Raw genomic sequence first — 1,153,433 nt, 5'->3', positions numbered from 1 at the left:
CCTCATATGTACTTAATGAAGGGGCCATGGTCTGAAATGGTGGGCCAATCAAGACAGGGTCAGTTTGAAGGCAACTTCTGCCCTCAGGAAATAAGGAGGAATGACTTATTCTCTGTGCCAAGGTCTGCTTCGGAACATATCTAGATGTGGTAATGACAGTCATCATTTCCAGTAACAATAATCTTTAAATTTGCACCAGACATTCTGGTAAACTAATAGTAGAGCTAAATTGTGGACACCATTTCTTTGTAATTGATTGAAAAATAGTGAGAGATTTTAATTTGAAAAAAGTCATCTCCTCAGCCAAAATGGGATGAAAATTTCATTGATGATATTTTAACTGAATAGGAGAGAAGGACTATTCAAGAGAAATGAATTATGAATAAGAGATATTACTGGCACAAAACCTCACCTTTGACTCTAAAGCCACCGGCATAAAGTTAAAGAATTTAGGACTTCATCTTTCAGTTTGAGTGCTCCATTTTATGTATTAAAGACTTCTATAATTGAATTTAGTTTTACTCTCATCTCAAATGTTATTTTAAAAACTGCTGAAATAAAAAATAGTGGAAAGCTGATGGAAACTCTCCATGGATAAGACATGGAGTTTTATTAAGCTACTTTACTCCTGGCAACTGTTTTCGTGGTACAGTGGTGGTAACATTCTTTAAATGCCAACATTCCACTTGTGCTGAACACCGGCACTTTTTTTTTTTTTTTTTTTTTTTTACAAATAACTGAGACCTCTGATGGTTAATGCACGTGAATTTCCCACCTCATGCCTGGTAGATGCAGACTATCAGCAGAAACTGAATAAAGTGATAGGGTCTCAAAATGAACATTCAGATTTAGACATAGATTATCCATATTTAGGAGAAGGAAATGGTGACCCACTCCAGTATTCTCGCCCGGAGAATCCCAGGAACGGGGGAGCCCGGTGGGCTCTCGTCTATGGGGTTGCACAGAGTCGGACACGACTGAAGCGACTTAGTATACATATTTAAACAAGTTCCAGGGATGATTCTTGGACACATTTGTGAGTGGGAAGCAAAACTTAATATGTCTAAAACCCCTGATTCATTATCCCTTGACATGTAGCAAATCTCAGTTATCACTAATTGGGTCATCACCTATGGAATTATATTTCACTAACTATGAAGACTTTCCTCAGGTGATTGAAAATTTAAGACTTTATGAACAAATAATTCATCAAATTAACATACTGACAGGCAAACAGAAGTACTTGCAGGTAACAGAAAGATTTAGCAACTTTACCTTAAATTTTGACACCTTCTTATACTCACACACTCAACTAACCTTACATATTTTTGTCCTTGTTCTTCATGTTTTCTCTAGTATCATTTTTAAACTGTCCTAAGCTCTAGGTTAATTATTTACATTTGCTCCTGAAAAGCCATCCTTCAGGGCATTGCCCCAGACTTTAGTTTTAATTTATGAACTGGTTAGAAAGAAGTATTTATTGCTCACTATTCATGTTTCCTTAAGGTGAGATTTCCCCCTGAACACTTGTGATTGACAAGATGTGAACAAGAAACTGACCTTGCATAGTTTAGCTTACTATTTTTCTTTCTTTTGACTGCCTACAGTGAGTATGCACTTTGCTTTTCTCTTCCACACAAGGAACTGCCCTGAGGCAGTGCTCCATGCTCAGTCATGTCTGACTCTTTGAAACCACACGGACTATAGACCATCAGGCTCCTCTGTCCATGGGACTTCCCAGGCAAGAATACTGGAGTGGGTTCCAATTTCTTTCTCCAGGGGATCTTCCTAACCCAGGGATTGAACCCATGTCTCCTGTACCTCCTACTCTGCAGGTAGATTCTTCTACCATTGCACCACCTGGCTCTTCCACATCATATACTTTACAAGAACACCCACGTGCGAACATCTGTGACTGTTTAAAGCTGTCCATAAAATCTAAATAGATATTTCTCCAAAGAAGACATACAAATGAGGAGGCCCATGAAAAGATGTTCAACGTCACTAATTACTAAAGAAATGGAAATCAAAACTAAAATGAGGTACACCTTACAATGATCAGAATGGCCAACACCAAAAAGTCTACAAAAAAATGAATGTTAGAGAGGATGTGAAAACTTTGGGCACACTAGTTATTTTTGTGCCTTTTTAAGGAATCTCCATTAAAACTTGAACTAAATGTTGTGACTAAAGATTAATACACAGAATTGAGGCCAGAAGTCTGCTAAAATGAGCAGACTGATTGCCAGAATGGCAAACCAGTCAGATGTCAGCTGTTTAATGTTACTTTAATATTTATTCAGTGATTTCAAAAATATAAACCGTTTCATATATCTACAAAAACATTGCAATAAAAAGAATGCAAGTTTGATTTCTTGATCAATAGAATCATAATTGAACTACATTCAGTTAATCTGCTATGTTGATACTAGTTTTGGGGGCTCCTCTCTTAGTAAAATGGAGATTCTACTTCTTGGTCGTCCATGTGATTATGACATTAAGTTGCTCCTAGAGCCTGTGACTGCATTCAGAACCTGTGCCAAGCAGGCCTGATACAGCTCCCACTATAACAGGGATAGATTACATTTTGCCAGGTATATCCTGCATCCTGGAATAAAGAACTGCACCACTAGGTCTCGGAGGCAGCAAGGATCATATAAATATTTGAACAATTCTGAGATCACTTTCTAGGGACTGTGATCTTCTCAGAAAAGCACTTCAGTTATTTTGACTCAAGTAAATCCAATCAAATTTATCCTTGGAACACTTCGAGTTAATGGCAGGATGAAGGGAGGCAGGCTCTGAAAACAACTCCTCCAGTGGAATACCATGTAGAGAATTCCCCATTCCACCATCCAGTCCCCATCTTAGTGTACCCACTGTAGCTTTCAAACAGAACACTCTAAAGTGTGACAAAGCCTTGTGCTGGACAAAATCAGCTCCATACACTCTGAAATATATGTCATGGTTCCGTTTGTTGTGTCTATGCTACATTGCTAGTTTTCCTTCAAGTTAGAAACTGAAGTAAAATTACAAACTATAGCTCATGCAAAGACATACTATCACCATGTTCAACTGTATTTTTCAAACCCTTCTGCGACCATTCTTTTCTTGTTACACTCTGCCTCTCTCCCAGACTTCTATTTCTCTGAACTAAAGAGTTGGAGAGCATGGATGAGGGGTGATGGTCCTTACACCTTTACACGCAGGGACCTAGACGTGCCAAAAGTTTCACTTTGATATTTGGCAAGAAAAGCTGGAAAGTTAGACAGGGACCTGAGAAGTTGGAGGAAGAGATTACATAGATGTTGAACTCAGATTTTTACTCCCAACTCCAAAAGACAGACTGATGGAAGAGGCAAGGAAGCACTGGCCTTAAGCCCAGAGCTGAGCTAAGTTAAAGGGTCCATCAGTAACCTTAAACACACATCTAAAATCATGCGGGCCTGGGGAACGGGAAAACAAAAAGCTCTTCACCAGGGCCTTATCTTTTCACAGACTGTTAGCGGCACAGCATCTGCTTCTCTTCCTGTCAGCTGCAAACTTCAGGTACTTGTAATCGCTTGACAATTTCTTTCAAGAAGTCTATCAAAGAAATAACAAATTACTTTATATGTCAATTTTGGAAAGAGAGTAAATGTATGCAATTACCAACTTCAGTTGTAAAAATTAAAAATAACACACTAAGTTGGAAATGCTAGAAATAAAATTCTTCTATGAAGTTTTACGCCTGTCATGCTTAAAATTACACATTAATCCAATTTGCAGAGTTGGTACTCTGATAAAAATAAACAGAGCTCATATTTTGATATGAACTAAATTCCCCCATCTGCCAGAAAGCAACTACCATTTAAGCTGCTCTTTCACTGAAATGTGTCTATTTCAGGTCTTGTAACTAACTACTAATGTGCTTGAATCATAAAAATAAAAAAGCTTAAAATTTCATGTAAGAGGACCTTCCCTTAACATTCAAAATAGTTCGCAATGTGATCCTCTCCTTAGTTTAAAATCAAACTTTGGTTTACATCAAATGCACTATGAATAGTGACACTGCTGTACAGAAAGCTTGGAAATAGGTCAGAACAGAAGTGGGGGGAGTGGATGGAGGGGTGCCCTAACTCAATCCCTTCAATTTTGTTTCCCAAGTCAAGCTTCATTAGTCTTACAGTCCAGGCACCAAAACCACAGAAGGCATCCTTTCCTTCTGGACTCCTAATCTTTATTCCCTTTTTCTCCCCACCCAGCTGCAGTAAAAGTAACTAAATTTCATTTGGTGATTGTTTCATGCAAATCATTATGTTAAATACTAATCATCTAATTTGATTCTCACAAAAGAACCCCATGAGGTAGGTGCAATGTCTGCCCTTTAAAGACAAGCAAATTAATAGAGCCCAGTTTCTAGCAGCAGGATCCACAACAGCCAAAAGGTATAAACAGCCAGAGTCCACTGGCAGATGAAACAGATAAACAAAATATCGTAGACACATACAATAGGGCATCATTCAGCTTAAAAAGAAAGAAATCCTGACACGTAAATGTGTATATTATGGGAAGTGAAATAAGACACAAAAGGTAAATGCTGTGTCATTCCACTTATACGAACTGCCTCGAAAAGTCGAGTTCAAATAGAAAAGTAGAGGCAGAGTGGTTGTTTAAGGGGTACAAAGTTTTAGTTCTGGAGACTGGTTGCACTACAGTATGAGGGTACTTAACAGTACCAAACTATACACTTAAAATGGTTATGATGGTTAATTTCATGTGATGTTTATTTTACCACAATTTTTAAAACATTTTAAAAAGATAAAACTGACACCCAGAGAGGTTAAATAACTGATCAGACTTGACTTAGAAGTGTTGTGTTTCTGCAAATGCCATGCTAAGATAATTTTAGTATTTTTAAAAATAAATTTTTAAGAAATATAAAGGAAATACATTTGAACAAAGGACAATTCTTATAGGATATACCTTGCCATTAACATATCAAAGCCATAACCTGGGCATTTATCCTAATGTCAAACATTATCTGTCTCCTTGTCCAAAATCCAGTCAGTTACTAATTCTTACTGACTCAGCCAATAAAATATCCCTTATTTCTTGCTCTTCCTTCCTTATAACCACTGCCGCTGCTTTACTCAAGGCGATCATCACAGGGACTCTGCAATCACTCCCTGCCTTACCTCCTTGTGTCTAAAAAGACCATTCGTTGTAGACTGATCATTGGTTCCTTCGCTGCCATTCTTCAAAACCAAAGCCTTCAAATAAAGCATAAAGTTCTTCATATGACATACAAGGTCCCGCCCAGCATTGCTGTCATCTCCTCTCCCATTTCACACTATCTCTGCTCCATAAGCTCCAGACATAACCAACACTTTGGAGTGCCTACTATGCCAGGTCACTAAAATGCTGTCAGAAATTATGTTCCCTTCCCCTGTAATTCCTTCCTTCCCTTCTCACTTAAAAACATTCCCACTCATCCATGAAGAATTATTTCACAAATATCTAGCCTGGAAAGCCATTCTTGATACCCAGGGCTGCAAAGGACTCCATCAACATGACATTAGTATTTAAAGTGGTCAAAATTTCTTTAACAATTGCCATCTTCCAGCACTATGACTGCCTTATAGAAATATTCAATCAATGTCTGATTGTATGAATGAATAAATGATGAATGAATCAGTAAATTAGAACTTGTTAAGCATGAGTCCCAGCACTGCTTGAAGATGGGACCCTAATCATGCAGGCTGGTCTCTGCATTGCAGTGGAAAATGGATGAGTTTGAAAATTGCTTCTGTGCATCCATACCATTAAGGAGACTGGAGACTTGCTAGACAGCACTGAAGAATTATTTAGATAAAAACGTTAAAGAAACAGATTCTAAGAGATACTTAATTCAGTCAGTCTCAAGCATTAGTCACAGAGAAAGCAATAGCTTAACACAGACCAGGAAAAGACAAACACTTGCATACTGTACTGTTGCAGCAGCTCAACATATTTGAGACTGTTTACACAGAGGCTACACTTAGATTCTTTACAATAGGACTAACTGGCACTCCATTTTTCAAGAAATGATTTAAAAATGCTGGGCCCTTAAAAATTCTGAGAACCATTATCAGTCTCAAAAAGAAGAGATGCACAGCTTCATGCTGCAAAACACAAGGTCAGGGTAATGAAGAACCGTGGTGGTTAAACAGATGTTTCTAGACCACGTACATGAGATGTGAATAAAATCAATCTTTGGTTAAGGAAGTCCACCAACTACTATCAATTGCTGCTGATGCCTACCAACAGAAGATTTAGCACAAAAGAAATGGGAGATGCACTTCTAATGACTTTGATGTCCTTGTTGAAAAAAAACTCAAGCACTTGCGGGCGTAAGTGGCATCTTCTTATCTTCCAGCTGAAGATCATGAATTTAGATAGAAAATAATAATGAGGTTAAGAAATGGGCTGGCGTCAGATCATAGAGCAAAGAATTCTGACAGATTTGGAATTTACCCAATAAGCAATTAGGAGCCACCAAAGTTCTTTGCAGAGGGAAGTAAGTTTGCATTCTAACTCATAAGTTAGATTCATGTAAATTGAATTTATGGAATCAATTAAGTGTGACATAAATGCCTCTAGAATCTACCAAAACTATAACACTTTATAAGACTTGAAGACAGAGTACTAAATCTTAAGTGGCAATAACCCTACTAAGCTTTATTAGGCCTTGGAATCATGGCTAAATATTCTTCAGTCTCCTGTACATAACCTCTTTATTTTTTAATCTTAAATCCTAAGGGTACTTTTGAACAGTGTACATCAAATTAATAGTCTTGCAAGAGTGTGAGACTGGTGCCCACCCTGCCATCTATAGAGCTACATATAAACCTCCAATACAATGTTCCTACTAATAAAAGTTTTTTTTTTTAAAGCAGCAATAATAATAGTGTAATGACACATATACACACATGTCTATCTTTCCTGAATTACACTAAAAAAAGGATATAGTTTCTCAGATTTGGAGAGCATATTCTGTGTAATGTCAAATAAAATATAGTTTTATACCTATATAGTAAATGTACTTTAAGACACATTTGTACCTTAGGAGGTCCTCAGAGAGGTACCAAGGTACAACAAAAGATATTCCTATGTCTGCCAACTGGAAAGGACATACAGTATTTTTAAAGACACTCTGGACATAAATATGAGTTTATATTTAAAACTGAAAGTCTCAACAGTAACCATTCTTAATTATAAGTGTGGTATTTAATCAAACTCCTTTTTTGAATAGTTCTACATAATCTGCTCCAACACTGTAAGAGCAGGATTATTTTTAACACTGTTCTATGATTCCCCAAAGCAACACCAGTGAGATTAAAATGTATTCACACACTGTTTCTAAAAGGGATGCTCGCTATGGGAGCCCTGGATTCTTCTGTGATTCAGACCATTGCCCATTGAAGCCAAGGAAACAGAAGACCCAGATTGTGATATTAAATGAACTGTTTGACAGAAGACGTATTACTGGCCCAACTCTTATCATAACACCTCCTCAAACACATATAGCACTTGCTATAGCCCAGATACTATTAGCGTGTGTGTGTGTGTGTGTGTGTGTGTGTGTGTGTAGAGAGACACAGACAGACATAAATTCACTTCATCTCCATTTACAGGAAACATTCCTCATAACATCCTCTAAAATAGGTACTCGTTACTCACGTTTTACAGAAAAGGAAAGAGACACAGAGACATTAGATAACAGAGCCGACATCACACAAGGAAGAAATGGCAAGACTGCTATTTAACTGTTCGAAGACTAGCTCCATAGTCCATTCTTAATCACCAAGCTTCCATACTATTTCTGTAAAGTTTAGATTTCAGTGTTAACCTCTTCTGTGCTTGTGTAGCACCTTATATGTGCCTCGGTCTTGGTGCTTCTCAAATTATGCTAAAATAATATTTTATTATACATTACTTATTATTGTATAATATTTTATTTAGAGATAAATATTTTATTTATAGATTAACATACATAGTAATATGATGTTATTATTAATACATATGAATATATTATATTGTTATTACTACATTCTTTATAGTGATATAATCCAAAGTCCTTTGCGAGCCTACCTTGGGCAGGAAGGAAAATTATTCTGTATCTCTGTGATCCATGTTCCTAACACAGTGACTCAATACACGGTAAACACAGTACGCATGCGCTGATGAAAACCTACCAAATACCAGGGCTGCTCACCATTCTTGGCTAAGCCTGCCTGCTCAACTGGCATTTTTATGTCTTTTTGATAGCTGACTTTCACCTTCAACTTCTGAACCTTGACCCCCACCCCAAACTCTTCAGATCACTACCCCTGGAACAAAGGTAGTAAAATATAAAATCTTCCCATTCCAAAAGCAATAATAATAATAGCCACAACAAAGACAGGAGTTAGTACTTACTGAGCATCAGCTAAGATTGCAACCTTTGTTACCCTGGCTATCATAGCAGCTGGGCTCTATGCAATACAGAAAGAATTTTGCGCTAAGATTGCTCTGCACAGACCATGCAACTGTCCAAAGAACACTTTAAAACTGAATACTCATTCAGAAAAAAAAAGAAAAAAGAAATCAAAAAACATCTGAGGAAAACTGTGTTCTTTGCTCTGTGAAGAAATTTACAACTTTTTTTTTGGTTTGTTTTAATCAAGCCACAAGTTTTTCTTCTGCATCACAGAATTCCAGCTATAGCCACAGAATTCATTAAATCACATGCAAAAGTCTACTGCTTTGAATTTTAGCTAACATTTCAACCTGCCTTAAGAATTCAATTAGAGACTATAACAATGAGTCACAATTTATCTCAGTATAATGACTTCTGGCTCTTATATAAAAAATTTAAAACTATCAAAGAATGAGAGCAAGAGCTTTCTTCTTCACAATTAATATTTACTAAGTCTCCAGGGCCGAAATTACCTCAGTCTTTTTCTTCAAGTCTACAATCACAGCTGCAGTTTTTTTCCATTACTATAGCAACCACAGGAATGCAAGCATTGTGTTTCCTTCTCTGTCCCAAACATATAAAAGGGGCCAAAGTAGCAACAACCACCAGGAGACAGCTAAATACCCTAAAAATGGTCATAATTAAGAATTTACATTTATGGGAATATTTTGAAAGCACATCTGACTTCAGAGTACTTAGATCATTCAACTATGACAAAATACATATTCATTCAAGTTTATTGAATCAAGATTCATTAGTTTCATTTACAGAGACTTTCCACAAAGAAATCCTAAATTTACCAGTTTCGTCTTTTTGTCTAAACAAATGACAGAAAAAAGAATCTCCCCCATTGAGGTTATAGAGAACTTTGCAAATTACATAAAAAGTGTCTTATTTATACACAAAAGGGAGCTAGAAGAGGACCAAAATGTAACAAGTTTATGGTTTGATCCCCAATTATGTTGTTTATACTTCAAAATCATAGTAATAGTAAGGACATTCCTTCATGCCTACAGTTGTATCTTTAATCTAAGTTCATTATAAAGTAACACAAGCACAATATTTAAAAAAAGAACTCAGTGGAACTTTCAAACATCTGACTCCTATTCTGTATACCTATGGTTAGGTGGGGGCTTCCCAGGTTGCTAGTGGTAAAGAAGCTGCCTGCCAATGCAGGAGATACAAGAGACGTGGGTTCAAGCCCTGGGTGGGCAAGATCCCTGGAGGAGGGAATGGCAACCTACTGCCATATTCTTGCCTGGAGAATCCCATGGACAGAGGAGCCTGGTGGGCTACAGTCCACAGGGTCGCAAAGGGTAGGATCTGACTGAAGCGACTTAGCACAGGACAGCACATGGTTGTGTAACTTTAGAAGTCCTCAACCCAATTTTGCTGTAATACAACAAACTTTAAAGGTAAAGATTTGTGGCATAAATAACAGCATTCTTCATTGTGAATACAGTGACTTAGGCTTTAGACTGTATTTAAGTCACTTAGGCTTTAGACTGGGCTTCCCTGGTGGCTCAGATGGTAAAGAATCTGCCTGCAAAATCCGGGTTTCATCCCTGAGTAAGGGAGATACCCTGGAGAAGGGAATGGCTACCGACTCAAGTATTCTTGCCTGGAAATTTTCATGGAACAGAGGAGCCGGGGGGGCTACAATTCATGGAGCTGCAAAGAGTTAGACATGACTGAGTGACTAACGCTTTCACTTTGACTTTAGGCTTTAGACATAGACCCTCTACAGGGTTGATTGCTATGTATATATATTTGGGGAAAGGTTGGAGGAAAAAAGATTTGAAATATCTTCCTCCATCATCTATTCTGACTTCTTTTCTCAGAATAAAGAACGGACATAAAGATAAAATGATGACAGAGAGGTACCCCTCCCAGTTCTCACAAAGAAATGGTTTCTATCATTCATAATTTTCTGAAGAAATACATATTAAATACTTGCACTAGACCTGACAAGTTATGTAGAGCTCTTTATGGGAGGCGGGTTGACTCCTACGCCATCATGTATAATCTACTGAGATAAGTGCTATAATAGATGTATTTACAAAGCATAAAAGAAACACATAGGATGGGCCCTACTTTTCCCGGAGCAGGTTCACAGAGGTAGAATCATTTTCTGTTGAGTGCTGAACATACTGTGTTCATGAGATGAAGGCACAATTTTAAGCACAGGGAACCATGTGCTGAAAGATGAAAGCAGAAAGTGGGCATGAGAACACTTTGCAAACAACTTTGGATGACATCCCCAAGTCTAGACTTTGTGGGCAACAGAAGAATTAGCTTTAAGAAAGTCAATGACAATGGAAGAATAACTTGGAAGAGAGATTGCAGTGAGGAGAGACTGTAAAACAAGAAAAATGTTCCAGAGAACTAAAGAAGATGTTAAACAGAGACGTTATAGTGAAATAGAGACTGATTAGAAAGAGATTTAGAAGGGAGACTCCACATTAATAACCTTGCATATATCTAGAAGTCAGTAAAATAGACTAGTTGAAGATACTATGATAATTTCTTCTTTATTGAAAAACAACTGATGTATAACATTTTATTAGATTCAAGTTTACAACATAATTATTAGATATTTTTTATATATAAGCATATCTCAGAGATACTGAAGGTTCGATTCCCTGTCACTACACTAAGGCAAAAGTGTGAAAGTGTTAGTTGCTTAGTCATGTCCAACTCTCGATACCCTATGGATGGTAGCCCACCAGGTTCCTCTGCCCATGGAATTCTCCAGGCAAAAATACTGGAGTAGGTACAAATTCCCTTCTCCAGATCTTCTCCATCCAGGGGCTGAACGCGGGTCTCCTACATTGCAGGCAGATTGTTTACTGTCTGAGCCATACTAAAGCAAAAATCATAGTAAAGTGAGTCACATGAATTTTTTTGTTTCCCAGTGCATATAAAAAGTTACGTTTGTAGCCTATTACATGGGTAGTAGCATTCAGTTCAGTTCAGTTCAGTCGCATAGTCGTGTCCGACTCTGTGACCCCATGAATCACAGCACGCCAGGCCTCCCTGTCCATCATCAACTCCAGGAGTTTACTCAAACTCATATCCATCGAGTCGGTGATGCCGTCCAACCATCTCATCCTCTGTCGTCCCCTTCTCCTCCCGCCCCCAATCCCTCCCAGCATCAGGGTCTTTTCCAATGAGTCAGCTCCTCGCATCAGGTGGCCAAAGTATTGGAGTTTCAGCTTGAGCATCAGTCCTTCCAATGAACACCCAGGACTGATCTCCTTTAGGATGGACTGGTTGGATCTCCTTGCAGTCCAAGGGACTCTCAAAAGTCTTCTCCAACACCACAGTTCAAAAGCATCAATTTTTCGGCACTCAGCTTTCTTCACAGTCCAACCCTCACATCCATACATGACCACTGGAAAAACCATAGCCTTAACCAAACGGACTTTTGTTGGCAAAGTAATGTCTCTGCTTTTTAATATGCTATCTAGGTTGGTCATAACTTTCCTTCCAAGGAGTAAACGTCTTTTAATTTTATGGCTGCAATCACCATCTGCAGTGATTTAGGAGGCCAAAAAAATAAAGTCTGACACTGTTTCCACTGTTTCCCCATCTTTTTGCCATAAAGTGGTAGGACCAGATGCCATGATGTTAGTTTTCTGAATGTTGAGCTTTAAGCCAACTTTTTCACTCTCCTCTTTCACTTTCATCAAGAAGTTCTTTAGTTCTTCTTCACTTTCTGCCATAAGGGTGGTGTCATCTGCATATCTGAGGTTATTGATATTTCTCCCAGCAATCTTGATTCCAGCTTGTGCTTCTTTCAGCCCAGCATTTCTCATGATATACTCTGCATAGAAGTTAAACAAGCAGGTGACAATATACAGCCTTGACGTACTCCTTTTCCTATTTGGAACCAGTCTGTTGTTCCATGTCCAGTTCTAACTGTTGCTTCCTGACCTGCATACAGGTTTCTCAAGAGGCAGGTCAGGTGGTCTGGTATTCCCATCTCTTTCAGAATTTTCCAGTTTATTGTGATCCACACAGTCAAAGGCTTTGGCATAGTCAATAAAGCAGAAATAGATGTTTTTCTGGAACTCTCTTGCTTTTTTGATGAGCCAGCAGATGTTGGCAATTTGATCTCTGGTTCCTCTGCCTTTTCTGAAACCAGCTTGAACATCTGGAAGTTCATGGTTCACGTATTGCTGAAGCCTGGCTTGGAGAATTTTGAGCATTACTTTACTAGCGTGTGAGATGAGTGCAATTGTGCAGTAGTGTAGTAGCATTGTATCCCCCCAAATAGTGTAATTAAAAATACTTCATTGGTTAAAAAAAAAAATACTAACCATCATCTGAGCCTTCAGAGTGTCACACTTGTTTTGCTGATAGAAGGTCTTATTGATGGTATAACTGATCAGAATGGTGTCTGCTGAAGACTAGGGTGGCTGTGGTTATTTCTTAAAACAACAATGAACTATGCCACACTGACAGACTCTTTCTTTCACGAATGATTTCTCTGTAGCATGCAACTCTGTTTGATAGCATTTTACCCATAGAACTTCCTTCAAAATTGGAGTTAATCTTCTCAAACCCTGCCACTACTTTATCAACTAAGTTTAAGCAACATTCTAAGTCCTTTGTTGTCATTTCAGCACTATTCATAACAATTTCATCAGGAGTAGATTCCATCTCAAGAAATCATAGTCTGCTCAGCCACAAGAAGCAGCTCATCTGTTAAAGTTCTGAATCATGATATTGCAACAATTCAGTCACATCTTCAGGCTCCATTTCTAACTCCAGTGCTTAGGCTATTTCCACTACATCTACAGTTACTTTTTCCACTGAAGTCTTAAACCTCTTAAAGTCATCCATGACGGTTAGAATGAACTTCCTCCAAATTCCTATTCATGTTTATATTCAACTCTTTCCATGAATCATGAATATTCTCAATGGCATCTAGAAGGCAAATCCTTTCCAGGATTTACTTGCAATTAATTTGCTCACTATGGCAACAATAGTCTTACAAAATGTGTTTCTTAAATATTAAGACTTGAGAGCCAAAACGTACTCCTTGGCCCACGGGCTGCAGAATGGATGCTGTGGTGGCAGACATGAAAACAACATTAATCTCACTGTACAACTTCATCAGAGCTTTTGGACAACCAGGTACATTGTCAGTGAATAGTAATATTTTGAAAGGATTTTTTTCTGTAAGCTGTAGGTGGGCTTAACATATTTAGTAAGCCATTTTGTAAACAGATGTGCTAGAGTCCCAAGTTTTATCTTTCTTTTTATAGAACATAGAGGAGATGATTAGCATGATTCTTATGGGCCCTGGGATTTTCAGAATGGTAAATGAGCACTGGCTTCAACTAAAGTCACCAGCTGCAGCAACATCTAACAAGAGAGTCAAACTGTTCTTTGAAGCCTTGAAGCCAGGCACTGACCTCTCCAGCCATGAAAGTCATAGCATTTTCTTCCAATGCAAGGCTGTTTCATCTACATTGAAATTCCTTTGTTTAGTGTAGCCACCTTTATCAGTTATTTGAGTTAGATCTTCTAGATAACTTGCTGCAGCTTCTGCATTTGCACTCGCTAATTCCCTTGCAATTTTTATATGTTATAATGATAGCTTCTTTTCGTAAATCTCAAGAACCAAACTTTTCTTCTGCAGCTTCCAACTTTTGTTCTGCAGCTTTCTCAGCCTTAATATAGTTGAAAAGCGTCAGGGCCTTGCTCTGGATTAGGCTTTGGCTTAAGGGAATGTCGTGGCTGGTTTGATCTTCCATCCAGACCACTAAAACTTTCTCTGTATCAGCAATAAGGCTGTTTCACTTTCTTAACATTTGTGTGTTCACTGGAGTAGCGCTTTTAGTTTCCTCCAAGAACTTTCCCATTGCATTCACAACCTGGCTAATAGGTGCAAGAGGCCTACCTTTCAGCTTGTCTTGGCTTTTGATAGGCCTCTGTCACTAAGCTTAACCATTCCTAGCTTCTGATTTTAAAGCAAGACACATGCAGCTATTCCTTTCACATGAATGTTTAAAGGCCACTGTAGGTCTATTAACTGGTGTAATTTCAATACTGATGCTTCTGAGGGAGTAGAAAGGCCCAAGGGCAGGGAAAGAGATGGGGGAACAGCTGGCTGGTGAAGCAGATAGAACACACACACCATCCATTGATTAAATCTTATATGGGTATGATTCGTAGTGCCCCAAAACAATTCTCAACACAACAGTAACATCACAGATCACCAAAGCAAATATGATACTAATGAAAAACTTTGAAATATGGTGATAATTTCTAATATGTAACACAAAGACTCAACACAAATGTTGCTGAAAAATGATGCCAACAGACATGTTTGACACAGGGTGCCACAACTTTCAATCTGTAAAAAAAAAATATAGTATCTGTCAAGTGCAATAAGGTTAAGTGCAGTAAAACAAGGTGTGTCTATATTGCAAAACCAATGCCACAATAGGTCACTACACATAACTGCATTTATTTCTGGTGAGGGAACTTCTAAGATATACTCTCTTAGCAACTCTCAAGTACACAATACAGTATTTTAGTAACTATAGCCGCCAGGCTATACAGCACACCCCCAGGGCTTATTTATTTATAACTAGACATTTGTACCTTTGGCCATCTTCACCAGTGATAACTTCCAACTGAAGAAACGTGAAGGGCAGAAACAGTGAATCATATATAAACTTCTAGCTTTGTCCACAAAATTAAATGTCAGCTTCTCTGCTCTGAGATTTCCTCTCTCTATACTCCAATTTTGTCACCCAGTTCACCATAATAATAATTATAAAGTAAGTTTAATAACCTTCTCTAGGGGAGAGGGGGACGACAGAGGATGAGATGGCTGGATGGCATCACCCATTCGATGGACATGAGTTTGAGTAAACTCCGGGAGTTGGTGATGGATAGGGCGTGCTGCGATTCATTTTCCTTACCTTTGACCTTCATATCTTCTCAGAGAAAAACATAGTCTTTAAAAAGAAAGTCATATTTATTGGATTGCTATAACTATTAAGAGTAGCTTTTTCACAGTGATATATGTAAGGGGGGTCTATCTTCTTTCTTTTAAAAAATTTATTTTAACACATCGATATTTAAGAAATAACTATAGCTTTGGAACATGTTACATAATTATGTAGCTACTAGAGAAGCTTCTACTTTGCTAGCAGAATAAGACAAGACAAAACTGCAACCATATTACCTCAATGCCATTAAGCATGAGAAAGAAAAGGGCATATTAGAAAGTGTATGTTACATTCTATTTCTTACCTTTTTTCACTCAGTATGTGTTTTTATGATTTATGTTGCTGTATGTCATTAAATCCCCTTGCTCCTACTGCTGGAATGTAATAGGTTGCATCACTCACATTTCTTACATAGTTTGCTTGTATCAGACATCTAGGCTACCTTCATCTCCCTGGAACCACAAATAATACTGTAAGAAATATAATAGATTTAATATTTCGAAGCACTGTGAGACTTCTTTCTGGAATTTCTGTTTGAGTCTACACTTAGACTAATAATGCACAAAAACTTATGCTCTCCCACATTTTTGCAATACTTGGAGATAATCTTTTGCTTAATCTTTGCCATTCTGATTGCAGTAAAGTGAGTGATGATTATTGATGCAATAATTTGCATCTCTTGCATTACTAGTAAGTTGGAGCATTTCTTCACACACTAGAAAGACATTCATGGTTTCCCTTTTGTGAATTGCTCAGTCATACTAGTTACTCATTTTGCTATTTTGCTTTACACACTCATTATATAAAGTTACAAATGCACATAAATTTCACATGTTTTACATGGATACCTAAGAATCTTAAATATTTGACTATGTATGTATTTACATACTGCAACACAAGAAACGACTGTACGCCTGGACATCACCAGATAGTCAATATTGAAATCAGATTGATTATATTATTTGCAGCCAAAGATGGAGAAGTTCTATACAGTCAGTAAAAAACAAGACTGGGAGATGACTATGGCTCAGATCATGAACTTCTTATTGGAAAATTCAGATTTAAATTGAAGAAAGTAGGGAAAAAAACCATTAGGCCATTGAGGTATGACCTAAATCAAATCCCTTATGATTATACAGTGGAAGTGACAGATTCAAGGGATTCGATCTGATAGAGTGCCTGAAGAACTATGAACGGAGGTTTGTAACATTGTACAGGAGGCAGTGATCAAAATCATTCCCAAGAAAAAGAAATGCAAAAAGACAAAAATGGTTGTCTGAGAAGGCCTTACAAATAGCTGAGAAAAGAAGAGAAGTGAAAGGCAAAGGAGAAAAGGAAAGATATACCCATTTGAATGCAGAGTTCCAAAGAACAGCAAGGAGAGATAAGAAAGCCTTCCTCAGCGATCAATGCAAAGAAAGAGAGAAAAATAATAGAATGGAAAAGACGATAGATACCAAGGGAACATTTGATGCAAAGATGGGCACAATAAAGGACAGAAACAGCATGGGCCTAACAAAAGAGGGAGATATTAAGAAGAGGTGACAAGAATATATGAAGAACTATACAAAAAAGATTTTAGTGTCACAGATCGCCACGATGGTGTGATCACTCACCTAGAGCCAGACATCCTGGAGTGTAAACTGAAGTGGGCCTTAGGGAGCATCACTATGAAAAAAGCTAGTGGAGATGATGGAATTCCAGCTGAGCTATTTCAAATTCTAAAACATGGGGGAAAAAAAAAAAATTCTAAAACATGCTGCTGCTAAAGTGCTGCATTCAATATGCCAGCAAATGTGGAAAACTCAGCAGTGGCCACAGGCTTGGAAAAGGTCAGTTTTCATTCCAATCCCAAAGAAGGGCAATGCCAAAGAATGTCCAAACTACCGCACAATTGCACTCATTTCCCATGCTACCAAGGTGACACTCAAAAGTATCCAAGCTAGGCTTCAACAGTACGTGAACCAAGAACTTCCAGATATACAAACTGGATTTAGAAAAGGCAGAGGAACCAGAGCTTAAATTGCCAACATCCGTTGGAGCATAGAGAAAGCAAGGGAATTCCAGAAAAGCATCTACTTCTGCTTCATTGACTATGCTAAAGCCTTTGACTGCGTGGATCACAACAAGCTAGAAAATTCTTCAAGAGATGGGAATATCAGACCACCTGACCTGCCTCCTGAAAAATCTGTATGCAGGGCAAGAAGCAACAAGTTAGAACTGGACATGGAACAATGGACTGGTTCAAAATTGGGAAAGGAGAATGTCAAGGCTGTATATTGTCACCCTGCTTATTTAAATATATGCAGAGTACATCATGAGGAATGCTGGGCTGGATGAAGCACAAGCTGGAATCAAGATCGCCGGGAGAAATATCAATAACTACAGATATGCAGATGAAACCACCCTTACGGCAGAAAGTGACGAGGAAGTAAAGAGTCTCTTGATGAAGGTGAAAGAGGAGAGTGAAAAAGCTGGCTTAAAACTCACTATTCAACAATGAAGATCATGGCATCAGGTCCCATCACGCCATGGCAAATAGATGGGGAAACAATGGAAACAGTGACAGACTTTATTTCCTTGCACTCCAAAATCACTGCAGATGGTTAACTGCAGCCATGAAATTAAAAGATGATTGCTCCTTGGAAGAAAACCTGTGACAAACTCAGCCAGTGTATTAAAAAGCAGAGACATCACTTTGTCAACAAAAGTCCATATAGTCAAAGCTATGGTTCTTCCAGTAGTCATGTATGGATGTGAGAGTTGGACCAGAAGGAAGGCTGAGTGTCAAAGATCGATGTTTTCAAACTGTGTTGTTGGAGAAGACTCTTGAGAGTCCCTTGGACTGCAAGGAGATCAAACCAGTCAGTTTCCTTTGATTTTCTTTTTCCTAAAGGGAATCAACCCTGAATACTCATTGTAAGGATTGATGCTGTAGCTGAAGCTCCAAGACTTTGGCCACCTGATGCAAAGAGCCAACTCATGGGAAAAGACCCTGATGCTAGGAAATAATGAAGGCAGGAGGAGAAGGGGACGACAGAGGATGAGATGGTTGGATGGCATCAGCAATTCAATGGACATAAGTTCGCACATTCTTCGGGAGATGGTGAAGGACAGAGAAGCCTGCTGTGCTGCGGTCCCTGGGGTCACAAAGAGTCGGACATGACTGGCTGACTGAACAACAACATCAACAACAATGTATGCATGTATACAAAGCACCTGCCTGCAAATAGGTTTATAAAAGTAATTTTTCTTTCTGATTTAACCTAACAGTTGTGAAACATTATGTACTGGAAACTATTTTTAAATATTCACAATGCCTGGGAATTGACCATAAGTGAAAAATTCAATTGAAAGAAGAATCCACATGCAAAATGATCAGTAATCTCCAAAATTTCCACAATAAGAGAATAGTAAAGCAATTTCGAGTAGAGGAATATGGTGGAAAATACTGTTGTCAATGAAATTATAGCTACAAAGGTTGTAGAATAATTCATTCCAGAAACATTTATTGAGTGCTTACAGAGTACCAAGGACCCCATTAGGTGCAAGAAACATAGACATTACATTCCAGGCTCCAGACAAAGAGCTGATCATCTAGTTTGGAAAAAACATATGCAAACAATTATAACAGATTACCTACACAGCGTATAGATATGCTTACAAGCAATGTGTTGTGAGAGCTCAAATAACAGGAAACCCCTGCCAGGTGAAAGGGAAATGCTTTGAAGAGGAGTCTAATGTTAAGCTGTGTTGTAAGGGATAAGCATTTGCCAAATACCCTAGTGGGGGAGGGAAACTGCCTTTTAGGAAGACAAGGAAAGCATAGGCAAAGGCACTGAGGTGGGAAGAGGCTCTGGCCATCTGGGAAATTCCTCTTTGTTCTTTATTACTGTACTCCTGGATATGTGTCCAAGTCTTGCTAGAGTGAGTCTGGAGACATACACAAGAAGCATGTGATGAAAGTTTTTTATGCCCTTCTTTGGAGGCCTCCAGATTCTGGATATACAACTACCAAAGACTTATAAGCACAGACATTAATATCAGGCATCTGCCCGGGAGGGTGGGGATATGGGCAAGATAGACAAGCCTCAGTTGAAGGGTGTGAAGTGAAGAACTGACAATCCTGTCTGAGGTCTTCAATGGGTTAGTCTAGATGCATTGTGGGATAAAGAGCAGGAATTGAGGTGCATAGAGGCTTGTTATGCTGCTATTGCAATAACACAGACCTGAACTAAAGCAGAAAGTATTTATGGTATCTTCATGAGAAGTAAAACACAAAGTTATGCTAACAATCATCTTTTGAATAGTACTTCGCAATACAAAAACTGTCAACAGTTGGTCTAATGAACTCTTGGTAGTCTCTGAAAATAATATCATTGCTTCAATTTTGTAGATGGATACAGACTATCATGCCAAAGGATAACAGCCAGGGGATAGAAGAATACTATCACCATTCATTTGATCTGATAGTCACTCATTTATTCACATTTAATAATTAACTTAAATGACATCATTCTATGAGCTAGGGGTAAAAAGCCAACAAAATATAGCCTTCTTCCTGCAAGAGCTTGCAGTCTAGAAGGAGAGACTAATAAGCAAATAAGTAATTATAATGCAGTGTAACTGGTATTCTAATAAAGGCTAAGCCAGAACTGCCTGTCTGCTCATAAGTGTACGAAGACAAAGTCAAACTAGAAAAGAAAACCCATTGCATGAAGGGTGGCAGGACTGAAATTTATGTGTTTTCTTAAAAGTCAGTTAATGTTATCATGGCACTTTTAAAATTTAAAAGACAAAAGACAGATAAAGAAAGTAGAATAAGGGTCAAACACAGAAAACATGACTTCATGGCAGCCATTTCAATTATTTCTCTTAACAGAACTATTACAAACAGCATATGTGTTAATTTATAGGCAAATATTTCAAAGTAATGAGATAGCTAAATAGAACTTCCCCCAATTTAAAGAGCTAAGAGTTTAATAATCAATACCAACAAACAGAATGAAGTGGTGAAGCACAGTAAAACATCAAGCGCTAAGGGAACTGGATCCGATAACACTGCTTGCATGAAATGATAAACATGTCAAATTAGACTTAATTACCAATGATGCTTTCAGTTTTGCCAGCTGCATTATAATTCAAATCACTCCTCCACTCCTTTGCCAAAACGTGTTTGAGAATTTGTAGTTATATATGAGAACACCATGTAAAAAAGTACCAATTCTAGATGGAGTTAAAAATAAAATCCACAAATTCAATTGCATGAGCAAAAACATGTTCAAGTAAACTAAGAAAGGTGTTTGCCTACTAAAGATAAAGAGAAAGTTTAGGGAACTGGAGGTAGAGGTGGTTTGGGAAGATTGTTTGGAAATCAAACCATGATTTTACTATTCATCTCACTATGTAGGTTTTGTCTTAGTATAATATATGTTGATTACAAGGCTCATCAGAACAGAAATTTCAGGGATCTTGTCTTTTTGTCTTTTGATGAAGTTGTGATGAACTTTAGAAAGGGCACTAGATTGGAAACTGGACTATTCTGATCTACCTTTTGCCAGCTTTGTAACCTTGAGTGAGACATTTAATCATACGACTTCAAATTCCTCAAGAAATTTCACACAAAGTTTTTGTGATGTTTAAGTGAGATAGCATGTACCAGCATTTGCAAAATAATAAAATGACACATAAATATCAGTTATTTATGACTCTATGTATAACTTTAATGGGCATCATAAACTCTAACCAAAACCAAAATGAAAGTTTTTTTGAAAAAATTTCTTAACTAAAAGTTACCTGCTTTGATTACCTTGTCACCTCATAATATTCATTTTGACTTTTTTTTTAAGATGTGGCATCATAATTGATGGGGTCCACTAGAACACAATCCAGAACTTTGTAAAACAAGGGGGAAAATAACATCTTTTCAAATACTATGGGGGTGAAATAAAGAAAACATTTTCTGAGAATCTTGACACTGAAAATCCTTATCTATCAACTTTCCTCTGTCCCTTCTTGGTTTGGCTTAGTACTATTCTTCTTTAGGGAGAAGGAATAAAGGTTAAGTGACTGACACAAAGCTCAGGTTAGTAGCAGATCTAGCTACCAGTTTAGGTCTTAGATTGTCAGATTCTGAATTCGGACCTGTATTAGCTGTGTTGCTAACAGACCTTTTAGGCTGCCAACTGACTCAAATAAAATCTTCATGTGAGCCTGTTTGTGCCATTGTTCCTTTATCTGTTGTACTTACTCGAAATATGACCTTCCTTTATAATGAATAAAGCAGAGACAAATTCCTTCTGGTACCATTTTGTTACTTTGAGAGATACTTTCCACACCTAAAAAGCCTCAAGGAGAAAACTTTCTGCAAAGAAAAATGACAAATTACTTCTAATCATTATACAAAAGAAAAAAATTAGGTAGACATTTTTTATCATTATGTAGTATAACTGGCAGGTTGAAGTTCTGGCAAGGGAAATACTAATTGCTTCCTTGAGGTCTTGTAGGAGGAACTTATTGCAGGGTAAAATACATTTTCTCTGGCTACTTACCCCAGGAGTTACATTGTAGCCTGAAACAGTAAAAAGTGCAAGAAGAGCGATAACACCTGACAATCACAAGGCACTTCCTGTGTATCATACACTGTTTTATGCATTGGGTTGGCCATAAAGTTCGTTAGGGTTTTCATAATAACTTTTAGAAAAACCTGAATGAACTTTTTGGCCAACCCAAATACTTTCTATATTAACTTACTATCTCCACATATTCCGAAAACTATCTCCAGGGGACAAAAATGTAACCAATACTTATCCCACTGTTACCCTTTAGGTAACAACAATAATCTTTAGGAAACTCTGAGCAGTTTGTAATATACAGCTTCCTGGCAGATACACAAAGTTTCAACCTCCTAGCAAAACCATCACCTAGAAAGCAAGTGAAACAATTTTAATCTCCCCGGCTGAAGCCTGGTTGATTTGGTAAGGAGATATAGGAGACATTCCAGGATATAAAAACTTGCAAGGAGTATCATAAAGAAAATTGTCATCCAGGTAGTATACAAGTATAACAACCTAACTTTTCTCTGCCTAATTGGAGGGAGGTCAATAAAATTCCATTTTCCCCTAGTGCAGAAGACCTTTTGTAGCAAGTTTAAGTTTTTGCTAAGTGTGAGCAAAATCATCCACACTGAAAAAAAACTGTTTCCCCCTAATTACACATATCTGTGCCATAGAAAATAGGAAGAGAAATAACTGGAGCCAGTAGAAATACAAGCACAACAGCGCGATGCTTCACAGATGGCATCTGAGCAACTGCAGACATAAACAAAGCTCTCTGAAATGAGGATATGGGCTCGGGTTCAAGGAAGTGATCAGTAGGATACAAGTCTGTAAACTGTATGGGCCAGCACAGATTATGGGACGTGAAGACCCAAACCAGGCTGGTGGCTGGAGGCGGGTGTGGGACCATGTGCTCCACAAATATTCCAATGAGTGAGTAGGTAACACCAGATTGTTTGGCTGTTTCGTTTGAATCCAATTCATCTTAAATGAGTCTTTTTGTTCAATTTACAAAGTCTACTTTCATGTGTGGCCTCTGCGTCTTGTTAGGGAGAAGAGTTCCCAAGTCTGTTGTAACCGACCAAAGCTGGGGCCGCTATCTTGGTAGGCCCACACGGATGGGGCCGAGCAGGCAGCAGCCCTTTTCACAAAAACGCTTCCCCTGAGCCAGCACAGCCTGCTTGTTTATATCCTGAACACACAGCGTGATGAGAGAGCAGAAAGGATTACCTACACGAACCCCGTAACCTTTGACTGAGAAGCAGAGATTACTGCACAAAAAAGAAATGCACAATCTTTTGACCTAATTCTGAAGCAGTTTTAATTTTTAAAGTCTGTATAAACGAAATGTGAAATAGCACCTGACCTCAACAGAACTTTAACTTAATGTTTTTTTTAGTCCACAACACTGTCCTGAATCTAAAAATAAAAGGATGGGGCACAGTTTGTCTTCTAACTAGCTAAATACTGCTGATAAGAGAGTAAAATAACTCCAAAATAATACTAAGTAATTATGAAAGGCTGCATCAGAGCATAAAGCCCCAGTTACTTAAGCCCATTAAGCACGTACTTTATAACACTAAATGCAGGTGAAGCCCATTACCGTTGCTGGATAAAATAAGATGAAATGTTAAGCTCTTCAGAGAATATAACATAGTGGAGCCAGATTTTCTTATTTATAACTCAATATGACTATTTCTATAGAATAAGAATCTGGCTTAAGTTGTGTAATCATTTAAAAGGTCCCCAAGTCTCCTTCCTGGCTCTCTTCTCACCTCTCAAATGTCAAAAACACATTTCCTGATAGAGTCACGATGCATGCCAGCTCCCTGTCAATGAGAAGTTAGAATGAGAACTTTAACACAATGACCATCAACAACTCTCCCTGGACTGCCACTGTTTGGAACCTGCTTCTCTCGTGATGAAACATCTTGGTCCAGTGCCTCTCCTCTCAGTTCCACGTTGTTTTCGAGCCACAGGTTCTTTGTGGAACTTTTCAAGATTCCAGACAAGCCATCTTCTCATTCTCTACTCTCGGCCAAACTTGGTTTTAGAACAGAAAATCATCTCTTAAGGTGATCAGACACTAAAAAATCAAACCCTTAATTGCTTCGCATTCTTATAATTCTTCAGTGACTAGAAACTTAAAGAGAAAAATACATACCTGAGGCAACAACCCAATGTGTAAATGTTAAGCTTAGTGTAAGTTTAGAAACACAATGATAAATAATGGAAAACTGAATTGGGAAAATAGTAATGACAGAGATAATAGGGCTGTACCATTTTGCCTTGTCATTTTTGTTTGTGAACTCAACATTTACTTACAATAACTAGCGTATATACATTCAATAAATACTTGCTGTTAGCCTTTATGAATGGGTTTCCCTGGTTGCTCAGACTTGGTAAAGAATCTACCTACCAGTGCGGGAGACTTGGGTTTGATCTCTGGGTTAGGAAGATCACCTGGAGGAGGAAATAGCAACCCATTCCTGTATTCCTGCCCAGGAAATTCCATGGACAGCGGAGCCTGGCAGGCTACAGTCCGTGGGGTTGCAAAGAGTAGTACATTTATGATAATAATTGGGAGTTTGTGCATCTATAAACAGGGGTGAAAACAGAAACAAAGGAAGGGGAAAATATATAAAACATGTAATATTAACTTAAGAAATAATTATGGCAGAATGATAGTTACTCTCAGGAGACATTCATTAGAAAAACTATAGTGTCATTGCAGAACTCCATATATAAGAGAATGCATAGAGAACAGAACCTGCCTTCTTCTTCTCTGCTTGCTGCTACTGCTGCTAAGTCACTTCAGTCGTGTCCGACTCTGTGCGACCCCATAGCTGGCAGCCCACCAGGCTCCCCCGTCCCTGGGATTCTCCAGGCAAGAACACTGGAGTGGGTTGCCATTTCCTTCTCCAATGCATGAAAGTGAAAAGTGAAAGTGAAGTCACTCAGTCGTGTCCGACTCTTCATAACCCCATGGACCGCAGCCCACCAGGCTCCTCCATCCATGGGATTTTTCCAGGCAAGAGTACTGGAGTGGGGTGCCATTGCCTTCTCCGTCTTCTCTGCTTAAGTCTGAATAAATGGAACACTGTCTCCCACACTGAAGACACCAAACATATTTCTTGAATGAATAAATGAATACAATCACTCATACTATAATTCCTTTGTGGGAATTTACAACACACAAGAGCTAACCAAGGACCCAGAGAAATACTGTTGTAAAAGAAACCTACTTACTTTCTCTTTTAACCCAAGATTTTTTTTTTTAAGTTTTCAGAAAGTTTGTAGATTTGTCACCAGTTAGTATAAATTCCCACTTAAAATGACAAAAGAAACCATTGTGGGTTTTTTTTTGTTGTTGTTGTTCCTTCGCTAATGTTATTATACACAATATTGTTCTGAAAAATAAATCAGGAAAGCTTACAAAAACACATACTCTCCAACATGAATAGCTGTTCAAAGGTGAAGCTGACAGATCAAAATTCTAAGTGCCAAGGACTCTTCTCATGCTTATAAAAAGATGTAGCACGTCCCAGTCATTTGTGATTTCTAAAAGTGCTACTCTATCTTTTTTTTTTTTCTTTTTAATACCAGTTTTGGAAATCCTACGGGAATAACATCTCACTCTATAAAACAGAATCAGGGCTTAAACTTGGCCAGAAGTGTGAAGGAGAATTCTAGACATGGAAGAAGTAAACATATAAAGTTAAAGTTAGTTGCTCAGTTGTGTCTGACTCTCTGTGACCCCATGGACTAAAGCCCGCCAGGAGCCTCTGTCCATGGAATTTTTCAGGCAAGAATACCAGAGTGGGTTGCCATTTTCTTGGGTTGCCATTTTCTTCTCCAGGGGATCTTCCCGACCCAAGGATTGAACCTAGGTCTCCAGCATTCCAGGCAGACTCTAACATCTGAGCCACCAGGGAAACCCAGTGGGTAATAATGACAAATGCCAATTATGAAGTCCATACAGCTTACAAAACATCTCCTATATATTACCTCAAACTGTCCTCCAAAAGTCCTCTGCAAGATAGAAGAAAACTGACATTTGTTCATCTGATGAGCACCTATATTCTAGATGCAGTGCTTGAATCTGTACATCCATGATATCATGTACTTGCTTAACTGCTGACAAGTCCATATGATATTTTAATTAGAAGTATAATCGTTGGAGGTTTGAAGAACAATGGTGACCATTTCTGAATCTCCTCCTCACTCTTCCAAAAAAATAAAATCAACAAGAATAAGAATTAACCCACACAAGACCTACTGCTTCAGCATTAGATAGACCAGACTCCAAGCAAATTATTCATAAGCAGAATAAAGAAGAAAACATTCTAACAGAGCTCCCATCACTCGTCCACTCCTGCTACCAGCCTGTGGATACAAAGAGCAATGGAGGAGAAACTGAAAAGGCTCTCTGAAAGAACAGAGGGGATATAAGTGAAATACAAGCAAAACATTCCCACGAAAAGAAAGTAAAACAATAAATATAAAAGTGAGTTAAACAGATCTGAACTTGGTAGTTCATAGCTCTGGCAATGGGAAAGGTGGTTGGAAACGAGGGGGACCAGAAGAGGTGAAACTGTGATAATAGTAACATTTCTGATATCCTTTAGGCGGAAGATAAGGATGATATTGAAGGATGGAGACTTTGGGCTTGTTGAACCGAGTTACATAGTTTGTACCATGAAGCCATCCAAATGGGGATATGGTTTTACCTTTGGACCCAGGCAGGAGATACAGAACATTCTGACCCTGAGCCCTTTTCACCTTAAGCATTAAGGTGTTAATGCCCTGGTTAGAAAGCTGACAGCACTGAACAAGCTGAGCAAAGTCAATGATCAGTAATATTCTGCAGGGTTTACTGAGGGAAGAAAAAAAACATCCACATTAATGGTATTAATCAACATTTAAGATCTTAGAGCAATTACAGTAGTATAAAGAATCTTCTGCAGATAGAAACGGCGTCATTGAAACAAACAAAAAATACAACCAGGCATACAGAGCATAAGATAAGCAAGTTGGGAACATACAGAAAAAGATCATAAATACCTGTGAAAGACCCAAACTAAACAATTACTTTATCCATAGTTTTTCTTACATTCATTTTTACCAGTTACCGAATGAAATGACATATTTCCTCTGTAAGATTTTACATAGTAATATTTAGGTTAACTGAAGAGAAATCTATATCATTTACATTATAATGATAAATCATCATTCTGAACAATTAAGCACATCAACTTCGTAAATTATGGATTAGAGAATACTTCCAAGTATTTATGTTCAGACGTCTGGGGCTGTGTGACTTCTATCTTATTACTATAATCATATTTTGGAGTCCAAGGTCAGCAAAACCAGTTAAGTTACATCCTTTAAAAATATAACTCAGCCACATTTATTTGGTTCCATGTGATACATGTGACATCCTGAATTGTTAAGAATTTTAACTGAAATGGAGAGCAGCTAGTTTTGCACAAAAAAATGAGTAATAATAGTGAACAAATTCATTTCCAGGTATTTGTTATGTACCCAATTACAGACACCTATATGAAGTCCATAAGATAAAGATATTCCTTTGTTTTCATCCAATAAAGTTTCATGCCAGGGAATGAATGAAGGGTTTATTTCCAGAAGACTGTTTTTGCCATTGAAAGCTCTGTCTTCTTCAGGCATTTGCTGAATGATGCATTAGCAGGAGCTACAAGGATCACATTGTTTCACACCAAATAGCCTCTACACTTTGATTCATATATCACACATGTTCTGTTTCTTACATTTCTGTTTTCACACCCACTGCCTAAGTGCAAAGGGATTTGAAGACAAGTGCCACAGTTTTCTAACTTTCAGCTGCTTTGGTTGTATTGATGGAGGAAGTTATGGAACATGTAGAAAACAGAATCAAAATTAAGGAGATCATATTTCTGTTTTATGCCCTGTGATATAGCAAAGTTCACTAAGTAACAATTACTCAAAACATTCATTTTAGATCATTTTGCTTCACTGAAAATCCCTTAAATTGGCAAGTAAAATTTTAAAAGATTATTTATTATAGAGAAGAGAGAGCCAGTGGTGTGAATTCACATACTGTGAGAAGGCTATCGATAATAACAGATGGTTGTTATATAAAAGAAATTGACATGTAACTCTCCTTATCTTCTGAGAAATTCAGAACAAGAAATTGAGTTTAAATGGCTTCAGGAAAGTTTGCTTCTTATAGATACTGAGAATGGTTACATACTATTCGCAATGGTGTTTCAAAATATACATTCTATTAATGAGCCCTGGAATTTTTGGTACTCACACTGCATGGCAATTCCAGTATTCTTAAAAATTAATAAAACAGATATCCTTAGGGAGTCCTGTCTGATACTATTAACTCACATTTTATAAACTGCTTTAAGTAAGTTCCTAATCCACCAAATAGGTTAGTGAACAGATGTTCAACTCCCTGACTAAGGTTGTATTCTAAAATAATAGAATAAATTTTACAATGGAAGTGACCCTGATGAAACCATTTAACTAAACCTTTCCATTTTACAGAGGATAAAAGTGAGGCTAGAAAATATAAGACTTTTTCAAGACCACACAGCAGTAATATCCAAATCTATACGGCTCAGGAATCCTTATTTCGAAGTCAATGCTTTTGCCACCGTATCTCATTTGCCACTTTATCTGAAACTCTACACATTGATTATATGGACATGTTAGTCCATACAGATCTGCCAGTCTTCAGATCTACCTGTAAGTAAAGTTTCCTAACCTCCAGAATGCTTGGAAGGATACTTAAGTACTTGCTCTCCCACCACTGCACATAGTTTCTATATAATTTCTTAATGACCACTATGCAGCATGTTGAGCAAAACAACAAAAGCAGTACTGTATCAAAGTTAACAAAATAAGAATGGGGAGAACCAAACAAAAAAATCAAGTGTGTGAAGAAAGGAGACAGTGATTGTTGCTGACCAGAGAGCACCATGCCTAACACATAGGAAACACTTAATATTTTAAGTAAATTAAGAGAGCTATAGAAGTATCCACTAAGGATAAATGTGGATCTTTGTCATCCTCCTTTTATCCTTCTATCCTATTTCACATTTCTTCCTCAAGGACAGTTTGTCATCCACTGAACATTTATTTGCCTACCATGGAGATGTTCTTTACTCCAGAAGACTCTGATTCCATTTCCCCTCTTTAGAAGAAATACTCATGGAAAATAGCTTAGCACTATTGTTATTATTTAATTGCATTCTACTTTTCAACTTTATTAAAGGCCTAAAGAACCTATTAGAAGCACTGTCTAGTAGACCCTAAGACTGTTAAGCTGTCTAATGGAAAATAATGTCTTGAAGTCATACTTACTGTAATGTATAAAAACATTTACACCCACACACACATTCAGTTAAGCAAAGTAGAAGGAGAATAATTATAATATTGTTTAGCACATAATGCCACTTAACATATTGAAGGACATATTAACATAAAACAAAAATTCTAATTTTTCCAAGCAAGAATTTAATTAAAATAGAAATTTGGTTCTCAAAAGTCACTGGCAGTGCACACTAGGGATTTTGAAGGCTGGAACATATGTCCTTTAAAGAAAATGAAAATATACACAGAAACTCTTCATTTTGTCAAAGATTAAAGTCAAAACCCCACTGTACTTTTTAGTATCAAGAAAATAACTCTTCGTTTTCATATTCACGTGTAAGAAGCTAGCTACAGCTACACAGACCTCACAGTTCCTCACAGCAGCAGACAGACAGAACTGAGGCACAAGCTGCACCTTTTAGAAAGAACAAGTACTTTCCAAATCCAAGATCTCAAAAATCTTGCAGCATGTATGCTATCTATGGTGAAACAGATCACCAGCCCAGGTGGGATGCATGAGACAAGTGCTCCGGCCTGGTGCACTGGGAAGACCCAGAGGAATCGGGTGGAGAGGGAGGTGGGAGCGGGGATCGGGATGGGGAATACGTGTAAATCCATGGCTGATTCATATCAATGTATGACAAAACCCCCCCAAAAAAATAAAATAAAATAAAATATGTAATTACAAATTTACTTATATCTATCTTTTTCTCTACCTGCTTGGTCCGCTTTAGTGTATGACCTCAACAGAGAGGAAAACTAATTTTTTAATAAAATAATCTGGATTCCAGCAGATATATAAGAAACTGGTGAGGGGGTGTGGCCTAAATGGCAATAGTGTAACATTTTACCATTGATGAACTCTCTCAAGCCACATCCAGTTCCATATGCCTGCTTCCTCTTTACCCACTGTTACCATTTTAATGTTTTTAGGGAAATTGTATGGCATAGTTCCAACCACAGCTCAGTAGCCACCTCCTCTATTGGGTTCTTTAACCCCTCTATCTTGCTTTCTAATCTATTTGTGCGTTCATTCTCTACCTACTCCCTCTTTTTAAGTGTTCATTTATCTTTAGGGGGGTTCAGGATGGGGAACACATGTACACCCATGGAGGATTCAAGTCAATGTATGGCAAAACCAATACAATATTGTAAAGTAAAATAAATAAATAATAAGATGAATATAGACAAAGAATTACTCAAGAAAGAATGTGAAAAGTGATGCTGATGTAATGTTGGGTACTATTGCAATGTTGAATGTGTTGTTATGGTTTCCTTTATTTTAGACATTTCACACACACAAAGAAATTGTAAGTAACTACATGGGAGGATGCAAGGGGAAAAAATGAACCCCAAAATACGATGTAGAGCAATTTACGCAAGACTTCATGCTAAAGTAAACAGAGAGTAACCAGATTCTGATGGAACACATATCTAAATATGAAGTGCAAATAAAATAAACTGGGAGGATCAACACATGTTGGGAACAGTATAAAATGCAGCTTGAACTAATAAGGGTTTGGATCTATTTAGTTATGCCAAATTGAAATGTATCTACAAAGTGAACTCTGGTTTCCTAAAACTGTGGTTTAGCTGCACTGAATGTTTAAGCAGATCTCACACTTTAATCACTTCAAATCATGCTTTTGTGGCTTAAGGGTACTGACGCTCTTGTGCACATGCACAAAATATTGAAGCCAGGAGTTTTATATATATACATATATATATACATATTTACATTTTGAATCATTTTATAATTGGGAAGAATAAATTTTCTGTTATATTTTCCTGTAATTTTCTACCATTTGTGTCATTAGTTTCTCTATCTAAATCACGCAAACTTCAGTGCATTTGGTTTGTACAATTCATTGCCAATAAGGCATAGAAGCAAACCTGATTATTAGACCAAAGGTGTAGTCTGAGGTCACCAAATTACTGTTTGTAATATAATTTATCATCCTAAAAGTGATCCAGTTTGCTTTGATGCACCTCACAACCTGCACCATGCTCATCCTTCTGGAGGCAAGTGTTTGGGACAGAAAGTTCATTGTAACACACAGGTTATTTCCCATAACAATTCCTTGTATTTTTGTTAAGAGCACTAACATTTGTTTTACAGAACTTTTCCTTTACCAGCTCAATTTCAAGCTGAATATTTCTCTTTTAGAAAATGCTAAATTTCCTCAGAGAGACCTAGTGGTTACATATGATACTGTTCCTGCAGCCAGAATGATGTGTGGTGTGATTCTCTCACACGCCACGTCACTGCAACTCCACAAGCAACCAGCACTCACTGTTGTCCCTAGAAAACCACAGGTTTTGGAAGCACTGCCTTTGTGTCTGTGCCAGAATGAGTTCCTGTTGTTGGTTCCTGCCACAGATACTCATTCATGAGCCCTAACTTCACTCCTTGGACCTAAACTTCCTTGTAATGTGATGACTGTAAAGCAGAAAATTAAGAGTCCCCAAATAAAGGTTGTCCTGAGCTTACACACAAACATTTCTCCAGTTATCAGAGCTTGCTATTCACACTGGATAACTTCACTTACCCCTAACATTTCACAAGCGTTTGCTGAAAGGTTAATAAATTGAAAAGATAGCATCTTCTTCTCTGCGTACTCCTTCACCAGCTTCCCCAAAATTGCCACGCTATATTATATAATACTTCCTTAGCCGGATTCCAAGAATTCTATAGGCTGTAATTTAATCCTAGGAAAACCAGAGGATATTAAATGATCTAAACTGTCTTAGGCAGAAATCTCCGATTTGGCTGCTCTTTGAAGTTTGTATCTGAAACTTTTTGATGTCTTAATATTGTTTTAGAAATTAGGGGAGGGGAGTTGACTTTGTAAATCATTTTAGGATTGCAAAAATGACATTATGATGATGAATGGCACAAGCCTTTAAAAAAAGTTTCTCTGAATATTAAATTAATCACAAACCAAGGCTGTCTAACATTAGCTCCTGATAACTTCGAGATCCTGTAGCATTCCAGATGCTCTATGAAACAGAAATATTCTGTCTTTATTATGAGCACCTTTCCACATCTGCAATTCTGTTATACAATAAAGTCTTGTTCTTTTGTTGCGAGATTGCCCTGGTTCATTTTTTTATTATTAATTTAAACCATGTGGGTAAAGGGTAATCCAGTAAGCCATAGGATTTCAGATCAGAGCTTTCATACAATCACATGTAACATCAAACATCTGGATATTTAGATGAATAGGGATGGGGGAAAGTTAACAAGACCTAAAGCATTATCTGAATGAATAGTTTTTAATTGTATATCATATTATTCACTTTGAATATAATATTTTCATAACATACCTTCTTTAAACAATGGCCAGGTTAGAATAGAAATAAAAATTAATAACCCAACTGTATCAGTCATATGTTAAGGCATAATAACCAAATAGTTTTCAGTAAAAAAGACCTTAAAGTTATTGCTATAAATTCCTTGAGTAACCTAGAATCACTTTTATTATGTATAAAAACAAGTTTAACAATCCATTTAAAGAGAACATGATCTAAAAGTTTTCCAGAAGCACTAAGTCAAAATGTTGTCTATTTAATATAAAACCTGTCCCAGTAACATTTTGCCTCTAAGGCACACTGCTCAATTATACACAACAACTAACATTAGCTTTCCTCTTTTTTTTTTTGCCAGTCCCTGCACTTTTCTAACCCTACTCATTAAACTTTGGAGGGAAATAGTCATAACTGCATACAGTTGGGAAAAAAAAATCTTGGCTTGTTTCAAATTTTTACATTTTTCCAAGGTACCTAAAACTTGCAGACAATAAATAAGGGAAATGTTTAAGAAGCTTGCCAATGAATGATGCTCTCTTGAGTTTTACAAATCTGATTAAAGCAGAAAATATATCCAGAAATTTAAGCAAAACTAGTCAGTCTTACTAAATATGTTAGATTAATATTTAGTACTAAACTGATATTCAGAAGAGTAAAAGATTTTATTCAATACAAAGAGGGGAGACATAATGGGTCCATCCAAAAATTATTGGAAGTTGACCCCTCAAATCATAATGTGTCCACTCCAGTCCAAATCAATTAATTTCTCAGGCAGATACCACAGCAGCTAGTCTTGAAGGTTTGCCTGAGTGGATGTTATTTGCATTCTGCAATCCAGATGCTGTATATTTTACTGCAGATGCCAGGTGTGGACATTCAAAAGTAAAAACCTAAAGATCAAAGAAACAAAGGCTGATCCTATTGAAATATTTAGCCACAAGTTATTCACATGACTAGAGACTTTTTGTTTCATGAGGTGTTTACATCCTTTGTGGTTAAAGCTATTTATTACCTTTGAAAACAGTTCACCTTCCTTTTTGGAATACTACAGAGTGTGACGTGGCCTTAATGTGTGTTAAGGGAACATCCATGTTTTGCAATGGAAATCAATACCACAATTACTGCAAAAATAAATTCAATCACTTGAAAATATACAAACAAGCTGGGTTAAAATTTCTCATATTCCGACAACATACACATAGTTCCCAAAAGTGAAAGGAATAAAAATTTGTCTCACAAAACAAATCCTTTACTAATCTATAGAGTCCCACAGAGAAATGCTGAACATGCTTTGGAGGGTGATGAAAGAATTTCTGGGAAATACACTACTTAACATTATAAGAATTAAATCATTTTCAGGTTCATTAAATTTATCTGCAACTGCAAACACATTTGTCTCCTTTTCTTTCGGGTCTTTTTTGACCAACAGATCATTGCAATAATTACGTTTCAAGCTTTGTCCAATCCTTACTATTCAGAAACTATTCATTATTTCCTGCTTCTTATCCTAGTTATCATAGATATTTATAAATTATTTTAGTAAAGAGAGGACACACATGATCCAATTGACACATTGATTTTCACACAATTGCCATAACATCCCACAAGCCTGAGAAACACTTTGGAGATCAAGTATTTTGATTGTCTAATGCTGTATGTCAATCAGCTCAAAAATGAAATGGCCTAAAATACTTTTTTATTTGACACTGTTTGTGGCTTCCCAGGTGGCACTAGTGGTAAAAACCCACCTGCGAACACAGCAGACATAAGAGACGAGGGATCAATCCCTGGGTGAGGAAGATCCCCTGGAGGAGGGCATGGCGACCCACTCCAGTGTTCTTGCCTGGAGAATCCCATAGACAGAGGAGCCCAGTGGGCTACCGTGAATAGGGTCACACAGAGTCAGACAAAACTGAGTGACTGAACATACATACATATACATACATAAACACACATATACTAGATTACAGTCAGAGCATCTGAAGACTTCTTCACCCATGTGCCCGATGCCTGTGTTAATGTAGCTGGAACAGCTCGGGGTGAACTAAACATTTACCATGCTCTCCACGTGGTCACCTCAGCTTCTAAGCAAGCCTCACAATACAATTAGTCTTCTTTTTACATGGAAGCTGGCTGCCCTCATAATGAACATTCCAAGAATTTATCATTGAAAACAGCCAGTTACTTAAAAGCTAGGCTTGGAAACAGACACAAAGTCACACTGTCATATTCCATTAATCAAACAAGTCACAGAGGTGGGGAATAGATCTTACCTCTCAATAGGATAAAGGTCAAATAACCTGTGAGCTCCTGGCTGGAAATAAATCCTTAATCTTGAACTTTATTTTTTTTTAATTACTTTCCAAATTTCTAAAAGAAGAAAAGTAAAAAAGCAGTGAAATTCAATATGCTTAATCATGTTCATGAGCTTCCCTTGTGGCTCAGCTGGTAAAGAATCTGCCTGCAGTGTGGGAGACCTGGGTTTGATCCCTGGGTTGGGAAGATCCCCTGGAGAAAGAAAAGGCTACCCACTCCAGTATTCTGGCCTGGAGAATTCCATGGACTGTATAGTCTATGGAGTAGCAAAGAGTCGGACACAACTGAGTGACTTTCACTCACTCACTCAATCATGTTCACAGGAAGAAATTTATTTTCCATTAGAAATTCAAATTTTAGTAAGTCTATAACTAGAATACATAATGTTGACTATTGGTTGTTTTTTATGTTAGCCTCTAGTATGAAAATCTGATGGATGGTTTTATTTATGGATCATAAATTCAACTTGGTCCAGATGAATTGGCAATGATACCAAGATTCAAGACTATAAGAAAGAAAACATCAGTCTTTTCACAGTACTTAAAATTATTCTTTAAAGTAAGATTCTATGGTAGCAAGAAAAAAAATGCTCCTTTCAAATGACTTTATAATGACAGCAACAATTTTCATATACTTTCATGCGAGAATTTTTCTTTCCATAAGTATTTTTTAATGACTATTTAAACAATACTCAATATTCACACAGAATTTAGACCACACTATAATGGTTTGATTCACTTCATTAATAAGTCTGTGGGAAAATCAGTGGCCCCTTAATCTGGGATTAAAAGGTTTCTTCCTCTGGCCTTTAATTTAAATTCCCAGGGAGAAACATAGGACATGAGTCTTTAAAGTTACATACATGAATGGAGGCTATCTCAAATGTAGCATTAACAGTGCTGTTTTATGCTGAATAAAATCTATGTCCCAGTCCATAAGGGTAATAGCATGAGGAACGTTTGTGATAAATAGGAGATCTGTTAGCTCACCCCTGGGAAAGAGGATAAAGTGTGTAAATGCATACTATAAACTACTGCATGGCAACAGGAAACTTCTGAATAGATATAAAAAGAGTAACATTGATCTTTTTTAAAATGCTGAATAGAAAAAAAACAAGAAATTAAATTAGGTGTGCAAAGATGGGCTCAATAAAGGACAGAAATGTTATGGACCTAACAGAAGCAGAAGATATTAAGAAGAGGTGGCAAGAATACACAGAAGAACTGTACAAAAAAGATCTTCACAACCTGGATAATCATGATGGTGTGATCACTCACTCTCACCTAGAGCCAGACATCCTGGAATGCGAAGTCAAGTGGGCCTTAGGAAGCATCACTATGAACAAAGCTAGTGGAGGTGATGGAATTCCAGTTGAGCTATTTCAAATCCTGAAAGATGATGCTGTGAAAGTGCTGCACTCAATATACCAGCAAATCTGGAAAACTCAGCAGTGGCCACAAGACTGAAAAGGTCAGTTTCCAATCCCAGAGAAAGGCAATGCCAAAGAATGCTCAAACTACCGCAAAATTGCACTCATCTCACACACTAGTAAAGTAATGCTCAAAATTCTCCAAGCCAAGCTTCAGCAACACGTGAACCATGAACTTCTAGATGTTCAAGTTGGTTTTAGAAAAGGCAGAGGAACCAGAGATCAAATTGCCAACATCCGCTGGCCATTGAAAAAGCAAGAGAGTTCCTTGCTTTATTGACTATGCCAAAGCTTTTGACTGTGTGGATCACAATAAACTGTGGAAAATTCTTCAAGAAATGAGAATACCAGACCACCTGACCTGCCTCTTGAGAAACCTATATGCAGGTCAGGAAGCAACAGTTAGAACTGGACATGGAACAACAGACTGGTTCCAAATAGGAAAAGGAGTACGTCAAGGCTGTATATTGTCACCCTGCTTATTTAACTTATATGCAGAGTACATCATGAGAAATGCTGGACTAAAGGAAGCACAAGCTGGAATCAAGATTGCTGGGAGAAATATCAATAACCTCAGATATGCAGATGACACCACCCTTATGGCAGAAAGTGAAGAGGAACAAAGGAGCCTCTTGATGAAAATGAAAGAGGAGAGTGAAAAAGTTGGCTTAAAGCTCAACATTCAGAAAACTAAGATCATGGCATCTGGTCCCATCACTTCATGGCAAAAAGATGGGGAAACAGTGGAAACAGTGGCTGACTTTATGTTTTGGGGCTCCAAAATCACTGCAGATCGTGATTGCAGCCATAAAATTAAAAGACGTTTACTCCTTGGAAGGAAAGTTATGACCAACCTAGACAGCATATTAAAAAGCAGAGACATTACTTTGTTTACAAAGGTCCAGTTAGTCAAAGCTATTGCTTTTCCAGTGGTCATGTATGGATGTGAGAGTTGGACAATAAAGAAAGCTGAGTGCCGAAGAATTGGTACTTTTGAACTATGGTATTGGAGAAGACTCTTGAGAGTCCCTTGGACTGCAAGGAGATCCAACCAGTCCATCCTAAAAGAGATCAGTCCTGGGTGTTCACTGGAAGGACTGATGTTGAAGCTGAAATTCCAGTACTTTGGCCACCTGATGGGAAGATCTGACTCATTTGAAAAGACCCTGATGCTGGGAAAGATTGAGGGCAGGAAGAAAAGGGGATGACAGAGGATGAGATGGTTGGATAGCATCACCGACTCAATGGACATGGGTTTGGGTGGACTCCAGGAGTTGGTGATGGACAGAGAAGCCTGGCGTGCTGCAGTTCATGGGGTTGCAAAGAGTCAGACACGACTGGGCAAGTGAACTGAACTGAAATTAGATTTATATAACAATATAACTTATGTAGAGAAGGACACGGCAACCCACTCCAGTATTCTTCCCTAGAGAATCCTGTGGACAGAGGAGCCTGGTGGGCTGCCGTCTATGGGGTTGCACAGAGTCTGACATGACTATAGCCACTTAGCATGCATGCATGCGTTGGAGAAAGAAATGGCAACCCACTCTAGTATTGTTCCTGGAGAATCCCAGGGACGGGGGAGCCTGGTGGGCTGCTGTCTATGGGGTCACACAGAGTTGGACACGACTGAAGTGATTTAGCCGCAGCAGCAGCATAACTTATGTAAACCAACAAACCACACAACAATATAGTTTTTACAAGAATAATTACAAACAGAGGGATACACCTCAAAGATGCTCTAAGGCTGTCCATAACGTTGAAGATTCAAGAGGGAAATCGCAGATAAAATGGAATAATTTTCATAAATAAACGGAGAAACTTTGCACAGACCAATGTCAATGATTTGTCATAAACTGACTAGTTATGTTTGACTTGGCTCTCTTCATGAAATAAAATGTCATCCAATTACTGTCAATTATAAAATTAAACATAAGTAGATCTTATAGATTCCATTCTAGAGATTGACATAGACAACTAGCTATTGATCAAATGTCATGTTGGGCAAATAATACTATTAGATCATTGTACATAAAACTAGTTGTATTAGAATAATTGTTTTTAATAGGGAATCAAAAGTACCTGCTAGACTTCCATGATTTATTCACCTCTCTAGCTCAAGTTAATGGTGCTTTAAAACATATTTTAAATGCAGACCTAAGTCCAAATGACCACTTCAAGAGATTGATCAAGAAGTCATATTAACTTAGAAAAGATGGTGGGTAGGAAGCACAAGAAATCTGTCTCCTTATCTCGGCAAAAATCGCACTAGTAGAATCTGTCTGACGTAACTATTCTGAAACTCCAGTCTAGTGAGGGTTTGTAACTCCTAGGAGAAGGGCTGGAGGGTAAATTGTAGTTAATTTTGATTGGTTTCCGCTCTTAGCATAATAGCAGCTACCCACGCTTACCCAATCCTACTCCTGAGCTCCACAGCCAACAGCCATGCTTTCCAGAAGCAGCTTGGACACAGTTCACAGGAACCACAGTGGGTAAAAAAGAACCTTTTCCTGCAAATATTGAGCAAAAATCTGTGCTCTGATCACTGATGACTGCTTCTAATCTAAGAGGTGCAAAGAGGTGGGTGGTCATTTTTGTAGTATTTCTGCCCATTATTGCATGCCCCGGACCTACAAAACTCTTAGAAAAAAACACAAGGCAAGCTTCATGGCATTAGATTAGACAATGATTTTTTGGATTTGACACCGAAGGCACAGACAGCAAAAGAGAAATGCACCAACTGGACTTTGTGAAAATTTTAAAATAGTGCACATCAAAAGAATCTATCAGCAGATTCAAAATGAAATTCACAGAACAGGATAAAATATTTGCAAATTACATATCTGATAATTTATTAACACCCAAAATATATACAGAGAACCCCTAAAACTCAAAACACAAGCAAAAAAGTCAATTTGAATATAGACAAAGGAGTTCAACAGACATTTCACTAAAGATATACAAATGGTGAATGGGCCCACTAAAGGTACTGAACATCACTAATCATCAGGCAAATACGAATCAAAACTATAATGAGATATCACTTCATATGTGTTAGGATGGTAACAAGTATTGTCAAGGATGTAGAAAAATTGGAACCCCTATACACAGCTGGTGGGAATATTAAATAGTATAGCTGCAGAAAACCATATGGTGGTTCCTCAAAAAATAAAAATTTTAATTACCCTTTGATCCATCAATTCCACTTCTCTGCATGTACTCAAAAGAATTGAAAGCAAGAAATTGACGAGATATCCATACATGGATGTTCATAGCAGCATTATGCACAGTAGCTTAAACATGGAAACAACCCAAGTATTCATTGGTAGACCAATGAGTAAATAAAATGTGGTATATACATACAGTGGAATATTATTCAGTCTTCCTATATGGGAAGAAAAGTTTTATATATGCTAAAATATGGGTGGACCTTGAGAACATCAATTGAAGGGAAATAAGCCAGTCACAAAAGACAAATGCTATACAGTTCCACTTATATGAAGTACTTTGAGTAGTCAAAATCATATAGACACAAAGTATAATAGTAGTTACCATGAGCTTGCTGGCAGAATGGAATAAGGAATTATTGTTTAATGGGTATAGAGCTTTAGTTCTGCAAGATGGAAAGACTTCTGGAGATATTGATGATGGGTGCAGAGTAACAGGAACATATCATGGGACTGTATATTTTAAGTGGTTAAGATGGTAATTTTTATATTATATGCATTGCATCACAATAAAAAAAAAATTGAGGAAAGAAAGGGAGAAAGGGGAAAGAAAAGCTCATGGAAGTCCCAGATCTATTACAATTCTAAAATACAGTTAATAGCATATTTCCAACTCCTTGATAAAAGTGAGACCAGTTGACTGAGAGTGATTTACCATGACCATTGGCTCTGCCTTCTGGCTTGTTTTTAGAGTTGAAGAACTTTCTGTCTGATTCATGTCTATGGAAGGCTGCTGCTGCTAAGTCACTTCAGTTGTGTCCGACTCTGTGCGACCCCATAGACATCAGCCCACTAGGCTCCACCGTTCCTGGGATTCTCCAGGCAAGAACACTGGAGTGAGTTGCCATTTCCTTCTCCAATGCATGAAAGTGAAAAGTGAAAGTGAAGTCACTCGGTCATGTCTGACTCTTCGCAACCCCATGGACTGCAGCCTACCAGGCTCCTCCATCCATGGGATTTTCCAGGCAAGAGTATTGGAGTGGGTTGCCATTGCCTTCTCCACTATGGAAGGCTAGACCCAGAGAACTCCTTCCATTAGGAAGGGTGAAGACCCAGAGAACTCCTTTCATTTCAAAACGACTCTGTTCCTTAAATTCAAGTTAGTACAGTATCTTTAAAAGTCTAGTGGGTTTCTTGCTTATCAAATTATAATTCATATCACACTGTATATGAATGAATTAGAGTTGAATTACCAAGGAAAGGAAAACCTTATTCATGCTCTAATGAGACAAGTATGAGAATATTTTAAAATTGAAATTGAATAATTCAATCACTAACAATGCTTTTATACAGTTTTCTAAATGCAGAAAATTTTAAATAGTTTTGACAGTATTATGTAAATTGGCTGCATATCTATAAGAAAATTTGAAGAACACTTTGTTGATAGTAATAAATTTAGAGATAATTTTCAATTTTGTAATACTCTTTTGAATTCAATATTGATAATACTGAGTTAACACAACCATTAGTGAACTTAACTTAGACATGGGTTTGAGACTCATGTGTGTTCATATCAATTTCTCTAAAACAGATGAGTTTCACAAATGTGAATGTTAAAGGAAAATGATTTGGGATTCTCAACCTTTTTTGAAAATGTAAGTATATCTGGAACAATTTGGTTATATGAATTCTTTTTCAACTGTAGATTTTATGAAAGATATGGATCAAATTCATTCAACAAAAATTTAGTGCCCAAAATGAGATGTCCTGTCAGTGCAAAATATAAATTGGATTTTGAATACTTAGCACTAAAGTAATATAAAAGTTCATTAATTTTTATATTAACTGTTAAAATGGTAATATTTTTATATATCACATTCAATACATTATTTAAACTAATTTCACCTTTCTTTCTATATGTGGCTTGGTGTCAGTTATCAGCTTAATGCTTCTGAGCTCCAAATTCACTCTCAGTACTTGCTCTGTGATACTGGACTGGACTCAGGGCATTTTGTCTTCCTTGTCCACATACTTTTAAGTTGAGGGTGTTGGACACTGCAGGATGAAGGAAACTCTGCATCTTGATTCTGACTGCTGAGATTTTGGCTTTCATCTTGCTCTCACTGAACAGTAGGGGGCTGCAGAAGACCCAGGTTCCATCCCTGGGTCGGCAACATCCTCTGGAGAAGGAAATGGCAACCACTGCAATATTCTTGCCTGGAGAACCCAGGGACAGAGGAGCCTGGAGTGCTAAAGTCCATGAACAGTCATCAGCAAGGTGGATGTTTGAGGACGTCTGGTGGCACTCTGCTCTAGCCAGATATTTAGAGCACAGTCCCTGAACAAACTCACAGCCCGACCCCCGGCCCAGCAACCATCTTCCCGTCAGAGAGTGCATGCCTGCATGGGTGCTAAGTTGCTTCATCCGTGTCTGACTCTTTGAGACCCTATGGACTCAGCCCACCAGGCTTCTCTGTCCTTGGGATTCTCCAGGTAAGAATACTGGAGTGGGTTGCCCCTGCTCTCCTCCAGGGGATCTTCCCCACCCAGGTATGAACCTGGGTCTCCTGCATTGCAGGAGGATTCTTTCCTGCTGAACCACGGGAGGAAGGCCCTCCTTCCGGATAGAGACACTGCATGTCTCCGGTCTCACAACTGTAAGAGCGCCTCAACCCTTTCTGAGTGTCTGCCCACCAACCGTGGCTCCGTCACACTTCCAAGGATTGTTTCTTGCTGCTCAGGAACACTGGACCATCTCTGACCCAGGCAACCCAGGGAACTTCTTGGCCATCCAGTGGGCTGAAACCACACAGCTTCAAAGGAGTCTGAAACTCACTCTTGGAATAGGGCCCCCCTTCCAAGGTTATCCTTCCTTGAGTACCCTCTCTCCGCTCTAGGGTACTTTTAAAGTTCTCTTTATACCTTCATATTTACTCTCCTTTCTTAGCTTGACAATTCTTTATATTAAACTTTTCCTGTTTAAATCACTATGTGATTTTTATCTCGTGTTTGGCCTCAAACTATTATAGAATAAATATGGCTTGCATTACATTGATTTTATATGCTCTAGAACATACAACTAGTAAAGACAAGGAGAGAGCAAGTAGTATAAAAATCCTGAAAATAATAATTAAAAATTTAAATAAAATTAAGAATTGAAAGCAATTTCAATTTTCAAGAGACAGATGTAGTGCTTAAACTGGAAATTCCGGATGGTAGTGAAATATGATTTACTTACTAAGATCCAAAATTTTTGTTGGAAAATTCTGGGAAGTCTTACTAGTTTGGTTATAGTATTTATTCCACTGAAAGGTGATTTAATTTCTACACCTCAACTAAAGAGAAGAATGAAGATAAAGAGGTAGATATGACCCCCCCAAAAAACTGAGAGTAAAACTGACAAGTCAGTCTTTATACAAAACAAATATGCTTGAAAAGGCCAATGTAATACTGAAAATTATACCAATTTGTACAAGTAAGCAGTTATGCTCAAATATGAATACTTTGAGGGAAAAATGGTTTATTTGTTTACTCCTTACAAACTGCCAGTCAAGGATTCAAGTAGCATAAATGAGCACAAGTTAAACCATAAAATAAAACCATATTTTAGCTTTATAATGTGATTTTAGTTAAGCAACCTAAACCTTCAGATAAAAAAATGCACTGCTTAGAAATCTATTATACTCCTTAGAAAAAGGACTAATCATTGTAGCCTATCAAGAATGGCCCCCATCAAATAATTAAACATTAGAAAGAATCTCATTTTTAAAATTTAGTTTTTATTTTATATTGGAGTATAGCTGATTGACAATGTTGCATCAGTTTTAGGTGTACAGCTAGATGCTTCAGTTATACATATATTCATTCCTTTTCAGATTCTTTTCCCACATAGGTTAGTACAGAATGCTGAGTAGAGTTCCCTGTGCTATATAGTAGTTAGTTTCTGCGGTACAGAAAAGTGAATCAGATACACACACATCCCTTCTTTTTGGACTTCCTCCCCAGTTAGGTCACCACAGAGCACTGACTAGAGTTCCTTGTGCTATACAGTAAAGTGAAAAGTGAAAGTGAAGTCACTCAGTCGTGTCTGACTCTTTGCGACCCCATGGACTGCAGCCTACCATGCTCCTCCAGGATTTTCCAGGCAAGAGTATGGTTCTCATTAATTACCTACTTTAAACATAGTATCAACAGTACATATGTGTCAATCCCAATCCCTCAATTCTTCCCAACCTCCCTTTTCCATTGGTATCCATACTTTCATTCTCTACAAAGAGCACCTCATTATTGTTAAGACAATATCTAACACTGCCTAAATGAGTAATGTTATAATAACATTGATTTCATGTTTTATGGGAAACAATGATATTACTGTCAAAAAATACTAATTAATTTTCTCCTATGTGTCTAAAAACGCAATTATTTTGATTTTTCACATCAATAATAATAATCTCCCTAACATGCAAATAGGTTAAAGACCATCATATTAATAAAAAACAATACTCATTGACTAAAAAAGGAAAGGACTGTCACAGAAATGTCAATTTCAACAAACTCCAACTATAATTTCAGTCACGTAAGGACCAGGATATTAAACCATCAAAAAATAATCCATGAGAAAACTGCTGATTCTATGCTTTGGGGACTGAATATAGCCTGAAAAAATACGTTTCAGAAAGTTTATTTAGTATTATGTAACTACTTTGGTTATGTGGTTTTCATATTTTTTAGTCTATTTACTAAAACCACTGTTCCTACACTTCATTGCTCACCACATAGGGATGCTTTCCAAGCTTTAAAAATAATAGAATCAACATTAAATTTCATCAAAGTGCAGGATAAGAATTGCATTAGGTTATATACTGAAGATAAATGTAACCAAGATATTTTTAAAGGCATGCTCAGTATGTGTGATCCACTAAAATAATTACTTAAAATTATGATATGAAGACCTTTTCCAGAGTTACTAAATTTTTAATAGCATTTGTAATATCTTATGTATTATGCAAATCATTTCTGACACATTTAGCATTATTTCAGCCCATATAATTTTAATTAAGCTTAGCATTTTGATTATAAAAACAATACCTATCTATTGATTTCTATCCTAGCCTGTTTAAGCATTTAATAGATTAATGGCAATAAAAAGATTAGTAGTAAATTAACATTGTCATGACTATCATTATTTATCAATAAAGGCAGGATGATAAGAGTGATGATGTATGTGCGTTTCCCCTTCCATTTATAGAAAACATTCTTAGGAAATTAAGCTCTGTGATGAAGAAAATATATGTGCTATAATTTCAGATTTGGTTTTGGCCACTTGTTCAAAAAACTATATTATAGAAATGACTATCAATTTTCCCTCTAAACTGTCTAAATTACCATTATTGTTTTCAAAGCCAAAAAGCTAAAATACATCAATGAAATGAATACTCAGGTTCAATGAAATGAATACTCCGGTTCAATGAAATTATTATCATAGACTTAAAATTCATAAAAGACGATTCAGTAACTGTAGAAGTAAATATATCAATTCATTCTTCAGCACACTGTGTGTGGATGTGTGTGCATGTGCATATACGTGTGAGAGATGACTGAAGCTAGAATCCATTAAGAAATAATGCACCAATACACTGAGGAAACCATAATTGAAAAAGACAGTGTACCCCAAAGTTCATTGCAGCACTATTTACAATAGCTAGGACATGAAAGCAACCTGTCCATCGACAGATGAATGGACAAGGAAGTTTTGGTACATATAAATAATGGAATATTAAAAGTGAAAGTGAAATGAAAGTGTTTATCGTGCAGTCATGACTGACTGTTTGCGACCCCATGGACTGTGGCCCACCAGGCTCCTCTGTCCATGGAATTATGCAGGCAAGAATGCTGGAATGGGTAGATATTTCCTTCTCCATTTCTTTCTGACCCAGGGATTGAACCCAGGACTCCTACATTGCAGGCAGATTCTTTACCCTTTGAGCCACCAGGGAAGCCCAGTGGAATATTACTCAGTTATAAAGAGAAATGCATTTGAGTCACTTCTAATGAGATGGGTGAACCTAGAGCCTATTATACAGAGTAAAGTAAGTCAGAAAAAGACAAACATTGTATATTAAGGTGTATACATATATGGAATCTAGAAAGATAGTATTGATGACCCTACTTGCAGGGCAGCAAAGGAGATACAGACATAAAGAACAGATTTCTAGACACCGTGGGGGAAGGAGAAGGTGGAATGATTTGAGAGAAAAGCACTGGAACATATACATTACCATACGTAAAACAGATAACCAGTGGGAGTTTGCTGTATCATACAGGGAACCCAAAGCTAGTGCTTTGTGACAACCTAGAGGGGTGAAGTGGGGAGAGAGGTGGGAGGAGGGTTCAAGAGGGATGAGACATATGTATACCTACGGCCAATTCATGATGATGGATGGCAGAAACCATCATAATATTGTAAAGTAATTATCCTCTAATTAAAAAAAAATGATGCACCATATCTCAGAACCTCAGGAAATCATTTAGGAGATCACCTATACACAAACTTAGAACACAGTTCTCAGGATTGACTATATCCTGACAACATAAGGGTGCTAAGAAAACATTCAACATCAGCTGCAGTAATCAGGGAGAAGGCAATGGCACCCCACTCCAGTACTCTTGGCTGGGAAATCCCATGGATGGAGGAGCCTGGTAGGCTGCAGTCCTTGGGGTCGTGAAGAGTCGGACACGACTGAGCAACTTCACTTTCACTTTTCACTTTCATGCATTGGAGAAGGAAATGGCAACCCACTCCAGTGTTCTTGCCTGGAGAATCCCACGGATGGGGGAGCCTGGTGGGCTGACATCTATGGGGTCGCACAGAGTCGGACAAGACTGAAGTGACTTAGCAGCAGCAGCAGTAATCAGACCTGTACACATCAGATTTCCATCACTTGCCACAATATGAACTTCCACAATATAGATAAGATGGATGGAAAAGATTTTTCTTTTCAATGAACGTGATACTTTAATCACTATCTTTCAAAGCTCAGGGAGCAATCTTTGGTGAAATATGTTTAAAAATCTATTCCATTTTTTGGTATAAAATTTATCCAACTTCAATATTACCATGTTTTTATTTTTATAATTTATATAAAACAAAGCTTCACAGGCTAATAGAGTAACACATCTTTCGTCTTTGATTCTATGGAATCTAACTTTGTTTAAACCACATACTATAAGGTTGGAAAGAAAGGAAAGTTAAAGTAAAAGTTCACTATTTAGGCAATATCACTCTCCTAATTAATAAGTTTCTACTATAGTTGCACACTAGAGTCACTTGGGGAATTCAACTTAAATGCTGATTTAGTTTTTCTGTACTATTACCCCACTATCAAGAGTTTCTCAATTCACAAATAATTCTAACACACAGCCAGACTTAAACCATGAATCAAAATATTTAGCATATACAGTATCCTGGATAGGGTATCCTCAGCCTACTACCCTCAGCTATTCTGATTCCATAATTCTAGGAATGGTCTAAGAATCTACCTTTTAGCCAACAGGTCATTCTGAAATAGGTGTTCTACAGGTCAAATGAGAATGGTTGTCCTAAGTTCAAGACCCCTTTGCATTTTTCCCATCTCTGTTCATCAAGGCCTGTCTAAAGTACACCGTCCCTCCACTCCAGTACCAGAGAGGTAAAAGAGTCAGAGAGTCAGGAAGGAGAGGGAGATCAGAGAGTGGTTGACATGTGAGGACTCCAGCACTCTCTTAACTTTCATATAACCGAATGAAGAGAAATAAGAAGATAACCAGATGAGCAGAAGATCCACCTAGTGCAAGTTTTACCCACTGGGACTGTAATCCAATAAAATGTCCTAGAATCGTTGCACCAGAAATTACTTCTCCTAGGGTATGAAATAAGAGGAGGACTAAAGAGAGGCCCTGCGCTCTTCCAAAGGCCAGTGTAATTAATGTACCTGAAAAAATAAAATCTGAGTTGCTTTCTTCAGAACTGTAGTAGCAATCTATGAACTTTAATTCTTCATAACTTTAAATTAAAATCCTAAACGTGACATATTTTAGGATGTAAAATGTAAAACTTCATCCCACAATGATTACAACATTCATCAAAATCAACCTGCTCTCCTTAGAAAACCCTGAAATGAAACATTCCAGGCCAATATTTTACTGAGATAATACAAGTAAACCACTGCTTTAGTCAGATATTAACCATAACCACATCCTATTGGACAAAGGAATGACTCCCTCTGGGTATTCACGATGAGAAGTAAAACTGGTTATTTCAATGCAACAAAATGTCTTGGTCTGGCCCGAGACATACTAAAAGAAGTATTTGGTCTGAAATAGATGCCTGTGGGCAGAACAGACAGCAAAGAGGTAATACTACAGCCACTCCATCCGACTCAGACCCTGTCAGTGTCTGTCACTCCCAACACCACGGACCCCTGGCTGAGGACATGGAGGGCTTTGGGGTTCCTCGTCGTGACCAGCTGACAACTTCCACAAGTCCCACCACGTGCTCCCGCTGCCCACCCCAACCAGCATGTGCATATGGGGGCCCTCAAAATGTCGCCAATCCTACCGCCCCACCGGCAGGCCCTGCTAATAGAAGGCCTAGGCCTTCCAGTTCAGTTCAGTTGAGTCCAGTCCTCAGTTGTGTCCCACTCTCTGCAACCCCACGCACTGCAGCATGCCAGGCCTCCCTGTCCATCACCAACTCCTGGAGTTTACCTAAACTCATGTCCATTGAGTCAGTGATACCATCCAACCATCTCACCCTCTGCCATCCCCTTCTCCTTCTGCCTTCAATCTTTCCCAGGATCAGGGTCTTTTCAAATGAGTCAGCTCTTCCCATCAGGTGGCCAAAGGATTGGAGTTTCAGCTTCAAAATCAGTTCTCCCAATGAACACTCAGGACTGATCTCCTTTAGGACAGACTGGTTGCATTTCCTTGTAGTCCAAGGGACTCTCAAGAGCCTTCTCCAACACCACAGTTCAAAAGTATCAATTCTTTGGGGCTCAGCAGATGGTTACTGCAACCATGAAATTAAAAGATGCTTGCTCCTTGGAAGAAAAGCTATGACCAACCCAGGCAGCATACTAAAAGCAGAGACATTTCCTTGCCAACAATGTCCGTCTACTTAAAGCTATGGTTTTTCCAGTAGTCATGTATGGATGTGAGAGTTGGACTGTGAGGAAAGGCCTTCCGGGCCTGCCTCAACCCCAGCACTACCAATCCCAAACCCACTCCAGAGACTGAGGCCAAAACCAAGGGGCAAACCGGTGGGGCTGGCGCAGTCAGCCACTCAGCGCCCAGAGCGAGCCAGGTGACGAGGGAGGTCCGACAGCCCTGTTTGGAAACTCCTTAATCCCCAAGAAGGCCACTGGAGACCTATCCGGGTCAACCTACAGCCAGCCAGGTGGGCCGGCATTCTACCCGACTCCCGCCCGTACCCGCAGCCACTTGCCTACCTGTACCTCGGGAGCCCCGCACCCGGTCCCTGGTCGGACGAGGAGCTCTTCGCGCGGGAGCATGGGTGTGTGGGAGAGAGCGCCGCTCTTACCAAGGGCTAGAGGGGCTCCGGGAAGAGAGCATGCGCAGTGCGGCCCAGCCCGCTGGCGGCCCGCAAGCAGCTGTGGGCTGTAATCTCCAAGTGGCCCCTTTTTAAGCTTAGTATTATAACAACAGTTAGGATAGAGCCATGGCTTTTTGTAAAGGAGATTATTATGAGATCTGAGGGTCAATGAATAAACTATGGCAAGAAGATGACAACAAAATGAGCAAGAGAAAAGGCCCAGTGTGGAACTCTGAAAAAGGCTAAACCCCGGAGGCCCTCTCTATTATCATATTGTTTTTGTTTGGGATGTTTATACTAAGATGAGAGAAAGCAAATTGACAATGGCTAACAATGGTTGTATTGCATTTCTTTAAATGATGTTTACTATATTAATTCCGAGGGCAGCACTGAACCAGCTCATAGTTTCCCTCTTAGCTGTTTCCCAAAAACACAGCTTTTGGTTTCCATAGCATGCCAACTCCAAACCTGATATCCAAACAAGGTCAGAGTCACCAGATTGTGAGCTAGTGTTGCGAACCTGCGTGTTAAGTCGCTTCAATTGTGTTCAACTCTTTGCGACTAGGGTCTCACCACCAGGCTCCTCTTTGAAAGGGATTCTCCAGGCAAGAGTGGAGAGGGTTGCCATCCCCTTCTCCAGGGGATCTTCCCAGCCCAGAGACAGAACCTGTGTCTCTTGCAGCTCCTGCATTGAAGACGAATTCTTTACTGCTGAGTCACCGCAGAAGCCGGTGAGCTAGTGTTAGGACAAAACAAAGCCTGCAAGTCTTGTTTTAATTATAAAATACAGATAAATTCACAGTAAATTTAATTTAATAATAAACTCAGAACAATAAAGACAAACTTTAAAGACCATTTGACCATTTTTTCTTCTCTAGAATCTTAAAACTGTAAGTATACTATCCAATCATTTCTGCTGTCTTCAATGTGTCTACTATATTGTAACTATACCTTGTAATGAGCTGAAAGAAATTTCTCGTGTTCTCCCTAGTGGATTTTGACTGAAGATAATGGATCTGGAGACAGTGGTCCCAAGAGCCACCTCAAAGGACCATGGAGAAGAATAGCATCATATCCACAGAACATAATCATAAATCCAGGTAGGTAATACAGAGACTACATTTTGAAACCTGCAGAGATAGAGAAATAAAACGAGACAGTACTTTTATGGGAAAAAAATGTAGGGAGACTTGAGAATAGTTCTATTGACGTAGCAGTTGGTGGGTGTGGCAACTTACTTTTAAAGATCCTCTAAGTTAATGCATGTGGGTGAGCCAGCATGGCTCTAAAAGAGGGAAACAGGATAGGCTCAAATTTTGACCTGAAAAATATGTGATATCCTGAGGAAATGTATTAAAAGAAGTCTAAGAAGAGAAGAGCAAAAGTGTGTAACAAACAACTTTCTCAGATAAAATGTCTGATATAATTACCACTTGGATGGGATGAGGGGAAACTTGTTTTGAAAATTAGAATTTCATCGTGGCATGGACCAACACTTGTGAGAGTGCTCTGGAGGGTCATCATCTTTCAGGACCCACAGAGATAATGACAGTAATGGCTTCCACCAAGATGATGGTTTTCTCCATTCATGATACTAACCAATATGGAGATTCCATAATCCTCAAATGATAGCCATAAGAAGCCACAAAGAGGTTAAAGACAGTGGTAGGATAACCAGAAAACTCTGCCCAAGGATGGTTGGTGAGTCAAGAACCAGGAAAATGATTAGGGAGCCTTTCACTTCAAAGTTGTTAGTTCGGATACAGCCAGCATTTTTAAGCTTAACTAAATCACTCAAATTTAGAAGAGATAATATAGGACAGAAATAAATCTAAATGATACCCTTGGTATCTTTACTTTAAAAAAGTTATTTAATGAAAATATCTAGTGAGTTCAATACACTGATCTTCACTGAAGAAAAAAGTGATAAAAAGCTTTCAAACAAAATGCAAATAAAATTAAAGGTGTATATTTTACATAAAGACTCTGAAAATTGTTGAGGAAATTTTCAGTTGGACTCTGCAAGTTGCTGATATCAGAAAGATTACAACATGAGTTAATGGAAAGCACTGTAAGTTGATAATCAAATCCTTGGGCTCTGACCTGTGTTTGATGTTGATGTAAGCATTTGTGATCTCAATTTTTAAAACATTTGGAAAATGGAAAAATGAGAGAATCTTCTGTATAAGGTTGTGGTATTAAATGAAATAATACATGCAGAGCACTTCACACAGAGTATTCAATAAGTTTGTTATTTATTTATTTGGCTGTATTGTGTCTTAGTTGCAGCACACAAGCTCTTCCATCTTCATCATGGCATGCCGGATCTTTAGTTGCAGAATTCTGAATCTTCAGTTCTGTCGTGCGAACTCTTAGCTGCAGCATGTGGGACCTAATTCCCTGAACAGGAATAGAAGGCAGGCTCCTCCATTGGAAGCACTGAGTTTTAGCCACTGGCCTACCAGGGAAGTCTCAATATTTTATTATTACTGTTGTTGTTGTTGTTGTCTTGAAGAAGTCCACAGTCTAGTGAGAAGAGAGATAATTATCATGTGTAATTCAGATTACAGCTTTCGAAATCCTACTTATGTAATGCCTACAACTTGAAAGATACTAATGAAGGCACTGGGGAATTCAGCTGAAAATCAAAAAAAGATAAAATCCTGTCCTCATGGTATAAGTTGGTTTGGACCCTTCAGGAGCAGATGCTGAGGCCTGTCTGAGGATGAAAGAGGTTAATGTGTGTGTATGTGAGGGTGTAAGAAGTGTGGTGTAATGCCTGTGAAATCAAAGGACAGAGGAAGCAGAACTGTCAAGAAAGCTTTGAGACTGTGTGTATGACACTGGTGAAAGGAAAGAGGTGAGGAAGCAGAACTGGGCAGAGAGAGCACTAGACTGTGATGCATGTGTGACAGGTCTCGGTCAATACAGTGGGAGTTGCAGCGCAAAGGGAGACGATCAGCTAACTGCACTCCTCAGAGCTGAATATGTTCTGTCTAGAAGGGGAATCTGAGCGGTGCATCTCTGTGGATACCACATTTCACTCTGGGCCAGATGGATTCACCTCTCCCTACATGTGTTGGGTGGTGGCTCCTCCAGAGTGCCAGTTTTTCTTTTCTTTCTTAAATAATTAGTTATTTGGTTGTGATGAGTCTCAGTTACAGCGTGTGAACTCTTAATTGCTTATATCCCGAACTATATTGTATGGGATCTAGTTCCCTGACCAGCAATTGAACCCTTGATGTGAGCATTGGACCCCTGCATTGGATGCATAGAGTCTTAGCCACTGGATCACCAGGGAAGTCCCTAGTTGATCTCTTTTTGAGCATAAATTTGGAACAGAGAGATAAGTAGAACCAATGATAATTCTATCACTGCAGTTCTTATGGTTGCAACTGTTACTCTTTTCCTTACTTTTCTACTCTCCATTATCAATTCCTCCCATCCTCAGCTATCATCTCTGCTAGCCTTGGAGGTTTATCTAGTGACATAACTCAAACTCTCTTTCCAGGAGTCTGAGTCTGGTAATCTCATTCTTCTCACTCAAAATTAGATAAGGGGTTGCCAAGAGGTACCAAAGGCTGTCACCTTGATTCCATATATTTTCCTCCTGCTCCTCAAAGGAGAGTGACTCCTCTTCCTATCTGTTGATCCCTGAGCACTCAGAAGGGTCCACATGGCACCAAAGCTTGCAGTTCAGTAAGACCTTTGCTGTCTTTGAAGTGCAACAACTCAAAGTATTGCATGCTAATTTTGGTTTCCAAATTTTTCTGCTCTCCCACTGATGGAGATAAGAAGTTCTTGCCTTCACATTACATTTTATGTCATGTGTAACCTGCTTGAATTTTTTATTATTCTTTTTTCACTGCAACATCTTTGCAACTTATTAATAACAAGTCAATTTCTTTGTCCTTCAGTGTGTTTCATCCTTCATATTTATCAAAAGTATGCATCATTATCCTACCCAGGGTAATTCCTTCCACTAGAATATCCTTCCTACTCTCCACCAGTGAGTTTTAGCACCACTTTTTTACAGGAACTGTGTCTCACATACTACTCGGGATGGCAAGCAATCCACTCCTGAGATTCCAATCCCACCTACCAGGTGTTCAGGACACTCTTAGCGACTGCCAGTTTAGATCCTCTAGAAAGGTGATACTGAAATTGAGTTCAAAGTGCAAGAGGGTGGTGGTTGTTGTTGTTGGGTTTTGGAGAAGGAGGGTAGTAACTCCTATGAAATATAAAGGGGGAAAATCAAAATGGTTCTGAGAAAAACTTAAGACCATAATACCGATCTGTGTGTGTGTGTGTGCGCTAAGTCACTTCAGTTGTGTCTGGCTCTGTGTGACCCCCATGGACTGTAGCCTGCCAGGCTTCTCTGTCCATGGGATTCTCCTGGCAAGAGTACTGGAGTGGGTTGCCATGCCCTTCTCCAGGGGATTTTCCCAACCCAGGGATCAAACCTGTGTCTCTACATCTCTTGCATTGGCAGGTGGGTTCTTTACCATGGGCGCTGCCCAGGAAGCCCACTGATCTGACATCTATGAAAAAAGAAGAGGAATGAGGGCTGTACAAAAAGAACTTCAAACTATGACGTAGAGCTGACAAAAGCTCAGCAAACACAATAGGGAGTTCTGGAACAAATAACTGTCTATTGAAGAAGTCCCTCATTGGGCAGAAATGGCCAAGCCCTAGTATTCCTTATATGCTGAGGCAGGGCAGAAAGAGTATGGCCTCACCTCGAACGCTACAGTGGATCCCTAAGGCATTGCTTTTGGATGATGTTGGCTAATTGCAATCCCTACAGTTGAAAGAGAAATCTAAGCAGTTCATTTCTATGGCTGCCACTTGGAGTTCATATTCTAATGAGGGAAACGGAAAATAAAACAAGTGACAAAGAAGATATATACTGTGTCAGATACTTTGTGTACAATGGACACAGGTAAAACAAGGTGAGAAGGTTAGGGAGTACAACTCGGGGCGGGTGGGGGGCGGGTACTCGTTTATATAGGGGGGTCAGGGAGCGCTTCTTGATGAGCTGGCATTACCCAGTGACCTGAAGGAAGAGATGGTGTGAGCTATGCAGATGTCTGAGAGAAGAGGATTGCAGTCAGAGGCAACAGAAATGCATAGGCACTGAGGCAGATTGTGTGCCTGGATGTTTGAGGAGCAGCAAAGAGACTGGTATAGCTAACAGTGTGAGGGAAGGGGGAAATAACAAAAGATGAGTTCTTACAGGCGTTGGGCTGAGACAATAGTATATCCTGTAAAATAATGCCTTTTAAGACACAGTGATGACTTTTACCCTGAGAGAGATAGAACTTTACTCAGTGTCTCCACTTGACTGGCTAATAAATACATTAAATTTAAGATGTTCAAAGCTCATCCCCTGATCTTCACCCTCCCCCAGATCTGCTTTTCCTGGAGTCTTTTTCACTTCAGTTACCACAGTACTTTTAGTTGTTCCGGTTAAAATCTTGGGTTTACCCTTGAATCTCTTCTTTCCTTCATATTCCACATACAGTCCATCAGCAAATCCTGTTGAATTTTATTCAAAATATATCCTGAATATAGCTACTGCACATCAGAGTGACCACTACTAACCTGGGCTATTACAAGAATCTCTGATCAGGTCTCCCTGTTTCCTTCTTGTTCCCTGTAGAATTTATCCTCAACAAATTATCCAAAGGGCTATTCTTTTAAACAGTAAGGAAATCTTGAAAGGCTCTATCAGATACCCACCTTACTCAAAGTAGAAGCAAAGGTCCTTAAATAATTAAAAAGGTCCTACATGATCCAACCCTTCCTCATACTACCACACTGACCTCATCTCCTACTTTTCTTCCTTCCCTAGATTCTGTCTAGTGGCCTCTGGGATGTTCCTCCAATACCCTAGGCGCCCTTCTACCTTATTGTCTGAAATGTCAGTTCTCTCACTTAAGCACCTGCCTAGTACCTTCAAGTATTTATTCAAATATCACCTTCCGGCCAGACTTTTACAAGATAACCATATTTAAAAGAGCAACCTGCCTCTGGTTTTCAGCAATCCTGATCCCACTTATACTAAGCAGTTTGTTCCATAACACTTACCACCCTCAACACGGTAAAGAAAATTTTTTGCATTTCCTGTCTTGTTCACTGATGTATTCCAGATCCTTAGATCAGTACCACAAGGATCAGGCACATCTCAGGCTTTCAATAAAAATTTTTTGGAAAACCTTGTATATAAATTTAGTGTACAGTAAGATTTAGCATACAATAAATTGACAGATTATAATTTGTATGGACTGATTCAATTAGTACATCTGTATATATTAATATATTTAATTTCATTTTCTTAGTAAGTAGGAGTGTCTTTGAATATATCACATTGAACCAACTTAAATTGCCCACATTTTTAGATAGGTTAAAAATTGTTTGACTTTTGTCAGTTACATATGTTTCAACTTAATACTAACATTTCTTCATATCATAAATGAATACTACAGTGGAAAAAACTGAAAAAGTATTAAATTGCAAAGCTACCCATATAGTGTTAATCTCCAAATATACAGAACTTATGGACTTAAGGATGAGTGTCAAACTCCTAACATTTCTTACAAAGGAAAGTCACTATTAAAAATAATGTGTAAAAATACAGTATAAGAAATGGGGAAAAAAGGAAATTATTTGGGGGTAGTATTTTATAGCATCCTGAGGGATATTTTTGCCTTCACACCTCTCTAATTTTCCACATGTTTTTCAAAAAGAAGTGAAGAAGTTGGAGAGCGTTCAAACAACAACTAATGTAAGAACTAGTATAATCAAAAATCTGGAAAATAGATTTATTCCAATGACTAACTGAAATGGAATTGCTTCCTATGAAGTGGAACAATGTGAGGGAAAAAATAATAACTGATTTTAATCAGTCTTTATATATTTTTTTAAAATAGAGATATCTATCATTTAATAAAGCATGCTACTATAATAAAGAGATCTGAGATACACTGAAAGTGTATTTTTTTCTCACCTATCAATCTATATTTGAGAGGTTCAGCTCTATTTCACTGAATCATTTGAAGTCCCAGTTTTCTGTTGCTTTGCCATCCTCTAGGTCAGGAGTCAGCAAACTACAGCCTGAGAATCAAATTCTACTTTTGTAAATAAAATTCTACTAGACCTCAGCTACCCCATTCATTTACATGTTATCTATGGTGGTTTTCACCCTATAATGGTAGAGTTAAGTAGTATGACAGAGATCACCAAAGCCTAAAATATATACTATCTGGCCTTCTAGAGAAAAAGTTTCCCAACCTCTGTCATAGGGTGATGTTCTTGTCTGTATGGCCAACACTAGTTCATGATCAAAGCACCCTATTCTAGGCTGTGGGAAGAAGGCAAAGGGCCAAGTAGTAAGCAAAGGTTTCGAGAGACCAACGTGAACTTGGACATATCACTTCTCATGTATCCTGTTGGCATAAATTTAGTGGAGCTCAGCTGAAATATGTGTGGTTGGGTCTTTTACTAAAAGGAAATGGTTACATATATACTGGAGAACAGTGAGAAGAACACAGAACAGCAATCTATGGCAAAAAGAGGGTTTGTAGGTAGAAATAAGGATGGAAAGAATAAGCCTCTTGAAACGGCTGCACTCTTCACTGAATGAATGAATTTTTACAATGAGAAGCAATTCACAAAGTAGAAGCCAACTCTGTCTGGGAACTTTGCCTCCTCCTTACTTATTGCTGATTAAATGTAATTCTCCCAGAGCCTGGTAATACTAATATTGTAAAGAGCAGACTGTCAGCAGAGCATGTGTTTTCAGGGACTAGAGAGAAGCCCTTAGTCACTGTGGTGGTGACTTTAATGTGGTATGGATGCTTCCCTGTCAGCCTATTCGGATTACTCTATAGCACCTCAGTATACTTTCCAAGACAGTAGCTACAGATTCCGCTGCTTTGGGAGTACTTTTACTCAGCACACATATGCACACATAAGCAAGGAATGTGCTCAAAAGTCTTAGATTCACTTATATTTCTGAATGCCTTATCGTAGCAAGTGTCCATATTAGGAGCCTCAGGGAATTTGGAAATAGACTTATTAAATAGAATGAGGATCAGCAAATCAAAGTCCAAGGGATATATCCAACCCACTGTCAAATATTGTACATGAAGTTTTCATGTTAGGTCCATGAATCAAGGCAAACTGAAAGTGGTCAAACAGGAGAAGGCAGGAGTGAACATTGACATTCTTGGAATCAGCGAACTAAATTGGACTGGAATGGGTGAATTTAACTCAGATGACCATTTTGTCTACTATTGCAGGCAGGAATCCCGTAGAAGAAATGGAGTAGACATCACAGTCAACAGAAGAGTCCAAAAAGCAGTACTTGGATGCAGTCTCAAAAATGACAGAATGATCTCTGTTCAGTTCCAAGGCAAACCATTCAATATCATGGTAATCCAAGTCTACACCCTGACCAGTAATGCTGAAGAAGCTGAACTTGAATGGTTCTATGAAGACCTATAAGACATTTTAGAACTAACACCCAAAAAAGATGTCCTTTCATTATAGGGTACTGGAATGCAAAAGTAGGAAACACCTGGAGTAACAGGCAAATTTGGCCTTGGAGTATAGAATGAAGCAGGGCAAAGGCTAATAGAGTTTTAGCAAGAGAACACACTGGTCATAGAAAACACCATCATCCAACAACACAAGAGAAGACTCTACACATGGACATCACCAGATGGCCAACACCAAAATCAGATTATATTCTTTGCAGCCAAAGATGGAGAAGCTCTATACTGTCAGCAAAAACAAGACCGGGAGCTGACTATGGCTCAGATCATGAACTCCTTATTGCCAAATTCAAACTTAAATTGAAGGAAGTGGGGAAAACCACTAGACCATTCAGGTATGACCTAAATCAAATCCCTTATGACTATACAGTTGAAGTAAGAAATAGATTTAAGGGACTAGATCTGATAGACAGAGTGCCTGATGAACTATGGACAGTGGTTCGTGACATTATACAGGAGACAGGGATCAAGACCATCCCCAGGAAGAAGAAATGCAAAAAAAGCAAAATAGCTGTCTGAGGAGGCCTTACATATAGCTGTGAAACGAAGAGAAGTGAAAAGCTAAGGAGAAAAGGAAAGACATTCCCATTTGAATGCAGAGTTCCAAAGAATAGCAAGGAGAGATAAGAAAGCCTTTCTCAGTGATCAATGCAAAGAAATAGAGGAAAACAATAGAATGGGAAAGACTGGAGAACTCCTCAAGAAAATTAGAGATACCAAGGGAACATTTCACGCAAAGATGGGTTCGATAAAGGACAGAAATGGTATGGACCTAACAGAAGCAGAAGATATTAAGAAGAGGTGGCAAGAATACACAGAAGAATTGTACAGAGAAAATCTTCATGACCGTTAATCACAATGCTGTGATCACTCACCTAGAGCCAGACATCCTGGAATGTGAAGTCAAGTGGGCCTTAGGAAGCATCGTTATGAACAAAGCTAGTGAAGGTAATGGAATTCCAGCCAAGCTATTTCAAATCCTGAAAGATGATGCTGTGAAAGTGCTGCACTCAATATGCCAGCAAGTTTGGAAAACTCAGCAGTGGCCACAGGACTGGAAAAGGTCAGTTTTCATTCCAGTCCCAAAGAAAGGCAATGCCAAAGAATGCTCAAACTACTGCACAATTGCACTCATCTCACACGCTAGTAAAGTAATGCTCAAAATTCTCCAAGTCAGGCTTCAGCAATACGTGAACCATGAACTTCCAGATGTTCAAGCTGGTTTTAGAAAAGGCAGAGGAACCAGAGATCAAATTGCCAACATCTGCTGGATCATTGAAAAAGCAAGAGAGTTCCACAAAAACATCTATTTCTGCTTTATTGACTATGCCAAAGCCTTTGACTATGTGGATCACAATAAACTGTGGGAAATTCTTCAAGAGATGGGAATACCAGATCACCTGACCTGCCTCTTGAGAAACCTATATGCAAGTCAGGAAGTAACAGTTAGAACTGGACATGGAACAACAGACTGGTTCCAAATAGGAAAAGGAGTATGTCAAGGCTGTATATTGTCACCCTGCTTATTTAACTTGTATGCAGAGTACATCATGAGAAACACTGGGCTGGAAGAAGCACAAGCTGGAATCAAGAATGCTGGGAGAAATATCAATAACCTCAGATATGCAGATGATACCACCCTTAGGGCAGAAAGTGAGGAAGAACTAAAGAGCCTCTTGGTGAAAGTGAAAGAGGAGAGTGAAAAAGCTGGCTTAAAGCTCAGCATTCAGAAAACTAAGATCATGGCATCCGGTCCCATCACTTCATGGCAAATAGATGGGGAAACAGTGGAAACAGTGGCTGACTTTATTTTTCTGGGCTCGAAAATCACTGCAGATTGTGATTACAGCCATGAAATTAAAAGACACTTACTCCTTGAAAGGAAAGTTATGACCAACCTAGACAGCATATTAAAAAGCAGAGACATTACTTCGTCAACAAAGGTCCAGCTAGTCAAGGCTATGGTTTTTCCAGTGGTCATGTATGGATGTGAGAGTTGGACTATAAAGAAAGCTGAGCACTGAAGAATTGATGCTTTTGAACTGTGGTGTTGGAGAAGACTCTTGAGAGTCCCTTGGACTGCAAGGAGATCGAACCAGTCCATCCTAAAGGAGATCAGTCTTGGGTGTTCATTGGAAGGACTGATGTTGAAGCTGAAACTCCAGTACTTTGGCCACCTGATGGGAAGATTTGACTCATTTGAAAAGCCCGTGATGCTGGGAAAGATTGAGGGCAGGAGGAGAAGGGGATGACAGAGGATGAGATGGTTGGATGGCATCACCAACTCAATGAACATATGTTTTGGTAGGCTTCGGGAGCTGGTGATGGACAGGGAGTCCTGGCGTGCTGCAGCTCATGGGGTCGCAAAGAGTTGGACACGACTCAGCAACTGAACTGAACTGAACTGAAAGTTTTAGAGAACATGGTTATTTATATTCATTTGTATATTGTCTATGACTACATTTTTGCTCTTAAGGCAAAATTGCCTAGTTCAACAGATACTGTGTGACCTATGAAAAGCCTAAATTGTTATCTTTCCATATGTCAGAAAGTTTGCCAATTCCTAAACTACAGCATTCTGAGGAACCCTTACTTTCATATGGACTCAAGATTTTAATTAGAATAGCAGATGTTCATTTGAGAATAAGCAAGACTTTCTTATCTCTAAATATGTCCAAACCATAGAACTGATTTTCTTTTAGATTTCTTGAATTTTTGCCTTGAACTTTCCTCAGAAGACAGAAAAGGTACTCACTTTGTTTGGAAATATTTTCACATAAAGAATAAGTTTGATGTGCAAAGGGCAGACTTTTCCATAATGTTGCTGTATTAATTAGATATGCTGTTGGAAACCAAATACATCTTGGCCCCCACTTCTGTTACTCACAACATACAAAAATCACTTCTAGGTTGATTAGAGTTCTAAATGTGAGATGGCAGGGTGGGGGGAACACTTTTAGATGAAAACAAAAAAGAATGTTTTCTTCACTTGGAATATGTTAAGGTTTCTTAAACATGACATAAAGAGTACTATGAGGGGAAAAAATGATAATTTATTGGACTATATTAAAGCTAGAAACTTCTGACCAAAATCTAAACACTGGTAACACCGAGTGCTGGTGAGAATATGGAGAATGGGAACTGTCATTCATTGTTGATGGGAACGCAAAGTGGTGCAGTCACTCTGAAGACAATTTAGTGGTTACTTATAAAGCTAAATATACTTTTAGTGTACAGTGCAACGGTCATGCTCCTTGATATTTATCCAAAGAAGCAGATAGAAGTTTTAGCTCCACAAAAAACCTGCATATGAATATTTATGACAGCTATATTCACAATTGCCAACACTTGGAAGCAGCCAAAATGTCCTTCAGTAGGTGAATGGATAAATATCTAAACAAGGAAATATTATTCAGTGCTGAAAAGAAATGAGCTATAAAGCCGTGACCATTATAGTATATTAACACATATATATGGAATTTAGAAAGATGGTAATGATAACTCTATATGCAAAACAGAAAAAGAGACACAGATGTACAGAACAGACTTTTGGACTCTGTGGGAGAAGGCGAGGGTGGGATGTTTCGAGAGAACAGCATCAAAACATGTATATTATCTAGGGTGAAACAGATCACCAGCCCAGGTTGGATGCATGAGACAAGTGCTCAGGCCTGGTGCACTGGGAAGACCCAGAGGGATCGGGTAGAGAGGGAAGTGGGAGGGGGGATCGGGATGGGGAATACATGTAAATCCATGACTGATTCATGTCAATGTATGACAAGGACCACTACAATATTGTAGAGTGGTTAGCCTCCAGCTAATAAAAATAAATGAAAAAAAAAAAAAAGTAGGCAGGAAGAAAAAAAAAACAAAACAAATGGAGGAAACTTATACACATATTACTAAGTGAAAGAAGCCGATCTGTAAAAGTTACACATTGTATGATTCCATCTATACAACATTTTGAAAGGACAAAACTGTGGAGTCAATGAAGACATCAGTGATTACTGCAGGTTAAATATGCAGAACATAAAGAAGCTCTGCTGCTGCTGCTGCTGCTGCTAAGTCACTTCAGTCGTGTCCGACTCTGTGCGACCCCATAGACGGCAGCCCGCCAGGCTCCCCCATCCCTTGGAGTCTCCAGGCAAGAACACTGGAGTGGGTTGCCATTTCCTTCTCCAGTGCATGAAAGTGAAAAGTAAAGTGAAGTCGTTCAGTCGTGTCCGACTCTTCGCAACCCCAAGGACTGCAGCCTACCAGGCTCCTCCATCCATGGGATTTTCCAGGCAAGAGTACTGGAGTGGGTTGCCATTGCCTGCTCCAGGACTAAAGCTCTAGGGCAGTGAAAATACTCTGTATTAAAATGGTGGATATAGGTCATTACACATTTATCCAAACCCATAAAATGTACACCAAGAGTGAATTCTAAAATAGAACTGTGGACTTTGGTAATAATGATGTGTCAGTATAGGTTCATCAGCTGTAACAAAAGTACCACCCTGGTGGGAGATATTGATAATGAGGAAGGCTATTCACGTGTAGGAGCAGGATGTATATGGGAAATCTTTGTACCTTTTCTTCAATTTTGCTATAATCCTTTGCTCTAAAAAAATTTGTCTTAACAAAAATAAAGTAAAACTTATTTTCATCAAAAGACAATCATTAAGCAAGTGGAAAAGAAAGCCACAGAGTAGGGAGAAGATACTTGTAATACATATATATGACATAGGACTCATAGATGAATAGATATACAGTAAATTATAGAAATTATGTATGTATGTATAATTTATGTATATAATTATGTATGCATGTATGTATATAATTATACATAAATTATAAAAATTAGCAAAACATGTTAAAGTGGGCACTTTACTAAGGAGCAGTACCCAACTAACCAATACAAAATGGTTTTCAACTTCATTTGTCATCAAGGAAATGCAAATCAAATCCACAATATGACATGCAGGCACATCTTCAGTAGCTTGAAAATGCCAACTGTTGACAAGGATATTGAAATTCTAATACATCACTGATGACAGTATAAATTGTTACAACAATTTTGGGAAACAACTTATCGTTGACTACTAAAGTGGAACATACACACAACCTATTCTACTTTGGTGTCTGAAGACGTGAAAGTTGCTCAGTCGTGTCTGACTCTTTGTGACCCCATGGACTATACAGTCCATGGAATTCTCCAGGCCAGAATACTGAAGTGGGTAGCCTTTCCCTTCTCCAGGAGATCTTCCCAACCCAAGGATTGAATCCAGGTCTCCCACATTGCAGGCAGATTCTTAACCAGCTGAGCCACAAGGGAAGCCCAAAAAGTGGAATTCCCACTGGAGTGGGGAGACTATCCCTTCTCCAGTGAATCTTCCCAACCCAGGAATCAAACTAGGGTATCCTGCATTGCAGGCGGATTCTTTACCAACTGAGCTATCAAAGATATTAAACAGGAAAGCATAAATATTCTCATCAAAGTTATGTACAAAAATATCCATAGCACGGCTATTTGTAACAGGTAAAAATTAGAAATTACCAAAATGTTTATAGACCGTAGAAGATATATGCACACAACAGATTACTATTCAGCAACAAGAATAATGTACATGAATCTTAGTTTAAAATGTTGAGTGAAAGACACAAAAGAGTACACATAGTTTATTTTTATATACTGCTCAAAAATTGGCAACATCAATCTTAGAAGTCAAGAATAATACTTTGGAGAGTGTTCTGTGACTGGATATAGTTAGGACATTGTAGGAGTGGTTGAAATAGTGTCAAGTCACATACTTCCTGTTTTTACATAATCTCTAATTTCAGTGATGCATTCCACTGATAGTTCTCAGTTTGGGCAGTGGTTTCATGAGTATACTTACTTTATGAAAATTCATTAAGCTGCACATATATGGCTTGTGAATTTTTAAGTATATGTATTAAACTTCAAAAAAAGTTTACCTAAGATAGAAAATTAAGTAGATGCATATACATTCTTCTAACTCTAAAATCAGCAAAGGCCGTAAACCATGCATCATTTGAATGGAGTCAGAAGAGAATGCAGGACCCTTCTGTAGATCAGCTAAGGGAGTGTTTGTTAGACTTTCCTCCCTGCAATCACAACAAACATCTGCCTTTGTTCTATTTTATCATTACCCCTAAAATTGCTTAGTGAATCTGTAATAATAAGAGAAGGGGCATGAAGAAGAGAAGAAAAGGAAGAGTTTTAATAAATTTGGGAGAGTTAAGTTTTTTGCTTTACTCCCTGGATACTTTTTTTCCTACTTTTCTCTCCTTAAAACCCTTAATCCCACACTCCAGTGCCCTTAGCAATTATTGCTTCTTGGTCATTTGTTTTTCTTGCTTTGATTCTAAATACAATATAAGAGAACAGCTCTTCTTCAACTTGTGATGGGGTTGCATCCAGATAAATATCCAGATATTGAATATAAAATTATAGGTTAGGTTCACTATACCTAACCTATTGAACATAATAACTTAGCCTAGCCTGCTTTAAACGTGCTCAGAGTTGAGCAAAATCGTCCAACACAAAACTCACTTTATAATAAAGTGTTGAATATTTTGTGTAGTTTATTGAATTCTGTACTGAAAGTGAAAAACAGAATGGTTGTATGCATACAGAGTGGTTTTAAATGAGTGGATTGTATACCCTCACCATAGCACGGATGATTGGGAGCCATAGCTTGCCTCCACTGCCCAGCATTACAAAAGTCATGTCTTACTGCATCTCACTAGCCAGAGAAAAGATCAAAATTCAAAATCTGAAGTATAGTTCCTACGTAATGTGTATTGCTTTTGCACCATAGTAATCAAAAACTCATTTAAGTCAAACCATAGTAAATCAGGGACCATCTGTATACACAAAATGTTTAATGATAGCCAATAGGGGTAAAGTAGGTAATAAACTAAGCAGAACTGACTGTCACTTCATAATCATTTCCTGAAATGATCTTGAGCAGAATTTGTTGAGGGCTTATCAAACTCTTTCCAAAAGCCTCCATGTAGATCACTGAATAATTTATAAGCTATGTATAGGCCTAGAATCCAAAGGAATCACGTTTGAATTGAACTTCCTTTAAACCTCAGTTGGGGTTTTTTAAAATGTTACTCTCTTAACTTTCAAATCTAGAGATGAAAATAATGGTCCCTTCCAACAAAATGATCTGTTTTAAACCACATAGTACTCTACAAATTCACTCCATTTACTGTTTGTTTGCTGTGGAACTGGATAGCCACAAAACCATTTTTTAAAATAAAGTGGATGTTTCAAAATAAGCAAAGAAAATGATTTCACTTATTACTGTTCTATAATTAATTTCATTTACAACAAAAAAGAGTCAATCATGATAACTTAGATTTTAACATTTTTCTCTATGTCACCATGATTAGAACCTTGTAAGATAAACAAATTATTGTGGGCAAACAGAAATGTTTACATTGGGATTTTATGATAAAATTGAGAATGTCGTTTTAAATTATTGTTACAGGTATACATAGTAAGATATTGTAATAAATTCAGTAGTGTATTAATATTTCAACCAATACTGTGCATTGATTCCTTTCATTTTTCTACACATTTTTTTGTGATGTGATGGTTGAAATATTCATTCCCTTGGATAAAATCAAAGAATTTTAGTCTGTCTACAGCCATACCATCCTGAATGCTTCCAATCTTATCTGATTTTGGAAGAATTTTAGTCTAAGGAAAGTGTCTTTTAGAGTCTCAGGATAGTTTCTGACATTCATTTTAGTAAATTTAAATTTTAAATTTCTATCATGTTTCCTTTCATTAAATGTCCCAATGTATGTTTGATGTAGAACTAGATTCTCACTATGTGAGATATTCAGTCCACTCATGCATGCATTTAAAAAGGAAAGAATAAGTCATGCAAAACATTCAATAGCTAAAAGTAAACTATAAAATTTATCCAAATGCTTAATAATGCATTAAGTTAAACAAGAGTTATAAAGCATGTTACTGCTTGTCAAAACAAAAATTAATCCTCTGGTTTACTTATTCTTTAGCCACAGTTGAAATTCCAATTCTTTTTTATATTTTTCAGGCTTTGAGAGAAGTTTAGTAAAAGCCAAATAGGCAATCACAGTCAGAGATATTCTCATTACATCTTTCAGGGACATTAATTTTTATTCTTTTCTACTTGAGTTATCACAATGCAAATTGGAGAGTGAAAAGTAAACACAAGCAAAGGAAAAGAAAACTAATTAAAGGACAAAAGAGCAAGGGAGAGAACCCAGACACATTTTTTTAAAATAAGAAAAATAATAGAAAGCCAAAAGAAAACTCCAAGATTATATTGCTTTAATAGTATGTGGGAGAACTCACAGACCGGCAGGCTAGGAAAAGAAAAGAAATTGTGCTTACCTGTTAGAAGCAGGCAGTTTCTGGGAGCTGTCCAATGTACTAACTTAAGCATCCCAGTCACTACTTACCTCCTCAATAGGAATTGATGTCTTCGTATTTCTCCCTTGAACCAAGGCATCTCTGCACTCATCTTTTTAAGCTTTCTTTTAATACATCTTCAAAATGATTTTCTTAGGTGTTGTTCTGCCCCACCCTGTCTCTTAAAAATCTTTACATTGAATAATTAAATATAGCTATTGGTAAAAAAGAAAACTAAACCCTTCTATGTTAAAACAAAAACAAAACATATATAGATGAGATATATTTGAAATCAGTAAAATTTAATTTTCGTTATACCAAATTTATAATCTTTTTTTTTTCATCTCAAAAAAAAAAAAAAAACTCTTAAAATGCAGTAGAGTTTCTACTCTTAAATCTTGTAGAGTGGTGGTAATGAAGAAATGTAACCAGATAGAAGTGTCAAGGTTATTGTTTGTTCAGGAATACCAATCAGCAACTTAAAAGTTTGAAAGACTTCTCCACGGAGGGTGAGCTGATCGACCAATTCGTTTATCAAAAGGTGAGTCGCAATTTTGAAAGGAGACTGAAGTTTTGTTTGGGGGGAGGGTTTGCTTTCCTCCCACACGGGGATTATACAGTAAAGCGCGCTGGGAGAAACCCTCTGAGCTTCCCTTTTTCATGTTTTTGCCATCATCACTTTTTGCCCTCTAAGTAAGATCCTTTACGTGGGTGGGGGATAAAGGTTAGGAAAGGAAAGTCAAGTATCTCAATTGTTAGATTGATTATAGCGAAACAGATTTTAGAAGCCAGGGTTCCTAAAGCGGCAGGAGAGCTGTTTACCTTGCAGTGGAAAGAGAAAGAGGATTCCAAGAGCGACTCTGGGGAATGCCCCCTCGCCCCTCCTACGATGCTTACTTAAGCTAATGGAAGATCTTGCCTTTCAGTAGCCGCTGCACTGGGATACCAGACAAACAGCTCCCCTCGACCCCTGGCAGACAGGGCCCCTCTTCTGGACATCATTAAAAGCACATGCACTTGTTTCACACCCATTGGCAGCGGAGGGTGGCAAGATTCGTGACTCCCACCCTGGAGCCAAGGAGAAGCCAGAGCGGTGGAAAACATCCTTGCTTTGAAAACCCAAAGCTAAATTAAAGAACTACATGAGACAAGGAGCTTGAAGAATATTAGTTGGCTGCGGGAGTGTGGAGACACACAAAAAGCACAGCAGGTAAGAGCTGGAGGTTGTTGCCAAGAAGGAACTGTCCCAGGTGGCAGGGCGGAAAGGATCGCAGAATTGGAGGCTGTTCCTTTGAGTCTTGCCGGCGTTCTCAAGGTTGTCGTCTTCCATCAGTTGCGAGAGGAGGGACGTTGCCAGAGCCTTCCCTATCGGTGCAGCTAATCCTGCTATCAGCTTGGTTATACATATTAATGTCCCTGCCCCTTTGGTGATGGTGACCCATCACGTCCAGGGCTGTTAGGAAGGCCGTCACCAGGCGTGCCCCTCCCTTCGAGAAACCTATGAGACGCAGGGCCAAGCAGACGCGATGGCAGCCCTGCCCGAGAGCTGCGTGGACGCTACCGTCCTGGACTTCGTCGCAGACCTATCCCTAGCCTCCCCGGGGCACCCTCTCCTCTGCGACCTGACACCTAGGGTCCCCTTTGGGAACCACCAGGACCTTGTGCTCCGAGACGGAAGACCCCGGAGTCTGGCGCGTTTTGAGGAAGAGGACCCAGAAGAAGAGGAGGGGGAAGGAGAAGAGGGGGAAAACGAGGAGGAAGAGGAGCCCGGGAGAGGCGTCTCCCTGCTGGGCCGCCCCAAGAGGAAAAGGGTGATCACCTACGCCCAGCGCCAAGCCGCCAACATCCGCGAGAGGAAGCGGATGTTCAACCTCAACGAGGCCTTCGATCAGCTGCGGAGGAAGGTGCCCACTTTTGCTTACGAGAAGAGGCTGTCCCGGATCGAGACTCTACGCCTGGCCATTGTCTACATCTCCTTCATGACCGAGCTCTTGGAGAGCTTGGAGAAGGACACCGACTGAGCCAGGGTCGGGTGGACGTGTCTGCCCGCTCCTCGCCTGGGCGCGCACGGGTTTGGGGCGTTTGAAGACCCCGCAGTGGGGGCGACTGAAAGGCCAGGAGGGGCCCTCCAATACAGAACGTCTGGCTTTCTGGAGCTTGGTTCTGGATTGTAAAATGTCCACAGCCCTCGAGAGGCGTGGAAGCCGTAGAGATAATATATATGCGATCGCTGTCGATGGAGTATGGGGCCGGAGCGGGCGGGGCGAGTGAAGACGAGTTCACACCGAGTTGGGGCAGTCGAGGCCCACGTCCCAAAGCGGCGTCTGCCGGGCGGGAGGGAAGCTAATCCTCCCCGCAGACGGGAGACTTCGGGAGCGTCTGTGCAGTCCTATCTTTTAACTCTTCTTTCTTTCTTAATATAACTATAAAGAGATATTCCTACTTCTTTATTTTTATTTTTTGCCTCTAGACTCGGCGCTGAGCCATCCCAGGCGGGCGCTCCGCTCCGGCCCGTGCTCTTGGGGCGCGGGGAGGGGAGAGGGGCGGAGAGGGTGGTCCTAGACCGGTGAGGAGGGAGGGTTACTGGGTCTTCTGAGAGGCCCGGGGCGCTCCGGCTCTCTCGTGCGGTCCTCAGTCCCGTCGAGAGGCAGAAAGGAGATGAGAAAGCAGGAGACAGTATTCTCCTGTCCTCGCCTCCTCTCCCTCCCTTCCCTTCCCCTCCCCTTAGGCTCTAAACAGCAGGCCTCTAGTGGCCCCTCCGGGGCTAGGATGCTTGAACCGGGAGGGAACTGGGGACAGCTCCAGCTTACGCGCTGGGGGTGCAACTGGGCTTACGAGCCGTCTCGGGGCCCCCCCCCGAGCCTTTACCACTTGCAGTTATTTCCCCCGGTCGCCTGTGGGGGAAAGGGCCGGGTCTTCCCAGGGGCAGCCCCACCAGAGCGCGCACTTTCAAACTTTTAGCTGTAGGTAGGGAAGATAGTTTTCATTCTAGTTGCATCTAGGGATAAGGGAGAGAAAACGTCAGAGGAGGAAATTAATTCTTCCACTTTGCCAAAAAGCGTGCGATGGAGCTGAGTTTGAAGCAAGATCGTGCTGAGGGACTCCCTCCAGTTTGGACGGTCTGCCATTCCACAGTTCTTCCTTTTGTGCTAAGGGAGAACTTCTGCCAATAACTGAAATGGGGTTCTTAAGCTAGCAGTAGGTAAGTGAGGAGAGGAATCAGAATGAGCAACCCCCATCTCCTGTAAAGTGAATAAATCCTATTGTTCCAACACTATATTTTGCTCTCACTTTGCAAATCCTTGGGCGGATGTGCACAGACACACACAGGTCTCCTTATTAGCCTTTTAGAAATGTGTTTCATTTTTATTAAGAAGTAATATATACTCATCCTAAAAAGTTTAGAAAATTAAAATTTAAGAATAAATTTAAATCACTTCATGTTACCACATAGTTAGCGTTTTTATCTATTTCCTTTAGTCTTTTTTATACAGATATAAATTCAATGTGTTAAACAAATTTGGGACACTTTTGGAATTTATCCACTCAGCATTATAGAATGAGCACTCTTTCCTTGACTATGTATTACTCAAACGTAATTTTGATCACTGTATTTTATTATTATATCCATGTATCACAACCTCACTCCAATCCTTTGCAAGTGGATGGCTGTTTTCTTTTTTAAAAAATAAATGATGATGCAAGAGCACTCTTATAAATATGTTCTCTGCCTATGATAATTTCCTGACACTAAGTAACTAGAAGTGAAATTTCTGCACCAAGTGAACATTTAACTTTCTGGCTACTAATGGCCAGATTGCCTTCCAAGCAGATCTGCCAGTTCACACACCCTCCCACCAGCATTATAGAGATTTGCTTGTATTGTGCCTTAATTTAAAAGTTTTCCTAGTTCTCCTATCTATGGGAACCTAATTAGTTCTGAAATGACCACTTTCCCAAAGATGACTTCTCTTTTTGAGTAACTTTTGATTGCTTCTACCTCTACCATAAGAACATTAGGATAAATACATAAAGGAAAAAATGTAACCAACTAAACCAAACAACAACAAAACCAGGGAGTGTATTTTTTTTTTCTCTATCACTTCTACTAAAATAAACTGAAATTTGAACAGTGACCCCTATATCAGTTTTATAAAATAAAATTACTCATTTTCTCTTTTTCTGGATAACTTTTTGGCTACTCAAACTAGCATACCTGTATTTTTAAAGATAAATTTTAAATTGCTCAATTCAGTATGTCAAAAGTAACTGTATCTCAACTCCTCATTAAACTGTACTCAGCTTCCCAACTTCTTATGTAGTGCTAGTGGCTCCATCAAGCCCTCATTTATCCTGTTATTTATTTATTCAATTTATAAAGTGTGTTGACATTTTACATATAGGGTGAATGTGTTCAAAATTGAAAGGGCTTACAGAGGCTCTGTTCCTTCTCCCACCTAAAGTTCTCCTGAAACTAAACATCATTTTTTAAAAAAATCTGCAAGTGATAAACAAATTTTTCTAAAAACAGTCAACTTCAGGAATCATTAATATTTTGTTGAAAGAACAGATTTTGAAAATAAGAAATTTAAAAAAAAAAACTGTGTAGACAAAGTTCCTTGAAATCCTCAGGTCCTGTAGCACAAATACAACCATCTTTCATCCTTAGTACTCTCCCTCATATTCTGAACCTTTCTGTTATATTCTTAGTAATCTCATGATATCCTACAGTGAATACTTCCTCTGAATAGTAAATAACACCCAAAGAAACTCTAAATACAAAAGGTTTTTCCCATTATTATTAGAATTATTCAACAATTATTAAAACTTTTAAGCTTATAAATGCTTTCTTTGTAAGTTTTTTCTATGTCTAGAAGCTATTCTAAAATGTAAAGTGTCTTAAGGCTTCTTCTTAATCGTTGTCTCATAGAATAATATGAAGCCAAATAAGGATCAGAAATACAGAGAAATAGATTGACTTATTCTTTGTATCAGATCATCCATAGAGATAAGACAAAATTGTCTGCATTTCAAACATTAACCCAGGTACCTCCATGTCTCACCACTCAATTTTTCCAAGCAACGTGATAGTTTTGGTCTTCCCATGTTAGATCCATAAATCCAGTGTGCATTTAATGCAAATATTTTTCTTTTTTTAGTATTTAACACATCCTGTGTTAAAATTGTCTTATTCTTTATTATCTTATAAACCAACATTGATAGAAATATCAGTCGATATTTGTTTTTCAATACCTTCCAACAGTAAAAAAAAATAATGCTAAGTGTATCAAATACTTCTGGAAAATTGTAATAATCAGTTTTTGAAATCTTAAAGTTATTTGGGCATTTGGAATATAAATACTATTTTAGACGTTGCTTGGAGGCGATTTATTTACACACTCTTTGCTGACTGAAAACTGCCTTTTGGTCTCAAACTAAGCTCCCCATCACTATCAGGTTACTATTAGTATTCAGACATGTAAACCAAGAAAAGATCTAAATGAAATCATATTTGAAAGACATAATCAGGCTTTCCAGGGAAAGTAAGAATAATCAAAAGCCTTTGCCATCTACAGGCAGTCATTCAGGCCTATCATCTTTTGCAGTTCCCAATATGAAAACAGATTTTGACAAAATTAGCACTGGAAAATGAACCAGATATTATGCTAATGTGTGTAATTCCCACAAGAACATACAATTAAGACCCTAGGATTTGTTTATTATTGCATTTGTCAGTATTTCCATTATAAAAACACTATTGTGGAATGTTTATAACAACGACCAAAATTCTGAAATGAAACTTGATAAAGCACAGTTCAGTGTAACTTTTTTATAATTTTAAATCTTCAAAGAAAATTTCAAAGTTAATGAAGACATTTAAGTATACTTCATGTGTGAGTTTCCCAAATATACCTGCAACTTTAAAAGAGATTCTACTTAATACAAAATATAAATTATTTTTATTTTGCTTCTCTGGTGGCTCAGTAGTAAAGAAACCACTTGCAATGCAAGAGTCACAGGTTTGACCCACTCCAGTGTCCTTGCTTGGGAAATTTCATGGGCAGAAGAGCCTGGCAAGCCCTAATCTATGGGGTCAAAAGAGCCGAACATGACTTAGTGACGAAACCACCACCATTTTTATTTTTATATGTTTTTATCAAAAATAGCTGGCAGATTTTGCTTTGAACATTCTTTGCACCTCTCCTCTCCTGTTAGCTTGCCAGCAACTGTGTCTTTACCCATGAAGTAGACTTCCCTGTGCAGCTGGTGATACCTTGCTTTTCAGCCCTGACTATAGAATCCCAACCCGATCACATAGCATTGCTTTCTATTTTGTTTGTGATACATATTGGCATAGCTTAGCACAGATTTAACTTTTAATCATTAAATTCCAGCCAACAGAGGCAAGTTAAAAAATAGTTGGCAAATTAATACTGAATTTTAAGTACTAAATCTACTTCTTATTGGGTATTACTTGATTAACTTACAGTTTAAATGTGTTAGAAAAGTGTTAGTATATATCTGTGTCTTGGCCCAAGATCAGTCAGAGGCTCCTGAACTTTGCCAACATTTTGGGAGAAGTTAGGCCCAGTTTCTGGTCAGTACCCTCTCTTCCTGTGAATGCTGGACTAAAAAAGGTTACAAAACAAGAGTCAGCAGTTCTGACCATTTTGTTTTGACTTTGGGGTTTCTTTGAATCCAATGCTCAAAACCAAACCTGGCGAAGGAGAAAAAGGAAAGGAAAGAAGCAATGCAAACTGACAGGGATGAAATACCAGAAAGATGGAAAAACTTCTTCAAGTCTCCATAAACCAAAGCCTATAAATTTCCACAACTTTATGATACCAAATTTCAGTTCTGTGCCTAAAACACATTCCATAAAGAAATGTAAGTAAATGCAAAGAACATTATGCATGTATTTTTAAATATTCTTTGTGGCTAATATTTCATAGAATTCCACTCAGTTTTACAGAAGGCAAAGAACATTTGATATTCAGTGAAGTCAAGAGTTTACAAATAATGCTGAGAATTATCACAATAAAATGTTACAATTATCATAATAAAATGGTTACTTAGTGCATTATTGTATTCAAAGCACTCTTCACATATTTTCTGTCATTTGATCCTCTGACTGGATTTAAACAAGATCTAGAGTCTCTGAATTAAATTGTCATCAGTTTACCATCTTAAAAATTCATTCACTCATTGAAATCAGCATGATACTGAGATTCCTATAAAGGATCAATGGTCACATATAAGCAACACATTTCTTTGAAAGATATTGCCTTCAAGATCAAAAGCACCTTAACACATTCTGTGGATGATAAATTATACAAAAGGCTGGTGCAGTCTGGCTCCTCAAAGGCCAAATTTTACAGCCCTCTATTTGGGGCTCTGTGAAAGAGATTTCCACCTGCAGCCAGCAAATATAGATGACCTCAAAGGAGCTGTTATGGACAGCTTTTTATGATTTCCAGTCTTCAAAAGGGAGGAAAACATCTTTAAGAATATGGAAATAGAACAAACAGTTGGTGAACAATAGAAGACAATAATATCATATAAACGTATCTGAATTAAGGAATATGATTACACAGTTACTTTACTGCAGATAATTCTGAAACTTCTTCAAAATTTCACAAGCTGTATTTACTACTGATCAGATCTTAAACTGGTCGACAATCTTTAGTCCTACAATTTAGTTAAGTGTTTGTTACATTTAACCCCATAGTTTAGTGATATGTTGGAGAAACTGGAAATGGTCTAAAGGAAAACAAGAGAATAATTGGATTCTTAGATCTGGATGAAGTAATAATGTCTATAATAACTAGTAATGTCTATCATTACTATGTTGCTTGCTTATATGACAGCACATGTTGATTACTATTGAAGTTTTCATAATAATTTTAGGATGTCGACACTATTATTACTCTCTTAGGGATGAAGGCACTTTGGAATAAAGAAGTTAAGTAACTTGGCCAAACTTAATCAACTAACAATGAGTAATGCCAAGATTTACACTCAGTCAAGGATTTCAGAGGCTGAACTCTCAAGGTGTCAGATTATTTGCGAATACAATTATTATATTTAAGTAGAAATAATGTGACAAAAAGGCTTCCCAGGTCGCGCTAGGTGCCACTTCCCAGGTGGTGGTAAAGAACCCGCCTGCCAATGCAGGAGACATCAGAGACATGGGTTCAATCCCATGGTTGGGAAGATCCCCTGGAGGAGGGCATGGCAACTCACTCCAGTATTCTTGCCTGGAGAATCCCATGGACAGAGGAGCCTGGTGGGTCCATAGGGTCACAAAGAGTGGGACACGACTGAAACAACTTAGCATGCATGCAATGTGGTAAAAATCAGAAACTATTCTTCATCGTTACTGATGATCAGAAATGTAGACATGGGCATATCATGGACATGTTTATGCATAGGGATTTAATCTCTACAGTGGAATGGGGAAGGTGGACTACTGGTAGTAATTCTGGAAGAGGTTCTGAACTAATCTTCTATGGATATTTTAAGGCTACAACTTTCCTCAGGTGGCTTTAGTGCAATCTTGCCAAAAATGGAGAAAATAAACCCTTTTGATGAACATAATGGTTATAAACACAAGCTTTGGAATGTGACAGAGCTGGGTTTGAATCACAAGTACCTAGCATAATGCTGCAAAAGCTAGTACAACTTAACCTTGTTGAACCTCAGTTTCTTCATGTTTAAAGTAAAGATTAATAACAATCATCTCATAGGGCTCTTATGAGAGTTGATTGAAATATGTATGCAGAGTAAATGGTGCAGAGTGAGCACTCAGTAGGTGGTAACTACTATTGAAATGCATGTCATCATCACTATAATTATACTATATTATATATTATTATATCCCTTCCAATTCTATGGCAATGAAAACTCAATGAATAAGGCATCAACTTCACCACCCATGGTTTAATGTGAAAGCATAAAATACATAAAGAGCAGGACACATCATGTAATGCTTTAAAATAAGCTGAAAAAAATGAAATAATTTTTTTATCCTCCCAAATTTCTTATTCCTAGAATATTTGAATGTCAGCATTTAGCCCTAGTCTACACATCTTTCCAAGTGGAGCAGTATATCCCAAATATAGCCCCGAAACTCGCAAAGTAATCTGCTACTGAATATTTTTTTACATATTTTTTTTCTTTTTTTTTCTTTTCTTTTTTTTTTTTTTTTAAGTAGTTGGAGGCTAATTACTTCACAACATTTCAGTGGGTTTTGTCATACATTGATATGAATCAGCCATGGATTTACATGTATTCCCCATCCCGATCCCCGCTCCCACCTCCCTCTCCACCCGATTCCTCTCGGTCTTCCCAGTGCACCAGGCCCGAGCACTTGTCTCATGCATCCCACCTGGGCTGGTGATCTGTTTCACCATAGATAGTATACATGCTGTTCTTTTGAAATATCCCACCCTCACATTCTCCCACAGAGTTCAAAAGTCTGTTCTGTATTTCTGTGTCTCTTTTTCTGTTTTGCATATAGGGGTATCGTTACCATCTTTCTAAATTCCATATATATGTGTTAGTATGCTGTAATGTTCTTTATCATTCTGGCTTACTTCACTCTGTATAAGGGGCTCCAGCTTCATCCATCTCATTAGGACTGGTTCAAATGAATTCTTTTTAATGGCTGAGTAATATTCCATGGTGTATATGTACCACAGCTTCCTTATCCACTCATCTGCTGATGGGCATCTAGGTTGCTTCCATGTCCTGGCTATTATAAACAGTGCTGCGATGAACATTGGGGTGCACGTGTCTCTTTCAGATCTGGTTTCCTCAGTGTGTATGCCCAGAAGTGGGATTGCTGGGTCATATGGCAGTTCTATTTCCAGTTTTTTAAGAAATCTCCACACTGTTTTCCATAGCGGCTGTACTAGTTTGCATTCCCACCAACAGTGTAAGAGGGTTCCCTTTTCTCCACACCCTCTCCAGCATTTATTGCTTATAGTCTTTTGGATAGCAGCCATCCTGACTGGCGTGTAATGGTACCTCATTCTGGTTTTGATTTGCATTTCTCTAATAATGAGTGATGTTGAGCATCTTTTCATGTTTGTTAGCCATCTGTATGTCTTCTTTGGAGAAATGTCTGTTTAGTTCTTTGGCCCATTTTTTGATTGGGTCATTTATTTTTCTGGAATTGAGCTTCAGGAGTTGCTTGTATATTTTTGAGATTAATCCTTTGTCTGTTTCTTCATTTGCTATTATTTTCTCCCAATCTGAGGGCTGTCTTTTCACCTTACTTATAGTTTCCTTTGTAGTGCAAAAGCTTTTAAGTTTCATTAGGTCCCATTTGTTTAGTTTTGCTTTTATTTCCAATATTCTGGGAGGTGGGTCATAGAGGATCTTGCTGTGATCTATGTCGGAGAGTGTTTTGCCTATGTTTTCCTCTAGGAGTTTTATAGTTTCTGGTCTTACATTTAGATCTTTAATCCATTTTGAGTTTATTTTTGTGTATGGTGTTAGAAAGTGTTCTAGTTTCATTCTTTTACAAGTGGTTGACCAGTTTTCCCAGCACCACTTGTTAAAGAGGTTGTCTTTTTTCCATTGTATATCCTTGCCTCCTTTGTCAAAGATAAGGTGTCCATAGGTTCGTGGATTTATCTCTGGGCTTTCTATTCTGTTCCATTGATCTATATTTCTGTCTTTGTGCCAGTACCATACTGTCTTGATGACTGTGGCTTTGTAGTAGAGTCTGAAGTCAGGCAGGTTGATTCCTCCAGTTCCATTCTTCTTTCTCAAGATTACTTTGGCTATTTGAGGTTTTTTGTATATATTTTTTTACATATATTTTTTTAAAGGGTAGGTAAGTGAGTCTAGGGCTTCCCAGGTGGCGCTAGTGGTAAAGAATCCACCGGCCAATGCAGGAGACGACATAATAGCTGTGAGTTCGATCCCTGTGTTGGGAAAACCCCCTGAAGGAGGGTAAGGCAGCCCACTCCAGTGTTCTTGCCTGGAGAATCCCATGGACAGAGAGCCTGGCCGACCACAGTCCATAGAGTCGCAAAGAGTCGGACACGACTGAGCAACTTAGCAAGCAAGTGACTTTAAATTTGAAAAAAAAAAAGATCTACATTTATTGACAAGAGTTCTATTTTATCAGCATCCCAGACATTATAGTAAACATTGCTTTTCAAATCAGTGTGAATTTATTCAAATTAGCTGATTCCTGGTGGACTAGTTCTATATCTTAACTGCAGTGGTGGTTACACCAGTACACACATGTGATAGAATGACATAGAACCGTAGCAGTTCATACCAGTGTCAGTTTCCTGGTTTTGACATTCTACTGTAGTTATTTACATAAGATCTAACTAATGGAGGAAACTGAGTGAAGGGTACACAGAACCTCTGTGCCATCTTTATAATGGTCTGTGAGTCTATAAGTACGTATTTCAAATTTTAAAAAGTGAAAAAAATTTTTGACATTATTTTCATATATAAAGCACCTTATAAATGTAAATTATCATTAATTTAAAGATACATTCACATTCACTTCATTCACATCATGTTCTACAGTTTTTCTTCAAGTGTTTCAAAAAGTGAAACCAAGTTTGTGCATGGTACTCTGTGGGTCCTGAAATAAAAATCAGTACTGTATTCCTAAAGGGCATCACTGAGAACTGAGTACATACTTGATTCTATTTCCTTGGTCCGTGTTGACATTCTTGGCCAAATAACATTCTCAAGTATGGATTTATAGTAATGAGGAGCTTCACATTTTAACTGTGCTGCTTACTAAATTAGATAATTCCCTTATAATTTCTTGCTTTGATCTGTAAAGTAGAAATAAGTAACACAGAGTTATTGAAAGTGTCATATAACAGATCCTGTTAAGTGCGTAGTAAAATGCCTCATGTACAACAGATATTCAGCCAATATTATAATTGTTGTTTATGCCCTTTCAACGTTGAATGTGTATGCAGAGCAAAATGACAATTTAGCCATTTAGAAGGACTCATGAGAACACAAGTAAAAGCAATATTAAACAGTTGTCCAAGTCATTGGAAAAGACTCAATGGACATGAGGTTGAGCAAACTCCAGGAGACAGTGAAGGACAGGGAAGCCTGGTGTGCTGCAGTCTACGGGGTCGCAAAGAGTGGGACACGACTGAGTCACAGAACAACTACCTCTCCATGTGAATCAGAGTCTTTTAGGTAGTGTGGCCATTTTGCGCCCAATTTAAATTGCTGCCCTAATAAAGTGTTTTTGTTTACTTTTGTTTTAAAAACATAACAATTTAGGGATAAGGCTGCTGGTCCATGATATTTGTAATCATAATCTTTAGCCTGCCAGGAAGGTCACTGTAAATCTTACATTCCTAAAATAATTTCTAAAATATGTATAAAAAGCTTTTATGTGAAAAAGCAATAGCTCAGTTGGTAAATCCTCTGGTAATTTATTTTTGAGCAAATTCATCTCAAAAGCTGCTGTACCGGTGAAAGTAATTGAGAAGCAGGACTGTCTCAAGTATTAAGCATTTATACATGCCTGATGTTGGCTGATGTGAAATCTGAAATCCTGAGACTTGCTCAGGGTAGCCAATCAGAATGAGGTGGCATGGCCATGCTTTGTGTTAGGTTTTCTGAGGGACATAGGAGTCCTTGCGCACCCAGGATGTTAAGTGGCTACCACCTGCCACAGAAAGGAATTTGGAAGAAAAAAGACCGCTCTTGGGAGCAGTGAAGGGGAACATCAGGTTCCAAAGTGCATCCTTGGACCTCTTGTGTTATTTCTGCCATTTAAAGTCTTTGAAAATGTGGTGCCTGGACTTATCCTCTTTATAGGTTCCTTTTCACTCTGACACTAGTAGATTTATTAAAAAAAAAAAAAAACTGAAAATTTTTGTATTCTTTGGCTTAGATTTATTTGCAATTTAAACATCAGTTTTTGAAAAGATAAAATTGGCCTTAACTTGCACATATTTTCTCAACATTTAAAAATAGTAACTCTAATATCTATTTTGTATAAAAAATGTTCCTCCTTGCATACAAAGTTAACACAATAATTATTAAATATCTTGTTTCTTTTAAAAGCTTTGATTCAACTTCAAAAGCCTTATTCGGGGGAGGGGGGCCCTCCTGAACTTAACTAAAATTTTTCCAACTTGGGAAACATACCCAGTTTCAAATAATCTCACCATGGGTTCATATTTTTGACCTAAAAAAAATGTGGTTACTATAGTTTACAAGCATTTGACAAGTAGTGGTTTTGTTCATTGTAGACCTTATTGAACATGCCATACCATTTCTTTCAACACTATTCATTTGACTAATCTCACTAAAGCCCATTAAAATTAAAGCAGATGAGCTCATTTAAAATATATATATTGGGTGCCACTTTGTTTCAAGATGACACAACCACAAATTAAACTTTAATGTACTATATTTCATTAAATTCAATAGACTATACTACTTAAGTTAACATGAAACAGGCTGAAAAATGACCAGAACTTAAAGCATGACACAACAAAACACAACAAAAATCTTCCAAAATTACCTCCACATGAAAATATGTAGCATACCTCATGGACCTTACCCTGGATACCTCACAGTTTCTACTTCTGTACCTATAACTCCTCCTTCCATTGTATGACTCACATACATAAAAACATGCATATGTGAAAATTATTTTTATCAGAATACCTTCATATGTATTTTAGAATGGATGGTACATATGTAAAATTTTTGTACTCTTAGCTCAAATCTCTAAAAATTTTTCTTTTCCTCTGTACTTCAGTTGTTTCACTCTTCTTTTATTTTTTAATAATTAGCATCTTTCTTGAATACTTCATGCATTATAACATTAATGATTGTTTAATGCTTCCATCACTTATCACTAAAACATGTATTTAAATGAGTATCAGTATCTTTGCATATATTGAAAACAAGCCCAGGAATTACTCCAGATTTTGACTGAGCATTGGCCCCCACATAAGTATATCAGGCCTGAATATAATTACTAAGACCAGCTGCCAGCCAATTGTAGAAAACAAAGTGTCTGGAATTGCCATTCAGGAAACCTACAGACCATTCATTGATTAGATGAGGGTCATTGACTCAATGAGAAAAACAGAATTTTCCCTGGGAGCAGAGCCACTTCCTCTTGGAGTGATTCAAGTGTATCTGAAGCTCAGGTAATTTACCATATCAAGAAAGGAGTTAAGAACGATTCAAGAATGCTCTCTGAACCTTGGCACTGGTTAGGAAGATCTAAGCCATATTTTACAATATTAGGCTATTTTGTGGATTCTTATGACTTGCTTACAGAAATTTCATTAGGAAGTAATCAGAAACTATATACAAATAGGCTTCCCTTGTGGCTCAGCTGTTAAAGAATCCACCTGCAATGCAGGAGACATGGGTTCGATCCCTGGGTTGGGAAGATCCCCTGGAGAAGGGAAAGGCTACCCACTCCAGTATGCTGGCCTGGAGAATTCCATGGATTGTATAGTCCACAGGGTCACAAAGAGTAGGACATGACTAAGAAACTTTCACTCACTATGTACAAAGACTAGACTATAAAACATGCATCTCAACATTGTTTTTAGTATCAGATTATAGAAACTAGCCTAGATGTCTAAAAATATGAGTACTTAAATTATTGCAGTGATTGAAAGGATGATATACAAAATAGTTTGTGCTCTAGAAAGATGATTAAAATTAATTTTTAAAAAGTATTTTATAAAGAAAGTAATACTTGAGGCATGATTTTTATATGGAAATGTGTATAAATATATGTGTGTGTATGCATGCTTTTATATATATAAGTATAAATGTTCTTTTTATATATACTGTAAAAGAACTGGTCATTTTTGTACTTGTTTGTATTTTTGCAGTTTCTATTATTATTTTTTAGACAGAAAAAAAATAAAATTATTTTAAGACAAGTATGAATACATAAAACTAAAAAACTTCTTCATGGTAAAAGAAACTAAGAAAATGAAAAGGCAGCCTACGGAATGGGAGAAAATATTTGTGAACTATTTGACCAACAAAGGGTTAATATCCAAAATACATAAGGAACTCATACAAGTAAATAGTAAAAATACAAATAATCCAATTTTAAAATGGGCAAAAGACCTGAATAAACATTTTTTTTTTTCCAAGAAGACAAATGGATAGCCAACAGGTACATGGAAGGATGTTTAACATCATTAATCATCAGGTAGTTGCAAATCAAAACCACAGTGAGTTATCATATCCCACCTGTTACAATGGCAAGTGTTGGCAAGGACGTGAGGAAGAGAACCCTATGCACTGTTGGCAGGAATGTACATCAGTGCAGCCACTATGGAAAACATAGTGAAGCTTCCTCCAAAAAAATCAAAAGAAAATTACAGTATCACCCAGTAATCCCACTTCTGGCTATATATCTGAAGGAAATGAAATCATTATTTGGAACAGATATCTGCACCCCCCATGTTCATTGCAACATTATTCACAGTAACCAAGATGGAAACAAACAAATTTCAATCCACAGATGAATGGATGAAAGAGATGTGGAATATACATAAAATGGAATATTATTCAGCCATAAAAAGAAGGAAGTCCTGCCTTTTGTAACAAGGTGGATGGACTTTGAGGGCATCATGCTAAGTAAAATAAGTCAAAGAAAGACAAACATATGTTTTCAGTCACATGTGGAACCTAAAAAAGCAAATTCAGAGTGGAATGGTGGTTGCCAGAGGCTGTGGAGTGAGGAAATGAAGAAATGTTGATCAAAGAATACGAACTTCCGTTTATGAGATGGGTAAGTTCTGAGGATCAAATATACAGCATGATGACTATAGTTTACAATACTGTATTATGTGTTAGAAAGTTGCCATGTGTGTGTGTGTGTGTGTGTGTGTGTGTGTGTGTGCCTAACCCAGGGCTCAAACCTGTACTCTTGGGTCTCCTGTCTTGGCAGGTGGATTCTTTATCACTTGCACCACCTGGTAATCCCATAGAAAGATTATGGGATCTTTCTAATCCCATAGAATGTTATCACCACAAAAAAATGAAAGAGAAAAATATAATATTATTTTGAATTAAAAATAGCCACACAACAATACAATTTGTGAGTTCTACTTTTAGTTGAAGGACAGATGCTCTTACGTGACAACTCTTGCCTTTCTAAACTTAAAACATTTAAACCAGGTACCTGACATGCTTAGGAGTGACATTCTGTAATAGTTTTCTTTAGATACTAAAGAGCAAAGTATCAGCAGCACGTTAGGGTCCCTCTCATGATTCCTTCCAGTTATTGCTCTTCTCCAGCAAGGAAACTAGATCCTGATCTCAAACAACTTCAATTTGCTTCCTCATTTTTGTATTCTTTTATATAAATAAAATCACTGGGTCTTGAGAAATGATTGATTTTCATTTATAAATATTTTTTCAATAAAACAAGTCTTCCCAAAGGCTCCTCAAAAGAGAAGTTGAAATTAATTAAATTTAAAGTTAAAGTATGAACTTTAATTTCATTGACACTGAAATGGAAAATTCAGTCAAAATGTTGAGGTGTTCCTTCTTAAACACGGTTGAGTTCTATTGTAATCACATGTGCACACATAGACACATCCAATTAAAATAGCTATGATAATCTGTTAATTCTAAGACATTATTAATTAGTCAGGAATACACTTCAAATATCTAATGAAATTGCTGACTTTTAAACAAATAGTATCATAGCTTTGGTGGCTTCCCTGATGGCTCAGCAGTAAAGAATCTGCCTGCAATGCAGGAGAGGCAGGAGATGCTTGTTCCATCCCTGGGTTGGAAAGATCCCCAGGAGGAGGACATAGCAACCCACTTCAGTATTCTTGCCTGGAGAATGCCATGGACAGAGGAGCCTGGCAGGCTACAGTCCACGGGGTTGCAAAGAGTCAGACACAGCTGAAGCGACCGTGCACACACACATGCACATCATAGCTTTGCTCAGTTTAGCCCAAGGGAACACAATGTGTGTTTATTTGTGTGCATGAATGTGCATGTGCTCATGTGTGTAAAGTGTACATGGAGACTGTGTAACACTTAATACTTATTTTTAAAAGGGTACATTATAACCTGATAAATGTGATCCATAAAAGCTCTATGTTATCATATTTGCATGTTCATACACATATTCATTTTGACATACTTTTTATACTAATGGTTTGAAAGCTCTATCATATAACTAAAGAAAAAACTACACTTCTAATATAATTTCAAAATATTTAAAACCTGCCCTGCTTTTAATAACTTTTATTGTTTTTAACATGTGACATTTTATCCCCATTAGCAATAACAGATGTATAATGCATTAAAAAGGAAAATCCTGCACATGTGTTGAAATAGAGGACTTTAGTGAAAGGAAAGCATGTGCTTTGATTTATATTAGTCAAAATTTAGATACTGTACTTGGTGCTATTTCAGGAAATGAAAAGGTGAGGAAACAGTTATATACCAGTAAACCAGAGAAAAAGTCTCCATAGAAACCAAAACAATTTTGGTGGAAGCTACTTAAGCTAATCAATACCTAGAATATGGCCCTATTAGCCTCTAAAGAGCCAACTCTTAGAAAACAAAACCCAGTCCATTGATTCATGCGTGTTACATTGCATTTATTGATACAATTCTTCTTCTCATTTAACTGTCAAAAATTAATCAGTCATCAAGACTGAAAATTTGGGTGAATTTTAAAGAGAAAAGACTGCCCAAAATGACCCTGTTTACTTACTCTTTCCCATCTCTATTATCTTCACTGCTAGTCAAAAGGAACACACAGAGAAAATTGAAAATGAGTGATAAATCCAATTTGGTTTGTTTGTTTGGCTATTTTTTGGCCTCAGCTTTCATGAACACCTTCTTTCCTGTGTCTTGCTCAACTAAATTATTGACCCCACTCCCGCTCCATTGCAGCCAGCGCTAGGAGAGGAACCACAAGGCCCGCTAAGACAGGAGTCAGTTAATTGAACAACTACTGCCACTGGCTGTTCACATAAGCTATGTCAGCCAGTCCTTACAAAATACTACAATGAATACTTATCTATACATTTTACAATTTAGGAAACAGGTTCAAATTAGTTAAAATATCTTGTCCAAGCTTAAATTCAACAATGTAGCCAGATATAGACCCAGTTGCCTCCTTCTGTAGAGTTAAAGGGTGACAAAGGGTGACGAATGTTGCCATAGTGTAGCTCCGTGCATTTGTCAATTAGCTGGAGGCTTGCATATATTCCTTGCAAAGACAGCCCAACATTGTTTAGGTGTTCATCTCAGTAAGGCACTTTTTAAAGCATAAACCAAAGGACTCCTATAAGAGTTTCTGTTAGTTCCTATGGTTTTGATTTATACCATCTTTAAAATAATACACTTGCTACTGGGAGGATTTCTATTTCATGCCATCTGGATATGTTCTGATACTGTTATTTTCTATATTATTACTTTATGTTCATAGCATGTGAAAGAAATAATTCCTTGCATCTAAATTGGGCTATTTTCTAAATGATTCAGAAATACTTGTCTCAGTGTGTGTGTGTGTGTGTGTGTGTGTGTGTGTGTGTGTGTGCATGTGAGAGAGAGAGTCATATATTATAGCTTCCTACTGCCAGATGCTATAATAAAAAGGATACCACCTCAAGAAACCATGTAATCTTTGGTATTTCTATCAGGCCATGCATTTCATTAGAGTCTCTGTTTTATAATTAATCATAATGTATTCTGTCAGCTAAAGACCCTATATGATATTTATCATATTTATGATGCCTGGATCAGCAAAATAAAAGTGGGTGAGAAAAATATATAACTATTAGATATATCTGTCCTGTGTTTTGGTCAAGTCCATCCTACTAGTCAAATGGGATATAGCTATACTTGGGCTACTGCTTAAAGTTACTTTCGTTTTTTTTTTTTTCTTTTTACTCACTTTATTTTCCTGCTCTTTAACAAAATTAAAATTAAATTGAGATGAACTTCTAAATGTGAAATGTTAACATTAGAACAGAGAAAAATTTGTTTCTAAGATGTTTATTTTATTATCTCAAAAAAAAAAAAAATACAACTTCTGGACCCAACTGGTGGGAGTAAGGCTAGTAGAGGAAATAATAGAGTTATAATGTCACAGCCAAAGAACCCAAAACAATGTCAAAAGCAGCACTGAGATCAGAGATGCTATGAGTCTTAGCTTCAAAAGGAAAAATGTAGACAAACTTCAAGAAAACATCTTTTACGAGAAAAGAGTGCTACTCAGACTAACCTTAGCTATGAATCTGAAGGCGGCTGGAAACTTTTCATGGAGGCTTACCATAAATTTATTACCAAATGGATCAAGTGACAAAAGTGAATACAATTCTCAGATTTATGGCATTTAATTCAGAAATAAAGGTCCTCTTGAAATAATATTCCAACCATTGGGAGAATTTCCAAGTCAGAGATATGATTTATAACATTTTCTTCATCAGCTTAAAGTATAATGCTATTATTATGTCTCTGATTTTGTGGATGTTCTTTAGAGTATTTCAGTCTTTCATAAATCTAATATTTTTCCTTCATACTCTGATTTTCTATGATTTAGTTGTAGTTGCCTTTTAATGCTCATGTATCATTAGCAATTGACTTTCAATGTATTGTACTGTATTACAGTTGTACTGTTTGCTCATTTATCATTCATGTCACAGGATAAGTGGCTTTATATAACAAAGTCATCATCATCATAATTATTATAGATCTCTCCTGCTTCCTTTCCCCTCTCTTTCTCTCCTCATAGTCTTTTTTTCCATTAATGCTGTCACTGTCTGTTGGATTAAATGACTATATTTTATACAGTAACATATAAAAGTTTCTTTTTAAGATCCTTTTGTAAAATGCATGCAAATTATGTTTTCTATAGAAATTACAGAGAACGAAAACAAGAAGATATATTTTATTACAGTTTAGTGAAATTTTGGGGCTACCTAAATATCTCCTTAGGGAAAGAGGGGTTGACAAAATGATCAAGATGGTGAACAATTTCCTGACTCCCTTTCCCAAGTCAAATGTTCATGATTATTCTTATGTGTAGCCCTAAACAGAACAACCATATAAATGTCATAGTGAGGAGAGAGAGTGAAAAGTAGCGATAATGTAAGCTCAGTTTACATTTAAATTGAGCTGGATCAGATTGAGTTATTTTCCTCCAATCAGCGTCCAGTTCTCATACTAACTTTCATTACCAATTCAACAAAAATCTATCAAATATTTATTGGATGCTTACCATGGACTTGGCTCTGTTCTCAACACAATTTTCTAGTTCAAAATATCTTGCCTATGAAGAGTTCATAGTAGAAGTGAGGGACATACACTTTGCCAAACTGCATCCCATTCTGGATCAGATATGTGGGAGCATTAGAAATAGTAGCTATTGGGATGAATTAGAAGAAATATAGTTAATATATTATAAGTTCCATGTTATTACATACATAAATGGTCTCAAGTTGAGGCTGCTGGAAAAAAAACAGTGTTGGTATAATGTGTGAAATAGCCCTTTACCTAGCACACAGACTATGACTATGTCTAGATCTAAAGGAAGAAATTCTAAGCTCAGAGTCAGGTTGAAGCCAAAGATCATGACTGTTTGGGTCACTGCTTGATAAAAGGCCTAGTTATCTAACAATATCCATTCTCCCATCCCTCCTTTAACAGTAGTACCCAGGAAGACATGACTACACTTAACAGTTTCACTTGCAGTTAGTTATGGTTATGTGACTTAAGATCTAGGAATGGAATGTTAGTAGAAGTTACAAATAATTTCGAGATGGGGCCATTAAAAGAGAAATATGTCTTCCCCTTGGTTTCTCCTTGTCCACTGACTGGAATGCACAATGGAAACAAGATCTGCAGGAACTCTTTGGTCCATGAAATGAAAGGTCACATTTTGAGGACAGTACAGTAAGAAGCTAAATCTCCAATTTGGCTGAGGTACTGAGCCACACCTGTAACATCTATCTAAAATCTTCATAAAACAAACTGCCTTATTTAATCCACTGTATTTTTGATCACTTGATTATAGTGCCATATTCCATTTAATATATCTCCTCCTCCCAGGTGCATTGGGACAGTTCCTGATACATAATAAGGTCTTATTAACATTGTGGACTACCACGAAGGGACAGAATGACCTTAGGTTCCACAGAAGGTATTTAAATCTAAAGCCAGAGTAGATAGGCAGAGGCCAAACTGAAATTGTTCTGAGCATATTAGTTTGACATGAGGGAGGAAGTGCTGCAAAATATGCCTTTTCCCGATTCCAGTTTAAAGCATACCTCAATTTTGCATACTCTAGCCTCATCTCACAAGGTACAATTCTAATATTTCAGAAGGCATGTGTGCTTAGTCACTCAGTCATGTCCCAACTGTTTGCAACCCCATGGGAGCCCACCTGGCTCCTCTGTCTATGGGATTTCCCAGGCAAGAATACTGGAGTGGTTTTCCATTTCCTTTTCCAGGGGATCTGCCCAACCCAGGGATCGAACTCACTATGTCTCCTGCATTGGCAGCCAGATTCTTTTCCACTGAGTCACCTGGGAAGCCCTTCAGGGGATAAAACAGTCTAACTATACAAAATGAAAGAGAACGTGAAATGTGATAAAATAAAAATCAGCTTTATATATTATAAAACAGAACTCAGAGTTATTTTCATTCTATGACAGTATAAACAATCTAAATTTGAATGCAATAATAGTTTTCAAAAAACAGTTCAAATGTATCTAATCTAAATTCAAAAAATTTAATTATAAGAAATTTGGCATATTTTTAGTTCATCTGCAGCTGTGACTTTCTCTTTGACAATATAGGGCTAATAGTACCAAAGTGCAAAAGTTATCATTTTTAATTGCTATTCCCTGGCCTCCTGCTAGGGATAAAAAAGCTTTCAGATTAAGTGAAAATCTTTCACTTAAGATTTGTCTGGCTCAATGGTTTTCTTGAGAAAACATTACTTCACTGGTAAGCTGTATTACCACATTTTAGTACCAAATTTCAGGGAGCACAATCTCAAAATAATTTCTCAATAACTTTCAATATATTGGCTAAGAAAGACAATATTTACTGAAGATAGCCAGAAGTATATGTAGTATTTACAGTCCCCAAAAGGATTAAACCATACAATCAGAAATATATCATTAGCTTTTGCAAAAATTACTTTTAGTAAATCACTTTTGCCACTGTAACATCATAAAACCTATGTGAAATGCTATTTTTTTTTAAAAAAAAGAAAGGACAGCTCTATGAAATTTGTTGAGTTTAATATACAGATGTTGTCAAGGATATTGTCCTTTATGATACACAATACTTTCTTCTCCAGTGAATTTAAGTGGAAAAAACACCTTTCAGGTCACAGTACCAGGAACAGTTGGACTTCTGGACTCTGTGTGTGTGTGTCTGTGTTTCCTCATGGACTCTGTAGACCTACAATTGTTTGTGATACGTGGTCACATTGTGTACTAGTCTTAGAGCCAACTGTCTAATTCTCCATTAAAAATACCATAGAACAGAAAGATAGCTAGCTTCCTCGAGTCCCAGGCCTCTTAAATATAAGCTATAAATGCTCAAAATAAAAACAAATAGGATATGAAATATACATTCTGCTGCTAACTTCACTAAGTTTTCCTTTATATACCTTGTTTTCTTTTTTTTTCCCCTTTGATTCATCTTATTTTTAACATATTTCATCTTGCTGGTTTCTTAAAATATGTCGTTTACCTCAAATATTTTTCTGGAATTAAGTGTATATTTATAAGTACATAATATGGCAGAAAGTGAAGAGGAACTAAAAAGCCTCTTGATGAAAATGGAAGAGGAGAGTGAAAAAGTTGGCTTAAAACTCAACATTCAGAAAATTAAGATCATGGCATCTGGTCCCATCACTTCATGGCAAATAAATGGGGAAACAGTGGGAACAGTGTCAAACTTTATTTTTTGGGGCTCCAAAATCACTACAGATGGTGATTGCAGACATGAAATTAAAAGATGCTTACTCCTTGGAAGGAAAGTTATGACCAACCTACGTAGCATATTAAAAAGCAGAGACATTACTTTGCCAACAAAGGTCCTTCTAGTCAAGGCTATGGTGTTTCCAGTAGTCATGTATGGATGTGAGAGTTGGACTGTGAAGAAAGCTGAGCACTGAAGAATTGATGCTTTTGGTGTTGGAGAAGACTCTTGAGAGTCCCTTGGACTGCAAGGAGATCCAACCAGTCCATCCTAAAGGAGATCAGTCCTGGTTGTTCATTGGAAGGACTGATGCTGAAGCTGAAACTCCAATACTTTGGCCACCTCATGCGAAGAGTTGACTCATTTGAAAAGACCCTGATGCTGGGAGGGATTGGGGGCAGGAGGAGAAGGGGACGACAGAGTTTGAGATGGCTGGATGGCATCACCAACTGATGGATGTGAGTTTGGGTAAACTCCTGGAGTTGGTGATGGACAGGGAGGCCTGGCGTGCTGTGATTCATGCAGTCGCAAAGAGTCGGACACGACTGAGCTGAACTGAACTGCATATGTTTATAAGAAGTTCTCCCTTAAGAATTTTTTGTTTAGTTTTGCACTTCTGTTGTCTTTTTTACAACGATTATGTTCAAATTGCTGGGTTTCCTTATATCACTGTTCATCACAATTCTTGTGTCATTCTCAGTAAGCAAAGAGTATACTTGACTTTTGGTTGTTGTTAAGAAGACAAAATGCTATTTTCTGAATGCTTCCACACATGTTTTTGTGTGTAAATGTGACTTTGACAAAGTATGAACTTCTTGGACTACAATATACTTTTTGCATGTGTTCTTATGGAGAAGACCTAAGTAGTCCAATTTTTACTCCTATATAAGTAATCCATGTTCTCTACCTGGATGCCTACAGGATGGTTTCTGTATCTTCAATATTTAAAATTTGTCTAAGAACATATTTGGGTATGAACCCATTTTCATTCACTTTGCCTGGAATACTGTTTGCCATTCCAGTCTATGAATTCTGTTGATTTGTTTTCCTACTCTAGAGAATTATTTTCTTTACATCTTTTATTATTTTTTATTTTACTGTGCTGGGTCTTAGTTGTGGCATGCAAACTCTTAGTGGAGGCATCTGGGATCCAGTTCCCCGACCAGGGATCGAACCCAGGCCCCATGCATTGGGAGTGCAGAGTCTTAGCCACTGTACCACCAGAGAAATCCCTATGTGTTTTATTACTGATTATTACTTCTTCTCAATTTGTCATAGCACATTCTTAGGAGAATAAATTATGTCTAATTTCACAAATGTTATACCCTTCCCATCAATCTCAATACCCCTTTTCTGATTTATTTTTTTCTCCAGCACAGTGGTCACCATCTCCCCCATGCCCCCACTTTGCTTTCAGTCCTCACCTTTTCCTCACACACACTTACTTTCATAGTGATCTCCTTCAGTTATATACTTCAAAAGGCTACCTATATGCTGATACATTTGTCTCTATCACAGACCTCTCTCAGGAACTGCAGACTCACATGTCCAAATGCCTGCCCAGTAGTTCCACCTGGATTTCTAACATCTCAAATTCAACAGGTCTGAAATTGAACTCTATATCTCCCTGGAAATGTGCTCCACCACAACCTTCTCCATCTCAGTGATTGCCTACTCTCCCTTCCTTTTCCTCAAATAAAAAGCCTTAGAATCATTCTTGATTTCTCTCCCACACACCTCATATCTTTAGTGACTCCTGTTAGCTCTACCTTCTAAATATATCTGGAACCTGAACACTTTTTCCCCCTAGTTTAACCTTCACTGCTACCATCCCAGTTTAGGTCAAAGTCATCTCTCACTAGATCTTTATAATAGCCTCTTTACTAGTCTCTCTTCCCCCAAAGAGAAGTCCATTTGCCACTGACCTTGCCACATTACTGGGTCAGCACCGTTTCTGCTACACAGAAATGCTGTCAGGTAAATACTTCTGAGTTCTGACACGTATGGTGGAGTCACATTTTCATATCATAACTAGAATGGATCACTCCTGAAATGGTTGTGCCATCCTACAGAATCAAGAAAAGGACAGGGTTGACAATTCAGTAGTCAGAGAACTAACAACCCTTCCTATTCTAACTGTCACGGCCTCAGATCGGGTACTTTCCTTAGCACTTCCTCTCATGTACGCATACCTCCGGCTCTTTGAAATTATATAGCTGTAGGCATTCCTTCTCTTTCAGCTCAGGGTCAACTGCTTCAGTTTCTTTAAAAAAAAAATGGAGAATTTACAGATAATTTTTTCTTTATTATATATATATATTTTTCCCCTCTAACCAATATTTGTACATGTCCTGCTGGTGCTCCTTTACAAAATAACACATTGTCCTAACTATTAGCTACATCATTTGGTGAGCAGAACCACATATGTTTATTGAATAATTTTAGACAAGTTAGTAGTGATATTTGATTGAATATTTGTGGGAGGAAACAGTCTCCAAATTAATATTTTTAAAGTGTTTTTAATCTCTTGATTTTTAAGTAATAGATATTATTCCATTTCACTGTCATTCAAGTATATTGACTAAAATGTACAGTTAGTGTAACACTGAGGATTGATAAATTTCCACAGGACTGAAAAAGGTCAGTTTTCATTCCAATCCCAAAGAACGGCAATGACAAAGGATGTTCAAACTACCACATAATTGCACTTATCTCGCACACTAGGAAAGTAATGCTCAAAATTCTCCAAGTGAAACTTTAACAGTATGTGAACCAAGAACTTCCAGATGTTTAAGCTGGATTTGAAAAAGGCAGAGGAACCAGAGATCAAATTGCCAGCATCCGTTGGGTCAGAGAAAAAGCAAGAGAGTTCCAGAATAATATCTACTTCTGCTTTATTGACTACACTAAAGCCTTTGACTGTGTAGATCACAACAAACTGCGGAAAATTATTCAAGAGATGGGAATACCAGACCATCTTACCTGCCTCCTGAGAAATCTGTATGCAGGTCAAAAAGCAACAGTTAGAACCAGACATGGAACAATGCACTGATTCCAGATTGGGAAAGGAGTACATCAAGACTGTATATTGTCACCTTGCTTATTTAACCTATATGCAGAGTACATCATGCAAAATGCCAGAGTGGATGAAGCACAAACTGGACTCAAGATTTCCAGGAAAAATATCAATAACCTCAGATATTCAGATGTCATCACCCTAATGGCAGAAAGTGCAGACGAACTGAAGAGCCTCTTGATGAAAGTGAAAGACGAGAGTGAAAACACTGGCTTAAAACTCAACATTCAAAAAATTAAAATCATGGCATCTGGTCCCAGAACTTCATGGCAAATAATGGGGAAACAATGGAAACAGTGACAGACTTTATTTTCTTGGACTCCAAAATCACTGCAGATGGTGACTGTAGCCATGAAATTAAAAGACACTTGCTCCTTGGAAGAAAAGCCATGACCAACCTAGACAGCATATTAAAAAGCAGAGACATTACTTTACCAATAAAGGTCCATATAGTCAAAGCTGTGGTTTTTCTAGTAGTCATGTATAGATGTGAGAGTTGGACCATAAAGAAATCTGAGCACTGAAGAATTGATGCTTTGAACTGTGGTGTTGGAGAAGACTCGTGAGAGTCCGTTGGACAGCAAAGAGATCAAAGCAGTCAATCCTAAAGGAAATCAGTCCTGAATATTCACTGGAAGGACTGATACTGAAGCTGAAGCTCCAATACTTTGGCCACCTGACGGGAAGAACTAACTATTGGAAAAGACCCTGATGCTGGAAAGATTGTAGGCAGGAAGAGAAGAGGACAACCGAGGTTGAGATGGGTCAGTGGCATCACCAACTTGATGGACATGAGTTCGAGCAAGATTCGGGGTTTGGTGATGGACAGGGAAACCTGGTGTGCTGCAGTCCATGGGGCTGCAAAGAGTCAGACACGACTGAGCAGCTGAACTGAACTGAGGTAAATTGAGCAAGATTAGATCTATGATAGTACTCTTTACATATTTTAAAAAGAGTATTAATAAACATTTATGAAGTACCTATCTTGTACACTAAGGAGGCCATGAGTAATATGAGGAAAGCTTGGCTTCTTATGGCGATTAGACCACTTGGGAAGAAAATACTAATACAAATAAAACAGACTTCAGTATGAGTCTTCTGACTGGTGTGTGATGATACCTCATTGTAGTTTTGATTTGCATTTCTCTAATAATGGGCAATGTTGAGCATCTTTTCATGTGTTTGTTAGCCATCTGTATTTCTTCTTTGGACAAATTATTTAGATATTCTGCCCACTTTTTGATTGTGTTATTTGTTTTTCTGGTATTGAGCTGAATGAGCTGTGTGTATAATTTGGAGATTAACCCTACATTTGCTATTATTTTCTTCCATTCATAGGATTGTCTTTTCACCTTATACTTTCCTAGTTGTGCAAAAGCTTTTAAGTTTAATTAGGTCCCATTTGTTTTGTTCTTATTTCCATTACTCTAGGAGGTGGATCATAGAGAATCACTGTTATTTATGTCAAAGAATGTTCTGCCTATGTTTTCCTCTTTTATAGTTTCTAGTCTTACATTTAGATCTTTAATGCATTTTGAATTAATTTTTGTGTATGGTGTTAATAATCATATCAAATACATATCAAGTGCAAGGCACCACTTAAAATGGTTAGGACTTATGGCTTTATTTTTCCTAATAATTATATCAGACTATAGTCTATTTTAAAAAATTATTCGCTTAAAAAATAAATTAAATCAAAGTCATTTGCTCTTCAGATGGTCCAAGCCTGCTGATATTCTTCAGTGTAAACATCTTTATCTTTCTCTTCAGTTCATTTTTAAAAATTGTTTTTAATATTTATTTATTTATTTAATTTTTGACTGAAGTGGGTCTTAACTGTGGGATCTTTCATTTTGATGCAAGGGGTTCTCTCTAGGCGCCCCAGGACATGTAGGAGCCTAGTTCCCCTACCAGTGATGGAACTTGTCCCCTGTATTGGAAGGCAGACTCCCAGCCACTGGACCACCAGGGAAGTCCTTTTTTACTGTGTTATTAACAATTGTTTCTCCTCAGATCCAAACACTAGTCTGTGAAATTAACATTGTCATTAAGGCTGCTGCTAACCATTACTAGATATTTCTGTTTTCTCAGTCATTACATACATTTCCTATTCCATGGAAATGTTTCTACTCTTGAATACAACCATATTTAAATGGACTGATTATCTGTAATTAAAACAAAGAGATCATGGATTACTGTTTGTTCTTAATACATATTTGACAGTGAAGTAGAAGAGTTTAAGGCTCTGAGACCTTTAATAGACATAAGACCTTGACAGAGAAGGAGGTGATGAGCCAAGGCCTTTAGGCTCCGGTTTCCCCACTATCTCATTGTGCTCTAGTTAGTTATATGGAGTAGAATCCAAAAGACAGACGTGGATAGCTTCAGTCACACTGCATAACAGGCATGGAATGCTGGGGCAAGTCCATGGTGTCAGGCCAAGGCCCACACTTGGAAAAATCGCCAAAGCCTTAGTACCACAACTTTCTTTTTTTCACAATTTTCTCTCGTCTCATTCTGTCCTGTCCAGGATGTCCAGTGTCCTTCTGCTACCCTGAACCTCGCCCTTCTTGAGAAAAACATCATACAATATAATTCACTCGAAAGTGTTAGTGATCTAATGAGTTAGCTCACTTTGGGGACTTTGCCAATTAAAAGAGGAGCCTGGAGAGGACAATGCCAGGCCCCAATTTAATGAGTTACCAGTGATAGATTTAAAGCATGACTATGGGAAACAGAAGGTAGTTTTTGGAGGGCACTCCTTCTGGCCCCCTACAAACCACTTCACTGCCTATTTTACTCATTTTTGGCACAAAAATTTAGGCCCACAGTTGGCCACAAGTGGCTTCCAGAACGAGAAGGAAATTCCTTCTCATCACTTTGGAAAATGCTTTCAGGTTCCAGATACTGTTGAATCTTAGAGTTATAAGCAGTCACAGAGAAAAGTGTCTCATCTATGATACTGACTAGTCAGACTAATTTCTAATATCCTTTACACATTTTTCAACTTTTTCAAATTATCTATCCAATTACTTCATTTCACAGATGAGGAAACCGATGCCTCCAAATCTCCCTAAATCCAGTCATTTTCCCTCAATATACTGTCCACATCCCCCCAGGTACTACAATGGTGTAAGTTCTTATAATTAAATAATGTATTTACGTTAGGTACATTGTGGGTTGATGCAGAAACTTTCTAAATCTAATAACATGACAGTTTATTTCATTCCCGGCATTGTCTACAGACTGACGTTTAAAATATACATTTGATCATATCCTCTTGCTGCTTAACCTCCTTCAGTTTTCCGGGTTGAATTTAGAATAAAATCCAAATTCCTTAGCACAGCACACAACATTTCTGTGATCTCAACTTTGTATCATTTCTGACTGCTTCCACACGTATCCTACCTCCAACCATACACAACTCTTCCCATGTCCCTGAAAGGGCCATGCATGCGCATGCCTACACGCCCTGCCCATGCCACTGTGTCTTTCCCCTTACCCGTTCTGCTCCCTTGGTTTGCCCCTAGTCATCCTTCAAGACTAAAGCTAAAATAAAGTGCATTTCAGGAAAAGTGTAATATATGCTTGCTGTATTACTTATGAATACCCAATTCTGCTAAAAAGATTATCAGAAACAAGAAGAACTGATAATATTAAGTATGGAAATAAGTAACCTGAGAGACTTCTTAGACATCACTAAAGTATGTAGGAAGGGCCAGAAAGACTGTTTAAGCATCAGATTGTCATGAAGCTCTCAGATCTTAAACAGGCTCCATTTGGTGACATCCAATATTTACCCCTGTTTCATTTCTCATTAGACTGTGAACATGCTTGATGTGAAGGACTGAAATTTTCTTATTCAGAGCACCTAAAATAGAGCCTCTGATGCATTTTGGTTAAATTATGAAAGAATCAATAAATGTGTTGCAATTAATTAGGGTCAGTTGAAACCAGAATTCAAGTCTCCCAAGAGTCTCTCAAGTCTCCCAACTCAAGTTCTGGATTATTAGGCAGAACCAGAACCTTACAATTTCTCAAAGTCTTGAGTAGTGGTGAGTGAGAATAAGACTTCATCACTTAGAGCTATATCTTTCCCTAAGCTGTCTGAGGTGGGGAGGGCAAAGGCATTGATCCTGGATAACCACAGGGAAAAACACCCAGGTTGATATTCATTGTGGAAGGTCAAATGGAAAAATAACTAAAGAGCTAGGAACCTTGGCAAGCATGTAAGATTTCTGAAATCCTATCAAGGTTCATAGCATTTTTCAAGGCGTAACAGTTCCAATATTCCCTCAAACACCTTCCTGCCACCATCTTGAGATCCAGTGGTCACAATATGTTACTATCTTTAATGTCATTCTAAATAGATGAGCATTCACCTATTAGATGAACATCAACTTTAATTAAAAGTTTCATGACCTCCACCCTATTTCTTACTTTTTGTCCTTACTGGGTTGAAAATGACAGAGATTTTTAAAACAAAATGCCTATACAAAGGGACAGGCAACCACCTGCAACAGTCTCTATGAGCAGAAACCAAGGCAAATATTCCCAGAGCATTTCTATTTCCCGGGAACGGCACTAATTTCTTTCTTTCTCTTGTCTTGTAAGCCTGTTAGTCCCCCTATTTAGTTAGTCGTTCTCTCGTTTTCTCTGTCATTCTTATTCACAGGGTCCAGGACCCCTTTCACCTGTCTCCATACTCTGCTCTCTCTTGACCTCTTTATTTTTACTCTGTTCCTTCTCTGTTTTTCCTTCTTCTTCTTTTGCCAGGTCTTTTGGTCCTTTCCTCAGTCCCTCCACTGGGGTCTCAGAGAATGTGATTGGGAATTATCCACCAAAAGACACAAATGAAAAGCAAAAGCACTGATTTCTTTCTTTCTTTTTTTTTTTTTTTACTTTTACTTTATTATTTTTTTCTTTCTTTCTTTATTTTTTCAGTGGGTTTTGTCATACATTGATATGTATCAACCATAGATTTACACGTATTCCCCATCCCGATCCCCCCTCCCACCTCCCTCTCCACCCAATTCCTCTCGGTCTTCCCAATGCACCAGGCCCGAGCACTTGTCTCATGCATCCCACCTGGGCTGGTGATCTGTTTCACCATAGATAATATACATGCTGTTCTTTCGAAACATCCCACCCTCACCTTCTCCCACAGAGTTCAAAAGTCTGTTCTGTACTTCTGTGTCTCTTTTTCTGTTTTGCATATAGGGTTGTCGTTACCATCTTTCTACATTCCATATATATGTGTTAGTATGCTGTAATGTTCTTTATCTTTCTGGCTTACTTCACTCTGTATAATGGGCTCCAGCTTCATCCATCTCATTAGAACTGGTTCAAATGAATTCTTTTTAACGGCTGAGTAATATTCCATGGTGTATATGTACCACAGCTTCCTTATCCATTCATCTGCTGATGGGCATCTAGGTTGCTTCCATGTCCTGGCTATTATAGACAGAAAAGCACTGATTTCTAACTGATGCAGGGATTTATCCACCTGGTTGTCATGGCACTTCACTAGATACCATATTCATCCAGAAAAATATCAGAACATAATTTATTTTAATTTACCTTAACTTAGCAAGTAATCAAATACTCTGAAAACTTTTTTCAATTAAAAAGTAGTAAGAAAGAGTAAGGTGATTTTAAATTAAATCAAACATTATATAGCATAATTCTGTGCAAGTGTTATAAGTCAATACATTTAAAATATCCTATTTTGCCATACCTTGGAAAAATAATTTTCAGTCTTAAGCTACATGTGCATTAAAATGTAATTGACAAACCATAAAACAATTTCCATTAATTTTTCTTGTAAAGACATCCCATGTGCCCAGGCGGAAAATTCAAACTTTCAAAGGCATTTTGGAATAGCAATATATTTTAAAAATTGTCTCGCACTGTCAAACATGGCTGTAAAACTTTATAAAGTAGAATTTCAGGTCACTGAGAATTTTGTACAAAATTTGCTAATATAAAAGTAATTTTACCTTTGAACAAAATTGTTTCATAAAAAAATTTGCTGTAGTAAAATAAGTATTTTCCCTTAGAACGATAGGGTTATAGTGTATTTTCTTAAATGTGTGCTTTTCTTGTATGCTCTCCAATAAAGAAAAAAGATAAAATCTTCCTCCAAAATCTAAAAGCTGAATGCCAACTCATTTTTATGCTTTTAAAAATTAATAAAAGTAATATAAATCAAATAGGCATTCCACAACTGACATTCTTTGATGTGTAACATTTTTAGTATTTTGATAGCTTTCCTCATCTATAAGTTTCTTTTTCAACAAGGTTCTCTGGGAAATTGTGTCCTCTTGTGGTCACTGGCAAAAACAACATGATTTTGCAGGAAGAATTAATCCAAACAATGGAAATAGGATTTAAGGCTTCAGGAAAAGCCACTTGTGAAAAAAGGAAATCCCTTGAAGTGAAGAGAGAGATGAAAGTTGTGAGTAATCAGAAAGGGAACTTTAGCAGGAAAAACACAGAATGTAAACCATTCAACTTATATTTAAATTATTTGATTATCAGGTGATTAGAAAGAAGAGATAAAAATGATTACGATGTAGGAAAATTGTGGCCATGATAAAAGCCGCTATGGATAACTGTATATTTCTTACATTATTTCTTCAGTCATTCCAACAACTCTGAAATAAGTGAGAGCATATTCCAACCAGTTTTAGTGGCAGCAAAGCTGGGACATAAACTTTCTAGCATGCAAACCCAATAAGGTAATAAAAGGGATGAGAGGAGACTCCTCAAGATTCTATACTTTTCCACACAGATTTGTCTCTCCCTACAAGTCTGTTGCACTATGCCTCCTAATCCTGTCCCAATTTTCAGTGCAGAATGTCAGATATTTTAAAGATTAATATTTATTGAAAATTTGATTTGCTCATTTGCGGTGCTGTTGGCAACTCCATTTCTTGTGCCTTATACTTTTCCATTTTATTTCTGGATTGGAAGCTTCAAATTTCATAATTTTTTATCCTATTCTTAAAGAAGATCAAGAAAGACAAAGGTAGAATTGGTTAAATTCATGAATTAAACTATCATTAAAAGAGAAAGAAAATGACCTCTTTAGGGGAAGGTAAAACATCCTGAAAGCTACCAGTGTCAATGAAAAAGAATCTGCTGTCACACAGTTATCCAGGTCACTTATGCTGACACAGACCCTTATATTCCACTTTGATAACATTCCCTCACTTAAACAGTGAAGTAGGTAATCCCAATCCCTGTGAAGTATTCAAAAGAAGATGAAATCTAACGTGTACCTTCTCATCTGAGATGTACTCAAATGCAGCCTTTTCCAATCTGCGCCCCCTTCTGTGTGAATATTTCCGTGCTTCATTCATGCAATCCAGAGAAATTATTTCACAGAACTCTTAAGCCAACAAACAGGTGGTAGGTTATCCAAAACCTGAGGGGAAAGAGTAGGAACATACTCAAGTGCTCACCTTTTGTGCAAATCCCAACTCCAAACTGTACCAGCTTGCTAATGTTATGGTGTATGTATGTTTCTTTTCCTTCTCTGAAAGTATTTATACAGGTTGCTAGGAGAATGCCAGTGCAGATTCAAACTTTAAGAATACAGATACATATATACTTTTTGGATATGCTGAGTATGAGATTTGTAACTCTATTACTTCCAACAGTGTTCTTTTTTCACATTTTAACACAGTACACATTCCTCAGGAAGGACTGTGAACATGCCAAGTTTGCAGTTTGAAAACAAAGCTTATTTTGAATTATCCAATTGCAAAAGAAAAATTTTTTGTTTTCAGTTAATTTTTTAGGGCATTTATTTTAGAAGTAGATTAAATGATTTAATTCCAATGCATTCAGAATTCCCAAAGAAGGTAGTCTTCCACTGACATCCTTTAAGTCAGGCTGAGTCCAGACCCAAAGGGAAATTCCTAGACCATTTTTTAAAGAGCCTGAAATTGGGATTTTAGAACTACATAAGTTTTCATATGGTAAACCAAATATTGTGGAAGTCATCATTATTGTTGCATATACAAAATATCCAGAATTATATTCAACTCTTAAGGACATAAAAAGAGAGTTTGCCTTTATTCTTGCCCCAGCAAGTGTGGATAAGAAATTTGTTACATAAATGTTAAGTAGAATACAGATGGGACAATGGGCCAGGAAAGATTGCAGTTTGCAAAGTAGGAGCATCAGCCTCAGACATTTTGAAAGGTAATTCATTAGTCAAGCTACAACCTTCTGTTTAAAAACTAACTTTTAAACACTCAAGAACTTTTATCCTCATTTTTCACTCCTTTGAAGAGTAGGAGAGAATTTTTATTTCCCCCCAGAACTAAAGTCATTCAATATGACTCGGTCAAGAAGACTCCGTGCCTGGGATAGTTCTGGTTTACTTCATTCATGTTAAACCCTATTTTAAGCATTCTGGCATCCATAGCCATGGCCTCACTCCCGGGGATCTCTGTAGGCAGTGGCTAGGAGCTCTTTATCTCCAGAAGTTGAGTGCCCAGAGAAGGGCTGGTCTCATTTAAAAGGGAACTAGTCTTAGAGATTGATGATTTTGCAAGTTGGGCCAGCTAATGCTGCGCTGTTGGGGACTCGGTTTCTCCTTCGGCTTCTCAGCCCCGATTTTCATCCCAATAGGCACCCCACCCCTCCAACTCCCCTTGGGCAGGTAAGGTTTCCTTTACCTTGCCCACACTTTCCTGTCTTGCTTACCCACAGCCACAAAGGAAAGAGTCCAATTATTTGATCTCTTTATTTTCGACTATTCAGCTGAAAGGGGGAAAAAAATAACATTTGAAAAAATAACAACAACCCACAGACATAGGTAACCTTCAAATAAGAACTGCGGAATGCTCAAAGATCAAAAGTTAAGAAAACAATTTCTGCCTATTCTCTAACTGCTCCAAGAAATCATATCCTGTATGCAGAAGATGCACTCACAGGAGTGACTTGTCTGAATGTGCTTTGTTTTAAGAAGACCCGGCTGTAAACTATTAAGTGGAGGTCAAGTAGAATCTGATTTTCAGACAGGCATTCATTTTAAAATATGTCAGCGACCCGAGAAGCAGGCATGTTGGCACGCTGTGGTCATTGTCTATGAATATTTGTAAAAAATAGTGATAGACGAACCCTGCAGGTCGCCCCTCCCACGAAAGCTTAGCCTCCTTTGCCCTTCGCGGAATGGATCCTTCTCTTCTCGCCCTCACTTCCCCTAGAAGGCTGAACCCTTCAACCGGCCCCCGGCGCTCCAGACCCCAGGATTTCTGGGACCGGACTGCAGCCGCGAACCTCAGCGGGCTGCAGCCACGTGGCCTGCCCGCGCCTCGCCTGGGCTCCCGCCTGCTCCTCCGGACACTGTGGGCCGAGACCCTCCGTCTGGCCCAGAAAAGGAAGCTCCTCTGAGTTAATTCGCTGCTTAGAATCCAGACGATGGACAGGATTAGCAGACCTCGGCCTGCGCAGGGTACCAGAACACAGGGCACCCAACTTCCGCACCCCCAAATGTGCCCCGAAAAACAATTACTGCTTTTGACTTCTGGTTTGCTTTACAACTTAAAGAATGAACATACAACGGTTATTCTCTCCCTACTCGTTTAAAAAAAAAAAAAAAAAAGCCTAGCATCGCAAAAATGGGCTTCTCTTTCACAGCAGCATCCTTTCCTTTCAAGCTCACGAACTTTTGTTGCTTCCGACTTGCCAGAATCTACATGAACACCTTCTTCTGGGCCTCTTCATTGTGACTTATTAAATAGAAACGCTTAAAATGTAAAAGTGTCCAAATAATTGCGGTGCATTTGTGGCACGCGGAACAGAATTGCTTACTGAACCTCCTAGGAGTGGAGAGTGAGGGTGGGGAAGGGGGCCCTCCCAGCCCTCAGCCCCGCGTGTCCAAACAACGTTGAGCCCCCATCTCACTGTCTCAGAGCCGACATTTACAGTCATTATGCAGGGCGTTATCTGGGAAGGGGATGAGGATGAAGTGGCCACAGGCACTCCACCTTGGACTAGCAGCACAGGCAATCAGGGCCTTGGCGAAGACACTGCGCTGCCCACCTCCGGGGCTCTGCTGCCTTCTCCAAGAACAGGGCTGCCTTCTTCGGGGGAATGAACTTCTGCCTTTTTCTAGCACCTTCGGAGGTGTAGTCCTTTGGGTGCTGGGAAACGTCAGATTGGGTCACTGTGGAGGGGAAAGAAAGGCCCGGCTTGCTTCTCGAGGAAGGATGAGAGAACAGGCCGAGGAGCAGATCTACAGTCCCTGGCGCGGCCACGTCTTCAGAAACGCCCACGACCTCAGGACCAGCCACGGTGGTTTGGCCCTTGGGACTCCGGGGCCTCGTCTACCTGACCATAGAGTGGGCTCCGCCGTCGCAGGTATTCTTGCCAGTACCCCCGCCCCAGCGATCCCAAACCGCGCCACGGACCTAAAGGGTACTGGGGCGAGCTGAGACTTCCACCCACTGTGTAGAAGCCGGTGTCGCCGCTGCCGTCACAGGCGCTCCAGGAGGGACCGACGAGGCGGCGGGTACGGTCCCCTCCGGTCGCTTCCCCGGGCTGCGCTCGGGTGCGGGGGTGCGGCCGGCGCGCTCCGGCGCGGAAGGAAATCGCCCCGCGCCCGCGGGCGGAGGGCGGCGGGGAAGAAAGGGGGAGGGCAGCAAGGAGGCGGGCAGAGGGGCCGGCCGCCTGGGCCAGGTCGTTTTTGAATGGTTTGGGAGGACGAATTGTTAGACCCCGAGGAAGGGGGGTGGGGACGGAGAAAGGGGGGGCTGGAAAGCGGAAACTTTCCTATAAAACTTCGAAAAGTCCCTCCTCCCCACGTCAGGCCAATGACACTGCTGCCCCCAAACTTTCCGCTTGCACGGGAGGTATAAGAGCCTCCAAGCCTGCAGCTTTCGCCCAGCTCCCAGACACCTCGCGGGCTCGCCGACACCGGCATCGTTTCCAGGAGGCCGAGCGGGGTGTGCGTGCGGCCGTTGGGCGCCTTCTTTTTGGACCTCGGGGCCATCCACACCGTCCCCTCCCCCTCCCGCCTCCCTCCCCGCCTCCCCCGCGGAGATCCTCCCTGTCCCTCCTCCCGCTCCCTCCTCCGCGGGCCGCACCGCCCGGGCCGGCGCCGCGCGCGGGGGAAGCTGGCGGGCTGAGGCGCCCCGCTCTCCTCCTCTTCCCCGGGCCGCCCTTCTGCCCCGGGCCCGCGAGGCCGCACGTCGCCGCCCGAGAGATGATGCAGGACGTGTCCAGCTCGCCAGTCTCGCCGGCCGACGACAGCCTGAGCAACAGCGAGGAGGAGCCGGACCGGCAGCAGCCCCCGAGCGGCAAGCGCGGGGGGCGCAAGCGGCGCAGCAGCCGGCGCAGCGCGGGGGGCGGCGCGGGGCCCGGCGGGGCCGCGGGCGGGGGCGTCGGAGGCGGCGAGGAGCCTGGCAGCCCGGCCCAAGGCAAGCGCGGCAAGAAGTCTGCGGGCTGCGGCGGCGGCGGCGGCGGCGCGGGCGGCGGCGGCAGCAGCAGCGGCGGCGGGAGCCCGCAGTCCTACGAGGAGCTGCAGACGCAGCGGGTCATGGCCAATGTGCGGGAGCGCCAGCGCACGCAGTCACTGAACGAGGCGTTCGCCGCGCTGCGGAAGATCATCCCCACGCTGCCTTCCGACAAGCTGAGCAAGATCCAGACCCTCAAGTTGGCGGCCAGGTACATCGACTTCCTCTACCAGGTCCTACAGAGCGACGAGCTGGACTCCAAGATGGCAAGCTGCAGCTATGTGGCCCACGAGCGGCTCAGCTACGCCTTCTCGGTCTGGAGGATGGAGGGGGCCTGGTCCATGTCCGCGTCCCACTAGCAGGCGGAGCTCCCCACCCCCTCGGCAGGGCCGGAGACCTAGGTAAGGACCCGGCGCCTCTGCGCCCCTTCGCCGCTCAGGTGGCAGGCAGATTGAAGGCTGGGGTGCGGCTCCCGATCCACCTGGCCTTCCTCCCCGTCTCCCACTCCCCTCTCCGCTTTCACACCCGACCTGGCACCGCCACCTCATCCCCCCGCGTGTTCCTGGAAGGGAGCTCAGTCCCGGCTAGGGAGAGGAGGATGCGCCCTGCTGCGGGGTGTGCGTGTGCGTGAGTGTGCGTGACAGGAGGGAAGACTGAAAAAGATTCGAGGGTCACGGGTAAGGACAGCCTTGCCAGCGCCTCTCTTTCTTTTGGCTTTAAGTTTTCGTTCTCCTTAAAACAAATGTTTCCAAATTCCACCTCCTCCTTCTTTCCGCCCACCCACTTCCTCTTGCCCTTGGGCTGAAATCCTTCCAGGTTGTTCAGCGCAATTTCTCCGTGGTGGTGATAAGAACAGTGCTCACTAGTTTTACAAAACAGCCACAGAGACCTAAACAATAACCAACTTTCCCCCCTCTGGGTTTTTGCAGATGTCATTGTTTCCAGAGAAGGAGAAAATGGACAGTCTAGAGACTCTGGAGCTGGATAACTAAAAATAAATATATATGCCAAACATTTTCTTGGAAATTAGAAGAGCAGAACCCAAATTCAAAGAAACAGGGCGTGGGGCGCACTTTTAAAAGAGAAAGCGAGACAGGCCCGTGGACAGTGATTCCCAGACGGGCAGCGGCACCATCCTCACACCTCTACATTCTGATAGAAGTTTGAACAGTTGTTTGTGTTCCTCCTCTTTTTTGTTGTTTTTTTGTTTTGTTTTGTTTTGTTTTTGACGAAGAATGTTTTTATTTTTATTTTTTCATGCATGCATTCTCAAGAGGTCGTGCCAATCAGCCACTGAAAGGAAAGGCATCATTATGGACTTTCTCCATTTTAAAATGGTAACGATCAGAGGAATTTTAAGAACACCTTTAGAAATAAAAATATTGGGATCAAACTGACTCACAAAATCACAGTCAGTTAATTCCTTTTTTCATTCTTCCTCTGAGGGAAAAAAAAAACTTAAAATAACAAAAAACAACATTCTATTTATTTATTGATGACCCATGGTAAAATGCAAATAGATCCGGTGTCTAAATGCATTCATATTTTTATGATTGTTTTGTAAATATCTTTGTACATTATTTTTCTGCAATAAATAAATATGATTGAAAATTGTAAGAACCTTAAAGTTTGGTCTATATTTTTAAAGGATTAAGTTGGCAGTAAATACCTGCTTGTTTAACTCTGGAGACACCCAGGAGGGTGAGAGGGCATTAATATAAACAAAGCAGTGAAAACCTCAAACTAGTTATTGACAGGTAGGGGCATGTTATGTAGCAAGACAGCTTTATCATTATTCCCATTTGGTGTTCAGTGAACTTAGCATCTCTCCTTCATCTCTTATCAGGTCCCCAGACAGCAAAAACTTAATAGTTATTCACCTCTCTTGCTTATATTTTGAGAATGCAGTTGTAAAACAGTTAAGCAAATAAGCAGTATAAGTCAGCACTATTTTCTCTTGTTACTGTGTGTTTTTGTCATGTTCTCCACACTTTATGAGGATTTTTAAGTAATAGGTTTATTTCAATGAAAGTATGCATAAAGTGTTATAAAAATTACCTATCTATAGATAGATGTGTGTACTCACATGTAAATGAATACAAATGTATAGAAAATAAAGTTTAATTCCACATGAAAGAGAATTCCACTTATAATTTCCTTAACTTTCTCTCACGAACGAGAATGACATTTAATGTCATTTGCTAAAACAAAAAGTCAAAGTTAATGTTTTCCCATATTGATACCCATTTGGAAAGCAAGCTCCTTATAAGCTGCTCCATACAGCTATACAGAAAACAAGAATCTGAATTTTCAGTATCTTCAGTAATTATTGGAACAGCTGCAATTTTAAATGCTATAGCTGTTCATTTTCTAGTCAGTTCACTAGCAAATATATTTTGCAAAATTTATCCACAGAATTTTTCCCTGGTTACTTATGTATACAAAATCGGATTTAGTTAAGTAAAAGTGTAACATGGACAAATGGTACATGACTTTTTATTTCATTCTAGTTATTTCTGGGCAAGAAAAATACTAGCTTTTATAATGAATACCACTAGAAATAGTTTGTATCACTAAGTTCGTCAGTTATATCCAGCTTATTGCCTTCAAGTATAATTAGGGATGTATTCAAACTGGAAAATAATTTTGCTGCCTAATTCAAATAATGACTATGGCAAATGTATGACTCAAAATAGTGTTTGCTCAGCTCTGGTTGAGGTTATTATATTACCTGAAGGTTCCCCTCTTTTTCACACATCATCATAGAATGCTGACATAACAATATTGTAAATTTATTATTGTAAGTATTTCAGACCATGTTTTGCAATAAGGAACCTGTAGAATTTACTTATACCAAAATATTAGTGAAAGCTTCAGGAAATGCTTTTTTAGATTTTTATAGTTCTTTACAAAATAACAGGACAGAAACTGATTATTTGTGGAGTGTATGTGTGTGTGTGTGTGTGTGTGTGTGTGTGTGTATGTGTGTGTAGAACAGAAATGTAAAGAAGGATGCCCTAGAAAATGAGGGAGGGCATCTAGAAGGTGATTTTCTCTTCTGTGTCATCGAACCACCTCCATTTTCTAAATTGTTCATGGAGGAATCTTGTTACTAGCTTGGTCTGACTATTTGATATTTCAGATTTCTTGACGTACATCAGAATGGAGCTGACCATCCAGGCCGAGAAGGTAATTCCGATCTTATTTCTGATGATGTAGAAACTAAAAGTTTCAAAAAAGGTAGCCTTCCATTTGCCTTTTTTCTTTTTTTCTTGTGTGTGTGTGTGAGAGAGAGAGAGTTCTCAACTTGGGAGAAAAGCAAATGTCACATTTATGTTGAGTAATACTAAATACTAAACTGAAGCTAATATTTTTCTTGAGATTTTCAGATGAATGAAAGAAATGTGGTGAATAGTTTTGCTTTGAGTGAGAAGGATTCACAGTGGAAAATATTAACTATAAGAATCCAGTTTTCAGCTTGCCAGACTATTTTCTATATACCCAACTTCCCCCATCCCTTACACACCACAACTCCAATTCTGCTTCAGAACAGAAATGAAGCACTGTGTTTCTATCCATGTTTCCTATTTTCATCTCATTTCATGTTTATTACCTATTCTTATTTAAAGGGCATTTACGATGAATTACCTGTTTCAGAAGTGAGAATTTAATGTGGTATCTGGACCCAGGAGTCTTTCCCTTTAGCCAGAATGTATCAGTGAAGGGAAAGTATTGTATTAAATTGTCTTGGATGAGTTCTAAATAACTGACTAAGAACGTTTCCTCTGCTGTGCACATGATCTTTTAATCATGGTTTTAATTTCGTTGGATTGATAGGCTTCAATCATAAGAAAGCAGTACACTTCTGTTCCCATTACACACATTTCCCCTCTTTTTGCACACGCTTGCTAACAAACACATGCACAAATGATAATTTATGCACAGTTGCGAGAGCAGAAAGGCACACAACCTGTGTACTTCTCCCCCACACTCAGCAAGGACACAAGCAAGCTTCTTGCTCCTTCGGTCCTCAGGCTTATATTCATAATGGAGCTTTTTAAGGGACATTTGGCCTCTTGCAAAAAAGTCGAGCATTTTGCACATTCCACGGTTTGGCAAACTCAGAACTGGTTATTTTCTCTAGACCGGTATCAAGTTCTTCTCAGGCATATGATTTCACTTGAAGTCCTGCCCAGGAATCCTTCAAAGTGAGCGTTTGTCCCACTCTCATGATGTCAGGCGGTTTTCCCTGCATCTGTAATTTGAAGAAAAACAAACAAACCTGCGGGGAACAAACGCCACGGAAACCCAAACAGAACTCCGTGGGGAGCGGGAGTCTCACCTGCGGCTAGCGCGGGCGGGGGCGGGCTGGACTCCCGGCGTGGGTGGCGGGCGGGCCGCACGGCGGGGACGGTGACAGTGTCCGAGGCCTCCGGGGACCGCGTGGACAGCCCCTGGCCCCGCGTCGGGCCGCTGCGCGCGGAGGAGGCGGCTCCAAGTGTCAGCGGTAGCAAGGGGAGCAGCAGCAAGAGATTCAGGCAAAGGCCCAACTTCGTTTTCCACAGACAGGCCCGCATCAGCCACAAACAGGGGTCGGGAAAGGGGTCCCCGGGGGCCACTTTTCCAGATTTTTCTCCTGGTTTGCCGTAAAGCGTGCCCCGCCCCCAGCACCAGCAAAAGTGGAAGGAAAGTGTACGGGCAAAGCGGAAAGAGAAATAGGTTTCCTCATAACTTCTGAAAGCCGATCACCCCACTGATTCGCAGACACCTAGCAACTGAAGCCCTGGAAAACGCAAACGGGATTATTAATAATCCTTGCTTACTGAACAGCAAAAGATGGACCCAGTAAACAGGCCATGGGATACATTTTCCATTTGCTTTTGTCCCAAGGCCCCAGAACGTGAGCCCTCCTAATATTTTCTTAGCAAATCAAAGCACGTGTCCTTTGAAGAAGGTGTGTAATTGGAGTTTAAGGCATGTATGGAATTCCCAGATGTCTATAAAGTAAGAAGGAGCATGTGGCAGGTCACTGGAAGGTGGGGCAGGTTAAACTCACTGGCAGGAAAGTTCTCCTTTTCTGTTCTCCTTTATGAGGGCCGCGGAGATAAGCCTTTGGGAAAGGATGAGACGGGTCATAATAAACATCCAGCTTCTCGTATCAGAGTCACAGTAACCATGGTAAAAAGCACATGGTCAGAAAACCTCAAAGAAAACACTCAATTATAGCCGGGATTTCGTGGGCGCCCTGCAATGAGATCGTTTGGGGTTTGCTGCAGCTAGGGCCTCGATCCCCCTGCAGCCTTTCTTGTTTACGTGGAATATTTTCTTTTTCTTCTATTTCCGCCACCCAACCCTCCCCCCACCCCCACCCCCAGTTTGTGGATGTGTCTTCGTGCTTATGCGGGCGGTGATTTAGGCTGAAGCCAGAGGAACAAAATTCCAGATTAGGAAAAGAAGAAAGCAATTCTAAAAGCATTCATCCCAGAAGGCAGCCTTTGTGGGGGGCGGGGAGGTTGTGAGCAAATGAAATGAAGTTTCTATAAAGCATGCTCTCTACAAGACACAGCGAGTGCTCAATGCAAAGGCAGTCATCAAAATTAGCTGCTCCTTGTCCCTTCCTGCGCTAAGATATATGGATGTGCATGAGACAGTCGAATTTAGGCGCGAGTTTGCTGCTTCTTAGGCAGGTTTTTTTGCTTTTTGTTTTGTTTTTGGTCTAAAGCCGGAATCCGAGAAAATATGTCTTTTCTCCTTGGGTTCAAGATGGTGCCTTCACTTACCCGGACAGTGGAACCAGAGGCGGGAGACGTTAAGGAACTGGTTTCTGCGGAAGAAACTGGCCTTGGCAAAGGTTGGCGCTAGGAAGGGGGCAAAGTTGGGTCATCTCTGGCTGGGGGTCAGGGGTGTCCCAGAAACTAGCTAGAACAAAACGCGCCACAGACCCCACCACCGAGGCAGGCGTAGAGGGGAAAGGGACGCGCCCGGGGTGAGGCGAGCGTGACAAGTGAAAAGTTAAGCAGGTACCTGAAGGAAGTTTATCTTGCCCAGATGTTAGGGCTTTTATGAAATGTCACGTGAAGAGAACAGATGTACAACTTGCAAATGGGGCCACGCCTGTAAATATAAGGGAGGCAAATGCTTGCAGGGAAAACCCAGGCATAAATCATCAACCTCCTCCTCTAGATATCTATTCTCTCCTTTAAATATTTGCTTCCGGAAAGGGAAGACACATCCTAAGTGCGTCTTCCAGAAGGGGTCACAGTCCAATCCTCTGGCCATGGCCACCCTACCCCTTCCCTCCCTCATCCGCCCCCCACCCCACCCCCTTCATCTTGGTGGCTTGGGTGTGGGTGGTTTGGGCGGAGGGCGCATTTCTTTCCTGCCCCTGATTTCTTTCTTCACATTCCCCATCCCCCATGTTACTCTCTTAGCTTCTCAAAGACGTTTGATCCTGAGAAACATATCGAATCTCGGTTTGGAAAAGCTGAAACTAATCAATTGCCTTTTTGAAGGGGTAGAAAGTGATAAGAAGAGGGAAGGAATGCCAGGCCTGACAGACCCGAAACCTTCAAGATGCTTGAATGAGCTGAAAGACAAGCGGGTTATCCCTCCCTCCTGGGGAGGATCCAGAGCGCTGGGGATCCCTGCCGCCCATGGGGTAGGGACTTTACCCAGTTAAATCATTGGTTTGGTTGAAAGGTTTGTTTTTTTTTTTTTTCTTTTTTTAATGACTTGTACAGATAGGACTCCCCCCCCCCACCTCCACATATAAGAAGGAAGTTAGCTTTATAAACAAAATTAAAATGAATTAGCAGTTGCCCAGTTGTGGAACAGTCTAATTCCTTTCTCTGTGTTTGAGAGAGAGGTTCATGGGGGTTATGGTGAACGTTACCTACCATGTGGCACAGGCTTGGGTCTCTGTCCATATTAAGGGTTTAAATATTTGTCGATAATAACTCTAAAGGTTGTATACTAAATGCACTGTGCTGTGACTCTTCCTTTAAACGCAACACTATTCCCAAGTCTTTGTTAAACTGACATTGCACCTGGCTTACAGTTATTCTTTAGCCACCAGTTCAGCTTTCTTCTTTAAACAGAACTTCAAAGTTGGAGTATTTTTTCCACAATATTAAATCTAAATTTACTGTCAGAATTTTTCTGAGTCCTTTCTGGATTTCCAAAGGTGTGATCAGAATTGAAATATATTTGAAGTGATTACATTAGCTTTAAGGGTTAATCATTTTCTGTTTTTTTTTTTTTTTTTTAATGCACAAGACCAGATGAACAGACATCTCTTTTCTCCATAGCATGGAATGTAAGCACCTATCTAGCCATCCCTGGAGGAACTTAACCTTGCTTTGTCACCTTTGGGTACAGAACATATCTGGTGATGACCCGGAAGGGCCTTGGACTAAAATCTCAGATCCTCCCCCTCTGCATTTGCCCAGCCTTGATGAATGTTGGGTTGGACCCTGACTCGCTGACTCTGCTATGTAAAGCTCTCCTCTGAGGCTTCCAGACCTCCATTTCTAAACATAGTACTGGACAAAACAGTCCACATTTCTTTTCCTCTTTTGTTCCTGAAACTTTACACCAAAGAACTGTTAGCATTGTTGAACACCAACATGCAGTGAACGAACACAGAACTTCTCAGTGCTGCAACTTTAGCAATGACAATGAATCCTTCCCAGAGGTCTACTGATTCACCCCTAAATTCTGGGGTTCTGTTCCCGGGGCAGAACCCTACCTTCCAGATCAGCATTCTTTAAAATGTTCTTATAAAGCCCCTGTTTCACCGCATGGAAGAAGGACATTTCAGTTAGCCACTTGTTAAGGTTGCCTCTGGCCTCATTCTTCCCTGACTCCTCTTGCTACCCCCTATCAACACACACCTTTTAAAACTTCTAACTCGTAAATGTATCAAATAGACCTGGGGCAGAGAATCCTTCTTCCTCTTCCTTTTCTCCAGGCCCCGACTGAGTGAAACTTAAAACACATCTCATAGATCAGTTTTCCTTCTCTGAAGTTAGGCATAGTCCACGACCCGGATTTTCAAATGGCCCAGGCTGGAGTCTGCAATATTTAATCCAGTCCGCTATTAAATGTCCTCTGGCTAAATCAAGAGTATAAGGATCCTTACCGAGATAATGATACCAGGAGCAGTCTGGTGAAGGAGTAAGGGGGCTGGGAAGGGGAGAAGACTCCAGGGATTCTTTGATTTGGAAAATCCTGTTTTTGGAACTTCTGTCAGAGTAATAACAAAGCAGAGAAACATGAAAGAAGCAACTCTCTGTCCCAGGATATGGTTTTAATGAAATACTACTACCACACACACAATCTACTATTAATAACCGCTTCTGAGCCTCCGTTTTTCCTTTACCTATTAGGGACCAGGAGGCTCCGTAACGTGATCCCCTCTCCCCCTTCTCCCACCGCCTCCTTTCCTCCCCAATTAAGCCAAAGTGGTTGTTCTTCTGAGGCCAGGCCCGAAGACAACCGTGGGCTGACACTGCCCTCTGCATCCTGGTTTCTGGTCCCTTCTCTTGGCAGAACCGTGCCCCGGGACTGGACTGCGGGGGTTTTTTGCCCACTCCCTTCCGAAGGCGGGCTCCCCCGCCCCCCGCACTTGGGGAGCGAGTTCTCCACGTCCCTGAGTGGAAGCCTTCTTAGGAGCCCCATACTTGTGGTACCATGGAGATAGCGTGCCCCAAATATGCCTGTCTTGGCTCCCAGCTGACACTGCCCGGAGCTTTTTGTTGTTGTTGTTGACTTAAAACACCCGGAGAGGCTGCAACTAATAGAGCAAATGGGGCTGGGGGCAGGGGAGAGGAGAGGCAGGGGGTGGGGAATCGCCAGAGAAAAAGCCACAGTATTTAGGAAAGGGGCGGGGTGGGGGGAGTGCGGCAAACTTTTGGACAGCGAGGAGAAGGCATTTTTAGCAGCCGCGTCTGTCATCTGTTAAGTAGTGGACAGATGAAACCGTGCCTGATCAAAGTGGTCCGTTCGTAAATCACGCGTAGGAAATGGATTGTGAGGGGTAAAAGACACGTGTCGAATAATCTCAGCCCCGGAGTCCGCTCGCAGCCAGCGGGGTTCACGATGCCCCATCTCGCGGTACCCGCGCGCCCAGCGCATCTCCCAGCCCGGGATGTATGTGGGGGGAGGTCTCTCCTGCACGGTCCTCCCCGCACCCCCCACCCCACCCCCAGCTTCCGCCCTACACGCCTGCCGGGCTATCCGTGCTCCATCCAGACTACAGATTTCATTACACTCGGTTGACTCCGGATTGACCAAGGAAGTCGTGGGGGAAGTTTGGGTCTTTTCATTTCCGAGGCGAGAAAAATGCTCTCTCAGAATCGAAGACGTCTCCCTTCCAGGTCCCCTTTTTAGTGTTCCCGTCCCTCTGACGATCGCCCTTTAGAGATCTCGGAAATTTGCGAAGTGTTACGGTGCAAACGTAACGCAGCTACCCTGGGAGTTCAGCGAGAGCAGAAATTGCCTGGGCGCGTGTGATTTCTGCCCGTTGTGTTACGTTTCGGACTACGAGGTTTGCAGCCCTAGTGTTATGTAAGGAGAGGTTGCAGTCCTCTGAACTAGCACCAACTGGATTTTCTTTCTCTGCCTCCCACCTCCCAAACCCCGGACTCTCTCGCACCTGCTTCTGCTGGTTGAAAAAACAAGCGAAAACGAATGTCCAGTCCCGGGTGCTAAACGCTCCCGCCAGCTGTTCGGAGGACTCCAGAAACGCGCATTGGGCGAGTTTAGAAGCGCTGTGGTTGGCTGCCTCCAAGAAAGCAGTTGACGATGTTAAAAGATAGACTTTGTGAATTTTGTGCAGGGGATTTACAGCGACAAATGCCCCCTTACCCCGTCTTTCCCCCTCAGTTTTAGCATCCTCCAGATAAGCAGGACTTTGCTTATAATAGGTGTTTATGGTTCCAGGAATTGCACTTTGATCTAGGATTTTGGGGGCGGAGTGTCTAAGGGGTCTCTAGACGCTTGTCTGATTTGAATGCTTTTCAGGATGATTTATGGCAAAAGGCTCCTTTCTGACGCTTCCAGATGCCAAATCTCTTACCTTCCAGTCAGGGGTGAGCGAAACCTGCTTCCAACAGCCGCGCGGATGGAAGCCCGCGTGCCTACCGCGCCCGCCTGCCGGTCACCCTAAGCCGACGGTGTGCACCAGCCTTCTCCCGAACCCGCAGATAACCTTTCCCCGCCTTCCAACTAAGGAGGAGGGAGGAATCTTCTTTTTTATGATGACAAAGCTACGGAGGGAAACCAAGTCACCCCTCCTGTAAAGTTAGTCTCTCGCAGTTAACTCTGTTTTTTTGCAATTAACCACCTGCTACTGCCCCGTTGGTGGTTTGGTGTTAATGCGATTTGACCCCACATGTGAAGCGGGGCGGGCACAAGCCCTCCGTTGGGACCCCTGGTGGTTTCACCCTCCGGCCTTAGCCTTCTGGCCGCGGCTGCGAGAATCGCTCTCCTGGTTCCCGCGGGGCGGAGGCCCGGGCGGCGCTCAGAAGCTGCCGGGGCGTCGCGGGGTAGGAGGCGATGTCTTCTCGAAAGCTCCCTGCAGTCTCTGGGCCGCGAGGCGAGGCCAGGAAAAATAACCCTCCCGACTCAATTACTGTGAGTTCCACCGGGAAGCTGAAAAGTTGAAATGTGCACCGCTGCGGGGGTGGGAGGTGGTGGGCAGGGGGCAGCCCAGACCCGGCGAACGCTAGCGCGAGTTTGGGGGACCCCAGGCCCGCAGCACTGGGAACGCGCGAATCACATCTGTTAAGCTGAAGCCAAAGGTGGGCCCGACCCACGGTAGCCTCCAGCGGACGGTTTTTCCACGAGGGAGGTTTTCCAGCTATTCCTTCTATCGAATTGTAACCGACTGGGAACTGGAGAGGAAAAACTTTGTTTTCTTTCTTCTTTCCCAAGGTGAAGGCAAATTAAGGAGGGAATTAGCCATTAGCCAGGGAGTCATGAAAACCAGCGGTGAGGAGGGGTCGAGGCCAGGGCACCGCTGGCAAATGTCTGCTTACAGATGAAGATTTGGCCCCGAGTGATATTCTGGTTATTTGCTTAGAATCCCGCAAGGCTGGGAATCTATTTGGGGAACCGTGTCTGACCATTTCAGTCTTTTTTTTTTTTGGATGAATCTTCATCCGCCAGCCTTCTGTATCCCTTCGATGTTAGTAGCTTGAAGGTCAGCGGTTTGTTTTCCCAACGGAACATCAGGCTGATTTCCTGGGTGAAAGAGAATGGATTCACTTGAGGGCCTTTTTAAAAACCTTATTTCCCAATGTATAAGCAGTCTTCGTTCTTCATAACGTTACAAAACAAGGAACTAGATCAGAGTTTATTGGTTTATGTAGAACAGATCCTGATTTGATAAGCTTCATCACATGACAGGACTTACACTGATCACCCACCGCCTCCTTTCTCTCCAAGGGCAGCTTGAGAGGTTTGAAAGTTGTTGCCTTTTTCCTAGAGTTCCCATCCTTACATCAAAAGACTTAGGTCACCTCTTGTCTCTTTTTGTATGTGTATATCCAAGAGCATAAAAATATTAAATAAAAAAAAACTTTCCCAACTTCAAACCTATCAAATGTTTAACAGCTGAAGGATATTCATCTTTAGGAGGCAGGCCAAAATGTCAATAAAAATTTAATTATTTCTGAAACATATGGGAGCACTTACAAGACCTAAAATGTGATACTAAGTATTGATATTGAGAGGAAACCAAACAATATACTTTCATATTTGCTGGTCAAGACCTTATACCCCCTACCTAAAGTTCCACAAGCCACAGAAATTTTTATTTTTTCCTGACAGCGTTTCTAAAACTAGCATGAAAGACAGGTTGGTGGTCAAAGAGGTCATCTGTATTCTGTGTAAGGAGAAATTAGTGTTGAACTGTGTGTTTGGCATTTATGTTCTGTAGAAGACTGTCTGTGATGTAACCATAGCAAATGTTATTTCAGTGGCGGAGGGGGAGAAGTGTACACTGATGTGGCCATTTTTAATAGGTAACACAAATCGTCTTCTGAAATGTTTCATCCAAATACTCTTTTCAGCCTACAATTCTGCCCTGTTGAGAGATGGCCCTTTACACTAGAAGGTGGCACAGGTGGTATCATTTCTGTAGTTAGCTGTGATGAGCAGCATTCATGTGTGACTTGGAATGATCTCTTTTTCCACTTATGAGCAGCAGCTTCTTTCCCACTCACAGCTTGCATAGGACTTCTGAGTTCTAGGAAATGACCTCAGACTTTTACTGCTGAATTGCAGGTTAATCTCCTGGTTGGCTAAGTCCTTCGATAAACCCTGATAGTGGTAGTTGGTTTGACGTTTGTCATTATTTCCAATTTTCCCTGTGACTCATTTCACAATGCCTTCAAGAGTTGCAGGATACTGCTTATCCGCTTCCTGAGTCAAGAGGTTCTCACTGTCAGTTTTAGCTGGAAGCTGATGTACCTATCTTCCTTGACCAGTTACCAGTAGGCTCTCTATCATAGCCATGAAGTCTCCATTTCTCTCAAGGTTTAGGCATTGAATTCAGCCATTTAATTTACAGCAAAGGACTCTGAGGTCCACAGTGTTTAGGATATTTGCCCAAGACTAATTGGACCTAGTTCGGTGCTTCTTTTTTCTCTACTTAGAGGCACGATTTTAAGATTTTCACAGGTTAGTAAACTCCAGAATTGGCCTGAATACTAGAACTACCCATTTTCTTCCAACTGAGCAACTGTTCCCCAAGGTTCATTAATTTTCTCTTTTACTACAAAGTTTTGCATAAACAAAATAGATAAGACTACAACTGTCTCTTAATAAGTGAGGCTGTACACTACCCTGCATAGACATAACACCTGGTAAACTGTAAAGGCCAGAATCCTATCTTGCTGTTTTATCTTTTCATTTCCTAAGAGTGAAAATGAGTATGTCTTTATACTAAAAATTCCAATAGTAATATTATGAATATGTGCACCTTTCAGAGGACTTTTTATTTTATTTTGATTTTTACAATTACCGGTACAAAGCCTTGTTTGTGGAAAAATGCCCTGAGACCATTATTTTTGCTGTTTATAAGGATAATTACCACTAAGAATACTCTTATGAATTCAAAACTGATGGAAAAAGAAAGATAATTTAACTAGCATGTGCAGAAACTGTTGGTGGGGTAGAAAAACCAGGAGTAGAGCTTACCCCATGGAGTGATTATGGAATGAGGCAGAACCAAAGGGGAGTGATCATAAGTGAGTTTTCATACTCTTTACAAAGGATCCCAGAGGCATTTTGAATTTGTGATCTATTCTTGTCTGACATGATTTCCTAGTGGGTTTTTGTTTTCCAGAGTTACTGATGCAAATAACAACTTGAAATCAGACTATAGGCAGCACAATTCTGAAAAATAACAACCAGGGTAAAGAGTGTGTGAACTTATTCAAATATATAGCCACAAGTGACTGTCATTTACTCCTGTGAAATATCTATTCAGTTGTCTAATTGTGCAGGTAGAGTTACATATCATGTAGATTTGCAGAAGCAATTTTGAAATGTTCTCTCTTCCCAAAACACTTTTCCCCAAACGACAGACCATGTGGGTGGGCACCATGACACTGGCTTGAACTAAACAGAGGCATGATTATTCAGTCAACAAACATTTCTTGAGGGTCTCTCTAAGGTCTGAAGGCTATGTGGAAGTGACTGTGTCATGCCCATCATAACAAAGTCACCTTTAATCACAGAAGGCTGGTCTCATCTGTGGATATTTGCTGCATGTGCACATGGCCCTTACAGTAGTTATTTCACCCCAATTTTCTCTGCTATTTTAGAATAGTACAGAAAATTAGAACTCCCTAACTGTAGAAGAATATGAGAGGAAAGATTAGCATTCTAAGAATGGAAACCGAACAACAGAGGGTAGAAGTGAGTCCAAGAACACCTTTTTTGCCTTTTCTATTTTTATTTCTTTTGAATGCACATTTATCAGTTTGTAGCAAAATCCTATAGCTTTCAGAGCTTCCCTCGTAGCTAAGTCAGTAAAGAATCTGCCTGCAATGCAGGAGACCTGGATTCAATCCCTGGGTTGGGAAGATCCGCTGGAGAAGGAAATGGCTTTTTTGCCTGGAGAATCCCATGGACAAAGGAGCCTGGCAGGCTACAGTCCATGGGGTCACAAGAGTCAGATATGACTTAGCGACTAAACTACCACCACCAATAGATTCATAGTTGCTTGTTAGACTTTAAGCTTCATGCAGACAAATGCCTATCCAGGTCACTACTATAATTCCAGTACCTTGTTTAGCACCTGTCACATGGCATTTTTGTTGATTCGAACTGACATCACCATTATATCAATACTAAGAGGGAAACTGAGGCAGAGAGGCAAAATTCACATGTAAAAGAAAAAAAATGACAATATGGCAGTCCCATATTGTTATAGCAGAGGAATTCACATACTTGTCTCTCAGATTTATGTTCAGAATGAAACCCCAAGTAAGCACAAAATAAGACATTTATTGAAACACTGATAGTCAGACATTTAACTCAAGTCTTTTAGAGTGTCTTTTTGTATGAAGCCCACAAATGCCATTTGCCTATATGATTTCTTTGTGTGAATGAGTAAAGGGCATTTGACTTGCCTGGAAAATCAGTCAGAGCTGGGCTGATTTCAGGTTCTGTTACCCCATGGACCTAGTGCCTTTGTTCAGTGAACATCCCTCACAACTATATGTAGCAGTCTTGGCACCCCAAAAGCAGTCATTGTCAAATTTAATAAGGAATCTGGTTAGCTTGTTTTTGGTGTGTTTTCATGTCTGTGAAACTGATTCCACTTGATTTCTCTGAAAGATTCCCAACTCAGACTCTCCACATGTGCTTCTTAACCAAACTGGGCAGTCTACCCAGAAGGGTATCTTCTCCTGCTCCCGCCAACTGGGGTTCCATTTCCCCATATTCCTGTGCCCTACTGCCTCCTAAAACAGCATAATCACTGATAACTAAACAATACATGTCAATCAGTATCTACTGGAAAACTGAAGCTCCAAGTTACCTACTTATTGCATATATGCACACATATTCCAAACCAAAGAGTGACAGTTGAGAGATTGAAATATAATTGTGAATTGAAAAGAGGCATTCTAAAAATATTGCAAATTTGCTATGATGAGTATGAATGAAGAAAGCTGCTTCTCCACCCCCATTTTTCTCCTGCCTTCCCCACTTCACTCCAGGGATGTGGTGAATTTGTGTAATTTAAGGCAGGTGGTCCACATAGTAGGCTGACCACAGAGGATGAGAGAGTGTGCATTTGATACCCTGACTGCTGCTCTTTAATAGACTTTAAATATACTTTGACTATTATTTGGCTTTTGGCTATTACATTTATTTTCACTTTCTTTCAAAGGCTTCTCTCTTTCATTTCGTCATTTTCCACATACTGAAATGTAACCCAGGTCCAATGGCACCAAATAGAGGATTTATCTATACTGTCATCAAACTAAATGCAAAGAAATATCAAAGGGGAGCAAAGGGCACCACTATATTTTGGCTCTTGAATGCTGACAGAAAAATGCATGCATTTTTCTCTGCCTAGGTAATAACAATACTTTATTTTTATATAAAGCCTTTCATCCGAGAATCTCAAAGACCTTCAAGATGTCATTTGGGTCTGGCATTTTTCAATTGGCTGCCCTTTGTCTCTTTCAGTCAGGAAACATTCCTGTTGGAGGTACTTTTCATATCTGAGTTTGCACTTGGGTATGCATATTCAGAGGTCCAAGGGCACTGAGTGTTTCTTGGATAGATCAAACAAATGACCAGTTATGACATTCTCAAAACAGCCCTCAGAGGAAGATGGGTGGCAAAGGTGATTATCTAATTTGCAGGTGGAGCAATTGTGACACAGCAGGTTACGTGACCTACGCGAGGGCACACAGTGGAGTCTTTGTTACTGCTGGAAACAGTAGTAACATCTACCAGACCAATAGCATGGCTGTGTTTCGTTGACATCCCACCTATCTGCTCCTTCTCCTTTCAGAATAAACATCTCTAAGAAATGGCACCCTTCTGCTTATTAGAAAAGACTCCAATGCAAGAGAGGAGACTAGAGTAGCAGCTTTGGAAATGGTGAAGACAAAGAAGTGTGTAGGCCTGCCTTCCCCAGAAAAGTCACTCAACCTATAGTCAAATTAGTGAGTAAAAAAAATTAAAGAAAAGAGGATTATCCCTTGCACATAGAAGGTGGAAGTGTGATCTTGAAGTTCCGTTCCTTTTAAGTAAGAGAGCATATGTTGATCTCAGCCAGGAAGTATAGGTATTATGTTTTATGTATTATAAATAAATACATATATAAGAATGAATATAAAAAGATATATATTTTTAAACTAAGCCATTTATACATTTTAAAACTTAAAAGCATTTTTCACTTATATCTTATGTATAACTAATTTTCTTTTCTTTCCTGAATTTTCGTTTTGCCTCACTATCTCCAAACATAGTCATTTGTCTCAAAATCATAGTTATTAGTCTGAAGAGTCCTGAAGTCTGGGTTATTACTCTTTGGCTTCACTGTATGATTTACTGTCAACTCGGTGTTTGACAATTCTAACTGTGACATTCTACTTAACGTTAATGTTTTAATATCCTCTTGGGACACCATATCATAATTCACTTTTAATTTAAAAACTCATTGTCAGGTTTGGGGCAGGGAATCCAGCTCTGCTTTTGCAAGTAAAGTAACTTCTGTTTTATTCCAGTAAGGAGAGCTAATGGAAGGAATAAGTATATATTTTAAGAGAGGACTTCATAATAAATGAGACTGTACTTTTCATTTGAGAATAATTATACATTTGAAACAAAACATTTAATAAATTATACATTTATTAAACAAAAATTATTTGTTTTTTTCCTTTATTTAATACTCAATTTGAGTTTCTAAAATGAAATCTATTTTTCACAGTAAAGGATTGTCACAAAAAAGCCAGAGTAAAGTTGTAGAGCAATTCTAGTATCCAATATTCTATAACCTGTCATTAGTCCAGCTTACTGGTAGTTATATATATTAAAAAAATCTTGGGTCTGTGTCTTCCTGTCTTTCTAAGCTGAGAAATTCTCAGATCTAAATATGTAATTTAAAATGTTTGGTAAAAGCTGTTCCATATATGACATTGATTTTACCATATCAGGGGTAAAAATCTCTAAGTGATATGCCCATTTTCTTTATCTGTACATACCATCTAGGTTCTCAGCTTAGTTTTGATCTGCACCAGAAGAAATATGTGTAAACAAGCAGGAGTAATGATGGAAAAAAAGTAACAAACTTGATTATCTTACTTGGCCTGAGTTTGAGAGTCTATGAACTGCATTTTGTCATTATTGATATCTCTCTTCTACACAATCTCTATTGTTTCGTGCTCTCTCTATGAATGAGGCCAAATCTGAGAAAGAAGGTGAAGGTTTAGCAATATGAAACAATATAAGCTTAAAATTTTCCTGCTTTATCATATAATCTAAGCATGATTTTTGCTCTCCTCTTTCTTATATAGGGTAATGAAATAGTGCTGTCCTTTTCATTGCATATGTATCTTTGTTTTGAGGTTATGAGAGCTTCTTGCACTATTAATTTTGCCCCAAATAAAAGTTCCACTTGTTAAATTAGTTTAGAATATAAATGGAAAAAAAGAACAAGTCTAAATCTAAGCTCCACCAGGTACTAGCTGTGCTGTTTGCCAATTAATTGAATTTTTCTGAGTGTATGATTCTCTAAAATTTGGCAGCATAATACTATCACAAGCATTATCATTCTGTCATTCTATGATCTATATCTCTAATGATGCTTCAATAAAACACAATTTTAAATTACCATTGTCAATTAGGTTGTCAAGAAATTTTCTGTCAGATGCCAAATTTTAAATCCTATAAGATTAAGTAAAATATATTTTCTAAAACTATAACTTAAAAATTGTGAAGTGAAGCGTTATTTTAAAGTCCTAAAACTCTTTCTGAAATTCAAACAACTATAATTAAAAAGAAAAATAATAATGAGCTCTGGAAGCAAATATAAAAGCAGTGATAAATGAGTAACAAATCATTGCTTTAAAAAGATATTTGCCACTAGTTCTACTTTGCTACTTTCTTGTTTCAAAAAGTATTTGTTATAAATCCTTTAAATTGAGAAGATTGAGTCTATCTTAAATCATAAGATATCTTTACTAGTCAATATTAATCATATTCAACAGCTCATAGCTAGGCTGTATGCCTATGAAGGACAATGAGTGTATGTATTTACCTAACAATTAGCATTCTCATTATTGGTAATGAAAATGATAGATACAGGAATGTATATTGGTTTCAAGGCTTCTTTAACATACTAATTCACAGTTCTTTATCAAAATTTCCTTTCTCACATATGGCATCAAAGTAAGAGTTTAAAACTTGAAATGTTTCTTAGGATTCATGCTCTGAAGTATTTCTGTTTCTTGTTTTGTTTTGTGGTCATGAACCACAGAGAAATTTGTCTTTTTTTACATACACTGGAAATAATTTACTGCTTTTAGAAATATTAAACCACAAAAAAACCCAATGTTAAAGAAACATTATGAGTGTGCTGGAACCCAGAAAGAGCCAGGGAATGGGGAGTTAATGCAGAAGCTCTGATCTAGCTCTGTGTCCAAGGGGATCCAGGACCTACCTCTAAGCAGAGGCAGGTAGTATCCAGTCCACACATGTGTAAGAATTTTACAAAGGAAATGTTGGCAAGATGATATTGTAGAGGGCACACATGGTTAGTACAATTCTGAGACACTAATCCCATTTCCTTAAATATGAAATGAGTCTTTGTAATCATCAGTTCTTGTCTAACTTTAATACATAGACAAAAGTCACAAATTGTAAAATGACAGTGTAGATTCCAATCTGTGGTATAGATTCATTCAATCATAGGAACCTGACAAAAATGACATTCTCAAAGAGTTTCTAGAAGCAATACTCACTTGCTTATGGTGTATGGGGGCAGCAATACTTTCAAGCCCATCTGTCTTTCTGATCTCACTTCAGAGGCCAGAGATTCAGGCTGTTCACACTGATTAGTCTCAGGGAAAAAAATGTCTCCTTTATGTACATAACACAGAAGGCAAAAGTTCAGTGATTGTAGTGGATATATTTTTATAGTTTTTTTCTAACTTTATCTTGCAATAATCATCTAAAAACAGAAATTCATAAACAGTCAAGAGAGCAAATTTTTAATGGTGAAACATTTCATCTGCTTTATTATTCTATTGTACTACATTTAATTAAATTGCATAACACTTTTCCTCAAATGTTTGTTTCCATTATAAAACTTATTTTTTAATGCAGAAAACATTTTGAATTTTTAATAAGGATATCAATAAAGTGGTTTATTTTAAAAGAAATGATTAAATGCAAAATTTATTATCACAACCTTAATTTAGAGCAAAATGTTTTACTGGATTAAGTACATGCTGCAAATTTTTAAAATCTACAAATATAGAAAGACTGGAAGTTCTTGAATTATAGATATACCCTTGATGGCATTATTCAAGTATATAGTCACATAATAGTAATAGTACCCTTTTAAAAGTATTTCTTTGAACTGGAGTTTGTCAAAAGAATTAAACAATGATAATTAATTAGTATATTTGTTCACATATAGCTGTGTTATTTGCTTTCTTTGAGTGAAAAAGAAAGGGAGTAAAAACCAAATGTTATCAGTTATTGTAAGCAAGCTCATTTGGAATCAGAAAAACAAAGATGAATTTACATAAATTAGAAATCTTAGAATACTTCCAGTTTTACTTAAGAAAGAGAGTTTTGGGTTTTTAATATAAACATTCCCTTCCAAATAGAATTTTTATTTTAGAGAGCAACCTGTTTTAAAAGCAGATTGACTGTAAGAGTGAGATATAATCAGTGATATGTTTAAGAAATATTAATTTCTTAATGTACAATTCAATTTACTGAAAATGTAATTTGGTTTTCTTTCCTAGTAATTTCAAAGAATGGTGGTAAAATTGCAAATATTTATTGAAAATATTTAATAGCCTATAAAACCAGGAATTAAATGCTTTTTATACTTGGGAAAGAATTGTTGCATCCTAAAAATATCTTCTCTGTTGATTAAATCTTTATATATTGGTTTAGATCTAAAATCTTATTTTCTATATTTGAATATAGAAATCTATAAAGCATTGTTGAATTAAGATATGCAATAAAGCATTTCCAGATTCAGGAGCATAATTATAATTTTTTATATTACATATTCCAGATCTTAGACTTGATTGGGTTGCAGTTCATATGTAAATAAATGAAGTTATTCAAACTACTTTTTAAATATAATTTCCCTCATAAACACAGGAAGCACATCACCGGGGAGAAAAATGAGTACATGAACAAATCTGAAAATTAAACTTTGTAGGCTTAAAAAAAATCACAATTTTACAAATGAAAGGCATTTTGCCTTTCTATTCTAGATTTAAAGGAGGACATTTGACACATTTACATGGCAAACTCAGTCAATGTTTGGAAATGCTTTGTAGTGGCCAAAAGCTGTGCATTTCCTTCTGTTGACCTGATTTTTTTTCTTCCAATAAAGTTAATTAATAGAAGATGCATCAAACAGGATTATTGCAGATGTGCACATACTGCAATGCTAATTGCTCTTATTTTTTACAATCCAGTCCTGCACATGCTTTAATTTATATTTGCCTGACTTAGCTTCTTAGTGAATTAGCGGCACTCTGCCACACACTGGATAGCAATGTGCTTGCATCACTCGATTATCTCAGATGCATTATTGTCTAGAATCTATGCTCCTAATTTCCTTACCACCCACACCCATCTCTTTCCTCTGTTTGGAAGGCTGATTTGTGTTAAGAAGGGACCACCAAGCTATTAACTCTAGGACATAACTAGCATTGTTCATAGAGAGTAGGGCTTATGATCATATCACATTTTAACTCTTCCACCAGCATTATCCTTGTTTCCCCAATGCTTTCAAGAGGCAATAACTCGAAATGCCTCGCATGGAAATGATAAACTGCCTGTTGTGCCTTTTCTTTGAAGGGGTTCTCCTGCAGAGTATCATATTTAAATAAATTGCCATTGAGTTTAGCAAGCAGCACAATCATGCCCATTGAGGTGGAGTCTTTTGATCATATTTTGTAATGCAATCAAGGATCACATGAGGATTCTGGCACAGGCCAGCCTTGCTGTGTGCTAAATAGGCGACGGGAGAAAGAAAGAATTAATTGCCCTGAATCCCCCTAACATAACAAAGCACACCTGTGTCCCAGATACCGCAGACCCCAAGGCAACGCTTACATCTATAGCCACAGTAATTCTTTCCACTCAATTGATCAGCAGTTTCAAACTATCCGATTTTTTAAAAATTTCCAATACATTCACATTGTCCAGGAAGGTCAAACGTGTGTGCATAAGCATAGCTCTTCTGTACTTTAACGCAGTTGAAGGCAGTGGATGGGGAACAGAATATCTGAATTCTGAGTGCTCTTGTTGAGTTAGTTGACATCTCTACCATTAGTCTCCCCGTCTCTCACACCCTCTCAGAAATCGGCAAGACCTGGACAGTAACTTACCGAAATGGTTGTCTTGAGGCTGATATGAGTTTATGATTAAGAAAAACTTAGATATCTAAAGCACTTTACACATATGCCGTTCTGAGAACTGCATGGATGTGTGTGGCACAGACCATGTGAAAGGCGTTTCATTCTCATTACTTCTTTGCAAGCATTTTAACAGGAGGAATCTTTTTGGCAAAAAGGACTTGGAGATCTTTCATCTGCCAAAGAATACAGGGTCACTAGCAGGGAATGGCTAACTGCCAGATGAACTGAGGAAACTTGGGGATACCACTGAACTTTGGTCTGTGGATTTACCGAGAGGCAGAGGACGTTGGAAGTGGGGGCTTGTAAGGAATGTCCTGCTCTACTGGTCCAGCATTCTCAACTTTCTGTTAAACTCCAAGGTGTCAGTGAAAAAGAACTAGCCAATACCATCCCTAATCATTTCCTGCTGACAGATATTGTTTAGTAACCTGGTACCCTTGCTGCCTGTTTTTGTTTGTTTCTGTGAATAGTACAGAAGAGAGAAATGAAAATTAATAAATAATTACTGCACATCAATTTTTTTTTCCAGTCTCCACTAGGATAGTTTTTACAGTTCAGATTTATCTCTTCCTCCCCAAAACAGAATGTAGTTTTTATATTGCATTCCAATAAGACCTCAAAAATCAGAAATGTCATTTTTATTTTTTTTTCCTGAATGATTTTCCTCTTTTATAAAGAAGAAATATAAGGGGGTCTCCTCCTGGTCTGATACCTTACCTTTCTACCAAATGGGGGGGGGGGGAAGGAAGGGAATTGGAGTAGGAAAGCACATGATTTGTTCTAGAAGGTGATGACTGAGACTGTTCATAAATTTTAAGCGACATTTATAATTCTATATCCTTATTATGAGCTAAGTCAAATGGCCTGAGAAGTAAATGACCGAGAAGGCAAATGGATTCAGTGGCTTTCATATTATTTCAAAGCTTATATTAGTTACCTAAGGCTTCCATAACAAGGACCACAGAGTGGGATTAACAACAAAAATTTATCTTCTCACAACCCCGGAGGATAGAAGTACAAGATCCAGTTGGGGTAGAGTTGGTTTCTTTTGAGGAATCTCTCCTTGCCATGTCAGTGGCCATCCTCTCCCTGTGTCTTCACATAGTCTCTCTTCTGTGTGTTTCTATGTCCTTATCTCCTCTTCCTATTTATTTACTCATTTATATTTGAGGTATAATTGGCATGAACATTATATTTGTTTCAAGTACACAGCACAATGTTTATATATTTGTATACACAGCAAATGATCACCATGCCAGGTACAGTTAACATTCTTCAGTTTACATAGTTATAAGTAATTTTTCTTGTGATGATGTCTTTTCAAGATATATTTGTAGCAACTTTCAGATATGGCATACAGTTTTAGAAACAATAGTCACCACCCTGTATATTATATCCTAATGACATTTATTTTATAAATGGAAGTTTATACCTTTTGACCCCCTTCACTGTTTTCTCCCACCTGCCATCTCCCATCTTTGGCAACCACCAGTCTGGTATTTGTATTTATGAATTTGATTTTGGATGGGTTTCTTTTAAATAATTCCATGCATAAATGGAATGCATATTTCCTTTCTCTCTCTGATTTACTGCACTTAGTATAATGACTTTGGAGTTGCAAATGTTGTTGCAAATAGCAAGATTCCATTCTTCTTTATGGCTGAATAATTTTCTAATATATATCTACCTACATACCAACCTGGCACTCTATATTTATATATATCACATTTATTTTATCCATTCATCTATCAGTGGACACTTATGTTATTTCTAATCTTCCCTTCTTATAAGGACACTAGTTATACTGGATTAAGGTCCACCCTAATGACTTCTTTTAACTTATAAAAATTCCATATACAAATGGAGTCACATACTGAAGTACTAGGGGTTAGGACTTCAACATGTAAATTTTGGGAGGATACAAATGAGCCCATCACAGATCCCCCTTTTTTTGAAGGCTATTGAAAAATTCTGCCTCAGATACCTTGAAGAAGAAATATCTTCCATTAACTCCAACCCACATTGCAGAAAACTTAAAATGTATTAAATTTGCAATGCTGAAAATTACAGGTGGGATTCCTCGGAGATATATTGGCAGGACTTTGGGATTACATAAACTAAGCAAACACTGAAGTAAAATCAGAAGTGAGCACTAAAGACATGATAAAATTGAAATAATCTAAAAAACATCTTCTTCATTGTATAAGGGGAGAGCTACATCAAACATCTCTTCTTTCTTACATAAATCCACACAAATAATCCATAGCCTCTTCTACAGCTTTGCCTTATATTTCCTTATAGTTTTTGTTTCTTGCCTCTCCAACTTGGTGGCTCTGACCCTCTCATCCCCACTAACTCCCCATATGTAAATTTTATGTGGATAAAGCATTGTATGTTTTGGTCCACTGTGTAATCCTAGTGTTAGCCATAAAATGCAAGCTAAGTAAATATTCCATACATATGTAGAAAGGTTGTTGTGAGATAATAGGGGCTAGGAATTTAGGGCTCCAAGTTACTCTCTATTGCATCTCATATTTTGTATATTGCAGGAGCAACACAAAATATCTGGGTTTCCCAGAAGTCCAGAGTTTAGTTAAAGCAGTTCTTTATAAAGGACTTCAAAAACTCTGGTAGCTACCAGTTTCAGTCAGGTCAAAGATCACCTTGATTAGCAGACATGCATGTGAGTCACTTAGCTCATCAGATCGGTTGTTGATAACATGAGTTAGAGCATATACCAGACATGTTTACATTAATCCTTAAAGTAATTCACAGTGTGATACATATATAACTCTATTTTATAAATAAGGTCATAAAGTTCAGAGAAGTTGAGTAACTTACCCAGGATTTCACAGCCATTAACTGACCAAACCAGGATTTGAATTTAAGTTTGACAGATTCAAAGCCCCATGACCTCACCTCCACCCAACTTTGTCTCTAGTCAAATCGTCATTCTAATGGAGCTGGGGACTCATGGCTAATTACAGCACAATGATACTTTCAAATATCTTGCTTTTTTGAAAAGTATGAAAAAATTTTCAAAATTCTACTTTCCTTTTCATTAAAGTCCAACAAAATATTGGCCTGTTGTTGTAAATACAGCATGTGTAATTAAAAGCTGGGTGGTATCTTCTGAAGAGAAAGAAATCATCCATCTTTTCTCAACTGATTTTCTCATAACTTGACTTCAGCTAACCTTACTAATCAGAACAATGAAGAAAAATTCACAAGACCCATGAGTCAGTCCATTTCAGATTCTCAGTGTCAGCAAATGGCCTCAAAACCCAAATACAGTCTTTTCACACAATGCATCTTGGACAGTTTATCACAGAGGAGGTAGAAGAAGAAGAAAACAGTCTGTTTTGTGATCCATCCAGGGTTGTAGTTAAATGTCTCTATCCCCAAAGGCAATTTGGCAGCTTTGGGCTTGGTGCCCACATTGTTAAAGCTGTGTCTATTCTCAAATCTCTAGACTTTTTTTTTTAATTAAATATTTTAAATATTCCTGTTTCTTCATGTCCCCTTCCCATTCTATAGAGGAATTGTTTAAATCATATGACTGATCTAATTTGGGGCAGCAACTCTACTATGCCAATACTTCAACAGGGAGACTTGTCTTCTTGTAACTTTATATACAACCAGCTAGTCATTTTATTATCATTTGTAGCTATCTGCAATTCCAGTCTGCAATTCTAGTGACTGGAGTTTAACATAGATCCCATGGACAGAGGAGCCTGGTAGGCTGCCGTCCATGGGGTTGCTAAGAGTCGGACACGACTGAGCAACTTTACTTTGACGTTTCACTTTCATGCATTGGAGAAGGAAATGGCAACCCACTCCAGTGTTCTTGCCAGGAGAATCCCAGGGACAGGGGAGCCTGGTGGGCTGCCGTCTATGGGGTCACACAGAGTCAGACACGACTGAAGTGACTTAGCAGCAGCAGCAGCAGCAGAACAAGTATATTCAGGGTGCATGTATATAATTATTGTGTATTAGGAGGCTTTCAGTAAGTGATTGCTGGTTTGAACTAATATGCAGCCATATGTCTTGTTCACTGTCCCTTTTCTCTGTCACTTATTGGTGAGACCTCCAAAGTCTGTTCCTCTGATTCAAATCTCCCTTGAGGCTGCTCCACAAGATGACATTTTGCAAGGTACTCAAGCTCCACATTCAGTTTTCATGTTTGTTATGTGGGTAATAATGGTATGTGTCTCAAGAAGTGTGCAAGTTGAATAGGAAAATCCATGTAAAGGATTTGAACCAGTACCTGTGACATCATACTGCCTAATCACTATCCCATCTTGTTATTATTGTGGTTATTATCATCATCATGGAAAACATAAGAAAATACTCTTAGCTTTTGAGGAAAGGGAGAAAAACCATGTCTCTGAACTTTTCTCCTTCCAGTTCTATGCATATTTGAAGCTGAGAATCACTGAGATTTGTATGCCAGCATGGCTGCAGCAAGGTTAACAGTACAAACTTGCTACCCCAAATCTGAATTTGTTATTAGCCTTTGCCACATTCAAACCCTTTCTCAGCCATGCTCACAGATGCGAAAGTACACATAAGATTGTATGTGTGCAGTGAGGGTGAGAGGCTTCCCTTGTGGCTCAGACGGTAAAGAATTTGCCTGCAATGCAGGAGACCTAGGTTCAATTCCTGGGTCGGGAAGATCCCTTGGAGAAGGGAGCTGGCAACGCACTCCAGTATTCTTGTTTGGGAAATCCCATGGACAGAGGAGCCTGGTGGACTATAGTCCATGGGGTCAAAAGAATTGGACATGATGGAGCTACTAACATACACACACACAGTGAGGAAGACAGGCTGGACCTCCACTCCTAGATATTGAATAGCACTAGGTCACTGGGATGAGTGGTTCTTTCCCTAACCTCTTCACCTTCCCTCAGTAAATCTGATTTACCTGCTGTCACTCAGGAGCAGGGGAGGTAAGGATGACTAACTCTCTGCAATGAGAAGGGCTGTACTGTAAATACAGTGGGTCAGAGGAGGAGCTATGCTATGGGTCAGAGGGTCTATGGGTCTGTGGGTCCGGGGAGGAGCTAGGTTAGGTCACCTACCTGACATCTAGGACCAAGCATTATACTACAAGTCTTTTATGTGGTTGGTTATTTTCCAATATTTAAAACAACAACAAAAATAAAAACAAACAAACAAAAAATACCCACCTGCTGACTACTTAAGGTTTTAAGGCTAACAGAATAAACTCCCTATTTTCTTGGTTACTGACCACATAGCCACTAACAAGTCAACTCCTGATTTGATTTAAAAATGAAACACTGAGGCAAGTTTTTGCAAAGAGTTTTGAAACTGTTGCCATTGAGTACCGACATAGGGCTATAGAAAAATCAAAGGATATGAAATATATACCAGCCATGTTGCTGTCGTCACTGTTGTTCAGTGACAAAGTCGTGTCCAACTCTGCGAACCCATGGACTGCCGCACGCCAGGCTTCCCTATCTCTCACCATCTCCCAGAATTTGCCCAAGTTCATGTTCACTGAGTCGGTGATGTCATCCAATCATCTCATCCTCTGCCACCCTCTTCTTTACACAGCCATACTACTTCTTTTGACAATACTCCTGCCTCTTGTATGCATTCAAACACAATCAGTAACAAGAAAAACCTAGTGAACTTTTCAGCTTGAGGGCAAGTAGTGCATCAGTGTATGTCTTCAGGGTCATACCATGCTTGTTACTCCAAGAAATGTCGGGAGGAGCACGCAGCACAGGCTCGATGGTGCAGCTCTGAGGAGTCATTCCATCTTACGTGACCAAGTGCTGTCAGTCTTGCGGATCTGTGGCCTCTGGTGGCTCCCACATACCCTGGAGTCAGTGTCTCTGCTTCACTTTGTTTCTGCAATTAAACCTGAGATTTATAACATATCACATTTTTCTCTTTCCCACAGAGTACCAAAATCACTCTCTTCTCCATAATGCATTTTATTATTACTCTCCCCCAGAGATAAGGCATATAAGGGGGTCAGCAGAGAGTCCCTGAGCGACGGTAAGCCAGCAGAAGCACACACTGTAACTGTCCCTCTTGCCTCTTCTAGGAGGCAAGGTTCACCCTTCTCACCTTCCATCACTGCCCCAACCACAGGAAAGAGAACTAGTGCAAAGCATGTTTTGGGCACTGTGTATTACTTTACATATGGCTAAAAACTCCAGGCATTTGAACTCGCTATCTTACTCATCAGTGTCACATGTAATCTTGCTTCATCATTCCAATCAGAGGAAACAGTATGTTCCGCATTTTTACAAAACGTATGACTCCCTCACAATTCCTGAGATCTGAGTTTGAAACTGGAAGTGAACCTTTCCAGAACTAAGTTAAAACTAATGTCATCAAGCACAACATCACGGTTCAGAGGGAAAGAAGAAAAGCATCCAACCAAGGTTCACCAACTGAAAAGTTCTTCAGTCCCCCCAGACATCGAATGCCTCCTTAGAAACCATGTTGATGAATTACATGTAAGTGAATCAGAACAGAGGTATTGTTCACTCAAGGCTTCAAAGGGAAAAATATTTGGCCATAGGTTCTTTCACATTTTCTAAATGTTGTTCAATTCTACAACCAGTATGTTGAAAAGTAGAATTTTTTACAGCTTTTTTGAGCTATAGTTCATATACCATAGAGTTCAACATCTAAAGTGCATACATCAAAGAGCTTTAATATATTCATACATATATATACAAGGACTATCATAGTCAATTTTAGAATATTTTCATCATTTCAAAAATAAACTATCATTTAAATACCATCACCCTGTGCCTCTATATTTGTCAGCCCCAAGCAACTACAAATCTGGCTGGACATTTCATGTAAGTGGAACCATGTCATAGGTATTTTTCTGTGATTGGCTTCTTTCATTTAACATAATGTTTTCAGGGTCTATCAATGTTATCAACGTTCATCAATGTAGCACATAACAGTACTTCACTCATTTTTATGGTCAAATAACATCCCATTGTATGGATATGCCACACTGTATTTATCCACTTATTGCTGACAGAAGTTTGGGTTCTTTCCACTTTGTAGCTATTGTAAGTGATGCTGCTATAGAGATTCATATACAAATATTGGTCTGTAAATCCTTATGTGTGTGTTCATTTCTTTTGGGGATGTTACTAGGAGTCGAATTGATGTGTTATATAATAAATAACTCTATGTTTAATTATTTGAAGAACTGCTCTGTTTTCCAAAATGGTCTCACCATTTTACATTCCCATCTGCAGTTCATGAGGGTTCCAATTTTCCCACATTCTTGCCAATCCTTGTTATTATATGACTTTATGGTTCCAGCCATTCTAGTGGGCATAAAGAGGAATCTCATGGTTTTGATTTGCATTTCCCTGATGGCAAATGATGTCAAATGTCTTTTTATGTGCTTACTGGCCATTGAAGTATATCATCTTTGGAAAACTGTATATTCAGATCCTTTGCCCATTTTATTTTTTTGCCTGTTTTAAAATTAGGTGATTTGTCTTTCTGTTATTGAATTGTATGGGTTCTTTGTATATTGTAGACACAAGTCACATATATGTTTTGCAGATACTTTCTCCCATTCTGTTGGTTACATTTTCCTTTCTTGCTAGTGTCCTTAAGGCTCAAGAATTTAGAATTTTGATGAATTCCAATTTATCTTTTTCCTTTTGTTGCTCAAGTTTTTAGCATCATATATAAGAATTTATTGCTAAATTCCACATCATGAAGATTTATTCCTGTGTTTTCTTCTAAGGGTTTGATATTTTTAGCTTTTAGTTAATTTTTGACCTCTTTTGAGTTAAATTGTATACGTGTCATGATTTAAGGGTCCAATCTCATTGTTTTACTTGTGGCTATCAAGTTGTCCTAGTACTGTTTGTCAAAACAACCATTATTTCCCCTCTAAATGGTCTTAGCATCCTTGCTAAAAATCAGTTGACCTTAGACACATGGATTTATTTCTGGATTCTCAATTCTATTCATTTGATCTCTGTCTATCCTTATGACAGCACCACACTGCCTTGATTAATGTTACTTTGTAATAAGTTTTGAAATTGAGAAATGTGAATCCCCCTACTTTGATTTTTTTTTCTAAGATAGTTTTATCTAGTCTGAATCCCTTGAATTTCCATTTAAATTTTAGAATCAACTTGTCAATCTCTAATAGGGAGGGCATAGGATCTATATATCAATTCAGGGACTATTGCCATTTTTTTTTTTTTTTTTGATGCTTGTTCTTTTTTTTTCCATTTATTTTTATTAGTTGGAGGCTAATTATTTTACAGTATTGTAGTGGTTTTTGTCATACATTGACATGAATCAGCCATGGATTTACATGTATTCCCCATCCCGATCCCCCCTTCCACCTCCCTCTCTACCCGGATTGTCATGTTAACTATTAAGTCATCCAATACATGAACATGGAAAACCCTACATTTATGTAAATATTTTAAATTTCTTTCAACAGTGTTTCCTAGTTTTCAGAATAAGTTTGGACTTCTTTTATTTAATTTATTCCTAATTATTTTGAAGTGAAGTGAAAGTCGCTCAGTCATGTCTGACTCTTTGTGACCCCATGGACTGTAGCCTGCCAGGCTCCTCTGTCCATGGGATTCTCCAGGCAAGAATACTGGAGTGGGTTAGCCATTTCCTTCTCCAGGGGATCTTCCTGACCCAGGGATCGAACCCAAGTCTCCTGCATTGCAGGCAGACTCTTTACTGACTGAGCTACAAGGGAAGCCCTTGTAGCCCATCCCTAATTATTTTAAAAAAATGTTTTATAATTTTTATTTACTTACATATTTCTGGCTGCACTGAGTCTTTGTTGCTGCAGGCAGGCTTTTCTCTAGTTGTGGTGAGCAACGCCAACACCCTAATTGTGGTGTGTGGGCTTCCCACTGCAATGGCTCCTCTTGTTGCAGAGCATGTGCTCCAGGGCATGCAGACTTCAGTAGTCGTGAATCCCAGGTTCTAGACCGTGGATTTGGTAGTCGTGGGGCATGGCTTAGTTGCTTTGAGGCAAGTGGAATCTTCCTGGGCCAGGATGGAACCTATCTCCCCTGCATTGGCAGGTGGATTTTTTTTTTTTTAACCACTGGACCACCAGGGAGGTCCCATTTTATTATTTTTGTTGCTTCTGTAAATTGAATTTTTCTCCATTCCACTTTCAGATTGTTCACAGCGAGTGTAATAGAAACACTGTTGATTTTTGTATATTTACCCTGAAACCTTGCTGAACTCATGTATTAGTTTTTTGTCTGTATGTTTGTTGTTTTAAATTCCTTCGAATTTTCTAAAGATAAGATCTGGATGCCTTTTATTTATTTATAGTACCTAGTTTTCCTGGAGCCTTCAGTATAATTTTGAATAGAAGTGGTGAGTGTTGACATCATTGTCCTGTCCCTGATCTTAGAGGGGAAAGCAACCTGTCTTTTTACCATTAGCCATGGATTTTTTTGTAGATGCCTTTTTATCAGGTTCAGAAGAGTCTCTGAGTGATTTTATCATGAAAGGGTGTTGGATTTTGTCAAATACTTTTTCTGAGACTACTGAGATGATAATGTGGTTTATGTTTTCGATTATGTTGACATGGTATATTACATGAATTGATTTTCAGATACTAAACTAATTTTGCATTTCTGGGATAAACCCCATGTTGTTATGGTGTATAATTCTTTTTTATGTTGCTATTTGCTAGATGGCCAGTATCTTGTTGAGGACTTTATATACATATTCATGAGAAATATTGCTCTACAGTTTTCTCCTGATTATCTGATTTTTCATATCAGGATAAAAAATAGCCTCACAGACTGAGTTGGGAAGTGTTCTCTTCTTTTCTATCTTTTTTTTTTGGAAGTTTTTGTGAAAATTAATAATAATTTTTCTTTAAATGTTTGGTGGAATTCAGCAGTGAAGACATCCGAGCCTGGACTTTTCATTGTGGGTAAGTTTTTGATTATTAATTAAATCTCTTGTTTTAGTTCTATTCAGATTGTATATTCTTGAGTCAATTTTGATAGTATTCTTTTCTTAGGAATTTTTCCATTTAATATCTATTATCTAATATATTTGCATAAATAGTTCATAGAATTCCTTTATCATTATTATTTTTTATTTCTGTAATTTTAGTAGTGGACCTTCTATCATTTCTGAGTCCTCAAAAATTTTCTTGGGCAATATAACTAAAAGTTTATCAATCTCTGATGTTTTCAAAGAAACTGCTTTTGATTTCATTCATTTTTCTCTTCTCCATCTTATTAATTTCCACTCTAATTTTTATTATTTTTTTCTTCTGCTTACATTAGGTTTAGTTCACTAGTTTTATCCAGTATCTTAAAGTGAGAGGTTAGATTATTAGCTTCTTATCTCCTTTCTTTTTTTAATATAGGAATTTAGAGGTATAAATTTTCCTATAGGTACTGCTTTACATGAATCTCATTCCATAAGTTTTGGTATGTGTGTCTTCATTTGTATTCATCTTAAAGTATTTTTAAATTTCCCTTTGGATATTTTCTTTGACCCTTTGGTTAATTAGCAATGTACTATCTAATTTTTATATATTTATAAATTTTCTAAATATCTCTCTATAATTGACCTCTATTTTCATTCTACCTTGGTTGGAACATGCAGGTATATTATTTCTATCCTGTCAAATTTATGGGACTTCCCTGGTGGCTCAGATGGTTAAACGTCTGCCTACAATGCGGGAGACCCAGGTTCAAACCCTGGGTCAGGAAGATCTCCTGGAGAAGGAAATGGCAACCCACTCCAGTATTCTTGTCTGGAAAATCCCATGGATGGAGGAGCCTGGTAAGCTACAGTCCATGGGGTTGCAAAGAGTTGGACATGACTGAATGACTTCACTTCCACTTTCTTTCAAATTTATAACCCTAACATATAATATATAGTCTATCCTGAAGAATGTTTCATATGAACTTGAATGAGAATTCTGCTGTTGTTGGATGGACAGTTTTACAGGTCTATGGTTGTCCCTCTGTATTTTCAGAGAACTGGTTCTAGAACCCCATGAGGATATCGAAATCTGAGGATGCTCAAGTATCTTATATAAGGTGGCATTATGTTTGCATATAACCTATGCATATCCTTCTGTATACTTTATTTTTTTATTGGAATATAATGTTGTGTTAGTTTCTGTTGTTCATTGAGATGAATCAGCCATATGCATACATATATCCCTGCCTTCTTGGACCTCCCTCCCACCCCCTCATCCCACCCCTCTAGGTCAGCACCCAGCACCGAGCTGAGCTCCCCTGTGTTATGGTGGGAAGCAGCTTCCCACTAGCTATCTCTGTTACACATGGCAGTGTATCTATGTCAATCATATCTCCCAGTCTACCCCACCCTCCCCTTCTCCGCTTACTTTGTGTCCACATCTCCGTTCTCTACATCTGTACCTCTATTCCTACCTTTGGAATAGATTCATCTATACCATTTTTCCAGATTTCACATTTATGCATTAATATATGATATTTGGATCACCATCATCAAAAAATCTACAAACAATAAATGCTGGAGAGGATGTGGAGGAAAGGAAACCCTCCCATATACTTTAACTCATCTCTAGATTACTTATGTTACCTAATACAATGTGAATGTTATGTAAATAGTTGTAATTGCAGTGTAAATACTATGTAATTTGTTGCCAGTGCATGGAAAATCCAAATTTTCATTTTGGAACTTTATGGAATTAAAAAAAATGTATTTTGGATCCACAGTTGGTTTAATCCATGATGCAGAATCCAAGGGCATGTAGATTCAATGGTAATTTGGTGATAGTTTTTGTTCAAGTCTGCTTTTGTTCTGCCTAGTTGTTCTATCCATTATTAAAAATGGGGGGATGCTGAAGTCTCTGTTATTGTTGAGTTTTCTATTTCTCCCTTCATTTCTGCCACGTCTTATTTTATGTATTTTGGTACAGTCTTACTAGGTGCATATTTGTTTATAATTGTTCCACTTTCCTAGTGATTTTACCCTCCTGTGATTATAAAATTTCTCTCTTTTATCTCGAGTAACATCTTTTGTCTTAAAGTTTATTTTGCCTCACATAGAGCCGCTTCAGTTCTCCCATGGTTACTGTTTGCATAATATACCCTTTCCCAGTATTTCACTTTCAATTTATTTGTATCTTTGAACCTAATTTGTGTATCCTGTAGATAGTATGTACTTGAGCTGGGAATTTTTAACAGTCTAGTCTGATAATTTCTGTCTTCTGGTTGAGTTGCTTAATCCAGTCACACGTAATGCTATTATTAATAGAGTTGGATTTATATCTGCCGATTTACTTTTTGTTTCTATATCTCTTGATTCTTTGTTCTACTATTCTTCCTTCACTGCTTTCTTTTGCATTATTTTCTAATGTACCAATTTAACTAAATTTTTTCATTACATTTTAAGTTATTATTTTCTGAATGGTTGCTTAAGGCTTACTTTGCACATCTTATCTCCTCAAAATCAGGCTTATACTAAATTTTGTTGAGATATGGAAACATTACTCCTGTAGCACTCTATCCTTGTTTCCCCTTTTTGTGATATTACTACCCTAAACATTACATGTACAAATGTTACAAATTGAATAATACATTATTTTAAGTATTGCTTGATATAATTTTATGACTGAAGAAGCCTTTTTAAAAGAATAATTGAAATGTGATACTGTCTTAAAAAGGGTTTTAAAGCCTCTTTGGAGATGACTGTTACTGTGGCATTGAACTTTGGCGATGATTTGCAGGGTGCCATTTATCCTTTGAGTAGCATTGCTATGGTTGCCTCAATGTTACTACCAGTTAATTGCTTCATATCTCATATTGTGTGACTTGCAATAACAAGACTAGACGGCAAGAACAACTTAAGCTGTTTAAAAGCATCCTAAAATAATGATGAGTTCAAATCTATTGTGTACCTAATAATCAAAGGTAACTCAGTCCCTCCACCAGTATCTTTTTTGTGGATAAAAAATATATAATAGAAATTGAATTTATTTTTGTGTATGGTGTTAGAAAGTGTTCTAGTTTCATTCTTTTACAAGTGGTTGACCAGTTTTCCCAGCACCACTTGTTAAAGAGGTTGTCTTTTTTCCATTGTATATCCTTGCCTCCTTTGTCAAAGATAAGGTGTCCATAGGTTCGTGGATTTATCTCTGGGCTTTCTATTCTGTTCCATTGATCTATATTTCTGTCTTTGTGCCAGTACCATACTGTCTTGATGACTGTGGCTTTGTAGTAGAGTCTGAAGTCAGGCAGGTTGATTCCTCCAGCTCCATTCTTCTTTCTCAAGATTACTTTGGCTATTCGAGGTTTTTTGTATTTCCATACAAATTGTGAAATTCTTTGGTCTAGTTCTGTGAAAAATACCGTTGGTAGCTTGATAGGGATTGCATTGAATCTATAGACTGCTTTGGGTAGAATAGCCATTTTGACAATATTAATTCTTCCAATCCATGAACACTGTATGTTTCTCCATCTGTTTGTGTCCTCTTTGATTTCTTTCATCAGTGTTTTATAGTTTTCTATGTATAGGTCCTTTGTTTCTTTAGGTAGATATACTCCTAAGTATTTTATTCTTTTTGTTGCAATGGTGAATGGTATTGTTTCCTTAATTTCTCTGTCTGTTTTTTCATTGTTAGTATATAGGAATGCAAGGGATTTCTGTGTGTTAATTTTATATCCTGCAACTTTACTATATTCATTGATTAGCTCTAGTAATTTTCTGGTAGAGTCTTTAGGGTTTTCTATGTAGAGGATCATGTCATCTGCAAACAGTGAGAGTTTTACTTCTTCTTTTCCTATCTGGATTCCTTTTACTTCTTTTTCTGCTCTGATTGCTGTGGCCACAACTTCCAACACTATGTTGAATAGTAGTGGTGAGAGTGGGCACCCATACTGACACATGTATATGGAATTTAGAAAGGTGATAACGATAACCCTATATGCAGAACAGAAAAAGAGACACAGAAATACAGAACAGACTTTTGAACTTTGTGGGAGAATGTGAGGGTGGGATATTTCAAAAGAACAGCATGTATACTATCTATGGTGAAACAGATCACCAGCCCAGGTGGGATGCACGAGACAAGTGCTCCGGCCTGGTGCACTGGGAAGACCCAGAGGAATCGGGTGGAGAGGGAGGTGGGAGGGGGGATTGGGATTGGGAATACATGTAAATCCATGGCTGATTCATATCAATGTATGACAAAACCCACTGGAAAAAAAAAAAAATAATAATAATAAAAAAAAAATACTGAAAAAAAAAAAAAAGAAATTGAAATGTCAGAGGGAGCCTTGAATTTTTGTTTATATTTTAAACTTTGAATGGGAAAGGATATCATGCAAAGTATGAAATAAATTTACCTTGTGCCTTTATGAAATAGTGTAAGAGGGTAACAGTGTATGTTCTGTTTTCTGATTTTATCTTTTTCCCTCTTAATTATCTATACAAGTTATGACACTGTCCATGTATTACTGTTTTGGTCTTGCCTAATCTTGAGGGATTGTATCTTGTATATCTTGGTTCCTATAGAACCTAATAACCACTAGCACATAGTAGATCCTCAGAAACTCTGTGTGGAATATTGTAAGTATTTTAAATTGATTCTTAAAGATGTGCCTCTGTTTCCCCGTAAGAGCTTTTGTGCATTCTCTAACTTAATACCAAGGATGATCTTATTCAAGAAAGTGCAAATACAATGCTTTTATTTCACATCTTCTAGTACTTTCACTCATACGATGATTATTATAATAAGAAGCCAAGTATGCTTCCACAAAACTGATTCTGTTTAAGCATAAGCATATGTAGCTGTCTGCTCAGGTTTCACTTTAGATGAAAATAATGTAACAGGTGAATTACTAGGTAGGAAGAATGGTCAAACAAGGACAGTGCCCTGGGGTTCTGCAGCCAGGGCAGATAACCAGATAGAATGGCTAGTAACTAAAAGTGTGAAGAGTGAGGTGACAATGGTGATGGTGGGTACAGCTATTAATTATAAGAGGTGAGGTTCATACCTGGGAGAATTGAGCACCTGCCTCAGTCTGTTCATAAAGTGTCTACCTCTCCAGAGAACAGAAGGAAGTATGAGTTCAGGATCCAGGTTTTAATCAGTATGTGGCATGTGTTTTGAAGACACAGTAGCACAAAGGAACGTTTTACATTACAGGTATGACATTTTTCTTTTTATATTTCTGATGTGTAATGAAATGGTCTTGTTCCATAGTCAGTTTTGTTTGAAGGAGAATGAAAATTGACATTTAGATGCCTCTTCCAGATAGGTTTGTTAACATATTTAACTTAACAAGCATAAGGAACTAGTAGTTTTGGTATTTTCCTGTCCATTTTTTCAGATAAGGAAAAGGAAGTTCAATGAATTTAAATGAAGTGGTCAAAGTCACATAGCTAGGCAGTAGTAAAATACTGGGATTTACACCACTCTCTTACACTGTGGATGACAGAAAATGGGAAATTCAGAGACTTTAGCTTTTACCATGAAAAAGTAATCAGCCCCAGTTGTGCCTTACTGCTATAAATAACTAGAAAACTGGACAAAATATATGAAACCTCAGGTGTTAGATGGCAGACGCTATAGGACCATGATCTTTAAGAGAAGGGAAACAAAATGAACCTTAGACGGTACCGTCTTTCTACCTGAAAAAATTTCCTGCAAGAAAGGAGGAACCCAGGGGAAGTCTTGCTTAGTGGAGGAATGAGAATCAGAGTTCTGGGGCACCAAGGCAACTGAAAATACAAAAATAGCAGAGAGGCGGCGGCTAAATCCAAAAGGAGCATAACAGTCTGCATAGAGGTGTCTGGAGTCTGTGACTGATTACTAAACTATGCACGTATAGGATGAAACTTCATGAGGTCATGCTCAAAACTACTGGAAGCTCTAAGCTGAACATCCCTAGAACTCACATGGGAATGGGGGATATGTGAGTTCCAACTAGCCAGAGACTTTGTTGAACACCTGAGACATCAGAAGATATTAAAATACATGGACTTAATAGTAAAGTTAAGCTAGATTCTGAGTAAAGGATACTCTGGACTGTGCTGTGCTTCGTCCCTCAGTTGTGTCCAACTCTTTGTGACCCCATAGCCTGCCAGGCTCCTCTGTCCATGGGGATTCTCCAGGCAAGAATAATGGAGTGGATTTTCATGCCCTCCTCCAGGGGATCTTCCCAACTTAGGGATCAAACCCAGGTTTCCCACATTGCAGGCAGATTCTTTACTGTCTGAGGCACCAGGGAAGCCTGAGAATACTGGAGTTGGTAGCCTATCCCTTCTCCAGGGGATCTTCCCAGGAATTGAACAGGGATCTCCTGCAAAGCAGGTAGATTCTTTGCCAGCTGAGCTACCAGCGAAGCCCCAAAAGGTACTCTAGACCTGCCCTAATAAACCTAAAACTAAGCTTTGAAAGCATCAAGCTGATCTGCAAATAATTTAAGTCCCAAACAAAATGAAGTTCAATACTCTTTAAAAGAAAGACACAAAATTCAATCAACAACATGATATTTACAATGGGAGGGCATAGTAGAAGCACAAAACTGCAAAGCTTTTACTTTTTACTTGATGTGGTATAATGTTACTGGATGATAGACTGAAATATGTTAAAGATGCATATTGTAAACTATTGAGCAACCATTAAAAAACATCTAAGTAAAACAAAAACCTTGGCATCAAATTTAAGCAAAAACAAACCCCAAACAAAAAATAAAAATAAAAGAAGTATAGCTATTGAGCTAAGTTTACATATTATTTTGAAAACTATAAGATATCACTTACAAGAGCCTTGCTGGGTAGAAGATTCTTGGTTGTAGGCTTTCTTTTTCATCACATTTAAGTATCTGGTCACTCCCTTCTGACCTGCAGAGTTTCTGCTGAAAAATCAGCTGATAGCCTTATGGGACTTAACTTGAATGTTATTTGTGGCTTTTTCTTTGCTGCTTTTAATTTCTCTCTTTATCTTTAATTGTTGTCATTTCGATTACAGTATATCTTGGTATGTTCCTTTTTGGTTCATTCCATGTGGGACTCTATGCTTCCTGGATTTGGGTGACTGTTTCCTTCCTCAGGTTAGGGAAGTTTTCAGCTATTATGTTTTCAAATATGTTCTCAGCCCCCCTTTTTTTTTCCCAATCTCTTGTGGAACTCCTATAATGGGAATAGGACTGTGATTGATGTTATCTCAGAAGTCTCTTAAACTGTCCTCATTTATCTTCATTTCTTTTTATTCAGCAGCAGTGATTTCCACTCCTCTATCTTCCAGCTTACTGATCCTTTCCTCTGTATCATTTAGTGTACTGTTGATTTCTTCTAATGTTTTTCATTTCAGGTATTGTATTCTGCTTTTCTATTTGGTTGTTCTTTGCATTTTCTAACTCTTTGTTTCAAAGCTTCTAACTACTCACTCTGTGCATCCATCCTTCTCTCCTGAATTCTTTCATTATCTTTACAACTGTTTTCTTGGGCAGATTGCCTGTCTTCCCTTCACTTAGTTCTTCTGGGGTTTTATCTTGTTCCTTTATCTAAAGCGTGTTCCTCTGCCTCCTCTTTTTGCCTAAATTTCTGTGTGTATTTTTACCTATGTGGTAGGTTAGTTATGTCTCTCCGCCTTACAGAAGTGGTTCTCTATAGGAAAAGTCCTGTCCGTCCCTGCAGTGCACTCCGCTCTCATCACCCAAGCTACATGCTCTCGGGGTTCCCCCTAAGAGGACTGTGTGGGTCCTTCTGTTGTGGCAGGCTGAGTAAGTGGGTGATCTGATAGGTTTGGTTGGCCCCCAGCCCAGCTGGTTGTCAGGCCCTGCCTTGTGCAGATGCTGCTGGTGCTGATTAGCAGGGCCTGGTCATGAGGTGGCTGGTGCAGACCCCCAGGGAACCCCAAGCCTAGTGCTGGCCCACTGCAGGGAAGACTCTAGAGCTTTTGCCCCCACACTGGTGGGTGAATCCAGGTTCTGGGGTTAGAACTGGGCAACTGACAGGCTAAGCTGGGTCCCAGGGCCTGGCTACAGGTCCCAGGGATCCCAGAGCTGGTGTCAGATTGCTGGTGGGTTGGAGGGCTGGGTGGGGAGGGCAGTTCCTGACTCAGTCTGAGATGTCCTGGAGCTTGTGTCAGCCTACTCGTGGGCAGGGATGGGGCCCAGCTGGTCCCAGGGTAGGAATCGGCCTGCTGGTGTGCAGACTGGGTTCTCAGGCTCTGTGGGGTCGTGGTTTTCCTGGGTCTGGTGTCTGCTCCTGGTGGATGGAGACGAGACTAGATGCTAATACAGGCTTCCTGGAGGGCAGGGCTGTGGTCTGACCCCTTGTGGATGGAAGTAGCTGGGTGTTTGCCTTGTGGTGAGCGGGGCCCTGTGGGGAGGCAGCTGTGAGCTCAGGAAGACCTTGTGCAACCTGTTTGCTGCTGGGTGAGGCGCTCTTCCTGCCCTGTTGTTTGGCCTGGGGTGTACCAGCACCAGGGTCTACAGGCTATTGAGCGGGACCAGGTCTTGGCGCTAGTAAGGCAGAGGGAGGGCCCACCTGACGCCGCCAGCACGGCCTGCGGCCTCCACGCATGCGTGTGGATTGAGCTACCGAACATGGCGTCTCTCAGCATCTGTGTTCCAAGCCGCCTGCCCCATCCTCTACTGGAGAGTCTCCAAGACCAGCAGGTAGGCCTTTCCTAGGTGCCTGTCAAACTTCTACCTTATTCTTTGGGTCCTGAGGGTGAGTTTGTGTGAGGAAGTCTCTATCGCCCACAGGCATGTGGTGCTTCTGAAATTAAGCCCGGGGATCTTCAAAGCCGAACGCTCTTCCCGGTGCATTACCCCTGGCTGAGGAGCCTGAAACGGGCCTCAGAATTCTCACTCCTGTGGGGAGAAACTCGCGCTATAATTATTCTCCAGTTTGTGCATAGCACCCTGGAGGGCATGGGAGTTGATCATATCATTAATTTGCCCCTCTTGGTTGTCTTGTGGTGGTTCAGTTCAGTCCAGTCGCTCAGTCGTGTCCAGCTCTTTGCAGCCCCGTGGACTGCAGCACGCCAGGCTTCTCTGTCCATCACCAACTCCCGGAGCTTACCCGAACTCGTGTTCATCCAGTCAGTGATGCCATCCAATCATCTCGTCGTCTATCAGCCGCTTCTCCTCCTGCCTTCAATATTTCCCAGCATAGGGGTCTTTTCCAATGAGTCAGTTATTCACATCAGGTGGCCAAAGTATTGGAGCTTCAGCATCAGTCCATGCAATGAATATTCGGGGCTGATTTCCTTTAGGATGGACTAATTTGGTCTCCTTGCAGTCCAAGGGACTCTCCGAGAGTCTTCTCCAACACCACAGTTCAAAAGCATCAATTTTTTGGCACTCATCTTTCTTTATAATCCAACTCTCACATCTGTACATGACTACTGGAAAAACCCTAGCTTTGACTAGATGGACATTTATCAGTAAAGTAATATCTCTGCTTTTTAATATGCTATTTAGGTTGGTCATAGCTTTTCTTCCAAGAAGCAAGCCTCTTTTAATTTCATGGCTGCAGTCACCATCTGCAGTGATTTTGGAGCCAAAAATAAAGTCTGTCACTGTTTCCATTGTTTCCCCATCTATTTGCCATGAAGTGATGGGACCAAATGCCATGATGCTAGTTTTCTGAATGTTGAGTTTTAAGCCAACTTTTTCACTCGCCTCTTTGACTTTCATCAAGAGACTCTTTAGTTGTTCTTTGCTTTCTGCCATAAGAGTGGTGTCATCTGCATATCTGAGTTTATTGATATTTCTCCCGGCAGTCTTGTTTCCAGCTTGTGCTTCGCCCAGCCTGGCATTTCGCATGAGGTACTTTGCATATAAGTTAAATAAACAGGGTGATAACATACGACCTTGATGTGGTTACTCCTTCGTTTTTAGCAGTGGAAGATCTTTTCTGGTAGGTTTTGGTTTTTTTTCATGGATGGTTCTGCAGATAGTGATTGTGGTATGCTCATGAGAGGAAGTGAAATCAAGTTCTCTTTACTCTGCCATCTTGACCCGTCTCCTAACCATTCCAATTAAAAGGCAGAGATTGTAAGAATGAATTAAATATGTAAACTCAACTATAATGCAGTCCTTAAGAGATGTCTTATAATACATGAAAATAAAATATATGTATCAATATTATTGTATATACTATACATTTGATGTTAAATGATGGGACAAGATAGACAATGCAATTATAAACTAATGATTGTGTATATTTAACAATGTAGAGTTAATGACAAATAATAGTAGGAATACAGAGTTGCTCTTTCATAATAACAAAAGGGTTAAACATAAATGAAACATAAAAATTCAAAATGTTTGCATCGAAAGTCACAACTTCAAGTACTGATCAAACACCAAAGGGAAACACACGAATCCAGTTATAGTTGAAAATGTCAGTTATTAAGAGGAAACTACACAGGAAATCAATAAGGATATAGAAAACCTGAAAAGCACTATCAACTCACTGATGATTTAAAAACCTAGCCACAGCAGATATACATTCTGTTCCAGGACATGGGGCATTCACCAAGATAGACCTTATTCTTAGCCATAAAGCAAGTCTCAAAAATGAACTGAAATCATATAGATTGTGTATTTAATTCCTACCACAATGGAACTAAATTGGAAATGAATAACAGAAAGTTACTTTAAAATACCTAAATATCTGAAAATTAAATAGCCCTCTTCTAAATAACCCCACGGGTCAAAGAATAGATGACTAGAGAAATTAGAAAAATACTATGAATTGAATAACAATGAAAACACGTGTAAAATTTGTGTTTAAATGGTGTTTAAAGGGAAATTTTATTTTTAAATCCTTACTGTAATGAAGAAGCAAGGTCTAAGATCCATGGTCCAAGCATTCATCTAAAGAAGACAAAGAAATGCAAACTAACTCCAAATTAAGGAAAAAATAGGAATGAACAGGTGTTAACAATATGAAGGAAATCAATGAGCTAAAAATGCATAGGGTTTTTGATTTTTAGTATTTTCTTTGATACTTTCTTAAATTCTCTGTGCTGTTTGATAATTCAAAGTCCATGTCATTTCTGAGTTGGGTTCTGATGCTTGATTTGTCTCTTCAGACTGTGGATTTTTAGCCTTTTAGCATGTCCTGTGTTTTTCTGTTGTTGTTGCTGAAACCTGAGTATGATATACCCAGTAATAAGAATTAACGTAAATAGGTTTTTAGCGTGAGGTTTCATGTTAACATTAAACAATAAACACAGCCCGACTAGGCATTGTCCTTTTTTTCTTCCTTGTTAGTTTTGGATGTCCTAAAGTACTCCTCCTCAGATAGTCTGTTTTGCTGCTTGTTCAACTGTAATCTGCTATCATACTGAAGCCCTGTTTTATTGGTGGCAAGGTGTAGGTAGGAGGGAAAATGTTCTATAATTGATTAAATCCACCTGTTAGTGGGCCTGTGCCAGTGAGCCTTATTATCTTCACAAGCGTCTCTTAGCTGTTCCCCTCTCCCTTAGGTTAGACAAGTCTAGAGGGGGCTGAAGTGGGAGAAATGCTCTTCCCTCAGGTGAGATCTGGTTCTGGTAAAGTCTTGTTCCCTTGGAGAGTAGGGCCAGCAGACCTTTGTTACGGAGAACGCAGAGAGTATGTTTCACAACGATTATCTTTCACCTTCTCTGCCAAAGTCACAAAGGTATCTTTCTCTGCTCTTCACCATGAGAACTTGGTGGGATTCTTGGACATAAGCTTATAGAAGTGTGAGAGATCTACCCCCAAGACTGAAGCCCCCAAGAGTTTCTCACTGTCACACTAGCTCTCCTCACTCAGCCTCTAACAATTCATCAAAATTGTCAATCAGTGTTACCACCAGTTAATGGCTCCACCTGCTTCTGCTTCAGGTAAGTAGATCTTAGCTGTATCGTTCTGGATTTACCTGATTCTTATCAGATGCAGGGTGGTGATTTATTTTTAGAACTCATTTCTCTGAGTGCAAGAAAAGTCATTGGTTTTCAATTTATTTTTTCTTTTTTTAAGGGTGGGAGTGATGACTTCCAGACTAATTACATTTTGGATATGAAACCAAATCCATCCACCGAGTTTTTTTTTTTTTTTTTTACTTTGGTTATTTTCGTTTTTAATCTCTAAAATTTCCATTTGCTTCTTATATATATATTCTACTTTTGAGACTTTCTGCATTTCATTTATTTCTGGTGTATTTGTAATTGCTCCTTAAACATTTTAATGATGGCTGCTTGAAAATTCTTGTCAGATAATTCCAGCATTTGTGTCATCTGGTGTTGGCTTCTATTGAATTCTTTGCTCATTCAATTTGAGATGTTCCTGATTCTTTACGTGACAAGAGTTTTTGATTGAAATCTGGGCATTTTGGGTGCTATATTATAATATACTGCATCTTGTTTAAATCTGGCATTTTAGCAGAGCTTCCCTGACACCACTCCACTGAGTGATGAAGGATGCCACATCATTACTACCAGATGGCAGTGGAAGCTCAAATTCTTCACTTGGCTTCCATTGACACCAATGTACAGTGGTAGGGGGTTGCCCAATAGACTTTAACTTAAACCACTCTGGCCATTCCTTGGGTCCTCACATCATCAGTTGGTCTGCCTTCTCTCCACCTTCTTATGTTTTATATATAACATCCAGGCTTTTAATAAATGATTCTTGGCGTGAGGAAGTGTATTTATTACATTCCTAAAAACAGACAAACAAACATGTTTATGAGACCTGTAATGCCTTAATGTGTGCTAAGTTCCTTCAGTCGTGTCCAGCTGTTTGCATGTAGACAGTAGCCCACCAGGCTCCGCCGTCCATGGGCTTCTCCAGGCAAGAATACTGGACTGGTTGCCATACCCTCCTCCAGGGGATCTTCCCAACCCAGGGACTGAACCAGCTTCTTTTGTGTTTCCTCTCCTGCATGGCAGGTGGATTCTTTATCACTAGCACCACCCAGTACCTTAAGACCAAAAACACACAAAGGTATTTTAGGAAAAGAAAACTATAGATAGTATTCCTTTTGAACATAGATGCAACAAATTTTTATAAAATCCTAAGCAATTTAGGAAATTTAGGAAAGCAATATATAGAAAATACAATATACAATACAATATACAAAATGACAGGGAAAACAACGTTTGAAAAATTAATTAGTGTAACTCACTGTATTACATATGTAACTATAAGAAAAAGAATGATTGTCTCAAAATATGCAAAAAATTCATTTGAAAAAAATTCAACACCATTGAATTCAACACCACCAAAACTTTAGAAAACTGGAACTGGTCAGGAGCTTCTTAATTCTAATAAAGGACATCTTTTACAAAGCTATAGCTAATCCCATACTTGCTATTCAATGACTGAATACTTTCCCCCTTAAGATCAGAAACTAGAGAAGAATTTCTGTTCTTAACAATTCTGTTTAATGTTATACTGGATGTCTTAGATATTTCAGCAAAGCAAGAAAAAGAAAGAAAAAACATACCAACTGGAATAAACACCACCAAGAAAATTAAAAAGCAAGTCACAAACTGAGAGAGAACATTCACTTTACATATGACCCACAAAGCCCTTTGTATTTAGCATATGTTAAAAACTTACACAAATCAATAATAATAAGAAAAATCAACCTGAAAAAAATGGGCAAGAGATTTAAATGAGTACTTCATAAAAAATTACAAATGAGAAACATAAAGATACTGAACTTGACTAGTTATCAAGGAAATGCAAATTAAACCTCCAATAAGCCACCCTGTTTACTCACTAGAATGCTAAAACTAAAGAAATGACTATTATATGATTCATCAGTTTTATTCCTCTTTTATTTTTTTTCCTGAGAATATCAAAGCATATATAAACCCAAAGTTTTAAATGTAAATTTTAATAGCAACTTTATTAAAAACAAACTCCTGCCAAAGAAACCTATCTTAGAAATTTTCATCAAGAAGGTGGACTGCTCACACACAATTGAATTCAGGTGTTGAGACTAATAATGCCGCACACATGAAGAAGTTAGAAAATATAATTCACATAATGAGACTTCCTGGAGCACATGGGAGAAGTGCTCCCTGAAAATGATATATAAACAAATGAAAAGTGTTCAGTCTTGCAAATTATAATGGCAATTGATGTGTATATGTGTGTATGTGTATATGTGTGTATGTGTATATACATATGTGTATATGTATATGTGTGAAGAGTTAAACTTAGAAAAATAGTATGACTCAAGGTCCTTGAATTTAAATCCTGAAAGCACTTACTAGTTAGATGAATTTGGGCAAATTACTTCATCTTTCTGTCCCTCTTTTTCTACTTCAGCAAATAGGTCACATAATAGTACCTCTTGACTTACTGAGAAAACTCAATGTGTAGATATACTACAATGCTTAGAACAGAGTCTGGGAAGAAATAAGCCATTGTTAAATATTAGCTTTTTATTTTTTTACAAGAATGTAGGGAGTTGCTTTCATGCATAATTGTTAGAAATATAAATTATTACATTCTATTTGATATTACTACAGAAAAAAATCCCTTTAAAGTGTCTATATATTAGTCCAACAACATCATCTCTGGGAATGTATATGCAAAATCAATTTGGTGTATATGCGTTTAATTCTGTCCAAGAATATATAACCAATGTTTATAGAAGGAATAAAAACTGAAATAACACAAATACCCAAATTTCCAATTATAAGGGATTCAGTTTTGGAAGATTTGTACATTATTTCCTTAAATTTTCATGAGAATATGTAACAGTGTGCAACAGTGTACACTTTATATTAAGTGTGGAAGGATGTCAGATTGAGGATTAATGATAAATTGATGCAAAAAATATATATACACAAAATCATCAACAACAAAATGGTGGAACCTATATAAGAACTTTCAGGACTCAAAGGGATTGTTTATATAGAAAGAAGGTAGAGCCATATGTAGGTGAAAAATCACAGCTGTGTCACATGCTGACTACATAGTACTCATTAACAATGCACTTTTTCAGCCTCAGTGTTCTAAGGATTAAAATGGAAAAATACAGAGGATACATATTACTTGTATGGATTTTTGTGAATACACTAATAGAGATGATGCATATTAATAGAACATTTTAGGTGAATGTATAAATGATTATTCAAATTAATTTAAGAGACTTAAATGAGTAGATTATGAAACCATTTTCTGGGATGGTAAAAGTAAATGTTATGAAGATGGACAAACTAGCAAAAACTTAAGCTTTACATGTATCTATTCATAACATTACTAGGATATTTAAATACTTTAATCATTCATTGGCAAAAATAAACTGTAAAAATGTCTAAGAAAATTCTGAGAAAAGGGAGGAGGGCAAAAAGATAGTATTAAAATATGCCATAAAGCTATAATTATTAAAGCAGTGTGATTTCATGGGAAGAAATAGATGTGGAATGAAGAATTATAGCAAATATATTTTTATCTACTCTTATTGATATTGACATGTATATATGAATATAAGAGTTTAATATAAAAAGGTACAACTAAAAACCACTAATGAATTTATTGCCCATCTAATATCAGAAAAATAATACATACTTGAAAAAGTTCCTTACCTTATACTATAGCCAAAAATTTATTTTAAAGATTAAGAAAATAAATGATAAAAAGAAGTAAAGGAAGATGAATATCTATCTGATCTCTAAAGAGTTTCTTAATGAAAGTAATTACAAAGGAAAATATCACAAACATAATTATATAAAATGTGTCTGAAATAAAAGTAACATTAGAAAACAAAATTTGGGAAATATCTTTAGCAAGTATGACATAGTCTTGAGGGTCTTACTATATGTTTTTTTTTGCCTTAAAAATTATTCTTCTGTAACTTTTCAAGCTGTCTTCATAACTCTTTGTTCTTTTTTTAAAAAATTTGTTTATTTTAATTGAAGGCTAATAACATTAGAATATTGTGGTGGCTTTTGCCATACATCAACATGAATCAGTCATGGGTGTACATCGGTCCCACCATCCTGAACACCGTTCCCACCACCCTCCCCATCCCATCCCTCTGGGTTGTCCCAGAGCACCAGCTTTGTGTGCCCTGCTTCATGCATCGGATTTGCACTGGTTATCTGTTTTACATATGGTAATATACATGTTTTAATGCTAATCTCTCATATTGTCCCACCCTTGCCTTCTCCCACAGAGTTCAAAAATCTGTTCTTTACATCTGTGTCTCTTTTGCTGTCTCGCACATAGGGTTGTCTTTACCGTCTTTCTAAATACCATATATATGCTTTAATATACTGCATTAGTATTTCTCTTTCTGGGTTACTTCACTCTGTATAATAGGCTCCAGTTTCATCCACCTCTTTAGAACTGACTCAAATGTGTTCTTTTTTATAGCTGAGTAATATTCCATTGTGTATATGTACCACAACTTCCTTAACCATTCATCTGCCAATGGACATCTAGCTTGCTTCCATGGCCTAGCTATTGTAAACACTGCTGCAACGAACATTGGGGTACATGTCTCTCTTTCAGTTCTGGTTTCCTCCGTGTGTATGCCCAGCAGTGGGATTGCTGGGTCATATGGCAGTTCTATTCCCAGTTTTTTAAGGAATCTTCACACTGTTCTCCATAGTAGCTGTAGCATTCCCACCAACAGTATAAGAGGGTTCCCTTTTCTCCACACCATCTCCAGCATTTATTGTTTTTCTGATGGCAGCCATTCTGACTGGTGTGAGATGGTACCTCATTGTGGTTTTGATTTGCATTTCTCTGATAATGAGTGATGTTGAGCATCTTTTCATGTGTTTGTTAGCCATCCATATGTCTTCTTTGGAGAAATGTCTCTTTAGTGCTTTGGCTCATTTTTTGATTGGGTCATTTATTTTTCTGTTATTGAGCTGCACAAGTTGCTCATATATTTTGGAGATTAATTCTTTGTCAGTTGCTTCATTTGCTATTATTTTCTCCCATTCTGAAGGCTGCCTTTTCACCTTGCCTATAGTTTCCTTTGTTGTGCAAAAGCTTTTAAGTTTAATTAGGTCCCATTTGTTTATTTTTGCTTTTATTTCCATTACTCTGGGAGGTGGATCACAGAGGATCTTCCTGTGATTTGTCAGAGAGTGTTCTGCCTGTGTTTTCCTCGAGGAGTTTTATATTTTCTGGTCGTCCATTTAGATCTTTAATCCATTTTAGTTTATTTTTGTGTATGGTGTTAGAAAATGCTCTAGTTTCGTTCTTTTACAGGTGGTTGACCAGTTTCTCCTGCACCACTTGTTAAATAGATTGTCTTTGCTCCATTGTATATTTTTGCCTCCTTTGTTAAAGATAAGGGTTCTGTAGGTGCGTGGATTTATCTCTGGGTTTTCTGTTTATTCCATTGATCTATATTTCTGTCTTTGTGCAAGTATCATATTGTCTTGATGACTGTAGCTTTGTAGTATAGTTTGGAGTCAGGCAGGTTGATTCCTCCCATTCCATTCTTCTTTTTCAAGATTGCTTTGCCTATTCGAGTTTTTTGTGTTTCCATGTGAATTTTGAAATTATTTGTTCTAGTTCTGTGAAAAATACCATTGGTAGCTTGGTAGGGATTGTCTTGAATCTATAGATTATTTTGGGTAGTATACTCATTTTCACTGTGTTGATTCTTCCAATCCATGAACATGGTCTATTTCTCCATCTATTTGTGTCATCTTTGATGTCTTTTATCAGTGTTTTATAGTTTTCTATATATATATATAGGTCTTTTGTTTCTTTAGGTAAATTTATTCCTAAGTATATAACTCTTTATTCCTAAACATTTGCAGATTTTGTAACTTTATGAGAACAAATAAGTTAATGAACAATTAATTACAAGATTTAGTCTTAGAAACAAGGTGATTCAGGAGCATTGATGAAAATCTAAACATATTCTTGACTTGAGTAGCAGAACTTACAAGTAAAGAATCACACAGATTGTCCTGAGTTTCTCACTCTGTATATATAAGTATTTTAAAGTTGACATCAGTTGAAAGGAAAAGGAAAGCAACGTAATAAGCAATGACTTGTTGGTAAATATAGCTGATGTTAAAAAAAAAATTCAACCCCACTTGTAACGAAGGGAATGCAAATTTTAAAAGCTTCAAACGCTCGTGTTTCAGATTAGGAAAGCTATCCTGATTGTTAAATAGTATGGAAGGGCATGCCAGTGATGTTCACTCATTCCCTTTGGGTCAGTTAGTTATGAGATCTTTTATCCCAAGAAATGTGAATTAAAATTTACACACCATGATATTTGAAATAGAATTAATTATAATATAAAGAATAGAATGATTTTATTATTCTATGTTAGAGGATAAATTAACACCCAGTCCTATGTTAAAATGGCATATAAAAATTAAATTCTTTAGAAAGAATATTTAATGATATTGAAAGTAGATATAGTAAGTGGAACAAGCAGAATGCAAAATTTTTATTATATGTAATATTTATTTTTTTAAATTAATTTTTATTGGAGTATTGTTTTACAATGTTATGTTAGTTTCTACCATATAACAAAGTGAATCAGCTGTACATACACATAAATCCCCTCTTTTCTGGATTTCCTTCCCATTTAGGTCACCATAATGAATCTAGGTCTCATAGTTTCTCTTTAGTTATGTATTTTATGTAGTATCAGTAGTGTATATATGTCAATTCCAGTCTCCTAATTCACCCCCACCCTTTCCCCCTTGGTGTCCATATATTGGTTTCTATTTCTGCTTTGCAAAAGAAATCATTTTTACCATTTTTTTAGATTTTATAATACATATATGCATTAATATATTATATTTATTTTTCACTTTTTGATTTACTTCACTCTGTATGACAGTCTCTAGGTCCATTCACATCTCTATAAATGACCCAATTTGATTCCTTTTTATGGCTGAGTAATATTCCATTGTATATATGTACCACATCTTCTTCATCCATTCCTCTATTGATGAACACTTAGGTTGCTTCCATGTCCTGGTTATTGTAGATGGTGCTACAATTAACGTTGGGGTGTGTGTGTCATTTCAAATGATTTTCTCCAAGTATATGCCAGTGGTAGGATTGTTGGGTCATATGCTATTCTATTTTTAGTTTTTTTAAGGAACCTCCATACTGTTCTTCTTAGTGGCTGTATCAATTTACATTCCTACCAACAGTGTGAGTTGTTTCCCTTTTCTCCACACCCTCTCCAGCATTTATTGTTTGTAGCGTTTTTTTGTTTTGTTTTTTTTTTTTTTTGATGGCCATTCTGACTGGCATGAGGTGATACCTCATTGTAATTTTGATTTGCATTTCGGTAATAATCAGTGATGTTGAGCATCTTTTCATGTGTTTGTTGGCCATCTGTATGTCTTCTTTGGAGAAATGTCTATTTAGATCTTCTTCCCATTTTTTGATTCTTTGTTTTTCTGATATTGAGCTGCATGAATTGCTTGTGTATTTTGGAGATTAATCCTTTGTCACTTGCCTCATTTGCAACTATTTTCTCCCATTCTGAGGGTTGTCTTTTCATCTTGTTCATGGTTTCCTTTGCTGTACAAAATATATGTATTCTTAATTCTCACTTTTAAAGTATTAATACAAAAAGGCTAAAAATATGGGTATGATTTTGGGTATTATTTTTTCATAATTTTTTGTTATTCCAACAATATTTCTTTGCATTGCAATAAGTTATTTTTATAGCAATGCAAAATATGCTCTATATAAAATTATTTTACAATGACCATCAAATCTTGAGTTAGTATATTATAAAAATATTTTAGATGATTTGTATAATTTGCTCCATTTGAGGCTTATAAAAGGATGAATTTCATGAATATATTAAATACCTGGTTAGTTGAAGAATTCCAATAATTTTTCATGCAACTTTTAAAAAAAAACTTGGTTTGTATTTAGATGTACTTGACATTATAAAAACCAATTCCTGTTTGGCTCTTTCCTCCTACACTGAAGAACACAAAGTCCTAATATGTGGAAGAGATAGGAAACTCTGGAATTATCTTCTCAAGATGACCGAGTTTATTGTTTAAAATTTGTTTTTAATATTTCATTAGGTGGATACTGGGTATCCACCTAATGTTAATGTGTTAAATGCTAACACCTTGCCAATTGTCAATTTTTGACAGTGCTCTGTTTCTTGTGTTTGTTTTATCATTGTACAGTCAGTTGGAATAGCAGTTTCTCTTGAGTTTTAATGGAGTTGCAGCAGGTTGAGAGCATTCCCTAAAATGTCCTTTAAAAAAGTGATTTTAAATAATACTAAGTTTCCTAATTTCTGAAAACATTCAAGATTACTGATAAAAAGGATTAAAATATTAGTCTTATATCATCTTTGGGTATTCTTGTAAAAGACAAATAAAAATCTAACTTTTTCAAAAAGTCGGGAGTTTGAAAGATACCATGTTAGATGATGGATCCTCTTTCCTTTGATCCACTTCTATGCCAAAGGCCCATAAATACTGTCATTCATATGTAAAACATTAAAAAAACTATCAATATGCATACCTTTTTATATTCACTAGAAATGGTAGATATTTAAGATGTGTATGTCAATTCACATGCTACTTAAATCACTCTATGGGATCCCTATCACATTTCTTCAGTATTTTTTTCTAACTAGGTTTCTCTCCTCATTTTCTTGATTATTGGATTTTAGTTCTGTGTCCCATGTAAATTTACTCAAACAGGAAAAATACTACCATGATCCTCTTCCTATGGAACAGGGCAGTTTCCAGTGAGAGAGTCAAACATGCAAAACTAGAAATTGGTAAATAAGAAGTCTAGACCAGTAAGAATTGGTATTTATTTAATTGGTATTTATTTATTTAAACAGTTACACTTGCTTGTATGGATTTATTTATTTAATCTCAAATCAATTTCATGAAATAGACTGTTGAAGAAACTGATCACCACAGAGGTTATAAAACTGGGGTAAGGTCCTATGTCTAGTAAATAGAATATCTGAGTCTGGAATCTGACTCTGCCTGGCCTCAGAGCCCACACTCTAAATTACCAAACTGTGTTAAGAGATTGGGAACCGAACTGAAAGCCTAGAAGCCACCTGGTGCTTTGCTTTTTTTTGTCAGAAGTCTTGAACTTACCACAAACAGAATCACTGGTGCATCCAGTGTTTTCTAGTATCATATCCTAACTGATAACCATGATCCCTATAGTGAGGTCTTAGAACAAACAGAGTTCTCAGGCAGAACAGGAAGTATTCATCAGAAAACCTCCTGATACTAGCTGTCCCACTGGCTGTTGAATAGTGGAATTAAGTGGTATTGATCACAAATAATATGTGCAGCAAAATCACTTTAAGGCCATGTAGATGTGTACAAATTATGTCAGTCAGTGTGCTTCATGGAATGAAATGGTAGAAAAATAATGGCCTTTGGAGTATAAATCACAGTTCTTTAAAACTCATTGTTTGGAAAAGGTACTTTCAGCAATCTTTAGCTTTTCATTGTAGCATGACCTCATAATGCCTGTTGAAGAGTTATTATGAGGGATAGTGACACTATTTTGAAAGCACCCATCTGACACAGTAAATCTGAACTATTATTATCATGTATACGATGAGTAATAGGTATTATTTATAGAATAAAGAGGACCTTCATCTGCTCTGGGTGGAGTTCTCACATTAAGAAAAGATGTAATGCATTATATGAGCAAAGAGGCACACATGCAAATGCAGTTCTAATCATAAAAAGTAAAAATATGTATCTTACAATTAAAAGACAATTTTGTCAGTATGGAAGGGTGTGCTGATAATGTGTGTGTGAAAAATGACAGCATTAATTTCATTGTTCAGCCAACATATTGTTACCCAGAGCCTAGTCTATTCCAGGTGGTAGAGATAGAGTCAGTCTCTTTATACTGAAGAAAAGTAATGTGGGCATATACCTAAATCAGGCCATTTTTAATTGGCTTATTCCCATTTCAAAGTGACAGGAAAGACCTTACTTTAGGGATTAAAAACAATGAAGTAAAATGTGGCATTCATGAATAAGAAAATGTTTAAAATTTAAACTTAATCAACTAAACCCTGAATTAATTTTTTGAAAATGAGATAATAATTAAAAAGGACAATTCATTTGTAAAGTGGATTATTTCTGATGGAAAATCTTGACATCTAAACATGGTATATTGTGCATTTCAATAGTTAATGCCATACTAGTTGTTATGATAGAAAATCTGCTCAATTTCAGTAATTTAACACAGTAAAAGTGACAGTCGTTCAGTTGTGTCTGACTCTGCGACCCATGAACTATACAGTCCATGGAATTCTCCAGGCCAGAATACTGGAGTGGGTAGCGGTTCCCTTCCCAAGGGGATCTTCCCAACCCAGGGATCGAACCCAGGTCTCCCATTTGCAGGGGGATTCTTTACCAGCTGAGCCACCATGGAAACCCAAAAATACTGGAGTGGGTAGCCTATCCCTTCTCCAGTGGATCTTCCTGACCTAGGAATTGAACTGGAGTCTCCCGCATTGCAGGTGGATTCTTTACCAGCTGAGCTACCAGAGAAACCCATAATTTAGCATAGTAGTAATGTTTATTTTGCACACAGAATGTTCAGTATAGGTGTCGATATCCGTTATTTGAGGGATCTAGGCTTTTTGCCTGGGGCTTCCCTGGTGGCTCAGATGGTAAAGAATCTACCTGCAATGCAGGAGACCTGAGTTTGATCCCCGAGTTGGGAAAATCCCTTGGAAAAGGGAATGACAACCCACTCCAATATGCTTGCCCGAAGAATCCCATGCACAGAGGAGCCTGACAGGCTACAGTCCAAGAGGTGGCAAAGAGTCAAACACAACTGAGTGACTAAACACACTTGCAGAATTTTTGCCTACGTAGGTCATCTTCAACCACATAGCTTCCAAAAGTCCCTGGATAAAGGAGAAGAACATGTGAGATTTAAGTCTGCAGCCTTGGAAATGATGGGCCATATTTCCAACCACATTCCAGCGGTTAGAACTTACTATCAGGAAGACTACAGTGTAGGTCAGTGGTATTCAATCTGTGATCCATCCACTGGCTGCCCATCTATAAAACTATTTGTTACTGATCTTTGGTAAGATCAGAAACTTGTTTTGGATGTGAATTAACTATGTATGTCAGTAAGGACACTGTTGAGTATAGTTACAACTAATCTTGATGAAGGAAGCCATTTGTTGATTTACATTCTGGTATAAACTTCTAATCATGAACCAGCACTTTGAGTAGCACTGACTTAGCTGTGTGCTCCAGAGAAAGAGGAAACAGATTTGATGACAGTTAGCCAGCTTTTGCTACATCCAACAGTATAATTCAGATAGATATATATGTGGGAGTGATAACTGAGTCTGGGTTTTAAACATCTTTGAAGTCTTTTAATATTAAAATATATTACATAAATGAAAAATTATTTGCAATAGATTAGTTTTTATAATGTTTGAAAATATAAAAGCATGGACAAATTAAGAATGATTTAAAATAAACAACAATATATGTTAACTAATTATCCTTACTGTAAATTTTTAAAATAAAATCTTATTGTAATTTTAACATGTAGCAGTTATGTTACACATACTTATATAGCTCTTGTTAAGTGAGGTAACTCAATTAACTCATATTAAATCTAAAAATGTGAGACTTTTGACATGAAAGGATGCTACAAAATGCATTACAGATAAGAAAATAGCTACATTTGAAGTAAATATTTGCTGTATCTCAACTATGTAATTCATCAGGTTCTTCCTATTTCTAAAATAAGAATTCTTTTCAAGATTTTAGACATAACTATCATGAGGTATCTGAGTTAAATTCACCCATTCCAGTCCATTTTAGTTCGCTGATTCCTAGAATGTCGACAGACACTCTTGCCATCTCCTGTTTGACCACTTCAATTTGCCTTGATTCATGGACCTAACATTCCAGGTTCCTATGCAATATTGCTTTTTGCAGCATCGGACCTTGCTTCTCTCACCAGTCAAATCCACAACTGGGTATTGTTTTTGCTTTGGCTCCATCCCTTCATTCTTTCCTGGAGTTATTTTTCCACTGATCTCCAGTAGCATATTGGGCACCTACTGACCTGGGGAGTTCCTTCTTTAGTGTCCTGTCATTTTGCCATATTGGGCACCTACTGACCTGGTTAGTTCCTTCTTTAGTGTCCTATCATTTTGCCTTTTCATACTGTTCATGGGGTTCTCAAGCCAGGAATACTGAAGTGGTTTGCCATTCCCTTCTCCAGTGGACCACATTCTGTCAGACCTTTCCACCATGACCCGTCTGTCTTGGGTGGCCCCACACAGCATGGCTTAGTTTCATTGAGTTAGATAAGACTGTGGTCTGTGTGATTAGATTGGCTAGTTTTCTGTGATTATGGTTTCAATGCTTCTGCCCTCTGATGCCCTCTCGCAGCACCTACCATCTTACTTGGGTTTCTCTTACCTTGGACGTGGGGTATCTCTTTATGGCTGCTCCAGCAAAGCACAGTTGCTGCTCCTTACCTTGGATGAGGGATATCCCCTCACAGCCGCCCCTCCTGACCTTGAACATGGAGTAGCTCCTCTCAGCCCTCCTGTGCCCAACTCAGATGACCATTATATCTAATACTATGGGCAGGAGTCCCTTAGAAGAAATGCAGTAGCCATCATGGTTAACAAAAGAGTCTGAAATGCAGTACTTGGATGCAATCTCAAAAATGACAGAATGATCTCTGTTCGTTTCCAAGGCAAACCATTCAATATCATGGTAATCCAAGCCTATGCCCCAACCAGTAACACTGAAGAAGCTGAAGTTGAATAGTTCTATGAAGACATACAAGACCTTTTAGAACTAATACTCAAAAAAGATGTCCTTTTCATTATAGGGGACTGAAATGCAAAAGTAGGAAGTCAAGAAACACCTGAATTAACAGGCAAATTTGGCCTTGGAGTACAGAATGAAGCAGGGCAAAGGTTAACAGAGTTTTGCCAAGAGAACGCACTGGTCATAGCAAACACACTCTTCCAACGACATAAGAGAAGACTCTACACATGGCCATCACCAGATAGTCAACACCGAAAATCAGATTGATTATATTCTTTGCAGCCAAAGATGGAGAAGCTCTATACAGTCAGCAAAGACAAGACTGGAGCTGACTGTGGCTCAGATCATGAACTCCTTATTGCCAAATTCAGACTTAAATTGAAGGAAGTGGGGAAAACCACTAGACCATTCAGGTATGACCTAAATAAAATCCCTTATGACTATACAGTGGAAGTGGAAAATAGATTTAAGGGACTAGATCTGATAGAATGCATGATGAACTATGGACAGAGGTTCGTGACATTGTACAGGAGACAGGGATCAAGAACATCCCCATGGAAAAGAAATGCAAAAAGGCAAAATGGTTGTCTGAGGGGGCCTTATAAATAGCTGTGAAAAGAAGAGAAGTGAAAAGCAAAGGAGAAAAGGAAATATATTCCCATTTGAATGCAGAGTTCCAGAGAATAGCAAAGAGAGATAAGAAAGCCTTCCTCAGTGATCAATGCAAAGAAATAGAGGAAAACAATAGAATGGGAAAGACTAGAGATCTCTTCAAGAAAATTAGAGATACCAAGGGAACATTTCAGGCAAAGATGGGTTCAATAAAGGACAGAAATGGTATGGACCTAACAGAAGCAGAAGATATTAAGAAGAGGTGGCAAAAATACACAGAAGAACTGTACAAAAAAGATCTTCATGACCCAGATAATCATGATGGTGTGATCACTCACCTAGAGCCAGACATCCTGGAATGTGAAGTCAAGTGGGCCTTAGAAAGCACCGCTATGTTTCTTTAGGTAGATATACTCCTAAGTATTTTATTCTTTTTGTTGCAATGGTGAATGGTATTGTTTCCTTAATTTCTCTTTCTGTTTTTTCATTGTTAGTATATAGGAATGCAAGGGATTTCTGTGTGTTAATTTTATATCCTGCAACTTTACTATATTCATTGATTAGCTCTAGTAATTTTCTGGAAGAGTCTTTAGGGTTTTCTATGTAGAGGATCATGTCATCTGCAAACAGTGAGAGTTTTACTTCTTCTTTTCCTATCTGGATTCCTTTTACTTCTTTTTCTGCTCTGATTGCTGTGGCCACAACTTCCAACACTATGTTGAATAGTAGTGGTGAGAGTGGGTACCCTTGTCTTGTTCCTGATTTCAGGGGAAATGCTTTCAATTTTTCACCATTGAGGGTGATGCTTGCTGTGGGTTTGTCATATATAGCTTTTATTATGTTGAGGTATGTTCCTTCTATTCCTGCATAGAAAACTATAAAACACTGATGAAAGAAATCAAAGAGGACACAAACAGATGGAGAAACATACCGTGTTCATGGATTGGAAGAATTAATATTGTCAAAATGGCTATTCTACCCAAAGCAGTCTATAGATTCAATGCAATCCCTATCAAGCTACCAACAGTATTTTTCACAGAACTAGACCAAAGAATTTCACAATTTGTATGGAAATACAAAAAACCTCGAATAGCCAAAGTAATCTTGAGAAAGAAGAATGGAGCTGGAGGAATCAACCTGCCTGACTTCAGACTCTACTACAAAGCCACAGTCATCAAGACAGTATGGTACTGGCACAAAGACAGAAATATAGATCAATGGAACAGAATAGAAAGCCCAGAGATAAATCCACGAACCTATGGACACCTTATCTTTGACAAAGGAGGCAAGGATATACAATGGAAAAAAGACAACCTCTTTAACAAGTGGTGCTGGGAAAACTGGTCAACCACTTGTAAAAGAATGAAACTAGAACACTTTCTAACACCATACACAAAAATAAACTCAAAATGGATTAAAGATCTAAATGTAAGACCAGAAACTATAAAACTCCTAGAGGAAAACATAGGCAAAACACTCTCCGACATAGATCACAGCAAGATCCTCTATGACCCACCTCCCAGAATATTGGAAATAAAAGCAAAACTAAACAAATGGGACCTAATGAAACTTAAAAGCTTTTGCACTACAAAGGAAACTATAAGTAAGGTGAAAAGACAGCCCTCAGATTGGGAGAAAATAATAGCAAATGAAGAAACAGACAAAGGATTAATCTCAAAAATATACAAGCAACTCCTGAAGCTCAATTCCAGAAAAATAAATGACCCAATCAAAAAATGGGCCAAAGAACTAAACAGACATTTCTCCAAAGAAGACATACAGATGGCTAACAAACACATGAAAAGATGCTCAACATCACTCATTATTACAGAAATGCAAATCAAAACCACAATGAGGTACCATTACACGCCAGTCAGGATGGCTGCTATCCAAAAGTCTACAAGCAATAAATGCTGGAGAGGGTGTGGAGAAAAGGGAACCCTCTTACACTGTTGGTGGGAATGCAAACTAGTACAGCCGCTATGGAAAACAGTGTGGAGATTTCTTAAAAAACTGGAAATAGAACTGCCATATGACCCAGCAATCCCACTTCTGGGCATACACACTGAGGAAACCAGATCTGAAAGAGACACATGCACCCCAATGTTCATCGCAGCACTGTTTATAATAGCCAGGACATGGAAGCAACCTAGATGCCCATCAGCAGATGAATGGATAAGGAAGCTGTGGTACATATACACCATGGAATATTACTCAGCCATTAAAAAGAATTCATTTGAACCAGTCCTAATGAGATGGATGAAGCTGGAGCCCATTATACAGAGTGAAGTAAGCCAGAAAGATAAAGAACATTACAGCATACTGACACATGTATATGGAATTTAGAAAGGTGATAACGATAACCGTATATGCAGAACAGAAAAAGAGACACAGAAATACAGAACAGACTTTTGAACTTTGTGGGAGAATGTGAGGGTGGGATATTTCAAAAGAACAGCATGTATGCTATCTATGGTGAAACAGATCACCAGCCCAGGTGGGATGCACGAGACAAGTGCTCCGGCCTGGTGCACTGGGAAGACCCAGAGGAATCGGGTGGAGAGGGAGGTGGGAGGGGGGATCGGGATTGGGAATACATGTAAATCCATGGCTGATTCATATCAATGTATGACAAAACCCACTGGGAAAAAAAAAAAATATTGTAAAGTACTTAGCCTCCAACTAATAAAAATAAATGGAAAAAAAAAAAAAAAAGAAAGCACCGCTATGAACAAAGCTAGTGGATGTGATGGAATTCCAGTTGAGCTATTTCAAATCCTGAAAGATGATGTGAAAGTGCTGCATGCAATATGCCAGCAAATTTGGAAAACTCAGCAGTGGCCACACGACTGGAAAACGTCAGTTTTCATTCCAGTCCCAAAGAAAGGCAATGCCAAAGAATGCTCACACTACCGCACAATTGCACTCATCTCACACGCTAGCAAAGTAATGCTCAAAATTCTCCAAGCCAGGCTTCAGAAATATGTGAACCGTGAACTTCCAGATGTTGAAGCTGGTTTTAGAAAAGGCAGAGGAACCAGAGATCAAATTGCCAGTATCTGCTGGAGCATCAAAAAAGTAAGAGAGTTCCAGAAAAACATCTATTTCTGCTTTATTGACTATGCCAAAGCCTTTGACTGTGTGGATCACAATAAAGTGTGGAAAATTCTTCAAGAGATGGGAATACCAGACCACCTGACCTGCCTCGTGAGAAACCTGTATGCAGGTCAGGAAGCAACAGTTAGAACTGGACATGGAACAACAGACTGGTTCCAAATAGGAAAAGGATTACATCTAGGCTGTATATTGTCACCCTGCTTATTTAACTTCTATGCAGAGAACATCATGCAAAACACCAGGCAGGATGAAGCACAAGCTGGAGTCAAGATTGCTAGGAGAAATATCAATAACCTCAGATATGCAGATGACACCACCCTTACAGCAGAAAGTGAAGAGGAACTAAGAAGCCTCTTGATGCAAGTGAAAGAGGAGAGTGAAAAAGTTGGCTTAAAGCTCAATATTCAGAAAACTAAGATCATGGCATCTGGTCCCATCACTTTATGATAAATAGATGGGGAAACAGTGGAAACAGTGGCTGACTCTATTTTTTTGGGCTCCAAAATCATTACATATGGTGATTGCAGCCATGAAATTAAAAGACACTTACTCCTTGGAAGGAAAGTTATGATCAACCTAGACAGGATATTAAAAAGCAGAGACATCACTTTGCCAACAAAGTAATGTCTAGTCAAGGCTATGGTTTTTCCAGTGGTCATGTATGGATGTGAGAGTTGGACTGTGAAGAAAGCTGAGTGCTGACAAATTGATGCTTTTGAACTATGGTGTTCAAGAAGACTCTTGAGAGTCCCTTGGACTGCAAGGAGATCCAACCAGTCCATCCTAAAGGAGATCAGTACTGGGTGTTCATTGGAAGGACTGATGCTGAAGCTGAAACTCTAATACTTTGGCCACCTCATGCAAAGAGTTGACTCATTGGAAAAGACCCTGATGCTGGGAGGGATTGGGGGCAGGAGGAGAAGGGGGCGACAGAGGATGAGATGGGTTGATGGCATCACCGACTCGATAGACATAAGTTTGAGTAAACTCCGGGAGTTTGTGATGGACAGGGCAGCCTGGCGTGCTGTGATTCATGGGGTTGCAAAGAAGTGGACACGACTGAGCCACTGAACTGATCATGAAGTATACCAAAAGAAGGATATGAGATAAGGTATGGATAATTAAACAGCAAAAACAGGGAAAAGGAAGACATTTAGAGAGTGACTTCATTTGTTTGAAGATAATTTTCAAAATATAGTTATGTCCACATTCAATGGTAGTACAAGGCATATTAAAAATTTAAATATATTTTGGATTAATCACCATTTTGAATTATCCACCCCATTTCTGTCTTTTAATGGGGAGAATCTAGTTTTTCTGGCTTGCATGTTGTACCATTATTGTGACTTATTAATTTGGGCATGGAAAGGGACTAGCATAATCATACAGAAGAGATAGTACTGCCACATTTAAACATGGGTGTATGCAGTACATTGAAGGGAGAAAAAAGTGACTTATACCATATGGGAAAAAACAAAAGCGCCTGCAGATGGAATTAATGGAATAAGATTTAGGTTGCACATGTAGATGATGTTTGACATTCCTCTCTAAAACATCTCATATGGAAAGCCCGGTCTGTTCTGGTTAATATAGCTTTGACATACCCAGTGAATTCAAATCTAGATTGCAGAATATTTACATTGGTCAAAGTTATTTCGATAATTTAGGATGAAGTGAATCTCTTTGGGATAAAAATGTAAAGGTGTAGCTTTTCTTAATATTCATAAATACTGAAGATTCAAAAGTGAGAAAACATAGATTCTAGTCTAACTCTGTTTCGATGTAGAAAAATAATTTCACCATTCAAGATTTTGGTTTCTTCATCTGTATTAAAAAAGTTTACTTAAGCAGATGTTTTTTGATATTTTTGCTATCCTTTGTTTTAATCACAGAACATCAAGGGCCTCTTGGCAGAAATCTTGAGAATTACATGAAAGCAGAAAGCTGGAGCTTAATGGTAATATAGGTTTTTTTTTTTTTTTGTATCAATAATTCTTAAACAATATACTCAGATATGAAGTCAGAAATTTCAGAGCCATCCTCTGTATTCCTCCAAATGGAATATATTTTGTCCTTGAGTTCACTCCACCCAGCTTCAGTTTTATTATCAGTGTTTATTGAGGGCTTCACTTGGAGCAACGTGTTGCACTGACTCTTGTGACCCCATGGACTGTAGCCTGCCAGGCTTCTCTGTCCATGGGGATTCTCCAGGCAAGAATATTGGAGTGGGTTGCTATGCCCTGCTCCAGGGGTTCTTCCCAGCCGAGAGATCAAACCCAGGTTTCCTGCATTGCTGGCAGTATCTTGATCTCTGAGCCACCAGGGAAGTCCGTGGATACTGGAATGGGTAGCCTATCCCTCCACCGGTGGATCTTCCTGACCCAGGAATTGAACTGGGGTCTCCTGCATTGCAGGTGGATTCTTTACCACCTGAGCTATCAGGGAAGCCCCCACTTGGGCTAATAGGAGACCTCATTCCTTTTCCTTCAGACTTCTTTTCTCCCTTCAGCTATTAGTGTTTGCTCTTACTCTGTCTCAGCAAAGCATAATATGACTTACTTTCCTCCCTGAAACAGTACAAAGGTAAGAGGTTCATTGTCAGCTGCTTCTACCTCTGAAACATTGGGACAGAAAATAAGTATGACAGAATTTTAACAATTGAAGAGGTAACTATCTCATGAATGATCCACATTGACTTCTATTGTTTCTTCTTTTTTAAAAAAGTTTGTTTATTTTAATTGGAGGCTAATTACTTTACAATATTGTGGTGGTTTTTGCCATACATTCACATGAATCAGCCGTGGGTGTACATGTGTTCCCCATCCTGACTCTCCCTCCCACCTCCCTCCCCATCCCATCCCTCAGGGTCATCCCAGTGCACCAGCCATGAGCACCTTGTCTCACACACTGAACCTGGACTGGTGATCTATTTCACATATTCACCAGTGGAAAGTCAGATTCCCTTTATGGTCTTTACTGGATAGTCAGAATCTCTCTTGAAAACTAGAAAAATTCTTGAAAAGAGTTCTTAAACTCGGTCTCAGGAACCCTCCTTAGAAATCATTGAGCTTCCCAAAGAGTTTTTATTTATCTGGGTTATATGCATTAATATTTAATTTATTAGATGTGAAAACTTAGAACATAATTTCCTAAAGAACTGTATTTTCTAAGAGTAAGAAGTTTAGTGAAAAGAGTGACATGATGTTACAAGTTCTGCAAATCTCTTGGTGTCTGATTTAAGGAAAAACACAGCTAGATATTGCTTCTACATTCAGTCTGCTCCAGTGTGTTTTGATTGGCATATGTGGGAAAAATCTGGCTTCACAAAGATATGTAGTTGAGCAAAGGAGGGATATTTCACTAGCCTTTGTAGATAATTAGCAAGCTTATTCCTTGATACTATACCAAAACTCAACAATAGTGGTAACTTAAAGATTAGTTTAAATTTGGGATTTGAAACCACATCAGTGCACTTTTCATCTCTGTTACATTAAAATCTATTAGTCTACCTTGTACTTTGAATAGATCTTTTACCATTGTGTGATTTTGTAACACTATATATTGATCATTTGGAAAATATTGGTTCAACAAGTTATGCAGAACTTCTAAATGTGGAAACATTTTACTATATAAAATAAAAAACTTATATTCATTAATATCACCAATCTCATCCAGAAATCTTAAAGTATTAGGAAGCTGTCAGATTCAGAATGGTTAATGCAAATTTTCCAAAACTGAAAAATTTTATTTGAAAGATTGAATTTTATCATTGGCGACAAATGTGAAAAATTATTTTAGAGTGACAAGCCCATTTTGGTAAACTTTGAGGAAAATATCTGCTAAGTATCCAAGGCCAAAGAGCCAGTTTGTCTGGCAGTCATTCTTTCAAGTAAAAAAATGACCCCAATTGCCCTTTCTGTCTCCTTTCTTGCTCAGAAAGAATGTTTATCACTCATCAGCAAGAAAGAGTGTTCTTATGCCAATTATCTTACACAGAGGTGGTCACAAAACATATGTTCAATATATAATTTTTAATAAATATTGCGTAGTATTGTGGTATCACTGATATACTAGATCAAGTTAGTCAGTTGTCCTTTCCCCCCATGTTAAAGTGCTAAAGTGTCCAATTCTGAAAGTCAACTATCATCTGTTTAATGTACCTTAATGGACATAGTTGTGTCTGTTTTGTATACATATTATTGTTTTTAGGCAACATTTATTTAAGGGAGGTAAATTGATAGGAAAGATCTGTTTCTATAAGAGCTTGTGTTTGCTTAAATTCTTAATATATCTCAAGTTTTCTGAGACTAAAAATTACCCCAACCACTAAAAAGAAAGGTAATTATGTGATACAATAGAGCTGTGAGTTAGCATGACAACAGCAATCATATTACAATACACAAATGTATCAAATTAACACATTGTGCACCTTAAATTTACACAATGTGTGTGTCAAATATAGTCAGTAAAAAATAAATAAATCCAGAGAAGATCAAGAGAAATTCTAATGCCTTCTATTTAAAGGTTTTTCTAATTTTGGATAAATAGATTTAGCATTATACTACTACTTTAATGATAATTTATGCTATATTAAAAGCTCTCCATTACAAAAATAAATAAGCTTCAAGAATGACCATGACATATTCATGTTCAGCATTATAGAAGTTTGCTTCCTATCATTTAAATCTCGTAACTCCAGCAAAATCTTGGGGTTTTCATATTATTTTTAATTTTTGTTATTTCATTTTATAGTTTTGTTTTCTTTTGGCTGTGCTGGATGTTTGTTGCTGCCCAGGCTTTTCTCTAGCTGTGGCACGCAGGGGCTGCTCTCTAGTTGTGGGTGGGCTGGCTGCCCTTTGGCGATGGCTTCTCTTGTTGAAGAGCACAGTCTTTAGGCACCGGGATCAGTAGTTTCACCTCGTGGGCCCCAGAGCACAGGCTCAACCATTGTGGCACACGGGCTTAGCTGCTCCACAGGATGAGGAATCTTCTGGACTAGGGACCAAACCTGTGTCCTTCGTATGGGCAGGCAGATTCTCTACCACTGAGCCCACCAGGGGAGCCCTATTTCATTTTTTTTTTTTTAATCAAAAAAGAAAAAGCAGAAGAAACGATCACTTGGTAATGAGAAACTAGCTAAAATATTCCAATACTCATGAGTTGGGCTAATGGAAAAATATAATAATGGAGCCAATTTGTGTCCTTTGTTTGATTTAAATTTACAAAAACTACACTGACAGTTTCAGAATTTTTATAAACATTATACTGTTATTGGCTTTATTCTAGATATGTCTGTACAGGTAAAGGAAAACATAGAAGTAAATAAGTACTTAAGCACTTAACAAGGGTATTTGTTTATTTTTTTATTTTATTTTTTTTCCATTTATTTTCATTAGTTGGAGGCTAATTACTTTATAACATTGTAGTGGTTTTTATCATTCATTAATAAGGGTATTTGATCAGTGCAGACAGGGAAACTGATTTTTGTTTTCCTAAGCAGAAGATTTGGAAGTCCAATTTAGAAAACTGCCTCCACTCTTTTTACCCATTTCTTTTTTTTTTTTTTTTCCATTTATTTTTATTAGTTGGAGGCTAATTACTTTACAGTATTGTAGTGGTTTTTGTCATACATTGACATGAATCAGCCATGGATTTACAAGCATTCCCCATCCCGATCCCCCCTCCCACCTCCCTCTCCACCTGATTCCTCTGGGTCTTCCCAGTGCACCAGGCCCGCGCACTTGTCTCATGCATCCAACCTGGGCTGGTGATCTGTTTCACCCTAGATAATATACATGTTTCGATGCTGTTCTCTCGAAATATCCCACCCTCACCTTCTCATTTCTGATAGATGGATGATCATGAATGTCTAACAGCCACTATTGCTTTGGGAGAATGGAGTGTAGAGAGTGGTGTGTGTGTGTGTGTTGAGAGAATGGAGTGTAGAGAGTGGTTGTGTGTGTGTGGGGGGGGGCGGAGAATGGAGTGTAGAGAGTGGTTGTGTGTGTGTGTGTGTGTGTTGGGAGAATGGAGTGTAGAGAATGGGGAGTGTGTGTGTGTGTGTGTGTGTGTGTATAAGTTCTCTGGAAGTCAACATAAAGACCTTCTAGGGTATTATTTCTTGCGTTCAGAAAACTAGGCTAGGAGAAAGATTGCTGGCTTCAATAAAACCTAAAAATACATCCTACGTTAGGACTGTGCCTTCAGGTATATAATATTTTTTACTCCAGCCTGTCTTTCTTAGAAAATAAACTTTTAGTGCTGGCTGCAGTATAATTCTCAACCTAATTGTCATATTCTTCTAGCTTCATTTTCACCTACCAGAATTCAGTTGAATGTGAGAAAATGTGAACTGTTTCTGCAAATAAATGAATCATTAAATAGACTTTGAACTGACAAGTAAAAGACTATTGGAATAGCTTACAAACTTGTTATTCTTCTTTATTCTTCATGGGTATTCAAAAAATGTGGATTCTTGATGAAACTTGGTAAAATCATATTAACAATCATATTGTTAATCATAATAAAATCATATTAACACTCGTTAAAATCCAAAGAACCCATATCTACAAAGAAGGATAAAATAGATTGAGGTTTACAAGTCATTTGGCCTTTTTGTGGGGTGGGGTGTAATCTCACAACAGTTAGCTTCTTTGAGCTTCAGGATCTCCATTTTTAAGACATGAGTAATAATATCTTGTGAATATCAAAGGAGATATTATATGTTTAAATATATAATATGGCCCCTGACATAACATAGACATTTTATAATTTTCATTTTCTTCCCTTACATTTCCCAAGATAATATTCCAAGTAAAAATTGTTTTAATGAAATTCATCGTCCCGTAATCATTGGAAATTAAGAATGGCAGTGGGGCTAAAATAACTAGGAAATAGCCTCAATATCAGGAATTGAGAGTTTAGAAAATTAAAAATATAATTTCTGAGCCAATAGGAAAACTTTTAATAGGAAAGCAACTCTTCAGTGGTTTGGTTACTTTCAGATGTAGCAGAATTGCTCTCCTAATTAAGTGGCAGTTACTGCCATTATACATTATTATGTTTAAATGGAGTATCTGGAAGATGTCTCAGTTAGACAGTCCTCCCAATTAAGTGTCCTATAGGTTAATAGGAATTGCTTCCTTTCCCTCAGATAGTGTGGTTTGGGAAGAATACCTAAGCCCCAGTCTTTAAAAGGTCAAAATTATGTTTCTCAGTTAACACTCCATAAAGTGGAAATGGGAAAATTTGCCATGACCATTGTGGTTTGTGTCAGTCTGGCTGCAAAACATGAAGACAACTGCATTCTGAGTTACAGTATGATATATATTTTGAGAGAAAATAATGCTTAGAGAAACATCAACAAAACTCTTTAGAGTCAAAATCTGACAGTTGTTAGACTATATTATTATTATTCAGGTTTGATGCAATTTATAACATTTGTGATTTAAAAAATTAGACAAGATGGAACACAATAATAAATGCTGGGGTTATGAACTAGCTTGCAAAGAACACTTTATTAGAAGAATGGTACATTCACAGATAATCGTACTATGCAGCAGAAAATATTTTGCCCTGTGGCATCGAGACATTGAAAAATTTGGCCGTCGCATAGAGGATATTCAACACTCCTTGACTACTACTATGCCTCTAACTTTTGCACACACTGGTGACTCCTAAGTCACTGGAATCCTGGGATTTGGTTTACAAAATTTATAGATTACAAATGTGTAAGCTAAACACTTTGGATGAATCTAAGACCTGATATTTCATTCCACCTATGCTACCTCAAGCTATTTCCTGTCTGGGAAGAAGTCACAGAAGGCAAACACATCTTGCTCTTCAGGGCACACACACCATACACAACAGAAAAATATAAGGGGAAAATATTTCCCAAGAACATTATTAATGTAATTTTGCCAAGTAGTCTAGAAAATCATAGGATATTTGTGTCTTTTAAATATTAGCACAGAGCCGGGAGTGGAAAGTAGTGCAAAAGTTTTTAAAAAGTCATTCATTTATTATGTACTCATAAACCTAGGTTTTACATTATTAAAAGGAGTATACTCAAATTACATGTAACAATGGTATTCTTTTTTTTTTTTTTTTTTAATCTCGACAATGATATTCTTAACAATCCTCCTTATCTCTAACAAGCTCAGTCTACTACTTGGCTTTGTTTATGGTGGTTTTGTTGCCAAGTGGTGTCCAACTCTTGTGACCCCATAGATTGTAAGGGGTCTGCCTGGCTTCTCTGTCCATGGGATTTTCCAGGCAAGAATACTGGAGAGGGTTGTCATTTCCTTTTCCAGTGCTGTGGCTGCATGGGCCGGGAAATGAATGATTCCTTAAAATGCTTATGATAAATCTTCATATGTTTTATGTAATTTTCTTAAAAAGCAGATGTCATTTTTCAGAGTTAAGAAATGTGAGAAAATCTTATTTTTCTGCTTTGAAAACTGAACCTTTTCTAATTGACAAGGTGATGGTGATTCTTTATTGGTATTCTTTCTTTGGCAGAATACACACACACACACACTTGATAAGAAGAACCTAAATCATGAACAACACTGCAAAATTTGTCAATAAGAGAGGTCCAGTTTCCAAGGAATTGAGGATTTCAGTCTCTAGATAAGGTTGAATCTTGGCAATCGAGGTGCTGCATTGTAGTGGAAGCTTTAGGGATATTAAAATTTGAACCAAAACGTATGTGTCCATCTTTCTCGAATGGCCTAGGGCACCTTTCATAGAGCCTAACATGATGTCAGAAATAAAGATGGAGTTCTCTGGTGGACAAGGGCTTGTGGGCCCAGACCTCATTTCATGGGACGATGTTTAATCCTGACTGTCAGCAGGCAGACTTGCGTTGTCAGCCCCTTCAGGGTTTCCTCAGCTACAAAGCATTGTCTGGGCCCTAGGCACAATTTTGCAGAGGCAACTCATATCCAGTGACTAGCCACAGGGTGACATAAAACCTTGACCATTTCAGCTCACTGCTAGATATCTCTGAAGAGCTATTCTAATTCCAGACCTCCTTGTGGTGTTGGCAGAGGCTTTATAGGGTTTGCATTCCCAAGCTGAATTCCCTCTGGCCCTTTCGACTTCGTCTCTTTCCCTTCCAGTGGTATTAATTCCTGAAAACTTCGTCTCAGCCTCTGCTCCCAGAGACCCTAACCTGCAATAAGCACAGTACAAACTTGTTGCCTTTCTGGGTTTCTGTATCTCTATTTGCTCCTTTTCTTTGATTGTTTGTTTGTTTTATGTCTAATGGCTTCTGTTAGATAATACCTTAATTCTCAGGGTCTGTTTTGCCCGAAGATATCTGTCCTTCTCTTTGAATCATCTAGTAAGCCCTGTGTTCTAAGGTCAGGCATTCTTTGGTTCTACAGAGCTATTATCAAAAACTGCATGCAGTAGGATCTGTGTATGTTTGCTACTGATGAAACGTTATCCACAAAGTTACTTAACTCACTTTTTAAAGAGAGGGACTTAACTGCACTTTTTTAAGGGGTAAATTTTTATGTACCAAGGAGAGTCAAAAATTAATGAGTTAAGCATTCAGCTGAATGACCTAGGGAAATAACAAAAAAGTCCCATAGAAACAATAAATAATTAAATAAGAGCAAAAATTAATGAAATAGAGCAAAGGTCAGCAAACTGTAGCCTTTAGCCCTGTTGGCTATTTTGTAAATAAAATTTTATTGGAACACATTTATGCCAGTTCGTTCAGTATTGACCGTGCCACTTTCATGCCACAATGTAAGGGTTGAGTAGCTGTTATAGTAGCCATATGATCTCCATAAAACACAGTTAAAAATATTTACTATATGGCCTTGACAGAAATAGAAAACAACCGATTCAGAGAAATGAAAACATAAAAGTTTAATCTCAAAAAGGACTCACAAATAGACAAAATTTTGGCGAGACTAAGAAAATTACAGAAGGCATAAATAATCATTATTAGAAATAATAAAAGGGGCATAATATAGTAAGAGAAAATTATAAAGAAATGTATATCATCACATTTGAAAACTTGGCAGCAGTGGTCAAATTCCTAGGAAGCTATAACTAAAATTACTAAAATGTAAGACTTATGAATTATCCCGACAATCATATAAAAGTAACTGAATTAGTAGTTAAACATTTTTAAATCTATTTTTAATTGGTGGATAATCATTTTACAGTATTGTGTTGGTTTCTGTCATACATGAAGATGAATCAGCTATAGGTATGCATATGTCGCCTTTCCTTGAACTTCCCCTCCCACCTCCTGTGCTGTCCCACTTCTGTAGGTTATCACAGATCACTGGTTTGAACTGCCTGAGTCATACGGCAAATTCCCACTGGTTATCTGTTTTACATATGGTAAGTGTGTTAATGTTTCCACACTACTCTCTGCATTTGTCCCACCTGCTCCTTCCCACCTCCACCACCCATATCCTTAAGTGTGTTTTCTGTGAGGTTCATCAGTACCATCTTTCTAGATTCTATATGTATGTGTTAATATATGATACTTATTTTTCTCTTTCTGACTTCACTCTGTGTAATAGGCTCTAGGTTCATCCACCTCATTAGAATTGACTCAAATATGTCCCTTTTTATGGCTGAGTAATATTCAATTGTATATATGTACCACTTCTTCTTTATCACTCCTCTCTCGATGGACATCTAGGTTGCTTCCATGTCCAAGCCATTGTAAATAGTGCTGCAGTGAACAGTGGAGTACATATGTCTTTTTCAATTATGATTTCCTCAGAGTATATGCCTAGTAGTGGGATTGATGGGTCATATGGTGGTTTTATTCCTAGTTTTTAAGGAATCTCTATACTGTCTTCCATAGTGGCTGTGTCAATTTACATTCCCACCAACAGTGCAAAAATGTTCCTTTTTCTCCACACCCTCTCCAGCATTTATTGTTTGTAGACCTTTTGCTGATGGCCATTCTGAGTGGTGTGAGATGATATCTCATTGTAGTTTTGACTTGTCTTTCTCTAATAATGAGCAATGTTGAGAATTTTTCATGTGTTTTTAGCCATATATATGTCTTCTTTGGAGAAATATCTGTTTAGGTCTTCTACCCACTATTTGATTGGGTTGTTTGTTTTTCTGGTATTGAGTTGCATTTTCCCAACTAGAAAACATTAGGTCCAATTTGTTTTCATGGCAAGTTCTTACAACACTTAAGAAACAAAAAAAAGTGCTCGCTTCGGCAGCACATATACTATATTAGAACAATACAGAGAAGATTAGCATGGCCCCTGTGCAAGGATGACACACAAATTCATGAAGCATTCCATATTTTTCGACTTTTGGCCTCTGTGGGAGAAGGCGAGGGTGGGATGATCTGAGAATAGCATTGAAACATGTATATTATCAAGTGTGAAACAGATGGCCAGCCCAGGTTGGATGCATGAGACAAGTGCTCGGGGCTGGTGCACTGGGAAGACCCAGAGGGATGGGATGGGGAGGGAGGCGGGAGGGGGGATCAGGATGGGGAACACATGTAAATCCATGGCCAATTCATGTCAATGTATGGCAAAAACCACTACAATATAGTAAAATAATTAGCCTCCAACTAAAAAAAAAACAAACAAAAAGAAGATGATACTATACAAATTACTTCAGAGAAGAGAAGAATAGAAAACACTCCCTATTCATCGTAGGTGGCTTAAATAACTATATTTTCAAATGTAGATAAGAGTACAAGAAAGGAAATAATAGGTAAATCTCACTTAAATGCAAAAATTTGATAGAATGATAGTTAAAAACCCCTCAAGTCATGTATACAAAAACCCATGAAATAGAACTCATTAGGAAATTAATTACTGGTCATTATATTAATACATGACCAGAGAAACTCATAGGATCACCTCAGTAGATGAATGTAATGGTTAATTTTACATGCTAACTTGACTGGGCCATGGACTGTCCAGATATTTGGTCAAACATTATTCTGGGTGTGTTTGTAAGGAGTTAACATTTAAATCATTAGGCTAAATAAAGAGAATTGTTCTTCATAATTCTGTGACTGCTGTTGCTGCTAAGTCACTTCAGTCACGTCCAACTCTGTGCCACCCCATAGACGGCAACCCACCAGGCTCCACCATCCCTGGGATTCTCCAGGCAAGAACACTGGAGTGGGTTGCCATTGCCTTCTCCAATGCATGAAAGTGAAAAGTGAAAGTGAAGTTGCTCAGTCGTGTCCAACTCTCCGCGACCCCATGGGCTGCAGCCTGCCAGGCTTCTCCGTCCATGGGACTTTCCAGGCAAGAGTACTGGAGTGGGCTGCCACTGCCTTCTCCGATAATTCTGTGGGCTTCATCCAATATGTTGAAGGCATGAATAAGACAAAAGACTAGCTTTCCCCTGATAAGAATTCTCTGCCTAGTGGCCTTCAAACTGAGACATAGACTTTTCCTGCTTATATACCAGTCTGTCAGCCTTCAGACTCAGACTTGAACTGGGGCATCAACTGCATATTTTAGATTTGCCAGCCCCCCTAAGTGAGTGAACCAGTTGTTACTCCCAACTTAGTCTTCATTGATAAAAATGTCAGCAAAATTTTTGTAAAACTCAACGAGTTGATAGTAAAATTTACATGAAAAAACAAATGACTAAGAAATTCTAAGACAGCTGAAGGGCAACTTGGTACAACTTGCTTCATAAAATACTTAAAGTTATCATCAAGTTCTAGTAATTAAGGTAATGTAATATTTGTACAGGACTAGAAAGAAACCAGGTTTCCCAGGTGGCACTAGTGGTAAAGAACACACCTGCCAATACAGGAGATGTAAAGAGACATGAGCTCAATCCCTGGGTCAGGAAAATCCGCTGGAGGAGGGCATGGCAACCCAGTCCAGTATTCTTGCCTGGAGAATCCCATGGACAGAGGAGCCTAGTAGGCTACGGTCCATAGGGTTGCAAAGAGCTGGACATTACTGAAACAACTTAGCAGTAGCATTAGCAACAGAAAGAGACCAATGGAGTAGATTTATATACAATAGGAGAAATGTACAAAAATATCCATAAAAGTATTTTTCACACTAGCAAAAATCTAGAAACAGTGCAAGGGTTCATCAATCAGTAATGGATAAATGGAATTCATTGACACAATGGAATACTATACAGAAGTCAAAATAAACTGCACAGATACAAAACAATATGTGTGAATTGCAGAAATATGATTTTATATGAAAAAGCCTAAAAATAGTAAACATTTTATCCTTTTGATAAATTGAAAATAGATAAAATAAGATACACTTTCAAAAGAATACTTACATAGGTATTAAATCTGTGAAAAAGTAATGCATGAGAAGAATGGTAAATGTAAAATTCAAGAGAATGACTATCTTGGGGAGAAGTCAAAAGAATGGAATGGCAGGCAAGCAGTATTGTCAGATTTAAGTAATTTTCAAAGTCCTGACTTTTGTTTTGTTTGCTGAATTTTAGGTCGGGGCTTATGAGTGTTAAATACAAACATATAAATAACTGTATAAAGAAAAGCAGACGATGCAGTGCTAGAAGTTGGTTATGAACTAAAGGATTATGATGGGGCTCCCCTTGTAGCTCAGTCGGTAAAGAGTCTGTCTGCAATGCAGGAAACCTGGGTTCGATTCCTGGGTCGGGAAGATTCCCTGGAGAAGGAACCGGCAACCCACTCCGGTAGTCTTGCCTGGAGAATCCCATGGAGAGAGGAGCCTGGCAGGCTACAGTCTATGGGGTTACAAGAGTCAAACATAACCAAGCAATAAAGCATACACACAAGGATTATAATGCATTCAATTTTGCATAACCCCAAATATACAAAAATGAAAATAAAATTCTGATTTAACAGTGGAATTCCTAGTAACATCTCAGATTCCTTTTGGAACTAAATTCAAATCAAATTAAAGTTTCTAAAATAGAAACTATTTTTTATCATTATTGCAGTGAGTGAGTGTTACTTCCTTCTTGTAGTTGTTCAGTCGCTCAGTGGTGTCCAACTCTTTGCAAGCCCGTGGAATGCAGGATGCCAGGCTTCCCTGTCTTTCACTATCTCCCAGAGTTTGCTCAAGCTCATGCCCATTGAGTCGGTGATGCCATCCAACCATTTGTCTCATTGAAACCCCATTACCCCCCTGCCCTCCATCTTTCCCAGCATCAGGATCTTTTCCCATGAGTCAGCTCTTCCCATCAGGTGGCTAAAGTATTGAAGCTTCGGGTTCAGCATCAGTCCTTCCAGTGAATATTCAAGATTGATTTCCTTTAGGATTGACTGGTTTGATCTTGCTTTTTAAGGGACTCTGAGAGTCTTTTCCAACACCACAGTTTAAAAGCACAGATTCCTCAGCCCTGAGCCTTCTTTATGGTCCAGCTCTCACATCCATATGTGACTACTGGAAAAAACAGAGCTTTGACTCTATGGACCTTTGTCAGCAAAGTAATGTCCCTTCATTTTACTACATTGTCTAAATTTTTCATAGCTTTCTTTCCAAGAAACAAACGTCTTTTAATTTCATGGTTGCAGTTACTGTCCATAGTGATTTTGAAGCCTGAGAAAAAGAAGTCTGTCACTGTTTCCATTGTTTCCCCATCTATTTACCATGAAGTGATGCAATTGAATGCCATGATCTTTGTTTTTTGAATGTTGAGTTTTAAACCAGCTTTTTCACTCTCCTCTCTCACCTTCGTCAAGAGGCTCTTTAGTTCCTCTTTGCTTTCTGCCATTGAGGTGGTGACATCTGCATATCTGAGGTTGTTGATATTTCTCCTGGCAATCTTGATTCCAGCTTGAGCTTCATCCAGCCCAGCATTTCACATGATGTGCTCTGATTATAATTAAATAAGCAGGGTGACAATATATACCCTTGACATACTCCTTTCCCAGTTTGGAACCAGTCCGTTGTTCCATGTCCAGTGCTAACTGTTGCTTCTTGAGCTGCATGCAGGTTTCTCAGGAGGCAGGTAAGGTGGTCTGGCATGCCCACCTCTTTAAAAATTTTCCGGTTTGTTGTAATCTACACAAAGGCTTTAGCATAGTCAGTGAAACAGATGTTTTTCTGGAACTCCCTTGCTTTTTCTTTGATCCAGCAGATGTTGGCAGTTTGATCTCTGGTTCCTCTGCCTTTTCTAAATCCAGCTTGAGTGTCTGGAAGTTCTCGGTTCACATACTGCTGAAGCCTAACTTGAAGGATTTTGAGTATTACCGTGCTAACCTGTGAGATAAGTGTTATTGTGGAGTAATTTGGACATTCTTTGGCATTCCCCTTCTTCGGGGTTGGAATGAAAACTTACTGCTTCCAGTCCTGTGGCCACTGCTGAGTTTTCCAAATATGCTGGCATATGGAGTACAACACTTTAACAGCATCACCTTTTAGAACTCGAAATACCTTAGTTGAAATTCCATCACCTCCACTAGCTTTGTTCATAGTGATGCTTCCTAAGGCCCACTTGACTTCAAACTCCAGGATGTCTGGCTCTAGGTGAGTGATTCCACCTTTGTGGGTATCTGGGTCATTAAGATCTTTTTTGTATAGTTCTTCTCTGTATTCTTGCCACCTCTTCTTAATATCTTCTGCTTCTGTTGGGTACATATCATTTCTGTCCTTTATTGTGCCCATCTTTTGCATGAAATATTCTCTTGGTGTCTAATTTTCTTAAAGAGATCTCTAGTCTTTCCCATTCTATATGGTATTCCTCTGTCCTTTGCATCGTTCACTTAAGAAGGCTTTTTTTTATCTCACCTTGCTGTTCTGTGAAACTCTGCACAACTCCATCTAAACATCATTTAGTTAGAATATTCTATAGTTGTAAATCCTAGATGCCACATATTTATGGTGGACAAAAACATCATTCTAACAAAATGCACCTCAATAGGAAAAGATACTGAATCTCTGTTTGATACATTTTCTTCACTTGGATTCTAGGTTACTACACTTCCATAATATTTGTTCACATTTTTGCTCTTCTTCACGTTTCCTTTATGATCCCTTCTATTCTCCTCAACCTCAGAGAATTGGCTGAAATGCTCCATGATTCAGTCCTTGGTTCTTTGTGTTTTTTTTTTTTTTAATTAACTTTTATTGGAGTATAGTTGCTTTACAGTGTTAGTTCCTAGTGAACAGCAAGGTGAGTTAGCTGCACTTATACATATATCCCCCCTTTTTTGATATCCTTCCAGTTTCAGTCAGCGAAGAGCACTGATTAGAGTTCCATGAGCTGTGCAGTAGGTTCTCATTATCTATTTTATACATAGTATCGGTAGTGGGTATGTGTCAAGTGCAATCTCCCGGTTCATCCCACCGCTCCCCTTCTTATTCTCTATGTCTTTGTCCCTGTTTTTCTTTTGCAAATAGAATCATCTATACTGTTTTTCTAGATTTCACGTATATGCATTAACATATTTGTTTTTCTCTTTCTGAGTTACTTCTCTGTATATAACAAATTCTAGGTTCATCCACCTCGCTAGAAATGACTCCGTTTTTTTTTTTTTTCCTTTTTTGCTGAGTAATATTCCATCATACTTATGTTCCATGTCTTCTTTATCTATCCTCTGTTGGTGGACATTTAGGCTGTTTCTATGCCCTGGCTATTGTAAACAGTGCTCCAGTGAACACTGGGGTTCATGCATCATTTTGGATGATGGTTTTCTCTGGGTAAATGCCCGCTAATGGCATTGCTGAGTCATATGGTAGTTCTATTTTGTTTTTTGAGTAACCTCCATACTGCTATCCATAGTGGCTGTATCAATTTGCAGTTCCACCAACAGTGCAGGTGGGTACTCTCTTCTCGAAATCCTCTCCAGAATTTATGGCCTGTAGATTTTTTGATAATGGCTATTTTGACTGGTGTGATGTGATACCTCATTAAAATTTTCATTTGCATTTCTCTAATAATTAGTAATGTTGAGCATCTTTTCATGGGCCTTTTGACCATCTGTATGTCTTCTTTGGAGAAATGTCTATTTAGGTCTTCTACCCATTTTTTGATTGGGTTATTTTTTTTTTAATACTGAGTTGCATGAGCTCTGTATATATGTTGGATGTTGATCCTTTGTCAGCTGCTTCATTTGCAAGTATTTTCTTCTATTCTGAGGGTTGTCTTTTTAATCTTGTTTTTAGTTTCTTTGCTGTGCAAAAAAATTTTTAATTTGATTAGTTCCCATGTGTTAATTTTTGTTTTTATTACTGTACGAGGTAGCTCAAATAAGATCCTGCTGTGATTTATGTCAAAGACTGTTTGCCTGTGTTTTCTTCTAAGAGTTTTATAGTGTCTGGCCTTACATTCAGATCTTTAATCCATTTTAAGTTCCTTTTTGTGTATGATGTTAGGGAGTGTTCTAATTTCATTCTTTTATATAGAGCTGTCCAGTTTTCCCAGCACCACTTATTGAAGAGGCTGTCTTTTCTCCACTGTATATTCTTGCTACCTTTGTCATTGGTTAGGTAACCATAGGTGTGTGTGCTTACCTCTGAGCTTTCTATACTGTTCCATTGGTCTGTATTTCTGTCTTTGGGCCAGTACCATACGGGTCTTACTGTATCTTTGTAGAAATGTCTGAAGTCAGTGAGCCTGATTCCTCCAGTTCCATATTTCTTTCTCACTATTCCTTTGGCTATTCGGGTCATTGGTTTCCATGCACATTGTAAAATTTTTCTGTTTGAGTTCTCTGAGAAATGCCATTGGTACTTTGATAGCGATTGCGTTGAATCTGCAAAGTGCTTTGGGTAGAATAGTCATTTTCACAGTATTGGTTCTTCTAATCCACAAACATGGTATATCTTTCTATCTTCTTGTGTCATCTTTGACTTCCTTCATCAGTCTTATTTATTTATTTTTTTGGATATAGGTCATTTAGTTTTGGTTAGGTTTGTTCCTAGGTCCTTGATTATTTTTGTTGCAGGGAGAAAATGGATTGTTTCCTTAATTTTGTATCCTGTGATTTTATTAAATTCATCAATTAGCTCTAGTAGTTTTCTGGTGGCATCTTTAGAAATTTTTATGTATAGTATCATTTAGTTTGCAAGTGGTTAGAGTTTTTATTTCTTTTCCATCTTAGATTCCTTTTACTTATTTTTCATCTCTGATGAAATGATACTATACATGGCTAAGACTTCCAAAACTATGTCGAATAAAAGTCGTGAGAGTGAAAACCCTTGTCTTGTTCCTGATATTAAAGGAAATGCTTTCGGTTTTCCACCATTGAGAATATATTCCCACATTGAGAATGTGGGTTGGTCATATATGGACTTTATTATGTTGAGGTATTTTTACTCTGTGACCACTTTTTGAAGAGTTTTTTTTTTAATCATAAATGGGTGTTGAATTTTGTCAAATGCTTTTTTTCTTCATCTATTGAGATGATCATGGAGTTTGAAGAGTTTGTTTATGTGGTATTGTCATGTTGATTTGTGTATATTGAAGAATCCTTGCATCACTGGTATAAATCCCACTTGTTCATGGTGTATGATGCTTTTAATGTGTTGTTGGAATTGGTTTGCTAGTATTTTGATGAAGATTTTTACATCAATGTCCATCAGTGATATTGGCCCATAATTTTATTTTTTTGTGTGTGTGCTATCTTTGGTTTTGTTAGCAGAGTACTGGTGGTCCTATAGAATAAGTTGGGGAGTGTTCCTTCCTCTGCTATTTTTGGGAAGAGTTTGAGATAGATAGATACTAGCTTTTTCCTAAGTGATTGATAGAGTTAGCCTATGAAACTGTCTGGTCCTGAACTTCTGTTTGTTGTAAGATTTTTATTTTTTGGCCTTTCCTATGCTTTTTAAAAAAAATTTATTTTTTAATTGAAGGATAATTGCTTTACAGAATTTTGTTGTTTTCTCTCAACAAATGAATCAGCCACTGGTATGCATGCATCCCCTCCCTTTTGAACCTCCCTCCCATCTCCCTCCCCATCCCACCCCTCTAGGTTGATACAGAGCCCCTGTTTGAGTTTCCTGAGCCTTAAGGCAAATTCCTGTTAGCTATTCATTTTATATATGGTAATATCAGTTTCCATGTTACTTTTTCCATACATCTCACCCTCTCCTCCCCCCTCCCCATTCCCATAAAAATATTCTCTATGTCTGCTTCTCCGTTGCAGCCCTGTAAATAAATTCTTCAGTACCATTTTTCTAGATTCTATATATGTGCATTAGAATACGATATTTATCTTTCTCTTTCTGACTTACTTCACTCTGTATAATAGGTTCTAGGTTCATCCACCTGATTAGAACTGACTCAAAGGTGTTCCTTTTTATGGCTGAGTAATATTCCATTGTGTATATGTACCACAACTTCTTTATCCATTCATCATCAATGCACATCTAGGTTACTTCCATGTTCTAGCTATTGTAAATAGTGCTGCAGTGAACAATGGGATACATGTGTCTTTTTTCAGTTTAGGTTTCCTCAGGGTATATGCCTAGGATTGGAATTGCTGGATCATAGTTTTTTAAGTAATCTCAATACCATCTTCCATAGTGGCTGTATCAATTAACATTCCCACCAACAGTACAAGAGCATTCCCTTTTCTCCACACCCTCTCCAGCATTTACTGTTTGTGGACTTTTTGATGAGGGCCATTCTGACTGGTGTGAGGTGATATCTCATTGTAGTTTTGATTTGCATTTCTCTAATAATGAGTGATGTTGAGCATCTTTTCATGTGTTTATTAGCCATCTGTCTTCTTTGGAGAAATGTCTGTTTAGGTCTTTTTCCCACTCTTTTATTGGGTTGTTTGTGTTTCTGGCATTGAGCTGTATGAGCTGCTCGTATATTTTGGAAATTAATCGTTTGTCATTTGTTTCATCTGCTATTATTTTCTCCCATTCTGAGGGTTGTCTTTTCACCTTGCTTATAGTTTAGTTTGTTGTACAAAAGCTTTTGGGTTTAATCAGGTCCCACTTTTTTACATTTGTTTTTATTTCCATTACTCTAGGAGGTGGGTCATAGAGGATCTTGCTTTGACTTTCATTGAGTGTCCTGCCTCCATTTTCCTCTTAAGAGTTTTATCATTTCTGGTCTTACATTTAAGTCTTTAATCCATTCTGAGTTTATCTTTGTGTATGGTGTTAGGATGTGTTCTAATTTCATTCTTTGACAGGTAGCTGTCCAGTTTTCCCAGCACCATTTATTGAAGAGGCTGTCTTTGCCCCATTGTATTTTCTTGCCTCCTTTGTCAAAAATAAGGTACCCATAGGTGCATGGGTTTATTTTTGGGCTTTCTGTCTTGTTCCATTGGTCTATATTTCTGTTTTTGTGCCAGTACCATACTGTCTTGATGACTGTAGCTTTGTAGTATAATTGAAAGTCAGGAAGGTTGATTCCTCCAGCTCCATTCTTCTTTCTCAAGACGGCTTTGGCTATTTGGGGTCTTTTGTGTTTCCATCTGAAATGTGAAATTTTTTGCTCTAGTTCTGTGAAAAATGCCATTGGTATTTTGATAGGGATCTAACTAACCAATATGTTGATAGGAAAGGAAGAGAAAAAAGTAAGAAAGAGTAGATATGCAAAGTTAAATAAAGGTAGATGAAGAAGATTTATTTACATTAAAAATTAACTGCAAGGGGAAAAGAACAGGAGGAAAGGCAAACAAAGGAATAAATGTAGAAAAAAATGTAATGCATTTTAAAAAATTAAAATTAAAGAAAAAAAAGGAAAAAAGGAAGATGAAAGAAAAAGAAAAGGAAAACTCCACAGAAATGCAAAAGTCCAATGTAAAGACAGAGTTTTATAACAATAAAAAGTGTGATTAAAAAAACAAACAAACGCAAAAACTTAATTAGATTTCATAGTACTAATAAAATTGACAACTACAACAGGGGGCAGGGGGAAGGGAAAAAAAAGAAAAGGAAAAAAAGTCAAAAACAAATCCAAAAGAAACTACAGAACAAGTCAAAACATAAGAATAATAAATGTTTTTCTTCAGTCACTCTGTCAGGATCCTTTACCTTGCTGGGAGTCACAGTCCCCCTCACCTCCCTAGGATGCCCTCCAACACTGTGCTGATCTCTGGACCTGCCGTGGGGGCAGCTCAGAGTCTAATCTGGTCCTCCTCCTGTGTGTCTTGCCTTCAATGTCCACGGCTATCAGAGCTACTGCATTTTCTTTTGTGGGAGCTCTCAATGACCTTTTATATATTCCACAGACACAGAGTCTGCCTACTTGATTGTGTGGATTTAACCTGCAGCTTGCACAGCTGGTGGGAAGGTTTTGGGTCTTCTTCCTTAGCCACACTGCCCCCGGGTTTCAATTGTAGTTTTATTTCCACCTCTGCATGTCGGTTGTCCACTGGGGTTTGCTCCTGAGGCTGCCCTGAGGTCTTGGGTTTGCCCCTCTGAGGGCCAGGTGCGGAGGTGGTGCAGCCACTTGGGTCGCAGGGGTTCTGGCAGCACCAGGTACTCGGGGGTTGGCGGATAAGGAGCAGGAAATACAGTGCTCTAGAAGGGTATGGCAGCCAGATTTGGCCAATACACTCCAGTATTCTTGCCTGGAGAACCCGCCTGACAGAGAATCCTGGTGGCCCACAATCCACAGGGTTTCAAAGAGTTGGACACGACCGAAGTGACCCTGTGTGCACAGATGCAAGATTTTTTTTTTTTGGCCTGTGGCAGCTATGCCCTAGTGAGGGTTGAGCGCGGAAGTGGCACAGCTGCTTGGGTTGTGGGCACCCTGGTGACACCAAGTGTGCAGAGACACGGACTACCTCTGCCGCAGGAGGTATGGCCCTATCAGAGTCTTTTTTTTTTCTTTTTGAGCCTCTGGTTGCTGATGTTCAGAAGGCCTCTTTGGCTAGTCTTCTCTGTAGCCCCACCGGTTCAAGCACTTAGAGGGCTCCCTTACCTGGGTCCTTCACTGTTGTTTGGCACATGAGGCACATAGAGGGGCCTCCCTGGCTGGGGTCCTATTCTGTAGGTCAGTGCATCAGAAACTTAAAGGGGCACCCTGGGTGGGGTCCTACTCTGTAGTTCCATGCATCAGGCACTTGATGGGCCAGCCTCTGTTTTGTTCAGCTGCGGATGCTAGCTGTATGGGGAGAAAGAGGCTATGGTGATAGCTCCACCCCTATGCGTGACTCAGCAGTATTGCCTTATTTGCATGGCTGCCTGGCTTTCCTCCACAGGCATTTCCCACCACAGTCTCCTCTCTCACGTCCCCTCGGTCCATCTCTCCGCAGTAAACAGCAGCCTTCACCCTGGGATTGCTCAATAATCCCTAAGCTCCAGCTCCCAGCTGCTGCACCTTCTAGGGGACCTGCATTCCTGTCCAGGGGTTGGTATGAATCTGGCAAGGGCTGTGTGATTCTCATTCCATCTAGGCTGCCACGTATCAGCTGTTTTACTCTCAGCCTTAAGTGTTCCTCCTCTGACTCAGAAAATTGCCCCAATGTGGGGATCGGACGCCTGCTTCAGTTCCCCTACCCGCTAAGGGAAGGTCCAGTCCTAGTTAACACTCCTGTTTTTCCCCCTAGTTCCTTCATCCTACCGAGTTTTGTGTGGTTCTATACATTCTTTTCTGCTGGTCAGGTACTCCTGTCCACTGTCAGCTGGTGTTCTGCATGCACTTCTGTGTCTGAAGGTGTATTTCTGATGTATCAGTGGAGAGAGGTGTACTCCATGTCCACCTACTCCTCCGCCATCTCGTTCTCTCTATTGGAAGATTTTTTGATCATAGTTTCAATTTCATTACTTGTGATTGGTCTATTTTTTTTTTTATTAGTTCATTCTTGAAGTGTTGTACTTTCCTACAAATTTGTCCATTTTTTCCAGGTTGTCCATTTTATTAGTGTCTATATGCTTATAGTAGTTTCTTATGATCCTTTATTTTTCTGTGGTATCAGTTGTAACTTCTCTTTTTTCAGTTCTCATTTTGTTTTGAAGCTTCTCCCTTATTTTCTTGATGAGTCTAGCTAAAAGTTTATCAATTTTGTTTATCTCTTCAAAGAACCAACTTTTATTTTTGTTAATTTTTGCAATTACTTTCTTCATCTGTATTTCATTTAATCTGATGTGACCTTTATGATTTATTTTCTTCTAGTAACTTTGAGATTTCTGTTCTTTCTCTAGTTGCTTTAAGTGTAAGGTTAAATTGATATTTGAGATTTTTCTTGTTTCTTGAGGTGGATTGTATTGTTCTAAACTTCCCTCTTAAATCTGCTTTTGCTGTATCCCATAGATTTTGGGTCCTTGTGTTTTCATTGTCATTTGTTTTTTGATACCCTCTTTGATTTCTTCAGTGACCCATTGATTATTTAGTAACATTTTGTTTAGCCTCCATGGGTTTGTAATTTTTACAGTTTTTCCTCCTGTAATTGATTTCTAATCTCATACCATTTTTGTTGGCAAAGATGCTTGATATGATTTCAATTTTCTTAAATTTACCAAGGCTTGATTTTGACCCAAGATGTGGTTTACCCTGGAGAATGTTCCATGCGCACTTGAAGAAAGTGTGTTCTGCTTTTGAATGGAATGTCCTATAAGTATCTGTTAAGTTTATCTAGTCTAATGTGTAATTTCCGGCTTGTGTTTCCTTATTAATTTTCTGTCTGGATGGTTTTTCCATTGGTGAAAAAAGTCCCCACATTTCTCCTTTTATGGCTGTTTGCATTAGCCTTATGTATTGAGGTGCTCCTACATTGGGTGAATAAATATTTATCATGTTTTATCTTCTCGGTTTGATCCCTTGTTCATTATGTAGTGTCCTTCCTTGTCTCTTTTTCACAGTGTTTATTTTAAAGCCTGTTTTGTCTGATATTAGTATTTCTACTGCATCTTTGTTTTGATTTCCATTTGCATGGAATATCTTTTTCTGTCGCCCCCCTTTCAGTCTCCATGTGTCCTAGATCTCAAATGAGTCTCTTGTAGATAGCATATATATGGGTCTTCTTTTTGTATCCATTCAGGCAGTCTGCCTTTTGGTTGGAGAATTTAATCCATTTAATTTAAGGTAATTATTGATATGTATGTTCCTCTTATCATTTTATTAATTGTTTTGGTTTTTAAAAAATTTTTTTGTAAGTCTTCTTTCTTCTCTTGTTTTTTCCACCTAGAAATTTTCTTCAGCAATTGTTACAAGGCTGGTATGATGGTGCTGAATTCTCTTAACCTTTAGTTGTCTGTAAAGCTTTTGATTGCTTCATTGAATCTGAATGAGATCCTTCCTGGATAAAGTAATCTTGGTTGTAGGTTTGTTTCTTGATTCTAATGTGTATATACCCTCTTAATGTTTTTATTTTAAATGTTGTTTGTCAGTCATTAAGTTGTGTCTGACTCTTTGGTACCTCAGGGACTGCAGCATGCCATGCTTCCCTGTCCTTCACCATCTCCTGGAGATTGTTCAACCTCATGTCCATTGAGTCATGATGCCATCCAGCCATCTCATCATCTTTTTCCCCCTTCTCCTCCAGCCCTGAATTTTTCCAGTGAGTCAGCTCTTTGCATCGGGTGGTCAAAGTATTGCAGCTTCAGCTTCAGTATCAGTCCTTCCAATGGATATTCAGGGTTGATTTCCTTTAGAATTGCTTTAAATAGAATGTCTATTTTGGTGACTTTAAATTGTATTGTCCATAACTCAGACCCCTCTTCCAAAGTTCTGATTTATGTTTGAAGCTCTCTACCTGGTATCATTACTTGCTTGTTCAAAAGACATCTCAAAGGAAATATGTTAAAAACTGATTTCCTGATCTTTCCAATGGAATCTCCTCCACCTTCAGCCTTCTCCATCTAATTCATGGACATCTCCATCTTTCTGGTTCTCAGATGCCAAACTTTGAAGTCATCCTAGACTTCTCTGTTTTTCTAGCACCCTACATGATTTCCATTAGTGAAGTTGATTCGTTCTGTCTTCAAAATATTAACATCTGGATCGATGGCTTAGCTGCCCAGACTGATCTCCGTGCTCCTCATTGTTCTCCTAAAATCTATTCTCAACAAAGAAGTTAAAATGATCTTTTGGAAATGAGGTCATGTCAGTCTTCTCCTCAGCCCCCTGCAATGGATTCTCTTTTCACACAGACTGAAAATCAAAGTCCTTGGAAAGCTTACAAGGCCCTGCAGAATCTGATCCCTTCCCCTGGTCACTTCTTTCCTGTGCTCCGTCATACACACCTACTTGATATTCCTTAAGTCCTCTAGGTTATGCCTTACTCTAGCTGCTCCCCACAATGTAGGCTTGGCTCTTTCCCCAGATGTAAGCATGGCTGGCATCTGCAATGTCAAGTCTTCACACAAATATTTCTTCTAGAGCCAGCTTTTACCAGTTCACGAGAGCCAATTATTAAATATTCAGAAATTTTACAAGCCAGTTTCAAACCTTTGGTAGCTTGAAATTGACCATAGTGGGAGTATTTAGCCTGTGGAAATAAGGCCTAACTTGATCACTCTATTTTTATATTCTTCTTTAAATCCTTACTTGCCTTATCCCACTCTACATTTTCTTTCTAATGGCACATGCCACTCAATATCTTATATATATGTCTATGTATCATATTTTATATGTGCATACATGCTCAGGTCCTCAGTCATGTCCAACTCTCTGCAACCCCATTGACTGTAGCCTGCCAGGCTCCTCTGTCCATGGGATTTTCCAGGCAAGAATAATGCAGTGGGTTGCTATTTCCTTCTCTAGGTGATCTTCCAGACCCAGGGATCAAACCCTCATAGTTGTGTCTCTTGCATTAGCAGTGAGTTCTTTACCATTGTGCCATCTGGGAATCCCCTTATTATAAACACACATATACATCCATATATGTATGTGTGTGTGTGTAGAATTCAGTTCAGTTCAGTCGCTCAGTCGTGTCCAACTCTTTGTGACCCCATGAATTGCAGCACGTCAGGCCTCCCTGTCCATCACCAACTCCCGGAGTTTACTCAAACTCATGTCCATCAAGTCAGTGATGCCATCCAGCCATCTCATCTTCTGTCGTCCCCTTCTTCTCCTGCCCCCAATCCCTCCCAGCATCTGGGTCTTTTCTAATGAGTCAGCTTTGAGCATCACGTGGCCAAAGTACTAGAGTTTCAGCTTCAACATCAGTCCTTCCAATGAACACCCAGGACTGATCTCCTGTAGGGTGGACTGGTTGGATCTCCTTGCAGTCCAAGGGACTCTCAAGAGTCTTCTCCAACACCACAGTTTAAAAGCATCAATTTTTTGGCGCTCAGCTTTCTTCACAGTCCAACTGTCACGTCCATACATGACCACTGGAAAAACCATAGCCTTGACTAGATGGACCTTTGTTGGCAAAGTAATGTCTCTGCTTTTTAATATGCTGTCTAGGTTGTTTATCTAGCTACAAATGGTAAAATAAGCATATCAAGTTAATATGCTTTGTGTTGACACAATAGTGTCTTCAAGGTTAGAAAAATAAATGATTTTTGTATATATTAAGCATTATATTCATATATTTAAAAAAATAATAGTTTCTATAAACCAGAAGTTTTATACAAAAATATATCAAACCAAAAAGATGAATCTCTATAAATATACCCTTGTTTCCAGGCACTTTGAAATTCAGTACCCTAACATGCTTTTCAAGAATCTTGAACATGTTTCTCAGAAAATGTTTGACTTTTCTAAAAGTATAGAAGCTCCCCAAATTGTTGTTTATTTTGATTATTACAATGTCTGTGGGGAAATATTACTGATTAATACAGTAAGCTTTGGTGTAGGAAGGGATTCATGCAAATCAGATTGCATATCAGAAGTAAAGTTGAAATATTTTATGATGAAGATACTAAAGCAGTGAACTCTCCCCATAAATCTAACATTGACAATTTATAATCAGTAACTGACCTCTATTTAAGAAGTCTTATGCTTACAGAATTCTATCACTCTTAAGTTCTTTTTCAGATTACCCAGTCGTTTCTGCTAGCATTAATATGGACCATTTTCAAAATTCTAAGTATTCATTGTTCTAAAGTCTATCACACAATCTTAAAGGAACCTGCTATTCTGAAGTCTATGATATTTTTTTACTTAATTGAATACCCCAGGATTACTACAGGCCCTCTGTAGCCCCTCTTTCCTCTGAATCTAAAGGCACCCAGTCTAGCTCAGGATAGGAAAGAGTTTGCTAGTACCTAGGGGTAGGATCAGCAAAATTTAGTAGGTTATGATTTTAAGCTTGATAAATATAACAACAAAAGTTGCCTGCCAGTTACATGTTATAGGGGTCATGTTTTGAGTCTTTTTTTAATCAATTCACAATATATACTGCTATAGATAAGTGAAAATATACCTATGACAGCTTAAAAAACTAGAGGTGTTTTTCTACCTTATAACATGAATGTCAATGGTAAGCTGCTCAAGGTCGATGCAGACACTCAACAGCAATGTCAGGTATCTAGGCTCTTTTTTCATTCTTTGTGCATTACTGTGCCTAGCATGTTGTCTTCATCCTCATGCTAGTCATTTCTTGTTCACAACACAACCTATGTACCAACAAGCATGTCCACTGTCCAGGCTAGGGGAAAGGAAAAGACCAAAAATCTGTGCCAGCCATGTCTGTTCCTTTAGTTTTCTTTTACATTAAAGAAAATATATGAAAAATAATAAATTGACAAAAGTAAGCTTGGGAAATATTTGCAATATAAATGAAGATAAGTAATAGGTAAAAAGCTCTTTACAGATAAACTTTAATGACTAAAGGAAAACATCAAAATAACAGGAAAATGAACACATGCTATCAGTTCAGTTCAGTCACTCAGTCATGTCCGATTCTTAGCGACCCCATGGACTGCAGCATGCCAGGCCTCCCTGTCCATCACCAACTCCTGGAGTTTACTAAGACTCATGTCTATTGAGTCGGTGATGCTATCCAACCATCTCATCTTCTGTAGTCCCCCTCACCTCCCACCCTGAATTTTTCCCAGCATCAGGGTCTTTTCAAATGAGTCAGCCTTGAGCATCACGTGGCCAAAGTATTGGAGTTTCAGCTTCAACATCAGTCCTTCCAATGAACATTCAGGACTGATCTCCTGTAGGGTGGACTGGTTGGATCTCCTTGCAGTCCAAGGGACTCTCAAGAGTCTTATCCAACACCACAGTTCAAAAGCATCAATTCTTCGGTGCTCAGCTTTCTTTATAGTCCAACTCTCACATCTGTACGTGACTACTGGAAAAACCATAGCCTTGATTAGACAGACCTTTGTTGGCAAAGTAATGTCTCTGCTTTTTAATATGCAGCCTAGGTTGGTCATAACTTTTCTTCCAGGGAGCAAGCATCTTTTGATTTCATGGCTGCAATCACCATCTGCAGTGATTTTGGAGCCCCCCAAAATAAAGTCTGACACTGTTTCCCAGTCTATTTGAGAGAAGGCATCAGAGGGCAGACAGACTGAAACCACAATCACAGAAAACTAACTAACCTAGTCAAGTGGACCACAGCCTTGTCTAACTCAGTGAACACATGCTATAGATACCTTATAAATAAAGGAACTATAAATAGTTCTTAACTATGTGAAAAGAAATCAATTGTTACAGAATAAAAGAAATAAAATCTAATCATATACCATTTTTAAACTTTCACATTGACAAATATCAAAAAGTTTGAAAAAAGAGGAAGGGTGTGGAAAGCAGTACTCTCACACATTGTTGATAGTACTAATAATATCATTTGGTACAAATTTTTTGTTAGGACAATTAGCCAATATCTTACAAATTTTAAATATGGATATGTTTTGACCCAGAATTTTTACTGATAATTTATACTGTTTACATGATTCCATATCTGTACAAAGAAATTAATATAAAAATATGGTGGAGAGACATAGCAGTTGGTGCATTAGATGACTGTGATGGTATTCCTTAAGGTGGTCCAACAGCAAGGACTTCAAAATACCCAGCTGAAACTAATGCCAATAGGCAGGCTTTCCAAGCAGCTATCAACCGAGTCGTTGTTGTTCAGTCGCTCAGTCGTGTCTGACTTCTTGGAACTCCATAGACTGCAGCACAGCAGGCTTCCCTGTCCTACACTGTCTCCTGGAGTTTGCTCAAACTCATGTCCATTGAGTCAATGATGCCATCCAACCATCTCATAATCTGTCACCCCTTCTTCTGCACGCAGCCTTTCCTAGCATCAGGGTCTTTTCTAGTGAGTCAGTTCTTCATATCAGGTAGCCAAATAGTGGAGCTTCAGGATCAAAATCAGTCATTCCAATGAATTTTCAGGATTGATTTCATTTAGGGTTTACCAGTTTGATCTCCTTGCTTTCCAAGGGATTCTCAAGAGTCTTCCAGCATTTCCAGCATGACAGCTGGAAAGCATCAATTCTTTGGTGCTCAGCTTTCTTTATGGTCCAGCTCTCACATCCATACATGATTACCGCAATAGCTTTGACGATACAGAACTTGGTTGGCAAAGTGATGTCTCTGTGTTTTAACACACTGTCTAGGTTTGTCATAGCTTTTCTTCCAAGGAGCAAACATTATTTAATTTCATGGCTGCAATCACCACTTGCAGTGACTTTGGAGCTCAAAAATAAAGTTTGTCACTGTTTCCATTGTTTCCCCATGTATTTGCCATGAAGTGATGGGACCAGATGCCATGATCTTAGTTTTCTGAAAGTTGAGTTTTAAGCCAACTTTTTCACTCTCCTCTTTCACCTTCATCAAGAGGTGTTAGTTTCTCTTCACTTTCTGCCATTAGGATGGCAGAACTTCATGGCAGTTTGCATGTTGCACTCTACATATATGTATGCAGGTGAAGAAGCAACAGTTAGAACCAGACATGGAGCAACAGACTGGTTACCAATTGGGAAAGGAGTACGTCAAGGCTGTATATTGTCACCCTGCTCATTTAACTTACATGCAGAGTACATCCTGCGAAATGCCAGGCTGGATGAAGCACAAGCTGGGATCAAGATTGCTGGGAGAAATATCAATAACCTCAGATATGCAGATAACACCACCCTTGTGACAGATAGTGAAGAGGAACTAAAGAGCCTCTTAGTGAAAGTGAAAGAGGAGAGTGAAAAAGTTGGCTTAAAACTCAACTTTCAGAAAACTAAGATCATGGCATCTGGTCCCATCACTTCATGGCAAATACATGGGGAAACAATGGAAACAGTGAGACACTTTATTTTGGGGGGCTTCAAATTCACTGCAGATGGTGACTGCAGCCATGAAATTAAAAGACACTTGCTCCTTGGAAGAAAAGTTATGACCAACATGGACAGCTTATTAAAAAGCAGAGATGTTACTTTGCCAACAAAGGCCCATCTAGTCAAAGCTATGGTTTTTCCAGTAGTTATGTGTGGATGTGAGAGTTGGACTGTATAGAAAGCTGAGTGCTGTAGAATTGATGCTTTTGAACTGTGGTGTTGGAAAAGACTCTTGAGAGTCCATTGGACAGCAAGGAGATGAAACCAATCAATCCTAAAGGAAATTAGTACTGAATATTCACTGGAATATTCAGTTGGAAGGACTGATGTTGAAGCTGAAACTCCAGTACTTTGGCCACCTGATGTGAGGAATTAACTCATTGGAAAAGACCCTGATGCTAGAAAAGTTTGAAGGCGGGAGGAGAAGGGGACGACAGAGGAAGAGCTGGTTGGATGGCATCACCGACTCAAAGCACATAAGTTTGAGCAGGCTCTGGAAGTTGGTGATGGACATGGAAGCCTGGCGTGCAGCAGTCCATGGGGTTGCAAAGAGCTGGACACAACTGAGCAACTGAAGAGAACTGAACTCTGCATATAAGTTAAATAAGCTAGGTGACAATATACAGCCTTGAGGTACTCTTTTCCCAGTTTGGAACCAGTCCATTGTTCCATTTCCAGTGCTAACTGTTGCTCCTTGACCTGTATACAGATGTCTCAGGAGGCAGGTAAGGTGGTCTGGTATTCTGTCTCTTGTAGAATTTTCCACAGTTTGTCATGATCCACCCCATCAAAGGCTTTAGCATAGTCAATGAAACAGAAGTAGTTTTTTTCTGGAATTCCCTTGCTTTTTCTGTGATTCAGTATATGTTGACAATTTGATCTCTGATTCCTCTGCCTTTTCTAAATCCAGCTTGTATATATGGAATTTCTTGGTTCCTGTACTGTTGAAGCCTAGCTTGAAGGATTTTGAGTTTTACCTTGCTAGCTTGTGAGATGAATGTAATTCTGATGTAGTTTCAACATTCTTTAGCATTGCCCTTCATTGGGATTGGAATGAAAATGGACCTTTTCCAGTCCTGTGGCCACTGCTGAGCTTTCCAAATTTCCTGGCATATTGACTGCATCAGTTTTATAGCATCATCTTTTAGGATTTGAAATAGCTCAGCTGGAATTCCATCACCTACACTAGCTTTGTTTGCAGTGAGGCTTCCAAAGGCTCTCTTGACTTCACACTCCAGGATGTCTGGCTCTAGGTGAGTGACCACATCATTGAGGTTGTCTGTGTCTTTGAGACCTTTTTTGTACAGTTCTTCTGTATATTCTTGCCACCTCTTCTTAATATCTTCTGCTTCTATTAGGTTGATACTATTTGTGTCCTTTATTGTGCCCATCTTTACATGATCTGTTCTCTTGGTATCTCTAATTTTCTTGAAGAGAAATCTCGTCTTTCCTTTTCTATCATTTTCCTCTATTTCTTTGCATTGTTTACTTAGGAAGGCTTCTTATCTCTCATTGTTACTTTTTGGAACTCTACATTCAGTTGGGTACATCTTTCCTTTTCTCCTTTGCCTTTCACTTCTTTACTTTGCTATTTGTAAGCCTCCTCAGACAACCATATTGCCTTTTTGCATTTCTTTTTCTTTTGGGTTGGTTTTGGTCACCACCTCCTGTACATGTTACAAACCTCTGTCCATAGTTCTTCAGGCATTCAGTCTATAAGAGCTAATCCCTTGATTCTATTTGTCACTTCCACTGTATAATCATAGTTCAGTTCAGTCACTCAGTTGAGTCCAACTCTTTGCGACCCCATGGACTGTAGCATGCCAGGCTTCTCTGTCCATCACCAGCTCCTGCAGCTTGCTCAAACTCTTGTCCATCGAGTTGGTGATGCCATCCAACCATCTCATCCTCTGTCGTCCTCTTCTGCTCCTGCCTTCAACCTTTCCCAGCATCAAGGTCTTTTCCAAAGAGTCAGGTCTTCACATCAGGTGACCAAAGGATTGGAGCTTCAGCTTCAGCATCAGTCCTTCCAATGAATATTCAGGACTTCCAATGAATATTCAGCCCAAGAAAATAAAATCTGTTACGGTTTACATCACTTCCCCATCTATTTGCCATGAAGTGATGGGACCAGGTGTCATGATCTTACTGTTTGAATGTTGAGTTTTAAGCCAGCTTTTTCACTCTCCTCTTTCACTTTCTTCAAGAGGCTCTTTTTCGTTCCTCCTCGCTTTCTGCTATATGGATGGTGTCATCTGCGTATCTGAGGTTATTTCTCCAACAGTCTTGATTTCAGCTTGTGTCATCCAGCCTGGTATTGCGTATGATGTACTTTAACATCATGTAAGTTAAATAACCCGGGTGACAATATACAGCCTTGACATATCTTTTCCCAATTTGGAACCAGTCCATCGTTCCATGTCTGTTTCTAACTGTTGCTTCTTGACCTGCATACAGAGTTCTCAGGAGGCAGGTGAGGTGGTCTGGTATTCCCGTCTTTTGAAGAATTCTCCACAGTTTATTGTGATCCACACAGTCGAAGGCTTTGGCATAGTCAATAAAGCAGAAGTCTATGTTTTTCTGGAACTCTCTTGCTTCTTCTATGAGCCAATGGATGTTGGCCATTTGATCGCTAATTCCTCTGCCTCTTCTAAATCCAGCTTGAACATCTGGAAATTCTTGGTTCACATACTGTTAAAGCCTCACTTGGAGAATTTTGAGCATTACTTTGCTAGTGTGGGAGATGAGTGCAATTGTGCAGTAGTTTGAACATTCTTTGACATTGGCTTTCTTTGGGATTGGAATGAAAACTGACCTTTTCCAGTGTATAATCACAAGGGATTTTATTTAGGTCATAACTGAATGACACAGTGGTTTTCGCTACTTTATTCAATATAAGTCTGAATTTTGTAATGTGGAGCTCATGATCTAAGCCACAGTGAGTTCTATGTCTTGTTTTTGCTAACTGTATAGAGCAAGAGGTATCTCATGACAGTATGACTATAACTTTGAATGTATAACTGAGGGTCTTCCAACTTACTTGAGCAATTCCTGACTCTTCCTTACACCTTTACACATATTTGAGGAGGCGCTGCCCCTAAATTACAAGCCAGTGTGTGTTCAGCCACCCCCAGTCCAAGCTTGCTTTCCATGGGTATTAGTTTTCTGTTGCTGCATAAATAATAGCCAAAAACGTTACTTAAAGCAACACACTTTTACAATCTCAGTTTCTGTGAGTATGAAGTCTATGGACAGTTTAGCTGGAACTTGTACTTAGAATCTCATGAGGCTGTAATCAAGGTGTTGGCCGGGACTGAGTTCTCATCTGGAAGCTCAAGTAGGAAGAATGTGCTTCCCAGCTTGTGGATTGTCTGCAGCATTCAGGTCCTTGTGTCTGTAGTATTCATGGCTACTTGCTTTACATAGCTGCAAGGGATGGGAGCGTCTGCTGGCAAGACAAAGTCTCCTGTGATGTAACATAACCATGGGAGTGATATTCTCATCACCCTTCGCATATTCTGTTGATTGGAAGCAAGTCATGGATCCCACAGACACAAAAGGGGAGGTGAGGATGCTAGCACATGAGTACTTGGAGGTAGGAATCTTGAGTCACAATAAAACCTGTCCACCACATCGTGTGACGTGAAGAGTCTAGGGGGCCTGTACACTCTGCTAGGCCTTTGCCAAGGGCTTTCTGCTTTGGGTGAGCCATGTGCTGTTTGTGCTATTTTGAGATGATACTTGCTGTAGCACCACTTGTATTTTTATTTAGTTTTAATTGGAGGGTAATTGCTTTACAATGTTGTGTTGGTTTCTGCTCTAAAACAACTCAAATCAGTCATAATTACATATACCACCTCCCTGTTGAGTTCCCCTCCCTCTGTACTCGCATCCTACCCTTCTGGATTATTAGAGAGTGCTAGGCTGGGCTCCCTGTATGTATAACAGCTACCTACTCATTATCGATGTTATGCATGATAGTGTACATATGTCGATACTATTTTCTCAATTTGTCCTACCCTTTCCTTCCCCTGCTGTGTATTCAAGTCTGTTCTTTACATCTGCATCTCCATTCCTTTCCTCTAAAGAGAGTTTCATCAGTACTATTTTTCTAGATTCCATGTGTGCTTGTTCTTAGTCGCTCAGTTGTGTCCAACTCTTTGTGACCCCAGGCAAGAATGCTGGAGTGGGTTGCCACGCCCTCATCCAGCGTATCTTCGCAACTCAGGGATTGAACCCAGGTCTTACATTGCAGGCAGATTCTTTACCATCTGAGTTAATATACGATATTTGTTTTTCTCTTTCTGACTTACTTGGTATAACAGGCTCTACGTTCATCCACCTCACTATAACTGACTCAGATTTGTTCCTCTTTATGGCTGAGTAATATCCCATTGTATATATGCACCACATCATCTATCCATTCATCTATCAATGGACATCTAGATTGCTTCCATGTCCTGGCTACTGTAAATAGTGATGCAGTGAACATTAGGGTACCTGTGTCTTTTTGAATTGTGGTTTTCTCAGGGTATATGTCCAGTAGTGAGATTACTGGGTCATGTGAAAGTTTTATTTTTAGTTTATTGAGAATCTCCATAGAAGCTGTGTCAGTTTACATTCTCACCAACAGTGCAGGAGGGTTCCCTTTTCTCCCCATCCTCTCTAGTACTTATAATCTGTAGTGTTTTTTTTGTTTGTTTGTTTTTGATGATGGCCATTTGGATGAGTATGAGTTGATACCTCCCTGTAGTTTTGTTTTGCATTTCTGTAATAATGGGTGATGTTGAGCATCTTTTCATGCATTTGTTGGCCATCTGCATGTCTTTTTTTGGAGAAATGTCTGTTTAGGTCTTCTGCCCATTTTTTGATTGGACTGTTTGTTTTTCTGATAATTGCACTGTATTAGCTGCTAATCTGTTTTGGAGATTAATCCTTTGTCGGTTTCTTCATTTGCAATTTCTCCCATTCTGAGGATTGTCTTTTTACCTTATTTATGGTTTCCTTTGCTGTGCAAAAGCTTTTAAGTTTAATTATATACCATTTGTTTATTTTTATGTCCATTACTCTAGGAGATGTGTCAAAGAGGACCTTCCTCTGATTTACGTCAAAGGGTGTACTGCCTATGTTTTCCTATAAGAGTTTTATTGTTTATTACCTTATATTTAAGTCTTTAATCCATTTTGAGTTTGTTTTTGTGTATGGTGTTAGGGAATGTTCTAATTTCAGCCTTTTACATGTAGCTGTCTAGTATTCCCACCCCACTTAGTGAAGAGACTCTTTATCCCATTATATATTCTTGCCTCCTCTGTCAAAGATAAGGTGCCCATAAGGGTGTGGATTTATCTCCAGGCTTTCTATCTTGTTCCATTGGTCTATATTTCTGTTTTGGGGCCAGTAACATACTATCTTGATGATTGTATCTTTGTAGAATAGTCTGAAGTCAGGAAGGTTCATTCCTCCATTTCCATTTTTCTTTCTCAAAATTGCTTTGACTATTCAAGGTCTTTTGTGTTTCCATATAAGTTGTGAAATTATTTTTCTAGTTCTGTGCAAAATACCATTGGTAGTTTGATAGGGATTGCATTGAATCTGCAGATTGCTTTGGGTAGTATAGTCATTTTCACAATATTGATTTTTTCCAGTCCCAGAACATGCTATGTCTCTCCATCTGTTTGTGTGATCTTTGATTTTTTCCATCAGTGTCTTAGAGTTGTCAGCATATAGATCATTTGTCTTTCAGGCAGGTTTACTCCTAGGTATTTTATTCTTTTTGTTTCAGTGGTGAATGGGATTATTTCCTTAGTTTCTTTTTCTGATTTTTCATTGCTAGTGTTTAGGAATGCTAGGGATTTTTCTGTATTAATTTTATATCCTGGGGCTTTACTGAGTTCATTGATTAGCTGTAGTGATTTTCTGGTGGAATCTTTAGGGTTTTCTATACATAGAAAACATATCATGTCATCTGCAAACACAATTTTACTTCTTCTTTTCCTATCTGGATTCCTTTTATTTCTTTTTCTTTGATTGCTGTGCCCAGGATTTCCAAAACTATGTTTAATAATAGTGATAGGCATGATTTTAGAGGAAGTGCTTTCAGTTTTACACCATTGAGGATAATATTTTCTGTGGGTTTGTCATGTATGGCCTGTATTAAGTTGAAATAGGTTCCTTCTATGCTAATTTTCTGGAGAATTTTTATCATAAATGGGTGTTTATGATAAAAATAAAACCTTCCCTGCATCTATTGAGATGATCATATGGCTTTTTTTTCATTCAATTTGTGAATATGGAATCACATTGATTTGTGTATATGAAGAATCCTTGCATCCCTTGGATAAACCCTAATTGATCATGGTGTATGATCTTTTTAATGTGTTGTTGGAGTTTGTTTGCTAGAATTTCATTGAGAATTTTTGCATCTATGTTCATTGGTGATATTGGCCTATAATTTTTTTTTTTTTTCAGGTATCTTTGTCTGGTTTTGGTATCAGAGTGATGTTGGTCCCTTAAATAAGTTTGGGAATTTTCCTCCCTCTGCATACTAGCCTCCTCAGAGTATCCTCAGGGCAGTCAACTCCTGTCCCTTCCCTGGTGTCTGAAGCCTGAGCCTCATTACCCAGCCCTCACTTGACAGAATGGGCATGGAAGCAAGGATCTCAGACTGGTAAGTTCTAGTCGGCACTGATCTCTGTGGTGAATTCTCTCCACTTTGCCTTTCATACACTTGTCATTGCACTCCCCTCTGAGGTTTCAAAGCTCCCCTGTCCCTACCCTCAGGGGATCTGAAACTTGGCCTCTTTCACAGCTCCCTCCTAGAGGTGCAGGTCCCATCTCGGTTCCTTTTTTTCTTATAATTTTGGCCCAACCCTGTTATATGGAGGTTCACTTGCCTTTTTGGATGTCTGGGATCTGCTGACAGCATTCAGAAGGTGTTCTGTAGGAGTTGTTCCATGTGCAGATGTATTTTTGATGTATTTGTGGAGAGGAGGAGGATCTCTATGTCTTATTCTTCTGCTATCTTGAAAGTCTCCCCTATGTTCCTTTTTTATTGAGGAAGAACAAGGCTTTCTAGAAGCTCAGCTCAGTAGACTTCCTCTTATATCTTATTGGCTAGAAGTAAGCTCACATGACTCCTTCCAAACTAATAACTGATCCAGGAGGATCAGATAACTATAGTTTTTTGGACTAAGGGAGATTTACTCCTTGGGCTGTGGTAAGAATCAAGTCTCTGAGATCAAGATAGCATAGGCACCATCTGAACAATCTAAACTTTCCCTCTGTCAGTAAGGAAAGATTATTGGATATTGTATAGACAATGGAGAGTTGCTTTCATATCCGCAGTGTACCTCATTCTTCTTCAAATTAAATCACTAGTATTAGTAAATAGCACATAAAACCAAAGTATAAAATATAGCAGTAGTTGATTGAGAACATGTTTTGGCCCCCATTTTCATGTGCTACCTAGGTTTTAGGTATGAAGGGTCCTAAATGACATTCAGACTTCCTACTAATAACGATTTATTAATGTGCTTCAGACACATGGTATAAATAAATTATAATATTCAAGAACTTAATTTAGATTCTGGTATTTAGGACCCTTTGAGGTATGTTAATTAAATCTTAATGTTCTCATTTATAAAACAGAAATATTATCATTTATTTTGGGGACATATGCTATAATGTGGTTGTAAGGGTTAAATTCTTAGCACAGATTATGGCATTCTATAATGTGTGCTAAGTTGCTTTCAGTCATGTCTGATTCTTTGTGACCCTATGGACTGTGGGCCATCAGGCTCTCTGTCCATGGGATTTTCCAGACAAGAATACTGGTGTGGGTTGCCATTTGCTTCTCCAGGGGATCTTCCCAACCCAGGAATCAAACCCGCATCTCTTATGTCTCCTGCATTGGCAGGTAGGTTCTTTACCACTAGCGCCACCTGGGTTGGGAAGATCCCCTGGAGAAGGTAATGGCTCCCCACTCCAGTATTCTTGCCTGGAGAATCCCTTGGACAGAGGAGCCTGGCAGACTATGGTCCACAGGGTTGTAAAGAGTCAGACACGACTGAGCAAGTAACACTTTTGTGGCATTCTATAAGTTACCTGTAAATGTTTGCAATTGAAATTGCTCACTTATTGCCATTCCTGTATTCATGACTTATTTAATTATTAAAAGTGACCTCAATTTACTGAGTTACTTACATTATATTGAGTAGTATAAAAAGTGGAAAGAAGGGACATAAGCTATAATACATTGAGAAATTCTGGCCTCACTTCAGTTCAGTTCAGTTCAGTCGCTCAGTCGTGTCCGACTCTTTGCGACCCCGTGAATCACAGCACGCCAGGCCTCCCTGTCCATCACCAGCTCCCGGAGTTTACTCAAACTTTAGTTAGGTGAACATAAATAAGTTTAGTTACTATCATACTAAATAAATACTAAAAAGTTAGTATTAAATAAACACGTCTTCCCAACATATTGGGAATCTCATAGGAATCAAGGCTGCTCCAGGAGTTTTTGGAAGACTATACATAAGTGGGATTTTTTTTGGCTACTCCATTAAAGCAATTGCATGTAGGTACATTTTAAAACCTAGTGTAAAACCAAACTCTCACAAACAAATAAACAAGCAACCAACAAATTCTGAGCTATTCTCTACAAAGACAGAATTTTTTATAATTGATGTATGTAGCTGATTTACAATACTGTGTGTTTCAGGTGTACAGTAGAATGATTCAGTTCAGTTCAGTTGCTCAGTCGTGTCCGACTCTTTGCGACCCCATGAATTGCAGCACGCCAGGCCTCCCTGTCCATCACCAACTCCCGGAGTTTACTCAAACTCATGTCCATTGAGTTGGTGATGCCATCCAACCATCTCATCCTCTGTCGTCTCCTTCTCCTCCTGCCCCCAATCCCTCCCAGCATCAGGGTCTTTTCCAATGAGTCAGCTCTTCGCATGAGATGGCCAAAGTATTGGAGTTTCAGCTTCAGCATCAGTCCTTCCAATGAACACCCAGGACTGATCTTCTTTAGGATGGACTGGTTGGATCTCCTTGCAGTCCAAGGGACTCTTAAGAGTCTTCTCCAACACCTCAGTTCAAAAGCATCAATTTTTCAGTTATTCATATATATATATGTGTGTGTGTGTGTGTATTATAGGGGGCTTCTCAGGTGGCGCTAGTGGTAAAGAACCTGCCTGACAATGCTGGAGATGTGAGACCTGGGTTAGATCCCTGGGTCGGGAATATCCCCTGGAGGAGGGCATGCAACCCACTCCAGTATTCTTGCCTGGAGAATCCCGTGGACAGAAGAGCCTGGCAGGCTACAGTCCATAGGGTCACCCAGAGTCAGACATGACTGAAGTGACTTAGCACACATGCACATGTGTACACACACACACATTTTCTGACTTTTTTAAGGATTATGAATGAATTATATTTTTATTTCCATTTAGCAGTCCCCTCCCTGCTGTGTTTTGGGACATGAATGGCTCACACTTGGACTTCCTGTAGCCTCTGAATGGTAGGAGGTTGAGGTAGTGAAAAACCTCATCAGATAGAAAAGCATAATCCAGATCATTCCAGGTTTCATAATTTTGACCTTCTAAAAGGCCAGTTATCTCATGGTGTTTTATTACTTTAAAAAAATTATACTAAATAGAACTCCTGACATCTCTTTACTGCTTCTCGGTGTGAGGGGAGAGTGCCAGCATGTGGTACAGACAAGAAAGACTGGTGGGATCTGCGGGGCAAGGCCTCCGCTTCCCAGTGACGCTGTCACCAGGAACTCCCGAGATGAGTTGAGACTGTTCAGGATGTGGTTTGTGGCAGATAGCATGTGAGGAAAGCCTGCCCACTCTGTCCTAGACCCCCAGGCTGGCACTGAGTTTTAGAGACAGAGAGCATGTGGGAAGGGGCCAGGCTGAGGCGCCTTTGCCAGCGATGCTGCCTGAGTGAGGCCAGGCTGGGGGGCTCACGGGTGCCCTCAAGAGGTGAACAGTGAGTCAGGGTGGAGGGGCCTATTCCAAAGAAGTCAGGAAGGCTGCAGATCAAAACAGTGGCTACTGATCTGGCATCAGTGACATGACTGTGTCAAAACCACGATGGCTGAGAGTGGTACCAACATGCTGTGGTTGGAGAAAGTGGGCAGCCAGCGTTTGTTTGCAGAAGAGATGACGCTCTGTGAGTGGCTCAGCCAGTAGCTCAGCTCAGCTTCTCTTGGACAATGTCTCCCATAAAACCTCTGAGTTACTTACATAGCATATTTCTGTGTCCATTCTCTCCCTAGTGTGTTATACATCTTTCTGTCAGCCTTATAGGTGTGGGCTGTCTCTGGCACCAGAGGGTCATCAGGGTTGTGTCACAGAGCAGGGAACAGATGAAAAAGAAAACTTTTGACACTCTCAGTGCTAGAGACCGTTGGGACCACAGGATGTCAAGGTCGATCCTGCTGCTGCTGTTGATGTTGGGGTGTTAAACTTTGGTTGTGAAAGCAATGTTTGGGGGCTTGAAAGGATAATCTGTAGGCAAGTGGATGGTCAGGAAGAAAACATTGCCTCCTTGGTAGGGACTGTCATTCAGGGCCATGAAGGTGGCCTGCCAGTGGAACAAATCATCTCCCACAGGTCCTGCAGAGCAATGAGCAGGAGGGTCCCTCTGCAAGCCAGTTAATTTCTTCTGGATCCACTTCAGCACCATCCTGCTGCTGCTGGGGATGGGGGCTCCTGGTCCAGGGCTACCAGAGGTAACCTACTGCTGTCTTGGCCATGATTCTTTTCCATTATAGGTTATTATAAGATACTGAATATAGTTCTTTGTGCTATAAAGAAAAATGCTTGTTGCGTACCTAATTTTCATATAGTGGTATATAATTGTTAATCCTGTGCTTTTATCCCTCCCCCCTACTTTTCTTTGGTAAACATGAATTTGTTCCGTATGTCTGAGTCTGTTTCTTCTTTGTAAATTAGTGCATTTTTATTCCTTTTTAGATTGCATATATGAGTAATATCATATAATATTTGTCCTTCTCTGGCTTACTTCACTCAGTGTGATGATCTCTAGGTCCATGGCATTATTTCACTGTTTTTTATGACCAAGTATTATTCTACTGTTTATATATATCACATTTTCTTTTTCATTAATCTGTTCATGGACACTTAGGTTGCTTTCATGTATTGACTATTCTAAATATTGCTTCTGTGAAAATTGGGGTACATGTATATTTTCAAATTAAGATTTTCATCTTTTATGGATATATGCCCAGGAGTAGGCTTGCTAGATCATATGATAACTCTAGTTTTTAAAGGAACTTCTATATTGTTTTCCATAGTGGCTACAACAAAGACAGATTCCATTTTTAATGATATTTTAAAAGCTGTCCTGTTAAATATAGAGCAGACCCCACCCTCAGCCCATTAAAATAAGTTAACTGACAGTTTCATTTCTGAGTTTAGCATTGCAGAAATTAGGACTGTTCATCCTTTATAATATCAAATCACATAAACTGACCACAGGTATGAGATAAAAAGAAAAATAAAATTTTTCAAAGAGCAAAAAGACATATGAAGCACAGAGATTCAGAGAGAATTGTAGTCATTTAAAGTGAGTGACCTGGGGAGGTACAAGCCTACACATGGCTCTGTCACTTTCTCTTAGCCTGATTTTATGTTAAAATAGCTCTCTGACTAAACATGCCATGCCACAGGGGTTTCGCTCCATGCCACGAAACATTATTCAGTGAAGAGCTAAGACAACCAAGAGACTGTTTATTCAGCAAGTTTTTTTGAACATCTATTAACATTATATATAAGACACTAGGCAAAGGTTGTGGAGGGTAGGTTTTATTTTTGGTCTTTTTTTAAAGTTAGTGCTTTAAACTTCTGAGTAATTACATTCACTTTTTGATGCTAAAATGTAAAATGTGTTATAGCCTTAATACATATGATTTTTCCAAGGGATTAAAACAGGAAAACATGTGAAGCCAATGAACATTATGAGGGGTGAAAGATAGCTTGCTGTGATTCTCTCTAAAACTTGAAAAATCTAATTACTACATGTGGGAAAAGACATGTAGGAATATGACAAGACTTCTCTATATCCATTACTTAGACAAAGTTTCATATAAAATTTGATCATTTTGATTGTTTTCCCTAATGTTCATATGATATCTTTGTCCCCAGTGTGAAAATCTTCCAACCTGTCTCCATCATTCTGGATGAAAAGTTCTCCAGTTCAGAATCCAGTTATGTGTTTAGTTTTACTAATGTTTATTATGTCAAGAAAACTTATTTCTTTCTGTGATAGTGTCGTCCTTCCAGCTTGGCCTCTCTAAACCTGCAGTTTGTGAATCCTTTTGGTGTAAAGAGTCCTGACAATTTGGGCTTAGTCTAGTCAAAAGTTGGTCTTCTAAACCCTTCTATATATAACAGTTACTGCCTTCTCCACACAGCACCCTGATTAACCAACCAGTTCTTGCCACCCATGCCTGTCCACCATCCTGCTTTCTTTCATACCCTTTCTACAATCATACCACAACATCTTTTTTTTTTTTTCCTGATCAGTAATAACAACCAGTACCTCAAAAATCTATCTTTAGTACTGAGGAACTCTGAGAGCCTGAAGGTCTAATGGGAACATATTAGAGAAGGCTTCCCATAGCAGCATAAGTTTTTTTTTTTTTTTTTGTCTGAGGTAACCCAACCAAAAGATATTTACAGTGGTTGTATAGAGGCTGTGTCTCTGCCCTTATCATCCAACCTGGGGAGTAACTCCCTGTGAGGAAGTACTTACATCTTATTAAGTAGCACATCATTTGCTGAATTCCTATTGACAAAGTCATAAACTGTAGCTTATTTTTTCTTGTTTTCTATATCTGAGGTTTTATGCAATTTGTTTTCATTTTCCTTTTATTGATTGGCCATTGCTGAAACATGAATTATTTATGTGCTGGATGCTTAGGAAAACATTCAGTTTTGAAATGGGAGTAGGGTAAGTGATACTTTGGTGGCCAAAACTTACAGTCCCATCTCAAAAATCTCTAGAACAGCAAAGTCGATATTCAAGAAGAGTATGGATTATTTAGCTGTTTCCTACTCATATTTTAATAGTTTCAGCTATTATTTTTGCATTAACATGCATTTAATAAAGGTGTTTTATAACATCAATTCTCACAACTAGGGGTAGACTGACATTGTGGGTGTCCTAGAAGAATTAGTGAGGGTCACTTCAAAATGATTTAAAATGTTTCAGTATTTTATTCAAATATTTTATATGCTTTATTTAATTTTGTATATTTTATTTAAATATGTATTTTGAATTTTATTTTTATTTAAATATAATCACTTGCTTTACAATGTTGTGTTAACTTCTGCTGAGCAATGAAGTGACTCAGCTATATGCATACATACATCCCCTTGCTCATGAGCCTGCCTCCCACTTCTCCCCCGTCTAGGTCGTCGCCGTGTACCGCTGGGCCCCCTGTGCTGTAGGATAGGTCCCCACTAGCTCTCTGTTGTACACATGGCAGTGTATATGTGCTATTCCTCCTCTCCTCGTTTGTCTCACCCTCCCCTCCCCGCTCTGTCCACATGTCTGTTCTTTATGTCTGCATCTCTATCCCTGCCCTACAAACAGCCTCATCTATAAAATTTTTCTAGATTCCGCACATATGAATTAATATACAATATTTGTTTTCCTCTGACTTCACTCTGTATGATGGACTGTAGGTCCATCCACATCACTGCAAATGACCCAAATTTCTTTCTTTTGTGGCTGAGTAATATTCCACTGTATACATGTACCATATCTTCTTTATCCATCTATCTGTCAGTGAGCATTTAGGTGGCTTCCACATCCTGACTACTATAAATAGTGCTGCAGTGAACACTGGGGTGCATGTGTCTTTTTGAATTATGGTTTTCTCCAGGTATATGCCCAATAATGGGATTGCTGGGTCATACTCTAGTTCTATTTTAGTTTTTTTCAGTAACCTCCATACTTTTCTCAATAGTGGCTGGATCAGTTTACTTTCTCACCAATAGTACAAGAATGTTTCTTTTTTTTTTTGACACCCTCTCCAGCATTTACTGCTTGTAGATTTCTTGATGATGGCCATTCTGACTGGTGTGGGATGATACCTCATTGTAGTTTTGATTTGCATTTCTCTAATAATGAGCAATGTTGAGCATCTTTCCATATGTTTATTGGACATCTGTATGTCTTTGGAGAAACGTCTGTTTAAGTCTTCTGCCCATTAAAAAAAATCATTTCTTTTTGGCTGTGCTGGGTCATCACTGCTGTGCAGGCTGTTCCCTAGTTGCAGAGTGCAGGCTTCTGGTTGCAGCATTTTCTCCTGTGGGGCACAGGCTCTCGGGCAAGCAGGCCTCAGTCGTTGGGGCACATGGGCTCAGTCTTGGTGCCCGGGTTCTGGAGCACAGTCTCAATAGTTGTGCACAGGCTTAGTCACTTTGTGGCATGTGGAGTCTCCTGGATCAAGGGTCGAACTCGTGTTTCCTGCATTGGCTGGTGGACTCGACCACTGAGCCACCAGGGAAGCCTCCCACCCAACCCATTTTTTGACTGACTTGTTTTTCTGATGTTGAGTTGCATAAGCTTTTGTATATTTTGGAGACTAATCTTCTGTCAGTTGCTTCACTTGCAAATATTTTCTCCCATTCTGGTTTGCCTTTTTGTCTTGTTTATGATTTACTTTATAAGGTCCCATTTGTTAATTTTTGTTTTTATTTTCATTACACTAGGAGGTGGCTCATAAAAGATCTTGCTGTGATTTATGTCAAAGCATGTTCTGCCTATGTTTTCCACTAAGAGTTTTACAGTGTCTGACCTTACATTCGTGTCTTTAATCCATATTGAGTTTATTGTTGTGCATGGTATTAGAAGTCTCTTAATTTCATTCTTTTACATGTAGCTGTCCAGTTTTCCTAGCATCCCTTATTGAAGAGACTGTTTTTTTGCCATTGTATATTCTTGCCTCCTTTGTCAAAGATTAGGTGGCTGTAGTCTCTGGTTTATCTCTGGGCTTTCTATCCTATTCTGTTGATCTATGTTTTACCTTTTGTGCTGGTATCACACTGCTTGATTACTGGAGCTTTGTAGTATAATCTAAGTCAGGGAGCCAATTGCTCCAGCTGCACTTTTCTTTCTCCAGATTGCTTTGGCTATTTGGGGTCTTTTGTGTTTCCATACAAATTGTGAATTTTCTTTTGTTCTAGTTCTGTGAAAAATGCCCTTGGTAATTTGATAGGGATTGCACTGAATCTGTAGATTACTTTGGGTAGTGTCGTCATTTTAACAGTATTTATTCTCCCAATCCAGGAACATGATATATTTCTCCATCTGTTTGTTTCACCTTTAATTTCTCTCATCGGTGTCTTATACTTTTCTGCATATAGGTCTTTTGTCTCTTAGGTAGGTTTATTTCAGATAGGTTTATTCCTGTATTTATTTTAAAACATTTCTTTATTAGAGTTAGAGGTAAATCAGTTTTCTGTTAATACTTTTTATCTTCATAATTAGGAATATATTACTTGGACAGAATACTACATATCATCTCAAATTATTTGAGATTATTTTTGTTTCACAAACTTCTCATTGCTCATATCATATAGCATCAGTCACTCATACTCACTAAAGATAGAGATAAAGTTTATATTTTCTTTCCCAGTATCTGCTCTACTTTCAGCTTCTGCACAGACAAGGTATTTCTGATTTTTTCTCCTTTGATTTTCTTTTATGATTTTTCTGAACTAAATATATTCTTTGGAGACAATTACATGGTTTCCATTTTTAAATGAAAATTTAAATCACTTGTTCCTGGTCACCTGCCCTGAGGCTGCTGACTGCTGGAAAACTATGGCTTTGTTGATCCTCAGAATTAATACCTAGAGTGCACTGAACAGCCTACACATACGTGTGGCAAAAATTTTCAATAGAGAGAGGCCAGTGAGGGTGAGAGTGTTTGTTATTTCCACTTTGGATGCTATCTGTTTCAGGGAAATCAGGGCCAATTGACCTCTTGCCAATTATGTAAGAAGTCCCATGTGGAAATCGGCATTAGCTGGCATCATATAACTATTTTTTTTTTCCACAGTGATATTTTAGTACATTTTATAGTTGGCTTCCAAAGCAGCTGCCCAGTTAAACTACCCCTTGATATGATTTGGCTTGCAACTATCATAGTTATTGAATTAACATTCCGGACAGTACTTCCTTCTAATGTCAGGAAAACCCCACTGTATCAACTGCCAAGGAGAGAAGGTCTTTGTAATACCCAGCTAATATGCAGTGGTGTTGTATCTATCATATATTAATCAGCACAAGCTTCACAACTTCTTAGAGCCTTGGGAAGCAAGACTGTTTCTTTTCAATGTGGTTGGCTTCAAATGAAGTCATTCAATAGACCATAGACATTTTTTCTCTATGTGAATAAATGGATACAAGGAATTTTTTCTACTAAAAATTCTTGATTGAGTGCAGATGAGCAGGAAGGAAAGGGATTTGATTTTTACTAAAAGAAAAATTATTAATCACATCAAAAGGGTACTACATTGTTGTGTTGTTCAGTCACTAGGTCATGTCTGACTCTTTGCGACCCAATGGACTGCAGTACACCAGGCCTCCCTGTCCTTCACTGTCTCCCAAAGTTTGCTCAAACTCATGTCCATTGAGTCAATGATGCCATCCAACCATCTCATCCTTTGTCACCCCCTTCTCCTTCTACCCTCAATCTTTCCCAGCATCAGGGTCTTTTCCAATGAGTCAGCTCTTCCCATCAGGTGGCCAAAGTTTTGGAGCTTCAGCATCATTCCTTCCAGTGAATATTTGGGCTTGATTTTCTTGAGGATTGACTGATCTCCTTGCTGTCCAAGGGACTTCCAAGAGTCTTCTTTAGAACCACAGGGTACTACAACTCCCATTTTTAAGATTTTTTTTTACAGTGATGGTTTAAAGTAGAAGTTTGTTCTAGTTTCTGTTTTCTAAAACTGCTGCTCTCATATTTCTTTTCCTTCAAATATTTTAAGGTATCTCTACCTTCTTAGTTCTGCTTGAAAACACTACTCTATAGATAAAAGAGTTTAAAATTTAATGCATGGTTTTCCCTAGTGGTATTAGTACTATTCCTTATGAAGTTAATAATTTTCCTCAGGTTAACTGCTTGTCTGCTTTATGACTGGGAAGGTGATCATTCAGGGAATAGGACTGAATAGCTCTGATGATGTAGTTTAGGAATTGCTTTGTCATGGAGTTCCTATATAAAAATTTATTGGACTTGCCCAGGAGATTCTTACAATAGCCTCTAATGTGGAAATTTGGTCTAGAGAAATACTGAAGCAAAGCAGAAAGTTTTAAAATGTAGTGCTGTATTTGAGAACAGAAAATAAATCTTCTTAGTCCTCCAATCAGGTATGCAAATGGCTCTGATAAGGATTCTTGTGTGGGCCCTAGACTATTGATAAAGATGCTTTCAGCTTGGAATGCCTGGGACACTACCCCTGACTGCTATTACCTGTGGCAGGCCCCCACTGACGTTTCTCCTAAGGTTTGGGTGAACTGGCGCTTGTGGTTCTTACTGTGATCACAGGATGCGTTTCAGCAAAAACCATCAGGAGCTTTGAGGAAAATGATTCATTGCTCACAGGTCCTGGCGGGTACACCACATGCCTGCAGGCACACAGCGAAGTCATGGGTGGACTGCACAGACCTTTTCTAGGGTCCGAGGTTGGGATGGCTTGGGTTTTGCAAGTTTCTTCTTTATTGGCTAGTTTAAGACATCAGGGCAGGAATTACGATGCACGAAAGGAGAAGTGGGGTCATTCAAATGGTCTAGGTGATGCTAGGCTTTCTAAAAGACAGAACTTTATGGGTGGGGTGGCCTCATTCTTTATTTGACTGTTTTGTTAGTGATTATATTATAGAGCTGGCAGTGTGTTTATTTATGATGGATATCTTTTGAAATGGATGCCTCAGCAATTAAAAGGTCAATGTCAGGCACTGATTACAACCAAAAAGCTTGATGTCAAGTGTTTATACTACAAGAATATTTGCTGTATTTATTCTTATCCATTATTTATAAAGGTCTTTGTGAGATATATATATATATATATATAAATCAAAATTACTGCAATAAACAATATTTATATTAAAATGTTGGAAATTGTGTGAATATTGGAAACAATATATTTGTACTATTACCTTCAGAACTCTTAGCCCAGCATCTTACATTTGGACATTAAATTCACTTGGAAGACTGAAGTCGAAAGGTAAATGAGTATTATATCAGTGAGAACACTCTGCCAGTGTTCTTCCCAGTCTGCTCATCTAGTTTCTCATTCGCCTTAAGAGTTCTCCAACTCTGAACATTTTGCAAGAGTTTTAGGAAAAATTGAGAATTTTTAAAAAATTGGGGTAAAAATACATGATATAAAATTTACCACTTTCACAAATTTTAAGTGTGGTATTAAGTTCTGTGGTATTAAGTCTGTTCCTATTGTTATGCAACCATTACTACTGTCCATCTCCAAATGAAACTCTTAACCCATTAAATGATATCTTCTCCCTTCCTCCAGCTCCTGGTAATTATCATTCTACTTTCTGTCTCTTAAGATTTTGACTACTCTAGAAACTTCATATAAATGGGGTCTTACATTTGTCTTTTTGTTACTGGTTTATTTCTCTTAGCATAATGTCTTCAAGTTTCATCCATTTTGTAAAGTATGTCAAAATTTCATTTATTTTAAAGGCTAAATTAGAGTCCACTGTATGTCTACAAAGCATTTTGCTTATCCATTCATCTGTCAATGAGTTTCTTCCACCTTTTGGCTATTGTGAATAATGCTGCTATGAACATGGGTGTACCAATATCTCTTTGAGACCCTTCTTGAATGCTTTTGAGTATATATCCAGAAGTGGAATTACTAGCAATTTATGGTAATTAATTACTGGTAATATATGGTAATTCAGTGTCTAATTCTTTAAGGAATCACCATAGTTTTCCACAGTGGTTGCACTGTTTTATATTCCCACTAGCAATGCATAGGAGTTGCAATTTCTCCTTATTGTTGCCAACACTTATTTTATGTTTTTTGTTTTGTTTTTAATAATAGCCATCCTAATTTGTATGAAGTGGTATCATTGTAATTTTGATTTACACTTCTCTGATGACTAGTGATGTTCAACATCTTTCCATGTGCTTATTGACCATTCGTATATCTTTGGAGAAATACATATTCAGGTCTCTTGCCCACTATTAAATCACTTCTTTGTGCTGTTGAGTTTTAGGATTCTTTATATATTCTGAGTATCAGTTCAGTTCAGTTCAGTTGCTCAGTCATGTCTGATTCTTAGCGACCCCATGAACTACAGCACTCCAGGCCTCCCTGTCCATCACCAACTCCCCGAGTTTACTCAAACCCATGTCCATTGAGTCGGTGATGCCATCCAGCCATCTCATCCTTTGTCATCCCCTTCTCCTCCTGCCTTCAATATTTCCCAGCATCAGGGTCTTTTCCAGTGAGTCAGCTCTTCACATCAAGTGGCCAAAGTATTGGAGTTTCAACTTCAGCATCAGTCCTTCCAATGAACACACAGGACTGATCTCCTTTAGGATGGACTGGTTGGATCTCATTGCAGTCCAAGGGACTCTCAAGAGTCTTCTCCGACACCACAGTTCAAAAGCATCAATTTTTTTGGCACTCAGCTTTCTTCACAGTCCAACTCTCACATCCATACAGGACCACTGGAAAAACAAATAGCCTTGACTAGATGGACCTTTGTTGGCAAAGTAATGTCTCTGCTTTTTAATATGCTATCTAGGTTGGTCACCACTTTCCTTCCAAGGAGTAAGCGTCTTTTAATTTCATGGCTGCAATCACCATCTGTTATAATTTTGGAGCCCCCAAAAATAAAGTCAGCCACTGTTTCCACTGTTTCCCCATCTATTTGTCATGAAGTGATGGGACCGGATGCTATGATCTTAGTTTTCTGAATGTTGAGTTTTAAGCCAACTTTTCCACTCTCCTCTCTCACTTTCATCAAGAGACTCTTTAGTTCTTTTTCACTTTCTGCCATAAGGGTGGTGTCATCTGCATATCTGAGGTTATTGATATTTCTCCTGGCAGTCTTGATTCTAGCTTGTGCTTCCTCCAGCCCAGCGTGTCTCATGATGTACTCTGCATATAAGTTAAACAAGCAGGGTGACAATACACAACCTTGACATCTTTTCCTATTTGGAACCAGTCTGTTGTTCCATGTCCAGTTCTAACTGTTGCTTCCTGACCTGCATACAGCTTTCTCAAGAGGCAAGTCAGGTGGTCTGGTATGCCCATCTCTTTCAGAATTTTCCACAGTGTATTGTGATCCACACAGTCAAAGGCTTTGGCATAGTCAATAAAGCAGAAGTAGATGTTTTCTGGAACTCTCTTGCTTTCTCGATGATCCAGCAGATGTTGGCAATTAATCTCTGGTTCCTCTGCCTTTTCTAAAACTAGCTTGAACATCTGGAAGTTCATGGTTCATGTATTGCTGAAGCCTGGCTCGGGAAATTTTGAACATCATTTTACTAGCGTGTGAGATGAGTGCAATTGTGCAGTAGTTTGAGCATTCTTTGGCATTGCCTTTCTTTGGGATTGGAATGAAAACTGACCTTTTCCAGTCCTGTGGCCACTGCTGAGTTTTCCAAATTTGCTGGCATATTGAGTGCAGCACTTTCACAGCATCATCTTTCAGGATTTGAAACAGCTTAACTGGAATTCCATCACCTCCACTAGCTTTGTTCATAGTGATGCTTCCTAAGGCCCAGTTGACTTCATATTCTAGGATGTCTGGCTCTAGGTGCGTGATCACACCATCCTGATTATCTGGTATCAATTCCATATCAAATAGATGATTTGTGAGTACTTTATCTCATTCCATTGTTTGCATTTTCACTCTTTTGATGTTGATGGTGGCCTTCGATGAACAAAAGTTTTTAATGTTGGTGAAATTTAACTTACCTATTTTTTCCTGCATTGCCTGTGCTTTAAATACCATAACCAAGAAAATCATTGCCAAATTCAATGCCATGGAGTGTTTTTTGTTTTTCTCCCTTGTTTCTTTCTAAGGCTTGATAGTCTAAGCTTTTAAGTTTACATTTTTATCCATTTTGAGTTCATTTTCACATATGATGTACATTAAGGGTCCAACTTTAGCTGTTTTTAATTTTTATTTTTTGCTTGTGGATATCCAGTTTTCCTAACATCATTTCTTGGAATGATTGTCCATTCTGCATTGAATGGTTTCATACTCTTGTAGAAAATCAATCAGCCAAATTTTGTGAGGATTTATTTCTAGGCAGTCTAATCTTTTCCATTGATCTAGATGTCAGTATTATGCCAGTACCACACTGCTTTGATTACCTTAGATTTTAAAATAAGGAAGTGTGAGGCCTCTAACTTTTTTCCTTTTCAAGACTTGTTTTTGGCTAGTCAAGATCCCTTGAAATTTTATAATAATTTTAGAATAGATTTTTCTTTGTTTTAAAAAGAAAAAAAATCTTTGGGTTTTTCATATAAATTGCATTGAATCTGTAGACACTTTATGTTTTACTGACTTCTTCTCAACATTAAGTTTTCCAGTCCATTGGATCTTTTTCCTTTTTTGTGTGTGTTTATTAATTTCTTTCAGAAAGTATAATTTCCATTGTACAAGGCTTTCATATGTATCTTATTATTTTTATTTTTTATTTTTCTTATTCTTTTTAATGCTCTCATTAAGTGAAATAGTTTCCTTAATTTCCTCTTACATTGTTCATTGTTAGTATTGATGCATAGGATACAACTAACTTTTCTGTGTTTATTTGTATCCTGCAACTCTGCTCAATTCTTTCATTAGGTCTAGCAGATTTTGTGGAATCTTTAGTTTTCTGCATATAAGATCATGTCATCAGTGACCAGAGATAACTTTGTTTTCATTTTCAATTTTGATCTCTTTTATTTTTCTCTGTTATTTCTTTCTCTTGCCTAATTGCTCTGGCTAGAACTTTCACTACTATGTTGAATAGAAATGATGGAAGTGGACAACCTTGTTCCTGACTTTAGTGTAAAAGCTTTCAGTCTTTAACCATTGAGCATTCTGATTATTACTTTTATGTCAACTTGACTGGGCTATGAGGTACCCAGACATTTGGTCAGTCATTCTGGTTGTGGTTATGGGCGTATTTCTGGATTAGATTACACGCAAGTCAGTAGACTGAGGAGAGCTGATTGCCCTTTCCAGTGTGAGTGGACATCATCAAATTAGCTGAAGGAATGAAGAGAACAAAAAGGCTGACCCACCCATGAGTAAGGGGCACTTCTTCTGTCTGAGTGCTTTCGAGTTGGTGGTATCAATTTTTTTTTTCCAGTCTCTGTAAAGAACTTGAGCTGAAGCAATGGCTTTTTCCAAGTCTTGAGCCTACCACCCTTCAGGCTAGAACTACACCTTCATTTCTTCTAGGACTCCACTGTACCCACAGATCTTGGGACTTGTCACCTTCCATAATCATTTTAATAAATTCCAAGTAATAATAGTAATAATAATAATGATACCCATATATATGTTGGGGGAGTGTGTAATTGCCTCGGTTCTTCTCACCACAGCAAAAATTTGAAGCAACAGATGGGCCAGTGTCACAGCTCTGTGTTACAGCTCAGTTTTATTTAGAAAGCAAAGGAAAACACATCCTGGAGGCATGAGGGTGGGTTGACCCAAAAGACTGGAAGAGAAGAGAACCACCACCCCCCCCCCCCCGGTCCCCTGCCCTGCTCAATTTTGGCTCCTCTTTTTATGACTTTTCCTACTCCCCCTGGGCCTGCCCTATGTAAATTGGGCTAGCCAGGAGGGCTGTTTTACCTGAGGTCCTCACTCTGGTTCTTGGACCTTCATTTGTTCTATTTTCTCAGGCTTTTCCCTTCTTCATCTTTAGCCACCACCATTCTGGACTCCTTTTTTCTATTTGAACTACCTAACATTCCCCCCAAGAGATGGGAGGCCCAGTTCTTTGGGAATAGGGGCGCCAAGGTCTCTCTGGCTATTTCCTGCTGAACTGGGATGGTGAGAGGCATTGGGCCTCCCCCTCTTGCTAGTCTCAAGCCTCAGAGTCCTTATAGCGGTGTCCATTTAAGGGTGAGTGATGTTTTCCATGATCGGCTATAGTTTTATATATCCTTGTTGAACTGGCACTGCATGTTGTAGCTTGTTAACCTGGGCAGAGACAAAATGGGTTAGACAATTGATAATACATGGAGCAGTCATAAGCAGCATCAATATGGTGATAACAGGGATTAGTAGGAGTATTAGCCAACTCCAAATCCCCTCTCACCAGGAGAAGGATTCCCCCAAAGAGAGATTGTAGCCACCCTGAGGACTCTCCAGATCATTCTTTGAGATCCTGTAGGATCTGAATATTTTTAGATTTTCTTTAACCTAGCTGGAGGTATTTACCCAGAAACAATGTCTCATTTAAGATAGCTCAAGTCCCTCCTTGTTCAGGGATCAGGAGATCTATCCCCTGTCTGTTTTGGAATACAACTCCTGCCAAGCTGTGTTGGCTCTTTAACACTATCCTGAGAAATCTTATCCGCAGAAAGTTAATTTTGGGGGTGTTCATTAGAATGACACTCATTTGTAGTTCTGCATAGGTATCTGAGATCTCCCAGGGGCTCACAGGTGTATTGAGTGTCCTCTTCTGTTTTCTTCCATGGCTTGACTCGTGAGTAGTAAATCCAGGAGTCATGTCCTGGTACCTTGACCGCTGTGGGAGTAGAAAGTATTACAGGGTAGGGGCCCTTCCATGTGGGCTGGAGTTGAGCCTTTGGGGACCCATCTTTCCAGACTTTAATTAGGACTTGAGTCCCTGGAGCATATAGTGGTGGTTCTTTAGAATCTGTGGGGTCCTGGTTGACACTCCACAAGTGTATATCCTGTTGGAATTGCCCAATAGCCATGGTATAGGACCAGAGGGACTGAGCCTCTGGATCGAGGAAGAAGTCATTGACATAAACAAAAGGTCTCCCATATAGCATCTCATAAGGACTAAGGCCAGCCTGTTCCTTAGGGGCAATATGGGTGTGAAGGAGAGCTATTGGTAAAGCCTCTTTCCATCCCAGGGAGGTCTCCTGGGTTATCTTTTTTGTTGCTGATTTTAAGAATTGGTTGGCTCTTTCTACTTTTCCTGAAGACTGAGGCCTCCAGGCACAATGGAGATAATAAGTAATGCCCAATGCTTTAGAGATCACTTGGGTGACCTTAGAAGTAAATGATGTCCCATTGTCACCTTGTAGTGACCTGGGCAGACCAAACCTTGGAATGATTTCATGGAGCAGTTTTTTTTACTACCTCCTCAGGCTTCTCAGTCCGGGTGGGAAAGCTTTCAATCCATCCTGTGAATGTATCTATCATGACTAATAGTTATTTACGCCCTTGAGAACCTGGCATCTGGGTGAAGTCCACCTCCCAGTCCTCTCCTGGCCATGTTGTTGGATGGACTGGGCCAGCTGGGGTCTTTGAGCTCCTTGGGGGTTGTTTAATTGTCAAGTGGGACAAGAGGGGACCACTTGCCTTATAGTCTTTTGAAGGCCTCTTCCTCTAAAGGACCTTCCTATTAATCTTTGGAGGGCCTTTTCCCCTAAATGAGTGGTGGCGTATAAGGAGTTAACCAATTTCCATTGGAGGTTCCCAGGCAGAAACAGGAGTCCCTCCTTTTGGAACCACCCCCATATGATCTTCTTGAAAGCCCTCACTCTTAGCTTTAAGAGTCTCACCTTCAATATATGAAGGAGTTTCTGGCAAATTAGTCTGTGGAACTAAGGTGGCAACCCCTATTAGGTCATGGTTCTGTAACGCTGCTCTCTTAGCTGCCTGATCGGCTGCTTGGTTCCCTCGTGCCACTTCCATGCTCCCTTTTTGGTGTCTTTTACAGTGGGATACTGAAACCTCAGCAGGCAGATGGACTGCTTCCAAGAGTCTAAGGATTTGATCACCATATTTGATTGGGTACCCTTGGGTGGTCAAGTGGCCTCTTTCTTTTCAAATAGCAGCATGTGCATGTAGCACCAGAAAGGCATACTTGGAGTCAGTGTAAATGGCTACTCTTTCCTTTTCCCAGCTCTGAAAGCTCGAGTCAGGGCTATGAGCTCAGTTAATTCGGCTTAAGTACCTGGTGGCAAAGGTTTAGCCTCTGTGGTCTCAAAATTGGAGACTACTGCATATCCAGCTCTTTTTCCATCCAAGACAAAGCTGCTTCCATCAGTGTACCAGACTTCCTCAGGGTTGGTCAGAGGATCTTCTGAGAATCCCTCTCGGGATTTTGTTCAGTGGCCCAAGGTTTCTAGGCAAGAGTGAAAGGGGAGAGAGCCCTTGGGGGTAGGCAGGAGGGTAGCAGGGTTAAGAACCTCACAAGGGGATATAGTGAGGCCTGGGTATTCCATCAGCATTACTTGATATCTGAGGATTCTTTGATCAGACATCCATAAATGGCTGCTCCTATTTAGGAGTTATTTTACTTTGTGGCTGGTAAAAAAATTAGTTAATTTGCCCCCAAAAGAGAGTTTTAAAGCATCTTCTATCAGGATTGCAATAGCTGCAAGATTTTGAAGGCAAGGAGGCCAGCCTCAGGCAGTTGGGTCAAGCCTCTTAGATAAGTAAGCTACAGGCTGGGGCTTAGGTTCCAACCTTTGAGTTAACACTCCCAAGGCTATTACTTCTTTTTCGTGGACATAAAGTTGGAATGCTTTTTCTGGGTCTGGCAACCTCAAGGCAGGTTCTTGAATTAAGGCTGGTTGTAGTGTAGCCTCTGCCTTCTTTCGGGAAGTTCCCTACATCAGTGGGATTAAATCATTCTGTCCCTTCAAGCTTTCATGTAAGGACTGGGCAATTAGACCATAGTTGGATATCCAGATTCTACAGTACCCAGTTAGCCGCAGGAAAGCTTGCAGTTGTTTTCGAGTTGTGGGGGAGGGCAACAGGAGGATTCCTTGTACCCGATCAGAGGACAGCCTCCTGGACCTGTGTGTAATCTGAACTCCCAGGTAAGTGACCTTTGTCTCAACCATCTGTGCTTTAGCATGGGAAAGTTTATATCCCCGCTCTGCCAAAAAGTATAGAATCCGAATTGCATGTTGTTGGGCATTTTTCTCATCTGGAGAACAGATTAGTAGGTCATCTATGTATTGTAATATTTTCCCATTAGGTCCCAGGTCCAGATCTAGGAGATCCCGGCTAAGAGCCTGCCCAAACAGGTGGGGGCTATCTCTGAACCCCTGAGGTAATACTGTCCAAGTCATCTGTTGGTATTTTTCTCCTGAAGACTCCCACTTGAAGGCAAAAAGATATTGGGATTCTTTAGCCAGTGGTATGCAGAAGTATGCATCTTTGAGATCCAGGACTGTAAACCACTTGGCACTGGGTGGGATTTCTCCCAAGATTACATAGGGATTGGGTACTGTGGGATGTAGGGGGACTACAGTTTCATTTATGATCTGGAGATCTTGAACCATTTGCCAGATCCTGTCCTTTTTCTTTACATAGAAGATCAGGGTGTTATATGGCGAATTGGTGGGGACCAATAGCCCACAGGCAAGGAATTTATTTAGTAGAGGCTGTAGTCCTTCCTGAGCTTCTCTTCTGAGGGGTATTGTTTCTGGTTTGGAAATCGAGTGGGATCTCGGAGGACAATGACAACTGGTTCAGCTTGGTGGGCTCATTCAGGAGTCCCACACCTGGGGGTTAATTTTGTCCTTCCATAGTGTTTGGTCCCTCCCTATTGGAGAGGGAGTAATGGGTTCCTCAGTAGTAACCAGGAGCTGTAGGGCTCTAGGGGCTGAAAAACTTCCCATCACAAGGGTGGTCCCCAGTTTAGTGAGTATATCTCTTCCCAGTAAGGGAGTAAGATACTCAGGGACCACCAGAAGCTGGTGGGAAAATATTTGTCCATCCCAGCAACAAAGAAGTGCTTGGATGAATCTTTGTAATTGTTTTTCCTGTAGCACCCAAGATGGTACAGGTTTGGGAGGAGAAGATTCTGGAGTAGGAGGTCAGGACAGAGTAGGTAGCCCCTGTGTCAACCAAGAAATTCTCGGACCTACCTGACACATCCAGTTGCACTCTTGGCTCCAGCCCTATGATGTTTATCTGTGACAGGCGGGCTGGCTGGAGTGGGCCACTTCAGTCCTGTTGAACCATCATGAGGGAAGGCATGGCACTTGACCTTGAGGCTCTTGGGTCCCCAGGACAGAGTGTGCCCAATGTCCCAATTGATGGCATTTGTAGCAGGCCATTTTGGAGACTTGTCATGGTTTGGACAGTCTTTGGCCCAATGTCCCGCCTGTCTGCAGGTTAGGCATTTACCTCATGCCTTGTCCTTCAAGGACTCTAGATTTGCCATAGAGCTTCCCTGCAGGGCGGCCGGCATCGGGGCATTCCTTGTCTCTTTCCTTTTCTCCCTTTCCTGGGCTTTGGCCTCCCTCTCCTGTTCTCTGTTATAAAAGGTATTGGTAGCTGTCTGAACCATCTCATCTGAAGAGGCAGCGGGGTCCTACTGCTGTAGCTGTTGTAACTTTATCCTGATGTCTGATGCACATTGGGGCAGGAATTTGTCCTTTAAAATCATCTGTCCCTTGTAAGTGTCTAAGTCCAGATTGGTAAACTTTTGGAGGGCCTCTTTTAGCCTTTCCAGAAAGGAAATCGGGTTCTGGTTGGGCTCCTGAGTTATTGCTGAGACCCGAGCATAGCTGATTATTTTTTGCTGGGCTGCTTTCAGTCCTGCCTTTACACAGATCAGAAAATGATCCCTTTCCCAGATGTGCTCAGGGTCATTATAATTCCAATTAGGATCTGAGGAGGGGACTGCAGTTTTCCCTACCCGGTATTTATCGCCTGACATGTGAAGCCCTGTCACATACCTTCGGGCTTCATTTAAGACCCTGGCATGCTCACGGTCAGATAAAGTTTGATTAAATATGACCATGATGTCCTTCACGTCAAGTCAAAGGCCAAGGTAATGTGTTGGACTGTATCTAAATATTTGCCCGGTTCATCTGTATAGCTTCCCAGGTCTTGTATGATCTTAGTTCTAAGAGGGACAAGGTCTTATGGACCCGGTTTGGTCCAGATTCTCCTCCACTTTCAACTAAGGGACATACTCCTGTTGGCTTCTGTGGATGGGGTGTCCCCTGATACGGGGGCGTGTTTGGATACAAGGAAGGAGCACCAGGCAACTCAGGAGCCATGGGAGTTGAGCCTTCACGGGGGGAAGACTTCCTTCTCTTGGATGTCTGTACCTAACACCATTTTCCTAGTAGGCTCACTTTTAGGGCATACAACAATGCCATGCTTAAGACAGAGTTCCTTCATATCCCTTAGTCAGAAGAAAACTTGGACATAGGGGATCTCAGTCCATTTCCCTTGTCTTTTGCAGACTAAGTCTAACTTCAGGATGGTATTGGAATTTAAACTCCCATCCTCAGGCTAGTGTTCCTTGTCCCCCAGAGGATACCATGGCCATGCAGTGGCACAAAAGAATTGAAAGCAGCTTCTCCTTAGAGTTAGAGGATCCAACACCTTCCAGTTATCAAGGATGCATCTCAAGGGCGTCTGTTGGGAAGTGGATTGGTTATTTCCCATTTGAAAGATAGTGATGACAGGGAGGAAAAGAAAAAAACCTAGTAGGCCTCCTTCTATTTCCATGGGGGGACTTCCTTAGGGGTGAGTCTTTTTGAAGCTTATCCTACCCAGTACTGTTGCAACCTGAGAGCCAGGCATCCCCAGGTCACGGTGCAGATCCCCAGGCAGGGTGAGGCATGACAGCCTCCTGGAGATCGAGTCCCCAGGCAGGTCGAGGCAGGTAGGCCTCCCAAGAATCGGGTCCCCAGGCAGGTTGAGGCATGTCGACTTCCTGTGACCCCTGGACTGGAGGATCCCTGAGCAGGTTGAGGCATGACAACCTTTTAAGGACCATATTTCTAGGCAGGTAGAAGCAGGCCGACCTCCTGGGACCCCCAGACTGGAGTTGGGCATCCTAAGGTCTCCAGAGTGAACAGTGCTGGGTAGAGTTAAGGGGTTGTAACTCATTGGTGGTTTGTCATTGTGGATGGGGATAGATATCATGATGTAAAGCAGTCCAAGTCTGTGCCCTGAGACTGCAAACGTGGTGAAACAGCCATAAGGCTTATCCTCTTATTGCTCTAAGGAAATGTAAGTCACTGGTTTCCTCCCCTAGTCCTTCATAAGAACAGCTCAGGGTGTTTCTAGTGGTAAACATCTCATTGTCATAGACCCACTTTAGGTAATAACAGAAGTAATGACAAAGGAGTGGGTTATCTGGTCCTGTTAGGGGTGTTAGGAGTATTTTAATAATAATAAGCAGGAGTATTATAATAATGCTAGTTATTATTATTATTTTAATAATATAAGCAGGAGTGTTTTAATAATAAGCAGTATTTTAATAATAATAAAATAAAATAAGTATTTTAATAATAATAAGGACCCTATAAAGGAGCAGGGTCCTGGTTGTAGGAGTTAGTAAATGGCTTAAGAACAAATTGATAAGAGGCAGTGGACCAGATGTTCCATAAAAGTGGAGTGGAGATTTGATCCAGGGGTATGTTTGTAATTTTAGGAGAAGGGTGGTAAGGGTTTGGGCCCAAACAGCCTGATGGGGTAACTCCCAAAGTGGCAAGCATTATCCCTGGAAGCCCAATTGCCCTTGAAGGGATGCCACCAACAGATGAACTTCTAGCAGGCACTATGTGTCTGTCACCCGGCCTAGCGGCTACACTGGGAGATACTGTTGTTGCACGTGTTGTAGGAAACGTGGAAGATGAAGGCCTGAATATCTAGGGAGATTGGATATTACACAGCATTTCTCTCCCAAAGGCCAGCTATTTTCTGGTTGTCCCTCCGGAAGATTGTAGAGGCAGCACTGTGGAACCCCAGATAGGGCTCAGGAAAAGAGCATGAAACAGGAGGGGAGGGAGCAAGGCACAACTTTTGAAAAAAAAATGACATAGCTCAAGGGCATAAAATAAACCAATTAAAATCAGATGGATCCAAGATGACAAGTCAAAATCAACTGAACTTTGATCCTCAATCTGCAAACTAAATGACATACCAGAGATGCCAGGACAATTCCAAGGCACTGTCAAGAGACTGAGGAGTGGCTGGTTCCCCAGTTGTTGAAATGATCCTCCCACTCATTAGCATATTAAATCACCCAGCCCGTGAAAACTAACCACATTGCATTCCATGGCCACTCCCCTCTGTGATGGCCCACGCTCTTGGAGTATGCTTCTCTCTGAATCCAAACAAATCCACCTCTTACCTATCGCTCTGTCTCTCACTGAATTTTTGCAATGAGACATCAAGAACCTGAGCTTCATTAGGTCCTGAAGTCAGGCACCATGGGTTTTGCTGGGCTCCAGTCCCAGGAGAGAGGAGCTGAAGGAAGGGAGGAGAAAGCAGTGGGGAAAATGTGCTGAGGAATCCCCTTCATAAGCTGCCAGAAGATCTGCTAAATACCTGACCTGTGCTCACAGTTTTCATTGGCCTGATCCTTGGCACAAAGAAGATTAAGGTCAGAAGAACCCCCACCTGCTTGGGCAACAGGTACTAAGTAGCCCCTGAAAGAGTCCCTCAGTTGCACCCACTGCCTCTTGCCTGTTCATGGGTGGTTTGAGGAAACAAGAGATTGCAAAGGAATTAAGATTTTGTTAGCCATATGTCCTCCCAGCCATAGGAGTGAGGACCTCCTACCTTAACTGGAGGTCTTCTGGAATCCGAGACTGAGCCATGTGAGCTTTCTGCTGAGCTTGTTTTCCCTGTCCTGGTTTCCAGCATGCTGGGCTTCTTGTGGCTTCCCATGCATTGGGTTTTCTTTGCATTCAGCATCCACCATGGAAGCTTTCGCTGAGCTGGGCTTCTGCTGTGCTTGGCTTTTGCCTCAAGGGGGCCTAGCCGAGATTGCTTCAGCCAGGTTACATCCAAGTCACGGCACCATATTTGTCAGGGTCGTGTGTAATTTCCTTGGTTCTGTTTCACCACAGCAAAAATTTGAAGTGATGGGTGGACCAGTGTTACACCTCTGTGTTACAGCTCAGTTTTATTTAGAAAGCAAAGGAAAATACATCCTCGAGATGTGAGGGGAGGGTCGACCCAAAAGACACAGAGAGAAGAGAAGCCCCCCACCCCCCAATTCTGGCTCCTCTTCTCCTCCCCCTGGGCCTGCCCTGTGTAAATTGGGCTGGCCAGGGGGGCTCACTCTGGTCCTCAGACCTTCCTCTGTTCTATTTTCATGGGCTTTTCCCTGCTTTGTCTTTTAGCCACCGCCATTCTGGACTCATTTTTCCTATTCTAACTACCTAATATATACATACATATATCTCCTTTTGGGTCAGTTTCTCTGAAGAACCCTGAATAATGCAAGTATGGTGTTGGCTGTGGATTTTCATATACAACCTTTATTATACTGAGGTATCTTCCTTCTGTTCCTAGTTTGTTAAAATTCTATCATGAAGTGTGTTGGATTTTGTAAACTGCTTTTTCTGTCTCTCTCAGTCTCTGTCTCTCTCTCTCTCTATATATATATATGATTGGCAGCTTGTTATTTAATGCTGTGGTTAAGGTAAAAGGTAAATTGTGTTTCAAATCAATCTATATTATTCATATTTCAAGAGCTCTCTTTTTTTAATTGAAGGATAATTGCTTTACAATGTTGTGCTGGTTTCTGCCATACAACAGTGGGAAGCAGCCATAAATATACATGTATCTCCTCCCTGGGAACCTCCCTCACCTCACCAATCCCACACCTCTAGGTCGTCACAGAGTGCTGAGTTGAGCACCCTGTGTATACAGCGGCTTCCGCTGACTGTTTTACACATGTGTATAGTGTATAATTTTAGTGCTGCTCTCTCAGTTCGTCCCACATGCTCCTCCCCCTACCGTGACTTTTTCTGTATTAATGGAGATGGTCATGCAGGGTTTTTCTCATCATTGTGCTAATGTAGTATATTACACTGTTTCATTTTTGTATGTTGAACCATCCTTGTTTTATAGGAATAAATCCTGTTTGATCATGGTGTATAATTCTTTTTATGTTACACTGAATTCTGTTTGCTAGTATTTTGATGAAATATTTACACCACTATTCAGAGGAGGGCTTCTCTGGTGGCTCAGCAGTAAAAAAAAAAAAAAAAAAAAAATCTACCTGCCAATGCAGGAGACATGGGTTTGATCCCTGGGTCAAGAAGATCCCCTGGAGAAGGAAATGGCAACCCTCTCTGGTATTCTTGCCTGGAGAATCCCATGGACAGAGGAGCCTGGTGGGTTATAGTCCATGGGGTCACAGAGTCAGACACGACTTCACAACTAAACAACAACAAACCAGAGAGGATATTTGCCTGTATTTCCTTTCCTTTTAGCATCTTTGGTTTTAATGGCAGGTAATGCTGGCCTCTTAGGATGAATTAGGAAGTGCTCCCACAACTTTGGCTTTTTTTTTAGAAGAGATGGGGAAGGATAAGTATTCTTTATAAATATCTGGTCAAATTCATGAGTATAGCATTTGTTCTTTGGTAGAAAACATTTATTTTAAAAGGTCTTTGATTATTTACTCTCCCTACTAATTATAACTAACAGAATTATAATTATATAAAGGTCAGAATTATATAAAGTTTTCATTCCAATCCCAAAGAAGGGCAATGCCAAAGAATGTTCAAACTACCTCACAATTGCACTCATCTCACACACTAGCAAAGTAATGCTCAAAATTCTCCAAGCCAGGCTTCAACAGTCCATGAACTGTGAACTTCCAGATGTTCTAGCTGGATATAGAAAATGCAGAGGAACTAGAGATCAAGTAGCCAACATCCACTGGATCATAGAAAAAGCAAGAGAATTCCAGAAAACATCTACTTCTGCTTTATTGATTACAGCAAAGCCTTTGACTGTGTAGATCATAACAAAATACGGAAAATTCTTCAAGAGATGGGAATACCAGCCCACCTATCCTGCCTGCTGAGAAATCTGTATGCAGGTCAAGAAGCAACAGTTAGAACTGGACATGGAACAACAGACTGGTTCCAAATTGGGAGAGGAGTATGTCAAGGTTGTATATTGTCACCCTGCTTATTTAACTTATGTGCAGAGTATATCATGCAAAATGCCAGTCTGGATGAAGCACAGGCTGGACTCAAGATTTCCAGGAGAAATATCAATAGCCTCAGAAATGCAGATGACACTACCCTTATGACAGAAGGTAAGGAGGAACTGAAGAACCTCTTGATGAAGGTGAAAGAAGAGAGTGAAAAAACTCGCTTAAAACTCAACATTCCAAAAACTAGGATCATGGCATCTGGTCTCATCACTTCATGGCAAATAGATGGGGAAACAATGGAAATGCTGAGAGATTTTATTTTCCTGGGCTCCAAAATCACTGTAGATGGTGATTGCAGCCATGAAATTAAAAGACGCTTGCTCCTTGGAAGAAAAGCTATGATCAACCTAGACAGCACATTAAAAAGCAGAGCCATTACTTTCCCAACAAACGTCCATCTAGTCAAAGCTATGGTTTTTCCAGTAGTCATGTGTGGATGTGAGAGTTGAACTATAAAGAAAACTGAGTGCCGAAGAATCGATGCTTTTGAACTGTGGTGTTGGAGAAGACTCTTGAGAGTCCCTTGGACTGCAAGGAGATCCAACCAGGCCATCCTAAAGGAGATCAGTCCTGAATAATTGTTGGAAGGACTGACACTGAAGCTAAAACTCCAGTACTTTGGCCACCTGATGCACTGATTCATTGGATAAGACCCTGATACTGGGAAAGATTGAAGGCAGGAGGAGAAGGGGACGACAGAGGATGAGATGATTTGGATGGCATCACCGACTCGATAGACATGAGTTTGAGCAAGCTTCAGGAGTTGGTGTTGGACAGGAAAGCCTGGTGTGCTGCAGTCCTTGGGGTTGCAAACAGTCGGACATGACTGAGGGACTGGACTGAGCTGAACTGAACTGGACTGAACTAACCATTGGCCTATTCAGATTTTCTATTTCTGCATGTGTTTTTGAAACCTAATATATTACATTCAGATTATCCAGTTTGTTGGAGTACAGTTGTTCACAATACCCTATTATACTCCTTTTTATTTCTATAAAATCTATAGTATTATACCCTCTTTCATTTCTGATTTTAGTTACTCAAGTATTCTCTGTTTTATTCATTTGTCAGTCTCTCTAAAGGATTATCAATTTTGTTGGCCTTTTTGAAGAATCAACTCTTGGTTATGTAGATGTTCTCTGTTTCTTTTATACTCCCTGTTTTATTTATCCCTCCTCTTATCTGCATTATTTCTGTCCTCTGATAGCTTTGGATTTAATATATTCTTTTAATTATTGTTTCTCAAGATACAGTGGATTATTGATTTGAGATCTTTCTCACTTTTTAATGTAACTGTTGAAGATGTAAATTTCCCTCTTGGCCCTGCTTTCTCTGTATCCAATGGTTTCCATATGTTGCACTGCTTTATATATTTAGGTACTCTGATGTTCCCTGCATATTTATTTTTAACTGCTATAACTTCCAGGTCAATTGACTGTTTTATTATATAGTGGCCGCCTTTGTCCCATGAGAGTTTTTGACTTAAAATCTGTTTTGTCTGATGTCATTATAGCCATGTGCTTCTGTCACACCTCTTCGAGTTGCCTTTCTCCAGTATCTCATGATCACAAAGGATGGCTTCTGGCTTTTTCTTCCTGTCATCTGTATACAGCCTAGATCAGCAAGCCCTAATGCCTGGACACTGTAGGTAGAAAGAGTGTCTTCTCTGAACTGTCATTTAGAGAAGCAATGATAGGAGAAAGGATGGATAGAGGAACCTGGCGATCTACAGTCCATGAGGTTGCAAAGAGTCAGACATGACTGAGCAACTAATACTTTCATTTTTCAAATTAGTGTGTTAGAACCCTAACCCCTGATGTGATTGAATTTTATAGGCCTTTTAGGAGGCAATTAAAGTTAAACGAGGTTATAAGGATGGGGTTCTAATTTAGCAAGGTTGGTGGCCTTATAAGAAGAGCAAGAGAGAGACCTGTCTCTCTCCATGTGCACTCACTGAGGAAAGGCTATGTCAGGACACAGAAGGCCACCATCTGCAAGCTGGGAAAAGAAATAAACCAGAAATTGGATTGGTTGGCACCTTGATCTTGTATTTCTACTAAACAGAACTATAAGAAATAAATTTCTGTTATTTAAGCCACCCAATCTATGTATTCTGTTGTGGCAGCTCAAGCTAAGACAAACCTGTTCATATGCTCACAATTAAATATAGTTACTCATTTATGAATAGATTATGTCCACCATTTAGTTATAAATTAAATGTACATAAAACATAGGTTGAATTGGTACTTAGATAAATTTTTTTGCTTAAATACAAGCAAATAAATAAATGACAAATTCCACAGATTCTTAAATAGAACCTGTTCAGTGATAAGCCTGGATGCAAAGCTGTAAGTATCCATTGAACATCTATGTGCCCAGCACTCTTTAAATCAATAGTTGAATCCTTACTGTAAAAGCAGTCTCCATATTGTAATTCTTAGCTCTCAGTACATAGTAGGTACCCAATAAATGTTAGCTGCATTTATAAATTATTATTTTGATTAGTAGAAGTTTATACATCAAAATTCAGCTGGTAAAGAATCTGCCTGCAATGTAGGAGACCTGGGTTTGATCCCTGGGTTAGAAAGATCCCCTGGAGAAGGGAAACAGCTACCCACTGCAGTATTCTGGCCTGGAGAATTCCATGGGGTTGCAAAGAGTCAGACACGACTGAGCAACTTTCACTTTTACATCAGAATTAATGGCACAGACACAGAATATTCTCTAGAGAAGAATCCTTTTAGGAAGATAGAAATATATAGCAGGAAAGTGTATATTGGACAAAGTTATTTGTGATTATATAATGCCTCTCAGTAATATGGTTAAAGAGACACTGTTTTCAGATGTCGGAATATTTTTCTATCAAGTTCAGTATAACTTTTTGGAAGGAAATGTCCTACTGCTATTTAAAAAAGAAACCTTTAATATCCTTTTGAAAACTTACAGTGATTCCCAAAATCAGGGAAAAGGCAGTTTGGAATTATATATGGTTCTGAGTCCCCTGCTAAGTCTTTTAGGATTTTTAAAAAAATTATTGGAGTATAGTTGATTTATAATGTTTCAGGTTTATGGCAAGGTAAATTAGCTATACATATACATATATTCACTCTTTTTTAGATTCTTTTCCCATATAGGACATTATGTAGTCTTGAGTAGAGTTCCCTGTGCTATACAGTAGGTTCTCATTAATTATTTTATATAGTAGTGTGTATATGTCAATTCCAATCTCTCAGATTATCCTTCCTCCCTTCACCCTCCCACCACTGCCCCCCACCCCCCGCCATGCTGGCTCCCTGTAACCATAAGATTGTTTTCTACATCTGTGGCTCTATTTCTGTTTTGTAAATAAGTACATTTGTACTGTTTCTTTAGATTCCCATATAAGCAGTGTTGTTGTTCAGTTGCTGAGTCACATCCAACCCTTTGCAGCCCCATGAACTGCAACACTTCAGGCTTCTCTGTCCTTCACGATGTCCTGGAGTTTGCTCAAACTCATGTCCATTGAGTTGGTGATGCCATCCAACCATCTCATCCACTGTCTTTCCCTTCTCCTCCTGCCTTCAGTCTTTCCCAGCATCAGGATCTTTTTCAAGGAGTTGGCTCTTCCTTTCAGGTGGCCAAAGTATTAGAGGTTCGGCATCAGTCCTTCCAATGAATAGTCAGGGTTGATTTCCTTTATGATTGACTGGTTTGATCTCCTTGCTGTCCAAGGAACTCTGAAGAGTTTTCTCCAGCACTACAATTTGAAAGCATTAATTTTTCAGTGCTCAGCTTTCTTTATGGTCCAACTTTCACATCTGTACATGACTACAGGAAAAACCATAGATTTGACTATATGGACCATTGTCCACAAAGTGATGCCGCTGCTTTTTAATACACTCTAGGTTTGTTATAGCTTTTCTTCCAAAGAGCAAGTGTCTTTTAATTTCATAACAGGAGTTACCATCCACAGTGGTTTTGGAAACCAAGAAAGTAAAGTTTGTCTGTGTTTCCATTTTTTCCCCATCTATTTGCCTTGAAGTGATGGGACCAGACACCATGATCTTAGTTTTTTGAATGTTGAGTTTTAAACCAGCCTTTTCACTCTCCTGTTTTACCTTCATCAAGAAGCTTTTTAGTTCATCTTTGCTTTCTGTCATTAGGGCAGTGTCATCTGCATATCTGAGGTTATTGATATTTCTCCTGACAATCTTTATTACAGCTTCTAATTCATCCAGCCCAGCATTTCACATGATGTGCTCTGATTATAAGTTAAATAAGCAGGCTGACAATGTACACCCTTGACATACTCCTTTCCCAATTTGGAACCAGTCTGTTTTTCCATGTCCAGTTCTAACTGTTGCTTCTTGATCTGCATATACGTTTCTCAGGAGGCAGGTCAGGTGGTCTGGTATTTCCATCTCTTGGAGTATTTTCCAGAGTTTGTTGTGATCCACACAGTCAAAGGCTTTAGCATAGTCAGTGAATAAGAAGTAGATGTTTTTCTGGAATTCTCTTGCTTTTTCTGTGATCCAACAAATGTTGGCAATTTTCTCTGTGGTTCCTCTGCCTTTTCTAAATCCAGCTTGAACATCTGGAAGTTCTCAGTTTACATACCGTTAAAGCCTAGCTTGAAGGATTTTGAGCGTTACTTTGATAGCATGTGAAATGAGTGCAGTTGTGCAGTAGTTTGAACATTCTTTGACATTGCCCTGATTTGGGATTGGAATGAAAACTGATCTTTTCCAGTCCTGTGTCCTCTGCTGAGTTTTCCAAATTTGCTGGCATATTGAGTGCAGCACTTTAACAGCATCATCTTTTAAAATCTGAAATAGCTCAGCTGAAATTTCATCACCTCCACTAGCTTTGTTTGTAGTGATGCTTCTGACGGCCCACTTGACTTTGCACTCCAGGATGTTTGGCTCTAGGTGAGTGACTACACCATCATGGTTGCCCAGGTCATTAAGACCTTTATGTATAGTTCTTCTTTGTATTCATGCCACCTCTTCTTAATATCTTCTGCTTCTGTCAGGTCCATTCCATTTCTGTCCTTGATTGTGCCCATCTTTGCATGAAGTGTTCCCTTGCTATCTCTAATTTTCTTGAAAAGATCACTAGTCTTTCCCATTCTATTGTTTTCCTCTATTTCTCTGCATTATTCACTTTAGAAGACTTTCTTATCTCTCCTCGCTATTCTCTGGAACTCTTCATTCAGATGGGTGACTCTCTCCTTCTCTCCTTTGCCTTTCACTTTTCTTTTCTCAGCTATTTGTAAGGCCTCCTGAGGCAACCATTTTGCCTTGTTGCATTTCTTTTTCTTGGGTATGTTTTGATCACTGCCTCCTATTCAGTGTTTTGAACATCTATCCATAGTTCTTCAAGCACTGTCTATCAGATCTAATCTCTTAAATCTATTTGTTACTTCCACTGTATAAGGAATTTGATTTAGGTCATACCTTAATGGCCTACTGGTTTTCCCTACTTTCTTCAATTGAAGTCTATATTTTGCAGTTAGGAGTTCACGATCTGAGCTTCAGTCAACTCCAGGTCTTGTTTTTGCTGACTGTATAGAGCTTCTCCATGTTAGACTGCAAAGAATATAATCAATCTGATTTCAGTATTGACTCTCTGATGATGTCCACATGTAGATACATCTTTTGTGTTGTTGGAAGAGGGTTTTGCTGTGACCAGTGCATTCTCTTGGCACAACTCTGTTAGCCTTTGCCCTGCTTCATTTTGTACTCCAAGGCCAAACTTGCCTGTTACTCCAGTTACCTCTTGATTCCCTACTTTTTCCAGTCACCTATGATGAAAGGGACATCTTTTTTTGGTGTTAGTTCTATAAGGTCTTGTAGATATATATTGCTATATAGGCAATAGCATATGATATTTGTCTTTCTCTTTCTTCACTCAGTATGACAATGTCTAGGTCCATACATGTTGCTGTAAATAGCATTATTTTGTTCTTTTATATGGCTGAGAAATATTCTATTACATATATGTACCACATCTTTTTCCATTCATTTGTCAGTGGACATTTAGATTTTTTTCATTATCTGGCTATTGTAAATAGTGCTGCAGTGAACATAGGTTACATGTATCTTTTTGTGTTATTTTTTTCCATGTATATGCCTAGGAGTGAGATATCTGGGTCATATCATAGTTCTATTTTTAGTTTTTTAAGGACCCCCTATTCTGTTCTCCTTAGTGGCTGTATAATTTTAATTTCCATCCAGCAGTTCGAGAGGGTTCCCTTTCCTCCGCTATCCCTCCAGCATTTATTGTTTGTAGATTTTTTTGATGATGGCCATTCTGACTAGTGTGAGGGGATACTACATTAGAGTTTTGATTTGTGTTTTTATAATAATTGTGATATTGAGCATCATTTCCTGTACCTCTTGACCATCTGTGTGTCTTCTTTGGAGAAATGTCTATTTAGATCTGCTTATTTTTTGATTGGGTTGGTTGGTTGTTTTGATATTGAGCTGCATGAGTTGTTCATGTATTTTGGAAATTAATCTTTTGTCAACTGCTTTGTTTACAGATATTTTCTCCCATTTTGAGAGTTTTCTTTTTATCTTGTTTATGGTTTCCTTTGCTGCACAAAAGCTTTTAAACCTAATTAGGTCTCATTTGTTTGTTTTTATTTTCCTTATTCTAGGAGGTGGATCAAAAAAGATCTTGCTGTGATTTATTTCAAAGGGTATTTTTCCTATGTTTTCCTCAAAGAGTTTTATAGTGTCTGGCCTTACATGTAGGTCTTTAGCCAATTTTGAGTTTATGTTTGTGTCATATTATGGAGTCTTCTAATTTCACTCTTTTACATGCAGCTATTCAGTGTTCCCAGCACCACTTATTGGAGAATCTTTTTCTCCATTGTATATTCTTGCCTTCTTTGTCATGGAATAGGTGACCATAGTTGTGTGGGCTTATCTCTGGGCTTTCTACCCTGTTTCATTGATCTATACTCCTGTTTTTGTGCCAGTATGACACTGTTTTGATGATTGTAGCTTTATATTATAGTCTGAAGTCAGGGCACCTGATTTCTGCAGCTCCATTTTTCTTTCTCAAGATTGCTTTAGCTATTCATGGTCTTTACTGCTTCCATAGAAATTGAAAAAAAAAATTTTGTTCTACTTCTGCAAAAAATGCCCTAAGTAATTTGATAGGGATTGCATTGAATCTGTAGGTTGCTTTGGGTATTATAGTCATTTTTATACTATTAGTTATTGCCATCCAAGAGCACCGTATGTCTCTTCATTTGTGTCATCTTTTATTTCTTTCATCAGTGTCTTAATAATTTCCTGAGTACGTGTCTTTTTTCTCCTTAGGTAGGTTTATTCCTAGGTATTTTATTATTTTTGGTGCAGTGGTAAATGGTATTGTTTCCTTAGTTCTCTTCCTGATCTTTTGTTGTTTGTGTATAGGAATGCAAGAGTTTTCTCTGTGTTAATTTTGTTTTTTAATCCTGTAACTACCAAATGCATTGATTAGGATCAGTAGTTTTCTGATGGCCTATTCAGGATTTTCTATGTATAGTATCTTGTCATCTCCAAACAGTGTCAGTTTTACTTCTTGTTTGCCCATTTAGATTCCTTTTATTTCATTTTCTTCTCTGTACTGTGGTTATGACTTTGTAAACTATATTGAGTAATGATAGCAGTAGTGGATGTCTTGTCTTTTTCTTGATTGTAGAGGAAATGGCTTTCAGTTTTTCACCACTGAGAACGATATTTCAATGTGAGTATATGCCTTTATTATGTTGAGATAGGTTCCCTGTAAGCCCATTTCTGGAGAGATTTTGTCATAGATAGGTAGTGAACATTGTTAAAAGCTTTTTCTGCATCAATCTGCCAATTTGGTATGTCACATTGACTGATTTCCATATATTGAAGAATCCATGCAACCCTATAATAAATCCCAATTGCCCATGGTTCCTTTTAATATGTTGTTGGATTTGGTTTGTTAGTATTTTGTTGAGGACTTTTACATCAGTGTTCATCAGTGATAATGGTCTGCAGTTTTCTTTTTTTGTGATATTGTCTCTTTTTGGTATCAGGGTGATGGTGGTCTTATGGAAAAAGTTTGGGAGTTTCTTCCCCTTTGCAATTTTTTATAAATAATTTGAGGATAGGTGTCAGCTCTTGTCTAGATGTTCATTCATCTGTGAAGCCATCTGGTCCTAGACTTTTATTTGTCAGAAGAGTTTTAATTCAGTTTCAATTTCATTATTTGTAATTGATCTATTTTTATTTTCTATTTCTTCCTGGTTCAGACTTAGGTTGTACCTGTCTAAGAATTTGTCCATTTCTTCCAGGTTGTCCATTTTATTGCCATAAAGTTGCTTGTAGTAATCTCTTATGATCCTTTGTATTTCTGCAGTGTCAGTTTTAATTTCTCCTTTTTCATTTCTAATTTTACTGATTTGAATTCTCTCCTTTTTTACTTGGTGAATTGGCTAAAGATTTATCAATTTTGTTTATCTTCTCGATGAAGCAACTTTAGTTTTATTGATCTCTGTATTTGTTTATGTTGCATGGTCTGATCTTTATGATTTCTTTCCTTTTGTTGACTTTGTGTTCTTTTTTCTCTGTTTTCTTTAAGTGTAAGAATAGATTGTTTATTGGAGATTTTTTTGTTGATGTTCCTTGAGGTAGGATTATGTTGCTATAAACTTTTTCTTAGAACTGCTTTTCCTGCATCCCAAAGGTTTTGGGTTTTTTTGGTTTTATTATCATTTGTCTCTAGGTTTTTTTTTTTATTTCTTCAGTGATGCATTGATTATTTAGTAACATATTGTTTAGTTTCCGTGTGCTTGTGTTTTTTTACAGTTTTTCCCCCTGTAATTGACTTCTAATTTCATAGTGTCGTGGTCAGGAAAGTTTATATGATTTCTGTTTTCTTCAGTTTACTGAGGCTTGATTTGTGATCCAAGATATGATCTATCTTAAAGAATGTTCTGTGTACACTTTAGAGTAAAGTGTATTCTACTGCTTTTGAATGAAATATCTGATAAATATCAATTAAGTCTATATGGTCTAATGTGTCATTTGAGGCTTGGATTTCCTTATTAATTTCCTGTCTGGATGATCTATCCATTGGTATAAAGGGGGGTGTTAAAGTCCCCCCACTATTATCATGTTACTATTTCCCCATTTATTGCTGTTAGTATTAGTCATATATGTTGAGGTGCAGCTATGTTGGTTGCTAAAGTATTTACAGTTGTTATGTCTTTCTCTTAGATTTATTCCTTGAGTTTTATGTAGTATATTTCCTTATATCTTATAATAGTCTTTATTTTAAATTTGATTCTATTTTATGACTTGCTACTCCAGCTTTCTTTTGATTTCTGTTATCATGAAGATCTTTTTCCATCCCCTCACTTCCAGTCTGTGTGTGTTCCTAGGTCTGAAGTGGATCTCGGGCATATATATGGGTCTTTTTCTTTTTTTTTTTTTCAGTCTATTCATCCAGTCCATGCCCTTTGGTAGGTGCATTTAATCCCTTTACATCTAAGGTAATTATTAATATGTACATTCCTATTGCCATTTAAAAATTATTTTGGGTTTGTTTTTGTAAGTCTTTTATTTTTTCTGATTAGAGAAGTTCCTTTAGCATTTGTGGTAAAGCTAGTTTGATGGTGCTGAATTATCTTAGCTCTGACTTGTCCGTAAAACTTTTGATTTCTTCATAGGATCTGAATGAGATTCTTGTTGGGTAGAGTGCTTTTGTTTGTACGTTTTCCCCTTTCATTACTTTAAATATATCTTACCATTCCCTTCAGGCCTGTAGAGTTTCTGCTAAAAAAGATCAGCTATAACCTAATGAAGATTCCCTTGTGTGTTATTTTTTGCTTTTCCCTTGCTGCTTTCATTTTCTCTTTGTATTTAATTTTTGTTGGTTTGATTAGTGTGGTCTTGGTGTGTTTATCCTTGAGTTTATCCTATTTGGGACTTTCTGTGCTTCCTGGATTTGGGTGATTATTTCCTTTCCCATATTAGGAAACTTTTCAACTATAATCACTTCAAATATTTTCTCAGACCCTTTCTCTTTCTCTTTTTCTGGACCCCTATAATTTGAATGTTGGTGCATTTAATGTTGTCCCAAAAGTCTCTGGGACTGTCCTCATTTCTACCATTCTATCTTCCCATTTACTTACCTGTTCTTCTGCCTTAGGTTCTGCTATTGATTTTTTTTCCAGTGTATTCTAAACTTCAGTTATTATTTTGTTCATCACAGTTTATTCTTTAATTCTTTTAGGTCCTTGTTAAGCACCTCTTATATTTTGTCAATCTGTACTTACAGTGTGTTTCTGAGATCTTGGTTCATCTTTACTATCATAACTCTGAATTCTTTTTCAGGCAGATTGCCTATTTCCTCATTTATTTGACCTTGTGGGTTTTTACATTGGTCCTTCATCTGCAACATATTTCTCTTGTCACCTCATTTTGTCTAAATTACTGTGTTTGTGGTCTCTCTTCTGCATGCTTTAGGGGAGCATTCCTTTTGCTTCTATGTCTGCCCCTGGTGGGTGAGGTTGGTCCAGGGTCTTGTGTAGGCTTCCCTTTCACTCAGTTCAAACGTTGAAATCCTAATCCCCTACTGTGATGGTATTAGGGGGTAGGCCCTTTGGGATATAGTTAAGTTTACATGATATCATACGGTGGGTGCCCATGATAGCATAAATTCCATCATAAGACAAAGAAGAGACATCAGTACCTCCTTTATCCATCATGTGAGGCTGCAGCAGCCACCTTCAAGTCAGAAAGATGGCCTTCACCAAAACCCAGCCATGCTGGTAACCTGACATGTCAGAGGTCCCAGCCTCCAGGTCTGTGAAAAATAAATGTCTGTCTTCTAAGTCAAGTAGTCCATGGTATTCTTCTTTTTAGAAGCCTGAGTAAACAAAGACAAGTCATTTCCTTCTGTCCTTGGTGCAAGGACATGGAGAGAATAGGGAAAAGGTGAGAAAAAGCCCCAGGAAGTTTCCTACCATCTTGAATGTGGCTTTTTCTTGGCAGCTGTGGATTTTTAGATGGTTTCCAAAGCTCCTACGAAGCTATCTTAATCAGTGTGTGATTATTTATTTGGTAATTCTGTAGGGAAACGAGGGCCTGAAGCTTCCTAGTCCTCACATCTTCATGTGCTGTGTGCTGTTCTTAGCCGCTCAGTCGTGTCCAACTCTTGCAACCCCATAGGCTGTAGCCCGCCAGGCTCCTCTGTCCCTGGGATTTTCCAGGCAAGAATACTGGAGTGGTTGCCATTTCCTTCTCCATTACATCTCTATAGAGAATGTTTATTTTGAAAAACAAAGGAGAATGTACATTGAATCCAAGTATGATATGTCAAAGTAAGTATATTGGTTTACCTGGGTGTTTTGAAAGTTGATTAATCATATTTAATGAAAAATTTAATATTTTAATATAATTTGATAAAAACTCCACATTTCTAATAATTCATGAACTTAATTCCATATCACTATGTTCACTGTCAAATATCCTGAAGCATATATGGTAAATAGCCATTTCATGCTTAAGCATATATACTATACCTATATATAGAGACATTCTTGAGCAGTTACAATATATGGTATTATAACAAATTTTTTTAATATATAACAAATACATTATTTCCTTGTGCCCAAAATGCAAATTTGCAAATTGCATCCAGGAACTCATCAAATCTGCTGGATGAATTATGTAATTCAATTTGGCAAAATTTTTGCTCACAGCACAAATAGTTTTCTTTGGTTTTCTTGGATTCTGTTCTAAGAAGGAGGTAGCTGGAAAAAAGTGAAAAATTACAGGATATGATTCATAAAAATCCCACATCTTTTTTGTGTGCTTGTACATTCTTTTTTGAGGGAAAATGTTTTTGTCCCACAGCAGTGATTTCTCTTCATTCTCAGTAAGTACTTTTTAGTTAGAAAGATACTCATGGATAGGATACCCAAGGTATTCAAAAAAGGGAACGAGAGGAAGATGCCTTCCATTTAGCATCTAGAAGAACATGTAGCATATTCATTAAACCTCTTTTTCATCAGAAAGGAATGTGAAGCCTGAACTTTAACATGGCCACAGTACATACTAGAGAGCAAAGAAATGAAACCTCAGCTATGTATGTTCCTGCCAAGCATTAGCCCAAATCCTTCAGTTGCTGACATGTGATGGGTATCTGTTTCCCTGTCATGTTTGAAGAAAGAAGAAAATAATGCCCATGTAACCCTATCCTCACTTCTAAGGTTTAAACAAGTGGAACTCACTACTCTTTCTTCCTCTTTTCATTTGTTGCCAACAGTCAGATTAAGCATACACGCCCAAAGAAAGAACTACCAGCACTGCATTGTCAGAGGTAGTTTTCAGAGGATACAAGAAACATCAAATGACTAAAAGTAGTCACATCTCTGCCAATGGCCTATATGCTTCTTTCTTTTCTTTCTTGAAGCAGCTGGCAGACCCTTTCATGATTTTGGTTTGTGAAAAACTCTTATGGTAATAGCTATTCATTACCCAGAGTGAAGAGTTCTCTTAAGCAGTAGAATGACCAATACAGTTTCACAAGCTAAAGTATAAATTTCAGGCATATGAATAATTCACAGAATATCAGAGCTAACAGGAACCACACAGATTAGATATCTGATGCTCTATTTCATAGAATGAGCCTGACCCCACTTCTAATGCTGTCAGTGTGAAGGACCAGTGAGGCTGCCGCACATCTCTCATGAAGTGGGGAGAGTCAATGCTGCCATTGGCTTGGCATGGGCTTGTGGGGAGCTGCCAGAACAGGCAACCCAAAGGTTTGTGTTTTAATACCTATGTAGAGATAGGAGATGAATATTTGGAACTTCCTAAGGTAGAGAATTTGGACTGTGAAACCTATCCTGTACACCCATGTTTACAATTAATCTAAGATCCTTGAAAGACTGCCCCCAAGTGGCAGGGAAGACTGAAATAAGAAAAAGAAAAATCTGCCCATTGACAACAGAATGACAGGGAAGCTGGTAACCTTTTGTGGATACTGATGGGAAAGAAAGTTTATCCTGAGAAGTGGTAAGCCTGCACATAGATTTGTGATTTAAGTTGACGTCAGTTAGGTGGTCAAAGAACCCATAAGTAGGAAAATTAGCAGCAAAATAGTCCTAATTAGTAAAACTTATGGGATCCCTGCCAGAAGAAAATAAAATAATGCTCAAGATTGGTATGTCCTCAATTCAGATAATATGGAATTCCTACAGGTAAAAGCCTACCAAAAATGAACTCACATGATTTTTTTTCATAAGAGTAAATAAACTATATAAGCAATGCTTGAGTACTCAAGCCCATAGAGAACTCTGAGAGACATCATAAACTAAATGTGTAGAAGATGATTGAAATGTAAAACAAGAAGTATAAAGCAGTAAGAAAATAAGACACCAATAGAGGAATACTGAAAAAGAAGTGAATACAGTTTAGGAAATGAATAGTGTAGTCTTTGAAAGTTAAAATTCATAGTACAGAAATGCATTAAATTAGACCTGAAAAGGTTTGAACAAAGTATGCAGAAGGAAGAATAAAAAGAAAATGCAATGGAAAATGTAAAAGGTAAGTTCATGGACAAAAAGTATAGAGTGAGGCCTATCAATATATCTCTTAAGAGTTACATTAAACAAGAATGAGGAAGGCAATAGAAGATAGGGAGAGCTGTTACCAATGTAAATAACTTAGAATACCCAAAATAGATGAAAGATTTTTATTTTCAGATTTAAAAAACATCATAAGTACCTTTGAAGCATAAACACAAAAATCATACCTACTCATAGAGAAGATCTTAAAAGATCTAGAGAGAAAAAAAAATAGATTCCTTTCAAAGGAATGATAATTAGGCAATTCAAGACATACTGATAGTGAAAGTAGAGGCAGGAATACAATAAAATGATGCTGTCACATGCAGTATATAATACTGTATTTAGCCAACATATCATTTAAGAGTGAAGCCAAAAGAAAACATTTTAAACAGGGAAAGTGGAAGTTAACCACTGCAAACCTGAAAGAAGAAAGAAATTGGGTGCAAGCAAAATTATTGTGCAAAGAAGCTGGCCAACATGATGAAACACTACTATTATTGTTATAAATGGAAAATATTAATCACTGATATATAACAATTGTTTTAAATGAATTTATTGCTTAAAACAAGGTGAAACTAAATACTAGACAATGATGAGACATAGAATAGAGTATATAAGAATCAATGTAATTTAAGACTCATTCTGAAAAGGGAAAATAGAGATGTATGACTAAGATAATTCAGTTTAAGTCAAGTCAATAATGTTAGTAATCCCTAAATAATAGAAACATTATGCATAGCTTCCCTACAAGAACAGAAGTAGAACGTTAAACTTTGAAACATTTCCATTATCTTCTCTGGGAATACACTGGAAATACATCAACCCAGTTTGAATTTCTGTAGAGTAAACAAGATTTATATATTTGCCTGCTTTTTTTTTGTCACCCTGCTTATTATTTTTTTCATTTATTTTTATTAGTTGGAGGCTAATTACTTTACAATATTGTAGTGGTTTTTGCCATACATTGACATGAATCAGCCATGGATTTACATGTGTTCCCCATCCCGATCCTCCTTCCCGCCTCCCTCTCCATCCCATCCCTCTGGGTCTTCCCAGTGCACCAGCCCTGAGCACTTGTCTCATGCATGCAACCTGGGCTGGTGGTCTGTTTCACCCTTGATAGTATACTTGTTTCAATGCTATTCTCTCAGAACATCCCACCCTCGCCTTCTCCTACAGAGTCCCAAAGTCTGTTCTGTACATCTGTGTCTCTTTTTCTGTTTTGCATTTAGGGTTATCGTTACCATCTTTCTAAATTCCATATATATGCATTAGTATACTGTATTGGTCTTTATCTTTCTGGCTTACTTTACTCTATAATGGGCTCCAGTTTCATCCATCTCATTAGGACTGACTCAAATGCATTCTTTTTAATGGCTGAGTAATATTCCATGGTGTCTATGTACCACAGCTTCCTTATCCATTGGTCTGCTGATGGGCATCTAGGTTGCTTCCACGTCCTGGCTATTATAAACAGTGCTGCGATGAACATTGGGGTGCACGTATCTCTTTCAGATCTAGTTTCCTCGGTGTGTATGCCCAGGAGTGGGATTGCTGGGTCATATATTTGCCTGCTTTTAAAGGTCTGTTTCTTAAAGCTCTGAACACCTGACTCAACCTGATCTCAACAGAGAGGAAAATGATTTTGCAACACAGATTATAGTATAGAATTCCATGTACTTTCCCATTCACTTTCCATTGTGCTTAAAAAGAGTAGTGACAAGAAGGAACTATCTCATAGCATCTAGCAACTCTTTTATAAATATTCACCAATTGCAAAGCAGTGTGTGTGGCTGTGTGGAACTGCTGGGTTTAATCTAATAGTTTCTGGGAAGAGATGAACATATGTATAATCATAAAAAGAAGTTAGAATGCATTTAGTTTAAGTATGGGCCAAATTTTAAACTGGGGACATTATAACTTCAAAATGGCAGAATAATTTTAATGGCACAGAAACCCCTTATAAATACATTCTGTCTGATGAGGATGTTATAGTCTATCAGAGTTTGGGTTCTGATGAAAGAACTGAAACTACTGCTTAAGATCAGTGCTTTGAAAGTAAAAGAGGTTGAAAATTATGTTTCATTAAAGAGCAAATGCAATAAAGCAGAAATGGTTATTGAAGAACTTGATTATCTGGGACCTGATGTACCAGAAATTATAATTAACTGATTTTTTTAAAAAAAGAAATAATGAGAGAAATGCAAATGACTGCAATTCAGAAAGTGATTTCTAAAGGGATTTTTAGGATGTCTAAAAATTTAATCTACTTTGTAATTCTCAACATTAGGTACTTTTAATTGAATGTTGACGTTAAGGATAGTAGACATTAGTGATGAAAGGGACAATAACAGACACCCTAAATGATATCTACTCTCTTGATATATTTTTGCCCAAATCTTCCTGTGAATATAATTATATGTAATTTAGATAACAACTATAAACAACTAACTAACAACTACCAACTAACTGCCTCTGTGTTACAATTCTGTGGAGGAAAAAAGAAAATAGGTCACATTTTTTAAAGCCTTCATATCATACAATTCTAAACTCAAATTTCTGGCATGCTGTTCTTTCAAAACATCCCACCCTCACCTTCTCCCACAGTTGCTTTTGCAGTTCTATGGGAGGGAGATTTAATGAGTTTTTCATTTCTTTTATATAGTTGTATCACCAGTTTTCTTGCTTTTCTCAATGCTATTACAAGAACACTGAATATACATGACATAGTAAGCATTTGGTGAATGTTGATTACACTGGATAAGACAGTTTGGGTAGCATTAAAGTAAATGGGCTTTTTTCTGGCAAGTGATTCTCAGTTTCCTCATCTATTAATTTACTCCCCTCACAAGAATGTTTTGAGATTTAAATAGGAACACAGGGTAAGTTTTTAATAAATATTATTTCTTTAAGAATAAATGAAACAACTGAGATAAATGTTTAGCAAAGAGAAAAATAAAAAATAATGTGCTAAAAATATACATTCTTGAAACAACCACATTTAACATGGATATAAAGTCTTCAAAGAACTTTACATTTGAGTTGATCTAATGTAAATGCAAGATTTCCAGTTTTTAAAAAAGATTTTAAAAAGGGAATTCATTCATCTCCTTCCCTGACTCTTGTTTCCCTATTTTTAGGACATGTGAAAGAAGAGCTATCCATTTTCTCTGAAGTACTTATTAGGATATGTAGTGAATCATCCATTTGTGGTCACCTGGGAGAATCACAGAAATTGATATTAACATTAATATACAAAGCTAAGCAGTAATTATAATATTTGGAAGTATTTTGACCTAACTCTAAAAGTGTTAGGTAGGAGAAGAAATTCTTTAGACTTCTGGTTTTATTTATAAATCACTTAAAAAAACCTACAACATTCATTCTTAGTTTTTACTTATACTCCACTTTTTCAATTGCTATCATTTCACTGCAAAAACTTAAAAGCAAAGAACCATGAAGTAACATTTGCCATTTGACAAATCTGATTAAACCAAAGGTGTTTATCATTGAAACTGACTCTACCCACCCACTCCACCTCAAGTTTACTTTCTGTTAGACAAAATATTACTATCTTTTCCCAGGAGGAACCCAAACCATTGTCCACTGGAAACAGTTATGTTTCCAGTTATGTTAAACATTGCAGGGGGTTATAAAATACAAAAATAAGTATTGATGTTGGAATAGATTTGAAGAGTTTTTAGAACATGTATTCCAAAGACATCTTAGGGTTCTTGACCAGATTAAAGAAAGATGTTGTAATAGGGAGGGGAAAAAAATGTTTTGTAACTTGTACTTACCTAGTTGCAATTACTAGGTCCGTTTAAAATGATACTTTAATAAAAGCATAAGGTTAGCAGAGAATGAACACAGTCTATTCTGAAGGTTACTCGTAGCTTTGTCCTTAAAGGACGCTTTAGTATGCCATCTTTAACATACCATGTTTGCTATTTGGAGGGAGGACAGACGTTAGAGCTAAACAGGCACAGGTAAGGATTCAACCTTCTTACTGTCAATGCACAAGTAAACAAGTAGCCTTCCTTGCTCCGTGCTCTCATCTGTAACTGGGAGTAATACCTGATGTAGCGATCGTGTGATGGATAATATAATTTTGGTAGTTAGTTGTTTATAGTTGTATATAGTTTGTTGTATATATAGTATATATATGTATATATAGTTTGGTAGTTTAGTTGTTAAGTTGGGTCCAATGCTTGTGACCCCACGGACTGTAGCCCGCCAGGCTCCTCTGTCCATGGGATTTCCCAGGCAAGAATACTGAAGTGGGTTACCATTTCCTTCTCCAGGGTATCTTCCTGACCCGGGGATCGAACCCACGATTCCTGTATTACAGGTGGTCTCAGGTATTGCAGGGGGATTCTTTAATGACTGAGCCACTGGGGAAATCAAACAGGCACATAGTTGGTGCTTAATCACTGTTAGCTATCAATATTACCATTTACCCTGACCAGAAACTTACATTCAAACAGCAGCTCCGTTTTAATTTACTTTTTCTTCTTTGGTGAATCCTCACATTATTATAAAGGGAATTTACTTGCAAATAACATTTTAGCTTTTTGAAAGTGGAGCAGTTCTGTGGCACAGTAATTTATAATTAGTAATATTTATTCAACAAATATTTGTTAAATAGCTAGTATTCAGAGTCTAATTGTAGGCACTATAGAGGTAGAAAAATAAGAACACTTTTATTTCAAATAGGTTTTATTCACTCTACAACTAGAGGAAGGTCTGGTTCAGTAGAAAACACAAGACAAAAAGGAGAGCTTCCATATTCTTTGAAGGAGAATCATGACGTTAACATCATCAGCAATAATCTGGAACACCATTGGCTTTTCCATTCAGTATTTTCAAATACAAAAGAAAAGGAATCAGAAAGAAGGTGAATAGTCCATGAGCATATTCAACAATGGTATTGTTATTAGGTATTAATCCTTTATTAGATAATTATTTTTCACATCTGGGAAAACATCACTGGCAGCACAATTTTAAGAAAAGTTTGGCAACATGTATTTTTCTCAGCAGTTCTGGATGACAGATTTTAGTGAATGCTAGCCAAAAAAATTAAGGGCAAAACCACTGGTGCACAGAAGACAACAAACTGATCTTATTACAGGAACAGATAGCAGACCACAATATAAAAGACATTTTAATTTTACACCAGGCCAGAAACTCCAGATTGATTGGCATACACATCAACAAGCCTGGTCCCTGTTTAATCATGAGAGTGACAAGTATTGATTTCCTGCCTGCTCTGCCCACCTTATTTAAAAATATCAGGATATTTGCTTTCAAATGACACAAACTGCCGAGGCTATAATCTACAGAATGACCACTCACTGTTAACAGCATGTCTGTTTATGCCCAGTCGCCACTGAAAAGACAATTACATATCACCCAGCTACTGTGGAGCTAGATGTTGACACTGCTTACCCAGAAAGAGTTTAGGAATCTTACAGTTTAGGAAAAGCATATGAAGATTTTAAATCTAAAAACAGTCCTTGCATACCCAAGGAAGTGCCATTCCTCCTCAGATTTTAGAGTTCTTAATTCCTATAATAAAAAAAACACCACAAAAAACAAAAAAAACTATTCTACTCAGTTTTAAGTTAATAAAAGCAGTAGTCAAAAATTGTTGCAAGATCTCTAACCAAATGTCATAAAATGCCAACTCCTAAAAAAGGGCACCACATTGAAGCCTAAAGGGCATGGCTGCAATGTCCCACAAAACATTTGACCCTCCTTACTTGATGTTGCAACATTTGCTTCTAACATGCCTAAGGCCCAAACAGAAATAAAAGAACTCTGGATTTCTTTGAATAGTCTGTAAATATCTTACTTCCAAATTATATTGATTTAAAATTTCCCCTTTGCCATTTTTTTCTTCAGGTTGGAGTTTATGCTTGTGGGTTTGACTCATAAAACATCATCTAAAAGACAAGGAAAGTCTATGTACAATCTTCTCTATGTGATAACTAGCACAACACAATTAGCTAGTACCAAGAACAGTGGAAAACTGCATTTGAGACAAAAAGAAAAAGTCTGTGTTAATGAAACAAATGACATGTCCAAAGCTGTAGATCAAAACACAGTAACTTGATTTATCTATTGAGGATAGCAATAAGTCAAGTGGTTCTTGAAGAGAAAGATAAAAAAGACAGAGTATGTACTAGAGTGTTTATGTATTATAAAATGGCAGTACCTAGTAATGTCATAGGAAATAAGTTGCCAAGGTTGCTTCTACTAAGGAAACAGATTTAAGAAATTATTCTGATAGTTTCGATATGGCAATTTGGTATTGGCAGTTGGACAAGGGAAAGAGGGGAGGAGTAGAAAGGAAATTATTGGTTAGAAAGATTGGCACTGTATGGTGTATTTACCACATATTTGCTAAATGTTCCAGTTTGAGAATTAAGATGGTTTGAGAAATTGTTACAACCCTGTTACCCTACCATTGAGGTCAAGCGGAAGCAGCCCCAGATCAAGAGTGTAAGGTTCACTTGTCTGACCCAGCTATTTCCAGAATATCAATAACTTTGACTCAGTTGTTGCATAAACCATTGCATAAAACCTTTCTGTAGGCCTTTGTGAGTATACCATGTTCATCTAAAATCTGTATACTCTGGTCACATGACAATCATGCTGTGCTTCACAAAGCATTTGATGGAGTAAAAACAAGCTGTTAGGAGGCAAAAGGTAAGATTTTCAATGTAAATATGACCAGGAAAAGAAGCCCCATGCAGGCACTTACGTATTTTAGTGAGGGTGTTGATGACAGTGATGTAGTACTCATAATACTTCATTCAAAAGGGAGTAAACAGTGCAAAATAGTGCTGGAGACCAAAATATAATTGTGTCCTTTAGGAACACAGGATATATTTGGTGATGATCATGACCATGCTGATGATCAATTTTTAAGACAATAAAATGCCTTCATTTCTTAGCGTACACCATCTGGTTTTCATTTCTTTTGGAGATGAAAATGCCCTCCTATGGAATGGTTCAACAGATGTGTTTCCTACTACTACTTAAAAAAAAAAATTTAGTAAGTGAAGTGATTTCATTCATGAATCAGGAAAAGAAGATAGATGCTGCTAGAGACGACAATGTCAAACTCATGACAGAGGGATTATTTCAAGCTCAGAATGAATCACTTCTAAGACAGGAACCTTGGCTTATTTGTTTTGTGGCTATTAGGCATTTAATATTTCCACTGAGACAAATTTTCTAAACATAAACTTTCTAAACATAAATAGTAAAAAAAAAAAAAAAAGAAAAAAAAAATGAAATTGTCCTAAACATAAATGCTAGCTAGGATAAAAAATAAGTATGAAAATGCTGATTGGAGAGAAATTTTCTCCCAGGAGAACTTCCACATGATCATCTTATATCTATATGGAATCTTCAAAGAATCCTAGTAAATCCACAAAGCTTTGGGGAAATCCTTCTGAAATAAAAATGGTACTGAATTGTTGGGGAAAACCAGTCTTTTAGTTTCTGAAATCTTTGTGTGAGGAGCTGTCCTGCTTTCAAATCTACCATGTTGCCAGTGAGAGGTGTGGGAGAATTTTACAAAGGTTTATAGTCAAAACCGAAGGCATGATTTCAGTTTCTACAATTGATCACGGAAATGTGACTTACAGTAGTTTTTCATAAGTATCTGTTTTCTCCAAAAGTTGGCTTTTGTCTCCACTGTTGATGTCATTGTTGTTCAGTCGCTATGCCATGTCTGACTCCTTGTCCATGGACTGCAGCACGCCAGGCTTCCCTGTCCTTCTCTATCTCCCGGAGTTTGCTCAAACTGATATCCATTGATCCAATGATCCCATCCAATCATCTCATGCTGTTTTCCCTTCTCCAGCTGTCAGTCTTTCCCAGCATCAGGGTCTTTTCCAATGAGTCAGCTCTTCACATCAGGTGGCCAAAGTATTGACGTAAATTTGTTAAAATATTAAAAAATATTTCATCTCAAAATGTTCTTTTCACCTACTAAGCAATGATTAAATAGCCTCTATTATTATTTGAGTTCCATTTCATTATTTAATAAAACTGGATTTCAATTTAATATATAACCCTAGATTATACCATATAATTGAGAAGCTTTTTTCACATTTTCATTTTGTACCTATTATCTAATCTTATTATACTCCTTGTATTATTTACTAGTAGATTTTTCAAAAACATTTATTTTTATCCCTCATATATGAGTTATTATAAGATTGTGAGAAAGCCTAAGTGATTACCCTTCAAAGCAGGGAATAGGAGGAGACATATTATTGATAATGCTTACAGAAGAGTTTTTCTAACAGCCTCTTACTGGGAATTCTTGTGAGCAATAAAAATGAAATGTATAAGTGAAGAAAACTATACCAAGTGAAACTACCTGTTTTAAAAAATGCTGTTCTGTTTCAAAAGAAGTACTCATATTCTCCAAAAGCCTCCATTCTGTTCCTGAGGGCTACACACCGTCTTGGAATGGTACAATCAAAAAGCACTGGCATTTGGTTCTTTCAACTACATTCAGCTGTGATTAATCCTCTCCATGGTTTATCTGCCTCTCTGTGTATCCTAAAGACTCTAACTGCAACCAACTGGGTACTATATCACATGGAAGGATGTATGATTAACTCATTAATGTTTAAGGTTTTAAATCTTAAAAACCATGGTGATGTGCTAGTGATTTGGCTTTATCAGACTGTGCATAATGTTTAAGGTAAAATTATTGTAGGAAACTTCAGTAAATTCGTATATTTGCATTATAGCATTTCATTTTCTTATTCAGAGTCTAAAAAAAATATCTGGCAGGACTGAGAGGAATAATAGAGATTTGTAATTACAAAGTTGATTTTAAAAAGTCACAATTATGTTTCCAATTACAATATGATATAGCTTTCCTTTTTAAAGGGAGGAGGAATGTGTTTTTTTTTTTTAAACCTTTGGTTTCTTTAAGTAAATCTCCTCAAGCAATTATAGCAAAAATAGCAAGAGCTAGCAAATATGATTGGCATGAATTTCTCTAAAAATATCATGAAAAAAAATTCATTACTATTGTGAATCTGGATTGACCTTACCCTTATGCAATGAAAGTAATTTTTAACTAATACTGAGTTACATTCCATTTCAGATTTCCTATTTCAAAGAGTGTCTCAAATTTCTAAGATGTTAAACCAAGTATCGAGCCATTTTTGTATATGTAATAAAAGTCTTTAAAATTAAAATGGTAATCCTAAGAAAACCAAATGCATGAAAAATATGGTCTGACTGTATAACAAAAGGGAGTTATATAATTCTACTTGAGTGAAATCTTTCATCTTTGATTTACAGGTTGGAGTCCTCTTTAACTAAAACCATATTGTTCCATATCTTTCATATCATGGCCTTCCCTAAAACCTTGTTTTAATTAAGGTTTCTTTCAGATTTTTGAATAAAAGCATGACAATCTTCACTTATGGCTTTAATATATCCTTTGAGTTAGGAAAATATATAAAAAGAAACATCAACTCTTTTGAAAGCATCATCAGATATTAAATACTGTGAGGTATTCTACATCAATGTCTTTAGGTGTTTGAGTTATACATTGAAATAGAATAAGGGGAGGTAGGGGGATAACCTACTTATATTTAACAAGTCGCTTTTAATCTCAGAAATAAATGTCCTTTATTCTTCGCCTCTGACACTAAGGCAGCATGTGTAAAGGTTCAGTTTATATTGTGTGTTTTTCACATGAAGGCACAACTTAAAGGCTAACTCAATTCTAGGTGACTTCAGATAGGCAATGCCTTCATTAACACGTTTCAAAGGTCTGGAAAACAGTAACATTGCTTAAACCATATTTACCCTCAATCGTTTTACAGCTAAAAGAATACATCAGACTAAGCAACTGTGTTAACCTGGGAAGTAAAAAAAAAATAAACTAAGTTCACAAAGCTCCTGAGTAATTGGGGAGATTGTGGGTAATCCTCAGCTTTTTTTTTTTTTTTTATAGGAAGGAAGGATGAAAGGCAAGAAGAAAGGAAGTGATGGAAGACTAAAATAAAAGTAAGAGAAGTTCTTGATAGATTTGGAACAAATTAAGATGGCCTCTGAAAAGACACACACTTTTCAGACAGTGAAAATACTCCGTGGAACATAAGCTCAGAGCTACTGTCCTCAGAGCCCGGGACGTAGAGTGGGGTGGGGAAGGGGGTGGGCGGGACGGAGCCATCGTCCCAAACGAACTGCAGAGTTCTTGTGCCGGAACTCAGAAAGGGATGTTAGGGAAGCAGCATGACTTCTCAAAAAAGTACATACAGTGTGTGACGTTCTTTTGCCACTGGACTTTGAGATACTGCGTGTTTTATTCCCCTGAAAAAAGCCTCATCTCAGTTCCTCCATGTTGGACTCCTACTAGCAAGAGTTGAATCATGTGTTAAAACAAAGGCCAAAAACAAACAGAACAAAACAAAACAAGCCGCGTGATCTGTCGGGAATTGCTATCCGTTCATAGCTGAAAGCAAATCCTGTAAACAATTTAAGACTGTCTGACAAAAAATTACCCAATAAAAAACTGATCAGAATGTCAGGAATGAGTATTTCTCAGGTTTTGCCCAAAATTTCACTGGCTGTCATAGCATCTGTAATTAACAGTATCTAATGCTGTGTTGCATGTTTCTGGTTCATGCTCTGGGCCTGGGAGTGGGTTGCCCAGCATATTAAAAGCATGCTGGAAGCAGTTTCTTCCAGCCGTGGTTTACTGTAACTTTAGAATCACAGCGGTTACTTTTAAGGAATCCTTAATGCCCTTTCAAGTCCATCCAAAGAACAAGTGAAGCTGCTGTTCAGAATTCTGTGCCCAGTGTTTATGTTCCATCGAATCTGTGCCACCCAGGCAGCAGACAAGACATGTCTGAAGGTGCTGGGGTGGTGGGGGGATACACAATGATGTCACACACAGGAAATATCGGGGTGGGGGCTGGGAGGACTTGGCCCTTCACAAGGCTGGCTCCTCTTCCATAGGCTCACCAGCAGTTCTGTAAAAATAAACAGGCAATCAGAACACAGCATAGAGTACACAATGACATTGTAGATTTTCATGCATAATCAAAGCTGATTTTTCAGCTCTCTCTGATGTTTATTTGTGTTATTCAGTTATCCATAAATAGAGTTTCTTTCCTAGGAAGTATAAACAAATGTCAAGTGGAAAAACATTTTCGATCCAAGCAATCATTGGAAATGTTCCTGTTTATATTAAAACATGTCAGAATATTTTATAACTCTAGATTCCAAAATGTACATGTTTTGTGTCTCGTACAGTCCAATAATTTATTGAAAAAATTAACGACATTTTATTTTAGGAGCAATTGCAGTGATTTCCTATGGAACCAGTTTGCTAACGAGAGCAAAGGACCTAGCTAGCTTCTGGGGGAGACTCACCAGGGTTCTGGTTTTTGCTTCTGTTCTTTCATAACTGGATTGGCTGCCTGCCGGAGGCATTTCAAATCAAATTCTGAATTTGATTAGCAAATCACTGCTACAGACCCAACGTTTTTACAAGAAATGCACTATCATAGTGTGTAAATAGTTTTTATTCGGCATCATCTGTGGGGTGTTCTGCTCTGGCAAAACCAAAACTAATTGCTTGAAAATTTATACTTGAGATTTAGCCTTAATTTACTAACACTCTGAGGGTGTTTCAAGGCAAACTTTTAGAATGATTTTTAATTTAGTCAAAAGGACAAACTGTAGCCGGAATCCAAATACATGAGGGAGCTGGGCTGCTGGGGGAAGAATGTTGGGGCCTGAGATGTCAGGAGAACGGAGTATGAGTCTGAACACTGCAGTCTGCTAACAGTACAACTGCTCATGTTGTAACTGCACTTCTGTGGGGCTGTGGTTTCATGTTTAAAACCCTGAGAAAAAAAGATGTTCCTTACAGAATTAGTGAAGGTTAAAAAATGACGTAAAATTGACTTCTAAACAATATACACTATGAGACAGTGGTTACTTAATACTTTGGATTTGTCTCTTCATCATCTAACATAAGCATAAAATAGTGTTGAATGGTACAGAGTTATGCCTATGCTACCATAAGGAAGCACAATAATTGGATGGCAGTTCTCTCTCGGTGGTGGAATAACAGGTAGATGGTTTTAATTTTCTTTTGCATACTGTGTATCTAATTGCCAATATTCTGTAATGCATTACTTTCATATTAGAATGTTTGTTAATGAAGGCAAATGAACAATATAGATGTGTTGTTTTATACATATAAAGAAAAAAGATTTCTATATGTATCAATAAAGTAGCTGCCATTTTAATTTAGCATTTTTAAAATAAATTTAAAACATTGAAAGATTTTATCCATTTTAATTTAGCATTTTTAAAATAAATTTAAAACATTGACAGATTTTATTCATGGAACAGTAAAAGATTTTAATGCATCCACAAAAGAATGAGAAATGTTAGGTATTCATTATTATTTAAAAAGGATATCCAAATGAGTCTATGTGGAATACTTAGAAAAATTCTTAGAGAAGTTATAGCCTGTCCAAGAGTGTATTGGATAAGGAGGTTGTGAGAAAGTGTTTAGAGTAATGTAAAGAGTTTTTAAATGAGTCATAAGTCATCCTTTAGTAAAATCTTTCCAAAGTAAAATTAGCAGCATTCCCAGAAGAAAATTTTTAAATTAAGGAAAACAAGTAAGTAAGCTAATTTATTCATAAACATGTGAACATATTTACATTTGAGAATACATGGATTATATAGGTATATAATCCTCAAATCAGATATTCCAATAGAGACTGAACTTTTATGTTATTTCCAAGCTTTATTGAGATACACAATTTGATGATTACAAATTTAAGGCAATGTGATGATTTGATACACATATACATATTATGAAATGTTTACCATAATAATACAGCCTTCACCTCCTATAATTACCATTTTTGTTGCTATGGTGAGAACATTTAAGAATACTCTAATAGCAAATTGTGAGTGTACAATATAGCATTGTTAGCTATAAGTCATCATGCTGTATATCAGATCGCCAGCAGTCAGACATCTTATAACTGGAAGCTTCCACATTCTGACCAGCATTGTCCCATTTCCCTTACCTCCCAGCCCTTGGTAACTTTCAGCCTACTATGAGTTTAATATTTTCTTCAGTTTTATTGAAAAGTAACTGGCATACCTCACTGTGTAAGTTTAAGGTGTACAGCACGATAGTGTGATTGACACATATAGTGAAATCATTACCACAGTGGTTAAGGTAATATCCATCACCTCATACAGAGTTCATTGTTGTTTTGATTTCATATATAAGTGAGATCATACAGCATTTATCTTTCTCTGTCTTATATTACTCAGCATAATGCTCTCAAGTTTCACCCATGTTGAACCATTTTTTATGGCTGAATAATATTCTATTTTATGTATACACCACATTTCCTTATCTTGGCTATTTTAAATAACCCTGCAATGAACATTAGAATACAGAGTTCCTTTCACTTTGAGCCAATTACATTTAAAATAATTATTCATAGTTAATAACCTAGTACCACTATATAGTTTTCTTGCTGTTTTGTACTTTATTTTTTTCATCTCTTGATGCCTTCCTTTAAAATTGATGATTTTTCCATAGTGGTATGCTTTAATTCCTTTCTCTTTATCTAGTATAGGTTCTTGCTTTGCAGTTAACCTGAAGCTTACTTGAAACATTTTATAGATATAACAGTCTAATTTTAACCTGTTAATAACTTTGATTGCATATAAAACATATACTTTCACTCCTCCTCTCTCTAGTTTGTTTTTGATGTCATGATTTATACTTTTTTTGATACTGTGTATCCATTAATAAATTACTATGGCTATTTAAAATATTTTTGTACTTTAGCCTTTAAATAGAGTTGTCTTTAACACATCACCATATTAGAGTATTCTGAATCTGACTATATACTTAGCTTAACCAGTGTGTTGTATATTTTAGTGTTTTCATTTTAGTAATTATTGTACTGTCTTTTCAGTGTGAAGAACTCTTTTTCAGCACTTCTTGAAAGAAAAGTCTTGTGGTGATGAACTAGCTCAACTTTCTTCTTTTTGTTCGGGAAAGTCTATCTCCCCTTAATTTCTATGGACAACTTTGGCAGGTAAAGTCTTCTGGTTGGCAGTTTTTTCTTTTTTTCTTTCGTTCAGCACTTTGAATACATCATCCCACTCACTCCCATGGATGAAGGGTCTCACCACAGGGGTGAGCATGCAGTGGAGGTTTGTGATGCGAGCCGGGCTAGGGGTGTGCAGGTACACAACTGGAGGAGCGAGCAGGAGTTGAGATTCAGGCCAGTAATGAGAGACAGGGCTGCATGCTGAAAGCCCAGAGGCACCTGTGGGGGCCTTGACTGTCAGCATGGGCATCCTTGACTGCAGGTCTTGCCAGCTGCACACGCAGCCGTGAAGGCTGGTGACGGGGGGCAGGCTGAGAGCGTGGACGTGCACAGGTTGGCACCCTGCCCTTGTGAAGCCACAGAGGCTGGGGCTGGCCACTGCGAAGGGTCCCGGGCTGTGTGTGTGGTGGGGAGGGAGCAAGGAGAAACTCAGGCAATTGATGACCATGGAGGTGAAAACCCGTGAGGGGCAAACCTCAGTGGAGAAATCTGCAGGGAGTTGAAAGAGACTGTACTGGGCACTGGTTTTTTCCGTGGTGGAAGCAGCAGGGCTCCTTGGAGCTGTGGTTGCCCCACTGCAGGACTGGACCTGGTAGTCCCCCCACCCTCCTTCTCGGTTCCTAGTCATCTCCATACATCTTAGCTTTGCTCATCTCTGGGCGAAGTGAAACTGCACTGGGTCTTTCCTGCAGTGTCCCAGAAAGCTAGGGAAGCCAGTCAGCCTACTCTCCCTTTGTTGGTGAGGGAAACTTCTCCTTCCCAGCGCTGAGCAATGCCAGCCTGGAGGACGGGATGACACAGACAAAATGAAGCTCTTTTGTCCAGTTATTCTCAGGTTTTTTGTTCTACTCTGTTGCGGATGTTTCCAAGGTGGACACCTACGCCCTCCCAGGGCTGTTTCTGTTCATGGAGAGCAGTCTAATTATTGATCTCTGTGGGGGTGGGGTGGGGACAGAGGCTCAGTTCTTCTGTCGTCTTAGTGACAATACTCCCTCCATCTGAATTTTCCTACTTCTAACCCAAAGCCACACCAACATGATCTTTCCCCCACATCTAGCACTTAATTATAGCAGGAATTTCAGAGACTGTGGTGAGTAGATAATATCTCAGGGGTCAAAGTAAAGAAAACATATCTGCCTTGGGTGGAAGATCTGTGCCTTCTCCAGGCATTCAGCCTAGACTCTGAGGAGGTAAGCAACGTGTCTTCAGCACAAACCATTCACTGCAGAATGAAGCTGCTTCTGCATGAAGACTTTGAGGTACAATATAAAAAGCTTGCCATCAAGATACTTCTCTTCATTATCCTCTCTTCAAAATCATTTTATATTAACCACTTTTGGGAAAATAGCTAATTTACATTCTAATGAAATGAATACACACAACCAGCCAAATCTCTGTGTCTTGAAACACAGAAGTAGTATCAGTAGCATAGCAAGTTGTAAAATCTCCTGGATTTCAAGGCAGATGCCATGTGTTGAGGGTCCCAGCTCTGCCATTTTCTAAAATTTACCTGTAAGTCATGGTCTCTTTAAAACTGAAATAATAATCTCTGATCTGTTCTCTGGGTGTTCTCATCTCCATAGCTCTCAATGGACACAGTATTATCGTTACTTAATCCCTGTTACATGTCTGCATATTCTTTTAAGAAATCATCATCTTTAAACACTTAGAAAGTAAACTGGTTAGAGATGACCCTTAAATGTCTGTTTTTGCTACTCTGGAAATGTGGGGGCTCTCCACTTTAATCTTCTATGGAAAGATACCAAGTTTACCTTGATTAACAGAAACACAGTTGTGGTGTAAGAGATGGGTGAAAGGGAGAGATGAATCTTCAGTATGGGGATTTAATTCCATTTGCAATTAGGTGAGGTGGAGATACAGGAAAGTCACAAATAACTAAAATATAACCTTCAAAGATAAATTTTTGTATAATAGTTCAGCTGGCTGAAAGACATAAACTTCTACAACAGTAAGTAGAAGTGAACACAGACAGTCCTCTATTGATGAAGGCCAGAGATTTCATACATTATGTGAAGGATTAGTTTAGTCCAGCAAGCATAATAGTTAATTTACAAAAATAAAAAGCAGAAAGAATTTGAGACAAGATATAGCATAAAATTAAATTCTTGTATTTTTCCTTAAAGGGGTATTTAGTTTCCTATGATTTTTAAAGCAGCATTTGTTAATTTATATTAATGTTATTTTTAAGACACATTTCCTCTTGGTTTACTGATTTAATTTAATCCCTGTACTTTCCTGTTCCTCCTCCAAGGTAAGCAATCTAATTCTTGTTATGTACATTGTTCTGTTCATAGGATTCCTTAAAGTTATATATTATTGTTTTATGGACACACATTTTCATTTTATGTAAATTTAATCATTTCTGTTGTGTAATCTTCTGAGTACATTTATTATATAAACATCGCTGTATGCAGTTATGGTTATCTAGCCTGTAGCAGCCAAGTGATACATGGCATCTCCTTGATGTGTAACCTTCACATTTTGACCTTTGCTCTCCCAATAATGGACACTGGGTTTGATGGTTCCCTTCTGCCTTTCATGAAGAAGCTGTAGTGAACTTCTTAGTACATGTACTGTAATTACCCTGGATGAGAATGTTTTCAATATACATTTCTAGGAGCAAGATTACCAGGTTATTTGCTTTGTGTTGACTAAAAATGGTAGTAAACTGCTTTCCAGAATACTGCCATAGTTAACTGTGAGAGGTCCAAAATCTCAAATCTCCACCAATGCTGGCACACTCCTCAGAGTACTGAAACTTTCAGTGATTAAAGAAATAATTATATTGAGGATCTATGATACACCCCTGGCTCTGTTCTATGTACGAGAGGTACAGGGGAGACATAGTACTGATAGAACAGAAGGACCTGATCTAATTTTGATATTGATAGTGAAAATTCTCCAAGAAGAGGAAGTGATATTTGATCTGAACTTTGAAGACAATGTAAAGGCCAGTGAAGGGTCAGTGAGAAGAGAAATAAGGCAAGCTAAGTACTCCAATCAGAAGGGAGGGTGTGTGCCAAGAAGGCCTGATATGGACATGAATATAGCTTTTGTGAGAAAATTTGAAAGCACTAGGTACTATCACTACACACCCACCAGAAAGGCTAAAATAATAAGGACCCGTTATACATGTGCAGGTGAGGGTATAAGACAGATGTAACCGTCTCTCATTGCTGGTGGGAGAGGAAAACGGCACTAAGTAAAAACCTATACAAAAGTTTCATAAAGACTTAGGTTTCTCAAAAAGTTAAAAAAAATTACCATATGATCCAGGAATTCCACTTCTGAGAATATAATCAAAATAATTCAAAATCAGATCTTGAAGAGATAAGACTACATACTTATATTCATTGACGAATTATTCACAATGGCCAGAGGTGGAAGCAACATTGTCAGATGAATAGATAAAGGAAATGTGGTATGTACCTACAATGAGTTATTACTCAGCCATAAAAAAAGGTAGAAAGTTTGTCATATGCTACAACAGGGATAATAAACCTTGACAACTTTATGCTAAGTAAAGCAAGCCAGTCACAAAAAGGCAAATACTGCATGATTCACATATATGATATATCTAAAATAGTCAAATTCTTAGAGTGGTGGTTACCACGAGCTAGGCCAAGGGGAAAAGAAAAGTTGTTTAATAGGTATAGAGTTTTAGTTGTGCAAGATAAAAAGGTTCTAGAGATATGTTACACAACAATGGGCATAACAGTTAATACTACTGTACTGTATACTTAAAATGGTTCAAATAGTAAATGTGTTTTTTCCATATTAACAAAACAAGTTCACAGCAGCTTTATTCACAACAGTCCCTAACTGGCAGAATATCTGAAGAGATATTTTTCCAAAGAAGATATATATTTAATAGATGACCAACAGGTACATGAAAAGATGTTCAACATCACTAATCATCAGGGAGATGCAAATCAAAACCAGGTATTTAATCTATTTCAAAGGTGGCAAGACCATACAATGGAGGAAAGACAGTCTTTTCAATAAGTGGTGCTGGGAAAACTAGACAGGTACATGTAAAAGAATGAAATTAAAGTACTCTATAACACCATGTACAAAATAAACACAAAATGGATTAAAGACCTGAATGTAGGACCAAGTACTGTAAAACTCTTTGGGATCAACATGTAAACAGCTATATTTAAAATAGATAACCAACAAGAACCTATGTACAGCATAGGGAACTCTGCTCAGGAGTCCGTAATAACCTAAGTGAGAAAAGAACTTGAGAAAGAATAGATACATGTATATACTCTGCTGTGCGCCTGAAATTAACACAACATCGTGAATCAACCATAGCCCAGTGTAAAATAAAACTTTAAAGAACTAGGTGGCTTGCTCAAGGTATTGTTTCTATCTTGATGCCTCTGTTCTTATTTACTAGATGAAAGCCTCCATTTTTCTACCCTAGCTCAGTTGTCCTGCCTCTGTGGTTTGTTCCGCAGTTCTTGGCCTATGTTAAGTCTTCTTTTATCCTGTAGCTCAGTCTATCAAATGACTTATCATTTACTGTAGCTGGTTGTTTATGTTTGATCCTGTGGTAGAAACAATGATAGCCCCCACCAAGATGTCCTAGTCTCTGGAAACTGTGGATATGTTTCCTTGCATAGCAACACTGACTTTAGTAAATATGGTGAGATTAAGGACCTTGAGACAGAGAGATGATCTGGGTGGATCCACTCTAGGATCTTATAAGCAGAGAGACTTTCCTGCTTTTGAGCCAGCTTTTTTCCTCCTTCAGTAGAGAAAGATGATGATGATGACTGCAGAAGGGTCAGAGAGATGTGAAGTTGCTGCCTTTGAAGACAGAGGAAGAGGGGGTCATGAGCCAAGGAATGCAGGAGCCTCTAGAAACTGGGAAAGGCAAGGAAACAGTCTCTTCCCTTAGAGCCTCTAACATGGAACAACACTTGGCCAGCCTCTATACTTTAACCCGGAAACTTTGTCACTCTTCTGACCTTTTTGTCATTTTGAGCCACTAGGTCTGTAGTAATATTTTCTATAAGATAGAGAAAATTAATACAATCTCCAAATATGTGAAAATTTTGAAGACTCCATGGAAACTCTATGACCCTCACTCCCAAAACTCTGTCTGGCATGTAGAAAATAATCAGAAAATGTTTAAATGAACCAGATGTTCTCCCTCCTCCTACTGCAGGTCACAGAATAATCCTGTCATTTGTCAGCATCATTCTCATATCCCCTTCACCTCACCCAAGACAATCCCTTTCTCCATTCAGACACTTTGCTTTCCCTTTCCTGTCTCTATCATGTTTCCTCAGGTAATCCATCTCTGTGGTGTGAGTACTATGGATTCTGGTTAGCCAGCATATCTGAAAAATGGATACTGTCAATGGTACTATGGAAGAAAAACGTAAAACACACAAAACACACATTTTGAAAACTAATAGAAAGATAAAAACATTGATTCCCTCAGAAAATAGTAAATAGAGACAATAAAACAAAGAAAGCTCACATATCACTACGAATTGTCATTACCATTTTAACAATGTTTTGTCATCTGTCTTGAACTCATTCATTACGTATTTATTACCTACAATATATTGGGCATTGTAACAGTTCTCAAGCCAGCTAATCACAAGATTAGTTAATTGAATCAATTTATTGCTTAGTGATTATCAATCTCTTATTTTTAATGACTACACTACTGATTTAACCTATGAACATATTAAATGTTAAACATACAGATACCCAGGTACATTCTAATATTGTAGGTCACTAGATGATGAACAATATATTAAGGGAGGGAAAAAATAAAGCAAACTGAAGCAGCAGGAAAATGATAGAAAAATAATAAAAGTCAACCTTAATATTGAGTACTTACCATGTGTCAGGTGTTAAGTTCTTAAGATGAATTATCTCATTTCATCCTCAAAACCCTATGAAATTTTCCCTTCATTTTAAAAACAAGGAAAGTAAAGCCCAGAGAGATAATAACTGTTGATCAGGCACATGCTGCTTAATTTGGAGATGGGATTTGAACCTAGGGAAGATCCCCTGGAGGAGGGTATGGTGACCCACTCCAGTATTCTTGCCTCAAGAACCCCATGGACAGAGGAGCCTGGCAAGCTAGAGTCCATGGGGTTGCAAAGTCAAACACAGCTAAAGTCACTGAGCACACACAAAGCTGATTCCAGAGTCACACTCTGCTCTTCCTCTGTAGTGGCAAGCAGATAACAGTGAAGAAGCATATTGTTTCTTTTTTTCAAATTAAACACTTATTCGTAAAGAAACTCAAACACACTGGATTTATTCCCTAAGAGTTCACACATGTCCCAAGAACACACTTTTTAGGCACTGAACACAGAGAAAAATGATGGTCCCAGGAGGAGGACAGGAAGGTAAGAAGGGATATATTGTCCTTTCTTTTACCAGGAGCTTCCTAATCTCAGCACACTTTTCAACTAACGAATTGTTGACACTGGATGAAAATTAAGAATAAAATTAACACTGGAATGTTTGCCTGGCTAGATAAATCAAGTGCTCAAAATAATGGTATCATAGAGGAAAATCAGAAACCTGAATAACTGGTGCAACATCTAGCTTCCAGAAACCCTGAAGAGACAATCCCAAAACATGGAAAACAAAGTCGTATTTCTATTAGACATAAATGTGTATTTAATAGGTCTCTATTTCTATATAAATCTCAAGATACAGGAAAATGGGGTTATCAAGTCCTTGCCACTACTGATAAGCTACTGAAAGCCAAAGCAGATGATACTTAGAAGTTTCCAACTTATTATACTTCTAAAAAATATCCATAAATGAGATAGTTGCTCAAAAAACAGAATGACAAGATTCAAAATGACACATTTTCCCATGCTTATTATGTATAATATAATGACTTGAGATCATCTCTTTCATGAGAAAAATTGACAGAAGTTGAAGATGAAATGATGAAGTTCCAGTGGACTGAATGGGCTTCCCTGGTAGCTCAGCTGTGTGACTGACACTATAATCAATAAACTGACATTTGCAAACCTAACTTTGTTTTGATTAAAAAACAGTCAGAAAACCCAGAGTGTAAATATGCTCCCAGTAACTTAGGGGTTGATCATTCTGAAGTCTTGGTTGCCAGAGAGAGCTTTTTCTTGATTTTCAACAGGGCCTGAACTGGTATCCAAGAATAAACCTCAGTACTGCACTGGTCTTTTCAAAGTAGAAGCATTTGAGACATACCTGACCAATGCAAACCATCATCTTTTAAAGGTGCAATCTCCTGACAAACATGAAAAAAGCTAAGCTCACAGTCTTCTCTTCCAAACGACATGTTCTATGTGACCAGTCCTATTTCACATTCTTTGAACATATATGTTAGTCCCACTTAGGTTACTTTTGTCCTGTTGTTTTTTGCTGACCCACCACCAGTCATTTCCTTCCTGCTCAAGTCCTTTGCCACCTGAAAGTTATGTTTTGAAAACTATACTTCAGTTAACCATCCCCAAAATGAATCCCCAGCCTTTTTCTAATAATTTATTATTCATGATCCATCAATGAGTTATAAAAATGAAATGACTTTGTACTGTGTTGTCATCTCCCGACATCCCCTGCCCTCCCCCCCAAAAAAATGAACAAAAAATACTTACAATGGTTCCTAGCCAGGAGCATTTTATCCTTTATTCACTAGTGGTAAATGAGTCAGATATGAGTTGGCCAGGAAAAGAGCTGCTTTACCCAAAATCTTAGTGCAAAATGAGTCATCTCACTCCAAACACCAATATATTCTCCAAAATAACTGGCAAGAAATTTCCTATAAAAAGAATCTTGCCTTCACCCTTTTCCATCCATTTAGCTCTGATTTTTCTAATTTTTCAATTTCCTGTGTACTTATAACATTGCATTCATAACAAAGGCCCAAGCACATTTCTACCTCTTTACCTCATTGTGAAAGCCATTTTTTCCTATATCAAGTAGGAGGACAATTCCGATAGCATTCCTGTGAAAAGAATAAACGCTCTGTGGCTTTCAAGGGTTTTCCCTGTCTGACTCTCTGTGATGAAATTCATGCATGGTTCAACAGAAATGCAAAAGCCAGTTCTAGAAGAATTTTTCTTTTTCACTGCTGAAAAAGTGAGTTCAAAGCCAAAGAGAATATTTCAAGCAAAACCATTTTCCTTCCCACAAGAAAAATCAATCAAAATAGATACAATCTGTTTAAAACTGATAAAGAAACATGAATTCAAGCCACAAACTTCAACTTCGCTCCCCTGTACATCAGAACATTCACATCTCCCCCCCCCCATTCTTTCTCTGCCATCAGATGAAGCTTAAAAATCACTGTGAACTGAAGTCAGGGTCAAGTCCCTGTGGTTTATCAGGAGTAAAGCATGCTATGTACCTGAGGATAAACAAGCATGCTTACAGAGCAATTCCTCCAAAGTCCCGAGATTTTTATATTACATGGGGCTCACAACAGGACTTACTATTCTTAATTATTCTAAGCTCTGCAATTTAACGGGAGAAATGACTTTCAATTCACTTCACCCAGGCTAGAATTTAGCTTTGCTTCTCTGTATGAAATGAATTCTAAAGAATAGCTATGCTCCTTTTACATCCAACACTAACAGATGTTAGTTTCCTTAGTTTTACAGCCCTCAAATGACAGACAACTAACTGTATTTGGCCTTGGGAATAACTACAACACCTCTGAATTATGAACTTGGTTTGGTTCTTAGCTGGGAACAGCAGGGGGTTAGTTCATATTATCAGATGTAAAATAAGTTTTACCTTATGCTCCAGATACCCATATGAAGATGCCTTTTTAAGTGGCTGTAGTAAGAAAAAACAATTGCACAAAAATGAAATCTATTATTCAATGTATCTCCTGCTCTTTATGGACAAAGCAAGATGTTAAATACATTAAACTCTGAATACCCAGTAAAAGCAAGAAAGCTAAAACTGTTTGAATTTGTGCATTCTTGGGAAAACTGCCAACCTATGTACTAGTAGCAGGATCTGTGTAATTAACGGTGATGTTATTGACGGAGGGAGTTCAATTTCACTCTCAGAAGCAATTTAGAAGTACAAGCTGGCAGAGCTTTAGTAAAGCCTCACCTAGTCATCTTTAAACTGAAGAAATGTGACTCAAGTCATCCACAGAGAGCAGCGTTACTTTTCGTACATTTGTGGGGGTTTTGGTCTTAGTACATGTAAAAGAAATCCTGAATGTAGCCTGGTCTGTTGAACACCAAAATGTACATACATTTCTTAAAAGGAGAAGCAATCTTAGGTCATCATTTTTTTCCCTGAAAGGTATTCATATGAAGACTTACTAAAATCAACTCCTTATCATAAAGTAAAATAATATCAGACCCAAGTCCACACATTCCTTTACACACATTCCTATCTCCTTGGGAGGTAACTTTTCTCTTCATCCAGCAGTTGTATGTCATGGACAGTCATAGAAGGTTACCCAGCTGACAAGCCATACCTCCAGCTTCTGCTCGCCTTAATATTAGTAGTTTCAGAAATATGAGAAAAAGAAAAATAGTATCTTGAAAAACAGAGATAACTAAGGAAAGAAGTCCATAAGAAGCTTTTTCCATAATGATCTGCACTAAATTATCCACCAAGGAGTGATTTTTCTCACCATCTATCGCATCCCTCTATATCTGTGAACGGCAACCACAAGCTCCAGCTCTTTGCTTCTTGCGGAGAATGAAACATCAATTCCTGAGAGCCGACAGCATGCGCTGTGGCCTCTATGGCTTCTGAGAAGACAGGTGGTGAAAGTGGAGGAGTCAGGTGAGGAAGCGCCTGGAGAGAGGCTCACGAGCGCTAATAATGAGCCTGGATGTAACCGAAAGTAGTGACCCCCTCCCCATGTTGTGTTCGTACCTGTTGTCTTCTTGAGCAAAGGGCTGTTCGACATCCACCGTCAGGGAGGCCAGGGCAGAAACAGTCTCTGTCTCCTCTTGCAGCTGAGCCCCAGCCAGGGCACAGCCCCTTGGCATCGCCGCCATCCTTAGCGACTTCCAGTATTGGCCTAAGAAAACAAAACAAATGTTAAAACAGTATTTATCAGAATACTTGTATAGGTCCAACTCAGAGTAGTTAAGTTAAAATTCAGACTGTTATAAAAAAAAAAAAAATTCACAGTTATACGCAGTTGTAATTTGATTTCTTAACTTTATGATTAGGTGTTTTTCTCAGCCTAGAATGCCAAGTTATGAAGGGTTCATATTCCCAAGCCTGAGTCTCTCCCTCGCTCAGAAATTAATAAAGTGAGGAATAATCCAGGGTCTAATGAACTCACCATCAGACTGACAGCTGTCCCTGCATCTAAGTAAGCAAACTCTGGGGACTGTGCCCTCTGGGTAAGCCTCACCAGACAAGGAGGTAGAACTCTTACAGAGAAACTGAATGAAGTAGTAATGTGAAAAACTGCTACTTGAGCCATTAACTTTTTTTTTTTTTAATGAGGCTGGAATATTAAAGGAAAAGAAAAGCCCCGAAATGCCAGCAGGAATTGAATGGCAGCTTTGCCAGAACAATCAGGTTTGTTAGTCCTGGATGTTCTTTCTTTCTCAACCCCAGGGTGTGTACTAGAACAATAACTGATTTAAAACTTTAATATATGCATTGGCTGATGTTGGCGCCCTTCCATAAGTTATACGATGTTTCTTTTTTTAAGGAAGGCAGGGGAAGGAAAATGAGAGGAAAATAGGAAGCAATTTCATGAGAACATGCCAGTGGGATATATATGAAAGAATAGAGTCAATACCCTTTTTGCAGTCCCTGTGCCATTTTTTTTCCTTTGTGAAGTGTTCCATGGCCCCCCAAAAAGCAGGAGAATCTCCCTAGGTGCTGACATGACTAACCTCCCCAGGTAAGAACAATCTCGACAGCCTGACCAATTAAGTGAGAAGTTGGTATGGTAAGTAGCTTATTTCCAAAAACTAAATAAACAGAAGTCAGGCTAGAGTAGAAAAGACAAGTGGGTGACTACTGGATTGGGGAGTAAGATAACTGGGTTCTCGCCCCAATTCTGCCTCTAACCATCCTATCATGCTGGCAGGGCCCTTTGGCACTTCATTTCTGCTTCTCAAAAACAGTGGGATAACCTCAGATTCTTACCAGCTATACCCAACTTTTCATCGTTGGCCTTTCCTTATCTTGAAAGTGAAGGTGAAGTTGCTCAGTCATGTCCAACTCTTTGTGACCCCGTGGACTGTAGCCCACCAGGTTCCTCCGTCCATGGGATTCTCCAGGCAAGAATACTGGAGTGGGTTGCCATTTCCTTCTCCAGCGGATCTTCCCAAACCAGGGATTGAACCCAGGTCTCCCACATCGCAGGCAGACGCTTTAACCTCTGAGCCACCAGGGAAGCCCTTCCTTATCTTACTGCTTCACAAAGGAGTGGATGTCATATCATGCGAGTGGGGGAGACCCAGTCTCCCCATCTGCCCCTCATGTCAACAGAACCTTCTGACAGTTATCTACTACTACAACTTTATTGTTCGGATCACCTAGTCTGACTGAAGCCAGGTTTTTAATTTGGACCAAATGATAGAAATTCTAAATGAATGCATTCACGAAGTAACATTTTTTGAAAGCCAAGGTTGTACCAGATGTTGAAGGACACAAAGATGCTTCCCTAACAGCAAGGAATTCATGGTCTAGTTGAGTAAGCCCTTTGAGTTAATGAATCATGACAGTTCTATGTGGAAAAGGCCTGAGTGATCCTGAGATTCCTCTCAGTAATAAGAAAGACGTATACTTTTGAGGCCAGGAAGATGAGCAAAAACTTGCCAGAAAAAACAACACTTGACCAAGTATTTGAAAGACCATCAGAAGTTAGTTAAGCTCAAACAGAGGAAGATGGCGGTGGTGAGGTATTCCGAGAAGAGCAAATAGTGTACAGAAATGTGCAGAGACCCAGGTGTCTGTTTTTTACCAGGGTAACAAGTCCACTGCCAGGCACAAGTGTAATGTGGGCAGTATGGAAGACAGTGCGAGAGACTGCTGTCATAGGCAAGGGCTAATTAAACACACAATCGCAAAGAACATGTCAGGGATCTTCGCCTTCAACTTGTGGGTGATGAGGGGCCATTTTAAACAGAAGAGGCAGAGCATCAGGTTTAAATTTCTCAAAAACCCTTCTGGAGAGATTATGGACAACTGATCAGCAGATGATGAGAGTGGTGGCAGGAAAACCAATTTCGCATCTTGGCAAAAATACAGGCAGGAAATATGAAGTCTAAACTAAAAATAAGGGGGCGGAACAAACATAAAGAGATGGACTAAAGAGAGGTTTAGGAGGTGAGCAATGGAAATGTATCTATCTTGTCTTTAATAGCTTCCTAAGTCTCTCAACTTTGAAAGATAATCCTGACTTGAGAGTTCCAATCCTAGAACCTAATTTCTCTACATCACAATGTCATTATCGTGTTACCCAAGTTGGAAATGTCAAATTCCATCTGTAAGTGCTTTCACAAAACATTATTATTAGTCATTATTGTAGCACATGATATTCACAAAGCAGGTGATTCTGGAAATCATCACTTCCTTTTTCTCTGGAGTGACAAATGTGAGACCTCTCACAAATAAACAACAGGCGATTTTACAGGTTAAATTATATATAATAGAAAACTAGTGTTATTGAGCTCCCAGTATGTGCCAAGGACTGTGCTAGGTATTGTCACATGTATAATTTAGTTTAATCCTCATGACAATTAAATATGCAATGTTAGATAATTTATTCTCTGAGAACACATGGCTAACAAGTGGAGGAGGGGAAATCCTCACTCAGGACTGCCTGAGTCCAGGATGTTTCTTCCTCTGTGAGCTGCTGTCCTCCTATATTTGGTCCTGCTCTATCATCTCACTACCACCCAAAAAAAATATACAAATAGATGCAATATATGAAATCTGAAAAGGATTATGCACAAGGCAAAACAGTTTTATATATTACATCCCTTTACCAAAGAAATCATCTTTGGTAATAACAAATTACCTTTCTTCCTTAGATATGTGCCTCAGTTGATCTGCCTTTCTCTGGCTTTATGGCATGGGTGTATCACAGCTTGTGAGACAACCACGTGGAGACTAGTCATTTCTCATTACCTTTATTTCTCATAGTCTACTGCAAGTGCTGGGCTGCTTCACTGATGAAGCTCTCGTGAAGCTGGAGACAAGAGCTCAGAGAAGAGTACCCTTTTTAAAGTGATGTGTTTCCCACCATGTGGCTGAAGGCACTGTTAGGCACAGTCCTCCTGGAGCCTGTGGAGCCTACCCCAAGTTTCTGAGGCCTGTAGGGTTGTCCGTCACAGAACTGTATTGCTAGAGTTCCCCGCGGTCCACATGGGTAGCTTTCTTCAAACCAGGTACCGAACTGAGAAGAGAACCAGAGGCCTGTTTCATGCAGTTACAACCAAGAGTTGCCTAGTGTCACTGGAAGGTCTTTTGACTAAGCTAATTGTGTGAAATTTTCCTCATGAGTACTTTAGGCTCTAAAGGGAACCCTAAAAGTCAGGATTTATAGATTGAGAACCCTATACTAGTCCCAGAGAAGTCATCTGGGAACAATGTCCACATTTATAAAATGATGGTGGTGGGACTGATGATAATGAAAGGTCTCTTCCTGCTCTAAATGGTTGTGATTCTTCTGATTTCATGTTACATATCACTCTTGGATATTATCAGACTAAATTTGTTACAGCAGAAAACCTCACATTTCTGTGAGCCTATGAACCCTTGAAGAGGTCAGCAAACTGTTTTAGATAATATGGGCACATCAGAATAACCCAGGGTTTTAATTTTCAAGCATTTTATTTTTCCCTCAGTAAGAGACATCTTTACTCCCTAAACACAATCAGGACAGACGGGCAATCTTAATAAAATCATTCAGCAGAAATGACAATGATCCTTCAAAGTTTAGTCTTTATGTGTGTGAGTACTGAGACAGATTTTAAATAACTGAGACCTTTTCAATAAAATTTATCATGTATTAAATATCCTAAGTTAAGATTAAACATTCAAAGCTTGGCTTTTATCCAAATGTACGAAGTTCTTCACTCAGAAATAATCCCAGACTTTAAATTCAATATAGCCTTTAGCAATGCCTATAAAAACAAGGGAAATATTCTACATTAATAACGCACTTATAGGTGACTATCTCTTTATAAAGAAGAATAATTAAAATGGAGGTATGTATAGGAAGACTGTACAATACATAGTCAATTCAAACCACACAATTTATGGGTTATATTTTCACGTGATGGGTAGTTTTTTGTTTGCCTCTACAGAAACATATGTGCTAGAAAAGTCCTGTCTGTTGGCATGGGAATAATAGCCCCATTAGCATGTAAGAGAAATGAAGCAAGATTTACTGCTTTTTCAGGAGCTGCTGGTCCTAAAGTAGAATATTAGTAACCAGCCACCAGTGTGTTGTTCTCCTAAGGAAATAAAACTGGCAAGAGAGAGGCTTTCCATTAAAACTGGGACATAGACAATCCCTCTTTGATCATATATTCTATCCTTATTCATTTTTCCTACTCTGTAAATCTTCCCACTGTTCAGCACTTTTTGAGGGGGTAGTTATTTGATCTCATTATTCTGCATTTGTATTTGGTAAAAGGTAAAGCAAAGAATGAATCTAAAAGGTAAAAACTAGACAAAAGAATACAGAGAGTCAAGAATTAGAGGCGGGGGACCCAGATGGAGTGTCAGTGGGTCTGACAGGAGCCATGAGAGGACTTCGGACAGGGGCTGTGTTATCAGACTTCAGCATAAGCCAGACTTTTGATAATGATCAGTTTGGAAAAATAGGTACTTGTTGACACATGAAGGTCTGTGGTCTGTGTTAAAAATAACACATCCACCAGATGTTTTCCCAACCAAAGCCTTGTGAGAGTCTGAAAACCTCTTGATACCACAGCCTCACCCTTCCATCACCACGGGGAGCCTCAGACTCACTTCTTCAATATGTTCTTGCCACTTAAATGATGACTTCTTTTGTCATTACATACCATGTTACCATAGGAAAAGAAGCTGGCACTGACATAAAGTTCTTCCAACTCCTTCAACCTTAGAGATTAAACACCCGAGACTTAGAAGGGGCCTGTTTGTTATTGTTGTTCAGTTGCTAAGTTGTGTCCCACTCTTTGTGACCTCACGGTCCGCAGCACACCCGGCTTCCCTGTCCTTCACTACCTCCTGGAGTTTGCTCAGATTCATGTCCATTGAGTCAGTGACGTTATCTAACCATCTCATCTTCCGCCACCCTCTTCTCCTTTTGCCTTCAATCTTTCCCAGCATGGGGTTTTTCCAATGTGTCACCTCTTCCCATCAGGTGGCCAAAGTATTGGAGCTTCAGCTTCAGCATCAGTCCTTTCAATGAATGTTCAGGGTTGATTTCCTTTAGAATTTACAAGGGGCTAGGTTCAGGGATTCTCCAGACCTCAGAGCTTGTTAACACTTTTTAAATTCATTTCTGTGTTCTTCCTGTCTATTCTCATTCAGTTTATCACCCACACTGCTATGACAGTCTTCATAAAACGATAACTTCGCTCCCGTTTCGGAATACTAAATCCTTAGAGAAAAGTAACTGCTCCCGCTGGCAGCTCAGGAGTTCCACACTGTGAGCTCTGTCTTTCAGGTTCAGGAAGATATATTTTTTTAGCTAAATGGACTTTTTTGGGATCCAATGCACTGTATATATGCAAAAACAGATATATTGGAAGTTGGTTTATAAATAGAGTGATCAGGTAATTCTTCATCCATGCTGGGGCAATTTTGAGGTTTAAAATGGGGCTAAAAATAAAAATTATATGTTGTAGAAATACTTATTAGTTAACAACTTATCTTTAATCTGTGGGCCTATTCAAAAATTATTTTCACAACTATTAGTTATTTATTCTAAGAAATAAAAATAGCACAACTCATATATGCCAAAGCATACAACCAACTCTTAAAACATTATCTTAACATTAGAAAACAACAAATCGAATTATGACTTTTGGTAAATGTTTACATACATATGTTAATCAGTTCTGTGGTCATATACTTACTGATACAGTATCAGTGGTATTTTTTGTTTCAACAAGGTCTAAATGTTTTAGATTCATAAAATTGCCTGAAATTTTCTTCAAAGGAAAGTTTTGCAGTCAAAGAATTTTAAATGGTGGCATCTTTACTCTTCTTGAGAGACTGTAATATTTCTGGTAGACAGATACTGTCTCTACATGTGCAGTGCTATCTGTCAAGCTCAGAGTAGTATCTGCTAAATGTGGAATATTTTCACTTCCAGTTTCTAAAACACTGAAGCATTTCACACCAAATATCTTCATGATGATTGGCCTCTTCCTCCTTTCAGAGTACCTTTGGCAAATGTTTTATGTAAGCCAGACTTATCAAAATAATTTTCTCCATTTGCAACTTCAAATTTTATTCACCAAATTTAGATACTGCAAAATCATTTGACTTGTCAAGTTTCATTACATTATAGGACAGAAAATAAATTTATCCAGCTAAGAATAATTATATCAGTGATTCTATCAACAAATATACATCTTTGAAAACCTAGTTACAGATTTTCAAAATCAAATCTTGTACATGATTCTTTAGTAGGTTCACTGATTCTTTTGCTTTTTTAGGGATCAATTTAAATGTTTTCCTTTTGCAAACAATGTCTCCTATAATTATAATTCTTCAAAAGTTCCAAAGGTTATATCTTTGCTTCATTTCATGACTATTTCTTTTTTTTTAGTTTGTTTTTTCCCCGAGTTCGCATTAAAATTTTTTTCCCATTTATTTTTATTAGTTGGAGGTTAATTACTTTACAATATTATAGTAGTTTTTGCCATACATTGACATGAATCAGCCATGGATTTACATGTGTTCCCCATCCTGAGCCCCCCTCCCCATTTCATGACTATTTCTTATCAGCTTCATTGAGGTATAGTTTTATATAGTCAATCAAATTTACCAGCTTTAAGGGCAGCTTATGATGCATTCTGGTAAATGCATGCAGTCCTATAACCACTATAGCAATTAAAGCATATAATATTCTCTTCAACCCAAAAAGTTCTTTTTGCTCTTTGGAGGTAATTTCTTACCCTTCTTCTTGGTCCCTAACAATCACTAAAATTCTACCATTGTACTTCTGCCTTTTCTAGAATTTCATAGAAATGGAACCATATACTATGTAGTCTTTAACATCTTTCACTTAACATAATATTTTTGAGAGTCTAAAGATTTCTTCATTGGAATCCCCTGGTGGCCCAGTGGTTAGGACTCCTGCTTACACTGCAGAGGGCATGGGTTTGATCCCTGGTTGGGGAACTAAGATCTCTTGCTGCTTAGCCTGCCCCCACAAAAACTTCTTTATCATCTTTGTCTTGGTTTCTTTGAATGTAAGCATATGCTTTTTCTTTTGTCTGGTTTCTTTGATGTTCCTCAGTGTGATTTTATTCATATTTATTCTGCCAGTGACTGATCAAATTTCTTGGATTTGTGGATGTGTAATTTTCAGCATATTTATGAAATGTTTTCCCATTATTTCTTCAAATATTTTCCCCAATGCTGCCTTTTGTGGGACTCCAATTATAGGTATATTAAAATGAGTCATATTGTCCCATATCCCACTAATATACTTTTTCAGTATTTTTCTCTCTATTCTTCACTTTGGATACTTTCTGTTCTTCAACTTCACCATTTCCGCCACACACCACCCCCCTGCTTTTTTTCTCTTGTCTTCTATAATGTATAATCTGCCAATAATCTCTAGGTTGCAGAATTTTTAAATTTCAAATTAAAAAAAACTGTCTCTAAAACTTCCATGATTTTTTGCATTTTTCAGTTTTCTCTGCATTGATTGCACTTTCCTCCTTACATTTGGAGTAACATTCTCATCTTAATTTCACCATACTTTGCATTACCAAGTCAGTTTCTATTAACTGATTTGTCTTCTGGTTCTAGGTCATATTTTGCCACTTCATTTTTGGGCTGGCAATTTTCATTTGGATGCTTGATGTTAATTTGAACACTTTTGGTTGAATTTTGTTGTGTTCTTTGAAAGCACTGGGCTTTGTTTGAGCATGCAGTTAAATTACTTGAAATCAGTATGAACTTTCAGAGGATACTTGTGCTGTTAGACCAACTCCAGGGCAGGCTTTAGTATACAATTAGTTTAGCCCTGTAACTAAGATGAAATCATTTGATATCTCTACATGATGCCTTGTATATTACAAGATCTTTCTACTCTAGCTTGTGGGAATGAAAATTACTCCCAGTTCTGTTTGAACTCCTTGAATTGTTTAACCTACAGTTTTCCACTGGTTAGTTCCCCAGCCTTGTGGAGTTCCACCTCATGTATGGAAAGGTAAATAAGACAACTGTTTAAGGAAGCTTATAGATACACAGAGCTCTTTCTTTGTGTAGCAACTTCATCCCAAATATTCTGCCTCAAAAATTCCAGTCACTTCAGTTTCCCCAAACTCTGATCACTTGATCTTCAACTTAGAAAAACTGCTAGACTTACTATTTGAATTCTCTCTCCCTATGCTCCACCTGGAACTTGCCACTCATTAGTAAGTCCACGCAATTGGAATAATTTTCTTTCTTTTTCCTTGTTTCCTGCTAGGATCAGAGGCCTTCACTGTCTGCTGTTCAGTGCCCCAAAACAGCCTTCCACACTGTTTCTACATTGTTGGTGGGTATGCAAATGGATGCAGCCACTGTGGAAAATAGTATGAAGGTTCCTCAAAACACCAGACTGGCCATATGATCCAGCAATCCCACTCCTAGGCATACATCCTGACAAAGCTATAATTAAAGAAGAAACACGCACCCCTATGTTCATAGCAGTGCTATTCACAATAGCCAAGACATGGAAGCAACCTAAATGTTCATTGACAGATGACTGGATAAAGATGTGGTACATGTATATAAGAGAATACTACTCAACCATACGAAAGAATGCAATAATGCCATTTGCTGTAACATGGATGGACCTAGAGATTATAATACTAATTGAGGTTAAGTCAGAAAGAGAAAGACAAATACCATACATCACTGATATGTGGAATCTAAAATATGGCACAATTGAACTTATCTACAAAACAGAAACAGATTCAGATATAATCAAAAAGACTTTTGGTTGTCAAGGGGGAGGGAGGTTAGAGAGCAATGGATTGGGAGTTTGGGATTAGCAGATGCAAACTATTATATATAGAATGGATAAGCTACAAGGTCCTACTGCATAGCAGGGAACCCTATTCAATATCCTGTGATAAACCATAATGGAAAAGAATATGAAAAAAAAGTATGTATAACTGAGTCACTTTGCTGCATACAGCAGAAATGAACACTGTAGATAAACTATACGTCAGTAAAGTAAATTTTTAAAAAGTATTTGTATATTTTTTCTTAGTTTCCTTTTATTTCTGATCAACAGGCAATTCCTACATATGTAGTTAGTTATTCATCTGTGGAGTTAGAGGTCCATTTATTGAATATTTTGACTAGTGAATTCTGATAAGAAAAATGTAATCAAAATTCAGAAAGCTCATTTATAATATCTTCAATATTATTATAGAATAGTCCTCTCAAACATTTCTAAAGCATGATTGATAATGGGCAGCAAAGAGAGAAATTTTGTACTGCTTTGCTGAAGATGTTTCTTTATCATCAATATCAGTTGTATTTTAAAAACTTTGTATTTCATTTAATTGCATTTCACCCTGTGTTTACATACAGTTATTTTAAATTTTGAGAAAAATACCATAATCTTTCACTGATAGACTATCAATACATTTTTATATATTTATAATTATATTATTATTAAGTTTTTAATAAAATTTAAGGAATTTGGTACTATGTAATCAATGCAAAAATGCATTTCTGTTCTTTATGCTGTAGCAGAATGTAAATATGTGTATTAATATGAAATCAAAGATTGTATTGTCAGTGCTAGATTTTCACTGTAATTTATAACAGCACCTATATTAATGTCCTAAGTTTTATTTTTGGTAGATTTATCTCCAAAAACTTTAATTCCATGAACTGAATGAAAAATATCCAACCATTATTAAAATGAACTAATTTTTTTTTTGCTTAAAGTATCCCAAGGACACTGCATCTTCAACCAAGATATTCTTCTAGCCACGTCAACAAATACGTATTATCTCACTTTGGAGCTTGGAAAAAAAAAAAACCTTCAAATTGGAAACACATTAAAAAACTACATTAAAAACTAAAAGCACAGTAATTTTATCTAAATAAAAATTCATTCTTCATGAGTAATAGTTAAACACACCTTCTGCAACTGCACTTGTTAAATTGTTCCCTGTGGTCTTCAGTTCAGTTGTGACCTGATAACTGCAGCATCCCAGGCCTCCCTGTCCATCACCAACTCCCAGAGTCCACCCAAACCCATGTCCATCGAGTCAGTGATGCCATCCAACCATCTCATCCTCTGCCGTCCCCTCCTCCTCCTGCCCTCAATCTTTCCCAGCATCAGGGTCTTTTCAAATGAGTCGGCACTTCGCATCAGGTGGCCAAAGTACTGGAGTCTCAGCTTCAGCATCAGTCCTTCCAATGAACACCCAGGACTGATCTCCTTTAGGATGGACTGGTTGGATCTCCTTGCAGTCCAAAGGACTCTCAAGAGTCTTCTCCAACACCACAGTTCAAAAGCATCAATTCTTCGGCACTCAGCTTTCTTCACAGTCCAACTCTCACATCCATACATGACCACTGGAAAAACCATAGCCTTGACTAGATGGACCTTTGTTGACAAGTAATGTCTCTGCTTTTTAATATGCTGTCTAGGTTGGTCATAACTTTCCTTCCAAGGAGCAAGCGTCTTTTAATTTCATGGCTGCAATCACAATCTGCAGTGATTTTGGAGCCCCCCAAAATAAAGTCAGCCACTGTTTCTACTGTTTCCCCATCTATTTGCCATGAAGTGATGGGACTGGATGCCATGATCTTAGTTTTCTGAATGTTGAGCTTTAAGCCAACTTTTTCACTCTCCTCTTTCATCAAGAAGCTCTTTAATTGTTCACTTTCTGTCATAAAGGTGGTGTCATCTGCATATCTGAGGTTATTGATATTTCTCCCAGCAATCTAATTCATTTTTTATTCTTTCTTTGATTGCCTGTGGCCTACTTCTTTTTAAAACATTAAAAATTAATTTTTATTTTTTGGTAGTACCATGCAGCATGTAGTAAAGATTTTAGTTCCCTAACCAGGTATCAAACCGACACCCTCTGAAAGTGTGGTGTCTTAGCCACTAGACTGCCAGGGAAGCCCCATGTTTTGTTTGTTTTAATGACTATGTTTTACTGATTCAGTAACACTGTGTCTTCAGTGTTCATGTCACTCATGGTATTACACGTCTCCATGATGAATGGTCAATACTAAACATTTTGTGCAAGTTACATGTTCCTTATCAGCTTTCTTGGGAAATAATAACTGAGTACTAAATTCTGGTATTTCTTGAACACATTTTATCCATACTTAACCCTTGATTCCCCACATTCACCCCAACCCCGCCTTCTGACAACTTGGTGGCTTCAAGGCATGTCCCAAGCTGTGGCTACAGCACACTTGTCTGGTGCATCAGGTGACAGAAATGTTGAATATTTCTCCCTGCATCTCCTAAATCAGAAATCTAGGTGTCCTTTACAACTGGTGTTTTGGATGATGTCTGTTATTTTAATATCCCATTCCAGATACTACTTGCTTCATATTTTTCCTTTTTCAGAAACCAAATTGGTCCCACACCCCTTTTTTTTTTTTTGTAAATAAAGATTCACTGAAACACAGCCATGCTCATTACACATCGGCTGTGACCTGCTACAATGGAAGAGTTAGGCAGTTCAAACACAAAGCCTTATGTAATAGTTACTGTCCAGCATTGTACAGAAAAGAATTTGCTGAACTCTGGTTTAAAGCAAGGAGGTATAGAGACGAATGTGCCTTATCTTGTAAAAGATCACTCTTGCATCACTTAAGAGAAACAAAAATGGAGAAAGCAAGAGTGACTGTGGGTAAACCACTTTGTAGGATCTAGAAATGGTACAGCAGAAAGGCCTGATTTGGGATGGTGGCCACTGGAATAGAAATAACTGGTTGGATAAATGAAATGTTTAAGGATACAGCAAGCAGGATGGGGTAATGGATTGGACATAGAACAGAAATGGAAAGAACAACATTAGGAATATAACTCTTAGATTCCTGTCTAGCAAAACTAGAAGGATATTGGGCCATCTACTTGGACTCATAAACCTGGAAGAGGCTGAGGTTTGGGGGAAAAATAGTGACAATGGCTTTGGGCATGTTGACTAGATGTGCCCTTGTGGTATCAAGGAGATGATGCTGAGCCAGAAGTTTAGGAAACATCTGGAACTCAGGTGTGAGCAGAAGATTTAAATTTTTGTAATTATTCATGTAGAGATGATGATGAAACTATGGTCTGGAAGGAAAATAACAGTAAAATGATAAGAAATATTTACTAAGTGCCTATTGATATGCCTATGAAAATGTGCTCCATATGTAATCATTTGAAAACCACCTTGTAGGATAATTTCATTCTCCTTATTTTACAATTGAAAAAACTGAACTAAAGAGGGTTAAAATAACTTATCCATATTACACGCTCAAGAAAAGGATATGGAGAGTGAAAAGCATTTAGGTGAGGAGGGTGGGCTCACTGAGCAGAGATTCTGCATTTAATGTGGCAGCTAGCGGAGTTCCGAGTGGTTCCAACAGCTCGTTTGGTTGGTTGGCTACAACATGGACCAAAAAGTGGCCCACAGGAAGTGATTGAGAAATGTCAAACCTGCCTTGGTTTAATGAAAAGGAAGGGATTCAAAGACTTTGGGAGATTGGAATGTTAGAGTGTATTTGTCTGAAGCCAAGTCAAAAGGACATAGCAACCAGTCTAAAAGATCTCCGAATAGCCAGAGCTTGAACAATTGAAACAAAAAAATTAATAATGATGGTACTGGGTTATAACCCATATGATAAATATCTGAGATCCATTCTGATATAAATATATAATGAATAAATTAGTAAATGAAAGAGAAAAGAGAGCTTTTCATTACAGATAATTTCCAAGTAATTAATGAAGACAGAGTAAAGGAAATAGAAAATTGGCACTGGAACAGAATAATCAGTTTTGCAGGTGACAGCCACTGATGGCTGCTAAAATTAATGAGCAAAAGTTTGAGGAGAAAGAGTATGTCTGCATAATCTTAAAGTATCTTCCCAATATATTCATTAATTCTAAATGGAGATATTCTAACTTTACACCGAAGATCTCCTTAATCAAATGATCCACGTTAACCTTGCCAATAATAAAACAAACTGACATTATGTACTGCAGATCTGATGCATTAAGAATGATATCACATCACTGCTCTGGCAATCTTACCAAAAATGCATATCCTCAACCTAATTATGAAAAAACCTTAGAAAAACCCAGACTGAGAGACATTTGTCAAAACAACTGACCAGTACTCTTCAGAAGTGTCAAGGCCAAAAATGGTATAGAAGACTGAAGAACTGTTATAGATGAGAGGAGACTGAGGCATGGCAACTAAATGCAATGTGTTTATTATCCTGGAACAGACTAAGAAAATTATTGAAAAAAACTGCTTGAATCCAAAGAAAGTCTATAGTTTAGTTAACAGTATTACATGACTGTTAATCTCTTAGTTTATGTAATAGTGCTATGGTTATGCAAGATGTTAACTTAGGGAAAGCCAGGGGAAGCTTTTAGAGAATTCTGTATTATATTTGGAACTCTTCTGTAAACTTAGTTATTTCAAAATAAACAGTTTAATAAAATCCCTTTTTAAAGTGAGCAGTAGAAATGCCACTGGTGACCATAGAAAGACTGCAAAGAGAATACAGTGGTTCCGACAGGGATTTGTAGCTGCTAAAATGGAGATAATTTGATAGAAACCTTTTTAAAGAATTTGCTCCTGGAGGGTTTGAGAGCCAAGGGATGGTAAGAAGTGAGGTTGTTGGTGTCTGATTTTAAGAGGAGAGATTTTTAAGGTGTTTAATTGTTGATGAGAATGAACAGTTCAAAGAAAGCAGTTAGGTAGTTGCATTTTATTCTAATAAAAGTTTGTTGCTGAGATTGAAGGCAAAGGTGAGCTGGATGGTTTGAGGAGAGTGAGGCTTGAAAAGGTAGTTTGAGAGAGGCGGTGAAAACTGACCTGAGAAACACAATAGGGCCACTTGAGTTTGTTCATCAGAAATGTACACGAGGTCAAATTGCTGATTCATGACAATCTTAAGCAGACCTGTTCATTTAGGTCCAATGTTAGAGACAGTTCCTTGAAGACTATATTCAGGGTTGAGATTTCCTTAGATTGGTAAGGTCAAAGGGTAAGATTTTTAAGGCAGATTAAAGGTAGATATGCAAATTTAAATATTATTGTTTTTAAGTTGGACAAAGAAGTGAAGGAAAGGGATAATGAATTAGGAAAAATTTTTAAAAAATAAGTGAAATAAAAGTACGTAAGTTTTATGCATGTGAGTCAACAATTCTATGGGTCTGATGTATCCTCTGGAAGAGATATGCCTGCAGTACTGGTTTACGATTTGATTTTTTCAGGTCTACCAAGACAGTACTGACTCACTGGAAAAGACCCTGATGCTGAGAAAGATTGAGGGCAAGAGGAGAAGGGGGCAGCAGAGGATGAGATGGCTGGATGGCATCACCGACTCACTGGACATGAATCTGAGCAAGCTCCAGGAGACAGTGAAGGGCAGGGAAGCCTGGCATGTTGCAGTTCTTGGGGTTGCAGAGTCGGACATGACTTAGTGACTGAACAACAACCAGACAGTAACAGACGGTCATCTGTCCTCCAGGTTCATATTATTTCCTTTTGGATTATTTATCCCTGTGAGTGTATGTCTTAAAACAAAATCCTCTTAATTTTTAGTGGAGTTTTACAGAGGAGTGAAAGAAATGAGCATTTTTAATCTATTATTATTATTACTTGAAATTAGAGACCCTCCTCCATTTTAACCCCACAAATAAGGTTTACTGTTCTCTTGTTCCTCTTTTCTGAGGACTTTCCCTAGTGACTTGTGTTCTTGTACATTTGATTTTATTCATTTATTTAAATATGTACATATGTATTTATCTGACGTCATATTTTGTTGAAGTTGATCTCTGCATACAATTAGGGCCTAAATTAAGGATACTTTCCCTCAGAAAGGAATTGCATTTGCTTCCTCCAGAACCAAGGAGGAAGATAAAACTTCTTTAGTATCTATCAAATTTGTATTACTGATTCTTACACACACCTTAGGCTTTTTTGTGCAGTTATAGCACTGACATCATCATTTGCCCCAGGAATGCTCTCCCTTTTTGTGTTACTTACTGCTTACTGAGCGACTGAACAACAATTGTTTGCTCCTCCCTATTAAATTTCAGCTTATGCTTTCTTTGTCCTTCATTTTCCCTTATATTCTAGCAAGCCCATTAATGGATTAAAATGGTCTGTTTTAACGTATGCAGAAGATATTACATTTTGGAACAGGTCTACTCTAGTGTCTATTCTGGGATACTTGGGAATAGGAAGTCTGGTGGAACTCTGTTCTTATCTGTGAAATGAGGTGGAACCAGGAACGTCATATACTTCAACAGAAAAAAAGTGGGTTTTGAAAGCATAACCAGACCAGGGTTCAAATGTTGGTTTTAGCACTGCTAGCTGAAAGACTTCCAACAAGCGACCTAAACTTGTTAAACCTCAATTTATTCATGAACCAGATGAGGAAACTAATTATGCACTGCAGCATTATATGAGAACTAGAGGTCATATGAAAACTATGTTTGTGCTTGTGTATGTGTATAATGTATATGTAAATACCTAACAAATGGTCTTCAACAAACTTGACCTTCGAGCACACCCTATCTTAATGAATGGTATCACAGGTGTGTGTGAAGTGCATCGGGGTGCTAACAGCTGAGAAAATAATCAGAAAGCATTTCTGTCCTGAAAGAGTTTGCAGTCCAAGAAAGATGCATAGTTTTATTTAGATTCTTGATTTGATTAGTTTTGCGTTAGTAGAAATGTGAGTGAAAGAAAACTCATAATTACAGATGCAATTGGAATTAAAAAAAAATTTCCAGACAAGTTAAGTCTCTAAGCAGATGGCAGGTTTTCCTTTTAATTTTGGTATATTCTAGTATTAGTGCTCCACCAAACAATAATCCAGCTCTTAACATTTCAGGAGAATGGTTAATAAGAAATTGAAAATCAACTTTCAAAAAGCCATGTGCGCAAGTCTGATCTGGCTCTGAGACAAGCAAGGCTGGCGGGGTTAATAGTGAGAAAATGTCTAACGCTGCTTTTCTTCAGTGAAGGTCGGCCTGGCCCAGGGCTGCAACGTCAAGGCCTCTGTCTAAAGCCAAAAAAATCTATGACAAATAGCAGCTCACACCTGACAACAGTCAGGGTTTTAAACTCAACAGGGCAGGGATTTGAAATTCTGCCAATCCTTGCATTTTTTTGTGATTAGATGTAATTTGCAAGTTTACAAGGGGCTCCAAAGTGGATTCATAGCTCCATGGCTCCTCGCAATTTGGCATTGCCCTTCTAGAACTGACTCTGGCTAAACCTCAACTAACCAGAATGTCCAAAACTCCAAAACTTCAGTTTAATTGATTTTCCCTCTAAAACTGTCACGTTTGGATGAAATTGGGAAAAGGGTATACAAGAATAGCGAAAGGAATGAGTATCTTTCTGAGCTAGAATAATATAATAGCGAAGACCACTGACTTTGGAGCTAGAATGCCTGATTTGTGAGCTTGCTTTTGCCCATTTAGTAACTATGTGATCTTGCAGTGTTTTATCTAGATGTGCCTCAGTTTACTTGACTGTAAAAGAGGAATGAAAACAGTGACTATCTCATAGGGTTGTTAAGTAGATTAAATGAATTAACACATTAATACTTAGAACGGTGCCTGGCACGCTGAAAACACTCAGTAATTGTGATTTATTTGCTATCAGCTTACAGGGTTTGCATTGTGTAAATAATTTCATCCGATATCCCTCCATAACTTCTCTGTGAAGAAAACTGATATTAAAGACGGGTCCCCCAAATCTCAAGCCTTCTGATCAGCAGTTTCTTTTTCTTAATATTCATCTTTCCTTTTGAACATTTTTCCCCCTACTGTTCCCCACCACAGGAAGTGAAACCACTACTTATTCTGTTGTCCAACCTGAAACTTAGAAGCATTCATCCTCTCCATGCCTATTAAATACTATATCAAGCCAACGTCACTTCTGAATTAAATTGCTTACATCTGACAGTAAGTCCTGCTCTCTCTCATCCTTACTGTGTAGGCAGAGTGACCTTTTGAAATGTAGGTTTTATCATGTTCCTTCTCTGCTTGACATAAATCAACAAATCCTTATGAGTTAAAAAGTCCATTTTCAACATTGGGTGTATCTCTCTTATTCTCCCCTGGGTCTCAACAGCATGGAGATGGAGGAGAGAGGGAAAGACAGGGAGATAAGAAAAAAAAAGGCAGAAAATCAAAAGGAAAAGGAACAAAAAGAGAGAAGAAAAACTGAGTGTGGGTTAGTATTTGGGTGTGGAGTCACAAAGCTAGAGGGCTCTGAGATGATTTATGCAGTGCTTGTTGCAATCTGGGGAGACAACCCTTTAATCTAAGTGCATAGACCCAGGAGGTCAAAATCTTGGACAATTTCCTCACAACACAAGATGTATACAAATTCTTTTCAACTTAGAAACAATCTGATTTTCTCCTGGATCATCTGATATAAAAGGTATTTACATAAATACCTTTTCTTCTTGGGAAGGGGGCAGGTAGAGCATATTAAAATAATGGGAGGAGATGGCTGAAAATGGTATTTCACATATGAGAATAGATGCTGTCATCTCTAGAGAAAGTTTAACCTTTAACAGTCTTTTTTTCACTAATTACTATTCAGATATCTTAATCATCAAGATAATTGGATAGCACCTTCTCTGATTACCCACTCTAATATAACACCAACAGTGTTTGTATTACCAGGGGTTATCTCCAATGGAAATAGAGTAAAATGAAATCAACAAAATTAACATCCCTCCATTTGTTTCCAAAATCATTTGTTACTTTTAAGGGTAATTTCTGAACAGAGGATATAATAAGATAATATAAGAGGAGCAGATTAAGGAAGAGGGGGAGAAGAGAAAGAATGTGTTGAGGAAGAGAAGAAGGAAAAGGAAAGAAGAACCACAGACAGGACAAGGAGGAGGAGGAAGTGACTCACTCAATAACATATAAAAACATAAATTAAGTAGCATTCTGACAAGGAGACAGTGTCAACTATACCTGCCTCTAATCTCCCAGAGAAAACTGTATTCCATTTTTACTTCTCTAGAATGGGGACAGGGTGTGCTCTGCCCATTGTAGCTGCCTGAACGATGTGGATAACTAACTACCTTGCAGTCAATTACACAGTTACACGGTATATATTGTCCTACAATGGGAAAATCATATCTCTTTTCATGTTGGTCTCAAAAACTGGATAAATTCAGAAGACCATATGCAATTCTCATTGCCATAAATAATGCTGTGTGTCCTGTGTATGAGTATAAAAAAATACAGATAAATTTAGCCATGCTGACAAATTTCATGTGCAAGAGACATGGATGTTGTTTCTCCACTGATACACAAGTCTGACAAGATCATATGGTGACATTGCAAATAATGTTCCTTCCTCATTCTGACCTATGTCATCAGTTTGCTGTGGTTGGCATAATAAGGAATTCTAAGACCCCAATCTACTAAACAAGGGAAGAATTCCTAGAGTGAGAGAGAGATTAAAGTGGGGGAAAAGGGAAAAACTTCTTAGCATTCTTCTATGACTCTGCTTCTGATTTGACATTTTTTGGACGCCTTGCAGCACCTTAGAAAAGCAGTGTGGTGACATGTCAAGTAATTTCTCTGGAAATTCCTTAGGAAAATTAAGTGGCTAGCTCTTTGTCACATGTCTGGTGAGGATTATACTGATATACATATTATTTTTAAATCCCCTATGTTAGTGTTTTTCAACTTGTCAGCTGCAAACCACTGGAGGGCTGCAGCAAAATTTTCAAAGAATCCTCAAATCCTTGTGTACATACATATTTTCTTGGTCCACAAATCAAAAGATACTGTGATTACCACTATGGTCATGCAGGAGGTCCACAAAGTTGGTTGACACTTAAAAGGAGTACTCTTCTTTCTAAAATATTTAAATAAATAAAAGGAAACCATGACTGTATACTTGTGGTTTCCATATTTTGAGGTTTCACAGATCAGTATCAACATCATTCATTATATGTTTCTCAAACTTAAAATTACAGTCTTTCAAACTATATAAATTTAGTTTTATAGAAAACTCACTTCATGGTTCTTCCTTTCAGCATCCATGAAAGTGTTATCAGGGCCAGGACTGCTGTGAACATGCTATCTGGGAACCTTGCTTCTCACCTTATTATTTAGAAGAAGGTTAGAGTTCAACGGACTGCAAGTTGTTAGGATGGATTTCAGGAAAGGATATAAACCTGTGACAGTCCTGTATCCTTCTCTGGGCTGACTTTTTACCTGGCATTGCTTGTTGCTGATTATAGATGGCCAGTCAACTCTTAGAACTGCCATCTCCAAGCTTAGCAATGGAGATGGTTAGCTCACAAGTAATTCATGTTCTTTCTAACTTAGAAGTGACTCATCACTGTGGGTTGTGAAAGAGTGTAAAGAAGTGGGCTCTCATGGATATTTTGTCTGCATTTCTTAATCCCTTGTTCTGCTGAGCTAACCAAGGAGTATAATCTTAGTTAAAAAGTCAGTCTGGGCTAGGAAAAAAAAAAGTGTGGTAAATACTGACGTATTAGCTGACTCATTCATTCAACAAATGTTTGCAGAACACCTATTACATTTCAGACACTGCACAGCAGAGGATACAGCAATTGAAAACAAAGAACATCAGCAAAAACAATCTCTGCCATGAGAAACACCCAGGAAACATGCCTAATCTAGAATAGGGATGAATGGCGATTCAAGATGGTGTCCCAAAGACAACATTTGCACTAAGTCTTGGAAACTTAATAGGGATAAGGCAGAAGACTTGGTGAGCAGAGTGAAGAGCATGTGCAAACATGAAACTGCTTGACCATACCTCCCTCATCAGAGATGGCTGATCTTTGTGTATACCCACCATCTTAAGCTGAAACCGACCCTTACCTGTCAGGGGTTAGGAGTGGGGGTTGGGGGGTGGTTCTTTACCTGTCAGGAGAAATAGTTGCCCTGCTGTTGCCTTGTAAGGCCTTTTCTTCTCAGCTAAGTAAGTAGTATAAACAAGGACAGGACAACAGGGATGACTTTGCTGCAAAATACTCACATCCATGTGGCCAGGCAAAGGGCCAATGCTAATCACAGCCTCCAGCACCTGCATACCCTCAGCTGGGGGGCTCAGTTCTCAAAGAGAAAACCACATAACGCCTGTCAGCACCTTGCTGTCTGCCTTGGGACAAGGCAGTCGAGGAACTTGCCTGAATGCTTCCCACATGCTACAAGGCCTGCTTCTCCACATTTATTGCTTTTCTGATACTGTAGTCCCAAACCCCAGTACAAAAGAATCTTCTGAACCTGGGATAGGAAGTGAGGGGAAATTCGAACATCTCTTCAAGTTAAAAGGAGTCACCTGCTTGACACTCAGAGACAAGTGAAGAGGCGGCTGCCCTGTTTAACAAAGGCTATCTTCAAGGCAAGCTTCCTACACAGGCAGCCTGGGCAGCTGCAAAGGACCCCATGGCCAGAAGGGCTCTCAGTCCTGAATAGTCATTGGAAGGACTGATGCTGAAGCTCCAATACTTTGGCCACCTGATGCGAAGAACTGACTCATTGGAAAAGACCCTGATGCTGATAAAGATCGAAGGCAGGAGGAGAAGGGAATGACAGAGGATGAGATGGTTGGATGGCATCACCGATTCAATGGACATGGGTTTGAGTAAACTCCACGAGTTGGTGATGGACAGGGAGGCCTGGAATGCTGCGGTTCATGGGGTCCCTAAGAGTCGGACACGACTGAGTGACTGAACTGAACTGAGTGGAATGCTCAATATGAGTTTAGGAGGAAAGAGATTTTTATGGGGGAAGTGGTCATGGTTGGATATTTGCAATGCATTTTGGAGCAGAAGACACAGATTCAGAATCCACAGGGGCAGAATTCTTACACAGAAATTCTGATAGTACAGTAAATTCTTTTCAAGAGTCAAACAGGTTTGTTTGGCTAAAGCAGACTGCACAAGTCACACAATAATGTCAGTGGTGAAAGGAAAAACATCACGCAGGGCAAAGTCATTACCGGGAAGTTAGATCCAATGCAAAAGCCAACAGTACAGTTTCTAAAGAAACATATATAAACCATGAGTTTTTACACCTATGTGAAACTAATCCTCTGCTTCTGTTACTTCCTTCAGAACATCCCCTGTTTCTTCACCTGGCCAAAATCCTGTTCAGACCTTAAGACTAAGCTCAGGCCTTATCACTGCCGAGGAGTCTTCCTCTAACCTTCCTTGGGCCTTCCTCACTTTCCAGGGCTTCTCGTTCTGGTTGAAAGGGGCTTAAGGACTGTTTCTTGTCCGTGATTCAGTGCACGCTGTGACTTCTATTAAAATGATCTATTTTAGTGCCTCTCACTCACTGGAACGCAAACTTCCTAATACTAAAAATTCTTCCTTGTTCCTATTCTGTGCTTTGATTTGATAAGTGCTCCAGTTATCATGTATCAACATGTAGTAAGTACTTAAGAATGCTCATTAAAAGTGATGTGAACATAATATACACAGGGACAATGATTTTTAATAATCTGTGTGTACAATGGCAGAAAAAAAGATAGAAAAAAAGAATCTATGTGTAAAAAGTAGATAATTTTTCTACTACTGATGACCTTAGTGAGGTGTTAGATTACACTGAATAAGCACAAGAAGAATGGATTACACAACATGCCAGTCACAACCTTATCTCCAAATTACTACTGAGCAAGCAAAGACAAAGACTCAGAGGCACAGATGGAAATTGGCTTCTCCACCTGTGTTTAAAAAAAAATACTTCAATAAGAGTTGAAGAGTTGATGCTTTTGAACTATGGTGTTGGAGAAGACTCTTGAGAGTCCCTTGAACTGCAAGGAGATCCAACCACTCAATCCTAAAGGAAATCAATCCTAAATATTCATTGGAAGGACTGATGCTGAAGCTGAAACTCTAATACTTTGGCCACTTGATATGAAGAGCTGACTCATTGTAAAAGACCCCGATGGTGGGAAAGATTGAAGGCAGGAGGAGAAGGGGACCACCAGAGGACAAGATGGTTGAATGGCATCACCAACTCAATGGACACGAGTTTGAGCAAACTCCAAGAGATGGTGGAGGACAGGGAAGCCCGAAGTCTTGCAGTCCATGGAGTAGCAAAGAGTTGGACACGACTAAATGACTGAACAACAACAAAACAGTGGCAAAACTAAGGATTTTCCAGTCCTCCTTCACATTTAATTTTGCCATTTTGTTTTCCCGTTCATGCTAACTTTTATATTAATTTGTGCCTGCTTTCAGTGTGTGTATGTGTACATGCATGTGTGAGAGCAAGCTAATGCATGTTATCATCTATAAAGAAAAATTCCTGATAAAATAACACTGATGTGAAAGGAACTGGATAGTAAAAAAAAAAAGTCTCTAACTCTCCCTTTTTGTTCAGTTGGATTTTGTGGTAGGCTTTCTCATGAACTTTTTCTTTAAAACCAGTAAATTACTGGTGAATTCCAACATCACTAGGAGATGACTTACCTCAGTTAACGCTGGACAATATAATCACAATTTCTATGTTAATTTAGTTGTTCTGTGTAAATACTTAGTGGCAGTAATGGAAAAAAATCCAAACACTCTTGGAAAATATGAGAAAAGCAAGGTTCTAAATCTAGAGTCTTCCAACTTTGTTATCAGTGCCAGACTGCCATAGTAAAAAGCTAGGCAATAACACATTTAGGTATGAATACACAGTAGGTCCAAATTATAATTACTTCATATCTGTTCCTTATATTTGAAAAACTCAAATATATTTTCCATGTGCTCAATTCTCAATATATGCTTAACAAGTACATTAGAACTATTAAAAAATTTGAAGACATACTTTGAATTTCAATGATCTTCTGTAGAGAAATGATGGCATTCATATTTGGAGTTTGGTGGAGGACATCTTCTGCAAGTGGCTCCAGCTGTAAGGACAGCAAATGATAACATGAGCAGGACATTATGACTTTGTAAGTTTGACAGAAGCAAACCAAACCGAAACAACCTTAAAAAAAAAAAAAAAAAAAAAGCTTGCTCCAAGAACTAATTAACATTTTGCTGATATCAGTTCCAAAAGTGTAGCCAGTTTCATTTTCCATTTTGCAGCAATATGATTAAATTCCAAGGGGCTCTTCTGTTGGTTCCAAAACTAATCTATGAAGTCCCTGAAGCAGGTGTGTGTGTGTGTGTGTGTGTGTGTGTTAGTCGTATTTAAAAATCTGAGTTACTTGTGTAATTTGTGTAGGTTACTCACAGAACTAATTCCATCATGTGTGTACATGCAGCTGGGCCCTGCAGACAAAACCTCAGGGAAGCTGAAGTAGACAGAAGGTGGGAAGTCTATTATTCATACTTTCACAGTGTTTTTGCATCTAACTACTTTATGTTTGGCTGTGTCAGAGTAGAAAGCCACGAGACATAGCTGCTCTTGTTTAACTGCTATTGAATACATAGTAGAGAAAATTTTCAAATATTTTACCAAAGATAAAATAACTGCACACTTTCATTAGGCTTCCACTGTATTCACATCTATGCAGATACTGGTGGAAGCACAGGACAAATTTCTGTCTTGCAAATCTATCCTGATCTTCTGGAATAACACTGATTTTTCATGGGGAAGCTCGGCAAACATTGTTTCGAAAGAAATGAAGAAGAGCTTTAAATAATTTATGGAGTGTTCTGGCAGAACTAAATCTGATGATGCATCCCTGGGGAATACCTTGGTGATATGGCTTGGTGTGGAGCCGGACGAACTGCACAGCCAGAGCACTTGCAAACAAAATAGCTGTCTAGCTATTGTGACCCAGAAAGCAAGGAAAGTAATAGTAAAAAAGGGACTGACAACCACAAAAAAGATTTTTTGGTAAATTTAAAGCTAGTAGTCTCAAATATACCAAACTATTATAAGGCAAGAATGGGAAATGATGTCATTAGACATTGTGCTAAACCATGAATTCATCTATATCCCTTCATCTGTAGGGGAAAAAAAAAAAGAATATAAAAAGCTCCGGGATTCCAAGTTTCCACAGCATATGCGAGTGAATCTTCCCCCCAGGGTCTCTCTGAATTGATTATTCTATACTTCAGTCATGGAATCTACAACAATAGCACCTTTCTTCCAGATGCCATAGGATAGCAGACTAGCTCAGGGATATTTATACGTGGGTAGATTCACTAAATATAACTTTCCAGGGTGTTTTTCTTAGCTGCCTAAGAAAAACTTTTAAAACATCAAAAGGTTTACTTGCAATATAGTTTGGCAAGAGGGGAAAAAAAAAAACCCACAGGCAGTGAAACGTTCTGCAGTTTTAAACACTTAAAATTGGTTAAAAATCATTTCTAAAAAAATTGGTATTTCAGATAGTATCTTAAAAAAATGTTACCCTACCTAGTAACACCCTCTTAACTCAGAGGAACTCCTGAATCATAAACGGAAGGTTACTTGGAAAACTCTTACTCAAGAATTAGACAGGGTTGAGCTACCTTGCTCATAAATAATCTTTCCTTTCACTTCTGTCTCGGGGCTTAGAGAAAAATTTTTAATAGAAATCAGGTAGACCTTCCTAATAAAACGTTCTGAAATATCATTCTGTGTTCGAATACTTAAGAACAAAGGCACAATGTTGTATCAGCATATTTGGTTCTTAAAAAAGCTTTCCTGCAACTTCAGGGTGAAAATGCTGACAAACCTGAAAGGCGCTAGCTACTGGAACGAAAGCTACAGGGCAGAGCATTAATGTGAAAACCTCATTTCTGGAATGCTCTCATATTAGGTCTGTGGGCTATTTTTAGGACTTAGGTTATGTAGAAAATAAACGTGATTCAGGGTGTTAAGAGTAAAAATACAAACAAGCCTAAACCTCCAATTTGGAATCGTCTGTTAGATACGATAAAGTTGTGTCTATTTATGAAAGTAGCCTAGAGAATTAAGGCAATTACATTGATAATTTAAGCCTCCCAAACTGTTTTCCTGCGTGTTTTAGGTGAATGTCATTTAGAGGATTTAACCTTCAGTAAATTGCCCAATTTGTTTCATTTTGAATGTATACACATAGACAGAGCTGAATTCACAGAGTTCTCAACGTAGGTTCTTTATTTTTTCTCTAGTAGCTCTGCCGAGAAGGCAATGGGTAATACTCTCAGTTGGCAAGAAGGCAAGCAACATTCAGATTCTGTTTTCATAAAATTAAAACCTTGTCTAGAGGACCACAGAATTATCTTCTCTAGAAGAGTTTGCTGATTTAATAATTCACAATTATAAGCACTAAAACATGTGACTAAAGCATCTATTTTATAAATATTTATGAGTATTGGTCATTATTAGTAAAATCTAATAGCCAGCTGTAATAAAATATTAAATAGTCATATTTTATAAATTTGGAGAAAAAAAGAATATACAGTAAAGCTGTATTATGTATTTAGTTTGGCTGATAATACATCGCAAAAATACTGGCAATGAGGCTACTCAATGTTAGTAAGAACTATTAAAAGATAAATAAGGAAGTATTGCAGTAATTTATGCAAACCCAAGAACTTCTGCATGTTTTATACTAGATAAAACAGATGCAGATGTAGGAAATATCACACACCTATCCTGCCATCTTTGTTGCACAATTCCATCAAGTAATAATAGTTGTAAGATATACTAGATGATTTTAACACAACTTCTTGACTTTCGAAGCTCTCGTTTAAGAGTTCCTGTATCTAAAGCTTAAATGCAATCATTACAGCAATTCTTTATATAGATTTTCAGAGTCAGTACAGGGATATTTATTTTTCTACATCTTTTACAGAAAGTTACAATACTGTATTAATACAATTCAGATTGTTAAGTTGCACATACAATGTAATTTCTAAGTACTACAGCTATTTTAATGCACCATACAAGTTGTGGCCATTATCATGTTGCAAATAAATAATTTTCAGATTCTTTAGAACCAGGTCATTTAAAATATAAAAAATCATTTTAGCTGGCACTAATGGAAGATGCACTAATGGAAATAGGCAAGGGTATCCTGCGAGAAGCCCAAAACTTACTCTGTACTTAAGAGACAAGGAAATCATCTCTATTAATTTTCATGATTCAGAAAAGAACAGAAAAAAAGGCTAATCAGATTTTGCAAAATATAACAGGTGTGTGAGGATAGATGCACACATCAACCAAGCAAACAATCTACGAACTAATCTTAGCTTTTATATTACGCTTCTCAAATATGCCAAGTATTTTTACACTCATACCTTTATTTATTCTGTTTACTCTGAATTTTATTTTCCTCATCCTTCTTTGAACTAAGCTTTTATATTACATATCTCAAATATACCAAGTATTTTTACACTCTTACACCTTTATTCTATTCCCTCTGAATTTTATTTTCCCCATCCTTCTTTGAACTGAAACCTTACTAAAGCATTCAAGGACTAACACAAACACTGCCTGCTCTGACCTCTTTTCTAAAATCCTCTGATAGAGCAAATTGCTTCCACCTCTTTGTCTCCTTACACAAATACTCTGGTTTACTCAACACACATACTGTAATCAGCCATGTGTGTCCTACTTTTATTTTGTTGTAACCAATGTAAAGGCAAAGATAGGGCCTAGTATATAATAGGCATTAAAAAAAATGTTGAATGAATGGAGAAAGGATTAATTGGAAGAAAACATGGGGAAAAAGAAAATAAGTTAAAGTGTTAGTCACTCAATCATGTCCGACTCTTTGCAACCCCATGGACCGTAGTCTTCCAGGCTTCTGTCCATGGAATTCTCCAGGCAAGAAAACTGGAGTGAATTTCCATCTCCTTCTCCAGGGGATCTTTCCAACCCACGGACCGAACCCAGATCTTCTGCATTGAAGGCAGATTCTTTAATGTCTGACCCACCAGGTACCCTGAAAACATGGGGAGATAGCCTTTACGTAGCTCTCCAAAATCAACTGACCTAAATGGAGCAGATCCTTCTTCTTAGTTGCCTGCCATAATCAAGGCATGTTTGTAGACTAAAAGAGCTGGAAAATCAACAAAGATAATTCATTTTTAAATCAAAATAATTGATTTTAATTGATGTTTTAACTGCTTTTTAAATTAACCAATTTTGTTAAACTTATTAATTCTAATAATGTATAAATGATTTTGTACAGGATTTCTAAATATACAATCATATCCTGTGAATGATGACTTATTTATGCCACTCCAATCTTACTATTTTTAAATTTCTTTTTCTTATCCTATTGCACTGTCTGGGACCACAAATGTAATGGTAAAATGAAGCAGTAAGAGTGGACACCTTTGTCATGATTTTTATTTCAAAGAAAAATTCTCAGATTTCACCTTTAAATTTGATGCATATGATAGAATGTTTATAGATAACCTTTATCAAGTTAATAAATTTTCCTTTTATTCCCAGTTTACCAAAAGTAGTTCATAACTCAGTGTTTAATTTTTCAATTAATTTTTAAACATCTGTTGAAATGGTGACATTTCTTCTTCATCCCCTTAATGTGGTGAATTATAAAAACTAATTTTGGAATGTTAACATATTACATTTGTGGCTTAAACACAATTATGGGTTTTTAAGATAATGATGAACTACTAATATTTTAAGGTTTTAATTACTATATTTATGAGCATGATTTTCCTGTAATAGTCTTTTCTTATAAAGTTCTTCTCAGTTTGGGTATCTATATTATACTAGTTTCAGAAAAGAAAACCAGTTGTGAAGCATTCTTTTCCCATCTTTTCCTTTATTCTAAAACAATATCAATTATTAGCAGAATGCACTGATGAAGGCGTGGTGTTTTCTGTAGGTGTATTTAGTATTGAAGATTCAATTTTGTTAATTAGAGTAGTGTTCAATTTTTCTGTCTTTTTGATTCAGTTTTTTCAAGCTTATATTCTTATAAGAATTTTTCCATTTCAAATAGAATTTCAACTTTCTTTTCCACGAGGTTTTTTAAAAACAATTATCTTATAATCCTTTTAATACATTAAAATCTCTAGCAAAGTTCCCTTTTTCATTCAGAGACCTGGTAATACCAATCTTTTCAGAGTTCTATCAATGTTGAGAACTATTTCAAAGAACTAAAAGTTAACATTTTTAATCTTATATATTGTATGCTTGTTTTTATTTTGTTTCTTTATATTTATATTTCATTCAATCACTTCATGTTTAATTTGTGTTTTGATTTTCTAATTTCTTGAGTTCTGTGTTTCTGTCTGTAATTTTAAGCTTTCTTCCAATATAGGCATTTAAAGTTTACATTTGTCTGTAAATTCAGGTTATAGTTCCATAATCATTCAGCTCAAAATACTAATTTTTACCATGATATTTTTTGACACATGAGAGACTGTATTTTGAAATCTCCAAATATAGGAGATTTTCTAATTGTCTTTTTATTTCAAATTATATAACCACTTTATTTTTTAGCCTTATTTTATACTTCATCTTTTTATTTTGTATCATCAATATTTTGTTTTTAATTGTATTATAAGAATACTTAAAATGAGATCTAACTACTTGACACATTTTTTTAAGTATGCAATACATCATTACTTACTATATGTACAATGTTGTAGAGGACAACTCTAGAGCTTATTCATCTTGCTTGATGGAATCTTATGCCCATGGATTAATAACTCCCCAATTGCCCTTCTCCTTATCCCCTGATAACCACCATTCCACTCTTTGATTTTATGGATTTAATTATTTTATATACCATATAAGTGGGATCATGCAATGTATGTCTTTTTGCAACTGGATTATTTCACTTGACATATATCTTCAAGGTTTATCCACTTTGTTGCATAGTGCAGAATTTCCTTCCTTTTAAACACTGACTAGTATTCCATTGTATGTATCTATTACATTTACTTATCCAGTCATCTGTCAATGGACATTTAGCTGTGTCTACATCTTGGCTATGGTGGATAGCACTGCAATGTTCACAGTGCTAATATCTCTTTGAGATCCTGACTTTGACTCTTTTGAATAAATATCCAAAAGTGGGATTGCTGGATCACATGATAGTTCTCCATTTAACTTTCTGAGGGTCCTCTCTACTCTTTCCCATAGCAGTTGCACCATTTTGTATCTTCACTGACAGAGTGCAAAAGTTCTACTTTCTCCATGTACTTGCCAACATCTGTTGTCTTTTCTTTTTCTTCCTTAATAATGTTGTTCAGTCGCTCAGGTGTGTCTAACTCTTTGCAACCCTATGGACTGCAGCACACCAGGCTTCCCTGTCCTTCACTATCTCCAGAGTATGCTCAAACTCATATCCATTGAGTCAGTGACACCATCCAACCATCTCATCCTCTGTCACCCCCTTCTCCTCCTGCCCTCAGTCTTTCCCAGCATCAGGGTCTTTTCCAGTGAGCTGGCTCTTCATATTAGGTGGCCAAAGTACTGGAGTTTCAGCATCAGTCCTTCTAGTGAATATTTAGGGTTGATTTCTTTAGGATTGACTGGTTGGATCTCCTTGCAGTCCAAGGGACTCTCAAGAGTTTTCTCTAGCACCACAGTTCAAAAGCATCAATTCTTTAGCATTCATCCTTCTTTATGGTCCAACTCTCACATCCATATGTGACTACTGGAAAAACTGTAGCTTTGACTATACAGACCTTTGTTGGCAAAGTAATGTCTCTGCTTTTTAATATGCTGTCTAGGTTTGTCACAGATTTTCTTCCAATTAGCAAGTGTCTTTTAATTTCATGGCTGGAGTTACCGGCTGCACTGATTTTGGAGCCCAAGAAAATAAAGTCTCACTGTTTCCATTTTTTATAATAGTCATCCTGATATTCTGACACATGGAAGTGATATCTCATTGTGATTTTGACATACTTTTCCCTGATTAGTGATGCTAAGCAGTTTTCATATAATTGATGGTGATTTGTATTAACGTATCTTTTTGGGAGAAATGTCTATTCAAGTCCTTAGCCCATTTAAAAATCAGGTTTATTATATTTTAGTGCTGAGCTGTTAAGTGTTCCTTATATAATTTGGTTATGAACACCTTATCAGATACACTGTGTGCAAATATTTTCTCCCATCTACAGGCTGTCTTTTTACTCTGTTAATTGTCTTTTTTTGTTGTACAGAGGCTTTCTAGTTTGATGGGGTCCCACTGGCTTGTTCTGTTTTGCTGTCAGTGCTTTTGGCATCATATCCATGAAATTATTGCTAAGAGCAAAGTCATGAACGTTAACCCTTATTTTCTTTTTAGGATTTATATATTTTGAGGTCTTGTGTTAAAGTATTTAACTCTTACCAGTTTATTTTTGTGTATGGTGTAAGATAAAGGTTCAGTTTCATTCTTTTACAAGTGGATATCTAGCTTCCCCAATATCATTGTTCATTTTGCATTCCTGGCACTCTTTTGAAGATCAGTTGACATATATGTGAGGATTTATTTCTATTTTGATTACTGTAGCTTTGTAATTTTTTTGAAATCAGGATACATTAAGCTTCCAACTTTGCTCATCTTTCTCAAGATTGCTTTTTTAGTTGTGGTCTTTTGTGATTACACATGAACTTCAGAATTTTTTTTCTATTTCTGTAAAAAATGCGATTGGGATTTTAATAGGAATTGGAATCCAATCTCTAGCTCACTTTGGACAGTAGGGGCATTTTTACAATATAAAATCTTCTAATCCATGAATGTGGGATATCTTTCTATTTGTTTATGTTATGTAATATATATTCTAGTTTAGTTTCACTATGATATTATACTCTGCATGAAATCAATTAATTGAAATTTAATGAAACTTGCATTACATCCCCAAATATAATCCATTTTTGAAAACTTTACAAGTGTCCATGAAAAGAATGATATTCTGCAGTTACTGGGTATAGCCGATTATATATTTCAATTAAGGCATCTTTACTGAGGTGCTTAAATCTTATACATACTCCCCTTTTTTACTGTCTTCTTTATCAGCTACTGAAAGAGGTATCTTAAAATCTATTACTCTGATTGTAGTATAATTTTTCCTTCCATTTGTTTCATTCAATGTTTTCTTGGTATATTCTGAAGTTCTATTAGTAAATTATAACTTTGAATTTTTTATGTTACCAGTTAATTGAATATTTGAACCGTGAACTGTCTATCTCTAGTTGTCTTTGTTGTCTTAAAGTTCACTTAACTGATACTGGTATAACCATGTAAGCTTTCCTTTGTACATTTCTGTAGCTTAACTTTTTCTTCACTTTTTATATTCCAACTTTCTTTGTCATTACATCACAAGAAGTGTGCCTTTTAACAGCATTTTTATTACTATGTGATAATCTCTGCCTTTAATGGTGAACTAAATCCATATGTTTATGTGGCTCAGACAGTAAAGAATCTGCCTGCAATGCAGGAGACCCAGGTTCAATCCCTGGATTGGGAAGATCCCCTGGAGAAGGGAATGGCTACCCATTTCAGTATTCTTGCCTGAAGAATGCCATGGACAAGTGACTGGTGGGCTACAGTCCACAGAGTCGCAAAGAGTTGGACACAACTGAGCGACTGACACTTGTGTATGAAATTGCACAGGTTATTCTAAAATTGCATACAAAAACACAGAGGGGACAAATGTAACCAAGACTGCCTTGAAGAAAAACAAACTGGGAGATTTCTTCTACCACGTATCAAGATTTCCTATACCACTATGAAGTAAACACAGTTTGACAATGTCACAAGGATAGAAAATGAGACCTGGGGAGAAGGCTAGAGTCTCCATGTATATATATGTGGAAAGACACCACTGCTGACTCATAAGAGATGAATGGTCTTTTCAATATATGGTACTAGATTAACTATATATTCACATTAAAAAACCTTATGTACCCCAATGTTCATTACAGCACTGTTCACAATAGTCAGGGCATGGAAGCAAACTTAATGTCTGTCAACAGAGGAACGGATAAAGAAGATATGGTACATACATACAATGGCACATTACTGTTGTTTAGTCACTAAGTCATGTCTGACTCTTTTGTGACTCCATGGACTTTAGCCTGTCAGGTTCCTCTGTCCATGGGATTTACCAAGCAAGAATACTAGAGTGGTACTTTTCCAGGAAATCTTCCTGACTCAGGGATCAAACCTGCTTCTTCTGCATTAGAAGGCAGATTCATTACCACTGAGCCATCTAGGAAGCCTGTAAAAGGCATATTACTCAGCAATGTACCAAAAAGATATATAAAATGTCTATCACAGCACTGTTACTAATGGTCCCTAAACTAAAAAAAAAAATTCCCTGTATTCATTAAAAGTAGAATAGATAAATAAATCATGACATTGTCCTGGAAATTCTTTTTACAGAATCTAATAATAAAAATGAAGAAACCATAGCTAGCTGCAATAACATGGATTAATCCCACAATGTTGAGGAAAAGAAGTTAGATACAAAGGAATGTGTGTCTATAGTATGATTTCATGTAATAAATCTCAAAAACAGGAACAGGTAAATTAAAATCTTTTGTTAGGAACTAAAACCCTGGTTACTTTCAGAAAAGAGAAAGGAAGTACTGATTGGGAAAGTGTGTATGTGAACTATTGAGGTACTGAAATTATTGTCCTTATTGATGACTATATATGTGTTGTATTTGTGATATTTCTGAGTTGTACATTCATGCCTAAACCAGTTTTCTGGATAAATATTATACTGAATAATTAAAAACAATTTAAAAAGAGAATATGTTTTCTAGTATAAGGGAATAGGGAAACTAAGTCTACTTCTACTTCGTGAGTCCATGCTTTTTCTAGCATATTATGGCACATCTAAGAAAAAAAGTGAGATTATAGATTTTGCAGCAAGAACAATTTACATGCTTAGATACAGGCCACAAATTCACTTACAAAGGGAACTGAAAGTCCCCCATAACATGCAAAGCAACTCAGAAAAGAAACAAAGAAAGCGTTCAGTTGTCAGGACCAAAGATAATGTGGAATTTTGGAAGAATATGATGATCAAGACCAAAAGGATAAGGGCAGCAGACTGTCATATAGACCTGACCCTCCATGCTGATGAACTGTTTTCAATTCCCTAGTGAGGAGGGATTGGTGGTTAAAAGCCAGCTATCATTTAAATAATTATCTTAGAGATGTCTGCAATTAGTTGTATATGTTTAATTTGATTGCTTAAGTAAATCTGGATATAATTTTACCCAAATTGTGATTCATGAGTCATTCTCCAAGTAACTCCTTTTACTCATTTGGAGTCATTAAAATCCTTGACCAAACAGATGGGGGGGAAAGTAAATCAGAACAGATTCTACAGATCATCAAGTTACTATACTGACAGACTACTGAGATTATTCAGACTGAAATCTGCCTGCAACCTACCTTCATACAGACTATGGCAACATCACACAGCAATAAAGAAACATCTCTGGCCAAGGGAAGTGATATAAACCTAACATATCTTATGAGAATATCAGGAGGACCAAGAGGCAAAAGGTACAATCATGGCCATTTAATTCACAGGAGATACTGAAGGAATTCCTTTAAAAAACAACAGCAACAAGTGGGCTAGCCTAACAGATTATTACAGTGGTTATTACTCTATTGGTTGAGTTCTACCCAAAGCTATTGCAGCTCAGAGAAATGTAGCTTACACAATATATCAGCCAATGAATGGAAGGAGGAAGACCATAAGGAAGTGCCTTTGTTTACTATCATATCCAAATAGTATACCACAGTTTCCATGATACTTAACTGGAAAGTTTGGACATAGTGGCATATTTAAGCATCTGTGACAATAACTAAATAATTAAAAACAAACTTACAGGTAAAAAGGAGGAGGAATAATGGTCTGTTAGAGGATAATGAGTACAAATAGTTGCATAATTCAGACTATTGATATTTTGTTTAAACACTGAGGTTCGAGTGTAACTTTGCAATATAATGAGAAAACATTTCAAAATGCACAGCTGAGTTAGAAAAATACTACATAGATTAAAAGGTGCATGTTAAACTGAAGTTTCAGTAACATTTAAGGGATGCACAGTCAGTGCTTTATGTGTAGTTTCCTAACATAATGTCCATAATCTAGACATCCATAGTTGATTAAAAAAAAAAAAAAAGCTTAATTCATTTTATAAGCAAAAAATCTTGTTTCCAAGTCCCTGTTTTACAAAATAAGTTTAAATCTGATAGTTACACTTTGTTAGGCCTCATGTTTCATTGTCTGTGATTCTTGTTTGTCTTACCCTCACTTGCTTTTTTATTTCCTCTTCTTCAGTCTGATGATTTGCATGTGTTTAACTTTTTGTTAAGTAGAACAGTATTTTTACTATACTGTTCTTGAAATGTTGACTTTTCTGCTAAGAAGACCCATTTCATATCATGTAGCAGCGGTACAGTGCTAAATGTTTAACAGCTGACTCAAAAATAGCTGTAATATGTATTAATAGCATTTGCTGATTGCCATGGTGTAAATACTCCCACCAGGGCTTATTTCAAGCTAACAATGTGATATCACTAAACTGAGATTTGAGTAGAGACACACACACTTAGCTCTCATGAGCCATTGAGAGGAAGCTCTAAATAGCATTGAAACATGTGTAAAATAGATGACCAGTGCAAGTTTGATGCATGAAGCAGGGCACTCAGAGTGGGGGCTCTGGGACAACCCAGAGGGATGGAGTGGGGAGGGAAGTGGGAGGGGGGGTTCAGGATGGGAAGACACATGTATGCCCATGGCTGATTCATGTCAATGTATGGCAAAAACCACCACAATACTGTCAAGAAATTATCCTCCAATTAAAATTAATTAATTAATTAAAAAAAAAAAAAAAGCCAGCCCTATTTGCACTGATAGACTGTCATTTTGTTGGTTGATAATTGAGGGAAATTGTTCCTAATGATTATTTCCCTCAATGCATGCGTGCATGCTCAGTAGCTTCAGTTATATCTGACCCTTTGTGACCCTATGGACTATAGCCCACCAGGCCCCTCTGTCCAAGGATTTCTCCAGGCAAGAATACTGGAATGTATTGTGATGCCCTCCTCTCCAGGGGATCTTCCCTACACAGGAATCAAATCTACTTCCTCACTAAACTTTTTTCTTTTTTGGTATAAGATTGCCTTATTCAAAAATCATACACTGTTTTGTTATTTTACCCCCAAGAATGAAACTCATTTGTTCAAGTCTCCCATATTTTCCACAGGAACTCTAATTCCTTACAGTATTCCACTCTACTGATCCAGCCTCATTATTTACTGTTATTCCACTCGAAGTAGTCGCTCCTCTGCCAAAATCAAAACAAACTCAAAAAAGAGCCATCCACAATTCCAAGAAATCCTAACATCTTTATCTAGGTATCTCTATTATCTATTATAAGAGAGAACTCCTTTGCTTAGATTTTAGCTTGTCAAATTATAATTTTTATTCAAGACCAAAGTTAAAAGTTACTTCCTCTATAAAAATATTCTTCTGTCCTTACACAGTTACAAATAAAGAGTCTGACATTACATTTCCCAAATACTTTGTTTATATTTCTTTTACTTTTATTGTATTAGTACTTATGGGTATAAATTTAAGTCCAATAAAAGACTATTTAATGAACAGATGGATAAATGAATGTCATAACATATTTGCTTCACCACTGAAAAGAAATGCTTTCTTTGTTTTATTGGTAACCAGGACTCTATGAAGTGTCCAGGTTCCCCGTCTACAATCCCCTTAACACCTTCTGAAAAGCCTAAAGACAAACAGTACAGAAGATCTGCATGATGGAGTTTTGAATTATCCAGATAACTTCTACTCTAATTGGCATTTGCTAAACTAAATAAGCAGAAAACTCCACAATTACATTGGCTCTACTTTTCTTTTTTTTCAATTATTTTTATTAGTTGGAGGCTAATTACTTCGCAACATTGCAGTGGGTTTTGTCATACATTGACATGAATCAGCCATGGAGTTACATGTATTCCCCATCCCGATCCCCCCTCCCACCTCCCTCTCCACCCGATTCCCCTGGGTCCTCCCAGTGCACCTGGCCCGAGCACCTGTCTCATGCATCCCACCTGGGCCGGTGGTCTGTTTCATCATAGATAATATACATGCTGTTCTCTCGAAACATCCCACCCTTGCCTTCTCCCACAGAGTCCAAAAGTCTGTTCTGCACATCTGTGTCTCTTTTTCTGTTTTGCATATAGGGTTATCATTACCATCTTTCTAAATTCCATATATATGTGTTAGTATGCTGTAATGATCTTTATCTTTCTGGCTTACTTCACTCTGTATAAGGGGCTCCAGCTTCATCCATCTCATTAGGACTGGTTCAAATGAATTCTTTTCAACGGCTGAGTAATATTCCATGGTGTATATGTACCACAGCTTCCTTATCCATTCGTCTGCTGATGGGCATCTAGGTTGCTTCCATGTCCTGGCTATTATAAACAGTGCTGCGATGAACATTGGGGTGCACATGTCTCTTTCAGATCTGGTTTCCTCAGTGTGTATGCCCAAGAGTGGTATTGCTGGGTCATATGGCAGTTCTATTTCCAGTTTTTTAAGAAATCTTCACACTGTTTTCCATAGCGGCTGTACTAGTTTGCATTCCCACCAACAGTGTAAGAGGGTTCCCTTTTCTCCACACCCTCTCCAGCATTTATTGCTTGTAGACTTTTGGATAGCAGCCATCCTGACTGGTGTGTAATGGTACCTCATTGTGGTTTTGACTTGCATTTCTCTGATAATGAGTGATGTGGAGCATCCTTTCATGTGTTTGTTAGCCATCTGTATGTCTTCTTTGGAGAAATGTCTGTTTAGTTCTTTGGCCCATTTTTTGATTGGGTCATTTATTTTTCTGGAATTGAGCTGCAGGAGTTGCTTGTATATTTTTGAGATTAATCCTTTGTCTGTTGCTTCATTTGCTATTATTTTCTCCCAATCTGAGGGCTGTCTTTTCACCTTACTTATAGTTTCCTTTGTAGTGCAAAAGCTTTTAAGTTTCATTAGGTCCCATTTGTTTATTTTTGCTTTTATTTCCAATATTCTGGGAGGTGGGTCATAGAGGATCCTGCTGTGATTTATGTCGGAGAGTGTTTTGCCTATGTTCTCCTCTAGGAGTTTTATAGTTTCTGGTCTTACATTTAGATCTTTAATCCATTTTGAGTTTATTTTTGTGTATGGTGTTAGAAAGTGTTCTAGTTTCATTCTTTTACAAGTGGCTGACCAGTTTTCCCAGCACCACTTGTTAAAGAGGTTGTCTTTTTTCCATTGTATATCCTTGCCTCCTTTGTCAAAGATAAGGTGTCCATAGGTTCGTGGATTTATCTCTGGGCTTTCTATTCTGTTCCACTGATCTATATTTCTGTCTTTGTGCCAGTACCACACTGTCTTGATGACTGTGGCTTTGTAGTAGAGTCTGAAGTCAGGCAGGTTGATTCCTCCAGTTCCATGGCTCTACTTTTCATAAGCTTATAAGAAATACAAATCCATATGCTACATCTACAATAGAGAGTATCTTCAAAAAGTATTTTCTAAAACATTTTAACTCTTAAGATTATCCATACTGTCTCTTTCAGAGTGTGGACAGGTTTCAAAGTCTAAGAGAAGACCATGGAAAAGATTATTCTGGATTATTTTCCCTGTATTCATTTCTCACTTTCTCTACTCATGACTTGCAACTATTTAGGAGCTTGTAAATTTTCCCAGATTCACACCAGTTCCCCAGTGGAGTCAGCCATACATAATCTGGAGGATGAAAAATATGGTAAAATGACTTCTCCGTTCACAATCTAATACAAACACACCCCTGATGAGCAATTCAGACAACACCACCTCAAGAGTTCACCTCAGTGGTGGTTGTCAACACTTTTAAGTCAATCCAAGAGACTTTTTCAGCACCTCTGGAGCAAAAAAGTCATCTTGGAGGATTATCAACATACACAATCACTAAATGTAGCCACTGCTGCTGAAATCCAAGCAGCTGAGCCTAGTCAACAGGACGCAGCAGGGAGAGAGGAAGAGAAGGGAGGGAGAAAGGCCTAGAAGCCAAACCTTAATAAGAGTGAGGGAGATTAAGAAAAGACAGGCTATAGACTCAGATGCTAAGTGTGGATCCTCCAGGACCCGAGCTGTAGCATCATCTCAACAGCTTCCATGTCTATGGCAATTTGTTTTCTTTCTTTCCTAACAAGCTTACAACTGTCCTTTATTCTGTTTTGACAGGTGGTCTTTTAACAGTCATGTTCTCTCTTTGTCCTCTCTTCTTTTCACCTAAATTCTTCAGTGTTTTCATTTTAAATTCCATAGGAATGCCAACTGCTTAAGCTTTTCTCACCTCTTAAGAAAATTTCTTTCAGCAGCAGAAACCTAGGGTGCTGCTAATTGGCTTTGCATAACACTAGGCAAATACGGCCTTAAAGCAACTGTGACCTTGTTGGCCAGCTAGCACAAATGCCAGTCACCAAAATCAGTTTCTCTGAGAACTTCACAGATGTTTCTATTACCGTCACGAAGAAACCACGCGACTGGTTCACATAAGTATCTCTGATGCTATTCCAAACAACCTGATTCTTCACATTTAGACAAGTCACTTTAATTTCTTATTGCTCAGTTTCTAAGTGCTTCATTAGAGAAGTTTAAAAATAATCATCATAGAGTGACTGGACTGATAAATCTAAGCTCTGAACTTTGCCAAGAAAAAAAAGACGACTTCTGGTATGTCTTCAAAAATCACTTGCCTCAAGGAATTTCCTGTACCATGCTCAAATTAGTTTTAATCCAATAGTATATTATTTTGACTGACCTTGTGCATATTTCTCAAAAGAATAGTTAAGAGATGTTTTGCTAATTAGATCACTTTCATGATAAAACATAGTTAAAAAGAACAAATGCCTATTTGGGGTGTGACACTCAGATAACTTAATTAAAAAAAAAAAAAAACCTGTTTGTGGTACCCATTTATGTATCTACGCTGAGATGCAGAGCCAAGAGTTCTTGCTGATTTTACAATCCCTTTGGGTTATGTAATACATATTATTCTGCTGATAATAAGTCATATGAAGCAGCATTTTGCTGTATTGACATGGCCTAGCCAAGAACAACAAGGAAAAGAAACAGCATTTAAAGAAAAAAACTGGCAAAATGTTTATGAATTCTAATCCTCTGCACATGAATAAATACATCTGACAAAGTACAGAGTCTCTCAAAAAAGCCCTTCTTGACCTTCTTAATTTGAGTTCAATTGCATGTTCAGTGTTGAGAAGCCAGAGTAGGTTCTGCCAACATTTCAAGCTCAAGCTTTACTATATTTTGTTACTTGTAAAAGTGAAATCCCAGATAATAAGTTATAATTACCCTATTAATCACTTGAAAAGGGAGTCTGGAGGAAAATGGGATTTGAAATTGCAATAATTGGTATCCTGAAAGACATCCTTTTTTATTTTCTTACCTAGAGCCTACCACATAAAACTACTATGAAAACAACATGTATGCATTTTTTTTCAGTGGTGAGGTGCATGCAGTATACCTTATAGGTTAGTTTTTCTAAAGGAATGAAACTTAAAACTTCAATGTAGTCATGCTGTTAGTCATGATGACCTTTGAACTGGAAAAAAATACAGAAATCCAGACCGTGGATTATAAATTATATTGTCAATGAAAGTGAGAAGAACTTTTTGTTTCCTAAGTTCTTTCAAGTATTACATTTTCATTTCCTTTTTTCAAATGACTTATAATGCACAACACATATGTATTTTTCTTTCATTTTTCATTAAAAAAATCCTTCTTTCTCTTTTTTTTTTCCTTCTTTCTCTTACCATTGTCTCCTTTGTATATGGACAGATCTGACACATCAAAATTTACTTTTCAGAGTTCAATATGTCAAATCCATCTGTTACCCTTAAAGTATATCAGGAAAAATCTGTATTTTTGCTTATATCCCTCAGACTTCTCAATTAAAAAATGCAGAAAGACATAGATTACTTAAATCTCTATGGTTGAGTTCAAGATGAAAAAACTTTAGATTGTGCTTATGTAGAAGACATCCAACAAAAGGAACAGGCAGTATTTAGGGTATTATAATAACTAAAAGAATTTTACCATAAGACATCCAGAAAACTGAAACTGGTTAAATAGTCAATGTGGCCAAATATAATCATTTAGTTTATCACTTTCCAGAACTTTTAGTATTTATACACCCACATGGGCATGTTAACATTGGCCAATGATACTTTTATCCGTTCCTCTATTTCACACCTGGTCTTTCTAAAAATATAGAGAAAAGGTATAAGTTTCAAACTTTAAATTAGGTGACAACCCTCTAGTGTCAGTAATGGCTCTATGAAAACAGTGTCTTTGACCTCAAGGTATAGAACTCATATAACAAATTGATCAAAGGCCTCACAGTCAAATTAGCATACCAGGGAAGGAAGGTACAAAAACACAACCATTTTGATTTTTCAGTACATTCAAATAAATTAAGAAAAACAGTAATTCCATACAACTGACTTGCATCTGTTCTGAAATACATCATCTTTTAAAGTGGAGACCACAGGAAAAATTATTCCATCCTCATTGGAAATCCTCCTATGGAAGGTGGGAGTGGGCCAAGTGCAAAGATTACAAGAGCACATAGATTGAATCTTATTTGAATAAATTAGCTCAAACAGAGCCAGTGAAATCCATAACATCCTTTCACATAGTTGGAAAAGTTGTTGGCTTTTGCAACTGGATAACATTTCTTTTTGGGCAGGTCAATCATCCATGGAGCCACAATCCACAAGATACTGTGATTTTCTGCACATCTGGTGTAAGTCTTTACATGCAAATATTAAAAACTAGTCTACTTCCTTAAAATGTTTCTATATCTAAAATGAAATAAGTAATTTTAGAATACAGGTGGATATGCAAAATATGTTATCTAGTAGGCAAATAGACTAGCCCAACATTAACTGATAAGGTATTATAATAAAAGTAGTATTTCTTTTTTGCATTCCTTTATTTCAACAACAACAACAACAAAGAATACAAAAAACCCCCCCTCAACATTGTTTGATATTATTTGTTCACAGGAATCTCAGAAATATTCTAATATTTAGAATATCTTAGACACCATGAACTATGTGGGCTATGAAATAGCAGTCCATTAAATACAACATTTATCACCACATAGTTACATCCTTTGAGTTACTGTGCTGCTAATACTACACAACAGAGCACTGCTCAAGTCTACTCTTTTAAAGCCTAAAGACAGACTCAGCAGTCTTTACCTTCTCATGTTTTCCTTCAAATTAAAGATGTACATATTTACTTAAATATTACTCAATAGTAATACTGAAGCATCATAAGTTTGAAAGATAATGATGACAATAAAACATATGCAATCTGGGTGCAAAAGTAAAGGTATGTTTTCCCCTTCAAAAACACTACAGGTGAAAACATGAGTTACTGTTAAAGATGATATAAATGAAAGATTGTTAAAATGATTTTTTAAATTTTTTTGTTGAAGGATAATTGCTTAACAGAATTTTATTGTTTTCTGTCAAAACTCAACATGAGTCAGCCATGATATTTATATGTTTATTTTATAAGCAAAGTAATATCTCAATAAAAAAGGCAAAATATATGAAGCAGTTATAGCATTCTGTATATTCACTATTAAAAAATGAAAGTGCAAGTTGCTCAGTGTGTCTGACTCTTGCAACCCCAATGACTGTATAATCCATGGAATTCTCAAGGCCAGAATATTGGAGTAGGTAGCCTTTCCCTTCTCTAGGGGATCTTCTCTACCCAGGGATTGAACCCAGGTCTCCCGTATTGCAGGTGGATTCTTTACCAACTGAGCCACAAGGGAAGCCCAAGAATGTGGAGTGGGTACCCAATCCCTTCTCCAGGGGGTCTTCTGGACCCAGGAATTGAACCAGAGTCTCCTGCATTGCAGGCAGATTCTTTACCAACTGTGCTCTCAGGGAAGCCCATTAAAAAATAAATTGACATAAAAATAATGGATGCACATAAAGTTTGAAATATTTGTTGAACTGCAATCACTTTGTCCAAAGGATTTCCATGGTCTGGAAGTGAATCTAATGGTAATTTCATCTGAAGTCTGCATAGTAGTCAGAAAATATGTTGTAATTCAGTTATGTGATGTGGGGAAAAAAAAAAAAAAGAATGACCTTTGGCAATTCCAAGTTCAAATCTTGGATCTATTGAGTTCTGGCTGCATGACTTTGAAGGAATTTCTCAAACCTTTTTGAGACACATTATCACCACCCATAAGACATAAATAATATATATCTCTCAGTTCAGTTCAGTCACTCAGTCATGTTCAACTCTTTACGACCTCAAGGACTGCAGCACACCAGGCTTTCCTGTCCATCACCAACTCCCGGAGCTTGCTCAAACTCATGTCCATTGAGTCAGTGATGCCATCCAATCATCTCATCCTCTGTTGTCCCCTTCTCCTGTCTTCAATCGTTCCCAGCATCAGGGTTTTCCAATGAGTCAGTTTTTTGCATCAGTGGCCAAAGTATTCGAGTCTCAGCTACAGCATCAGTGCTTCCAATGAATATTCAGTGTTGATCTCCTTTAAGAGTGACTGGTTGGGTATCCTTGCAGTCCAAGGGACTCCCAAGAGTCTTCTCCAACACCACAGTTCAAAAGCATCAATTCTTCAGCACTCAGCTTTCTTTATAGTCCAACTCTCACATCCATACATGACTACTGGAAAAACCATAGCTTTGACTAGATGAACCTTTGTTGGCAAAGTAATGTCTCTGCTTTTTAATATGCTACCTAGGTTGGTCGTTGCTTTTCTCCCAAGGAGCAAGTGTCTTTTAATTTTATGGCTGCAGTCACCATCTGCAGTGATTTTGGAGCCCCCCAAAATAAAGTCTCTCACTGTTTCCATTGTTTCCCCATCTAATTGCCATGAAGTGATGGGACTGGATGCCATGCTCTTAGTTTTTTGAATGTTGAGTTTTAAGCCAGCTTTTTCACTCTTGTCTTTCACTTTCATTAACAGGCTCTTTAATTCTTCTTCACTTTCTGCCATAAGGGTGGTTTCATCTGCATATCTGAGGTTACTGATATTTCTCCGAGAAATCTTTTTCAGCTTTTGCTTATCCAGCCCAGCATTTTTCATGATGTATTCTGCAAATAAGTTCAATAAGCATGGTGACAATATACAGCCTTGACACACTCCTTTCCTGATTTGGAACCAGTCTGTTGTTCCATGTCCAGTTCTGTTACATCTTGACCTGCATAGAGATTTCTCAAGAGGCAGGTCAGGTGGTCTGGTATTCCCATCTCTTGAAGAATTTTCCAGTTTGTTGTGATCCACACAGTCAAAGGCTTTAGCATAGTCAGTAAAGCAGAAGTAGCTGTTTTTCTGGAACTCTCTTGGTTTTTCAATGATTCAAGGGATGTTGGCAATTTGGTCTCTGGTTCCTCTGCCTTTCCTAAATCCAGCTTGAACATCTGGAAGTTGAAACCTGTTGAAGTTGAAGCCTGTACTGTTACAGCCCGGCTTGGAGAATTTTGAGCATTACTTTGCTAGCGTGTGAGATGAGTGCAATTGTGAGGTAGTTTGAACATTCTTTGGCATTGCCCTTCTTTGGGATTGGAATGAAAATAAACCTTTTCGAGTCCTACGGCCACTGCTGAGTTTTCCAAATTTGCTGGCATATTGAGTGCAGCACTTTCACAGCATCATCTTCTAGGATTTGAAATAGTTCAACTGGAATTCCATTACCTCCACTAGCTTTGTTCATAGTGATGCTTCCTAAGGCCCACTTGACTTCACATTCCAGGATGTCTGGCTCTAGGTAAGTGATCACACCATTGTGGTTATCTAGATCATGAAGGTCTTTTTTGTATAGTTCTTCTGTGTATTCTTGCCACCTCTTTTTAATATCTTCTAATTCTGTTAGGTCCATACCATTTCTGTCCTTTATTTTGCCCATCTTTGCAAGAAATATTCCCTTGGTATCTCTAATTTCCTTGAAGAGATCTCTCGTCTTTCCCATTCTATTGTTTTCCTCTATTTCTTTGCATTGATCACTGAGGAAGGCTTTCTTATCTCTCCTTGTTATTCTTTGGAACATTGCTTTCAAATGGGAATATCTTTCCTTTTCTCCTTTCCCTTTTGTGTCCTTTCTCAGCTATTTGTATGGCTTCCTCAGACAACCATTTTGCCTTTGTTTTTTCTTGGGGATGGTCTTGATCACTGCCTTCTATACAAAGTCACAAACATCTGTCCATAGTTCTTCAGGCACTGTCTATCAAATCTAATCCCTTGAATCTATTTGTCATTTCCACTGTATAATTCTAAGGGATTTAATTTAGGTCATACATGAATGGTCTAGTGGTTTTCCCTACTTTCTTCAATTTAAGTCTGAATTTGGCAATAAGAAATTCATGATCTGAGCCACAGTCAGCTCTTGGTCTTGTTTTTGCTGACTGTATAAAGCTTCTCCATCTTTGACTGCAAAGAGTATAATCAATCTGTTTTCAGTATTGATCATCTGGTGATGTCCATGTGTAGAATCTTCTCTTGTGTTGTTGGAAGAGGGTGTTTGCTATGACCAGTGCATTCTCTTGGTCAAACTCTGTTAGCCTTTGATCTGCTTCATTTTGTTCTCTAAGGCCAAATTTGCCTGTTACTCCAGGTATCTCTTGACTTCCTACTTTTGCATTGCAGTCCCCTATAATGAAAAGGACATCTTTTTTTTTTGGTGTTAGTTCTAGAAGGTCCTATAGGTCTTCATAGAACCATTCAACTTCAGCTTCGTCAACATTACTGGTAGTGGCATGGACTTAGATTACTGTGATATTGAATGGTTTGGTTTGGAAACGAACAGAGATCATTTTGTCATTTTTGAGATTGCATCCACATACTGCATTTCAGACTCTTCGGTTGACTATGATGGCTACTCCATTTCTTCTAAAGTATTCTTGCCCACAGTAGTAGATATAATGGTCATCTGAGTTAAATTCACCCATTATAGTCCATTTTAGTTGACTGATTCTTAAAATTTCGATGAACTCCCCAGGTCAGTAGGTGCCCAATATGCTACTGGAGATCAGTGGAGAAATAACTCCAGAAAAAATGAAGAGAGGGAGCCAAAGCAAAAACAAGACCCAGTTGTGGATGTGACTGGAGGCATGGGTTGGCGGTGGCCTGCTGCAGGGTTTGGGGGCACTGAGTGCAGCAGTGCGTGCATGGGACCTCTTAAAGGGGGTCCCCATTATCTTCACTACCTCCGCCATAGTTTGGTCTCAGGTAAACAGCAAGGAGGGAACACAGCTCCACCCATCAAGAGAAAATTGGATTAAAGATTTCCTGAGCATGGCCCCCCCCATCAGAACAAGACCCATATTCCCCCTCAGTCTCTGCTAGCAGGAAGCTTCCATATGCTTCTTATTCTTCTCCATCAGAGGGCAGACAGAATGAAAACCACAATCACAGAAAACTAACTAATCTGATCACATGGACCACAGCCTTGTCTAACTCAATGAAACTATGAGCCATTCCGTGTAGGGCCACCCAAGATGGACGGGTCATGGTGGAGAGCTTGGACAAAATGTGGTCCACTGGAGAAGGGAATGGCAAACCACCTCAGTATTCTTGCCTTGAGAACCCCATGAACAGAATGAAAAGGCTGTTCAGTATATGTTCAGTATCTAGGCTGAATATATATCTCAGCCTAGATAATTTACAAATGATGACAGAAAAAAAAGAATTTGTAAATATTTTTAAGACTCCAGATCAAGAGGGTAACATAGGAGATTCCTGAATTTTCCTCCTTCCATGGATGCACTGCTGAATGTATAGCTACAAACAGACCAATTACTTTCAAAGAAACTAGCTGAGTGACTCCTACATATTGAGACAATGAGAAAATACCCACATCAAAATGAGTGGGAAAACTTAGGTATACTTTTGCCAGGAAACCTCAACTCCTAGCCTTTTCTTGAGGAGTGAAGGGATTTGGATTACAAATCCAGCACCCCAATGCTTAAAGGCCCCCACCATTAGAATGGCTCCCAAAACACCTAGTTCTGAAAGCTAACAGGGCTTGGGTGCTTGAGTCCCACAGGACCATAGCAAACAGAGAAGCATTTGTTAAGTATGTGAGCACTTAACTCTATAGCTATCCCCTCAGGGATCAGTGCAGAGGGAGCAGGCAAAAACTAGAAATCAATTATAAGAAAACAGTGTAAAATTCTAAACTATATGGTTATTTAACAACATGCTGCTGAATAATCAATACATCAAAGAATAAATCAAAAGAAATTTAGAAAAAAATATCTTGAGATAAATGAAATAAATTTATTTATTGTATAAATAAATATACACAAAATACCAAAACTTATGGCATGCAGCAAAAGCAGTTCTAAGAGAGAAGTTTATGGTGATAAATGCTTACATTAAGAAAAAAGAATGGTCTCAACTAAAAAACCTAACTTTAACCTCAAAAAACTAACAAGTAAAGAAAGAACTAAGGCCCAACTGGTAGAAAGAAGGAAATAAAAAAGATCAAAGTGGAAATAAATGTAATAGAGATTAAAAAGACAATAGAAAAAAAATCAATAAAACTAAGCTGGATTTATGAAAAGATAAACAAAATTGATCAACTTTTAACTAGACTAAGTAAAAAAGAGAAAAGCCTCAATTAAAAAAATCAGAACTGAATAAGGAGACATTGCAACTCAAAATGTACAAGTACAAAGGAACATAATATACTACTATAAATAATTATATGCCAACAAGTTAAATTGCTTAGAAAAAACATAACTTTCTAGAAACAAAAAACACATCAGATAATGAAGACACAGAGAAATCTTAACAAATTACCAGTAAGGAGACTGAATCTATTCAAAACCTCCCAACAAAGAAAAGTTCAGAATCAGATGGCTTCACTGGTGAACTGTATCAGAGAGGAAGTAATACCAATCTTTCTCAAATTCATCCAAAAAATTGAAGAAGAGGGAAGCTGTCCAAACTCATTTTTGGAAGTCAGCATTTTCCTGAACTGTGGTGTTGGAGAAGACTCTTGAGAGTCCCTTGGACTGCAAGGAGATCAAACCAGTCAATCCTAAAAGAAATCAGTCCTGAATATTCATTGGAAGGACTCCAATGAGTTACAATGAATTCACTCAAAGGACTGATGCTGAAGCTGAAATTCCAATACTTTGGCCACCTGATGCGAAGAACTAATGCTTTGGAAAAGACCCTGATGCTGGGAAAGATTGAAGGCAGGAGGAGAAGGGGACGACATAGGATGAGATGGTTGGATGGCATCCCTGACTCAATGGACATGAGTTTGAGCAATCTCCAGGAGTTGGTGATGTACAGGGAAGCCTGGCATGCTGTAGATCATAGGGTCGTAAAGTGTCAGACACGACTGAGCAACTGAACCAAACTGACTTTTCCTGATACCAAAATCAGTGAAAAAAAAAAAAAAAAACAAAACACTAAAGAAAAGAAATTACAGGCCAATACCCTTGATGGACATCAAGGTTCAAAATGCAAACTCCTCAAAAAATGTAAGCAAACTGAATTCAACAGTACATTAAAAGAAGTTATGCCACGATTACATGGGATATATTCCACAGATGCAAAGGTAGTTCAACATCTGCAAATGAAAAAATGCAATAAGCTACATCAACAAAATGAAGGATAAAGATTACACAATCATCTTAATAGATGCAGACAAAGAATAACAAAATTCAATATCCTCTCATGAAAAAAACTTTCAATAAATATGGGATAGAAGGTTTGTTGTTGTTTGGTCACTAAGTCATGTCCGACTCTTTTTGTGACCCCATGGACTATAGCCTGTCAGGCTCCTCTGTCTATGGAGCTTCCCAGGCAAGAATACTGGAGTGTTTTGTCATTTTCTTCTCCAGGGGATCTTCCTGACCCACGGATCGAACCCACATCTCTTGCATTGCAGGCAGATTCTTTAACTCTGAGAAGGAAAGCACCTTAACGTAATTAAGCCCCATATATGGGAACATATGGGCTTCCTCGGTAGCTCAAATGGTAAAGAATGTGCCCATGATGCGAGAGGCCTGGGTTTGGGAAGATCCCCTGGAGAAGGGCATGGCAACCCACTCCAGTATTCTTGCTTGAAGAATTCCATGGACAGAGGAGCCTAGCAGGCTATAGTCCATGGACTCACAAAGAATCAGACACCACTGAGTGACTAACACTTTCACTTTCATGAGAAACTCACAGCTAACATTGTACTCAATGTTGAAAAGCTGAAAACGTTTCCTCTTAGATCAGAAACAAGACTAGGATGCCCAATATTGCCAAAATGTTATTCAACATAGTATTATGAGTACTGTCTAAAGCAATTAGACAAGAAAAAGAATGAGGCATCCAAGTCAGAAAAGAACTGTTACTATTTGCATATGACATGATATATATAGAAAACCCTATATATGCCAACAAAAAAACTGTTAAATGAATTCAACAAAGTTGTAGGATACAAAATCAACATAGAAAAATCAGTCATGATGCTACATACTAACAATTAACTATCTGAGAAAAACAACAAAATCCCATATACAATAGCATCAAAAACAATCTGCTGCTGCTGCTGCTAAGTCGCTTCAGTCGTGTCCAACTCTGTGCGACCCCATAGACGGCAGCCCACCAGGCTCCCCCATCCCTGGGATTCTCCAGGCAAGAACAGTGGAGTGGGTTGCCATTTCCTTCCCCAATGCGTGAAAGTGAAAAGTGAAAATGAAGTCGCTCAGTTGTGTCTGACTCTTAGCAACCCATGGACTGCAGCCTACCAGGCTCCTCCGTCCATGGGATTTTCCAGGCAAGAGTATTGGAGTGGGGTGCCATTGCCTTCTCCCCCAGAACAATCTACTTAGCAATAAATGTATCCAAAGAAGTGAGAGACCTATACACAAAAATCTTTAAGACCCTGATAAAAGAAACTGAAGACACAAATAAATGGAAAGATATCCTAGGTTCATGGATCAGAAAGATTAATATAATTAAAAATGTCTATAACATCCAAGTGAGGTATAGATTCAATGTAATATCTATCAAAGGGCATTTTTCACAGCAACAGAAAAAAAAATCCTAAAATTGAAATGAAACCACAAAAGAATGCCAAATAGCCAATATAATCTTGAGACAGAAGAATAATGTCAGAGTTACCACACTTCCTAATTTCAAGTTATATTACAAGCAATCAACACAAGTTATATTACGAGTTATGGTATTGGCATTAAAATCAGACATACAGGTTAACAGAAGAGAGAACAGAAGAGACAGAAGAGAGATCCCAGAAATAAACTCATGCATACACAATTAATCTTTAGCAAAGGAACCAGGAATACTCAATGGAGAGTAATCTCTTCAATAAATGGTACTGGTCAAACTAGATAGCCATATGTAAAAGAATGAAACTGCATCCCTATCTTAAACATAAAAATCAATTCAAAATTAATTAAATATTTAAAAGCAAGACTTGGAATCATAAAACTCTTGGAATAAAACACAGGGGGTGAGCTCCTTGACACTGCTATTGGCAATGGTTATTTGGATTGCGAATGAAAGTGAAAACAAAAAGTAAAAACAGGTGGGACTACATGAAACTAAAAAGCTTCTGCACAATAAAGATAATCATCAATAAAATGAAAAGGCAACTCATGGAATGGGAATAAATATTTACAAATCACATACCCAATAAGCAATTAGTATCCAAAATATACAAGGGATTCATACAACTCACTAGCAAAACACACAAAACCAAATGCCACAATTCAAATTGGGCAAAGGACCTGAATATGTATTTTCTAAAGACAAACAGATGGCCAATATATACATGAAAAGGTGCTCAACATCAATAATCATCAGGAAAATGCAAATCAAACCATAATGAGCTATCACCTCACATACTCCTCACATACACCTCACATAACATGTGTATTATCAAAAAGAGAAGAGAGAAATGCTGGTGAGGATGCTGGGAAAAGGAAACCCTTGTGCATTCTTGGTAGGAAAGTAAACTAGTACAGTCACTAAGGAAAACAGTAGGAGGTCCATCAAGAAACTAAAAACAGACCTATCACATGACTCAGGAATCTCACTTCTGGGTAAATATTCAAAGGAAATGAAATCACTATTCCATTATCTCAAAGAGACATCTGAACTCCCAAGTTTATTGCATCACTATTCACAATAATCAAGGTTTGGAAACAGTGCAAGCATCTCCCACTTACAGATGAATGGATATAGAAAATGTAATACACATACACACCAATACACACACACACAATGGATTATGCAATCTTAAAGAAATCATGTCTTTTGTGACATTATGGATGAACACAGAAGGTATTATGTCAAGTGAAATAAGCTATACAAGTAAGAAAATAAAACTTACCTAGAACCAAAAACAAGCAAATAAAATAGTTGAACTCATGGAATCATAGGGTAGAATGGTGGTTGCCAGAAGCTGGGGGTTGGGGTGGAATAGGGAAAGCTTGGTAAAAGTTTTTAAACTTTTAGTAATAAGATGAATAAGGCTTGAAGATCTAATGTATATAACAGTGAATATAACTGCTAATACTCTATTGTATAATTAAAATTTCTAAGAGAGGAGAACTTAAGTATTTTCATCCAAAAAAAGTAACTATGTGGGGTGATAATTAACTCAAGGAGGAAAATCATTTAACAATGTCTGCACATTGTTAAATAATTACATTGGCAAATAATTACACTATATATGTTAGATATATGAATTATAATTTTGTATTCCAATTATACTTTAAAAAGCTGAAAAAATATTTCTAAAAAGTTTCCCTCCCTGAACTAACATAATCCTACAGAAAATATTGAGAACTTTTCTTTGAGTTAATTCTTTCTCAGTGTTTCAGTGCTCATTAGCTGAGTCAATACAATATACAGACCATTTCGTCCCATGAGTTATTTTTACTTATTTACTGAGCTCTACCAATAACCTGATCGAGGGATGTACTGTATGGATTCTCTAACTGGGCAAAAGTTACAGCATAGAACAGGAGGACATGTAAACTTTTCTTATCTACAGCTTGCCTTTTTCCTGTAAATTTTAAGAACAACATTGTGTTTTCTGAGTATGTACGATGTTAAGAAAGATGAAACATATGCATGCATACATTCCTGGTCCTTTAACCCCTGCTCTTTTGTACTTTTAGTTTTTTACCTCATTTCCTAGAAGGGCATTTACACAGGCTTCTGATGCATCGCAGATGGCTGTGAGATCATGTCCTCCTTCTAGAGCCAACACCACATGTCCATCAGCCAGTGTCATCAACTGCTTCGTCAAATGACCAAAGCCTACCATAATGCAAACAGAACATTTCAAAGTGTAAGTTAAAAGTCAACTGACCACTAGAATCTGACACTGATTGAGCATTTATTGTGTGTATGTCCTTTCTCAGTTACTTCCCACCTGCTAACTCATTTAATACTCACAATGATTTGATAAAATTTTACCAAATTTTGATAATTTGATAAAAGATCTTGGATCACAAAATCCAAGATCCTGCAGCTAAGTAGTATCACAATTAGGATGTACACCAGTCCCATTGCTCTCTTCACTGTGCACATTACTGCCTTTCCCAAAACATTCTGTGTACACCTGGATGAAAAGTGTTCGGCTAATATTAATAAGGTATGCAATTCCGTTTGCTTAATATTTGTTTCTTCTCCCCATCATGTGCCTTTATTATAAATGGAAGAAGTTTTCCATGTATCACCTCAAATTACATACCTATCACATTAGATTTTACAGGCATTCTTTTTACTATGAAATAGCTGATGAATACAAAAATTAATATCTATGTATGACATAACAAACAAGTCGTCACTCACCTCCCAATTTAAGGAAAATATTTTTGAAGCCCCCTGCATGCAACTCTCTAATAACATAATTCCCCCTCACTGTGGGTAATCAGGACCCTGAGTTGGTATTTATGACTCCTTTGCTTTTCATTGTTTAACCTGCTTATTCTGGAACTTTATAAAAATGGTTTTATACTTTTGCAACATGCACTTTTCACACATTGTGTTAGTTCATTTCTGTCAATACATGTAACAACAGCTTTATGCTCTCTAGTAGGCCATTTAATGAATATAAAATAGTATTTACCCACTCTCCTGTTGACAAATATTTATGTTTTTCTGTTATTAAGAAAAAAAAAAATGCCCCATGGGACTTTCCTGGTGGTCCAGTGGTTAGGACTCTGTGATTTCTCCACCATGGGCCTCCACTGGATCCCTGATTAGAAGAACAAGGATCCCACAAGCGACCAAAAAAAAAGCCAATAAGAACATTCTTATACCAGCCTTCTGGTGCACACATGCAAGAGTGGAATAAAACTGCTGTGACTTACAACCTGCTAAATAAAACCAGATCACTTCCAAAGGACTATGATCAATCCCCACTGTGAGAAGCAGTGTGTATCAGAATTCCAGTTTAGTTTCATCCTTGCCAACATTTGGTGTGATGGACCATACATGTGGGTGGCAAAGAATGGCATCTTACTGTGGTTTCATTCAGAATAAGGAAAGACCTTTCTATTTCTACTCTGAATTGAGTTTTTATTATAAACAGATGTTGAATTTAATTATCTTACTACACCAAATGAGATGGTTTTTCTCCTACAATTTCATAGTGTTGTGAGTTACATTAATATTTCAAATATTTAGCCATCATTGAATTTATGGAATAAAGTACGTTTGGTTATGATATATTATCATTCTTATACACACTGAATTTATTTGACTAATGCTTTTGTTTAGGATTTTTTCACTATGTTTGTGAAAGAGGTTAATCAATAAATTTCTATTCTTTTACTGACTATATTGAATTTTATTATGACTGGAACTTCTTTTTCTATTATTTGACTCTAGAATGTTGGGTAGAAATCTTCTGTAAACCATTTGACTCTTCTGTTTTCTTTGAGAAAGACATTAATCTATTGAGAATTTTCTTAGGGATTAGGGGACTATTCTTGCTTTCAATATCTTCCCAAGTTACATTTTCCCAGAAATTTGTATCTTTTGTGTTCAAATTTATTCAATAAAGTTGTTTATTACCTTATCATCATATTTTGGAACCCCAATGAGATGTAGTCATTGTTAGTACAGCCTCAACATCTCTGAAGTTTTCATTTATTTTCTGTCTCTTTCTGTCCGATATTATGTGTACTTTTGTTGCAGATTTACTTTCCAGGCTTTTTCACTCCAGATGTATCTAGTCTGCTATTTATACTTTCATTGATATTTTCATTTCAGTGATTCTGTTGTTCAATCCTAGGTGTTCTGTTTGGTTATATTTCATAACTTCTTAGTCACTTTAATCTTCCAAGTTTTTATTTCTTTAGACATAATTATTTTATATTCTATATCTGCTATTTGAAGTCTTTATGGCTTAGTTTTACTATTTTTGTTTCTGCTGATTCAGCCTCATGATGTCTTAATTTTCCTTTGCTTTTTTTTTTTTTTTTTGAGTTCATATTCATCAGAACTTTATATGTGAGAAAACTTGGAGAACAGATTTGAATATGATATTTACCTTTGAAACCCAAGATTAGTGGGATTTTGTTTGCTTCTGCTGGATGGCTGAAACATTACCAAGCAGGGTAAATTTTAAAACCTGACCAAAGGGCTGTTTTTCAAAATGTACAGATAATGTAAATACAGATCCCAAAACTTGATTACAAATTGTCATAGAAAAGACATTTTTCCCTTTTCATTCCCTTTGAAATTCTCTGTATTGACAGTTATAGCTAAGATCGATTTGTTGTTTTGTTCAGCAGTGTCTCCTTTTCTCCTATTTATCCTTTTCGTTAGAGTTGGCTCTTTGACATTCATTTCTTTATTCTACTCTCCAATCAAAACTCTTCCCTTTGGAGACTGAAGGCTTTGACTCCCTTTTTGAGAATGCAGGAGTCTATTAATGTTCAAGCTTTTGCCAATTGGATACTTTAGGATGGCCCAGGGTGGCCAACAGCTACAGTATTTGTTTGTTTTTCTTCCTCTTTTTGGAAGACCTCCATAAATTTAAAAGAGTAGTGTTCATATTTACACGTAGGAATCTTTCAGAATATGTAGTTTCTCATATTGCCAAATGCAAATCTCTTGTTCAATGTCTAAAAAATTATAACATTTCATCAATGTGCCCAATTTCAGGAACAATTGAAAAAAAAAGAATAAATAAAAATATTTAAAACCATGTGTTCAACATTGTTTAATTTGCTTTAAGAACTTTCAGGGAACAAAAATTTAGTTTTTAAATCAGTTATATTTTTTAAATAATTAATAGATGTTTTGCTACAGGGTAACATCTGGGCTCTGCTCACAGATCCTCAAATGCTCAGTGATTCACAAGTTCCTGAATCAACTTGTTGAAAACAAGTGGCCAAGATTTCAGAGTAGGAAGACCCTGAACTCACCTTGTCCCCTGGGCATGCTGAAATTGCAACTATTACAGAGCACCTATGGAGGAGAAAGACTAGAAGGGTATCAGAGATCTTCTACAACTAAAGACATAAAGAAGGATCCACAATGAGATGGGTAGGAAGGGTAAAGATGTGGTATAGTCAAGAACCATATTCCAGGGTGGGGACCACAAACACAAGGATAATCACAATTACAGACTTTCTCCCCAAGGAATGAGGGGTCTGAGGCCTATTACAAGCTCCCCAGTCTGGGTGTCTTACACTGGGAAGCCAAGATCCTAGAAGTTTGGCTTTGAAGGCCAGTGGGGTTTATTCTTGGGAGGGTCAAAGGGCAATGGGAAATAGACCCCAGTCTTAAGGCACACACAAAATCTTACATAATTCAGGACCTAGGGCAGAAGTCATAATTTGAAAGAGCCTATGTCAGACCCACCTTCTGATCCTAGAGTAATAAAAGGGGAAAAAAACCCTACAAACAAGAATACTCTCCCCAGCAAGTCTTTCATTCAGATTTGATGGAGAGATCAAAAGCTTTACAGACAAGCATAAGCTAAAAGAGCTCAGCATAACCAAAAAAGCTTTATAAGAAATGTTAAAAGGACTTCTCTATGTGAAAAAGAAAAGTCCATAACTAGAAATATGAAAATTACAAAAGGAAATATTTCATTGGTAAAGGCACATATATACAAAAGGTAGTAAATTAGCCACATATAAAGCTAGTAGGAAGGTTTAAAGTTCAAGGGAGTAAAATCCACATAAGTACTACTTATCCACAATAAGTAGTTAAGGGACACACAAAACAAAAAGATGCAAAATGCTATGTCAAAGACAGTAAATGTGGGAAATGAAGTTAAAATTCAGGGTTGTTAAAAAGCATCTGAACTTAAGAGATCAGCAACTTAATCATATTTATGTATGTCTGCGTGCTCAGTTGCTCAGTCCTGTCTGCCTCTTTGCGAACCTATGGACTGCAGCCTACCAGGCTCTTCTGTCCATTGGTTTTTCCAGGAAGAATACTGGAGTGGGTTGCCATTTCCTACTCTAGGGGATCTTCCTGATGCAGGGACTGAACCCACTGTCTCCTGCATCTCCTGCATTGGCAGACAGATTATTTACCGCTGAGCCACCTGATAACCACAAACCAAAAATCTATAATAGATACACACACAGAAGAGAGAAAGGAACTCAAACATAATTCTAAAGATAGCTGTTTGCCTTTAAAAGACACATGAAAACCCAATTCACTCAATAGATAAATATAGAAAAAGATATCATTTGTGGTTATCGTAGGTGGGATTTGGGGGGGAAGGGGAATTACATGAAAGCAGTCAAAAGGCGCATACTTCCAGTTACAAGATAAGTAAGTACTATGGAAATAATGTACAGCATCATAAATCTGATTAACACTGCTGCGTGTCACATATGAAAGGTGCTAAAAGAGTAAATCCTAAGAGTTCTCATCAGAAGGAAAATACTTTTTCTATTTCTTTTATTCTGTACCTGTATAAGATGATGGGTGTTCACTAAACTTACTGTGATAATCATTTCATGATTTATGTAAGTCAATTTATTATGCTATACACTTATTTTCTGGGGCAGTTTTGTGTTTACAGAAAATTTAAGCAGAAAGCACCAAGAGGTCCGATACACCACCCCACTTCCTTGCTGTGGTTTCTCCTATTAACAGCATTCTGCATTAGTGTGGTGCATTTGTCATAGTTGATGAGCCAATACTGATAACTTATATTACTCTTTACCAAAGTTCATGACCAGGCTTTTCTCTTTTTGTATAACTCTAGGGGCTCTGACAGATGCATAATGTCATGGATCCACCATTACAATATCATACAGAATGCTTCAAGGCCCCATAAATCTCCTGTGTTCCACCTATCACACTTCCTCTATGCCCTGCAGCCCCTTATCTTTCTTGTTTCTACAGTTTTACTACTCATTTTTTCAATGTTTACATTAATTAAAATTTTTAGTTTCTCTTATTAACCATTCTAAAGTACAAAAGACTGTATTTCATTCTCCCTCATTTAATATTTATAATATCAATAGTTATATATTCATGAAAACTTAAAACAATTACCCTGAATATGGAAATGCATGGTCTGCAAGGCTGCCTAGGCTGTTTTCAAGCCTGACCTTGTTCTTCTCTTAAATATTATGGTTTTTTGTGTGAAAAGAAAGTAAGTTTTCAGAATAGAGTTGGCAGAACCAAATCAAAGTCTATAAAACTGTCAAGCAATAAGACCCCAAAACCAAACTAAGTTGCTTCCATTTTGGAATAATGAAATAATATCTTCTTAATCCTTGGAAATGCATTGAAATATTCACTCGATCAATAAACTAGAGCTGTCCAGAATTTCAGCTCTGGTATAACACTTGAGGTTAAGTATGAATAAGACAAATATATTATGATAGAAGTCAAAATATTCACTTTATAATGATTGTATGTTTCTAAATACTTGGCAAAACTATTCTAAAAAGATTTAAAATTAGATGAAAATTGCTTCCAAGCATTACTGCATTCAGGCATTATTTTCCACACCTATGGGTCTCACGATGATACCAAGAAAAATCTTTTCCACAGGCCATTTAAGAATGAGGCTGACCACATTAAACTCCACCTTTTTATCCAACTGCTATGAAAAGAGCAGTAAGCTTACAGAAAATGTGTAATGCAAAGTTCTGATCCCTAATGCTTAGAAATACTTTTGGTCTAAGTCAAGGCACATAGTAAGTAATTCCATTCTGGAAGAAATATTCGTAAAACTCACAGAAAAATATTTCTGCTAACCATATTGTTAAATATTCTGAACAGCTTTTCCTGTAACATAAGCCATGGCCACAGTGATAACTTTAAAAGATATAATAATAAATCAAGCAGGTATGCCAGATCTTTCATACTGAAGGTTCCTAACAATTGAGAATTCAATTATCTAAAGTCACTGCTGAGCAGATCAAATCACATGGATTTTAAAAAGGAAGGAGGGAGGGAGAGGGAGAAAATCTCAAATCTGATTTAAGTTCACTCTTTTCCTTTGAGAATAAAAAAAAAGTCCCATAAAATACCAAATTTAGATGGGATAGTAAAAAGTGGAAGGAAAGAATGGAATGAAGCTAATCTTTGATCTCTATCCAAATTCCTCTTTCTTTTACCTACAGGGTTTATTTCCATTCACATGTTACCCATGTGATCTCTGGAGCCACAGATTGAGGCAGCTGAACTTTGAATTATCCTTCCACAAAACATTCAAGTGGAGTATAGAAATAAAATTTCTGAGTCCTACGCTCTCTCTTCTCATCAAAGCAAGGCATTTAAGAACAATGTTTTACTTCTGTTACCCTGAGTTCTCTGTGTCCATTGTACAGGGGTCTGCAAAGCTAAGTGTGGCTACCAGTGTCAAGGTATTACTCTTCCGGATAGGTGAAAAAGAAGATTCAATGGTGTGTGTAGTTATGTGATTAGAGAGTTATAGAACATAATTTTAATGGGCATAATTACAAGTTACATTTGATAGCTTTTGTTCTCGGGCACAAAACCTCATCCTACTGGTCACATCAAACTGAATTTGCACAGTTGAAAAATTACAGCACAGCACAGCGCCAGGAAGGTTGTCCTCAAGGAGGTTCAGTGTCCTGAGTATGAAGGCTCATGGGGAAGAAGCAATTAAGCAAGAAAGTCAGTCTGTATAAAGCGTGCTGAGCTGAAGCAGCCACAGATATGACATGGAGATGGAATTAGGCACTCAGGGAGGAGGCTAGGGTAGCAAGACGGATGGGGTCAGGTCAGTACTAGAATTGTTATGTAGTTAATGAAAAATCCTAAATGATGCTGTTAAAGTGCTGTATTCAATATACCAGAAAATTTGGAAAACTCAGCAGTGGCCACAGGACTGGAAAAGGTCAGTTTTCATTCCAGTCCCAAAGAAAGGTAAAGAATGCTCAAACTACTGCACAACTACACTCGTTTCACATGCTAGCAAAGTAATACTGAAAATTCTCCAAGCTAGGCCTCAACAGTGAACTCCCAGATGTTCAAACTAGATTTAGAAAAGGCAGAGGAATCAGATCAAATTGCCAACATCCGCTGGATCACAGAAAAAGCAAGAGAATTCCAGAAAAACATCTACTTCTGCTTTATTGACTACGCTAAAGCCTTTAACTGTGTGCATCACAACAAACTGTGGAAAATTCTTAAAGAAATGGGAATACCAGACCACCTTACCTGCCTCCTGACAAGCCTGAATACAGGTCAAGAAGCAACAGTTAGAACCGGACATGGAAAACAGACTGGCTCCAAATCGGGAAAGGAGTACGTCAAGGCTGTATATTGTCACCTGGCTTATTTAACTTATATGCAGAGTACATCATGTGAAATGCCAGGCTAGATGAAGCAGAAACTGGAATCAGGATTGCTGGGAGAAATATCAATAACCTCAGACATGTAGATGACACCACCTTTATGGCACAAAATGAAGAGTAACTAGAGTCTCTTGAAGTAAATGAAGAGAGTGAAAAAGCTGGCTTAAAACTCAACATTCAAAAACCTAAGATCATGGCATCCGGTCCCATCACTTCATGACAAATGGATGGAGAAACAATGAAAACGGTGACAAACTTTATTTTCTTTGGCTCCAAAATCACTGCAGATGGTGACTGCCACCATGAAATTGAAAGATGTTTGCTCTTTGGAGCAAATGACAAAAGCTATGACAAACTGAGACAGCATATTAAAAAGCAAGAGACATTACTTTGCCAACCAAGGCCTGTGTAGTAAAAGCTAGGGTTTTGTCCAGTAATCATGTAGGGATGTGAGAGTTGGACCATAAAGAAGGCTGAGTGCTTAAGAATTGATGTTTTTGAAATGTGGTGTTGGAGAAGACTCTTGAGAGTCCCTTGGACTGCAAGGAGATCCAACCAGTCCATCCTAAAGGAGATCAGTCCTGGGTGTTCATTGGAAGGACTGATGCTGAAGCTCCAATACTCTGGCCACCTGATGCGAAGATCTGACTCATTACAAAAGACCATGGTGCTGGGAAAGATATAAGGCAGGAGGAGAAGGGGATGACAGAAGATGAGATGGTTGGATGGTATCACTGACTCATTGGACATGAGTTTGAGACAGTCCCAGGAGATAGAGAAGGACAGGGAAGTCTGGCATGCTGCAGTCCATGGAGTTGCAAAGAGTAGGACACGACTGAGCAACTGTTTATTTATTTATTACTGAAAATCAGCCTCAGAAGTTGTCCCTACTATGTGCAGTGACTATGACAAAATACCGTTAGAGATATTTTTTTTAAAGTGAACGTTGTTACCTTAAGCTCTTTTGAGGAAGTCTTCTAGAATGGGGTGCTAACGTAGAACTACTACTATGGTACTACTGCTACTACACTAAAGAATACTATAGATAGCCTGGCTGCTCTAAAAAGCATTAAATTAAATTAGTACAAGCAAATAAGCATCATTATAGACATGAGAAGGAAAGTCAAAGTCAAGTCGCTCAGTCGTGTCCGACTCTTTGCGACCCCATGGACTGTAGCCTACCAGGCTCCTCTGTCCATGGGATTTTCCAGGCAAGAGTACTGGAGTGGATTACCATTTCCTTCTCCATTAGAAGGAAGGTACACTGTTAAAAAAAAAAAAAAAAAAAAAAAAAACTTCTCTGTTTTTGATGACTAAACAAACACATGGAACTGGTAACTACCAAGACTGAGACGCCACTGAGGAAGAGAACTGGAAGGACATCTTCAGTTAGAAATCTTCTGCTCAGTTCCACGGGTTCACTGGAAGCAAACTTACTTTTGTTGCTTCTGAAAAGAATATTAAATAAGCTGCAAATATGGTAGTGATTCAAATGATCAGTTTTACTTTGATTTCCTGAAATTCTGTGGGGGTGTATTTCTGCTTAAGAAGTCAAATTATGTCAGCATTTTTTCTAAGTTTGGGGAACTGTTTGAAATGAGAAGTTGCTCTAGGAAAGCTCTAAGATTAAACTTTAGATAAATATTTAATAACTAACCCATAGAACATAAAAGGATTCACCCTTTAAAGTGGCATGTGTCACATGCGTCTCCATAATGTTTCCCAAATAGCTCCCAGAATATTGGTAGTGCAAAAATACAAGCCTTGCCTTAATTTCCACTTGAAAACAACTATTTTCAAAACAAAAATGAACACATGTTCATTGTTAAGAATGTGGAAAATTAATAGAAAATAGAAAAAAGTCAAAGAAAAGTATGTAATATATAACAAATATATGTTGCTACATGTTATTATTTGATAATTAAATATTAATAAAATAATTATAATTTACATAATAATAAATCCAGTCCTATAAACCAGAGATAGCCAATCCCACTTTTGTGCAATTTCATGCTTATCATTTTTTGTGCATTTAAAAAATAAACAGGATCACACTGGACTTTTTAAATTTATATTTATAAATATAAATATAGTAGAAAACATGTTTTGTATACTCTACAATATCCTTTTAATATACTACTTCTCTGTTTTTAGACATTAACTTACTAGTTTTCAGCTTTATATATAAGGTTGTAAATAATATCCTCCTATATGGTGAAGCAGGCACTTATCTGATTCTAGTGTTATTATCTATCATTATTGGACGAAAACAGGCTTGCTCTTTTGACTGTTAGCTTTCCTTTTTTATCCCAGAGTATGAGATAGAACAGATACTGTAAGGCACATGAAGGCAAGATGGAAATGAAGCTCCTAAACTTTATAAACTTCATTTGTGTGTGTTCAGTAACGGATAACTGAAACATTCCTATAGAAGCTCAGAGACTTGAGATATTCCTAGAAAGCCTGCTTTTATTATAAAATTGAAAACACGGAGTTATCAGAACTCTTTAAGGAGGCTGACACTGAGGGACTTCTGCTGTGGCTTGAAGAGGGACTTCTCTAACTTACAGTGTAGTTACCATTGTTGTTTTGCCATTCTATAAAAGTCAGACTCTAGAATCAGCAACCAATGCCCAAGAAGGTACTGGCTCATGATTCACTTGATTAATAAAAATAATAGCAATACAAAATGATTGATTAGAAATCACTCCTACTTGTAAATCTAACTTTGCTGATGTCAGCCTCCCATTCACTACAAGTTCTTCTCTATTATTTCCAATGACTGCCTGTCTGCCAGGAAAGTTTCAAGAGGAAAAAAACAAAAACCAGTGACATAGACAATCCCCATCCCCATAGTGCCATTTAGCAGAGGTAGTAGAATGAGAATCAGAGCAGTGACAGTCTCTTCAGAAATGTGTGTGCGTGTTCAGTCACTAAATATTGTCTGACTCTTTGCAACCCTGCGGACTGAATCCCCCAGGCTCCTCTGTCTATGGGATTTCCCAGGCAAGAATACTGGCGTGGGTTGCCATTTCCTCCTCCAGGGGATATTCCCGACCCAGGGATCAAACCTGTATCTCCTGCATTGCAGGAGGGTTCTTTTTTGACATCTAATATGTTACTGATTTATGTAATTTTTGTAATTCTTTCTGCCATGTTAAAAACCCTCAATAACAATTTTACTCATTTTTAAACAGGTTGTTTCATTTGATCCTGAAATATCTGTGAAGACTTCACTGTAAATTCGGAACAGTAGGGATCCCTGGAGTCAGACACTCTTGTTCTGTTTTGATTTGCAATTTAATTTTGCATATCCACTGGCAAATTTTCCCTAGTTACACTGAGGAAAGATCAACTGAAGAATGCACATACAGTGAAGTATAATTACAAAAACTGGAGCCATTTTCCTCTCTAAACCCCGTAGTCATTAAGTTAACCATGCTTTTCTTTAGGAAGATGCAGTCAAACTCAAATTGAGAGAGGTTTGGGTAGCATGTGGCTGTCTCATGTACTGTGAGGCTCTCGAGCAGGACTTCAAAGCAGAAGCTGATTGTTGCAGATGGGAAGAATGCTTTCCACAGAAATACCTTTTTAAGACTCATGATGTTGTAATTCATATGGTAGGCACTTGTGATTCGTTCCTGATGATGTTGGGATCATTTAACTCACAAAACCAGTGTTGCTACCATAAAATCCTTTCATCTATAGCCAAAAAAGGTTTATTTCATGCAAATGAAAAATTTTCATTAAAGAATCACCTTAATAATGGGGAAGGTATATGTTTTCTGGTCATGTTTAAAATGTAAATTTATGAACATATTTTGAAGATTCATTTCACTTTAAGATCTTTATTTATTTGATGTCCTAGGACTCTTTTCAAGGTCCCTGAAACCGGAAATCACTTTTAGAAGAAATATGGAGATTATTATCATTAAATCTTTCAGTTGGCTTATTCCAAGCAGCCCTATAAATACTGCATATGTTTTAAAGAAGGCACTTTCAAGTAAAGTAAAAATCCTTTTACTGTTCTAGTCAGTGACGCTCCAGAAGGTAACTTTATATTCTCAGCACCTTTTATAAACAAATGAATAGTTGGTTTGTATTAAACAATGTCTGAGACAGCAAAATACTCCAAAGCAGTATTTCAGAAAAACGAAATTAAAAAAAAAAAAAAAATCATCTTCAGGGATTCCTGAGAATAAAATGGCAAGAGAAGTTGACTGGCATTCTGACCATCCATCCATCCATCTATGATTTATCTATCTAAAGAGCAACAAGTTATTTACTAAATGCCTACTATGTGCCATAGTTTTACATATAAATGTTAAAATACATGAACCTCAGTTTTCTCAGCTGTAAATACAACTAATGACTATTCTACCTCACTGATGTGAAATAAATATCTAATCATAAAAAGCCAACTCAATATATGCATATATATATATATATGTATGTATGAACAGAACCTAGCACATAGTAGGTATTCAGTTTTTATATTTTTGAATGAAAGAATTTAATCATAGAATTTAAGATCTAGAAATGAATTTTAAGCTTAAATATTCCAACCCCTTCTTTAAGGTTGAGGAAACTAAGACCCATAAAGATCAATTATCAAGGCAAACAGTTAACTACAGAGTTGGAATGAGAACTCTCTGCATTTTCCACCATTCAGCCCACTCAATAGATATTAGGACTGCCCATCTTTTTTCAGAAATGATTTCCAGTTCAAAAAGAACCTTAAAGAGAATTCCTAGACACCAAATGGCTTTTACAAATCATTGCTTTGGTGTGCTAAGTGTAAATAAACCAGAAGCATGTGAATTAAATTTCCCTTAACAAACAAATATAAAACCATTGAGGAGAAAAAAAGTCCCTAGAAAATGCTTTTGGGTATCATAGGACCATTCCTTCCCACCCCTCAACAAAATTGTTTTTGCCAAACCCCAACTGCAATTTGATTTGCCAATCTCTAGCTTGTACTGCTGTTTTCAATAAGGCATTAAACACATGGGATCTATTCTCTCATCGATGCTCAGGCATAATTGGCCAAGTGGGATGGAACAAGAGCAGGACAGACTCATGCTAAGCAATGATGATCCCATTACAGTACTCTGCATTATTCAAATTCAACCAGTATTTACTGAGCACACACAATTAACAACAGCTAGGGAACTACATGGTTGAATAAGAGATCATTCTTGCTTCCAAAGAACTAAATTACATACAAGAGGCACATATGCAGATAAATACATTTTGACATGGAGAAAGATAACTGTTATAAAACAAACACATTTTTATAAAGCTAATAGATGGAAGACATCTATCTGTTTAGAGGAAACTCAGAAGATAAGAGAGGACTGTGTTATATGCATTTGTGTTACCTTTGCCTCAGCTTCCCACTTCTGATATAGCAACAGCTTTGTCGGTTTCAGTGAAATAACATATGTAAAATGCATTTACCCAGCACTTGACACTCAGACAGTATCAATAACTATTACTTCCTCACCAGCCCATCAGCCTCTTCATGATTCAAAAGCTCTCTTAGATAAATTCGCAATTATTCTAAATGGTATTATTCTTTTCATTCATTTGGTTTTTCTATTAGTAAACCTGGTTCGAGAGTCACTCAATTATGCTCACATAGGATCATATATATTGCAGTTCCAGACAGCAAAATGGGGAATGGAAAAGTAAGTGTGGAGAAAAAGAACTCAAATTTCGAGATAATCGTCTTAAAATTTTTTTCAAAAAATAAATCGCCAAGAATTGATTAATACTTTGGAATCTAGCATACAGCTTGGTACATAGTAGGTGCTCAGTAAATGCTATTGAAGGAATTAGTGAATATGGAATAAATATATTCTATTAACTTTACTTAATTCCATTTCAATTACATTAGTATGGTAGGTAGAATTCACAGGACCTCTGAGAACTCTTGCTCTTGAACAAAACTATCTCTCTTGAGTGTGGATAGAATCTGTGCATGTAATGTATACTCCTGTGAAATGGCAAAAAGAAGTTTCAGTTGACTTTGTGTAAATCAAAAGGAAGATTTCAGGCAGTGTCAGGGGAAACTGGGTTGGAGGGTCGTGGTGGCTCCGATAATCTAATCACAGAAGCCCTTTAAAAGCGGAGTTTTCTCCAGTTGATATTGTAAGAGGAAGTTAGATTTGAAGCATGAGAAGGACTTGATGGTGCACCACTGATGGTTTGAAAATGTTAAGGGACCATGAGAGGAGAAATGTTTGCAGCTTCTAGCCAGCAAGGAAATGAGGACTTCAGTTCTACAACTGCAAGAGATTAAATAAACTCAAAAGAGGATTGTTCCTTAGGATGTCTAGAATAAAGAGCCAGCCTGGCTGAGATTTTGGTATCAGCTTTGTGACACTGGAAGCAGAAAACCCAGTCGGGTCTGTGCAGATTTGTGACCTACCAGAACTGTGAGGTAATTAATGGATGGTGTTAGGAGTCAATAAATTCACATATTCCTGAACATACTAGAGGCCAAAGATAAATCAACAGCAGAATAACAGTTCATGAGGTAACATTGATAGTGTAAGCAAAGTTGGAATGGTAATGGTAACTACAACAATGAACAATTCTAAAATATTTATCCTGTGCCACGTCCTGGGGTTCATATAGATGTTTCATGGAATCCTCACACCGCCTTATGAGGTAGCTATAGAGAGGATCCAACTTTCTAGAGGGGCAAACAAAGGGAAGTTGAGTAACTCTCCCAAAGTCATACCAGGAATAGAGTAATATAGTAATATCAGGACTCAACTCAGGCTTGAGACTCTGAAACCTTAACCACTGATCCTACTGTCTGTTTAAAATAACTGGGAAGAGCCCCAAATAATTTTTCAAAAAATCTACACACATAAAGCATGTTTACTTTTCCCTATGAATAAGATGAAGTAACCAATGCATGTCACCATGTGCCCAAAGGATTCATCTGTCCTCACTATCCTCCACTCATTTCCCCATAAAGTGTCAAGGGCCAGAATGCTAAGATGCATACCTTGGCAATGCCTGAACCAACTGTCTGTTAGAATAAGATTATGATGAGTGTTTAGTCGTGATGAGATACTTCAAATAGAGGCAGTGCTGCTAGCTTCTCTGTTACCCTGAACCAAAGACAAAGTCCACGGGTCACTTTGTTTAAAAGAAATGAAGACTCCTAGTCCCGGATGAACATGAGTTTATGTAAATTAGGTGACCTTTTCCAGGCAGAGAGATTTCTAGAACTGTGAACTCTTCTAAAGAGTCAAGGGCTCTGTATGATCACTGGCCATGTCTGACTGGACACTGCAAGGCTTCTCTAAATAATGTATCAAGTGCTGGAGGAATTATGGGAAGTGCTACACGGCTGAACGAGTGTACAAGTGAGGAGAAGACCCTGCCCCTGGAGGTGGGCAGACACGCCAGAAGAAAACTGTATGCTCACTTGCAGAGAGCAGTGAGCTCAATACAGCAGCCTCCCAACCACTTGTCACTGGCTTCTCACATTTTTTAGGGTTAAATTCAAGCCTTCAAAGCCTTCTCTCTTTCCAGTCTCATCTTCTGTCACGCCCCATGTTTACTCTTCCCTTAAGTTAAATATAACTATTTATACAATTTGATGAACACAGCAACCAGAGTCTACATTTCTGAGTATCCACTGATATAATGTCTTGTCCACATCCAGCTAACCCCTACTCATCTTTTTAAATTTAGTGTAATCAACATCTGAGCCCCCTGGGCAACGAAGAGTTGTTCTTATGTGTCCTCTTCACACTGATTTCTCTCTCTAATCCTTAATCTGTGAGTTCATCCTTCGAGGCTGTAACCTGCTGGCCAACAGTGTCTGTATCCTGCCTGGCTTCGTATAGTCAGGACCTAGTACAGCACTTGGCATTCTCAGTATGTTAATTAAATGCCGATGTCTAAATAGTACAGAGACCTCAAGCTGACTTTACAGACCTGGATCAATGTGTGTTAACACCTAAACTATATATGGAACTTATTGCACGGTAGGCTCTTTACAATTTCTTTAATGCTCAACACAGCCAACACACATACACACACGCGCATGCGAAAGAGGTACTGCCATTATTCTTAAATGAGACATGGAAAATAAACAGAGAGAGGTTAAGTGCATTGTCCAAGGTAAAAGAACAGAGGTAGGATTTAAACCTTCTGACTCTGGAGTCCACATTCTTAAATTACAACACCTAAGTTTTTAGATTCAGGGCCCATGGTGATATCCGAGAGCTATTTTTGAAGAAAAGTAAAGCAAAGCAAAGCCCTGAAAAATTTCATGATTCTATAATATACCTACTATAGAATAAATATTTCCCTTCTTAATTTTTTTTTTTTTTTTAAATACCGTGGCCAATCCAAGTAAAAAATCTTTCTCAAAGATTGGGTAAAGGGAGCATCCAGGAAAAAAGTTTAGGTCCAGAGAAATACAACAGGCCAAAGAGAAAACTCAAGTCCCTGTCACAGACTGTTTCTTACACAGTTCTATGGAACTTATAAGAAATTTCATTAATTTACAGAATGAAAGTAGAATACCATGTCTTCAAGAGGATTGAAAATAATCGTAGCTGATCCATTCACTGAAGAGGTATTTGTTGAGAATCTACTAAGTAACGGGAACTGTGCTGGCCAATGAGGAATAGTTTTGAGCATAACAAAGACAGTCCCTATCCTTACATCACTTAGAAATTAACGTTAGTGAGAGCCACCATCTCCAGGTACCATGCTATCTGTTTGAAGTACATTATCTCATATAATCACTACACAACGGCCCAGGTGGGAGAATGAACTTGCCCAAGCAATACAATAGCAAAGCCATAATAAAGAGGTTGTTTGCTGAGTTTAGCAACTGGACTTCAAACTTGTCAGCTGCATTTGAATCCAAGTAACACTTAAGTACTAAGTTTAAACTATTAATGCTACAGTCACAACACCAACTGTTCCTGAATAATACTCATCAAATGTTAATGACTGTTACCCATTCTTCTTACTCAAGCTTTAACTTATATTCATAAAAACCAATTTTCAGGAAAAGAAATATCTATTTCGTCTTTCTGATACTATCACTTTGAAAAGAAATAGATTACCACCACCACCCAAGCCCCTAATTCCTTTTCAAATTAACCTTTGGAACTATTAATAAACTTGCTTTTCAATGTTGGTATAGCATTAATTCATGACTACATTCCCCAAATCCAGCTCAGATAATGATGGTCACAGCAACACTTGTAGTGACCACTACCAAAAAGTTTGTCTACTCGTCCTTCTGGTAACTTTATGACTAACTGCTTTTTAAAATATATGTAGTGTCTGACGCATAGAACCTGAAATTTTTTGGTCTTTTCTTTAAAAACAATCAAACAACAAGAAAAACCCCACTACTGAGTCTTAATGTACACATTCCTCACAAAGAGATGCCTGTAGAAACAGACAATATCAAAGATAATTCGTCATAATGCCAGGTAAACATCAGCAAAATTTTAAATGTTTGTTGAAAGGTATAAAAACAAATTATTGTCTTCTAAGGAGAAAGAGGACATACATCTCGTTGCCAAAAACATTCCTTGGAATCCCATTTCCCAAATGACCTAGGTTTTTAATTTCAAGACAAAAATACCTGATTTTAAAAGATAAGTATCTACCCTCTGGGAAAAACTGATGATTTCTTATTTTTCTTGCCATAAAAGGAGGTTCAGGAAGCCTCTAAATTACAGGTTTCAAGCAACCATTTAATTTAGATTAAATTAGACAGCAATTGTATGTTAAATAAATATGAAATGGCTCTGCATGTATTTGTTAAAGATTAAACCTTCTGTAATACTTGGCTTCTATTACACATTTGTTATTGCTGATTTTTAAAGTAAATCACCATTTAATTGAAATACTTAAAGAACATTTACAAAGGAAAGTATAGTATTTAGCAAAACCCATGAGAATCTAATAATCCCAGTAGGGTAGCTCTTTAAAAAGTAGCCCATTCTCCAATATTGTGGTAGAAAACTTGTAATAAAATTGTGGCCGGAATCCTACACAATCTTTACAAACACCATGATTCAACTTGCTGATATGAAACCAAAAAGAGTTTTATTTTAAATATTTTTTATAAAAGTAGTTTTGGTCTGTCATAGGTTCTTCCCATCTGCCATTAAAAAAAAAAAATTGAAAGAATTATAGATGGATGAAAATAGGAACTCCCTCATCTCCATCAGACACTTGAGTATAACTATCATTTTGGAGGGGAAAAATGAAATACCCCAGAGGACACAGCGTTGTGATTTTTATCCTGCTTTCTTTTTCCTGCTTTCCTAAGTTGGGGATGTGGAACATGAAAAAAGAGGCTTCCAAGATCATGCTAAAAGTCTTGTATCTTAAGGGACAATTTCTTTCTGAATGAGGCTCAATATGCAACTTACATAAGATACTCTAAACTCTTCAACGTGGCAAAAACAGAGCATTTCAGGGAGGGTGGTGGCTTCCACTACAAGACACTTAAGAGATCTGAAAGATGACAAGACTATAGAACTGAATGTCGAGCAAGTGAACTAAGCACAGACTAGCGTCAGAATGGGTAGATCAAAGATGAAGAGGAGTTTTTCAGGACTTTGGGGACTAGCCGGGTATGTATCAGAATAAATGAAGGAGAATAATCTGCTGGTAATTCCAGAATCATTAGAACTGGGAGGTCATGGACATCTTTCAACAAGAGTCTGTAATGAGATTAGGCAATGGAATTTCAAACTAAAGATAATAACAGATACACTAGGCCTGGAGTCAGGCTGGAATACCCTTGGGATATGTCACTATCTAGTCTATTGTTCTTCCCTGGGAGTTTCAGTACAGATTTATAAAAAATAGTTAAAATTGCAGAATCTGGATATTAACAGACAGAACCACTACTGGAAAATGTGGGAATTTTATTAAGGTGTGACCACTGGCATTCTTTCTTATCCTAGTCAAAAGTGTTACAGCTTCAGGGAAAAAAAAGGAACTGAGTGAACAAAAATCACCTAATTAATAATACATGACAAAAGAAATTTAAAATGACTGTTAAAGGGATGTGCCTTTTATCATAACTATTATGTCTCAAAAGAGTTGTGTAACTCATCATAAAAACTTTCAACCTCAAATTCATTAAGGAGAAATGACTTCTCTTGAGAGATATCCAGATGTTCTCTGCCAGCTCCTTAAGTCCCCTAGACATCTGTTGATTCTTAGTAAGGAATGTTTGTTTCTAGAAAAGATGATCTAGTCCATCTTGTGAAACATCAGTGACAGAGCCAGTGGCATCACTGATTTTGACTTTGGGTGACATTAATCAATAATTAAAAAGGATGTTATCAACTAAATTCTAATTCAAGTTCTATGATGAACTGGCAGGATAGAGCTCTAGGTATTTTTTTTTCCCCCCATCTCCAGATTTTAATTTCTCTATGGCTCAAATAAGGGGGCTGGATTCAGTCAGTATTTCTTAAAGTGAGGTTGTTTGAAAGTGAAAGTGTTAGTCACCATGGACTAACATGTGTCCGACTCTTCGCGACCCCATGGACTGTAGCCCGCCAGGCTCCTCAGTCCATGCAATTCTCCAAGCAAGAATACTGGAGTGGGTTGCCATTTCCTTCTCCAGGGGATCTTCCCAACCCAGGGACTGGACTCAGGTCTCCTGCACTGCAGGCAGATTCTCTACTGTCTGAGCCACCAGCGAAGAGCAAAGTGAGGCTGCTGCTGCTGCTGCTGCTGCTAAGTCGCTTCAGTCATGTCTGGCTCTGTGCGACCCCACAGTTGGCAGCCCACCAGGCTCCCCCTTCCCTGGGATTCTCCAGGCAAGAACACTGGAGTGGGTTGCCATTTCCTCCTCCAATGTGTGAAAGGGAAAAGTGAAAGTGAAGTCGCTCAATCGTGTCTGACTCTTAGCGACCCCATGGACAGCAGCCTACCAGGCTCCTCTGTCCATGGGATTTTCCAGGCAAGAGGACTAGAGTGGGGTGCCATTGCCTTCTCCGAAAGTGAGGTTAACCTCTAGCTAATCATAATCATGTGGGTATTTATTAAAATGCAGAGTCCTGAGCCTCATTCCCAACCAAGTTAAAATCCAAATCTCTCGGTGAGACCCAGACTCTCCATTAGAAATAAGGCTCTCAGCTTAGGTTTCAGAGCTGTGTGACTACAGAATCTTAAAAGCTCCTGCCAGCTCTGCCATTTGGGTTGATCCTTGATATCTTTGAAGTAAGTCAACAATTTAAGTGTACCAAAGAACAAGCAAAAGAAAGATAACAGAGTTCACCATTAATCAAGGTTTGCGCTGTCATGAAATTATATAGAAAGTAGACTTTCAACCTAGTATTTCACCCTTTCCTGGGTCTGGGCTGCATCCCAATCTCTCTTTTAAGTGCTATTCTCCTCTCACCTCTGTTCTCCATGAAATATACTTTTAAGATGGGCTCTTACACGGTGAATTTATTCCAGTGGCTTTTCTTTATCAGGAAGCTTTAGGCATGGGGGCCTTATCTCAATAATATTAATTTTTGCAAAATTCATAAAAAAGTACCTATCCCATTATAATAAGAGTTATATAACTTGTTAATTCTGGAATGATAAAAGCCTTTTTCTTCTATTAGAAAGACTTCTCAAGTGGAACTGTATCCTGGCTCTCCAAAAATATAGTCTTAAAGGAAATTATTAACTCACATTTAAGACCAAACATTGTTATCATCATTTTGGTTACTCTTATGATGAACTATAAAAAGTGAAATGCCAACATGAAGAAGACATTGAAAAAAAAAGGCACTCCACTAATGATAAAAAAAATAAGTTAGGCTTTAATGATAACAGGAAGTTCTTTCAAAACAAAAATCTGCAAAATGCAAAAGTATCCTTTTGACTTCATGCTTCTAAAGATAATAAAAATTTGAATTTCCTTTTGATTAGGCCTGTAAGTTAATCACGACTATTCATTACTTTAAGTATTTATTGAGGAAAGTTTTCTATGTTATACTTTCCTCTTTACTACCTAGTGCTTCAAAGTGAAAGGCTTGATTTGAATAGAGAATCTGAGACATGCAATACTATTAAATGAAAAGACTTGGCCTATGTTTAACTGACCAGACAATTCATTTGAGGAGCAATGATTCTTAATGCAAAACAATTTTTCAGGCCTCTAAATTAAATTAAAGCAAAACTAAGTTTACTAACAAGAGAACTCTGGTGAATCCCAACTTCCAGCAGTGAGAATGAAAGGAAAAGCAGGTTCTTAGGATACTTCATCATTTCGATTAGTTAATTCTGTCAAATAACTGGACTGACTGAAGTTTAGCTTCTAGCTGAAACAACTCAGGTTGTGACATGTGTAGGACTATATGGTCAAACTGGCTGTGTATGACTATATCACCCAAGAATATACTAAGCAGACTTCCCGTAGTTAAGAATCTGCCCACCAACGCAGGCAGTTTTTCTCCCCTGCTTTATGAAACGCTCTTCTCAACCAGCCTTGCACCATCTTACTCTCACATTTTCTCCTTCCTTTCCTGCTGCCCCCTCCACCTCCTTCTACCTGAAAGGTGTGGGTACTCTCCAGGTTCCGCCCTCAGTACTCCGCTCCTCCTCTGCAAACACTGTCCATCAGTGAATCCTTTCACTTGCACATCAGGTACATCCATAATCACTAGGTCAAACACTGAAATCTCCCTCTTTCTTTAACCTCCTTTGCTAGATCTAATTTTCATCTGCAAAGTGCCCTGCAGGGCATTATTTTTTAATGCATCCACATGTGATTCTAACTGAACATGTCTAAGTATTAACCATGACCCATCTTCCACAGCTCTTCCTTCTAAAATCCTCTTAACGTCTGCCAGTGAAATGTTCAGACTATCTGGCTTGGTAATCCAGGCCCCAAGACACCCTATTGTCAAACTGATGCTCCTGAAGAGGCTTTCTTTCCGGAGGCTGCACTGGGTTAAGAGTACAGATTTGGCAGTTGGAATTCCATTTCTCTCTCTGTCACCAGTACCATCTCAGGCATGTTCTTTACTTTTCCTGGGTCTCCATTTCTTCTCCCACAAACTGGGAGTAGTAACACATGAGATTATGTAAAAACATGGAAGAATGCACATTTCTTCTGCTTAAGCACAATGTGAGAATGCAGTAAAGTGCAACAAATGGCTTGCTGGAGAGCAAATGTGATGTGTTTACTCACGTCTTTCTTTCCATCTGCTTTTCCTTCTCCTCTTATTTATGTTTAATTCATCATTCAAGAGCCAGCTCTGCTGCCCCCTGTCATTACTCTTAGAGAAATTTCCCTGATCTCTACATATTTTCCCTGCAGAATTCACTTTATCAGATACTGTCTTTTCTTGCATGTCTTTTTTATTTTCAATTTAATCGTGAAATTCTGAAAGAGTTGTTCAACATCCCAGGCTTTGACATGTCATACAAGTCCAAACAGTAGTATTTACTGAATAAATAAAAAGCCAGTGATCCTCACTCTTACGTCCAAAGGGACATTTAGATTGAGCAGTGCCTGTGCTTGTATCTGACTGCAAACTGACAGCTGAACCAGGGAGATGAGTGCTTTGGCATTCTGTCTGCTTTTTCCTAAGGAATGACGGAAGGTTTTGTATTTGCGAACAGTGAAAGCATTTCAGCTCACCTTTACTGACATTTTCTCTCCACCATGTGTGCTCACAGCACTTGAAAGGTAACGCAAAAACTGAAGTGGATCATCTCCCTCCTCTGGCACTGAATACTCTGAAGATGCAACTTAACATGAACAAAATGTGGATTCTACCAAAGCAACGCTCAGGAAAGCCTCTCACAGTCCGGAAATAAACATTCTGGGATACTCTGCAGGCCAGATGTGCCGACTATGAGATGGCATGTGGGAGAGGAGAGAAAGAACCCAAGCCCATTAAATCTAGCATATTCCCAGGGTGGTTTACTTTTCTTTTGCAAAGATGTGGTGGGGAAGCCCTTTGCTCCTGGCTGCTGTTGGCCCACATTTCCTGGCTGTTTGTTAATACTTATTAAAAGAGGAAGGCAGGGGAAGGATTGAGAATAACGGCTCTGATAGGCAGAGAGAAAGCACCACCTAAACCCAAAATGGTCATGTGCCTCTCTCTCTCTAAAGTCTAATGTCCACTTCATCAGCCATATAACAGAATTCACCAAAGTTTGATATCACCTTTCTGCAGTTAGCTTGAGCAAATCATGTTACCACTCCGAGATACAGGATCCTCACTTTCTCACTTGTAAAACCTAGTTCCTTTATATCCATGATTCTCCCATCTTTACCGCCACGTAACAGAGATCTCTAGGTCAAACTCTAATTACTCTCTTCGGCACTCCGAGAAATGGCTGCCAAGTTTCTGGCCGCTGACTGACGTTTCATATCCATGCTAGCGCGCTTTCAAACACAAACCATCCCGAGCCTTTCTTTGTTCTTTGGAGATGTCTGTTTCCGTCATCCCAAGAAAATGCAGGAACAGTCAAACACAGGTGTTTGGGCATGGCCTAACAACTACGGTTCTTTGTCTTCCTTTTTTTTTTTTTTTTTCCCCCTTTTTCAGGAGGGAATCTGTTTTAGTGTATAGAAAAAGTCACAAAACGCTGATCCCAAAGTCTTGATATCCCCTCTGGTCGTCTGAAAATTCCTCTGAAGTCCACGAGAACACTGCACTCCACAGACCAAGGCCCATAATTGACAAATGAGGAAATATTCAAGGGGACAGAACTTTAAAGTTAGCAAAGAAAAAAAACAACAACAACAACTCTTAATACAGAAAAAGTGATTTTGTTGTTGTTGTTCTTAGAAAAAATGGGAGTTTAAACAGCACATTTATTTCCTTTTAATTTCTGGGCTGTCAGACATCAGCTCTGAAGCCCTGATTTGGAACACATGCAGAGTCTCTTTGAAGTTCTGGCTGCTTTTTTTTTTTTTTTCTAACAATGGCAGAAAGATATAAAGAAATTAAACTGCAACATAATCATGAAACAGAACTTCTGGACTCCTGATTTACAAATAGTCATTCTTTTTTTTTTTTTTTTTAGGGCTTCATTTTCAAAGCTTCATTGTGGCACATACTTTTTTATAATTTTTTTTCCCTTTAAGCTCAATCTTCAGCTATTCTTCTCCCCTCTAAGATGAAGCATTCTACTTTTATTTCAATCAACTAAAAAATAGTTTATTGTGGTTTTCTAAAGACAAGAAAGGAACTAGAAAATCCTGAGTATTACTAATACATTAAATGGAATATTTTTGATAAAAGTCATAGCAATATAGAGTTTAGCTCTTAAAGTGCCCAATTCTCTTGGCATAAAGACAAAAATGTACCTTAAATTTTCAGGCAGTCTAAAGAAAATGTCTACTTCGTTTTCATGGTCTGATTACAAAAGATTGTTACTAAAGATTTTAAGGATTCTTAATAAAAACTGCATTTCAGATTTGGTCTGGTAGATGTCACATTTGAAAACATACATACTCTCTCACACACATACACAGACACACACACACCACACAAACTGATTTCATGTGGTCATTCAAAGATCATGCATATTTACCTGAACAAGGCACATAAAAATTCTATAATCCAACAACCCCTTTAAAACCTACATGCAAATATGAATTAGCTAAAATATTCTTAGTCCCCCAAATCATTTTCCTCCTTCTATATTTTTTCTACAAATCTCTTACTGATTTTACGTATTCTAATGTTTATACTCTTTCCAAATACTGCTATACTCTGTTCTACCTTTTTTTATTTTTATAGTGAAACTTTATACAGCAGGGTTCCTTCTCTGATATATTTTTAATGGTCAAAATTTCCCAAACCATGATTTCATCCGAAGTCCTGACCTTTTATCTTTTATGTCAAGTTCCAACTCCACACAGCAAAGTGAAGTGTGAAGTTGAAAGAACTATCCCCATCACTGGTCAGCTGGTATTCACTTGTGAGAACTGATGGCTAAATTTTCAGAGACTTTGCAAGCACAGCCATTATTAAGTATTATACAAACTTAGAAAACTTGTATTAAAAACAAAGGTATTACATACTCAACTGTCACCATTTCTTAATTATTTTAGTGCAGTTACTATTGGAGTTATCCATATCTATTGTATTCATCTGGTGGAAATACTATATAATGGTTTGCTATTGCCTATCTCTTCTCAACTTGGGTTCCTGACTTCACACTGGTGGCTGAAACTAACCAGGGGAAAATATTATATCACAGAGCTGTTTGTCTGTCTGTTTTGGAGAGCTGTATTTCAAACATTCATCTGTGCCACTAATGGGCCTCTGTACCTATATTATTTAAAATATCTAGCTTACAATTTACAGTGATCACTTAGATTATCTTGGGTAAATTCAAGTAAGAATTGGAAGCTGGAATTTATTGTTGTCAGTCTTCCTTTTGGGGGGAACACTGAAGGGAAGAAGGAGAATATGTGTAATTATTTCTACTATTTCTACTTACCTATAGCCTGAAACCCCTCATACCTCCTTAACTGCAGGCTATTTTTCAATCCCTTCACTGTTATTCAATGTATTGATTTCTTTCCAGGGTTTTAACTTCTCTTCTGCCTAGAATAAAACTGCATTTTCACATCTACTGAACCACCTCTCAAGGTTTTAATGAAAACTTACATACTCTGTGATGTCAATAGTAATTAGGAAGGTTGGTATGAGTCCTCTTATTTTCTGGCACAGGATCGACACATGTGGTCCAAATGAAACAGAAAGAAAACTGTACACACACACATATATATATATATATATATATATATATATATTTTTTTTTTTTTTTTTAAAGGAGAGGGGAGTAAAGTGTCTATTGTTATGTCATTACCTTAGAATCTTGGACTATAAGTGTCTGGAAGGGAGGTACCAAGTATGTCAAGTAGCCTAATCCCTTAAGTATTAAATAATCATCAGATGGGTTGCCAAACTTCCTCCCATTCTATTTTGACAGCAGTCTCCTTCTACAAATGAAAAACATTTCCATGTCAAGTAGTTTAAATTCTATTATTCTGATATGAATGACTGTCTTGAATACAAACAGATTTTAGACAGAAAATTAAGATCTCTCTCTCCAGAAGGGATGTGGAAGAGATTTGGATAAGAACTGGAGAAAGTTTGACCATGGAAATTAGCCATGTGTTGAAAAGCCTGCATTATTTATATACACTCACATAGCCTTTGGTCTAGATCTCAAGAATGCAAGATTCCCCTCAATGCCCAAAAGAGAAATAGAAAAAATTTAAGTGGAGAAAATTTCATTTGTATGTGCTACAATCAAACCTAAGCTTTTCACTGAAAACTCCTCTAGGCAGTTTTCTAATATTTAAGGCTAGTATTATTTGTAGTACAGGGATGAGATCATTCTAAACATACAACCTAAGCACTGGTGTAGGGCTTCCCAGGGGGTGCAGTGGTAAGGAATCTGCCTACCAATGTAGGAGACCCCAGGGGTTTGATCCCTGGGCCAGGAAGATCTCCTGGAAGAGGAAATGAAACCCACTCTAGTATTCTTGCCTGGGAAATCCCATGCACAGAGAAGCTTGGCTGGCTATCAGTCCAGGTAGGTCGCAAAGAAGCAACCATGACTGGGCGACTAAGCATAGCACAGAACAAAGGCTTAGTTGTTTCGAGTCATGTGGGATCTTCCTGAATCAGGGATCAAACCCATCTCCTGCTTTGGCAGGCGGATTTTTACCACTGGGCCACCAGGGAAGCCCTACTTTTGTAGCTTTTAAAAAACTTGAAAACATTATCTCATCTAATTCTCATAACAATCTAAGAATATGGGTCTTTATGATAATTTTCATAGATAACACTGAAAACAGAGAAATACCTTCTCAAAGATTGCTCAACTATTATGCTAGATCCAAATATACTCTCAAGTTTATATATTCAACAAAAAATTATCAAGCAATGACAATATAAAATAGTGTAATTGGTGTTGGTGTGCCTCTTAGCATTTATAGTATGCTTACTTCTAGAATATCAATCATTTTAAAAACATATATACATCTGTATAGTACCAACAGTTCCATAAGATTATTTTTCTTCCATATGTTAAGATGTGGTAAAAGAAATTATGTCTTTTTCTTTAAAAATAAAATCAACTATCAAGGGAAAATACTGTAAAAATATCTAAAATATATTAGACAGGAATAAACAGTGCTGCGATGAACACTGGGGTACACGTGTCTCTTTCAATTCTGGTTTCCTCGCTGTGTATGCCCAGCAGTGGGACTGCTGGGGCATATGGCAGTTCTATTTCCAGCTTTTAAGGAACCTCCACACTGTTCTCCATAGTGGCTGTACTAGTTTGCATTCCCACCAACAGTGTAAGAGGGTTCCCTTTTCTCCACACCCTCTCCAGCATTTATTGCTTGTAGACTTTTAGATAGCAGCCATTCTGACTGGCATGAGATGGTACCTCATTGTGGTTTTGATTTGCATTTCTCTGATGACGAGTGATGTTGAGCATCTTTTCATGTGTTTGTTAGCCATCTGTATGTCTTCTTTGGAGAAATGTCTGTTTAGTTCTTTTGGCCCACTTTTTGATTGGGTCGTTTATCTTTTTGGAATTGAGCTTCAGGAGTTACTTGTATATTTTTGAGATTAATTGTTGGTCAGTTGGCTTCATTTGCTATTATTTTCTCCCATTCTGAAGGTTGTCTTTTCACCTTGCTAATAGTTGTGCAGAAACTGCTTTGTTGTGCAGAAACTTTTAATTTTAATTAGGTTCCATTTGTTTATTTTTGCTTTTATTTCCAATATTCTGGGAGGTGGGTCATAGAAAATCCTGCTGTGATTTATGTTGGAGAGTGTTTTGCCTATGTTTTCCTCTAGGTGTTTTATATTTTCTGGTCTTACATTTAGATCTTTAATCCATTTTGAGTTTATTTTTGTTTATGGTGTTATAAAATGTTTTAGTTTCATTCTTTTACAAGTGGTTGACCAGTTTTCCCAGCACCACTTGTTAAAGAGATTGTCTTTTCTCCATTGTATATTCTTGCCTCCGTTGTCGAAGATAAGGTGTCCATAGGTGTGTGGATTTATCTCTGGGCTTTCTATTCTGTTCCATTGATCTATATTTCTGTCTTTGTGCCAGTACCATACTGTCTTGATGACTGTGGCTTTGTAGTCGAGACTGAAGTCAGGCAGGTTGATTCCTCCAGATCCATTCTTCTTTCTCAAGATTGCTTTTGCTATTCGAGGTTTTTTGTGTTTCCATACAAATTGTGAAATTATTCATTCTAGTTCTCTGAAAAATGGAAACAACCTCGATGTCCATCAGCAGATGAATGGATAAAAAAGCTGTGGTATATACACACAATGGAATATTACTCAGCCATTAAAAAGAATGCATTTGAATCAGTTCTAATGAGGTGGATGAAACTGGAGCCTATTATACAGAGTGAAGTAAGCCAGAAAGAAAAATACCAATACAGTATACTAACGCATATATATGGAATTTAGAAAGATGGTAATGATAACCCTGTACGTGAGACAGGAAAAGAGACACAGATGTATAGAACAGTCTTTTGGACTCTGTGGGAGAGGGCGAGGGTGGGATGATTTGAGAGAATGGCATTGAAACATGTATATTAGAATATGTGAAACGAATCACCAGTCCAGGTTTGATGCATGATACAGGGAGCTTGGGGCTGGTGCACCAGGATGACCCAGAGGGATGGGATAGGGAGGGAGGTGGGAGGAGGGTTCAGGATGGCGAACACATGTACACCCATGGCTGATTCATGTCAAAACCAATACAATACTATAAAGTAATTAGCCTCCAAATAAAATAAATAAATTTATAAAATAAAATATATTAGACATGTATATTATGTATGCATGCATGGTAACTCGCTTGAGTCATGTCTGGCTCTGTGTGATCCCATGGACTGTAGCCTGCCAGGCTCCTCTGTCCATGGGATTCTCCAGGCAAGAATACTGGAGTGGGTTGCCGTTTCTTCCTCCAGAGGAACTTCCTGACCCAGGTATCAAACCTTGAGTCTCATTTGTCTCCCAGATTGGCAGGCGGGTGCTTTACCACTAATGCCATCTGGGAAGCCAATAGAAATGCTGTGCTGTGTTTAGTCGCTCAGTCATGTCCAACTCTTTGTGACCCCATGGACTGCAGCCCACCAGGCTTCTCTGTCTATGGGGATTCTCCAGGCAAGAACACTAGAGCAGGTTGACAAGCCCTCCTCCATGGGATCTTCCCAACCCAGGGACTGAACCCAGGTCTTCCACATTGCAGGCAGATTCTTTACTGTCTGAGCCACTAGGGAAGCCAAAGCAAAATATACTATGACTATGACATACACAATAGGTACAAATAGGTTTGATAAGAACCAATTCTACTGAAGTCACCTTTAACCTTTAGTTTCAAAGTTCTTTTGCATCTGGGTGATGCTGAAAATGACCTTAAATTCTTATTGCTACTATCAGGATATCACTATTCTACCAACAGTCACTTCATCACCAAGAGTAAGCAAACTCTAAGAAGGCCTCATATACCATGCATGTGGCCCTCTGGGGCATTTTGTTTTCAACACCACTGGGTTGCATGACAGAGGATCACTGGTCTACCCTTCCCCAAGAATAATCTAGCTATGGCTCCAAAGGTCTGTGGCTCTTCTCACAGGATGGACACCAATAACGTCATTGCTGGATTCCACTTTGCTTTTCGAGATTGTGGTATAATGCACCTGTGATCGAATTTAGCTGTCAAATAATATGACACCACACAATCTGTGGTGTATTATTATACCAGCAGCATGACTCATCTGGGAATGACATGGGTGATGTAGTCTTGCTATGCATCTTAGCATTTTATGATATGTCCCTCTTTAATAATCTTTTTCAACAAAACTTCTTCAATTAAGAGTTAACTGCTTCAAACTTCCTATTTTGCCTCACCTAGTGACAAATGTTTTAGCAGACAATTAATATGTGCCTTATCTATTTTACCTGGGAAACATTTCACAAATCAGAGTGTTCTAGTGATTTGTGTGAGAAACGCCTTCCTTCTCCAACTTTTCTAACTTCTGAAAAGAACTATATCATGCAGGATGATTCCTCACTCGTGGGATCATTTGGTTTTTTATTGGAGCCTGTTTTCACAGCATCTGCCTCTAGTATCTAATCCCTTGGATGCACATGGAGTTGATTTCTTCTTTCGGGTGAGGATGCTCCTAATGTAAAGACTAAACAGAAACCCTCTTTTCATCCCACATTCTATCATTCCACAGGTTTACACCTAAAATCTCCCATCTCTAGGTCAAGAGTTCTGGTATTCACTGATGCAAATGCAAGCTTTCCAGAGCTTAAACCCTTTAAGACATCGATGAAACTATAAATATTCCACTATACTCACCAGTACAGCCCTAAACACTTCATAATCTTGGGGAGAGAAATGGGCTTTCCAAAGTCTACAGAAAGGCAGTTTGAATACATCTTATCTACCTTATGAAGGACAAGGGAGCCTTGGTGTACATTTTACTTTAAGATGCAGTATTAAATTCCCAAGTGCTTGCAGACCAATAAGAGACATAAGGCAGGGTCATAGATCACAGCAGCACAGAGACGGGGATGAGCAAGAGGAGATGCCAGCAGGGTCATGAGTAGTTACCACCAGTGAGTGCTTCCAGCTGAGAAATCAGGAGGCTCTTCGAGGAGGCAAGGACACTTCTGCTGAAGCTCAAGGATCAGACAATTTGGCCAATGTGGCAGGAAGGGCAAACACCACACTGGGCATGTTACAGAGAAAGAAAAGGCTGAGTATCTGGGGCTGTTACGTTAAACAAAAGGAGAACTTTATATATCACAGTAAGGGGAGTCTATGTCAGCTCCCAGAGTCTCTTGAACGTCATTTCTTCATAAAACCTGTGCTATCTCTGACCATCTCGACTTGAAGAGATCTTCTGAAAGCCCAGAGCATTTATTTTTGTCACTCACTTATCATATAAAAACCATAAATTCATAGGATTTTAGCACTGGGATATATCCAGATAAATATGATATAACAAGAGTAAGGTTTAGTTCTCCTGTCTACTATTAGCTTAAAACTTCTTGCATGTGTTTATGGGAAAAGCAATCTATTAAGATGTTTATTAATGTCTTTTCTTCCTTTGAGACAGTAAAAACATTTTCTAACACTTCCCACACGTCCCACCCCTGCACCATACACCCACACATACATATCCACTTCTGTTCACAGAGAAACCCCAGGACTCTGGGTTCTGAGTGCTAGGTTCTTTGGTTTTCAGAGGCCAAAGCCTCTTTTATGATTTTTACGGTTCAGAGGAAATGAGAAGCTGCTAGGTGCCAGAAGACAATCTCCACCAGATTTTTGTTTAGAAGTCTAGCCTTATTAAGATAATTTGATGTAGATATCACTGAGAGGATGAAAGGAGAAACTGGCCCAGGGTGTTCATAGAGATGAAAGCAGGCATCCTAAATCTAAAGTAGCCTTCATGTCACTGTCATGTCATCTTATTTTAATTTTCATTTAACTCTTACTGCTACTAACATTGTCCATGTTTGTTTAATTTTTTGTTTGCTAACTGTCTGACTCCCACACAGTCATTGCTCTCAGGAAGTAAGTTCCATGAGGATGGTGAATTGATCTTTTTCAACCTCACCACTGCATCCTCAGCAACACTGCTTCGGTTCCAGCAGTAGGCAGACGGCACCTCAACAGGTGTGAGAAGAGAGCTTAATGAAGAGATGTTTTACTGAGGCGGGAATGATGGTGTGAAGAGTGGGCAAGCGCTGCAATGTTTAGGCCTAGCTGGCAAGGAGAAAGAGCGAGATGGTCTGGAGCTGTGGGGAAAAGGCCACCAGAGAGAAGCTGCGATCCGAGGCAGATGGATGCTGCCTTTGCCCAAGGCCAGGAGGGAGCAGGAGGAGCCACTGGGAGATAAACTCTCCAGTCCCCCTCTCCTCTTGCTCTCTGAGCTCCCGCTGGTACCCTCATGGGCCACAGGAGGCTAGAATCAAAGGAGCCTGGTGCTGCAGTCGTTAAAGGTTGATCTCTGTGGGCACAGAGCAGGTTGGAGAGTTGAAGCAGGGGACAAACAAAGAACAATTCACACATTTAAAATTCCCTAAATCAAAGGCTGGGTTCTGGAAATGACAGGGAAGGTCACCTTCCCTTGACAGGATTTTGGAAAGTAGCAGGAGTGCTGACGGGCATGCATATGTTGACAGCGGCGCACTCCAAGAGCTTCTGAAATTAGGGGCCGGAGAACAAAACACCCTTCTGTGCCCTCGCCTGGCAAAGCGTGAGTGAAAATACAGGCCTTCAGATGAGGGGAAGGGGTAGTTGGGGACTTTGTAATGGACATGCACACACTGCCACACTTATAATGGGTAACCAACAAGGACCCTCTGTACAGCAAAGGGAACTCTACCCAATGTGATGCGAGGGCAGTTTGGGAGAGAATGGATACATGTATACGGATGGTGGAGTCCCTCTGCTGTTCACCTGAAACTACCATAACATTGTTAATTGGCTATACTCCAATATAAGATAAAAAGTTAAATAAAAAAGAAAATACTTTCCTTCAATAGATCACATGAGCCTGGACAGTGGACAACAGCAACCGTGATGGTCTGAAGGCTACAGCCCCTTCTGACACGTTTTAACTACAGAACCCCCCCTCGCCGTCTCCTTCAGGTTTCAGCATGACTTTGGGGTTTGTTTAGAGGGATCCCCATGAATCTCTGCTGAGGATACAGCAAGTGAGAAACTCAAGGCCAGACTGAATTTGATTCAGAACAACAAACCAGCACGGTATTTTATAAATCCAAGGTTTTACAGCAAATCCATTCCTGCCATACAGGTCTTATTCTTCCAAATAAACATTCATCTCCTTGAGGATCTTATGTGCTGAATCATGTCCCCCATAAAATTCATATGTTGAAATCCCCCAAATCCCAGTACCTCAAAATGTAACCATGTTTGAAGACAGTATCTTCAGAATGTGACTAAGTTGAAATGATGCCATTAGCTGGGGCCTCAATCTAATATGACTGGTGTCCTATTAAGGGAGGGAGACACCCATAAGCCAAAGAGAGACCTGGTCAGGAGGAATCACACCCACTGACACCTTGATCTTGGACTCTACTAGAGCCCAGAACTAGAAAAAAGTAAGTGTTTGTTGTTTAAGCTTGTGGTATTTTGTTAGGGCAGTCCTAGCATAATGTAAGGGCCAAGACCAAATCTTATGTTAATTACACTTTATCATCACAGTGGCAGCATGGTGCCCTGACCACCACAGCTATACTGTATAATCTCTTACTTGGTAGTTGTATGAGCTCATTCTCCATTTCTGATATATTGGGAGTGTTAAGAACAATGTCTTTCATAATTATCTTCCACTTCCATGGTATGCACAAAGGAAGTAGAAGATAAACATGTTTCCACTTTTAATTCTTACTGAAGTAGAAAATCACCTTTATCTTTTTTTAAAAAAGAGAGGAAACAATATTTTTTTATTGAAGGTATTTTAGTTTTGTTTTAATTGGTAGGATTCTATTTTTTCTTTTCTATTGAAGTATAGTTGATTTACAATTATTCAAGGTATTCTAAAGCTTGTACATGTTCCAATTGTTGGTGTTTTTGGAAAAGACAGGAATCGCGCCTATTGTAATTATGAGTATTTCAGTCTCAGACATTCAGCAGAATCTCTGTTCCCAATTGTAGCCAGCATTATTCTGATTCTAGATCCTTTGCCAGTTGCATAAAGGTCATGTGGAGGTGAGCAGAGTATGAGGTATCTGGCTCTAATTCCACTTGAAACATTAAAGTGACTCCAGATTGATAAAATAGAGAGCGGGAAGAGCATGCTGGACTACAAAGACTGCAAACCCGAGTGAGCCAATTGGTACATTCTTGACTAACAGTGACTGACAATGAAAGGGAGAAGAGACCTGAGGAATGAATAAAAGCTTCATTTCACTTTAAGATGTAGCTAAGACTTATTTCTACCAAGTAAGAGTATTTGGTAGAAACATGACTGAAGACATGAGAGTAAACAGTTGGCAAGAAGGACAAAAAAGCTGTTCATGTTTCCTGCAAGGATATGAAAACTCATCCTTTTCAGGGTCAAATACTGGAACTCGGTGAGATAGGGCTAAAAAAGGAAATTAAGAAAGTTAAAAACAAACTCTATGGCTGTCTTCAGAAGGCATAGGAGAGGACATTCTACTGGGGGGTCTATCTCTAAGAGTGGCAAGAGAAAGATCATATACTAAAGTTAAGCAAGGTGAAAATGAATTAAAGCTTGAGAGGATTATTACCAATTAATTCTGGTCAAATTTACCTTTGCTTAGGCCCCATGCAAGTATTCTACATGAACCATGAGTACAAGATGATTTCTGTCTAATAAATGAGGAAACTGAAGTTTAGAGAGGTTAACAACTAGCCTGGAGCTCGAGCAAGGCTGAGTCAGGACCCTGAAATCCAGCTTTGCCCAGTTCCACAGCCCTTGAGGTAAATAACCACTAGGCTGAAAGGCCATCAATTCTCAAAGTGTTCCTTTTCTCCTGTTGTGATCAATCAACTTATTCTTTGGCTTGAACATGCAAACTGTTTGCAAATAGCTCATGAGAGCAAATTGCTGAATATATTTGTTCATTTCCCCCTGAAGAACTCTATATCATGCTTTATTATCTCAGACTGACCTTTCCTCCAAGCAGAGGGTAGCTCTGTTCAACCTGTTTCACCTAGCCCTTGGCACAGTACCATAGGTAAGAAATTGCTCTCACTGTAGATGTTTATTCTTGTTAGAAATCACACCAAGGAACAAGATCAGTGAGACACCTGGATTCAGCATGCTTACACACTCAAGGTAGAGAAATGTTTCACTTTCAGCGTGCAATTTGTTTCTCCCAACATTTCCTATTCCTTGGGTACTGCAGTCAAGTGTTCCTCTCTTGTTATATGCTAATTTGATTACTCAGCAAAATTATTATATTCTGGAATCCAACACGATGTCTAACTGGAGGTAAGTCTATTTTAATTTACTTCAGTGATGCAATTTACTCAATAAATATTTTTCCCTGCCCTTGTCAATTGTTTCAGTTGCTCACAGGCAATTCTATTAGGAATGAAATATTATTAGAGGAGGTTCTCAAAAAGTGCTTTATCTTCATTATATTGAAAATTCTATTCCAAATGAAACTCTGGGGAAATCTTTTTTACTGACATACTTTTCTTTCATAGTTTTGGTTCAAACACGAATAGTGTTTCCTGCCAAAGCCTCATTTTTCTCCTCCTTTTTGGCTACAAGCTGTTTTCTGAAGACTTTCCTCCCCCTGCCCCGCGCCCCCTCCCCCCTCCCCCGACCCCTTGGTGGCTCTCCCCATGATGATCTCCTAAGGACTCCTTAGAGGCTCTGCCCTAACCCATATTTTACTAAATAGCCCCAGGGGTGAGAAGGACCTTCACAAGGATTTGATTAAACAAATTCTTAAAGTTAATAAAATGTTTTCAAGTTGCAAGAGAAAGCAGCAGAGTGTGCATGCCCAAAGAGAGCGGATCTTTCAGTTCTCAGTCATCCTTAAGGAATATGGTTTGGGATGAAGTGGATTCTCTTTGTGATCACTTCCAGAGCCTTCAGCCTCAAGGAACAGTCTCTTATGAGGGTAGCTTTATTGGACAGCACAACATAGTTGTGACAAGCTACTTCTTTTTTCTATACTTTCCAGAGCAGTTTTATGTTCTTATTGAAAATGTAGAAGAAAACAGAGTAGGTAAGAACAGGCAAAGCTTGTAATTAAGTTGATTCTGATGTAATATCATGTGATTTACCCCAGAGAGAAATGAACAGGAAAGTTACTTGTTCAATACTATATACATATATATACATACACACACACACACACATACATATACATATGTACAGGCTAAGATTAAGATTAGATTAACCATGTTAGACTGGCCCATGGAGTCTATTTTTGTAATTAAATAGGCTTGGTTATGAAAGCAATCCTACTGAATGATCAGGAAATGGTTAAAATGAACAAAGTTGGTTGAAACATAGTTAAGCAATGGTCATCTTTATATATGCTAAGATACTCATAGTATCCAATGAAAAGAAGTCTGGCAACTAAGTGGTTAATTTGGTCCCTATCCATAATCACAGAGATTCATTTATTTGAGGGGAAAGGAAAATTCCACACAGGCATAGGAGACTCCCAGTTGACTGATAATAACAAACAGGCTCACTAGAGACAAACAGTTGTAAAATCTCCACTATATTATGTGTTCAATAGACATAGTTTAGGTATCGAGTCTAGCTTTTCTTTTTCCTATTGTCAGCAATGCTGACAGATAACAGGCCTTTACAGAAGAATTTTTAAACTTTGAGGTGTTTTAATTCTGCCCCAGTACAAAATGAACAAATCAGAGAAGAAAATGTATTATTCGCATGCACACAGGCGCACACACATACACATAACACATACATAGCAATGATCGTCTGTCATCTGTTGCAGTATGGGAACCCTGGGAATAGAACATCTTGTTGAGAATCTCTGTAGCATTTTATTAGACAATCATGATTAATGTCACAGAATTTAAGCAATCTTTGAAAAGAAGTCAAAATGTGCCACAAAAATTCTCTTGATTGTGCCAGTGGGAATATTTCCTAACATAGTCCCTAACTTCAAAAATAGTTTAAAGCATGCAAATGGAGGATGGGGCAGGGTCCATCCATTTCTTCCCAAGTACATTTAATTTATTTAACAGAAAAATGGTGGGAAAACTGTGACTCTCATTAATGTGAGAAAGGCGCGCCCAGTGGTATCTATACACGGGGTTGTCGGCATTTTGTTTTTCCCAGGGAAAAGGAGGTATCTGAATTTCTTACTGCTTTATGTCACCGGTCTGTAACCCAGATTGTAACTTTAAGATGTTATCTTCTGGCTGCTCGGATAAACAGCCCATTACGTTTTTATGGTGGGCAGTTCTGAATCCTCAGGGGATTAGAAGATATTGGCTGGAGTTTGTGGTTCCCTGCTAGATTATCAAGGGGTCCATGGGATCCTGTTCAGACTATATCTTTAAGCAAACACCCTCTCTATAATAGGGTCTCTCACACTGCCTTCTTGGCCATGGACTTCAAAAGCTGATTGCAGGGAGGGCCGAGAAGGCAATAACCCCTAATATAACAGAACCAACCGAGAAGGGACAGACAGGGCAAAAAGGTAAGGCGTCTCTGAGGTTGGCATTTGTGTGTTTAGCCACATGGGGTGAATAGGGGCCATCTGTTTTTGAATCTCCTAAGTCATCATTTTCACGCCATCCCAGGATCAAGTACATTTCAAGCCTATTGGTGACTGCCCTGCAGAGCTTTCTCAACCCTAATGATACATAGTTTACATAATTTACCTTAATACTCTAAATGATAGTACCAATAATGATGTAAGTACGTGCGGGTGTTGGTGTATGTGTATTTGGGGGATTTGTTCTTTGTAGACTTAAAAGTAACACTATAACAATTAAAACAAAATTCAAGTTGTATTCATAAAACTCATATATCCTTTGGGCAGGGAAAATGCCATAGAATGCTGTGTTGCTGAAATTCTTTGGTTTCTTTTGAGTGTATTGTGTGACTTTTTTTGTTTTCTTTTGAAGAAACTCCCTGTTTGAGACCTATATGCAGTTAAATCCCTCCTCTGTCATCTTTCAAGTAGTTGTGTGTGCTATAAACATTTCAAAGAATACTTCGTTCCAGACAAACACACAAAACTGTCTCAGTTTTAGGGATCTGGAATTAAGAAATAGAAGCTTAAGTTTTCTTAACATTTCAAACTCAATATAAAATTGTTTTTATATGAATATATAGTTTATTAAATACTGAATGTGGTTAATGTGGATATGTCTTTATCCATATTACTTCAGTTTAGTTCAGTCACTCAGTCACGTCAAACTCTTTGCAACCCCATGGACATGCCAAGCTTCCCTGTCCATCACCAATTCCCGAAGCCTGCTCAAACTCATGTCTATTGAGTCAGTGATGCCACCCAACCATCTCATCCTCTGTCATCCCCTTCTCCTCCCGACTCTTTGTGACCCCATAGACTATATAGTCCATGGAATTCTCCAGGCTGGAGCGGGCAGCTGTTCCCTTCTCCAGGGTCTCTTCCCAAGCCAGGAATCAAACCCATGTCTCCTGCATTGCAGGTGGATTCTTTACCAGCTGAGCCATAAGGGAAGCCCCCATACTACCTGGCAGATGACAAATTACACTGAATAATTTAAGGCTTATAAAAAGACTTACAATATTTTTAACCCATTGTATCCATATTCATTACTTTGTAATTAGACACTACATCTTCTCAAGGAGATATTAAAACACTACCAATTTTAATTTTGGACCAAAACAAATAATTAAAATTTCTATCTTTGGGGGTCTATAAGATTTTAAAAGTATGATTTATTTCATAAATATAAGGTCAGCTGAAATTTGCTACTAGTAGATGACAGTCTCCCTTTATTAATATCTTTAACACAACTAGCCTAGTCTGTCAGATTCTTCATGAATCTCAGTAAAAGATAATGGAAAAGAAGAAATCAAGTTCATGTTCAGGTATAAAAGATTGAGTCACTTTCAGAGTAAGTGATGCCAGTGCTAACACTAGAGCACTGAGTGAACTCATTCATACTGATGACTGTTTACCAGAGTTCAGGTCAAATCTAAACACAATAAAGAAAGTGCCCTCGAATGATGGGACAATGAATTAGCATTTTGATTCCAAGAGAGAACAGTCTAGGTAGCTCAACCCAAAGTTATATTTCTAATTAGAGAAACCATAGCACATATACATCCTCAGATTAAACATGATGTCTAATTAATAACAGTTTGTTTGTTGGAGACTGCAAAACCTGAGTCCATACTTCGGAAACTTTCCCCATGCAATAACCTTCTAACTCAGCAACCTTTATATACTTGGTAGCATAACCTTAATGGAATTTGAAAAACTCTGTACTCTGTTTGTATTTTTAAGAGGATGTCTAGTATTTCTATGAGCTAGTAATTTTAAAGAATGTATTTTAAGCATATTGTATAAGCAGTTTAAAGATATGTCTTCAGTATATATTAGACTTCTTAATCCAGCTTATTCAGTTTATGGAAAAAAATAAACTGTCTACCATACAACGGAATTAGCAATACCAGTCCTCTTTGTCACATCAAGCAAGTAAATCACTCACTTTTTCCCCAGGAAAATGTTTCCCTTTTCAATTCAAATATTGTGGAAGTGAATTCCAACACAGGCAGAATGATGGCAAATGGATGGATAAATGGATAAATAGATAAGATAGGTAGGTACACACATACATATACATGTTCACCCATACACATGAACACAGAAAGTCTTTTTGTGAGTTTGTACCCTAAATAAGGTGATATATTGCTTCCCTAATTATTGCTTTTCAAAACTCACTTTATATTGTGTTCACAAAAAAATCCCTTAGAGATAATGCATTTTCTTAATTACTCTTGTTCACATACTCCAGACACTATCTCTGTGAAGCCACACATTATTTCCATGAAAATATTAGATTTTTTTTAACTTATGTTAATTTTCTCTAGCTGTTTCCCATTTGGCCGAGTACCCCTCACAGTTCAAACCGTTTTTAAGCTACCTTGTCAGCAAGGTCTTCCCTCAAACAGGTAAACTAATCTACTACCTCATCTGTTTCCTCTAGATTATTGTACATATTTTACAACTATATAGCCATAGTTTCATGCAATCTCTCTTAATAAACCCTGGGTACTCATTATATTTTGAAGACAATAAATATTTTCAAATGAAACAAAAGAACAAAGAAATGATTCAATAATTAAGAAGCAGTTCCACCAAGAAATATCTACAATAGTGCTTTGTAAGGACAGTAGTCGTGTATAAGTTCATGCTCCAGAAGGGACAATTTTTTTAAAGGTATGAAATATGCTTTGCTAATTTCTACACATACAAAAATTTGCACATTAGTGTCATCCTTCTTTACTCCCAGAGAGATTCATTCAGAGGAGACATTTTAAGAACGAAAGTAAAAAGCAGTCATCTAGGAAGACCATACACAGACACACGGACATGATCTTTTAAAAGCTTTAGCTCCATGCCATTGTTTCCTGGTAGCAACAGTAGCAAAGACTTAGCTGGAATATACAGACAATGCTTTGTAAAACAACAACAACAAACAACCAATCCCCACCCTCCCCAGTTTTTAAAAATTTATTTCTTTTAATTGGAGGCTAATTACTTTTCAACATCATAGTGGTTTTTGCCATATATTGACATGAATCACCATGGGTGTACATGTGTTCCCCATCCTGAACCCCCCTCCCACCTCTCTCCACATCCCAACCTTCTGGGTCATCCCAGTGCACCAGCCCTGAGCACCTGTCTCATGCATCAAACCTGGACTGGTGATCTGTTTCACATATGATAATATACATGTTTCAATGCTATTCTCAAATCATCCAACCCTTGTCTTCTCCCACAGAGTCCAAAAGTCTGTTCTATACATCTGTGTCTCTCTTGCTGTCTTGCATATAGGACTATCATTACCATCTTTCTAAATTCCATATACACGCATTAGTATACTGTATTGGTGTTTTTCTTTCTGATTTACTTCACTCTGTATAATAGGCTCCAGTTTTATTCACCTCATTAGAACTGATTCAATGTGTTTGTTTTAAAGGCTGAGTAATATTCCATTGTGTTCATGCACCAGAGCTTTCTTATCCATTTGTCTGCTGATGGACATCTAGGTTGCTTCCATGTCCTGGCTATTATAAACAGTGCTGTGATGAACACTGGGGTACACGTGTCTCTTTCAATTCTGGTTTCCTCCCTGTGTATGCCCAGCAGTGGGATTGCTGGCTCATATGGCAGTTCTATTTCCAGTTTTTTAAGGAATCTCCACACTGTTCTCCATAGTGGCTGTACTAGTTTGCATTCCCACCAGCAGTGGAAGAGGGTTCCCTTTTCTCCACACCCTCTCCAGCATTTATTGTTTGTAGATTTTTGGACAGCAGCCATCCTGACTGGTGTGTAATGGTACCTCATTGTGGTTTTGATTTGCATTTCTCTGATGATGAGTGATGTTGAGCATCTTTTCATGTGTTTGTTAGCCATCTGTATGTCTTCTTTGGAGAAATGTCTATTTAGTTCCTTGGCCCACTTTTTGATTGGGTCGTTTATCTTTTTCGAATTGAGCTTCAGGAGTTGCTTGTATATTTTTGAGATTAATTCTTTGTCAGTTGCTTCGCTTGCTATTATTTTCTCCCATTCTGAAGGCTGTCTTTTTGCCATGCTTTTAGTTTCCTTCCTTGTGCAAAAGCTTTTAGTTTTAATTATGTCCCGTTTATTTTTGCTTCTACTTCCATTACTCTGGGAGGTGAGTCATAGAGGATCCTGCTGTGATTTATGTCAGAGAGTGTTTTGCCTATGTTCTCCTCTAGGAGTTTTATAGTTTCTGGTCTTACATTTAGATCTTTAATCCATTTTGAGTTTATTTTTGCATTTGGTGTTAGAAAGTGTTCTAGTTTCATTCTTTTACAAGTGGTTGACCAGTTTTCCCTGCACCGCTTGTTAAAGAGATTGTCTTTTCTCCACTGTATTTTTTTGCCTCCTTTGTCAAAGATAAGGTGTCCTTAAGTGTGTGGATTTATCTCTGGGCTTTCTATTTTGTTCCACTGATCTATATTTCTGTCTTTGTGCCAGTATCATACTGTCTTGATGACTGTAGCTTTGTAGCATAGCCTGAAGTCAGGCAGGTTGATTCCTCCAGTTCCAATTCTTCTTTCTCAAGATTGCTTTGGCTATTCGAGGTTTTTTTGTATTTCCATACAAACTGTGAAATTATTTGTTCTAGTTCTGTGAAAAATACCATTGGTAGCTTGATAGGGATTGCATTGAATCTACTATAGATTGCTTTGGGTAGTATACTCATTTTCACTATATTGATTCTTCCAATCCATGAACATGGTATATAAAAGCCCCCAAAATTTCAAAAGGATATTTGAGTGGGGAAAGATAACATTCATCTTAAAGTTTCTAAAATTTAATTATATCCATTTAACATATGTAACAAATTGCAAATAAAAAAGTTTAATGTAAAACAATTCAAAAAATATGTGGAGAATTATAGTCCATCATTCATCCTTTCTGGTTGCCAAATCAAGAAGCTAAACCAGATCTTGTTCAGTAGAACATGGTCATATTGCATGCGACCTACCACTTAGATCATTTGTTATTCTACAGGTGAAGGTGGCAGAAGCCCTCATACAGCACCCTTGAAACAATTTGTGGTAAACTCTTTTAACAATGGACTGTAGGAGTCATATGATATTATCTATTCCCTTATAGGTATAGCCTAAGAAAGCAAAGAGAAAATGTGTAAAGACCTAGAATTTTGATAAACCATGAATTCTCTCAAGTCTTTGAATACCATTTAGGTTTCAGAAATCACTCAGTAAGCAATCATTTAAAAGATATTAATTTCTCTCCAAATGGCAATGAAGTTTCAATATACTTCTAATATGCAGGACTTATATATTCTCTTACTTATCATCCTCTGTTATAAACATGAAGAAAAAAATCACTAAAGCCACTTCTGAAAAATTCAGTCAGACCAGATTTTGTTCAGCCAGCATTTTTTCCATGATTTAAATATTAAAAATAGGAAATATTAATGAAAACAAGCTTTGAGATATTCAAGGAAGTCACAGGTCATGATTTTACACTGAAAAAATCAGCATCTGCATTTTTTGCATTGAATGAACATGTGCAACTAAATCGTTTTGAATGTCATTGAATGCAGAGGTATTTTAAATTACTTTTTCTTTTTCATGTTTATGGTCTCAGGAACTGAGAATGCATTTTCTTCACTGGAGACGTTAGACCTTAATTGATCTACCTTCATAGCTTCTCAATAGACATCCTGTGTACTACAGATTTCAGTAACAGAATTTGCACTTCCAGTGTACTGGGCCAGAACTGGTAACTCTGAAGCAATGTTCTTTCTTCCCTAACAAGTCACAGGTACTCATGAATGGTATGTGACCCATTTTCACCATCAGTAACCAAATGACTTTTTGTACAAAAGGAAAATTCTTTATAACTAAAAATCAAAATCTTGTGACACACTGTGAAAGTTATTTGGTCTGACATTGGGTTTTACTATTCTTTAGGTAATTCGTGAGGAACAAAGAAGATCATGCTCAAGACTGAAAAGGAAAACACTTAAGGAGGTCTGGGCAGTTTTAACAGCGTGAGTGAAATACAACACCAAACAGGATGTCTCTATTCCCTTTGAACTTGAGGCATCCCATGGACCCTAAGCTACTGAATTCCCTAGTTAGTTATGTGGTGCCAGACTTTCAGTGGCACTTAATGAAGATAAGTTTCTACCTCATACTTTTAAATGTAATGGTGGCTGAATCCTGCCTGGCCAAACTGAGTGTTTTATCAAAGTCTTTTTGCAAAGCTGGAGAAAATGTACACATTTTTCTTAGGTCTTAAAGCAACTGCCCAGAATTTTTTTTCCCCTCCCACTGGTAAAAAATCTTCAAATCAATAGTCAGAAATATGTCCACATTTATGTCTCAATAATAAATGTAAATATTTGTTCACTTATTTTAGACATGTAAATAAGATTCTAATGGACAATAAAATTTAAACGTAAGCATCAACTGAATATATCTCATTATGTTTTCCTTCTTTTATAAATAACACTTAGAACTTCTTACATCTTAGGAAAAGTGTCTTTTTTATTTTCTCTATTGCATAAATGACTGCAATCTCTGCAAGGAGATCAAACCAGTCAATACTAAAGGAAATAAATCCTGAATATTTATTGGCAGGACTGATGCTGAAGTTGAAGCTCCAATACTCTAGCCACCAGATGCGAAGAATTGACTCACTGGAAAAGACCCTGATGATGGGAAAGATAGGAGGCAAGAGGAGAAGGGGATGACAGAGGATGAGGTGGTTGGATGGCATCACCGACACAATGGGCTGAGTTTGAGCAAGCTCCAGGAGATGGTTAAGGACAGGGAAGACTGGTATGCTGCAGTCGATGGGGTCACAAATAGTTGGACACAACTGAGACACTTAACAGCAACCTGTTCTTTTTTGAGGTTTCGCTGATATAGTCTCTTTATGGTTGTGTAGTCAAGAGGTACAGAATCCACACCTAGGACACTGCCATTTCTCTCTTTCAGAAATATATTCATAAAGAAGGTGGCTAAGAATAATTAAATTATGCTTATTATTACTTGGCTTGTATCTGAAGTTCCTGTTCAGAAGATTCTTAGAAACTTGAATGGAACAAGAAGCTTATTCTGTTGTTCTTGTTTAGTCACTAGGTCATACCTAACTCTTCTGTGACCCCATGCACTATATCCCGCCAGGCTCCTCTGTCCATGGGATTTCCCAGGCAAGAATACTAGAGTGGGTTGCCATTTCCTACTCCAGGGGATCTTTCCAATCCAGGGATCAAACCCACATCTCCTGCATTGGCAGGTGGATTCTTTATCACTGAGCCACCTGGGAAACCTAACTTATTCTGATCATATGCAACACCAACACTTCACTGTCCTTCTTCACAAAAGAATAGGCCGGACATCCATCTGATGCTATCTGAGGAAACATATTACACTCTTATTTCTGATTTTTAAATTTAAGCATCAACTGATGTAATTTATCAAAATTTCCCTCTTTTCTAAAAAGATTAATACTCTAATTTAGACAAAACATACACTTATGTAATAAAAATTTAAAGTATCTCCCTGTGATACTGATCTTTCAGTTCAGTTAAGTGGCTCAGTTGTGTCCGACTCTTTGTGACCCCATGAATCGCAGCACACCAGGCTGCCCTGTCCATCACAAACACCTGGAGTCTACTCAAACTCCTGTCCATCAAGTTGGTGATGCCATCCAGCCATCTCATCCTCTAATGTCATCCCCTTCTCCTCCTACCCCCAATCCCTCCCAGCATCAGGGTCTTTTCAAATGAGTCAATTCTTCGCATGAGGTGGCCAAAGTATTGGAGTTTCAGCTTCAACATCAGTACTTCCAATGAACAACCGGGACTGATCTGCTTTAGGATGGACTGGTTGGATCTCCTTGCAGCCCAAAGGACTCTCAAGAGTCTTCTCCAACACCACAGTTCAAAAGCATCAATTCTTCAGTGCTCAGCTTTCTTCATAGTCCAACTCTCACATCCATACATGACCACTGGAAAAACCATAGCCTTGACTAGATGGACCTTTGTTGGCAAAGTAATGTCTCTGCTTTATAATATGCTATCTAGGTTGGTCATCACTTTCCTTCCAAGGAGTAAGCGTCTTCTAATTTCATGGCTGCAATCACCATCTGTAGTGATTTGGGGGCGAAAAAAATAAAGCCTGACACTGTTTCCACTGTTTCCCCATCTATTTGCCATGAAGTGATGGGACCAGATGCCAGGATCTTAGTTTTCTGAATGTTGAGCTTTAAGCCAACTTTTTCACTCTCCTCTTTCACTTTCATCAAGAGAATTTTTACTTTCTCTTCACTTTCTGCCATAAGGGTGGTGTCATCTGCATTTCTAAGGTTATTGATATTTCTCCCAGTAATCTTGATTCCAGCTTGTGCTTCTTCCAGTCCAGCATTTCTCATAATGTACTCTGCATATAAGTTAAATAAGCAGGGTGACAATATACAGCCTTGACATACTCCTTTTCCTATTTGGAACCAGTCTGTTGTTCCACGTCCAGTTCTCACTGTTGCTTCCTGACTTGCATATAGGTTTCTCAGGCAGGTCAGGTGGTCTTGTATTCCCATCTCCTTCAGAATTTTCCACAGTTTATTGTGATCTACATAGTCAAAGGCTCTGGCATACTGAATAAAGCAGAAATAGATGTTTTTCTGGAACTCTCTTGCTTTTTCAATGATCCAGCAGATATCGGCAATTTGATCTCTGGTTCCTCTGCCGTTTCTAAAACCAGCTTGAACATCTGGAAGTTCACAGTTCACGTATTGCTGAAGACTGGCTTGGAGAATCTTGAGTATTACTTTACTAGCGTGTGAGATGAGTGCAATTGTGCAGTAGTTTAAGCATTCTTTGGCACTGCCTTTCTTTGGGATTGGAATGAAAACTGACCTTTTCCTGTCCTGTGGCCACTGCTGAGTTTTGCAAACTTGCTGGCATATTGAGTGCAGCACTTTCACAGCATCATCTCTTAGCATTTGAATCACTCAACTGGAATTCCATCACCTCCACTAGCTTTGTTCATAGTGATGCTTCCTAAGGCCCACTTGACTTCACATTCCAGGATGTCTGGCTCTAGGTGAGTGATCACACCATCGTGAATATCTGGGTCATGAAGATCTGTTTTGTACAGTTCTTCTGTGTATTCTTGCCACCGCTTCTTAATATCTTCTGCTTCTGTTAGGTCCATACCATTTCTGTCCTTTATTGAACCCATCTTTGCATGAAATGTTCCCAGAATAGGATTTAGTGAATCGGTCATGATTATGCCCAGGTCCCTTATTCAGCAATAATTAGAATCCTTCTCTAATATCAATTCTAAGCATTCTCCTTTCTTGTCATCATCGTCTATCTTTTCAGTTTACTCGCACTATTACAACAACTGCAGTAATTTTTTTTTTTTTTATTAGTTGGAGGCTAATTACTTCACAACATTTCAGTGGGTTTTGTCATACATTGATATGAATCAGCCATAGATTTACACATATTCCCCATCCCGATCCCCCCTCCCACCTCCCTCTCCACCCAATTCCTCTGGGTCTTCCCAGTGCACCAGGCCTGAGCACTTGTCTCATGCATCCCACCTGGGCTGGTGATCTGTTTCACCATAGATAGTATACATGCTGTTCTTTTGAAATATCCCACCCTCACATTCTCCCACAGAGTTCAAAAGTCTGTTCTGTATTTCTGTGTCTCTTTTTCTGTTTTGCATATAGGGTTATCGTTACCATCTTTCTAAATTCCTTATATATGTGTTAGTATGCTGTAATGTTCTTTATCTTTCTGGCTTACTTCACTCTGTATAAGGGGCTCCAGTTTCATCCATCTCATTAGGACTGGTTCAAATGAATTCTTTTTAACGGCTGAGTAATATTCCATGGTGTATATGTACCACAGCTTCCTTATCCATTCGTCTACTGATGGGCATCTAGGTTGCTTCCATGTCCTGGCTATTATAAACAGTGCTGCGATGAACATTGGGGTGCACGTGTCTCTTTCAGATCTGGTTTCCTCAGTGTGTATGCCCAGAAGTGGGATTGCTGGGTCATATGGCAGTTCTATTTCCAGTTTTCTAAGAAATCTTCACACTGTTTTCCATAGCGGCTGTACTAGTTTGCATTCCCACCAACAGTGTAAGAGGGTTCCCTTTTCTCCACACCCTCTCCAGCATTTATTGCTTGTAGACTTTTGGATAGCAGCCATCCTGACTGGCGTGTAATGGTACCTCATTGTGGTTTTGATTTGCATTTCTCTAATAATGAGTGATGTTGAGCATCTTTTCATGTGTTTGTTAGCCATCTGTATGTCTTCTTTGGAGAAATGTCTGTTTAGTTCTTTGGCCCATTTTTTGATTGGGTCATTTATTTTTCTGGAATTGAGCTGCAGGAGTTGCTTGTATATTTTTGAGATTAATCCTTTGTCTGTTGCTTCATTTGCTATTATTTTCTCCCAATCTGAGGGCTGTCTTTTCACCTTACTTATAGTTTCCTTTGTAGTGCAAAAGCTTTTAAGTTTCATTAGGTCCCATTTGTTTAGTTTTGCTTTTATTTCCAATATTTGGGGAGGTGGGTCATAGAGGATCTTGCTGTGATTTATGTCAGAGAGTGTTTTGCCTATGTTCTCCTCTAGGAGTTTTATAGTTTCTGGTCTTACATTTAGATCTTTAATCCATTTTGAGTTTATTTTTGTGTATGGTGTTAGAAAGTGTTCTAGTTTCATTCTTTCACAAGTGGTTGACCAGTTTTCCCAGCACCACTTGTTAAAGAGGTTGTCTTTTTTCCATTGTATATCCTTGCCTCCTTTGTCAAAGATAAGGTGTCCATAGGTTCGTGGATTTATCTCTGGGCTTTCTATTCTGTTCCATTGATCTATATTTCTGTCTTTGTGCCAGTACCATACTGTCTTGATGACTGTGGCTTTGTAGTAGAGTCTGAAGTCAGGCAGGTTGATTCCTCCAGTTCCATTCTTCTTTCTCAAGATTACTTTGGCTATTCGAGGTTTCTTGTATTTCCATACAAATTGTGAACTTCTTTGGTCTAGTTCTGTGAAAAATACCGTTGGTAGCTTGATAGGGATTGCATTGAATCTATAGATTGCTTTGGGTAGAATAGCCATTTTGACAATATTGATTCTTCCAATCCATGAACACGGTATGTTTCTCCATCTGTTTGTGTCCTCTTTGATTTCTTAGTAATTTTGAGATTTGCTATTCATTGATCCTATCAATTTTTCATTTGTCTTACACTCATTTCCCTCCTTTAACTGGTTGAAAATTCATAGTGCATAAGATAATCACTTCCTTGCCTCTTTCACTCTAATTCAGCTTTGGTTAAAGTCTACTGCTCAATGTAGCTGGTGAAAAAGACACAGTTATGCTGAACTGGCTCACTTTGAAGCAATGTCTGTGAAAATTGTGTGGGCCCTTAGACTTGCTCCATGTCATCTTCTGCTAGTAGATTTCCTTTTTACTTTCCTAGCTACTTATGTCTTATCTTCTCTCCAATTTTTAAACCTCCAAAATTCTCGCCCCTTCCCCCACTCTCATTCTCAGAGATGACCTTGGTTCCTATTTCATTGAGGAAGAAGTCAAACAGGAAAACACTTCATAAATTTACCACTACATCCAGGCACCTGCCAACATCTGGACCCATATGCTCTGGTTTTCCAACTATTACTGTGGGCAAGCTGTCCATGTATCTAAGATCTCTCTCCCTTCTTAACTTCAAGGGAATTTCCCCAGAAATTAATTCACTCCCTTTTCTATAACAGTATCAATGTTTCAACTTGTACTAGTTCAATTCTAGCTGATCACATAAACATGCTGTTATTTTACTAATATTATATCTTTAAAGGCTCATTTATCTCCTCTTTCACCTGATGTGAAGAGCTGACTCATTTGAAAAGACCCTGATGCTGGGAAAGATTGAGGGCAGGAGGAGAAGGGGACGACAGAGGATGAGATGGTTGGATGGCATCACCGACTAAATGGACATGGGTATGGGTGGACTCCGGGAGTTGGTGGTGGACAGGGAGGCCTGGCGTGCTGCAGTTCATGGGCTTGCAAAGAGTCGGACACGACTGAGCGACTGCACTGAACTGAACCACCTACTGCTCCATTATTCTGATCCTCTTCAGGGCAAAATTCCTCAAAAGATGAGGAATCTGTGGGGAGGGAGTTGCTCAGTCACGACCAACTCTTTGCAACCCTGTGGACTGTAGGCTCCCAGGTTCTTCTGTCTATGGAATTCTCCAGGGAAGAATACTGGAGTGGCGTGCCATTTCTTACTCCACGATCTTCCCAACCCAGGGACTGAACCCAGGTCTCCTGCATTTCCAGCATTGGCAGGTGGGTTCTTTACCACTAGCACCACCTGGGAGCCTGAGAAGTCTATACACGCAGTCTTCAACTCCTCCAATTTTTCTCTAAACAGGCTTTTAACTCATCAAACCCCTTATTGACAAGGTCAGTAGTATCATCTCTATCACAGAGTTTAGGGACCAGTTCTTATTTTACCTGCCCCATCGGCAACATTTCACAGAGCTGATTATGCTTTCCTCTTAGAACCACTGACTTCACTTGGGTTCTTGGACACTACAATTTGCTAGTGAAAATCAATCAATCTCATCTGGCTCCTCCTAACGACTCTGATGTTGTATGCTGGAGCATTCCAAGTTTCAGTCTTTAGATATCTTCTCAACTTCCCTACACTTGCCCCAAGGTGATTTCATCTGGGCTCATATACCATCAACAAGCTGATAGCAACCACATTTATATCTTTAGTTCTGACTTCGATCCTGAATTCAAAGAACATACAGCCCTTTGCCTCGCAGACAGCTCTACTCAGATGTCTAAGAAACATGTCAGATCTAATGTGTGCAGAGCTGAAGACCTGGTCATTGGTTCAAACCCACTTCAATGACCTTTCTCATTTCAGTTAACATCGATTCCCTTCTATCTGTTGTCCACACCTGAGAACTTGGAGCTATGCTAACTCCCCTACCCTCACCTCTCACTTACTCTATCAGCAAGTTCAGTTCACTTACCTTTAAAATAAGTCAGGGTAGAACCATTCTTCCCCACTTCCACCTTCCTTCTCCCTTGATCACTCTGCCTCAGTACCCCTTGCTTCCCTTCTCTGTTAGCACTCCAATGAACCTCTGCCTCAGAGCCTTTGCCCTGTCTGGCCTTAGGCCTAGAATGATCTCATAGCTTGCTCCCCCATTACCTTTGGGCTTCCATGCAAATGTCATTTATGAATGAGGCCATCTCTGATCATCCTCTTTAAAACTCCAAGTCTCACTTCTCCCAGGATAATCTGATCCTTCCCCTACTTAAATGCTATTAGTAGCATATCAACTCCTAATGTATTATATCTTTACTTGTTTTGCTTAGTCTTTAGTAAATGCTCTGCAAAAGAACTTTCCAAGATGATAAAAATATTTTGTATTAATGCTGTCCAGTATGGCAGCTGCCAGCTATGTGTGACTATTGAACACTAAAATATAGAGTTTGGTTAAACTATCACATGCATCCAGTGGACATCCACTAGACAGCACAGCTTGGATGCATAACGTGCATGAGCTCAGGAGTTCTGATTCCTTCAGATCAATACAATCCCAGGACACAGTCAATGTCCAACACGCATCTGTTGCATGAATTATGCAATTTTTTTCCCTTCTGGTTTCATTTTCCTGGTTAAACAATTGTATTTAATGGCCATTGTATTTAATGAAGGGAACACAGGTTATACAGTTTAGCTCCCATTGTAACCCTCTGTACAAAGCATAAACTGAATAACAATGGGGGGTCATCCTCAGTGCCTTGGTTTTGCAGATAAACACCTGTTGTTTAGAGTCTGTAGCATTCTCTCTTTCTTGTGACACCACCATCACTACCAGTGTGAAAAGAAGGGGAAGGACACAGTGAGAGAGTCCTATATATACCTATCTCTGCCTACTGTCATTGCTTTGATGACAAAGGTACTTAGAGTTACTTTTTATCTGTCAACATTTTCACCTAATTGAAACCCCATGTAGGTTCTCCACACTCAGGTGAGATAGAGTCTCAACTCTCAATAAGTTGAGAAAGGCTACATCTGAGAAGCAGCAAGTAACAGGCCAGGAGAAGAAAAAAAAAAAAAACGATCAGACATTTAAATTTAATCTCCTTAAACTCAATAGTACTTATCCTTAGAATGTAAATTTCATGTCTCTACCAAGAAAGAAGCTTCATCAATCTTACATGGGAAAAATTTAACATTATTATATGTCTGGGAGAAAATCAAATACACTTTCCCTAGCCCTCTGAATTTGTTTCTGTGCAATAAATCTCTTTTCCCCACTTTATACTGCTCCTTTACTTATCTTTTAATAAAGCATAATGAAAGAACAGATACACAGGGACCCAGGTTTACCTGTTTCTGTTCCTTCAATGTTGGGGAATTTTATGTTTTCAATACCCAAAATGATCTTCCAGAAAAGAAAGATAAACGAGAGAAAGGAAGAGAAGAGAGAAATGTGGCCAAGGGGTGAACTTAATAAACTTGAGCCCATATGGTTATGCAAGTCCTAAACATGTCCTGGCCCTGCCTTTCCTTGTTTTATCAGAAACTGACCTTGAAAACATAGAAAAACAGACTGGACCAGCTCTGAGGCCAGAGTACCTGTGAATCCCGGCTATAGCTACTTCACAAATCTGGCATTTCATATCTTTTTTGTATGTGTTGTAGTGTCCTCATTTATAAAAATGGCATATAGCAATATTGCTTATCTTACAGTGTTGTTATAAAGGTTAAAAAAGTAAATGCAATACACTTATTATAGATTGAAAGTGCTTATTAAATGCTTGCAGCTTTTGTTACTGATAGAAAAATTTAAATCATTCTGTGGTGTTGGAGAAGACTCTTGGGAGTCCCTTGGACTGCAAGGAGATCCAACCAGTCCATCGTAAAGGAGATCAGTGCTGGGCGTTCATTGGAAGAACTGATGCTGAAGCTGAAACTCCAATACTTTGGCCACCTCATGCGAAAGGCTGACTCATTAGAAAAGACCTTGATGCTGGGAGCGATTGGGGGCAGCAGGAGAAGGGGACGACAGAGGATGAGATGGCTGGATGGCATCACCGACTCGATGGGCATGAGTTTGAGTAAACTCCGGGAGCTGGTGATGGACAGAGAGGCTTGGTGTGCTGCGATTCATGGGGTCGCAAAGAGTTGGACACGACTGAGCGACTGAACTGAACTGAACTGATTAGTTGGTTCAAATACTTCATCTTACAGGTGAAGACTGGAGACATCGATTCTTTAAATAGGTATTTAGTGTCTGTGTATGACAGGTCTCCTAACTTCCTGGTTAGTGTACTTTCCCATACACCACTCTAATATACTCTGCGTCCCCTGAATTCTTTACCTCTTTTTCTTGACTGTTACTTGGAAGTGAAAGGAGTAATCACACCTAGGAAAACTGGAGGTGGAAATGCTGGCTTTGGTTGCAAGTTACTTAACATTCTGCTCAAGACTTTTCTTCTCTGACGTGGGAGTCATCAAAATCAAACCACAACAGCGGAATGTTCTCTACCTCTTACCCCGAGAGGGAACAGATGCATTCACAGAGAGAGCTGCCAGGCTGCTGTAACACCAATGTCTCTGTGCTGTGTGGAAGGTGGCTCTGGGCTGCCACCTGACAGATAGATGAGGCAAAGTGTAGATGATAAAACTTCTAAACCTTTGGGTGCTCTATTTCACTGGAACTGAGTGACTGCAATGGACTCTGCTCTCGCCAAATACTTGAACACCATCTCCGGAGGCAGTCATACAAAGAACACAGCAGCAAGCACGCTGGGAAGAATGAGAAGGTGGACTTGAGAACAAACTTGGGCTATTCCTTTGGTGGGGCACTTAGCAGTTATTCAGTCAGGTACTTGATGATTTACTCTTAAAGAGCCAGCAGGGGTATCTTTCCCTCTGCTGAGATGCTATTTTGCACCCTAGTGCCAAACAGTCCCCCTGAGACTATGGGGTAAAACAACAGGAAAAGTTCCAATAACCCTCACAATCCTTAATAAAACAAAGCTCTTAAACAAGATGACCTTCCTGGAACCATCCCCAAGTATCCTGACCCTTCTCTGTGGTCTTTAGGTACTTCATGAGCCTGTCAGTTACTGAAATTTAATACATTTAATACAATGAAATTTAATACATTTAATACATGTTTCCTTCTGCTGGCTACCTGGTCCATAAAGTGGTTTTAGGAACTCTTATGTGCACCTTATTTAGATAATTACCCTAAAACAGGAAGGAAATGTTGTGTGTAAGGACAGTGCTGTGGGGAGAAGTCTTTGAAAGAAATAAAAACATCTGAGGAAACAGTTTATATACAGAAAAATGCAACTAAATGAACCAAGCTGGTAACACGTTTAGAATTTGAGATCAGTGATTCTAAGTGAGATGACTGGGTTATCTAAGTGCTCAAATACTTGTTATGAAATCCAGATCAGACAGACTGGCTGAATTATCCTACACTGTTAGAGTTAAGTAACGGTTGGCCGAATAAATTAAATCCTGAATGCACTACTAAATAAAAGTCTGACCTCTCAAGGCTTACCTTTGTCTTTTCATCACTAGTTCCACCTATCCTTTTTATCTATTTTCTGTCTTATTCTAAAACTTGTATCATAGTACTATCAAAGATAAATTTCAATAGTATTGTTCAAATATATGTATTTTCTCTTGTGTTTCACTGTAGTAAGTTTTCCTTACATTCAAAGCACTTTCAAGGCACGTGAAAATTTAAGACTGTATAATATTGGCTAAGATTTGTTGAGGGCCTACTGAATGTTAATTTTTAGATTGAAACTTGGCTATCTCATTTAATCTCCACAAACTAATGAAACAATCCCATTTACAGATGAGAAAACTGAATGTCACTAAAGGTAAAACAAGTTGCCCAAAGTCACACAATTAGAAAAGTGGCAAAACCAAGTATTTATCCTAGAATGTTACACTTCAGAACATGTTTTTTTGAACCACTATCTAATACTGCTTTTTGAACCACTATCTAATACTGCCTGGTAGGCTGGTTACTGTTTATTTTCTTCCTTTTTTTTTAAAAAATAGTAACAAACATTGCACAACATGTATACTTATAAAAATATATTGAATATACACCCATGCACCAAACTTTTCAAAAAAATTATAGATTGACTTTGCAGAATTTAAATATATTTTAAAATTAAGTCTTTTAATTTTTTTTTAACAGAAAATCATCTAACAAATGTAAATCAATAAATATTTCTTGAGTTTGGACAATGAGTAAGGTGATGTTTTAGGCCTAAGGATACACAGCAGTTACCAAGACAAAACAGCCTCAAATTGCACAGTTTTAGCAAACATTGATTAGGGCAAGTGATAGAGGATGAAAGGGGCTGACAGGAGTGAATAGAGTGGTCAGGAAAGAACTCTCTGAGATAGTAGTACATGAATTGAGAAAACAGCCAAGGAATACAAAAGGAGGGAGGGCTCCAGACAGAAGGATTAGCCTACACACAGACCTGACCTAAGTCTGGCCAGTTAGAGAGAGTTGGAAAGATCTGCAAGACTGAAGCATAATGAACAAAGGGGAGGACCAAGGAGGATAACGGTGACAGAGTGGAAAGAGGTCAAACAATAAAAAGTGTAAGTTGTATTCACAGGGAAAGAATATTAAGCAATGGAGTGACTGGCAATAAATGGTCAATGATTTGGTAACATAATATCTGAAACAGCTCCTCCAGTTTATAGATAATTCTATCAAGACAGAGAAAAGAAGAAAATAGCAGGTAATGAAGACCTTATCTATACATTTATACCTGACTCCACCTATCATTTCTGAATAAAGGTTGAACATTAAAGAAACACACAGTAGTTGAAACAGAAATTTACAAACTGATGTTCACAATTCGAGGCATTTCTCTTTCACTTCCAAGATGAAAACAGCATCTAATTATTTTATACAAGTGACTAACTTAGATTGAAAAATTCTACACATTAAAAATCTGAAGAAATGATAGGAAGAGGTAAATAAGAGCTTACAATCTAGTTAGATCCACACAATTTCTTATGGAACAAGTTGATACTAAGATTCAGAGAGAGGTTGGGGAAGGGATGAAGAAACTTCTTTAAAACAAGTAGGGAGGTTTTAAAAACAACTTGAATGAAATTTTACACCTCTATCTCATTACATTTCATGTTGTTTGATTGAAAGTATATAAAATTCTGAGATCAAGAGAAGGCTTATTTCTATAGTACTCTTTCTACCAGAGTACTCTACTGAGTAACAAGTAGGTTATTTAGGTGAATAAATAAGGGGAAGTCCACAGAAATAACTCTAGGTCTGAAACTACTCAAAGGAAATACTGGGCAGAGGAGGCTAATTAATCATAACACAACCATAAGAGCTTGTGTTAAGATAGTTGCCACAATTCCTGGTGACTTATCTGTGGCCATACGCCCTAGTACCACCCAGGGAAAGTCTGGAAGTTCTGTTGAAAAACAGTCAGGAAGAAGAAAAGATATGTGATGATATATGTTTACTTGTATGAAAACAATAGTATCCTCACATTTAATGGGCATGATATTACTGATACCTTGTCATATTTAGAGAATTATACATTGCAAAGCACCTTTTCAAATTCATTACCTCATTTGATTCACAGTATCATGTTTAGCCAAAACAAATGTAACTGTACTATTTCTGTTTGAAAGACAAGAATATTAAATCACAAGAAAGTGAGCTGGTTGCCAATTAGACCCACACTACAGATCAACAAATTCCAAGTCCTGTCTTTGTATGACTAGCCCAGTGGCTCTCAAGTGTGATCCCTAGGGACCAGGAGTATCAGCATCATCAGACCCTCTCGGAAATGCAAACTGCAGGCCCTGCCCCAGACCTAATGAACCTGAAATTCTAGGAGTGGGGCCTAGCACACCTAAGTCCCCCGGTATGCTGGTGCCTGCTATCTCATAAACCATGGTACTAGATGGTAATGATTCTCCAGCCCATGAGAGTGGTGTTTTTATAACCACTATTCAATTAGAAAAAAAACACTGCCAACCCAACAATGAAGTGTCAACAAACGTAAGAGGCCTTCCAATTGACATATGTTAAAGTATGAAAAGGTATCAATGAAATATAGTATGCATTTTATTGTACAGTTGCAGCTGACATCTGTCTTCAGGATGTATGTATTTTATTTTCAAAGGCAAGGCTGATCTGGCCCCAGTTACGGTACAGTTATAGTAATTTTGTTCTTCAAAGTTAAGCAGTAGTCATCCTAGCCTAAGGATTGTTTCATGACATCAGTAACTAAGCACTGCAGATGGAAAATATTCTTCTACAATTTGGTATCTGAGTTGTCATGTGGTGTAAGGAAACAGGCAATTGAGTGAGAAAATGAAGGCAGGGAAGCAGTAAAACATGGAGCCTTCACTGAAAAATCTTTTGCTTGTCATTTAGAAATGAAATCATTCCCAAATCTAAGTTTTGTAATGTTTTAATGCTGACATTTCCCCTTCTTAATTAGTGATGTTGCTTCTTTATGCGGATTGTTAGATATATACAAGGAAACTCTGTTGCGGAAGACATTTCTGAATATAAATGAACTGGAAATCTGCTCCCTTCTGTCTTTGCAGGGGGCAATGTACTTGCTTAAGAACACAACAAAGAGACGTACTGGTATGCAGAAATTCTGAGCTGAAGACAAAAATAAGTTCCTGACTAGTTCCCGCATGGAAAGTTCCCTGAAAAAATAGTACACATGGTCTGCAAAATGGTAAGCTCTCACATGTTAGAAGACCTCTGCTTACTTTTTTTACTTGGACAATTTTATTTAAATAAGAAATGTTTTGCTGGGTGAAGTTCCTTTTATTTTTTCAGTACTTTCACAATTCAGAATAAGGTTCTACACTAATTAAAAACTCTACTTATTTATCTGGGATATTTTAAATAACCCATTGAGCCAGGTGGAAAATATGTTAAGTTGGAAGTTAAAATACATGAGATCAAGCTGTGGTTTTGTTACTCCTCAGCTCTGTGACTTTGAACAAATCATTTAATTTTTCTGTCACTTTTTTATTAATTTGGAAGTTTACATGGCTGTTAAATCCTCTTTAGTGATTTCAGGCCACAAAAAAGTGCTTCATATATATTATCTCACTTAATCATAAAAATGAAAAGAGAAAATGCAGGGAAGTATTGAGAATAGTGCCTAGCACAGAGTAAACACCTAATGATTTCCAGTAGATACATTATTCTATCATCAATAACAACAACACTGCCAGGCTGAAATTACTGTTTCCTTTCCAGTTAAGGAAGCAATCTTCAAGAAGTTGAAATGACATTCCTGTGGTCTTTCTAATGGCCCAGGCCAGAATTATGACTTGCCTACTGGATGATCAGCCTGTGCTTTCAGCCTCAGAGGCATGGTGCCCTCCACAGTCACCCACAGCATAGCTGGTGAGATGGGAGTTTGAGGAGAAAAATCATCTTTTTGATATAAATTTAATTCCCAAAGCACTGCTTTGAAAACACCTTAAAATAATATTGTTTTATCTATCCCATGATTTCTAGCCCTTTTTTCCTTACAGTTTGGATTATACTTGATGAATTTTAGTACCAAACGATATCCTCTTTATGGTGTGTATGTACAGAGAATAGAACAGTACAGAAAAGACGAAAGGTGAGTTGTGTGGGTGAATGTGCTTGTGTGAGAAGGCAGAATGTGGACTGAGGTTTGAGGAACAGTCATGGAAAGCAGAAGGCATCCTTTTCATCTTCAGCTCCATGTTTTTAAGTGTATCACAATGAAAAAGAAACAGGAGTGTACACTAACTAAAAAAGTCTGGTAAGAGGGCATCTAGGCAGCAAGAGACTTGTGGAAAGATGTTCACTTCAACACTGTTCACAACAGTGAAACTCTGGAAACATAAAGGTCTACTGTAGGAGGAGAGAGAATGTATACTACAGGATAAGTCCACAATGGCCCAGTATGGAAAAATTAAAAGGATAGGTGAATATTCATGAACAAGTCTCAAAGATATTAAAAGTGGAAGAAAGCTATGTCCTTAAACTATACATACAGAATGCGTTAATACTTACCTTTTGCTATATACAGTACATTAAAAACCACACTCACTAAAATAATACTGTACAGTGTGTGTGTTTGCGTGTGTGTATATACTGGGAAGTACACAAATTAGGACAGTGGTTAAGAAGGGAATGGGAATAAGTCTTAGAGACAGTGACTTAGTGATTAAAGTGGAATCTGCACTCATCTGCCATTTTTATTTCTTTTATAAACAAAAGACTTGCAGAAAATATAATAAAAATATATAGTTGCTGCCAATTCTAAATAGTGGAAATAATAAAGTCTATTATATACGTCTCTGTATTATTCATCTTTTAAATCACTGTAAATAAAAAAAAAAAGAAAAAGAATGATTGCATGATTTTAACCAAAATTTCTGATTTCTCAGATTACTCTAGTTTATTGTAAAATGATGATACAGCAGTGTATGAATACTTGATGTGAAGTTTATTAATTGTCCACAGTGTTGGTGTAACTTCCAGTTACAAGATATGAAGATTAGCTTGCACTGCAAGACATAGCTGAGGTTTGTTTTACAGATAAAAAATCTTTGGAAAAACTGAACATTCATTTTTTTATTGTTTGCTTCAAATTTCAGTAATATATAACAAAATAATTATGTCAGGTATAATGTGAGAAGCAAATCAGCAAATAGAAAGAGACAAACTATTCTCTTTGCTTCAGAGAGAGAGAAGGAAAGTGTATTTGAAGTGAATCCTATTAACCCCTTCTCAGAATGTTTTAAAATGTACACAGTAAGTACACAGATAACAAAATAAAGTACTATAGAAAAGAGCTCCAAAATACGGAGGATAGCCATGGTACAATACATCTACTTCCATATTACTGAATCAGAGAACTAACTGAGCAACAGGTCTAATATATATACCGTAATGATGAGCGTAATGGACCTTTAGATAGATCTACACAACAGTAAAGTGATATGAAAATAGCTATCATTTCTACTGGTGACAAGGGTACCCATTTTAATGATATAGCTATGGTTTGTGCCTACATTTACAGTGGGAGAAAATACATTCCTAAATTCATATAGCCATTGATAATAAGGGGCAAGATTAGTAAAAATCATGTAATTTTCTTTCCATCCAAGTTCATGAGCACCATGAATTCTATCCTAGAAATTCCTATTTCTAGGAAGCTTGCAGACTCAAATTTAAGAAATAATATCCTCTGAGACAGAAACATGCCCATCATTCATTCATCTACCTCCACTTCCAAACTATTGTTTAAATCTGCTGCAGTTGGAAAATTAATCAAGTACACTAATTAATTTGTTTTTGTTCTGTCGCTAAGTCGTGTACGACTCCTTGTGACCCCATGACTGCAGCATGCCAGGCTTCCTTATCCCTCACTATCTCCCAGAGTTTGCTCAAACTCATGTCCATTGACTCAGTGATGCTATCTAATCATCTTATCCTAGATCCCGATGCTGGAAAAGACTGAAGGCAAAAGAAGAGTTTGGCAAAGGATGAGATGCTGGTTATATATGCAAAGAATGAAACAGAATTTCACTAAGGGTAAGAAAGCAGGTTAAGAAAGCATTTATAAGTGGAACTTCTGTGTTTATTTTTGATTTTCAGAAGTTCTTCTGTTTATTGTCTGATTTTTAACTGTTTTTCAGATAGTTTACTTGCTAAAAAGGCTCCACTGGATAGTTTATTCCACAACAGCATACTAATAATGTCATAATCCAAGCACACCTCAATATACCAAGACAAACTGCACAATTTCTAGGAAGTCAGGACCTGAGGAATCTTCATCACAAAATAATGATGCCTCATTAAAAAAAGAAACACTGTAATTCATTCCAATTGCTTCCAACTTATTCCCATGTGACAATGCATATGGACATGGAAATGTGTGATGGAGGCACTTCTCTTCCTAATTTGACTTTTCATTGAAGGGACATATGCTTTTTATTCATCTAGAATCCTGCATAGCTTTCGAGGACCTCCAACCATTCTGACCATTTTGTTCAAATAAGAGTATAAAATTCTTCCTATATTTATGTTATGTATTTTGTGTTCAAATACATCACCTAAAATCTCAGACTTTTGTTGAGTGTTTATAATTGTTGAAATGATATGAGCAATAAAATTCAAAACCATTATCTTATAAGCTTTAATCATTTATTCCTTACATTATAGGCATAATTATTACTTATCTCCCTACTTATCTTCCACTTTTTTTGCTGATTAAGATACTAACTTGCTTACAAAATTAGTGAGGAACCAAGCTGAGATTTAAACACAGGTCCTCTGACCCCTCAACAAACTCTCCTGCACTCTCCCACAGTTTTTCACACTTGTTTCAGGTTTATTATTTAAAGGATTCATTCTCCCACTGTCCTATTTTTCTGAGAAGAGATGAAATGAGTTTTCTTACCATTTAGATTCTAGTAGGTATTAATATTCAAGTGATCCTTCCCAAGGTGCAATATTAAGAAAACCATTATTTCTTCATTTAATATTACATCATTTTTGATAATAATTCTATTAAAGGAAATATTGAATAAGTGACCATTGTTAGTACTAATTCATTTAGATAGGCATCTGCCCCACAACAGTGTACCACCATGAAAGACCCTCATACAAGAAAAAATTTAAAAAGGAGTAAGAGGAAACTAGAAAAGATGAAACAGTCTATCAAGGAGAAGATGGTAATTCAAAATTTTAAGATATGTTACTATTACCTATTCTTTAGTTGTCCGAAAAAACACATGTGTATTTTCCAAGGGAATGGTTTCTATCTCAAGGACTATAAAACTATTCATGTTTATAAAATAAACTTTAAAAAAAATCACATATGGCTATCAACTCACAATGCTTTTTGCATTATTCCAAAGGGAAAGTTCTTACTACATGATAAAAGCAAATTGTTCCTATGAGTTGACTACCTGAAGCCATGGAAAACAGATAATACACAGACACATTGAAAAGAAAGAAAAATCTGTTTTGTTGTAAAGTGAATCTGAACTAAAGAACCATTTTTTTTTTTTTTAATGGTGACAACACTGTTAAGCTGGGTTTCTCAGGTGCCATTGAGTGGTAAATAACTTAGGAGACATAGAGAGATGTGGGTTTGATCCCTGGGTTGGGAAGACTCACTTGGAGAAGAGCAAGGCAACCCACTCCAGTATTCTTGCCTAGAGAATCCCCAGGACAGAGGAGCCTGGCGGGCTACAGTCCATGCAGTTGCAGTCAGACAGGACTGAAGCCACTTAGCACGCACACACGCACTGTTAAGGAGCCGGGGGGGCTGCAATACGGTGAACCAATTATTTCATTCACTTTAACAAGGCATTCAGTTGGCACACTAACCTTCTTAAACTGTAAACTGAGGACAAAAAGGTCCAAATGAGAGTATTTAAAAAGATAAACTGATAACTGTAAGGTAAAATTTGATGTAACCTTTAGGGCAGGATACAAAAATTATTCTGTTCAGCTTGGACTTTAATCCTGGTGGTTAACTGAAAGAATAGCACAGATTTCAAATAACTAATTCAGATAATTCATTTAAGACTTTAGCACAAATAAATCTGAATATCTGTATTGTAGTCTCATAACAAAGAACACTTAACATGTAAAGAGACGAGAGGAGAAAACAGGAAGGAAGAATAACAGTACTAGCCGAGAATCAACTTTAATTACATTTTTAGAACAAACGAAAGAACTTGTTAGTTTGACTTATCTTTTCATATAAGAGTTAACAAACAAAAGTTTTAGAGGATTTATTCAATGTGCTAAAACAATAAAATTTAGCATCTCTGACAAGCCAGTATCCTCCAAACTACACCCGTAAGATCCTTAAACATTCTACTATGGGCAAGGGTGAGTTTTGCAGGAATGGGAAAACATCAGGAAGGAAACTTGTTTCTTTAAATTCTACTTTTTTATTTTAGGTTTTAATCCATTTCTAGCCTCATTTTGGGGCTCTCCTCAAACAGAGAATGACTTACAGTATAGGAGAGGGAAGGACCAATATTAATTGTTATATAAACCAAGGCAACATAAATGCATCTGCTGGGTGGTTAGAAAGAAAAAATGACTACATGTGAACTACTTGGGGAATAACTATACAGTGGTCCAGTAATTCTAGCCTGTACACAGTCAGTATGGCAGCTTCTCTAGAAAATATAGCTGGCAAACTCAGGCTTGCATGAGCTGATCTATTCAGACAGTTGCTTAAGTTGTTCTGCTATTTTTCATTTAGGTAGCATGGGACTGTCATTATCAGTTGCTGACTGATTGTGAAGTTAAGGGTTTGGGCACCAAAATGCCATCTGTAGTGTGCACCCAAGTTCTCTATTCTCTATGCATTTTATGAAGCATTTTTCTTTTTCGACAATGTCCGGTAAAAGCTTATATAATTTCATCTAACTACAAATTCAGGGTAAGTACTTGTGTTTTAACCCCAATTATTTCAGATGGTAAAATAAGTTTGTTTTCTCATCTACGAAATATGTAAGCTGTTCTAGAAAGCCTCTTTGGGTTCTGAGATTTCCTTCCCTAACTGTGTATCTTTTCCTTGTTAAACTGTGAATACTCAACAAAGGGTGAATTATTAAAACATTTAAAAGTAGTGTCTGTCTGTATTTCTTAGGAAACAAGTCACCTAGTAATGAAGTAATGGTCTGCTGAATAGAAAAGATAAAGAAGAGAAGAAATAGATAACGAGGGGTGGGAGTGAAGGGACTGGAGAAATTACAGATAAACTTCTGGGATGGAGAACAACAAAGAGCTTCCCTGCCAAGTGACAAAGAAACATGATATGATGAAGGTCCTGGTGCACTGCACTAAAGCTAACAACAGGTAGAAACTTCCAAGATGACATATGAGATTTGAGTTTGAATGTGACCTGGCAAAAAATGAACAAGTAAACAAGCAAACAAAAAGATTAGTTCCTTCCAGCTAGTTCGAACTTGTTACAACTTTTCCTGTTGGCAGGGAGAAAGATCCAAGAACAGACATTCTTCGTTCTGAGGGAGACTCTTGGATTTAATGGCAAAGGATACCTTTTCTAGATTTCTGTCTTTGCTCCATGTGTTTTCTGTTGTTTGGGTTTATCTCAATCTGGGGTACAAGCATTTCCCCCCTTTATTTAGACTAAACTATTCACCAGTCTTGACCCAAATGAGGTTTATCTGCAGTGAAAAGACTAACCTCCTTGTGAGTGGAACTTCACAAAGAAAAAGGATAATAAAGATATCTGACGTGACCAAACACCTCCCTTGTTCAGTGTTACCACAATTGTGAATTATGCTTCATTTGTATTTGCAGAGTTGCCTCTTCTATTTTCAATAGACAACAAAGCACCAAGAATACTGAGTAAACAACAGATGTTAAAAATAGCTACTACCTAACAATGTTACTGGAAGAATTAAAATGCAGAAAACTCCATCACATGAGACGCCAACTTAAAACAAAGACTGGCATAATACTGGTTCTTTGGTTCTTTACAAATTAATAAAACACGTTTGTTCCAAACTCATCTCTCTCACTTAAAATTACTTGGGTTGTTTTTTATTTCTTTTCAACTCCCACTAAAATACACAATAGTGAGTACTATTCTTGGTGTAATTTTACTTATTTTACATTATTCCTTCATCTTTTTTTTTTTAACATAGTGCCAGCATATATTTGCATGTGTGGACTATACATATGCCCTGTTTTCATACTTGGAAAGAGCACAGAAATCCTTCTAAAAGACTCTTTCTAGCCAGATTTCACTAGGTCATGTTATTCAAATGCAATATGACACAAAATTGATTTGTTCATGTGGTGTCTAGTTGCTAGGGGACACATCCAAAAAGTCAATCTTTGCAATACAAGAGAAGACCAGTAGAGACCCTGAGTGCTACCCATAGGCTAGTACAGAGCCTCACTTCTGTATTCAAACCTAGGAGAGGAAACACTGGGAAATAGCTATTTCTACCCAAAGTGCAATGAAATAAACAAAGTGACTTTCAATCTACTTGCAAAAGCCCAGTACCTTTTCTAGACCTCTCAAGTCATTTAACATATTTTAAACAGAAACCCTATCACTTCTGCCTTTAAATAGCAAAACACGATTCCTGAAAAACTAAAGGTTCTGAAATGTCCCTTCAAGTCCACCAAAGGGAATGATTTAACTCTTTTCTTAAAGGCCAGTTTCTACAGAGGGGTGAATCTGACAGAGCAGTAAACATCATCTAAAATCATTTGAATGTCTCACCTAAGTTAACTCTTCACATGTTGAAAAAAAAAAAAAAAAAAACCTGCATATTACTTACATTTTGCTGTCACTTTGTACCCTCCCAGAGGAGGGGCATGGCCTTCTAATGCATCAAATCCAGCAGAAACCAGGACCATGTCTGGATCAAACTCTGTGGCCACAGGCTTCACTACAGTTCTGCACAGTAAAAAGGCAACCGGTTACACATGGGAATGGCAAATACCTTCAAAAATTGTGCAGTGAAAATGATCTGGCACAATCTCAAGAACTTCCTAAGAATAAAGAAAAGGGGGAAAAAAACACTACTTGAGTGGATCAAAAACTTATCATTTCCTTAATACTGAATCAATCACTGTTATTTTAGCGTCCCAATTCAGTCTTTTTTCTTTCATCTTTTTCTCCGAATTAAAAAAAAAAAAATACTTGCAGGTACATTCTAAAGCCCGTCATATTACATGAACATCTGTGGCTGTTTTATCCCACTGCCTTTAAAAAAACTGCTTCTTCCAAGGGAGTGACTAATGTTTTACAGAGGAAAGGCAAAGCTTTAGTGAAAACCTGGCTTGCTCCAGTTAGTAAGAACTTGGTGTAAATTTGAACTATAAATTTCTTTGGGGAAAAAGTTGCTTTTCCAACTTTTTTTAAGAAACATTTTTAAATATTTGTCGTGGTAGGGGGTGACTCTCGCAAAGGAAAAACACAAAATTCCTTTAATAGGATCCAGACTACAATGTTAAGCGAGTACAAGGTCAGAGACACAAGGAATGCGGCCGCCTCATCTCTGACTGCCACCCCTGCTGGCCTCACTTGGACACCTGAGCACTCACCTCCTCACCTCCCAGCCTCCCTCACCCCTTCCTCCTCAAGCTGGATTTGAGAGCCAGTGACTAGTGGACGCTACTGAGCTTTATAAAACCCAACAGGTTTTTAATGCAGGCTTCACAATGAGTGTGCCGTCATTTAAATCCAAATTTTCAAAGACTATTTAATGAAATGAAATGGGACTAGTTCACCCTACACTGAATTTAAAAAGCAGTAAGTTCTCTTTTGTATGTTTGGGAGAAATAACTAAACCAAATATTAAAATAGCTATCCTTGAATAGTGGCACAATTACATTCTTTTCATCTTTTTTAAATGTGCAAATTTCCGGATCTTTTTTTCACAATAACTACATATTAGTTTTATACTTTAATCTTTTTGCATGCAGACAAGAAGTTGTTCAAGTTACAAAAAAAACACTTATTTGAAACATACCTATATAGAGATAAAAAGGAATTAAATGTCATGACTCTACAATTGTCATAAAAGTTCAAGTCTTCAATATCATAAATGTACAAGTGACTTCCACAGTAGTCTTGCTGACGTTTGGAAAGCCTCATATCTGAACTGCCCATCCGTGGAACTAAATGAATATCTAACTTTGTTTATCATGCACAAGTTTGTTATTTTATTCTTCAATAAAATTAAGAATCTCTAATATATCTACATTATTAGGAGAGATATTCAGTTCTTTTCCTTCCTAATAATACCAATAATCTTCATAAAAGTGTCACATGTTAGGAATTAACTACTTTTCATATGCATGAAATAACAATGTGATACATGATGTTGGAATATTAGATGTTGCAATAAACTGTCTCAAAGAATCAAGAGTGTTTTCTCAAGGAACTCCATCTATTTAGTTTGATTAATCCTATGTACTACCTTAGATAAGAAACACTCAGTTTAGTTCAGTTGCTCAGTTGTGACCTACTCTTTGCAACATCACAGACTGTAGCACGCCAGGCCTCCCTGTCCATCACCAACTCCTGGAGCCTACTCTAACTCATGTCCATCACATTGGCGATGCCATCCAACCATCTCATCCTCTGTCATCCCCTTCCCCTCCCACCTTCAATCTTTCCCAGCATCAGGGTCTTTTCCAATGAGTGAGTCCTTCGCATAAGGTGGCCAAACTATTGGAGTTTCAGCTTCAGCATCAGTCCTTCCAATGAACATTCAGGACTGATTTCCTTTAGGATGGACTGGCTTGATCTCCTTGCAGTCCAAGGGACTCTCAAGAGTCTTCTCCAACACCACAGTTCAAAAGCATCAATTTTTCACAGTGCTCAGCTTTCTTCACCATCCAACTCTCACATCCATACATGACCACTGGAAAAACCATAGCCTTGACCAGATGGACCTTTGTTGGCAAAGTAACATCTCTGCTTTTAATATGCTGTCTAGGTTGGTGATAACTTTCCTTCCAAGGAGTAAGCATCTTTCAATTTCATGGCTGCAGTCACCATTTGCAATGATTTTGGAGCCCCCCAAAATAAAGTCTCTCACTGTTTCCACCACTTCCCTATCTATTTGCCATGAAGTGATGGGACCAGATGCCATGATCTTAGTTTTCTGAATGTTGAGCTTTAAGCCAACTTTTTCACTCTCCTCTTTCACTTTCATCAAGAAGCTCTTTAATTCTTCTTCACTTTCTGCCATAAAGGTGGTGTCATCTGCATATCTGAGGTTATTGATATTTCTCCCAGTAATCTTGATGCCAGCTTGTGCTACATCCAGCCCAGCGTTTCTCAAGATGTACTCTGCATTTAAGTTAAATAAGCAGGGTGACAATATACAGCCTCAACGTATTCCTTTCCCTATTTGAAACCAGTCTGTTGTTCCATATCCAGCTGTAACTGTTGCTTCCTGACCGGCATACAGATTTCTCAAGAGGCAGGTCAGGTGGTCTGGTACTGCCATCTCTTGAAGAATTTAACAAACACTACTCTTAGGAAAATATGGAGGTAAATGATTAAGCAATGTTGTCCATTCAATCATATGCATTACAATAACCATGCACGAGAGTTTTCCATCTCCTTTCCTTCTCTTTGGAATGTTGCTTCCACTTCTCTTCTATCTCCCCAATCAATCTATACTTGTAAGATTGACTGGAGGATAAATATCCTTCAAGGCACAGCTCACTTACTACCTTCTTCATAAAGGCTTCTCTCAATATCTGGATATAAAATATATATGTACATATTTTTGAAAGAAAATGATAGGATAGGAGACAAGGGCTACCAAAATAATATGGGAAACTTAAGAGTTGATCTATGGAGGGGGAAACTCAAAGATAAGTGCAAATCTATAAAAAGGGGGCCACAAAAAGCAAGATGACTTTTCTCTGTCTTCCGTGGGAAACAAACTGGCCAAAGAGAAAATACCCTGAGAGCCTGACATCTGTGAGTCACTCAGACCAACAGACAGATTTTCCCCCTCTGTCTTCCCTCAGTAAACTCACCAGTCAAAAGCCCCTCTCAGTCACACAGAGTTCTCACCTATCTTTTTGGTGCCCCTTTCTCAGATGTGGTGGACTGTGTGAAGAAAGTTTCTAGCATGAAAGACAACAAAAGTAACATGCCAACAAATGAACAAAAGAAAGGGAACTCAGATAATGAGACAATGCGGGGAAGAGAGTATAATTATAGAAATTTGGATTGCTCTCAAAGACATAAGATGGTACATAATGAAAAGAAGGTGCTATTAAAAAAAAATAGCAAACAAAATGTGTAGTAGACTGTTTAGAAGATAAATTTGACAAATTCTCTCAGACAGTACAGCACAAAACAGAGATGTGAAAAAATGGCAAGAAACTTGAAGGACCCATTTAGGAAATCAACACATGAAGGAAAAATCTACAGAAAAAACTAAAAAATGTATAACCTCTTATACATCCAAGATGTAAAACTGAGAACAGATAATAATTTCAGACATTCAAAATATCAAAACAAAAAGAAAATATCCCCCACAAATACTATCAAAAGAAGGTAGTGAATGCCCCCATCAAAATGAAGGTATAAATTAAAAAAGAGAATGAGATACAAACCGTTCCATTGAACATTTTTATAAATGTTCATTTTTGCCAAAAAAAAAAAAATTATTCTAACCTTAGAAGAAAAGAGTAAAAATTTGGCCTGCAAATTCACACAAGCTTTCAAAATGTTCTATTTCACAGGATTAATCCGGTATATTTGAATTCACTCCAAAAATATGAAAAAACCGAAAATTTGGAAAAAAGAGGTTCAAAATGAGGAAAGAAGTACATCAAGACTGTAAATTGTTACCCTGCTTATTTAACTTACATACTTATTTAACATCATGCGAAATGCTGAGCTGGATGAATCACAGGTTGGAATCAAGATTGCTGGGAAAAATATCAATAAACTCAGATATGCAGATGATACCACCCTTATGGCAGAAAGCAAAGAGGAATTCAAGAGCCTCTTGATAAAGGTCAAGGAGGAGAGTGAAAAAGCTGAAGATCATGGCATCCAGTCCCATCACTTCATGGCAAATAGACAGGGAAACAATGGAAACAGTGTGAGACTTTATTTTCTTGGGCTCCAAAATCACTGTAGACTATAACTGCAGCCATGAAATTAAAAGACACTTGCTCCTTGGAAGAGAAGCAAGGACAAGCCTAGACAGCATGTTAAAAAGCAGAGACATTACTTTGCCTACAAAGGTCCATATAGTCAAAGCTATAGTTTTCCCAGTAGTCATGTATGGATGTGAGAGCTGGACAATAAAAAAGGCTGAGTACTGAAAAACTGATGCCTTCAAACTGTGGTGCTGGAGAAGACTCTTGAGAGTCCCTTGGACAGCAAGGAGATCAAACGAGTCCATCCTAAAGGAAATCAGTCCTGAATGTTCATTGGAAGGACTGATGCTGAAGCAGAAGCTTCAATACTTTGACCACCTGATGCAAAGAGCCAACTCATTAGAAAAGACCCTTATGCTGGGAAAGATTGAAGGCAGGAGGGGAAGGTGACAACAGAGGATGAGATGGCTGGATGGCCTCACTAACTTAATAGCCATGAGTTTTAGCAAACTCTGGGAGACAGTGAAGGACAGGGAAGCCTGGCATGCTACAGTCCCTGAGGTTACAAAGAGCTAGACACAACTGAGCGACTGAACAACAACATCACTTTAAACGCCTCCATTTAAAAATATATATGTTTAGAGTTGTGTTTGATGATGCATGAGACAAGTGCTCGGGCCTGGTGCACTGGGAAGACCCAGAGGGATCGGATGGAGAGAGAGGTGGGAGGGGGGAATGGGATGGGGAACACATGTAAATCCATGGCTGATTCAGGTCAATGTATGACAAAAACCACTAAAATACTGTAAAGTAATTAGCCTCCGACTAATAAAAATAAATGGAAAAAATAAATAAATAAATACAGAGAGAAAAAAAGAAAAAGAAATTTAAATAAATAAATAAAATACAAAAAATATATATATATATGTTTAGAGTTGTGTTTGAATGGTAGTTGTCTGTTGAATAAGTTAGTGATGCATGATTGTAAGAGCTGTGTGACACCATGCTCACTGAGTGTCTACTATGTTGCAAATACCGTTTGGCTTAAAGATGTGATAAATTTTGAACTGAATCTTATTTATTTTCCTATTATTAGTATTAAACTCTTTCATGCTCAGTTCTCTTTTAAGCTGATGAAACTAAGGCACCACAGATCTCTTTTAAACAGATTTTTCTTAAATAAATCTTAAACACTCAAAAGCATTCATTTAAAATTTTATCTGAATAACTGGGTTTTCTGGTAAAAAACAGATAACAATGCATATGTGTTAGTCCCTCATCTTATCCCAATATCCCACTGAAGGAGAATTATAAAAATATACAAATGAACTCAGTTTTAAATATAAATCAGGTAGCTAGATACAGAAAAACCTTTAGATATGTGCATATACATGGGTTATTATGTATTTCCTAAAAGCAATGACAGTGAAGTGGCAAAAAGCACAGTTAGTATCAGTCTTCAAAAAAAAAAGGATCAAGGATCCTTGGAGAAGTGGCTAATTTCAGGACTATAGCAGGGAAAATACAAGATATTTCTGAACATCTTCTGGTGACAATAAATAAATAAATAAATAAAATGTTCAAAAAGAGATGGGCATGTTAGTAGGGCATAAAAGCCAAGGTCACAGAGCTCCCAATGGTCAAAGGTGAGACAATCTGATGAACAAAACAAATAATGATATTATTGGATTATAATCCATAGAGTCAAGTAAGTATCCAAGAATTCTCACACAGATTGAAAAATAATAGAAGAAACAAAGAAAAGAAAAAAAAAAATACCTCTGCCTTACAGAAAACTTTCAACTAATAAGTACAGAAGAACTGAGGTAAACAGAAAATAACTATTTGAATAAACTATTACTACAATCAAGTAATCAAGATTAGTATCTCTAGTGATAAGACATATTAACATCACTATTCTCTGAGGCAGGAGGACCAATTCTGTAGTGTTCTTGCTAAAAAACATACAACCTCAAATCTAATAATTAGAAAATATCAGACAAACCCAAATTGAGGGACATTTGACAAAGTAGAATGACCAGTACACTTTAAAAGTCATGGCCAGGAAAGACAAAGAACGCGCTACAAGTTGGAGGAGACTAAGGAGACATGACAGCTAAGTGCAACGTGAGGCTTTGGACTAGACCCTGAACAGAAAAGGGGAAAGTACAAAGTCACTACTGGGGAAAGTGCAGTCCCATATAAAGTTTGCAGCTTAGCTAAGAGTACTACACAGATATTCATTTCTTAATTTTGAAAACTGTACTGTGGTTTTTATAAGTTTCTAAGATTATGGAAAGTTGGGTGTAGGGCATGCAGGAGCTCTGTGGTATTCTTGTAACTTTCCATAAGTCCAACTGTACTTTAAAATAAAATGCTACCAAGTATCAGAATCACCCCCCCAGAAAAAAAAATAATCTTTGTGTAACAAAAACTGAGGATAGGAGAGTTGGCAACAAATAGATAATTTAAACAAATCTCCAGAAAAGGAGAACTGACCAAGTGCATATGAAAAGAATGAAACAAAAAGAAGTTTACCATAGAAGAGATGAGAGATACTCAATGGAACCCCACTGAAGAAGCAGGGATGGTGAAAGAAAAAGAGGCAGGACTGAAAATAAGACAGTTTTAAAATGTTAACTGGTTAAGAGGACCAGGACTAAAGCTCAACACCTTAATTACCTTTCCTCTATGCCAATAACCAGTATTTAACCCCAGGCAAAACATTCACATGATTCTTTCTTAGTAAACGGATGTCTAGAGAAAGCCAAGCCTTTTTATGCAGATATTGTCCCCCAAAATACAGTCATTTAGGAAGATACAGGTGACTCAGTGGGTAAAGAATCCACCTACAGTGCAGGAGACACAGATTTGATCCCTGGGTCAGAAAGATTCCCTGGAAGAGGAAATAATAACCCACTCCAGTAGTCTTGCCTGAAGAATCCCATGGACAGAGAACCCTGGCGGGTTACCGTCCATGGGGTCACAAAGTGTCGGGCACAACTGACTGAGCAAGCCCAGGAAGATACACAAACCACAAGCCATCTTCTAGGATGCGAACCCTAAGCGCGATCTGGCCATCTACACACTCTAGTCCATACTGGCTGACACAGAACACCCAACCCACCCATTTACACAACCACAGGAAAAACTGACACCAGTTACTACTTTCATAAATGCCAATGGCAAAGTAGGAATTTCCCAACATAAGGACACTCAACAGTATGAAGAAAAAAAAGTTTAAAATAAATGTAAATATTAACAACCCTGGGCAAAACAGAGATAGTTCAGGAACAGAAGTAATAATCTCAAGGAGATTCAAGGAAGCATTTTATCTTTAAAACACAGATATGCTGTTATGAAAAAAAAACAACTGAAGAAGAAAGAAAGAACTTAAAGATAAAAACTACAGTTGTATAAATTAGTAAGGGATCTGAAGAAGTAAAATTGAAATAGTCCCCTAGAAAAGGAAGCAAATAGATAAAATATATAATAATAAGTGCAAAAATAGACATGAATGATCAATATAGAAGCCTTGTATTTGAATAACAGGATCCGTGAGAATGCTGAGGAGGAATTTTTCAACTAATAGTAGAAGATAATTTTAGGAGCTGAAAAATGACTGAAGTCTACAGATTTGATAAGTCCAACCAGTGCCAAGCTCTATCTATAACAACAAATACACACTTACACATATTCTCAGGAAACTTCAAATCCCCAGAGTTCCTTCAAAAAAAAGTCACCCTCAAAAGAGATGAAGAATGAGACTGACATCAAAATCCTAACTGGCAACACTGACAGTCCTAATATTCTGAGGGAAAATTTTTTTTAAACTTTAGTTCTACTTCCAGCCATTATGTACTGGGATTCAAGTACGATACTTTAAAAAAAAAATTATTTTTGGCAAGGCTGGACCTTCACTGCTGCATGGTCTTTCCTCTAGTTGCAGCAAGTGGGGGCTACTCTCTAGGAGCAGTATGCAGGCTTCTCATTGCAGTGGCTTTTCCTGTCGCAGAGCATGGACCCTCGGATGAGCAGGCTTCAGTAATTCTGGCGTGTAGGCTCAGTACTTGCAGCTCCCAGCTCCTGGGCTCAAGAGCATGGGCTCAGTAGTTGTGGTGCATGGGCCTTAATTGCTCTATAGTATGTGGGATCTTCCTGAACCAGGGGTCAAACTCGTGTCTCCTGCCTTGGTAGGTGACTTCTTTACCACTGAGCCACCAAGGAAGCCCTCAAGTATGTTACTAATACTTAAAATTACTTTAAGACATGTAAGGTCTCAAAAGCATAATTCCAAAGCCTCTTTCTGAATAACGTACTTGAGAATGTAGTTCTACAAAGCAAGGAAGTAAATCAAAGAAACACGGGTATAGGACCAAAGTAGTGTATGTAACACCAGAGAATGATGAAGAGGGCCCGCTGATGATTTGAACACAAATTTCTCTGCCGGATAACAAATGACTGAAGCAATAATAATGGTATCTATGCTTTTTCATCTTCTCCTGACCACTGGAGGCTGTTATGCTCTCCTTAAGAAGCAGTCCTCCTCCTCCATTCCTGTATGTCCTCTCCCCAAGCAAGACTCCTGCTAGAGAGAGTACATTAAGCTTATAAACAGACAACAGACTTGTGAACACAGTGGGGGAAGGGATGGGGGACAAATTGAGAGAGTAGCACGGAAACATATATATTACCATATGTAAAATAGATAGCCAGTAGGAATTTGCTGTTATGATGCAGGGAACGAGCTCAAACCTGGTGCTTTGGGACAACTTATAGGGGTGGGATGGGGTGGGAAGTTGGAGAAAGATTCAAGAGGGAGGAGACATGTACACCCATTTCTGATTCATGTTGATGTATGGCAGAAACAAATACAATGTTGTAAAGCAATCATCTTCCAATGAAAAGTAAAAAAATAAATAAATGGAGACAAAAATACCACTATGAGTATTACTACTACTACCACTTCTACTACTAATGCTAAAGGGAGACATAGATCGGGTGGTTAGACACTAAACACAGTATGGAGAAAAGAACCCCACTCTGGATCTCTTTCTATGAAATGCTGATACTGTTAGTCGCTCGGCCGCACCCGACTCTTTGAGACCCCATGGACTGCAGCCCACCAGGCTCCTCTGTCCATGGGGTTTTCCAGGCAAGGTTACTGGAGTGGTTTGCCACTTCCTTCTCCAGGGGATCTTCCGGACCCAGGGATCAAACCTGGGTCTCCTGTACTGCAGGCAGATTCTTCACCTACTGAGTTACCAGGGAAGTCCCTTTCTATAAATATGTGATTCCAATGCAAAACCTCTGCAGCTAGAATCAGATTACTGGTTTTATTTCAGCTCTAGTCCATGGCCAAAGAACTGCCTGCACTGATGCTGAGTCATGTCCTGGGCCTGAGCAGAATGCTACTAGTGATTTCCCATGACTCACTTCAGCCTGTGGCAAGTCAACGGCATGCTATGCTGTTCATTCCTTCCGCAAGCCCTGTGCAGGGGAGCATGCTCTGCTCTGGCTTTGTGGAAAAGAAAAGCTTGCTTCCTCAGCCTTCAACTCAAAATTTAAAGCATTTCAGAGCATTTTAAATTCTACAGGGATTTCCCTGGTGGTTCAGTGGCAAAGGGGCCCAGGTTCAATCCCTGGTCAAGGAACTAGATCCCACATTCCACAACTTAAGATTCCACACACCACCACAAAGATCAATGATCCTGCATGCAGCAATGAAGACCCAGCCCAGCCAAATCAATATTTCAAAAATTCAGCTACTCACTATTTTTATATTCATTCAACAGTCATTTATTGAGCCCTCATTACATGAGAGGCAGTAGGACTGTGCCCAGATTCAAAGATATGAATAAGCTGAAGTAGCTAGGAAATGTGTCTTTTAGTACAGTCTGGTAGGAATTCAGGCACAAAGAATGTACCAAGAGACAGAAGTGTATGGGTAGACAATCGGGAGGAAGGTGGTATGAAGGACGTCCACCTGAAGAATGGACATGAAAAGTGAATTGGGACATCAGTGTAAGAGACTGCTAGGAAGTAAAATTAGGGAGGTCAGTTTAGGCAGATGGATTAGCAAGTACAAAAGCATGGATATCTAAAAGGACATGGAGCCTTGTGAAAATCGTCCGGAATGACTGGAGCATATTGTATACATAGCAGAGGGGGTCTGTGAAGACCTGCAGATCCCAGGCCCTACCTGTCTGCAACAGAACCCGGAGAGCCTGATGCTGAGGAAACCAGGGGCTGACGGTGTCAAGTGTTTCAAGAACTGGAGGAGACCACAGTATAAAAGCATCACAAAGGTCACCCCATTCACTTCCCTCACTCAGTACACCTTACCCAACCACCTGCGATGTGCCATGCACTGCTGGAAGGCCAGAGTAGACAGAGTCTCTGCTCTCTTGCCTTCATGGAGTTTGCACCCCAATGGAGGAGAAGGACAATGTGCCACAGACAAGCAAGTGTGTAGTAAGGACTGAGGGGGGAGATAACAGACAAACTCATAGGAGGTGGTGCCCATTTAGACATGGGTGTTCAGAGAAGGCAGCTCGGAGGTGGCGACACCGAACAGAGAACTGCACCGTGAGGAGTGAAGAGGAAATGCAGCCCTGAGGGAACAGTGAGTGCACAGGGCCTGAAGTGGGAGCATCTCCAGTGTCTTCAGGTCAGCCCGTGAGGTCACTGTGGCTAGCGCACAGTGCGTACTGCAAGGAAAGATGGTTGGAAGTGGGGCCAGAAAGGTGGCATGAAGTTAGTGTGGGGCCTTCGAGGACATCATGACTTTGGATTTTATTCTGAACAAGAAGGTAAATGGAAAAGTTTTGAGCAGGGCAGCAGTATGATGTGATTTATATAATTTCTGACCTCATCAATGAAGCAAAGTACTTAAAAATGTGCTTTAGAATGAGGAGGTCCTTTTGACATTTGAGGCAGCAGATTCTGATTCCCTGTATAATTTATAATGACAATATAAATTTCATTATTCAATGCACATTAAATAAATTACTTTATTAAAACAATGTAAATATGAGTTATAGGTGAAAACCTAAGCCTACCTTTTTATTTCTAGTTTAATTGTACGTTACTGCTTAAAAGCATCAGATTATAAAATTAAACATTTTCAAATGGTACAGGGACTTATTTTTAGGTTTTTCTTACACAATTAAAATGCACATTAGAGCATGAACGCTTTTTCATCCATCTGTACGTGTTTGTGCACAGAGTGCAGGAGAAGAACGCTCCCAACAAAACGCCTCATGAAGAGTTCATGTGTGGAGATGCAGTGAAGGCAGCACATCAAAGAACAGCTGCTAACCAGACTCCGGGCAGCGGTTGTGGTGGCTGGGCTTCAGGATGGCCCCCAGGACCTCGCTAACCACTGGACCAGTGCCCTTCTGGGAAAGCACCAAAGGGAGGGATTACCATGGGTATTTGTGAAAAGGGTCGGTGCTGGGAGCTCTCCACCTGGAGTTCTCCACCAACACCAACCAGAGCAAGGCTGCTCTTCTTTTTTTTTTTTTTTTTAGTTTTTTATTTTTTTATTTATTTTTTTTTTATACAGAAAATGATAGCATTTATTGAAGGATGTGAAGGAAAACTTTTATTTTTTTTTATTTATTTATTTTTTTATTTTTTTTTTAATTTTTATTATTATTTTTTTTTCCAGTGGGTTTTGTCATACATTGCTATGAATCAGCCATGGATTTACATGTATTCCCAATCCCGATCCCCCCTCCCACCTCCCTCTCCACCCGATTCCTCTGGGTCTTCCCAGTGCACCAGGCCGGAGCACTTGTCTCGTGCATCCCTGCTCTTCTTTCTGAACCTTTACCCTCCATTTCTTCACAAAGCCACAAAGCAACACACACACACACACACACACACACACACACACACACACACACACACACACACTCTGTTCCTTTCTCTTTTTCACCGTCCTCCTTTTTATTTACTGATGTGATTTTCCATCTCTGGCCTTCCCCTTTCTCTCTCTCAGACCCATGTCCAGTCCATCAGGGCATCCTGTTGTCCAGATTTTCAAACTAGTTAGAAACAGCACATCTAAACACGCCCACTGTCACTGCCCTGGCCTGTGTCTACATTCTCACCCCGGATTCCAGCTGCAGCCCCCTGAGAAGTACCCCTATTATCTCTCTTTACCACCCTCTCCAACACATTCTCTCAAAACGGCAGCCAGGTTGATATACTTAATGAGGTCTATATTTCTCAGGGTGAAAATAAAAGGCTTTTATGACCCATGCCTCCACATAGTGAGGCTGTCCAGCATCTCTCTGAGCCCATCTCTTACCACTCTGTCAGAACCCCCTTCACCAACATGCCAGACGCACTCCGGCCATCGGGGTTTGACTACAGGTCTTCCTGCTGCCCGGAGTGCTCCTTCCTTAGATGACTAACTCCCCACCCTCACACCAATATTTGCTTAGATATTATTTTCTCATAAAGACATTTCCCTAACACCCATTCTCACACCTACTCCCCAACTCTCTCACCCATAACTCTTTTATTCTGCTGCTTTTTTCCCCCCAAATCACTTATCTTTCAAGTGAAAGTGAAAGTCACTCAGTCGTGTCCGATTCTTTGTGACCCCATGGCCTATGCAGTCCATGGAATTCTCTAGACCAGAATACTGGAGTGGGTAGCCATTCCCTTCTCCAGGGGATCTTCCCAATCCAGTGATCAAACACAGGTCTCTCTCATTACAGGACGATTCTTTACCAGCTGAGCCACCAGGGAAGCCCCAGAAGTGAAAGTCACTCAATCATGTCTGACTCTTTGCTACCCCATGGACTCTTTGCTAGTCCATGGAATTCTCCAGGCCAGCATACTGGAGTGGGTAGCTGTTCTCCTATCCAGGGGATCTTCCCAACCCAGAGAGCGAACCCAGGTCTCCCACATTGCAGGCGGATTCTTTTATCAGCTGAGCCACCAGGAAAGCCCAAGAATACTGGAGTGGGTAGCCTATCCCTTCTCTAAGGGATTGTCCCTACCCAGGAATAGAACCAGGGCCTTTTGCATTGTAGGCAGACGCACACTTGGTAGACACTCAATAAACAGGTGTTGAATGGAATGTCGAATAATAGTTCTGACAATTTTTCATGCTTTCAGCTCATGTTTTCTTGGTCTTTCATTCTTTCTCAAGCTTCTCTACATTTCACAAATAAATACTGAAATGAAGTAAATGAGGTCTCTCCTTCAAAGAAGGATATCAAACTCTGCAATGTTTTCCACTGCCTGCCGTCTAACTGAATTATTTGGCTTCAATTTACAATCGTAGCAGAGTAGAAAGATTCCAACTTAAGACATCCAGTTGCTATTCTTGGCACTGTTCTTAATTGTGTGACCTCAGTAAATTATCTTTCCTCAACTGTAAACTGGCAGTGGTAGGGGGAAGGGTGGGCAGGGAGAGGAGATTCACTTAAATGGTCTCTAAAGTCATAGTCAGTTCTCACATGATTTGTTATGTCTCAGACCTAATACATCAAAGGGATACTTTCCCCTCCATCTTATTCTTGTTCTCTTGCAATTTTTTTGGTAAGAAAAACCACTGTCCAGGTTGGGAGAGGAGGAGTGATGTATTTGCTTGAAGGTGGCCCAAAGGTATAAAAGTTCCAGTTATAAAATGACTAAGTTCTGAGGATATAATGTATAGCATGGTGACTGTTTTTGTACTGAATATTTGAAAGTTGGTAAGAGTAGATCTCGGGCTTCCCTGGTGGCTCAGATAGTAAAGAATCTGCCTGTGGGAGACCCAGGTTCGATCCCCGGGTTGGGAAGATCCCCTGGAGAAGGGAATGGCTAACCACTCCAGTATTCTTGCCTGGAGAATTCCATGGACAGAGTCGTCTGGCAAGCTACAGCCTATGAGGTTGCAAAGAGTCTGACATAACTGAAGTGACTAACTTTCACTTTCAAGAGTAGATCTCAAAGATTCTCATCACAAGAGTTTGAAAAAACTGTAACTACGTGAGATGATGGATATGAATTAATCTTACTGTGGTTATCATTTTGCAATATATATGTACGTACTAAAACATTATGTTATACACCTTAAACATATACAATGCTGCATGTCAATTATACCAATAAAACTGGGGGAAAAAAAAGAAAAGTAAAATGATTTTCTGAAGTTCAACATCCTTTTTGATCAAAATCTTTGTAAAGTATGAACTGATTTGCCCTTATCTTTTCAGGTCAATTCTGAGTTGTGTTTTTCCTTTGATGACTCTGGACACTGTAGTTGAGAGAAAACTAATTCACAGCAAGTATAAAGTATCTGCGCTAAACTCCTACATTAAATTCTTTTGATTTTTCAAAAGTAGTACTTCTAAGAAAATTAGAGGTCTAAATATGACATCTAATGAGTTTATATTATTTTGCTACATTAAGATATTAAGCACAGTATACTGTTTTTAAAAGACTAAATCCTTGATGAGAATAAAGAAACTATGCAAAAATAGTACATTTTTAAAGTTTTCATAATAGCTCTAAATCTTGTTACATTACTTCATTTAAATGTGTGTGTATCATAATACCACACAATATATTCTAACTAGGAAAATACATGTATATATAATCTTACTAAATATATGAGTGTATATACCTATGGGGCTTATATATCTAATTATATATATATGTGTGTGTATATATATATATATATATATATTCCTAGTCCATAAAGTTAATTCTTTTAATTACAATTTTAAATGTGACATTTAGTAAGTTTACATCACTTTAGTACATTAAAATGTCAATGCTAATTTTAGAATTCTGTTTTAAAAAAAGAATATTTTAAGCGACTAAGGGACTTTCCTTGCTTAAGATGTGTCATACAACCAGTAATAGTTCTGACTAATTCAGAGATATTACTCAATGTTTCTCTGAGCTGAAAGTTCAGAGAAAAATCCTCAACAGTAGCTCTTCCTGGTTTGGGACACTGTCACTGACTGTCATATTATAGGATTATACTTGGTGTTGTTTGAACATAGAGCAATGCTAGCTTCCTAGGCAAAATCCTAAATTCAAGTATAGCAAGCTGGGAAAAATTATAAGATTGCTTGCTAGTCTCAAAACGGAAAAAGTGACTCATTAATTACCATATAAAACTACAGTGATAATCGAATCAAGAGATTTGCTTTTGTTGAAATCTATATTGAAATTCGGTTTAGAAAAATTAACAAATCAGAATTAGAATAATTATATATGCTATAATTTTGGTGTGTTTAGAAGTAATTTAAGAGTTAATATTTAAATTTTATTAAAATGAACCTTCTTTTGCTTTGAATTACAGAAAGAAATGTATATATGTTTATATATGTCCCTTTCCAGTCATTATTTTATGAAAGGATATAAATAACATGTATTTTAATATGTGAAAATGTGGCTACAATTTTGCAACAGCGGTCTTCAAGAAATATTTTATTATGATTCCAAATGTGGGTCCAGTAAGTTGCAGATGGTCTTATGTCTTTCGTTTAATGTGTGTGTGCATGCTAAGTCGCTTCAGTCATGTCTGACTCTTTGTGACCCCATGAACTGTAGCCTACCAGGCTTCTCTGTCCATGGGATTCTCCAGGTAAGAATAATGGAGTGGGTTGTCATTCCCTCCTCCAGGTGATCTTCCCACCCAGGGATTGAACCTGAGTCCCTTATGCCTCTTGCATTGGCAGATGGGTTCTTTACCACTAGCACCACCTGGGAAGCCCCATTAGTTTCTTAAGTGTTGCTAAACCAGTTCTTCCTAAAAGCTATGGCTGGAAAGGAACAGTTGCTCTGCTACTATCCAGTTAACAAAGTACCCAGTTGCAGGTATCCAAAGGACTAGGATCTTTACCAGATAATGCACCAGAATTACCGATTCCTTCCAGGAATCTCTTCAAAACTGCCTGTGTCTATGCAAGCAGGTGGCTACTTCTCTTTGGTAGGTGGACACCTACCAAGATACTAGCTCCACAGCAGACCTTACACTCTGACTCTCTCACGCCTGTCTACCCCTTCTCTCTCTCTCTTCCTTTCTTTCTCCATCCTCCTTTCTTTCTTCTCTTCCTTTTCTCTCCTTTATTTTTTCAAAATTTTCTTTTTTTCTAAAGGCCAATTTATTCTTAAAAGTCATGATAATAATTTAAGAAGAATCTAGAGAAAATTTGATACAAACTTGAACACAAATTTTTCACCTGTGTGCCTTAGGTGAAGATCAATTAGATAACTGAAGAAGAAAGTCCACTGAGAGATAATACAGTCCACATACACAGGCAAGACAGCAAGGCAGAACAAGCCTCTGCAACATGCATCTTTCCAAACCTTTGTTTATTTTCGTCTCCATGGCAACCTGGTGGTTGTAAAATATGGTCATAATAAGTGGAAAATAGAACACAAATGACAGTAAAATGTTCTTATAACTCAAACAGCAGAGAATTGTTTAGAGAATTCGGAAATGATGATTTTTTTTAAATGGGCTCATAGCAGGAAAAATGTCTACCTAAGTCAATAGTAAATTTCCCCTCCAGAGGGACAATGACACGCCTGTGACACATGCACTTTGGAAACTTAATTATGTGCCCATTTCTTGTTATTACTTTCTTTATCCAAAAAAAATCCCTAAAGAGATTTTACTACCATCAAATCAGTCATAGGGATTTCTCTGCTTTCAGTGGGGTGCAATGAGGAGCTTAGTATACATATTGCGTTTCCCATCATGCTATGAGCACAGAATATTCTTTCTGTAAAGTTTTAAATGGGCCTCTCTTTGGTCTTTGCACAAGTGATTGCATTCCATAAAATATTATTACATAAAGTCAAAGCACCCTGGCTAGAAATTGAATTCAGTATTCTAATAAAATCCAATTGAGAATACACACACACACACACACACACACACACTTTAAAGAGAATTTTAGCCTTTATATTTCTTCTCAGAGAAGAGAAGATAGAGCTTTGTAGGCATAAAAAGAAGGAAAAAGAAAGGTCAAACTTTACTGTAAGTAAATGTTCTGTGGTTTATAGAATTCACAAAACAAATTACAGCATGACATCCTTTTCAAGGAACTGTTTGTGTCTTCGGAAAAAGTGTGTATTATTTTTGGTGAAGTCTATCTTTTGATGTGGCCTTTCTGAGGGAAGCAGCATCATCAAGATTTTTTCTTTTAATTGCGTAACAATACGAGATGAACAAGACAAAAGGCAAGCTCATTTAGTTATTTACTTCCCTGAGGCATAGCCAGAAAGAGGCTGAGAAGGAAGGAAGAACTTGGGCACCAAATGCAGCTCTGAAGTGCAAGTCATTATCTCCTCAATTAGGAGACCAGTTCAAGATCAAGGAGTTCTAATTTAATCCATATCTAATACAACAACAGTGTAGGATTACTCCCAAAGATAAAGAAATAGTTAAGATGAAACATAAAATAAACAAAATTGATCTCATTTGAAAAATTAAAAGCAACCATTTATAAGAATATATGCATTCAACTAAATATTCATAAATATTCAAACAAATGTTTAAAATTCCTATTCAGAATTGACATGTAAGAAATCAATATGAATAGCCATTAAATATTTTTTTAAAAATCTACCTTATTAGTAATCAGAGAAATGTAAATTAACAAAAATATGCCATTTCCTGCTTATCCTAAAGTATGTTTTTAAAACACTAATATTTTATATCAGTAAAGGTGAATTGAAATTGGGACTCACATATGTTACTGGTAGGGTTATAAATGTTTAAGGCCCTTTTGGGAAATCAATTAGGCAGTTTCTATTAAAAAATCTTTAAAAAATTATCATATCTGCTAACTGATAGTTTAGCTTCTACAACCTTTTCTTTAAAGAAAGAATCACATTTAAATGAGGACAAATTTAAGTCTGACCCAGATTTAAAATGCTGAGAATTTGCTAAATGTCCATCATTAAGGAAGTGATTAAATAATATTATGCAGCTCTTAGAAATTTTGTTGTTATTTGGCCTAAATAATAGAAGGGTTTATATTCATAATTTGAGTTTAACTGTGTTTTAAGAATAATGAATGACATGAGGAAAATGCTGGTATTGCTGATGTTAAAATGCAACAGTCAAAATACATGTGAAAGATAATGAAAATATGCAAAATTATTAGATGTTGCCTATATACTGGAATTCTAAGAAATATTTTCTATTTTACTCTTTATAGTTTTCTGTATTTTTCGAGTTTTCCGTAATGAACAAGTATTAATTTTGTAATCAGTATAATAGCTTGGTCACTATCATCAGTAATTAAAAATTAAAATCACTTTATACAAGATTTATTAATAAGCAGAGATTTTTTATTCTATTTTATTTTTCATTAGTTGAGGATGAAAAAAATACTACCTACCAAAATCTGGGAGATTAAACATGATATATGATTGCATTTATATAAGAGAAAATGCTATTTTAAAAGTCCTATACATTTCTGTAAAAATGTTACTTTTTTTTTTTCTTTCTGAGTGTCACTGGTGGCTCAGATGGTAAAGAATACCCTGCAATGCAGGAGAGCCAGGTCTGATCCCTGGGTCAGGAAGATCTTCTGGAGAAGGAAATGGCAACCCGCTCCAGTATTCTTGAGTGGAGAATTCCATGGACAGAGGAGCCTGGTGGGCCACAGTTCATGGGGTAGCAAAGAGTCAGACATGACTGAGTGACTAACGCTTTTCACTTCCACGTATTTTTCTACTATTACATTTATTTAGCTAAGACATCAGATTACCATCACCAAGATGGCTTCCAGAAAACAAAGAAATTTCTCCAATGGGCATTTGCAACCAGAATCAAAGTCAAATTTCTAGAAATCTTATAAGGATTACAATTCAACTTCCTCAAAAGGAACATAATTTAAATTAAGATTTGATATTTACTCAAAAATATTATGTTGTTAATTGTCATAGTCATTCTAAAATCATTACACTATCTTTTGTGAAAAGGATTATGGGTGATAATTCTTTGGTATCTCCATTTTCCAACTTTTTTCTAACATAATTATAATTTATTTTGTTACCAACCCAAATTATGAATATAAGCCCTTCTATTATTTAGGTAAAGATCCTGGAAAATACAGGGAGCTTGAAACAATACATGGGGCACTTTACCTTTTGAGGAGAAGAAAGAAGTCAGATAAGAACAGACAAAAGAGAATAAGTCTTTAAAATTATAAGAAGAGATTCAGGAGACCAGTGTTATAAGAAGCAGTAGGGATACAAATTTCAAGAAGCATATCAAGTTACTATGAGCTTGAGAAAGATGATAATAAGCTAAAAAAGTCATTGGAACTTTGGACTTGATAAACAGGTGCTATCGTAAAGAACAGTTTTCATATTGAAAGGAAGCAATTTGAATGAATGATGATGATATTTCAATAACTAGACATAGGGAGCTATTTTCATTACAGACTTTGGCCTAAAACAATTCCACACCAACATGCATTTGTAGCCTATTTATAGCCAACGATGCATGTATATCTTGTATTAATATATGTCCATCTGCATCTTCACGACTTCTAAAGCCCGAGAAGCCCACTGTAAGGTATGATGGAGCAGAGAGAAGATGTCCTGGAGAAATCTCTGGTTACAGTTCCTTTCAAGCAGTCTTTTCTGAGATGACTCTCACAGTGTATTTTTCACCTAATTTCCAGGAATATTTACACTTAATGTGACTGAGAAGTGACACCCTAATGTGATGTATAATTCATAGAATATACTGTACTGCATAATATAAGATCCAGATACAGCTTTAAAACTTTATTTGTGGTGATTTCCATTAAACTTGTTGGAGATCAAGCCTTTAGTCAGTTAGCATATAATTTCTTGAAGGAAAAAAAAAAAAAACCCTTTAGAATCTTTTCCAAAGACAAAACAAATTAAAAGACAGGTAAAGAACACAAAATCTATATTTTGCTAGCACCCTGATAAAAATAAACCACACTTCTCATATACTTTTAAGATGCAAAGCACTTAGTTGACTAGATCCTTAAATGTATGTTGATACTTACTGTTAAAAATGAGAAGCGATATAAAAGCTGAAAATTAATCTAAATTCTTCTATAGGTATTTATTGTAACTACAGTGGCCTTCCCACTTTAGGAAGTCTATTTCAAAATAGTAATAAGAATAGCAAATGATACTTGGCTTGTGTCAGGTCCTATTTATGAATGCTTCACTTAGATTCAGCTATTTCACATGGAATCTGGAAGGTATTTTTATTAATTCTTCTATTTTGCAGATGTGAAAAATTGAGGCACAGATGGCTTAACTAACTAGTCTAGGGTTGCACAGGCAGTTCCGTAAAGCAGCTGAGGTTTGACACTAAAACCTCTAGTTCCTGAGCTCAGGAGCTCAACAATCTAGGTAAGCAGGTAAGCTGTTTTACAATACCATGGCCAGCAAGGAAATGGTTCCCAAACAGAAATAATCTGAACCCAAATTGACATTACACTTGATTATACTGTTCACATTAAAATGTTAATGGAAAACAATTGATTAAATCACTGTGGTATTTCCAAAGGAAAAGGCACATGAAATTCTTTGTTTACTACCATTTATATTACAAATTAACAAACTGAAATTAAGGGAAGATGCTAAACTAATACTTTGGAGAAAGCTTGTTTTTACCCACTCAAAGTTCAGGAGAAAAAAACAAAACAAAACAGAGGTTGTACCTATGTAGTTCCTAAAACCAATCATATTGACACCCTCTGGAGGCTGTTTCTATGTAGTGGCCATGAGTGGTGAGGAGACTGCCCTGTCCTCAACTCTGAACTGCTCATCGTAATATCCAAAACAGCAAAAAACACTCTGATTTTTAGGGTCTGTTTATGGGTTCAATTCAAAATCTAACCAGTTTCTTAACACAATTTCTTGAGGGCTGCAAGTCTAATTTAGCCTGAACCAATGATGCAATATCTCTCAAGACCAAAATGTTACAAGAGCACCTTCTGTTTAAAGCATGAATTTCAAGAGAACAGCAGGATTCAGCTACCCTAACCAATAGCCCCACTCCAAAGATACAACAGATGTTGGTCTGTGTGCAAAGCAAACATCAGCCTTGCTAATGTGGTCTGTGTTGGATTCTCATAATTAGACATTTATCCCAGTGCAGAGTCAAGGTCATTAGAGTGAAAAGCTGTAATGCTTACAATTATTTTGCCCCTCATGTTTCTCTGCATGAAGTCAGGGAAGACGGCGCGTAAAAGAAGAAATGTTTCGATTACTGCAAAGGTCTCTTGGTATGACAGAGGTTGGGAAACAGACCCAGTAGTAGAATCTGCTACCGTTTGGTTAGACAGCTTGACCTGGATTTGGCTAAGGATCCACAACCCCCCATTGTCGCCCTCCCCCCATGCCTTCTGACCTATACAAGGGAAACATTAACCCACAGAATGGCAAGCAAAAAAGCAAGGGGCTAGCAACCACAGCCTAATTAAATTTAACATATTAAGAAGCAGTGAAACCACAGGCAGCTGAAAAGGAGTGCTCAAGTTCAGCACGGCCACCATTTCTAAACACAGTGGGCGCAGTGAACCAGGGTCAGTACCTGCAGAGGACAAGCAGGAACAGAGTGCTCGTGACAAAGCTCAAGTACAGCAGTCTCTCTAAATGACAGGAATAAGGAGACTAGGGCTACTGACAATGGCCAGATTAAAAAAAAAAAGTATTGCAACTTTTTCTCTAAATAGAGAAAATGTATATTGATGTCAGGCTCACAGAAGACAGCCACTAATCAATCAGTCAAGCTTTCAAACTCCCCTGTCTACAATAACAATACTGGGGCACCGCAGATCTTCGGGGGATGCATATTTTACAAAAATGTGCCGTATGTAATCTGGTTTAAAGAGCACTGGGTTTAAGACAGACAATCTGTGTTTGAAACCAGGCTCTGCCATTCACTGGTTGTGTGATGGAGGCATGTACTCTATTTTCCTAGTTTTAGACTCTGGAGAGTAGAATGTGGTAGGATTTAAGGATCTCTTCTAGCTAATCTAACCTCTGAAATCTGCCATCGATCACTTTAGCAACCAATTCCACCTGTTTTCTCATTATTTTACAACAGCATTATTTTTAAACACTGGTGATATTCAAAGTATTTAACAATCACAACAAAAGACTTGACTAATTTGCACAGACACTGACCACACTGCCTTCTTCGGAGGGTTTAAGTGCACTGACAGAATATACAAACCATAAAAGCTGTAATGTCAATGATCATGATAAAGCCCCATTTTTATTAACTAAAGCAGGAATAACTGAAAATAAGGGCATTTGCTATTTTTGCTTTTTCTTTGCTTTTTCATTTTTAAAAATTACTCTTGATTTGATTATTTTTTCCTCTATTAGGCTTTTACATTTTCCTCCCCTAGTTTTTATTTTAGCATTTCAAACTTAAGGGTTTGTATGCTCGCCTCAGTTCTTTTTGTCTCCTTCCTTTTATTGGCCTTCACTTGGCCATTTCAATCCTTTCTTTACCTATCTACTGACCCGTCTTCTGATGTCCTCTTCTATCCCATCGATAATGTTAAGTGTCACAGGCTTACTTTCTATGCTCTAAGATACAGTAACAGTTCCAGGACTCATTAAATGGTCGTCAGCAACATCATCACAATCACGGTCACTGTCAGGAGTCTCACAAGAACAACATTCACTTAATATCCAAGACATCAAACAGAAGAAATATTTACGTTGCTCCGGTATGGCAGTGGGATGACACATCAACCAGCAGATAGAGCTAGGCAGTTCTCAGAGATGGACTGTGAATGTTCCTTTTCATCTCATACTCTTGTCCTGCCTATTGGTGGTGTTCTTGTTGTTTGGTCGCTAAGTCGTGTTCAACCCTGTGAGACACTATGGGCCATAGCCCACCAGGCTCCTCTGTCCACGTGATTTTCCAGGCAAGAATGCTGAAGTGGGTTGCCATTTCCTCCTCCAGGGGATCTTCCCAACCCAGGGATCGAATCTACATCTCCTGCACTGGCAGGTGTATTCTCTACTATCTGAGCCACCTGGGAAGCTATTGGTAGGTAGCTGCTATCCTACAGGCTTACCAAATACCCACAGATACATCACAGTAGGCAAATTTCTGGTACATATCTGCCCACACCAGTAGACGAAAGATATTTAAAAACACAAATTTTATTGGGTTTTATCTTTACTTTAAAAAGTCTTCCAAAAATAGGTTACTATTTATTTATACTAGTGGAATTAAAACTATGTCAACAAGTTCATAGCAAATAAACTTTTCCCTTGGCTAATTCTGACTTTTCTAAATGTCAAAATTGGCTAGATAAATTACAATTCAATCAGCAGTTAAGATAACCAGACATATAAATTATTCTTTAATGCTTTTTCAGTTAGGTAACTTCTGAGAAAAATTTTAAAAGACTGATTTTTTTAAAAAATTTTATTCATTTTACTAATTGATTTCCATGGAATTAATTACATAGCAATGTTATATAGGATAGGTAAATGTACACTACTGATATCTAAGAGTTGAAGAGTCTGCTGCTTTGAAAGTTCAATTAAAATAAGTAGTTCTATATTAGTAAGAACAATTAAACATTAGAAAGTAAACTCTTAAACTGTAACATTTTCAAAGAGATACTTTAAATGTAAATATGACATATATTTAATTTCCAAAGAGATAGTGAAGGAGTTTTCATATCAGATTTTATAAAGATGCTCTGAATATGTTTCAAGAGTCAGGATTTCGGGACTAACTTTTCAGAATCCAGATAAAAGAATGTTCAAAATTACAGAATAAATTGCCTTAGAACTAGTGCTCATTCTCTGATCTTAATGGCTGTTTAGAATTTTCAGAATTGGTAAGGAACCTCAAACTCATGTTTTTTTTCCTAACGGACTTAACCCTACCCAGGGTCACCTACAAATTTATTCTGGAGCATATTGAAGTCTTCCATTTGTTTTAATAAATATAATTATACAAAAGTACTGGACATATTTATTTAATATTTTTAAAAGGAGGCTAGGATGTCCAGGGTATTTTCTCTGTTTCATTTCATTAACATAAATCACTCTGGTTGAGATGAAACACCCTACACATGAACTACATTAAAGTAACCTACCCCTTAGGAGCAAAGCCGGAGCCAGGCCAGCTCAGGGACTTGCCTCAGTGTGGGGTTTTGAACATGTTCACACACAGGTGCAGACTCTTCACACCAAAACCAACAGAAAAGTGTGTGCTTCCCATGTGAACACTGCCTGCTCACCCTGCCCACACTTTGTTTTGTTTGAATTGACTTCATTATTTTCCCTTGATGGATACTTTATTTTTGTTTAGAAAAAAATACCTGCCTTTTTACACTGGAAAGATGGAGAAAAACAATCCTTTACCTTGATCTCCTTGGCACGTGTCCTAGGATGAAAAATGAATGCCATTTTAATTTTTTATGTGAGGACCATCCTCTGTCAGTGCAGTTTCTCTAAGAAATCCTCCACCTTTATAGTGTAGCAGAAGTTTGTCTGCTTCCCATCCCTAGCTAGATTAGCCACTAACTTTACCTGAGACTCATTACAAGATAATGTTGTACACTGTTTCATTCTAAATAATGGCAATACAAGGTGTTAGGGTTAAATAAACCAAACTATATTTACCATCAAACTAAGAAGGTTAATTTTGAGTCCCTCATTCACAATAACACTTTCCAAGGCCTTATACCTATTTTCACAATTTTTTCCCCTCGGTATTCTTTCTCTGAAAGAAAGTACTCATAATTGTACAAGATTGAGCGAGACCCACAAACTGGGGTCTGATTCTGAGTAGAAATGAGAGCATGCCTGCACTGTATGAAACCGTCCTTCCTTGAACACCTCAGAAGCAGGTGCTACTTGGCGTAGCATCTCTCTCCCTTAACTGGGTTCTCCTACTGCATCGTTCATATTTTATGCTTTGTTGATTCTCTGTTTCATGGGAATTTTCACTCTCAACTAGAACTGTATTTCTCCAAGGAAAACGCTGACTACTTCTGCAGAGTAGCCCAGAGTTGAGTCCACAGTAGGTCAGTTACTTGTAAGGCAACTTTCTGCACATCCATACCCATGGCAGAGCCTCAAGCACCAAAGGCTGAACTAAGAAACTGATTGGGCATTAAGAACAGAGCTGTGCCATTTTTGTACCCCTCAGCAGTCAGGCTGGGAGAGTTTTATCTGGTAATAAGTTTCCAATCAACCTCAGTTTCTAAGGTATTTCCCCCACAGGCATATACCTGCCCACCAGAAGGGAAGAAGCACTGGTGAGTGGTTGGTGCTGTATTATAAAAGAGGAATAAAGTCTAATGAATCTGAGCATGCAGGAAACTGACTCTGAGCTGATGTTTTTGTAAGATGAAGAAAATGGAAAATGGTCTGCTTTCATAAATACATTTTAAAAGACAGAGCTAATTACCAACATTTGATGTTAATGAAATTTTAAAAGGTTGATTGGGCAATGTAATATAAGTCAGCACACAAACTAACATTTCAGAAAATTACATCTTATAAATATAGACCTTAATCTTTCATGTGTACCCTTTGAAAATTAAAAATGCATTTCATGAGAAAGCAAATAAAGGATGGTCATTACTAATAGATAATAAAGCCAAGCACTAGAGAAAGAGTAGGCAGACACTGCAGCCCAGGTCCCACTGGTGGAAATCTGGGGAGAGCAGGGGTGAGCCACTGCTGGGCAAAACAAAGCCCCTGTGACCACAAGAACTGCTTTCTTCCCAGCACATTTCCAAATCCATTCATGTCCGTCTTGGGAATATACTTGGATTCCCATTCTGAATCAATGGTAATGGTAGTGGTTTGGTCTCTAAGTTGTATCCAACTCTTGCAACTCCATGGACTGTCACCTTCCAGGCTCCTCTGCCCATGGGATTCTCCAGGCAATAACACTGGAGTGGGTTGCCATTTCCTTCTCCAGAATTAATGGTGAGGGACACCCAACCTTTTGTTCTAGCCCTGACTCTGTGTGACCTTTCTAAGTATCTTGTCCAATTCATATGGATATTTGAAGACAAACAAAATAGAAACAGGGCTTTTGAGCTTTGGGAAGAAAGACCCTTCTTTAATGTTGGGCCCAGGAAGTAGCTATTGACGATCCATGGAGGAAAGTATTCTGCAGCTTTACACTAAGGAAAACTTCCCTCAACAGTCATTTTGGGATGAGAGATGTCACACTTCTACCTCTCCAAGCACAAGTACAAGAGTCTATATCACTGTGCCTTCTAGCCACCCCACATTTCCCCAAGCTCATCCCATACTTGGCATATTGGAATCAGGGTCAATTCAGTCAAGGAAAGCTACATTCTTCTGTTATTCAAGAAAAGTATTTTCTCCTTTTTTTTTTAAACCTGTTAAATGTCATGAAGGCTTGTGTGTCATAATGCTATTCACGACTTCTGAATGCTTTGATATAAATAATTTTTTGGCTTATGCTTGTGCTTTTATTCAGGTTTTCTTTCACTTATATAATTCAACCTATGTGGACAACCTAAAGACACTGACTGAGCACTTAAACATGCAGTAAAACAAAAGAACATTTTAAGAAAATGATGAAGGACTTTGCTGACTTATTGCTCTGATAACTGTAATTATCTTCTGAATAAATATGTGATAACCATAACAGTGGTTTGCTAAAGTTCAGGACATGTGTACATCTAGTAATATTATCTTTGGAAACAAGATGACATTACCATATCATGATACTATAGGATCCCCAGAGCCAGTTTCTTTTTTAACCAGGAAAAGTAATGTAGTTTAACTCTTACTGTGCTATTTCAGGGTGTGCTTTCTTATCATGAAGGGTATTTACTTAATTGAAACTCTCCCCTTATTAAGATAAAGACAAACTAATTTTCCCCCTTTCCTCCTCAGCAGAATGTAGTCATGAATAACAAATAAGGGTTTTACTGTTCTGTAAGTCCATAATGGATTTACCCATAAAACCAATTAGATGTTCACCCTGCAATTAGTTGCCAATTGTAGGAGTTAAAAAAAAAAAAAAACAAATCCATGCTTTTAATATGTCACATCTGATCTAATAAGTTTGGGAAATATGTGCACAGAGTTACACTGAAACAAAATATACACAATGACTGTAAAATATCACCAATTTGCTATAATTTTGAATGGCAGTAACGTTACCCTAAGAAAATTCACTGGATGATTTAACAGTGATATCAAAGGAAACTGACCCTCTTTTCCCTTTTTCCTCTCTTGTTGATCTTATGTTTCTCCTTCCTTCTTTGTCTTTATAACCATGTGTTATCTAAGAACCATCTGGAAGCAACCAATAGGAAATGGAGAAGACAGTCTAGAATATGGCTCACCCAAGTGCTCAGTGTATCTGATAATAAAATATTTTATTGTATATTATGCAATATATTGCAGTTATTTTTATTAGATTGCTTGAATCTAAAGCATTGATATATTTACTTTTCTATGCTCACGTTTATTTAACTAACAATGAACTGTCTAACATGCCAGCTAAATTTGTTCTCTGTATATCAGGATTTCTCACACTATGTTCTGGTGGAATGCTAGTTTCTGTAATATTTACAGTTATTTGGAGGGGAAAGAAACTGGGGGAGTGGAGAATTTCAAGCTCAAGTAATTTGAAGAAACAATGTGCTAAATAATCTAAGATTTTCTTACTAGTGCAATTCTAAAAGTCTTTAATATGCTTTTGCAAATCATCAAGAGGAGATATTTTAGCAAATGACATTACTTATTGGTGAGCAGCGCTTATCAATGTCCTCTGTATACAGTTTTAGCAGAAAGTAGTGTGGAAAATACTTTTGCTGATGCCTCAAATTTACAGCCATTATTGGACTGTTTCCCCAGATCCTTGTGGGGCCTGTAGTACTCTACCTCGGCCACCGTAACAAAATACCATAGACTGAGTGGTTTAAACAGCAAAAACTTATGTTCTCACAATTCTGGAGCCTGAAACTCTGAGGTCAGGGTGCCATCTCGGTTGCATTCTGTTGAGAGTTCTCTCTCTGGCTTGCAGATGGCCACCATCTTGCCAAGAGCTCACAGGGAGCACCTTTCCTCAGTGGTGCATCCAGGGGGAGAGAGAAAATCCTATGGTATCTCTTCTTATAAAGACACTAATCTCATCAGACCAGGGCCCTGGTCTCATGACCTCATTTAATCCTAATTACTTCCCCAAAGGGCCTATCTTTAAATACCATCACAAGGGGCTGGGGTGTAGAGCATCAACATGAATTTGGGGGGTGTGGGAGGACAAAAGCATTCAGTCAGTAACACTGCTTAATAAAAACACACATTTTGAATTAGCTGAATACCCTAAGACTCTTCTCCCTTTGATCTGAATTGACATCATGTTCATCACTGACAAGAAAAGTCTGTCAAGGTCTCCTTCATTTCTCTTAGGAGGTTAGGAAGTGAAGGCTCACAGTCCTGTCTTCTCAATACTGATTTCCCTGGGCTCTCCATATGGTTACGGAGGCCCAGACACATCACCTGTGTGGAGAGTGAGTGTCCAGTCCAGCCTGTGTATAAGAACACTCAGACAGGAGCACCGGCTGAATGGTCCCCAGGATCATGCATGAGATCAGAACTCATTCATGTCAAACTAACATAAATAATGGAAAAACAGTTAAGTTTTTATTTCAGAAAGAGCCAACTCAGATGGTATCACTCATGCCTTTCCTATCCAAGAGGTGATAAGAAGGACAGGAAGCAGGCCTGAACTCCATGTCCTTTGGCTTTCTAGCATGACCAGATTCCCCCTATCACAGAGGGCTAAGGGTTGAATAATTTTTAGTTTGTTAAGATGCACAATACATCTTTACCAAATAGACCAAAAGCTACAGAGCAGCAGCGAGCTTGGAGAGGACAGAAGCCTTGGGGACTCTGCAGCCAACCCCTAAGAGGGAGACCTTCTAATTTCTGCTTCTTGGCTTCGAACTAGGTTGAGAGCACTTTTGTCTCACCCCTCTGTGAGAGACTCTAGAAGCTGGGGTTTAATTTTGTAGTCTCCTGAGGGGACTTTATTCCTCAGGGTGTCAAAACAACTTTCACACCATAGGAGGGTTACTCACTTATTTCCACTTCAAAGGGGCATTAATAATAATCCTCATTATTATAGAATCTACCCAGACTTTTCTGGTAGGATGATTAATTGGGGAGTGTGGCTGTTTTTTTTTTTTCCCCCTCCAATATATCAGGTGCAACCATATCAGCTCCTAAAAATAAATGTTCTCTCTGCAAAAAACAGGCACAAACAAAAATGTTTTGAAAAGTAATCACTTGTTTAAAAAATGGAAATCGGGCTTCTGTGTTGTAAGGAATGTATGCGCATAACGGTGAAACCCAACACTGGTAAACGATCTGACTACCTCAAAGTGAAGTTTCTGCCTTCCTACAGTGGCCTTTAACCCTGCCCTTTCCTCCAATCTGAGAAGAGCTGATGTTGATGGAACATATAATGGCCCCTTTCCTGTGTAGTAAAGTCAGCAATAAAGCTTAGTAATTAAGGGTACCAGGGAGGCCCAGCCCAGCAGGCTAGTGGTGTGGCGAACACTTTTAGAACTTCAAACAATATCAAAGTCACTGAGAAACGGGCCTAGCTCAGTTCTGGTTTGAATTAAGCCTCACTTCCACACGCACTTTTCAAATCCAAGCTCAAACAAGAAAGCCAAGGCCTTCTGGATTTCATTAGAGCCAATTATCTTATCTGTTTCATCTCAGGCCTGACCCTAAGGCTGGCAAACAGCTATTCAGTGCATTTGTGTGGTTGTTTGAGAAAGCCTCCAGTCAGCCAATGGCCCGAGGACCTGCTAATTAAAACACCGTTGTCCTCCTGCCTTAGTGATTAAATATTTTCAAGCTTTTGTAAATAATTTTTCCATTCTTTGCCCCAAGCCTCAAAGGTCCAATACATGCAGTAATTTATTTAGTTTGTCAGAGAATACTGTTGGAAATAGGGCCATAATGGAACCTTTGGAGACTTTTATATGTCTTGGTACTTCTGAAAGTGACAGTTTATAAACCAGCCAAATGTGTATACTGTTTCTGATGTAATTATGGCCTAATGGCCCTTCTCCTTTTGAAGTGATATAGTGTATAACAGGCTTACATCTTGTCAATAATCATATTTCCTCAAATGTCAACATGATATCTAGCATTGGAATTTAATGAGATCATTTAAGTCCTAGAAATGGTATCAAGGTACCCTGTCTCCAAGTTGGTTTTTTTTTTTTTTTTGCCTGAGGGTGGGTCACAGTCATGAAGACTGGCTTGGGAAGAAGACTAATCGAATTCTTGCTTGCTCTTTGTGGCAAGGACCTGCTAGAGAACACTGAATTCTTTCCAGAGCCCACTTCTGAGAAGTCGGTGAGTGATATGATGATGCCACTTCAGAGAAGAAAATATTCAGGGAGAACATTTAGAATTAGGATCATTAAGTTAAACATTTTTTCCAGACCTAATTTATATTCAGAGTGATCTGAAAACTTCAGAATGATACTTATCATGCAACTGGACTGTGGGAAGGGAGAGGACATTGAGAACTTACTTTAGAGCTGTGACATACTATAGCAAACATGGGTTGGTGAACACCCCAGGAAGCCCGCCCTGCCCTCCTGACACATGAACTCCCCTGCCCCCTAAGCTCCTCGGGCATGACCTGGCCCTGTGCACAAAAGTGCACGCAACTCTAGCCTGGCTCCTTCTGGACCAACACATAGGCAGAGCAGTGGGTGAACACGCAGAGCAGACAGACTCCTCTCGTCCCTACTGGCCTGGGCACAGCCATGCAAACTCACAGCTCTTCTGGGCACTGCAGTCATGTTTTATGGGAGGAAAATAAAAAATCTGGGGTTTTGTTTGTTGTTATTGTTGCTCTTTTTGAAGTATTACAAGAAAAAAAAAATGTTGGCAGGCTCATTAGCTGCATCCAGTGTTCACTAACACACCTATGAAAAAGAGCTATGGGATGGAGCGATTCTGCTTCTGCTGTTCTTAAAATGACACTTTGGTCTTATCCTAAATAACAGGCTTTTAATAAAAACATCCACCAAAGGCAGACAATTAAACAATACATAAAGCAACAGGGGGCAACCTCGTGGTTCAGTTATAGTCTGGAGTCATTCCAAAGGAGAACATGTGGGTATTTTACAAGGAACAATACACTTTTCCAAAGTTATTATAAAACAACAAAATTTTAAAGTGGACCTAATAAGCCCTTCAAACTTGGTACAGGATTTTGCGTTTGGCTCTGACAGTGGGATGATCTGTTTACATCCTAATTTTTTCAAAAGCATATTTAGAGAACTGTGTCGAACATTATGCCTATATATCTATATTAGACATATCACTGCTTTTTTTTAGAAGACATACAATATGCTAATTTGCTTACTTTCAAAAACCTGGCACTAGTGAACTAACAGGTGGGCTTCCCTGGTGGTTCAGGAGTAAATAATCAGCCTGCCACTGCAGGAAATGTGGGTTCCATCCCGGGGTCAGGAAGATCCCCTGGAGAAGAAAATGGCAGCTCACTCCTGTTCTTGCCTGGGAAATCCCATGGACAGAGGAGCCTGGTGGACTACAGTCCATGGGATCGCAAAAGAGTCAGACATGACTTAGAAACTAATCAACAAAAACAACAAACCATAATAACAGGTGACTGATCGTTCTTTCATAATTAAATATTTTCCATTTGGATCCTACATTTGATTTGTATCAACTGTCATATCCTCAAATAACTAAAGGGAATATATTAAGCTTCTGACAGACTTCAGTTTTCTAAGTAATTTACAATTTAATCAAATAACTTTAAACTAAATCAATTAAAACATGACATGCCCCAGATTTTATTTCGGTCCCTGCCTCTTTCACCTGCTGAATAATTCCAAGTGTGAATTATTCACACTTGGAATAATTATATTTACTGGAGAGAAAGGCATCACTCTATAATTTCTGCAAATGTATTTTCAATTTAGAAGTTCTGGAATATAAAAGGGAAGGGACAGTATCAGAAACCTGTAAAAGGGAGAAGACTTGGGTACACAAAGCAAAGTCAGAGGCTCAATGCAGCAACTTGAAGAGCCTTTTTCTGAAACTGAAGGCAGAGAGGATCAAGTCATCAAGCTTTCTTTGGGCTATAAAACTTTTAAATTATAAATCTGTGCCAGCTTCATTCTTGCTCTGGATTGTAAATAAACTCCTCTTCATATTGTTGCCTCTGACTACTGTTTGAATAAAAATGCTGATTTGTTTCTGAAATTCAGTAACTCCAATTATTGCTTTAATTTCAAGGAGTTAGGAACCAACAAAAAATACACATCCTGGGAGAATCAATATTCTGTTTTCAACAATAATAATATATATCTTTAATACATAGAGGTTATTTTCTTGATGGCTATTTCTGCACCTGTTTTGGTATGCAAAATATGCCCAAGTTGACAGACAGATGGATTTAAAATTCTGCTAAGACTGAAAGGTGACTCAGTCATTCATCTGCCCCTCCTCCCATGCCCCTCACCTTTTTTTTTTTTTTTCTTTTTGGCCACACTGCATGGCTTGCAAGATCTTAGTTCCTTGACTAAGGATCAAACCTGTGCCCCCCTGCAGTGGAAGTGCACAGTTCTAACCACTGGACAGCCAGGGAATTCCTCTCCCAGTCACTTATTAAATTACAAAATATGAATTATAATGGCAAGAATATTTCTTTGCTGAGCCTTTCCCATCAGAATTTACTCAGTCCAGAAGTCTGTTGCTCTCCATCTAGCTTCACAACAACAATACTGCTCTTTGGAGTAGAACATGTTAAGACAACAAATATCCAAGACCACAGTGCCCATAAGAAAGACAGACATATTTGTGAAATATACAAGGGCACATCCTCAACCTTTTATAGAGTTGCCAGAGGAGTTTAAACGTCTACACTTACAGGAACGAATGTTGATTTATAAGCTTCATCTACATGACATCAAATCACTGGGATGAAATATGGAAAACTGTATCTATCATTCAGATATCTGATGTCATACAAAGACCTGTACTACTATCTAAGATTCATGCCTATAAGAAAATTATGTAAACTTCAGTCCTGCACCTCATGGGTAATATTTACACAGACTTTCTAATGAACAGACGTTTCCCAAAGTGGACTCTTCTGCTTGGAAAAGTTAGACAGTAAATTTCTATTAGTAAACATTGTATCTATCTAATTCAAAAAAGGGATTAAGAATTCATATTTATGGTACACTACAACAAAAGCTCTATTTCTTTTCTCACATCATTTGTCCTCTCAATAAATTTAGCTTTGGTAAACTTTAGGTGTAAAACCATGGAAATAAAGGCAAATTATTCACTTAAAAGAAAACACATGAAGAACAAAACGTATTGAAATTTAGTTAATAAATAATAAAATATAGTTCAATAAATAAGTTCAGTTCATTGAAATACAGGATAAGTAACTTTTATTTGGCTTTATCTTACCAGTAAATGAAGCATAATCTTAAAATATTCACTAAAACTGTGAAAATAAAAAGTGTGATTTCACAGTTCATTAATTATATTTACCTTCCATTCTGGCTATGTCATATTGTAATTAACTGCATACCAAGTCTGTCATTACTAGATGAGATGATTTAAGCTGATGAATTGATCTGAGCTGCTTGACAGTACAAAAGATCTGCTATTTCTGGTCTAAAAAGCTTCACAATAATATTTCGTGGAAAGCTTTCATTTCCTGATATCTCTGAGTATTACACATATGTTGGGAGGATTTTGTGCAAGGCAAGGGTTTTGTAATCCACTGTTCCATCTTGAAAATAAAAACAAATTGTTTCCAGTCACGCAAATTACTTTCTTTCTTAGAGAGATGTGCTAGGGGAAAGTTAATAGAATATAGCTACTCTCTTAATTAGTCCTTATTAGTTGGAAAACTGTATAATTGCTACACAAATTCCTGGAAATTTCTGGATTTAAAACTGTTCTAAGCCAGAAGGGAAAATGTTGTCTTAAAATTTTTACAGCTCATCTTTTAAAATAATAAGAAAAACTATCTTGCATTTGAACTATTTTAAATAGTTCTTCACAAAAGAGAATACAATTCACATTTCAAAACTTCAAGCACTTCAAGATACTTTCTGGACTTTTTTTTTTTAACCTGAGTTCTATACTGTCTAATAATATCATATCTCTTTGATGCTCAACTCAAAAATGAAGTTTGCAAGTTTCCCAAGGAAGACAGGTGTGCATAAGATCAATTTACTCCCAAGGTCAAAGAGCAAAATTCTAAGGGTATCTAGAGACACACACCTATAGAAATTGTAATTTTTTGATGAAAATTGGTACAATATGTTGCACAGATGAAAGAGGAAAAATGTTCTTAAACTATACTTACTGCTGAAACTAAAGAGCAGATACAGCTGACAGCTTTCTAAAATTTATTCCTATGGATCTTTTTCTTCTGACCTGTTCTGATAAAACTTCTTGAAACAGTTCTACATGCAGAATATAAAGAACAGAATCTGGACAATGAATAAAACTGTAGGTCACTCCAACAGTAATTTCGTATGTATTGCTCTTCATTGAAATAAAATATCAATAGATGAAAATCATTACTGCTTTGTTCCCAAGATTGACTGACAAGTTCAGACTTGAAGTCCACATCTTCTTTATTAGCCAAGTCTTTCAGAAAAGGAAAATGTGGGCTTGATTTGTGAGCTATGATAAATGGTCTGGGAAAGATGGTAGTAGGGCCAATTTGATATGTACAGTATTTCATATTGGCAAATTGTTTCAAGAAATTCCACCCTCTTTCCCAAAATGTCTCCAACATCCTTGGGAAAATACATACTATCATGAGCATAATATATTTGGTTGTCATTAGCAATTGAAAATCCATTTGAAGACTGGGAAGTATCAACCACAGTTCTTATAGACAAAATAAGGCCCCAAATCAATTCTGCAGTATTATGATTTTTAGATGACAACAAATCATTTTTTATTTCAAAGTTGGATCTAAGTGTTCATTTATCCATCTATTAAAATTTAATTTGGGTTTTCTCAAGTTCAATCACATACCCATTTCAAAAAAGTCTAAATAGGTAAATAATGAAAAAATATTTTAATAAAAAAGGAAAAAATACATTCTCCACTGTAAACAGTCTGGTTATCAAAAAGAAGAAAAACTAAATGAGTTTTATTTGATAGGCTCTTAGTATGGACATGAGGAAAGGCACAGAGAGAAGTGGTTTAGAATTAGTATATGATACAAGGGTAGTGAGAATCTAGGAATTATTCTCAATTTTAAAATAGTATTACCAATTTAGATGTGAAAGATAAATGCTGGATAGACTAAAATGCATTGGCAAAGAATTTCTCACTTTATTATTGCTCTGTAACCCCTACTCTTAACAGAGGAAGTGAAAGTGAAAGTTGCTCAGTTATGTCCAACTCTTTGCAACCCCATGGACTATACAGTCCCTGGAATTCTCTAGGCCAGAATACTGGAGTGAGTAGCCATTCCCTTCTCCAGGGGATCTTCCCAATCCAGGAATCAAACCCAGGTCTCCGGCATTGCAGGCAGATTCTTTGCTAACTAAGCTATCAGGGAAGCTTGACAGAGGAATTATGGTTTTTAGCCTAGGGCCAAGAAGTACGGTCTCTATACTCACACTTTTTGACACCCAATCCCTGATCACCATTAACCAGCTATGTGACAACAGGAAACCTACCAAAATTCAAAGGGGACTTGGTGTCCCCATCTAGAAACTGGCAGCACTTAATTCAACAACTTGTAAAGCTGAAGAGAAATAAGCAACTAACAAATATTAAGTCCTCAATGAATGTTCTATGTTACTATGTTATTATCATTATGTTATCTTATAATAGTTTTATTTTTCATTCTCTCAGCAATAACTTCACTAAAATATGATAAAAATAAGAACAATAACAGTAAAATATGTACTTAGTTGTCATTACCAACAGAAGAGGACAGAAATATTTACTAAGATACTCTCATTTCTCAAAATTAAGCAAACTCTAACTTTTAGTCTCTGCATATGACAAGACCATTTAGAAGTCAGTGCTCTAAAACAGGTTAGAGCAGTAATGCTGTGTTTGATAAAATAAGGGAAAATAAAATATTGTACTTATTTATATGCCCTGCCCCAAATGATCTACTATCATTCCATGGTAAATTCAACCACTAGTTGTGTTAACTAGTTGTCTGGGGAATAGCTGCTCTGTGAATATGACAACTAAGGGCTCCATTCTCTGCTCTCAAGTTAAATGCATATTTTTCTATTTTTGCCACAAAAAGGGAAGAAATCATAGTAAGCTCTATGTTAAAGATGCTGCATCTGGAACAGAATTGACAATGTGACTGATGAACTGAGAATAGGTATGCTATCTAGTCAAGTTTCAAATCACAATTTTGTACTAATGGATTTTAAATTTGCTTATATCACTAAAGCAAACTGGTGCAAACAGGCTGTTTAGACTCTTCGTATATGCTCACCTGATTCAGCGGCTTTGACTGTGTAACAAATATGCTATTTTTTAAACATTCTATTGGTTATTTGGTCAAAGTGTTTTACCAAAGGTTATATTTGCAAATAAATAAGCAGGGTGACAATATACAGCCTTGACATACTCCTTTTCCTATTTGGAATCAGTCTGTTGTTCCATGTCCAGTTCCAACTGTTGCTTCCTGACCTGCATACAGGTTTCTCAAGAGGACGGTCAGGTGGTCTGGTATTCCCATCCCTTTCAGAATTTTCCACAGTTTGTTGTGATTCACACAGTCAAAGGCTTTGGCATAGTCAATAAAGCAGAAGTAGATGTTTTTCCGGAACTCTCTTGCTTTTTCAATGGTCTTGCGAATGTTGGCAATTTGATCTCTTGTTTCTCTGCCTTTGCTAAAACCAGCCTGAACATCTGGAAGTTCATGGTTCACGTATTGCTGAAGCCTGGCTGAGAGAATTTTGAACATTACTTTACTAGCGTGTGAAATGAGTGCAATTGTGCGGTAGTTTGAGCATTCTTTGGCATTGCCTTTCTTTGGGATTGGAATGAAAACTGACCTTTTCCAGTCCTGTGGCCACTGCTGACTTTTCCAGATTTGCTGGCATGTTGAGTGCAGCACTTTCACAGCATCATCTCTTAGGATTTGAAACAGCTCAACTGGAATTCCATCACCTCCACTAGCTTTGTTCGTAGTGATGCTTCCTAAGGCCCACTTGACTTAACATTGCAGGATGTCTGGCTCTAGGTGAGTGATCACACCATCGTGATTATCTGGGTCATGAAGCTCTTTTCTGTACAGTTCTTCTGTGTATTCTTGCCAACTCTTCCTAATATCCCCTGCTTCTGTTAGGTCCCTGCTTCTCTTAGGTCCCTACCATTTCTGTCCTTTATTGTGCCCATCTTTGCATGAAATGTTCCCTTTTATCTTTAATTGTCACCCTGCTTATTTAACCTATATGCAGAGTACATCATGAGAAACGCTGGGCTGGAGGAAGCACAAGCTGGAATCAAGACCGCTGGCAGAAATATCAATAACCTCAGATATGCAGATGACACCACCCTTATGGCAGAAAGTGAAGAAGAACTAAAGAGCCTCTTGATAAAAGTGAAACAGGAGAGTGAAAAAGTTGGCTTAAAGCTCAACATTCAGAAAACTAAGATCATGGCATCTGGTCCCATCACTTTATGGCAAATAGATGGGGAAACAGTGGCTGACTTTATTTTCTTGGGCTCCAAAATCACTGCAGATGGTGATTGCAGCCATGCAATTAAAAGATGCTTGCTCCTTGGAAGAGAAGTTATGACCAACCTCGACAGCATGTTAAAAAGCTGACACATTATTTTTCCGACAAAGGTGTGTCTAGTCAAGGCTATGGCTTTTCCAGTAGTCATGTATGGATTTGAGAGTTGAACTATAAAGAAAGCTGAGCACCAAAGAATTGATGCTTTTGACTGTGGTGTTGGAGAAGACTTCTTGAGAGTCCCTTGGACTGTAAGGAGATCCAGTCAGTCCATCCTAAGGGAAATCAGTCCTGAATGTTCACTGGAAGGACTGACGTTGTAGCTGACACTCCAATAGTTTGGCCACCTGACGCGAAAAACTGACTCACTGGAAAAGTCCCTGATGCTGGGAAAGATTGAAAGCAGGAAGTGAAGGGGATGACAAAGGATGAGATGGTTGGATGGCATCACCAACTTGATGGACATGTGATGTGTTTGAGCAAGCTCTGGGAGTTGGTGATGGACAGGGAAGCCTGGAATGCTGCACTTCATGGGGTCACAAAGAGTTGGACAAGACTGAGCGACTGAACTGAACTTTACAATAAAAATAACAACACATACTCAATATGTATTTTCTAGATTAGGTAGCTCGCTCATTTCCTCATTTTCAGTTAGCATTCTGACAATCTGGTGAAGCAGAATCATCCTGGGAAGCAGTTTTCCCCCAAAGGTAAACATGTCTGAAAACTTGATGTTTATAGACCTTTTATATTTGGAAATTCTTACCATTAACAAATATTAACTATGGTAGCTACAGAGTATAAACGCGTTGGCTTGGAGATATGTAATTTTTTAAAAATCACAACTTTTTAAGTTTGCATCTAAGGCAACCAAATCAATAGATCTAAGTTACTCTCTTAGCTCATCTTCAGTGGGTGCCAAATGAGACATTTGCTATTTCATCAATACCTTCTAAATGTAAAAGGCCTGTATTTATTTTTTGCAATTAAAAATCCACACGGAAACCATCATCCATTTACTCATTCATTCATTTCTTTATCTATCCAATATCCAGTAAAATACACATAATTTGAAGGACTTTTTCTTCTACATCAGTAATTGCTACTCAATTTTTTTAAACACGTGTAGATGTCTTCTCACTAGGTTCAATTAGAAGTGTGAGATACATATTATCTCTTGCCCACTATGCACAAACTACTAATATTGTTAAAATCACCATACTATGTTAGGTAATCTACAAAGTCAATGCAATTTCTATCAAAATACCAATGGCATTTCTCATAGAACAAGAAAAAAAGAGTTCAAATTTGTATGGAAATACAAAAGAGCCTGAACATATTAAAAAAAAAAAAAAACTTGCAACAAAACATAGCTGAAAGATTCACTCTCCCTGACTTCAGACTATACTAAAAGCTACAGTAAATGAAACAGTGTGGCACTGACACAGTGAGACAGAGAACAGAACAGGACAGACAGACCAGAAATAAACCCACACACTCACAGTCTGTTTATCCATAACACGACAAAGGAGGCAAGAATATACAGAGGGGAGAGGACAGTCTCTTCAATCAGCAGTGCTGGGAAGACTGGACAAGTACATATAAAAGAATGGGGATCAGAATAGCCTCTAACACCATTTACAAAAATAAGTTCAAAATGGACTAAAGGCCTAAATGTAAGATGAGTAACCACAAAACTCCCAGAGGAAAACATAAGCATAGTATGCTGAGACATAAATCATAACAATTTTTTAGATATATCTCCTAAAGCAAAGGAAATAAAAGCAAAATAAGCAAAAGGGACCTAATTAAACTTAAAAACTTTTGCACAACAAAGAAAACCTCTGACAAAATGAACAGAAAACTAACTGAATGGGAGAAAATATTTGCAAATGATATGACCAATAAGGGGTTAATATCCTATATACACACACACACACATATATATATAGTTCATACAATTCAACATCAAAAACCCAAATAACCTGGTTAAAAAATGGGCAGAAGAACTGAGTAGATATTTTTCCAAAGAGGAAATAAAGATGGCCAACAGACCATGAGCGTGGAAAGATGCTCAACATTGCTAATCATCAGAGAAATGCAAATCAAAACTAAAATGAGTATCACCTCACACTTGTCAGAACGGCTATCATTTGAAAGAACACAAATAACAAATGTTGGCAAGAATGTGGAGTAAAGGGAACGCTCCTGCACTGCTGGAATATAAATTGGTTCATCCACTGTGGAACACATTAAGAAAGTTTCTCAAAAAATTAAAACTGTGATTATCTTACGACCCAGGTTTCCCTGCTGGCTTAGCAGTAAAGAATCTGACCACAATGCAGGAGATACAGGTTTGATCCCTGGGTCAGGGAGCTATCCTGGAGAAGGAAATGGCAAGCCACTCCAGAATTTTTGCCAAGAAAATGCCATGGACAGAGAAGCCTGGTGGTTGCAAAGGGTCAAAAATGACTGAGCACATGCATACATACATACACCATATGACCCAGAAAGTTCACTCACGGGTATATAGCCAAAAAATCCAAAAACACTATTTCAAAAAGATATAGGCACCCCAGTGTTCACAGCAACATTATTTACACTGCCAAGATATGGAAGCAATGGAAGCACCCACCAATTGATGAAGGAATAAAGAAGATGTGGTATACGTACGCAATGGAATAAGAGTTAGAAAAGAATAAAGTTTGTGGTTTGCCACAATATGGATGGACCTGGAGAACATTATGCTAGGTGAAATATGTCTGACAGAGAAAGACAAATATTGTATGACATCACTTATATGTGGAATCTAAAAACACGATAAACTAGTGAATATAACCAAAAAGAAGCAAACTCACAGAGAACAAACTAGTGGTTACCAGGAGACAGAGGGAAGGGGGGCAATTTAGAGGTAGGGAATTAAGAGGTACTAATTATTATATACAGGGCTTCCCTGATAGCTCAGTTGGTAAAGAATCCGCCTGCAATGTGGGAGACCTGGGTTCTATCCCTGGGTTGGGAAGATCCCCTGGAGAAGGGAAAAGTTACCTACTCCAGTATTCTGGCCTGGAGAATTCCATGGACAGCCCATGGGGTTGCAAAGAGTCAGACATGACTGAGCAAATTTCACTCACTTCACTTAATTATTATATACAGAGTAAGTTACATGGATATACCGTAAAACATAGGGAACACGGCCACCATTTTGTAATAACTATAGAGTATAACATTTAAAGCTGTGAATCACTGTACTATGCACCTGTAACTTATGTTAATATTGTATGAAAATAAATAAATGGAGAATCACTTTAATATTTACATAATTCTTAAAGAATTAATTTTTAGAAAAAAAATGTGTACTGTGCTCAATTAGTGATTATGTATAAGAAAGAACTATTGCAACAGTCTTTGGAAGTGACTGGAACAGAAGTTGATAAGCAGGCATTCAGAAAATATTTGTTGAACAAAGAGAAGACATTTGAAATTGTTATAAGCAAATGAATGGGTGTTTAGAGTTCTTATAAAGCATACTCCTTGAGGGACCAAGAGATAGTTAGATTTCATGCAGTTCTCTCGGGGGTTTCCAATGCTTCTACTGTAGTGTATCATTCTGCCTTCTTTTCTGAATTATTTATCTATTAATTGATTTACTCAGCCAGAATTACTGAATAGCTCTTCTTTGCCATGCTGTGTACTAGGGATTTGTGTTCAGGTCATGGGGAGAAGGTCTTATATTACAGTATAAGTTCACTATGCTTTATCACACCTTAGTCTTTTAACTTAGGAACAACAGAAAAGAGCAGCAGTGTGGTGGGATAGAAAGACTATAGATTTTAGAGTCACATCACAGCCCTTCCATAAGACAGCCATGATGTCCATAAAATCTATAATCGAGAACCTGCCATGTAAGACCTTAATATAAATACCCATAATTATTTAATAAAAAATAACTTTAGAAATGTATTTTAGCTGAACATAAAAGATACTTGATATTACTGAAGATTTTTAAAACTTGTGAGAAATCTGAAGCATCAGTTCAGTTCCTCAGTTCAGTTGCTCAGTTGTGCCCAACTCTTTGCAACCCCATGGACTGCAGCACGGCAGGCATCCCTGATCATCACCAACTCCCAGAGTTTACTCAAATTCATGTCCATTGAGTCGGTGATGCCATCAAACCATCTCATCCTCTGTTATCCTCTGCTCCTCCCACATCCTACAATTATTCAGAGATGAATGATATTAATAACTGCATAGAAGAAATACTAGCTATCTGAACCAGATATGAAATGTTAAATATTCTATTACATTTTTAAAACTATCCTGAAAACTCAGAGCAAAAAAGAAAATGCTCAATTTGTCTGCAATTTTCTTTTTGCCACAGAAAAAAAACCAATACACAATAGAGACCACAAAGGCAATATGTATGGAGATTCTGGCTGGTAAAATAAGCAGCTATCTTATACTCTATCATAGACGGAGTTTCAGAGAGACAGGCTTTTCTTCCAAAGATACTTACCACAGTCCAGAAACAATTAAAACTTTAGAAAGAAGAAAAGACACCATTTATTTCCTCCCCACTTCTGTATTTCACATCCACACACAGATGTCAGAAAGCTCTTCACTTTCAATACATAGAAAATGGATTATATTAAGAAGGATATGCTTATCATACTACACTAAAATGTATCTGGAGGCCACACTAGTGCCCCAAATTAGAAAGGAATATATATATAGATAAATAGATAGACAGATGAGAGAGAGAGAGAGATGGGCACTCTTTGCCTGCAAAAGCCTTTATGAAGTATGACCTGCACACCGGCCATGCAATCTCACCCTCACGTTCGAGCCCACAGAACAAGATCATTTCATAACTCCACGCTTTCACAACCTATTCTCTCTGGCTAGTATGAATCCTCTTAGTCCAATTCTTTTACCCCTTGAAAACTACCAGTCATTTTGAAAACACAAGTGGAATAATACTTGAAAGCTTCCTGGAACCTTTCAGAAACAATTCATCATTTTATCCTCTCTCTGTCTAAGGACATCTATTCTCTAGAACAGTAAGTACCACTTTTATTATGTTCCCTAAGAGCATATCAGCTCTATGTTCCAAGTGCTCATCACTGTCCCTGGCATATACTATGTGTTTAATGAATATTTTTTGAATTAAGGACTTAGTTTCTTAAGTCCTCCAAGGACAGTTTACAAGTATTCTAGTTATACAAATTCAGCAGCAAGCAGAAATGGTATAGTTCAAAATTAATAGACTTATTATGGATTAAATCTGGTTCTTAAATAACTATAAACATCAAAGTCATAATTTTACATTTCTGTAGCAGAGCTAAATAATGTGGCCTCTCCTCTAATTAAGCCTGGATATGGTGACCACACTGGGAAGTTCAGAGAAGTTTGCTAAAATAAAGTGTTCACATTCCAGGCAAAGGGAAGGTGCTGTCATCAGGATATTCAGATGCTTTTAGAAGCACTTGATTCAATCACCATTTCAATCAAAAATCAAAAATGTACACTTAATATCAAACCAGTCAATCCTAAAGGAAATCAACCCTGATTATCCATTGGAAGGACTGACACTGAAGCTGACACTCCAATACTTTTGGCCACCGGATGCAAAGAGTCAACTCACTGGAAAAGACCCTGAGGCTGAACAAGACTGAGGGTAAGAGGAAAATGGGGTGACAGAGAATGAGATGGTTGGATGGCATCAACGATTCAATGGACATGAGTTTGAGCAAACTCTGGGACATAGTGAAGGACAGGGAAGCCTGTCCCCCTGTTCTGCAGTCCACGGGGTCATAAAGAGTCGGAGATAACTTAGCAACTGAACAACACTTATTAATGAAATTGTTGTGTTCAAAGGGGCTTTTTAAAAAAAAACAACTCATCTACTGTTAACTTTGTCATGGGAAAATAAGTACAAAATAGCAATTATCCTTTCATGCTGTGAATACTTGACCTATTCTTATGTAAAGGTACAGTACCACAAATAGTATTATGATAATAAAAAACTAATAGCTCTGTTACAGACCAATGAATATCATCACATACTAATGTTGAGAACTTAATTTATGTATCCTGTAAGTTACCAAGTCAACTTAATAAACAGACAAATTCATATGTAAGGTAATATAGAAGTCTATTATTCCATTAAAATTTCTTTAAAATATTAACAGTGCTTGTTAAGTTACAAATATAGGCAAAAATAATTTATAATACTGAAACCCCTATAGTTTTTAATGTACATTTTTAGTTTTCCTACTAATAAACACAAGATATCTTCACAGACAATCCAAGTCAAAGTAAATAAACTTATCTCACCTATTTTTCTATAAATAGTACAGATATATGAGTGTATATTTTTGCAGAGTGTAAATCTGAAATAGAAGAATTTTCCTCAAATATCAACACAAATATATTTATTTTAATGCATATTCTTATAAATAGCAATTTCCTATCATTTTTCCTGAGGCTATTTTCAAATGAAAAGTGACTTTCAAATGAAAAATTGAAGTATGGATGATACAAAGGCCAACTTCTGTGTATTGGTATATTTCTGCAACAATACACAGAAACCCATCAAAACTTCACTGATTAAAAACTTTTCCTATGTATTTAGGATACATTATCAACAGGATTTTTCCCTTGGGAATTTATATATAAATGTTAAATTAGGAAAAAAAAAAAAAAGAGTGGGTCAAAAATTTCTTATCATGCACCTGTTTGCTTACAAATAAACAAAACACCTCAAATCCAGCAGTATCAACAAGTTAAAATCTAAAACCTTGCAAGTGAGGGATATATTAACATAATCTGATATTTTTCCTTAAAAGGGACCTTACTAAAGACTGAAAAAAAATTTAATACCAGAGAATAAATGACTTAAAAACTATATCCAAAACAAAAACTTTTAATTTGTTGTATTTCTTGTTTCAACTACTTTGTAAAGTTCTTTGGGCAAAAAAAAAAGTATAATGCAAAATGTATATATTAATAAACACTTTAATTCCTGCCTACATTTTCTAAAGAAATTGGAAACAACCAATTAATCTACAGGCATTTTAATGTGAGGGAAAACACACATATTATGAAGGAAATGGAACACTCAAGCATGGAATAAGACTGCCTAAGCCAACGTTCCTTGGAACTAAGAATGCCAAGAGTTGCCATGTGCAAAAATCTGTGCAAAAAATTCTATAGCCCAATGAAGTTTGGGAAATGCCTATTCAAAAAAGTGAAAGAGGTAGTGAAGGGCCTCCCAGAGCAGTCAATATGCTAATGTCCATTTTAAATCACATCATACGTTATAATAGGCAGAGTTTTCCAGAATTACTCAGTAATTTCTTTTTCCCTTTTTTTTGGCATATAGAGAGGAACATGCCTGGCCAGTGGTGAACATACCTGTATAACTACACCTAGGTCTTGATGTAACTTTTTTGGCTACTCATATTCCTTGTCTTTGTAACAAAATTCAGGTCCCCCAAACCAAACATTTTTTTGGATCTCTGATACAATGGCTCTGTTAACCACTCTGCGTTGGTCAGAAATTTACATTTCTCTTGCATTTCATGTTGTTTCAATGGACATTTGTTTTCTAATTTTGCACTTTGAGAGAAAGAAGCACCAACCTGAATGCTTCAAGGTACTCAATATCTCCCATGGGGGGATCAAGGCCACCTGTCCAGGCAATATTTATATTGTATCCTTCTCCAAGGCCTGTTCCAACCTAGGAAGAGAAAAACCACACCACAGTGGGTAGAGGAGAGCACAGGGAAGAAGCAAGAAGACAGGAAAACAAACACATGTGTGCTCTTGAAATAAACATCAAACAACATGTCAAATCAGTCCAACCTTGCTTGACAACCAGTGCTCTGGGTTATGCACTTGTTCTGCGCTGGTTCTTGGTCCCGTGGGACAATTCAGTAATCTCGTGTAATTTAAAACACCAGCAAAGGACAAGAAAATTAGGGGTAATCATGCAATGCAATTACCTGAAAGATACAAATAAAAGTGGGGCTCTAAAGAAATAAACCGAACCTCATTTGGGGCTCCACTGCCAGGGAAAAAGTTCCCTTCATCATAGCGATGGAGTGAAACATACAGGATGTTGGGGTCAGCATAAAAGGCTTGCTGTGTACCATTTCCATGGTGAACATCCTACAGGGAAAAGACAACAGATGACAAATACAGTCACGTCTAACTCTGTGTGGAGACAACTATCCTGATGTCTAGTTCCCTGTCTTTCTACCCCACCCTCCTTCTCATTTTCTGTCTTTTGTATCCCTCTTTCTTTCCCGTGTTCAGCTTGCTTCCACACCACCCCCCTTTACTTCCTGAACTTTCAGGCAAATTACCCTTTAATGCACTCATTTTTTAAACTGGCTTCTAAAAATCAGGAAACCACAGAGAACATGCCCTGGAGACTCCAGATGAGCAGTCATTGAGAAAGCCCAGTCCTTTGGTACAATTAGATATTTATACACCGGCCCTTTGTACTCTTTGCTTCAGTGATGGAATCTTGCATCCTGTTTTATGGAGGAATTTTATGACTTATTAACTGCCAACAGTTCATAACCCCTCAGGCTTAATTAACTAGCCTCATTGGCCTCTGAAGAAAGACTAATGTTTAAACTACAAACCAGTATTCTGCAGAAGGATCTATGGCTTACAGAGCATTTTCACAATTCTTGACAGAACACTAAACATACGTGTATGCATTGATTTGCCAAGTCCCACCATTAAGGTCAAAGGCTTTGCAACCAGCTGAGTAAATTGGCTTTCTTGAAGCGTTCAGTTCAGTTAGCAGTCCCTCAGCAGTTAGAATGACTTCAAAAGAGATGCCAGATGCAAAAGGACTTCATACTTTATTTTGGTAAAATTGTGACGGCAAGAGTCGAAGACACAGGAGCATGAGCTCATTAGCTATTAAATCATTTGGGCCAAAAAAGAACGACAGCATGGGCCTTTATGCGATCTTGTCCAATCTGCCTAATTTTAATATTATATTATGGCTCTCTTCCCAGCCTCCTTCCTCCTCTTTTTTCTTTCCCTACACCATTCCTCCTTCCCACAGGAAAAAAGTCAGTTTCATCAAAATGAATGAAAAAAATTCTTATGGCATTCATATTCAATAATGATACAAAACTTAATAGCTCTTTTTTCTAATTGTCTTATGATACAAACATGCTAGAACTGATACAAGATATGGGAAAAATAAAACTAATAGCCTTTTTTAAATGTCCTTACTAAAAGACCTCAAGCATTAAGAGTCTCAATTAATGTGGTTCCTAAATAGCTTCTGAACAAAATAAAATAAATGACTCTTAAAAGCAAATAACCTACATATTTGTATTTAATATAGTATTACTGCTACATGTGTTACATATATAGTTTCAGGTTCTGTTACAAAAAATTTTTGGTTACTTGTAACTACCTACTTACACTGTACTTTATTTTGTATCAGTATGAATCACACTATTTTCAACAATGTTTCCTAAAAATTTTGAGTCAGGTACCATATTAAACATCTCACATAGATTATTTGACATTTATGTGACGTATATGGTATTATCCCTAGTTTAAAAGGTAAGTAGACTGAGACTTGGAGAGTTTCAATAATTTTTCAAGACCAAGTCTTGAATCCACTTCTTACTCCTAAGGCCAAACCTATAACCATTATGCTGTTAACTTACAATTACAAAATTCATTATCTCTTTGATTCTCTTGGTAAAACTATGAAGTGAGACTGTTGATCATTATTGCCCGTTATTGAGGTTTATATAAGTTGTCTCCACTTCAACCTCCAGCCCAGAACTCCCTCACTAGACACTTTCAAAACATACATTTGGTGATTTATGAAAGCCTGAAGTTTCCTTGCCATCCACAGTGCAGATATACACTGATATACCTTCCCTCTTTCATACAGTACACATATCCAATTAAGGAATCATAGAATATTGGGGAAGATAGGCATCCTTCCAGAAACTTGTCTTGGCTAAAGGCATACACATATCAGGGGAAAAAACAGCATACTGAAAAATATTAAATCTTGGATTTCAGGATGTTCAAAGGACAGGAAGGAGGAGATAGTAAAACTTTTCCTTTATGAGAAAAGAAATGAAATAATTTAACCCACAATGTCTCAAATTTGCTAATGGATATCTAGAGGATGGACAAACAAAATATTTTGAAAAATAACACTGAAAGAAAGCTTTGTTTCTATTACAAGATAGAATTTTCAGTCAGTGTTTTAAGAAAAATTGTGCTCTGGGCCTAGACATATCAACAGTTTGAAAACCAGTAAAATATTGTCTTGATGTTGTAAAGGTTTATTTAAGACAGTCAAATAAAAGATAATGTGTCTTAGATATAAAATCATTTGTTTTGAAAAACAGGTTGGGTGCTTATCATTGCATAAATTTCAAAATAAGAAATACAGTCTTGCCCACAGCACAATAAGGTCTCAACAGATACTATTCATTAAAATTAATTAATTCATTAAAATTAAAATTAATTCATTCTAAAAATACATGGATAATTCTTTACTCCATATTTATATTCAGAAAGCATTTAGAGATATAGGTAAATTCAAATGTGCCTTTTGTTTTGGGCATCAACTTATATTCTTAAAAGTATTTTTTCAGCTTTTTCTGAAAATACACATACAACATGCCTACTGGTCAGGTATGATCTGAGGAGTTTTTCTCCATAGCAACAACATAAGACAATCATTGGTGGTGATGAGGACTTGCTACAGTAAGAAAATGAACCAAATAACTCACAGCCTCAAAACAGATCTTGCATCTAAGATTTGCTGGAAAATACTAAAAAACCACTAGCTTACTAGTTAAAGATATACTGAGAAAATGTATTCAATGCAAGGATTTAGAGCCAATATGTTTTCACTACAATGTTAAAATAGCTCTGAATAAATTATATTCTATCAACTAATGTTATTACTTAAAATTATTTAGCACTGGCAATTCTTGGGTCAAGTTTGGTGGTTGACTGAAAATTGAATTCCCAAAAATATAAGGACATTTGAAGCATCCTTTTTAAAAATGAAAATAGCCTAAAATGTATTATTTTCAACTGAAAGTCACATTACATAAAAGCTACCTGAGTCATGCAGGCACATCCTAGGAGAGGTTCATGCTCTGAACACAATGGCCAATCTCTTGCAAGCTGAAAAGTGAGTGCACCTGCTCCCTCTCCTCACCAACCTGAGGGTCTTTGGAACCTTCTCCAAAAGGAAAACTAGAAGGTTAAGCTCCCCAGATAACCCAGAAATCATCCCTGCCTAAAATATTCAACGTCTCTGAATTTGGCTGCAGGCTCAAATAGAGGGTGAATTAGAGCTCTGGCTCTCTTACTAGTAGGCATCTAAAAATGATGAATCTAGCTGCTGGAACAATGGAGTGGCTCTGGCTTCTGCTGGCCCAAGAACTGGTGGAGCTGCGGTTCCTATCAGTTAGCTAAAGTCAGTGAGTTTGGATATGCAGGAATGAAGATCTTTTGTCACTGAAGCACCTTTACTTTTCCTCTGCTCTCTTGCAGAACAGACCTGTCAGCCAGGGAGAACGGATGTCTCAGCGCCACGTGGCACTTTAAAACTTCCTTCTCAGCAGCTGGAAGAAACAGGGGAATTTCCTCAAAGTGTTCCTGCAGCTGCAGAATCTGGAAGACTTGAAAGCAAGAATATGCGGGCTGGTGGTGATCTCAGAGGCAACCCTTTGCAAAGAACCTCGTATGTTTAGAGAACATGAAACAAAACCTTCTCTTCTACTGCAGCCTGCTGGGAAATCAGCGTCCTTTATGTGGGATAAGGGAGCAAATTCATAATCAAAGGCCAGTAAGCTTACAGGACACTCCTGGTAGCTACCAAGCAACTTATTTTATAAATCATAGCAAATTATATCCCGCAAATCTTTTTATTTTATATGAAGGTACAAAAACAAAGCTTTACACACAAATCCTCTGAGGCACAAGATATCCATCCATCACCATCCAGGCATTTTAGCTTTCATGTCTATTGTACAGTCCATTGCTCTAGAGTCTGGATGTCACACGTGTGCTTTCAAAGAGGCTCTTAACAGTTATTATCTTCCTAGTAGTGGAGAGTCCTCAGAAAATAACACGAAGAAATTCTGAAAGACAGGGTGACAGTTTACCAATCTCTTTCCTGCATAATTTTGACAAATTTAGAATGTGTAGAAAGATTTTCCTCACAATCCTTGGTCTTCATCTGCTGCCCTTTCTTCAAGTTTTTAGCTTATCTTTCTAGCAGAACTTAAGTGTTTTAGAAGCATATTAAAATTATTTTGAAGATTTAGTATCTTATAAATCATGTAAGCCAATAATTATTCATTCTTTAAAATGTCATTTTGTATATACATGGGAAAATAGGAACTGATGTCCTCGTTTTTGTAAAATTTTAAGACCTCACTGCTGTAGTATATCTAGGCCTTCAACACACTTCTTTAAAATGTTGAACTATGACCTACACTGAAACTTCAGCATGTTTGGAAAACACATGGAAAGCTGGGTTTCAATACTCTCAGCACCAAAGAACTTGTAGGAAGGCTACAGTACAGTATGGGGGGAAAGATCCACTTCTTTGGAACGCTAGAAATGGTTATCAGCCTTTTATTCCTTTTTTCTTTACTTTAACTTGATTGTTTCTTCACAGGGCTTTGTTTGCTCTCTCCCCTCCCTCTGGCAGGCCTGCCTAACTGAATCAGAGGACCAGGCGGTAAGGCCACGGCTTCCCAATAAGATTTAATTATGAGTGCAGATATGAACAAGATTTAGACTATTAAGCCTTGCACTTCAAAAAAACTTCTAACATATTTTGCCTTTAAATCTTTTATCACCTGCAAAAATTAATTAAGTGCAGATGCAGCAGGTTCGCTTTGGATGCCAGGGTTCATTTCCTGTCTATGCTTTGTCAGACAACCTATTACACCTCCTCGTGAACTGGAGGCAAACCGAAAACGGGGCTCATAAATCACCAGTCAGTTTTCTTTCGCCCTTTCCTGGGCTGGTCCTTTTGTATGGGGCAGATCTCCAGCTCATTATTCGTGAATCTACTATAGACAACATGCCAAGTGTCATCTGCATTTAAACAAACCATTTGTTAAACAAATTATAACTCTTATTGTGTAAGAATGCATCATGTTAAAAGGAAAGACTAATCGAATGCCTCTGACTCTTAATCACGCAGGGTTCCTGCCGGCAGTCATCCCAAACTGGCATACATGATCTGAGATCTTTTCAGAAAAAAAAAAAAAAAAAGACACACTGACTTGTTTTAATAATACCACTGTTACACAACAAGCAACATGATTGCTAACCAGGGGAAGTGGCCAATTGGTTACCAAAGCAACAACATTCTTTCCAGCACATCTGACTATTTAAAGTCTATATTCTGCAGGGAAAAGTAAATTCAGGTTCTGTTGGGTTATTTTAACTGTGGAAGTATCAATTCATTTAAGGATCATAAAAGTTGCCCCGATCTGCGCCTTCTTCTCATTAAATTGCAGTTAACACCATGAAAGTGAAACGTGAATGTTTATGGTTTCAGAACTGCAATCCTGAATTTAATGAGTTTCCACATTCAAAGGAAACACACCCTTCAGTTGTTTGCAAGTGCTAAAAACAAGGCAACCTAACAGAGAAATACAAATTCAGTCCCTTTTATCTAGAGTCACTGAAAATGCAGCTCTGGCCAGGAATACATACCAGATCTACAATCAATATCTTGCTTATATTTAGTTGGTCTCTCAAGTATTTGGCGGTAATTGCAACTGAATTAAAAAAGCAGAACCCCCTGCGGAATAGAGAAGAACAGAGAAATAAGAAAGCAAATCAGCCAGGAAAACCATTATAAATAATGTTCAGAGCATTTTTTAAAATGCTATATGATCTCTGAAGCCATAAATCTGCTTCTGGGAGTACCTCGCAAGATTTCTCAGTCCATCTGCTAACAATTAGAGGCTTCAGAGACATGCATGGGGCAGGTGACCGCCAGGAACCGTGGCGCTGGGAGATGGCCAGCAGTCCTTGGTACTTACATGGCTGTGGATTCCTCAGCATGATGGCCTGGGGGCCTCACCACAGCAAATCCATTCTGTAGGAACAAGACAGATTTTCAGTGATCAGATAGGAGAGGACTGCTTAGATCTCCATGTACCAAGAGGATCAGGCACACACAAAAAGAGTGGAATCTACAAGAGGCTTCAGAAAAAGTTTTCATGTCCCCAATACCATTTTGTAGAATGAACAGAAACAATACACGGATTATGTTTTCTCAGATGGTGTCTCAGATAGAAGGCTCCCACAGAGCCAGGGGAAGAACAGGGGTTTGGGAGTTGTACCAAGCAGACAAATGGCATATCAGCTATTATCCTAGTGTGATGCATTTTCAAGGACCAGTTCTTATTTAATGACACCAGCATCCTAGAGAGGGAGAACAAGTTCATTCTTGGTGCAGGTTTGGGTCAACGTTCAGAAAGACCAGGGAAGATCCAAAGCGAAAATTCTTTAGCTGGACGCCCTCAATGGTTATTTCCACTCCAATGTCAGCAAAATGATAAATTTATACTCGCACACTCACATACACACAAAAGAAACCCCAGAAAGGTGAAAAAGAACAATGGAAAGCCCATATTTCTTCCAGTCTATAAATTTAGCTTGGATGACTGCCAAGACTTGCAACTTTATTGGATTCCCTAAGTCAATTTCTAGCCCACATTCTGGAATTTTATAAAGAATTCCAGGGCTGAGTAGCAATCAGATCTATCCATGATCAAGGAATGCCTTAACCTCCAGATTAGCTGGAATGCATCACGGAAAGCTGAAGTAACTCCAGCATGAAGGCAGGCAACTATAAATCCTTGCAAAGCCAGCATGCTCAGAAAAGTTGGGTTACTTGACGCGAAAAAAAGAAATCATTTATCAGATGGTTCACACTACCTTTCACTTAACTATGACACAAGTAATATGCTCACAACAGAATGTTTCTTTAATATACAATCCTAAAAATTTCAAATAATTTTAATATACCCCAGGGATATTTATTTCCAAATCTTACTACTAGCATAAAAATATTCCCAGGAAAAATAATCTATTCCCACGAGCTTTAAGTATACACAAATTTTTCTAGAACATAATAGCAGCTGACATACAATGAGTTAATTCACTATGTATTTTGATAGGTCTATTGTTATCCTTGTGTTAGTTGCTCAGTTGTGTCTGACTCTTTGGGACCATGTGGACTGTAACCCGCCAGGCTTCTCTGTCCATGGAATTCTCCAGGCAAGAATACTGGAGTGGGTAACCATTCCCTTTTCCAGGGGATCTTCCCGACTCAAGGACTGAACCTGGGTCTCCTGAATTATACGCAGATTCTTTACCGCCTGAGCCACCAGGAAAGCCCCTACATAATGATAATCCCAGAAACAAATTAGAAGTCAGTAAGTAACAATACCAATTACAAATCTAGGAATAATGATAAACATATTCTATATTCTTATTTTTAAGCAACTCACTATTTCTGTGGCTAAAAAGATTAGCAAAAAAGAAACTATTAGTCAACAACACAAGACAATAGGGAGCGACTTTTAAGATTGTAGAGTGAAACTCTATAGAGTGCTACACGACTTCTGAGAATAAAGGATTAGATTATGTGCAATATACTTTATTGGGAAAACAGTAGTTAGGGTGAAAATAACAACAAATATAATATAAGGTAATATAACTAGTATGTAGCAAAATTTTATAATTAGGTTAATACTAATGGTCTTTTATAATTAAATTAAAATACTATGTTTTATGTGTGAAGGGCATGACTAGACAGTAGAAAGAAGACATCCCACAATCTATAAGAAAAAATATTCACCTTAATTAGTAATCAAATAAAAGCAGGTGAAAATCACAATAGGAAGCCATTTTTCCACTTAGGAAATAAAACTTTAAAAACTACTCCATGGGGTGGTACCTACATATTTATAAATGCTGTTTGCAGGAAGATAACTTATTATAGTTTTTCTGAAAGATAATCTGCCTCTATACATTTAGAGCTTTCACAAAACATTTACCCTTTGAATTAGTAACCTATTACTACTTAAAGGATTTTTGCCCTAAAGGTGTTATTGTGTAGACAAATGTTTGTGTAAAAAATTATGTTTTATTTACAATTGGAAAAATGAAAATTATCTAAGTTAATTAATATTAGGCAAATGGTTAAATGAAATATGATCCACCTATACAACAGAATATTAACACAGTCATTAAAATTTTGCTGTTACAGATATTCAGCAGAACAGAAATGACAGCAATTTTAGAAGTATTAGTGTTAAAAATAATATATACAGTATGATCTATCTGTGTGATGGTATTATGTGGGTTACATTTACTTAAAAATTTCAAGTATTTTCCAAATGATTTCACAACAAACATCAATTATTCCAAAGTGAAAAAATATAAAACAAAGAGAAGGTTGAAAGGTAAATTTTAAAGGATCTAACAAGTAGAGTCATGTTCACAAAGGTGAAAAAGGACTTAACTGATAGTCTGGGCAGGGGGAAAGCATAAATGACAAACAGTTCAGAAAAAAAGGATTTTCAAAAACATTATGTACAGAAAATCAACCTGAATAGAGTTCACCTTAAGGAACAAAATGGAAGTGAAACTGTACAGGTAACTAGCTAGATTACAGAAGACAAATAAAATTTATTAATAGAATTAATAAATAGAATTTATTTCCATCTTCCTCTTTTCTCTTACAGCCAAATTTGAACAAAAGGTCTGCCTTTCACTATATAGTTTTCTTCAGTAACCTCTACCACTTTACTGAACTGCTTGGTTTTAGACTGAAAATTATCTTATTGCCAATAACAAATATTTCCTTACTCATTTTGATGTACCCATACTTTCAAATGTGTTCTCAGGAATGGAGACGTCCCCTACATTTCCCCAGTCTTTTCTGAGGGCCCTGCGCCTGCATTCTCTTAGCTGAAAGCTGGAAAGGCTGCCTCTCCCATAGTCTGGCCAGGCGGCAGTTATTTTCTCTCTCACATCTCACCAACCTGCCTGCGGCAGCAGATGGAACTTTGTGTCCTCCTGTCTCCTGGCTGCTTTCAGAACGTGAAGCCCACTGGGCCAACCCCCATCAACACTTTTACAGAAAAAAGGACTAGATCACCCAGAAAGAGAGCAAGCAGAACACAAGATGATGACTGAGTCCTGGGGCAACCCAGCTCTCTTTCCCTCTTGTTGCACTAGAGGATTGCTAGTTCTCTCAGAATCTCTCTCTAAAACTGTGGTTAGAATAACATCCCCTCCTACTTTCCCACTATCATTTAGTGTTTTCCTCAATAACATATTAAATTCATGTTAAAATTTCCAATTGTATTCATCAAAATTTAAATAGGCTCAAGTTCATGCCATCTTGAAAATAAAATTATATACATATATGTTAACTTAGATAATACAAATACACACACACATAATATGTATCTCCATCCTTACTTCCATTAATCCTTACTGTCACACTTCTTTTCTTCTCCTTTTAATGCTAAAAATCTTGAAAAGGTGGTCTATCCTGCTTTCTCTCTTTGTCTTTTCTTCACCTCTGCTTCAGTCACCTATCGCTAATATGTCTTGCACCTCCAGTAGCTCACTAAAGAAGCTCTTACTAAGGTCACCAATAGCCTCCATATCACTAAATAATGACATTTTTATGCTCTTGGCCTACTTGGTCTCTCATTGGCCTGCAACACTATTTGCTACATCTTCCTTTTTAAAACAGTCTCTTTCCTTTGTCTTCTGTGACTGCATTTTCTCTTGGTTTCCTCATCTCTCCACTTCTGAATCAGTGTCCCTTAAGGCTCACACTTCTCAATCTGCTCATTAAATACTGAAGTTACTCAGGCCCCAGTCTTAGGCTCGTCCTCTCTCTACACTTACTTTGTAAACAATGCCATCACTCTCACGGAACTCAATTACTACCCATCATCCAATATTTCACAGATTTTTATTTCCAGGATGAAGTCTGCTCTAAGCATCAGACCCAAATAACAGGCTACTTACTTGATATATTCACTGGGATATCCCAAGAACACTTCCAATTTAGAACGTCCAGAGTCAAACTACTGATCTTCTCCCAGCCTTCTCTAACTTACCAGTGATACCATGATTCATCCTGTAGCTCAAGTCATGAACCAATGAGTATCCTTAATGGCTCCCTCTCCCTATTCATCCTCTGAGATGTTCTGTGCTCATTAGTTGCTCAGTCAAGTCCGATTCTTTGCAACCTCATGGACTGTAGCCCACTAGGCTCCTCTGTCCATGGGATTCTCCAGGCAAAAATACTGGAGTAGGTTGCCATGCCCTTCTCCAGGGGATCTTCCCAACCCAGGGATCAAACTCACACCTCCTGCAGCTCCTTCATTGCAGGCAGAGTCTTTAACAGCTGAGCTACTTGGGAAGCCAATTCTTCCTCTATCTCATTTTAATTCATGACCAATTCCTGTTGATTTTGCTTTTAAATATCACTCATACCTCTGTACTTATATGTATATCCATTCCTTGCATAGTTTACCTTCTGAATTTCCGCCTTTGTCTCCATCACTCCTCTGTTAATGTGTGATTTCAATAACCACACGGACAATCCACTCAATATCCTGATTTCTTAGTTCTCTGACTCCTTGCCTTCCATAAATCTGTCTTCTGTTTATAGTCATACTCCTAGACTTTGCCATTGCCAATAAATAATGACATATCTTCCAAAATCTCAATGTCAAACACCCTACTCTCCTATTTTCCAGTTGAAGCCTCAACTGCACTGGGATTTCCAATTCTTTGGCCTTACTAAACTTTTGACATACAATATACATCATGCAATCCCCACCACCATGTTTACTTCCCTCCTAATATGGCTGAGACTTTAGAGCCCATCATTATATTTACTTCTCTGCATGTAAATTTAAACAACTTGTCCCTTTTCCCTTCCAACATACTCCCCCAGTATGTTGGTCTGCTCAGGTTCCCAAAATAAAATACCATGGGTCTGCGTTCCTTACACAACATAAGTTTACTTCTCATAGTTCTGGGGGCTGGAAGTTGAGATTAAGGTCTGGCAGGATTTGGTTTCTGTTGAGGGCTTTCTTCCTGGCTTGTGGATCTGTCTCCTTTTCCCCTGGAGTCCTCACATAAGGCCATTCTCTAGGCTCATGATTATAAGCACAGAGAGAACTCTGGTGCCTCCTCCATGTCTTAGAACAGCACCAACTCTACAGCATTAAGGTCCCACTCTCATGAAATTATGCAACCTTTAACATATTCTTACAGACCCTTTCTACAAATACAATCACATGGGAGTTAATGGCTTCAACATATACATTTGAGGAACAAAACAATCAGTCCATAACACAGTTTTAGTTGCTTTGTCCTTTTCTTCCTTCAACATACTCTCCTGTTAAAATTAAAACTGATTAAATACAACTTGCACCTGCTCTGTTCCTGCACCTAAAGTGAAAGTGTTAGCTACTCAGTCACGTTGGAGCCTCTGCAACCCCTAGCCCGCCAGGCTCCTCTGTCCATGGGATTTCCCAGGCAAGAGCACTGGAGTGGGTAGCCATTCCCTTCCTGCACCAAAATATATATAAAAGCCACACAACTGGTCTTCCTTTAAACTCATGATTTAAAACTTCAGTAGGTTCTTCATAATGCCCAGGAATTATACTATATTCCCTAGTTGATTAACTCTCCAAGTCTCTCATATGGTATTTCTACCTTCTTCTCTTTCTTCAAATCTCCATTAACCCTTACTCAACCTTTAACCTTGTGAAGACTTTGCTTCTCACTGAACTTAGTAAACAGAAGCAATTAGCATAAAATTTCCTCATCCTTCCATCATAAACTCTATCTATTTACTAGTGACCAATATCATATGGAAAAGAATCTGCCTGCAATGCAGGAGATGTAGGTTCGATCTCTGGTGTGGGAAGATTCCCTGGAGAAGGAAATGGCAACCCACTCCAGTATCCCTGTCGGGAGAATTCCGTGGACAGAGGAGACTGGTCGGCTGCAGTGCAGGGGATCGCAAAGAGTTGGACACGACTGTAGTGACTGAACAACAGCAACAATACTGCATACATGACCTGGCGCCTGTCCACCTCTTCAACTTCATCTTGTACTACCATGCACTTTGCTTTCTTCACTCCAGCTATAGCAGTCTTTAGATGCTTCCAGTGTTTCCCTAGCAATAAGCCTTGTTTCCCTAGCCATAAGCCTTTGCACATGCTCCTAGTTCTGTGTGAAATGTCCTCCTCTTACCTACCCCTCTCTTCCACCAGGATATCCTGTTCTGCACATTTTGGCTCCAACATTGCTTGCCCAGAGAAACCATGCCTGAGTCTTAACAGCTCACTAACAGTTTCCTCTATAAAGTACCCTTAGAGGTCTGCAGAACCTTTTTTGAGAATAATTAGTATGATTGATTTATTATTTTTTATTATTGTGATTTGTATCTATAGTGTCCCACACACCAGCTCTTCACAGTGGGGTCATCACCCTATGACTTAGTTCACTTTTTTATTTTCTATACGTACACAGTGACTGTAGACTTACATAGTGACTAGCAATTCATAAAGAATGATAAAACAACTTATGAATATACTACCCGGGTTTTAATCCCTTTGGTCCTTTGCTTTCACCTCAGCTACAAATTCTTCCTTCTCTCAATATTACAGCTTTGGCATACCAGCTTTTTGTAGGAGGCTGCCTATTAGACTTAGTCGCATCTTCTGAGACACACATAAAATATGTTGCTCCTTAAAATTAATGGAATCTTTGATTTGATGAACTATTGTGGAAAGTGCTTTAAAATTACTTTTTTTATCCTTATGAAAATATCTGATTTTCACACTGGATTCTGTGTCTCTTGACAATAAATTTGTTTTGTATGTTTCTGCATTTTCTTTGCATTCGTTTTGCCTTATTGTCTGGCACAAACATTTGTTGTGCATGACACTGCTTGAGCCAGGTTTTTCCTTAGCTCAAGAACAAATATTATCAAGGAGAAAAAGAAAATATGAATAAATCAATCACAAGTCCTGAAACTTAAATTGTGATTAAAAACTTTCAACAAATGAAAAGTCTAGGACCAGATGGCTTCACAGTGAATTGTATCAAACATTTAGAGAGAGATTAAAACCTGTCCTTCTGAAACTCTTCAAAAAACTGCAGAGGAAGGAGCTCTTTCTATGAAGCCACCATCACCCTGATACCGAAACCAGACAAAGATACCACAAAAAGGAAACTTATAGGTCAATATTATTGATGAACTTAAGTGCAAAAATCCTCAACAAAATACTAGCAAACCAAATCCAACAACACATTAAAAGGGTCACAAACCATGATCAAGTGGGAATTATCCTAGAAATGCAGGGATCCTTCAATATATGCAATTCAATCAATGTGATACACCACACTAACAAACTGAAGAATAAAAACCATATGATCATCTCAATAGATCAGAAAAAGCTTTTGACAAAGTTCAACAACCATTTATGATAAAAAACTCACCAGAAAGCAGGCACAGAGGCAACCTACCACAATACAATAAAAGCCAAATACGACAAACCCACAGCAAACATCATTCTCAATGGTGAAAAACTGAAAGCATTTCGTCTGAGATGAGAAAACATCAAGGACACCCACTCTTGCCACTTTTACTAAACACAGTTTTGTTTTTTGTTGAAGTTCTAGCCACAGCAATCAGAGACAAAAACAAAACAAAAGGAATCAAAATTGGAAAAGAAGAAATAAAATTCTCGTGGTTTTTCTATACACAGACAATCCTGAAAATGCCACCAGAAAACTTCTGGAGCTCATTGATGTATTTGGTAAATTTGAAGGATACAAAATTAATACGTGGAATCTCTTACATTTCTATACACTAACAACAGAAAATCAGAAAGAGAAACTGAGAAAACAATTCTATTTACCATGACATCAAAAAGAAGAAAGTACCTAGGAATAAACCTACCTAAGGAGACAAAATACTTAGAAAACTATAAGATGCCAGTGAAAGAAATCAAAGAGCACACAAACAGATGGAGAGCTATGCCATGTTCTAGATTGGAAGAATCAATACTTTGAAAATCACTATACTACCCAAAACAATCTACGCATTCAAAGCATGCCTATCAAATTACCAATGGAATTTTTCACAGAATTAGAACAACAAAAAAATTTCACAATTTGTATGGAAACACAAAAGACCCCAAGTAGCCAAAGCAATCTTGAGAAAGACAGACAGGACTGAAAGAATCAGGTTCCCTGACTTCAGACTATACTACAACACTACAGTCATCAAAACAGTATGATACTCACACAAAAACAGAAATACAGACTAATGGAACAGGATAGAAAACCCAGAGATAAAACCACACCACCTATGATCACCTAATCTATGACAAAGAAGGCAAGAATATACAATGAAGAAAACACAGCTGCTTCAGTAAATGGTGCTGGGAAAACTGGGAAGCTACTGTTAAATAATGAAATTACTAATAGAACACTCTAACACAATACAAAAAAATAAACCCCAAATAGATTAAAGATCTAAACATAAAACTGGATAATATAAAACTCTCAGGGGAAAACATAAGCAGGACACTCTTTGACATAAATTGGAGCAGTATCTTTCAGGATTCACCTCCTAGGGTAGTGAAAATAAAAACAAAAATGGGATCTAATTAAACTTAAAAGTTTTTCCACAGCAAAGGGAACAAAGCAAAAAGACAACCTTCAGAATGAGAGAAAATATTTGCAAATGAAGCAACCAAAAAAGGATTAGTCTCCAAAATATACAAACAGCTTATGCAGCTCATTATCAAAAAAAGAAGAAAAACACCAAATTTTAAAATGCACAGAAGATCTAGATAGCCATTTCTCCAAAGAAGACAAACAGATGGCCAAAAGGCACATGAAAATATATCCAACATTGTAAATTATTAGAGAAATGCAAATCAAAACTGCACTGAGGTATCATCTCACACTGGTCAGAATGGACACCATCAAAAAATCTACAAATAACAAATGCTGGAGAGGATGTGGAGAAGAGAACCCACCTTCACTCTTGGTGGGAACATAAATTGGTACAACAACTATGAAGAACAGTATGGAGGTTCCTTAAAAAACTAAACTAAAAACAGAATTACCACATAACCGAAAAATCCCACTCGGAGCCATATACCATAAGAAAACGATAATTCCAAAAGATAGATATATCCCAATGTTGTAGAACTATTTACAATAGTCATGACATGGAAAAAAACTAAATGTCCATCATCAGAGGAATGGATAAAGAAGATGTGGTACACATATAGAATGGAGTATTACTCAATAATAAAAAAAAGAACAAAATAATACCATTTGCAGCAAATGGACAGACCTAGAGATCTTCATACTGAGTGAAGTCAGACAGAGAAAAACAGATATCATACAGTATCACTCACATGTGGAATCTAATTAAAAATGATGCAAATGGGCTTATTAACAGAAACAGAGTCACAAATGTAGAAAACAAACTTATTGTTACCAGTGGGGCAAGGGAGGGGGATAAATTAGGAGACTGGGATTGACAGACAGACACTAATGTAGATAAAGAGACTAATGAGGACCTACTTACACAACAGGGAAGTCTACTCAGTACTCTGTAATGACCTACACAGGGAAAGAATCTTAAAAAAAATGTAGAAATATGTATTCCTGACTAACTTTACTGTACATCTGAAATTAAAACAACACTGCAAATCAACTATATTTCAACAATAATGAACATTTATCTTCAGTGAGTATTTTTCAGTAAGCTTTGTATTTTCAAAGACCTCAATACTCTACTAGTCTCACAGAAGTGTTACTATGAAAAAATACAGTGTATACAATAAAGTATTCAGGGGCTTGGTTTATTATTTTCTCATCTAATGTGACTAATACTAATATAGATAGGATTTTCATTTTGTGAAGAAATATTTTGTTCTTTCAAAATTTGGAGTGTGTATGATATTCTTAATCGCTTATATTTTATTAGCATCTCAGAGTATAGTAGTAAAACCTAAAGATATCATATTATTCCACACAATTGTGAATTTTTGTTTACTCTGTGAAAAAATTCTTTGCTCTATACTTTATTCAAAGTTATGCAGACCAAACAGTTAATCTGAGAAGACACATGCCAAATATCTTTTCTGTGGATTAATAACAATTTTATGGTGATGTAATTTGCATTTTAAGAATCTAGTTTTTCAAAAGTTTTTTCAAGTTTTACATTCTCTTCAGTCATGAACATGACTAATCATAGAGCTGTGGCAGTATTTGAACATCATTAACATGAACAACATTTCAAATAATGTGTGCTCACATCCCTATTGTGCAGTTGTTTAGATGAGTTATTGATGCTTCTCTTTTGTTAAAGAGAAAAAGAATGTTCTCTGGTGTATTCCTACAAGGATATGCTGGAGACTATTTGCTCACCACAGACAGCCATGTAACATTCAAGAAAAGGAATCGATGACACTATCTATATGTAAAGTGAATCTGAATGAGATGAAAAGGAATCCAATCATTTTTTATTATTTTCATAATAGAGGAAATTTGCATTTTCTGATTAAATTTATCAAAATGTCAAACTCATTTCTGTATTCCTTATATGCATAGTGAAACTCTCCCCAGGCAAGTAAAGAGAAAGGAGCAAGCAAATCACTAGAATCATTTTAAAGATTCATTTTTTTAAATCAGCATGACTAAAGTTCAAATTATTCCACATAGCTCAGTTTATTGTCATGGAACTGACAGGAACTGAGATTTTGCAAAGTACAAAATAATCTGACTATTTTACCTGTTGCATTCGTTCAGATGAACGGAGAGCAGAAATGTATATTTTATCTCTCTAACATCACCATGCCTAGTAGGTATTCAATGGATAGTAAGAACCATTACTAATTTCAATGAATATAATTTAGGTTTCAGAAATTATGGAAAATAAGAGCTAATCACCACTGATAAGAACAAATTAGAAAGTTAAGAACATATTGTAAAACAAAAACAAAAACAAAAAATGTATAGCAGAGTTAACAAATCCAAAAGAGAGAAGCAAAGATACCTTATACATTTCGAAATATAAGCAATGAACCAGTGCTTAAACTAATACTGCCTCTAATAGCAATAGTCCCTTTAGCCACTTATTAATTTTGACTACCAAAAAATTACTAGAGCTAATCAATGAATATAGCAAAGTATATAAAATTAATATACAGAAATCCCTTGCATTCCTATATACTAACAATGAGAAAACAGGAAGAGAAATTTAGGAAGCAATCCCATTCACCACTGCAATGAAAAGAATAAAATTCTTAGGAATAAATCTACCTAAAGAAACAAAAGATCTATATATAGAAAACTATAAAACACTGATGAAAGAAATCAAAGATGACACAAATAGATGGAGAAATATACCATGTTCATGATCAGAAGAATCAATATAGTGAAAATGAGTATACTACCCAAAGCAATCTACAGACTCAATGTAAACCCTATCAAGCTACCAACGGTATTTTTCACAGAACTAGAACAAATAATTTCACAATTTGTATGGAAATACAAAAAGCTCAAATAGCCAAAGCAATCTTGAGAAAGAAGAATGGAACTGGAGGAATCAACCTGCCTGACTTCAGATTATACTACAAAGCTACAGTCATCGTATGGTATTGGCACAAAGACAGAAATGAGATCAATGGAACAAAATAGAAAGCCCAGAGATAAATCCACACACCTATGGACACCTTATCTTTGACAAATGAGGCAAAAATATACAATGGAGAAAAGACAGTCTCTTTAACAAGTGGTGCTGGGAAACCTGGTCAACCACCTGTAAAAGAATGAAACTAGAATACTTTCTACCATACACAAAAATAAACTCAAAATGGATTAGAGATCTAAATATAAGACCAGAAACTATAAAACTCCTAGAGGAAAATGTAAGCAAAACACTCTCTGACATAAATCGCAGCAAGATCCTCTGACTCACCTCCCATACAAATGGAAATAAAAGCAAAAATAAACAAGTGGGACTTAATTAGTAAACTCTAAGCAAGGTGAAAAGACAGCCTTCAGAATAGGAGTAAATAATAGCAAATGAAGTAACTGACAAAGAATTAAGTTCAAAAATATACAAGCAGGTCATGCAGCTCAATACCAGAAAAATAAATGACCCAATCAAAAAATGGGCCAAAGAACAGACATTTCTCCAAAGAAGACACACAGATGGCTAAAAAAATATGAAAAGATGCTCAACATCACTCATTATCAGAAAAATGCAAATCAAAACCACAATGAGGTACCATCCCCCGCTGGTCAGAATGGCTGCTATCCAAAAGTCTACAAGCAATAAATGCTGGAGAAGGTGTGGAGAAAAGGGAACCCTCTTACACTATTGGTGGGAATGCAAACTAGTACAGACACCATGGAGAACAGTGTGGAGGTTCCTTAAAAAACTGGAAATTGAATTGTCATACAACCCAGCAATCCCACTGCTGGACATACATACCGAGGAAACCAGAATTGAAAGAGACATTTGTACCCCAATGTTCATCGCAGCACTGTTTATAATAGCCAGGACATGGAAGCATCCTAGATGTCCATTGGCAGACAAATGGATAAGAAAGCTGTGGTACATATACACAATGGAGTATTACTCAGCTTTTATAAAGAATGCATCTGAATCAGTTCTAATGAGGTGGATGAAATTGGAGCCTATTACACAGAGTGAACTAAGTAAAAAAGAAAAACACCAATACAGTATATTAACACATATATATGGAATTTAGAAAGATGGTAATGACCACCCTATACACAAGACAGCAAAATAGACACATATATAAAGAACAAACTTTTGGACTCTGTGGGAGAAGATGAGGTGGGATGATTTGAGAATAGCATTGAAACATGCACATTACCATACGTGAAACAGACGACCAGTCCAAGTTCCATGCATGAAACAGGGCACTCCCAGGCAGTGCACTGGGACAATCCAAAGGGATGGGACGGGGAGGGAGGTGGGAGGGGTTTCGGGATGGGGGACATGTGTACACCCGTGGCTAAATCATGTCAATGTACGGCAAAAACCACCACAATATTGTAGCAATTCACCTCCAATTAAAATAAATTAATTCTTATAAAAGCGTACATGCAAAACAGAGTACAGAAAGTCTATATGATATTTATACAGTGACAAAAAAATTAGATGATTGTGTTTTTTTATTAGAAGTACTTGATCAAATATTATATTTTTACTTAATATTTCAAATATAACTCTTTTAGGAAATTACAAGAACAAAACTCAAAGAAATCTGTCCTGCTGAGAAAAATGTTTTATGTATAATGTAACTGCCTACTATTCAAAGACTAACTGAGCATGTCAGACCAGTTGATTGCAATTCTATTTTTAAAATTTCTCTTTAAGTGCACTGCTAATTTGGAGCTCAGTAATTACCTCCCAATGACTAAGTATTACCACTAAAGTATTCCTAAATGTACTGAAGCATCAATCCTTAGTGAAATAACATGTATCAAAACCAAGCACAGCATGGAAAAACTCAATAGCATGAATTTCCAAATAAAGATGTGATGGTTGAATTATTACTTCCAATACATTTGCTGAACTGGAAATTCATATGCAGTGATTTATATGCCTGAAATACTTCATTTGAAGGCAAAATCCCAGCTATATCAGACTTGTATTGATGCATTATCAATTTTAAAACTAACTTTAAGAAATGTTTTTTACATGTAGGCTGATTTTTTTAATAATTGGAAATATTTTAACCTACTTTGATATCCAATAATAACAATAATTACTAAATATATCAGTGTGTAAGCTATTTGGCTCTAGTAAAAAAGAAGAGCTAAATGCAGCTAGAACCTGTAATTTGCATGATAATACTAGGATAGCATAATTTATCTCCCAACAAATCTCTTTGCTTGTAAGTACCTTTTCTAACATCTTAGTAAATATGTCTGCCAAGTGTACAAGTCTTTTTACTTGATGACAGATCAAAAGAGTAATGAAAATAAGTATGTATTAGCTGGCTTCACACATTTAAAAATTATATATAGTAGTAAACTTCTGGTTCTATATATTAAGTTGTACAAAGATTAGGAAATCAGAAAACATGGTAAAGACATAATACTTTTAAAAGATTTAATTGGATAGAAAATCCTAATGTTCTCCTTTATACTAAAATTTTGTTTCTAAAAGTCATTACTTGAATTAATTGGGTTGTCTGTTATATCTGCTTGGGTTTTTGTTGCTGTTGTTGGGGTTCTTTTTTTGTTTTGGCAGGGGGAGCTTGGTAATGATATTTGTTGTAACAGGATTTAAAATATAAATAATACTGCTCATCTTGTTAAGCATTTCATTTATAACGATTTCCCCAAAGACATCCCTGAATTCTGCTAGGTAGAGCTGAATAATGCAAAAGTGTCCATCAGAATTCTCTATCACCATGTGAGTCACCTATCTTTGGTGTATTCTGAGGTCCTTTTCTTCAGCTACACTAGTATCTGCAATGAAATAGTTGCACATGAATTATCACATGGCAACAATAATGTGAAAGTTAAAGAGTCCCCTTTCCCAGCTTTAAATTTTTGGAATATAATCTTATTAGAAGTAAAAAGAAATGCATTATGTCTACTAAATGTCATAAATAATTAGTTTCCCTACTCTGTCTTTATCAGAAAGAGAGACGGCATCAAATTATATCATCTTAGGAATGTACTACTAACAAATGGTAGACTTTATCCACTTCTGCTTAATTTCACAAATCTCTAATAAGTACTATATAACAGCTTTACTGTTAATTTTCTGGATAAAAATTAAATACCTAGTTTTCTGATTCTTTTTGACAAGAAGGAATTAACAGGAATATGAGGATAAAACACTATACTGCAGAATGCCTGAATACTCATTAATGGGTAGCTTCTATAATAACTGAGAAGTAAAGGTACTCAGTCATTTGTGACTCTTTACAATCCCATGGGCCGTAGCTTACCAGGCTGCACCGTCCATGGAATTTTCCAGGCAAGAGTATTGGAATGGGTTACCATTTCGTTCTCCAGGGCAACTTCCCAACCCGGGGATCAAACCTGGGTCTCCCACATGGCAGGCAGACACTTTACCCACTGATCCCCCAGAACCAATTCTAAAATTTGACATTCAAATTAGTAAATCATTTCAGGTTACCTTTAACTTCAGTTCACTGGGATGCATATTTTGGAATACACTATTATAGTCCTTAGAACTAGTCAACTTAAGTCTCAGAAAAGACACTCTAAAGTGAGTTTGCTTTAGAATCAGTGCTATTCGTCTACAGCCTCTGAGGGAAGGAAGCTTCACAAAGAAAGTTTGTCTCTTACATTCTAGAATCTGAGAGGTTAAAGGAGGTATGGAGATTTGCCAAAAAAACAATAAGGGACATATGGGAATACCATTTTGTTTCTTTGAGTGAACTCAAGGGAGCCAGGAAAACAGGAGTCCAGCATTAGCAATTTAACTGAATGGTAGACCCCAAAGCATATGCACAGCTGCCAGCCCTGCTCCCTGAAGAATCCAGAAGCAAAGAGCTTGATGACAGCAGTGGAAACCAGTTCATAGGAAGTCTGGCATCTGTGGCCCATACTGCCCACAGCCTTGAGCCTGGCAAAGATGTGACTATAGATACGAATAAACACAGTCATGAAAAAAACAGTCTCCTGGTGGAAAGGAGACAGAGCACTTGATGGTACTTATATTACACATAATCTAAGTTGAGCCCTGTATGAAAGTAACAACAATGGATCCACTATGAAGAAATTTTTGTTGGGGGGTGGGAATCATCAAGATGTGGGTCTTGGTAACGCATTAATAACTTACTGAAAGCAATTTGTTTAGTTTATCAATCAGCAGTTTCAGTTGATACAAGGCCCAACAATTCAATTCTCTGCACTCTTTGAAACATGACTGGTTTTTGGACCACAGTGACCAAAAAAAAAAAAAAAAATCAGGTATTTTTTTCATCATGTAAATAGAACCTCAGTTTGAAAATTTTCTCAAAAAAAAAAAAAAAAAAGAATTAGGGCAAAAGAAAGCTTGTTGTTGTTTTAAGAACAACAACAAAAAAAAAACCCATTTAAAAAATTTATTTTTAATTGAAAGATAACTGCTTTACAATAATGTGTTGGTTCTGGCTGTAATCAACATCAGCCGTAGGTGCACACATGTTCCCTTCCTCTTGAGCCTCCCTCCCATCTCTCACCCCACACCACTCCTCTAGGCTGTCACGGAGCACTGGTTTGAGCTCCCCGAGTCATAAAGCAAGTTCCCACTGGCAATGTATTTTACAGATGGTATATGTATATGTTCCCATGCTACACTCTCCATTCATCCCACCCTCTCCTTCCTGCCCCGTGTCCACAAGTGTGTTCTCAATGTCTGCATCTCCACGGCTGTCCTGCCAATAGGTTAAGAATAAAAAAAAAAAAAAAAAAAAACTTTTTAAGACAAATGATCACAGCCTTCAAAGAAGATTTTTGTTGTTTAGTCATTAAGTCGTGTTCAACTCTTTTGTGACTCCATGGACTGTAGCCCGCCAGGCTCCTCTGTCTATGGGATTTCCCAGGCTAGAATACTAGAGTGGGTTGCCATTTCTTCCTCCAGAGGATCTTCCTGATCCAGGGATTGAACCCATATCTCCTGCATTGGCAGGCAAATTCTTTACCACTGAGCCATCTGGGAAGCCCATTCTAAGATACTAGCACAAAATAATAGTATGAGATTATAATAATAGTAACTAAAACAGTATGATATTATAATAACAGTAAGATAATAGTAGTGACCAAGACCTGAGCATAGATAATACTGGAAGAAAAAGACTGTTCTCAACAAATGTCCCATGATAATACCACCTTTGTCACTATACTCATATCTTACTACAGCAGATTCTCATTCACTCAATAATGGATCTAATATTCCCAGTATCTTTTGGTGTATTCAATTACATATATGAAGTATCAAAAACTTAGGAGTAGTAATGTACATATAATAACTATTATTAAAATGTCTAGGTTCTTCACATAGATGATCTTTAACTTTGGCCATATTATTCTTCCTCTGATTGTAAATTTTATTTTTGTATTAAATTCTAATTCTCCATGGCCATACACTATAACAAGAATAGCTACCAACAATTAAATTGGTCAAGTCAGTCAAAATTAGGCAACTGAATCAAAACTTCAAGTGAAGAAATTAAATTATATAGCATTATGTAGAATGAACACCAACTCAATTGACTGGGGTTCTCACTTCATAAGTTTGTGTGTGTGTGTGTGTGTGTGTGTGTATGAAATTTAATGCTATATAAAAATTAGGAAGGTGTAAAATACTTATGCTCTCCAAGTGTGTATGATATGTGTGATTTGAATACTGCTGTCAAAAAGCTAAACAATGTCTTTTGCAGAAATTGAAACAAAAGAAACATCTGCATTATACATAAATCAGCAGGTATCAAACTTAATATTATCAAAAGATAAAAAACAAACATAAATTAGTAGGAAGATCTGTTTCCATTACATATTATTTGTTCTATACTTTAAATATTGAGGTGATTACAGAGCAATAAAACACTTTGCAAGTAAATGATAAATTTGAGACTGGAATTTGTTTCAGGAAGCATTCTTTCTCATCTAAGTTATTTTTAAAATATCATCAGGACTTTGACTGACAGTATATAGTAGTATCAGGGATGAAGAGTTCAGCGTGGTTTAGAGGAGAGAAAGCTGTAGACAGAGTCTGAAGGAATATGTAGCAATTTTAGTCAGTATGAGCTAAATCTCATACAAGTAATGGAGTCTGGACAGTCCAAAACCAAGAACCAGATGGAAAGACTGGAAATAGGCAGATTCAATTACCCTGGGGCAGGCAATTAAAACTACAAACTAGAAACTGAAATACTATCCATCAGAAAAGCAGATGGACAGAATAAAAGCCTAGAAAGAAGCAACCAGGGCAGTGGGGACACGACAGGCAGGCCAACGAGGCAACAAGTCTTGGTTCCTGAGCAGAGAGTGTTAGTAATACGTAGGCTCACCTGTTGCTGAATCCAAGAGCATTTAAGTCTTTGTATGTTTGTCCATATTCAGAGCTATAGCATGTGGGCGGGCATGCTCAGTCATGTCCAGCTCTTTGTGACCCCATGGACTACAGCCCACCAGGCTCTTCTGTCTATGGAATTTTCCAGGCGAGAATACAGAGTGGGTTGCCACTTCTTACTCCATATTCAGAGATATAAGTAAGTCCAAAGTTGGCTAATTTAAGAGCTTTCAGAAAAAGTGGGAGCACTTGTTATAACAAGAGGTGAAAAGGTCAAGAGTAACCAAATAACTGACAAGGTTTCTCCCTTTCTCTGATAATTAGATTCCATCCACAATGTATGCACAGAGAGTATATTAGTCACATATTCGTCCTTTCTTCATTAACACTGAAACATCAAATAGAGAAAGAAGTCAATACAGCGTCATCCTAACTATTTGCATTTATCCCTTATGAGTGTGAGAGGAAAGAATTTTCTTGCAACAGGAAAGAACTTCAACATCCTCTCAAAAATATATTTGTTTTGGAGATCCACATCTGATTAGAAGGAAAAATGATGCACAAAACTTCAGTCCTGCAAAAGTAAAAGTAAATCACCGAATAAACAAAAACATAAGCTTTTCTTTAAATCACTGAAGAGCTTTGAGCACAAAGAAATTTGTAAAAGAATCAAACTTCAGTGAAACAAGCCCTTTGTAGCCTATACTTGAATTTTACACACAATGTCTAGCATATATTCAAACATCACAAGACAAAGAAGCAAACAAACAAGACTTATCATCAGGTAAAAAATAGGGTAATAGAAACATACTCAAAAGTGACTCATAAATTAGAATTACGAGAAAAACATTTTTAAATAATTATGACCGATATAGTAAAGAATCTACAGGGGAAGATGATGAAGAGGGACACAATGGTGAAGAGAATTTCAAAAGACATCCAGAAATTGTGAAAAAGAACTAAATGGCAAATGAAAAAGTATTTGAATGAGATTAATGGCAGCTCAGACACAACAGAAGACAAGGACTTAGAAATAGTTCAAGAAAAATATCTGTATATCAAGAAGAATATCTATCTGTATATCCAGACAGATATACAGAGAAGAAAAAAAAAAGACTGAAGAAAGCGAAGAGCCTCAGTATCTAGTGGGATGGTGTCATCGAGTAAACATGTAACAGAACTCTAGCAAACAGAGGATATAGAGAATGGGGCAGAATAGAATATTTTAAAAAATATTAACTAAAAGTTTTCCAAATTTTATCAAAAACAACAAGCCACTAATACAGGAAGCTCAGTTAACTCCATTCAGGATAAAGACAGATAAATCTATATCTAATGACCAAACTACTAAAAAACAAAAGTAAATAAAGGTCGTGAAGACAGAGAGAAAAAACATGCATTAAATCAATAAATTGTTGAGGTCAATGACAAGAATGACAACTGATTTCTCATCATCAGAAAAGGGAAAAAATACTAGAAGGATATCTTTAAAGTGTGACATAATTGTCAACATGAACTTTATATCAAATGATAATATCATTCATAGATTAAAGGAAAAGAAAAACATTTTCTTACAAACAAAAGATGAGAGACTTAGTTGCCAGTAGAACTGAAATACAAGGAATGTTGAAGGAAATTCTTCAGCCTGAAAGGAAATGATACCAGATGGAAGCCTGGATCTGCCCAAATGAATACAGAACACCAGAAATACTAAATATGAGCGCAAACATAAAAGACCTTTTATAAATCATCTTTATATTATATATGTATACACATAATCTCTCTCTCTCTTTCTCTCTCTCTCACACACACAGAAAGACACATAAACTCTTTAAATCTGTTTAAAAACTGTCCACTACTAAAGCAAAAGTAATGATACTTTACTATGGAGAGCTAATACATGAAAAACATATGATAAAATAATGTAGAGTTAAGGATAAGATAAAGAGAACAAAAGTATTTCATAAACATTATATTAAGTGAAAGTAGCCTCAGAAAATTTTCTTTATATCATATACCATCATATGAACTTATAAAGATATAAAGTTCCATTATAGGAAAAATTAGGTGACTATCGGGAAAATTATTGGTGAAAAGTGACTGGAAAGTGACCTCCAAAGGGCATGGGGGATAATTTACACACCAAGTAACTTGTGGTGGTAGTCAGGTTACAGATGTTTGTCAAATGACTTCATCCTTAAAAATCTGAATATTCAACATACACTACACTTTGATTAAAAAATAAATTATGTTATCTAGTTTTGAAAACTCTCAAGTGATTACTAAATAGCTTACAGCCATACACAGTAAGAATATTAAGAACGAATCTACTTTGAATTCTGAGTAATTATTTATGGAAGGTGTTCAGTTCAGTTACTCAGTCATGTCTGACTCTTTTTGACCCCATGGACTGTAGCACACCAGGCTTCCCTGTCCATCACCAACTCCCAAAGCTTGCTCAAACTCACGTCCATCGAGTCAGTGATGCCATTCCAACCATCTCATCCTGTGTCGTCCCCTTCTCCTCCTGTCATCAATCTTTCCTAGTATCAGGGTCTTTTCCAGTGAGTTAGTTCTTCCCATCAGGTGGCCAAAGTACTGGAGCTTCAGTTTCAGCATCAGTCCTTCCAATGAATATTCAGGACTGATTTCCTCTAGGATTGACTGGCTGGATCTCCTTGCAGTCCAAGGGACTCTCAAGAGTCTTCTCCAACACCAAAGTTCAAAAGCATCAATTCTTTGGCACTCAGCTTTCTTTATAGTCCAACTCTCATATCCATACAGGACTACTAGAAAAACCATAGCTTAGGTGTTCAGTTCAGTCACTCAGTCATGTCCAACTCTTTGCGAGCCCATGAACCGCAGCACACCAGGCCTCCCTGTCCATCACCAACTCCCAGAGTTTACTCAAACTCATGTCCATCGAGTCAGTGATGCCATCAAGCCATCTCATCCTCTGTCGTCCCCTTCTCCTCCTGCCCCCAATCCCTCCCAGCATCAGGGTCTTTTTCAATGAGTCAACTCTTCGCATTTGGTGGCCAAAGTATTGGAGTTTCAGCTTCAGCATCAGTCCTTCCAATGAACACCCAGGACTGATCTCCTTTAGGATGGACTGGTTGGATCTCCTTGCAGTCCAAGGGACTCTCAAAAGTCTTCTCCATAAGTCCCCCCAAAATGTCAATTTACTAATTCCTAGAATCTATGAATACTACCTTCAGTGACGAAAGATATGATAGCAGATATGATTACTGTGACAGACCTTGAGATGGAAAAGGTAGTTAGCATTATAAAAGTGGTCCCGTTCAAATTATATGCATTTTCTTTTTCTGACCACGCTGCCCTGTGTGTAGAAACTTAGTTACCTGATTAGATAGAACTCATACCCCCTGCAGTGGGATCACGGAGTCTTAACCACTGGACTACCAGGGAAGTCCCCCAAATTATATGCATTCTTAAAAGGTCTGAGAGAGTGGCAATGGTGGAAAAATTTCACAAAAATGCCAGCCTGAGAAGGTATCTAGGCCCTCTTGCTAGCTTTAAGACAGAGGGTTTCTCTTCTGTGATGTGCAAGGAAGAGAGAGAGGCCTCCAAAAGCTGCTTGCAGTCCCCCAGCTGATAGCTAGTCAGAAAATAGGGACCAGATGGTCTCCACAATCATGTTCAAATGAATTATGCCAAAACCTAATTAAGCTGGAGAACTGTACAGGCCTCACTGGGCTAAAATCAAGGTGTCAGCAAGGCTGCAATAAGACCTGTGTAGTTCTTCTGACTTCTAGGACTGAAAATAATAAATTAGCTTTGTCTCTAGCCAATAAATGTGTGGCAATTTGTTACATCAGCAATAAAAAGTTAATACAGCCATATATTATGGTTGAATTAGAAATGGATAAAAAGGAAACAGCATTATTTCTCTCCCAGCACTAGCCTTTCTTTAGTGTTTATCTGATATATTCCATGGTTTTTCAGATCACTTTCAGCTATATGAACAGTATCATCTTTAGATATTAAAAAGTCCAGTTAGGTACAGTTAAACTCTTTAATGTCACATCTAAATTAGAATGTTTCACCACTGACCTGGTGAATCAGGGACCAATAATGGGTGAAAAGCTATGTGTGCTGACTCTTTGCAACCCCATGGACTGTAGCCCACCAGTCTCCTCTATCCATAGGATTTCCCAGGCAAGAGCACTGGAGTGGGTTGTCATTTCCTTCTCCAAGGGATCATCCCAACCCAGGGATCAAACCTGTGTCTCCTGCATTGGCAGGCAGATTCTTTATCACTGAGCCACCTGAGACACTCCCGTATCATTTACAGGGTTTTTTGTTTGTTTGTTTTCTTTCTTTCTTTCTTGCTCTACTACTTCATGCTACACTTATGGATCTTCCAGCTTTGGGTGGGAAGAATAAAAAAGGATGAAGGTTTTGGATTAGCAATGCAATCTGGAGATCTATTTGGATTCTTCATGTGATGGCGGATCCAAACGTTGTCCCTCTTCCAATGGGAACACTCACGAGTTCTTCAGAGACACTGTCAATGACCTTCAGTTTGCAAAGGAATCACTGTTATGGGCAATGCACTCACTGGCTGACTTTACAAGCCCTCATCAGCTTTTTCAAACATCTCCAGTCATAGTCTCCTAAGCAGCTTTTGTCTTGAAAGGTAGATCTCTTTGGAGAAATACTCCCAGGATGAACCACATCTGGCTTCCACCCAAAGTGTCTACTGGCCCATAAGAGAAAAAAAAATCCTTGTCCTACCAACAGTGTCAGCTCCACTTCAGTGGCTCACCTGCTATCTCAACCTGCCCACATGGCAGTTTCAGCCCGCTCTCCACTCTGTACTCTCTAGGTGACAAGTGTGGGCCATCTTCTATCTTCACACAGCTCCCAAACTCCTGATACATATGTCGGGCCCCCTTTCATGCCCTAGCCTGGTAGTAAACTAGAATGATCCTACAAATTTCTGTAACTCAACATGTATTAAGCTAAGGACTAAAAAGCTGTTCCTCCCACTTTCAGAATAAGCAATTTTCTTGACCCCTTCCGCATCTCTTACACACTTGGCTTATGTTAGGGAAAGTAAAGAAACAGAGCAAAACAGCCAAAATACTGAAATTCCTTTTAAACAATGTTCCATCAATCACATCTCTCTTGTCTGGTTTCCTGTATATAAACTGGATTAAGTAAGATAATTGCAGGCCTATTTGACTACCTTTTACTAAATCCATTTAAAAGGTGTCTATCATAAATAATTAGCATCCACTGTCCTCAGCTTAGGATCTTGGTCAAAATAGGAGTCAACACAAATATTCCATGTCATCTTTATTTGATGTACCATTTTAGACCGGAAAACAGCCTAAAAAAACTTAAGAAGGGCCAAATTGATGGCAAGATGTATTTGAAATGGCAATTCACCTTTAACTGTAAGCAGTAGTTTTAAAACATAATTGCTATGAAGGAAATGGCAACCCACTCCAGTATTCTTGAGTGGAGAATCCCACCAGAGGAGACTGGTGGGCTACAGTCTGTGGGGTCACAAAGAGTCGGACAGGACTGAAGTGACTTACCACAGCACATCCTTATTCTCTAAGCTATCAGAAGTATAATCTTAGTTTATAATGGTACCTCTATGCACATATATTGGAGAAGGAAATGGCAACCCACTCCAGTACTCTTGCCTGGAAAATCCCATGATGGAGGAGCCTGGTAGGCTACAGTCCATGGGGTTGCAAAGAGTCGGACATGATTGAGCAACTTCACTTTCTATGCACATATTCATGTATGCTAAATAATTTTGTGTGTGTTTTTGTTTGTGCATTCCATTATCTGGCTCTAACATCATCTCTTGCTAGCCACTCTACAGATAACTCCAGACACACAGGCCTCCTTGCAGTGCCTTAAACACGCCAAGACTTATTTACTCCACCATACAAGAGAGATTCTCTATTTGCTTTTTCCTTGTCTGTGCTATTTCCCCACTTCTCTGTGTGATTATTCGATTACTTCATTCAGCTCAAATCTGTAAAGCCTTCCAGACAATGAAAGCTAACAGAACCAGCCTTCCCCTCAGTCTCACTCTCTTTTATGCTTTACTCCGTCCCCATAGTATCCACTTTTACCTGAAAATATGCTCTCTATATATTTGTTTTGTAAATGGAAAGTTAATCATTGAAATCAGCAAGGTTACTTACAGTCTGATGCAGGTGATTTATCACAAAGTATCATCACAGGCTTATATTAAACTTAGGTTTTGCTGATATATATTTTAAACAATTTTGAATCAATAAAATCTTTGTGCCAGTACCATAAAGACAGAAATATAGATCAATGGAACAGAATAGAAAGCCCAGAGATAAATCCACAAACCTATGGATACCTTATCTTCAACAAAGGGGGCAAGGATATACAATGGAAAAAAGACAACCTCTTTAACAAGTGGTGCTGGGAAAACTGGTCAACCACTTGTGAAAGAATGAAACTAAAACACTTTCTAACACCATACACAAAAATAAACTCAAATGGATTAAAGATCTAAATGTAAGACCAGAAACTATAAAACTCCTAGAGGAGAACATAGGCAAAACACTCTCTGACATAAATCACAGCAGGATCCTCTATGACCCACCCCCCAGAATATTGGAAATAAAAGCAAAAATAAACAAATGGGACCTAATGAAACTTAAAAGCTTTTGCACAACAAAGGAAACTATAAGTAAGGTGAAAAGACAGCCTTCAGAATGGCAGAAAATAATAGCAAATGAAGAAACAGACAAAGGATTCATCTCAAAAATATACAAGCAACTCCTGAAGCTCAATTCCAGAAAAATAAATGACCCAGTCAAAAAATGGGCCAAAGAACTAAACAGACATTTCTCCAAAGAAGACATACAGATGGCTAACAAACACATGAAAAGATGCTCAACATCACTCATTATCAGAGAAATGAACATCAAAACCACAATGAGGTACCATTACACGCCAGTCAGGATGGCTGCTATCCAAAAGTCTACAAGCAATAAATGCTGGAGAGGGTGTGGAGAAAAGGAACCTTCTTACACTGTTGGTGGGAATGCAAACTAGTACAGCCACTATGGAGAACAGTGTCGAGATTTCTTTAAAAACTGGAAATAGAACTGCCATATGACCCAGCAATCCCACTTCTGGGCATACACACTGAGGAAACCAGATCTGGAAGAGACACGTGTACCCCAATGTTCATCACAGCACTGTTTATAATAGCCAGGACATGGAAGCAACCTAGATGCCCATCAGCGGACAAATGGATAAGGAAGCTATGGTACATATACACAATGGAATATTACTCAGCCGTTAAAAAGAATTCATGTGAATCAGTTCTAATGAGATGGATGAAACTGGAGCCCACTATACAGAGTGAAGTAAGCCAGAAAGATAAAGACCAATACAGTATACTAACGCATATATATGGAATTTAGAAAGATGGTAACGATAATCCTATATGCAAAACAGAAAAAGAGACACAGATGTACAGAACAGACTTTTGGACTCTGTGGGAGAAGGTGAGGGTGGGATGTTTCGAGAGAACAGCATCGAAACATGTATATTATCAAGGGTGAAACAGATCACCAGCCCAGGTTGGATGCATGAGACAAGTGCTCGGAGCTGGTGCACTGGGAAGACCCAGAGGGATCGGGTGGAGAGGGAGGTGGGAGGGGGATCGGGATGGGGAATACATGTAAATCCATGGCTGATTCATGTCAATGTATAGCAAAAACCACTACAATATTGTAAAGTAATTAGCCTCCAACTAATAAAAATAAATGGAAAAATAAATAAATAAAATCCACTACTAGCCACATGGAAAGCACAATACAAATATAAAATTCAAAAAGAAGACATCAGAAACAACTAGACAACAAAGACATATTGTCTATAAGAAATGATGGCTGGACTGGTAACTGCTGTTTTACACAGAACAGGAAGCCAGGAAAGGATGGAGGGTCTTCAGCGTGCTGAGAGAAACTGTCAACTTAGTGCACTTAACAGAGCCATCTTTCAAGAATGTGGGCAAAAAGACATCATAGGTTAAAACAAATTGAAAAACCATCACTAAAGAAACTTCTCAAAATGTGCTGGAAGAAAGAAAACAAGAAATGGAAGTTTCAGATACAAAGATAAATGTTGAATAAGGAAAATGGTAAATATGTGGGAAAATATAAAGAAACTGATGATATTTCAAAGTTTAATAACGTCTGGTGATATTATTTAATAATGTCTGGTGATAATATTTTTACAAAAGAGATAAAATCAAAGTACTACATCATAATAGCATAAAATCAGGATAGGATAATTGTCTTTAAAACATTCTAAAGTTCTTGTGTTGTTAGAGGAGGATAAAGAAAGCAATTATGCTTGGACTTTCCTGGTGGCTTAAGATTTATTAAATAGGTTAAATTTTAAACTTATATTGAATAAAATAATAGAAATAACTTGTGTATTTTTTTAAATGAGAAGTAATATAGAATGAGATAACATTTCAACAAAAAACAAAGCAAGGGGTGAGTGAAAGATAGGGTGAACACAATAGTAAGACAAAGAAAAAACAATGATAGAAATACATTTATGTATACTATTGCTCATAATGTACAATAATAAATTCAACTCCTCAGTTAAAATACAGCATCAGATCAGAAAGCAAAATCCAGCCTTAAGCTATTTACATGAGATAGAGTTAGTATACAGCAAAGAGAAACTCCGCAAGTAAAGGGATGGTAAATAACGGACTAGAAACTACTAGGAAAGAAAGAAAAGCTAACAATGCTATATCAATATAATACAAAATATAACTGAGGACAATAGGCTTTACTTGAGATAAGCATTAAATATTAATAAAAGGTTTAAGAAGGATATAACAGTTTTATATTGGCCATCTAATAATAGAGCTTCATTGTAAGGTGACACTTTATAACCACAAGATTGGCATATATTTTACAATACTTATTATTTATCTGAATTTCTATTAATAAATGTACCTGAAATTTATAAGTATATAAAATATATATTTAAAGTATTTTTATTTTTGAAGTATATTTGATTCACAATATTATATCAATTTCAGGTGTACAACACAGTGATTCAATATTTTATAGATACTCTATTTAATGTTATCATAAAATAATGGCTATAAGCCCTATGCCGTACTTTATACTTATTTTATACCTAAGACTTTATACCTCTTAACCTCCTTCCCCTATGTTGTTTCTGTCCCCACTGGTATCTACTTGTTTATTTTCTGTATCTGTGAGTCTGTTTCTGTTTTGTTATATTTACTTGTTTATTTTTTTAGGTTTCACATATAAGTGAAAACATACAGTATTTATCTTCTCTGACTTACTTTGCTCAGCATGATACCCTCCAGGCCCATCCAAGTTGTTGCAAACAGAAAATTTCCATTCCTTTTTATAGCTGAGTAATATTCCATTATGTATATACACCACATCTTTATCCATTCATCTGTTGATGGACACTTAGGTTATCTCTGTATCTTGGTTATTGTCAACAATGTTGCTATGAATATAGGGGTCCGTGTATCTTTTACATTTAGTGTTTTGATTTTGGAAATATACCCAGGAATAGAATTTCCGGATTCTATGGTAGTTCTAGTTTCAATTTTTTGGAGAAACCTTCATACTGTTTTCCATGTGAATGTACCAGTTTACATTATACAATGTAAATTGTACACAATAGTATACAAGGGTTCCCATTTCTCCATATCCTCACCAACGTTATTTGTTGCCATTCTGACAGGTCTGAGGTGACATCTCATTGTGGTTTTAATTTGCTTTTTCTTGAAGATTTATAATATTCAGCATCTTTTCACGTAAGATCTGCAAACATTTAAAAACCTGAAAATGCCAAATATAGACAAATGGGAGAGCCCTGGAAATTCTTATGTGTTGCTGGTGGGCTTTTAAATTAGCACAATGACTTAGGTATTCATTCTCTGTATGTCACCTTATTTTGTTTCTCAACTCCTCTATTATACTGTCTTCTTCTAAGTTAAATAGATATTAACTAGTGTACCACTTTAATTTTCCTGTCATTTCTTTTAATATATTTTTGGGTTATTTTCTTGCCTGTTGCCCAGTGGACTATAATTAGCATCTAAAGTTTTAACACTCTAGGTCAGACATTAACCACTTTTCAATAGTAACCAAAAGCTTTGTTTTGCTGTTATATAGCTCCATTCCCAAAGCACTCCTTCATGCTGCTGCTGTTACACAAACTGTATCTTTATACATTGATTTATGGTTATTGTTTTATGCAATTGTCTTTTACATCTGAGAATAAAAGTTGCAAAAATACAATTATACTATCATTTATATTATTTATGTGGTTTCTTTTACTGGTGCTCGTTATTTCTTCATGTGAATTCATATGTTTTCTTGCATGTCTCATAGTTTTATGTTGCAAACTGGGCATTTTGAGCAATAAAACAAGGCCATTCTGGGAATCAGATTTTCACTGCTCCTTAGTCATCCTTGTTTTGCTCACTTACTGATTCTTCTGAACTAATTCTATAAAGACTGTATTCTACGTTGAGTGTGGCACTGAACTCTCTGCTTGGTTAATTTAGCAGCTGGTCAGTTATATGACTGCACAGAGATTTCCCTAACTCCCTGAATCGACAGTCCTCAGTGTCTACTAGGGGCCCTGCACATTCTGTCAGATGCACTTTCAATACTGACAGCTCCACTTTGGCCTTCACTTACAGCCTCACAGTAAGCTTGAGAGGAGAGCTTAGGGCCTTTCAGGTATTTCCTGAGTGTCAACACAGCCCTGAGGATGCACAGAACCCTACCCTGAGTGTGACCTTCTAGATTCTCAGGAACCCAAAGGGCCTTCTCATGGCCCACATGCACATCTCATTCCCCAATTTTTCCTGGAAGCACTAGGTTAGTTTATTCTTTTCTCTATTGTTGTCCACTACTTCAGGCAGCCAGGAAGTTAATTAATTACCTTTTTTTCAACAAATGCTTCTGAGAAAACGGCTTTTCACTCTAAGTCCAGACAAAATTAAGGCAACTTTGCAAGTGGAGACTTGTATTGAAGCACCATGCAGGTCAAATGGTGACAATTCTCTGGGAATGAGCCTTCGAAGAAGCTCCAGTCCCATTTTGCCCTGTCTGGAGACTGCCGAGGCTACTGGAAAACTCCAAAGGGTTAGATGAGAATAGGATGAATTCAAATACCACAAAAGCTCACTGTTCTCCTGAAGGTTTAACCAGTTTTGTTTTGAATACATGCTTTCTGAGTTGTTACAAGCTTTTGGTTAATTTCCCAGGTTTTTAAAATACTCATTCTGATAAATTTTGCCAGTTTGGCCACTGATTTTATGGCAAGAAAACATTTCAGACGTTTAAACTGCCATTTTTGCTGATGCCATTGTGGCAAAATGATTTTGGAATTCTACTTTGCATTACTTACTGAAACGGATTATGTTTCTATCCTAGGAGCTTCCCATTTTACTGCTAGTTATATCACACTTCAAGTGTTCAAAGTAGCACTGGTCAAAAGAGCACGAACCTAGAAATAAGTAAACTGTCCAGTGATCAATAAACAGATTATGGTGCAGAGGGAAAACAAACAAATCATGGCTACATAATTCACATGCATATATCCTCAAAACATTTTAAGTTGGGGGAGAGAAATTTGGGGAATAACACTCAGTAAAATTCCATTTTTATAAAGATCTACAACATAGAGTTAATCCTATTTAAAAAATACAATAAATAACAATTACTCTTGGGTCAAAAAGATCGGAATGAGATAAGTACTGAGAAAACTTGAATAGTGTCAGCAAATTACTATTTCTTTAGTTTGATGAAGAGCTCACATCCAACCATATTGTTATGCTTTGTAAGTTATTAATGCAAATTCTTATCTTTTTGTATGTATGAAACATTACACAGGAGAGAATCTAGACTATTTGATTTTACTAGACCATAAGAAAAAGACAGATTTAACTCCTTTTTTCTTTTATATTTGTGCTACCTCTACAAGAAATGCCTTATAAAGTAGTTGAAAGAGAACGGAGGATTGTGAGAATCATAAGCTTTGCCATTTATTAAACTGTGTGCAGTATCTTTAAAAGTTACTTGATGTGTCTGAGCTTATATCCTATTGGTGGTATCCACTTTTGGTGGTCATTCTGAGAATAATGACAGATTACATGTAAATTGCCCAGACCATTGTAGATAGGCAACAAATGGCAGGTATGATTAGCAATATGATATCATAATATTAATTCAAACTATTAAAGAAATTCATCCACTATTTGGATAATCAGGCAGGAATTTTCTTGACAAAAATTTTCAGACAACTAAAGCAACTTTTACTTTCTTATTATGAAATTGTAGCATTGCCAAAATAGCATTAAAGGGAATTCTTATAGTAAACCTTGATAAGGGCTGAATCATCTTTTTCCACCTATACTGAAGTGTAACTGATTTTAAAAATTGTATATTTTAAGGTATACAACATGTTTGACACCATTTTTGAATCAAGTCTTAAACCATAATTTGAAAAAAATTATCTTTTAGAGATATTTCTATTTCTAGACATACTTCTTTAAATAATCTTTAGAACAATATAATCATTTTGAGATAACTATTCTTCCAATTATACTTTCTAATACAACAAACAATTTACCATTTCAAAATATTTATGGTCATCAGTTTCAGAATCTGAGAAATAGCCAATTTATTTGTAAATTTGAAAAATTTCTACTTGTGTGGTTCTTTCCCCCCATATCCTATTAAAAACCTGGAGAATTTGAAAGTCCCCTTCAGCTCAGTTCAGTTCAGTTGCTCAGTCGTGTCTGACTCTTTGCGACCCCATGAATCACAGCACACCAGGCCTCCCTGTCCATCACAAACTCCCAGAGTTTACTCAAACTCATGCCCATCGAGTTGGTGATGCCATCCAGCCATCTCATCCTCTGTCGTCCCCTTCTCCTCCTGCCCCCAAACCCCCCCCCCCCCCCCGGCATCAGGGTCTTTTCCAATAAGTCAACTCTGCATGAGGTGGCCAAAGTACTGCAGTTTCAGCTTTAGCATCAGTCCTTCCAATGAACAACCAGGACTGATCTCCTTTAGGATGGACTGGTTGGATCTCCTTGCAGTCCAAGGGACTCTCAAGAGTCTTCTCCAACACCACAGTTCAAAAGCATCAATTTTTCAGCGCTTAGCTTTCTTCACAGTCCAACTCTCACATCCATACATGACCACTGGAAAAACCATAGCCTTGACCAAACGGACCTTCATTGGCAAAGAAATGTCTCTGCTTTTTAACATGCTATCTAGGTTGGTCATAACTTTCCTTCCAAGGAGTAAGCATCTTTTAATTTCATGGCTGCAGTCACCATCTGCAGTGATTTTGGAGCCCCAAAAAATAAAGTCTGACACTGTTTCCACTGTCTCCCCATCTATTTCCCATGAGGTGGTGGGACCAGATGCCATGATCTTAATTTTCTGAATGTTGAGTTTTAAGCCAACTTTTTCACTCTCCTCTTTCACTTTCATCTTTCCACTAAACTCCACTGAGTCTGCCCATGCTGTGCCAAAAATATACACATTTACTGTTGCAGTTTACTGCACATGATGAGTTTGAGCATCCACATGAGACCCACTCCCTATGCCTGGATTATATTTCTAATTATTTTAACCCACCAGTAGCCCTACACAAAGATAAGACAGACTCTGTAGGACAGGGATCATGATCAAGCTCAACATGAAGCAGAAATGCCAGGTAACAAAATCTGTTTTCGGCATCTTCCTTCCCTGGGTGCATTATCTCCTAGGTCCCCACCCCCTACAAGTTTGGTGACCTCCCTCCTCAGTTCAGCACTCCATCCAGCCCACCCTATTTGAAACAGAGCTCTTAAAGTGAAAGTCGCTCAGTCGTGTCCTACTCTTCGCAAACCCATGGACCATACAGTTCATGGAATTCTCCAGGCCAGAATGCTGGATTGGGTAGCCTTTCCCTTCTTCAGGCGATTTTTCCAACCCAGGGATCGAACCCAGGTCTCCCACATTGCAGGTAGATTCTTTACCAGCCGAGCCACAAGGGAAGCCCAAGAATACTGGAGTGGGAAGACTATCCCTTCTCCAGGGGATCTTCCTGACCCAGGAATCGAATCGGGTCTCCTGCATTGCAGGCGGGTTCTTTACCAACTGAGCTATGAGGGAAGCCCAGAGCTCTTAATTCTTTTCTAATTTCCAAGCAAAGTGAGTGTAGTCTTCACAAAATGCAGTCTTTATGCCTATGTGGTTTCCTTAAGTTACAGATACACTGGGAAGACGGGGTAGAACATATGAAAACTGAATGCAGATGCAGAAAATGAAAAAACAAAACTAAAGTGTTTCTTTTTTCACATCTCTTATCATAGGATAACTTACCAGTGTCCTCAGATAAGAGTCTCTGTTTTCCTTCTAGATCTGAATGAAGTGACTCCACAGTCATGAGTGTTGATGCTCCTGGCCAGCAGGTGTACTTCCCTAGTCACAATCTGAAACAGGCAGACACTGAGGACTTCCCAGGTGGTGCTAGTGGTAAAGAACCCCCCTTCAAATGCAGGGGATGTTAAGAGATGCAAGTTTGATCCCTGGTTTGGGAAGATCCCCTGGAGAAGGAAATGGCAACCCACTCTAGTATTCTTGCCTGGAAAATGCCGTGGACAGAGGACCTGGTGGGCTACAGCCCACAAGGCTGCACAAAGTCAGACACAGATGAGGCAACAGCATGCACAGAGACACTGAGGAACACGGTTGGCTGGACGGAGGCCCTGCACACAGCGGCCCACCACAGTTCTCGGCTATCTACAGCGGCACTTCCACAGGCCTCTCCAAATTATTAGCAACAAAAGGATCCATTCTCTTAGTATGTCAGCACTAGTGTGTTTGTTGTGGTACTGCTGTCTCGGACTTTCACTTTGGGCTTAACAATCAGAAAGACAAACCAGCTAGAAGGCCTAGAATATTTCCCAAAGTAAGCTGAAATTAGTTTTGGAATATTTACTCTTTGTATGTCATGGTGTATGTAATTGAGAATCAGATCCACTTCCATCTGCAAGTAGATCAGAACGTCAGACCACGTACAAACTTCAGCATTATCAGTTCTATCCTGCTGATTTTTCAGAACAAGAAACTGAGGTCCAGAGAAATTACATGATTTGCCACAAGTGACACAGCATTTAAGTGGCAGAGCCTGGATCATTGTTCCTCGATTTTTATGCTGGCTCTCTTCCCCTATTATTCTCTTTTCTTTTATAACCATACCTGCTGATTTCTCAACCAGGGGAAGAAAAAGTATTTCTATGGATCCTTGTTCTTAACATAAACAATCAATGTTAGTTAGTACAGCTGGGGGTCAGCATGTCCATACTATATATTGTTGACACTTTGTTTGTAACTGATATGTTAAATGACTACCTCCTAAAAAACAGAATTAGGTTTTTGTTCAACACGCCTCATACAGATATTTGGCAATTCTGCACTGTATGTGGTTAATAACGATGATGATTTTTTTAGTGTACTATATGGGCACTCTACTTGGGAAGGTTTCTGAACTACTGATTAAAGTTCAACAAAATCAAAAACAATTAGAAACTGTGAAATGCTGGCTTAATAATTTTTGTTTGTTATCAAGTGGGTCTGTACCAGCATAATCTTTTAAAAACTGTAATACTGTGGCCAGACAATATAGTTCTGTGATCTCAACTCCTTTGAAAATAAGATTCTTAAAGATTTCTTTTAAAATGTCAATTTATTTTAGCACTACAAGTAACGTAACTCAAACAGGAAGAATTATTTCTCAAGTGCTACTGGGAGAGAACCAAAACTTTTCCATAAGGCCGATTCCTTCCTTCTTCCAACAGCTCCTTATCAAAGAGAAAGTGTGGCTACTAAGCACCACACTAATGGCCTCATAAATCTGAGATGAGTAACTAATGTCCTGAAGCTGATCAAGTCATGTCAACGTAACATGAGACATATATACATGAATGTGTGTATATGTACACACACATATATTTACTACAGACTGTCTTATCAAAATGCTATTTCTAAAGGTTCTGACTTAAAGAGCTAGAACAAAGACTTCTGAGACAGACGGTTTACTGTAAAGTGCACATTCCTACCCTGTATTTTTAATCACTACTGAAATAGTCAGGTGTAATTGAATAAAAATTCATTAGGCATAAAGAAAAATAATTCTAATTAGATTTTATTTTAGATTAACAAAACTCACAGTGCCAGTATTGTTGGTTACAATATATTTCCCTTAAGCCTCACAATTGCTAAAAATACCAAATCTATCACTGGCCAGATTTCGTTATGAAGTGTGTGAACTAGTGCATTAAAAAGCTATGTTAGCACCAACAAAGTTTATTGGGGCAACTGCGTTCAAGACGCACATGGCATACCTTTAAATAGCACTGTTAAAATACCAAATAAAACGTCAACGTCTGTCAGGTCTCTGGCTTTTATAAATTGTTTAGACTGGGAAACGCGGGGATTTGGACATTGTTCTTTTCACATGATGGAGAAAAGAAGAGACCGTGAAAAGAAAAGAACAATAAAGCGTAGTTCATTTTTGAAGTTCTTTCATGGCAAAACACACTCTGGATCATTACCCTTCTAATCAACAATTTCCTTCTTCCTCCCAATCCTTCCCCTCTGATATTTACCTTTCTCCCTGCCCCCACCACCCTTCTCTCTGGGTGGTATTCTGAGCTTATACACAGTACTCAGTAATCAGATTTTTCTTTTATGTTGCTTCAAAAGAAAATCCCAGGACAGCATGACAGATATGTATAGACTGGGTGTTTTTAACCTGGGCCATAGCTTTACTCACCATTTCTGTGCTCTTAAAAATACACCAGAGTGCCCTAACCACAGAGTCTCCCCAAGGAGAGGAAGGCCCTGAGAGCTGGATCAGCTACCAGCTACCTACAGACCAGTTATTATCACACCTCAGTGGCCATCCCTCTGCCCCTTCCCTCCGCCCCTTGCCTTTTATTACCGCACCACACTCCCCACAATTCCCAAACAACAACATCTCTGTTTCAGCGTCTTCCCTGGATTTCCCACACTTAATGCAACCCAGACCTCACCTTCAGCTCTCCGGAGGCCACTCTGGAAGCCAGCTCGATGACACAGCCAACAGCCATGCGTGCGGCGCCGGACGAGTGCAGCTCATTCCAAATGGTGTCACTGTCCACCTGAGCAAACAGTCAGCAGAGCCCTCGGAAGAGAGGGAGAGGAGGAGAAGGAGTAGAGGCAAGAGGAGGGGGAGGAGGGGGTGCAGGAGGGGGGAGAGAGCAAGCAGATTCGTGAGGAAGGGCTGGCACAGGAACAGCCTATGTACAATAACATCAGTCTTCCGTCTTGGCCAGCTGAATGGGCCTTCTGGACACGGCTTTGCTTATACTTTTTCTCTACACTGACTTCTCCAATGGAAACACATTCCTGCCATGCCTCACTGCCATTCCCTGTTTAGATTTCTCATTACAAACGGCATTACATAGGCCGGATCTGGCGTAGTTACAGGCTTGCTAGAAACCAGGCCCCAGTAGTAGATAGAGTAAAAGCTAAGAGCACTTAGCTATACATAAAAATCGGATTTGCAAGTGCTAGAGGGGGAAAACTCAAATACCTTTCTGGCTGCAGGTTTACAGGGAGCCAAAAACAATTATTAGGCAGGCAGCAGTAGCCGTCAACGAGTAGGAAGTAGCGACCACAGTTCAGGTTCTCCAACTAAACGGAAGGAGTGTGTGGTCCTCACACTTAAAAGATTCACAACACTCAACTGCAAGGAGTGCTTTGACTTCCAAACTAGAAGCTTCAAATTTCTGACACTTAGTACAGTTTGGCAGTTAGTCTTAGTGCAAACTGGTATTATTAAAATTAGACAGGTCATTAAAATATATGGTTGCTCCGTTGCTAGAGAACATTACTATCAAAACAAAGCATGGAGCAGTATTTTGGATTTACTTTTATAAAATGAAGTTTACTCTTTTTTGTGAATTAAGAGAATTTATACAAAAAGCACAAGAAAGCTGCAATAGTAGTGATTTATGTTACATATTTTTATGTACATGATGGTAGTGACTTAGTCACTAAGTTGTACCTGACTCTTGAGACCCCATGGACTGTAGCCTGCCAGGCTTCTCTGCCCATGGGATTCTCCAGGCAAGAATACTGGAGTGGGTTGCCAAGTCCTTCTCCAAGGGATCTTTCTGACCCAGGGATCAAAGCTGGGTCTCCTGCGCTGCAGGCAGATACCTCACTGAATGAGCCACCAAGGAAGCCATGTATATAATATTTTATAACATTAAAAATAATATCAGATGGTTGAAGTCTCTAATTTTAGAACACACTTGGAGCTCTTGGAAATGCAATAAAAAATTTGTGACTGTGCAAATATCAAGACTTCTTAAATGGCTCAAAGAAGGAAATTGACACAAAATAACAACTTTTTTTAAGAAGAGCTAAATTATACAGTCCTAATGACAGGGAGCAAACACAATAAAGAATAACACACATTCACAATGCATTAAGTTTCCTAAGCATTTTCACATGCTTTTCCTCATGAAAGCCTTAACAATTTAAATTCTGTCAAGAACAATGAGCAAATATATAATAAATTAGAACAATAAAGAAATAAATAGAATATTAAGATCCTCTCAACAACAGCAAAGTGGTAAAGGGAGAAGATTCTGAAATCAAACTGTCCAGATGAAATTACGACTTCACCACTAAAAGGTGAATGACATGGGCCATCAATTAATTAACATCTCTGTTCTGTGATTCCCTTACCCATAAAACAGCATATTTTTAAACTGCCATCTGAATATGACATTGGAGGAGATTAAATGAATAAGTGATAGGCAACTGTTAGCTCCAACTATTTTGGCTGCTGTTAAACTCTTTTTGTTTTTTTTTAATAACTACCACATAGTTGAGGCCTAAGACACTGTGGCTTAGAGCAGCTACTCAGCAAATCTGAGAACCCTTAGAGACTTCTGACCCTCAAAACACATGCCTTTCTACCATACTCCTTAAATAAAACTTATTTTCTAAGAACGTTCAGCCCATGACACAGTCAGAACCATCATCTCAACACCATCACCTGAAAAGCAGAGCAGCCACCAAATGAACCCTGCAACCTAACCATTTACCAGCAACTGGCTGAGAGCTTTATTTATTCACTTTTTTTATTAAACCACTATAAGTAGTTATGTGAGCTTCATGAAGATACAGCCTTGAGGAAAACAGTTGCTTAAGCTAAAAAATAAAAACCAACATTCACATTGTGTTGGATACTTTTAAACCAATTTTTAACCATTACATAGCTATAGGTCCCACAGACAGTCCTCATTAATCACATTTAAAATTACTGGGAAGGCAAGAAAACATAAATTAATAAATCCCCAAAGAAAAACTAGAAGCTGGTTCTTTGAGAAGATAAACAAATTGATAAATTTTTATCCAGAATCAAGAAGAAAAGGAGGAAGACTCAAATCAATCAAATTAGAAATGAGAAAGAAGTTAAACTGACACTCACCACAAATAAGAGGCTACTACAAGCAACTATCCACTTACAAAACAGACAACCTAGAAGAAATCGACAAATTCTTAGAAGGGTACAACCTTCCAAGACAGAAACAGGAAGCAACATTTTAAAAAAGGAAAAAGCGAATCATAGCTACAACTACTAAAATTGAAACTGCGATCTAAAAACTTCCAACAAACAAAAATCCAGGACCAGATGGCTTCACAGATAAATTCTATCAAACGCCTACAGAAGAGTTAACATCTATCCTTCTGAAACTCTTCCCAAAACTGCAGAGGAAGGGACACTACCAAGCCATTTTACAAAGCCACTATCACCTGGATACCAAAACCACACACAGATATCACACACAAAAAAAGAAAACTAAAAGCCAGTATCACTGATGAACACAGATGTAAAAATCTTCAACAAAATACTAAAAAATTGAATCTAAAAACACATTAAAAGAATTATATAACATAATCAAGTGTGATTTATCCCAGGGATACAAGGATTCTTCAATATTCAAAAATCAATCAGTGTGATACACCATATTAACAAACTGAAAAATAAAAACCATACAATCATCTCAATACATGCAGAAAAAGCTTCTGACAAAATTCAATATTCATTTTTGGTTAAAAAAAACCCTCTAGAAAGTGGGCTTAGTGGGAATTTTTAAAATTAAAAGCTTTTACACAGCAAAGGAAACTATAAACAAAAGGACAGTCCTCAAGACTGGAAGAAAATATTTGCAAATGAAGTGACCGAGAAAGGATTAATCTCCAAACTATACAAACAGCTTATGCATGTAATACATATTAAATAAAAAACCCCCGATCAACAAATGCAGAGAAGACCTAAATAGGTATTTCTCCAAAGAAGAGACATACAGAGGGCCAAAGAGCATATGAAAAGACACTCAACATTACTAATTACTAGAGAAATGCAAATCAAGACTATAATGATATAGTCTTGATATATAATGATATATAATGATATAATCCCCTCACACCTGTCAGATGGCCATTATCAAAAAATTTCAAACAATAAATGCTAGACAGGGAGTGGAGAAAAAGGGCACCCTCTTGGACTACTGGAATGGAATGTAAAATGATATAGTCACTAAGGAGAACAGTATGGAGGGTCCTTGAAAAGGTTAAAAATAGAACTATGATATGACCCAGTAATCTCAGTTCAGTTCAGTTCAGTCGCTCAGTCGTGTCCGACTCTTTGCGACCACTCCTAGGCAAATACCTGGAGAAAACCATAATTCAAAAAGATATATGCACCCCAATGTTCACTGTAGCATTATTTAATAGCTAAGACTTGGAGGCAACCTAAATATCCACGCACAGATGAACAGATAAAGAAGACGTGGTACACATATACAACAGAAGATCGCTGTGGCTGTTCAGTTGCTAAGTCGTGTCTGACTCTTTTGAAACCCCATGGACTCCCACTAGGCTTCTGTCCATGGATTCTCCAGGCAAGAATACTGGAGTGGGTTGCCATTTCCTTCTCCAGCGGATCTTCAGGACCCAGGATTGAACTCACATCTCCTGCATTGGCACGGGGGTTCTTTACCACTGAGACAGCAGGGAAACCCACAGTGGAATATTATCAGCCATAAAAACAACACAATAATGCCATTTGTAGGGACATGAATGGACCTAGAGATTGTCACACTGAGTGAAATAACTCAGACAGAAAATATAAATATCATATGATATTGCATATATAGGAATCTAAAAACCGGTACAAATGAGCTTATTTACAAAACAGAAATACAGTCACCTATATTTAAAAAAAAAAAAACTTATGGTTACTGTGGGGGAAGGGGGTAGGGATAAATTGGGAGATTGGAATTGACATATACACCACTATGTATAAATGACATAGATAACTAATAAGGACCTACTGTACCTCACAGGGAACTCTACTCAATACTCTGTAATGCCTTATATGAGAAAACAATCTAAAACAGAGTGGATATATCTATATGTATGGGTGATCCCCACTTTGCTGTCACCTGAAACTAGCACAACATCGTAAATCAACTATACTCCAAATGTTTAAAGAATCCCCAAAGACTTAACAGGTGACTCAGAACCATGTGTAATTCCCTATATCCTTTTATTTGCTTTTGGAAATTACTGTAAGTTTTCTGAAAGTGTATGAAAGATTTTTTATAAATAAACAACAGTAGAACATTTTCTTCCAAACAGTTATAAATATTTAACTTGATTAGAAAAATATTCAAATATCTGAGAACAATGTCTATTTTACCATAGTACTAAGGAGCATTAGATAACCACAAATAACTTTGTCTGTTATACAGTTTCTTATCTACATATTTTTATCTCCTTAAAGGATTCGTCTCCAGAGTGAACACTCTATGTCTGTACTATTAATTTTGATGTATAAATCGCTAGTAATCAATATATGGTGCTCTATACAGTCTGCAAAAGCAAGACTGGGAGATCACGGCGCAGATCACTGGCGCAGATCATGACCTCCTTATTGCAAAATTCAGACTTAAACCGACAAAAGTAGGGAAAACCACTAGACCATGCAGGTATGACCTAAATCAAATCCCTTATGATTATACAGTAGGAGTGGCAAATATATTCAAGGGATCCAATCTGATAGACAAGAGTGCCTGAAGAACTATGGACGGAGGTTTGTGACACTGTACAGCAGACAGTGATCAAGACCATCCCCAAGAAAAAGGAATGTAAAAAGACAAAACATGGTTGTCTGAGGAGGCCTTACAAATAGCTGAGAAAAGAAGAGAAGCTAAAGACAAAGGAGCAGAGTAAAGATATACCCATCTGAATGTAGAGTTCCAAAGAAAAGCAAGAGAGATAAGAAAGCCTTCCTCAGTGATCAATGCAAAGAAACAGAGGAAAATAATAGAATGGGAAAGACAAGAGATCTCTTCAAGAAAATTAGAGATACCAAGGGAACATTTCATGCAAAGATGGGCTCGATAAAGGACAGAAAAGGTATGGACCTAACAGAAGCAGAAGACATTAAGAAGAGGTGGCAAGAATACACAGAAGAGCTAGATAAAAAAGATGTTCATGACCCAGATAAATACAATGGTGTGATCACTCACCTGGAGCCAGACATCCTCCAATGTGAAGTCAAGTGGGCCTTAGGAAGCATCACTACGAACAAAGCTAGTGGAGGTGATGGAATTCCAGTTGAACTGTTTCAAATCCTAAAAGATGATGCTGTGAAAGTGCTGCACTCAATATGCCAGCAAAATTGGAAAACTCAGCAGTGGCCACAGGACTGGAAAAAGTCAGCTGTCATTCCAATCCCAAAGAAAGGCAATGCCAAGGAATGTTCAAACTACTGCACAATTGCACTCATCTCACACGCTAGCAAAATAATGCTTAAAATTCTTAAAGCAAGGCTTGAATAATACATGAACCAAGAGCTTCCAGACATTCAAGCTGGATTTAGAAAAGGCAGAGGAACCAGAGATCAAATTGCCAACATTTGTTGGATCATCGAAAAAGCAAGAGTTTCAGAAAAACATCTATTTCTGCTTTATTGACTACATCAAAGCTCTTGACTGTGTGCATCACGACAAACTGTGGAAAATTCTTAAACAGATGGGAATACCAGACCACTTTACCTGCCTCCTGAGAAATCTGTATTCAGGTCAAACAGCACAACTGGACATGGAAAAACAGACTGGTTCCAATTTGGAAAAGGAGTACATCAAGGCTGTATGTTGTCAGTCTGATTCTTTAACTTATATGCAGAGTACCTTATGCAAAATTCCAGACTGGCTGCATGAAGCACAAGCTGGAATGAAGATTGCTAGGAGAAATATCAATCACCTCAAATACACAGATGACACTACCCTTATGGCAGAAAGTGAAGAGGAACAAAGAGCTTCTTAGTGAAAGTGAAAGAGGAGAGTGAAAAAGCTGGCTTAAGACTCAACATTAAAAAAACTAAGATCATGGCATCTGGTCCCATCACTTCATGGCAAATAGATGGGGAAACAATTGAAACAGTGACAGACTTTATTTCTTGGGGCTCCAAAATCACTACAGATGGTGACTGCAGTCATGAAATTAAAAGACACTTGGACCTTGGAAGAAAAGCTATGACAAACCTAGATAGCATATTAAAAAGCAGAGACATTAGTTTGCCAACAAAGCTATGGTTTTTCTGGTACTCATGTATGGATGTGAGATTTGGACCATAAAGAAAGCTAAGCACTGAAGAATTGATGCTTTTGAACTGTGGTGTTGGAGAAGACTCTTGAGAATCCCTTGGATTGCAAGGCAATCCATCCAGTCTGTCTGAAAGGAAATCAGTCCTGAATATTCACTGGAAGGACTGCTGCTGAAGCTCCCCACACTTTGGTCACCTGATGCAAAGAACTGACTCCTTGGAAAAGACCCTGATGCTGGGAAAGATTGAAGGTGTGAGGAGAAGGGGATGACAGAGGATGAGATGGTTGGATGGCATCACCAACTCGATGGACATGAGTTTGAGCAAGCTCTGGGAGTTGGTGACGGACAGGGAGGCCTGGGTGTGCTGCAGTGAATGGAGCAACAAAGACTCGGACATGACTGAGCGACTGAACTGAATCAAGATATAATGTTTTACATTCACATATTTATTGGTGCAATGGACATGAACCTGGGCAAACTCTGGGAGAGGGTGGGTGACAGGGAGACTTGGTGTGCTCCAGTCCATGGGGTTGTGAAAAGTCGGACAGAATTTGGTGACTGAAGAACAGCAACAAATATTTGTTGGATACCTACTATGCACTGAGAGCTGAGAATTACAACATGGGGGTTACATTTGTAGTAAGGAAATGATTATTGATTAAAAGAGTGCTGGGCACAAAGATGTGAAGTTTTGCATCCAAAATTTACATTTATCTCCAAATAAGTTCTATTTAGGAATCTATGGGATTTGTCATTCATTTATTTGTCTGTATTTAAACATAAAAAAACATTTCTCTAAATACTCGTTCAATCTATGTTTTATGTACATTTCATTTATAATTTAGTGATAATAGTGGTAAGTTTTATAGATATAATCTATTCATAAATGAGTGATTATATTTGTGAATGTATGAACAGATTTGTGTTAGCTTGAGCTGCCACAACAGAATATACAGACTGGGTGACTTAAACAACAGAAACTTAATTCTTATAGTTTTGTTGACTAAAAATCCAAGATCGTGGTGCCAGCAAGTCCAATTTCTGGTTTCTCTTCCCAGCTTGCAGACGGTGGTCTTCTCTTTATGTCCTGAGATAGCCTTTCCTTAGTGAGTGCACATAGAAAGAGACATATCACTCTCTTCCTCTTCTTATAAGGCCACCCACCCTATTAAATTAGAACCCCACATTTATGACCTCATTTAAACTTACTCACCTCCTAAAAGCCCCATCAAATTCAATCACACTGGGGGTTAGGGATTTAACATACTCACTCAGGGAGATCGCAATTCAGTCCTTAGCAAGGACAGATCCCAAAAGTTTGTTTATAAGACAATTTATAAGCACACTTCCCTAAGACATTGTGTTGCAAACAGTGGTTCAGGGCCATGAGCTGCTAAAATTTGCTACCCAAACCTAGCCACATGTATTTGACATATGACAGTTTAATAAAACTTCCAACGGTAAACAAGGATACTTGACCCATGAACTCTCCCTACGATAATCCCTGTCATTAGAAGACATGCCCAAATCCACTTCCTGTCATTCTCAATGGCAAAAAGTATTTCTTTTCCCCCTATGTCCCTCTTATTGGTTGGAGAGATTGTCAAAAACCATTCCCTGTATTTGTGACAGTGTTAAGAAGGTCACCTTCATAAAAGAGCTGGTATCAACTGGGCAAGACTTCCTGACAGTAGGAAAAACTCTAGGTAAGAAAGGATGGTTGACTCCATCCATTGCTTGTGGTTCTTAACAAGGAATGGGACACTTGGCATGGAATGGGATACTGAGGAGCTAGAAAGCAAAGGAAAAGAACAAGAAAACTTCACCTCAGGTGGATATACATCAACAGGAGCTGAGATGGTGACACAATAACAGTGGAAGCAGAGAGCAGAGAGTCTCAGAACTGTAGGAAGACAGATGTTCCAGGATTTGGAAGCTGAAGGTAAAGCTAGATAGAGCAAAGTGGGATAGAGCTGGCTCTGGATATGTAAATCATGTAAATTATAACAGATTAGGTCAGGAAAGGGGAAATCAATATCAGTGGAGCAGAGAGCAATCCTGCTGACCACACTAGCTGGTTATTATGATCTTGCTAAAAATTCTTAAGGGATGCAAGGCAAATTCTTAAAACCAGAAGTATCATAATTTGAAAAAAATCAATGTGCTTTTATCTTTGTTTTTTCCATGTACCACATTCTCTACTTCCCCTTGGTCTGCCCACCAATTCACTGTCCTGCCTAAAATATCTGTACACATACACATGTACATGTGCATTATTATGAGGCAGCAGTACATGAGCTCAAAGAGAGATTAGGACTGATGTAAAAGAAATACAAAGAAGCTGATACTCAAAGTAAGATTTTGCATAAACACATATAAAAATTCAGATTTTTGTAGCAAAAGAGGATTTTTTTCCCAAGTTCTTTTACATATTAAAAACTAAGGGCTTCCAGTTCAGGATGGCAGAGTAGAAGAATGTGTACTCATCTTCTTCTGTGAGAGCAGCAAAACTGCAACCAACTGTTGAATAACCATAGACAGGAGGATGCTGGAAGCCACCAAAAAAAAAGATACTCTACGTCCCAAGACAAAGAAGCTACAATGAGATGGTAGGAAGGGCTGTCACAATAAAATCAAATCCCATAGACAACGTGTGCATGACCCACAGACTGAAGAACAATAAAACAAAAGAAGTTCTCCCACGTTGTGAAGGTTCTGAGCCCCACGTCAGGCTTTCCAGCCTGGGAATCTGACAAAGGGACTAGGAATCCCCAGGGAATCTGACCTTGAAGACCAGCGGGATCTGATTACAAGACTTACACAGTCTTGGAGGGCATAAACAAAAAAAGAGACTCCAGTCTTGGAGGGCACAAACAAAATCTTGAGTGCACCAAGACTCAGAGGAAAGGAGCAGGGATCCCACAGGAGACTGAACTGAAACTGCCTGCAAGTCTTGGAGGGTCTCCTGTGGAGGTGGGGTTGGCAGGGCTCCCCACAAGGACGTGGGCACTGGCAGCAGCTGTCCGGGAAGTCCAGTCCCCCTTGGTGTAAGCCCTCTTGGAGGTAGCCATTAACCCTACCACAGATCCAGCAGACCCCAGGGCTGGGTCGCCTCAGGCCAAACTACCAGGGAGGGAGCACAACCCCACCCAACAGCAGATAATTGGAGTAAAGCTTTACTAAGGAAGGCCTTGCCCACCAGAGCAAGATCCAGTTTTTCCCACCACTAGTCCCTTTCATCAGGAAGATTACACAAGCCTCTTAGCTGCCTCCATCAGAGGGCAAGCAAGAAGGGCTGCTCCATCAGAAACAGCAAGAAGAACCACAATCCCACAGAGGCCAGAACAAAACTACATTACAGAAAGTTAATTAGGATGAAAAAGGAGAAAGTTACACCCCAGATGAAGGGATAAAACCCCAGAAAGACAACTAAATGAAGTGGAGATAGGCAACCTTCCAGAAAAAGAATTCAGAATAATGATAGTGAAGATGATCCAGGAGCTCAGGAAAAACAATGGACAACATGCAAGAAATGTTTACCAAAGACCTACAAGAACTAAAGAAAAAATAGAGATGAATAATACACTGAAAGGAATCAACAGCAGAATAATGAGGCAGAAGAATGGATACATGACCTGGAGGACAGAAAAGTGGAAATCATTGCAGCAGAACAGAATATAGAAAAAAGAATGAAAAGAAATGAAGACAGCCTAAGAGACCTCCGGGACATTAAACACACCAACATTTGCATTATAGGGGTCCCAGAAGGAGAAGAAAGAGAGAAGAGACTTGAGAAAATATTTGAAGAAATTGTGGCTGAATATTTCCCTAGCATGGGAAAGGAAATAGTCAACCAAGTCCAGGAAGCATAGAGAGTCCTAGGCAGGATAAACCCATAGTAATCAAACTGGCAAAAATTAAAGCCAGAGATAAAATATTAAAAGCAACAAGGGAAGAATGACAAATACAAGGGAACTCCCATCAGGTTATCAGCTTATTTCTTCAACAGAAACGCTACAAGCCAGAGGGGAATGGCATGATATATTAGAAGTGATGAAGAGGAAAAACCTACAACCAAGAATACTCTACCCAGCAAGACTCTCCTTCAGATCTGATGGAGAAATCAAACACTTTCCAGACAAGCAAAAGTGAAGAGAATTCAACACCATCAAACTAGTTTCACAACAAATGCTAAAGGACTTTCTCTAGGCAGAAAACAAAAGAGAAGGAAAAGACCTACAGAAAATAAACCCAGAACAATTAAGAAAATTAGTAATAGGAAAATACATATCAATAATTACCATAAATGTAAATGGACTAAATGCACCAATCAAAAGACATAGACTGGCTTGGCACATGAAAACATGTGCATGTATGCACTTCCACTTACCACATCACTCTGTTTGACCCCCCAAATTGTACGTAATTATTATATATGTTAGGTTAATCATGTTCCCATTATGTCTTGCGACTGTAATTATCTTTTATTTTTTGTCTGGCTACTGACTGTGAAAACTAATAAACATCCTTTACTATTGTGATTATGTAAAAATTACTCAATATCATTATATCATGATTGGTCAACACAAAAGTAACAGAATTCTGTAGCACTAAAATTTAAAGAAAAATTTAAAAAAGTAATCACGGTGGTCTCAGATTATAATCCTATGTAAGTGATAGCATACTGTTCATACACCCATTTGAATGCAGAGTTCCAAAGAATAGCAAGGAGAGATAAGAAAGCCTTCCTCAGTGATCAATGCAAAGAAATAGAGAAAAACAATAGAATGGGAAAGACTAGAGATTTCTTCAAGAAAATTAGAGCTACCAAGGGAACATTTTATGCAAAGATGAGCACAATAAAGGACAGAAACGGTATAGATCTAGCAGAAGCAGAAGACATTAAGAAGAGGTGGCAAGAATACACATCAGAACTATATAAAAAAGATATTCATGACCCAGATAATCATGATGGTGTGATCACTCACCTAAAACCAGACATCCTGGAATGTGAAGGCAAGTGGCCTTAGGAAGCATCACTACGAACAAAGCTAGTGGAGGTGACGGAATTCCAGCCAAGCTATTTAAAATCCTAAAAGATAATGCTGTGAAAGTGCTGCACTCAATATGCCAGCAAATTTGGAAAACTCAGCAGTGGCCAGAGGACTAGAAAAGGTCAGTTTTCATTCCAATCCCAAAGAAAGGCAATGCCAAAGAAAGCTCAAACTACTGCACAATTGCACTCATCTCCCATGCTAGCAAAGTAATGCTTAAAATTCTCCAAGCCAGGCTTCAACAGTATGTGAACCATGAACTTCCAGATCTTCAAGTTGGATTTAGAAAAGGCAGAGTAACCAGAGATCAAATTACCAACATCTGTTGGATCATCGAAAAACCAAGAGAATTCCAGAAAGACATCTACTTCTGCTTTACTGACTATGCCAAAGCCTTTGACTGCGTGGATCATAACAAACTGTGGAAAATTCTTCCAAGATATGGGAATACCGCACCACCTGATCTGCCTCCTGAGAAATCTGTATTCAGGTCAAGAAGCAACAGTTAGAAATGGACACAGAACAACAGACTGGTTCCAAATAGGAAAAGGAGTATGTCAAGGCTATATATTGTCAGCCTGATTATTTAACTTATATGCAGAGTACATCATGAGAAACACTGGGCCGGATGAAACACAAAGAATCTTGACTATCCTGGAACCAAGATTGCCAGGAGAAATATCAATCACCTCAAATATTCAGATGACACCACACTTACGGCAGAAAGTGAAGAAGAACTAATGAGCCTCTTGATGAAAGTCAGAGAGGAGAGTGAAAAATTTGGCTTAAAACTCAACATTCAGAAAACTAAGATCATGGGATCCAGGCCCATCACTTCATGGCAAATAGATGGGGAAACAGTGGAAACAATGAGAGACCTTGTTTTTATGGGCTCCAAAATCACTGTAGATGATGAAATTAAAAGACACTTGAAATTAAAAGACACTTGCTCCTTGGAAGAAAAGTTATGACCAACCTAGACAGCATATTAAAAAGCAGAGACATTACTTTGCCAACAAAGTTCCATCTAGTCAAAGCTATGGTTTTTCCAGTGGTCATGTTTGGATGTGAGAGTTGGACTATAAAGAAAGCTGAGCCCTGTAGAATTGATGCTTTTGAACTGTGGTGTTGGAGAAGACTCTTCAGAGTCCCTTGGACTTCCTGGAGATCCAACCAGTCCATATTACAGGAAATCAGTCCTGAATATTCACTGGAAGGACTGATGCTGAAGCTGAGATTCCAATACTTTGGCCACCTGATGTAAAGAACTGACTCATTGGAAAAGACCCTGATGCTGGGAAAGACTGAAGGCAGGAGGAGAAGGGGACAACAGAGGATGAGATGGTTGGATGGCATCACCGACTCGATGGACATAACTTTGAGCAAGCTCCGGGAGCTGGTGATGGACAGGGAAGCCTGGTGTGCTGCAGTCCGTGGTGTTGTAAAGAGTCGGACACGACTGAGCGACTGAATTGAGTGACAGCATCAAGTCACTGCCATCACTGCTTCTCTAGGTGAGAGATCAGAGAAGAGACTCTTTCTCCCTGAGACACCCAGGCACAGGGCTTGCTGAGTGAGTTACAGTTACAATATGGTAGCAGTAAGAAATATCCAGAAGCCATCTTTATGGCCTTGAGATACTGGAGAAACACAAACTGAAAAGGTATGATGAGCAGGGGAGATAAGGAATGGTAAGTGAGCACATCTCAAGAGAGAGGAAAGTGTGTTAGGTAAATTGCCAGCAAGTCTTTGTTGTCATTCACACTTAAGACTTTTGCAGTCAGTTAATGTCTACACCAAACTGTGGGCACCACATTAAAAATTCTATGGAGACATGTGAAAAGTAAATGCAAGTTCAGAAAACAGCATTACTAAGATGCTCTTGGGTCTTGGGTGGAAGCCTCCAGATACACAATTCTCCAGGGGTGTGCTACAGGAGAGCCCCTGAAATGGAGTTAAGTATGGTTGGGGTGAAATGAAGTCCACAGCAGAAGCTCAAGAAGATCCCTGCACAAGGAGAGCCGAGGTGAAGCTGATGGTGCCTGCAAACTCTACCACATATTCCATTTTGCATTGAAGTCAGAAACCAAGAGGAATTCAGCTTCTGACCTCAGTTTCAAATGCTAGGAAACCAGGAGCCATCAGGTAGACTATGGAGATTGTCATGGAAACCTGACTATTCAGAGCACAGTGAGTATTCAAGGACCCCATCAGGTCCCTCTCTCTCCCTCATGCACCCAAATGCCACCGTGGGAGGCAGCTGATAGAGCAATTACTAAAGAGACTGAATCCACCAAGAAGTTGATCATGAAGAGACAGAATTTTAAAACTGAAAGGAGGCTGTTCAAACTCAGAGACTGACGTATTACTAATGATGGAGAAGATTAGCGTAATTAGGAGAATAAAGAGTCTATTTATCACATAAACAAGTAAGCATGGGTAATTCTGTATCCAGTTTTCAAGGTCAGGAATTTATTTTGTTAGATGACTGGGAAGAGTCTAGCCAGGATCCTGGCAGAATTCTCCATGGGTATGCTGCAAGCTTGGCAAGTGGCTATCACAGTATTTCAGAATGAACGTAGCAACGTGCAACCTCCTGTCCGCGCGCCCCCCCACCCCCCAAGTTACCTAGAATATGCAATAAGATTTGCTGATTTTCTATTCTAAAAAGCAATAATATGCTTTCAACTTATATTTCTGACAAGGTAACTAGTGTACAAAACGTGAACGCAGCTGTAGCAGTCTGCTGAGTATCGGTCCACAGAGGTCTTGTTTGACTGCCATAATTAAACTCCTCCAATCTGGAAATAGTCCTCCCAAAGGTCAAATCACTTTATAAATATGTAGGAGGGTCTGGCCTTAACATGTAGGCAAAACTGAGGTTCAGAAATGTTAGGTGAGGCTGACCCACAAAATGTCTTTCTGTGTGAGAAGCTCGGCAAATGTGGTGAGGCAGGATGGACACATGCTTTAGGGGAGAGAACACACTACTAGCCTCGCCCATAGGGAGATTCGATTATTGGAGGAGGAAGCACAATTCTGAAGACAGCACAGAATCTATCCCTGAGATCCTCCTACCTCTTACTCCCAGGGTCTCACATCTATTTAACAGAGTAAAAAGGGGTAAAGTGGTAGAGAAAGCTACAAGAAAAAAACAGAAATAGGAAATACATTTTATATTCTGTTTAAAAAAAAAAAGTGAGATCGAAGCAAACACTCTGGTATTAACTTGAAAAATCACAATGTTAAAACACTCTGCTATTAACTTGAAAAATCATAATGTTAAAACAGGGTAATGCACACATTCTCCACTTAATTATAGAACTCAGAAAATCCAAAACAACCAGGATTGTGAAAACCTCAGAAAAATCAGCAGAGGTCAACAGACCTCACTGATTTAAAAAAAAAATAAAAAGAAAGGAAAGAACAGCACATGGGGGGTGGGGCGGGGCAGAAATCCAGCAATTCAGAAGCAGATGACAATTATTCTTATTAGTCATTTTTGAGACTTCTAAAATAATTAGGAAGGTGGTCCCTCTAAGGAGACATGAGCACTAGATACATACCTACTTATAAAAATGTAGCCACAAGATAATACTATTCACATCTGAAAGAAGAACATCATGTTGCAATCTCTCTCATTAGCAGTGAAAAAGAATGAGGGATAATAGGAACTACTGACTCAAACATGACTTACAGAACATGAATGGTAGAAATATGATCTCATTCACTTCAAGTCAAACTAGAATAAAATTCAGGAGACATACAGATAGTAACACAAAGCTAATACGGACATTTCAGGTTTTTAGTTTTACTATTATTATTCATTCCCTTACCCTATAAAGTTCTAGTCTTTATTATTTATAAATAATAATGACAACAACAGTAAGAGCTGTCATCACATGACTATGGAATACTTATTAAGAACTGGCCACTGTGCAAAGCTCTTTGCCTGTATTAACTCATACTATCCTCACAACAACCACTGACATAGATGCTATTATTAAGCGGTGTTGTATGTGAAATTCAGAGAGGTTATACAGTTAGCCATTAGTGGAACTGGAATGAGAAGCCAGAAAGAAAAAAAAAAAAAAAAAAGAGTATGAGCTCTTAACTCACACTAATGTTTATTCCAGTCACATCAAAATCTAAAAACTAAACTTTTTTTTTAAGGAAAGCAGCTATCATATTTACAGAATCAATGATTTTTCCTAATGAACTAAATCAGCTAGGACCTACGTGAATGTTTTATCTTTAAAGGTACTGAACTTCTATCATATAAAGTTGCTAAAATATTCAAGAAATTCAAATACCCCAAGTTGGATCTGGAGTAGCTGAGCTTTACTTGAATGTTGTAATTTCCCTGTCATTAAGAGGGGCCTCCCGGGTGGTGCCATGGTCAAGAATTCGCCTGCCAATGCAGGAGACACCAGAGACACAGGTTCTGGAAAATCCTTTAGCAGCGCAGCCTGGCAGGCTAACGTCCATGGGGTGGCAAAGAGTCGGATGTGACTGAGCACATTCTGAAGTAGCGGCTCCCCAGTGGGGGTGGCTGTGCCATATATACGCAATCTAGAAAGATGGCACTGGTAAAATTATCTGCAGGGGAGCAATGGAGACACAGACATAGAGAACAGACTTAGGGACATGGAGTTGGAGGAGGAAGGAGAGGGTGGGGTGCTTGCAGAGAGTAACAGGGAAGCAAACACTACCATATGTAAAGCAGATAGCCAATGGAAGTTGCTATATGACTCAGGGAACTCAAACTGGGGCTCTGTAACAACCTGGAGGGGTGGGATGGAGAGGGAGGTGGGATGGAGGTTTAAGAGGGAGGGGACATAAATATACCTTTGGCTGATTCATGTTGATGTTTGGCAGAAACCAACACAATACCATCAAGCTATTATCCTTCAATTAAAAATTAATAAATTAAAAATAAAAGACTGAGGGGACAGGTATACTTCTGGTGTCTGTTGGGTAGAAGTCAGGAATTCTGCCAAACGTCTTATAGTGCAACAGGACAGTACAACAAAAATTTATCTGCCAAAATGTCAATAATGTCAAGGCTGAGAAGTCCTAGAAATATTGAGAACCTTATAAATCACAGTGCTGTTTTCTTTATGTGGCTTCTAGAAATCCCAAAGCAAAAGGATTTGAAAGGGAAAAGGAAAATAGCTCAGTCATGTCTGATTCTTTGCAAACCCATGGACTGTATAGCTCCAGGCCAGACCTTCTCCAGGGTATCTCTTCCCAGTCCAGGGATTGAACCCTGGTCTCCCACATTGCAGGCAGATTCATTACAGCTGAGCCACAAGGGAAGCTCAAGAATACTGGAGTGGGTAGCCTATCCCTTCTCCAGTGGATCTTCCCAACCCAGGAATCAAACCGGGTCTCCTGCATTGCAGGCGGATTCTTTACCAACTGAGCTATCAGGGAAGCCCCAAAGTAACTCAGTCATGTCCGACTCTTTGCGACCCCATGGACTATACACAGTCCAAGGAATTCTCTGGGCCAGAACAGTGGAGTGGGTAGCTTTTCCCTTCTCCAGGGAATCTTCCCAACCCAGGGATTTGAAGCAGCTTTTAAAGCAAACAAATATGAACTCTGTGTGTGTGTTTCAAAGTAGGTATGGTAAGCATTCAAACTGAAAATACAATGAACCAGGAATGAGGTTAGCAACATGAAGTATGTGCTGTAGTATCTAGTATCTACTGCTTTTACTGGAGAAGGACCACACATTTGGCTTTGAGAAAGCAAGAAGGACAGGCAAGACGAGAAAGCAGAAATAGAGCTCGGAGACCATGTAGGAGAGATGAGAGAGGGAAGAGGGGGGTAAACACTTCATATTTTCCTTTTTACTCTGTAAAGCTGTCCTTTGTCTGTGGCTTTTCTATTTGGAATACAACCAAGAGTAATTTTTATCAATGTTATTCTTTTCCTGAATTTATCCAAATAATTCTGTCCACCGAACTGAATCAACACTAATATAAACTTATTTTTAAGGATTGTTCTGCTCTTTTCAGTTTCTTAAGTTTCACGAATGTCAGTGACAGAGCCAAGGAAAACTTTTCACAGTTCTTCCCATTCTTCTGCTCCCATTTCAACTTATCTTTCCTTAAGATATCAAAGAAAGGGACCACAATTTCTTTTAAGGATTTTGAAAAACAAATAATTATACAGTATCAGTGGCAAAATAAAAGCTTAAGGGACATCATGTGATTATTGGCATCTATACCAAAATTTTTAAAAGAAGAAAAAACAGACAATTTTGACCTGTTATAAGCCAGATCCATGAGGATGCTCATATGTCCCAGTACATATGGCAGGCTGGAAGTACACGGAAAGCCTGAGGCCTCTGAGAGGCCAGGATTCACTTTGTTGAGTACACATATGAAGTGCTGTTTTGAGTATACCCACCCTTTTAAACGTTCACTTCCTTTGGAATGGATTCTGACATCTGAGAACGCGGTATATCCATTGTTTTCAAAAACACTGTTTTCACAGATTATTTCACTATTAATTAGAAACATGAGTTAAAACGACCAAAAATCCATGGTCAAGATTTTGCATGAAATGAAGATGTTTCCTCAATGCCTTGTCTTTATTGAGAAGTTTCTGGGCTTCTGCAGATCTTTCGGTAAGCCCCTAGTGGCCTTCAGTTTTTTTCTTTTTTACTGTTTGCTCTGAGAATGGCCATATAAAAATGGACATAAAAAGAAAAGTGACACATGGTGCACCAAATAATTGGAGTCCCAAGTAAGTGACTGTCCACAGAGACATCTGTCACTGGATAATATACACTGTCATGTAATCTATGATTTTAAAAATAACAAAAATAATATCACTCTTTTCCCTAAAATACTTTTCTCGGTATTAATGGGATTGATGACCACTAGAGACAGATAAAGTCCATGAATAGGGACAAAGCACCAGAAATGAGCCCCGATAAACTGGTATACAAAAGTGATACAGAGTAGGACTAAAGCAGTACCCCTATGTTCTAATGACTCCAGGGGCCAGACTGGTAATGTACATAAAACTTAATGAAAGGTAAGTTGGGAAGGGAGGAAGTTAGGAACAATTCCTCAGTCTTAAATACTGATAAGAATTCACTTAGAAAAATTCACACCCAGACCAAAAAAAAAGAAAAAAACCTATTTGTGTGCTGAACTTGGCTACTGGGTTGCCAGTGCATAACTCCTGTTACTCAAAGTGACTTATATTTTACATAGTTTTAAATTTCTAAGGCAGAAAAGGCAAAAATATATCTCCAGGGAACTTGCTGGATTGATTCCTTCTACGCAGTGATCATACTGTAACTCAAGGCTATTTCTTAGGGTGGGGCACTGGGAGAGGATAACTACACCAGCTGTTTATAGAGGAATCTTACCTCTGCTTGAGACAAAGACTAGAGCAAAGATGCCCAGGTTAACACTTGAAGTACACATTCAAAATATTCACAGCAGTACAGAATGCACTGTTAAATTTTTTTGAGTAAATATTTCATGGTGAAAGGTATATATAATTCAGCAGTGATTTTAAGTTAATTTGAGGCATATTAATTGCAGCAATGCCTACATACATTTGAAAATGTATCCTCATATTTTTGACACATAATATTTATCCTGTCCATGGACAATATTGTGTGTACATATAAATTCACAGCCTTCTTGTAATGAATAACTCACGGCCATCCAGCAGTTTGTGAACACAAGAACAACTGACCTACATTTAATATATCATTTAGAATAAAGTGGCAAAAATGATGCACTCAACCTGATAAAAAGAAAAATGCTGATAAATATTAATTTGGGGGGTATCTGAGAGCTGAGGTCATAAGACAAGTAACTGCAACTGTCTAATACAGGTGTAACTGGATTCTTGGGAGGAGAAAAGAGAGAGAGAAAACAAGACAGAAGAAATATTGAAGAGCTTATGGCTGAGAATTTCTCAAATAATGAACTACAGATCCAAAAAATTCAAAGCATAACTAGAAAAAAATAAAATCAATTACATAAACAAATGAAAAATCCATACCTAGACACAACACAGTCAAACTGTTAAAAACTCAACAACAGCAACAAAAAAATTCTTAATTGCAGCCAGAGAAAATAAACACATTATAATTAACAAAGGTATTTTTTGTTAAACAAAGGTATTAATTAAAATAGATTTCTTAGCAGAAACTATTTTAGATAAAAGACAATGGAATGGTATCAAAGATTTCAAAGAAAAAAAATGTCAAAGCAGAAGAATTATTGATGCTTTTGAACTGTTGTGTTGGAGAAGATTCTTGAGTGTCCCATGGACTGCAAGGAGATCCAACCAGTTCATCCTAAAGGAAACCAGTCCTGAATATTCATTGGAAGGACTGATGCTGAAGTTGAAACTCCAATACTTTGGCCACCTGATGCAAAGAATTGACTCACTGGAAAAGACCCTGATGCTAGGAAAGATTGAAGGCAGAAGGAGAAGGGGACGACAGAGAATGAGATGGTTGGCATCTCACGCATCAGATGACATCACCGACGCGATGGACATGAGTTTGAGTAAACTCCAGCAGTTGGTGATAGACAGGGAGGCCTGGCATGCTGCAGTCCATGGGGGTCATGAGAGTCGGACACAACTGACTGAGTGAACAACAACAAAAGAAGGCAGAAAAAGAGAGAAAATGAAAAAAATAAAAAGCTTCCCAAAACAAAGAACTAAAACCAAGGTGGGGGCTTCCCTGGTGGCTCAGTGGTAAAGAACCCACCTGCCAATGCAAGAGATGCAGTAGATGCAGGTTGGACTCCTGGACCAGGAAGATCCCCTGCAGAAGGAAGTGGCAACCCATTTCAATATTCTTGCCTGGAAAATTCCACCGACAGAGGAGCCTGGAGGTCTACAGTCCATGAGGTTGCAAAGAGTCTGACATGACTGAACAAATGAGCACCCCTCAAAGATCCCACAATCTGTGGAGTAGCTGAGCCCCTGCACAGCTACTGAGGCTGTGCTTAAGAGCCTGACAGCTGCAACTCCTGAAGCCCAGGTGCCCTAGAGCCAGTGCTCCACAGGAGAAGAGGCCCCCTCAATGAGAAGTCTGCGCACCACAACAAAGAGGAAAGCCCATGCAGGAATGAAGACCTTGTGCAGCCAAACATAAATGAAGAATTTTTTAAAAAACCAAGATGGGACAAATATAAAACTAACAAGATGGTAGATTTAAATTCAACAATATCAAGAACCACTGGTCTAGAATATTGCTACTGAAAGTGTGGCCCATGGAACACAGTGTGTTCACAGTCCACAAGATAAACACAAGCAAGCATTTAGAAAACTTTGTGGCAATCCACTTAAAATAATTCTGTATCTGTTGAATCTAATAAAAAATAATTTATTTTGCATATTTTTTGTATCTCAATTTTAGTAATTCTTTTCTAATGCAGTCTACAAAGCATAAGCAAACAAAATCTTTCATCACCAGATGGTAATTTGAGAAGCACTGATGTCAAAGAGAAAGAACTTTTCCTTCCAAACTGTACAAAGAAGGAGTTCTATTTGGGTAAGAGAGGAAGAAAGAAAAGGTGAAGCTGGAGGTGAAATGAGGAATGTGTTAGAAGTTTTATTTATAAATTAGCCATATCAAGAGAAGTTGTCCTAAGAGAGAATGACTACCAATAATTGTCTAAGCATTACACCGTAGTTTGTACCTAGAGGTTTCCACAACCTCAGGATTTGGAAAATTGTCAGAACTTATAATAAGCTTTTTAACAGACACTCCAAGGAACCAGGTTTAGGACAAAGTCGATCTACCTTATATTCCATTTTTTTAGGTGGTAGCTTTGGTTTAGGTATTATCAATGTTTAGTACAATAACACTTCATTTATTTTTGTTAACTTTAAAGTTAGAGATGTTGAAAGCCATCATTTCCACTTACAAGTTGTTCAAACCCAGACAAGTTCCTTAACCATTCCGAGCCTTAAGAAAAATGGATATAATATCACCTTCCACCTTTATTAACGTTAAATTTACCAATGCATGTAAAGTGTTTACCACAGTGCAACACATTAATGAAAGTAGCAAGCTCTTAGAAAACACTAACAAAGAAAAAATAAATTCCAGAGTTTTATTCCAAAATTACTTTCTATTCTGCAGCACATCAAATGTGTGTGTGTGTGTGTGTGTGTGTGTGTGTGTGTGTGTGTGTGTGTGTGTGTGTGTGTGTGTGTGTGTGTGTGTATTTAGCTACATATGGATCTAGTTCAACTAGAGTTTCCTGAGTGAATGTGGGTCTTTTCCAAGCACACTCAGCATAATTCAGTCATTGGCCCCCAAAACAAAGCTCAGGCTCTGAAAAGCTGCACATGACAGAAATGAAGCTACCTATAATGAAAGTGGATATGAAAGTATTTAAAAGGGAAAGAGAATAACGTAGAAGAAGAGGAATTTAGGAACAGTCTCCTGTATATAATCTAAATGCAGCCTGTTGATTCCTTTCGGAAATATTTCCAGAGTTAAATGTAATACCTTTGTGCCCATTAACAACAGGTTTCATATGCACTCTGCATGGTTAATGTGGGGCATGGTTCCTCCGTGGATGCCTTGAATATTTCCCCTTGAAAGTTGGAAATCAAAGCTCCTCAGACAATACTAAGCAGTTTAGTAAGTGCTTGCTGCTATGCTATGCTGCTGCTAGGGCCACAGGGCATTTCTGAATAATTGAGTTTAACTTAAATAATGATCAGATGCCCCTAGAAACCTCCTGACAAACACCAGACTCAACAAAGAAACTGAGATTATTTTCATCACCATACTCATTCCGTGCCACTTTAGGCATGTCATATTAGAGCTTAACTGTAAAAGAAATTAAACACCTATTCAACTTTTGCGTCACATCAGGTAAAGTGAACTTTTTAAATGAATCTATTGTGGAACCAGATAGTTCTGCTTACAGCACTTTGGAAACTCAGAAATTATCAAATATTTTAAAGTCACTGAAATTGTTTCAAGGCATGATTTAGTTTCTAAGACAGTTTAGCTTTAACTATTAATACATAATTAGTTTAAAACTTTACATACAATAGCATCTGCAAGTCAAATTCCATATTTGTTAATTTTGGGAATAGAATAATTACCTTTACCCACGTAAGAGATATTTGAAAATTTTCACATTTTTCTATCATTGAGGCTCCACACTTACAACTAGAACTGAAAATTCCAGTAGATATTTTGTTTCTGGAAATACTGATAGTGGGGGTGGGAGAAGGAAAGATTCAGAGAGAAAAAAAACCTAATTTCTTAGTAGATTTGGTGCAAGACATAGTAAAATCAAATTTATTATTCAAAGAAAGCAAAAAGTAAGTATCTTTGGTCAGCATCTGAAGAAAGACACATGGGGCAGTAGGGGTACCAGATAAGTGTTGGTCACCTTGTTATACACTATACAACATAACTCAGTTTATTCCCCAGTGGACTGACATAGACATAAACTCTAAAAGATTGTCTTTATTGTTTCTCGTGTAGCTTCTCTTAACGATACACCAGAAAAGCTAGTATTAAGTGCCATGAATACAGGGCTTGTTGCTGTTTAGTCACTATGTCGTGTCCAATTCTTTGAGACCCCATGGAACATAACCCATCAGGCCCCTCTGTCCATGGGATTTCCCGGGTAAGAATACTGGAGTGGGTTGCTATTTCCTCCTCCAGGGGATCTTCCCCAAACAGGGACTAACCCGCATACTCTTGCACCTTCTGCACTGGGATGCAGATTATTTACCACTGAGCCACCTGGGAAGCCCCAAGGAGACACACGGCTTCTTGAAGACTTCATCAACCATATCGCCAAGTATATCATATTTGTCCCCAAGGAAAAAGATAAAGCAAATTTCATTAATTGCCTCTACTTAAAAAAAAAGTAAAGAAATTAAAACACAGAAAAATAAAATGATTCATCCAGTCATGGATCTTATCACTCAAACTGCGGTCCATGGGTCAGCAGCACTGACATCACATGGGTGTTTGTGAAAAATGCAGAATCTCAGGCTACATTCAGTTCTGCTGAACCAGAATCTATATCTCAGAGTCAGAGAAACACTTTCAAGTTGGGACAGTGTGGAGATTTGAATCCAAAAATTCCAATTTCTAAACCAAGGTTATCTGCCTATGTGCTTCGTCACAGGGGCTCCTAAAAAACAATGGATTCATGTCAATGTACAGCATAAACCACCACAATATTATAAAGCAATTCACCTCCAATTAAAATAAATAAATTAAAGCAAAACAAAACAATGGCCTCCCCTCCCTTACTAGTCTTCCTACAGAGCCAGGAATCTAATGGTAGACCATCAGTTGGGTAGGTAGGTGCATCCTATGAGACCTCAGGGTTTCAGAGCTTTGAAGAAGCATTTAAATCACACCCTCGACACAGCCAACAGCCTATTTATTCCCTGCAAAACCAGAACTAATTAGGGCTGTCAAATAACTCCCCGTCAAAGCAGGGAAGTGGCCACTCTCTAGTCACAGCTGTCATTGATAATCTCCATTATTATATTTCGTCCTCTCAATAACACGATGAGAGAGGCTTCATTATCCCTATTTTACATATGAACAAACTGAGACTCACATGAGTGAAGTAATTATTAGCAGAGACTTCTATTGTTGGTTTCTCTGACTCTAGGACTGGGCATAAGGACACATTCCCTAAAATCATAAACCCTCTCAGGGAGAGTTCTACAGTCACTTAGATAGCAACATTTCAGAACCTCTTAAAAGTCCATGGTAAATTTGGGTGACCATTGCTTTTTTCCTCCTACAGGATCATGATAAGGGATGTATTTCTGGGTTAAGGAACTGCCACATTCTTTATTGGATTCTCCCTCATTTGGCTCTGCAGCCTGTAGCGATGGGTGTTCTCCCTTCTCCTGTGTGATACAACGTGCCAGCTCTTCAAATGTACATATTAATTTCATGTTACATGTTCTGCTGAAACCCTGAGACCTTTGAAATGGAGCTGGGATGGATTTATGATAACAGTGGGTGGATGAACCCACATGCTTTATATTTTTTGTTCAACACTGGGAGGAACACATGAATGACAGCCCATTCCCTTGGGATCCCTTGTAGATTATAATGCCCGCACCTTAGCTTCTTTAGTCATGGTGAGATGAAAAAGAAATAGAACAGCTATGGGGAGGACCTTCAGATTCCAAGGAAAACCATGGATATGATGAATGAATACTGTGACCAATATTCCATATGGAAAGAAGGCGTGAACTATCAATGCAGCAGCTGAAGGAGATCCCGGGGCAGGCTGTGTACATTAATGCTCTGCTACAAACCCCCTCCCAGTATAACAACTGTTTTCTGACAGCTCTAATGACCTTAGAGGTGCAATTTTTAGTCATTCTTCATTGTCAGGAAAAAATCTCTCTTTGCTATTTACATGCCAATAACAAGCTCAGTAACCTGTTTGTTGTGGCAAAGTGCTACCTCTTGAGACTCAGGATCTTCAGTTAAGATACTGGTGGACTAATAGATGTGATAAATAATACATGGATTCCTGTGGGTTATGTGGTCAGTGAAGGAATGTCAGAGTTCCCATTGTTGTTATGCACAATTTCAGCAACCTGCTGGTCAGTCCTACCAAGATTGAGAGTTGAATAACGTCATTTCCGTATTTTCCTACTGCTCTTTCATTTAATCTGATGTACATACTGTGTAAAGGGTATTAAATAATCAGCTGACCTTTTTTTCCCACCAAACAATGAATGTTGGAATCCTGTTTCTACCCAAAGCAACTTCATAAAACGAACCCTGACTCAGACCAGTATGTAAAATGAGATTCTCTCCAACCTGCTCCACAGTGGTCTGCTCCAAGTGCAGAGATTCTTCAGTGTTCTAGTTAGGATTGAAATGCTGTATACAGCTACATAACTTTTTACCCCAAATTAATGACCTTTGAGTTCATAAGTTTAATACTTTATAGGAACTTTAATAAAAAATAGAATGTTTTGGCAAAAGAAACAATTTTGCTTTTCTTTTTTTTTTTTTATTAGTTGGAGGCTAATCACTTCACAACATTTCAGTGGGTTTTGTCATACATTGATATGAATCAGCCATGGATCTACACGTATTCCCCATCCCGATCCCCGCTCCCACCTCCCTCTCCACCCGATTCCTCTGGGTCTTCCCAGTGCACCAGGCCCGAGCACTTGTCTCATGCATCCCACCTGGGCTGGCGATCTGTTTTACCATAGATAGTATACATGCTGTTCTTTTGAAATATCCCAGCCTCACATTCTCCCACAGAGTTCAAAAGTCTGTTCTGTATTTCTGTGTCTCTTTTTCTGTTTTGCATATAGGGTTATCGTTACCATCTTTCTAAATTCCATATATATGTGTTAGTATGCTGTAATGTTCTTTATCTTTCTGGCTTACTTCACTCTGTATAAGGGGCTCCAGCTTCATCCATCTCATTAGGACTGGTTCAAATGAATTCTTTTTAATGGCTGAGTAATATTTTGCTTTTCTTATGGTTAGGGATATTCTCATTTGGGAAAGGAGTGCTGACAATCATAGGAGTTTGGAATTACGGTGAGGTGTGTGCACACAGAACTCAGGTTAAGAGCTTGGAATCATGAGATTTGTACTTTACCACCTACTAACAGAGTGACCTGAACAAGTTACCTGCCTCTCTGGGCTTCGGTTTCCTTCTCTAAGAATACAAAAATACTGCAGGTACACAGTATTAAGACTCCTGAGGCTGAAGGATCACACTTCAGAACGGTATAGAATCACTTTGAGGAGTGTTTACAGATTGTCATAAAAGATAACAATGTATCCACAGTGAATATTAATTAGAGACCACAGAAATCATATTATTTAGCTAACCCTAATTAAACTTAAAAGCTTTTGCACAGCAAAGGAAATCATAGGCAAAATGAAAAGACAACTGTCAGAATGGGAGAAAATACTTTCAAATGAAGTAACTGACAAAGGAATAGTCTCTAAAATATACAAATAGATCATACAGCTCAATATCAAGAAAACAAAACAACCCAATCAAAAAATGAGCAGATCTAAATAGACATTTCTCCAAAGAAGTCATACAGATGAAAGGATGACATACAGACCAACACATGAAAGGATGCTTAATGTCACTAATTACTAAAGAAATGCGAATCAAAATTACAATGAGATATCACCTCATACTGGTAAGGGTGGTCATTAGCCCAGAATCCACAAACAATAAATACTGGAGAGGGTGTGGAGAAAAGGGAACCCTTTTGCACGGGCAGTGGGAATGTAAATTGTCAGAGACACTATCAAGAATAGTATGGAGGTGCCTTAAAAAACTAAGAACAGAACTACCATGTGACCCAGCAATCCCACTACTAGACATACACCCAGAAAATAACGTAATTCAAAACGACACATGCACCCCAGTGTTCACTGCAGCACTATTTACGATTACCAGGACATGGAAGCAACCTAAACGTTCATCAACAGTGGGGTGGATAAAGAAATGTGGTGCACATGCACAATGGACTATTACTCAGTCATAAAAAGGAATGTTTATTTTATTTATTTATTTATTTATTTATCCCCCCCCCCACCCCAGTGTTGTAGTTCCAAGGGTAAAAAACACATATGTAAAGCTTTGATGATAGCATTTTTTAACTATCTCATTTTGACAACAGAAGAACTTTAATAGTTTTGTTACAGTCATTTTTACTTTAAAAAAGAAAATGAAAATGAAATTTCAAAATGCATTCCTTAATGTCAAAGCAATCAAAAGAATTTAATCACAGACGGAATGCTACAGTTAAGTGAATTAAGGAGGAAGTTAAGGTTTTCATTTCCAATTTTCCTCTTCCCTGCAATGGACATCAGGCAACTAAAGATTCTATAGAACTGTACAGTTTGCAGTAACACAGAGTAATGTATATATCTATCTGGAGGGGGGAAGGGGTTGTTGTCTACTTCCTTGTAACTATCATTGGGTATACATAATTAGCATGATCTATGCAATACTGCAAACTTTCTTTGTTATTTACAAAGAACTCCCTGGCTTGCATAATATCTTGGACTATATTTTCCAAGACTAGGGCAACATGATCTTTTTGTGGAATCCACAACATGAAACAAAATTCTCAAAACAATTTCATGAAGGCCGCTTATCTGTTTTACTTTTTCCAGGTGCCCTGGGGTGTTCCTGCTAGTATCATTTGCATCAAGTTTAAAGCTAATGAAAATCCAAGTACAATGAGAAAGAGAGATGGGGAAAGAGAGATTTCTAATCAGGGTGGATCCTCTTGTGCTGGAGGGAAGAGGACTGTGATGCATCTTTGATAGCAGCGGTGGAGGAAATGAAACACTGACTGCAAGCCAGGTTAGACCTGAGCATTAATATGAGGAAAATCAACATTATCAGGATTACTGCATGTGAGAAACAGATGCTATTCTCACCTTTTTCTGCAAATGTAACAAAAGGCACCGTACATGCTGGGGACACCTAGGTGGGAATAACAAACACATGATGTGTAATTAAGAGGAAGGGGGCTCCTGCATCATTATCAAAATTCCAGTAATATCTAAATTTTGGCATCAGCATTAGTTTTTTTTTTAGCTTTTTTTTTTTTTTTTCCCTGAAGAAAAAAATTCCTTACTAATCAACAACTACTTAATGCATTTGTCAAAAATATGATGTGTTAGGAGAGCCTCAACAGGTAAGGCCTGGATGCCTCCTCCAGCTCCACACTCATAACCCACCCCAACAAACACACAGACTCACCCAAAACATGTTCATTCCTCACTGTTCTTGAATATTTGTCTTACAACTGCTCAAGTGACCCCCACACCCCTCTTCTTTCTTTTCAGTTCTGGAAGTTCCCGCCTCTGTGTTCCCACAGCACATTTATCCAAACCAGTCCAGTGGAAAGGCTAAGAGCAATGGGAAAAGCAGTCTTGTCTTCTTAGTCTGCATTCCTGCTCCTTGTCTAATCACTGACAACTAGCCTTATCTGCTTTTTCCTGCCCTTTACTCCTTTTATGATGGCATACTTCATGCCTTTTAAAATACTGTTTTTCTCTTTTTGGTTTGTTTCAAAGAAGACAACTGTAAACAGCAGAAGAAAAATTAACCAAATCTTTCTACTACACTGAATTTAACTATACGTCCACACATTTGCTCATAAAATAAATCATTCCTTGATATTATAATACAACAGAGAAAGTCAAAGTTGTCTTTGAAAGATGTGCCACTGGAATTTTTTACTGTCATTGGGTGGATAAATGTGGAGAACCAATGAGGTATAATAAATGGGGAAATAATATGAAGTTATAAATGTGGTAAAAATAATAGAATTTTCTTCTTAAAATATACACACATACATATTATTTTCATATATGCAAATTTTATATATCAGAGGGGATAGCTTACATTTTTAATCTGAGAGAGTGAAAGAAAATCTGACACGATTCATCCAAACTTGCCTCCTCTACAGGGAACATAGTTAATATATAACTAAAATGTCTGCTGAAAACCTCTGAGCAACTGAAATGAGCCTAAAATTACCTCCACACCATCACCTAATCCTTCTCCCTATTTCCTCCTCCCCAAATCACAAAAAAACTGACATCCATAAACCTCGCAGGGTGTCAGATCTAGGTGTAATCAAATAGAATACGGATGGGAAAAGTTTGTAATAAAAAGCCAGCATTGCATTTGAGGACTAACTGAGCTGCCGCTGGAGAAGGTGCCTAGATGAAACCTCCCAGAACCCTTGGGCACATCTTTGACCAGTTAGGCAGGCCCCCGTGCTCTGCAATTCCTCATTCCTCCTGGGGAATTGTTCTGCCTCTTCCTTGGCTCCTCCTCCTCCCATCAAGGGTCTGACACTGCCCATTGACCACGTTTATTTTTCTGGCTTTTGGCACTAGGAGCTGGTCTGCTGTAGGATAAAAGTGGAATTCTCTGCTGTCTGCAGGGCTTTCCCCAGGGAGTAGAGCATGAAACCCAAACTTATATATAAAATCATATCCTGTTTGCAAACATCATATTCCCTTTGCTTCTCACTAATCTGGTCCTGTAAACCCCAGCACAGCTTGAGAGCCCATTCCTCATCTAAACAAATGCCATAAGCCCCTTTATACTTTTACAACCATGTCAAAAAATAATATTGCCTGCCAATAGTGATGTGATTGGAGTTGCCTCCTCCGAGCCATAAAAGAAGTGCCGAGTCTGTTATCAATTTCTCTAAGTGTATCAGGGGAATTATGGGTCGATTCAGTTCCAAGTTATAAATGACAACTCAAAAGCCGCAGAAGTGTTTGAAGCTGGGAGCTGATGACGACATTATCATAAAAGCCTGCTCGTCCTTGCTTTTGTGGTTTTTTTTTTTTTTTTTTTTTTGTGGCCTATCAAGTGAAGAGGGAAAAATAAGGCTGAGAAATGACTTCAAGATTTCTTCACACAGCAGCAGGTCAGATGGCCAGGAAAATGATCACTATTTTTAGTGAAATACCCTGAGGAGTGAGAACTAAAGTGGTCCGGCACTGGCTTTTGTTTCCAGAGTCCCTTAATTATCTGTTTCACTGTATGATGACCAAGGCCTGGGGTTTGGTAAAATGCTCTTTTCAATTGGTGCATTTTCCTATAGTGCAATCACATAGTAATCAGAAGTGAGTCATGCTGTAGTAACGAAACAAAATGAGAACCAAACACAAAGGAATTCTGAGACCTTGAGATCGTTGTTCAAAACACCATTCTGGAGAGTACACTTTAAAGTGCCTTAGATACCACTCACCCATTTAACTACCAGAGCAAATAATCACAGGCCATTCTATAGGAAAATCAAATAAGTAGTAGAGATTTTTTTAACTTCATAATGCCCCAGGTAGGCCCCTCAAAAGTCAAGTAATTCATCAGCATTCAGTAGGTACAAATTAAACCCATCTAGTAGCAAGGTATACATTCTAGGTAACTGCAGTTTATCTTAACAATTGGGGAGTTTTGGGGAGTATTAAGTGTTTGGGAATTTAAACCAATGGGTTCATCTTAGATAATATGAACCAGAAGGGTGCCTTAAGACAAAAGCAATTTCAGTGCTTCCAAAGCTTGCTAGGGTGTTGCTGCCAAGCTGGCCCACTCCAAGTTCATACTGGATATCTTTTGTATACTTAAGATATCTTGGACTGTCCTGGAGGTAAAAATTAATACAAATCCATAGGACCCAGTTTCTCTTAGGACTTATATCAAAACCAAAGATCTCAGGAGTCTAAGATGGTCTAAGAAGACAATAAGGTTCCTAAAAGAAACAAAAACACTGAATCAAGCTAGTTCTCTAGCATCAACGAGTGTAGATGTACACAGCACAACACCTACACGCACACACACTCACCTAGACCTAGGTAAACACCACCAGAAGACCTATAGGCCAACTTTATAAAAAGAGATGCCTCTCTCAAGCCCTTCCCAGCAATGATGGAGTCCAACTAATCGAATCTTACTCTTCCTGCTTCTGCTTGTCCAAGCTAGATTTATCTACCACCCTCACTGCCACTATACTGATTACATCGGTGCTAATCTATGATACCCACTGTAGCAAAGCAGCAGTCTCTGTTCATTCCTTGGGTACCTTAAGAGTTTACTAGAGCAGCTCTTGCTAAAGAATAAGATGTGTCAGTGGTATGGGTTCAGCATGGCTGAGTAGATGTACTTGGTGTTCAAGGGACAGTGAGCCACAGGCACAGCAGAGGACAAGCTTGAGAAGTGGGTCCTAGAGAGCCATCCTCACTTCAACTCTGGGTCATGAATTAAACATACCTGTAAATGAGTGTAAATGAGTAAATGAGTGTAAATGAGTCATCAAACCCCCACTCTCTAACAGCTTTGATTTCCTCCCGATCATCAAATCCACAGAGCAGTCATTAGCTTTGTTTCACTCTCTGCCTCTTTTGCAGATAATCAGCCATTCTCCTCAAACAGTCACTTGGGATGTCAGAACATAAGTGCAAAAGCCAAAGAGACCCATTCAAAAAGTCAGCTAATTTTCTGCTTTCTAGAATGGCTTTGCAAGCTCCTGGCTCCACAGGAGGTTTGAGAAAAATGAGCAAGGATTAATGTTGGATGGCGACTGTCCTGTGCTGGGAGTCAAGGTGTGAAGCTCATGGCGAGCTGCCACAAAGGGGACCACACTGCACTAGCCACACAGCCGTGCTGCTGGGCTCCAGGGACCACGGCTGGTCTGCTGAAGATGAAAGCTTTGAAGGCCCTAAGCTGCATGTCAACCTCATAGTGCAAGCCTTTTATATGTGACTTCAGGAAAATAACTTCCTTATATATTAAGTTTTAAATAATAAATTTATTTTTATTATTCTGTTTATCAAAGGAGAAACAACTTCTTTGAGCCTTCAGGTTCTTATCGACAAAGTGGTATTAATAATAATGACAATTTTATAAAGTTGTTATAAACCTCAGTTGTATGCCGGTAAACTGTAATGTCCAAATGGACATTGGTTATAGTTGCCATTCTTACTTCTACAAGGCAGGGTCACAGCTGAAGGAATAGCAAGATTATCCTTGCTTAATCGAGCATCACTGAAATGATAGAATTAATGGAAAACATATGGGATTTCCCTGGGTAAAATTTAGTCATAGAAAAATAATTGCCTAAGATATACACAGGACTAGTTGTGTTTTTTTTTCCTTCAATTATCTAAAAAATTTAACAGACTTAAATTCCTAAGTTCTTGGAAACCTGATCTAGAATTATTTTGGCCTATCTTGATTTAGCACTCAGTTCTATAGGATGAGGGCTTTCCTGGTGGCTCAGACATTAAAGAATCCACCTGTAATGCAGGAGACCTGGGTTCGATCCCTGGGTTGGGAAGATCTCTTAGAGAAGGGAACCGCTACCCACTCCAGTATTCTGGCCTGGAGAATTCCATGGACTATACAGTCCACGGGGTCACAAAGAGTCAGACATGACTGAGCGACTTTCACTTTTCACTTTCTATAGGATTATGGCTTGTTATTGGTAAGGGTTAACTTTAAGTAGACCATAGGTTATAGGGTATGCTTTAATGACCCACAAAAATGTCGCCATTTTTCCTCATACATTGTCAGACTCGAACAAATTTGTCTTTGAAATATGGTATAAATATCCTAGATCAAAAAGGTTTCATTAGGGAGGGGGGATCGGGATGGGGAATACATGTAACTCCATGGCAGATTCATGTCAATGTATGACAAAACCCACTACAATATTGTAAAGTAATTAGCTTCCAACTAATAAAAATAAATGGAAAAAAAAAAAGGCTTCATTAATTACTGAAGATGAAAAGATCTGAGGAGGTTCACAAACAAAATGTCCCACAATGCAAAGTGCTTTGTAAAGTTTACACCATTTTCTCCAGGAATGTAATGTATCTGCATACTCAGTGTAACTATTGAAAACTGAAATCTGCTATAACACTATGTTAAACCCTTTTGTATTACCTTTTCTCCAGCAATATAAATGTCTAGCAAATCAGCTTCACACAGGAACCTGCAGTGCTCAGGGTCCGACATTTGGATTACTTAGGTATTTTCACAATCTTGAGATTCTTAATAATTTCTGGACAGGGGTATTTGTATTTTCACGTGGCACTGAGCCCTACAAATCATCTGGCCAATCCTGAAGTCCAGAATAACTTTTATACTGAGAAACAGGCTTAAGCACAACTGACCAAATAAATCAAAAAATATATTTCTGAAGTTTTTGTTATTTAAAAGCAATCAACAGAAACAATTCCATGTACCACTGCATCAAAAAGAATAAAATATCTAGGAATAAACCTAGCAAAGGAGGTGAAAGACCTATACTCACAAGATGAGTATTTTGAAAGAAACAAGATGACACAGATGAAGGGATTAGACCATGTTCTTACACTGGAATAATCAATATCGTGAAAACGACTATACAACCCAAAGCAACCTACAAATTCAATGCAATATCTATTAAGTTATCAATGCTATTTTTCACAGAATTAGATTTTAAAAACTGTAGAAAAGATTTGCATAAAAGACCACAAATAGCCAAAGCAATCCTGAGAAAGAAAAATGGAGCTGGAGGAAACAGCTCCCTGATCCAGACTATACCACAGAGCTACAAGAGCAAAGCAGTTAAGTGCTGACATGAAGAAAGAAAGAAACATCAAAGAACGGGACACAAAGTCCAGAGATACACCCAGGCACCTACGGTCATCTAGTCTTTGACAAAGGCAAGAACACACAATGGAGAAAACACAGTCTCTTTAAGTGGTGCTGGAAAAACTGGACAGCTACATGTAAAAGAGTGAAGTTAGAACACCCCCTAACACCAAACACAAAGATAAGCTCAAAGTGGATTGAAGACCTAAATGTAAGGCTGGATACTATAAAAAGTCTCAGAGGAAAACACAGGCAGAATACTTTCTGACATAAATTACAACACATCTTTTTTGATCCACCTCCTAAAGTAATGATAACAAAAACAAAATTAAACAAATGGGATCTAATAAAATTTAAAAGCTTTTGCATAGCAAAGGATACCATAAACAAAACAAACAGCCCTAAAATGGCACAAAATAATAGCAAACAAAGCAAAACCAACAGGGATTAATTTCCAAAATAGCTCATGCAGCTCAATATTTAAAAAAACAAAAAACAATCCAATCAAAAAATGGGCAGAACACCTAAATAGACATTTCTCCAAGGAAGACATACCGATGGCCAAAAAAGCACATGGAAAGATGCTCAACATCGTTAATTATTAGAGAAATGCAAATCAAAACTACAGTGAGGCATTCCTTCACACCAGTCAGAATGGCTACCATCAAAAAGATCTACAAACAACAAATGCTGGAGAGGAGTGGAGAAAAGAGAAGCAAGAGTACCACTGGTGGGAATGTGAACTGGTACAACCCTTATTCTAAAAGATACCTGCCCCCTAAGGTTCACGGCAGCACCACTTACAGTAGCCCAGACATGTAAGCAACTTACATGTCCATCAACAGAGGAGTGGATGTTAAAAGATACAGTACATACATACAAGGGACTATTGTTGTTTAGTCGCTAAGTCATGTCTGACTTTCTTGCAACCCCATGGACTGTAGCCCGCTAGGCTCCTCTGTCCATGGGATTTCCCAGGCAAGAATACTGGAGTGGGCTTCCATTTCCGTCTCCGGGGATATTCCTGACCCAGGGATCAAACCCATGTTTCCTGCGTTGGCAGGTGGATTCTTTACTACGGAGCCACCAGGGAAGCCTCACAGTGGACTATTCCTCAGCCATAAAAACAAGGAACTAATGTCATTTGCAGCAACATGAATGGACCTAAAGATTGCTGTACTGAGTGAAGTGAGCCAGACAAAGACATATATCATATGATATCGTTTATATACGGAATCTAAAAAAAAAAAGGTACAAATAAGCTTATTTATAAAACAGAAAGTCACAGACATAGGAAAGAAACTTATGGTTACCAGAGGAAAAAGGAGGGGAATAAACTGGGATATTAGCACTGACATATACACACTACTATATATAACACAGATAACTAACAAGAACCTACTATATAGCACAGGGAACTCTACTCAATAATTTGTAATGACCTACATGGGAAAAAAATCTAAGAAAAGAGGCTATATGTGTATGTATAACTGATTTACTTTACGTACACCTGAAAGTAACACAACATTGGGTATCGCCTAGACTCTAATAAAAAAATTTTTTAAACCAGTAAACTGATACTTACCCCAAGTCCACCACATGGTAATGAAGAAAAAAACTTTTGAGAGGAGTCACCTACGTAGTAAAAAGACATGAAAAATATATAAATTTGAATATAATCATAGTTTTTAAAATTTTGGGTTTTTATTAATACATAATATTATGTCACATGGTATTTATCATTTGACTCAGAGGGAAACTGATCAGACTTTAGATTGTTAAGAACTCAAAGCAAATTGATACATATATATACATATATTATTACCTGTAGAGTTTATTGCCCCACACGAACACATACCTATGAAATTTGATTCTCAAGATTTTTTTTCAACTGCCCTACACAATTTACAATATATCACAGTATCTTTTTTATTTATCATATATAACTCAGCTGTTCCCTAAGTGTATCTCTCTAATGTGATACTCTAATCTACAAGGTTTGTGAAATACACTCTCATTTTTCACATGCTCCAAATATGAAAATTTTTATCTAAGTATACAGACTCGCCCTTAAATTCTAAATATTTCAGATATAGCTGAGACCAAGTATATGATAAGTTTCTCCAATATTCACAATATTTTAAACAAAAGAGTCACAGAATCTTAAAAAGGATAACCTTTTGGGAATCTAAAGTAAATGCCAAAATCTTACTTATGACTATCTCTTGAAATTGAGATTTCATGGAAGTTTTAATCATTTTTGATTATGAGCACTTCATTTTTCTATATTACCTACTACATGTATGGAAAAAACCAAAATTACCACTCCTAAAGCTCCAAGACTTGTCTCTTACAAAGTAACTAAAGGAAAGGCAGTGGGCATTTCTCTATCATAGTTAACTATCTCTGAAGTGATTCATATGGGTCACTGACGAGATCAGTGGTAGAACCAGGTACAAATCTCCATTTCACTTATCCTAATTGTTGATGATCAATGAAATAAATAATAAAAATTGAAAACAGGTTTGTGATGAATCTTATGTGTCATGTCAGTAAAGTCTAAATAGATTCTGCTGTCAGAGAAGAAAGTTTATTTCGAAAACAATAAACTGTATAAGTTGAGTTTTCAAATGCAACTGCTAACAGATGGAAAACTATAAAGAAATATCTACGTGCAATGAAAAAATAAGGTATCTCATTATAAATATATAAGGACTTCCAACGGAAAAAAGACAAAAAGTCAACATAAAAAAAAAATCATGAAAAAATATTAAAATTGGGATACTGATATCACTAAAAGATACATAAGCATTTTTATGGATAGCTTGGGGCACGGTAAAAAGTTTTATTAAGTTGTTCCTCATAACAAAGATAATTCTTTATCAGTGAATATTTTGCAAGGATGTATTCATATGTGAAATTAAAATAAAAAATAATGTATATTTTAATGTCTGAACTTCTCCTTCCATAGTCAATGAAAAGGGCTAAAGGTAATATTACAATGGAATAAAGTAATTTTTAAACTAATTTTAAAAAATGATTAAACTCTAAGTAAATATAGAAGACAAATAATACTTGAAAATCTACTTCAGCACTGTTTAAATAATACTAAACAATCAAATTAATCAATAGTTTAAACTTAGTAGTGTGTAAGAAAAGCTTATTTCATTGAGTTGACTTGATTTATTTTTTAATAACATTACATCACCTTATCCATGGACTGAGCTCCAGTTAGCCACAAGATAATGAAAACTGGTAGTGAAAAGGACAGGAACATTAATGCTCAGGAAAACCTCTCACCAGAAATGACTGGAGAGAATGTTTTAAAAGTGTCATCTTACAGGGTCTAGGGTATTTAAAGAGATAAATGGTGCCCATTTTCAAATCTAATTATTTTATAAGTTATCGATGTCTTTCATGATACAAAGACTGATGAATCTGGTCATAGTGAATTTTTATGTAAATCCTTTCTCCTAACACCAGAACATAACTGTCGAAAGTAGTAGTATCAATTAAACTCAGAAAATTCATAGAATTGAATAAATTTCAATTTACTATGTGTGTACACTGACAAACCCTCCCGCACCATCTGTGTTGGGAGGGATTAGAGGAAGAACAGGAAGTGTGGGAGTAAAAGAAAGGGATAAAGAGAAAATATCTCGATGGTTACGAATTTCTACACAATCATACATGGCAGCTTCAATTTGGTCTTTGAGATATAAATAAAAAACAAGCCCCAAGAATTCAAATTTCATAAAGAATGAAAAAATATGAGAAGTTAAACTTTTAAAAGAACAAGATTTTAAATTTAGACCCTGAATTGAAGAAGTTGTTTCTGAATTGATGGGGAAAACTGATGTCGTTCAGAAGCATCATCAAATCTGAATTTAGTGCTAGACATCAAGACTAAGCAATACAACATCCTTGATTTCCTTTTACCCCCAGAGCCTGCACACAAGGCTGACACTGTTGCACTGACCCTGAGAGGTGCCTGTGGAACACCACGTGTGTATCTACAGTTGATTCTGAAATCATCTACTGTGTGAATTTTATTTCACGTCGAATATTCAAAACTAATGAAATAAATGGCCAAATTATTTGGACAAGACTGTAAAAAAAAACAAATAATTGATAGTTGGTGCTTTTATTGCGTACGTATTTGAATGGGACTATTATCCAAGTTCTAAATTATACATTGGAATTCATTTCTAAATATTCAAATCTTTAAATGATATGCATGTTTTGAGAAAATCAGCTTTTCTCAAAAGTGTCAAATTTCATTAAAAAAAAGTAAAAAGTGGTATTGCCATGTTTTATAAGTAGAACAGTTCAAAGCTGCCAAAATTTAAACTTCATTTCTTTTACAAATATGGCCTCTTTCTTAATACGTGGATTATGGTTATCGTGGAACATCTCTGAAACACCTACGTGTAAATTTATCTTAATTAAATTCAAAGTTTGAGATCTAGTTAAAAAAAAAAGAAATGGGGAAAGCTTTCTACTTGTTTTCTCCTAACCAAATTAAGAAATAATAAAAATGAACATAGTTTCCTATCCTTAAAATGCATGAATATTTCGACCACAGCAGACTGTGCAAGTTATTGTCTGGTTTACTTCATCATTTTGGTACACTGGGTGGAATTATTAACTCATGCTAAAATAAGGAAATTTATTGCACAATATCCACAGCAAAAATTACTTTATGTAAAAATCTCCATGTGCAGAGACTGACTCCAGCAACAGAAAAAAGAAAACACACAGAGTGTAAATATCTAGATGGACTCATTTGCTTTATGTTAATATATAACTTTAATTCTACTATACAAATTGTCTTTCAACAAATTTTCATAATGTTTTCTAAAAACTGAGTAATCTTCCTGTGTTCTCTTATCTGTCAATTTCTCCCCATGCTGCATGCACATAAATGCGCACACACACACACACAACTATATATGCTTACTTCATAAATTTAGGGATGCCTGCCACTTGTTTTAAAAGGGTAGATTTTTAGTGTTAAAATTAGTGACTGTTAATTTCCCCTCATAATTGCTTTCTAAGATGCCTGTCTACGACATGTCATCTACTTGCTTTCAAATTGTTTAGGACCAGTTAACATAAAATCATCTTGAAGTAATACTGAATTGGGTGAGAGAGTCCAATAATTTGGAACTGACATAACAGGCTTACTGGAAAGAAAGGGACTTTCAAGAAAAAGTCCTAAAATGCATTTTTAGTTAAAACATAATCTTTTGGGCATACATCACCATGTCATGCATTGTTATTCTATTATAAAAGATTATTAACAAACTTAATTAACAGAATTGTTTCAGCTAAAATGTTTCTGTCATGAACTTTTTTCAATACTGTTGATTCTATCACTCATACAAAGTTTACATAAAGCAGTGAAACATAAATTTGATTTCAAAATCTGATAACAAAGTTTAGAAAAATCACACTTTAAAGATTAGGTTTATTAGTTTTCTACTTCTGCCAACTACTATTTGATTCCCTAACTAAAACATGTACTACATAGACTATATTAAGATTTAAAATGCAATCTTACTATAAAATACAGGGTTCTAGGTATAGTAATAAGGAGTTTTTCACTTAAAATAAGTTATATTGTGCCCTCTGTGTGTTAAGGTCATAGAAGAAAAGAACTGAAAGACACAAAATGAATTTGAAAGGTGAAGATAAATTCACATAAAAATGTGAAAAAAAAATTTTAGATTAAAAATGTAAACAAACTTCACAATGCATTTACTCCCATCAACTACCACATGGTGACACAAATGCTATTCAAATAAAAGTCACCATCATAAAACCTGCACCGTCATTTTTTCTAAAGCAGGATTTCCTTACTCTACATTGGCTAGATCGTAGACCACCCGTTCCACAGAGCACGGCTGTTGGAAGAGCTCTTTATCACACTGCTTGCCAAGTATTTTGAACTGACAGCAGCACTGACTAATGATGGTGCTGGAATGTGCTGTTCCCAGTAGAATGGAGGCCCACACAGACCTAGGAGTGTTCTGGGGTCCAGCTTCTGTCCGTCCAGGGGGTTGGTGCCATACAACAGTGAGTGATGTTCGGAATGAACAAGCTGTATTTCCTCCAGGCTGGCTTTTCGACCTTGAATTCGCTGAAAGAAAACAGCAGAAGTCTACCGTACTTCACTGACAACATTTAGGAGAAAATACGACCCCAAGTCACATTTAAGATGATTAATAATGGGCTGAGTTTCATCATGGAGCAATGCGGCATTGATTTGCGTAACAAAGGACCATAATAAGCCATGAAAAATGAGTGTATACAAAGTTCAGATCCAATGGATTGCTTAAGCCTAAATGGGCAACTGACATAAAACATATTCTTCTTTGGCATAAAAAGATATCTATAAAAAGTTAGTAATTAATAAAAATTTGGTAATAATTAATAGTTAACTCCTTTGTAAAAGTATGTAGTTAAAAACAGGAACTACTGCTTAGCTGAGAAGTAAACTCATTAAACTCTTACTTTACACTCACCTAAAGAAGCTGCTGAAACAGATTCCTTACTGTTTCTTAAAAGGACATAAACATCAATACATTAATATATTTGATTATTCCCCATACGCTGATCATGTGTGTGCACCTCACGGTAGTGTTCATCTAGACTAATGTCATTCAAAATATGTAACATGGGAAATGATAACAGTTCAGGAACAGAATGGTCTGTGATGAGGTCTACATAGACTTGAGAGTAAATACTGAGAAACTTTTATAGCAAACCCTGACAGAGTATTTTAAACGTCTGTTCAATCAGATATAATCGTGTATGTCTTCAATTTTTATTTCATTATTGTAGTATCTCATTTTGAATGTATTTTATAGAAGCATTAGTCTGTGACAGAATGGAAATTGAACAAAAACAATAACTCTTATTTAATCAAAGATAATTTGAGATACTCTATACTCAATCAATATTTCTACATCCATGTTAGGCAGAAACTTGCATCTTAGCTAACAAAGAATGATTCTTCGACACAGACAAAACTGCACGTAAGTTAAGGCTCAGTCAGTGGACAAAGCGTTCTTCCTGGTCACATTTCTCAGTTGACAAATCTTTTAAACCAGTAAACACCGTGCTGGTGTATGAAGTTAATTAGCCTTATTTTTAAAATTGCTATACTTCCTAAAATTACCCAGATAGTGTTAATATTTTATTTAAAATATGTATCACAACAAAAATATGTATCACAACAAGACATTTGTAAGGCAATTTATTAGCAGAGAACTACAGTAAAATTCGAAGAGAGTGTGTTCAAGGAATGCTGTCTTCTCATGTTCCTGACCGTGAATTACCAGTTGACATAAAATCATCAGGTGACAACAACTCCTCTCAGGACCAAGAAAATTCCACACTCAGTCTCCCTAGTTTCAGGTGATGCTGCTGCTGTCTGATTCTCAAAGGGGGCAAAAGGTTCAGGGAAAAGAACCTTGATACACTGATACTTCCTAGAAGTTTATTGGCTAGTGGTGCTTGTCACTGAAAATAAATCACCATTTCACAGTGTGGGAGGAATAGCAGGGGACTTGAGGGGTAACAGGAAGGTAATAGGAATGATGGAAAACAGAAACTTCTTGACACTGTGCCATTATGTGCTGAATAAATAAACAAATGCTTATGGCGTTTTCATTGCCAAAGCACTGAAGTTCCCTATGTTTGACACCCCATTTACATTTCTAGAAAAATAAAAAAATATGCTCTAGAGAAATTATTCCCAGGTAGGTCTAAATGCTGAAATTAAACCAGGCAGGTAATGCTGAAGACTAGGGCAAATTTATGATGGCCATCTGGTCAGCCAATGCTCTCGTCAATAAACAAACATGTTACCGACCTAGATGGCTCGCTGGTAAAATCACATTTGGAAATGTTTCTGGAAGACCAGAACAATCAAAGAAACAGAATGACAAGTAATGAGAAAAGGAAAATTCAAAGTCTCTATTAAAGGGAAACATTTTAAGTGTGAGATCTCAGCTGGTGGAAAATCCCCCAAGATAAGCGGTGGTAACTCCATGGTCTGAGTCATCTAAAATTGGAACGAGCAGCACACTGAAAACCAGACTGTGGCAACCAGTCCCAGTCTGCAGAATAATGAACACCATGAAATGACAGGGCTTCCCGCTCTCATTTCTGTGAGTCTATGAAATCCATAGCCACTGACATCTACATGCTGATACGGCGAGATATCCATATCTTAAACAAAGCCAGCTCTAGCTAACAATCAGACCCACATTTGGACCACTTGTATTCTTGCCTGGAGAATCCCAGGGACGGGGGAGCCTGGTGGGCTGCTGTCTATGGGGTCGCACAGAGTCGGACACGACTGAAGCGACTTAGCAGCAGCAGCAGAAAGCTCCATCCCCTCTCCCATAAAGACATTTTTCAGCTCTACAATGAATTTTTGCCTCTGGTATAATGTTAAATACCATTAGCAATAAGTACAGCTCTATGTTTTCACAAACTAGTCATATATATTCACATACCATACATTCCATGCATCTCCTAACTCCCTTCTCATTCTCCCACAACCCCACTACGCTGAACGCTCAATCACACACTTGAAAAATAATCTGCTAACAAGATTCAATTATTGACAGTAGCTCAAGTGCTGATAAATCTTAAGAGGACACCTGCTGCACCTCAGTCATTCCCTTGTGGAATATCAGTTAACTAATGGTAAGGGCAGAGCATCTGGCCCAGCCTGCTTCAGTCAGTCAGTCAGTTCAGTCGCATCCAACTTTGCGACCCCAAGGACTGCAGCACGCCAGGCTTCCCTGTCCATCACCAACTCCCAGAGCCTACTCAACCTCATGTCCATCGCATTGGTGATGCCATCCAACCATCTCACCCTCTGTCGTCCCCTTCTCCTCCCACTTTCAATTTTTCCCAGCATCAGGATCTTTTCCAATGAGTCAGCTCTTTGCATCAAGTGGCCCAAGTGTTGGAGTTTCAGATTCAGCATCAGTCCTTCCACTGAATATTCAGGACTGATTTCCTTTAGGATGGACTTATTGGATCTCCTGGCAGTCCACTTACTCTAAGAGTATTCCTCCCTGGTTTATACCCTAGTCTCCCCTTCATCACTAAAATGTAACAAAGGGCACAAGTTTTCCCTTTGATTTCTTTCTCCTGCCTCTCTACACTTCTTTTTGACTCCTAGGGAATATTTTACACTGGCTCGTTTTATTACTATAGAATGTGTTTTTTAAAAAATCCTTACACTACATATAAATAGCAATTCTTTTTTGTTGTTGTTGATTGTTCTAGTTTTTTTTTTCCTCCTATGGCATGCGGGATCTTAGTTCCCCAACAGGGATCGAATTCATGCCCCTTTCAGTGGAAGCATGGAATCTTAACCACTGGACCACCAGGGAAGTCCCAAGATATAAGCACTAATTCTTCACAATCCTTTCTGCTTTTATGCCCACTGGAGAATAAGACCCACGAACAAGGTGTACATGTTTTTACAGAAAGAGGGCAGTGGAAACCAATTCAATACGAAAAACGGCTTCTACCTGGAGAAAGGATCTGGAGAAAACGCGTTCTAAGATTTATATCTCTAAGAGGCACTGCTATGGGAGCCCCGTGAATGACTAAGTAAAAATGCTGAAATAGGAACAGCTCTCCTTTTTCCTTAACACTGAGTAAATCCTGGAGTAGTTCGTTTTGCCTCACTATCATCAGAGATCTTAAATTCATCACATTCTACTTTTCCTCTCAAAATGAAGTCTCCAACGGTTTTCATTTTCTGGTATCATCATCAGTAATTTATTAAGTGATGTGTTTATGCTTAAATATAGACTGTCCTGTTTAATCCTTTCCCATATTTTCTATTTCCTGTGTACCCTTTATTCCTTCCGCTCTCTCTCATGATGTGCTCTTGAGCCAAAGGTCAAGAGTATAATGAGTCACAAAATAGGATAAAGTGCTCTGATAACTGTAATGTAGGGCGATACTGATTTCCGTTCTCAGAGATATTTAGCCGGCAGTATGTCTACCTAAAGTCATCTATGCTTTTGATGATGACCTATGAATCATCTTATGATTCTCAAAAGAATTTTTGAGAATTCTGAGTGTATGGACACTCAATGCATATACAGGATGGCATGGGCATCCATCCGGGTATTTCTCACTAGACAGCCTAACGCAGATCTTAAATACCTTGCCAGTATGGGTCTGAGAAAGGAAACTCACAGCTCTTCGTCCTATTTCCTAGTAAAGACACCCTGTGATATAGGATGTAGGACATCATTCCTCTATTTCCATTCTTTGTGACCTGCACTCAAGTAGTTTCTTCCTACAGAGCAGGAAAGGAACTCTGTGCTAATTGTCTACGCTGTGCTAAGCACCTGAGGACTCGGGTCTTCTTCATTGTATCAGAGCCCCAAACAGTGTACATTCAGGTTTGAAGTCTGACTAATGTTGTTCAAGATGACCGTATCAATGAGTCTCACAACACACCATGGCTCTTTCCTAAAGAAGTGCTCTTTCTGAATTAAAGCCTGTTAATGCAACCTGATTACAGAAGGAATGTTCTGAACATGCCCTACAAAGTCATTCTGCAACAGGATAAAACGCAGCCTACCCACACCCACCCACACACAGAGTGCACACACTGTATAGATTTTTTTTTTTTTTTTTTTGCCAAGGAGCAGGGAGAAAAGGAAACAGTTCTATTCCTTCCCCTCTTGTGTTCAAAGCCTGGATTGAGGCCAGTGTCCTAATCAGTTCTCATTGGCCCTGGAGGAATCAGAACCTTTTGTAAAATATAATAAAGGGCATAAAATCATGATAAAATGCATGAAAAAGCAGTGCCTTTGGTTAGGGAACTAGAAATAATTTAGCAGAACAGATGGATTGCATTGGTTTGGTATTACTGAGGACATGAAAGGGCTCATTTTGTGGCAGTTCCAAACTAAGAGAAAATGTCCAACCTAAATTTGACAAGTCAAAGTACCTGCCTCTGCTGGGGGAGACCCCATTTTCTTTAATCATTTTCAAAGCGGTGACATATTAGGCAAGAATTTCCATTGAAATATCTCATTTTCTGAAAATATTTTATCCACTGTCCCTAAATATAGGGATGCATTCTTATTTTTTTCTACAAAGATCTGCAGACTTAAAGAAAAGAATAATAAATGACTTATGAGTGGCAAAGTTACCCTCTGTTACAAAGCCTATACTTCATATTTAATGAATCAGTTCACACCTATTAATTATTGTGGATATGCTTCTCTCTTAAACAAAGCAAAATATCCAGTCTCACTGCTCATGTCCACGCTTAGCAATGGAGTTTTCACATGCTACAACTAGTTGCTTCTTTAAATGTTATATCCCCTCCCCCTACTGCATTCTCTCCTTTCATAGCTCCCTCATCATCTAATAACCTGTTCTCCTCGAGTTTTTCTTATCCAGAAAGAAAAGGAGTAAGGAAAGAAGAGTTAGGGAATTCCCTAGTGGTCCTATGGTTAGGACTCTGCAACTTCCACTACCAAGGGCATGGGTTCAGCCCCAGGCTGGGGAACTAAGATCCCGCAAACCAAGAAGTGAAGGAAGAATTGGGGGCAAGGGGGAGGCAAGGGAAGGAAGGAAGGAAGGAAAGAAGGGAGGAAAAAGAGTAAAAGAAGGAGAAGTAGAAAGGAGGCTACTAATAAGCAAGCAGGAAGCCCAACAGGCTCTTGGTCCTGTCAGTCATAGGAAAACAGTGAATTTCAAGTTAGAAGCCCTAAGCTCTGGGTTGTGTCACGCGTCCGTAACATGCCCACAGTCTGCTATCTGCTACCTTTCTGGGGCTTTGTTTCCTCATTCATAAACATATGGAGATTTAACCGAATTACTTTTAGCCCCAAAACAGTGAGTAAAAATGGTAAGCCCTAAAATGGCTATGTGAATTACCTCATATACAACAAAAATTCAATAAACATCCTTTATTTTGATGTATAGCTTTGCCTCAGGCAAGCAAATATAATAACTGAAGTGATAAATTACCATGGTTGAAGCAAGAGAGGAGACCTCATTATGAAGGTTTTCAAAAAGATGCTACATGTATTCCTTGAAGTCCATTTTTAAAAATGCTTAATTATATTTGAAAAATCAGAGGTTTTTTTAGAACTCATATTCCTATCCCATGATAACCTCAAAATAATGGACATTTTTCCCAATTAAAAATTTCATTTTGTTCATAATGCTTTTGAGTTAATGCCACCTTTGTCTGTCAGGTAAATGTTTACTTTTGTTACTCTCTCACCTTCAAATGTATGACTCTGTTCACTTCTCTGTCTCTACCTCATTTAGCTTATGTTAAATTGATTTCTAATACTGATTGAAGCTTGGAAATCAGCTGTATAAGTTTAAAAGTTATTAATGTCTGGGATCATACCTTCAGAGCTCCTGGTTAACTCTTGTCAGGTTACAACCTAGGCATCTAGGAACTTGGAACCAACCCAGCGGATTTTAATGGGCAACCTAAGTCAAGAATCTCATGTTAGAGAGAGCTGTCCATTCTTCCTGCTTATATGCAAATTCAAGATACTGACCCTATACTAACCAACATTTGGGACTATGGAGTAGTTAAAATTAATGGTTGACAGAGAGAAGGTTGGGAAGTTAAAAAAAAAAAAAGTTTACGTGACCTTCAAAATTGACAAGTGCCATCTACTTCCATGTAGTACTGCTTGATTCACTCTTTACAATCTATTTAAAAATATTTCATGGCATAGAACAATTTCAAATGCACTTTAGAAAACAGCAAGCCCATTCAATAACAAATGTCTGGGTGGTAAAAAGCATATGTACTATGTATTATTTTTTCAGCTTTATGTCCACTCATTTCAAACCAGCTCATTAGAAAATAAGAAAGAATGTTATGCCTCAGTGTAACTGGTTCAATTTTCACAATTTTTATGCAACTGAATCTCCTATGTTGTAATTATTTTTCAAAATTGTTATGAACATTTTATTGATTTAGGTTAAAGCATTGATTTTTTTAAACAATATTCATGTATGAAATAAATCTGTCACCATAAATATTTTGTTACTTTAGCACTACAATTTTTAGATGGTTCAAAACCATGTAACTAACTAGTGAGTTTTTGTTAATAAATTTCAATGCTCCTGTTAAAAAGAAAAAATCCTTATCACTTTCCAAATGGACTCAGAAGGGCAGACTGTCTTACTTCCTTTTATTGGTTGTTTTCCACACTAATTCTTCCCCATTTTTTGCAGAATCAAAATTAAAAATTCCAAATCATCTTAATTCTGATTATGGTTTACACAAGTATTTTTTAATGTTATTTATCTGCCAGGGTCTATACTCTACTGGGTTCTGCAAATATTTCTCAGAGTAATGACACCTTGGTTTACTCACCACATCTAAATCACGTGTACTTCTTTCCATAACCACCATATCCTTTAGAGACTATTCACAAGATTCCCTGTTTGAGTTTCTTATTGCTTTGTGGTTAGATTCTAAGACACAAATACACACAATTTTTTTTTTTTGCAAACTAAACAAAACAGTAAGCTGTTATATGCTGCCATCTAGTTAGATTACTCTATAAAACAAATGTTTAATTGAATTTCCATTAACTTACAGGGTTTAGTGCTTTGTAACCTTGAGGTCAGAAAATCTGCACATTTCAAAATTGTTTCTCAAAAGAGCATTCAATTTCTTTATTGTGATTTACAAAAACTATTTAAAAAATCACTTCTGTGTGCAGGAAAATGTACTGGAGACTATCCCTGAGCTCCTTGGCATATTAAGATTTTACACTAAACCTGCTCTCCACTTTTCTCATTAGAACTGCTGAGAATCCCAGAAGGGGCAACAGTAGCGTGGTTCTGTGTCCCAGAATTGTTTTGTAATTACTTTGTGTTGGCACTTGAATAAAGGAGTTAAACATTTCAGCACAGTATGTTGCTTATGGTTTTTACTTATGAATTAAGCGAAACAAAGGTATTCAATAGGAATCACAAAGAGGCAATGCAAATTCCATATAATGTGCAATCCAACAAAAGCATTATAAAATGTTATTATTCTCAAAACAAATGTGAGAGCAAGCAAATGTCTGTGGGTGGCTTGGTGGGGCTGAGAGTCATAAGCACTTCTGGAAAAACAACTGCAAGTGCATTTCTAACAGATGATGGATCAACCCCTGCAATTTCTGCAGCACAGAAGAGTACATCCTTTTCTTCAGGGGCACACATGCTCCAGAGAGCTGGCTACCTAATCAAAGAGCTTAATCCCGAAGAAGACACCAAATGACCCCTCCAGATCTGTTTCTTATGGTGACAAGAAAGCTGCTGGTTTGGCTTTTCACTTCCAACAGAATCACTAAACTCAGTATGAATGATTCAATAGGGGAAATAAATAAATGGTATTGGCATGAGGAACTACTCACTACCTCAATTTTTAAAAAACAGTGCCACGTCATGCCAAAAGAAGTAAACCCATGTAACCACTGTAATCTAATATAATGAGGACTCATGTTTTCTCTGGCTGCCTATCAGGACTGTAAGCATAATTTACACAATAGCTTACAAACTAAAAGCAATAAGTTTACTAAAATTTTGTCTACCCTCAACCAAAGAAAGTGTTATATTCCAAGTTAACTTCTCAGCCATCTAGTTTCAAGTGTTATTAGAACTGGAAGAGATCCTGGCAAATATCCTGCCTAACACCCTCATCTTACACATGGGAAAACCAAAGATCACTAAGGTTAAATGATTTGACAAAAGTACACAAATAATTAATGGCAGGACTAAGGTCAACTCTAATGCTGAACAACAGTTTTGAAGGAATCCATTCTGATTAATTTTCTACCTTGATAAATGAAACAATACAGAAGTTTGATTTGTGGATCAGACTATCACTTAAAAACAAAGAAGCTCTTTTAACGTTTTCAGATTTCCAACTATTCTATCATGTACACTGTTTAATTGCAAAATTGACTATTTCATTGGCTTGGGAAACTGTGTTTGCCCTGTATGTCAGAGCAACTGAGACTCCCAACCTTCTGTCCCAGTGAAATTATAACCCTAGTTAACAAAGGAACTCAAATACAGTTTGATGGAGGGCAAGCTCATCTTAAGGTCTGATAAACTTGCTCCTTTGTTCTCTAATATATAACATTTCCTCTTCTATTTCTTGCTCAAAGGGCCTCTCTGATGCTGTCAGGATCATAGAGACAGCTGACCACAGCCTTTCTCCTTTCATTCCTTCCCAAAGCTCAATCAATGAGTCTTTAAAATCACTGTAGTATACAACCAGTGACTCGAAACCCCCTGAGACTGTGCAGTGACATATGTATTTATGTGATCATTTGATTAATGTCTGATGATCTCACCAGACTGTAACTGCCTTGAAGACATGGGTGCTATCTACTCAGTATTCTATCTCCAGCTCGAAACACAGGAGCTTGGGAAATGAAAATTCTTGATAAAGACTGCTGAAGGGATAGAGCACTGTTCTTAAAGTGTGGTACCCAGATCAGCAATATCAGGATTGCACAGACACACTGAAGAAATACAAATTCTGGACTGCCCACTCCAGTAGCACCTCACTCCTGCTGAATCTGAAACTCTGGGGCTGGAGCCCAACAATCCATATCTCAGCATTCTCTCAGGTGATTCTGACATAAGCTAACATTTAAGCATCCCTAAAAATCAACCAACAAATGCCACTTACCTAGCCACAGGATTCTCCTCATGCTCAGCTTTATGTCCCCAGAGCTCTGTCAATTTCACCCAGTAACTATGGGTGGCTACACAAACCTGGCAGGAAAATAATGCTGAAAGAAGGCAAACTGCTATCTGGATACTGAGAAACAATATACTGACCCAGCTAGTGTGTTATATTTCTATTATACTATATCCCTTTCTATAAAATCTAAGAAACTTTCTCTCTTTTGAGACAACTAAGTTCTTGATTCTCACAACTAAGAGATGAATCTGTCCACACTGCTAAGGAGAGAGCAATGGCCGACATACCAGGGCCAGTTCTTAAACCCCTGGCATCCCGGACACAATAGTTTTCACTCTCAGGAATGCACGGTTCAGACATAACCAAGGAACAGATCTGGATTTTAAATTCCTCTTAGTCCTACCTAGACAACTTAGAAAGGCCTGATTCTCCTTAAGTCCTTGGGCTATATGGTAAAAATTCATTAACACTCAAGCTAGAACGTAACTTCTTTTGGAGTTAATAAGTCTAATTAAAAGACACTTCTAATTGTTGGAACTTCCCTGGTAGCTTAGTGGCTAAGACTCCACACACTCAATGCAAGGGTCCTGGGTTTAATCCCTAGTCAGGGAACTAGGTTCCACATGCCACAACTAAAGATCCTGCATGCTGCAATTAAGAGCCAGTGCAGACAAATAAATAAACATATGTTAAAAATATAGAAAGGCATCGTCATTGGGCTTGATCGCTTTAGCAGCCTTATAAACACTAACTAGGAAGCTTGTTAATATAGGAAACTTCCTGCCTCTTCAACCAGATAATGTACCCACAACAGATCCAACCAGGCTTCCGGGGTGGCACAAGTGGTAAAAGAACTCACCTACCAATGCAGGAGACATAAGAGACATGGGTCCGATCCCTGAATCAGGAAGATCCTCTGGAGGAGGAAATGGCAACCCACTTCAGTATTCCTGCCTGGAGAATCCCAGGGACAGAGGAACCTGGCGGGCTACCGTCCATGCAAAGAGTCGGACATGACTAAAGCAACTTAGCATGCACACATGGATCCAACCACTTGCCAACTACAGTGTGATTTTCTCCTAGTTTTTCAGAAACCAAGTGTAATAAATTTTGCTGAATCGCTAAAAGGTTTGTTGTATGTCTGTTTGGGGTTCCCTCCCCCCGCCCCCACAGCATTGACATTTTCAAAATAATTTTGAGGGAAAGGCTAGCCTCTTTGCAAGAGAGTGAGTAATATATTTTAAAAATGTGTATATTAGAATTAACTTGTCAAATAAAAATCTTTAAAAGAAAATCCACAACAAATATGCATCAATTATTTCAGCTACATTTACTGGGGAGAGTACTGGCTAAGGAAATAGATTCTACTATTTCCAAGTGAGTTAAAATAGCCCAGAACAACCTCTGTATGTCCCCTTTTTCCTCTCCCCCCTACTTCTGATAGAAACAATAAGGAAGAGAAAATAAGTCATGTTTCTTTCAGTTGTATGTGTTATCCCTTTTGTTTCTGATATAAATGAAAGTCTCTAGAGAAAGGCTACATTTTTTTACTTAATAATTTTTAAAATTCCACTTTGAATATTTCTCAAGTTATTCACACAAGCCAAAGGAATATTAAATTCCTAGGTGTCTTAAAATTAGTGATGGGTTTTTAATGGCTTTAGAAATTCCACTGCACATTTTGGATTGGGTCAGTTCAAGTCATAGATATTTTCATAACACAGGAGCAAATAAATACATATAGGCAACAACTGCATCACTTCGGAAAGCAAACACCTGACAAACTGCTCTTCAACAATGTTAGGAAAAGGGGCTTCTGTTTGCATTATTGATGTTTTGGATCAGACTTTTGTGCTTGGTCTTCATTAAAAGCCAGTCTGCTGATCTGGGCTTTCAAGTACATTATTTGTTAATTGCATGATTGTTTGCTAGTATGCTGCGTGCCCACATGATTGGTGTATCTGACTCTTTGGGACACCATGGACTGTAGCCTGCCAGTCTCCTCTGTCCACAGGACTTCCTATGCAAGAATACTGGAGTGGGTTGCCATTTCCTCTTCCAGGGGTTCTTCTCGACCCAGGAAGGGATTGAACTCAGGGACTGAACCTGCGTCCTGCATTGGCAGGCAGATTCTTTACCACTGAGACCCCGGGGAAGTCGTTGATTATTTGCTAGAGAGACACTTATTTAGCTGCCTGAACTGGAATAGACCCATTCATTTTTGTCAACCCTACAGTCTTTCTGGGCTTCCCTTATGGCTCAGACAGTAAAGAATCTGCCTGCAATGCAGGAGACCTGGGTTTGATCCCTGGGTTGGGAAGATCCCTTGGAGAAGGGAAAGGCTACCCACTCCAGTATTCTGGCCTGGAGAATTCCATGGACTGTACGGTCCATGGGGTCACAAAGAGTCAGAGTCCTTCTCATATTTCATCTTGGGTCTGACACACATCAGTTAGTGCTGCTGTGTAAGCTGAACTTCATGGTTTCAAATAATACAAGACCAAAAGAACGTGATGTACCAGGAACTGGGGAAAAAACAAAAAGACTGATCAGAAACAGATAACAAACTTCTAAAATTTTAAGACCAATATGAACCATATTACATCCCATTTACTTCTGTACTTCGCTGCTTTTATAAACAGTGTTCCTTCAGGTAAAGGACTGAAGGAACACCACCACCTAACAGCACACTGAAGCTGTGATCAGACACTGCTCATCTGGAGTGGCTGAGGCCAGGCTCAGGATGTAACAAAGACTGGGAAGTGAAAAAATGGAAACAGCAATACCTCAGCTTGCAAGAGCACAGAGAGACTGCCAAGCTAGAAAACATCTGTAGTAGATGCAAAGGTGAGACAGGAACGCTCTCATGAATAAATACCCATGAAGGCCAACCTACTACAAAGTCTCCTTGATGGCTTACTTCACTGGCTTCATATGGGATTGTGCAGACTCTAATAGAGTGATCTGGCTTCCAACCTGCATTATCAAAAACATTGATATAACTCTAAAACTTACCAAAGAACATGAAACCTTCTGCCACATAATATGGGTGCTACTGACAAAATATGAATAATAGACTTTCACTCGAGAAAGAACCATAGAAATAAGTCTAGCTGAAATTCTTTCACTTCTGAGTTTCTAGGTAAAGGATACACTTATTCAAAAGCAGAACTCTAAATATGAAGGGCATTTGATAATTCTATTACCAACAAATAATAAAACTTGTGAAACTAAATCTGTATATACTACTCTGGCATATTCATTCACAATATCGAGACTGCTTAATGACCCATCAACATCATCTGTGTTTTGATGTAAAGAAAATGACCATTTAATTCCCCTGTAAGACAAGATATATAGTTCATCTCCAAAAGAGAAAAATCAATAAAGAAAAGAATTTATCCTTATAAGTGAACACACTGAATGAATGAATGACTTTGCATCTTCCAAAGTCAGTTATTTCTGCCACTTGGAAGAGAAAAAAAGATCAGACAGAACTAATGCTCGTTATCAAATAGAGTCAAGTGTACTTGACTTTGACATCTTTATTTCCACTGAAATTTATTTTTCAGGTTCACTTTAAAGTAAATAGGCTTTGAATGGAATTTTCTTGACCACATTTTCAGTTGTCAAAATCAATTAATTCAAAAGTAGTCACAAGAGACTGTCTTTATCACTATTCGCTATTTTAAGAATAGTGAATTTAATATGGTTTCAATGTTATTAGTTTCCTCATGACGTAACTATGGTCAAAATATTATCCACTTACTTGTTTCCCAAACTTGTGAGAACTAGAGTTCCTTCACTGCTCTTATAGAGAAAGGCAAAGGAACCAAATAGTAATATGTAGGAACCAAACAGTAATATGTCAAATGATCAGTCTATAAGAATAGGGACCATGTTTGTTCTTAATTCTAGTCCCTAGAACACATCTGAAAAAGTATAGATGCAGGAAGAAGTGCTTTTGATCAATAAATGCTAAGGTAATGCAAAATAACACATAGAGGATATTTTTCTTTTTTAAGTTTTAGACTCAAATATAGACTGTTACTGGATCTTAAGCAACAATGGACATTTATAGCAGCTAAACCAACCAACTGCTGGTTGTTACATATTTTGCAAATATGACAAAGGGAGCCTTTCTGACCTGGTATCATTTTTACTTTTAACTTTTAAAAGCCTCAATAAGCCAGACTTTTCTAAAAAAATATATATTAAGACTCACAAGAATCGACAGAAATGAATCTAAACACCAATAAAAAGAAGTGACTCTTCCTGGTAATCTTTTAAAACTTTTAAGAGACAGTTAATCTTTTAAAACTATTCCATTTCCATGAGGCAAAATTGGCATATATGTGAGTTCAGAGTATTGCTTACTGTAAGAAATAACAACTATGTAGCTCCTAACTGGATGTGAAGAGCTTCTCAGAAAATTAACTCAATAAACGATACCTATTTGGAAACAAGAATAGTTCTGTGTGTACAAAAAAAAAGAACACTACAGTAATGGCACACACATCAGGCAGCTGCTCGGCCCATCAACACAAACTGAGTCCCCACTGTGTGTCCAGCCCAGCATCAGGTTATATGTTACTAGTGTCCGTGATGGTTCATCAATCATGGTGTTTGTGCTGTAGAGTTAACATTTTTCTACAACTACCCAAATGAGTACTGGCCTCTTTACATGATTTATTTAAGTAAGTAAAAGAGTGTGGCCAGTTCAGGATTACCTCACATTTATTTAGCAGCCCAGTTTCTTGCAGCCGTGACCAGATGCTCTGTATTCTTCCGGCATGCTCAGGGTGGGTGGTGGAATTGCCACAAATGCACTGGTGTTTCAGCATCAAAGGGTCATAGGCAATCCCTTCAGGACAGAGGAAACACAACACAAGATGAGTAATGGCCCAAGTTACATGACAATATGATTACTCAAAAAAAGGCATTCTTCTCCAAATAGATTTACAAATAGAGAATTAATACATATCCACAAATTTCCTGGAAGCACATAAGAACTGTTTAGTTCTATGGGTCTGGATATATATGCAAAACAAGTCAACTCATGAACTAGTCAGTATGAGACCCTAGACTTACTAAGTAAATCTGTAAAGTAAAAAAGGTGATGATATTTGAGAAGCTGCAAGTTAGAAAAAAAAAAAAATGCAATTTTACCAGTATTTTAAATCACTACAGAGTATTTTTAGACAGATAATTCAATTCAGCAGAGGTTTCAATTTTATCAGTGAAGCCACAAAATGAGCTCTTTAAAGTGTGAATTTATTTCATGAGTAAGTCTCGCCATAGTTTAGGTTATGTTACATCTGTAACAAACTGGAAGTCTCCAACTACTTGCCTATTCATATGCTTATTAATTCCTTCAAAGTTTTGCAGAAAGAGTTTCTTTTTTGCTTACTGTGCTTCTCTCATAATTTATGTCAATCTGTAAGTAATACAGATACTATAGTTTTTATAGTATTGTGGAACATTTGAAGTGTTTCTTTAAAAAAAAGTAACTCCGTAGCAATATCTTTAGTAGAAATCACACAGATAAAACAAAATCTGTGTTTAAATTACCATGAGTTAACACATTTCATGTTTCAGAGCCTTTGATGTGAAAGATTTCATACACATTTAGTGAAATGAACTATTAGGCTTATACAAAGTAGGGCTCTTTAAAGCAACAAATTAGATGATAATTATTATAAAAAATTTTCACCCTTAACCCAATTCCTTGGGGGGAAAACATGTTATTTACAAAACTGCCTGACATAAGAAATTATTTAACCAATCAAATATTCCAATAAATTACCATCAAAATACATTCTCTGGGGGCATAGAATGCAGAAGAGTCCATTATAATAAATTTCTAAATATCTATTCAAGAACAGATAAGTACAAGCACTTAGTGTTATAAAGTAGGTTCAGTTAATGCATTTTATTCTCCCTTACATTATTGTGTTAGAGGGATGTTACTCAAGAGGGGAGAATATGTGTCCCTGAGTGTATTAAAATCATGCAGAATGACATGTGTATTTTGAAACCATGTGGCAAAAATTATGTCTAAGAAAAAAATATTTCACTGGTCCAAATAACATTCACTTCTTCCTGTTAATTGAAATATAGCCAACATATACCATATTATGTTAATTCCAGGTGTATTACATAGGAATTTGACATTTTCATACACTGCAAAATGATCACCACAATAAGTCTTGTAAATATCTGTGCCCATACAAAGCTATTACAATTTTTTTGTTTGACCAAACCACAAGGCATGTGGAACCCTAGTTCTCCAATCAGGGATCAAACCTGTGCCCCCGAGTGCAAGCACAGTCTTAACCACCGGACCGCCAGGGAAGTCCCTATTACAATTCTTTTACTATATCCCTTGTACCTTATAGTACACCTCCATGGCTTATTTATTTTATAACTAGAGGTCTGTATCTCTTAACCCCCTTCACCTATTTGGCTCAGCTCTCCAGCCCCCTTCCCTCTAGCAACTACACATTCGCGTATGCTGTCACTTTTCTTTGTTTTGTTTCTTAGATTCCAGATCTGACCGCACAGATTTTAGTTTATACAGTATTTATCTCTGTCTGACTCATGATGCCCTCTAGATGTGTAATACTGATTCTTAAGACACAAATGGCTTCAGAATCCCTCCACATGGCCCCAACTCTCACATTTACATCTTCAGGGCCAATCTCCCTCCTGAGCGGTACACACTCGAACATTCATCTAAATCACCCATCTAAAATCTCTGTTTGGATGTCTCCTAGTTTTCATAAAATTGGAATATCATATTTGAGCTCATAATCTTAAGCTGCACATACTGTTTCTCATTTCAGTGAAGGGTATCATCACCACTGCTCATGTAAGAAATCTTACTGTCCTCTTGACACTTCTGCTCCAATAAACCAACAAGTAATGTCTATTTTCCCCTGGAAGATGCATACTCACTCTCTTATCTCCAATGCTGAAACCATACAATCCAAGGTACTATTATCTTTAATCTGAACACCTGAGATAGCACTGTAATGTCTATCTGACTTTTATTCTACTCTATTTGCTACTTAAGAGTAGCTACCTTTGCTTCAGTCCTTTGGAGACTTCAAAGATGAGGTGAATTTCTCAAGGCAGCACAGATACGCCTGTCCCCACCTCTGAAGCTTCATCTCATACTTCCCTGTCTTGATTTCTATTTCTCCCACAAAGGTTTACTTACCTTCTAGTTTTCAAAAGACTCAAAATCACACATGCCTTGGGATCTTCATACATGCTGTTCCATCTATGCCAAAAATTCTGCCTTTGGGCCCCCAAAACTCTAGCCCTCACTCAGCTAATACCTACTCATTCTTCAAGATTGTTTCAATGTCATTTCCTCAAAAAAGCATTCCTTGTGATCTCTAAATTAGATCTCCGACTATATGTTCTCATAGCATCTTCTAGGTCTTCTTTGTAACATTTAGTACAATTCTATAATTGGTGTATAATCTTGTTAATTGGATATTTTCTTTACTATCTGTACAACACAGACTAGAGTTTTATTATTTACCTCTGAACTCTTAGTGTCTATAAATATGCTGGGAAAACAGTAGATTCTCAAGTGTAATTGTAATAAATGAGTGAAAAACATGAATAAATGAATTGGTGGAAGAACTAGGTCAGATATCTCCATCCATTATAAAAACCTTTCTTGATGAACCTACTTGGTGGACCTCATTGGACTACTTAAGTTTTTATAGACTAATTTCTTTCATATTACATGCTTTATCTTCCTCCTGGTGAAAGTAAAGTGAAAGTGTTAGCCACTCAGTTGTATCCTATTCTTTTTGACCCCATGGACTGTAGCCCGCCAGGCTCCTCTGTCCATGGAATTCTCCAGGCAAGAATACTGGAGTGGGTTGCCATTCCCTTTTCCAGGGGAGCTTCCTCACTGAGGGATCAAACCTGGGCCTCCTGCGTTGCAGGCAGATTCTATACCGTCTGAGCCACAAGGACATCTTATCTTCCTACCGGAAGGTGCCTCTAACACAAGCATTTATTATACTCATTATATTTATACATGGAATTGTACACAAAAAAGAGATGAATAAATATTTTTAAATAAAGCCAAAAGAGAGAAAAGAGGAAGTCAGGAAAAAAAAGTTAGCAGGCATAAAAAGCAACATTCACAATATGATGATACATTAGACATGTCTGCACAATTCAGATATATCAAGTATTTATGAGTTGCTATTACATAATAGGAGCTGTTGAACATATTTTCTACCACAGTTTTGTACTGCATAAAAGATATATTAACGATTAACATGGAAAAATAAAATACAGTATTTCCCTCATTTTGAAAACACATTCTTTAAGAATAGAGATTCTAATCATTAGGTTGCTTATTTTTTTCACTATTTCATCTCTTGACATATCTAACTTCATCTCCATAGTAATCATTTCTCTTAAAACAACATTTTCTCCATCAGCCACTGCCAAAAAAAAATATGAAACAGGTTATGGTAGCTGAAAATTATTGCCAAGTATCTGGAGATTATAATACAAAGTCCAGAAGCTCTTGGAAAGACATTCAAATTTAAGAAAAAATAAATAAAGTCTGGAACCCAAAGCCTCCACCTACTCATCTTAATGACGTAGCAATGAAGTGTTAACAGGTAGACTACAAGGTGAGACTTAACCTCATCCTTCAGCTCCATTTCTTTCATCTTTTTTTCCCCCTTTGCCCCTCAAAAACAGAAACTTATAGGGTGAGAAACAAGCCTGCTCTTCTCTTTGGGATTCATATGGAATTCCACTTTTCTTTGACCCTTTAGCCAATGGATCAACCTGTCTCTTAATGGGACAAGAGTTAAAGTTAGGTTTTGAGAAAATAAATAAAACACACAAAGGAGTCTTAACACAAACCTTTACCTTAATTTTAAACCCTATTTGTTTATTTTCTGCTTAAAAAAAAAAAAAAAACTCTTAAAAAATTTTTTGATTTTTTAAATAAGCTTGGACTTTGTGCTTTCTATGGCTTTCAGTTTTAGTTTTATTAAATGAGGTAAGTACGTAAAGCTCACAGTGCAGCATCTTTGCCTTTCCTTAATCGCTGCACATAGTTTCTTTAGTTATAGAAAGCATTCATATCCTTAGGTTTATGCTCAGTCTAAAATGACTGTGGGGCTGAGCCCACATTGGTCTATTAGGAAAGCTGAGTTCAGAATCTTTCACCCTAAAATTCCTGATCCCAGCTTCTTAAGATTCAACTTCATATTGCTTTTCTGGTTAATGCTTGAGGTTCCACACCTTCCCAAGGATTTGCTCAATGATACATACTAAACATCTTGCAGGGCCAAAGGATTGAACCAAGGGCTAAAGAACAGTAAAGATATGTGTGTGTGTGTGTATATATATGTATATATATATACACACACATATATATATAAAACATAATAACTTTCCTAAAGGATGCAGGTTCAGTAAACAGTCACTGAATGCTCTCAATGATCCAGGTATCAGAAACTTTAATTTATTACATTTAACTTATGACTTAGCAGTAAGATAAGGCACTCACAAAGACAGTTATATGACATGTATGTTTAAAACTCTGTATGGTAAGGAAATGAAAAAAAAAATGGGGCTTAGAAGTCAAATACGACCTCTTAAGAATTAAAAAAAAAAAATTTAAAAAATGGATTGCAATTGGTAGGATTACTAAAATGGATATAAGGAGTTACTTTGAAGAAGGAGTCATTTCTAATAACCTCTAAATCATGTCCAGAGCAGCTATTATACTTTCCATCTATAAGAGGAATCTATCCATAAGGTTTATAGTTCTAATCTATTTATAAGGTTCATCTTGCCTAATTTTTTCCCCGTTAACTATACTCTTTATATTCTAACACTTGAATTATTTGTTATAATATCTTTTAACAGAACACTTAAAGTACCAGATACTACAATTTTTAATTATGTGTAAAACTTGATTTATTCAGCAAGCAAATGAAATATACAAAAATAATTGTTTAAAACTTGCTAAATTGTACCTCTGAGTACACAAGGAGCATTTTCTAGACTTAGAGATTTATTTGTTTATGTAAATCATTTCATCAGCAGCTAAAAAAAGGAAGTGGGTGGAAAAAATTTCACCCTAGGGCTTCCAACTACACTATATGAAAGTCTATTAGAACCTGGGAATTAAATTAGGTGTTGCCATTCACTATATAACAGAGAAGGAGGTTCAGGTGGTATGCAAGTTGGCAAAAAGTGAAGTCAAATGCAATCACTACATATTTGCTGGTAAATATCTGGAAAGATGTTTCTATATTCAAGCTTTCAAGAATGAGTTAACACAAGGGAAAAGCATTAAAAAAAAAAAAAAAAAACCCTACAGACTAGGAGAAAATATTTACAAATGATACAACCAACAAGAGAATAATTTCCAAAATATACATACAGCTCAATAAAAACAACAACAAAAAAATACAATAAAAAAATGGGCTGAACCCCTAAACAGACATTTCTATAAAGGAGACATCCAGATGGCCAACAGGCATATGAAAGATGCTTGACATCACTAACCAATAAAAAATGCAAACCAAAACTACAGAGAGGTATTACCTTCTACCAGTCAGAATGGCCATCATCAAAAATCCTACAAACAATAAATCCTGGAGATGGTGTAGAGAAAAGAGAATCTTACTATACTATTAATGAGAATGTAAATTGTTGCAGCTACAATGAAAAACAGTATGGAGGTTCCTTAAAAAAACAAAAATAGAGTCACCAAATGATCCAGTAATTCCAGTCCTAGGGATATATCTGGATAAAACTTTACTTTGAAAAGATACATGCACCCCAAATGGAGAAGGAAATGGCAACCCACTCCAGTATTCTTGCCTGGGAAATCCCATGGACAGAGGAGCCTGGTGGGCTACAGTCCATGGGGTTGCAAAGAGTTGGACACAACTGAGTGACTGAGAATGCATGCACTCCAATGTTCACAGTCATGCTATTTACAATCGCGAAGACACAGAAGCAATCTAAATGTTCATCAAGAGATAAACGGATAAAAAAGATGTAGCGTATATATAGACTTCCCAGGTGGCACAGTGGTCAAGAATCGACCTACCTATGCAGGATATGCAAGAAATGCAGGTTCAATCCCTTGGCCAGGAAAATCCCCTGGAGTAGGAAATGGCAACCAACTCCAAAATTCTTGCCTGGAAAATTCCATGGACAGAAAAGCCTGGCAGGCTGCCAGCCCACGGATTGCAAAGAGTTGGGGACACAACTGAGCACACACACACAGACAGTGTAGATATACACCACGGAATTATTCAGTTCAGTTCAGTCACTCAGTCGTGTCCGACTCCAGGCCTCCCTGTCCGTCACCAACTCCCGGAGTTTACTCAAACTCATGTCCATCGAGTCGGTGATGCCATCCAGCCATCTCATCCTCTGTCGTCCCCTTCTCCTCCTGCCCCCAACCCCTCCCAGAATCAGGGTCTTTTCCAATGAGTCAACTCTTCACATGAGGTGGCCAAAGTACTGGAGTTTCAGCTTCAGCATCAGTCCTTCCAATGAACACCCAGGACTGATCTCCTTTGGAATTATTACCCAGCCATAAAAAAGAGGAATGAAATAATGCCATTTGTAGCAACATGGATGAACTGAGAGACTGTCATACTAACTGAAGTCATACAAAGACAAATATCGTATGTATCACTTATATGTGGAATCTAAAAAATGATACAAATGAACTTATTTACAAAACAGAAACTTAGTCACAGACATAGAAAACAAATTTATCATTACCAAAGGGGAAAGACAGGAGGAGGGATAAATTAGGAGTCTGGGATTATCAGATGCAAATGACAATATATAAAACAGATGAAGTCCTATTGTACAGTACAGAAAACTAAATTCCATATCTTACAATAAACCATAACAAAAAAAGTCAGAAAACATGTAACTGAGTCACTTGGCTGTATACCATAAACTAACATAACACTGTAATCAACTATACCTCAAAAACTCTTTTTTAAAGTTTGAGTGAGCAGGAAAAAAAAAACAAACAAACTGGGCCTATGAGAATATGTTACAGAAATATAAAGGAAACATAATTCCTACTACTTAGCTCAGTGAATTTGATTTACTATAGGAAGCAAAATAAGATTTTAGAAATTTGGGGGAATCCTCAAATGTCAGAAGACATTGGTCCTATAAAATCGGAGCCGAGAGCTGAAAGGAGAGACCAAGGTAAATTAATGAGTAAAAAGATGCATAAGGTAAATGAGGATGGCAAGAGAACTAAAAATACAGTGGCAAAATTAAAGTCTACTTTGGAGACAACAAAAGAGGAATTCAAATTTCATAAAAACCAGATCAATGCCATTAAAAAAAATTTTAATATGTTCAGAAAGTATGGAGATCAAAGAATAGACAGTAATTGTTCTCAAGGAGGGGATCAGACTAATAGAATAATTGGAATAACTGAAAAATTTATCCATAATAGAAAGAGATAGAATGTGCATGAGTATGTAACTGCAAATGCTCATAGGAATGATTTTATTTTGGATTAGTAGGATGAAGAAACTATACTGTGAAGCACCAGAAAAGTATGAACAGGTTGCCCACAGAGGAACACAGCTAAGGTGGTCCAGACTTCTCTCCATTGCTAAACTTAGACCTCTCCTTTTGAATATTAAATGACTGAGCATTTAACCACATTTCCAGATTTTTTAGACAAAAGAAATGTGTCCCAGTAAATCTGTGTCCAAGTATATGTGAAGGCTGTAGGATGACTTTCTCAGGTATGAAGAAGCCAAAAATTTTTTCTTCAAAAAAGATATATACATATACATATATGTATAACTAAGGTATATATTTTAAAATATGTTATTATATAAGCTAAGAAATAACTTATAATATAATATATATGTGACCAAGTTGATTTAGTCTCCTGAACAAAAAAGATAGCTATCTTATCATCTTCAGTGAGAATTAGATAGGCAAACACTGGGGGAACTTTTCAGGAGAAATTTCAAGCACATATATTTGAAGACAGTAACTTTTATCTACCCAAATGAAATTAATCTCTGCATTCTAATACAGGTGGTAACATTAGTTACTCTGAGATGTCTTAAAACACACACACACAAACACATGCATATACAAACACACATATGTATTTACAGATGTACACATGCATGCAGACATGAACACAAACATATAACTTTCCTTCACTGTCAGAGAGAGGCACATAGGGAGAGGAGAAAATACTGGAAATAAATGTATATTTTACTTATGATTTTCTCTGGTGATAGAGTAACAGGTGATTCTCCCCTTATAGTTTTCCAGACTTACGAAATTGCTTCCAATGAACATTTTTAATTAAAAAATATAAATGTCATCCCCAAATTTCATCTAACATACAAATAATCTTTTTTTGTATAGCTGCATGTAATTCATTTCTCTTTACTCTCATTTCACTTGCATATTCATTTATTATATGGTAGCATATACACTGAGCACCCTCCTTGGGCTAGTCAGGTACCTCAGTGCTAGGGTCAGAGAGAAGAGGAAACAAAATCTCTTCCCACAAGGACAGCCCATTTTAACACAATCCCCAAAATAAATAAATTACAATCTTTGAGGGGAAAAAAAATCCAGTTATGAGGGACCATAATTGATTTAATTTGGATTTAGCTGGCCAAACAAGGCTTCCTGAAGGAAGTAAGATGTAAACTAAAACCTGAAGGATTAACAAGAGTTTGCCTAACTTGGGAACATATCTTCATTAAAAGCAGAAACAAACAAACAAAAAGACAGGGGAAAAGGCCACTTTTGCTATTCTCACACTTAAACATTCAAATGTATTTCACTTTCCGTTGTAATGTGCCACCCTCTAAATGTCAATTTAAAAACTCTTTTAACTATTTGTAGTGGCTTTCACAAACACTGCTTGAGTTTGAGCATTACAATTCTACTTCTCATTAGACACTGACTGAAAAAACTGATGGTACCAAGAAGGAATTTTCACAGATTGTGTAAAGGAACCCAGTGCCGGGAGAAAGAAGAGGCTAAGTGGTACTGGGTGATGGGCAAGATAAAAGCCAACCAAACTTATCTGCCATTAAATTAATATCACTGAATTCCATTTGGCATAAACTAGCAAAGTGGCACAGTTGGCAAAGAATCCACCTGCCACTGCAGGAGACAAAAGAGATGTAAGTTCGATCCCTGGGTCAGGAAGATCCCCTGGAGAGGGAATGGCAACCCACTCTGGTATTCTTGCCTGGAGAATCCCGTGGACAGAGGAGCCTGGTGGGCTACAGTCCATGCATTGCAGAGAGTCAGACACGACTGGGCACGCGCGCACACACACACACACACACACACACACACACACAATTATATCATCTGCTCTCAAAATCCTGCTGGGAGCCATGGCCAAGCCTCACTTCTCTCAGGAACAGCTGAGCAGAAACGAAGACTATGGCAAAGAGAATGACTTGCATTGCCCTTTCCTTAGTCATCAGCATTCATACAAACACCATGCCTTGGCTTTAGATAGAATGAAAAAAGTACCCCTTAAATTTAATATGTAATAAACATTGAATATTATTACTTATGGGGCTTCCAAGGTGGCACTAGTGGTAAAGAACCTGCCTGACAATGCAGGAGACATAAGAGACATGGGTTCGATCCCTGGGTCAGGAAGATCCCCTGGAGGAGGGCATGGCAACCCACTCCAGTATTCTTGCCTGGAGAATCCCAAGGACAGTGGAGCCTGGTGGACTACAGTCCATGGGGCTGCAGAGTCGAACACAACTGAAGCGACTGAGCATGCATGCATTATTACTTACATTACAAAATGACAAAATGCATTTGGATATGTGGCAACCTGGCTGTACAACACACACTCTTCCTTGGCACTACAGAAGCTAAGTGATCTCCCTGGCCATCCAGAAATATCCCCAGCCAGGCTCTCCGTAGGGCCACCAGGGAGGGGCTCCATCTTAGTCTGTGTCTTGGTCCATTCAAGTTCTCACAGGAAGCAGACTAGAGACTTCATCTCTCAACAACTGACTGAGCTCAAATAACACTTCCCCCTTGGACCACTGCTTTGTTCTTTAGAAATATTAGTGGGGTATGACTATCCCTTTGGCTGTTGAGGATTACATGGAAGGTAAAGGTTTGAATGGTGTATCTTAAAAATTATGTGAGTTTAGTACAGAATAACTTCATAGTTGTTTCAAAAAGTATAGCTGTTACAGAAGGAATTTAAGCAAACTGCTTAACCTTATAACCTACTTTCTTCCTTGCTTTCTAGTGGAACAACCATTGAGTCAAGATTTATAACTTTCTTTGGGAAACAAAAGCTAAATATTCTCAAAGAACATGTGACTTCAAAGTGACTTAAATGTTACTTTTTATTTTTATTTTTTGATGTATCTACAACAAACAGATATTAAAAAGCCAAAAGAAAGGCCCTTAAAACATAAAAAATTTGTTTTCAAACATATCACAAGTGAAAGCCTGAAGAGTTCTCCTCTAAAGTAAGAGATCATTAGAAATACTAAGATGAATTCTGAGATCATGTGGACTGTAAGAGTATGCATGTTACAGGGGAAATTTAAGTTTGGATTAAAGCCAGAATAATATTTGGAGGAGCAGAGTGAAGATAGTGCATTTCATTTCCTTTTGGATTTGGAAAAGCACTAAATGAAAGTCACTAATCAAATATATATTTTTAGTCCCAGTGACAGTGGAGGAGTTATTAACAGACACATAAATTACATACTTTGCATGTTTTAAAAATAATATTTAGTATTTTTATCTTAAGAATTTAAGCATCAGGATGCAACATTCTTCAGGTAAATAAGACAATAAGGCTTTTTCCTACTGAAGTATGTAACTTTGGAATCACTAAGTCAATCCTTACAGAGCAATAATTGCAAAGCAGCTTTCACTTTCAGTGTTTTCAAATTTGAGCTGGTAAATTCCTAAGTGTTTATGATTTACATGTACACATTATGTATATATACTACAAATAAATATTTGTCGATTCAACTAAAGTTTATTGAAATATTATTAAGTATAAAATTCTGTATTTTTAAAAATATAAGTTTATATAATCTCTCATTTAGGCCAAAAATGTGACTCATCAGGTAGCTCAGTGGTAAAGAATCCAACTGCCAGTCCCGGAGATGCAGGAGATGTGGGTTTGATCCCTGTGTCTGGAAGATCACCTGGAGCAGGCATGGCAACCCACTCCAGTATTCTTGTCTGGAGAAGACAGAGGAGCCTGGTGGGCTACAGTCCTTGGGGTCACAAAGAGTAGGACACAACTAAGCATGCATGCACATGCACGTGTCTCATCATGTACATTAAACATGAAAATAAACTCAACTTGATTTCCCTATTTGTGCGTGGAATATAAATTCTGATAAATACTAGGGTGTTGACATTATGGCAAAGAAACTAATCATGTGAAATGACCCAGTTTTCAGTTTGAAGGATTTGGTTATGTTTGCGTCATGCTTGCATTATCTGGTTTGCAATCCACTCTTTCACCTGATTTTTCCCCCCTAATTTTTGTCTGTGCTGCATGGCATGTGGGATCTTAGTTCCCTAACCAAGAATTGAATCCATGACCCCTGCAGTGGAGGCACAGTGTCTTAACCACTGGACTGCTAGGGAAGTCCCTTGCCTGATTCTTTTAAGACCTACAAACCCTGTTCATTTGCAAAAACATGTTTTTCTCAAACTGGTAGGATCATTCTAATACTCAGAGAACTTGTTTCATTCATATGGAGGGAACATATAAAAGTAGTGAAACCACAACATGTTAGGGAAGGGTCACCTCTCTTAACCAAGCAAAGAAACTCTCAGCAGGGTTGGAAACAGCAGCACAAAGCTTGATAATCAAGCTTGCTTTTAAAGTGAGGCAATGACGTGGAGTGAATGTAACTGGCATTACAATAGAATGTCTGTGTCTCTGAAAGCTTATGGCTGAATACAAAACACTCTCAGTAAAAAGAACTGAGAAATAACTAATTCTCAAAGGCTACTGCTCTGACTACCTACAAAAAGTATTTCTCTACATCATGTATCTGACTATGAGCAAAAATTCTCTTAAGACCAAGGACTGAACGAGGCATGACTGACCCAAGCAGCTTCCGCTGACCCTGGCTACAGTCCTGGGTTGCCTGGGATACCAGGACAGGTCTGTTTGTCCAAGAAATAGAGGGATCAGAAACAGTGGCTAATGTGGTGAGAGAAATATATCCAGCTACATCCAGTCTGTAGCCCCTAGTATGGAATGCTGGCTCGTGGTGTAATACATTATAAAAAGTAGCTCCTAAGCATGCTTATCAAAGATGTCTGTCAAAATTAAATAACCTGGTTGTTCCGTCCATTGACTTTTAAATAAAAGATGATATCAAGGCTTGGGAATGTGATTTCAGAAAAAGTATTTTAACTTTTCCAAGTACAAAGGGTTGCTTGAGGTCACAGAAGCCACAAAAACAAATGCTGAATCCTAAAAATTGAATCAAAAATAAATCAGATAACCTGTGGGCGACTCTAGCAGAAGGTACATCTGAATTCTCCCCTTCAGGCATCCATGCTATGAGCTCTCAGGGCTAGAATATCTTTCATTTCATGGGCCACAGTTGAGAGCATAGAACAAGAATGGGGTCCAGCAGACATAAAGGAATATTTATCCACATGGATATTTATGGTACAGCTCCTTTGTGAGAGAATAGTGCCCTTTTTTGCGTGTGTTCCAGATTTGACCTTCCTTTGGCCTTGGAATTATCTGGTTTGTTTTCTTCTGTAGCCAGGTTCTGAAATATCAAACACAGCTGTAGGCAAAGGAAGAGGGTGGTCAGATAGCCCACCCATTGGTGCCATAATAAATGGAATTGGAACTGATGTATGTAGAATTAAACAAGGTTTGCCTTGGCACCACTGTCTCCTATGAGTCATTTGTATGAAAAGCCAGAACAAAACACTGAAACAAATACAACAGCAAGAAAAACAAACGGGAAGGGGGCACTCTTTCGAGTTGGATGAAGTCAGCATCGTAAATTTCCTAGTGGCCACAACCACTAGAAGGAAGAGATGGTAAAGAATGCTGAAGGGATTTTTGTTTCCAAAAGGGACCCATGCACCTGTTGATGTGTTTTCCAGGCCCCCAAATGATAACAATTTATGAGGCTATTAATACTAAGCCCAAGATTTATCAGATGTGCTGCTCTGTCTTGTGGCCAATACAACCTCATAAAATTTGGGTTGCATTGGGTTAAAACGGAGCATTCTGCCCTTGGAGTTATTCTGAGCATTTAAATCGCTTAATCCTGCAAGAAGGGTGCATTCAGCCTGCCTATTAGGGAGAGGCTTTTGGGATTCTCACCAGTTGCAGAGCCGGGCCGGAGGGGGCGGTCCATTGCTGGGTGAGGTAAGGCGGAGGCTGTGGGGGAGGAGTGGGTCTTGGAGACCAGACGCTCTTTCTCTAATCCATCCATGCCCACAGCAGCCAGCTGAGCCTGGCGCACCGAGACTGCACGTGTGTGCTGGGGCTCCAAGAAGGACTGCTGCCAAGAAAAGAGCACAGAGGAGAGAAACATGAGACCAGCACGCAGGGAGACACTGAGAGCGACATGTCAACAAATTAAGTTCATCAGGTCAGAGACATAATAAACGGTGTGAAGGAAAAAAAAATAGAGAAAGGGAGAGAAAAAACACGATCCAGTCAATAAATCCATTCAACAGATGTTTTCACACTGACGGCCAGGGCCTGCCTGCCTGGCTGAGGAGGAGGTGATGGCAGGAGGCCTGTCAGTTTGAACTGATTGAAAGAAACAGACCTTTAACCTCAAGAGGAGCATCGGCTCAGACTCGTTTCCCACCTTGATACCAATGTTATGAATACAGCCCTGGGACTGTTAAAATGGCAGAGCGGGAGAACAACTCAACTGTTTTCAAACCACCACCAAGACTCAATTCTGAAAACCCTATCTTGAATTCACTTCAAGTAATACTGTCAATGAAATTTCAGTTCAGTTCAGTTCAGTCGCTCAGTCGTGTCCGACTCTTTGTGACCCCATGAATCACAGCATGCCAGGCCTCCCTGTCCAGCACCAACTCCCGGAGTTTACTCAAACTCATGTCCATTGAGTTGGTGATGCCATCCAGCCATCTCATCCTCTGTCATCCCCTTCTCCTCCTGCCCCCGACCCCTCCCAGCACCAGGGTCTTTTCCAATGAGTCAACTCTTCTCATGAGGGGGCCAGCTTCAGCATCAGTCCTTCCAATGAACACCCAGGACTGATCTCCTTCAGGATGGACTGGTTGGATCTCCTTGCAGTCCAAGGGACTCTCAAGAGTCTTCTCCAACACCACAGTTCAAAAGCATCAATTCTTCAGTGCTCAGTTTTCTTCACAGTCCAACTCTCACATCCTTACACGACCACTGGAAAAACCATAGCCTTGACCAGATGGACCTTTGTTGGGAAAGTAATGTCTCTGCTTTTTAATATGCTATCTAGGCTGGTCATAACTTTCCTTCTAAGGAGTAAGCATCTTTTAATTTCATGGCTGCAATCAACATCTGCAGTGATTTTGGAGCCCCAAGAAATAAAGTCTGACACTGCTTCCACTGTCTCCCCATCTATTTGGCATGAAGTGATGGGACCGGATGCCATGATCTTAGTTTTCTGAATGTTGAGCTTTAAGCCAACTATTTCACTCTCCTCTTTCACTTTCATCAAGAGGCTTTTTAGTTCCTCTTCACTCTCTGCCATAAGGGTGGTGTCATGTGCATATCTGAGGTTATTGATATTTCTCCTGGCAATCTTGATTCCAGCTTGTGCTTCCTGCAGCCCAGCGTTTCTCATGATGTACTCTGCATAGAAGTTAAATAAGCAGGGTGACAATATGCAGCCTTGACATATTCCTTTTCCTATTTGGAACCAGTCTGTTGTTCCATGTCCAGTTCTAACTGTTGCTTCCTGACCTGCATATAGGTTTCTCAAGAGGCAGGTCAGGTGGTCTGGTATTCCCATCTCTTTCAGAATTTTCCACAGTTTATTGTGATCCACACAATGAAATTTGCAGGAGCCTAAATGTTGCTAATTAAATGATTATATTTGACCACTTTCAGTCTTCATACAGGCTTCCCAGCGGTTCAGAGGGTAAACAATCTACCCTCAAGGCAGAAGACCTGAGTTCAATCACTGGGTTGGGAAGATCCCCTAGAGAAAGGAACAGAGACCCTCTTCAGTATTCTTGCCTGGGCAATCCCATGGACAAGGGATCCTGGTGAGCTGCATTCCATGGGGTCGCAAAGAGTTGGACATGACTGAGCGACAAACACACACATACACAGTCTTTGTATAATCGCACAGAATAACGTTTTTCATACGCTGATGATATAATCCCAATACTATAAAAAAACTGTTTCCTTTAATAATATTAAATACAATCTCAGTATTTAACAACATTGTCATACTTCATATGTCTCAACTTATCAAAGAGCCAGAATTGGAAGCTCCTGAAAGATTCACTTGATCTATTCCTCTGTCTCCAAAAAAAAAAAGACAATCTCTAAAACACAGACAGGCACTATCTCTGTTTAACTTAACTACAGTATAACTATCAATATTACACCATGAATAGGCCCTCTCTCTTCAACATCAGGGAATTTATAACCTTTGTATTTAATTTTATATCTCCCTGCCTTTTCTATATTCCCAATAAACATGAAAAGCAACTCAACAGTGATACAAAAAGACGATCACCTCTCATGCCATGGATAAGGAAACTAACACTCCAAAATGTTAACAAAGCCTTCTAAACACAAGACCAATTTCTAGCATTTTAAAAATCTACCTGCTCTCCTGCTTCTTCAAGCATGTACTGTTTCAAGACTGGAAGCAAATGTCACCTCTCCTTAGTAAAGTCCCTAAGTTTCTTGTTAGGATGGCTGCTCCTCTAGTACACGGCTGGGCACATCCTTTGAATCCAAATTATTCATTTAATGAGAATGCTAACAAGTCTAAGTACAACACGACTGTATTCAATGCATATTACATCGCTTTATGTCACTGTGACTTTCTCTGTATGAGTTAATGCTGTATATACATGTCAGTTATGAGTATGAATATATATTTAGTTATAGACCATAGACAGATTTCTCAATTTAGAAAAAAGAATCATTAAAAATTAACTTTAAAAAAAATTCTAAGTAATGTATGTGTATATGGTGTTACTTCTGTTTTGCTCTGCAAAATAACTGAACCATCAATCAACGGGAATGTATTTGTCACATCATCAAGCCCTGGGTGGGCATTTGCTTTGATGGTGAGAATGATTTGGCCAAGATCTAGTCCTAGTTAACAACAGTTGTAACACTTCTACAAGCATCTGAATCTCCTGCTTTCTTGAGTATCTCCAAGTGCAATTCCCGAAGGAAACAGCAGTAGGGTTGGCACAGTCTCTCCTCTCGTGGAACTTACAGAGGAATCGCAAATGTGCAATTAGGACTTGGGGAGTTTTCTATGGGAAAATGAGCTCTTCTGCATAGGATCTAAAGTGCCTGGGTAAATATATACCTAGATATTTGTGATGTCCATCCCTTCTGTTTCTATTACTGTACAATTCAAACTAATGCAAAAGGCCCTTGATTAACTATCCTAATTAAAAAATCAACCCATACTATTCTTTCCTGCAAGAACTCTCTTCCTAAAGCTCTACTAATAAACAGAAAGGTGACAAAGAGTCTCTGAAGGTAAAGCAAAGTTTGAAGAGCCTCCCCAAGCTGTCATCTAGGTTCTCGCTGCATGCACGTGTGTTCTGTCACTTCAGTCGTGTCTGACTCTTTACGACCCCATGGACTGTAGCCCGCCAGGCTCCTCTGACCATGGGATTCCCCAGGCAAGAATACTGGAGTGAGTTGCCATGTACTCCTCTAGAGGATCTATCTGACCCAGGGATCAAACCCATGTCTCATGCCTCCTGCACTGGCAGGCGGGTTCTTTACCACGAATGCCCCCTGGGAAGCCCAGGTTCTCCCTGACCTGAGGCCAATCTGCATTTCAATGTTAGCTCTTCTATTCCTTCTTCAGGTTCTAGCTCAAATTCCTATCTACTGTGAAACAAATACCATCCCCAGGGTTGTATTCTTTCATGGGCTCTTTCCTCTATAAAAAATACTAAACATTACCTTTTATGCTAAGATCAGCATACACTGAAATCATTATCATAATATCTATTTTTTCTTCTGATTAAAAACTAACATTAAAAATACTCTGTGGGCCCCTGAGAGTATCATGGGTTCTGGCACAGCATCTGCTGTGTCCAATGGACACACTGGCCCCGATCGTTCATGCTTCCAACCTTTTCCGTGTCACCTGCTCTGAGTATATCCACGAGGCTTCACATCCAGCAACCATTCACATCCTCTAAAGTCCACGTCAAATCTTACAGTAAACCTCTTAAACTCACATGTGATACTTGCTTTTCCTCTCCACTCTATTTCTCTATTTCCCTATTTCCCTGCCATCATCTTTTATGTATTAGAGTTACTGCATGCAGTAACTAGTTATTGAGCTCATACCCTGAGCCAGACACATAGCTGGTGTGTTGAGCCTTTTTAATGTTTATCGTCTAGTGAGGAGACAGATACTAAATATTTCTAAGTATAATGCAATTATAAATATGAGTGCTATATGGGAAAAAGTCAGAGTACCACGAAAAACTTTAAAGAAGAATATGATTTAGAGATTGAGGGAACTTTCTTTAAGCAAGTCACATTTAATTTGAGATGTAAAGGATAAACTGAATTGGCTAGATGAATGGGGCCAAGGACCTAGATATGTTTTGCGGGGGAGAGGGAAAAGAAATCAACCAGAGACTGGATCTAATTCATCTGTGAACTTATTTTCTGCTCCATTTTATGTCTTTTCTTATATTTCTTATATTTAGCCTTCTTAAATATGTATTTGTGCATTAAAAATAGTAACACAAACTTGGCAGTTAGAGGCCGTGCTATTTTTTCAATAACATAACCATGTTTTAGATCACTGGAGTTACTAAATATTTTTTCTCTTAAAGAATAGCTCAATACTCTTAAGAGTTCATGTAAATATCACCACCTTCTTTGCTTCTTTCTTCATAAAGCATATTCATTGCTTTACTTGGACTTCACAGGAACCTTTGAGATAATGGAATAATAATTTGATAACTCATAACCATGATACAAATGTTACATCTCAGTACAGAACTTCACAACCAGGCAAGCAAAATCCTAGTTATTCAACCTCTACTATTAGGAAAATGGCAGTATAAGAAAAAAACTTGTTCAATAGTATTCATCACATACAAGAGTTCATCCAACATCTATTATGCATGCAGATGGGAAACAAACCCCATAATGGGGTGAATAGTCAGGCAAGTGAGTTAAACATGGCTCCTGATCTTATGGGTTGACACCCCAAATTCAAGTACTTTATCCATAATTAGTAAGTATCATAAGGATGCGAGCGTCACTCACTGACTCACGTATTTCCACATATACAGTAGGTGTTAATAAATATATGTTGAATAGATACATGAACAGAAAGGAGATACATAGCTATCCCTAAGATCTCACCATAAGGATAAAACAAGAGAACATATTATAAGCAATCATAATATAAAAAAGCAAGGAATGGTTAATGGAAACATAAAAAAATAGAGAACAGACAAAAGAATTATCAAAGTACAATTCTCTGAAGTTATTCAGTGATGGAGCCAAGAGCTGAGGGGAATGACTGATTTGAGAATTAATTTTTTTCTCTGTACTTTCATGTGGTTTCCAAACATTATGCCTATCACCTATATTAAAACTTTAATTAAGAAAAATGGCGAATGTTAATTTAAAACAAATAGCTGAGCCTTTCAAACACTTCATTAGGACAGACTCATAATCACTGGTTCTAAGAGCAGATGTGGATCAAGTATTTTTGAACCTTCTGTCAAAAAAGGACTATAAAATGGAAACGTTCATTCATTTTCAAAAGAGTGGACTATAATTATACACCCTTACAAATAAAATATAGCTTTTAATGTACAGGACGAATTTTGACAATCCAGTAAGGCACAGATTATTATGGTACATATTAGTGACCAAAGTATCAAAAAAACAGTAGGCACTTTGATTTCAGATGCATGTTACTTCTCACCCATAGAAAACTTCCCTTCTCCATGAGACTGAAAGCTGAGATAGCATTTTCATAGCTCAAATTGAAGTGTTTCATTAAACACTTTTTAACGAGAGATAATTTTGTTCATGGTTATTTTCCATACTTCCAAGGACAGACAAAAATGCATGTTTTTCTCTTGCATCATCAGAAAAATAAAATGTCTAACAGTTTAGACCAGAGCGCTACTAAAAAATTCGTTGATATTGAAATCAATCTTTCATCTATCGAGTGCCTCTGGAAAATGTGTCATGCTCAATGAGTGAATAATAAACATGCTCTCATCCCCCCCAAAAACATTCTTGTTTAAAATATTTTTTAAATACATGTATTATTATTTTAAAATACATGTATTTTAAAAACATGTATGTATGCATGTTTCCTATGCATACACAGTCTTTTGTTCTTTCAAAACATGATTTAGCAATAAGCTTTGTTTTTATTGGTTACTTTGCCAAACTGTTATTCAGGGACATTCTCTCAGGCTACCGAGATGTGTAAGACAATCTTTTCTCTATAAAGTAGCATAAGGCCACTATACCTGAGCATCATCTGTCTCCCATCACTGAAAAAGGCTTCCAATTACTTTCACAGAAGAGTTATTACATGCCTATTTTATAATTTCTTCAGTGATGTAGCAAGACATCAATGTCATTAGGGCCTAGGCCTTTCTAAGCTGTGGTAATAAACACTGTCATCTATTTGGAAAGAGGGTCCCATACAGAAGTCTGTAAGGCAAGCATGCTGTTCTCGCTTAGAGTCGAGTCTCTGGGAGTGGCTTGCTAATGGAGATTATGAGGTGATAGAGCCCTGGGTTGAGGAGATTCAAGGTTCTAAGGTTTGGTAACAGCAGTGATTTTTAAATTTTGTTTGTTTGGTTTATTTTGGACTCTTGCTGCCACTGCTCAGGGACCTATTTTATGGCTTCTGGGTTTTCACTTTGTTCGGGATGGTTACATTTGCTTCCAGACACACTGCTCTTTGTTTGCTATAATCAGTATCATCATGCCATTTTAGCAAAAGCAAATACAAAAATCATATATTACAGTGTTTAATGTTTGAAATGATCAAAATTATTTGAGTTGGTTTAATAAAAGATATGACCTAAAAACAAAAGAAAAAGATCATGGGAAAATAATTTTTAAAAATATTAAAATTCTTTTTCTAAAGACTTTTCTTTAAAACCTCTATGTTATTCCTTGTTTGGCATGATGAGAAAATTGAATTTTCTTTTTGGTTTTCAGTGTTTTGAATTTAAGAAGTCTTGCTTTTACAGAAAATTAGAATCATAAATATCCCTAGAGCTTATCTTGTAAGTTGCCAAGGGCAAATGGGAATTTACATGTTCTAAAGTCTTTGTATTATTCAGTATGGGTGTAGAAATACTGGCTAACTTTAGATTTTTACAAACTAAACGTACATGTTAATAATTTAAAAGTAGTTATTAAATAAACAGAAATAATATGCATAACTTTAAAGTAGACATTTTTGAGAAAGAGACAAAACCAAGAAGAAATCAGTCTAAAAACAAGTGGAGGAAAAGACTGAAGCATTGAAAAGGCTGTACAAATATAATTAACAAAATAAGATGCTAGAAATAAATTCCCACAGATCACTAAACACAATTGATGTGAATACTCAATTTACCAATTGTTAATAAAACATGAAGACAGCCAAACTGAATTTCAAAAATAGAAAGGCTAAATTCTCTGGCAGACCAAGATTAAATTAAAAGATTCTATGAAGTCACAGGGGCTTCCCTAGTAGCTCAGTTGGTAAAGAATCCACCTGCAATGCAGGAGACCCGGGTCTGATTCCTGGGTCGGGAAGATCCGCTGGTGAAGGGACAGGCTGCCCACTCCAGTATTCTTGGGCTTCCCTTGTGGCTCAGCTGGTAAAGAATTCGCCTGCAGTGTGGGGGACCTGGGTTCGATCTCTGGGTTGGGAAGATCCCCTGGAGAAGGGAAAGGCTACCCACTCAAATATTCTGGACTGGAGAATTAGACGGACTGTACTAGTCCATGGAGTCACAAAGACAAGAGAAAATAACAACAATAACAACAAAAAGTAGTAAAAGCATTCAGCCACCATGTTAGAACCAGATAAAACAGATTTTTATGGGGAAAATACTAGAAATCACATAAGGGTGTAAAAAATAATAGAAAAGTTCAATTAACCAAAAAATAATTCTAAACTAGTAACATGGGTCCAAATGTAAAAAGTGTAAATTGGGAGCGGGGATCGGGATGGGGAATACGTGTAAATCCATGGCTGATTCATATCAATGTACGACAAAACCCACTGGGAAAAATAAATAAATAAATAAATAAAAATGTTTAAAAAAAAAGTGTAAATTGGCAAAAGTATAAAGAAAAATCAACATCATGGAAGGAGATTATAGCAAACGTGTAGCAAAATGAGTGGGGTTTCCTTGCTGAAATTGTGAAATACTGAATTGTGAAATGTTGACATTTGCAGCCAGTAAACATACATTCTTTCAAGCACACATGTAACAATTGCAAAACTGACCAATACAATAAAGCAAGTGTCAACAAACTTAAAAGCATTAATATTTACGATGGGATAATATTCAGTTTTTAAAGGAAAGAAATTCTGACCTATGCTATAAACATAGATAAACCTTGAGTACACCATGCAAAGGGAAATAAGCCAGTTATACAGGACAAATACTGTGCAGTTTCACTTATACAATACACTAGAGTAACTAAATCCATACAGACAGAAATCAGGGTGGTGGCTGCCAGGAGCTGGGAAGAAGAGAAAATGGAGAGTTACTGTTTAATGGGTACACTTTCAATTTGGGAAGATGAAAACATCCTAGGATTCTAGAGGTGGCTGGGGATGATGGCTGAACAACAGTGTGAATTTGCTTGATGCCACTGAATCTTACACTAAAAAGAGATTAAATGGTGAGTAATTTGTTATATTTTACTGAAAAAAAGAGGAATTAATATTATTCAGATCATATATGTTGACCATATTAGTTAGAGATGTAAACTAAGTAGATGAAAAGATACACTATGTTCTGTGATAAAATAATTATCATAAAGATAAAAGTTCTTCCCAAATGAATTTATAATTTCTGGTATGTTTTAGATGATCCTAAATTTTGCATACATGAGCAAAGGCAGAGAAAAGTCGGCGAATTTTGAAAATAAAGAATAAGTGGGGGAGACAGATCCAACCAGATATCTATACATATTAAAAGCTAAATTATTAAGACATATTTGCACAAGAACAGATTAATGGAACAGAATAGAGAGTCTATAAGCAGACCCATGAGTATACAGAAACTCGTTATATACAACAGAGATGATTTACAGAGTAGCAGGTAAACAAAGAATGTCAATCAATAAATGATGTTGGGAACACAGGTTACCCATTAAGGGAACAGTGAATTTAGATAATTACGTAATACTACATGCAAAGAACTAAGAGTGGATTAAAAATTGAAATGCAAAATGCACAATTTTTAAAGTTTTATGAAAAAAGATGGAGAATACCATTCTAAACTTACAGGAGGAAAGAAATTAAAATACTTCTGTTTTTCATGAGCCAGAAAAACATAAGCCAGAAATTGGATAAAAATCTTTGAAAAACATAGAATAAAGCAATGTTTAATGTCTATATTAAACATTAATGTATAAAACAACATCAATGTATACAACAATAACCATTATATGCTCATCAGACTGATCAGAAATTTAAAACTCTGATGATAACCAAGCATTCGTGAAAATACAGAGCAAGAGAACTCACGGACTGCTTGTGGAAGAATAAACTGTTATAACCACCTTAAAGAACAATGGGCTCATATTCAGTAACAGTGAAGATGGACAGCAAACCTACGAATAATTGGTGAGTGAAAAAGCAAAAAATGTATATGAAGTCAATTATGTAAGTTTAGAAACATACGAGTTAATATACATTGTTTAAATATATGTAAGTGTAATAAAAATATAAAAAAATGCATAGGAAAAACAAAAAGCAAATTCAGAAAAGAAGAAATGGGAGGGGAATGAAATAGGGAGGAGATATAAACTTTCACACATATATTATTTTTACTTATCTCTGAAACTGGATGTTCATTATTATAATCTTCATTATTTTCTCTGTATTATTAATACATCAAAAATAAATTTAAAATGCTTAATAAATGGGCACATATACCAATATTATTATAACATAAAATTGGTTTTATTGGAAAGACTAACATATTTTAGGGAAAGAACAAAGATTTATTGGAAAATACAAAAAAATGAGTGAGAAAAAAAGAAATAAAAAGTAAAACTAGATGAGAAAAGAAATAAGTATGAAAAACATATTTTTTACTAAGTACACTAATTTACTTCTAGATCATATATTCATAAGATATCAATTTGTACTACAGTGCACTGATAATATAAAATATGTACATTTTAAGTATATTTTGTCTTTAGAATTTCAAGATATCATTAAATTCACCTCAATGAGAAAACAATGACACTGAAAGGACTGAGAAATTAGTCCTTTTACTTGTAAAATAATGTAAACTGGAAACCTGAAATGACAATTCTGGAACGGAAGAAGAAACAAATTTAAATAGGCAAACAAAGAAACTAAAGAAACATAAAGACACTTAGAAACAATTATTTCTAACTGCTGTTAATAAAATTGATTTACTGTTATTTTCTTATTTGGGCTGACTGGTATTTTCCAAATTTTTATCTTTATTTTTAAAATTATTTTGAAATGCTATGCTTTACTCTGATATCAATATTTTAAGTAGTTAAATATGCTACAGGGATAAGAAAGGATATTAATTTGGATTTGGAAAAAGAGAAACTACTACAAGCAAGCTACCTGTGACCAGAAACCTGCCGGCACTCTCACACTTTTAGTCCCAAACCCGAGTCCAGCACGCAGCGCTCACTAAATGTTGAGAATGTATACGCTGCTGCTGCTGCTGCTGCGTCGCTTCGGTCGTGTCCGACTCTGTGCGACCCCATAGACGGCAGCCCACCAGGCTCCCCCGTCCCTGGGACTCTCCAGCCAATAACACTGGAGTGGGTCGCCACTTCCTTCTCCAATGGGTGAAAGTGAAAGTGAAGTCGCTCAGTCGTGTCTGACTCCTAGCGACCCCATGGACTGCAGCCCACCAGGTTCCTCCATCCATGGGATTTTCCAGGCAAGAGTACTGGAGAGGGGTGCCACTGCCTTTTGCAGAGAATGTATATATCATATAAATATAACTGCTTCTAGTCTAAGATTAGAAGGAAACTATGACTCTCTAAATTTATTTGACTAAGCAGATCAGTTCAGTCCCTCAGTCATATCCGACTCTTTGCGACCCCATGGACCACAGCACACCAGGCCTCCCTGTCCATCACCAACTCCCAGAGTTTATCCAAACTCATGTCCATCGAGTTGGTGATGCCATCCAAATCTACCTAATTTTTTTCAATGTAATTTTTTTTTCTTCTTCACATTGCATCAGAATACACTTTGGTAAACCCAAATCCATCAAGAACTCTGGGTCACTAAGATTTTTCTCAAGTACTTTGTTTTTAACTCACCAGTGAAATAATCATATTATCCTATCAGAACCATAGCTAGAACAGGGTGATTGAAATGCAGTTTCAGAGAAAATCTACTCTCCTGGAAATGTTATTGAGTATGTACAAGTAATTCAGTATTACTTTGGGGCATGAAGTAGGGGTTAGCCACTGGCTGATGACATTTGACTAAAAACTGGTATAGTGCAGAATAGAACCCAAATATGGTACCTGAGAGCAGTGATCTGCTCTCAGTGATCTGCAGTACCAACTCCAAAGTTGGGAGTAAACATGAATCCAGTGAGTGAAGAAGCTTTTACTCATATTTAATTGTTAAATAAAAACAAGAAAGCAAATTAGATATAATAATATTGGATATATGGATAGATTGTAGCATTTACACCTAGTCCCTGCATCAAGGATCATATAGGACAAACTCTCTCAGATATCCAAAGGCAGGGAGGAGAGGCTGATTTCAAACTTTAATACACAGTTATAGTAATCAGAGTAGTATGCATAAGGATAGACATCTAGAATTGGAAATGAGTTGAAAATCCTGAAATAGACTCTTATATTTATGGTCAACTGATTTTCACCAAGGGTGCCAAGAAAATTGAAAAGGGAAAGTAGAGTCTTTCAACAAATGGAGCTGGGACAACCATGAATCTACAAGCAAAAGAATGCATCTGAACCCCTTCCTCACACCAAACACAAAAGGCCCAAATGGATCACAGGATATAAGAGCTAAAACTATAAAATTATTAGAGGAAATACAGAAGTCAATCTTAGATATAAGAAGTGATCCTCCCCAAAACATATATATTCATAAGTAAAAACTGTTGTGCTTCAATGGACACCATCAAGTAAATAGATGACCCAAAAACCAGAGAGAACATCTGCAAAACATATACCTGATAGGAGATGTGTACCCAGCATATATAAAGCATTCTTACTTCTCAATAATATAAAGATAATCCAATTTAAAAATGAGTAAAGTTTCTGGATAAACATGTCTCTGAAACAGATATATAAATGGCCAATAAGCATATAAAAAGATGGTCAACATCATTCATTAGCCACCAGGGATTTCAAATCAAAACCACAATAAGATGCAGCTTCATACAAACTAGCATAGTTTATGATAAACAAAAAAAGATAACAAGGGTGGGTGAGGATGTGCAGAAATTTAAACTGTCACACACTGTTGGAAAGAAGGCAAAATGATGCAGCCAGTTAGCAAAACAGCTTCACAGTTTCTTAAAAAATTAAACTTGGAGCTACAGTATACAGAAAATTTCAGAAATTTTAACTTCTAAAATTTAGAAATTTCAATAATATGTATATACCCAAGAGAAATGAAAATATATGTCCGACAAAAACTTACACATGTTCATATCAGTACCATTCATAATAGCCCAAAGAAACAACCCAAATACCCATCAAGTGAAGAACGGATAAATAAAATATGGCATATCTAGGCAATGAAATTCTATCCAGCCATAAAAAAGGCTTTTGTTTTCGTTTTTCTCTCATTCACAAAATCACAATCATATTTGCTATTTTTAGGGGAAAACTTAGTATTAAATGCAAGTTCATAAAATAGGAATACCTTAAAAAGTATATTCTCCCAGAATACATTTTTAAAAATTAAGTTAAAAAAAAAAAAAGACAAGCCTATGTATTATGTCCGAGTCCTAGATCAAACAAGGGCAAGGTGGCCAGCAGCTCCCCACAGAGGACACCCCAAGGCCAAAGCAGGGCACTCTCCTGGAGCTCCACTGAGAATAACTCGTCTGCTGGTGGTTAAAATGTGTCCTATAGAAAAGCCTGTTATAAAATGTTAAAGCCAAACACTTAACATACAACAGACCTTAGGGAGAAGCGGACGTGAGTCCTAGGTTCTGGAGAACTTGGTGAATCAGCAAAGAAAAGGGGGCACGTCACAAGTCTCCAGAAGCATTTGAAATGAGTCGGGCAAGAACCTCTAACCTACCTGCAGGCCACCAGGGCGATCAGGAAGAAGCAAAGAGCGCCTCATCCCGGCCAGGCCCCACAAGCTGGAGGGCGGTCTGTTCTGGAAGCATGTGGACACAATTTTTCAAGGAGTCCAGAAGCCAGGCAGCAGGCCCGGACTTCCATCAGAGGCTGGACAGAGGCACAGGAGCCCGGGGGGTGGGAGGGATGCGGCCAAGCTTCTGCCTCCCTTTCCAGGATGTAACAGGTCTCTCCAAAATGGAGCACACTTGTGGGCTTTTCTAAACGGTGGAAACACTGGGTGATCTACGGACACTGGGAAAGAAGGATGCAAACGTCTCTCGCCTGGAAAATACAAATTGAGAAGCCTTGATTCTTGCTGCAAGCCCGGGGTGGAGGAGGCTGGCTGTGAAGGAGGCCAGACCTCGGAGCAGAGGCCCAGGGTAGAAAGGCGGAGGCCGCCGCGGAGAGGAGCCGCCTGGAGAGAAACTGGGGAGCCTGGCTGCCGACCAGGACCCCGGGCCAGGAGCAGGGGGGCTGCGGCCACTGCCTTCCAGGGTGACCCACGCTGCACGGCAGTGTCTACGCAGCACCCAGACATCCTCCTTGAAGGAGCTTCGGGCCCAGGCTTCGCTGCGAAAAGCTAAGCGGAGGCCCGCACGCGGACGCCCCGCCAGCAGGCGAGACGCATGCGGCCTCGGGCGGCTGGTCCCGCAGCTCCACCTGCTTTTCAGAGGCAGAAAAGGACTCACACCTGGGTCTCTAGCTTAATCATCAAATGCTGGCTTCTTCCTGTGGCCAAGCTTCCTGACATGGTGGTTCGCTGCATCTTGCTAAAAAGATACACTATTTCTTTGGCTGTTAGCCCTGCGCTGCTTCCATCTTTGGAGCCCCTTCTTCCCAAATCCTGATTTTCTCTCCGGAGAGTCTGTCATACAGTTCCGAAGCACGCGAAAACGCGGCCTGGTCTCCACGCCCCTTGTTGCCCCACCTTCCCGCCCTCTCTCCTGGCGGACGCCAGCGACCGCAGCGCCCCTTCCCCGCTGCTGGCGCGCGCGGTACGCATCGCACCGCACCGCACCTGTGGCGTTTTGCCGCCTCGTTCCCCGCCTTAGTCCCTTGCAGGTTTCACTAGTGAGGTGACGCGGAATTCCGCGTCCTTCCTCTCCTCTGTGCTGGTGGTGCTGGTGCAGTCGCTAAGTCGTGTCCGACCCTTGTTTAACTCCACAGACAGATTCTCCAGGAAAACACTGGAGTGGGGTGCCACTTCCTTCGCCCCTTTATTCTGCTAGGCCTTTGTTAACGACCAGCTTTCTGTGTCTCAGATTTGTTCGGCACGCGCCCCAAACAGGTGCACTCGCTTTGGATTAAGCAGACACCCTCCCCTCAGATGCCTCCTTGTCTAAGTCCTTGTACGAAAGGTACAGGAAGAATTTCAGCCCCCCGGGAGCTTCTGCTGGGTGGCGCGGAAGTAACCCGCCTGCTAATATGGCTGGGCTGCGGGACGGTGGGCTAAGGCCCGGAGCCGGTGCTGCTGCGACTGCGCATGTCCCCCACCTGGGCTCCCAGGAGGCCTTTCGCGGCCTGCGCGGCGGCTGGGAGGAACTTTCCTTCTGGATGCTGTTCCTAGCGAGCTCTGCCCCAGCCACCAGTGGTTGGCACTGCGGAGGCAAAGGTGGTCAAAAGGCATAAACTTCCAGTTATCATATGAATAAGTCCTGGGGATATAATTACTATATGGCATGGTGACTGCAGTTAATGATACTGTATTGCCTATTTGAAGGAAAAAAAATACTGTAGCAGTGATGCATGCTACAGCATGGATGCACCTTGAAAACGTGATGCTAAGTGAAAGAAGACAGCCGCAGAAGACCACGTATTGTACAGTTCCATTTGTGTAAATGTCCTGAATAGACAAATTTACGGAGAGAACAGATTCCTGGGTCCCTAGAGTTGAGGCAGGGGCAGTGGGAAATTATTGCTAATGGGCACAGAGTTTCTTTGGGAGCGGGGTGATGAAACTGTTCTAAAATTAACTGTACTGATGGTTGCACAATTATGTGAATATATGAAAAGTCACTGAATTCTACACTGAAATGAGTCAACCGTGTGGTCTGTGAATTATCTCAATAAAGTTGTTAAAAATAACACTTTTTTCATCATAGTATAAAACCTTACCTCATAAAATGACATGTATTTACAAATTATGTTTAACTTTTAATTACACCTTTCTTAATTTTTATTGTTGGGTATGCTTTGTAATATAGAATACACTGATGTAGTGGTATTTTATATAATTCATTAATATTCTGTATTCACTTGTATATGTATATAAGTACATGCTAAAATATTTTTAATCACTTGTGATAAAAAAGTTTATAGACCTATGCATACAAGTTGGAAGGTAAAGAGTTCCTTTTTTGTTAATGAAAAATTTGATGAAATATAGGAAGCCTTTAAAAAAATACATGAGACCTTTATTATTGCCGCTCTCTCGTGACAGTGGGCAGTATTTCTGAATTCTGGTATGCAGGAGTGGCACAGTGTCCAGGAGAAGCTGGGTTAATCGGTTACTGCTCAGTATTTCTCTACCAACCTTCCCTCCAGTGCTAAGTGGTGGCCCCTGTAGCAGAGGTCAGGCTCGAGGCAGATGAATCATTGTTCCCATGTACTCACTGGTTTTTCCCACTGAGGTCAGACCAATCCCACTCCCTTCTTCTTAGGTTCTTCTTCCAAACAAGAGTCTTTGTCTAGTATGTTTTCCATGCCAGCAAACAATTATACAAAAAAGCACAAAGGAAAGGTAAAATTTTGCATATTAAATAATATCCTCATTTTCAAATCATGAGGAGTCCATAGAAAACAATCTGACTCCGCAGGGCCGAGGGTAGCTAAGTACTGCTACAAATCTTTCAGCTAACACATCAGCAGCAGAACCAGGGAGGAGATTTCAAGTGTAACCAAAGTTTATATACAGGCACAGTGGGAGTGTGTGTGGTATGTAGTTAACCGTGATTCTGGATCGGGGCTTAAAGGTTTATTCTAATACTGCCATTGACCTATCGTGAAGTCGAACCTATTTAACACTTTTTATCACCTCCATAGAATGTTGGTAAAAGTGACTACTTGTGTACAGAGTATATAAATAGCTTCAGATGCATCTATAGATATCCTCAGATAGAAGAATTTCAGCAGAAAATAAATTGCTAATTTGGTTGCATTATGCATTCATATCTGTGGAAGGGTGGTTGCTTTAGATATGTTTAAGACCCAGCCACTTTGGAGCAATCCTGGAAAATGGCCATTGTAAATCAGTGGGGGTTTTACTCCACTACAGAATATAAAAGAAACCACATTTGAATTTTGAAATTAAATAAATAACTAGTTCATAATGAGTAATCTTTCACAATAAAAAAGTAAACAAGTTATATTTTTCTTCTTTTGCTTTCCAGCTTTTATATTTTTACAATTGCCTGTAAAAAAAAAAATGCTCAACAGAGTAACTTGAAATTATTTTAATTACATAACAGCCCAGAGGAAGATGAAATTGTGCAATGACCTAGACTAGTATCCTCTGTCTGGTTGGCAGCCAGTGAATAGGACAGCATGAACAATAGAGCTCTGCTCTAGAAATAATAGCCTGAAGATAAAGAAAAGGCAGAGGGAGATTTCTTTTGACCACGATGAATCTCTTGAGAATTTCCTTTATTCCTCCCCTTTTATACTTAGAGTCCAGATATAAAACAAACCTTAAGGAGAGAGATGACAAGCAGTATAAATATAGCTACTTAAGACACATGAATTAGATGATTTATCTTGAATAGGTGTTCTTAGTCTAGAATCTCTGGAAGAATTCTAGCAGAAATAAACCCCTGAAATTGTGTGCAAAATTGTATGAGTACATGCATGTATGAATTTTCTGGAGACATGGCCATAGCTTTCATCAAAGAGGTTCTTAATTAAAAAAAAAAAAATGTTGCAAATCACAGCTCTAAGGAAAAAAAAATGCAGTGAGTGCCAAAATAATATCTTACTAATTACAACTTTTAGGTGTCTCTATTAATAAACCAGTTATAACACTATGTTCTGAATGGATTTTTTTTAAACCCTTGGATTCAAGCATATCACAAGTTGGTTCAAGTGAGTAGGGCAGGCAGAATCAGGCATTAAAGTTTTATTTCCTCACCTGTCAGTCCAAGAAAGCATCTTACTGAACTCAACATAATCACCCTATTTCACCACCAGTCTCAAGATTCAATTACTTGTATGCAAATTACCAAACTTGTCAAATCCCATAAAATGTGCAGCTTTTTGTCTATTTCACTCTTTCTCCCAAAGCAAGCATGGGTCAAAGGCAAGGTATTCCAATCTCAAATCACTGAACTAGAAGCCAGTTAGTGGTAGTTCCCTGCTAAAATGGTTGGCTAACATTTGGCTAACGAAAAGAGAAGGAGAAAGAATACTGTTTAATATATATTCCTTTTGTCATTTAACCACATGCATCCTCTTAAAGCAGAAAGTTTTCTGCTTAAAATAGACAAATGTCGAAGGAAGCACACAAATCAACCCTCAGCATGCAAAAAAGCCTCTCAAATAGAATAAATACTTGTCACTGTAGGCTAGAGTTGAAAATTGCTGTTTCTTTCACAGCCAGACATTTAACAACAATCACACGGTAAATTTGCTAAGATGAATAAAACACAGTATACCTCCAAATTTGATGTCTAATTTTTGAAAGGAATGCCTTTGGAAATATTGCCTCAAACCGAAAAACAAATATCACAAAAAGGGCATTGGAATTTTTAAAAAAAATCTTGAATCATTTCTTGACTTTGGTGGAATTTAATGAATTAATTTGTTCATTCATCCACTATAATAGAAGCCTACTACCGATAGACTGTTAGGCACTGTGCCAGATATTAGAAGATACAATGGTGAACAAAACAGATCAGTCACTCCCCTGTGGAGTTTATGGTCTAGTCAGGAAGACAAGTAGTCATCCAAGTTCTGCACAAAGAAATCAAAAGAGCAACAAGATAAGGCCTAGGAAAGGTGGTGGTGATTGTTTAGTGGCCAAAACCTATCCGACTCTTTTCCAACCCCATGGACTGTAGCCCACCAGGCTCCTCTGTCCATGGGATTTCCCAGGCAAGAATACTGGCGTGGGTCGCCATTTCCTTCTCCAGGGGATCTTCCCAACCCAGGGATTGAACCTGCACCTGCTTGGCTAGTAGAATCTTTACCACTGAGCCACCTGGGAAACCCATGAAAGGTAGCGATTGAAAGGTAAAGTCTTATTCCCTCAGTGACGTCTGGCTCTTTGAGACCCTATGAACTGTAGCCTGCCAGGCTTCTTTGTCTCTGGAATTCTCCAGGCAAGAATACTGGAGTGGGTTGCCATTTCCTTCTCCAATAAAATATAGTATAGAGTCCTAATTTAAGAGTTAAGAAAAGTGCCAAGGCAGGAATATCTGTGCCAAAAGATGAAGGGTGAGAAGGCTTTAAGTGGGCAAAGAAAGGAAGAAGAATGTTCTACATATGGAGGGGACAGCCTGTTCAGAGTGGTCCTGGAGGTGGGGTACCTGGTAAATACCATGGAATAGATACAGGGCAGCGTGGCTACTAATGGGCTTCCCTGGTGGCTCAGATGGTCAAAAATCCGCCTGAAATGTAGGATACCTGGATTCAATCTCTGGGTCGGGGAGATCCCCTGGAGGAGGGCAGGGCAACCCCCTCCAATATTCTTGCCTGGAGAATCCCCACAGACAGAGGAGACTCCTGGGCTACAGTCCTTGGGGTTGCAAAGAGTCAGACATAATTGAGCAATTAAGCACACAAGCACATGGTTATTAATTAGAGGAGGCTGCTGAAGTGCAAGGAGTCCATAGGGTGAGGCCTTGCAGAATCTGCATTTTATCTAAAAAGGCTGGATCTTAATCCTAAGAGCAAAGGCAAGCCAATGAATAGTTAGAAGCTCCCAGGGATTTAGGCCTGGAGACTGGGCACTCAGTGGAGTTAGTTGGTAAGAACAGATTCCTATTTTGGAATGATAATTCCAGCAGAATATTAACCTGTATTTTATTCAGGATAGATAATTTTTAAGCACCTTGCTTAGCAAACTAAAGTTCATGAAAAGAGCGTGGGATTCAGAGTAAATGTACAAATTTTATAATGGTGTCCAGCATATATTGAACACTCTCTAATGTTAGTGGGGTGTGTGTGTGTGTAAATCGGTCAGTCACGTATGACAATTTGTGACCCCATGGACTGAAGCCTGCCAGGCTCCTCTGTCCAGTGGTTTCTCCAAGAAAGAATACTTGGGTGGGTTCCATTCCCTTCTCCAGGGGAATCTTCCCAACCAGAGATGGAACCTGGTCTCCTGTTGCGGGCAGATTCTTTACCATCCGAGCCACTTGGGAAGCCCTGGTGTTAGGTGTAGCGTACATTAACATGGTTTGGTCAGTTTCACCAGAGCATATCAGCAGTATCAGATATTCTTTGGAATTAATTCTTTAACCTTGTAATGTGAAATTAATAAGTAGGGCAGTGCTTGTTAATAACATTCTAATGGTATATAAGAAGACCTACCTATTTGTAGTCTGAAATAACAAATTAGTAGTTGGATACAATGTTCTTATTGCCTGTGTAAGAATTTTCTGTTTATATGACAAATATCATATATTAACACATATACATGAACGCTAGAAAAATGGCACTGAAGAACCTATTTGCAGGGCAGGAATATAGGACTCAGACACAGAGAATAGACTTGCGGACACAGTCGGGGAAGGAGAGGGTGGGATGAATTGAGAGAGTAGTACTGAAATACTATGATATGTAATATAATAATACTGAAACATTACGATACGTAAAGCAGATGGTAATGGGAAGTTGCCGTGTAATACAAGGAGCTCAACCTGGAGCTCTGCGACAACCTAGAGGAGTGGGATGGAGTGGGAGGCGGGAGGGAGTTTCAAGAGGGAGGGGACGTATGTATACCTGTGGCTGATTTATGTTGATGTATGACAGAAACCAGCACCACATTGTTAGGCAATTATCCTCCAATTAGAAATAAAAATTTTTAAAGGATTTTTTTTGTTTATATGAGAAATGACGATTTTCATAAAATTTAAAAGCAAAATGATAATGCTTCTCAATTCCAAAAAGTTTTCCCAGTTTTCTTTTTACTCTAGATCTTCAGTGATTCTCTGTTCCCTGAGATTTTTTTCATTTGTCTTCACTTTAAGTGAAGTCGCTCAGTCGTGTCCAACTCTTTGTGACCCCAAGGACCGTAGCCCGCCAGGCTCCTCTGTCCACGGGATTTTCCAGGCAAGGGTACTGGAGTGGGTTGCCATTTCCTTCTCCAGGGGATCTTCCCGACCCAGGGATTGAACCCGGGTATCCTGCATTGTAGACAGTCGCTCTACCTGTCTCACTTCACTACATTTTAAATGCTAATTGATCTGCATTTATCCATTCCTACTTCTATGAATATGGAACAATAGATTCCTTTTTTAAATTCAAAAGGGGATACAGCTATAACTATTAGCAAAAGAACCTTAAAACACCTACAAAGAATAAATGGATAATATAACATTAGACAATGGTTAACAATTTAGTTTAAAGTCTTGTCTGCTAATTTGGCTTTAGTTTAATGGAATTAGTTCTAAATAGAATGAGCAGAGGCAAAGTATATTGCATTAATATAAATTCTTGGCTTACATGAATAAACTATTTGATTTAAAAGTTATTTTATCTTTCTGAAAAATATAAAATTATCTTATGGTTATTCATATTTATACAGGTTGTCCCTGGTGGCTCAGATGGTAAAGAATCAGCCTGCAATGCAGGAATCCAGGGTTTCATCCCTGGGTGGGGAACTTCCCCTGGAGAAGGGAATGGCAACCCACCCCAGTATTCTTGCCTGGAGAACTCCATGGACAGAGGAGCCAGGCGGGATACAGTCCATGGGGTGGCAAAGAGTTGGACATGACTGGGGACTAACATGTCTTTATACACATATATTCAAAGTATTGGAATTGCTACTTAAAAACTGTATGTTATAAACTTTAAAATATGCAATAAATATGATATATTAAATGCAGTTATAGTTAATATCACCAAATTTATTATATTTGATTTATGTCAATTAACCTGCAATACCCAATGTTTACCAGTGTTATTTTTCATCAGCTTGATTCTTCAGCCAAAAAATTAACAATATTACTATTTGTTCACAAAGTTAAAACAGTTTTCATTATTATTAGATGGTAAATTTATTATTAGTTGTACCTGGAGGTTTAAAACCCTGCTTTTAGTAAATATAATAGTATCTATTTTTAAATGGACAAAGAAAGAGGCATCATTTTAAATTTGCAGAATAGGTAAATATAGCATTCTGCAATAGCTCCAAGGACTATTAACCTTTTCTGAAATGATGCCACCTGCCATAGTCCAGTCTGTCTCTAGAACATGGGGTTTGAAGTAAGGTTGTTGGAGGAGGTTGCAACAGCTGAGGGAGAAGAAGAATATTGAAAGTGTCTGGTTAATGAAAAACACTGCTCATCATTTTAAGGAATTTTAACTTCATTGTGAAGACAATAAGCATTCACTGATATATTTTAATCAGCAGAAGAGCATAATACCTGCATCTAAGGAGGACTTAGTGTTTCTGTTTGGTTGACTGGCCACTGGCTGAACTGATGAGCCATGACCAGCAGGTCACTGGGCAACCACGTGGCCTCCACATACCCATTGTCCCCTGTACTCACTGGACACTGTCCCTGGTGGATATGAGTTTGCTCTGTGTTTGTTCGGTGAGGAATTCTGGTGAGATCCGAGAGAAAAGATGGGAAAAGATTGGGAACAGAGAGATGCAAACCAGTCTGCTCTGTGTCTGGCCCTAGTGGGTGGTTATTCCAGCTCCAGGTCAGGCTTTCAGGTAAAACTGAGTAGGCTGTTTCTCTATGAGATTTAGGGCACAAATGCTATTCTTTGGAGTTTTCTGTGGCAAAGCGGGTCATAGAGTTTGAAGAAGGGAATTGTCCTCTTCTCTGACCGAAGATATCATTGAGGACTAATGGCAAGGAAGAGCAATTTTGCACTCGGAGGATTATAAAGCTTTGAGGACCTGAGAAAGTGAAAGTGAAGAGTGAAAGCGTTCGTCCCTCAGTCGCGTCCGACTCTTTGCGACCCCATGGACTGCAGCCCGCCAGGCTCCTCTGTCCATGGGATTCTCCAGGCAAGAATACTGGAGCGGGTTGCCATTCCCTTCTCCAGACCAGATGTTCCCCAGACCAGAACCCTGGTCTCCTGCCTTGCAGGCAGATTCTCTATCGTCTGAGCACCAGGGAGGACCTGAGCGGTAGCAACCAGTGTGTGGGTGACAGTGGTAAGCGTGGCAGGCATTGGTGGTTCTCAAGTGAGCAAAGACTCGTTCCTGAACAACGTGAGACTGACTCAGAGAACACCCGGAAGTACTTGAGAAGCAGTGAGTCAGGCTCTTCCCAGAAGCACCGTGCTGGGGACTGTCATGGGAACAGAAGCTGTGTGCAGGCACTGTGCCCATCTGCTTAGTCACGTCTGACTCTTTGCAACCCCGTGAACTGTCATGGGCCAGGCTCTTCTGTCCATGGAATTTCTCAGGCAAAAATACTGGAGTGGATATCCAGTCCCTTCGCCAGGGAATCTTCCTTACCCAGGGACTGAGCCCACATCTCCTGCAGCTCCATTGGCATGAGGATTCTTTACCACCTGGGAAGTCCGCAAAAGGTGGGTAATTGATGCTAACGTGACCTAATTTGTAACCACTGGCAGCCACACGGGTTATAAATGAAGCCAAAGAATTAGACTACCAGAGACAGGCAGTCATCTTTTTGAATGTCGTCAGAGCCAGGATTGCAGCACTGGGTTGAAGAGAAGATGACAGACACATGAAATATTCAGATGACAAAATCCACTTAACTTGATAAATTGGGAAGATGATCTCTACTTGGTGGGGGGTGGGTGATGGGGAGCAGGGATGAAGAGCATGGGCTCTGAAATGAGACTGCTTTGGGTTTATCACTCACCAGATGTGTGATGTTAGGTAACTTATTTAACTTTTTGAAACCTCAATTGTCTCATTTTTTGAACTTGTACATTTTGAATAATTATAGTAGCTACCTCATAGAGATGTTTGTCACAGTAAAATGAGATGATCCACTAAAAATATTCAGCACAGTGCTTGGCACATTCTGGGCACTCAGAACAGATTAACAACTATTATTATATCTTTGAGATGAATCAAATTACAAGTAAATAAAAAAATGTTAATTTCAGGAAGTTCATTTGTATACAAATGTGAAATGTATGTTTTGGTGCAAAGAGCTGACTCATTGGTAAAGACCTTGATACCTGGAAAGACTCAGGCAGGAGGAGAAGAGCTTGACAGAGGATGAGATGGTTGGATGGCACCACTGATTCAACGGACATGAGTTTGAGCAAACTCCAGGAGATGGTGAAGGACAGGGAAGCCTGGCGTCCGTGGGATCATAAACAGTCAGACGTGACTCAGTGACTGAACAACAACAACAATGTTATTTACAAGCGTTAGTTTAAAAATCATAGTTATTTATATGAATAAATATATACATAACACATGTACTTACATATGTATAACTGGCTAACTTTACCACTGAATAGTTCAGCAATAAAATGTGCTACATGGACTTTTTTCTCTGTTCTCTGTGCTCTTTGTTGCTGATTAAACTCCGTGGCTTTCCTTGTTAGAGGCATGCCTTATAATTTTTCATTTTACTTAGCTCATCAAAGAGCATTTGATGTACTTTCAACTCCTAGGTACGAAACTAGTCATCTGTCAGATTAATAAATGTCTTTGGACAATATCTCTAACATGCTGACTGACGGTGGTGGTGGTTTAGTCACTAAGTCGTGTCTGACTTTTGTGACCCCACAGACTAGCCCACCAGATTCCTCTGTCCATGGGATTTCCCAGGCAACAATACTGGAGTGAGCTGCCATTTACTTTTCCAGGAGATCTTCCTGACCTAGGGATTAATCCTGTATCTCCTGCATTGCAGGAGGATTCTTTACCACTGAACCACCAGGGAGACCTAATATGCCGACTACTGATGGGTTAATATTCTGAATATCTAACCTCTTTTAGGTCTTAATTATACATGAAGCTTTTCCTCCAAGAATATTCATGTATGTGTATATGTGTTTGTGTGTATACATATACCTGTTGATATGTTTGTTTGTATGTTTTTGCACATGCCTGTTTGTATAGACATGTGAAAACAGCAGATTAGAAGTGAGATTGTAAATGTGCATTCAAGATTCCAAATGATCAAATAGATATAAAAGTAAAATAAGAGGAAACATTAAGAAATTGTGATCACAAATATCCAAAATCCTTTATCCCTAATAGTTCTGAGGAGACATCTGTGTCTAGGAAGGCCCTGGCAGGACCCTGACATGTCTTGGGATGTGGTAAGGAACAGCATCACAGGACAAGGCAGGTGCCCTGTGATGTGTATGATTAACCCTTAAATTCCCCCATTTGCTTCTAAACCTGTGAGGGAGAAGAGTCCATCTGTTTTGCTCCCTCATAGATTCTCCAATCACAGATATAAGCATATTGCAGTGCTCAAGTAATATAATGTGAATTAAACCATAATATTTGGAATTTCTAAAACTGAGATATATTTAAAAACTTCTACCTCATTCTTAAAAACAAAACTTTTTGAATAGATCTAACCCACTTTAACCCATTTTACCAATGAGAGGATTGTTTTCTAACGTGAAAATGACTTGTTATGATATAGAGCAATTAAACGTGTGGAACTGAAACCAGATCCAGTGTTCTTTTTGCTTGGTGTGTAGTTCTAACATCAATGCTATTTTCTCAATAATATTTCAGATTATATGCACATGTGTGTGTGCCTCTGTGAATGTGTAGAGAGATGGGCAGAGAGAGAGAGAAAGAAGAGAGAGAGAATTTTAATCTACATGAGATTTTTGTTTGATTGTGTATGCATTTCTGCATTTCACATATGACTAGAAGTTATTTTCACTGTCTAGTAAGCACTGTACTGGGAGAGTCCAGAGAGACCCCAGCTGACCTCCACTCTCATCTCCACTTGGTAATCTTTCATCCAGAAAATCTTACCTCCTGACACCCCATTCATAGCCCAACCTCCTATTATTCAAGTTCTCTCACTCTCTGTTTCCCCTTCCTTCATTTGCAGGCTTCATTGTGACCTCCATTCCCTATAGCTGTCTTCTGACTTGATTTCTGTCTCTATTTCCAGCATAAATTCTATTGTTTATCTTGCCAAGCACTCAAAATAATGATGTTTCTGCAGGGCCTCCCCTTACATCTCCAACCATCTGATCAGCCTCACTATTTGTTTTTTAAATTTTTAGATGAATGTTGACGAGCGCGGCTAGAGGACACCATACGGTTACAGAAATAGGCACCCTTCATTCCAAACTGTCTCAGCCTCAGCTGGTCTTTCAAGTCAATCTGTCCGTGTGTCCCAAGTCCCTTGCCTCCTGCTTGTCCCCCCCACACCCAGCAGCCCTTCCAAATCCCCATCATTCTCCATAAACCCTTGACCCCACTCAGCAAATGACCTCACCTTCCACTTCACAAAGGAAATAGAAGCCAACAGACAGCAACTCCCTCAACTTCCTGCCCCCTCCTCTGCATTCTTATCAGCACCCACATCCATCCTTACCTCTTTTCCTCATTTTTCAGCTGAGGCGATGTCTCTCCTCCTAGCAAAGACTAATCCCACCACCTGTGATCTGGCTTCCATCCCCTCCCGCTCCCTCAGGGACGCGCCCCATCAATCATCCATGTTCCTGGATCTTCCGCCTCTCGAGGTGCGCCGCCTCTCTCCCCTCAACAGACAAAAACACTCTTCTCGCTTCCAACTCAAACACACACACACACATGCACACACACTCCTTAACTCTCCCAGTATGCTCTTCAAGTTTCTGTCAAGACTTTCTCTTCTTTCTCAGCCAAGCTTCTTAAAAAATGTCTTCCTCTGATTTGAAAAGGAATCGCACTCATTTTAGAATATTTGGAAAATACAGATTTTTCAAAGAAAACAGTTACCCGTAATATTCACCACCCAGGGATGGCAACTGTTAATGCTGTTGTTTTGTTTCTTTAGTTTTGTTTTTCACCGCCTATAAAAAAAAATGGGCATCGTACTGCAGAAAGGTTTGCATCTTTTTTTTTTTTCACTTCTGTGACCATTTTTCCACAGGCCTAAATACTCCTCACAAACGTGTCTGTTAGTGGCTGTATATTATTGCATTATATTTGTAACAATTTAAATGCCTTCTTTATCAGACTGTTAGACTGGTTTCAATTTTTCTCTTCTATAAATAATCATAAACATGCTTCCTGAGACAAATCCATACTTTCTCTCTCCCCTCATTCACTTCTCTGCCTAAGATAATCTGTCTTCTGCTTCCTTCCCTTGGGATTTTGCTCATTAAACTTACCAATGACTTTTTACCAGTGTTAAAGAGACTTTTCTGGTTTATCTCACTCAGCTACTCTGAGGTACTTGACATTGTCAGTGGTTCTCGTCTCAAAACCATCTTCTATCTGGCTTTCGTTTCTCTTGGAAGGAAACCACCTTCCTGCTTTCCACCCTCCTAGCTCCTCTGTAGCCCCCTTTGCATGTTTTTCTTCCTGGCCTTGCCTTTGAAAGTTTGCTTCCCTGGAGCTCCACCCCTGTCTTGACTCTGCCACCAGACTTTCTTCCTGGGGGTAACTGGTGTGTCACGCCTCGCTCTTGCATGCTGCTCACACCCGGCCTTGCTCATCTCCTCCGAGAAGCCTTTCTATGTCTTAGTCACGCACGCTGCCTTGTTTTCCTTTTCCAAGCTCTTACAGCATCCCATACCCAACTGTAGCATGGCATATATCACTTTTAAAACTGTTGGTGACCTGTCCTTCTCTTTTCAGCACTTCTCAACCTCAGCACCATTGACATTTTAGGGCCAAATAATTCTCTGTCATGGGCCTCTGTCCTGGTCCTTCACCTTTCTCACTTCGATGTCAGTAGCCACCCACCCCCTGTTGTGAAAATGAAAAATGTCTGAATTACTCTGGTATATAATGCCCTCAGGTTGAGAACCATTGTTAGACTGTGAGTCTTGCAAGGGTGAAACCTGTGTCTTCATCAATTTTGTCATCCCTCAGTCCAGTATCCAGCATAGGAATGATTCAATTTTTCATTCACCCATCAAGCTGAAATTATGTTACTAACAGTTTCCTTAGTTTATGGAGTCCTTAACCTCAAGAAGCTTATAATTTTGGAGGAAAGATATAAGTCTAACATGCAATCAGCATGTATATGGAAATGAAACTATACAAATAAAATGCTTAGGTTTGTGTGGCAATTTTTATTACACATGGATTATAGCCCTCTGCTGGGAAAATCCCTTGGAGGAGGGCATGGCGACCCACCCCAGTGTTCTTGCCTGGAGAATCCCATGGACAGAGGAGCCTGGTGGGCTACAGTCCACGGGGTCGCAGAGTCCGACTTGACTGAAGCTACTTCGCGCAGCACAGGGGGAGGAGAGGATGACTTTCAGAGGAGCGAGACCTTTTATCGCACGTGAACAAAAGATCTGGTTGGCCCAAAGGCCAAGAGGGACGGGGTCATTTCCAATCATACGGGAAAGACTGGGGAATGGTTTCAACAGAGGGATTCGGAATGAGGTCCTCAAAGATACAAGGCTGCCCAGACATTAATGAGATTATTCGTTTCAACTGCAGGATTATAAGTAATGAGTGTAGGCTCTCGTTGTGCTCCAGTGAAATACATTATAATGCCTAGAGGTCTAAAATACTTCAAATTAATAAGTGTGGCTATGTAAGTTCAGTTAATCATTGGAATACAAGAAGCAGGCCTATTTAGACAAGCAGATGTGAGCAAATGAGAATAATCATGCACCACATAGTTCAGTTGTTTGTTGACAGGGGAGTAAATTTTGCAACCCAAAGAACATTTAACAATGTCTAGAAATATTTTTGGTTGTCCTAGCTGGTGAGGGGATAGGGAAGAGATGCTTCTACCAAACCGTTGGTAGAAGTGAGAGATACTGCTAAAATATGATAATGCATAGGAGAGCTCCCCACAACAAAGAATTACTGGATTGACATTTTGGAATGTCAGTAGTGCCTAGGTTGTGAGATTCTGTTCTACCCTATGCTAATGAATCCACAACACCAATCAGCATGTTAAAGGACCTGATTCCTGGACTCCTGTAGTTAGATAAAAACAAACAGACAGGTAGGAAGGGAGGTAGGCAGGTAGGTAGATGGATTGATAGGTAGATAGTAAATATTGATTTATGTTTGAGACACAGGATCACACCAAATTATTCTATCACGAAACCAGACAATATATTAGACATACTGGGTAAAATACATTGAAAGTGAAAGTGGCTCAGTCGTGTCCAACTCTTTGCTACCCCATGAACTATACAGTCTGTGGAATTCTCCAGGCCAGAATATTGGAGTGGGTAAGTCTTTCCCTTCTCCAGGGGATCTTACCAACCCAGGGATCAAACTCAGGTCTCCCGCATTGCGGGCATAAAATACAAATACATTCTCAAAAATAATTTTACCTTTTTCTTTTTACTGTGACTACTAGAAAATATAAAATCACATTTGTGGCTTCCATTATATTTCTATTGCATGGCACTGGTATGTCCATTTCTTCATATAAATTAAAAAGCATTCCATTGTCTATAAAATGTTGAAAGCCTTTTTTTACCAATGGAAATCGATATTTTGCTTCTCTTTATCCCTCTATCTTAACTTATTACACTGTATTTAGTAATTAATTGCTAGTCATAGGTAGGTATGTATGCTAAGTCGTTTCAATCATGTCTGACTTTTTGTGACCCCATGGACTGTAGCCCGCCAGGCTCCTCTATCCATGAGATTCTTCAGGCAAGAATACTGGAGTGTTTTGCCGGGCCTTCCTCCAGGGGATCTTCTCGACCCAGGGAGCAAACCCATGTCTCTTATGTCTCCTGCGTTGGCAGGCAGGTTCTTTACCACTAGTGCCATTAACTGCCAGTCATAGGTAGGTATATGGAGTATTAAAAATTATTATCTAGTCTTGTATCTGCAAGAGAAAATGCCTCCTACTGCTGAGATATATAAAGTCAGAGTGCTTCAGCAGCTATTCAAATCACTGACGTGTTTAGACTTTAGGCAAATTCTTAACTTTCTATCTGTTCCAAGTTCTAATTTTTGGTCTTATTTTTGCGTAGCTAGAAGGAATAGAATATCACGGTCGAAGCAGATGGGAATGTCATTTGAGACTGTCCAATTGTCACCCAAGGATGTGGCTGTCATTGAGAATGTGTCAGTCATTCAAGGAGAATCTGGACCCACAGATGTAATTAAGTAGTCAGACTGTCTTCTTAAAATTTTGGATCAAAAGTAGTTTGCAATAAGGCTTGCATATAGTAGATGGAAAAGTGTTCAATCTTTAAAGTCACAAAAGGTAAGGTTGTGACTCCTAGTACTTATGCAAGTAGGGGCGGCATAAGAGTGTGCCTTTGTGCACCTAAGCCTCCCTTTGGCTGTGTGTGGTGGGTTCAGTCTTGCTAAGGCAGTGTTTGCAGGCAGGCTAAGCAGAGGTCCCAGGAGCCACGAGTCTAGTGGCAGCAAGGGCACTTCTGGGCCCTGGAGAAGATGTAACTGGTGGTATGTGCATGGTAGCATGGTATGCTTCTAGGTTTAAAGGGCTGTTGTTGCTACTGTTTCTCTTCAGCCTACTCCTCCTCCCCCAGCCCAAGAGTGGAAGGTTTGCCACATTAGTGTCAAGGAGTGGCCTGGGGTCTGCTTGGGAGAGTCTGTAAAAGGAAGTGGCTAAAATTAGTAATGGATTGAATGTGTGCCCCTATTGTGGAGAAAGGGGAGACAGTGGAGGTGCAACTCCAGCTCACATCTAAATTGCTCTGAGTGGAGGAAGAAGTAGGAGGGGAGGGGAAGTGGGTAGGGGATGGATATCACAGTGTTCCCATGTTTTGTTTTCAGAATGGTCTGCTAATCTCATTGCATTGTTTTCTCTTCAACTCTTCCTCTCCAGAATCCTTTGTAAACATACTATAGTATTTCATGCATTGGGTTTCCCAGGTGGTGCTAGTGGTAAAGAACCCAGCTGCCAGTGCAGGAGACCCAAGAGATGTGGGTTTGATCCCTGGGTCAGGAAGATCTCCAGGAGAAGGAAATGGCAACCCACTCCAGTACTCTTGCCTAGAAGATTCCCATGGACAGAGTAGCCTGGTGGGCTACAGTCTATGGGGTCGCAAAGAGTTGGACACGACTGAAGTGACTTGGCATGCACATTTCATGCATTAGCTCAGTGTGACTTGAAAAAAATGGATAATACTAAAAAGACGGAATTCGGCACATACCAGTGTGTGCTTCTATGTAGAGAAGTGGGCAAGAAATTCACACAAAGAAATGGCAACACAGACTTGGTCTACCATATTTTTTTTGTCTTCTTAAAGAGCTCTTATTAATTAATTTGAATAGCTGGACAACTAACAATGTTCTTTTACCCTTATTGTAACTTTTGATGTTTTATTTAATTTCAAAATTAATCATTTGGGGAAGCTGTGCATCCTGATATATGAATACCCATAACAATGTGATGCAAACAGGAAGTCAGGGATATTATTACATTAAAGTTTACAAAATATCATAATTCCTTTAATTGTTGGTTCTCTCAGAGCTTCTGTTCCCACAAAATAATCTCAAGTTTGTTTTAAGGTGAGTGAACACTAGAAAATCAGATTGTGGTGTTTTAATTAAGGAAAAAATCTAATATATTCAAAGTATATGGTTTTCTTTGATTTAGAGAGTTTTAAGAAAAAATAAAATTAAAAAGGTTTTGAAGAAGAGGTTATTGAAACAGATGTTATCTACCATAAAACCATGTAGTGTTTTCTTGAATTCTTAAAAGCAGTTGTGATTCAAATGGAGTTAAGTGCAGGATTCATATAGGATGTGTGGATTTCAAAATATGGGACTGTCATTCAAATGGAATTATTTTGGGATTTTCAAAATTATTTTGGGATTATTTGGAATTATTTTGGGATTTCAAAAATATTTTCAAATATTATTCAAACGGGAGGTGAAGATTTCAAACAATGTAACTTTACTCTTGAAGTAGGAAGTGCATATCTTACAAATCGACCTTTAAAGTTAGGCAACAGCTTACTAAATGCTCAGACAAAACCACATTTGTTGTTGCAAAGAGTAAAATGCGGGCAGAGATTTTGATAAATGTCAGAGTGAAATGTTAATTCTGATTGTTCCGCCGAACTGTCCTTGATCTGTGACAGGTCTGTTAGGACGCAGATTTCCGAGCTGCCACTGCCCAGGCAGGAATTTTACCTCCTGAAGTTCCCCAGATACACCCCCTTCTCCATCTCACCTCTTTATTCCTAATTAGCTTGTCCCTGGGTTCTCTCAGGGTAGCACTATGGTTGTCCTGAGTGTTTTTGATTCTGACTCAATGACAAATTAAGCCATCCAATGTTTAGCGAAAACACAAATGTAAGCCCCAGAAATGGTAAAGCCTTGCAGGAAGCATCACAGACTGTCACTGACTCTCATCCTGTTCACCAACCCCCCACCTCCCCCTACCCTCCCCACCCTGGCCCACTTTCTGGAGGTGTGGCCAGCACCCCTGTATCCATTAACTCCCTTAAGGCTTTGGCTCATGTGTTTTCAGTTCTCATTTTAGCCCCAGAGTGCCTCTTCCTGCAGCAATAATAGCACTAGGACGGGCAGAGCTAGCTGGTTATCAGTATGCAACAAATTTTAGCAGATCCCTGAAAAAGCAGACACGGGAAAACTGGGAGGAGGAGGAAACAGCCATGGAAAGATGGGTCTGGCCCTGACTCAGGCCAGGATCATTCAGACTAACACAGAATCATGCTCCCAGTATCCTCCTTTGCTCCCCAAAAGCCTAACATGCAGCTTAACAGGGAGGTTTCAACTGTTTTCAGTATGTGGAGTCAATGAATAGTAAAAAGAAAGAAAAGGTGAAAAAAAGAAAAGTAAAAGAAAGAAAAAAGTGAAAAAAAGGAGGGGGGAAAGGCAACTAACATCAAATATTTCAATGAACCCTTTGAATTGCCACCGATTTGACTCCACGTCATCCCAGTGGAAACACAGAAAATTAAAGGACTTTGCTCAAGGTTACAGGGGTAACTAACAGAGCCAGAATTCTAACTCAAATCTCTTGCCAGTACACATGCTCCTTCTTCTGCACTCTTTCCACATGGATGCAGGGAAATTGTGTCAACAGGCTATCACAGATCTGTGGGGATCTAAAATGTTTCTGGGCATCTAATGGATGTTCCCTATTGAGTGCATATATGAACTAGACATGTTATTGAGAGATGCCTCTATCTACAAATTACCTAGGGTTCTGTCTTCCCTGGTGGCTCAGATGGTAAAGAATCTGCTTGCAATGCAGGAGACCCAGGCTCCATCCCTGGGTCAGGAAGATACCCTGGAGAAGGGAATGGCAACCCACTCCAGTATTCTTGCCTAGAGAATTCCATGGACAGAGGAGCCTGACGGGCTACCACTCTATGGCCAAGAGTCATATATGACTTAGTGACTACACACATACACACTGTCTTCCCAAGACGAGAAGATTGTTTGTAATTGATTCTAATAAAGAAAAATTACAATTTTGAAAGAGCACCACATTTTCTATTCGTAAACATTCTCTCTCTCTCTCACACACACACACACACACGAGATGGTAATAAAATAATTTATCCTTAAGAAACTGCCTTCATCTAAAACTATGTAAATACTAATCAGTGAAGTTTCATAGTAGTAGTGTATAGTAAATTGTTATTTTTTAAACAGATGGCATAACAGGATAAATTTCTGTTTATTTAAGAGATGTAAAAATGTCTTCCTGCTATGCCAGATCACAGTTGTGTTAAAACACAGGCATTCATTATTCTGCTAAGTATCTCAAATGACTAGAATGACAGTGCAAAGCTGGGAGAAAGTCTAATTTTCTCACAGGGTCAGGTTTTTTGTTTTGTATTGCTTTGCTTTGTTTTTGCTTAGGAAAAAAACACCATGTCATCTATCTCTTTTTTAAAAAACAAGTTTCTATATTCAAGCATATTGACCCTAATGTGACTTTGCAGAAACATAAATGTAACAATTATTAATAATTTAAAATTAGGTCCCTATTTGTCTAATTGGAATGAATTTCAGTTATTAGGGAGATAGTGCTGGTGTGACTGAAAACTGTTCCTAAGTCACAGAGTTAAGAGACAGCCTCACTCCTCATCTTGATGAACAGATTAGCTATCTCAGTCCATTTCAGGAAACAAAATTCTAGAAAGACAATCCCACTGTCACCAGTCTTTATGCCAAAGGCTACAGGGGACAGGGAGAGGCTTCAGAGAGTGTCAAGTTAGAACAGTAAGGATAAGGCAGTTCATTCATAAGATTACGCATGTTTCACACAAACCCAAAGACTTCACAAATACTCTCTCTGTGTGTCTGTCTCCTGCCTGTTATCCGTCTCTCTCTCACATACACACGGCTATGCACATAAAGGAAATCCACATCCCCTAATTGCTCTAAGGTCTCAAATGTTCAGAACGTTACTTCGTCAAAAAGGAGACACTTTTGCTTCTCTTGTAGCTTCTAACACCAAGACAAGCTTGCTTTTACTCTATCACCATTATCTGTGAGACTTAATCAATATTTTCTTAAACAGGTAATCCAGAAAAACATGATTTTTAAGAATATTTAGTAACACGAAACAATACAAAAGTGGATACAGAAAAAAAATCACTTTATAAGATTGTACATTTAATATGAACTAAATTATATATTATATATAGTTTTTTTAATATATAAAATAAGAAAAAATAAAGACTTTAAAGAAAATACAACCAGATAGTAAAGGACTTCATGGAATTAAAGGTTATTTGTTTCTAGTTTTAATCCTTAGTAATATTAAAATACATATAAAATATAAAATAAATTAGCATAAACTGGAAATCAATGAAGGGCTATCCATATGTACAAAATAAATCTTCTAACGACCATTTAGGGGGAAAAAAATCAAGAAATTTAAATCAAATTCTAGATCATGGATATTTCAAGGGATGATTTGTTCATTATAGTAGTAAAAGCATGTGCAGGTTTTGTATAAATAATTAGACTTGTAGATGAAATTGCATGCCATAAAGTATGTCTAAATTTGTAGTCAGTACTTTGTAACCATGTTCTTCTATAATGATTTTTAAAAGATACACATTACTTACTTGTGTTAAGAATTCCATACTGGAAACCTGTCAAACCACTTTATAGTTATTAGTATCCTGTATTATTTCTATCCCTCTCCTACCCCATTTCTCTCTCAAGATTATCATGCACAGAAAAGGTAAGAAATTATTTGAGAATAACTCACTCAATTTTTGGAATGTTTGGAAATGTTATCCACTTGCCAGGCTTCCAGTCTAAGCCAGTACCCTAGAAATACATTCATGCAGTCCCCCAGTGCCGATAGACACAGAAGACTTAAAACATAATGATGTTGAGAAACGCAATTTTAAGATAGGGCATGAATCAGAAGTCCTGGGTTTCGATGGCTTCCCCAGTTGACAGAGTTACCTGACACAATCTGCAGGCTTGTCAGATTCTTCAATTTCTTAATACGACACATTTTTGTATGCTTTTTTAGATTCCGTAGAGTACAGATTCTAAGATGAATTCACATGCATCATCAAAAAGTAAACTTCCCCAAAGCTGCAAATGGGAAGTTTACTTTTTTCCAACAGCTCGGATGACTTTATGAAACCTGTTGCTAATCTTTTCAGCCTCACTACATGACAAGGTAGACACTTTCTTGCTGAAACATTTTGCAAATGAAAAGTGACTTGGATTTTGAACAACTAAAGTGATACAAGAATAATGAATATTGTAACACAAAAAAACCAGAGAAATCAGACTGGCCTCCTCCTTAAATGCAATATCCACCTATTACTGACCACTGTGACCTTTCTGGGAAAAGTCACTTCCATTGGGCAGGGCAGTGGCCGCAAGGCAGCAAAACACCACTCAGAGTAATTCTTTACAGATGCCAGGAACCGGAAGTTTCAAGGGGAAAAATGAAAGCCATTCACTCTTGCAATGACATAGGCCTTTGATACCGCCAAGCCATTTGGTCTGAGAGCTCCAAGGTCAGGAAGGCACGTAAAGATTGGTGATTAGAGAAATACTATATCAGCAAAGTGTGGCAAGCTATTAAAAGAAACTATAGCTTTTATGATTGTGTCGCTGAAGCTCCCCAGGGCTATTTGTATTAGATATTGAGTTAAGCATAACTTATTTAGTCCCAGCATTCCAGAAAACATTTTGATGTCAGCTACTGCAGGAAAGTAAACACAAAGCAACGGAGGAAACACAGCTGATCTCCAACAGATAAAAATGGCGTAATTTAATTTTCTGAACCCGGGCGCTTTAGAGCATTAAGAATGAGGAATTTTAGAAGGTCCTTTCAACTTGCAAAATAAAGTTTATTTAGGCATTCACTGGAGGGGAAGAGGGGGAACACAGGGCTTACATTATCAACACATTGAGCATATATTAACTTTGGATCAAAAAATACTTTTGATGTATTTACTGAAATGTTTCCAGGGTTATAACCTGTATTTATGAAAATGGATAAGCTTCTCTCCTGCTTCCATGATTTAATTATCACATAAATTTTGTGTGTCTTTTCCTAGTGGCTCTAATTTTAGCATTATTCATGAAGCTCACGAGGTGTTTAGGGTCTATCCATTTCCACGGCTACCATTAAGATTCTTTCTTTTTTTAAGACAAGGCTTTAACACCAGCCACACACACCATGTGCTATCCAACCATAGAATGAAAATGTTGGCTGCTGCTGCCGCTAAGTCACGTCAGTTGTGTCCGACTCTGTGCGACCCCATAGACAGCAGCCCACCAGGCCCCCGTCCCTGCAATCCTCCAGGCAAGAACACTGGAGTGGGTTGCCATTTCCTTCTCCAGTGCATGAAAGTGAAAAGTGAAAGTGAAGTCGCTCAGTTGTGTCCGACTCTTCGTGACCCCATAGACTGTAGCCCACCAGGCTCCTCCGTCCATGGGATTTCCCAGGCAAGAGTACTGGAGCGGGTGAAAATGTTGGCAGTGATGAGCATATCCCAAAAATCTGTTTACTTCCATCTTGAACCAGAGAAAGGAATGCTTAAACTCTGAACCTTGGCTTATGCCAAGATCCCCAAGAGGAATTTCCTCACAGGTCTTATGAAGATTGAGCAAAACTTGGTAACTCTGACTCAGGGACAGATAACAGACAACTGAACATTTTAGGGCTATCAGTGCCTAAAAGCCACTTAAACAGTCTCACCGTGGGTGACATTGCAAATGAAAGGGGTTAGTAGGGGACAATGCACACATGCGTGCTAAGTCGCTTCAGTCATGTCAGCCTCTTTGCAACCCTATGGACCATAGCCCACCAGGCTCCTCTGTCCATGGGATTCTCCAGGCAAGAATACTAGAGTGGGTTGCCATGTCCTCCTCCAAGGTATCTTCCCGACTCAGGGATCAAACTCGCATCTTGTCTCCTGCATTGGCAGGCAGGTTCTTTAAGACTAGCGCCACCTGGGAAGCTCCAGAAAGGTACAATATGTTTTACCTAAAACTCTGGATGTGACCCAAAGAAAGAAATATATGCCATCTTTGCCAAACAGTGAGGTAAACAGAGAGAGAAAGAGATAGAGAGAAAAACACAAAAAAATATTAAAGTTGCCTGCATCTGAATAGTGGGATTAGAGGTGATTTTTCACCTGCTTTTTATACTTGTCTGTTTTTGCCAACTTTTCTGCAAAGATTACATGCTCCTTCTGAATAAAGAAATGAAAGAGGAGGAAAATACACAAATGATTAATAAAGCACATAGGCTCTTTTAACGTAAAAGGCATGCCAGTGATCCCATCTCTTGTAGGCTAGGTTTGGCCATGATGAACAACTGCCTTGACATACTTGACATAATCTCAGAGAAGCTGCTTCAGGACTTTCTTGCTGCTGAAGACAAACTGCCAGGCCATTCTGAGAAGGATATTGTTCCATATTCAGTATTTAGGATTTGCATGAACACCTACCTCAGGCAGTCTTTTAGCCCATCTCTGCATGCGCATTAAGCTGCTTCAGTCACGTCTGACTCTTTGTGACCCCATGGACTGTAGCCCGCCAGGCTCCTCTGTCCATGGGATTCTCCAGGCAAGAACACTGGAATGGGTTGCTGTGCCCTCCTCCAGGGGATCTTCCCAAACTAGGGGTCAAATCTTCATCTCTTACCTTCTCCTGCATTGGCAGGTGGGTTCTTTACCACTAGCGCCATCTGGGAAGCCCAAAGACCTTGCATTTGTGTCTTCATTAGCAAAAAAACTCTCCCAGTTTCTATTATTTCTCCTGAAAAAGTTGTTTTTGTTTTTTTTGTGGGAAGAATGACAACTCCAGCAATATTTTGTAGTCATATCTGCCCAAGACTGGCGATGTTCAATGAACCTGTGCAATTATTACTGCTCCTATCCATTTGGTTTGATCACTGCCCATGACAAATGGTTGTTAAGTGTTGTGAATACCTGGAATTATACAACCCGCATCCGGGTAGTAATAAGAAAAGACCTCAGGTTAATCATCGTAGTGGTTATATAATTATAAAATAACTATATAACATATAATATGTTTTATGTAATAATTAAAATGCATAATTATAATATAGTTATATAAATATATAACTACTATACAGTGCTATATTTTGTGATGGTTTAAAATAATTAAATTATAATTCCACAGCCAATCTATTTCAGTGATTAGTTTGAAATAAAAGTCTGTTTGGCTGAAAGAAGTTATCATTTTGGAATACTGTGTAAATACATCCAGGGAATGGTCACTACCTGGTTGAAAAGACAAAAGTGATATAAAAGCTAAAGCATCTTGTTACAATTTAACTGTATGTTTTTTGAAGCAGTATATGGACTTTCCTGGTGGCTCAGATGGTAAAGAATCTGCCTGCAATGCAGAAGACCTGGGTATGATCCCTGGATCAGGAAGATCCCTTGGAGAAGGGAATGGCAACCCACTCCAGTATTCTTGCCTGGAGAATCCCCATGGACAGAGAAGCCTGGTGGGCTACAGTCCATGGGGTAGCAAAGAGTGGGACATGACTGAGCACATAACACTTTCAAAGCAGTGTAGTGTTGGGAGAAAAGATATTAAAGATTCTAACTTTCAAAAATAAAGCAACAGTTTGAGTGCACTCAGCAAAATAGTCATCTGAAATATTCACAGAAACATTTTACACCTAAGTACAATATATGTGAAACACTAGCCAGAAAATAAATACAAATGTGAGAGAAAAGTGAGACGTTATTTTTTAGATAAAGCTATTTTTTCTCAAGAAAAGGAACAATTCTTAAGGTTGTGGGGTGTTTTTTTGTTTTGTTTTGTTTTTGGTTGTTGTTAAAGTTCAGGTGAGGACAAGCTTCTTTTACACAGTCATAAGCCACCCATTCATTCCACATTCAGAACACTAAGGAACAGGGATCTGACATCAAGGTAAAAATACATCCTGTATCTCTGAGGTTGGCAATATATTGAAAACACCAGAGAGATTATCGAGCAAACACTATTCATTCTTTCGCCATTGCTCTCAAAGTCCCATTCTGGTTATTGAAAGTGTCACTGGACTGTGTAACAAGCTCTTTCTGTGCATCTCAAGGGAAACATACACTCTTTCAAAATCAATCTGCTAAAACGTCGCGTAAACACAGACTGAGTCGTGCAAACACAATCCTCATCTATTGAAATTTTTATGTTGATATTATTTGGGAAATGGCATGGCAGAAAAGATATGGAAATACAAACCTCCCCCGTGATTCCAATATTTCCTCCTTGTCTATTACCTTATGTTCTTTCCCCAAGGAGTCCATGTACAGACATAACATAATTCATTTCTACCTAGAGTGGTGGCCCAAGGTGTATCTGCAGATGTCATTGCTGATGCTGCTGTCATTTTTTCTCTCTCACCCTAAGAACAGTTGTTAAGTTGCAAAACTGAATTTCCTCCAGTCATCTTGGTTCAAGAGACCCAGGCTCATGACACTAAAGTATATGACTTCTTTTGTTTAGAATAATCCTTACACCTCATTTGGAAAGTTAAAGTGTTAGCCGCCTAATGTGTCCGACTCTTTGCTACCTCATGGACTGTAGCTTGCCAGGCTCCTCTGTCCATGAAATTTTCCAGGCAAGAATACTGGAGTGGGTAGCCATTCCTTTCTCCAGGGAATCTTCCCGACCCAGTGATGGAACCCAGGTCTACCCACATTGCAGGCAGATTTTTACTATCTGAGCCACCAAGGAAACCCCATAAGCTAACTCAATACAGCAATCTTCAAACTAAATGCAAGTTGACTTTCCTAGATAAAACGTCAAGAAAACTTTGGATTTAAAAGAAAAATAAAAACAAAATGTCACCCTCATGCCTATGTAAATTAGTGAAAACAGGGAGTAGAAGAGGGGAGGAAATATCGAACACATTTTATTAATACTCTTAAATAGCAAAGAGACTCTCCTAAGGGTATGGCCTCTTTGAAGATAAGGTTCCATTTGCATAAACTGGATGGGCCTCTTTAATGCAGTTTTCATTATCTTGACTCCAAAGTGACTGATGTCAAGATCAAGGGAGTCATCAGGGTAGATACACTCCAGGACACCAGGGAGAAATAAATCAGCCCATCCTCTCCACCAGGAGAGTCCCTCTCCTCCAAGGGGATTTGCCAATCTCCTTTCAGAAGCAGGAGGCCAAGTTCCATTACTGTGAGGACTGACCCTCGTCCCTTAGAAGTCTCCCATCCCTCTCGTTAATTGGGTCCCCTGCATTGGTTATCTAACGGACTAATGAACTTTGGAGATAAACCAGTTCTTGACCACTTCTTGCCCTCTGGACACTAACCCTGTTTGGCCTTTTATCTCACTATGTTAAAGAGAGAAAATTAAGTCCAAAGAAAGTGAGATAACAGTCCCTTGGGTATTAGGTGAAGTGGTTTGGGTCTTCTGGTGAGGAGGAGAACTCATCACATTCATTAGATCATATGTGACAATTAACCCTTTGCACACCTCAGCCATTTCCTTTCACTTGCAGTTGCATTTGGGCCATGAAGGGTCTGTCCCTTGCCCTTTTCTTTACTCCTCCTTGTTTATGCAATTGATTCCATGATACTTCAGGTCTCCCCACTCATCATAGTTGCGGGGGAATTTAAAATGTCATTGTGCGGTCTTTATTTCACAAGTTTGACTTAGTGCTGTTTTCACTTGCAAAATACAAATGTGAAAACTGTAATTTATTATGGTTCTAGCAATTCAAGATGTTTTGCTTGGAACCCACGTCCACAATCGGTTACCAACATTCCAGCCTGTTTTGCTTTCATTGGCTACTGGTTTACTACCCTCCATTTCATTCTCTAAATCTGTTTAAAAACAATTTAACAACACTCTGATTCTTTTTAGAAATGCAGTCATGAGTTCCCAGACTAAGGCACAGCGACATTTTAAACATGGTGTGTAAAATGACATTTTAGGGCAGATGACAAGATGCAAGTGGCTTATTTAACGATTCTCTAATTTTATACATACTATTTCATTTTAGTAGTTATCAGAGGCTGGGTCACTGCGGGAGTATGTGAAGAGGTTATTTCAAATACAGACATTGGCATGGCCTTGAAATCCCATCCTCCCTGAAGCCCTGAAACATGTAGCCAGAAGCATCGGCCTCCCTGCTCTGTGAGCAGCCCCTACTGGACAATGGATCGATTTTGCTGCTGCGAGGCTACAAGCACCTATTCTTTCTCCTTTCTGTCCCTCTCTCTCCTTCCAGTGGGGGTGAGGGAGAGGCATTTTTTACTTTTCCCTTTGAAAATAAATTATGTCAATTTCTTTTCTAATATAGAACATTTAGTTTAGACAAATGCATCACATAGCCCTATGAAAACATGTTGACCTTCTTGATATAAATAGTATCATATTTACTTAATAATTCAATTGAAAGTCTTAATCTATTCTTCCATTCAAGGGTATTTTCTGTATACAATAATCAAAGAATGTGGTAGGTTTTTATACAGGCAGCTCAGAATTTTAATAACATTAGGAAAATGCTGCAATGGAATAAATAGAAAAAATAGAAATAAAGATATTTTTGTCTGATTTGGTTGTCTGGTTGTCTCTCCTTTCAACAGGTAAGTCTTAGATATGACCCTTGTAACAATTTATTGTTTCTTATGGATTCCAAGGCTTAAATAATAGCTAAGTTGATCTAGTTTACATTCTACCATTTAAAAATAAATTATATATTTTGTCACAATAACAAATTAAAAAGCCAAAAAAATTAGCAGACAAAATATCACACTGAAAATGTATTTATCACCAGCTAGTGAATATGGCTATTTTCTTTCACTGTAAACAGTTAACTATAAAGTAGAAATTTTTTTCTCCAAAACATGGGAGGACAAAAATAATTATGTACTAGTACTCAAATGATGGCTGGGTTGGGAAGTTTCCCTGGAGAAGGGAACGGCAACCCACTCCAGTATTCTTGCCTGGAGAATTCCATGGACAGAGGGGCCTGGCGGGCTACAGTCCGTAGGGTTGCACAGAGTTGGACAGGACTCGGTGACTAACAGAAGTACTCAAATGAGGCCCTTCCTTTTTTAAGATAAAATATAAATAGGTACTTTTATAAACTGCTTGCAAAAGATACCAGAGTCTCAGCTCTGGATGCTTTAAGTGCCCTTTTTATAAAGAGAATCAGCAAACAACCAAACTTAGTCACACCCTGCTGAGAAAGTATTATATAGTAACCAGATCTCCATTTGTTTCCTTGTGTCCCACAAAGTCTCTTTAAAGAGAGATTAAAAAGGAATGCCAAAAGTGGTCTAAGATAAATGGTGTGTATGCATGCTAAGTCGCCTCAGTCCTGCCTGACTCTCCGACAATACAGATTGTAGCCTGCCAGGCTCCTCTGTCCATGGGATTCTCCAGGCAAGAATACTGGAGGGGGTTGCCATGCCCTCCTCCAGGGGATCTTCTTGACCCAAGGGATCAAACCTGCATGTCTTATGTCTCCTGCATTGGCAGGGGAGTTCTTTATCACTACCATCACCTGGGAAGCCCCAAGATAAATGGACTCAGATCCAGATCTTTTTCCCACATGCCACTAGAAAGTTAGAGAGGTGGTTTCTTAGAGGTTACATTTCACTTCAGTAATACGTTACCTAAACACCGGTTGGGAGGAGCTAATATCCCAGGTCAGTGTTTCAAAAAGTATGTTCAGTAGAACAGTAACTTTGACAAATGTCATGGTCATATTTTTCAATGTCAGATTAAAAAACATGAATAAATTGCTTTGTTGCAGGACTTATCAGGGCCATTAATTTTCTGAAGTATATTGAGTGTCTCCGAAAAGCTTACATCAAATGCAGAGTTTCAAAAACTCTCCTTGGACTGATATTTCAAATAACACAGTTTGGAACATTATCTCTGAAGTCATCCAGCCTTCCCACTCCTGTGTGTGCTTAAGGAATGTGATACTTCATTCATTTCCAACCTGGACTTTACTTTCTGAGCACCAGTGTGATAAACCTGTGTGGTAAGTTGAGGTAAGTGTGGTAACCTTAGTTCATATTTTGTGAATGAGCCTGAAATATGCTGTCTCATCTGAAGCTTACAGGTAATAGATGGTATTCTCCATCTCAGAGAGGAGGAGCTCTCATGGAGCGTTTACTAGTTCTGAGGACAATGGAGTGACAGAGCCAGGACTCAGACACAAGAAGTGCTCACTGCAAAGGTCTCCCTCCTTCCTTCAAACTCTGTTGCAAAAACTGTTTGCTTTTGGGGAAACTCTTCAGTGGCTTCTCTGGTGTGGTTAAGTCGTGTAACCTCATTATGATGGAGACGGCTTCCCCTGCATTGGCTATTCTGATGGTTTGATCTTTTAGCACCTCAGACTATGCTAACTTGAATCCTCTCCAGCATGGAAACATTAGCACATGTGATGATAATTTTACTTACAACTTTCTCAAAGACTGCAATTTATAATTTCCACAGAGTTAAGAGGTAGAATGCATACATGTCAAAATACTAATCAAAGATAACTTCGGAAATAACCAAAATAAATTTGTGTTAGAGAGCAGTTGGAAATGAGCATTCATGTCGGCAGTGGTCGACGTTTTCCTCTGCTTCACCTACAAGTGAAATATTACCAAGCGAGAGACCACCAAGTAACTCCTTCTTTCTCAAAGTAACAACATATTAATATCTCATGGAGAAATCAACGTATAATTTAGTTTCTGTTCATGTCTGTGCCTCTACTCTTTGGCACTAAAATGGATATAAAATCAGAAGGAGCAATACAAAGTGACTAACAAACTCCTCAGAAAAGTTTGGGGACATGTTAAATTCTTATGTTGCAGACACTTTTTTTTTCTATTAGGATATAAAAGATAACCCTCACATACAGAAAATGAGTTTGAGCCTACAAATTGATCTGAACAGTTTGCCATTTCTCAAATCCTACTCAGTCACTTTTTCTCCACCATTTATTACGTAGGTCCTACTTACAGATAAGAAAAGACTTTCTACACTTGTGTTAAGGATTGTAAACCAAATAAAATTAGCATATTTTTTCAGGATTCTCCAATAGGAGAATTTCGTGTCATTCACAAATAAATATGGATCAAACAAATTCTGATAATATCATTAATTAAAAAAAAAATCCCCTATAATTCCTGAGTGGAAAACTATAATCACATAGTATCAAATAGTGTAGAAATATGCCTTTTTTGTGAGTGAGAACATGCAAATTTCCTAAAGGACATTAAACAACTTTATTATCAAAGCTGATGTATCTTTTACTAGGAAAAAAAATGGCACAATGTCAAAATATGCTCATTGCATATACTAGGTCTTGTTTGCAAAATTATTTATATTATATTACCCAATCTTTGTGCAACTTAAAAGGCCAATTTCTCTCTGAATAATTACAATTGTCTTTTCTCCAGGATGAAATTAATGCATAATATATATTATAGCAACATTTTTTTTGCATGACTGACACCTCAGTGATTTGACTCTGGTGAAAACAGAAAGAGGGCTCCTTGCTTTCCGAACAGCAGCAACACTCCATAATGCCTTCTGAGTGAGCACAAGGACATGGCCTTCAAAGTGAAAATAGAAAGTCCTGGTAGTCCTATTCTACAATCTAGGAGCAGTTGTGGGATATGATTTGCAAATGTCCAAGTTTCATAAAATTGCAAACTGAAGTCAATGCATCTTGGCATGTTATTTTCAGTGATGTCTCTGTGATACATTTACCCAAAAGCTAAAATGCACTTCAGTTCACATCTAGCCATCCAGAATATGAAGTATGAATAAAAATTCCTCCTTTACCATCAGATAAGGGGGCTCTTGCAGGAGATGAGAAGCAGCCATGCTCTGGAAACGAACTGACAGGGCTCCTTGTCAAGTGGCGCCTCATTCCAGTCACTGCCTCTATGCTTTTCTCAAGGATGTTCAGGCCGTTTGATGAAATACTACTGTTTGATGTCAATAAATCTTGATTTAAGGTGATAAAATGACCCACGGAAGAATGCCTTAAACACATCATGATGGAATTTGCATCCTCCTTTCTGCGATATATGCAAGAAAGTAATTCCTTTTCTTAATAACATTTGCACAATTTGGATTATTCCCTCTCCCTAGATATAGTTGGCAAGTGCATGAAAAATGCTTATTTGAAGTCAGACATAGCCACAGAAAAACACACCACTCACCAAACCAACGATATCCTGTTTAAATCAAAGGAAACTAGGCTGCTCATGATTCTAACGACCATAAACAAAACACTGACCATAAATCCATCATGCTAAGCACTAGTCTTTACTGCTGCCATGGTTGCACACAATTGGCTAGGACCATCATTGCAGTAAACCCATAAACCAACAAAAGCTTTACTCTCAGTGTGAAAACCTCTCCAAGAATATCAGGCACTATCCTCTGGTTAAACATTTTCAGTACATTTCTAAAACACTTCTGATGGGATTCGTCAATTCTTAATTGTTTTTCTTCCTTTCTAAATTTCAATCATTCTACCCTGACCATGTAGAATTTCTGCAACAATTACCACTGATCCTTGTGAAATAGCTTCTCAGTCATACCCTATTAGAAAAAAGCCTACTCACGACCACCTCAAAATTTGGGTATTTTGAACACTGTGATGGAGGCCATGGTCCCTGGAATCTTTCAGCTGCCCCCCACCATGTCTTAGTTCACCTCATTATTTATTCTAGAGTGAAAGAGGAAAATATGTTTATTGGGAACTTGCTACAGTGTTAGAAAATTCCCCAAATAAAAATTAAGGATTCCTTCCTTGATGTTCAAGCAGGCTCTAGCAACAAATGTTTATGCATTAATGGTATTTATGTATGTAAGTTATTTCTCAATGTAAAACATAGTTTGCATTAAACCCTACTTTTTATTTAGCTGTTCCTACATATTAGTTTTAAACTATGTGAGAGAATGCAGATTTAGAAGCAATAAAATGAAATCACTTTTAAAGTTGTCTATAATTGAGACTTCCCTTAAGTGAGACTACTAACTTTTTTCTAAGTCGGGGACATTTTAATTTATTTCAATGGAAAATGGTATGTGCCAGGTAGCTAACAAAAGTCCAAGTGTCTCATGGAAAGATATTTTCTTGTCTTAACTTTTCCTTGCAACTGTTAGGGTCCTTGTCATTTGACTTCCTTTCAGCTAGTGACCTCTGCCCCACTCCAATTTAAAGATAAACAAAAGGACATTTTCCCCTGTATGTGAGCTTCTTCTAGTTTTTTGGGGAGCAGTTGGATCCAGTTGTCTAACCAATCACCTCCTATTTGGAAAGATTTGTGGGGTGTGTATTGGGAGAAGAAAATTAAGAACAAAGTAAACAGGGAAAAAAAAGATGTGCCAAGTCTAAGAAGTGAGCCCAAATTCAATATTAAAATAAGAAAAAAGGAAAACCATAAGAAATAATAAACCAGAAATCTTTCAGGGCTTAGCTTTTTATCATCAGCATATGTAGGTATGTGATAATATTTCTAAAATGATTTAAATGTGTGACTGGAATTGGAGTTAAGCAAATCATCTTTTGTGCACTTACATTTTATTCATACAATTAGTCTGTAAATACACTAGAAATGGAACATTTTTTATTTAGAAGGTTACAGGATAGCATTTCCTATGTCACTGGTAGCTTTATACAAGAGCATTTTCCCTCAATCTTTTTTTGCTCTCTGAGAATATGATACCCTTTGGTATTGCTTTTGAAATTCTACTGTTTATTCCCCTTTTTGATAACAAACTTAAGGAAATAATGATAGAGTAATGTCAAAACATGGATTAGAAAAAGAAAATTACTCTAAATAGAATACACACATATCTACAGATAATGTGTGTGCATATGGATGTTGTATACATAGTCATTTTTATTCAATTTTCAAGTTATATAGGCTGTTTGTGGCGTTTCCCTGGCTGTGGTTAGCTTAAAGGGAAATCTGATAACTACCTCACTCCTTCACACGTTACATTATGGAAAAACTCTATAAAGTCAAGAGTATCTAGACAGATTTTATAGTAGATAATAAGGAAAATTTATTGGGTAAAAACTAAAATGATATTTACTACAAGAGACCACACCTCAACATGCCATGGAAGAAAATGTCTCCCTTGTGAGAAAACATAATAAAATACGTCCATCTAACTAGCTGTGAAACCCTGTAGAAATACACAGCTTCCCCTCTTCCTCCCTTTTTGAATTCCTTTTTATTTTGAGTCAGGCTATCTTAGGCCACTAATTAACCTTTGGGCCCTCGAGGTCACCTCTTTGGATCCGTTCTCCATATAGTGAAAAGTTTTATTTCTCAGTGAATATTAAAGATACCTGAAGTATGGTCTAGGCTGCCAAAATAATGATCTGTTACATCAGCGAAAATGCCTTGAGCTATAAAGATAAGAAAGTACACAATTCATTAAAGTAATTTTGAATAGCACAGGTATATTTACCCCAATATAGAAATTTCTTTCTCATCAGTGGGAGAAAGACTATCTAGCTAGTATCACTTATACCTTAAAAATATTGTCATAATTAATTCTTACATCTTTGAATATCTGTTGTTTCAAGAATCTTAAACTAGTCTGTGGCTCTGAATGCAAATATACACCAAGGGAACTAGCATGACTGGTGACTTGAGTTTGGAAGGTTTATTGGTTTATGTAAATTAAACCTACTTAAAGCAATTAAGCTAAGACTACTTACTAGCTGCAACACTGAAGAGCTTACCACCTGTGCTAGAAAGTGTGTTGACATAGGAAACGCGTACACATATAAGTAACACTGACAAAGCTAAATTAAGAATTTTGATGGGACTGGAAAGCATGAATGTATGTTAAATATTTATATTAAATCAGAGGGCATTTGGAAAAGTCAATCTCTAACAGCTGCACTATAAACAGATAAACTCCCAAAGTTCTACTATATCTGTACCTATCGTCTACACCCAACTCCTTTTATCTAATAATGTTTGTATATGATATGTATCTGCCTCCCACCAGATTATAAGCTTACTGGAGCCAGGGAGGATCATATACGACGCTTAAAACAATGTCCTACACATTATGGATACATGATAAGGAATTAACAAATAAAGGAATGAAGATTTAAACTAGCTTAGTTAACACTGTTTTATGGGTATTTTTACATGTAAAAGAGAGAAGATCCAACCTTTCCTTTAAACCTAATGTTTCAAAATTATGAACGAGAGAGGGGGAATGATTTTGTATAAATATTGGTAGGCAGAGTTGAGACTGCATAATCTCCTGGACAGGTTAAGGATATTTGAGCCAACTACGGATAACTTATGCCAAGTGAAGTATTTAAATTTTTCTTTTGTATGTATATTAAGAGGCAAAGGGATTAAACATATCTGGTGAATCAAAAACAAATTTAGTAAGTAATATGAATCTCACATTGAGTATGAAAAGTAAGCACTGAAGATTCAGAATTCCCAGAATGACATTTTGCAGTATCTTCCAAGCCATGACCACTAGGACTTATGAAGTAGAGTTAAATATTAATAGAAAAATTATAAGATAATCAGCAATATATTTAGCATGAAGAAGAAAAGCGGGGCTACAACTGCGAAACCACTCATACAATGACATCCTGACTGCAATTAGTTTCCATTTTTTACTTTCAACTTTTCTCTCTACAAGTGCTAGCATATTCTCATTAAAATGACTGGGAGCAATTAGAAAGACTTGGCTGAAAATTCAGTGTAGTAGAAACTAGCTTTCTGATTATGCAGATGAAGAAATTATGGGTTGAATTTATTCAATGATCCGTGAATCAGATCTCAGTCTCTGTTAAGTTACCACAAATCAGCTGTGAGACTCTACACCATCACTCAACCTCTCTGGATTTGGACTGGGGTTGAAATCTGAGCTCTATCATTTTCTAGATGTACGACTTTAGGCAGCTACTTCACTGCTTTGAAGCCTACATTTCATCATCTATAAATAAAAAGATGATGATTAAATGATATATGTAAACTGCTGGGCCAGGTGACAGGCATTTAATTAATTCTCAAACATACTACCTTTCATTGCTGTTATTTTCATTATCTAACATCCTTGCCAATAATATTTTGTTATTCTGTACATATATTTTATATTATATAAAATATATTTTTATATTGCTTTCTATAAAACTTTAAATACTGGCATACACTATTTTTGCATGTATTTTATGACTAATTTAGTTGTGTTATTTTCACTCATGAGGAATATAAAAACTCTGTCAGCATAGAAGGTGTTTCTTCCATTGTCTCTCCTTTAGGTGAAAGTCTATTTGTCAATTCTGGTTCTAAAATAGTAAATCAGAATTCACTTGTCTTTTTTTCTTTTTTAAAAATATTCAACAAGCCTTTAGAAAAAAAAGAAAAGGAAATTACATGAAGTAAAAGAGAAAAAGAAAAGAGATATTTAAAACATATATAATGGACTGAATTGCCATGCTGTGTACCTGAAACATGGTAAGTCAACTATATGTCAATAAAATAAATGTACTTTTAAAAAAGAAAAAAAAGAGGCAGAAAATAAAATATCTAAATATATATATATATATATATATATATATATATATATAAAATGGACATTCAATGTGGTCTACCAGCCTGATAGTTATCAATAAACATGTAAATATTTTTCATCTTTATTTGTCAGAGTGGGTTACATATATACACATATATATACAGACACATAAACATACATAACTATGTTAAAGTGTACAAATAAATGTATTAATGTATTAGATTATTTTATACACCTGTCCTTCGGGAAGGAAGTAAGATTCCAAAGCCCAATGAAGAATAATCAATCCAATTGCTTTTAGGAAGTTAAGAAAGACATTATTTAAAAATTGGATAACTTAATCAAATGAAATGCACAATTACTAGTACATGGTTCAAAAGATGCCTTTAAATCACCTAAAAAGTATCAATTGCTGGGTTAATCAAGGTGCTTTCAATAACTCATTGGAGCTTTCAAAGAAGTTCTTGGTTGGCACTAAAATTGATCAAAATTGATTTTTTGATTTTCACAAGAGAATTACTGCTTACTCTCTTATTTTAGAGTAAATAAAACTTGAAAAGTTTTTCTTAAAGTTCCACAATCACAGGCAACAGATGTAAAAAATACTCATACTGGACTGCATCAAACTTAAAAACTTCTATGCAGCAAAGGAAATAATCAACAGAGTGAAAAGGCAATCTGTAGGAGAAAATATTTGCAAATCATCCAACCAACAAGAGACTTAGCATATAAATATACGAAGAATTCTCACAACTCACCAATAATAAAACAACCCGATTAAAAAATTGGCAAATGAAAAAAAATTGGCAAATGACTTGACTAGACACATCTCCAAAGAAATATGGCCAAAAAGCATATGAAAAAAATATTCATATTATTTATTATTAGGGAAATGCAGATCAACCACATGAGACATCACATCATACCCAACAAAATGGCTACTATCAAATCAATCAAACAAACAAACAAACATAAAGTAACAAATTCTGGCAAAGGTATGGAGAAATTGGAACTCTTGTGCACTATAAGGAGGAATATAAAATGGCACATCCACTACGGAAAATAATAGGAAGCTTCCTCAAAAGAAAAACAAAGAATTATGACATGATCCAGCAATTCTACTTCTTAGTGTACATCCTAAAACACTGGAAATAGGATCTCAAAGAGATAACTGTACACCCATGATCACTGAAGCATTGTTCATAAGGAAGCAACCTAAATGCCCATCAATGAAATGAATGGATAAAGAAAAATATGACGTAATATTATTCACCTCTAAAAAAGATGGAAACGAAATCCTGCCGTATGGATGGAAATCCTGTCAGGGTGGATGAACCTTGATAGCATTATGCTAAGTGGAATTAACTAGTCACAAAAGATAAATACATATGTGTAGTACATAAAACAGTGGGCAAAATCACAGAAACAAAGTACAGTGTGATTATCAGGGGCTGGAGGGTATGGGGAGTGGAAGAGTTCTTCAGTGGGTATAAAGTTTCAATTTTAAAGCATAAAATAACTCTAGAGAGTTGTTGTACAATAATGTGCATATCATTAACACTACTGTACTGCAGACTCAAAAATTTTTAACAGGTTAAATTTATGTTTTTGTGACAATAGAAATGTTCCATAAATGGAAGCATATTTACATATGCTCATACTTAATTACACTTAGAAAACTCAACCCCCATATATTGGCTCAGATTTTGATAACTATACCTCGTAACAAGTAGAGTTGAAATATAACAGTTAAAAATGTAAGTTCTGCCTGAAATATTCTCTCACTTTAATGTACCAGTAAAAAAATACAAAAGCCCTCTCAATCTTAAAGGAAACAGGTAATCTCTTTGATAAATCTTCTCTACTGTCATATAACAAACCAAAGTATCAACTCATAATTATCAGTGGAAGCTATTTTTTGGAGTAATTCAGTGTACAGAATAGCATGGGAACCTCAAGCTTCTCCCTTCTTAAGGAGGTCCAGGGGACAAGATGCCAAACCGTTTGCTGAACTCTGAGTTCTACTCACAGGTAGCAATGGTTGTTGGAAAGAACAAGAACAGTTGATGTGAATTTTGGTCATAGTTCAGCAATTTAGAGGTGTAAGACTTTTATCAAGACCTATAAGGAATTTGGGGGCTTCCCTGGTAGCTCAGTGGTAAAGAACCCACCTGCCAATGCAGGCAATGCAGGGTCGATCCCTGGGTAGAGAAGATCCTCTGGAGAAGGAAATGGCAACCCACTCCAGTATTTTTGCCTGGAAAATCCCAGGGGCAGAGGAGCCTGGCAGGCTACAGTCCACGGAGTCTCAAAGAGTTGGACGTGACTGAGCACATAGGCAGGTTTTGTACTTTATCTCTTATTTTCACAATGGTGGCACAAAGGACCATGTGATTTCTTTGTTTATCTGCCCATTTCTCTATGGAACTGTGAATTCAGAAGTCTTTATGGGTGCCTCCTCTATCTTGGTATTCTATACCCATCTTCTCAGTACTTGGCTCAAGGCCCAGGCACATGTAGTTGTTCAGGACCCATTTATTGAATCGGTCTGAACTACTACAGTTTATTAGGCTGAATGGCAATTTAAAAATAAAAAAGAGATGAAGGACATTAGGCAATTTACACATATCACACACTTTGAAGTGTGCATGAAATAAAATTTTAGGTGGATGTGCAAAGAAAATTTGGATTAATGTTTGCTACAAGTCCAATTAACTCATAAGTTTAATTAAAAATCCTTTGACACAGCTTGTTTTTTTCCTAAATATCTATATGAAATTGCATAATTACATTCATCATGGTTATTCTTTTTTTTTGGCAAAAAATATTAGAATTTTTCAATGGTTATATTTTCTAGATGAAACCAACTTGTACCAGATTGTACCTATATTTAAGAGTCTTTGTTTTGGTTAATAACAAATACAGTTTCCTTAGAAAATATTAAACAGACCTATATATTTGAGTTAACTCTCACCTCCTTGCTAGTTTCATTTCAAACCTCTGTCATGCTATACTCAATAACATTTTTTTTAAAAACATCAATATTGAAAAACAGAGTTTCATGAGGAATAACTGTATTTCTGTCCTAAGTTTATTCTTCTGTAGAGAATATGAGTGTTTCTCGATAATAAAAATATATTCATTCTTAAAAAGTTACCAGCAATGTGAATTCTCTTGAATAGATACTACTTCATTCTCCAATCAGTGTGTGGTGGTATGTGTGTGCCCTCAGAAAAATCACATTTAGGTGGTGCTAGTGGTAAAGAACCTGCCTGCCAATGCAGGAGATGTAAGAGATGCAGATTCGATCCCTGGGTCTGGAAGGAGGGCATGGCAGCCCACTCCAGTATTCTTGCCTGGAGAACCCCCATGGAGAAAGGAGCCTGGCAGGCTATAGTGCATAGGGTTGCACAGAGTCGGACATGACTAAAGTGAGTTAGCACACATAATCATAGATTTAAAAAAAAATTAGGTGAAAAATTAGTCATTATAAAGAACAACACAATAATGAATCTGAAAACAGACACAATTTTGAATATTTAAGTACAATTACACTGAAGAACTGCTTATGAAAAGCTACAAGAGATAAAAAATACACAGCTTTCATTTTACTGTGGAAGTTTGCTTGCCCTTAAAGAAAACTCAAAATTCTTGTAGCTCATAGGTCCCTAACACCTTGCATGAGTGGTGGGACCCATATTAACTATGAGGCCATCATACATGTCTGTATTATAAATGTAAATTGTAAGAATTGTGTTGGTTAAGATGATTTACATATTTAGGTTTTAATTCTCTTTTCTTTACCACTTGTGTTTCAATTTAAAAATGATCAAAGATAAGGATCTTGTTTGCAAATTCTATCAAAATAAAACCTGTAATAAATTGTCAAAAATTCCCAGGCTGCTCAAATGAAATAGACTTATTATTAGCTTTAGAACAAAGGTATTTCCTTTGAGACTGACGGTCATGTATTCAATACAGGTCCTTTGCGTTGCTCCAAAGCCCAAGTGATGTCAGAGGGTGGGGGCTATGGTACCGGGGACAGTAGTACCCCCTGAGTAGGTGCTCCGTGTGGTTTAACTGAACTGTGAACTCATCTAAATTAATTAATACTCAAATCTTGGACACCTAATTTTAAAATGTGGATATTCAAATGTGTTTATTACCTTGGACAAGTCATTTTGACTCTTGGAAGTTGCTTAATTTAGCTGGAAATTTAGGCAAAAGTCCTCATTGCAAATCAGTTTCAGAATATAATTTTAAATCTTCTGTTTCAAGTATTCTTCACTAACTTTACAGTTTGAAGAAATTAGGAATATAATTGAGACTAAAGTATAATTAAAGAGAATTGTTAATATTTGAACACATTAATTAAAAAATGTAAACAATATCTTTGACCTTGAAAGAAAGGCTAAAATATTGGGAACAAGTCTTGAAGTGATTGAATGTTTTAACCATTGTCCTTTCTGTGAAACCAAAAGTAAACTAAAATATTCTTTTACAAAGTATCAAATGAAATATTTTCTTCTTTGGCAATAAATTCACACTGTAAGATTTAGTGATTTGGCAAGATGAAGAAAATCACATTAAACACATTCATGAACAAAAAAGAAAAAAAGGCTTGATTTAAAACAACAGTTTGTCATCTAAGTTAGGGTTAAAATTATTCAATAATAATTGTCTTGAGTTTCTACTAACAGAGTAGTAACAAACTAAAATTTTCTGATCAGAAAATGATAACATTTTCAACCCAATATTAAACCATGAAGAACAGCGGCTCTTCTTCATATCCTCTATATTTCTTTTTCTTCTTCCTAAGGCCAAAATGTCATTTTTTTTTTTTTTCAAAGAAAATCAAAGCCAAATGGTAAAAATGCGAAGATTTGGTTAAACAAACAGTCAGAATTTCAGTGGTTATATCTGCAGCATGCAGAGCAACCAAACAAAGCCAAGATATTGTCCATCTCTTTGATAGACAAAGAGCCTCAGAGGTCCAGAGTGACATGCCCGAAGGCTGGCACGTGATTTGGCTAATTAAATTAAATAGCAGGAAACAGCTTTTCCATATGCCACTGCCTGGCCACACACAAACTGTAACAGTAAATCTTTTATGCTAGTCAAGGAAAATGTAACCATTAAGCAATATACAGTATCAACACACCATCCAAGAATCTTAAGTTGCACATCCACCTAAACTCCCTGGACCTGGACTTTAACGCCAAACACCTAAAAACTTCCTAATTCACTTTAGGAGCTATTGAAAAGCCCATGATAATTAAAGAGAATAAAAAAGAAACTCCCCTAAGGTTTACCAACACTTTAACTTAAGCCAAAATTCTGTTTTAAGGACACATTTCTACACAAAATTAAATCAAAACCTCAATACTTCTGAATCAGAGTTAAAATTAAATCTATTGCTCATTTACCACCAATTTTACATCTTCCCTCCCCATAATCAATCGAAAATAAAGAGAGCTATTGAAAAAAGGAATAAAGCTTATGGAATCTCTTGAGAAAATTCTTCTTCCATGCTGTCTACAATTTCTCATCCAATTACATAATCTTCTCTAAGTCAGCCACTAAGTTCTAGGCTTTTGATTAACACACCATGATTATAAACATATCTATACTTTCAAGTTTCTAGAAGAATTTCCCTGGGCTGGTAGGTGCTATTTTTTTTATAAATCATGATTTTCATTAGCATTGACTTCTAATGTAATGAACACAAACTATGAAATAGTAATTGCGACTTACATAAAGAAGTATGGTGATGGAAAAATAAAGGCAAGAAAACGGCTTCATAGGAATCCTAAATTAGAAGATGGTAAGATAATTTTAACTTAAAGACACAGAAAATTAAGAATCAATGAAGGTCATGTCTCTGTTTAAACAGAAATATTAAATATGTGGTATACTATACAAAAGTAAGTGGTACTCAGTACTTTTTTGGTAAAAATTTTATGGTAGACAGGATTCAGATCTTCTAAGTATTTCATTATTTATGTTTTTCATACTTGAACTTAAGAATTTTCATTAGATTTATGATTTTTTACTATAAATACATGAAAGAGTTTACTGAACTGCTGCTGCTGCTGCTACGAAGTGGCTTTAGTCGCGTCTGACTGTGCGACCCCGTAGACGGCAGCCCATCAGGCTCCCCCGTCCCTGGGATTCTCCAGGCAAGAATACTGGAGTGGGATGCCATTTCCTTCTCCAATGCATGCAAGCGAAAAGTGAAAGTGAAGTCGCTCAGTCCTGTCGGACTCTTTGAGACCCCATGGACTGCAGCCTACGAGGCTCCTCCGTCCACGGGATTTTCCAGGCAAGAGCACTGGAGTGGGTTGCCATTGCCTTCTCCTACTGAATTGATGAACAATAATCTAATAAGATTATGGTATAATCTTTAACTACAAAAACATGCTCAATTTACTGGGATTCAATAATACTCAGAAAAAAAAAAAAAAAAAAAGGGATTAGTTTGGGAGAGGGAAGGACAGAGAAAGAAAGGAATGAAGGAGGAAGGGAGGAAGTCAGAGAGGGAGAGAGTGGTGGAATCTAACTCTTTCAAACTGGTTTGAAATGTTTCTGAAAATTTGCTGGCATTGCTATTTTTAACTTGGTTTATTCTAAATAATTGTAGGATGCCAAAAGGTCATTGAATACAGACACGTTAGTGATGCCCATTCAGTCTACGTGTGTACATGCCAGAAATTGATAAGAAATTATTAACCTTTGTTCCCCTCATGTATGCCTTCAGAATTAATGCATGCATGTGCTACGTGGCTTCAACTGTGTCTGACTCTTTGCGACTCTAAGGACTGTAGCCCACCAGGCTCTTCTGTCCATGGAATTCTCCAGGCAAGAGTACCGGGGTGGGTTGTCATTTCTTTCTCCGGGTGATCTTTCCGACTCAGGAATCAAACCTGTGTCTCTTACATCTCCTGCATTGGTATTGGCAAGCAGGTTCTTTACCACTAGCGCCACCTGCGAAGTCATAGCTGAATGTAAAGTGTTAGTTGCTCAGTTTCATTTGACTCAGCAACCCCGTGGACTGTAGCCCACCAGGGTCTTCTGTCCATAGGATTTTCGAGGCAAGAATACTGGAGTGGGTTGCTATTTCCTTCTCCAGGGGTTCTTCCTGACCCAGGGATCAAACCCTGGTGTCCTGCATTGCAGGCAGATTCTTTACTGTCTGAGCCACCAGGGAAGCTGAATGCAAAGATAACTAAAAATCCAAGAAATTTAAAGCCAAGGAGAAAATAGTCAAGCCATAAGGAAGAACTGACTTGGTAGAAGCCTGTTAGTGACCAGCTTTGAAAGTGAAGCCAGGTCTAATAGTGAGCTAAACCAGCTCCTTCCTCCTCCCCCAAATATATTTGTCTCTTTATACTTTACTGAATCCCATCTCCCCTTTCCCATCCTCAGCCCTGCCCCAGGGAGCAAGGCTAAGATTGTTAACTCCCTAGGATCATTCCAGACTGTTCAGTAAAGGCCCGGAGAGTTCACCACCTACTGAGAGAGAAAAACCAGAGTGAGAGTCAAGAATACTATAGACTTGCTCTAACAAAATTTAAAGACAAGTCTTGAAAAAGCTAAAGTGATCAATATTCTTTAAAGAAAGACAATCAATTCAAATTATCTGACATCTAGTGAAAATTTACTACACAGTGAAAGGAGCAGTAAGACAAGAACAATATCCAAGAGAAAAATTAAGCAGTAGTAGCTGACACAGAAATGGCAGAGAATACAAGAGCAGAAATAGACTTAAATATAAATATGCTCAAGGATTTAAAGGAAAATATGAATATAATGAGGACTTCAATGGAAATTATATAAAAGAATCAAGTGGAACTTCTAGATCTGAAAACTATAATACCTTAACATGAACAATTTGATGGGTGTGACTAAAAGAAGTTTTCACTAGGAAGAAAAGATGAGTAAAGTAATATAAACTACACAAACTGAAATAGAATTAAACGTAAGAAAAAATGCACAAAGACTTACAGACTTGTGAGACAGTATCAAACGGTCTGACCTAGGTGTAACTGGAGTCTCCAAAGAGAGAGAGTGAAAACATTAGAATGAACAATGCTTGACATTTCCCAAATTTTTAAAAAGTGCAAAGCCACAGATACAAGAAGCTCAGTGAACAAAAGCAGGATGCAAAGAAAATGGAAGAGGTAAATAAATTATAATCAAGTTGTATGTGTAAAATCTTAAAAACAAGCAGAATAAAAATACATTATCTGATTTCAAGATTTGCTATAAAGCAACGTTAATCCAGATTCTGTGGTTTTGGCATAGATGTGCTTCCTAGGTGGTGCTAGTGGTCAAGAACTCACCTGCTAATGCAGGTGATGTAAGGAGACTTTGATTAGATCCCTGGGTCGGGAAGATCCCCTGGAGGTGGGCATGGGCAACCCACTCCAGTTTTCTTGCCTGGAGAATCCCCTGGACAGAGGAGCCTGGAGGGCCACAGTCCATAGTTCACAAAGAGTGGGACACGACCTAAGTGACTTAACATGCACGCGTGTAGACATACAGATCAATAGAATAAAGGAAAAACTTAATAAATTTGCTCACACACATATGTTCAATTCATTCCTAACAATGACACCAGAATAATTCAAAGGAACAAGTATAACCCTTATAAAAACTGGTGCTGAAAACTTTGGCTACCTAGGTAAGAAAATGATCTTCAGTTCACACACAAAATTATATGACTCAAAATGGCTCTTTGCCTTAAATGTAAAAAATAAACTAAAAGGAGAGAATATAAGCGCAAATGTTTCTTGGATAGGACACTAAAGCACTAATCTTAGAAGAAAAAAGTGACAGATTGGGACATACTTAAATTCAAATATTCTCCTCTTCAAAATAAAAGACAAGCTATAGGTTTAGGTGAAAATATTTCCAATGCATACATCTAGAAATGGACTGTATCCTGAATATATGTTACTCCTATACCCAATAATAAAGACATATGCTTCAATAAAAAGTCATGCAGCATAGCTGAATTGACAATTTACCGAAGAAGATCTACAAATGGCCAATAAGCACATGAAAAGTAAGTCAAATCACAAGACGCCAGGGAAACACAAAACAATGAGAATCCACTACACATTCACTAGAATATATGAAGTTAAAAAAATATCTGAAAATACCAAGTGTTGGCAACAGAAATTCTCACACATAGCTGATGACACTGTAAAATATCCAACCACAAATATTTTGACAGTTTTTTTAAAATAAAGCTAAACATACACTTAACATACAAATCAATAATACTAACCCTAGGTATTTACTCAAAGAAATAAAGGCAATTGTCTACTAAATACAATATTCACTGCAGCTTTATTCATAACTGTCCATACTTGGAAATAACTTACATGTCCATCAACGGATGAATGCACAAGCAAATTGTGGCATACTGATATAATGGAATACTATTCGGCAATTTAAAAAAAGACCACTTTACTGGTATGCACATGGATGGATGTCAGAAGCATTTTTGACTAAAAAAAAAAGATTGAAAATATCACAGACTTTTTATGTGATTTATTTATATGAAATTCTAGAAAAATCAAAATTAATGTGCAGTGACAGGAAACAGATGGTTTGCCAGCAGCCCAGTAGAGACTGGGGGTGGGGGATTGATTAAAAAGGAGCAGGAGAGAACTCTTTAGAGTGTATAAACATTCTACATCTAGATCATGATGTATATATTTGTCAAAATTCACCAAGTGTACATACATACAAGCAGATTTTTGTATGTAAATTATACTTAAAGGAAAGTAGATTAAAAAACCAATATGGTTTAGGCTGTTAAAGCAACTGAAGTAAAATCTCATTTCAAAAATTTAATCCTAATTATGATGGGGGAAAAAAAATACAGAACTTTAAAAATTGAACATTTAAAAACTCTCCAGGAGAGCTCCTTTCTAGGGAAAAATATCCCAGCTTTTTAAATTGGCTTCTTTATTTAACTACGTTGAGGTACAACTAACTACTGCACATACATAAAGCTACTGGATATATAGAAATACTTAAAATATGTATGAGGTAAGGAAAATTAAAAAATAAAAGAATCAAGTTGGATATTTTCACAAGTTTGTCAGGCAGTTCAAGCAATGAGGTAAAAATCAAATCATTTAAAATGTATACCAGAAAACTAACTGCTAAATTTAATTCATAAAGTATAAAGAAAATAAAGGAATTTGCCACTACCATGACCAGAACATATCTAAAATACTAAAAATACAGTGTGAAATAAGTTTCTTTATCATGTTAAGTGAAAGCAATAGAGAGGACCGATGACTATACAAACTCAGGAAGCAATTCACTTAAGATCAAGAAATCATTGCAAGATTTCTTATTTCAAGATGGAAAGACTTAGCAAACCAAACCAGAGATAACTTTGCATCCCATCCCAAATGAATACCCCTCAGAGCATTTTCTTAAGAAACAAAGACAGAAATTTCAGTACTCATTTATTTCACTCTGTTTTGAAAAAGAGCCCAATGCAAATCTGAGAAGAAAATCTGTCATGTAGGCTCCTAGGCAAGGCAGATTTTTAGTTTTGCTTCTTGATCCTGTAATAGGGTGGGAAGAACTGAGTATCAACAGCTTATCTGAAGACCCTCCCTAAAATCAATGTATTTTCCTAATCCACTCCTTGGAACTAAGATCATGTGCATCATTTATACCTAGAGTTGACTTAAATTTGGTGAATCCTTGGTTGAAATATGATGAAATAAATCTGGGGTTCTTTTTATGGGAGGTAAAAGGAGACAGATGGAATGAGAGGAAGAGAGGAGACAGGTACTCACAGGGTCTCCCAAAGAACAATCCAGCCAGGGTACTGCCCCTCGAGTCATGAAAGGGCTGCAGTTCAATTGATTCTAGACTGCTCACTCGCAGTCCTTGGGACAGGGAGGAACAGCCGAAGCAGCCTCCTGCAGGACCCATTCTGTGTGTCTACTGCCATTTTCTGAGTGAGCTGGGACATGGAAAAGATGGGGAAGCACCGTTCTCAGATTTCTTTAGTTACCGAAAAGAAAGTTATTCATTATAAAGTGAAATTGAGTGTGAGCTAGGTTCCAGCCAAGAAGACTAAAGAAAGTTACTAAAGTTTCAAGAAGTTCCTAATAATATTAATAACATTTGATAATTTTTACTCAGCATCAATTTTGCTAGCATGCATTGGTGTTACTCAAATAAATCCATTTATGTTTTATAACTCCCCAATAAAAATAAAAATTGTTAATCACATTTTATAAACCAGCAAACTGAGGCTCAGCAGAATTAAGTAATTTGGAGGTAGAGTTGCTGGCAGATGAAGTTAAGAGTTGGAACTTCAGTCCAACTAAAGAATTACCATTGTCATCACTAAGCAGCTACACCAGTGACACAGTTCCACACATGAATCTCAAGGGCAGTGCCACTGTTCAAGTTTGTGGTATACACAGTCAAAACAACACATAATTTCTAGGTTCAGAAATAGTTTTCCTTAATTAAATATGCGTAAATGTGAGGTTGATTCATTCTCTTAGTATGAATAATTTTGTCTTCTTTCCAAGCTCCAAGTTCCAAAAATTATATAGACTATATGGACATAGAAAAATTAATTCCGGCATACCTCATTTTATTGTGCTTCACTTTACTGCACTTTGAAGATACTATATATTTTTTTTTTTTTACAAATTGAAGGTTTTTGGCAAACCTGGCTCAAGTATCTATTGGTGCCATTTTCCCCACAGCTTTATTTTCAAATTAAGATATGTGTACATTTTTTGACATACTGCTATTGCACACTTTATAATAGACTATAGTGTAAACATAACTTTTACATGCACTGGGAAACTGAAAAATTAGTGTGACTCACTTTATAGCAGTGGTCTGGAACTAAATTCACAATATCTCTGAGATACCTGTACTGTAAAGAGGCTATGAAAATTAAGGTACTGTATTTTTAAGTAAAAATTTCCATCAGATATTATAATTGAATAATGATTAATACAGAACACAAATTAAGAAAAATAAAGTCGTAAGTTCTGGGTAGTAGCAAATAACAAAAATTCATCAAGAAAAAATTTCCATCATTTAAACCTAGCTGAAAATGAAACAGTGACTATTATTACTAGAGCCAGCTTAAGGAAAAGGTCACTAATGCAGACACTCAGCACAATAAACAGTCCAACAAGTAAAAACTGAGCCTACATTTCACATTAGAAAACAAAAGTGAACCTGTAATCATGACATGGAAGAAAATGTCCTTTAACTATTAAGAAATCTGAATAAGAGAAATGTAAAACAAAAATCATTCAAATGGGATTTAATTGAGCACTTCAGAAATTCCTTGTGTGGTTCCAGGAGCACTGTATATTTTCCCTTGCTTTAAAAAGCAAAAGGACATGAAGACAGAAAGGTAATAATAAGAGGAAAAACTACATGGTAAGTCCTATGGAATTGATTCTAAGTTGACAGAATAGTTTGGGTGGGTTAGAGAAATCAGAGAAAGAAAATTTTGAAAAAGGAAGTTAAGGACGTTTCGGACAGTGAAAAAGTTTGCTGAAACTCATGCAATTAGAACTCCAAACTGGAAATTTGCTTTGCATGGCAAGTGACTAAGTTAGATTAGAAGGGATAAGTTACCACTCAGAATATAAAGGTTGAATTATGAGGACTGAAACTGGATGATAGCCTTTCGATAAAGAGATTGGGGAGATGTTACTGTAGGATATGCCTTAGAGAATGGAAAAGTAGTATTGTAACTTGACAGTAAGTTAACTGAATTAGTAAAAGAGGACACTGATAATGAAAGGAAGCTCTTGCGATGATTTTTTTTTTTAAAAAGGAATTTGTTTTAGTATTAATTATGGTAGTGACTGGGAAAAGCAGAGCCAAAGACAGAGTAAAGAAATATGATGGCAAGGAAACCAGAAATAGGAGTACCAACTGCTCATAAGAGATAAAGAAGGTTAATTGTTAGTACGGGGAACTATAGTCAATATCTTGTAATAATCTATAATGGAAAATAATCTCAAGAATAATCTATGTGTATACATAAAACTGAATCACCTTGCTATGCACCTGAAACACTGTAAGTCAACTATACTTCAATATAATATATATTTTCAGAAAAAAATAAAGAGATAAAGAAGAGATGATCAAAGGTGACTTGATAGTCCATCCCAGTGTCTAACGGTGGTTTGAAAGACAGAAATGGACGAGTGAGAAGCAGCAGCACACTTTCAGAAGATGAACTTGTCAACTGAGATGAGAGTGGAGGGCGAGTGAACTGTCTCTAAGACTGACAGTCTTAATAAAACACCTTGATAGACTCTGAGTTGTCTTTAAGGTAAAGAGTAAAGAGATCCTTAAACCCTTAACGTGCCACAGATCTCACTAACACATTTTATACCTATTTATTAGACTAAATAACAGCAATAGAAAGACATTGGCAAGGGAAAATATTCACTTGTTCAGATTTCATACCCAACTATTTCCAAAATGAGGTAGTGAGATCCATTTATTAACATGAGAGGAAGATGATCTAAAAACAGTGTTGTATACTAACAGAATTCAGATCACAAATGCAAGCTATGTATACAATCTTAAATACTCTAGTAGCCATATTAAAGGGGGAAAGTAAAGCAAGAAAGATAAATTTTAATAATGTTATATAACCTAATACATTAAGAATACCATTTTTAAATATGTAATCAATATATGTCATCATTGTTGTTTTAGTCACTGTCATGTCTGACTCTTTGTGACCCCAAGGACTGTAGCCCACTAGGCTCCTCTGTCCATGGGATTCTCTGGGCAAGAATACTGGAGTGGGTTGTCATTTCCTTCTCCAGGCGATCTTCCTGACCCAGAGGTTGAACACATGTGTCCTGCATTATCAGGTGGTTGCTTACCACTGAGCCACCAGGGAAGGCAGTATGACATCATTACTTAGGTATTATTAAACATATTTTTATACTATGTCTTTGAAATCTGATGTTTTATTAAATCATATCTCAATTCATATCAGTTACATTTAAAATTTTCATAGCTACACACGGCTACCAGTTTGGAAATACAAATACAGGATTCTTTGCAGAACTTCCATTAACAGGAGAACAAAAGGCAAAGACTTGAACATAATAACTTCATCACAAAATGTAAGTGCAATGCAGACATAAGTAAAAATGAGTAACACCAAGATAGAATTTTCAAATTATATAAATGAAGAATAATAAATTTGATTTCGTTTTTAAAGATCACAAGGAAAAAAGCATTTCTTAAAGGAAAAATACAGAACATTTTCCAGTTTATATTACATATAATAAACATCAAGATTAGAGCAATTAATTGACAAGGAAAAAAAAAAGAAAGCACCATGGAAATCTTGGAAGCAACAGAGAACACCAGGATAGTGGAAAAGCAAGACCAGATCAACTAGAAATGAGGAAAATGGAGACGATGCAAGAGCAAGTGGAGCTCAACAATCAGTAAATTCTCATTTCTTTAAAAAATAACACAAAAGCAGCCAGAAATAAAAACAATGTATATAACTCAAAACATATCAAATACCTAAAAGTAAGTTATAAAATTATAAAATGCTTAGAAGGAAACATAGGTACATATCTTTGTCACATTAAGCAACATATTCATAACAAGATAAAGAAATAGATGAATAGACTTCGATAAAGTTAAAAACGTTTGTGCATCAAAAGACACTATCAGGAAGATGAGAAGACAACCCATGGAATGGGAGAAAACATTCGCAACTCATACACATGACAACGGTCTAGCATCCAGTTGGCATTGGTGGTAAAAACCTGCCTGCCAATGCAGGGGACACAAGACAGTGGGTTCGATCCCTGTGTGGGGAAGATTCCCTGGAGGAGGGAGGGCCTGACAGCCCACTCCAGTGTTCTTGCCTGGAGAATCCCATGGACAGAGGAGCCTGGCAGGCTACAGTCCATAGGGTTGCAAAGAGTCGGACACAACGGACGCAACTTAGCATGCACATCCGGAATGTATTTAAAATCTCTTATGACTCAACAGTCAAAAGACAGGGCAATTTAAAAATGGGCAAAAGCAGGGGACGGAGAGCATGAGACACACTGAGAGAGTGGCTTTAAAACATAAATATTACAATATGCACAAGAGACAGCTAATGAGAGGCTGTACCACACAAGGAGCCCACCTCAGTGCTCGCTGACAACCTGGCGGGGGGAGGGTGGGGTGGAGGCAGAGATGCAGGTAAGGTTCTAGAGGGGGGACATATGCATACTCACGGCTGACTCACGTTGTTGTATGGCAGAAGTCAACACAATATTGTAAGGCAATTATCCTCCAATTTAAAATAAATTAAAAAAAAATCATAATGCCAGAAAGGCTTTTCTGCCTGCCCTAGTTCACGAGGTGAGATTGTAATAAAGATTCTGAGAGAGTTTTAAATGTTTAAAAAAAAAATGGGCAAAAGACCTAACTAGGCATTTCTCCAAAGAAGATAAGCAAATAACCAGTAACTAAATGAAAAAAAATGTTCAACTTCATTAGTCATTAGTGAACTAGAAATCAAAACAACAATGAACAAACATTTCACATTCACTAGGGTGACAACAATTAAAAAAAAAGAAAGTAACAAATGGTAGAGAGGATGTGGAGAAATTCGAACTCCCTGTGCATTGCTAGTGGGAATATAAAATAGTTTAGCCACTGTGGAATACAATTCAGCAGTTCCTTAACTTAAACAGAGTTACCAGATGACCCAGTAATTTCACTCCTAGGTCTATATACCATCAAACACTGAAAACATGTTAGAACAAAAATATGTACACAAATGTTCACAGCAGCATTCCTCATAAAAGCCAAAAAGTGAAAGCAATCCAAATATCCATCAACTGATGAAGAGATGAGCAAAACATAGTGTATTCATACAACAGACTATTATCCAGACATAAGAAAGAATAACATAGTGATACCTGATGCAACATGGATGAACCTGAAAATAATATGAAAAGTGAAAGAAGCCAGATATAGACTCACAAAAAGCCACACAGTATATGATTTCATTTATATGAAATGTCCACAAAAGGCAAATCTATAGGCACATAAATTAGATGAGTGATTGCCAGGAGTTGGAAGAGGGCGTAGGAAGAGCGATTACTTAATTGTACAGAATTTCTTTGAGGTGACGAAAATGTTCTGGAATTAGTAAGTAGTGATCACTGTACATCATCATGAATATATTATTATTATTTTTTGCTTAATCACTCGGTTGTGTCTGACTCTGAGACCCCGTGGACTATAGCCTGCCAAGCTCCTCTGTCTATAGGATTTCCCAGGCAATAATACTGGAGTGGATTGCCATTCCATTCTCCAGGGGATCTTCCTGACCAAGAGATCCAGCCTGGGTGTCCTTCATTGTAGGCAGATTCTTTACCATCTGAGCCGGCAGGGAAGCCCACATATATACTAAAAACCACTGAATTCTACACTTTAAAATGGTTAAGATGGTGCATTTTATGTTATATGAATTTTATCTCCATAAAACACACACACACACACACACAAAGAACATACCACAAATAGCTCAGAAATTATAAGGAAAAATAATTTGCAAAGTCTTGATGAATTAATACTCTATAATAGGCTAAGAGGGGTTCCCCGGTGGCGCTAGTGGTAAAGAACCTTCCTGCCAATGCAGGAGACATAAGAGACACGGGTTTGATCCTTGGGTCAGGAAGATCCCCTGGAGGAGAGCATGGCAACCTACTCCAGCATTCCTGCCTGGAGAATCCCATGGACAGAGGAGCCTGGCGGGCTGCGGTCCATAGGGTCGCAGAGTTGGATACAACTGAAGCAATGTAGCACGCACACACACAATAGGCTAAGAAATTATTCAATCAGAAGAGAGAAACTAAAGGGACAAACATCGAAGAAGTAACTGCAGTAAATACAGAAACCTATAGTTATACTTCAACTATACTCAACCCATAGTTGAGTTAACATGCAGGCGAAACAGAACAATATACAAGAAATACAAGCCAGTCTACTATGAAAACAACGAGTCGGAGAATCCAAGGATTGTAGGTAAAGGCTATGAAAAATCAAGACACATTTTAAGAAGTGGTTTAAAGGGCCCCTGGCAGCCTCCAGAGCACTGTGTCTGAATCAGACTCTCACAAAGGGCTTGAAAAAAATAGATTCCTGCACTCTTAGGACAAGATCAGAACCTCTGTGGGGTGTGGTCAGAATATCAACTGTCAACAGATTCCCTCAAGACAATTTCTAAGCACCTTTCAATAGGAAAACCACTAGAGGTCTAGAACTCAAGACAAACATCCTTGCTTTTCCTTTTTACAACATCATATACTGACTTCTGTGGGCTTCCCTGGTGGTTCAGCAGTCAAGAATCCACCTGCCAATGCAGGAGATGCACGTTTGATCCCTGGGTTGGGAAGATCCCCTGGTGAAGGAAATGGCAACCCACTGCGGTATTCATGCCTGGAAAATCCCAAAGACAGAAAAGCCTGGTGGTCTACAGTCCATGGGGTCACAAAAAGAGTCAGACATGACTTAGCAACTAAACAACAACAATCCCTTTACCTACAGCAGTGACCGAAACAGGAAACTGATTCAAAACAGTCTGGAAATGCTGATGGACAGAGAGAGAAGAAATCGCTAATGATTTCATAAACTTGGACATAAAAGCAGAGTTGTTGCACAAATACAGCTCAGTGGTAGAAGCTGAGAACAAGGGCTGGTGTGGGATTGCCAAGGTTCAAACTGGAGCCAGAATGCCACTGACTGGGTGACCTTGACCTGATTTGACTTATTCTGTGTCCCAGGGCCCTCATCTCTATGATGGGACAATAATACTGACCCTGTAAGGCTGCTGGGAGGACTAATGTGCTAACAGATGTAAAGTGTTTATAACAACACCGAGTACATAATATATTTGCAACAGTTAAAATGGTCTCCCAAAGTTGCATTGTCTAAACCCTACCATCTACAAGCCTTAAAGAAGTTATTATAAAGCGAGGACAGACAACTTTTAAAACGTAAATAGTCTGAAGTCACATTTCTCATATCCTGTTTCATTTGTCTGAGTTCTTTGATTGCCCCCCACCCATACTTCCCCTTTAAAACCCAGCTGGAGGAATGATAAATAATAAAGGGAATGGTAATCTACCTCTCAAACTCTTTCTCTTGTGTGTAAATATATATATATATATATACTTATATATTTATTTATATATATTTATAAAAATATATATATATGAGATTCTAATTGGTCATAATATAGTCGGTTATAATTTGTAAACCTAGATTACTTATCATTGTTAACCCATCATTAATATACCCACAATTGTATATTTCTGTTAGTGGAAAAAGTCACAAAGGAATGCCAAATTAAAAAAAATATATACTGTTGTCCACCTATGTATCTGTTGAGTAGTAGGTTTCAAAAAATGTTTAGTATCTTGATTCCTTTTTAACATACTTTAGAAAAAAATAAGTATGAAGAAACATAAATTTTTTTTAAAAAGCTGTCTTTCTCAAAACTATATAAAGTAGCAAGCAGTCTCCATTTCAGCAGCCCCCTTCACCAAGAAGGCAGGCCTTGACGACCAGAGGAAGAAATGTAAATGGTTATCCGTTGCTGGCAAAAACTGTTTTCTGAAGAAACTAGAAGAGCTTCTAACATTGATACATACTGAAACAGTCCCTTTACACTTCTGAAATCAAATATATAGTATAAAATCATTATCTAATTGATTTCTCCATCTTTTTAAGGATCTCTAGTAGCAAGTAATCTTATAATTTTATAGTCCAAAGGCAATTTTCAGGAAATTATGACTAGAATCAGTGATATTTCCCACAAGTCTGACCAAATTATCAAATTTACAGGTTTACAGAATGATAATCCACTTTGTAATAGTAAATGATATTAGCTACAGAATTAGTTTTAACTCATGTGACACTACTGAAGTTTAGATTAAGGGAATCAAAGAATATAAGACAAATATTTTTAACTTATTGAACCCAATACACATAATAACAGATTATGAGGAATGCTTTGCTTGCAACTGAGCGCAAGAGGAGCCATGAGCATGGCTCTTGGGTGTGTAGGGCCCAGGTCCCCTCACCTGACTCAGGCCCCTTGTTCTTCACACTACTATTATAATCATTGTTTCCACATAAAGGGAGGTCATTTAATTACTCTTTTCTTTACATACTGTCACTTTGTACTTGTAGGTCAGGTTCTTACTGTAATAGATATAACTACTATGATACAGAGAATTATTCATTTTAATATTTATTGAGTGTTTGTTATATTCAAGGGATTATATTAACCTTTTTAAAAAGAATTTTTAAAGTGACTGATACCTATTTATATAAAATTTTATATTTAGAAGTTGACATCAAAGATGATAACATATGAAATAGGCCACGCGGGGAAAATAAAACTGCAACAAATTTTACATGTGTCTGTTATCTGATAATGGCTGCTGTAAATTGGTTAAAGTGACTATTGTTGGATTTATTATTTTTAATGGCATTAGAAGTAACTGCTCAAAATATCTTTATTTTCTTGTTTCAACAAAGAATGGCAATATATTTTGGTATATGAGACCTAGTGCATGAGTTTCAAATTCGATTAAATATATCAAGTTTACACAAAGCCATATGTATGAAAGGGGATCTTTTAAAAAAAACTTTATTTGAGAAAGGAAGAGACTTATAACAGAAGGCAAGAAGAGAAACATACAAACAATATATTTACAACACAAAACAAGAGATCACCTTCAAGGGTGTAAATTATAATAAATACAGTAGATTTTAAAAGAGACAATTATCAATTAGTTCTAAGATTATTTAAGTCCAGCTTTCCTTTTCACTGGTTCCAGGTAGTTTCTTGATTAAATTCAAAGACTATCAAATTCAAACAGTTAATGTCCACCAACTGTACTGATGAAGCTCTCTCAAATGACACTATAAAAAATAGGTTTTTTTTTTGTTTGTGATTACATATCTTTGCAGTAATATTATACAAAAGCCTGCTCAGCCACATGTTCCTCCCCAAATAAAATGTATTTTAAAAGATGCACTATCCCTTTTTTATGAGATTGCAAAAAGATTTTAAATAAAATGTATATTTATGAGATGGAAAAAATATAAAATTTTATCTTAGGAATGCCATATTTTTAATGCAAAATAACTGACAAAAAGTCATTTTAATCTGAAGGAATATACTAACCAAAATATGTTGGTAGTAGGAAGTGTTGCCTATTACAGCTATTTGTCAAATTATCGAAGGACTTTCATTATATGGAAAAGTTTTAAACTTTCTAACTTCTAGTTATGTTACTTTACTTTGAATGGAGACTTTTTAAAAAAGGATAATGTATCTTTAGCAGTAACCTTTTTTAAGAAATATTTTTAAATGTCACAGCAAAATGTAAACAACACGTGCCAGTAACATACAGTTATACAAGGTCTACATTTGGCAAAACTGCTATATCTCCTTTGAAACAGGATACTACACCTTAAAATACCTCGGATTTAGAAATATAAATATTTTAATAGAAAAAAACCTCACAAAGATTCTAGGTCAATTTGGATTATCCATATTAAAGGGGTCTTAATACAACGAATCTTTAACTAGCTTAACAAAAGTAAACCTATAAAACAAGGTAAACATATCAAAAGAGAGTATGAAGGAAATGTTCCAGTGAAAAGCTTCCTTAACAATTTCCCTACTTGCGGTGTTATTTTCTTAGACAATAAATCAATTCATAGAGTGCCCTTTAAAAACAGACAGAGTAAAACACTATCCTCCGCTTTTTTTCCCTACATTCCTCAGTACATGAATCACTTGGACTTCCTGTTTCCACAAGGCATTTCCTGTTCAGCCTCATAGAAACAGTTTTCTGTAGAACAGCAGGAACCTGACAAAGAACTGACTTAAATAAACAGTCTTCCGTTGCCTTCAAAGTTGTTTGCATTTCATAGCATCAAAGGACACCGTCCTTCTGAAGGTGCATTATGTACAAGTAGATTCTTTTGTTAAACCTAACTTTCCTAATTTTTTATTTGCCAAAATAGTATGGTATACATTGTGTCATTATGGAATTATACTGAAGAGAGCCTAGTGATAACGATTATCAAATATGACACACCTTCTTCTTTTAAACATGATTTTTGACTTCAGGTCAGATAATAATCAAACTGTTACTATTTTCTCCACAGCTGCAGATACAATGTCATATCTGATTGGACCATTAAGCGGCACTTAGTTCTTGCCAGCATTTGCATCTGCTTCATTTGATCTTTTTCAATAAACAATGTCATCAAATATCACAGGATAAAAATGAAATGAGCAGTACTAGGTGAGACAGAATGTGATATTTAAAATAGTGCTGTACTTCGTATCTATATATTTAGAACCACCTCTATTCCTAATATTTTCAACTGCAATCTATACAATAACCTAGGACTACTGGCATAGTAACCAGAACATTTCACTTAACAAAAAAAGAGAGAGGAAGGAAGGGGCTGACTAATTTTAATAGGGTTCAAGACTGTAGTATGATACATTATGTACAACAATGTGAAAATTGAATTCTACATATCAAAAAAAATCAGTAACTAATAAAATGTTTCATTGATCAGACTGGAAAACTATCCAGCAGTCACTGATCTCAACAGATAAACTAAAACCAACAGTGAGTTCGTTTTCCTTAGATGTAATTGGTGTGGCAGGCTTTGGGATGAATTAAAAGCCTATTAATCACTTGGATACTGATGTAGTATAAGTTTAGTGTAACAGGTATTTCCTTACCAGTAGAGTTTCAAGAAACCTTGCTATCTATATAGAGATCAGTATATAGAAAGATCTATATATAGATATATCTGCATTAATCAGAATCCTTAAACACTAAAATCAAATCATTCAGAGATATAAACGGATAGGAAATAATATCCATTTACCAAAACCGGCAATGCATTTCATATTCAGATAATGACTTTGATTACAAATCCTGGAGCTAAATCTTTGCCTATTACCTGTTGCATAAAAGCAGCCTGCTCCCCAGATTCCATTTCCTGGATCTGAGCATCTTCATCACTGTCCACGGGCTCCTCCTTCACCTTCACTGCACCAGCTTGTCCCACTGTGTCGTCCACACAAGCACTGCTGTCGCGCCTAGCGCTGCTGCCACTAGAGGGCGCTCTGTCTTCCTGCATCGCTTGGTCCCCCTGGAGCTCTTCCTCCGCTTCCTCGAGGTGACTGCCTGGTTGCTTCAGTTGTTCAATAGATTTCGAAAGCAGCTAGAAGAGAGTGTTCAGGGGTTCAATATTCAGTGGTTCTTGGTGGTAACAGAGCAGTAATATACACTTTGATTTCCTGTAATTCTACTTCAGTACACCCTGATTTCTAATCTCTGAGGATCATTTTCGGAATGAATTTGTATGCAATGAAATTCTTCAGCAATACTAAATTTGAAGCAGTCCCACCAATTCCATACTGTATTGGTGTCCTAGGCAGGGAATGAGGTCTTTAAATGTTTTGTTTTTAAAAATAGTTCACTCTTTAACCGACTTAAAAAATGGTGGGAAAAGGGTAAATAATGAACTTTTCCTTTGGAAACCATGAAACTCACACAGGACAGGCTGTAATGAATCAGTTTAATCCAGGCAAACCTGAGAATATTTTTTCCTAAAAGAAGAAGTGTAGCAGAAATAATATTAATAGAAAGGTAATGAAAAACTTCCCCAATCTCATTTTCCAACAAATGGCAACCACGGTATAAGACAGAAGCATAAATTCTAAGAGTGCTTTTGTCTGTTAATTTTCCTATACCCAAATGGTCAAATGATAAAAGAGCTATGTATACGTCTGAAAAGTGGAAATATTGACTTTGAAATCTTGAACTTCAAAAAGATGCAGAATTTAGTGATAGCACAAAATTTTTTATTAATATCCAAATATAAATTAAAGAATAGGACCATAACAAGGAATCATTTGAATTTGAAAATTATTTAGACCTTTTATTTTTAAATTAAATCATATTTAATCTCTAGAAGTGTATGAATTATAATTTAAAAAGATAATTGGCAATACACCTAAATTGAACAATAGCAAAATGCCATGGTATAAAAACTTGTTATACGGGGAAAAATCCTCATGATGATTTCATCTCACATAGGCCTTTTGTTTCATTTGACAAGAAGCCTGCTGACTGGTTATCTGCAGATCCTGAACTGTGTTTCAAAGAGTGGTCAGAATTTTCTGCTGAGTTGGTGCCCATGTAAGCAACATACCAACTATTACGATGAGCAGCACGGTTAGAATACCAACACAAAAATCATGAATACAGACTTTTCTATGAAAAATTCAAATTTATCTCCCACTCACACCTATGTTTTTCAAAGCTAGACACATCCTGTAGGTTTAGAATACATAAGGACTCAAATTTTGAAGGGTGTGTTAACCTCAGACTTTCCTCCAGTGCTCACAACCTCAAATGGCCTTGCGTATGCTGACAAAGCCCTTCAATTTCACTGTAGTAAGAATTATACTGGGAGTTTTCATTTGTTCAGCAAATATTGAGTGCCAACTATGTTTCAGACTCTCTGCTAGGCACTGGGGAAACAGCCATTGCCCTGCCCTCAGGGAGCTTTCAGTTTCGAGTGTTAGAAAGGCACCAAACAGATGCATAAATTTATTCTTATTTTCAAGTATGGTAAATGGAAAAGGGAGCAATACAGCGTGTTGTAAGAATACACACTAGCTGAAACAGGAGGGAAGTGTGGACGATTTAGGAAAGTCTCACTGGGGAGGCTGAGACATCAGATATGAAGGATGGACAGGAGGAGTTGGATGTGTGTGAGGAGTGGAAATCAGGGCAGGGAGCACTGCTGGCAGAAGGCACAGTGTGTGGACTGGAGGAGAGCCCAGTGTGTCTGAGCAACTGAAAGGTCGGTGCGGTCTGAGCACAGGAAGACAGGGAGAGAGTGCTGGAAGATGATTCTGGAAAGAGTGACCCAGTTTATAATATATTTGAGTTGTGAATAAGATTCTAGAGAAATAAAATATAACTTAGGATAAAGCATATATAAGACTGAGATTTTGGAGAAAAGAGACAATGTATTATTCCTGAATTTTGACTATACAATTGTAGAACTCCACTTAATTGGCTAGAAAAAGAACACGTAACACCACGGAAAAGAAGCAGGCTTTTAACTGAAAAGCTCCAGGTTTAGCTGGGACACCAGGGATAAGAACATTCAGTGACAAACATCCACTCATTCTTCAAGACACAGGTGGACAGACACAGAGAAAGAGATCACCAGCCAGGCTTGCTACCTTGACCTCCTCACTCACCTAAGACAACATGCAAGAGCAGGTTAGAGGATTTTGTGGGGAGAAGACATTAAATTAGAAAACATATCAGTCAGGTGAAGGGGACTGCGAGAGCCCCTTTGAGACAGTATCTGCCAGAAAATTGTTGCATTCATCTTCTGGATGTATGCTTGCTGAGCTGTGGAAATTCCACCTCTTGATACCCCAGCTTAGCTGGAAAAGTTCATGGGAGCGAGTTCATCAGGGCTGATGAGCCAATGATACTGGTGGGTCAAACAGATGCCTTCACAAGGTGGTCAAAAGATCCTCCCCCTAAGAGCCTCTGTGAGGGCAAGAGGATAAAAAAGCAAAACTCTAGGGATGTGTGGCTATAGGACAGGAACTAAGGGCCATTCATGAAGGTCAGCCAGGGAGCACGTGTGACCAGTGTCCAGGAAATGCCACGTCAAAAGTTCCTGCTTCCTAGGGGTGACTCTGCATCTTATTCAGCTTCTGGATGTCTGACCACAGGGAGTATTTAATAACCAAGAGGAAGTCACAGATACCACCCGCTAAGTAAAAAGACTTTTCTGTTGCTATTTCTCTCTTCAGCTTCAGTTCCAGCATGGCCTCTCAGTGTCCTGACCTCATAACCTCCAATGGTCTTATCCTTCACTCTACTTCAGCTCCCAGTGATCTGGCCTTTGTTGGTGGCTGTACATGCTCTTAAACCTCAGTTTCAGACATCATTTGCTTCCTCAGGCTCATCCTCAGAATATTTTGACCCTGACCCACTCCTCACCTCTGGAGGGCTCTCCAAGCTTTTGAACCTGCCACATTTTCCCTGCCTGTCACCCCCACCACCCTCGTTCCTCAACTTCCCTCCTTGTTGGACTAGGTTCCATTCTTCATCATTAAATATCACTCCCTTATTACTAACTTCAACTCCCTTGCCCTTTTCAATATGGATTTTCCTGTATAAATAAGACTTCCAACCTTGGTTAATATTAAATCTCTGCCAAACCCAAGCAGCTGAATAAGCTAGGAAACAAATAAACAAATTACAATCACGCTGAGTGTTTTGCTTCATATCCGTGATCATAACCCTCAAATGGACCCTCAGTGCTGACTGGAAATACTACTACATTTCTCTAGCTAATTTTCTCTCACTCTCTCAATGACTACTTCAAAGTACCTCCTTTCTCCTCAAACTCCTACTATCTAGACCTTTTTCCTCACTCCTGTTATTTTTGCTTCTTATTTCAGTGAGAAAACAGACATTTAAAAATAGAGAAATTCAACATTCTGCCACCAAGCCGTCCCACTCGCCCTTACTTACTAACAGTGGAAGAAAGGTCTGCATCCCTATCTCAGTCCAGCCCTCAGCTTAATGCTCTGGGTCCTGTCCATCCCTGCAATTTTCCATTTGGCTCTCCATCACTCATTCCCATCTCTGCTGGAGTACTTCCACTTGGACACCTTCAGTCTTACTATCCGTCTTAAATGTAACCTCCCTTGGTCCCACCATCACCTCACAAAAAAAACAAAAAACAAAAAACACACATTATGTACCTTCCTCAGTAAATCTCCTTGAGTTATTTCTCTTCATTGTCTTCATTTTTCTTCTCACAGTCTCTTTAGAATTCACTCAAACTAGGCTTTCATCCACACCAAGTGTGTGCTTAGCCATTTCAGTTATGCCTGACTCTTTGCGACCCTATGGACTGTGACCCGACAGGCTCCTCTGTCCATGGGATTCTCCAGGCAAGAATACTGGAGTGGGTTGCCATGCCCTCCTCCAAGGGATCTTTCCAACTCAGGGATCAAACCTGTGCCGCCTGTGATTCCTGCATTGCAGGCAGATTCTTTACTGCTGAGCCACTGGGGAAATCCTAACTGACTGAAATCTCTCTTGTTAAAGTCAGTAATGACTGCATAAATACCAAATCCAGTGGCACTTGAAATCAGATATTAACAGGAGCAGTCAGGATGAAGTATTTTTGAAAAGAAAACATGACAAAATCAAAGCATCTTTGAAAGTAAGAGATTTATAATACTAGTGGTGGTGCAGCCAACGAATAGATAAGATGTATGTGAATTTACTGAAGTATAATTTCCCATAGATAGCAAATATGTCAAAGAAAATCTTTAACACTGACAAAATGCTGAGTGTTCACTGAATATTTCATATGTTCATTTAAACTGAAAACCTTTAACAGAAAATCTGATCTGTTAATGCACTCCTGAAGTCACTGGAGTACCCAGAAATCACATCATTTAGTCAAATCTGATCAGTATTTACCACCTCGTTGACATAGAGACACACCCGAAAGTGTGTAAAACGATTTCCAGTGTGCAACACAGAATCAGCGCTGTTTGTTCCAGCGCCTCTGGCTTCATCTACACTTCTGCCGGACTTGAAGTACGAGAGAAATAAGTGCCAGAATGGATAATGCTGGGATAACTGGATGAGAAGGCCAGACGGCAAAACAATTTTCTTCTAAGGGCAGAATTCCTTAATGGTTTGTAAAAGAAACATTTCTTGATACAAAACAGTGACTTATGAGTGGAGATCATATAGATATAAAATGTTTGGAGTTGAAAATTTTCTAACAACATTCTTCAAATTCTTATTTTATAGAGAAGGAATTTCATGCCCCTCAAAAGCTGAATCATCTCCAGAAAAGACACCTAGAATGTTTTATACCTTCCACTCTGAAATAGCTATATTCCAACAACAACTGAATTCATATAAACAAATCAATGTCTCCCCTCAACTCCAAACTTACATAATTCAGCTGCTTGCCTAATGTTATCCCTTAGATCTAGAATCTCCAATAGGTATCAGAAACTTTGAGTAGCTCAAAGATAACCTTTATTCCATTTGTACACAAACGTATTGATCACCTAATTTTCCTTCTCTGAGTAAACACCATTATCCGGTTGCACAAACCAAAAACCTAGAATTTATCCTGTTTCTCTCTCGTCTTCATAAATATCTGAAAACTTAATTTGTACTTAGCAATAAAGCTTTGACATGTTTCTTTCTCCCCAAGTTATAAAGTAAATGCCAACGTCCACATGAATAATAACGACATCTTTTTCACCATTTCTGGAATAAAATGTGCTCTTTGTGAAGTTTCTAAAAATACAAAAGAAATAAATGGGAACTCCTGGAGACAATTTGGCAAACTATAAATGCATGGAGGGAGTTAATCTAAACTTCTTATTTGAGATATCTGACTCAAGCTGATTTTGCTTAAACAGTCAAATTTGCTGGAGTGGAAAAATTAGTAATTAACATCAAGAAAATATGCAAACAAAAGTCTCAGAAGATCCACATGCCAGGTTTGACTTATTTTGGATTTTTTAAAATAAAGAGTTACTTGATGTGATTTGCAAGTTTCTGACCACGTACGAGGAAATCCAGTGTTTGGACTACGCTGTGCTCTATGTGTTTTTGAACTACCACTATGACCACCACCAAGAAGGGATGGGTTAACCCTTTTCTAATTTGTACTGTCGCTCAGGGGCCCCAGCTACAGGGAGGAGCTGTCTGCTGACTCTCAGTGGGGTAGCAGGGTCTCTCTTTGGTTGAACATCTGGAGGTGATCCCCCAGCAAAGCTGAGCCATTGCCTTGCTGGCTAGAAAACACAAGAAGAAACATCTGTGTGACAGATAAACGTGTACGCCTGTGTAATCTCGGCTGAGGCTCCATCTGCAAAGCACACCCGGTGCCGTTCGTCTGACACCAGGTGAGTTACTCCGGTGGGGAGCCCAGCTGGGATGACGAAGATGACGGCTGAGCTGCGGCTTCTGCTCCTTTTATCTTCGCTCATTCTCATCTGTCAGTGTGGCCCTGTATTCTCCATGCTGTGTGCGCGTCCTCAGTCGCTTCAGGCAGGTCCAACTCTTTACGACACTATGGGCTGTAGCCTGTCAGGCTCCTCTTTCCATGGGATTCTCCAGGCAAGATACTGGAGGGGGTTGTCATGCCCTCCTTTAGGGGATCTTCCATGCTACTGTATAGCAAGTGTCAGTTCAGTTCAGTCGTTCAGTTGTATCTGACTCTTTGAGACCCAATGGACTGCAGCACGCCAGGCCTCCCTGTCCATCACCAACTCCCGGAGTTTACTCAAACTCATGCCCATTGAGTCAGTGATGCCATCCAACCATCTCATCCTCTGTCATCCCCTTCTCCTCCCACCTTCATTCTTTCCCAGCATCAGGGTTTTTTCCAAATGAGTCAGTTCAGTATAGCAAGAGTACTGAACATTAAAGAAGGCTGCAGGCGGTCCATGACCATTCCACATATGTAGCACACATATACAGGCTCACACTGGAGATTTTACAGACCAGACAGCATGATCATTTATCCAAATCTCTAATACGTTCAAGTATTACAACTTGACTCTTCAGTTCTTATCAATCCATGCCAGGGTAATAAGTATAGCAAGTCCATAATTTCAATGTTTTATATTCCATGTTGAACACCATATATTCTATTAGCAAATGGTGTAAAATTCGTTAAATAACATTTAAAGATTGTGCTGTTAATCTTTACACCTTAACCCATTTAATTCAATGTGCAAGTTACATTGTTTGATGTAAGTCTAGAAGCTAATGTAAGCATAGCGCTTTTGAATAAAATATCTTTAAAAATTTTATATTTTAACTTTAGCCACAGAAATCCCTCATGTCCCCACAAATATTTTCAGAAATGGAATATCAAACTAAGCACAGAAGTATATAAGGAATAAATCTGTTTCGGATAGACATCTGATTTTCTGAAATTGTCAACAAATAATTCAGCACAAGTGTTTGAATTAAACTATGCAAAATGACCTTTGACCCTACTCATCACTTTCTTATTTTGCCTCAGATTTTAAGACAGATTTTCCTGGGGAATGGCAAAAAGACAAGGATTTTTTTTTTTTTGCTTTTAAATACATGTAAAATACTTCTTTTGGAAAATAAAACGTTTCCCTTAAGCTCCAAGGAAACTAGATTTAAAAATAATGATAAAATTCTGTCTCAACTCACAAATAGATTAGGTATGTACCAACTGTTCTCAGAAACAACATGCAGAGTTTGGAGGGCTTTCAAATCAAGAGGTCTACTTAGAGAAGAACTCTGACTCAAGACAAAATATTCCATGTCATTTTGTGCACTTTAGGGAAGAAATCAGAAGAGCCAAAGTTAAATAACAAGAGAGAAAAACTTTCTAAGTCCTGGTCCGTTATTCACATTAATTAAAAGTCTAAACTGAAAAACATCCTTTCTTGCCAATACTGAAGAGATATAAAGTTAATCTAGGGGCCAAGTGAATACTTAATGAAAGTGCGTTCATTTTTGTAACTCTAAATGACGGTCCAAAACAATGCCTGCTATTAAAATGTCCTTTCTTTGGCTCTTAAAACATCCTAATATTCCAATAACTGAAGTGTTCACTTCCGGAAAGGAGACTAAAAAATTTCCTCCTCCCAGCTAGTTAAAGTTACCCATTTTTTTACTCTGTCAACAAATTTTTATTGAGCACTTGCTACATATGCCAGGACCTGGGAAGAGAGTGGTCAGTTAGGCAAGATCCTGTCTCAAGGAGAAATAAAAAATAAACAACTGAAGAGTGGAACTTAATGTGACAGCGAACAATGGGGAAAGGAGTGAGTGTGCCTAATCTGAGCAAGGAAGGCCCCTCTGAAGAGGTGAGGTTTGAGCTGAGTATTAACAACACCTGGAGGTTGAATATTCCACCAGAACTGGGACTAGCAGTTCATTTTATGAGATGGGAGGAGACTGACTGCCCACACACCCGACGGAAGCCAGTGTGGTGGGAGCTCAGCGGGTGAAGGAAGGGAGCTGGGAGACAAGGTCAATGAGGGGGCAAGAGCCTTGCGGGCCCCTGCAAAGCTATCTGGATTTTATCCTACAAACTATAAGGAACAACTGGGGACTTTTAAGCAAGTGCTTGACACAATGTGATTTGCATTTGTAAAGGATCACTCTGGAAGCTACCTGAGGTTGGATTTAGGTGGGCAAAAGTGGAAACAGGAAGACTGACTTTTGAGAACATAAAATCCCCAGCCAGACTATTGGGGGGCATTTCTTAACTAGAACACAGATGAGCTATTTTTCCTTCTGTTACATCACTGGGTAATTTTATGCCCTTTTATATTACATAATAGGATTTTTTTCCCTGATAACCTCCTTCCTGATCTTCAGTTGACAGTACACTTTGTAAGTTTTGTGTTTTTTTTTTTCCCCTTCTTTAAGGGTAATGAATAGTGGCACAGTGAAGAGAGGCATGCTAGGTCCCTTCGCTCGCCCTTTGATTAGTGTTTTTGGACTGTGTCTCAGAATAGACAAGGTCTCGGAGCCAAGGACCTTCGATCACTTGATTGGTAAACAGCCCCCTTTCTCCCTATTCATCAATCCTTCGCTCTGGTAAACTGGAAAACAGTACAAGTCCTCTTTAAAAAGGACAACGAAGAAGACACCCCGACAATAAATGCCATGTGAAAAATGCCATAGGCTCAGTGTAGCCAGACTTTTCAGTTTTTCAGACAATGCCAGAAATCTAGATTCGTATTTGAAATCTACCTTTAAAGACTGAGTGCTTTTTAAGACACTAGGCAGCCCAAAGACATCAGTTGAACGGAATGGATCCAGTCCATAGACTATCAGCTTCTGACCTTGGCAAAGAAGCCCTTATGTCCCTTCTTGCTTGAACATTCTATGGTTTAGATCATTTAGGGCTGATGTCTACATGCTCTTAAAATACACCATCCTTTCTCTTTCTAACTTACTTCACTCTGTATATTAGGCTCTAGGTTAATCCACTGCATTAGGACTACTCAAATGTGTGTGTGTGGTTTTTTTTAATATATATCTGAGCAATATTCCATTGTGTATATGCACCACAATTTCTGTATTCATTCATCAGTCAATGGGCATCTAGGTTGCTTCCATGTCCTAGCTATTGTAAAAAGTGCTGCAACAAACATTGAGGCCCATGTGTATCTTTCGACTATGGTTTTCTCAGAGTGTATGCCCAGTAGTGGGATGGTTGGGTCATGTGGTAGCTCTATTCCTAGTTGTTTAAGGAATCTCCATACTGTGCTCCATAGCAGCTGTATCAACGTGCATTCCCACCAACAGTGCAAGAGGGTTCCCCTCTCCATATCCTTTCCAGCATTTATTGTTCGTAGATTTTTTTTTAATGATGGCCATTCTGACCTGTGTGAGGTGATACCTCATTGTAGTTTTGATTTGCATTTCTCTAATAATGAGTGATGCTTAGCACCTTTACATGTGTTTGTTGGCCATCTGTATGTCTTTACACATTCTTTGGAGAAATGTCTGTTTAGGTCTTTGGCCCGTTTTTTGACTGGGTTGTTTGTTTTCCTGGTATTGAGCTGTATGAGCTGCTTGCATATTTTGGACACTTGCTGGGTGACACGCAGAGCCCAACCCAGTGCTGTGTGAAAACCCGGAGAGAGGAGTGGGGTGAGGGGGAGATGGGAGGGGTGTTCAAGAGGGAGGGGACGCACGGATCCCTGTGCTGATTCAAGTGGAGGTATGGCAGAAACCAATGCAACACTGTGAGGCAACTATCCTTCAATAAAAAAAAACTTTTTTTTAAAGGTATAACAAAGAAAAAACAATACACCATCCTTCATGCTTGTGATTTGTTTTATGTTCCCTAAATGGTCAAAATTTTTGCTTTGCCAGGGGCTGGAAGTACGAGCATGGACTGACTACAAAGGAGAACACAGGGCAATCTTGGAAGCTGATGGAATAGTTCTATATCCTGGTTGTGGTGATTATGTGATGATACACATTTGTCAAAAATCATTCAACTGCACAGCAAAAGGAAAATAAATTACAGTGTGTGAACTACACCTCAATAAAAAATTCAATAACACAGATATAAAGAACAGACTTTCGGACTCTGTGGGAGAAGGCAAGGGTGGGATGATTTGGGAGAATGGCACTGAAACATGTACATTATCCTATGTGAAACAGATCGCCAGTCCAGGTTCAATGCATGAGACAGGGTGCTCGGGGCTGGTGCACTGGGATGACCCTGAGGGATGGGACGGGGAGGGAGGTGGGAGGGGGGTTCAGGATGGGAAACACATGTACACCTGTGGCTGATTCGTGTGAATGTATGGCAAAAACCACATTATTGTAAAGTAATTAGCCTCCAATTAAAATAAATTGAAAAAATTCAATAACTAAACATAATATTGTTCCAAAGAGAAAAACAAGGTCAGCTTCATGATGAATACAAAGATACAAGAGATAGCTGGAACAAAATTTAGTGGTCTGGTTTACAATAAAGTAGCTTGATGTAATACTGAGAGAAGTGAAAAATGTGTGTCTTAGAAATATTCTACCACTTCCAGACAGCTATTTTCATTAACAGAATGAGGAAAATAGAACTTGGTGCTATATAAAAATATAAATACTGTGTTAAATGTAAGGATTTCTTACTACGTTTACAAAGCACTTTCAGAACATCCTCTCATGTAATTCTCACTAAAAACCTCTAAAATTTATAGATCAGAGCATTGGAGGACAAAGAGGTTATAGTTTGGCCATAATGGCAAAAAAAATTAAATAATTGTGCAGGGCATCAGAAACTTCTGTTGAAAAGGCTACCCAGCATTCTAGATTTTGCAGTTCATAGGAACTACGTTTTCTGTAGACCTATCTTTGATTAGAATTATCTACTTGCAAGTCTATGAGCCATTCAAGGGGAAAAACATGCCTTTAGTTTCATTTCTAGGATGCAGCATAATGGTTGCTAATAAATCTTTTTGGAACATCAATTATTCCATGCCAAGAAATTATTTTTTAGAAGTGAGTTTTTATTGCTGGTTGATATAACTAAGCTGATAGCAAGAGAGAAGTGGTATATTTAGGATGGGAGAGCATAGCCCTGGCATCAATTCTGCCTGAAGGATGGGAATACTCCAGACCGTATGACATTTCAGGGTCACTATAATCCCTTAGTTTTCATAAATATTTAAAGAAAGAGAAGAAAGATACAGAAGGGAAAAAAAACCCCTAATATCAAGAACTTACAGGCATCCAAAATCTGTAACAAAGAGACTGCTACATATTCGTGGTTTTCATGTCCACAAATCACTTAGTTATATTAAAAATTCCTTAGTAAGACTTAATTATTTCATTCTGTCAAGTGAAACTATTTGTCAAGGTTGGGAAACAACCAAATTATTTAGTTTTCCTCTCCTTTTGAACTCCTGGAATCAACATCAGTCAAAGCACTCACATGGTCCAATTCCCCAGATAGTTTTCTTTCCCCTATTTTCTTACCTCATAGTCATGTCCAACTATTGTTTTTCTCCTTCAATAAAAGCATCTCTGACTAGATTAACAGTGCAGAGTGAAAAGGAAAGGTCGAGGTCCTTCCCTTGGTCTTCAAGTTATGAAAGCAGCACTGGGAACATTTATGAATGTTACACATTAATCCACTGAAATGGTCATTTAGTTTCTTTTCCAAACACAGGATTTCATCACATCTAATAATAAAGCAACAAGCCATTTTCTGTATATTTTAAACCATCAACTTGTAATTATATGAAAAGCTTCTATATGAATTCTCTGTGATGATGTAAGCTGGTACTGCAGCATAAGTGGGGATTTTTGAAGCTCAATACATACCTACAAGGATCTATTTACATTGGGCTAATCATGTCGAAATAGCATCTATTTGAGGGTAAAGTCAAAGTTTCTTTTATAAACCTCTATAGATAGATAAATAATCTAGGAGGCTTTTTATAGTTATAAAATTAAGACTGCTTTTCAATGCCTGCTAAAGGTTTTGGACATACTATCCATCTAATGGGCAAAATGTAATCCTAAATTGGTGATTAAAGACTCTGCATAAAAACAAGCTGTCATGTGGATAGAGAGAAATTAAACCTGACAACAGTAATGCCGATTTTCCTAAATGAAAGCCCAGTTCAAGTTTCTACTCATCCATTTTTCAAAACTTAAAAAAAGGCATTTTCCAACCACTCATAGATGAGATGCCAACATTTGCATTTCAGTTGAACCTGATGAAGTCAGTTGATTTTCAGCTTTAGGCTTGCTCAGAACTCCTATGAGAAAATGTCTGCCCAATCTAAAAAACATAGCAATGTTACAACACAGGAGAAAGGAATGAAGCATGCCTGGCTGTAGTAGTTCTCTACTGCAGCTGGTTCTCTACTGCGTTCACACCGCACCACTGGAAAGCCAAGAGAATATCTGGGAGTACCACCACTGAGTCCATATAAAGACACTTCCAAGGGAGTAACCGGAGGGAGGGCAATGCGTAGAGAACCAGGAATCAAGGTCAGGAAATGGGATTTCTTCATCCTGGCAAATCCAAACCAATACCTAAAAAATAAGATGACCTTCCTTTTTTGTTGGTTTGTTTGCCGTGTTTTCCATTGTAAGTTTCCTACTTTGGGCAAAAATAAAATTAGGAAAATCTTGTCTCCTTGGTGATAAATAACAACACTGAAAATCACTGGCCCAAGTTTAGGTTAAGGACAGGATTTTTTGTCATACAACCTATGCTGGCATCCCAGCTCTGTCCACTACTAACCTAGTCATCTTGGTCAACTTAGTTACAAGAGAACTAAGAAGAAAATTAAATTTCTTCATAGTGAAAAAGAAAGTGTATTATACTTTGAGGAGATGATACACATAAGAATGCTGGCATGGTGTCCCAGCTCATGGAAGAGCCTATACAGAGAAGAGAGCTGGCACCATTTAAAGGAACCTATCCCTAAGGTTCCTTTGGGAAATACTCTGGAGAGGTGCAAGTTGTGTAAAAGACTGGGAGGAAAAGACACACTAGGAGAAACAGGTGTAGCAAAAAAGCAAAAATTGGTACATGGTCCTTATGTAATTATTCGCAAAATTTTCATCTTACAAGTAAGGCATGGATAGAATTCACCTTATTAAAATAAACTAATATAAAGTGTGACTTCAAAATATGTTTGGGATTGTAAATGTCTATGTATTGTTGTTCAAATTAATCTCCTTGGGAAAATATACACTTTGCTCAAAATTTAGACATGGCTTTAGGGACTCTTTATAAGAAAAAATATATGCATACACACAAAACCATGCTATGTCATACAGGCATGAAAGAATATTCTCCTCTAGGCTGTTCTGGATGGATTACTGGGGACAAGAAATGAGTATGAATCATGAGGAGTTAAGGAGAAAATGTAACATTTATGCTAGAAAATTATGTCAAGAAAAGGAATACAATAGATACTACTCAAATAAAGGGTCAAATTCTCTTCCAAACCTGATGAACGCTCCCCATTAGCTCTGTACCAGCATTTGAGCTTAATTATATTCATGCCTTGCTTGTCAGACATAAAAATCTACCTGTTTTAATAAGGGCAATGCAGGACATCTGCTCAGCCTCCCCTTTACTGCTCTTGTCTTAGATATATTTTTATTATGATAAAATAGCACTCATGTCAAAATGCCTACGTATCATAGTAACAAATATATAATAAATAGTTATATCTAGAGTGAACCTTGACATGTATAAGATATCATCTCATGATTTGTGTGGGCTTTTTTTTTAAGTGTTGGCTGATATCCAGTCATAGGAATGCATAAGATATTTATCACAGAGCATTTTACAAAGAAAGAGAGAGAGAGGGAGTCAGGGAGGGAGAGAAAGAGAGAGAGAGGGAAAGACAGAGAGAAAGAGACAGAAAAGAGACAGAGACAGGGAGAAGGGAGAGGAAAATATATAAACAGTACATGATAATCCTGAGAGAAACTAAACAAGTCTCAAACTTATTTCCTCAAAGAAAATAATTTCCTTCCTCATGTCCTCTATCCCGATACTTAATACATTGTATTGCTATTTACGGAATATTTCAGTCCCCTGCTGCCATATGGTAAGTTCCATGAGGATGCTGAATGCTGTTTTCTGACTGCCTGAGATAGTGTCTGGCACTAATCAAGTAAGAATGCAGTAATGACTTGCTAAGTGGATACTTACAGAGCTTCGTGTTGTGCTAGTGGCTCAGTCGTGTCAGGCTCTTTGCGACCCACGGACTGGAGCCCACCAGGCTCTTTTGTCCATGGGGATTCTCCAGGCAAGAATACTGGAGTGGGTTACCGTTCCCTTCTCAAGGGCATCGTCCCAACCCAGGGATCGAACCCAGGTCTCCCACATTGCAGGTGGATTCTTTACCATCTAGGCCACCAGAGAAGTCCATGAACACTGAAGTGGATAGCCTATTCCTTCTCTAGGGGATCTTCCCGACCCAGGAATTGAACTGGGGTCTCCTGCATTTCAGGCGGATTCTTTACCAGCTGAGCTACCAGGGAAGTCCCTTGCATAGATTATGTCATTCAAATAAGTATGGAAATAAGAAATAATTTTCTTAAAATTTCTTCTCATACAGATTTGACAAGATGAATATGAAAAACATAGATATTAGAAAAGATACAAAATTTTAGTTAAAATAGAAACAATTAGGCAGCAATCAATGCTATTAATACTATAACTAAGAAATAATTCAAAGAACAATGTTGTTATTTGGAAGGGGGACAGAGATCTATGTCAAATTTTCTCACAATAAAGACGCCTGAATATACTTTGGAAAATTTCTATGTGTCATTCAGAGAGTGATGTGACTTGACATTTGCCCTACTATTAATCAGGCAGTGGTCACAGTACTCCTTCAAAAATCATAAAAATGTCCAAGCAACTGTGGTATTTTGTTTTCACCAGTCATAGTTTTTACCAGAAAATCTGTGGCAATATTAAAACTTGAAAAGGGTTCAGAAGAAAACTACCAGTACTCTCCTAAATTTTTGTTTGCTATTTTGTATTTAAAAGGAAAATTTTATTTTAGAAAACCACTTTTCTTCCAATAAAAAAATTAAAAGATACTGGCAAAAGTAACAGTCTTCTTTGATCCTCATATTAAAAACCTTTTCTTTAATGTTTTTTTAAACATGAAGGTACTATATACTAGCAATAAAATTGTTTCGATGCATTTCTGAATGTTTCAAATGTCTCAAAAAAAAAAAAAAAAAACCAAGAGAACAAATGTTGTAAGCCATGATTTTCTTATGGTTAAGCTTCTCAAAATGCTTTCAGTGAAAACGAAATATACAAACTTATAAGCAAAGATAAAACAATCTGACATTTTCCACCCATTTTTGTTTTAGCTTGTCCCATTCTTTTCTGGTAGATATAGCAATACAAATACTATACAAACCCACTCTAGGGATATTTCTGCTAAGCTATTAAGCACTTAAAACATACTTACATGAGCTTTAGCATCTTATGACAAACAAATTTCCCATGTAAACGTCATTAAGTAGTAGGTAGCAGGTAGGCAAATTGTTTACTGTGCTTAATAACATTTACATTGTATGCTTATAAAAAACATGACTGACTGCTTTCATAAATGCATTCAAATAACAGCAAGATATGAGAAAGGCTTTAAAATTTAATAAGTCAATCACTGTACAAACTGCTCTGAAAAAGTATACTGTTGCTTCTAATTCTTCTAAAGATTACTAGCAATTTAAATCAGTCATTAAAAATTTCATACCAGGAAGGCTAATCATATTTAATATGATGTAAATTAAGAGATAAATCTGCTTTTCTTTCTTCTCACTCCATTTTTCCTCAAAGTTCCTAAATTCCTCAAAAAAAGAACCATAAAGCCAATTGGAGGGAATAAAAGGAAAAGACATATAAAATATGTCATCTATACACCTGTATCTGCATATGTGCCTATATTTCCTGCTGTAGTAAATATCACGAGAGTAAGGACTATGTGTTTATGATGCCAACTATTTGGCTGTTTGATGAGTCACTAAAGGTTTGTCCAAGATAACGGGGGGGGGGGGGGGGGGGGAGGGGGAGATATAAACTAAAGTTTCTGTGGTTATTTCTCATTAATGGTTATTCTACATGATACCCATAAATATATTATTATGCAGAAAGCTGTTTTCTTTCGGCATCTAATTTTGCCTTCTCCTGACATGAAATAAATGTTGTCATTACCTCATGGAAAAGGTGAACAGTAGCGATTCACTCATTAGTGCTTCTATTGCGGATACCATAGAATGGGATGGAGTTCAATATTTATTTAAGAAAATTCCTCTCTATTCCCTTAGACAATTGAGGACAGGTGAAATATTTTTAAAATCTGGAGAATACCCAGTGTGCATATGCCATCTTGATTCTTGATTAAACATATGGAATACATACAAGGAGAAAAGCCAAGGAGAGACCTGCTTGAGTAATCTAAACACCCAAGTTGAGAGAGGTTAATATATAAAGATCAGCTTTGTACTTTGAAGTTTTCTGGGCTTCATTTTGCCTAATTAAGACAAGATTTAATAATCAAACCACTGTACAAACATGTAGTATAGGTTTGTTTCTAATTTTGGGAGGAATTCTTAACAGAGTCCAAGGAATCAGCTCCACATGGAAGAAGGTCTCTGATAAGATTTGCTTTTCTCATTGCTGAAATGCAAATGCCTGCTTTCCATCTTAGTTTCTTTCATGTGACTGAGCTTAGCATCTGCCTGTCAAAATCTCGAGTGTGATACTAAAATACAATGATTCCGTCCAATATTAACATACCACTTGAGTCTGAAGCAGTGGGAACTCTAGGTCATAAAAAAATGTATTTCAAAATATTCTTAAAGGTATTCATAGAAATCATCTGTAGATGGTGATTTCAAAGGGGTCAATTTACCTAATATACCTGTAATAGAATACACCTCCATATAGTTCTAGGAAATAGAACAGAGTAGCAGAAAGTGTATCCACAATCAGATATTACTTTTCTTCCCACGGACAGAGAAGCCTGGCAGGCTACAGTCTGTGAGGTTGCAAAAGAATCGGACATGACTTAGCAATTAAATAACAACAACTACTACTTTTCTAAATGAATCTAATTCCAGATCAAAATATTGTGAGGTGAAAAGTAGGAATTCCCAGCCTTTCCTTTCATACTGGATAATGTTTCAAGAAAACCTGGTAATTTTAAGCTGTGCTAATATACCACAAAAGAAACAAATCAACATAACTCTACCATAACACAGTAAATGTGCAGAATGACATTGAGGACAAGGAGTAATATGCCATCATACAAGGAGAAAAATCAGTTCTCCTCTGACAAGACTGATTTTATCTAAGATAATTTGATAAATTTATAGAAATACTGAAGCAGTAAGATAGGCATTAACCTGATGATATACTAATAAAAAGAGTCTGAAATATAGGGAAATACAATCTGCAGTGAAGCAAATGATGACGGGAGAGGCAGCTGGCACTCCCAGCCATCCCCACCCAATATATACACATACACGTCATTTGTGAACACTGCAAAGGGTTGGGTTGGGGGAATTTGTGTTCAGTATCATGCTCTTCAATCCATGCTACCTTCATGTCTCTGCCTTGTTAAGATGGAGGCCAAAGATGAGAAAACATCTCTAATCCCATCTGCAATAAGGTGAGCACATGATAAAGATCCCCTTCTCTTACTATCAGAAAGATGATTAGACTTCTGCCCATGAGGTTTTGTTTCATTTATGCTCAGTCGCTTCAGTTGTGTCCGACTTTTTGCAACCCCATTGACTGTAGCCCACCAGGCCCCTCTGTCCATGGGATTCTCCAGGCAAGAATACTGGAGTGGGTTGTCATCTCATTCCCCCAGGGGATCTTCCTGACCCAGAGATCAAACTCGCATCTCTTATGTTTCCTGCAATTGCAAGCGGGTTCTTTACCACTAGTCCCACCTGGGAAGCCCTGTTTTGCTTATATCATAATATGATAGTGCACTTACATACTTAGCCAATTTTTAGCTATCCATTTATCAGTAAACAGGACATTGTCTCTCAATATAATGCCTCTATCAGCTCTTTGTAGGTAATACAGAAACAAAGGAGAAAGGATAGAATTTTGATATTCAGGACTTTCATTTTCCAGGAATGAAAGGCTTCTCCTTTGTAAGGCTACCATAGCAGAGAGCAGTGGCTAGGCACTGTACGGACCAGGTTTGCTTACAGAGTCATTGAACATGCTCTCCCGGCCTGTGTGACACATTATATCAGAACGACCGTCTGTGGCTGCCTCAGCAGGAGAGCTCCCGAGGGTGTGCTGTAACTCAGGCCTCCACTGTCCACTTCTGACACAGAGAGAACACCACAAGCTGCCGAGAAACTGCTTCAGCACTGATTGGACTAAAAGTCGGACATAATTTAAAAAACAAATGTAACATGGATACATACAAGTTGCTGAGAAACGCCTAACTGGCTAACCTTGGCATAGCTGCCAGCACCTGTGCAAACTTCAGCTCTGCCTCAAACCTTTACCGCAGTAACAAAACCTGGGGCTCTACACACGCGTTCCTGTGTGTGCTGCTGCATTCAGATACACACTCAGTCAGAAAAGACTTTCCAATCTAGGACCTCAACTTTGCTACAAATGTCCTATGCATGCAGTGATGGAGAGGACAGTGGTACTGTGACGGGGTCTTGGAGCCCTGAGAGCAGGGCCAGGAGGCCAGTCTCCAGGTCATTGTGATGGACACCAACATTCTCCCCTGTGTGCCCACATCAGTGACGACAACCCCAGATTCGACACTGGTGGCTGTGGTGTGTTGACATGGCTTGGGAACTTACCTTGTTCATGTGGATCTGCTGCTGGTATTGCTTCTGCTTCTCCAAGAACTGCTGGTGCTGCTGCTGAATGACCAGCTGAGCCAAGGTGCTCTGAGGCAAAGGTGCAGACTGGGTTCGATTCAGGGGTCTGTGTCGGGGTAATTTGTGGGTACCTCTAATGCCGGGTGAAATTCTCTCTTTTGTTGCCAAGGGAGACTGAGGATGTAAGGGAACTCCACCTGAAAAAAAAAAAAAAAATATATATATATATATGTACATATATATAAAGAGAGGTACTTACAGAGAAACAGACATAATTTAAGAAAAGACAAGAAACTAAAGAAGATAGCTACAGGATAATTTTTATGAAAAGTAGTATACTATTGGGCCTATATCAGAAGAAGACTAGGTTGGGTGTGTTCATCACTCAGTCTTGTCCAACTCTGCGACCCATGGAATGTAGCCCGCCAGGCTCCGCTGTCCATGGGATTCTCCAGACAAGAATACTGGAGTGGGTTGCCATGCCCTTCTCCAGGGAATCTTCCAGACCCTGGGATCAAACCTGGGTCTCCTGCATGGCAGGCAGACTCTTAACCATCTGAGCCACTAGGGATGCCCAGATTGGGTAGGGTGGAGGCAAAAATGCCAACGCATTAGGCAGATACGCATCTGATCAATGACTCATCCACAGTCCACCCTGGTATATCTGAAGGTTAAATAAGGTGAGTTTTTTTCCACAGATCTAGAGGAATAAATATGGGTAACAGTCTTTTCCATAGTACTAGGTATCTGCCTCTGCACGACAATGTGAATTTTTACTAGGTCTTGAGGCAAAGAGACATTATGTTGGCTTGCTGATAAAACAAAAGTCCTAACATAACCTACAAATGGTACTACTTTAAATTACCAGCCACAAGAAGTTTTTGCTGTCGCATTTGTTCTTTCAATAACAGATGCTGCAGGAGAGCTTGGTGGCTGCTGTTGGGCTTTCCCTCCAAAGTAACATGGGGATGGCTTGAAGACGCCGGGATGCTGCCCCCGTACTGCCCAGGCAGAGGAACACCTTGCCTGAGAGTCTGGGTCTCACACTTCTGTTTTTCCTTGAGTGAATTTGAAGCCTGTGTCAAGAAATAATAAAGATGTTAATCCACTTTCATCCATATGGGTCATTAGGTCTGTAAATCATTAGACTGGTTTCTCATTCCATAATTTCCCCTGCCACCAAAAAGCCTTATCTTACCCAATGGCTGAATAGGGAAAATGGACAACAGTATGTCTTTTGAACTAAGTGAATGAACATGAGAAGGAAAAAAAAAACAAAGCTGGAGCACTGGAGAGAGTTTAGTATTGCGTATCATTGTACTGAAGCCCAAATAAAACTTTTTTGAAAACATTAAAAATTATGTTTATTTTAGGCTTAATAACTGGGAAGTTTATTTCTAAAATATTTTAACATATTGCTTAAGTAAAAGGTATATTAGAAAAGTAAAATTTATTCAGATTGCTAAACTCATTACTATACAATGGGGCTTAAAAGCTGGATATAAAATGGTCTGTAATTCGGGAGTTTCAAGCAGAAGGAACAATTCACTGTTTATATGTCCTCTAATACATTCACAGAGCTGTGGGTGTCCAATATTTAATTTTTAAAATAAAATTCTTGAGATAAATCAATGAAAGATTATGTAAAATATGAAGAAATTTTATTTAAATGTGTATTTTATATTAAATCATAGCAGAGTCCCAAACCTCCAAATATTGAAAATGACACTCCAGATACTTTTGTTTAATGAAATAAACTACAAGTGAAATTAGATATCACCTAAAATTGCTATTAAGAAGTTGAAATATATGATAACATAGTAATAAGGCAATAATAATTATATCATCAATAGTAATAATGAATTCTCCTAGTCAAAGAACTTAATGAATGGTGGTCATTTTGGTATTACAAAAGCAGAGGTCTAATACCTCAAAATTATGTGGCATGTTTCTTTTCAAAACTCATGTTTCATCTTTCAAAATTGCTGTGCGCCAGGGAAGCAAAGCAATTTTCAGTGATGGGGAAATTGAAGGACAAAGAGGTAAATGGTTTGTCTTAGTCACACAACAAGTCGATGCAATGTTTAACCTAGAAGTAATTCCTTCTCCTGGCTTCTTCTCCTTAAAATTTCCCACTACTCAGTGGGGAAATAGAATATTAGAGATCCCTTTGCCAAAGCAATGCCAAGCTTGAAAAATTAATTATGATAGCTTCATACACAGCAAAATGGAAGCAAAGAAAAATGAAACTTCAGTCCAAACCACACTGGTTTATTCATCCAATGGTACCAAATGGTATTATCATTGAAACATTTAATAGTCTGGCTTTTAGTACTTGGTCCTTTGGGGAAAAATTCTCCCTGACCACATTAAAAGTAGTGTATTTGTGTTAGCTGGTAGGAGTGACTTAGAACATGCAAAAAAAAGTAGAAAACTTATATGTGGTAAGCTTTTGTGTTAGTATTTGCTCATCACCAGAAGAGACAGAAAAAATAGGAACAGAAGAATATAACTTCTTTTGAAAATAATTTTTAATAAGTGAAGATTTGAAAATATCATCCATAAATATTTTTTATTTCATCCCTAATTTCTTTTTCCTTTTCACTAGTCAATTGTTTACAAATGCTTCATGTAGAATTTCAAGGGCATGGCTAAATTCAGTGTTTTTTTAAGTCTGTCTTCTTTAATCCCCAGATATAAAACAACATCCAAACTTTGCTTTTTCCACACTTGTATAAGATTACTGCATCACCTAAGATAACATTCTACTCTATTACAAAGATCAAATATAATAAGTTATCTCTTATATAGATTTGTAATATGTATTGAACATAATCATAAAATTTATCATTTAAAAATGTCACCATAAGCATGAATGTGCATAAACTAGCATATCATAGGATAGGGTTTATATTCTGCAAACAGTCACAAAATGGTCAACTCTTTATAATTTCCTGATGTGGGCATATTGTAAAAGATATGAATTTGACAAGATGGACTCAGTGGAAGATTTGCCAGACTCTTGAAGCCATTTAAAAATTGGCAAAATTGGTGCCAAGGGTTGGAACAGATTTCTCTTTAAACTGAATGTATCATATGACCTCTGCCTAATTTAATTTAATAACTTTTCACAGATAAATTATCCAAGTTTAAAAATCTTTTACTATGACTAAAATTTATATTATTTTAGAGAATATGTGTGAAATATAATTATTGCTGTCTCCTGTTAGCTGGACAATTACCTCCAAAAAATCCTACTTCAGTTGTTGAGACTTTTAAAGTAATTGATTCACTCTGAATTTCCAAGGAAGAGTTTAATATTGTTCTCAGAGAGGTTTTCCAGATATATATTCTCCAGTACCACTGAGTCAGGGATCTAAATTCTCAAAATAAAGTCATTCACATAATAAACTCTTTAAACATGCTGCTGTGCTTCAGACACTGCCCTCTCAGCACTGGCCTGAGTTGAGGTCCAGGTCTGCTACTTGCTGGGCTTGTGATCCTGGACTTTTATGCATTCCAAGTCTTGGCTGCTTCTTCTGTTAAAATGTGGTCTGTAATCTATTTCATGGGATGGTTGTGTGGAGCTAGCAAAATAATATACCTGGAGACTGCTTTCTTTTTTAAAACCTACAAAGCATTATACAAATGTTAGTTATTATTTGTATATATTATTATGTGAATCAATATGATTCTTTAATGTGAGGTCAAACTGAGTATCTTTCAACAACTCGGCCAATAGTGAAGGAGAAGTAGACTACCAAGTTTCCCTGAAGTCTAAATATACAAGTAAAGAATGAGAGGTCCCCTAGGAAAATAGTCCTCGGGCTGGTTTAGGCCAATGCAGGGCAATGACTTACATTGAGCTGGGTTGACACTGCTGGAAGACCCAGGGTGATGTTGGGCAAAGAGGGAGAGGTATAAAGACTGAGCAGGTTCATGGAATCTTCGTGAATTAGAATGCGTTGCTGTGAAACCATTTTCTATTAAAAAAAAAAAAGTGAAAGGGGATTCGCACAATATTATAATATCACAAAGTTTACTGTAATGTTCAATTTCAGAAAATAGGTTTTATTATAATCTGTCAAAACATTTAAGTATTTTAATGAAGAATTCACAAGTATTTTATGACTTCTGTATCCAAAAATGTTAAATGCAATAATTAAATTAAAATTTTCTTCATCAGATATAATTGTAATATCTGAAAAAAACTTTCTAATTCATTTTGAAAAAATTAATTTTTAAATTTCTACTTTTATGGAATATAATCAGTGTGTTTGTCATCAATTGGAAACACACAACAATTAAATTGAGTAATCTTTATGAGTATAAATAGATTTTGTGTTACTGAGTGATGAATATGTATGTAATGCCATTATAATCATTATTCTCATATGTATTAAATATCATTTTACTGATGGGAAAACACACAGGAGAAAATCTTAGATTAAATATTGCTTTATAGGACTTCTATACTAACTAATCATATCATTGTTTAAAATTTGTGAATAGACAACTCTGTGTGCTGTTTTTAAGTCATTCATATTCAGAAACTAAAGTAAATGTGAGAATGTTATGAGTTCCCTGGGTCTCACTAGTCTTCATTTACACTGGAATACCTTGAACATTTTGGCATCATGGACCTTTTTACAACAAATAACCTTTTTTTTTAATCCAATACCAAGAGTCATGTTTTCCCACATGTGGCCTAATATGGTTGCTTGAATTACATTTTCTGTTTAACTCTTGCTTCCCTCCCAGAACTCTTATACAATAAGAGTTACAAAGGTCTTATTCGACTAAGGAACTCTGGCCTGATATGGTCCCCAAGGGAACAACATCCTTGAAAAAGAATACTTCATGTAACAGTATGACACAGTGACTGCTTTCTTCCCAAACAAAAAGCATATGGGACTCCAATAAGAGACCACCTCCAAGAGGGATATTGCACACACGGGCTTTGACTAAAGTAAATATAATAACTTGTCAAGTATGTTTGGGGGAGCTGTAGATTTTCCCCTGGACAAACCTGGGATATCAATTAACTGGGGAAAATATCATGTGCTAATACAATGCAACCTCAGAATGTCACTGAAGAGTGATGCACCACCAAAACACAGGATGTTATTCCAAAACATCACCTCAATCATACGTTTGTTTGGAGATGAGTCGTAGTCTTAACATAATAAGAGCAGAGGGCTAAAGGTGGACTCTTCTCATTGCAACTTGGAATTCCAAACTAACTCAGAGTTTGTTTTTTCTTAAAAGAACAAGTCAGATATTTGCTCATGAAAAGCAAGAAATGCACTGAAACTTTTAATATTACATTGAGTTTATACGCAAGCCTTTACAAAATTAAAGTTGTTGAAAACCCATGAAGATTGTTGGAAAAGATTTTATCATTACAATGTATGAGACTGCAATTTTACTTAAGGAGATACCAACAATGGTTATATATTTGCTCTAATTTAAAAAGCCAAGATTCATAAGACTGATTTGCTTATGCTTCTACCATGAATTTAAAATATAGAATATATACCTGAATGCAAATAAAAAAGTATATGAGGAAGCAAAAATACTTTAACAAGCTTATTGGCAGCAAGCAGTCATTTATAATAAAAGGGTATTTCATCTGCTTATCTGTATTCACGGAAGACAAATAAATGTGGGGAAAAAATTACTTTAAATCATGTACAATACTCATTCAAGGTTATATCTGTATCTCACAGCAGAGACTTGACATGCACTAGGGAAATACACCAAAAGTTACCACAACCTCACAAAACAGGTTATCTTTGTTTCCCAGACAGAATTTGTGTGACATCTTCCCACATCATCATAGGAAGCAAATCTATACCAAAGTGAGAAAAAGGTTTCTTCTCACATGTAATAACTGCAGTAGCACACTGGCTGCTCACAGGAGCTTTTGACTAAAGTGAAGGGACTAGGGAATGTTCATACTCTGAGAGTTCAGACCCCTGTGGTTTCATGCTGTTTCTAGGACAGCACCTACCATGTCTCAAGGCCTATGCCAGGGAGTTCTAGGGCATCGACCATAGTCCTCCCAGGCACTCTCCAGCACACCTTATATTCTCGTTATGGATGAAGGAACTGAGTGATTGCCCTAATTCTGGCTCCCAGTGGGATCAGCAATAAAACTTTTAAAGTGATCAAGGCTGGATGATTTGTTGTCAGGTACTGCTCCAGAAGCTATGCACTGCTCTGGAGCCATTATTGCAGGACAAGGGAACCACAAAAATGTATGGAGAAGGAGGAAGCTTGAGAGAAAAAGAGGAAGCACAATTAGTCTTGGGGCTTATGGAAAAGAAAAAAAGTGTCCAACTGGGAGCCAGTGAGCCTCGTGTGAGAAGAAAGCAGAAGCCCTGGTGACCTGATAGACATCAGGATTTCCAAGTCATGGAGACAATTCCTGAGGAATAAGGAAAGTCTGAAGTCCCGAAGTTCACTAGCTAGAGCTGGCTCTTCCCACAGAAATTAACTGGTATATATCACATCATGGAACTTCAGAGACTTGGACATAATTTGTTTCCTTCAATTTACTGACAAGAAATAAGCACAGCATGTACATAAACTTCCAATGGATAAAATCCATTCAGACAGAACTGAAATAATGTTTTTCTCAAATTATCTTCTTTAATAACTTTCCTTGATTTGACTTTTTGATAGAAGCAAGCTATCTGTTTCAGGTTAATATTTCGTAATAGGAAACTGGAGCTGTACTGTACACTGTTAAAAGAGCGCAGACACACTTTAAAGTCAGAGGAACAGATGGTGAGAGGGGCCGTTTCACTGAGTCAGTGAAGGATCCTGACCAGCATTCTTGCAAGGTTGGAAGGTTACCCCAACTTAGCACTGAGGTGAACTTACAAGTATTTCCAGGCAAGGCCAGGGCTTTTCCAGGAAGTAGTCTTGAAACTGATCCAGCCCTTCAAACAAGGCTATGCTAAGATACCAACGTTTCATATCTTAGAACACAGGGAAGATGGTTTTAATCTAAAAATTTTTCAGAGTCAGAAACTATTGCTATGGTCAGATAAAATGGAAATATTTAATGTACAACAGCTATCGCATAACATGCACAAAGAAATGAATTACAATTAAGTTAGATTAACAGGGTGGTATTGGAGAAGAAAATGGCAACCCACTCCAGTATTCTCACCTGGAGAATCCTATGGACAGAGGAGCCCAGCGGGCTACAGTCCACGGGGTCGCAAAGAGTCGGACACGCTTGAGCGACACACACAACAGGGTGGTACAGGGTGGGAAGGGTACAGAGATGCCCTAGACCACACAAGTGCAAAGAAAAGTGGAGAACTGGCTCTAATGACCTGTAATAATTACCATAATTAGAGTATGGTTAAAACACTTCAATGGCACAGAGCAGGTTGTCAATTTTAAACTAGGCTCTGATGGATAACTAGCATTTCACCAGAAAGAGCATGATATTGGAAAGAGGGGTATGACTGAACTGGGTGTTGGGGCAGGGGAGGCCTATCCATATTTTAATAATGACCTTCAAGTTTTAATTACTTTTCTCACCATCATGGCAACTGGAATAATATCTTATGGATAATGTTGAAATAAAATTAATATTTTATTAATAATAAAATACCCATACACTGAAAAATTACATGTATCTCAATAGATCTATTTATTTAGCCATTGAAATCAAGAAGACATTGGTTTCAAGCAAAAGATTCAACTTCTCTTATGAAATGGACACTGGCAAAAATTAGAAAAATAGACGATGTTAAATGTTCAAGGGATCTAAGAAAGTAAAAACCATCACACATTACTGGTGAGACTGTGGACTGGCATAGCTATTCTGGAGAACATTTCAGCACTGTACACCATGACCCAGAGATTCTTCTGCTTTTCAAGAAATTCTCATTTAGTTACAAGGTGATGCATATACATATGCACAATGGAGCATTTTTTGGTGGTGTGAGAACTGGAGGTCACTGGGACATCCAACTGGAGAATAGGTAGGGAAAATGGAGCAGTGCTCGCCATGGATTACTAGTGTTTAAAAGCAAACTATTAGGCATATGTATCCATTATATGAGTGGGTGTAACAAAGACATGCTTAGTCATAAAAATAAGAAATGGAAAGAGACTGATGACACCAAACCATGCATACCCATTAAAATTCATGAGCACAAAGCAAAAGATACATGTTTCATGTAAGAAGCTATACAAACAAACAAGAAAACAGGAGAAAATGACTTCCTATAGGGGCAATGAAAATGGAAGTCAGGATAGGAGGGAAGGAGGGAAGGAGGAAGGGAGGGAGTAGGAAAGGAAGGGTAGGAGAGAGGGAGGGAAGGGAATACCTTTATTACTCTTAAGACAAAGAAGTCAATAGATGACCCCTGACAGAACACTATATATGTCATCACCTACTTTTTAAGAAGCGCATAGAAAAAGTGGATGCAAAAATTTTAAGTTGCTGCATGTTCAAAATTATATACAATATGCATAAGCATTAGAAAAGGAATATAAGTATAAGGTTTTGGAGCAGCAGTCTGGACTGGGGTAAAGCAATGTAGTCAAAGTATCCTATGCTCAAGCTCCACTACTCAGTAGCTTGTGACTCAGGGCAGCTCCTAAGACGGGAGCAGCTGACTAGATCTACGAGGTAATGTCTGTTCTCTTAGAGTGGCATCTGGGGAGACACGCTTGTAAGCCTCAAACTGTTTTGCCTTTAATAAAAGGTTCCAAATCCCTAAATCTAGTCTATCTAAATAAAAAGAAGAATCACATTAAAAACAAACAAGTAAATAATGAAAATTTTTAAAAGTTCTTAACTGTTTAATGTTTGCCTATGGCTTCAGCAATACGTGAACCATGAACTTCCAGATGTTCAAGTTGGTTTTAGAAAAGGCAGAGGAACCAGAGATCAAATTGCCAATATCCTCTGGATCATCAAAAAAGCAAGAGAGTTCCAGAAAAACATCTATTTCTGCTTTATTGACTACACCAAAGCCTTCGACTGTGTGGATCACAATAAACTGTGGAAAATTCTGAAAGAGATGGGAATACCAGACCACCTGACCTGCCTCTTGAGAAACCTGTATGCAGGTCAGGAAGCAACAGTTAGAACTGGACATGGAACAACAGACTGGTTCCAAATAGGAAAAGGAGTATGTCAAAGCTGTATGTTGTCACCCTGCTTATTTAACTTATATGCAGAGGATATCATGAGAAATGCTGGGCTGGAAGAAGCACAAGCTGGAATGAAGATTGCTGGGAGAAATATCAATAACCTCAGATATGCAGATGATACCACCCTTATGGCAGAAAGTGAAGAGGAACTAAGAAGCCTCTTGATGAAAGTGAAAGAGGAGAGTGAAAAAGTTGGCTTAAAGCTCAACATTCAGAAAACTAAGATCATGGCATCTGGTCCCATCACTTCATGGCAAATAGATGGGGAGACAGTGGAAACAGTGGCAGGCTTTATTTTTTGGGGCTCCAAAATCACTGCAGATGGTGACTGCAGCCATGAAATTAAAAGACGCTTACTCCTTGGAAGGAAAGTTATGACCAACCTAGATAGCATATTAAAAAGCAGAGATGTTACTTTGCCAACAAAGGTCCATCTGGTCAAGGATATGGTTTTTCCAGTGGTCATGTATGGATGTGAGAGTTGGACTGTGAAGAAAGCTGAGCACTGAAGAATTGATGCTTTTGAACTGTGGTGTTGGAGAAGATTCTTGAAGAGTCCCTTGGACTGCAAGGAGATCCAACCAGTCCATCCTAAAGGAGATCAGTCCTGGGTGTTCATTGGAAGGACTGATGCTGAAGCTGAAACTCCAGTACTTTGGCCACCTCATGCGAAGAGCTGACTCATTGGAAAAGACCCTGATGCTGGGAGGGACTGGGGGCAGGAGGAGAAGGGGACGACAGAGGATGAGATGGCTGGATGGCATCACCAACTTGATGGGCACGAGTTTGAGTAAGCTCCCGGAGTTGGTGATGGGACAGAGAGGCCTGGAGTGCTGCGATTCATGGGATCGCAAAGAGTCGGACACGACTGAGCGACTGAACTGAACTGATTGATGGCTTTCATGGTAGTTTTCAGGATGGCATTTATTTCCTCTTCTTGTTTCAGACAGCTGATAGAAAATTAATATCGCCATGTGATAAATTTTTTAGGCAGTAAAAATCTCTAAGTTTTCATTTTTACTGGACACTCAAGGGAATGGCAACCCACTCCAGTATTCTTGCCCGAAGAATTCCATGGAGAGAGGAGCCTGGCGGGTTACAGTCTATAGGGTCTCAAAGAATTGGAGGCAACTGAGCAACTAACACTCACTTTCACTTGGTTTTCAAGAATGTTATTATTATAAAATGGTTTGGAGACAAAAAATTATTTGACAGGGGCTTCCTTTGTATTTAAAAGTCACTGATGTTTTTGTTAAAAGTCTTGGTTTGCAATATTGACTCATGTTATTCCTAGTAAATGATTCTTTTGTCATAGCAACCTCTTTTCCCTTGGGGGATTGGATGAGGAGTGTCTTATTTGCAGCCATCTAAAACCCACACCCGCTCAGAAGCGAGCATAACATTTACAGCAAATGTCACAACAACTATTATGAAACAATCAGCAGATGAGTCATGTGAGATTGGGGCAAAACAAGTGACATTTCAAATGATTTTAGAGTACTTAACCTTGTTATTAGAATCCATTTTTAAAATCATTTGTATCTGCTGGAAAAAATTATTTAAAAAATCACAGAGCAGAGCCAGCCACTAATGTTCAACTAGAAATAAACCAGCTGTTTGGCTACTGTTAAAATAGCTATCAAATAAATCTACCGAGCCTAAAATAATGGTGCTGATATTCACGGAAACATATTTGAACCCACAGGCCTACAGTATTAACAATAAAGTAACTAGATAGGTAAAGACATCTCTGACTGGAGTTGGAAATAGAAACTCCTGAGGTTTCAGCAACCCAACCAAGTTTACAAATGGGGAAACCAAGTAGCTCCAGCGATGCAGAGTCTGGGACAGGGCATGTGTAAGAAACTAGAGAAATAGAAGTGGCCAGAGCATATGGAAGCTCATTCTCACATGAGATTTTCTGGCTTGCAGACAAACATACTAATGAGTTTTCCCTACTAGGAGTCAGTATTAATAACAACAAAAAATGAACTTGTTCCACAATTCACCACCTGCCTTCCAAATAATGATCCTCCACAACAAAGCTGCTGGGGTAGGTATTATTTACACTATCTTTATTAGATAAATAATCTAAGATTCAGGGCAAGTTTAGCGACTTAACCAATGGTGACCAAGTAGTTGGTTTTGCAGCCGGGTTACTTGGTAGCCTTCTGAATGCAAGAGTAAAATATCTGAATTCACAGTACTGTTTCTTTAGCCTGTACTTAAAAGTAAATTCTCCTCTTGCTTCTGTCTTAACCTTTATCTAAATTACACAGAATAGATGAATTATAAGAGAGAAATTTTCTTTTTACCTAAGTTTCAAGAACAGCCTGAAATACAGTTTACTTTCCTATTTCCTAAACAGTAAAAAGGGAGTAGAATCCCATTCATCTACATGGGATCTGAAAGAATTATGTGACATGCTTTTCTAATTTCAGGTCACAGAATAGAGAGTTGATTCAAAGGTACACTGTTATACTATCTTAAAAATGAAAACTCACCTGCTTTGCAAAACTTTACTACTTAAGCAAAGATGGTAGAATAAACCTATTTTATAAATGGTAAAGTATGCAACTAACATAATTTTTGAAAGTGTAATGATGTAAATTTTTCATACCCCCAAATATTTCTTTTGATATGAAATTATATGCTATTATTAATCTTAGAGGGTGTCTGTAAATATCACACAATTCAAAATGATCATTAATCAAAAACTGGCTGAAAAACATTTTTTTTCCACCTTTCTTTAGTTTAGGTGGAAGGATTTGGTGATACAAAGCTAGCATATTAATTTGCTGACAGTTTCAGTCTGAATTCTGCTGTCTCCTCACCTCCCCAGTATGAATTATGCTACAGACCTCTGTAAATGCAATGCAGCAGAAAAGCACATGTTAGTCATCAGGGTTGGATTTTTTGTTCTGGGCCATGGAGAGGCTACCCATCAGTGCATAAAGGTCTGCCCACCTGGCCTTTTGGATCATAGTTCAGGCACACAATTAATTCATTATGAAGTAAGTCACTGCTTGCTTTTGAACTAGTCTTCCCAGCTCTGGAGGTGAATGTCCTGTCACTGACCTGAAGAAATACCTCTACTCTTTCAAACTCCATTAAATCACATTTCCTTCTGTTTTTTTTTTAAACTGGTGGAGGTAGAAGGAAAGGATATGTTCAACAATTAGCTGAAGAGCTAATTGTTGGGCATCTAAACAGATATTTGTGTTTAGGTATCAGTAAAGGTTTTAGAAGTATAAAACAGATTAAAATAATACAAGCAAATTCCTTTAATTTACAGTCTCCATTGTACATATTTTTTAAATTTAATTATAGGGTCACACAATGTGAGCTACTTAACAGGTTTTAAAAATCTTGAAGTAAAGAGAAAATCTCATCTTTTCCCATTTATTTCAAGTCTTATGAATATGTATTTCTTTGTTATACTAAGTACTGCATGCATATATTTGTATTTATAATGAAGGTATATATGTATCATCATTTTTTGTAGCAAACCATGTCCCCTCCACTGTTCTCCTTCCTGAGAGGTAACCATCATGCTAGATTTTGTGTTCATTACCCCTTTGATTTTTTAAAATTCTTTTGATTTTTTAAAAAATATACTGTTATCTACATATGTTTTCCTGATCAAAACATTGAACTGCTGTTTCTAATCTTCACAAAATACCATCAAGCTATAAGTGGTCTTCTGTTCCTTTGAACAATGCATTTCGAAAAATCATGAATGCTGTTGAATGAATGTAGTTTAGTGTGTTTTCATTTCCTAAGAACACAGAATTCATCCAGAACCATTTTAGAATCCAGATCCTTTAGTGTTTGTGCTACCAAATCACATTCTTTTTTTTTTTTTTTTCAAATCACATTCTTTAAGCTGAGAGGAAATGGAAATCTAAAGTTTTTTAGAAATATTTGGGACCAAGTTGTACTTTCTCTGAAAATTCATTAAAGGGTTGCAGAAAACTGACTGATGTTGAGATATAATTTATAATTGCACTAACAGAAATACAATGCCTATAACCAATAGTCTTAAGAATCTTACGTCAACGGTCACAAATATATGTGAAATATTTATTTCCTCTGGTGTCGTGTTTAAAAAGAAAAATGAAAAGCAAAGGGACAATGGGATGGTAAGAAACAAGAAATAGATGGAGGTCTGGAGAAAATGCAGTGGCTTGAATAGTATTCTTCACAAGGCTGAAAGATGGTCACAAGTAAGAGAGTTTCCTATCTATTCTGTTCATTTTCCTTGGAAAACTGAGAGAAAATTTTGAAGTCCAAAATGAATGTGAGAGGTTTCCCTGGTGGTCCAGTGGTTAAGAATCCACCTTGCAATGCAAGAGACACCAGTTTGATACCTGGCCCAGGAAGATCTCACATGCCTCGGAGCAACTAAGCCTGTGCATCAGACTACTGAGCCTGTGCTCTAGAGCCCATGAGACACAACTACTGAGCCCATGTGCTACAATTACTGAAGTCTGCACACCTAGAGGCTATGCTCCACAACAAGAGAGGCCACCACATCACAACCAGAGAGTAGCCTCTTCTGCCGCTGCTGCTTAATCGCATCAGTCGTGTCCGACTCTGCACGACCCCATAGACGGCAGCCCACCAGGCTCCCCTGTCCCTGGGATTCTCCAGGCAAGAACACTGGAGTGGGTTGCCATTTCCTTCTCCAATGCATGAAAGTGAAAAGTGAAAGTGAAGCCACTCAGTCATGTGCGACTCTTAGCGACCCCATGGACTGCAGCCTACCAGGCTCCTCCGTCCATGGGATTTTCCAGGCAAGAATACTGGAGTGGGTCGCCATTGCCTTCTCCAAGCCTCTGCTCGCTGCAACTAGACAAAGCCCATGTGCAGCAATGAAGACCCACCATAGCCAAAAATAAAACAAATAACAAATAAATAAATCTTTAAAAAATAAGTAAAATAAAATGAATGTGTATTCATGTAGAAAGGATTTACATTTGCTTTTTCCAGATACCTAGGAAACTAAAAATCTGGGGCTCTTTAAATTAAATTAACAATTTAAAGTTATAAAAATTGGGGCTACAGCCTTATATATTCTGGTTACAACCCCTCAAGGAGAGAGTGTGCCCCTTCCCTGGTCTACATCAAGACATCCTTGGGGATGGGGATGAGGGACCCACCAATGTAGCATAAATATGGGTCATGCATTGGATGGTCTCCTATTAGATCATCTTCTTTGGTCAGTACAAGGACTTTGCCTTCTGTCTTCTGGAAACCAAAACTCAAGACTCAAGTAAGAAGTGACTTCACTGATTCCAGTTCTTTCCCTATCACGGATAACCTCTGGGTGTCTGCTTTCAATTAGCCAGATAATTTATGACTTATAAATAAATTATTATACATTTATGTTAGTATGTATGAAATTATAGACATATATTTTGGCATAACATATAGAAGATACTTTTTATCAGTCAAGCTGACTGTCCAAAATCAACTAGATTGCGTGAGGAAAGAGTGAAGTGAGTTCCCTTTGAATAAGAGTGCTCCAGTGGAAGTCTGGTAATCACATATCAGAAAAGCAGATGATTCAAGAATCAGAGATTGGATCAATCTCTTTCAGCTCCAAAGTATCAAGACTCTATAGAGTACAATGGAAGACACATGTCACAGTTATATATGAGAAGTTACTATACCAGCTTCTCCTGTAGCGAGCAATGCATGACAAGGAAGCATTATAATGACAGAGAAGAAAACTCAGAATTTCAGTCAATGATGGTGACTCCAAAACAGCTGATTCCATAGGAGTGGCTGTTGCCTTTGCTTAGCCTGATATGGAAACTACATACATAGTCTATTGCGTTGTGCAGTCACTAAGATGTGTCGAATTCTTTTTAACCCCATGGACAAGCTCCTCTGTCCTCCACTATCTCTGCTCAAACTCATATCCATTGTGTTGGTGATGCTATCTAACCATCTCATCCTCTGCTGCCCTATTCATCTTTTGCCTTCATCTTTCCCAGCATCAGGGTCTTTCCCAATGAGTCAGCTCTTCGCATCAGGTGGCCAAAGTGTTGGAGTTTCAGCTTCAGCATCAGTCCGTTCAATGAATATCCAGGATCGATTTCCTTTAGGATTGACTGGTTTGATCTCCTTGCTCTCCAAGGGACTCTCAAGAGTTTGAAAGCACCAATTTTTTGGTGCTCAGCCTTCTTTATGGTTCAACTCTTACATTTGTACATGACTACTGGAAAAACCATAGCTTTGACTGTATGGACCTTTGTTGGCAAAATGATGTCTCTGCTTTTTAATACACTGTCTAGGTTTCTCATAGCTATTCTTCCAAGGAGTAAGCGTTTTTTAATTTCATGGCTGCAGTCACTGTCCGCAGTGATTTTGGAGGCCAGAAAATAAAATCTGCCACTGTTTCCACTTTCCCCCCTTCTATTTGCCATGAAGTGATTGGACCAGATGCCATGATCCTAGTTTTCTGAATGTTAACTTTTAAGCCAGCTTTTTACTCTCCTCTTTCACCTCATCAAGAGGCTCTTTACTTCCTCTTGGCTTTTTGCTATCAGAGTGGTAGTGTTTGCATATCTGAGGTTGTTGATATTTCTCCCAGCAGTCTTGATTCCAGCTTGGGATTCATCCAGCGTGGCATTTCGCATGAGGCACTCTGCATATAAGTTAAATAAGCAGGGTGACAATATACAGCCTTGACGTTCTCCTTTCCCGATTTGGAACCGGCCTGTTCCATGTCCAATTCTAACTGTTGCTTCTTGTCCTGCATACAGGTTTCTCAGGAGGCAGGTAAGGTGGTCTGTTATTTCTATATCCTGAAGAATTTTCCATAGTTTATTGTGATCCACACAATCAAAGGCTTTAGCACAGTCAATGAAGCAGATGTTTTTCTGGTATTCCTTTGCTTTTTCTATGATCCAACGGGTGAAGACAATTTGAGCTCTGGTTCCTCTGCCTTTTCTAAAGCCAGATTGTACATCTGGAAGTTCTCAGTTCACATACTGTTGGAAGTCTAGCTTGAAGATTTTGAGCATTACCTTGCTAGCACTTGAAATGAGCACTACAGTATGGTCGTTTGAACATTCTTTGTCATTGCCCTTCCCTGGGATTGGAATGAAAACTGACCTTTTCTAGTCCTGTGGCCACTGCCGAGTTTTTCAAATTTGCTGGCATATTGAGTGCAGCACTTTAACAGCATCATTATTAAAGATTTGAAATATCTCAGCTGGAATTGTATCATCTCTACTAGCTTTATTTGTCGTAATGCTTCCTAAGGCCCACTTGACTTCCCACTCCAGGATTTCTGGTGCTAGGTGAGTGACCACACCATTGTGGTTGTCTGGGTCATTAAGACTTTTTTTGGATAGTTCTTCTGTGTATTCTTGCCACCTCTTCTTAATCTCTTCTGCTTCCATTAGGTCCCTGCCATTTCTGTCCTTTCTGTCCTTTATTGTGCCCATCTTTGCATGAAATATTCCCTTGGTACCTCCAATTTTATTGAAGAGATCTCTAGTCTTTCCCATTCTATTGTCTATACACACAGACAAATTCTTGTTGACTTCCAAATTTACTGTTTTCTATTCTTGTATCACTGGCTGCAACAAATCATGTGTTATTTCAGACCCATTTTCTTGAATCTTTTGTTTTTCAAGGACAGAGTTCATATATCATTTATCTGTCTATCCTCATTGCCAGGCAAAATGAATAGCATACAGAAGGTCCTCAACACATTGCTTAGTGGAACTCTGTTCCTCAACTATGATACTACAACTATTTTTCATTACTCTTCAGGTCAAATGGATAAAACCTACTTTGTTGGGCAACCGTTTCCCTGAAATGTTTGCATGAAGTTGTTTTCACTTACTGATGTGTCTACTCACAGCAGAATAACCAAGAGCCATGAAGAAGGACTTACAGGGTTGTACAGTTACTGGGCAGTGAGTGTATCCTCAGCATAACTAAGAGTGTGTGGGTTTTTTTTTTTTTTTTGAGGATTACATTTCAGTATTTTCAAACCTGTGATTATCATCCAAACTTTGTAAATAAATCATGTTTACTCAGTTCCACACATTATAAACCTATCAGAAAAGTAACTAAGGTCAGGTGGCTTTAAACTTCAATTCAGAAATATCACTGAGTTTTAGGGGACTAATCAAAGATTTAAAAACAACCAAAATAATAAGAGCCTTACTTCAGCATGAGGAGTAGGTGGCAAAACTGAAGTCTCATTTTCAGTAATATTTCCAGTTGGACCATTGTTTGGTGAACTGGGACCAGATCCTGGGGAACTGCTACTGACTGAAGATTCTGAAAAACAATGGGAAGTACAAATAGACTCATGAAAAACATACAGAGATGAACTGTAGTTATACTCTAAGTAATATACAGCAACAGACACTGTTTTTTCCCCCAGCATGAATGACAAGTACCATGTCACTAAATAACAAGAACCCTGAAAAAATTTGGAACATTTCTAAATTTTCGTATCACTTTTCTCCCCTTCTTTTCACTGCTAAAAATACAACATAGTAATTAATAATTTTAGAGAATATATTCAGTTAGAGAGGATTATAGAAGCTTTTGATTAGGAAAAAAATAATCTTCTATTACTTCCTCTGTGCTATCATAAAAAAGTATAACTGTAATAGACTTGCATAGTTCATAAAAACATGCCATCAGCACATGAGGCCTGGAACCATTTCCATGGTATGTGGAAAAACTGCTTATATTCTATGTTATAAATAGCTCTTTATTTAATATACTAAGGCTATACCTTATTACAGCACATCTTAGTCAAAGTTATATGAAGAAAATACAGAAGATAAAATCTCAGTGTTACACTGATCACCTTGTACAACATTGTTTAATCTTAACTCTACCCAACTTATTTTCCAGAAAATGAGAAGCTGTCTAAATTTAATATGTTCAATTTTAAAGACCAATATAACAAGAAATTCATTTACCAAAAGTTAAATAAGAACAATATAGATTGTCTTTGTCATCTTGATATAAAATTCAAACGCATTTCAATTTATGATGGAGGTAGTTCACTTACTAAATTATCTAATTAATGAAATATAAACTTCTGGATCCTAGAAATATAGCTAAGAGAAGCCACCTTATCAAGCTTTGGCAACTTATCAGTTGAGCTCTAATCAATTCCCTATTACCTTCCATAGTTCTTTCATTTCAACATTTTTCTAGGTGTCTCATCCTTTGTCTGTTCAGCTCTGCACAAAATGACCTTGATTCACGCTTCTTGGAGACTGACAACTTCTAAATGATTTCCATCAGTGATTTTTCTTTCTGCCTCATGATTCTGTTATACACACTCTCCTTGCCCACATCAAAGTGAAAACATTTCTCTTCTGCTCCCTGCTCCAATACTGTCACATACACTTTCACCCATGACCCCACCCCCGAACATCTGCTTTAAGATTTTGCTCCATCAATTATTTTGAATCTTCAGGTTTTCCTTTTCCATAGGAATTGTCCCTCTAGTCTGAAAGCATGCTAGTAACTTGTAAGAAGTGATGTGCTCATTCCTTTAAGAGCTGGCCATCTAGCTTACTTATTGTGGACAGCAATTATTCTCTCAAAAAGACCAAATTTGAACAGTTTTGACAAAACAATTCTCATTCTCCTCATCCTTTCTACAATAAAATTCTCTACCTCCAAGTTTGTTTTTCCATCTCTCTGGCTTGTCCTCCTTCAATCAATTCCTAAATGTAGGTATTCACCAAAGTTTGTAGCCTTATCCTATTTCTCTTTCCCTTGTCAAAACAACTCAAAGTTATGACAACTATCATTTTTAGGCAGAATCCTTGCTTTCAGTTCAGTTCAGTCGCTCAGCCATGTCCAAATCTTTGTGACCCCACGAACCACAGCATGCCAGGTCTCCCTGCCCGTCACCAAGTCCTGGAGTTTACCCAAATTCTTGCCCATTGAGTTGGTGATGCCATCCAACCATCTCATCCCTCTGTTGTCCCCTTCTCCTCTGCCTTTAATATTTCCTCCCATAAAAAGCTGTATTTCTTGTTGTTCCCTCTCAGAATTTCCAGTCTGAATCCCTTTGGAATGCTGGACATTGTTAATCTCTCTTTAATGTATATTGAATTCAGTGTATTTTAATATTAATGTGCCCTGCTTAACTCTGTTTATAGTCATCCTTAGAGTCATTCTCATTCCCTTCCTTACTCCAAATCTAATCAATTACTAGGTCAGTTTGTTTTGTTCTTTCCATTATTTTTCATCTTCTTCTGACTACAGAGATTTCAGTTTAATCTCTCAGCCCTCATTATCCTCTCAAGGACTACATAAAATATCTCCTAATATTTCTGAGTTGCTACAGCAGTCCTTCCAAACTTTCCTTAAACTGCTGCCAGATGGATCAGAGTGAGACGACTTTAACTATGTTCCTCTGCTCCAAAATGGAGCCTGACATTATTCCCTACTACTGTCCTTTCTGAACTCTGCACTCAGTCACATTTAAATTGCCTGCTCCCCGTATGTGCCACTCTCCCATTTCAGGCAGTTTTACGCTCTTATTTCTCCACCTACTTCACCACACGGTCAATCCCACCTCTATGTTCAAAGCCTGGCTCATACACCATCTGTCCCCTGTAAATGGGAGCGCCCAATCTGCAGGCTATAGTTGCTTGCCTTCCCTTGGAACACTTACCACTTTCAACTTTCTATTATAAATACTTCTCTACTCAGAAGTGTATCACCAATGGAAAGAATGTGAGACTGGTGACAGAATTCTGATCATACCACCTACATACTATGGGGTTTCAAGTCACTAGTACCATAAAGTTCCTAAATATATTTCGCACACCGCCTTTCAGTCTACATATCTTGCTTACATTTTGATTAACATACTTTTTATATGTGCCTCTTTCTTGTTTATTTTTAAGAAAGAAAATGAACATTAAAAAAATCCTTCAGGAATTTGTTTCCCCTGGACTCCAAACTCTTTGTCTTTCTTGTATGACTACACACTGATTTCTAATTAAAGTCTCATTCTGCATCCTGTCTTTAAAAAATAAATAAATAAAAAGAAAACTATTTTAAAATGTCTTGCCAATTTAAAAGTATGTTATTTATATTTTTTATGTGATATTCATACTGAAATTTTACCTTATATATTGAATAGAAATCACTATGGCAGATACTAGAATGTAAGACGATAGAGTCTACCACAGGATTCTACAAGATAACACTGGACATGGTCTGGGAGAAGAGGTAGCAACTGATTTTCTGGGAACACTGAGAAAAATGTCTAAGTAGAACTAAAATCACAACTGGGACTTGAAGAAGAGCAACTCATGAAATGGGGGCAGTGGAGGAGGGGAGAGTGGAGGAGAAGACATTGCAGGCACAGGAATGTGCCAGGACCTAGAATTTTAAAAATAGCATGGCTTTGTAGGGGGAAGAGCAGAAGACCCTTGAATTTGAAAAAGGGGAAGATGACATGTGACTCTCATGTTAACTACTGGGAGGAGAGAGGCGGCATGGGTTTGGAAAAAAGCAAACAGTTGAACCTATGAAACAGGGAAGAGAGAGGATAGAGGTAAGACATAAACAGCAGTGGCAATTCAACTGCTATCATGCTATGGCGGTCTCTGACTGGACAGCAAAAATAATTAGTATTAAGATCCAAACAGAGCTCATCCTAATCAATGAAAACTGACAGAGAAAGAGGATACAGAGGTGCAGAAAACTGTGTGTCCAGTAGTTCAAATTCTCCAAAAACATTTAGATTAACTGCAATATAAAGTTAAAATATCAGTTAAAACATACATTTTACATACAGTTAAAAATATCAACCAAAGCATCCATAAGTCCCATCTCACTGATCAGAAATGTGTGTCTAGTCTCTTCAAATACAAGATTTTTTCCCTCAGTTTAAAAGGGGAGTTATTATCTCACAAAATGAGAGAAAATTTATGATATTTCACAAGTAAAGAACCTGGGTGGAACCCCAGCAAATCATAACCCCTATAAATGAGAATTAATTATTACTCAGCTAAGTATTGAGCTAAATTCCACTGAAATTTGGTAAGAAAGTAAAAGTGACCATGTGGGGAAAAGTTATGATCATGAAAAAGATTAATAGAAAAATAGAAAAGAACATTGCAATAAATAAATAAAACCTCAGTAAGATTTTAAAGAACAAAAAAGCAATATATATGTGTCTCTATTTTCTTTAAGTTTTTCTGTTATGAGAGAACCTACTATCTCCCATCAGAAAAATGACCTATAGGTCATGACATTAGACAATTTATATGTTCATTATCATTTACTTTCATTAATACAGATTCACTCTACAGATTCATACCCACTCCCACCAAGGACTTCTATTATGAAAACTTACTTAAGATTTTCACTTAATGAAATACTAATAGGTTTATTGGGTAAAACAGTCTGTAACTTTAAATTCATTATTGAATTGGTCTAAACTAGTGATTATATTTGATACTGGAAAATAAACTCTAGTAAAATAATTATTTATTTAATATTTATTATCCCACAAGAAAAAAAGATTTTCACCAATACTTTTCCTCAGATAAACATGTTAATCTGTCAGGACTGAATAGGAGACTAAACATTTTTTTTTTTCTCCCAAGTGATCTGTCAAAATACTGCCTCATTGGTAGTCTACACTTTTCTACCTCTGCCTCCACAATCTTCATATTGTCTCCCTAAACTAGACACTATTATGACCAAAGAAGATACAGAAAAGAAACAATTTTTAAAAAACTTTCTAAGAATAAGATTCGATCCTAGAGAAATAATGCCAACTGACTACTTTGATATAAGCACAATTTTCCATGGGAATGGACAAACATGGCTCAAGATTTCCATTTCTATATTGATGCAACCAAAGGAAATGGCCACATACAATGCATAGCTCTAAGTAGTTACTCAAAAAACAATAGTTGGTTTTGCTATTCTGGCTAGCCTTTTTGGTTCGTCTATCCCTATGTCTTTTCAGACCAGGTACAAATGGGACTAGAGGGCTTTGTAAGACATCAGGCTGAATTTCCTAACCTGTTCACCCCACTACTAACCAGGCAGCTAAAAAACTAAGAACTCTTCCATTTGAGACTAGTGAAAATGACAGTTTCTTTCCCTTCACAAAAGGCAATATATCCCCCTCCTGCCACAAGTCCCAGTTCACCAGTAAACACATAATGTCATTTATGAGTTCGGTAAATTTGTTGAAAAGTCAAGGTTTTGCTGTTTCACATAGTTTAATTTTCCCAGATGTATTCTGTACATTAATATCTGAGTACGGGGGAAGCATTCTTCTTGAACCTCCCACTGCTCATTTCTGATCAAGTTTCATTAAAAGTTATATTCTCTGGCCTGGCATTCCCAAAATGGACTGCTTGTTTCTGAAAAGATTAAGGTGAGCTCTGGCATTCCCTAGTTATGCCTATTGACATATAGTTCTGTTTTTCATTCATTTCCTGTTTAACACAGCTGGTGAATGCAAGGCAAGGTTTACTGAACTACTTGTGAGCTTTCAATATAACTTCCTTTCAAGAAATATTTCTCTTCAAAATAAATTTTAATATACAGCAGGTATATTTATTCTAAGCTAATTTTGTTTCATTCCTACTGGCAGCAGTTGTTTTATTTTTTTTTTCCAGTGTGTATCTACCCAGTCCTCAATTACCTGTCACCTCAAACATTCGCTTCTTGAATGAAGTGACAACATTTCCATCCTTCCGCCTGAGTAAGGGGCTGCTTCTCCTCTCTGCCACTTTCTGTTTTAACCTGGACCGCACCTTCAAGTTGGGCTCAGAGGCTGGGAATTGAGACAAAGAAAATAGATAAAAATTAAAAAATGGAGAGCCAATAGCTCCTGTGTAATAAAAAAAAAAAGGCTCACCCTTTTCTTGGTCCCTTCTCATGTCAAATTAAAACCCAAGCATGTAAATAAGGCATTGATTATAAATTAATTAAACAGACAAATGTCATAATTATTTTTATGAAGTGTGTGAAATATTATTCTACATCTCTAAATGTAAAGTGGAAAGAGAGTAAAAACATACTTTCTACTTATTTTATCTAGCAGAAATGGGATTGTTAATGGGAAGTTAAATGACTGAGAGTGTTTGGGTCAGAATAAGATTTATTATACTTCACTGTCAGTTCTTTTAATTCTCTCAAGGGTGAAACTCAAGAACCACTAAAACAGTACCCTAATGTGATTTTAGAGACTCTTGGCTGACTTCTGGTAATAGGAAGACACCTGCAGAAAATAATTTATGTCTAATTCTGACTCCTGAAATATTTCAGTGTCAGTAGTTTCTGACCTGAAATCCTGGGAAAATACACTTAGTATAGAAACACAAAACCAAGTAGAATCACTATGAGCAAACCTTTGTATGCAGTGAATACACAGTCAATTAGAAAGGAGGGATGGCCAAGTCTTATAGGTAAAGTTCTGAGTTAGGTTATATATTCCAAAATACAAAAGCACATTATTCGTACATATGTGTTTCTTTGGTTACACTATTCTAAAGAGTGATGCTCTATAATTTATCTTCATGCATTAAGTTTTGAAGTGATTGTACTTTAGAAGAATGGAAACATTGGATTGATTTTGTAATAGAAATCAATGATGATGGAGGTGGTGGTGATGATGATAATTAGGAAAACAATGCTTCTGATGACAACTAACATTTGTACAGTGATCACTATGTTCCACTACTGTCCTGAAATCTCTGTCAATATTAACTTCTTTAACCACAGAAAATCTAATGGGACAGAGAGAGTCTACTTACACTTTGATTGTATCAGTGAGGAAACCAAAACACAGAGATGTAAATAACTTGCCCAAAGTCATCAAAGTAAAAAGGGATGACGAAGCCAGCATCTGTACCCAGATAACCTAGCTCACGTCTAATCTTCTAACACTGAAAATACTGCTCTTCAACCGTTCTTTATGTAGGAACAGCAGAACAATTATAGAACTGCTTTTCCAAAGCATTACTAATCACATATATCAGATACAATGTTATAATGTAGCTAGAATTCTGGAGCAGATAAAATTATTTCTTTGAAGGAATTTTATAGTTCTGCCCAATTACAGAAGATATCAAAAGTATAACTTACAATCTTCTATTACTCATTTATTTATTTTTGATATTAAATACTTTAGTTTCCTCTTTGTTCTTCTCTCACTCACACCTCTTTTTTTAGATCTACCTTGGACTGAGAATCCTAGATTTTCTTGGAACTGGCTAGATAAAATTAAAAAGTTAATTTGGGGGGGTGTTCACAGCTGATTTTTATGCCCCCAAACACTAAAAATGTAAAAAAAAAAAAAAAAAAGGGAACCTGGAAATATTGTAAAAGTAAAAAATGGACAGGAGATAAGGGTAGAAATCAGGAATGAGTACAAGAAGCCCAGTGACTAGAGACCACAAAGGTCTTACTTCCTGGGCCTCCCACTTTGAAGCAAAGAAGGGTAATAGTTTGGCGGAAGGATTAAAATTCTTGCCAGACTTTCCAGGAGTGCAGACATTCCTTAACCCACTTGATCTTAGCGGAGAAGACTGAATCTGAATTACTAGTATCCAACATACCTGCGAATAAAGGGGAAAAGATGGAACTATATTCCATTTCACTTAGATCCCCACCCTTACCCCCATACCTGGGCTTCCCTGGTGGCTCAGGTTGAAAAGAATCCGCCTGCAATGCAGGAGACCCAGGTTTGATTCCTGGGTTGGGAAGATTCCTCTGGAGTAGGGAATGGTTATCCACTCCAGTATCCTTGCCTGAATAATTCCATGGACAGAGGAACTGGGCGGGCCACAGACCATGGGGTCGCAAAGAGTCGGACATGACTGAGTGACTAACATACACACACCCACCCCCATATATTTATTTTTAAATGTCTTTAAAAACACCAATTTTGCCTCTGATAAGTTGTAGGTTAATAAATATATTCCATTTCAAATTAAAAAAATGAATCCCTATATGCTAACTATTAATATACTGGTATCTGCTGTCATCTTGCTTATAAGCCTAGGATAAAAATCACAGATTCTTAGATCTTGATCTAGACATAACTTTATGATGAAGTCTAATGGATTCAGATGTTACAGACTGGCTCTCCAGATGGAGTAAACCAATTGATCCATCACTTCAAAGATGGAGTAGAAAAGGCACCATGTTTCAGCAGGAATATGTGGAATTGGGACCACACATCCCACTTATGAGATTTTCAGTGCGATTTTTAGTGCTTTCTGAGCCTGGCTCTACATTTGTGAATTCAAATATGAAACTCTAACATCTTCCTTATTTCACAGAACTTTGGCCACAGGACTAGAAACCTAAGAATAACTATGAAGATCTGGGTGAATGCAAAAGGGAAGAAAAAGGTTTCAGTTCAGTTCAGTCGCTCAGTTGTGTCCAACTCTTTGCGACCCCATGGACTGCAGCACGCCAGGCTTCCCTGTCCATCACCAACTCCAGGAGCTTGCTCAAACTCATGTCCATCGAGTTGGTGATACCATCCAACCATCTCATTCTCTGTCGTCCCCTTTTCTTCCTGCCTTCAATCCTTCCCAGCATCAAGGTCTTTTCCAATGAGTCAGTTCTTCACAACAGGTGGCCAAAGTATTGGAGTTTCATCTTTAGCATAAGTCCTTCCAATGAATATTCAGGACTGATTTCCTTTAGGATGGACTGGTTGGATCTCCTTGCAGTCCAAGAGACTCTCAAAAGTCTTTTCCAACACCACAGTTCAAAAGCATCAATTCTTTGGTGCTCAGCTTTCTTTATAGTCCAATTCTCACATCCATACATGATTACTGGAAAAACCATAGCCTTGACTAGATGGACCTTTGTTGGCAAAGTAGTGTCTCTGCTTTTTAATATGCCATCTAGGTAGGTCATAGCTTTTCTTCCAAGGAGCAAGCGTCTTTTAATCTCATGGCTGCAGTCACCACCTGCAGTGATTTTGGTTTAGGTAATTTTTATTATTGCTGCCACTGCCAGGGTTATGCTAGGAATGACAGAGCCGGGACTGAGCCCCAGATCCCGATACCCAGTCTAACCCTCCTTCTCCTCACGCATTGCACTGGCCAGGGCCAAATATCTGCAGTAAAGACGAAAATGTGCCAACAGCTTGGAAAACCAGCATGTGCCACTTAAACATTCTACAGGAAACCTAGAATTCCATAAGCTTTTCAGAAAATGACTTCACAGGTCAGCAGAAAGCTTTTGTTCCTATGTGTCTATTTGAGAATAGGCTGGATATTCATCTTTTAAATAGCTTTCTATAGTCAACATTTAAAAAAAAAAAGTGGACATCAGAGTAGGTGTGAGAACGGGATTCTGGTTTCGCATCTATCATCTACTATCAGTCTGCTCATTCATGAAAGTCAGTTATGAAGATACCGTTATAGTTTATGGAGTGAAACAGATGTGCTTTAAGTGCCTGTTTACACTTTGGGTATTTGGCTTTGATGAATTACTTTATATCTTTAAATCTCAGTTTCTCATGTTAAAATGGAGATAGTTTTTTTTTTTTTTTCCTTTTTTTTTTCCTCCATACATCCCAATAGATTGCATTTTCCTTCTTTCTCTAAGATTACAAGACCAAATCCTGGGGTTGCATCACCCCATTCCTTTGCTGCTTGGGTCTTGTTTGGACTCAGCCTACTGCTAAGCCTGGCCAGTGATCGAAGAATTGAGGAGTTCGAGACCAGGTATCCTATATTCTCTCTGCTATAGTGCTGCATCGCCGGGTATAGCTTTGTCTCTTCCTGATTTCATCTCCCTCTTGAAGGTTCCATTCCATGGTTCCAGCTTTCTCAGCACTCTAGCAACCCTATTTCTTCTCTGTGCTTCTTCAGCACTAGGGGTGGGAACAGCTTCCTGCTGTAGCTATTTTCTGGGTGCCTCAACATCCCCAAGCTGTTGTAAGCAGTTCCCTTCATAAAAGCCTATGATCCACATCATGTGGGTTCTGTTACTTGCCAAGATTCTGAGTAACACAGTTGTACATATTTTGCAAAGTTATCATGGAGTCAAACAAAACAATATTTAGCAGAAGATAAATCAGTGATTCTCAGTTGGCAAAGATTTTGACACCAGGGACATCCGGCAATGTCTGGAGATACTCTGATTGTCAGTATGGGGAGATGCTACTGGAATGTAGTGGGTGGAGCCCAGGGATGTTGCTAAACATTCTACTACACACAGGACAGCCCCACAACAAAGAATTATCTGGACCCAAATGGTATGGCCAAGTGTGAAAACTCTGGGGTAAGTAATCAGGAAATGGAAGATGTTAATAATTGTTCTACACAGAGAAAATAAAGGGGATAATGGTATCTTGGAGATTCTCAAAGAGGATGTAGGAGAGTATCAGAAGAAAAAAAGATTATCAGAAACCAGGGAGTGCTACAGGTAGCTTATAACAGTAAATATTTCAATATATTTTAAATTTATAACTTCATTCAAATCAAAGCTAGTCAACTTCAATTGGCTATGAAAATGTGCAGAAAAAGTCTGAATTCTAGTTCTCAACAGGGTAATATTTGAGACATAGTGCTATATTTATCAATTGAGGGCACAGGCTTGTAAAAACTAGCAATTACTGATATTCTATAAAGTACAACATAAATTTATTTTCTCAAAATATACAATCACAACTTCTCTAAGTAAAAGGCCAAGTTTATTGGTTTTAGCAAAAACTTTTGCCTGTATTTCACTTTTGATTTTGAGTCACCAGAAGTATTAGTATCTTGGTGGTGAAGGCCAAGGTTGGAATGATAAATAACCATCATTTAGTCCTCATAATGCTTTATAAACTCACTCCTAACATTTCAGAAGCCCACACACCAATCTCAGCATGACATATACCCAGGCAGTAGAATTAATAACCTATTGTGCTGACTCAGTTTGCAGTTAGGAGTTAATTCCATTTTCAATGCTCTGGTCTCCCCAAGGACTGAAGATTTCCATTCCAGTGACTTACTAATGGGATGAAAATTCTCAAGAGCCCAGAAAGAGATCACTAATGGGGGAGACATTTTGCTTGTATTTGAATGTATTTCATGCCTAGTTGCACTAATTGCCTTTCTATTTTTACCCCACACCCATCACTCTCTACATCTCAATTAATCACAAAAACAGAAGGCAAACTTTTAGTGTGTGTGCCCAAAAAATGTATTTGTTTGCTGAGATGAAAACACTGCATGAAAAATTGATTATCACTATTTAAATGAAAAAATGTTAAAGATGAGAGAACTAAAACTTTTTTCTCTTTTTGCTTAAAAAACAAGTGAACAAAGGAAACAGAAAACATGTGAAAAATGCCCCATGAGTTAAATGTGTTTGAAATCTTTTCTTCTCATACGGATCTCCCTAGTTTGAAATTAACTTAGGTGTCAAAAGGTGTGAAAATAAACAATGAGAAAAGCAGTAAAGTTAGATAGCAGAAGCAAAGGTTAAAAAATTAAGATTCTAAAGCACAGTAAGTCGGAAGGTCCAAACTTGTCATTTCACTAAGAGATTGGTGTGTGGAGTGTGTATGTGAGTGTGGGAGTGTCACTTTGCATATGTACACACATACAAACACAGAAGCTATCTTTTGTAGAGGCAAACAGGTCTCTGACACAAACAGACAGTAGACTCAGATTTCAGTGCTAACTATTTCATGTACTAACACCTGGCAATCCTGGGTGAGTTTGGGGATCTCCATGAGCTATTTTGTCATCTATTGTAGATGATACATATAGATATACCATGGTGGAAGATTAAAGGGGTTGAATGAAGTTCCTAGTTCAACTGACTGGTCATCACAAAAAAGTTGGTCAATAGATAGATGTTGGATAAATGAATGTGTAATTCTGTCCATATATAAGACTAAGAATGAATAAAATTAAAAGGTAAGAAACTTAGCATGCACGCACAGAGACAGAAGGCTACAAGTGGTTTATTCCTTTTGCCTAGGGCAGTATTATCTATAATAGCAACAAAAATAACAGTAGTCCTTTCCTGATCTTTCACTCAGTATATTTAAAATACTTTATGTTTACTAATTGACTTCACATTTTCCTCACTTCTTTTATTTCCATTTATAATTTCAACTCAATTTACCGTGTGTCTTAAATATACCACCATTTACTAAGAATGATTACCTACTTTGTGCATCTTGTCTTTGTTCATTTTTAATCCTAATTTGTGAATATTCTTTACACCAACAGTTTAGACAAAAATTCAATAACCACATATCATGGTATAAGGAAGTTCTTGATTCTCATAAGAGAGGTGACCATAGGAGAAAAGATTTTTCATTGAGAAATGGATAATGATATTACTAATTAAAATTACTAATGATTTATCAAGATTAAGTACTAGATTAAGAAATGCATCTTTATATTAATGAATATTGGGGATATTCAACTATTTCACCTGCACATTTAGCACCACAATCATAGGTGAAATTTGGGGCTCCATTGCAAGTGTCACATCCCTTCTCTGACATTGTCTATTCTTCTTTGCAGGACCAGATCTCTGTCAGCTTATCTACCTAGCCCCTCCTCTCCCCAGATTACACCTGCTATTTCCCACCCAGAGGTCTATCTTGGCATTTCTCTATTATAACATTCTGTCACTTGGAACCAAGCAGGCATAATCTTATCTCTCATTCAGTCTATTTGGAATGTCCTTTCTGAAGATTAGGTTTCCTGGAATAGTTCCTGCCCGTCATTTCTCTCTTTTATGCTAACACTGTAGCAGGCCTAGTCACATGTGAACTGTTCAATCAAAGAGTCATTACAATTATGAACTGACACTCTGGGGACATGAGTAAATTCTCTAAAGTTGATCTAAAAATATAGGTTACTCTAATTAAAAAATTTTATAATTAGACCAAGCCTACAGATTTTTAAAATTAGCATTCAGAACAAAACAGTATATCTAACACAACTTATGCTTTTTGAGGGGCTTGGATAATACAAATATTTAATGTTATGAATCAGATTTTATGCATTTTGATATCAAGGGACAAAAATTTCTAGTCTAATTCTTTTTAATTACAACCAGTTAATGATATGTATTTCATATGTAAAAGTTTTTTAAAAAATCATTTATTGGGAAATTTTAGCTTTTAATAGCTAGCCACATTTATGGCAATATATAAATGCAATTTCCTGGAAAAACTATAATAGTATTCAGAAATACTAATGTAGACATCCATCCATCCTCTTACTGACAACATATCAATTATGATACTATTTGTTCAAAGAGAATTATTCTTTTTCAAAAAGCACACTGGTAAATATTAATCAATTTATAGTGTATTTATTTTATAATAACATTTATTGCTTTCTTCTAATTATGTGAATCATACATACATCTCAAAGTTTCATACATGTTTGAAATTTTTGGAAATAGGATGCATTTTGGAAATGGGAAATGAGTATACCCTACTATAATGTTTCTTTTGTGTTGTATATATAAAAGTATTTGAAAATAAGATCCTGTTTCTTCACTTAATGCATTATGAGTTTTTCTCCAGTAATTATATAGTCTTTAAAATGATTATTTATTATGTTTTCATTTAAAATTTTATCATGAATCTTTTCCAATTATATATTCTTCTAAAAATACATTATGAGGATATGCCATGTATTACTCAGACACCTATACATGTGAGTATCCACCATTTTATTTAAGCCTTTGATAACACTGGTCACTTAGGTGATCTACAATGTTTTACTTTCAAAGACAGAATAGTGGGACACATCACTGTGAAGCCATGTGTATATTTCTGAGTATTTCCTCCCATCAATGGAAATATAATTCTTAGGTTCCTCATATATGAAAACAACAATGACAAGTTCTTATGATTAGGGGGGGAAAATCAATCACCATAAAGGGCAAGGAGTATTACAGAGACCCAGGAAGCAGGTCTCAGAGAAGTATGTGAGAACAATATGGAGGCTGAGCTTCCCTGCTGGCTCAGATGGTAAAGAGTCTGCCCACAATGCGGGAGAACCAGGTTCGATCCCTGGGTCAGGAAGATCTCCTGCAGGAGACAATGGCTACCAACTCCAGTATTCCTGCCTGGAGAATTCCATGGGCTGAGGAGGCTGGTGGACTACAGTCCATGGGGTCACAGAGTCAGAAACAACTGAGCAACTAACACTTTCACTTTTCACTTTTTCTGGGAAACAGAAGCTCAGTCTAGAACAGAAGGCTTATTAGCTCTTGGTGGCACTCTCTCTTAGCAGCTATGAGTGCTTCAACTCCTGAGCCAGAGCAGGCACCTCTGAAGCTGAAAGCCCATGACAGAGCCCTGAGCCTCCTCACTCCCAGGGCAGCACGCTGTGTTCAACCCTATTTCCTTTTCCTCACAGTGTTTTCTCCACAGTGCCTGATGCTCAGCTGGCTTAGGCAGCACCCAGAAAAACTCTCCTGAGTGACTGAATACACAAGCTGCTCACTCAATGCTGGGCTTTGTTTTTGTGCTTAATACTAGGACAGGAGAAGAAATAATTATCTCAAAAAAAAAAAATTATGACATTAAAGCACAAATTACCATTTTTAAAAACAGATAATATATTTTAAGCAAATACTGTGATTCTGGATAGAAGCAAATAATAATAAGTGATGAGATAATTCATCACTTTTATAGTTAAATTCAACTTTCTGTTCAGTTGGTTCCATTGTTTATTTAGTTAAGAGTTATTAAATAATACTTAGAACCGAAGTTGCAAGTTCTGTGAGGAGTGGGAACATATCTAGTTATGTTTCCATTGTTTATTCAGCACTTATACAGTGCCTACTACATAGGTCAAATTCATTAGTTATTTACTGAACGAATGAATCAATGAATGGGAAAAGGGGTGTGTTTAAGTGCTGAGGCAACTTCTCAAAGATAGACTAGAGAGATTTTTCCTACTGGGCATTCATGGCCTAGCAAGAACAAATAACACACTAAATGTGATCACTGCCATATGACAGGTCTAAGAGGGGCCTCGGAGCTGGGAGGCAGGGATTCCTTTCCCTAGAGGGTAAGTCCTGGGGACTGAGAGATTCTGACAGGTAGAGGTGGGAGAGAAGCTCAGTTCCAGGCAGAGGAAGCAACCCTATCCAGGGGAAGATACTGGCAAATTCAAGGGATGGAGATTAAATACACTAGCCTGTTGGGGGGCGGGGCGGGGGGGCGAGGGGAGAGGGAAGCAATACTAAATGAAGATGAGGCTTCAAAGAAAAACCTCAAGCAAAATTTAGCTAAATTAGGCAATTATATCAACATAACTCAATATGCTAACAGAGGTTATTCTAATCTGTATCTTTACACTCCCTCTCTAGGTTGGCTTTTTTCTTAGCAGGCAGACATGCTCAGATCTTTCCCATTCAAATAAAAATAAGCCCCCCCCCGAAATATAGATATTATTAGCTACTCTCTGCATTTATACTTTAATTTACAGTAAAGTTTTTTTGTTTTTTTTTTTTAAAGTAGCCTTACACTTGCCACCACCATTTTCTAACCTCAAACCACTGCAATATGGCTCTAACTCTCATTGTTTCACTGAAACTACTCTACCACACATATCACTTGGGACAGCAAATGCATTAATTTTGTGTCTATTCTTAGTACTGAACGACATAAACTCATGGTGTGTCTTTATAGTTGTTGAATGAAAAAACAAAATGTTCCCATATACTCAAGCATGAAAGGAAACTTAGAGTAAAAGACTGGGTTTGAAATGTTGAGAAGAGAACTAGCTGAACTTCAGCTTTTCTAATTTGTAAGAATTTCTTGATGTTGAACTTTATGCCAAGAGGCCTTAGAGATCAGCTGCAGAATGCCAGAGGAATTTCATTTGTCTGGCAAGCATCAAAAATACCATGTTTGGAGTCAAGGAAATCCACATACAAAATACCTTTCTATGTTAATACCCTTATATGCTTTATTTTTCAAATATATTTTATTTATGTAAAAGCAGAAGTAAATTTTGAAAATCTGTATTCTGAAAATAAAGCAAAATTTTGAATTATCACTTCAATAAGACGAGGGCATGTTTCTAAAAGTCCTCTTGAGTTCTAAAATTTCATACTTAAAAATAAAATTCAAAATTAATTATTTATGCTATTAATCTTCTTTCAGTAATAAACCAATTAGTTTAGTTAGAAGCTTGTCACAACTAGAGAAAAGCTCACACAGCACAACCCCAAATAAATAAACAAATAATAGAAGACCCAGCACTGCCCTAAGTAAATAAACACATAATTAAAAAATAATACATCTAGTATAGGAGATAAATAAAACTATGAAGTATGCCATGTAATTTTTCACACATATTTCATAGTTTTATTTATCTCCTATAGATCTGTACTGGGGTGACCCTATATTTGATGGGGGCACATGGTCGAACAGCACATAATTCTTTCCATAAAACCTGACAGTCAGGATAGTATGGTTAGAAAACTAATACCATTCTTCTGATAACTACTTGAGTATCACCGTAAGTCTAAGCTTTATTGTACACATTTGTGCTATCAGCATGAACTTACCTTGTTTATACTCATAAAAGTCTGGAGCTATTTTCCAGTCTTGACTGTGATACTATGTGACTTGGATCAAGTTTTATTATTATTCAGTGTCTCTGTGCCTCAATTTTCCTGTCTGAAAATATGGACAATAATAGCCATTCTTCTGACTTTTAAAGAGTTCAAGAGTATTGATTAGAATAGTAAACAAAGTAAATCACCATCAAATTTTAGATGCTGTACAACTTACTTTCTTCAAATATATGACTTTGAAATTTTTGTCTCTGATGTTTATCTGAAAATTTTCAGCTTACTCCCATAAAACTGTAACATCATTCTCTAGTTTTTATTTCATTTGTTTACTTCATTTTCTTCTGACTTGTCCAGTTATAGCCACGTAAAGCAATCACCCAAAAGACCTGTACTCTGAAAACTCTAAGACAGTAATGAAGGAAATTGGAGACAACACTAATGGAAAGATACATCATGTGCTTGGATTGGAAGAATCAATACTATGAAAATGACTGTATTAACCAGAGCAATCTACAGATTCAATGAAATTCCTATCAAATTACCCATGGCATTTTTCACAGAACTAGAATAAGAAAATCTTAAAATTTGCACAGTGACACAAAAGACCCTGAATAGCCAAAGTAATTTTGAGAAAGAAAAGCAGAGCTGGAGGAATCAGGCTCCCTAACTTCATACTGTACTACAAAGTTGCAGTCATGAAACTAGTATGGTACTAGAAAAAAAAAAAAAGAAGAAGTACAGATCAATGAAATAGGATAGAAAGCCCACACACACCCATGGTGAATTAATCTGTGACAAAGGAGGCAAGACTATACAATGGAGGAAAGACAATCTCTTCAAAAAATGGTGCTGGGAAAACTGGATGTGTAAATATGTAATAGATGAATTTAGAACACTATTTAACATCATACACAAATAAACTAAAAATGGATTAAGACCTAAACGTAAGACTGCTGATGCTGCTAAGTTGCTTCAGTTGTGTCCGACTCTGTGCGACCCCAGAGACGGCAGCCCACCAGGCTCCCCTGTCCCTGGGATTCTCCAGGCAAGAACACTGGAGTGGGTTGCCATTTCCTTCTCCAATGCATGAAAGTGAAAAGTGAAAGTGAAGTCACTCAGTCATGTCCTACTCTTAGCGACCCCATGGACTGCAGCCTATCAGGCTCCTCCGTCCATGGGATTTTCCAGGCAAGAGTGCTGGAGTGGGTTGCCATTGCCTTCTCCGAAACGTAAGACTGGATATCATCAAATTCTTAGAGGAAAACACAGGCAGAACACTCTCTGAAAATGAATCACAACAGCATCTTTGTCAGTAGGTCTCCCAGAGTAATAGAAATAAAAACAAAAATAAACAAAGGAGACCTAATTAAACTCAAAAGCTTTTGCACAGCAAAGGAAACCATAAGTAAAACCAACAAACAGACAACCCACAGAACAGGAGAAAATATTTGCAAATGATGCAACCAACAAGCAGCTTATGTAGCTCAATATCATAAAAACAAACAGCCCAATCAAAAAATGGGCAGAAGGCCTAAATAGACATTTCTCCAAAGACATACAGATGACTGAGAGGCCCATGAAATGATGCCCAACACTGCTAATTATTAGAGAAATGCAAATCAAAACTGCCATAAGATATTACCTTATACCAGTCAAAATGGCCATCATCAAAAAATTTACAAACAATAAATGCTGGAGTTGTGTCAGGCAGAATAATGTTCTCAGGGCAAAGAAGACTATGTCCTACTCCCCAGAACTTGTGACTGTCACAGTACAAAGTAAAAAGATATTAAGGTTGTAAAAGGATTTAAGATTGCTAATCAGCAGGTTTAAAGATGAGGAGATTATCCTGGATTATTCAGGTGGGCTAATATAATCACAAGGGTTCTCTGAAAATATGGAGGAGGCAGAAGTATCAGAATGATTCACTGCAACAAAGACCAACTAGTTATTGCTGGGTTTGAAGATGGAGAGCTGATCAGAAGCCAGAGAGTGTGGGCAGCCTCTCAAGGAGACGAACTTGCTCCAAGTACAGTAAGATAATAAATATGTGTTGTTTTAAGTAACTAAGTTTGTGCTAATTTATTACAGGAGTCATAAGAAGTCAATAGAGCAGTCTAAAGGATCCCAAACCTGGCACTGCTTTGAAAGTCTGAATATTCTGAAATACTGGTTCTGACTAGATCAGATTTCACTGTTTTTTATATACATATATATGTGCTATATATGTGTGTGTGTGTGTGTGTGTGTATAGTTTGTTTGTTTTAGGTAAGAAAGTAGAATATTAAAGAAAACTATTAATGATATATGCCCATCACTTAGCAGAAATACCAAGACAATAATTTGCTTAAAATTAATATTTAACAGTATACCAGATATCATTTTTATACAAAGGTAAGGTTTTAATTAATATATTTACTTATTTGTAAAATAATCCAACAAAGAAAGTAAAAGACAAAAATGTAGCTTATTTCTTTAAAATTTTTCTGTTAATGTTCCATAAGGGTGTAAGTTAAGGATCATTTTAACCCCCAAATGCTGAGTACTTTGTACGTTCTAAATAGCTTTAAAAGCAATCAATTTCCAAAACTCATTCAAGTGGGAACATTTTATTTTTTTTTTAAGTAAATTCCTTTTGAGATACAAAGTTATTAAGCCCAATAACAACTGTATAAAGCCCGTTGCTAAGAACAATTTCCCCTTTTGGTACAGTGTAAGTAATAGGAGGGGGAAAAAACAGTTTAAGTCTCTAATTAGTCACTTTCAAAATGTAGTTAATTAAAATATTTTGTACCTTTATACATAATCTTTATGGTATGAGATACAATTCTACTCTCCTACAACTTAATCAGCTAAATATAAAATGTAACCTTCCATCTGGTAAATCAATTTAACAGACATAATTGTGCCCTACCATAACTCAATAAGACACTGAGGAAAACCATTGAAATGCTATTTCCTTTTCTTTAGAAGAGAATTATGTACAATTTCAGCATGCTTTGCATTTCTAAAAGTTAAAGTCAACAGGGAGGTATCACTCTCCTTTACATGAGTTTCCCATGAGAAAATCAAAAGCAAAGTATAAAGCTTGTGCTGTTATTCATGAAACACTCCTTAATACTAACTTGGCTTTAACCAGAATATATTATTTGGCAGCTAAAACCTTTAATTAGAGTTGTGGTTTGAGCAGATTTTCACTGAATTTATGTTCTATAAGGACTCAAAGAACAGCACTGTTTTTCTAACTAGCTGATTCGAATTCAGGTCATTTAAATGTTGTACTTGAGCTATGGGTGGATAAAAAGAGAATGTTGCTCTGATTCTCATTTTATTGACTTTAATTATGATTCAACATTTCTGAACAAGTACTAACAACAGATAGACAAGAAAGAGAATGAGATGCTCCTTCTAACAAAAATATCTTGAGCATTTGCTCTGTGCAAGGCTGTATATACTAGATACTATGAAAAGAAAGAATACTTATCAGAAAAGATGATTCCTACTCTAAAAAAGAGAAAGAGCTGGTGGCGGAAAGCTTTTAACTCAGGGATATATTGGACAAGAGGAGAGAGAAGATGATGGAGCCAAAGTGGAAAACAAAAGTCAAACCTGCATAATTAGGGGAGAGGTATTAGCAGAACTGAGGAAAATCATGGTGATGAGCAAGTTTTGAGGTGGAGGATCTTGTTCAGTTGCTCCGTTGTGTCCAATTCTTTGCAATCCCATGGACTGCAGCAGGCCAGCCTTCCGTGTCCTTCACTATCTCCTGGAGATTGCTCAAATTCATGTCCATTGAGTCGATGATTCCATCCAACCATTTCATCCTCTGTTGCCCCCTTCTCCTCCTGCCCTCAATGTTTCCCAGCACCAAGGAAAATGAGTCAGCTCTTTGCAACAGATGGCCAAATTATTGGAGCTTCAGCTTCAGCATCACTTCTTCCAATGAATATTCAGGGTTGATTTCCTTTAGGATTGACTGGTTTCATCTCCTAGCTGTCCAAGGGACTCTCAACAGAGTCTTCTTCAGCACCACAGTTAGAATCAATTCTTCGGCGCTAAACCTTCTTTACGGTTCAACTTTCAGATCCATACATGACTACTGGAAAAACCATAGCTTTGATTATACGTAGAAAATGGGAGGTCAACTTTTAAATCTGGTAGGTTAAACTAACTGCAGCACATCTTGGAAATGTCAGCCTGGAGTCCACTAAAGGGTTGAGAGTTACAGATGTGGATTTAGATCACAAATGAAAGAACTTAAACAAAAAATGTCAACATGGCCTTGATCAGTCTGTTCACTCTAGCAATGAGAAAGCTGGGGTAAGCTCTACCATTGGAGATACCTATTGATTAGAATGAACAGGAACTAAATTAAAGCCTTTAGGGGAGTGATGATAATTAAAGCATGGGGAAATTAAAACAATGGAACAACATGCAGAGAAGAGACAACTGGACTATACAAATCCCAAGTTTTCTGGCATTAAGATATGAAGGATATAGTCATGAAAACAGAGAGAGTGCAGATGAATGGAAGTACAGCATATAAAATTAACATTTAAAGTAGGAACAGTTGGTCAATGAGGCTTAAAGTCACAAAAAATAAAAAGGAAACCTGAGAAAAATCCACTGACTTGGAGATTTGTAATCATTGGTGTTTTTTAAGAATACTGATACAGAAGTGAAAGTGAAGTGAAAGTGGAAAGTCATTCAGGCGTGTCCAACTCTTTAGGACCCTATGGACTATACAGCCCGTGGAATTCTTCAGACCAGAATACTGGAGTGGGTAGCCTTTCCATTCTTCAGGGAATCTTCCCAACCCAGGGATCGAACCCAGGTCTACCCACATTGCAGGTGGATTCTTTACCAGCTGAGCCACAACGGAAGTCCAATACAGAAGAGAAATAGAGCTGAATCAGACGATATACTCATTTCTATAACATCATAACCTAAGAGAATAACTAGTAATATCATTATTCTGACCTCATTTACATAGATGATGATGAAATAAGTTCAAATTTTGACAAAAAAAGAAGGATGGAATAAACAAGAATAATTTATTTAAATTTTTACTTCTTTTTAAAATCATTTTTTAGACAAAGGACCGATTTTGAGTGCTGGAACATTATAGAAGGGGCTTGTTAAATCAGAAGACAGAAGGTGCTTGCCTTAGGGGGATAATCACTAAGTCTCTTGGCTCCTTGAAAGCAACCATAGTCTCATAATCAGAGTGAGCAGTTTTTGGCCCAGAATTAGTGCTGAATAAAAGTTTGCTCTCCTCTCCCAACTAATTCAGAAAAACTGAAAGGGACACATGTAAAAACTACCTTTTCTTTGGAACATATAAATTAGAAGATTGTGATTGAAACTGAGAATGACAAAATTTAAGAACTGATCTTCCCAGTATTCTGCATCCTCTACCATCTTCTTTCTGTGATGTAGCAGAAAAGCAGACTATATTCAGTGTCAGAGGAAGATGTCCCCTAACCATCCACCTCAATCACTAAATTCCTAACTCTACCCATCTTTAATTTCCTTCTAAGGATACATTTAGCATACACTAACCTCTTAGACTATATCTTTTAATATAATTTCTACCAACAAGTTTCAAAATGACTTCCTATCAACCTAAAATTTCAACCTTTAATACTGAGATTTTTTAAAATTCAAAAGTTCACTGTAATCATAAATTTCCTGATTTTTTATCTTTTACATTTTCCTTAATAGAGAGGAAACCTTAATAATCATGGTCTTGCCTCATGTGGCAATATCTCCTTTCCTTTCTCTGATGGAGTATTTTCCTGTGTTTTCACGTGATTCAACGCTAGGATGAACCCTACTGACTCTGAATTGTATGATTCACTTAATTACTTATTTCTAACCAAATGAAAGGTAAGATGATGTTTCCAGTACCTATCACTGAAATAACCAAAATGTCATTGCTCGTCTTACCTTCTTAGCAGAGCTCTTCATCATTGAATTCTCTGCCTCCTTAATTTTTTCCTACCCTGCAGCTCTCCCTGAGGCTTCGCCCCATTCGCTAAACATTCATATTCATATCCTCCCTCCCTCTCTGCTGCTTCTCTGCTTCTCTCTGTCAAACACACACACCACACACACACACCTTTTTCTTCTAAAGGAGTCCAAACTTCAAAATCTTCCTAAGCTTTCTAGCAAGTGAGCCAAGAAAACTCCAACTTTGAATCAGTGAACTGTAATTTCATTTTGTATGTTATAGTGCCACATTTCATCAATAAAAAAAAATTCATCAACTTTCTTCTCAGGCCAGAAAGAATGACCTTCTGCAACATCTTTACACTGATTGTTTTTATTATCCTTTCCATCTCTAGTGAAATCTACAGTGCTTGCTAATACCTGCATATTTTGGTGTCAGAAAGACTGGAATTAGAATTCTACATTTGTTGTTTCCTTGCTCTGTGAACTTGGATACATTTATAAGTTGAGTTGTATTTAGTTACAGTTATTTAGTTAAGGTTAGTTAACTAACCTCTCTGCTTTTATTCTCTCCTTTTATTCAGATCAGCACACAATAGCCAACACATATCTCTTTCGAAAGGTTTTATTGTTTCATGTTAATCTCATACATAAAAACGTATTGCACTGACTTCTTGCCTCGTCTTCTTCCTCTGGACTTCAAGGGACAGTGAATTACTGCAAACTGTGTCTCCCATGGGCTTCCACGGCCTGGCACGACACGATTAGCAGAAGTCTCTCTGTGCTGTCTAAAATAGGTCCTCCACCGTAAGAGGCTCACTCCTCAGCACTATGCATTTTCTGTTCTTCCCTAACTCTCCACCTAAACACTGTTGAGGTTATATTGTGGAACTCTGCACTAAGGTTTCCCTATCTGCTTCTAAAATTCTGTAAATAACTTTAATAACATTAAACACATTATGATCCTAATGTATAATATTCAGTATAATGAATATTCTGCAGAATAAAATTGCTAATGATTATAAAACAAATACATAAACAAACATGTCTTCCATTTGTATTTATCCTGTGTGTTTTCACAAATAGTCCAGTTATCTTAAAGGCAGAAAAGAGTTTAACTTATCATCTGAACCAAAAAAAGCATAATAATGAGCTATAAAAGAAATGGAGAAAACATTTCTAGAGTTTTTTAAGTATAAATTTTATACATTTACAAATTATAAAATCTTTGAATTTCACAATTCATCCTTAGAACATCTCTTTTATAACATTTGTCCACTCAAGAAACGCCATATATGCCCACTATTTCAGGTTTTTTCCCCCAAATCTGCTAAAATGACTATGCAATCTTGTAACTTAGTTATTTATGCTATGCCACTGTTAAAGAAATTTTAAGATGCTTTCAAGAAATGGTATATGTTAAACTGGTTATTAAAAATATAATGTCACCTGGGATAGGCTAGGGTCCACAGATATAGACATTTTCATTCACTTCAGTTAGGGGTGAGAAGTTAAACAAGTCTCATTGAGTAGAGAGTCTGAATCACAACACATACTGCTAGAAATCTACCCAGTAGAATTAATAAGCTCTTTACCCAAAGAAGAACTTGTATAACATTTACTTCAAAATTATTTTAAATAGCAATATTGGAAATACTTTAAATGTCCAACATTAGAGGACTGTATATAAAATTTAGTATAGTTGTATAATAAATTGTAATTATTTACCAACTAAAATGACATTGGAAACTCATGCTTGAAATTAAAAGACATCAAAAAGGAATGTTATGGTGCTGACATAGAAATTACAGGTGCTTCTATTTCATTGATTTGTATTATTTTTCTACAATTAATATGGATTTCTTTGTAATAAAAAGTAAAGTGTATATTATAATAAGTCAAATACACAAGTAAGGAAAATCTCTACATAGGCTAAAGATGGCAACTTCTACTGAACAAATTGAATCGCTTAGTTTCTGACAGAGAAAAAGGAAAATACAAAGAATTGTATAGTTGCAGTAAGTACACTAATTCTTCAAGAAAGACAACATGATCCTGGTAATAGACCCAAAAGAAAGTTATTATGCACATATATGTATATACAATGGTAATGGAAAACATAATGAAAGTCCTTGTGTAGGGAAAACAACTAGACCATTCAGGTATGAGTGAATGAGTGAGTGAGTGAAGTCGCTCAGTCATGTCCGACTCTTTGCGACCCCATGGACTGCCTACCATGGTAGGACAGCCTACCAGACTCCGTCCATGGAGTTTTCCAGGCAAGAGTACTGGAGTGGGTTGCTATTTCCTTCTCCAGAGTATCTTCCTGACCCAGGGATCAAACCTGGGTCTCCCACATTGTTGGCAGACGCTTTACCGTCTGAGCCACCATCAAATTCCTTATGATTATACAGTGGAAGTGACAAATAGATTCAAGGGATTAGATCTGATAGACAGAGTGCCTGAAGAACTATAGACGGAAGTTTGTGACATTGTACAGGAGGCAGTGATCAAGACCGTCCCCAAGAAAAGAAATGCAAAAAGGCAAAATGGTTGTCTGAGAAGGCCTTACAAATAGCTGAGAAAAGAAGAGACGCTAAAGACAAAGGAGAAAAGGAAAGATATACCCATTTGAAAGCAGAGTTCCAAAGAATAGCAAAGGAGAGATAAGAAAGCCTTCCTCAGTGATCAGTGCAAAGAAACAGAGGGAAACAACAGAATGGGAAAGACCAGAGATCTCTTCAAGAAAATTAGAGATACCAAAGGAACATTTCATGCAAAGAAAGGCACAAGAAAGGACAGAAATAGTATGGACCTAACAGAAGCAAAAGATATTAAAGACGAGGTGGCAAGAATACACAGAAGAACTATACAAAAATTATCTTAATGACCCAGATAATCACGATGGTATGATCACCAAGCTGGAGCCAAACATTCTAGAATGCAAAGTCAAGTGGGCCTTAGGAAGCATCACTACAAACAAAGCTAGTGGAGGTGATGGAATTCCAGTTGAGCTATTTCAAATCCTAAAAGATGATGCTGTGAAGGTGCTGCACTCAATATGCCATACAATTGGAAAACTCAGCAGTGGCCACAGGACTGGAAAAGGTCAGTTTTCATTCCAGTCCCAAAGAAAGGCAATGCCAAAGAATGCTCAAACTACCACATACTTGCACTCATCTCACATGCTAGTAAAGTAATGCTCAAAATTCTCCAAGCCAGGCTTCAACAGTATGTGAACCGTGAACTTCCAGATGTTCAAGCTGGTTTTAGGAAAGGCTGACGAACCAGAGATCAAATTGTCAACATCCGCTGGACCATCGAAAAAGCAATGAGTTCCAGAAAAAGATCTACTGCTGCTTTATTGACTACACCAAAGCCTTTGACTGTGTGGATCACAACAAACTGTGGAAAATTCTTCCAGAGATGGGAATACCAGACCACCTTACCCACCTCCTGAGAAATGTGTATGCAGGTCAAGAAGCAACAGTTAGAACTGGACATGGAACAGACTGGTTCCAAATCAGGAAAGGAGTATGTCAGAGGCTGTATATTTTCACCCTGATTATTTAACTTATATGCAGAGTACATCATGCAAAATGCTGGGCTGGATGAAACACAAGCTGAAATTAAGACTGCCGGGAGAAATATCAATAACCTCAGATACACAGATAACACCACCCTTATGGCAGAAAGCAACGAAGAACTAAAGAGCCTCTTGATGAAAGTGAAAGAGGAGAGTGAAAAAGCTGGCTTAAAACTCAACATTAAGAAAACTAAGATCATGGCATCTGGTCCCATCACTTCATGGCAAATAGATGGAGAAACAAAGGAAACAGTGACAGACTATTTTTGGGGGGCTCCAAAATCACTGCAGGTGGTGACTGCAGCCATAAAATTAAATGATGCTTGCTCTTTGGAAGAAAAGTTATGACCAACCTAGACAGCATATTAAAAAGGAGAGACATTACTTTGCCGGCAAAGGTCTATCTAGTCGAAGCTATGGTTTTTCCAGTGGTCATGTATGGATGTGAGAGTTGGACTGTGAAGAAAGCTGAGCGCCAAAGAATTGAGGTTTTTGAACTACGGTGTTGCAGGGGACTCTTGAGAGTCCCTTGGACTGCAAGGAGATCCAACCAATCCATCCTAAAGGAGATCAGTCCTGGGTGTTCACTGGAAGGACTGATGCTGAAGCTGAAACTCCAATACTTTGGCCACCTGATGGGAAGAGCTGATTCATTTGAAAAGACCCTGATGCTGGGAAAGATTGAAGGCAGGGGGAGAAGGGGACAACAGAGATGGTTGGATGGCATCATCGACTCAATGGACATGAGTTTGAGCAAGCTCTCGGAGTTGGTGATGGACAGGCATGCTGTCCATGGGGTGCTGCAGTCCATGGGGTGCAAAGAGTCGGACATGGCTGAGCGACTGAACTGAACTGAACTGAATGGTAATGGAAACATAATTGATGTGTTTTATTGTTGTTGTTCAGCTGCTAAGTTCTGTGTAGCCCACTAGGCTCCTCTGTCCATGGTGTTTTTCCAGGCAAGACTAATGGAGTAGGTTGCCATTTCCTACTCCAGGGGATCTTTCTGACTCAGGGATAGAACCCACATCTCTTGCGTCTCTTGCATTGCAGGGAGATTCTTTACCACTGAGAGCATTCTAAAAACTGGAGAAATAATTTTCATATGTGTTTTCTTATAACTATAATATAAATAAATAACAGAACAAATTTAATAAGTAAAATTTCTTCTATGTGGTATATTTAAATATATAAAGTATTTTTATTAGTTCTTCTGTATCCACAAGCTTATTGATTCTCCTGAAGACATCTAGCAGATTTGAAAAGTATTTTCTTGCATAGTGACTGCAAAGTATTATATTTTGGTATTAACTTTATATTTTCAGCTTCTCAGAATTCTGTCACTGATCAATTAATTAGCTCTTATATTTGTGGCAAAAACAATTGGAAGATCTAACTTAAAATTGATATTTAACTTCTGGAATAGTTTAACTTTTAAAAAATGTTTCAATATTTAGATGCACAAAGAATACATCAATTTGTGGCATTAAATAATTTGCTTTCAATGAAAAATGTCTGTAGTAGTTGAAATTATAAAGGATAATCAACATATTATTTCTAAGATATTTTGAACATTATTCATCCTTGGACTGAAGTTAAATTACAAATGGTATACCCTAAATTGTTATAATTCACTACTTATATGATGATGAATCAACGTGGTCCTTAAACTTCAGCAAAACTACCTTTTTCAATGATACCAGATACCACTTAACACTTACTTATGTACAAAATACAGAGGCTGAAAGACCAGGTTCTGAAGTAAAACTTTTTGTCTTCAAGCCTGGCACTACACTTACTGTACATATAAATAAAATGATAACTGAAGAAAATTACTAACAGCTCTGTGACTGTTTCCTTGTTTATAAAAACTGGTGACAAATAGCAAGATATATTCCAAGAATTATTGTATGCAAACAAGTGATATATAGATAAGACACTTAAAACGTTATCTAGCACACGTAACCAATGTTACTAATACTACCATATAAATTTAATTATAAAATATTCCAGAAGGGCAGTGTTTGTGTGACATAGGTAGCAAGGACATTTTAAGAGAGATGAACTGTAAAAGATTTCAGCATCAGGGTTTCAGGCCAGAAAAAGCAGAGGATTTGCAAAAACTTCCTATAAACTGCAGTGTTTAAAATCACTTTTAAAGAATGGGTAGGTAATCCAGATCTGAAGATCACACTGAGGAATGGCCTAGGGCATGTGTGAAAATTCACAAATAATTCTCAAGAAGAGAGTGATAGGCTCAGAGCTGTGCTTTAGAAGGATGAACACTGGTTAGAGTTTCATTCTCAGTCCAGATCCTCTGAGAGTTTCTGTAAACTCCATCCCAACTTCCAGGGTGGACAAATGAGGCAGGATCTCCACCTGTGCTCCCTGGCACAATTTCTCTCTTCAGAGTGACTGATTCAGGGTTGGTACATGACCCAAGCTGTTCAGGTGAGTTAGTCCTGGGAATTATCAGAATTACTTGGGGGAAAATGTTCATAGCAGCAGTATTCACAATAGCCAAGACAATGGAAACAACCTAAATGTCTATAGATAAATAAATGGATAAAGAAGATGTAGTGTATAAACACACATACAATGGAATACTAGTCAGCCATTAAAAATAATGAAATAACACCATATACAGCAACATGGAGGGACCTAGAGATCATCATACTAAGTCAGAAAGAGAAATACCATATGATAGCACTTACATGTGGAATCTAAAATATGACACAAATGAACTTATCCACAAGACTAAAACAGGCTCACAGACATAAAAACAGATTGTGACTTGCCAAGTGGGAGGTGGGTTGGGAAAGGGATGGATTGGGAGTTTGGAATTAGCAGGTGCAAACTATTCTATACAGAATGATAAACAATAAGGTCCTACTGCATAGCAGATAACTATATTTGATAAACCATAATGAAAAAGAAGATGAAAAAGAATGTGTATATATATACACATATATACATATGTATATGTATAACTGAATTACTTTGTTGTATAGTAGAAATGAACACAACACTGTAAATCAACTACACTTTAATAACATAAATTTAAAAAAAAACCAGGAATTACTTGAGGGGAAAATGTTTCTTTTCACTGTTCTTTCTAAGCAGGTAAGAGGTAAGTCTAGGGCTATACTGAGCTAGCCCTGTCACTACTACGAGGGAGCATTACTGCATGTAAAGTCCAGCAGAACCAGGCTAGAAACTCACACTTCTGTTAACAACATGTGAACACACTGAATTAACATCATCTAAGCACCTAGACATTAAGAAAATTCAGTTAAATGAATCTTCCAAATCCTCTTTTTTCAAAAACTAAGCTTCTTGGTACTTGTTTCTTAAAAATTAAGAGTCCTGAAAACACAGTTCTGCTCAGACATTGTATTTCTTTTGGGTGATATGATTTAGAATGCTTCTATGTCCAAACTCCTAGGGAAGAGTTTGCTGTGACTGTGAAGTCTGACTTGTGCCATGAAGGGAATTTGTAGTGCCATTCAGGCCACATGTGTGCCCACTTTGGTCTATACTTGTGCTGTCCTATATGATAGTTACTAGCTAGCTGCATGTGAATATTTAATCTAAATTTAAAATTTATCAATGAATATTTATCTCCTCAGCCACACCAGCTACATCGTTTGTTCAACTTCAGGTGGCCACATTTGCTTAGTGGCTCCTGAACTGCACAGTGCAGGCACAGAACTTTTTCCAGTATTACAGAAAAATATGTTTAGCAGGTCTAGTCTAAACTATTTTTTAAAAACCACGTATGCACAGCTGTCGCCAAAGTCATGTCCAACTTTTTGAGACCCCATGGCCTCCAGCACACCAGGCTCCTCTGTCCTCCACTATCTCCAGATAGCAGGCTAATAAATTCTGAGAATTTCTTTTGTGTTACCTACTTCAAAACAAATATAATAAAATTAATATAGAAAATTTCAATTAAATACATTGAAAGCTTATAACTAAAAAATCAATCAATATATCAATGTCTTCTCTTATCTACATTCTTCAGATGGTCTGAATCTTTGCTTTCACTCACTTCAGTTCAGTCGCTCAGTCGTGTCCAACTCTTTGTGACGCCATGGACTGCAGCACGCCAGGCTTCCCTGTCCATCACCAACTCCCAGAGCTTACTCAAAGTCATGTCTACTGAGTTGGTGACGCCATCCAACCATCTCACTCAAGACTGTTTATAATGTGTAAATACGAAACAGTAGTTTCTCAAGAAATAAGGTGGTTCAAAATCTAAATTAAACTAACTGTCAATCAACATGGATCTCACTATGAGGACTGTGAGCTCCTTAATGGCAAAAAAATCCTTTGTTACCCATATTAATTTATTTATATATACCAAAAGGCCCAGCACAAAGTGTAGTTTGTCAGATAAGGAATGAAGATGTGACAAACAGTCTTCAGGAACACTCTTTACCATCCATTGGGAAGAACAAGATAAGAATGAGGGTATGAAATATGATACCTAATAACTGACATATGATTGTCAGCTTTTATAGCAAAAATTAAACTGAAAATGAATAGAGGTAAAGATAACATCAGAATTTATGGCTTTATGAAAAATAATTTATCCTGTATATGGGTAGGTAGTAAAGAACAGAGGGAATCAGTATAAATATTAAAATAATGATAAATGTTAGCTCAAAATCAAATATTAATAATTTTATAAAAGAAGAGATTGGTAGATAGGAATAGAAATAATTCTAGGTAAATTAAGGTCAGTCGATGTAAAATCTAGCATTCCAGGGCAAAAGCATTATTTTGTGCTACCTTAAATACTAATAAGAGTTTTGAGCAAACAGATAATGATTTCCAGCAGATTTCCTTGCCATCAAGGACACTTTTATTTCAAAGAAACTCAGTGGGTGGCTGAAACTTATCAATATTTAATCATTTATTTTTTCATCTTTTAATTTATTTCATTAGATGTGTCTAAAGATACATAAATTCATATATTTGTATAGAATATTTTCCCAGTATTTCAAGTTATATAACTGTGAATATTGCAAATTAGGAGTCACTTTTCAATCACTCTCATGATTATGTAACAGATGGCTAAATGCTTTTAATGTCTTAATTATTATTTTTTGCCAATTTCTCATTCCAATCTTATCTAAAACATCCTGCATGTTTCTAAATGAGCATTTTATGGGGAGTGAAAAATATGTCATTAGACTTTGCTACAGTTAATTACAACAAATTTGAGATATAATTCTGCAAAAGCACCATCATTTATTTCTTATTTATATGTTCCTCAAATCATTAACAGTTTCTTATCTTAATCTTCATGAAACATTATGATATAGTTCCTTTTTATAATAATATACAATATTAGGAATCAGTCCAAATTTGTCATTTATCCAAGCAATCTGAGATACAATATCATGAAGCAATATATGTTCAAGGTCATACATTAGTGACAGGGTTAAGATCACAACTCTAGACTGTTTTTGCCATTCCAATTATTTTACACTTATACTATGTTCAGTTCAGTTCAGTCGCTCAGTCGTGTCCAACTCTTTGCGACCCCATGGACTGCAGCATGCCAGGCTTCCCTGTCTATCATCAACTCGCAGAGCTTGCTCAAACTCATGTCCATTGATTCGGTGATGCCATCCAACCATCTCTGTTGTCCCCTTCTCCTCCTGCCTTCAATCTTTCCCAGCATCAAGGTCTTTCCAATGAGTCAGTTCTTCACGTCAGGTGGCCGAAGTATTGCAGTTTCAGCTTCAGCATCAGTCCTTCCAATGAATATTCAGGACTGATTTCCTTTAGGATGGACTGGTTGGATCTCCTTGCAGTCCAAGGGGCTCTCAAGAGTCTCCTCCAACACTGCAGTTCAAAAGCATCAATTCTTCGGCACTCAGCTTTCTTTATTGTCCAACTCTCACATTCATACATGACTACTGGAAAAACCATAGTGTTGACTAGATGAACCTTTGTCAGCAAAGTAATGTCTCTGCTTTTTAATATACTGTTTACCGTGGTCATAACTTTCCTTCCAAGGAGTAAGCGTCTTTTAATTTTATGGCTGCAGTCACCACCTGCAGTGATTTTGGAGCCCCAAAATAATAGTCTGTCACTGTTTCCATTGTTTCCCCCATCTATGTGCCATGAAGTGATGGGACCAGATGCCATGATCTTAGTTTTCTGAATTTTGAGTTATAAGCCAACTTTTTCACTCTCCTCTTTCCCTTTCATTAAGAGGCTCTTTAGTATGCAGCCACTACTAGTAATTCCTATTACCAATGCCACACCATTATTCCCAGTAACTCAAATGGGCAATACATACAGAGACTCTGCTCGATGTCAGGCACTGTGCTGGGCACCTTCATGAAATATGTTTTTGCTTATCATAATCCTGAAAGCCAAATACTTTCCATTCTTGACACTTTAAAAATTGAGGCTCAGAGAAGTCCTGTAACTTGCCTGCAGTCACACAGCTCTAGCTGGTAGTGCATTAATAGAATTCTAAGCCAAATCTTTCTAACCCCAAACCGTGAGTTTATTTTCCAAGCTCTGTCTTTCTAGGCTATATTAGTTTTTTCACACTAGTTCCCCCCATCCCCAGCACACACACTAGTTTCTACTGGCAAATAACTTTCGTTAGATGTTCAAAGTTCCTACTAAGCTGATTAATTATCAAACAATTCTCAATTGACACTTGGTCTTACCTCCAACTAGTTATCATTCATACCACAGGCACAATCATTCTGTGAGACTAGTTTTGCATGTATTGAATTGTGAAACTTAAACTATTTGTCTCTTGTTTTAACATAACCATACATCTAACTTTTCAATAAAAAATTCTTAGGGACATTAATTTCTATTATGGTTTTCAGTGAAAAATCACATGTTATAAATTTGTACTCTTTTTATATTACAAAGATTCTTACTACTCTACACCATTTAATTCTTGGGTAAATACTACAGCAGTTTATCATCTGTAACAGAACACCTTGTACACCACTAAGGAAAAAAAAATAAAAGTAAAAAATATTGCTGGTTAAACTATAAAATATTACCTGTTAGATTCGTTCAGATATGTTTGTTTAAAAAATGAGCAAACTACTAACGCATATATGTGGAATTTAAAAAGATGGTAATGATAACCCCATATGCAAAACAGAAAAAAGAGACACAGATGTACAGAACAGACTTTTAGACTCTGGGAGAAGGTGAGGGTGGGATTGTTCAGAGAGAACAGCACTGAAACAAGTGTACTATCAAGGGTGGAACAGATCACCAGCCCAGGCTGGATTCATGAGACAGGTGCTCAGGGCTGGTGTACTGGGAAGACCCAGAGGGATGGGATGGACAGGGAGGCGGGAAGGAGGATTGGGATGGGGAACACATGTAAATTCATGGCTGATTCATGTCAATGTATGGCAAAAACCACTACAATATTGTAAAGTAATTAGCCTCCAACGAATAAAAATAAATGGAAAAAAATAAAAATAAAAAATGAGCAAACAAGTCAAATTATCATGCTGTACACTTCAAACTTACACATTGCCACAGTGCTGTCTGCGAGTTACATTTTAACAAAACTGGAAGAAAAAGTGCATATCAAAGAAATATAGTAGCTGGAAGTTGCTAACTTTTCATAATCTAAAGGATCAAATCTGTCAAAGAGGCTCCTTTTAAAATGCAATTTTGCTATGTAAAAAATTAAATCCTATTTTAAAAAAGACTTGATTTTTCTGACTTTTGGAGGGCCAAAAGTTGGTTTGTTTTTCTTACCTTATCAAACCTCTAGTGTTTGATATGAAGAGAAAGGTAAGAAAAACAGGGGGAAAAGTTCTTATTATTCTCGTCTTGCTTACAGAGTAGCTCATGCTCTGTTCCATTCCATATTTCATTAAATTCATTCTCAAAGTAGCTAAAATCAATGGAGTGTTTGATTCCTATTAAGGAGAAGAGAAAGGTGACATATAGAAGAGGGTACAGAATAAAATACAAGAGAACAAAACATTAGGCAAAGACTTTAGCATAAAGTACAGCCTTCCTTCCAAAATGTGACTTAAAAATTATTTCAGTCTATTCTCTTTGTCACACTATTTTCAGCACATGGATTTGTTAGTCATGACCACACTAGGAAGGAGGGTCAAACACTGATGATTTATAATCTTATAAAAAATTTATTATCATTAATTGGTAAGAATTATATTGTTTAAATATGAATCTGTCACCTTAAAAAACTGCAAAGCTGTGTTTTTAAAATTGTTTGAAAATGGTTTACTGATTTAAAAGTTATGGAGAATCTTTTGTATACATTTGTAACAGATAAAAATAAACCAGATTACACATCTTTTTTCTTTCTTTTTAAAGCAAAACACATACTAAGTTTTTTGGTTCAAATTGTGTAGGATAAGTTAAATTGTATTCTATTAACCAATATGAGTGTATTTCTGTAAGCACAGTTATGCTGAAATAAAGTTTTTTAAAAAAAATAGTGAATGGCTGGCTGCCTTTTGGTATCAACTACAACATGTGAAAAGCTTGGAAAGCTTCACTGCCATCCTCACCACAAGAAGAAAGCGGAGCAGATTAAAACCAAAGCGATTTTCTTAGACCTCAGTTCTGAGGTCTCAGAGCAAGCTGCCATTCCAAAATCAGGAGAGACAGAAAAGTAAAAAAAAAATCATAGCTGAGATCAGTTAATGGAGAAGAGAAGTCACTGGAGCCAGGAATTGGTAGGAACACTGAGATGTTAATTTTGATGAGTTTCTGGAGGCTGAGTGTGGACTACCTTGAGAGTTAAAAACCCCAGGGGCCCAGGCTCAGCAGGGAAGAGTACATATTCAGAGGTATTATTTACAAGAGCCCAACCATGTTCTCTTGGTGAAGATAGCGAAGAATTCCCTCTTGTCTATGTGATGATAGGGAACAGAGGTGAAGGGGGAAAGAAAAGCAGCCATTTTGAAATATGCCCAGTAAAAAAGTACAGATATAAAACATACCCAGATCACTCTACATAACAAAACCTGCCCTCCAAGGGAAACTATTTACTAGAACTTTATTTGACTTGTAGAGAAAGGCAATTAGGCAACTGTAGCCTCCTCTAGCTTTCCTATCTCACTTACATGGAAGATTTTTTAAAAAGCTAAGAAACAGTTCTAAAGTTCAAAGACCACAAACGCAGGGACCACTAAAAAACTGAGATTTAATTATAAAATTATAGAACACTGTTCCTCCCCAATGCCTTGGTTGTGATTGTGTGTAGTTGCTCAGTCATATCCATCTCTTTGTGACCCCATGAACTGTAGCCTGCCAAGCTCCTCTGTCCATAGGATTCTCCTGGCAAGAATCCTGGAGGGTGTTGCCGTTTCCTCCTCCGGGTATATTCTCAACCCAGGAATCGAACCAGCATCTCCTGTGTCTCCTACAACGGCAGATAGATGCTTTACCACTGAGCCATCTGGGTAGCCTCCAATGTCTTACCATCACATTAACAGGGTTCCAGTATAACAACAGTTGATTGCCAATGAGAGAGTGGCAAGACACACTCCATTTATGAAGTTCTTAGGGAAGTCCCAAAATGGAGAAAGAAAAAAAAAACAAAAACAACAAACAAACTGCCACCAAGGAAACTAGAAGAAACCCAAGCCATGGCACCTATATCCACTGCAAACATTAAATGCAGCCATATTAACATAAAATCTCACACAGAAAGCTTAACTAGTCAACTTCTAATATATCATGTCCAGATTTCAACAAAAAGTTGGAAAGCATGCTAAAAATGAAGAGAAAACAGTCTGAAGAGATAAGGCAAGCATCAGACCAGACTCAGTTATGACAAAGATTTTGGAATTATCAAACAGAGAATTAAAATAACTATGAGTAATATGTTAAGGGCTCTAATGGAAAAGGTTGACAATATGTAAGAATATATTAGTAACTGTAAGCAGAGAGGTGGAAACACTAAGAAAGTTCCAAAAGGAAATAAATGCCTGAGATCAAAAGTATAGAATGAAAAATGCCTTTTATGGGCTCAAGAAGAAATTGGACACAACTGAGGAAAGAATCAATGACCTTAAAGACAAGTCAATAGAAACTTCTGAAGTCAATAGGCAAAGGAAAAAAAAGAAGAATGAACAAAATACTTGCCTGTCTGGGACAATTGTAAAAGACATAACACATGCATAATGGGAAACCAGTAACATAAAAGAAAGAAGCAGAAGACCATTTGAGCAGTAGCTGGAATACACAGACAAGCTCTCAAGCTAGGAGTCTCAGGGAACATGAAACAGTATAAATACCAAACATCAGACCCCTGGGCACATCATATTCAAACAGTAGAAAACCGAAGACAAAGGATATCTTCCATGAAACCAGAGGGTATTAGCTTGCCTATGGATCAACAACAATAAGAACTGAATCAAATATCTTGTCAGAAACCATGCAAGCAAGAAGACAGAGAAGCATTTAAAGTGTTGCAAGGAAAAAAAAATTCAGCAACCAAGAATTCTGCATTCAGTGCAATTATCTGTTAAATATAAAGGAGAAATAAAAACTTTCTTAGACAAACAAGAACTAAGGAAATTTGTTAGCAGTAGAGCTGACTTGCAAGAAAGATTAAAAGTACTTTAGCAAGAAACAAAAGGATATAAATCAGAAACTCAAAGCTATATAAAGGAAAAAATAAATGAAGGTAAAATAAAATCTTTCTTTTTCTCATTAAAAAAATTATTTTTAATTGTAGGATAATTGATTTACAATGCTGTCTTGGTTCCTGCCATACATCAACATGAATCAGACATAGGTGTATATATATGTTCAGGCTTCTCTGGTGACTCAGAAGGTAAAGAACTGGCCTGCAATGCAGGAAACCTGTGCTCCATCCCTGGGTACGGAAGATTCCCTGGAAAAGGAAATGGCTACCCACTCCAATATTCTTGCCTGAAGAATTCCATGGACAGAGGAGCCTGGTGGGCTACAGTCAATGGGGTCACAAAGAGTCGGACATGACTGAGTAATTAACAGTAACCAGACATATGTTCCTTCCCTTTTGAACCTTCCTCTAGTTGTCTTATTTTAATTGATCTGACTATTCAAAATAGTAATACCAACAATGTATTCAGTGATCTGGGAAAGTGAAATTAATGACAGCAAAATTATAAAAGATGGGAGAGAGGAATTGGGAATACTCTGTTTTAAGGTAAATACAGCCATAGAGCAAGTATAGCGTTATTTGAAAGTGGGCAAGGATTTGCTACAAATGTGTACTTCAAACTCTAAGGAAACCATCAAAGAAAAAATTTAAAAGAGGTACAATTGATATGCTAAGACAGTAGAGAACATGGAATCATATACAAAGCTCAGTTAAAAAAAAAAATTAAAAAAAAAAAAAGCTCAGTTAAAACCAGAGAATAAAGAGGGGGAGATTTTTTTTAAAATGATTAAGTATGATTAGAATACAGTTATAAACATGACAGATATTGATCCAACTATATCTATAAGCACTTTAAATGGGACTGATCTAACATACTAATTAAAGGAGACTGTCAGAGTGGATTAAGGAAAAAAAAAGACCCTACTGTACAACGTCTATTGGAGAAGGAAATGGCAACCCACTGCAGTATTTTGCCTGGAAAATCCCCAGGGACAGCAGAGTCTGGTGGGCTGCAGTCCATCGTGCCACAAGAGCTGGACATGACTTAGTGACTAAACCACCACCATACACTATCAGAAAACAATTTAAAAAAGAATGACACAGAGAGATTAATAGTAAAAGGATGAGAAAGATTATACCATACTACCACTAGGAGATAAAACCACAATGAAAAACCATTATATACCTATTAGAATGGTTAAAATTCAAAGCACTAAACTGAAAGTACCAAGTGCTGGCAAACTCTGATCCACTGCCGGTAGATCTGATCCACTGCTGGTCAGCATTCAAAATAGTACAGCTTCTTCAGAATACAATTCGACAGTGTCTTACAAAACCACACATAGTCTTACCATAAAATCCACCTATTGCATGCTTAGGCTTTCATTTAACTGAGCTGAAAACATACATCTACATAAAAACCTACAAGTGAATGTTTAGGGCCACTTGATTCATAATTGCTAAAACTTGGAAGGAATCAGAACACCTTTCAACAGGTAAATGGTTAAACAAGATGTGGCTCCCATATAATGCATTATTATTCAGTGCTAAAAAGGGCTTTCAAGCCACAAAACATGGAGAGATCATAAATACACACTGCCAAGTGAAAGAAGTTTGTCTGAAATGGCTACATACTGTATGATTTCAAATATATGACATTCTACAGAAGGCAAACCCATAGAGACAGTGAAAATACAAGTGGTTATCAGGAATTGGAGGATGAAGGGGTAAATATATGGAGAACAGAGGATTTTTAGGGTAGTGAACTAGTCTGCATTATATTGTAACAGTGGGTACATGGCATGACATTTTGCATTTGTCAAAATAACCACCAGGGAAGCACAAAGAGTAAACCTTAATATAAATTATGGGGTACATTAACAATAATGTACTGATAGGCTTTCATTAATTGCACCAAAAATACCACACTTCACAAGATGTTAACAAGTGTGGAGACGATGGGACAGTGGGTAAAGTAATATGGGAACCGTCTGTACTATGGGTCAATTTTTCTGTAAATCTAAAACTTAAAAGTTTATTGATTTAAAAATGAAGGCAATGGCAGAAATTAAAACTCTGTGTGACCCTAGTGAGGACAGAGCATCAATAAGAGCTCTTCCTATAGGAAAGAAACAAGTCCGCTGCTATTTTTGTACACCATACTAGGCTCCCAAATGCCAGATAATGTGCCAATTTAACAAAAACCTTTATTCCCATCTTGACATTTAGCATTGCAAGAGGCAGAGAGCTTACAGTGAATACTTTCTCTCTTTCTCCTCAGTTTTCTCATTTTATCAATAAGGTGGCAGAATACAAGTCATTAAAAAGACTTTCCACAACAATAAGCGATTCAGTTTTCACTGATGAAAATAAATGAAATTCAGTTTTTTATCAACTAGAAACATAAAATTAGGGGCTTCCCCGGTGGGGCGGCAGTAAAGAACATTCCATCCATTTAACCATTTCCTTAATCTTACTTACGACTCTAAGTGCATGACATGCATTACTTAATTGAATCCTCAAAATAACTGTATGAACCAACAGCAATAATTATTCCTATCTTACGGATGACAGAGAGATGACCTAAAGAGGTTAAAAATTTCCCAAGGTTGAGCGTCTATATTTCAGTCCAGTAGTGGATTCAAAGCCTGTGTTACCGTGCCACGTAAATGTGTGCTAAGTCACTTCAGTTGTGTCTGACTGCCAGGCTCCTCTGTCCATGGGATTCTCCAGGCAAGAATACTGGAGTGGGCTGTCATGCCCTCCTCCAGGGTATTTTCCTGACCCAGAGATCAAACCCATGTCTCTTAAGTCTAACGTATTGGTAGATGGGTTCTTTACCACTAGTGCCACCTGGGAAGCCCTAGTGCTTCCAATTCTGGAAAAACTGTTGTAAGACTGATCAGAAAGAGTATATTTCAGTCATTGTAAGCAAGAGCCACTACAATAGAACTAAGCCAGAGAACTAAGATACATAAAAATACCCCAGTTCTAGTCAATCTAGAGTAAGATTCTGAGTGAATACCTGTATAAACGTAAGTGCTATCTTAGTGCTATCTGTGCAGAAACGTGTGTGCATGTCCATGTGTGCACATGCATTTGTGTGTTGTGAGAAAGAGAACTAGAAAAAGGAAGAGAGAAAAACAGATCAAGAGAGATTTTAAAACATTAAAAATCTCCTTGTACAAATTCTGGATTATAATAACTTGAAAAGTTCACCAAGGTACCACTACATAACTTCTAACTGCTATACTGAGGGAGATTTACAAAGTTATATGTCTCATCTCTGCCTTCTTTCCAATTACTCAGTGTGGAAAATGACATTGGCCTTCCAAAACCTTAACTTATGTTTGGACCCCTTCCATCTTTGAGTCTTATTCTACTGTTGCTGACCATTAAAAAGAATATTTCAGTGAGGCTGGAACAGCCTTACCAGCCCAAGCCAAGCTTTAGCTTTATATGGCTTGTGCTCTTTAAGAGGTTAAATCTAGCCAGCCAGCTCACTTTGTTCAGAAGTATTAAATGGAAAGACTGTAACATTCAAAGTAAGGCAAAGTTCATTGGGTCAGACCCCAATAATATAATGGAGCATAAAACCTCTAGAATTTTTTACCATAATATTTTATGAAACACATGCACACAGTCATTGGAAAAGAATCCAGTTCAAATGGTTTTGAAGGTCAGTTCAAAGTCACTGCATATGTAGTATCTCTGTGGGAAATATGTTCTATTTTAGAAGTAGCTGGACCCAAAAGCTTCCTTTCCCTATTTTATAGTTTATTATCAGTCCAGCACTGTATTATACTGGAAAAAAAAATCACCTACTACCACATGATATAATTTGCAGCCAAAAAAACCTACAGTTCAGCAAAATAATACAAATTTCAGAATCAACAAATTCTTGTGTTATAGAACAGAGGCCATCAGAGGGTAATTCTAAAAGGAAGCACTTACTTAAGTGTGGGCAATACATAAAAATTAAAAACAATTATTTTATTCTCAACTTCATTTGAAAGCCTTTGACATTCATTGTTAGGAAAAGAGCAGAAGACTATCAATTCCTGTATTTCAAAGAAAACAGAAATAGGAACTGAGTAGAGCTAAGGATTCACAGAATTCTGCTGTTTCCAAAAAGCCCAAAAGGTATGAGCAACTATGATTCTCCTTAGGGGAAGGAAGTAAAGGTCCACTTTGCATGACAAAGGTCAGATTTCTGCAGGCAAATGAGACTTCTGTGGTTGACTGTTCCAAGGCTCCCCCTGTCTGGTTGAGTCCTGAGAGGTCAGGAGAGGTTCTGAATTCAGCTCACTGCTTTGGGAACACCCCTGGGGCCACTTGATACATTTTAAGGTCATTAGGACTTTCCTTACTCTGGTTCCAGCTTTAGTTCCTCAAATCTTGCTAGTGTATACTGGCAATTCAGCACCAACACAGGTTAAAAAGAAAATGAAAGATTATTATTATTAAAGTGTTATTAGTAGTAGTATTAGTATTTAAGCATTATTAGTATTATATGCAGATCAAAAAGATAGAATCCACTTAACAACTTCTTTTAAATCTAAGACTGAATTCAATGCCATTCAAGTAGACCTCAGAGAGTGATAACCAGGCATCCACAGAAAAGCGAGATTATTACAGCTGTCCTGGTATTTATACTATATGATCAATGCCACTTCTCCAGATTTCATTTAATATGATGTAGCTTTATGTGAAGATTATCCTAAACAGTTTCCTCAATCATCACATATGTCTAGTTATGATATTTTATTGCTTACTTTTTTGTAATAACTGTTGAGTCATTAAAATACGACAAATGCTGAAGTAAAAATGATTACAGTACTTCAGTGCTTTTCTATTTAGTGCAAATATACATCTAAACTTTCTCACAGTGAACTGGAAATATACCAAACAGATTATATTTACAAAAGATGGAAGACTTCCGCCTATTTGTAATTAATGAATGGTATCTCTAAGTATTTTAGATAATGTGTAGAAAACATCTGTATTTAATTACATCACACTTTTCTCAGACAATGGGAATTGAACTAAGGAATATTTTGAAACCCCTATAGAGATGTAAAAGTATTAATGGCTTTTCAAGAACTTTATTGACACAATGCTGGAAATGTTTGGTTTTGCAGGTCAGCAGCCTTGACACTTCGTAAATAACAGATATTCGATATAAAGGGAAGAAACTTAAAATACTGGGCAAATACAGAAAATACATCACTAGAAAAGATGGGGGCTGCAGACTTCCACTACTATTACGTATCACATAAAGAGATATAGAAGATGAGTGGAATAAAATTTTGTAACATATAAGCAGGGTTTCTCTTTGAATTTTGTTGTGGGTTGAGAAATTCTACAAGAATAAATTCCTACTCAATCTTCAGAGAAAAAATCCCAAATTGTTCTCATGAGAACACTGGGACACAAAGAATGGGTTTTTAGTACTCGTCTTTAAGTACTGACAAAGATCAAATGTGCTTTCTGGGTGCTTACTGGCTCCAAATGCCACTACTTTTCAAAGTCAGTGTCAGTTCTGCAGTAGTTTTCAATCTCCCAGTGGTAAGAATATATTCAAAGGCTATGTGCACAGCAGGGTAGACGTCTTTCCCCCTGAATGTAACTGTATCACTCATCAGTAACCTCCTGCCATAAGGGGACTCGTGTTTTCTTTCCTTTTAGTGACTCCTCAGGCTCTTGAATGCCAGTCACTGCCCTGAGACCTGGGGCAATATTCACATAATCTCTGTCAATAGTTCCTACACAGGCCATTGGTGCAACTAAATGTCAAAGCTGCAGATCAAAGTCTCCACATTCTAAAACCCATGTCCTTTATGGATCAATTTTCATAAACTATATGCCATGTTTTAGAAATATGTGGAGGCTCACTATTTGCTTTATTCCTTTTATCCCAGAGAAGTTTATTTATATGAAAAGTGATCTGATTGGTAGATAACAGTGTGAAATTCTCATGCATTACATAAAACATTCTTTCCTTTGTATTTCCTTTTATTGAAGTATTTTACTCTATCTAGTATCTTACAGTAGAAACACAAAATCCTTTGGTCTATTAAAATAAAAAGGCACGAACTGATTTGCAATACTTGGCCATCCTTCCCCAGTGCCTGGTACAATATGGGCTAGATGATAGAGCAAATTCTTACTAATGATTGATTTTATTTTTAAATATTCATTATGCTAGAAGTAAATTTTATGACAGAAAACAGCTTCAGCATGTGTTTTTACAATCTATTTTCATTTCAAATATTCAAAATTGCTTGGGAAAATGAATGTAATTATTAAAAATCATTTTTGTTCTGTAGATTTTATATACAAATTACACAGACCTACACTTATTCAAGTAGATCTGTGTAAAATACAATGAACCAAACTATCTGCTCTGAATATCTTTCACATCAATTTTGGTTATATTTTTTAATTTAAAACTTCCTCTTAAGAACTATATTTAGAAAATATCAAAAGATTTATAACATCACGTATACAAATGCTATTTATGCTTATGCCTAGCTAAAGTTTAAATACATTTATTATAGAGGAATAGAGCATATAACACGTTAGATATGCACATGTCAGAGGGCTAAAAAGGAACATGGGAAAACAAATACAGACCTTAAAGCCATAGAGTTGTTGACTAAATTCCAAATTTATTCCAGATTCATCATCCCAGTTCCCCTAAGCAAATTTTAATACAATCACATGAGATTATTAGCTACAAAGCTTCACGATGACTTCTATAATCTGTGAGACATTAGGCAAGTCACTTACTCAGAAGGTAAGCCTTGGCCTTGTCTATTTTAGTAAACAATTACAATTTAAGGTTTTTAAAAGTGTGAGGAAAAAGAAGAATATTATTTCCATTTTTCTGGTAAATGAGTACGGCTCAATAAAAATCCAGATAATGGAGGAAACTACAGAGGTCCTCATTAATGGAGACGATTTAAATTTTCTGAGAAATCAAACTTCTATTTTATTTAATTCTCCTCTTCATTGCTAATAAGAAAATAATTTGTCTAAAATCTAAATGTGATTAATCAAAAAGTTACTTTGATAATATATTGAATGAATTGATGTATTAACAGAAATAGGAATGTGTGTGTATGCACGCATAAATATTTGCTTCTGCTAAGGGCAGAGGTCGGAGAGTCTAATAGCTATGATTACAAATCCTTTGACATTCCCCTAGACATATGGCAAAATAAAACTACAGGAATGCTATGGAAGAGCAAGTGAAATCTTCTTGTAAAACTTACTTACCAGTTTTTCGAAGGGGGAAATCATCCTTTGCATCTTGTGCTCCAGGTAATGTGTATTTGTAGGATGGAGGCGTTCCACTCAGGGGTGGAGAGCTTTGATCCAATGACGTGTGGTGGGCAGCCCTACAAAAGAAAAGAGGGCTCACCATTTGTCCTGGAGTTTTTACTGCACACTAGTCAGCAATAATCGGTTGCATGTGCTGCAACATGTATCTCAGCTATGTTTATGCTCTTCCTTTTTAGCGTGTACAAACCACAGTCTCACATAACCAAGTTCACTTTAGCAGTATGTTGTAGAATGATGCAGGATGCCCAAGAATGCCCACTGTGTGTTTGGTCATGTGGCCACATAGAAAACTTTGCTTCATTAAAGGAGAGAATTTACAAAGAGCTTGAGTTTTGGTATCTGAGATTATTATGTGTGTTTTCTTAGGAGCCATTTTAATGGAAAAGTCATCATCTGAATCCTTTTTGGTCAGCCTTGCAGAACAACCAAGGTAAAAGTAAACATAGAGAAGGACTTCATTTTTTAAAATTGCTAGGTAGTCCAGGAAAGTACATGGAGAGAGAGTACTATGCCAAGAGACCCAGGTTTCCTGATTTCGACAGCAGTTCCAAGGTAAAGACTGAAGACACATTCTTCTTTGTATGAAAGTGAACTCTCAAAATGTGTTGTCTTTCCCGCATTAATACAAGTGAAAGAGATACTGGAGAAGAGTTCAGGACTGAACATAGACTACTCAGCCAATATAAACATCTACAGTCATTATATATGAAGAAGACATTAGATGGGACATAGTATCACCACCATGATGATTCTACCAGTATTATTTCTTCAAGTCAACAGTCTCAAGAATTAGCTAGTGTGAGGATATTTCATTGGATCACAATTGGCAAAAAAAAGTATTAAGTTCAGACTTCACAAATTAATGACTTATGGCTGGCTATCTAGGAGTTGGATCCTACTGTTCAGTACCAAAAAAGAAAAAAAGATTGCTAAGTAACATTGGAGAGCCATGTCAAATATACCCAAGGGAACAGCTAAAGAATTTTCAGTTGACAAGTTGCTTGCATGTAGCTGCTTCCCACTTTTAAAAAAAGGAATTATCTTTTCTTAAAAGAGGCTTTAATTTAGAAGGGATATGAATTAGCTATAAATTATATATGTAATTTTAGGTAATAAAACAAAATGTGTTTTTCAGTATTTTTTATGTTGACTGAACATGTGGAAATTTTCTTCAGGGATTGGCTTTTCAAGTCAATTGATATGCATGATAAAAATTACATAAACCATTAAAAATTATTTATATAGCATTCTGGAATCTGCCTTATTTACCTTTTTGTTTTTGGATGCAGAAATGGGAAGATACTTATAAGACAGAATTAGAAAAACAATAACTCTTTAAAATAGAACTCCTGGCATGCTGAAATGTCAAGATAACAGAGTATCAAATAATCAAGCATTTACTCCCTTATCCTTATGATGTGAGTAATTAAAAATATGTAAGTAGAAAATCCTAAACATATTTTATAAATATGAGAGGTGAAAGCGAAGTCGCTCTGTCGTGTCTGACTCTTTGCGACCCCATGGATTGTAGCCTACCAGGCTACATTTCCTGCTCCAGGGGATCTTCCCAAACCAAGGATCGAACCCGGGTCTCCTACATTGTAGGCAGACACTTTTACTGTCTGAGCCATCAGGGAAGACAGATATGAGAGAGATGAAAGTATAATCTATTAGTCTATATTGAAATATGCTTTGCCTATCAGTTTTTCTCCTGATTTTTAAAAATACCACCTCCCTCATACTTTACAGAAAGAATAGTGTGTTGCATAGTATCTCTTTACTTGACTTGGAGAAACAAGGTTGCATAAAATACTGTAATACCACAGTTTATTATAGTCAATTTATATGTTAAAAACCAATCTACTCTCATTTTTCAGGGTGGGCAGGGGTAAACTGGTCACTGAAAACTTAGATGTATCAGTCAGCTACTTTTCTTGTCTTCCCTTCTCTTCCTTCGTCTTTTTATTTTTTTTTAATTGTCAAAAATCTTCTGGACTTTTAAAAAGTAACTTAGATATCCATCTTATATCAAGCCAAGTAAAATAAAATCTCAACCAGCCAAATCTTCAGAAATTATTGTAAAGATATCAGATGTACCATCTGAGAATAGAAAAATGCAAAATATGAATTAATTGCTATGCCCCACCCTACATTTATCAAGTTATTCGTTTCGCAAAGAACATGCATAATACTTTCTAGCCCTCAAGGTGGTACTTACTAACACTTATTTAAGAGCTAATCTCTGTTACACACTTTACCACATTATTTTACAGGACCTTTCCAGAAATCCGCTTTTTTTACAGAGAAATATTCCAAGCATTAGAGAATTCAAGGAACTTGCCCTCGGCCATATAGCTCAGAACTTGGCAGGCCAGGGATCTGTGCCCAGGTCAGCTGAATTGAGAACCTGTGATCTTTACCCCTGGGGATGAAGAAAGCCAAAAGCTGAACATACGTGTACCAGAGCTTGGGATGGCGGCTCACGGAATGATTTTTTCCATTAGTTGGAGTGTCTTTTGTTGCTGATTTACTTAACAGGAATTCTTGAAGCTTCTGCTTTACTTCTGTACTTGCCACTGCCCCTGAAACACACACACACAGAAACAGATGGTGATTTGGGGTTCTGTCCTCTCCTGCCTCTGGAATATTACTGGTCACAGCATATGAGTTTTCCTATTAAAAGAAAAAACGAGAGTCTAAACAGGCTTTAGAAAATGACATAGTAATGTTTCATAACTACTGCTTCAACTGCCAATTTTCAAAAGACCTCCGATGATTTAATTGCTTTTACAGAAAGGGGATTCCCAGAATTAATAGTAGTTTTTTCCTAAGCTTTAAAAAATACTGCTGAGGAATGAAGCACCGTTTTTTAAAAGTCATGAATCTTGGGGGACCATATAAGTGATTAAACACATTAAAATGAGCTCTTCTGAATTTCTAGTTTTCAAAACCTAACTTAAAAAAAAAAAATTTTGAGCATTAAACAAATAAATAATGCTGACAATTTCAGTTCAAGTCATCACATTTCAAACCTTGCTACGACCTGATTTTGAACTGACCTCATGCAGGGGAATTATTTGGATCTGTCTCCCTCTTGTGGATAGTTTTTTTTTCTTTAAACACAAGTTCTACTTTAAATCGTTCCAAAGTCTGGGTACTTAAAAAGTAAATGAGACAAGGCTTGACTTATTAAAGAGCAATCACTACTTGAATGGGAAGAAGGTGGAGTAATGTGGAAGTAAGTTTATTATTAAACACAGTGGCATAGCCATATTGCCTTAGCATAACGTTATTTTTAAGGTGCAAAATAAAAAACATTATCATCTTTGCCAAACAAGTTTACTTCCGAAGATGCCTGTAGACTGAATGCAGAGAGCTGACATCTGAATGTCAAAGCTTTACATTTGGGCCCATAATTTATTCTTTTACTTAAACACAGACAATTTTGACAAGTTTAATTCCACTCTTTATCAGGCTCCTTTCTGAATGACAGTCAGCTAAAGATGAGGGAAGAGATCCATCTTTTACCCTGGTGCCTCTTACTTTCTCGTCCTCTATCTTTGCCTCTGAGAGGAGGAAGCTGCTGTTCTCTGCGATGCCTCTCTACTTCCTGTTCTTGCCTCTGCTGCTCCAGTTTCTGCTCCTTTTCTAGCAGTTCTTGCTGCTGTTTTATGGCTAGAAGTTCCTGTTGCAACTTGCGAGAAGAGAAAGACATGAGAGTGTGCAATTTCTTTAGGCTTCATAGTCATCAATGACCAAAATCGAAATGTTATGAGCTTTCGGAACTTAGTTCTACTTACTTTACATTTTAACCGCCCCTTTTTTTTATATTATTGAAATCTAAAGACAAGCAACTAATGCCATTGTTTTACTGTCATTAACAAGCAAGTTTTTAGGTAGCTTCATTACCTATGCCGTCCTATCAGAATATTACCAAATTCACTCAGATCTTCAGTTCCTTGAGTGACTTTTCTTTGTGCATCGGAAATATAGGATACAGCGAAGAAAGCCAGGAATTTCCCAGAAGTCTGTTTTACCAAGTCCCTCAAAACATAAACAACTGAAATCTTAACTTCTTATACTAAGAAACAGTAGGAACATAATCAAACTGAGTAGAATAGTGAGATATGAATTACTTTGGGGAAAATACATCTGAAATAAAATGAAGGCTAAAAGTTTCAAAACCTTACAGAGAAGGTTTTCAATAGATGAATACAATCCCTAAATGTACCACAAGTTATTTTCTCAAAATAGCAAAGTCTAATTAATTAGTTCACTCAGCATACAAAACTCCTCAGCTATAGACTGGTTAAGAAGAAATCACTTCCACAAGACTACACTTTGATACACTACTGTTTGGCTCTTTGAATCCTTTGAATTCACTTTTAAATAATGTACAACATGAATATAAAGCATTCTTAAAAACCATTTGAGTTGTCAATTTTCTCAGACTGTGAAACAGACATTGAGGAATAATCGTAAATGTGCCCACTGAGAAATAACTCGTGACTGACTTCTACCAGGCTCTGACATTACTAGATACAAGATCTAGACAACTTAATAAGCTACTCAGAGTATGGGTTCCTCAGACATAAGACAGAGAAATAATCTCTCTCATGCATTATGTCCAAAATGCATATGAAATTTAGGTTGCAAGTTTGAACAATATTAATTTTGCTTTGATATTAATGAAGTTAGTATAATTTGCTGTTTACATGAGACAGGTGCCTAAGACTCTGAAATTTACATTGAAAAGTAACAGAAAAAAAATTATGTGGAATGGCATAAGAGTTACTGTGGAGCAACAGGAAGCCAACTCTGCACGTCAAACATGATAGCTTCTCTCGTCCCAGGACATGGTTAGAAGCATTTCTGGTTTCCTTCCGTATTACAATCTCTGGCATTTTGGATGTGCTCTACTAGTCTCTTAATAATAATAATTCTCTTTTCTAACAAAAAACTTCATAATTCTGCTTAAACTTTGCCTTAAATCTTAGTTCCATACAGATGCTGGGGTTGGTCACATTGATTTAGTGTGCCACCCAAAGCCCAAAAAGAAATGAATGTTAATCTCTCTTAGGCATCTAGAAAAGCACAGAATTTAATTGGCACAGCTACCATTCATTGCTGAGGACTGCAAGAATGAGGTTTAAAAAAAAATTCACTCCTCCAATTTCAGATGTTCTAGTCCAACACAGAGGCGGAATGAAGTAGCAGCTTTGGAGGCAGACAAGGCAAGATTACAAATCTTTACTGGCTACGTGACCCTGTAATGTGACCCTACAGTATTTCTCTGAGCCTCAGACTACTAGGTGGAAAAATGGGACAATAGCATCTAATTCAACAGATGTTGATTATGAAAGCCAAATTTTTAAAACACTAATATAAATAAGTAAAGCATCATGCTGTGTCTTTCTTATTAAAAAAAAAAATAAATGAATGTTAAAAGCATCAACTTTTAGCCTTGTAATATATAATACAAAACAGTAAAGTTAAAAAGAAATTAAAGCAAAAACACTTTTTAAACTTAAAAGGAAATTTTAAGTATGTCTTTAGTTTCTGAAAAAGCAACTTATTACTCTAGAAAATCATTCCAAAAACTAAGTTTTCCGTTTAGCTATCTCAGAATCATTTTTCTCCCCCCTTTTCCAATATTTTCCAGATGTCAGTAAACCTTCTATATACTACTTTGTTTGGGGGCAAAGTAACAATTACCTACTTGTTACTATTAACTTTTGAGTAAAATCAAATTACTTTAAATTTTTAATATTGATCTTTACAACTATCAAAGGCATCAAACATAAATGAAAAGATGCATATGAAGCTGTAACTTATTAGTACTATCCAATATTCAGGGCAACATGGCTTGCATAACACGGCAAAATGAACTAGATATGTAAATCTTAAAGTATGGTGAAGAATATAAATTTTACTCATTCATCACTGCCATCTTAAGATGTCTAGAATGATTGAAGAAATGAATTTAGACATCACTGTTACTATTACTGTTTCAAAGGTCAAACTGAAATAATGTTTAAGAACCATTAAAAAAAAAGTCTATAAACTAAATGAAGGTTTCCTACACTGCAAAATATAGCCATGATTCCACACGGGACTTAAAATCCTCATTCTTATTTTTAGGGTATCTTACAGATCAATTGATGCTTTTGAACTGTGGTGTTGGAGAAGACTCTTGAGAGTCCCTTGGACTGCAAGGAGATCCAACCAGTCCATCCTAAAGCAGATCAGTCCTGGGTGTTCATTGGAAGGACTGATGCTGAAGCTGAAACTCCCAATACTTTGGCCACCTCATGCAAAGAGTTGACTCATTGGAAAAGACCCTGATGCTGGGAGGGATTGGGGGCAGGAGGAGAAGGGCACGACAAAGAATGAGATGGCTGGATGGCATCACCGACTCAATGGACATGTGTTTGAGTAAACTCCGGGAGTTGGTGATGGACAGGGAGGCCTGGAGTGCTGGGATTCATGGGGTCGCAAAGAGTCGGACACGACTGAGTGACTGAACTGAACTGAACAGATCAATAATTGGAAGAGTTCTTTTAGTAAAGTTCTTTTAGTTAAAGGAAAAAAACATTACCCTTTATATCAGATATCAAAGAGCTTTTTTAAAAAAATAAGATAAAATAGGCCTGCTGGCTAAGGAGTTACAAAACAAGGAACATAGGGAGGAAAAAGCATCTTGACCTTCTCAGACACTATAATAATCAGTACGGTAAAGTTTATAATACTAACTTAGATTAATTATCTATATTAACATAGATTAATTATCTATATTAACACCATGTAAATGTGTTTGTACTTGATATGCAAGTGAGTAAAAGATCAAGTGCCTATATATACAATATAATAAAATATGAAATAATATCACATTACCTTATTACAATAATATATTAACATAGTTGAGTCATTTTTTGAAGGAGTTGGACATAAAAAACTTTATTATAAATATTTGCTGCTTCATATTACTGTCATAATAAATTCAAAGTAAGCATCTATTAAGTCAGACCAAAATAGCTTTGTTTTAAATATCTTCATCAAGAAGTTGAAAGACATTTACAAATTAAACTGAAGTAATACTTATCTCTGATGATACAAGAGACTAAATAGATACAAACACATCTAGAATGATCTTAAAATAGTCAATCTCAAAAAATTCTGGGATATGGACATAATTCTCCTAGAATAACTTAATTAAATAACTTGGGTCTCAAATTATCAACTACTCCCAAAAGTCTTTCAATAAATTCTTACCTAATCTATTAGACTTAAATAAAAACACTGAAAACATCTGTACCAGTTTCTTTACATATATTATATATAAAATTCTATCCAGCTTTTCATTATGTTATTTTTTGTATGTATACATTATGAAGTCTTTTCCATAAGGAAGATTAGGGCATATCTAGGACATCTACTTATAGACCAAAGACAAAAATAAAAAAAAATTAAAAAGGCTCTCTCTTCACATAAAATGATTAATTTATCCTCTCTGGTAAATAGTCTATGTAGATTCTTTAGACACATAAAATGTGTCTCCTCAGGCTCATGGTTCTTCTTGATGGAGAGTAGATGTGGCAAATGGACAAAATTATGTAGAAGAGAATCTTAAAAAGGGTAAGAAGTTACTATTCCCAGATATTGATTCTATAAACTAACTGATAAAGGAGTTGTAGAGGCCCCTCTCCAAGAAGCAAAGCAGGATTTCTGCCAGGATTCCTTTTACTTACCCTAGGTTTTCACTAGTACAACCCCAGTTTCCTCCCAGCCATGAATCCATATCTTTTCAGAATGAAACATCACCCCTGTGCTCCCTCTTATGCCCACGTTATGGCGCAGACTCCCAGAGTCACAGAGACAAAGAAACGCTTGCTACCTTGATGTGCTCCTGAAGCTGAGCCTGGTGCTGCCGTGTCAAGTTCTCATGCTGCTTCTGAAACTCCGCGATCAAAAGCTGCTTCTGGATCTGCTGCTGTTGCTGGATGAGGAGTAACTCCTGCTGCAGTTGCTTCTCACGGACAACAGGGTCCACCACGGGCATCATCATCCTGAGGTCTGTTCTTAGGTCTAAAGGCGAGATGGGCTCCAGGCCCACAGGAACCTCTGACTTCACATCGACTGGAGAAACCAAAAAAAAGGAGGGGTGACAGAGGACAGAAGATTAGCACGCTGATTTGGAAACAAATTAGAAGTGAAAGACACTTTACCCTACTAGATTTCTTTCAATGCACCAATAAATTTAGTTCTGTTTTTTTACAAGGATGATAAAAAGGTCTTCTGTACATTAGACTTGATAAAATGCTGATTTTCAGCTAGCACTTTGTCCTTTGCCATTAAATCTTTCACATTTCCCCTTTTCAAAGAGATGACTCCAAAGATTCACAGGTATCAAAGTTGTTCGTTTATAACACTTATTCTACTGGACCACTGGTCAAATTCAAGTTGACTTAAGATAAAAAATGCAACACTATTGAGGAAAAGATGTCATGTGATATTAGAAAACTTCTAACACAAACAAATTTGTACACTTACAAACATTTTTGTTTGTAGTCAGAAGATACATTCCTTAAGAAGTAAAGCTTATAAAATAAAGAAGTAAAGCTTATAAAATAATGTATTTGTAGGGCTATGGAACCTAGCAAAGAAAAATTACGAATATGCATACTAATATGTGGGAAATGGTGAGTAGAAAGCAAATACAGACCAAGTGTAGACAGAAGTCACCTAATTTTCAATTAAATAATTGGGAAATTTTTTTAAATTATGGGAACTGGAAAAACATGTTTCTGTAAATGGACCTTGACATACAGGTTGCCAATTTCCAAACTCTGCTTTAAATCTAAATGCCTGTTCCCATAACATATAAAAGGATATGTTACCTTCTGGGTAACTGTGTTATCCTGAGTGTGTTATTTAAGTTCTCTGGGTTTCAGTTTCCTCACATGTAAAATGGAGATAATTACCATTAACAGTAACAGCACAGAGTTGTTAAAATGATTAAATAAGATAATTCAAAGACTGACAACATACAGCATACTTCTCAATAAATGCTTTTTTAAATTATGTAAAAGTGGAATTTACTGTGTATTAGACTAAATCATGAAGACTGTGAGAATAACCAAACAAAAATATTGAGTAAATATGAAAATAAAATTGTGCATGGTTTCTATTAAATATTAGAAAATAAAAACACTAAAACTTATAGAAAATATTTAAGGCAAGAAAACAAATAGAGCTAAACAAAAAAAAAAATCCACCTTCACTAAAGAAATGCAAATTTTAAATAAAAATAAGGCATCATTTTCTAATTATTAAGTATCATGTTCCCCTGGAGAAGGGAATGGCTACTCCAGTATTCTTGCCTGGAGAATTCGATAGACAAGGGAACATATACGTGATTCATATATATGCATACCTGTATGTACAACAGGGCAAACATATGACCAAGCAGACAATTGTATACTGCAAGTGGCACTGCCAATCAGTTTAAAACTTCCGAAAACGTGATATGTGATATCACAATTTGGTGATAGGTAACAAGAGGAATTAAATATTTCTACCATTTGATTCAGGTTTGCCAACTCTTGGAATATATCTTAAGGAAATAAAATTAACACAGGAAGAAACAGTTCAATGTCATATTGTTAACTAAAGTATTATTATTTTAACTGAAATCACCAACTACAAGAAGATGTCTAGTAAAATATGTCACATCTATTTCATGGAAAATACGTAATCATTAAAAACAATGTTTATCGGAACAGGAAAAATGCTGTTACAACATTAAGTGAAAGAACAACAATAAAAGTGACATATACCCTATGATAACTCTTTAACTATAATTTAACTTAGTCAATATACATTTATTGAGAACCTTAAATTCCCAAGTTGATTCTACATGTTTGGGTTTATTAGTAAAACAAAAAGACAAAAATATTCTCGCCTTCATTGAGCATATATTCTACTGGAGATTTAATGGTATTAGTCTCTGAATTCTACTAGCTAAGACTGGTGAGATAAAGAACAAAAGAAAGTTCTATTTTAGGTAGAAATATGGGTAATTACCCCCTTTCTATTTTTTCATATTTTTACAATTGCATCTAATGCTCCGACTCCTACCCTGAGTAACTTAAATTTGCAGATTGCCGGTTGGAAACTATGAAGTTAATATTCCATGTGAATTTAAGAGTTATTTTCAGCAAGTCAAGAAAGGCTAACAGAAATTGTTAGTAGAAATTAAGGCTTCAAACACTAAATAAAATATTAATATCTTGCTTACCATGTGAGTTGTGTGTACATAGAGGTTTGTGTGAAGAGGCATGACTGTGCACTGCTATGCGGGCAACCTGTTATCAATCTTGGTTGACAACACTGGTGATTTTTCAACATACAGATGAGAAGAGTTTGCAGTTATTGTACTGACATGTCATTTTAATGAAAATGGGAAAATGATTTATTAATAAACCATAGTTTGGTGAACAATATTTCTAAAACATGATATTTACAAAAGAAAAAATATTAACTTTGACAAGTTTGAAACTAAGTGAGAATGAGGGCCTGTAAGAACTTTGGTCACACTGTCCAGTGTAGAATTGTCAATTAAGGTCCGGAGTAACATGAGATTTTGAGTATTAATTTATGGAGGTGGCATTATTCCAATCAAAAGCAATGGCTGTTAATGATATACTTCATTTCTACACTGAAAAGGCCAGAATAAAGCCTCAGTATTTACATGGACGTCTCAATAAACATATTTAACCCTATGAATGCAAAATGTAAAATTTCAAGAGGCCTGGGATCTCTCCTTGCTGGCATTCTTATTATCTGTAAACTATAATGATCAATTCCCCACTCCCCAAGAAAAGAAAACAAAAAAGATAAGGAGAAAAGAGTCCCAGAACTCTCTGATACAGCTAGTCTAAGACTCAAAGGGTAATTTGACTTCTTAACCTGCTATCCCAACAGAAATGATTGTGTCTAACTGCTTGCCTTTGTTCAGAGACTAATCACTAAATTGTGAAAAATCACCCTCAACTTACAAAAACTGCTCTTGATTATAAATAATTGCCCAAGACCGAGAGAAAGCAGCAGGCAAGATCCCAGTCTTTCATCCAATTTATTCAGCAGCAATCCACATTCCATTTGTCTAGACTAAATATAGCAGCATTTATACAAGAAATCAATAGTGCTTGCAGAGAGGAGAGCAAAGGCATGAATATTTCATCAAACTCAGAAATGGCAACCAGCAAACTGGTGGTTCTGTGTAGGTCATCTCTGGCCTGCTGGATCAGTTCCTGTTACTTGGACAATAGCTCATCTCTGTCTAATCATGATCATATCATAACCATTCTTTCTATTTTTAACATTAATTGCATTGTGGGTGACAAAGGCTCATCGTATTCCAAAAGGGAAGATGGATTTTTCTTACATCTTCGGTGACAGGCTAATAAGCATCCCCAGGAACAATAATAGTAACACAATACCAGGGCTGAGTTTCAACAAGTTACAGTCACCTACACATCACAAAATATGAAAGAAAGGTCACTGTCAACAGCTGTTGTATTATCATAATTAGAAATAATCAACTTACAAGGAAAAAATAACAACCAGCTTTAACAATGAGGAAATGGAATCATCACTGTTCACAACATTTCTTGTCTAGGAGCATGCAAAGTCCTTACAAATTACTTAGAACAGGTGGCCAGGGATACATAAGTTAGAAGGAAGTTGATGATAACAAATAGTAGCGTTAACATTTGTTGTTGCTCAGTTGTGTCCGACTCTTTGACTGTTAGCATTACTTATGAGTGTGTGTGTCATGGACTGTAGCCTGTCAGGCTCCTCTGTCCGTGGGATTTTCCAGGCAAGAATACTGGAGTGGGTTGCCATTCCCTTCTCCAGGGGATCTTCCTGACCCAGGGATCAAACCCAGGTCTGCTGCATTGCAGGCAAATTCTTTACCACCTGAGCCACCAGGGAACAAATCCAATTTTCTTTTTTTTTGTCTGCGCCAAGGAGCATGCGGGATCTTATTTTCCTGACCAGGTATCAAACTCCGGCATCTCCTGCATTGGAAGTGCAGTCTTAACCACTGGACTGCCAGGCAAGTCCCATCAAATCCTATTTTCTTAACAGATATAACTTTACTTGGACTCACCCACTATTTGTCTGAGATTTCAAATACATGCCAAGATACACACACACACACACACACACACACACATTATTATTCTAATACCAAATGCCCAGTCAGAACTTTTCCACATCTAAATTAACTAGTCTTATCACTCTACAAAGTTCTACTCATTCTTTCCTCAGTGTCTTTCCAATTATTCTTTGACAGTTATTCCTTCTTGTGTTTAGCATTTATCAACTCATGAAATTTTTAGAAATAGTTTTTAGTTTATTAAGAAACATGGACACAGATGTTTCCATTTCAAAATATAAATCTCAGCTCATATAAATGTGTATGATAACTATATTTATTTAAGCAATACATATTCCTGTTCAGTTGTAATTAAATTTCTTTAACAAATACCTTTTTTTAAATACCAAGACCATTAAAAAGTTCAAAGTACTGAGAAAACTCAGTACTTTCGCATGTTGCTTAAATCTTCACTTTAGATGCTATTACTTATGGCACAGGTAAATAGGAAGAATCTTCTTATGTTCAGTAACAGGACTCACTGGTTGCTTCTTTATCATCTGGCTTACAAACAAGAAGCCATCCATTTTAAGAATGTTTTAAGTGAATAACTTGCAAACCTCACGAATGGAAAAATTCTAAGAATGCAAATTTTGACCATTTACAACTATCACAACAATGGTTGAAGCCTGTTCATGCTGTTCCTCTGAATGAGATCCCGAAGCAGTGTAGTGCAAAGCACAGGCTTTCACAAAAAGAAAATGGCATAGGGACAATCTCCCACCAATTCATATGTGTCAATTTAGTTAAAAGTTGAGACTTGAAAAACTGCGACAAAAATGGAACCATATTTAACTACATATCTCAGTTAATACTCATAGTTACAGCAGTTATGCTAATATTCAGGACACCACATTCCACTGCTACCCAGAGACAGTTTATGTGGAAATTAAGTTCTCATACCAAGAAATGGTTGACCAAAACCACTTGCAGGTGGACATATGAACAACAATTGCCAGATCTGGGGAAACAAATGTTGCTTTGATCATCTGTTCAGCTTCTTTTGTTCCTCCTTTCCTGCACAGAAATCTGTGAGAGTTTGGGCCTGCAGACTCCACCCATGGGAAAAGGCTGCCGGCTGTACCATTTTGTGCTTTAAAATCAACCAGTCAAATATGTGGGCTTCTCAAGTAGTTTGGGGTTCAAAAAAGAATGTGGAATAGCTCTCTCAGATATGTGTGATCTGACTCTTTTCAAAGTATAGCCTATAATAAAGTTTAAGTATATGGGAAACTCTGCAGGAATTTATATGAAACTTCATCAGGAATAGGTATCTTTCACTAATATTTTCCTATTTGTTTCTTTTCTGCAGGCTTCGCTAAGGCAGGCTGGTCCTAGTAACATATGTCTACATGTATCCTGATGATACCAGGTCATTTATGAAAATGCTCAATACCAAGATGTTCACTGACGCTTGTTTGTCAGGTAGTGCCAGAAAAGATTGCAACTTGCTCTGCATAGTATGTACTGCCATGTCCTGCCATTTCTGTACTGTCTGGCCAAACCAAAATTAATAAGGAATAACACTGACACTCACTGCCAATTAGGAAGTTATCTGGTTTACTGTGCCTTAAACTCTTTGTATGCACATACACAATTCTATTGATCACCTGGTCAGCTAACTCAAGTATTAAAATACAATTTTCACTGTGAGCCTTCTTGAAAAGAAATTGGAGAGGTCTTGGAAAATGGATGGAAGAATGTCTGTAAGTAGCACTTACAGTCTTTGTCATATTGATGCAACTTCACATGTAGGATGTCAATCCCACCCCGAAGAATGTTAAACTTTGCTCTGCCACAGCAATGGGGGATACCTAGCTTTTGTGATTCTATCTTCACTGCCCCTTTCTCATTATTGGTTACATTGATCACCAGAGACAGTTTTTCTGGTCGAGTCTGTGGGCTTTGGGAAACAAATAGAAGAACTTAAAATTTTTCCTTCCTTCGACTCCATAAAGCTGATTTAAATTCATCTAAACCACCCTGAACCTTAAAGAAGGCTGAGTGCTGAAGAACTGATGCTTTTGAACTGTGGTGTTGGAGAAGACTCTTGAGAGTCCCTTGGACTGCAAGGAGATCCAACCAGTCCATCCTGAAGGAGATCAACCCTGAATATTCATTGGAAGGTCTGATGCTGAAGCTGAAGCTCCGATACTATGGCCACCTGATGCAAAGAGCCAACCCATTGGAAAAGACCTTGATGTTGGGAAAAATTGAAGGCAGGAGGAGAAAGGGATGACAGAGGACAAGATAGTTGGATGGCACCACTAACATGGACGTGTGTGTGAGCAAGCTCGGGGAGACGCTGAAGGACAGGGAAGTCTGGCGTGCTGCAATCATAGGGTCGCAGAGTCAGATATGACCGAGCAACTGCACAACAGCAACAAAACCACCTTGATATTTCCGTTTCTGAAATCCCACTACCCCTTCAAAACCCATTTCTTTTAACATTGATTTGGAACCAAAGCAATTCAACTTTGTAATTTTATGAACACTTTTATGCTTTATATCTTTTTGGTTATTTTTGCTGCTGTTGTTCATCCTCTATCGCTCCCTTCTCTTTTGGCCTTCAATTTTTCCCAGCATCAAGGTCTTTTCCAGTGAGTCAGCTCTTCGCATTAGGTGGCCAAAGTATTGGAGCTTCAGCTTCAACATAAGTCCTTCCAATGAATACCCAGAGTTGATTTCCTTTAGGATTGACTGGTTTGATCTCCTTGCAGTCCAAGGGACTCTCAAAAATCTTCTCGAGCACCACAATTCGAAGGTACCAATTCTTCAGTATGCAACCTTTTCATGGTCCAACACTCACATCTATACATGACTACTTGAAAATCCATAGCTTTGACTCTATGGACCTTTGTTGGCAGTGATGTCTCTGCTTTTTAATACACTGTCTAGGTTTGTCATAACTTTCCTTCCAAGGAGCAAGCATCTTTTAATTTCATGGCTGCAGTCACCATGTGCAGAGACTTTGGGGCCCAAGAAAAGAAAATCTGTAACTGCTTCCACTTTTCCCCCATATATTTGCCAGAAATGATGGGACCAAATGCCATGGTCTTAGTTTTTTGAATGTTGAGTTTGAAGCCAGCTTTTTCACCATTAATGAGAGGCTCTTAGCTCCTCCCCACTTTCTGCCATTAGAGTGGTATCATCTGCATATCTGAGGTTGCTGATATTTCTCGTGGCAATCTTGATTCCAGCTTGTGATTCCATCCTGGCATTTCATATGACGTACTTCTGCACAGAAGTTAAATAAGCAAGGTGATAATACACAACCTTATCATATTCCTTTCCCAATTTGAATCAGTCAGTTATTCTATGGCTGGTTCTAAGTATTGTTCTTAACCCGCATACCTGTTTCTCAGGAGACAGGTAAGGTGGTCTGATACTCCCATCTCTTTAAGAATTTTCCACAGTTTGTTTTGATTCACATTGTCAAAGACTACAGTAGATGTTTTTCTGGAACTCCCTTTCTTTCTCCATGATCCAACAAATGTTGGCAATCTGATCTCTGGTTCCTCTGCCTCTTTGAAACCCAGCTTGTACATCTGGAAGTTCTCAGTTCATGTAAGTGCTAAAGCCCAGTTTGAAGGATTTTGAGCATAACCTTGGTAGCATGTGAAATAAGCATAATTGTAAGGTAGTTTGTAAATTCTTTGGCATTGTCCTTCTTGGGACTGTAATGAAAACTAACTTTTTCCAGTCCTGTGCCATTGCTGAGTTTTTCAAATTTGCTGGCATCTTTTTTTGGAGTTGTCCTAGAAGGTCTTGTGGGTCTTCATAAAACCAGTCAGCTTCAGCTTCTTCGATATGACTGGTTCGGGCATAGCATAGGCTTGGATTACTGTGATGTTGAAAGATTCTTCTTGGAAATGAGCCAAGACCATTCTGTCATTTTGAGACTGCACCCAAGTACTGCATTTCGGATTTTTCTGTTGACTATGAGGGCTGCCCCATTTCTTCTAAGGGATTCTTGCCCATAGTAGTAGATATAATGGTCATCTGAATTAAATATGCCCATTTTGGTCATTTTAGTTCACTAATTCCTAAGATGTCAATGTTTACTCTTGACATCTCCTACTGGGCCATGTCCAGTTTACCTTGATTAATGGACCTAATATTCCAGGGTTCTATGCAATATTGTTCTTGACAGCATCGGCCTTTACTTTCACCACCAGACACATCCACAGCTGACCATCAATCCTGCTTTGGCCCAGCCTCTTCATTCTTCCTGCACTTATCAGCAATTCCCCTCCGCTCTTCCAAACTGGACACTTTCCGACAGGGAGAGCTCATCTTTCAGTTCCATATCTTTTTCCTTTCATACTGTTCATGGATTCTTGTGGCAAGAATGCTGGAGGAGTTTGCCATCCCCTCCTCAATGGACCACATTTTGTCAGAACTCTTCACTATGATCCATCCATCTTGGGTGGACCGGCACAGCACGGCCTACAGCTTCACCGAGTTATGCAAGCCCCTTCACCAAAACAAGGTTGTGATCCATGAAGGGGTTTATTATATCATAGCATAAGGCTAACAGAGAGCTGGTCCAAGCCTGATGCCTGTCTATATCTTGTTCTTCCAGTTCTTTGCCTCAATAACTATATTCCAGAATAAATTCTTTAGTATAATGTAGTTAATACTATCTAAAGAGAGTATCAGACTGTTTAGGACTATATGTATCTAAAATAACATTAAAATCACTATTCTTATAGTATTATCAGGTTGACATATGACTTTTCATTTATACCTTTATTCAGTGAATATTTGTAAAGCAATATTAAATGCCAAAACAGATTTTAATCAACAAGAGAAGGGAATGAACTCATGTGCTTCCAAGAACTCATGTGCTTATGCACATCAACCCATAAACCAATGTATAAAACATGATGCATTAAATACAATGATATTGATGCTCCAGAATCCTACCTGGACCCTCTTCTATTTTTTCTCCAGGACTCTCAATGGAGATATTAATATTTTCCTTTCCAGGGATTTATTTGCTTTCTATATGGTGACATTCTGTCTCCAGCCTAACATCTATTCTAAAATTGCCACTGAAAATATACATAAGTCACAGTTCAAAAGCATCAATTCTTCAGTGCTCAGCTTTCTTTGTAGTCCAATTCTCACATCCATACATGACTACTGGAAAAACCACAGCTTTAACTAGATGGATCTTTGCTGGCAAAGTGTCTCTCTGCTTTTTAATATGCTGTCTAGGTTTGTCATAGCTTTTCTTCCAAGGAGTAGGCGTCTTTTAATTTCATGGCTGCAGTCAACCATCTGCAGTGATTTTGGAGCCCCCCAAAATAAAGTCTCTCACTGTTTCCACTGTTTCCCCATCTATTTGCCATGAAGTGATAAGAATGGATGCCATAATCTTAGTTTTCTGAATGTTGAATTTTAAGTCAACCTTTTCACTCTCCTCTTTCACTTTCATCAAGAGGCTCTTTAGTTCTTCTTTGCTTTCTGCCATAAGGGTGGCGTCATCTGTGTTTCTGAGGTTACTGATATTTCTCCCAGCAATCTTTTTTTTTTTCCCAGCAATCTTGATTACAGCTTGTGCTTCATCCAGCCCAGCATTTCGCATGATGTACTCTGCATATAAGTTAAATAAGCAGGGTGACAATATACAGTCTTGATGTACTCCTTTCCCGATTTGGATTCAGTCTGGTGCTCCATGTCCAGTTCTAACTGTTGCTTCTTGACCTGCATACAGATTTCTCAAGAGGCGGGTAAGGTGGTCTGGTATTGCCATCTCTTGAAGAATTCTCCACAGCTTGCTGTGATCCACACAGTCGAAGGCTTTGGCGTAGTCGATAGAGCAGAGGTATTACTGGTGTTCTCCACGTAGCTGTCTCATGCGGCTTTTTCTCCAGTAACTCTGATGTCAGTTTGTGTCCCCAGAGAACATGACAGTGATATCTGACTCCTCTTTTCCCTCTAGATTATCCATACAGAATCAACATAAATAACTTTTTCCACTCTTAAATATTTTTTTAATTCTTCAAGCGCTCTCTACTATCACTGCCTATCTTATGAAAGCAGTCTCTGTCACTTTCCTGGATAATACCTATCAGTGTAATCCCAATCTTTAACATGATGTCTATGATATGCTTTCCTCCCTTCATTTGAGTCACAACAATATTCTTTCAGTCCTTAAACACATCATGGTCTCTGATGTCTCCGAGATTTCTCATACAAACATTACCTCTTTCTGAATTCCAATCCCACCCCAACCCATTTTTCTACACAGATTCTTACTTATCCTTCATATCTTAGCTAAAAACGATTTGATGTAGGATCTCTTTCTGCATCTTATTGCATTTTCTCATTAAAGTTTGCAGCTCACTTCATAACATTTGTTTGACTCCCTTCACCATTATTCTAAGTTCCATGAGAAGAGGAACTAAAGTTTCAGCGCCTGGTATAGCATAAAACCATGGTATGCCTCAGTGCATACCTGAAATGAATGAAGGAATAAACGGATGAGTGATGGTGATGAACCATATGGTGACAAAACTAGAAATACACATACACACGTATCCAATTAAAATCCTAGAGCAATTAATTATTAGGTCCTCTTGACTATCTGAATTCTGATAAATATTGACTGCTTAAATTATTGACAAGTGAATGAGTTTCTAGCAAAAGTGATTAAGTATTTGAAAAAATCAATCTCAAAACTTTTTCCACCTAAGGCGTCGTTTCACATTTCCCAGACCCCAAAGTATCTCTTAACATTCAGTGTGCTGACAGATTAGAACCACCAAAGTGAGCTAGGGAAGCACTGAGTGAAAAAAACTTACCCATTCATGCTGTTAGCATCAGTAGACTTCAATCTTGAATTATCTAAACAGTAATGCCTAATTCATGAATGATCATCTCATGTTATGAGAAAATTATACCAGAACTGATCAACTATTGATATGTACAGAATCACCTCAGTCTCGTAAAGAATATTTTTTTCTTAAAAAAATAAATTAATAAATTTGAATGTGGCTAACATAAAAAATGGGAAATGGGAAAACAAGTAATACAACCTCAGTTGGATGACAGTTTTTCCTAAATTTCACTTTAGTGATAAAAATAAATATTCTTAGCTTATTTTCCACTGGTGATATTTATGATTGCATCATAAAGAATGATTAGAATTAGTAATCAAATTTGAAAAAAATAATTTTTATAACATGAATTATTTAAATTGATTAGACAAGAAATGTAATTCTCCCTCATAGTGATTCTGTTCAAGTTACACATGTCTACAGTTTCTTTAAGGTGCACTAATACATGGCATAAATGAAAAGAAAATAAATGCAAGAAGTAATCTGAGCTTTGATTTACTATTCTCTTATTTCCCAGGGGTCTGAATAGGAAACAAAAATAACCACAAATGACTAAAATATCAGTAGGCCTTGAAATATCAACATTTAAGCTTAAGAAAGCTAATTTTTTAATCAAAGCCTTACTATTTTGATTTACTTAATTCAAATTCCCTCTCTGCAAATATGCCTTTGAATTAAGCAGTCATAACAAACCATAACACCAACATGAATTGCCAACTCATTTGTAATACCCACTTAGTTCTAATGTATCACAGTGTTTGCTAGTTCTTTACTATTTGAGAACCAAGTAAAAGCTTCATTGAACTTCTTGAAGTATGGAAGCAAAATCAAACCAATTTATATGACTTCAAGGTAACAGGAGCTAAGAGCCTAATCCATGTTATTGAGATAAAAGATGGATTAGATATGATGATACCTATAAATGAGACTCAGTAGATGGGAAATCTTAGTGTTTTAAAATAGGTGATACAAGTATTGAATTAAAAAGTGTTACTTATTCAGACATATGGGCTTCCCAGGTAAAGTGGTAACGAACCCTTCTGTCAATGGAGGAGACATAAGAGACACAGGGTCTATCCCTGGGTAGGGAAGATCCCCTGGAGGAGGGCATAGCAACCCACTCCAGTGTTATTGCCTGGAAAATCCCATAGACAGAGGAGCCAGGCAGGCTACAGTCCATGGGGTCACAAAGAGTTGAACATGACTGAAGTGACTTAACACGCACACAAAGCATTCATACCACTCATCACCTGGGAAGTATAGCGAACTGACTTCTGTAAGAACTACAATGAAGGTGGGATAACGGTCTTCTCCATATTTTTTTCTACAACTTGCATTTTCTTCCAGGTTAGAGACAAGTACTAAATTATTATTATTTGCAAATGGCTAACACAACTTCCTTCTCCGTATGAGAGCTTAACATTTGAGGCAGGGCATTACCCTCTAACTCCAGAAGTCAGTTCATCATCTGACGTAATACAAGCTTAATAAATAGTAGTTGCATAAATGATTCTCTCAGCGGATACCCCTCTCTAACCCCTCTCAAACACCCTTTTTGAACAAAGTACATTTGTTTATTCAGCAAATAAACTTTTTTCAAAGAATATGTTCCCTCCCTTCTATCAGGAACCATTGTTTGCAGAAGTATGTAACCATGTTCTCTTCCAAAAGAAAAACAGAGCTTTTACTGGTCCTGTGTCCTGCCAGCAAGAAACAATTTGCCTTTAACCTAAAAATAAAAACTCCAGTATTTTCTGAAAGTTTAAATGCTTAATATATTTAAGACAACAGCATATATTAAACAGTGCAGGAAAATCTGAAGAGAAAAAGAGCAGACATGTCATGCATGATGCTTCTCTCATTTTCCTCTTTGATTTAAATCATGTCTTTTCCTTTTCTACTGTCTAATTTTTGATCTTGCATAATGGGACTAGAACTTCAACCAATGTACTTTCGCACCCCCCCCCCCACCATCTTCTCCAGATCTCAGTTGTTTCCTAAGTTCCCAGGAAATCTTTATTGCAAATCTAAAGTCTTAAAGTCCCATTAAACCCTTCTAATATAGGATTGCACACTTTTAAAACATGGAAACATTTCTTTAAACAGCTGAACACTTTCTTCAAATAAAAACTTATGAATAGTCGCAACGTGTAAAACCAGCACTAGTGCAACTGTTAAGGAAGAACCAGAGTCCCACCCACTCACTTCCTCCCCAGTCCCTTTCCCTGGGAATCCAGACTCCATGGAATTCAGTTTAAAAAACACTGTTCTAATGGCATTATTTCTGTACTTGCTGAACTCAAATCAGAGCCAAATTACATTAGTTCTCTTTCAAAGAAAAATGCATTACTGTTTCATGGTACTATGAGAATTTGGAAAGTATGGTTTGGAAATAATAAACTTGCACTTTATACATACAATTTGGGGGTAAAAGTCAATGCTGAAAAATAAAAATTCATCTTATATTGCACAATTTCAACCCTAGCCAGGCAAATGCTCTGGCACCTGTGTATACATTATTGCCACACAGTGGCACCACTTTTGGTCATAAGTAGAAATACCCACTATTCTTTGTCAGGAAGCGCTTTGGATATGAGTTTTTAAATAATTATGCAAACTTGCTACTATGCAAAGTTCTCCGGACTTGGGCATTTTAAACACATGTGACTTCCCTATGCTGACTCCAAATTTGGTTTTCTAAACTTGGGTAAGAACAAAGATTAGTACCATACTGTTGATTGGTCTGCAGAGTTGTTTTAATTTAAATTATGGAGCCAACATCAATATAACACTTACTATGTGCCATGTACTGATCTGAGTGCTTTTAAAGAAATGTTAACTCATCTATCCTCCTTTGCACTATGAGGTTGTGCTATCTGGTAACCTAAGGGTAGACATAATTATTAGCCTCATTTCACAGATGAGGAAAATGTAGGCCACCGAGGAAACTGGCCAAGGTCACAGGGCTACTTGGTGATGCAACAGGAATTAGAGCATACACCATCCAGCTGTGGAGTCTATGGCCTTAGCCACTCCACTATTCTTCTTGAGTTCTACAAAACAGGTATCCAATTTAATTTGCACAGTTCACCTTGAAGTGTGCCTTGATGTAAATGAGAATGAAAAGTTTTTTCTAAAATAATATAATATATTTCTTCGAGGTGAAAGGAAAGCACTTGCTTATAACTGCCAACATACACCACAGAGAGGTGTGTTATGGAACACATTTCCACATATTTTGACACACTGGTGAATTCTCAGGTGTTTCAATGCTCTCTTTAGAAACGATTCTGTATTTAGGAACTTCAAATTTAGTATTTCGCACTTTTATCTATATAAATTTCTGTTAAGACAATTTTTAAAAATTCATCTTACTCTCTAATCTGAAATCTACTAACTCACAGGTAAAGACTGCCTAATAATGAAGTTATCATGAGTACTTGACTAGCTAAATCCCATTGGATTGTTTCATGAAGAGATAGTGAATCATATTAACTGTAAACTGAAAATGAGACTTGAATGTACTATTCATAAATTTTTAGATTACTTTTTTAATTGAAGAAGGAAAGTAGTAACAAAAAGAAAGACGCAGATGTTTTTTGACAGTATGAGAAAAGATTTGACAGGATAGACTGTGGTGGTTTATTTTTCCTTATTTCAGAGCTTTTCTGGTTCATGATTCCCTGTGAATTATAAAATATGGTCACTAGCCATTAAGGCACAACTTATTAGGTAAGTGAAAGGATCTATTACCTCAGAGAAGAGCCTCAAGTTGTCAGAATAATTTAATTTTTTTAACACATATAAAGAGAAATCAATGTGACAGTATATGTGCCTTAATTAAAGACATTCATAATTTGGCATAAGAAAATGTAATAATTTTTCTCTTCTGTTTAATTAGACGGTCATTAAAATTTCTATTTCTGGTAGAACTCATAGTATCTGGTTATAGAAATAGGCTGTATTCAGAGAACTGTCAGTATTACAGAATACTTCTCAATATTTTAAGCACAGCTTGAGATAATCAGTCTACAATTTAAAGTAGCATAATTTACACAAACAAAAGTATAAGAAATAATTTAAAGCATTAAAAGGGAACAGAACTCTATAGAGCTGGGGGTCAGCAAACCCTGGCCCATGGGCCAAATCCAGCTTGCCTCCTGTCTTTCTGCTTGCTATTTAATACCTATGAATGATTTTCACATTCTTAAATGATTTTTAAAATGAAAAACATTTCATGACATGTGAAAATTACATGAAATTTCAGTTTTCAACACAGTCACTTCCATCCAGTTATGTATTGTCTATGGCAACTTTCACACCACAAAGGCAGAGTTGAGTGTGACAGAGGCAGAACAGGCTGTGCAGCCTCAAATAATTATTATCTGCGCTGACTGGAAAAGTCTGCCCAAGCTTACGGCACAGAATCTCCATCTATCTGGAGATCACATAGAGTGATCTCTCCCATCAACAGTCAGGTGCCTAAGCCATCTCTCTTCTCTCTAGTCTACTGGCGTAATGTATAAGGTTAGAAATTACCATAATTTAGCTTATCTAAGTGTCGGTCACTCAGTCATGTCCGATTTTTGTGACCCCCTAGACTGTAGCCCACCAGGTTCCTCCACCCATGGGATTTTCCAGGCAAGAATATCGGAGTGGGTAGCCATTTCCTTCTCCAGGGGATCTTCCCAACCCAGGGATCAAATCCAGGCATCCTACGTTGCAGGCAGACTTTACTGTCTGAGTCACCAGCGAACTGCAGTTTATTTAAAACGAAACATAATTAGGAAGCAGATGATACTGACAAGGAACATTCCATGTAAAAGTACCTTTAAGTATTTTTATTGGACTAACATATTAGTTTCAGGCTTTGTTGCTTGCTCTTTGCATTAAACGGTAATCTAGAAAACAAAAATATAAATAAGAACAATGGCACTGTAAAGTCAGGAATGGATGCTGAGCACTAGCTACAATTTTTGGATGGATTTTTAAATTTAAGACAGCAGCCTTATTATTCCCATTTTACAGGTGAGGATAATGAACACTAGACAGGTGAGAATGAAAATTCTAACTTACTTAAAATCATGGTAAATATTAACTTTGAATGATGCTAAGTGGACGTCATTTTATCATATTCCATATTAAAGATGCAGATGGTTTCTCTTTGTAACTTACCTCTTTCCCATGAGGCAGAGGTAACATATTCTGCATGTTAGAAGGCAGATCTAGAACAAATATTTGCTCAATTGAAATTACTTTTACTAAACTAAGAAAAGGACACAGACTGCTTCCATCTGTGTAGCAGCTGATATGTGATTCCTCATATCTCACATACACACACACACACAGCCAGTACAACTTACAGAAATCAACATGTGAACATTTGAATGAGTTTAGGAAAGGAGTGTTTAGAAATTATAGGATATTGTGTTTATTTGACATTAAAATTTTTGTTAATAATGTGTGGGTTGATTTAACTTGTATTGAATATTTTAAAACCTTGAGGTTTCAAAGAAACATCACAAGTACCTCAAAGCTATGATAATACTGCTACAAGGTTGGCTATTATATCCTAGTGATAGATCCTTAGCCAAACCACTAAAGAAATCTGGTGCCTCAAACAAAATAGACCCAGTAGTTAGGCATTGTAAGAAAAAAATAACTTATGGAAAAAAAGTTACCCAAATGTCCTTCCAGATATTAATGTAATTTTAAATTAATCTAACCCAAGATTATAGGAAATACACTGCTAATCATAGAGTTTTGCAAAGCCATTCTGAATCCAATGGCTTCAATTTTATTTTCCACAGGATTCATAATATAACTTAGATCAAATGAGCTGAGATTCAGCAGCTTGACAGCTCATTTATTATACAAAATTTTAAGTTCTACCTTTTTTTCTTACATTCTGTAAGTCAATGGTTTGGTATCTGTAATCCTTCAAATTAAAAACAAAACTAAATATTACCTTGGTTAAACAGAAAAAAAAAACAAGAGATAACAAAAAGCAGATGAAAATTTTCTTTATCCTAAGAGAAAAGCACTTTTATAGAAGTTATTTAGGTTTCCTCTCCCTGTTGGGAAGGAGGGAGAGAAAAGGAGACAGAACCTCCTGTGAGGCCTTAGGTCAGTGAGGAAATTCAACCTGCCGTGTTAAGCACACCTCTCTTAAGATTTCTGTAGGCCATTCAGTTGGGTTTACTCCTCTCAAGGTAAATTTGGCAGGATGCAAGATTTAGTCAAGCCAAGGTTTAGAAATTTCTAGGCATGTCTGGAGAACAGGTGGGGCTGGCACAATAGGTGTCTATTTGCATAAATGACTAAGGTACCTCCTAAGAAAATCTCATTTTCAGCAAAGAGGAAGCCAGGCCTGACACACTTGACCTGATAATCAAGTCTCGGGCCTGAGGGATTCTGATTCTCGACACAAGGTGCGTCCCTCCGCTATCCACTCTCACCTCCAGGTCTCAGGGTACACACCTAGTTCCCTCCTTCTATGCTGCTCTGATAATGCTTTCACCAAACTCATCAGGAACATCAAATTTATAAAACCAAGTCTTGGTCTTACTTGATTCTCACAGTCATGGGACACAGCTGTTGCAGAGAATAAATAAATGAATCAATCTATCAGTCCATCTTCTTTCTGGCTAATACACAAGATCCTGCCAAAGGAGAGAAGCAGAACATGGCAGAAAGAAAACTGAGTGCCTGGTTCAAATCTTCATCACTCCACTTCCATGGGCCTTGGGTTCCTCATGTATGAGGCCTAAGTAACGATTATCAAGGCTTGTTCTAGTGTCAAGGCTATACTCTCCCAACCCACTATATATATATATATATATACATATATATATATATATGCAAATGTATATGTATATATATATGTATACATGTATTATATATATATACATATTATATACATATATATAATACATGTATACATATATGATATGTATTAGTCTCTATTAGAAAGTCTATCTCATGAGAAAGATAATTCCAGATGACTTCATTGATCTTTCTGGGAAAATCAATAAACAGCAGGGCAGGGTCTAACCATAGAGAAAGCAAGGGGACCTAGGAGGAAAGAGAGGAATACCTACCAAACAGAAGAGAATGGCAGGGAATGGAAAGCAGGGAGTCTTTTAGATAAGGTTTATCTAATTAAAAATTATCCTAGGGCAGGTTTTATCTGAGATATAAAACTCAATTATGGTCAAAATTAATCTATTCCCTGATTGTGGTGTATGAAAAATTTTTCTCAAGCCTTTCATTATAAACAGCAAAGCACACAGTCCATTTTCCATTTCAAAGAACATATTTAACTTTTCTATGGGTTTTTCTTCAATGAGGTATATATAGTGAACACAAGCATTTATATTTTGTTATTAATCTCTTATGAAAATAAGAATAAACATTTTCCTCACAAAGTGCTACCACAGAGCAACACAATACTCAATTTGACAAAAATAAGAAATATTATTCTGAGCCCATGAAATGTAATGGATGGTCAAAGGCACTGACTTTGCTTAATGAGGTAATAGAAAATTGCTAGTAATTAGGAAGAACAAAATCAACTAAAGTTGACAAGTAAAACTGAAAAAAAAACTTACCCACAATTTAAGTACTTTAGAATGCCTTTTTTTTTTCTTTTTCGTTAATGTATAAAAATAACATAACTTGCAAAGAGCTATACAAGTAAAATTACAGCCACATCATCAATCTACTGATTTTTATTATTTCAGGGTATTTAGATATGAACTAAGTCCTGTGTGTGTGTGTATGTGTGTGTTTTTGCCTAAAAGAATAGTCATCCTTTGCTTTTCTTTTGTTTTTCTTCCTGTACAGAAGTACCCTAACTATCCAAGGCATTTGGTTCTGTTCAATAGCTAAAGAACTCTTTTTTTCCTTCCTCTCTCTAATTTGGCTTCAAGTCAATGCTGTTTTTCTCATTCCAACTGTTTTGGACATATGCTGGCCCAACTAACAATGGTAAACACAGCAAGCTGTCTCTGATATGGTGCTGATTAAGTCATCTTGTGAGCAAGCAGAGTTTGGATGTTAAGATGCTAACAAAAAAAACTACTTTCAGAAATTCTCCTCCCTTTGAAAAATATTTGGATTCTCAATTTCAAATTATATGATAAACAAACCATGGGATACTTTGAAAATACATTCATTCAGTGCTGGCCTAGGCATTTAAGAAAAAATAGAAAACTAAAACATGATTCTTATATTCACAGATTTTATAGTTTAAAAGGATAAGGGAAAGCACAGGGAACAGCAGAGTCCAAAGATGGGCTTAAAAATAACTTTCTAGAGAAGGGCACTTGCATGTCCTGCAGAAAAAAAAAGGTATAAAATTGAAATCATGAGTACTGTGAATTGCATTTTAATATTCCGTTAGTAAAATACCAGTACCAAGCTAGTGCCTTAAACTAAAAGATTTAAGAATAGAGACCCAATGAACATCATAAGCATGTGGTATAAAATAATTGGAAGGAATACAAATATTGTAGTGCACATAATTGTTATTCAGAATGAAAAAGTATTTTTAAATATTGGCATCTCAGATTCTGTTTTTGTACATGAGAATCGAGCACTTATTTTTCACTTAGCTTAGATAGCTATGTGCGCCAGCTTCCTCTCATTATGCAAATAGAACAGATAAAACTAAATTGTAAAATAAAGCCAAAAATATATTTCTTCTCTAAAAATACATATATATTTGGAACCCTAAGACGAATAAGCAACTCAAAAAGGGAACCACCTCAAACTTAAGAAAAATTTAGTATCTCCTTTATTTATCACCACAGCTCTCACCAGGTTAATACTGTCTATTATTTGACACACATGAAAGCAAGGCAGATTAATTAATTTATAATCATGGACAATTTTTTTTCAGTTTTACTCTTAAAACTTAGCTCAGTATTCTTATCTCTAAAAATAAAAAAGGTCCTGATGATAGAAAGGTGAGGAGTAATAACTAGTTGTTGTTACCAGAATATTTACAATCTAAATGAGGTGGGTATCTGAGGGAAGATGGTGAGAAAATATACAAAAGATACAGAATATGATAAAGGCTACACTTAACAATTTGTTAACTCAAAATCGAAAGTGACGGTCATTCAGTCATGTCTGACTCTTTGCAATCCCATGGACTGTATACTCCATGGAATTCTCCAGGTCAGAATACTGGAGTGGGTAGCCTTTCCCTTCTCAACCCAGGGATCAAACCCAGGTCTTCCACATTGCAGGTGGATTCTTTACCAGCTGAGCCACAGGGAAGCTCAAGAATACTGGAGTGGGGAAAAAAAAAAAAAAAAGAATACTGGAGTGGGTAGCCTATCCCTTTTCCAGTGGATCGTCCCGACCCAGGAATTGAACTGGATTCTTTACCAACTGAGCTATCAGGGAAGCTACTGATCAGAGATCTAAATGTAGAGCTAAAACTACAAAATTCTTAGGAGACAACACAGGAATAAATCTTTGTGGCCTTGGATCTTGGCAATGGTTTCTTAAATAACAAAATCAAAAGCACAAGTGATGGAAAAAAATAAAGATAACATCTGTGTAAAGAATGGATGAAAATATTTACAAATTATAAATCTGATAAGGACCTAGTATCCAGAATAAATAAAATAAATTTGTAAGAGTTAAACTGAATGACAAAAATACACACAACCTGATTTAAAAATGGGCAAAGAACTTGAAAAGATATTTCTTCAAAGATACACAAATGACCAATAAGCCCTTGAAAAGATTCTCAACATCATTAGTCACCAGGGCAATGCAAATCAAAACCACAATGAGATACTACTTCACACCCACTAGAATGACTGTCATAAAAAAAAGATAGATTATACCAAGTACTGACAAACACTTATGACTCAGCTATTGCATTCCTGAAAGTGAAAGTGTAGTCACTCAGTCATGTCCGAATCTTTGCGACCCCATGGACTGTAGCCTTCCGGGCTCCTCTGTCCATGGAATTCTCTAGACAAGAATACTGGCATGGATTGCCATGACCTTTTCCATGGGATCTTCCTGATCCAGGGATAGAACCTGGGTCTCCTGCATTGCAGGCAGATTCTTTACCATCTGAGCCACAAAGCACTCCTGGGTATATATTCACACAACAAGAGAAGCGAAAAACACATCCAACAGAAAAACTTCTACAGAAATGTTCACAGCAATATTATTCATAATAACCAAAAGATAGAACAACCCAAATGTCGACCAACTGACGAACTGGTAAATAAATTGTGGCATATCTGTACAAGGGAAGATTATTCAGCAATACTAAACAACAAAAATAAGTGAACTACTGATACATGTCAATGTAGATGAACCTTAACAAATTATGCTAAACAAAGTAAGCCAGTCACAGAAGACTAGATATTGTATAATTCCATTCTGAACCACATGTCCAGAATAGGCAAATTTACAGAGAAAAATATAATAGATTAATGATCGTTTACAGCTGGGACAAGGACAGTGGGAATCAGAAATGATTGCTAGTGGATATGAGTTCTTTAGGGTGGACAAAAGTATTCAAAATTAGATTGTGGTGAGGGTTACATAACCCTGTGAATATACTAAAAAATACTAAAAAATAAAAAATAATATACTAAAAATAAACATGCTGAATGAGTTAATTTTATGATCTACCTCAACTATGCTGCTAAAATAGTCAAATAAAATTGCTTAAGTTAACTGAGATCTATGAATAACAAAAAGTTAATACATAGAACAAAATATTTCTTCATTTCAGAAATATAAAAGACTTGGGAACTGTTGTATTTCCTACAGAAATCTTTAACTATGCAAAGTGAAAGCTGCCAATGCCTTATTAATATTTTCCCTTTAGCTATTAAGTTTATATTTTAATTCAATACATACTATCACCAGCTTCTTTGGAGAAGAATGCATGAAAACATGGACTTAAAATGAGGGAGGCGGGAGGGGGGATCGGGTGGGGCACACATGTAAATCCATGGCTGATTCATGTCAATGTATGGCAAAAACCACTACAATATTATAGAGTAATTAGCCTCCAACTAATAAAAATAAATGAAACAAACAAGCAAACAAACAAACAAAATGCCATCACAATACTGATTCCATCCTTTTAATCAAGGCATCAGACCTTTCAAGTCATCAAAAAAAATGATTCATTTTCTTGTTCCTTTTTTCTCCTGCCACTTCAGGCTTTCTGAAGCTAACTGATACAGTATGAAGGAACATATGGGGTCTGCTTCAAGGCTCCAATTTCTTAACTGAAAAGCCACTTTCTTTCTAATGCCTGGATGAGAGGATCAATGAAGGTTAAGGTCTAAGCAAAACCTCTAAATGTTGAATCAGACTTCCATGACCTTTCCCCTTACCCCTGCCTTCTCCTTAACAACCCCTTTCTTCCTACCCACTTGATATTTCCTCTGTGACACTAGGTAAGTTAAGTCCCATGGTCCCCAACAACACTCATGCCATCAACGTATTTCACCTTTGTTCACTTCCCTACCAGCAAAACAGAACTGGACTTCAGTGAGGTTGCTTAATTTGTGCATCCATTCATTCCACAAATACACTGTATTTATTAAGTGCCGATCACTGCATTGAGTGACCGACTGTTGAGCAAAGCAATAGTTTCTGGAGCAGAATAAGCAGTATCCAATTACACCACAGTGAGGGAGTGATATGTCAAAGATATGCATGGGGCACCGTTGACATTCTCTACATGACAAAGTTCTGGAGCTGGGTATACGTAGGAAACTTCCAGTAAGCATTGTCACAGAGGCACAGAAAGCATGGGGATGGCAGAGTGGCAAGTGCTGAGGGGAGGAAGTGGAAGCTAGTGTTACATGAAAAAGAGTTTGAGACTCAAAAGTTAGTATTTATTGAGTGAATATTCTGTTACAGAAACTGTATACTATTGCCTTTAAATCTGTTTTGCTCAGCTAATTCTCACAACTCGGTAAGGGCTTTAGTATTACGATTTTCACTTCACAGATGGAATGTCAAAGCTTAGCACAGTTCTGTTCCATACTCAACATTTCTCAGCTGAGAGAGCTAACATGCAAGGAAAGCTAAGTCAAATCAATCTGAGCACAAGAAGGGCATTATTTTCTATAAATTATCCACACGAACTTTAAGATTTCTGGAAATGTTAGGCAAACTAATTTATAAGTAACTAATAAATATTTGACTCAGTAAGGCAGAGTGATTGGGATACTCAAGCACAAGGAAAATGTTCTTGTCGTTATATATTCTGTGTATTTCAGATGTCACATCATGTTATCTACTCAAGAGAATGAACAAATCAATCAAAATAAAAATAGGTCAATACAATTTGTATCATCTCTGTTGATCTTTCATATCCAAGCTTATATTTCAGTAAGTCGGCCAGCATTACTGACTCTAACAAGCACATACAAAACAAACAGACTTTACAATGTGAAATTTCAATGAAAAGGTGTCTCATAGACTGTTAAAGATTTAGAAAGTTATATTCCCAAAGCTGTTACTAAATAGTTGTCTCTACTTTGGCTGAGACTCCAGGAAAATAGGTCTCAACTACTCTGACATTCTACATCATCCATGCAGGAAGGCAAGGATATAAACTTTAACCAGTGTGGAAACACTTGGCTCCTCAATACTCAAAGGTATAAAAGAGCTGCAGTAAAACTGCTCAAGACAGTTTTGTCGGAGAAAAGAGATGGAGTATTTCTTGAGGAAGAGTGTCAAGGTATGTTATCCCCATCCCATCCCCCCCTTTTTAGTGATGCAGGGCTTGTCTGTCCTCCATCTTAAGATTAATGAGAAGGGCTTCAAAGAACACACTTTCAGAACTTAATAAGTTTGCTGAAGATCTGGAGACAGGGTGAACTGGATTCTGACTCAAGTCTGTGAAATCTAAAAAATAAGATGGTAACTGAGACAACTTGGGGAAAGAAAGCATACCTGATGAGCAGGTCTGAGGTACTGGTATATCATATCAAGTAGATTTAGGCCAGGAGAGAAAGACAGTGACAGACTGGCCTGGCACTGTCTTAGAATCTGCCCGTGAAGGACACCTTATTGCTTGAGGTGACTTCAGCAGGAATATTCCAGAGGTGTTCAGGCTGGTACCCAAGGTATGAGGGTGCATGTAATTGGTCAATTGGGGTTGTTTCACTAAGTTCAGGAAATTGTGGGTGAGTGAACCCTAATAAGCACCCTTAAGGGAAAAAGTCAGTTTTAATCATCTGTCCGAAGCAGAGATTTCAGCTAACAGGATAATCCAACACAGATCATTCCTGCCTCTTTGCCTCTCCCTGCAGCTTCTGATATCAAGCTGACAGATGCAGGATAAAGTCCACAAGCTGAAGAAAACAGGGAAGGTGACCATGCCTTTCTTTTTTATTTCAGGGTTATCCATGCAGCTTACCTAAGCTTAGCTGAAAAACTTTTACTTTGAATAAAGCTTGACTGTTATCATATATTGATACTTACTGAACTGAAACAAGGAGGAAATGGCAACCCACTCCAGTATTCATGCCTAGAGAATTCCATGGACAGAGGAACTATCGTCCATAGGGTCGCAAAGAGTCCGACACAATTGAAGCGACTTGGCATGCACACAAAGTGCCTTGAGTACATTTAATTATCTGAAAATGACCAGAAGTCATGGGGCCTATAGTTCATACCCAGTATTGGGTCAGACTACTCCTCCAGTTCTAGTTTGAATGGGCATTAGGAGAAGAAATTTAAGTTGTTTTTCTGCTGGCACCCTACAAATCTCACACATTTAATGTAAGAGTTATAACAGTTGTGAGAAAAAAAAAATTAGCCTAAAGAGGGACTGAATCTACATATGATCTTAGCATTATTAGATAGTACTAGTGGGTTAGGTAAAGCACAAACCTCAGTTTCCACGTCTGTAGAGTATGGCATATACATTCAGAGGACTGGTCCTGAAATACAGTCTTGAAATGAGCCGTGATAGCTTTTAGGTGACCTTGGCAAAATTCTTGTCATCTATTATCTATCTCTCCAGTTCCTTTACTTGCCAAGGCTTGTGGAAAGAAATACCAATAACTGGAAATACACTATACTTAGGAATAAATTGTTATGTCTGTTTATTTTTAGTAGTAGGAAAATAAGTATGTTTTCTGAGGATTCTGAAAATGAAATATATAAAACATGAGAAGAATAACCATTAATGACTGGGTCAGCAAAGATGACTGATTATATTAAATTCTACATGGCAAAATTGTATCCAGTAATTTGGGTTTATTATGAAAAGAAATGCTTCTCTATCTGAGGGCCAAAGCTGAACAAATATGAGAGCATTCTTTAAAAAGCTTTTTTAAATGTCTAAAGTATTTGTGCTTGTTTATTCCAGGTCTCATACATTGTTAAAAAATCTTAATGCTGGATCCTTTCAAGTATAGCAGGTGGTAGGCACACTTGTAAAAATAAAAATAAAAGCAAGTAAATGCTGAAATTTAATTAAATACTTATGAAGATCATAATATGCCAAAAGTTAAACATAAACTTATCATTTGTAAATAAATTAAATTTTGTCTTCTTGTTTTAAATTATAAAATTAATAGTATATTCCTGTCAAACTACATCAACACTACAGAGAAAAAGTAGAAGGGACAAGTCCTCCTTCTCACTCCATACCTCCCACTCCCACTGCTAGAAGAAATCCCCATTACCAGTTTCTCGTCTGTTCTTTATGAGGTCTGTCTATCTTTCATGAAATGTTAAATTTCATTCTCTATGTATTATGGACAAAACAGATATCATTGCTGAAGTAAAGAACAAGCATAATAAATATATATTTTCTTTTCACTTGTAATACAGAAAATTTACAGAGAGATGACTTAAAATTTTACCAGGAACATGTAAGTTAGATATTAAAAAAAAAAAAAACTCACCATCATGCCACTGCTTTAAAGTCGTCAAAGACTCAGGATAAAACACTGAAAGTGTTTGCAGAATCTCCTTTGACCTACATCTGCTTTTTAAATTTTAAGTCAATATCACATGGAGAATAGATCTAGAATGTTGAAGTAACAAGGACTCTAAAATAGGGTTTCTTCAGGGTTTAAAAATAACCATAATCATACTATTCCTAAAGTAGCTGGGAATGTGAGCAAAGAATATTCTCTCAACTAAAACTCAAATGTTAATGAGATCCATTAAAAATTCCCCCTGAATCTTTTGGATTCCATAATTTTCTACTATTACTAGATAGATTTTTTTTTCTCATTAAAAGATATTCAGAAGCCCTCTGAATAAATAGTAGTATTAATAGCTTTCTGAATTTACCATATAGAACGTAAAGGTGGTTAAACCAATAAAAAATAAAATGATACTTATTAGATTTATTTAATTATTTCAAAGAATGATCTATAGCATTACCCTTAATACTATCCTAAATGAGGTAGAATCCATTTAGTTTTCTGCTGAATTATGTAGCATTACCAACAATTTAACAGACACATGAAAATGTGTGGAGAAACACTGAGAAACAGAAGTTTTATTGAGTTAAATATTAAGATAAGTGACAGTAAATTTTAAACATTCAATTTATTTTCAGAGGAACATTTTTCCATATGTGGCATTTGGCTGCTGACTTCAACACTGGAATGAAACAGAAATCAGGGAACCTAATTAAAGAGCTAGGAAAACATCTGGAAATTCAGTAAATATTACTCAGATAATAACGAGGCTTTACACTTTTGATCACATGCAATACTGCTGTCCTAAGAAAATTTAGCCTTTCATTCTTGTGGCAAAAGGTAAGACAATAGTCAATTTTATGTCTCCTCTTATATTTCTTCCTTCTAATTTCTAGCACTAACATCTATGTTCTATGAATAACTGTTGAATTAATGAGTGAATGAATGACTTAATGAAAGGTAATACTAAGGAACCTACCTTTATGCTGAATTTATATACAAATCTTTGGGACCATCTTTGCCTATAAGAAGTTTGTAGATTCTTACCCTATTCTTGTAAAAGACATCAGATTGGGCAAAAAGTTCGTTCGTACGAGCTTAGAGAAAAACCTGAATGAACTTTCTGGCCAACCCAACAAGATTTCTTTCTAAATATAGTTATAGCACTAAGTGTTACTTTTATTTCAATACAGTCATAAATGTCTGAAAATGTAATGAAATAATCCAAAGTGCAGAGATATAATAAATAATTTAACCACTGTGAAGTTACTGCACTATTATTTGTTTTCAGTTCTTTGTTTTTTAAAAATATCCTTTTATTACTATATGTGTGAAATGGGTATTGTAAAAAATTAGGAAACACAAAGAAAAATCAGAAAATATAAACATCAATTCCTAACACCCAGAGGTTACTATTGTTTTAGGTTTTAATATATCCTATTCAATCTTTTATGTATATACATATATGTGTGTATCTATTTGTGTATGTATATGTATACTATAATGAGATAACATATGCATATTATTTTGAGGCTATACTATTTTTCTGGGTTAACAATCTCCATCTTTCATTTTCAGAATAATTTCATCTCGTCTAAAAGCCAGATCATATTCACACATAATTCCTCCAAACTGTCCATTAGAATTGGTCTTTTGAAAATTAGCAAAGTCCCTTTTTTACTACCCAGACTTGCTGAAGACTTCTTGCTATTAGTAACAGTGCTGAAATGGAGACTTTTGTGCATAGGCTTTTTCTATAATTAGAGTTGTTTCCTTAGGAGAGGTTCCCAGAAATGGAATTAATAAATCAAATGCCATGAACTTGTAAATCTCATGATACCTACTGCCAAATGACTTTCCAAAAGCATTGTACCAAATTACATTTCCAACAGCAAGGCAAGAAAATTTTCTTAAAATGAGCGTAGTTAAACATTAAGGAGACTTTGAAACACAATTTAAATTTGATGTCAAGAAACAATGAAACTATTGAACTTTATGTGCTTCCATCATTTACCTGTTAAGTTCAAGTCAGCTCATTAAACATGTACTCACCTCAGAATTTAACTCAGTAGGAAGGATGGATAGCCTAATTCCTGACCACAATAAGCATATAAGCTATTGAGCCTCCAGAACTGATCCATAAGAGATGATGTCAATATGTTAACAAAGACAATGGTAGAGATATGCCCAAGGATTTCTGAGAATCAAGATAGGACTCACCCAACCCCATTTGAGAAAAGAGCAAGTTACCAAAAGCTTCTTGGAAGCCATAACAACGTAGTTTATCATGATGACTGAGTAGGAATTAGCCAGGAGAATAAAAAGTAGGGACCCTCCCCTCAAAAAAATGAGGATAGTCACAGCAGAAGGACCATCATGGAATTTTTAAGAGTAATCTATAATATAAATTGGTATAAATAGGTGTAACAGCTCCAGCCTTTTCTCCTGTCTTTTATGAACTTTTATTGTATGTATATTTTAACACAGTTTCAACAAGGGAGTTCTATAATCACGTTCTAGCCATATAGGGTATATTTTAGTGCCTCCAACTGTTCTCAGGAGGAAGCAGTATCATTAACAGACTCTTTAGGGGGCATTTGATAAACATATCATAAATAATGGAACCACTGATGTTCACTTGTTGGGAGACAGGGAAGTTTAACTTGTGAGGGACATTCCCATATAAGAAAGCATTGTTCCACCTAAAATGGAAAAACCCTCCTTTCTTAAGACATGCTGAGCCAGACCTGAAGTTCCTTGAGGACAAAAATGGTATTTTACCTACGTTACCTTCATCACACCTAGAACACATGGATGCTAGATATGTAAACAATGTAAATACCTTTTGATAGATTAACATCAAAAACAGCAACATTTCAAAAACAATTTAAATGGTCAAAGTACTTCACCAACCATCTCATAATTTACTACTTATCATGCACCACCATGAGAAGTGTTACCAGTGATGATTCTGTAAGCTGCCAGTCTGTGAAATAAAATCAATGGTAGCCACCTAATTGTTTACATTGGCAGAGAAAGCAAATCAGTTATAATTCCCTCTATCATGTGCCACAGGGGGAAAATTCCTTAGAAACATTCAAGATCCGTGAAAACTTATTTTGAAATAATTGTGGCTCTAATCCTCTACCGATGGTCACCTGAAATTGAAGCATAATCTTCTGAAGCTTAAGACTTAACACATTATGGAAAGTGCAGAATAAAACGATATGTTCACACAAGTACAGTTTGTTCTTAATTGTTTTATTGGACTTTTTGAAGTTTGCAGCATGTATGACCTTTAAAAGTTTCTTAAAACAAAATTGCCATGATTTATTTTTTACTGAATCTTTACACACCATTAAAACACAGTCATTTAGCCTTTAAGACAACCATACTGTTCTTGAGAAAAAACACCCTAAAACATAGGGTTCTTAAGATTTTTATTTTACAATAAAACAAGCCACAGGCAAATAAACACAGTTCTGAGTTAAAAGTGGCAGGAGCATTAGGTTTCAGAATTATCGTAAAACAGGAAGGTTGTGAGGGTGTAACATAGGATGAAAGCAGCCTCAACCCCAGAGCCTTCCTGCTGACTTCGGACATGCCAAAATACACAAGGGTCTACACACAACACAAATACACACAAAGGGACACACACACATACAATATTCAAAGAATAACTTGTTTGGGATAGCTATCATCCTTCCAAAAGCCCAGTTCAAAAGTAGAAGACAATAAAACAAAAGGTTCAAACAGTTAATTCAACTATGTCTGAAAATAATATGCTGTCAGTACATTTGGATGAGAAATGGTTTTCAAGCATGTGCATATTAGCAGTTTCTATTAAGGTAATGCCATCTGGGAGAATAATCTTCTCTCCTTGATGATAATTCTACTAACACATACACACAAACACACACACACACACACACACACTTATATGCCTGGAAATGGTTGTACCTTCAGCTTTAGTGTCAAATTTCTCTGTGAACACTTGCTTCAAGATTACACCTCAGAGAAAAATTAAATATCTTGTATCGGTAAATATGGCTCAGAATATATACTGTGGTAAAGAAAATACACACTGTGGGAAAGAGTGCCATACCTACAGTTACAGCCACATTCCAATAAAAGGAGTGGGAGAACATGCCAAATGGAGGTAGCAGTTAAATTGCTCACCAGAAAAATAAAGAAAACCAGGTCATTATTTTTCCTTCCCTGAAATAAAAAAGCAGCTTCTGCTTGGTTTGGAACAGTCACAACGAAAAGGGAAGCTTGTGTTTGCTCAGCTCTGTTCTCAGCAGTCCGGTTCATTAGGTTTGTAGGTTTAAAAAAAAAAAAAAAAATTAACTTTGTTACAGTAATTTGTGGGGTGTGTAAAGCCTACTCATGAGGTGGTAACTCAGAAGCCCGCACTGCAGAATAGAAGCCAAAGGCAACATAAATATACACAAAATACATGCAAATTAATTTTAAAATATTCTGCAGGCTTAAAAAAAATTTTTTAAACCTGAAAATCTAGCTGTTTTCCTAGAGAGCAAAATTGCATTACTAATAATTTCTATTTTCACCTATCATCCTTCATGTACTTGGTATATAAATACTTGATATCCTTGAATAAAATATATGGGAAATCCAATAAGTAGGATGCAAACTTCCATACATTAGTCACTGCTTGAAATAAATTCCTGTATAATTTTAAATCACAGTTATTACAAAGTATTATTTGATAATTCCAGGTCAAATAATGACTCTTTTAACATGTACACACACACAAGAGAAAATGTAACACAAAAAAGTATTATTTATAAAAGATACTGACAATAACAAAATGACCCTAATAAAGATATGAAGCTTCATTTCTTTCTCCTCAAATATTACACAAAAAGTATATTTCAATTTAGCCTCCTAAAATAAGTATAATAGGCTTCTTATCAAAACATCACCTCGATCATTTACCGTAAATATCTACTTCTGCTTCATTGACTACACTAAAGCCTTTGACTGTGTGGATCACAACAAACTGTGGAAAATTCTGAAAAAGATGGGAATACCAGACCACCTTACCTGCCTCCAGAGAAACCTGTATGCAGGTCAAGAAGCAACAGTTAGAACTGGACATAGAACAATAGACTGGTTCAAACTTGGAAAAGGAGTACGTCAAGTCTGTATATCGTCACCCTGCTTCTTTAACTTATATGCAGAGTACATCATGAGAAATGCTAGGCTGGATGAAGCCCAAGCTGGAATCAAGATTGGCAGGAGAAATATCAATAACCTCAGATATGCAGATAAAACTACCCTTATAGCAGAAAGGGAAGAGAAAGAGCCTCTTGATGAAGGTGAAAGAGGAGAGTAAAAAAGCTGGCTTAAAACTCAACATTCAAAAAATGAAGATCATAGCATCCAATCCCATCACCTCAGGGCAAATAGATGGGGAAACAATGGAAACAGTGACAGACTTTATTTTCTTGGGCTCCAAAACCACTGCAGATGGTAACTGCAGTCATAAATTAAAAGGCGCTTGCTCCTTGGAAGAAAAGCTATGACAAGCCTAGACAGGGTATTAAAAAATTACTTTGCCAACAAAGGTCAGTCTAGTCAAAGCTATGGTTTTTCCAGTAGTCATGTATGCATGTGACAGCTGGACCATAAAGCAGGCTGAGCACCAAACAACCAATGCCTTCGAACTGTGGTGCTGGAGAAGACTCTTGAGAGTCCCTTCAACTGCAAGGAGATCAAACCAGTCAATCCTAAAAGAAATCAACCTAGAATATTCATTGGAAGGACTGATGCTGAAGTGAAGCTCCAATACTTTGGCTACCTGATGCAAACAGCTGACTCACTGGAAAAGACCCTGATACTGGGAAAGATAGAAGGCAGGAGGAAAAGGGGACGACAGAGGATGAGATGGTTGGATGGCATCACCGACTCAAAGACATGAGTTTGAGCAAACTCCAGGAGACGGCAAAGGACAAGGAAGTCTGGCATGCTGCAGTCCATGGGGTGGCAAAGAGTTGGACACAACTGAACAACAACAAAGTTACCATATTTATAAGTGGACTCCTGATATTCCCCTCAGACCAGATGAAGGAAAGATGAATTCCTTCTTCACAATTTTTCACACTCTCTACATCACATTCATCTGGCAATTCTGTTGGCTCCATCTTCAAAATATCAGGATTTTTTAATGGGGGTGGGTGAGGGTGTCAGTAATATGACCACGTCTGTAACTTCCACTGCTGGCAGCAGAATATAAGCCAATGTCTTTCTCAGTGAGATTGTCATGGTCCTAAATGCTTCAGATCACGTGATCCTCTGCTGAAAGCTCTACATTGGCTGGCCATTTTGTTCGGAGTAAAAGTCATGACTCTCACAAGCCCCATATGATCAGACCTTACTTTCCCTTTCTGACTCCACCTCCAATTTATTGCCTCTCACTCTGCTTTAGACACAACAGCCTCCCTGCTGCTCCATAAACATTCCAGACACTTCCCACCCGAGTTCCAAAAAAACTTTGTCCTCAGATCAATTTATGTCTAAATCCTCTACCTCTCACGGTTTCTCACACTTTATCTTGTTTGAAAATTATAACTTTCTCTCCATTCTGATACCATATCTCCCATCTGCTTAGCTTTTTTCCCTCCATACCACCTACTAACTTATAACACATTAAAAAATTTATTTATGCACTATGTGTATTTTATTTCTGACTCCTCTTAGGATATAAGATTTAGGAAAGCAGTATTTTTTGGTCCACTTTGTTCACTGCTGCATGCCAAGCCACTGAGAATAACACCTGGCACATACTAGATACTGAATAAACATTTATAGGATAGAATGAACGGAATAGCATAGGCTTGGAGATCAGAGAATGGAATGGAATGGAATGGAACAGAATAGGTTCTTTTGGCAATTAGCTATTCTGTTTTGCTACCTATTCCAGTTAATATCACTGACTCTGCTTTTGTTTGTAATGTGTGAAAAAACAAACAAAAAAACCCATATGAGGATCAAAAGAATAATGAGATACCTCTGAAATAAGTGTATATCCGTATTTCATTGTGGTTTCAATATGACTGTGCTAACAGCTAATGTTTAGCATCTTTTCATGTGCTTATTTGCTATTTGTATATCCTCCTCAGTGAAATGTCCCTTCACGTCTTTTGCCCATTTTCTAATTGAACTCTTTTTTTTTTAGTGTAGGGTTTTGAGAATTACTTATACATTCTATCTAGACTCCTTTGACATACATGTAGCTGCAAAAATGCTGCTGTTTATAATGTTAGGGTTTCACCCACCTCTCAAATTATATATTTATTAATACAATAAACCCAAGATCTCATTACACAACAGATACAACTATATTGAAATTACTAATACAAATCCCTCTTTTTGTTGTTTTGCCTTTAGTTTGTCATGCATTTATGTTATCTTTAACTTTTCTCTGCTTTGTCAGAAAAACATTTAAGTAAAAAAAATTTTTAATAAAATATATACATAAATGTACACCCTACTTTCATTCATGCACATTTACTCTGTAGATGCATGTAGTACATATTAATATAAAATAATACACACCCACCCCTAACACACACACACACACACACATACCCCAGACACAATTCTCCACTTTTAGATTCAAGGAACAAAAGTTTCAGGGGCAAACCTCCTTTTGTCACTTGGTAGAACATTGACCAATGGGTTCTCTGTTAATATATTTACAAGTTTTAACAGTAGTTTCTATTTTACAGAAGATCAAAATTACTCTCTCACTGTGACAAACAACTCACATTCTGACAATTTAAAAGCTTTTTATTTACATGGAGCCCGTGTCACAAAATTAAAACCTGTCTATTTTAGCAAGCTAAACCTGTGTTTATGAGTGAGGTTCCAGTCTCTGTGTTTCCCTTAAAAGTCTTTTAAATGTTAGGTCTTCTGATCTTCCTATTATACTGCACGTTATAAGGAGATACAGAAACATCATCATCATCTTTGTATTAGTCAGTGACCATTCAAGGAAATGGAATCCATAAGGTAATTCAACAGAGTAAACTTAATACGGCAGAATTACTTAGAAAAATATTGGAAGAGATGAGAGAGAAAATAGAGGAAGGTGAGGTAACCCAGAGACTTAACAAGTCTCAAAGGATCAAAACAACAAAGATAAGGCATATTATGCTAGAGTCCAGGAACTGGTTTGGCATGAGGGAACCAGAAACCCAGATAGCCACCAAGGTGCCACCCTCAGAGGAGACAAGGCCAGAGCTGTGGGACTAGATCTGGGACCATGGAGAAAATGCAGCCATTTGGACAGATATGGAGTCATGGAGGGAAGAGCTTCTTGAAGAGATGGGGGCACAAGAGAAGGAGGCAAGTTGTGGAAGCTCTTTCATTTGTCCTTCAATCTCCATCCAGTGCTTCCCACTGGATGAACCTAAGAAGGAAACAGGTGGCAAAAGAGCCTGGGAAGTGATGTTTGTCAACATCAGCCCAATGCAGACCAGCAGAGCCCGGGAAGGGCAACAGAGCTGTCACCAGGGCGAATACATGGTAAACTCTGCAGAAGAGGTAAAGTAAGCCAGATTTCACACACAGCCTGAATTGTAGCAACTCTGTAAAAAGATCTGGTAGAAGTTAGAATAACTATGAATTTAGTTTTCCAGATGATCTTGGAGTATGATTATCCATGGGGTCTCTGATCTCAAATTCTTCAAGACTAGCTATAACTGAGCAAGACCAAGGAACACACAAATAGGCAACAGTTTTACTGCAAATGCTCTCCAGTGGGGAAAACTGGAATAGGTCCCTGGTTTATGCAGCAATTCTCCAATTAAGCTTCTGCTGGAGGACTTTGTGTGGATGTGTTTACATTTTCCAAAGCACTACTGTTTCACTCTGTTAAGAGGAAACATACCATCAAACACCACCAAATACCAAGAAAACGAAAATCCTGTCTATTTTAACATGGTAATATGTTCTAATGACTTCATCTTAAATTGTTTAAGTGAAACAAAAAGAATGGAGAAGGAAGGTGCCAGGATGGGTCAGGATGAAGGAGAAAGAGAAGTTACTGTCTATTCGGCGTCGCCTCCGCTGTCAGGCTTGGGGTTGGGTACTTGCCATTGGCTAACTCATTTAATCTTCACAACAACTTTGAGAGGTCAGAATGTTTGTTCCAAATTTACAGATGACAAAACCATGTACCAAAGAGGCTGAGCATCTTTGGGTGCCCCACAGTGAGGGTGAGATGCAGAAGACTGTTGATACTCCATTCCAAAGGTCAACTTCTATCTGCTATGCCAAGGATGTTTCTGTAATTTTATATTCCTTAATCATTTACTTATACTAAAAGATTTGTATTTCCTTGAAACAAAATTACTAAGTCTAAGGAGAGCATCTTTTTCCAGCATCTATGTAATCACTAGACAAGGGCATGTAGTGCTTGGCAAAAAGGGACAGGAAGAAAAGCAGCCAAAAATTTAAGAGATATTCAAATTGTTCCCTCTTACATATTCCTACAGAATAAGATCACAGTTGTGTCAATATGCATAATGAAAGTGAGAATAGAAATCTGTAGTGGTAAAAAAAAAATTCAATGTAATCTGAGGAAGGAAATGGGAATACTAAAGTCAAGAAATTATAATCTAGAGATTCACAGGCCAAAGAGTAAGTAAGCCAAACTTTTTTCCCCTCTATGTTTTTGAGCACATACAAATAAAGGGATATTTAGATATCTATATCTTAGCATACAGTGAACCAGTAGGTAGAATTTTACTAAAGACCATATCGTTACCTTGACATTACACTGTCTAAACATGCCCCCATTTATTCATTTCTTCCTTGCCCACCAATTTACATTTATTAAATTTTCTACAATCTCCAGGTGATGTCAACATGGCATCTCACACCTCATACCTGAACCATGACCATGCTACGTCCTAGGGCTATAAAGTCCCAATGTATGTTATCTCCCTGAGGAACTTTCAATATTGCACAGCAGTTCCCAACTTTCTCCTTCATGATGTTCTTATCATCTCAATAATTTTTTATTTTTACTATACTCCTAAGCGTATCAATTGAGTTTACTAAGTTTTCAGGTCCAAACAACTAATAACTATTTATGTCCTAAGAACCTAACACATTTTGGGCATTTCATAACATCTCAAACCATAGAATCAGATTAGAAACCACCACTATTACCTTCTGTTCCAGAGTATTCTCAGAAAGTACTAGTCTCTTTTTTATCATGGCAGTATCCAAAGTTCAAATTTTTAAAAAATATTATGGTATTAAAAAGAATAAAGAGACTTAATATTCAAACTGTGGGCTTCCTTCAGCTGGCAGTGCACATAGTGTTTGGCAGATGTCTTTGTGTGTAAATTCAAATTTTGAAATATCCCACAGCACCCTGTGGGTCTACCCAGGGAATTGTAAGTTTGGGAACTGCAGATTTAGTGCAGAGGTTCTCAGTGTTGGCTCTGCTGACAGTTGGAGCTGTAGATTTTCTGTTCCAGGGGCTGCATTGTGCATTATAGAATGTTTAGTAGCAATGCACCCAAAAGGATAAGACATACTCTTCTCAATTGTGACAATCAAAATGTCTCCACAGATCACCAAATGTCTCACGGGGTGAAAAACTGCCCCTGTTTTGAACTGAGAATTTCCAGATGTATAACCTGGATTTAAAAAAGGCAGAGGAACCAGACAGATCAAATTGCAACATCTGCTGGATCATAGAAAAAGCAAGAAAATTCCAGAAAAACATCTGCTTCAATGACCACGCTAAAGCCTTCGACTGTCTGGATGACAACAAACTGTGGAAAATTCTTAAAGAGATGGGAATAACAGACCACCTCACCTGCCTCCCAGAAACCTGTATGCAGGTCAAGAAGCAACAGTTAGAACTGTACATGGAATGGACTGGCTCAACTTTGGGAAAGGAGTACATCAAGGCTGTGTATCATCACCCTGTTTATTTAACTTATACGCCCAGTACATCATGAGAAATGCCGGGCTGGAGGAAGCCCAAGCTGGAATCAAAAAGATTGGCAGGAGAAATATCAATAACCTCAGATATGCAGATAACACTACCCTTATGGCAGAAAGGGAAGAGAAAGAGCCTCTTGAAGGTGAAAGAGGAGCGTAAAAAAGCTGGCTTAAAACTCAACATTCAAAAAACAAAGATCATGGCATCCAGTCCCATCACCTCATGGCAAATAGATGGGGAAACAATGGAAATGGTGACAGACTTTATGTTCTTGGGCTCCAAAATCACTGCAGATGGTGACTGCAGCCATGAAATTAAAAGGCACTTGTTCCTGGGAAGAAAAGCTATGACAAGCCTAGACAGAGTATTAAAGACTAGAGACATTACTTTGCCAATAAAGGTCTGTCTAGTTAAAGCTATCGTTTTTTCCAGTAGTTGTATATGGATGTGAGAGTTGGACCATTAGGAGGGCTGAGCACTGAAGAATTGATGCTTTTGAATTGTGGTGTTGGAGAAAACTCTTAAGAGTCCCCTGGACTGCAAGAGATCAAACCAGTCAATCCTAAAGGAAATCAACTCTTAGTATTCATTAGAAGGACTGATAATGAAGCTGAAGCTCCACTACTTCGGCCACCTTATGTGAAGAGCCGACTCAATAGAAAAGCCCCTGATGCTGGGAAAGACTGAAAGTAGGAGGAAAAGGGGGCAACAGAGGATGAGATGGTTGGATAGCATCACCAACTCAATGGACATGGGTTTGCACAAACTCCAGGAGACGGTGAAGGACAAGGAAGCCTGGTGTGCTGCAGTCCATAGAACTGCAAAGAGTCCGACACAACTGAACTACCGAACATTAAATAAGTTAATCAACATTTGCCAAGGGATAGCGTAACTGCAATAAGAAGAGGTAACCACGGGGAAATGACCTCCATAATGCAAATCCAAGTGGTAAATTCTTAGCTCAGATGATTACCCTTCCTTTCTTAAAATATTTTCTTTCCCTGGGTTTCTAATATTTCACACTTTCTTGTTTTTATCTCACTACCCACTCCTTCTCAATCTTTTTGTTAGATCCTCTTTCTGTTCTTTAAATGGTGGAGTGGCTCGGAGCTTAGACCTCAGACCTTGTTTCTCCACAGTCGACACTCACGGCCATAATTGGAGACATATTAGTATTATCACTTTCAGTATAATCTATGATTATAATCTATGATGCCCCAAAATGTGTCTTTGTCAGCCTTTCTAAACACCCCTGTCCAGCTGCTCCCTCAACATCTCCAAGTTGATGTCACATTGGCATTTAACACCTAACAGCCAAAACCCAAAACAGCCTAAACATATCCTTCACCTAGTGTTTACCAGATCAGTAAATACCACCCAAATCCATCCAAGTATTCAAGCCTAACATCTCAAGAGTTACAGAGTTGAGGCTTATCTTTCTCTTCACTCTATATCAAGTTCAATGAATCTTGTCAACTCTATTTTCAAAGTATCTTTAAAATCTGGTCATTTCTACCCATTTTCACTACTGTCACCTAGGTCCAAGGCATCATCATTCATTGACTCAACCGCTATGACTGACTGCCCTATTTCCCCCTTTACTTCTAGCAAGCTCTTGCTGATACAGCAGCAAGATGGTCCTTTAAAACTTAAATAAGTTCACATTATTCCTACGTTTAAAATCTCACTTAGAATAAAATCCAAAGATGGCTTGAGGATGTTCTGGATCTGACATCTGGATGCTCCTCTTATCTCATTTTTTGCTTATCGTCTCTCTGCCCAAGACTCATAAATCCATTTTTTGTCTCTGAATTATACTCAACAAGCCCAGGGCTTTTACACATGTGGCTCCCTAGCCCAGCATGCTTTTCCTTTGATGTTTTTGGTGCTTGTGAAGGAAACCAGAATATTCATAGGAAACCCAAAAAACACCAAAATGCGTCTTTAATATAAACATTATTTTGACCTGAAGACAGCAGCAAATGCAGGAAAATCTCTGCATTCCCCCTTTTCTGGATAAAGGCAGGGTATATATTCTTTTACTCTTAACTGCCCTGAGATAACACAAGTGAAATCTGCAAACAAACCTTTCTCCACTGGTTTACTCCCATACATTTACCTTCCCACAGTTTGCTACCCTTGGAAGCCTAAAACTATTTTGCTTTGTCCTGTCATCTCTCTACAAATTTATTGATCTTCATTGGAAATATTATGTAGGTGGTACTCTAGGTCAGTGCTTTGAGTTACTCTTCGTAAAGGTTTCTCCTGCATAATGTGCACTGAGTGCACTAATAAACTGTTTTTCTCTTGCTAATCTGTCTCTTTGCCAAAGGATCCTAGCTGAAAACTTTAAAAAAGTGTCAAGGTTTGCCTCCCCTACACTCCAAGTTGAGAAAATGGGTGAGTGGGTCAAAGTTCAGAAGGGTGAATGAAGCAGCAAGGTTTGCTCAGGAAATTTAAGCAGGCCAGCAGAGCTGGGGTACTGGGCAGCAGTCCTCAGTCCCTTTGTGTCTCCACTCATGTAAATCCACCGTTCATACTTCAACAGAAAATCTTCTCTGTGGTTCTCAAACATAGATGATGCCCCGCTATTTACGATATGACAGGATCTCATAACATGTGGATATCAGGAAACAGGAAAGGAAACCCAGGGAGAATAAACGGCTAGGTAAACAGGCAGAGGGGTCGCCAAAAGTGAGAGTCTAATGTGTGCATGCTGCTGCACACCAAAGATTCCTCATATTATCTGGAAAATGAGAGAGGCATTTTGAACCAAGAATTGCAATAGAGCATTTCTTCAATTTTATAAATACTATTTGAAAATGTGATATCTACATAATATACGACAAATAATACCATGAGTTATTTCCTCATTTCCCTATTATTGAGTTTCTAAAGTTGCTTATAATTTTTGCCATCTTAAGTAACAGAATAATCAGCATACTTCCTTATTAATTTTTTAGCATATTACTGCCTTAGGGTAAATTTCTAGAGATGTACTGTTAAAGGCTTTAAATATTTTAAAATTCTAATATATGCTGCCAAGTGATCCTCCAGGAAGGATATAACCACATTCTCTCAACAGTGTATCAGTGTCTTTTCACCACAGTGTTATAATAAAGAGTAGTTTTAAAATCTTTCCAAATTTAAGAGATTTAAATAGTACATTATGATACCACTTAAAATTTTTTTGATTACTAATGATGTCAAACATTATTTCATATATTTACTATCACCTGGATATCTCTCTTTTAAAATTGTCTGCACATATCCTTTGAAAAGAAGACTCTTAAGAACATATTGAACAAATCTGCTAACATTTACCAGTATTCATTATTTTATTATTTAATGTTTGCATTTATTATTTAATGCAAACACATTAACTTAAGCATACTATGTGTCAGGAAGCATTCTAAATGTTTTATACATATTAGTTCATTTAATCATCACAACAGTAATATGAAGGAGGTTTTAAGAATACATTTACATATGAAAGAAATTAAGGGATAGAGAAGTTAACACAAGTTTTATAGGAGAGAGCTAAGATTTGCTTCATACATGCTATTAACTTTTCTGGAGAAGATTTGAGGGGGGAAATGAGTTTGATTTTGTACATGTTGACTTTCATAAATCTACAGAATATTTAAGTTAGTGGTTCTCAACTGAGGATAGTATTATTCCCTGGGAGACAGGTGACCATTTCTGGAGACATTTTTGATGATCACAGTTGAGGAGGGGTGGTTGATACTTGAGAGGGTAGGGATGCTGTTAAGCATGCTAAATGTGGAGGCGAGCCCTGACAGCAAACAGTGCCAAACCAAAACGTCAACAGTACTATGGCTGGGAAACCTCCAACTAAATCGGTATATTTAACATGAAGCTGAAATTCAGAAAAGTGGTCTAGGTCAGAGAGAAAGATTTGGTATAAACAATATAGAGGCACACCATAAAAGGATTATATTTTCATGGATGACTGTGAACATATACTGTTATCTACATCTCTGCTCACTGGCAGCTTGCATCAAATTTATTATTTAAGTTTTTGGAATGAAATAGACTATAAAAATTGAACATTTAGCCACAAATAACTCATTTATAGAGCACTCCTGTTTTTTACTAATTGTACAGAGAAATTATAACTCCTGTTTTTGTTCCAACAAAAATAATGCAAAACAAAATTTCATATAATTAATTTGTATGATTGTCACCAAAATGCTTGCAAGCAAATGGGTCATTGCTGAGTAACACAAAATGGAATTATTTTAGACAAATTAGGCAATTCCAGCAATAAGAGACACAAAATTAAGGAAATAATATATGAGAACCATAAGCACATCATGAGCAAGGAAGAGACAATTAAGCCACGCTTAGAACCATTAGTTAATGAGCCACCTCACAAAAGGACTACTGTCACGTCTATGGACATGGCAAGACATACTTGGTGGTTCAAGGAGTTTCTTCAGGAATGTAACTGTTACTTTCACTTCATGGAATCTTAGCTGGCATGCCAGGCTGCCAAGGTCACAATCTGCTGGCAGAAGGCAAAGTAACAGGCTCTCATCCATGCACGTTAGCAAGGGGCAGAGTGCCAACTGGAGGGCATGGCAAAGGCTATTTGCTTCAGGAAAAAAAAGTGTGTTTTATATAATTAGTCATATTTTGAAGCAGATTTTTTCAGAAAAATCAGGGTTTCTTGGATAGCTGAAAGCCTTCAAGCTTATTTACAGCTTTAAAAAAAAAAAAAAAACCATGACTATCAACACCACGTATTTTACTGGGGTAGAGTGTGTGTTCTGGAGTGAGACATTTGAATTTGAATCCTGGACCTGCCACTTACCAGTTTTATGATCAGGCATGTTATTTCACTGTTTGACAACTTAGTTTTCTCCTCCCTAGAACAAGGGGAATTACTCCTACAGTTCTTGTAAGGACATGTTGGTTAATACATGTAAAATCCTTATTAAGAGCTTTACTATGCTAAATGCTTATTAATATTGGTTACTTTAATATAATTTTTGCTTTAGTCTGCCTGGACTGCTGTAACAACAAACATTTATTTCTCATAGTTCTGGGGGCTGAGAATTCCAAGATCAGGGTCCTGGTGTCTAGTGAGAGCTCTCTGCCTGGCTTGCAGATGGCTACCTTCTAGTTTTACCCTCACATGGTGAAGTGAAGTGAAGTCACTCAGTCATGTCTGACTCTTTGCAACCCCATGGACTGTAGCCTACAAGGCTTCTCTGAATTTTCCAGGCAAGAGTACTGGAGTGGGTTGCCATTTCTGTCTCCAGGGGATCTTCCTGACCCAGGGATTGAACCTGGGTCTCCCGCATTGCAGGCAGACACTTTACTATCTGAGCCATCAGGGAAGTCTAGAGGGAGAGACAAAGCAGGTTTCCCACTCTCCTTTTACAAGGGCACTAATCCTTTCATGAGGACCCATCCCTCCTGACCTCTTCTAAACCTAATTACCTCACAAAGCTCCACCTCCTAGTAAAATTACTTTAGGGGTTTTTAGGCCTTCAACATATGAATTTAGGGAAACAAAAATATGTAGTACAAATATTTGAAACAAAAGGAATGTTATGGTGTTTAAACCTTACTTTCCTAAGTAGTCTGAAGTCACAGAAAAGGAATCTCTTTTCAAGTGCTATGTATCTCCTTTGTCAAAAATTCCCTATTCATCTAAGGATGCTTATATCTCTTCTGAACTTATGTCATGATAATTTATTTTGTTTAATATAGTGCTGATATTATCATGAAATATTCTATAAATATCTACGCCAGTTAATTCCTCATATGTATATGCCCTGATTCCTTGTAAGAGTTTTTTTTTAATCATATGTGTTGGCCTATCTTGAAATAAGAACTTGTTTTAACATCTAGAACATGGCCAGTTCTTGTGTACCTCCAAGCGTCAGCACAGTGTCCATCTATCACATCACTGGGATTCAATGAATATTTGTTAAACAAAAGAACAAAAATATTTAATACGATTTTGTCAGTTTGATGATGATAGTGCTATATATAATAAAAAACAAGGCTCTAGATTTATAATTAGTTTCTTGTAATTTATATTATCCTCATTTATTTTTCTTTTATTTATTTCCTTCTGTTTTATTTTTAAAATTGACATGCATTAAAATAAACAGGTCTACATATTTTAACAAATGTATAGATTATTATAACTATAATCACAATCAAGATATAAAATAGGTCCATTATACCTCCCCCAAAATGCCATATGTTCCACTTACCCCAACCACAGGTAATAATTGATACATTCTCTGTCACTGTAAGTTCTACTTTTTAGTGCTAAACAAAAAATTTTTTTTTAAATTTTGGAATAATTTCAAGTGTGCAGGAAAGCTGTCAATACACTGAGTTTCCATATATGCTTCACTCAACTTCCCCTAATGTTAACATCTTACATAACCACAGGACATTTGTCAAAACTAAGAAATTAACATTACCAAAATACTATGAATTTAACTACAGATTTTACTTGAATTTCATCAGTTTCTCACTAGCATCCTTTTAACTATTCTATGATTCATTCTAAGTCCCAAATTATACTTAGTGCTGAGTCTCCTTAATCTCCCCTGATATGTGACAGTGTCTAGTCTTCCCTGGTTTTTCATGACTTTCATGCTTTTTAAAGATCACTTCTCAAATATTCTGTAGACTGTTCCTCAAATTGTGTTTGCCTCATCTTTTTTTTTTTTTTTTCCTGCATTATTAGACTGAAGATATGAATTTGGGGGAAGAACACAAAGAAGGGAAATACCCTTTTTAATCACACCCACCTAAGTATACGTGACCCTCATACTTACCATTGGTGAGGCTCACCTTGATCACTTGGTTAAGGATGTTTCTGCGTGGTTTCTCCACTGTAACAGTACTCTTTTCCCCTTTCTGTACTCCATTAATTGAGTCAGTCATTGAGTCACTAATTTAAAATTCTTATTATGACTAACTATTGCAAGTCTAATTTATCCACAGCCCTGTCACATGAAAGGTGCTTTCCATTTACACTTCACCACATACATGAGACAAGTACTATCATCCTGATTTTATAAGAGAATTGAAGCTTGTGAGAATTAAATAGAGCTTATTTAGTAAAAGGCAGAAGTGAAATTCAAGTCCATGAATATTTGATTCCAAAACAAATGCTCGGTTCTTAACAGATTGTCCTTCCATCTACCCCCAAAATAAGCATCAACAAAAGTGAAGCAATTCATTCTTTTCATTGAGTATGCTACTCATATTTTTCCTTTCCAACTCAACATACCTACACACTTGAACGAGTCTGTTTATTTCTTAAGGCTGTGGTTGAGCTGTGTGGTGATTACCAAACTGATAGGACCTGTCATCAGTGAGGATACCAAACAACAAAGATAAACATCACCTAAGCCTGGGAAGACAAGGACTACAGGGAAAGTGAGATCCCAGATGAGAATGAAAGTGAGTGGAAGAACAGAGAAGAAATTCAGAGTGTGAATGCCAGAGAAGCACAGAAAATAATGGCAGAGAATTGTCAGGCGAAAAGTTACTATAGCTTTCTTCTCTTCTCAGGGTTAGAGGGAAATGAGCAGACTGCTGCTGCTGCTGCTGAGTCGCTTCAGTCGTGTCCGACTCTGCACGACCCCATAGATGTCAGCCCACCAGGCTCCCCCATCCCTGGGATCCTCCAGGCAAGAACACTGGAGTGGGCTGCCATTTCCTTCTCCAGTGCATGAAAGTGAAAAGTGAAAGTGAAGTTGCTCAGTCGTGTCCGACTCAGCGACCCCAAGGACTGCAGCCCACCAGGCTCCTCCGTCCATGGGATTTTCCAGGCAAGAGTACTGGAGTGGGGTGCCATTGCCTTCTCCAATGAGCAGACTGGCAAGTTGCAAAACACAGAATAGAGAAGAGATCATTCCAGGCACTGAACGCATAGCCTGAGAATTACAGAGGGACTAGCGGTGTCGCTCACTCACCAACTGAGGCCTTAGGAAAGATGACAGCCCACCTCTTCAGTCTATGGCTAAAACTGAAATGCTCAAATTCAGGATTTAGGCATTTTCAAGACTCGCAAAGTCTGTGGACACTGAATGGTTAAACACTAAGATATTAGCCATATCTCCCAAACTCTGAAGCTTTCCCCCTTTAAGATTTAAGTTGGATTACATTAGACATGTATTCTTCATTAAATGCAAAGTCCAATGACACTCCTCATACTTGAAGGATTCCCAGGGCCTTACAATATTATGGCTACTTCTGGCTTCTACATCCTGTCGCCACTAAATTACTGTTTTTTGATGCATTTTTCACTTTTACCCATGCCCTGGCATTGATCCTGTTGTTAACATAAATTTTTAAAAAACTATTTACCCTTTTGATCCCTTTAAAAATAAACCCACTCATTTGAGGCCTTTTTGTGGGCATCTGATTTTATCATAGAGTTGGGGATAAAGAGTGAAGCACAAACACTATAAAATATGAATATGCAACAAGTATATTTTTAGGTCATTGGCTTCACTCTCTCATTACTTCTCCATACCTTCCCTGCCTGTTCCACTCCTTTTCATTCAGCTCCATTCAAATAGAAACAATAAATAAAAGTCCTCCATTCTGTTGGCAGAAAGACAGCTCTTTCCTATACTTGTCCCGCAAGTCTAACCCTCAATCTCTTCTGCCCTTTTTCAGTTTGAAAATCAGCTAGCAGGAAAAAGCAGCAGCGAGACAAATTTATTCAGGTTACACTTGAAATGTCTGCTCTAAAAATTTTTTCCTTTTAATTAAGTTTTTGTAGTTGAGTGAAAGTATGTTTTGTCCCATGTTTCGGATAATCTTGGGATGGTTAGGAGAATGTGGAAACATGTTAGCAATAATGATATTTTAGGAAACTAATTTCCAGGAGAAGCTGATAAAGAGTGTACACAGATACATTCACAGGATTTCATGCCAGCATTTACTTCATAATATGTGTACAACTTTTAAAAAAAATTTTAAACTTCAATAGAAAGCAGCAACTATATGATGAACTACATTAATACCTTCACAAGCATGTTTTTGTGAATTTAAGGAGACTTAGGTAGGCTTCTTATTGAGCACTATTAAGTTAATGATCCCCATTTTCTTAAAATACTTTAACATTCACACATGTATTAATTAGCACAATAACATCTTGTATATCTAGAATTCTAATCAAATGAATCATTCAGGATGATTTAAATTTCTGTATAGATAAAGGTCAAACACTGGAACTGAAATAGATTAGTTATTTTAAATGAGAATCATTTTTAAATATACACATAAATCACATGCTTTTAAAACAAAATATATTCAGTATAACTATTCCCCCCAAGACTGTGCATCATCTGAAAATTAAATACTTTTCATACGTATCACAATGTATTACTGAGGAATAACATTGTTCCCCAAATCTAAATGGTCCTTACTTAGTTTGTGTTCTCCTAAACTAAGGCATTACTTTACTAGTGTGTGAGATGAGTGTAATTATGCAGTAGTCTGAGCTTTCTTTGGCATTGGCTTTCTTTGGGATTGGAATGAAAACTGACCTTTTCCAGTCCTGTGGCCACTGCTGAGTTTTCCAAATTTGCTGGCATATTGAGTGCAGCACTTTCACAGCATCATCTTTTAGGATTTGAAACAGCTCAACTGGAATTCCATCACCTCCACTAGCTTTGTTCATAGTGATGCTTCCTAAGGCCCACTTGACTTCACATTCCAGGATGTCTGGCTCTAGCTTGATGATCATACCATCATGACAATCTGGATGATGAAGATCTTTTTTGTATAGTTCTTCTGTGTATTCTTGCCACCTCCTCTTAATATCTTCTGCTACTGTTAGGCCCATACTATTTCTGTCCTTTATCGAGACCATCTTTGCATGAAATGTTCCCCTGGTATCTCTAATTTTCTTAAAGAGATCTCTAGTCTTTCCCATTCTATTGTTTTCCTCTGTTTCTTTGCACTGATCACTGAGGAAGACTTTCTTATCTCTCCTTGCTATTCTTTGGAACTCTGCATTCAAATGGGTGTATCTTTCCTTTTCTCCTTTGCTTTTCACTTCTCTTCTTTCCCAGCTATTTGAAAGGCCTCCTCAGACAGCCATTTTGCTTTTTTGCATTTCTTTTTCTTGGGGATGGTCTTGATCTCTGTCTCCTGTACTATGTCACGAACCTCTGTCCATAGCTCATCAGGCACTCTGCTGCTGCTGCTAAGTCACTTCGGTCCTGTCCAACTCTGTGCGACCCCATAGACAGCAGCCCACCAGGCTCTCTTGTCCCTGGGATTCTCCAGGCAAGAACACTGGAGTGGGTTGCCACTTCCTTCTCCAATGCATGAAAGTGAAAAGTGAAAATGAAGTCGCTCAGTCGTGTCTGACTCTTAGCGACCCCATGAACCGCAGCCTACCAGGCTTCTCTATCCATGGGATTTTCCAGGCAAGAGTACTGGAGTGGGTTGCCATTGCCTTCTCCAATCAGGCACTCTATCAGTCCCTTAAATCTATTTCTCACTTCCACTGTATAATTGTAAGGGATTTGATTTAGCTCATACCTGAATGGTCTAGTGGTTGTCCCTACTTTCTTCAATTTAAGTCCGAATTTGGCAATAAGGAGTCCATGAACTGAGCCACAGTCAGCTCCCGGTCTTATTTTTGCTGACTGTATAGAGCTTCTCCATCTTTGGCTGCAAAGAATATAATCAATCTGATTTGACTCTACACATGGACATAGATGGCCAACACCGATTTGACTCTACACATGGACATCACCAGATGGCCAACACCAAAATCAGATTGATCATATTCTCTTGAGAAATCTGTATGCAGGTCAGGAAGCAACAGTTAGAACTGGACATGGAACAACAGACTGGTTCCAAATAGGAAAAGGAGTACATCAAGGCTGTATATTGTCACCCTGCTTATTTAACTTATATGCAGAGTACATCATGAGAAACGCTGGGCTGGATGAAGCACAAGCTGGAATCAAGATTGCTGGGAGAAATATCAATAATCTCAGATATGCAGATGACACCATATCGCAGAAAGTGAACAAGAACTAAAGAGCCTCTTGATGAAAATGAAAGAAGAGACTGAAAAAGTTGGCTTAAAGCTCAACATTCAGAAAACGAAGATCATGGCATCTGGTCCCATCACTTCATGGCAAATAGACGGGAAAACAGTGGAAACAGTGGCTGACTTTATTTTGGGGGGCTCCAAAATCACTGCAGATGATGACTGCAGCCATGAAATTAAAAGACACTTACTCCTTGGAAGGAACGTTATGACCAACTTAGACAGCATATTAAAAAGCAGAGATATTATTTTGCCAACAAAGGTCCATCTAGTCAAGGCTATGGTTTTTCCAGTAGTCACGTGAGAGCTGGACTATAAAGAAAGCTGAGCACCGAAGAATTGATGCTTTTGAACTGTGGTGTTGGAGAAGACTCTTGAGAATCCCTTGGACTGCATCCTTGCATCTACCTAGTCCATTCTAAAGGAGATCAGTCCTGAGTGTTCATCAAGGGACTGATGTTGAAGCTGAAACTCCAATACTTCAGCCACCTGATGCGAAGAGCTGACTTTGTTTGAAAAGACCCTGATGCTGGGAAAGATTGAAGGCAGGAGGAGAAGGGGATGAGAGAGGATGAGAGGGTTGGATGGCATCAGTGACTCAATGAGTTTGGGTAAACTCTGGGAGTTGGTGATGGACAGGGAAGCTTGGCATGCTGCAGTTCATGGGGTCGCAAAGAGTTGGTCATGACTGAGTAACTGAACTTAACTGAACTGAACAGTAAGGCCAAAACTGTAGTGCAAGTAGTTTATTTGGGAGATGAATCCACAAAACACCAGTAGAAGAGCAGAGGAATGAGACAGCAAAGGCAGGCAGTCAAGAAGTAAGTAAATCACCATAGTGGACAAGTTGGCACTTCACCTCTCTGGGGGCCTCTGGTCGCACAACACATTCTTTAGACTATTACAAACAAGGGGCAAGGAAGCCAGGATATTTACACATCAACTCCTGTCAGTCACTGGTTGTGAGCTAGTTCCTGGCGGCATTAATTCTCTCACTTTTGTCCTGTCATGCACCGGTAACAGGCATCCGATGTAGGCCTGAGATAACAGAGAAAGACCTCAGGTGGAGACAGAGACGCTAGCAAGAGCCCCACCAGGGAACAAAAAACAGTAAAGCCCTGGGAGATTTCAATGGGGCACTGAGAGTTTCAATTACCAGCTCCTAACAGGAATTTGGGTTCATCTGTTTACCATTTCTAGTTCTTTGTGGTTGGGCATTTCATAGATTATTTCTTGAATTCTAGAATGTTTTCCTCTTATTCTCTTATATTTTGTTTTCTAACTTCTGCATATTTGGAGTGTACATTTCAAAAGCTATTATAATTGGTTATGAAATAGAAGTAAATATTTTTTTGCTTAAGGCCCTTACAGGCTAGCCGTAGAGGAACATGTGGGTGTGCTAAGTCACTTCAGTCGTGTCCAACTTTCTGCGACCCTAGACTGTAGACCACCAGGCTCCTCTGTCCATGGGATTCTCCAGGCAAGAATACTGGAGTGGGCTGCCGTGTCCTTCTCCAGGGGATCTTTCCAACCCAGGGAACGAAGTCCCATCTCTTATACCTCCTGCACTGACAGGCAGGTTCTTTACCACTAGCACCACCTGGAACAAGTGCAGACTCAAATGCAAAACTGTGTTGTTCAAAACTCATTTCTAATACTTTCTTTGCTCTGGCATTTGCTACCAATAAAATGATATTGCTGGAGAGCTAAGTCCTGCGTGGATGACTTTTACAAAGAAATGAATGTATGGAGATATGAATATACCACTGACAGAGATCACTGATATTCATCACAAATTTTAATCTTATGACATTCTCACTAAAATTATAAATATTGACAAGTCCATGGCAATCATAGGCTTCTTCAATAGTCTATTTTAGAAGATTTCTTGGGAATATTCCAGTATTATTATCTTAAAATGTCTCAAATAATCATAAGAAGAAGAACTTCAACTACATAATATTGATAATGTTAACTCTGGATGATTTAAAACTGCATGACTTCTGAATAAAAGTGACAGATTGACCAAATACATTTATTTCTGTTCCTTTCAGAAATACCACAAAATGGCAGTAACAGAATAAAAATTCTACGAATCTATAAAGGAAAAGAAATGATAGAGATAACAAAAATGAACAAGCAAGTTCAATGAAATGTTGAAAGGGAAAGTGAATTGAAGAGCGATAAAGAGCTCTGTTGAATGGAGACAGCACCACTGATGGAACTGCAGTAAGGGAGCTGCCAGCAGACCCAGGTCAGAGAATTTCCAAGAGGCTCAGCACTTCCAGGCACAGGCACCAAGGAAGCTGAGTGGTCAGGTGCAGGGTCAGAAACAGAGGGACTGGTTTAAGGTCTGATTTGTTGTTGTTCAGCCGTTCAGTCGTGTCCAACTCTTTGTGATCATACGAACTGCAGCACACCAGGCTTCCCTGATCTTCACCATCTCCTGGGGTTTTGCTCACTCAAGTCTATTAAATCGATAATGCCACCCAACCATCTCATCCTCTGTTGCCCCCTTCTCCTCAGATTACAGGACACGTAAACTGCCATGTCCTCTCTCGCAGTCAGGAGACATCTCCTCCTCTTCATGACCCTTACACCCTTGACATGCACCAGGACCATTACTGCTTCACAACTAGAGAGTTCTTCTCTGGATGAAATGATCTGAGCTGGGGCCCCAGAGTCCTAGCAGAAAACAAGGGACATATGCAGAGCTGAAAAGCTACAGACTGAGTGCAAGCCTGCCTAGCCTGCTTGCCAATCTTCTTTCTGAGCTCTGGCAGCCAAGCATATTCCCCCTGAAGTAGAAGGCTGAGAGACTCCTTCCTGGGGACTCTGAACAATTCAGGAGAAGAAAACTAAAGATACTGTTCCAAATATTCCCCCTAAGTATATACATGCAAACACACATACACCCTAAGGACTACTCACCACTCAGGCCTCCCAGAAAGCTTTCGGGTTTACAAATGCCACACAAATCATGTGTTTCCAGGAAACACATGCTCCCTCATAAATATGAAAGCTCCTAGTGTGCAGGAGCGATCAAAGCAAATGTGAAGTTGGGTGTGGGGAAATGTGGGGGGGGGTCAGGGAAAAGCACAAAGTCCAGGTAGAAAAACAAAAATCTGATTGACTAAAATACCTTCTATCTAATAAAGGAGGTTATTAATGCATTAAAATAAGAACAGTACACTTTGAAAAAGGATGATTCTAAAAAAAAGAAACTCTGAAGAAAATGAGCCTCCTAATTGAAAGAGTTCACAGAATTACCCAGAAAAATGAATAAAATAAGACTAAGGCACATAAACGTGAAATTTCAGAACAGAGATAAGGAGAAGATTGTAAAACGCCTCCAAAGGGGATGAGGAAGCCACATATAAAGGAAATAGGATCAAATTAAGATCGGAATTCACAGTGATTTTCAACCAGTATTCTCTGCTCAGCCACACAAATCTATCATCGGTAAGGAGATAAAAATGACATTTTCAGACAAATAAGAATTCAATAAATATTATCTTCAGATGTTCTTCAGAAAATAAAAGCAATGGGAAAACTAATAAAGAAGCCATGAAGATCCAGTGAAGAGAACAGCAAAGGAAAAGACCAGGATAACTGAGGCACCTAGAGAACAAATAGTTCACATCAGTTACAGAACGGAGGAAGCTCTAGGAAGAGATAAAGTGGGAATGTTGCAGGTATAGCAAATATCTTTCATAAGCACATAGCAGAGATATTCAAGCACAGAAAATCAGACAAATAGGGGTAAATCTACAATGAACTCCAGAAAAAAGGTACAACTGAAGAAGAAAAGGGTTACTGCTGGCTCAGCAAAAAGCAACATTTGACTAGCTATTTAAATACTGGTTGATTTTACTTAACACTCTGATACAACTGCTGGGGAGGGTGAAGAAGAAATGTACCTGTGTGGGCACGTGTGTATGTGCACGTGTGTGTGTGCGTATGTGCATGTACATGTGGCACAGAGACCCTCGTGGGTATATATATAAACGGGTCATTGGGAAGAATTTTCTCATTTGCCTAAGCAAGGAAACAATATACAATGCTTACAATTTATACACTAAGAAATTTCTATGTGAGCATGTTATTTAGAAATTTTAAGGTAAAGGACTAGAAGATGGAATGACTGCTGAAGGCAATTACCTCTGTAAACTGGAAAAAGAAATTGAAGAGAGGCAGAGAAGAGGACAGCTATTTTCATTATGAGGTTTTTTTTTTTCTTTTTAAACTAAATGCATGCCTTTTTTTGATTTTTAAAAACTATATAGAATTATTATACTGCATTTTAATAATTTTACTCAATTCATGGAGAACTTGAAATTCAAGAGTGTTTAAGGCCTGGACAGATCTCACTATGGTTAACATCAGAGCTTAGAGAAAGAAGGGATAAAATGAATGCTTATGGTATTCCATGAAAACTGTATTATTTAACTTAAAAGTACAAATTACTTTTGAGAATTAGTGTATTTTAAATAATTAAACAATTTCTCTTCCTATCCCTCTATTCTTGAAATAATAAAAAGAAAAAAGTTAATCTAGCTTTAGAAATAAATATTTAGGAGAACTCATCATATCACTGTAGACAATTTCTGATACAGTAGCTTAAATATGGTAATTTAGTATGGAAGTACCTTAATTCTTCAAATATAAAAACACAACAGCAAACAAAACGCTATGAACCAAAAGAAACCCATTTTCAACATTTTGACAAACCAGAGAGTTCATTCTTTATCATGAGTCAACTTGTTTAAACATTTCCTTTATTTGTTTGTATTGAAATTGAGTTCAGTATAATTCAGAGAGCAAAAATTGTGTTTCTGGGAGATTAAGGACATTGAGTTTTGCTTACACAGGCACATAAAGACAGAATTACATTTGTATAGTTGATGAATCAGGAAGAAAAGTATGAAGGGAACAAAAGATTATATTTTTCTCCTTCCCATTTTCTTACTTAAGAGAAATACATCAATTTGGCTACCAAAGACTGTCAAAAAGCAACACACTGACCATGCCATTAACTTTAGGGGTGTCTTCTTTTTTCAACCATAGAAAGAAAATTTACTTTAAGTTTTTAAAGTTCGTTTTTAAGCCGTCCATTTCTCATTTGGTACTTAATTATATGCACATCAGAGAAACGCATTTGAAGAAAGTTAGATATATCATTTAATAATATCTTACAGTTTATGTTAACGGGCTTAAATTCTTATTTTCTTAACTAAAATGGTAAATTTGAGTGAAACCACATTCCTTAAGAAAAAGTACATTTATATGGTGTTTATAGTTTGCTAGTCTACTACACTGCAGTCTTCTTACATTCCAAATCATTAAATCTGCATATACCTCAACCAATTGAAAACCTGAGAAGAACCAGGAGGGTTTACTGAACAGCAATAAAAACTTTAAACAATAAGTGTTAAAACTAAGAACACTGATATAACTATATTACAAAATAGGGGAGGGAAGAGGAAAATGAGTGAGTTATTCTCTTATGATTCTCAACAATAAGTCAACAGACACATTTAAAGTAAATACATCAAGTAGATTATTTAAGAATATAGAGGTCAAGCACAGCATAAGAGTCAAAAATTGTTGAAATTGGCTAATACGGACTAGGAGTAAGGTGAAACTGGACAGAGAACAGTTTCTTTTCATTATAAGCCTTTCAACACTGATTGATTTGCTTTCTTAAAACTGTGTATAAACATACATACATATATATACACACACACACACACATATATTCATCTTAAACTCTCAATATTTACACAAGTATTATATACATATTTTATATACACATACCCACACAAAAATGCACATTATATGTATATATACACATATATCTAATTAAGCACCCAATACTTCTACAAATATGAAATACTTTTTCAGAAGTCTGTGACTTCAGGGAAAATCCCTCAGAAAGCTGGGTGAATCCAGATGGTCACTTTATAATGCATGACCAATAGCCTATCTCTGAACTTTGAATAAAATAAGAGTTGAAAGTAAAATAAGAAACTTCACACCCTTTCAGAGTCTTCTCAATAAAAGTTTCTCTTTTTTTCTAAATTTTGCATTACCTGAAAAAAAAATTCTCTACATCTCACTAAATGTATAAATTATTTGTTGTAGCCACACAGTAGTAGACATAGCTTTTGGTAAGGTTATCATTTTTTGTTCAGCACTACTAGTATGTAAAATGTTATTTATGTTCTGAACCAGTCACGGTGTTGGCTACTTTCACATGAGCTGTTGTTGTTCAGTGACTAAGTCATGTCTAAGCCTTTGTGACCCCATGGACTGAAGCATGCCAGGCTTCCTTGTCCTTCACTATCTCCTGGAGTTGCTTAAACTCATGTCCACTAGTCAGTGATGCCATCCAACCATCTCATCCTCCGTTGTCCCCTTCTCCTCCTGCCTTCAATCATTCCCAGCATTAGGGTCTTTTCCAATGAGTTGGCTCTTGCCTCATGTGATCAAAGTATTAGATCTTAAACTTCAGCATCAGTCCTTCCAATGAACACCCAGGACTGATCTCCTTTAGGATTGACTGGTTTGATCTCCATGCAGTCTAAGGGACTCTCAAGAGTCTTCTCCAACACCACAGTTCAAAAGCATCGATTCTTTGGTGCTCAACTTTCTTTATGGTCCAACTCTCACAACCTTACATGACTACTGGAAAAACTAGAGCTTTGACTAGATGGACCTTTGTTGGCAAAGGAATGTCTCTGCTTTTTAATATGCTGTCTTGTTTGTCATACCTTTTCTTCCAAGGAGCAACCATCTTTCAATTTCATGACTGCAGTCACTCTCTCTCAATTCCAGGAACAGCTTCCACAGGATGTTAATTTAGCAATGCTATTTTCAGGTAGAATATATATATTATTTTATAGTTGTGCCCTGGTGGCTCAGATGGTAAAGCATCTGCCTACAATGCGGGAGACCTGGTTTCAATCCCTGGGTGGGGAAGATCTCCTGGAGAAGGAAATGGCAACCTACTCCAGTATTCTTGCCTGGAAAATCCTATGGATGGAGGAACCTGGTAGGCTACAGTCCATGGGGTCACAAAGAGTTGGACACAACTAAGCAACTTCACTCACTCACTCACTCAAAGCACTAAGTAGATATATTTTTAAAAGTAATTAGAAATTAGATTGAAATTTATGGATAAGTAATGTGATGAATGGAGCAAAATGCTGAATTTATAATTCATATTAAAGGACAGATGTCATGGCAAGTCATGTAGCACATCAGATCAGTGGAAACCAGGTAAGGATTTTAAAAACTGGTGAATCCAACTAGTCCAAGTTTCTTTACTCAAAAATATATGAATAGGCTTCCTAACTCTAAAAACAACTTTAAAATATCTGAGGAAAAAAGGCCTATTTATGAAAAAAACTACATGATGGGTATGAGCAAAAATACACAATCATCAGTTCCTTTTCTGTTAAGTTAAAGGTATCACTGGAAGGTTCTCGAATGCCTTTAACAAATCCTAGTCCACTAAATTTCTCAATCTGCTTTGGTTTTTATATTGGAAATCTAGAGGAGCATTCACATGTTAACCAACAATTTCTCTAAACTAAGTATTCGATGGAAACTAAGCTTAATCAGCTAAAGTAGTATCTCTGTTTCCATTCTGATCTGTACCCTCCCCTTCCCCTTCTTTACTGGCTGACTTCCTACCACCTTCTAATTTGCTTTTATGTCCTACACCAGTTGAAGGCCTTTGAAGAGTGATGAAAGTAAAGGCCAGGCAGGAGGTGAGCGGTATCTCGGCCTGCAAGGTTATCTCAAAGACATTTCACCACTACTTAAGTGTCTTTTTTTTTCCCTCTTTGTTTACTCACTGCCTCCTATTACTACTGTTCTTCTTGGCTACAGACATTTTCCAGTCATTGTCACTTTGTTGAGCTGTTTAAAGTCCTCTTATATTGAGTCATATAAGGAAAAAGATTTTACAGCTAGACAAATGTTTGGGATTCAAGAGATTCAGAGAACAGAAGAACAAAAGATAACGAACAAGAAAACTGAAAAGTAATACAAGTACCCTAGAAAAACTCTAATGGCTGAAATAGTGACTTTACCTCAGGTTTTTTACTTATATGGTTCCTCTGACAGTATCTATCATTCCAAACATACATGCTCTAGACTGAGCAGAAAATTGAAATTGAGGGAAGAGCAGAGGAGATGGAAAAATATTACCTTCTAATGCTTCATATGCTGAAAGATGATAAGCAGCATTCCATATTAAATCCCCCATTAAAGTGCTTCCTATCTTCTTGTGTATTTATCACTACCAAAAAATTTACTTTTATTATTATTATTATTGAGCTTCCCTGATGGTTCATCTGGTGAAGAATCCTCCTGCAACAGCAGTGACACAGGAGACCTGGGTTCAATCCCTGGGTGGGGAAGATCCCCTGGAGAAGGAAATGGCTACCCACTCCAGTATTCCTGACTAGAGAATCCTAAGGACAGAGGAGACTGGTGGGCTACAGTCCGTAGGGTCTGTATCTATCAGTGCTATAAAATTTACTGTTATATTAATATTATTAGTGCAAAATTACTTATATATTGGCAATCTTTACCACTTTTTAAGGTGACTTCTTAGAACAAACTACCAAAGAGAATGTTCCCAGTGTACAATTATGAGTTTGAAAAGTCATCTATAATGTTCAGTTAGAAACTATTGAAAAGTAAAGGGCCAAAGAAGAATAAATGTTAATCTTACAGATCATGTCTCAGAATTTTAAGTAAAAAAAACAGAATGTTCATATAGTCTGAAGATCCAGAAGAGAATTTATTCCATTTCCATCATTAAGCTTATGAATATATTGGTCTACCTTAATTATTTTTGTTTCCACTTACATATAAGATGCTATACTAATATGCTACACTATACTTCTTCTAATCTGCTATGCTAGTATTTATCATTTTTATTTATCTGATCAAAAAATTTACTTTCTGAAAAGAATTAATTTTGACCTAAAATTTAGAGATTGTCATTAAAACTATAATCTAGAGACATAGGTAAGATAAATATCCCAGCAAGTTCAGAACTCAGAAAAAATGGTATCATAATACATTTTTTACCATTTAAATACTACCTTGATATATTAATACAGAAAACCATAGGTTGGCTCACTAAAGATTTTTATTTTAATTTGATGAGACATTTTCTGTAAAAACTTACCAAAAATAATTACCAAATTCTGTGCAAAATAACAGACATTTAAATACCAATTATAATTCTCAGAATGACTTCTGTATTGTGTATGACTTCTGTATTTTCAGAAAACTGAAATAGAGGTTTATTTCAGTATTATCACAAACCTAACAACTTCCTTATTGAGCCACAATATTTTTCAGTGAGTTTTAAATCTAATCTTGTGACACTACCCAGAGATGCCCCCAAATTTTCTCAATGCTTATAGTTTTTTTTCAAAAATGTTAATTTACTTAATTTACAGTCTATAAAGCAGGAGAGGGAAGAAAAATGGAAGATAAAAAGTGACAAAATTTAGATCATTCAGCTTTAACTAAAATTATGCAAAAGACATACAAGGCTCCAGCAAATTTTTCTGAAAAATTAGTGCAAGCTATAGTTTCAAAGAGTAAAAGAAAAGATCAGAACCACTACCATATACTAATTCCTCCTCTTAATGTTCCTCCATTTTTAAAGTTGTAGTCCTAGAAACAATCAGACTCAGAATTATAAGCTAATGATCTCTCACTATCAAATCCACATGAATTTCTATGGATAACTTCAAGAATTCTTCTACTCCCCATTGTTCTAAAAGCTCAACTTTTTCTCTATTAAATCATCATATATTGATATTGCTGACTTTTATAGTTATATTCTCTAAAATGTAGAATGCTACTCTACATTCTGGCTTATCTTTTTTCAAAGAAATGTTCACTGAATTTTCTATTGACTTAGATACAACATTTTTAAAGCTCCACCTAAGACCCCTTTGCCTTTGAGCTAGTTACTATATCCATGCTCCTGACTGATCCCCTATATCTTTTTTTCACAGGCTGTACTTCAGGGATACTGTTAAGATCTAGTAGAGTTTTCTTTCTTTTTTTTTTCTTTTTAGGTTGTGTAAGATATCCTAAGTCACAGATCCTTTGTACTACAAATAGAACTGTTGCAGTTAATTGAAGGCTTCCTGTTGCTGTATGTAGTCAGCTACTGAGGGTAGTTTGAAATTTCAGTCAGTTCTTAAAACATGGAGCTAAAGGCAACTTTAATTTCTCTGACAACCTTAAGAGATTGGCTTTGATAATATGTTTGGTGACATACTGACAAGAATTGGCTTTCCCCCATCTTTTACACCTACTGTATTACAACTACTAGAGTCTAGGTCTTTGGGTGTAGAAACAGAGCAGTCATAAACACAGTGTCAGTTGAAATTTCTATGACACGTTACACTGCTCATAAAATCCAATCTTTTTAATATTTCATTACCTTTATGTGATGGTTATTGAACTCTGATAGTTTATTTACTTTGTAGTGTTCACAATATGCATCTTTTAGGAGAAAGATGATTCAGGACATAATAATTATTGAATAGTGACTTTAAAATTTTGCTATATAAATTCAACAAAATTTTATATATCACAAAGTTCATATAATAATCCATTACATACTTTGTGCCCCTTTCCGGGGAAAGATGCAGGCATCTTGAGGAAAGTGATTCTTCATTTGCCCTTTGAATGGTGCCTAAAACTGAGTTTCATCTGGTACAGAACGATTTTGAGTGATACACAAAGAGACAAAAGGGAGCAACCAATGAACATTAAGTGTTAGGTGGCAAGGGAAAATTAACAACTGCAGGAGAGGCAGGACTGGCATTTAGGATTTAATAGTCAAGTGAGCCAGAAATCACATGCAGGTATCGTATTTGGAAGATACCTGCTGAAAAACAGTCCAAAAGCTATGGCTTCTCAAAATGAGATGGAACTGAAACCAAAAAACCCACACTTTAGAGAATGAACAGTTGGCATCCAACTCTGCTCTCCAAGGTCAGACTCAGTTTATAGGGAAAAAAATAAAAAAGTCCTCTATTCAAAGGCAATCCTATTTTTATCACACCATTAATATATTCTGCAAAATGATCAGTGTTCACAAAAACATCAACTGAGCAAAATGGCTTAGACAGAGTATTAATTCACATCCATTATTTCCAGCCTTTGACTGTGTGGACCACAACAAACTGTGGGAAATTCTTCAAGAGATGGGAATACCAGACGACTTTACCTGCCTCCTGAGAAATCTGTATGCAGGTCAAGAAGCAACAGTTAGAACTGGACATAGAACAACAGACTGGTTCCAAATAGGAAAAGGAATACGTCAAGTCTGTATATTGTCACTCTGCTTGTTTAACTTACATGCAGAGTACATCATGCAAAATGCTGGGCTGGATGAAGCACAAGCTGGAATCAAATTTGCCGGGAGAAATGTAAATAACCTCAAGATATGCAGATGACACCACCCTTATGGCAAAAAGCAAAGAAGGACTAAATAGCCTATTGATGAAAGTGAAAGAGGAGAGTGAAAAAGCTGGCTTAAAACTCAACATTCAAAAAACAAAGATCATGACATCCGGTCCCATCACTTCATGGCAAGTAGATGGGGAAACAATGGAAACAGTGACAGACTTTATTTTCTTGGGCTCCAACATCACTACAGATGGTGACTGCAGCCATGAAATTAAAAGACACTTGCTCCTTGGAAGAAAAGCTATGACCAACCTAGACAGCATATTAAAAAGCAGAGATATTACTTGGCCTACAAAGGTCCATCTAGTCAAAGCTATGGTTTTTCCAGTAGTCATGTGTGGATGAGAGAACTGGACTATAAAGAAAGTTGAGCTCCAAAGAACTGATTCTTTTGAACTGTAGTGTTGGAGAAGACTCTTGAGAGTCCCTTGGACTGCAAGAAGATCCAACCAGTCCATCCTAAAGGAGATCAGTCCTGGGTGTTCATTGGAAGGACTGATGCTGAAGCTGAAACTCCAGTACTTTGGCCACCTCATGCGAAGAGCTGACTCACTGGAAAAGACCCTGATTCTGGGAAAGATTGAGGGTGGGAGAAGAAGTGGACTACAGAGGATGAGATGGTTGGATGGCATCACCAATTCAATGGACATGAGTTTGAGTAAGCTCTGGGAGTTGGTGATGGACAGGGAAGCCTGGCGTGCTGCAGTCCGTGGGGTTGCAAAGAGTCGGACACGACTGAGTGATTGAACTGAACTCTGAACTGAGAGAAGGTATTTTACCAAAGCCTGCAGATGAATTAAAGGAAATAGTTTTTTTGGACAGAAATAGATTTATTTTCTAAAGGCTCTAAGTCAGTAATTTAAAAGATTAATCTTCTCTGATCACCTAAGTGATTAAGAAACTTCAAGTAGGAGAAGGACTGAAGAAAAAGTCTTTGGTATTTTTGTCCCTTTAAAATGCCTACCTCGATGACACTTTTTTCTTCACTGCTTTTTAAGTTCCAATATTATCTGCTGTAGCATTCAAGTCATTACATGTCCTTTCAGCTGTCAACACCTTTGCTATGAACATAAACTTTTCAAATAATTAGCAATTTTTGTCCTGTAAGAAAAATTGAGGAAGTATACTATGGCATGCAAACCTATGAGGCTTTATTGATTCAGGCTGATTTATTAAGCTTTTCTAGTTTGTAACGTATGACATATTAAAATATACATGTGTCACTATCATTAAATCTCAAGATGATCTGGAGTAACTAAGATTTCTTGGGTAACATATTAAAAGCCTTCCATAATATTTTAAAAAGCAACCTTCCTTCAGGATACATATTTTCTATCTTTATTACATATATATTTAAACCTCTATTTTATCACAATCTCCTTTTACTCAACATCTTTTATGAGAACTCTTCATGAGCACTTGAAGCCAAGTGTTGAGGTGATAAAATACTATTGTGTGTGCTACGTGTTAAGTCACTTCAGTCAGGTCTGACTCTTTGCGACTCTATGGACTGCAGCCCACCAGGTTACTGTGTCCATGAGATTCTCCAGGCAAGAATACTTGAGTGGGTTGCCATTTCCTTCTCCAGGGGATCTTCCTAACTCAGGGATCAAACGTGCGTCTCATATGTTTCCTGCATTGGCAGGTCCGTTCTTTACCACCTGGGAAGCCCGATATTCCGGTAGCGCTAGTGGACTGCCATTTAAGCAGCGCTGTTAATTCATGTCTACTCCCTCCAATTCACTCTCTAAATCTCTCCCGCTGTCTCTCTCAATCTCTAGAGACACACAGAGAGAATACAGATGCCTACTCTCTTCCTCCTCCCCCAAGCTTTAAATTTATCTTCAATTGTATTGATACTGAAAAAAAAAAAAAACTGTGTCCTTTTAGCTTGAGACTGATATATCTTGAAGTCACAAAACACAATACACTGCTATCTTAAATCCAACCTTGTACAAGTTGTGTACTTGCCTTAACGCAGACAAAATACTAATTATAGCAGAGAGTGAGCCCCACTCAACTACAGGTCTGATAGCAGGCCCCATCACAAAGTAGATGAATGACTGAAGCAATTTCAATTCCCTTATATGAGAAAAGCAATAGACTGCATCTTTAATTTACAACTGAGTGATAACTCTTGAGTTAAAAATCCGTGCAGTTCTTAAGACTATGGTTAGTTTTCTCCAAGTATAAAAAGTTGTTAACTTCAGTCCTAAAATAGATACAGCAGTTAATTGTATACGTGTTATCCTTCTCATATTCCCAACACATGTAAATATATGTACACAGGTAGATATATGTGTGTATGCCAAGGCCCGATTTCCACACAGCTTTCATAGTTGATTACTCTGAGAACAGCTAAACCCAGCCATATGCTGTAGTTTCCCCAGGACTCCTTTCCCCTCTATGCTCGCTGCTTAAGTTTTTTCTGTTCATTCTTTCCCAACTATCATTCAGTGAAAACTGGTCAATGTCCCCACGAGCCTCCACTGTCCTCTGTCAGTCCAGACGGGTTGCGAGACAAGCAACAGGAAGAAACACATATAAACACACACACATCACAAATTTCAAGGTCCATGGGGGCAAGTGTACTACAGATCTGTTTTGCTCCCTAATCTACCTCAGGCACCAAAGCAATGTCTGGCACCTACTGCTGCTGCTGCTGCTAAGTCACTTCAGTCGTGTCCGACTCTGTGCGACCCCATAGATGGCAGCCCACCAGGCTCCCCCATCCGTGGGATTCTCCAGGCAAGAACACTGGAGTGGGTGTCTGGCACCTAAGAGGCACTCAAAAACTACTCATCAAATAAGTGAACAATGGCTTTACATCTACCCAGTCATAGATGTTAGAAATCTAAGAGTCATTCTTAGACTTGTTTCTCGACCCTTTGCCTCAATTCCCAGTTTCTTGATTTCTGTTGCTTCCAGTTCCCTTTTATTATTCATTCTTTATTTCTGCCCAGACACTTATGGTTAATAGTTCACAGGTTGAATAAAAGTCACACAACCCATTCTAAAGGGTGTCCTACACTTTATATAATGCAGCCAAAGTCACATTTCTAGGAAGCATTTCTGATCATGCACCTCTACTGCTTAAACACTTCAGGGATTCAGTTACCATCTTTGCATGGAATTAAAGGTCCTTAATCAGGAAGCTGGACAATAAAGAAAGCTGAGCGCTGCAGAAATGATGCCTTTGAACTACGGTGTTGGAGAAGACTCTGAGAGTCCCTTGGACTGCAAGGAGATCAAACCAGTCCATCTTAAAAGAAATCAGTCCTGAATATTTATTGAAAGGACTGATGCTGAATATGAAACTCCAATACTTTGGCCACCTGATGCAAAGAACTGACTCACTGGAAAAGACCCTGATGCTGGGAAAGATTGATGGCAGGAGGAGAAGGGGAAGACAGAGGATGAGATGGTTGGATGGCATCTCCAACTTGATGGACGTGAGTTTGAGCAAGCTCCGGGAGTCGGTGATGGACAGGGAAGCCTGGCGTGCTGCAGTCCATGAGGTTGCAAAGAATCAGACACGACTAAGCGACTGAACTGAACTGAATCGGGGCTTCCCTATGGCTCAGATGGTAAAGAATCTTTCTGAAATTCAGGAGATTTGGGTTCAGTTCCTGGGTCAGGAAGATCCCCTGGAGCAGGCAATTGCTACCACTTCAGTATTCTTGCCTGAAGAATCCCATGAACAGAGGAAGCTGGTGGGCCATCGTCCATAGGGTCACAAAGAGTTGGACATGACTGAAGCAACTTAGAACACACGCATGCAAAGGTCCTTATCTTTTTCCTGCTTGTTTTACAACTTCATTTCCTACCACAGCAACAGCATAGATCAAAACCCCCAGCCATTCTCAAACAGAGAGAACTTCCCTTCAGTGATATCTGTAAGGTTTTCTAAGCCTGCTTAAATCTTGAATATTCTGGTTTGGGCACCTACTGCATTCTGTTTACTTTGCCTTTTTTCTCCATTGTAGACAGTGTACTCCAGAAGCACAACATTATATCACTCACTTTAATAAATTCAGTGAGTGTCCATAAGTGCTTCTTTTCTTCTTACGGTTCAGTTAAGAAATAATTAACACACATAAGTTCAAGGTGTACAGCATGATGGCTTAATCTACATATATCGTGAAATGATTACCACAATTTAGTTAATATCCATCACCCCATATGAATACAACAAAAGAAAAAAAAGAAAAGAAAAAAACATATCCTTGTAATATATCCTTGTAATATATCAGGATCTAGTCTCTCAACAGCTTTCCCATATACCATGCATCTATGTTAAATACAGTCACCAAGTTATACATATCACATCTATAGCACTTATTTATCCTATAAAGGGAAATTTCTACCCTTTAATTATTTTCCTCAAGTTCCCTGCCCCCCCAATCTGATAAATCCATTCTTAATTTAAGTTGTTCATCCTGTATGAACTTAGTTTTCTCACTTTTTTAAAACTACTTACAAAAAGGATACTAGGGAGAAAACAAAAGAAATACCACATATTTAAAGTTCAAAGCACTTAACTGATAATCATGGAATGTTATTGCTACTTTTTAATACACATCCTTGCCCTCATTTCAATTGCTTCACCTAGAAAGTCTAAATAAAAACTAGACGGGGAAAGAAATGAGACATGTTCTGTTTATTTGTATGTAACCTGTCCATTTCTCCTTTCAGTATGAGCAAATGAAGTTTATGATTTGTCTGAGTGAAAACTAAGATACTGTGCCCTATCCTGCTATAGGTCTGGGAAGAATCTCACTAGGAGCAGGTAATGAGTCCTCAGGATCAAGGGAAGAAATGAAAACGTGGCCAGACGGCTGGTAGTGAGCTCTGAATGTATTGTTAGAAGGTTCTGGCTCCTCAGAATTTCTCAGCCTGGAGCTTTACCCCTGAAGTTTTTCACCTCCCTACCATTTCTTTGCTAAAATTTCCCTCTCTGTATTTAAAGATGGATTTAACTGGTCAGATACTCGATGTTTTAAAATCTGTGAGTGTGTGGCTGTTACTTCTGAATGGCCCTGAGTGTTTCATTGCGCTTGGAGGAGCCAACTTAGCCATTCACAGAGAAGCAGTCTCTCTATAAACGAACAGATTTCCACACGTGGGCTGTAATATATGCATAGCACATTTCTCTCGGTGTTAATTTTGGTCTAACATCCTCCTGATGGTCTTGATTACCTTGGAGACTTACATCCTGTCTTCTGTATATATGGAGTTGTTAGTCACTTCTACTAAGTTGTCGCACCACCATTTCTCAAGAATGATAACAGAAGACACAATATTTCAATAACTGATTTTTTCCTTTCAACAAATGTTTATTCAACCTCCTGTTTCAAGGCACTCTGCTAAGGCTTAGCTGAATCTAAATCTTGTGTAAAACAGAAAAATTCTCTGATGGTCCACCTAACTTGGTAGTAATAATAATGGGAAGCATTTCAAAATATTAATCAAAAAGTTGTATTAATCTAATGTTTTTCTCTTAATTTATTAAGAAAAAAAGAAAACATTTTAATATGGACTTTTAAAGATTGTTTTATTGTCCTTTTTTAAAAATTGGAACTCATAGAATATTGTTCATGGTCATTCATATTATTGATATAGCTACAACTCAAACACTATGTGAATTAAAAGTACCCTGAGAAAGCAACAGCATACAAATATACATGGTAAGACAGTGTGGTGATAAATGCCACTAAGGACAGAAATTAAAGAGTGAAAAGTAATAGTAATACTTTTTTAAAAACCTGGGAAGGCTTTATCCACTTTGATTATTTTATTCATGGTATGCTAATCAAATAGATGGATGACTGACTGGGCACTGAATCCATATAAAAAATCTTATGTTGCGACAAATCTCAAGGCTTCTGGTTAAGTCAGATATCTCCCTTTGAGAATTAAAATGAAACAAGAAGTGTTTTGCTCCTAAAATCTGTGCCCCGGCAGATAGGATCCAACACAGAATCAAACACCCCATCTAACTTTTCCATGTTTCCATCTAATGCCATGTTTCCAAAAGGAAATTACATTAAATTCCTCCATTCAAAATGCAAAAAGCAAGACATCCAAGAATGAGATTTCTAGCAGAATGTAATTTTAAATATATGATTTTTTTCCATTACTGGAGATATCAAACATTTTACAAGCCTGTTCTTTCATACTTGGATTCCAGATCATTATTTTTTTGGCCAAAATGAAAGGTTTTCTGCATTCTTAAAATAATTAGGCAAGATTTCAAATCAAATTATCCAATTTCAAAGCTCTATTTTTCTCTCTAAAATGCCTGTTAGAGAAGGACTGCCGATGACTAAGCTTTGTGTCATTCTCATGGCTTTATTAGGAGAATGTTCTAAGTCCTTCACTTTCTATGTAATCAGAACTATAATTTCTTAAGGTTATTTTAAGACCCAGCTATGGCTAAAGCAGGAAACTCAATTTTATTCTGAGCTCCAGACATGTCAACACAGCAGAGCAGGGCTCGAGCTCTCCAGGCTATCTTCTTTCATAAACCCCCTAGTGCTTGGTGTCCGACCAGGGCTCTAGGCTAGTTGAACTCCACTCCCTGGGTATGAAGTAACTCTTTCCAAGACATTGAGGGTAGTAGGACTGTTATTTTGGAAAATGTGTGTTTACATATTATCATTCTATAAATAAAGATATTACTTGTCCATAGAGTACTACTTACTCTTCCTAGCATCAGTTTTAAAAACCATAATCAACAGAAGGGCAGTTGAGAAAACCCAGGTGCCAGAAACATTTGATCAAAAAGCAGAACAGAAAGCTCTAACTACATATGTCTACTTAGTTCATCATAATCCCTTAGAATTTTATAACTTAATTAACCGATTCTATTTAAGCAGGCTGGTTGCCTCTAATTATGCTAGAATTTTTTCTGTGCTGCAAAGTGATATTAATAGTGAGTGGCATTTCTGCAAGTAACAGGTAACCCACTTCTATAACTGAGCGCTATATAAAGAAAAGAAGGAAGAAGAAGATAGTATAATATAATAAACTGTAAGTAAAAATCTGTGAGAGGTGGTCTTCAGAATGAAAATTAAAACCTAGCATCATTATTTAGTATTTTGATGTATGTCAAAAAGGCTCTCATAGTCTAATCTTCTTACTGAGGTAAACTTATCAATACTTTCAATTCTAAATTAATATACTGACATAAAAATACTTTCTTATTTTAAATTTAAATATCATGGATTTAACAAATTTCTCTTTCACTGTTATTTTTATTCTATCATTTTTTATTTAGATTAAAATACTCACTACTTTTCTACTGTTACAACAACAACATAGATTAGTTGAGTTTACAGTCTTATATGTATATAGTCGTATATTTTGGAATTTTTCCCACTCAGCAATATATGTAGTTCAGTCTTCCAACTCTTCCCTTCTTAATATATTCAGACACTACTTATTAACTGTGATGACTTGCATAACATTTCAGAGTATGGATTACAGCAATTGATCTTTGTATTGCCCAATACTTAAACCACCTTCAATTTTTCATTACTAAGAATAACCCTGTGTGTAAATATCCCAGTACACAAATTTTTGTACACTTGGGCAAGTATTTCAGTACAGTACTTAAGTGGAATTATTGGATTGCAGAGTATGTACATTTTTTAGGTTGACAGTACTGTAATTTACGCACCTTCAAAATTTCACCACGATGCTCTTCCACTAATATATGAGCGTGCCCTTTTCCTCTAAACTCTAATTAATACTGGATATTATGAGTCTTTTCATTTTCACTAGCACTTCACTGATGTATTAATCAAGATTTAGATTAATCATCTACTCATTATTTTGGGCCATCTTTTATTCTTTTTCTGTGAATGTGTTCCTCACATATTTGACCATCTTTCCACTGAGCTATTGACATTTTTAAGTTTATTTATACTTAATATTTGTACCTTACAAATTTCATGTCTTGAGTTTTAGATACATGATAACTGTTTTCCATCTGTCTGTTATTTAGTGAAAAATAGTGGCATCATTTCTAACATAATTTGTTCCTAACTTAATGCCAAGTCAAACATCACTATTTTTTTTTAACTCTCTCTAGACAGGATTATACTGAGATATAGTTCCTAAAATGAGCTGTGATAACCTCACTCATAAGCTCATTAATATAAACAGAAATAGTTTTCCCCAAGGCATATTATCTAAACTATAGTTTCTGTTAACACTTTTTTCATTTTGGTCTGTGAGTTAGGGCCTCAAATCTAAGCTTGAGGTTCATTCCACACTGTTTCTCAATCACTTAACAGAGCCCACAGATGTGTACAAAACTAACAAACCAGGTGCTGGGCTTCCATCAGGTGGCAGGTGACACATTCCTCAACCTCACATACCTATCTCAATTCACAGAGCAGTAACACTCCAGATGACGTGAAAGCTCCTCTCAAAATATTTTCCAAAATTCCGTTTTTCAGTTTTAAGGGACCCTTTTCAAGACAAACTAGAAATATTCCTGCTTTTAAAGCTGCCCACAGTTTGGAGGACACAGGGCCGTCTGTGAGACCAGAGGCTGCGTTAGGAATGTAAGGCATGATGGTCAGCCCTCATGGAACTAGGCTTTAGTTCTACCTCTACCTTCTCAATACTTGGGGTGGGGGAGGTCCTTCTTGCTTGTAACTGTGCATTGTGGCTGTGCGTTAAGTCCCCTGGCTCTAGTACCCTCCTCTGCCTTTAATCTGTATCTTCTGATCTTGGGTTTGAGAATCCAAACAGCCAAATTTGTTATCATCCCTTCTAAAAATGATTACTTACATCACCAACTCAATGGACATGAGTTTGAGCAAACTCTGGGAGATAGTAAAGGACAGGGAAGCCTGGCATGCTGCAGTCCAAGGGGTCACAGAGAGTTAGACATGACTTAGCAACTGAACACCAACAGCATTTACTGGGGTCACACATTTCTTTGAGAATTAGACACAGAAAAGGCAGTCTCCAAGAAAAATTCACACACACAAATATATTATTGTGTGTACAATTTTATAGGATTCAGGGACTGTCTAAAGCCCGATCATAGGCTCTCCAGATCCTTTTTTGATTAACCTCAAACCCCTGATTTTGGTTCAGATAGAAAAGTTACCAAATAATTGAGCCATTAATAAAAGTCAGAGTGAATTAGAAAAGACAGAGTATAATAAAAGAGAGATTATCTGAAATCATAATGGATAGTGCCCTTTTAAATGCTCAGTTAAAATTTGAAAATTATGTCACTATTTGTCTATGGTGAAATTTTCACATGTTATTTCAAAAGGGAAAATGATGGAAATATATGTATAACATAATGGAAAATAAACTGTATAACACTGTGAGGACTGAGAAAAGAAAATGAAGAGAATTATTTGTATTTTTAAAATAAAACATTGCCAGAAAACTTCAGCCAGAAAAGCTATCATTTCAATGACTACTTCAGAGGTATAGTCAGGAGTTCCTTAGCATACGAAAGAAAATTCTTGTCCTCACTGCCCTGCTTCTTGTCAAATCGGCATTAAAGGCCCACTTTCCACCCGGCTGTCATAATCCTGGCAGGAAACAGATGGGTGAAAACGGAAGAAAAGAAGAATAAAGGGCCTTTTCTTTAATTAACCCTGGCTTCACCCATACTCCTCAACCTGCAAAATCTTATTCCGAAAGACTGACAAATGATCAAATTAGCAGCGAGAAAAGCCTAGTTGACAACAGGAGAACCCCAAAGGCAGGATATGATGTCTAATGGATAACAGCTAATTCTTTAGAAGAAATGTACGGAAGAACCATGAGAGCAGTTGGGCTAGACTCTGCAAGTGGCAGAGAGGAGGGATGGAGGAGAAAAAAATCTCTCAAAGCAGTCTCTGAATCTACAGAGCTGAACGTTTCATTCATTTCCAAAGTTCTGGGTTACTACCAAATGCAAGTGATCATGTTTTTCCATGAAACTGCAAGAAGATCCAACCAGTCCATCCTAAAGGAGATTAGTCCTGGGTGTTCATTGGAGGGACTGATGTTGAAGCTGAAACTCCAATACTTTGGCCACCTGATGTGGAGAGCTGACTCATTTGAAAAGACCCTGATGCTGGGAAAGATTGGGGGCAGGAGGAGACGGGGACGACAGATGATGAGATGGTTGGATGGCATCATCGACACAATGGATATGGGTCTGGGTGGACTCCGGGAGTTGGTGATGGACAGGGAGGCCTGGGGTGCTGAAGTTCGTGGGGTTGCAAAGAGTCAGAAACAACTGAGCAATTGAACTGAACTGAACTATAAGTAGAGAGTAAAACAAGGAAACAAAAATTCTCAGAACTCGTTATCAAAATGCATTCTTTGAATTGTTATCATTCATAGAAACAAAGGCAGGTGACTCTTTTCCCAGTCTTTAAAATACTGTATATGGGGGGCCACCAAATGGACAGTGGGAGTGGCCAATAAAGCTCTAAAGGCTAAGGGGTGAGGCTAGTGTTTGAGCTAGAGGTGTGCGAATTATGAGCATAAAACTGATAGCTGAAACTGAGTGAAAGGAGCCTGAATAAGCTTGAAGAGGGCCTCAAACTCCAGATGATAATGCAGCCCCAGCCAACATGCTGATTTCAGCCTTGGGAGCCTTGAGGATGTGGCCAAGTTGTGCTTAGACTTCTGACCTATAGGATAGTAAATGGATACAGTAGATGGAAGAAAGGAAAAAAGGAAGGGAGGGAGGGAAAGTGAGAAGAATGAGGGAAGGGAAGGGAAATGAAAGGAAGGAAGGAAAGAAGGACAAAAGAAAGAAAGAGAGGGTGGGCAGAAGGAAGGAAAGAAGTCAGAAAGCAGTGAAATGAGGGAGTTATGAAGGCAAAGCTTATCAACGCTCACAAGCACTTGGTACTCTTCACTTCATAACCTTTCCAAATGTTTGTCTTTAAACACTAGAAAGTAAAATTTGCATGTGTGAAGTCATCAATTTTGAGCCAAGAAATTAGGAATCAGACTATATATTCATGTTTATTTAAAGAGAAATCAAAATTACAGAGAATGCTGGCTGAATTTTTTTCAGAGAAAGAAGCCTAAAATCTGATGTTGGTCTTTTAAAATAATCTTTCTATATAATTTTTTACTCTTACGCCAAAAGATGCTTGATTTTTCAGCTATGCCAGATCAGAGGCTCAACTTACTATTCTTCTGGTATTTGAACTTGGCACACAAAACACTTTCTAAGGCTCTTTTCTGAAGAGGGTAGAGGAAGGATGGGTTGGGCTTTTCCTGTTAGTGTTTTCAGGTAAGTAGGTTACTAAGCAGGATTGTGAAGTAATGTTTTCTTTTCCAGAAAGATACTACTTGAATAACTTCAGCCACCAGAACATTCTAAAGACTCAATCATTTGGCCTCTTACAAGTAAAACTATATTTTCTATGGATATAGTGTAAAGTGAAAGTGAAGTTGCTCAGTCGTGTCCAACTCTTTGCGACTCCATGGACTGTAGCCTGCTAGGCTACTTCGTCCACGGGATTCTCCAGGCAAGAATACTAGAGTGGGTTGCCATTTCCTTCTCCAGGGGATCTTCCCAACACAGGGATCGAACCTGGGTCTCCTGCACTGCAGGCAGACTCTTTACCATCTGAGCCACCAGGGGCTCCATGGATATGAACTTGACTAAATATATCTCACAGAAAAGAAATTCTTCCAAAGGATCTTTTAACACTTACTTTAGAAGCTAAAGCAACAAGTTTGATCATCTGATTTTTAATTCACTAAATATACTACAAATAGTAAATTAGGATAATATAATGTGGCCCACTAGTTGACGGGCAGGAGGATGAAGATTTTAAAGCACATCGGAGAATGCCACTTTTTCAGTCCCTGGGTTGGGAAGATCCTCTGGAGGAGGAAATGGCAACCCACTCCAGTCTTCTTGCCTAGGAAATCCCATAGAGGAACCTGGAGGGCTACAGTCCATGGGGTCGCAAGAATTGGACATGCTGAGCAACTGAGCACACATACTATGAAAAGATTGGGGAAAAAGAAGAGGTGCTCTTCCTTACTTCACTTAAATTAAAGACTGACTCTTAAAAAAATAATCATTGTTTATCTTTATGTTTAGGTAACTCAGCAAAATGGACCGAGAAACATATAAAGTAAAAGTATGTGTGCACTTTAAATGTCAGCTGCTGTAAATGAACAGTTTTCTATTCATTCATTCATTTACTCATTCCACAAACATTCACTGAGTACATTTTATTTGTGAGCCATTCTTATAAGTTTTAGATTTTCTTATTTGAATTTCCATGTCTTAACACGGGGATTTTATTTTTACTTTACAGATATTTTCTTTAAATGTTAATGAATGTGTCCAGGGGTGAATCCGATTTTGTACTCCAAAATTATAACGAATTTTTATCTCATCCACAAAACAAGACCGATTAGCATCCTTCTATTAACTAGTTACAAATTTTGGTCTAGAATATCATAGCCTACAAGGTCTAACATATCTAGAATGCTACCTCAGGTGTTGGGTGCTAACACTTAGTCCTAGATTCCACATAATACATCTAACACTGTGGAGTTAAAAATCTTTGCAAATGCTTTCACCAACTATACAAGTAGCTAAAAAAAATTTCATTCTCAGAGTACTGAATATTTGTGAATGACTGATATGTTTTTGGCAAAGAAGTGAATACTTCAGTGAGGCACACTATATTCAGCAATGAGATACACTTAACATATGAAAAAAATCCCATGCATTACATTTCAAAAGATTGGAATGAGAAAGAAGGAAAAAATACTGTTGTTATCTCAAATGCAACATGTAGCTTTGGCATCATTTAAATATCACACAGAGTAGGTGTAAGCTCAATAAAATATGACTTTAGAACCAATAACCAATCTAATCTCTTTTTAAGTTCTAACCACTATAAACTGGGATTAGAAAAAATATGAATAAAACAATTCCTAAGGACTCTGTAGCACTTTACTCCAAAATACTTTTACTAAGAAAATTGCTTGGATTTATTTAAATTGTGCAAAAAAGATAGCTGGAAATGATTCCTTATCTATTTAGCAGCTGATGTGCAGCACTTTATTATATTAATTGGTAATATGTATTGAAATATTTGACAAATTTTCTGCTTATTTATAGTAAGTTTTGTTGCAGTGCTATTTAAACTGAAGTTTCTGCTCTATTTATTATGCCAAAGTATGATCTAATTTTAAAAAGTGAAATCCAATTCTAAACGAGATCTAGAAAATTCAAATGTAGTCACTGGGTGGATATAGAAAGAAAAAAACAACACTGATGATAAAACCTTATATTTCTCACTAACAGTAAAGTGATAATCTTTATTACTTAGTAAATAACAGGTTCTAACCTACAAAGAGTTTAGTACAGAGTCATATCTTCCTTCTCTTCTGTTTCTATGAGAATGCCATGACTCTCGCTGAAAGTGTTAGTCACACAGTTGTGTCCAACTCTTTGCAGACCCTATGGACTATAGCCCATCAGGATCCTCTTTCATGGGATTCTCCAGGCAAGAATAGTGGAGTGGGTTGTCATTTCCTTCTCCAGGGGATCTTCCCGACCCAGAAATCGAAGCTGGGTCTCCCACATCGCGGGCAGATTCTTTACTGTCTGAGTCATTAGGGAAGCCCCATGGCTCTCTCTAAAGGAAGATAAATAATTTAAACAGTTTAAAGTATCAAATTAAGATAGATAAATCATAACAATTACTGAATAACTCTTTGTAAACAGGATCACAATGCTTTTGTGAAAAGGTAATGTATTCAAAACCTGTCAGACACAGGACAAGATTTAGGATAAAGTTAAAATAAGCTTCCCTGGTTCAGACAGTAAAGAATCCACATGCAATGCGGGAGACCTGGATTTGATCCCTGGGCTGGGAAGATCTCCTGGAGAAGGGAACGGCTAACCACTCCAGGATTCTGGCCTGGAGAATGCCATGGACAGAGGAGCCTGGCAAGCTACCGTCCATGGGGTCGCAAAGAGTTGAACATGACTGAGCAACTTTCACTTTCATTTTAAAATAAGCTAGAACAGAATGAGCTTCTAAACCTAAAGAATAAAGCATTATAAATCGACAGTATCAGACCAATACATTACTTTGGCAAATTGCCTGCTGAATTAAAATTACTTTTGGTATACAAGAACGACAAAATGCTGTGATCTGATCTATTTAGGGAATTAAAAAGGCAAATCTCTGACATTTTTAGAGCTAGTTGAGACCCTAAGAGTTATCTAAGCAACTTACCTCACGGTTTATCGATGCCAAGAGTAGTCAACTAAATTACCTACCTTCACACAAACAGTGGCAGACCCTGAGCTTAAGACACTTAGAAAGAATAAGCTCCTGCAGACCAGACACTGGTGTTTCTTCATCAATTTTAATATTCTGGAAATCTTTCAGTATGTTTATTGGGTTCATTAAAAATATGAATGAACAGATGAACCAATTTTCCTGATTTCATATCTACTATGTCATGCAATACTTAAATTGTTCCTGCAAGCACTGGCATTTAGAATTAGATTCAATACATGTAAATCCATGGCTGATTCATGTCAATGAATGGCAAAAACCACTACAATATTGTAAATTAGTCTCTAACTAATAAAAATAAATGGAAAAAAAAAAGAATTAGATTCAGTACACTTCTAGTATGCATGGAAAAATAAAAAGAGAAAGAACCGTCTGTTCTTTCAGCATACAAATGGTGCTTTCTAAAGACAAACTATCAGATATTCGTGTAGGACACTGAAGCGCTTATGAAACTCTAAGTTAAAAATATGAAAAATAGGTCATTTTATGGCTATTGCAAAATACAGTCTGGATGCACTATTCAAGGAGTCCCTGCCTAACCATTTACCTTTCCTCTCTGTTTTGTTGAAAAGGCAGTGACCATGGTAGACTTTATTCTGAAAAGAGTTAAATACATATTTTAAACTTGGGCCCTTTGCACTGCTTTCCTTCTGCCTGGAATGTCTTTTCTTAGATCTTTGTACGGTTGGGCTCTTCTAGTTACTCATGCTATGCCATGCTAATTCGCTTCAGCTGTGTCCAACTCTCTGGCAACCTTACGGACTGTAGCCTTCCAGGCTCCTCTGTCCATGGGATTCTCCAGGCAAGAGTACTGGAGTGGGTTGCCATGCCTCACCTTAAAAATCACTTCTTGAGGAGAGTGACAGTCACCATGATGGTGTCATAGGTCATTCCTGACTTTCTCCCTATCAGAAGAAAAATTGTTAACATCTATTCAAGAAGAAGACAGCACACAGAGAATCCTAGAGCCCAGGTGTGAGGCTGAAACACCCTCTGCACCTCAGACACCAAGACAGACTGCACAGAAGGTAAGAGAAGCAGCTACACATTGACCGCACAGCCCCTCCCCCAGGCCAGAATGGCACCACTTGGAGAAGTTTTCCCCAAGCCTCCAGTGGAAAAAGAAAGCCCGGGGGATGAGTCTCCCCTAACATTGTGGGTCACTTTGTAGGAACCCCTACTCTAGCCTCACGCCATGATGATTGCAGGGGGATTTATGGGGCTCAACCACTGGGAATCTCAATGTGATGGAGAATGGAGGAAGGGCTTGCACCAACCAGCACAGTAGTCTTGGAAGACTGAGTTCATACCTGCAGTGCCCTAATGGTAATCTCAACCAGCAGTTCATCTGCAAAACCAAGTCAGGGGTGTAGTCTGACCAGGGTATTTGGTAGGGTTCAAATTTGCCTGATTCAGGTCCTTAAAAAAGATTTGTGAGCCCTAGAGCTTGGCTTGCCAACCTCCAGGCAAGGTGCTAAGTCACTGTTCCACCTACTGTGGAGAGTATCTTCCAGCTCCATCTGACCAGAAGGCTGGTAACTACCACTGTTTAGGCTCCAGTGGTGCTCCAGTCGAGAGGCAGGCAAGCAGAGTCGATTGCCCACAGAGAAAAGGCAATACTAGGTGTGTGTGTGGGGGGGGGGGGTCCCTGTGTGCTAAACACAGGCAAGGAGAGTAGTCCACACCAAGGCTGAGCGTAGCGCCTAGCTCCTCTCAACTGGGGAGTCTGTTTGGGAGCCTAAAAGTAGCCCGGAGTGTTCCCCTTCCACTCCCACAGAGGCAAGTGGGCTGAGACATAGCCCTACCTGCTGGTAAATCAGTCTTCTGACTCCATCTGATCAGAAAAGCTGGTGAAAACATCCCCAAGACCCTGGCCCGTGTCCTACAGGAAAGGAAAGCTAATTCATAGTCCCATCTACTACTGAACATAGAATTTAAACTCAAACATCTAGCAAGCATGATGAGAATCTATGCCACCTTGTAGCCCATCCTACAAACTTAATTGATTAGGAATCCAAGTCAGCACTCCTATCAAGCTGTTCTTGGCCCCAGCCCCATCTTCAGAAAGGGAACAATTAATTGACCCTGACCATAATAGCAAGCCCTGTCTGCCCAAAGACACCACTGGAAGACACACCTAGAATCCTAACTGAGCTGACTGGTGAAAAACTGACTGAAAAAGCAAACTCATAAAGTCTGAAGGATGAGCCCTATTACTCAAATGTGCAGGTAACAACACAAGGATTATAAAAACTCAGGTAAATATGACACCACTAAAGGAAACTAAGAAAGCTCCAAAAATTGAATAAAAGAAATGGAGATCTATGAACTGTCAAAGAAATCAAAATAATTCTCTTAAGTAAGTTTTCTGACCTATCAGAAAGCACAGGTAGACAACTAAATGAAATTATGAAAATAATGCATGGACAAAGTGAGTAGTTTGATATAGAAAAAACAAATCCTCCAGAAATCCTGGAGTTGAAAAATACAATAACTGAAGAATTGAATAGTTTCAAAAGTAGATTTGACCCCTCAGAAGAATCAGTGACCTGGAGAATAGGACACTGGAAATTACCCAGTCAGAGAGGCAAAAAGAATGAAAAAGAATAAAGAAAGTTTACAGGAATTATGCAACACAATGAAAAGAAACAATATTCACATCATGGGAATTCTAGAAGATAAAGTGACAGAAAATACATTTAAAACAATAACAGCTGAAAATTTCCTGAACCTTGGGAGCAAAATGGACATCCAGATCCATGAGTCCCAAAGGAACCAAAATAAATTGAACCTGAATAGGGCTACACCAAGCCACATTCTAACTAAAATTTTGAAAGTCTATGACAAAGAAAGAATTTTAAAAGCAGCAGAGAAAAAAGAAGATAAATACAAGAAAACCCCCATAGGACTATCATAAGATTTCTCAACAGAATCTTTTCAGGCCAGGAGAGAATGGAATGACATATTAAAAATATTGAAAAAAAATAACTCTCAAATAGGAATTCTATACCCTGCAAAGGTGCCTCTCAGTAACAAATGAGAAACAGACTTTCTTGAACAAACAAAAGCTGAGGGAGTTCGCTAACACCAGATCTTGCTTATAAGAGTGCTTAAGGGAGTTCTTTGAGAAGATGTAAAAGAATGTTAATTAACATTGATACCAAAAAAAGATAGACTACATTTTACTGGTAATGGTAAATATAGCCATAGTTAAATTCGTAATGTAGTAAGAATGGTGCATAACTCACAACTCTAGTTTAAAAGTTTAATAAAGAATGTTACAAAAATAACCATAAACACAATAGTCTATATCTAGACAATAAAAACATGTAAATTTTAAGAGCCATAACATAAAATGTGAAGGAAAGATGAAGTAAAAGTATAAAGCATATGAATTATATTAAGTTGTTATAAGCTTAAAATTAGTTGTTAACATTTAAGATGTTTAATGTAAGCCTCGTGGTAACCACAAGGAAAAATATTGTAGTAATTACACAAAAGAACACAATAAAAAAGTCAAGCATACTGACACCAAAAGACATCAAAACACAAAAACGACAGCAGGATAAGAAAAATGTAACAACAGATCTATAAAACAATCAGAAAACAATAAAACAGAAACGATAAGCTTTTGTCCATAATTACTTCAAATGTAAAAAGATTAAATTCTTCAATCAAAAGACAGAAAATGGCTGAACAGATAAAACCACACGATCCAAGAATATGCTGTCCATAGAAGATTTAATTTAGCTTTGAAGGCACATATAGACTGAGTATGAAGAGATGCAAAAAGATGTTTCAATCAAATGCTAACCGAAAAAATTCAGAGGTTCAGTTCAGTTCAGTCACTCAGTTGTGTCCGACTCCTTGTGACCCCATGGACTGCAGCACACCAGGCCTCCCTGTCCATCACCAACTCCCGCAGACTACTCAAAGTCATGTCCATTGAGTCGGTGATGCCATCCAGCCATCTCATCCTCTGTCGTCCCCTTCTCCTCCCGCCTTCAATCTTTCCCAGCATCAGGGTCTTTTCAAATGAGTCAGTTCTTTGCATCAGGTAGCTAAAGTATTGGAGTTTCAGCTTTAGCATCAGTCCTTCCAATGAATATTCAGGAATCAATACATCAAAAAGATAAATCAATCATAAATATTCATGTGCCCAACATCTGAGCATCTAAAAATATAGAGTGAAAACAGACATAAAAGGAGAAAGAAACAGCAAGACAATAATAGCTGGGAACTTTAACACCTGACCCCAAACAATGGAAAGATCATTCAGACAGAGAATCAGAAGGCAATATTCCCAAATTCATTTTTAGAGTCCAGCACTATCTTGACACCAAAACCAGAAAAGTATACTACCAAAAATTAAAACTACAGGTAAATCTTCTTATGAATACAGATGCAAGTATTCTCAATAAAATACTAGCAAACTGAATTCAGCAGCACATTAAAAGGATAATTCACCCTGATTAAATGGGCTATGTCTCTGGAATGCAAAGATAGGTCAACATATGCAATGTTGATGTATCACACTGACTGAATAGAGAAAGAATTGTGATCATCTCAATAAATGCAAGAAATCACTCAATAAAATCCAACATCCATTTGGATCATAAAAACACTTAAATCAGGAATAGAAGGAACATACCCAACACAATAAAGGCCATATATGACAAACCCACAGGTAACATCATACTCAAATGATGAAAGATTGAACGTTTTTCCTCAATATCAGGAACAAGCAAAGGGTGCCCACTCACAACTTGCATTCAACACAGTACTGGAAGTCCTACTAAAACAATCAGGCAAAAAAAGAAATAAAAGGCATAAGAATTGGAAAGAAAGAAATAAAACTGTCTCTATTTGCAGATCAAATGATTTTATAGAAACTTAAACTCAACTAAAAAACTGTTAGATCATTGAATTCAGTAAAGTTCCTGGATATAAAATTAATATACCAAAATCACTATCATTTCTAAACACTAACAAAAAATTTTTGTTAAAGAATATAAAGAAATTGATCCAATTTACAATAGCATCAAAGACAATAAAATACTTAGGAATACATTTAACTAAGGAGGTAAAAGATGTTTGTGTTGAAACTACAAGACACTGATGAAAGAAACTGTAAAAGACACAAATAAATTGAAAGGCATCCCATATTTAGGGTTTGAAATTAGTATTTTTAAAATGTCAATACTACTGAAAGCCATCTACAGATTCAATGAAATCTTTATAAAGATGCCAATGGCATTATTTTTACAGAAGTAGAGAAAAAGTCTTAAAGTTTATATGGAAACATGAAAAGCCCTAAATAGCCAAGGAAGCCTTGAGAAAGAACAACAGGAGGGATCACACTTCCTGATTTCAAACTGCAATCTAAGACTACTAAAAGTATGGTACCAGCACTAAAAAACAAAAAAGACGAATGAGCCAGTGGGACAGAATCCAGAGGCCAGAAACAAACCCAGTATACACAGTCAACTGATACTTGACACAAAGGCAAAGAGTATACTTGATGATGAAAAGTCTCTCCAATAAATGGTGCTGGTATAACTGAATATTCATATGAAAAGAATGGAAATGTACCTGCATCTTATTTCATTGACAAAAATTAACTTGAAATGAATTAAAGACTTAAGTGTAGGACCCGAATCCATGAAATTCCTGGAAGAAAACATAGGAACAAAGTTCCTTGATATGGGTTTTGGTAATAACTTTTTAAGATATGATACCTTAAGCACAGGCAATAAAATAAAAAATAAACTAGTCAGACTACATAAACTAAAAAGCTTCTGCACAATGAAAGAAACCATCATAAAAGAGAAAAGACACCTAACAAAGGAGAAAAAATGTTTTCAAACTACGCATCTGATAAGGGGTTAGTACTGAAAACATAAAAACAACTCAACTCAACAGCATATAACACAAATAACAATAAAAAAATGGGCAAAGAACATGAACAGACATTTCTCCAAAAAAAAAAAAAAAATGAAAACACAAAAGGTACATGAAAAGATATCCAACATCACTAGTCATTAGGAACTGCAAATTAAAACCACCATGGGATATCACCTCACACCTGGATGGTTATTGTCAAAAGGCAGGCAATAATAAACGCCAGTGAGGATGTGGAGAAAAGAAAGCTCTCCTGTGCTGTTGTATTACAAATTACAGAATACAGTGCAGAACAGCTTCAAAAAATTATAAGAAAACAACCACATGTCCAACAATTCCACTTCTGGGAATATACTCAAAGGTAATGAAAACACTAACTCAAAAATGTATCAGCACCCTCATATTCAGAACAGCATTACCTACAATGGACAAGACATAAAAACAACGTAAGTGTCCACAGACAATGAACAGACAAAAAAGCTGTGTACACATACACAATAAAATATTATCCAGCTATTAAAAAAACAAGACAACTCTACAATCTGCAAGACCTTGATGGCATTACTTTTATGTGGAATTTGTAAAAACTCATGGCAAAAGAGATCAGACCTGAGAGGACCAGAGATGGTGGTGGCACAGGGGAGTGGGGGTGTGAGGAGGTAGGGAGTGTTCTGGCAGGGGAGGAGGGAAATGCAGGAAGGTAGTCGAAAGGTACAAATTTCAGTTATAAGTAAGTATTAGGGGTGTAATGTTCAACAAGATAACTTCAGCTACCACTGCTATTTTATACACAAGAACGTTCTGAAGAGAGTAAACCCTAAGAGTCCTCATCACGGTGAGGAAAAAAAATGGTTTCTCTTGTTCTTTTTTCTTTTCTTTTTCGGTATCCATATGAGAAAGTGAATATTAGCTGAAACTACTGTGGTAGCCATGTCACAAAATACGTAAAATCAAACTGTCCTGCTATATGCCTTAAACTTACACAGTGATGTATATCAATTATTTCTCAATAAAACTAGGAAAAAATAATTTCCTCATTGATCTTCTTAGTCACTCCTCAGCAGCTACTATTGATGAGACCTCAGGACAGTGTTGCTATCTTTCTTCCTAGACTGCATTATCATCCTTCTGTTTCACTCAATGGTACTCTTAAATATGAATTTTTTATTTAATCTTAATTGTCTTTTGAAAATTGGTGAGCTATATAAACATTGAGTACTACTCTCATCTAGCTTGCTTAAATTAGCTAAAATTCTTCCCATATCTTCATAAAATTACTTCTTGCATGTGCGTGCTCAGTCGCTTCAGTCATGTCCAGCTCTTTGCGACCCTATTGACTGTAGCCCAGGCTCCTCTGTCCATGGGATCCTTCAGACAAGAATACTAGAGTGCCATGCTTCAAGGGATCTTTCAGACCCAGGGATCAAATCTGAGTCTCCTGCATTGCAGGCAGATTCTTTATCCACCAAGCCACCTGGGAAGCCCAAAATTACTTTTCCTCTCTCCATAAAATGCAAGACCCCTGATGCTGGGAAAGACTGAAGCAAAACAAGAAGGGGGCCGCAGAGGATAAGATGGTTAGATAGAGTCACCAACTTATGGACAAGAACCAGAGCAAACTCCCGGAGATAGTGAAAGACAGGGGAGCCTGGCGTGCTATAAGTCTGTGGGGTTGCAAAGAGTGGATTGGGCCTTAGCAACTGAACAACAGCAATACACATTATAGAATACACTGGTTTTACAAAAATTTAAGTAGTAACCTGTTCAACAAGACAGGATAAAAACGGTATTATAAAAATAGATAACTGAATATAATATTATTGAACAATAATTTTTAGTTAAATATATTCATTGTTCCCAAGCCATTTAATTGTTTGCCCTGTGACTCTGATCTGTGATGCAAACTCTGCCATACAGCAGGCTAAAAAATAGTGCAGTATTCTAATTGTAGAACCTGCTATGCCAAATTTTCTGATAGATCCTATTGGGATTTTATCTGAATTTGTATACTAATATTCAAAAAATAGAAGAAATTTACATCAGGCTATCCGAAGCAGGGAACTGAATGGCTGCTGGAAATGAAGGCTATGAAACTGCGACTGTTACTAACTATAAAATAATATGCAGTTTACTTACTATATAATACCATTAAGTACATTTGACTTTTTGAATTAGAGATGGTCTATTTTTAAAAGAAAGTTAGCTATTTTAAAAATAGATTTATACATGAATTTTGGAATAAGTAATTTTTAAAAGTAGTCTTCCTATTCATGGCACAGAATGATTCAATTTTTTTTCTGGTTTTCTTGTATGCCCTCAATAACTTTATCAATTTCTCCATAAAAGTTTCAGCTGGTATTTATAAATGCTATCATTTTATTACATTTGTGCTTGGTTACTTCTGGTATAAAGCAATTTTTTCAATTTTCTATGTTGTATTGACCTTGTACTGAGCAATCTAAACTGAGCTGTTTATTAGTTCAATTAGTTTCTTTTCCTTTAAAAGTCTGTACCTCTTGTTGAATGCTTATGTTTTAGCACATCAACTAGGACCTCCAAAGACAAAGTTCCTAAAATTAAAGAGAATGTGTTTTAATTTTACCATTAAATACAAAGTCTCAGGTAGGGTTTTGGTTTATAATACTTGTTTTTTCCTTCTGTTCTTAGTTTGAGTTTCTATACTGAAAAGGTATTGAATTTTATTGATTTTTTTTTTTTGCATCTAGTGAAATGATCATATTAGTTTTTCCTTTAGTCTGTTAACAGGTGACATTCACTGATAGATTTTTTTCCTTTAAACATTCTGGTGAAATTATTTCTCCATAAAAGAAAATTCAAAAAAAAAAAAAAAGAAAATTCAAATGACTAAAACATATGAAAACCATTCAGCTCCACCAGAAATAAGTGAAATTCACACAAAAAAGTAATGTTGTGCCATTTTTCATCTCTCAGTTTGGCATAAATATCTAAAATCTTTGACAATATTCAGTGATGGCAGGCATGTGGGGAAAATGGTTCTCACATATATGATTCATGAAGCATAAAGATAATCTCTACCACATTTTGGTTCAGTACCCAAAGAGCAGGATCAGAGTAAATAATGAAACAGAAGGATGTCCTCTCCCTTGTCTACAAAGCAATTTAATGTATTTTATGAAAGTGATAGTGGCTTGGTCGCGACCGACTCTGCGATCCCATGGACTGTAGCAGGCCAGGCTCCTCTGCCCATGGAATTCTCCAGGCAAGAATACTGGTGTGGGTTACCATTTCCTTCTGCAAGGGATCTGCCTGTCCCAGGAATTGAACCCAAGTCTCCTGCATTACAGGCAGACTTTTTACCCTCTGAGCCACCAGGGAAGCCCTATATATATTTCATAGTCATCTAAAAATGAACTCATACAAGGTTTTCTAGAATTATATTCATATTCAGATTTTAGACTATCTTGCTAAAATAATTTTTAAAGAGAATCATTAATGTTTCCAGGTTAATGATGTAGGGTAATTTCCATTTAATTATCGGGATAATGAATAACAAGAATTGACTCTTGATTAAAATATGAAGGAAGTGATTTTAAACTAAGGGCATTGTTTTTATTATGTTTAATCATCAGTTGACTGAGACTGTTTACATTATTTTCCTTCTTTAAATATAAAAGTTGGGTTAAGTTCATACCAAGTTAATTTTTTAAAATTTTGTTCATCTTCAGAAAACCAATAAGTGCTTTCAATTAATTGTGTTTATAGTTTTAAAAATATATTCCTTTGGAAATTTGCTTGAACTAATCCTTATTTTTTGACAATGGTTAATATAATAATGGGAAACTTCTAAATCGAAGGTCAACCAACCTTGATTTGTTCTATCTCAATATGATTATTACAGAACTTAGACACTTAACTTGGATTCATAAAGATGAGAAAACATAATAGGCAGCATTTGCAAAATAACTGAAAGAACATAGATATTCATTTATTCTCTGTGATCTACTAAGCTGAGTTCAACAGCTATGTTAAAATTTTGTTTTATTATCCAATTCCTTTTTGGCTCATACTTATATTTTCAACTAACTCAATTAATTTTCCAAGTCTTAATGCCTTTAATTTATCCTAACTTGTGCTGAGTTTAAGTCTAAACCAGAGCAAAAAGACTACCAGAAAAAACTATGTGTCTTTTCCCTACATATGTTAAATCTATTCTCTTCATCATTTCTCTCCCACTTAGATATATATATATATATATATATTTATTTCATTCTTTTCCTTGAATAGCTCTGTACAAAAATTGATTCATTCTTCCATCTGTTTTTCCTTAATATCTCACTCTGTGAATTCCCTCTTCTGACATTTTACTTCAGATAATTTTTTAAACTACTGTACCTTTGGTATTCAAAATCTGATCAATACAATGTCTACCAAAAGAAAAATCTTCTTTCATTGCCACCTTCTGAAAGAATACAGCCAATTAAATAATGCCTAAAGAAATGAAGATGAGTTCTAAGTGGCACCAAGCTATAGAACTGTTTCAATCAATATTATTGTTAACCAAAAAAATCCATTCATTTTTGTCCTTTATCTAAGAAAACTGTCTACATAAGAAGTATCACAAAGAGAAAAACAGAATTAAATGTGAAGTGGTATTTGAATAACATAAAAGTACACCTGTAATCATTGTACAACCACATTTATTCTTATCCTTAGATTAAAAGTGTGCATTTATATTCAGGCAGTCTTACATTAGATATTTCACACAACATTTTGAATGCAGACCTGTATCTTACAAAATTTCTATTGATTACTCATTGAAAGACCAACTCCAAATACAAATACTCCAAAATTTGCTTTGTTAAAGACAATTGAAACATTTAAAAGTTCATATACATATTACCAAAGCACTGGACATCATTCTTGACTTACATTCTATAACGAATAGTCTAAATTTTGAGTCATAGGTTCTAACATCCTCAAAAGTCTGTATTTTTCAAATTAACAAGTAACTGTAGATTTATTTTCTACATAAAAGAAGGAAAGATTTAAAAAAAATCTAAAGACAAACGTGTACAATACCACTGTACTCTTTAATCACTCATTCATTCATTTAAAAATAGTCTCAGGAATCAATTATGTGCTAGGCACTGTAGGGAATAAAAATAGAAATAAAACATGATCCTTTTCCTCTTGGAGCATATAAATAATTGGGGGGATGGGGACATACGTACATAAATAACCACAGTATAAGACAGACAATGGGAATGTTATAAGGGAGTATAATAAAGGATTACTGAGGATGGAGAGAAGAGAGAGGATGGAAGAGAGGTTAATATCATGACTGAGGAGGTACTTCAGGAGACTGGGGAAAACTTAAAGAGATACAGAGACATTTGAACTGGATTTTGTAAGAATTAGAATTTCTCTAGTGATTACTTGTTGGAATAAAGCAGAAGCATATTTCAAACAAAGGAAAGAGATGATTAAATATATAAATAATAACATAAATAAATCTAGCTTAAAAATACAGCTATCAAGTACTCAATAAATACGGATTGAATAAGACAATCCTTGGGGGGCAAAAAAGAAGGTAACCATTAACTATTTCTCTCAAGCTACACTGTGACTCCAACAAAGCATCTTGGCCAGAAGTCTGGCTCAGTCCCAGTCTTCTCGAGGCTAGGGGAAAAACTGTAGCTGACAGTCTTCCCCTGGCTCCTAACCTACTGGCGAATAAAGGCTTCCCCATCCCTTCCACAAGGCATGTCAGCGGAGTTTAAAATAGCCTCAGAACACTTCCTGCTCTATCTAATTGTGCTTTCATTCCATTTGACTTAGACCAACTGGAATGTTGAGGGAAAACCCCATGAGGCATCAAGCATGTGAGATAATGTGTCAGTCCCTCAAAAATGTTTGTGCATTCTACTGTGTGTATCCATCACTGTTCCCTATTCATGAGAGAGCAGCTCTCTCTCATGAGGAGAAAACAGCTCCTAGACACTGCTGTTTCTTCTTTTTTTAAAACAGATCTATTACCTCCATGAAGTACTTCCTTGCTCAACTAGTGCAACCACTTGTCACAAATCTATTCAGTGGCCGACATGAGGAAGATTATGTATCCTAAACATTTTGTTTGGAAGTTACAGTTCTACAGCCACCACCTAACAAGGTTTGACCCATGATTTCCCTAAATTAAATACCCAGCACACTGTAGATGCTCAATAAACACGTTGGTTTATACCATATTTTATACCCCTTTAAAAAAGTGTGCAATATTGTGTTCATGAGAAAACCTTCTCAGACTTCACTTCTTCAGCCTATGAGCACATACTGTTGCCCTTCTTTTTGGCCCCCAGGAAAGAGAAAGCATTCACTTCTCTAGGTTCCCACTGCTGGAGTAAGATGTTTCAGCACAGTTGAGCCAAGAGTTTGAATAGGGACAAAGATAAATCTTCAGAAAAGAGCAAAGATAAGGAGCTCTACAAGGTCCTTAATTTCTAGACAACAGTATTAATCCTAGGAAGAGTTCAGCTGATTCCACAGTCTCTCTTTGGAAAATAGAGACAATCATAGTCAACAGTCTTTCCTGGGCTTTCTCATCCACATGCTGATAAAAGTTCCCTCATTCCTCATACAAGGCAGAGGTAAATGGAAACTAAAATAGCTCTGTAACATTTTCTGCTCTTTTCTAACTGTTTTTATTCTATTTGACTTAGCCCAAATGCAATGTTGATGGAAAACCTACTTTCATTGGGAAGATTTTCTTCATATTTTAGCATCCTCAAAAGGCTTTATTTGATTACCATAGTTAATATGGCCCCTGGTACCAGTCACTTTCCATCCCATTTTTTCCATTTTGTTTTCCCTTAGTTCTTATTACTATCTAAAGTAGCCTTATCATCCATCCATCATTCAATTGAACAATCAAATCTACATGTGTTTCCTTGTCCTGTTTCAGAGTTAGATCCTCTATCCCTCGAACAATACCTGGCTTTGCGGATGACTCTCAAATATTTTTGAGTGAAAAGATGAGCAGATGAATGACTATCTCACCTCAGCTTTCAAAGCTTCAAGCAATTACATCACCCTCCCCAAACCTTCAACCTACTAATTAAGACTGGTTGGGATGTAACTGGTTCCTATAATTGCTTCTACTTACACCCTCTGAATTTATTTATTACATCTTGGCTTCTTTGAGAATACAGTTGAATTGCTGTGTGTTTCCTGTTTTTGTCCATCATTCTGCAAATTCTTATGGTCAGTGGAGTCCTTATATTGAGTTCAAGCACAAAAATATTTATCTTTTAAAAAGATAATATGTTTTTTCAGTAAATAATAACAAAATTATAAATAGTCTGACTGAGCTCTAAGTTATCCATTCGAAAGCATTTTGACTAAGGTGCAATAGGAAATGTATTAACATACCACCTCCACGTTTTCATCATCTAACAATGAGTTAATAGTGAGGAAATACAAAATACAAATTTAACAGATTAAAATCACAATTCTAATTTTAAAGCAAAATATTGATTGCTAAGTTCTGAATTAAGTACATAGTTTAAATAAGCTAAGTGAACAGTTCTCAAATGTGAAATTGCATGTTTTATTATACATGAAATTTTTTTGGCTCATCAAGAGTTAGTTATACCAAAACAACTAGCAGAGGCTTGTATCTACATTTTTAATATACTAAGAATTTTAAAAGGAGTACGTCAAGGCTGTATATTGTCACCTTGCTTATTTAACTTATATGCAGAGTACATCATGAGAAATGCTGGGCTGGAAGAAGCACAAGCTGGAATCAAGATTGCCGGGAGAAATATCAATAACCTCAGATGTGCAGATGACACCACCCTTATGGCAGAGACTGAAGAGGAACTGAAAAGCCTCTTGATGAAAGTGAAAGAGGAGAGTGAAAAAGTTGGCTTAAAGCTTAACATTCAGAAAACTAATATCATGGCATCTGGTCCCATCACCTCATGGGAAATAGATGGGGAGACAGTAGAAACAGTGTCAGACTTTATTTTTTGGGGATCCAAAATCACTGCAGATGGTGACTGCAGCCATGAAATTAAAGGACGCTTACTCCTTGGAAGGAAAGTTATGACCAACCTAGATAGCATATTAAAAAGCAGAGACATTACTTTGCCAGCAAAGATCCATCTGGTCAAGGCTATGGTTTTTCCAGTGGTCATGTATGGATGTGAGAGTTGGACTGTGAGGAAAGCTGAGCACCAAAAAATTGATGCTTTTGAACTGTGGTGCTGGAGGAGATCTCTTTGGACTGCAAGGAGATCCAAACAGCCCATCCTAAAGGAGATCAGTCCTGGGTGTTCACTGGAAGGACTGATGTTGAAGCTGAAACTCCAATACACTGGCCACCTCATGCAAAGAGTTGACTCATTGGAAAAGACCCTGATGCTGGGAGGGATTGGGGGCAGGAGGAGAAGGGGAAGACAGAGGATGAGATGGCTGGATGGCATCACTGACTCGATGGGCATGAGTTTGAGGAAACTCTGGGAGTTGGTGATGGACAGGAAGGCCTGGCGTGCTGCAATTCATGGAGTCGCAAAGAGTCGGACATGACTGAGCGACTGAACTGAACTGAACTGAAGAATTTTATCTCATCTGTTTAAAATCAGCAACTTATATTAATACATCACACCCTATTATAATCTTTTATAGCTATATTTTATATACTGCTGCAATAAAGCCAAAAGCACAGAAGATATATTTTAAAGGCATGGTAACAAATTATTAAAAATCATTTATGATGTATATTCACCTATTTTTCCATACTTTATAAGTAATCTGTATATCCACTGTACTTATAACATTCAGTTGTCTTCAGAAACCACTTCTAAACCCAATCTTCATGAGATTTTAAAAATAATCTATCTCCAGTATCTACTGGTGAAATTTAATAGAATTTAGGCTTATTAGCTTTAAAAGACTGTAATTGTTTTCTTAATAACAGAGTCATTCTTGCAAGTAAAAAAAGAAAAAAGTTTGCTTGTGTATATGTATAAAATGCCATTTTCACTGTAAGGGTCAACAGCGAGGAGCCCTGTGTATGAGCCATGTTAACACCAGAGAGCTTAGCAATGTCTGTTTCTAAGAATAAACCCTGTGTGTCTCATGTTGTCATCATCAACCAGAGTCTTCCGTGCTCTGTGACAGAAAGCATCAAGGCTGCCTGTTTGCCTTTCCATAAGCATTATACATCACTATCCAAAGGCCTTGCCTTTCTGTCAGAGTGGGAGAGATAAAAAGAATTCTGCAATCACCCTAAACACACATTTAAACATTATTGCCCCTTAAGCAGACAGTTATCATGTTGTTTTGGCAGCAGGAAGGAATCTGTGGTTTCACTTGAATGTTATTCTTCTTTATTTAAACTACTAGAAATAACCCAAAAATGACAGAATGCTCTTTCTATAAATAATCATTCCAGTGTAGAGTTATATTAGGAGGTAACTCAGATGGCATGATAACGCCTAACAAGCTAATCTTAGACCTGCGATGCCATAAGATAGAAATACGGAAGCTAAGAATAACTGACCCAAAGGAGTCAGCCTGCTAAAGAGAGCCACAGACATGTGGGCATCTGCAGATTTTAATGCATTTAATGATCTTCTGAAAGCTTCTTTCTCCCACGAAGGCAATAAATTATGTTGGTTAATAACATGAAAATCAATAATGCTTTTACAATGTAGTGATTCCTAAAGATGGCTTGAGATTCTCAGAGTGAATAGAATTATAAAAATCAGTGGATGGAAACCCAAGAGTTGAGTCTTGAATATCTCAATTAGCATCTAATTGGTGAATTTTATGAATAAGCTACCTATAGAACATAAAATATTCATCCAGTGAAATAAAATTTAAGTCAGGATTAAAAAAAATACAATTTTCACTCAAAATGCCTGAACTGGACCCAAATTGAACCAATATATATTCAAAACAGGCAGAATCTAATTCTGTTAGTTAGATCATCCCTTGGCTCAAACATCTGACACTTCATGTTGAAATCAGGACTTGAGTGTAGATGTAAACTTTATTAATCTCTCCCTGCCCCTATTTCTAGGTAAAGACCAGGATGGGTATAATTCAAACACTTTGGCTGAAAGAAACTGAGCCCCACGGTGTGAACATTTGAAAAAACAAAAAACAAAAAAAACTTTCGTCAGCTAAAATACATTAATAATCATGTTCTTTTGAAGTGGTATAACCCTTAACATTTAAGGTTTGTGAGATGTTACTGTAACTATGAGAACTGGAAATCTTAAGCCAAGTGCACTGGGATAACTGGTTCTGTCCATGGTGTCTGCTCATTACTCCATGTGTCATCGATCTCAAGGAATACTGAAGGTTGCCTTAAGTTGGTCTCAGCCCTAGATCTTGTTAACTTACTCCAGTTTAATTATCAAGCTCTGGGGTTGTGAAGTAAGGCTCCTCCAGAAAGTATTTCAACAAAGTTGCATATGTGTGCTATAAACTTCTCAGGACCAAGAGGAGTATCTAGATATGTGTTTATAAGTATAGCCGATTCCACATCTTTAGCACCAAACAGATATGAAAACCATTCTACCATGCTAAATACTTTCCTCTTTGAGAAAGAGTGGCAGGGACATGGTAAACAAGAACAAGTTTATAGCTGACTCTGTCAGCTCCAAGCCATGAGGACCATCAGTAAATTTCCCTGAAACAATGTTCTCATTGGTAAAATACGCTGCAAGTACTGTATCCCTTCTCAAGCTGTGGAGAGGATTAAATGGTAAAATAATGCCTGGTATAGAAAAAGCTCTGAAACATTAGCTCATTATATCAATAATAAGAATGACAGTGATTTAAAAAAAAAAAAAGATGAGCATATATAGGTCCAATCACTGACCTTCTAATCTGAGATTTACCAACTATATTCAAGTAGAATGGGGCAGAAAGAAACAATAAAGACGCTGAGAGAGATAATATTTATTACTAATAAAAAATGAGTAGCTCCTTATGTAAAATCACAGACTCAAAATAATACTTGAATTCTATCCATAAGCAGATTTAAAAACCAACATCACAAATACAACTTAAATTGAGTCCAATTCATGAAGAGCTTTTCTAGCTCACCCTATGTGGGGTTCTATGAAAACTTTCTGGGTAAACATGTTTCTACAATAGCAAGAACTCCCAGGCCACAATGTAATTTAGTGGAAATGCAGAGAAATTTTCCCGGGTTTTTCTTTTTTTTTCTGTTGTTGTTGTTTGTTTTTAATTTCAAATTTTGAAAAAAAAATACATGACAGTATCATATTTTAACTGAGCTTGGAAATGCCATTCCTTAGCCACCCACCAAAACTTACATTGAATAATTGAAAATGACATTCACATGGCGACAACTGTGTCGGTACTGAATATAAATTACAAATTGAACATTTCAAATACAAGTGGTAGAGAAAGAAGGGGAAGACATGAGGGGAAGACACAAGAAAGTGAAGTTCTGGGGTATTTCCAGACTTATCAACATGCAAAGAGTTTAATCATAAGTAAATGACTAATTATAGTTTGTGGTTTGGTAAATTTCCTTCTTCCTTAAATGTAGTTTTTATTGGATTTAATTATAGGGTATTTTTAAAACATCATATATAAAAGGCCCATCACTTATTTTTACTATGGAAAATTTAACATGGATATAATGAATGGAACTGATATTTTTATAAAACGTAAGACTGACTTAGTTTTGTATTCATCAAGCACTGAACATAAAGTTCTCCGATAACACTTAAAAGTACACATTGTTTAGTATTGTTAAAAAAAAAAAAAAATAACAACTTGTTTAAATTACATTTGTTTTGTACAACTGACTTAATGGAAAAAAATGGAATTAGTGGGAACAAGGTATTTTCTTGTCCTTTCATATCCCAATTGTCAATCTCCCAAGATCAGAAAAGGGAGAACTGCCCAATATAAAGGGCATTTCACATCCCAAGCTAATAACCGCTAGTACTGCAACTTCCTTTTAAGAACTGGATAGACCACGGTACTGACACACTGTTTTGAAACACATGCCAAAATATCTTCGAATTTCATCTAAAGAAGGCTTGTTTTAAAAGTCATTCCGTGGACTTTTATTGCAATTAAATTGTTTTCAAAGTATTCTAATTCAGGGAAAAAAAAATGTTAAAATGAAGTTTCCATCCCAGATTGTTAAAATTGTTCATTACTCTGAAAATGTAATGACTATAGCAACATACTGGCAAAGAAATTGCTTTCTGAATATTTTAAAGAAAATCCTCCCTTAATGTACTGAAAAAGTTTACACATTCTTTAACAATTTCTTGCAATACTTTCTGTATCTCTCAAAGCCAACAATAAACGAGTATTTTACTCAAATTTCCAATAAAAGCTTTAATATTAGGACTCCTAACAACAGAGAATACTAAGAAAGGATTTCTGTTCTATAATAGTAAAAAAAAAAAAAATAAATAAATCAGTGTTTAAATGGATGTATATTTTCATGAGAATGAAGTAACACAATTCAACTGAAAGAGAAATTACATAGTCCACTTCCTTCACTTATCTGTATTTTGAGAAATTACAAACTAAAGAAAACTATAAAGAAGAAAATTCCAACCACCAACCAACATTGTAGCAGCAAATGCTGTGGAGTCCAGCTAACATCATCCATTCTGCTTACCCTTTCTTCTTTCTTCTGGAAGTCAGACTATTAGTTGGAGGCTCCACCTTCCCTGGCTCAGTCATGGTCTGAAGGAGTTATCATAGCGGTCTCATTCTTCTTTTCAACGACTCACTAACACATGGGCAGGTGATGTTCTTTTGGTCAGTGAGTTATTAAAGAAAACTTGCTAGAGAACCTCTCAGAAAAACTAAGAAAACATCTAAGGAGGCAAAGTTGTCTCATCTATGTCTCTGGAATTTATTGTGCATGTAGACAATGTCTGGAACTGCTACAATCAACTTTAGACTACTGGAGGAAAGAGACTTATGATGATACCAACTCTAAGACCAGCAGTACCGGTAGAACTATGAACAATCTGACTGCCATTGATATGACTGATTACCACGCTATTTTACTAAATGATAAATTATCTTGTCACTGTTACTTCGAATAGGATTTTCTGTTACGTGCAGTGGGAGACTAACCAAGTTTCTATATCTAATATTTACAGTTAATCAGTGTTAGTATTTCAGCATAGTAGCTTCATGTGTGGGTGTGTAAGAAACACTTTAGAAAATATGGGCATTTTATAAAAATTCATATAAGGCAAAAATCATGACAATGAAAACAAAAGTCCCCCTACCACCACCATGTACAATTTCTTCCTGACTTTCTTCTATTTATATATGAATTATTCTGGGAGATAGATAGATAAAATAAACTTTTATAAAATGAGATATCACCAAAGTTATTTTTATTAAAAAAATAAATTCAAATGAATTTAATAACGAAAAACTGCATTTGAAAAGACAATAAACATTTGAAAAGACAATAAATATAAATGCTTCCTTTCTATATGAGGTACTATTTCCAAAAAGATATGTCTAAGATTAAATGAAGAAACTATTTAAAAGAAATCAGTGTTTGGAGTCTCTTTTTTTAAACCATGTGTTTCTATTTTAAACAGCAGGGAGTCTGTCCCTGCTCAGAAAGGAGCCAATATTAGTGCTTTCACACATCCCCGCATCTCACCTCTCCCCAATGCCTCACATTGATGAGAGCTTTAGGAATATTTTTACATTGCCCTACTTCATAAAATTTGCTTCTTGTCCTACAACCACAGTCTCACATTTATTTAAAAGAATTCAATTTTTGCCCCATTAACCTAACTATGCTTTCTCCTCCTCTTCTGACTGCATTTCACTTTTTGCTTTTGTTTGAAGTTCTTTTTTTTCCCTCCCCATTGTGTGGGCTTCCCTGTCAAGCAGTCTGGGCCTTGGTTGAGGATGTCTAACTTGCCTACGTATTTTCTCTATATTTTAATAACATCTCGCTGGAGTGGAACATTAGGTTGCACTTCTTTTACAGCTTCTGAGCTTTTATTCCATTATCTTCTGGCATGGAGTGCTGGGTAAGTTTGATAAGCCTTCTTGAGTTTCACACATTCTCTCCCCACCCCCCTCTCTCCCACTGCAGATCTTTGCTTTACTTGCCTGAACCCCTGAAGAATTATTTAACATTTGAAATTCAATAGCCCAGTTAGGATATGACTCTGCACTGAGCACTTGCAGCAAATTTTCCTAAAAGATGAGAATTCTTTCAATATGCAGATTTCTTTTTTTTTTTTTCCTTGTCAGTGAAATAATCTTTCTTTATTTTTACAAAATGATCTTCTGTTTCAATGTTTTGGAATATCAACTTCAGGGACATAATAACCCTTTTGGTACACTGTCTTTGTCTGTCTTATTACTGACTTCTCTCCAATTGCTTTAATCCATTTTCCTTTTTCAGTCCCTCTGATTGTCTCCAGCCTTTCCTCTTTGTTGGTAAAAATTTTCACTGGTATCTATTCTGTTTCCTGCTATTTCTAATGAGTATTTTTGTTCTATAATTATCATGCTTTTTTTCATTCTAAATTTGTTTTCCCAGACTTAAAATATCCTTTTTCATCCCATATCATTGGTTTAGCGTCTTATCTTTGAGCTTCTGCTTTATGGAATTTATGTTCTTACTAAGGTGCTCTACTTGCAGGAATAAATTAGTACACAATTTCATGGTCTCAGTGAAGTTGATGCTTTTTTCTTAGTGGGATCTATCAGATTAGATTTCGGGGAAGAGTATTTCACTGCAAAAAGCTATGGGTCTTTTTGTTTCCAATTTACAGTGTTGCTCTGAAGTCTTCATTTCTCTGGAGAGGGAGCATTTGTTCACCTACCTCCATCTCACCAGTTTCTCTTCCAGAATCCTTTATACTATGCCTCAGTCACAAGAAAAAAACACCACCACCACCAAAAGCTGAGGATGTCCACTCAGTTTGCTTCTCTCCAGTTATGGGAACATTAGTGAAAATTTTCAGGAAGTTGTCAACTTGTCAGTAAAATTCTAAGGAGGAACAGAATTCAGGCCCTATTAAGTCTCTCAGTTCTGATCAAAGATCCCGGCTTCCATTTTTCCTTTGACTGCCAGTTTCTGAGATATGTTGCATTAGGTCAAATCATTTTCTTTGCCCAGCTAATGCTAAGTGTTGTGTATGGGGGGTGGGGTGGGTGGAGGGGTAGACAGTTTATACTATTTTAGGATTCCTTCATTATCGATCAGCGGTGAGACATAATAGAGTACGTCTTCAAATTTCTCATCTCAAAAATGACCTTTTTGAATTCAGAGTTTGGGCTTATTATAGTCTTCTGAGGGATTTTATTGAATTTCCTTACTTAAAGGACATAACAACAATTATGCCACCTGTGTTACCCACAGAAAAATAATATACTCATTCTTGTCCCCATTCTCAATGGGCCTACTCATAACCAGCTTTTTGATTGCTACCTATCAAATATTTCAATTGATAACAACCTTGTAAGTAAAGATAACCTGAGTTAGAGAATGGCAAAAATAGTAATTATGGGGAATGCCAGAAGTGATTCTTGACATGACAGGGGCATTTCACAGACTTGCATTTTCATAATTAGATTCTGCTTTCCAAGTAGACATAAATGACTACTGAATCTAAAATGTTCATTTTCCCTCGACAATACACACCAAGGAGATAAAAGGATTCTGAAAGGGGGAATAGACATTTTCCTTACAAGAAATTCAGAATTTAGATTTCAATGTTTTTCTTTTATACCCTAAAATAAGAATACATAGTGAAAACAGGAGTTTTCCTTATTGTAAACGTGTTTTACAATGATGCTGTACAAACTCTAGGAAATTCCTTCATAATAATCATTCCAATATCATCTGGATGGCTCTGCTGTCCAACATATTAAGCAACAAGCCGGGCAACGGGACAACACCCCGAATTCTGCCAGCCACTGCTGAGTGACCTGGGTCAGAGCTTGTCTGTGCCTCAGCTTCTGCCACTTATCACTTACACTGGCCCACACAGCCACAAAAGTGGAGACTGACCTGGCAAGATGCGTCACTCATACCGAACTGTAAGATCCAACATTATAAAGCATTTTTACTGGAAAAAAGAAAGAAAGAAACACTAGCAGACTACATTGTAGAACCTAATTCTGCCTTAGATGTCTAGCGTGGCTAGGTCAGAATTAGGAAAAAACGGAACCATAAAAAGCACTTGTAATTCAATAGTGTATAAAAAGCTCTGAAGTAAAGTCATCGATATTAATGCACAGTATCCAATATAACTAGAAAAACAAATAGGAACTGGAAAGCAATGACTAATGAGAAAACACAGCTTTTCAAACAGCTAATTTCAAGAAATCTGCTGCTGGGATTTCACTGTTAATTCTGCAACTTCTTCGCCTTTGAATATTATGTAATAAGACATTTCATAGCGCGTGCGCGCGTGCACACACACACACACACACACACACGCGCGCGCGCGCTGCTCTGATTAAAAGTCACCATTTGCCCCAGGAGAGAATTTAATTCTTATCAGACCAGGAAAACAAAACCAAACCCTGATTTATAAGGTAACTAAGGAAAATTTATCAAAATAAAAAGTCATTCGCCCATGTGATGTACAATCTATAGCTTATCTGGCTCATTCAGTGAGATAGATCTTGGTACTGAAGAACCAGAAACCCAAGTTCATTCACTAAAAGTATTAATAAAAAATAGTGAGAACACACGTTAATGACGTGTTACCTTTGACCTTCACAGGAATGCCAAGAGGTAAGCAGGAGGACATCTTTATTCTTCAGTTTAAAGTGAGTAAACCAGTTCCACAACTTAGCAGCAGAGCTCTGGCTAGAACACAGAGCTCTCAGCTCCTCCAAAAGTATTCCCTCCACCTTGCACTGCTACAGTGTATCTTTTTCTCTTTCAGATCCAGAAACTCCCATCAACTTCTAACCCTTGCAGTCACATCTATGCCACTGGTCCAAAGAGGAATTGAACAAGATTTGTAGCTAAATGTAAACAAAAACACCCCTAATTTAGCAATTAAAGGGCAAAGCCTACCAACATGGGTCACCAGTATCACTATCACTTCCCCTTTCCCCTATATCAGTGATAACCGAAGTTTGCTGCATATTAGAATCACTCAGGATTTAAAAAACCCCAGTGTCCAGGCTGTTTCTCATACCATTTAAATAGAAACACTAGAGGCGGACCCCAGACACCAGCATTTTGTAAAATACTCAGTGACACCACCTTTGAGAGTCACTGCCTCAGCAGTATACAACACTAGGGAAATTAAATTTAAGGGCATATAATAATATGCTAATAAACAAAACCAAAAGTTATAGGACACAGTAGGAAGAACGCAAATGTTTTTATGTTTCAAATTTAAAAATAAATAGAACTTGGAGTTTCCTTATTTATACCAGACAGGTTTGGGAGTGGATGTCAATTGACATCACGTTTCATTTACTGGGGCTTACATGTTTCTTCCTGTAAAACTGACAACAGCACAGACAGTCTCAAGCAGGTCCCTGCTTGAAAATATTGTTGCTTTGTATAAAAAAAATCATGAAATGTCAGGAAAATGACAATCTCAACTGAAATTGGAGTAAATCTGTGTATAATTATCAGATATCGAGAAAAAGTGAAGCTTGCAAACACCTGTAGCAGGGTTCAGTGCTAGCAGACAGTCTCTGCTTGAAAGGCACAGCTTGTTTTCTACCACATGAAAGAAATAGTAAACTTGTAACACGGAGATAAGGACTAAAAGGACAAAGTGTAGTACTGAACAGACATCTAAAATAGTAATTTAAATAGAGTTGGTAGATATTTACAAATAAAATGCTAAGTGACCAGGTTCCATCAGAGACATACAGGCTGACCCCTCCTCATGCTTCAGTTAGCTTTGCAGCTGACAGAAATTCTGGTATGTTTGTTTTTAATGAGCAGGCACTACGAATTAATATAAGTCCTGTCACTTAAGTGTGAACATACCAAAATGACCCAAAATGGATATTTTACTCTGGAACAGAAGGATCCTAAAATCATTACAAATAACCGAGCTTCAAAGAAAACTTGCTTCAAACACAGATCCAGAGATGAGAAGGCGTTCAATGCTAAAACAGATATCAAGCCAACCTGTGGAATCTTTCTTTCCCATCTAGTTCTACCAAGTAAAAGCTGCTTTATGCCACATTCTTAATATGGAAATCTAGGTGGTGATCTATAATTATGATTAAGCCCACACAGAAACACAGAAGAGTGAGGGAGAACTTTAAGCCAATTTAGACTGAAGCATTCCGAAGAGAACCAAGACAAAAAGTCCCTCAAGCTTTAAGAACTAGCTGTAAGGGATAAATATGAAAAGCAACAATTACAAGTACCCAAGTACCGTGCTATTGCCCAGAGAGGAGTCTGTGCTTTTAACAAACAGAAACTGATAAAGCTGACAAGCTTCATCTCCCATCAGCTCAGCTTCTTGAAGGCACAAGCATATTCAACAGAGAAACTAGAAATTGGAGTCTGTTTCTGTTATCCTTTAAAATATTGCACCTGCATATAACATCTTTATATGTGTGTTATGCCATTGCATCTGCCTGACAATGCTAGACTCCCCAAAAGCTTTGAAGATGATTAAAATAACCATCTGCTAATAATAAATTTATTTCATCCTTAAGAAGTTTCATTTCGGGCTGAGGGGAAAAAAAAAAGCCAAATTAAAACTACCTTCACAACTCTTGTAGCAAACACATTTCAAAAGGTAGGTCTATAAATAGATGTGATTCTGTAGGCACACTGTAAATATAAAATCATCTGGCTAGAGACGGCTGCAAGGGAAGCTGCAGCCCCAGTATGAACTTACCTGATTTTTAAAGTCCCACTAGAACACACATACAGTCAGTACACATCTCCTCTTTCTAGCTGCACAGTCAGTCAGTTCCAAAACACCCCCAACTACATTTTACTTATCTCAGTCCCATCCTTCACCAGAAGCTTGGCGATTTCATTCAGAAGCAGCCTGTCCCTGAGCACTGAATATGCACGGAAACAGCGATGGAAGAGATCTAAGTTAAACCTTCCAGATGCACCAAGAAAACAGCAACATCAACACCAAAAAGCAGCAGACCCTTAGGAGAGGCGCTTCCCTGAGCTGCATTTCCCAAGTCAGCCCCCCTTTCACACAGAAAACGGCTCAGTGATGAAGAAAGATCTTACCTGAGCTGATCATACTGTGCATTCTCTGCTGAGCCAAGAGCTGCTCTCGTCCAGCCACCCCATCTGAAGAAAAACACGAGTCAGTCTCGTAAATTGTCTGCAGCATATTCCAATCACTCTTACTTCAGCTACATGAAAGATTCATCGCTGTTGAGTGCACGGGCCCCAGGAGCTACCCTGGCTGGTCCTCCCTCCTCCCCAAGGAAAAGCGGCAGAGGATCAACTTCAACAATGATTTGCTTTCTGTTCAGAGGGACACGCACTTTTCAGAAGACCTGGGCACTTTTCCTATGTTACCAACCTGTGTACAAAGCAGAAAGCAGCCCGTGGATGCTAGGGCTCTCTGGAGTTTAGGCTATCCCGGAAACTAAAAGCAGGTGGGAACTAGGAGTGTGCTTCAGGGTTACTGCTTTGTCAGAGTAAGTAGAAAAATATTAACTCTACCCACGAGAAAAAGAAACCAATTAAACCTGGCTTATAGTTCCTCAGGCTGCTAGAGTTTCCTTGTAGGAACCGTCAGTCAGTCCTGCCAGTGGCTTCGGCCGGTGCCCTTCTGCTATCTGTGTGTGTCTCTTCCTCCTCTCCGGTCTCTCTCAGCTCAACTTGGCTAAAGCTAGTGATAATCTATTTGCATATGAATCAACAACAGCATGGCCCACAGGCACAGAAATAGAACAATGGTCGGCCTGAGCCAAAAATAGGTCAAGCATGGCCGAGTGATTGGAGCCTGCATTAATGCATTTAAAAATACCCCAGCAAACCCAGCTGTCCAGCCTCTATCTTTCAAACCATAATTCTCTATTGCAGGGCCTTAAAAGCCATTAACTCTTTCCTCCCTCCAAGCTTGCTTTACACACTGTCTCCATACTGGCGATTTGCTTCCAAAGAAAGCAGGGGGGGTGGGGGGGTGGCGGAATCAAGAATCATAATTCTAAGAGGGCAAATGCACATACATTTCATTTCATTTTATTTTTGTAGTATGTGTTTTTGGAAGAGAGAGGAGAGAAGTGCAGAGCTCTGTATTGGTTCTAAAATAATACTGGAAGCTTTTGCTCATAATGTGGTTTCTGCCTCACCCACGCACAGCAATCCTGGTGTTCTATTTTTGTTGCCTGTTTCTCTGGCTACACTGCAGTTGGCTGTAGCACTAGAAGCTTTTCTGCCTTCTAGTTTCAAGACTGACAGGAGATTTAGTAGAGGTAGTTTCAGAAAACAAGCACAGAAAAAAATGTTTATGAAGGACTAGCTTGATTTTTTTACTTGATATTTAATGTAAGGCAACTGTCCGCTTCACAAATCTTAATGCAATCTTAGTACTACCTATCTATTATATCCTATTCAGTTTCTATCTAAATTTTTTAAAGTGTGTGTATATATGAATATATATGTGTGTGTGTGTGTGTGTGTGTGAATACGCACACACACACACACACATACATTTATATACAACTTAGACCTAAAAATGCTCCATTTCAGCTTTTCAGGCGAAATTCAATTCACCTGCAAAAGGAAAAGAACATGTTGGTACTTTTCCTGTGTAGGTACTTTTCTTACGGATGGTGCAGCACTACTGCCTGTAAGCACCTGTGGTTCAATAAATATAAACAGTCAGTCCCCAGATGAATGTTCAGCATTCATCTCTACACTGATTGCCTGAAATACAGACTTCACTTTTCTATAGAAATAGTATTTATAATAGTTGATACATTCCCAGACCAACACATATTGTGGAACTCACATGTAAAGTAAATGAGCTACAGAATTTAGTACTAAAAATTCTATAGTTTCTGGTGCATCCATACAACATCTTTTCTACATGAGGAATAAATTCTACATCATAAATTGGCTTGCTAACTTCCAGCAACTCCCAAGGGCAAATCCCAAAGTGAAAATCCAATGGTCTGGGAGATAGTCTCCTTTTCCTAAACTAGATCGGCAAGAAAAATAAAATTCCTAAGGCACTGGTAGCAGCACAGAAAGAAAGGGAAACAGCAGAGTGTTTCAAGGGTCTCAGGACAATCAAATGAAGGAGGAATGTTCATCAACCAGAGTGTGAGGCATTAGAAAAAGAACAAGGAGACAGAATTTTGATGAAAAGGAGGAAGCATGTTAAATCAATAGGCAGGTTAAATAGGCACTGTTAAAAAACGGCACTAAATTTTCCTTCTTTCATATATTAACTTCTACTTATTGCACAATTCCCAGGTGGCGACAGTGGTCAAGAACCCATCTGCTAGTGCAGGAGACCTCAGAGACCTGGGTTTGATCTCGGGTCATGAAGATCCCCTGGAGGAGAGCATGGCAACCCATTCCAATATTCTTGCCTGGAGAATCCCATAGACAGAGGAGCCTGGTGAGCTACAGTTCATGGGGTCGCAAAGAGTCAGACACGGCTGAAGCGACTTAGCACACACACATTGCACAATTATATTTGAACAGATAAATTACAAGATTTTTTAAAAGAGCTATTCCAAATTACATTTGACTTAAGCAAAACAAGAAAACCTTATGCTCCTGTCAATGGGAAAAACTACTTAATTTCATCTGCTATTATAAGTAAACCTTCACTCTATTAAGAAATTGGTGTTTAAAATTCCAGAAATGGAAATTCTGTAGATCCGGCAACTTAGAGATTATGTAACCAATCACAGCATTTTAGACCTGGGAGGACATCTATAATGATGTCCAAACTCTCTGTCCCCCAGGATGCCAGGGTACCTGGGAGCTGACTCATAGTGTTCTCCAGAAGAGGTTCTTCCCTGAACCAGAGCAGCCTAATTTTCATCAGCTTACTTTGAAATGATTTCTTTTGAATAATGACTTCTTGTGTTAAAACAAAAATTAAGGAAAAAAATATGGTGTATGGTGACAGACGGTAACTGGATTTATCATCACTATCATTTTGTAATGTGTGGAAGTATCTCAAGTCATTATGCTGTGGACCAGGAACTAACACAGTGCTGTAGGTCAGTCATACTCTGAAGACAAACTCATTAAAAAAAAAATCAAATTTATGATTACCAGAGTAGAGGGGTAAGGGGAAAGGAATTGGATGAAGGTGGTCAAAGGTACAAACTTCTAGTTATAAGATAAAAGAATATGCATGTAATGTACAACATAATCATTATATTACATAATACATAATTAGTTAATATATGATTAATATAATTAACACTGTTGTCTATTATAAAAAAAAGTTGTGAAGAGAGTAAATTCCAAGAGTTCTTATCACGAGAAAAAAATGTTTTTCTTTTCACTTTATCTTGTATCTATAGTAGATGATGTATCAGATGAATCACTAAACTTGTGGTAATCATTAATGCTGTATGTAAGCCAAGACATGATGCCCTACACCTTAAACATACAGTGCTGTATGTCAATTATATCTCAGTAAAACTGGAAGGAAAAAAAAAGTTGATCTAGTACAAATGGTCTGCCTAATTCACACATGAAGAAAGTAAAGAAACTTTTTAGGGCTATGAAGGATGCAAAAAGCATTCACTAACGGAGTTATGACAAAAGAGACTTGCTTAGTTTCTAACAGGTAGTCTAGCCTAGCAGGACCAGCATTCATGTTCTCAAGCCTACCATTTCATCCCTTATAATGCAAATAAGTATCTGAGACATTCAGAAGAAACTTTGGTATTATCTACTTATGAAAAATAGAATCATTCAATTGTCTCAGAGTGATTTTAAACCGAATACATAAAACTAGTGATAAACATATAAGAGAGATGACAAAAATTCTAGTACAGAGACGTCCCTGGAGGCCCAGTGGTTAAGACTCCACACTCCCAATGTAGAGGACCTGGGTTTAACCCTTGGTCAGGGAACTAGATACCACATGCCACAACTAAGACCAGGTATAGCCAAATAAATAAATAAATGTATTTTTAAAAAACACATACTTTCTCTTTAAAAAAAATCCTAGTACAGAATTTCCCTGACTACAGTTGTGGTTACTTCTGAATAAACCCCTGCATGAAAAATATCATTAAGTCAAAACGAGTTTAATGTACACTTAACCCACCAAACATCATAACTTATCCTAGCCTACTTTAAACAGGCTCAGAACACTTACGGAAATCTACAGTTGGACAAAAGCATCTAGTACAAAGCATATTTTACATGGAGTATTGAATATCTCGTGTAATTGACTGAATACTGTGCTGAAAGTGAAAACTGAATGTTTTTAAGATATTGGTTATTTACCCAGCGAACAGTGTGGCTGACTAGGAACTGTGGCTCATGACTGCTGACCAGCATCTTCAGAAAATATCAAAAGGCCTATCACTAGCACAGAAAAGACCAAAACGTCAACTATGGTTTCTACTAAATGCTTGTCTTTTTCTCACCATGGTACAGTTGAAAACTGGTAAATGGAACTGAAACCATGCATAGTGATTAGTCAAATCTATTTCACCTGCCTGGACTAATCAAGGTTGTTTTAATATTTGCATGTCCTCCAAGAGCACATGGCCTAAACAGTAAGATGTTTGCCCAAGAAGTTTTCCAAAAGCCTGGAGTCAGTTGCATATAATTTGAGCTGAGTTGGTTAAGACTGGGTAGGACCATAGACTCTTCAAATGGGCATGCCGAGTGTTCACCAAGTGACCTTTTGAACGTGTAGGAGCCTTTAGCTTAGTTGCACCTGCACCTAAAGACAAGTATTGCACCTTTTTCCAATCACCTTTCCCCAGGCTTCCCAAGCTCCCCATGCCTCAGACGCCCCTGCTTTTCTTTATCCCATCAGTACCCCTAGCCCTTGGTCTGTGAGATTTGTTCTTTTGTCTTCTTACTGGGCTGCCTTTCCAATAAGTCCTCTCTCTGCTGAAAATCTCCAGGGGTTCAGCGTTTTGGCTTGCTGTGTGTCAGCAGGATGAACCTGATTCGGTAACTGAACCACTAACATTGGGGACCACCTGTATTGACATAATATAAATCTCTTGTCGTTATACATTTACATTATTCCCTCAAACTACAATTTACAAAAATATTCACCAAGCTTTTATAATCATACAAAATAAAATAAAGTGAAACTCAAAAAAATAATTATCCATTCTCAGAGGTCCCCAGATAGGGCAATCCACCAAATAATGGATCTTCTTCACTCTGATCAAGTTATATAATTTCAGGATTATTTATATTTCATCCATGCATTCTTCCAGCATGTCTTGTCATTAGCAGACTTGTCTGTCAACTCTTGATAGTGAAAACTTAGTTTAGAGCAAAAAGACACAGGACCCTTATATAAAATAGATGCCACTTGTTTCTGGGGGGAAAACAGCATCATTAAAATCACCACCAAGTATATTGATTACCTCTATTGTCTAAGAACTTAAATATCAAGAATATCGAAGTAATTCTTCTCACACCATCTCAATAAAGTCGGTAAAGAAATATGACTAAGTGTCCTTCTGGGTGTTTGCAAAACCAATTTTACTGACCAGGAAAAAAAGATACTACCTTTCATATTATAAGAACTATAACAAGTTAATACAAATGTAAGGCTAGAATAGATGGGTAGTTTTAAAATTTTAATTCAGTTTAATAAACATTTTGGAAACTGATCTAAATATTACATTTACTTAATATGTAAAAAAGAATAGGGCAAAATATTAAAATAGGCATTGAATCCTAATGTAAACTGTCATTCAAAAGTAATTATGATAATTCCAATTCTTTTAAAAGATATATAGGAAGATGAAAAAAAATTTAATCAAACATTTAAATTCAATTTTATTTAAAATTTTAAATTGTAGCTTAAAAAATCTATATGGCATCAAAATATTTCCACAAATAAAATGACTACAGAAAACTCCACTGGAAAAAAAGCAAAGAAGGTGCTATAACCTGATCTATTCTTCCACCATAATACATCCTCTGTTCATCTATAATAAAGCACAGACTTCTCATGTACAACCAAATCCCATGGTTCTAGAATCTAGATGCAGTAAGATTTAAAACTCGTTTGCCTGAAATACTCAATAGTGCTTTACAAGAAGCTACAATTACTCACCCAAAGCTTTTACTCCCCCATGTACTCTTTCTCACTCATGTTGATGTTTCTCCCAACCTCACACTTCTCAAAGTATTGTCACAGCGATGAAGATACACACACTTACCTGCAGGCAACTGACTTGATTCCTGGACCCCAGAGGAGCAGCAAGAAGAGGGATAGTGCAATGTACTCATTTTTATTTTGAACTAAGTAGCTTATTTTTCTGAAATGTCTGTCTCTTGGAAAAACATGAAAAATGCTTATTAACTTTGTTGCTGTTTAGTCGCTAAGTCATGTCTGACTCTTTTGCAACCCTATGGACTGTAGCCTGCCAGCCTCCTCTGTCCGTGGGATTTCCCAGGCAAGAATACGGCAGTGGTTGCCATTTCCTGTTCCAGGAGACCTTCCTGACCCAGGGATCGAACGCGTGTCTTCTGCACTGGCAGGCAGCTCCTTTACACTGAGCCACCAGGAAGCCCTCTTACTAATGATGGATAATCGATTTACAGGTCATTCCTCTGTACTATAACAACCTAACTGATTACCAGAAGATCTTCAGATGAGGGAAAATTCCCTGGAGGGAAAGGGTCTGCATAAACACATGAGCAATGAAATTCCAGGGAGACTGTTCCAAATGAAAACAAAACAACTCCCATAAAAACCCTAGAATTGTTGGCTTTGCTTTGACTGAAATCATTTCTTCTTTAACTCTTCCCTTCAAACTGGATTGATTGATCCATGATTTATTCTATTTTTAGCAGATTATAGAGCATCAGGATCATCCAGTTACTTGTTTAGAAATACAGTTTATTGGGTCAGAACTGTTAAATGAAAATCTCTGGGGGGAATCTGAATTATAAAAGCCCTTCCAGTGATTCTGATGCACAATGAAGTTTGAGAACTAGTAGTTAAGATCATCCTTTCCAAAGCAATGATTAGATGGCTAAGGATATAAATAAATTATCATTTTGGGTCTAATTTCAAATAAAGCATTATTATTATAGTACAGTTTTTCAAAATGAAAATGAACGTGATAATAGACTGAAGAAGACCATTTAATACTGATTTTGTATTTCAAATTGTATATCCTTGGCTAACCTATACTATGTTTACCAAACTATGTATATACAAGGTATTTATAACACTAGAAACTTTTAGCAGAAATCTTAGTTGCAAACAAAAATGCTATTTTTGGCTATAGGGCTATGAAAATAAAAATTGGGGGAGAATTCCAGTTAAAATCAGTATTCTAAACTTTGCAATTTGGTACACTTCAAATTTTTAATTTTTTATTATATTACAAAGTGAGTTTCATCCTCATGTAACAGTACCTTTAATATTTATCATCTCGGAAATAGATGTGATTCTGATTGTCAAAAATTAATAGTCATATAATTATGATCTGGATAGATACTATAGTTGGGAGCTATGTGCTTAGTTGCTCAGTCGTGTCCAACTCTTTGTGACTCCATGGACTGCAGCACACCAGGTTTCCCAGTCCATCACCATCTCTGGAGCTTGCTCAAACTCATGTCCATTGAGTCGGTGATGCCATCCAACCATCTCATCCTCTGTTGTCCCCTTCTCCTCCTGTCTTCAATCTTTCCCAGCATCAGGGTCTTTTCCAGTGAGTCAGTTCTTCCCATCAGGTGACCAAAGTATTGGAGTTTCAGCTTCAGCATCAGTCCTTCCAATGAATATTCAGAATTGATTTCCTTTAGGATTTGTTTGATCTCCTTGCAGTCCAAGGGACTCTCAAGAGTCTTCTCCAGCACCAGAGTTTGAAAGCATAAATATTTCAGTGCTCAGCCTTCTTTATGGTCCAACTCTCACATCCATACATGACTACTGGAAAAACCAAATAGCTTTGACTAGACGGACCTTTGTTGGCAAAGTAATGTCTCTGCTTTTTAATACTCTGCCTAAGCTTGTCATAGCTTTTCTTGTGAGGAGCAAGCGCCTTTTAATTTCATGGCTGCAGTCACCATCTGCAGTGATTTTGGAGCCCAAGAAAATAAAGTCTGTCACTGTTTCCACTGTTTTTCCATCTGCCATGAAGTGATGGGACCAGATGCCACTATCTTTGTTTAGTTTTGCTATTATTTCTTATTTTGCTATTATTCTTTTGTGGAGACTTTTAGGGTTTTCTATGGAAAGTATCATGTCACCTACAAATAGTGACTGTTTTACTTCTTCCCTTCCAATTTGGATGGCTTTCTTTTCTTGTCTGATTGTCTGGGAGTTCCAATACTGCATTTAAGTTGAAGTAGTAAAGGGGGGAATCCCTGTCTTGTTCCTGATTTTAGAGTAAAAGTTTTCAATTTTTCACTGTAGAGTATGATGCTATCTGTGGGTTATCCATAATAGCCTTTATTATGTTGAGATATGTTCCTTCTATAGCAATTTTTTATAGAATGAAAATTTTTATCATTAATGGATGCTGAATTTTGTCAAATGCTTTTTCTGTGTGTATTGAAATGATCATGTGATTTATGTCCTTCCTTTTGTTAAGATGGTGTATCACACTGATTGGTTTGCGAATATTAAACCACCCTTGTGTCTCTTGAGATAAATCCAATTTGATCATCCTGTACTTTGATAAAAAGGTACAGGACTGTTTTTACGTATTGTTAGATTCAGTTTGATAATATTTGTTGAGAATTTTTGCATCTATATTCATCAAATATATTTTCCTATAGTTATGTTTAGAAGTGTCTTTGGTTTTGATATCAGATTCTAGTGGTCTTATAGAATTAAATTGGGAATGTTTTGTCTTCTTCAATTTTTTGAAATAGTTTGAGAAGGAACAATATTAGATCATCTTCATATGTTTGTTAGAATTCACCTGTGAAGCTGTCCAATCCTAGAGTTTTGTCTGTTTGGAGTTTTTTAAATTACAAATTCACTTTCAGTACCAGTGATAAATCTAATTGTCTTATTCTTCCTGATTCCTTTATTGATTTTCTCAACTACTCTGATAGACAGTGACCTATCTCTTTAGTATTACCCTTTGTTTCCTTTTAAGTATGGCTTTTACAGACAGCATATTTCTGGATTTTTTCCCACTCACCTCATTAAAAAGTCACATATTTAGTAAGTTCATGGAAGGGAGATAGTGGCTCTTGCTGGTTCACCATTTATCAAGAGCAAAAAAGTAGTATATCCATTTCACCCTTCAGAACTCTGCCCAAAGCTTATCTCCCCAGAAAAGCCTTCCCTTACCTGAACTCCTGTGAATGAAAGGACCTAATTACAAACAAAGCTGGTGGAGGTGAGCTATTTCTAAAAGATGATGCTGTGAAAGTGCTGCACTCAATATGCCAGCAAATTTGGAAAACTCAGCAGTGGCCACAGGACTGGAAAAGGTCAGTTTTCATTCCAGTCCCAAAGAAAGGCAATGCCAAAGAATGCTCAAACTACTGCACAATTGCACTCATCTCACACACTAGCAAAGTAATGCTCAAAATTCTCGAAGTGAGGCTTCAACAGCAGGTGAACCTAGAAATTTCAGATGTTCAAGCTGGATTTAGAAAAGGCAGAGGAATCAGAGATCAAATTGCCAACATCTGTTGGATCACTGAAAAAGCAAGGCTATTTCAAAAAAACATCAACCTCTGCTTTATTGACTACCCCAAAGTCTTTGACTGTGTGGATCACAACAAACTGTGGAAAATTCTGAAAGTGATGGGAATACCAGACCACCTTACCTGCCTTCTGAGAAATCTGTATGCAGATCAAGAAGCAACAGTTAGAACTGGACATGGAACAACAGACTGGTTGCAAATTGGGGAAGGAGTACGTCAAGGCTGTATATTGTCACCCTGCTTATTTAACTTATATGCAGAGTACATCATACGAAATGCCAGGCTGGATGAAGCAAAAGCTGGAATAAGATTACCAGGAGAAATATCAATAACCTCAGATGTGCAGATGACACCACCCTTATAGCAGAAACTTAAGAGGAACTGAAGAGCCTCTTGATGAAAGTGAAAGAGGAGAGTGAAAACACTGGTTTAAAACTCAATATTCAAAAAACTAAGATCATGGCATCCGGTCCTATCACTTCATGGCAAATAGATGGGGAAACAATGGAAACAGTGACAGACTTTATTTTCTTGGGCTCCAAAATCACTGCAGATGGTGATTGAAGCCATGAAATGAAAAGACACTAGTTCCTTGGAAGAAAAGCTATGACCAACCTAGACAGCATATTAAAAAGCAGAGACATTACTTGGCCTACAAAAGTACATCTAGTCAAAGCTATGGTTTTTCCAGTAGTCATGTATGGATGTGAGAGTTGGACCATAAAGAAAGCTGAGCACTGAAGAATTGATGCTTTTGAACTGTGGTGTTGGAGAAGACTCTTGAGAATCCCTTGGACTGCAAGGAGAACAAACCAGCCAATTCTAAAGGAAATCTTCATTGGAAGGACTGATGTTGAAGCTGAAGCTCCAATACTTCGGCCACCTGATGGGAAGAACTGACTCATTGGAAAAGACACTGATGCTGGAAGGGATTGGGGGCAGGAGGAAAAGGGAATGACAGAGGATGAGATGGCTGGATGGCATCACCGACTCGATGGACATGAGTTTGAGTAAGCTCCCGGAGTTGGTGATGGACAGGGAAGCCTGGCGTGCTGCAGTCCATGGGGTCGCAGAGTCAGACACGACTGAGTGACTGAACTAAACTGAATTTTGTCCTTCCTTCTACATATCATAAATCATTGGATATTTTAACACTGTCTACACATCTATTCCCCACACTAGACTTCAGCAAGTCAAGAACGGAGATGTCATTCATCTTTGTGCCCAAGCCACTGCGGAGCCAAATGATAAGCACTCTATGTGTGTTGCTTAAATGGATATATGCAGAATGAAATTCGGGAAATTTCCAGCAATTTTGCCTGCACTCTTAAGGTTCTCCTTGGCTCTAAGGGCCAGCCTGGCCCCTGTTGCAATAACTGCACAGATATAGTGAAAGGACTCTTCTAAAACATCAAGGCTCGAGTCAAAATAAGCGCCACTTTATATTCTCATTGACTCAAAGAGTTCCTTTTCAGTTTTAAAGAGATCCTACATGGTCAAAATCTCCGGAAGGAGGGGACTTTATGTTTACTTGTTTTCTAAAGAAAAGAGAAAAACATATTATGTGAACTAGAAACAGGCTTCAGATAATAATTTATATTTGATTCATGAGAACCACAGAATCACTTTTACACGAAGGGCAACTACATAACATCTAAATCATCTAACTTGTTGGATGGAAAAGAAGCTCTAGATTCAGACAGAATTTGACTTGACTTTTAGCTGTCAGTTATTTGGTACTCATAAGCTGTATAGTTTGGGTAAGTTACTTAACCTTCTTGACTCAAAGGTAAATTAATGTATATATAAGCTAAATTTAAAAATTTGAATGAATTCTTATCATATTAATATAATTCTTTAGATGATAAACTATGCATATTCAAATCCCCTCAACTTAAAACTGGGAATATTAACATTGGCCTTGCAATGTTGCCTTAATATTTAGAAATATGAATATAAAATTCATATAATTATGCCAAGAATATAATAGATACCAAGTATACTGTATTTATTATTATTATTAGAGCACATTATTAATATATAAATCAAGTAATATATATTTGAAGGCCTACTTAGACTTCTATATTCTGAACTAAGATAATTCCTATTTCTCAAGATCAGCTGTAACACTGTAAAACAGAATATAAGGATCATTAAGACAATAAATGCTGGACAGGATGTGGAGAGAAGGGAACCCTCCTACATTGTTGGTGGGAATGTAAACTCGTCCAGCCACTATGGATAACAGCATGGAGGTTCCTTAAAAATCTAAATACAGAGACACCATATGACTCTGCAGTCCCGCTCCTGGCATACATCTTGAGGAAAACATGACCTGAAAGGATACATTCACCCCAATATTCACTGCAGCACTGTTTTCAAGAGCCAAGAAAAAGAGACACAAGTTAAATGTCCATCAACAGAGGAATGGATAAAGAAGATGTGGCACGTATATATAATGGAATATTACTCAGCCATTAAAAGTGAAATAATGCCATTTGCAGCAACATGGATAGACCAAAAGACTGCCATCCTGAGTGAAGTAAGTCAGACAGAGAAACAAAAACATCATATGACATATTTTTATGTGGAATCTAAAAAGACATGATACAAATGAACTTATTTACAAAACAGAAGTAAACTCACAGACTTTGTGAATGAACTTATGGTTGCTGGGGGAAAAGGATGGATAGTAGGGATAGTTAGGGAGTTGGGATGGACAGGTACACACTGCTGTATTTAAAATGGATAACCAACAAGGACCTACTGTATAGCACAGGGAACTCTGCTCAATGTTATGTGGCAGGCTGGATGGCAGGGAAGTTTGGGAGGAGTGGATACATGTATATATATGTATGGCTGAGTCCCTTTCCTGTCCACTTGAAACTACCACAGAATTGTTAACTGGCTATACTCCAATACAAAATAAAAAGTTAGAGAAAAAGAATATAAAGATTATTAGTTTCTGCTGGTTCATAAAGGAGAAAAATTGAGTGCTATATAAACTAGATAAAAATTAGAGTGAATTTTTTCATATAAATATGTAACTCTTCAGACTGATAAACCATGTGTATTAGAAAACTCACTGATAACTGCAAAATAAGAAATGGAAATAATGAACAAGAGGGTGATTGGTATATTCCAGGCTATTTTCTATGTTTACTTTGTAAGAACAAATTAGATATTTTAATATAAGGAAGAGAGATTAATAATGACACTCACATGAAACACAAAAACTTCAATGGGTACACAGAGCTACTTTTTTTTTTTTTGTCATTTAATCAAAACCTAGGAATATCTTCGAACCACAATGCATTCCCCTACCCCCCACCAGCTAATGTTTTCATTCCAGATGGCTGTGAGTGTCTATTTAAAAATCAATAAGCTAATATTAGTGATTTAACTTGAAGCTATAGCAACCTGTTTTTTATAATGAAATGAGGACTGCTGTCCTTTTATTTTGGCATTCTTCTGAAGGAAACTTTCAATAATACTTTCGGAAAGCAGAAGGGACCATTTGGAAGCCAAATTCACATATTTTAAAGTCAACACCTTACTTGGATTGAAATTTACGACTTTTTGATTATTTGAATTATTAATAAAAAAGTATTATCTTGATAGAACCAAGTCTATCAAGGTTCCTACTCTTCCCAAGGTAGAGGCAAGTCTTCCTATGGTGAAAATAAACAGAAGTCTAAGAACAATTAGGTTTCTGAGGACTAATTGGTAGAGAACTCTCAAACATAATTTAGTGTTTCCCTTTATAAGCTAGGAGAAAACTTTAGTAGGAAATATCATTTAAGAACCTCAGGCATTTCACTTAAAACATGTACTTTACTCAAAACAGGATCAACCATACAGACAGCGTTACATTAAAAAAGAAAGAAAGAAAAGAAAACCTAGGCCAGTACAAGGCATGAGAACTCACAATTACTCTCAGGAACTATGAGTTCATTGGGAACTCATGAACTCATGAATCTCAGGAACTATGCTAACATGGCTACCTTTGTATCTTATGGGGCAACGGCTGTCATCACATATTTTAATATCCAGTCTATGATAAATCTCAAGTAGTCTTTTTGTTATCTTAACTGAATCATGTTTTATCATACATCTCAGAAATGTTTAACTAGTAGAATCAATAAATAGAAGAGTATATTGGCTTTCAGACATCCAAACGTATATGATCAAATCAACTGAAAAGAAAGAGCAAGATTAAAGATGATATTCAAAAATTTGAATCTGTGACCTTCAGTTTAATGTATAGGAGCCAAGATAGCATCCTTTCTAATAATAAAATCTATTAACATTGAATTTTTAACAGGATTAGTAATGTAGTGTCAACCTCAGAATATCTGATGGAAAAGACAAAGTACTTGACTTGTAAAAATTTTAAATTTTATTTCCAGAAAACTAAAATCTCCCAGAAGCCACTATGTACATCCAGAAGTAACTCTTGTTTTCCAGGATAAAGCTTCTTAACATGGGGGTAAGTTGAATGACACATTAGATAATGTGGCCACACTTCCCTCTAAGCACATGCTTCCCAGGATCTTCCTACAAACATGACAATGATGATGTTGACTGACACATTTCATAAATCAGAACACACTATCAAATAGATCTCCTTTTTAACATTCATTTTCCTGTTTGTCTGTTTTTTTAAACTTGCCTCATTTTTCATTAGGTTCTTCAAAACCCCTGTATCCCAAGAGTGATTGTATCAATGCTTCTTGAAATTTCCTTTCTAGTTACATGAAATGATCTCTGCCTCTCACTTTAGGAACCATGCATGGCCTGCTCTCTGAGACATTCATTCACACACCATCCTTTGATGCCTTTGTTTTCCCACACAGAAATCAGAAGTCAATTTTTTTTCTTGCTTCAAACCTAAGCACCTATTTCTTACCCATTAGCATCCATACACTTTCCCCCTTCTTTCTTTGTAGCATATATCAAACAGGTAATTCAGTGTCTTTTTCTTTGGATAATTTTCTTACTTGGAAAACTGCAGCAGCAACAAAAGTAACAGTTCTGATCGATACTTGGAAAATATATTAGGCTCTGTTCTGTTTTTAATTTTAAGAGTTTCATATATTTATACAACAAATATTTTTCCCTTTGACAAATAGTCATTCTTTCAGTGGCTTCTGGGAAGAAGGCCCTTAGGTGTTCAAGCGAGGTGAGAGTGGCCACAAGTGAGCACAGGGAAAGTGCATGAGCTGTAGGACCAAGCCGACTTAGGTGTCAGTGTTCCCTCTGGATTGCTTAGATCTTGTGGTCTAGGGATAGAAATCATGTCCCCTGAATCCTCAAACTATGTCCTAACAAATGTGTCATATAGCCCCAGAAAAAATAAGATAAAATAAACAAATAAGGGTTCAATATGAATTATGAAGGGATACTATTCCTTCATAGTATCCCTTCATGACTATGAAGGAAGAGAATCCCTTCATAATTATGAAGGAAATGTATTCCTTCATAATTCATATTTTTAATCCCCTAATAATATTTTTATCTTATCACATTAGCTTTCAAAATTTGAATAGTAGAGCAACATCTTAAATATTTAGTGCTGGAAGATAACTAAGATCAAGATAAAAATACAAGCAATACCCATGCAGAGGGGCCATAGTTAAAAATATACCCCTGAAAAGTGTCAGACAGGAAGGCCCTTTAACAGTGTGATTGGGCATACTGACATTTGTTACAGAAGATCAGGGGCCATGGTTCTGCCTCTGTTTTCAGTTCAGACCCTTTGTCTTCTTGTCAGAAATAAGAGAATCTGATCTTTTCTGCTGCTCCAACTTTACAGAGAAAATGCAGAGTGCAATCAGAACTAGACAGGCTCCTGGCTGTGTGATCATGCCTCAAGAATACCCAACACGCAATCAGGCATTTGATGAACATATTGGAGGAAAACAAAACCCTTTTAGAAAACTAGTGGTGGAGAGTTGGTACTTACAGTGAGCCACAAGCAATTACAGACACAGAGAATAATAATTTTCTGCAAATAATAGCAAAAGTCTTGACGTAGGGGAGCAACAACCAGACAAAAATCATCATGTCATAATGTGGCCCACCCAGATGAGAAACTCCAGCCTTCAGACTATGCAAAGCAAGAAATCTAGCCTCAATCTGGCACTACAGGGTACAGGTGACATAGGAACTGAAGATTCCTTTCAGGAATCATCATTTGTCCTATATGATTTTGCTTACTCTGTGCAGAAAAGTAAACTGCTGTGCAATTTATCAACTCACATTCAGGAATTTTATGATCTTTCTAAAGCCCTGAATTAAAGAGATTTTCTACGTTTTGTAATGGATGCTGGGAGTAAAACCTGATTACTTGAGACAACAACTCTGATACTCAAAGTAAATAGAACCAAGTACAAACCTCATAAAGCTGTTCATAGAGTTTAGTAGTTTACAGCCATGTTTGGTTATGCATTTGATTTGGAGAAGGAAATGATAACCCACTCTCATATTCTTGCCTAGCAAATCCCATGGACAGAGGAGCCTGGTAGGCTCCATGGGGCCACGAAGAATCAGACAAGAATCAGCAAGTAACAACAATGCATTTGATTAACCCAAGAGTAATATCTTAAGAGTCCCTTGTTTTTGCAAGGATATCAACCCTGAATATTCATTTGAAGGACTGATGCTAAAGCTGAAACTCCAATGCTTTGGCTACCTGATTCGAAGAGCTGACTCATTGGAAAAGACCCTTATGATGGGAAAGACTAAACAACAATATCCAAGTAAACCAAGCCTTATATTTATAATTTTTAACACCATGATGGAAACAGTAGACCCATAACAATGCACGCATCAGCTATAACATAATTCACGTTCCAGAGAAAATTCATATTCTGTTAAATAGGCACCTCCCACCCCACCCCTTTAAAAAACAAAACCCACAGCTTGGCTTGGTCAGAACCTGCCACAGTGTGGACAATAGACAGGATGTGCGTGGAGGGTGGTGGGAGCTGAGCCAGCGCTGAGGGCAGCACAGTACAAGGCAGGGAGGCCTGGGGAAGGGAGTCCCACCAGGACCTGACAGCTGAACGAAACTGGGCATGTGCATCTATGGTGAAGGATGCAACGGATGCAAGCACTAGTTTTTAGTTTCTCAAATACAATCCTGATGGCTCCTTTAGGCAACAGAGCAGCCCAATCAATAGCTTTTTCCTCTCCTTTTCATAGTGAAAGTTATTATTATATTTCTATTCTTCTAGTTCCCCAGGCCTAGAAAAGAATCACATATGAACCAACATCCACTTTATATTCTAATTATCCCCTATTTACGAGTCACATTTGACTTCATTTTTGTTACAGGAGTATGAGTTGCAGCAGAACGGACTGAGCATCTTGACACCTCCCTCTACTTCCTGCCCCTCAGTCCGCTCCTCCGACAGGGTGCTGTCCCCAGCCCGCTGCAACCACCCGTGAAAGACCCCTACAGCTCCAGCCCGAAGGTACCGCTCTGTTTCCTACTCACCACCCTTCCCACAAACTATCTGCCAAACAGGAACTTCATGGTTACAGGACAGGGGAAGGTACTGATCTCTCCTCAGGAGCAGGTTGTCTGGTGTCAGAAATATTTCATCACAACGGTCTCTGATTTAACTTCAACACCTTGTTATGTATTAGAGACAGGATGGCATAGGGAGAAAAGCAAAGACACAGCTTCAGTCCTGATTACAGGGCATTCTGACTGTGACCTGGGGCAAATTGTCCCCAGTTTTATCTACACATTGGCTATTACCATATAATCCCTAGTAGGAGTGTTGCTGTGATGACATATGAAATGGACAACACAAACACCGGTATGTAATAATCAATAAATAGTAACTGATTAATAATTATGTCCTAAAGCTTACTAAAATCAATTTAGTTTGGAGGAGATTGTATATTTGTAAAAAAATAATCAATTTAAGGCAAAATGCTAACAAGTTGGTTGGAAAGATCAAAAGGAAAAAAAACAAAGAGGAAAGGGGTGCTGCTGGAAACAGATAATTTCCAATTTTAAAAAGTCAAGAGATAAACTCATAAAACATAGGATAAGAAATATCTTTATAAATATAATGGAGACTTATAACCAGAAGATTTAAAACTTCTCTAAGCCTTGTAACTCAGTATAATGGAGTGTTGGCACATATACAGGCCTACTCACCCAACTCAAGAATTATGTTATATAATAAACCATTAGCATATTGTATAACAGTAAAATATTAATATAATGTTAATAAGTGCTCTTTATTGATGGTTAAATTAAATAAAATGCCCTTAATTTAAAAGTTGTGGATGAAAGACAAGAAATAAAAAAATTGAGATAGAGTATGTCAAAGAATAGAAAAAAATAATATTTAATACTAATATAATTCTTAACTCAACAAGCTAGTTCTAAAATTCACATGAAATAGTGAAGCTCCAAGGAGAGTTACGAAAATTTTGAAGGAGATCAAAATAAGAACATGTGCCTTATCACCGTTCAAGACTTATCTGTTAAGTTATGATAAACAAGACCATATTATTGCTTCAAATACAAACAAATAGCTAAGAGAAAAGAACAAACCAACAAAGATTAGGCCTGCACATATATGATAACTTTACATGTGTCAGTGCTAGTACCATAGATAAGCAAAGAGTCTCAATAAATGGTGCTGAGATAACTTGTTCTCTATGTTAAAACTATCAGATCCCTCGAAATTAGAACCCTACATTAAACTACACACACACTCATACACGCTCACAAAATCAACTCCAAGAAGATCAAAAATCTATGCACAAAGAACAAACTTTAAAAGGTTTAGAAGACAAAATATGAAAGAGTAGGCTCACATCCTCAGATTAGGAATACACTTGTTGAAAAAGAATCAGAAAAACACAAATCACAAAAGATTGATAAATATGACACAGGAATATAATTGTTTTGCACACTATTAAAAAAGAAAAAAAATTGGGAGAAAGCATTTACAGTGCATTTAAGCAATCAGTGATTAGTATTCAAAATATAATGATAACACTTACAACACACAACCAATAATAAAGTAGGCAAAACACACAACCCAATAATAAAGTAGGCAAAATATATAAAGATGCATTCACTGATGTCCAATCTACGTATAAAATGCATTCAAGATTACTGATAATCAAATAATAAATTAATCCACAATGTGATAGAATCATAAATCTGGCAGACAAGTAAAAAAATGAATCTAAGAATACCAAGTATTGCTAAGAACGCTGAGTAATAAGAACTTTTAAACACTGAAAGCAAAAGTTTATATTTGTCACAAACATTTCATTTAATGAAGGCTAGATTTTTCGAAGAAATTTCCTTTCAAAATGGCAAAACTATGCATTTTCTAAGGCAACTAAATATTCTGGGTAAAATTCTAAATTGAATCCTGTCTAAACTTACCTTCCTCTTTTCTTTTTTTGCTTAATTTAAACTAAGTGTGTTCCTTGCAAGATTTTCTTATTGTAATTCTATCAACAATGATTAGAAATAACTATGGCACCAGGAATAAAAGTTGATTCACAAATTAAATAATGTAACATAAAAGGAAAGAGCTAATGTGCAGCCCATCATCTCGAGAGTATATCACAGAATCAGTAAATACATAAATTTCACTTAAAAGTGCAATTTTTCTTCCAAAGATGATTACTACTTTAAGGAAAACTTCATGTCTGTTGATAGCCCTATGGCAATTAAAGTATTGACTGATCTTTGTCTCTAGTGTCGAAAGCAAGAATTGTTAAATGCAGATACAATCACAATAGGCAAACACATTTTAACTTAATGAAATAAAAACAACAGGAACTACTATTTAAAATATCTGAATAAACATACCACTGGCAGAAAGATCAGAAGATAATAGCCATATGCTGTGAAAGGTTATTAATGGATCAAATAATTTTATAATTATTCTAAAGTCCTTGATTTTCATGCATGTCTGACATAAACACAATTAGAAAATAATGGCAAATATTAAGAATCAACATTACATGAAATTCTGGAAATCTCACTTCTGTAATCTGTTAAATGATAAGCTCTTCACCAGTTCTCCAAGATTCATGACTGTTAGGAAGTGTAACCAGAAAAGAATTTTGAGACCATCTAAAAGCTTTTAAATTATAAAAATGTATTTTACTAGTAAAAAAGTATTTTCTCCATATGTACAGTTTGGCCTTAATTAAAACCCTATTTCAACTCTATTTTGTAAATATAATTCATCTGGTTCCTGATATAAATGTGTGTGTGTGTTTGTGTTTGTTTGCTTATTTATATGTATAGAGAACTAATTAACTACTCTGCCAGATTTGATTTAGAAATTTTGACATTGAATACAGACTTCCCTGAACCTACTGTCCATTGTTAAACTCTCAGGTCATGAGTGCCAAGTTAGCTCTCTGAGGCTGCTATTCTCTCTCTTATATTCAAGTTACTTTACCAGCAAAGGTCAGTCTAGTCAAAGTTATAGTTTTTCCAGTAGTCATGTATGAATGTGAGAGTTGGACTATAAAAAAAGCTGAGCGCCGAAGAATTGATACTTTTGAACTGTGGTGTTGGAGAAGACTCTTGAGAGTCCCTTGGACTGCAAGGAGATCCAACCAGTCAATCCTAAAGAAAATCAGTCCTGAATATTCATCAGAAGGACTGATGCTGAAGCTGAAACTCCAATAGTTTGGCCACCTGATGCAAAGAACTGACTCATTTGAAAAGACTCTGATGCTGGGAAAGAGTGAAGGCAGAAGAAGGGGATGACAGAGGATGCGATAGATGGATGGCATCACCGATACAATGGACATGAATTGAGTAGGCTCCAGGAGTTGGTGGAAGCCTGGCATGCTGCAGTCCATGGGGTCACAAAGAGTTGAACATGACTGAGTGACTGAACTGAACTGATATTCAAGTTATTAAGGAGCTAACTCAAACATGATAATACATAATATATTCATTCAGGTGAGCAAGAGCTGATTGCAATACAATTAATTACTTCAATCTATTGAATGAAAGACCCAACAGATGGGATGTTATCCCTGCAGTCAGAAAAAAGCATGGAACACAGAGGTGAACATGGTCAGGGCCTGCCTAAACTTAGCTCCAGGGAAGGGTGTTCAGTCCCAGAGGTTGGTAAATCCTTATAATTAGGAATAGGAAGCCCTTTCTTAGTAGTAGAATGTTTTCCTAGGAATTATTAGGTCACTACTTTGAAATCCTATTTTGTATGGAAGATGAGCTCTCCAGGTGGCAAACTTAAACAGTAAAACTTTGAAAACAAAAGGAGGGTTTAGGGAAGTGCAGGCTTTGCTTTTCTGATGGGAATACAAAACTGGATCCAGAACTTAGGTGCTCAGGACAATCCAATATATTCCAGGGACTGTGTGGACAGAGAATGAAAAAGAAAAGAAAAAGAAAAGACACACACAAAAAAGAGGTAAGGTATTGTCTGCTAATATTAGGGAACGATATCAGGGAGAAAAAACAAGATATTTAATAAGTTTTTTAAAATGAAGTTTTACTGTGTGGTGGTATTCATTTAGGCTCTTCTCTCACACTCTGCAGTAGTTTAAAAAACTCGCTAGTACTTTAAGAAGAAGTTTAATACGCCTTTTGGGGAACGCAGGGAAGTCTGGAAACAGTCACACTGGGTTTGGGGTCAGACCCGAGGCTCCCTGTGGTGGTCTTGCCACATCTGGGTTCCGCAGAGGGTAAATCCATTCCATCATCTTAGCCTCATGTTATTTAACGTTCAAACCATATAACTAACAGGCATGGGTTTCAGTCAAAATTCTTCCATCATCTGTCTAATTATAATCTGGTTTCCCAGAATTTGCTTGTCAGAGGTCATGAGGGTACTGTTTCCCAGTGTGATACTTTCTATTGGGATTATTTATTTGAAATTCTGCTTGAATCTATCTGTCTTGATGGGCAATGCTGATGTTAATCTGCCAAGGTTATGATACCCTGTGGGGATACTATAGCGGACACTTGTAGTTGATACTGCTACCATGACAAACAATCTTTAATCAGTGTTTTCTAAAAACATTACCCCTACAGAGTGACATAATTTAAATGTACCTGCTTTATTTAAATGAAACAGCATTCAAAATTAAATTTTTTAAAGGTTAATCTTGGGACTATAATAGAGAGAATTCTTGATTTCAAAAAATTTACCTATCAAACCATTCATCAGGACCAATCAATCAATCAAGAGTTTGCCTTATAAATACATAGTTGAGTTTCAAGAGACAAGACCTATACTGTGCTACAGAAAACACACATGTAACAGGGCCCTGTTGCATGTCATTGTACTAGAACATTCCTAAGTAGGATATTTCCATTTTAAGGTCACATAGAGCCACATGTAGAGTAAATAGGGCTGAAATCACAACGAGATGCTCTGGAATATTAGTGATCTTATGGATTTTGCTGATATTTTGCTGTTTATGACTGACATTCACAGACGCAAGAGCCTAACACAGTTATCCCAGAAGAAAATTTCCCTGCAATGAACAAAGCCCTTTTGTGCTGCTGGTAAAACATGACTCCACTAAGGCAATTAGCTGTTTTAAAAATAAACTAATTCATTTTGAAGATTTGATGTATAATTATGCAGCTGCATGGACTGGGGAGGCATGGTGACTGGCAAGAGTGTTAGTAAAGATTAGGGGGAAAAAAATGCATCTCCATGCTGACAGCTAAGGCATTGATTTAATGTCCAATTGCCACCTTTGCCTTGTGTGGAGCTACAAAACAGAGCTCTTTCTAAAATAATCCAAAAAGTTTCTTATAAGGATAGGAGATATCTCCAGGGACAGAGGGGATAGAAGTTAAAAATATTTATCCAGAGCCTTGCTTCTAAGAAGCATGGTACCTCCTGTAAAATTAACTCTTACATCTCCATTAAAAATATGACTAAGAGAATTTAACTCCCTCAATCCAAAGACAGAACTGCTCCACACTAGTTCTAAAAGCAGAAATTTGGTGACATGATACTTCAGTGGGGCTTCAAGGGTACTTCTAGAAGATGAAAGGGCTCTTGGTCCATTTTCAGAGATTTGTTACTAAGGTAGCAGCTTCCTTGAGTGGGAAGATCAAGGTCTGGCTATGAACCACTGCACAACCTTCCAAGCTTGGTTAGGCAAAGGGCTTTAACTGATCCTGATACTGCCACTGGCTTTGCTAGCAGCCTCAGTTTCCAAAAAACCTGCAGGGTTAATTCACATCACATGAGGAACATTATTTAAAATTTTGATTAACACTTTTCTGATTACATTTTAATTACAGTATATACTTCCTACTAAGTGAAGATAGTAATATTTGTACAATGTGTCTTTGTGGATTTCTGTTTCTTGTGGTCGCTTCCGTTTTTCCTTTTTCCTCCCTCCCACTCTCCTTGCTTCCTTTCTCTCCTCTCTTCCCCTCCTATCTCCATCCTTCCACTCTCCTCTCTCCTTCCTCCTTTCCTTCCAGCAGCATTCTCATTCACTTGTCTTCCTTTGGGTATTCCAGATTCTTGTTATGGATCATTTCATATCTCATTATTACTGTGTCTCTGACTTTCAGGTTTCCAGTGCTGCCTTTATTAAGAAGTAGTTTTCTAATATCCTGAAACTAGAAAATAGAAATTTCAGCTCAAGATAAACATAAAATAATCATTACCTATTTTAAACTTGCTTTTAAATTATTTGAGAAGGTAAATGCTTATTAAAATTTGGTAATAAATCTGTCTACCTCCCCCCAAAGAAAAATTGTGGGTGAAAGATAATAAAATGTATACAAATAGAAGAATATATTAAAATTCTCCTTATTATAAATTTTTACTTCCTCTGTGTCATTTTGATGCATTCTAAAAATAAGAATATAAACCTTTACTTCTTCAAATTTCATCTCCTCAGGTCTCTGGTTTCATCAGCTTAGCAAAACCTTCCCTATAGATTATTGCGGCTGGAATCCTCCAGGGGAAAACACATGCTGTGGGGGGTGATACTGGTGGATACCTGAGATGGGAAAGTTCAACCCTGACTGTCCTGAAGATTGCTGACATTTTGTGTGACATCTAATTTAGATCATTTAAAACTTATAGAAAAGGTGCAATAAACTTCATATATCTTATATGAAGACACACCACTTTTTAACATGGTGCCTCATTCTTTTGCTGTTTTATTTATTTATTTTTTCATTTATTTTAGCTTACTTAGAATATTTCCATACAGGCAGCATCAGGGAAAGATTGAAGGCAGGAGGAAAAGAGGGAGACAGAGGACGAGATGGTTGGATGGCATCACTGACTCAATAGACATGAGTTTGAGCAAACTCCAGGAGACAGTGAAGGACAGAGAAGGCTGGTGTGCTGCCATCCACGGGGTTGCAAAGAATCAGACATGAGTTAGCGACAACATACACAAAAATATGAGATATAACCAAGCCTTATATCAGTGTTAGGCAAAAAGATAGAAATGGTCTTCTTAGGGCAAATACTGGGATGCCATCAGATAACACAGGATAAGGAGCTGAACAGCACTAGGGCCTGGCAAGTTAAGACTGAGTTGATTTATACCTGCATTTTAAGTGATGTGTATGGAAGACCACACGCTCACAGAGGAGCCTTATTATTTACTCTACATCATTTACTGTGCAGCTAATAGAGCAGAAGGTCTCTCTTACACTCTATCCAAAGAGATCAAAGAGTTTGATTTCTGAAGTATTTTAAGATCATTTAAAGCTATTTAAAATAACTTCACCAACAGGTTGATCCATCAACACACTCTAAGGAAAACATTATAACAAGGCTCCAGTCAGTGAGAAGTAAATGAATTATACATTAAAATAGATATGAATAATCAGGCATGTTGTCCAAGAATAGCTATTAGGGGAGAAAAATCACAGTTGCTAAAGAAAAGTCAACATATCTTTTGTCTTTATCTTTACCTCAAAATTTTCTAAAAGAATTCCCCCTTTTAAGATCAGAGATGTTTTTAGTGGCTTAAATCATGGCTTGGTTTGTGCAACAGATGCAGTTCCTGGTCTCTGTGTACACACACATGTGCATTTGCACAGTCCCATAGAGAGTTGTGAGGCTGATGTGTATACAGGTACTGTCAACTGTGCAGAAAATAGAAGAGTGGGTCTTATGAAAGGAGGCATCAAAAACAAGTGCTCTGAGTTAATCAGAAGTGTGTCTTGTGCTAAGTTTCCATCACATCGACCACATCTTAATTTTTCTCAGCCTGGTAAAATTCTTTGGTGAGCTCTGCAAGCACAGAGTGGCTCAAATGATGAGAAAGATGACCCAAGACCATAGATATAAAAGTTGCTGAGAATGCAAAACATCTTTCTTTGAATGGGTGTTTGTTTTTGAAACCAGAGATTTAGTCAGTCCAGTGATCTCAGCTCCCCACAATCTACCAGGTGCTGCTTGCTTAATTTTGCTCTTCCTGGCTTTAATATACTCCATATGGGTGAGCTTGTCTGGATTACTGTGCATATGGATGATTTTGTATCAAAGATTATTTGGAAATTGTAAATTGGCCTTAAATTATTTGCTTAATGCGCATTTACTATATACCAGGCACTGTTCTAAATACCTGAGATAGACTAGAGATGAAATCCATACGCTCATGGGGCATATATTGTAGCGGGGAAAGCAAACAGTGAACATGTTCACAAAGAAGTGGGTTTCCAGATAGTGATCACTGCAACACTGAAATAAAAGAGTTGGAAGACACAGTGTCTTATGAGACATGGATTGTTCAGAAAGGATGGTAGCGAAGGCATCTATCTCTCCCTAAGCAGGTGACACGTGAGCCGAGATGGGAAAAACATGAAGGAGCCAGCCTTATAAATACGCAGGAAAAACATTCCAGGCAGAGGGGACAGATCTCTATGTGTCTGCAACAGAAAGCAGGCCAGGGGAACTGCAGCACAGAAAGGAGTTGGGAGAGGTAAAGAAGATGCTTTTGGAGGGGGAGAGCAGTCAGAATCTGTTAATCCTTGCAGGTTACAACAATGGAACAGAGAGAGTTAAAAGGTTGGGTATGGAGCAGAGGGACTATAAAGTAGGAAAGAACTTCATTCTAAGAGCCCTCATGCCGCAGAGAAGTCTAGTACCATGACGGGACGGTGACTGTCTTGGTGGCAGTTAGTCAGGGACAGAACCTGAGATGAATAGAACGGAGGGAGCAGTGAATATTTATCTGTGCCACTTCTTACCATGGAATTTGATTTGAGATCTACCAGAATAATCTTTTTTTTGTTAAGTAGAAAGGGATAGATGTTGTAAATAAATTATAATCTAAAAGCAAAAACAGGGCTGATAATTAAATTTTCCAGCTCAAGGCAGCTAAAGCAGGACTCCAAATCAAATCTTCAGGTCTAGAGGAAGTCCACAGCAATTACAGAACAACAACGCCCATGACAAAATAGCAGTATAGAGAGAATATCCACATGGACCTCCAAGAGGTCTGCTGCCTCGTGTGAGTTGTTGTGGTTTAGTCGGTAAGTCGTGTCTGACTCTTCTGTGACCACATGGACTATGTAGCCCACCAGGCTCCTCTGTCCATGGGATTTCTCAGGCAAGAATACTGGAGTGGGTTGCCATTTCCTTCTCGGGGATCTTCCTGACCCAGGGATTGAACCTGGTTTGTGCTAGCAGCAGAATTTAAAACACAGGAATAGGCTTTAGAAAACCAGAATCCAGATAGTCATTTAGTTTTTTCTAAAACGGCACCAAAATTAGCCTGTCTAAACTAGCCGAGTCTTCCTAGCAACCCTTTATCCCACTCCCACATCCTTCTGGTAATAGTCTCTGATTTTCTCTCCACAGAGGTGGTTACTTAATGGTACCCCTGAATTAGTGACTGAGTAATTAAACTAAATAATAGGTACCTGACCTTGGCTGGGTCAACCCTGATCTCTCTCCAGGAATTTAAAACTGGCTTAGAGCACAACATGTGCAAAGACCCAGAGGTGGGAAAACGTCGGTAGCTAAATTAATGTTGGTGACATTCCACAGAGAAGATTCACAGACCTCTGTTGCTGAGATCTCACCAAACTCGTGTTCCTAATAGATGCATTTTTGTTTAAGTTGGCTATATTGATTTCTGTTGACCACAGCCAAAAGATCTTTAACTAACATAATTATTACTGCTTATAAATGTAACCTGCTTTGGAACCATGAATGTTTGAAAAACAATATCTTTGAAGGCAGGATTCATAACCCAAAAATTACTCAAAAGAGATGAAACACTGGATAAGAACTAAAAGTATGATGTTAAAAAGCAGGAAAGGTGTGGTTACAATTTGATTGCCTGGATATCAAACACAAGGACAGTCAAGTAATTTGTATGCAGGGCATTACTGTGTACTGAGAGTGAAGCAATGGGAAAATGCATTCAGTTCAATCTACAAATATTTACCAACATACACCGTACGCCAGGCACCAACCCTTTAGGAGGAAATGGGATATCCTTGTTCTCTTAGAGTTTCCATTTTGAGGCTTTAACTCAAGTAAAAGTTTTCCCATCATATTTTCTCTGCTAATTATTTAAAACAGAGTTTATATATGATAAATGTATTGTCCACAAGCTTCAAGGTAGTCAAACTGAATGGAAGTCCCTCAGGGATACTGTAGAGATACAGTGATGCCTCAGGTATCCAAGAAGATAAAGAAGGTGAAAGTTCTCAAACTTCAATAAAGAACATTAATATTCAGTTCAGTTCAGTCGCTCACTTGTGTCTGACTCTTTGCGACCCCATGGACTGCAGCACACCAAGACTCCCCATCCATCACCAACTCCTGGAGTTTACTCAAACTCATGTCCATTGAGCCAGTGATGCCATCCAACCATCTCATCCTCTGTGGTCCCCTTCTCCGTCTGCCTTCAATCTTTCCAAGCATCAGGGTCTTTTCCAAAGAGTCAGTTCTTCACAACAGGCGGCCAAAGTATTAGAGTTTCAGCTTCAGCATCAGTCCTTCCAATGAATAATCGGGACTGATTTTTTCTTTAGGATGGACTGGTTGGATCTCATTGCAGTCCAAGGGGCTTTCAAGAGTCTTCTCCAACACCACAGTTCAGAAAAATCAATTCTTCGGTGCTCAGCCTTCTTTATGGTCGAACTCTCACATCCATACATGACTACTGGAAAAACCACAGCTTTGACTAGATGGACCTTTGTTGGCAAAGTAATGTCTCTGCTTTTTAATATGCTATCTAGGTTGGTCATAACTTTCCTGCCAAGGAGTAAGTGTCTTTTAATTTCATGGCTGCAGTCACCATCTGCAGTGATTTGGGAGCCCCCCAAAATAAAGTTTGTCACCATTTCCACTGTTTCCCCATCTATTTGCCATGAAGTGATGGGACCAGATGCCATGATCTTAGTTTTATGAATGCTGAACTTTAAGCTACCTTATTCACTCTCCTCTTTCACTTTCATCAAGAGGCTCTTTAGATCTTCGCTTTCTGCCATAAGGGTGGTGTCATCTACATATATGAGGTTATTGATATTTCTCCCGGCAATCTTGATTCCAGCTCGTGCTTCAGCCAGCCCAGCATTTCCTATGTAGTCTGCATGCAAGTTAAATAAGCAGGGTGACAATATATAGCCTTGACGTACTCCTTTCCCTATTTGTAACTAGTCTATTGTTCCATGTCCAGTTCTAACTGTTGCTTCTTGACCTGCATACAGATTTCTCAAGAGGCAGGTCAGGTGGTCTGGTGTTCCCATCTCTTGAAGAATTTTCCACAGTTTGTTATGATCCACATAGTCAAAGGCTTTGCCATAGTCAATAAAGCAGAAATAGATGTTTTTCTGGTACTCTGTTGCTTTTTCAACAATCCAACGGATGTTGGCAATTTGATCTCTGGTTCCTCTGCCTTTTCTCAATCCAGCTTGAATATCTGGAAGTTCACAGTTAACGTACTGTTGAAGCCTGGCTTGGAGAATTTTGAGCATTACTTTACTAGCGTCTGAGATGAGTGAGGTAGTGTGTGAGGTAGTTTGAGCGTTCTTTGGCATTGGCTTTCTTTAGGATTGGAATGAAAACTGACCTTTTCCAGTCCTGTGGCCACTGCTGAGTTTTCCAAATTTGCTGGCATATTGAGTGCAGCACTTTCACAGCATCATCTTTCAGGATTTGAAATAGCTCAACTGGAATTCCATTGCCTCCACTAGCTTTGTTCATAGTGGTGCTTCCTAAGGACCACTTGATTTTGAATTTCAGGATGTCTGGCTCTAGGGGATTGATCACATCATCTTGATTATCTGGGTCATGAAGATCTTTTTTGTATAGCTCTTCTGTGTATTCTTGACACCTCTTCTTAATATCTTCTGCTTCTGTTAGGTCCATACCATTTCTGTCCTTTATTGAGCCCATCTTTGCGTGAAATGTTCCCTTGGTATCTCTAATTTTCTTGAAGAGATCTCTAGTCTTTCCCATTCTGTTGTTTTCCTTTATTTCTTTGCACTGATCACTGAGGAAGGCTTTCTTATCTCTCCTTGCTATTCTTTGGAACTCTGCATTCAAATGAGTATATCTTTCATTTTCTTCTTTGCTTTTCACTTCTCTTCTTTTCACAGCTATTTGTAAGGTCTCCTCAGACAGCCATTTTGCTTTTTTACATTTCTTGTTCTTGGGGATGGTCTTGATCCCTGTCTCCTCTACAATGTCAGCAACCTCTGTCCCGTACTTCATCAGGCACTCTATCAGATCTAATCCCTTGAATCTATTTCTCACTTCCACTGTATAATCATAAGGGATTTGATTTAGGTCATACCTGAATGGTCTAGTGGTTTTCCCTACTTTCTTCAATTTCAGTCCGAATTTGGCAATAAGGAATTCATGGTCTGAGCCACAATCAGCTCCTGGTCTTCTTTTTGCTGACTGTATACAGCTTCTCCATCTTTGGCTGCAAAGAATATAGTCAATCTGATTTCGGTATTGACCATCTGGTGATGTCCATATGTAGAGTCTTCTCTTGTGTTGTTGGAAGAGGGTGATTGTTATGACTAGTGCATTCTCTTGGCGAAACTCTATTAGCCTTTGCCCTACTTCATTCTGTACTCCAAGGCCAAATTTGCCTGTTACTCCAGGTGTTTCTTGACTTCCCACTTTTGCATTCCAGTCCCCTATAATGAAACGGACATCTTCTTTGGGTGTTAGTTCTAGAAGGTCTTGTAGGTCTTCACAGATCCTTTCAGCTTCAGCTCCTTCAGCATTAGTGGTCGGGGCATAGACTTGGATTACCGTGATACTGAATGGTTTGCCTTGGAAACGAACAGAGTTCATTCTGTCATTTTGAGACTGCATCCGAGTACTGCATTTTGGACTCTTTTGTTGACTGTGCTACTCCATTTCTTCTAAGGGATTCCTACCCATAGTAGTAGATATAATGATCATCTGAGTTAAATTTGCCCATTCCAGTCCATTTTAGTTCGCTAATTCCTACAATGTTACTGTTCACTCTTGCCATCTCCTGTTGGACCTCTTCCTGTTTGCCTTGATTCATGGAGAAGCAGAGTTCGGCTTGGAGCATTGGCTGCTCGAGGCGCTGCAGTGGCCCTGAGAGATACCCCGTGTCCAACATCAGGAGCTGCCGCTGTGCTTCACTGGAGCGGCTGTGAGGAGATACTCCATATCCAAGGTCAGAGAAACCCCAGCGAGACGGGTGGCGCTGAGTGGCTGTGAGGAGATACCCCACATCCAAGGGCAAAGGAGAAGCCCCAGCAAGATGGTAGGAGGGGCAAACTCATGTTTAGAATCTAACCCCATTCCCACCAGAGACGCTCAGAGGGCTCAAACAAACCTTGTAAGCACCAGGACCCAGAGATCCCACAGAGACCGAGACAGACCTGTGTTTGACATCTCCTGTGGAGGGACGGGTCAGCAGTGGACTGCGGCAGGGGCAGGGGCTCTGGGTGCAACAGGCTTGGGTGTGGCATAAGCTGTCTTAGAGGAGGTCACCATTAACCCCACCATCGAGCTGCAAGAACTTACACAGGACTGGAAAATAGACTCTTGGAGGGCACACACAGAACCTTATATGAACCAGGACCCAGGAGAAAGGAGCAGTGACCCACAGGAGACTGACCCAGACTTTCCCAGGAGTGTCCAGGAGGCTCCAGTGGAGGTATGGTTTGGCGGTGGCCTGCTGCAGGGCTGGGGACACTGAGTGTAGCAGTGCGTGCGTGGGACCTTTTGAAGGAGGTCACCATAATCTTCACTACCTCCACCATAGTGTGGCATGGCATCTGGTCCCATGACCTCATGGCAAATAGATGGGGAGACAGTGGAAACAGTGGCAGACTTTATTTTTTGGGGCTCCAAAATCACTGCAAATGGTGACTGCAGCCATGAAATTAAAAGACGCTTACTCCTTGGAAGGAAAAGTTATGACCAACCTAGATAGCATATTAAAAAGCAGAGACATTACTTTGCCAACAAAGGTACGTCTTGTCAAGGCTATGGTTTTTCCCATGATCATGTATGGATGTGAGAGTTGGACTGTGAAGAAAGCTGAGCGCCGAAAAATTGATGCTTTTGAACTGTGGTGTTGGAGAAGACTCTGAGAGTCCCTTGGACTGTAAGGAGATCCAACCAGTCCATCCTAAAGGAGATCAGTCCTGGGTGTTCATTGGAAGGACTGATGCTGAAGCTGAAACTCCAATACTTTGGCCACCTCATGCGAAGAGCTGACTCATTGGAAAAGACCCTGATGCTGGGAGGGATTGGGGGCAGGAGGAGGAGGGGACGACAGAGGATGAGATGGCTGGATGGCATCACCAACTCGATGGGCATGAGTTTGAGTAAACTCCGAGAGCTGGTGATGGACAGGGAGGCCTGGCGTGCTGCAATTCATGGGGTTGCAAAGAGTCGGACACGACTGAGTGACTGAACTGAACTGAAGTGAAATAGCAGGGAGGGAACACAGCTCCACCCATCAACAGAAAATTGGATTAAAGATTTACTGAGCATGGCCCAGTCCATCAGAACAAGACCCAGTTTCCCCCTCAGTCAGTCTCTCCCATCAGGAAGCTTCCATAAGCCTCTTATCCTTCTCCATCAGAGGGCAGACAGAATGAAAACCACAATCACAGAAAAGTAACCAGTCTGATCACATGGACCACAGCCTTGTCTAACTCACTGAAACTATGAGCCATGCCTTGTAGGGCCACCCAAGACGGACAGGTCATGGTGGAGAGGTCTGACAGAATGTGGTCCACTGGAGAAGGGAATGGCAAACCACTTCAGTACTCTTGCCTTGAGAACCCCATGAATAGTATGAAAAGGCAAAAAGATAGGACACTGAAAGATGAACTCCCCAGGTCGGTAGGTGCCCACTGGAGATCAGTGGAGAAATAACTCTAGAAAGAATGAAGCAAAAACAACACCCAGCTGTGGATGTGACTGGTGATAGAAGCAAGGTCCAATGCTGTAAAGAGCAATATTGCATAGGAACCTGGAATGTTAGGTCCATGTGAAGTGAAGTCGCTCAGTCGTGTCTGACTCTTTCTGACCCCATGGGCTGCAGCCTACCACACTCGTCCAACCATGGGATTTTCCAGGCAAGAGTACTGGAGTGGGTTGCTATTTCCTTCTCCAGAGCATCTTCCCAACCCAGGGATCAAACCCGGGTCTCCTGCATTGTAGGCAGACACTTTACTGTCTGAGCCGCCAGGGAAGTCCTTAGGTCCATGAGTCAACCAATAATATTGGCAACTGGCTAAACACACAGATGCCAAGGGCTTATCTCTCTGGATTTGATTCACGGAGGTATAAGAACTAGGTCTTTGCATTTTTAACAAATGTTGTAAGTCAGGGAATAGGCAAAATATGACTCATCTATGCCCTCTACCAGTTTTTCTAAGTAAAAGTGTTATTGAAACACAATTACACTCGTTCATTTACATATTGGGGGTTGTTTTCCTGCTAAAAAGCATAGTTAAATAGTTGTGACCAAGGCTGTACAATCAGAGGCTGAATCAATATGCTCTCTCTGGCCCTTTATAGAAAAAGTTGGTCAACTTCTCTGTCAAGAGAGTCTCATGCAGGCTATCCGATGTCTGTTGTAAAAGTTTCTTTTACCTCTGCACTTCAATAGTTTTTTCAAAAAAATTAAACATAATACTAAAAAACAGAAAATGTCATAACTAAGAACAGTGAAAGCAAATTCAAGGAAACATAAGGATACCCTTGCAAATTATAGTAGCTTAAGATAAGTGACTTGCACTTTTTATTTCTCAAATTGAGAGAAATATACACTTCTTCCAGAAATCATAAAACATTTATAAAATCACTACTAATTAGCAAGATACAAGATTAGCTCTATTAAACTTTTGACATGTCTCCTTATAGTCCTCTTGGTTATTGGTTTATTAAATGCAAGAAGACACATTATCTAGGTGACATGACTTTATTCTCAAAGTTGGTCTTACCTACAATTCATTAGTTTTAAAATAAATATGAGTGATACACCTATAAGAGCTGAGTTGTCCCCATTAAACTCAGCCTCATGCAGGAAGGGATTGTACCATACTCATTTTTGTCTTCACAGCAAACAGGATTCTACCTGGTACTTAGTAGGGACTCATAAAATGTTGGTAGAACAAATTTGATAAAGAAAGCTACTAGACAGCTATATTTCTGCATTAGGTCCTACTTGTGAGAACTTTGTGAATTGCTCTCATTCATGAAATACAATGTGGTACCATTAGGTTGCTACTATTGAACACCTACACACTTTGTCTTGCTCTTTTAAGCTCACTGTTAGATGTGTCACTGTTTAAAATGTGCTTTTTCCTTGTTAATTTGAGTTTTGCAAGGTCAACCCACAGCTTCCCAAAATAACACTCTATCTGGTGTTTCCCAGAAATAGCATATACAAATATGACATTCAAAACTGCTCTTTGATTTATGTGATCTGTACTTGATGGTGAATAATAGTGAGAAGTTTTCCAAATTTGAACATGAAAATGTACTGTTCTTCCCCAAAGGGAAAGTGGCAGAACATTATAAATAAGCTAAGACTATTCCTCTGTCAACACACAGCCAGCTATGTGTGTATATATAGCCCCACAAAGAAATACCTTCTCAGTTTCTTCTCAAAGTCACCAGCCAGTGAAGTGACCAATTTAGTCACACAGGCCAATTAAGTAAAACTAAAAGTTACCGAACCATCTATAGAAGAACACTGAGGCCACCACAATTACACTTGGGTCCAAATAAAGTAGGTGATTATAAAACTTGAAGGAATGACAAGAAGAATAAAAAGCACAAATAAAAGTCGAAATGAGACAGATACCCAAGATAATGATCTTATCCTTCTAAACATGTGTAGTCTGACAATACAGATTTACTTGTTTTTTAAATTTCGTATCATCTCATTTTCCCCTATACCTCTGGAAACTCAGAGGAACTGAAAAATAACCAAGCACTTAGAAAATGAAGATAATTCAGGAATCACTGAATACTCAGTAAGTTTAAAGGAATTATCTCATTTTTACAGGTTCCATTCATTCATCAGTCATGAACTGATTTGTAAGAAATAAATACCAACTTCTCCTAAGTGCCAGGCTCTTTGGTAACCTTTTCAGATAAAACAAACATCGTATCTATCCTCATCAAGTTTACATTTCAAACCAGGAAGAGTGTTAAAAATTTACACTTCCCAATAACTAAAGCTATAATAATTTCAATAAGAAAATAAGTAATGTAGTATTGGGTGTAACACAAAGAATAAAATAGGAATGAGAAAGAAGACATAGCTAAATATTCGAACATATTGCAAAAGGATTTTCTTGTAAAAGAGAAAAAATGGAATATTTAAATAAAATGGGCAAATTACTTGAAAAGCAAAACACTGAAAACTGACACATGAATAACTAAGAAAATCTAAACAGTCATATAACTACTTTTTTAAAAATGAACCTGCAATTTAAAATCTTCCCACAGAGAAAATTCCAGGCTTCACCAATTTATTGTACCAAAATATTAAGGAAGAAATAACATTAAACTCTTCCAGAAATAGAACATTTTGGAAACACTGACCAACTCATTATGCAGATATATCCTGACACTAAATCTAACAAGAGGATTTCAAGACAAGAAAATTATAAACTAATCTCATTCATGAACATAATAGCAAAAATACTATAAAAAATAAGAAGTAAAATCCAAACATAAATAAAAAGATACAAGCATCTACAGATTTTGGCATCTGATGGGGGTCTTGGAACCAACTCCACGGATACCAAGGGATAATTGTATGTTTTTCCCTGTACTAATGGGTGGGTGGTGAATGGAGATAAGGTGGATACGCCAAAGGGACGATTTATTTCCCGAGTGGGACAAATTAGGTAGGGGAGAGATTTCATCAGGCTACTCAGAAAGATTTGCAATTTAAGACTTATAAATTGTTTATTTATGTAATTTCCCATTTAATATTTTTGGACTAGGGTTGACTACAGGTAACTGAAACTGTGGAAGGCAAAATGTTAGATAAGGGGAGACTACTACATCAGGGTAATATTATTATGCAATGGATGAGAACAGGAAGTCTAGATATAAGAAAGAAGATATCAGAGATTAAATACTGCAGGACAATTGTGCAAATGGAATTTCTATAACATCATTACTTCAAAGGTTACGATATATCTTTACATGACAGGTTTATAATTTCCAGCCCATTCTTTTTTATATGTTAAGACTAGAGGTCTCAAATTCTGAGGTTTCTGATTCAATAACAGGAGAGAGATAGTATCAAACAATAATAAGAAGTATTTAGTCAAGCATGACCATGTTTTAATACAGTGACTACGAGCACATTACTCAACTTCTCCAGGCCTCAGTTTTCTCATCCCAGTATAATATTAATAACACTTGTGAGGAGTAAGTGAGATAATCTAAGTAAGATGTTTAGCATAATGCCTGGCATATAATAAGCATAACATTGTAAGCCATCATCACCATCATCCTGTAAAACTGGCTAAGGTCATTTTAGTTTAAACATATTTTAGTATCATAAATACTTTTAACCAAACAATGTATTCAAAATTTATTACTTTGTTTCTTACACAAAACAAAAAAGTCCTCTGCATCCTAGCCACAGGTGCATAAACCCTTCACCCAGCCATATATACACTTTATAAACAATAAATAGGTAAGGAGGACCCGTTTTTTCTCCTAAAGAACTGCTCTTGATAAAATTGCTGATATTCCACTTAATTCTATGGTTAGACAGTACTGATAAGCTCCCCCAAATAATGCAAAAACAAAATCACAGAAGATGTGACATTGACTCAATTGGAGAACAAAAATCAAACAAGAAAATATATTTCTTCTAAAAGTTTATGAAAGAAATATTAACAGTAATGCAGTGAAACTGATCTTAAAATAATTGGGAGAGTTCTTCAGATGCTGCCCTGAAGATACAGAAGTAACAAAAAAATTTCATTACAAATCTGCTAATAAAAAAATAAGACAATAGAAAAGCAACTGCTTTGCTTAGTACTAATTAATGTGTTATTTTTATATAATAAAAAAATTGTTGTGTTGTTGTTTAGTCACTAATTCATGTCAAACTGTTTTGTGACCCTATGGACTGCAGGCCACCAGCCTCCTTTTTCCATGGGATTTCCCCGGCAAGAATACTGGAGTGGATTGCTGTTTCCATCTCCAGGGCATCTTCCCAACCCAGGGATCGAATCCACATCTCCAGCCTTTTTTTTTTTTACCCCTGAGCCACCAGGGAAGCCCAATAAAAAACAGGAATCCTACTATTCGATAGCAGGTAGCATAATATTGGGCTTCCTTGGTGGCTCAGCGGTAAAGAACCCACCTGTTAATGCAAAAGAGGAGGGTTTGATCCCAGGGTCGGGAAGATCTGGAGAAGGAAATGGCAACCCACTCCATTATTCTTGCCTGGAAATCCCATGGACAGAGGGGCCTGGTGGGCTACAGTCCATGGGGTCACAAAGAGTTGGACGCAACTTAGTGACTAAAAAACAAATAAAACATAAGACTATTGTTAACAAAATCATGTGCGAATGTTACAATACTAGATTGCAATTTTGTAAACATGTTAGGAAATATCAAATTTAAAACTTTTTGACTTTTTTGGTCTTTATAAAAAATTATAAACAAAACACTTTTTCATTCCTTCAATTTACATGAAACATTTTCAAAGTCGTCTTTTTATTACTTGTCTAAAATTACGAATATCCACTTCAGCATTGCATAGCACATTTTTCATTTTCTTTTTTACATTTTTATTTTTCAATTGCTTGAATTTTATACATTTTTATAGGGTCAATTTGTGTCCAAAAAAACTTAATTTACGTACTAGAAATCAATTTGATATTAGTTTCCAGCAATTAACTAAATACTTAGGACTCCAAATTTATTCTGACTTCAAAGTCCACGTATGTCTGAGAGAAGTCTGCATGTATATGTACACAGACACACACACTGACATATACACACGCAAGACTTTTTGCTAGACTTTGTCTGATTTTGTTATTCTTTTCCACAGTTAACAGGGTTACCCACAGACAGAGTGCCACTAATTAGATTTACTTTTTGGCTTTTTCCATTCTTCTCTAGAAACCATTGTTTATTTTCCAAGGTCTATTAAACATTTTGAGTTGCAAATGTTAGTCACAGTAGAGCATTGGGCTGTTTTTATAAATTCTCTGCTGAATCTCCGTTATAGGAAAAGATAGCAGTGTTTCTCTCTATTTTCTGTTAGGGTTCAGGAAAATCCACTCTTGATATCATAGTTGAAAACCATAATAGAGAAACCAATGAATTTTACCCTCCAAATATAGTTGTTATATACCATAATTACACAAAATTTTATGTAATAGAAGAACACTGGACACTGTCAAAAGGTTTTTTTTTTTTTTTCTGTTTTTAACATTTCTTAAAAGTTAAACTATAAGCACAAGTGCAAGTATTACTATAAAGTATCATCTGTATGGTGATGGGCTAGGTTGATACATTGTACTCATGAACAACTGCAGTTACCAGAGGCCAACATATGGCTTTCTCCATCATTTGAACATCATCCATAAGCATTGTTCAAACTGAATATCTGAAATATTTTGATACAGGAAAATCTATGAAGTTTGAAGATTCTAGAAGTTAGATGGATGCCTTTCTCAAATATGAAAACTTGATATGCTGTAGGAAAACTAAAAGGCAATTTCCTTTCACTTTAATAAGGAAGTTATAAGATGTAACGCAATGGGGTACACCATCCTCAGAGAACTTTATTAGGCTTCAGCACAATTCCCCAAATCCACACTTGCAAATGTTAATTTGTAATTTGAACACCATGAAAATTAAATCATCACCCGAGGCAGACTGATTCACTGGCAAGGAAGCAAAAATTGGAGACCAAGGGCCATTTTCTATGGTTACCATTAGCTGATTATAGTCAGTAAAGAAGCTTATTTTACCTGTTAAAAAACTGCCTCTCCACAGAACAGGCCCATTAAAAAAAAAAAAAAGCAGGAGAAATATTTGAGCTCAAACATTTGAACAGTATATCACCAAAAGATAATTTTTATTTCTTTATCATTTTCCTAGAAAATTGATCTCACTCTTACTCTTTTAATGTAACTTTTTGCTTTCCTACCCAATTTCTACTCTTCTACAGCATCTTTTTAAAATCTGAGAGGAGAAGTTAATTCTTAGCATTTTAACCTTTGTCTGACTGACTTGTTAAAATTTAGTGGGAAGTAACAGATTTCAGGCACTTAAGACTAAGGGGAAGAGGGAATCTAAGAGATAAAGGAGGAAAGAGATGGAAAAACCCAAAATACACCTAACCAATCTGAGAGTTTGAGCCAGCTGGTAACCCTGCTTCTCAGACTCATGCAATTTCCAACAGTGATCCCTTGGTCATTCACCCATGGCAGAACAGGGTCAGGCACGTCTTGGCCAAATCTGGTACTGACCACAGCTTTGACCAACAGCCAGGGAAATAAAATCATCCACTCATGCTCGGTTCAAATCCCAACAAACCAATGAAAGAGGGTCAGGTCTGCACCTACCAGGGAAGATATCACGGGAAAGAGAAGAGAACAGATAATAGGTGTTTTTTTTCTTTTTCTTTTTAATGTTAAGTTTACACAGAACACATTTTTTAAAAAAATTTTTTTAAACTGGAGGAAAATTGCTTTACAGTGTTGTGTTGGCTTCTGCTTACTACAATGCAAATCAGTCATAATTATACATATATTCTCTCCCTGTTGAGTCTCCGTCCCTTCTACCCATTCCACCCTTCTGGGGAACCAGGTTGCGCTCCCTGTGTTATATATCAACTTCTCACTAGCTATATATTTCACACATGATAGTGTATATATGCCAACGCTACTTTCTCCATTTGCCCCACTCTCTCCCTCCCTCACTGGGTCCACACGTCAATTCTCTGTATCTGCACCTCCATTCCCTTCTTGCACATGAGTTCATCAGTACCATGTTTCTAGATTCCACACATATGTGTTAATATATCATATTTATTTCTCTCTTTATGACATTTCACTTTGTATAACAGGCTGTATTTAGGTTTATCAACCTCACTAGAACTGACTCAAATTTGTTCTTTTTTTTTATGGCTGAGTAATATTCCATTGTATATATGTAACCACATCTTTATTCATCTGTAGGTGGACATCCAAGTTGCTTTCATGTCCTGGCTATTGTAAATAATGCTGCAATGAACATTGGGGTACAAAAATGTGTCTTTTAGAATTGTGGCTTTCTCAGGGTATATGCCCAGTAGTGGGACTGCTGGGTCATATGGCAGATTTATTTCTAGTTTTATGAATCTTCTCACTAGAATACCACTTTAATGGTGCTATCAAAATGGATCAAAAACGTTCTCAAACTGGCTTCACTATTTTCACAGATTTTCAGGTGATAAGCATTTTTAAGTTGATTTTTCTTTGTCACTGAATGAGTCTTACTCTGCTAGGTAGGAGCTAGATCCTAGAATAATACGATGTTATTTCTTCCTTAAATTTATGGTAAGGTTACTGATGAAGCCTGGAATTTTCTTTGTGGGAAGATTTTTAATTATGGGTTCAATTTTTTTCAATGATTTGAGGTTTGCTGGGGTAGGACAGTCAGATTTAATAAAGGAATACTTCCATGGGAGTGGCAGCCCAGAGCCAACATCTTTAGCTATTTCTTTGTTACTGCTTCAAATAGAGGTTAAGAGCCAACTAAACAATGAGCATGCATTTTTATGTCAAGATATTCTTTAGCTACATTCAGAAGATTGCAATAGGAGACCAAAATTCAGTCAATAACATTGGTGATGAACTTTGAATTAAATCCAGTTTTTTCAAATTGATATCTAATTCTTAAAGGACAGTAAATCTCATTCACTCTGGAAACAAACCTTAAGGGTATTAAGAATATTAGCAGGTTAGTACTGGTTTTAGCACAAAGAGATCTGAATTCTCTATTTATTGGTTTGGCTTGGAGATCATATAATTAGGGGGCTTTTCATAGTTTCCTAGTAACCGTTTTCTTTCAGAAACATTAGCCATAATTCACATATGCTCATTTAAGTTACTAAGCCTAAAAGAGCTATCCTCTTGTTCATTAGAAATGACTCTGCCTAGTTAAGGCTTTCTCTTGGGTGTATTCTTTTGATCATTTTCTCCTGAAAATCATGGTCAAATGTCCACATTTTAATTACCAGCACACTGGCACTGCTTCTTTTGATAACGTAACACTTTTGATAATGTAACATTTTGTCCCTGGGGCAAAATGCCAAGGAGTCATCAGTGCAACTGCACCTACTCTTTGAAGGCGAGACAGCAAATGTCACAACAAAACAAATGTGATTCATCCCTAACATTTGTATAAAACCCAACTCAATCTGAGGCATACAAGCCTATACACAACCTTGAAGCAAGACAAAGAAGACATGTACTTATTCCTCAGAGTTAGTACCTGCATACACATGTATGTTCTGTTTAGCTGCACATGCACGATCTCTTTCAATAACAGAGATCTAACTCCGATGTGGCAGAATAAGACCCATCCAGGGGCAAAGAGAAAAACAATTTAAATATTCATATCACCTGAAAATTTGTGAGTTCAAACACAGTGAAGTCAGTCTAATAAAACTCTTGACCAATCATACAAAATGGCTTTCTTTGAAAATTTAATATTTTTTAGATATTAATGTCTTAACAAGGATATCAAATTCTGTTGGTATAAAGTTTTTTAAAAAACAAAAATTAATTAGAGCAGATTTTTATCCCATAAATGAAATTTTATCTTACAGTCTCTTATGAGACCATTAAGGTCCAAATGTAAAAGTCAACCAATTCATAAATATGATAGGTCACCCACCCAGAGGCAGGTAGTAACTATTAAGAAAGAAGCAATTAAAAGCCAAAGAAAAGTGAGATTATTCTTTTTAAAACCATCCTTCACAAATAATTTGAAAAGTTAAGTTAAAAATTAAAAGGCAAATATCTTTCTAATGTCTCCTAAATTTTATTTCTTAACTCATACATTCTCTGAGCAGCCCTTTCCTTGTCATTCAGGGACAATTCTTGTTACTTTACCCTAAATTAAAAGAGTAAGACAGAAATTGATGGGATGAACATTAAACAATTCACTGAAAACAGTATGAAAAAAATGAAAGCAGAACTTCGCACACATTTTCCAAGATCTGAAAAAAACAACTATTTTCTTCTTGCTTATTAGAAAAGGGTTGAGGAATGGACATGTGAATTAATCAGAAACTCTGAGCCTCAAGGAGCATCTGCAAGGAATACTGGGAAAGGGATTCTGACTATTCCTACTAGCTTAGGATCTCAGAAAGTGTAGGCACTTGAGCTGTGCTGCCTCCTCACTAAAACATAAAACTTGAATGTGAAGCCAACACCACAGGTAGCAAAGCTGAGCATGGAAACAACCATTTTGTGACCCTTGGATATAGCTATATGTGAAGCAGGTTCCACATCCCGGGCTTTCAGTCATGTGAGCCAATAAATATCCTTTTAACTTCAGCTAGTTTGATTTGGACACTTTTTGTTTTTTATTGTTTTAAATCAAAATATAATTGACTTTTTATATTAGTTTGATGTATACAGCATAGTACTCAATATTTTACAAGTTAAAAAATGAATTCTAGGTACCATCTGTCACCATATAAAATTATTACAGTATTATTGACTATATTCCCTATGCTGTACATTACATCCCTGTGACTTATTTATTTTTTAGCTGGAAATTTGTACTTTAATCTCCCCTACCTATTTCACTCATCCCTCTTTCTCCCGCCCCTCTGGCAAGCACCAGTTTGTTCTCTCTCTGAGTCTGCTTTTGTTTTCATTTTTGTTTGCTTTCTAGATTCCACATATAAATGAAAACGTGGTATTTGTCTTTCTCCTTCTGACATGTTTCACTTAGCAATACTCTTTAAGTCCATTCATATTGTCACAAATGGCAAGACTTCATATTTTGTTGTTGAGTTGTATGAGTTTTTTGTATATTTTGGGTATTAGCCTTTATCAGATATAACATTTACAAATAGGTTCTCCCATTTAGTAGGCTAATTTTCATTTTGTTAATGTTTTCCTTTGCTGTGTAAAAGCTTCTTAGTTTGATGTAGTCCTACTTGTTTAGTTTTTCTTTTGTTTCCCTTTCCTGAGGAGACAGATTTGAAAAAATATTGCTAAGACCAATATCAAAAAGCATAGTGCCTATGTTTTCTTCTAGAAATTTTATGGATGGTTTCAGGTCTTAAGTCTTTAATCCATTTTGAATTGATTTTGTATATGGAGTGAGAAAGTAGTCCAGTTTGATTCTTGACTAGAATAAAGTCCAGAAAAGTAGCTGTCTAGTTTTCCCAACACCATTTATTAAAGAAACTATCTTTTCCCACTGCATATTCTTGTCCCCTTTATCATAGACTAATTAACTGTATAAGCTTATTTCTATTCCAAAAATCCCATGGACAGAGGAGCCTGGTGGGCTACAGTCCATAGGGTTGCAAAGAGTTAGACACGACTGAGCAAGTACACTAAAGGCAATGTGTTTGTATTTGTGTCAGCATTATACTGTTCTGATGGCTGTAGCACTGTTGCATAGTTTGAAATCAGGGACCTTAATACTTCCAGTTTTGGTCTTCTTTCTTAAGATTGTTTTGGCTACTCAGGGTCTTGCATTTCCACACAAATTTTAGAATTTTTGTTCTAGTTCTGTGGAAAATGCCATTAGTATTTTGATAGAGATTGCACAGAATATGTAGCTTGCCTTGTGTAGTATGGTCATTTAAAAAATATTAATTGCTCCAATTCATGAGTGCAGTACATCATTGGACATTTAAAAACTTGCAATAAAAGAGACTTTAAACGGCACATTGCTCTATATTCAATTTAGAATCTGAAAAACAATTTTGACTGATTTCAGCATTTTTGAAGATCTCATTTAAAGTAAGTAGTGAAAAGGGGTTGTTATCCCCAATTTACAGATACATGAAAGAGAGGACATGAAGAAAATCATAAGCTAAGCAGAGTAGACAAATCTTAAGTTTAGTGTAGTGTCATTCATAACCTCATTTTCTAATATATTTACCAACTCCATTTCAGTTTCATGAACATTATTAGTCAAAGTGGTGAGTATATGTTAGCTCAAAAGCTAACTATGGACTGATAAGGCAAGTAGGTTAATTTATGTTATAGAATCAATCATCTTTTCAAAACTTATTCTAGTTCAACTATGTTTATTCCACAACAGATTTCAATGTAGAGGTAAAATGTGGGAACTATATTTATATGTTATTACATTTCTATCCTAAGAAAGTTTGGTATATAGGAACACAAATATTTCATTAATAAGTTAAACCCCACTAGTGGGTAAAATATATATGCTTTTGCTTCTTTTAGGAATAATTACTCTAAAGAAATAGTTTCTTTATTTCATATTTTGGTTTCATGCTTCCTGGTTATAGCCAATGTTTTCAAAGTTGATACTGACTGATGATAAAGGAAAATTTTAAAACAGCAAGGAAAACACTTTCTAAAGATGCTTTGTAGCTCTCCATAATCTAATTTGTGGGAAATGGAGAGTGGAGAACCACAGAGTGCTTTTCAATAATTTATGGTGGAGATTCATCTCCTAAGTTTAGAAACACAATTTGTGACCCAACTGTGCTGTGAACCTATTAGTGTAATTAGGCGGCTGGCTGTATCCCCAACCTGGCCCTTTCTTTTTGCACTCTCTTCTGAGTCTGCATAGATTCTGTACTCAGATCCATCCCTTGGAAAATGAGAAAATGAAAACATTTATAGCATATTTTTTATTCAGATTATTGCCAAAGCACAGAGCTGGCTGGCAGATGCTCATTGTGAGGATTTTTCCTTCAGAGTTTAGAGAAGAAGAGATACACACCAATCCGTATCTTTTTTCATTTAATTTACATGTTTTAATAGACCAAGACTTTTTGACTGTGTAATGAAATCAATGACCTGGCTAAAATTTCACACTAAAAGGGAAAAAGAACCCAGGATATCACAGTCATAAGTATTTCTAGTTCAAGATTTGGTGGATTCATTGAGCCAGATTTAATATTTTAAAAAATATTTTAAATATTAACTTGAACTTAAAATGAAAAAGCAGGAGTTATTTTGCCTTTATTTTCTTTACATGACTATACTTGAGCTACAGAATATTGTTTTTTACAACAGAGTATTGATCTTTACCCTACACCCACTTTCATATCCCTGAATCCATATTATTATCCAAATATTGGGCTCTGAAAGAAACAAACAGACACTCAGATTTAGAAGAAGAAAAAGAGGAAAACTTCAGACAACAGAAGGCCGTGAATTATGCATAACCTGTGTGCTCAGGGACAACTAATTAGCACTCAGTTACAAAGAAAAGTAAATTATGATGCCATCCTCCTCCATTTATAGGTTAAAGAAAAATTTTATTTTGAATATTTATTGTCAGCAAGAACCGAGCTCCACAAGGGAAACTAATTTAAAGTGTTTTACCTCATACAGTTAAAGAAAAATAACTATATTTAACCTGGTAATGTGATCAACAGAATTATTACATAAAACTTGTACAATCAGTTCTTAAATGGCACTTTTTAGAATAAATGTTGAAAATAATATCTGCATAATAAGATGGAAGACAATTTTGCTTAATTAGGAAATTAAGCAAGTTTCCTGCTATCCACAGGTGTATATATTTAACTGTTTTCAAGAATCTATTATGTTGGATTTAATATAAAGAATTTTAAACTAAAAGCGCATATATTTGGATCTGACTTCCAACTATACCAGCATTATGAACTTGACTAAATAATTTAAACTTTCTGAGCCACAGTTGCCTAAAATGGAAAGTGGACACTGTACTTGACCTATTTACATTATTTACCAAGTAAAAGATCTGAAAACATAACACTATGCAAATATAAAATAATGCTATTATAAAATTTTCAAAAGCATTAATCTCAAAATTACAGTGACCTTCCTAAACTAGGAGGGTAATTGCATTGCCCAAGAAAAACTGCATTTCATCAAATTATTAATTCAAAGGTTTCTTTCAGCTCAAAAAGTTATTTTAATCCCCTATTTTGTAACTCTCTGGCATTTTAAAAAAATTAATAAATATATCAGAGAAGTTCTAGATCTTTTTGCTATACCTAAACTACTAAAGGAGATCAGTCCTGGGTGTTCATTGGAAGGACTGATGTTGAAGCTGAAACTCCAATACATTGGCTACCTGATGTGAAGAACTGACTCATTTGAAAAGACCCTGATGCTGGGACAGACTGAGGGCAGGAGGAGAAGGGGACGACAGAGGATGAGATGGTTGGGATGGCATCACCCACTTGATGGACTTTGGTTTGGGTGGACTCCGGCAGTTGGTGATGGACAGGGAGGCCTGGCGTGCTGCGGTTCATGGGGTCGCAAAGAGTCGGACGTGACTGAGCGACTGAACTGAACGGAACTGAAACTGCTTTTAAATAAGTCTTTAACTAACACTTCATAAAAATTTAGCAATTATATAATTATTATTAATTTAGGCAATTATAATTTTTGAATAATATGTATGTTTTAATATTAGATTATGATATTCTCAGCATAATCTAATTCTGAGGATACCTTATGTGTGGGTTAAAACAGTATTTCTAGACCTGAAGTGAAAAGTAACAATTTCCCCATGTATTTTAGGTTTATGTGTCCCTTACCTTTTGTTTACAAGAAAGTCCAAATGGGACTTTGTTTTTCATCTATAGGTTGCTTGGGCAACTGTATAGTTTGAACTAGATCTTATTCATAAATGTTGATAGTTTAGTCCCTGATAGCCACACACAATAATTGACATTTACTCAACATATCTGTAGAAAAAATTATGGAAAATAAAACATATAATAATTATTCTATGGGCTGATAGTGAACCAGTTAAAACAATCAGTTAAGGAAAGTTTTCAGACCAGGATGGCAAATATCTAGTCTAAATATTTAGACCTTCACAACCTCACAGCCACTAGTTTAGAACTCCAACATAAGCATTACGAACTTCTTTCCACCAAGCCTCAGTCTCTTTCAGAACGTATCACTTCAGGTATGTTTGCGCTTGCTAAGTTGCTTCAGTTGTGTCCAACTCTTCACAACCTTATGGACTGTAGCCCACCAGGCTCCTCTGTCCATGGGATTCTCCAGGCAAGAATACTGGAGGGGGTTACCATTTCCTCCTCCAGGGGATCTTCCCGACCCAGGAATCAAACCTGCATCTCTTATGCCTCCTCATTGGCAGGTGGATTCTTTAATATTAGTGCCAGCTGGGAAGCCTTACTCCAGGCAACTGCTGCCAAGTCTGTGCATTTGACAGTCAAGGAGAAAAATACTTATCTATTTTGTGCTTGTATTAATAGATCATCATGTGCTTGTATTAATAACAACCTATTAGGTATGCTCTTGATCTGTTTAACCAAATGAAGTTTTACCTCCAGAATGAATACACATTCCTATTTATAGCAAGGCAGATGCTGACTTTAGTACATTTATCATGGTTTTGTCTAGAAATGGGTTAACAGTATTAGAAATAATACAGTGTGAAAAGGGCATAACAAATAAGACCTAGACGACTATCTTGAATAAGTAAAATGGTAAACTGCAGATTTCAGTCTTTTGAAACAATAGCTAAATAAAAAGCAATTTTTACCCTGACCTGAAGAACAGAGATATTCCTAAAGAAAATTCTGATAAGAAGATATAAATTACTCAGAGTATTAATACTTTATAATTAATTTTGTGAAGAAAAATCATAGTAGCAAGAAAAAAAAAAGTAAAATCATGTTAACTTGCACTAAGACACTCAGATAACCTCTTATTGGCTTTCTCTGATGGAGTGTCAAAGTTTACATTATGTATGTCCAAATTTAGATTCTATACTGATGCAGCTTATAAGTCTCATGGCTACTCACATGCTCTCTCTATATGTGTAGAAGGCAGGCCTACCCACCTGTGCCTTCAAACAAAGTTCCCTTGACAAATCAGGTCCAGATTCTATATAGATTATTAGATGCAACTGTATCACATGGGCCCCAGCCTCAGCTTCTGAGATTCAGTTCTGATATTTCTTGTTGTTGTCTAAGAGTATCCTTTTTTCCATACGTCTAACCTGGCCAGTATTTCTACTGGCACTTCTACTTTATATTCAGGCCATCCATACTTTTAGTGTTCATTTCAACCTGTTCCCCTGTTCCTTCCTATTCCTGAAACATTGCTGCATGATGCTCAGTCAATAATCATGTTCCTACAGTGGCTCAGTCAGGACTCAAATCACTGCTCGATGCCCTGGCCACATCCCTTCTCACTTTGCTGCTGGCCCGTCTCCTGTAATTTGATGAGCTGCTCCAAAGCCACGCATACCACCTTAACCAGCATCTCAGGTCTGCTATTTGCTACAGCAGATGATGCCTTCATACTTCAGGTGGATCCCACAGCCAAACTGCCTGAGACATACTACTTTCATGCAATGTCACTTTCAGGTTCCACACAGACATTATCTTGGGATATGCATCAGTAATAAAAATTGCTGGACTGGGACTGAATCAGTGAAACAACCACAGTGTATCCAAAAATCCTTGTGGTGGCCCCACTCCCTCCTGAGCCAAGGCTGCTGATCCAGACTTCTTCTTCTGGATGGTCTTTTCTGAGGCCACAAAGTCCATCATAAAATCTGCCATATGTTCTTTAAGCCACCCCATATCACACACTTCACAAATATGTCATCAGGGCTGCATGGCAGACATGCTTTTATTCCTAAGAAGTACCTCATGTCCAGATAAATCAGTGGTTACAAATAATGTGGAAAGAGGCAATGTGTTCTGCCTGGGAATTCTGTATACGGGATGTGTACAATCTCTACTGCCTCAGCTGAGATTCCCTATTATTTATACATATATATGTATACTTAACCTATATATTAACATAAATCCACAGGGAAACACAAATCTGCTGGCAAACTTAGTGTAGCACTTGAACAGCATCATCTTTTAGGATTTTAAATAGCTTAGCTGAAATCCCATCATCTCCACTAGCTTTGTCTACAGTAATGCTTCCTAAGGCCCATTAGACATCATACTCCATATGGCTCTAAATGAGTGACCACACCAACGTGGTTATCCAGGTTGCACTCATTTCACATGCTGGCAAAATAATGTTCAAAATCCTTCAAGCTAGGTTTAAGCAGTACATGAATTGAGAACTTCCAGATGTACAAGCTAGTCTTAGAAAAAGCAGAGGAAACAAAGACCAAACTGCCAACATCCGTTGGATCACAGAAAAAGCAAAAGAGTTCCAGAAAAACATCTACTTCTGCGTCATTGGCTATGCTAAACCCTCTGACTGTGGGGATCACAACAAACTGGAAAATTCTTAAAGAGACGGGAATACCAGGCCACCTCACCACTTCCTAAGAGACCTGTATGCAGGTCAAGAAGTAACAGTTAGAACAGGACATGGAGCAACGGACAGGTTAAAAATTGGGACAGGAGTACACTGAGACTGCATATTGTCACCCTCCTTACTTAACTTATATGCAGAGTACATCATGCAAAATGCGGGCTTGATGAATCACAAGCTGGAATCAAGATTGCCAGGAGAAATACCAATAACCTCAGATATGCAGATGACACCACCCTTATGGCAGAAAGCAAGAACTAAAGAGTCTCTTGATGAAAGAGAAAGAGGAGAGTGAAAAAGTTGGCTTTAACTTCAACATTTAAAAAAACTAAGATCATGGCATCCAGTCCCATCACTTCATGGCAAATAGATGGGGAAAAACTGGAAACTGGCAGATTTTTCGTGGACTCCAAAATCACTGCAGACAGAGACTTTAGTCATGAAATTAACAGGTGCTTGCTCCTTGGAAGAAAAGCTATGACAAACCTAAACAGAGTTTTAAAAGCAGAGACATTACTAAACTGACAAAGGTCCAAATAGTCAAAGCTATGGTTTTTCCAATAGTCATGTATGGATGTGACAGCTGTACCATAAAGAAGGCTGAGTGCTGAAGAATTGATGCTTTCGAACTGTGGCGCTGGAGAATACTCTTGAGAGTTCGTTGGATGGCAAGGAGATCAAACCAGTCTATCCTAAAGGAAATCAACCTTGAATATTCATTTGAAGGGCTGAGGCTGAAACTGAAGCGCCAATACTTCAACCACTTGATGTGAAGAACTGACTCATTGGAAAAGACCCTGATGGTGGGAAAGATTGAAGACAGAAGGAGAAGGAGGCGACAGAGGATGAGATGGTTGGGTGGCATCACCGACTCAATGGACATGACGTTTACCAAACTCCAGGAGATAGTTAAGGACAGGGAAGCCTGCAGTGTTGCAGGCCATGGGGTTGCAAAGAGCTGGACATGATTTAGCGACTGAACAACAGGGAATCACATACTAAATTTAACCTCTACTGCTTTCTTTCTCTTTCTTGATACTTTCCCCTTCATTGTGTATGTCTCATTGCACTTCACTCAAAGGGATATGTAATCAAAATCCTCCTTTCTTTATGACCAGTTGGAATATAGTCTCTGGGTTATAGAAGAGGAAGAAGCTTTGCCTCTTCTCAAAAACATAAAGATAAGCATAGAATTAAAGGTTCTATATTAAATAATATTAGTTATGTTGTAGATATGAAGAAACAATGAAAGTGCAGTTTAATGTTGGACCTCCATGTTCAGTAAAACAGAAGAAAAAAGCACTCTTGAAACAAGCACTTCTTAAAGTCTCAAATTTATTAATGCATGGCTAAGTGAAGAATGACAATAATGATAGAATCATGGGTTACTCTTACAAAATACTTAGGTCATACAAGGAATGTTACTAAAAGTATCTACCTTATAACTAGTACTATGCAGAACTGACAGAGAATAAAAATAAAGTGTACAAGCTCTGTTAAACACTTTGCCCCTAAGATAAAGCTATTTTTGGAGACAACTTATCTACCACTTGCCAGAAGTAAAGGCTTCCAGCAGTATTAATGGTGCTGATCTTCTATCTCTAAAACAAAGGCAAGGTTGAAGAATAAATATCAAAGCCCTGGAGTTGAATCAGAAATCAAAGATATGGATGCCATAATTAGAATCAGGCACCATCATACTCCAATTACTCTCCATTAGTGAATATTTCACAATATTTTTGTTGATTTTGTCTGCTCACATAACCTAGGGGACCAGAGTTTGAAGGACTTCCAAAAACATTAATTTATTCCACAGACATTTTTGTAAAACTTCATATCTGTTGGGGACTGGAGTGTCAGTCTGATTCCCTTTACTTCTCTAATAAGTGGCCACTACGGAGAAGGCAATGGCACCCCACTCCAGTACTCTTGCCTGGAAAATCCCATGGACGGAGGAGCCTGGTAGGCTGCAGTCCATGGGGTCGCGAAGAGTCAGACACGACTGAGCGATTTCACTTTCACTTTTCACTTTCATGCATTGGAGAAGGAAATGGCAACCCACTCCAGTGTTCTTGCCTGGAGAATCCCAGGGACGGGGGAGCCTGGTGGGCTGCCGTCTATGGGGTCGCAGAGAGTCGGACACGACTGAAGTGACTTAGCAGCAGCAGCAGCAGCTTCAGCTTGAATGTCTCTAGTAAACAGACCACACTCTTCCAAGATACTTGTTTCATTCATTAACATCTTTGTTAAAGAGTATTTCCTCAATTGGAAACAGTTCGTTTCCCAAAATAAGGAAATGGTAAATAGTTTTTGGTACGTCAAACCAATAAACTATTTCCAACTGAAAATATTTAATATCATGGAAAATGGCAAGAACAGGATGATCGGTAAAACTTACATACAAAGGTATGCTATTTATTATATTGGCAGAATAAACTGAAGATTTTAATTATCTGAGATACCAGAGGTCATTAGTGAAAGGGTGAAGGGGGAAGGACATTTTCTCAAAATTAAACAAATATACAAATAAGTTGATTTTATTATATGGTTAGTAAAATTCAGTAATACTTACAACTCTGGACACCATATTATAAGGAACAAAAAAGGATGAAATGTTATGGTTTTGGGGGGGCATGCGGTGAAGCTTTTTAAATATAAACTCATTTATTCTAATGCTACATACATACAGAAAAGTGAGAAAACCATAGCTGTAGATTTCAGTGATTTAACACAAAGTAAATACACTCAAGAAACCAGCCAAACAAAACAAAATAAGAAACCAGCCAAATCAAGAAATAAAACAGTCTGAAAATCACGGTAGCCCTCCTCATGGCGCTCTCTGTCTCAAACTCTAAGTAACTACTAGCTGGACTTTTAACACCATAGATTGGGTTTGACTGCTTTTTAACACAATAAAAATTAAATCATACACCAGGTACTTTTGTGTTTTACTTCTTTCTTTAACATTATCTTTGTGAGGTTACCAAATATTATTGAATATGATAGCAGCTCATTCATTTTCACTGCTGTATGATATTTCACTACTGCATGAATGTCACAATTTACCCATTCTAATTTTGAGGAGCATTGGTTTGCTTGTTTCTTGGCTATTGGTAATATAACTAAATATAAGTAATATAAATATTCTGTACATACATTTTTCATAAACACACCTTGGTGCACACAATTCTATTGTGAATGCAGCTAAATGTGTAATGCTGGATCAGAAGGTATGCATATACTCAGATGTAGTTTAAACAGTTTTGAGCTCAACAGAAGAAAAAAAAAAAGTGAGTTCTATAAAAAGAGTCATCAGTTTTGTCAAAATATTCTAGGGCTCTACCAACTTTCCCTAGAGTTTTCTTACTCCTCTGACATGCAAATTATTCCCCCATCCTTCATTTTTCTTTGTAAGCATCTAGCATGCCACAGGTATTGCAGGTGTCCTCTTACTGGTCAATCAACAGAACAGTCTATCAATTTCAACAAGAATTTCAGAAGCTTTGATGTTCAAACTGTTTTCTAACATTCTCAGCAAGTTAATAAAATTCTTAATCTTTTTTAAGAAATTGACTTTGCATCTGATTTGCATTATATTTTTTAAAAGAGTCCTTTCTAACTTGTATCCAAAAATCAGCAGGACACTGACTAAGAAGGAAACTGAATGGGTGAGTTAAAAAAAAGTGATGATAAATAGGAATTCTTGAGTAGAAATAAATGTTACAAATATTTAATTTGTCAAGAAATCGTTTCCTCCTGCTCTTCTGTATGCAACCAAATAACTGTTAAAAGTCTAAAAATGACCACTTAATTTGAATATTGTACATACATAAAATCTTGAAAGAAAAGATATACCAAACTATTTCTGGATGGTGGGATCAAAAGTGATAACTATTTTAGTACTTCCTTTAATTTTGTATAATAAATACACATTATTTGTAAAAGAGGAAAATATCCATAATGACTAGGCTAAAAGTAAAATTTGCTTCTTTGACAACATCTACTCATTGGTCTTTTTTTCTGCTTTATGCAGCCACACAGAATAAATTTAGCTTATTTTCCACATGAGAGCTCTTGAAACAGTTTATAACATTTATGGTTGTTTCTTCTTCATAGGATAAATATCTCCACATCATTCTACAATTCTTTCTATGAAAGTTTCAGGATCCTTTGCAATTTAACTATTCCCCTTCAGACATACTCTGACTGGGCTTTCCCAACTATATATTGTAATAGAAATGTGCACATAATAGAAGCCAATGCAGACTTTTAAACAACCAAACTTATAGATTTAGTAAAGTTTGTGGTAGTCTTTTTAGATGTATATGGTGATTAACAATAAAATTCTTGCTACAATATTCAGTCTGGATAATAAAATATAGTTTATAAGCACTGCAAATGTAAACATTTCTCCTATTTATGAAAATAATTTGAACTTTATAGTTTAAATTTTCAAGGTTAATAAAGTCATTACTTTGATGTTTGCTTTAATATATTTCAAATTATATGTTATACAGGAATAAAAGGACTGATAGACCTTGCCGCATTTGCTTTTCCCTCAAATGGACTAATAACACAAATGGTTCTACAGTTTTTAAATTCAATACATATTATTCTCTTCTTTTTTATAAAGAACATAAATTTATCAATATTTATTTTTACTTCCCAAAGCAAAAATCTCATTCAAAAAATAGGGTAATATTATAGAACATGATTTTGGCAAGAAGTATATAAATGGTTCTGTGAAATATAAGAATAATATTAAAATATATCAGCATGATGAAGTATTTCTTCACATATGGTTATTTTAGGTGTCAATATATTTCACCATAAATCTTTTTAAACTCTCTCCTATTTTTATTCATACCACTGACTCATATCTAGATTTGGATTTTTAAAAGGTCAGCAATGTCATAGATACACTGTCAATAAACATTTTTCATTATTTAAATACATCGATAATCTCATGTTATTTTTAAGGTTGCAAGAGAGAATCTATCAACATGGGAATTCAACATTTATTCAACTGTTTGGAACTATTTTTTAATATAAAACTCACATGGTCATAAGCATTCACTGATTGATATTCACTGAGAAAAATTTTTTTTGTAATAGAGAAAAACTGGAGACAAACTAAATACCCAAGATTAGGAAAAAGGTTGATCAATGGATAACGTGCATCTAACTGTTTAACTAAATTGAGAGTATTTATAGCTTTTAACATATACAGTTGCCCTTGATATTTATCTGAGTTTTAAAAAAAGCTTCTTGCAGGAAAATATACATACATACATACACACACAGAAAAGCACATTTGTATAATTGTAAATAGATAGCAAAAAGTTTGAAAGAACCATATTAACAGTGCCTTCCTCAAGGAAGTAGTACAGACAGAAAACAAAGCTTTAGTTTAAATTTTTACTTTTAGTATGATTTTTATAATAAACACTATTATTTTTGTAATTTAAATAACCAAAATATTAAAATAATGAATATGAAGAGCAGGGTTAAAGGAGATCTGACTCCAAAAGGTATCCCTAACCTTTTTGCTTTTCAAGCCTTGTAAAATCTGTGCTAAACACATTTTTAAAATCTGTTTATTAAACCCACCCCCCCCCACAACACACACACACCCCTTGGCGTGTGAAGGAATAGTGACCAATGTTGATGAATGGCTGGCTTTAGAGCAGTGACGTTATATACACCAAGCTAGAAAGCCATGAATAAATCTGAATGTAACAATAAACTATATTTGGCCATCTTCTGAATTCCAAATTAGATAGAGTTCTCTAACTTTAGTGGAAGCTCTGTGTATGTGTCAGAGTGTGGAAGCCAACAAAGGGTAGTGTTTGTCCCACTGAATTTAAATGTCTCTGCATATTATCCTCTTGGCTGGCCCTATGACAGGCCCTTGCCAGTCCTACTCTCTTTAAACAGAGAGCTACACTTTTTAAATAGAGCTTTCTTGTACCAGGAAAGGTTCTCTTTCCTTGTGCTCAAATTTTGTTCTTTAAGGGCAAATGAGCCTTTATGCCATCAGTAGCTCATGCACAAAGTCAAGATGTGTCTGACTTATAAGCAGGTTTTTGTTCAAAAGGTTAAATGAAAGTCTTTTTTTTATGCTCTCCATTTATTTCCAGCACCTAGTGAAAAGGTCAAATCACTTTCCGGGTATTTCCATATATTGCTGTCAACTAGTTTTTACCCATTTAACTATCCATGCATAAAAGGAGTATTTGACTCAGGAAAGCTGATGCTTCAAAACAATGCCTTTATTTCTAACTCTCTGTAAACAGCTCTGCCTCCAGGCATTTGGAAAGAGATAGGCCTGGCCAGAACACACGCACAGAAACAACTGCTGGCACTGAGGAACAGCACTGAGTTTAAATTTTCATTAGAAAAAGGCTCTGTGATCATCAACTCATTATCACAGGTACTTCTTTTTTTTAATAACGTTAATATTCAATCTCAACACAATTACAGAGGCCACCCAGCATTATTTATTTTGGCATTAATTATATTCATAACAGGGCTTGCCTAGTGGCTCAGTGGTAAAGAATTCCCCCACCAATGCAGAAGACGCGAATTAGACCCCTGGGTCGGGAAGATTCCCTGGAGAAGGAAACAGCAACCCATTCCAGTCTTCTTATTTGGAGAATCCCATGGACAGAGGAGCCTGATGGGCTACAGTCCATGGGGTCACAAAAGAGTCAGATACGACTTAGTGACTCAAACAATAACAACAACAAATACCCATAACAACACAGTCAGGGAAATCATTAGTGAGCAGAAAATGTCAAAAATGTAAAGCCGATTAACATCATCATATAGAACACAATGCAAATATATAAACAAATTACACAACTCATTCAAAATAGCTTGCAATGAAAACAATTGATAATCACCAAAAAAAGTTAAAGCAACTCAGTGTAATTTGATTTATATAACTACTTAAAGAAAGTTATGAGTTGAGCTAATAGAACTAATTTTACCTTCCAAGATTGGTGAAAGCTGATTTATAGCTGATTAAGTATCTAATCTGTAGCCATGATATGATTATTGTCTTAAGAAAATGCATAATTCATTTTTCTGCAGCTGTTAATTCCTATATGGTTGATATGATGAATGCAACCTCCAGATTTTCTATAATACAAACATAGCTTTTTCCAACTACCTGAAAGTGGAACATTCCTATGAAATATTTAGTAAGTTTGGAAGGAAAGTTATGACCAACCTAGATAGCATATTAAAAAGCAGAGACAAAAAAAGAAATAAAAATAAAAAGCAGAGACATTACTTTGCCAACAAAGGTCTGTCTAGTCAAGGCTATGGTTTTTCCAGTGGTCATGTATGGATGTGAGAGTTGGACTGTGAAGAAAGCTGAGCGCCAAAGAACTGATGCTTTTGAACTGTGGTGTTGGAGAAGACTCTTGAGAGTCCCTTGGACTGCAAGGAGATCCAACCAGTCCATCCTAAAGGAGATCAGTCCTGGGTGTTCATTAGAAGGACTGATGCTGAAGCTGAAACCCCAGTACTTTGGCCACCTTATGTGAAGAGTTGACTCATTGGAAAAGACCCTGATGCTGGGAGGGACTGGGGGCAGGAGGAGAAGGGCACGACAGAGGATGAGATGGCAGGATGGCATCACCAACTCGATGGACATGAGTTTGAGTAAACTCCGGGAGTTGGTGATGGACAGGGAGGCCTGGCGTGCTGCGATTCATGGGGTCGCAAAGAGTCGGACGCGACTGAGCGACTGAACTGAACTGAACTGAACTGAACTGAATGGTGTAAAGCGAAAAAGCAATCACCTTAGAACACATCTCTCTAACTGACACAAAATAGAGACCATGCTTACAGACACAGTTAAAGGCTGTAATGGATTGATGATGAGACGCTGAGTGTAGTTCCCAGGGAAAGCGCGTGGGGGCGCCACTCTCACTGCTCCCGCACTATTGAGGCTCACTACAAAACAAATGCTAGATACTTTTTGTCTTTTTTCATAAATGTGAAAATCCTCTTCAAATTTCTTTTGGTTAGTGAAAACAGGAACTGATGTAAGTTTTTTTGTAAAAGCGAAGTGGAATAAAGTGAAATTCTGAAAAGTTGGGCATTGTATTGGCAATGGGAGCATAACCTTCATAGATTATATAAGGATTTAGGCTCTTGAATAATTTGAGAAGCTCACTTTTAACTAACATTTCCAATCCTGAATCTTACATTCATTGTATATTCTAGGGAAATTTAGTCATTAAATGAAAGAGATGGAAAAAGATAATATGTTCTATTTTTAGTACATACAAATTTAAATGGATGAAAGTGTTATTATGACAAAGATTATAAAAAGTACTTGATGCTAATGAGCAACAGGAGGGGTTAGCAAAACCCCACTTTCTGAACAATGACAGTAGAATTGTGGTGTCATTCACAACTTATATTTTGGAACCAAACATTTATCTTAAAATCACAGTTGGCACTATTTTATTTATTCACTAGTGCTTCCTTTGGGCATGGCATAGAATGAAGAACTATTAACATGCAAGGGAAAAAAGTTCTGGCAAAGTCAAATAACTAGACTCTGTTGTATCTAGGATACCATCATCTCATCCCATATGCTTAAAAAATAAATATATTTGGAAATAGCAGTTTAAGTGCTAAAATAAGAATGGGATATACAGTGCTTGGAAGATAGAAACATAGTGATCTAGTTTTCCCCTTTTATTTACAAGATGTGCAACTTAGTATGTGGAAAATATATACTGAGATGTCTATTCAGAGACCTATTTCTTTATTGATGTTGATAGTAAATCCCTTCATTAGTGACTGCTGTAGCCAGAATGAAGCTTTTCTTCTCCTACTAGATACACAGATATATACATACATCAAACATATATTTGCATATATATGTGTGTGGGGATGTATACGTGCTTCAGTCATGTCTGACTCTTTGTGACCCCATGGACTAAAGCCCACCAGGCTCCTCTGTCCATGAGATTCTCCAGGCAAGAATATTGGAGTAGGTTGCCATGCCTTCCTCCAGGGAATCTTCCCAACTCAGGGATCGAACCAAGTCTTTTATAAGTCTTCTGAATTGGCAGGTGGGTTCTTAACCGCTAGCACCACCTGGGAAGCCCATGTATGGGCTTATCCATCTTGAATGTTTTGGTAATATTTAACTTAGGGCTAATATTATTATTAGTATTATTAAAGCATAACACATTTTTTGAATGGACCATAATTAACACCTGAGAAGCCAAACAAAACAAAACAAAACAAAAAATCATCCTCAGTGGTATTGCTAGTGCTTATTTCCTGTTTGTTTAACTCTATTTCCTTCTGTGAGGTATATATTTGTGCTCCCTATATTATAAGTTTCCAACCTGGCTTTATGAAAAAAATGAAACTATTTACCATTGGTCTTCTTTAGTTTAATTTTAATTTTAGTTTAATTTTAGAGAAAATACAGTTACATTAAATTACTAAATAATTTCCCCTGATATAATAGTACACAAAATTAATGCTAAAGTATAACATCTTATCCTTGTGGAAATTATAATCAAAAGCAATGAGAGAGTTTCCTTCAAAAAAAACCTCAAGTCAACAAACCACCTTAAGTGAAACAGGGCTTTATCATCTCTGGCTAGTCAGTGATAAATGAGATCCTACTTCAATTCTATGGAAGTGAGTTTGCATCAGGTCAGGGACTATTGTGAATTCTATTATCTGTGGTACTCTAGCAAATCAGGATCTCCTACTGAGTTACACTGCTTCAGGAGAATAATTCAGATATTAGGAGTCAATCAGTCATCAGCTTGGGAGCCTGGGGCATACATTGTAACTGAATCCTCAAATATGCCGCCTTGAGAATTTTATCAGCCCTCATCAAAGTTACGGTCCCTGGTTTGAAGCTGTACATTTGTGTCTGGGCTGGGGCTGAATGAGCCCTCTTGGGATATGGACAAACCAACTGCTAATTAACCAGGCTTTATCTGACCACTGAAAACCTCAGAGAGAAGGAAAAATACAGATTTCCCATGGTGTTACAGCATAAAAAATGATAAATAGATATTTCAAAGTAGCAGTATGGTGTAAGCTTCCACTCAAATGGATAAAACCTATTATAGACATAGTTGTTAGTTCTATTACTCTGAGAATTACAATATTTCAGATAATTCAGGCTCTTACAAATCCACTGACAATCCAAGTTATTCAACTGATTGTGGTTCTCCTAATGAAGATAAAGGTGCATACAGCAATATATTAAAGGAAGTTGGGGGGAGGACAGAGAGGAACATGCACCATGGTTACTTGAGTATAAGTCTCAGCTTTGCAGGAAAGTGAGTCTAGCAATTGGTAAGGGGTGTGTATATGTGTGTATGTGTGTGTATAGGGGCATATCTTGCCTTTTCTATTGTTTCACATTTCTTATTTCTAAGCATAAATGTGAATCTTAATCTGAATGAAACAATGTATCCTGTAAGAGAAATGAGTATGCTAGAGAAAAAGAAATAGTTCTTTTCACCCGATCACAACTAATACAAAGGTGGAAAATGCTAAATGTTGATATGAAAGAAATCCTGTACATAATATCAATGTACATGAGCACAGTCATCAGTCATCTATTATCTTTAATTTGTTCTCACTTTGAAGAGTCCTTGCATTGGGAATTGAAAATTTGTGTGAAAATTAACTTCTCCTGGATAACTCTGCAGTCCTTTCAAACTTATAAATGCCTCTTTGGATAGAAGATGGATAAAAGAGGGAGGCTCTTATATAGTTTGTCTGTATTGTTTTAGATTTCTGAAATGTAAGTTTCCTGAGGGTCTCACCTCAAAACAGGTGAATAATGAAAACTGCCTTTGGAATGTAAGATAACCTATACTAGGCATGTGTGAAAGTAAAAGCTGAAATAAATCATAGCATATTATTTCTGAGCAAGTGCCATACATCTGTGTTAAAAAATAGATCGTATATGTGCATATGTGTATGCATTTGTATATTTTTAGACTCTTCTAAATATATTTATTTAAGAATTTAACATTTTTCATTGCCACACAGTGCTAAATTATTTTTTTAAAACTCACAAAAGATAAGAGTAAATTCAAGATGGAGAGAGAAAAATGACCAATGTCCAAGTAAAATACTGAAATAAGAGGTGACAGATGATATGTGTGAAATGATCTGATATAATATTTTTAGAAAACTAGTCAAATGTCTACATAGCACTGGTTATGAAAGAGCTTATGATGTTGTCAGAGAATGATGTGGTCTTAGATTTACAAACGTTAGACCTAGAAAGGGCTTTTGAGTCATGATCTGGGTTATTCCTTCAGCTTTTATGAACTTTGATATCACTCTATGCATATGAAGGACAAGGTCCAGAAAAGTTCACTGTATTGTCAAAGTTTCCAAGAGCAAAAAGAGGTAAAGTTGGAACTAGACGTTAGATCTTTCTTCTAAGGCACTACCTTTATCATTAACTCTTATTATGGAACTGGCTTCCAAAACATTCATAAATAAGCCCAAAGGTTAAGCAGTTTTCAGAAAAGAGAGTATTTAAATATAAGAGTATCAGAACTCATAAAAGATACACATGATTAAGAAAAAGGATCAAGTAGATTCTAGCTTTACATTTGTTATCACATCTGTTTATTATGGCAAATGTATCAAGAGTTGTCATGGCTTTCAAGAATCACCAGCATCGGAGAGAACGAGAGTGAGAGAAAAACTAAAGCTTTATAGATAATACTTCCCTCAAATATTTTGACCTGGTGTTTAAAAATGATGGTCTCAGGGAACTTCCCCGGCAGTCCCAGTGGTTAGGCTGGCGCTCTGTGACAACCCTTGGTGGGGGGCAGGGAGGTGGGGGAGAGTTCAGGATGGGGGACACATGCACACCTATGGCCATGCATGTTTACGTATGGCAAAAGCCACCGCAATATTGTAAAGTAATTATCCTCCAATTTAAATAAATAAATAATTTTTTTCCAAAAAAAAAAAGACTTCACTTTCCAATGGAGGGGTTGCATGTTCAATCCCTGGTCAGGGAGCTAAGATGCCACATGCCTTGTGGCCAAAAAAATAAAGCATAAAAAAATAGAAGCAATACTGTCATACCTTTAGTGAAGACTTTAAAAATGGCTCACATCAAAAAAATCTTAAAAAATGATCGTCTCAACCTGCCAAATTGATTTCTCAAACTACTAAGAGTCACCTCATCAGTGAGAAGGCAATAATAATGAAGGCCAGACCACTAAGGCTGTTGGAGCAAGAAATGACTGGGGTTTCTTAGAGGACGGATGAGGTAACAGGGGTAGTGGGCATATTAGCTTCTTCAGTGCAGAGGCTATCAGGAACCTGATGAAGTAGAAACGAGATGGGCAAAGATTTGAGTCTTTACATAAGTGAGTGACTATGGTTAAGATTGACAGCCAGTCAGGGTTTAATTTGTTGCTTTGCTTTAATCAATTTTAAACACAGGTTTAACATTAGGTTCAACATTACTATTAGGAAGTCAGAATTACAATTTTCTTCAAGGATTTATATAAAACTATTTTTAGAACTCAAGAGAAGGAGAGAAGAGAAAAAGCAGCAGAATGGAGAGTTTAACACAGTTACAGAAAAAGTGAGACAGAGAAGTAAAACCACAGATAGACTGATTGAAACCTACATGTGGCAATCTTCTAATTTTCATTCTCTGGGATTACTAGAAGAGAAACGTTCAGCAGTATTCAAAACCAATAGAGCCAATAAGTAATGAGCTATGCAGTATAAAATGAATGAGCTGTACAGTATAAAGTGCTTGTCAAGTAGGGGCTATACAAGTTAATTCAGAGTTACATGATGCATGTTCAACCCAGACACTAAAGATGAAGTCGTATCATGACATGCATACAGTTTTTACCTACTATTTGGTATTTGCAGGGTTCAAAAATAATTTTTACATTTACTAATTCATTAGAGGTTAACATCACCACAATATCGGCAGGGATAATTCAGAACTTCTATTGGTTTTTAAAATAGTATTAAAAGTTTAGCCCTATAATGTTAAAACAATTGAGAAGTTTAGAGAATATAAAGAAAAATTACCCCCCTTCTACAATTAACAACTACTAAGTGTGCTGTGTATTCTTCTAGATGCCCTTTTCTACTAAGCATTTCTACTAAGTAGAAATGTGTAAGTGCATACACACACATGCTAGATAGATGATAGACAGATAGATATCTTAGACATAGCATATAATTTCTATTCACTTCTGTAATGTCTTGAACCATTCCATGTTTAGATACATGTCTCTATCCCATACTAGTTTACAGAAATGTCATAATTCAACCCTTCTCCAATCATCTTGTGATTGTAAACAAGAAGCCTATGTGCATGATATTGCATGAATGTATAAATATGATATGCAGATATATAAGTAGAATATAAAAGTGAAGTCGCATAGTTGTGTCCGACTCTTTGCAACCCCATGGACTGCAGTCTAGCAGGCTCTGTCCATGGGATTCTCCAGGCAAGAATACTGGAGTGGGTTGCCATTTCCTTCTCCAGGAGATCTTCCCAACCCAGGGATTGAACCTGCATCTCCCACATTGTAGGCAGACGCTTTACCGTCTGAGCCACCAGGGAAGTCATTAAGTAGAATATAAAAAGTCAAATTGCTTGCAAAGTATTACATTAAAAAATTTAAATGACAAATTGAACTGCAAAATGTTTTCAATAATATATCAGACTGTCCAGTCTCCCCATACCATTACTAACACTGGGTAATGCTAATCTTTTGAAAAGCTTTACCAATGTTCAGGGTGAAGAAAGGTATCTCATAGTGATGTTTTCTTCTTAAGCATGGCCATTTGTATATCTCTTTTGATATATTTTGTTTGCACAGCCTTTGTGCATATTTGTATTGAGTTTGTCTAGTGATCTGTAGGAATACTATATATTACTTATAGATTTATGGTATATATTTACCCAGTGTCTAACATATATGTAACATTATATATTAAGGGCTCCCCAGGTGGCATGAGCAATTAAGATCCCTGCTGCTAAAGCAGGAGACACATAAGAGACTCGGGTTCAATCCCTGGAGAAGGGCACTGCAACCCACTCCAGTATTCTTGCCTGGAGAATCTCACGAACAGAGGAGCCTGGTGCATTACGGTCCACAGGGTTGCAAAAAGCCAGACACGGCTGAAGCTATTTAGCACAGCATGGCACGACATATTATATATAGATTTATCGTATATATTCACGTATTTACCCCATCCAACATATATGTAACATACATTCTCTCTTAGTCTACAACATGTCAAATTTGTAACCTTTTTCTATATGGCTTCTGAAGTATATATCATGATGGCAGGGATTAAAAAAAAAAGCAAAACAGACTACAGATGAGCACACAGGAACTCCAGGGTTTAAGTGATTTGCCCACGGTCACACAGGTACACACTGGTGAGTCAGAGGGTCTGACTTCAGTTGGTTGGAGTTCCTCTGGCTGGAGCTCACACAAATTACAGAAACAAAAAAGCTGTACGATATTTTTGGCAGGCTTTATCTTAGTGTTCTTGAATATATTATACATATATAAACATGCACACATACCACACACACACATACCCACGTACTATTTTAAAATTCTTTCACCCTCATACATAAAAGACTACTTTCCACAGACCATTTTAGCTTCAGATGAAGTGAAATTGAGCCTAAAATCCACTTTAATTAAAATCAGCTCAAAAAACCTGAGACTGAATTGTCAGTGCTAAGAAAGAGATTTAGAGTTTTAACTAGTAAATAAAACTTTCAGTCCTTTTGGAAGAGAGCCTTAGAAATCTCTCTTGCTCACATTAGCCTCATCCTAAAGAGAATCATCAGTTAATAGTATGTATGTAAGCGGTATTAGTACAGCTAGATTTATTCATCAGTAAATGATAAGCACAGAGTTTTGATTTCAGGACTCTCAATCCTATTGTTTCCATCACATCAAATCAATTCCTTATCCATCTACTTCTTCCCTCGGTGAATGAACAATGCAAAACCACCATCTATATTTCATTATCTGGCTACTGCCAACACATGGATGAGCTGGAACTATAAATTGTATATAAAAATAAAGCCTCATTTAGCAATGCAAATTTTTATGAAAACATAATGTATTGAATTTACAATTTACAAGGTACAACCATTTGTAACAGATGTTAAATGTTTTATACCCTTTTCTTTGCAAAGAAGTTAAATGAAATATTTATTGCATATGTGAAACATCAAACAGTTCCTCATGATAATTCCACAACTTAAAATTAAGACAGATGGATTTTTAAAGATCAGTCTATCTTGAAATTAGTATAAAAACAAAACAGCTACATTTGAATTTTTTAATGAAAAATGAATAGAATTGAGGAATATTTTCCAATTTGCTGTACTGTTATTCACAAGAGTTTCTGATAGATTTACACAAACTTTCAACAACTGCAGACTTTTATTGTTAAAATTACTACCTGAACACTTGAGATAGGTGACCCAAAAATAATCTTTGCACAATTTCATTTGGAGTAGAAGCCTCTTAAAATATTTCAATTATATTGTAAGTGAATTATAATATGGACTTTATCAGTAACAGATTTTTTTAAATGTACTTTTTCTAACATACTACTTCAATATATTCAAAGAAAATAGGTAACAGCCATCAAAATAAGTATTTATTTATTAGTAGTAGTACTATTAGTAAAGCACAAGTGTTATTTATTTCAATCTTGACATAGTCCATATAACCACAGATGTTGATCTTCCTGTGCTGAACACTTTCTTCTAGATGGTTTAAGCACAAACAATGAACATTCACATTTCCAACATAATACACAGTTCAGTATGTGGAAAGTAGCATTATTCTCAATTCCAGGTGAAGATGCAAACAGAAGTATAGCAGAATTCTTCAACAAAAGCCTCAAATCTGAGAGGTTAGGAATAGCGTGCATCACCAGGTTTTTGATAAAAAATTTATGCCAATTTCCACAAATGTTTTTCCATTCATTAATTTACGATTTATTGGTTGTCAACCATGAGCAAGATCCCTTACTAGGCACTGGAAGTCCCTCCCCCAAAATAAGTGTAAGTCTATGTCCTTATGAGATTTCATTATCTATCAGAACAAACAGATAAGTATAATGGTTACAAAACAATGTGCTCAACGGAGGAATGAAAAAGGGAGCTGGCAGTGAGAACACAGGGAAAAGGGAGGTTCCCAAGGGCAGAGAATCTGCCGCAATCCCTGCTGTAACACGGCTGCCTAGCTTAGAGTTGGAGTCTAGTGAAATGTTGAAAGTGTTAGTCATTCAGTTGTGTCGACTCTTCGAGAAACTACAGACTGTAGCCCCCAGCCTCCTCACTCCACAGGATTCTCCAGGCAAGAGTACTGGAGCGGATTGCCTTGCCCTTCTCCAGCAGGTCTTCCCAATCCAGATATTGAACCCAGGTCTCCTGCATTGCAGGCATATTTTTCACTGTTTGATCTAACTAAGAAGCCCTAGTCTAGACTAGAGTCTAGTAGGTGATCAATAAGCCTTTGTTAAGTAGCTGGATGGATAGATGGATGAAGCTGGACTTTCCCTTGGAGAAGGAAAGCAACAATGGATAGATACAGATTTTAAAAGACATAATTAGATTTGTCAGACAGATAGGGCTAAACATTTGGGCTAAGGCACAAAAGCCTGGATGCATGTTTTATTCAGAACCCTTCAAACAGCACTTGTCCAGGGGAAAAGTGGCGAGAAATGAACAGGAGATAAGATTGAAGAGGTAAAAAGGACACAGTGAGGAATTCTGATTTTACCATGTAGGCAATGGAGATGGTACTCAGCACAGGGTTATTTCTATACATACCAATTTCTCAGTAAATCCTTACTGAATAAACTGAGTGATTTTCTCACAATAGATAAAGAAATTAAGGTTGAAATATGGTGAAATTTATATGTAATTCACAGTCATACTCACCATCAAATGTATCATGCAGTATTGAAATCAGTATATAATTCCCTCATTCATAATACAGCAAGAAGTGATTTAAGGTTTACTTTTTAAGACATCATAGGAGTAGGAGAATAATAATAAATCTAGCAGCAATGAGTATACATCAGCAAGGCTTCATTACATATATTTAGTCCTTTTTCCGAAGTCCATTCACAACTAGTATCTCATTTGGTTCTTTCTTGTTTTGGAGTTCACAGTGTTATTGGAAGTATTATGGACAGGTATTAAAATTACCCAAAAACAACTTTTGGTTAGGTATCAAAATGACTTTCATGGCCTAGGAAGCAATAAATGGCAAAGCTGCATGGCCGTGGTACAACCATATTAAGGGAGTCATTGTCCCAACTCTCCTGACTTTATCAGGCTGTAACCTTGAAAATATGAGAGGAGGAATCCAACAAATCTCTCCTACTTTTATATGATCAGAGAAGTAAAAAAGCCAAAGGCCTTTGAAATTTAATATATTATTTTATATGATCACTAATATCTAACCACTAACTTCCTTCCATCCTCTTCAGTTCTGTCGCTCAGTCTGATTCTTTGTGACCCCGTGAATCGCAGCATGCCAGGCCTCCCTGTCCATCACCAACTCCTGGAGTTTACTCAAACCCATGTCCATCGAGTTGGTGATGCCATCCAGCCATCTCATCCTCTGTCGTCCCCTTCTCTCCTGCCCCAGCATCAGGGCTTTTTTCAATGAGTCAACTCTTCACATGAGGTGGCCAAAGTACTGGGGTTTCAGCTTTGGCATCAGTCCTTCCAATGAACACCCAGGACTGATCTCCTTTAGGATGGACTGGTTGGATCTCCTTGCAGTCCAAGGGACTCTCAAGAGTCTTCTCCAAAACCATAGTTCAAAAGCATCCATTTTTCAGCGCTCAGCTTTCTTTATAGTCCAACTGTCACATCCATACATGACCACTGGAAAAACCATAGCCTTGACTAGACGGACCTTTGTTGGCAAAGTAATGTCTCTGCTTTTTAATATGCTGTCTAGGTTGGTCATCACTTTCCTTCCAAGGAGTAAGCGTCCTTTAATTTCATGGCTGCAGTCACCATCTGCAGTGATTTTGGAGCCCAGAAAAATAAAGTCTGACACTGTTTCCACTGTTTCCCCATCTATTTCCCATGAAATGATGGGACCAGATGCCAGGATCTCAGTTTTCTGAATGTTAAGCTTTAAGCCAACTTTTTCACTCTCCTCTTTCACTTTCATCAAGAGGCTTTTTTACTTCACTTTCACTTTCTGCCATAAGGGTGGTGTCATCTGCATATCGGAGGTTATTGATATTGCTCCCGGCAATCTTGATTCCAGCTTGTGCTTCTTCCAGCCCAGCGTTTCTCATGATATACTCTGCATATAAGTTAAATAAGCAGGGTGACAATATACAGCCTTGACGTTCTCCTTTTCCTATTTGGAACCAATCTGTTGTTCCATGCCAGTTCTAACTGTTGCTTCTTGACCTGCATACAGGTTTCTCAAGAGGCAGGTCAGGTGGTCTGGTATTCCCATCCTTTTCAGAATTTTCCACAGTTCATTGTGATCCACACAGTCGAAGGCTTTGGTGTAGTCAATAAAGCAGAAATAGATGTTTTTCTGGCACTCTCTTGCTTTTTTCAATGATCCAGCAGATGTTGGCAATTTGATCTCTGGTTCCTCTGCCTTTTCTAAAACCAGCTTGAACATCTGGAAGTTCATGGTTCACGTATTGCTGAAGCCTGGCTTGGAGAATTTTGAGCATTACTTTACTAGTATGTGCGATCCATCCTCTTAGAGGTTCCCTAAGGTTTCATTGTTGCATTTTGCATCCACAGTGTTACAGAAGGAGTTTCTAGTGTGTGCATCATAATGCCAATACAGTCTGATGTGGGACAAGAAGAAATGGGGTGGGATATGATGTGAAGGTATGGGAGGAAAGGAAGAGGGGGGAGAGGCAAGGGATGGGAAGAGGAGAGGAGAGATTAAGAGAGGCAAGACATGGCATGGCTTCGAGAGGCAAGGTCGGGCAAGGCTAGAACAGAAAGTCTCCAACACATGTGGTGAAGGTATTATATGAATGAAACCTGCACTTCAGTTGTATGAAGTGGTAGTAATAGTAGTAGCGGTGTTAGTCAGTCACTCATGTCTGACTCTTTGTGACCCCATGGACTGTAGCCAACCAGCCTTCTCTGTCCACAGAACTCTCTAGGCAAGAATACTGGGGTGGTTTGCCATTTCCTTCTCCAGAGGATCTTCCTGATCCAGGGATCGAACCCTGGTCTCCTGCATTGCAGGCAGTTCTTTAAGCCACCAGGGAAGCTCCCTCAGTTAGATGTACGTATGCAAATAAACATAATTTAAAATTCTTTTTATTACTGTTTGTTGTAGTCAAAAGTTTGAAAAACATGAAATCAGGAGAATAAGCTTTAAATTCAGACTCAGGCAACTTCCAGTTTTTGCATTTCTGCCTCTTGGATTTTGACAGACTGACTGCTCAGAAGCCTCAGTTTCCTAATGTGAAACAAAGATGATAGTCTTTACATTATAGAACTGTTATAACTTTTAAAATTTAAATGAACTAATGTGTGAAATGCGTATAAGAATTCCTAACACCCCAGAAACAGTCATAAATTATCAATATTATTTTATATTGTAATTTCTTAGGAAATTTTACATGAATACAACGTCAATGAGTTCTTCAAATATTTTACTTAAATACTGAAAAAAAATAATTTAAAGAAGAATCTACTGTATTGAAAAGTCTGTATTTGATGTCAGCTGTTAGACTCGATTGGAAATGTATCTAAACAGCAAGAAATTCCATGATTTGGTTTAAAAAATTTTTGATTTTTTGCCTCTCCAAGTTTAAACTACATGTCTTACATTCATTCTTGAATTATTTGCAACAGCATGGGGGAAGTTATATCAAAGACATATAATCTATATTCATCTTTGTTTTTATTACAAACATAAGTATAAAGTCAGGTTTAAAACACACACACACACACACTCAAACTTCCACTGGCCATGTGCAACTGAGAACATGGAAAGAAGTACCAGTATCCAATGAAGAGTATCTTTCTACAGATGTGGAAGGATGGGTAGCACATTTGTAACCAAAGAGAAACCAAATACCACATTCTTGAGACATGAGCACTTGGCTGAACTAAGGAAGGTGGTGGTGGGAGGTGTAAGATAAGGAAAGATCATTAGAAGAAAGCAGACAAATTAATTCTTATTAATCTATTATTCATTTTTGATGGCAGACATCTTCCTAGGCATAGGTGATACAGCAGTTCCAAAACAAAGTCTCTGCCTCTCTGAAGCTGATTTTCTACTCAAGGGTGACAGACTATAAACAACCAAATAAACACACAGCCTGACGCTCGGTGATACGCACAGCACCTGGGAGAAACCAGGGTCTGGGGAAAGGGAGTGTGGGGTGAGACAGCCTGTGCAGGGGTAGCACTGCTGTTTTATACGGGGTGGTCAGGAAAAGTCTAAGAAGGTGACAGTTGAACATAGCTCTAAGATTCATGCATTGAGCCACACAGATATCTGCAATATGAAGTCTATCTATCTGGCCAGTAGGAACAGCGTGTACAAAGGCACCAAACTGGGGTGTGCTCGGCATGTTGACCATAAGGCAAGGAAACCAGTGTGGTAAAAAAGACTGGCAGGAGACGAATCAGAATGAGGGGAAGCACAGACTTACACACTCTGGGGTACACTTCTGCTTTTTACTCTGAGAGAGGTGAGAAGCTACTAGAGGGTTCTGAGCAGAGGACAGACACGGTATCACTTGGGCTGCCAGATTTAGAATAAAACAAGGACAAAGTGGGAGGCTGAGGAATTTAGAGTAGAAGCAAAGAGATCACTTAGAGTGATGCAGTAATGTGAGAGACAGGAAGCGACCAGGATCAGGGTCAGGATTACAGCAGAAGTGGCGCTAATAGGATTCCAAGACAGATTGGTTGTGGAATGGGAAGACTGTTCCAGTTAAGGTAGATATAGGAAAGTGAAATTCTAAAATGAAGGAATGAATGAGTAAATTATTAAGTAGATAAGAAGGGCAGGAAGAAGGTAGATTTAGCATGCAAATATTTACATTGAGAGAAGTCAGAATAAATCCTACCCCTGCTGACTGAGTACTCACTGGCAGTTGTGGGCAGGTACCTTTTCCAAGGTGTCTTAGAAAAGATGAGACTCTAGGCAAGAACAGCACCTATATCACCTTAAAGGTTTGACCCACTACAACAGAAATTTACAAATAGAACAGAGCCTTCAATTTGAAATAATCAGTCAGTGACTAAAGGGAAAGCATATTAGGATATCGTGGTGCCTGCAACAATTGGTTGTTACTCTCCAGCCAGCTAATTCCAGCCAGGCAATGAAGGTAATTGTTCTAAGGATCAAAGAGTTGGGCTCCTACAGAGAAGCAAGTGCATACGTTGCCAATATTTCATCATTCAGAGCTACTTTTCTTCTTTTTCTAATATGAAAGCTATAAAAGGGGGGAAAAGTCCCTGAAAGTGCTATTGTTAAGACCAAAAACTAATTAGTCATTGCTTCCCAAAGTGTTATGTGAAATGTCTCCAGAAATAATGGTCTGCTTTCTCAGATTTTATAGGTTTGCTGAGTCTAGTGTTCTCTGGAATTTCCTGTTTCCCTTGCTAGGGAAGATTGAGTAAACTTTACAAGTCATCTTGAGTAACACAAGCCTTTCAATAAAGGCAATCACTTGTGGATTCATAAAGTATACAAGGAGACTTGAAATAAAGATGAGAGTGGTAAATAAAAGTAATTCCAAGATTGTGTATATGAGTGTGACTAAACTGTTTGGCTATTATAGGCCTGAGGTAGGCATTTTATACTCTTTGAAGATACAGAATGAAAAATTCACATTTCCTTTCAGGGTGTTCAGATGTCAAATAAATTATGGTCTAAATACGGTAACCCAATGCCCCTAATGTTTATAAATAATTTGGGCCAATTCAATTGTAAATTATATAGATATCCTTGGATAAAAGCTGTTGCTGGATATTAAGTACCACTGTCATTGAACTTTAGTAAAATATTCAGATTCTATGCTTCTCACTAAGATTATAAAAACTGTATTAGAATTTGTGTATGCTGCCCCTGATATGGTAACCCACTTGGCAAACTGGCACTTAGAAAGAATGACAAATGCCTTTGTCACACCAGCTGCCTTCAGATGTTCCCATGAACAAAAGATAATAAATATAAACCACTGACAATTCTTTTCTAAAACTCTTGATGTATATGCCAATCAATTCCCTGGACTCACCCTACCTGATATAGTCACATGAGGTTCTTAATTATGCCTGACTTATTCAGGGAAAATATTACACATTTTAATACCAAAAATAAAATGCAAAAACTGAGTCTGCATGTTGGCAGTTGTATATCCACATGTGTGCATGCTAAGTTGCTTCAGTTCAGTTCAGTTTAGTTGCTCAGTCATGTCTGACTCTTTGTGATCCCATGGACTGCAGCACGCCAGGCCTCCCTGTCCATCACCAACTCCCAAAATTTATTCAAACTCATGTCCATTGAGTTGGTGATGCCATCCAACCATCTCATCCTCTGTCATCCCCTTCTCCTCCCACCTCTGCTTCAGCTGTGTCCTACTCTTTGCGACCCTATGGACCGTGCTCCTCTGTTCATAGGATTCTGCAGGCAAGAATACTGTAGTGGGTTGCCATGCCCTCCTCAAGGGGATCTTCTGAACCCAGGGGTTAAACCCATGTCTCCTGCACTGCAGGCGGATTCTTTACCCACTGAGCCACCTGGGAAACCTTTGTATCCACATATCACCGTGCAGCAATACAGGGTCTGTTTCCCACTGAGAGGCAGCAACTATGCAGTCATGTCCAAAGTAAGAAAGTATCTCTTCTGCTATCTCTTCCCAAAATTGAAAAATACCTACTGGCTTGTAGAAGGCAAGTTAACATCAATTCATTTCAATGGATATGATTACTAATGTATAAAAAGGACCATCACAAGACATATGACGATTCAACCTACATACATAGATCACAAGGATGGTGTTAAAGATACTTGCAGTTGGATTCTCGAAAGAGCCCAAACCTTGGATGGAGCTTGCCAGAAAGAAACTTCCTCTCAATGTTTTCTATAAATACAACACATAATGAGTACTCAAATGTTAACTCTTCAGAATCACAACCCACATAGCACTTTATTCTTCCTGCCAAAGCACTGATATTTTAATATTAACTGGAAAAGGAAGAGCCTCTTCTTGAGCCATGTGTAGGACTTACTTAGATGTTAAAATATGCCAAAGAGGTCATCCACTTTGATATTTTCAAAACTTAAAATCCAATTTAGTTGAAAAAGCTTTAGCAGAGGAAAATCAGAAAGCTCTAACACGTGTCACCTGCCCACTCAGCTGTAAATGGGAAGCACGTCATGCCACCTTCAACTCAGCATTTTTCTCTTTCATGATGAGATGAGTACTTGCTGGGTAATCTTAGCTCCTATCCAGTTTCAAAATAGAGTTCTTGTGATCTGTCTCAGATGCAAATTATCATTTTACAACCAATTCTATATGTGCTTGAGCAAAATTTTCTGCAAAAATAATTTTTAAAATAATAATTTTGATTTTGCCTGCTTCTAAAATTTTTAAATCTATCTGGACACAATCCTGCAGGCTGTCTACAAATTCCTGCTCAATTAATTGTATTTAAAGCAAAAAGGTTCAACTTTCTGAAAGCTATATATGACAAGAAAAGAGTGGGCTTGCTATCCTTAGAAATTAAAATTCATAATAATATTTTCATAAGCCTTTCCTAAGTAAACTACAGATAACTTTGTCACAAAACATATGAGCAATCTGAATGAAGAATAAAACAGTCTTAATTGGAAAGTCACATCATAGTTTACTATCATTGCTATTGTTTCATTCAACTATTAATGGCTAATGGGAGGGAAATTAGAAATTTAATTTTTTGATGATCTTTCTATAAAAGTCATATAAATCATATAACATCTGTAAAGGCAAAACAGAAATAATGCTAAATGTCTCCCTCTTCTGAGGAATGTTGTCATTATAAAGGAACAAGAAAAAGAATTCTGAAAAATTAAACCACTATATAAACACTATTTATCAATAAGCATAAAAAACCAAAACTTCTAGAATCTATAGCAAACTTGACATTTTCCCTACTTATTGAGGAAAACATAAACAGACTCACAGATATAGAAGACAAACAAGTTATCAGTGGGGAGGAGCAAGATAAGATTAAGGGATATAAACTATTATGTATAAAATATATAAGCATAAGGATATATTGTACAGCACAGGTAATTATAGCCATTATTTTTTAATAACTTTTAAGGGAGTATGCTGCTGCTAAGTCACTTCAGTCATGTCAGACTCTGTGCGACCCCACAGACGGCAGCCCACCAGGCTCCCTCGTCCCTGGGATTCTCCAGGCAAGAACACTGGAGTGGGTTGCCATTTCCTTCTCCACTGCATGAAAGTGAAAAGTGAAAGTGAAGTCACTCAGTCGTGTCCAACTCTTAGCAACCCCATGGACTGCAGCCTACCAGGCTCCTCCGTCCATGGGATTTTCCAGGGAAAAGTACTGGAGTGGGGTGCCATTGCCTTCTCCGATTAAGGGAGTATAGTCTATAAAACTACTGAATCACTATGCTATACACCTTAAACTAATATTGTAAATAAAATAAATAAAATGAAAATTTTAATAAAAATAAATACATTTATAAATGAGAAAAAAAGAAAATATTTAAAGAAAAAATGTTATTACTTGTTTGCCTTATAAAATATAACTAGAGAAACCAAATACAAAATGGAGGAAGGCTCTACTTCTCCAAAATATAACAAAAAAATTTTTTCACATGTGAAATTTAAAACCTAGCCTCTCCCTCCTCAAACTCAGGACTGTAGAGAAGCAGTGAAATTATTAACATAAACTCCAATAGGAAATGAGTCTAGAGAGGGGGAAAAATAACCTTCAACTCAGTCCATTCTAAGGTTAGTGGCAGTTTGGGGTTATTTGTGTGTGTGTGTATGTGCTAATGACAGGTTGGGTTGTGGCCTGCTGCTACTTCTTCCAAACCCCATGGTGATTCCTTCCTTTCCCATGACCTCTTGCCAGACTTCTGCTTTCCTTCCCCACAGGCTTGGTTTCCCTCTGCTTTGAAGATTTTGTTTTACAAAATCAGTGCCTCACTCTTGCCTATTAGAATGCTCTTTGGAGACCACCACTAGTAGTCAATGGATGGAAACTGCGTGAAGTGGAGTAGATTCAGATTTTCCTCATGTGTATGAGTATTGCCTTATAATCTATTTACACTTTGCATACGCATTCTCCAACCAGGCTCTCTTACCTGCCAATATTAAATCTCCTGTTGTGATTACCTGGTTGATTGTTGATTGCCAATGTCTTCTCCTTATGATCCTTTCTCCGCAACAATTACCCTCCACATTTTCTTTACTAAAATATCTTAGGATTGAAAAAAGCAACACGATAGGGGGAAACTAAGGAGAATGGGAAGAGTTTGCAGACTCTTTTCTCACCACTTATTGTCCATTAGAAGACGTACACTAGGGAAGAAAAAGTCTTTAGTGTACTTGGAAGGAGAATCAACCAGAACTAAAGCATGCATTTCCAGATGTGAGAATGTGTCCTCTTTCTATCATTTGGGGAAATAAGTGGAGTAAAAGTAGAATGATAAGATCTACATTCAGACACAGTGAGAAAATGCAAGAATACAGAATCCTAAAAATAGATTACAAAGAAGAAAATTACATTATGCCAGCCACAGGAAAATAGGGTTAAGGCATTAAAGATATACCCAAACCAGGAGTCTCCACCACAAGGATCCCTTCTGGGGTCGGTCCAGGGCTCAGCCTCCACAAACAATAACAACCAGACTTTTAAGATTTAGTGCCGTCCTTACAAGAGACTGTTTTCACTCAGGGCCCTCATTAATCTTTTGCATTCACTTTGAGTCTAATCACGTGACAAGCTAAGGTTAAGAGTCTGTTCTTGGGGAGCTAACTGCTTACTTGTGAGGTAAACTCACTCATCCGTGACACTGAGCTACCAGGAGGGCAGTGAAAGAAATAATTTAGGAAATTATGCCCTGGAAGTTTCATGTTATGAATGTGTGAATCTGTCTCTGAGCTTCCAAGTTACCTCATTTGGGGAAAAGTTCCTGTATCTTTCCAGACAGAAAAAGCACTGTATTTTGTGTGTGTGTGTGTGTTTCTTTGTGTTTTTAAGAGACATTACATTTACCAATTTTACTGCAAGTTTGAAGATCAAGATTTGGGGGAAACTGTTTTGAAATTTACTTGTTTCTTATGTAGTCACTTTTAAATTATTTTGTAAAATTATTCTGAATGTGGAATACTTTCTTGAAAACACTACAGAATCAATCAGCTAAGCAGTATTTTTTCTAGTCCTCTAATAATATAGTTTTTACTAAGAATACACAAATTTGAAGGGAGAGGGATGGGACACAGTACAAAAGGAACATTTGAACCTTAAAGTAAAAGCAAATCAAGGCAAGAAATCAAGGTGACATGGTGTGTGTCTCACCATGTCCACAATATAACCGTACCTTTACATTCTCTGTTACATCTGCCTAGGATGCTCCTTCATCAGATCTTTGCACATCAGCCTTTGTCTTATTCAGATATCAATTTAAATGCCACCTCCTTGGAGAAGCCATCCTTGATTGAAAGCAGGCTTTCAGATACACTTGACTTCTTCACTTTAATGTCTCCTGAGCAACATTCCTACCTGGTATTTTCTTCAATCATTTTATTCCCCTCACTCTACCCCTAAATTAAAACATGAGCTCTATAAGAGCAGAACTCTTTCTTCTTCACCTCTGAGTCCCTGTGATCCATAAAGATGTCTGAGAGAGATTAGATATAAAAATTTGTGGAGGCAAAGAATAAAAAAATAAATGAATGAGTACTCCAAAGAGTTTACTCATTCTGCGGCAAAAATTTTACAAGTTATTAGAATGAAAAATCTATATCGATAAGAAACTGAAGTATCACTGATACAAGGCTGTAGACAAAACCATAAATAAAGCAGGAACTCTGTTTATTGTGGATTATTATGCCATGACCTAAACTTCAAATCCAGAGTGATTTACTAAGATTCCACTATTACAGATGATGTGAGCACACTAAACTTCGATACTGTTAGCTCCGGCAATCACAAAAAGTAACACGAGAGAAGTCAGTGATTTCTGCAAACAAAATAACTGCAGAAAGTACACCTATTCCTGGGCCTGTATTCAGACTTCATGTCAACAGTCTAGAAAGATAAACAAATCATCCTGCGTAATTAGATACTATGCTTGTCCCAAGTGCGGGGAAACTACATTTAGGAAGAGAATGTTTGTTCCTGCCTGGCCTTCTAAACAACTCCAGCAATTTATCTAATCTCAGTGGTTTATGAGTTTTGTTTATCTCATTGAAGTCCGCTTCTCTGTTCTAAACATTTCTGGAAAACAGCAGAGCTTTTCCTTTCCACTCACAGTGCCTGGCTGTGCCTGTGGCTGGAATCTGCAGGTGCAGGCCTCAGAGACTCATGGACAGCCACCAATGAGAGCTGCACCCTTCCCCGAGCACGGGAAGCAGGCTGCAGGAACTTTTCACAGTAAAGGTGAATGCTTGTAGTTTCTAATGAACCTACCTACTCAGTGACATGTCCTTGCAGCTATTTTCACAAAGAAGCCAGAGAGCTTTTATAAAAATGGAAATAATCTTTTTTTCTTCTTCTTTTTTTTTTTCCTGTCATTTATTTTTATTAGTTGGAGGCTAATTACTTTACAATATTGTACTGGTTTTTGCCATACATTGACATGAATCAGCCATGGATTTACATGTGTTCCCCATCCTGATCCCCCCTCCCACCACCCTCTAAATTTCAGGAGATCTTAGCAAAAGAAAAGATTTATTTAAAAACGAAAACAGGTCGTGGTCATGCTTCTTCTGGAATATCTGTGTCCTTTGCTTTTCAAGACTTTTCAAAGTTCTAATAGGCTTATTTCAACACTAGAATATAATTTATCATTAGCAACATTCTCCTCTTTAAATAAAAAACTCTGTGTAATAATAGGAGCAATAAATAGTGTGTAGAATAGTCATTTGCTCCCCTTTGGAGATTCTGAACAGTGTCTGGAGAGAGACATATTGCCACAATTTGGAAAACACTGAAGCTCGTCTCCTCTCCTGGAGGTAGTGGGGCACCGGGTGTTTCCCTGACACAGAGCTAGAGTCTTATCTAGAGCTTTACCTTAGCTGTGGCACCTTGGGAAGTTATTTACTTTCTTTAAGACTTAATTTCTTTATTTTTAAAGTAAGAATAATAATGAATATGTCACAAAGTTATTTTATTATATCATCATTGAAATATTATTATTAATGTTGTCATTGAAAAGATATTTTTCTCCCTGGCTGTGATGGTTAATTTTATGTGTCAACTCCACTGGGCTAAAGGGATGTCCAGATAACTGGTAAAACATTATTTCTGGGTGTGTCTATGAGGATATTTCAGGAAGAAATTAGCATTTGAATCAGTAGACTGAATAAAGTACTAGTGGACATAATATAATCTGTTTAGAGCTTAACTAGAGCAAAAAGGCAGAGAACAGGTAAATTTGTTCTTTTAAGCTCCACCTGGTGCATCCATTTGCTGCCTTCAGACATCCTGGTTCACAGGACTTCAAACCCAGGCTCACACTACACACAGCCTATTTTTCTAATATACTGGCCATATGTTCACGACAGACAGGGCAGAGACCAAGTCAGCTCCTGGTTCCTTGTCATACAGTAAAGATAAACAATATTGGGAAACAATAAAAAATCAATCACAGTCTCTAAATACTGCTTATAAGTACTGAGGTAAAAATTGAGTTGCTTAGTCATTATGGAATAAAGAATAAAAAGGAACTACAAAGATGACCCAGGTTGACCATTCAAATACATCCCCTTGTCCATAAAGATTCTATGAGCTGTAATAGCAAAGCATACTATCTTCAAGTAAAATGATGCTCCAAAAGAGAAACTTAACCAGGTTTCCTGAGTAATGTTTTATGGTAATCACTATTCATATAAAAATGAGTAGAACTAAAGTATTTGAACATAGCCAAAGAGGAGTTTCTAGACTACTGGAGTACCCAAAGCAGTAAAATGAAAATTTTATGGGGAGTGAACATAGGATGACCCACTTGTACTTTTGCCAAGTATTTACTTTAAAAATAAAACATAACACCTTACCATCCATCTGCTATCTTAACAAAGTCAATAAAGCATGGAGCTTTATCATTAAAAAGGTAGAAAAGACTAGTCAAAAGTAGGGTTTTTAATGGAATAAATTCAGTTTTATGAAAAACTCTTTTTTTTTTTTCTTCTTATTCTTCTGCGTCCTGGTACAAACATCCTAAAAATCCTAAAAGATAAGGACTCATCTATGAATATAACTTTGTGAACCACCTACATCATTTTTTAGATTGCCCACAATCATTTTATTTCATTAATTTATTGAAGAAAAATTTCGATGTTTGTGTGGATATAGTTTTTGGTTTATATGTTTTTATAGTTTTAATGAACAGCTTTTTGTTTTCTGAGAAAAATAAGTACAGAGACAATTCATTAGCCAAACTACTAGGATTTATTCTCCTTAGTTTTACTTTCTGAAGCTGAAACTTTGGTATCCAGTCTCAAAATTTTCCCACTTCACTCTGCAACCAAGTATCAAGAACTTTTGCTTTCAAATTGGATGAAGTAACAGAACTCAATTTACCCTTTTGCCTAAAACAACTAAACCCTGAAGCAAAACCAAAACCTGAAAAAATGGCTTTCAAGAGCCTGAGCTCAAGGTAACAAAGACTACTAATCCTAAGAGATGAAAAACAAATGAGGTGAGCCCTACAATTTGTCCACGTTTGTTGCCTTCAGAGAGTTTCTAGGCAACAGAACAGAGAGGGAAAGCCCCAGGGGAGCCTGATGGACTACCAGACATGAGAAGACAGACTGGAGATTCCACAGAGAATAAGGCAGCTAGATTTTTCATTACTGAAAAATTCAGAGCACTGAACTCATTCATTCAGAGTACTGGAGGGAGGAGGAGAGCTGCACAGAGATGGAACTCTAAAAATCAACAAAGAGTTTCCATTAATCATTTAGCAGAGTACCAACTATTACACATGCATGGAGAAACCACTTGAGTGAGAAAGAACACCTGAAAAATCTAGCGAAAAGACTGACTAGCACACACAGGCTAGGAATAGTACCTGCTTCCATCATCCAGGCCAAACAACCTCATAATATAAAAAGCATTGGGAAGAGTACCCAAAATGGTGTTGCATCAGTGCATGCGTTCTGCTAAGTCACGTCTGACTCTTTTGCGACCCCATGGACCATAGCCCGCCATGGTCTTCTGTCTATAGAATTTTCTAGGTAAGAATACAGAAGAGACTCGCCACTTCCTTCTCCAGGGATCTTCCCAACCCAGGGATTGAACTCATGTCTCTTGTGTCTCCTGCACTGGCAGGTGGGTTCTCTACCACTGGGCCACCTGGGAAGCCCCAGTATTGGGAAGTAATTAGTCCAAAACTAAATCCTGATCTATTTCTACCAAAAAGTCCTTAAATGTAATTAATATTTGAAAGTATAAAATATTTATGTGTAACAGTTTACTGTATCCTAGCACAAAGCAAGACTTAGAGGAATACAAAAATATTCAAAATCCAACAAGTTAAAATTCACAATGACTGTCTTCCAATAAAAAAAATTTCAGGCATTAAAAAAAAAAAGGCAGAAAAATTTGATCCATAATGAGGATAAAACCTAATCAATTGAAACTAACCCAAGCATTGAACCAGATGTTAATGGTTAATGGTTCTTTAGACAGTGATTTAGAGTGATTTAGACAGTCACTAAAACTAATGTACATGTTAAAAAAATTAAGTGGAAATATGGAAGATATAATAAAGATAAACACTGAACCTGAAAGTGAAAATTACAATGTGTAAGATGAAAAATACACTGGATGGAATAAACGGCAAACAGTACAAAAGAAAAGATTCATAAATGTAAAGGTACAGCAATTGAAATTATCCAAAAGAAAACACAGAGAGAAAACAAATAAAATAATATTTAATCCTCAATTATCTACAGGACATCTTTAAGCAGTCTGATATAAATGTAATTAGAATCCCCAAAGAAATGGGAGAGGAACAGAAAAATATGTGAAGGAAATGATCCAAATTGGATAAAATCTGTAAGCCCACAGAGCCAGGCTGAGTGAGCTTCAAGTACAAGAAGCACAAAGAAAATTACACTTTAGTACATCATATTCAAACTCCTCAAAATCAATTTTAAAGAGAAAATATTTTCTAAGTCCGGAGGAAAAGATATGCAACGTACAGAGTAACTAGGATAAGAATGAAAGCAGATAGCTCACTGGAAACTGTACCAACAAGAAGATAGTGAAACAACTTGTTTAAATTTGGAAAAAGAGAAGACACAAGCGTGACATCACTATAGATTCTGTAACTATTACAAAGATGGTAAGGCAATATTTTGAACAACCTTTTTCAAATAAATTGGACAACTTAAAAAAAGGACAAATTCTTTGAAACACTAATGAGTAACCTATGTCTATTACAGAAATTGAATATTTAGTTTAAAATGTTACCAGAAAGAAAACTCCAGGCTTAAAGGGCTTCACTTGTGAATTCTATCAATCATTTAAAGAAAATCTAATACCAATTCTATACAACTCCTCCAGAAAATTGAAGAGGAGATAATACTTTCCAACTCCTTTTATGAAGCCAACATTCCTTTGATACTAAAGCTTAGTAAGGATGCTACAAGAAAAGTATACATTAATATCCCTTATGAATTTAAGGGAAAATATTCTAAATAATATTTTACAAATTGAATTAAACAACATATAAAAAGAATAATATATCATGACTATGCATACATGTATGCTAAGTCGCTTCAGTCATGTCTGACTCTGTGCGACCCTATGGATAGCAGCCCACCAGGCTCCTCCATCCACAGGACTCTCCAGGCAAGAATACTGGCTAAGTCAGGTTTATACTAAAGTGCAAGGATGGTTTAATATTTGTTAACCAATCAATATAATTCCCCATGCTAACAAACTAAATAAAAACAAAGCAAAAAAATCCACATTTAATAACACATTAAAGACACAACAATATCTCAATATTAGATACTGAGAATCATATACATTTACATATATACATACACTTTGAGTTACTTCAGAATCAAAATATTTAAATGATCTTTGAAGGGAACACAATTGCAAAACTAAGTAGATATAGCTGCTAGAAATATCTAGCATGATAAATCTGTGGACACTGCTTTCACATTTCTCACCACAAAAAAAAAAAAAAAAAGGAGAAGGAGGAAGAGGAATCAAAACAAGCAAAACAGTTTCTAAGCAGATTCAATTTTTCCTCTCATCATTATAAGAATGAAACAAACCGAAATGACAAATATATTAGTAAGTGTAGCTCTGTGTACCTGAAGTGCCTTACTAATCATTCTATTTAATGGTCAGCAGCTTAATGCCTCACTGTGACTGCTACTGGGCCAAAACATGAGGGTCTCACAGACCGGGGAATGATTCCTAAAGGATATGCTAGGGCTGCTGAAGCAAATGGTGGTAAGTCAAAAGTCTACTAGCAGCAGCTACTGATTAGCCAGTGTGAAAAGATTTCAATATTTTAACAACTGGTACAACTATGCTCATGTGAACTGGCTGAAATTAGCTCTGTGGAATTCTAGTGTGGACAGGAAAACTCATAGACATTAAGCAATCTATCAGCATCATCTTGTGATCTAAGAAATTAACTCTATTAGAGAGCCAGGAAGAGCAGCACCAGGAGACAAGAGATCAGAGTTCTTGCCCCATCTTGGACCAATTAGCAGCTGTGTAAACTTTGTCAAGCTACTTAATGCCTCTAAGCATCAGTTTTCTCATCTGTTAAATAAGAGGAAAGAGTTGAGAAAACAAAGAGAAGGATGGGAAACTATAAAGTAAGGAGAAAGGAAAGGCACAGGGGTCACAGAATGAAGAGACAAGGTAGAAGGACATGAAAAACAGAATTAGAGTAAAATATAAAGGGGTTCAAATAAGATTACTCTATAAAATGAGGAGAGAATAAGCAAGAAGTTTAGATAAAAATATTAACATCAATTATCCTCTATGTCTCCATTAAGTATAAATTCAAACAGGATGGTCTTCAAAAAATTTTTTAAAAAAGCCTTTCTTCTTCATTTGTTATATTTTTCTTGATTTCTTCTAAGAAATGTTTGTATCCACTGTAATAATGTTTTTCTATATACAAAAACAAAAGTTGATATTGTTACTAGACTGTCCATATAACTGGTTTACTCATTACAGACTAAACTATTTAACTCAGTGGGGAAAGGATGCAAAATACTGTGATACCTCCAAGATAATTTCTTTACTTACAATTTATTCCTTACACACATATAAAAGAGACTTTAGGTAGCTTAAACAAGCAAGTCTTAAGTAGTTTACACAATCCCTTTTGGGCCAACACAAAAATATGGAGGGTGGAGAAGAAGACATATTTTCCATTATGTGATAAAAACAAATACAAAAGTTATTTCTTTTTTTCCTTTTTTAAAAAGTTCCTCGGCTAGAACAAATCCGCCCATCTTAAATTTTAGAGTTTATCCTGTGAGTATTACAAAAGGGACATGATGTAATGTAATCGTATATACCTTTGCTTCATCTTTACAAAAATGCAATGAAATTAAATTTCTTTATTTAACAAATTAGGAAATATGACAGCTCTCCTTAGTTCAAATATTTTCCAAGTTTTCATTTCAATACATTTAAAAAATAAAGGAAAATAACTGTTTTTAAAATGCCTAAGTATTTTAATATCTTAGCAGCATTCTAGTTATGGAATCTCTGTTTTAAAACATCTTTAATTTACTTCTAATTTCTTCCCTCTGGCCTTCTAATTTCATTTGAGCTGAAATTTCTCATGTGTGGTCTTAGTCTGAAGTGAGTGTTTTAACACTGTCACTTAAAAATCTCATCACAACTGGCTTAAAAAGAAAAAGTGTGGAATATTAAAGTATGTTTAGCTTAATGCTAAGACACAGCATCTACCACAGAGTTAATCATTATTAACTGATAAACCAAATGCTAAATATCTGGATTTTGAAGCAGCAAAAGCAGGAGCCTCAGTTCTATAGAGATATGTTTTTTCTCATCTAAAGTCTAAGTGTACAGAACAGTGATTCCCCAGCCTTTTCAAAATGCCCTTTAGTATCACCTGTTCTTCTGTGTATACATTTATTTTGCAGATTTTGCCTGGCAGACAGATTTTGTAGAGTAAGAATTAATATAGTTTCATAGCTTTTATAAATAAAGACACATGTAACAGCCAATCAGATCATCTATCATATATGAGAAAGGGTGTCATGGTCTGTCAATGTAATAAAGAGTTAAAAAGCTCAACTGGTTAAGTCCTCTGTAGCTCTGACTGGAGTAACATAATTAATGTTAGGACTTCTAAGTGTTAGTAAGAACACACAAATCTTAAGTTGGTGGATCCTTAGGGATCCAGAGATGGACTTCAGGTAGCAATCATTAGTTTCAGGAATTCTGCCCTTTTTTTCTTGTAGTTTTTTAAATTAAATCTAGAAAACTAGTAGTATATTATATTTATCACATACCTTTTCTTCAAGTTAAGTTTGATATGCTTATATTTCCTCCTGCTCTACTCTCCTATTGTGATATCACTGCACGAAATATCAATTCATATTGAAAAATCTTTGTAGAAAATCAGGTATTATTATTTTACATGTCCTTCAAATTATGGTGATACTTTCCTTAATTAGTTAATGCAAGGAGGCATGCATGCTCAGTCATGTCCTGCTCTTTGAGACCCCATGGACTGTAGCCTGCCAGGCTCCTCTGTCCATGAGATTTCCCAGGCAAGAATACTAGAGTGGCTTGCCATTTTCTGCTCCAGGGGATCTTTCTGACCCAGGGATCAAACCAATGTCCCCTGAGTCTCCTGCATTGGCAAGCAGATTCTTTATCACTGCACCACCTGGGAAGCACCTATTTAGTTGATAGTTAAACCTAATAAATGCTTTCAAATAGATACAGCAGTAGATACATACTATTAATTCACAAATTTTACAATTTGCTTCTTAAGCTAAGTCATATTTGGAACTAGGTAAGGACTGTTGATGGAAGAAGCACAAGCTGGAATTAAGATTGCCAGGAGAAATATCAATAACCTCAGATATGCAGATGACACCACCCTTATGGCACAAAGTGAAGAGGAACTAAAGAGCCTCTTGATGAAAGTGAAAGGGGAGAGTGAAAAAGTTGGCTTAAAGCTCAACATTCAGAAAACTAAGATCATGGCATCTGGTCTCATCACTTCAAGGGAGATAGATGGGGAAACAGTGGAAACAGTGTCAGACTTTATTTTTCTGGGCTCCAAAATCACTGCAGATGGTGACTGCAGCCAAGAAATTAAAAGACGCTTACTCCTTGGAAGGAAGGTTATGACCAACCTAGATAGCACATTAAAAAGCAGAGACATTATTTTGCCAACAAAGGTTCATCTAGTCAAGGCTATGGTTTTTCCAGTGGTCATGTATGGATGTGAGAGTTGGACTGGGAAGAAAGCTGAGTGTTGAAGAATTGATGCTTTTGAACTGTGGTGTTGGAGAAGACTCTTGAGAGTCCCTTGGGCTGCAAGGATATCCAACCTGTCCATCCTAAAGGAAATCAGTCCTGAATATTCATTGGAAGGACTGATGCTGAAGCTGAAACTCCAGTACTTTCGCCACCTCATGTGAAGAGCTGACTCATTGGAAAAGACCCTGATGATGGGAGGGATTGGGGGCAGGAGAGAAGGGGACGGCAGAGGATGAGATGGCTGAATGGCATCACTGACTCGATGGACATGAGTTTGAGTAAACTCCGGGAGTTGGTGATGGACAGGGAGGCCTAGCGTGCTGCAATTCATGGGGTCACAAAGAGTCGGCACGACTGAGCGGCTGAACTGAACTGAACTGAACTGAAGGACTGTTGCTGAAAGTGAAGCTCCAGTACTTTGGCCACCTGATACAAAGAGATGACTCACTGGAAAAGACCCTGATACAGGGCAACATTGAGGGCAGGAGAAAAAGGGGTCAGCAGAGGATAAGATGCTTAGATAGCATCACAGACTCAATGGACATAAATTTGAGCAAACTCCAGGAGGTGGTGAAGGACCGAGGAATCTTGTAGGCTACAGTCCATGGGTTCACAAAGAGGCAGACATGACGTAGCAACAGAACAACAACAACAATCTAATGATGGCCATATTCTAAAATCTTGAGGTGACATTTGTTACTGATGTGATTTAAATTGTTTCATAATATGCCTTAGTTTCTAAAGTTTTCCAAATCAATACTATTTCAAATAAAAAGAAAAATTATCCATATCACTCTATTGCTTTAATTTTTTTAAGTTTTCATTAGATGAAGAGTCTTTTTTATCTGCAATTTCTTATAATTTATATGTAATTTTAATCTCATAGTTGAGCTGTGAAAACATGGAATGTATCCCTATCATATGTGGCATACTTTTTTATTTTGCATAACATTAACTTTGCTTTCTGCCATCTAGTAAAGAGTTCAGGCCCTGGAGTAAATCAGCCGTGAGAATGAGTCTCTTAAAGATATAATGCCCAGCAAGTTACTTCACTCAACCGAACTTCAGGGTCCTCAACCAACAGGACAAGCATTTCCCTATCATAGGTTTCCTATAAGACTGAGTGATGAAAATAAGCCGTTATAAGGCACACAGAATAAAGCCTGCCAATGAAGCTGCAAGCAATTGCTGCCACTATCCTTTACAGCCCTGGGGCAGCCATCTCTCACTGAAGCCCCTGCCTCATCCTCCTCCTCTTACTAGTGTATGCCATCTGCATTTCTTTTATATTTATTGCAGTTTTCCCATTGAGCTATTTTTGTTTGCTAGTTTCCCTGGCTAGGAAGTAAAGAGTATATAATGTAAGAGGAGACATATCCCTATCAGCTATTTTTAAATAGATTTTCCTCCGAGAGAAGCACCAAGTGAAAAACACACATGTATTGAAAGGAGGTCCTCAGTAACTTTTGTCGACTGACTTGGATCTTTCCTGAAGGTGAGATAACCCACCGGCACTCTGGATACACCAATACCCTGAGCTGGAACTCCTGGTTTATTGGCTTATTAGCACTTCCCAAACACTGACAGGCAAGCCTCTGCTGCAAACTGCTTCGAGTTGAGCAGCTTAGCGCCTTTTCACTCGGCAAGAGATGGATTTCCAAAACTAGGCTTCGACTCTCAAATACTTCCTTGACTAAATTCTAATTCCCTAAACCTGGCTTTTTTGTTTTTTTTTTTTTAATCTTTGCCACAAAATGGAGTTTGCTTCCTGTACCTCTCACCAAAATAGGGCGCTTTTTGTAAAGCTTATATTTCACTGTTCTTCTAAGATTATCTGCTTGATAAGAGTATCATTTGGAGTACTTTTTCATTTAATAAATTTTTAGATAGAAGTCCTGAAATGCATTCCTATTCTTATTCTCTTGCATTTCAACAGGTCAAAAGAACTTGTAATTCTTCCTTATTGAAGCAAAATATACTTAAATGAAAATAAAAGTAAGTAAAGTGAGAGAAGCAAGTATTTAAAAGTTATATTCCTTTCAGTATTATTGTATACTCTATTGTCACACATTTGAAAATGAGATTTTAAAGACTAAAGAAATCATAAAATTGATTTTCAAGTCCTTATAAAAATATATTATCTTTACAGTGTTAGGTGTGTGTGCCTCTGTGTGTATCTATAACTGCCATAATCAGAAAGCATTCTTTGTCAAAACAAACTTCTAAAGCTTTGGCACAGAGTTTTGTAAAGAAAGTTCTTATGACTGATACCAGAACTAAAAGATCCAACAGGCGTGTCCATCCAGCAAAATTTTATTTCATCATTAACACTGCCCAATGCCCTAAGCAGTCCTGGTCTTTGCGTCCCCACGGCATGCCCACCCTGTCTTATAGCATCTCCGTCCCCTACCCCTGCCCAGGTCTACCATTCTTGCCATTCCCCTACTCTGACCACAGGTAAACCAAGTTAGAAATAATCATTTTCCCAAAAAATGAATTTGAAGAAAGGGTCTATTTTTCTTTCTCAGCAACACATACAAATGGATGCAGTGTCTTCAAACTAAAACATTTACATTCACCAATAGAACGAGAAAACTCAGTATCTAAAGTTCCAAAAGAACTATTTATAGATGATGATTTAACCCTACAAGAAACAAACATAATCTGCCCTCTGCCACAATGGATAAAGACAAATATGAAATTAAAAATTAAAAATAAAACAAATACCTCCTATTGTTTATTTTCTACCCTTTTCTTAATTCAAATTCATTCATTTCACTATTTCCCCATGCTAAAACAAGCTATAATCCTAATTACAAAGAACTATTGGGGGGAAATGGTTAATTTAGCAAATATTTGAGGGCTTTTCCCCTAAAACCACATGTAAAACATAAGACAGTACAGCTTTCAAAAAACCACAGTCACATTACCTCTTCCAAAATTTAGTTTACTGTGTGAAATCATGTAGCTCACCACAGCTCCTGATGAAAAGGTGGAGTCAAAAAAGGAAGTATGCTAACATTTAAATATAACACAAGTGTAATTAAGCAAACACCATCTTCTGAATGGAAAATTCAAAACATGAGATTTACAGCACTTCACGTAGTAGAAGTAACTTCAGAAAAAAGGGCAGTTTCCAAGGGTTGAGAGGTGAATGCAGAGGGTGTCACTAAGCTTTTGGTTAGTCTCAAAGAGGTACCACTGTGGCTAATTATTTTCTTCTATGCTTCTGTTGATAAGCATTATACTTTTCACTCTTTTGTGAAAAAAGACCCAAAGTTAATGAGAACCATAAAGATTCCTTAATCAGCTTACATTGTGAAAGAGTATTAAAGTCTCCACTTTCACAACAGGCACATGAAATACACACTTTTATGATATATTACTACCACAGGAACTTACATCTCTCTCCCCTTGAACCACCTGCAAATTTTAATAGTCATGTATCGCCAGGGTACCAGAAACTCATAAAAGTTTAACCTGCTAATTAACAAGTAGGTAAAGTTCCAGCCCTGTACCATAATTCGTTTGCTTCCAAGCATAGTCGGCATAACCAAGAAAATATTCTTTTGGATTGTTTTCCAAGGCAACTATATTCCAGACCCGATTCCTTACCCAGGTCATTAAGAAGTAAAAGCATACTATATATACATACATACACACACACACACACACACACATATAAAATCATGTCCTTAGGGAGGTGAAAAAGTTAGTGAAAATGGGGAGGTCTAAAAACAGATGTGATTATCTCCGAAAAGCTGCTACCAGGAGAATTTTACTTGGATTAGGTCACTCCTGTTTCAGATTCAATCTGTACCTTTCCCAGTGTTGTTGCAATATAGGTCTGTGCCTTATCTCATTCTCTTTACCTAGAGGCTGCAGTATAAACCACTATATACTTATTAGGGTTGTTTGTTCTTATATAAATATCTAAAACATGATCTCAAATATGGGGCCCACAAAACACAGAAATTTAAAGAAAGGATGGCAAGAAAGAAAAAGTCTCCCAATTCTTTCCTGTAACAATGGTGATGGCTACTAACGACATTCCGATGAGATGACTTCAGGCCTATGTAAGTTTCATAAAGGGCCCATTAGTGTCAAGGCCCTTGGTCTCAGTCCCAGCCCAGTAAGTTGTGTTAGGAATTACTACCATATTAAGAGATTGGTTATTTTTCTGAACTTACAATACCAGGCAGAGCCATTTTCTTTTTCTGATGTTTTATTTATGTGAACTAGCCTCCTAACAGGGTAATTAAAATATTTATGCCAGAAAGCTAGAGGAGGTATTAGATGATGTCTGATTTTTCTACGGCTACGAGAATATCTGCTTATGTGAAAGTCAACAGACAGATCCAAGTTAAGCAGTAGCTCATTCATTCACTTTTACTTTATTGAGTGCCTTCTATAACTCAGGAACTAGGTACTGTATGTACAACAATAAAAAAAGACAACAAGACTCTGCCCTCACATAACTGATAGTCTAGTGAGGGCAAACCATTAGGCTGTTTCTTCAGTATTTACTGATTTTAACAGGATTCATTTCTTTCTAGCACCAAATTGACAAACACACACATGAAATAATAATAATAGTATTTATTGAGTACCAACTTTGTGGCAGTATAATGGCAAGCATATTCTGTGTGTGAATATATCCCCTGGTGGCTCAGATGGTAAAGAATCCCCCTGCAATGTGGTAGACCTGAGTGTGATCCCTGGGTTGGGAAGATCCCCTGGAGGAGGGCATGGCAACCCACTCCAGTATTCTCGCCTGGAGAATTCCATGGACAGAGGAGCCTGGTGGGCTACAGTCCATGGAGTTGCAAAGAGTCAGACATGATTGAGTGACTAAGCACAGCACAGCACACACACAAATATATATATACTCATTTAATCCTCCCATTAATTTCATAATGTAAACACTAGGTAATTATGAAGTTAAGTAACTTGACCATTGAAACACAACTAATATGGCAGAATTCAACCCTACGTCTGACTCCTGAGCATTTGTTATTATTTCACTATCTCTGTCTGAAAAATATTTTAGGCTCTAATATCAGAGGATCTCAGTCTATGAAATACAGAAATCTTCTGCAGAATTTATATATGTAGACAAAAGGAAACACAATCAGATTTCCTTTAATGACTGAGGACAGTAGTATCCTTTTTCTTAACTATCTCCAGAGTACAGTCCCAATTAAAATCTAAAAAAACACTTAACCAGTTTTACTATTGTTCTATGGAACTGATGCATCCCTGACATTTTTACATTTAACTCAAAAATGCTTCATCGAGTCTCAAGAAATTGAACCCCATGTAATTGCCTAATCGCCTAGACACACTGTGCTAGGTGCCGTGTAGGCAGTGGGACTGGTTTTTGGATCAGAGATCTTACTCTTTGAACTGACCAGTTACAGAAAGATGGGCACTGACTTTTAATCTCCTGTTCATATTTGGTTGTTCACATATTTTTGGATTTTTTTGTTTGCCTCTATGTATGTTACCCTTTGAGATTTGGTACAGTATCATAACACCACAGAATGGAATCAACAGAAAAACAAAATTTTAACATACAATGTTATTTGTCTCTGTAAACAAGGAAGACCTTCTGCAGCAGATATACAAAACACACTTTCCTTCTGCAGAGAAGAAATTCTTCACTCACATAAAAGAGATGACCAAGTGAAACTCAGAGGTTATTCTAGACATAGAGGAAAAGAACTCAATATATAGATCAATAAAATCTGAAGATTAGGAAAGTTGGGTCTTCTCCAACAGATTGAGATGCAAGTGAGATCTATAATAAAATGAAAAAAATCAGATCTTGGAATTTGGGAGAATTAAACAGAAATATATACAGTGATCAGAGATTTCAATAGATTACCTAAGGTAGGTCCTATACTTATTGATGCACCTTTAATTGGTTACAGACATATAGCTTATATAGTTGCATGACTATTTTCAAGGCATGTAATCAAGCTGTTACTTTTGATTCACCTAAGAAGATTTGTGTATTATTTCTTGGATCTTATCCTGGTAAATAATTTGAAACAATTCACACTTGTGTATATGAAGATAGTCATTCTTGCTGTATGATTTCTAATAGCCAGAGAAAGAGACTGAGGTAGAATGAGTGAGAGGTAGAGAAAAGTTTAACTACATATTTTGCCTCATTCTTGTTATTGTTTATTTTCTGATCGAACAACATTCCCTTTCAGTTTTTTATATCTGCCTTTCCATATCCCTAATATGCTTCATGCCTACAATCCTCAACCTTCAGAAAAGTTTTCCTGCACCTGCAAGGTCTCTCCCTTCTTCATTAACCAACACAGACTCATTTTTCAGGTTTAGCTTGAAGGCTATTCTTAACAGAAGCTTACCTGACCTCCTTAGGGTGGGTCAAATCTGCGTTGAGTACTCTCATAAGTTCTTCTTTTCCTTCACAACACTTATGGGATGCCTTAATTGCATATTTTCTTCTATAATTATTTGATTACCACATGTTTTGCTCATGAAAGCAAGAACTCTAAAGGTAAGAACCACTGGCATATCAGCTCAGAGATATAGTAGATACTCAAAAAATGTTTATGAGGGTGGCCAACTCATCAACAGTTCATTTATTTGTTCAATTCATTCATTTATTTATATGCATTTAATCAATTCATTCTGCCATTCAATTCTAGTAAGTAAATACAGAGAAACTACTTGATAAGACACTGTGATAAACTCTAGGGTTACAAGCAAATACACAGCAGAACTTGCTTTCACAAATACACAAAATCCAGATGAAAGATACAGGAAAATAATACACACAATAAGGTGCTTAAGTTTTATTACAGAAAGAAACACATGGGAATATATAAAAAGAAGTAGTTAAAAATAGTTGTCTATTCTTCCTACCAATAAATGGTTACTGACCAAATCATAAGACCTAATACGCCATTCTACAGTATAATAATTTAACCATAAGAGTGACCAAATTTTGTTATTGTATTTTGTATGTGTTTCTACTGAAATTAAATGGCAAATTAGCAATATCTTACCATGTAAGGATATACCTCACAGGATTTATATACTAACCAGGAAACTTAAGTCTGTATGCACACACAGTCAATATAATTCCCTACTCCAAATCTGTAAATAAAGAAATTTTGTATCCAACTCTCAAAACATGCAATCAGATGTACAATAAGAAATGAAATGTAAACATATTTCTCTAAGCCACTAATTTGCTATCAAGCAAGGACTTTAAGGACCAAGCTGATTCTGACTCATAGCCGTGCAATTCTATGATTGCGTTTGCTTAAGCCACAGCCAGCGTTTTATATAATCACTCTGTTTAGAACATCAAATTTCCCATGGATTTTTAGACTTGCTATGCCATCCTAAATTTTCTCTCTGAAGGTTAACATAATGTATATGGTGCTTTATTGAGTTTTTTTCTTGAAAGAGATGCCTAACCAATAAAGAAGAGGAGGAAAACAAGTTTCCATTCAGCTCTATTGGAGGCTGTTATACCTACAAAATGCATTCTGATAGTCAACAATCCCAAATCCTAACCTATTTCTCAATCTCCAGATCCGTTTCTACACTGCTGCAAGAGTGAGTTCTCTAAACCAACACCCTTATCGTGCCTCTCACATGTCTTAAACCTTCTGATGGTCCTCTAACACATCCAGGATAAAATTCACATTCCTTGGCTTAGCAAACTAAAGCCTCCATGAACTGGCCCCTGTCTTCCACTCAGGTTCACCCTGCACCTCACCCAATCTTGCATTTTATACTCTACTGATCCTGAAAAGTTCATGCTAGCTCTTACGCACTATAATGTCTCATGTCCAGGTGTCTCTGCTCATGCTCCTTCCTCAGCGCAGAGCTGGCTCCTGTCCTGACTGATATTATTACTTAGCCTTTAAGATTTACTTCAAGAATTCTTCCCTTTAGGAGGCCTTTTCTGAGTTTACCACCTCAGGTTAGGTAACTTAGTTTCTCATAACAATTTGAGACATCTATGTTGTTATACTTATTACCTTATGTGATACTTATTACCTTATATAATCTGCTTGCCTATCATATTTCTGGCTAGCCTACAAGATCCTTGAGAACTCAAGAACAGGAAAACACATCCTTTTTTTGTATCTTCCAAACACAAGTTATTTTCCAACAACCACAGTGTTTAACACAAGATTGGTGTTTCATAAATATTAGTCATTTCCTTTCTCAAAAAGGTACTTAAGAATTTACATAATAGATTGGCAGGAGAGGAATCAAACAATATTATACATAAACACTCATGAATGGGGAAATAAATATGAGAAGTGCCACAAAGGAGGGTATGTGTAAAGACTGATAAGAGTTGAAAGAAGAAACTGATTGAGACAATCATCAAGGAAGTCTTCCTACACAAAAGTTCTATTTGAATTGGGTAAAATCTTGACAGGATGCAAAATGGAAAGAGAGTCAGAGGAAACACCTGTATAAATAAGTCCCAGAAGCAGGTAATGACAGATTGTGAACTCTGAGGAGTAACTCTGGCCAAGAGAAGTATAAGGAGCTGGACAGCATGAGGATAGGATAGGTTAGAGAAATGAGGTTCTTTGAAGGCTCATGTGTTTAATGAGTTTAGTTTCTTAGACACAAGTAAGGCAAAAACCACTGCAGATTGTTGAGCAAGGTTTTGACAAGACGACAGAGCATTGTTCATGCCTATGTCATGCTGCTGAGGCATTAGAGCTATTTCTGGTCACCATCACCACCACTTCAGCTCTGTCACTTTAAATATGGAATTCTCCAGGCAAGATTACTGGAGTGGGTTACCATTTCCTTTTCCAGGGGATCTTTCTGACCCAGGGATCCAACCTGGGTCTCCTGCATTGCAGGCAGATTCTTTACCACTCAGCCACCAGGGAAGCCCGAAGGGGAGACACTAAGTATTATTATGCAGAGCCCAAAGATTCCAGGTTAGAGAAGGTCCAGAGAGCTGGGTCTTTCACAGGAGAAAAGGGCCATCCAAACCCCCAGCGATTTGCTCCCACTTCTTCTCTCCACCTATATCTTCAGTTGAGGTAAACATTGGTGTGTGTATGGGTGTGTGTGGGTGTGTGTGGGTGTTAGTTGCTCAGTTGTGTCTGACTCTTTGCAACCCTTTGGGCTGCAGCCCACCAGGCTCCTCCGTCCATGGGATTTTCTAGGCAAGAATATTGCAGTGGGTTGCCATAACCTTCTCCAGGGTATCTTCCCGACCAGGGAAGACCCAAACCCAGGTCTCCCACACTACACACAGACTCTTTACCATCTGAGCCAAACAGCTATCAGTTCAGTTCAGTTCAGTCGCTCAGTCGTGCCCGACTCTTTACGACCCCATGAATCGCAGCACACCAGGCCTCCCTGTCCATCACCAACTCCCGTCTGCAAAACAACTATGCAAAGGTGAAAAGCCATGGCCAGCAGATCAGGGAGGAGCTGCCCTCTCTTTGAGTACAAATCCCTTTCAGAGATTCATCCCTGAAGAGATCATCAGATCATTTTGTGTTAGCCCATGAAATCAGAACTGTGTCACATTTTAAATAAGTGTACAGTATTTCATAAAAATTCCAACCCCAAGTAGTTTTCAAACAGCAAATATTCAACATGCCACAACCGAAAGGACCAAAAGTAACAAAAGTTGGGCAAAATATAGGAAGACTTACTTCCTCCAGAACAGCCACAAATAGCCTAAAAATGAAGCTTAGATTTAAGCATTTCCAATCATTTTCATACCACAACTAAGGTTTCTCAGTCTAGCTTGCACAAATTGGACTGCTGTGTTTATTTAACAACTGATTGTTTAAACTAAACACTCATGCTCCACTCCATTAGGGAAAGAAAACCTAAGGGGAAAGTTATTTTTGTAAAATGCAGCCTTGATTTATATGACACAATCTCCAGTCCTTGGAAGAGATGATCTTTGATGATTATTTTCCTTTTCCAGGCCTTCACATGTCTAAGTTCTCCTTCTGCTGCCTCTCCTATCCAGCAGAGCCCTAATTCATCTCCATCCTCTTCTACCTGACTCACATCATTCCATGTATACACTGAGGCACAGCTCCCAATTGTTCTGTCTCATTGGTCAGCATCCTCCTTCATGGCAGATACTGTCCACTGAACTGAGTTCCATCCACTCACTTCAGGCTCTCTTACCTCGTGGACACCCTCTCAGCGAACAGACATGTGTCCACTTCACAGAGAAACTGAGAAGTCATCTGATGGGAGGGAACACTACTAGCCTTGGGCTCTGACGATAATACACTTGCCTGACTCCACACTTATCCTTTACACTCATCTCCCATATCAGTAGGTGAACATGTCCTTCACCCTGCCAATCGCCATCCCAATCAATTCTATAGCTGCGACACACCAGTGTATCAGAAATGTACATATCTAATGTGATGATCCAACAGTCTCTCTCACAATTACACAAGAAGTGCCTTCTTTTTTGTTGTAAAATTGAATTTTAAAAGGGGAAATCAGTGCTTTAGTCACATTCCACCAAAGGCCTTATAACTGGTTTTGTTTTTTCACTTTCACTCAAGACATGGCTCCGAAGTAGCATGCAACTTCTTCTATCTAATACTGTCAACCTCCAAATATCCACAGTAGCCACTGAAATAAAATAACCCAAGACAGACTCACCCACAACCACTCCAAATCTCTGCAGTCCATGAGTCTTCCTTTGGGTTCTGAGGGGAACAAGCCAGTGCAAGGATGTCCTGGGTGCTTTTACACGAGGACGGTAAAAAGGGGATCCATTACCCTCTAAGCTACACTGCTGCTGAACATTTTTATGAGTCCCCGGCCTGAAGAAGCAGAGAAAGAGACGTGACTTCAAACTTACTGGGATCAGAGCTGCCTGCTACACGGGTCCCTGGGTGTGCTACACAGCCCTGTTCTGAGGTTCTTTCCTGAAAAGTGGCCTGTGAATATTCTGGAGAGACAGAAGGGGTGTGAAGTACCTCGCTGTCATACTCTGCAAGACACTCTGCTGAATCTCAAAGGAAGAAGCCTGACTTTTGTTGATTAGAACGTTCTCCTGATGCTCCTCTGAGAAAATGTGATGCTTGGGGAGAAGGAGCCTTGCAGAGGTGTGACTTGAATGACAATCACTTTCTGGATTACTCACTCACGTTTACTACTATGAAGTTCCCTTGTCAACAAAGCAAGTGAAAGCTGAGCTTTATTGTGTCTCAAATAATGAATGCCATGTGTCAGATTTTAAAATCTATATTTAGCTGAAAATTTCCATACACTTTAGTTTTTCCTACTGTACTTGATTTTATATATTAGAATTTTTGTTGTTGTTGTAGTAGAAATCTGGAAGAAAAGAGTATCATTTCCCCCCCTTTTTGTGACACTTGGGAATAACTCTCACCCTTGTAAATTTGGTACAGAGGGGTGGGATTTTTCAGTTTTCCCATATTGTTTTACTCAGTACCACCTGATAAAAAGCTTATAGAAATTAGCTTTGCCACACACCACTGACCTGCAGAGTCATTTTTCAGCTTCATGAACAAGTCCAAAGGAGAGGAAATTATTTTTTATTAACCAGGTACTAAAAACTAAAGCCTTTTATAAGGGTTTCTTGCTTCTTTCCACTGAGACCAGTAGGCAAAGGAAAAGAAATCCAACTGCAATAACTTTGCCTATAGGTGGCTTTATTAAAATCTATAAGGTGAAATTTTTTAATAGAATCAAATCATCATAAAATATGTTAGGCATTTATGGTAAATACAAGTATTATTATACACCTTCCTCCTGTGACACCACCCTTGGGAGAAAAGGATTTTGTGTGTTTCAAAAATGTGCTATTGTAAGGTGCACTTGAGCTCCTCTAGTTAAGGTCAAGTTGCATTTTCCATTATAAACCTGTTTCCAGGGGTTCATTACTTTGTCATAAAAATCTGCTTGAGGCTGAAATATGGCATATAGAGTCTTAACTCAGCAGCACATTATTTTTAAAAAATGTATCAGAATTGGCTAAACTCAGTGTAGTCACACTTAAATGATAAAATTATGACTGAAATATATCCCAAAGAATCCAGTGGGCTCAACCTTTAAGTTGAGCAAAGGATCACAGCCTCAATCTTATGTCTTTCCACTTGTCAAATCTAAGGATACATAAAGTCCACCACAGTGCTTCTAAGCAGGGAATCTGGCAAATATTTTAAGCTGTTAAAAGACAAAAGACAAAATAAGAAAAATAAACTTGACTCTAAAGCAGTGTTTTACTTTCTTAGGTTAAAAGTAGGCATTTTCTAAGAACAAAGTCCTGTTTTGTTTCATCAAATTTCGAATTGAAAACACCTTCTTTTATACAGGGAAAATAAGGCATCAATTAAAATATGTGAAAATACTGACTCAGTCAAAAACATATGAGTTCCTTATTAAATAATACTCATCTGTGATATGCCTTTTTTGAATAATGTTATGAAAAGTTGTGTTTATTTTAAAATACTGTTAGTTGAAGACGGGCAGTACTTTGAAGCAGTTGTGGAGAACAGTCATAAATTGAAGTCACAAGGTATATCTTCCAGGATTAGGGTTTAGAAACATAAATTCACTTTGAAGTAAACTTGGGATTTAAGATTTTGTATTGTAGCCTTGGACAATCACTTAATCCTCAGTAGATTTCAGATTCCTCACCTATAAGATGATGGAGCTGGATTCATTATTAACAGAATCCTTTCCAATTCCCTCAGCCCCGATGAAGCATTTTACACTATACCTGGTTTGGAGGCTTGTTATATTATGATTCTATTAAAATTACAACCCAAGAAGCTCCCTTTCAGACCCTCCTGATTGATTTAGGACTATAAATTGAGTCAATAATAATTGGGCACATGGAATTTTTTTGCCTCTTCGATTCCTATGTAAACCTCAAAATAACTAATGTTTTGTCACCAAACAACAAAGAGGGAATGTCATAGAGAACTGCATGTCTATACTGCAGAATGTTTAAAATCATTTCTATTTTAATTTTTCCATGTATTACTTGAATTTTTAAAAGACTACTGCATTTCCTAATGAGGTCTGGATTAGGTTAAACTGAAAGAATCTTGCATTCTCAAAGGTGTCTATTAACATAGTGAAGAGGGGAAACTAGATGTATTTTCAGGAGGGGATGCTATTTAAATTTTCCTAAAACAGTAAATAAAATGAACGATCCACTGGTCAAAACTCCACCCAGGGAATAATCTCTATGTTGATCATACTTAGTGAGGAGCTTCATTGATTTCAGACTGCTGCTTCCAGATTCTGTGACATGTTTTTCTGTCTGTAATAAACAAGCATTTGCTTGCCTCTCAGTGCACTGAGTTGAAAATGCACTGGTATTTTTACCACCAAATTTCTCAATCAGCTTAAGTGCTAATTTGTCAGTATCATTTTCCTTTCTTGAGAAATGAAAACTATATGAACACTAACATGATATGACCACCACTTCCACCCTTATTTTCTTGAAAACAGCTTTAACCATATACATTGGGATGCTTCTACTTCAATTCTTATCCATTATCTATCTTAATCGCCTACTTTCCTGCATTCCAAATCTATTCCCTCTGTTCCCTTCTTGGTTCTGCTCAAAGATAGGAAACAAAAACTGCTTTCGTTCCCAACGTAACATAGGCTTCTGTCCTTAAAAAGGGAATAGGCCAAAGAGGGAGGGAAGGCATTACATCATAGGTCAAAAAAAGAAAAAAATAAATAAACCAAAGGAACTTGTTTTAGGACAAGATGACAGACAATACATCAGCCCACGTTAATTCTACCATCAAAGTTAAGAACAAATGAATCAGGAGAGATTGTATTTCCAAAGAGAACATGCTAACTGAAAATTTTTTCCCAAGTAAAATCCAGTATTTAGCTGTCTTTCCTGTATTAGTTGAACACAATTAAAACCACTAATCAGACATCTGAAATTTTTAAGCCTGATTTCCAAAAAGGAGTGTGAAAGTTATGGGAATCATCTCTTAATAGTGCCGGTTGGAGGTATATATTAACACCATGACCTCCATCCGTTGAAATTACTCACAGAGCCAGTTCAGTCCAGTTCAGTTGCTCAGTTGTGTCCGACTCTTTGCGACCCCATGGAATGCAGCATGCCAGGTCTCCCTGTCCATCACCAACTCCTGGAGTTTACTCAGACTCATGTCCATTGAGTCTGTGATGCCATCCAAACATCTCATCCTCTGTCGTCCCCTTCTTCTCCTGCCTTCAATCTTTCTCAGCAGCAGGGTCTTTTCAAATGAGTCAGTTCTTCGCATCAGGTGGTCAAAGTATTGGATTTTCAGCTGCAACATCAGTCCTTCCAATGAATATTCAGGACTGATTTCCTTTAGCATGGACAGGTTGGATCTCCTTGCAGTCCAAGGGACTCTCAAGAGTCTTCTCTCCAGCACCACAGTTCAAAAGCATCAATTCTTCGGTGCTCAGCTTTCTTTATAGTCCAACTCTCATATCCATACATGACTACTGGAAAAACCATAGCCTTGACTAGATGGACCTTTGTTGGCAAAGTAATGTCTCTGCTTTTTCATATGCTATCTAGGTTGGTCATAACTTCCCTACCAAAGAATAGCTGTCTTTTAATTTCATGGCTGCAGTCACCAGCTGCAGTGATTTTGGCACCTAAAAAAATAAATTCTGCCACTGTTTCCACTGTTTCCCCATCTATTTGTGATGAAGTGATGGGACCGCATGCCATGATCTTAGTTTTCTGAATGTTGAGCTTTAAGCCAACTTTTTCACTCTCCTCTTTCACTTTCATCAAGAGGCTCTTTAGATCTTCACTCTCTGCAATCAGGGTGGTGTCATCTGCATATGTGAGGTTATTGATATTTCTCCTGGCAATCTTGATTCCAGCTTCTGCTTCATCCAGCCCAGCGTTTCTCATGATGGGAGAAATTTCTCTCTCTCTCTTATATGCAGCATTTCTGCATATAAATTAAATAAGCATGGTGACAATAAACAGCCTTGACGTACTCCTGTCCCTATGTGTAACCAGTCTATTGTTCCATATACAGTTCTAACTATTGCTTGCTGATCTGCATACAGATTTCTCAAGAGGCAGGTCAGGTGGTCTGGTATTTCCATCTCTGGAAGAATTTTCCACAGTTTATTGTGATCCACACAGTCAAAGGCTTTGGCATAGTCAAAGAAGCAGAAATAGATGTTTTTCTGGAACTCTCTTGCTTTTGTGATGATCCAGTGGATGTTGGCAATTTGATCTCTGGTTCCTCTGCCTTTTCTAAAACCAGCTTGAACATATGGAAGTTCACAGTTCACGTACTGTTGAAGCCTGGCTTGGAGAATTTTGAGCATTACTTTACTAGCATCTGAGATGAGTGCAGTTGTGAGGCAGTTTGAGCATTCTTTGGCATTGCCTTTCTTTGGGATTGGAATGAAAACTGACATTTTCCAGTCCTATGGCCACTGCTGAGTTATCCAAATTTGCTGGCAAATTGAGTGCAGCACTTTCACAGCATCATCTTTTAGGATTTGAAATAGCTCAACTAGAATTCTATCACCTCCACTAGCTTTGTTCGTAGTGATGCTTCCTAAGGCCCACTTGATTTCGCATTCCAGGATGTCTGGCTCTAGGTGAGTGATCATACGTGGGTGATTATATGGGTGATTATCTGGGTTGTGAAGATCTTTTTTGTACAGTTTTCTGTGTATTCTTGCCACCTCTTCTTAATATCTTCTGCTTTTGTTAGGTCCATACCATTTCTGTCCGTTATTGAGCACATCTTTGCATGAAGTGTTCCCTTGGTATCTCTAATTTTCTTGAAGAGATGTCTAGTCTTTCCCATTCTGTTGTTTTCCTCTATTTCTTTGCACTGATCACTGAGGAAGGCTTTCTTATCTCTCCTTGCTATTCTTTGGAACTCTGCATTCAAATGGTTATATTTTTCCTTTTCTCCTTTGCTTTTCGCTTCTCTTCTTTTCACAGCTATTTGTAAGGCCTCCTCAGACAGCCATTTTGCTTTTTTGCATTTCTTTTTCTTGGGGATGGTCTTGATCCCTGTCTCCTGTACAATATCACAAACCTCCATCCATAGTTCATCAGGCACTCTGTCTATGAGATCTAGTCCCTTAAAGCTGTTTCTCACTTCCACTGTATAACTGTAAGGGATCTGATTTAAGTCATACCTGAATGGCCTAGTGGTTATCCCTGCTTTCTTCAATGTAAGTCTGAATTTGGCAGTAAGCAGCTCCTGATCTGAGCCACAGTCATTTCCCAGTCCTCTTTTTTTTTTTTTTTTCGTTTGTGTTTTAGTGTGCTTTTATTTTTTTATTTTTTTTTTTAATTTTTTTTATTAGTTGGAGGCTAATTACTTCACAACTTTTCACTGGGTTTTGTCATACATTGATATGAATCAGCCATAGATTTACACGTATTCCCCATCCCGATCCCCCCTCCCACCTCCCTCTCCACCCGATTCCTCTGGGTCTTCCCAGTGCACCAGTCCTCTTTTTGCTGACTATATAGAGCCTCTCCACCTTTGGCTGCAAAATATAATCAATCTGATTGCAGTGTTGGCCATCTGGTGATGTCCATGTGTAGAATCTTCTCTTGTGTTGTTGGAAGAGGGTGTTTGCTATGACCAGTGCATCCTCTTGGCAAAACTCTATTACCCTTTGCCCTACTTCATTCTGTACTCCAAGGCCAAATTTGCCTGTTACTTCAGGTGTTTCTTGACTTCCTACTTTTAGAATCAAGTTCAAACGAAAGACAAGGAAAGTCTAAATGTATAAATAAAACTACAAGGGAGAATGTAGCAGGTGGGTATGAGACAAGGGAATATTGAATGCTTTTGGTTCTAAGTTGTTGGGGATATTGATAACCTATGTGCATGTCCTGTGAATCATGCAATGACATGAGCTCACCTACAATATTCCTGTTCCCTCTACAACAGCACCTGTTAGCTCCTGCCTAGTCCTTACCATTTCTGCAATTAACTTAAACATATTTTTTACCTATCTATTGTTTTTCTCCCTCCTGAGAATGTAAGTTCTATATGAGCAGGAACTTCATGTTTTTGTTTCTATCTACTCTTAGTACAGTGCCTGAAATATAATGTCCCTCAAAAAACATTTGTGGATGGAAAGGAGGGAGGAGAATGAGAGGGAGTTTGGGGGAAATGACAAACAGTTTGACAGTCATTATCAGGACAATCTACTTAACTAACAATAGTATTAAAAGATTATCTTTTCCCTACATCCTTTCTAAACAGAAATTATTCTCTAGGTGTAGTTTTGGCAGATGCATTGTTCACTTTATTTACTATTTTAGGAAAAGGCATAATTCCAAATATTGTAATTCATCAAGTGAGAAAACATAACCTAAAGGTAGAATCAACTACTAAACCAAAACACAAATTTTCAAAAGAACGTTTCTCCCAAGGTTTTCTCACTTAAATTTTTTAAAATTAAATATTATGGTGTCAACACAAAATTCTACAACTCTAGAATTCTGAAGCAAAATTAAAAGCTTCAGGATTTTCTGAAATACTGTCATGGCCTTGGGGGAGCAGTGGTTGAAAATTTCATGTTTAAGAAGTCTGATATATGTTTGTAATGTTAAGCTTCCCAAAACATAAAACATATCTCTTATGTAATCATAAGTAATATCAAAGAAATCCAATCTCTGAGAGAATAACCACTCCTGAGAACACTCTAAGAAAGAATGCTCTCTTTCCCAAAGGAGTACAGAGATATTTACATCAATCCCCTTTTGGAAGGCTTAGGTTGCTAAAAATGTAAATGTGAAAATGTCTAATGTAAATCATTTCTTTTGCAATTCCACAATCTACATACATGGGAGGCCTGGTGTGCTGTGGTTCATGGGGTCGCAATGAGTCAGACGCGACTGAGTGACTGAACTGAACTGAACACACATGATATACCCATTACATAGATACATCATTTTGCAATACAGAAAACATGCAAATGAGTGTCAATCAATAATTAATGCTGCTTTATTTTTATCTAGCATTTCATACATTATTTAATCTTTAAAATAACTTTGTCAAGTTGATAAAATTAGCCCTATTTTAAGGTTAAATTACTTGAAACTCACCAGAGCTAGTGGTAGAGCCATGATTCAAAGCCTGAGCTTACTTCAGCTATCATATCTATCCAGTTTAACTGCCTCTCTACACCACAGTATTTTAACAAAAATAATCCTCTTTTGATAGGACCTCATACAGAGTGCAATTATCCATTGAAATCCACATTGTAATATTAATATCATTTTTATGGCAATTTGTCTTGCAAATTACATGTCAACTTTTCATGTTAATAAAAATATTATTAAATGTTCTGATATTTATATATTTAACTCAGTAAAGATTTTTTTAAATTTTGTTAAATTATGGTAAATAAAATTTTAAAAACTAAAACATATAAGTATTTAAAAATATATAAATAACTGTCATTTATTGATTTGTGAAGTGTCCTTTAATATAAGAAACAACACACTTATATATTCAACAGCTCTGCTAAATCCCTACTTTGTAATCTCATAAATAATGGTCCTACTACAACTTGGCAGAGATGAAATCTACAGAGTGTAGCTCTGAAACAATGAATTTTCACAGAGAAGGATTGTAGTATATTGGCAAGCTTTTGATCCTTGGATCTATTTCAGAATAAGTTGTGTAACTTTCCACACGCAGACACAGATAGACACACACACACTGACACATGCATACACACCCAGGTTCCATTCCCTTGAATTAGCAAACTGGAATTTCCAAAACACACCCCCAATATACATAGTTTTAAGAACTTCACAGAGGATTCTGATTATGAATCAAGAATGAGAACCACTGCTCTAAAGTATGACAGTAATATCCTTTGACGACTTATCAAAATAATATTTTATGGCATTACAGAAAATTGATGCTTGCAGTATCTTTAAGGATTTCAGCCTTTGCCACCTCTCAGCATTTCACAATCATACCACATCCCATATGCACAGCTTTCATTTTAATTTGTTAAAATCAACAAGACACCTGTATAATTTTAGTAATAAAATTAAGACATCCCCCACCTTTCGGCATCTCTTTCACAAACAAGGTATGATTGTAGAGGATAGCCTCTTCCTAAATATTTAAGGCCCCTTGCAATCTAAGTGGAGATTATTTAAAGACTTAAGTACACAGAAAGCTGACACACTCATTTTTAATGGGGAGGTAGACTGCTGTTTATTTAGCTTTTGAAATCTATCCTAAATTTGGCTTTATGGAACCAAAAAGGGCTAGCTTTAAATTAACAGACTGCCTTCTACTGTCCAAGGGATAATTTGAACTTCACTGAGACATGTCTATGAATGGAAATAAAAATAACTCACATTAAATTCTAAGTACTTCCCCACACGCATTTCCCTTGCCACAAGGCCCATTGTTCCATGCAATGCTTTTACGCGGCCTGTAGGAAATTTTCACTGAAACAGTTTCCCATAACCAAGGAAAGAGGAAGGCCAAAATGATTTCACTTATAAAAAAAAAAATTTTGCTTTGCAAGCTTTCAGCATCCAGGGTATTGAAAGCAGCTCTGTCAGAGTAGCAGGAATGGGAAATGGAAGGCTCACACAATACTCAAAGATTCGGTCAGTGGCTTTAATTTTAGCTTACTCTCCTCCTGCCTCTCTAAAAAATTTACTCCAGATGAAATGTTCTGCTTCCGATTCTCACCTCACTTCATCCATTCGTTTAAAAGCTTAGTTCTAAACTTAGAAATATTTCAAATATCCAGAAAAGTAACAAAAATGATATGAGCAACATTCCTGATTTAAAACAGGTTAATTCTTGCCCTATTTGATTCAAATCTCTTTATCCTCCCTTCTTCTTTACCATCCAGGAAATCTAATCCATCTCATGGAAACATCTCTAATCATTTCCTATCAAGACAATCTCTTCTCCAAAACTCTTTTTTCTCCTAATTCTAATAATCACCAATTCTACATTTTATCTCTCATCCAGGAGAGATATTATGAGAAAATAATTTAATGTAAGGGAAAATATGTAAGTAAAGCTAAAGGTATGGGAAAGGAAAAGTTACATGGAGAAGACAGTGACCAATAATAAATAATAGGCAACATTTACAAACGTTTTACTTCATTCCGGGCTTGGCTCTGAAAATTAACTTGGATAAACTCATATAACTCTGAAAACAAGTCTATGAGATAAAAACTACAGGTCCCCTCATTTTACAAAGTGGAGCAATTTTTGGAAGGTCCTTAACGCCATCAAGACTAGTTCACTACAATGTCTGCTGGGGAATGCTTTTTTCTTGAAGTATTAGTAAGTGATGTGTGAATAAAAGCATCTGATGGTCAAACAGTGAGGAGTGTGCAGGGTTAAATCCACATAAACAGGTTGCTTTGTGGCAGAACTTAGAACCCTTAAAAAAAGAGTATCATATAATCTCATATTGCTATGAAAAAGATGGTACACAATGTTTTTCTAACTTCTTTGACTAAAAGACAGTCAGTCATTGCTTCACAGAGCAGCTGGTGACACTTAGAGTCTCCTAAGTGACTTCTCCATGGTCATGCAGCTGATTGCCATGAACTTGAAGCCACAACTGAGCTCTGGTTGCCAGCCAGGCCTTGTCTAGGCACAAATAGTCAAATATCTTGATATGTAACCTATGGAAAATGTACAGTAATTTCAGCTTTTATGAGCGGGAAAGGAAAGGGTATAGAATACACTAAAGTGGAGACACATTAATTGCCAGTACAAAACTACTACAGGAATTCAGAAACAACATACCAAGTTGCCTGCTCTACGTGGTGACAGAAAAAAAGAGCAGAAAGCAAGAATAAAATCAAACATTCAAGAACAAAGTAACCGTACAAAGTTTCTATGAACTGGTGGTTCCTGTGAGAAACAGAACTTGCTGACCCACTAGGACCAAAGATAAAATTTTACAAAAGCCTAAGGGCTGGCACCAAAACATCCTCTCCAGTTCTATCAGCTTATTCCAGGGAGTAGTCAGCTCCCAAGAGCCGCACGAACATCATCTCATCATTATTTAAGAATTACTTTTAAATATAGCTATATTCTTTCCTCCCCAAAAGCCAAGAAAGTCAGAGATTTAACTCTGAACAATTTTTTTTTTTTTGTTCTCATGCTTGCCTCACCTCCCAACTCCCTTCTCAATCGTGTGTGTGTGTTTGTGTGTGTGTGGGTATAGTTCTGTCTCTTTCTCCAGGGGCAAGCACAATTGAGATCTAAAAATATCTTATTTTTTCAAAACAAGTGCACTAATTGATGTGTGTAGAGAACATGTTAGTGATATTCACAAAATACCAAAATAAATAAAATATTATATGCTCAGGAAGTCACACACTCTTTAACACATACAGCTGTAGAGACTAACTTTTATTAACCACACTCTTCTTTGCTAGATTAAAAAAAGTCAGAATGTTTATATCTTTCAGAATATCACATGATAGTAGTCATTAGTTCACAATTCCTTTTTACCATCTGGTCCTTTATCATCTAGTCACAGGTCCGAATGCCGTTCAGGTAGTCATATTCTTTTTTCTTACACATATCCTTGACACATTTAAAATTTTCCCCACCATCTTGTGGCAGAGACTACCAGCTAATTGCTCAAAGCCTCTCTCTTTCTAAGACACACATCCCTAGACTCCTGTGCAGGTACATGAACATGAACAACGTTCTCTCTAATGGAATGTAACAGAAGTGACCTGTGTCACTCCAAGTCCAGCATCTACAGAATGACCCAGAGGTGTCCTCCAGACGCTGTCTCTTTCCCAGTGCCTGAGCAACGCTGAAAGCTAGGTGTGGAAGATTTCAAAACTACCATCTCTATGGGTCCACAGGAGAGGAAAGATGTACTGATGTATAACCCTAAAACTACAACCCAAGGACTCTGATGTAATACATGAGAAATAAAATCATATTGCAAAAAATCACTGACCTTTTGGGATCTCTCTGTTACCACACCCAGCCCAGCTTGAGAGAGAAATTGACCATTTGAAATGGAATGGGACTACAATAGAGGCCCAAAATTTAAGATCGACTTAGTGGTCAGAATCAAGTAGCAAGAAAACAGATATAACAACTGGAAAACTGGTGATTTATGCCACCCAAGAAATACTTAGTAAGACTGAAGCCTACAATTTTCTCAAAAGGCAATCCAAGTGCCTAGTGAAGCTGCAGTTCTGAGGGAAGAAGCTGCAAATGGCCATGACATCAGCATGTATTATTGCTCCCTGCTGCTTAATGCAAGGTATGACAAGGAAGAGATAAGCACAGCCAAAACTTAAGTTTGGGGATAAAAATGAAAGAAAGAAAAGAGTTCAGAAATGTAGGACTTTATCGGACTGAAAAATAAGACTGCTTCTCATCCCCAAAGAGCAAAAAATAAATTAACTATAAAAGGCTTTAAACAAAAAATCCATTAAAAATATCCAATTAAACAAAAATACTTAACTCTGTGACAAAAATAAGACTGTAGCTAGTAATGCAAAGAACTGACTCATTTGAAAAGACCCTGATGCTGGGAAAGACTGAAGGCGGGAGGAGAAGGGAATGACAGAGAATGAGACGGTTGGATGGTATCACCGACTCAATGGACTGAGATAACTGTTCTCAATTCTGAGATATCTCAAATTCTGAGATAACTGTTAAGTAAAACTAGGAGCCTCTGGTAAATGAAGCATCTATCTGAATTTCTACAAGGCATTCTGAAACTAGTCAACAACTACTTTTCTTCCTTCATTTCTCGTCTATCCTCAGAAGCTGTATGAAACAAACAATGCTGGAACTCTGACCTTACAATAATGGGAAGTGGGCTGGTAAAGTTATGCAGCCCTGACACTGAGGAGGTGTCCCACTACCCACTTTAGATGTGTTCATGGAGGCTCATGAACAGGGAGAACTTTCCAGATGATTGTGGCAGGGGCTTCTAAGAAGAGAAATAAAATGTGCTGGGGACAATTTGAGGTGTTATATCATTTGATTATCTTAGCCACATAGGCAAACATACCAGGGTGTTTTTTGTCAGAACATTTATATTATTTTCATAAAACAATCCCACATGGTTAAATTGGTTAAGAGAAACAGACTCTTCTCTTTTGGACAAGATGAACTCCCAGACATCCTAGGTATAATTAAAAATATTATTACCAGATTTTAACTAAAATTTCAGTAACCTTTTAAAGTACAGGAAACCACTGAGTTATTGCAATCCAATGTGGATGGAAAGCTTTTTCTCCTTTTTCCCCTGTAACCTAATTTCAAACACACAAACTATTTTTTCAAATAATGAGTTGATATAATTTATTTTACTCATATACACAAAATCCCTAACAAAGCATATAACTACATCACATTATTGGAATTAGTATCAAAAATGCCAAGACAAGAGATGCTTTTTTTCAATAATTTGTCACTATACTGACTACCGTTAGTATCATTTCATCACTTCTGCCACTGATAAGAAAAGATTTTTAAAAACTCATACTGCCTTAGTTATTTCTAAAATTCTGAAGAGAAGCAATGTTCCTATACCACTGATTTGGCTAGTACTAATCTCAGTTGGAATTTCTCTCTGTTCAGCCTACCTCCTTCCTCATTTTCTATGATTAGTCAAAATAGCAGAGTATCACTTTTGGAGTGACATGGCATTTCAGGAAAAGCCCACACGACAACTGTTTAAAATATTCTCTGCAAGCTTCTGACTGAGAAATACAACACAGACACTTTTGTGAGGAGTTTAATTATAGTCAGATTCTATAATAGAAGGAGAGAATAAGATGTGGGAATTAAAAAAAAAAAAACGGACAAGATTATGAATCCAGCATTTAATTGAGCACCTTCTATGCACAAGACTTTTCACTGGGTACCAGCTGGCAGTATAATCAGGAATACAGCAAGACTAGTTGTGAACAGAAACCATGTCACAGGGCAGGTTTCCCCTTGAGCCCCTCACCCAGGCTGAAACATAGAAAAGGGTTAAGGTTACAAAAAGGGAGCTTTTAAAAAAAAAAAAAAAAAGGTAGAGACAGGCACTCTTGAACAGGAGATACTCTTCCTCTCAAGATCTCTTTCTGTCCTCAAAAGCTGAAGGTCATCACTCCTTATCTCTCTGCAGAGACAGATCTGAGACTTGCAATCTCCATAAAAGACCAGACACGAGAAGGGTACAGAGACATAAAAAGACTGAAGGCTGCTGGGTTGGGGGAAGGGAGGACAATGGAGAGAGAGACCTAAATGAAGAGGACCCAAGGGGGATATCTCTGCCAAAAACAGAGAATGGATTTGACCACGTGGTGTGTCTCCAGAGACTAGAACTAAATTCCAGGAGTAGAACTCAGTAAAGGAGCTAAAAGGCTAAAGAAGGAAGTCTAGAGATTCTTCACCCTAGGGACTGAGCAGGAGTGGGAACAGATTGCTTGAAGCTAAAAAGACTGAACACTCTCCCTTTCATCTAGGACTTCATTAGGATGGGGCACTTTCCATTTGTCCTCAAGAAGCTCCACAAAAGGGTCTGGGTAACTGCCTCAAACACTGCAGTGCTACATGGGATATTCCTGTGTGTGTTTAATTTCCCTCCTCTTGTAGATGGCGCCAAGCGCAAGGCAGATTCAAGGTGAGAGCTACCAGGGTCTCAAGTTATGGTTTGGTCTCAAGGTCCTTCTGGGCTCAAAAGGGGTAAGTGTCATGCACAGGGCCACAACCTGTCCTGGAGAGGATATTTCAAAATAAAAATTTACAAATGACATTTCCAATGAACATAAGGTCCCACTTAAAGATGTAAAACCAGTGTGAACGGAAAATAGAAACCAAATAAGGTAAGGAAGGAGGAATTATCTTATGAAATGAAAAAGAGAAAGAAGTGAGAGAACTGCAGATATTCGATGCAGGTGCCCAGGATGCAGCGTATCAGGCTGTCACAAGCTTACCTGAACCAGAAAGAGAACTTTACAAAGAGTGTGCACATCGCATATGGTATCAGAGGTACAAATAAGCCACGAATGGGAATTGAGAACTGGAAATGAGAGGAAGGTTCGCAATGAGCTTAAGCTAGACCACAAAGGCAAGTAGGATTTCACCAAAGAGAAATGGAGAAAGAAAATACACCAGTAAATCAAAATCATGACGACCAAAGGCACTAGAAAATGAGTACATCTCATCAGCTTAATATCGAACAGTACAATTTTGCTGGAACAAAGGGCACATTAAATAATAAAAATGGCTTGAAAGGTAGCCTTAGGCTACAAGGACTGTGACCTTTTTTGACAAGCAGTGGAGAAGCTACTAAAAATTTGGAAGGACGAAAGAGCTTAGCAAAAGGCTCTGTGCTGGGGAATTCTTTCCTGCAGCTCTTCAAGAATGTCAATAATGGCTGCAATGTTATAAACTGGAATGAAAAATAAAAGGATCAGAAGCTTCAGTGCATTCTGCTTGTTTGTGAAGGCTGGGAGGCTGCAAAACACAGTGGTCCCAATCATGTTGTTTAGAAATGTTTTCTAAAGCCAGTTTAGAAGAAGACTACCATCAGCAATAGTTCTGGAAAAACAGTATCTTAAATATAATCATGATCTTTTTTTAAAATCAATTTGAAATTTGTAATATCTGGTTAGATGTTTTTCAAATAATGTTCCCGTCAACAGAGGAAGCAGAGAAAAGGCCCCAAACTCAGGCTAGAAAACAATAAAACACATCAATCATGACATACACAAAATTATTTTGCATATATACCAAAATCTATCCAAAATTATGTTAGTAGACTAACACATATCCTAGACTCAAGTTGTAAACTGGCTACATTCAATAGCATAAGATAAATATGTTCACTTATTTATTTTCCAAAAAGAAAATGATGCGTTTTGAGAAGTATGAATGCTGAGAGAAGAAAGGTTTACTGAAGATACATCTGTCTAATAAAATTAACTATATATAATATTTCTTCATTTGAAAGTCCTTATTTCTCTCTTGGAGCTGTAATGCATACATTTGATTCCATCCCTTTGCTGCTTTTCACGGCAAGGTTCCCACAACAAAGAATTAGACTCCAGGATATTTGTAATAAGGAAGTAAACTTTTTCTTTTTCAGTATTAACACTCCTGCAACCACAAGCACTCAAGTACAAGATCATAAGACAGAAAAAGAAGAATTGAAGGATCATCTTCAAGCACGAAAGTGAAAGTCGCTCCATTGTGTCCGGCTCTGTGTGACCCCATGGACTGTAGCCCGCCAGGCTCCTCTGTCCATGGAATTCTCAAGGCAAGAATACTGGAATGGGTTGCCATGCCCTTCTCCGAGGGGATCTTCCCAACCCAGGGGTCATACCCAGGTCACCAGCATTGCAGGTGGATTCTTTACCAGCTGAGCCACCAGAGAAGCCCCATCTTTAAGCATAGACTTTTCTCTGTAAATAGTAGACAAGAACAGAAAGAACTCACATTTTACCCAATTGTGATATTTCATTTCCAAAAGCCTAACATAATCCATAAGAGACAAGCATCTACTTTACATCCCCTTGCAGGACTAAATGAAAGTCGGATAAAACAATCACCTTTCTGCTGTTGAAAAAGATGACATCTGAATTTCAACTTAATCTTTTTTTCCTTCTAATTTTGATACCAAGCAGAACAAAGATCCATAAGTGACGCTGGGTAATGGCTTACGGGATCAGATACAAATTTACTTCAGACTGTAACTATGTCTCTTTCTACCTGAGTTACCTTGGGGCATTTAATCTCACTGAACCTCAAATCCCTGAGGCTTAAAAATGGAATGTTACTACATACTAACAGAGGTTGTTAAGGGAATTCAGAAATGATGTATGTAAAATTTTTTGAATATTAGATATCTTAAAATAGTAATTTCCTACATTTCCCTTCACAAATTTGATACTTTTTTTCTAGGATAACATACTTTCTGCAGAAATTTTCAAAAATAAAACTATCCATAATTCTGTTACCTTAAATGAATGGCTGAAAATATTTTGCCATGTTTCAATCTAATCTATTCAGCATGTATGTGGTTTGAGTATATAAACTAATTTTCAAAGTATTTTACAAAATATGGTAAAACATTCCAAATATGTTTTGTAAACAGTACTTTTAAGACTTACAGAAATGAAACTTTTGGATTACTTTCATCTATCCATCCTTTATTTTATTGATTTCTTTGCTTTCATGCTAAGAAGATCTACATTACTTTGATGTTAGATAAATATCGTCAAACTCTTTCCTGCTTTCTTTTTTAACATCCAATCCTTTGATCCATCTTCAATTTATTTTTATAATTTGAAGTAAAGTCCTAAATATTCTTTCCAAAGACTTAGCCAGTTTTTCCAGGATTATTTCTGAAATAATCCTTCCCTTGTTTACTAATTTAAATGCCACTTTTGTCACATACCTATACAGGGTGCCGATAATCTTAACCTATGTACCAACTTTGATAACCTAACAGTGCCTGCCTGGAGTATTCTGAGACAAAGGCTACAACCCAGCAGGGAAGGCGCCCAGGTAACTCACATGAATGATTACCATGGTAAGGAAGATGGGAGGAGGTGGTAACAGTGTCACAAATGTACCATCCTTGCACTAGTTCATTGGTTTCTGCATCTTCCAGCTCAATTTCCCTGTGGTTTTATGATATATTTTAACATCTTGTAGCCCAGATGCCCTTTTATGCTCCTTCTTAACCAAACTATTTATGGCTGGTCTTTAAGATTTATTATTACAGATGAACGTCAAATTCACTTGTTTCCTTTGTTACGACCATCCTCCACTTACCCACTCTAAACTATACTTTCTGTTGGAGGGGACCCTGCATGTTCTGGGCACAGCTTGCTCTTCAGTGCCTAGAACGGTGCTTGCCACAGAGCAAAGGTTCAATAAATATTTGGTGAATGAATCTGTTGTTTGAAATAAAATAATCTTCCAAAAATAACAGCAATATCTCCTTCATATTTCTAAGAGTTATATCTCAAAATTTTGATTCCTGATTTAGCAGAGAGACTAGAACCTTATGAATACCATGATGGAGGGAGATATTTTATTCTTGTTTACCAAGAATCTCAGTGGTAGCTCTCTATTATGTAGGACTGATGCTTAAATATCGGCTTGGGAATAACTTGTTACTGTTAAGAAAGCATCTTTCCATAACTAACTAAATTGTTTCTAGTTTGTTTGTTTGTTTTAATAGAGAATTAACATGGACTCCATTTCAGAGATTTCCTGAAAGATTACCATGTAAGTTTTCTCCTTTGGACTACCAACATGATTTACTGTTTCAGTGAAAACAATTTGGGGGAGAAGGGATTTCCAGACCACCTTGAGATGTTAATATTGATTCTACCCAGAAAAACATCACTCAAACACAAATTTGTATTTAACCTCAGTGATCCACAAGTCTGTATAAAGTTTGTATAAAAATAAGTTTAATATCTTTTAACAAAAAACTGTTAAATATTTTCAGAAACTATACTAGAGTCCATAAACCAGAGTCAAAATACAATGAAACAAGCAACCTAAAAGCACATAAAATATGAAAATATTTTCTAGCATTAAATATACCCAAATCCTGAAATGAGATACATAATATTGGGATGAATTTTTCCTAAAATGCACTCTCCAACTTATCTATCATATTTGTCTCTAATCAACATTTTATTTTGAAAATAATTTCTTTCACATTCTTCTCATAGCATTATTTATCTAAATTTTAGTACTTAGTCTGTAGTTTAAGTCTTTCTTACTTGTTAAGCACAAGTCTGAAATGTGCCTATTAATTGTAGTTTTATCCCCATCCCAACATTTTGACACATGACCTCATCATTGCCACTATTTTCTTCATTGCAAGTACACTTTTGATTTCCCTTTTGATCCAAAAAATGGATCCAAATTTAGAAGTTTTCTTTTTATTTGTCCAGTATTTTTTATTTTTATTTAAACCTTCATTTTAATTTCTACTTTATTGCTTTGTGTTAAGATAATGTAAACTGTGCTCTTTCTCGCTTGAAATATTTATTCAACCACATTAATTTCATCCTTGAAGCTTTTCCCTAAACCATGTCAGAAACCCAGAATCATTGTGTTTCCAACACAACTGATATTCTTTTTCAAAAGTTTTAACTTTATAAATATGAAGAGATAGTTTTTTAGAACTCCAGAGAGCTGGAATTAAAGATATTTAGGGGGACCCTAGGACACTAGGTGTTCTTCCCCCATCCCCAGATGAGGATGCAGCTTTGCAAACAATGCCCTTTTTAAAGAACCAAAAATACCTATCAGTTCAGTTCAGTTCAGTCGCTCAGTCGTGTCTGACTCTTTAGAGACGCTTATAGAGTGTTAGTGGTGTTCTTCTGGAACATGATGTAAGCCCATATGCAAACAGAGTCCAAAGTGAAAGTGAAAATCACTCAGTCATGTCCGATCCTTTGCAACCCCATGGACTATACAATCCATGGAATTCTCCAGGCCAAAATACTAGAGTGGGTAGCCTATCCCTTCTCCAGCAGATTTTCCCTACCGAGGACTCAAACCAGTGTTTCCGGCATTGCAGGCAGATTCTGTACCATTTGAGCTATCAGGGAAGCCCTAAACAGAGTCCAGCATAGCAAGAATTCAGTCTCCCCATGGTCTCTGTGAGAACTGCATCTGCTCCAGGAGAGGCAAGGACAACAGCATCTGCAGCAAAGGAAAAACCAGGTAGTAATTTGTTGCATCCCTCCTCTCTGTTCAGCCAGCTCTCTTCTGTTTAATCAGGAACCCTTAGCAAACTTACAATAACCAGCATTTTGGTCTCTCCCTAGCCTTTCTAAATCATCAAACTGCAACAGTGCCACTTAATCAGTGCAATTCAATTTGTTGCTCTTTGTATTTTTAGTTTATAAAGTGTCACAATTATGTTTTCACTGTGGATATTTCTTTAAATTATGTAAAACAAGTCCATTTTTTCTTATTTAATGCTTTTGGGTTATGAGTTACTATATCATTCTATGAGTTACTGTATCATTTTCCCAATTTACACTTAGCTTACATATTTTAACCTATTGTTTGATTTTAAACTTACTGTGTCATTTTGTTTAGGCCTTTAGGAAACAGGCTATTTTTAAACCTAATCTGAGAGAGCCTCTTTGTTTTTTTAAGTGGAAATTTGATGCATTTATATTAATTGGCATAATTATATGTCTCATTTTACCTAGGGGTCAAATATTTTATTTTAGGAACTCAACTGGCTTGAGAGCAATAAAAATGAGTAACTTCACTCATTTCACTCCAGGTAGCGAAAAGCATGAAAGATATCACTCCTACTTTTTGGTGACTTTCTTGGAGAAGAGTTCGGGAGAAGGGAATGGAAACCCACTCCAGTATTCTTGCCTGGAGAATCGTATGGACAAAGGAGTCTGGTTGGCCACAGTCCACTGGGTCACGAAGAGTCAGATATGACTGAGCAAGTAAGCACAGCACAGCACAAGAGTCAGTCACAAGATGCAAACCCAAGGGTGGCCAGGTAGCTCAAACCAGTCCTCTCCACTATCCAGAGTCTATATGGAATAGACATAGATCCCTTAGACTTGTCCAAAAAGCCACAGGTGAGAGTCAGGAAACAGAAACACTCTAATTATTCATCAATAATGCACTATGAGCCTCAAAGTCACAACAACAAAGCAGAAAATGCAACAATCTTCCCAACAAAGTAAGAGAAAAATTATTGAAAAAGAATCAGTAACCTTGTGACAGATCCTGAAACTAAAGACAGAAAAGGGAGACATAGTTAAGGTTAATCTTAAAATTTCTAAATTGATTGTGACGTTAGATGTGTGTGTATGTATGTGTTATGTGTGTGTGAGAGAGAGAGAGAGGGAGAGAGAATGAGAGTTCAACAAAACCTAACTGGTGGGGTATTCAGTTCCTTACCTAATTCGGTTCAACTTCTGATACAGAACAGAAGGCCATTTAGAGCTAGGAGAGTGCCATTTGTTCAAGGATCCATGAAAAGCTAGTATTGATTTCCCTAAGAAGATGTTTACAAAATAAGCAGGTTTCTTGTTGCAAGACGGCACAGTTATTTCTCCAGTATATATGACTTTGGGATCTTCTAGCTACAGTGGCAAATGTAAATGCTTCCTTAAGTGAAAGAAATATTATTAAATAAACAGCAACTACTAACAGAAGATAATACAGTGACAATTTCAATCTATACTTATCTAAGAATCAACATAAACTGATCGATGACATACTAAAAACAACATAGCTCTTATATTCTTTCCCTTAAGTGCATCTTCTATTATTAAGAGAATCACATTTCTGAGTGGTGATTTTCAAAAATATTATGAAAAAGAGAAGTCATTTATGATTTATGAAGTTATAAATTTCAGTAACTGTACCTCAAATAAAAATATAGATCCCTATGTGTGGTAAGAATAATGATTTTTAGATATAAATTTTTCCAAAAAAAATCTTTGGTTTTACTTTGGTATTTGAATAAAACTAATGTGCCCATAGTTCAAATAACCAATTACAGTTTTAGATAAAATTGAATTAACGGAAGGCTATTCATAGTTCGTTCTACTAAAAATAATACAGACGTCATTTAATAAAAACAAGGTCTCTTTGCTATCTGCTTTATTGCTTGAATTGCTCAGACATATTGAAGTAAAAGCATTTTGTTTTGTTTTCATATGAGTTCTGCTTTTATAAAATTTATGCTTGCTCCACAACAGACTATACATTGACAAAAACATATTTATATGCATCTAAATACATGTGCATAAATAATATACATCTACATTACATATGGAGATATATATATATATACATATATATATATATAGTTTACTTTATTCTGGTAAACATCCACAGGGAAAAAAATTAAAATTTGACTATTTATGGTTTGTCTCCTTTCCTCCCTAATTATTATTATTATGAATATAATCCATTCCTATGTATTCTTATCTGGCATTATTATGAAAACATTATTATAAAAATATTGTAATATGAGGAAAAATGAAATAAAGTAAATAAATTTTCTAAACATATGCAAAATTATTATATAATATGAATACAGAATATGTATATACAAATATATAAATATATATTTACACACTAAATGATTTACTCTTAGAAATTTAGCTCTGGCATTTGTTTAAACTAAAAAGGGTATTTATATTTGGTTTGACACTCATACAGTTGAAACTCCTTTGACTTGTCACCTGCTAGCTACCTTAAAAATCCCTTTTATATTTTCCTAAACCTGCATTAAATCATCCAGTCATATTTGCCAGTCCCGAGTGCCCATAATGTGGGCACTATTGTGCCACTATCAGAATGGGCTCAGTAGACAAAAAGTGGCACCTAATTTAACTATTACGTCTCTCTGTTTTTTCAAGTCTCTAGACTTACTAGTTTGTTCTACCTCCCGAGGAATCTGATATCTCCTTTAACTTTATGGAATGAAAGCTAATTGTTTTTCGATGCATAAAATTAAAAGACTTCCATGTCTATTTAAAGTATGAAGTTTCTACTTTAAATCTGAAGAACAAGAGAAGAAATGATAGAAAACAAAATCCTTATCTTTATGTGAATAACTGTAGATTTTAAAATGCTTAAATGTAATGACATCTTTAACAATGAACCATTATTACATTATTATTATCCCTGGAGGATGAAGCATAAAAGACTGATCAGAAGCTGTTCAAATGTATAACCACAGCCTGTCTGATTTACTGAAAGAATATAATATGCCTGAAATCTGGAGGGTAATATTTAATTCCAAATTAAACACCTTAACCACATGCACTATGATTTAAGATTAGAAATTATCTTTACTATACTTAAGCTTCAACAATTAAAATGTGTATTTTTGGACAGGACACTAAGTATATTTTCCATACTTAAAGAAGAAAAAAAGAAGAAATTTTTCTAAGTAAATAAAGAATATAATTAATAAATATTACAGAAAAGTAAAACAATTGCAGTATCTTGTAAGTAAAAGCTATTTCTCATTGTAAAGAAAACCTCCAGCAAACCAAGATACCAATTTTTTTAAGAGGGAAAGCATTATTGATGAATTAGACTGCCTATAAGGAAGGCACTCTGGGCTAGAGATAAACAAAGTGTTGACCCATAATAAGTTTCCAGGCTATTGATTGGATCTTAGCCTCAGCATCTCTGATAGGTCTTAATTCAAGCAAAGGAAAGGGAACAATACATTCAATTCAGTCTAGTCGCTCAGTCGAGTCCGACAGTTTGCGACCCCATGGACTGCAGCACGCCAGGCTTCTCTGTCCATCACCAATTCCCGGAGGTTACTCAAACTCATGTCCATTGAGCCAGTGATGCCAACGAAACATCTCATCCTCTGTCGTCCCCTTCTCCACCTGCCTTCAATCTTTCCCAGCATCAGGGTCTTTGAGTCAGCTCTTCGCATCAGGTGACCAAAGTATTGGAGCTTCAGCTTCAACATCAGTCCTTCCAATGAACACCCAGGACTGATCTCCTTTAGGATGGACTGGTTGGATCTCCTTGCAGTCCAAGGGACTCTCAAGAGTCTTCTCCAACACCACAGTTCAAAAGCATCAATTCTTCGGCGCTCAGCTTTCTTCACAGTCCAACTCTCACATCCACACATGACTACTGGAAAAACCATAGCCTTGACTAGATGGACCTTTGTTGGCAAAGTAATGTCTCTGCTTTTTAATATGCTGTCCAGGTTAGTCATAACTTTTCTTCCAAGGAGCAAGCGTCTTTTAATTTCATGGCTGCAATCACCATCTGCAGTGATTTTGGAGCCCCAAAAAATAAAGTCTGACACTGTTTCCACTGTTTCCCCATCTATTTGCCATGAAGTGATGGGACAAGATGCTATGATCTTAATTTTCTGAATGCTGAGCTTTAAGTCAACTTTTTCACTCTCCTCTTTCAATTTTATCACGAAGCTCTTTAGTTCACCTTCACTTTCTGCCATAAGGGTGGTGTCATCTGCACATCTGAGATTATTGATATTTCTCACAGCAATTTTGATTCCAGCCTATGCTTCATCCAGCCCAGAGTTTCTCATGATGTACTCTGCACAGTGACAATATACAGCCTTGATGTACTCCTTTTCCTATTTCGAACCAGTCTGTTGTTCCATGTCCAGTTCTAACTGTTGCTTACTGACCTGCAGTCAGATTACTCAAGAGGCAGGTCAGGTGGTCTGGTATTTCCATCTCTGGAAGAATTTTCCAGTTTATTGTGATCCACACAGTCAAAGGCTTTGGCATAGTCAATAAAACAGATAGATGTTTTTCTGAAACTCTCTTGCTTTTTCAATGATTCAGTGGATGTTGGCAATTTGATCTCTGGTTCCTCTGCCTTTTCTAAAACCAGTTTGAACATATGGAAGTTCACGGTTCATGTATTGCTGAAGCCTGGCTTGGAGAATTTTGAGTACTACTTTACTAGCGTGTGAGATGAGAGCAATTGTGTGGTAGTTTGAGCATTCTTTGGCATTGTCCTTCTTTGGGATTGGAATGAAAACTGACCTTTTCCGGTCCTGTGGCCACTGCTGGGTTTTCCAAACTTGCTGGCATATTGAGTGCAGCACTTTCACAGCATCATCTTTCAGGATTTGAAATAGCTCAACTGGAATTCCATCACCTCCACTAGCTTTGTTCATAGTGATGCTTCCTAAGGCCCACTTGACTTCACATTCCAGGGTGTCTGGCTCTAGGTGAGTGATCACACCATCGTGATTATCTGGGTCTTGAAGATCTTTTTGGTATGGTTCTTCTGTGTTTTCTTGCTACCTCTTCTTGATATCTTTTGCTTCTGTTAGGTCCATACCAATTCTGTCCTTTATTGAGCCCATCTTTGCATGAAATATTCCCTTCATATCTCTAACTTTTCTGAAGAGATCTCTAGTTTTTCCCATTGTGTTGTTTTCCTCTATTTCTTTGCACTGATCACTGAGGAAGGCTTTCTTATCTCTCCTTGCTATTCTTTGGAACTCTGCATTCAAATGGGTATATCTTTCCTTTTCTCCTTTGCTTTTTGCTTCTCTTCTTTTCACAGCTATTTGTAAGACCTCCTCAGACAGCCATTTTGCTTTTTTGCATTTCTTTTTCTTGGGGATGGTCTTGATCCTTGTCTCCTCTACAATGTCACGAACCTCTGTCCATAGTTCCTCAGGCATTCTGTCTATGATCTGGCCCCTTAAATCTACTTCTCACTTCCACTGGATAATTGTAAGGGATCTGATTTAAGTCATACTTGAATGGTCTAGTGGTTTTCCCTACTTTCTTCAATTTAAGTCTGAATTTGGCAATAAGCAGTTCATGATCTGAGCCGTCAGCTCCCAGTCTTGTTTTTGCCAACTGTATAGAGCTTCTCCATCTTTATCTGCAACGAACATAATCAATCTGATTTCGCAGTTGGCCATCTGGTGATGTCCATTTGTAGAGTCTCTCTTGTGTTGTTGGAAGAGGGTGTTTGCTATGACCAGTGTGTTTTCTTGGCAAAACTCTATTAGCCTTTGCCCTGCTTCATTCTGTACTCCAAGGCCAAATTTGCCTGTTACTCCAGGTGTTCCTTGACTTCCTACTTTTGTATTCTAGTCCCCTATAATGAAGAGGGCATCTTTTTTAGGGTGTTAGCTCTAGAAAGTCTTGTACGTCTTCATAGAACTGTTCAACTTCAGCTTCTTCAGCATTACTGGTCGGGACACAGACTTGGATTACCGTGATACTGAATGGTTTGCCTTGGAAATGAAGAGATCATTCTGGTTTTTTTTGAGACTGCATCCAAGTACTGCATTTTGGGCTCTTTTGTTGACTATGATGGCTACTCCATTTCTTCTAAGGGATTCTTGCCTACAGTAGTAGATATAATGGTCCTCTGAGTTAAATTCACCCATTCCAGTCCATTTTAGTTCGCTGATTCCTAGAATGTCAAAGTTCACTCTTGCCATCTCCTGTTTGACCACTTCTAATTTGCTTTGATTCATGGACCTAACATTCCAGGTTCCTATGCAATATTGCTCTTTATAGCATCGGACCTTGCTTCTATCACCAGTCACATTAGCATTACAGTTAATACCAGAAGCCACTGTCAAAGTGGTGCCAGAATTATTTCATGATTCCTAGGATCCCACAGCAATAGAAACATACAATAATTTGTTTCATAATTTAATAGTAAAAATGGAAATATGTGTCAGTTTAGGGTGCCAGAGTATGCAATATGGCAAAGATGATGAAGCAAAGAATTCTGCATGTGAAGGATGAGGGAAAATATGCATTTATTCAGTGAATCAACATTATGGCATAAAAGCAAGTTTAGTCGTATTTTTTATATTTATGTCTCAGATACAGAATTATTACAAATGTATATGTTTCACATCATATTTAGAAGAGATATTAATTCTACTTCTAGACTAAATGTATTATATTTTGATAAAATTTGTAAACTGAGCAGAGGACCTCTTCCTTCACAGTGGCTTTTGGCCCAAGCAACATCAGTATTACGTGCTCTAAACGTTTTCTCTCATATTGACCTCTCATGTTTCTCATTCCCTCCAGGGCTTAACTTCTCAGACCACCTCCTTCTTAGAGCGTTCCCAATCCTCACTTGATCTTCACAGACAGCAGTTATGGCCTAGAAGAGTCTTTTTAAAAACTAACCACCTAACTAAAGAATAATTCTCCATGTCAACAATCAAAACATTTATATGATCTTGCCTATTCTCCATAAAAAGAAAATAATCTGTGCTACACAGGAATTCACATAAAACATTGCTTTTCTAACTTTTTCATAGACATTATGCTATTTCATCGTCAAAAAATGACATCAGGATTAGCATTAGAGGACAGATACTAACGCCTTCTCTGTATATTAAAGAAATGAATACAATGTTTTGAAGTGACATGACTAGGGTCACCTACTTGGTTAGAACCAAGCAGGGTTCACACCTGGACATCAGAAGCTGATCTCAGGGCTCTAAGGGGCAGACCTAGTGGGCAGCCCATGCTAGTGTGAACACAGTTTCACACAGGGTTTGAGGCTTATTAAAAGGAGGACAGGCTGGATTTTAGCATCCACTCACCCCTTAGACAGGTGCCAAGATGCAGGGTCCCATCTGTACCACCTATGTGGTGGCTCAACTAAGGGGAAAAAGAGACTACTATGTAACAGGTGGGTTATATAAATTGTCTACTTTATTCTCACAAAAAACCTTACATGGTAGGTATTATCATACTCATTTTACAGAGGAGGAAAATAAACTCTAAATGGTTAAGTTATCTTGCTCAAGGCAACACATAAATCAAGGAAAAGTAAAACTCAAAACCAGATAAACCAGGCCATTTAACTTTGTTGCTCATCCTCTTTCTTTGGAGCACTGCTGCCTCCTACTACATATGCCACAGGGGCAAGTTTTATATATATATATAGTGATTTAGTGTATTATATATATATATATATGTAATATACAGATAGATGGGTAGAGGTAGAAATACAGAGTATAGATTACTGAATAAACATTCATTCAAACTAAAAGAAACATATCTAACAGAATTAATCACAATCTGACTCTATTTTATGATTTCAAAAATGTTTATTTTCTAAAAATTTTTACAGCACCAATAATTTAATACTTGCCATTATTTTTAGAAGTACTCAGGTCAAATACCTAATTATAGAGTGCTTTTCATATTTCTAAAAATATCAAGTATCAGCCACAAAAAAGTAATTCAAAAGGTCACAAGTATGAGTCTTCTATTCTCTTTAATAGTTAGCATGTCTTAAATGCCAGAAAAAACATGTTATAATTTTTTTTCAAAAACAAATGAAATTTCAAGGCAGAACTGATCATGTAAATGATTACTAAAGAAGGGTTACCTCAAGAGTTCAGGTTTTGGTGTGTTCTTTTCAAAGCCGCATCAGTTTCACCTGGATTTCAGGGAAAGCAGCATTGCAAATGTGGCACTTACACCTCATTTCCTGCTTGGAATCTCTAACCAACAATGGAATCCCATTATAGTAGGAAAATATCTTCAAAGAAGAGAAAGTGCATCAGAATTTCTGAATTATCTGAACTCAAAACTCAACCAAATAGTTGTTAATATCAACATTATGACTTTCCAAATATACATATTCATGTATCATAAAAAGCTCACAACTGCTATTATTTCCATTTTAGAAGTGAGAAGAATAAACTGAGAGAGACACACTTAAGTGATACTTTTATTATCTTTCTCATGTTAGAAAATAGGTCCTCATTAAAATTTTCTGAAATAAGATGGACTTTGCTTAAATGATAATTTTAAATAAGTAAACAAACATACCCATCTCTTCTCACTATAAAAATAATATATATAAAATGCTTAATAGAGCTCAGCTACAACTGCAGACTAAAAAAAGAAAACAAAAAACCTCAAGTCTCTTGGCTCCAGTTTATTTATGTTTTGAATGAAAAGTAAACAAACGACTATGTAGACATAAAATTTCTAGTTTGTTAAAATCCACTGCTTTGGATTAGTTATATGGCTACTTGTACAAAATGTCTTGTCCGTCTTATAGTCCATAATATTTAGCCACTATCATAGCATTTCCAACATAACTACCAATATCATCCAACAAAACCAAGTCTGCCAGAAGCTGTTCAGGAAAAAAAAAAAAAAAGAAAAATCTTCCAGAAAAAACTTCCTACTAGTTCTGGTAAGTCAAGGGTTAGACTAGGTCTGGTCTGAATCCAGGTTGGTCTCATATTTAAAATTCGGCAGGAAATAAATATAGCTCTGTCCCTCTTACTCTGCTATAAAAATATTTTCAACCAATTAAGAGTGACCCTAAGAGTGGGAAAGGGTGCCTATACTAATCAAACCCTTTAACGGATCAAAATGGTTATTTAACCTCTGAAGTGATTTTGAGCTAAAATCCAGACCAGGCAAAAAGTAAAAAATTACTCTTGCCTCATAAGCTGACCTGCTGTAGGTTCAGCCACTTCTGTGTCATGCCTGTCCTGGTTCTCAGGATTGAAAAGCTCTCTTTTAAGATCAGCAAGGCAAGCCAGGGCTCTGTGCGACTATTCTTCTGGACAGTCTGACTTCCCACAGTCGGAACCACTACGTTGAATCTCCCTAGCCCACTGTTTCTCAGATCTTTCTGAATATTGGAATCACCAGGAGAGCTATCAGAAATACTGCTTGAGCCTCACGGAAGACCAAACCTGAATTTGTTAGAGGAGTGTTCATTTGGGCTGGCTGAGCTCATTCAGATTCTAAGAATGGCTTAGCTGCCATGAGAAAACAGACTCAAGGAGATTAGTGTCACTGGAAGGTCTGATTCAATTCAAAAGTTTCCCAAAGTTGACATAAGTTCTGCTCCTACTTCAAGAATCTCGTAACAATAGCACCAATACTTAAGTGTCCAAATTAAGCAAAGACAAATGACCTCTGTCAAAAGATATCTGAATTGTTTTGCTCATCACAAGGTAAGTTAGTCTGGGAAATGGAACCGATACTTATTTTCTTGACCTTAGCTTCATGTCAGTAGGAACTGACTGACAGTCTTTAAACCAATAATACACAATAAAGAGGGAAAAAAACCTTTCATTCCATAGTTATTAAAAATTTATGAGAGAAGAGAGTACGGATCACTGTGAAAGTATATAGCAATGAATAATTCACCCATTTATTCTGCTTTTGTGCCTGTATTCAATGTAATTAGTTCCTAATTTTGTTTGTGATTCTGGTGTAGAATTCCTAGTGTGTTTTAACACATATAATAGACACAAATAGATACTAAAATATGCTATCTTATATTAGAAAATTGGAGTCAATGAAATAAACTATATACGCAAGAAGGTAACTCCTTCCATCAGAATCTTAGGAAAAAATTTTTATTTAAAAAAATTCATTAATCTTCCTTCTTAATACTAACTTTACCAGTTAATAAAGGTGCTAGACGTGTTCTACAGAATAAATAAATAAAATAAAATCTCCTGCACCTGAACATCCACATTAAAGTTGTATTTGAAGGTTAAAAATGTATACCTTCATATTGTTAAAGTGAAATCCATGCCTCGATTATTGCTGCAGAGCAACTGGCAAGGTTTATTTAGCAAATTTCATGCCAAGCTTCTGAAGTATGCACCCTACCCCTTTCCACACATAATTCAATATAAACACTTTTCTTCTGACAGACATTTTGAAAGATCAAAGTGCAGAACAAAGGCAAAGAGTGACATGAAGCGCAAGTTCTGGACCATTGAGATGAATGGATGGATTAGCCAGAAAATTCACGATGACACCTTGGACCTGCAGAAGTGGTTCTGTTTATGTGATTACAGTTTCAATGCTTAGAAGACCCAAAGCTCTAAACAGCAATTTTCCTCTATGCCCCCACAGGAAACCCTGCAATATTTCAACAAGCTCATCTATCAATGCCAATCAGTGCAATTCACCTGACATCTCATTATAGGTTTTAAGCAACTGGATGCCATCTAGAAGAGGACAAATACTTCATCACACCAACCATTATGGACCAAATAGAACCCTTATGCAAAATGCATCACACAAAATTCAGTACAATGCCAGCAAGGGCTAGATAAAAATCAAATAAAATAAACCAATTATTGAGGAATATGCTTCTTATAGAGCACAATGATCCAACTTCCTCACACTTATGATTTACAGACTTATAAGAAACAGTGTTGAGCTTGCTAAACAAAAATATGGTTTAATGCATATATACCTGAAATAGAGAATTAGTATAGGAGTGAAGTTTTAACTACATAGACTTCTCTGATCTAGGAGGAGAAAAAGAGGAGAATGTTTGGGTTCACTAGTTGGAGTTCAGTATTTTCAGCAATTTCCAGCCACCCTCTAAATTAATGTTTTCAGCAGTGTCATATACCATCATGCTGATTTCAGAATATGGCAACACATCAAAATCCTGGCCAATGTTACTCCTTTCACTGCTAGCTTGAAAGGATATGCAATTAATTATATTGCAGATTTATGGGATTCTAACTAGAACCACACTGACTGGCTTGCTAGTGAGTCCAGGAAGAAAGTAACCCACTTGAGGCTTGAAGAACCTATAGGACTATATCCACAATGATTTGCAGGAATAAATTATTTCCTTAATAGCTTGTGCTCCAGTATATTAAAATTTATGCTTTTTTCCTATTTCAATTTCATTATTTCTGTGGACACATTACATTGTCAATACAAAAAAAGGGAACTGGTAAAACAAGTCTTGATTTAAAAAAAAAAAAACACTTTTCTTGAATATGCTTTGAGCCTACAAAAAAAAAAAAAAAATTATTGCATTGGCAGGTGGTGGGAAAGTTGACCTTATAATTCCTTCCTATCCTAGAATGATTTAAAGATTCTCTATAAATTTTTCTCTCCCCTCAGAGCAGCAGTTACGCTGATGCAGACAATTTCATTTTGGGATGATGGAAGGACAGACTCAGCGAGAGGCAACTTCCTCAGCCATCGCTTTGAATCTCTCCTTGATCAACCATGAAACACTTCTCAAGACCTGCTCTGTACCATTACGAAAAAAAATTATTTAGAAATATAATACTAGCTATCTTGAGTTAGTCAGTATAGTGTACAGCTTCCTCTAGAGCAATGCCCACAGCATTTAGAGGATATTTATACCATGCATAATTAGAAATTCCACTGAAGGAGTCATTAAACCAATGAAGACTATATACAAAACACAAGATAAAGTATTCTCAAGATTCAAGGTAAGGACAGAAACTCAAAGATATTTTAAAAATAAAATAAAAATAGAAAGGAAAGAGAAAAGGGCAAGGAACAAGAGAGACTAGGTCTGTAACCTAACCATCTTGGTCAATTTTCAGATAACATGATAAGCATATCATTACAATAGTCTAAATACTCTGACAGGATGAAATGTTGTAGGTTCTTTATTTTTTGCTGAATTTGAGCTCTTAAAAGGTAAATTTTTAAAGGGCAAAAAATAGTTTATGTAAGCATCTTAATATTCTACTGCTTGATAAGACTAAACAAACTCTTAAAATAATTCACAAACAACAATCCAGGATTTTACTTCCTTTTTCATTCAGAAAAGTAGAGGACATGTATCATAATCTAGTCAATTATTTATAGTCCGAGATATGAGAAAGATAGAGATAAGTCATGTCCGAATCTTGCGATCTCATGGACTGTAGCCCACCAGGCTCCTCTGTCCATGGGACTCTCCAGGCAAGAATACTGGAGTGGGTTGCCATTTCCTTCTCCAGGGGAACTTCCCAACCCAGGGATTTGACTTACATTCCCTGCATTGCAGGCAGATGATTTCCAGACTGAGCTAGGTAGGAAGCTGATGAACTATGGACGGAGGTATGTGATATTGCACAGGAGACAGGGATCAAGACCATCCCCAAGAAAAGGATATGAACAAAGCAAAATGGCTGTCTGAGGAGGCCTTACAAATAGCTGTGAAAAGAAGAGAAGTGAAAAGCAAAGGAGAAAAGGAAAGATATACCCATTTGAATGCAGAGTTCCAAAGAATAGCAAGGAGAAATAAGAAAGCCTTCCTCAGTGATCAGTGCAAAGAAATAGAGGAAAACAACACAATGGGAAAGATTAGAGATCTCTTTAAGAAAATTAGAGATACCAAGGGAATATTTCATGCAAAGACGGGCTCAATGAAGGACAGAATTGGTATGGACCTAACAGAAACAGAAGATATTAAGAGGAGGTGGCAAGAATACACAGAAGAACTATACAAAAAAGATCTTCATGATCCAGATAATCACGATGGTATGATCACTCACCTAGAGCCAGACACCCTGGAATGTGAAGTCAAGTGGGCCTTAGGAAGCATCACTATGAACAAAGCTAGTGGAGGTGATGGAATTCCAGTTGAGCTATTTCAAATCCTAAAAGATGATGCTGTCAAAGTGCTGCACTCAATATGCCAGCAAATGTGGAAAACTCAGCAGTGGCCACAGGACTGGAAAAGGTCAGTTTTCATTCCAATCCCAAAGAAAGGCAATGCCAAAGAATGTTCAAACTACTGCACAATTACACTCATCTCACATGCTAGTGAAGTAATCCTCAAAATTCTCTAAGCCATGTTTCAATAGTATGTGAACTGTGAACTTCCAGATGTTCAAGCTGGTTTTAGAAAAGGCAGAGGAACCAGAGATCAAATTGCCAATATCCACTGGATCATCGAAAAAGCGAGAGAGTTCCAGAAAAACATCTATTTCTGCCTTATTGACCATGCCAAAGCCTTTGACTGTGTGGATCACCACAAACTGTGGAAAATTCCTATAGAGATAGGAATACGAGACCACCTGACCTGCCTCTTGAGAAATCTATATGCAGGTCAGTAAGCAACAGTTAGAACTGGACATGGAACAACAGACTGGGTCCAAATAGGAAGAGGAGTACATCAAGGTTGTATGTATACTGTCACCCTGCATATTTAACTTATACGCAGAGGACATCATGAGAAACGCTAGCCTGGATGAAGCACAAGCTGGAATCAAGATTGCCGGGAGAATATCAATAACCTCAGATATGCAGATGACACCACCCTTACGACAGAAAGTGAAGAAGAACTAAAGAGCCTCTTATGAAAGTGAAAGAGGAGAGTGAAAAGATTGGCTTAAAACTCAACATTCAGAAAACTAAGGTCATGGCATCTTGTCCCATCACTTCATGGCAAATAGATGGGGAAACAGTGGAAACAGTGGCTGATTTTATTTTGGGGTGCTCCAAAATCACTGCAGATGGTGACTGCAGCCACGAAATTAAAAGACGCTTGCTCCTTGGAAGAAAAGTTATGACCAACCTGGACAGCATATTAAAAAGCAGAGACATTACTTTGCCAACAAGAGTCTGTCTAGTCAAGGCTATGGTTTCTCCAGTAGTCATGTATGGATGTGAGAGTTGGACTATAAAGAAGGCTGAGCGCCAAAGAATTGATGCTTTTGAACTGTGGTGTTGGAGAAGACTCTTGAGAGTCCCTTGGACTGTGAAGAGATCCAACCAGTCCATCCTAAAGGAGATCAGTCCTGAGTGTTCATTGGAAGGACTGATGTTGAAGCTGAAACTCCAATACTTTGGTCACCTGATGCGAAGAACTGACTCATTTGAAAGAACTGACTCATTTGAAGAACTGACTCATTTCCCACCCGATGCTGGGAAAGAACTGAAGCCAGGAGGAGAAGGTGACAACAGAGGATGAGACGGTTGGATGGCATCACTGGCTCAATGGACATGAGTTTGAGTAAACTCCAGGAGTTGGTAATGGACAGGGATGTCTAGCGTGCTGTTGTCCAATGGAGTCGCAAAGAGTCAGACACAACTGAGTGACTGAACTGAACTGAACTGAGGTTAAATATTAGAGTACTTTTCATTTTGAACACATAAAGGATACTAAAGTAGAACAAAGGGAAAAAAATGAAGAAAACTCTAAATATCCCCTGTATAAATAGTGTGAAAACACTTAGCCAGGTGGGTAGATTTTCAGTAGCTGGAAAATGGGTCTAGTAGATTTTTAAACTCATAGCAGATGGAAAAGAAGGCAGGAGAGGGGATCGGGATGGGGAACACATGTAAATCCATGGCTGATTCATGTCAATGGATGGCAAAAACCACTAAAAAAAATAAATAAATAAAAAATAAAATCCCTTGGAATTTCAAATAAATAAATAAATAAAAACCAGGGGGAAAAAAAAAAGAAGATAATTTATAGTTACTGTGTCCAGGTATTTATAAGGATTTGTGTCAGCAATATTCAAGCATAAGGATGTGCCTGCAGAGTGAATTCAACAACTTGAAGCCCTGTTCCTACTCACGGTCACTACAGACAGGTGTGTCTCTCCTGGCCATGGGCACTGGTTATTTAAGGACCTTCATATTCAATATTCTTGCCTTGAATACATGCCTGAAACCTAAATATGCTCTTTCTTCTCAACAGAACTCAAGTGTATCATCATGAAGCTCAGACAGTGGAAACAGTGAGTCCTTATAACCAACACAGAGTAGGTAGAAGAGAACAGGCATGAAATTAAACTGAAGGCCTTTTTCCCCTAAAATTAATTAAAACTTTTTTTCAGACAATAAAGCACACTCCAACAAAAGAGCTCATTTATGCTTTATAAGGAAAGCTCATCAATGAAACCAAATGGAGCTCATAAATAGAACAGGATGATTGATAGGTGACAAATTTGATATATGGCAATGATAACACTGCAGGTACCTAGTCTGAGACACTCAAGTAACCATATGGAACATAAAAATGAAATGGGATCTCTACTTCACACTAGACAAAAAAATCTCAGGTGGATTTAAAGGTGCAATATGATAAAGTGAAGTCACTTAGTTGTGTCCAACTCTTTGCTACCCCATGGACTGTAGCCTACCACGCTCCTCTGTCCATGGGATTTTCCAGGCAAGAGTACTGGAGTGGGTTGCCATTTCCTTCTCCAGGGGATCTTCACAACCCAGGGATCGAACCCGGTTCTTCTAGATTGTAGGCAGATGCTTTCCATCTGAGCCACCAAAGGTAACTTAAATTTTAGAGTAAAATATAGGAAGCTATCTTCATGATCATTCAAATTAAATAATATTTAAAGAAGACATAAAAGAGTATTAACTATTAAATAAAAAGTTCTGTTTGAAGCCATGAAAATTGAAAGCTTCTGTTTATCAAAGGTAATGATTAATAAAGGGAAAAGACAATTTACCATCTGGGAAGAGATACTGGTAGCATAAAACTGACACAAGATTAATATCTGACTGTTCTAACAACTTCAATAAGTCAATGAGAGATGGAAACAACCCAAAAGAAAAATAGTCAAAGGAGGCATTTTTCATGAAAAGAAATATTATGATACTTAAACACATACAAAGATGCTCAATACCATACTAATCAGGAAAGTGTAAATTAAGATCACATTAATATACTCCAGAGGTCAAAAGTTAAGAAATCTGAACATACAAGTGTTGGTGAGAGTATGAATAGGAACTCTCTGTCACTAATGATGATTGTATAAACTGGTTCTAACCATTTTCAAAAATAATTTGGAATCATATTATAAAAACCTGACATACCCATCTTATGACTCAGCACTGCACTTCTGGGTATACCCTTAAAAAAGCTGCATGTGTACAAGGAAACATGCATTGGCAGCATGTATAGAAAAGTACTGATTATACTTGCAAAGGCCTAAAATAATATAAATGCTTATTAAGAGGAAACTATATAAGCATATGTGGTGTATTCAAGTAATAAAAATATTAAATACAGTAAAAATTGAATAAATTCCAGCTAATAGCTCATAATCTTAGAATGAATTTTAAAACATAATATTCAGTGAAAATAGCAAGTTACAGAAGATTGCATTCATTATTATGTTATGTTTACAAAGCTTTCAGAAAAAACTATAGATTGTCCTGGCATATATGCAGATATAGTACCTTTATACAGAAAGTAAATGGAAATGAGAAATTAGAATGGTAGTTAGTGGTTAACATGAAATTGGATTTGGTGTAAAACAAAAGAGTAGTGCATGCATTGATAATGTTTTTAAGTGGGGTGGTGGTATTCATATTATTATAAATTACATGTTGTACAGTCATTTATAAGATATGTAAACCTTTACACTAAAAATGAAAAACAACTGCAATTTCTAACATTAGATTTTATACATATATAACAAAGAATAAAAAATGTCTGCACACCTGTTCTGTCTGGTTTACATATTGTCTTTACTAATTTTTATGTCATTCAAATTTTAAAATGAGAAATATTATTTTAAAAAAATCTAGTACCCTTCTCTCAAAACATGGGAAGAACTGGTGACCCTAGGCCCATGTTCCCATATGCTGCAAAATCAGTGGAGCTATAAACAAAAACTACCCATCTAGTCCCAGGGTCCCTATCCAGCTTGATTTATTCCTTTGTTATCATCCTGGCCCCTCTAAGTATCTATGTTTGCAATTCCTTAGAATGTATAATAAATAACATTAGCTCTCTCAAAATGATGAGATTAAGTGTTGTTTTAGTTCTCTTTGCTTATCTGTGCTTTTTATTTGTCTGCAGTAAACACTTCTTACTTATGAAAATGAAACACAAGCCATTATTTGGATGGATATTCCAAGAGAAAAATGAAGAAATCTCATACGACAGGAAGAGAATGTGAAACAAGTTGTCTAGAAAAGTAGTTAATGCTGCATATTAAGAATCATATGTTAACAAAACTAGCCAAGCTTATGACATCCTAATAAACATCTTTAATCCAAAACATTTTTTATAGTTTTTTTCTTATTAAACTAAGTAAACAATGTACAGAAAATATACATTGTAAAAGAATATAAAAGAAGATACACATATGTAAAAGCATTACCTTTACATAAAAATAGGAGAGTCAATTCATTGGAATTTCAAACCAAGAATGGAGTATGAGCTAAGCGAATAGCTATGAGCATCTCTTCTGGGAACCAAGTTATAACTTCAGTACTGCTAAGATGGAAAGCTGCCTTGTAGAAAGGGCCTAACAGCCCTGCCAAAAAATGTCATCATCTGTCAGTTTCATATATTCTTAAATTTTCTTGAAGAATAAAAAGAAAAAGGTGGTTGTGGAATTTACACATCCTACCCTTTAGCTCTTGGCCCTGCTTCTTTGGAGTGTATTCATGTGAAAGTTCATCAGCCAAGGAGGTCCTTGGCCAAGCATCACTGAAAGATCAGAGCCCATCGAAGAGTAAGTACTAATACAAGTCTTGACTGGCACTGTAGCAAGTTATTTGTGGGCAGAGACCTTCCATTGGAGCAAATTCGAGATTTTACATCCAAGCCAGCTGCCATGATCTAGAAAATTTTACTCTCAAGGTCAGAGGCTATGTCAGCCATTATTTTCTTCTCAACATTTAGAAGATATCAACCTTGTGTTCTGTGATGGAACCTCTACCTCCAAGAGTTACTTATCTGTTTCTGAAGGAGCCTTGCTCACAACTGTTCTGCAAAGCAATGTCACCCATGATCGATTTTCATCCAATTTATCTCCATATAACACATGAAGCAATGAAAGTTAAAGAGATTAAAAATTAAATTACAGTAATGAGGAATTATCATGGGAAACCAGTCTACCATTTTGTTATTCAATCCTAATTTATGATTCTTGGTTGCTTGGGATGCTCATAGAAAATCAGAAGAAATGGAAGAGAAACTGACAGAAAAAACAAACAATTGAAGACACAAAAGAGGAAAAAGAACTAACATGAGTTAATGCATCGGGCATTATATTACATTCATTTGACTTCTCTTGAACTCTATTTGAAAATTAATATTATTATTCCTGTGCTAAAATTGAGGAAACTCTGTTTTTCATTTTAGCAATTGGTTAACTATAATTTACCCAATGACACAGCTAAGAAGTGGTAGATCTGGTGTTCAAATTCCATGGTATGTGTTTTTCCCATTAGGCCACGCTTTCTTGAGTATGGAATTGTGCAAATTCAGACTTTATTTGCCTCTGCATGAAATATGGAACTCATAGTCAGGCATTTCAAGAATAAACTCATTATTGCTTTATTCCTTTGGCTGCATTTCCTATTTCTAGGCTAAGTATTATTGGAGAAAGATCAAATAATATGGCACAAATGATTTACCATAAATTCATGTTAAAATTATTTCTTCATCTCTACCTAATAATTTTCATACAATGCCAGGATATCCTCTATACCAAGGTTGCCAAATGTGAGGAGCATGCACTGCTACGTACTTCCCCCTGATTACCAATGTCAGGAACTGTTATGGGGAGCACACTGACTGAAACCGCCCATCCTGGCCAGGCACCATAGTAACCATTTGCATGAGTTGTTTTAGGACAGGAAGGCCTGGTAAGAAACAGGGAACTAATAAACCTCCACCAACCAGAAGAGTTTGGGAAAGGTCAAAAGGAGACACCACCTGTCCGACCACCTCCCAGAAACCTTCTCTCTGGCATCCTTCTTGGCCGAACAAGGCGTGCAGGAAGGACTCTGAGTCAGAATGATTGGCTAAAGACAACCCGGAAACTAATCCCATCACCTTTTAAAACCCAAGACTGCAAGCCACTGACAGAGCAGTTCTCCTGGGTTCTCTTACCCTACTGCTCTCCACCCTTTCCCAATAAAATCTCTTGCTTTGTCAGCTCATGTGTCTCCTGGGACAATTCATTTCCAAGTGTTAGACAAGAGCCCAGTTTCAGGCCCTGGAAGGGGTCCCCCTACCTGCAACAGAACCACTCAGCAAGCACTGCTTTCTTAACTCTATACTCTTTGGTTTTAGAATATTCCTCAACACGATATTCCAAGCTGCCACTACCAATCAATCAGAGTTAGCACTGAATCTAAAATTTATGTAACACTTTAGTCCTATCTCACTTACCACATGGTTCCAGATCTATCATTCATTTTCCTGCCCTACTTAATCTTACCAAATAGCCTTGCAGCCTAGATGATACCTAATTAGAACACATATATCTTTCCTCTTCTTGACCTCAAACACTCTCCATCTTTTCATGTGCCCAGGAAGAGGTATTTTTCTCAAATTTACCAGCCAACAATGTTTACCCTCCTTGTCCCACTTCTTAGTCATCCTTGCCTTTATTCATTCATTCTTTTCAAATCTTTCAGCCACGTGATACTCTAGCACCATTGTAAACACTGATTAATCTTTTCTTGTTCATAAAAATAAATTTCCCCTCAACTTTGCTGCATTTTAAAAGTTTCATTTAACTTTTACCAAGCCTGCTTAATTTCTAAACTCCTTGAAATAATTATCAATAATTCTTTTATTTGCTACCTATTCATTCCTTACTCCTTTCCACTTAAGGTCTAGCAGACAAATTCATTAGTTTGTTTAGCTTTCATCCTGCTCAAACCCACAGGCTGTTTTTCAAAAGAGTTCTCTGGGGAATCTTGTTAAAATGCAAATTTAGATTCCATGGGCCTTGCTAGGTCTTGAAATTCTGAATTTCTAGCAAGCTTCCAGGCAAAATCAGTGTTACTGGTCCATGGACCACACACTGAGTGGCAAGACCATATACGACTCTCATTTTTGGGTCATTTTTTTTTTTTTTTTTTTTTTCCAGTGGGTTTTGTCATACATTTTTTTTTTTTTAATTTTTTTTTTTTTTAAACTTTCAAGGCACACTCTAGGTTGGGTCTCTCCATTTTCCGATTACTCTTTTTCTGTCCTCTTACTGACTTTTTTATTCTTCCTTGTGACCAGTTTTTAAAATCTAATATCTATACAAATAGCAATATTATTTTGAGCATTTATCATGTATCACTTTGTATGTGGCAAACCTTACTGATTATCTTAATTAATCCTCAGAAGAATCCATGAGAGTTTTTTCCCATTTAAAGATGATAAATTGAAGAACTATCACCAACACTGTACAGCCAGCTTGGAACAGGAATTTACTCCAAGCAATTTAACTTGAAAGCCTGGGATCTTCACTTTGGCAATCCTGCCTCACACCAGTGTTGTTCAAGAGGCTACGAGCAAGCCAGCCTTGCATCTTCAAAATAAGTGACTGAAAGGTGTGATAAAGAAGAGGAAAAGGCTGCCCAAAAGAGGGATTATATACTCATGCAGTAAATCTGATAGAACAACACAAGAGGGTGAACAGATTTCTACTGCAGAGTAATCTGATACAGCCCATCCACTCCGAATTAAATTTCTGAACCTTAAGAATCTTTAGGAAAAGTAGGACTCTGAACAAAATAAGGCATTTCACCATGAAAATCAAATATACTCAGGGAGTTCATATCCTTACAATGCAAATCGTTGAACTTACTGACACAATGTGATGTCCTTTATATAAAAATGCAAGAGCAAGACTCTCAAAATTGAGATCAACAATGTACAAAAAAAGAGGAGACACCTGGGGATGTGGCCTTTGTCTGTATTTATCCCTTCCTCGATGCTCAGCCTACTGGCCTTCTCTAATTAATCCTCATAGCACTGCACTTCTGAAGGGCAAATTAGAAGCAGAAAATATCTCCATTTTGTAAATAGAAAGCAGATGCAGTGACTTAGTGGTACTTAGTGAATCAATAACAGAACTTCAAAATCAAGCCTAACTTAGATTACACTGATTTATCTACATAGCATAGCACCAAATGTAAACTTTAAAAAAACAAAAACAAAAAACAGTGCTTTCTTTCTTACAATACTGAACAACCAGGAGTCTCCAAAAATTCTCTTTTCTTACTAATCTAGACCAAAACCAGCAAAACAGGAAAATTCTACTAGTTCTTTCTCTAGGATTAATATGCTTCTTCTAAAACACAAAATTACTAGACAGAAGTCTTTCCCATTAATCCTTACAATTAGCTTTAGAAGTATCTGAGATCAGACACAAGGAAGTTACAAAAGATATATGTACCTCATTTGACATTAAGAAAAACTAAGGAAATTATATGAAAATCCACTGTGGCTAAAATAAAAGCCATGGATTAAAGGCTTTATGAGAAACCACCTTATTAAATCCTATCCTTCCTTAAGAAAGATAAATAGAATTAGTATAATTAATAGTTGTAATTACTTTCATAATGTGCTTTTCTTGACATAAACATTCTTTAATCAATCCAAAATGCAAAAATGCTTATTAGTGAGCTTACTATTTTAATACACTATCAAACACATGTCTAAAATTGGCAGTTTTAGGTACTTTAATCAATATAGGATACATTCTTTCCCCATAAATTCAACACTTTCAGTAATTGTCAGGCATAAATTTTTACTAAAAGAAAGATATAAATTAAATATAACAATGCATATTTTCTGACTTTTAAAAAATAAGCCAGAGCTCTCATCATTTAGGATTGCTCTACTTTCAGATATGAGATTCATAAATAATTTTTCCTAAGAGATAAATGCAGTATCAAGAGAGTATATGAAATTTAAAGTGAGCATAAGTTAATGTATGAAGTGAAAAAGAGTTGTGAACACAAATTTCACCATTCATTGGTTATTTTTACTCATTTATGAAAAAATATCATTGCTTTTACAGCTAATAATTGTACTCACAGTAATTTCAAGTCATATGCATATATATATATATATATATATATGATGCACATATATATATATATATATATATATATCCAAATTCATCAGTTTGGAATCTCTATCATGATTTTGATGACTAGGATATACTGTTCCTAAGTTACTAAGATTCATATTTTTTAAAACCAAGGTTTTTGTCTATACATAGTGTAAACAACATTCCACTTGCCTCTAACATAGATATACATAGAAACTAGGGTTGAACACATAAGCATCACAGATTTCTATTCTGTGACAACAGAATCTAATTTCTGCAATTCTGTAGTGAAATTTGGAAAGGGGGTCTGAACATCATAAATACTGAGAGTCCACATGGCCAAGTATTAAAGGTTAGATCATTTGCAGCCTAACAGCTCATTTTGCTCTCCCAGAAACAATTCATAATCAGTGAAGAGAGCTACAACTCCTAAGAGAATTGGGGAATTTGCTGGCGCTCCATCTGCTCCCCGCAAAGCGATGCCTCAGGAGCAGCACAGAGCACTGAGTTCAGTACGGTGGCCCGTGCTGAGTCAGCACTTGTCCTTGAACCAAGAAATTCCAGGAGGGTGGGGAGCTGGCAGAGAGAGTAGTGAAGAAATAAGGAGGACTTGGAGGAAAAGAGCATCTCACGTACTGACAATGGGTCTCCCGAGTGTATCAGTAAGAAACTGGCTTTCTGCCAAAATGTTCTCTCTCCCTCTCTCTGCAATAAAGGAAACAGTACATTAAAGTGTTTTGTAGACTATGGACAATTTGGAAAATTACACATTTGCAGCAGTATTGCTCTATGAATTAAAGTTCAGGTCTTTTCCTTAAAGCAGAAGGAGTATAAACTATATATTCAACAGAAATCTAACCCTCAGTAAAATTTAATGCCTATTGAGGCAGTTAAAGTGTTTCCAAAATAGAAAAATGAATGTTTCTTTTGGTTTCCCTGGTGTAATATAACTGAATGTAATTATTTAACAAGTATACAAAATGAAAATGTTTAAATTGAAATTTAATTTAAAAGTTTAAGTCTTTCTTGGGGGAAAAATGCTACCCAAACAAGAAATCAACATGCAATAGACTAGATGTTTTTAAGGGATAGAAAGCCCTGGTCTGGATAACTTCAGGAGGGAGGTGTGGATGGGGTAAAAGAGATCAACCACTGTCTACTTTCACTTGCCTGTGCACTGTTTGAGATTTTCAAGCGCACTTATAATTTTAGTAATTTAATATTTTAGGAGAAGTAAACCTGATTTCTCTCCTTGTTTCTCTTGACCAGAGAAAAGAATGAATCTCTCCAGCTTTTAGAAACATTAGTGTATTCTATAAATTACACTATCATTAATAGTTGGAAGGTACAGAGATAAAGAATCAGCTGGGGGTAGAAACAACTTTGCTAACGAAAACGCTTTCTTTAAACTCTCAGAAGAGAAGAAACATCACTCTAGTCCTAGCAACCAGGTTGTCTGAGAATAAGCCTAAAATAAAGAACTGAGCAATTGCTTGAAACCATGGCACGTTACAAAACTGATACAAGACAAATTCACACAGGCCACGTTCCAGGTATGACAGTCAATCAATCAATCAAGAATTATGTACAAAGAAATGTGCTATACTTTTGAGTAAACAAGCAAGTAGAAAGCAATCCTCCTGGCCTTGGAAAGTATATGCTTTTATTAGTAAAACAAGACACATAAATAAAAATTGTCGTGTGGAATAACTCTGAAATGAGTCGGACCAAGAAGTATTCTCTGAGAGAAGAATATGGAAATCTTCAAGAAGGAGATGAGATTGAAGTGGACCCTTGGAAGAAGTGCAGAATCTAGCACATTGCAGTGACGGTGAGAAGAAGGGCACTGGGGAGAGGGCACAGAGAAGGAAACGGTGATTCTGATAGTTTTCCTTTTTCCAAAGCAAATGGACAGGTTCTGGAAACTTTTGGCTAACAAGATGCTTTAGGAATTGTAGGGAAAATGATTGAAGTAAGGCTAACAAACAGGGGTTTGATAGAAATGCAATAGCTAAATAGCCCGGTCGTGAGGATCATACATGTTTCTAGTTCACTTCAGTTCCGTTCAGTTACTCAGTCATGTCCGACTCTTTGTGACTCCATGGACTGCAGCACGCCAGGCCTCCCTGTCCATCGCCAACTCCCAGAGTTTACCCAAATTCATGTCCATTGAGTTGGTGATGCCATCCAACCATCTCATCCTCTGTCATCCCCTTCTCCTCCTGCCTTCAGTCTTCCCCAGCATCAGGGTCTTTTCAAATGAGTCAGTTCTTTGCAACAGGTGGCCAAGGTATTGGAGTTACAGCTTCAACATCAGTCCTTCCAATGAATATTAAGGACTGATTTCCATTAGGATGGACAGGTTGGATCTCCTTGCAGTCCAAGGGACTCTCAAGAGTCTTCTCCAACACCACAGTTCAAAAGCATCAATTCTTCGGCACTCAGCTTTCTTCACAGTCCAACTCTCACATCCATACATGACTACTGGAAAAACCATAGCCTTGACTAAATGGACCTTTGTTGGCAAAGTAAAATCTCTGCTTTTTAATATGCTGTCCAGGTTGGTCATAACTTTTCTTCCAAGGAGCAAGCGTCTTTTAATTTCATGGCTGCAGTCACCATCTGCAGTGATTTTGGAGCCCCCCAAAATAAAGTCTGTCACTGTTTGCACTCTTTCTCCATCTATTTGACATGAAGTGATGGGACCAGATGCCATGATGTTTCTAGAGCAGGGAAATAAATACCAAAAAGATGCTAAGAACTGTTACCAATGAAGACTGGAACTGGATGACTGATGGAATAAGAAAGCAAAGAGAAAGAACTTAAAACTTTCACATACATAAAATGAGGACAATAATAACACAAAGGAAGTCCACGTGGTAAGAGAGATGATGAGTTTGTTCAGAAACAATTAAAAGTAATTGAAAATGTAGGAATACATTCAGGAACAGAGGGCAGGACTGGAGAAAAAGGGTAGTCCTTTAGTCCCCGTCTAAAAGAGTAGTCCCCATCTACAGTTGAGTCCAAGAAAGTAGAACTTCCTTAGAAAAATCTAGAAAAGAAGAGCAGAGAGACAAAGTAAGCAGGGAGTTGACAGAAGAGGATCTGAGGACTGAGGCAGGTGACAGGGTAATAATAGTGATGAGGGAAGGACTCTCCAGCTAGAGAAGAAAATGAGATTGAGAACATGCTCTTGTTCTGGCTAGGGAACCACCAAATCAGGTGGTTCAGGGTAGATCTCTGAAACAGAAAAGCAGGCAGTGGTCGTGATGGTTACATGGAGGGTCGTTGCACTATTCTCTACTTGTTGGCAAATTAAGTTTTGGAAAATGTGAAGAACAGTCAAGGAAATGAAAGTGAAAGAAGAGAAGTGGAATGATAGCTAGCAAACCTGGCTCTGTTGATCCTAGAGGCGGTGTTTGTAACTACTAAATAATCCAGAGAGGGAACAACTGAGGGTAGAATGTACAACACGGTGCGCTGGGTCGGGTTCTTGAGCATCAGTACCATACCGAAGAGGTGAGCACCTTCCGGATCTTGGCATCTATGGCTTTATTAACATGCACATATAAACCCACAGCTGTCCCAAAGTTGAAGACGTGTGCCTGCTAGAGCCAGGAAGTTAACTTATCAGTACAGGAGGCTGGAGAGCTCACTCCAACCACGAGATAGTCTCTGAGGCACAGTCCCTGCTCAGCACCAGTCAGTGTAACCGTGTGGAAAAACGGGTCCATATTCACAGATCTTCAGTTTCTTTATTTTTGTTTTTTAATGGAAGTATAGTTGGTTTACAATGTTGTTTTAGTTTCTGGGGTACAGGAAAGTGATTATGTTATGTACATGTACACATATTCCTTTTCAGACTCTTTTCCATTACATAATACTGACTGTAGTTTTCTGTGCTATACAGTAGAACCCTGTTTATCTATTTTATATACAGTGGTTTGTATACAGATCTTTAATTTTTCAAAAGAGTATGGAAATGAGGATTTTTCACTCTGAAAACAAATTCAGTGTGTTCAAAACTAGTGTATACAGTGAGCAATCGCAACTTCTTAGGACTACATCACAACCTCAGCATGACCAGGCAAAGGTCCACTGTTGCTCTAGTAGTCACTAACAAAGCAATACTATTCAACACTTGCAGTTCGTGGCAAATGAAAAAGATGTCCACAAAATGACATGTCCAAGGATGGTGCCTCAAACAGTAAATCATATGTTCCCTAAGAAATACCCAGTAGCACCTAATGATACATTTTGGGTAATAATCAGCTTAACAAATAGCTTTGAGTAATGCTACTGGGAATACTATCAGTATATAGGATGAGATGGTAAGATAGCATCACCTACTCAATGGACATGAGTTTGAGCAAACTCTGGGAGATGGTGAAGGACAGGGAAGCCTGGTGTGCTGCGGTCCATGGGGTAACAGAGTTGGACATGACTTAGCAACTGAACAACAACAACAAGCTTATAGAACCACTACTACTAAATATCAAATACTATACACTAATATATACCAATATATAGTGCTTCATACGTGCCAAATACTGTTCTAAGTGCTTTTCATTAAAAAAAAAAAACTTTTCATCATCCCAAGGACTATATGAAATATGTGAATTTATTATTCCCATTGAACGGGGCAGAAAACTGAGACACAGGTTAAATAACTTGCTCAAGGTCACAAAACTAGTATGCTTCAGAGGCAGGACTTAGACCTGTGCACCCCACCTCCAGAATCTAAGACCTTCAGCTCTGTTAGCACCATACTCCTGATTTTGAACAGGGGAGGTGGCAGGTGATGATGGATGCAGTCCGTCTGTCCTCTGGTCCTCAGAAGTGCTGCAGCAGAGATAGGCGATACTTTTAGTTTTAGCATTACATGTCACATTAACCACCTCAGGAGAAAGTAATCTTATGTGGCAAGTAGAAAACATCCCAAATGTTGTTTCCTGTATCATTTACGTTCATATCAAGATCACCAATATGTACTTAAACAACAGCAAAGCACTATTCACAAATGTGCTTTAGGCATTCAAGAATGTAAGTATATACATATCTATGGATACACATGCACAAAGCCTTCTTGGAGGTTTTAATATTATCCACAGGGCTTTTTGTGTGTTTTATTTTGACATTTTAAGTCTCAGCCATCTATTTCTGTATTTGATTAAAAGAGAAGTTCCTAACAAAATAATAAGAAGGGGTATGTAAACATACTTATCAAGTTCTTAGTGTTCTCATCTGCTCCCATATTTCACTAGCAATTTTTAAAAATTCTAGCCCTCAGAGAGAAACACTCATTTGAGGGTGTTTGGATTGCTTTGGCTTTTTAAAATCAATGTCATTTTGCATAAAACTAGAACACAAGATATTACCTTTTAAAAGAGTACATTTAAACGTCCCATTAATCATTTCTTCCTCAATGCAGCCATGCTTAATAAGCTGAAAACTATTTACTCCTTTAAAGGAACAAAAACGAGCTTTCTCCTCTACTCCAATAGGCAAGTGAAAGCCAACTACAAAATCATTTTTGTCTAAATTCCTGCAACTGCCTACTAACCTCTCCCACATTTACTTCAGACCCTTTCCAAACCTTTCTCCACCGAGCAGCCAGAATAAGTCTTCCAAAGGCTCAATAAGATGATGGTGCCACTTGTTTTTTTCTTTCACCCCTTAAAAATTATCACTGCACCTAGAAACAAATGCAAGCTGTTCACAGAGATCTTTCTGACCTGACCCATCAACCCTCCAGCAGCATCTCAGCTGTGTTCTTTGTTCAGAGTGAGATGCCTAGACATCCATTCAGTTCCTGTAACAAGCCAAGCTCTTTCCTGACTCAGGGCCTCTCATCCTCTGAGCCCCTTCCTGAACAACTCTTCTCCCAATCCCCGTGTGACTGGGATATCTAGACTCATTTCCTCAGACACAGCTTTCCCTCCTGACTACTTATCCTAAAGTTGATCCCCAGAGTTACTCTATTACTTTTCCTTCTCAGAACTTATTTCAATCCATAATTATGCCTTTAGTTTTTGTTTGTACGTTCTTTCGTCTACCTTTTCCACTGGTTATAATTCCATAAAGACAGGAACTATGCTTGTGCTTTCTCCATTGTTCAGGGGAACCTAACAGAAAGCCATAGTTAGCACATAGGGCGTAACAGAAGCACACAGTTAGCATGCAATCAAACTTTACTGAAAGAAATAAAGATATGAGGAGGGAGAGGAAAAAAGGAAATAGAAAAGGAGGAATGGAAGAAGAAAAGATTAATTTAAACACTAGCTTCACAATAATTGAGCTTTTTATAATGGAGTGTGAGGTCTCGAAGAAGGAGATGGCAACCCACTCCTGTATTCTTGACTGCGAAATCCCATGGACAGAAGAGCCTGGTGGGTTGTAGTCCATGGGGTGGCAAAGAGTTGGCACGACCTAGCAACTGAGCCCGTGAGGTCTATTCAGACAATGTGAATGTCTGTTCAGACAACTCTCAAGTTATCTCTTGTTTTTTTCTCTATTTTTTCCACATATAAACTGGGTTGGATACATAAGAAGAGTTTCAGAACCAAAGTAAAGACACTGCACGCGTACTTAGTGACTTCAGTTGTGTCTGACTCTTTGCGACCTTATGGACTGTAGCCCACCAGGCTCCTCTGTCCATGGGATTCTCCAGGCAAGAAGACTGGAGTGGGCTGCCATGCCCTACTCCAGGGTATCTACCCAACCCAGAGATCAAATCTGCATCTCTTATGTCTCCTGCATTGGCAGGCGTGTTCTTTACCACTAGCAACAAAGTGAGGGGAGCCTAAAATTGTTTGAAATCCCTACACCAAAATCAATGCTTATAAATCCCGTGTGTTGATGGGACCCTAGAATGGTGTAATTCTGCAGATATTTTTTAAATTAAATGACCATAGAGAAAATGCCATCAAGTGGCAAAAGACAAGCCCAATTATTTCTTAAAATGACCTGAAGTTTATAACTTAATGCTAATTAATTTAACCTTTCAATCATATTTGCTGATTTCTACTGTACTTAAGACTAATAGTTGTTAAATAAAAAGAACAGGGAAAAAAACCCAGAATGCTTATGTCTCACAATTCAAAAATGTCTCACAGCTGTTTAAGTCCTTCACTCCCAACCTTTCATACATTGATGAAAATACTGCCATTCCTTTTGCCTTTTGTCATAGCCCATTCCTCCAATGTAACTTTATAAATTTATGAGATTCAAGGAATTTTATCACAGTTTCCTGAATCTTCCTATTCCCACTATGTGCAAATACTGATTCTGTCCTTTGACTCTTTTCTTTACTTAAAAACCAAGTGTTCCAATGGAAAAATGTTGTGAAAGTCTCTAGTGAACTCACTCTGACATGCCCCAGTAGATTGGACCAAAAGATTTTCTGGGGCATACATATAGAGACACAGAAAGACAGCTGACAAGGAGGAAGGAATGACTCATTCCAACAAGTTGCTGAAGGAAAACACTCAACTGTCCAGATCCTGAGGATAAACTCCTGAAATCAGAAGGTTCCTCTAAAGCAGTCTGGCTCTCCTATTTCTTGCAAGCCACTGTAGTTTCTTTGAGGAAGTTAAGACTTCAGAGCGAACACTGTTCTTTCAAATAAAAACAACATGTTCTGCCCTCTAGAGGCTACAAAAAAAATTATTCATCTTGAAAATATCAAAATGGACAAAGTAAAAGAGGGCAGAAGGCACTGATGTTTACTTTTACTGTTTTTTTTCTTTAACCTAATGTATTAAATTTAGAGTCAGATTTTAAATTTATAAGGGAATTAATATTATGGAGAAAATTCAAAATCTGATGCAAATAATAGTTCTTTCTGGGAACAATTCTGGATCTTCTTTCTTTCTTAGATTTTTACACTCATTTTTAAAGGATTTTATCAAGGTAATATACAATAAATTTACCCATTTTAAGAGTACAATTCAATGATTCTTTTTCTGTAAATTTAAACCAATTTGTGCAACTATCACTGTAATTCAGTCTCAAAACATTTCCATCACCCTTTACAGCTAATACCCATTACCTCCCCAGCTCTTGGAAACCACTAATCAAATTTGTATCTCTACCAATTCGCTTTTTATTTCATTTTTGAAATATGAAAATTTGGAACTTAAATACTCCATAACATAGCTATAAAGACAAGTCTTCCTTTTTGTAATGCTTTTCCTTTAAGCCCTCCTACTTCAACCAGTGTCAAAAAGCGTTAAATCGCTTAGTAAATATCTACTTTCAAATGTCTCACACAGTGTATACTTAACCTTCCACAGTTTTCAGAATGATGTTAAATCTGTATCTAATACCTATGGAAAAATTGACCATGGATATACCTTTAAAACATGAGTCAACAGTCCCTTTCAAAATAAGGTTCCACATCCCAAAGTTTTATAAAGGATTAATAGTTGTTTTGTTTTTTGCCTTTTCATACTATCAACCTGCTTATTTAACTTATATTGTCAAACTGCTTATTTAACTTATATGTAGGCTCTATCATGCAAAATGCCGGGCTAGATGAATGACAAGCTAGAATCAAGATTGCTGGGAGAAATATCAATAACCTCAGATATGCAGATGATACAACTTTAATGGCAGAAAGCAAAGAGGAACTAAAGAGCCTCTTGATGAAGGTGAAAGAGTGAAAAAGCTGGCTTAAAACACAACATTCAAAAAACTAAAATCATGGCATCCGGCTCCATCACTTCACAGCAAATAGATGGGGAAAATATGGAAACTGTCAGATTTCATTTTCTTGGGCTCCAAAATCAATGGGGACAGTGATTGCAGCCACAAAATTAAAAGATGCTCGCTCCTTGGAAGAAAAGCTATGGCAAACCTAGACAGTGTATTAAAAAGCAGAGACATCACTTTGCCAACAGAAGTCCATATACTTAAAGCTATGGTCTTAACCAGTAGTCATGTATGGATGTAAGAGTTGGACCACAAAGAAGGCTGAGTGCTGAAGAACTGATGCTTTCAAACTGTGGTGCTGTAGAAGACTCTTGAGAGTTCCTTGGACAGTAAGGAGATCAAACCACTCAATCCTAAAGAAAATCAACCGGGAATATTCATTGTAAGGAATTATATGCTGAAGCTGAAGCTCCAATACTTTGGCCACCTGATGTGAACAGCTGATTCACTGGAAAAGATTCAGATGCTGAGAAGATTGAGGGCAAGAAGAGAAGGGGGTGACAGAGGATGAGATGATTGGAGGGCATCACTGACCCAGTGGGCATAAGTTTGAACAAACTTCGGGAGATAGTGAAGGACAGGGAAGCCTGGCATGCTGCAGTTCATTGGGTCACAAAGAGTCGGACATGACATAGAGACTGAAAACATGAAAATATTTTTTAGATTTGCCTTTACTGGAAGAGCAATCAATTTTCAATTGACTATAAAAAAAATTCTAAATTATTCCCTATTCTTCACAAAAAACCTCCATTTTGAGTTTGTCAAGAACATTTTAGTCCTAGAGTTGCAACCCAGGCCCCATGCTTGAAATGAAGATTCTCTCAAGAACTCAGATTCTCTGGAGATTAGGCCCTGTGCTCCAGGCTGTCAGTTGGTGCAGGCATGCTGCTCTGGAATTTTCACTGGGAAAGGCAATTACGTTTCTGAACCTCAGTCTTCCTCACCAGTACAATGGCAATAATAAAGAGTTTATTTCAGAAGTAAAACTGCTGAGATGTGCACCTGGAACACAGTTCACAGTGACTGTAATCAGTATTATCTGAAAGTTATTTTATCAAGGATAGTGAAGTGAAAGTGAAAGTTGCTCAGTCCCGTCTGACTCTTTGTGACCCCATGGACTATACAGTCCGTGGAATTCTCTAGGCCAGAATACTGGAGTGGGTAGCCTATCCCTTCTCCAGCAGATCTTCCTGACCCAGGAATCGAACCAGGGTCTCCTGTAGGGCAGGCAGATTCTTGACCAAGTGAGCTATCAAGGAAGCCCTTATCAAGGATACTTATCATCATTTCTATTTAAGAGTAAAGAAAACACTTCTGATTGGTAATATGGCTGGCAACAGGAAGACAGGATTTTTAAGGATTAATTTAAAATTACTTATATCACAAGCTTTGTGGATTTTCAAGGCCAAGCTGTGGTTTCAGTTTATTAATATTTCCAAGCCTAAGGACCAAACCAGGAGAAATTCAAAGAAGGTAACAATTCACTTCAGGGACAATGTGTTAAGAATGTGCTTACCTTCTCTAATATTTTTTGTATTCTCTGCTTTTTATTGCCTTCCTAAGAGCTCTTCCCTCGCCTCATCCAAATGGTAAATTGCCTACTTCATGAAGGTCAGATTATGGGATCATAGCAAGGTGGAAGTAATATAAATTCAGGTCTAGACAAGTAAAACAAAACAAATTAAACCAAACAAGAAAGCAAAGATGGGAATTAATAGTTTGATTTTAGGTTCCTTTATTTCGAAGCATTTATATTTTAAAGCATTAAGTTAGGAACAGTACATATCTTTGTGAATCAAGACCAGTGGAGAAGTAAACCACTATAATTAATGTAGTAACAAGGTCTGCTGACTCACTTCCACTGAACATAGTTCCTAAAAGCCCAAAGTTGCACATTAATTACAATTAATGCTTCTCTCCTCCTTCAAGCACCGTGGAGGAGAGTTTTATAAACAGAAAAGTGTATTAATTTAAACAAATATTTAAAAAAATAATTCTATCTAGGTGGTAAAGTTCAGTCTGCATATTTTCATTATTGCATAGTGGTTACCTTTAGCCCATAAACTACAAGGTCATGGTAAGGTCATGATGAAGTGGCAAATGCAATAACTGAGAAGAAAAATAACTAGAGACCATATTTAAGATGATTTTTTCCCTAGCTAGGTAAATGAGCATTCTTTTAGGGTCACTCATTCAGTGATGCTGATTTAATATAGGTTTTCTATTTAAATCATTCAACTATTTGTATTTTAATAAAATGTCTTAAAAATTTATTTTTAATGCTTTCCCTTTGCCCCTTAAAATACACAATCCAGAATTTGCTCAAATGGTGAGATTTAACTTAAAGGTTAAAGCTGTCATTGGCTTAGAATATGCATATACTAACTTCCAAAATAAAATAATATGAAACTGTTCACTGTTCCAAATGTGAAGAACACATTAAAATAAAGAAAGAGGAACAAAATAAAAAGAGTAATTCCAGGCTTTCTGTGTTTCTAAAAAGTTTATCCCTTGCACTGGGTGACGGTAAACTAATATCAGGTATTAGTAATTTAAAAGTTGTATACCTGTTACTTCATATAAAATGCAAAAGTGCAAAGTCTGCTTAGGCAGGAAACAACTCAAAACCTTTCTATCCAAATAGGTTGGTCAGTGTGATAACTGTGTTTTTCATTTATATGCTGTTGATACCCAAGATACAGCAAATAATGTCATCAATTTCCTTGAATTACCTCATAAAGGATTCGTTTGCACTAGGGGAATAAAAAGGTTGTGACAGTAGCTTCAGGATCACTCAGTAGCAAGAATCGACATTAATAACTATCCTCAGAGGCACAGAGGGAGGGAAAAAAGTCATTTACTTAACATTCTTTAATTCTTCGTGGTATAACAAGACTGTGTCATGATTTAGGGTTGAAAAGCACAGTTGTTGTGCTCATGAGGAAAGCTTTTCATAATCTACACATTTTTTGTGACACTTGGAGTTATGAGATCTTAGGCAACCTTTAAATGTGGTATCCCCCTGCTGAAAGCTCTCAAATCGCCTTCAGAGGAAAAGGAAAATCCTGATATTACTTTACTCTTGAGACTTCAAATAGCCTGGGGTTTATCGTATAAAAACACGTCTTTATACAATAGTTAGACAGTGCTGAAGAAAATAACTTTTGTCTGCCTGTATTGTAACATAGGGTCATGTATAGCTAATTAAGCATTTTTCCTTTGGTTTGATTACATAAAGAGTTGGTTTTGTAATATAATAGCACGTGAAGGTCAGTATGGTTATGAGAGAAACCTTAGATGCTGTGACAAATCCAGTAACTATCAGGGTATTTTGTTCATAAAAGTAAAGCTTTTCTCAAAATATTCTGCTGATTTGTTAAGGTACTGGGAGATATTTTGCTGGCTGTGGGGCTGACTTTCTCTAGGATGCTACACAGTGTCAACAGATTTGACAGTTAAGCAGTATCTTCTCTCTAGGCTGCCAACAGATGCATAGAAGGTTCAGATTTGTATTTTGGAGTAAGGAAGAGCCCCAGAAAGAATAATTAAGTTGAGGTACACAGGTATTTGAACCAAGGAGACAAAAGGACAAATATCTGCAGGCCTGTTATGTATACATCCAGCTTCATGGATGTATACACTGCTGACAAATTTTCATATGGGATTTTTACATCCTTTTTCAGGTAACTCCTCCGCCCCAATCTAACAGGCTAACCAACTTGGCAGAAAAACTTTACTTTCCTGTTTATGTCTCCTGTGAGTGTTTGCAACACAGGGTGACTTGCATATTACAAGGCCAGGAATCTGAAAAGAACCTCGGGAAAAGTTTCAAACTACCTGAAGCTCCTGCAGCAAATATAAGACTGCACTGCCCTCCAGAGGTGACTCTTTGGCAAATATTTTTAATCCTTTAATGTAAGGACCAAATGCTGTGGTAATCCTCATTGCAATTTTACTCTTGCTATTTCAAATACTTATTAAATATACATCCAAAAATCAACTTAATGTTTTCCCCTAAGAAAAATATTACATTTTCTTGGCTCTTACACCTTACTCATTTCCATTTTTCCTGTTCAAAAGTATTATTTGCCTTAGCTTTTGCTAAATGTTAAATATTAATTTTTTGTTGTTTAGCAGAGCTTATTTATGCATGTATGTATTTTCAGAGAAATCAGACTAAATACGTAGCCTAAGGAAACTTTAGCAAAACTGAGAAGGCTCAAAGATGAAAAAAGTATGCTTAACTGAATATTTAACAGTCTAATTATAGTCATCACTTAACTAAAATTTGAAGGGTACCCACAGCTACTGTGAGAAAAATATAAATTTATTCTGAACTCTTTTCTTCTTGAGTTTTTCTTCTCCAAAGCCATGTAAACTATTTCTGCTCCAGATACCACCTCAAATAAGGAACAATTTTGTGGACTGTCACTTTCCCTTTATTCCCTATAAATTCAAAATTTTCAAGATTTAAGACAAAGCTAACAATTTCATGATAAAATTGTGAAGACCAGTATGAATGACTCAAAACACATTAATGAAAAGTACTAAATCATAAACATTTAATTGGGAAATTTAAACTTTATCTCTTTATATAACAAATATTTATGTAGAGCATTGCAAATATTAACTTTTTTGGTTATCATAACCACCATGAGATTGGTTTTATTATCACCACCTACCTTGCATGAATGAGACACAGTAAGGGTAACTAACTGTTTAAGATCAGGAGCTGAGCTGTGATGGAGCTGAGATTCAAACTCAAGTAGTACTTTGCTGCCAGAGTCCTGAGTCCTAACTCCCTGAATTTAACCTAACTTAGATGGACTTTTCAGGTGATGCTAGTGGTAAAGAACCCGCCTGCCAGTGTAGGAGACATAGGAGACTCGGGGTTGATCTCTTGCCTGGGGAATCCCATCAGCTGAAGTGACTTAGCACCCATGTAAATGGTAACATATATATAGGTTTTTTCCTTCACGTCATAAAACCATTAATAAGACTTAAAATAAAGGTAATACTTTTCAGGTAGATTTTTAAAAATTTAAGGTACATAGATGGCTTTAAAAATGTCAAAACCCTGATACATGGAAATACTGGAAGTTGGAATGAAATTGTAAATCACTTTTTGTGATGAGTTTCAAATATTTACTAAGCCATTAATCTTTGAGGAAAGGTAAAAAATGAAGGAAATATTGAAAAAACATTATGGAAAAAATACTATCTTCTCAGAATAAAAATAAATTATATAAGTAGATTGGCCAGTGACATAAAAGTTAATATAAAAATACATTTTATCCTATAAATATCAAGCAATTGCTTACTATTTTTCAAAATAAATGTGATTATTTTCTGCATTATAACAAGAAAGAAAACACACTAATAAGAAAATACTAAACTTATTTTTTTAAAGAGAGTATTAATATGAGACTTTAGAATTAATCACTGAGGCAACATCACAAACCAACAGTCATTTAATGCAGACAGGAATTATAAAATAAACTTTAGGTTGCACTTAAAAACAATGTCCTTACACCAAGCCCGAGCTGGCCAGCTACCCAGCAGCTGGGTTTAGAAACTTAAAGGCCTCTGGGAAAGCAGCTCGGTAACAACAAAGCAAATGTGGTCAATGCCCAGTGTCGTTACGGGGATTAGACCAGGGTCACGGCTTCGCTGCAGCACCTGCGCGGCTATGACATAAGCTTATATCCTACATAAATCATATCCCCTCTGTTTTGAAAGCAAATAATAAAAGAGTTGTTCCATGTCTTTTGACCTTTATTTCTGGGAAACTTGGATTTTTCCTTTATAGCTATGGAATGCACTAACCATCCCCAGTGGGACAGACTGTCACCCAACACATGTATAAATTTACACTTTCTCACTTGCAAAGTGATTTGCATCTTAAGTGTCACTAAATTATTGTTTTGTTGTTTTTTTTAAACTAGCTTAAAGTGAGGAGAAAAGGGAGAGTGAGAGGAGGGAAGAACAGAAAGATACCTGAAGAAATAGCAGCATTGATGAAGACACAGCAGGTAAAGGGGAGCCAGATGAATGTTGCCCTGCTGCTAAACATTGCTTTGCACAAAATGCCAGTGAGCCTGGTATACAGTCAGCTCCTGAATTCTCTTTCACTTGCTTCATGGAATTCAAATACTCAAAACTACTGCCTCGTCCAAAAGGTAGCGTTAAGACTACTTGAGATATCAATGAAATGATGCTGTCAGAACTTGAGGAAAGATAAGATGTCTAATTACCCTTAAATCACTAAGCTACACACATGTACAATAATTCTGGACACCTATAAATCCAGTTTGTCATATGGCAAACCTCAGAGTAAAAGATAAAATAATGACAGGTTTAGAAAAAAACAAAACAAAACCCTAGAAACCCCTTGAATTAGCATTACCACTCATATACCATAACTACTACTAATAACGAATAATGACCAGAGCTAGCAGATAGTCTCTCTCAGCAGGTAGAGTACATCCTAATACGGGGGTAACACTTAATCCTCACATACATTCAAATGCTCTAGTTCTGAAGAAAAGAGAAAGGAAAATGTAATGCGTATTCATACTGCAGAGCCACTAAGTTACTTGAGTAGGAAGTATCATAAGAAAACTCTTTCATTCTAGATATTCCATCTAGAAAATATTTTTATTTTCTTCATAGTGATATTCCTGTTGGTACAAAAAGTGAAATTCAGCAATATATTTTTTGGTTAAGAACTCTGTTGTGAAAAGTACAGCTAATACAGAAGACTTGACGATAATTAGCAAGACATAATCTACGAGACTGTACTGCTCTGAAAATTATAAAATTACAATCATACATAATATCAAATGTGTTCCCCAATTCAATGTTGAATATTCAAATATTTCCCTGCTATATGCTAGGCACTGGGGATGCAGCAGTGAACATAAAGCCACCGTTCTTGAGGACTTAAACTGAGGAAAAACATCAACTAAATTTTAAAGCACATAGTCTATGTAGGCCTTCCCTGGTGGTTCAGCAGTGAAGAATCCAGCTGCAATGCAGGAGACACAGGTTCGATCTGTGGATCAGGAAGATCTACAGAGCAAAAATCAGCCAGCAAGAGAGACAGGCAATAGCTATGTGTATATATCAAGGGAAGTTCTCTACCCACGGTGATCTGGGAAGGTATCTCTGGTGACAGGGGAAAGGAAGTGTTGAGGTTCTCGAACACATATGGCATATCCTTCAGTGCTTTGTGGGCCTCCATAGGAATGATGAATTTTATTTTGAGTGAGAAGAAAGTCATTGAGAAGCCAATTTAAGAACTGTATTTTCCAATCTTGGGGGAAAATAATTGTACTCAACTTATAGGACGAAGTTTATGCCACTTAGTAGCCAGGACGTGGGCTTGAAGACAGACATATCTGGGTTAAAATAATTTATCTTTTTCAATGTCATAGCTGTAAGACTCTGTCTTGATTACTGCATTTATCAGCCTCCATTTAAATGCATAATACCTATACTGCTCTACTCGAGTGAGGATTAGAAAAATTACACATCTCGTAAAGTTTACTCAAATTCAGTGCATAGTAAGTGCTCACTGAATGTTTCTTAAGTGAATGCATAGATCTTTACTCCAAATCTCAGGTCTAAATTGCTGGCACTGCCTCTATAATTCATTAAACTAGATAAAAGTTTCCCAAATTCTCCTGATTATGAGATTCCTCCAGGGTGCTTGCATTTTTTTCCTGTGCCCCACTGTAGGACTCGGAATCTTCCGTGGAAGAACTCAGATACCTTAAACAAGCCATCCAGAGGATGTGTATGATTAAAGAATTTTGAGAATCACTGGATAGATCCTGTGCCATGCTCCTTTCTACTCCATTGAAAGGCTCTTCAATGGAGTCCCTTCGCCACTGATCTCTCTTTTAAAAACAGAAAGTAAGAATGTATGCCCCTTTCAGCCATTTCAAAACCCAATACCTATCTTCCTACTTTGCAAAAATATAGGGCTCTGATACACAGATTTTTTAAACGTTGCAGTGTATCAACTATGTCAAAGATCCCATGGTTGATTTTAACTGAATGGCAATAAACACAATGTACATGGGATTTATTTTTAGTTTTGTTTTCACTTTAAAAGGTACAAATGCAAGCAAATGTCTAAGGAAGGATTTTCTAATATTGGAAGTTTTTACATAGACTTCATTATAAAAAGCATTTCCTCCTAACCCCCTGCAGGGGACTGTGATTAAAGTCTCATAGCTTCTATAAACTTTTCTTCGTGTTTTATTTCTTGGTAACATAATTAAGAGTGCTGGTGATGAAGTGCTCATTTTCCTTTCCACTTTCCGGTAAGAGTGGGAAAACAGACTTCATTTGGAAAGTTTTTAATATGTTTTAAAAATACACATTGCTGTATACTCTGGCAACTGCTGAGTGGTATGTACTTTGCAGTGCTGGTAACCAGGATTGGATGGCATTACATTAAAATGGTGAATTAGTATATTTTTTCACAAAGTTTCATGTTTTAAAAAGAGGTGCTACAAAATATTCATTTGGCATGATGCAGAGAACAAACAAGAGAAGTTTTTAAAACTATCATTCCATTGTATGATGTAAAAAAATTGACCTGTAACCATACCACATTATCTTTGTGCCACCAGACCCTCCTGTGGATGCTACACCCACAAATTAGGAAAAACTTCAGACACAGGAAACAAAGTAAAGAGGCAGAATGGCTATTCTATTCTCCCTGGACCAAGACAAATGATACGAACTGTCATCTTCCGGCTTCTGAGCAGAGAATGGGACCCTTCCATCTTCTCCTGCTTTGAGATTTCAGTGACTCTTAATGAAAAGGACCATTAATCAAACATACGACTGTCTATGACAAATGCTCAAAATAAGTGTCCTCTGATTCCGATGATCACTAGCTATCAAAAATAGCAACATCTTACAGACTTTAAGATGGAAAGAACATGCAGAGAGTATTTTTCCTGAAAAAAAAAAAAAAATGAGTTCAGATTATTTTTTTTCTTTTAATGACAACAAAAGAACAACGTGAAAACTGCAGCTCTTCTCTTCAACATAAAACAAACAGCTCTCAGAAAATACTCATATTCATCTTTTAGTCCAACAAAAATAAAAGGAAAAAAAGTAAGTTGTGTAATGGAGGTCGGAGCATCCAACAAAAACAAAACCACACACTCTACAATAGTGTCTAACAATGTTTGAGATTTAAATCATCCAAATTCTCTCATAAAGAAATAGTCGCAAAGCTTTAATGACAGTGGGTGGTACTTGTTTCAAAGCATTGTCAAAGTAAATGTACTTTGAAATCATCTAGTTTCATTTACTTGTAACATAAAGCTATCTATTTCAAAGGTTTTATGAATCTTTTAAAGTGCAAACTTTTTTTTTCAGCACAATTACTGCTATCTTAAAAAGAAGAAAGAAACTTTCTTCATTATGAGCAAAAACATAACTTTTCTTTAGCAAAAGACTTTTAATTAAGCCAATTACATCTTGCAATAGGAAATTCAGAATGTCTTTTCTATATTGTCTAAATTAGCCCCGATGTACTCCAGTCTCAGGAAATTTTTAAGTAAAAACAATGCCTAAAAACTTTTAAAAAATCTACCCTTAAACTTATATGTTTGCTGCTGTGTTTGGAACATAAATATTACTATACATGAGATATGAAGAGAAACAGGAACAATTTAGCTAGAGTCCATGGAAAAGATTCAAAACTAATGCATGCCAGGGGCCAGCAGGGGGAGTGAAATCCCCAAAATACAGGTTAAAATAAAAGAAAAATGCTGAACGAAGGTAGAGCCAGCAGCAACCTGGAAAGAATCAGTAACCCAATCAAACAAGGATAATAAACAGGTTATTTAGGGCCTTAGCCTAGAGACTTATACCTCAACTTTATATTATGGGGAGCAAAATAGGTTAACTGGAATTTCTTCATTAGTCCAGTAATACTCAAAGAATTGTCCGCTGTTTTCACCTTCAGTTGACTAATAAAGATAATAATCTACTGTAGGACGATCACATACTTTTTAAATTAAGACAGATTTAGAGCAGTTGTAGGTTCACCCACCATGCGCGTTTTTTGTGGCTGCGCTGGGTCTTCAGTGTAGCACGCGGACCTCTCTAACAGTGGCGCTCGGCCCTAATTAGCTTCTCCTTGCCACGTGGAATCTCAGTCCCCCAGCAAGCGACGAAACCCTTGTCCCTTGTATTGAAAGGCAGGTTCTTAACCACTGGACCATCAGGGAAGTCCTCATGAACTTTTACTAAAGAGTAATTTATTAACGATGTATTGAATTATACTGTGCGATAAGCTAGGAGCATAATTCCTATCTTTTAATCAGACATCATTCTAGCACATGAGTCAAAATTACGCTTAACACAGTCTGTATGAATTAATAACTCCAGAAGCACAGAGGAGGGAGAAATTTCTAAAAATCTATGAAGAAATAAGCCAGGAGAAAGTTTTCAGCAATAGGTTAAAATACATTCCATTTTTCATAATGTTTCATTTGAAGTCATTTTATCCATAGGGACACAACAGCGTCTAGAGGAAAGAAAGTCCTGGCCTTTAGAAACACAATAACCCTTTCAGGTCACAGAATTACCAGTGGGTCTGATTAAAATATTACCTGTCAAATCTCTCAGGAGCACCTACTACCATCTGACAGGTGTTTGCTGGCTGGTTATTTCATTCACTAAGGCAGTGAAGGGCTATAAAGTCCATTCTCTCTTATTTCTGTTAAGATGAGAGACCATGCAGTTTTAGAAGAGATGCCAGATCATCCACACTCCGATTATACAAATTCTCTGTGGAATAACCTCACTGATTATCCTTTAATAGAAGACTTTGTTCATCAAATACCATATCTTTTTATGGATTTTACTTATCAACCCTCAGAAGTTGGTGAAAGAATTTTTTTAAGTTAAAAAGAGAAAGAGTTTTGCTAGAAAATCGTCAACTGTGCAGTTAACACTGAATTTGATAAACAGTACATTCCCAGTAACAGCCACCAAAATTCCAAGTTAAATCTGTGCCCTTGGAACAATGCCAAAATGCCACAGCATCTTTGCACTTTGAACAAATTGCACATTTTTAACTCCTATTTTTTTCTGCCAAAACAAAAGCTCAAAATATGCAGATTCTATCTTCCTTGAAAACTCTACAATGGTAATTTTGGATGCAAAGAAAAATGCTTGTAAGACCAACAGAATGATAGATTAATTTGACTTTCTATTCTAGTGCTAAAATTACCTGAACTATTTCTGGAGGTCACATGTGAACACAGATATCCTAAACTTGTTACTATCATCATCTGGCTTGAAACTGGACAACTTTACTAGAATTCTTTGCTATTTGGCCAATATCCTTAACCTGCCAACCTCAATTTCTTTATCTGTCAAATGGGGACACTAATGCTTCACAGTTTTGTTGGGAGGAGTCTCAATGACACAATAATTGTAAAGTGCCTAACCTAGTTCTTACCATATGGTAGCTAATCGATAAATGATGCCCCTACTCTGATAACCTATTAGACTCTTGCATCTACTGGATTTAAGACACTAATCATGGATTTGTAAAAAGAAAATGATTTTTTAAAAGGTGTTTCTAGCTTTCACTTATAATCTGAAATGCCCTTATTTTGGATGGTGTATTAATGATAGCACTCTGTTTAAAAAAAAAAAAATCTGAATGTGTTTGTGCTGCCGCTTCAGTCACAGCCTACTCTTTGCAACCCCATGACTGTAGTCCATCAGGCCCTTCTGTCCTGGGACTCTCCAGGCAAGAGCACTGGGATGGGTGGCCATGCCCTCCTCCAGGGGATCTTTCCAACTCAGGGGCTGACCCTGAATCTCTTACTTCTCCTGTACGGGCAGGTGGGTTCTTTACCACCTGGAAAGCCACATGAACATTTTCTGTCAAATATACCACTTCTTCCCCCTCAAACAATTACTCATTAAGACCCTGCTGAAGGATCTTCCCACTATAGAAGAACTTCTAGTAAAAGAAGATATAATTTGGTCAGGACCCAGTAGAAGTAAGCTACTGAAAAAACTGTTTGCCTAAACTATTTTGAGATTATTATGTTAGTGATAAATATTATCTGTTCCTGCTTTTTGATAAAAGAACATTATGATTCTTTTTGGTGGAAATAAATACATATGTAAGGGGGAATTTACTAAAATGGAAATAATTGTTTTGAGGAAACACAGATTAGTATCTACGCTAAAATCATCACATCTAAAAAAGAGAAGAAAACAAAAGAGTCTTCTAGCTAGGACCAAGATAGAAATTCGTATTTTACATTTTATATTTTGCTATCTTTTAGGCTATATTTTATTTAATTTGAAAATTGAATTTGGATTTTTTTTTTATTTTGATGTAGGGAATACCTCCTTTCCTCACTGTCCATATCCTCCAGATACATCTGGGCTGCACACACCATACACATAAGACAACTTTTTCTGTAGATAATCTGAATGCTACGGTGATTTTAACTGTGCCTAATATTGTTCCCATTAGATTATGTCTAATGTATTATAACTATTTATTAAGAATTTATATACCATAAATTTCCTTGGAGGTTTTAAACAGCAACTTACTAATTACCTCTTTTGCCAAAATTTCATGAGACATGAAGTATATACTATTAAACAGCTTCTTCATTTCACCCTTGGGAATGCTGAAATGTGTCCCAATGGGTAACTTTATTATATAGCATGCATATGTTCTGAGTTGCTCAGTTGTGTTCAAATATTTTCAATCCTATGTACTATAGTTCACAGCCTCCTCTGTATGTGGGATTTCCCAGGCAAGAACACTGAAATAGGTTGCCATTTCCTCCCCCAGGAGATCTTCCCAACCCAGGGATCAAACCCACATCTTTTGTGTCTCCTTGCATGAGCAGGAGGATTCTTTACCACTGAGGCACCAGGGAAGCAACTTTAGTGATCTATGCTTAAAAAAAAACACTGATGAGCAAGATGCCATGGAGATGTTCAAAATCCCATGATGCTGAGTTTATTGTGGTTAAAAAGTCCAATTTTAATTGAGAAAGATAGGATTAAATGTACATCTCCATAGGTGGAGATTTTATGCAAGCAGGGTACAGAGATGATCCAAATCACACATAGTAACTTGGTAAATTATTACTGAGAATCTTTTGTCTGGCTAGAAACTTTCATTCTCTTAGGAATAATCTGAACACCATATTAAGTATTCTTGAAAACACTTCTCCCATAAAACATTACTCAACTGATTATATTAACAGTTTCTACCTGTCTTTCCTGACATATGATTCTTCTCTCTTGTTCAGTAAACTCATTTAACCCTTTTCTTGCATCTATCATAAATATTATGCCTGTTTAACAGAAGTTGAAAATCAATCAAATTAAGCAGACATGCATTTGCATATGTGAGATTGTTTCATGTGATTTGTAACAAAGATAATGATAACAATAAAATAAGTAATTTATTGGAGGCTTTCCATGTGCTTATTGAATGTTTTACAATGCCATCTCATTTAAATTTCTCAACAATCCTGAAGATAGACAAAACCATATAATACTAATTTCATAGATGAAGAAAATGAGACATGTAGAAGTTAAGAACTAGTCTTAGTAAAAAGGAGGCAAATAAGAATTTAAGACATTATTCTTATGATATAAAAAGGACTATGGATTAGAAACTTCCATTTCCTGTCAAGATACAATAATGGACTCGATTTGCTCTCTCATCTGACACACCAAAAGTGGACAAAGTATTTGGAGCAATGGTTTTAAGACACTGTATATAAAGCAACAATGTACAGTGATCTTTGAGAGATGTGAAATATACAAGGTGAGCATAAAAATTGCTCTAGCTTTTCTTTGAAAGATTTTCTATTACAGTACAGTGAGTGAAAACCCAGGAATAACTCAGCCAGTTTGCACAGCTGACGAGAGAAACTGGAAATTTGGGGAACACCAAAGTATTCATGGGAGAGAGTACTAGAGAGAATAACGCAGCACCAAGGGATAGAGTGAACTCCAGAGTCATGCAGCAGGGCTTACCTCAGACGATTTGTGCTCATCAGGATGTATATAAGGAAACCCTTATATTAGGGGTAATGGTGTGCCATGGTCACAAAGGGCTGCGCTGTGCTCTGTTTAGCTGCTCAGTCATGTCTGACTCTTTGTGATCCCATGGACTGTAGCCCACCAGGCTCCCGTGTCCATGGGGATTCTCCAGGCAAGAATACAGGAGTGGATTGCCATTCCCTCCTCTAGGAGATCTTCTCAACCCAGGGATCGAACCCAGGTCTCCCACATTGCAGGCAGATTCCTTACCATCTGAGCCACCAGGGAAGACTCCCCAAAGGGCTACAAATACTGATTATTTCCACCAACCAGAGATGTATACTTCATGAATCATTAGAGACACTGGATAGCAAATTGAAGGGACTTTTCACAACAGTGAGAAATAATAAGTCCTAGATAACACTAGTCCAGTCTTTCCTAACTGTTTAGAATAAAACTGTTTCCAAAAGAATAAAATTGTTTTCACTAACTTAACTGTGTCCTTGAATAAAAGCTCAAGAATATAGAAAAACAAACAAACAAAAAAATTCAGCACTCAAGAAAGTAAAATTTTCAATGTTTGGCACATAACAAAAATTACCAGGCATGCAAAGGAGGAAAATACAACCCCAACTAAGGAGAAAAATCAATCAATCAAACCAGATTCAAATCTGATAGACTTTACAATTAACAAGAAAAGAAAAGTAAAACAGTTATGAAACTGTATCACATATGTTCAAAAAGTTAAGCAGTGACATGAAAGATAGTATTTTTAAAAACCAAATGAAAGTTTTAGAGATAGAAACTACAATGTGTCAGATGAAAAGTACATTAGTATAAGACTAACAGCCCGTCAGACATTTCAGAAAAAGAGATTAGTGGACTTGAAGAAATAGCAACAGAAACTACCAAAATAAAACACACAGAGAAAAAAGAAATTTTAAAAAAAATCAGAGCACTGTCAAGATATGGGACCATTTCAAGTGGCCTTAAGTACATATATTTGAACCCTCAAAAGGGTGGGGGATATTTGAAAAAATAATAGCTCCAATATTTCCAAATATAATGTAAAGAATATGCTCACATATCCAACAAGCTGAACAGAACAGAAATAAGGGGAGAAGCAGCTATTAAAAGACCATGGTGTGAGAGTGGGGGAACCCAAACTTTCAGTACAGAGAGACACAGATAAAAGAATGACAGCATATTTTATGTCAGAAGCAGATAGTGGAGTAACACCCTTAAAGTACTGATAGAATTAATGGAATGCTATACCCAGCCAAAATATATTTCAATAATGTAAGTGAAAGTAATAATTTCTTCAGACACAGAGAATCTGGAAGAATTCATCACCGGCAGATTTGTACTTTAAGAAATGATAAAGAAAATCCAGAAAGAAAACAATATGAGCTGGGCAAACCTGATGAATCTACACACAAAAATGAAAAGTACCTGAAATAACTCTGTAGAAAAATAGAAAAAAATTCTTATTATTTACATCTCTTAAAAATAATCTAATGTTTAAACAGAACTCATCACAATACAGTGTAGGACTTATTATAACTAATGTAAAAAATATCTATGATAATATCAATGGTCAGAAGGTGAAATCGAAAGTATACTCTTGGTAACCTTCTCATAGTATATAAATGAAGCTGTGTAATATCACTTGAAGACAGATTATGATAAATTGAAGATGGATACTATAAACCCACTCTATTATTCTTGCCTGGAGAATCCCACGGGCAGAGAAGCCTGTCAGGCTATAGTCCATAGGGTCTCAAAGAGTCGGACACGACCGAAGTGACTCAGCACACCGGCACACACTATAAACTCTAACATAACAACTAAAATAACAAAACAAAAGTTGTACATGGTAAGCTAACAAAATGATATCAAGTGGAATAATTTTTTAAAAAATCAATTAATCAAAAAGAAGGCACAAAAGGAAAGAAGAAAAAGAACAGATAGGAAAAGTAGGAAAATAAACAGCAAAGTAATAGATTTAACCCTAACCACATCAACAACCACAATAAATGCAAAAAGTCTAAACTCCAATTAAAAGGGAGAGATAGGCAGATTTGATACCAAAGCAAGATTCAACTATATGCTGCCTTCAATACACTTACTATAAACATAATGACACAAATGTGTAAAAGAACTGAACATGTAAAAGAAATGAAAATACATACCATGCTAACACTAACAGAAAGAAAGCTTGAAAAAAATATATTCCAGAGCAAAGAATATTATTAAAGAAAAATACTGGCATTTCATAATGATAAAGGGATCAATTTATCAGTAGAGATACCAGTCCTAAATGTTTATACACCTAATAACAGAGCTTTCCAATACATGAACCAAAAAGTGATAAAATTACAAGGAGAAATAGACAAATCCACAGTCTCCACAGTAGGAGACTGCAATATTCCTTCAATAATAAATAAAACAGTAGGACTACATCAAACTAAAAAGCATCTTCTTAGCAAGAGAAATCATCAAGAAAATGAAAACACAGTCTATCAAATGGAAGATAAAATCTGCAAACCACATATGTGATAAAGGGTTAATATGCAAAGTATATAAAGAACTCATACAACTCAATAGCAACATAAACAAACATTAATTACCTAATTTAAAAATGGGCAAAGAACCTTAACAGACATTTTTCCAAAGAAGTCATACAAATGGCCAACAAGTAGATAAAAAGGTGCTCAACATCACTAACTATCAGAGAAATTCAAATCAAAACCACAATGAGACATCACCTCACATCTGTTAGGGTAGCTACTATCAAAAAGACAAGAGAAAACACATTCTGTAAAAAAAAAAAAAAAAGAAAAAGAAGATATAGAAAACACAAGTTTTATACACTGTTGGTGGGAATGTAAACTGTTACAGCTACTATGAAAAACACAACAGAGGCTCTTCAAACAATGGAACTAGCATAGGATCCAGCAATCTGTTTTCTGGATCTATGTATCCAAGAAACCATTATCATGAAGCAATATCTGTGCTCCCACGTTCACTAAAGCATTATTTGTCATAGTCAAGGTATGGAAGCAACCTGCCTGCCAACCGATGAAAGGATCACTAAAATGTTATATGTGTGTGTGAGTGAGTGAGAATGTGTGTTTGTGAGTGTGTGTGTATATCTGGAATATTACTTAGTACTAAGAAAAAGAAAATCCTGCTGAATATTTAATTAAAATTCCTAAAAATTCTACTGAATATTTACGTGAAAAAATAATGCAAATTCTTTCAGAAAACTGAAGGCAAGTGACTCCGTTTCAATGCATTACATGAAATCAACTTTACTCAGATGCCAAAATCTGACATTACAAGGAGAAAAATTACAGACCAATGTTCCTCAGACAGAATCCATCAATATATAAAAAGTATTATATAACTCAACCAAGTGGAGTTTATCCCAGTAACGCTAGACTGGTTTACCATATGAAAATCAATTATGAAAGACAACATATTAACAGAATAAATGACAAAAACCCATGATCATCTCAATAGAAGGAGAAAAATACTAAATAAATTCTTGATGAGCTACATGGAAAAAGTGCAAGTTTCTGATGTATCTAATAGTAAAATGTTATTCACTCAATAATATCATCAAGTATTCATTAAGTACCTACTAGGTACCTATTTCTTGGCTCAGAAAACAACAGGAAAAAAACTGGAAAAACCTTTCCCTTATAATTTATTGTTGGTTTTATCTTTATTATTGTCATTATCACTGCAATATCATTATCATTACTTTAACACTGTTGGGAGATCGTTCCTTGAACAGCAGTGATACTCTATGACCCATTTTGACTTGCACATAAGAAGCTGCATATCCAGTTGAATATATATAACTTACCTTGCCTCACTGTAGGCATATTGTATTTCTAAGTTTTTAAACCTGAACTACTTTAAACACAATAATCTTTTATTCTCCTTCCTCTCTAGCAGAATAAAATAAACATATTAACTCTAGTGTAGTTCTAGATAACAAAACAATAATGAAAAATCATAATCAATGATACTTGCAAAGTGCTTTATACCTTTCAAAGCATTTCACGTTGATTTTATCAACATCTAATTTGAAAAATTGAGCTCACTAAAGAAAATAACAAAATCTTCATTTTATAGATTAGAAAACTGAGATCCAGAGAGATTAAATGATTTATCCATCACTCAGAGCTATACAATTTCTATACAAACACAGATAGTATTTTTCCATCTCCTTTAAATTTCAGAAAGAGAGATGGTTTCATAAATATACACCGCCTTTCTTGAAAGTAGTTGCACATGCCCAGGAATTTCCTAAATAGTTTCCTTCAAATGCACCCAGTAATGAAACACTTGCAATATGGTCCCTAAGCCTTCTGCTCAGCAGTAACGTCCATCCATCACAGAATGTACACACTCCTGAGTCATACTGCTGTCATCAGACCAGCTACACAGTGAGCAAGAGCCCATGCTGAGGGAAAATCTCGACCAGGGAACTGGGAATTCACAGTATACATTAGAATCCAAAATGCAAATAATACTCATTGGATTTCTACAAAGTTAATCTATTAAAATAAATTTCCTTTTTGAAGGAATTTTTAAGGTTTTATTTAGAAGTGTATTTAAAAAAATAAGCTGCTCCACATCAACTCAGCTAGAAAAATAATCATCTTTATTTATTTACCAGAGACTAACTCAAAGTGCTAAAACATGTTCTGGATATTCTTTTACCCACTTTCAGTAAAACTGCCTGTGCACAGCTGACAGGAAGAAATGAAGAAAGGTTTTCCTCTGCTATAAATAAAATACAGAAGTATGAGAAGGAAAGGGGCATTTGAAGTTGGTTGATTTGCTGTTCCTCTTTTAAAAGTCACTAAATTATATGTAAAAATAATTCAATATAGTAAGTTGTTCATGAATTTCTTCAAATGACTGCCAATATCTGGAAAACAACCTTATTCTGTCACTATTTCTTCAATAAATAATATATATATTATAAAATAATATCACTGGATAGAAACTAACAAAAGCATTAAGAGATTATGTTTCTGGGCACATGCAGAGCTCATTTTACTTTAATTATACAGTTCTTTAATTTGGTAATTATAAAATATTCTCTGACAAATTGGTTTTGAGTTACTGACTTCGGCATGTAAATTTCATACAGCCACCACTTTTTCTGACGCACTGTCAGAATGTCACAGTTTTTAAATAATGACAGTACGTGGTATGGCGCCACTACTTTTAAAAGAAATACATCCACAAGAACTTAATGTTCAGTTGGCTTCTCAAAAGAAAATAGATGAGGAATAAATAGTGGCAGTAGCTTGCCAGCTTATGAAACATGAAATTATCATGGCAAAATTTCAGATTTCATTCATCATCAGCCTTACCATCTACATCCATTCCGCCCTGGACATGGAGAGTGACTTTTTATAAATATTTAGCATGACATTAAGATATTACTGGAGACTGGGAGAGGAAAAAGGTGAAAATGAAACATTTCTAATTTCAAAAATGAAGGGAAAACATTACAAAAGGGATTAATGGGAAAAGCAGACTTATTCTCAGGTAAGGAGTGGGGATAAATGCTGAGCTATTTATCTTTCTATGAATGCTTAGAACGTCCTTCTCAAGAAAGGAGGTTAAGAAGGGCTGGACTACGAGCCGCGCTGTATATAGAATGATCCCATTCACCACATTCCCCACCTGTCTGCAGAAGTGGTGAAGTTGGGGAAGGTATCCTGGCAGATGCAATGATAGGGAGAGGGTTTTTATGTTTCAGAAAGTGAAAGTTAGTTGCACAGTCGTGTCCAACTCTTTGCAGTTCCCTGGACTGCAGCCTGTCCGGCTTCTCTGTCCATGGAATTCTCCAGGCAAGAGTACTGCAGTAGGTTGCCATTTCCTTCTCCAGGGGATCTTCCTGACCCAGGGATCAAACCCAGGTGTCCTGCACTGCAGGAAGACTCTTTATCAACTCAGCCACTGCTACTGCTAAGTCACTTCAGTTGTGTCCAACTCTGTGCAACCCCATAGACGGCAGCCCACCAGGCTCCCCCGTCCCTGGGATTCTCCAGGCAAGAACACTGGAGTGGGTTGCCATTTCCTTCTCCAATGCATGAAAGTGAAAAGTGAAAGTGAAGTCGCTCAGTCGTGTCCAACTCTTAGCAACCCCATGGACTGCAGCCTACTAGGCTCCTCTGATCATGGGATTTTCCAGGCAAGAGTACTGGAGTGGGGTGAACTGAGCCACTAGGAAAGCCCAATTATGTTTGGGAAGTTAGTTCAGTTCAGTTCAGTCCATTCGTTCAGTTGTGTCCGACTCTTTGCAACCCCATGGACTGCAGCACGCCAGGCCTCCCTCCCTGTCCATCACCAACTCCCGGAGTTTACCCAAACTCATGTCTGTTGAGTGGGTGATGCCATCCAACCATCTCATTCTCTGTAGTCCCCTTCTCCTCCTGCCTTCAATCTTTCCAGCATCAGGGTTTTTTCAGATGAGTCAGCTCTTTGCATCAAGTGGCCAAAGTATTGGAGTTTCACCTTCAACATCAGTCCTTCCAATGAACACCCAGGACTGATCTCCTTTAGGATGGACTGGTTGGATCTCCTTGCAGTCCAAGGGACTCTCAAGAGTCTTCTCCAACACCACAGTTCAAAAGCATCAATTCTTAGGCGCTCAGCTTTCCTTATAGTCCAAGTCTCAGATCCATACACGACTACTAGAAAAATCATAGCCTTGACTAGATGGACCTTTGTTGGCAAAGTAAAATCTCTGCTTTTTATTATGCTGTCTAGGTTGGTCATAACTTTCCTTCCAAGAAATAAGCGTCTTTTAATTTCAATTTTTAATCCAAATGTTAAGGGGCAAGTGTCAGTCAGTCATGAATTACTATAATTCAAAAAGCTTCTAGTTTTTCACTTTTTATTTTATTGCTAATGATGTCATACAAATGATATAAATTATAGAATTTTAAAAATATCTAGCTCAAAACAACAAATTTAAGCTTTTCTTAGGAAAGTTGGGAATTCATCTTCTCTAGTCAGAATGCCTGGGTGACATTTTCACTCAACTACTTGCTAGCTATTGGACTTCGACAGTGTTTTAAACTCTTGTGCCTCAGTTTCCTCACCTGTACAACTGAAATAATAATGGCACATAGCATATATGGTATCAGGATAAAATATTATTAGTAGTATTATAAACACTCCAGTCTCCTCATTTTATCTTCCCCTGAGATGTGGCCCAGCTATGATTATTCATTCTCTCTCTCCTGTGGGTTTATACTTTAACATTTTTATTGTTACTTGAATTGGGTTTCTGGAAATATTGGAGATAAGCAGATGTTTTCATTAATATACTGGAAAAAACAATTAGATATTTTGAAAAAGTAACTCTACCAATAATCTTTAATATATCATCAAATATAAAAATACCCTGATTTAGGCAAGAATGACTCTAATGTTTCCCTCTATGATACTGTCTGACTTAAATACATTTTCTTACATAATGATGGTTATTTTATTTCCAGTTTATTAATATTTTCACCTAGGAATAATTATTAGCTTTTTCCGTGCTTTTTACCCATCTATAGTGGGATTTTTTTTCTTTTGATACATTTCTGTAATTATTAATGAATTCCTGACATTAAGCCACCCCTGATTGAGGTGAATTATTCTTTTAGGATATTGCTAATTTAATCTGTACTTAGATTTTTGGCCTAAAACAAAAGATACTGCTCTGTAGATATATTTTTGCAATAATTTGTTGCATTTTTCAGATAAAGATCATGTGATATTCAAAAATTTTAACTGGAATACTTCCCATGAATTTCTATTCATGCAAACAACAATGTACTTCTTAAAAACTTGAAAAACTTACTGGCGAAACACTTTTGAGGAGTAATTCTTAAATAAGATTTTAAAAATTTTCTTCCATTTCAGATATTTTTCTTTTTCACTCCAAAATTATAAGTATCCAGCTACTAAATTTTTCCTGCTATCAAATTTCACAGAAATTTTCTTATAATTTCTATTTCATTTCAATTTCTTCACTCATTTAAAAAATAAACATGGTTCACACTTTCCCTGAGTTTTATATCCAAAGGTTTTAAAGTGATTATTTTTAAGAACAAGCTATTAGCTATATGAACTCAACCTTTCACTGTTTTTTCAAATTTTGTTTTTTAATCTCATCCAATTCCCTATTATTTCATGCTATGTTAAATTTCATATTTTAAAAAATTTCCTAAAATATTTATTTTTGTAGTTTAAATTGAAACTTAACACTGCATATTTGCCTGTCAATATAGTTTTCCTATATTTTAGGAGGTTGTTTCCCCCGAATAGTATTATTTTCTAAATCACTCACAATTACAGTTTTAATTATCTCTAACCCAATAGGTTTTAATGGCTTATTTCTTCCTAGGAACTGTTTATTTCTGTGTTATATTTTATTGTTAATAATTTTTGGTTTTATCACACTGTGATCAGAGAAAACTATGGTATCTTTTGGCACATAACTTAATACCTGACAGTATAAGCAACTAAATTTGACATGACAAACAAATTCCTCACTCTATAGTAAATACTTTGTTAGGATCTTTGTGTAGTTTATCTCCTCATATTGTAGGTTTGTTAAAGTGGCCTCTGCTTCCAAGATAAAGAGCAGGTCTCTATTTTCTCAGTAGCATGAGGTACACGTTGATTTCTATACCCATAACAAAATCACTGCAGATGGTGACTGTAGCCATGAAATTAAAAGACGCTTACTCCTTGGAAGGAAAGTTATGACCAACCTAGACAGCATGTAAAAAGAAGAGATATTACTTTGCCAACAAAGGTCCATCTAGTCAAGGCTGTGGTTTTTCCAGTAGTCATGTATGGATCTGAGACTTGGACTATAAAGAAAGCTGAGGGCCGAAGAATTGATGCTTTTGAACTGCGGTGTTGGAGAAGACTCTTGAGAGTCCCTTGGACTGCAAGGAGATCCAACCAGTCCACCCTAAAGGAGATCAGTCCTGGGTATTCATTGGATAGACTGATGTTGAAGCTGAAACTTCAATACTTTGGCCACTTGATGCAAAGAGCTGACTCATCTGAAAAAACTCTGATGCTGGGAAAGATTGAAGGCAGGAGAAGGGGGGACAACAGAGAATGAGATGGTTGGATGGCGTCACCCTCTCAACGGACATGAGTTTGGGTAAACTCCGAGAATTGGTGAGGGACAGGGAAGCCTGGCATGCTGCAGTCCATGCGGTCGCAAGAGTCAGACACGACTGAGCAACTGAACTGAACAAAATTAATAGCTCACTGTCTACTGTGCATGAAAAGGTATAACTTCCTTTACCTTCAACATAAAAAGGAGCCAAAATGAAAAGTGGTATTTTTCAACCATTTAAACCACCACCATCTTTGATGTTTAAAAAGAAGTTAACAGATGAATTCATTTATATCTACATATATTCAACAATTTTCCTACTGTCTCATATCCAGAGCAGGGCAGCCAGAATAGAACTGGTGTGTGTGTGTCTGTGTGTGATTCTGCTGCCATAGTACCCTTCCAACATTTTCTCTCATTTAATTGGCCCAGTTATAGAATGTACTAACTTAAAGTATTTTTCATTAATTTGATTAGAAAAATTATATGCCAGAAGAAAAGCAACATTCAAATTTAAGTAACTTGTGGGGAGGGATTTTTAGAAAGATCACATACACACACACACACACACACACACACACACACACACGGCTACAAACCATGTACTTATGAAAGAAATGAAATGTCCTTGAGCTGGGAATAGGACTCAGACCATGTTAAAATATTTGCTGGTCAGTTTTGTTTCCACCATAATACTGTGTTTGCTAGTTTGAAAATGTCTAAGTAAGGGAATAATCAGGAAAATTATTTAGTATCTGTATAAAGCCATTATTCCTCTCCTAGAAAGAATGTTAATGAGAACTTCAAAGAAAATCAATGACATTGTCTTTAAATAAGCTTAAATTTTTGAATGCCTGGAAAATGTGGTCATGAAAGGTATACTGAGGCTTACAGAACTCTGTTACGCGTGTTTCAGTCCTGGTTCTAATACCTTAGTTAGCATCTAACTTTAGATGTTTCTCTAGACCTCTCTTTCCTAAGAGACTGAAATGACAGTGCCCACCATGGCACTAAACTCAGTTTTTGTGACCCTAAATTTGCAAATGATACTGTTCTTTATTTCAGGTGCTACTTATTAACAGTCAAGTGTCAGACAACAGATTAGGTAGTGGAATACAGCATGAAAAAGAGTAGTTATGCTGCCATCTCCAATGAACTTATAGTAAATAGTTCACCATTTTTTCACCTTGAGTAGGATGATTAATTTATAATCATTATTCTTACATGCTTTTCTTGTGTACACAACGGCCATTTTGTACTTCGTTGGGAGTTACTAATGGAAAAGGGGACAACAGAGGATGAGATGGTTGGATGGCATCACCAACTCGATGGACATGAGTTTGAGCAAACTCCGGGAGTTGGTGATGGACAGGGAGGCCTGGCGTGCTGCGATTCGTGGGGTCAGAAAGAGTCGGACACGACTGAGCGACTGAACTGAACTGAACTGAAAGGTAATAAAAAGAAAAAGAAGAAAATTAAATGTTTATTTATATCCTATAAGCCATAGTACATGGCCAAAAGATCACGTCTTACTGTAAACCTAACAAAAAATATAGTCCTCAGCTCCACTTATGTCTGTGGTTATTAGAGTTACTTTAAACTTTAATTGAAAATGTGTGTTTCCTAAAAAGAAGTTAACTGAACACATTGTCTTTTATTTTATTAAAAAACCCCAACTTTACTTTATGCCAAAAGTATCCAGAGACTAATAGCAAAAGTAAAAGATAATTAAGCATGGACGTTTAAAATAAATGGGATTCAAAATGTATCACAAGATTGATTATCTGATTAAAATTAAACAACTAATCTGAACATGACTGATGGGAAAGATGCTGAAGGGACAATTAAAAGAGTGTAACTTTGATAACTTCAAACAGGATAGGTTTCTTTTTATTTTCCATTTGCATTTTGTTATTTATACCTGCAATGGGAAACCTTATGATCAGTTTCTCATCTCTCTTTAGGGTGTGGTAACAGGGAAATTAATTGCTAATTGGTCAGTGCAACTGTACTCATTTATCTCTTATGTCTGTGTCTCTTCCTTCTTGATCTTAAATTTCCGTGTTTCTCATCAGAGTAATTTGTCCCCTACATTAGTAAAAACAGGATGCTACAGCACTAATGTACTCTTCTCCCTTTTATTTCAGATTATTCTTCCTACATGCTCCAATTTGCATAACTTTATTGTTTTGTGGATTCTAAGCTTGCGAATTTATTACCAAGGCACCTGCCAATGTTACTGTATTTAAGGAACTGTCAGCAGTTTCTATTTTGGGGTTCTAAGTTGGCTACAAAAATTCACTCTGGGCTGAATTTTGGCATGTGTTATAGGGTAACAAACCCAAAGTGAATTATTTTTAGAAAGTGGGGAGAGGGTGGAGGGGAAATAGTTTTTTGGTTGGCTTTTCCTGAGGTACAGAAATATAAAATAGAAAACAGAAGTTGATGGTTTCAGAAGAATTCAGAAAGATTAATTCTCTTGGGTTTTTCTGAAGCAGATATCCTTTTTGACCCATTAGTCTACACTGCCAACACATGCCTTGAGAGATTATGGCATAACACTAAAATTATCAATTCTATTTGCATGTGAGATATCTTCCATTCATTTCAATAATGGGACAGCAGCTTCAGGGAAAAAAAAAAAAAACACCCATTTATGAAGATTAAAGTAGGATCAACAGTAAGTTTCAGGTTCTTGAAAAATGACTAAGATTTGAAGTGACTTACTAGAGTTCACATGTACGTTCTCCATACCCACCTCCACAAAATACACATATTCACTAGCATCACAAAAACGTCACTAAGCTGGGAATACTTGGAGGCATCAGAATACCAGAGACCAATACTCATTCAGTGCATGAACACTGAATCATGCATTTCATTCCATTCCCTCTTAAGACGTTACTACCAAGTGGCCTTCTGGTCATAGGTTGATCTTCCCTGTAACTTCCACTGAGATAGTGCTGAGTAGGTTCACATGTGCATTCTAAATTATATGTAGCAAAAACACTCTATTTGTAAACCAATATATTTGCATTTTGGTTTTTACATTTAATATCTTGCGAGTTTGGTTAATACAAGCCTGTCCGTGCATGAGTGCTCTAATCCAAATACACTAACCAAATAACTGTCTCAATCTCCACCGCTAAGGCTCACATCTAGAACCTGTGAGACAAGCCATGACACATAACGAGCACTTAATAAATGAATGAGTAAAGTCAGTAACACACTGTGAAAGCCCTTGAGGGTAGCTGAACTCCACTAGTAGAACACATAAATTGCTATGTGGTTTTCTCTCCAATTTCAACAGGAACTAAAGTTCAAAGTGAAAAACAGTCATGGTTTTAAGTTTTTACAATTTCATTTTATTTTAATGAAGTCCAAAAAAAAAAAAAAAATGGAAGCAGCTTCTAAACCATACCTCATTTCCACTCTGATGTTTTCCAGTCATAATTACTGCTTAAATAAATATTCTTTAAACCATGTTAGATTTTTTTCCTATTTGTATGACAGCCTATTGCTGAAAGGCACCTTAGAATTCTAACACAACCTCGTCTTTTACAAAGCAGCAAATTGTTGTTATTATTTCATCTAATCCCACAGCAATTAAAAAAAGGAAGTAACTACCAAAAGTAGATTAAAATAACCAATAAGTTATTCTGTACTAATTAAAATCAGGAAGTTTAGTTAGTTTGATGTTAGGACACAAAAAACTATTTGAGAGAAACTCATATATATTTTTTATGTGTATCCAACTTTTGTTGGTATAGGCTTTTCAACTTTACCTTCAAATTTCTGGTTTATTAATAGTTTTAATTAGCCTTTTCACATTTACATGATGATAATAAAAACAGCAAGTTCCTCAGAAATGTGTGTTTTTCCTTTAGCTTTTGTTTTTAAGCCTAAAAATATGTAGGCCAAATTTTGGCTTTTAGTATTAGGTTTAACCATAAGCAACTCCCTTTTCTATAGGTCAAAAATGGTAAATATCAGACATTTCACATGGTGCAAACTAATATTTACTTAAAAATAAAGTTTTCATTGCAGATTATATGATAGCATAATATTTTGACCAATTATATCTAAGTTCTCATACATAAAAATAGCAAGATTTTAGTTACCAGATTTAATTTATAGCAAATAACTGTTATCCTAAGAAATGTTTATTTTCCTAAAATCAACCACTTGTAATCATATATGAGCTCCATGTACTAATCAAAATGAAAAAGAGATGCTTCTTTACTAAAGTCAGTCCAATAAATAGCAAGTCAGATGTAAATAATTTCCAATAAACACAGATATACTGTGACATGTCTATATGAATGAGGCATCAGCACGTGGGAAATTAAGGGAAGAAAAGTCCCTCAACTCTTAATTGCTTTTACAGATGCACTGAGGTACCCAAAATTGTAAGAATACAGTGAAACAATGAAAAACAGGACATTGAGGGGAAGATCTATGTTTACCTGAATATCCTGCATGACTTAAATCATTCAATTAACTACCTAACATCAGCTCTCCTCTAGAATACAACGGTAAAGACCTCAGGTTTCCACAAAATGCCCATGTTCTACAAATATTTACATAGAAATGGCTTGAAAAGATGTTTTCATCAAAAAACATGGTCTACACTTGTACAATTTTTAACTATCCCTTCTTACAGAACTTTAAAAAAATCTGAACAATTTAAAAGGGCTGAAAAATCCAAAATATATTTTCATTTTGGTGACAGATGGACCACATGCATTGTGAACATGCTCCTCTTCCTAAATAAACCCTTTGTTCCAGGTACCGAAAACGTGACTGCATGTTTTGTTGTTTGATACAAAATCAGAAATATATAAATGGTGAAGAGGAATTGACAACCTCCAGTTTCTAAGGTGAACGAGAAGCATCCACTGAATTTGCATAAAATAGCCAAGAAAATAATATACTCTTAAATGTCTATTACAAATTTACATTTCCTTTAAGCCTCCCTTAACCAAAATAAATTGTAAAAAATAAAAAATCCTAAGAATGCTGTCATCTCTAAGACAAATATATTATTTTAAGAAATTTTCTTCACATATACATTATTTGAAGAATATAAGTAGGAAATTTCAATTCAAAATATGTTCAGGAAAGTAAAACCATTACTAGACAAAAATGTAATTTGAAATAAGACAACAGGTCTTTACATTTACTATGAAAAAAATATCAAATAAAATTAAATTAACCATGAACAATTTCACTTCTCCTATATCAGAAGTCTACTGGCCCAATGTGTCATCTGAAAATTATTTTCACTATTTACAACATCTTTGTACTGAGAACAAAAAAACCAGCTGAATTTATTCACTTCGTCAAACACCATTAATTACAGCTGACTGCTGAACATCAATGAGCTTGAACTGCATGGGTCTACTTATACTCAGATTTTTTTTTTTTTTTTGGCTAGTAAATACAGTAGTACCACACAATCCATGCTTGCTGCAATCAGAAGATACAGAACTGCCGATATGGGCAGAATCACCTATTTGAGGGCCAACTGTAACTTCTGTGCAGATTTTCCACTGCAGCGGGGGTCAGTGCCTCTAAACTACCCCACAGTATTCAAGGGTCAACTGCATGGCCAGTGACAAATAGTTATTTCAAAGGATTATTTCTGCCTATATTATACTAGGCCATGCGGTTTTACCATATACTGAAGTGTTATACTCAGATTTGAAAATTTTATGCTTACTTAAAGAAGCAAAATACATGTACCATAAATTCCAATAAAATGTAATAATGTATTTAATATTACTGTAGCCTTCATATTCAAAGGTATACCTGCTTCTGCATAAACTAAGTCTCCATTTCATCAGGGAAAGAGACTGAATCATCACAAGTGATGGAAATTATTTTTTCTGTCTTAACCTGTGTCTTCTTTAGGTTTTTAGAGGTGACAAGAGTAGGAGAGTGATGGAAGTTTTCTTAAATTACACAAATACACATCTCTGCCTCAGACATACTAAATAGTTGCCTGTCTCCTATATTTTAATAATCTCTCTAATTCATTTTGCTAACACTTTCAATAATAAGTACACGCAGTGATTATACAGAGTTTAATCATTTCTTTCACTAAATTGCTTTACTTCCGACTGTTCTGGTAACTTGCAATGGTAAACTTGACAAGAGGAAATCAGTATTATCAAAAGGAGAATAATTAAAAATCAACGTTTGTTCTTGATGTCAATAGGGAAAAACAGACCATTTTTGTTGTTTTATTCATTGCTCTTGAATTTAAAAATTAGGGTTTTATTTTCAAAAGCACTGAGCATCAAAAATTAAGGTAACTCTAATATTTTCTTCATTTACATGCTTTATCTTAACCTTGACAGGAGTTTATTTCATCTCTGAGACTTAACATTAGTGGGTCATTTTTATTACCTTTTGGTATTTGTTCCTCTCCTCTCAGACAATGATAAAACTTGTAGGTCAATTGTCCCTAGCAAGCATGAAAAAATGTTGCTTTCTACTTACATTTATGCTAAGCTTTATAGTTTATAGCATTTGGAGAATGGCAGAAAAGGAAAAGGGCTCATTGTAACTTTAAGAACTTTCAGACTTTATCAGTCAGAAAAGGAACTTTATACTATTTTCAATTTGAGCTGCAACAATCTGTGGTATTTTAGCATTTGGCATGGATGTCTCATGTCACTTATCACATTATACCCTGCATTATAATTATTTCTGTAAATACTAAAGTCGTTTTAGGGACCTCTAAGCTCCATAAGGGCAAGAGCTATTTCTTATTCATCTTATGCTTTACAAAAATGCTCCTCAAATTTGAGGTGCACACAAATCACCTGGGATTCTTACTAGAATGCAAACTCTTAAGACAATATTTCTGGGATGAGTCCTGAAGCCCTGCAAATCTGACCCACTGCAAGGTTATGCTGATGCTCCTGGTCTGAAAACCATCCTGTGAGTAGCAAGGGCATACAGCACCTTACATAAACCATCAACCAACAAAGGGTTAGTTTTGGTAGAAATTTAACATTACTGAGCACCAAATGTACCAAATATAGTTGGTAGTTCTCACATCCTTATGAAATGGATACTATTACTATCTCTATTTTACAGATAGAAAAATTCAGCATTAAGAAGTAATGTAATATGCCTAACTGATGAACACAGTTTTGCCTGATTCAAAGGCCTCGGTTTTTAATCATAACAGCACAACTCTTTATAGCATCTCAGAGCCATAACAAAGAAGGTTCCATAACAAAGAAGCCATAACAAAGGACACACTTTCTCCCCTTCTCTCTCAGGGAACATCTTCCATCCCTCTAGGCCCAGCAAGATGACACTTCTTTGACTTCCTTCCACTGTGCATAATTTCCTGGCTTCCCCTAAGCTTCCCCAGAAGCTTTTTACCCTATAAGCGCAGCACTTACCTGAAAGCATTACAGTTATCTAGGTGGGGTCCTCTGGTCTTCCCTGCCAGGTGTCAAAATTTTGAGGGTTGAAACTTGATCTTACTCATTGTTGATACCCCAAAACTTGGTGCATGGGAGCTTCTGAAAGAAACATGGCCCAGGTACCACTCCCAGGGACTCAAATTAGTCTGGTTTCGGTTAGAATCTAGGCATCAGCATTTTGGTAATTTTTGCAGTATTTCCAATGTTTTCATGATTATATTTGTTACAGTGCCCTTGTGATCAATGATCTGTGATGTTACTACTGTAATTGCTCTGGGGACGACTGTAATTTTTCTGGGGCACCACGAACCACACCCTCATAAGTCATCAAATCCAATAAATGTTGTGTGTGTTTTGGCTGCTTCACTTATAGTCTGTTCCCCTTTCTCCCTCTCTGGCCCCCCAATCCTTGAGACACAACAATATTGAAATTAGGCCAGTTTATAACTCTACCATGGCTTCTAAACATTCAATTAAAAGGAAGAGTTGCACATCTCTCCATTTAAGTGAAAAGCTAGAAATTATAATCAAACTGAGTGAGACAGGCCAAAAGCTAGGCCTCTTGCACCAGAGTTAGCCAAGATACATTCTTGAAGAAAATTAAAAGTCCTACTCCAGTGAACACACGATGATAAGAAATCAAAACAGCTTCATTGCTGATATAGAGAAAGTTTTAGTGGTCCAGTTTGAAGGTCAAACCAGCCACAACATTCCCTTAACCAAAGCCTAATCCAGAGCAAGGCTCTAACTCTCTTTGACTCTATGAAGGCTGAGAGAGGTGAGGAAACTGCAGAGAAAAAGTCCAGACGTAGCAGAAGTTGGTTTATAAGGAACGAAGCCATCTCCATAACATAAAAAAACAAGGTGAAACAGCAAGTGGTGATGCAGAAGCTACAGCAAATTCCCAGAAGACTTAGCTAAGGTAATTAACGAAGTTAGCTACGTTAAGGGATGGGTTTCCCAGTTGGCTCAGAGTGGTAAAGAATCTGCCTGCCAATGTAGGAGACACAGGAGATGAGTTTGATCCCTGAGTCGGGAAGATCCCCTGGAGGAGGAAATGGCAGCCCAGTATTCTTGCCTGAGAAATCCCATGAGAGAGGAGCCTGATGGGCTAGAGTCCATAAGGTCACAAAGAGGGCTACTGAGCATGTGCACATGCATGCCAAGTAATAGAATTTCAATGCAGGCAAAATGGCCTTATGTTGGTAGAAGATGTAATATATGATGTTCATAGCTAGAGAGGAGAAGTCAATGCCTGGCTTATAAGTTTCAAAGGATAGCATTATTCTCCTATTATGGGCTAATGCAGTTGGTGACCTTAAATTGAGGCCACTGCACATTCACCACTCTGAAAATCCTAGTGTTCTCAAGAATTTTGCTACACCTACTCTGTCTGTGCTCTATAAATGGAACAACAAAGCCTGAATGACAGCACATCTGTTTATAACATAGTTTATTAAATATTTTAAGCCTACCACTCAGTAGAAAAGAACTCCTTTAAAAATATTACTGCTCATTGATAATGCACCTGGTCACCCAACAGCTCTGCTGAAAATGTACAATGAGATTAACATTCTTTTCATATCTGCTAACACAACATCCATTCATCACCCATGAATCACAGGGTAATTATGACTTTCAAGTCTTATTTTTTTTTTTTTTTAAGAAATAAATTCCATAAGGCAACAGCTGCCATAGGCAGTGATTTCTCTGATGAATCTGGGCAAAGTCCATTGAAAATATTCTGGAAATGATTCACTATTCTAGATGTCATTAAAAACATTTGTGACTCCTGGCAATAAGGTCAAAATATCAATATTAACAGAAGTCTGAAAGAAGTTGATTCCAACCCACATGGATGACTTTGAGGGTACAAGACTTCAGTGGAGGAATAATTGCAGATATAGTGGAAATAGCAAGAAAATCAGAATTAGAAGTGGAGCCTGAAGATGTTCCTGAATTGCTGCAATCTATCTCATGATAAAACTTTCACAGATGAGAAGCTGCTTCCTGTGGATGAGCAAGGAAAGTGGTTCCTTAAAATGGCATCTATCACTGGGGAAGATGCTATGAAGATTGTTGAAATAACAGAAAAGAATTTAGAAAATTAAACAAACTTAGTTGATAAAGCAGTAGCAGCACCAGAGAAGACTGACTCCAAGTTTGAAAGAACTTCAACTGTGGGTAGCTGCTATGAAACAGCACTGCATGCTACAGAGAAATTGTTCATGAAAGAAAGAGTCCATCAATTCAGCAAACTTCTCTGTTGTCTTATTTCAAGAAATTGCCACAGACACCCCAACTTTCAGCAACCACCACCCTGATCAGTCAGCAGCCAGTAACGAGGAGGCAAGACCCTCTACCAGTAAAAATAATTACAGTTAACTAAAGGCAATATAGTAGATTTAACTTAAGGTACGTACATTCTTTATTAGACATAATGCTACTGCACTCTTAATAGACTACAGGGTAATGTAAATAGGACTTTTATATGCACTGGAAAACAAAACAATTTCTGTGACTCATTTTCTTGCCAATATTTGCTTAATAGTGGTGGTCTGGAACTGAACCAACAATCTCTCCAAGGTATGCTCTATCCATATCTGTCTGTTTTCTCTTCTTGTGCCCCTAACTGGAAAGCAGCTTCGCCCTGTGAAATCAGCATTCAGCAGCCTCCACACCAGCATACTGTCAAGGTAAAAGCAAACAAACAAAAAGCACTCTGCCTCTATCTGCAGAATTAAACCTTTTCAATATGAAAATATAATCTCCTGTTAAGTAGAAGATAAGAGCTGCTGTGTATCCAAAGTGATATGCTCAGGTTAAGTAAACCCTGTAAATTATTTTCCCTGACAAACAAAGATGTTTTTAACTATACTCCTGAAAGGAAATTGGACTCTGTGGTATCTGATGTGGTAATCCACAAAAATTAGCTACTCTGTGATAGTTTATGTTCATGAAAATTACACTCCACACCCTCTCCTCAATATCCAAAAACACTTTTTCCTACACCCAAAGTATGTGATTATGATAAAGAAACAAGCTAAGTAGTCCAAATTAAAATGTTTATATTCAAATCTTGAAGAACTGGAATACAAAAAAAATAACTCTCTGATTATGCCACAAGTTTACAGGTGAACAGTGATTAAAGTTGCTAAATCTACAGAAAGGAAGAGATGATTTTATGTTAGAGATGATTGACTTATATATGAGTTTCTTTTTTCTCCCTTACATGCCATTGTTGGAAGATATTCCAAATGAAAGAGAAAGGACCTCGGGAGGCTTAGTGATGTGGAAGCTATACATTTCTTCCACCAGAAATCTCAAAGGAATTCTCACCTAAAATAAGAGTGAAATAAATTTAACTAGTTTGAAATGTTAAGTATCTCTTTGAAATTGAGGTTGATACATAATGGAATGCAGAAATACTTCTATTTTTGCCCTACTTTTGATATAAATCCTAAATGAAATATTCAAAGTTGCAAAAAGGTTACAGCTCTCCAATTAAAAAAAAAAAATGGACACCAACGTTTCTATGGCTCTAAGGTAATCAGGGTGCACCTCACCTGAGGCTCACTACTCAGTTTGAATGTAACTTGGCTTAGTTCGGGAAAGAAAAGTTTAGAAGGTGATTATTCATGTGTACTACCAAAAATCAGACAGGAAAGTGAACCTTGGGAAAAAACACAATATATGAAGTTACTCTCAGACAGACTCACCTTTCTGGAACTCACCAATACCTACAATTTTAAGAGCACTCTCTGAACCAAATTAAGCAACCACTTTTTAGTTAATTTTCTTGTTCTTGTAATTCCACAATCACACATATACATATTCTTTAAAAACTTATAAAGTGGTTCTGTGGTTAAAGTAGGGTTCTATTTATGTGGATATTGAGAGTATCATCAGTTTAGAGCACTTCTTGCTATATCTCACACAGTGCATGGAATACAATAAATGCTGAAAATACATATGAGACAGGTAAGAAGATGAATGAAGCGAATGGACGGATAATGAATAGAATAAATGAGGAGATCAAGATGGTTCTGAAGGCCTGAATTTAACCTGGGAGGAAAGAGAATAATATGAAATGGAAGAAACAGAAAAAAAAAATAGTTGTAGATATGAAGAACAATTTCCATCAGGTTCACAATGTAGATGCAAGCCAGATCTGACTTGATGTATATATCCCTAGGCCTTGAAGTGTGGATAGTAGAATCTTTTACAGTTGACTCTTGAATAACATGGGTCTGAACTGAACAGGGTCACTTATATGTGGAATTTTTCCAGTAAATATATCCTATAGTACCATACAATCCTAACCTGGTTGAATCCTAGGATGTGGAACTGTAGATATAAAGGGTCTACTGTAAATTTACAGGTGGATTTTCAACTGTGCCCCTCAACCCTGCATTGTTCAAGGGTCAAATATAGTTTAAACCATATGAAACTGCCTGATCTACAAAAATGGCCATTGCATATGGACTGCATGTGGTTCAGCCAAAGATAAATAATTTTATAGTCAATGCTAATTATTTACTCTCCTCCTCCCAACCATGACTTAGGTAAATATGCCAGGAATTGGACAATTGGAAAGTTCATCTAAAGATCCTATAGGACTGCTTGAGATCACACTGCTAGTCACAAGTGGAGCAGGATTCAGCAATCAGGGTTTACCTCTAGCCCAATCCTCCTTCTATAACACCAATTTTGACAGTGAGATGGTCCAAAGAAGAAACAAAGTGAAAAGAAGAGCAAATGTCACACTTAGCTGCCACTCAGCATTTCACTGAGGGACAAAATTTTATCTACCAAAATAGAGCACCTTTCTTCCTCATGCACCAGAGAACAAGGGATTAAAAGTGAGTCAGCAGAGAGAATGACAGTTCTCTTAATTTCCATGAGTTAGTGGCATTTTTTTAGAGTAAATTCCAACTTTGCCAAATTCAAGAGTCCTCTGCTGGAGATTAGTAACGAGACTGACAATAAGGGATACTTAAAAGAGTTACAGTCCTGCTATGACACATCTTTCAGGGTTGGACAGGAGAACCAGTGCCATTATTACTTTCCTGGAAAAATGGGTTTGTACCATTCACAGTACAGCTCCTCTTTTCAGCTGGGAGTTAAAGATAGATTTCCAAGTTTCATGGGAGCGTCATTAGCAAATTTAATGAGAGATCACCCATGGAGCACATAGAGGAAGAACAAAAAACCAAAGATACTTAACTATAAACTGTAACTGTAAAGAATATAGTTAAGTATCTGATCAACCCAAAGTACTCACAGAAGAACATAATATTGGCCAGGGTTGGGTGGGAGTATGCTGAAAGCTGACTTGAAAATTTTTCACAGATCTCTTTAATAGACTCAAACTTGCTAATGCAGTCCAAGAGGCTGTTACTGTAAGCATCCTTGATGATCAGTGGGCATCTCAATGTGGTTGAATGTCCTCAAGACTTTTCTCCCTGAGATTGTCTGACGAGCCTGTTAAAAATCCATGAAAAGCCAGGCTGCGTATGGTGAGCAGCAGGTGCTAAGATAAGTTGGGCTGTAGAGTGAGAGAAAATCTTTTGTTCCCACCACCATGAGTTGTTAAGGTTATAAAACTTGGAGCTGAAAATCAGTCAACAATAACAAAAACCTGCTGCACTAACCAAAATAGATTCTATATGTGAAAAAGAAAATTACTTTTTCTCACTCAGTTTGTGCTCCAAGGGGGAAAAAAAAAAAGGAAATACTGGGTGAGTGTTGCAACTATCTGCAGTTAATGGTAATGCTAAATGGCAACACTATTATTTTAAGTAATTGCAAAGACTTTTCAAAAGCCTTCAATAATGGTTTCAGTAATTTTTAACCCTAGCTTTGGATTGCAAATACATCTTCACCTTTCTTTTTGAAATTTGGAGGCTAGTAGTTGGAGAAACACAATGAAGTGCCTCTTAAATTTAGCCTTTTCTATATTTTTGCCAGGGCTAAATTGCAAGCACTATATTGGTGAGTTGTGAAAGTCAAATAGAAATTAAATTTAGCACACTTTATAATGGTTATTTCTCATCTAATAATATTGGGAATTCATAAAATTTAAGGTGTGCAAATATAGCAGATTTGTTAGACTTATTTTTAAATTTATGGGCATCAACAAATATCATAGTTTACAAATATTTTATTTGATCCAATCTTTAAAAATATGCCTAGCAATTTGCTTAAAATATTCACAGGCTTCCATTTTATTGGTTACTAGATGAGCTTTTATTTGTGAATGTATTATATCTATGTTTAAGCTGTTTCTTTGGCTTTTGAGTTTATGTTTAAATGCACAAACATAAAAATGAGATAACTAAAAGATATTTCAAGATCTGAGAGGCAATTTTGAAAGTTTTACTGAACCCCAAGCTAAATCTTCACCAGCAACAGAAACTCTTGTTAGTAAAGAATGATAAAGTACCAAAATAATAATAATAATAAAATAGCAATCAAGTCTTTCTAAGGGTTACTAGAGCTGTAAAGCACCCAACAATCACAACAACCATTACTAACTAACAACATTTAATGTTTGTTGATTATGAGCATTTGCCATAATTGAACAAAGGAATCCTTCCTCTTCTCCCTAATTGAGAAGGTCTGGGAGGGGCCTGAGATTCTGCATTTCCAGCATCTCACGCTATATTCCAGCTAAAAAAGGGTGTGATGCTCTTGCTTCTGAGTCAAAGGCCAGACTTTGAGGATCAAAAGTCTATTATGTACTAAGCACTATGTAAGGCATATGTTTTTACACTGAACTTTCTTAATCACTCTATGATACAGGTAGCATTATTTCCACCTATTTGTGGAGGAAACTGAGTAAAAGAGATTTCATATAACCAGCAAGTGACAGAAGCAAAATATGAACTCATGCCTCTTTGAAGTCAAAGGCCCTGGGTGTATAATATTTCACTGCTTTCATTTCTCGAGAAAAGAATTTCTAATTATTAGTAATTAATGTTATCTACAAACAACAATCTAATCCAGAATGAATCAATTCAAGTCAATGGCAGAGCAGTTTTAAAAGTTCACTGCTTAGGTTCCACCGCAGTATACTTCTTTTTCAATAAATGTGCTAGGAATTGAGAATTTTAAATATCTTTGCATCTCCACAGGTGACTCTTGGAATCCTAAAGTTACTCGTTATTCTATCCGAATAAAAAACTCACTGCAATAAATGCCATCTACATTCCTTTTGTTACTAAAAATGGCAAGTATATCGTGTGGATGCAGATCAAGTATGTTGGCCTGAGGGAAAACACGTCACCTTTAGAAAAGGTTAGATGTTTATTTAGTATTTTATATTGGATGACACATAAAATGTAACCTTTCAATTAATCTCTAGGCCTGCACTACAGTCCTTTCAAATTCTCCCTTATTTCATGAAAGGCTCCGATCCAAAACATGCCAGCATATCACTGTCGTAATGCAGATCACCATTCTATTCTAAAAACTCCCTAGGAGGCCAAAACATTGGATGAGGCTGACTCTGTATAGGGTTCTTTTCCTGTCTATTTCCAGGCTGTTTTGAAGGCAAGCACATGCGGTCAGAAAATATATGATTAGTGACAGTCCCTCCTCATGATCATTATCATGTTTTCTAGCATTAAATAGGGCAGTCTTCCCTCTACAACTCCACTTTTACAGGCAAATTTTCAAGTAGAACCAACCATTATAAAGGATTTTTACGCTGAACCATTTGGGCAAGGTGGAACAATGATGTTTATGAAGAAACCTCTGTAACGCAAAAGTAGTGCTTAATAAAAATAAATGAAATACAGAGTGGGGCCTTACACCATCAATTTTTTCCAAAGTAGAAAGCTCTTAACTAACGCATCATTGTTAATCAACTATACTCCAATACAAAATAAAAATTAAAAGGAAAAAAAAGTTCTACCAGCCTTCACAAGAATTCCACAGGTTGCCAGAAGCTTTTCAGCTGTCTCACCACTACTGTTAGGCAGTAGTTGATTTAGTACTCAGCAGAGAAAACAGACTCAGAACCAAGGTAGCATGTCATCAGTGATAAACCCAAACCAGTCAGTGCAGCCATGTTTGGAAAAGATACATCAAAGTCAGAGATTCTACTCTTCTTGTTAATGCAATTAGATATTCATATATAATCTTTCTTTCACGTCTTCAAAACTCTGTTTTAAAACTCAAGTTTACCCGACAGAAGTAAAGCATACTCAATGTTGGCAGTTCCTTCTTCAAAGTATATAAAGAGCAATGGCCTCAAGAGAAGATAACAGGGACTTCCCTAGTGGTCCAGGGGCTAAGACTCTGCCTCCCAGTGCAGGGGGCCTGGGCTTGATCTCTTTTTAGGGAACTAGATCCTGCAGGCTGCAACTAAAAGATCCATCATGCTGCAACTGAGCCAAATAAATAGAGAAGATAATAAGTTGTTTTCTAGAATAACCAGAAATTCATGGCAAATTACTGCTGTACTCAAAAAGATCTGGCTGTCAGAAGGAGTACATGACACAAAGGTCCTCAATCACATCTCAAATTCACTATTACACACACAGAAATACTTTAACATGGGTAATTTTTAAAGGGACTTATTCTAAAGAGAACTCCGTATTGATTTTGGTGGGTACAATGCAGCACAATGGCTTCTCTGGTGGCTCAGTGGTAAAGAATCCGCCTGCTGATTCAGCAGGAAACACAAGTTCAATCTCTGGGCTGGGAAGATCCCCTGGAGGAGGAAATGGCAACCCACTCTAGTATTCTTATCTGGGAAGTCCCATGGACAGAGGAACCTGGCAGGCTACAGTCCATGGGCTCCCAAGAATTGGACACATTTTAGTGACAATAGCAGTGCAACACAATACCAGTACACAATGCATTACCTCACAAAGAAAAGATTCCAAATGTCATCATTCTCAGTATATATGTATTGCATGTGCATATTTCAGCAAATAACCCCAAACTGAGCTCAAATCATCACTGAAAATATTCTGTTAATACAACACTTAAGAGTATTTATTAATAGAAACATCTCTTCTCTGCATATTTTATAGAGAAAATACTCATAATGTTGCCCCTGGACCAGGAGCAGCAGCATCACCCAAGAGCTTGTTAGAAATGCAAAAGCTCAGACTTCAGCTCTGATCTACTGAATCAGTCTCTGCATTTTAACAAGATCCCCAAGTGACTCACGGACACCTTAAAGCTTGAGAAACACTAATGCAGCAGTCATCCAGCTAGGTATTTCACATTAGCTAGATTTTATTCTTTTCATCATTACCATTTTATGGATGAAGAAATGAGATTCAATAATAACTTCCAAAAGTCATATAAGTAGGAGGGGACCAATGCAGACCCAGGGACACCAGATACAAAAGTCCAACTTGTTTCTCCGCTGTGTTGTCCCCTTAGGGTGAACATCTTATACAGAGGCTACAGATAGATGTTGAATAGCGTGCAAAGTTTAGTACACATTTTTCAGGAGATGCCTCAGAGTTCTCAACCGACCTTCAAAGGAGTCTATATCCTCCCAAAGTTTAACGCTCTCTTCTTGAAATTCTTATTTATAGGCATTCAGTTCAGTTCAGTCGCTCAGTCGTGTCTGACTCTTTGCAACCCCATGAATCGCAGCACACCAGGCCTCCCTGTCCATCACAAACTCCCGGAGTTTACCCAAACTGATGTCCATCGAGTCGGTGATAACATCCAGCCATCTCATCCTCTGTCGTCCCCTTCTCCTCCTGCCCCCAATCCCTCCCAGCATCAGGGTCTTTTCCAATGAGTCAGCTCTTCGCATGAGGTGGCCAAAGTATTGGAGTTTCAGCTTCACATCAGTCCTTCCAATGAACACCCAGCGCTGATCTCCTTTAGGATGGACTGTTTGGATCTCCTTGCAGTCCAAGGGACTCTCAAGAGTCTTCTCCAATACCACAGTTCAAAAGCATCATTTTTTCGGCGCTCAGCTTTCTTCAGTCCAACTCCCACATCCATCCATAATAGGAACAAACAAACAATTGAAAAGCAAGCCACAAAAATTTATTTTCTTAGCATTAATCCTTTAGTCCTTGAAATTTGAGGAGGACCACTACAAATGATAAAGTCATATTCCAAGCAGCAATTTTCATTTTTATGTCCTTTGAAAAATCTGTGATCATGCATTTTCCCCCAGCTGAGTTAAGGATGCTTAAGAACTTTTAAATAAAAGGAGAAATGAAAACAAAGGACACTTTGTGCTGAAACTAAGCCCACCTAAATAGAGCTCATCACTACAGATTTTAAAAAGCAGAGTGGTCAAAAATTTAGCTTTTGGAATTCATCTATTAGTATTATCTGGGTTTTAATATTAGCTCTACCTTATGTTGTATATATAATCTTTGGAAAGTCATGTGGTTTTCTAAACCTTAGTCTCCAAAGGTAAACTGAAGAAAAGAATAGTATTGATTCCTATGTTTGTTGCTTTACTATGTAAGATAATATGCACAGTGGGCCTAGTGAAGTGCCTGGCAATATAATAAGCACTCAAAAACTGCAGTCAGTTATTATTTTAAAATTGCTATTATCTTATCAATAATTATTACATGAATAAGTGACTTACAGAATTTTTCCAGGGTCCACAGACGTTGTTAATCAGGTTTTTAAATCTTTGCAAATAAAAGGCTGGGCATCTGAGGAGTGAGCATTGGCTTAAAAGTAAAGAGAAAGAAGGGGAGGGGGAACCTAAAGTCCTTTTAGTTACAATTTTAGGGTGAATCGGTGGTTCATGAAGTGTGGTCTCCAGACCAACAGTTACACCTTGACTGGGTACTTCTTAGAAAGGTCAATTCTCCAGTCTCTCTTCAAACCTACTAAACCAAAACTCTGGAGGCAGGACCAGTAATCTGTGTTATTTTACAAGACCTCCAGCTGATTCTGATGCATGTTGAAGCTGGAGATTCGCTGGGCAAAGACCATCTCTGAAAGAAAATATACCCCTACGGAGTCTCTAAAGGTCCCTCTTTAGTGTGTGGACACCCAAGGCTGTCATTAAATCTCTTGTGATCTGTGACATATGTAATCATAAAGATCTTCCCAGGAAGAGATCAGACTGTGGAGGCAGAGAAAAATGCATATTTGCATAAATATGCAGCTCTCAACTTCCTAGAGTTAGGTTATAATCCTCCTAGAACTCCCCCACACCTCACTAAAGGGGATTAATTTAATCACTAAATTATGTAGCGCTGTGAACATTTGCATCAAAATAACTATCATCATTTTCTACAGAAATAAATTTCAAGCGTCTGATTCTAGCCTAAGGCCTGTACTTTACTAGGGCAAACTAAACATCTATTTAGGCTTAAAGAAGAGAGGTGTCAATTAATAAGAAGTACAGTGAGAGACAGTATAAAGCATAGAGGTGATTATGAACCCCTGCTGCCCATTTTCCTAACCCAGCTCCCTCAGTTACAAGCTCTGTGACCTTGAGCAACTAATGAAACATCATTTGCCCCAGTCTTTATCTACCCTAAGGGGACAATAGTAGTAGTACTCATAAGATGTCAAAGATGAAGGGAATTCATGCATGTAGAACACATAGAACAGTGCCTGATGGCTAGTAAAGGCTCAATAAATGTTCATTTTTAAGGAGATACATGAAACAGAACAAAAATATTGGTTTCTTTATTGTTAGTCTTATAAAGAGAAAAATGCCTCATGTTTTGGATACTCAGTGACATCTACAATAAGACCACAATGTCTATGTGGTTACTGTTACCTAATCACTCACTTCACGTACTTTTGTCAGGTTTTGTTTTTTCAACCAGATCTCTGAGAACAACTGAGGACAACGGCCTTACTTATGTTTCCTTAAATCCTCCACTGTGCCGTCTTCATAACAGCTGCTTAACATACATTTATCTGTGATGATGCAACATGAGCAGCAAAAATAATAATTATATAATGCAAAAATCATGATTCATTTGTTTTTAGAAACATAGCCACAAAATTAAAATTATATTCATGTAACTTAAGTAGTACTAAACTTATTTTAAATATATTAAATTTATTGCTAAAAAGGCATATACCCATCAAGTAATTTCTAGAGTATCAACCATAACAACTCAACTCAGTTGTTTCATGGAGCTGGAGACAAATCACCTTCTTTAAATATAGTAAAAAACCTATTTCTCAAGGACATAAAGCCTGTTTATGGCACTGCACATACAGACTGATGAAGGTTATACCATCTAGCCCTCTAAAACTTCTTTAGGTTGTTGTACTGATGCTCCAACAGAGATAAAAAAGAAAATTATCATCAGAAATAAAACCTCAGCTTCAATCTGCTGCCATATTTCCAGCCATCCCTTATCAAACCTAACTATAAACAGTATCCTCAAACTACAGTCCAGTCTAATTTATGATTTATTTCCCCACTTCTCCTGCCTCTCTGTCCTGGAATGCTTCAGTCTCAGAGAAGCAGCATCATGTTTCACAAGTTTAGTTTAGAAACAGTGACTGCAGATCCACTGCAAGTGGGACATAGTTCCCTTGATGGCTGTGATGTGGAGATAGGGCAGGCATATCACTGCCTCCAGAGTACAATGGCTTCCTTGCCCACATTTCCTTCCTCTCTGTTTCACTCACTAACAGCGCAGCTACCAATTTCTATAGTACCTGTCACCAGGGAACTGTCCAACATAATTTGGCAAAGGAATTATTTCACCCTGTAAGAAAAGAGGATAGGAAGATACTAAAAAGAATAATCTCTTGCTTGGAAGTTGGCCATCTAATTAAATTCAGAAGGGTATTGATTCTGTCCACTTAAATTAACTTGACTTTTATATACAACCAAATTATAGATTCAAATTAACCAATACGGGCCACTGAAACACCTCCAAAAATGTATCAAATATCCCTAAATGAAATTTTGCACATGAATGTGTTTGCAGTCCAATCTGGATTTCTATTTTCTATTTTAATATGAGATTCCTAGCACAAAAAGGATAAACTGAGGTGTATTAAGTATAGTGGAGGCCACATGATTTAGCAAACAAAGCAAGCAGAAATTTTCTAATGCTCATAAAGGGTATGTTATTATTCCAGATATTTGTAAAATATTCAGGAGTAGCATTTTAAATTAAATTGTTGGCATGTGTAACAGTTTTTCACCTAAGACATAACACACTATAAATAATTTGCATATATTAAAATCCAAATATTCCAAAGTTCACACATAGTGACAAGGATATCAAATCTTGAATCCTAAATTTGGCTAACCAATATCTGGTTAGTATATTCCACATCTTTACTAAATGCTGAGCAAGAGGAAATGAAGTAACTATCTGGATCTGAGTCTTAATAATTTTCAATATCAGGTCATAAATCTCTTGACAGGAAAATATTAAATTCTGAAATCACATCTCAAAGAATCTGCAGCATTGTTTTTTTCAGCATATGTGCCACATAGCACCAATTTTGTTATCTCTGAGTTAGTGTGAATATAATTGAGTCAGAAAAACATAGGATGGACCAAATCACTCATCCATACATTTCTACTAGCTTTCCACTTGATTGCCTTGCTGGCCTGTTTCTCATGTAATTATCACTAATATTGAATATTCTTTGTCTGAAATTGGCTAAAACATTTTTAAAATGCACGGATGACAGAAAACTCAGAGAGTGAGGATATGTTTTCTTTGTAAACTTGAACAGTTCACAGAAATGTTTTCAAAGAACAGGATAAAGCAATAGGTAATCATGCATTTAAGAAAGTAGACATCTTCCATGTAATTTTCCAAATCTCCATGAATAATAAGAAAATGAATCTGAAAAAGGTTTAATGGTTGTGAAGAATAAAGCAGATAGAACTTTTAGTGCAGAAACATTTTGTCCTTTTGGAAATAAACACTCAACATCCTTAATCAACCCACTAAACTGTTAGCAAATTGTGTTCCTTGAACCTTTTCACAGGGACCACTTTATCTTACAAGACTGAAGAAGGCAAGATATGAAGATTTCTTACCATGATTACTGTTCATAAGCTAAAAATAGATAGCCAACAAAATTGAAATCAAGCAACTTCCTGACACAAACCTGACCTTATCCAACAGTCTGATCTTTATTAGTCCCTCGTGAAGATCTAGGGGGCTGTGAATCTTCTTCTAAAAGAGTCAAAGACCACATGGAGGACCACACAGGGCAATTTGCATGTAAAATAATGAGGCTTGCCAAAGATAAGAAATTACCTAATGTCTGTTAATAGCAAGCCTGTTAAATTGTATAAAAATCCACACAAGGAAATACTATGTAGCTGTGAAAAAAGGAGGAGCCAGGTTGGTATATCTACATATGGAAAAAACTCTGTGAAGTACTATCAGGGGAATAAAAGCAAAGCATAGAAAATATGTTATGTTTATATTTAATACACACACACACACACACACACACACACAGCACAGCAGAAGATTCTGAAGGACCATATAAGAAACAGGTATCAGTGAATAATTCAGGAGAGACAAAAACACCAAGGAAAAGGGGGAATGTATATAGACTTTTCACTCTGTGGCTTTTCTATCTTTGAATTTTGTACCTTCACATCTAATACATATTTTAGAATCATATCTAGTAGCACTAGGGAAAGACTATTGTCTGTGTCCAATAATGTTCAGCCAAGTTGGCAGTCTTCCACGTTTAACTGCATGCCCTACAAAGAGTCAGGACAAAAAGCCTGACAAGATGCAAATAATTCCCATTTCATCTTCTCTTCACTCACTGGGAAACTCCACATATTAAAGGCTGTTTTAACTTTGAGTAAACATCTTTTCTATCAACTGTTTCTTGGATTATTTAAAGTAAATTTCCTGTGGCAGCACGAAGAAGGTGGTTTGGTGGCAATAGTCACTTCCCTTCCAAATTAACCTCCATCAGCCTCTTTACAAAAGCTTCCCTAAATGAGCACATAGTCTAAGTTTTAAAAAGGTGCCTCCAAAACAAAAAAAGGTGCCTCCAATGGAAAGGCAACTCCAAAGCCAGTCTCTACCCCTCATCTCTAAGTCTTTTTAATTAGAAAGTCTAAGGCCAACAGTACACTGTTACCACACTTGAGAGGAAAATTTCCCATTTGGTACAGTCCTTGATTGTATCACAATCCAAAGGTTTTGAGTAGGCAAGACAGATGTAGTGGTATGAGAGGGCTTTGAGGAGAGTCTGTCCAAGTTTGAACTCTGGATTTTCCACTTAGTAAATTTGGGCAGCTTACATGGACTCTGAATGTCTCTCTCATCTGTAAAATATGGATTAATAATACTATCTAATCTTATAGCACAGTTTTTGATTCTGCAGGATGCAACCCATTACAATGAGTGATAAATTGAATTTTCTGGTTCACAACTGGCACTTATTTAAATGAATGAAACAAAATAAAATAGAAAAATGAGTTTTAAACATAGTAAAAGTGTATCATAAATTTTACTATTCATATACCATATATACACGGAGGGATTACATACTATGAAGTCTCAATTTCTCTTTGGGGGTCATGTTCAAAAGTTTAAAAGCCTCTTTTATACGAGGGTTGACTATGAGGGAAAATCGTCCTCAAATTAATACAAATACCAAGTAGTTAGTACACTGCCTGGCACTTGGTAAGCACTCTGTTACCTTCTATGATCTTTGTTATAATAATGATAACCTATCTTTGTCATCATCATCATCTGCAGAATTCAGATTATACAAATCTTACTAAATTTTAAATAGCAATATTAAAATAGCTATAGAAATAACTGTCAGTGGTAATTTGGAAAATTTAAAAAACAAAATAGAAATAATAAGTTTATTCAACATGATTTCAGGTAAGAGAGATACTGAATTTAGGAGCCCTCAGCAATCTGATAAATAATAAATGTGTGTGTGTGTGTGTGTGTGTGTGAAGGGAATTCATACAGGTTCATGATGACCTGGAAGAAATAGCAACTTGTCTTGCCTTTGATTCTATGCTTTCAACGGAACAATCCATTACTAACTCTGCATCTCACCTGCAGCAATATGCAGAAGGCAGGGGACCAAACGAGATGCACCAAACCCTGGACAAGGACATCCCCAGCTCTGAGCATTAACTTGTGCACAGTAAGAAGAAACTAGAGGAGTTAGACGTGAGTATTGTATAATTTTTATTTTTATGCTCCTCATTGTAATTTGAAATATAAAACTGGCATTCTGATCTGCACATATGTTCCTTAGGAGTCTGGGGAGTATGAAGCTATTACTGAGACACAGAGCAATTTCTTCTTTACTAGCCAAACCCAGTTTCAAGACCACATGGCTAGAATAATATAAGCACACTAAGAGATATTATCACCCTGAGAAGGCTTTCTGGGCCACCAAACACTGGCCACCAAAGAAATGTGAACATCCCAGTGGTTTTCAAGACCACTGTGCAGTGGCAGGACTCAATCTAAACTTTGTGATAGAAAACCAAGGCTCCTTGAGCTGACACAGGTCGGGGTCAACGGTGGAAGGAGCCCAGAATATTTCCTTTATCAATCCCCAACTTCTTCTCTTTCCACATCGCAGACTTTGAAAACCTCTATTCTATCTCTGTAGTTCTCAATTGATGGCATTCATCAGAACCATCAGGAAGGCTTGTTAGAGCCCAGATGGCTGGACCCCACCAGTGTGTGATTTAAAAGGCCTGATTTACTGGAATAAATCCAGTAGGTGTGAAGCCTAATGACTTGCACTTCTTACAAGTTTTCCAGGTGACATGGATGCTCCTGGGCCAGCAACTACATTTTGAGAGCCGCTGCCCTATCATATTTCTTGAACACACTTGCTTAAAATAATGAAAACACAGGGATCACTTATATTTTATTCCTTTGCAACTAATGTGAGAAATTTAAATATTTTTATTATTTTAGCATTCTAAAAATTCAAGATATAAAAGTAATTGGATTTGTTAATTTTTTTCCAACCAGTTTTAAATCCCAGTGATTCAGCAACATTAACTTAGAGCACACTCACAAGAACATGAAAAAAAAAGACTCTGATAAAGTGCTATAGCAACAAATGTTCCTAAAAGTTCTTTAGGTTCTGTTTGCTTACAGAACAATAAATGTTCCCTGTTTGGAAATAATCCCCAAATGTTCCCTCTTGTTTTAACTGCCTGAATTCTTAACATACGCAGTACACATATTGTAATCTATGACTGAATGGAGCCCTTTCCTTTCTCAGGGAGAATGGAAGGATGCTATTTTCAGGAACAGTGAGGCTACCTTTACCATTTTTTTCTAACTGGCAAAATACTGCAATAAAGTATTGCTCAACTCAGACTGAAACAATTTTCCCATCTGTCAAAATATTTTAAATAGTATCAAGCTGGTATTACTTTGTCAAAACATTTCATCAGAGACAGTATCTAAATTTAAACAAGCAGTTCCTCGAACTATGTAAGTAAGGTGAATAAACTGTCACTGACACAATATATTCTTCTGGAAAATCTGCAAAGTCTCATTAGAAAGACCTTGAAGGAAATGGGTGTTTAAACCAAGGATAAATGTCCATTGGGTAGAGGAAAATGAATGCTGCATAAAGGGCTGAACATTTCATTGTCCTAGAAATGACACATTTCCATTCTCCCCAAACTGTTTGGGGAAACAGTATGAATAAAAGGAAAATAATGGCTAGCAATCTTTCATATCGACAATATATGTAATATATTTTGGCTTTATACAGTCTCTACTTCTTTCTGTTATAATATAGCACAAGAAAAAGATTAAGAGAACATCTCTCCAGGTCAGACCTAACATGCTTTCTCCACAAAGCAGTATATCTTCAGTCATCTACATAGGCTACCAAAACTTAGATATCTTCAAAAATTTTTAAATCTACTATCATGTACTAAATGCAAATCAAATATCACTTCAGGGGGAAGTAGGCTGCATTCATAGCCAACAATAGGCTGCAAACTTTCCACAGGTCAAATAATTACAGATCAGAATTTAAGTGTTTTCCTTACAGGAAAAAGTTTCCTTTTTTGTACATGGTCACACAAACCTACATAAATATGAAGGAAACAGAGCTAAAATAGTGACTTTCATCATCTTTGATGTTTACAGTATTCTATGAAGGCCTGGTTTTACAAATGTCTCAATCTAAGGAATCTAGTTGACCAAAACCAAGTTCATCAGAAGTCTTAAACAATCAAATTTGGTTCACAATACTGTTAAAATGTTAAACTGGTCAGGAAAGTAAAAAAACTAAATATGTTTTTACTGTAAATAAACTTAGAAAATGTCATACAGTTTTCATTTAAATTGGAGAAATTGTTAATTCATACATAAAGAATATTTATCACTTTTCAGAATCATGGGATAACTTTTTACAAAGAATCTAACTTATCTGTAAACTTTTCATATATATGTATTTTGCTAGTCTCTGAAATATTTCTCTTCTGTTTTTTGCAGGACTTCAAGTATTTTCATTGCCAAAAGAGTATACCTAGTGAGATGAAGAATCTTAAATGCATAGCATTCTTTCCCCACAATGATCTTTGGTGTTCATCAATGATGTAGTGAAGTGAAAGTTGCTCAGTCATGTCCGACTCTTTGAGACCCCATGGACTATACAGTCCATGGAATTCTCAAGGCCAGAATACTGGAGTGGGTAGCCATTCCCTTCTCCAGGGGATCTTCCCAACCCAGGGATAGAATCCAGGTCTCCCACATTGCATGCGGATTCTTTACCAGCTGAGCCACAAGGGAAGCCCTCAACAAGGATGTAAGTAAGCTGCTTTTACATATGTGATTACTGTTTTTAAAACATCACTATGATTGTGTTATGATTTTGTTACATTAGAAATTTTTTTAGAGTCTAAGGATGGCTAAGGACTTAATTTGAGAGAATAACAATGTAACAGTAAGTATTTGGGCTTTCTTAAATGGCCCTAAATAATAATCATTATTTTCTTAAAAAATGTTCAAGATGTTCTCACCGTAAGAGACTTTTCTAGTATGTATCAGGCAGAAGTTTCACTAATGTGAATTCTTTTTATACTCCTGGATTGATAAGTGTAAATGTCCATGCAGATTGAAGCATCTGTTACTTTTCCACAGACATAAAACTCATCAATGGTGGAACCCAGATTTGAACTCAGATTTGAACTACGGTTTCAAAGCAAAATTCCTCCACCTCCAAAAAGAGAGAACTATCTCTCTCAAACAGTAAAAAATCCAGCTATGAGCCAAGACATAAGCACATGATAGATTTAATTATAAAGGTGAGAAATAACAATGCAAATTAAACAAAACACATGTCACAATGTGAACTGTGCAGTGGGCATAAGGAATGAGGCCACTCCTGGCTCATACGACCACAAGAGATGGCTAACAAAAGGACTGCTAAAGCAGATATGGAGAAAATGAAGACTAGGAAGTGGGAGGTATTTTATATGTCCATAATACCAAAAGGACTGTGAGTAAATAATCTGATTGAAGAATTTATATTGAAAAATATTGGTGAGGCTAGAAAAACAGTTGAAAAGATTGTGGAAGTCTTGAACTTAAGTCTAGAGTTAAGACTTAATCATATCAGCATTGGTATCCATCCAAGGGTTGTGAGCAGGGAAGTGCCTCGATCAGAGGCATTTGAGAAAAGTATTCAGCAGTAGCATGAACGGAATAGTACATGAAGAGAGACCAAAGCTGTGTGTGTGGAAGTACTAGAATCTACTGGTCAACTTCATTGTCTCACTATCATCTTTTATTTTCTTACAAATGCTGCTACCTTAGAACCACACAAACATAGTTTGGGAACACGTCTAAAGCTGCTTCACTCAGATTTGCATCTGAAAACATGCTGTAGCAGATGTTGTTGACAAGCCTCCATGCCTATTTGCCTTTACCACTGCGGTATATAACGGCAAGACTTTGATTTCCAAATGCTTGTACCTGTATTTCTTTTCCAGTGGCCATAAGAGTCCGACATCCACTTTAAGTTCTGTCTGGCAGCCCTCAGTCAATGACTAAGGTCACAAGCTGGCATATAAATACCTCTGATCCCTCCCCACTGGGTGGAATCTCTCGAGAGAGAATGCTGTGCAGTCTCCCTCAGTTCTCCAGGTAGATTTAAGCCTTAGTTACTCACGGCAGTAACTTACTTTTATCATATTATCTTGGGGGTTACTTTCCATTACCTTATTCATTTCCCTTATGGAGGTTTCCTAGAGTCTTCTCTCAAATAAAGGACTTAAACTTGATTCCTTTCCTCAAGGCCTGCTCAGGCTTGAGGTGGATCCAAACTAAAACACATCATGGTCTTTCAGCCCATTCACCTTGGCTCAAATTACTTTTCTTTATCTAACAGTCTCTCAAAACCCAGAAAATACCTTCCTCCATCCCTATTTCAAGCCTCCCTGATCATCCCAGTCCATTGTGCCAGCTCCCATTCCTGAACCTTTAAAACAATTATTGCCATCGCTTTTTATTTGTTCTACATCACATGGCGTGTTATATGTATGTCTTATCTTCTCATCAACTAAATTCCCACCTAAAGATCAGAAACTTTGCTTCTCTTCACCCTTTATGTGATAGAGCAGAGCTTTATGTCATTCAAATGGCTATTGATAACTACCATTGGCTTATAGGTCTCTCTGCTGGCTTACAGGTCAGAAAACCTGTGAAAATAAAAGGGGAGTCATACTTTCTTGAGCTTAGAGTTTAAATATAGTTCTTCAAAAATACATGGTTTGGAAGAGTAAGAGCACTTTTGTCAACACGTGGGTGAAGCTGGATCAAAACCATTTGAGGTTCCAGCTAGCAGGAGAGAGAAAGAACATGGAGAGTAACAAACAAAAATCTTAAAGCACTGATCCAGAAGTGACACACATCACTCACATTCTGTTCATAAGAATTTTATCACAGGGTTACACCTACATAAATGGGGACTGAAGAGTGTAGTGCCTAGTTGTTAGTCATGTGCTCAGCTACAATTTTATTTCCATGGAGCAAAGGGGAAAGGATTTTTAAAAACAAGGATTTTAAAAGCTGCCTCTGCTAGAGACTCCGGTGCCTATGCTTTTCAACAAAAAGAATCTAGGTCTCACTCTACAGCTATCCTTCTTCCATTTCTGAAAACTTAACAGCTTATCATGCTAGTTACTTGACTGTGTTACAGTGGGAATGAAATTACCACACACTTAATTAAATTAACTCCTGTTCTCTCCTTTTCATGAAAAACTATCAATCTCTTACTGGCTAATTTTTGCTACTGCATCTGGTGAAATCATATGCCTTTAGGAAAAGCCATGAAAAGACCAACTGACAAAAATCACACTAACTATTATTGTATATGTGGAAATTAGGACCCCCCCCCAAAAAAAGTTACTTAACTAAGTGAAACCCTAACTATTGTTATCTAGTAAATTAAGATATAGAAGCCTGAAAATAGAAAAGCATGGAACTAATATTTATTGAACGCCTACCATTGTAAGTGCCTTAATTAATTCAAATGAAGAATTACTGAGTACTCTTCATGCCCTAAACACTGTACCAGAGACTAGACACTGTCTATGTCTTCCAGAAGGTTAGTTTCTATTTTGACATAATTATTTAATTTTACCTTTACTACCACCTTGTAGAGTGGACAGCGTAGATGAGGACATAGAGACTCATAAAGTCAATTTGTCTACGTCTTATGGAAGGCTAGGCTAAAGTTTTATATAAAGTATTTCATTTTACCTTCATTATTACTTTATGAAGTAGACATTATAGATAAGAAATTAAGACTCAGAAAGGTAAGCTCCATTTGACAATGTCACCAAGCTAGTCAATGATATTGTTGATGTTAAAACCCAGATATCTTGACTGCAAGAACAATGCCCTTTCCATAATGTCCCGACCCTCAGCTCCAACCATACCACACATTAGCAATGACTTAACCAAAAAAAATCACACATTTGCTATCATCGTCTGCGTCTGATTTTTTCTCATTTGCCGACTGAAATGATGCATAAAAATTACATATGCCAAGTGAGTCCCCATCGGAACCATTATTAGGGAACTGTGCACATGGGCATACGTCACAAGTGGCAATTAAGTGTATAAAACCAGCAGCACTGACCCAAGAGTGTAAACAAGCGAACAGACTAGGGAATATTATTAATCACATGAACATTGTCTACTTAATTGCAACTTGGCTCTTAAAGTTAGAAGAGAAATTTCCACTTAAGGAAACTGTCAACTGATGGTGACACCTCTGTCCTTAATATCTGAATATTGTAGATTTCAGAGACCTGCATAAATGACTTCAGAGTCATCAAAACATTAAACTAAATCACTTAGTCAAATGCACATGCATAAAAATACTAAAGGAGATTTATATAAAATCCGTCTTCCTAAGTATTGAATTATGTGGCAGTTGAGAAGGAAAAGGAAAACATAGATGTGCTAAGACCTTATCACCTGAGAACATCTAAATAACAAGGTAGACTTTTTTCTATTGCATCATTCTTTTATCCTCATTATGGAACAAGACTACCTGGTAGAGAAGTAGGAGAAAGAAATGGTACTCCTCACTGAGGGCAGATTTATTATGATTTATTTTGTATTTTATGAGTTACAAATAAAGATAACATGGTGGTGTATTCTATAGTCATGTTTATTGTTGTGTATTTATATACTTATACATAAATTTAAATGCAGGAGTCAAAGCTTTGGTCTCTTTCTACATTTAAATATTAAGTTACATGAAAGAAAGAATTAAGCTACTTTCTCAGTGGAATACTAAATGAAAACTAAAATCTCTGGAATAAAATAGAACAATAAATCACTTCACGCAAAAAAAAAAAAATATCTAATGTGTCTAGATTGTTTTTACTTATATTCACTGTAAAGTTAAAATAAAGAAAATTTCATGTTCTATCATAAAACACAATTTCAGCTACCATTCTTAAGCTAACTTGCTCCATTTGAGTATATAGACATTATATCTATTCACTTAGATAATAGCTCATGATAATATGACCTTAAATTATTCTGATACTTATGTTGAGAATCTAGAAAGTTCCAACTGAACATTTAGTGTGAGAGAATATTTCTTTAAGCAATTTTACACAAAATGAGTATGATATGGCCTTTGGATACATATGCAATAAAGCTCATTTTAAAAAAACTATATTGCAGGAAAAAGTGTTTTTAACGAAAGGACAAAAATGTTTGAACTTCTTAACTTGCTCTAAAACACCAAATTAAATTATTTAACTGAGCTGAATTCTTTACTTGACAGTATTTTTCTCACCATGGCATGAAAAGAATCTTGCCAGCAGTTCTTTATTATATTAACTAGAATCCATGATTTCAGAGTTTTTAACTGCTGATTTGTAACCACTGGAGAAGGAAATGGCAACCCACTCCAGTATCCTTGCCTGGAGAATCCCAAGGACAGAGGACCTGGTGGGCTACAGTCCATGGGGTCACGAGAGTCGGACACAACTGAGCAACTAAACTTTAACCCTGTAACCATTAACAAAATGATTGTGTTTCTCCTAAAAGTAATTTTTTGTCACTTACATATATGAAATTATGCTTGTCTTCCTAAATATTCAGGAATTTTTTTGGCAAGTATAGATAAGAAAAGGCTTTGCCTAGCTTTAATATAGCCTACGTAAAAAGTCAGACATGACTTAGTGACTAAACAACAATAGCAAACGTTTACTTGGAATAGTTTTGAGTTGTATGTAGTTCAAGAACTTGAAAACATATACTTATTAAGATATATACTTGCATTTATTACTTAAGGTATTTTCAGACTGAAAATAGAATCAATTTGTTCTTGTGGTATGTTAATTTTATTTTGAAAAAAAACCTTCACATATAATTAATGGCTTTATAATCTGATTTCTTCTACTCAGCACAGAAAATATTTTATATATTACTTAATATATCTTTGTAGTGGTTTACGCAACCTACTTTTAAAACATCCTTGATTTCATTGTGTTTCTTTACTAAGGTATAGATAAGTCAAAGTAAACCTGATATCTATAGAAGGATGCCTTCTACCCTATTAAAATCAGATCCTATTCTTGATATTCCTTGGAAAAGTCAGCATGTCATCTAGAGACAGGCAGCACCAGGAGGAAGAAGAGAATCAAATATTAGGGTGCTGATATACGAGTTCCTGGGAAAATTGCTTAATATCTCTCAGGACCTGAGGTATTTTATCTGTAAAAGTTTACATACTAAAGAATATCTTACTTGTCAAGACAGTCTCTGGAGAAGCCCTCAAATTTCAACATCTATGACTAAAACATGTAGCTCAGTGGAATTCAGAAGGGAAAGTGTTTGCTAAGCTGAAGGCGAACTGGGATCCTCTCCTCTGTGGAGCCTCCATGTTGGTAACAAAGCCCCGCATTACTGATCCGCGAGAGTGTACTTTGTGCGCATGCTCAGTCGCTCAATTGTGTTGGACTCTTTGTGACCCCATAGACTAGCCCCCCAGACTCCCTGTCCATGGGATTTCCCAGGCAAGAATACTGGATGGGGTTGCCATTTCCTCCTCTAGGGGATATTCCCGACACAGGGATCGAACCAGCATCTCTTACGTCTGCCACCTGAAGAGATTTTCCTTTACTACCAGATCAACTGTACTTTTCAACCAGGTAGAATTCCTCCCAGCTTTCTCTAGCTGGCACCAACCCATTTTTTGAATTGTGTCAAGCCATACATTTTATTCAGTGACAATCTTTTCTTCTCTAACCTCTCAAGATGAACAAGTACTCCCCCCCCCCGCCCCCAGATTGTAAAACATCAAATTATGTCACCCCATTTCAAGGAAAAGATCTGCAATGCCAGCCAGACCAAAAACACCATTTGTATGCAGAGTTAAACTACTTGGAAAAGTATCCTTGCCAGTAGAGTGTGGTATCATTAAACACAGAACTAAATCTGAAGCAGAAGTAGTAGAAAAAATATATCTTGAAATGTGATAGGGTCCATTACGCTTCTTGATGAGATTACTTGCCTCTCCAATACATTACCCAAAGGCTGTTACAAAACTGAGGGAATATATTACACTGGAATTATCAGAACCTTTCTAAGTAGGTCAAATTAGAAGCAAAAAAGCGCTTCAAATTTTATGCAGTGTTAAAAAATAAATCTTAGGAGCTGTACAGCCAAGGTGCTAATAACTTTTTAAAATAAATTTTTTTAAAAAGTCTTTCTTTTGCATAAACATTAAACATACCACTTTAAAATGCAGAGTCACATACCTGAGGCTGTTCTTTCACTGTCATCTTAATTCAGTTTTTAATAATAAACTGAATTTTAATTATATGTATATCTTTATTCATTTGGAAACTTAAGAAAAGTAGGGCTCCAAAAAAGTTTACAAATCTCATCATTTTGAACCAAACAGATTCAGTCTTAACTATAAATATAAAATACCATTTCTCCTACCTGCTGGGTTTTCATTCATGACGCTATTACAAAACCACAAAAGTCCTGTTATAATATTTTTAACAAAATTTTAGTTTTCTCGCTGAATAAATTTTAGTTTTCTGTGCCCACTGTCTGGGCACAGGGAGCTCAACCCAATACTCTGGGACAAACTAGATGGGTGGGATCGGGTGGGAGGGGTAAGTTCATAATTGAGGGGACATATGTATACCTGTGGCTGACTCATGTTGTTGTATAGCAGAAGCCAACACAATACTGTAGAGCAATTATCCTCCAATTAAAAATAAACACAAAAAAGAAACTTTTTAGTTTTCTTATATGTGTGTGTGTTCAGTTATGTCCGACTCCTTGCAACTCCCACGGACTGTAGCCCACCAGGTGAAGTCTCCCTCATCTCCTGCATTGCCAGCAGATTCTTTACCACTGTGCCACCTCGGAAGTCCTTTAGTTTTTGTATAGGTAAATCTAAAACAGCAGGTTTACTATCTGTTTGTATAGCTTCTCATATGGAAATAGTTAAGACACCCAGAAGCTGTAGCATATGCCTATGCATGTCCTATGCAGGAATATGATAATATAAAAATTAACTTAAGAACCAAGCTTACTGATTCAAGTGCAAGTTGATAAAAGAAAGTTAACCACTTTAAAAGTAAAACCTTCTTCTGAAAATCATGTCAGGTAAGAAAGGTGTAAAAATTGAGGTCTTTCTTAAATATTTTATCATTATGTAGATAAAGGTTAGATAAATATGGACCAAAACAGCACTTGTACAAATAAATAATACTAATATAGACCTGTTTGACTTACATCTGCCACAGTACCTGAACAGTCCTACATTAAGCACCACTTTAGGTGCAGACATGAAGCCCCCAGTGAAGGTGCCATCTGGGAGTGAATACATTAGGCCAATAATAGTGTCTTGTGAATTACTGTGAATAATATAGACTTGACACATCAGCTTTAGTAACTAGCAGGCCTCTGAGGAAAGGGAATGTAGAACTGACAACATTTAAATTGGTTGTAAGAGAGGAAAGAGCAGAGTGAAATCCCTTAGGCCTAGGCCCTAACAGGTAGGAAAGAAGGCTTATGAAAAGAGAAAAGCCAAAAGGCAGAAAAATGTCTTTAAATAATTTTACTCATTGTCTAGACCAACCTCTTATTTTGAAGAGGTGAAAATTTATGACCAAAGAAACTCATAAAAAGAGGAATGCCAGCCGTAAAACAAACACTGATGGTGTCACAATTTTACCTAGCACTGATGCCACTTCTACTTCTTCCAATAAATCACACTCGTTTTTAAACAGGGTCAAAAACTTGTTTGATGTAATATAAAAATTCCAAATCAAACCATGTCATATTTATCATCACAAGAATCCAACTTAGCTTTGAATGCTAATCCACTACAATAATGCATATTGCAAAGAGAGAAAGAGAAAGTATATGGAATAGAAATAAGTTTATAAACGATTTTAAAACAAAAGTAAGCAAAAAAGCAAAAGAAAAAGTTCATAATTTTTTTTAAATCCCACCATTACCTATGGGCATTCCCCAAGCATAGAATCTCTTTTGTCCCTACTTTTCTTCATTTCATGTGGCTTCCACTGAAGACTCTAAAATATTCATCTCCAGTTCAGCCATCTCAACAAAGACTACATCCCTATCTGGAACTGCTGTGAAAGAGCAGACTCTTAGATGTCCTGTTGCCATGGCAAAGAGAGGTCCAGATAATGAACACAGTACTTCGATCTTCTTGAAGGAAGGCACAGAGGACAAAATCAATCTCACTCTGTATGCTCTTTCTGTGCTTCTGTTAATAAAACCTCCATTCTACCACCATGTTTAAAACAGTCATTTTGATCTTAGGCTCATCCTTTATCCATGAATGCAGACAAATCACAAAAGATGTCTACCCTTTTCTAACAGTGCCACTGTTCTCAACCTCGATGCAAGGCCTCACGGCCATATACCTACATTTCTCAGACATTCCTTGACTTTGTTTTATTCTTTCCACTCTTTCCCTTGTCAATACATCCTATAGGCATAGACATTTTTTTAATTGTGAAAAAAACATATAGCATGAGATCTACTCTCTTAATTTTTTAAGTATAACAGTACAGTATTGTTCGCTATAAGCATAGTGTTGCACATCAGATCACTGGAAGTTTTTCATCTTGTATGACTGAAACTCAGGATCCATTGTACAGCAACTTCCCATTTCCCCTTCCCCCAGCCCCTGGCCACCACCATCTCTTGCTTTCTCTCACTATGAGTTTGACTAATTTAGATAACTCACAGAAGTGGAATCATGCAGTACTTGTCCTTCTGTGACTAGTTTATTTCACTAAGCATAATGTGCTCAAGGCTAATTCATGTTGTAACATATGACAGGATTTTCTTCTTTTTCTGGCTAAATAATATGCAATCACATATATGTTATACATCATCCACTCATCTGTTAACGGACATACTGGTTATTTTCACCTCTTGGTTATTGTGAACTGAATATGCAAAGAACACAGGAGTGCTAATATCTTGTTGAGTTACAATTTCAATTCTTTTGAATAAATACTCAGAAATGGGATTCTTGAATCATATGTTAGTTCTACTCTTTAATTTTTGAGAAACCTCCATATTGTTTTATATAGCTATGCACCACTTTACATTCCCACCAATAGTGCATAAGGATTCCAATCTCTCCACAACACCATCAGCCCTTGTTATTTTGTTTCATTTTTAATGTCTATCTAACAGGTGTGAGGTGATGTATCATTGTTTTGATTTGTGTTTTCTTGATAATTAGCAACAGTGAGCATCTTTCCATATACCCACTAGCCTTTGTATTTCTTCTTTGGTCTTTTTAAATCAGATCCCTTGGTTTTTTGCTATTGAGTTGTAGGAGGTCCTTATATGGGTTGACTATTAACTCCTTACCAGAGCTTGCAAATATCTTCTCCTGTTCCGTACGTTGTCTTTTTACTCTGCTGGCTGTTCTCCTTGCTGTGCAGAAGCTGTTCAGTTTGATGTACATCCACTTGTCTATTTTTGCTTTTGTTGCCTGTGCTTCTGGTGTCATATCCAAGAAACCATTGCTGAGGCTAATAATATAAAGCTTTCTCCCTACATTATTTCCTAGGAGCTTTGTGGCTTTAGGTATTATGCTTAAGTCTTTAATCCATTTTGAGGTAATTTTTGTGTCTGGTGTAAGATAATAGTCTAATTTTATAGACATAAGCACTTAAAAAACTCGAATTTCATATCTTTTTTAGGTGTGTGTATATATATATATACATATATATATATGTATCAAACTTTAATTCAAATTAAAGAAACAATAAACAAAACTTCATAACTGTGTTTATTTTCAGGTGGGTAAAAGGGGTGGGGAGTCACACAGGAGGATTCATTGATAATGGTCATATTCAATTTCCTAAATTGGTTATATGTACCTAGTAGTTTATTATATTTATACATACTTCAACACAATTTTAGACATATGAACTATAATATAATATACTGAAAGCCAAAATGTTCCATTTTAAAGAAAGAGATGGGACCTTTTAGGGTTTTTTAAAAATATATCTAATAACTTTCAAGATTACTTTTTAACATTAAAACTTCCCTAATATACACTTTCACATAGGAACTAAAGGTTCAGAATCTGATGTAAGAAGTCTTAACATCCATTGGGTGGAGCACTGTCTTCTACTTCTACATATAGATAAATTCTGTTAGAAATTAATTCTGAAGAGGCATTTTATACAAATGTGCTTTACTTTTATTGACTCATTTCATTTCACCAAGTCTCAGGATCAATATGAAATTCAAAGATCACTTACTATACCAACTTGGTATACCATGAAAAACACAGTATGAGATCCCTACTTGCTTGCAAAAAAAAAACAAAACTTAAAAACTATGATCTCCAACCCTCAGGGTGGGCACTTACTATCACATCATAGTCAGTATGTCAGGTTTCTCAGCCTCTGCACTATTGACATTTTTGGCCAAATAATTCTTTGTTTTGGGAGCTGCCCTATAGGTTGTAGGATATTTAGCAGCATCCTTGGCCTTTCCCCACCATTAGCTAGTAGCATATTTTGCCCCAAATGTGACATTCAAAAATGTCTCCAGACACTGCCAGATATTCCCTGAGTATAAAATTGTCCACAGTTGAGAACCACCTCTGTGAATGACACCCATGAGAGATGCCCTCAGCAACAATACCTAGCCACCATGACACTGAAAATACAAATATGAAGAAAGTGCAGACTTCAAGCAATTTACACTTTAGGGGAGACAAATTCAGACTGGAATAATTGGTTAATTATAATTAAGAATAAATTTATTTACTGCCACTTAGGAAAATAACATAACTTTTAATAACATGACTCTTAAATCTTACGTACTTATTGAAGTAGTCAATAGTAAAACTGATTAGCAACTTGTCAAAATGCAATAACATCTTAAAGAAATTCAAATATTCAATTTATTGTATGTCAATCAGCTCCACATTACCAAATTTCATGATTTTTTTGATAATTTATTAGCTTTTAATTATCACTGGATATGTGGGCTTCCCTGGTGTCTTGGATAGTAAAGAATCTGCCTGCAATGGGGGAGACCTGGGTTCAATCCCTGGGGTGGGAAGATCCCCAATCCAGAGAGAAGGGAATGGCTATCCACTTTAGTATTCTTGCCTGGAGAATTCCATGGACAGAAGAGCCTGGCAGGCTACAGTCCATAGGGTCGCAAAGAGTCGAACACAACTGAGCAACTTTCACTCACATGGGTAACAATTCATTCCTCCTGAATATTCAATGCCTTCTGGCTTTCTGTTTTGTCTAACTACTATGTATTCATCTCCTTTACTGTCTATTTTTCCTCTGTCTTTTAAATTTTGGAGTTTCCCATGGTTAAGTTCTGAGCCCTCAGTTTTTCTCACTTCTTACCATCTTCTTAGGTGATCATATCTATTTCTATGGCATCACATACCATCTTCATGCCATCAACTGCGTACTTGACACGCTGCCTCGAATCTCTCAAAAGCATTTCAGTTGAGATGTCCAAGACTGCTCTTCTTCCAATCTGCCCCACCTTCATACATGATAGCTCCCTTGATCCAGCTGCTCATGCCACAGAATTATGATTGCTATTTTCCTCACTCCTACTTTCACATCCAATCCTTTATCAAATCCTATTGATTACATTGGATCTCTCAACTCTGTCCACTGGCACTACTTCTTCCAGGCTACCATCATTTCTGGACTAGGCTACTCTAATGGTCCTCTCATTTCTTTTCATGTGTCTTAATCTTGCTTCTTGAGAATCTGTTCTCTACTCTGTAACTAATCTAAAAATAGCATTCAGATCATGTAACTTCCTGTGTAAACTTTCAATCACTTCTTATTGCACTTAGAATAATATGAAACCTCCCTACCATGACTACTGGGCCCTGTACGTTCTGGACTCTTCTGCCTACACTTCCAAGCAACTGTCCCCCTTCTGTATGTTTCAACCATACTGGCCTTTAATCTCTTTCTCAGAGAGGCCAAACTCTTTACCACTCTGGCAAATGCAGCTCACCTGTGATGAGAAGGATCTTTCTGTCATTCCGGCTCATCTTAAAGTGAACCTTTTTTTGACAGAGGCTTCCTATGATCCTCCAAATTATATTACAACATGTTATATAAATATTTAACATGTATCATAACAAATGATTTATAGGCCACTCCTATGAGCTTGTATCATTTTGCCCATAAAGAAATCGAGGCTTAGGAGAGTCAGCAAAAGTGAAAGTGAAATTGAAGTCACTCAGTCATGTCCGACTCTTTGCAACCCCATGGACTGTAGCCCACCAGGCTCCTCCATCCATGGAATTTTCTAGGCAAGAGTACTGGAGTGGGTTGCCATTTCCTTCTCCAGGGGATATTCCCAACCCGGGGATCGAACCCGGGTCTCCCGCATTGTGGACAGACGCTTTACCTTCTGAGCCACTAGGGAATCCCCCCAAATCAGAGAGTAACAGGATTCGAACCATGGCTTTCTTATCTCTTATCCACACACACAAACCGCCTTCCCTGATGTCGCTGGTTCAAGGAAGACAGAATATATTTTATGAACTATAGCTACACTCACATCCTACAACTGTGTTTCACCCACTGGTCTATACACCTTCTGAGGGTAGGAGTTGTGATTACCGTTTTCTGAAACTTCAAGGCAAGTGACACTAAAAACTTGTGACTAAAAGGCTAAAAGAACAAAAAGGAGAGAACTGATTTCAAGGAAAAGTAATGCTTTAGGTATTTAAGACTTTTAATAAAACATTTAATCCCCAAACATTGGTGACATAAAAACAGGACAAATGTTAAATATTAGGATAGACATAGAGGATTTGGGAGCATGGAAACATTGCTAGTCAGTCACCTCGTGGCATGACTAAGCCCATCAGAAGTTATATCAATGCATCCTCTAAGTCTGTGAGTGTCTTTCTAAGGGACAGTCAGGGAGTTTGGGATGGACATGTACACACTGCTACATTTAAAATGGGTAACGAACAATGACCTACCATATAGCACATGGAACTCTGCTCAATGTTATGTGGCAGCCTGGACGGGGAGGGAGTCTGGGGAGAGTGGATACGTGTATGTGTATGGCTGAGTCCCTTCTCTGCTCACCTGAAATCATCACAGTGTCGTTTGTTAATCAGCCTATACCCCAGTACAAAATAATTAAAAAAAAAAAAAGGATGCACTAAATTACATTAGTGCATCAAGCTAGATGGCAATTCTGAACCTGTTTTTAACCATAGATGGATATGGAAATTGCCAACCCTGAATTCTACTTTTCTACCTGTAAATCCTGTGTTCTCATAAGATAAAGCCATTACAGGGAAAACATACACACACAGTTAATGGAAAGAATGATTTACAGTCACCAGTACTAAATTGTATCTTTGTTTTCTCAAAGGCTTAAGAATCCAAGGATGCTTTAAAACAGTGATACTTCCCACTTCACTCCCTCCACCACTGGCAGCCTCAACTCCATTTATCCTCCCACTTCTCTGCAAAAAGATGGCAAGATTTCAAATCTCTTCCAATGTTTCTAAAGGAAATCGTGGCTAATTCTATCAAGATGACAAAAGTACTGTAGTCAATGAAAGAAAGATAAAAGTAAAGATGAAAGATTGCTGAATGTATCCAATTGCCTGGTAAGTCATCATTCTATATCTGATGTTTTCCTTTTTAGTTTGAAATTCCAGACAGCATCTCTTTCAGTGAAGGAAATTTTGTTTAAACACTATTACTCCACTGAAGGGGAAAAAAAAATTCTCCCAAGTTGTGAAATTAACCTCTCCCTTCATTCACACGTTTGGTTCTATTTTTACAGTTGTACCAGTAATCTAAAAGAAAAAGCACTGAAAGTTAATTCCAGGTTTCTAAAATGTCTGACTGTGCATGTCCCAGTTCTCTACAGCACCTCCCAGAAGATTTGGCCAATTTCTATTTCTGTAGCGCATCAATGTTTATCATTTGTTTTACAACAGCACTACATGTTCTCAAAAATTGACTTAGATGAATTTCACCCATCGTTTACAAAAACTCAAGAGAGACAAATGGCCTTAAAAACAAAATCCACCACTGAGGCATGGTTAATTTACTAAAAGATCATTTCTTTTTTTACCTTCTCAGTTCAATATTTACTTCATTACAGTGGTAACTCCACCCCCCCCCACCCCCACTAGCCTCTGTATTTGTCAAGATTTTTGACAAATTTCCAGCTTATGATTAGGCATTATGAAAATCCACCATGGGAAAAAGAAAACTATTGCTACACAAAAGCTTTTCCAATTTTAGTATATGTGCTGCTGAAGTGAGCACCACAAAAGCTTTTCCATTCCACTTGTTTTAAAGGATTATTGATGACTTTCAACTTCACGAAAGCTACAATCCAAACTGTGGATGCATTTTGATTGCACATATATAAATAAACTGATTCCTTATGAACAAATGCTCTAAGACTTGGTAAGTCAGACAGAACTGGAACAAAATCCTGATTGTCGCCTATTCGCTGGGTAAGCAAATAAGTTTCTTAAACCATCTATGCCTCAGGTCCCTTATCTATAGTATATATGTTATCTTTGAAAATACCACCCAGCGCAGTATCAGGCACATAGTAAATGCTCAGTAAATAGCAGCCATCAGTATCTGTATGAATGCTCTGGAGAAGTAAGAGAGTGGGGAAGGTCCTCACCACCCCATTTGTTGCCATTAGACTTTTTCTATCCTCATTACTAATGAAAAAAGTATCAGGACAACCTGTGGCCCTAGAAGGCAGAGGTAAGCCTGGAGAGCTCTGTCTCTGAGAGGAAAGAACATGAGCCTGGATGTCAGGTGGCCTCCCAGGCCCCACAGGGCTGCCTAAACCCAACGAAAACACACCCCCTTGCGGGGACTAGAGAAGCCTACAACTCTTCCCTCAGATGGACAACTCCTTGCTCTGTGAGCTTAGACAAATTTCTACTCCCACATCTACAAAATGAGAGGATGGAAAAAGACCAGCGCTGACACTCATTTCAGAGATAACTAACTCATGAGTTGGTGTTGAAGGTTTTTCTGGACCCAGGAGCAAGAAAGAGATCTTAGTGGAGATTTTTCTTAGACTCACATCACAAAATAACCAGGAGAAAAACAAGAGTCAGAAGACAACCAAGAATATTCAAACATGTTTGCTTCCTCTTTGAATGAATCTCATTCCCACTCAGTTCAGTCAGCTCAGTTGCTCTGTTGTGTCTGACCCTTTGCCACCCCATGGACTGCAGCATGCCAGGCTTCCCTGTCCATCACCAACTCTTGGAGCTATTCAGGGAATAGCTGTGGGGCTAACTTACATCGAGTACTCTCTGCTCTCAGCAATTTGCAAAGCCTCATTGTCTCCTAACCTGGAAAAATCAGTACTACTATTATCCTATTATCTTCATTTGTCAAGTGAGGAAACTGAGACAGAGAAACATTGTGAAACTTCCACAAGGACACTGAATTGCAATGGAATCAAAATTTGACCCTAGCCTGGCTCCACAGTCGATGATCTGAACTATTATCCTCTACTCCCACTTCCACTGGTAAAGCATCCATTGGGAAATCGGTTTGCTTTCTCTGATTCATAACTGAATTTCTACGATAATATTTCTCTAAAAATTACATTACTCAGCTGGTATGAGCCTTTAGGAGATTCTCGGCCTCTTTCATTTAACATTCACAATAGGCACATTTCAAACACTACAATTTAACCAGACTAAAGTGACGCAGAGGTATGGATGAAACTCCGTGGGTTCTGACTTCCTAACTCTCAAAGCTATATGAGAGTTGCCCGGGGAATCTACACACTGTTCACTCTACTTTTGTTTGTGTTTGAGATTCACCATACTAAAAGTTAAAAGCAATAAACAGTTCAATCACAGAGACAATAACCTAAGAACTTAAGCTGTTTCAGGATCCAGAAGGACATTTGAGTTCAGTAAGTCAATGCCTCTGCTGACAGTTTCAAAGTCAGGATTTCAAGAACTGAGAGTGCAGGAACTTACTTGCCAAGAATTTTATGAACACAAGGATCCTCCCCTCGGTATATTTCAGTCTTGTCTATCCAGAACAATAAAGATATCCCCAGAGGTGAACCAGTTGCTCACTCAAATGTTTGCTGTTGTTAGAGCTATGGTGGCTGATGGGAAAGGCTTTTGCTTCCCTCCTTGTAAGAGGTTTATCTTTCCACAGTCCACAAATTACTAAAGACTACCTGCATAATCAAACTTTAAAACTTCTGCCCCGATATCCTTTTCACAGCTGTCGTACAGGATTAAAGCAAAGAAACTTACCCGTTCTGTTGTGCATTCCCTCCTTGCCAAAATGTACTGTGGTTTCAAAAACTAGCCCAGTTCTTCTGAACTTTTCTGTATCGGTTATAATATTAAAGAGCCACAAAGAAGGGAAGTGGTTAGTCAACTTGCTAATTTTATCAGTCCCTCCCACTGGTTAAATAGTACCTGATGCTACAGACACAGAATCAGTTTTCCAGCTTACTTCCTTGCTACAGAATGACTTTATAAAAACAGCATAATTCAAGGGGAAGGACAGTGAAGGTATCTAGTTCGTAGGCATGAGAAAGTTAATGAATGAACATTTTATTAGTATTAATAAGTCTAACAGACTACAAAAGCGAGCGATTCAACAAAATGAAGAGGAGGAGGTGCAGATGGAATGTGTGTCAGCTGCACCATCTCCATCAGTTGGGTGGGAAAGGGAGTCATTTTAATGCAATCAGAGGACGAGTGGGAAGTAGCTGATGTTTCATTTGTTGATAAATTATTCTACCCTGGAATGCAGCCAGTTTACCAGATATAGATACTTTCACAGTGTGGGGCCCTGGCCTGGGTGATTCTCTTCCTCTGGAGTTTAGCAGTTAAAGCATAGGACAAAGCAGTAGATATATGCCTCTGGATGAGAGAAAATAAAAAGTCCTCTAAGGAAGCTATAAACAGTTTTCCAGGTGAAATATCTGCAATAAGTGAGCAGAAAATACAGGACTTAAGACATTTTTAATGAAATAAAATACTTTTATATGTTGATCCAACTTCAAAAGATTGCAACATATAAAAACACTGTCACCTGAGAATCATCAGAGCCATCACTGGCTCCCACTAACTGTGGGCAAGCAGACTTTGAGCACTGCAGGGCTTCCCACCTTTAAAGAGAAAATAAATAACCAGATTTTCATATAAATCTTCTTTATCAAAATACTGGCAAAACCCTTTCAGATTACATAAAATTTGTCTGCAGGCTGACGTGATCTCTGCCCTAGGTATTAGTTGCTCAATAAAAAATACTGTAATGACATTTACAAAATACGAAATATCAAAGATATGATATTCAATATAACGTGAAGGTGACCAAGACTTTGGTCTCACCTTGTAAAAAATATTTATAGATGAATGATATAGAATAGTCTCTGGAGTAGCTGCCAATGTGTTAACAGGAATTTTCCATGGATATGGGTTTTTATTTTCTATTTACTATTTTCTAATTTTCCCAAAAAGAACATAAGGTTTTACAGTAAGAAATATTTAGTTTAAAAAAAAAAATCAAAGGAAAGTAACTATGAAAAACCCTCTGAAGACACTCGGAAAGGACCAGAGTTAAAATGGATTGACAAATGAAGAATCTCTCAAGTACTCAATTCTGCTCTGTCTTGAGCACTGGCTAAAGATCAGATGTAAAAATGAAGCTGTCTGCAAATCAGAAGAGGGATGTACCCAAATAATAAGATTCATTACCATATGTCTCAGATATATAAGTCATTACTTTATCTCCTTTATTTATGTGAGCCAGAGCTCACATAGGCAGGATTTAAGACTGAATGCATAACATAGAAAGCATTTAAATAATTGTGTGCCGATCCAGGGCTTGAAAAGAGATAAAAAATAAATTTCCCTATGAGCTAAATGGACATGAGTTTGAGCAGGCTCTGGGAGTTGGTGATGAACAGGGAGGCCTGGCGTGCTGCAGTCCATGGGGCAGCAAAGAGTCAGACATGACTGAGCAACTGAAATGAACTGAACTGATGAGCTAAATGATAATAAATGTAACCTTTAAAAATAAGGTCTCTACCAATTTAACTACATTTTCCTATTTACAAAATTAATATTAGAAGCTGAGTCATGTTTGATTTCAATAAAATTATTTTATTAATTTCCTCTAAGGCTTAAGAAACACTTTATGAAATCTCTTTTATAAGCCAGTCTAATCCTTCAGTCTGTTGAAGACCTAGATCACATTTTACTCCTTTAAAAACTTATCCCCCTCCCCAAATTAGAAATATTTAATTAGAAATGTTTCAAAATTGATCCTCCTAGGCATCAAGCATGATATCCTGGGAAAACATGCCAACGTCATTTTAAAAATCATACTTAATAAGACCATTTAAAGTGCACTCTATACACACTAAAAATTCTGCAGTTACTACTGAATATTTGCAAATTATGAAATGTGTCAGTGACTGTATATAAAGTAATTGCTAGAATCATAGTAATAGTTGTGGAACTGATAATATAATTTTGGAGATATTACCTTATTTTTTGTTAGGGAGTATGGTCCTGCTGCTGCTTACTTTGAAAGGAAATTCACTCTTTCCCCAGTCTTAAGCTCTAGGTTTATTGATGCTTCAGTCCTTAAATATGTTTCTAAGTTTATTCATTTCCATTGTGCAGAATCCAAAGACTATAGAGCTTGTGAAGTAAATCTTTTCTTTCAGTTGTATCTTTCAATTCTGATGACAAAAGCAGATGTTTGCAGGTTTGAAAGCTGCTAGTTCGACATTATTGGGGAAACCAAGGTAAACAAAACAAAATTACCAACTGCCCAGCATAAAAGGAGACATTAAAAAACTATTTCATAAGCTGAGTATCACCCAACACATCTTTCTGAGGAAAGGATCCCAAAAGTAGTCTCTTTAATATGCTTTAATCATTTGATTAAACTTGCTGCTAAAGTGATTATTTTTAGCCAAGATCTTGCTTATTAACATACATTCAAAGAATTTTTACAACTGCCATATGAATACAACATATCTAATACTTGCTGAAGAGAAAGGGACACCATCCTGGGGTTTGTGCATCTGTGTGTGTGTCTTCCTCAATAAATTAACATATAGTATTCAACTTCACTAGTAATCAAATAAATGCAAATTATTAAAGATTAACATTTTTACCTATCAATTCATGCTAATACATGACGATTGAGAAGGTCTCTCATATATTACAGATAGGAGTATAAATTGGTACCTTTCCTGGAAAAAAAAATCATCACAGTATATCAAGAATCTTTTTAAAAAGTTCACACTTTCTGAGAATGACTCTATTTCTAGGAATCATTTCTAAAGAAAAAATAATCAAAGATGTTGATTTTGATTTCTGTAAGTAAATGTCTATCCCACTGCTACTTTAAAAGCTGAACAACTTTAAACCATCTATATCCTGAATATAAGGGGAATAATCAAGGAAATTATGATATAATTATAGGATAGACTATAACATAACCTCTATAAATCATGACATTAAGAATATTTAATGACACTAAAAATATTCACAACACAATGCTGAGTAAGGGGAAAAGACACAAAAATATGTATGTATTATTATCCCATAATTTTGGAACACAAACACACACTCCACTCACACCTTCACACTTCACATGTAAAATGTATCATACACATTTGATAGAAAACAGAATTTTTTAAAATGTCCAAAACATGAACAGGGATTATTTCTGAATGGTATGGTTATAGATAAATTTTATATTCTTTTTATCTCTTTTATTTATTTGTGTGTGTATGTGTGTATCTCTATATTCTTTTTATCTCTTTTAAAAGCAAGTTTTCTACTTTGAATACCAGGATAAAAATAAAATCTGTTTATTCAAAAATATTTGCAAAAATATTTGTACTTTTCATGAGTGCTAGAATCTTATGTATCACAGTGTCTTTTAATTGATATTTTGGACCAATTTTATCTTGTTACTTTAGCTTTGTGGATTTTTATTCTATTCCTTGATAAAGTGAAGCCCGCCTGGCAACCCAGGATATTTAAGCTGAAATCAACCCCATGTCAACAAAGAAAAGATTGTCAGCTAGTCATCTTTTTAGATACTTCACAGGAGATCCATTTACTCTTAAAAGTAGACTGCTAAAATTCACATTCAATTTATTGTATAACTAATAGGCAAAATTTTACCTGGGACAACAGCCATACTGAGTACTAGATTTAAATCAAGTGAAAGAGAAAAGAATTTATCTTTATCTGGTCTTCATAATACCAGATGCTTGAAAGTTTTTTTTTAAACTCATTTAATTATCACAACCATCCTGAGGGTTCAGTTGTCTTATATTCATTTTACAGATGAAGAGACTAATTTATCCAAAGACTAGGTAAATAGACTAAGTCCTCATATTTGATAAATGGAGGACTGAACCGACTACAGATAATTCTGACTATAAAACCAATGTCCAGCACTATACGGAGAGGTTTCTTTTGGAATCCAGATAGTATACCTGTGGTAGTCTTAAAATTACTGACAACTTAAAGAACAAAAAAAAAAAATCTTTGAGGATCATGCATTTAAGGAGATTAAAAATGGGAAATAAACTTTTCTCCTCTATAGTGACTACAGTAAAAGATTAAATAAGAGATAACAAAGAATAGGAAAAAGCATACAACTGAATATGTAACTGAGGACATCTTCTCCAAACCAGGTTAGGATACAGATCTAAACATAAGAAACAGGAGTACTATATACATACAAGTGTGTGTGTTTAAACTGACCTCTTGCATAGTTCTGTAAATACTAAATAAAACTCATAATTATTTTCATTGATTTTAGAGGGGGAAAGTTTTGATCATTTTATAAATGTATTTTATCACAAAATGAAATAATAAAAAATATATGAGGACAAACTTAAGTACTGTATCATAATTTTATACTGAAAAGCCATTGCTAAGTGGAGACTTCCCAGACTTCTTTCTGTTTATGTACAGAAGATCATAGTAGCACTACAGAAAATGAAGTTTGGGTAAACTGGCCAAACTGTATACTTAGTGACATGAGGCAGGGTGTGAACAGCTATCTGTCTAACTCCCCAGTAATGGTTTTTCTACCTCTTAATTTTGCCCCATGCTGTGAAGGGGTAGGTAGAATACTTCACAAACACAGGAACTGAGAGGAGGTTTGTTTTTATTTGTTTTTACTATTTTTCCAAAGTTTAAAGCATTAAATTGGTTGATCCTGACATTCACTACTGTTTCCCTTTGAACAAATGATTTAATTCCTAAGGCTGAATGTTCCCATCAATAAATAACGATGATAATCTCCAAAAGTTCTGGAAAAGTCAATGACTCAGTGATTAAATGGAATGATATCTTAGAACTTAAAAATCTCTGTTTTACAGCAACACAACAAACTTGACATAAAAATTCAGTGATATCCTTTGGAACTGTAAATAAAGAATTAAGATACTATGGGCCATGTGTACTGACAACCCACTCTGCAAAGAGGAATGATAATCAGTTCACCAAATTATGGTCAGTTGTTACAATTTCTGCTGCATAAACCTGGTGTTTAACTAACTTTAAAAATAAATCTTACTCACCTTTGATTTACTCTCTCTCTCCTTATATTATTACTAAGCTCTACTATGAAACGTCCCCCTATACATTTTGAAGTGTATTTTGAGTGTTAGTATACAAAGGATCAGAAAAGGGTCAAAGGTTTTCACATGCTCTTTATTCCTTCTGAAAAGTAGTGCCTAAAAATTATCCAGAATTTCCAACAATTCTTTCAACTTTAATTCCAAGAGTGAGAAAATTTTATCATTCAAACAGTGCTAGTGCTGTTCCCGAGGAGACTGGGCTATACTAAGCGAATGCATGCCTTCAACCAGGCAACAAAGAAGAGGGCATGCCCAGGTCCATTTAGTTATAGACTCACTCTGCAATGCAGTTACAAACCCTTTTGCCTTGTGGGGTATAAGGGGTAAGTTCCTCATAAACTCACATACAATCAAGTGAATTGAATTGTTCAAGAAGTTTTTACCAAGTGATAATTGCTTTCCCTCAGTGCAAATACATGACTTTCCTTTTTGGAAGGGGTCCTGGGACCTTGCAATGTCTTGCTTAAGACAAATAATCATGATGTATCACTCTCATCTATACCCCTAAGAATTGAAATATTTTCATTTCTCAATATTAGAGAGCCTTGGCCACCATTTCAGGATTTTCCTGAGAAATATCCATAACATACCATCAGTCACTAGCTATACTGTCTCAGAAATGTTATCAAACACTCTGCCTTTATTTTCTCATTTACAAAGAGTGGGCTTATAATGTCTATTTCATAGAGTTGCTGTGAGTATTCAGTAAGGTCAGTTATATAAACAGCCTTCATACAGGGACTAGTACATTGTAAATGGCCAAAACGGAAACCTGCAATTACTACAACTAGTCAAAAACAATATTTAAACAGTTTTCTCCTACCCATTCTGAGAGGGATGTTATAATGTCTTTTCATTGTATGTGTATGTGTATGTTCTTTCAATATTTTTTAAGGTGACTCTAGGCTCATTTGGCCCTTCTTCTAGAAGCCTTACTATACAGTTTTTAAAATCCTTTCAGGATCCAAAATCCCATTGAATCAGCAATAAAACATGTACTGTGTGAGATTCAGGCAAATAACTATTCAACAGACGTCCCTTCAATTTTTAATTACTCCTTCTTCCCTCTCCAATTTCAGTTATTCTCTGATTTTTAATCTTGAAAGCCAGTCAGGGTACATTATTTATGTTATATTCAATAGGGAGAAAAAGAATTTTATTCAGGACACTAACTCTAACCTTGAAATGTTATTTTCTGAACATTTGTTCTGCTCACTGAGCAAATTTTAGTCTTCAAGTCAGATGTCTAAATACAGTGCTTGAGCTCTGTTTAAGGCTAAAAATATAGACTGTTGCACAAGGTGATGGTTACAAAGGAAGGTGTTTACAATATGGTTCAATAGAAGAAGCTAATTGAACATTAACTATACAGTTCAGTCAGAAGAATTTCTCATCTCCACTGAAGCTCTGAAGTCAAATTATCCTTTGAAATACATCTTTCTTGAAAAGAAAGTCAATTAAGTAAGGGTTTCCGGAAGTCCTTCACCAGATTCTCAATTTTCTTCACATGAAACTGGAAGTCATGGAAGTCTTTGTCAGCCTCTCTCTCAAATAGAGTACATTAAAGCATGCTCCACAAAGAGTAACCCTGAACAAGAAGTATGGTTACGAAGCCCATGAAATATCTTCTCCATCTTAAGAAAAATCTATTAATAGAAGTCAATGAATAGTTATGATACTTACTAATAACACAAAACACATAGCCACCATCAGAAAAGTTTATTATCCTTCAGGAAACACAAATTATTGCCTGATCCTGTCTCAGACTCACAGACAAAGCTTTATTCCATCCAGAAGCTCATATTTGGTCTTCCTCAGGTATATCTTCCCGAAAGTAAATGATCAAGAAGGTCCAGATGGGAACAGCAGGATAAAACAAAGCCCTAAAATGGATAATCCTGACACTGTTGTCAAATGTCATGTGAACTCCACTTAATTTTTAAACTGCTATTCCTTTTCAGAAGCTGGAAAAGACGAAATTGGATGAACAAAGGTAGATTAGGATACATGAAATTTTTGAAGTGCTCATGAACAATTACTGCATAAACGAATGAATGAACAGAAATGGTCTTAATGATATTAGAAAATCTCAATAGATTATTTTATTATCTGAATCTTCTCTTTAAATATTTATTGTATGTAAGTTTCATGAGGCTCACCTGTCTTTTTTAATAATTTAATCTTCAGGGCCTAGAAACATATCTGATAGAGATAGTTCCTTAACAAATATTTGCTGAATGGATGAATACATTTTCATTTTATTTTTATTTCCCTTCTAATCTTTCAATCATTTTTAAGGGTGATTCACAATTATTCTCCTAAACCTCTGAGAATTCCCCTTTCAACACTCAGAATTCCCCTTTCAACACTAAACAGAGGAGATAAGTGAAAAATGGAAGTCATAATTCCTTAATAAAACTTTCATGCAAGAAATAATATTTGGCCAATTTACACATGGCACATGAATTAAGCCTTTGAGAAAGCTAGTTTCTAGGCAACAACTGTCCTTATTAAATGGGTAAAATGCGAACATACACACATATTGGAAATACATTTGGCATCAACTTCATCATGTAGTCACTGGGTAGAAAAGATCAGAGCATGAAAATTTTCCTAATCATTTATTTTATAATTATAACATAACAATCAGAATTGCCTATACACTTACTTTTTAGTAAGAACATGGGTAAAATTGGTGGTGTGAAATCCATGCAGGAAGAGAGCAAGACAAAACAACTAAAAAAGGAGAGCAAAATTTTAAACTCCAAAGAAAGTATATATAGACTGTGTGTGCTAAGTCGCTTCAGTTGTGTCTGACTCTGCGAGCCATCGACTAGTGGTCGACCAGGCTCCTTTGTCCATGCAATTCTCCAGACAAGAATACTGGATGGCTTGTCATGCCTCCTCCAAGGGATCTCCCCTACCCAGGGGTCAAACCCATGTCTCTTACATCTCCTGCATTGGCAGGAGGGTTCTTCACTAGCCCCACCTGGGGGGGGCTCCTCTATCTAGATGACATTGGATCAAATACTTTTAGGAAAAAATATGCTGTTTTTACATTAACAATTTCTATCTCTCTCTCTCTCTCTCTTTTTTTTTTTTCTTTTTGCAATTTAGTTTCACTTTATTGAATGGTGAATTGAGTTTGATACATGCCTGTGATTGGAGTTCAGAATTTTTCAAATTTATTTCTAAAATGACAAAGTTTACTTTAAAACTCCCAAACTTCCACATCCATGTTTCTCAGTTCCAGAACAGAATAGCTGCTTCCATAGCAGAGGCAGTTCTTGTTATGGTGGTTAAATTTTCAATAGAAAAAAAAAATCATCGTTCTTTCTGGAATTACCAAACACCTCTTTCATGCCTTTCAAAGTAACCTTTTAAAACAGCATGTGAAATTCACAAAAGATTATGTCTCTATGTATAAGCACATATTCACAATGTCCTAGGGCATTATTTCAGCAAGGAAAATTTCTGATGTTTTAAAGTCAATTTTTAAAAAAAATGCTAAAGAAATAACTGCATCATACAGAATGCAAGTACTTCTCTTTTACCATGTTACATTAAAGGCACATCTAAATTTAGACATATGTAGATAAACATTCCAATCCCTGAAAAACCCTAGACCACAGAGGTTCTAGGGAAAAGTCTGTATTATATTAAACATGAGACTCCATTTCCTTGTTTTGAATTATTGGTGCTGCTGTGGCAACAGCACAATAGAGAACTTTGTTGCACTCTCAGCAAAGCTATTTATACTATTTAACCTCTTCACTGGGAATTCTTCCTCTACAGAGTTCTTCCATTATTTTAATAAAGCAGTCCATTCAAACTTTTTTTTTTAATTGTTGCTAAATGTGAACAAACAAAACTCAGCTTTGAACCGTTTAAGGGCAAACATTCTGGACATAAAACTAATATCTTGAATTATTTTAAGTAACTGAATACCCATTTCACAGATCACAGAATTCTGAAATAAAAGGATCATTTCCTGAAAGAAGTGACATCTGGATTCTGAATGCTCTGAAAATTTACCAAACTATCCAGAAATGGGAAATGACTGGTTAACTGATAATTAAAATACTTCAAAGGAGAACTTTTCAAAGAAAATTCAAGATGATGTTCCTTTGTGATTGTAGGATGAAGTCAGCACAGGGACATAGACCTAGAATAGGACTAAAGTCAACTAGTTGCATGAAGATACACATCACAAAATTTTCTTTATCACTTCCCTCTGGAATAGTTAAATTAACCAAGCAAACTGAATTGATCAACTTGATTTAACATGTGGAACTATATAAAAAATTTCCTTTTAATTGGGAAATTGGCTAAACAATCAAGTTTAATCAAACATAAGATGTTTTAATAAAATTTTTTGAACACAGTAACTCAAATTAATCTTCATATTTGGAAATGACCAAGACATTTGAAAGGAATTCTTAGGAAAGGAAAAAATGAAGTAGGATAATTAACCATCAGTGAGTCTGTTCCAATGTCTGAGAAATGTTTGGAGTGAGGGGTGATGTAAGGTAAGATATTAGAATCAGGCAGAAACGATTAAAATGGAAAAAAAGGATTATAAGTCTTATGTATAAATGATAATTCCACTTCTCCAGTTTCGTCTCTCATCCCCCACATTCCAGGTTGTGTGTTGTTGTGTGTTAGTCGCTCCGTCGTGCCCGACTCTGCGACCCCATGGACTGCAGCCCACCAGGCTCCTCTGTCCATGAGATTTTCCAGGCAAGGATACTGGAGTGGGTTGCCATTTCCTCCTCCAGGGGATCTTCCCAACCCAGGGATCGAACCAGGATCTCCTGCACTGCAGGCGGATTCTTTACCAACTGAGCTATAAAGGAATACCAACCCCCCCAGGTACAAGGCATTTTTCATTTCTAGCCAACACCGCCCATCTTCTACTCATTTGCACTTGATGCTCGACTTGTCAGCCCTTTCTCCCATCCTTTTTTGCTAGCAAGCTCACGTGCACCTTTTTCAATCAGCTATCTTCTCCATCCCCTGCCAACTGTCCCTCACTCAAGCAGAGCTTGCAGCTATTTCTTCAGCATCACAGGCCATCATTCCTACTTCTGCCTGAGTACTCACACCTTGTTATCATGAAAGTGTTTTGTCTGCTTCTCACCCTACACTGGGGCCTCCTCTAAAGCAGAATTCACAGAAGATTCACTCATTCATCTTTGTACCTCCAATTATTTTAGAATTGTGCTATAATTACTGAATGACTGGGAGTCATGGTATCAAAATGAATTTAAAATGAGTAATAAAAAACTATAACATGTTTTCAAAAATAACATGTTTCAAAATGCAAGTTTGCTCATAGTCGAATGCAAGAAGAGATTTAGAGTATGAAGAAGACTGGAAGGGATACAAAAAGAAAAATTTAGGAAAAGAACAAAAAAGCCACTTCTGTTACTGTTTACCATGGCTGCAAACAAACTTAATTATTGAGAAAATATTCTCCAATTAAAATTTATTTTGAAGTGAATATTATAAAAGCTAAAATAATAAGCATTATTTCTAGTATTATATTTGGCTTGTTTAAAAAAGTAAGTTCAATAAGCTGGCATTTCAAGTATTCATGATTTCATTATAAAATGTAACACCACCCAATTTCTATGAAGAAAAATATCATGTATTCTCCCTTATTAAAACCTATGCCCTCTAGAGGTGCTCTGTCAAGCTGAGAAATAGAATGTCAGTAGACATAATAAGCTACAGAGACAGATGTCCCTATTCAAAATGCAAATGCAATGATCAATCACAACTCAGAGCATTCCTAAAAACCAAAGTGCCACAGTTAAAACACAATTACAAAAAGAAATGTTAAAATAATATCAAGAAGTTGATACAGGATGAATGCATTCCCCAAGAACTGCAAGAGTATTTGTAGAACATGTGAGGATTTTGTGTTTTGCTAAGGTTCCATAATAAAAATTTTAAATGTATTGTTAGGGGAATTACTGCACCAAAGTCCATACTCGCTATTGGGTAAGCTCTCCTTTGCCTTATCCTACTTTGCTTGGAGCTATTTGGAGCTAGCCATCTGATTCACATACCCAGCCTATCATTAATTCCACTTCTGGTTTCACAAAGAATTTAGGATAAAAGAAATGATATACCCATCTGAATGCAGAGTTACAAAGAATAGCAAGGAGAGATAAGAAAGGCTTCCTCAGTGATCAATGCAAAGAAACAGAGGAAGACAACAGAATGTGAAAGCCTAGAGATCTCTTCAAGAAAATTAGAGATACCAAGAGAACGTTTCATGCAAAGATGGGCACAATAAAGGACAGAAATGGTATGGACCTAACAGAAGCAGAAGATATTAAGAAGAGGTGGCAAGAATACACAGAACTATAAAAAGATTTCATGACCCAGATAACCACGATGGTATGAACACTCACCTAGAGCCAGACATACAGGGATGCAAAGTCAAGTGGGCCTTAGGCAGCACTCTATGAACAAAAATAGTGGAGGTGATGAAATTCCAGTTGAGTTATTTCAAATCTTAAAAGAAGATGCTGTTAAAGTGCTGCACTCAATATGCCACCAAATTTGGAAAACTCATCAGTGACCATAGGACTGGAAAAGGTCAGTTTTCATTCAAAAAGGCAATGCCAAGGAATGATCAAACTACCACACAATTGCAATCATCTTATATGATAGCAAAGTGATGCTCAAAATTCTCCAAGCCAGGCTTCAACAGTCTATGAACCAGAACTTCCAGATGTTCATGCTGGATTTAGAAAAGGCAGAGTTAACCAGAGATCAAATTGCCAACATTCGTTGGATCATCAAAAAAACAACAGAGTTCCAGAAAAACATCTACTTCTGCTTTATTTACTATGCCAAAGCCTTTGACTGTGTGGCTCACAACAAACTGTGGAAAATTCTTCAAGAGATGGGAATACCAGACCACCCTACCTGCCTCCTGAGAAACCTGTATGCAGATCAAGATGCAACAGTTAGAACCAACATGAAACAACAACTGGTTCCAAATTGGGAAAGGAATACATCAAAGCTGTATATTGTCATGCTGCTTATTTAATTTACATGCAAAGAGTATCATGTGAAATGCTGGGCTGGATGAAGCACAAGCTGGAATCAAGACTGCCAGGAGAAATATCAATAACCTCAGATATGCACATGACACCACCGTTATGGCAGAAAGCAAAGAACTAAAGAGTCTTCTGATGAAAGTGAAAAAGGTGAGTGAAAAAGTTGGCTTAAAACTCAACATTCAAAAACTTAATACCATGTCATTTGGTCCCATCACTTCAAGGCAAATAGACATGGCAACAGTGAGAGACTATTTTGGGGGGCTCCAAAATCAGTGCAGATGGTGACTGTAACCATGAAATTAAAAGACACTTGCTCCCTGGAAGAAAAGCTATGACCAACCAAGACAGCATATTAAAAAGCAGAGACATTACTTTGCTGACAAAGGTCCATCTAGTCAAAGCTACAATTTGTCCAGTAGTCATGTATTGATGTGAAAGTTGGACTATAAAGAAAGCTAAGCACCAAAGAATTGATGCTTTTGAACTGTGGTATTGTAGAAGACTCCTGACAGTCCCTTAGACTGCAAGAAGATCCAACCAGTTAATCCTAAAGGAAATCAGTCCTGAATATTCATTGGAAGGACTGATGCTGAAACTCCAATACTTTGACCACCTGATGCGAAGAACTGACTAATTTGAAAAGACCCTGATGCTGGGAAAGATTGAAGGCAGGAGGAGAAGTGGGACAATGGAGGATGAGATGGTTGCATGGCATCACCGACTCAATGGACATGAGTTTGAGCAAGCTCTGGGAGTCAGTGATGGACAGGGAAGCCTGGTGTGCTGCAGTCCATGGGGTAGCAAAGAGTTGGACATGACTGAGTGACTGAGCTGAATCGAACTCCTAAGCATGCCTTTGATTTTATATGTATGTTACCGTTAACTATACATAGCAGTCCAAACCTATCTTTCAGATTCATCTGTGATTATGTGTACATATATGCACATATATAATATGTCTAGTTCATTCATTATTAAAGCCACCTAACTCCACTGCATGAAAAACCCTCAAAGTACTTATCCAATTTCCTATTGATGGATATACAGATTGATTCTAGTTCTTTATTAATATATACAATGATGAAATAAACATTCCTGTACATGTCTCTTTGTATGCAAAATGAGAAAGTATTATTTTTGGATTATACTTCAAAATGGTATTGCCAGGCATTAGAATTTACACAACTTTTTATGTATGTATGAACAAATGACTGTCTTAAGAGGTACTAACTTATACTCTCCAGTATTAGGAAAGTTTATACTGTTCCATATCTTCAGCAACACTTGGTGTTGTAGAACTTTATATTTTGTCAGTCTGATGGGTGAGTTAAATTGAACAATGTTTATTTTTAATTTGCATTTCCCTGATCAATATTTTAGATTTTAGTGGTCATTTGAACTTCACTTGATCAGAATTGACTATTCTTATTTGTTCTGTTTTCCACTGGGTTTTGCCTTTCTTTTTGGTACCCTAAGACAGAGGGCCTGAAGAACTATGGACAGAGGTTCGTAACATTCTATAGGAGGCAGTGACCAAAACCACTCTCAAGAAAAAGAAATGCAAAAAGGCAAATGGTTGTCTGAGGAAACCTTACAAGTATCTGAGCAAAGAAGCAAAAGGCAAAGGAGAAAGGAAAGATATACCCAACTGAATGCAGAGTTCCAAAGAATAGCAAGAAGAGATAAGAAATCTATCTTAGGTGAACAGTGCAAAGAAATAGAAGAAAATAATAGAATGAGAAAGACTAGAGATAATTTCCAAGAAAATTAGGAAACTAAGGGAATATTTCATGCAAAGATGGGCACAAAAAAGGACAGAAATGGTAAGGACCTAACAGAAGCATAAGAGATTAAGAAGAGGTGGGAAGAATACACACAAAGAAAATTGTACAAAGAAAAGTGTTATTGATCGGGATAACCATGATGGTGTGGTCACTCACAGAGTCAGACATCCTGGAATGTGAAGTCAAGTGGGCTTTAGGAAGCGTTACTGTGAAAAAAGCTAGTGGAGGTGATGGAATTCCAGCTGAGATATTCCAAATCCTAAAAGATGATTTATTCAGTATTATTTTTTCTTTCAGATCCCTTTACACTTCCATGTAAATTTGAGAATTAGCTTGTTGAATTCCAGTAAAACTTCTGTTAGAATCTTAATTACAATTTGACCAAACTCACAGCTCAATTTGCAAACAATTAACAACTTAACAACACCGAGTATTCTAATCCATGAGAACAGCATCTCTTTCCATTTAGCTGAATCTTCTCAAATGATTTTCATTAAAGATAATTTTAGTACATAAAGATATTTGGTATCTTTTATTACATTTATTCCTGTTTTTGCTGTTGTTTAGTCACTAAGTCCTCTCTGACTCTATTGCAACTGCATGGACTGTAGCCCACCAGGCTTCTCTGGGATTTCCCAGGCAAGAATACTGGAATGGGTTGCCACTTCCTTCTCTAGGAAATCTTCCCAACCCTAGGGTTCTTTTATTTTTGTGGCTAACATTAGATGTAGCTTAAATTGTATTTTCTGATTATGGAAACATGTCTTCTTGATATTAGTGTCCATTTCTCATTATATATTTAGTGCTCCTTATGTGTATACTGATTATGAGTAAATGAATGACAAACTAACCCCTTTCTCTATAAAATCTTGTGACATTTCAATGAAAAGTAAAATTCTATAATGATGGTGAGTATAAACATACAACTGAGTATAATTTTGTTTTAATTTCAATGGAGCTAAGATTAACATTTGAAAAAACTTCAGCCAAGAATGACCCAAAATTTTAGAGATAATTTCCAAACAAGCTGTCTAAGAATGAGAAGAAAATGTTGCAGATGGCTGCCTTTCAGACAGTATCATGAAGAGAAAGCTAAAACCAAAAGAGAAAAAATTTAAACATTTTTAAAAATTTGATTCATAATAAAGGGTCTAGTATTATTTATTAGGGAAAAAATTACTCCTACATTCTACTGATTCCTTGAAGGTGTTTTACTATAACATACAAAGACACATAATGTATGTATATGTGTATATACATGTGTGTATGTATGTATGCATTTAATCTTAACTAGGTCCCTGTCAAGAAAGAATATGCTTACATGGCTAAAAATATAATTAGGAGACTCAAAAATGTGTTACTTTTCAGATGAGAAAAAGCACTCATTCAACATTGTTAAGATTTTAAACTAATGCTTCTTTTAGCAGAAAATGATCAGAATGCGAAAACTACAGTTCTTAATATAGCGAGCATTCACCCTACCAAAAAAAAAAAATAATAATAAACATTTGAGATATATCTCTTCCATAAAAATTTATTGTGCAACTAAAATTTACACATTCCCAAAGTTCCATATAATCCAATTCAAAACTCTTGATAATAAAAGATAAACTAAGCATTAGATGCCTTGTCCTTGTTGCACAAATGTACAACTCAACATTATTCGAGAATTACCTCTGATGCATCTTATTAATACTCCTTCTTCTTAAAGAGGCTAGAATTAAGATTTCTTCATTCAAGCATGCACTGATTCATCAAACATTTATTAAATTTTACCTATGTGCTGGGCATTTCTTAGATGCTAAAGTGGTGAATGGAATGTCCCTGATTCCTGCTTTTACAGAAGCTTACAGGCTCCTGGAAAAGACAGACATTAAAAAAGAGACATCACTTTGTGTTAAAGTGCAGTGGCAAGGGAAGTACAAGATGCCATGTACACAACTGGGGTCCCAATGGAGAAGGCATTATGGAATGCCCACCTTGAGGAAGTACCGTTCAAACCAAGTCTTGAAGTAAATAGGATTTAGGAACAAAAAAGTATTCAGGCTGAAAGAAAGTCATGGGGTGCATGAAATGCAAGATCACAGTAACCCTAGGATCTAAACTTAGTCTATGCAGTTGGATAGAGGAAAGCAGGAAGGGAGATTAATGCCAAATGTTTGATCTCTGACTTCTTACTCAAACATATGGCAACCTGAAATACATGAATTTTCAGGTTCTACATGATGATAAGGAGGCAGAAAGGGGAACTCCAAATGTTCTAAACTGTGGATCTTTCTAAGAAATATCTAAGTACCTAAAATGTCCTTAGGCAAAAGAGCTTAGATTAATTCACAAATAGCTCAAATAAAATCTCACTTAAATGTACACATCTATACATACATGCAGCTAGACAGCCACACAAGTGAATCTCTCTGATAACTGAGAAAGTGTAATTCTTGTTAAAAAAAAAAAAATCACACATTGTACACTTGTAGCACCTGTATTTCCTCCCTTAATTACAGTTTTTACAAGAATACTTTACTGTAAAATAATGACCAGGGATAATGGTAAGAAGTGATCAATGTTACACAGGGATGTTCGCAATTCAGAAAACTATGTAGAAATGGTCTCTTCTACACTTTAAGGAATTTCTATACAATAGTTATTAAATACACTGGCTATTTTTCCCAATTATGTGTAGTATGGCAAATCAATTATAATGCTGCATGTGTTCTTGCCAAATAACAAAGTTACAACAAAAATCATATAATATAACTATAGAAACATTTGGGTAACAATTTCAAAAGTAGTAAGTAGAGTTTGTAATTCACTCTTGGCTTTTCATTAAAAAAATGAACACACACACACACAAAAAAATGAACAAAATGCCATTTCAAATGACTATATAAAATCCATTCAGATTTAGCTGGTTTTCTGTATCTTTTATTTGGATTTTCTAAAGACCAAAGAAAAAGAAGGCATCTTGTCAATAACGATTCAGAAGTTGCACAGAAAATCTAATCAAAATGCCAGAAGCAACCAGGACTAATAATTTAGCATTTACCCTCCTGTTGTTGTTTTTTCATGTAATAGTAAGATACAAAGAGTCAAACATGACTTAGTGACTAAACAACAGCAGAAATACATATATTAAGAAATCATTCTTTCGGCTTATAACCTACTTTTTACAAAAACTGTGTCATTTAAAAGGTTTGCTAGATAACCTATTTTATAAATGTGTAATATTCCATAGCAGAAATGCAGCATATTACCTTGGTCATTTTCTACATCAGTAGGTATTCAGGTATTTTTCTAATTTTTTCTTCTTTATAAATAATGCAGCATTGAGCTTTTTTATTTTATGCTATTCTACTAATAACATGGGGAGTCAGTGGCAGAGAAAGTGATAGTAAAATAAGTTACCTTCTTCTCTGTTACCTTTTGAAAAAATGTGTGCAAACATTTATTGAGGTCCAGCCCTATGCCAGGCACCTTGTTAAGTACTAAGGATTCAGAGATGAGTAGGAACCAATATACTTGCCAGAAGCCCTCTGTCTAGCACAGAGGTTCTCAACTGAGATGACTTGGTTCCACAGGGGTCATCTAGCAATGCCTGGAGACAGTTTTGGTTGTCACAACATGTAGGGATGGAACTACCGGCATTTAGTGCATAGATGGCAGAGATGTTGCTAAACATCCATAACGCACAGGCGAGGCCACCACAGCAAAGAATTATCCAGTCCAAAAGTCCAATAAAAAGGTGCTGAGGTTGAGAAACCCTGACCTAGCCCCTTACTGGAGTCTGCCTGCCTCCATCAAACTCACGATGTCCTCTCACCCCAACATTTACATTTAGTAAGTTATAAAAATCAATGAGTACACCAACAGTCTCCATGAAACTACATACGTAACAGAGCGGTGCCATTTCCATACCCGGACTTCAAAGCCAATGACTCCATACACCGATCAATGAACTCTGCGGACTGGTAGGTGTGGGGATTTCACATGTGGAACACACACTTCAGGCTCTATTCAGTATAACATCTTCCACTCTCTTGTAAACCTTTAAACTTCAGGATTTTGTCAGGCAAGGAAATGAAAACAAGGTATTTTTAACTACCTGCTCAATTGCTTGGAAAATTACCTCTTAAAACATCTGAACACCCACTTCTCATTTTTTCCAGAGCCGTAGAGTAGCCAAGTGATATTAATCACTGGAATTCCTTGATGAGGAAATGCCGTTTTTCAAAGTATGTTAGGACAATTTGTTTTGTTTTTCAAGCTCTGGGATAGATTCTGGGATAGATATAGCTACAGATACAGATGTCCATCTACAACACAAATAATCATGAATTTGCTGCAAGCCCTACAGCAGCACCTGGAACAGGGAATGGCAACCCACTCCAGTATTCTTGCCTGAAGAATCCCATGGACAGAGGAGCTTGGCAGGGTACAATCCATGCGGTTGCAAAGAGTTGGACACAACCGAGTGAATGAGCATGCACGCATTTACAGCAGCATCTTCTCTGAATTCAAGACTCAATTTTGATAGATCTATGTGAGCTTTCAAAGGGCAACAAACTCATTGCAGCAATGGAAATCTAAATATTTATAAGCTCTTCAACTACGAATGCAATATATATTAGGCAAAATAAAAAATCCTGATTTTATGTAAAGCTATATACAATGAGACTGTAAAATTCCTTTAGTCTTCCATCTGTTCAGATAACCATAGCACAGCTGGAGGCAATAAAAGCTACTCAATTGTCTTCTCACTGCCTGACCTTGGAATAAATGTCCAGCTCCAGAAAAAAAGTTGTCCTTCTTTCTGATAAATTCCTTTCAAGTGGTTATCAATTAAAGGAAGAGGTCAAAGCAGCCCGTCAGTAAATTCCTAATCACATGAAACATCAAATGTCAACCACTCCCATTACTGAAAACACTGGCTTAGAAAACAAACAAGGGCAAAATGGCTCACTGCTTTTAATCAATGTAACGAATATCATTAACTCAAACTGCAAACTCCCTACTCACCAGAAGTGAATTATTTACTTCTAATATCTTTCCAATGGTTTCTTTTTCTCTTTAAACTTTAAGTAAAATCACACATATTTGAAAATTGAAGAGTCTAAGCCTAAAAAAGGATTTTCAGCAATAACAACAAAAAATTAACTTTGGTTCTGACAACCTCTCTGATATCTGAAAATTCTGCAACTCAGTCAGAAACACAGTTCTTAAAACTCAAACATCCATAAAGGCAGATAAAAAATTCAAGCTATTCAAAAAACTTCTGTGGAAAAAACTCAATGTGCTGAATACTATAGGTACATGACAAATAAGATATGGAGTCAAAGAAAGTATTAGCCCAAGCAAATTATACATCAATTATGCTTGTTAACAAAACACGGAAATTGATAAGTTCTTGAAAAATAACTATAAAGTACAAAATATAATTGATATTTTATAAGCATGTTTTAAAATTTTTCTACTGTTCTATGATTTCTGAATATTTTTAAAAGCTTAGTGTTTTTTACTATGTCTATTAAATATCCAAGTTTTAATGAAATATTAATTGATCAAAAAGTGTCTATTTTCAATTACTCCAGTAGCCATGAGTAGCAGCAACATCAAATTGGTTGGTGCTGCTTAAAATCGACTGAGTTCATTCTTGGTGCTCAGCATTCTTTCAAATTCTAAGAGAATAGTAAAATTGGAAATATACTATTAGAAGGACTTCTGAGTATTTTTTGTTGACATTTTCATAGTATTTATATTTTTGGTTGAGATTTTCATAGTATTTATGTATCCACCTAATGGGCTTCTCTAGTGGTTCAGCAGTAAAGAACCCGCCTGCAAATGCAGGTGACGTAAGAGACGTGAGTTCCATCCCAAGATTGGGAAGATCCCCTGGAGAAGGAAATGGCAACCCACTCGAGTATTTTTGCCTGGAAAATCCCAGGGACAGAAGAACCTGGAGGGCTACAGTCCATGGACTCGGAAAAGAGTTGGACATGACTTAACAACTAAACAACAATATCCACCTAATACTTATGATCTACCGTGGACATAGCAATGTAAAAACAGAATATTTTTGAAGCACAAAATATTTTCATTTGAGGGAACAAATAACAATAGGGCCTTTAATAAAAATATGCTGGGTATCATGAGGGAAACAAGTCCTCAGACTAGAGAAATATGCATAGACACCCTTTCTGACTTGGCTCTAACTTCTGGGTGTTTATCAGCCACACCACAATAGTTTGGTCAAAAAAAAAAAAAAAAAACTATTTGTAAATGAATAAAATATTCCTTTTTTTGGTGACTATTTAGATTTTAAAAAAAAAATTATACCTGATCTCCAAACTTAAAATTCTTCTAAAGAAAACAGCATCAGCAGATAGCTCATAAAATACTGCTCCCAACAACATTTTTTTGTGTATTGTGACTTTTGCTTTTGCCTCCTCTTTCAATAATCATATAGATTATAATAATTGAAAGTAAAACACCATTCAACTCAAACACCCAATGTTGATTTCTCCTTCTTCTAAAGAAAGAGTAATAATTGCCAAGATACATTTTTTACCACCTAACACGGACTGAAATTAAATCAAACTCACTATAATAAAACGTTCTTGCTATTCTTCAATAAGCATCAAGACTTAAACACATGTCCTCTGAACTGAACAAAGCATTATAATGGACATATATAGCTACTTCTGTGCACAATGTCTGAATATCTCTAGAGTAACTAAGTAGTTTTCCCGAAATGGCACTAAAGTATATGGCAAACAGTAAATGTAAAAGACGTGATCTACTAACACTATTCAGATGGAGTCAACATTTTTTAAGGGTACATAACCATAAAAAACTTTTTAACTTAAAAATTTTGTCTAATTAAAACCTAAAATTGAGGCAGGGGCTTTGGGGTATCATTAAAACAGTAAATTATTTTTCTCCATAAGAACTAAGTCACATACCAGGCATACATGGGTAAGACTGTCTCAAGAGAAATCATTTTTTCTAAAACAGAAATGTATTCATCCTTCAAAATGAATTTCTTGCCTCTACATTCATGTCCCTTTTACATGAATGTAAAATGTGAGTATATAAACAGTCATTAGTTCAGTTCAGTTCAGTTGCTCAGTCGTGTCCGAATCTTTGCAACCCCATGAATCGCAGCATGCCAGGCCTCTCTGTCCATCACAAACTCCCGGAGTTTACCCAAACTCATGCCCATCAAGTCGGTGATGCCATCCAGCCATCTCATCCTCTGTTGTTCCCTTCTCTTCCTGCCCCCAATCCCTCCCAGCATCAGGGTCTTTTCCAATGAGTCAACTCTTCGCATGAGGTAGCCAAAGTATCGGAGCTTCAGCTTCAGCATCAGTCCTTCCAATGAACACCCAGGAATGATCTCCTTCAGGATGGACTGGTTGGATCTCCTTGCAGTCCAAGGGACTCTCAAGAGTCTTCTCCAACACCACAGTTCAAAAGCATCAATTTTTCGGTGCTCAGCTTTCTTCACAGTCCAACTCTCACAACCATACATGAGTACTGGAAAAACCCTAGCCTTGACCAGACGGACCTTTGTTGGCAAAGTAATGTCTCTGCTTTTTAATATGCTAGCTAGGTTGCTCATAACTTTTCTTCCAAGGAGTAAGCATCTTTTAATTTCATGGCTGCAGTCACCATCTGCAGTGATTTTTGGAGCCCCAAAAAATAAAGTCTGACACTGTTTCCACTGTCTCCCCATCTATTTCCCATGAGGTGATGGGACCAGACCCCTTGATCTTAGTTTTCTGAATGTTGAGCTTTAAGCCAACGTTTTCCACTCTCCTCTTTCACTTTCATCAAGAGGCTTTTTAGTTCCTCTTCACTTTCTGCCATAAGGGTGGTGTCATCTGCATATCTGAGGTTATTGATATTTCTCCCGGCAATCTCGGTTCCAGCTTGTGCTTCATCCAGCCCAGCGTTTCTCATGATGTACTCTGCATGTAAGTTAAATAAGCAGGGTGACAATATACAGCCTTGACATACTCCTTTTCCTATTTGGAACCAATCTGTTGTTCCATGTCTAGTTCTAACTGTTGTTTCCTGACCTGCATACAGGTTTCTCAAGAGGCAGATCAGGTAGTCTCGTATTCCCATCTCCTTCAGAATTTTCCACAGTTTATTGTGATCCACACAGTTGAAGGCTTTGGCGTAGTCAATAAAGCAGAAATAGATGTTTTTCTGGAACTCTCTTGCTTTTTCGATGATCCAGTGGATATTGGCGATTTGATCTCTGGTTCCTCTGCCTTTTCTAAAACCATCAGGGCAGACACACTAAAACCATAATCACAGAAAACTTGCCAACTTGATCACAGGACCACATCTTATCTAACTCAATGAAACAGTCATTTAGTTTAGCAAACTAAATTTATTTTGCTAAATTTAGCAAACTAAAATTTCTCATGCCTAATTTTACCATGCCTGTTAACAAAGCACTTTGCTAGTACAATAACAAAAATTTTTTAACAAACCATAGTACATCTAAAACTTCTTTAAAATTAACTTATTAATATTTACATATGTATATTTATCCCCTTTTCTTCTTTGACAGACTGGTTATTTAGGAATATGTTAATTCCCACATACTTATGAATTTACCAAATTTCTTTCTGTTTTTGATTTCTAATTTTATTCTACTGTTGTTGGAGAATGCATCTTTCATTTCAGTCTTTCGAAATTTGTTGACACTTGTTTTATGGCCTAGCATATATGTGCTAGAGAACACACCTGTGCACACAACTTGTGCACCTGAAAAAAAGTACACCCGGCTGCTCTTGGTTGGAATGTTTTATGGAAATGTTATTAAAATCTTTTGTATATCATTTGTCTAGTTCTTCTATCCTTTATTAAAAATGGAGTGGTGAAGTCTCCAACTATTGCTGCTAAGTCGCTTCAGTCATGTCCAACTCTGTGCGATCCCATAGACGGCAGCCCACCAGGCTCCCCTTTCCCTGGGAATCTCCAGGCAAGAACATTGACGTGGGTTGCCATTTCCTTCTCCAATGCATGAAAGTGAAAAGTGAAAGTGAAGTCACTCAGTCGTGTCCAACTTTTAGCGACTCCATGGACTGCAGCCTATCAGGCTCCTCTGTCCATGGGATTTTCCAGGCAAGAGTACTGGAGTGGGGTGCCATTGCCTTCTCCGGTTGAACTTTCTATTCCTCATTTAATTCTGTCAGTTTTGGCTTCATGTATTCTGGGACACATTACTTTGTGCATAAGTGTTTATAACTACTATACCTTCTTCATGGATTGACAATTTGTCATTACAAAAGATCCTTCTTTATCTCTAGGAACAATTTTTGTTTTAAAAACTACTATGTCTGATATTAGTATCACTACACTCACTCTCTTTTGGTTACTGTTTTGCATGGTATATCTTTTTCATCTTTCACTTTCAACCAATTTGTCTTTGTATCTAACATATTTCTTATATAGTGTACAGATAGATGATGTTTTATTATCCATTCATCCAGTATCTCCCTTTTGCTTGGATTATGTAATCCATTTACACTGAATAAGTTACTGATAAGATTTATCTCTTCTATTTTGCTATTTGTTTTTTATGTCATGTCTGTTTTATCCCACTTTGACTCCACTACTGGCTTATTTATGTTAGCTATTTTATGGTGTATCATTTTAACTCCATTGTCGTTTCTTTTAATATATTTTTAGTTGTTTCCTTAATCTCTGGGGATTAAAATTATTTTATTTTACAATCTAACTCCATGATAGCTCAGTTGGTAAAGAATCCGCCTGCAATGCAGGAGACCCGGGTTTGATTCTTGGGTTAGGGAAATTCACTGAAGAACGGAAAGGCTACCCACTCCAGTATTCTTGGGCTTCCCTTGTGGCTCAGTTGGTAAAGGATCCGCCTGCAATGCAGGAGACTTGGGTTCAATCCTTGGGTTGGGAAGATCCCTTGGAGAAGGGAAAGAATACCCACTCCAGTATTCTGGCCTGGAGAATTCCATGGACTGTGTAGTCCATGGGGTCACAAAGAGTCAGACTCAACTGAGCAGCTTTCACTTTCACAATCTAACTCAGATTAATATTATCTTCACTTCAATATCATACAAAACTTTTGCTACTTTAGCTTTGTTCCTTCCCCTGTTCTTTATCATAGAAATTATTTCTTTATACACTATAAGCCCATTAACATGTTTTATAGTTTATGCAGTTGATTTAAAATCAAGAGAAAAAAGTTATGAACAAAAATAAATTTAATCTATTATAATTTACTTAGTTACCTTTATTACTGTTCTTTATTGTATCATATGGATTTGAACGGTATAGTATGCTTTCATTTCAGCCTGAACGAATTTCTTTCTTTTTTTTTTAGTATTTCTTATATGGCAGGTCTGCTAGTGAAAAATTTTTCTCAATTTTTGCTTATCTTGGAATGTCTTAATTTCCTCCTTCATTTTTGAAGGACAGTTTTGCTGGATATAAAATTTTTGGCTTATTTGTCTTTTAGCACTTTGAATATGTAGCCTTCTAGTCTTCATGGTTTCTGAAGAGAAATCACTTGTCAATTTCACCGAGAATTCTTTCATTTCATGAGTCACTTACCATTTCCTCCTTACAAGATTCTGTGTTTTGCTTCATCAGTTTGACTATGAGGTATCTAAGAATTGTTCTCTTCCAGTATGTTCTACTTGGTTTTGCTGAGCTTCTTGGATGTGCATATTAATGTGTGTTATCAAACCTAGGGGAATTTTCAGCCATTATTTCTTTAAATATTCTTTCTGCTCCTTCCTCTCCTATCCTTTTGGAACTTCCATCAAGCACATATTGTTATAGTTATTGGAGTCCCACAGGTCTCTGAGCCTTTGTTCATTTTTCCTCATTCTTTTACTTCTCTGTGCTTCAGAATGAATACTCTCAATTGATATATCAAGTTCACTATTTTTTCCTTCTGCCAGCTCAATCTGATGTTAAGCTCCTCTAAGTAAATTCTTCATTTCTGTTATTATACTTTTCAACTCTAGAATTTCTACTTTTTTAATAATGTCTAACTCTTTATTGATATTGCCTGTTTGGTGACACATTGTTATCATATCTGTCTTTAATTCTTTAAACATAGTTTCCATTATTTCTTTTAACATATTTATAAATATCTCATGTAATTTCTTTGTCTAACAACTCCAATGTCTGGGCTACCTCAGGGACAGTTTTTATTGACTTTCTCTCCTCTATGTTGGCCATAATTTTCCATTTACTTTTCTAGGGTTTTTTTTATTTTTTTGCATATCTCACACTTTTTGTTGAGAACTAGACATCTTAGACAATAGAATGCAGTAACTCTAAAAATCAAATTTTTCTCCCCCTTCAGGGTTTGTTGTTTTGGTTGGTTGTTGTTGTTACTGCTGCTTCTGCTGTTGTTTGCCAAGTATCTTTCCTGAATTCTCTAAACTTTGTATTTTGACACATATGGTCACTGAAGTCACTATTCAGACTTTTGATCAACTAATGATTAGACAAAAGTTTATTTAAATAACTTGAACCAATATGACTCATAGCATTAGCCCAGAGGCTCCCTACTTTGGCAGACAGTCTACAACTTTGGCTTTGCCTTCATTTTTGCCTGTATAGAAGCTTGATGTCAGGCAGATGTGAGAGACTAATTCCTTCTTAGGCCTTTCCTGGACATATGTATGTCTTTACACATTCCCCTAAAGTAAGTGCTAACAAAAGTTCCATTTTATTATGAAGCAAGACAATGAAGTGTCCTCAAATTCTTAATAAATGACATAGAACTAAATCTATCATGGATCCGTCCTTTTTCCAGTAGCTAATATTTCTCTGGTTGGTTCTCTAAGGATCATGGTACCATACTCATCAGAAAAAATTTCTCTCTACCCATTTTACAGATGATTTAAAAAAATACAGAACCCAGACTAAGCATTCAAAGTCAGAAGGTTAAAAAATTTACACATTACAATAAAACCTTGAAGACAATAGTGTCCAGAAAATGCCAAAGTGCTTCTTTCTTCAAATTCAGATCAGTTCAGTTCACTCGCTCAGTAGTGTATGACTCATTGTTACCCAATGGACTGCAGCACGTGAGACCTCCCTGTCCATCACCAACTCCTGGAGTTTACTCAAATTCATGTCCATTGAGTCAGTGATGGCATCGAATCATCTCATCCTCTGTCGTCCTCTTCTCCTCCTGTCTTCAATCTTTCCCAGCATCAGGGTCTTTTCAAATGAGTCAGTTCTTCCCATCAGGTGACCAAAATATTGGGGTTTCAGCTTCAACATCAGTCCTTCCAATGAACACTCAGGACTGATCTCCTTTAGGATGGACTGGTTGGATGTTTTTGCAGGACAAGGGACTTTCAACACTCTTCGCCAACACCACAGTTCAAAAGCATCAATTCGTCGGCACTCAGGTTTCTTTACAGTCCAACTCTCACATCCATACATGACTGCTGGAAAAACCATAGCTTTGACTAGACGAACCTTTGTTGGCAAAGTAATGTCTCTGCTTTTTAATATGCTAGCTAGGTTGCTCATAACTTTCCTTCCAAGGAGTAAGCATCTTTTAACCTCATGGCTGCAGTCACCATCTGCAGTGATTTTGGAGCCCAAAAAATAAAGTCTGACACTGTTTCCACTGTCTCCCCATCTATTTGCCATGAACTGATGGGACCAGATGCCAAGACCTTAGTTTTCTGAATGTTGAGTTTTATGCCAGCTTTTTCACTCGCTTCTTTCACTTTCATCAAGAGGCTCTTTAGTTCTTCTTTACTTTCTGCTATAGGGGTGGTGTCATGTGCATACCTGAGGTTATTGATATTTCTCCTGGCAATCTTGATTCCAGCTTGTGCTTCATCCAGCCCAGCATTTCTCATGATGTACTCTGCATATACGTTAAACAAGCAGGGTGACAATATACAGCCTTGACGTACTCCTTTTCCTATTTGGAACTGGTCTGTTGTTCCATGTCCAGTTCTAACTGTTGCTTCCTGACTTGCATACAGATTTCTCAAGAGGCAGGTCTGGTGGTCTGGTATTCCCATTACTTGAAGAATTTTCCACAGTCTGTTGTGATCCACACAGTCAAAGGCTTTGGCATAGTCAACAAAGCAGAAGTAGATGTTTTTCTCGAACTCTCTTGCTTTTTGGATGATCCAGCGGATGTTGGCAATTTGATCTCTGCTTCCTCTCTCTACCTTTCCTAAATTCAGCTTGAACGTCTGGAAGTTCACGGCTCTCGTGTTGTTGAAGCCTGGATTAGAGAATTTTGAGCATTACTTTACTAGCGTGTGAGATGAGTGCAACTGGGCCGTAGTTTGATAATTTTCTTGAAGAGATCGCTAGTCTTTCCCACTGTGTTGTTTTTCTCTATTTCTTTGCACTGATCACTGAGGAAAGCTTTCTTATCTCTCCTTGCTCTTCTTTGGAACTCTGCATTCAAATGGGTATATCTTTCCTTTTCTCCCTTGCTTTTCACTTCTCTTCTTTCCACAGCTATTTGTGAGACCTCCTCAGACAGCCATTTTGCTTTTTGCATTTCTTTTTCTTGGGGATGGTCTTGAACACTGTCTCCTGTACAATGTCACAAACCTCCATCCATATTTCTTCAGGCACTCTGTCTATCAGATGTAGTCCCTTAAATCTATTTCCCACTTCCACTGAATAATCATAAAGGCTTTGATTTAGGTCATACCTGAATGGTCTAGTGATTTTGCCTTCTTTCTTCATTTTAAGTCTGAATTTGGCAATAAGGAGTTCAAGATCTGAGCCACAGTCAGCTCCTGGTCTTGTTTTTGCTGACTGTATAGAGCTTCTCCACCTTTGACTGCAAAGAATATAATCAATCTGATTTCGGTGTTGACGATCTGGTGATGTCCATGTGTAGAGTCTTCTCCTGTGTTGTTGGAAGAGGGTGTTTGCTATGACCAGTGTGTTTTCTTGGCAAAACACTATTAGCCTTTGCCCTACTTCATTCTGTACTCCAAGGCCAAATTTGCCTGTTACTCTAGGTGTTTCTTGACTTCCTACTTTTGTATTCCAGTGCCCTATAATGAAAAGGACATTTTTGGGGGGTGTTAGTTCTAAAAGGTATTGTAGGTCTTCATAGAACCATTCACATTCAGCTTCTGCAGCATTACTGGTTGGGCCATAGACTTGGATTGCTGTGATACTGAATGGTTTGCCTTGGAAATAAACAGAGATCATTCTGTCCCTTTTGAGATTGCATCCAAGTACTGCATTTCGGACTTTTGTTGACTATCATGGCTACTCCATTTCTTAAGGGATTCTGGCCCACAGTGGTAGATATAATGGTCATCATTATCTCCTAGTCACTCTTTTTCCTACCCTTGTACACTAAGCAGATTAAAAAGCTAATCAAATTCCAACTCCACCACTTATTATCTCCATGACTTTGCATAAATTTTTAATTCCTTATAAATTCAGTTTTCTGATCATCAAAGAAAAGAAAACAGGAATTTCTCCTGATATTGTCACACTGACTAATTGAGATATAACGTTTTAAAAATTCTAACATATACACTACTATCTATAAGAGATAACCAACAAGGACCCTACTGCTTATCACAGGGAACTCTACTCAATAGTCTATGAAAACCTATATGAAAAAAAATCTGTGAGTTTTAAAAAAAGAATGAAATATTTATTTATATGTGTAGCTGAATCACATAGCTGTGCACCTAAAACTAACACAATATTGTAAATCATCTATATGCCATAAAGTTAAAATTTTTTAAAAAGCTCTGAAAATAGTCCCTGACAAAGAATAAACACCCAATATATGCTAGCCCTCTCAATAGCACTACCACAAACACTCAAAGACACTGTCAAAAAACACCTTTGATTAGCAAGGTTTTGACCAGGTTTAAACGGTAGCCATTGAAACTGATGAGAGGCATACGTTTCTAGAATAGATTTGACTTATAATTACTATAGGGATCATCAGTCACTGTTCATTCAAATATTTACTGAGTGCCTCCTGAGTGCTAACTAGATTCTATGCAGGGAAGAAAAATAAGACAATTTCTCTAAAAGGCTACATTACTGCAGAAACATAGGACAAATACACACATCAGTATAATGTGGGGGAAATTATGTCAACTGAAGTATAAAGTGCTTAAAGGTGGGGAGCTGATATCTGGTAAAAAGGATAACTGAGCTAAGAAATAATTCTAAAGATTTTTTAAATTATGAATATATTTCTTTCATTCCACATGCATGGTAAAATTGGGCTCCAAGGTAGATTTCAAGAGTAAATATTAAATTCTTTTATTCAATCAATACTTATTGAAGACCTACAATCAATATCTATTGAGGACCTACAAACCACTTAATACTTCACTAAATCTCACACAGCACTCAGGGATGAAAATAGGTTGTTGTCCTATATCAATAAAACCTTGTGTTCATTTTAGAAAAAACAAAAAACTCCTTCAATCGTAACACTCGATTTTGGCAAACTTTTCATTCCTACTTGAGTATTTCTTGAGGAAAACTGCAAGATTCACTCCAGTTTACATTAACTAAAAACAGCACTTGCTTTCAAAGATGTGCGTCAAAATTATTACATTGTCGGAACAGTGAATTGGAATGGAGAAGCCTACTGATGTTAAGACCTATTTTCTCACTTTTAAAATGGCTTTCTCTTCCTTTTTTCTTTTAAGAAGCTATATTTTAAGAGTGTGAACTGGATTTAAAATCACACAGATCTTCAGTTCAATTCTAAGCTAAGACAAATTATCTCTCTGAGCCAAGTTAACTCATCTGTAAAAATCTGTATAATAGGAATAACTATCACAACACCTTGTTTATATTTTTTAATTCTTATTTCATCAGGTCAATTTGATGACAACAAAGTCTCCTGCTACCTTGCTTCTAGAAAAGAGCTACCATGTCTTATTCATCTTTACAACCCCAAGTACTTAAACATAGTACTTCACATATATTAGGCAGTAACTAATTACCCAAATGTCTAAAACCTTTCCTCCCACTTGGATGATGCAGAAAACATCACATCCACCCTTAATCCATAAAATAATATATTTTCATTTCACATATTTTGCCAGGGAGACAATATATAAGGTCTAACTCAGCTAAGAGAAATAATGTTTTGGAATTTTTTTATTTTTGACAAAAATTGTGTTTATTTAAGGTGTATATGCTTGTTTTATATACATATACAGTGTAAAATAATTACCACAATCAAACTAATTAACATAGCTATCACCTTCCAGAGTTGCCATTTTGTGTGTGTGTGTGTGTGTGTGTGTGTGTGTCGAGAAATAATTTGAAATATACACTACATTATTACTAACTATAGTCACCAAGGTTGCTCATAAGATCTCCAGAATTTATTCATCTTATAACTGAAAGTTTATACCCTTTGATCTATTAAAGATTATCTAAATGTCCAGTAAGTATCATCTGAGATACTTGCAATCGGTATTCCTCAATAATCCCTGAAGATTCTGACGCAGTAGATCTGAGATGGGATCTGAAAGCCCATATATCTAAGTCCCCAGGTGATGCTGAAATGGCTAGTCAGCAAATCACACTCCCATTGCCTGAGCTCAAAATTACTCACAGTTTGTGCCTGGTATTCATTTTTTTGCTTCTATAGAAGTGTTTTCCCAGACACTATTTAGGCATTAAACAATCAGCCAAAATCATTATAAAAGAGTACTTTTAAAAGTCCTAAAACAACCTTTGTCCTATTTACTTGTTAGAATATGTTTGAGGATATTCATTATTTACTGTTTGCTGTGGGGCTTCTCTCCTAGGACCAGTCACAGAGATTTCTCCCTGCACTTGGTACTAGAAGAGTGGTGCTGCTTCTGAAAAACAGGCTTGATCTTATACTGCAGACAATATCAATCTTATAAATCTATGGTCTTTCCTTATTTTCTGCGACTGCTAGAGAACTCAGAGACAGTTATGTGGGACCTTTATTTACAGAAAATGAGTAGTACCTCTCGGATCTTATGCACAACCTTATATTCAATAATTCATCCATTCTTTTCTTCCCTTATTTTTACTGACATTTATTTCCCTAAATTTTGCCCTTTGGGTTGTTACATTTATATATTTTAAACAGACTTAAAATATAACAACACAAAATAAGAGAGAAATGGAAGTATAAAGGGGGGAAAATGACATCTTTTAAGAAGCAGAAAACATGCATCACAGTTTAAACATTCTGCCATTATCTGTTATAAAAACTATAAAGCAGCTAACTAACATTTTTATTTGTTGACTTCAAATTACTTTTAAGAAAATCAGGTCTCCAAAATCATCACCAGCATTTCCATCATTGATGGAAATGGATTATCTGAGAGCAGTGAGACAGAATGCTGGAAAGGCAGAAATGGCTTGTCGCTGGCTGCCTAAAATGCTTGAAATTCTCTGATGATAGGCTGTCAATCTCACCACTCAGTCTGGAGGTTAAGAGACCTTGCAATTCTCCCACTTATTTTCTCTGAAATCTAATCACAACTCTGAACTCTGACAGAATTTATCTCCTATACTATCTTTTTCTATCTCCCAAATGCTATTCAGTGTTGTTACTATAACATTATATTTTTGTGTTTTTGAGTAAAGTTTACCTAGCATCCTGCTTTCCATGCAGTCAGAATTAATGTTACTTTCTGCTTACTAAGTAACACATGACTCTTTCTATATAGGAACCTTAAAATAGGGGTCATTGCACAATAATCTTGGGACACTCAACACAGTAGTAAGAAATAAAAATCTGGGGCCAAAAAAAAAAAAAAAAATAGCTCCTGAAGTCATTAAGAGAAGAAAAGTCCTTGATTTGCTAAGATGACAAGGATTCTTAAGAGTCAAGTAAAATTATGAAGTCAACCTTGGCAATTAAAATTTTTAAAAATAATACTTTCAAAGCTCTCTTAATAACTTTACTTCATTGTAGCCACTCATCAGTGTCTCATCAAAGTTGTCCATAAAGCTGCCTGGCTTTTTTCTAATATGTTGACTTTTAAAGCTATCTAGCTCATGGCCACAATATATTTTCAAGCTGAGTGATTTTTCAAATTCTTTTAAGAATCTCATTCTCCAGACAAATGAATCCTTTTACTCATTGCCAATAGCTCCTCTATCATCCCGTTGTCTTGCTCATGCCATGTTCCCTGCTTGAAGTACTACTCATGTCTATCACACACTAAATCCTAGCTATATTTCAAGAACCAATGAAAATGTTCCTTCCTCCTGGCATTGTCTATCCCTGTTCTCCAAACTGAAAGGAATCTCACTCTGCCACATTCATACTACTTATAATCTGCTCCTGACTCCTTAAAAAATACTTGATTTTGTAAGGAAAATCTTTGATCACATTTTTCCTGTATAAAATATCTGCCAACTGATTCACTTCATGAAGAAAGTTACAGTTACTTTTTATTAATATCCTATAAACACCTACCTAGTCCCTACAACTTAGTCTTCAAATGTCTATTGAATGAACCTATCAGTGAATTCCAGGTAGATGTGCATTAGCAGGTCACCATAAAGTAGAGAAGACTATTTGCTTGAGTTATGAAATAAGTCTCTTTTAATCGCAACTACCATTTATGTGTGTGTGTGTGTGTGTGTGTGTGTGTAAGCTTACATTCAAAAGTTTTCAAAACACATGCTAAATGCATAAATCGCTTAGTCTGTGTATTCCAGTTTTGATTATTCATGGCATAGTCTCCTTCACAGAGGCTGATAAGAGCTACTCATAAAATTCAACTCTACATAATAGTACTCAACTTGGTACTACTGCACTTAATAAAGCACTTCAAAATTCATATCAAAGTACAGAGTGCTCTGAACTATAAGATTCAAATTATTTTAGATGTGTGATTAAATATGCTATAAAATTATTCTCCAGAACACTTATTTTATTTGTTGAAGAACATATGTTCTTCCTCAAAATAACTTGCTATTTTTGAACTATTACTCAGCCACATACTTCCTACAAGCAGCAAAGGTTACCTCAGATAAACCTAGATTTTACAATATTTGAAAGACTTGCCTCTGCTACTCTATGCCAAATGAAATTCATGAGTCATAGGTGAATGACAGGAGCAGTCTTGGAGGTAATTTTTCCTTAATGCAAGTAGCCTGAAATAAAACTTGTTTAGCAATTAATATTTTATAAAACTCTAATATATATTATTTTGTTTGCTTCAAAACAAGGATGCAAACAAATGTTAGTCTCATCTCCATTTTTGAGACGCTGCAATCAAATCTGAGGGTAATAAAGTGAAGGGCTCAAGGATGCATGTTCAGTTAATGGCGATACCCAAATATAGACGTAACTCTTTACACCATCACATTTAGATTAAGATTTGAAGCACTGAATTTGTCACTTTTCATTTCCATTTGAACTGTCTTTGGATAGTCATTTTTTTAAAATATAGCTGCTTCCAAATCAGCCAATTAATTTGATATGTCTTCCTCCTTGCTACTTTTTGGTCATTTTTCATATGTTCCACTGACTTTAAGTCGTCAGCCTCTGAAGTACTTCAAAAGATCAGGAAGTTTTAAATCAACGCAGAACGTTTAAACACTGCGTCAGAGGCCATTCTGTGTTTCCGAGACCTGTTTCCTTTTCTTCCAGGGCAAGGGACTAGACTACATTTCCCAGGATTGTTTGGTGGAACCATGTGCTTCAATTATGGCCAGAAAAGGTGGTCAAAGTGATGGCCAACATTTCCAGGTCTGGATTACAGTAATATACTTTAATGCGCTCCTTACTGTCCTCTCTTGTTTACAGGCCAGGTGCAAAGGATCCACTGGGAGCTCCAAGCCTTTCTTGACAGCAAAGCCACTCAGTGGAAGAAGTCAGGATTCCTAAATAACTGAGCACAGCAAAAGCTCCCAAAATCTGCCCCACTACCACCAACACTAACTTGAATTAGATGGTGATATGGAGAGAAATAATCCTTTATTATATTAAACTATAAAGCTTTGATTTTGGCAGTTTGAGCTCTAGAAAAAACAAGAGAGTTCCAGAAAAACATCTACTGCTTTAATGATTATGCCAAAGTCTCTGACTGTGTGGATCACAACAAACTGTGGAAAATTCTTCAAGAGATGGGAATACCAGACCAGAAGCAACAGTTAGAACTGGACAGGGAACAACAGACTGGTTCCAAATTGGGAAAGGAGTATGTCAAGGCTGTATATTGTCACCCTGCTTATTTAACTTATATGCAGAGTGCATCATGAGAAACGCTGGGCTGGATGAAGCACAAGCTGGAATCAAGACTGCCAGGAGAAATATCAATAGCCTCAGATAAGCAGTGACACCACCCTTATGGAAGAAAGTGAAAAGGAACTAAAGAGTCCCTTGATGAAAGTGAAAGAAACTAAAGAGCCTCTTGAGGAAGGTGAAAGAGGAGAATGAAAAAGCTGGCTTAAAACTCAACATTCAAAAAATGAAGATCATGGCAAACCATCCCATGACAAACCTAGACAGCATAATAAAAAGCAGAGACATTACTTTGCTGAAAAAGGTCCGTCTACTCAAAGCTATGGTTTGCCTAGTAGTCATGTATGAATGTGAGAGTTGGACAATAAAGAAACCTGAATGCCAAAGAATTGATGCTTTTGAACTGTGGTGTTGGAGAAGACTCTTGAGAGTTCCTTAGACTGCAAGGAGATCAAACCAGTCCATCCTAAAGGAAATCAGCCCTGAATATTCTTCGGAAGGACTGATGCTGAAGCGCCAATACTTTGACCACCTGATGAGAAGAACTGACTTCACTGGAAAAGACCCTGATGCTGGGAAAGATTGAAGGCAGGAAGAGAAGGGGACAACAGAGGATGAGATGGCTGGATGGCATCACCGACTCAATGGACATGAGTTTGAGCGTCCTCCGGGAGTTGATGATAGACAGAGAAGCGTGGTGTTCTGCAGTCCATGGGGTCGCAAAGTGTCAGACACTACTGAGCAACTGAACTGATCAAGATCTGGGGCTTATTAGTTATATCCAAATCCTAATTTAAACATGAATGATTCTTTTTTAATAAATATTTTACAAACAAAGCTTGTGATTTCTGGTACTAATTTCCCATATATCATTGCCTTTCATAATCTGTTAAGTGTCTCTATCAGTGTGTTTTGGTGTTAAGCAGGCTAGTTAAGGAGACAAAGAAATAAGTTTTAAAGTGTTAAGTAGTGGGCTATATATTGCCTTCCAAACATGGCAACAGTAAGGTATTCTTAATTTTGGTATTTTTAAAATCATTCTTGACTGTTTCATGTACCACAGGATATATGTGCGTGCTCAGTCGCTTCAGTCATGTCCAACTCTTTGGGACCCTACGGACTGTAACCCACCAGGCTCCTCTGTCCATGGGATTCTCCAGGCAAGAATGCCAGAGTGGGTTGCCACGCATTTCTCCAGGGGAGCTTCCTGATCTAGGGATCAAATCCAGATCTTCTGCTTCTCCTGCACTGCAAGCGGATTTTTTTACCCACTGAGCCATCTGGGAAGCCTATACAGGATATATTTTGTTGTTGATGTTGTTCACTTGCCAAGTTGTGTCCAACTCTCTGTGATCCCATAGACTGTGGCACACCAGGTCTCCCTGTCCCTCACCATCTCTCAGAGTTTTCCCAAGTTCATGTCAACTGAATCGGTGATGCCATCCAACCATCTCATCCTGTCACCCCTTCTCCTCTTGCCTTCATTCTTTCTCAGCATCAGGATCTTTTCCAGTGAGTTGGCTCTTTGTATCAGGTGGCCAAAGTATTGAAGTTTCAGCTTCAGCATCAGTCCTTCCAATGAACATTTAGGACTGATTTCCTTTAGGATGGACTGGTTGGGTCACCTTGCAGTCCAAGTGACTCTCAAGAGTCTTCTCTCCAGCACCACAGTTCAAAAGCATCAATTCTTCAGCATTCAGCCTTCCTTATGGTCCAACTCTCACATTAGAACATGACTACTGGAAAAACCATAGCTTTGACTATATGGACTTTTGTTGACAAAGTCATGTCTTTGCTTTTTAATACACCGCATATACACATAAATAAATGTCCTATACATGGGATAGGGTAAGTTCATTTTATAGGACACAGAGTTAAACTACTCTTGTATCGTTATACTGAGTCTAATGTATGGATATATAATGTTCACATTTTCATGGTACAGCAAATAGTGTTTATCATCCATGAAGAGACGAGACGTTTACACAGTCCTCAGCTATCAGACACCTGATCTAAAACCACCACTCGGGATTTGAGGATTTCTGCAACTGCTTGTAGTTACACATTTCTCTTGTTGATGACCTCACATATTTCACAATTTTTTGGTCCAACTTCTTATTGAAACATCAACCTCATGAAAGCAGACTAGTTTTTACTTAGTTTGTACTGCTCTGTGGTGGTAAATGCTGAATGTTCTCAAGACCAACTTACTGGCATGTAAAATAGTTTGTAGATATTTTTTTAGATGACAGTGATAAAGTGAAAATCTAGAAGAATATGAAAATTCAATGAATCATTTTTGGAAACTGTACTTGCAAGGGACATAAATGTGTATAGGGTACATGAAAAAAGTGAAAGTGAAAGCTAGTCACACAGTTGTGTCCAACTCTGTGACCCCATGGACTGTAGCCCACCAGGCTCCTCTGGTCCATGGAATTCTCCAGGCAAGAGTACTCGAGTGGGTTGTCATTTCCTTTTCCAGGGGATCTTCCCTACCCATGGATCAAACCCGGGTCTCCTGCACTGCAGGCAGATTCTTTCCCAACTGAGCTACTAGGGGAGGCCATAGGGTACATAATTTCCTTTAATTCATACTGCAATTATAATAAAATGTGTTTTTGATGGTAACTTCATAGTAGTTTGCAGAATTGGTAGATATCTAAAATTGCAAGGCACACACAGGTACATACAAAGTCATTCACCTGTTACCACTCAAATTTTTAAAGCTTATACACTAAATGGAAATTTTATGAATGAAGGTGACAGCATCACCTTGACACATTACAAGATGTCCATCATTTTTTTTTTAATTGCAGGTAAAGGCCTACCTTAAAAGGTTTGAGGGACCAATTGCCAATGTAGTTTCCATTTGCTTTCACTAGTATCACAAAAATTTGCTCTTAGAACCTTCTGCCCTCTACATACCCTAGATTCTACCCTGGAACTTAACACAGTAAAGGTTTTGATATCTGGGCAGTAATTCATTCACTGAAAAATATTTATTGAGCACTGACTATATGTCATGCCCTCAGCTACGTGTTAAAGGTACAGAGTAGTAATCTTGCCTTCTTTTTGGAGATAAATTATCAAAGGAAGTGCACATTAAGCCCATTATTAGGAGTGAGAACAAAGAGATGATGGAAAGACAAGTGTTAACCACCAATAGCAACTGACAGTTTTCAGGCACATAATAGCTGAAAGGCTATTGAGTAAGAAGCATCCTCTTTGCCTTTTGCTGAAGATTCACACCATACTGGAAGAACATGCAAGGTGTGTTTTTTGGTTACCCAGGAAATGTATTCTGTTTTATTGATACTAACATCCTACTTGGGAGTAAATAATTACTACCTTCTAGATTCTGCCTCTAAACTCACTGCTGTTTTCTCTTCTAATCTTTCCACTTTTTCTTAAATAGGTATATCCCAACTTCAATAATGTGATAATTCAAAGAGATAAAAGCATTTTTACAACTTTACAGAAGTATCATATCTAAATACAGAACGCATGTTCCTTGCTCTTTCAATAGTCCATCACTGCTCCCATTATTAAGATCTTACTGACAATTCTATCTAAATAATGTGTGCTTTTATGTTCTCACTAGATTATTACCTACTTCAGAGCTGGAAAAACATTAGTTTTCACTGGATTTCATCAATTGCTGGAGAATTTTGCCTAAAATTAGTAGGCCTATTAATAATGGATTAAATCCTTATTTAAAAATACGTACAACCTCTTATAGTTTTCTACTTGCAGAGCGAGCATAATCCTTTTTTCTTTTTTAAGGAAGATTACCTGACTAAAAGGAAATCTTAAAGACACTAGTACCTAATTACTGAGTTACTTAATTGATGTTTTCTCTCAGAAAAATAGAAAGACTATTCATTGATAAGGACAATTTGGGGGTGGGGGGGTAGATGGCTATAAGCAACAGCAAACACTAAGATGTTTACCCACTTGAAGGTACTTTAAGAAATAACCCCTCACATGTACAACTGTCCACTCAAAAAACAGATACATTAGAAAGATTTTATGAAAATATTCTGTATTCTATTTAAAAGCCATTAAGTTTTTGCCTATTTTTAAAAAATACATCCTAAAATAGGGAAATATGAAGAATATGAAACATTAAAAAAAATTAAGATTGTTCTGAGGTTTTAAAAAACTTTTATTGGAGTATACTTAATTTCCAATGTTTATTAGGCTCAGGTGTACAGCTAAGTGAATCAGTTATACAGATACACAGATCCACTCTTTCTTTAGAGTCTATTCCCATACAGGTCATTACAGAGTATTGAGGAGAGTTCCCCACGCTACACAGCAGGTTCTTATTCGTTATCTATATCTGTATATATAGGAGTGCATATATGTCAGTCCCAAGCTCCCAATTTTTCCCTTCCTCCCCTTTATCCCCTAGGAACCGTACATTCGTTTTCTACATTCATGACTCTACTTCTACTTTGTAATTAAGTTCACCATACCTTTTTTAAAGATTCCACTTATAATCAATTATCATATGATATTTACCCTTCTTTGTTTGACTTACTTCACTCAGTATGGCAATCTCTAGGTCATACATGTTGCTGCAAATGGCATTATTTTGTTCTTTTTTTTGACTGAGTAATATTCCACTGCATTTATATACCACATCTTCTTTATCCATTCCACTGTTGATAGACATTTAGATTGCTTCCATGTCCTGACTACTTTCAACAGTGCTGCACTGAACATTGGGGTGCACATATCTTTTTAAATTATGGTTTTCTCCAGGTATATGCCCAGGAATAGGATTGTTGAATCATATGGTAACTCTATATTTAGTTTTTTAAGGAACTCCCATATTGTTCTTCATAGTGGCTGTACCAATTTACATTCCCACTAACAGTGTAGGAGAATTCCCTTCTCTTTACACCCTCTCCAGCATTTGTCATTTGTAGATTTTTCACTGATGGCCATTCTGACTGGTGTGAGGTGATACCTCAATGTATTTTGATTTGCTTTTCTCTAATAATCAGTAATGTTTAGCATCTTTTCTTGTGCTTTTTGACCATCTATAATTGGGCTTCCCAGGTGGTTCAGTGATAAAGAATCCACCTGCCAATGCAAGAGAGGTAGGAGACGTGGGTTCGATCCCTGGGTGGGGAAGATCTCCTGAAGGAGGAAATGGCAACCCACTGCAGAGCCTGGCATGCAACGGTCCATTGGGTTGTCAAGAGTCAGACATGACTGAGCACATATGCACATCTTCTTTGGAGAAATGTCTGTTTAGATCTTCTGCCCATTTTTTGATTGGGTTATTTTTTAGTATATATTGAGAGCCATGAGCTGTCTGTATATTTTGGAGATTAATCCCTTATTGATTCCTTTGTCTGCAAAGATTTTCTCCCATTCTAAGGGTTGTCTTTTGCTTTTTTCTGTTGAATTTTATGATAACAGATGCAGTAGCTTTTCCCCCAATTGTATCACTAAGATTTCAGCTGCAGTAAGTCTGAATCTTAGATTCAAAACTAGAAACGAAAGTGATGTTTGGTAGCAGCTTTGTGTATTTGATTAAATTACATGCAAGAAATGTCGCAGGATGACCGTCTTTAGATAGACGTTTGAATAACATAAACCATGCTGAATATACATTGACTAAACGAAGGAATCCTCATCTCTGCACCACAACATTTAATACAATGCTTGGCACATACTACATATCCAATAAAATGGACTCTCCTTCCCATGACGCAGTGAGAAAGCTTTTGCAGAACCATTTATCTAAGACTTCTCTTGAATCTCATATTGTGGCCTCCTGCATCTCATGTAGTAGATTCAAGAAACTGAACTTAATTTGAAATATTCAGGTTGCAAAACAATTATCAAATGAAAGAGCAGAGTAGCATGCCTCAATCCAGTAAAATCCTCAGTTCTCAGACACCCATAAAATTATCTGTTATCATTTATAAACACTTGCTGGGCACTTAAGTGGGTAAAGGAACAAGCCTACCCTGAAACAGTGCACCAGAAGATACTGTGAGAGGTGAGAACTCAAAAGCTGCAAAACCAATTCAACCAAGCTATATGTCAAAACAGCAAGTCCAGTGAATGTAAGGATTTCCTCCCCTTTTTCGTACAGCTACTTTTTAAAAAGCTGAAGCTTTTTAATTTCATTAGAGCACAAAACTAGTTCAAACAGTACATTTTTTTGTAATACTACTGTTAATAGTCATCCAAGGTTCACCTGCTTTTCAATTATTAGAACACGTAAGAAAAGTTAAATTATTTTCACCTCGGCAACTTTAGAACCCTATTTATGATTTAAAAAAATTAGAAACATCAAATAGAAAATTCAATTAGTAAATTTGCAATTGCTTCCTTAATATACTGTATTTTAAAATTTTAATTATCCCAGACAAAACTTTATTAGCTAAGTTATACATAATGCATTTTTATGGACCTAAATAAGCACAGTAAAGGACTTAAAATAAGCATTGCATATAATGTCCTGTTTTTCCACGGGACTGAGAAGAAAAACTATTCAGATTATCACCATGACTTTTAGATTTTCCAATTTTCTTATTTTTTGTCAAAATAGTTATATACTAACCTATAAGAGTTACATAAACAAACTCTTTACTAGATAGTTTTTTAAAAGCATTTTAGTCTGTAAAACACTAGGTTTATTGTTAGTGATTAATCTGCCTGCCAACACAGGAGACACAAGAGATAGGGTTTGATCCCTGGGTCAAGAGGATCCCCTAGAGAGGGAAACGACAACCCACTCCAGTACTCTTGCCTGGAGAATCCAACGGACAGAGGAGCCTGGTGGGTCACAGTCTATGCAGTCCCAAAGAGTCAGACACGGCTGAGTGACTAAGCAGCAACAGAAGGAGAATCTTCTTTTCCCTCAGATTTGTTTCTCACCCCTCACTATCTTGCTCATAAACTGATGTTTCTTTTTAAATGTCCTGATTATCTGTGGGGAATAAAATGAAACAATACTTTGCAGAGAAAAGTATCACTCCCATGAATTAACTATGTAATTCTATAATTATAAAATAAGAGATGATAAGATTTCTAGTAAAAGACAGGAGCTGAAGAAGGGGGTACAACTCCATTTCTTTCAACTCTTTTCCAAGCTGCTACTGCTAAGTCGCTTCAGTAGTGTTCGACTCTGTGCAACCCCATAGACGGCAGTCCACCAGGCTCCCCCGTCCCTGGGATTCTCCAGGCAAGAACACTCGAGTGGGTTGCCATTTCCTTCTCCAATGCGTGAAAGTGAAGTCGCTCAGTCGTGTCCGACTCTCAGCGACCCCATGGACTGCAGCCTACCAGGCTCCTCCATCCATGGGATTTTCCAGGCAAGAGTACTGGAGTGGGGTGCCATTGCCTTCTCCGTCTTTTCCAAGAAAATCCTTCAAATATTTGTCTCTACTCACTATTTCAGTTCCTCTTTTCCCATTCTCCCTTAAACCCCTTCCAATCTGACTTACAAGCTAATCACACAACCAAAGCTGCCTCACACAATGCTGGATTCAGTCAGTTCAACAGGATTTCACGCAGGTGACGACACTCTCCCAAGTGGTTCACTTTCTTCATGTGGTTCCCCAAACATGACACAGTCACGAATTTCCTCCTACCTTGGTTCCTTCTTTCAGGTACTTCTGTGCCCCTCATCATTAAGGAGGAGATACCCCAGTGCTTAACACTTGGCCTCTTCTCATTATCTGTTCACGTTCAGTTCCCTGGAGACTTTTTCCACTCTCATGGCATTATATACCATGTCTATGCTAATAACTCCCCAATTTGTATCTCTACTCCAGGCCAGGCCACTTTTCAGAACTACACACACACATATCTAACCATCTGCTTGACCTTTTTCATTTGGGTGAACAGACATCTCAGACTCACCCTAACTAAACTGTTTACTTGATACTCCCTGACCCCCAAAACCCACCCCACCTGCAGCCTGCTTATCTCAGTTGATGGCAACTTCATCCTTCTCATCACTAAGGTCAGAATCCCTGGAGCAATCCTTGATGTCACTTTTCTATCACACCCCAAATCCAAATCATCAGAAAGTCCTGTTGGCCCTAGCTTCAGAATATTTCTAGAATTCAGCCCCTTCTAAGTACTTCACAATGGCCAACCTTGCCTCAGCCATCATCTTCTTAGTCAATCTTCTTCCTTCCACCTTCACACACACACACACACACACATACTCCCCTCAATCTACTCTTCCAGTAGATTTCAATCCCTTGGTTTCAAATTCTGGAATGGTTCTTTCTTTCATTCAGAGTAAATGTCATAGTACTTAAAATGGCTGAAAAGGGCTTCAGCTTTCTGTTACTTCACTGACTTTTCTCCCCAGTAAGCTTCCTTTCACTTACTGTGCTCTAGCCCATGTTAGCTTCTCGGTCTTCCTCAAAATGCTCACACACACATGGACAGAAGCAGTGGTTGCCAGAGACTGGGGCAGGGGAACAGAGGGGAGGATGGGGGCTGACTGCTTGATGCGTATGAAGTCTCCTTTGTGGGTGATGAAAGCATTCTTGAATTAGATAGTAGTGATGTTTCCACATTGTGAACGCACTAAATGCCACTGAACTACACACTTAAAATGGTGAACTTTATGTTATATGCATTTTGCCACAATTTTTTAAAATACCAAACACACTTCCAACCTTTGCTCTAATTGTTTTTCCTCTGCCCAGAACCGTGTTTGCTTTAAATACCCACTTGACTAACTCTCTTCCACCTTTAAGTGTTTGTTCAATACTAAATGCTCAGTGAGGTCAACTCTGATCATTCTATTTAATACAGCAAACTGCTCTTTACCTCCCTCATCCCACTCAACCTTTCCCCCCCCCCAACATCTATTTTCTAACACACTGATAATTTACTTTTGAATACACGTACCATTTATTGTCTCCTTTGCTCATATGAAAGCTCCATGGGGGCAATCGTTGTCTGCTGCGCTCAGTGATCGATTCCAGGTGCCCAGATAGTGCCTGCTACACACATGCACTCTGTAAATATTTTTTTTCATCTTCACATCCTTTAGACGGTGGCCTTAAAAGCAACCTCAGTATCCTTGAAGTTGTTAATTCTGAATTAGTCTTAAAAAAGAAGGTCTGGATAGTTGAGTGCCCCCAAGACAAATCCTAATGGGGCCTTCACATTGGGAGACCAGATCTACTGAGCTAGAGTTGTTTGTGAAAACAGAGGAGCAAAGGAAAGCTTGGTGTTAGGAATGGCCCTATCCTTTGCCGGGGCGGGGTGGGGGGGGTGGGGGCGAGGGGGGCAGGGACGGGAGGTGGGGTAGGGGGGGTGATCTAATAGTTTCCAGATATTTAGAGAAGATAAGGATTGCAATTTTACAGGATATAAGATGCATCTATCTGATAGCAAGACTTCTGAGGGGACAATACCACAAGAGGACGCCTGCTGGCAGCCTATGATGGGGAAAGAGTCTGTACTAAGCACTAAAGCTTTGGGAGCTGAAGCAACATTTTCCCAGCTGTCCCAGAATGAAACCAGCTGCCAGTGAAGCCACACAAACTGATCTGACACCATATGCCTAAGTGAAGAGCCCAGGAGGGATGACCGACACAGCTTGAGAATTAAATCCCATCCCCCCTCTAGAACCAAATAAGCCTTAACATGCTTATATACATGTGGGAAGAAGGAGGAATCAAGACTGAGTGAGATTTGTCTTACTGTCAATTTTGGTTACAAGAAAAAAACTGAAGACTGAGCTCTTTCAACATTTTATTAAGCAGTACTGATCTGTAAGCTCACAGAAACCGAGGATAACATGCCATTTGTCTGCAACTGCTTTTATAAATAAAAGGGGCTATACTATGTGTAGCCCCTTCCACATAGTAACTGTCAAGCCTTGAAAGAACAATGACTTAAAATAAGATGAATGGGAGTCTGTTTGCCTTTTGCAGTAGTTGTTTAATACTTCTCTAGAAAAATACCACTTCAATTCAACTGCCAATAAGTATGGTAGTGAGGTTTTGTTTTTGTTTTTATTTTGGGTCCTGGAAATTTTGTCTCTTATTACTAGAACTCCAGTTTCTGTTGCATAAAAAGAATCGCATCTCCACCCCCTGAGCCCCCAGCCTCCTGCAAAATTTGCTTTTCTTTTACTGTTGCTCGGCTGTTCACTTGCTCATATTTGGGAAGTTACTCATTTTATTTTAAAACTTACTTTTAAGCCCTTGCTTCAAAAAAGAAAAAGCCTTCCTGTCATGCTGGGTTATTCAGCAACAATCTATTGCCCTCCATGGGATAAACTCAGCCTTCACCCCCACAGTTTATCTGCTTTGGGAGCTGGATTACTGCCTCATAAAACAGCACAACAGTACTATTATCACATAATCATTATCATTACCTCACTTTCAGCCATACAGATCCGTCTAATCCTGAACATCTTGCCTTTCTAATCTTGCTATATCTATCCTCTCCTGCTGTGAAACTGGTGTGTTCCATTTTCACAGAAGCTTAATGCAATCACAAATGGAAAAATAAAATATATTTTTTAACTAGGCTGCATTTTATTGATACCACTGAGTTATACAGGAATTTAAAATAGCTCCATATTTCATTCAAGTAAACAGAACAAAAGTTTGGGTGGCAGGAAGAGTTGATCTTAGCCTAGCCTAGATCTTAGCCTAGCCTACCCAATCTCATTTTTCTGGCTTTTGTCATATCATTTAGGACAGATTCAACATGACACTCCCAAGTGGGGACTACTCAGTTAGCAACAGAATTGCTTCCACCCCAAGTAAAGTCTGGAAGAAGCAATGCCATTCTACTAAGATTTACTCAAGGCTGGAAATAATCACTGTTTAATTGTGTCTTCCCCAGGTCCACGTAAAGTCGCAATGGATATCCAAAGTAAATTCCTTCTTTGATCACTTTGGCAAAAAAAGGACCTTTCTAACTTTATCAAGAAGATATAATTCATGCCTCTGAAGCTTAGAAGAAGCAGGCATTAGATTTCCAGTACTCACAACTGATAAAAATAAAGTTAAGAGAATTTTATAGCCCCATCAGTTAAACAAAATACTCAGAGTTCACATTTATTCATGTCCATAGAGCTTTCCTTTTTTTATGTTCTCCACTTAATGTTTGTTTTTAACACTAGTAATATAAAAAATTCAAAAATAAAAATATAAAGGGTGAATGAATGAAATACTGAAAAAAAAGAGAAAATTATAAACACTAAAATTCCAACCACTCTCAAATAATCACAGTCAATATTTTGATATTAACATTCTATATCTTTTCATAGTCAAGCAGTTAAAATAAAATATTTATTTTCAAAAAAATGGAATCACCCAACATATACCATTCCATGCCCTTTTATTCCATTTAACAATAGAGCATGAAGGTCTTCTTGGTCAAAAAAATGTGAAACAGATAAATTTACTTTTTCTAATAAGACTCATATTCTAAAGGTATGTAATAGATGAAGAAATTCATAAGAACTGTACTACATAGACTTTGGAGCCAATAAAAACATTAAAAGAAAATCTGAGAAAAGAATCTGAAGTTGAGGATATAGGGGAGAAAGTAGAAGGCAAAAATGAAACTTATAAAAAGCCATGATTAGCACACAAACTTCATCCTGATGTCACCCTGAAACACAGATTAAAGAGAAAATAATTATTGTCGTTACTGAAGACTAGACAATGGTATAAAACATATGCCATAAATTCCTCTCTAAGGAAGAAAATGAGGAAGAACACAAGAAAATTAAGAAAATATCATAGATTAATGGTAATACCTTATCAAATTAGATCATCCCAGGGATTTAAATTCAACTTTATATCCCTAAATTTCCTATCCAGCAATTTTTTTCTCAAAACAAATCAGTTAGATTCCTGCTTCTGCCTATAACTTAGGGCTTATAAGTATCTGAGAAAACTCTTCTCATGCAAAAATAGTGCATGGATTAATGATAAGAAAAGAATAATTACAAATCTTACAATTTCAATTCTTCATCAGGATGTATCAAATCCTTATATATACTAGACTCTGGACTATATATTCAGAGATCCCCTCAAAGGAAAACAATAATAAGGAAATTTTAAGTCAGAGAATGTGACCGAGCGTTGTACTGAGAAAAGACAGTCCAATGGACCCCTTATTACAGACTGAGAAGAAACACGTGACTCAGAAGGGTCTGAAGTAGGTAGAGCACCCTAGTAGTTGAAAGTAAGGTCTTCAAAGTTCATAAACTAAAACTCAATTCATACTATTCTCAAAATTTTGCAGAAGTCCCAGAACTGAGTTGGTGTTATATAACAGAGGTTGGTTATATGACAGAAGCATCACAATTTCCAGATAGATCCATACTCTGCTTTATCCCCTGCTCATATCATAGCACCTCCTTATGGCATATATGTAAAAGCTAGAGTGCCAAAGAACTGATGCTTTTGAACTGTGGTGTTGGAGAAGACTCTTGAGAGTCCTTTGGACTGCAAGGAGATCAAACCAGTCGATCTTAATGGAAATCAGTCCTAAATGTTCATTGGAAGGACTGATGCTGAAGCGCCAATACTTTGGCCACCTGATGCAAAGAGTCGAAAAATTAGAAAAGACCCTGATGCTGGGAAAGATTGAAGGCAGGAAGAGAAGGGGACGACAGAGGATGAGATGGTTGGACGGAATCACCAACTCAATGGACGTGAGTTTGCACAAGCTCTGGGAGATGGTGAAGAACAGGGAAGCCTGGCACGCTGCAGTCCATGGGGTTGCAAAGAGCTGGACACAACTGAGTGGCTGAACAACAACAATTGCATTTCATGGACCAAGAAGCAAGTTCCACTATTCTATTCGCTATGTGTGTTGAGACTTATTGCAACTAGCAACAGCACCCAGTCAGGTACATAACCACTATGATCCTCAGGCAACTCAGTATTGGGGAATTGCAAAACTTGGCATATAACCATGGGTGAGCCAAGTGACCAGAAAACTTCTAGCTAAATTACACTAAAGTGTTGTTGACCTAGAATTTTAATTGAATGATGGTGCTGTGTTTTAAATCATTAATTTAATAGAAAACATTTTTTCTTTATTCTTTTGTCTTACTATGATACTTTGGCATACATAAAGTGGAAAACACCAAAAGGTAATAAGTAAGAGGCCACATGGTCTAACTCTTAGAAACATCTATGAAAAGTTCCTGAAACAGCTAAGAGTCAAGGAGAACAGAAATAATGCAGGAAAGAAAAAGAAAGAAAAAACAAAAAGCCAGGAAAGTGAAGATTCCTTTTCTCTGTTTAATATCAAGGAAGACTATAAATGCAACTATGGCAACAATGGGGCATTTCCCAGAAGGAATTCCCGAAGAGAACATTAACAGATCCTACATTTTCATTTGAGAAGGGATGTGCTCTCTGAATTTTCAGTATACGCTTCGTTTCATAAAGTAGCAATTAACAAACTAAATAGCTAAAGAAGCATAGTGATCAACAGTAAAGCTTGAGAAGAAAGTACTGGTACCTTGAACTTAACAACATGTTGTGTCCTGGCTAAGGGTCTCCTTGGCCCTAGACAGGACTTTTCAATTTGAGGGTCTGGGAAGCCCTCGATTTCCTAAAGACATCTCCTAATTTCTACAGCAAAGCTTTCATGGTTTGAATCCTGACTATATCTAAGGTAGTAGTGATGCTATTAAATTCCAGATAGTCAAGGAAGTTCTCAATGATAAGATGGCAAATGAGCCAAGACCTAAAGGCAAAGAGGAGTAGCAAGCATTGCAAATACCTAGGGGAAGAGGGAAAGGGAAATGCAAAGGCCCTGAGGCAGGTCTGTGTTTGCTGTATGTAAGAACCGGCAAGGAGGCCAGTGTGGAGTAAAACAAGTAAGGGAGAGGGTTTGCAGATGAATGAAGAAGGGCATACGTGGGGTGTATATCACTTACAGCACTATGGAAGAAGGTGAGTATTTTAGATTTTGTTCTAGATGAGAATTCACTGGATAGTTACAAGCAGCAGAGTAACATGATATGACTTTTAGTAAGATCTTTCTGGCTATTGTGTGAGAAGTTAACCACATGGGGGCAAGATGGACGCAGAAAGTTAATTTAGGCTACTTCGAGAGTCCAGGAAATAGATTTTCTCCAGAGGAATTCTCCCACCAACTGTTCACAGACTAGAATAAAATATTCTTCATATTTTTACAGTAAAAATAGAAACTTGAATAACTGGTGAATTACAAATAAGTGCAATCTTTTAATAAGTTCCAATATAAGAAAGGTACTTTTTCAGTAGGGGAAAGAGCAGTATAGAATAGGAAATCATTAGACAATGCAAGTCCAGCACAACGAAAGACCCAAATCACAACTGAAATCTAAGAATGTAACCGATCACTTGTGGTTAAGGCTTTCATCAATATCCAAGTAGGAAGAATCATGAGGAATATCATGGTAGTTTTAATTGTATAGTGTTTGCAAGTATGGATGTGTTAAGTCACTTCAGTCATGTCTGACTCTTTGCGACCCTATGGACCACAGCCCACCAGGCTCCTCTGTCCGTGGGATTCTCCTGGCAAGAACACTAAAGTGGGCTGCCATGCCCTCCTCCAGAGGGCCTTCTCCACCTAGGGATCGAATGAGAGTCTCTTAGGTATCCTGCAATGGCAGGCAGTGCTCTACCATTAGCACCGTCTGGGAAGCCATTTAGATACTAAGCAGTATTTACCTTTGTAAATTTCCAAGTTAAAAGATCGCTTCTGACACTGCCAAGGAGATGAGAATGACCGCATGGACATAAGGAATACTGGAATCTGCTGTCCTGGATGAAGTCCAAATTATCCAGAGAAAGCATGCAGTACGTGTCACAGAAGAGGCAAGCTGTACAAGGATTACATCCTTTTAAATGTGTTGCCTCATACATTTCATGCAATATTTCTTTAAATGTTATTTGTCTTTATTTATCTTGGAGCTTTTACCCTGTATTATGATAAAAGTAGATTAAAATTCCGGGAACTATTAACTGTTCCCAAAAGGCACTCCCATTCTCTTGTGGCAACTTAATATATTTGAATCTGAGCCCATTTTTGATTAAACTATAGGAAGACTTTGCCAGGTCTCTGCTAAAATTTATCACTCTATTTCTCTTTCCTATCATCTGAAATGTGTTTGAAGAATATCAAAGGTACATCTAAAATAGAACTTTATTTTTAACTTCTTTCACCACTTGAAAAGAACAGGGTTGTCAATGACGCTGATCTATGGGTGAAGGAAAGAAACCAAGGTGGTCAGAAAGGCAGCTCAAAGTTTTCACAAAGTCCTTGGTCAGCTTTTATGTACATCAAAATGAAACCTACAGCCCCTGGTGACTGAAAGCCTTCATCTGCTGGCAGCCTCTCTGGAACCTCCCCTTCACACTGTGTGGTTGCCGGGCCTCTTCCTTTCCAAGACAGAATTCATATTCCTCCTTTGTGAGTGTAGGGTCTATTCAAAGCAACCCACATAAAATGGAGTTCCTTCTATTTCTCATGGCAGTTTAAACTGTTTTAAAAGGATGTATCTTTCTGCCTGCACATGATCCTAATTTTTCTCCAGTGTGCTGGGGATATTCTGTCACCTTTTATTTTGGGTTTGCCTTTCAGGGAAAAAAAAATACAAAAAAGGTGCCAAATTTGACACTTCAAAGTATCTTGGTAAACTAGGCAATTTCCAACCATGTGTAAAAAACTGTAAAAAAAAGAAAAAAAAATCTTTAAGATAAACTTAAAATACCCATTATTATTCCTAGGGTTAAAAACTACCAGGGAAAACAACTTGTAAGCATTACCATTACAAAGCTGAATGCCTAAGGCAATGTTCCTGACCACCTCAAAAGCTGGTGATTTGCCTCTGGAGTCTTCCACCCCTCTCCAAAAGGCCTGGAAGTTACAGACAATTAATTATTAGATTATGTAACTCCCACTGCTTAACATTCTAGGGTTTTACTGCAAGTGTGCTGCTTTTCGGTGAGAGGTGCAATTTCATCAGCTCACTCATCTGCATCTTTGTGCTCCTTAATCCTGGCTTCCCAGGGTTTTTCTTTAATTGGTTCAGCCTTCTTTGGCCCTCAGTCAGCCTGATTTTATTCATGGTTTCCCAGTGAAGATGACTGAATCTGAAAATTATGGTGTCAAAGTCTTACAGCCATGTTAGATACAAATACTCATCTAAAACTTCTACACTGAGAGGATCTGTCTTTCTGTGATTAATGAAAGCACATTTTTGCAAGCTTCTGAAGTCTACACTGTGCTGGTGAAAAACCGGAGGAACCACTCACTACACTAGAGTTATGTAGTCGTGATCCAAGGCACGTACGTCTGGCACTGTAGAAGGCACACTAGCTAAGGAACCACAAGTAGAGTAGGATATGGCAACCCACTCTAGTATTCTTGCCTGGAAAGTTCCACTGACAGAGGAGCCTGGCAGGCTATAGTCCATGGTGTCGCAAAGAGTCAGACACAACCGAGCAACTGAGCACGAGGAACCATAAGACCTGTCTTGGTTGCAGTTTACTCACTACCTGTCTTTGCATGCAGTGCATCACTCTGAGCATCAGTTTTCTCACCCGTAAATCAGGAAGTAAACCACCTATCTCAATGGGGTTTGGTCAGAGATAAATAAAATGAGTGGTAAAATGCTTTGCCAATTATGAATACTATAGAAATTAAGGGATTAAACTATTATTGGTACTCACAAACTCTAATGTCCTTATCATTGTGGCAGTAAATAGCTCTTGAGAACTTGATGATGCTTCTATTATTAAAAAGTTAATTAAAAAGACCTTTGTTAGCATGTGCAATCAAGTTCACTGTGCTAATTGCTTCACTAAAATGTCTAAAATAACGTGAAAGGGGGACTTCCCTGGCAGTCTAGTGGTTAAGACTCCATGCTTCCACTGCAGGGAGCACAGGTTCACCTTCTGGTTAGGGAACTTAAGATCCCACATGCCATGTGGCATGGCCAAAAAAATAATAAAATAAAATAACATGGGATGTTATATGTCTTATATGCCTCCTCCACCTCAGAACCTCTGTATTGTTTCCACAAGTAGCAGGATTAATTTTCTTAAAATTCCACTTTCAGGTATCACCCAAACAATCAATACCCCAGGGCCAGGCCAAGCTTTTAAATTCCATCTTAGTGATTTTCCTTAATTGAAGCCACTCAACAGCAAAAAGATGATTCTAAGTTTTAATATATTGTGGTTAGTAATCTGGCTGTGTCAGTAATAGACAACTAGGCATTTTCAAATCATTAAGGATATATTTCACACGGTGCTAAAACTAACTACTAATCATGCCCTCTACAAACACTGTTAGGAGCTCAAGAAGTGACTGTTTCTCAGGGATTCTCAGTAACCAGTTGCCCTGGAGTTCCCCAAGTGCATGAAAACCTGGAATCATCAGCCTGTCAGAGATGTGGGACCAACCAACATCAGTGAAAGAAGCAGAGGAAATGCCCAGTCATGGCCTTAAATTTAGTGGGTCAAGATTAGGGTGACCAACTGTTCCAGTTTGTCCAGGACTCAGAGGTTCCAGGAATATGGGACTTTCCATTTCAAAACAGAGAAAAATCTCATGCAGTCTGGGATAAGCTGGTCACTAGTTAAGACCGTGGTGAGATGTGCCATGCTGAAGAACCACAAAGCACAGTCAGGTCAGTGAGGTCAAAGCCAGGGAGCTGGGGGCAGGGTTACCACGCAAAGGCTAAAGAAAAGTGGCATGAATCACATTTTGCCACAGCTTACTATTTCATACACTCTACATCCCCACCCCACAGCTGTGCATAAAGAGTCAATTCAGTTAACTAAACTGCCATCTGACACTACATGAGGTATTAAGGTCTGTATGTTCACTTCATCATTTGGTTCATTTCAGAACAGAATTTCAAGCGCATCCAAAGTGTACACAGAAAATTCGATTTTGTAAGCCACAAACCCAGGTGTGTATATGCAGTCTATCTATCTTAATTTCCCTTAAACCACACTTAATTTCTATCTTAAATCCCCAATTCCAGCTAATAGCAGACAACTTAATTGAGTCACTTCAAGTAAATGCAATCAAATTAGTGATTACTCAGTTATTTCTGATTTAAACACTGTCAGCTTGGAATGAGACACCCAAGTCTTCTCTTTAAGATTCCCCCAATCTCTCTACAATTCCTGGATCTGGGGAGGGGGAAGATCAAGGGCTCCTGTCAAATTTTAGCAAGTATCAGAATCATCAGGAGGGCTTGTTAATTAAAGATCACTGATATCAGCACCAGTTTCAGATTCAGTAGGTATGGGGTGGGAGGCCCAAGAATTTGCATTTCTAACAAGTTCCCTGGTGATGCTGTCTCAGGGACAACACTTTGGGAGCTAATGCCATGTTAGCGCTCTTCTGGGCTTCTCTCATAGCTCAGTCAATAAAGAATCTGCCTGCAATGCAGGAGACCCGGGTTTGATCCCTGGGTCAGGAAGATGCCCTGGAGAAGGAAATGGCAACCCACTCCAGTTTTCTTGCCTGGAGAATCCCATGGACAGAGGAGCCTGGCGGGCTGCAGTCCATGGGGTCTCCAAGAGGTGGACATGACTTAGCGACTGAACTACTACTACTTCTACTGGAGTTCTTCTAGGTGACTTTAGTGCCTCATTAGTTTTTCTTTCACTGTCTGAACTGTCTTCCTTGAGCTTTTGATCACTCCCTATGGCTAGAAAATAACTGCTAGTGAGGGTGGAATGAATGCTTTACCTGTCTATACTTGGCAACACTTGGGGCTGTAGAAGTACTTCAACTAATCTCAGAATTATCGTCTCGTTACATCGCTGGTGGCTTAGCTGGTAAAGAAGCCTCCTGCAATGCGTGAGACTGGGTTCAGTCCCTGAGTTGGGAAGATCCCTTGGAGAAGGGAAAGGCTACCCACTCCAGTATTCTGGCCTGGAGAATTCCATGGACTGTATAGTCCATGGGGTAGCAAGGAGTCAGACATGACTGAGCAACCCTCACTTTCACTTCACTTTCACTACATCCATAGTATCATCCCCTCAGCACTTACATGTAGCTCCCCTTGGATGCATCCTGTAGCTTGTTAAGTAGTAGAAGGACAAAGTAAAGAAGAATGACTTGAGCAGTAGTCCAGAAACTTCTATATCAGGCTTTGCATTTTAATAGCCATGTGACCTTGGTCAGGGCTTCCCTGGTGGCTTAATGGTCAAGAATCTGCTGCAATGCAGGAGAAACAGGAGACACGGGTTAGATCCCTGGGTCAGGAAGATGCCCTGGAGAAGGAAATGGCAACCCATTCCAGTATTCTTGCCTGGAGAATCCCATGAACAGAGGAGCCTGGTGGGCTACAGTCCATAGCGTCTCAAAGAGTTGGACCCAACTTAGCAACCAAACAACAAGTACAACCTTGGACAAATTCTTTACATTTACCACCTCTCAGCTTCTAATCTATAGAATAAAACTGATATCTCCCTGTCATGGCAATCTCACAGAAGATTTATAGGACTCCAAGGTAATGTCTGAGAATTAATAGTTATATTAATTATTATTAAATAGTTATATTTAAGGCAAAATATGTTACTATGCATATAACTTCCCATCAGCCTATATAGTTACCTTTACAAAAGCTGGATAGTCATCCCTCAGTATCCATAAGGAATTGGTACCAGGACCCTTCTCCCCATACCAAAATCCTTATAAAATCCCTTATAAAATGTTTCAGTCCACCCTCATATCCATGGGTTCTTCATTTTTGCATTCAATCAACCATGAATAGAAATTCTTATTTCCAACTCCACATTTAATGACATTAATTTGGTAGCTTTAAAATCAGCAAATGCTACAAATCAGGACTTGTGTGTCATTGTGTTGTTTATTTTCACAGAGCTAGTTCTTAAATGGGCTTCCCTGGTAGCTCAGATGGGAAAGAAGCCACCTGCAATGGAGGAGACCCAGGTTCGATTTCATTTATCCACATATCACTGCTTACAGGACATACTGAGATTTGATAATTATATTACCAGTGTTAGTTTTTGATAAGGTGATAAAAATATACTTTTCTCTCCTTTATACCACACAAAATTTTATCAAGACATATTAAAATATATACAAATATGTTATGTTACCAAATTCTCTACCTGTAGCAGTGATTATCAACCTAAAGTGGGATAAGAATCATCTAGGGGGCCTCATTTAAAATGCAAATTTCAGGATCCTACCCCTAAGAATCTGAACAAGAGTCTGAGGAAGGATCTTGAAGGGGCATTTTTACAAGCTCTGGAGGTATCCCAAACTGGCTAGTGTCTTAAGGTGACATGTGGAGCTGATAATGAAACATAAAACCCACAATTTGGCTTTTAAGTCCTTTACCAAATGATCACAAAATTCCTTCTCCCCATCTCCAACTGCTCCCCAGTGTATGCCTGTCCTGAACTGAAAAGATACCATCACTCAACTGCAATAGACTCCTTGGACTTTTATTTACTTATTTGCCAAGGTTTCTACAGTATGGCTTGAGAGCTTGCTAATGTGGACCCTTGGTTGAGAAGATAAAATAGATTTCATAGCCTTTAAGCTAGCAAACTTAGTAACTGTTTCAAGGGCACATGCTGGCAATGAGTCAGAAACAAGTGAAATCTTGTAAAAAGTGGCAAGAAAAGGGGACCAAGAGAGAGGGAGGAAGGTTTATGTATGCATTTTCCCACAGAATACAGAATAATGCTGATCATTTTTGTTGAAGCAATTTTACTCTAGTCACAGAAGTCTTACTATATAAAAATAACTTGTTTTATAAATGAGCTGTCAAACCCTTGGAGAAGCCAACCATGAACAATTTGTTATTGGTTATATTTCCATTATTGTCACTATTTAATCCACAGTTTAGTGATTAATGGTTTTCTAAGAAAACTTGTTTGAAGTATAAAGAATGAAATCTGTTCTTGGAGTAAGACCCAACAAGATTCATTTGTCTCGGTGGCTCATCAGTACTGAAACCGACATCACACAATTAATGGTCCAAGAGATGAAACAGGACTCCTATTCTGTCATGTCTCCTCTATTTAAGTCTTCAAAAATGAAAAATAATGAGAAAATGAGTAAAACAAATTGCTTGATGTGCCAAGAAGCAAAATAACCCCATTAAAATAATTAGAATTTCATCTCAAATTATTAGACACTGCTGTTTCAAAGGAGAAAAATCCCAGTCTAGGGTGATGCCCTGATAAATATGAGTATAATTTATGGCACTGCCATTAGAAATGTTTTAAAGGGGGTACTTTCTGAAGCTTGATAATCCTCTAGACATGCTTCTCTTAGAATTAAAAGGCTGCTTTGGGGAAACTATCTCAAAAGTTTTATATCAGAATGGTTTCTTTCTTTAGTTTAACTAAGTTTCCTACATATCTGAAAGAATACAGAACTCAAAAGTGAATATATGTTATGAGTCTAATGCTCACAGATTCACAGAAATTATGTTTACAAACATACCAGATTGGAAAAGGCAACAGAAAATAATAATAATAATTTATTTGTTTAGGAATAGGAGATTGGGCATTAAATTTTCCACTGCACAACTCAAATTAAGAATGCTGATAATAATTCAACTTGGTTCTATAGCACATGATCAATCTGCATCCCTGAACAGTCAGTAAATAAAACATTATTTTAATCCAATCCAACTTCATGTTATAAACTACTTTTGAGCACCAACTATGAGAAAGGCACTTTGCTAACATCATGAGGATTCATTTGAATCCATGACATCAGGCAACTTGAAATCTAGTGGGGAATAAGCACACGAAAAGAAATAACTATGACAGAAAAGTAAAATATGAAGTGCCTTGGAAAGCACTAGGGAGGAAATGATTAGTTCCAAATAGTAGAATAGAGATGAAGATTTTACACAGAAGATGGCAAAAGAAAGAAGCCCATAATTTTCCCGAGATGTAGAGCCTTGTAATAGTGGTTAAAAGGTGCATCTCAGAAAGTACTGGGAACTATAGCAACAAAGGGAGAAAAATGAGGAGAGGCTTAAATCATACCATGTAATGATTATACTGCAACCCTGGGCTTTTGGTTGCCAATCCTCTAGCATGGTGCTTGGCATGAAGCAAGCACTGGACATATTTGGTAGACAGGCAGTCAAGCCCAACAGTTTCCATGGAGGAAGACTACTACTGTTAGCACAGTCATGAAAGTGTAAGATTCTACCGAGATGATAACTAGTGTCTCAAATGTGAAAGTGCAGGCTACATCTCATTTTATATGTGCTTAAATGTCATGTCTCAAATTATGATGATCAAGCAACACAAATCACAAATGTACTCATTTTAACTTCAGTGGAAATTAACTTGCTCTCATTTTGCTATTACAAAAATGTTATTTAATATATCAGTGTGCATTTTCCACATGTTCATATATGATTTTACATGTTTTCATCAGTTTTAACAACGAAATACAAATATACTTTCTTTGATACCAAAAGGATAAGAAAAGCTCAGAAAACTCTACTCTCAAATCAAACAGTACTTCAATTAACATATATAAGTAATATTTGTTTCACTTGTGTGTGTGTGTGTGTGTGTGTGTGGCTGTACCACACAGCTTGTGGGATCTCTAATTCCCTGACCAGCTGACCAGGGATCAAACCCTGGGTTCTTGGCAGTGAAAGCATGGAATCCTAACCACTGGACTGCCATGAATTCCGTACAAGTAGTATTTCAGGTAATGAACACCCCTGGAAGATGATACTTAAATCAAAGCCAAAGTAGTGAAAAATACTGTATCTATTTCATTCTACACCCTGGGCTCCAACTCATATAAAGCCTCTGGTTCTTCACATACCAAAAATCACTACTCTTACCATTCTATTTTAACCAGTACCCGTTCACATTGAAATTAACTCTAAATATTTTTATTTTTAGAGCTCTCTATTGGAAATAATTTTTTTCCTAAGTAAGAAAAGGCATTTTCTCACTTTAAAGGACACCTGAGTACTTCTACTCCCTATTAAGCCTACTTAGCTGGTTCATGTGTGCAAGCTAAGTTGCTTCAGTTATGTCTGACTCTTTGCAACCCCATGGACTGCAGCCCACCAGGCTCCTCTGTCCATGGGATTCTCTAGGCAAGAATACTGGAGTGGATTGCCATACCCTCCTTCAGGGGATCTTCCTGATTCAGGGACAGAACCCACATCTCCTGTGTCTTCTGCACTGGCAGGCAGGTTCTTTACCACTAGCGACACCTTAGGTTATCCTAAACACCAGCCCATAAGGTGTCTCTTCCTGTATTGGGCATAGTCCCATTTGAGGGGATACAGCTTGATCATCATAAAGTTGGGAGGAATTCAGATGCCACTTGCCAGTGGATCTGTGCACTGAAAAGCCTTGCACAATTGAACATGGCTGCTCTTCCCCTTGAAGGACAATTCAGTTTAATTCTTGTGATATGATTTGGGGAGGGAGGTCTACAGCACAGTCTCTATAACTGGTCCCTTGCTCTTCTGAGATCATGGCTAAGGCTATACAGGGAACTTTAGGGAATAGAGAACATATATTACATATGAAGGGAACCTGTATCATCCTGGCAAAGGGCTGTCTGCCAGCAAGTCCCTTCCTCTAAGCTTGTTCCCAATGGATTGGCCTCCTCCATGTATAAACCAAGCCCCAGTCTTCACCTCCTTGAATCTTTACAGCTTAAGCTTTTACTTAAAATTAAGATATTTTTATTGCTATTTAAAATTGCTGATGTGTACTCTTCATTTATCTGAAATGCATCCTCTACTTCCCAGATTATTTCTACCTGAGATTATGAAGTCTCTAATAAACAATTACAGTACTGGAAAACATTACTTTCATTAATAGAGCTATTACTGCACCCAGTAAATAATGTTGATGATGACAGGCTTTTTCTTTTCTTTTTTTTTACTTTTTTTCTTTACTACTTTTTTTTTTCTTTTTAAACTTTTATTTTATATTGAAGTAGAGCCAATTAACAATGTTGTGATAGTTTCAGGCAGACAGCAAAGGGACTCAGCCATACATATACATGTATCCATTCTCCCCCAGATTCCCCTCCCATCTAGGCTGCCCCATAACGCTGAGTAGAGTTCCCTGTACTGTACATTAGGACCTTGTTGGTTATCCATTTTAAATATAGCAGTGTGTATATGCTGAGCCCAAACTCCCTACCTAGATGATGATAGACTTTTTAAATCAAGTTTTAAAATCATTTTTTAAAATGTTATTTATTTATGCTTTTCACCTACTTCCAAGAGAGGATTCGAGATGGCGTCCAACACAAAAGATAAAAACCCATTAATACTGAATACAAAACCAAAGTCAAATAATAAAGACGAAATGACATCAGAAAACCCAGAGAGAAGAACCCCCTTTGAGTATAAAGCTGAACTCTTCTATTCAAAGGAACTTCACAGGTCATTTAGGCTAATAAACACTGTTCTGATGCTGTGATCAAAGAGGAATTTATCAGACGAACCTTTCTGTATAACTGATCAGGCAACAAAATAAGTAAGGACCTTAACAGCAGCTTTCACAAACCACTGGAAGGCATCTTGCATGGTCAGTTTCACGGGTGTGGGACACATGCACCTCAACCTTAGAAGAGCCCCAAACTTGGTTTACACTCTGCTCTGTCACCTCAAACTCCTTCAATATTTTTTAGTAAGGGTTCCCACATCTTCATTCCATACTGGGAAAGCAAACTACATGGCCAGTCCTGTCACCCTTCACACAGCCAACCGTTATACCAGCCCCCAAAGGATAGGCAATATAAAGTACAATATTTTCAGAATTCATCCTACATTTTCATTATAAAAAATAATTCACCATGGATATATAACATCCCCCCACCAAACCCACCAATCTTAAATCCTGTAAGTACTAAACATAAGAAATAGCATTCTTTTATTTTCAAAAAGGAAGAAAAGTCATTATTTTTCTCCCTTCATATATTTAAGTTGAAGACATCTTTCATCAAAAATAACATATCTATCATAATGTTTTAGATATAGTTAGATGTCTTAGCAATAAAAACTATAAACAGGCTTCTGATTTAAAATCAGTTGCCCAGCTAGATGAAATGCAGCTTCATCAAACTGAAGAATTTGATCTGTGGATTACGCCTTCCATGTTTTCCCCTTGAACTGATTGTTTTAAGAGATACATTTTTAAATGTGTTCAAAGAGAAGTAAAGTATCCTCAGAGGTCATTTTGTACCTTATTCTGCCTTCAAATCTGTTAATAATTACTCCTTCCTACCACAGGGACAGACTCCTACTTTGTTCTTTATACATTTTTTCACATAACTGAAAGACATCTTTCCCATATATAATACATCAGGTAAAAGAACTTGGCAGTTTCTGTCCATATGATTGATGAAAACTGTTTCTGCATTAGATGCCTCTGTTAGCACATCGAGTACAACACCAGAGCTGCTTTCAAAGGTGCCTGAAGCTACCATGATCCGGCATCCTTCCATCCTAGTTTAACCAACTAAAATCTTCCAAACTCAGTACTATGTACAAGAGATGTATCACCGGGAAAGACATCTCAGCCTGCCTGTAGCTTAGAATCTCACAAGCAACAGAGAAAAGTAAGTGTATATTACTACACTGTGTATATGTGACATAGTAGAAGTACAAAGGAAGGAATCAGAGAAGGTCTCCCCAAGAATGTGACATTATTAAATTATTAATGTGATATTACTAAATATGTGATATTATTAAACTTATTCTAAGATATTTAGCTTTATTAACAACTCAGAATTTAACTGAATAGGTGAAGTTTTATTATCAGTTCAGAACTGAACTTAATATGTGTGAAGCTAGAGGTAAATTTACAGTGAATTATTGAAGCTTAAGTTCAGGGCCCTTTACTTGCATATAGGTGCCTTCCAAGGCTTTTTCACTTTTTATTTGTAATTTTGTATCCTTTTCTTAAAGAGGGCCCCCAAACTATATAAATTCCATAATCCACAAAGTTTTGTGTCCTCCTCTGCATGGGTCATACTGACTTCTGACCTCCCCACAGTGTCCCTTCAGAATGACAGGCTCGCCTGGCTGTAAGCTGTAAGCTAATGGTAGTTCTACTTTACTACCTCATGGACTCATAAAGATAACAGGACTAGTTCAGAAGGCTGCAAACATTTTCCTGTTCGGCTAAATTTTCTCAGACCAAACCCTTTTCTTGAGCTTGAAGTCACAGTGCTAATTCCAGCCTTTCTCCTACTGAAAGCATAAAAATAAGAAGAGCAGGAGGGCATATGCATTTTCATGTTGATCCTAGAACCAAAGGGAGAGAAAGGGTAAAGGGAGAAAAGGTGTGCAGGGAAAGAAAAAGTCATTAGACTGCAGCTCCTTTCTTGAATTTCTCACTTCTTGGTCCCATCTCACAGTCTGCTTGAGCTTTCAAGGCAACCGCCTCAGAGGGAAGGAAATGTAATTTGCCTATTTTTCTCTAGAAATATTTCCCTCTAATGTCACAGGTTTCCTTTATAACAATGACAGAGAACAAAGGCATTACTGTATGGGTGAAACTGTGTTTTGGAGGATGTGGTATTATAAAATGCTTTTTAATCAAAAGAGTACATACTGATGACAAAAATTGTTTTAATCCTCATTTTCAGTAAACTCATCTGTTTCATTTAATGATAAAGTTATCTATAAATAACAATGAAGTTATTTATAAGTATAATTTTTCTTTATTAAAAAACACTTGGCAACAATAAAAATAATGAAAATTAGAATAGAAATAGTAAATTCTGAGAGCATTCAGCAACCACTTTTATTTTATGAAAGTACCTGGAACTAAAAATTTAAAGGTGTTTGCAATTCTTTTGACATCAAACATTAATATTTCCACCAGATAAAGCACAGTGATTGGGAACTGCAGGCTACAGAAATTCAATTCACAAGATGTCATGTCCAGCAAAATTTATTTTGCTTTATTCTGTAAAGACACACAAATCTTTTGATCATATATAGACTAAAGAAGACTGCCATGAGACTTAAATATAATTATTATAACACAAGGGAAGATAAATTTTTTAAAGGTATAAAACAATGGTTTAGAAAAAGCCACATTCAAAGCGTACAATTCACCTGGTAACCACTAACAGGTCATACTGTCCCAAATCAAGAACACAAATTTCCCAAAGTACTAGGGAAAAAAATCACTTGGAAGCTTTTATGACATGATACAAATGCTGTAAAGATAATAATATGATAATTGGTCAGAGGAAAAATGACAACAGTCAGCAGGCTGCACTGTTAGCTGATGCTGAGGGACCTTCAGCCAGGTAGCATTAAGATTATATTTCTCATATAAATTTAGAAGTTTTATCAGATATAGTTCCAGGTTCTTTATCTGTACCTAAGAAGAATGCTAATAATAAATTATTATCTTTTGAAATAAAGCAGCCTTTAAATAGCTGTATTTTTGTAGCATTTAAGAGAAATTGGACTACACATTTCAGGTAATCTATGCACTTTTATTTAGCAAGTTCAGTTTCAATGGAAATCTGCTTTGTCAAAAACAAACTTAACTTTCCTTTGTTCTCCCATAAATCAGAACTCTTACAAAACATTAACAGCACCCTGTAGAAATAATGGCAGTAAACAGTGAAACTGCATGTGTTCTCTCAAAAACTCTCTTTCATTCAATTAACTGGATTTTAAAGAAAACAAAATAAAATATTCAAAGTATTAATATTAGAAAGTTTCTATCAGAAGATGAGAAGTCTAATTAAGTTCATGGCTACACTAGCTTGACATAAATTCACAAAATCAATATTTCAAATATAGCATTCAAAACAGATTTCTATGTATGCAACCCACTAACCGTCTCTCCTCTCTACTTAAATGATTTGCCCTTCAAACGCAAAATGTACAAAATTATTCTGATCTCCTGCACATCTCCTGCCACAAACCTCCTTTCCTTGTATGTCACTAATAGGTCTCTTTCCTTCCACCTTTACTTTCCTTCAAGCCAGAATGAACTTCCCTTTAAACACCAATTGAATTATGTCATTGCTCTATTTGAAACTCTCCAAATGTTTCCAGTTGCCCTTTATTCACCTGCATTTGGCTCACAATGAACTTTGAGGTTTGGGGAGAGCTCACACACCCACTCCACTCCTTGTCCCACAGTTTAGGCTGTGACCAGCCAAGCTAAATCACATTGAATTCCATCGATATATCTAGATTCTCTCATCTTGTCCAAAAAAATCTCTCCCAGTACGACCCCTTATTCCTTCAGCTTAAATCTCACTTGCACTGAGGTCCTAGACTAGTTTAGGTTCCCACAGTAGTCCATACTTCCATTCTCATCAACCCTAACTTATCAAGCATTATTACTGTTCTTTTGTTGGGAAGAGAGGTGGAAATGCTTCTTCTCCACTCCAGAAGTTTCTCTCACAGGGAAGGAGCATTACTGGGCGGACACTACAACTCTTCCCTCATAGGAGGAGGAAAGGCTGACCTGGTGAATTTTAAAGGGGTAACACAGAGTCTCTCTCCTTTTTCTTCCCGGGAGCCATTTTAACCACAGGGAACACGTGCTTTGCTTCTCAATGCTGAGTCTCACAGGGGCCAGGGGCTTCTCTTTGTAGAGCAGCCTGCTATTGCTCACCTTTGCAGGAACACTATGACTAAACCTCCTAATGTTAGAAAGTCCACTTCTTCTGCATACTCTTAACACCAGCTGTCTTAGTATAAAGGAAATATTTTTGTTTCTCATCCTCCAGACTCTATTCTTTCATTTCTCATTTCATTTAGAAATCAGGCAGGGACAATGAGTGATTTTTACTGGGAACACTCAAGCCCCCCAAATTATAATTAATTATGTGCTATCTTTGGTGATAGTCTACACATTCTAGAAAGACGAGGATTATATGTCTGGTCTACTATTATACTCCTTGCAATCCAGCAAGTGCCTGGTCAATACTAGGTGCTCCATAAATTGCTGTTTATTGAATAAAGAAATAAACAGAAGCCATCTTTCCATTTTATCCACTATTCTGGAACTGCTATTACCACCAATTAAGTTGTAGCTACTCTTAATACACTTTTACTTCCAAACCCTATCCAACCTTTTCTAATAAATTTTTGACTCTTGACATCAAGTTGATATACTTTTAAAATTCCTAATAATAGCCCTCTATTTAAAATAACCCACAAACTGGAAACCAATGAGCTAGCACATTAAGAACTCACTAATTTGAAGATTTTCATTTTCATCCACTGCAGAAAAATCACACATTTAGAAAATAGTTCAAAGCGCAATTTCACCAGTACTTCAATCTTAAACTTCGACATATCCTACATTTGCATTATCCAGGAACATACAATAAACCATAGAAATGTTACGTACAGTTCAAGAGAGTGAAAAGAGGCAAGTTAGCATCTTGGAAAGGAGAATAACAGGCTAATGGATTACATCATGACTAAAGTTAAAAGAGATTAATCATATTTTGAGAGTTTCTGGAATTCTCAACTTTAATTTTAAACTTTTTATTGAGCACAAGAACAGCTGTTAGTATTCTAGAAATGTTTCCTAATAAATTTATAAAATTACTATTTTATGTTTAAGTCCTTCAACAAGACTGATACATTCCTGAGTATGACTTATTTAAAATCAGGGGACAAACTTTCCCTTTGATTAAACAAATCCAGACCTACTGTATAGTACAGGGAACTACAGTCAATATCTTATAATAATCTATAATGGAAACTCTGAAAAGGACACACACAAACATATATATACATCTCCAGCTATACATATATATGTATAACTGAATCACTGTTGCACACCTGAAAATAATGCATTGTAAATTAAGTATACTTCAATTTAAAAAACCAAAACCATCATAATTTTATGATGAAATCTAACAGGAAAATATAAATTATATAATAAAAATATCTGTCAGAAAATGTTTTTTCTTATAAAGTATGTGTTATTTTTAAGTGGAGAATGCCTGCATAAACTAATTTGTGGCAACTTGATTTTTATTCATTCAATTATATTTAAAAGTCCATGTATATGCATGAATATATAATTAAACATTCTTGTAAGATTTATCTCTATACTTGAAGAGAATATATACATGTATTCTCAAAATTTCAGAACTATGATGCTACTGAGTAAAACATAGTAAAAGATTATATGTCAATATCTCTTTTTTGAATTTATGACAAAAAGAAAAATATTCCACAAAGAATGGTAAATGAAGATCTAACTCATACAGGACAGGAACAAAATGTGCAATAAGCAGAAGTCTTTTGGGATATATTTTTAAACAGGAGGTTTTGAAAACTCCAAATTTAGCTTCATAAAAAGAGGTAGTGCAAGTGTGAAGCATGTGGTCATTTTGGCATACTCTGTGTATAACTTCTCTCTTTACCTATATAAGGATATAATAAAGCTGCAGAAATGTGCAAAGCAGAAATCCTCCAGTTCTGTTTATTCATTTTCAGTCAGGTAGTAAAACATCCTAATGTTCCATGAAGAAATCTTCAAAATGCAATACCAAAATAGCCTGCTAAAAAGAAATCAACAACTTCCTTTTTTAGATAGTAAGCAATTTAAAGGAAAGGACTGGTGGGGAATTTGTTTTTTAGTTTAGTTTTTTTTTTTAAGCCAATTATATCTGCAAGGATAAGTCAGTTTTACTAAATTTTCATCATCTTTACTTTGCTGCACTTTTTTCATACTGTCATGCCCCTTTCTTCCTCTTCTATCCCCTACAGCCTCCACTTCCTCTCATGTATTCTGTGGATGTCAGTGTGGGCATCAAAGACCTTCATTTTTTTCCATTTCATTTCTTCTTCATTATTCTTTCTCCTTTTTCTGGCTCCCTCTGGCCTTCTTTCACTACTATAATTACTTTCCGGCCTCGTATTTCTTTTTGAAATTGAATTTCTAAGACACTCTCCATTCACTTCTAATTCTACAGTCTTTGATAATGCTCTGCAGAGAAAATGTAAACTAAGGCCTCCCTCCTCTTGGTTTTCTGAGACACGGCAGCAATGAAAAGAACAACAAAGATCTGGTTTCCTCAGTGTGTATGCCCAGAAGTGGGATTGCTGGGTCATATGGCAGTTCTATTTCCAGTTTTTTACGAAATCTCCACACTGTTTTCCATAGCGGCTGTACTAGTTTGCATTCCCACCAACAGTGTAAGAGGGTTCCCTTTTCTCCACACCCTCTCCAGCATTTATTGCTTGTAGACTTTTGGATAGCAGCCATTCTGACTGGCGTGTAATGGTGATCTGAAAGAGACACGTGCACCCCAATGTTCATCGCAGCACTGTTTATAATAGCCAGAACATGGAAGCAACCTAGATGCCCATCAGCAGATGAATGGATAAGGAAGCTGTGGTACATATACACCATGGAATATTACTCAGCCGTTAAAAAGAATTCATTTGAACCAGTCCTAATGAGATGGATGAAACTGGAGCCCCTTATACAGAGTGAAGTAAGCCAGAAAGATAAAAAACATTACAGCATACTAACACATATATATGGAATTTAGAAAGATGGTAACAATAACCCCATATGCAAAACAGAAAAAGAGGCACAGAAATACAGAACAGACTTTTGAACTCTGTGGGAGAATGTGAGGGTGGGATATTTCAAAAGAACAGCATGTATACTATCTATGGTGAAACAGATCACCAGCCCAGGTGGGATGCATGAGACAAGTGCTCGGACCTGGTGCACTGGGAAGACCCAGAGGAAGTGGGTGGAGAGGGAGGTGGGAGGGGGGATCGGGATGGGGAATACGTGTAAATCTATGGCTGATTCATATCAATGTATGACCAAAAAAAAAAAATAATAATAATAATAAATAATTTAAAAAAATAATAATAAAAAAAAAGAACAACAAAGAATTTCTGCATGTGAATGGGTGTGATGTTACTGTGTTCCTCAATCTATAATCTACATATATGGCAAAAGCATGCAAAAATTGGGGGGAAAAGTCAAACCTGTTCACTTAGAACTAAAAAATACTTGTTCTGACAATTTAAATGTGAAGTTCTGACTACCTGAAAAGGCCTACAGGACTTACTGTTTGATTTTGAAGAATTTAGGTCCCTGAGAAACACTGTAGTTTCAAATAAAATTTTAAACGGATGGCCAAAACCCAAATCAACCAATAATCATGAGCATATGAATGACTCGTACAAGCTACAAGAAAACTGGATTTTAACATGGTACTACCTCATTAAGTAGTCCTGGGCTACCAAGATACTGAAACTATTTCTCACTCTCTGACACTGAGTATACAAAAAGAGGATATGAACTACTATAATAATCACAAAATGGAAATCAGATTAATAAACGCTCGTGATAAGTAACATACACCCTTGTCCCAATGCTGCTGCTGCTGTTCAGTTGCCCAGTGATGTCCAGCATTTTTGCAACCCCATGGACTATAACCCGCCAGGCTCCTCTGTCCATGGGATTTCCCAAGCAAGAATACTGGAGTGGGTTGAAATTTTCTTTTCCAGGGGATCTTCTAGACCCAAGTCTCCTACATTGGCAGGCAGATTCTTTACCACCAGGGAAGCCCTGTCACAATGACACACAACTATAAATTTGAAAGAGAAACAGCACAATCAAGATCTAGCCCAGGAATATGCTTAAAATGTCCAAAACTTAAATGAAGACAACTGTACAACTCTGCTAAAAATGTTCATTAAAAAGACATACTATTTTCATGAACAGAATGATCAATATTGTAAAGATATTAACTGTTCAACTAGAAGTACTGCAAATACAAACAATTTCTTTTTTATTTTTTAGTTGGAGGATAATTGCTTTACCAATAAACTATTTTAAAAGGAGAATCTGCAAACTCAATCTAATGTACTGATTCTGGAAAAAAAGTATGTAAGAATAGTCAAGAGGAATTTTAAAGAGAAAAATAAAAATGGAGACTATCCTTTTACATGTGAAAATTACTTTAAACTAGAGTAATTTAAATGGTATAATATTTGCAAGGAAATAATATGATTATTGCAATAAAAAGTCTACAAACACATGCATATATATATATTTTATATATAGATAGAGATATACACATATATATACATATACATCGGCTCCTTGGTGACTCAGATGGTAAAGAAACTGCCTGGAATGCAGGAGACCCAGGTTTGATCTTGGGGTTGGGAAAATCTGAGGAAGAGAATGGCAACCCACTCCAGTATTCTTGCCTGGAGAATTCCATGGACAGAGGAACCTGGGAGGCTACATACAGTGCAGGGGGTCACAAAGAGTTGGACTCAACTGAAAGACTAACACTATTACTTTAAACATATGTTTATTATAAGATGAAAATGAAATTAAATAAATTCTGACCTGACAGTGTTGAAAAGATTAACTCCACTGTAATTATTATATTTAAACTTTTATTTAAAAAAAGTAGGAACAACAAGGGAAGTTTTGTTGTTTGTTTCAATAATCTTGGGGTGAAGGAGGCAATGACTGTTTCTATTTGAACTGTGGCACTATCAGTCAAAACTCTGTAATCTTGAATAAGTTACTAACCCAAGTTACCTACACATCATCTATGCAAAGAAGATAAATAGATCCTATTCATAGAGTTGTGAGGATTCAATGAGAATGTGCATATGAAATGCTTTGGTGCCCAATAAAGTTAGTTGTGATTTTTATTCTTAGCACGGAAACAAAATCCAGAAACCATAAACAAAAAGAATGACATGTGCGTATGCCAAGTTTTAAAGAATATTTCTGCAACAAATATCACAATAAAAGTAGAGGAAAAATGTATGTAAACACAGTCGGCCCTCTGTATCCATGGATGCACATTTCGCAGATACAAAGGGCCCAGTGAACCAGGCCAATTTACATAAGGGACTTGAGCATTCCTGGATTTGGGTATCCACGGAGTCCTGGAGCCAACCCACTGTGGATACCAAGACACAATCATATTTACAGCACATGTCAGGATATATTAAAAGTCCTTTAAATCAGTATGAAAAATAAGTATGTTAGGAAAGATATGGAATAAGGAGCTGACTGTGGCTCAGATCATGAACTCCTTATTGCCAAATTCAGACTTTAATTGAAGAAAGTAGGGAAAACCACTAGACCATTCAGGTATGACCTAAATCAAATCCCTGATGATTATATAGTGGAAGTGACAAATAGAGTCAAGGGATTAGATTTGATAGACAGAGTGCCTGAAGAACTATGGAGGTTGGTGACATTGTACAGGAGGCAGTGATCGAGACCATCCCCAAGGAAAAGAAATGCAAAAAGGCAAAATGGTTGGCTGAGGAGGCCTTACAAATAGCTGTGAAAAGAAAAGAAGCGAAAAGCAAAGGAGAAAGGGAAAGACATACCCATTTGAATGCAGAGTTCCAAAGAATAGCAAGGAGAGATAAGAAAGCCTTCCTCTGCAAAGAGATAGAGGAAAACATTGGGAAAGAATAGAGTTCTCTTCAAGAAATTAGAGATACCAAGGGAATACTTCATGCAAATATGGTCACAATAAAGGACAGAAACGGTATGGACCTAACAGAAGAAGATGACATTAAAAACAGGTGACAAGAATACACATAAGAACTATACAAAAAAGATCTTCACAACACAGATAATCACGATGGTGTGATCACACACCTAGAGCCAGACATCCTGGAATGCGAAGTCAAGTGGGCCTTAGGAAGCATCACTACAAACAAAGCTAGTGGAGGTGATGGAATTCCAGTTGAGCTATTTCAAATCCTAAAAGATGATACTGTGAAAGTGCTGCACTCAATATGCCAGCAAATTTGGAAAACTCAGCAGTGGCCACAGAACTTGAAAAAGTCAGTTTTCATTCCAATCCCAAAAAAAGGCAATGCCAAAGAATGCTCAAACTACTGCACAATTACACTTATGTCATACACTAGTAAAGTAATGCTCAAAATTCTCCAAGTCAGGCTTCAACAGTACATGAATCGTGAATTTCCAGATGTTCAAGCTGGTTTTAGAAAAGGCAGAGGAACCAGAGATCAAATTGCCAATATCTGCTGGATCATCGAAAAAGCAAGAGAGTTCCAGAAAAACATCTATTTCTGCTTTATTGACTATGCCAAAGCCTTTGACTGTGTGGATCACAATAAACTGTGGAAAATTCTGAAAGAGATGGGAATACCAGACCACCTGACCTGCCTCCTGAGAAATCTGTATGCAGATCAGGAGGCAACAGTTAGAACTGGACATGGAACAACAGACTGGGTCCAAATAGGAAGGGGAGTATGTCAAAGCTATATACTGTCACCCTGCTTATTTAACTTATATGCAGAGTACATCAGGAGAAACGCTGGGCTGGATGAAGCACAAGCTGGAATCAAGATTGCTGGGAGAAATATCAATAACCTCAGATATGCAGATGACACCACTCCTTATGGCAGAAAGTGAAGAAGAATTAAAGAGCCTCTTGATGAAAATGAAAGAGGAGAGTGAAAAAATTAGCTTAAAGCTCAACATTCAGAAAACTAAGATCATAGCATCTGGTCCCATCACTTCATGGCAAATAGATAGGGAAACAGTGGAAACAGTGGCTGTCTTTATTTTGGGGGGTTCCAAAATCACTGCAGATGGTGATTGCAGCCATGAAATTAAAAGACACCTACTCCTTGGAAGAAAAGTTATGAGCAACCTAGACTGCATATTGAAAAGCAGAGACATTACTTATCAGCAGAGTCCGTCCAGTCAAGGCTATGGTTTTTCCAGTGGTCATGTATGGATGTGAAAGTTGGACTATGAAGAAAGCTGAGCGCAGAAGAATTGATGCTTTTGAACTGTGGTGTTGGAGAAGACTCTTGAGAGTCCCTTGGACTGCAAGGAGATCCAACCAGTCCATCCTAAAGGAGATCAGTCCTGGGTGTTCATTGGAAGGACTGATGTTGAAGCTGAAAATCCAATACTTTGGCCACCTGATGGGAAGAGCTGACTCATCTGAAAAGACCCTGATGCTGGGAAAGATTGAGGGCAGGAGGAGAAGGGGACGACAGAGGATGAGAGAGTTGGATGGCATCACTGACTCAATGGACATGAGTTTGAGTAAACTCCGGGAGTTGGTGATAGACTGGGATTTCTGGTGTGCTGCAGTCCATGGGGTCGCAAAGAGTCCGACACGACTGAGTGACTGAACTGAACTAAAGAGAAATCTAAAGATTTACAATGACTGTTTTTCAATCTCACCAGTAATTAAAGAAATATATTTCTTTTTTCTTCTGTGATTAGCAAAAATTTATTATTCAGGCTTTTATAAAAGAGTAAGTAAAAAAAAAACTTTCTCATGTAATCTTGATGAGAGAATAAATTGGTGAAACCTTTTAGAGGAGCAGTTTATGAAGGAATATGGAAATCTAAGTATGCATTACCTTTCCCTCAACAATCCTTCTGGCATGAATTTAGCCTAAAGAAACAAACAAATGTGCAAAAACAGGTATTTCTTCACACTGTTGTTAAGACAGCAAAACAAACCAATAACCAAAGAGGTAAATATGTAATTCCTGAAACAGAAAATAGATCAATAAGTTAATATTCAATAAGAAAAAACAAATTAAAGAATAGTATATGTAGTGAGTGATAGTTGCTCAGTCATGCCTGACTCTTTGCAACCCCATGGAGTATAGCCTGCCAGGCTCCTCTGTCCATGGAATTCTCCAGGCAAGATTACTGGAGTGGGTTGCCATTTTCTTCTCCAGGTATATGTAGTATGTATAATCAATTCTATTTAAAATATGTAGATAGCAATATAGGTTTATAATTTCCAAAGAAAAAGTTCTGAAAAATTATATTTTAAAGTGTAAATCAGTGGTCATCTCAGTAAGGTAAGAGTTTAGGAAGAGTTAACTTTTTAATTTATCCCATTCAGTACTGCCTAAGTACTTTCTAATGTTTAAGAATTGCTTTTATAATAATAAAAATTGTACATTTCCATTTTGGAAAAAATAAAGGATTAAGAATTTCATATAATAATTACTCTCCTAGTTACAGTTTTCTCACATACCGCTAACAGTTACCTGCCTTTTTAAAATACTTTTTACTTAGGTTCAATAAGGTCCTTGTCAAGAATTAATATATACTTAAGTGCTAACTTCCTTTTTAAAAAGAACTGCAATTAAAAGAGCCACTTATAAAGGAATTCACAAGCATGTTTCTCAGTTCAGAGTTTAATATGCAAGTAACATCTCCATTAATATTTGAAACCAAGAATTATAACCCATAGCAGGAAGAGGATTTAGAGAAATCTTAGTAACAAAAACATGTTCAATTTAGTTCAACTTTTAAAATGTTTTTTATACTTTCAAAATTGAGAAGTTTCCTAAAGCTTATCTTTTATCATAATTTTAAGGAGAATCATTTATCATTAATAATAAATTAATCAATTTTTTTTTCAGAAACCATAGCTATGTGGAAAATTCATGATTATTACAGCAAAAACAAAACTTGTCTTTTTCAACAATGAAGAGCATTAGAATCTTCTTAAAATCAAATATTTTGCATTTTCCACAGTTTTCAACATTTTACTAAAGCAAGCTATTACTATATTTAAATATGAAAGGCCACCACCAAATTCAGTGAAAAATTTCACTTCCTCAGGAAACAGAGGAACAGCCCTATGACCAGATATTATACCCACAGTAAGAATTAAGTTGGAGTCCTCCAAGGGAGACTGACTTCCTTATCTCTATGTCATAAAAAATGAACAATACAGTTCTTAGTTTAGACTTTATTTCTCCTGCCAAAAGTTGTGCATCTCCATATTCTCTTAGGAAGCATCATGTTACAAAACAGAGCATTCCACATAAACACTCAACCAGATGTCTAATTCTGAGAAAGGTTACTGTACACCATCACTACAACGGGAATAATATTACGAGCTTTGTAAGGCTATTTGGAGACTAAACGGTACGCTGAGGCTAACAAGCACAATACAACAGAGGGGCTTAAAAAAAATACCACTTCCTTTCCAGCTTTCTGCAGTCAGGATAATTCATAGTGAGTATAGCATGGAAGAAAACAGATTGTGAAATACTACACTAATTATAACTGTATAATTATATAATTGTCAAAGCACGCTTTTTATTGGCCTACTTGAAAAATAAAGTGCTAAAAAAAAAATAGTCAACCAAAGGTAAGTAACCATAACCAATGGTCTCACATTTTAATTTCCTTCCCCCCCCCCTTTTAAACAATATATTCCTAAGGGAATAACAAGAAACACCATGGGAAACCTCCTGAGCAGAAAAGAAATAATGGTTCCAGTGTACAGAAGCTGATCACTGCATCCCTGGGTTGCTGAGCTTTCGGCATGCAACTCTGTATCTGGATTATGTCAGATCCGCATCACTTCCCCCCCACGTCCGCCAAACCCTAGCAGCATTACTTCTTCTGTCACAGAAGCTTCAAGTGCTGATCTATGTCTGCTTAATCTCTTCTGCCTTTGATCAAGGTTCTCAGTATTCTGATTGCACCTTCTCTATGCATACTGAATCCCAAACACAGATTCTCTATGTAAGTTAGGTCAATGTACTCGTGGCAGAACATGACATGGATATCAGTCTCTGTTCAGGTGTCAAGGCCATCCTCACATTTAGGACACATCTCCCTTTCTCTTGTGCAAGTCCATCTATTCTTCAAATTCAGTCTGAGACCTACCCTCCCCTCAGCAAAATCATGAATGTAGATATATTTATACCTTAGAGTTAGTGCCACAGAATTTATCATATCTATCAGTTTCATTTTTATGTTCATACTCATAGTCTATGGTTTGCTTTGACTGGTATCGTCCTCAATTCAGTGTAGAGATCATGGCAACTATGATTCTATTTTGAATAACTTAGAAAACTTTTATAATAAGTATAATAACAGCAGAATTCTTCACTAGTACAAAAATAAACATCTCTCAATGCCCTCCTTCATCACATAAATTCTTGGTCAGAATTATGGCATAACTTTAATGTTTACATACAAAACACTGAATTTTTCATTTTGTTTAGGTCTTGTGAAGATATTGCTTTCCAAGAATAATAAATATTTCTGTATTGAGTCTTGTTGCTTCATACACTTATCATGTACTTGTATGTGCCAGGCACTATATGTATATTACATAATTTTGAAAAAAAATGTACCAAGTAAGCATTTTTACTCCTTTTTTACTAGTAAGAAAACAGAGGCAGAAAGAGCCAAGACAACAAGGCAAGTGAGCAACAGCTGAGTGTCAGCTAGAGACCTTCAGATTCCAAGTTACCTCCGCTGTGCTCCACTCCCTCCCATCTGCCAACGTGTTCTCATGGTGCCTGAGCCTCTTAAAGACATTTAAGTTTAAAATCAATTTTCATCAAGATATCAAATTAACATTTGCGGAGGTCCAGAAAACTGTTGAGCAAGTTAATTTATTTGGTACAACACGAGGAACACCAGTGAGATGAATGTCCTAGTCAGGAAATTTCAAGCACTAACGGTCATTCTATCACATGGAAATACTGAAAGTGCTTTTCTTTTTTTTTCTGAGTAGGCAACTCTCAATCACGTGTTAACCCCATGAATGTTCTTCAACACTCACCAAATTTTGATAGATTGATGAAAACAGAAACAAAAACAAAAACGCATCTTCACACTTTTAAACCATTATTCTAGAAAATGTTCTAACAATGAAATATAAATTAGGGAAACTTTACTAACCATCAAACTCTTGATGAGCACTTTAAAAGTGCTTCAGTTATCCAATTATTTTCCAATATTTCCAGGTTCACTGAAAAACACTCTTATTGTGTAGTCCAAATGGAAAAATTCAATGATAGATATTTTCAAAGAAAACAAAACAACATTTTTCAAAGAGAACTATTTACATCTTTTAAAGTAATCATAAAGAAGATTCAGCTTTAAAAATCAAGAAAAAATATGATATAGACTCAGGAATAAGACTTAAAATGATTCCCCTACCTTATTAGTAATCCAAAAATAAAAATTACAACTGCAATTAGACACTATGCACCCTATCAGGCTCTTATTATTTTTCAAATATAATACCTAGTATTGATAATCATACAAGAAGCCAGGTACTCTTTATTTTATCAATGGGAAAATAGATTTGGTACAAATTTCCAGAGAGTATTTTGGCAGTATGTGTATAAAGTCTTAAAACACTTACATGCCTTGACCTAGCAGTAACATTTCTAAGAGTTTATTTTAGGTAAATGGTAGAAGATGTATTCAAGGATTTACGGACAGAGACATCTAATAAACAATTTATAATAGTCATATACAAAAAAATGTAACTATAAAACAGCATTAGTAGATTGGTAAAAAATAAATTATGGCATGCCCACACAATGGATGCTAAGCAAACATATAAAGATTCTATTTTAAAACACTATTTCATAACATGAAAAATGTTTATGATCTGCTGTTTTATGAGAAAAGATTATATGTCCTTACAAGGTTTTTTTAAATGCTCAAGATCATATCTGCATTGGGAAGGGGAGAAAAACCTAAAAGATCCCCTATGTGTGGATGGTGGACTTAAGGTGATACTCTTCATTATTAAGTTTCAAGTGTAGCACAGTTTAACAACTTGTACACACTGCTGAGAGATCACAACCACAAGTCTAGTCTCCTTACATCATCACACAGTGGGCCCTCATGACTAATTTTGCCCACCCCCAACCCTCTTGTCCTCTGGTAACCACTAATCTGTTCTTGGTTTCTGTGAGTTTGTTTTTGTTATATTTTGCTTGTTTCTTCCTTTTGTTTTTTTAGATTCTGTATATGAGTAAAGACACACAGTATTTGTCTTTCTCCTTCTGACTTATTTCACTTAGCATAATTCCCTCAATGTCCATTCATATTGTCACAAATGACAAGGTTTCATTCTTTTTTATAACTTAGTAGGATTCCTCTATGTGTCTATCCATATGTGTCTGTGTGCACGCCACATCTTCTTTATCTTTATATCCATTGAGGCACTCAGGTTGTTTCCATATCTTGGCTATTCTAAACAATGTCGCAATGAACACAGGTGAATTAGTTCTTTTCTTATTAGAATTTTTCCAGTTTTGAATAAGTACCCAGGAGTAGCTGGGTCATACGGTAGTTCTAATCTTAAAAAACTTTTTTAGAAATCTCCATACTGTTTTCCATAATGGCTACACTAATTTACAGTCCCATCAACATTTGACAACAATTCCCTTTTCTCCACATCCTCTCTAATGTTTTTCATTCCATTTATCGAAAAGGCTGTCCTTTCTCTATTGTATGTTCTTTGCATCTTTGTCCTGGGTTAATTGTCCAGAGTATCCATATGTGTGTGGGTTAATTTCTGGGTTCTTCATTATATTCCACTGGTCCATGTGTGTGTTTCTGTGCCAGCGCTGTATTATCTTTGGTTACTACAGCTTTGTAGTATAATTTGAAGTCAGGGAGCATGGTGCTGTGCCTAGTCACTCAGTCACGTCCGACTCTTTACAACCCCATGGACTGCAGTCTGCCAGGCTTCTCTGTCCAGGGGGATTCTCCAGGCAAGACTACCAGAGTGGGTTGCCATGCCCTCCTCCAGGGGGTCTTCCCAACCCAGGGATGGAGCCCAGGTCTCCCACACTGCAGGCGGACTCCTTATGGTCGGAGCCACCAGGGAAGTTCCAGCTTTGTTTGTTCTCAAGATTGTTTTGGCTATTCAAGCCCTTCTGTGGTTCTATACAGATTCTAGAATTACTTGTTCCAGTTGTGTTAAATACGCCAGGGCCTGCATTGAGTCTACAGAAGGCTTTTGGTTAGTATGGACCTTTTAACAACATTAATTCTTCCAATTCATGAGCATGGAATATCATTCCACTTTTTTGTGTCTTCTTCAATTTCTTATACCAGTGCCACAGTTTTCAATGTAAAGGTCTTTTACCACCTCTGTTAAATTTATTCCTATGTATTTTCTTTTTTTTAATGCAAATAGGATTGTCGTCTTAATTTCTCTTTCTGATAGTTTATTATGAACATATAGAAATGCAATAGATTTCTATGTACCAATTTTATATCCTGCTACTTTGTTAAATTCATTTATCAGTTCTAATAGTTTTTTGGTGGAGTCTTTAGAGTTTTACACATACAGTGTCATATTATTTGCAATTAAGATAGTTTAATGTCTTCATTTCTGATTTAGATGTCTTTTATGTCTTTCCCTTACCTAACTGCTGTGTCTAGAACTTTTAACATCATGTTGGATAAAAGTAGTAAGGGAAGGCATCCTTGTCCTGTTCCTGATCTTAGAGGAAAAGCTTTCAGCTTTTCACCATTGAGTATAATGTCAGCTGTGGATTATCATATACATCCTTTGTTATCCTGAGGTACATTCTCTCCATACATTGTTGAGAGTTTTTAATCATAAATGGATGTTGAATTTTGCTAAATACTTCTAATGCATCTATTGAGATGATCATATGATTTTTACCCTTCATTCTCTTAATGCAGTGTTCACAATTGATTTGCAGATCTGAACAATCTTTACATCCATTGACTAAATCCTACTTGATCATGACGTACAATCATTTTTCATATTGTTGGATTTGATTTAATATTTTGTTCAGGATTTTTGAAACAATTTTCTTCAGGGGTATTGGCCTGTAATTTCCTTTTTTTTGCAGTGTTCTTGTCTGGTTCTGGTATCAGCGTAATGCTGGCTTTGTAAAATGCATTTGGAAGATTTCCTTCCTCTTCAATTTTTTGGAAGAGTTTGAGAAAAGATAATAAATCTTCTTTGAATGTTTTGTAGCATTTGCCAGTAAAACCATCTGGTCATGGATTTTTGTTTGTTGGCTCTTATTTTTTATATATTCAGCCACTTTATCTTTTTTGATTGGTGAATTTAAACCATTGTCATTTAAATTCATTATTGATAGGTATATACTCATTGCCATTTTGTTCACAGTTTTCTGGCTATTTTGTGGTTCCTCTATGTTCCTTTCTTCTTCTCGTTCTCTCTTCCTTTGCATTTTGGTGGTTTTCTTCAATGTTATGTCTAGATTCTGTTCTCATTTTCTTCTGCACATTTATCAGAAGTTTTTAGCTTGTTACTGTGAGCTTCACATATAATATCCTTTGTCTTATTCTTTTGGCTGGAACATATTACTCTGTCACATCATTTTGCCTTATTCTCTGTTTATGTCTATGTATTAGGTAAATCACCTACCCCTCCCACTGTTTAAGGAATGGTTTATGTAGGAGATGTCCCATGGAGCTCAAAAGCTCAATCTTACTTGGCCACCAGAGCCAAGCATTCAAGGGGTGTCCCCTATATGGACTATGTGAGCCCTCCTGTTATGGTAAGGCACGGCTGCTGCCAGACCCTCATGTGTGAAGCTGGCCCCCAGAAATAACTGCAGAGCTCAGTCATGGTGACTGTTGGGTGCTGGTACTGAGGGCTGGCCCCTAAATGGCTGTGGGGCTTGTCTGAGGCTGCTGCCAGGTACTGGTGGGGGGGGTTTAAGGCCTTGATGGCCCTGCAAAGGCACAGGGGTGAGCAGGGCTCTTAGTGAGTGTGCTTACTGGCATTAACAAGTTAAACAGAGAATTCCAAAATGGTGCCTGCCAGTGCTGGTATTGGCAAGATAGCCTAAGATCACAAAAATGGCTCCCACCAGTGTCTCAGACCCCAAAGAACATTCAAACTGGCTCCTGTATCTCCAGTAGACAATTCAGGCCTTCTTTACTGAAGGCCCATGCACTTATCAATGTGATGTTTTTGTGGTTTTCAGGCTGAATGAGCCTGCATTTTGAGCCTTTTAAGAACAGATATTCTGTTCCCTATAGTTGTAGTTTTCTGGAGATATTCTCTGTTCGTTTTCAAAGTCGGATATTTTGGGGGCTCATCTCTGCTCTGCAGGACCTATGAAACAGGGTGCATGATGTGGAGCTCAAATTCCTCAGTGTGCAGGCAAAATATATCTTCATGATCCTTCCTGACTGTGGATTATGATATAGCAAGGGTGTGTTTTTTCCTTGACCAGTCCTATCTGTTTTTTCTACCTGTCTCAATGCTGTCCTTTTATCCTTTGTTGTGGAGACTCTATGTTTATCCAGTTTTCAAAGAGAATTTTTCCATATGCAGTTGTAGATGTGTTGTGCCCATAGGAGCAGATGAGTTCAGGATTTTCCTACATCACTGTCTATGATTGTAGTTTCTCTAAAGAGTTCCATAAGGTAATTTAATGTCCTTAGGTATGTGTGGTAACTAGTTTTCAAGGTGACCCAAAGCTCTCCACTTTCTGGCATTTACTTTTTCATATCATAACCTCCCACACTGTATCAAAGTTGGTAAGTGTGATCAACAGAATACAGAAGAAGGGATAATGCATCACTCCCTGGTGTAGTTCATGAAAGACGCTGTCTCACATTCTACATCACTCTCTTGGATCACTCACTCTGGAGGAAGAAAGTAGCCCTGTGAAGAGGCCTACATGGCAAGGATCTAAGACTTTCTGCTACGAGCCAGTGAGGAACTAAGTCTTCCAACCAATAACTATGAGGGGACTGTGCTGGAAATGGGTCCTCCAACCCTGCTGAGGCCTTCAGATGAGACACAGAGCCACAAGAGCCTAACAAAGTCACTCTCAGATTCCTAACTTTCAGAAACTGTGTAAGAAAATAAATGTTTGTTGTTTTAAGTTATTAATTTTAGGGCAATTTGTTACACAGCCATGACAACTTATAAAGTATGTTTCTCTGTATATTCAAGTTTCTATGGACAATATGCACCGCTTTTAAAATTATAGAGTGAACAAAATATTATTTTAAAACACTAAACATTGCTTGTCAGTATAATCCTGATGCAGCCATTTAAAATTAAATCTGTTGTCAATTTTTCAAGCTAAATTCTTCCAAAGGATTCTAACACAGGCAACATACATATGCTAGTTGAGGAGCAGAGAGGTCCTATGTCAACAATAAAATTCTTCATTTAAATTAGAAAACCTATAAGGTGTCTGGAACGGCCATCTGCAAATAAAGAATAAAAATAAAGACTTCCCTGGGGGTGCAGTGGATAGGTATCTGCCTGCTAATGCAGGGGACATGGGCTTGATCCCTGGTCTGGGAAGATTCCACATGCCACAAAGCAACTAAAGCCCATGTGCCACAACCACTGAGCCCATGCTCTAGGGCCCATGAGTCACAACTATTGAACTCAGGTGCCGCAACTATGAAGCCCGTGTGCCTAGAACCTGTGCTCTACAACAAGGCAAGTCACCACAATGAGGAGGCACCACAATGAGGAGAAGACCCTGTTCACCGCAACTAGAGGAAGCCCATGTGCTTCAATAACGATCCAGAACAACCAATAAGAAAGGAAGTTAACTAAATATTCAATGCATATATTCAAATAGTCTTTTTTAAAAAAGAGAGATTAAACTATATCTAATGAAAGCAGGAAGAAAGAACTACTACAGATAAAAATAATTATTAATTTTTTAAAACAGTAAAACATGTATTCACTGGTAAATAAAGCCAAAGGTATTTGCATAAGAAAAGAAGAAAAGAAAAGACAATCCTCCATACTTAAGAAAAAGACCAAAAAGTAAAATGAGAAAATTAGAAATAGATAAAGTCAGTAACACAGAAGAGACTTTTAAAAATTTTTAAATGCTATGTACAACTGGTTGGTAAAAAAAACCTTTCAATTTCAATGAAATTAGAAGATTCTTCCAGAAGAGTAGAATATATACCTAAACAGACTAAGAGTTTTGAAGAAACTGAAGTAAACAATTATTGTCAAAAAACTTTCTAGAACACAATGATTTTAAGTTAGTTCTTTTAAACATTGAAGGAATAGAGAACTTTGGACATATCTCTTCAAAATCTATTTTAGGATGTTAATCTATTTTAGGAAGTCCCTTCCTCAAGATACTTTACTGCTTTCATCCAGAAAACTGTCATAGTTATACAAATTATGATATAGTAGGTGCAAGCTGTATGATCAGAAGTGATGGTCTAACAACACTTACACTAAAACTTGAAAAAAAGCTGACAAAACAGAAAACTAAGGTCAGTATTATTTATGAAGACAGAGACAAAAACATTAGATGAAATACACATCAAACTCAGATGCATATTAAAATAATAATAAAACATGTCCAGTTGAATTTATTTCAGTAACTCCAGAATGATCAACTACTGGGAAATCTCCTAATAAACTGATGACATCAATAGGTCAAGAGCAATTAAAACAGAACCACCTTCTCAAAAAAATATGTAGTCATCTGGATACATGTCTATAGATTAGTAAGCCAGAATAGTTCAATAATATAAAACAGATTCTCTGTCTTCAACTTAGCATCCTTTTAAACATTTAGCAAAGTCATTTTCAATACATCCAGATGTATATATGCCCTTAACTAGCATTAGGATGAAATTCTTACCAGTTTTACCAAAATCTTACCAATCTTACCAATACAACAGAAAAAGAACTAAGATTTCTGAATACTGGAATGGTAGACTACATGTGCATGTAATATTACTGCTTATCTTTTAAAAACAGGAGATTTAACTGAAATCCATTAAAAGTAATGAGATTTTTTGTAACCACTGTAAAGTTTTCAGGAAAAAGTCCCGTTCACATACAACTAACCAATCATTCAATCAATCTTCTTTCTTTCTCCTCTTCTCTTCCCTCTCTCTCTCTCACCACCACCCTCTCCCCACTCCCAACACACACACACATACACACACACACACACACACACACATCATACTGCTACACACCTAGAAACAGAATTATGGTAATCTAATGAAAAAAGGAGGCAGAAATAGGCCTTTGGAAGAAGTACAGGACAGGAGAAGTCACAGTGAAGAAATAACAACTCTGAAAGCCATCTTATATATTAATCTGATGTACCAAGATGAATGACACATTTCTCCTCAAGGAACAAGAAGTGTTTCAGAAATTGTCTAAATATGTATATATATGATTGACAATAACAGTTTGGAATACATTAAAGGAGCCCAAGGGTATATAACATACATTCCAGCATTTGTCTTTTCTTCAGAAAAACAAAGGTAACAAGTCTCCCATAAGATGGAGAAAATAAAAGGTTTCCCTTCATCTACCTATTTTCTTTGAACCACTAACCTCCAAAAGTCACAATATTCTGGGAGCAGGTTTTAAGTCACATAAGAACAAGGCTTCCTTTTGTTGCCAATGCCAAAAGCTCTTGGAGAACAAGGACATAACTATGTCCTTATGAAGTAACTACTTCATTAGATGCTAGATATTTCCTTAAATCATTTAAACAAAGTGCACTAATTCTTAAGCTACTAATCTTCATCTAGGGAGAAAAGGGATAATTCACACACATAAGCATAAATGTGAGCAAAGCTGGCAGCAATTGATTTTCATGTATCCTTTTCCTTCCACTGCATCAATGACAGCACCTCACAAATTAACAGAAAACTGATATATTTTGACTAAATCAGCCTTGTTGGGTCATTTCAAGTTATATATCTCTACCTAAAGAAAAAACTGAGACTTTCCCCTGGTTATTTATGATGTCCTTCATCTAATGATGTTGAAATGCTTTTTCAATTGGAAAAAAGTATCAGCGTTTATCACAAACAAGTACCAGAGTTTATACTTAAATTTGTGACTACAACTATATGAGATATGAAAAGGGAGCTAAGTAATCATTTAAGCATAATATTGCATAATAAATAGAATAGAAATAAGAAGTTTTTTAGAAAATAATATTTTGATTCATTTATCCATTTCATTTCCAGAAAACAACAAAGAACATCAAATATTCACTGAGAAACAGCATAAGCTCATTACTAAATCACAGTGACTTAAGCATAAACTTTCCTACTATTTTATATTACCCTTTCAGGAGTAGCATTTTATAATTTCTTATGTAAATAATCACAACAATATAATCTCACCCAAAGGTCAGGAATAATAAAATCTTTTCCACGATCCATCAGTTTGTTTTGGGTAGACAGAGCCACAACTAAGATGTTCTTATAAAAAATGCTTTATTTCCCGCTGCATGTGACATGGTGTGTAGGTATGACCTGATGCATTCGTTACTGAATTTCCTTATCTTATTATTTGGTTTATTAGATAAAGTCATAAAAGTTGGATTTAACTTCGGAAAATGTCACAAACATTCACTTCCTATGCTATTTCATGTCACTCAAGTGCTTACAAGTTTCTCCAAGCACAATGTATCAGTATAATTCTTATCTACATACAAGAAAAGCACCAAAATGAGATTTTCCTCAATGATGACTTTTAATTTTAAGTTGCATCAGTTATATCTAATGCAGTGGAGTGAGAGAGATTAGAACATTTCACATATTAATCTGAGTTTAAAATAAATTGCAAGAAGTATCACTGTAATACAAGGTTGGGCAGAGGCATGTATTTATCTCCGGGGAAAAATAAAAAGCTCTGGCTAAGTCAAATGCCACTTTTCATAGCTTAATGGGTGGAATTAAAAAATCTTGAGTCAGACAGACCATTGAAACAACAGAAGCTTCAAATTCTGACTCTGACACTTTCTGCATGATGTTGAATAATTATACTGCAGAGCCACTGCTCCTTCATCTGTAAAACAGGATAAAAATGTGCACCTTGTAATGTTTTTATATTGTCGCAAGGTTTAGATGCAATAATGTATGAAGTGATTAACAGAGTACCTGATACTATAGGAAGAGTAAATAAACCTGTAGCTATTATTACAGTGAAGTCTGTGTTCTAACACCACTAACCCAGTACATGAAATATCCTCTCCTCTTTAAACTGGGTAAGAAGGAAAACAAAACAAAACACTGCTGAGAGACAACTAATCTTACAATGCTGGAAATCTTGGAACTAACTATAGAAGATTTATGACACAAGAGATCTTTCAGAGGTCATTCAGTTCAGTTCAGTCGCTCAGTCGTGTCCGACTCTGTGACCCCATGGACTGCATAACGCCACGCTTCTCTGTCCATCACCATCTCCCAGAACTTGCTCAAACTCATGTCCATTGAGTCAGCGACACCATCCAACCATCTCATCCTCTGTCTTCCCTTTCTCCTCCTACCTTCAATCTTTCGCAGCATCGGGGTCTTTTCCAGTCAGCTCTTCACAACAGGTGGCCAAAGTATTGGAGCTTCATCTTCAACATCAGTTCGTCAAATGAATATTCAGGACTGATTTCCTTTACATTTGACTGGTTTTACCTCCTTGCAGTCCAAGGGACTCCCAAGAGTCTTCTCCAACACCACAGCTCAAAAGCATCAATTCTTCGGTGCTCAGCTTGCTTTATAGTCCAACTCTCACATCCATACATGACTACTGGAAAAACCAGAGCCTTGACTAGACTGACCTTTGTTGGCAAAAGTATCTTTGTCTGAGGTACTTAGCAATCTATTATTTCCTGCCTGATAGGTGTCTCAAGAAATAAAGTAGTGAATAGTTTATCACATGTAAGGGAGATCAGACCTTCAAAATGCTTTTCCAAGAATTGATGCCAGCAGTGAAAACAGAACTGCCAGTTTCACAAGTCTTAAAGGCAAGCTGAACCCAAGCTTAGGTCTTGAGTGTGAACAACCACAAACACTTAACTTTGCTGTTTTATCTGAGCCGACTGAGAGCTGGATAAAGTTTAAAAGCTAATATCAATAACCATGTCTGCAATCATCTTCAGGAGATGAAAACCAGTCATGGTAACGTACAGCTAATAAATAAAATACCAATGGTAATGAAAGCAAGACCCCCAGAAATACCACATAAATAATGGTCTGTGGACAAACAATAATTTGATAACTATTATCAGATTTATAGTAACTAGATCTGTGTAGAAGAAGGCTGAAAACTAGCCAAACCATCCTTCCACAGGTAAAGCAAACATAATTATAAAATATGGAAAACAGTGGTCTCTCATCAATAAACTAGATTTTAAGAGGGAAACAGATGGGGTAGGTCATGAATACTCATTGTAATTCAAATGTCAAACCTAGAAGTTAACCACTGGCATACAGTAAATGGAACAGTGCTCTCTCCTCTAAACAGATATTTCTGTAACCTGTTAAAAGTATTCTTTGTCCCACCCTAGAGGGAAAAAATTATTAAAATAAATTAACATTTTACTGTGTCTCTAATTGGAAGTGGCTGTTCTCAACAAATATGTTTATCAAACAGTGTGACTGGCAAAATGTATTACTGTAGCTGTAGTTATCCAAATTACATGCTGTCTGAAGCAAAAAGGGCAAAAGCCATCTGGCTCATATAACTTGCATTTTCTAGACAGCTTGCAGCTGGTTCTGATTAAGCACCATCTCACAACTCTGAAGAGATCTATTTTTATCCCTGGAAGTGTATTTTTAGGCTTCACACATCCAAGGCACAAGGCATTTGCATTAGTAAGTGAACAACTACCTTCCATTGGGAAAAGGTTTATGAGAGACTGTGGTCTGGTCTTCAGCTGTGCAAGAGGGACCGCATGCTGAACAGGACAGCCTGCAACCTGGTTTTGAGAACCTGTCCCTCTGTTTCAAGTGTTCCAAAGGAGGGACACAGAAAAGCTTCCTCTTACCCTCTTAAGAAATGAAAGAAGATACCTGAGCAAGAAACTTGACTGTATCACTTTACCCATCTTAGGAGGCTGGAACAATTATTCTCCCATTGTGCAGATGAGCTAACAATGGTGTGGAGAGGCCAAACAACAGGCTCAATTGGAATAGGCAGTGAATGGTGCACCCAGTGCATCACCAGAGGATGAGGATAAAACACCCTTATCCTCTGGCTCTATAGCCTGAGACCTTAACCACAAAATTATGATCTCTTACCAGTGACAAGGTTAATAATGAACTTAAATAATTCATTTTATCATAATAAAATTTAATAATATCATTCAAAGAAGTAATCAAACATTTTGATGTAAGAAATATATTAGAACACTCTGTATCTGAATCTTACAATAATAAAGATGATGAATAATAAAGTTTTTTCTTCTAATTTAAATCTCCATAGTGGTACTACTTATCATCCTATTCATCATTATCCTAGTTATCAAATTAAGATGAAGTCAAGAGCTAGATAGAAACATGCAAAACACAGAGCACTAAAAGACAGGGGCAGCCTGACTATTATAGACCTCTGCCCAAGGAAACAGTCAGTGAATCATTAAACCCAGCGAACAGCCTGATCCTTTAGTAACTAAACAGTTCTCACCCAAGGGAATTCTGTGCCTCAAACACCCACTCTCCTCCCTTCCCTCCATAATTCCTTACACCCTTCCAAGTCTCCTCCTCCTCCTCATCTCAATGAGCCTGCCTTAACGTTTCTCAATGTTTCCCTATTAACACTCTGTACTCAACATAATAGAGAAAGATAACAATGGCCATAATTTACATTAATAAACCTATGCTATATATTTCTTTAAACATTATTTATTTTCCCAGCTAGACTGCAATGTCCATCATTGCAGAGGCCAGGTCTTCACTGCACATTTTTCTTCCCCAGTGCTTAGCACAAATAACCAGGACTCAGAAGTGCCTGCTGAGTTGATGGCCACAAAAATCACTTTTTCCAGGCACAGATTTAGAATACCAAGTCTCCCTAGTTTTCTCCAGATTAGAGCTTTCTTCCTGTCCATCACCAGTTTAGGAGCTACCACCTACATAACTTTGTCTCAAGGACCAAGTCAAATGACAGCCACAGAATACTATGACTGAGTAAGAAAAAATCAAGAGAATCTGAGTACTTTCATAGAAGCTCATCGTTCTCACAGGCAAAGGCAAATGTCAAATCATTTCAGATGTCCCTGATGTTAGACTTCCCGCAATATACCACAGTGCTGTCAGGCTGAAAACATCAGAAACTCAATGTTAAACTTGTATTTAAGATATTGCATCAGGGCCTGGAATTCTAATTTTTTAAAATCCCTTAGACTTAAATGTTGGGACTGTGAGTTAGTGGGCTTCTATCAGTGAATTTTCACACAAGCACAAAGATGCAAAAGCACAGTCCAACAAGCGCTTTGTAAGCTGCTTTAAAAGGTAGATGAAATCAGTTTCGTAGATGGTCATTGATGGGATTCCCAAATCACATATCAAAGACTGACATTTTTTTCTTCCACTATTAGACATTCTCCTTCCACAGCTATAATTACATACTACTGCATTTCCAGGGGACTCTGCATGCATTTGAAGTAATTATGGCCATATTTACCTTCACAACTCCAAAGGAAAAGGCACCCTGTATAAAAATGTCAGAGAGTATTTCATCCCTATTCTTGACATCATTGCCATGCTCTCCATACAAATAAATACCTTCTAATGATAAAAACAGAAAATAATGAATAGTTTTTCTATTGAATGAAACTGCTAAGTTTCATCTCCTCTAGACTGTCATGGAGGATTAAGTGTTAAAATGATGAACTTGGCTATAAGTAAAAAGGATTATTTCATTATGAATAAATAAAAATTGTTAGCTGATAACAAGAGAAACTATCTCATACTCCAGAAGAGGAAAAGAAGAAAATTTAAATTTAATTCACTAACATTAGCTGAACATTATTCATATTAACTGAGTTTTGGTTCCACATAAAAGTAGCAACTCCCTAAAAACAAAAACAACAGTTTCCTGATTCCGGAAGTCTGTGTGTCACAGGGTGCAAAGAGAGAAAAGGGAGCCACTGGTTTAAAATAGGCCTGGTGAGTGACTCAATTGGGCTTCCCTGGTGGCTCAGTGGTAGAGAATCCACCTGCCAGTGCAGAAGACATGGGCTCAATCCCTGGGTCAGAAAGATGCCCTGGAGGGGGAAATGGCAACCCACTTCAGTATTCTTGCCTAGAAAATTCAATGGACAGAGGAGCATGGCAGGCTACAGTCCATGGAGTCGCAAAAGTGTTGGATATTAATTTAGCAACTGAACAACAATAACAACAAAGTGACTAAAATATATTATAATGAACTCCTTTCAATATCCTTTAGTTCTAAAGGTAAAACTGTGAGTTTTCTTGAAAAAGGCGTAAAATCATGGTACAAGCTGATTTACCTTACGTTGTCTAAAATAAGAAACTCTCTTAGCTGAAACTTGGGGTTCTTCAATTAGATAAAGACTTCCAAAGCTGATGATTCTAGTAAGCAATTTACCAAATTTGAATTTTTTTTAATTGGAAGTTTCTCCACTAGACTGTAAGTGTACTGATAGTCAGATCTAAGTGTTTTTAAGGCTGTGTCACTGAATGCAGCAGACTACACCTGGAGTAACGGGCAAATCTGGCCTTGGAGCACGGAATGAAGCATGGCAAAGGCTAATAGAGTTTTGCCAAGAGAACACACTGGTCATAGCAAACACCCTCTTCCAACAACACAAGAGAAGACTCTACACATGGACATCACCAGATGGTCAACACAGAAATCAGACTGATTATATTCTTTGCAGCCAAAGATGGAAAAGCTCTATACAGTCAGCAAAAACAAGACCAGGAGCTGACTGTGGCTCAGATCATGAACTCCTTATTGCCAAATTCAGACTTAAACTGAAGAAAGTAGGAATAACCACTAGACCATTCAGGTATGACCTAAGTCAAATCCCTTATGAATATACAGTGGGAGTGAGAAATAGATTTAAGGGACTAGATCTGATAGACAGAGTGCCTGATGAACTATGGATGGAGGTTCGTGACATTGTACAGGAGACAGGGATCAAGACGATCCCCATGGAAAAGAAATGCAAAAAGGCAAAATGGTTCGCTGAGGAGGCCTTACAACTAGCTGTGAAAAGAAGAGAAGTGAAAAGCAAACGAGAAAAGGAAAGATATTCTCATTTGAATGCAGAGTTCCAAAGAATAGCAAGGAGAGATAAGAAAGCCTTCCTCAGTGATCAATGTAAAGAAATAGAGGAAAACAATAGAATGGGAAAGACGAGAGATCTCTTCAAGAAAATTAGAGATACCAAGGGAAATTTCATGCAAAGATGGGCACAATAAAGGACAGAAATGGTATGGACCTAACAGAAGCAAAAGATATTAAGAAGAGGTGGCAAGAACACACAGAAGAACTGTACAAAAAAGATCTTCACGACCCAGATAATCACAATGGTGTGATCACTCACCTAGAGCCAGACATCCTGGAATGCGAAGTCAAGTGGGCCTTAGGAAGCATCACTACGAACAAAGCTAGTGGAGGTGATGGAATTCCAGTTGAGCTATTTCAAATCCTGAAAGATGATGCTGTGAAAGTACTGCACTCAATATGCCAGCAAATTTGGAAAACTCAGCAGTGGCCACAGGACTGGAAAAGGTCAGTTTTCATTCCAGTCCCAAAGAAAGGCAATGCCAAAGAATGCTCAAACTACCACACAATTGCACTCATCTCATACACTAGTAAAGTAATGCTCAAAATTCTCCAAGCCAGGCTTCAGCAATACATGGACCGAGAACTTCCAGAAGTTCAAGCTGGTTTAGAAAAGGCAGAGGAACCAGAGATCAAATTGCCAATATCCGCTGGATCATCAAAAAAGCAAGAGAGTTCCAGAAAAGCATCTATTTCTGCTTTATTGACTATGCCAAAGCCTTTGACTGTGTGGATCACAATAAACTGTGGAAAATTCTGAAAGAGATGGGAATACCAGACCACCTGACCTGCCTCTTGAGAAATCTGACTGCAGGTCAGTAAGCAACAGTTAGAACTGGACATGGAACAACAGACTGGTTCCAAATAGGAAAAGGAGTACATCAAGGCTGATTATCGTAATCCTGCTTATTTAACTTCTATGCAGAGTACGTCATGAGAAATGCTGGACTGGAAGAAGCACAAGCTGGAATCAAGATTGCCAGAAGAAATATCAGTAACCTCATATATGCAGATGACACCACCCTTACGGCAGAAAGCAAAGAAGAACTAAAGAGCCTCTTGATGAAAGTGAAAGAGGAGAGTGAAAAAGGTGGCTTAAAGCTCAACATTCAGAAAACTAAGATCATGGCATCTGGTTCCATCACCTCATGGGAAATAGATGGGGAGACAGTGGAAACAGTGTCAGACTTTATTGTTCTGGACTCCAAAATCACTGCAGATGGTGACTGCAGCCATAAAATTAAAAGACGCTTACTCCTTGGAAGGAAAGTTATGAGCAACCTAGTATATTAAAAAGCAGAGACATTACTTTGCCAACAAAGGTTCGTCTGGTCAAGGCTATAGTTTTGCCAGTGGTCATGTATGGATGTGAGAGTTGGACTGTGAAGAAAGCTGAGCGCCGAAAAATTGATGCTTTTGAACTGTGGTGCTGAAGACTCTTGAGAGTCCCTTGGACTGCAAGGAGATCCAACCAGTCCATCCTAAATGAGATCAGTCCTGGGTTCCCTTGGACTGCAAGGAGATCCAACCGGTCCATCCTAAATGAGATCAATCCTGGGTGTTCATTGGAAGGACTGATGCTAAAGCTGAAACTCCAATACTTGGCCACCTGATACGAAGAGTTGACTCATTGGAAAAGACCCTGATGCTGTGAGGGATTGGGGGCAGGAGGAGAAGGGGACGACAGAGGATGAGATGGTTGGATGGCATCACCAACTCGATGGGCATGAGTTTGAGCAAACTCTGGGAGTTGGTGATGGACAGGGAGGCCTGGCGTGCTGCGATTCATGGGGTTGCAAAGAGTCGGACACGACTGAGTGACTGAACTGAACTGAACTGAACTGAATCTGGATTATACTGAAAGTGAAAGTGAAAGCGTTAGTTGCTCAGTCCTGTCTCTTTGTGACCCCAAAGACTGCAGCCCATCAGGCTCCTCTGTCCATGGGATTCTCCAGGCAAGAATACTAGAGCAGGTAGCCATTTGCTTCTCCAGGGGATCTTCCTGACTCAGGGATCAAACTCTGATTTCCTGCATTATAGGCAGATTCTTTACTGTCTGAGCCACCAGGGAAGCCTGGTGGATTATACTAGGTGGTCAATAAATTTCTGATGAACACAACTAAATGTGAAAAAATTCCTATTATGTGTCTCAGTTTCCTCATTATATCAGATAACAAGTTTATGGTATACATTGTTTGTACTACGGGCCCTTAATAGCCAAAAAGAGCTCCAACATCAGTGTCAAAAAATTACATACTCTTTTTCCATAAGCTCCAACTACTTTGATTTCAACCAAGGAAAATCTGATCTCACTCTTCTGATGGTTGTATTGTCATCAACAATCAGATCTGCAACTCAGTGTTTCAATTCCACAATCTGACCCAGAATATAACAGCAGCCTTAGATTTAACTTACTTAACTTATTATATTTAACACAAACATAATTAATACAGAGCAAAGTGTATCTTAAGTAAAAGTCATAAGTGCTTAGCAAGAAACATACCTGTGGAATTTCAAGGTCAAAGACTTGGGTTTGAGCTAAAATTCAGCACATTTATTAGTAATGTGACCTTGAGCCAATCTTTCCCAAAAATTACCAGTCTCCCATATTAAATGAGGACCATAAGGTTCCTACCTCGTGGAGGTATCAGGAGAAGTAATGTATGATAAGAAATGAAAAAGCTCCTTTCATTGTGCTCTTATATAAATAGTTGATCAACAAAGTTTTGTTTAATCAGAATGTAAAAGGGCACAAAACCAGAAAGATTACTAGCTCTTTCCATTAAAATATCCATGCCTGCAACAGTATATGGGTGGTAACAGATCAAAAGTACTAAAAGAGCTTAAAAATAATGACATTATAATAAACAAAGAAAGAAAGATTCAAAGAAAAGGAAAGCTGCTAAATAAGGTATGTGGACAGTTAGTTTTGTTTATTCAGTGGATTAGAATTTAACCAAGGGGTATTAAGTGGTATGTAATAAAAACCAAATGCAAAAAGCACACGTGAGTAAGGCAGGGGTCTTTTTCTGACTCAAATAGCATTTCAAAACTATTACTCAGGATTTACGTGCCACATAATTGATACAGCATCTTCCAGTCTCTCATTGTTTTTCATTTCCTCATGCTAGTTTAATTTTTATTGTTCAGCTTTCTTTCCTTTCTCATTGACAGCTAGATCCATTTTTTTGCTGTTGCTAAATTTTCTTCCTGCACTCTATGCTACCAAAGACAATTCTGTTGCAATTTAGAATGGACAGCAGGACCCTTTGGATGCAAGTGACTAAGCCCAACCCACAAGTTAAAAATGGTTTCAGATTGGGGGAGTTATTTTTGTTTTGTGTGCAGAAGCTAATGTTAGGGTAGAAGAGGCAGCTAGATGTTGAGACAGAAAATGTGAAAGGTTGTGATCTGGGTAACTAATAAACATTTGCAACTGTCTCTCCATAGAAGATTCAGTAACTTTTCTACACCACATTTATCATGTCTGCTCTTCTCTCCCAAACATTTCTTATGCTTTCTCCACACTTAAATTAGGTACCTAAAAGGGTGATCTGAAATCATCCACAGGAAAATCAGTTATTATAAATGGAACTTTTATTACTAAGCACATCACTTGGTACACACTTTATAAAGGAATATCTTTTAGAATATCTTCTAGAAATTAGAGATTTACATTACAGAGTTTTTCTTGAGGATCATGAATGTAATCTGCTTTTTAAAAACTACACAAAGATACAGATTTAATATACTTAAAACAAATATTATAATAAATGAGTGTATGTGTGTATGGTAAGACACATTAAAAATATTTTTAAAATTTAAAAAATGTTTTTCTATTTTTTATTACAGTTTTCTACTTATTTATATTTTCCTGATAATGAATCCTTTCTTCTCTGTACTTTTCTCCTTTATTAAGTTGAATATGTTCTTATATAAGGTCTTAAATGATTTTTTTGAATGAAGCAATGCTTATATTAAATAAAATAAACACCTGGGCTTAAATTTATTATCAAATGCCTGACACTCCACTCCCAGCACTTGAACTTACTCTGAAGTCATAGTATTTGAACCACTGAAATAATTTTACCAAATTCCCTCCTAATTTGTGCTACCGCAACAGAGAATTCCTTAAAGGCCATAGATTTATTAAGTCAATGGCCCTGTGTATACCTATACTGTTTCATATGATTCATATAGGAAATTAACTTCATATTCTTTCATCTTTCACAGCCACAAGAATACTCAGGTAATTGAAAGGCTGAAATTCACAAGAGTCTCTCTGGGAATATTTATCCCCCTACATCACCACCTTTCTTTTTTATAACGGGATCCTGGCCAAGAGAAGTGTTCTCGTATACAAAAAGAATTACCCAAAAAGAAAGTCCAAAGACAGGCTTCCACTGGGATTTGTTTATTTACATCACTGAGGTCCTACTTATTCCTGACCTAATTTGAAAATATGAAAATATTTCTAAGTAAAGCCCAGTCCAGTTTAGAAAACTAGAATAATGAAATAAACTTTACTCCGCATCTGAACAGTAGGGTTTAAATAACCAATATAAGCAGAATTCCAGAAATGATTACCATTTTATGTGCGTTTATTTTCCAAAACTCCTTAATACCTTTATCCCCTCCTTGTCACCAATTAACAGTTGCAATGATAGAAACTATAATTCACATGCCAAAATTGATAAACCTGAACGTTCCATGGCTATAGAATACAGATTGTTTCCTACAATTTCAATCTTATTTTCCTAAGAATATGGCTTCCTTGGCACAAGAATTTCTCACTGGCCTATTGCTGGCTTCAAAACTTTAACTATTTAGTAAATATCAATGACACTTCTATGCTTGTATCATACGTATATGATGCTGCTGCTGCTGCTTGTATCATATGTATATGCGAAACCCTACCAAATCCCAGAAGTATTTTCAGTGAATGTGGGAATACTTCCCAATAAAAACAACAAAAGATGAAGAAGTACGTGCTCCAATTTTCTGTGCAAGTGTTAAATCCAAAATAAAGGTTTTTTAAAAAGAAGTAAATAAAATAATTGCTGAGAGATTGTCACAAACAATATTAATAACATGTACATGTTTAACTTAAAACTTTTCTAACAAAAATTTCATATTAAACTATAGAACTTAACTGGGAAATAAATAACACAGATATTAATTCTGAGTGAGGAGATTACAAAATTTAAAAAATTAAAAGTCATTTTGTAGACATAATAAAGCAGCAATTATAATTAAAATAAAACTGCCACTAGAACTAGAAAAATATAAACACATGAAAATATACTATTCTCAGTGCTATTAATCCCACAGTCCTGCATTTACCTTCTTTTACAGTTTTGAGCACATTATAGTACAAATGCCTTTTACATGGAAGAAAATCTGATTATCAGGGGTAGGGAAATTGGGCTATTTTAAATTCAATGTCCATACTTTCTTTGAAACACAGGAGAAGCTCAAAGATATTTTAAAAGGAGAGCTGATTCTATTATATTTTAAAACATATTATAAAGCAATAATTTAAATGTGGTTTTGACATCTAATTTTAAATAGTCCAACGAACATGAATAGAAAGTCCAGGAAAGTATCTATATGTAAGAATATAATAATATGACAAAAAAGGAAATTAAAAACAATGGGGGTAGGAGAAGAAATCTATTTAATAAATGATATTGAGATAATTGATTTGAGGAGAAAATGAGTCAAAATTCATACTATACAGTATAATTATAAAACTAATCTGTTCTCATTCTATCTCTCTCTATATATGTACTTGTATATACATTTATATCTATATATTATATATAATGTAGTTCATAAAATATTAGCATGAAACAGAATTGAGTATTTTTGAAAGTATGACAGCTTTCTAAACTTTGAGTCAATAAAAGAAAAAATATGTTAAGTTTGTGTAGCTGTTTAATCTTTAATACTAACCAAGCAGTAGTCATGGTAAATGGAAAACAACATATTGCAGAAATGTGTTTAACAAGTACAAGAGATAAAAGGTTGCTGTTTATGTTACAAAGGCCAGGGTGGGGGCAAGGTGAACAATGTGACAGAGAAACATAAAATCCAGAAGAAAAACACGTCAATAACACAAACACGTACAAGGGGAAATCAAATTAATAAGCACACTTAACAAAAAAAGAACATTCAAGCATTTTATTTATCAAAGCAATGCAAATTAAAACAACACTGAAGTGCTACTTTTCATTTAACTAATAAATACAAAAACTCTAAGAAAAAACCTCCAATATTGTCAGGTTCTTAGACAAGTAAAACAGATAAAACCATACATTACTGTTGGCAATTTACACTAGAAAGCAATTTGACAAAGCACTTCAAAAGCCGTATTTTAATAATCATATTCTTTGATCCATAAAATATTCAAAATCTTTAACCTGACAATAACAGGCCAGAAAGTTTAAAATGAGTAAATAACTCCTAAAAGGAAGGAAGGAAGAGAGGGAGGGAAAGAAGAAGGAAGGAAAGAAAGACATTTTCAAAAAGATTTTTGTGGTGATGTAATTTATAGTAGCAAATGTTATGTCTAAATCTTTAACATCAGGGAATGATTAAGTAAACTAGATGATCAAACAACTGCTCTTGAAAAATCACTCATTAAAGAGTATAATACATGTAAAGGGCAATATAAACTGAAACTGAATAAGATCTGAAACTAAAAGAAAACAGACAAACAAGTTAGTATGTTAAGGCACAGTTTCTTTCTAATTGTAATATTTTTTGTTCTATAATTAAAAACTGAGAGAAAAGTTATTAAATAAATTATTAGTAGGTTTTCAAAATTAGGGATATACAGAAGGACCACATATGAGGCCAAATCTAAAAACAAAATTAATTCCTTTGAAAGAAATTACAATTTATGGGATGTAGTACTTATCCAGGTATTTAAATTGAGAAAAGGCTAATAATAAGAAGAAAATTAGTATTAAATAAACAAAAGACAAAATTATAAATACTTGCCTATGGAAACTATTTTCTCCATGGAGATCAAAAATTAAAGCTAATTTTAAGCTAAAAAACAGCAAGTTAATTGGTTTATTCAAAAAAACTGGAATATAGAAAAAAGAATATTATTTAGAAACCTTTCCTTGTGACTAGCTCCCCCCCCAACACTTTTCCCCACCAATCGTCGCTCTTCATTCCTATGCCTCCAAGTAGCCCTTCCCTGTCTAAGAAAAACAGGATTACAATCAGCTTTTGTGTACATTCACCACATGGACACAAACTTTAACATTTTAAAAAGGAACACTGATGCAGAGATTTGGGGAAAAGGCAGGCTACCCCTTATATCTGTATAACAATATCTGCAAAATAATCCTTCTTCTACTTAAAATTTCATTAATGTAACCAAAATGAGAAAATTTGTTATGCCACAATCACGGCTGTTCATACAACTCTACCCAATCAGCCACTGTGTTGAGACACATCTGGTGTGCCAGAAACAAATGAGGAAGTGGTGTGTGGGAAGAAAGAAAATTAAAAGTTGTCAAACATATATCTTTAGGCATTGAACATAATCTGTGATTCTAATTATTTTCCTAGTATTTATGTAGTCAAGTTAATTAACATAAAACTAAAGTAAAACTTTTAGGCTCACTCAGAACTTCTTCAATATTTCTGAAATTTGCATGCCTACATAATACTCCCTACACAGACACATATATATTAGATTATGAAATGTTCTATTTGCGGTATTATGGCCCTAAGTATTATATTATCCTACATTCCTCTAAAACACCCAACTATTTTATGCTTGTTGAGATCTGTCAATAGGTAGAGAATTGCTGTCTCAATAGTTCCCTTCTAATGTGAGCTACTGTGAATATGGGACAATTTCAGTGTCAAAATCAACAACACTGATGAAGCCAACACATACATACAGTTCAATAGTGAGAAATACATTGTCTGAAATCATCAAATAATTTCACACAACCAAAAAGTCAAGGTTAATTATTAATTTTAAATTATATAAAATTAAGGCTCATAATCTTTGATACATAATTCATTTTAAAAAATAAAGCCAAGATACCAATGTGTACATATGGAATCTAGAAAAATGGTACTGATGAATCTATTTGCAGGGCAGGAATACAGACACAGACACTGAACAACCTAGATGCCCATCAGCAGATGAATGGATAAGGAAGCTGTGGTACATATACACCATGGAATATTACTCAGCCGTTAAAAAGAATTCATTTGAATCAGTTCTAATGAGATGGATGAAACTGGAGCCCATTATACAGAGTGAAGTAAGCCAGAAAGATAAAGAACATTACAGCATACTAACACATATATATGGAATTTAGAAAGATGGTAACGATAACCCTATATGCAAAACAGAAAAAGAGACAGAGAAATACAGAACAGACTTTTGAACTCTGTGGGAGAATGTGAGGGTGGGATGTTTCAAAAGAACAGCATCTATACTATCTATAGTGAAACAGATCGCCAGCCCAGGTGGGATGCATGAGACAAGTGCTCGGGCCTGGTGCACTGGGAAGACCCAGAGGAATCGGGTGGAGAGGGAGGTGGGAGGGGGGATCGGGATGGGGAATACGTGTAAATCTATGGCTGATTCATATCAATGTATGACAAAACCCACTGAAATGTTGTGAAGTAATTAGCCTCCAACTAATAAAAAAATAAATAAATAAATAAAATAAAAAATTAAAAAAAAAAAAAGAACGAACTTATGGGCACAGTAGGGGAAGGAGAGGGTGGGATGATTTGAGAGAGTAGCACTGGAATATACACACTGCCAAGTTTAAAATACACAGCTAGTGGGAAGCTCCAGTATAACACGGTGAGTTCAGCTCAGTGCTCTGTAATGATCTACAGGGTCGGGGGTCAGGAGGGTGGGGTAGGGGTGCTTAGAAGTGAGGCTCAAGAGGAAGGGGACATGTGTGTACCTAGAGCAGATTCACTTCACTGTGCAGCAGAATCTCACACAACATTGTAAAGCAATGACCCTCCAATTAAAAACAATTTAAATAAAAAAGCCCAGGAACACCTCAGAAAAAGGCCGGTTTTCCCAAATAATAGTATACTGAGAAAAACACTTAAAAATACAGATGAACCTTGATCCATTAACCCACTTAGGAATGGAAAGACTGTGTAACAGCCAACATTTATAGAGCACATATGATATTTCAGACACTGCTTTAAAATGCTTTATGTATATTAATCCATTTAATTCTTTATAAGAACTTTCGAGGCAGATACCATTTAAGTCAGTATGCCCACTGTGCAGATGAGCAAACTGAATGTTAAAGATCACAAAAGTTGGTGTTGGAACTGAGCTTCCACCCAGGTACCTGGAGCCCACGGTCTCCAGCAGACTCCACGCCTAGGCACTTTCTGCTGTGTACATGCCGTTTCCCACGTGTCATCTGCTAGTTTACACTGTAACAGATCCTTACATGCACCTTAAGCAAAAACAACGTGACGATTCAAGAGACATCAGCTATATCATGTCTTCAGAAACAATTCATCTTAAAGATGATTCTGATTCCAAGAACGGTATTGGAACATCCTAAATTTTAATATGATAAAACATCAAAACTTAGATTTACATTTCTGTAATTCAGTATTTCTTTCTCTAAATGGGCTTGAACCTACTAAATAGAAATAAATGACTAGTAAACATAATAGTTGAGGGAAAAGGCATGAGTACCAGAACATTCAGATTTTAAATTATATTTAATTCACCTCTGAGTTAAGAACAAGTATCTGCACAATGGTGCAACATGCTTCACAAGGCAAGAAATCCTAAGGGAAAAAAAATATCCCTTTTTAGGAAGGAAACTATTATATGTTTTCTGGGTTGTCACAGGTTACCATCTTAAAGACCTAATGTAGAAGGTAAAGAAACAATATATTCATTAAAAACTATCTTGAGGGAAAAAAAAAAAGTGAAACCGTAGAAACCTATCTACATAAAATGAAAAATCAATTAAAAATTCCAAGAGAGTTCTATGACCTGAAATTTTACTTAATTCAGGCCCAGAGCAGAGGAACACAAAAACAAAACAAATAAAATCATTTGAATCTTCTTGTAGATAACTGGAATATATATATTAAAATATAATGCTGGGTGCTGGCAGGGGTCTAGAGTTTCAACAAAGATAGCAAATAGAAGAGATTCTTCTTAAACATGTCACAAGAAGAGAAAGGGCCTGGTTATGAGATGATAGAGAAATTATTCATTTCCTGTTATTGTGAAGTATTCTGAGTACATGGACAAGGTCTCATTACCAGCTGCTTAATTCTCATTTATTTTCCTCAATTGTAAATAATCAGTTGCCTAGGATGACTTCACTACCCTGGCTTTCTCAACTCTATGCAGGAGAATAATGGGAACATAACTCATCTTTCGGGGGAAAAATGTAAATGACATTGGTATCAGGACACTGGTGGTAAAACAAGAGGATTAAAAAAAAAGAAAAAAAGACAAAAGACACCAGAAGGCAAGCTACTTGAAAGGAACTGCTTCTGATGGGCGGGGCGGAGCTGCTCTGATTGGCCACAGTCCTGGACAGGATCCTGGCAGGAGCGTCCTGGCTCTTGGGATCTCTCAGAGGCACTCCTCCCTGAGGGTGGCCGTTCATGGGAGTTGGATGGGGACATGCAGTTAGTTCCACACTTTCCATCTATGACTCAGTGGCTAAGTTCAATAGGGGTTTGGGAGAGGCACAGGAAGCCAGGTTCAGCCTTGGGTCTATGATACGTTCTAAAACTCAACATTGTTCATAATTCAGTTCCGCTCAGGCACTCAGTCGTGTCCGACTCTTTGCGACCCCATGAACTGCAGCATGCCAGGCCTCCCTGTCCATCACCAACTCCCAGAGTCCACCCAAACCCACGTCCATTGTGTCGGTGATGCCATCCAACCATCTCATCCTCGGTGGTCCCCTTCTCCTCCCGCCCTCAATCTTTCCCAGCATCAGGGTCTTTTCCAATGAGTCAGTTCTTCACATCAGGTGGCCAAAGTATTGGAGTTTCAGCTTCAATATCAGCCCCTCCAATGAACACCCAGGACTGATCTCATTTAGGATGGACTGGTTGGATCTCCTTGCAGTTCAACTCTCAAGAGTCTTCTCCAACACCACAGTTCAAAAGCATCAATTCTTCGGCACTCAGCTTTCTTTATAGTCCAAGTCTCACATCCATACATGAGTATTGGAAAAACCATAGCCTTGACTAGATGGACCATTGTTGGCAAAGTAATGTCTCTGCTTTTTAATGTGCTGTCTAGGTTGGCCATAACTTTCCTTCCAAGGAGCAAGTATCTTTTAATTTCATGGCTGCAATCACCATCCACAGTGATTTTGTTTGTAATTATTAGGCAGTTACTCTGAACCTGTCCTCTTTCCTATATTTGCTTATACTCTGGAATACCAAACAAATACAAAACAAAAATTTTGGCTGGTTTTCCAAACTAATATGAAGCATGGCAAATTAAATTTTAAAAGCATTAAGGAAAACTACCTAAAGATACAAATCTGAGACAGGGAATGGGGGCATATCTTTAAGCAGTCCCTGGGGCTTCAACAGCCTGGCTCTGCTACAAGGGGGTCAGGAGTTCCAGCCTGAAGTGCCACAGCTTCCTGTGATAGGAACTGGGCATGGTCCCCTCCGTTTAAAATGACAGGACTGGACCAAGCCATCTCTAGGGTCCTAAGGCACCAACATTCTACGATGTTGTAGCTAAAATTGACTACCTTTAGCAGCACCTTTAAAGGAAAAAAATGAAAGCCCGTATCAGTCCCACATCACCAGACAAGTCAGCCAAGAGCCAAAGCAAGCCCCCTTTAAGAAAGAAGAAAATGCTGAAGATCTGCAGTGGCTTTAGAAACTGCTGAGGAGGGAAAAAATTATAACAAGGAATTAAAATAGGACACTAACCTCTGAAAAGATCAGATACAAGAACAAGAAGTACTGAGCTAAAGGAAAAGTAGTCACTCTGTATTATTTTTAAAATGAATGTGTCCTCAGACATATTCTTAAAAATAGTGAATCCTCGACTGCCCAATGGTGTTGGTCCATTACCAAAACTCAATAAAATCCCAAATTAGCTTGCAGATGAATTACAGCTTTTACAGTTTATACTGAATCCAGTGTGATCCTATAGACATGATGGGCCAAACGCCTCAGAAAATGCCAAGAAACATTACAGCCAGGCCAAAAAGTGCTAAAACGTTCCGCTGACATAGAACCAACATGAAGCTTTCACTGGAAGATACAGCCTTTGAAGTGCAGTTTTCCAGCGATCCAGCCAAAACTCAGAGATTATTGAAAAAAGCTTTCAAATCCAAAATGGTTCCAAGCAGAGTTGTCTATGAGAGATTCTGCATGAGAATTTATCACTCACAACCAATGGATTCAGTTGCTGATCCCATTCTACCAGAGGGTTTTAACTCTTCCTGGAAATTCCTTACAAATTATAGGTAACCACAGTCTGAGCAGAACTAGAACTTCTGTGTATTTTTAAACAAGTCAATCGCTTCAATGAGATAAGTACATTATTTCCACCAGACAGATAATTGTTTTCTTGTTCAATTGCATTACATGTGTGTATCCAGGTATAAAATGTTACAAATGGAAAATTACTGAGAAGCAAAGTAGTCATTAGTGTGACTTATAAATGGAACAAAGATGTCATGAGTTTCACTAATGCTTTTTTATGTTACTGAATAAGTAGATTTTATTTTTTAATCTCCTATAAATCTGACTGCACACAGTAAAAGTAGATCCTTGTGCCTGATACACAATACAAACTGAACTAGGATGCCCCTTGACCAACATGAACGATTAAATTTGGATACAGATAGACACAAAATTAAAATTAATTCAAGGATTAATTACTCGCCTTCACACGAAATCCAGAAAGTTGGGATCTGTGGGAAGTAAAAATAATTTTAAAGTATTACAATTGCAAATAAATAATATTTCTAGATTTTACTTTGTGAATAGAGGAACTGTATCAGAAAAGTACATATCAGACTGCTGTTACAACACTGTTTATTTTCTGAGAGAATTCTTAACTGTTAATTGTCCTTAATTAAGGAGCCTTAAAGCAAGTAAAAGAGACATTAAAAGACACAAAAAAACAACATCAGTACGTTATTAAAGACAGATTATTTCCAAATGGAAGTTGTATGTTGTAGATGGTAACTGAGCAAGAATGACCACAGACAGTGTGTTTGTATAACAGAAAGAAGGCAGACAATTAGAATGATAAAACAATATCTAACACACAATAAACATTCTGGGGACTCAAGAAGTTCCATTTAATAAAGAAAATGTTGTTTTTTAATGAATTCAGATTAAAGTTTATGCCATTTATTCCCTAACTATTCAATAGTTTTTGTGTCAAGTATATTAACATACACGTTGTACATTTTTAAAGTAGAGATGTCATATTTTCTCTAAACTGCTTTTATAAATTCACAATACTTCAAATTATACAACCAGAAAAAATTGTTAAAGGGCATGGACTACAATTTAACTATAACACATTGATCAAATACCCAAAACTGATATTGAATATACCTTAAAGAGATGTGCCATTCAGAACAGAAAGTATTCTTCCAAAGTAAATTAAAAACAGGTATTGTGAGATTGTCTGATGTTAATATAGATCAAGAAACATATGAGGAGGTGCGATATAACTTTGAATAAAATACAGTAAACACACAGGATCATTTTCATCAGTGATTCCTATTTTTTTTCATTTCATAAGCTGATTCTTTAAGAAAATATTAAAAGTAAAAAGTCTTTGCAATAGGAATAAAAATTCCATGAAAACTAAAATTTCTTTACAGCATTTGGAATTTAAGAAAAATGCTGCTTATATTTTTTTCCTGAGTTTTTGTTTAACAGCTTGATTCATTTTGACTATAAAAGTAGTTAGGCTTACTGTAAAAAAAATGTTTTTTAGTCATATCTTTAATATTTAGGAAGAAATTTTTTTTGATCTAAATTTTTTTAGACATTACATAAAAACTTTGATTTACTTCATATATATTACAATATTTTGACTCATACTAAATTAATAAAAACTTTTAAAAAAAGAGATGATGAAGATTAGCTATAAATTTTATTTTCTGAATTTACTCAATGCTACCTCTGCAGTTTAGAACAAACTTTCTGACATACAGATATTCTCCTCGGTATTATTCATCTGTAAGGAATCTTGAAAATCATTAAGCCAATCTTTACATTTTTAGGAAAAATAATTAAAGTTCCAGGAATTAAGAGGTGAAGCATGACTCTATATATCTGCTTAACTGCCAAGTCAAGACTAGAGCAAAGATTCTTAATTCCTGTTTCAGCATTTTCAAAGTGGAAAAAAAAAAAACCACCACCACAAAAGCGATGTCCAGAGATCTTGAGTATCTAAAAAACAACATTTGAAGCTGGGGAAACAGGAGCGGGTAAACAGCTGCCCTTGTGGGACTCCCATTCTAGTGCAGGAGACAGACAAACCAACGTCAAGAGCGAGGGCTCTCTCTGTCAGCAGCTAGTTTTCTGTGTACTGACTCAGCTTTCTCCGCCAGCCCCATAATTCCTTCCTGAACAGACTCAAATCCTTGCCCTCCGCTCCTCTATCTCACTGCCCTGTGGACTCTGCTCTCTCAAGAGACTCCTGTTCTCCCACTTGCAGACGATTCCAAGATGCCACACCCAGACTAACCAACATAGCTGCCTATCTTACTGCAGCCATTCAAAACAACTTAACTCGAATCTCCAATTTCACTGCAGAGTCAACTAAACCAAAACCAAACAAATCCTCCCTCAAAACCAACTTCCTATTTTCAATTTCCCCATTTCTATTACTGCAGTTATTATTCTCCAGAATTCTTAGTCCCAAATTTTAAGTCATCTTTAACTCATCCGTGGCTCCTATATTTAGCCAGGCTCCATATCCTGTGTGTATTAGTCAGGGTTCTCCAGAAAAGCAAAGATTTATTATAAGATATTGGTTCACACCATTTGGGGGCTAGCAAGTCCAAAATCTGCAGAGAGTTGACTGATGTCCCAGTTTGTGTATCAAGGCTAGTTCAGTTCAGTTTAGTTCAGTCGCTCAGTCATGTCTGACTCTTTGCCACCCCATGGACTGCAGCACGCCAGGCCTCCCTGTCCATCACCAACTCCGAGAGTTTACTCAAACTCATGTCCATTGAGTTGGGGATGCCATCCAACCATCTCATCCTCTGTTGTTCCCTTCTCCTCCTGCTGTTAATCTTTTCCAGCATCAGGGTCTTTTCAAATGAGTCAGTTCTTCACATCAGGTGGCCAAAGTATTGGACTTTCAGCTTCAACATCAGTCCTTCCAATGAACACCCAGGACTGATTTCCTTTAGAATGGACTGGCTGTATCTCCTTGCAGTCCAAGGGACTCTCAAGAGTCTTCTCCAACACCACAGTTCAAAAGCATCAATTCTTCAGTGCTCAGCTTTCTTTATAGTCCAACTCCCACATCTATACACGACTACTGGAAAAACCACAGCTTTGACTAGACAGACCTTTGGATAGTAGGGTGATAACAAACCAGCAAGAACCAAGGTGCCAGTGTGAAGGCTATCAGGCAGAAAACTCTCTCATTCTGGGAAGGTGAGACTTTTGTTCTACTCAGGCCTTAACAAGCTGGATGAGGCCCACTCACATTACAAAGGTTCAATCTGCTTTACTCAGTCTACAGATTCAAATTTTAATCTTGTCCAAAAACATACTCAGAGAAACACCCAGAATAATGCTGGATCAAATATACTGACACCCAGTGGCCCAGTCGAATTGATGCAAAAAATTAACCATCACACTATGGTTTTACTCTTCAAACGTCTCACATTCTTTTCCCATCCTCATTCTCACTACCATTATCTCAGTTCAGGTCCTATGATCTTCTACTGGTTTCCAGCACAAGGATGTAAACCAGCTCCTCCCATTCTTTAGTTCAGAGAGCACCAGGTGCACTAATGGATACAATTATTTCCTAAAATGTTGTTTTCATCATATCATTCTTGTTCTATTCCTTAACTCACAATGGCATCTTACACCAAATATAACCAATTCTTTTCCTTATAATATATTGTTCTATGTAATACAGCCCTACCTGGCTTACTGACCCATTTCTTTCATCACCCTCCTAAATCTGAACCTACATTATAAGTGGCCAACAGTTAAAGTATGTTTTTCACTCATCAGCACCCTTTCTCTACTCAACATACTCTCTTTCTCTGGAAAGTACGGTGCACTCTACTCCACCTAAACCAATCCTCTCTCTCTGTTAAGATTTGTCTCCAGCTTCAACTCCTTTTTGAAGCTTTCCTAATTCTTGTTGTTTAGCTGCTAAGTTGCATCCGACTCTTTTTGACCCCACAGACTGTAGCCCACTGGCTCCTCTGTCCACGGGATTTCCTAGGCAAGAGTACTGGAGTGGGTTGCCATTTCTTCCTCCAAGGGAATCTTCTTGACCCAGGGATCAAACCCACATCGCCTGCATTGGTGGGCAGATTCTTTACCACTGAGTCACCTGGGAAGCCCTATATATATGTACATACATACATACATGCATATATATATATATATACATATATATATACACACACACAAAATGAAATATTACCAACATATATATATATATATATATATATATATATATATAAAATGAGAAATTTACAAAAATGGCAAATATACTACTATAAAGAATCAGAACCCAAGCAAAGAATGGCTGAAAAACAAGAGATTAAATTCAGTAGAAGAATAACTGAATATCAGGTACAGCCTCAGAAGAAAAATGTCTATAATACTGAGAATGCTAAGCCCACAACTTGAGTGGGGCCAAGGAAAACCAGGTATGGTTGAAGATGGAGCCAAGCCACTTCTAATCAAGGGAGCTGAAGTCCATAAAGTATAGGTAAAATTCTGTTTAGTTCCTTATCCATGATCCTAAAAAACAGATTTTCTGTAATTTACTTGGCAATAAATCCAAATGCATCTAGCAACAACAACTGGCCTAGAAAGACATATAGCTGTTTATTGTCTTTATCTCATTTAGCATTAATATCTATGAATTTCACTGCAGAAATATTGTTTTTATTACGAGGAACTATCCCAGATCCCATTGAAGATGACATGACATGTAACACTGAGTAGATGCTCCATACTACACCATTTTTAAATCTTATAAATTCTCAGTTCCAAAACACACCTGGCCCCTAGGATTTTAGATAAGATTCTATGGATCTTAGATTTTGAGATTCCACAGAAAGAACCAGTCAGATATACAAAAGGATCTCTCATCCAAAAAAGGTTTCAGAGTGCATGGAAGATCCATTTAGAATAGTTTTATTATATCTTTTCAGTGCCATACACATTCTGTCATCAATCACTTTTGCAACCAGTGGCAAAGTTTCTTAAATTAAATAGTATTAGTTAAAAGCAAAAAATGCTTTTCATGCAATCATGCCAATCATGAACTTTTACCTTTTTCCTCCCCTTATAATGCGAAGAATACCAGAAAAAAGTTGTAAAACAGCATTCTCCTTGCCTCCTATAACCTTAATAGATAGTTTCCTGGAATTGTCTATTCAAATAGAAAATTAATTTCCAAGCACTGCTGGAAATACTGCACTGGCAGGCAAGAAAAACATCAAACACCAGTAGATTAAATAGAAAGTGGAAGAACTAAAAAACACAAAACAGAACTTGCTCAGTAAGGTGGTCATATGAGAAAAGACTTCTGTCTGTTAATATTAATATAGGAATATATCTCTTAAGTGAAGTGGCAATAATCAAGGAAGCTTTGGATCCAGAAAACAACTAGGTGATGATATCATTCAAGAAGTTTTTCTAGTGTTGTATGAAAGAAGAAAAGCTCAACAACTGTCTTGGGGATGAAAGGTCCTCAGACCTGCACAACACATACATGGTTAATCACAGCCACCCAATTCGTGGCATATAACCATGGGTTTTTTCTTTTTACTTTAGGGTGATGGAAAAGTTCTGAAGATGGATACTGGTGATAGCTGCTCTGTCTCTTACATTAGTAGAGGCTTTAAAGACTGAGAACTTGAAAATCAAAAGAAGTACTCTTCTCTCTCCACCGACAAGATCAGGCTCTGGTGATCCATCCATCTCCCTCCACTGCCCTGAACTTAATGGGTATCCTGCTTTGTACTGACAGCCATCAAGGAAAAGCAGGCTCATGTTGCCATCTGGGCACTGCTCCCTGATGCGTAACTGCCTCAGGAAATGACTTGTGTGGCCAATATTCAACTAATAACCAAACTAAACCAAATAATTCACTTTGCACAACCATTTTAAAAACAAAAGAAGGAAAGACAGAAAACAGAACACTACCTTCAGGAACTGCCACACAGAAAGGCAAACAAAAAAACACAAACAGCTTGGGAAGGACAAAATTCCACATGGCATCCAGACAGGGGTCCCCCTTGGTTCTTCTGCCTTGATTCTCCGATCGTCAGAGAAAAAATTTTTAAAAACCTCCATCAGCTCTTAATGTAGAACTGACACTTTGTAAATAGCAACAGGGAGAAAGTTCAATAAAAATCAATGTGTTATGAAAGTAAGATAGAAAAAAAAATTCTACATGAACTTGATCACTGTATGACTTCCTAATGACTGAAAGGCTGAGTTCAAGATGCCAGAACACTTCCAAATAAAGCATACCAGAGTTTCAAAGTGGCATATTGTGTTATAAAACATGGACCTGTATCTCTATTATCTTTGGCAAACAATCTCAAACTATCTCATACTTTGGTAAATTCAAAGGGCTATCCCACAAGCAAAGTGAGGGATCAATTTGTTGGAATATTTATTTTTCACAGAGGAGAAGGTAAGTGGCTGGCAAAATATCTGCCACAAAGCAAGAGCTCAATAAGTATTTATGAAACTGAACTGAAACAAGTGGTAGAAACTAATAAAGATTACCTGCATCTGCTGATGAAATCTATCAGGTTATTGTTCCAACTTTCCACCTGATTGAACCTATGAAAAATAACTGGCCTTGTCAATAAAGAAAGGCGTTTTTTTTTTTCCACTGGGCATCACAAGTACCAGCACCCCAGAGCCAGCTGCTCAGAGGCTCAGTGAAGACTCATCTCCCCAGAATCAGCTTCTTTGACTTAACTCCTTTTAACAAAAACACAGAAATTTTAAATTATAAGGCAGGGAATGTAGAGGATGCATGGGTGATCAAAAAAATTCTAATGAGAGAGAGACCTGTTGATAGATAAGCTACCTCAAGAAGACCCACTCAAAAAAACTGGGAGTCAGTCTCTTTCAGTTTCCTCATCTGAAAAATGGGAAGACTCAATCAATTGCTTTCAAGCTTCTACAAGTGCTACTCATACTAAAAAAGACATTTCATATTAAATGCAGAATATTTATACATATAGAGAAATGTGCTTATTTATACACATATAGAAATTAACCCTTAAATCTTCCAAAGTGGATGCACTCTGGTATGGTGTCATGTGTTTTATCCTATCTCACTGTTTAACTGTGACCACTCAGTGGATCTCATGGCACACTAATAGTTCATTACATGATGTTTGGAAAACACTGGACTAGATGATTTCTTTCCAGCTTATTAAATGGAAAACCATGATTTTTACTTAGAAGCAATTAAAAAATATCTACCACTCCCAAATACTAGTTCCTCAATGAACTTTCCAAAGCCAATTCCCGAGTGAAATGATATAATCTCTACAAATCTTTGCCTTCTCTTCTTCTTCACAGTAAACACTCATGATCCTTTCCACTCAAAAAGCTTTAAAAGTGATTTTTTCAGGGTGCATGAATATCACCAAGCCTGACAGCAGAAGCAAGCAACAGGGATTCTGCAATAAAAAATTAAACACCTACCAAAGGCACTCCCTTTTACTCACAAAGAAGTGAGTAAAGAATCTTTGTAAGCCATCAGGCAACAGCTAAAGAAGCCAAAAGCCAAAATAATACTCATGGAGTGGAAGCAAACCACATTGATCTTGATTTTAATTACATAAAATATATTTCAAAGTAGTTGCATTCTCCCTTCCAAATTATAGAATCTGTTCCCTCACAGAAGGATATTTTGACTTTCTATAATAGCATCTATTGTCACTTTTGTAGATTTTCTTAAATGGCTGCCTTCTGCCACAGCACCCCCACCTCATCCCACCACCTTTCCACCATCTTTAGTAATGTCCCAAACTAGTGGGTGTGCAGGAATATCTGGTGAAAAACGAGCTTGCTTTGAGTAAAATAATCTTCTCAATCACAACTGGAGTTTTCTCAGTATATAGGTGGGAAAAAGCCTTGTTTACATCTCATCATAGCTTAAAATCCACCTAAAATATTATCTGATCAAAGGCATTACAATCTTGACATGGAAAACTAACAGTATCATTTGTGCTTGTCAGTTATTTCAAAACGCTTTATTATAAATCTTCTCTTGGTTCCTAAGTCTACAGGGCAAAGAAGAAATATTTGTTTTTTATAATAACTTATAAATTATATGTATATTTTTATAATTTATAGTAAATTATAAAAATAAATATTTTAATTTATATTATAGTTTTTAGTTTAGGAAATAAAATGTAAAGGATCCAAGTTTTAAGTTTAAAAAGCACTTCAATTGATAAATATCAGAGAAATATTAATGTCAAAAAATTAGGTCCATTGTAATCCTATAATCAAAGCATTCTGTGTATTTTCCAAACTTGGCAAAACATATTTTTATTTTTAATTTTTGAACTACAAATACTGGAGGGAAAACAAACACCATTAATTTCCTCTTCAGTCACTAGTTGTCTGTGCCATGTGTTTTTATCACTTCCTGCCACAAGGAAATATATTTGGAACAAAGAAAGATAGTCAAAGGAGAGTTCTCTAGGTTAGTCTAAAATCATTCTTTTAGGAATTGAGAGTGTAAACATATTTCAATAATAGCACTGGATGATAAAATTACTCAGAAAACCTCACATTTCTTTATTACATGACTTCATCAAATGCTCAAAAAGGTTTGTAAAGATTATTTGGTAAAGAAACTAAGCAGGTTAAGTTAGGTAACACTTTTTCGTCCACACAGCTAATAAAAAGCAGAGGCAGAACTTAAATTCCTTCCATTTCATACCCAATCTCACAGTGGACACACAGTTTCTCCTATAAGCCTTTTGATCAAGTTGTAAGTTTTTACTTTATCCTATTTGTCCCAACCATCATGGTTTTTTGTGTATGTGTGGTGGGGAAAGTGATCAAAAGAGGTTGCAAATGATGATAAGAACACAAGGACTAATTTATCATTTTATAGCTAAGTTGTATTCAACAGTGATTTATTCAGTCCTAGGTATCAAGTAGTACATTAAATATAGGAATCCTAAACAAAAATATAAATTATAGAACATAATCCTAAGAGTTAGTAAGAAATTTAGTAAAAACCTATCTTACTCTGCTCAAGCAGCTATAAAAAATACCATGGCCTGTGTGTTTTAAAGCAACTGATAAAGGATTAATCTCCAAAATGCACAAGCAGCTCAAATAGCTCAATATCAGAAAAACAAACAGCTCAATCAAAAAGTGTGCAGAAGACCTAAATGGATATTTCTCCAAAGAAGACATATAGATGGCCAGTAAACATATGAAAAAATGCTCAACATCTCTCATCACTAGAGAAATGCAAATCAAAACTACAATACTGTATCACCTCACATCAGTCAGAATGGCCATCATCAAAAAAAATCTACAAACAATTAATGCTAGAGAGGATGTGGAGAAAAGGAGAAAGGAGAAAACCCTCCTGCCTTGTTGGTGGGAATGTAAATTGATACAGCCACTATGGAGAACAATATGGAGATTTCTTAAAAAATAGGAAGAAAACTACCATATGACCCAGCAATCCCACTACTGGAAAATAGCCTGAGAAAACTATAATTCGAAAAGACACATGCATCCAAATATTCACTGCAGCACTACTGACAATAGCTAGGACATGGAAGCACCTAAATGCCCAACAACAGATGAATGGATAAAGAAGATGTGATATATACATACAATGGAATATGACTCAGCCATAACAGGAATGAATTTAAGTCTGCTGTAGTGAGGCAAATGAGCCTGTTATACAGAGTGAAGCCAGTCAGAAAGATAAAAAAAATATATTGTATATTAACACACATATATGGAATCCAGAAAAATATTACTGATGAACCTATTTATAGGGAAGAATTGGAGATGCAGACATAGAGAATGGAACTGTGGAAACAGCAGGGGAAGCAGAGGGTAAGACGAATTGAGAAACTACCATTGACATCTCTACACTATCACGTGTGAAATGGTCACTAGCGGGAAGCTGCTGTTTAACAAAGGGAGCCCAGCCTGGTGCTCTACGACTACCTAGAGAGATGGGATGAGAGGAGGGCGGGAGGCTCAAGAGGGAGGGGAGATATACATATATATATATAATTATGAAAGATCTCTATTGTTGTACAACAAAAACCAATACAGCACTTGAAGCAATTCAGTTCAGGTCAATCGCTCAGTTGTGTCCTATTCTTTGAGACCCAATGAACCGTAGCACGTAAGGCCTCCCTGTCCATCACCAACTCCCAGAGTTTACTCAAACTCATGTCCATTGAGTCGGGGATGCCATCCAACCATCTCATCCTCTGTCATCCCCTTCTCCTCTTGCCCTCAATCTTTCCCAGCATCAGGGTCTTTTCAAATGAGTCAGCTCTTTGCATCAGTATCTTCCCATCAGTATGGCCAAAGATTTGGAGGTTCAGCTTCAACATCAGTCTGTCCAATGAACACCCAGGACTGATATCCTTTAGGATGGACTGGTTGGATCTCCTTGCAGTCCAAGGGACTCTCAAGAGTCTTCTCACACACCACAGTTCAAAAGCATCAATTCTTCTGCACTCAGCTTTCTTTATAGTCCAAATCTCACATCCATACATGATTATTGGAAAAGCCATAGCCTTGACTAGACGGATCTTTGTTGGCAAAGTAATGTCTCTGCTTTTTAATATGCTATCTGGGCTGGTCATAACTTTCCTTCCAAGGAGCAAGCGTTTTTTAATTTCATGGCTGCAGTCACCATCTGCAGTGATCTTGGAGCCCAGAAAAATAAAGTCTGCCACTGTTTCCACTGTTTCCCCATCTATTTGCCATAAAGTGATGGGACCGGATGCCATGATCTTTGTTTTCTGAATGTTGAGCTTTAAGCCAACTTTTTCACTTTCCTGTTTCACTTTCATCAAGAGGCTCTTTAGTTCTTCTGTGCTTTCTGCCATAAGGGTGGTGTCATCTGCATATCTGAGGTTATTGAAATTTCTCCCAGCAATCTTGATTCCAGCTTGTGCTTCTTCCAGCCCAGCGTTTCTCATAATGTACCCTGCATACAAGTTAAATAAGCAGGGTAACAATATACAGCCTTGACGTACTCTTTTTCCTATTTGGAACCAGTCTGTTGTTCCATGTCCAGTTTTAACTGCGGTTTCCTGACCTGCATACAGGTTTCTCAAGAGGCAGGTCAGGTGGTCTGATATTCCTATCTCTTGAAGAATTTTCCACAGCTTGTTGTGATCCACACAATCAAAGGCTTTGGCATAGTCAATAAAGCAGAAATAGATGTTTTTCTGGAACTCTCTTGCTTTTTCAATGATTCAATAGATGTTGGCAATTTGATCTCTGGTTCCTCTGCCTCTTCTAAAACCAGCTTGAACATCTGGAAGTTCACGGTTCACATATTGCTGAAGACTGGTTTGGAGAATTTTGAGCATTACTTTACTAGCGTGTGAGATGATTATAATTGTGCAGGGGTTTGAGCATTCTTTGGCATTGCCTTTCTTTGGGACTGGAATGAAAACTGATCTTTTCCAGTCCTGTGGCCACTGCTGAGTTTTCCAAACTTGTTGACATATTGAGTTTCAGTACTTTCACAGCATCATCTTTTAGAATTTGAAATAGCTCAACTAGAATTCCATCACCTCTACAAACTTTGTTCATAGTGATGCTTTCTAAGGCCCAATTGACATCTCATTACAGGATGTTTGGCTCTAAGTGAGTGATCACATTATCGTGATTATCTGGGTTGTGAAGATCTTTTTTGTACAGTTCTTCTGTGTATTCTTGCCACTTGTTCTTAATATCTTCTGCTTCTGTTAGGTCCATACCATTTCTGTCCTTTAATGAGCCCATCTTTGCATGAAATGTTCCCTTGGTATCTCTAATTTTCTTGAGGAGATCTCTAGTCTTTCCCATTCTATTGTTTTCTTCTATTTATTTGCATTGATCACTGAAGAAGGCTTTCATCTCCCCTTGCTATTCTTTGGAACTCTGCATTCAAATGGGATTATCTTTCCTTTTCTCCTTTGCTTTTCGCTTCTCTTCTTTTCACAGCTATTTGTAAGGCCTCCTCAGGCAGCCTTTTTTTTTTATTTTTTTATTTTTTTTGCTTTTCTTTTTCTTGGGGATGGTCTTGATCCCTGTCTCCTGTACAATGTCAAGAACCTCCATCCATAGTTCATCAGATACTCTGTCTATCAGATCTAGTCCTTTAAATCTTTCTCTCTTCCACTGTGTAATCATAAGGGATTTGATTTAGGTCATACGTGAATGGTCTAGTGGGTTTCCCCACTTTCTTCAATTTAAGTCTGAATTTGTCAATAAGGTGTTCATGATCTGAGCCACAGTCAGCTCTGTCTTGTTTTTGTGGACTGTATAGAGCTTCTCCATCTTTGGCTGCAAAGAATATAATCAATCTGACTCCAGTATTGACCATCTGGTGATGTCCAGGTGTGGAGTCTTCTCCTGTGTTGTTGGAAGAGGGTGTTTGCTATGACCAGTGCATTCTCTTGGCAAAACTCTATCAGCCTTTGCCCCGCTTCACTCTGTACTCCAAGGCCAAATTTGCCTGTTACTCCAGGTGTTTCTTGACTCCCTACTTTTTGCATTCCAGTCCCCTATAATGAAAAGGACATCTTTTTTGGGTGTTAGTTCTTAAAGGTCTTGTAGGTCTTCATAGAACCGTTCAGCTTCTTCAGCGTTACTGGTCGGGGCATAAACTTGTATTACTGTGATATTGAATGGTTTGCCTTGGAAAGCAATTATCCTTTAATTTAAAAAAAAATACAAATTCATTTATCACAATCCAAGATCAAGCTGTTGGCAGATCTGGTGTCTCAGGAGGGCTCTCTTCCTGGTTTTTCAGATGTGCCTTCTGGCTGTGTGTTCACATAGGTCTTTCTCGGGTACATGTTCATGGAGAGAGAAATCTTTCTCTTCTTCCTCTTATAAGGGACTAATCTCATCATGAGGGTCTATCTTTATGACCTAATCTAAACCTAATTATCTCCAAATTGAAGTGAAAGTGTTAGTCACTCAGTCGTATCTAACTGTAGTCCGGCAGGTTCCTCTGTCCATGGGATTCTCCAGGCAAGAATACTGAAGTGGGTTGCCATTTCCTTCTCCAGGGGATCTTCCCATCACACCGGGAGCCAGGGCTTCACATATGGATTTTTAATATAAGAACTTTAATATGTGAATAAGTTTCAACATATGAATTTTAGCCCATAACAGAAACCCAACAGGTAAACAAATAATTATAATTAGTTTAATACAAACTGATTTAATTCCAAAAATAGCACTTAATTGTGTTCAACAAATATTTATTAATAGACAGTGAAAGGAAAGTAAATCTTTGACAGTGGGCAAATATCGATAAGATAGATAATATTCTCCATGTTATACAAAATGAGGAAACATGCTCTGAGATGATAATTTGTCTAAGATCTAAAAGTGAAGGAGACTGGATTTACATGTGAATCTACCTAACGTCAGGGCTTCCCAGGTGGTGCTAGTGGTAAAGAACTTGCCTGCTAATGCAGAAGACTTAGGAGATGCTAGTTTGATCTCTGGGTCAGGAAGATTCCCTGGAGGAGGGCAATGCATCCCACTCCAGTATTCTTGCCTGGAGGATCCCATGGACAGAGGAGCCTGGCAGTCTACAGTCCATTGGGTCACAAAGAGTTGGATACAACTGAAGCGACTTAACACACATGCACTACCTAACATCAAAATCTAGCCATTTTCCACTGGAACAGGAGAGCTATAACCAAGGACAACAGCCTCTCCCACTGCCTCTCCTGGGGTGTGCATAGCATGGCCTTCCCTACCAAGAAAGAGGATAGCCTCAAAAGCCAGGTGCAAACACACACAGCACATACAATCTCTCTCTGTGTAAGAGGTGACTAAAGCTTGGATGGGATGCTGATACAATAAAAGCAGGTCAGGGAACGAATTAAGAGCACATATCCTAGACCAGTTTGTCTCACCTTGAAAAAGAGAACCTTCCTCCCAGGATGATAGCAGATCCATCAATTTCATTGCTAAACATACTATGACTATAATTCTCAAAAAAAAAAAAAATTTCATAATGCTGAGTAGAGAATAAAAATGGATACATATTTTAAATATTAAATCAATATGAAAAAAAGTATTTTAGTGTTGAAGCAAACAAAGCCAGGATGGCAACACTGATCCATTCATCTTTCTTCAGCTCTAAAAGAGTCAGTGTTATTCAGGAAATATAAAGATGCAGCAAAACCTTTAAGGGTATACATCTGTTCTAGCAGTGTGCACAGTAGGTTTTTAATAAATGTGCTGTGGATGAATGGATGGACGAAAGGCTAGATGCAGAAAAGAATGAAATAGTATTCACATTACTTTATCATTTTTGGAATATATTATTAAATGTCTTATTTTACTTAGGAATTTAACATTATTTCTTCACCATTCAATTAAACATCTATCTGTATTTAGTTCTAAGCCTAAATTGTATGATAGTCAAAGGGTCTAAATTTTACCTTTTCAGAAACAAAACAACTACACACTATAATTTTACTTGCAATCTTTAAGATCTGAGGTTCATAAAAATACTACATTTAAAAGGAATTTCGGGAAAACAAATTACTGAGAAGAAAAAAATTTGTGTATATATGATATGACAGTAGAAGAGATGTTAAGAGCTAGGTAAATTTGCTGATTAGTGGTGCAAATTGGAAAGGATAAAAGAAAAAGAGGAAAGCAAAGATCTTTATTTATTTCAATGTACTATTTAACAGTCATTTCAGTGATAATACAGAGAGTTTCACACAACAATGACTACTCCATTGTACTTTCTGGTCATTATCTGTCTCTTATTTCATAATCTTATTTTGTAAAACTTCTACCTTGCAGTATTGCTGGTCTTTTTATAATCCAGCTTAAATCATTTTGGGGGAAAAACAAGTCATATACATAAACATGTGTGCATCTTAGGTCAATGTCTGTCTGACAGTCTCTGTCTCTTTGTGTGTCTCTCTTTCCTTCTCTCTCTCTAAATTCTATATATATTATATAGAGATGATACAATTCTTATGCTAGCTAAATATTTATTTACAAGTTAAACTCTTTTATGTATTTCATATTGCAGTCACAAAATATCTCATGCTCATATAGATGTGAGAAAATCATCTCTTTGGAAAATTCACTTTAATTAATGAGTCTTTGGGTTTTTCAGCACTTGGTTTGCACCTTAGTGATGTGTGTGAAAGAATGGACAGGAGAACTCAGGTATGACTAAGTCTCATAACGTCAGGTGGTCCTGGCTGATTTCCTCAACACACAGTGCTGGCAGGCACATCTGGGTGGTCACAGCTGTGTACCTCTGCTCTGAACCTCTCCAAGGACCACCAAGCCTTAGAGCACCCCACAAAGTATTGCAAATTCCTGAGACTATTGGTTAAGTAGGTTCAAATAGCACCGGGGAACTTGTGTTTTAGTAAGCCTTCAGGGCTTCTTATCAGACAAGCTTGTAAAAAAACAGACATCATGCATGCGAAGGAGCACACTGAGGGAGAAGGCTGGAAACGTGGTCCGCCCTACACACTGAACACCAGGAGCAGCTCATGAGTGCTGGCGATTTCTGTAGACCGTGGCAAGCCATGGAAGTTTCATGAGAAATGAAGTAGTCAGACTGGTTCTTTGTAGGAGTCACTATGCAGTATTGTGCAATTAGGTTAAATGGAGCAGAGACCAAAAACAGACTGTGTGGAAGACTACTATAATAGTTGTGGCAAAAAGTAGTAAGTGCTAAAAATTAGCAACAAAAATGGAAGAGAGAGTCAATCAAGACTGAAGCCAATCTTATGTGGAGCAGAGCAGAGTAAGAGTATCAAAAATGGCACCATTGCTTTAAACACAGGTGGCTAAGAAGACATCTGTAATGGCCATAGTAAGAAAGAAGGTTAAAAGGTTTTAGATCAGGTGAAGTATGAGCAAATGAATTAATAAATGAGTGGTCAAAAGAAAGACCATTTTCTGGGAGAGGAAACTGGGGTTTTACACCAGTTCTACCATCTCCTTGCTAATAGATACTAGATAGTCTCTTCAATGCTCTGAACCTCAGTACCCTTGTTTACAGTAAAAAACCTATTTTGTGAGTAAAACCTATTTTGTAGGACTCCTGTGAAGATTAAAAGATATTATATGCAACACATGATTTATGTTATTGCTGCTGTCTAGTCACCCAGTCATGTCCGATTCTTTATGACCCCATGGACTGCAGCACACCAGGCCTCTCTCTCTGTCACCATCTCCCAAAGCTTGCCCAAGTTCATGTCCATTGCATCAGTGACGCCATCCTGTCATCTCATCCTCTGATGTCCTCTTCTCCATCTGCCCTCAATCTCTCTGAGATCAGAGACTTTTCCAATGAATCAGCTGTTCGCATCAGATGACCAAAATAGTGCAGCTTCAGCATCAGTCGTTCCAATGAGTATTCAGGGTTGATTTCCCTTAAGATTGACTGAGTTGATCTCCTTGCTATCCAAGGAACTTTCAGGAGTCTTCTCCAGCATCAGAGTTTGAAGGCATCAATTCTTTGGTGTTCTGCCTTCTTTTCAGTTCAGCTATCACAACCATACGTGGAATACTGGGAAGACCATAGCCTTGACTATACGGATCTTTGTTGATAGAGTAGTATCTCTGCTTCTCAATATACTGTCTAGGTTTGTCATAGCCTTCATGCCAAGAAGCAATCGCCTTCTGATTTCATGGCTACAGTCACCATCCACTGTGATTTTAGAGCCCAAGAAGAGGGAACCAGCCACTACTTCCACCTTTTCCCCCTTCTATTTGCAAAGCAGTAATGGGGCTGGATGCCATGATCTTAGCTTTTTTTTTTTTTTAATATTTAGTTTTAAGCTGGCTCTTTCACTCTCCTCCTTCACCCTCATCAAGAAGCTCTAAAGAGTTCCCCCTCGCTTTCTGCCATTAGGGTGTATTATTCACATATCTGAGGTTGTTGATATTTCTCACGTCTATCTCAAGTCTAGCTTGTAACTCATCCAGCCTGGCATTTGTAATGATATGCTCAGCATATAGGGTGACAGCAAACAGGGCGACAGCAGACAGCCCTGTCGTACTCCTTTCTCAATCTTGAACTAATCAGTTGTTCCATACATGGTTCTAATTGTTGCTTCTTGACCAACATATAGGTACCTCAGGAGACAGGTAAGATGGTCCAGTATTTCCCTCTAAGAGCATTCCACAGTTTGTTATGATCCAGTCAAAGACTTTAGTGTAGCCAGTGAAACAGGTAGACGTTTTTCTGGAACTCCCTTGATTTCTCTATGATCCAGAGAATGTTGGCAATTTGCTCTCTTGTTCCTCTTCCTTTTCTAAATCAAGCTCGGACATCTGGAAGTTCTTGGTTCACATAATGCTTAAGCCTAGCATGCAAGATTTTAGGCGTGAGCTCACATGATTCATACTAAGCACTTAAAAGACAATATCATATTTTCCTGCTTTTATTTTCCCTTTTACTTTCAATGAGTTAAAACCATTCCAGGCACACAGTAGGCACTGAATATATACTTGTTGAATAAGTGAATTACTGCTACTATTAGCAATTCTATTGAAGACTGAGAAAAGATCATGGGATCTGCCCATTAGGCAGTAATTGGTGCACTTAGAGACTACGTAAATGCCTAGGGGTTTTGAACACTTGGAGGAAACTGTTCCTTACAAAGCCAGTCAAAGGGTTTGGGTGAGGACATCCTAAATCAAGTAGCATTGTAGTGTACAGAGTTTCTTCAGGTTTCATTGGTTGTTTTTTTTATTCTGAGTGTTAAAGATAACAGCTTCCAGCTAGAAGATAAAAATCTGTTTTATTGACTTTAATAGTTTTTAAAATTTGCTTTATTTAGAGTTTTTACAGTGTATTACCCCTTCATGTATCACTGCCTTGTCGTGGTGAAGGGGCTTGCATAACTCAATGAAGCTATTAGCCATGCCATGTAGGGCCACCCAAGACCGACAGGTCATAGTGGAGAGTTCTAACAAAATGTGATCCACCAGAGGAGGGAATGGCAAACCATTCCAATATACTAACCCTGAGAACCCCACAAACTGTATAAAAAGGCAGAAAGATATGACACCGAAAAATGAGACCCCCAGGTCAGAAGGTGTCCAATATACTACTGGGGAAAAGTGGAAGACACAACTATTAATAGCTCTAGAAAGAATGAAGCAGCTTGGCCAAACCAGAAACAACGATCAGTTGTGGATGTGTCTGGTGATGAAAGTAAAATTTGATGCTGTAAAAGGCAGTGTTGCACAGGAAGCTGGGACGTTAGATCCACGAATCAAGGTTAACTGCACATGGTCAAGCAGGCGATGGAAGAGTAAACACGAACATCTTAGGAATAGTGAACTAAAACGGACAGGAATGGGTGAATTTAATTCAGATGACCATCAACACAGTATATTATCCCACTCAATCTTCAGTCCCTTGAGTTAAGGAATTTGGTTACTACTACCCCATTTTGTTCAGTCATTAAGCCGTGTCCAACTTTTGTGATCCCATGGACGACAGCACACCAGGCCCCTCTGTCCTTCACTATCTTCCAGAATTTGCTCAAATGCATGTCCACTGAGTTGGTGATGCTATCTAACCATCTCACCCTCTGTCATGCCCTTCTCCTTTTGCCTTCAATCTCTCCCAGCATCAAAGTCTTTTCCAATGAGTCAGCTCTTCGCATGAGGTGGCCAAGTATTGGAACTTCAGTTTCAGCAACAGTTCTTCCGATGAATATTCAGGGTTGAGTTCCTTTAGGACTGACTGATTTGACCTCCTTGTAGTCCAAGGGACTTTACATGACTACTGGAAAAATCATAGCTTTGACCATACTGACCTTTGTTGGCAAAGTGATCATTAAAGATGCACAAATGGAGATTCAGAGTTGAGTGACCTTTTATGGCATGAGTTCAATGGCATAAGTTCATAAGTCACATCCTGAGGTCTTTGCGAAGTTTTAAGAATACTGTTCTTTCCTCAAAATCCAACTTGCACCAGAGAACATCCATCCTCCTGCCAGTCCAGTGCCAGTGGCAGACGCTAATAGTTCACCTGCTCCCTGTTAGCTGCCACAGAAAAATCTGCCATTCTCTTGGGAAATAATCCGGACAGTCTTCTTTGAAAGCTTTCCTGTAAAGAAGGTGCAAGCTTTAACTTCTGGTCTCAACCCACTGGTTAAACAGAAAAATTCATCTCCATAATGGTATACTATAACTTTGTACAACTGCCTGTGGTGCTGGGCTCCTTGAATTTACATCATAGTTTTACCCCTAACTAGATGCACACTAGAATAGTAGTGCTCAAAATTCTCCAAGCCAGGCTTCAGCAATATGTGAACCGTGAACTTCCAGATGTTCAAGCTGGTTTTAGAAGAGGCAGAGGAAAAAAAAGAAAATAAAAGGCAGAGGAACCAGAGATCAAACTGCCAACATCTATTGAATCATTGAAAAAGCAAGAGAGTTGCAGAAAAACATCTATTTCTGCTTTATTGACTATGCCAAAGCCTTTGACTGTGTGGATCACAACAAGCTGTGGAAAATTCTTCAAGAGATAGGAATATCAGACCACCTGACCTGCCTCTTGAGAAACCTGTATGCAGGTCAGGAAACCACAGTTAAAACTGGACATGGAACAACAGACTGGTTCCAAATAGGAAAAGGAGTACATTAAGGCTGATTATCGTCATCCTGCTTATTTAACTTATATGCAGAGTACATCATGAGAAACACTGGGCTGGAAGAAGCACAAGCTGGAATCAAGATTGCTGGGAGAAATATCAATAACCTCAGATATGCAGATGACACCACCATTATGGCAGAAAGTGAAGAAGAACTAAAGAGCCTCTTGATAAAAGTGAAAGAGGAGAGTGAAAAAGTTGGCTTAAAGTTCAACTAAGATCATGGCATCCGGTCCCATCACTTCAAGGGAAATAGATGGGGAAACAGTGGAAACAGTGGCAGACTTTATTTTTCTGGGCTCCAAGATCACTGCAGATGGTGACTGCAGCCATGAAATTTAAAAGATGCCTACTCCTTGGAAGGAAAGTTATGACCAACCTACATAGCATATTAAAAAGCAGAGACATTACTTTGCCAACAAAGATCCATCTAGTCAAGGCTATGGTTTTTCCAGTAGTCACGTATGGATGTGAGAGTTGGACTATAAAGAAAGCTGAGCACCAAAGAATTGATGCTTTTGAACTATGGTGTTGGAGAAGACTCTTGAGAGTCCCTTGGACTGCAAGGAGATCCAACCAGTCCATCCTAAAGGATATCAGTCCTGGGTGTTCATTGGACAGACTGATGTTGAAGCTGAACCTCCAAAACTTTGGCCATACTGATGGGAAGATACTGATGCAAAGAGCTGACTCATTTGAAAAGACCCTGATGCTGGGAAAGATTGAGGGCAGGAGGAGAAGGGGATGACAGAGGATGAGATGGTTGGATGGCATCCCCGACTCAATGGACATGAGTTTGAGTAAACTCTGGGAGTTGGTGATAGACAGGGAGGCCTGGCGTGCTGCAGTTCTTAGGGTCGCCAAGAGTAGGACACGACTGAGCAACTCAAGTAAGTGAGTGAGATGCACAACTTTGGATATGTTATTCATGTCTCTGAGACTAGTTTCTCATCTTCAAAATGGGGAATTTAGAAAACTGCACCTACTCTATAAGCTTTTCACTATGATTAAATGAGGTACTACATAAACACCACCTGGCACACTTAGAACTTAAAATATAATGAACACTCAGTCCACAGTCATTACTATTCAGCAATGCATGATATCCCAGTCTGACAGAGGAAGCAACCCAGGTCCAGATAGATCGAGACACTGCATATAGAGACCAATCATCACTTTGTAACAGTAACCATGCATGGATTATGGGGAAAAAACACTCAAAATAATGACTGAATTTTTCATTGAATGCAAGTGTCACATTCACTCCATTGATTCTGAATTATTTATTTGTAAATCAATATACATTTTGAGTTTATAATTTGGAGTGATGGGGCAGAACACTAGACTCATAGTTGAGATTCAACAATCTTAAACATAAGAAAATAAGGGAGTTCATAAACGCACAGGGAAAAAAGACCTTTTTAAAACATACAAATATGTATTCTCACATATCCTCGTAACAATATATAAATGAGATCAATTTGTCTCCTTCCAAAATAGAAGAACTACAAGTTTAGTTTTCATAACTAAATAGACAGTATTTCCTTTTTTAGAAAGTACATGTCATCTCCTAAATGTAAGAATTTTCTATTTATTTACTCTCTCCTGCTCTTTTGTTTCTTTTAATAGTAGTTCTCAACATTAGTTGAGAATTTCAGGTTTTCTTTTGTTTTTTAAGCTCTACAGATGATTAAACACAAAGCTCAAATTGAGAATCACTAGCTTACCAGATGTCTTTCAAACAAGTGATGAACATCTTTGCCTTGACTGCTATCTGTAAACAGTTTTTATTTTTTTTACTACAAATCATCCTTTGGCTTACTCTTGAAAGTCAATCTTGACTTTTAAAGCAAGTTAGTTTTATTTCCCTTGATACTAAACACTTTTGTGAGTGTTCCATTCCCTTAATTTGCCTAATAAAGTTAGGTGGGATAAGTTATGTAAAAAGACCACACAATACCCAGCATTCAATTATAGTACTGGAAAAAAAGAAGGACATACAGGATATAGTTTAGCAGCATTTTTTAAGAAGTTAGGTATGATTTTAGTATTTGAGTTGAAATTATAAATTAATGAGGAAAATACTATGATTTCTTGAAAACTGACACAAGAAATAAACCTGTATGATGTTAAAATATTTGATACAACCATAAAGTTATTCTGAAATTTTTTATATTCAATATATGAAACCTTCAAGTGAACATATTAGATTCAGACATCAATCCTAAAGGAAATCTATCCTGAATATTCACTGGAAGGACTGATGCTGAAGCTGAAAGCCCAATACTTTGGAGACCTGATGTGAAGAACTGACTCCCTGGAAAAGACCCTGATGCTGGGAAAGAATGAAGGCGGGAGGAGAAGGGCATCACCCACTCAATGGACATGAGTTTGAATAAGCTCTGGGAGTTGGTGATGGACAGGGAAGCCTGGCGTGCTGCAGTCCATGGGGTCGCAAAGAGTCAGACTGAGCGACTGAACTGAACTGAAGGAATAATGAGGGGAAAGAAAAGACAAGCATGGGAAACCTGATCTGGTTAAACTGACAGTGGTTAAAACTGGTTAAACTGGTTAAACTGACAGTGAACAAAGTACAACACAACACATCCTTCAAAGACAATAATTTTATTTCCTCGGTTATATAATAGTGCCCTTTCTTGCATACTGTGAGAACAGTGGAATGAAAACGTTTCAGGTGCTCTGAGAGGAAGTAGAGAAAGACACACCAGTCAAGACACCTCACTCCTCATTTACATGTTTTCTGTCCTTCCAATATCTTAGTTTACAAACTGTTTACATGACAAAAACATTGAACTACTTTGCCAATCTTCCTACCCTACCATAACCTTTCTATAGAGTAGGCCTTCTCTACTGGGAAAAACATAAGAGTATGGTTAGAAAATGGAATCCAACAAAGACCCTAAGGATTTGAAACTAAATCAGGTTCACAGATACAGGTAACAGAAGTTAAGATAATATTTTGATCTGTCTCCTTCAAGCAATTGAAGTTATTAAGGGGAACTTACACAGAGTAGAAAACATTCAGCATTGAAACTGGTTCATTCGCCTATTTAAACAATTGTGGATTTTCATAATAAATCATGTGTTGAGTGACTGGCAGCCTCAAAGAGGGATAAGATACAGTACCTGAAAGTTTTAATGAGGGTTGGTCCTTGACCTTCTGTTCTTTTCTCTTTCTTTCATCTTTTAATTCATAAGGTGATGCTCACTAATTTGACCTCTCTTCAGATGATTTTTAAACTCCTCTGGTCCTTTCATCTACTTTACCCTCAAGCTAGCCGTAACTATTTGTATCGTTAACAATACAGACGCTAGGTTTCAGGTATCTAGATCCTGGTCCCTAGATGTTCCACTCTGTTTACTGTAAGCTTAATAGAGCAAGGTACTTAACATCTCAAATCTCAATTTCTCCACCTATAAAATGGGAATAATAATATCGACCTCAAGAGTTACAAAAAGAATTCCACGAGATAAACACAATGGTAAAATCTTGGCTAATGGACACAACTCAGCAAATGTTAGCTATCTTTTCTATCAATATCCCTCATTCCTATTAACTTCAGCCTCATTCCTGAACATCAAAATTAGCTTTGTTACTTCCTACTATGTTTTTCTGTCTTCTATCCTTTACCATATCCTGGATATTCCTCTTTTGAAGCATTAAAAATAAAAAATAAAAAAACCTAGCTCTCCATTTTTTTTTTCTCATTGATGCCTGCCTCCAATATGTACAGAGTGCACAGAGGTCCAGCTATTATGTTTCTAACTTTTTAAAAAGTATAAATCAACCTATCAGTTGTTAAATAAATACGTTCTACACTCCCATCTTGAAAGACTATACCTTAGAAATGTCCTAGAAGAACAGGTTTAAACTTAGATTTATCAGGCACCTCTGGGTTCTGGGCCAGAAAGTCTGAGCAAAAGGGAGAATCAAGGCCTAGACTTTGAACCCTGGCCTGTACTTCCAGCCACGACCCACCTCCTTTCCCCACCTCCACACCTCTATGGGTTCTCTTCCCACCACTTTCCCTTAGAGCCATCTTTGAAAACTTACCCATGCATCAAGGACATTTCAAACACTTTCTTCTCCAAATTTCCCTTGAGCCAGGTATGCTCTCATCCTCCTCTGAGTGTCCAGATCACTTTGTCTCTATCTATTCTAATGACACTAACGGCATTTTGTCTTGCACTTTTATCAGTACCTATGTGTTTGTCTTCCTAGTTAAAGGCAGCTTCTAATCCATCAGTGATTCTCTGTGCTCAATGTTAACAGCATGTAAAAACCTACTGATTAGCCTTTTAAGAAAAAAACCCGCTGAGCTCCACCCCGAACAAAGCAGAATGTGAAATAAAGAAGCAGGCATGGTTATTTTTTAAAACTCTACTGCTAACGTTGAGTTGATAAGAGCTGTATAAAATTATACATTCTTTGGGCTTCCCAGGTGGCACTAGTGATAAAGAACCTGCCTGCCAATACAGGAGATGTAAGAGACACAGATTCAACCTCTGGGTCAGGAAGATCCCCCAGAGGAGGGAATGGCAACCCACTCCAGTACTCTGAAATTTCTCATGGACAGAGCAACCTGGCAGGCTACAGTCCACAGGGTCACAGAGCTGCACATGACTGAGTGTGCACCCATATATTCTCTGCAGGGCAAGGTCTATGAACACATTCTTCTGAACTGAATTTAAGCTAATGCATGTTTTTCCCACTGCAAAACACATTCTGGTCCACAGGCTGCATGTAACTCTTAGACTTACTGAAAAAATTCACCAGTGCTGAAGAATGATGGTCACTTATGCTCTGGAATTATGCAAAAGGAGACATACACAGAATTAATCTCACTCTGGATCAAGTTGTCTCCTTTACCTTTATCTCTGCATTTATTCTGTATGGTACATCTTATTGACAACATACTGCACTTCTTAAAGGCATGGTCAGCATATTATTCCTAATATCTAGCATAGTATGTGGCACACAATGGGCATGAAATAAAAGTTTAGTGAGTGGGTGAATGAATGAGCCAAATGCATGGATAGAAATTACAAGCCAGCAGGAATTCAGAAACTATTTCAGTTGTTCAGTAGGCTGAATAATGACCCCCTTAAAAGATACTCACTTCATCCCTGGAACCTGTGACTATTACCTCAAATGGCAAAAAAAAAAAAAAAGGAATCACCGATGTGATTAAAGATTTTAAGGTGAAGAGACTAATCATATGCATCCTTGAAATAGGGAGGGAAAGGGAGATTTGATACACACAAAAGAGGAGACAGCAGTGTGACCTCAGAGGCAGAGGACAGAATGATGCAACCACAAAGCAAGGAACGCTGGTGGTTGCCAGAAGCTGGAGGAGGCAAGGAACAGATTCTTCCCTAGAGCCTCTGGGGAGACGGGCCCCCTGCTTACACCCTGACTTCAGCTCAATGAACTGATTTTGGACTTTTGCCGCCAGAACTGTAAGTGAATAAATTTCGGTTGTTTTAAGCCATCAGGTTTGTGGTAATTATAGCAGCCACAGGAAACAAACACAAGATGGAAAACTTACATCCAGAGAGGTAAAACGACTTTTTCCAAAGCCCCTAGTTAGCGCAGAGCTGGGCTTCTGATAGGGTTTCCTGACTCCTTCAGGTACTCTTACTCTTTCCATTTTACTATGCTACCTGCTGCATATTTCAAAGCCCACAGAGTCCTCTAACTCTTCGATTTAAATCTGAGTAACAAACAGAGCCTCATCTATGACCACAGAATGGAAACTGTAAAAATTATAAATCTCTCACGCCAATCTTATTAGCAGCTTATCTGGTTTGACCAAAAGAAAAAAAGTCATCTGACAAACTTGTTGCTAATATCAGCTCCAAAAAGATACTCAGGGCAAGTATTTCACTAAACCACATGTAATCAATACGTGCTCAGTCACTAAGTCACACCTGACTCTTTTGTGACCTCATGGACTGTAGCCTGCCAGGCTCCTCGTCCATGGCATTCTGCAGGCAAGAATACTGGAATGGGTTACCATTTCCTTCTCCAATGTAATCAGTATACAACAATGTGATAAGATGTGAGGGTGGGGGTGGGAGGGGCACTCACATGGAAAATGGTATAAAAACAGCAAAAAGTTGAAGTAAGACAACAAACTTATTCACTATTGGGAGTGGGAAAGAGCAGGAAGCTCTGTAATACAATAGGAAAGAGAAAAGGTATAATTCCGTTTGCTCAAAAGTGAGCAATACTGGAAACTGTGTTAGAACCTGGAAATGGTGGTCTTTCTCATCAGTGTGGAAAGAAACTACACACATCAGAATTTGCTGAGACATTCACAAAAGGGTAGTTTACAAGTTCCAGTTGAGCAAACATTACAAATTTATGTGTAATAATTCTAAAAGAACACTAGATCCATTACTATGTTTTTTCATAATTATACCTTTTAGGTACCAATATAACAGTCATGACATATTTTCCAAGCAAGGAAACTGGGACAAAGAGAGATATAATGAATAATAGATAGATGACAGGTAACACCTGTTTCTAGAGCTTATATTTAAGTCTCTAGGCTTTTACTAGTATCTTCAAATATGGATTTGGATAATTTCTCATTAATAGATAACAAAGTATTCAAAGCAAGAGATATGGGTCTATTTAGATCTGATGAGTGTGAACTTTTTTTTCATAGCAGTTGTGGGGAGGGGTAGAGAATACTAAGCAATACAAGGAAGGCAGAAATATCAAACCTCCTTGCCTCATACATTGGTTAAGAGCATATAACCACAACAGGATATAAACATTTCCTTAATGATCCTACAGTTATAACAAGCAAAATAAACAATTGAACCTTCACATGTCCCTATTCCCTAAGGACCTCAGGTTTACCTTGTAGTTTAAAAATTAGTCACTCATTTAGACTGGAGCAAATCTCTATGGATTTGGGGAGTTCGCTATCAACTAATGGGTTACGGCATTGTTGTTCGTGGATGTTACCCCACAGGAAGCTGGACCATTGCATCATTCAGGGTAAAAACATACTTGTTATGCATGTGACAAAGAAAAACCTACCCAAAAACGTCCCTCAGAGAGCTGTGAAAGACATGCAGTGCTTGTCTGTTTCACATCTTTTTTTTTCATGATCTTGAGAAAATGAACATTCTTGCAGATATGAAAGGAACCCTGTATGACTAGGTATGTGCCAAAGTAAGACATCACTCTGTCCAGCAAATATCATACTGCAACACTGTCAAGCCAAAAACATCTATAATGGGGACAAAGAAAGTTTAAGATCCCAATTTAATCTTTATGAAGACGTTACCTACTATATTAACAAGCTTATAAGTTCACCATTTTAAGTAAGAGCAATTGAAAACTTACAGATTGAAAAGTCTTAAGGTTTTAAACCAGCTGTTTATACATACTGTATATAAAATGCTCAGACATCAAGGACATAAAAAGTTAAGTGTTAATAATATCATATGCAAAAACTGCATGAGTTTTTAAAAGTTTAAAGGAAGATGATCCAATAAGCTCTAAACTAACTTTTAAAAATCTCCTGCTTAATCACAACTCAAAACTCTTTTAACTTTTTGTTTTCTTAAAGAAAAAAGAAATTTTTCTATTTTCTTTTCTTAAATATACTATGCATTTTTTATAAGGAGGGAGGTTGCTTATACGTATTGCAACAGGGAGAGGTCGAAGGTACTAAAACAAAAAAAGGATGCAGGTCTGCTTCTACCACTTTGCTAGCTAAGGCCATCCCAAATTTAGAGACTTTTCTGCATTTAGGGAACTCAGCGTGTGACTGCAAGTCTTGCAAACAATAAGCACCCTACGGCAATGTTTACTTTTCAAGGGACAGACAAGCAACCCTAGAAAGAGAACATTTCAATGCGTAGAACTAAATAGAGGAAAAGAACATCTCAAAACCATCATTCAGAAGTAAAAAGAACAGAAAGTCAACAAATGAGCACATAAGAAGAAACGAAGGGAAGGGATATGATCTTCCAGAGATTGAGCAGCTTGGTTTTGCTCAAATGTTTTCAACAGCTCCCCCACCCTCCAAGACATTACCACCGTCATCAGCCTCCTCTCAAAGCCTTTCATTCTTCACTTGTTTGGTTCCATTGATATGCTAGGCAGCATACTGGTTAATGAAGTAAGCATCTGGGAGTAACATAGCCAACTACTTTATTTTATATCAAAAGAAAAAAAAATCAGAAAGATGCCCTTCCCTCTTACAGAGCTATTACTAAGACAACGTCCAGCATCAAGAGATAAGTTCCATAATTGACAGAGGTAACAGATGTCAGAGGAGCCCACGAAGGCTTCACAGAACCATGGAATTGGATTCATGTCTTGAAAGATGAACAAAGACCTTTCCCAAGATGTGGTGAGGTGGAGAGTATTGGGAAAAAGCACTCTCAGCAATTAGACAGGTGCATTTAAAGGTCTAAAGGCAGAAAAGCAGGACCTGTGGAAGGCACACAGCTCCATGTGGTGATCAGAACAAAGTTCAGGGCTCATTGAGGAAAAAGAGGAAGGTAAATCTGGAAAGGGTACATACACAGCTATACATTAGGTAGGGGTGATGGACAGCCACTGATAATTCTTAAAGAGGGCAGTGACTTGATTAGATTTAGGCTAAAGGAAGCATAATCTCATAGCAGAAAACAGACTTGCTACCAGGAAGTTCAGAGCCAACTCCATTCCTTTTCTTCAACTTCACAGAACCTGAGTATGTGTACTAAAGGTGTTTACTTTATCCAATTTTCCTTTCTTTATTTCTTTTCCTTTTCATGTGTTTTATTTTTTAAACTTATTATATAGATCCCAAATCCTGTTTGGAGTTAGACAGCATAAAAGAAAAATAAAGAAAGGTAGGAAGGCAGATGGCTAAGCAGATTATCAATTCTCCCAACAGAAGGGAAAATGAACTCTTCTTTGACATGTTTTATTGAAATTCAGAAATTCAATAACATGCATTATCTAACACAAGTTATGGTATATATTCTTTTACCCTTATCTGTAATTGGCTTCCTGACCTTTCCTACTAATTGCTAGGTCCTTTAACTGGAATACTATTACCTTTAAAATCTGTTTACCTATATATTGTTTCACTTTAAACATAAAGCCAAAATAAGACATGTTCATTCAATCCTCCATTAAAAAATCAAACACAATATTATAGGCACAAAGACACACACACACACATATATATATATGTAATTAAAAACCATAAAAACAATGCAAAAACAATTGTCATAGCATATACTCTTATTTTCTTAAAGCAGCTTTTAAAATATCTCTAACTATAATGCTTATTTAATACAACATATAATGAGGGAAGACAAGACTTTAGGAAGAATTATTTCACACTCACTGAATTAATAATTTATTATGACAGTATGCCCTAAATGATAGTAACATTTCCAAAATGTCCACATCCTTGAACACACTGGACAGACATCTGGGGTCCCAGTGACAAACCAAAAAAGTACTACAATGACTTGTAATATTTTTCCTATCAGATAGAGATTTTTAAAAGAGAGGTTCAAGGTAAAGTTTTGACTTTGCCCATTTGCAAAGCAGTCTTAGATCTCCAGAAAGCACTCAAAATCTCAAGATCAGAAATATATTAAGGTCATGACAAATCAGTTTATCTACATTTTCTAAGACTTCCTTATGGAAACCTTTCTTTAGAATCATGCCAAATAGTGAAACAGTGTAGTTTTTATAACATTCAAGTTCTTGTTGTTAGAGGGTACTCACCAGAAAATGAGCATAATATGTATAATGTTAAATATTATGTTTCCTTAACTAGTTTATGGGCTTCCCAGGTGGCTTAGTGGTAGAGAATCCACCTGCCAATGCAGGAGACATTAGATTCGATCCCTGGGTTGGGAAGATTCCCTGGAGAAGGAAATGGCAACCCACTTCAATATTCTTGCCTGGGAAATTCCATGGACAGAGGAGCTTGGCAGGCTACAATCCATGGGTTGAGAAAGAGTTGGACACAACTTATTGCCTAAACAACAGCAACAACTCATGTATGAAAGTCATCTCAGTAAGAGCTGAAGACTGCAAAAGAATCATGCCAGTTTATCTGAAATTATAGTGAGAAAGAAGTAATGGTCACAGTTCTGAAAGTCCACTTATTGGAGTCACATGTTTAAACACCTTCATAGTTTAAATATGATGATGGAAATCTGAGCCAAATAAGCCATGGTTAATAAATACTTGTTTTACATTGATCTTTTCATGAATACAGTTACAAAACAATGCTGAACTTTTTGAAGATACATAAGCAAAATTGGGTTCATCTGCAAAATACACGTGGACAGCCTTTTGTTTATAGGATTATGTGGACTATTTTAGAGTATTTTTTTCCTCTGTGTACTTTGAAGCTGGCGCCTCAGAATACCAAAGAATGTGTGTGTACATGTGTGCCCATGTGTGACTGTTTTGCAACACTACAATGATTTTTAGGGATTAAGAGTTATGTAGGGCCACATATGCTCCAATAAATAACACTCAAAATGTTTTACTTTCTGTGATTCTCTATATATTTCTTAATTTTTATCTGTCATCTTTTGAGAATGGCAAATTATTACAGCAAATTCTAACTCCAGAGGAAATTTCCCAGCTCAGCCAGTTGCCAGTGGATCTATAATACCAGTAATGAAGAGAAAGTTTTCTTAGAAGTTAAAAGTCCGGAAGAAAAGGTTAATTACATAGAGCTGTCTGACAAGCGACCATCTATCATAAAAGGAAAGAGCTTTATATAATCAAATGCCAGAAAGTTATCACGAAAAAAAATAAACTTCAAAAAATTTCACAGAGTACCTCAGAGTTTTCTACTTCCTCTCAATCAAAACAGATTTTAAAGAAAAACTCATCAGTAATTTAGTCATGAGTCTTTCATTTTGGACATTAAAGTATCTAAAGAAACAGAAATCAACACACGGAACATGCATTGATAAAATGCATTGATTGTAATTTGTAAAGATAAGCATGACAAAATTAAACCCATAATAATGCCTCACCTATTAGAAAGTCAGAATTTTCTTGTTCTATATAGCAAGACAGTTAGACAGCATCACCAACTCAAAGGACATGAATCTGAGCAAATTCCAGGGACAGTGAAGGACAGGGGAGCCTGGTGTGCTGCGCTCCATGGGGTCGGAAAGAGTTAGACACGACTTAGCAACAGAACAACACATAGCAAGATAAAAAGAACCAAGAAAATCCCATACTGAGAAGTTTAGATTTAGCAATAGTACAAGAATGAATCACTTAACTGTGAAGTTGCTGTAATTAAAAACACTAAAACAATATTTAATAAAATTTAACATGAAGTATTTCCCACTTATAGTATACTCTGTGACCAAATTCTGTTACAACAAACTTCAAGGGACAAATTTATTCATTATCTTAGAATATTTTTTTGAACACTACTTGAAATAGATAATTAGCTGGGAGCCTGAAATTATTTTAGTTAAATCAAGATTATTGTAATAAGATTTAGCCTGTATTCCATTAAAAAGCCAACTGATCAGATGCATCTGGGGAAGCCATAACCTTGATCTGTCTACAGCTCTATTTCATTTGCCATTCATTTTTTATGGTAACTCATTGTGAACAAATTGAAGAAAAACATACCCACTTGGACATGATGATATTTGTCTGTAGCTTTGTCCTGGTTTTAGTTTCCTACTTAATGACTAAATGGCACCACAGTGGGTAATGCACTGGAGTAAAAGTGGTGAATCATTAAAGACTTCGTAAATTTTAAAAACAGGGGCAGGCCTTCTGGGTCCCATATGCTTCTAGAAAACCCAATGTTGTGCTGTATTAATTGAACCATGAAACTTTTATTAGTGCTCTTTAAAAATGCTTGCAGTGAAGCTTTTATTAATGCTTGCCCTCAAATTGTTTATACTACTTAGCATTTTCATAGATTTTTTTTATTTCAAAGAACTTTTTGATCATTAATTATATCTATTCTACATTTCTATAAGGGAACTCAGCTGTTTAGCAAAATAGAGGCATGAGAGGAAAACTCAACTAATTTTTGCCTAACATTTGCCACAGAAAAAAAGAAAAGGAATATTAATAGAATATAAGATCTTGCCACAAACCTTTAGTTTGTATAAATAGCCAGGTCTCTCACTCAATAAGGTGGATAGTTGATATAAGTGTTCCCACAATGGTGGAAAAAACAGAAATGAGCCACCTAAATGCAATTCGCTTTGAAAACTAAAATTACAGGACTTAGGAATACAGTTACTATAGTAACTCTGCCATCCAGACTCACTGAGGAGCCCATGAAACCACAACATTATGAAATCCCAGGGGGCATGATGGCTGTTGTGTTCTACGTCTGGAAAATTCCTCTGGGTGGATTTTCATCAAAATTACATTATATACATTCAACTCATCAAAATTAAAAGTCACACTGGAATCACTCCAGGGCTCACAGAGCCTAATTTATTTACTCTTAAAAATGTTCAGACTCAAATCATGTTTTCTATTACCTTGGGATCATTCTAAAAATTTGATCTGGGTTAAATAATTAGAAATTTGTTCTGAGGAAGAAAAAAATGTATTCTACCTATAAGAATCTCTTTGGTTCATCTCCACATAAAAACAGAATGTCTTACTAGCAGAGAAAACATTAATATTAAGATCTAGAATTTCAGAATTTAATTACAAATTATTATTTCCTCTAGAGAGTGCCTAATGAATTATGGACGGAGGTTTGTGACATTGTACAGGAGACAGGGATCAAGACCATCCCCATGGAGAAGAAATGCAAAAAGGCAAAATGGTTGTCTGAGGAGGCCTTACAAATAGCTGTGAAAAGAAGAGAAGCGAAAAGCAAAGGAGAAAGGGAAAGATATTCCCATTTGAATGTAGAGTTTCAAAGAATAGCAAGGAGAGATAAGAAAGCCTTCCTCAGCAGTCAAGGCAAAGAAATAGAGGAAAACAACAGAATGGGAAAGACTAGAGAGCTCAAGAAAATCAGAGCTACCAAGGGAACATTTCATGCAAAGATGAGTTCGATAAAGGACAGAAATGGTATGGACCTAACAGAAGCAGAAGATACTAAGAAGAGGTGGCAAGAATACACAGAAGAACTGTACAAGAAAGATCTTCACAACCAAGATAATCACGATGGTATGATCACTCACCTAGAGCCAGAAATCCTGGAATGTGAAGTCAAGTGGGCCTTAGAAAGCATCACTAAGAACAAAGATAGTGGAGATAACGGAACTCCAGTTGAGCTATTTCAAATCCTGAAAGATGATGCTGTGACAGTGCTGCACTCAATATGCCAGCAAATTTGGAAAACTCAGCAGTGGCCACAGGACTGGAAAAGGTCAGTTTTCATTTCAGTCCCAAAGAAAGGCAATGCCAAAGAATGCTCACACTACCGCACAACTGCACTCATCTCACACGCTAGTAAAGTAATGCTCAAAATTCTCCAAACCAGGCTTCAGCAATAAGTGAACCATGAACTTCCAGATGTTCAAGCTGGTTTTAGAAAAGGCAGAGGAACCAGAGATCAAATTGCCAATATCTGCTGGATCATCGAGAAAGCAAGAGAGTTCCAGAAAAACATCTATTTCTGCTTTATTGACTATGCCAAAGCCTTTGACTGTGTGGATCACAATAAACTGTGGAAAATTCTGAAAGAGATAGGAATACCAGACCACCTGACCTGCCTCTTGAGAAACCTATAAGTAGGCCAGGAAGCAACAGTTAGAACTGGACATGGAGCAACAGACTAGTTCCAAATAGGAAAGGAGTATGTCAATGCTGTATACTGTCACCCTGCTTATTTAACTTATATGCAGAGTACATCATGAGAAATGCTGGGCTGGAAGAAGCACAAGCTGGAATCAAGATTGCTGGGAGAAATATCAATAATCTCAGATATGTAGATGACACCACCCTTATGGCAGAAAGTGAAGAGGAATTAAAAAGCCTCTTAATGAAAGTGAAATAGAGTGAAAAATTTGGCTTAAAGCTTAACATTCAGAAAACTAAGATCATGGCATCTGGTCCCATCACTTCATGGGATATAGATGGAGAAACAGTGGCTGATGTTATTTTGGGGGGGCTCCAAAATCACTGCAGATGGTGAATGCAGCCATGAAATTAAAAGACGCTTACTCCTTAGAAGGAAAGTTATGACCAACCTAGAGAGCATATTAAAAAGCAGAAACATTACTTTGCCAACAAAGGTCCGTCTAGTCAAGGCTATGGTTTTTCCAGTGGTCATGTATGGATGTGAGAGTTGGACTGTGAAGAAAGCTGAGCACCGAAAAATTGATGCTTTTGAACTGTGGTGTTGGAGAAGACTGTTGAGAGTCCCTTGGACTGCAAGGAGATCCAACCAGTCCATCCTGAAGGAGATCAGTCCTGGGTGTTCACTGGAAGGACTGATGCTAAAGCTGAAACTCCAATACTTTGGCCACCTCATGCAAAGAGTTGACTCATTGGAAAAGACCCTGATGCTGGGAGGGATTGGGGGCAGGAGGAAAAGGGGACGACAGAGGATGAGATGGCTGGATGGCATCACCGACTCGATGGGCATGAGTTTGAGTAAGCTCCGGGAGTTGGTGATGGACAAGGAGGCCTGGCGTGCTGCGATTCATGGAGTTGCAAAGAGTCGGACACGACTGAGCGACTGAACTGAACTGAACTAGTTTTCAACAGTACTAGGTTTTTATGCATCAGAAAGCAAAATAAGTGAGCTATAGCTTAGCATGTCTTTTTTTTTTTAACAGTGGCAGGGGGGAGGAGGGGCGGGGGCGGGGAGTGGTCCGAGAACCTATATTTTTGACAAGAGCATCAGATGATATTTATTACCTGACATGTTTGGAAAACTAGGTTAGATGAGCCCTAATGTCTTCCCTTCTGAATTTTGGCAATCCTGATAAAAATAAATTACCAGAAATGTTGTATAGACTGCTATACTGAAGAAATTAACTTCTGTTCCTATAATTATTAAAATACTTAACACACTGAATGGACCAAAACTATTTACACTTCTGTCTCTCTCACTAAAAGGTATGTCCATAAGGGTAGAAACCATGATTTTAGTACTGTTTGTGTCCCCACTGAATAACACACAGCTTAGTACAAAATACATGTATGAGTGAGTCAGTGAAAGTCATTCAGTCGTGTCTGACTCTTTGCGATGCCAGGGTGTATACAGTCCATGGAGTTCTCTAGGTCAGAATACTGGAGTGGGTGGCCAATCCCTTCTCCAGCGGATCTTCCCGACCCAGGAGTCAAACCAGGGTCTCCTTCATTACAGGCGATTCTTTACCAACTGAGCTATCAGGGAAGCCCAAATACATGCATAGTAAGTTTTGAATGAATGACTATCTTAACTGCAACAGCTAGCTGACAGTCTCATGCATGTAGTCTTTTCTCCATTCAGACTCCTCAGAGCCCAAAAGCAATGCCCAGTGCTCTAACATAGAACATTATTGGGGAAGCAAGATTAAAATAAAATTCAGTGTATTCCGTATTCAGAAATCAGTATTTATTGTTTGACTGAATATATGATTGAGACAGAAATATTTAGTCCTTGATACTGACTGTATTTGAATATGGCTAGAGAACTTCTATGAGAATTTTGTCAATGCCTGAGGAAAATAAGACTTATACCATCCCAGAACCAATTCTCAAGACAAACAGAAATACTCTATCTGAATACTTACTATAAAGAATTTCTGGAACAACTGGAGTGAGACTATTTTTCTGGTGTACAATAACTCCTTAGAGCCCTTTGCAGAACAAAGGAAAAATAAATGGATGGTGATTGCATAAGACCAATTTAATTCTTTTTAGACAGGTTTTTTTTTTTAAGGAGATATGAGAAAAACAGTTTTTCTAAGTCAAACAATTAGGTTACTTCTCACCAGCAGAATATATATGGCACTGTGAGATACAGGCTAACGGTAGCTTAAGAATGTTTTAATGTTTGTGGCTAGAACATTTTCCTTTATATAAATGCAAAGTGTATTTCAGGTCTCTCTGATGGCAGTTTGTATTTGGAATAAACAGAAAACAGTCCCACTGCCTGATCCATTTGCTATGACTTTCTTCAATTTAGAGTTCATTCATAAGAACTCTCCAAACATAACTAATTAAGACCTCTGTAGAATGCTGCTCTCAGCAGACCAGAAGCATTTATAAGAAAGAAAAGTCCATAAGAAAAATTTTAATGACTCTAAAGTCAAATGAGCTTCACTTGGTGACTGTCTCATTTATCATCCACTCTCCTTCTAACTAAACGATTATCATGACTGGCAATAACCTCCTCAGCAAAACAGCAGCCTCAAAGGACATTTTCATATTACAAAATCATACTCTTGGAAGGGTATGTTGATTTCAGTGAGCTATGCTAGGTATCTGTGGGATTAATCCAAGTATTTGGTATTATTTAACTTTGTCCTTTTGAAAAGGAGTCCAGTATATTTGATCATCTTATTATACATTACATTTACATATAGGAACTCTGAGTCTTTATATAATGCTACAAATTGAGCATAAGAAGCTGAATGTATGTGCTACACACTCCTTCTCTATACACACCTTAAAACATGGATTCACGTCCCCTTCTTACACAAACAACAGTCTATGCTGCACAGACAATAAGATTTCTATTTAACCTGAAACTCCTTTAAACATATATATTTTTTCTCTCTCAAAAGTTAGGTGCATGCATTCATCTGTCTTCCTTTTCTCTTTTACCTCACAAAGTTCAGTAAATGTTACTTCTGACCATCTGTTCCTTACATGTACACTTCGTTTCTATAGCTTTTTTGCCCAATATACTTTACCTCTTAAGCAGTTACCTCAACAACAAAAATGTCACTCCCACATTCTATTCCACACATCAGATGAGAAAATTAAGACTGGAATAACCCTTACATTGATCTCTCAATAAAAACTCATTACTTTTAGAATGAAATTAGATGTAATACAGACATACCTGAGAAACGACCTAAGATGTCCATAGATCACATTAAGCATCAACCATAGAGTTTCTCACCTGTTTGTCTTCCTGTCATTTGGTCCACTTTTTTTAACCAGGTGAAATTTTTAAATATTTCTTATTACATTATTCTCCTTTTCAAATAAGGTGATCAAAATATTTCTGTATTCATTCATTGCCAAGCATATACCTTTAAACAGGCCTTGACCGGCTAAACTGGGAATCTAACGGCTTACAACAGTGTTCTGACAGGATTGTGTGTTTCACATTAAAAATAAAAGGGTCCATTTTGAAATTCTGCCATGTGCAAAACATGAATGGACATGAAGAGAATTACACTGAGTGAAATAAGTTAGAGAAACAAATACTGGATGATATCACTTACATGTGGAATCTAAAAAGTACAACAAACTAGTGAATGTAACCAAAAAGAAACAGATTTACAGATACAGAGGAAAAACTAGTGATTACCATGAGGGAGAAGAAAGGAGAGAGGGGCAATATACAGATAGAACTTGTCATATATAAAATAAGCTACAAGTATATATTAAACAACATGGCGAATGTAGCCAATATTTTACAACAACTATAAATGGAAAGTAATCGTTAAAAATTGTGAACCACTATATTGTACACCTGTAGCTTACATAATATTGCACATCAACTATACTTCAATAAAAAAAGAAGAAAATAAGTGAATCCAATAATTATTTAAAAGTTAAATTTTATAAGTTGAGTTTAATTATAATTTGGATCCAAAAATTTGCCATATAGTTTCATCCTTCATTAGCCTTAATGAGATCTGCATTTTGTGTCCATTTCAAGATTACAAATTCAGGTAGAAATAACAAAAAATCTATTTTCCCATGGTTCTATCTGGCCTGTCATTCTCTGTGAAGTAAAAGTGGGAGGTAAACAAACAATGTGGAGAAGATATGGGGAAGATGAGTAGAGAATAAAGAGACATAGACAATTTTATAAAAATAAATAAAAAGTATAGCTTCTGGTCTTGAGAATTAAGGGCACTCCCTGTATAAATTCTAGACGGTAACTAGTAGAAATGGAGTAAGTTTAGGAAGCACCGGTCTAGCCTGCTATACCTGTTCCACATCTGTAAGCCACATCTGTACTCAGCCAATTTGTTCCAACTTCTGTCAGTATGTTTTTTAATGATTCCAACACATTCTACCACAAGAAAAAAATGTTTGACTATGGTATTTCTAAATTAAATGTTTCTTTTAAATTATGTAATTTTGAAACATTAAATTTATATATAAATAAATATATATACTCCCATTGACAGAGAAAATATACATACAGCAAGTCCCCTACATACGAACCTTAAAGATGTGAACTTTCAAAGCTGTGGACATGTGTGCCGGCCCCTGTAAGCCAGCTGTTGTACTTCTCTACTTTCTAAGGTCTGTGCTATAAGGTTAAAAACGCTTCACTTTTCTGCTTATTTTTCATGCATGTGTTATTTGTGTGAAAAGTATTATAAACTTATTATAGTACAGTACCATACAATGGATTGTGTTAGTGGGGACCTCGGCTAACTTTGTTGGACTTACTAACAAATTGAACTTACAAACGCACTCTTGGAATGGAACTCGTTCATATGTAGGGGACTTACTGTAATACATATTTAAAGGTAATATACACATATATTAGATGCAAATATCATTTTATGTTCAACTCAATAGAAAGGACTGTAATTCTATACTTAATTGTGATAAGTAACGCAGGTCACACAGAGGGCTGCCTGTGAGGGTAGGCGTGTGGGGCCAAGAGTGGGTGGGGAGCAGGCAGAGGTGGAGGATGGAAGAGGTTTAGTAGGCTAGACCCGTGTTTCCCAAAGTGTAGTCCCCAGGCAGCAACAGCATCACCTAGAGAAACCTGTAAATACTGCAATTCCTGGGACACACCTAGGACCTGAATCCAAAAAAAAATGGGGAAGTGGCTTCATTTTAACAAGCCCTCCCACTGATGCTAAAGTTTGAGAACCCCTGAGCTACATGGACTCAGATATAAGAAGCCTAGGTAACTTCATCTCTTATTCAGATAATAATGCCAATTATAAATCATGACTGTGACTAAAGATTCTGGAATATCTTTACTACATCATTTAGAACAAACAAATACTGTTACACTTTCCAATAATTTCTAGTTCCAAATTCAACACAGAAACTGGCAACTTGCTGGGGATGTGGGGAAGGCTGATGAGACACTGAAATTCCAGAGCAGCTGATCTGGGTGTGACCAGCCCTCCACAGAGTGAAAATCTTGGCAAAAGATAAACTGAGTAAAATATTATACTAGCTTCAACCTTAGGAGTTGGATAACTCAAGGATATCAATATGCTGAAATATTTTTAAAGAATACACAGAAATAAATACTCCCATAATGATCCAAACAGAAAATTCTTTTTAAATTTGTCTATGTTTCACATGTGATATCTGAAGCTATTCCATCATTCTGAAGATTTGGATCGTGTTTGTTCCAAAAGTGACACCCTATTCCTGGAGAAACGGGTGTTGGCTGTGCTGATCACAACACTACATGAGCCACACATTAACTGGACTCAGAGGAAGCAGATGTTGAGATTATAATTAAATATGTATATAGGAAACAGGAGTGGCAGCAAAGAAGGGTGGGGAAGAAAAATATCCTTCCTGTGTGTCACAGAGATGGAAGAGGAATAAATCCACAAGCTGACTTGCAAAGACCACGACACCATTTAAAAAGCATACAGACAGGTATTTGGTCAGAAAGACTATGGATGTAAATTAGATGCCTACGTCATATTTAATAAATATTTATAACTTCATAAAATTCACCCCAAATGTTACATTTGCAGCAGAAGAATTAAAGTCTACTGCTCAGATAACAAAGCAAATGAAATTAATTGCCTGGAATGCAAGTTGGTTATGCAATACAGGACTGGCTATAGAACACAGTTCAAAATTCATTATATCGAACAAACTTCATCAGGAGAAAAAAGTCATTTCACAATTTAAATTGCTTAACTTGAAGCAATACAAAACAACATCTTTCATACTAAATTTGTTTAAAGTTTAAAAAGCAACCAGACTGACCGGACCGCACTGGTGAACTCATCATGGGAATAAGGAGAAGGATGGATGGGCCGAGATGCAGACTCACAGCCTTCTGTTAGCTGGCAATGCTGGTCCACGAGAAGCTGGTCTAGGCAGAACCTAGAATGTAAGAAAAATGCCTGTGTATTATATACATTACATCAAGCCACACAGGAAAAGAAATATAAGAGGACCAGCCTTGAGTTTCAGTTCAGCCACAGCTCGACGGAGAATCTCTGAGGTAGTCACATCTACCTCCCAGGTTTCTTAAGTCTTCATTTATAGAAGAGCAAATTTACCAAAGCACAAAAATATTCAAACACTAAAATAAAATAATAGATGTGGAAAGAATACGTGAAAAACACTTTGTGTTATTGTTGTTTAGTCGCTAAGTCATGTTCGACTCCTTTGCAACCCCATGAACTATATAGTCCACCAGGCTTCTCTGTCCATGGGATTCCCCAAGTAAGAATACTAGAGTGGATTGTCACTCCTTTCTCCAAGGAATCTTCCCAACCCAGGGATTGAACCTGAGTCTCCTGTGTGGGCAGGCGGATTATTTACCACTGAGTCACCTGGGAAGCCTGAAAAGCACTCCACATAATTATAATTAGTTTCCTATTTACAATTATAACTAATTTGTTATCATCATTATTACAGACATTTTAAATTTTAATTATAATAAGTATCTCATTATACAGTATTCTTAACTATTACTGTTACAGATTTCCTTCTAAAGGTAAGGACTTCTTGCCAAAAACACTGTAATAGACTAAAAAAGAAGTGTAACAAATACACCGTAAACTACAAGGGCGACAGAAAATTCTCATTACTATTTCCATTTCTTCTTCAAGTCTTTTGCAATCTTGTTCCAGTCAAAAGTAATAACAACCATAGTCTTTCCAGGAGTGGCACTTACAGGATGGACTTCTTGAAAGGAATTTAAGGGACTTTCTGTTTTTAATTTGAATGTACTCTCACTTCTAGACACGGCAGCAAAGAGCAATAGGAAGGACATTTTCCCAACAGCTTACTGGAATTTCAAAGTTTAAAAAATCAAGAGGAAAAAGAAGCTCTTAAAGTTGTACTTAATGAGTTTCTTACTAAAATAGTATATCCCAATTGCACTATTTTTATAGACAGTATGCTGTAAATCTGAGAACCGTACATCTTTTTATCTTGAAAATCCAACATATTTATTGTGACTCGTTTTCCAATCAGTATTGTGAAAGTGTTATTACTATTTTTGTCCAAATGTATAAAGCAGATATAAATACATATTTCCCTTGAAGAACCATATAACATCACTAAGAATACCTATAACACTTCAAATGGTCTTAAAATAGAAGTATGCTAGTTATTAAAAATAGGTAGAGTAATCAATTCTAACAGGCTAATTCTTACCTCATCATTCATGCTGGATATACATTATGATTTAGAAACAATAAAATGCATATTTTCATAAATCTGCTTCAAAAATTTATACTGATGTGCTACTTTATCAGCATTATTTAAAGAATCTTAATTTCCAGGTTGATGAGAAAGCAGTATTTCTACAAAAAAAAGATGAAAAATGAAGAGTAAAAAAGTCCTTTGATTTCTATATCAGCAAATAGACATTCTGACAATGGCTTCCAAATAAAAAGATGTCAGTATTATATTTTTAATGTAATAACATTATTTGCATAGTTCTTTAGTTACAAAGTACTTTTAGACATATTACCATATTTTACATTATCTTCACATCAACCATGCTAATAGATACTTGTAACTCCCTTCTCTATCCTTATAGGTGAGAAAATTGAGATGTCATATGCTTCATAGTTAAAAGGTTAATGAAACAAAGTGAGAGCTAAAATTGAGTGAAATTTGAATTTACAGACTACCTAAAATTGATGACTGTGTACTTTTAGATTTTTGACATTTCAGTTTTTTTACACTGCAACCTAAAGTATTTTAAAATGCTCTAGATACATTCTTGATTCTCAATAGAACAGTCTGATTTCAAATCAAAAATAACAAAAAGCGAGGGACAGGAAACTTTAAGAGACTGTAAGTGAAGTAGCATTGGAAGGTACTTTCCTTCAAAGGCATAGTTACTCTGTGTTTTGGAAAAAAGTTATTTTTAATCCATAATGCCACTTTGTACAATTGACACTAGTATACTTCAAATAAGACTCAATTTAACCAATAATTTCCAAAAGCTGAACATACATACAAAACCAAAGTTTTGCTACTTGTCCCAAAATCTAAGATTAAAAAGATGTTTCTATTTCTACACATTTCTGCCATTTATTTCCACAAACACACATGACAACTGTCTATGGCCATTTATCAATACATAATTGTATCAATACACAACTGTACAGTTTTATCTTCAAAGCTCTGGACTTGAGATGCAAAGTGAATCTTAAGTGAAAATATGAATTTGGTTTCCAAAATACCATCATTAAATACCTTTCAAAAATGTAAGCTACTCTCTGTGCCATTCAACCTTTTTAATAACTGCCTAATCATTACATATTCTTCTAACATTATGAAAGCTTGGTTATCTGAACACTGTTATAAAGAAAATTAACACACATTTCTATGTTGATGCATACTGCTGCTGCTGCTAGTTTCCACTTATTATATCTGCATTTCCGACAAGCCACATTAAACCAAAGTCACCACAGTAACTATAGCTGCATACCTGAAATGTGGCCACTTAAAGAGTTCTCCTAAAATGTTCCAGGGATGTGGGCCCTCTACATGTATATGCATATGAGGTGTGTGTGTCTGTGTGCATGCATGAGAGCCTCCACACACTTCCCTCTACTCATGGACAAGATCAGTGGATGAGGAGTCCTATTCACACCTCTTAGGGACAAAACTGATTCAGAATTTGGCACAAATTAAGACTATTTTTAGTTGCCTGGAAAAGAAAGAGGGGCCAGTGGGGGAATATTTGTCAATGAAAAAGGACAATTTATTCTTAAATCTTCCCAAGGTTCTTTATCTAAATGGACTGCAGAAAAACAGACTATTTTCTTAGAATAGGGAGGTTTTCCCCTACAATATTAGTCATTCTTACAATAAGTCTGAACTACAAATAAAAGGAAACTGACCTTCATGTGGGTAGATAAGTGAAAAAAAAAAAAGAATAAAGTTATGCTGATTATTTGCGAATACAGATTATTAAAGCAGATACAGAACTATATCTGCCTTCAAATAACAGTTTCAATTAACTAGCACCTTGATTTGTCCATGCTGTAAAGAGTGTATACACACATGTATATGCACACTTCAGGAGATAACATAAGCACAGCAAAAGCAAAATTGCTGCATAAACCTCTTCCCTATTGAGAGCCAAGAATGGTTGTTTTGGGTCAACTGTATTCCTTGAGGGCTTCCCTTGTCGCTCAGTTGGTAAAGAATCTGCCTGCAAGGCAGGAGACCCGGTTTCAATTCCTGGGTTGGGAAGATCCCCTGGAGAAGGAAATGGCAACCCACTCCAGTATTCTTGCCTACAGGATCCTATGGACAGAGGAGACTGGCGGGCTACAGTCAATGAGGTCGCAAGAGTCAGACACAACTTAGCGGCTAAACCACCACCACCATATTCCTTGAGGGACCTGGATCCACAATCGGGAGTTAAGAGTCTGCTTCAAAGAAGTCATCTCTGACTACAAGTTGGTCAGCTGCCTGCAAGTAAATCAGTGCTATTGTCCTGGGATAGAGCACAGGGCAATAGCCCAAGAGGATGACATCTTGCAAGGCTTTAGCCTGCCTGTGCAGCCAGGGAAAGAGGGCATGAACACATTACACTGACCCAGCCCACACTGTGCTTATCATTAACATTATTGTGGAGGTGGTTCCACAGATCCTTGAACTATTCCACCTGCCTTCCTTAATGTTCTATAATGGGCAAGTCAGCAGAGCTTTACAGATCACAAAGAATTTGCACAAGGATTATTTCCTCTGATCCTCACAACAGCCCTGGAGTATACTAAGCCATTTTTATCCCCATTTTATAGATGAAGAATTTGAGGCTTAGACAAGTTTTGAGAATTTGTTCACAGATATGCAGATGACAAATGGGAGGGCTGGCCTTCTGCCTTTTAGCCCACTCCTCTCTTCATTGCATCACAGGGAATTACTGGCTGTTCTAGCAAAGCTGCTTGAATATCAAGACTCTATCTACCTAATCATCACAATTTCAGTACTGACTCACTGAGTTGCCTATCTTTACTGAAGAATTTACCTAGTCATTGAACAGACTGAAAAACCAGTGATGACAAAGGAAATAATTACAATAAATGTCTACAGGAATTCTCACAATGTAAGCTTTCAAATTTGACTAAGACTTCATTTTCCTACCACAATCTTTATTTTGATTTTTAAAACTATAAACTAAGCTTCTTATCATAGTTTTCTTTTTTTTTTTTTTCCTTTGGGCAATTGGTATTAGGAGAAAGTGGAATGATTTTGTAGTCTATGTAACTAACAAGAACTGTGTCTCTAAAATATTTTTCTCAGACTTAGGGCAAGATGTAGTGCACAGTTCAGTCTACAAAACCATTCACAGTTATTTGGAAGTCATTCTCTTCTGTGATGGAGCCATTAGCCCCAAGTCCTCCGCTTCATGGGCTGACTCAATTCACAGCACCCACAGTATGGTGCAGTGAGTTCATGAGGAGGTTCATCAGACCTACAGTGTCTATCTTATGCCTCAAAACCTAATATTCTGCCATAATTTCATCTTTTGGAGAAAAACGCTATAAAAATCACTCTTAACATTCTACTCAATTCAACAAACTCTTAATTGTGTACATACCAGATACTGTTACCCATGATGAAATTTTTTAATTCTTTACTTCTCACATTTCCCAAAGATAGTCATCAAAGCCAGAACACTGATGTCTTAAAAGCATCTTTTGTATCTGGGCTCTCCTTTCCCTTTCAATGAATACTGCCTTAGCTCAAGTAATTAATTATTCTTGATCACATTCTTTATCTAGCCCTCTATCTGGTATCCTTGCCTCCAAAGAATGTCTGAATGAATTAATTAGTAAATAAAATGTGGTGACCCATAAACTCCTTAGTTGGCATTCAAGTTCCTTCATAATTTATTTCCTCTCACCCATATTTCTCTCCTTCCTTCTTTTCCTCACACACAACTACTATGGTTCCAGACAATCTGTCATTATTCCTAGGGTGATATTCAACATTGTCAACTACTGCTGAGGCAGAGGCATTGAGAAATCAGAATGAACACCTGTATGAGCATCTATGTAGCTATACTTAAACACATAAGATGACTGTGGGCTTGATTCTTTCTGTATAGTGTTGTTCACATTTCCATGCTTTTGTGCCTCCTTGCTCCCAAAATACTATCATCTCTTCTCTCCCTCCCAGCTCAAATTCTTTAAAGCCATGTTCAAGTGAGAATTTTTAACCAATCACTCCAAGTAAATGGTCAGCTTCCTCATTTATGTTCCCACTGTGTCTTGTACCATAACTGTATAACATCCCTTATAATAAAAGCACCTCTTATATTAGTGACATACTTTTATTCATCATGAGACTACAGTCCTTGGTTCAGGGATTGCACTATCCCATCTCTGCAGTCCCCACATCTACCACCTGCCTGGTACACATAGGAACACAATAAATTCTTAAAGGGAAAGGGCTAAACCAATAAAACTTCACTTGCCTACCTTTGGGGCAGAACCATTTATCCAATTTGTTAGTATAAAGTTCTGAAGGACTAGAACACAGTCCTTTGACTTATATCAATCAAAGAAATAAAAATACTCTGGAGCATGGACCACCATTTAGAAAGAGTAGACCCAGACAAGGTGTGGGTCTTCATGAATCAGGCTAAGACAGCAGACACCCCAAAACAAATTTGCCTATGAATTATGTTGTCCTAGATAACGTCATTATTAAGGCTTTTGAACTGAAGTGATTTCTCAGATCACTGGAAAGTTTCAGCTTCTCACCTTATTCGTTTCAGGTTTTTCTCAGCCTGAGGAAATTCATTTATTCATTAGATGAGTTCTACAAATTCACAATTGCATCAAAATACTCAAACTAGTATTCATCAAGACACAGGAGAATGGGATATCGAGATTTAAGGATACTCGTTCCCCTTCAACTTCAGTAGCAGAAGCAGGATTGAAAAATAACACTAATGACAATCCTTAAGTTGTCTTAAACAACAGGACCCGTGGGACCCTGTAGACTCTGGGGACTGGAAAACTAGTTGACAGGCACTCTCAGAGTACAGGTAAGAACAGAACGGCCACTGGAGGGCCACTCAGCAAACATACACTCTCTGTGCTAATTTAAGAGCAAATAATAAGTTCTCTTCTAAGACCTTTAAGAGAACCATTTAAGCACAGGCTACACTGCAGGGTGTAACACACAGCACCGAATGTATTTTGGAAGATTAGTTATGCATACATTTTGCATATTTAAAATAGGTTTCACTAG

General features: G+C 37.5%; 3 protein-coding genes, 2 non-coding genes and 1 pseudogene across 12 annotated transcripts; 4 read left to right on the top strand and 2 right to left on the bottom strand.

Moving 5' to 3' along the window:
- Positions 1–67,703: 67,703 nt before the first annotated feature.
- Positions 67,704–68,198, top strand: FERD3L (Fer3 like bHLH transcription factor). Its single transcript, XM_061166523.1, has one exon. The coding sequence runs from the start codon at positions 67,704–67,706 to the stop codon at positions 68,196–68,198; it is 495 nt and encodes a 164-aa protein (XP_061022506.1).
- A 35,157-nt stretch (positions 68,199–103,355) lies between these two features.
- Positions 103,356–105,315, top strand: TWIST1 (twist family bHLH transcription factor 1). Its single transcript, XM_061166312.1, has 2 exons — positions 103,356–104,096; positions 104,625–105,315. The coding sequence occupies exon 1, from the start codon at positions 103,446–103,448 to the stop codon at positions 104,052–104,054; it is 609 nt and encodes a 202-aa protein (XP_061022295.1). The 5' UTR covers positions 103,356–103,445; the 3' UTR covers positions 104,055–104,096; positions 104,625–105,315.
- A 69,715-nt stretch (positions 105,316–175,030) lies between these two features.
- LOC133073154 (U6 spliceosomal RNA) lies at positions 175,031–175,136 on the top strand. The gene has a single exon (XR_009696863.1). It is a non-coding gene; the product is annotated as a U6 spliceosomal RNA (small nuclear RNA).
- A 29,023-nt stretch (positions 175,137–204,159) lies between these two features.
- On the bottom strand, positions 204,160–204,977 carry LOC133072768 (ubiquitin-conjugating enzyme E2 D4-like; annotated as a pseudogene).
- Positions 204,978–250,314: 45,337 nt separating this feature from the next.
- HDAC9 (histone deacetylase 9) lies at positions 250,315–1,146,999 on the bottom strand. 8 transcript variants are annotated; one of them, XM_061165031.1, is made up of 26 exons: positions 1,146,957–1,146,999; positions 795,252–795,314; positions 696,078–696,319; positions 691,727–691,877; positions 690,639–690,765; positions 688,118–688,239; positions 649,777–649,908; positions 644,284–644,399; positions 630,767–630,889; positions 627,772–627,982; positions 626,886–627,103; positions 607,900–608,163; positions 536,154–536,334; positions 522,472–522,605; positions 508,018–508,138; positions 503,582–503,631; positions 468,125–468,232; positions 432,854–432,909; positions 432,522–432,609; positions 426,819–426,938; positions 426,410–426,507; positions 380,688–380,806; positions 316,341–316,474; positions 288,032–288,116; positions 264,721–264,868; positions 250,315–251,691 (listed from the first exon to the last, which is right to left on the bottom strand). In XM_061165031.1, exons 1-26 carry the CDS (start codon positions 1,146,979–1,146,981, stop codon positions 251,652–251,654), a joined length of 3,276 nt encoding a protein of 1,091 aa, XP_061021014.1. In that variant the 5' UTR covers positions 1,146,982–1,146,999; the 3' UTR covers positions 250,315–251,651. The 8 variants fall into 8 exon arrangements, 7 of the variants coding, with proteins under 7 accessions (XP_061021014.1, XP_061021015.1, XP_061021016.1 ...); XM_061165032.1 differs by lacking the exons at positions 250,315–251,691; positions 264,721–264,868; positions 288,032–288,116; ... (2 more) ...; positions 426,410–426,507; positions 426,819–426,938 and adding an exon at positions 430,708–430,927 and having other exon boundaries at positions 1,146,957–1,146,979; XM_061165033.1 differs by lacking the exons at positions 250,315–251,691; positions 264,721–264,868; positions 288,032–288,116; ... (3 more) ...; positions 426,819–426,938; positions 432,522–432,609 and adding an exon at positions 430,709–430,927 and having other exon boundaries at positions 1,146,957–1,146,978.
- On the top strand, positions 1,112,613–1,112,733 carry LOC133073199 (U6atac minor spliceosomal RNA). Its single transcript, XR_009696906.1, has one exon. It is a non-coding gene; the product is annotated as a U6atac minor spliceosomal RNA (small nuclear RNA).
- Positions 1,147,000–1,153,433: the final 6,434 nt, after the last annotated feature.

Source organism: Dama dama, chromosome 18, assembly GCF_033118175.1.
Source record: "Dama dama isolate Ldn47 chromosome 18, ASM3311817v1, whole genome shotgun sequence".
NCBI lineage: Eukaryota > Metazoa > Chordata > Mammalia > Artiodactyla > Cervidae > Dama > Dama dama.
The sequence above is the reverse complement of the archived record's forward strand: the minus strand, read 5'-3'. Positions and strand labels throughout refer to the sequence as shown.

Bases quoted from the DNA above. Each gene is read 5' to 3' on its own strand.
- FERD3L (XM_061166523.1), top strand. From the start codon at position 67,704: ATGGCAGCCCTGCCCGAGAGCTGCGTGGACGCTACCGTCCTGGACTTC.
- TWIST1 (XM_061166312.1), top strand. From the start codon at position 103,446: ATGATGCAGGACGTGTCCAGCTCGCCAGTCTCGCCGGCCGACGACAGC.
- HDAC9 (XM_061165031.1), bottom strand. From the start codon at position 1,146,981: ATGATGAGTTCACCAGTGCGGTCCG. The intron at 627,983-630,766 runs GTAAGTCATTGC...TTCTTGACACAG, and splicing joins CAGTGTCAACCCAGCTCAAT to GCTTCAAATTCACTCAAGGA. The intron at 316,475-380,687 runs GTAAGTAATATG...GCATTATGGTAG, and splicing joins GTACAAAGTGACAGCAAAAT to GCTTTGGTCATTTGACGAAG.